Below are 1153433 nucleotides of genomic sequence, written 5' to 3' on the forward strand. Positions count from 1 at the left end.
GCCGGAGTGGGAGTATTTAAAAAAACGGTATCCTGGCAGCGATGTATCATGCTAAAACATATCTGAAGCATAAAGGAACGGTTAAAGCACCACGGGTGTTCTCAAAAGCCAACATGTCAGGTAGAATTATTACCTTCCTCATGCCAGCCCTTGCAGGTCTCTCAGCAGTGGGTTAATTGGCTGGTGGTGCAGCAGCTACTGCCAGGACAGTCAAGACTGCACAGAACTCCCAGGAGCAACTAGAGGAGGCAAGAAGACAAATCATACGATAGAAGCAGCAGCCATCTGGAAAGGACTATATCTGAAACCATACAAGAAATGGTTAGGTATCTTCATAAATGGAAAAAGAAAAGCCCCTGGGGCATCCTACAATGTACAGCTCTTACAAATACAGATCTGTTTAAGTCTTAGAAAAAAATTCAACGCTCCAAGATTCCGTGGTGTGCTTATGTGAAATACATTAACAAAGACTATGTACAAATCCAGAGAATGTGGAATTGTGAATTTAGATGTTATTGGAGAACCTGGAACCCAATGGATGGCGTATTTAAAGAAAAACCATACAAACAATGTCTTCTATTTCGACTTCTTTGCTGACCTGCAACCTCCAAAAGAATTACAGCGATACTTCACCAGCAGAAGATAAGTGATTCACAATTTTCAACGCTACCGAGACTTTAATACTTACCTGTGTGGTCATATGTGCACTATGTTCCTCCTGACATTTACAAAGAAGGATATATAAGAAGGTGCATTAAGCATCCATTCACCAGTTGATGTTCACATGCAGTGTCATACTGTATTTCCTACGATTACAAGCTTCCCTCGAAAGTGCATAACCTTTGGGATTGTCTGCACTGGACCATAAACAGGTTCGTACTTCCGTTCAGCTTGTTCTGGGTGCTCCCTGCCTGGCCTGCGGTCTCTGGCCCGTCACATCACCCGACCAGTGTGATGCGTCCTGGGAATATGCAGCTAAGGAAAGCGAATTAAACAACCCACTTACAAGGTGTCTATAATTGCCCGTATAATTCCAGTTTTAAAACGCTGTAGAAAGAGAACCACTGCTCAGAATGTCGTCAAACTTGAACAACATATTATTGATCCAGTTCCTGAGTTTGCGCCCAAGACGGCCAACATGGCTGCCTCCATGAAGGATCACGCGCTGCTGGTAAAGCTCTTTTACAAGACGGTGACTGTGCGCCAGTAGAACAACAAAAGTTTCGGATACTCAGGGGTATGAAGAAAGGAATTAGTCCGATGTCTCCTAAATTTCTGGAGAAAATAATTACAAAATTCGAAAAGACAGGTTCTTTTGAAGCGCATTGTGTCAGAGGGAGGTAAGCTGTTGATCCGACGTCTGTTGCAGATGTGGCCACAGCGTTGCAACAGGGGTGGAGCGGTGGTGTGCAAACATGCAGTGCACAGGGAAGTGCCCGAGTGTTGGACATGCCTGCGAGCAGCACGATGCATAAAATCCAAAGACACATCTTGCATTGCCATCCACGCAAAATCATCCAAGTTTAGGAGTTGCTTCCTGCTGATAAGGTAGCAAGACAAACTTTCGCTCTGGAATTTCTTTCTCGCATGAAAGTGGACAATTAATGGCCATGGAACGTTTAATGGACAGACGAAGCCAATTTCAGTCTCCTAGGACATGTCAATCGAAGAATTTCAGAATAAGGACAATGGAAGATTCGCACGCTCATCAACCAGTACCACTTCATTCCGCAAAGGTGACTGTATGGTGCGGGTCAATGGTATCGTTCATCGTAGGGCCGTATTTTTTAGAGGAGATGAGTCTTGCCGGTCCTATTACCCGTACCGTCACTGGCAAACGCTATGAGAGTGTTTTGCGCACCAACGTCATTCCATCCATTCTAGCTTGGATGTGTGGTAGAATCATTTTTATGTTAGACGGCGCTCCTCCGTATTGCCATTGAAGCGGCTGCTGCTGAGACATTTCGGAAATGCTAAATTATCAGCTGTCATTTCCCTACAGCCTGGCCGTCCATGTCACCTGATCTTAATTCGTGTGACTTCTGGCTGTGGGGTAAGCTGGACAAAGAGAAATGAAACAGCCTACAAATCATGGGACATACAAGATCCACTTTCTCGAGATTTTCCCACCTCCTAAACATAGGGTGTTTGTAAATCAGCTATACAAAAGTAATCTGAGTTGGGTAAATGGTAAATAACTCAGAGATGTTTGATACAGCACAGAATACAGTATATATTCGAGTTTTATTATCACCTAACACTGTTAGTTCCCGGCATTTCCGCTTGGTGGCATGTGTCAATGCATCATTCCAACACTCATCTTGTAGTCATGTAATGGTGCAGAGCGTCTGAAATGTTGTTTATAGTTTCTTGAATCCAAATCATCTACTATTGTTCATAGACAATTCAGGACTAAATATTGCAGGCCACTACCTCAAAGACAAACCGCTATTAATTGGTACAATCGTTACATCCAAAACTGGCTTAGTATCACATGGTACGCCAGGTCAGAGTCGGTCAGCAGCCTCTGACGCAGCAATTGAACAAGTTTGCCAATCTTACATTCGTAATCCGAGTACACCAACGAGACGTGCCAGCTTAGAGATGAGTATCCTAGTGTTATATTGTGAAAGGTATTACGGAAAAGCCTGTCACTCAAACCTTACGAATTGGATCTGTTACAAGCTCTAACAGAAAGCGACAAATAAAAACGAGCTGAGTTTTGGGACAGAAATGTTTAACAAAATGCAGACTGAACATAATTTTCTTAATAGAATTGTGTTCAGCGACGAAGGCATCATCCAAGTGAATCGGCATAATATTCGGATAAAGGGTGAACAAAACCAAGTCATGTAATCGAACATGTACTTGGCTCGCCTAAGGCAATTTTTTTTGTTCTGTAAGCTGTGGCAAGATTTGTGGTCCTTCTTTGTTGCCGAGTCAACGGTAGCTAGCCTGTTGACCCAGCCATGCTTGAACATTATCTAATGCCTCAATTACAACAGGATATGGTCTCAGAATTTATTTTCCAACAAGGTGGGAGGCCACCATATTATCGTTGTGAAGTTTTCGCGTATCTCTGCAGGAACGTGCCGACTTGAATTGGAATTGGTTAAACAATATCCTGGGCACCATGATCACATTAACCCCAATGGACCTCGTTTTTCTCCGAAGGAAAACTAGATTTGTAATTTGCACAAGCATTTGCTTCGGAAAGAAAAACTGAAAACAATAAATCCAACAGAGGAGATTCCTGAATGAAAAACATAAGCAAAATACACTTTAAACACGTGTATGATGCAAGCTAAGCTACAATGAAGTGATCTCACGAAACGAACGATGGATTTGCATTCACGGCGACCATCTCAACTGTCCAGTATCCCACGAGCATGTGTCAGAAACAACATCCGCGTCGCCAGAAAGCGTTTCCACCACGGGGACAGGGCTTGAATTCCTGTATTTCCAGTACGAGAGCTTTTCCTCTATAACAGTAAGTGTATACACCACAACTTTGGATTATGATTCCTTAAAATCAAACCTCAATTAAATTTTAACCTTTTTCAGGCAGTGCTATACTACGTGAATGATATACCCTTGACGCAATAGACAGCCATCGAAACAATATTGTTTAGGTTTGTTAGTGCAGAAGTCCTTATTTTTCTGTGTCCCTTCGTATATGAAGCCCTCACGTCTTCCTGTTTTCTTTTGAAATCCGATAAAGTTGATGTAAATTTCCTCCTCAGATACACTTCTCACAGAGTCTTGTCGCCTTTGTTTTATATGTCGTCGTTGCAATACTGATGGTTGTCCTGGCCGCAAATTCAATGGCATAATTTTAAGAATTCAATTACTTCAGTCACTGAACTCATGAACCTTTTCCACATCCATATTGATGAACTATAGTGAGATAAATGAGAAAGAAACTGAGAATAATCACAAAAGTGTGGAAATGCACACGCGACAGGGATGTGACATCGAGTGTCGTAAATTCACTTGGACGGCAGAGAGCGAGACCTGCAATACTTAGCCTGCTCCTTACCTAGAAATTCAGCGACATTCTTTTGATCTTCTGCGCTTACCAACAGAGAGAAGCTGTAGCGAGTGTCCGATCGGCTGGGAAGTATTACCGTCCCGACACCCGATATTAGGAGCTTCATTATTTAGTCGGACAATCATACTACACGTATCATGATATGACGGCGACTCAAAGCGTTGGACTTCATGTCGGGCCGTTGTCTGTTAGGGGCTTTATCTAAAGATTCCATTTACTCGCAATCAAAATCTGTTTACAACAAAACAAAACACACTCAGCTCGCACCGTCCTGTGCTGTCACCCTGATAGCATTTCTCACTTTTTTTTTTTTTTGCCTTCCCTGGGGAATTATTGCCCATGATATTCACAGTCTGGAAAGTCACCATTTGTACTCCAAATTTCGATAAACTATTTTTGTTTTAGACATATTTGCCTTAGCCATTCGAACCGTACATTTATCACTCCTGCAAACTGTAAACGTGGAATATAGATACGACAGAATACAAAACAGTATAAAGTTGGAGAGAGTGTTGTACCTTGAAGATAATGTACTTAGGAATGCGTGATGTTTTCGGTCGTTACTTCAGTTTTGGAGTCTCTTGAAGGAATAAGCACTAGAAAGTACAATAAGCAATTTCCTGGATTATCTACAGCTTTTTGTTGTTGTGGGACATGAAACTGTTTCTTTATGCAACATTTGTAGACATTTTGCATACTGCACATTTAAGTGCTATATAACATGCTAAATATATTTGGTAGGAATTGTTAATTTTTCAGTTACAATTTTCATAGCAAGTAAAGTTCTGTGTCTTCTTAAAACTAGGTATATAAAGTGTGGTCGGTTCATCCATATTTCATCGGTCGTGCACCATCTCCAACCTTGAAACGGAACATGTGACATTTACAAATGAACTGAGCTTCTTCCTAGTCTTAACGATTTTACTTGCCTTTGGAATGGAAATGTGGGTGTTCCCAGTAGCTTCCATTTCAAAATATATTTAACTTGTAACTGGTTTTCAATAATACTTCTACATTATTTTATTTCACTTACTGGTTATTGATGGGTAGTAATCAATAATAATGTAACTGATAGACTGTTAAATAAAGTTGGTTGTCTTTTGCGCCTCCTGTATTATTGGTTTTAACTAAAACAAATATAACTTACTCACAGGAACGCAATACACGCTGTACAGCTTTTCTGTTGTGCAGAAGTTTTCTTTAGATCAGAAAATTTGAAGGCGAAGTTTCATTTCTTTCCGATGTGATAACGTTCTTGTAAGAACCAGCTCAAGAGAAAGTCATCGCGTCTGACACACAAATGGAATTTTCAAAGGTTCCTCCCTCAACTTAATATTTTATAGAATATGTCTCTGTACATTGCGTGGCGCTTAGAAGAATGCGAAAACCAGTTGTAGGTTTCTCGAATAGATTTCTTGGCAATGTCTCTTCTATTGCATGAGAGAAAGCTAACTGCAATGAGTGACGAACGCAACGCATCATAATCCGTTGTGGTAAGTTTAAATCTCGTTTCACATTCTCATAAACATAATTGTTTATTTCTGTGTTTTAAGGAAGCACTGTCAATCCCGACCCAAACTACATTTTCTGGGTTAAGTTTATGACACACCAACAAAGTCTTTACTAAATTAACAGTGGTTTCAGCTGTGCCAGATTCTAATTCCATCAAACCCAAGAACATGCTCACTATTTTTTCACCGAGACGCTGAAATGGCGTACACAAACGCCGACTAATTTTGTGACTGATATATCTATTGATTCGTATAAAATTTTCACTACTATATTGATTCATATAAAATTTTCACTACTATCTTGGCGCAATGTTTCCGAAAAGTGTGGAGCTAACACGTATACAATATCTCTGCACTTAGTTCCGTGTAACTATAGTTCTCTCGCACATTTGCTCTCTGAAAATTGTTTTTTTTTTCGTTATTCTGACAAGTGATCACATGAAAAAATGAGCTTTGTTTAGCAATGAACATGCAGATTTCTGCTGCCGATAATTTTTTGGTATTTGTTTTAGTCTCGCATTTAAGCGGAAGCTTTCGGTGTCGAGAACTTTCGAAAGTTTGCTGTGTTTTAACATGGTTTTTAACGTCTGTTAATTTTGCGTTGACTTTGCACTTGCAGCAAGTACAACAGTGCCATTTACAACATAACGTAACCACCCTTTAGATTGAGGATAGGACTTCCAAAATTATCTGTAGCATTGTTCGTCTTCGGAATTATGTCCCATCGCGAAACACCAGCGAAATGCACAATTTCGCACACGGATTCACTTGGAATCAAAAAGTGAAGTGAACATAACTCAACACTCTAATCAAACTCTTTAACAGAACACTGCATTCTGCGAGACTCATTGTTGTAACTTGTTTACTTGTTTCGTTCGTTCTTTAGATTAGAATGAGGAAGTTCACAGCGCAAGTTACTTTTGCTTCATTGGTGGTGTCATACAAGAAGAAATCAATTTCATTTACTCAGCACATCTCTGACTATCGTTGGTACGTAAGTTGAGTGCTAGCGTCAGGAATACGCTGAAATACGGCCTACTCACCTCTGGCAAAGGAAAACAAGTTCTTACTCTCCCCTCTCGCACTCAAGAACACACAATCGCAAGAGAAGTATTCGTTGTACATATTTTCTCCGTATACTTCTCTACATTCAAAAATGGCTCTGAGCACTATGGGACTCAACTGCTGAGGTCATAAGTCCCCTAGAACTTAGAACTACTTAAACCTAACTAACCTAAGGACAGCACACACATCCATGCCCGAGGCAGGATTCGAACCTGCGACCGTAGCGGTCGCGCGGTTCCAGACTGTAGCGCCAGAACCGCTCGGCCACCAGCGGCCGGCACTTCTCTACATTATTGCAAAAGTAATATAGAAGTAATTTTGGATTTATGATAGTGGAAAGTCTTCAGATTTTGCGTAACATATCCAACTAGACATATCTGCCAATTCCAAACATGAATTTTAGTGGCTGTTGTGGGTATCAAACACCCTATATTTAGTGACTCTTCCCCCACATTGGCAACACTGCAGCCATGTGCCCCATGTCTTTCTTTTGACAAACGCTGGCGCTTACAGCGCCATCTAGTGGTGAAATTTTTGTTAAATTTCTTTTGTCGATTAAATTCCTTTCAAATCTGACGTTATTCTGAGCAGTTTTTTTTTTACAATGTTTTAAACTGGAACTTTAACCATAATACACATCACGAAGTACTTGTTCACAGATGATACGAACCAGAATGTTCTAGCAGTAGCAGCTTGTGAGGAATAGAACGATGTTTTTTTTTCTTTTTTTTTAAGCCTGCGAAATAACATCCATGTCGGCAGATGCAGTTGTTGTCTGTCTCTTCTATGTTCTTGCACTAAAATCATAACTCCCTAATTTTGATTGGTTTTGCGGAGAAAGCGTTAAGCTCACTCTAATGACGTTATGGCATATTCTGCTAATGGTTATAAATATTAATGTAAGACACTTTGACATTACAGCGTGCATAATGTAGTGACATCGTGGCATATTGTTCAAAATGATGGAAAATTTGTCAAGTAAAATGAAAGACTCCAACATATTCATGACAAAGTGTGACACTGCTTCATGATATTGCTTCTAAATTTGGTTCTTGCGAGTTACGTTGACAGTACAGTGTGCGTATAAATGAATGAAGTCATGGCGTATTCTGCAAAATGGGTGAAAATTTTTGCAGTGAGGTGAAAGATTCCACCATCTTGATTACAAAGCGTGACATTTCTTCTAAATTTGGTCTGGTGAGTTTTTAGATGCTTTTTTAGCATTTCAGATTCTACAAAATGATAGAAAATGTTAGTCCAGTGCGTCAAATTCGGAAATTGGCAGTATTTGCTGTACAACTGGCAAATTGGCAGGGAAGGTCGTAAAACTGGCAGGAAGGCAAATATGTATTCTTGTGTACAGTACCTAGTTTCTTTGTCATCCAGCACGTAATGTTAACTACCAAAGCCAACCATCAATTACGTTAAAACGTAATCACGCATAGATTGCTGGCCTTAGGTATCTTAAATACAGCTTTATGTTTATGAAACCATCGCCAAATTCTCGAATTGACATTCTGTGAGACTTTTAAGGTTGCGCAGACTTCGGTCCTGCTTGCAGGCGGCTGAGTATTCTGCCCTGCAAAACAGGATCCAAATGGCGTCTTTATGTCATTGCATTGTTAACTTCACCAACGGTTTACACTCTGCTCACTATGAACGGACGAACAAGACAGGTATCAATGGTCTGATGCACTCCTTCTGTTTTCCTTTCGGTTACTCTGCTGTTCACAGAGCTGAATACTCCTTTCCTGTACAAAGCGTACAAGTAGGGTTTCAAGGTAAACATTTATAATTATGAGCGATTACTCACCTTTTCTCTTTTCATTTTCGTGTTTTACTGATTATAGTTAACTTCTGGGCACTATTGTATGTAGATTCAAAATGTGTGACATCCTTTAATTAATAACCATGGCTTTGTGAAAATTCAGTTTCCCTTGAGTAGCCACTTTACTCTCCTACTATGTTATTATTACTAAGTTAAGACATACTGGGATGAAACAGATGATGTTTGTATTCTGTTATGTAATTGATGTTTCATTTCTGTCGTTAATTTTAATCTCCTTAGGTCATTGCAGTTGTTTCTGTTCCCGATTAACAAGAAGCGTGCGGATGTAACGTTCTTCCGTTAACACTGTCAAAACAGATAAAAGGGGTGATGATGTACTGTTTTGTCTCATTGGTCAGCAGTAATATATTATTGCTCCAATGATGGATATCTTACTTTCTACGGATTTACTGGCGTTTCTCTTCCACCCCCAGAGTTCGTCAGACTGCACTCTAGGCTGTTTCCATCTGTTCCTAACCATCAAATATCTTCTCGGACCACAATCAGGGATACAGCAAACTGAAACCTCCGTCCCAATTCGTCATGGAACTTCCGTGGCGTCGCGCGAAGTCCCACTTTCGAAAGACCCTCAGATCAGACCACCTGACTGGAAAACGAACATTGCAAACAGGCTGCATACCATCACCAACTAGTTTCTAGTAATTCCCGTTGATAACGGATAACAATTCAAAGTGAAAACGGCGAAGGACACACACAGAAACACCACGCTTCAAGTTTCTATTGGAACAACCGGAATTTATTATCTTCTATTAGACGTCAGCAAGTCTGCCTCGCTTATTAAACAGGTCGCTGGTTAACGGCTCCCCACTCTGCTACGTGATATCTTCCTACTGTCAAGGGAATCTTACGGACGGATCCTCCTTCATTTTCTTCTTCGCTGTACAATTTGAAGATCATTGCCAAGACATCAATTTCCAAAAGCAGTACAACACTGTTCTTCAATAAGCACAAAAGAAAGACGCCCTTGAAGGTTAGAGCATTCCAGAGCACTTTTAAGTATAACACATTTGTAGCTTGTTTAGCTGACTGCTGGTAGCTGGATGTGTAGCGTAGCAGTCTTGTGATCGTAAAATTGCTGTTTGGAATCTCGCTAAAAGCAGCTTTTTCTGTTATTATATAAACTCCACATTTATAAAGAAGTAGAAACGTTAATCAATATTAATACTGAAACACAATTTATAATAAACAAAACATCGTATTATTTATTTATTTTCTGTTATACAAATACGTGAAGTGCCTAATATTATAATTAAAAACCTATGCGTCAAATATGCTGTTCAATCTATAGAAATAAAGTTTTTATTTTCTCTTTTACATTTTGAAATCTTTCAACAAATTTTAATTTCTTGTGAATACTGACATTTTCATGTGATCAGTAATTAACAGTAAAGAGACGTTACTTTTACAAAAAATTATGTTTCAGTGCACGTGAATTAACATTTCGATTTGTTAATAAATGAAATTTTAATAAAAGTAAAAAAAAGTCCTACGCATTCAGCTACCAACATCTGTGTCAATAAGTTACAAATATTTTACTCTTACCAGAATTCGGAAATCTTTTAATCTTCAAAGGCGGTTTTTCCGAGGTTTTTTTTCTGATTGCGTAGTATTGCTTTAGGTCAGTCATGTCCGAGAACTGACCTCCCAATTCTATAAGGATGAGAAAAATCTAAGAAGGACAGTCCGTAAGTTTCCTTTGTGAGTACTTTACAGTCCCCCTCCCTCCCTCACCAAACTGCAAGATTCCCATAGAAAACTAGTAAATGATCGATCTGTATTCCACACTCGTACACGGGAAAGCAGTCTCGAACTCTTGAAAGGCTTTCTGCACCGGTGAAACTACTTTAGTGATACTGACAATTATTCACTCCTTCACAGGGCCCACAACTCTCTACCTACACCTTGAAGGGAGATTCACTCACTGCAGAATTATACATCGAAACACCACCTACACCTCAGGGAGCACACCACTTGCGTTGCACAGAGATCGAGGGCCGACTTCTACACTGAAGCGCCAAAGAGACTGGTAAAGGCATGAGTATTCAAATACAGAGATATGTAAACGGGCAGGATACGGCACCGCGGTCGGCAACACCTAGGTAAGACAAGTGTCTGGCGCAGTTGTTAGATCGGTGACTGCTGCTACAATGACCGGTTATCAAGATTTAAATGAGCCTGAACGTGGTGTTATAGTCGGCGCACGAGCGATGGGACACAGCATCTCCGAGCTAGAGATGAAGTGGGGATTTTCCCGTACGACCTTTTCACGAGTGCACCGTGAGTATCAGGAATCTGGTAAAACATCAAATCTCCGACATCGCTGTGGCCAGAAAAAGATCCTGCAAGAACGGAACCAACGAAGACTGAAGATTGCTGCAGACTTCAATGCTGGGATATCAACAAGTGTCAGCGTGTGAATCATTCAACGAAACATCGTCGATATGAGCTTTCGGAGCCGAAGGCCCACTCGTGTACCCTAGATGACACCGACATTGGATTGTTGACGACTGCAAACATGTTGCCTGGTCGGACGAGTCTCGTTTCAAATTATATCAGCACGGATGGACGGTACGGTTATGGAGATAACCTCATGAATCCATGGACCCTGCATGTCAGCAGGGGACTGTTCAAGCTGGTGGAGGCTACGTAAGGAGACAACCTCATGAATCCATGGACACTGCATGTCAGCAGGGGACTGTCCAAGCTGGTGAGGGCTATGTAACGGTGTGGGGCGTGTGCAGTTGGAGTGATATGGGACCTCTGATACGTCTAGATGCGACTGTGACAGGTAACACGTACGAAAGCATCCTGTCTGATCATCTGAATCCATTCATATCCATTCCGACGGACTTTTCCAATTCCAGCAGGGCAATACGACACCCACACGTCCAGATATGCTGTAGAGTGGCTCCAGGGACACTCTTCTGATTTTAAACACTTCCCCTAGCCACCAAACTACCCAGACATGAATATTGTCGAGCATATCTGGGATGCCTTGCAACGTGCAGCTCAGAAGAGGTCTCCATCCTCTCGTACTCTTACGGATTTATGGATAGCCCTGCAGGATTCATGGTATCAATTCGCTCCAGCACTACTTCAGACGTGAGTAGAGTCCATGCCATGTCGTGTTGCGGCACTTCTGCTTGATCGCGGGAGCTCTACACGATATTAGTCAGGTGTAACAGTTTCTTTGGCTCTTCAGTGTACATATGGTCCAAGGAATGAACCATCTTGACTGATGTAGTCCAACGCCTTAGAAAATCTTGTAGATTAATAGCCCACGTCTCATCGAGGTTTAAATGTTAAGTAAAGCTGGTGACCCAAATGCAGAAAATATGGAGAACCACAAACAGTTGTATGGTGTGGTCTACGACTGGTGTCTCAATTACAAATGGTTTTCGGGAATTAGTATAAGGGGGGACAGCCAGGTTCATTACAGTAGCTCAGATAATGTGCTGGGATAAAGACTAAAGAAGTATCTGAAATACTAGCAAAAATCCCCAAGAAAAGTCATTGATTTTAATAAGCTAGATTATATTGTATAAATAAATATAAACTAAAGACTAGGAAGCCTAAACGTAAACGAAACAGTATGGTCATTAATAAAGATACATTCTTCTGTTAACAGCCGATCACTTTTATTCCCACAGCAGTGTGAAACAACATACATGATTATACATTCGGTGAAGATCACATGCAAATGCACACATTTTACTCGCTGAATAGTCTTGCTTAAAACAGTTAGCAGGCCAGTTCATTAGCTTCGTGATCCCATCACGTTTTGCTGAGAAAATATCTATGCTGGGTCCAGATAACAACATGGCTGCAACATAAATGAACGAATTTCGAGTGACCAGTTCCACAAACAATTACAGTCTTTAAATTTGCAAATGTACTCACTGTAAACTATGCCACAAATGATACTTTTTGTTGAACTGAGTATCAAGATTTCTCCTCGTTGCATCACTGTGAAACATGTACAGAATAATTGCTTGTAAGTCTCTTTGCGGGTGTTGATTATCTCCAAGATCGCTATGGAACTGAAATGTATATAAATACGTGATTTTTTTTACCTTCCTGATCGAAAATCAGTTCTTTGTTTGCTTTAATTTTATAGCATTTATGTGACGAACTCCTGTCCCATCTCTGATCACGCTTGTCATTCTTAAGGCATGTTCAGCATTTGCTCTTCGTTCATTCTTATGTGGATTTCATATTCACGTGTAGTATTTCAGAACTAGTCTACCAACCACAGACATATTGCAGCTTCCCATAATCTTTCCTATTACTGTGACTATTTCGCCTCAAATTGGCAGGAATACATAATTGTTCCATTTTACATGCTTTTATGTACACTGGTACTGGCAGGTATTTCACCGTATTGATTGCTCCCATTTTAATGTATTATTCATGGTCAAAAGCTATTTAAATTTGAGAGATACATAAACTTCACATCTAGACCCAGTTGTCAGTCCTTTTATCTGGCTAAAATCTTGCGACGAACCTACTGCACATCAACTGCCAGACATTCAGACTCCATCAACTGGCTCTACACTTTCGTTACTAATTTATAGCATTTTTAAAGGTTTTTGATTGTATATTGTTCTAGCCTTTTATAATTAAAAGTTCTGGCCAATTCTAAACTAGCGTTATTATATTTATTCCTGTCCCTTGTCACTTCTGTCAACTCTAGCAATGTTTGTAAATGTGAAAATGTGGCTCAGAGTTCAAGTTAAACTGCAAGGCCTCCTATAACGAGCTGTGTAAGTCAATTCAAAGGTCGAATGGAGGCGATGGCATGCCACTTCCAATAGATCACGCCTAGTACGGTGCTGATAACAGCCTCACTTCACTACGATTTATTGTACTATTAGCCTTTTCCCTGTGTCTTTCTCCATACATGTATTCGACATGTGTATTCAATACACCTCCTCCTCTCCCTCTCTGTGTCCACCTCTTTCTCCCTCTGTCTGTCCACCTCATCCTCCCACTTCCGTCAGTCAATCTCCTCCTCACCACTCTCTCTGTCTCTTCATGTCATCTTTATCCATTCCCCACATCCTCTTTCTGTGACCATATATTCTTCCCTCTCCCTCTAACCAAATTCTCCTCACCATTTCCATCTCCACCTCCCATTCTTCATTTTTCACCTGACTACTTCCACTGTACACCTTCCACCTGCCTGGTGTATCTCCCTCTTCTCCCCTTTCTCTGTTCATTTCCCTCTACCCCTCACTCTGTGCATCCCCTCTTTTATCCATCTCATTTTGTTCCCAGCCATGCTCATCAGCACATGTAGCTCCTGCAATACAGTTCAGTACACCAGGCTAACCACCACAAAACACGTGTCATGCAGGGCCTCACGTTAAGGCCGCCATGCAAAGTGGATCGATAAAAGAGGCCAATATTGTTGGCCTTTCATGCAGGGCAGCCTACATATCAAGGCCCAGAAAACCTTTCCTTACCTCTCACAAACAGGTTTCCCTGACAAGCAGGTTGATTGGCAGCCTGATGCTGTTCCCACATAACATGCCAGTCCTACAGGACAGCCTGTATACTAGGGCATGGAAAAAGAAACATGCTCCTGCTGGAACTAGGAGGTCATAAGCCCCATAGTGCTGCTACTTGTGAGGCCTGCTGTTTGTACATACATACATACATACGTATACACACATAAAAAAAGGTTTGCATCACCTCAGTTCCGAGAGTCCTTGTACGTGTACAGAAAACTGGAATAGAGATCAGCATACACATCACTCCTGCCCTTTTTATTGCTCATGAAAACCACACGTTGCAGGTTGTACCACCATACAGAGAGACCACCAGAGGTGGTGGTCCAAATTGCTGTACACACCAGTAGCTCTAATACCCAGTAGCAAATCATCTTGCATTGATGCATGCCTGTATTTGTCATGGCATACTATCCACAAGTTCATCAAGGCACTGTTGGTCCAGACCACAAGTTCATCAAGGCACTATTGGTCCAGATTGTCCCACTCCTCTATGGCAATTTGACATAGATCCCTCAGAGTGGCTGGTGGGTCACATGGTCCACAAACAGCCCTTTTCAATCTATGCTAGGCATTTTCGATAGGGTTCATGTCTGGAGAACATGCTGGCCACTCTAGTCAAGCAATGTCATTACCCTGCAGGAAGTCGTTCACAAGATGTGCACAATGGGGGTGCGAATTGTCATCCATGAAGACGAATGCCTCGCCAAGTTGCTGCTGATGTGGTTACACTATTAGTTGTAGGATGGCATTCACATATCATACAGCCGTTACGGCGCCTTCCATGACCACCAGCGTACGTCGCCCCACATAATACCACCCCAAAACATGAGGGAACCTCCACTTTGCTGCACTCGCCGGACAATGTGTCTAAGGCGTTCAGCCTGACCAGGTTGCCTCCAAACACGTCTCTGACGATTGTCTGGTTGAAGGCATGTGCGACACTCATTGGTGACGAGAACGTGATGCCAATCCTGAGCGGTCCATTCGGCATATTGTTGGGCCCATCTGTACTGCGCTGCATGGTGTCGTGGTTGCAAAGATAGACCTTGCCATGGACGTCGGGAGTGAAGTTGAGCATCATGCAGCCTATTGCGCACAGTTTGAGTCGTAACACGACGTCCTGTGGCTGCAAGAAAAGCATTATTCAACATAGTGGCGTAACTGCTAGGTTCCTCAGAGCCATAATCCGTAGGTAGCGGTCATCCACTGCTGTAGTAGCTCTTGGGAGGCGTGAGCGAGTCATGTCATCGACAGTTCCTGTCTCTCTGTATCTCCTCCATGTGTGAGCAACATTGCTTTGGTTCACTCTGAGACACCTGGACACATCCCTTGTTGATAGCCTTTTCCGGCACAAAGTAACAGTGCGGACGTGGTCGAACCGCAGTATTGACCATCTAGGCATGGTTGAACTACAGATAACATGAGCCGTGTACCTCCTTCCTCGTGGAAAGACTGGAACTGATCGGTTGTCGGACCCCTTTCATCTAACAGGCAGTTCTCATGCATGGTTGTTTACAGCTATGCGTGGGTTTAGTGACATCTCTGAACAGTCAAAGGGACTGTGTCTGAATATCCAAGTCAACGTCTGGGTACTTTTTATTTTTATGTTCGGTGTTTGTTTACTGTCAAACCAAGTGCACCTAAATACTGTGTATATGAAACAGCTGGCTACAATTTACATTATCGAAATGAATTAGTCACAGATACCAAGTGGCAAACAAGGGCAGTTGTGTGTAACTGCACATGGTCCAGAAAGTAATGTTCCTGTAACACCTCCATCTGATGATGAGTATGCCATGGCTTCAAAACTAGTTAATAATACAATAAATCATGTCAAATTCAAGAAGTGAATAGTTGAATACCATACATACAAAAAACCATCAGTTTAAAGCACTGTTGCAGTTAGCCATCCATAATGGATAGAAGGAAATTGTAAACAATATTTAATACAGGATACTTTTCATTTGCTTTCCTGAAGGGTAGCCCAAGTATATGTTCTTGTGAACTGACTTCCTTCAGAAAATACGTATTTAAGCCATTCAGAGACTGATATTAACTGCTGCAAATGGCAAATACGACATGGATCGTAAGTCTGCATATAGAACTGGTGATTCACAGGATGTTTGGTATAGGAAAAAAAAAAAAAAGAAAAGACAAACTTTCCCACGATACATGAAATAGGCTACAGGTAATTTTGAGTGTACAGATAGATTTTATATTGTCTAAATTATTATGTTAAAGGTAATATTATACCTATTATCATCACATGAAAAATACACTTGTCAACTTTTCTGAGAAAGCTGCTCATATGATGTATTACTGTAAACAGTAATTTCTTGGAGTTTATGCTACAACGTTGTTCTAAGCGCTTATATAATAAATACTATTATTTTATTGAACATTTCATTGCTTTACTATTAAAATTCCATGCAGCTGTGTCGAGTAAAAGGTGAGGTGACAGCAAGCTACATTGATGAACCAAAACATTATGAACACCTGCTCAATAGCTTGTTTCCTCGTCATTGCAACGAAACAAATCACTGATTCCGAATATTAGGGGGTCAGACAGTTTGTTGCCATGTTGGTGGACGTATGTGGCATTAGACGTCTACGCACAAGTCATGTAATTCGCGTAAATAACGGGTCATTGAGTTGCGTACTTGGTGATGGTGCCAGATAGCGACCCAGATTGGTTCCATAGGATTTACATCAGTCAAATTTAGTCGCCTAGACATCAGTGTGAGTTCACTATAACGCTCCTCAAACCCCTGTAGCATAGTTCTGATTCCGAGACATGGACAATTACACTGCTGAAAGATGATATCGCAGTCGGGGAAGACATGAAGCACGAAGGGATGAAGGCGCTTGTCTCCAATTACTACCATCGGTCCTATGCAAGCGCAGGAGAATGTCTCCCATAGCATAATATTGCTCCCACCAGGCTGCGTCCGTGACGCTCAGCACGTTTTGAGCCACCGTTTACCTCGATGACGGCGTTTGTAGAGACGACCAGCGGCCTAATGTAGAAAAAATGTGATTCGCCCGAAGAGTCGACAAGTGTCTATTGATCAACGGTCGAAGCTTGATGGTCCCACTCCCATTGCAATCGTAACTGACGATGTCGTTGAGTCAACATGTGAACATGTAGGGGTGGTCTGTGCTGAGGTCCAAGTTCATCAATGTATGATGAATGGCATGCTCCGAAACACTTATGCGTGCACCAGCATTTTGCTCTTCCGGAAGAATTGTCAAAGATCACGATCTATCCTACTTTGCTGAGCAGGCAAGCCTCCGAACCCCGCGTTCTGTGACGAGTCGTGGACGTACAACCACTTAGCGCCTAATGATAGTTTCACTGTCCGAACGTCTTTCCATAGATCATCACGACAGTAGCCCTTCAACATTCCATCTGCTTCGCCGTTTTCGAGATACTCGTTTACAAGTTATGTGTAATAATAATCTGCCCTTTGTCAGATCCACTTGGCTCAATGGATTTCTCCATTTGCAGCCCTTGTCTTTGCTAAGATAATCCCCTGTCCATGTCTGGTCCACTTATATACTTTCGTTACTGTGTCGTGGACCTGCAACGCCACCAGGCGGCATCCAACGTCGCGGTGGGCAGTGCTCATGATGTTTTGCCTGATCTGTGTATATTCTGGTGGAGGAGGGAAGGGAGGCGTGGGGGAGAGGGGCAGTAAGATACTGTGACCCTTCAGAACCGAAACCTGGACCGATGTTTGGGAACCAGTGGTCTAAACGAACGTGTCCTGTTTCTCTTTGTTTGCAGTCTTTAACCGTGCCCATCCATGACAAGCAAGATGGCGATCAATAGTTAGGCAGCATCCTTCATCCGTGTGATCACACTTTTTTTATTATGGTTTTAGGGCGCAAAACTGCTACCATCATAAGCGCCCATTCTGTAGCTTAGGGAATGGTAAAAAAAAACTGAATGTTAAATCAGCAGCAGTGGGAGCAAAACTCAAGGGGGAGGGAAACTAAGAAAGGAAGGAAAGTTAAGTTTAGAGAACTACTATTGAAGGGGGCGGGGGGAGGAGGGGTTGTTTGTCCTAAAAAAGAGCTTCATATGACCGATGTCATCTCACTGACACTGATAAACTCAAGGACGCGATCGGCTGAGCGCGTGTCATCTGCTAAAAGGTAAGATATATCAGGCGACAGCTGTAAACGGGCGCGTAGCGGATTAAAATAGGGGCACTGAAGTAAAATGTGTCTCATCGTCCACAGTTGAGAGCAGTGGGGACAAACCGGGGGAGGATCGCCACTTAAAACATATCGATGGCTAAAAAGACAGTGCCCTCTCCGGAGTCTAGTTAAAATTACCTACTCTCGACGACGAGGTCGGGAGGAAGAGGTCCAAGCACAGGGAAGAGGTTTTACGTACCGTACCTTCTTAACGGGAAGTGTAGACCAATGTGTGTGCCATAAAAGTGCAACACGACGACATAAAACGCTCTGTAGATCGGCAAAGAGAACTTCTGCGGATACCAATGTGTCCTGGGATCCAGAGGAATGCCACAGAGACGCCCCCCAAGTGGAGCAAGTGGAAGCAGTCCTCAGTCCAGTGGACCAGAGGGTGGGAGGCATAAAGAGCTCGTAGGTTGAGGAGAGAGCTGAGCGGATCCGAGCATATAATACACTGTAGCCGATTATGGCGACGGATGTACTGGACAGCCTGGAGAACAGCGTAAAGCTCCACAGTAAAACCAAACACTGGTCGGGAAACTGAAATCTATTGGGGGTGTCGCCAACAATATAGGCACTCCAAATACCTGTGGTCTTTGAGCCGTCAGCGTAAATAAATCACACTGTTTTCTCACTCCCAATCTGGTCACATAGTTGGTCACACACTTGCCTGGAATCGATTGGCTTCTGTTTCACGATCATGTACGTTCAGGTGGATCTTTCTAGTTTTCCAGCAAACCCATTACTCACAGGATACAGTAGCATCACACCAAAAATGGTCACTGAAGACATGGCCATCAAGAGCAAAAAACTGTTAATACTGACATATTAATAAAACGAGAAATTTGTTAAAATTAGTACCTTCTCCAAAGTACTATTCATCCTTCATTAAATGTTGTACATTTCTTAACAGAATATGAAAATACAGTCATCCAAGAACAATTTCATCGCTCTATGTTTAAAAATTAGGTATTATTTCTCTCTTAGAGCAGCTCTTAGAACAATGAATACATTCGTTGCCAATGGGTTTACCTTTTCATTCATTTCTGTGAAAGGAAAATTAAAATTTTATGAGCTTTGCTTGGTATTATTATGTATACTTCCAAATGCATAGTGTGTTCCATTTACTTGACCACCCAATACAACTTTTTATCCAGAAGAAAATAAAAAATACATCAAACAAATCTTGTTTAGCTACCAGGGGGATATTAATCTACGTGACTGTCTTTCTTGTAGCTATGTTCTTTAAAATACACTAGCATAAAAAGTGAAACATCCAAAAGACATGGTCAGATGTCTGTGTTCCAGATGTTGAGTGATCGCTGCGAAGGAACTTGAGATGCTGTGTACTAGCGTGTAACAGTATTATCAGCACGTGATGTAGTTTGAAAGGGGACTCATTAATGGTCTCCATTTGACTGGCTGGTCGAATCATGCACTATCCAGATATGTGGGGTTTTCAGATGTGACAGTGGCCCAATATTGGATCGTTTGGAAAGTGAGTGCACACATACTCATCATCAAGATTCCAGTCAGTTTCAGCTGATCACAACAAGCGAGGATCGCAGTAGAGTGCACCAAGCCCATCATAACCCCACCACATGTGGGCCTATCACCTGAGAACAAGTAGCAGACTCCCTACAACATACTGAGCCATCCCACAACATTTGTTGGAGGCTACAAACAGCCTGATTAGGAACTTACTGTCCCATGTGTAGCCAACCATTAACACAAAAGGCAGTCTGGACTGGTGCCTTGGTGGGGAAACATGATGAGGTACTCCTGTGGCCAGAAAGATTCCTAGACCTAGAACACATATGAGACCACCTCAGACATCCGTTGCACCTCAGTGCCAGTATCCAGGAGATAAAAGACCAGCTACAACAGTTGTGGGCCAGTTTGTCTGAAGAGTGGATGAAATGGTTTGTGACACTTTTACTGGCCATGCTATTGCATGCATCCAGGCTGGAGGGAATGCTACCTCATTTTGATAAGTGGACTCATACTGCCAGGTTTTTGTAAATTTGTCTTGATTTCGTAATCACTGAAATAACATCACATAACCTTTTAACCCAATAAGTTTTATTTCGTTTTCTCGTCCCCTTCACTTTTTTCGTCAGGTAGAGTAGGAACAATAGTACTACTTTTTTATGCTTCATCCTATGTTTTTAATTTGGTAATCCACTTCCTCTTTTTAAGACCTGTTCAAAAACGTATTATGCAGTCACGAAACACAACATTCAACTTAATAAGAAAAAGGAATTTGGATCTTTAATACCACTTAATAGTATTGTAATCCACTGTGGGCACGAAAAGGGGTAGAACATTCAAAGGTGCTCAAAGTGGTGACCATGCATAGTGATATGATGGGCCGTGCATTTGATAAAAAAACTGCATTGCTGTTTCCAGTATTGTCTACTGAAGTCAATTACAAGCAATCACAATACGTTTCTGCATATTCTCTGGAGTTGTTGGAATATCGCTATAGACAAAGTCTTTTTTCAGCTACCCCAAAGAAAAAAAAAGTTGAGAGTACTTAAATTAGGAGATCGAGCAGACCAATCTACTGTTCCTCCATGACCAATCCATCCAAAAGGTTCAGAATACGATGTACATGAAAGACGTTATGTGTCAGACATCAATACTGTTAACAGAATATAAACATTCTGGTTGTTAGTGGCACTTCATATAGAAGACAGCGTAGTTGGCATATGCCCTGCCATTTAGGTTATCACAGATGCAAGGGCCAATAATTGCAGCATCAAGTATCCCACATTAGACACTAACTCTCGATTGACGCTAATTTTTCATTCGTCTAACAAGGCATTGTGGGTTTTTACTGAACCACTAATGCATGTTCTTTGTATTTATGTATCCTTTGTTTGTGAAGGCATTGTTATTGTTAAAAAAGAATATCGGAGAAAAACGTTCTGATTGGCGAGGATTTGCTACTGCGACAACTGACAGAACTTACACGATTCTGGAAATCATTACCATGCAATTCCTGGTGTAAGCGTACGTGATAAGGATGGAACTGATGACGTGTTAGAATGTGTTGTATACTGGTTCTAGGGGTGCCAATTTCCTGTTCAAGCTACTGTGTGCTCACTTATGGATTCACTGCAGCAGAAGCGAGAACAGTATCTTTGGCAGCTTCGTCTGTGCAAGTTGTATGACTATTGAATCTTCCCAAACGAGAAAATATCCATCGGGAACCTGGGTCCTTGGCAGGATATTTTTCTATGTCAGTGATTCCGAAAGTGATCTATATCGACGCCCAGGGATCAACTTCAATCTGCAAGTGGTCCACGTCAGCGGGAAAAAAATATTTGGGGTGTATTACACATAAACCGCCAAACTGTGGCCAAGAGAAAAGTAGACCGTCCTGTGACACAACATGCAACAGGACATAACACACTTCATTTCAACAACTGCTCACTACACGAGCCATCTGGACCCTCCCATCCACCACCAGTTTTTCTGAACAGAACTGATGGGAGTTATCACTACAACACATTCTCCACTCCAAAAACTATTGATCCTCAACCAATGGTAACCTACTGTCTCCACAATCTCCACCCAACAGTTTCCACCTCCTCCATCCTATCACCTCCTTCATAGTCTTGTCCCCTCACCCACTGTGTGTGTTCCCTCTTCCAATGCACCCACCCATTTTTCCCCTTCACTGCTCCTCTCCTTTTACGCTCCCCGTTTCTCCCTCCACGCCTCCCTACGTTCCTGCCCCAGAGACTTCCAACACTGTACCAACCCTGTTGGCAGTCTAGTCCCTGCATGCTCCGCCAGACGCCAGACCACGATCTTCTCCCCCCCGCCATCCGCTGCCAATACCATCCTATCCCTTCCCATTCGCTACCCCCTCCATATTGCTGCTTCCATTCTATGCGACAGTTGCATTCCGGTATGAGTTACAGGAGATGGCTTTCATGTGTGCATGAAGATGATTGCATGTGTGAATGAGTGTGTGTGTGTTTCCTTTTCTGAAGAAGGCTTTAGCCGAAAGCCAATGTGTAAATGTCTTTTCATTGTGCCTGTCTGCAACTCAATTCGTAATCTTTACAATGAGTAGCAATCTATCTTTTCCTTAATAAATTAAAATGTCATGCATCATATGGCATTTTCACTACTCGAACAGCATAAATTTAGTAGATGATAAACTTTTTCCCTTACATATTTTGTGGGGGTTATCACAGAAAAATTTTCGTAAGGGTTTTAAATTGTGAATAAACGTTGTATAAACTATGTGCGCTCATTCTCAAATACTGGATGACTCAAGTGTGGCTGTTTATGTGTCATGCACTACAATGCTTTTCCACCAGCACCTCCCACCCTTCTTACCAACATAGCGATTATTCCCAGGCAGTAAGTCATACGCGTAACAAGTTCGGCTGAACGTACTCCAGTACCTTAGGAGGCGATATGGAACTAATGTACACTCATACATACATACATTTTATAATGTGTATGGATTTAAAACGAAAAGTATCGAGGTTGTTTGCAACCCACTGCATCATCGATCGATAACATTCAGATACAAAAAATCCACGCAAAAGATTATATCAATCTCTTTAATTTGTAATTAACACAGTAAACAAAATTCGAAGTAATGCATTCAACTCTACATTGTTTGCGCAGTTATGGGAAGAAAACGACGAGAACTTTTATCGTTCACTCCTTCACACTGAAGTATTCTAGCTGTCGAAAGAATTACGTCTGAATAGATTTTTCTCACTTTTTGAGACTGTTTTATATCTTTTAGAAACTAAAGATCCTACTTTAAAGGAATATGTAGCAAGCGGAATCCAGACAATGCTTATTTAAAAAATTTGTTTGTTAACAGTAAAGTTCACTTGCAGTTACTCGTCGACATTTTAAATCTGATAAAAATAAAGCACATAATTTCAGCTTACCTTGCCAGAATTACGTTAATGAAGGAAAACAATGGACCGTGCGAATTTCCCCAGTTTCTTACTGTGTCACAGACGAACTGTCAGGACGATGACATTTCAGCTTACGTTCAACATTTCAATATCCGTCACACAGACTTTAATACTAGGTATGTGGAAATACGATAATGGATTATCAATCTATATGATGATACTGAAGAAACGGATGTCTTACTGCAAGAACTGATCGGAACAAGCATTAATGAAGAACCTAAGGTAAAGTTTAGAGAGGAATATCACCAATTCTGGCTTCAGGGAGACACACCTGGCATTCATGCACAGCTATCAAACTTCTTAAAAAAATTAAAATCACTGACCAAGGAGATTTAAGGTTGAACCTAACTAAATTTAACCCATAGTTTAGAATTTGCTAATGAAGCATCCGTTTCATCTCTCATATTGAAACCGTTTGTATTAATTTTACTGAATTTTCATTTTTTAAAGTGATAAATGTAGACAATTTGACATGTTTTAAGATTCTCATTCTGTGCTTCTACGCTTAAACTTATCTTAGCGAGTAGCACCGTATTAGCTGTCGAGAGCACATCTGGCGTTGATGAATTTGTAAAAATTCCGTACCGTATGTGAAAAGCAGAGGGTTTAGCCAAAACAAAACAAAAAAATGATTCAGCAGCAATATAGGAAAAGTAATGATAATGCAGTTTTTAATCAATAACTGCCTTTGCTGTACAGCAAGGTTAGTAGTGGCCTACATCGTTTGGTGCAAGGACATATCTACGAATGCTTGTAGACATGCTTCGTTAACAATATAACGCAAACAGTTCTGTCGGCGATACTGAGGCACAGATTAGTGATAGTGAGCAACAGACAAGAGTGGAACTTCTTCTTCAATCTATCCATTAATAGATTTCGTGACCACACAACGCGTCTTTATTCTCTGAACCACAGTATGTAGTTGTTGATCTGAACTTGGTAAATCTGTGCACTGCTTAATGTTTTCTAACGAAGATATGCTTCATCGACCTTTTATTCTCTTAACCTTGATCTTCCCTTCTATTATAAACCGTGGAAATAAAGAAGGTGAATAACCTAAAACTATTGCAATTGATGTGCGGTTTTCACAGAATGGATTGGTAGGCAGGGGTTCGTATTGTTAGCAAATTAAGATATTTTAATAATTCTTAGAAAGTGAATTCTTATGAAAACATATGCTTTTTTTAATGGAACAATTCCTATTGACATAAACAAACTAAAAGTAGGGTAAATTAGAATGTCAGTGGTGTTGGTTGCAGGTTTCTAGTGCGAATCATTTACGAGATACCGTATTTTGAAAAGTTCCCACACCGACACTTGTACAATATCTGTGGTAGCACACACTAAAGAAGAATACAAGTGCATACACTACTTACGGGCATTCTGACCAGCAACGAGACAATTGGCCATCACAGGTTGTGTTCAAAACGATCACCGGCAGCGACAATACAAGCTTCCAGTCTACTATGGAACACCTGCTGCTCACGTGTTGGCATTTCAAAGACGTCCGAGGAGGCTGCAGCAATACGTCGTTGCATATCATCGAGTGTAGTTGGTATGTCCGTGTTGACAGCTTCATTCAGCTTTCACCGTAGAAAAAGGTCCACAGGCTTGAAATTCAGGAAATGGGCTGTACAAGGTACAGGTCCTGTGCGTCCAATCCAACAATTTGGAAACAATTCTTGAAGACAGGCTGTAATACTTCGTGCTCTATGGGATGGACAGCCATCATGTTGGTACCTCAGGTTCCTCCTAGACCGCAGAGGAACGTAATGTAGCATCCGTGGAAGATGGCCTGTTAAGAGGCTTGTGAGTGCCTATGAAAAACGGGGCTATGAGCTGATGGTTCACTATCCCATACCACAGGCTTAACCTCGATGGACGCTAACGTCCTGACAAAGCCGATGGGGATTGTCAACAGACCAACAGTGCACGTTTCGGCGGTTTACTTGGCCATGATTGCTAAATGTGGCGTTTTCACTAAACGATATCGTTAATAATTTTCCTGGTCATGCCGCTGTAATAGTGGGTGACTTCAACTTGCCAGGAGTAGACTGAGAGTGTCATGCTATCAAAAGGGGTTGCAGAGACAGGGATTCGTGCGACTGTTCTGAATGTTTTGTCCGAAAACTGCTTTGAGCAGATAGTTAGAGAACCAACTCGTGAGGGTGGCGTCTTTCACCTCCTGGCAACAAACAGATCTGAATTTATCTGTTCAGTTAACGTAGATGAAGGTATCAGTTATTATAAGGCTGTGATAGCATCTATGACAACGGGTCTTACAAATAACGTTAAGAGGAATATATGTTGCTTAGCAAGAGTGACATGATACAAATTTCAGTGCATCTGGGAAGTCAGCCTCAAATATTCTGTGATGAGGACAAAGATGTGGAGAACAAATGGAAAAAATCAAAGGCATCGTGCAATATGCCGTAGATAAGTATGTTCCGAGTAAGGTCTTAAGGGATGGGAAACGTCCACCATGGTTTAATAGCCGTGTCAGAATACTGCTACGTAAACAAAGAGAATTTCATTTCAGACTCAAGAGAAGTGAATACCTAGCTGACAAACAAAAGCTGAATGAAGCGAAATTGAGCGTAAGGAGAGCAATGAGAGAAGTGTTCAATGACTCTGAAAGTAGAATTTTATCAACCGATCTGAATTTTTTTAACCCTAAGAGGTTTTGGTCGTATGCAAAATCAGTTAAGTGGGTCAAAATCATCTATTCATTCACTCACTGACCATAGTGGCAAAACTGAATTCGGTCTTCCGAAATTGTTTCACAGAGAAAGATCGCAATACGGTCCATCCTTTCAATAGTCGTACGAACGTCGAAATGGCATATATCGAGATGACCGATAGCGGAATAGAAAAACAACTACAATCGCTTCCTAGTGGGAAGGAGTCAGGACCAGATGAGATACCTATAAGATTGAATAAAGATTATGCGCAAGAACTTGCTCCCCTTCTAGCAGTAATTTATCGTAGATCGCTTGAGCAACGAAACGTACCTAGTGGCTGCGAAAAAGCGCAGTTCTTTCCCGGATTTAAAAAAGACCGTAAGACAGATCCACACAATTATAGACTTATACCGTTAACGTCAAACTGTTGTAGAATTATGGACGTGTTTTATGCTCAAGAATAATGGCGTTCTTGGAAAATGAACATCTCCTCTATAAAAATCAACATGGATTCCGCAAACAGAGATCCTGCGAGACTCAGCTCGCTCTGTTCCTCCAGATCCACAGCGCCATAGACAACGGCGCTCAGATTGATGCCATGTTTCTTGACTTCAGGAAGGCATTTGACATCGTCTCGCACTGTCGTTTAATGAAAAAAAAAAAGAACTTATCGAGTATCGGAGCAGGTTTGCGACTGGATTCAAGACTTCTTTGCAGTAGAACTCAACACGTCCCTCTTAACGGAACAAAGTCGACAGATTGTGAAAGGTAATTTTCGGAGTACCTCATGGGAGTGTGATAGTACCGTTACTGTTTGCAATACAATGATCTGATAGAAAGCATTGGAGTCTCTTTAAGGCTGTTCGCAGGTTGTGCAATAGTATACAGCAAAGTAGCTAAGCCAGAATATTGTAACGATTTGCAGAATGACCTCCGTCGATTAGATGAACGGTGTAGGCTCTGGCAGTAGACCCTGAAAGTAAATAAATGTATTATAGCGCATACTTAGGAAAAGAGATCCACTACTGTACTACAACACTGTTGATGACAAAGCGCTGGAAACAATAACTACCGTAAAATATCTAGGAGTTACTAACCAGAGCGACTGTAAGTGGAATGGCCACATAAAACAAATAGTGAGAAAAGCAGATGCCAGACTTAGATTCAGTGGAACAATCTTAAGGAAATGTAACTCATCCACGAAGGAAATGGTTTGTAAGGCAATTATTCGACAGATTCTCGAGTATTTTTCATCTATCTGGGATCCCTACCAGGAAGGACTGATAGAAGAGATAGAGAAGATCCAATGAAGAGCGGTGCGTTTCATCACGGGATCGTTTAGCCGGCGTGAGAGCGTTCGGAGATGCTCAACAAATTCCATTAGCAAACGTTACAAGAGAGACGTTGTGCATCACGGAGAATTTACTACTGAAATTTCGAGACAGTACTTTCCGGGAAGAGTCGGATAACATATTACTTCCCCCACACATACATCTAGGGTAATGACCGAGAGGAGAAAATTCGAGAAATTAGAGCCAATACAGAAGATTACCGACAACCATTCTTCACGTGCGCTATTCACGAGTGGAACAGTCTTGGTGGGCTCAGTTAGTGGTACAGAAATTCCCTCCTCCACACACCATTAGGTGGCTTGCGGAGTATGATGTAGACGTAGATGATACATCTGCAGTATCCTGTATGCTCATGTACGGAAATTAACACGATTCTCATAATCGTTTCCTACAGTCTTGATGGAGAGAGATGAAATAGGAAGACGCCTAAGTCGATGGAGAATGCCTAGAACACGCAGGGGAGCTAACATGCGATCAACTGCAACAGCAGCAAGAACATTAATTTCTCCGTCTTCTGTCGGCACTTGTTTCTTTCTGTTGCGTTGTCTAGGTGTTGGCTGAAGAGGCTGATAAATAACTGCCGAGATGTCCATTGGGACATCTTGCCGCATACAACGTACAAGAACGAACTACATTCTTCCTACACTCTCCACACACCACGAGCAAGTCGGATTTTTCTGCTTTGGTAAATCTCATCGTCCACTCATGATCTACTGCTTGGGCTGTCACACTAGTTGACTAGCAAGTCCCAATGAACGCAGAGTGCACACAAGCACACTGTAAGCAAACATGACGCTGTTATACCTAACAACTATCCAGGCTGAATGGCACAAACAAGGGTCAGTGTGGAAACTTTTCAAAATATGATATCTCTTAAACGACTCACGCTAGAATCCTTCAACAAACATCACAGACTTTCTAATTTACCCTACTTTTAGTCTGTTAATGTCAATAGGCATTGTTCCATTTAAAAAAGTGTTATTTGCACAAAAAAACACTTTCTAAGTATTACTACAATCTATTGATTGGTTAACAATACGAGCCCTTCACTACAAATCCGTTCTGTGAAAACCGCATATCAACAGCAATTTTCATTTCCGCAACATTTGCAGCGCAAGTTTTAGGTGATTCACCCTCTACATTTCGTGTTACATGACATACATACCCGGAAAAAAATATTACACCAATTAATGTGGAGTATATGAAATGAATACATTTACTATCAATAGGACAAGCAGTTCTGATGTACCAGGTAGCGACCCACGCTGAAACACCAAAATTAGTAGGTGGTGTAGCTCCCATGGGCGGCAGTGCAGGCGCTGACTCTCACATCCAGTCGATTGTACAGGTGGCGAAGACTGTTTGGGCTTCGTTATGCCATAGCTGCTCGACTTATTCACGTAGTTCTGTAAGAGTTGTTACTTGACGAGTCGCACGTGTCACTTCTCGTCCTATCATATCACACACGTGCTCAGCTGGAGACACGTCCGGAGATTATGCTGGCTGTGGATGTTGCTGCAAGTCTTGAAGAGCACGTTCAGTTTCACGGGCAGTGTGAGGGCAAGCATTATCGTGTTGTAACAACACATCACCTTGATGTTGCGGGAATGGCAAAAGAACGGATCTAACAAGATTCTGCATGTACCGAGCGATGTTTAGCGTCCCCTCCAGAAATACCAAAGGAGAACGAGAGTTGTAGCTTATCGCACTACAGACCACAGTGTCTTGGACGAATGCTCGCTAAGAGACAGCGCTCAGCAGGTCTATTTCGTATACACAAACAACTATCACTTGTGTTCAGGCAAAATCTGTTTTCATTGCTGAAGACCACGGCGCATTATTCTATCTTCCAGGTGATCCTTTGACGGTACCAGTCGAACCGTGCACGTCGATGCCGTGGTGTGAGTGGAAGACGGGTAAGAGGTGAGCGGTGCCCATATCCCCACTGCTAATAACAATTCGCAACAGTTCGTATTGACAGATCTGGGCTCACAAGCCGTCTTGTATGTGCTGTGATAACTGTGCGATCTTCCACTGCTGCTCTTACAATACGACGATCCTGGCGGGCGTCTGTGCTGTGAGGACATCCAGAACCTCGTCTACAGGTGTGAGAATCTTCACGTGACCACTGACATCAGAATCGTTGCACAACTGAGGCGGCTCGTCCAACTTGCGTGGAAATTCTCCGAGAGGGCCATTCCGCCTCTTGGAAGACCACAATTTGACCTCTTTCAAACCGCTCAGTTGGCTGTAGGAAACATGATTGAGCCTTCTGGTTATGAGCATTCTCGATTAAAGACTAGACCCAGATGGTGTCCTGGTAGTTACGCCCCTATGTTATCTGTTGGTGGACGACATTGAAACATTATCAGTACTTCTGCTATCCCCCGGCTGGCATATGCCGTCGTCGTATCAAAGTCGACGTCTTCTTTCCAGGTGTACTAATTTTTTTTTCCCGTGAGTGTTTGTCCTAACTGTACAGTTTTTCTTCTTTTAAGTGTTGTTAATATTTATCGCTTTTCGTGTATTTGTTGCAATACTTCGGTGTTAGTTATTCTTGTCGTCCAAAGTTTTTTAAGCATTCTGTGGTAAATCTGTATTTCAGAGGCCTTGATCTTCTTTGCTGTTGTCATATTGTATTGTGTGCAGCCTTCAGAATCGTATAGAAGTACAGAACAGATGTATCATCTTACATATCGAGCTCTAAGTTTTAGGTCTAAGTCTATACTTGAGAGAATTTTTTTATTTTAACAAAGCACTGCGGACGTTCTCTATGCAACATTTGATCTCTAACCATCACATAGTCAATTTCCAACGTACTTACACTTGTAATAAGGATTTGATAGGGCATAACATCATAAACTTATGGAAAGCCTCAGTAGAAAGGGTATACACCAGAAAGACGTCCGCTGAACAGAGGATTTTTATTGGAAGCAGACAGAACACATTTAAGTTTGATAATGAGATCACCGACTTCTATAAAGGAGCCATTGAATCGTAGATTTGCATTCGTAAATAAGTCTGGCTATTGCGTAACAATAATAAAATGCGTCTTTTTGGTGCCGATATTCGTATCTAGACAATTACTGATCTATGATTCCACTTTGTTAAAAAGTTACTGAAGATAATTTAAATTATCAGTAGTCAATTCTAAATCATCAATATAGCAAAGGTAGGTGACGAAGATTCCATTAACCTTTATGCATTTTTCTATCTCACCAAGCGATTCCTGAAAGATACTCTCTGGGTGACAGAACTCATCTGTGTTGGGCTCCTCGACAGTTATTCACCGAGTCGGTGACCTCATTATCAACCTTAACCAGTGCTGTCTGATTCCAATACAAATTCTCTATACGACGGATGTCTTTCTGATCTATAACCAATATATTGAGAATTTCCGTAAGTTTATGACGTTGTACTCTATCATATGGTTTTTGATAATTAATAAAAAAGAACCTAATTTTTACCCTCATTGTAGCAGTTTTTAAGTAGAACTTATGGTGTCACTATTCCTTCTCTTGTGCCTGAACAGTTCCCAAACTCAACCTGTGTCTCACTAATCCTTATCTCATATTTTTCATATACATTTTGATGGATGACTTTCAAGAATTTATTTTCAAGGAATGGCTCATAAGGTTAAGGAGTTTATGATCTTCGTGTTTTCCTGTATTCGCACTTTTTTTTTCTTCCACGGCCTATGTCGATTTGAATAAAATAATTTGAGGTATTAGGCCGCGTCACAATAAAACACAAAAGCAACTGAATTGCCGACGTTTGATCGATTTGCTGCGGTCACCTTCAGGGCGGTTAACTGCTGGATACCGATGTAGCACAGGCAATAGCCCATCATACAGCCATCCACCTCCATAGCCACCTCTCTTCAAAATGTGCAATGACATCCCTGATATACACTCCTGGAAATTGAAATAAGAACACCGTGAATTCATTGTCCCAGGAAGGGGAAACTTTATTGACACATTCCTGGGGTCAGATACATCACATGATCACACTGACAGAACCACAGGCACATAGAAACAGGCAACAGAGCATGCACAATGTCGGCACTAGTACAGTGTATATCCACCTTTCGCAGCAATGCAGGCTGCTATTCTCCCATGGAGACGATCGTAGAGATGCTGGATGTAGTCCTGTGGAACGGCTTGCCATGCCATTTCCACCTGACGCCTCAGTTGGACCAGCGTTCGTGCTGGACGTGCAGACCGCGTGAGACGACGCTTCATCCAGTCCCAAACATGCTCAATGGGGGACAGATCCGGAGATCTTGCTGGCCAGGGTAGTTGACTTACACCTTCTAGAGCACGTTGGGTGGCACGGGATACATGCGGACGTGCATTGTCCTGTTGGAACAGCAAGTTCCCTTGCCGGTCTAGGAATGGTAGAACGATGGGTTCGATGACGGTTTGGATGTACCGTGCACTATTCAGTGTCCCCTCGACGATCACCAGTGGTGTACGGCCAGTGTAGGAGATCGCTCCCCACACCATGATGCCGGGTGTTGGCCCTGTGTGCCTCGGTCGTATGCAGTCCTGATTGTGGCGCTCACCTGCACGGCGCCAAACACGCATACGATCATCATTGGCACCAAGGCAGAAGCGACTCTCATCGCTGAAGACGACACGTCTCCATTCGTCCCTCCATTCACGCCTGTCGCGACACCACTGGAGGCGGGTTCAAATGGCTCTGAGCACTATGGGACTCAACTGCTGAGGTCATTAGTCCCCTAGAACTTAGAACTAGTTAAACCTAACTAACCTAAGGACATCACAAACATCCATGCCCGAGGCAGGATTCGAACCTGCGACCGTAGCGGTCTTGCGGTTCCAGACTGCAGCGCCTTTAACCGCACGGCCACTTCGGCCGGCACTGGAGGCGGGCTGCACGATGTTGGGGCGTGAGCGGAAGACGGCCTAACGGTGTGCGGGACCGTAGCCCAGCTTCATGGAGACGGTTGCGAATGGTCCTCGCCGATACCCCAGGAGCAACAGTGTCCCTAATTTTCTGGGAAGTGGCGGTGCGGTCCCCTACGGCACTGCGTAGGATCCTACGGTCTTGGCGTGCATCCGTGCGTCCCTGCTGTCCGGTCCCAGGTCGACGGGCACGTGCAACTTCCGCCGACCACTGGTGACAACATCGATGTACTGTGGAGACCTCACGCCCCACGTGTTGAGCAATTCGGCGGTACGTCCACCCGGCCTCCCGCATGCCCACTATACGCCCTCGCTCAAAGTCCGTCAACTGCACATACGGTTCACGTCCACGCTGTCGCGGCATGCTACCAGTGTTAAAGACTGCGATGGAGCTCCGTATGCCACGGCAAACTGGCTGACACTGACGGCGGCGGTGCACAAATGCTGCGCAGCTAGCGCCATTCGACGGCCAACACCGCGGTTCCTGGTGTGTCCGCTGTGCCGTGCGTGTGATCATTGCTTGTACAGCCCTCTCGCAGTGTCCGGAGCAAGTATGGTGGGTCTAACACACCGATGTCAACGTGTTCTTTTTTCCATTTCCAGGAGTGTATGACGTCGGTAGCAACCGTATAACCGAAATAGACAGTATACAGGGAAAACACTCACCATTATCCAGCAGTCAACCGCCCTGACGAGAACCGCAGCAAATCCGTCGAAATTCGACAATTTAGTTGCTTCTTTGCTTTACAGTGATGCGCCTAATACTCAAAATTATTTTATACAAAATGTAAAATGTGGTTTCATATGGTACAATGTATTGTACAGACAGTCGACAGTGATGTATTATTTCCTGTGCTGCACAATCGTACGCACGTTGTCAGATACAGTATTATTATTTTGAATTAAAAGCTGCTAACAATCAATTTTCTCCTGAAAAATTGGACAGTGAGGCTGCGGCGTCCCTGACAGAGACGCAGTATTTGCTATATAGATAAATCGACTCCAAACACAGGAATACTGTAGCTAAATCCAGAAAGACCTGCAAAGAATAGGTGATTGGTACATGGGCTGGAAGTTGAACCTCAGCATAAATAAATGTAACGTACTGTACGCAGACAGACGGTGAGCTCTGAGCTCCATTACTGTTCGCTTGCATCTGCATTTATATGCATACTTTACAAACCATTATGAAGTGTGAGGCACACGGTACTTTCCATTGTATCAACTATTTGTGCTCTCTGATGTTCCATTCACGTATGAAGAGCGAGGAGAATCGATTCATAAAAACGTTTAGTTTTACTTTTAGTTTTAGTTATATTCCGTAGATCATTTTCCCGGTTATTTTATCGATATTATGTGGAACAAGTCAGATTATAAGATATATATACACACATGAATAATGCTAATATTAATATTACTGAAATTTTTAGTTCTACACATGCAACTACATTGAAAGGTACAATTTTTTTATTTTTATTTTTATTTTTTATCAGTTCTGAATCAGAAACTCGTCCATGGAATAGAAGGAGTCCAAAAGAAATGATTTTAAGCCATATTTAAAACTTGATCTGCTACCTGCCAGACACTTTATGTTGTTGTGCAAATGATCAAAGATTTTTGTTGCTGAATAATGTACTCCTTTTTGAGCAACTGACAGCTACAATAACGGATAGGAAAAGTCACTTTTCCCTCTAGTGTTGTACGTACGAACATCACTGTTCTTTGCAAATTGAGATGGATTATTTGTAACGAATTTCATTAGCGAATATATGTACTCTGATGGTGCAGTTAAAATACCTAACTCCTTGAAAAGGTGCCTACATGACATCCTTGGGTGAACACCACTAATTATTCTCACTGCTCTCTTTTGTACAAGCAATACTTTGTGTCTAAGTGGTGAATTACCGAAGAAAACTACTCCATAAGACATTATTGAGTGGAAATATGCAAAGTACATTAGGAGGCTGAACTGTTTATTGCTAAGACTAGCGATTATACGAAGAGCGACAGAAGCTGAACTTCATTGTTTGAGAAGTTCAGTAATATGCTTCTTCCAGTTCAAGTTGTCATCAATGTGAACAGCCAAAAATTTGGAGATATCTACCCTGTTAACTGAGCGCTGTTCATGTGCTACATCAATTGTCGGTATGACTCTATTTGGTGTACAAACTGGATATAGTGAGTTTTTTCAAAATTAAGGGAGAGTCCATTTTCTGAGAACCACTTAATAATTCTTTGAAAGACATCCTTAGCAATATCTTCAGCTGCTTTTTCGGGAATGGGATTTATTATAACACTCGTGTCATCTGCAAAAAGTACTAGTTCTGCTTGCTGAACGTTAAGTGACAGGTCATTCACATGAATAAGGAACAGCAGAGGACCCAAAATTGAACCCGGTGGGACTCCCTTGGTAATAACTCCCCATTCACTAGAATTTACCTCCCTCCCAACATTATTTGTGCTATTCAGCTGTGCTGTAATTAGTTTAGTCTTGTCTTCGTGATAGAGGGTTGTAGTATATACCTAGATTCATCATTAAAATTGGTTCTTGATACTTTGTAAATAGACTTTCACATGCTAGTTTGCGTCACTCTTCAAGTGTTTGCAAGATCAGTAACGTTCCTCCCTGTTAATCCTACATGGTACATTCACAATGATGTGACCACGGCCCATGTTCGCCGTCACCATGCCGTAACCACTCACAGACGGCAGGTGACTGCATTAGCAGTGAGGGATACATAACGAGTGTCGGGGGAACGCGGAAAATGGTGCAGTCGTTATCGTAATGTGTACATAAGGAATTCGTGCTGGAGGTGGAAGCATTTCTGAAACGGTTAAGTTTGTAAAGTGTTCGGGTGCCGCCACTGTTAAAGTTGGCAAAACGGCGCTTTCCAAAACTGGCGCCGAGGCAACTGTGGAGCACAACGGGTCATTGATGACAGGGGTGAACGATGGCTGTGGAAATCTGAGAGGGCAAATAGAATTGCAACTGTTTAACACTGACCGCCCAGATGAATCAAGGGATTACCAGAAGTGTCTCCTCAAGGATCGTATAGAGAACGTTGCTGCGTATGGGCCGCCACATCAGACGTCTGGTTAATGCAACCATGCTGCCCGAATTCGTCATGGCGAAGGCTGGAATTTGCACGCCAGTACCACAACCGGACGTTCACTGACTAACACCAGGTGGCCTTTTCAGATGAACCACGTACATTTACTTTCTTACATATGGCCGTTGACGTGTACGGCGTGAAACGTCTGAAAGCAAGGGTCCAGGGCGCAGGAGGCACCAGTACACCTCTACATGCAGCTTGTTTTGCTCTGCGGTGGCATTTACCAGCAGGACAAAGCAATGTGTCACACAGTTCGCAGTGTACGTGCGTAGTTAGAAGAGCACCAGGATGAATTTGCCATACTCCCCTGACCACCAAACTCCTCAGATTTAGACCCAATCGAGATTCTGTGGGACCACGTCGATCAGGCTGTTCGTGCCGTAGGTCCTCAAGTGAGAAACCTAGTGCAGCTGGACAAGGCACTGGAGTGGGCACGGCTTCACATCCCTGTCGGTACCTTCCAGAACCTCACCGACTTTCTTCGTGATAATTTCCAAGAATGATTGCCTATCGAAGTCTCGGGGTCCAAACGATACATATCGAAGGTGCGATCTTAAACCGATCATGAGACTCTGGTGGCGGCGGGAGTTATGGGTATGTTTACGATAGTCGCTACAGCAACGACAAAAGAAGACCGTTACAGAAATACTTGTAATTGCAAAGGAGACGACTTATCTTAATCGTCATCGGTGTTGTCATCATGCGAAAGTCCATTACTGTGGTCTGGATGGATAATTTGGAAGGGTCGAACCTTGTATTCTTCCTGATATTCGTTCGTTTTCCGCACTGTCCCCAATGAAATTGTAAACGGTATTTCAGCATCGAAACTGTTCTTACGAAGTTTTAAACACTTCGCACCACCACAGTCTACATAGTCCCTTCTTTCCTCGTCCGGTGGTACTCCATATTTGCGGCGAAAAGTCGAACAATTTTCTACGCTCGATAAACATGAATTAGATTTTTCCATCTGAGAGAATCCGCTGAAGAAGCATCCAGAACACCAGACATCTCACTCAAAAATGGCTCTGAGCACTATGGGACTTAACATCTGAGGTCGTCAGTCCCCTAGAACTTAGAACTACTTAAACCTAACTAACCTAAGGACATCACACACATCCATGCCCGAGGCAGGATTCGAACCTGCGACCGTAGCGCATCCCACTCACTAACGACATAAGTCGTCTGGGATTCCCTCGCAACTCACAAATAATACGCGGAAGTATGTAATTTAGAGCAACTAACGGAACGACGCAAAACAAATAAAAATGACGATCACAAATAATTGACCACAACGCCCGCCTCCAGAGTCGTATGACCGATTTACGGTCGCACGTTCGATAAGTATCGTTCGGACACCGCAACTTCGATAGGCAATCGTTCTTGGAAAATACCTTCTTCGTGCACGTCTCACAGCGGATTGCGCTGCAAAAGGTAGTTATTCGGGCTTTTGACAGTTCGTTACATTAATAGGACTGGACACCGTAGCCCTATTGCAAAATTGGACACCAGGTTCTGGCTGACTGGAAGGATTTTAAAGAAATGCAATCATAAACCAAAGAGTGTTCTCTTCGCGTATTGTTCGCGAAGTGGAACAAGATAATAATGGTGGTACGAATTTGTACCCTCCGCCTCACACAGCATGGTGTCTTATGCTGTGGAGTATAGAGGTAAAGTTAGATGTGTTCCTGCAACGAAATAACTAATAGATAATCTAGGAAAAAAATGGCTCTGAGCACTATGGGACTTAACTTCGGAGGTCATCAGTCCCCTATAACTTAGAACTACTTAAACCTAACTAACCTAAGGACATCACACACATCCATGCACGAGGCAGGACTCGAACCTGCGTCCGTAGCGGTCGCGCGGTTCCAGACTGTAGCGCCTAGAACCGCTCCGCCACCCCGGCCGGCGGATAATCTAGAATCCGTCACACATAGTTCAATACACGTAAAAGGCAATGTCTTAAGAGATAATAAGTAACACATAATTTGCAGATCAAAATTTTCGCTTTGTCAACTTACCAACACAAAACAGTGTCAGAAATTTACTAGGTTATGCTACAATACGGAGAAATTGATCGATACAAAATCAATGAATATGCCATTCACGAACTGGATACACGAAAGCTATCCGCAAACTGACAGTAGTGAGATGTCTCAGGATTGATGGTTGTAAATAGCAAGGCTAGTGGAAACGTACAGCAGCGCACAGAAAACTTTCTTGCAGATGTCGAACACCGGAGGTGGGTGCAGATTTCCGTTATCGATATAGGGAGTTGGTTGTTTTTAGTTTTTGAGCCCTAGACTTTAATTTTAGATCTCAGTAAAAACGCTGTTTCGTGAAGATCGTACAAAAGAGCTAGTATGTTAGCTTGTTCGTGAGTGAAGTGCCTTGAAAGTTTTTTCATTCGTTACTGAGAAGAAATTGTGATCTAAATTCACACGTTATTAACGGAGATGATTGGCACTGCCGTTAAAAAATTCACTATGGATGAGTCAAGTTATTTCATGCACTTGGACTGAAACCTTGCGAAGGGTTCAAATATTGTCAATACAGAGCATTACTCCATATGTTAGAAACAGGCTACAGATATTTGTAAAAGTGAATGGGAAGGGCGACAAATTCGTACATTATTAGTGCAACAGCAGTAGATTTTAGAAAATTTAGAAATTATTGTCATGTAGAAACTCACTCACAAAGCGAAATCGTCTCCTGCGTAGCTGGGTGATAATTCCAGTTCACAAACACAAAACGAGAAAAGCGAGTTAAATACGACGTTCAGATGTTTCTTTATGCAGGAATATCTGCTTGCTTCCAGGCAGTTTACTCGCATATCGAATGCAACAACAAGCAATAAAATTTTCGGGAAGACTCTTATCATTAGGAGGTACCTTGGAATGAGATGAGATTGCTGTTAAAAAGCAAATTTAGTCTAGGACGAATGAACATGTGTTTCTCGGGAGATTTTATGTTTCTATTTCTGAACATATAACTGCAGCACAGTTTACAATTGCAAGTATAAAGCACAGAACAGGAATATCTATGAAGTAAGCATAGTGTATTGAAACATCAAACAAGAATTTTCACGTGACTTCAGAATAACACTGTTTGTTTCCTTTTTGCGCTAAGACTGAAACTTTATCACTACTCTTTTCAAAATACATATTTATTCATAAGTAAAACCAATAATGAATAATTATTGGAACCACGGCTGTAAATCGAAATAGACGAAAGGCAGAATAGTTACTTTCCACGCGAATAATAACTTTCACAACGTCGCGTGACCTAGGAGGTGATAGCTCATATGAATAAAACGGAGAATATATTTTTTACTCGGAATTTCGGAGAACTTTCACCCGAGAATGTTCTCGGATTCACCTAAAGCGGGGGGGGGGGGGGGGGGGGGGGAGTTGCTCAACGTGAAGAACAATCTCCAATTTCGTATGAATAAAATTAGAGAAGTTCAAGCTGAGTGACTACTGCTGAGGTTAAATTCTAGCGAGTTCTTTAAAATATGTTGTTGTGGTCTTCAGTCCTGAGACTGGTTTGATGCAGCTCTCCATGCTACTCTATCCTGTGCAAGCTTCTTCATCTCCCAGTACCTACTGCAACCTACATCCTTCTGAATCTGCTTAGTGTATTCATCTCTTGGTCTCCCCCTACGATTTTTACCCTCCACGCTGCCCTCCAATACTAAATTGGTGATCCCTTGATGCCTCACCAACCGATCCCTTCTTCTGGTCAAGTTGTGCCACAAACTCCTCTTCTCCCCAATCCTATTCAGTACCTCCTCATTAGTTATGTGATCTACCCATTTAATCTTGAGCATTCTTCTGTAGCACCACATTTCGAAAGCTTCTATTCTCTTCTTGTCCAAACTATTTACCGTCCATGTTTCACTTCCATACATGGCTACACTCCATACAAATACTTTCAGAAATGACTTCCTGACACTTAAATCTATACTCGATGTTAACAAATTTCTCTTCTTCAGAAACGCTTTCCTTGCCATTGCCAGTCTACATTTTATATCCTCTCTACTTCGACCATCATCAGTTATTTTGCTCCCCAAATAGCAAAACTCCTTTACTACTTTAAGTGTCTCATTTCCTAATCTAATACCCTCAACATCACCCGACTTAATTCGACTACATTCCATTATCCTCGTTTTGCTTTTGTTGATGTTCATCTTATATCCTCCCTTCAAGACACCATCCATTCCGTTCAACTGCTCTTCCAAGTCCTTTGCTGTCTCTGACAGAATTACAATGTCATCGGCGAACCTCAAAGTTTTTATTTCTTCTCCATGGATTTTAATACCTACTCCGAATTTTTCTTTTGTTTCCTTTACTGCTTGCTCAATATACAGATTGAATAACATCGGGGAGAGGCTACAACCCTGTCTTACTCCCTTCCCAACCGCTGCTTCCCTTTCATGTCCCTCAACTCTTATAACTGCCATCTGGTTTCTGTACAAATTGTAAATAGCCTTTCGCTCCCTGTATTTTACCCCTGCCACCTTTAGAATTTGAAAGAGAGTATTCCAGTCAACATTGTCAAAAGCTTTCTCTAAGTCTACAAATGCTAGAAACGTAGGTTTGCCTTTCCTTATTCTTTCTTCTAAGATAAGTCGTAAGGTCAGTATTGCCTCACGTGTTCCAGTATTTCTACGGAATCCAAACTGATCTTCCCCGAGGCCGGCTTCTACTAGTTTTTCCATTCGTCTGTAAAGAATTCGTGTTAGTATTTTGCAGCTGTGGCTTATTAAACTGATTGTCCGGTAATTTTCACATCTGTCAACACCTGCTTTCTTTGGGATTGGAATTATTATATTCTTCTTGAAGTCTGAGGGTATTTCACCTGTTTCATACATCTTGCTCACCAGATGGTAGAGTTTTGTCAGGACTGGCTCTCCCAAGGCCGTCAGTAGTTCCAATGGAATGTTGTCTACTCCGGGGGCCTTGTTTCGACTCAGGTCTTTCAGTGCTCTGTCGAACTCTTCACGCAGTATCGTATCTCCCATTTCATCTTCATCTACATCCTCTTCCATTTCCATAATATTGTCCTCAAGTACATCGCCCTTGTATAGACCCTCTATATACTCCTTCCACCTTTCTGCCTTCCCTTCTTTGCTTAGAACTGGGTTGCCATCTGAGCTCTTGATATTCATACAAGTGGTTCTCTTCTCTCCAAAGGTCTCTTTAATTTTCCTGTAGGCAGTATCTATCTTACCCCTAGTGAGACAAGCCTCTACATCCTTACATTTGTCCTCTAGCCATCCCTGCTTAGCCATTTTGCACTTCCTGTCGATCTCATTTTTGAGACGTTTGTATTCCTTTTTGCCTGCTTCATTTACTGCATTTTTATATTTTCTCCTTTCATCAATTAAATTCAATATTTCTTCTGTTACCCAAGGATTTCTACTAGCCCTCGTCTTTTTACCTATTTGATCCTCTGCTGCTTTCACTACTTCATCCCTCAAAGCTACCCATTCCTCTTCTACTGTATTTCTTTCCCCCATTCCTGTCAATTGTTTCCTTATGCTCTCCCTGAAACTCTCTACAACCTCTGGTTCTTTCAGTTTATCCAGGTCCCATCTCCTTAAATTCCCACCTTTTTGCAGTTTCTTCAGTTTTAATCTACAGGTCATAACCAATAGATTGTGGTCAGAATCCACATCTGCCCCTGGAAATGTCTTACAATTTAAAACCTGGTTCCTAAATCTCTGTCTTACCATTATATAATCTATCTGATACCTTTTAGTATCTCCAGGGTTCTTCCATGTATACAACCTTCTATCATGATTCTTAAACCAAGTGTTAGCTATGATTAAGTTGTGCTCTGTACAAAATTCTACCAGGCGGCTTCCTCTTTCATTTCTTAGCCCCAATCCATATTCACCTACTACGTTTCCTTCTCTCCCTTTTCCTACACTCGAATTCCAGTCACCCATGACTATTAAATTTTCGTCTCCCTTCACTATCTGAATAATTTCTTTTATTTCATCGTACATTTCTTCAATTTCTTCGTCATCTGCAGAGCTAGTTGGCATATAAACTTGTACTACTGTAGTAGGTGTGGGCTTCGTATCTATCTTGGCCACAATAATGCGTTCACTATGCTGTTTGTAGTAGCTTACCCGCATTCCTATTTTCCTATTCATTATTAAACCTACTCCTGCATTACCCCTATTTGACTTTGTGTTGATAACCCTGTAGTCACCTGACCAGAAGTCTTGTTCCTCCTGCCACCGAACTTCACTAATTCCCACTATATCTAACTTTAACCTATTCATTTCCCTTTTTAAATTTTCTAACCTACCTGCCCGATTAAGGGATCTGACATTCCACGCTCCGATCCGTAGAACGCCAGTTTTCTTTCTCCTGATAACGACATCCTCTTGAGTAGTCCCCGCCCGGAGATCCGAATGGGGGACTATTTTACCTCCGGAATATTTTACCCTAGAGGACGCCATCATCATTTAATCATACAGTAAAGCTGCATGCCCTCAGGAAAAATTACGGCCGTAGTTTCCCCTTGCTTTCAGCCGTTCGCAGTACCAGCACAGCAAGGCCGTTTTGGTTATTGTTACAAGGCCAGATCACTCAATCATCCAGACTGTTGCCCTTGCAACTACTGAAAAGGCTGCTGCCCCTCTTCAGGAACCACACGTTTGTCTGGCCTCTCAACAGATACCCCTCCGTTGTGGTTGTACCTACGGTACGGCTATCTGTATCGCTGAGGCACGCAAGCCTCCCCACCAACGGCAAGGTCCATGGTTCATGGGGGGAGGCTTTAAAATAAAGATGGTAGAATTTATGTTAGTCAAAAGAAAAAAAAAAAAAAGATGTATGTAGCCCAAAGAAATACAGAAGAGAGAAGCCGTAGAAGTTTATACAGTTTTAACAATTAAAACATTATTTACGAAAGAAGAGCGGACGGATTTCAAACGAAGCCAAAAAGAAAACTTTTTTGTGCTTTCAGACTGGTGTAGAAGACCTGCGTGTCTGATATTTTAAGAAGTTCATCATCATGTTTTCTCACCGCATAAATCTTATACTTTGTTAGAAAGAAGAAGGCGAATCAGAAATATTAATAACTGGTTGGTTACAAACCTAGCGATCTGTTTCTCATAACTAAACCACACGGGCGACCGCATAAGACGTACTTGACGCAAGACCGGATCACGATTCGTCGCATTTATCCAAAATTAAATCTTTTCTAAAAACTCTGACTGAGTCCCGGTTTGGAGCAGATGAAGATGTGATGTGATGTATTCTTAATATTTCGTTCGCATAATGTGTTCACCTAACTTCAATAACAAAAAATTCTTAAGATTTCGTTGGCATAATGCGTTCTCCTAACTTCAGTAACAAAAAAAGTTTCCTGCATATCGAAAATTCGATAACATCGTCAGAATACACTTTTTAGTAAACTGACCTTAAACGTCTTGATAATTTGTTTACACATTTGAAACAAAAATCGGAACGTTGTGGAACTCCCCCAGAACGTACTGGAGCCAGTACCGCAGTTGTACACTGAATAGTTTGCCTGTTTGGGCGAACTGAATGAAATGTAGATTAGGTGTGTGTTCTGTGCCGAACGGGTCAGACGACACACACCGTGAACGTTCTGGAGGAGGAGAGGTAGTGAGAAAGAACTCCAATCGAATTTTTTATTCACACAAAAATGCGAACTTTCTCAGAGAATGTTCTTTTGCTCTGAGAATTTTCTCCGCAGAATGTCCTCTTTATTAATCATACGACCCAATGTACGTTGACGACATCTAAATACTAACCCCATAGATAGATCTACTCTACTGCTTAAAGGGTGAATGGCAAGTTAGGATTTTACAGTCCCGACTCCTGTATGCCGCAAAAACTAGCACGGGACTTTAAACGTTGTTCTACATCTACATCTACATCTATACTCCGCGAGCCACCTTACGGTGTGTGGCGGAGGGTACTTATTGTACCACTATCTGATCCCCCCTTCCCTGTTCCATTCACGAATTGTGCGTGGGAAGAACGACTGCTTCATTTGAGACACTCTAATTTAGCCGATATACTAAAAGCTGTAGATGAAACCATGGGTATCCACAGAAATGTTTATGAAGAGAGTGGGGTGTAGTGGGGACAAGACTCTAAATCAGCCACTTTTTTACACTGTCCAGTCACATTAATGCCAGCACCTGTCAAAAGCCCGAATAAACACCTTTTGTAGTGCGAACCGTTGCGAGACATGCAAGAAGCGAATCAATGAGGTTCTGGAGGGTACCGATAGGGATGTGCCGGCCGTTGTGGCCGAGCGGTTCTAGGCGCTTCAGTCTGGAACCGCGCGACCGCTACGGTCGCAGGCTCGGCTTCTGCCTTGGACATGGATGTTTGTGATGTCCTTAGGTTAGTTAGGCTTAAGTAGTTCTAAGTTATAGGAAACTGTTGACCTCAGATGTTTGTCCCATAGTGCTCAGAGCCATTTAAACCATTTGATAGGGATGTGAAGCCATGCCGACTCCAGTTTCGTGGCCAGCTGCGCCAGCTGTCTCGGTTGAGGATTCATGGCGCAAACAGCCCGGTCGAGGTGGTCCAACAGATTTTCGATTGGGTTTAAATTCGGGGAGTTTGGTGGTCAGAGGAGTACAGTGGTGCTCTTCAAACCACGCGAATACATTGTGAGCTGTATGAAGCGTTGCTTTGTTCTTCTGACGGATCTCATCGTGCTGAGGAAGAAACAAACTGCATGCCAAGGCGAATGTGGTTCCCAAGGATAGATGCATACTTGTGTTGGTCCATTGTGCCTTCTAGAATGACGAGATTACCCATGGAATACCACGAAAGCATTTACCAGAACATAACGTTCCCCCTCTGACCTGGGCCCTTCCGGCAAGTGTTGGAGGGTGTTTGCTTTCAGTCCAATGGAGCATAAAACGTCATTCTTCTGAAAAGGATACCTGTCGCCACTCAGTGGACGTCCAGCTGCGGTACTGGTGTGCAAATTCCAGCCTTCATCGCCAATGAACTGCTTCCAGGATGGGTGAATGAAACAGTCAACCACTGCACACAACAACATTCTCTCAACGGTCGTTGAGGAGACACTGTTGGTAGCCTCTCGGTTCATCTGAGTGGTCAGTTGCTCAGCAGTTGCATGTCTAATTGCCCGTCCACATCTCCGCAGCCATCGTTCACCCCTGTCGTCTTTGGCCCGTGGTGCGCCACATTTGCCTGGGTGTCAGTTTTGGATAGCGCGATTTTGCCATGCTGGATAAGTCTAAGCTTGGCGACACACGAGAGTTTTACAGACCTAGCTGTTTCGGAAATGCTTCCACAACTGGCCCAAAAGTCAATGGTCATGCCCATTTGAACATCAGATATATCGCTCCGATACAACGACTGCTTTGTTTTTCGCACGATGCCCGACACCCTGTATATACTGTCTACTACTAGTGCTGTCACCTGGAATCTGCGAGTGATTATTGCATGTTGACGTTGAACATAGGTGGTCGTCACAGTAATGTGTATACGAAGTGCGACAATAAAGTAATGAGACTGATTTTCTTTGCAAGATGTGGCAACCCTGCAGGCTTGTGTATGCACAATATCTTTGACCTTGGTCTATAAGATGCTTCTAGTCCGGGCAGCACATCAATGCAACAGCTCAGTTGTGAGTTGTGCTGTAATAAGTTAACACAAGTTTGTGTCTCTCGTCATGGAAATGGAACCGCATATTATTGCGCAACAGTATGCCATTTCTTTTTGCGTCAAATTGACTGAAAGCGCGACGACAACATACGGTAAGCTTCAGAAGGCTTTTGGAGAGGAGGTTATGTCAAGAGCTCAAGTTTTTCGTTGGCATAAAATATGTAGTGAAGGCAGAACGAATGTTGAAGATGAAGATAGCAGTGGACAAAATGTATGCTTGTGTGCTTCTTTGATTCTAAGGGAATTGTTCATAAAGAGTGGGTGCCTCCTGGAAAAACAGTTAACCAATATTACTACAAAGAAATTTTAGAAAGACTTCGTAAAAGAGTTCTTCGTGTCCGTGGCAACATTACTGATAATTGTATTCTGCATCACAATAATGCGCCATCCCATACTGCTCTGTCAATAAGGCAATTTTTAAAGTCAAAACAATTTTCAGTACTACCACAGCCATCTTATTCACCAGATATCGCTCTGTGCGATATTTTTCTGTTTCCAAGAGTCAAAATGGTGTTCAAGGGACACCATTTTCGGGTCTAGTTTAGCAGGGGATACAACCCGTCAGCTTTGACCAATGATGTCAGAATTGGCCAGAGAGCATGTATTATAAAGATGAAAGAGCTGAGAAGAATATCCAGAAACAAAGGAATGCAAGAGAGAAAAACTGTACTTCACATATATAATGGCCAGTAGTATTTTCACGTTAACGATATCGCGTGTTTGTATCTTAGCATTTCTCCGCAAAATACAAGGGAAAGAAATGAATGAAATATATTACTAGCAAAGAATACATCACGTTACATGTATGTCAGTTGTATCTCGAAACTCTTTCGAACTGTATTGCTTAAGTGTAGTATGGGATACAAGTTCAGTGTACGTCGATTTCTTAGTTTCAACTAGCATTGATGTCCTGTTGTTTACTTGAACTATGTATCCCCTGCTTCACTAAACCGTAAATGAAACACCCGAAACAAATTAAAACCTCATTTGAAGTGTGTTGCTTAAGTACAGTATGGAATACGAGTTTGTCATAAGTCGATTTCTTCGTTTTCACTAGCATTACTGTCCTGTTCTTCACGTGAACGATGTATCCTCCGCTTCAGTAAACCCTAAGTGGAACACGAGATACAAATTGTAGATGTGTTGTTTATTTCGTGTCCGCCATTACTAACAATCTTTTCTTACGTACATATCAGTACTACTAATGACAGAAGGACCTATGTATGCAATATATGTATGCCAGACTTCCGTTGACCTCTATATATGTACACTGGTAACGAAAAGGTGGAAATAGACGTACGTTACATTTGCAACCCGTACCTCAATTGAACTACAGGTAGATTAGATTAGATTAGATTAGATTAATACTAGTTCCATGGATCATGAATACGATATTTCGTAATGATGTGGAACGAGTCGAATTTTCCAATACATGACATAATTAGGTTAATTTAACGACATACTTAAGTTAATATAACAAGAAGACGACACATGTACAATTTGTATCCCGTACTTCACTATGGGGTACAGTTTTCTTGTTGCCTTGGACGCTAATAGTATCCTATTCGTTACTTGAGCTATATAGCTATACGCAACATCTGTATCTTGCTCGCTAATTGACAAATATAGTGTCACTGTAAAGGCGAAGTGAAGGACGGGATACAAATTTTAGTTGTCTCGTCAGTGTAAAGGCGAAGTGAAGGACGGGATACTAATTTTATTTGTGTCGGGGTTTCGCCTGTAATATAGCAAGTACACAATCGAAAATGTCGTACTGATACTAGTGCTGGGAAACGAAAGAAGATCGACAGCTGAGAAATTTCTATTATGTACTTCACAACACGAAAATACACATATTGGTGGAATAAAACAGTGAAATATGTCAAAATAGTGAAGTACAGTGAAAGAAGCAAATGGAAAAGTGAACTTAAAACACGGAAATATCGAGGAATAACCGAACCTCTACTACACAGACAGTAACGAAAATTACATACCCACAAAGAGACAAATTCATTCCTATAAACGAAAATAAGACACTAAAAATTGTTCTACAATAACAAATTAATACTCCAAATTACCTACATATCATTACGAATAATTATTTTAATGTACAATGATAGCGCTTATCCGGAACACAGAACTGTTTTATTATATATGCCTCGAAGTGAAGACATTACTATCTATGACTAATGTATGACATCATTGGTCAAAGCCATAGAGTAGAAATATCTCTGGAGTGAGCATTCAGAACTTCGACCATAAATATCTATGGTCGAAGATTCAGAAGCGCAGAATTGATTTTGTGTTGTCTAGATACGTTGCCACAATGGTCACGTGATCTTGGGACGCCGTAGATTTGTCCGACATTTGTCCTATAAATTTTGAATGTTGTCATATCGCTAGTAAAGACAGATTCCCTTCGTAAGTGCTGTGGATTTAGTACAGACGTTTTGCAGGCACCATAGCAGTTTACGCCTGATATTTGAAATAAATTGGGCTCTTAGATTTGTAGAGCAAAATGAACGAGCATGACGTCACAAAAGCTTCACGTCAGCATGTATTTACAACGTCTTTCATGTCACATCTCGTCAAGTCGCTTAACACAGCACTGAACGGCAAAATTGGGGTTTAGAGTCACCATCCCTAATATGCATAAAATGTTAGAGTATAGTATAAGAACTGAGGAGCTAACAACGACAAAATTTGTCAATGGCCAAAGCAAACTTTATAACCTATGTTCCTGATCAATTATGTTTGGTAAATTACTGAGAAGTGAGACAACGTTTCAAAACATCGACACTTATTTGCTAGGGAAAATATGGAGATTCATACACATCAAAGAAAGCTTCAAACGAATTAATGAACCCTGTTAAACTTATCCATTATGTTTTTTCTTACATAATTAATAATGTCATAAACAACTGTATTTTACTCCTTCATTAAAGCTGACTTTTTTGCTTAAAATGTCATATGGTGGAATTTGCTTCGACTACTTATGTTCTTATACATATACATTGTGGGCGTCAGCGCCGTTGTGTTTTCGTAAAACCTAAATAACTTTTCGCCTTCAGATATACGACCTCGGTTGTGTAAGAAAGTGGAAAAAATATCCCAGTCGTCATGGAACATCTCCAATTTGTCACTAAAACAAAGCGCTATTATAAAATAAAGATTATGAAGAAACAACAGTACAAAATCCACTATTAAAAGGAGAATAAGCGCGGTGAAAATAGGTTAACTTAAGATGTTAACAGACTGGTACCGTTAAAATTTTCTTCCCGAGAAACCTTGACGTACCGTGAAATGACGTGACGTTCCGTTGACGCCCTTTGCGAATGCCTCCATTCGAAAGGAATTGTAGAATGTTTTGGTGTTATGTGACGAGACGTGACGTTACCTGATGGCGGACGCGAATTGGCGCTAAACAATCGAAGTCGTCCCTAGATGACGTGACAGTTCCAGTTTAATGTTGACAACATGTGCAGGACGCAATGCTCACTCCAAAGATATTTCTACTCTATGGTCAAAGCCGACGGGTTGTATCCCGTCCTTCACTAGACCCCCATTTTCAAACAACACAAGATGTCCAAAAAGCTGTGACGAGGGTCTTGGAGGATATTACGGAAGATGAGTTCCAGAAATGTTACCATCAATGGCAGAAGCGCTGGAAAAAGTGTGTGCAATCAGAAGGAAACTACCTTGAAGGATGCAACACTAAACTTGACTAAAACGGTAAGCAACATTTTTTTCACATAAGTCTCATTACTTTATTGTTGCACCTCATATGTTGGATATATTCCAGTTTTTGTCCCTCTATGCAACTTGAACCGTCTACAGCTCCTTCTAGTACCACAAAAGCTTTCCCCTTATGCCTTAACACACGGTCTATCATCCTATCTGTTCTTCTTATAAGGATTTTCCACATGCTTCTTCCCTCATCCACTCTGCAGAGTTCCTCCTAATTTAATATCTTTTTATCAGTCTACATAATTTCAACATCTTTCTACAGTACAGCATTTCAAACCCTTTGACCCTCATTTTTCCTATTTCCCACAGTCCATGATTCAGTTCCATATATTGCTATGCTTCAATGTGCATCCTCAAAAATTATTCTACAAATTAAGGCTGAAATTTGATACTAGTATACTACTCTTGCCCAGAGGGACCCTTCTTGCCTGTCCTTGCCTGTTTTTTATGTTCTCCCTTCACCTGTCATGCTCTAATTCCTTAACTTCTTCATCTCCGTGGATCCCAATTTTGAAGTTAAGTTTATCGCTAATCCCGTTTTTGTTATTCCGCATTACTTTCGTCTTTCTTTCATTTAGTCTGAATCGACGTTGCGTGTTCGTTAGGCTGTTCAGTCCACTCAACAGGTCCAGTAATTTGTCTCCACTTTCTCAAAGTGATGCTGAGGGAATTAGATTAGGAAATGAGACACTTAAAGTAGTAAAGGAGTTTTGGTGTTTGGGGAGCAAAGTAACTGATGATGGTCGAAGTAGAAAGGATATAAAATGTAGACTGGCAATGGCAAGGAAAGCATTTATGAAGAAGAGAAATTTGTTTACATCGAGTATAGATTTAAATGTCAGGAAGTTGTTTCAGAAAGTATTTGTATGGAGTGTAGCCATGTATGGAAGTGAAACATGGACGATAAATAGTTTGGACAAGAAGAGAATAGAAGCTTTTGAAATGTGGCGCTACAGAAGAATGCTGAAGATTAGATGGGTAGATCACATAACTAATGAGGAGGTATTGAATAGGATTGGGGAGAAGAGATGTTTGTGGCACAACTTGACTAGAAGAAGGGATCGGTTGGTAGGACATGTTCTGAGGCATCAAGGGATCACCAATTTAGTATTGGAGGGCAGCGTGGAAGGTAAAAATCGCAGAGGGAGACCAAGAGATGAATACACTAAGCAGATTCAGAAGGATGTAGGTTGCAGTAGTTACTGGGAGATGAGGAATCTTGCACAGGATAGAGTGGCATGGAGAGTTGCATCAAACCAGTCTCAGGACTGAAGACCACAACAACAACAACATGTTCACATCAGATATAAATTTACACGTTAGGAAGTCTTTTGTGAAGGTATTAGTCGAGAGTAACCTTATACAGAAATGAAACGTGGCCTGTCTGTTCCGTAGAATTTGACGGAAAAGAAATATATGGTGCAATGTAACTAGAAGAAGACCTGGGTTGACAGGGTACATCCTAAGATATTGTGGAATCATCCGTGGGTGGGAGTGTGGGGATGGGACAATTAGATTGCTGTCTGTGGCGACTTGTGAAGGCAACTGTCTATGCAATGAAGATTAAGAAACCTTACACACCTCAGGGAGCGGATTGTTGATGCTTATGCTCGTTTTCTAGTACGTGCGTTGGGTTAAAGTCCGTAACAAAGGGGTTAAGCCCATAACAACAACGATACAACAACAACACGACAAAACTCGAGAATGTATAATGCTGTGCGTAAATGAAAGACGCCAGTCTCTTTTTTCCTCGTCTATCTGTTTGATCTGTCTCTTTCGAAAATTGGAAGTTTCCAAGGCGGAGGCTATCAGAATGGCCGTCTGGTTGGTAATATAGCGTCTCAGGCCTACCCCGTCCCCGAATTCATACCGCACTTGACTTTAATTTTATGTTTATCCATCTATTCTGATTTGAATGCTTGCTAAGCTGCCTCCTTCGTGTGAATACTAAACTTCCTGAGGAATTTTCCAATGACTCTCTCGCATCTACGTTGCTTACTGTCGTTTTAAGTGCTTGTTCCCATTTAAATCACTCCATAAGCATTCAAGATGTTTAATCGACGTGAATTTTCTCAGTGTGAGAGTTCGGCGATGTGTAATCTAACAATTAAGTGCTCTATTCGCCTAAGATCCTCAACAGTTCCTTAGCGCATGCCTGACCCAATTTTTGTACGTGATAATTTCTTTCCGTTAAGAACGAAATTCTGTGCTTTACTTGCTAGAAATTCTTCAGTTTTGGCATTCCGTACGCTTGTATCTTGTTTAATAGATTACTGTACAGTACTATCGAGCGTCTTCGGAAATCCAAGAATTTGTCATCAGTTTGTGCGCCAGTATCTACCCCTTGGTATCTTGGACGAACAAAACATGTTAGATTTCGAAATATCATTGTTTGTGGACACCATGTAGATACCTGCACAGGAAAGTATCGTTTTCAAGAAGTGTTAAAATAGTTGGACATAAAACATGCTCTAAACTTTAACAGTAGACTGACATCAGAGCTATAGGCCCCTAGCTACATGTGTGTTGGACGACCATTCTTCAAATTGAGAATGACTTACACAGTTTTGCAATCACTTGGAACGCTTCGAACCTCCAGCAACCTATTATAGACTGTTGTCCTTCAGACAAGCTATGTGGGATTGTATGGGTATCAGATAGGTCCAGTCACCACAGCGACTTTAGTTGTTATTCTATCCCGTAGTCACATACCTATATAATTAGGGAAATGAAAGCGCTATTCAGCACAAACAACAGATAAACAGGTTCAGATCACTTAAAAGTAGAAGCACGTAATAAAATGACTAAACAAGATCTACACAACGTCTCGCTGCTGCTGCTGCTTTTGGCTACTGCTGATGCCGAGGTCTAGAGCACTTTGCTAAATTTTGACTTGTGTGACATTAATGCTGCAAAATACTCAGACCCTTATAAAAAAAGTTATAAACACTACTGAACATTGACAGGCAGCTAACGTTCACTTCTTCGCAGAGAAACAATTAAATTGGACGCTACATACGAACTAGGTACGTCCTACAGTTGCTGCTAGCGTCTGCTCACTGATCTACGGGAAACTACTACGATATTTGCCGAACCTCCGAAGGACACAGCACGCTCTGAACTTCAGAAATACAGGGCGTGTCAAAAGTCTTGGGACACCTTCATAAGTTGGAAGATTAAGGGGCTCCAGAAAGGCTCAAAATCATGAAAAGTTCAATTTTTACTTTTTTGCGTTTTCTGAATCTGCAGACTATTACCTTTTAATAGATATATAATTTATTCAATTCCGAAGACTACAACTATTTTTAAATTTTTTTTGAAATGTGTTCTACATGGGCGTGACCCACTGTGGCGCTGTTAAACTGCTGTCAAATGGTGTTATTATTAACGTCCGTGTTCATCAGGTACATTTTAGTGATGTGAGATAAAGTATGTGTTGTGGCTAACCTGTGATGGTTCAATATATATCGCTGGTGTGATTGTCGATTGTTTCATGTTTATTTACTCTGTCGTTATCTCGAAAATATTCGTAATTAATTCTGTTTCTTGAGTCTCTGTTTTGTTGAAGTATAATAATGAGTAAAAGTAAAGTTATTAGAAATCCTCTGAAGGCTTTTAAGGAAAGGAGAAATGTTGGAAAGCCAAAGGTATGTGTTATTACTGTAAACAATGAAGACGATAACCAAGTGAGTGAACCTAACCTCTCAAGTACACCTGCCCATAGCAGTCAAAGTGAGAAAGAAAATACTACACAGAAGAAGCTTGGTTCAATGAGTGAAAACTATGAATGTTTTATGGGCGAATCGGATGTGAATGAAATATTTGATATGTCGGTTCTCAAAGGAATTTTTTCAAACTGTGTAAGATGTATTCATTGTAGTGAAGTTGGTCTGGAACTCTCCATAATAAAGCACGTAGGACTTGCTAGTGAAATACAACTGAAATGTGATAAGTGTTCATACATGACCACCTTTTGGAACAGTGTTGCAGTAACTGCAACTGAAGAAAATGGTAGCAAAATCTACGAACACAACAACGAGTGATGCTTGCTTTAGACAAGGAACGCCTTCAGGCTGCAGACAGGGCTGTAAAGAGTCTAGAAATACAAGCAAGAGTAAACAGGAGGAGGAACAAGGGGAAGTTGGAGGAGGAGTTTGCAGAGGATGAAGATAATCCATCCTATGGACCTGGAATGCACTAAAAAGTTAATCCAATCTTTGTCGCTCGATTCCCAAAACTTTTATTTTCTCATACTAATTACATGTTTTCTAAGGATCTTCCAAACATATTTGTTTCAAACTTTCAGTAAATGTTACACAGTACCTTCTGCATAATTTAACACAGCCTTTTTCCAAAAAAACTGTATATTTTTGAATATATAAATAAAAAATTGCAAAAAAATGTTGTGAATTTTCATTACAATTGAAAAAAAATCATCTTTAATAACTGAACTAAAATTTTGTAAAATCCCTGTGTTAAGTTGTAGCCCATATTCCAATAAATAATCTGTAAAAAGTTCAACTTCCTATCTCAAATACTTTGTGAGGAAAGATGTAATTTATAAGCGTTATTTTAACATTGCAAGTATAGGGCGTTCCGGAGCCCCTTAAAGGGAAAATTGAAATGTGGTGATGGGAACATAGGTTTGATGTGGGACCACAACTTTTGGAGTGAATATCATTCATGGCCGCCATCTTGAAATCCGCCAATTTGGATTCAAGTCATTTTTTTTAAATGGGAAGGGGGTGTATGACACATCAAATAACACTCGCCTGAGCTCTGGAATTTAGTGGTGGAATTTGTTTTTGTCTGTCTTGTACAGTTTAGAGGTTATTAATGTTCAAAGTTGGGAAATTACCTTCATACCGATTGCTACAACACATGTTCTACGTGTTGTCCGTCCCGGTATCAAGGTAACTTTGAACATTAATAACTTCTAAACTGTACAAACTGTACGCCACCTAGGTGGCGTTGGTCGTCTTCATCATCATCCATCCCCATTACGGTCGGAGGAAGGCGACGGCAAACCACTTCTATTAGACCTTGCCTAGACCGGTGTGGGTCTCCCGCATCGTTCCCCTACGCTTCTGTCAAGAAGCATGGGACTTAATTTCTATTTCCATATTTATTTGTATCACTTTTTTGGCATATAGCGGCCTCGCGATGTAATTGTTGTTCACGCTCGTTGTAACTAAGGTGCCGCGGCCGGCCACGTTTGACATATACCGAAAGGCCTTCGAGACTTTGACAAAAACCGCCATCGCTCTGATTTCAACTGTGTTGAATTATTTAAATCATTCAGTGCAAACTCGATTGTTGCTGAGTGACGGACATGTTTATCTTGATTCTTCTGTTTTGTTATTTTCAATTTATATAACAAATTTAAAATGAGTAAAAAAGTGATTTAGGTATATATCCTTTACCGCAAACTGTATGAAGTACACAGTGTTGCTTCCACCGATTAAAATAAACAAAATGTACAAAACAAAGTTAAAAAACCTTATGGCGAAGTTTGAAAAGCAGTGACAATGTTGAATGTGAAGTTGATTCTAAAATCAACGTATTGCAATTACAATTGAACAAAAAAGAAAGCGACACTTTTAGAATTTTTTCGAAAATTTCTTTGTTGTCAAAATACCAAAATAACTAGAACCCATGGGCTTAAAAAAGGTTCAAATGGCTCTGAGCACTATGGGACTTAACATCTGAGGTCATCAGTCTCCTAGAACTTAGAACTACTTAAACCTAACTAACCTAAGAACATCACACACATCCATGTCCGAGACAGGATTCGAACCTGCGACTAGCGGTCGCGGGGTTCCAGACTGAAGCGTCTACAACCACTCGACCACGCCGGCCGGCCTTAAAAGTAAGTTTGAGTTTTACTATATTAACATTTCGTTCTCCACCGCCAAAAATATATTAAGTGTTTTGTGGCAAATTGGAAAATAGAACAACCCAGTCAGTTACGTTCTGTTGTCATTTACTACTTATAAAGAAAATCGACAACTTCATATTACTGTCTGTCTGTTGGAGGTAATCTCGGAAAGTACAGGGTCGATTTTAATGCAGTTCTCATTATCATTTAGTTGGATTTTTCAGGGTGGTTTAGTATACATATTGTGTGAAAAGTCCATATTCAACATTTTACATGCTTTTAACTGTTGGCTCAATGTAAACTTCGTATCGTTCGTTTGGTTTGCTTCTTTCTGTAAATTTTCTAAAATGTTTGATTTATTCTTGATTTTATGAAAAAAAAAGATTTTATGTAAAAATGTATAAATAATTTTGGAAGTGCTGTGTCAGTTTAATAATTTCTAAATTAAAATTGCAAAATATGTTAAGTCACACTAAGGGAAGGGGTCACACAGATGTGACCACCTGTGACAAGGTGGAGGGGGGTGGGGGGGGGGGGGAGGGAGGGGCTCTAAAAATTATAAAGTCGTCTGACATAATGTATGCATGGCCTCACATGCAGGACATGTAATGTAAAAATTATGGGCTGACAATATAACTACTGATAAGATAACCATTTCTTGTAGGTCTGTCATAAGTGTAAAAAAGAAAAAAAAAACTGATGGAAGAAGGTAGAAAATTCGTTATTGTATGTACAAGCTGATCATTAATGAAACAGACAAACTGCAGAGATCGATTTCTGGCCGTAAATGGAGGGAAAAACATCCTGTGAACATGTGCCCAGAAATGGACCATGTGCTTGCAATGACAATAAACCGTCCAGGAACACAATACAGAGCTGCATCACATCCACAACCCAACAGATGTTCGAACTGGCCTCCAGGAGATTGCAGGTGATAGGGATGATTGCAGGTATCATGCAGGATGCACATAACTCTACTCTGGCTTACACCAAGTTGGGAGGCCACTTGGTTGGAGTTCGTACTAGGGTTCATCTCAATATCCTGTACAACCTGTTCCTCCAAATCTGGTGTACACATAGTCTGCCACCTCTGTGCATGTTCATCTGTCTAAAAGGACCCATGAACACACAAACACCCAAAATGGGCTTGAAATGTTGTGTAATGTGGTTGGTGTCCATGAGGGTACTTGTTTAGGTATAGACTTGCTACCTCTCGACCATTTCCATCCCCTTGGCTATACATGAACACTATGTTGGCTTGTTCTTAGCATGAATACCAGACCATCCCGCTGCTTACAGTACGTTATGTCAGTCACACAGCCTGCAACACACAAGGAACACATGGCACATGGTCAGAGGTATTGTCATTTGTCAGCGCCATCTACCATGGCACATATCCTGACACATGCTCATAGGACATTGTTTCCTCCATTCCAGTCAGGAATCTGTCCAAGCGGTTTGTTGGTTTTATTAATGTTCACTCTGTGTAGACAGATAGGCTATAATGATTTTGTAGAGAGAGGGCATTTGATGTTTGAATCTTAAAAACCAGAGATCATCATACAAACATGAATGGTGAAGTATTTAAAAATGGTATAGTGATGCACACTCCTAGACAAGGAGTCCTCCATATTATAATTATAGATGGTGCTTAGTATCAGAGCATCAATGCTGAATGAAGTCCTTGAAAACCTCGGATGGTAGAAAAAGCTACTACAAAAGCTTTGAAGCTCCAGTTATTTAAAGAGGTCAAAGTGCACTTTTTAGAAAGTTACGTTGTTGATGGAATAGTAGATGCTGTGGGCCACATTGTCATCAGTAATATACACCATGGTGCCCCAGAACAACAGAAAGTGGTCATAATACAATATGTAGTATACATTCTCACTTGCAAGTTTATTGACCACTTGATTCAGATGACAAACAACTGTTATCCAGGGTCAAATGCTGAAGTCATCAATAAATGGTAAGTTTGTAACATACAAGCGACAAATGTAAATAAAGTATGTATTGTCTTTAGGTTACGGCCCTACCATTCAAACTAGCCCCACTGTAGTGTTTAGTTAAAGTCAGATGAAAGGATATCGTATATCACTAGAAACAATAACACTCTGCAGTGCACCACACGTAGTAAGGACATTGAAGTATGTAGCTGTATAGGACATAACATCCAACCTTTAATGGGATGCAGAACAGCATGTTGTGTAAGATGCAGTGAAAGTATGACACTTACAGGGCTTCTTTGGCAATGTTGTTGATCAACTCTTGACCACAGCAGCAGCAACCCCTGTTATGAAGTGGATTCTTTGAATTTTGAGGTAATAGGCATTGAGAGATTGTCAGGTGACTGTGTAAGTAGTTTAGTGGTTTCAGTGTTTGGTTGTATGCTGAGAGCTCTTCAGTACGCACTTACATTACACAGTTATCACACAGGTAAAATATTCTATGTAATCAAATGTATGCCAGATAAAAGATTCACTTGAGATATTTGCTTCATCAGTATACTGGTTTTAGAAAATCTGTATTTACTTCTGGAGGGGGTTGAGTAGATGCTACATCAAACACAAAATATTAGATCAGTTTACTAAACTTGAACAAGGTAGAATACTTCACTTAGGAATAATCATGTCAAGGACTGTGTGTCTATTTTTTTCTGTTGCCATCATTGAACACATAAACTTATCACTTTGCATAATTAGGAGTGATAGTCTCAACTCACTGTACTTCATCACAGTTCTGCGTACAATTTTTAACAAAAATTTTAAATCAAATATAAGCTCTGAAGAGCCAAAGAAACTGACAGTACACCTGCCTAATATCATGTAGGGCCCCCATGAGCACACAGAAGTGCCACAGCACAATTTGGTATGGACTCAACTAATGTATGAAGTAGTGCTGAAGCGAAATGACACCATGAGCCCTGCAGAGCTGTCCATAAATCTGTAACAGTACAAAGGTATGGAGATCTCTTCTGAGCAGCACGTTGGAAGGCATCCCAATGTTCATGTCTGGGGAGTTTGGTGGCCAGTGGTAGTGTTTAATCTCAGAACATTGTTCCTGGAGCCATTCTGTAGCAATTCTGGATGTGTGGGGTGTTGCATTGTGCTGTTGGAATTACCCAAGTCAGTCGAAATGTAGGATGGACATGAATGGATACAGATGATCAGACAGGATGCTTACATAAATGTCACCTGTCAGAGTCATATCTAGACATATCGCGGATCCCATGTAACTCCAGCTGCACATGCTCCACACCATTACAGAGCCTCCACCAGCTTGGAACAGTCTCCTGCTGAATGCAGGGTCCATGGACTTATGAGGTTGTCCCCATACCAAAACTCATCCATCTGCTTGATACATTTTGAAACAAGAGTCATCCAACCAGGCAACATGTTTCTAGTAATCAACAGTCCAACGTTGGTGTTGATGGGCCCAGGTGAGATGTAAAGCTTCATGTTGTGCAGTCATCAGGAGTACATGAGTGGGCCTTTGGCTCCAAAAGCACATATCGATGATGTTTTGTTGAGTGGTTCCCAAGCTGACACTTGTTGATGGTCCTGATTGAAATCTACAGCAATTTGTGAAAGGCTTCCTCTTCTGTCATGTTGCAAGATTCTCTTGTCGTCATTGGTTCTGTTCTTGCAGAATCGTTTTCCGGCCGCAGCGATGTCACAGATTTGACGTTTAACCCGATTCCTGATATTCGTGGCACGCTCGTGAAATGGCCACATGGGAAAATTCCTACTTCATTGCTATCTCACAGATGTTGTGTCCCAGCATTCATACATATAATACCACATTCAAGCTCACTTAAATCTTGATAACCTGCCATTGTAGCAGCAGTAACTGATCTAACAACTGCATCAGACTCTTGTTGTCCTATGTAGGCATTGCCGCCCCAGTGCCGTATTCTGCTTGTTTACATATCTCTGTATTTGAATATGCATGTCTAAACCAGTTTCTTTGGTTCTTCAATGTATATCGTGAATCAGAATTCAATGATTGAAAGTGTTAGTATGGACCAAAGAAAAAGGAAAAAAACGTCTAGTAAACTGGCTCTACAATGTATACCTTAGGAGCTGTGAGCATTTGTTCATCTTTGACAATGTTAAACACATTTTTTCTACTGCAAGCTCTCTGATTTTCACATTTTGGAAGTAGGTAGTGTGGACCAAAACAAGAAAAAATGCCAAGTAAACATGGGTCATAAAATGCATAACTTAAGAGCTGTAAGCACTTGTTCCTTAGAAGACACATGTTTCATAGTTGTGAAGATGATAAAGTGCTCATAGCTCTTTAAGTTATACACTTTTCCTTGTTTTGGTCCATGACCTCTCAAAATATGGAAATCAGATATGAATCTGTCAATAGCAAAGAAGGACAAGTGTTCACAGCTCTTTGGGTATGAGTTCACTAGACATTTTTTTCTTGTTTTGGTTCATACCACCTCTGAATGTTTGTCAGTGGACCCCTGGTTCATCCAGTATTTAAAGGAAGTGCCAAGAGGAATGGTCATATGGGGTGCCCCTGGGGAAATGATCATTCAGGATGCCACAATATCCAAGGATATACAGGTATGATCTTTTGAAGCAAAAGAGTCTGATAAATATGGGTTCTAAAGTGCATGCCTTAAGGACTGTGGGCAGTTGTTCATCTCGGCTATTAAGAAATGTCTCTTTTGCTGGATAAGCGCCCATAGCTCTTAAGGTATGCATTTTAGAGTCCATGTTTACCAGACGTTTTTTACTTGTTTTGGTTCATATTCCACTTCTCCCAAAACGTGGAAAGCAAAGAACAGACTTGTTTCACAGTATAAAAAATAAAGAAATGCTCATAGCTTTCACGTTAGGTATTTTAGAGCCCAAGTTTAATACATGTTTTGCTTTGAATGATTGTTCCTGACCTCATTATATTCCTGAATACTGACCATTCCTCCCATGCGCGCGCGCACGCACACACACACACACACACACACACACACACACACACACACACACTCTCTCTCTCTCTCTCTCTCTCTCTCTGACCGGCCAGAATATTATGACCACTGACCTGCTATTGATATAAACCCATCAAGGCAATAGCAGCATCACATGGCGAATGGCGAGGAATGACTAATAGATATATGCATGGTGCGTGTAGTATCAGTGAACATGCTGTCTGTCATTGGAATGGGGAAGGCACGCAATCTATCTCTGAGTTTTCACCAAGGGCAGATGTTCTGGAGGCTTTGCAGCAGCATTTTGCAGACTGCACAACTTGCTGGATGTTCAAGGAGTGCTGTGCTGAGGTGAAACCACGCCAAGACATCGTGGGGTTGGGCAACCATCCCTCATTGCAGATGTTGGATGTCGTTGGCTGGGCAGAGTACTAAAACAGGACAGGCGGTGAACTATGGTAGAACTAACATCAGACTTTAATACTGGGGAAAGTAAAAGTGTGTCTGAACACACAGTGCACCAAACACTCCTAATGGTGCAGCTGACAGTCCATGCTTGTACCAATTTTAACACCATGACATCAGCAACTGTGACAGAAATGGGCATGTGACCATTGGCACTGGACATTGGCGCAGATGAATCCCATCTTCATCATGTTGATAGGAGGGCATGGATGTGTTGTCTTCCAGGGGAACAGTTCCTTGATGCCTGTACTACAGAATGGAGACAAGCTGGCAGCAGCTCCATTATGTTCTGGGGAATCTTCATGTGGCATCCATGGGTGCAGTGGAGCTCATACAAGGCACCGTGATGGCCTAGGAGTATCGTACAGAGGTTGCAGGCCATGTACATCCCTTCATGATGATTATGTTTCCTGATGGCAGTGGTATTTTTCAACAAGATAATGCACCATGTTACAAAGCAGGAGTGTGATGGAGTGGTTTGAGGAACACAGTGACAAGTTTGAATTAATGTGCTGACTCTCCAGCTTGCCAGAGCTGATTAAATGTGGTGTCAGAGCTCGTTGCCCCTCTCCAAGGAATTTATAGAAATTAGTTGATGTGTTTGTGCAGATGTGGTGCCAACTCCCCCCAGCGACATACTGAGGCCTCATTGCTTTCATGTCAGGACATGTTGCTGCTGGTATCCACGCAAAGGTGGACATACCAGATGTGAGGTAGGCGGTCATGATGTTCTGGCTGACTAGTGTATAGTTAAGGGAAACATGACCTTTGAAAATCATCCACCCAAAAATTTAAGAAGGACATATATCATACAACTGAACTGTAATGGCAACAAACTCTCATAACTTTGAGAACATGAAATTTTATCTGAAATAAAATTGTAGTGCATGCAATTTTAATTGTATTTCACTTAACTCTGTGACTGACAAAGGTGTGCAGAATATTGCTAAGGTGAGTGGGTAAATGAGTAGAATGTTAATTCATTTGTGCCTACATTCACAAAGTAGCCTTTCTGTTATTTTTGTCTTAGGAGAGGATCTTTCTGTTTCCATCTTGCTGTAGTCAGCTTCTTGTGGTTTGCTGGTTATGTCTGTGGACTTATGAGCTCTGTCGGATTTGTTGTTGACAGTATAATTTGTTTACAATGAGCTGAAAAAATTCTCAGGTTGTGTGGAAAGCAGAGGAAGCAAGCTCCACCCACTGACTACCAAACCATATTCAGTCAACAGGGATCTGCACTTTTATCACACAGTGCTGGCATTACACATGTGCTTACTTGCTTGGCACAGCACAACCAGACAATCACTTTGTATATGGTACAGATGAGTACTGTATTGTTAGAGCATACCAGCCAGTGACACTAACAGTGATCAGCTTGTGGATGTTCACCTTTTCCTAGTGGTAATGGTCCCTACAGGATGTCAGGTTGTAAGTAAGTGCATGTGGGCAAGCCCTCACAAAAATAACTGAAAAGTATCCTGCATTAAACATAACTCATAATTTTTAGAAATTGTTATCATTTTGAAGGTACTTATTCTTCGTGCAATTTTGCTGAGGAATTTTGAAATTGGTATAGTGATATGTAAAAAATGTAAATGCTTTTCCCAAAACAAGAATGTGGTGGCTAGTCAAGTGTAGATTGTACACAAAATATGTTGTACAAAAAAATATGTTTGTTGGGCTCTGGTCTCTGAATGACCACCCTATGGCATGGAAGGTCCAGTTTAATGGTTGAAGCCTACGCACAAATATTTATCTCATGTAACTTCTAAGCTATAGCAAGCAAGACTGCAAATGTCCATATTAACAGATTAGCACAATCAATAATTTGACAAATATAGATGTTCAGTGTCAATAGTTTCTCACTAAGTATGCTACCAAAAAATAAATATTCTGGTGAATGAAGGATCGGCCGAAGCAAAACAAGTTTGACCATAGGCTGTCAGAAGCAAATCCCACAAATAAAAGCGTTAAAAAATGTAGAATAGGAAACATTGTCACTTATTATGACTGAAAACGTAAAATAAAAAAAAGGGGAATGAAGAAATTTTGTGTCAATCCCCTGACAACCTGCTCGGCAATATGATCTACAAATAAAATTTTCTTCTCCTTTTATCACATCTGTAAGAAATAGTGATGCCTTGGAAAATCATACCTCTGTTCTCTTGATTGTGCTCATGGAAAGCTAGAGGAGTCTGAAACCCTTGTAGGCACAGCTTTTGATGAGATTTTTGCCTTCTCATTTGCCTCTCCCAACAAAAATTTTATGGCATTGCGTATAATCACGTGTGCATGATTATGAAGGACTTGCATCTACAGTGCGTGAAGGTAGTGGTACCACCTATGTAGTGAAGGAATAGCAATGAGAATGCTAGAAGTGTGCAGAACAGCAAGCGACACTCCATTGACATGGCAGCCCCTTCAAAACAATTGAGTTGACTCACCTAGTGCTCACAACAATTGATTGATATATTTATTCATCTGTCAAACAATACAAATTGTATGAATGTCATCAATCGTTGGTACAATATTTATTAACAGTTCTTATAATTACTCTTAAATTATTAATGATTATTCCATATAGTGTTGCTTAATGTGTGAGGTATCCTTGAGTGTTAAGTGGCTACCTATAATTGAAGACTGGATGTGGAAAATGCTGGATGTGCCACAAATATATATTTAGAAAAATGAGAAAAAACCTTATTGAAATTATATTACAAACAATTTTTGATTAGTGAAATATAAATTCTGATATTTTACCATTAAAATTTCACCCGAATACATTTTAAAAAGGAACATTTGATGCTGAGCATAGACTCCTATAAAACTTAATTTTTTGGTAAGTATGAATGCTATTTAGCCAAGTAAATTGTGAATCTACATTCAATTTCTTACACTCTGATATCACTCGGACAAAGATTCATGAAATGCTAGATATATTTTACATCAAGCAACAGAATCATAGCAAGCAGGTCCTTCTTTTTCTCTTCACTTAATTTGCTAGCCAGTGGAAGATGGGATGCATTTCCTAAGGATGGCATATCATTGAAGTTCTCTCCCTTTTTGATCACAGAGAACTCAGTCCAGTCTGCTTCATCAAAATGAGTTTTCATTAGAGGCTTGTCATTCTCATCTGAAGTGAAACATATCACTGCAGCTTTGGCTATCTTCAGTTTGCCAGTGTTAAGATATGTAGTAACTAAGGAAGCCAAATCGAAGAAATCACCTTCACCCATTATTATCACCATAAAAGGATTTTTTTTACCCTAGCTGTGGCTAGCATATTATCCATTTATTCAGGCACCACACATTTAACATCCTTTTTCCTTTGCTCTGTAATACCAAAGTCTGAATTGGAAGGCATATAACTGTGACAAGAAATCAAAAACTTGATTTCAACACTTTCAAAGACATCATCTAAACAAGCATCATTAAAGCTATCAACATCATATGATTTTTGTAATCTCCAACACTTATCACATGACAAAAGGAGTCTCTTTTTGTCTGTGAGTCCTGAAGTCATAACCCTTAATACAAAGGATGCCACTTCGTTACCTCCATGACCAGCTAGGCCGTCATGCCACATGTATATTAATGATATGCCTGGATCAACATGTATTCCCAAGCTGTAATTTGAGAGCTCTTGTGAGTAAAACATGCTGCTGTGTGCCAATGTATGTATAAACACAACTTGATGCAAATCTGTGGACACAGTGCATACCTTACTTAAGGGTGGCATCTGTGAATTTGTAGAGTTGATTTTCATCAAGTCCTGAGCTTCCTTGGTATTTTTATGATGAGTTTGCAGTACAGACTAAGCAGTTTCATCAGAGGTAATTTTAGCATGCTTGCTCAGCTTTTCACATGTGTCATTTCTTGGTTTGTTGAAAGAAACATTGCTGAATAATTTCTGGAAGATGTAGAATAATATTTGTAAGTCACTGAAGAAGTCTCATGTTTTTCTTTAAAAGAAACATATGAATGACTCATATTTAAGTCCATGCTGTAATATTCTTTATTTGACTTTCTTCTGCCATAGTGAGTTTCTTCTCTGAGAAAAGTAATAATGTGTGCTTAGATTTGATTTACATCTTCATTGTTGAACTTTTTTATGAGCATGAGAACTTTCAGTGGGTCCTCTATAGTCCTTGTACATTGTTTCCCTCTTTTTAAATTTCCTGCAAAGACTTTGCAGCTGTCGGGAAGAAATTTATATCCGAGAACATTTTACAGCATACTTCCAAGCATCCTCCTGAACCGTTAGGTACTGTGTAATGTGTGCTGACTTGCCTTCTGCTCTCACTGGCAGCAAGAGCTACTTGAATGCACCTCATTAAGTATGTGCCCCATTGCTCTTCAGAGAATTGGTAGAACTGCAAAAACGGAAGCTCCTTGTGTTCAAATGATAATGATTTGCAAGAATATGTGCATTTATCCACTGCTTGGAAACAAACCTATATAATAGCAGTGGGAATAGTAGTAATGAAACTAAAATAATAATATTCCTTATAGATATTTTATTATACAATGAAAAACACACCACAATACGTATGATTTGAACTTACACCATATGTTGGTAGTTGATTAGGAGCAAACGCTGTCCCTTTGTACACAGAATATGGGCTTCCCATGAATTATTAGCTCTGAGTTTCATTTTAAGTCAGTAGCCTTCCCATTCCTTTCCATTATACCAATAAACACTATGAAAACAAATACACAATATTCAAAGTACTACAATGGTAGAAATTCAACTGGACGCAGGTTGCAACAGCTATGCCTTTAGGTGCATGGCACATTTGGCATTCACTGTGCCACTGCCGATGGAACATCCATTCTCTTACATCTATTGGATTTCAAGTGATATAAAGAAAACCTTTGTGATATTTAAAATTTTTTCCACATTATTTGCTGTGGCATGAACAGTGATTTCCAAGAATAATCTGATGTAGCACAGTTTTGGTGCTTTCAACATTTCCCATCTCCAGTCTTCAATTATTATGGATATTCATTTAGAATCTGACAATTTTTTTCTTAATAAATATGTTTTCAGTTTTTGGCTAAAGATGTGTAGTTAATTTTCACCTTTAATTTCCTGTGTTAGCCTCTTAAAATAGTTTCAGGCCATTAGATAGCATGCATAGTGACTGGATCTACTTTCATAGTCATCTGTTGAGCTATTTGCAATATAAAGATGAACATTTTTTCTTACATGCATTATAATCTGGAATGAATACACATGGGACAGACAGAATTTCTAGCTTTTTAAATAAACCAGTTCAATGGGCCTTATCGCTACTATTTCTTACTATCTGTACAGCCCTTTTCTATACTTTTCTGCACCGTGAAGACAGTCTGAATATTTCCAGCATTTGTTCCCCAAAATATGATTCTTAACTGAGGACTGAATGTATAAACCCAAAATAAGTCACTTTGAGGCCTGAAATATGCAAACTGGTTCAAGAATAACATGCTGTGGTAGTCTCTTTGCCTACACATTTAAATGTTCTGGAAAAAGCTTCACATGTTCTGTCCATTTTAACTAACAGTCTACATTAAGCCCTAAGAATTTTGTGTTACAGATTCTAATACATCATCATTAATTTTTAATCTTGCATGATTGTGGTTTTTTTATTTAACTGGAAGTACATACAATTAGTTTTCTTTACATTTATGGTTACTGATACTTTATTTTTCAATGACCACCTGTGGATATCTTTGAGGGCTGCATTAGCCTTTTCTGTCAACTCCATTGGAGTTTAAGCTGTGATGACTATGTTGCTGTCATCAGAAAACAGTATTTTTTCTCCACATTCAACACTCTGTGGGAAATCATTAATATAAATAAGAAAAAGGGTGGGAGCTGATACACTACCCTGTGGTAGCCTGTATGAATATATTTTTCATCTGATAGGTATTTTGCTACAAATCCTTGTGAAATATGTGAGATCTCAACTCATTGCACCTGCACTTAAACCATTTCTAGCCATAAACTGTGCAATAGCAGTTTCAGTACCTGTTCTGGCCCTGAAACCATATCGTTCAGTACAAAGATGCTTAAATTTATTCAAGTGCTCCACTAATGTATTTTTCATTGGTTTTCAATAGTTTTGGATATGATGGACAGTAAAGAGATTGATCTATCATTTTCTACATTTTCCACACCACCATTTTAAATGTGTATATTACTTTTACTTGCTTTAAGTACTTGGAAAACAGCTGGATCTGAATTATTCATTGATTACTTTTATCAATGGAGCTTTTATGGTATTTACATATTCTTTAAGAACACAAGTTGGGATTTCATCTAGACTGGTTGACTTTTTATTTTTAATTGATACATTTCTGCACAAGTGCAACCTTGCCTTCCTGAGGTCCACAGTGTGACTTGCTCTAGAGCTGAATCCTATGTGCCATTCTAAAAACATTTTCATGAATAGAATTATGTCAAGATTGTAAATGTGACTGAGTTGATGAATTTTGAGTGATGTAAATATATTAAACCATCTCACCTCTTGATACTTCCGGAATAGTATTGGTCAAATTTTTCATTTGTACGTATGTATTACCAATAACTGGTGCATAAATAGGTTATTCATACTGGCACTGTGTATGCAACTATTTAACTGCATTTTTGTCCCAGTAAATGGTTCATTTTATTCAGTTAAAAATAAGCAATGGTTGAGTTCTTCCCATATATTCCATCAACAGATATTCCGTCTTCATTTTCCCAGTGTAGGGATCTTACACTTCCTTTAAACCTGCTAAAATTTGGTTTGGTGATGTGTGACGTCATTGTTTGACCCCTTTATCAACTCTGCATTTTCTCCTATTATGATCAAGTGTGTCGAAAGCTGTAGCATTGATAAATATAATCCTCAATATATCTGGCTGAATTAGCATGTTATATCCCAAGTGCAGCAAGCATTTATTTTGTTGAAATTCTGTCAAAAATGTTTTTTGAAGTATGTGAAATGTAATTCCCAAAGAAAGGGGAAAGTCATATTCATTGCTTCAGTCTGTAACTTTGTTTATGACTTGCATGTACAAACACCATTATGCTCTGCCATTTGAGTAAAATCCAATGTTTTTCTATGGGCCAGTAAAATTCCTCTGGGTTTGAGGCTGTATTGTCAAATATAAAATTCCAACGTTTCAGTGACTATTGCAAGACGCCTTCCTCAGGGTGTATTGCTAACTCCTGAATGAGCACTAATTTGGTTACTTATATGCTATGGAGGAGTGCTATCATTGGATATGAGGGTGAGGATGATGGGTATTAGTTGTTCTTTTAATGGTCTTTGCACTGCATGGTGTCATTGGCAGAAATAGGCATTTTCCATTGGGGTTTCCTTTATTGCTTGCCATTGGTGGAAATCGGTGAACAGGAAACTGAGTGGCAACTGCAGTGTAGTGCTGTTTACTAACAGCTTAGTATTGACAAGGGTGCGTCAGCACTCTATGTACCCTCCGCTGCTGTGGCCTACCGCATGCCTGTTGCTTTGTGAGAGCTGTCCCTCCGCAACGCTGTCACTGCTGGCAGGCAAAATGCTGGAAGTCGGTACCCATCTTCTCTGTTCATGTTGTCGGGTCACTTGGCTATTTCTAAAGCCTCTCTAATCATCCTCCTCAAACTAAATGGCTGTTTCAGCAGTACATGGGCCTCTCAAAATTCAGTCTTCATACAGCTCTGCTCCTGGTGTGCTGCCACCGCTGATTTGTTGTATTGTTTGAGATGGGTGTATCTCTTATGTTCAGATAACCTTGTGCTTATTGGACATCCAATGTCACCTACATACACCAGTCCACATTCACACTCGATTTCATAAATTCCAGTGGCATGAAACTTGTCAACTGTATCTTTTGTTGAGCCCAAAATGTCTTTCATTTTGTTGTTGCTTTGAAAAATCGGCTTAATACCTGCCTGACAGAGAATTTTGTCCAGATGTTCAGAAACCAATTGTATGTCTGGCAGCAGGACAGTGTTCCATGTTCCGTTCTGCATTTCCCTATTGCCCTCCTCCTTCAGTGCCATTGTTTTATGTGTTATCCTCATGTCATAGTCATTAGTTCCAAAAATGGACCTGAGGTTCTGTACTTCAGCTTTGAGATCGTGTTCATCGCTGATCATGTAGGCTCTCTTAGGGCTGATTTCTTTTGCGTACGATGGTGGTGGGAGGATGCATGCAGGTACCTGTCCGTGTTGGTAGGCTTCCTATAAACTCTGTGTCCAAGCTTCCCATCAGGCTTGTAGTAACTTCCATGTTGAGAAAGGCCAATACCCTGTTCTTTTCTGTCTCCATGATAGAGTGAATTTTGGTGTGCTGCTAATTGAGATGTTGGTGGGAGTTCTGAAGCTCTTCTTCTCCATGTGGCCAGATGACAAAGGTGTCATCAACGTATTGTAGCCAGATTTCTGGGTGTAATGGTGCAGACTGGAATGCTGTTTCTTTGAACAATTGCATAAAAATGTCTGCTGCAACAGGCAGTAGAGAGGAACCCATAGATACGCCATCCATCTGCCTGTAGAAATCCCCTTTCCACCTGAAATAGGTGCTTGTCAAACAGTGGTGCACTAGCTTGCAGATATCAGGTGCCATGTGCTCCTCTAAGATGTTCATGGTGTCCATCATGGGTATATTCCTGAACATTTTTCTATGGGGTTAATGAAAATTTTAGCAAGTGTCTTGTACATTACTAAATAGAGACTCATTAGGCCACATTCTTGAGTGCCTCCTTTCTTGTGAAGTAGGATACTTTCAGCAATGTTTCAGTTTCAAAGTATTTCTTTAGTCTGCAAACATTCTGCAAATAGTTTTATACTGCATTTCTTTGCCTCCAGTTCTGATAATTTCTACTGTAACATAACTATCTCTAGGTGCCCATCTTTTCTTTATTCCTTACTTCATACAGAACTATTTACAGACTGTCATTTTCATGGTTATCTTTCTGTCTTCATGCTTTATTGTTTGAACAGGACAAACAGGAAGAAATATTGGACTACCTGCACAATTTTCCATTCATTAGTTATTGTGACATCTGCCATATGAACTGAAAAAATGCCCAACATGCATTCCTGTATGGTTCTCTTCACTCTTTATTGTTATTGAGATTTTAATTGCATATTCTTGAATCACCTCACAACATTTTGTAATGAGACATCTTCCTCTAACATTACTTTTCCTCGACAGTTGTTGTTGATACCAGTATTATTTTTCGAATTTTGGGTAGGTCAGTATTATCTCAGTTGCTTTTCTGAAAACTTTCATATTATTTTATACTCAGTATGTTATATTTCAAGCTAAAATTTATGAAAAGGAATCACTTTATAAAAGATTTTAGTTTTGATGTTACAATCGAATAAGTACTAGCTTTGAATGTGCAGTTAAAATTATTTTTTAGAAACATTTGAGATTACGAATTATTGGCACACTTAAAATTTTTTTTTTTTTTTTATTAAAATCACAAACCTACACTGTTTTCTGTGTTTATTTGTGGATTCATTTATGAAATAATAATCAAAGTTAATAATGTAAATAAAACTAGTGGGAATTCATTTGTTAAGAATAATTGTAGACCCTTTGAAATATTGTTATTTTCGCAGAGTGTGAAAGTCATAAGCATGCCTCTGATGTGATCGGACATATTTTTGTGTTTCTGTGCGAGCAATGTAATTTTAGCATTGTTAATGTGAAAAATCAAAATACTGTATGAGATATTAAAATTTGAGAAAATATATTGATGTTAAAAAATGGTGCAACAACAGTCCTCATATTTATTTAGTTCAAACCAACTGGAGGACCTGATGCGACATTTTCAGTTTCAAGAATCAGACCCCAAGACAAGAACAACTGGAGCTATCTCAAGATGACAAGCTAAGCAAGCTAGAAAGTTTATTGTGATCTTTGCTTCTCTGAGATCTTCATTAAAGAACTTCATGTGGACAATATGGAAGTAGGAAGGAGGGGATAAAGTACAATAGAGTACAAGTGAGGGCATTGTCTGTGATTAATTGACTAATAATAATGTTTTGTCTGCTGCAGAAATTGTTTTATTTTGTTGATTTTTATAATCTATGTACAAACAAATTATTGATCACATGGAGCAAAACCAAAGGCTGCCCAACAAAGGATCTTTGTATCAACAGTGACGATGTACTACCAATAATGATAGACCAGATTGAATGAAAGTGAAGAGGACCATACAAGTATGACTAGGGATATCAAAGAGGAAAGATAAGTACAATCTATTTGTGAAGTTAATTTGTTTGTGATCTCATGTGCTTGTTAACAAAATGAATAGTGACCAAAGCAAAAGTAAGGTAGAAATGAAAGCTGCAGGGTCCAGTCAGGACATATTTGAGCTAAGTGCAATTGTAGTCTGTAAAGAAACAATAAAGACTGATGTTTTGCTGTTAGTTTTGGAAAAACTAGAGGAAACGAAGACAGATAACAATAGCAAATTTACTTTACTACAAAGACAAATGACATGCAAAATGAAAAAAATAGCACAATAGATTGGATAAGTCAACTTAGTAATCAAGTTTCAGAGTTAAAAAATGGGTTGTCGGTGGGGTTAAAAAGTTTGAATGAGAAAGATGATGTTTTAGAAAATAAATTTATTGTTTTAGAAAATGAGTTTGTAGCTGAGTCAGCAAAACAATCAAAGATTGTTGATCACATCAGAGTTGAACAGAAGGCTGTATTGGAAGAACTGTTTGACAAAATGTTGCTAGTTTAAACCAAAAAATTTAAATGTAGAAAACAATATGCAAACTAATGTGACTGTTTTAGATAAAAAAATTTCAGCAGTTTGGGAAAGTTACATTAACAGAAATCTGTGTGCAAACAACAGTATTGCATGGTCCAACACTCCTGTCAAAAGTTTCCTATCCGATAATTTACACCCAGTGCATTTGCTACACCACTGCAGAGATAGCTTTTGTCCGGCATGAATGACAATCAAAAAATTATATTTTTTAAAAGATTTCTTGAAGGCAAAGCTCTTTCATGGGTAAATTTAAATTTAAGTCAGTGGAAAACATATCAGAATTTCAAAAAAAGTCTCTTAAATAAATTATGGTTGGAAGCAGAATAGATGAGAATCAAAAGTGGATTTCTGAATGGTCCGAATTATAGGAATATGGACAGCACTTTGATAGAATTTTGTAGGAACCAGCTTAAAAAATTAACACATCTTGACAAACCATTTGATGAAATGACCTTGATTGGTGCACTTAAAAGGAGAGTACCAGAAAGATTGCAGGATTTTGTACACAGACCTGATGATTGCCTTGAACGGTTTTTACAATATGTTGACTGGCTGGATAGGGCAGTAGAATGAAGTATGTACCATAATAATGGGAATGATAGAAGTCACAATGGGAGTAAGCACAGAAACAGAGATAATGGTAACTTCCATCAGGATCAAAGTGTTAATAGGGAGAGAAATTCTGAACTTCAGCAAGATAGAATGGGAATAACCATGGGCATTTTAATAGAAGAAACAATGACAGAAGTAATTACTTAGGAAATGGCAGTTCACCTCAATGAAGTTTTACAGTTTTGGGATGAGGAAACATAACAAGCACAGGACCCATAAGTTACACTTGCAATTAGACAGTAATAACAGTGTTAATGATATGGCCCTTGTGTCTGAAATTGAACAGAAGGAATATCAGAGATCATCTTTATGTTTTGATCAAAAGTCTTGGGGTACTATGTTTAATTACAGTGATGTAAGTTCCAATCACAAACCAGAATGTGAGAATAGTGAGAATTTTTATGTAGTATGTACTAATGATTTCTTCTTTTGGGCAGAAAACAGTGTTGTTGATGTATGTAAATCAGGTGATGAGTGCACTGGATCTGAACTAGGTGGTGTTTTTGATGTACATGTGAATGAGAGCTGTGAAATGATTGAGGTAGGTAAGTCTGAGACTGGTGGCCTATTGCAAATGAATGTAGGGGAGTTAAGTGACTTTGATGGAGATGAGACTTGTATTGTTAGTGATGTCGTCGATGACATAATTTTGGAGGAATTTGATGATGATGAGTATCAGATATTTGTGGAGTTTAAGAATAATGAAGATTCAGAGTTATTTGTAAATGATGTTGACAATACAGGTAAGGTAAGTGACATATGTGATGTTGTAAGTGAGAGTCATGGAATACCAGTCCAGCCAAAACAGTTTTTCATTAATGCCATACAGAGTAATGATCCAAACAGTGAAGGTGAGGTATCTGTGAGCCTGGAGAACAAAGGTGAAAACTTTTGAAGTTTGTTTGGCACGAGATTGATGATAATTTAGATAAAGATACATTCTGGAATAAGTTAACTGTGATTAGTCAGAATTTGTATCCCAATTGGTGGAGTGAAGTGAAAGAGGATCTGAGCAGGATATGTAATTTTGACAGTAATGTGTTTTGTGTTCCTTCTGTAACAAGTTACGTTAGTTGTGCCGTGGAATCTATTCATTGTGTTCAATCTTTACCTGACAACATGAATAATCAAGGTAATGTTATGACGTGTAAAATTGATAAAACCTTGTGAAGACAGTGTGGATATAGCATTTGATGAAACTGAAAGTGATCTTTTGCATGAAGTGTCTGCCAGTAGAGAGGATGATTCAGATTTTGTGTGTCCTTACACTAAGATTAAGATTGATCAGTGGGAAGACAACTGTTTGATTGATACAGATAGCCTGATTTCTGGTCAATCTGAACAATTTAGGGACACTATCAAGCATAGTAAGAATTTTGTGGAAATGCCCATTGTCGGTGTAATTTTTTTTTTTTTTATTTATTTATTTTTTATTTGGGATACATATTCCGTAGATCCAGTACGGCATGATTACGCATCGATGTAGAATGAGTCAAAGAGAGAGAAGCTAAAGGTAAGCAAAACAAATTAGTAAAATCTCAGGTACTTTTAACTTTTAGTATAGAAGACAAGACCTTTGAACATGGATTCTTGATATAGGTTGAATAGTGAAAATTGAGACTTGTTGAATTGAATTGAATTTTATTTGATCCTGTAAGATTACATTGTGTACAGTAAATGTACGTGTAATATAGGACATGTCAAAGTATTAACATTCTTTATCACTTATTTTTGTACACCTTTAGCTTACATTTTTACGTCACTGATAATGAGTAACAATACATACAAATTTAATGGCATAAGTATTCTGCAACACTGTAAAACTCTTTTTCAATGAGATAGTCTTTAAGTTTCTTTGGAAAGTCATTGTGAAGTACACTATCTTGCAGGGTTTTGGTCTGCCAAAAACCCTGCAAGATAGTGTCGATGGAGTGCTAAAGAATTGTTTATTTTGGAACCTAAAAGTAATACTTATGTCAAAACTAATTTCTGGATTTTAAACTGTAGGAAAAGTTGTAACTATCTGCAAAACACTGTGAACCAAGGTGATTACCAGGTGTTTTATGACAATATAAATTTTGATGAGGCTGAGGATCGGGATTCTGAAAGTGTAGTGGATTCTGAAGTGAAGGAAACTAAAACTCTTAATGGTCAGCAAAAGGAACCACTTAGGAATTTGTTACTAGAGTTTAGAAATGTGTTCAGTGAAAGACTAGGGAACGTGAAAGTCTATCAGTGCATGCTTTACCTTAGAGATAATCAACCTTTCTTTCTCAAGGCAAATACGAGGTGTGGCTAGAAAAAAACCGGACTAGTACTGGTGAAACAATAAAACGAATGCAATAAGGCTGAAAGTTGCGTGGCCTGTCGCGTGACTCTCGCTCCACCTACTGCTCGAATTTCATCTGCCTCCTGCACTCAGTCTGCCCGTGGCGTCTGTTTTAAGTAGTTGACGTTTTGTCTGTGCGTCGGAAAATGTTGAGTGTACAGAAAGAACAGCGTGTTAACATCAAATTTTGTTTCAAACTAGGAAAATCTGCAAGTGGAAACGTTTGTAATGTTACAACAAGTGTACGGCGATGATTGTTTATCGCGAACACAAGTGTTTGAGTGGTTTAAACGATTTAAAGATGGCCGCGAAGACACCAGTGATGACACTCGCACTGGCAGACCATTGTCAGCAAAAACTGATGCAAACATTGAAAAAATCGGTAAACTTGTTCAACAAGATCACCGTTTAACAACCAGAGCAGTGTCTGAGTTAACAGGAGTTGACAAGGAAAGTGTTAGGCAGATTCTTCATGAAAGTTTCAACATGAACAAAGTGTGTTCAAAAATGGTTCCAAAGTGTCTCAGAATTGAACAGAAGGAACACCGAAGAATGATTTGTTCTGACATCCTGGAAACTCCTGTTAACTCAGACATATATGTCTGCTTGTGAGATGTCTGCTTGTGTCTGTATATGTGTGGATGGATATGTGTGTGTGTGCGCGAGTGTATACCCGTCCTTTTTTCCCCCTAAGGTAAGTCTTTCCGCTCCCGGGATTGGAATGACTCCTTACCTTCTCCCTTAAAACCCACATCCTTTCGTCTTTCCCTCTCCTTCCCTCTTTCCTGATGAGGCAACAGTTTGTTGCGAAAGCTTGAATTTTATGTGTATGTTTGTGTTCGTTTGTGTGTCTGTCGACCTGCCAGCACTTTCATTTGGTAAGTCACATCATCTTTGTTTTTAGATATATTTTTCCTACGTGGAATGTTTCCCTCTGTTATATATATATATATAGGGAAACATTCCACCTTCATGAAATCCTCCCCACTCCACCAAGAGTGTCTTTCCGCCGTCCACCTAACCTTCGTAATCTGTTAGTTCATCCCTATGAAATCCCCAAACCACCTTCCCTACCCTCTGGCTCCTATCCTTGTAACCGCCCCTGGTGTAAAACCTGTCCCATGCACCCTCCCACCACCACCTACTCCAGTCCTGTAACCCGGAAGGTGTACACGGTCAAAGGCAGAGCCACATGTGAAAGCACCCACGTGATTTACCAACTGACGTGCCTACACTGTGATGCATTCTATGTGGGAATGACCAGCAACAAACTATCCATTCGCATGAATGGACACAGGCAGACAGTGTTTGTTGGTAATGAGGATCACCCTGTGGCTAAACATGCCTTGGTGCACGGCCAGCACATCTTGGGACAGTGTTACACCGTCCGGGTTATCTGGATACTTCCCACCAACACCAACCTATCCGAACTCCGGAGATGGGAACTTGCTCTTCAATATATCCTCTCTTCCCGTTACCCACCAGGCCTCAATCTCCGCTAATTTCAAGTTGCCGCCACTCATACGTCACCTGTCATTCAACATCATCTTTGACTCTTCACTTCTGCCTCGACTGACATCTCTGCCCAAACTCTTTGTCTTCAAATATGTCTGCTTGTGAGAAGTCTGCTTGTGTCTGTATATGTGTGGATGGATATGTGTGTGTGTGCGAGTGTATACCCGTCCTTTTTTCCCCCTAAGGTAAGTCTTTCCGCTCCCAGGATTGGAATGACTCCTTACCCTCTCCCTTAAAACCCACATCCTTTTGTCTTTCCCTCTTCTTCCCTCTTTCCTGATGAGGCAACAGTTTGTTGCGAAAGCTTGAATTCTGTGTGTATGTTTGTGTTTGTTTGTGTGTCTGTCGACCTGCCAGCACTTTCATTTGGTAAGTCACATCATATATATATATATATATATATATATATGTCTGCTTGTGTCGGTATGTGTGGATGGATATGTGTGTGTGTGCGAGTGTATACCTGTCCTTTTTTCCCCCTAAGGTAAGTCTTTCCGCTCCCGGGATTGGAATGACTCCTTACCCTCTCCCTTAAAACCCACATCCTTTCGTCTTTCCCTCTCCTTCCCTCTTTCCTGATGAGGCAACAGTTTGTTGCGAAAGCTTGAATTTTGTGTGTATATTTGTGTTTGTTTGTGTGTCTATCGACCTGCCAGCGCTTTTGTTTGGTAAGTCTCATCATCTTTCTTTTTAGATATATATATATATATATATATATAACAAAGATGATGTGACTTACCGAAATATATATATATATATATATATATATATATATATATATATATATATATATATATATATATATATATATGAGAGGGAAAGATGAAAGGATGTGGGTTTTAAGGGAGAGGGTAAGGAGTCATTCCAATCCCGGGAGCAGAAAGACTTACCTTAGGGGGAAAAAAGGGACAGGTATACACTCGCACACACACACATATCCATCCGCATGTTCACAGACACAAGCAGACATTTGTAACAGGTCTTTAAATGTGTCTGCTTGTGTCTGTATATGTGTGGATGGATATTTGTGTGTGTGCGAGTGTATACCCGTCCTTTTTTCCCCCTAAGGGAAGTCTTTCCGCTCCCGGGATTGGAATGACTCCTTACCCTCTCCCTTAAAACCCACATCCTTTCGTCTTTCCCTCTCCTTCCCTCTTTCCTGATGAGGCAACAGTTTGTTGCGAAAGCTTGAATTTTGTGTGTATGTTTGTGTTTGTTTGTGTGTCTGTCGACCTGCCAGGACTTTCATTTGGTAAGTCACATCATCTTTGTTTTTTATTTTATATATATATATATATATATATATATATATATATATATATATATATATATATATATATATATGAAAGCGCTGGCATGTTGATAGACACACAAACATACACACAAAATTCAAGCTTTTGCAACCAACAGTTGCTTCATCAGGAAAGAGGGAAGGAGAGGGAAAGATGAAAGGATGTGGGTTTTAAGGGAGAGGGTAAGGAGTCATTCCAATCCCGGGAGCAGAAAGACTTACCTTAGGGGGAAAAAAGGAAAAAAGGGACAGGTATACACTCGCACACACACACATATCCATCCGCATGTTCACAGACACAAGCAGACATTTGTAACAGACATTTGGATACGGACCGCCTTGTCATAGATGAAGGTGAAGGAGAAGCAGAAAGTGTAGATGATGTACCAGAATGCCAAGGCTGCCACCAGATGGCAGCTCAGTGTGTGTGTGCTGGCTGTGGTAATCAGTGGTATTGCAGTCGTGACTGCCAGGTTGCAGCATGGGATGAACATTCTGAAGTCTGCTCTGGCTGAAAGAGAATAACTGATAATTTACTGTCATCATTCCAGGACTTGTGTAATACAGCTTCTTGTGGAACAGGAACAGTTTTCAACTTTGAATAAATGAATTTGGTGAATGAAGTAAAGTGTATTTATTGAAGACCATATTTTGAAGGGTCTGTTTGTGAAGATTGTGCTCTGAACATTGACGTATATGTGGAACTGCTAATTCAGGCATGTTGTACTGGAAGTGTTTATTGTATCTACCAGTTGGTTGCAGGATGATGATATTGGTGGTGTTTTTGTCCAAGTTTGTTGTATGGAACTGCGAGAAGAGTACTGCTGAGATAGTGTGCGTGCAAGTCTTTTCTAAACATAAGTGCCAACTGATACTATGTTATCCCTGTACCTTTCTGATCCAAAGTTCAAATGTGTGCTGTTTCTCTTGTATTATTCTAAGTAATTTATTTATAAAAATTCAGTAGGAATTACTCCTTCATTCTCGTGTTATCCATATTTTTTAAACAGTATGCTGTCAGTTTACCCCAGTTTTAAGATACCAAATATCATTTTATTGTATTGTTTAGTGGCTCCATTCAGTATCTTAACAAAACTTGCATTGAGCACTTTATTTTGGAAGTTAATTGTGAAAAGGGTGTTACATGATTATTGTACTACTTGTTTTGCAAACAAGAGTCGCAGATGACAATTGTTATGAACACATGCTCAGTAGTCATATTTATTTGTATCTTTCATTCTCCTCGAGGGGTTTGTGGGATTTCATGGATTAATATTTGTCTGTTAATAAATTTTGTGTCTATCATTTTGCTCATGCTAAATACTTGTGGAAAGTAATGTTATGTTACAGTAAACAGCAAATTGTTAGTAATAGTTTATAAGGAAAATGTTACAAATAAGCAAAATGTGCTGCTGCTCAGTCAAGCAGATGAAACGGTTGTATCTGGCAGCAGAGTTATGTGTGTTGTCTGTAATGTGTTCTTTACTGGGGGAACAAGTGTGAATACCATTGTGTGTTAATTTTATGTTGTCACTGACACTGCTTCTGAAGAATGGGTGTTCTGAAGAATGGGTGATATTCTTGTAGGGAGGTTTTTGAAATCACAAGTCCAGAATCAAATTTCCTTTCTTTGGGAAAAAGAATTGTGAGATATTCTTGATGTTTTCAACCTTGAAATTTCATATGTCCAAACCAAACACATGTGTATGTTAAACATGGAATTCTTATGTCAGTACATTGTGGACTATGGTTCATACCTCATTTTGTAGGCATTTGTCAGATGGTGTGTCAGTGCAGTCTAACTTGTCTTGCTTGTGTACATAGTTTCTTTCAATCTGCTAATTGCCAAGTGAATGTTACTTTGATATATCCTTAGTATATATGTGTATATTATCTTACTAGTTCTTTTCTTCATTGCATTTACATCTGTTTATTAATGTACCATATGTGTGAACACTTTTTAAGCCATTCTGACATAAAACCTGAATACTTATTTTTTTCAATATAGATAGACAAAACATGTGCCGTGCGATGTGAGGGAGGTATTGAACAGCATACTTAATACCAAAAAAACTTCAGGATTCGATGTGAAAGCTAGACAGGTAGTTAAATATCCATTGGAGAATGTGATGAGAAATCTAGGGGGAAGCTGAAAGATGCGGGTGGATCCACTACCACTCTCCTGTATGGCTGCACCCTTGTTGGTCGAGTCAAATATCAAGAGATCATAGGTGCTGGGTAATGTATTCAAGCATCTGTCAGCTACATCAGTCTTGTGACTGAAATTTGTAAATTGTTAGCCAAGAAATTATCCTATATGCAAAATTATTGTATCTATATAAATTTCAAAGAACTATTTGTTTAGAAAAGAAGTCACTGCTGTAGACAGTGTTGTTCCACATAGATGTATTTTTTTCAAGTAGGGGATGAACTTCCCAATATATTATGTAACTTTAAATCTGGTTTGACTTCAGTATAATACTGTGGAAGGTTGATGTTCTATGATATGATTGGTTAATGTCCAACACAGAAATGTGAAAACTTAAAAAGTTTAGGAGTGTGTTCTATGAACCATGTTGCAAATAATTATGAGAAACTGATAAAGTACATCTACATCTACATAGATACTTTGCAAATCACTTTTAAGTCCAGGGTAGAGGGTTCAGAAAATCATCTCACAATTCTCTGTTATTCCAACCTCGTACAGCGCACGGAAAGAACGCATGCCTATATCTTTCAGTACAAGCTCTGATTTCCCTTAATTTATCATGGTGATCGTTTCTCCCTTTGCAGGTCGGTGTCAATAAAATATTTTCTCATTTGGAGGAGAAAGTCGTTGATCGGAATTTTGTGAGAAGATTCCGCCACAACGAAAAATGCCTTTGTTTTAATGATGTCCACCCCAAATCCTGTATCATTTCAGTGACACTCTCTCCCTAGTTTTGCAATTATACAAAACATGCTGCCCTTCTTTGAACTTTTTTGATGTGGTCCTTCAATCCTATCTGGTAAAGATCCCACACTGTGCAGCAGTATTGTAAAAGAGTACTGACAAGCATTGTGTAGGCAGTGTCCTTAGTAGATCTGTTACATTTTCTAAGTTTCCTGCCAATAAAATGCAGTCTTTGGTTAACTTTCATCACAACATTTTCTATGTATTCCATCCAATTTAAGTTGTTCGTAATTGTAATTCCTAGGTATTTAGTTGAATTTATGGCCTTTAGGTTTGACTGATTTATCATGTAACCAAAGTTTAACAGATTCCTTTTAGCACTCATGTGGAGGACTTCACACTTTTCATTATAGTGTCAACTGCCAATTTTTGCACCATACAGATATTTTTTCTAAATCATTTTGCAATTTTGTTTCAATTATTAGTCGATAAACAACGGTGTCACCCATAAGCAACCTAAGACAGCTGTTCAGATTGTCTCCCAAATCATTTATATAGATAAGGAACAGCAAAGGGCCGGCCACTGTGGACGAGCGGTTCTAGGTGGTTCAGTCTGGAACCGCGCTGCTGCTACGGTCGCAGGCTCGAATCCTGCCTCAGGCATGGATGTGTGTGATGTCCTTAGGTTAGTTAGGCTTAATTAGTTCCAAGTCTAGGGGACTGATGACCTCAGATGTTAGTCACATAGTGCTTAGAGCCATTTGAACCATTTTTTGAACAGCAAAGGGCCTATAACACTACCTTGGGGAACACCGGAAATCACTTCTGTTTTACTTGATGACTTTCCATTAATCGCTATGAACTGTGACCTCTCTGACAGGAAATCATGAATCCAGTCAGATAACTGAGTTGATATTCCATAAGCAAGCAATATCACTACAAGCCGCTTGTGTGCTACAGTGTCACAAGCCTTCCGGAAATCCAGAAATACAGAATCAATCTGAAATCCCTTGTCAATAGCACTCAACACTTCATGCGAATAAAGAGCTAGTTGTGTTTCACAAGAATGATGTTTTCTAAAACCATGTTGATTAGGTGTCAATAGACCATTTTCTTTGAGGTAATTCATGATATTCAAACACAATACATGTTCCAGAATCCTGATGTATATTGATGTTAATTATATGGGCCTGTAATTTAGTGTATTACTCCTACAACCTTTCTTGAATATTGGTGTGACCTGTGCAGTTTTCCAGTCTTTGGGTACGGATCTTTTGTCCAGCAAATGGTTGTATATGATTGTTAAATATGGAGCTACTGCATCCGCATACTGTGAAAGGAACCTAATTGGTATGTGGTTTGGACCAGAAGACTTGCTTTTATTAAGTGATTTAAGTTGCTTCGCTACTCTGAGGATATTTACTTCTATGTTACAAATGTTGACAGCTGTTCTTGATTCATATTCTGGAATATTTACTTCATCTTCTTTTGTGAAGGTACTTCAGAAGGCTGTGTTTAGTAACCTTGCTTTGGCATTATTGTCTTCAATAGTATCTCCATTGCTATCATGCAGAAAAGGCATTGATTGTGTCTTGCCACTAGCATACTTCACATATGATCAGAATCTCTTTGGATTTTCAGCCAGGCTTTGAGACAAAATTTCATTGTGGAAACTATTATAAGCATCTGGCATTGAAGTCCATGCTAAATTTTGAGCTTCTGTAAAAGATCACCAATCTTGGAGATTTTGCATTTGCTTAAATTTGTCCTGATTGTTTCATTGTTTCTGCAACAGTGTTCTGACCCTTTTTGTGTACCAAGGAGGATCAGCTCCATCATTTGTTAATTTATTTGGTATAAATCTCTCAATTACTACTGACACTATTTCTTTGAATTCAAACCACATCTGGTCTATATTTATATTGTTAATTTGGAAGGAGTGGAGATTGTCTCTCAGGAACCTGTAAAGTGAATGTTTCCCTGGTTATTTGAATAGGTATATTTTTTGTTTATTTTTGGAGGATTTGGGGGTTACAATATTCAATCTCGCTACAACAACCTTGTGTTCACTAATCCATATATCTATTTTGATGCACGTTATTAATTCAGGATTATTTGTTGCTAAGAGGTTAAGTGTGTTTTCACACCCATTGACTATTCGTGTAGGCTCATGAACTAACTACTTGAAATAATTTTCAGAGAATACATTGAGCACAATTTTGGATGATGTTTTATGCATACCTCCAGAATTAAACATGTATTTTTGACACTATATTGAGGGTAAATTAAAGTCACCACCGAACAATAATCGTTTGAGTTGAGTACGTGTTTGAAATCAAACTCCAGCATTCTTTTAACCTTTCAGCAATTGTATCATCTGAATTGGGAGGTGGGTAAAGGGATCCAATTATTTTTATATGCTGGTTTCCAACAATGACGTCTTTCCATACTAACTCACAGGAACTATCTACTTCAATTTTGCAACAAAATAAACTATTCTAAAAGCAACAAACATACTACTGCCAACTGTATTTAGCCTATCCTTTTGGAACACCGTCAGGTTCTTCGCAAATATTTTGGCAGAGCTTATCTCCGGCTTTATCCAGCTTTCAGTGACTATAGCAATTTGAGCATCAGTGCTTTCCATTAGCACTTGGAGCTCTGGTACTTTCCCAACACAGCTACAACAATTTAAAATTGTTATACTGATGGTTCCTGTATCTATGTTCTTCCTGTGTTCGGCCTGCACCCTTTGAGACTGAAACCCTTTTTGTGTTTTCCCGAGACCCTCTAACCTAAACAACTACCCAGTCCATGCCCCACAGCCCCTGCTACCCGTGTAGCTGCCTCCTGTGTATAGTGTACTCCTGACCTAGTCAGCGGAACCAGAAACCCAACCACCCTTTGGCGCAAGTTGAGGAATCTGCAGCCTACATGGTTGCAGAACTGTCTGAGCCTCTGAGTCAGACCCTCCACTGGTTCTGTACCAGAGGTCTGCTATCAGTCCTGTCAACTATGCTGCAAATGGTCAGCTCTGCTTTCATATCATAAGCAAGACTGGCAGCCTTTACCACTTCTGTTAGCTGATTGAAACCAGAGAGAATCTCTTCTGATCCAAAGTGACCACATCATTGGTACCGACATGAGCCACCACCTGCAGTTGGCTGCACCCTACGCTCTTCATGGCATCTGGGAGGATCCAACCACCCTTTGGCGCAAGTTGAGGAATCTGCAGCCTACATGGTTGCAGAACTGTCTGAGCCTCTGAGTCAGACCCTCCACTGGTTCTGTACCAGAGGTCTGCTATCAGTCCTGTCAACTATGCTGCAAATGGTCAGCTCTGCTTTCATATCATAAGCAAGACTGGCAGCCTTTACCACTTCTGTTAGCTGATTGAAACCTGATCCAAAGTGACCACATCATTAGTACCGACATGAGCCACCACCTGCAGTTGGCTGCACCCTACGCTGTTCGTGGCATCTGGGAGGATCTGTTCCACGTCTGGAATGACTCCACCTGGTATGGACACGGAGTGCACAATGGTTTTCTTCATATGTATTTTTTAAATTCTAAATTACTCTTCGAGGCTTGCATGTATGTAGGTTAGTTTGTATGAACAATTAGCAAATATTGTGGAAGACATTTACGTTTGTGTTCATGAATTGTGCAAAGACTGTATAACAAAATGTATACATTTCTGATTTCACACACTGATTTTGGTCCTCATGCTCCTTGATTATGTCATCATTCAAAGCTATTTATGATTCTATTACATATATTTATCCAGAGTACTACATTATTTTATCTCATTGGAACTTGAGTTGTGTGCAAACTCATGTTTAACTCTGTTTTGGGTACCCCTGATCATCACGGTTTTGTGTGTGTGTGTGTGTGTGTGTGTGTGTGTGTGTGTGTGTGTACTCAAGAAGAATGTGAAACTATTGACTGAGGCTAGATGATTCCTCTAATTTTCTTTACACATGATTGAACTTATGGCATTTTGTTGTGCTGAAACATTTCTGCTGGTGTACTCTGTGTGGTTGGATTCATGGGCCAGTCCCCACATCATAAGTATAGTCCCTAATATTTTTTTCATTGTTTTTTCTTTTCATGAGTCAACATATCCTTACATACTCTGATTATGTGGCTGATTGATTTTGTGCTATACTCCCACTTGTGATAGTATATTCTTCTGGTCAGTACCCGTCCTTGTGAGTTTTTTGTGTCAGCTCACTTGTCGTACACATAGGCACTGAATTTTTTCTTCCCTTTTGATGATTTTGAAGGTGTGACTTTGTAGATGTAAATTTTTAGTTTGTAATTCTAGTACTTTGCATTGTCTCTGCACTTATTTCTATAGTTTGGTGTTGTGATGTTTCAGTTTTGACTTTGTATCATTTGTCTTGGGACAGAAAGTTTCACAGATCTGAAAATTTGAGTGTCATGTTCTAATATTTGTATAGATTATGACTTGTATAGTAGATATTTTTCTTATGTTTTGAGCAGCTTCATGTGAATTTTGTCAATAATTTTGGAAATTGTCACCATATGTTAATTTTGCCATTATGTTCATAGGGAAATGATGATCATACAACCTAAAGTTTTCTTGTAATTTTGAAATTTCACTTTGACAGTCTGTATTCTATCTTTTGGCATCATTTTGTACACCATTTGGCAAACCTTGTAGTATGTCACAAAATATTGTAAACACATTGTTTCCATATGATGTGAGGGGGGGGGGGGTTGTTGTAATGGGACATATTCCTCTAGCATTAGTTTTCCTCAACAGTAGTTGTTGATACCAGTATTATTTTTCGAATAATGAACAAGTCAGTATTGTCTTTCATCTAATTTTATATACAATATGTTATATTTCAAGCTACAGTTTATGAGAAGAAATTACTTTATAAAAAAATTTAGGCTCAATGTTAACAATTGGTAAAACTAGCTCTGAATGTACAGTTAAAATTGTTTTTTTTAGAATAATTTGAAATTATGAATTATTGGCTTACTTAAAATTTTGATTATTAATTACACAATCCTGTACTGTTTACTATGTTTATTTCTGGATTGATTTATGAAATAATAATCGAAATTAATAATGTAAGTAAAACTAGCAAGAATTAATTTGTTAAGAATAATTGTAAACACTATGGGATATATCTGTTTATGCACAGTTTGAAAGTCATAAACATGGCTCTGATGTGATCAGACATATTTTTGTATTTTTGTTTGAACAATGTAATTTTGGCCTTGTTGACGTGAAAAATCAAAATACTTTATTATATACTAAAATGTGAGAAAATATATTGATGTTAAAAAAATGCTGCAACAACAATCTTCATTTTTATTTAGTTCAAACCAACTGTGAGTACCTGATGTGACATTTTTAGTTTCAAGAATCAGACCCCTTGACAAGAACTGGGGCCATTTCAACATGACAAGCTAAGCAAACTAGAAAGTTGATTTTAATCTTCGCTCCTTTAAAATCTTCATAAAAAACTTTAATGTGGACAATAGATAGAAGTAGGAAAGAAGGGGTGGATTACAATTTACACATAGTGGGATTTAACTCATGAGATTGTGTGAAGTCCCTCTTGTTATTAGTGTGAAACTACACATTAAGTTTGTAAATAATTTAGAAGTAGAGGTAACAACTCACTGAATGGTAGAGGAAATGAGTGATTGACAGGGGAATGAAGAAGACTGGAAACTTATTAACTGGCAGAAGAGTCAATTTTTCAATTAAAATGCACATGCACTGCTGCCTCTCTCTGTACTTCCAGCCAATCTTCCAAAATGTGTGTACTGTAGCTCGAAAAAGGAATTATCTGAAATGTAGCAAGTTTTCAGCTTTGTTTATGTTCCTGTAAACTACTCAATGACTTTACTGTTTGTTGAGTTCTAACCATTACTCCTAAATTATTTACATTCTACTAAGCTCTTCCATTACCATATTTACATCTTGCTTTTAATAGTTGTCATGTTTTATTTGATTTACTTTTTTTGATATACTTTCTTTATACATTCAATGTATTTTGCTGTCTGCAAAAGTATCTTTGTTAAATAATTGACATTTTGTCTACTGCTGAATAATCTACACACACACACATACACACATACGTATATTCACATTATAGTTATAACAGCATCCCGTGTGCTTGACCAAAATAATATGGTATGAAGACAAGCACATACTCTGTCTTTGAATTTATCATAACAGCCTTGGAATTTTCACATGTGTGTGTGTGTGTGTGTGTGTGTGTGTGTGTGTGTGTGTGTGTGTGTGTGTGTGTGTGCGCGCGCGTGCGCACACACGTGTGTCTGTGTTGGTGTCTCTGTCTTTTTGTGTGTGTGTGACCTTTATACCTTTGAATGAAGCAAATAAAAAAGTAAAATGTGACCATCTACCTTCTAGTACATAATTTACTAATTAAGCAATGGAAACTCCAGATAGGAGTATCAACAGTTTAGGAAAAGATAGATTGCTACTTACTGTAAAAAAGACACGTCAAGCTGCAGACAGGCAGAATTAAAAGACACTCACATATTGCTTTCGGCCACAACCTTCATCAGTAAGAGAGAGACACACACACACCAGCAACCATTCACACACACAAGCACACCTAAAGCACAAATGACCGCCAACTCCAGCATCTCGGGCTGGAATGCAACATCAGCTGGGATGCAAGCAGCAATCTGAAGGTGGATGAGGAATGGGAAGGAGAAGGTATAGTAGTCTACAGGTGGGGAGAGAAGCAAGCACTGTCTGATGGAAAGTGCAGGGACTAGACTGCCAACAGGCATAGTGCCAGAAGGCTGTGGGGCAGGGAGGTGGGGAAAAAGGAACAAACAAGAAGGGGAGCAGGAAAAGACAGGTGGATGCTTTGGCAGAGAGCTGCAGATAAACAGGGTGGGACATGAGAATGAGGTGGAGATGATAGGACAGAAGGGATGGAAACTGTTGAGTGGAGGCTGTGGGTATGGTATGTTAGTGTAGGTTGAGGCCAGGTAATATTGGGAGCAGACAATGTGTTGTAAGGCATTCTAGCCCGAGATACTGGAGTTGGTGATCATGTATGTGTGAGGTGTGCTTGCTTGTGTGTGTGTGAGTGTGTATGTGTGTGTGTATATATCTGTGTGTGCATGTTTCTGTTACTGGTGAAGGCTGTGTCCGAAAGCTATACATGAGTGCCTTTTAATTGTGCCTTTCTGCAACTTGACGTGTCCTCTTTATGGTAAGTAGCAATCTGTCTTTTCCTAAACTGTTAATTTATTAATCACTTTAATGTACTTTACAGTACTGAATTTCTAAGCTCTGATGTATGCAGATAGCATACAAGGAAAAGACAATTTTAGAAAGTAAGTAATAACAAAGTATGGCAGTGGCAATAAGTGTGTGTGTGTGTGTGTGTGTGTGTGTGTGTGTGTGTGTGTGTTTTGGCTGTTTTTTTAAAATTGCATTTAGCCATCCACATTTACATTGTTCTACTTCATCAAACACATGCACAATTTTATTTTCTTCATTGGCTGTGGGCAAATGAACAGTGTTTCAGTTACAAGTATCTGTATTGTTATCCTGCTGTATAGGAAGAATGTTGTTGTTGTTGTGGTCTTCAGTCCTGAGACTGGTTTGATGCAGCTCTCCATGTTACTCTATCCTGTGCAAGCTTCTTCATCTCCCAGTAATTAATGGCAGTCTTCTGGATATTCTGTTTTCATTTTACACAAAATATTTCATCATCATTTCCATTACCTTCTTCAGGTGCTGCAGAATAACTGGATTGGTCATTGAAATACTATGCATGAAATGGAAACAACAGCTTAGCTGAATATCTGGATGAGTACCATTATTTATCCACACTGAGAAAACTTGATATGTGCTGTATGTTTACTGAATTATGCTGTTTTCATATACCATCATATTTTGAGGTAATTCATCATTAAGAGAAAAAGTTTGCATTGCACAGAAGCATGTAATCAGAATAATAACTGGAGCCCACCCAAGATCACCTTGCAGAAATTTAATTAAGGAAATCAGGGTATTCGCAGTAACTTCACTATGCATATATCCACTTATGAAATACATTATTAATAATCCATCAAAATTCAAAAATAATAGTGAAGTGCATAGTTACAACACTAGGGGAAAGGATGATCTTCACTATTCTGAGTTAAATCTGACACTGGCACAGAAAAGGGTGAATTACACTGCCATAAAAATCTTTGGTGATTTGCCAAATAGCATTAAAAGCCAGACAGGTAACCAACCAAATTAAAAGAATTTCTGAATGACACCTCCTTCTACTCACTAGATGAATGTTTCTGACCTTGTCCATAACTAGTATTTATAAATGATGGCGTCCTCCATAAGAAAAGCTTAAATAGGGCCTACATATATGTTGTCTGCTCACATATGTATGATCCTTATTCATTGGTTGCATTTTAATATGAAATTTCAGCTTGCACTTACCTCACACAGTGTATTATAAAATGCATAACATGTGCCATACGAGGAAGCATTTGATTCACTTCAGCTGAAGATCTATGGCTTTCTTTAGATAATTGACTGCACCACCTGCTTTAAACCACTCAATTTCTATAGGACTGAGATTGTGGTTGACTATGAGAGTTTTAGCATGTCCCCTTGAGTCCACTGTTAAAACCAGAGGCTTGAAAAGGGAAATAAAGTATATTATAAATAGTTCTAAAGTTAATGAAATTCTGACACATTGAAATCAATATAACATTATGGTTATTATTGCTGGATTAGCCTCCTATTTGATACTTGTAGGATAAAATTTTTTACAGATATGGTAGTCATCTATTTAAGAGCTTAGAAAAAATGTGCTATCCAAGATACCATTTAACTGTGTATAAAAAATAAACCTAGAATATTGGTAATTGTATGACAGTACTTAGAGAAACCTCAGAGGAAAAATGGTGCTGAGTTTTGTATATGTCTCTTCTTACTGATGTACATTCCCTTTTTTAACCCCCACCAAAATCTCTTATTGCATTTCTGAATGTTTGACTTTTGTATGCTAAAGTTTCTGGTCAACAAAAACTTACCATTTTGTGTGTGACAGATGAAACTTTTATAAATGCTAAAACCACAGAAAATCAATTACATTATTGAAAGCCATTGGAGCACTTCTTATGCTTCCAATGAAAACTAAAGAAATAATCATCATTGGAATGATTTGTTACCAAAGCAGTATTTTGAGGATTAAAGGTCTGTGAGTGGTGGCTTCCCATCCAGGAATTTGTAATGAAAGGAACTTGAAAGGCTTTTAACAACTTTCATATAATTTTCTATAGATTATTTTGGAATTTGGTGACTGTCCCTGAACCTTTCCAGTCAGATGAAGAGGTAGTCACTACTTTGGATCCTGACACCTCACTGTGTCACATCTTACTGCTGTTGTGTCTCATTTCTGGCATCTACTAGGCAGATAATCCATATGTGAGTTGCAGTGTCATGGTGAAGTCTTTTCTTTCTGAGATATGTTGAGTCATTGAAGCCACCAGCCTCATTGAGTATCCTTGTTATACCCTGTATTTCCTATGGTTTAGTTTGCTGTTGATCAGCGACGTATGTTTAGAAGCACCTTTATGCCTTTTTCCTTTGCATAAGCACTCATGGTTAGTCACTCTCATAGAGGGAGTGGCATATGACAATGTTTATCAGGGAATGTGGATAATCTTTCTGAGTAAGATCTAATTGCCAGTTGAAATTAAATACTATGTGCTTATTTTTATTTCATACTGAAAATGTCACAGTCACACAAAATGTGACTGCGTTAAATAAATAATACTTCACAAATTAATAATAATAATAAAATAATTATAATCATAGTTATTATTATTGTTATTATTATTTTCTGAGACATTAAGTTACCAATTATGGGAAGAGAAAGGGGAAGATGACAGCAGTGGCTTGTTGTCAACAGCATGTTGGAATTTACACGGGACGATTTTGGAAAATGATGAGAAACCCAAATGAGGCTATCTAGATTAGGTAGGACTAACAATGCTCTGCCTTCATTATCATGTTTTCCTTTTTCATTTCATTTCCATGAGTGACAGTAATGATGATAACAGTTAAGGAATCTGTTGTAACCCCATACAGTGAGCTCAGATAATTAAACAGTGCACACCTCTATGACTGGCCTGAAAAGGCCACCTCACATCAGCACAGATAGTACAGCAAGTGCTGCACCGTGTGCAAAACAGCTAGCAGTTAGGGCCTTCGGCCACTCAAATGTTTAAGAGACAAATGTATTCTTCGCTGTTAGACTGTGTCTTTATGTAATTCCTGATTTCATGTGTTTTTATTGATTACTTTGTCATTCAGTGTGTCTATATTTTCCTTTATGTGGAAGTGAATTTATAGTTAGTTGGTGGGAATTGTAATATTGTGTTTGTGCAATGTTACAATAGAATCTTATGTGTTCTTGTAGAGAATAAAAGAACTTTTTCAAAAGAGAAAATACTGGTAGGGTATAGATTTTGTCTCTGACTGCTCACAAACTTGCTTGTGCAAAACACATATTAACCAGTACGGGAGAATGTACTTTCTGTCTTGTGTTCATTGAAAGGTGTACATTACATAAGATAGACCTGAAAAATACATTTCTTACATGGAAATAAAACTGTACAAATATTTACCACCTCATATTTTAAATGTCAGCTTGAAAGAAAAATTTAATCCAATGATAAAACTATTCCTTGAGAAAAGTCATTGATTACAAGCTAGATGCAAAAAACTGGAAACAGCCCTATAGTGTAGTACTAATATCAATATGTATACACCTGTATGGTGTTACTGTGGTTTGTCTGTCTCCTCCCCTTTCCAGTTTTTATTTAGAAAGTATGATTGACCATTGCCCACAAAGTGGCAAGGGTTAAAATTGGAAGAAAAAGGATGTGATGTTTGAGGTTTGTAGATGACATAGTCCTACTAGTAACATATCAAAAAGAATTACACGATACAGTAGATACCTTTGAAGCTAAATGAAAGATTTATGAAATAAAAATAAATGCAAAGAAAACAAATGTAATGATACTGGGAGGAAATGAAATGGAAAGAGGACGCAGGGGAGGAAGTGATTTCAAAATGTGGACATTGTGATGGATGGCAGCACATACACCGGCATTAATAAGGAATCAACGGATTGCATGAAATGGAGATACAAAGGACCTACTAATATAGCAGCATTGATGCTCACACTGGTGTCTAGAGAATTGATGCAGATAGCAGAAAACTGATCATGATGAATAATTAACATGTGTGCTTTGAAAAACTGACACTTCAGGTACATACTTGGGTCTGCTCTATTCATGTACATCCCAAGGTGCGAAATATGAGGGTCACTGCAAAAGCCAAGGCACATTTTTTTGTCTCGAAAATGGTAATGAGTTAAAAAATTCTGAAATATGTAAGTGGAAGGTTAGTTCACATGTAATGAATAAAAAATTGTGAAGTATGCAAATAGGAGGTTAGTCCATATCTAAACATTATATGTAAGAAGATGGATGAACACACACACCACCATAAAGATATAGTGTGAGGAAAAAGATTAAACAAATTTTGTCATGTCAAACATGTTTTACTGTAAATTGCAATAGTACAGAATAGTACAGGGCAAGAACACACACTTGTGACATCTTCAAGTCCTTTGAAATAGTCTCCCAATGAATCCATTACATACTGGTAAATGCCAAATACCCATGGCCTCACCATGAGCAAATCATCGGATCTCATACGTCACTGAAATTGCAATGTCTTCACATGTTCAAAAGCATGTTCCACACAATGGCTGTTCCAGTATTGGCATAAAGTTATAAGCACAAGGTGATAAGTCTGTCAGATAATGTAATGTACTGTTGTGTAGTGTTGCAATTGAGAGCAAAATAAGTTTGCAGTGACAAAGATTTGTTTTTGTCTTTTTTCTGATGCTATTTTTTTATGGTAGCATGTGTGCTCATTCATCTCCCTATATTTAATGTTTACGTATGTGGCACATACAACATGGGCATTCTTACATGTAAATCTGCACGTACATTTATGTTATATAATCACTTTGAAATGGATTGCAGAGGATATTTCCTGTTGTACTATGTTTTACCATCACTTCTTGTCCTATTCTCAGATGGAGCACAAAAAGAATGACTACTTAAATGCCTCTGTGCATTTAATAATTAGCACAACCTCGTCTTAAAGGTCCCTAGATTCCTCATTTAATACTGGTTCTTGATACTTTGTTAGTAACCTTTCATGGGATGGTTGTCATCTATCTTCAAGTGTTTGCTAGTCCACATTTTACAGCATTTGCATGGCACTTTCTCATGCATCAGATAAACTTGGCAGCATTCATGCTCCACATCTCTGTAGACATTCAATATCATGTTATACCAATGTGGTATAGATCCCTTGTACTTGAATAATATTCTAGGATGGGTCACATGATTATTTTGTAAGGAATCTCTTTTGAAACGGACTGCATTTTCCCAGTAACCTGCCAGTGAACCAAAGTCTACTACCTGCCTTACCAACAGCTGAGCCTACAAGATCATTCTATATTGTATCAAAACATTGTTAAACACATATATTTTTATGAGTTGATGGATTTCAGTTGTGACTAATTAATATTGTAGTTGCAATATACTATGTTTCTGTTTTTGTAAAGTGCACAATTTTGCATTTCTGAACATTTAAAGCAAGTTGCTAAACTTTTTGCTATTTTGAAACCTTATCAAGATGTGGCTGAATATTTGCATGGCTTTTTATTATAGTACTTCATTACGGATAATTGCATCATCTGCAAGATCTCTGAGGTTACTATTAATATTGTCTGCCAGGTCATTAATGTACAATATAAACAGCAAAGATCTCAACATACTTCTCCGCAGGGTATAACAGAAGTTGCTTTTACATCTACTACCTCTTTTTCTACTTTACTGAAAATGTAAATCTGTCTACTTTTCTTATTTGCCCTTTGTACTTTCATAATCATTGTTACTGCTACTGTCTTGTGGTTATTGATACCAGTTTCTATGTGAACACCATCAAAAAAGTCAACTTTATATGTTACCACTAGATCTAATACATGTCCATTTGTAGTATTGTTTTATAAGACAGTTTGTCATGTCCACAACTTACAAAACTAATTATCCCAGTCAAATGTTGAATGATAAAAGTCTCTTCTGTTGATGATAGTTTTCTCTAAATTTTTTGTTACCTCTGGAGGAGAGAGTGGGGGTGGGGAGGGATTAAGTCTAGTAGTGAGAAGAGAACACTTATAAGTTTATACTCATCTTTGATATCAAGTATTACCCAAACAGTCTTGAATGCAGCTTAAATTTCTGTCTTGATGTATCTGAGTTTCTTGTCTATTGCAACAAATATATCATCTCCATTTCCTATTAGGTTATCCATTCAAGACACATTTGCAGGGAACTCCTTGAGTGTGGGGTCACAAAAGGCCAATGATGTTTATGGCATTCAATGTCCCACATAGTCTCCATGATGCAATAACAATATTGCCTGCTAACAATGACAGGGGATGGGAAGCACATCAGGAGACTGCAGAGCATGTTTGAACTACTAAGTCAACAAGTAGTTCACAACAGTGCTACACTGCCGTTGATGTGTTATGATGCAGAGCAATAGGAAAGATAAACCAAGCAAACATTGTGTTGTATGTACAACAACAGATGCCAAAGTTGACATTTTCTCAGAAAGGAACCCAAGGAATTTCAGAGTGACAAAAGAAGTGGCAGATGAAATAATAGCATTTCTGCAAGATGAGTCAGTAGAATTTGTGGTGTGGTATACGCTCAACTGTGCAGACAATGTACATGAGGAGTACAATGCTGACAGTATCTGCTTAAAATGTGAAAGTGATATTAAACAGGTATTGGGCCATATTGTTCATCAACCTTGTTGGGCAGGGAGTCACAAATCCCATCTCCAGTGAAATGTAGTAAAGGAATGGATATGAAACATAATTATGTACATGGAAGGTCATCCACAGTGATATGATCACATAGTACATAAGGAAAATTATGGATATTGTAGGGAGGACAAGCTTGTTACAAAAACTGGTGTATGTGCATTTAAAGGATGCTCAATACAATTTGCAGGATCCACATGATAGTGATACGCACATCAAATTGCACATGACATATATTACAGTGATTTCAAAGGCGCAGTGGATGGTTGCATAACATCAAACAGTGCTACAAAATTGGAAGATATAACAAAATTTTAGACAAAACACTGACAATGCATAGAAAACTGTGAAAATCTGTACATAAGATAAACAAATTTGTCCCATCATTCAGTAAGGAATTTATTTTCAATTCTGACCAGTCATGATTTGAAGGGGAAATGCATATGAAAGGAACCTTAGAAAATGGAGAAACCAAAAGAGTTGTTTCAAGATCAGTTAATATCAGTGCCCTAATACATTTGTATACTGTTACACTGACTGTTAATATGGATGTTAAATTGACTGGAAAGTTATTTATTGTGCTGCAAGAACTTAAAGGTACTCTGCCTGCTATGATACTTTTTTGTGTGCATGATCTTGAAAGGGCAGTACGAATATTCACATCACAGCAAATGATAGTGGGAAAATGGGCATAAGAGAACTACAACTATGGTATGAGCACTCCTTTTGGTCAAGCATCAGCTTCTAATGTATAATGTATCCTTCACCTGTTTATGGAGACTCAGTAGTTTTAACATTGTGGCACAACGCAAGAAAGTCACAGCCTACCCTATCACAGAAGTCCCTGGTTCAAGCCTTCCACCAGATTCAAAGCTATCTTTAGTTGCTGTGCTAATTTTGTTGATGTTTTGGATTTATTGCAGTCATAATCAACATCTACACTCTATTAACATTTTTTAGTTTGTTACTATCAGGTTAATTAGAGATTTAATATTGCAGATTAAGTAGATATTTATCTTCTGTTTGAGTTTCGCAAGTCATAAACACCCCTTTGTTCTTTATAGTTCAGAAAGCTCAACACTAACTAAAATGGAGATACGAAAGCTACTAACATTTGAAAGAAAAGTGATGAGAAGATTTAGGTCCCTGTGAGAGAAGAAGATACTAGCAAAACAAAAAAGAATAATGAAATTTATGAGATCATCAACAATCCCAATGTTTTACAATATCAAACCAGTAGATGACTCCAATGGGCATATCATGTAACACATTTGCCAGAGACAACTTCCTTAGCAAGCTTTCATTGCCCGCATTGCAAAGAACCATGGGTAAGCCAAGAAGCAGATGGAAATATGACATAAAGAAAGATGCGAGAAACAGATGGAAATATGACATAAAGAAAGATGCGAGAAACAGATGGAAATATGACATAAAGAAAGATGCAGAAGTTCTTAATGTAATCAATTGTGGAGGAAACAGCAATAGACAGACTGCAGTGGAGACAGACTTTTGACACAGCAAGTCTACAGGATCAGCGACCGCTCAATATGTAAGTAAGTAATAATTATATGAAGGTGTGCTACACGTGAGACTGACTCCAGTGAACAGAGCACAATTCAGGACTGTTAGGTTATGTTTACATGGAAGTAGTAACCGGACTGCACTGTGCCATGTGACTTTGGTCACGTAGTAGTTCTCTCTGTATATTCATCTGGTATACTACTGCAGCAATGTTCTCAAGGGCTGTAGTGAATACTGTGACAGAGAAATGCTATTGCCACAACTGCATCTAGTAAATAAAGAAGTTTTGAATATTAACCTTACCATAAAATACTAGCAGTTTAGTGTATTGAAGAAGTCACCAAAAGAAATTAGGACAAGGATATGTGACAGTAACAGGCTGCAGTACTGACTGGTGGCAAAGGAAAAGTTAAGTTCCACATTCTGGCCCTAGATGGGTCAGTTGGGCCTGAATGACTGCTGTGTTATCAGCTACCTACGATGTCATTGGACTTAGTATGGAGAGGCATGTGGTCTGCACACTGGTATCCTTTTGTTGTGGGTTTCTTGAATTTGGAACTGTTACTAATCAGTCAGAAAGCTCCTCAGTTGGCCTCATTAGGTTGAGTATACCCCACACCAGTCCCCCATGAAAGGAAGAAAATCCGTGGCAGTACCAGGAATCCAACTCGGGTCCTCTGCATGGCAGTCAGCTGCAGATAAATAAATATTGAAATAAACTTTCTATAATTATGATAGAAAACACCTTGCATTAATTGACAAGCCTTGATAAGATACTTACTGTTGTCTCAAAAGCAAGAAGAAATTATTGGGTGGCTGAAACAAAAATGGTGTAGTACTTTATGTTATGGTTTAAAATAAACCTTAGTTCATGTCATATATAGTATATAAACTAGCTAAATAATATGGTTGGGATAGAGGAAGTGGGGAGGTGGATTCATAGGGCTCCAGCAACCAGCAGAAACCCCTGTGTACTGGCACAAGTTTTAAAGTTATACTAATCACATGAGATGACACAACTCATTTGGCACAGTAATAAATTATGTTCCAATGGATAATAAGATCAGGATACCTGTGAATGAGATGAAAGTTACTATTCCCACATGTAGATACTAAAGCAATGAGTCACTTTTCTTGTTTCAGATGTGTAACCATTAACCTTCAGATGTCCAGAAAATGCATTTTTACATATATCTGACCAATAGCTCATGCCATTTCAGTATTATTGTTTGGTGAAAGTATGCAACTAGAAGACAGCAATAATGAGCTTAGAGCTTTGAATCTGCACAGAACAGTGCAAAAATGCAATGATGCATATTTTCCTCTCCATAAATATGCCTGGCATGCAATTCTCTAAGACGGTTAAATGAACACCTTAATGAGTACCACTACATGGCAGTCATAATGAGCTTAACAAAGTGTACCACTCATTTATTTGATCAAGCAATGTTTTCTATTTGCACAGTGATGCCAAATAACAACCCCTGGATGCCTGTTAACTTGAGCTGTTGGACAGACACAGTTGCCCACTGAAATGTAGTTTGGGGAAATAAATATAAAAAACAAAGCGCTGGTCAAGGAAAAAAAAATCTTTGTCTTTCAAGATGTCAAGAAATTTGATCTTGAACCATCTAAGCATTTTGCCAAACCACTCTGAACGGCTTTTACTGCCATGTCCAAAATTACTTTATTTGCCAAACAAAGTAGTTTACGTTATCTCCAGTGACTTTCTCTTTCTGTCTGGCGATTTTTTAAAATTTTGCCTTCTTTCATGACTTTCCCCATTTTCCCCCACTTTTCTTCCATTTTCCTATCTTTTTCCACCCTCTCCCTCCTGTTTTTGCCACTCCCACCATTTCTGACACTCTAAACCTTCCTTTCTTGCCATGATGAGTCACATGCTTTTGCTCTATCAAAATTAAGGCCCCACATTGTATTTCTTGAAACCTGCTGGGCCCTTGGGGTTACTCTCAAAGGCAGGACATTGAAACACCTGTTTCTGGATGTAATACTACTCTAAACCAACCTCTTTTAGAGTTTCAAATACAGTAATATCTTGCACTTACCTGACTAGTTGGTGACCTACATGCCTCATCTGTCAGTTTCCACTCCACCAGAATTCTATCCTGCTACACAATCCTGCTGTTATCTGCCCTGCATGTTTCCTTGGATGGTATCGTCTGCCAAGCCAACTTCAGACTGCAACAACGTATCAGACTTTACCTCAAAAAGCTATCCCACCTACTCCTAATCTACCTCAACTGTGGTGTTTCCCTTCCTGCCCCTCTGCGGTTCCACAAACAGCCAGACCATCAACCACCACTCCTCTCCTACAAACTAAGCTTGGCCACCCTCCTTAACATCCTACAGTCTTCACCACTGCCTTGCAGACCACCAACAACTCATAACTAGAACAAGTCACAACAGTAAGAAGTTCTCAAAATCTCATCCAAAGCACTCTCCCACCCCTGAATTATCTGTATTATCCAAGAGTCATACTTTCAGTCCTCAACCTGCATTTAACCATACTGCTTTGGTGAAAGACCTTCTTTCCTTTACATGTAATGTCAACTGGAAATATCACTTTGCAACTGAACCCCAGAATCTTTCCAACAGCAAACCTGTCATTGAACCCTGCTTTGAATAGTTCTGACCGTGATCCCAACTTGATCCACCTGTACTACCTCAAAATCATCCCTTACAAACCTTCCAAGAATTCATCACATTCAGCATTGCTTCACAACTCTTCCTCAGGTCCGTACAACATGACCATAACATGTCCTCTGCAGAACTCCAGGATCTACATTCCCTAAAAGCTGATCTTTCCAGCAAACAGAGGACCTACCACTGAGGTACTTGACAGATAGGAGTATGTTAGTGAATTCTATAAGAGCTGTCTGATACCTCTACATACAGCATCCGTCATCAGCATCCCATCCCTGTGATTCAAATTTATCTGCTGTACCTCCTAGAAACCTCAGGCCCCTTATCGGGACTTACACTTCAATCCATAGAACTTCTTACCCCACCCAAATTATGTAACCCTCCATAAGATCCACAAATCCAATCATCTTGGCCGTCTTATTGTTGCTGGCTTCAAAGCCCCCAATGAAAATATATCTGCTTTAGTTGATCAACACCTGCAACCCATAGTACAAAGACTTCCCTCCTGCATTAAAGATACTAACCTTTTCCTTGATCATATGAAATCCATGCCCTCCCTACTCCCACCGCACACCTCTCTTGTTGCCATGATGTCATCTCCTTTGGTACCAACATCCGCCACATACATGGTCTGTCTGCTGCTGAGCATTTCCTCAGTCGGTGACCACATGGTTCCAAACCTATGACATCCTTCCTACTCACCTTAATCAACTTTTACTTATCAACAACTGCTTCACCTTTGAGAGGCAGACAAGCAAAGAGATCAGGGATACAGCCATGGGAACTAGGATGGCTCCTTCCTATGCCAATCTAATCATGGGTCACTTGGAGGAGGCTTTCCTGAGATCCATAAGCCTTTAGCCCCTGGTTTGGTTTAGATACATTGATGACATCTTTGCCATTGGAATCACACCGAGAGTGACCTGTTAAAATTCCAGGAATCTATAAATACCTTCTCCCAATTAAACTTCACATGGTCCTAGTCTGAATCCCATGCCGTTTTCATTGATGTTGATCACATTCTCACTGAAGGCCAGCTACAAACTTCAATCCACAATCCACATCAGACCTACTAACAAACAACAGTACTTACATTTCGACAGTTGCCATCCTTTCCGTGTCAAATGTTCTCTCCCATACAGCCTTGGCATTTGAGGCAGAAATATTTGTTTGGTTGCAGACTCTTTACAGCAGTAATACATCACTCTCAATTCAGCCTTCACTAGACATAATTATCCCAACAGTCTAGTTCAAAAGCAGATTTCCTTGGCCTTCACATCCAATCCTGGTACTGCTGATCCTTCCAGAAAACTACTTTGGAACATGCCACTTATCACCCAGTATTGTCCTTATCTTGAATGTATTAATGAGCTACTTCAACAAGATCACGACTTCCTAAAATCATGCCCTGAAATGAGATCCACTATCTGAGATTTTGTCCACCACACCTAGAATAGTTTTTTTATTTTCACCCTGACAATCTCTGCAATATTCTTGTCAGATCCTACGTTTCTTGTTCACCCATCTCCCTACCCTATGGCTCCTACCCCTGTGACTGTCCCCACTGCAAGACTTGCCCTATGCACCCTCCTACCACCACCTATACAAGCCCTGTAACTGGCAAAACATATACTATCAAAGGGAGAGCCACCTGTGAAATGACATGTCATATACCAGCCGTTGTATAAACACTGTTTGGGCTTTTACATCAGCATGACTACCATCCAGTTATCAGTCAGGATGAAAGGGCATAGCCAGAGGGTGTATAAGGCAACACACAATATCCTGCTGCAGAGCATACTGTACAACATGACAGTCATGATCTTGGTGCCTGTCTCACCACACACATCATCGGGGTTCTTCCCCCAGTCTCCAGTTTCTCAGTACTTCATATGTGGCAACTAGCACTACAACATGTCCTTGGCTCTCACCACCCACCAGACCTTTATTTACATTGATTTATTCAGTCTCAGCATTTCTTCACAATAACTACTCCTTTACTCACTCCACTTTAGTTTCCTACATCTTTCATTTTCTGAGTTGTCTATTTTTTGCCACCCCACTCTCACCTCTGTTACATACAATGCAGTTAGCTTTTCACCCTTATTAATTCTTGCACAATATTTTAGCAGTAATCCCTGTCTCACATCTTACTCTGTCTTCCACCATTAAGCTCTCAGGCTTCCAACACGCCCAGTGCAGTCCCCAACAATCAGTATTTTTTTCTCATCCCTTCCGGTGAGTGTCCCCAGACTCCGGGAACTGGGTGACTTTTCTGAACTGTACACCTTTCCCTAAACTTCACCAGTCCTTTTACTTCACCTCTCTTCCTTCCCCTTCAACTCTTCTGCCAGAAGGAAGAGCCATTGGCTCCAAAAGCTTGTAAAAGCTAAACTCTTTTTTAGTGTGTGTCTTCCCCTGCCACCTGTAATGGATCTGGGAGATGTGTTATTTTCTACCGGATTTGTCGATACCAAATTGTAAATGTTTTCTTATATTTTTTGTCAGAATTTTTTTTATTGTAATTTGCCTTATTATATGTTAATTTACTTATATTTTTGAGAGTGAAAGCATATTGATTACTATTAGTAAATGTGTTGAAGAATAGCAAAGAGACTGATTACAAGTGGAAGCTTGTGTGTTGTATAAAATGTCTTTGACGCTGGAGTCGTCTTTGACTATAGTCAGTCGGCAGTTAACTCTTGGTGTGTGTTGATGGTAGAACAATGTGCAGATCGCCGTCATAAATAATTTTGAATGATGTTACTATTTTTTATATAAACTTTAAGAAGAAACTACATTCGAAGAAATGGTATTTGAAGCACCAAAAATGAGGAAAACACATTGAACCAGGTCATTTCTGTAGCTGACAAAGATGCATTGTGGAATCATACTTCCACTAGACAACTGAAGCCAAGACCAATACCACCTTGTAAACATCTAACGGAAAAGGTACTGCCACGAAATATGCCAAATTTAAGTAAATAAAAAATAGTGAGCATATTTCAACTTTGTGTCTCAGCCGGGAGACCATATTTCACACCCCATCGTGAGTAGATTTCTTTATCTATCCATTTACATTAAGCATATATGGTGAGTTCTGAAGCATGCCTGAGAAGGTCTTTGGCATGGCACAACCATTAAATGAGATCAAGGAATGTCTTTAATCCCAGAACAGAAGATCAGATGGGTTTGAAATGAAGAGTGTGATCAAACAGGAAAGGTGTGTATGACCAGTCCTGTGCATCCTCATCAAGATGCATTGTAAAACCAGTCAAAGAAGACTCCAACACCTAATGCATTAGTCTTCTTCAGTATTGTAATGGTACGTGAGAGACAGAAGTAGAACTACAAGCCAGATTAGATCTCTGGCTCTCCTTCAATAAAACTTTTCTGGGTGTGTGACCACATCATGATGTGATAAAACTACAAACATTTTTGCCATTATTGCTGGCATCTTTCTCAAAAGTGACTTGTGGTTTCTGATTACTGTTTTATGTCTACTACAAGATCTTGGCTCCTCTAGTTAAAAATAAATGGGTCTTCTGCCATACTACATGTTGACCGGATGACAGAACCAAGAAAGAGGGATAATATATGAAATGTGATAAGAACATTTGATGTTAATTTCAATTGGTTATCATTGACAAATCCATTGTAAACTGTTATCATGAAAAAGTATGATATAAATGGATAGATAAAAAAGCTACTCACCAAGTGGTGGCAGGGGAATACACACACAAAAAGATTTAGCTTTTTGGTGGAGGAAAAGGACTGGACAGGTTAGGGAAAGGGGTACAATCCAGAAAAGGGTTGGATCTCCTCACTTCCAAATCAGAGGATTACACTGCCTGGGCTACACTCAGGGCGCAATCAACATAGTTGGAAGAACCCTCTGTTGCTGCCGATTGTAAGTCACAAAGGACCCTGGGTCAGAGGAAACTTACCGGACAGGGTGAGAGGGAAAGGCTGATTGTTTGGGACTGCACTGAACATGACTTGAAGATGCTGCTTTGGCGAAGAACCTAGTTTCCTTTACACCTAATGTCAACTGGAAATATCATTTTGCATCCAAATCCCAAAACCTTTCCAACAGCAAACCTTACATTGAACGCTGCCTTGAACAGTACTGACCATGATCCCAACTTGATCCACTACCACTACCTCAGAACCTTCCAAGAATTCCTCAAGTCCAGCATTGATTCACAACCTTTTCTCAGATCCCTACAACATGACACTCACCTGTCCTCTGCAGAACTCCAGGCTCTACATTCCCTAAAAGCTGATGACTAACATTATACTTCCAACAAGCAAAAGGATCTACCACTTTTGTTCTTGACCAACAGGAGTATGTTATTGAAGGTCTGTGCCATCTGTCTGAGAACTCTACTTACAGCATCTGCCATCAAAATCCCATCCCTGTGATTCAAACTGACCTGCAACCTCTCCTAAAATCCTCAGGCCTCTCATAAGAACTAACACCTCAATCCACATGAACTTCTTACCCCACCCAAACTACACATCCTCACCTTTTTTATCTTCTTCCTAAGATACACAATCCCAGTCATCCTGGCCATCCTATTGTTTCTGGCTTCAAATCACTCATCAAACGTATATATGTCTTAGTTGATCAACACCTGCAACCCATAGTACAAAGACTACACTCCTATATTAAAAATACCAACCATTTACTAGAATGTCTGAAATCTGGGACACTTCCACTCCCAACACACACTTTCCTTGTCACCATTGATGCCAACTACCTCTACACCAATATACCCCACATATATGGTCTGTCTGCTGCTGAACATTTCCTCAGCCAATGTTCACCTGATTCCAATCCTATGACATCCTTCTTGCTCACCTTAATCAACTTTATACTTACAAACAATTATTTCACCTTTGAAAGTCAGACAAACAAATAGTTCAGGGGTACAACCATGGGAACCAGGATGTCTCCTTCCTTTGCCAACCTTTCCATGGGTCACTTGGCGGGGGCTTTCCTGGGATCCAAAATCTTCAGTTCCTGGTTTGGTTTACATACATTGATGACATCTTTGCTGTATGCACTCTTGGTGAGGCTGACCTGTTAAAATTCCAGGAATTTCTAAATACCTTCTCTCAATTAAATTTCAAATGGTTCTGTTCCAAATCCCATGCCACTTTCCTTGATGTTGATATCATCCCCACTGAAGGTCAGCTACATACTTCCCCCTACATAAAACCTACCAACAAACAACAGTACCTAATTTTGACAGGTGCCATCCATTCCATATCAGACGTTCCCTCCCATACAGCTTTGGGATTCTAGGCATATGTATTTGTTCAGATGCAGACTCTTTACAATGACACACCACCACTCTCATTTCAGCCTTCACTGGATGTAATGATCCCAACAGCCTAATTCAAAAGCAGATTTTCTCGGCCATCGCATCAAATCCTGGTACTGCTGATCTCTCCAAAAAATGACTTCGGAGCACACCACTTGTTGCCCAGTATTATCCTGGTCTGGAATGTATCAATCAGCCACTTCAACAAGGCCATGACTTCCTAAAATCATGATATGAAATGAGATCCACTGTGTCTGAAATTTTGCCCACTATCCCTAAAATAGCTTTTTGTCACCCTCCCAATCTCTGCAATATCCTTGTCAGTTCCTATGCTCCTTGTGCACACATTTCCCTATCCTATGGCTTCTACCATTGTGACCATCCCTGCTGCAAGACTTGCCCTATGCACCCTCGTACCACCACCTATTCGAACCCAGTAACTGGCAAAACATATACTATCAAAGGGAGAGCCACCTGTGAAATGACATGCCATGTACCAGCTGTAATGTTCAGCCTTTTACATCAGCATGAATACCACCCAGCTATTAGTCAGGATGAAAGGGCACAAGCAGAGGGTGTATACAGGCAACACTCACTATCATGTTGCAGAGAATGCTGTACAACATGACAGTCATGACCTTGGTCCTGTTTCATCACACACAGCATCTGGATTCTTCCCCTCAAATACCAGTTTCTCAGAACTCTGCAGGTGGTAACTGGCACTACAACATGTCCTTGGTTCTTGCCACCCACCTGGCATTAATTTATGTTAATTCCTTTCATCTCAGCATTTCGTCACAGTAGCTACTCCTTTCTTGACTCCATTTAAGTTTCCTACATCTTTCATTTTCTTAGTTGTCTGTTTTTCACCTTCCCTCATGCACTTAGCTTTTCACTCTTATTAATCCATGCATGATGTGTTAGTAGTAATCTCTGTTTGTTGTATTACACTGTCTTTCATCTTTAAATCTCAGGTTTTCAAATCCCATCCGGTGCAGTCCCCAACTATCAGTATTTCCTTCTCATAACATCCAGTAAGTCTCCCCTGATCTGAGGTTCTGGGTGACTTTTCTGAACTGCACCCCTTTCCCTAAACCTCTTCAGTCCTTTTCCTTCACCCCTCCTCCTTCCTCTTCAGATCTTCTGCCAGAAGAAGGAGACACTGGCTCCAAAAGCTTGTAAAAGTTAAATGCTTTTGTGTGTGTGTTCCCCTACCACCACTTGCTGAGTAGATATTTTATCTATCTTTCTATATTGTATAATCAATAATTGATTATTTTTGTTATTATATCATGACAAAGTGCTGTTTTTGCATTAGTTGGTTATGTCTTGGCCTCGTCAGTGCTTCCTGATGCTTTCAAACTGGTGTTTATGCCTTATTATGGAACAGATTCAGAAGCTCACACAGCCTGCCACCCTGCAACAGCTGGCAACCAGGAAGATGAATGCTTGTACCCCTTCAGTTAATTTTAGTTGGCTGCCTCCCTATCTCAACATTGTATCACCTTTTTCTCTTTTGCTAGTAAGTGGCTTCCTGGCTAAGGATTGGGTCTCTTTAAATTGTATTGACTCGCCACACTTGTCTTCATGTTATGATTTAATACCCTGACCTATCATTATGTATGCCAGAATACAGTGAGATTATCTGTTATTGTAGACTGATGTATACTGATGAGACAGAATGTCCTAACAGTGTGTGTATTGTGGAGCACAAGTGATATGCAAGATTTTGACTTTACACTAAACTAGCAGTGGCAGAACATGAAGACAAGTGTGGTGAGGCCATAAAATTTAAACAAGGTTATGTCTTAGCCAGGCAGTCAGATATCACCAAGAGAAAAATCAAGGAGGCTGTAAAGATAGAAAAGTGGCCTACTAATATGAACTATGAGAAGGACTGTAGCTCTCACCAACCTGGGTCCTACTTATTACAGGCCAGCAAACTGACTGAAATTGTGTAACTGCACTAACACATGCTGTAAACACCTCATTGGAGGATGTTTGCTGTTTGCAGGATTCATATTGATACTTAAAAATGAAGAAAGGGAGAGTCTAACATGCCATAATCATCAAGATCATTAGTGGCAGGGCACAAGCATGTAATGTTTCAAGGACAGGGGAAAGGAACCATCTAACATTTGCCTGGAGTGAATTAGAGAAATCACAGAAAACCTAAATGTGGATGGCCAGATGCTGATTTGAACCATCATCCTCTTAAATATGGGTCCATGGTGATGACAGTTGTGCCACCTAACTCATTTGTAGATTCCTACAGAAGAAATTTTATTTCTCGAATAAAATCATAATACATGGACATTTAATGTGTTCCATAACTCTACCACAGATTGGTGTCAGTAATTTTAGATTATAGTCATGTACGCATTTCCAATCACCATTCTTGAAAATTAAAATGAATTGTTCCTCTTTTTAACAAACACTCGGAATGATGTATTACTCCTGTGACCTACAGTAAACTCCTACCAGAAGGGGAATAATCTCTTCCACATAGTCCATTAAGTACTTCTCATGTATCCTGTCAGATACTGTTACCTTTTTCTGTTGTGCAACTCTAGTTGAATATCTATCATTTTGCCGTTTGTGTGACAGTTGTAAAGTGGAATGGTAATATGATCTTTCTCAATGAAACAAATTCAGAAGACTGAATTCATTATATCAGTATTGTATCTGCCATCCACTGTTTTTGTGCCAGTGTGATTGCAAGATGACTGTATAGATAATTTTGATCTGTTACTTTAAATAAGATCAAAAATCTTTTTCTTTTTTTTTCAGAAGACTACATAAAGATTCATTTTCAAATTCATTGCATGATACTTTATTTGTTGTAATTATGTTTATATTGGTTACCTTCAGCTATTATTTGTCACCTAGGCTTTGACTCCATTTAAATCTATGATGAAACTTGCTTTGTTTTTGTGGCAAATTTTTAGTGTAGCTGTTGAATGATGAGATAGATTTTTCCCATCACTGAACAACTAGGTTGCCACATATCTATCTAAATTGTTCAGAACAATACTTTTGAATTTATGCATTGATGTTCCACATTTTGATCCCTGGAGATGAATGTTTGATGCTGTCTGTGCACATAACATGCAATTTATTTGCTGTTGCACTGGATAAGCAGAAATATTTTCCTGCCTTGCTTGATACTTGTAGCCATTTCTGCCATAACAATGTCAATGTAATGGATAGTGATTTCTTCCTGAATGTTAATGAAATCAAGTTCAGGTCTGTGAGTTATCTGGACATCAGAGATATTGCCCTCTGGAGTCATTACTTTAACTTATCAAGAGAATTTTCAGAAATACATAAAATAAGGGAAAGCAACCATTCACCTATAGCAGATTTATGCTTGTAGCACAGTAAAACATAACAGAAAATAGCATTCACACTAGTTATCAAGCACTGCTCTTTCTCCAGCAGTAGCACACACATTCAAGTACAACCACACCATGGTCATGGCAAGACTAATTATTGATTCTGGATTACTGAATTTTCAGATAATACATTTGGAACCATCTCAATGAAATCCTGATCACTGGTGCCTGTTTTAATGAAGCAAGCCTCTCATCCTATATCCATCAAGTGCAATTCCCTTTGTTATGTGACGTGATCAGGATGTTTCCGCACAACAGTCTCCCAGTATTCTCTAAAGCATTCTGGTACTACAGCTTCTGAAGCAGATGGTCTATTAAAGCATCCACACATGTTTAACTCCACTTTGGCTCTTACATTTAACCAGATTATTTTTCACTCAGCATCTGTAATAACCTGCTTGATATGACTGAATTTATTACAGCAATAAATACATCACTGCCATTGCTGCCTTGCATACCCTTGATCTATGAACCAATTGGAATTTAAGATTCCACCACTTTTCACTTCTGGCTTCAGTCAGCTTTCTGTTCTTAATATGCATGTGTGTTATTACTGTTAATAACTGAGATTAGTTCTAAGGCATTAGCTTCAAAGCTCCTGCATGTAACTAATCCAATATTAATTTTATCAAAAGGAAAATTTTGTGAGCTAGTGTGTGAGTGACCTACCTTCCTTTATGACCTTCCTATCCATATTTCCTCCCAGAGGAAGAAATAAATAGTTTTAAAAGCTTTACAAGTTTTGCATATTTCTGTTCACTGATGGCAACTAAAAATTGCAACACCATGAAGGCTGCATGCAAATAAACATCAAGATGGTATGCTTGGATATATAAATGATAAGTATTCCAGCACAACAATAACAACTGAAGATAGCTGTAACACCAACTACATTCTGTGTACAAGAGAAGCTTATGCAGTGGGATTCTCATTCAGAAATCATATTGGAATGTCAATAGTTGTGAGAAGATTGTGTCACACTTCACATAAGAAAGAGAAATTCCATTAGCACGTGTTGGAATGTGATAGCAACGGGATTGTGCCCTATTAAGAATGAGCTTTGTCATTCCATGATATTGCTGTTCTAACTGGTTGGAATCAGTGATTATGAATACGGAATCAGTGGGTTCAGGAGTGCCATGCAGGATCTCAAGGCCCCCTGTGACTAATGCCTGATGAGACATATATACTGTTGTTTTGGCTGGGCATGATTTTACAGCTATGTCACATATCTTGAGTCAGGGAATGGGCTTGTTTGAAGCAAGACAGTTATCAACATGGACAGTGTGGAGCCTCATGGATCCTCGGAACAGTGACCAGTGGTATGGCTTCCTTTGATGTGACTACAGAGAGAGGTGCACCAACAGTGGTGTACCCAATGATAATATTGGACACAGATGTGACACTGTGCCATCTTTTCAGGTGAGCATTGATTCTATGTACTGCATCATGATGTGTGGAGGATCCAAGGAGAATAATCATTGCCACATTACATACATCATTGTCATAAGAGCCCAGCAGTTGGTGTGTAGATATGACAGGTGCTGTTGGGCACAAATCCTTACCATATCTGATTCATGTAGATCGTAATTTGCACAGCAGCCATTTCATTTATGACATATTATGCCTGTCTCTTAGCTCTATCACCAAAGTCCCTGTGATGTTAGCTTTCAATAAGATAATGCAAGACGTTATGCTCTCAGCACACTGTTGCCCTGGTCAGTCATCTCCTCCATTGAAAACGTTAGATTATGGGTTGCCAAGAAACTGGACCCCCCACTATTCACTAGCCACACTTCCTTAACTCTAGCACAGGGTTAAAGCAGCAGGGAATGCTGTATGTGTACCTGTCATCCAAGCTTAGTTTGACTCATTGCCATCATAGCTGCCAGATTTGGTAGCCCAGCGTACTAAATTTCACATCCTGTTCACCCCAAATCATCTACAAATCCAATCATATATGCTGTATGCTGTATATGTACAATAACTGTAAGTTAATTGTTTGCTATCTTCTTTGGTACTGCACTTTTCACGTTCAGCACTGAATGTGTCAGTTGACAATATTAAAAAATTTGCTCTTATAGTTAAGTATTGACCAGCAATTCTGTCTCATAATTTTGTAACTCAGTATTTCTTACTACATCTGCCATAGAAGGAAGAATGTTCACCTCTGTTCTTGGAATGACTGATGTACTATTTTTCTCTAAAACCAGCAAGTAATTTTTAAGTGAGTCCATAGAGAGGAGTTATTCTAACCAAATTACCTCCCATGTGAACATACTCATCCATCTGATTAGCCACTGCTTTTGTCTAGTGTGTTCCTGACCTTTTGAGGGGCTATGGGATATGAGTCTTCAAATGCAGAGATCAAGAGATCTGCATCTGATACCATTATATATTTTTTGAACCTCTGATTTGAGCACTACACTTGTCTCCAAACCCGAACACTGAGTTTGGTTCTGGGAATGATACTGCATATTGTCACTTCTTGCTCTCACAGTATTTAACTTGAAAACCAACAGTCAACCAAGTAAAACAGCTTGCACCCCAGCAACTTACATCTGTCTTGATAACATGTGAGAGTATTATGAAGCCAATAGCCTGAAACCAAATCATCGCAAAACAGTGCTGTACTCAGTGCTTTCCACCACTACAACAGACATGTAAACTGAAAGTTGAAAGACTCTTGGCAGGGAACTCCTCTCAATAACAGCTCCACACCATTACATACTTCAGGGTTATTCTTGATAGGAGCCTAACATTTAAGAAGCAATGTGTCAGTGTCAGAATTAAAGTTACAGTATGAAACAGTATCTTAAAAAAAACTCAAAGTCACAACTTGGGAAGCACATTCACATGTACCTCAGATGTTGGTTTTAGCCTTGTGTTACTAGGAAGAAGAACATTCTTCTCCAGTGTACTATTAATCTTGCCACTAAGGTTGACGTTGCTCTTCGTTAAACTTGCCACCAGGTGACAAGTTGCTCGATACAAACTCTAGTTGAGGAGATTAAAGTTCTGACTGGAATAACAACACCTGGTATCAGACAGATAGTAACAGTTGAATCCAAAAGAATTAAAATCAACTCCAATGATACACACCCATTTCATGGGCATTAACCTATTGCTTGACATTGACTCAGGAGGAAAAAAATTTATCTCATGTACAGTGTCTCTAGTGAAGTAAAAGGCAGCAGGGGACTTCAGTGCTGGCAAGCCAGAGCTACACATTTTTGGATACTACCAAAAGAGAAACTGCTCACAGGAAACACCTGCCTTGGCCAACAAGTGGTCATTTAACCTTCTTCATGTGGGAACTGGTTGAAATAAAGCTTCCATCTTAAAAAGGGGACTCTACAATAATCAAGATGTGCCCTGTGTGTGTGGTGCTAAACAGCTGATGACTCATGTCCTTCACTGCCTTTTTACACCATCTCTTCGGGTATTGTGATGCAAGAGGATCTGGCATTATTAAGTTCAACAGCTGCCTATCTTGCTGCAGTGCTACACTTCATCTAAATGGTTGTCATATACATGCTGAGAAGAACAAGAAGGAGAAGAAGACTGCACACTTCCACACCTTGTGTCAGGCTACCTATCTTCACAAAATCCACCAACCATCAAATAAAGGGATTGAAGATGACATCTGAAAACAAGCTGCAAGTGTCATTCATGCTGATAGGGGCTGTGGTTTACAGCTGGCTGCACCCAGTGTGTTCAGTACCTGCTTATAGAGCCATGTTGACATTACAGAAAACATTCCCTAGCAGATATTCTGATTTCATCCTGCTCTTCCTTTATAGCGTATGAGCTTTTTTGTTGAAGAACATTATTACAGTGCCTAACACAGGAGCTATCAATGAGTATTATGGCCACCTGACATTCTAGTCAAGTCTTCACAGAAACCTCAGTCAATGGACAGGGAATCATGTGGTGCACCAGATATGCTCTAAGCAGATGTCAGCACTTCTTTTTTGTTGTTAAAAGGTAAGGGAACAGCCTTGCAACTGTTACCCACATTTGCATTCCACCAAGTAATCTGTGACCTCACTGTCTGCCAGTAGCCTCCAGTGGACAGATGTGAGGTGCTCATGTAAGGCACATCAGAAGTTCCAGTAATGTCAATGATCATAGGCAAAGACATAAAGCAGAAGTGTCACAGTTTTTGACATAGGTGGGTAAGTGCTGCCATTATGCAAAGCACCAGCCTGCAGCCTGTAAACCGTGGTCAACACAATGTTTAGCTATCTCTGGAAACTAAAATGTATGTGTGCACTTATACTCAACAAGCACAGTTTCTGTTCATCTCCTACTATGTAAAACTGTATATTGCGTGAGAGAAGGTACAGATTAAAGCAACTGGAGACTAACTGAAAACTGTAGAGTGACTGCTAAAACCAAAGTCATAATTATATGATTGTGGCACTACAAGCAGTGAAAAGCTACAATGATAAACTGCAATTATGACTGAAAAAAACCTCTGAAGACACTTGAAGTAATGCAATTAAATTGGTATAGTTATATGAAAAGAACAGCTCTCCTCAAAACCAGTCAAGTGTACTTTGGTAGAAATGATGCTGGGAAGAGACCAAGAGGAAGTTCTTTATCATGTCAACTGGTGACTATATACAAAAACTGTTCATGGATAAAGTGTTATGGAGGAAGCTCACACAAAACAGCACATAGCTTTTTGGGGGCTGAGGGATAATGGTTATGAGTATTCTTGTGTCATCAGCAAATATTTCTTTGAAGTCAAGAGGAAGTTACTTAAATGGTCTAAGAGTAGGAGTGGACTCTATACAATAATTTGTCTTTTGTGTTTTTGTTCCTGTGGCTAGCAGATCATACTCAAAATCTTTAGGTTCTGAAGTTATTATTGTATTGTTTCAGTTATTATTGCATTGTTACACTACACTATTTAATTCCAGGTCCTCTCATTTGTGTCTTATCATTCCTTAACTGAGTTTTAACACACTAGCTTTTCACTTTGAGAAACTTTTCAGCAGTTCTATTATTTTCTCTTTCTCCACTTTCCTCTTAAGCCATTAAAGCAAGTTCCAATGCCTTGGGCAGCTAGAGATCTAATGCTACATGCTATATGTTTCTTTTTTTATGATAAAGTACCAAGCATTCACACAGAATTTTTTTTAATAGTAGATGAAATTGTTTCATAATTAGTTTTAATCATGTGAATACTTACCCTTTTATATATGATATCATCGAAGCCAATAATAGTGAATGTATCATCAGAATTTATTTGATTGTAGTCATGTGCTTTTATAAACACCAGAGGTAATATTCCATGTCTTTTCAGATCACTCTCCATTTTTGAAGAAAAAGATTTAGCTAATACAGCTTTACATCCCATATATCGAAGCTGAAGGGCAGCATATTCATTTGTGCGACCTGCACCAAAACCATATTCAGCAACAACTATCCATGGGGATGATGATGCCTTGTATGATGATGCTGCATTATGAACACTTGTCAATTTTCCAGACAACTGGCTCTGCACCTATAGATAAGCATTTAAAAATTAGTTTCAACTGAAAAATATAGCATGTTTCACATTAAGATTATGGAATTTTAAATTGATAACTAGTTTACCTGATTTCTGAGGTTGTTTTCTGCATTCACAGCACTGATGAATAGGTTTTTGCAGTACTTGCTGAGATTCCCAGAGTACTTCAACCATGGACCACTAGGAGAGATGATATCCATATCACAACAGCCTTTCATTTTTATCAACACCAACATATTTTTGTACTCATTTTCCTGAGGAGCTGAGAAGGGTTGCAGGTGATTTATCCACTCTTTTTGTTGTGAGCCTTGCTCTTCATTTTCATTTGATTTTTGCCTCTGATTTTCTGGGATCTGGACATCCCTCTTAAGGCTCGACCTAAAAAGTCCTTCCAGATTTGCATCATGTAAAGAGAAAACGTTTCCTTTTGTATCTTTCAGTTGTTGTTCTAGGGGATTTGAGTCTAATGTACCAATGATAGAGAATATTGTAACCAGTTCTGGGGATGCTACAAATATATTTGAGTTTGGTGTAATAGAAAATTCTTTGAGATGTTCTCGATTGCAGGATGTTATTATTGCACTGTCCTTATTGCCAGCAGTCCGAATAATTTCAACTTCATCACAGGAAAGGGCAGGAAATTCAGCTCCAAATTTCCTGAGAATTTCTGCTGTGCCTTCTTTTTCCATTACTTGGAGAATATTGTGTGAACTTGGGCTAATTTTTAGAGGAATTCTGCTCTTCAGACCATGTGAGAGAGCTTGTCTGGCAATGTCTGCACAGTTTATTAAATCTTTATATGTTGCCATTGAATATCTCCCAATGAGGCCTAGATGCAGTTTCCTTGGAACACTAAAAGGAAGCACTTTTGGAAATTTATTTACAGAGATGTCCACACTCGGTATAAATGGTATGCAGATGTATGGATCTGTTTCACTGAGATTTAATGTAATTTTGTTATCATAAACTGCGTCTTTATCAGGTGTTAAATTGACAACATGTTTCATTGATGCATCTGCCACATCACTTCTACCTGTTGTTTTGAGGTGTGAATGCATCCTCAAAGTATAAGGAAATAAAGAAATATCTATGCCAATATCTGCACCCAACTGGCAAATTTTAGCCATTTCCAGACATGATAATTGGTGTACTCCAGGTCCAGAATACTCAACAATGTTTATATTATTTGGGTGAGTCTTTAAATTTTCATGTAATTTTGCTACAATATCAAGTGCTCTGACAAATTTTTTCTGAATTCCAAGAACATCAACATTGACAATATTAAGATCCTTTAAGCTTATGGGAATGCCACATATTACATCAATAGCAGTTGAGCTGTTAATATTTAGACCCATAGAAGCCAGACCACCAGCAAATGAAGAATAAAAGTCAGTAGCAATGTTGAAACTCCCAGGTATATTGTAATTATAAAAGAGAACTTGATGAGGTGAACCAGATCCTGGGGGCCAAAAATCCATTTTATACTTTTTAGCCGCTGCAGTAAGAAAATTGTACATCTCATCATCATAGTCAGTGGGTCGGTGCAGTAACTGCTTGCTGTCCTCATATCCTTCTTCTATTATTCCATCACAGTGAAGGCTACATGACAAATGGTCACAATTTACATTTAATAGTTGAAGTTGCTGGATGGTCAATAAGGCTTGCCTGTCTTGAAGTGCCAGGTGGTCCACATGGACATCAAGACCTTGAGCTATATGTTTTGTTGAGTCGACTGTTCTGTGACAGTAAAGAATTTTCTCTGTCAGTGAAAGAGGTTTTTTAAATTTTCTTCTGGCATCATTGAGTTGTTTTGACCATAATTCATGTATGTTGTTTTGCAAAGTGTGCAAGTTCTTGCTTATTGTTGTAGGCATCATCCATTTTCTTAAATGATGTATGACAGGCTGAAAATGTAAAAAATGATTATGTAGTATCATTCTTACATTCTTGTTAGAGGAAACATTGTAACTTTTAACATATTTGTCATTATATTTATTATTTTATACATGAAAATATAAAAGAAAAGTCTGTTATCCAGGTACAGATACAGTTCTAAATTATTTCCCATAAAGTGTGTAAGTACTAACCCATTCTCTCAATTTGAAACTCTAACATGCTTGTTTCTTATTTTTGAATTCAATTTTAGATTTTTGCATTCAATTTTTAAAGTTAAATCTCTTAAGTTGTAGACTGTGTTTTGAAAACTATGTACTTTAATAAGATATTGAAAAATTGTGCAGAATTCTTTGATAAAGTTAGAAAACACCTCAATATCATAAAATCTTAATGCTTCTAATAGGTTTTTGTGCTACTAGTGTGGAATGCCTGGTGATAGTGTCCTCCAACAGAATACTTGAGATAATCAGTTTGAATCCTTGCTTGTGGATGAACTTTGATCAACATAATTAGACTTGTAAGGGGAGTAGAGCTGGCAGTATATAAATCTTGAATGTTAGAGTCTATACATATACCATATATTTTTGTAAACATGACAGCACAAGATGCCATTCATAATTATCTGTCCATCAGATAGAAAAGCTAAACTTTGTGGTGTCTTGATGGTTTCTTTATTTGATTGTGGTAAATATTTTGGAATTTTGTATTTCCTCTTGATCTCTTTTGAAAGTGTTGGGATTCATTTTGTTTCTCATTACCAACAGCAAATATGTGGCATGACTAACAGATAAATTCTTAACTTGTGACTATGAATAAAGAATTCGAAAGTCCATCTTCTTGGATGAAGGATGGTGAAAAGTAAATGATACATAGGAGCCAGTAAACAAATGGGAGCTCAGCCGGACCTAGTATTATGAGATACTCACCAGACTGAAGTAGAATCTTACACTTATGTCTCAGTTGGATGGGAATGCTTCTTCTTTACTTAGATGCATCAACATGATCATCAGTTTCACCCATGGGAAGAGGTCTAGTTGAGTTTTCAGTTTGTTGAAATGTGCTACCTGGAATGCTTTAACAGTCACATACCAGCTTGCTGATATTTTCCTACAGTTAAATGATATGAGGCAGTTCTTTCACATTCCTTCTTTCAGTTACTGATACAAGTCATGAGGGCATTGTGTTCTCTTCTATAGTATGGCTGCTATAGTGTGCCAGGAAAGTTCAACACTAAACTAGATTTAGGGAATCTTACTTGCGGAAGCAAACAATACACATATTAATTAGTAAAGTGATTGGGTAGAATCTCAGAAAATAATTTGTAGTCATAAATGTGGACAGAAGTAAACAATGGAAAGTCTAGGATGGAACAATAATGATGTGGAAAAGATAGATTACAACTCACCACATAGAGGAGGTGTTGAGTCACAGGCAGGCACAATAATAAAGTCCGCTAGAAATATTTCAGCTTTTTGAAAAAGTCCTTTTTTAGAATTAGTAAACTTACATCTTCAAACAAGGCCAGCTGACACATGTAGGTCCTCTGTCTCCAGGTGCTAAGGACAGACTGCAACTGCATCAGACATGAGCAGCAATGTAGATGGAGTGGGTAGTTGAAGTAAGGAAGAGATGTGGGGGCAAGGCATGGGGAGGATTGTAGGGTAGGGTGAGTGAAGATGCTAGTGCTGCCTGTGAGAGCATGCAGAGACAGGATAGGGCTATTAGGTGCAGAGTTGAGAGGCTGTACTGAGGAATAGAGAAGTAGAGATGAGGAAAGCAGCACGTAGTGTTTTGGTGTGTTAGAAGTACTGGAGTGGGAGCAGGGAAGCGGATAGGCAAGTGGAGGACATAGACTAGCAACATTGAGGCCATGGAATTACAGGAACAAAGGATATGTTGGAGGGAGAGCTCTCACTTGTGTAGTTCAGAGAAACTGATGTTGGTGGTGTAGTGGAACTGGTCTGTGCACCTTCCTTCTTCAGGTACTGGAAAATCCATTACAGTTTGGTTCACTACATGATCCAATAGTGCACAAATGGTAAACTTATATTCAGTGTAGTTTTGATGGCATATCCAAAATGGCCTTGTATTTTAATAAACAAAAATAAAGCTTGAAGGTAATATAAGATTTATTTAGAAAATATAATTACTTTTTCATAAATTGCAAAATTGAAACACTGACATTTAAAAATACTATAATTGTATTTAAGGTTTCTATAACTGTTTTGAAAAATATAATAGAGGGAAACATTCCACGTGGGAAAAATATATCTAAAAACAAAGATGATGTGACTTACCGAATGAAAGCACTGGCAGGTCGATAGACACACAAACAAACACAAACACACACACAAAATTCAAGCTTTCGCAACAAACTGTTGCCTCATCAGGAAAGAGGGAAGGAGAGGGAAAGACGAAAGGATGTGGGTTTTAAGGGGAGGGTAAGGAGTCATTCCAATACCGAGAGTGGAAAGACTTACCTTAGGGGGAAAAAAGGACAGGTATACATTCGCACACACACACATATCCATCCACACATATACAGACACAAGCAGACATATTTAAATATGTCTGCTTGTGTCTGTATATGTATGGAGAGGGTGAGTGAGTGTGTGCGAATGTATACCTGTCCTTTTTTTCCCCCTAAGGTAAGTCTTTCCGCTCCCTGGATTGGAATGACTCCTTACCCTCTCCCTTAAAACCCACATCCTTTCTTCTTTCCCTCTCCTTCCCTCTTTCCCGATGAGGCAACAGTTTGTTGCGAAAGCTTGAATTTTGTGTGTGTGTTTGTGTTTGTTTGTGTGTCTATCGACCAGCCAGCGCTTTCGTTCGGTAAGTCACATCATCTTTGTTTTTAGATATATGTTTTGAAAAATAAATTGACAAAAATATAAAATGTAAACCATTAACCATTTATAAATTGTTGTGAATGTAAAAAATTGATATTTGCGCATCAGTAAATTTCAAAATGAAGATCTATCATAACTTTTTGTATTTTCTTTATTCTTCTTGATAAATAGGTAGTAGTTGTGGATGCAGTAACATGTAGTCCTGTGTTTGAGTTGAACGTGATTGTTGGAAGCATCCTGTGGTGTGTCATGATTATGTATTGTTTTGAAGTATTTCCAAAAACAGAATAAAACTGTTTTGAAGGGAATTCAAAAGCCTACAACACCTTATTACTGCACTGATGTATAAAACTAGAACACTCAGAATCCTATATAGAAATGCAGGAGAGTATCATCCACAAAGACTGCTGAGCTAACAATAGAAGAAAAACTGCAATGGACAACAAGAAAGGAGATACATTCCAGTTGTTATTATCACTATTATTACTAAATGTATTGTACTAACCCTTCTACAGACTAATTGAAGCTCAAGATAATTGATTCCAAAATTATCATGATAGATAGACACAAAGCCCATGCCTACTACACTAGTACAAGTTTATATGCCAACTAGCTCTGCAGATGATGAAGAAATAGATGAAATGTATGACGAGATAAAAGAAATTATTCAGGTAGTGAAGGGAGACGAAAATTTAATAGTCATGGGTGACTGGAATTCGTCAGTAGGAAAAGGGAGAGAAGGAAACATAGTAGGTGAATATGGATTGGGGGGAAGGAATGAAAGAGGAAGCCGCCTTGTAGAATTTTGCACAGAGCATAACTTAATCATAGCTAACACTTGGTTCAAGAATCATGAAAGGAGGCTGTATACATGGAAGAAACCAGGAGATACTGACAGGTTTCAGATAGATTATATAATGGTAAGACAGAGATTTAGGAACCAGGTTTTAAATTGTAAGACATTTCCTGGGGCAGATGTGGATTCTGACCACAATCTATTGGTTATGACCTGCAGATTGAAACTGAAGAAACTGCAAAAAGGTGGGAATTTAAGGAGATGGGACCTGGATAAACTGAAAGAACCAGAGGTTGTAGAGAGTTTCAGGGAGAGCATAAGGGAACAATTGACAGGAATGGGGGAAAGAAATACAGTAGAAGAAGAATGGGTAGCTCTGAGGGATGAAGTGGTGAAGGCAGCAGACGATCAAGTAGGTAAAAAGACGAGGGCTAATAGAAATCCTTGGGTAACAGAAGAAATATTGAATTTAATTGATGAAAGGAGAAAATATAAAAATGCAGTAAATGAAGCAGGCAAAAAGGAATACAAACGTCTCAAAAATGAGATCGACAGAAAGTGCAAAATGGCTAAGCAGGGATGGCTAGAGGACAAATGTAAGGATGTAGAGGCTTGTCTCACTAGGGGTAAGATAGATACTGCCTACAGGAAAATTAAAGAGACCTTTGGAGAGAAGAGAACCACTTCTATGAATATCAAGAGCTCAGATGGAAACCCAGTTCTAAGCAAAGAAGGGAAGGTAGAAAGGTGGAAGGAGTATATAGAGGGTTTATACAAGGGCGATGTACTTGAGGACAATATTATGGAAATGGAAGAGGATGTAGATGAAGATGAAATGGGAGACAAGATACTGCGTGCAGAGTTTGACAGAGCACTGAAAGACCTGAGTCGAAACAAGGCCCCGGGAGTAGACAACATTCCATTAGAACTACTGATGGCCTTGGGAGAGCCAGTCATGACAAAACTCTACCATCTGGTGAGCAAGATGTATGAGACAGGCGAAATACCCACAGACTTCAAGAAGAATATAATAATTCCAATCCCAAAGAAAGCAGGTGTTGACAGATGTGAAAATTACCGAACTATCAGTTTAATAAGTCACAGCTGCAAAATACTAACGCGAATTCTTTACAGACGAATGGAAAAACTGGTAGAAGCTGACCTCGGGGAAGATCAGTTTGGATTCCATAGGAATGTTGGAACACGTGAGGCAATACTGACCTTACGACTTATCTTGGAAGAAAGATTAAGAAAAGGCAAACCTACGTTTCTAGCATTTGTAGACTTAGAGAAAGCTTTTGACAATGTTGACTGGAATACTCTCTTTCAAATTCTGAAGGTGGCAGGGGTAAAATACAGGGAGCGAAAGGCTATTTACAATTTGTACAGAAACCAGATGGCAGTTATAAGAGTCGAGGGGCATGAAAGGGAAGCAGTGGTTGGGAAAGGAGTGAGACAGGGTTGTAGCCTCTCCCCGATGTTATTCAATCTGTATATTGAGCAAGCAGTAAAGGAAACAAAAGAAAAATTCGGAGTAGGTATTAAAATTCATGGAGAAGAAGTAAAAACTTTGAGGTTCGCCGATGACATTGTAATTCTGTCAGAGACAGCAAAGGACTTGGAAGAGCAGTTGAACGGAATGGACAGTGTCTTGACAGGAGGATATAAGATGAACATCAACAAAAGCAAAACAAGGATAATGGAATGTAGTCAAATTAAGTCGGGTGATGCTGAGGGAATTAGATTAGGAAATGAGACACTTAAAGTAGTAAAGGAGTTTTGCTATTTAGGGAGTAAAATAACCGATGATGGTCGAAGTAGAGAGGATATAAAATGTAGACTGGCAATGGCAAGGAAATCGTTTCTGAAGAAGAGAAATTTGTTAACATCGAGTATAGATTTAGGTGTCAGGAAGTCGTTTCTGAAAGTATTTGTATGGAGTGTAGCCATGTATGGAAGTGAAACATGGACGATAACTAGTTTGGACAAGAAGAGAATAGAAGCTTTCGAAATGTGGTGCTACAGAAGAATGCTGAAGATAAGGTGGGTAGATCACGTAACTAATGAGGAGGTATTGAATAGGATTGGAGAGAAGAGAAGTTTGTGGCACAACTTGACTAGAAGAAGGGATCGGTTGGTAGGACATGTTTTGAGGCATCAAGGGATCACAAATTTAGCATTGGAGGGCAGCGTGGAGGGTAAAAATCGTAGAGGGAGACCAAGAGATCAATACACTAAGCAGATTCAGAAGGATGTGGGTTGCAGTAGGTACTGGGAGATGAAGAAGCTTGCACAGGATAGAGTAGCATGGAGAGCTGCATCAAACCAGTCTCAGGACTGAAGACCACAACAACATGATAGAAGCAAGGTTTGGAAAATTGTTTTTAATTTTAAATACTGTGAGAATTTTAACATTCCAGATGATGTAGATTATGAAGCAGTCATTAAAGTGAAGCACATTATGTTGGGTGGCATCTTCAGCAACTTGATGGTCCATCTGTCTCTTGGCCGTAATTTGATGGTGGCAATTCAACTTGTTAGTTGTCATCCCCACTTAGAATGCACTACAGTTGTTGCTGCTAAGTTGGTAGATTACATGGCTGCTTACACAGATGACCCTGCCTTTGAGGGGTATGAGATGCCTGTGACAAGACTGGGAGTCGACGTCAGTGGGAGGATGTATGAGACAAGTCTTTCAGCTCGGTCTATTGTAGGGGTATGAACCATGGTGCAAGGGCTTTGGAGCAAGGGTGGGTAGGAACAGACAGGGTATTGCACAGCTTGGTTGAGTGGCAGATTTCCACTGTTGGAGGAATGTTGGAGAAAGTGGGGAGAATATTTTTCATTTCAGTGCATGGTGGGAGGCAGTCAAAGCTCCTGGCAGAGAATGTGATTCAGTTGATCCAGTCCTGGGTCACACTGAGTCATGAGAGGAATGCTGCTTTGTCACTAGATAGTGGGTATGTGGGGAATTATAGGTGACTAGTGAGAGAAGGTCTGGGAAATCTGTTTCTGTACAAGGTTAGGAGGGTAGTTTCGGTCCGTGAAGGCCTCACTGAGACCCCTGGCATATTTGGAGAGGAACTGATGATCAGACTTGCAGCAACTAGTCTTCATCAAATCAATGACACTCATTTGATTAGTGTATTAAATATTAATTCTCATACATCACATGTACAAGACAATGAAGGCTATAAAGGCAAAGGTGTTTAAAAATCATCTTGAAGACTGATCAAGTAATTGGAAATTTTGTAGTAAGACTGCAACATTTCTATCCCTCTCCCAAATAAACTTATTGTACTTTAGAAATACACTTCCTAATTTAGTTGAAAAATGGCTCTGAGCACTATGGGACTTAACTTCTGAGGCCATCAGTCCCCTAGAACTTACAACTACTTAAACCTAACTAACCTAAGGACATCACACACACCCATGCCTGAGGCAGGATTCAAACCTGCGACCGTAGCGGTCACGCGGTTCCACACTGTAGCGCTTAGAACTGCTCAGTCACCCTGGCCGGCACTAAATTTAGTGTTGCTCTACCGAGGTTTGGGCAAAATTTAATGTGTGTGTGTGTGTGTGTGTGTGTGTGTGTGTGTGTGTGTGTGTGTGTGTGTGTGTGTGTGCGTGCCTGCGTGCGTGCGTGTGTGTGTACTTGAATGGGAAAAGACTAGTTACTCAAAATCTGATGAAATCTACTCTGTTGTTACCTGTGTAATATATGCCTTACACATCAGTTAACTGCAGGAAAGTGGTTATTGCGAATATTTTGTACTAGCTGGTACCAACTCTTTGTACAGGTTGAAAATTTAGCTGCACTGTATTTACCATTACCCATTGCTACATACTCTTTAAAATGAAAATCATAGTGAGTAACTACTCATTTCATTCATTCACACATCATACTCTGTAAATATCATCATGAAAGAGAGCCTTAGGGATGTGAAATGAATAAAGTTGTACATTAGTAGGCAGAAACAGCCACTGAAAGCTACTTGTGTAAACTAAACAAACGTCAAGTTATACCATGTGCTAATCCAGGTGCAGTGATAATGATGAGGATTGCTTCTAAACCACATTATGTATGTGTTGGTTTATTAGGAGTAAAAACAGCTACTCTGGAAAAGTGACTGCTCCTCCTCCTGAACTACTAAGTTGCTATTTTTTATCAAATAGTCAAAGCGTAGCTAGTATATAAATTTTACAGAACACTTTTAGCCATCTAAATGGGGTGTCTCATGTTAATCTATATTGGCCAATACCTCTTGAGTGGCACAATTCTGCAAAAAACTTCTCAAGTAAATGTTGTAAAGTTTGAAGGGGGTCATGGAGTGGTTACCTCAAAATGACCATTTTTTTTTTTTCCGAAAAACCAATGGTTTGTCGTCAGTGCGCTCTCCAATGTAACTTTCCCAGGTTACCAGTATCTCAAGAACAAAGCAAGACTGGGAAAAACGCTCAATGGAAATCTTGTATGCTTACTGAACTTGAAATGTCCTTTAAATTCTTAACCTGAAAGCAAATACTATCAGCATTAGCAGAACCCAATGTGCACCACTCGGAGGGTGCTGACTCAGAGACCAGTATTGTGCTTGTGCTGGCACAATCAGAGAGGAGAAGGGTGGAGCTTTGAGGCTAACTAATAAGCATTATTATTGGGGAATTTGAAATCATGACTGGAGGTTCAGAGAAATTTTACCTTTGGGGACAATGAAAATTTCTTTGCTGTGCTCACTTAGAATGATTCTTGACTGGCGTGATTCTCATAATTTTTCTCTTACGAACTTAATAAAAATGTGTGTTAATGGATGTAGAAAAATTCCACCTTGTTGAACTTTGATGAATTTTACCTTGTAGGACTTCGAACAGTCTTGACTCGTGAGACTCTTAACGAGCCCCTATGAAGTGAAATTTTTCCTCATCTGTACAAGCAAAAGTTTGGAGTCCATAAGAGAAAAGTTTATCTGAGTCACCTTGTCTCACAATCAACTTTCTCCGGCCCGTCTTTCATCTCTGCCTTGAAAAAGATGGATTACCATGGGATATTTCATTATTTTATTATTTACATCAATATCGAGATATGTAAAGGTGCCCTCTTGAAAGACACACATCCATTAGACACCTAAGTCATTTTCTGAAAGAGCACACTTGAATGCTGAGTGTTTTGGCTTCACATTGTGGTGTAAACAACAGTGAGCATGTGTAAAAAAATGGTCGTTTACACTGTAATAAGTCAGTTGTCCTGCAACACGCTTGCTAGATGTTTCCTTGAAGGAAAAACCTAAGAAAATCAATAATAGTAAAAGTGATCAGTACAGTTTATTTTTCGACTCTAATCTGTCCAAAATGGCTGATTATGTGCCATTAGAAATAGTGAGAATGATAAAAATTGTTGGCGAGTGTTGTGATAATTATGCAGCTTTGCAAAGATTGTGTGCCAAAAGGTATCCAAATGCCTGTCATCTCATGAAGGTTACAATTAGGTCTCTGGTAAGACAAACTGAAAGAGGGACGTTGAAAGGGCAGGGACAAAAGGTGGGCCCAAGAGAGGCAATTGCACTGGGAGTTCATGCTATTGTCACTGACGATCCACACCTTTTGACTCATCAGATTCAGCGAATGCATGACATGCCTCGATCAGTGGTATCTTGTGTTTTAAGATACTTTAAATTCTATCCTTATTGCTTACATATCACCCAAGCAATTGAGTCTGGGGCTTCTGAGAGGCATCTGACACTTTGTCGATGGGCCGATACACAAATGCGTGCACACACTCTCTTTACAGATGAGGCAAACTTTGACAACATGGTAGGAGTCAATCACCATAATGCACATTACTGGGTGGAAGCAAATCCTTGCTGGCAATGGGATCATTGAACACAGAGACAATGGTCAATCAATGTCTGGGCAGGCATAGTTGGGGATTACATGATAGGTCCTGTTTTTTAAGGTGAAATGTTGAATGGCTTGCACTATCTTCATATTCTCCAGAATCTGATGCTTCCTTTACTAGAAAATATCCCTCTAGACATATGAGCATGTATGTGGTTTCAACATGATGGTGCCTCTGCACATCAGGCCAAACCTGTCAGAAGGTACCTTAATGCAACTTACCCAAATCCATGGATTGGTATTGGTAGTACAATTCATGAATTCCTGCCAAGATCATCTGGCTTAACTCCACTGGACTTCTTCTTAAGGGGAGCTGTGAAACAGGTGTAATCCACTCCCCTGATGATGCCAGAAGATATGAGAGAAAGGATTGTGGCAGCTTTCTGGGCAATCACCCATCAGATACTGAATGTTGAGATTAGTTTCTGACAGAGAATACAAATGTGCATTAGGCAAAATGGGCTGTTGATCAAGCATCTGAGGTCCTACATTTCCAGTGAGAACTATGTTAATCAGCCCTTTTCAGGCCTAACTATGTGCGAAGTCCACTGGGCAACCTTCATGTGGTCCACATTGGTTTCTGATAATGCCAATGGTATTTGCTTTCAGGTTAATCCCTAGTGAAGAATTTCAAGTTCATGAAAATTTCACCATCAGACAGAGCTCAGAAACCATACAAGATTTTCATTGAACATTTTTTTCAGGTCTTGCTTCGTTCTCAAGATACTGCTAACCTGGTAAAGTTACAATGAAGTGCCCCTGGCGACAAATCATTGGTTTTTTGAAAAAAATGTTCTCTACAAACAATGCATATTTTTTTCACATAGAATACAAATATGGAATAAAAAATAGGGGTTACCATTTGCAAAAAATGAACTTGACCTTGAAAACAGGGTTCAAGGTCATTTTGAGGTAACAAACCCAAGACCCCCTTCAAACCTACAACTAGAGACTTTTTTGCAGAATTGTGCCACTCCAGAGATATCGGCCAGTATTGATTAGAATGGGACACCCTGTATGATGAAAGCAGGTCGCTGGGGAAGAACAGTAGCAGTGGCATTGTAGACAGAACAACAAGTAAAGGGGTATTTCAGCGTAGGACTGTTTATAAGAATAAATACAGAAATGATGGTTCTTTGCTTAGGAGAAAACCAAGAATGGTTGGACAAGCATTCAACCAGTGGTTTTGTGTTGACTTTGTGCAAACATTTTCTCCAGTGGCAAGAGTAAACTCATTTAGACCACTCTGCCAGTCAAATTTGATGTGCATGTCTCACAACTCGATAACATGGCTGCATTTCTCAGTGATAAAATTGACACGTAAATATTCTTGGAACAGATGGATTTGCTGATGAATTCTTACAGAAGTTAAAAGAGTCAAGAAGACAAGTGAAATACTTCAGACATTGAAAACTAGTGATAAAGTGCATGAATTTTGGAAAGTCGATTGTGGGGTGTATCAAGCTGGTCAACAGTGATATGAAAAGTTGAATGTTACTCTAACATCAGTTAGATTGCAAGTTACAAATTTGGACAGTGTAGGAAAATGCCCAGCCTTCCAACTTATTTATGAAGATGACATCATAATCACTTCAGCAGACCCAGAAAGGAGAGAAGAAAGTCATGGATGAGTTATCTGCCAGATTTGATGTAAGAGTTCCTGGTACGTTAGGATGTTATTGGAGGATTGACGTTAAGTCAGTCTGTTGACAAAAGTACCATATGTCAAACTGGTTATATTGGAGAAGTCATACACCAGTTAAGAATGGATGGCTGCAAACCAGTAAGGACTCCATTGGCAACTGGGAGAAACTTCGATGCAACAGCAACAGTGGAAGATGTACTCATTATCCACTCAGAGAACTGGTTGAACCATTGATGTACAGCATTGTTGGTACTCAACGCAGCTTGTGCAATGGATTCAATAAGCTAAGACAGTACAATTGCAACCATAATTTTTTTCACTGGCAAGTGGCCAAGTGATTCCTTAGATACCTCAAAGAAACCATAGAAAAGAAAGTGACATACATAAAGTATAAAGGAGGAAGTTTCTGAAACTTCCTGACAATTTTAAACTGTGTGACAGATGAGGACTCAAAGAGTACAAATCATTCTGGAAGGAATTTTCTGTTTGTAGATGTGAATTGAGGAAGTTCCATGTATATAAAACAATGAAAACAAATCAATTTTTGACAAAATAATTTAATTGGATAGGTAAAAAATCTACTCACCAAGCGGCAGCAGAATGCATACATAAATTAGGCAAGCTCTCAGAGCCAGTGGCTCCTTCTTCAGGCAGAAGGGTTGAAAGGGAAGGAAAATTGGCAAAGGAAAGGGACTGGAGAGGAAAAGGGGTAGATTTTGGGAAAGTCACCCAGAGCCACAGGTCAGTGGAGACTTGCTGGATGAGATGAGAAAGAAAGATCAGGTCATTGTCCCAAAATCTACCACTTTTCCTAGATGTCTCCAGTCCATTTCCTTCCCTCCTTCCCCCCCCCCCCCCCCCCCCCCTCAACCCTTCTGCCCGAAGAAGGAGCCACTGGCTCCAAAACTTGCCTAATAATAATCTTCTTTTATGTGTGTGTTCTGTTGTCATTGGTGAGTAAGTTTGTTATTGGAAAGGTAGCATATAAACCAGGTGCACATATCCCAGATTTTCACTCCAAGTTGAAGTACTTTGACATACAATACCATTTTGTACAGCAAGCTCTACACAAGTATCCCCTGAAACTGGAATATCAGCTGACAAAAGACATGCTGACAATTGCTCTGACAAAGGCCCTTCCTGCACTGAAACATGAGAAATGTGTTGAAGGACTTGGACTTCAATCCTCACGCCAGATACTTAGCACTCAATTCTTAATTTATAGCTGTCTGTATCAATATTGAGGGGCCACACATGAGATTCAAATTTTACCACCGTGTAATAACTTTGTTATCTACAGATGTAACTAGGTGCACCATGTAACAACTGTGGCTTCTACAGATGTAGCTAGGTACATACTTTATCACACCTGTTATTAAACAATAGAAAAACAAGGTAAGAATATCAACAATACTATGAAAAGGATAGACTGCTGCTCACCATAAAGATGACATGTTGAGTTGCAGACAGGTGCAGTGAAAAGACGGCTACACATAACCTTTTGGCCAAAGCCTTCTTCAGAAAAGAAAACGCACACACACATTCATACAAGCAAGCACACCCAATGGACACATGACAGCTATCTGTGGCCACTAGGGTCAGAATGCATCTGTCACGTTGAATAAAGCAGCAATCTGGTGTGGGATGAGGAAGGAGAGATGTCGGGTTTGAGTGGGGTGAGAGAAGAGCACTGTGTTCTGGAGTGTGCAGGGACTAGATGGTGGCAGGACAATGCTCCCATGCACAGTGTTGGGTGGCTGTGGTGGTTTGGGGGGGGGGGGAGGAGACAGGAAAGAAGAGGAGCAGAGAAGGGGAAAAAAGACTAGTGGGAGTGTCGTCACAGAGCAGCGCACAATGACAACGAGGGGTATGAATTGCAAGGAGATGACAGTATAGAGGGAGCAGAAACTGCTTCCACAGGTGGTGTATGGCTGCACTTACTTCTACTGAAAGATTGGTGTTCTCAGGAAAGTACCTGGGGAAGGAAGGTGAGTCCAAGTTGGAGGTGAGGAATTCCTGGGAGGTGACCAAGGGCTTGTTAGGTGGGAGGGGCGGGGCAGAGGCAGGGTTTGATGTTGGTATTAGGTTGGGTTTGGTTGGAAGGATTGGTGGCAAGGAGGTGATCCCATTGCAGGGATTGGGAGAAGGACATTAGGTCTTTGACAAATCCAACATGGTTAACATTTTTAACATCGTTAACACAGCCTCAAAGCAAATCCTGACCTAATAGTGCTAACTGCAGACAGATGTTCCACCAATGTCATTACAAATCACAATAAGTACCCAGTGGAAGGCTCTGCCAATTTTCTTAATACTCCACCTATAAGCTCTGCTAGAGTGAGGCCATCCCAGAAATCCAACAACCTCCAGTTCCTGCTTAAAGCCTTAGGTCCTTCCCAGAACCTCTCCCCTGAGTCCATTTCCCTCTTCAACCCTATGACACCCCACACACACACCTTCTAATACTCTCCAAAATCCATAAACCCACCAATGCTGGACACCCCATTGTAGCTGGTTATTGCGCCCCCACTGAAAGAATTTTGACCCTCATTGGCCAACACTTCCAACCTGTGACCCAAATTGTAGCAAGCTGGTATCCCTTCCACACCAAAAAATCCCCACTATACAGTTGATCACCCAGAGATGATGTATCTACAGTGACAAGAACTCCATTGCCTGGTACACTGAAGACCTCACAAAGGCCTTCACAGACAGGCACAATCCCACAAATCTAATCTGCAAACAGACTTCCTGTGCCAAATTCCCACCCTCCTACCAGCCCAAATAACCAGTTACAAAGGAGCACCACCTTCGTGACAGTACCAACCAAGACTAGGAAAACACATCCATTGTGAGGGCTTTGATTATCTACCATCATGCGCTGAAGTGTGGGACATCCTGTTCAAGGTCCTTCCAACCCCTTCTACAGCGGTGTTCCATTACCCACGCAACCTCCACAACATTCTAGTCAACTGTTATACCACTCCAAATCCTAACTCCTTTCTACAGGGATCATACCCCTGTTGGAAATCCCGCTGTAAGACCTGCCCAATCTGCCCACCCTATTCCAGTTCTGTCACAGGCTTGTCCTATCCAGTGAGAGACTGGGCCACTGGTGAAAGCAGCCATGTCATTTACCAGTTCTCCTGCAATCGCTGCACATCTTCTTGTATTGATATGGTTACCAAACAACTGTCAACAGGATGAACGGCCACCACCAAACTGTGGGCAAGAGGAAAGTGGACCATCCTGTGACACAACATGCAGCTGAACATAACATTATTGATTTCAATGGCTGCTTCACAACCGAGGCTATCTGGATCCTCAACTCCACCACCAGCTTTTCTGAACTGTGCAGATGGGAGCTATCTTTACAACACATTCTGTGCTTCCAAAATTGTGCCGGCCTCAATGTATGGTAACCATGGTAACCTATCATTCCCATGCCCTCCACCCACCTGCTTCCATCCCATCTGTCCTGTCCCCTCCTCCCGATTTATGTCCCCTCACCACCATTGTGCACTGCTGTCTGATAATTCACCCACCCGTCTTTCTACCCTTCTCTGTTCCTTTCTTTCCTGACCCAGCACCCATCCACTGCTTCCCAACACTGTGCCTGGCAGCCTTGTCCTGTCCTGTATGCTCCACAAGACAGTGTTCTTTTGCCACCCTATCCAAACCAAGGGTTTGCCATCCTTCTCTTACCTTGCTCCAAACAAGATTGCTGCTTTAGTTCAACATGAAGTTACTTTCTGTCCATAGCAGCCAGAGAACGAAGACATGTTTGGGGTGTGCTTGATTGTGAAAACGTGTGCGTGCTTTCTTTTCTGAAGAAGGCTTTATGCTTATAAAATATTTTTACTGTATTTTCAGACAGTACTTCATTACAGGTGACTGTATTTCCCACAAATGTCTTGAGGTTACAATTAATTGAAGAAGGGTCCGAAAACCCTTCCTGCAGGCATCCCTGATGTTACTTGTAGATTTATGACTCTTGATCTACCATGAAATCTTCAGGCCAGCTGTAAATTTCATTTGATGCCCCAAATGCTCATACCTTCATTAGTAAGTAATGGAATGGTACTAAGTCAGGTAATTTTTAGAAGTTAAAAAATACTGCATTTTTGCTTAGCTTGGTTTGATACATATAGATGTTTGGATGTAAGTTTCAGTGCGATGGTGCTCAATGTCAAGAAAGGTGGATTTGGACAATGACAAGATTGAGTTAGGAAGAAGATTTTAAGTTTTTGCAGAACGTGATGGAGGTTTTCTACAGTGTGTGTCTACACAACCAAGCTGTCTTCAATAAATCAGTATCAAGACATGTGTCCTAGCTTCTGTGCATCATTAAAAGGTGGGGGTGAGATTGGGCCATCCTCTTATTTTGCAGATCCTCAGATTGAAGTAGTTATGGATAAGTATGAAGTGGGTATGATGATAATAAATAAGGTTTTAGGCAGACTCACAGGTGGTCACTGTAAAAGGTAGTATTCTAAGAGTGAGTGGCCATTTGTATGAGGGTTGATGATGTAGACTGAGGTTGCATCAATAATGTCAGGAAGGCATCCTAGTGGGAGAGGGATCTGAAAGGATTGGGGATGTTGCAGGGAGTGTTTGACTTATTGCATGTAGGATGGGAGACACTGGGCAGTGTACTGGAGGTGTCAGTGTACCAAGTCTGACAATGGGATTTATTCTATTGGTGATTTGAAATCTAATGCAATATGACAGCTAGGATGGGTGTTTTTGTGTATTCTTGCAAGTAGATAAAACATAGTGGGGTGTGGGTTAGGAGGGATAACGTGTTATATGCAGGTAGTTATGAGGCATAATGTTTTAAGAATTTTCTTTAGCTCAGCCTGGATAAATGAACTGGGGTCATTAGGGACAGTTTTGTATGCCAGAAAACCAGAGCACTGCCATGCTCCTTTGCCACATACTCCTATGGTCAAATACACCAGTGGTGGAGTCTACATCTGCAGGAAGGATTACAAAGTGGTTGCCTTCATGTCATGGGTGGTTCAACACATAGATTGAACAAGGTTTGGGGTTTCAGTTACACTTTGCAGGAAGAACTGGAAGGCAGTGCAAAAAGTGAGAAATTGCTAGATAGTGTAGAGAGGGTGGTTCTGGGAAGAGGAAGACAATTCCTTAGGGATTTGTGTTGTAATTGTTCTGTATGGGGTTCAAAGCTCACACTATCAGTTTTTTATTGGGTTTTGATAGTGAAGAGGTATTTTCAGCTGAAGACATGGGTGGATGAGTGGAAATCTTAACTGAGGCAGTGAATTTGGATATCGGAAAGAAGATCAGGCCTTTTGAAAAAATTAATATCACAGAATCTGAGAGGGATTTGGATGAGAGGTTTATGACTGAAAATGGACCATGACTGTGAGATATTGGAGTTTGATTATGGCTACAGTTAGTTTTAGTTGCACTGTGAGTTGTGGTTGGGAGGTCTGTTTAAGAGGACAGGATAGTTTGTGAGCCATGCTGAGATAGCTTAGTTGATAGAATACTTGTGTATGTAAGGCAAAGGTCTCAGGTTCGAGTTCCAGTCTGTCACACAGGTATAATCTGCCAGTAAGTTTTGAATAATTGCACACTCTGCTTTAGAGTGCAAATTCATTCTTAATAACACTAGTGTTATCCTTAACAGTGTTATCTCTCCTATTTATTTGCCTTACATCGTCTTCATAACAGGCAAACCCCTCTCAACCTGGAATCTGAGTGCCTCTCTTTCTATCCTTCTCCAACCTATCCTCATTTCCTCCTTAAGAAAGGAACTAACAGTTCTGGAAGCTAGGACATTTTTCTACTTCCGTACACTTCTATTAGCAGTAAAGGCCAGCCATAATTTATACTTGTCATTTCATAGCTTTCTCAAGCAAATTTCACTTTTGGTGCAAATATGACAATGTAAGGGACTAATTTTCATTCTGCAACATAAGGTCTTAAGCCATCCCATCTTAGTGTATGGCTTGAGCCACACTCTAAGCTGAGATAGCTTAAAACTCAACCTAAAGCAAGTTGAAGTTATGACTGAATTTCCCGAACCTGCTAACCTCAAGGAACTACAGTATTTTCTCAGAAGTATTTACTATGGCAATTTCATTCTTCAAGCTACCTATATATCCAAGCCTCTCAGTGACCTATGATAATAGGGGCTCTCAATTTCAGCAAACCATTTAAAACAATGCTTCAAATTTTCACACTGACTGGCTTCCAGTGATCCAGCCAAATGCGTTGTTCTAGCAGCTAATGGCTCAACAAATGACACTGGAGCTGTCCTGCCACACAAAAATGCCTATGACTCAGAGCAACCATTTGCTTGTGCATCGACTTCAATTATTTCCTTTGAATAACTTTTTTATTTGTGGTTTTGGCAAGTCTCAGTATTCTGTCTAAGATTCCTTCAGTATCTGCAACATTGTTTTTAATTCTGCTGTCTAAATATATGTACATTTCAATTTTGTCTCTGTAACAAAACATATATTCATATTTTACTTCCATTAGTTCTCTATTTTTGCTCTATACTTCTGATAACACTACTATATTCCATTAGATATTAGTGCACACATCTTTACTAATTTACATTCAGACTCTAAAGTTCTGCAGTTTGTTGTCCATAAATAAAATGTAGTCAAGGTACTTGGGTTTTTGACATCTGTGTTACTGTTTATCTAGCCAAATGTCATGTGGCAAAGTGTGGGACAGAATATACCTTCACTTAGGGCAGAATACTGACAATTCAGAATCTCACAAATGCTAATAAAGTCTCTGGAAATCCTCATGCCCTGATGATGTATGAATCTGTTGGGCCCCAAAGAGTTTGTCATAATATGCAAACAATGCTGTGTCTTGGCAGAACTATGTTCACAATGGTCGTGGTCCAGGTCTACCTGTGAATTGTGATTTACTTGTCTCAAAGTAGGCCTATACTTAACCTAATCATTTGATTTAGATACAGGACAAAACTTTGCCATAAACATAAAACAAACAGTCTTTTTTTTATTAAAAAAGAACTACTAATTTATGCCTTGCTCAAATTTTCACATTCCATAGGTTCTTCAGCCAAACAGTAGGATTTGTCCCACAGCATGTATTGTAGCCTTATTTTTAGAATATCTAGTTCATATTGATATGTTTTTCCTATTAATTTATCGTATATTTTCATCTACGTATGCAGTGAAGGCTCTGTGTATAATTTCAACTGGCGTGTGGGTACCATAAAATTCTTTTTGTTTCTTATGTTGTATGTGTGGCTAAAATGATTATTCTCTGATATTTTTTCTGTATAGAAAGGCTGTAATTTTATAATGCACATGATGATAATTGAGTGATGAAGTCCCATACTCCTTGATAGAGTTTAGGGGACGATGCGGGAGACCTGTACTGCTGTACTAGGCAAGGTCCTAGCAGAGGTGCTTTGCCATTGCCTTCCTTCGACCGTAATGGGGATGAATGATGATGATGAAGATGGCACAACACCCAGTCATCTTGAGGCAGGTGAAAATCCCTGACCCTGCCGGGAATCGAACCCGGGACACCGTGCGAGATCGCTGCCGCGAGACCAAGAGCTGCGGACAGGCAACAGTTAAAATTTGTTGGTTCCAATATAATGACAGGTGACAAGATTTGCTTTTCTGTGCAATACATATCTGACAATTACCTGCTGTTGCTTCAGTATTTGAGATACATTACTTGAACGTCTCCAGAAAACTGTACCATACTTAAAGACTGATTCAAAATAATTCTGAATTGCTATTTTTTAGCGGAGGCCGCATCTTGTCCCTGGTGTCCAGCGTAGGCCTGTGCGTGGTGTGGCAGTGTCGTGCTGGTGGGCGCCACTGGTAACATGTGGGCTTCCTCGCCTCGCCTCGCCACGCCTCGCCTCACAACAGGTGTGTGCGTAGTTTGCAGTGCATTCGCACCATTCCTATCCCTGTCCCAGTCCCCGACTTTGCTCGTTATTAGTATTTGTGTTGCAAACTCAGGAGGAGATTATTTGATAGGATTTCAGTACACATATTTCATATTAATTTCTTGCCCATATTTAATCCAAAAAATTTGATCATGTCAACTTCTTTCATAAGCTTATTATTATGTGGTAGTTTAAGTTCCATACAGTTCAAATGTTTGGGTTTGAAATGTACCATGTGGGTTTTTGCTATGTTCAGTTTTAACCCATTCAACTGAAACCAGTTTTTTTTAGGGTATGTAATATTTAACTGAGATTTTGTGTCACAGCTTTGCCAATTTTCTTCAGCAGAGTCGAATTTTGCGGCTGGCTGCTCATATAATTAGAAATCAGTGTCTTTTCTCATTTTCTAAGCGCTAAAATTTTCTAATATTTCTTCTAAACCACTATTCATCGGTGCTATAATAGCCTTCTGGTTACTGAATACCTTCTTTACTTTCCTCTCTTGTTAAGCAATTTGATTTTGTGGAATTCAGCACTACTCAAGAAGGTAAGATATTCTAAATTTATTAAAATATTGAGACAATGAAATAAAAATTAATGCCATTATGAAATACATACGGATGAGGTCACAAAATATGTGAAGAGGAGAATTCTTCCATCTCCTTTTTTTTTTAACTTTTTTTTTTTACAAAAAATACAGAGGGATTGTACAAAAACAACACAAAAGTGATGATAAACGGATACAATGATTTGGTTTGGTGATATAAAATTGGCAAATACTGGGAAGGATATGAGGTGCATGTTTAACATCTTGATGAGTGCTTAATCAAGTTAAAACTAAAGATGCTGTACACAAAAAGGTATTTTAACATAGGAAACACATCTCTAGTTCAAGTAAATAATTTTGATGCCTTGGTTCTTAATAACCAAGTTAAGTTGATTATAACTGACACTGTAAAAAGAGCCAAGTAAGACATCAGGAATAAAAATATTTTATTAACTGGTTCTGGGTGGGAATTGTGCTGCATGAGGAAAATCCTGTAGATACAGACATGGAGAAAATGAAAAAATTATCATGAATAAGGAAACTTCTATAATTTATATTAAAAGTAATAATAGAGAAATGGGTCCAAGAAAAAAGGCCATTAACACAGTGACTGGACATCTTACTCCTTGCAATCACTCATCAAGCAGGATTTTTGAATGAAAAGGTCTATGAAAAAAAAAAAAAAAAAATCTTTGTCCTCAGAACATCAGTATTTATGAAAATGGTTACTCAACTGACCTGTGGATGAATATACCACAAAGGTTTAAATAACAGGAAACAGATAATTATACTTGCATTTGCAAGCTGTCACATTTAATGAATAATGAAAACAGTTAATAACTTACCAGTGTCATGATTTGTCTTGTGAAAAAGTCTGTTTCTATTGTCATTGATTTCACTGTTGATTTTGAACAACATTTCCAGAGAATGAACTTACCATTTGTTGCTAGGCAATTGACTAACTAATATGGTTCAATGTTCACTTTGTTGGGTTATTCTTATTTTCCCTCTTGTTGTTATTATCATAATTAAAAGCTTCAAATTTTCTGAAAAGTAAACTGTGCTAGAGGACTACTAAGAGAAAAACATGAATAGCTTGGCTTTTCAGAACTAACAGTTCTGATTCTTTGTCTGATAAATTAAGAAGGAATGGGCTTTGAATGACTGCAGTAGAAGAAGTAGTAGAATAAGGGTCAAGACTGGAACTTCCTGGCAGATTAAAACATTGTGCCAGACCAGGACTCAAAACTATGACCTTTGTGTATTGCATGCAACTGCTTTAACAACTCAGCTCTATGTCAGTCAGTACCTTACTCCTACCTTCACAGAAGTTCTGTATATCTTGCACTCCTGGAAGAAAAAGTATTGCAAAGAAATGTATTACTAACAGCCCAAAGACTAAAAGAGTGTTTCCAGAATGAATTTGCACTCTGCAGTGAAGTGTGTGCTGATTTCTTACTGTAGTGCTAGTCCTGAAAAGTTACTGGTGGAAGTAGGTCTCTAAGGGCAGGTCATGACACGGGCTTTCATAACTTAGTCACTAGAGAACGTGGGTGTTCCAGGTTTGAATTCCAGTCTAGCACTCAGTTTTATCCTTCTAGGAAGTTTCAAATCAGCACATAGTGAAAATTCATTATGGAATTGTCAAGATATTTTGATGTAGGATTAATTGTTAACTATTCATTTTTATGTCACTTTAAACACCTGTGAACCCCAGATCTGTATAACCATGCATATAGGTAGAACAGAATTCAGTCATTGCTGTTTACATCCATTGGTAAGTGAAAGGGATGTGGATCAGTTCAAGACATACAGTTGAAACAATGAAGCAAGTGTTAAAATGACATTTATAATGATATGTCATAAAAACACTATAAGATATTTTACAAAATAAAATTTAACCACAATGCTCCTGCTTTCAAAATACTTTCTGCTTTCTCAGTTACCATTTAAATATCTGCCGTTTATCTACTGCCACTAGTTTTTATTTTTAAATGATCACACTGATATATGTCATGGAACCATAGTTAATTATACCCTATAAGAATGCAGGCTAATTTACAGTAAACATAAATTCTTGTCATGCTACAAACAGGAAACTACAGTTCTTGAATCTGTACTATCAGATGATTTATAGGAGTGGCCAATAAGGTAGGTTTTTAATTTCCTTTTGAATTTTTAGAGGTTTTCCTCTTTATTACTTTATCTTAAATTGGAGCTTGTCGAAGACTTGTTTAATGTTCAGAAAGGGGTTAACCAGTATATTTTTGTGCAAATTCCTTTTGTATTTTATTTTTCCTTGAGCTGTAATTTGCACAGCTGACTTCTATTTTCTTCCACAAGCTCAACCCTCAGCAGAAGCATATCTTGTTTTAGCATCAAATCTTATTAAGGAATTAGCATACTGGGAAGCAAATTTAAGAATGATGTGCTTATGTATTTGTTGTATGAAAATACAATTTATTCAACATAATGTGATGGGCAGGGGATGTCAGGAAAATGGTGAAGCAGACCATCATATGAAAAATCTAGTCAGTCACCAGCCCAGTCAGAGTCAACATAACCAATTGTCATATGAGAACAGTGTTTATCTCTAGCACAAAACAATTTGGTTTTAGGGTTCCCATCATATAATGCAATAAATGTTTGAAAGAATTCCATAAATTCAAATTTGCTCATGATTGGTACCTGCTTAGGATACATGTTGGTGCACAAATATCTGGTCTGGAACTAAACATGGCAAACATCAGTTACCCTGTAAATTTTCTACATTTTTTTTTCAATGTCTTCATTTTCAGCTTTTTCTCTTTATTACACAGTGTGAACAAAACTACTTTCAAACATATCAAAAGCTTTTAACACTTCTAAAGATAGTTACTTTGACAAACAGTAATAGTACCTTCCCTTAAATTTTGAACAATATTCATTCCCAAATAGTTCCTAATCAGACCTAAATCCTTCATTTTAAAGTATCATTTAATAATAATTATCAGTTTCACTTTGGGAAGTTGAAGCTATCAGCAGGTCATGTAAACAAGTAAGTATGTTTTATGGTAGCAATATTCAAAATCACTGCTTACAAACCCTGGCAGTTGTTACAGTGCAAAATTTAACATTTCAATTTTTAGGCGAGTCCTTTAAATTGTACAAAGCCTTTCTAAGTTTACAAACTTTACCATTCATTTTATTGCAACATCTACTATGTAATTTAATATAATATTCTCCAATTATCTCACCACAGAGAAAAGCATTACAAACATCCACTACTGGATGGTATAGTTATTCTCATAAAAAAAAAAAAAAAAAAAAATTAAATTAAAAAAAAAATAAAAATTAAAAAACGGAAAAGTCTTGCCAAAGTTAATTTTGCAAGTGGACTGTATATTTCCGAATAAATCAATCTGTGTTGGAAACCTTTAGGTACAAGACAAGCTTTGTAAGATACATTAACTTTCTCTTTTTCACTAAAAATCCACAGTGTGTCAATAACTTTACAATCGTTTGGTTATATATCTAATACCATGTATTATTTTCTTCCAGGAATTGCAGCTCTCTTGCTTTTGCATCTTCCCAATTTTTCAGCACCACCACTAGACTTTGCTTGAGGGCAGGTGCTTGTGTTATTATCATTCACTGCTGTCGACTGGCCCAGCTCATAATCCTAGTAGTTCAGGCATTGAATATTCCTTCTGGGTCTCAGACTGTATGTCCCCTCATCCTCATGATCTACATTTTTCTCTGTATCCTCAAAAGAAACTTTTGTGTTTTCTCCAATTTCTTGTTCTTCTGTAAGCTGACATCTCTTTTCTCTGATAACCTCAATTCTCATTTTTTCTTTCTGCCCCTCCAAGTCTGAAATTTTATCTTAATATCTGATTCTATTACAGGAATATCAGTTTTCTTCTCCCTTTCAGATGTTGCTAGTGGCAATAAAACTGCATTTCAATGTTCCTCAATTTTCTTGGTGGAAGCTATAAATATTCTGTACCCCTTCACATCATTATCATAGCCCTTAAATAAAACTCTTGGTTTTTGGTGTCTAGTTTCAATCTCTTTTCTTTGGGTACAAGGACAGACAAACAAACCTAAAATATTTTCAAATCTTCTAAGGATAACACTATGCCATAAAAGGCCTCAAAAGGAGTTTTACCTCTGGCAGGATTTGGCAGTTTTATTTAGTACATAAACCACTGTGTTAACTGCTTCTGCTCAGAAATGTGTGAGCAGTCCTGAAATCGTTGAATGAGCAGCTTCAACCACGGTGCTCATTTCCCTGTCAGCCCTTACATTTTGCTGTGGTGTGTGCATCATACTTGTTTGGTGGTGTAATGGAACTGCTCCACATATCTTGATTTTCATGAAGTACGAGGTGCATTCAAGTTCTAAGGCCTCCGATTTTTTTTCTCCGGACTGGAAAGAGAGAGAAACATGCGCATTGTTTTAAAATGAGGCCACGTTCATTGTCAATACGTCCCAGAGATGGCAGCACCATATGGCAGATGGAATTTTACCACCAGTGGCGAGAATGAGAACTGTTTTAAATACTTAAAATGGCGACGTTTTCCTTACTTGAACAGCATGTAATCATTCGTTTTCTGAATTTGCGTGGTGTGAAACCAATTGAAATTCATCGACAGTTGAAGGAGACATGTGGTGATGGAGTTATGGATGTGTCGAAAGTGCGTTCGTGGGTGCGACAGTTTAATGAAGGCAGAAAATCGTGTGACAACAAACCGAAACAACCTCGAGCTCGCACGAGCCGGTCTGATGACATGATCGAGAAAGTGGAGAGAATTGTTTTGGGGGATCGCCGAATGACTGTTGAACAGATCGCCTCCAGAGCTGGCATTTCTGTGGGTTCTGCGCACACAATCCTGCATGACGACCTGAAAATGAGAAAAGTGTCATCCAGGTGGGTGCCACGAATGCTGACGGACGACTACATGGCTGCCCGTGTGGCATGTTGCCAAGCAATGTTAACGCGCAACGACAGCATGAATGGGACTTTCTTTTCATCGGTTGTGACAATGGATGAGACGTGGATGCCATTTTTCAATTCAGAAACAAAGCGCCAGTCAGCTCAATGGAAGCACACAGATTCACCGCACCAAAAAAATTTCGGGTAACCACCAGTGCTGAAAAAATGATGGTGTCCATGTTCTGGGACAGCGAGGGCGCAATCCTTACCCATTGCGTTCCAAAGGGCACTACGGTAACAGGTGCATCCTACGAAATTGTTTTGAAGAACAAATTCCTTCCTGCACTGCAACAAAAACGTCCGGGAAGGGCTGCGCGTGTGCTGTTTCACCAAGACAACACACCCGCACATCGAGCTAACGTTACGCAACAGTTCCTTCGTGATAACAACTTTGAAGTGATTCCTCATGCTCCCTACTCACCTGACCTGGCTCCTAGTGACTTTTGGCTTTTTCCAACAATGAAAGACACTCTCCGTGGCCGTGCATTCACCAGCCTTGCTGGTATTGCCTCTGCGATTTTCCAGTGGTCAAAACAGACTCCTAAAGAAGCCTTCGCCGCTGCCATGGAATCATGGCGTCAGCGTTGAGAAAAATGTGTACGTCTGCAGGGCGATCATGTCGAGAAGTAACGCCAGTTTCATCAATTTCGGGTGAGTAGTTAATTAGAAAAAAAATCGGAGGCCTTAGAACTTGAATACACCTCGTATTGTAGTTTTTCATGTCATACTGATTAAAGTAATGACCCTTATGATACATTATTAATGTAATGCTTTTTGTTTCTTATAACCACTGCTTTTATTAAACATGAAGTACATTTGTATCTCTTTGAAATTAATTTTGATCATATCAATACTGCACACATGTCTTTGGGTGTAAATATCAATATATTGAAATATCTGTGAGCTGCAGGGTATAGTATCTTTGCTGTTGATTTTTGTGTATCAGTACTGTAGGTCTATTATTGAGTCATGAGCCTATTGCTGTTGTATAATGGTGAAGTTGGTTGAACTCTGAAATCTAGTGTTTTACGATTATGATGGAGTGAGATGCAAACAGTAATGATGAGTTATAATTCTTGTAAATGTTAAAAAAAATTTAAGCACAATCTCAATATCTGGTTCATTATTTGATTACACCCTACAGACATGAAAGCACAACTCATCCCTCTTGTATGAAGCAAGGTCATTGAAGTGAACAACCTGCCAAAGAAAAATTCTATGTCAATGAGACAAAAGTAAATTATATTGTTTTTAACAGCAATTTGACCATTTTTTTACTATCAAGCAAATAGATGAATTGTTTAGAAATGCATAGTTGTGCTAATCATTTGTTGGTGTAGCTATTATTGATGCCAATTGAGTGAGGAGGAGTGTTAAAATGGATTATGCCATTTTCACTCAAAAACGTACCCAGGTCAGTATTCATAAACTGCAGTTCATTATCACTCCTTAGAACTTTAATTTTCAGACCAGTTTCTCTGTCAGCTTTTGCAGCAAAATTCGTGATCAGATCTTTAACTTCACCCTTCTGTTTCATAAAGAATACTTTGCAATAGCCCGAGTAGTCATCCTTCAAAAGAAAAAAAGATATCTCACTCCTCCAGACAAGTGCTACACATGTCCGCATTAGCTCTTGATGAACTAATAGGGAAAGGCAATCAATTTTGTTTACCTGCCAAACAACATTCACAATCAACAAAGTTGTCAACAAAGTCCACTCTCTTATGCAAAAAGAACTTTACCACCATTTTTTATGTCAAACACTCAAGTTCTCAACACGTTTAGACAAATTTACCAGGCCACTATTGATACTGACTAATGAAAAGTCATTGTCAACAAGAAGTGCATTTTCTCTGCACATGTCAGATTAACCATTGACAGTTCCAATTGTGTTCTATATAGGAGAAACAACATATGATACATTTTATTGACCTGTTTGGATAATGCACAGACTTCACTTTTACTATTCAAGAATTCACATTATTCTTTGTTTGACTCTAAACAGTTACCTTTGTCCAACATTGCTCCCACAGAAAACAGTCTGAATTACAGTTGAGGCATGAAAAGCACTCCAATTAGCACTGTTTTGCCACATTTAACACCATTCCACACATTCAGTTTCACAGTATCACACCCAAACACATCATTAAGTTTACCGTCACCCACAGTAAATTTTGTCATGCTTTGCACACTGTGTGGTTTCTTAAACAATTCTCTATTATTGCACATGTGATCATTAGCACCTGTATCCATGAAGCAATAACTTTCTAGGTTAACTCCTTGATTCATACACATGAAGGTAGTTACATCCTGAGCCACTTCTCATTCTTAGACTTCAACAACCAGCAGTCTGACATCAAATAACTTTTCTTTTTTTACAATAATTGCAGCTTCTCATTTCTCTCTTCACTTTATTTGTACAGTCCTTTACAAAATGGCCCTCGTTACAACAAGCTTAACTTGTAATTTTTTACTGTGTGGTTGTAGGCTTTTCCGACAAATCAAGTGTATGTACTGTTGTCAGTTGTCCATCCTGGTGCAGTCATTTTTCAACAGTCAAACAATGGAAAATCCAGGGTGGAATGTAACAATATTATGAAAGTTACTGTGGCCCCCTGGAGAGAATCTCTGCTCTCATAGACCAGCACCTTCTGCGTATTACCCGGAACCTACCCTCCTATATAAAAGGTCCCAACCATTTCCTCCACCAACTCTCCACAGTTTCTGTCCCTTTACCACATGGTGCCCTGTTCATCACTATTGATGCCACCTCCCTTTATACTAACATTCCTAATGCCCATGGCCTTACCGCTATTGAACACTACCTCTCCCAATGCCTGACTGATTCCAAACCAGCAACCTCCTTCCTAGTAACCATGACCAACTATATCCTCACCCACAATTACTTCTCCTTTGTAGACATTACCTACAAACAAATCCGGGATACGGCTATGGGCACCTGCATCGCACCATCCTATGCTAATCTATTCATGGTCCATCTAGAGGAATCCTTCCAAAAATCCCAGAATCCTAAACCCCTCACCTGGTTCAGATTCATTGATGACATCTTTGCTATCTGGATCAAGGGTGAGGACACCCTATCCACATTTTTCCTGAACCTCAACATCTTCTCCCCCATTTTCTTCTCCTGGTCCTACTCAACCTAACACGCCACCTACCTAGATGTTGACCTCCACATCCAAAAATGGCTACATCAGTACCTCTGTCCTTATCAGACCTTCTAACCACCAGCAATACCTCCACTTTGACAGCTGCCACCCATTCCATACCAAGAAGCCCCTTCCATATGGCTTGACCACTCATGGTCATTGCATCTGCAGTGACAAGCAGTCGCTCTTGAAATATACCAAGGGTCTTACTGAAGCCTTCACTGACCATACTTATCCTACCAACCATGTACAAAAACAAATCTCCCATACCTTATCTTTCCAGTCTCCCACCACCTCCAAAAGTCCCAGCATCTGGTCACAGCGGAGCATTCCCCCATAACTCAGTATCACCCAGGGCTGGAGTAACTGAATTACATTCTCTGCCATGATTTCGATTACCGCTTGTCGTGCCCTAAATTGAGAAATGTCCTTCCCACAGTCCTTCTCGCCCGTCCCACAGTGGTATTATGCCATCCACTGAACCTACACAATATATTCGTCCATCCTTACACAACCCCTGCTCCAAATCCCTTACCTCATGGCTCATACCTCTGTAATAGACCTGTCCCATACACCCTCCCACCACCACCTACTCCAGCCTGGTCACTAACATCACATATCCCATCAAAGGCAGGGCTACCTGTGAAACCAGTAATGTGATCTACTAGCTAAGCTGTAACCACTGTGCCACATTCTATGTAGGCATGCAACCAATGTCCACAGCTCATGGTCTCGCAGTTGTGTTCTCACTTCCTGAGCACGGGGTCCCAGGTTTGATTCCCGGTGGGTTCAGGGATTTTCACCTGGCTCAAGATGACTGGGTATTTGTGTTGTCCTCATAATTTCATCATTCATGAAAGTGGCGAGATTGGACTAAGCAAAGGTTGGAAATTTGTACAGGTGCTGATAATCAAGCAGTTGAGTGCCCCACAAACCAAATATCATCATCATCATGGCAACCAACAAGCTATCTATCCACATGAATGCCCACCGACAAACAGTGGTCAAGAAACGAGATGATCACCCTGCTGGTGAACACGCTGCCAAACATGATATCCTTCATTTCAATGACTATTTCACAGCCTGTGCCATATGGATCCTTCCCTCCAACAGCAGCTTTCCTGAACTGTGCAGGTGAGAAGTTGCCCTGCAGTACACCCCACGTTCCCATAACCCTCCTGGTCTCAACCTCATTAGTCATTGTCCTCACCCATCCTGCCCCTTCCCTTTTCCCATTCCAACACTACACAGCCATCATTCCACAATCACAATTAGTCTTTTTATTTATCTCCTTTTCCACTAACCGCCCCATCCCCACCTCTCCCCTGACCTATGTCCAATTTGCAGCACTTCGTAGTCTGCCGCCCCCACCATTCTATCCTTCTCCCTCCCCCTCCCTGCCGCTGCCTCCTCCTTACCTCCCACCCAGTCACCATTCCCATCATGCACTGGTGCTGCTGCTTGCAGAGTGGTTTCAGTTGCCTGAGACTGCAGTTGTGTGTGTGAGTTGTGTTTGCATGAGTTTGTTTGTGCGCGCGCACACTTGCGTGCCTGTGTGTGTGTGTGTGTGTGTGTGTGTGTGTGTGTGTGTGTGTGTGTGTGTGTGTGTGTGTGTGTGTGTGTCATCTATTGTTGATGAATTCCTTTGTACCTGAAAGCTTTAATTGTCAGAGTCTTTTTGTTGTGCCTATCTGTGACTCAGCATCTCCGCTATCTTCAGATGATACCCATAAAATGAGCATCTTTGCTACATCCTGCCTCCTTTATATTCTTGTTGCTCCACCCCTTCCTCCACTGTCAGCTGTTCATATTTCAATAGCCACCTTCCGGAAACAGTCCCAAAATGATGAGGTCAGTCTCAGCATTTCCTTTTCTGCCCTATAGCCACGCAGTGTTCTGCAACCACAGATTGCTTAAGTTCAGTGCTCATGAATCTTTCTTCAGTTGTTGGTACATTTTCCCTAATATATGCCATACTGCATTTACATGAAATATGGTGAACACCTGTTTTATGAAGCCCCATGTCATCTTTTACCATACCTAATAAGGATGAAAACTTCATTTAATGTTATATCTGATTTTGTTTGATGGTTTGCCTGTGCATGGTAGATATGCCATTGTCTTTTCCTTCTCATTGCGTTCTGCCTGCTGGGCTTGCACTTTCTGCCTGAACCATGTCAGATTTGTCTCTCATTGTATTCATTCTTCTTTAAAAGGTGCTTTAGGTAGACTTTCTCCATGTGATATTGCATGGGCCCTGTGTACCAGTGTACATAACACACCCTCACACTGTAAAGAATGATGGCAGCTGGCAGCATGGAGATACAAGTCACTGTGGGTGGCTTTCCTGTATGTACTGTTTAGTGCTGTTCATTCTGCATTTGACTAAGACTTCAAAAAGAGAAGTTTGCCATTCTTCTCCATCTCTTTGGTGAATTTGATACTGGGAGTTGGAGGGTTCAGATGCTGGAGGAACTCCTGAAGTCTTTTAGTCCCACCTGGCTACTGCATAAACATGTCACCAATATATCTCAAAAACCATGTAGGCTTCAGTGCATCTGTTTCCAGAGCCTTCTCTGTGAAGCCCTCCATAAACAAGTTTGGCACAACTGGTGACAGTAGGCGACACCACCCATTTGTTCATAATAGTTACCATTGAAGAGAAAGAATGGTGATGTGAGGACAGATTTGAAGCAATTACTCATTGTCAGGATGAACTTCTTCTTGATCAACTTGAGGGAATCAGCAAGTGGCACTCTGGTGAAGAAAGATACCTCATCAAAGTTCACCATAAGGTCCTGGTCACAGTGGCATAGTTCTCATGTCTGTTGAATGAAATGTACAGAGTTCTCAATGTGTTACATTTACTGATGTAAGGGCTTAACACTGCCATCAGATGTCTGGCCAGCTGGTGTGCTGATGGGCCTATGTTGCTTACAATAGGATGTAAAGGAACATCTCATTTATGAACCTTTTGTAAGCTATAGAGAGATGAGGCACATATTGGGGAAACTGTATGGACAATTAAAGAAAGATGTAAGGAACACAGGAGGCACACAGAACTTAAGCAACCAACAAAAGCTGTGTTGCAAAACACTGCTTGGATACAGGGGTGACCATGAAGTATGAGGAAATGGAAGTGCTAAGACAGGCCATGTCATTTTGAGACTGTTGTTCTGAAGAAGGCTATTGAAATGTGAGTGGCTGATGAACTGATCAACAGAGACCCTGGGTTCACTCTCAGTAAAGCTCAGGACCCAGCACTCAGCCAACTAAAATCACAGCGTCAGCCGAGAGCAACTTCTGCACCCAATCCAGGCTGTAGGACTACTGACCAGAGCCCCCTATCAGCTTCCAGTTGGAAGCTGCACCATTTCCCCCACCACTCCATCAATTGCGGCATGTGACCAGCAGTGGAGCAAGGACTGGGGGGGTGATAAGAGTATAAATAAGGCAGGTGTAGCAAAGATGCTCATTCTACAGGTATCACCTGAAGATAACAGCAAAGTATGCTATTGAAATATTGTGTTATAAAAATGACTGCAGCCAGATGGACACCCAACAACATCACAAATAATTTTTTTGCTGTATCCTTACACTGATGAAAGCTACCTCCAGCTGATCAGATTGATTGTTTCTCTCTTCCTCAGTGGGCAATTCTGAAATTAACTTACCTTGTTAAGTGTTTGCATCAAACATAAATGTTTATATTGCTCAAACAACAATATTAACACCTTGATTAGCCATTTTCTCTTAAAGTAGTTCACTGGTTTGCTTCAATTGAGTGTTGATTTCTTCTAGATCTGACATAACTGTAACCACCGAGACATCTCCAAATTGGAGTGAGAATAACTTTTACTGAAGTTGGTGAATGCTCTCCTCAGACTCTTTCTCATAGACAGTCTTCTGATATCCACATATCAGCTGGCATCACACACAGAGGCAGGTGAATGAGTGATGCTATCTCCACCTGCACTGATGATACAGTAAGTTCTCATGCTTTTGTGTCCTTTTCAGCTGTGATTTTTCCACAGCTTATTTCTCCTTAGGAGGCTTAATAGCTATGCCATTGAAAACACCTAAAAATCCCTTTCTTCTTAATATCACTTCCATTTGGTTTTTCCACTCTGCTCAATTGCAAACAATGTCAAATGCTGATGTGTAGAAACTTCCATTGCACAATACCTATACTAAGCCAGTAACATCAAGTTTGCTGTTTATTGTGATACCACCAAAAAAAATCTGCCACTACCATAGAAACCAGACTTATGCACATAGGGCTATACCTGTAATCAGGAACAGTAAATAAAGCTCAATAATGTGTCTGTTTGTGCATATTTTATTTAATTATGTAATAGCTGACACTCAATGGCAGCCAACAATAGCACACTCAGAGTATTTTAAAAAATAAAAAATAAAAATAAAAAATTTGAAGCATCCAATAATGGAAGTTAACACGAATCAAGAGAAATACAGTGTTGCCACCTTAAAACAACCTTAACATTTTACCACTAACAGTCTGTTTAGGACACGGGCAACAATGTATCTCCATAAAAATTCATGTTGAAGATTTAAGATGAGTTGCAAGATAACATGGCTACAAGTCTTGATGAAAGATCCATTCACAGCACAAATGTAATGGCCATTAGCATTTTGCCACGGAGGGGAGAAGAAGGGTAAACTGAAACATTTGCATCTGCATCAATAAGGAATTTTAGCATTGTAGACTAGCCTCTTATAAACAGTCGAGAGCTGCCCAGTTTGAAATCAGCTGTGAGTACTACTGATTTCTGGTGACATCTTCCTTGTTATAGGGTGGTTGATCCTGCCAGGCTGCAGCTGTGTATTTGCTGAGATATAAGCAGATGTTCTTTGTAGTGAGTGAACACTTGTTTCTACTGGAAAAGCATTACTGTTGCAGTGCATGAACTGGATACCATATTCGTAGGGCCTCAACTTGTGTCCAAAAACTGCTTTCATAGATTACCCAATAAAGTCTGTATGAAACACATGTCCTGCCTACTATTTATAGTGGAAGGTGGCACAGGTACTGTCACTAACAGCAGTCAAAATCACATTTGGTTCCTTTAATTTTTTCGTATTTAACTTAGGTGTGGATGCACTTTTCTCCATGCGTCTCGCTACCTGTCTAGACCCTTGATGAAATCAATAGTACTAGAATGGTTTCAAAAAGAAATTAAATGCTTTTCTGTCTTATTTAACTGATCTGAACATAGGAATTGCTATTTACTATGTAAGTCTATGACATTGTTGCAGCACGTGAAAGGGCAGATCACCTGTTTCTGTGACCAGGCTATAATTCTTTGTTCTGCTTTTGACTTCATGTCTTCCACATTTTCATATGCTCTTTTGAGATTTTCTTTGTTAATTTTTATCTACAGTAGTATTTTTGAAACAAATAATAACCCTTTTTAGGTGCAATTTTTGTAGCAACTCAGTGAAGATAATTTCTTTTTTCATCCTGTTAGAATTGTGATCAACTGACTGTATTTATTTTCTGACAATTTTATTTTTGTGATTTAGGACCAAACACTATGATGGTTCATATAAAACCATGGCACCTTTGTGAGGTATTAAAAGTATGGTGGTAAATAGATTTCCCACTTCCCTTTTGTGAGCTGTTACGCATTGCCATTACAAGTAAAAAGATAATGAACAGTGTTTTCTGTTTTTATTTTATGTTTTATTTTACTTTATTTAAATATTATTTGTACCTGTTGTTGGAGTTAAGTTACCACAATATGCAAAAAATCCTTGAAACTTTATCACACAATAATGGTATGAGCTCATATAGATCACAATAATGTATATTGTGGATGTGAAGCAATGTGTTCTGACAACAGAAGATATCCCAAGACAAACAGAAACTGATTATTACAGAAGTTTTCATACACTTGGTGCAGTGTACTACCACAATATGTCAGGTGTAGACAGAGGTGGTAAGACATATTTCCAAAGGCTTTAGGATACCCCTGAGTTGGTGGTAAGTGTGGTTCACAAGGACCATAAATGACAGATTAATTTTCTGGGAAGTATACCTCCCAAGCCCCTTCCAGAAACTATAGTACTATGGTGGTAACCATACTTCCCAGTAACTATTAAAAGACTGTTGTTTGATTGGATATATTCTTCCCACAGTCCTGTAGGCTGTATTTCACAACAAACAGAAACTACAGCTGGTGCAGCAGACTGCTGCTAGAAGCCAGAAGGGTATAGAAGTAGTAACTCATATTCCATTAAACACTGTAAAGAAATACATTTAAGGGAAGTATATCCGCTACAGCCCACGAAAGGGTTAAAGATACAAGAATCACTAGAAATTCGTTATTTTTCTTCAAAACACTCAATAATCAGTAAGTCTGTAGTTGGATTCTTCTTACACATTGTTTTATCTTTAATTTGTCCTATTGTTTAGGCCTGTGCTCCATTTGGTCACAAAGTTATGAATTTTCTAAATTCATGAGCTTCTGTTCATCCATCTATTGCCTAACCTTAGTTTCTTTGTGTCTTTGAGACTTTTCTGTTGATGTGTTACCCTAGTGCATAATTATTTAGATTCCTATGCTTACATTGTCTGAGTAGTGCCTTCCCTATGCTTGCCAAATTAAAGCAGTCATGTAAGTCATTTCTGTTTGCATTTCACCTTGTGTCTACGTTACCCTGTCAGTCCACCTGTCTATTTGGTCAGATATATTACCATCTCTGTTTTCTGTTATATCTCATCTCAGCCACCTTCTCATTTCTGCTGTGCATGGTATCTGCCTGTCAGACATTTGCGTGTGCTGCCGTAAATTCCTCAGGAATGGCAGTGCACATTTGCACATTTTTTGTGCATAGCTCAGAGGGTTTTCATCTTAAAATATGCCCACTTGCAGCCTCATAAAACTAACTGACATTGGTGCTGCAAGGAGCACCAGTGTATCATTCACAAAAGAAAAATGCAATTTTTATACCATGCTGTATTGTCTTGCAACATATAATGAAATTATAAACAATAATGCACACATCATAAAAAGTTTTGCATTGCCCCAATTCCCATAACTCCTGAAGATAGATGATGACTGTGGATATTGTATCACAGACACAGTCCCTTTTACTATTCAGAGATGTCACTAAACCTTCCCAAAGGTGTAAACAACCATGCATGAGCAGCACGTATTAGATGGAGGGGGTCCAACAACTGACAACTGATCAGTTCCAGTCATTCCACCAGGAAGGAGGTACACGGCTCGTGTAGTCTGTAGTTCAACCATGTCTAGATGGTCAATACTGCAGTTCAATCGCCTATGCATTGTTACTTTGTTCCAGGAAGAGCTCCCAATAAGGGAAGTGTCCAGGCATCTCAGAGTGAATGAAAGCAATGTTGTTCAGACATGGAGCAGATACATAGAGGCAGGAACTATTGATGACATGCCTCGCTGAGGATGCTCAAGGGCTACTACTGCAATGAATGACCACTGACTACGGCTCGGAGGAACCCTGACAGCAACGCCGCCGTATTGAATAATGCTTTTTGTGCAGCCACAGGACATCATGTTACAACTCAAACTGTGCACAATAGGCTGCATGATGTGCAACTTCACTCCTGACATCCATGACAAGGTCCACCTTTGTAACCATGACACCTTGCAGCATGGTACACAATCAAGCAAGGTGGTGCAGCGGCTAGCACACTGGACTCGCATTCAGGAGGACGATGGTTCAATCCCACATCTGGCCACCCTGATTTTCCCTAATCCGATAAGACTGGCGACCTGTCTGGTCTCCTCCCCCTAACAGCCCAACCCAGCATGGTACAGATGGGCCCGTCAACATGCCGCATGGACTGCTCAGGATTAGCATCACATTATTTTCGCCAATGAATGTCACATATGCCTTCAACCAGACAATCACGGAGACATGTTTGGAGGCAACCCAGTCACGCTGGACACCTTAGACAGACTGTCCAGTGAGTGCATCAAGGTGGAGGTTCCCTGATGTTTTGGCGTGCATTATGTGGGGCCTATGAATGCCACTGATGGTCATGGAAGGCACCGTAATGGTTGTACGATACATGATGGCCATCGTCCGACCAATAGTGCAACCATATTGGCAGCATATTTGCGAGGCATTCGTCTTCATGGATGACAATTCTCACCCCTGTCATGCACATCTTGTGAATGACTTCCTTCAGGATATCGACATTGCTTGACTAGAGTGTCCAGCATGTTCTCCAGACATGAACCCTATCAGAAATGCCTGGAATAGATTGAAAAGGGCTGTTTATGGACAATGTGACTCACCAACCACTTTGAGGGATCTACACTGAATCGCCATTCATGAGTGGGACAATCTGGACTAACAGTGCCTTGATAAACTTGTGGATAGTATGCCATGATGAATACAGGCATGCATCAATGCAAGAGGACGTGCTGCTGGGTATTAGAGATAATGGTGTGTACAGCAATCTGGACCACCACCTCTGACGGTCTCACTGTACGGTGGTACAACATGCAATTTCTGGTTTTCATGAGCTATAAAAAGGGTGGAAATGATGTTTATGTAGATCACTATTCCAGTTTTCTGTACAGGTTTCAGAACTCTAGGAACCGAGGTGATGGAAAACTTTTTTTGATTAGGCAACAAATGACACTGTTTTCCTCTCCAGCCTCATGCTTCATCCTAAAATATAAATTGTCACATTTAAACATACCAAAAGGACAACCAAATGAACCACTGAATGAGTGCTTCACCAGATAATCCAAGTGTCATTAGGGTCCATTCTCCATTTCTGTACTATGGATATATCTTAATCATATTTATAATAAATTCAACAAGCATCAATTGACATATATGCAACATATGCTGCACTCATAAATCTTCAACTAAAGGTGTGCCAGCAAAACATGACTTTAAAATCATAACACTTTATTTGTAGATTCTTAAGCGTGTGCAGCAAACTGTCGATTTGAGAGTACTGACTAAATGGATCACTAAAAAAGAACATATCACTTTGCGTTGATAAATTTCATTATTGAACCATTTCAGGTACAGTCCATCTTCAAAATGTCTGGCAAACAGTATTCAAAATTATAAGCACAAGTGTAATTTATGAACATCATTAAGAGTAAAGATACTGAAGTAAAACAATATTCAAAAAATAATCATATCAAATAGAATAGCAGTCATACAAGGCATGAAGTCAGATGCATCCATCCTTACCATCAGTGCTCAGTTGATGAAGAGTCACTGTTAAAAAACCGAAATACTGAAAAGTGTCAGGAGGTGGGTGGGTACTATGGGTACAGTAGCATTACCAGCATCCACAGAAATATCATAAATGAAAAACTTAATAACAACAGTATTAAAAATTGTACAGAAATCAAAACAAAGACCTAAATAAAAAGCTAACTACAGAAATTCTAAAAAAAAATATAGACAGCAGTGAAAGAAACATACATACTTCAATAAGGGCCATTAAGAAAGGGGAAGAAAGGATAACAGGAGAGTGGAAGAAAGGAGAACTGGAGTAGGATAATGGGAGAATAGCAAATCAGTCATAATGAAAAATTCATACAAAGGACCAGAAAATATGAAGCAATGAAAAGATCCTTTGTACTAGATGGCAAACACCCTAGTGGGCTAGTAGATAGAGGAAGAAATCAGAGAGGGGAGAGACATCTTTGTTACATAAATGTTGCCTCTGCACCAATGAGTATTTAATGTAGCACCAAGTTTTCTAGTAACCTAGGCACCTGCAATAAACATATGCTTTTACTAGTAAATTTAATCAGCATTACATAATGAAGTAAAAATACAAAACTTAACTTGATGGTTATCATGAATAGGTTAGCAAAGACAAAACAATAATGAAAAACTATATTTTAGAAAGCCTCAAGCTAAAGACCGTTAGAATATGAAAATAACTGTACATACAGGGTGGTTCTAAATTAGTTACCTGAAAACAATTATGAAAAGGAGGGATTGCTATTCACAGAAAGATGACATGCTGAGTTTCAGACGGGCAAAACAAAAAGACTGTTGTACACTAAGCTTTCAGCCAGACTGCTGAAGTGGCTGCAGATGTACGAGTGAAGTTTGCCTGCTTGTGTGAATGTGTGTGTTTTTCTTTCTTTTCTGAAGAAGGCATGACCAAAAGCTTAGTGGGTAACAGTGTTTTTGTTGTGCCTGCGTGCAACTCAGTGTCTAATCTTTACAGTGAGTAGCAACCTATCCTTTTCGTAACTGTTCACATTCGAACTTGGACTTCCTATTGTTTGATAATTGTTGTTGTTGTTGTGGTCTTCAGTCCTGAAATTGGTTTGATGCAGCTCTCTATGCTACTCTATCCTGTGCAAGCTTCTTCATCTCCCAGTACCTACTGCAACCTACATCCATCTGTATCTGTTTATTGTATTCATCTCTTGGTCTCCCTCTACGATTTTTACCCTCCACGCTGCCCTCCAATACTAAATTGGTGATCCCTTGATGCCTCAGAACATGTCCTACCAACCGATCCCTTCTTCTAGTCAAGTTGTGCCACAAACTTCTCTTCTCCCCAATCCTATTCAATACCTCCTCATTAGTTATATGATCTACCCATCTAATCTTCAGCATTCTTCTGTAGGACTACATTTTGAAAGCTTCTATTCTCTTTTTGTCCAAACTAGTTATCATCCATGTTTCACTACCATACATGGCTACACTCCATACAAATACTTTCAAAAACGACTTCCTGACACTTAAATCTATACTCGATGTTAACAAATTTCTCTTCTTCAGAGATGCTTTCCTTGCCATTGCCAGTCTACATTTTATATCCTCTCTTTTTCGACCATCATCAGTTAATTTGCTCCCCAAATGGCAAAACTCTTTACTACTTTAAGTGTCTCATTTCCTAATTTAATTCCCTCAGCATCACCCGATTTTATTCGACTACATTCCATTAACCTTGTTTTGCTTTTGTTGATGTTCATCTTATATCCTCCTTTCAAGACACTGTCCATTCTGTTCAACTGCTCTTCCAAGTCCTTTGCTGTCTCTGACAGAATTACAATGTCATTGGCGAACCTCAAAGTTTTTATTTCTTCTCCATGGATTGTAATACCTACTCCGAATTTGAAAAACATTGGGGAGAGGCAACAACCCTGCCTCACTCCCTTCCCAATCACTGCTTCCCTTTCATGTCCCTCGACTCTTATAACTGCCATCTGGTTTCTATACAAATTGTAAATAGTCTTTTGCTCCCTGTATTTTACCCCTGCCACCTTCAGAATTTGAAAGGGAGTATTCCATTCAACATTGTCAAAAGCTTTCTCTAAGTCTACAAATGCTAGAAATGTAGGTTTGCCTTTCCTTAATCTAGCTTCTAAGATATGTCATAGGGTCAGTATTGCCACACGTGTTCCAATATTTCTATGGAATCCAAACTGATCTTCCCCCTAGGTCGGCTTCTACCAGTTTTTCCATTCGTCTGTAAAGAATTCGCATCAGTATTTTGCATCCGTGATTTATTAAACTGATTGTTCAGTAATTTTCACATCTGTCAGCACCTGCTTTCTTTGGGATTGGAATTATTGTATTCTTCTTGAAGTCTGAGGGTATTTCGCCTGTCTCAGACATCTTGCTCACCAGATGGTAGAGTTTTGTCAGGACTGGCTCTCCCAAGGCTGTCAGTAGTTCTAATGGAATGTTGTCTACTCCCGGGGCCTTGTTTCAACTCAGGTTTTTCAGTGCTCTGTCAAACTCTTCACGCAGTATCATATCTCCCATTTCATCTTCATCTACATCCTCTTCCATTTCCATAATATTGTCCTGATGTACATCACCCTTGTATAGACCCTCCATATGCTCCTTCCGCCTTTCTGCTTCCCCTTCTTTGCTTAGTACTGGGTTTCTATATGAGCTCTTGATATTCATACAAGTGGTTCTCTTTTCCCCAAAGGTCTCTTTAATTTTTCTGTAGGCAGTATCTATCTTACCCCTAGTGAGATAAGCCTCTACATCCTTGCATTTGTCCTCTAGCCATCCCTGTTTCGCCATTTTGCACTTCCTGTCGATCTCATTTTTGAGGCGATTGTATTCCTTTTTGCCTGCTTCATTTACTGCATTTTTATATTTTCTCCTTTCATAAATTAAATTCAATATTTCTTCTGTTAGCCAAGGATTTCTACTAGCCCTCATCTTTTTACCTACTTGATCCTGTACTGCCTTCACTATTTCATCTCTCAGTGCTACCCATTCTTCTTCTACTGTATTTCTTTCCCCCATTCCTGTCAATTGTTTCATTATGCTCTCCCTGAAACTCTGTACAACCTCTGGTTCTTTCAGGTTATCCAGGTCCCATCTCCTTAAATTCCCACCTTTTTGCAGTTTCTTCAGTTTTTATGTACAGTTCATAACCAACAGATTGTGGTCAGAGTACACATCTGCCCCTGGAAATGTCTTACAATTTAAAACCTGGTTCCTAAATCTCTGTCTTACCATTATATAATCTACCTGAAACCTGTCAGTATCTCCAGGCTTCTTCCATGTATACAACCTTCTTTTATGATTCCTGAACCAAGTGTTAGCTATGATTAAGTTGTGCTCTGTGCAAAATTCTACCAGGCAGCTTCCTCTTTCATTTCTTAGCCCCGATCCATATTCACCTACTACATTTCCTTCTCTCCCTTTTCCTACTACCGAATTCCAGTCCCCCATGACTATTAATTTTTCGTCTCCCTTCACTATCTGAACAATTTCTTTTATTTCATCATACATTTCTTCAGTTTCTTCATCATCTGCAGAGCTAGTTGGCATATAAACTTGTACTACTGCAGTAGGCGTGGGCTTCATGTCTATCTTGGCCACAATAATGCATTCACTATGCTGTTTGTAGTAACTTATCCACACTCCTATTTTTTTATTCACTATTAAACTGACTCCTGCATTACCCCTATTTGATTTTGTATTTATAACCCTATATTCACCTGACCAAAAGTCTTGTTCCTCCTGCCACCGAACTTCACTAATTCATACTATATCTAACTTTAACCTATCCATTTCCCTTTTTAAATTTTCTAACCTACCTGCTCGATTAAGGGATCTGACATTCCACGCTCCGATCCGTAGAACGCCTGATAACGATGTCCTCTTGAGTAGTCCCCGCCCGGAGATCCGAATGGGGGATTATTTTACCTCCAGAATATTTTACCCAAGAGGACACCATCATCATTTAACCATGCAGTAATGCAGCATGCCCTCGGGAAAAATTACGTCTGTAGTTTCCCCTTGCTTTCAGCCATTCGCAGTACCAGCACAGCAAGGCCGTTTTGGTTAGTGTTACAAGGCCAGATCAGTCAATCATCCAGACTGTTACCCCTGCAACCACTGAAAAGGCTGCTGCCCCTCTTCAGGAACCACACGTTTGTCTGGCCTCTCAACAGATACCCCTCTGTTGTGGTTGCACCTACGGTACGGCACACAAGCCTCCCCACCAACGGCAAGGTCCATGGTTCTTGGGGGGGTTTGATAATTATCTAAAAGGAATATTAAATAATGCAGGAGATTTACTTACTTAAAATAATTTATTCTCAGTTATTGTTAGAAAACCGATATTCTTTCTACTAATGTTCGATGCGGCTTCCCCTTGGTAGATGGCAGATATCCCATCTGATATCTGCCATCTGACCTGCAACCCTTGGGTGAATTTGACATTTCTATCTATATGCCACACAACTTGTTTCCAAAAACTGATCAGCAATGTTTTTATAGTATGTAATAGATAAGTGAAGCAACTGCATATAAGGAAACTGAAATGTGTTTAAAATTTAAAAAAAAAATCAGGTTCATCTGGCTACACAAATGTATATGACGTACAAACAAAAACTCTAGAGGTCTGAGAGTCAAAGCATTCTCAAAATTATGTTGCTGAATGTATTGGTATGAGTCATAAGCATATCAGAAGAGAAGGAAATGGTACAGGTCACATGCCTGTTATGTGACCAGGCCCTTGGCAACACTATAAGCTGTGTAAAAAGTGACAGAGTTAAAATGGAATGCACAAAAAATTAATTTCAAAAATTACTTATAAAGAAGAAGTCCATTATGAAAAAAATTCTACAAAGCCTTATTTTATACAACAGATATTTATATATGCAGATAAATTAGACATATAGCATCCCTACCTCCTGGTCTCATTGATATAGTAACATTATTTCTTGTCCCTTTTGGAGAGCCTCTCAACATCCATTTAAATATATATAATTACTCTCATATTTTAATAGTTCTTAGTATAATGGTTTGTAAAATATTGTCTTTCATTATTATTTGGTTTTTACCAACCTAGTTATGATTACTCTCAAATTTATATTTTGTATTATTTCTTCATTATGTAATGAAGTTTAGTGTTGTGGCATCGATAGGTCATATCAACCATGATTAACACCATCTTTTGACTCTGATTGCTCTGCTGAGCCTCCATTTTAGTTTTTAGTTCTGTTCTATATTGCAAGCTGTGTACACATATATGACTTACTGTGAAATATATATCAATGTGGAATTTAATGGGGATAGTTATTGCATTCAGCCAGTAATCATATCCCATTCCCATACTGGCGACCCCATAGTTTCTACGTCTCCCATGACTTCCGCGCTGGGTGTTGTAAATCAGCATGTTATGTGCACGATGCCATGGCTACCTCACCCAATGCTTTGTTCAAAGATTTTGAATCACAACAACGATCGCCGGACATCTTCATACCTTCACCAGCAACCAGTTCTACATTAATTCACAGTGATTTGTGATCTCAAGCCACATTAATTTCAAACTTTGTCACTCTACAATGGTTGAGTGCGACACTGCTAACACAAACACTGGACTCAGGTTTTGTGTCGCTGGACTGTGCTCGCCAGCATGTGAAGCATGAAGTGAATAATATTCAGAACTGTGTACCTACTGATTGATCATATAATGCTCAAAGTGATCTTCATTTGCATACATACTTTGACTCTCAACAGACCACAACAACAGTTACTGTCATGCCGTGTGCAGCACTGCCATTATTGCGAAATGCACCCGGCCACTATCAACCGTGACCTGTTCTGGTTTTGCCTCATTGGCGAACTAATCAAGAACATTTTAGTGTGCACAATTCTCCATGCTCACTTAAGAAGAACTCAAAGTTTGGTCATATGAGTTACTGACCACACCCCTCTGCCTCCCACCCACCCCGTCCCTGCACTCGCAGGGAGCCCCGGTTTCGGTCACTCTGCTGCTCGCCTCTCCCACAGCATCGCCTGTGTCTGCTGTGCTAGCTTCCGCATTATGTCCAGGGTGGGTCAGTTTAATTCAGTACCTGTAATCTCCGGTCCGGTTTATGGGACCCCTGTAAGTATTGTGCAACTGCTCATTCCCGCGGTACCGACCGTGCCAGCCGCATCATGTTTTCACGACACGTCAAGGACAATGCAACCTGCTGTTGCTACAGATGTGCTTGCCAGTAACACACCTATGCTTACTGTGCCAGTCTGCTGTATGGCCTCTCTTACCATGGACCACCTGGTTTTCCAAGGGACACCAAAGCCGCCTTCATCCCCTCCCACTGGTCGTCTGCCGAAGCTGCCTCCTTTATATGAAGACAACCCTGTATCATGGTTTGATCTTGTTGAGCATCTTTTTGAGTTGCATCATGTGTCTGACAACAACTCTAAATTCCCATGGCTCGTCACGCACCTCCATGATCGCTCAGACTTAATTTGCGATCTACTCCCCTCGCCACCACCTCCACCAAAGTACGAGTTCACAAAGAAAACGATTATAGACCAATTTGCCTGCTCACCACAAGAATTAATCATGAAGATCTCATACAAGGAACATCTGGGGGACCAAACTCCATCACAATCCTGGCGCTGCCTTCGGTTGCACCACATTCAGTGCCATGTGTTTCAAATAGTGCTTCTAATGACAGTTGCGCTTGTGATACGAACACGCCCACTGTGCAGGCAGCCACCCCGTTTGTTGATAAACATTACCCCTCTCTCGTGTGCCAACCATGTGACTTGGTGGCCCTCGCTGTTCCCCATGCAATACCATAGCCTCTCTTGCCTACGCCCATTACCCAAGGCAAGGCTGACAACAGACAGTCACTGTGCACCCCGACCTCGTCCGTGCTGTGCGTGCAGCCGACCTCTCCAAACAAGCACATGCCGCGCTCACGTAATAGGCATGATGAGCTGTGTTCACATATATGACTTACTGTGAAATATACCTCTATGACGAATTTAATGGGGATAGTTATTGCATTCAACTGATAATCGTATCCCTTGCCCATAGTGTTACTTGGAAAAGCACACATTGCTTACAGATGCCAAGATTACTAGAAAACCTGGTGCTGTATTAAATATTCAGTCAATGCAACAGCACCATTTATGTAATAAAGATGCCTCTCCCCATCCCTGATTTCCTTCCTTAACTGTCAGGCTGCTTGGGGTTTATCATCTAGCATTAAGAATTCTTTCATTGCTCATATTTTTTGGTACTTTGTATGAATTTTGGATTGTTGATTGTGGTTAGTATATTATTCTCTCAATATACTGGTTCTCCATTTGTACCTCTCCTGCTATCCTTTCTTCCCCTTTCCTACTGGTCCTAACTGAACCATGTATTCATCAGGCACTGTAAGGGTATATTTTTTTAGAATTTTTATATTTAATTTTATATTTAGTCTTTGTTTCTATTTCTGTACAGTTTTTAGTATTATTGTTATCAAGTTGTTCATTTAATTCTGTGGATGCTTGTAATACCACTGTAACCATACAGGCTTACCAGCTGGTAATACTTTTCAGTATTTAGGTTTTGTAATGGCGACTCTCCATCAATTGAGTACTGATGGTGAGGGCAGACACATGTGATGCCATATTTTGTATGAATGCTATTCTATTTGGTATGATTACATTTTTGTAATGCATTCTGTATCCTTACTCTTAATGACCTTTTCATATTATGATTGTGCTTACAACTTTGTATTTTGCTTGCCAGATGTTCTGCAGCTGGACTGCACATGTTCTGAAGATGGACTGCACCCAAAATACAAGAACATAAAAATTTGTAAACAGCGAGTGACCACTTCGTTTCTAGCAACCAATTTATTGTTGACTTCGTAATTGCTCTCAGCATTACATTATGGTCACAGGCCTCCTGTGCAGCTTTATGTCACATCTACAGTGACACTTACTCATGTGTGAAATTCTGTGTTTATCCTCTCTCTTTCACACACACACACACACACACACACACACACACACACAAACAAACACACACACACACACACACACACAAAACTCCCAATCATATAATTAAATACTTATATACTTATTTTATATATGAACTGGCTGACAAAGCTGGCATTATCAAGGTATTCATTTTAACAATTTTCTGTTAGACACAAAAACAAAACATGGACTGTATGTTAAGTGTAATTAAAAAAAAATCATTTCCACATATTTGTGAAAACATCTTTGAGATTATAAAACAGACATACAAAGGAAAATGTTTAATATTCAGATATATAGGTACAGTATCCTGGACAATTTCTGTTTCCTAGACACAGCTGCTTTGCATGTCTACAATGCACTTTTGTAAACGTCTCTATTAAAATGCCTCTTTGTAGCTCTATAGGCAGGTGAACCAATGAAGCTTGTGGAAGTAGCTTGGGGCCAATGCAAGAGGAATGGAATGATCATTGGCTGAGTGATATCTGGGTGGAAAAGCTGTAATTGCGGTGTGAACCTTTCAAGGGAAAGTCATATGCAATTCAGTTTAATATGGAAAAAATAGATGGTTGAGGAGCAGCATGCAGAGTTTAGTGAGTCGATTATGGGAATGTTTTAGTCAAAAAATTACAAGCAATAAGAATAGTACTGTAGAAAGTGGATTATACTGAAATACATATTTGCTTAAGTTTGAATAGCAAACTTAATTATTAGAGTTAAATAATATAGTTGGAAACATAAAGTAGCAGATCAAGTGGCACTGTGAGAAGATAGGGTCATATACAGAAATAGTTAAAAAAGTGATTCTGAGGGAGTATCTGAAGAAAAATACTATTTAGAAGTAATGCAAAATAAATTTCCTGGAATTGTTAGATCTAAAAAGTTGTAACAGAAGCTGGGAAGTTTACTTTCAATTCATACCTTCAGTACTATTTACATCAAGCTAGGTGAACATCAAGGAAAGTCACCTTATGGACGTATTAATCAGTAGGAAGATCACATATCTATGGGAGAAATTAGTGCATAAAATAGAATAAAGAATGTGTTGTTGGATTTATTGGATGAGGTAGACATTTTAGGTAAATCCAAACGTAATCAGTTGGAAGAGTAACTTGAAAGATATAAAAGAGAAGGGAAAGGCTCTTTCAGATTTGATACCCAGTTGAATAATAGTTATAACTGGTAAAAAAGTAAAAGATAAAGATATTTCAAAATTATTTGCAGAATATCTGCAAGAAAGACAGTTCCTCAAAACTAGAACAATGGTGGTAATTAATACTACCTCACACGAAAGGAGACACAATAAATGAAATGAATTTTAGACTTCTCATCTTCCTTCCTATAATACACAGAATATTCTCTAAAATTATTATAAAGTCAGTAAACAAAAACCACACAGTTCTAATCAGATAAAAGTATAAAGTACAAGTTGGTTTTGTAAATGAATATAGCAGAATGAACACCCTACAGCATGTGAAGAAACTTTTTCAGTGGAGCAGTTAGAATGTAGTATGAGTTATCACTGCGCCTGGAAAGAAAAGATTTCAAGATAATTTTTGACTCAGTTTCAACTTAACCTGTACTGACAACCCTACAGAAAGAACACATTGATTCAATCTATGGCAGTTATAATCACCCCCTTGTTCCTTCTTCCATCTGTTGTGCACAAGCCTCATAGAGTGGCCGTGTGGTTTGAGGTGACATGAGCGGCCTCTCCCGGTGGAGGTTCGAGTCCTCCCTTGGGCATGGTTGTGTGTGTCATTCTTAACATAAGTTAGTTTAAGTAGTGTGTAAGTCGAGGGACCGATGACCTCAGCAATTTGGACCCTTATGAATTCACACATATTTGAACATTTTTTTGTTGTCCACATTAAACAATGCCTAGTCCAAGTAATTAATAAGCGAAATCTTTTACAAAGATTTGAGAGGAGGGAAGATTACAATAAACTCTCAAGTTCACTTAGCTTCTCATGTTGAGATGGCTCAAGTTCTTCTTGTCTAAGGGTCTGATACCTGAAGCTGATAATCTAACATCAGGTCCTCATGATTGGTTTGAACTAAATAAATTGGGAGATTGTTGTTGCAGAATTTTTTAAATAAATATGTTTTCCACTGATTTCTCACATTTCAGTATATCATACAGTATTTTGATTTTTCACATCAACAAAATTGAAATTACATTGGTTGCATTTATTATGCAAAAAATACTCCTGATCACATCAGAGGTATGCTTATGACTTTCAATCTTTGTGGAAATAAAAATACTCCAAAGAGCTTACAATTATTCTTAACAAATGAATTCCTACTAGTGCATTTAAATTACTAATTTCAATTATTATTTCACAAATGAATCAAGAAATAAACATAGTAAACAGTACACAACTACATAATTAATAATAGAAATTTTAAGTGTGTAAATAATTTGTAATTTCAAATGTTTAAAAAAAAATCTGAACTAGTACTTATTGATTATAAAATCAAAACTGAAATATTTTATAAAGTAATTCCTTTTCATAAATTTTAGCTTGAAATATAAAAAGCTGTTTATAAAATTATATGAAAGTTTACAGAAAAGCAACTGATCTGTCCAAAATTCAAAAAATAAAACTGGTGTCGACAACTACTGTTGAGGAAAAGCAATGCTAAAGAAGGGTGTCCCACTACAGCATCCCCCTCACATAATATGGAATAATGTGCTTACAATATTTTGTGACCTACTATAAGGTTTGTCATACAGTGTACAAAATGATACTGAAAGATAGAATACAGATTGTCAAAGTTACGTTCCAAAATTACAAGAAAATTTTACATTGTGTGATCATCACTTCCCTATGAGCATAAATATAGTTTAGCTTACAAAGAATTGCAAAAGGTAAAGAAGGAAATACATAGCATTTGACAAATTTCTGATTACAATAAACAGTGTTCTTCTTGCTTACAGTTTGTCTATAGTCCAAATAAGTGTGAAACCTGGGTAGTGAAATGGAAAATTAACATATGGTGACAATTTCCAAAATTGTGGACAAAAGTCACACGAAGTTGCCCTAACATAGCTAGCTTCATACAGAATGGTTTAATCTAGTAAAATCCTTAAGTCTCTTTCAGCATTGCCATGCCATGAATGAGGTTTAAGTGTCTATTTATGTTACGCAGAAATAAATAATAAAATATTACAGAAAAATGTTACCATAATAACCTAATGTAAATGACATAACACAAAAGTGAAACATTGTTCCTATAAACATAGTAAATATCATACCACAAAGGTAAGCATATTAACCACCGTAAAGTAGAATTCAGACGTACAGAAGTATCTCACTCATAATATGTTAATCACAAGAATATTGATTACACTAGTTAATAGGTCTCATTAATCAATATACTTAAGACTGAATGATCCCTGTGAGTGTGAGTAACAGGCTGTTAATTAAGAATGAAGTTATGCCAGAAACACTGCCTTAAATCAGCAACTTAAGAAGTGAGTACAATTTTAGTGCAATATAGGTTTACATGAATGTGTTACACAACATAATTACAATTATCCCAAAACCAAAATCTTAACATATTCTGTGTTGAACATAACAAATCATCAGTCATAGAACATCAACCTTCCACAGCATTATACCTGAGTCAAACAAGATTTAATGTTACATACTGTATTGGGAAGTTAATCCCCCAATTGAAAAGACAAATGTTTATGTGGAATAGCACTGTCCATACCAGTGGCTTCTTTTCCAAACAAATAGTTCCTTGAAATTTATATAAATACAAGAATTTTGCAAGTAGGATAATTTCTTGGCTCATAATTTACAAATTTATCACAAGACTAATGTAGTTGATGGATGCTTGAGTACATTACCTAGCACCTTTGATCTCTTGGGAGTCAACTGGGCCAAAAAGGGTACAGCCATACAGGAGTGTGGGAGTGAGTCCACCCACATCTTTCAGTTTCATCCCTAGATTTCTCATCACATACTCGAACTGATAGGTAACTTCCTGTCTAGCTTTCACATCGAATCCTGAGACATTGTTTTATGTACTACGTATGCAGTTCAATACTACCCTCACATCAAACGACATATGTTTTGCCTGTCTATATTGAAAAACAAATATTCAGCAGTGATGTCAAAATGGGCTAAAAAGTGTTCACATATATGGTACATTAATAAACAGAGATAAATATTATGAGAAAATGAACTAGTAAGGTAATATACACATATATAAAAATACCTCAAAGTAACATTAACTTGGCAATTAGCAGATTAAAGGGAATTATGTACACAAACAAGACAAGTTGGACTGCTCTGATGCAGCAAATGCCTAGAAAATGGGGTATGGACCATAGTTCACTATGTACTGACATAAGAATTCTGTGTTCAACATACACTTGTGTTTGGTTTGCACATATGAATTTTCAAGATACTATTCCTAATATTTTCAGTACCGGTACACAGAAATAAAATGAGCTGTCATTCAATTTATCACAACACCCATGGGTTTACTCAAAACAGTTCATGACAATTAACTTACTTTTTGCAGAGTAAACAAGAATAATAATAATTTTTAACACTAATAGCATTCTGAAATCACAAATCTATCACTAGATACTCAATGGCATTGACTCATTTCAAAATTGTAGTAGGATCAACCCATTTAGTCACATGGCATATATCTATCAAATATTGTATGAACCAGCAAATATAGTGTGGCATAGACTTAAACTCAGTCAATAGATAAGACAGAACTTTTGAAATTATGGGAACGGGATCAGTAATTGTGATATAGAAAACTTAATTCCCACATATGTCGTAGCTCGTATATATTTACACTTGACACTGCGTCCATACAGAATGAAGTATAATAAAGAACTGACTAAAGTAAAGTTAAGATGGAGGTGCCAAGAGCACTTAGAGTTCACAGATATTACGTTTTGTGGTCGATACGAACTATTGATGCCACACAGACTCCCCACCCCCACCCCTCCCCGCAGTATGGAGTACTCCAGATGTCCAAGGGTGAGGGCGTGTGGGCATTGACATCAGTGGAAATCATGCACATAGCGTTCGCAACCTTTTATTTAATCCATCCAAAACCTCACAGAGAAAAGAGAATATAGCATTTTCAGTTGTTAAACCATTTCTAAAACCAAACTGAACATTTGACAGCAAATTATGTGAATTTAAATGCTCCAGTAACCTTGTATATACAACCTTCTCGATAACTTTAGCAAACACCGATGGCATAGAAATAGGTCTAAAATTGTCAACATTATCAATGTCTCCCTTTTTATAAAGTGGCTTCACTACCGAGTACTTTAATCGGTCAGGAAACCGACCACTCCTAAAGGAAAAGTTACAGATATGGCTAAGTACTGGGCTAACATACATAGAACAATACTTCAGTATTCTGCTAGATACCCCATCATATCCATGAGAGTTTGTGGTCTTTAGTGATTTCATTATTAACTCAATCTCCCTCTTGTCAGTATCATGGGGGAGCATTTCAGCTAACAGTCTTGGAACGCTTTTTTCTACGAGCGCTATGTGATTCCCTGTTGCGACTAGGTTTCTATTTAGTTCACCTGCTATATTCAGAAAGTGATTATTAAATACTGTACATATATGTGACTTATCAGTAACACGGACATTCCCGCTACGCACTGATTCAATATCCTCGACCTGTCTCTGCAGAACAGCCACTTCCTTTATGACTGACCATATGGTTTTAATTTTATCCTGAGACATAGCTATTCTATCTGCATACCACATACTTTTTGCCTTCCTAATAACTTTTTTAAGCACCTTACAATACTGTTTGTAATGGGCTGCTGCATTTAGATTGTGACTGTTTCTAACATTTTGATTTAACTGCCACTTTGTTCTACAAGATATTCTTATCCCTTTAGTCAGCCACACAGGCTGCCTGTTTGTGCAAGTACCCTGTTTTGAATGTTCTAATGGAAAGCAACTTTCAAAGAGCACGAGAAAAGTCTTGAGGAAAGCATTATATTAACCGTCTACTGTATCAGCACTATAAACATCTTTCCACTCTTGTTCCTTGATAAGGTTTACAAAGGTCTCTACAGCAACTGGATCAGCTTTCCTAAAAAGTTGATAACTATATTTAACATGTGTTGCAGCACAAAAATCTTTTAGAGTTAAAATTTGTGCATCATGATCTGAAAGGCCATTCACCTTTTTGCTAACAGAATGCCCTTCTAGTAATGAGGAATGAACAAAAATATTGTCTATGGTTGTTCTACTGCTCCCTTGCACTCTCGTTGGAAAGAATACAGTTTGCATAAGATTATATGAATTATGCATCCTTTTCCTTGCACAATCACTTATACAATTAATATTGAAGTCACCACATATAACTAACTTTTTGTATTTCCTATAAAGTGAACCAAGAACTTCCTCTAGCTTTAGCAAAAATGTTGTGAAATCGGAGTCTGGGGATCTATAAATAACAACAGTAAGAAGTTTAGCTCCACTAAATTTAACCACTCCTGCACAACATTCAAACACCTTTTCAGTGCAGTACTTTGAAACATCAATTGACTCAAATGGGATACCGATTTCACATACATGGCTACTCCCCCACACCGCAAAGAGCTCCTAGAAAAGCTGCCAGCCAACCTGTATCCTGGTAAAGGAAGCCTCTGAATTATCTCCTTATTTAAGAAGTGTTCAGATATACCAATAATTTCAGAGTCAACATCTATAAGCAGTTCACTAACTTTATCTCTAATACCTTGTATATTTTGATGAAATATACTAATTCCCTCATTAATCGGATACCTAAGCTTTGTCGAAAGTGGTTTCTTTGTTAGAGAGACTTCCCTTAAGCAGCAATACCTATCAGCTGACTTCAATCTAAAAAAGGTGCAGCTCTAACACCCACTACTACAGGAATTTTCCCATGATTGATCCCGCCCCCCCTATGCTGTCACCTATAAGCTTTGCCAACCTCCCCTTCTCATACCTGTTGAGGTGCAGGCCATGTCTAGTGAAACCCGTCCTGCTGATAGACTCCACCTACACCACTGAAATGTGACTCATGCCTTCTGTCATCAGCGCAACCCCAAGTCTCATGTTACTATGCCTGACGGCTGTATTAAGATGAGGCCGATCGTGACGCTGAAACAGTTCCACGAAATGCACATTCGTGTTGCCTGTCTGAGTGGCTATCTTTTCCAGGTCACCATCTATGTCATACTCCCCATCCCTGTCAATAGTATTACCAGCCCCACCCACAATCACTACCTGATCCTCTTTTGTAAAATTCCTACATAACCCCCCTATGTTAACAGTCACCTGAGCCAATCCTGCATTACAATGCTGGTGACCTGGTACTCACTCCCCAACAATTCCTGCAACTGCTGGCTTCACAATGCTGGTGACCTGGTACTCACTCCCCAACAATTCCTGCAACTGCTGGCCTACACCTCTACCATGAGAGCTACCTAACAGCAGAACCCTCTTCTTTCTCTTAGACTTTGCAACTGTTCTAGCCACCATAACTGCTGAGGCCTGCTGCATACTTCCTACATCTACAGCTACTAGAGATTCCTCTCCACTAGACTCTGACAGTTGGTCATATCTATTGCAAACACCAATAGTGAAACTATCTGAAAATCTCCTTCTCCTAGCAGATCTCTTGCCAACAGCCAGCTCCCATTCCCCAATCCCCTTCTCCCTCCTCATCCTATCTAGCTCCTCCTGTGCGTTTTTCAACTGCACCTGAAGGGCACAGATCTTACGCTCCTGCTCCTCTATCAACTTACTCTTGCTACATAACCTGCAGTTCCAGGAGAGGATATCACCAGAATGCCCACTGACTTCCCCAATGCATTCCCTTCAGTAAAAATACTTCGAACAAGTCTCACACCACAATCCACTACTCACGAACCTACGGCAAAGCCCACACTTTTCACTCATGGTAAAATTTTACAGTTATTGAAACAAGAGAACAACTTTATCTAAGTTCCGCTACTACAATAAGAAGATGTTAAAAGCAGACTACAATAATCACAAACTTGCTCTACAAGGGAAGTAACTACTATTATTGACAGTATTAATCAACAACAAATGAGAATATAACAAAAGACTAACACAGAAAGAAAATCAAATGTCTAATGACACAGTAACGAAACTGAAAGCAGTTCCCAAAAATTTCTTCTGAAATTATTTCACCAGAAAACACCAAGTACACCGGTTGAAGACTACAAAGTTCCTAAATAAACCACTATACACAAACAATTAATTAGTACTTAGCTTTCAATGCGCCGCTACAGCTGCAACTGGTCAGCGCGGAATGTAAACATGGGTAAGAGGTTAAGTTGCTCAATATGAAACACTCACAAATATCAGGTCACAACACAAGAAAGGCAGAGGTGAATGAAGAAACCACTAATAAGTCACTTATATAGTAAATATTATCACAAAAACCCTTAAAATATATATCTGAAACCTAAAAATATATGAAAACTTAGAGAGCGATCTCACACGCAGTCACTCGTCCTGCGGGAATGTTGAACTTGCCTAGAGGCAGGGAAGAGTGGCAGCCGATCTCATTGCACTGACAAGCAATGCAGCTGCATGCGCAGGTTTGACAGTCCCATTTGATATTCTTAAAAAACAAAACATTCTGACACGAGATGTGTTGGAGTTGAAGGTCTGGATGACCATAGACAAATGACTTTAATGTTCCTCTGCTGAGCTGCTGAAAACAAGAATGTCATCCAGATAAGCAAAGCAAAACTCGAACTGTCGCAAGATAGAGTGAATGAATTGTTGCCACGTTTGCGCCATGTTTTTTAGTCCGAACGGCATGAAGTGGTATTGGAATAAAACGAGCGGCGTGACAATAGCCTTCTTAGGAATGTCTTCTGGTGCCACGGGAATCTGGTGGTAGCGCATTTACAGTCAATAACACTGAAAATTATGGTGCCTGATAACATATGAGTGAAGTCATTGATGTTTGGCACTGGGTAATTGTCCATGACGGTATGAGCATTTAAGTGTCTGTAATCACTGCACATTCAAGAAGATCCATCATGTTTGGGGACGAGGTGGATTGGTGAAGACCAGTTGCTGTCTGAAGGTGGAAGAACACCTGCCGCCAAAAGTTCATTAATCTGCTGCCGGGCTGTGAGCAACTTGATAGGGTTGAGGCATCTGACCTTGTGACTAATAGGAGGGCCATCGGTGGTAACTATCTTGTGTGTCATTCCATCAGTGATGGAAAAAACTGAGAACTGCACAAGAGATTGGTTAACATCCTGGTGCCAAGTCTTTGGATGAGTAGGGTGCAACGAGATGTAGCCATTACCACAAGTGGGGAAATGTAACACGAAAGTCACATGTCTCTTACGGGAGTGTGGCGTGCGCTTGTGTGGAGGGGGTGGGTGTGTGCACAGCGCTGAGTCAAGGGGAACGGGTGGTGACTATCCACTGTCAACCTTGCACTGGACAACCGATGTGGGCGAGAGCAGCACTGGTGTCGCACGTCGGGCCACAATGGCTGCTGAGTCACGTGGCTGATGAGTGAGAGAGGGGGAATGTTCATCAAGATGCACGCTAACTTTCCGAGAGGTGGGCGTGGTCGCAATGTGCACGTGACTGTCATTAGCAGCACTGTTAGAAACACACGGCTCTGGATGAAGCGGATGAAGCGAGCGGGGGAGGGGGGGGGGGGGGGGTTGGAACGTCACACGCAAGTAAGGTCTGTGGACTAACCTGGTGAGAGTTCGAGCAATTTTGTTTAGGTGGTGGTGCCATGGACTGCAGTTGCAGAAGTGAGGTATGAGCTGTGACGAGCTCACTGTAAGTGGATGTGATGCATTGTTTTATTGTAGAAGTGACTTTGTCTGTGAAGAAGTGGGTGGAGCCATCGAAGTAGGTATGATCGACATGTCAGCACCAGTGTTGACCACAAAAGCTAGACCTGACACAATGTCAGTCACACAGAGACGACCACTCAGCCAGGTGGACGAGTGAATGGAGTGTAATGTAAGAGGATGCCTGTTAGGTTCCCTGCAGGACTCAGCATCTCTTAGCTCCTGCAGTCAGAGTTTGGGTGTTGGCATGGCAACCTGCACTTCTTGGCGTCATTGCTGAGCACTTTGTGGTACCAGCAGAAAGAGTGAGCAGGGTGAGGAGGAGATGGAGACTGTGACAGTGGGAGTGGCTTGTCCTCATTGATTTGTTCCAGTAAATAGACTGGTACGTAAGATGCGTGGGCGATCCTGGAGTGCTCAGACAGTAGAGAGAGTGAGCTGACACTACCAGGAGAAGTAGACAAGGTGACGGCGGAGAAAGCCCTGCCTCTGTCGGCCGAAGGTCAGTATGTGGGGGCGGCTGTGTCAATGAACAGTGTGGAATGAACCGGCTGATGTTGCTGCAGCAGCGAACACAACTGGTCAGCGATGTGTAAGCATGAGCCGATGGACTTGAACGAGTGTGGTAACAGATGGATCAGTAGATCGGTAGGTAGTTTGGCAGACCTCACAGCCCATAGTGTAGCGTCAGGCACGGTATGCTCGTTCATGAACAATTGAAGGTGGCACCAGAGTTGTGAGGGGGTGCATTCCCCCAGGTGCTCCTCGTAGAGAATCTTGATTATTAACTCTTGTGGCGAGCAGGCAAGTCGTTCCATTATAGTCTTCTTGGCAAACTCGTATTTTGGTGCAGGCAGCGGCAAAAGGGGCACATCACAAATCATATCTGAGTGGTCATGGAGGTGTGTGACGAGGCAGAGAAACTTTGTGTTGTCATTAGACACGTGATGTAATTCGAACAGATGCTTGATGAACCCGAACCACGATACCGGGTTGTCCTCGTATAAGGGCGGTAGCTTCGGCAGGTGGCCAGGAGGGGGTCATGATGGCGGCTTCAGTGTCTCCCGGGGTAGCAGCTGAACTGGGGTTAGGTCAGAGGGTGGCACGGAAGACCCGGATTTAAACCAGGTGAGTGAATCCATAGTAGCGGCAGCTGGCATAGTTGACTGTGTGTCATAAAAACACAGCATGGCAGGCATGGACGGTACCTTGAAAACGGGCAGATGGGTGGCACGTGAGGGGGGCCTGGAAACTGGACTGTGAGTGACGAGTGCTGAATGGAAACGACCCACATCTGGAACAGGGCGAGTGACCGGCGGGGCAGACACAGGCGGTGCTGCGGGAGCGACAGGTGGTTGAGCAACCAGAAACAGGGACCCCCGTAAGTGAGGGTGGTGTGGGGGTGTGGAGGGTTGAGAATGCCACCCACGTGGAAACTATCTGATGCATAACATGCCTGTAGCGCATGTGGCGGGCCACTGAGCCGAGGTAAGGGGTCCATGTTACGCAAAACACTGAACTGTGCATGTAAATCAGACACAAATGGAACACCACATGCGTGGAATGGATCCGGCGTGGTTTGTGGTAATGGGTGTGTTGCACATCGCCTGATAGTAACTGATATAGCATGTCGGTGGGTGGCTAAACATGTGTTCGAATGGAGATCACTTTGTTCTTGAAACATTCAATTTGAAGAGACACAATTCGAAATATTGCTCAGTTCACATTTCACATTCGGATGGACATAGTCCGGTGACATGAAGCCTGAGTCCATTGTTTGCTCTAACGATGTAGTTGTAGACCATTGAAAATTAATGAGGTTAGCGCACGGCTTTGGTTGAGAATGCGAATCACTGTGCATAAATGATACATACGCCATTGGCGATGAAACAACGAAACTCGGTGAGCGGAGCACTTCCACATCTTCAAACAAGGCATTGTTTGGCTTGTTCATTACGTAGTGCATATAACCTGTTGCATAAACACCAGCATGGAAGATGCGAAACACAAACAAACTGTGGAGTCACCACTATGGAAATGGGATTGGTAATCGGGATATAGAAAACTTAATTCCCATACATGTCTTAGCTCATATATTTGACACTGTGTCCATACAGAATGAAGTATAACAAAAAACTTACTTAAGTAAAGTTAAGATGGAGGCTCGACAGAGCACTTAGAGTTCATAGATATTAAGTTTTGTGGTCAATACGAACTGTCGACTCCACAAAATCACATCATCTTAAATACTACATTCCTGAAAAAATTGTTGTGGTCTTCAGTCTTGAGTCTGGTTTGATGCAGCTCTCCATGCTACTCTATCCTGTGCAAGCTTCTTCATCTCCCAGTACTTACTGCAGTTACATCCTTCTGAATCTGCTTAGTGTATTCATCTCTTGGTCTCCCTCTACGATTTTTTCCCTCCACGCTGCCCTTCAATACTAAATTGGTGATCCCTCGATGTCTCAGAACATGTCCTACCAACTGATCCCTTCTTCTAGTCAAGTTGTGCCACAAGCTCCTCTTCTCCCCAATTCTATTCAATACCTCCTCATTAGTTATGTGATCTACCTATCTAATCTTCAGCATTCTTCTGTAGCACCACATTAAGAAAGCTTCTATTCTCTTCTTGTCTAAACTATTTATCGTCCACGTTTCACTTCCATACATGGCTACACTCCATACAAATACTTTCAGAAACGACTTCCTGACATTTAAATCTATACTCGATGTTAACAAATTTTTCTTCTTCAGAAACGCTTTCCTTGCCATTGCCAGTCTACATTTTATATCCTCTCTACTTCAAGCATCATCAGTTATTTTGCTCCCCAAATAGCAAAACTCCTTTACTACTTTAAGTGTCTCATTTCCTAATCTAATTCCCTCAGCATCACCCGACTTAATTCGACTACATTCCATTATCCTCGTTTTGCTTTTGTTGATGTTCATCTTATACCCTCCTTTCAAGACACTGTCCATTCCGTTCAACTGCACTTCCAAGTCCTTTGCTGTCTCTGACAGAATTACAATGTCATCGGCAAACCTCAACATTTTTATTTCTTCTCCATGGATTTTAATACCTACTCTGAACTTTTCTTTTGTTTCCTTTATTGCTCGTTCAATATACAGATTGAGTAACATCAGGGATAGGCTACAACCCTGTCTCACTCCCTTCCCAACCACTGCTTCCCTTTCATGCCCCTCGACTCTTATAACTGCCATCTGGTTTCTGTACAAATTGTAAATAGCCTTTCGCTCCCTACATTTTATCCCTGCCACCTCCAGAATTTGAAAGAGAGTATTCCAGTCAACATTGTCAAAAGCTTTCTCTAAGTCTACAAATGCTAGAAACGTAGGTTTGCCTTTCCTTAATCTTTCTTCCAAGATAAGTCGTAGGGTCAGTATTGCCTCACATGTTCCAACATTTCTACGGAATCCAAACTGATCTTCCCCGAGGTCGGCTTCTATCAGCTTTTCCATTCGTCTGTAAAGAATTCGCGTTAGTATTTTGCAGCTGTGACTCATTAAACTGATAGTTCGGTAATTTTCACATCGACAAACTGCCTATTGGCTTCTGTCTCGGGTTCTTCGGCCGACGTTCATGTAATGATTTTTCTGACGTTTGTCAAAGCTTCACCCTCCATTGCCGGTGGTGAACTGGAGGCGAGCTCGCGGCCGCAGACTATATGTACCTGGCGCGCCAACGTCCGAGGGCTTCTCCGCGGTCATTTCCGGTGCGGTTCTCCTCTTGCTACCTGCGACGGTCGTTCGCTGCAGTACGGGAAGCCAGGATCCGTTTACCTTAAGGCTTTCCTCTTTCTTGTTGAAACTGTTCGCTGGTTTTTGGATTTCTACAGCTTCTCTGAACAAGCGCATGTGATAGTGCTTCTCTACAGCCAGAACTTCCGTGTCGGCGAATTTTATAACGTGGTCGGTCTCATTCAGTGCGTGCTCTGCCACGGCCGATTTCTCCACCTGCCCCAACCTGCAATGTCGCTTATGCTCTTTGATCCTGGTGTTAATGGATCGTCCAGTCATTCCGACATAAACTTTTCCGCAAGTGCAAGGTATGCGGTATATTCCCGACATTGCAAGTGGGTCTCTTTTCTCCTTCGCCGATCTAAGACACTCTTTGATCTTCCTTGTCGGTTTGAAAATTGTCTTTACGCCATGTTTGCGCAATATACGGCCGATTCTGTCCGTCACTCTGGGAATGTATGGCAGAAAGGCCGTACCCGACATTTCTTTTTCTGGTTCCTTACTTCGCCGAGTGGCTCGGGTGGTGGTTTGACACGGACCGATACCTGCACAAACTGTCAAACCACCACCCGAGCCAGAAAAGAGGCATGATTAGTACGCTCGTAACGAGAGCAGGACAAATATGTGAGCCTCAACACCTCAAACGAGAAATGCAACACCTGGAAACTGTTCTGAGGAGCAATGGGTACTCCACAAATTACATTAGAAGTGTAACAGAGCCAAACACTACTGTATGAAAAAGTTACATCTGTCAACACGGAAAATTGCATCGCATCGCAACAAACCTGTCATTGGCAAGTATGTTTTACGTTTTTTCTTCCGTTGGCTTTAATTTTGTATTAAAGAAGCAACTGTGAAAATATTAATAGTGTAATTAATATGTAAGTAGCCGTACAGTACCGTAATAGTTCGTATTTAGAAAATGAATTCTAACATATTGTTATGTTCACAGGTACCTGAACTACATTTCAGTCACTCAGTAAAGCGATAACTCAAAATATCATTGTCAACAGATCTGAAGAAATTGCCACTGCGTCTTTAGACCGTTTTCGTCAGACGAGAGGTTAGTTTCTAAGCGTTTCGATGGACTTAATTACTTCAGTGAGATCGTTCTTGCAAATGTGATATTCATTATAGCAAATATTAGCAGTCTACTCTGTCAATTATATTTCTAGTAATTAATGACAGCAAAAATTGTTTAATTATCCTTGTGTTTTTGCAGACACAATTCTGACTCTGTTTACTGGTTGCTGTACGTATCTATCCACATCAAGGCTGTTGGGAGAGACTCGTGAAGATTCAAGACAGCTCTTAGAGGATTTGCAGTTTAAAAGTGAAACAATTGTGAAATAAGTGTGTGAATGATTAAGCTGTGTTTTATTGAAGTTGTTGTGCGATTTTAAAGGAATAATAAATGTCAAATACAGTGAGTGAATAATAAAAATCTCATTTTCCACATGTTTAAGCCGTCCTATACCCATAATTTTCCGCCACTTACTTATTGGTAAACACTTGTTCGAGAGCGCCATGCCGCCCCCCCCCCCCCCCCCCCCCCCCCCGCCCCCTTTCTCCACAATCTTGGTGTGACACTGACCTGTAACATATCCCGAAGTCTACAATATGCATTTTGAGGCTGTTGATATGAAACTGGGAAGTACAGATCTTCCAGTTAAATCAGGAATAGCTTAAGTGCATTACTTGAAAGTAACACAGGAAAAGCTTACTTATGTAGGTGGTAGTAGTGTCGGCAAAAAGTTCTTGTGTGTGAAGTTGCCATGTAGAACACCAGGTGTAAAACTTTTCTCCCGAGTCTTGAACTGTGTCGGAACAAAAGTGAGGCATTCATATGACTGTTTTCATTTCTCTATACTTATACAGATGTCTGAGTTCTGCTGTGTTAACATTGCAAAGTCCTGTAGGCATGTGGAGTATTAACCAACACTGTTATATTGGAAGCAGAATCAAACACATTTGTTACGTTACTTGATATTTTCAGGAGAAAACATCAATGTTGCTTCTTATTAATATAATACATTCAGAGTCACAGCAGTATTTGACCAACCATAACTGATGCTGAATGTGCATGTCGTCATATAATATGAAAGGCTTATTTCAATAGTGGTACAAGTCCATTACCTCCACTTTTCTGTCTATAATGCTTCTGAAATTAGTGATCCAAACAAACATAAATAAAGGTTCATCTCTAGCAAGAAGCCATATGCTTGAATATTTCTGGTATCTCAACTGCAGATTTTTCAGCGCTCATTTAACTTTATGACTCTATATCTCAAAATTAACAAAAATGGACTTGTACCACTATTGAAATAAGCCCTTCATATGCACACACAGCACATCGATCTCGTGAGGCACAAGGCTCTCATAACAAAGTACGTACGTCGGTCAACAGATGACACTAGGAAAAGTATGTTAACTGCGCTTTTTAGTTGCTACTTGCGACTCTTAGTTGCGATTTGTCACAGAAATCGCAGTTTGACTCGGTAGCGAATAGCGTAGTATGAACTTTGCTCAACAGATGGCAGTGCTAACTGCGCTTTTTAGTTGCTACTTGCGACTCTTAGTTGCGACTTGTCACGGAAATCGCAGTTAGACTCCATAGCGTACCGCAGAGATGGACGTAGTACGAACTTCGGCCAACAGATGCCACTGTTAACCGCCTTTTTAGTTGCTACTTGCGACTCTTAGTTGCGACTTGTCACTGAAATCGCAGAAAGCAGTGCTAAATTCGACCAATAGTTGGCTCACGTCTTTGAATGTGAAATACTACTTGCGACTGCTAACTGTGACTGAAATCGCAGTTAGATTCTGTAAAGTTGCTACTGTGATATCTGTGACTTCTCAGTCACTGCGATTTCTAACAGATACACGATTTCCTGCCCACCACTACATAAGAATAATACGAATATAAACATGACACGATATGTATATTCTTCCGCGTTTGCTGTTGTCTCACTCTAGTTTCGTAGTTTATTAGGCAGACAGGATTTAAATGAGATAGCAGCAAACACGAAAGAATACATTGCAAAATGTTTATATTTGTATTATTCTTATTGTGAAGAGAATACTGCATGTGATTCACATTTCATCAGGTTCCTATTAGCAACCATCTCTTCTCACAGGTAGGAAAAAATTCAGAACGTAGAGTTGGCCATATTGACAAACATCCCAAACAGTCTTGCCAGTCAGATTTTCACAGTACATTGAAATTCTGCTACATTCGAAGATGAACAATACAGAATTTGTATTTACTTTGTTGGATAATGTATAAAAATGCAGTGGTCGAAACTCGGGGCGGAGAAAAAAAGCTCGTCTTCCACCTTATTTTTTTAATTTATTTACTGACCCAGAGGTTTTGGCGCCAGTATTTATCTTTGTGCCTACAAAGCATGCCTGTGTAGCGCTACATATATTCGATGGCAGAAGTTAGTTGTGGCGGCACCTACCAACATTTTTCAGAACTCCCGCTTGCTTTGCACTCGATTCTAAGCCGCAGGCGGTTTTTTGGCTTACAAAACCCGGAAAAAAAGTGCGGATTAGATTCGAGTAAATACGGTATAATTTGTGTATGTGCAATAGATTTGACCAAATGTCAGAGTTGAATGGAGTGGAGCCTCTTGTAGTTGTAGGTGTAGGGAACGTGCAGCAGTCCTCAGTAGTTAGGAGGTCTAGGTCAGTTGCAAGGTCTAACAGAAAGAAGAAGGTTCTGCTGCTAGGTAGTTTGCATGGTAGAGATGTGGGCCAGGAGTTGCAGGAAGTGTTGGGTAGTGAGTACCAGGTCACCAGCATTGTGAAGCCTAGTGCAGGGTTGGCTCAAGTGACTGACAGCATAGGGGAGCTATGTAGGAATTTTATGAAGAAGGATAAGGTAGTGATAGTGGGTTGAGCAGGGAACAGTCTTGATAGGGATGCAGAATATGATGTAGGTGGTGATCTGGTAAAGATAGGTACTCAAACTCGTGGCACTAACGTGCATTTCATGCAACTGTTTCAGTGTCATGATAGGCCTCATCTTAATCCGGCTGTTAGGTGTTTTAACATGGGGCTGGAGAAGGCACTGATGGCAGAGGGCATGGGTCACATTTCAGTGGTGGCAGTTGAGTCTATCACTAGATTGGGTTTCACTAGGCATGGCCCCTACCTCAATAGATATGGGAAGGGGAGGCTGGCAAAACTTACAGGTGACAGTGTAGGTGGTGGTGGTGGGATCACTCATGGAAAAATTTCTGTAATAGTTGGTGTTAGAGCTGCACCTTTTTTAGATCGAAGTCAGCTGATAGGTGTACCTGCTTAAAAGAAGTCCCTCCAACTAGGGGCTCACCTTCAGAGGATATCACGTTTCCAAATAGAGAAGGAATTAGTATATTTCATCAAAATATAAGAGGTATTAGAGATAAAGTTAGTCAACTGCTTATAGATGTTGACTCTGAAATTATTGGTATACTGGAGCACCACTTAAATTATTTGACAATTCAGAGGCTTCCTTTACCAGGATACAGATTAGCTGGCTGTTTTTCAAGGAGTTGCTTGTGGGCTGGGGGAGTGGCCATGTATGTAAAAAACGGCATTCCATTTGAGTCCAAAGACGTATCACGTAACTGCACTGAGCAGGTATTTGAATGTTGTGCAGGGGCAGTTGAATTTAGTGAAACTAAACTTCTAATTGTTGTTGATTATATGTCCCATAGCTCTGGCTTCAGAGCAGTTCTGCACAAGCTAGAGAGGGTCCTTGATTCACTTTATAGGAAGTACCAAAAATTAGTTATATGCGGTGACTTCAATATAAATTTTGTATATGATGATGCAAGAAAAAGGATGTTGGTGGATCTCCTAAATTCATATGATTTGATGCAGACAGTGTTTTTTCCAGCTAGGGTGCAGGGGAACAGTAGCACAGCCATAGACAATATTTTTATTCATTCTTCATTACTAGATAGGCATTCTGTTAGTAAAAGTGTGAATGGCCTTTCATACCATGATGCACAAATTTTAACACTAAAAGGCCTTTGTACTCAAACAAATGTCACTTATAATTACAAACTATGTAGGAAAGTTAATCCATCAGCAGTAGAAAGTCTTTTTAATCTTGTCAAGAAACAAGAGTGGCAGCATGTTAATAGTGCCGATTACATAGATGACAAATATAATGCTTTCCTTAATAGATTTCTCATGCTCTTTGAGAGTTTGCTTTCCATTAGAATGCTGTAAATGGGGTACTAGCTGTGAAAGATAGCCTGGATGGCTGACTAGTGGGATAAAGATATCATGTAGAAGAAAATGAGAGTTATATCAAAATATTAGAAGTGGTCACAATCAAGCTACAGTATCCCATTACAAACAATACTGTATGGTGCTTTAATTTCACTGAATGATCATATGATTACTCAAACTGAACAGTTCAAATTTCTAGGTGTTCAGATAGATAGTAAACTGTTGTGGAAAGCTCATGTTCAGGATCTTGTTCAAAGATTTAATGCTGCCATTTTTACTATTCGAATGGTATCTTAAGTGTGTGATTGTTTGATATCAAAATTAGTCTACTCTGCTTATTTTCATTCATTTATGTCATATGGTATTATATTTTGGGGTAACTATTCCCATTCTGGAAGGACATTTTTGGCTCAGAAATGGGCAGTTCGGGCAATAAGTGGTGTAAGTTCATGAAACTCTTGTTGATACCTGTTCGCGAGTCTGGGTATTTTGACATTGGCCTCGCAGTATATATATATTCCTTACTGTCACTTCTTATTAACAATATTAGCTTATTCCCAAGAATAAGCAGCTTTCACTCAGCTAATACTCGGCAAAAATCAAATCTGCATTTGGTTCAGATTTCCTTAACTCTTGTGCAGAACGATGTGCAGTATACTGCTGCATCCATTTCATTAAGCTATGACTAGAACTGAAAAATCTTAACAGTAATCCAAGTGCTTTCAAATCAAAACTGGAGAGTTTCCTCATGGGGTCACTCCTTCTATTCCGTTGAGGAGCCCTTGAAAAATTTTGCTGATTCTTGTTGTATTGTTGATTACGCTTACTTAAACTTATGGCTTGACTTTTTTCAGGCTCATAAACATTTTATTTTTATCTGTTATTACTTTTGTGTTGTAATTTCATGTACTGACATGTTCCATGACCTTGGAGATTTGTCCCTCAGTTTGGTCCTACGGAACTTGACATGTAAATAAATAAATAAATAAATAAATAAACTCCTGTAATTAGGACCAGTCAAAAATTCACTTTTGATTCTCACCTGTTCTGCTTCCAACCAAAATTTATTTAAATAACTTTTCTCAAAACTCTGATTTGTCACCCATTGACTTAAATTTGCCCATGACAGAACTTTGCCTTCAAGAAATCTTTTAACCAATTTAATTTTTTAACTGTCAGTCATGCCTCACACAAAGCTATGTCTGTAATGGTGCGGAAAATCACTGGATGTAAATTACATGGTGGAAAACCGTTGATATTTGAACACAGATTTTTGTTAATACAACTTTCTGAACTGCTGAAATATTTTTATCTGAAAGAGTTACATTAGTTTGCACATTGTTTGCTACATTTAATTTTTTTTTTTTTTTTTTTTTTGGTTTAAGCTAATGTTATTTCTTTGGGTGGTAGCTCCCAACTCACACAGTTTTTTCAGTATGGCCTTCTGTTCAACTCTGATGTCATCAACATTCTTTAAGTGTTTCGTTGACTCAGCTATAAACTCATTTTCTAAAACAAGGAATTTATTTTCTAAAACATCAACTTTTTCATTCACTATTTTTAAGCCTTCTGACAACCAATTTTTTAACTCTGAAACTTGATTACTAAATTGACCTATCTGATCTTGTACCCTGTCCATTTTACTATCATTTTCAATTTTCAAGTCATTTATTTATCCTTGCACTGATGTTTGCAAATCATTTAGTCTTTTATTACCTTTAGTTAAATGATCATTATCTGCATTAAATTTGCTGTTGTTGCCTATCTTCATTTCATCTAGTTTTGCCTAAATTAAATGCAAAACGTCAGTCTTTACTGTTTTGTTACTGTCTATTATTTTACTTGGCTCAAACATGGCCAGACTGGATCTTGCAGCTTCCATTTCTACCTCACTTTTGCTTTCACCCCTATTTGTTTTGTCAGCAAACACACAAGTCCACAAACAAATTAACTTCACAAATAGTTTGTAATTATCTTTCCTTTTTGATGTCCCTAACTGTAGTTTAAAGTCCTTTTCACTTTCATTAGATCCAGTCCATCATTTTCAGAAGCGCATCATCACAGTTGGTTTAAAGATCCTTTGTTGGGCAGCCTTCAATTTTGCTCCATGTGATAGAAAATTAATTACTACATAAATTTAAAAAAATCAATGAAATAAAACAATTTCTGAAACAGACAAAACTTCATTATTAGTCAATTAATCACAGATGACACCCACACTTCTAATCTACTCCCTCCATCCTACTTCCATGTATCGTCCACACTGAAGTCATTTATGAACATTTGAGAGGAGTGAAGATTACAATAAACTCTCTAGCTTACTTAGCTTGTCATGTTGAGATGGCTCCAGTTCTTCTTTTCTAGGGGTCTGATTCGTGAAACTATAAATGTTACTGCATGTCCTCACCATGTGTTTGAACTAAATAAATCTGAATATTATTGTTAGAGCATTGTTTTTTAATGTCAGCATATTTTCTCACATTTTAGTATATCATGGAGTATTTTTATTTTTCACGTTAACAAGGCCAAAATTACATTGTTCACACGAAAATAAAAAAATAAATCCTATCACATCAGTGACATGCTTACAGCTTTCACACTCTGCCGAAATAACAATATTCCAAATGATTTACAATTATTCTCAACAAATGAATTCCTATTAGCTTTATTTATTTTATTAATTTTGGTTATTATTTCATAAATGAATCCAGAAATAAGCATAGCAAACACTACAGGTTTGTGTAATTAATAATAGATATTTTAAGTGTACCAATAATTAGTAATTTCAAATGTTTTTAAAAATATAATTTTAACTGTACATTCAGAGCTAGTACTTATCGATTGTAACATCAAGATTAAAATTTTTTATATATAGTCATTCCTTTTGATAAATTTTAGCTTGAAATATAGCATACTATGTATAAAATTATATGAAAGTTTTCAGAAAATCAACTGAGATAATATTCACCTGTCCAAAATTCGAAAAATAATACTGGTATCAACTACTACTGTTGGAAAAGTAATGCTAGAGAAGGTTGTCCCGTTATTCCAGATACTCAAACTGGGAAAAAGAAGAAGCAATATGTGTTACTGGCCCACATCTCAATCACCTTTATTTTGCTGCTGATGTACTGTGTGCCTCTAATGCAGATAAACTGCAAGAATATAATTAAGAAGTTTGAAAATAAGCCTGAAAAGTAATAATATTTAGACTAAAATAAAATATAATCAACACATTGAAAAGAAAAAGCATAAATTATTAAAAATTCATAGACACCACTGAGAAAATTTCAAATTTAAAACAGCTGAAGGGAAAAGCTGGATACGCAACAAAAGAAATAAACAGAAGTGTATACATGGCATGGTTTGCTATTGGTAAACTAAACAGAGTTTTTAAAAATCAAGCTTTTATTGTGTGAAAAAGGGAAAGCATACAGTCAATGTATATTACAACATTTTCCTTGGTGCAATTAGACATGGGATTTTAATGTACAAACCATTAAAACCAATTTTGCTCAGTGAATAATAGGGCTATGAGTGATAGCAGCATGTAGAAGGGATGGGGGAAACAAACAAATGGATCAGGAAAAATGCTAGGAGTCAGAGAGATTGAAATTATAAGATGTGAAAGAGCAGTTGGTGTGTCACAAAAGTGAAGGACAGATGGACTAGAATCTGAGACAAGAGAAAAATTAGGAGCTATAGCGAAAATGAAATTAAAGAACCAAACAGTGGAGAACAAAAGACACAGTTTAAAGAGATACTGTAGGGGAACGTAGGTAATGGCAGATGGAGGCGGGCTCAGGAGGAGGTGCGGTAGATTAGAAATAGACAATGGTCGCTACTTCAAGAGTTGTCCAACTATTAGTATTTGCTCGACCCTCTTGCTGACAATGCTGAATCTATAAAAAGGAAATCCACAATTGGCAAAATCCATGTTACATTCTATCTGATATGCAATCATATTTCTGTGTTGATGAAGGCATGATGACCTAAAGTTGTGAGTGAGAATAAATGAACACATGCAGACATTAGGCGTGGTACCACATAGTGGCCTTTTGCAGATCATTCTCTGCAGTAATCATGACACTGATGCCTTCTCAACAGATACTGAATTTGGTTTATGCCCCCCAGTATCAGTGCTTCAGTAATTCACAGGTAGGAACTTATTAATTCATTATATGTTTGATTCCTACTGCACACACATAACTTGCACCTGATGAACTACTTTTATTGTGGTCAACATATGGAGCACTGTAACATAATGTTTATAAGTCATTTCTGTTCTTCAGGAGGTTTAAAATCCGCATCAATTCATCCACATTGCTCAAAGGCGAGATCTTAGATGATCTGCAAGGTAAGCAGATTACAATAATTACAGAGTGTACAGAAGCATCTGAACAATCGTTCATCCTATGCTCCATATGTGAATGGAACAGGGAGAAGCCACAAAAACTGATACAGTAAGCAGTATCCTCTGCCATGCACTTCACAGTGATTTGCAGAATATGGATGTATATGTAGTTAATTGCATAGCTAAATTTCTTGTCCAAATGAGCATGTTAATATCTTCCTTCCTAACTGTCTTCCTTCCTTTGTCTAGCTTTTGATCGCCCTGCCATCACTTTACATTTTATCCATTTTTTAACTTTTATTTCCTTGTTATCTTCTTCTACTCCATTAAAATCATCTTTCAATTTTATCTGTTGTCATCCAGTTTAGTCTTTTCCACCATTCTCAGCTTACTTATCCTTTCCCTCACTTCTCAGCTGATATCTCTGTCACTTACAATTTTTTCCAAGCCTCATCTCTTACATGTGATTAATTGATGTTTTTGCTCTTATCTTGTCCTACTTGCTCTCCTTTGGCATCCTGATCTGAGTGAATTTTCTAATTTAATTCCAGTTTATGTGGTTTCTTTCCAACTCTTTCTTTCAGTAAATGAAGAAACCTCCATTTCCAAAAACTAATTTTTTAATGGATCTGTGTGTGATGTTTGATGGTGTGATGATGTACATAGACTAGAAGACAGTCCCTTCACATTTCATAAAAGATTAGGAATGATATTTTTTCCCTCTTCACTGGCACAATTGGAGCCAAATAATAAAGTGGACAGTGCTTCTGCAGATAAATGCTGACAGCCCTAAAGGTTGCTGATGTGTACTGCAAGACACAAACATCTACCTTTGTGGTAATGTGGTGACACTCTATAGTGCGTAAGTGTCAGCCACCCATCTGCTTCAACAGATGTCAACAGCGGATGACATGTTGCACAGCACCAGATTGGACCATAAGCAAAGGCAGACACCATGCACTTCCTTGCTGCAGCTTGGGGTTTTTCCCAGAAAGGCATGCGACAGAAAGTGCTCCCTGATCAGCACCTCCTGTGGCAACACTGATTGACTTTCATCTCTGTTTGAAAAAGATTCCATTTTTCTGTGTGTTAATTTCAGAATGTTTTGTGTTATAAGAACAAACATTTGATGGTTTGCTGTAACTTTGCTCCAGATAGGTTCGAGTGAAGCAAAGACAATGGCAGTGAGTTAGTACTGTAAGCTTTGGCTGAATTGTAATTGCTGGCATCTGCAAGCCTTATTGAGAACTAGCGATAGAGTGCTTCATTTACTCTCGATATAGAATAAGTATTGTTATTGATCCTTACGCACTACCAAGTAGCTTCGTTTTCACAGTTTACTTCCTCTGCCTCACAGACTCTCTTGTATTAATGTCTGCAGTCTGATGGACCATATCAGTCTTACCAAGCGCATTATCACAGGAGTGCACATGTGCACCAGTATGAGACTGTCCTTTCACAGACAACCAGTTATTTTCTTCTCCTCAGTAGCAGAAATATTTAATGGTATTGCCTTGCTTGTATTAGTAAATTCATACGTAACTTGTAATTTTACTTACCTGTTTTCTTCATGTCTCATGCACATTGTGGTAGTAGTGTGTAACTGTACCCACACAGACAAAATGCCATTTCCCACACCACTGTAGCAAAAGTATTTAATTATATTGTTTGTGTCATGAGCGATTAAGCTTAGAGTAAATTCATGCATGGTCACTTTCTCCGCTTCCTCTTGCATTTTGAGTGCATGATAGTGTTTTGCAGTTATGATAATACTGTGTGTGCACAGTCTGGTTATAACTACACTCCTGGAAATTGAAATAAGAACACCGTGAATTCATTGTCCCAGGAAGGGGAAACTTTATTGACACATTCCTGGGGTCAGATACATCACATGATCACACTGACAGAACCACAGGCACATAGACACAGGCAACAGAGCATGCACAATGTCGGCACTAGTACAGTGTATATCCACCTTTCGCAGCAATGCAGGCTGCTATTCTCCCATGGAGACGATCGTAGAGATGCTGGATGTAGTCCTGTGGAACGGCTTGCCATGCCATTTCCACCTGGCGCCTCAGTTGGACCAGCGTTCGTGCTGGACGTGCAGACCGCGTGAGACGACGCTTCATCCAGTCCCAAACATGCTCAATGGGGGACAGATCCGGAGATCTTGCTGGCCAGGGTAGTTGACTTACACCTTCTAGAGCACGTTGGGTGGCACGGGATACATGCGGACGTGCATTGTCCTGTTGGAACAGCAAGTTCCCTTGCCAGTCTAGGAATGGTAGAATGATGGGTTCGATGACGGTCTGGATGTACCGTGCACTATTCAGTGTCCCCTCGACGATCACCAGTGGTGTACGGCCAGTGTAGGAGATCGCTCCCCACACCATGATGCCGGGTGTTGGCCCTGTGTGCCTCGGTCGTATGCAGTCCTGATTGTGGTGCTCACCTGCACGGCGCCAAACACGCATACGACCATCATTGGCACCAAGGCAGAAGCGACTCTCATCGCTGAAGACGACACGTCTCCATTCGTCCCTCCATTCACGCCTGTCGCGACACCACTGGAGGCGGGCTGCACGATGTTGGGGCGTGAGCGGAAGACGGCCTAACGGTGTGCGGGACCGTAGCCCAGCTTCATGGAGACGGTTGCGAATGGTCCTCGCCGATACCCCAGGAGCAACAGTGTCCCTAATTCGCTGGGACGTGGCGGTGCGGTCCCCTACGGCACTGCGTAGGATCCTACGGTCTTGGCGTGCATCCGTGCGTCGCTGCGGTCCGGTCCCAGGTCGACGGGCACGTGCACCTTCCGCCAACCACTGGCGACAACATCGATGTACTGTGGAGACCTCACGCCCCACGTGTTGAGCAATTCGGCGGTACGTCCACCCGGCCTCCCGCATGCCCACTATACGCCCTCGCTCAAAGTCCGTCAACTGCACATACGGTTCACGTCCACGCTGTCGCAGCATGCTACCAGTGTTAAAGACTGCGATGGAGCTCCGTATGCCACGGCAAACTGGCTGACACTGACGGCGGCGGTGCACAAATGCTGCGCAGCTAGCGCCATTCGACGGCCAACACCGCGGTTCCTGGTGTGTCCGCTGTGCCGTGCGTGTGATCATTGCTTGTACAGCCCTCTCGCAGTGTCCGGAGCAAGTATGGTGGGTCTGACACACCGGTGTCAATGTGTTCTTTTTTCCATTTCCAGGAGTGTATATGCTGAAATATTTGTCTAACAAGGAGATGGTCAGACCTGTGAAGCTAAAACATAGATTGATGTTTTTGCCACTGTTAGCAATGAAAAAGGTCAATATGCAAAATTTTACCTGCTGACATGAACTGGAAGTCACCTAAACAAAATCACAAAAACGGCTGTTTTTCTTACTTGGCACTTGCAGTGAAGGCTGGCCACTCCTGCAAATCATGAGCCATGAGCTGTTGGTATAGTGAGCATTGTGCACATGGTCAGAAAGTTTGCCTGTCTTATCACAGCATTCATGGAAGAGGAATATCACTGCTAGGTTTTGGAGAATAAGGGAAACAAATATTTATCTCTCTGGGATGCACGTTCTTTCAATTTCTGCCATGTTTTAGAAACATATCATCCTGTAGCTAGTTTGAGTTGTGAAATATATTGTGTTCATCTACATGTATGCTTCACAAGCCTCTTAACACTGAATATTCAGTTTCCCCTCACAGGTTTTGGCGAACTCTGTAAATGTTTTGCTGCTTGCTATGGACATATACAACAGACACCTGAGGTGGATGTTCAGGGTCAGTTACACCAAACAACACCTTTTTAACAGTAGTTCATTTATTCACCTCTTTACACAAGCAAGGCTTACAAAGAACTGCCTATGACAGAAGAGAGCAAAGATAATCTTAGCTTAGCGTCCAAAGACGATGCTCGGAGTCTAGAGACAAACATATATCGATGCTGGTGTTGACCTCATCGGCGCCACATAGCCCCCCCTCCCCCCCCCCCTGCAGTATGGAGTACTCTTGAGAGGTCGGGGGGGGGGGGGGGGTCTGACCAAGGCATTGGCAGGGGTGGTCCGCGGGAGCTGGGCCATGGTCAGCTCGACAGCGTTGTCGGGGAGCTGTAGATGACGTGAAGGAAGGTTCGGCCACCGAACCTGGAAGTTGTTGAAGTGCGCCGGGCATCGTACCGGGCACGCTGGCCGTGGGGCAACAGGTAGGATGGCGGTTTGCGAGTGGAATAGAGCAACGACAACGATGTTTCCGGTGGGTGTGGCGAACACACAAAGCACGTCCAGGTCAACGTCGGGTGAGAGGGGAACACATTTCACCAGGTGGCAGGGAATGGCGGAGGTTGTGTTATGAGCACCGGATGAAGGGAAACACACAACAAACAGTGTCGTGGATTATGTCCGGGGGAACAGGCACAAACACCTCAAGCAAGGGCATGTTCCACGTTCAAGATGGGGGGGGGGGGGGAAGGGGGGGTGAGAAGCCTCGGCAGGGTGATGCAAGCGGCAGAGGAGACATGAAAGGGACCGGGGAAGGGCCCGGCGGCGAGGGTGTGATCGTAGGTAAACTCGACGTGGGGAGCATGGGGCACTCGACGGAGTGCGTGAGACCGGAGTAGGGGGCGAGATCAGAGGAGAGCTCGATGATTGGAGCTGGAAGTCACTTGATTGAGTGTGTAAGTCCGACCTGGAGGGAGTGATCGGAGCATCATGAGCCACAACAGTGAGTTGCGTGGTCGTGGCCTGAAGGGGGGTAGAAGAAGGCTCTACATGAGCAGGCTTAAGTCTGTTGATACAGACTGTGATGACTGAATCTTTCATCTGGATGTCACAGGTGTTGGCTGAGCGCTGGAGAACTTCGTATGGGTGGGTATATGGAGGTTGGAGGGGAGCACGGACAGTGTCATGTCGGAACATGACGTACTCGCAATTGTCCAGAGATTTTGGGATGTGTATCTTAGGGCGGGAATGGCTGGTGGGTGGAGTGATGTGGAGGTTGATGAAGTGGCGTCTGACGCGATCCACGAAGGAAGGTAAGTCAGACTGAGGGAGAGAAGCAGAAGGCCTCACGAGTTCACCAGGGAGAGCAATGTTCTGGCCGTATACGAACTCGGCTATTGTGCCTTTGAGGTCTTCCTTATAGATCACATGAATGCTGAGTAGCACAAGGGGAAGGGCCTTCGTCCAAAGAGAGTCGTGGCATCGAAGAGCCGCCTTGAAAGTGCGGTGCCAGCACTCAACTAGCCCGTTACTTTGCGGGTGATATGCTGTGGTATGGATGCGCAGGATGCCGCAAATGTTACAAATCTTGTTGAACAGGGCTGACTCAATTTGTCTGCCCTGGTCAGTCATGATGATAGCTGGACATCCGAAACGCGATACTCATGACTCGACGAAAGCTCGAGCAACAGTTTCTGCAGTAATATTGGGGAGGGGGACAGCCTCGACCCAGCGAGTTGTTTGGTCGATAGATGAGAGAACATAATGAGAGCTGTTAGAGGGGGGTAGAGGGCTGACACTGTCAATATGAATATGCTGGAAACGCCCAGGAGGGATCGAAAAGTTGCCGAGGTGGGGGTGAAGAGTGCTTGTGTACTTTGCATCGTTGGCACGCAACGCAGGTGCGTGCCCATTGCTGGCAATCCTTGTTGACATTTCTCCACACAATGTGCTCCACTACGATGCAGGTGGACGCATGAATACCAGGGTGGGCTAAATTATGCAATGCGTTGAAGACAGCTCGACGGAGCGAGGTAGGGATGAGGGGGTGTAGCGTGCCCGTACTGTTGTTGCACCAGATCTCACCAGAAATGCCAGGGAAGGTGGTGCGGATGAAGTGTAGTGAAGAGGTAGAGTCTGAGATCAGGTTTTGTGTGTCCTCATCGACGGGCTGGAGGTTAGGCAGTTCAGAGAGGCCTAACAGCGAATGGACGGCATCGACTCGTGAAAGGAAATCAGCAACTATATTGTCAGCACCCTTTATGTGGCTGACATCGGTGGTGAACTGAGATATGAAGTCCATGTATCTGAAGCGGCGAGGAGGCGGGTCAGCTGGTTTGTAATAGCCACAGCCAGGGGTTTGTGGTCCGTTAAAACATAGAAAGGGCGTCCCTCAACGTCAGTCTTAGAATGCTTGATCGCTTCATAGACCGCGAGCAACTCCCTGTCAAACGTGGAATATTTCCGTTGTGCTTTGGTGAGCTTGCGCGAGAAGACCTGGACAGGCAAAGTCTGGCCATCGATTGTCTCGTTAAGGACATGGCTGGTGGAAGAATTGCTCGCGTCTGTGGTGCTGAAAAGCTGCGCATTGGGATGAGGATGTGCAATGGTGCAGGCCTTGGCAAGAAGACTTTTGAGGGCAGTGAAAGAGTCAGTCAATGCAGGGGTCCATGGAACGGGCTGAGATCCAGAAGTGTGGGTGCCTGCCAAGGCATCCATCAGTGTAGCCTGAATATCCACAGCCCAAGTTAGATGTCGGCGATAATAATTAACCGTCCCTAGAAAGCGCCGGAGCTCTTTGAATGACGCAGGTCTACGTAGGTTCAGTATTGTTTGTACTGTCTCAGGGGGTGGTGAAATGCCATCGGCAGAGACCTGAAAACCAAGAAAAGTGGCAGTGGGTTGATGTAGCTGCAATTTGTCCTGTTATGGTCTCGATGCCTGCTGCCATGAGAGTGTTCATAACAGTTTGCACATGTCGAATGTTGTCCTTGATGGAGGACCTGAACACAAGAATGTCATCAAGGTATGCAAAGCAGAATTTTAGATGGAATAGCACTTCATTGATGAAGCGTTGCCAGGTCTGGGTTGCATTTTTCAGACTGAAGGGCATGAATCGAAACTGAAATAACCTGACTGGGGTGGTGATGGTTGTCTTCTCGATGTCTTCAGGTGCCATGGGGATCTGGTGGTAGGCCCGTTTGCAATCAATGACAGAGAACGTGGTCACACCTGCGAGGGAACTGGTAAAGTTGGCAATGTTGGGTATTGGGTAGGTGTGCCTGCCAAAGAGTTGACTGCAGGAGGGGGCGAGGACATCGGCGGTGTCGGCGAGTGGTTACCGGTGTTCAAATTAACGCGGCGTCCACGGCATGCAGGGGGAGGGCGAAGCTGTTGGTGGGAGGTGGGTTCAGTTTTCCAGATGTGAAGCTCGCATTGTAGTGCAGAATGAGCTCAGTCAGCGGCGCGATAAGTACGTCAGTTGCTTGATCTTCAAGGCAAGAGATGGCAGATTGGACAGAAAGAGGAAGTTTCTTGATCCAGATTGACAAGAGCATGTTATCAGGCATGGCCTGGTTGTTAACGAGGAGTCAGAGATGGCACCACAGCTGTGATGGAGTCGAGTCACCGAGTTGTTCCTTGTAGATGAGCTGGTGGACCTTTTCAGTTGATGTCTGTGTAACACATTCCAGTGTCATCCTCTTGATGGAAGCGTATACATCTACCTGAGGAGGTGTGGTGAATAATCATGAATCAAGTCAGCATGGTCGTGGAGATTGTTAATGAGACAAATATACTGTGAGTGGTCATCAAGCGAATAATATTGAAAGATCTGCTCAACTAAGGCAAACCAGAATTCGGGGTTCTTGATGGATAATGCAAGCAGTTTCGGTAGTTTTGCGAGTGGTGGCAGCCTGGAAGCAGCCTGGGGGTGAAGTGCAGAAGCAGATGTGAGGTCCAAAGCATGGGCGGCAGTTGCATTCTCGAGCTTCGTGGCACGGTTGGGGAGCTCGATGGAGCTCTGAACTTGCCCTGCGGTAGAGTGAAGGTGGCACATGGCGGTGGGGGATGGTGTGTCATGTCACAGAAGGCTGACGCAGATGATTCACAGGTTTGTGCCGAAAATGAATGTAGAAGCTTGACAGGAGCCTGTGCGGATGCGACAGGAGAGATGTGTCACATGGAAGGTGGCCCGTCGCGGATGGCTGACGCGGAAGAGGCGCCCGGCTGTGCCGAAAATGGTTGCGGAAGCTCGACTGGAGCTGGCACAGATGCAACAGGTGAGAAATAATTCATGAACTGTGGGCGCATGTTAACACGCTGATAGCTTGACAAGAGAGCTGAGCCGTATTCACCTGTGTGGCAATGAGGCGGCGGAGGTGTGGGCTGAACCGAAGCACCATGTGTATAGTGATGCCGAACATGGGGTGAGTGGTAAAAAGGTTCATTGTTCATAGTCACTCCACTCGAAATCACGATCAGATAAGGTGGGAGCCGTGGCACAGAGCACTGGGACGTAGTAGTAGAACATAGGGTGTCGTTAGGCCCACTAGACCACTTGTTGTTCATGTTGCAGGCTGATGTGCCGAAGTCAGAAGACACATATTGATATGGGACAGAAGTAGCAGCAAGCGTGGTCGGAAGCTGAGGTGAAAGGCCCGTGAGCCTGGCAGGGCTGTAGTAAATGTGGGGTTGCACAGAGTAGGGCGTCGAGAATTGTTGCTCCAGCAGTGGAAAGTTTTCCAATGAAACATTAATGGAGTTCGACGTTGGTACTGCACTGCATCAAGAGCCATAAGTAGTGGTGGCACGGTTGGTGGAGGTAGGCACATAAGGTGGCAGTAACAAAGGCGTTTGGTAACCAGAGTCATGCGTGTTCCCAACCTCACTTATTGTTGCAGGCTCTAAAATGTCCGGCGAAATCGGCGTAATTGTCGAGTGAGGGGCATCGTGTTGCAGTCCTGGTGGGTGTACATCGTGCACAACACGATGCATGTCGGTCACAAAATCCGGCATTAGGCGTTGGGCCGAAGTCATTGCTCAAATGCTATGTTGATGTAATACACACGAAAATAACCGACGTGGAGGCTGCAGACACAGTAAAACGGCGAGAACAGAAGACGTTACAACTCGTCGGGGTCACCAGTGAGGTGGATGTTCGGGTCAGTTACACCAAACAGCACCTTTTTAACAGTAGTTCATTTATTCACCTGTTTACACAAGAAAGGCTTACAAAGAACTGCCTATGGTGGAAGAGAGCAAAGATAATCTGAGCTTAGCATCCAAATACGATGCTCAGAGTCTAGAGACAAACGTATATCGATGCTGGTGTCGACCTCATCGGCGCCACACACCTAATGAAGCTGTCAATAGAAAACATTGATGAAGACTGTGTGATGGGTGAAATGGTAGTTAAACTACTAGACAAGCATATGAATAATGCAAACATGTGTCTAGAAATGATTGAAACACTCGATAGTGCAGATTGAAAATCAACCATTGGCAAAGAAACCGGAGAAAATTGTACTCAAAAAGAGAGTATTAGTGTCATGTATAATCATCAGTTATCTCAAAAAGCAACACTGGGAACTAAAATTATTTTATCAAACAATGAAAGAGCAGTGATGTATTTGTTGTGCCATAACGTCTCCAATTTGAAAATATGAGGATCGCAGCCCGTGAGACAATGAGAGTTAGTATGCTCTGTATGCTCATAATTATTACATCAGTTATGTATATTGTGCTTACCAATAAGTAGTGTAGAAATTGTATTTCTATAATGTGTTACTATTCCACTATCACACAGCCAGTACCCTATTTCCCATAGTAGTGACACCGGATTTCAGAGTCATACTGTGAAATTGCTGTTAACTCAAAAACATGATGTGTTGGTTAGGCCGTTGAGAATGCAACATCAACAACATCTCTTAACAAGTGCTCATGAATTCCAAGAACATTCCATGTGCAAAATCTCTAAATATCCACCAGGGCTTGGCTGGTACTACAGTGCCAAAGGACATAGTGACAATGCCTTCATTATCTGCCACATCTTCAGACCAAACTCGTGTTGCCACTCATGCCAAGCAATGAGCTGTCCCAAGACAAATGTCGATTTCCTCGAGTGACTTCACAATAAATGTTCCAGATTTGACACCAAGTGAATCTACTCCTTGCGCTTCAGACAAAACGGCAACAGAGAATCGAAATTAATGATAGCTACCTACCTCCATAACAAACATTAGTTTAACTGACTTCAACTTTTGCATAGGACAAAACATTGCTTGTTCCAGTGCTAGTGATAATGAGCTTTATGACACTCACATTTACAACATGAACCATATGGACATCTCCCACAGTGCTGTTACAGTTGAATAACAATGGCCTGTGGCATACCACGCCATCATTCTATTACGACATTCATCTGTCAATGGACAGTGGAATCAAGATTTTCATCACCTTTCAGTACCTGTGCTTTCCAATTTTCCAAATCTGGTTGTGACCCTTGTGACTAAATGCAAGTTCCAGAAGACAGACTATGAGTCACTCATACCTCAGCCACACCAGCCATGCTGGGCATCACAACTGACTAGCTTCTGGTCCCTCATTGTGCTTTGCATTTGTGTCACCTACACCCAGCACCAAAACCAACTATGGACTCTGAGAACATGTTTTTCACCACCTCACCTCCACAATGTCAGATGCCACTGCCTCCCAGTTCGAGTGATGTCACAACTGTGTCAACCATATCACAAATGTTTGCACACCTACACAAACCCCATGAGACAAGGTCTCTGCCACAGGATAATAAATGCACTACGTCTTCCTTTTTTACATTTCCAGGACCACATGCACACTCTCACATACATTTTCTGCCATCTCAGACATCTGACATTGGGAAAGTTGTATGTACTGCATTGGCCTCAAAATTTCACTCACACACACAGCAGTTATTCAAATAGCCACCTGTGTCCTATGCACATCAGCCATGATGCTAATGCCATCCACTCCATGACATTACTTACTTCATCATGCATATCCCTACATTGAGCCACATTTCCTACCCATCTCACACACTGATACTCCTGCACCATGCAACGGCCACATTGTGATGGTGCCTTACAATCAAATCACTGACAGCCATCATACCATCCACCATTGTCTAAACTACTGTTGTTCCACGCAGAGTCTCCCACAATGTGGTTTGCCCTCAGTAAGTGTTTCATGTCAGCCAATGGCATCTTTGGGGACAACGAGAAATTTGCCACTTTTCTTAACCATCTCAGAAACAGCGCAGACCTTATCAGTGACTTGTTTTTGGATGTTCCAACTTCTTACAAATACAAAACTGCCAAGACACTACTTCTGCAATGACTAACATGCATTCCTCTCAGCAGCTACACCCTGTCATCAACGACATTAATTTGGGCAACAGTACACTGTCTTCATGCTGGCACCATCTGTTGAGTTCTAATTCACCCAACACTCCTGCCTGAGTGCACACTATGGACACTTTGGCACCTAAAACTGCCAGAGAACATTCAGACAGCAATGCTAGCACATGAGGAGGCACAGCTGGAATTTAAACTTCAACTCGCTGACAGAAGGCAGACACAATCACACCACCACATTCTAGTCAACAATCAACAGTGTTACACTGTAGTCAATACCCAGTATGTCTGTGCTGAAACTGATTTTGCACGATCCCAGCCAAGCTGTCCTGACATTCAGTGCAGCTGCAGACTGCCCGACAATGGCTGGGTCAATCCAATCCAAACCATGCTATACCACCCTCTCTACCACCACGAGTGCCTTTCATTGCTCCAGTGGACAACAGTCACTTACCATGACAGCCAAGGTTGCCGCCTTCATGCTGAATCTGTATATAAACAAAAGCCATGCAGACAAAGTGCATCGCCTGCTACCACATTGAACACACAGCAATGCTGCTGCTGGTTTAACAGCAGATTAGGGCAGGATGCACAGTGCTATAGACAACACTGTACCTACCCCAACTAGATCTGTGACCTGATGTAGGTGCACCAGGATGCTTTTCATTAACAACAATAGAGCACCAATGCAGCATTTCAGTGTGAAGATGGTTCTCAACTATTCATCCATGACAGGTGCCTGCACATGCGTTTCCTTATTGACACTGGGACCAATGTAGGCTCTGTACTGCTGGCTCTTGTGCTTGCTACACTGTCACCATTACCACTGTAACTGCATGTGGCCAGTTACTCTGTAGTCACAGTTGCTAGGAATTCCACACATCGTGCTCGAACTTGGCACAGATATGCAAATACCTTGGAAATCCCTAGTGGCAGAGACAGTTGAACAAGCCCCTGCAGCTGATTCTCTCTGGCACTACCAACTACAGCTGTATATAAATCGTGCCCTCCTATTATGTTGGGACAGCCAGCAGCTGGTCTGTGGTTTGGGCAGCGATACACTTCCTGCTGGCACTGTAATGCCCTCGGTCATGCTGCAGCTGCTTGATACACCACTTGACCTGAAGCTACAAAGTGAAGCACTTTCAAACCAGCTATGCTTAAAGGCAGCTGGGTACTCGTCATTACATCATGACAGTGAGCTCATGTGCCTCAAAGCAAATAACTACAGAAATGAATCATGCACGCCACTGCATCACTACATGCAACTCAACAGCATCTTGATGACCTTCATCATCTTGACACCAATTATTACTGTGGTTCCACTACTATGGGCGCTTCTCATATTAGTGAAGTGTCACAACCCCTATGTGAGTGTGCTCCTGAGACAATACTGTGTGACTTAAAAGTGACAGCAAATCACTTTGCACCCCACCTCCTGGACCTGCTCCATGTTCCCCCATTAGATCACACACTTTGCACCCCACCTCCTGGACCTGCTCCATGTTCCCCCATTAGATCACAATCAGTCTGTGACATGTGGCATGGTACAATCCACCACATTACAACCAAACTAGGTCTCGCTATCCATTGATGCCCCTGTCATCTAGCTACCCACAAAATTAAAGGAGCTAATGCCACAGCGGAGAACTTTTGCGAGGTGGCATAGTTAGACCATCAAACAGTGCTCCCCAGTTAAACTAGTTCAAAAGATTGGTACTTGGTACCTATGCAGCAATTACCACTATCTCAATGCCTGTAGCTGGAATGGGTTGGCAGCTAACCCATTCTGAATTTGCCTGATTTTTCCGATGTCTTGGCCAGGGCAAAAATTTTCAGCATTGTCAATTTCAAAACAGCATACCCGCAAACTCTGATGGCAGCCAAGAACATACCAAAAGCTGTAATAATCATGCCACTCAGTGTCTTTTGAGTTCCTCTGTATGCCATATGGGCTAAAAAAAATATGGCACAGATGTAGCAATGATTTATTGAGAGCATACTACATGATTTTTCTTTTTGTTATGTCTATCTAGATGATGTCATATTCTTTTTGTGAAATGAGCAAGATCACAACAATCACCTGTTTATCATTCTTGATAAGCTGGCCTCTCATGGGGTCCTGACAAACAATGACAAGTGCCAACTTCGGCAAACCTGGGTGACCTTTGTTGGACACCACATTGACATGTCTGGGGTGCATTCTACTCCTGAGAAAATGCGCCAGATACACCTCCTCCCACATCCCAACAACTACCAAGAGCTGCACAGGTTTTTGAGGATGATAAACTTCTACAGGAACCAACTGCCACACGCTGCTGAGACTTTGCTACCAGTCATCCAAGCATGGCATGGCAAGAATACATTTGGTAAATGACACTTAAATCGGACACCGCAAATACAGGCGGCTTTCAACTAAGTAAATAAACACCTGTTTTACACATCATGGTACTGATGTTGCAGTCAGGGCTGTGTTACAGCAAGATATTGGTGGAATTCCTCAGCCTCTTAGATTTTTCTCTCACAACTTACCGACACCCAGGAAAAATGTTCTATGTTTGACCCCAAATTACTAGCCATATATAAGCAGTTCGTCACTTGTTGAGGGGAGACTCCTTGCGCATTGGCAGACACATTCCACAAGCTGTTGGTAGGTTCAGCACCCACCTATATTTTGTAACACAGTTCACTTCCGACCTGAGATACATTAAACATGCCAATAATATTGTTTTGGGCTATCTTTCCCATACCACAGATACCTCTGCCCAGTTGGACTTCGGTAGCATTGCAGTTGCACAAGCAACAGATGCCAATCTCCACAACTTATTTAACAAACCAGACACGAGATTCCAATTGAACAGCGCGCACTACCTGGTGTGACCAAACAAATTTGGTGTGATGTTTTGAATGGATGTGTCCAACCAGTCATCCCAGAGCTGTATAGCAGGACAATTTTTGACCTTCTTCACAACCTTCCACATTGAGGCATGTGCCCTACCATACACCTCATCATGGAACAGTTTGTTTTGCCTAACATTAAAAAAGATTCAGCCACCCGGGCCAAGACTTGCATTCTGTGTCAGCAGGCAGAAACTGGCTGTTATGCGCAGCTCCCTTTGATAAATTCCTCATTCTAAAGGGGTAGTTCCAGCATGTCTACATTGACTCTGTAGGACCACTCCCTGAATTGCATAGTTACCATTATATTCTGTCAATGATAGATCACGTGATATGATTGGTGGGTGTAACGCCCATTTCCGACGTATTAGCAGAGGCAGTAGCAAAACTTTCATTGACAGTTGGATTGCCAAGTTCAGCTGTATGGCCTCCTTAATGTTACACCAAGGTCAGTAGTTTGAATCCCAATTATTCAGTGACTTATGCCACCTTTGCAGGTGCCACTGATTTCACGCAAGTGCCTACCACCGCCAGTCCAATGACCTCATGGAATGGTGGCGGTGGATGATGAAAGCTGCTGTCAAGTATCACTTAGAATCATGGGTGGTGGCCCTTCTATGTGATCTCCTGGCATTCACATGGCACATAAAGATGATTTTGGTGTGTCACTTGCGAAATACTGCATGGTGAGCCCCTACTCTACCAGCTGGTTCGTTACACATGAAATGGTCTCCACAGTCAAGGACTTACCAGACTTAGTTGGACGTGTGTGCAAACATATACAAAACATCCATGTGCCACACTGCTATTGTTACATGACACAATAAATTTTTATTCATAAAGACACTCCCAACCCCACTGTCTCCTACGCACCGATTAGTCAATTTACAAGTGTGTGTGATCTCCATGTTTTTCTACCTGACGAAATATCCATCACATTACGTGATACTGACCTCATGATTACTGCAACCTACAGGGACAGGTGGTTGGGTGCAAGCACTGTCACACACAATTTCATGTACTCTACTCCTGTCCCACCAGAAGATGACTTGGAAGCATTTCAGAAACTTCAAGAAAGAACTAAAGGGGACAACGTAAAGCATATGCATGATGTAATTGCTATAACAAGACACATGTATTTTATTTTATGACACCAACCAAAGACATAAGATATAGTACACAGCAGAGAGATTAATTTAACATTTCACTTCAACACTTCCCCTAAATGTTTATCTTGCTAAATGCAGAACTTAACACATTCCAATTAATGATCTTAAATATTTAAGCTGGACATGTGGCAATGGTTTGGTGAGAATATCTGCAGCTTGCTGATTGCCTGGTACATGCTCAATGGCTAGCTGGCCTTCTTGAATCTTGTCACAGATGTAGTGCATGCGACCATCAATATGCTTTGATCTCTTGTGAAATTCAGGATTTTTAGCCAGTTTAATAGCACTTGCATTATCAACAAGAAGAACAGGAACACTCTCCAGTGGCTAAATTTATTCATAGAGCCTTGACAGCCATATTCCTTCTCTTGCCCCTTTCACTGGCAGCCACATACTCTGACTCTGTTGTTGGCAGTGATATGCAGTGTTGCTGCCTAGTAGCCCAGGTAACTGATCCTCCACAAAATCTTGCAACCACTCCACTAACTGAGCATCGGGTTGCTGGATCACTGGCATAATCAGCATCGGTATATATCTCAAGTTTTTTGTTTGCATGGCTAGTATCATATTTTATACCCAATGACACTGAACCTTTTATATACTTTAGGATTCTTTTTACCATAGACCAGTGATTTTCTCGAGGATTATCTAAACATTTTGACACATAGCTCACTGCAAATGCTATATCGGGCCTTGTACCAACAACTAAATATATAAGACAGCCAACTGCTTCTCAATATGGAGCATTAGTTGGTTTATCACTGGTTAACTCATTTGGCTGCAGGTACTGCTCAATCAGAGTTGACACAGGATTGGCCTCTGTCATGTTGAACCGTTGAAGAATATCTTTAGCATAACTTTCTTGATTAATCTCTATTGATCCATTATCATGACATACAATATTAATATTTAAGAAATATCCTACTGGCTCAAAAGTAATTTTAAACTCTTCTTGAATTTCCTTTAGGAAAACTTCAATATCCTTCTTCTTACTTGCAGATATTAATCAATCAACATACAGAACTACCATCAACTTGTCATTGGAGTTTTCTCGATAGAACAAACACGGATCTGCCTTACTTTCCACAAGCCTAAGATTTATTAGGAAGTCCTTGAAGTATTGGTTCCAGCACCTTGGAGATTGTTTTAGTCCATATAAACGTTTTTGAAGTTTGAATACCCGATCAGTTCCATCACTAAATCCCTCAGGCTGCTCCATATATATCTCTTCTTTTAAGAAGCCATTCAAAACAGCAGATTTTACATAAAATTGCGCCAACTGAAGTTGCTCACTAGCAGAAACACTCAAAACTGCTCTAATTGTGTCATATCTAGCAACAGGACTGATCATTTCATTAGAGTCAATACCTTTTCGTTGACAAAATTTGTCAACTACTAGTCTTCCTTTATAGCGATCAATTTTACCATCAGCCTTACACTTAATTCCATAAACCCAATGGTTTGTAATGGGCTTATGGTCTGGTGGCAGAGGTTCCAAAGTCCATGTAGCATTTTCTTTCAGTGAAGTCATTTCTTCCTCCATTGCTCTTCTCCAGTGTTCATGGTCTACAGAATTAATAGCATCAGTATAATTCTTTGGCTCATTTATTTCAGCCAGCATAATTTCAATAAGGCACTCTGGTTTCTTCAGTTGTTGTCTATTCCTCAATTCTCTTTCACTAGAACTTTCTTTTGTAGGTTCCTTAAACACATTTACATCTTCATGATTCTTCAATTCTTCATTGTCTGTTTCACTTGGGAGTAACACCACTGTTCTACCAGTTTTCTCAGGTTCAAAAACAACATCCTTACTCCAAATAATCCGTTTTTCTGATTCAATCCACACTCAAAAGCCATCAATACCATCAGAATAACCATCAAAGATTCCTGGTTTTCCTTTTGGATCCCATTTCTTTCGCTGTTTCTTTGGAATATGAACAAAATACTTCACCCCAAAAATATAAAGTTTATTTAACTGTATCGTCTTTCCAGTGAATACCTCATAAGATGTTTTGCAATCCACACAACTTGTACCAGTTCTGTGTAACACATAAACGGCTGTGTTTAGTGCTTCCTGGAAATTGAAATAAGAACACCGTGAATTCATTGTCCCAGGAAGGGGAAACTTTATTGACACATTCCTGGGGTCAGATACATCACATGATCACACTGACAGAACCACAGGCACATAGACACAGGCAACAGAGCATGCACAATGTCGGCACTAGTACAGTGTATATCCACCTTTCGCAGCAATGCAGGCTGCTATTCTCCCATGGAGACGATCGTAGAGATGCTGGATGTAGTCCTGTGGAACGGCTTGCCATGCCATTTCCACCTGGCGCCTCAGTTGGACCAGCGTTCGTGCTGGACGTGCAGACCGCGTGAGACGACGCTTCATCCAGTCCCAAACATGCTCAATGGGGGACAGATCCGGAGAGCTTGCTGGCCAGGGTAGTTGACTTACACCTTCTAGAGCACGTTGGGTGGCACGGGATACATGCGGACGTGCATTGTCCTGTTGGAACAGCAAGTTCCCTTGCCGGTCTAGGAATGGTAGAACGATGGGTTCGATGACGGTTTGGATGTACCGTGCACTATTCAGTGTCCCCTTGACGATCACCAGTGGTGTACGGCCAGTGTAGGAGATCGCTCCCCACACCATGATGCCGGGTGTTGGCCCTGTGTGCCTCGGTCGTATGCAGTCCTGATTGTGGCGCTCACCTGCACGGCGCCAAACACGCATACGACCATCATTGGCACCAAGGCAGAAGCGACTCTCGTCGCTGAAGACGACACATCTCCATTCGTCCCTCCATTCACGCCTGTCGCGACACCACTGGAGGCGGGCTGCACGATGTTGGGGCGTGAGCGGAAGACGGCCTAACGGTGTGCGGGACCGTAGCCCAGCTTCATGGAGACGGTTGCGAATGGTCCTCGCCGATACCCCAGGAGCAACAGTGTCCCTAATTTGCTGGGAAGTGGCGGTGCAGTCCCCCACGGCACTGCGTAGGATCCTACGGTCTTGGCGTGCATCCGTGCGTCGCTGCGGTCCGGTCCCAGGTTGATGGGCACGTGCACCTTCCGCCGACCACTGGCGACAACATCTATGTACTGTGGAGACCTCACGCCCCATGTGTTGAGCAATTCGGCGGTACATCCACCCGGCCTCCTGCATGCCCACTATACGCCCTCGCTCAAAGTCCGTCAACTGCACATACGGTTCACGTCCACGCTGTCGCGGCATGCTACCAGTGTTAAAGACTGCGATGGAGCTCCGTATGCCACGGCAAACTGGCTGACACTGACGGCGGCGGTGCACAAATGCTGCGCAGCTAGCGCCATTCGACGGCCAACACCGCGGTTCCTGGTGTGTCCGCTGTGCCGTGCGTGTGATCATTGCTTGTACAGCCCTCTCGCAGTGTCCAGAGCAAGTATGGTGGGTCTGACACACCGGTGTCAATGTGTTCTTTTTTCCATTTCCAGGAGTGTAGTTCCACAACTGTTCTGTTAGTGTGCTCAGCACATCCATTCTGCTCTGGAGTATAAGGATTTGTGATGACGAGGTGTATGCCATTTAATTTCATCAAATCTTTAACTTCAGTATTATCGAATTCTAGTCCACCATAACATTGAAATGCTTTTGGTAGTTGACCACAAAAATTCTTCACAATGCTCACCATTCCTGCAATCTTCTCTGCAGCCTCAGACTTTTGCTTGAGAAAATGTATCATGTGTAATCTTGAAAAGTCGCAAGTGAAGAATAGAAAATATTCTGCTCCTCCCAGCAATTTACACTTCATAGGTCCACATAGATCAGCACGAATCACTTCTCCAGGTTGTGTGGCACGCTACTGTCATAACTGAAAACTGATGCAATGCTGCTTCCCGTAACACATGCCTCAAAAAATTCTTTGCCAAAGTCTTTAACTTCAGCACCACGCTGATTCAAGAATTGTTGGACATGATGTTTGTTTTGATGACCCAAGCATTCATGCCAAATTTTCAGGGAGTCCTTTGATGCAAGATTTATCTCAGGATCACAAGGCTCAATTTGTGCTGTCACTTGAATCAACACCTTCAATAAGTTTGCTACTACATATGTCACATGCTTTTACAATGCCATTGTTTTGGAACTCACACTTGTCTTTCAATGAATAAAAGTCTAATCCCTTGTCTGTAGCAGACGATACAGAAAAGAGATTTCTTTGCCCTTCTGGAGTATACAAAACATTATCCATATGGCATAACTTCCATTTTCCATTGATGAAAGCTTCCAAATAAATAGTCCGTTTTTCTAGTGCATTCGTAGTCGAATCATTGCCCATGCATATCTGCAGTGGCATTGCAAACTTAGTAATGATGTATACCACTCAGTTTTCTTAGCCATGTCATTTGTCACTCCACGATTAGCAATCCATGAGTCCTCATCCAACTCTGCACTTATTACTTCACCAATGAAAGCCTGGTCAGGCAAATCACTTTTATTTGGGTTGTGGATGGTATTTTGTTTGTGTTTCACATTTGGACATATGTTTTTAATATGGCCAAATCCACCACAACCGAAACATTTGAGCTTCTTTTTGTTTGTAGACTTTTTGTATTTGTTTGACGAAGTAACGTTCCTCACAGTGGTGCTGTCTGCATTTTTAATGTTTGCTTTCGTAGCGAAAAGTGCAACTACCTCATCTAGTTTCTCCCTTCGACAAGCACAACGACTGTCATCAGAAGTTAACACATCCATTAAATGTTTTAGCATTTGTTGATCTTCAGATCTTGCCCACCATGACTGTTGCCGACTTTCATAACTGTCAGGAAGTGTGTTAAGCAGTCGCACCATTGATGATGGTTCATCAGGTTTCACATTCAAAGAATCAAGTTTTCAAAGCGAGATGGGTCACCATGTCATCACCTGAACTCATGTAAAACTTGTAGAATTCTGACTGAACAAATTGTGCAGCTTGCTTTGTTTTCTGTTCAAACACAGCATGTAGCTTGTCCCACATATCTCATGCACTCTCACATGCAATCAACAATGCCATGACTTTTGCTTCTACAATTCTAACAATAATCTGACTTGCTGCATGATCAGCTTTGTTCCATCTTTTCAGCAAAGCATTAAACACATCTATTTGTGCTCATGTTGCATCCACTGGCAACGCTGCCAGTTTTTCTATCTCGCCAATACACTGTCTAATGCACATAATAAATTTCATACTGCGAACTTCTAAATAGTCCAATTTTCAGTCTCACACAGCTTTTCTATACCACGAAAATCCATTGTCGTCCTGTAAAACAGTTCAGATTTACAACTGCAAAAATTCTACAAGAGAAATGTGCAGCAGTTATTCACGTATATACAATTCGACCTGCGCATATAACACAAAACACGTTAACGCATTTCTGGTGCCACGAAATGTAAAATTGCAATACCCAATTCCTTTGTTGAATCACGTACTGGGCCTATAACCTATTGCAGAAACTTCAAGAAAGAGCACAACATAAAGCATATACACGACATAGTTGCTATAACAAGGCACACGTATTTTATTTTATGACACCAACCAAAGACATAGATATAGTACATAGCAGAGAGATTAATATAAACATTTAACTTCAACAGGCAGGATTCACCTCCTGTTTTTCAGCAGATGGTACACTCACAGTCACTGCCCCAGCTTACAGCACCACAGGCCCCACAACGTCTCCTGTGGACGCAAGAATGCATAACAATGCTGCCAAATTGTTTCCCTTTTCAAATACCACTGCTGAGCCAACAACAATTAAAGATACTGGAAAAACTATGTCCTTATCTGTTGCCTCTACCAGCATCAATCCATTAGTTGCACTGCTGACATCATGCTTTGGGCATGCCCTGTGCCCTCCGGTGCACCTTGCTGACTATGATATGTCTTCTTCCATCATATCCACTGCCACACAGCCACCCATGTCACTTCGGACAGATGGTGCCTACCACAGCCTCTCCTCACATGCTCTGCACTAGGGGAGGGGGGAGGGGCTCTCTGTAGCAATGTAACATTTCTGACTTGAAAAAAGGAGGATCACTGCCCTGTAGGCAGTGGGAGTTAGTATGCACTGTATGCTTGTAATGATTTTGTCACGTACGAATATTGTGCTTATCAATAAATATATGAAAATTATATCTCAGTGCTTTGTCACTATTGTGCTGTCACACTACTGGTACCCCATTTCCCAAATACTGTTCAAAATATATATTGCTCTGTCCATCTGAACATCAATAGTATAGATGAAAAAAGGAAGTCACTGGACATTGTAAGAGCTGAATGGAAATTGTGATGGAGTTAAATGTGTTTCTTTTCAAGCTATTCACCAAAGCCAGACAAAAGTCATTTAGTGTCCGTGATAGAACTTTACATGATTGGGCAATGCAATAGGCACTAAAGAATTGACATCTTCTCAAAGTTTGATTAGTCACTTCAAAATATCATATAAAATATTGGCAAGAAAAAGAATGAAATTTGTATTGAGAAACAGGTCAGAAAATAAAGTGATTCAAACTGAAATGATGTTGTTGTTGTGGTCTTCAGTCCTGAAACTGGTTTGATGCAGCTCTCCATGCTACTCTATCCTGTGAAAGCTTCTTCATCTCCCAGTACCTACTGCAGCCTACATCCTTCTGAATCTGCTTAGTGTATTCATCTCTTGGTCTCCCTCTACGATTTTTACCCTCCACACTGCCCTCCAATACTAAATTGGTGATCCCTGATGTCTCAGAACATGTCCTACCAACCGATCCCTTCTCCTAGTCAAGTTGTGCCACAAGCTCCTCTTCTCCCCAGTTCTATTCAGTACCTCCTCATTAGTTATATGATCCACCCATCTAATATTCAGCATTCTTCTGTAGCTTCTATTCTCTTCTTGTCTAAACTGTTTATCGCCCACATTTCACTTCCATACATGGCTACACTCCATACAAATACTTTCAGAAACGACTTCCTGACATTTAAATCTATACTCGATGTTAACAAATTTTTCTTCTTCAGAAACGCTTTCCTTGCCATTGCCAGTCTACGTTTTATATCCTCTCTACTTCGACCATCATCAGTTATTTTGCTCCTCAAATAGCAAAACTCCTTTACTACTTTAAGTGTCTCATTTCCTAATCTAATTCCCTCAGCATCACCCGACTTAATTCGACTACATTCCATTATCCTCACTTTGCTTTTGTTGATGTTCATCTTATACCCTCCTTTCAAGACACTGTCCATCCCGTTCAACTGCTCTTCCAAGTCCTTTGCTGTCTCTGACAGAATTACAATGTCATCGGTGAACCACAAAGTTTTTATTTCTTCTCCATGGATTTTAATACCTACTCTGAAATTTCTTTTGTTTCCTTTATTGCTTGCTCAATATACAGATTGAATAACATCGGGGATAGGCTACAACCCTGTCTTACTCCCTTCTCAACCGCTGCTTCCCTTTCATACCCCTCAACTCTTATAACTGCCATCTGGTTTCTGTACAAATTGTAAATAGCCTTTTGCTCCCTGTATTTTACCCCTGCCACCTTCAGAATTTGAAAGAGAGTATTCCAATTAACATTGTCAAAAGCTTTCTCTAAGTCTACAAATGCTAGAAACGTAGGTTTGCCTTTCCTTAATCTTTCTTCTAAGATAAGTCGTAGGGTCAGTGTTGCCTCATGTGTTGCAACATTTCTACAGAATCCAAACTGATCTTCCCCGAGGTTGTCTTCTATCAGTTTTTCCATTCGTCTGTAAAGAATTCGCATTAGTATTTTGTAGCTGTGACTTACTAAACTGATAGTTCGGTAATTTTCACATCTGTCAACGCCTGCTTTCTTTGGGATTGGAATTATTATATTCTTCTTGAAGTCTGGGGGTATTTCGCCTGTCTCATACATGTTGCTCACCAGATGGTAGAGTTTTGTCAGGACTGGCTCTCCCAAGGCTGTCAGTAGTTCTAATGGAATGTTGTCTACTCCGGGGGCCTTGTTTTGATTCAGGTCTTTCAGTGCTCTGTCAAACTCTTCATGCTGTATCATATCTCCCATTTCATCTTCATCTACATCCTCTTCCATTTGCATAATATTGTCCTCAAGTACTTTGCCCTTGTATAGACCCTCTATATACTCGTTCCACCTTTCTGCTTTCCCTTCTTTGCTTAGAACTGGATTTCCATCAAAGCTCTTGATATTCATGCAAGTGGTTCTCCTTCCTCCAAAGGTCTCTTTAATTTTCCTGTAGGCAATATCTATCTTACCCCTAGTGAGATAAGCCTCTACATCCTTACATTTGTCCTCTAGCCATCCCTGCTTAGCCATTTTGCACTTCCTGTCGATCTCATTTTTGAGACGTTTGTATTCCTTTTTGCCTACTTCATTTACTGCATTTTTATATTTTCTCCTTTCATCAGTTAAATTCAATATTTCTTCTGTTACCCAAGGGTTTCTACTATCCCTCGTCTTTTTACCTATTTTATCCTCTGCTGCCTTTACTATTTCATCTCTCAGTGCTACCCATTCTTCTTCTACTGTATTTCTTTCCTCCATTCCTGTCAATTGTTCCCTTATGCTCTCCCTGAAACTCTCTACAACCTCTGGTTCTTTGAGTTTATCCAGGTCCCATCTCCTTAAGTTCCCACCTTTTTGCAGTTTCTTCAGTTTTAATCTACAGTTCAGTTCGTAGATTGTGGTCATAGTCCACATCTGCCCCTAGAAATGTCTTACAATTTAAAACCTGGTTCCTAAATCTCTGTCTTACCATTATATAATCTATCTGATACCTTTTAGTATCTCCAGGGTTGTTCCGTGTATACAATCTTCTTTCATGATTCTTGAACCAAGTGTTAGCTATGATTAAGTTATGCACTGTGCAAAATCCTACCAGGCGGCTTCCTCTTTCATTTCTTAGCCCCAATCCATATTCACCTACTACATTTCCTTCTCTCCCTTTTCCTACTGCCGAATTCCAGTCACCCATGACTATTAAATTTTCGTCTCCCTTCACTACCTTTCTTTTATCGCATCATACTTTTCATCAATTTCTTCATCATCTGCAGAGCTAGTTGGCATATAAACTTGTACTACTGTAGTAGGCGTGGGCTTCGTGTCTATCTTGGCCACAATAATGTGTTCACCATGCTGTTTGTAGTAGCTTACCCGTACTCCTATTTTTTTATTCATTATTAAACCTACTCCTGCATTACCCCTATTTGATTTTGTATTTATAATCCTGTATTCACCTGACAGAAAGTCTTGTTCCTCCTGCCACCAAACTTCACTAATTCCCACTATATCTAACTTTAACCTAACCATTTCCCTTTTTAAATTTTCTAACCTACCTGCCCGATTAAGGGATCTGACATTCCATGCTCCGATCCGTGGAACACCAGTTTTCTTTCTCCTGATAATGATGTCCTCTTGAGTAGTCCCCGCCCGGAGATCTGAATGTGGGACTATTTTACCTCCGGAATATTTTACCCAAGAGGACGCCATCATCATTTAATCATACAGCAAAGCTGTATGCCCTCAGGAAAAATTACGGCTGTAGTTTCCCCTTGCTTTCAGCCATTCGCAGTACCAGAACATCAAGGCCATTTTGGTTAGTGTTACAAGGCCAGATCAGTTAATCATCCAGACTGTTGCCCCTGCAACTACTGAAAAGGCTGCTGCCCCTCTTCAGGAACCACACATTTGTCTGGCCTCTCAACAGATACCCCTCCGTTGTGGTTGCACCTATTGTACGGCTATCTGTATCGCTGAGGCACGCAAGCTTCGCCACCAACGGCAAGGTCTATGGTTCATGGGGGGAGGACTGAAGTGATAGAAGTTTTTATTATGATTGCAAATCATAAGGTCACTAGTTTTAGTGACTCTTATATTCACAATGCAGATCAGTCTGGTTTCCCAAAAGAAAAGTTTGTTAAAGGAACACTGTCATTCAAAGGGGAAAACCATACAGAGGCAACTGTGCAGTCCATTACTGCAATCACACACTCATACACTAAAATTCCCATAATTAGTCTGGATGGTTCCTTGCTGCCTAAACTAAGTGCATGTCTTCAAGAATCAACCACATGCTTTGGACTTGCATGTCAAAAGAACAATGTTCTTAGCAGACAATCTTACGGTAGACACACCAAAATCGGGGAAAATTGGGAAATGAAAATGTTACTATTATACAGGAACAAATCTCTTTTCCTTCTAGATGCATGACCAGGTCATAAAAGTTCTGATTCATTAAAAGCTGTATTTTGTGCTCAGTATGACAAAGAAGTAGAGATACCAGATTCCAACCGGCATGACGAACGTAATTCAACAATTAGACACAGAATCTTTTTGGTAGTGGAAAACATTTTACAGAAAACTAACAGAGAAAATAACTGTGTGCAGATCACTGCAGTTTCAAGTCTACCACTGTGACAATATTCCCAAGTTGCAATCGGTAATATTGTCACTTTTCCTCTTCATGGTTTCAAAACTTGATTAACTCTGTATGGCACTTTTCAAAATCTATTGATATTAGACCTCATTCATTTCCTACACTGGCCCAGTTTCATCTAAGGACATCTAATAATGTCAGAGACTAGCAATACTGTCATATTTTGTCTTTACTTGTATTTTCTTGGTGTACAAAAAATGTTTGTTTGGAACATTGCATCAATATTTTGCATTTTTGTGGCAGTAAGAAGAATCAGAATTAATTTTTATGTATTCCAAACCATGATATTTATTTGAATCTATTCCATGGCGCTTGGAAGGAATGCTGTAGATAACATATCAGTTGTACTTGTCAATGAATGTTTAATTATCTTACGATCACTTTCACATGGTGAATCTGCTCTCTCACTGCTGTGGCAAGAGAGTGACATATAGGTAACACCACCATGTCTCTACATGGCATTGGCATAACATAGCGAGAGACGTCATGGCTGTACTACTCAGTTATGAGTGTGGAAAACATGTAACAAATTTCTTAATTCGTAAAATTTTTTACAGCCTTCCAGGTCATGTCAGCAGATAAAATACTGCATATGAACGTTTTTCAACATTAGCTTGCAATGGTAAAAAAATCAACACAGGTTTTGACATGACAACTCCGGCCATCCCCTTGTAATTTATACAGACCACTATGAGTGTGTCACAAGCTATAGGTTGCTTAATGCTGTGTTGACAGTGTTATATTTAATAAATGATGTCCACACCTCTAACTGTGAGCACCCGCTGTGTGTCACCCACTGCAACTTATTTGCAGTTTGGTAGCTGCCCTCCCTAAGCATACAAACAGTCTCTCCTATAATGATGCATATGCTGAAGGGTGTTATGTTAAATGAAGTGAACATCTTCAAGTTAGTATTTAGCTTCTCTTTGGTACGCTCACCAGATCCAGGTGCATGTGAATAGCAGTGTTCATGAGGAGAGAAGTAATAGTTTCCTTTTTTTTTTTTTTTGACAGCTGAAGGGAATACATTGTCCTATGTAATACTACTACAATATAGTTGTGTCAGTTCCAATAAACAGGCTGTGAGAACATTTCTGTGTCCTGTTGTTTCATTCTGCAGACCCAATCCCACCTGGGCCACTGCATGGCACAAATTGAGCTCAAATATTACAAGATAGGAGGAATGTATTTCCCACAGTAAAAATTGTCACCTGTTTTTCAGTAGATTTATTAGATCCATTTACAGAATATTTTTCAAAGAATAAACTTTAATTTTTGTACAAAATTTACAGTAAACACCAAAATATTATTTCAGTAGAAATTCGAATACTTAACTTTTGAAAAAGTAAGATGTGTATTTACATTGATACTTAAAATGTATTTTTAGTTTGTATTTTGTTCTTCTGTTTTCTTTCAGGAGAAATAAGATGCAATGCTCGTTGTGTAGCAAGCACGGCACATGTTGCCACCTGGAATAATAATGAAATAAACATTTTTTCATGTACCATATAACTTAAGTAACTTTACATTAAGGAATGAAAGCCCGGAAAATTATTGATGTTTTTTCACTCATGAAGATGAATAATAGTGTAATGTAATTGGTAATGAGAAATCACTACAGACAGTAAATATGAAGACTTAAAGTTCAGAAAGTATTTAGCTGTTATAAAGCCCTCTTCTACTGTATCCTGTTGACATGATATGTAACTACCACATCAGTATTCTCAAGATGCTTGCTGAAATAACATTTTCCTCAATCCTAATGGTGATTCAAATATTAGAGTGCTTTGCTAGTCATATTCTTGCTAGAGATGATACACCCTTGGCTTTCTGCAACGTGTGAGCTGATATATCTAGACAGTTTCATAGTAACACACATTTAAATTTGGAATCCGACCACTCTGCAGTGTGGAATTTTCCATGTACGAAAAGCATTGTTAATAGAGGAAAAGAAAAATTAATGAGAAAAATAAGTTCTGGTTGGCACCACTTGGAGCTCTGGATCTTTGCTCTGATACCTGCCCCTCCCCTTCCCCTCCCCCCACCCCACCCCCCCCCCCCCCACCCCACCCAACCCAACCCCCATCACCAAGGGACAGTTTACATCTATTCTCAGATTCACAATATAATAATAAACGAAACCATTTACTGAAGAACAGAATATCTTCACTCATGATTCAGCACACAAAAAAGAATGAAAACAAATCTGTGACCAATCATGCTGCCCAGCTTTCTATACATTCAATATCCTCTGTTATTCCTATCTGGTACAGGTACCACACATTTGATCAGTATTCTAGAATGGGTAGCACAAGAGTCTAGTAAATAATGTCCTTTGTAGATTGACTGCATTTCCCTAGTATTGTACAATGAACTGATGGCTGTCACCTGCTTTATGTTAAACTGAGTCTATGTGATTTTTCCATTTCATATCCCAACAAATTGTTACACCCAAGTATTTGTATGGTTTCACTGGCTAATTTCGACTCATTGATACTGCAGCCTTAAAATGCTACTTTTTTTTCATTTTGTGAAGAGCTCAATTTTACATTTCTAAACAGTTAAAGCAGGTAACCAATCTCTGCACTACTTTGAAATATTATAAAGATCTAATTGAATGTTTCTGCAGTGTTTTCAGACATTACTTCACTATAGATAACCTCATCATCTGTGAAGAGTCTAATGTTGCTATTAATATGACCTGGAGGCACACTTTAACTACTTCTACATCTGCTGACGACTTTCCACCCAAGATAAGATAGTGCATCCCCCCTACCAAGAAATCCTCAATCCTATCACAAACTTCACTTTATCCATTATCAATGTAAGTGTGGAACTGTGCCCAATGCTCTTTGGGAATCATGAAATACAGCATCTGTCTGACTGCTGTGATCCATGGGTTTCAGGATGTCATGTGAGAATAGCACAAGTGCTGTTTCACATGATCAGTGCTTCAGAATACATGCTGATTGGCAAGGAGAAGGTCATTCTTTTTGAGGTATCGCATATTTTTTAAATTCAGAATATGTTCCAAGATTCCACAACAGATGGATATCAAGGATATTGGATGGTAGTTTTGTGGATCACATGTGCTACCCTTTGTATTTTGATGAAGAAACCTCTAGATAAATCCACATATGGTGCAAAATCAGGTAGTCTTAATGCCAACATCATCTGACAATAGTGCATGTGTAAGTTGTGCTACCACTATACAAATCAATACAAGGTGCAAAATCAGGTGATTTCAATGCCAACATCTTCTGACAGTGGTACTTGTGTAAGTTCTGCTACAGCTACATCCTCCAACTGGTTACATGATCTGTGCCCATAGGTTGGGTAGTAATGGTACAGCAAGTGAACTGGTTGAAGGTGCATTACTTAATAAACCTATCTGTTGTAATTTCCTTAACATCTGCTGTTCTTACATCATACCTTCCTCAACCAACACTTTCAGGATAAAAACTAGATCTGAAGTGTCAATGAAGTGCAGCAGAGGTGCTATTATGCTCTTGGTAAATTGATACTCACAGGTATGACATGTCCCTCTTCCACTGACCATGACTACACCATAAAACATAAGCGTGTTGGTGAGCTAAAATAATTTGTTATGTGTGCAAGATCCAGAATTTCACTGGCAGAGATGGCCCTAACCTATGCATTTCTGGGGTGCAACAATAGATTGGCCACACTTCAAGAACATTTGAAGGCACTGTTGCTGTGGTCAGCCATCTGCAGGCTGCTGCCTTGGGGTATAGCATTGGAGGAGAAACTGGCATATTAATGGGACATGTCAGATGTCATTTGTTTCACCCACAGGTTTTTTTGCCAAAGCACTTCCAGTGTACCTGGTATAAGGGAACTGTGCTCATCACAGAGTGAGTGGCAGGTTGTAACATGTTTGCATGACTCAAAATATGGGCACTGTCTGTCTGGCCATGTCCATTCTCTCTGTGAGTGGACAAGTGGCTGCTCCTTCATAAGGGTAGCAGGAACACAGGGGAAGGGATTTGCTAGTTATTGGCAGCTCCAGTGATGGATGCATTATGGGATACCTCTGGGAAATATCATATAGGGCTGGCAAAAAGTTCAGTGGGCACGCAGTATGTCTTCTGTGAAACCTCATCTGAGATGTGGAGAAAGCCCTGCCTGCAACTACAGCGAGTGCAGGGTGAAGTTGTCTTCTAGTTGTGGCTCATGTTGGCCCCAATGACACTTCTTGCTTGGGTTCTGAGGCCATCATCATTTTGTACATAAGACTGGTGGACATAGTGAAGAATGTTGACCCTGCTTTGGCATGCAAGCAGAGTTCACAGTTTGCAGTATTATACGAGGGTCACTTCAAAAGAAATGCACACAATTTTTTTTAAAATCCATCTTTTATTCTACATGTTTGAAAGTTTTACAGTGGGTAGATACATCCTTTAGGAACAATATTTTCATTTCTCCACGTAATTTCCATCCCTCTTAACTGCCGTATGCCATCTTGGAACTAGTGGCTGTATACCCGCACAGTAAAATTCTGGACCAACCTGTTGAAGCTACTGTTTGGCAGCGTGCACAAGGGAGTCATCACCTTCAAACCTTGTTCCATGAAGAGAATCTTTTGTAACATGTAAGCTTTCAGTTTCTCAAAGAGATGATACTCACATGGAGCCAGGTCAGGACTGTAAGGCGGGTGTTTCAGTGTTGTCCATCTGAGTTTTGTGATCGCTTCCATGGTTTTTTGACTGACATGTGGCCGTGCTTTGTTGTGCAACAACAAAACATCCTGCTTTTGCCAGTGTGGTTGAACATGACTCAGTCAAGCTTGAAGTTTCTTCAGTGTCATCACATAAGCATCAGAATTTATGATGGTTCCACTTGGCATGATGTCCACAAGCAAGAGTCCTTCGGAATCGAAAAACACCGTAGCCATAACTTTTCTGGCAGAAGGTGTGGTTTTGAATTTTTTTTTTCTTGGGTGAATTTGCATGATGCCACTCCATTGATTGCCTCTTTGTCTCTGGTGAAAAATGATGGAGCCATGTTTCATCGCCTGTGACAATTCTTCCAAGAAATTCATCTCCATCATTCTCGTACTGTTCGAAAAGTTTGCTGCATACCGTTTTTATTGTTTCTTTGTGAGACACTGTCAACATCCTGGGAACCCACCTGACACAAACCTTTTTTATTGCAAAGACTTTCAGTATTCTGCAAACACTTCCTTCCCCTATGCCAACGTAGCATGACAATTCATTCACTGTGATGCGTCTGTCAGCAGTCACCAATTCATTAACTCTCTGCACATTGTCTGGAGTGTTTGCAGTATGAGGCCTACTGCTGCGAGGACAATCCTCAATATTGTCGTGCCCTCTTTCATCACGTAACCTGCTTGCCCAGTGACTAACTGTACTGTGATTGACAGCAGCATCTCCATACACCTTTTTCAACCTCTTGTGAATGTTTCCTACTGTCTCGGTTTCACAGTACAGGAATTCTATGTCAGCACATTGCTTCTGACGAATGTCAAGTGTAGCAGCCATCTTGAAGACATACTGTGATAGCACCACTCACAGGAACAGGTTGAACTAAGTTTGAAAACAAGCGGGAAGGATGTATCTACACACTGTAAAACTTTCACACATGCAGAATGAAAATTGTATTTATAGAAAAATAGTGTGCATTTCTTTTCGAGTGACCCTCGTACTATAACTACCAGATGGAGCCAAGTGAAATCTCTCAATCAGAGGCTCTGAAGACTGTGTGAAGGTCTTGGCAGTGAATTTCTGCACCTGTGTTATAGAGCTGGGAATTGCAGGACTCTTCTTGATAGATTGGGGATGCACTACACAGAGGAAGCAACTACTCATGTGGCAGTGTATGTGTGGAGAACAATGGATTTTTTGGCTAGGCAAAATACTGAGGCCTGATGACTGCTCATCAGTCAATACCTGCCAGAGAGCGAAATCAGATTCTGTACAAGGTAAAGACACTTCAGATGTCAAAACTGTAACAGTAAATCACCAAAGCTTTCATAACAGATTTCCTGAATTTACCACACTCTAGGAACACTGTCACATGGAACCAAGAGCTGGAGAAAATCCAAAGTAGAAAGCTCTGAAATATTTAGTGATGTGGAACACATATTGTAAAGACATATTAGACATCACGGGAGGGTAGTGTTCATTGCAATGGACTAAAATATTGTGTTGGTTGAAACTGAGTCTGACTATGAAGTTATTTCACAACAAGTAACCAGTCTAAGTGAACTCAAAACCATCATCATATGTCCTTACCAGCCACCTCATTCTACTGTACCAGTTGTAGAATCATTCAGAGAAAATCTATGCTAAAAACGGAAGTACCCTGATCATAGATTACTGGTTGGAGGCAACTTTAACTTTCCGAGTATAGACTGGGATATGTGTAGGTCCATTAGAAGTTATAAGGCCAGACAGTCTTGTGAAGCAGTCCGGAAAATACTTTCCAGAAACTGTATTGAGCAGAAAGTTTGGCAACCAACATGCAATGGAAATATTTTAGATCATGTAGCTACCAATAGGTCTGACCATATTGACAGTGTCAATATAGAGACTAGGATTAGTAATAGTGATTTTGGAAAGAGCACATAATCAGTTGTTAGCATCCTACTAAGGCAATGACTGGAAATAATTCACTTACAATATGATAGTAATATACAAATTAAGGGCAAAGTTTAAACTGATTGCAAATCGCACTCTGAAGAAATATATGTCAGGTAAGTGGATTAAGAGTGGAAAAGTTTAGTTTGAAAACAAAATGCAGAAAATGCTGAGGCTGCAGAGATTGTTGTGCTCTCAGTTCAAAAAAGGATGCAGAAATGCCAATAGACAAAAGTTAGTAGAAATTAATTTGTCTATAAAAAGATTGATACATGCTTGTATGTTAGCAAAAGATCTTGCTGGCATGAAAAATTCTGGTCCTACATAAAATCACTAAACAATTCAGTGGCTTCTATTCAGTCACTCATTAGTCAGTCCTCTGTAGCAATATAAGGCATCAAAAAGAAAGATGAAATTCTAAATTATCTGTTTATAGACTCATGCAAGCAGAAGCATCATACAGACATACCATTGTTTGACTGTCACAGAAATTCCTGTATGGGTGATGTAGAAATAGGCATCTCTGGCATTCAGAAGAAACTGAAAGAGTTGAAAACAAATAACATGCCTGGTGTGTCTAGAATTCCAATTTGGTTTCGTGGATACTACTCTTCAGGAGTGCCCCCTTACCTAGTTTTCAATTATCATGAATCTCTGACCCAGCACAAAATCTCAAGCAACTGGAAAAATCACAGGTGACTCCTATAAATAAGAAGGATAAAAGAATGGACCCCCAAACTTACAGACCAATATCCTTAACATCAGTTTGCTGCAGACTACTTGAACATATCCGAAGTTTGAATATAATAAATTTGCTTGAGGCACAGTAGCTTCTGTCCAGCTACCCAGATTTAGAAACTATTGCTCATGCAAAAATCAGCTTCTCCTTTCCTCATTTGACATCATGTGAACCACAGATGAAGAGTAACATGCACATTCCATATTCCTAGATTTCCAAGTAGAATTTAACACAGTGCCCCACTGTCCAGACATGTGAGTGGCTCAAAGACCTCTTAAGGAGTACACCCAGAACATTGTCCTTGAAGGCGAGTCTTCATCAGAGCAAGGATATCACCAGTGGTGTCCCAGGGAATTGTGATAGAACTGCTCTTGTTCTTCATGTACATAAATGATCTGACAGATAGACTGAGCAGCAAGCTGCAACTGTTTGCTGCTGAAACTATAGTGTCAGGGGGAAGTGTTGTTATTGAATGACTGTAGGAGCATACAGAATGTCTTAGACAGAATTTAAATTTGGTGTGATGAATGGTAGCTTGCTCTAAATGTTGAAAAATATAAGTTAATGCTGATGAGTAGGGAAAACAGTCCAGCATCATGATTAAATTTCTAGGTGTGATTGTGCAAGGCAATAGGAGATGGGAAAAGCATGTATGATTGGTAGTAGGGAAGGTGAATGTTTGACTTTGGTTTATTGGTAGAAATTTAGAAAATTCTGGCTCACCTATAAGGCGGACTGTGTATAAAATACTGGTGCAACCCATTCTTGAGTCTTTGTGACATTGAACCAATTAAGAGGCATGCTGCCAGATATGTTACCATTAAGTTCAGTCAATACACAAGAATTACAGAAATGCTACTAACTCAAATGGGAATCCTCAGAAGGAAGACAACCTTTTCTTTGTGAAACACTGCTGCTAAAATTTAGAGAACCAACATTTGCAGCTGACTGCAGCAGAATGACTATGTTGCCAGAGTACATTATGTGTGAGTATGTGTGTGGAAGTTGCTGTAACCAGGTTATACACTTGTATTCTATATTACAGCAATGGAAAAATTTAAGAATTCCACAGAAAACTACTGTGTGTGAGTGTGTAAGGTGGAAAACTTATTTTCTTTCTGCATGTGGGCTTCCTTTATCAAATAATAGGGCTGGGTGAAATAGAATTGTATAAAAAGTACCAAGAACATTTTATTTTGACTCAGGATTATAGATGAATGCCATGTTAACCCTTGAGTAAGTCTACTTGCTTCAACTCTTTCCTCTCTCTTCTGCCACATATGGGAAACTATGAGTTAAACCAACCATTACCCACCCTTAAAGAGAAGTAGGATGCCCTTTAAAAGTTCTTTGCTAAACATAATTTCTTCAGGAATTGATGAGCCATAAATGAGAGGTGGAAGTGCAAATTACTTTTCCTTCTTTTATTACAGAGAGGTGACAAAAGTCATGGGATACCTCCTACTACTGTGATGAACCTCTTTTTGGCCAGAGTAGTGCAGCAACTTGACATGACATGAACTCAATAACTTGCGGAAATATTGAGCGAGGCTGCAAATATAAACATCCATAATTATGAAAGTGGTGCTGATGCATGATTTTATGCACTAAGTGACCTCTTGATTATGTCCGATGAATGTTTGATGGGATTCATGTTGGGCAATATAGGTAGACAAGTCATCTGCTTGAATTGTGAAGAATTTTCTTCAAAGTAATCATGAACAATTGTGGCCCGGTGACCTGGCACAGTGTCATCCATAAAAGTTGCATCACTGTTTGGGATATGAAGTCCATGAATGAATGCAAATGATCAATGATCAGTTGAGCTGGACCAGAGGACCCAGTCATTTCCTTGTACACACTGCACACACCATTATGAAGCCACCAACAGCTTGCACAGTGCCTTGTTGACAACTTGGGTCTATGGTTGTGTGGGGTCTGCACCACACTCAAATCCTACCTCCAGCTCTTACCAACTGAAATCAGGACTCATCTGACTATTCCACAGTTTTCCAGTCATTTAGGGCCCAACTGATACAGTAATGAACCCAGCAGAGGTGTTGCAGGTCATTTTGTTCTGTTAGCAAAAGACTCATATCAGTCACCTTCTGCCATAGTCCATCAACACCAAATTCCACAGCACTATCCTAATGGGTAGGTTCATCATATGTCCCATATTGATTTCTGTAGTTACTTCATGCAGTGTTGCTTGTCTGGTAACACTGATAACTTTACACTGTTCTTGGTCATTAAGTGAAGGCTGCCAGCCACTGCATTGTCCATGATAACTGTAATGCCTGAAATGTGGTATTCTCAGCACACTATTGATGTTATGCATCTTGGAAAATTGAATTATTTAATGATTTTGGGAATAGAATGCTCCATGCATCTAACTCCAACTATCATTCTGCATTCAAAGTCTGTTAATTTCTGTCGTGCAGTCATAATCGCATTTGAAACTTTTTCACATGAATCATCTGATCACAGTTGACAGCTCCACCAATGGACTGTCCTTTTATGCCTTGTGTGCATGGTACTATTGCCATCTGTGTATGCACATTTCACTATCCCATGACTTTTGTCACCTCAGTGTATATATTTATGAATGTTACTATTGCTATTTATTAAATGTTGACAAGACACTTTTTACGAGAGTAAATAAACAGTGAGGCTTAAAGAGCTGTTTACAAGAATTACTCGAGGAAACACCACATATTGTCCTTATTTCATGCTTCTGTGCAACAAAGACACTTTTCCTTCAGTGACAAATTACCACAGTATATGGTGCCAAAAGAGATTAGTGAATAAAAATTGGAGAAGTTAGTCAATTTTTTTCATCTCCAAAATCTGATTACCTGTAACATAAAAGTTGCAGAGTTTAGACATTAAGATGATCTGTAAGTTGTGAATTCCAGTTCAAGTTCTTATCAGTATAAGTACTTAAGAATTTAGAATATTCTGTTTCATTCGTTGATTTATCATTATGTACCATTGTTTAATAATGTGGTTATGCCTTGAGTAGTACTGAATTTCAGGTATAGAGTATTATCTAAATTCAGTGATTGTCCATTTACAGAAAACTATTTAATTTTCAAGAAAATGTTATTTGTACTTTCAACTGTTGAAGTTTCTCCATTAGGCATGATTATAATATTTGCATTGTCTGCAAAGAGAACTACACTCCTGGAAATGGAAAAAGAGAACACATTGACACCGGTGTGTCAGACCCACCATACTTGCTCCGGACACTGCGAGAGGGCTGTACAAGCAATGATCACACGCACGGCACAGCGGACACACCAGGAACCGCGGTGTTGGCCGTCGAATGGCGCTAGCTGCGCAGCATTTGTGCACCGCCGCCGTCAGTGTCAGCCAGTTTGCCATGGCATACGGAGCTCCATCGCAGTCTTTAACACTGGTAGCACGCCGCGACAGCGTGGACGTGAACCGTATGTACAGTTGACGGACTTTGATCGAGGGCGTATAGTGGGCATGCGGGAGGCCGGGTGGACGTACCGCCGAATTGCTCAACACGTGGGGCGTGAGGTCTCCACAGTACATAGATGTTGTCGCCAGTGGTCGGCGGAAGGTGCACGTGCCCGTCGACCTGGGACCGGACCGCAGCGACGCACGGATGCACGCCAAGACCGTAGTATCCTACGCAGTGCCGTAGGGGACCGCACCGCCACTTCCCAGCAAATTAGGGTCACTTGCTCCTGGGGTATCGGCGAGGACCATTCGCAACCATCTCCATGAAGCTGGGCTACGGTCCCGCACACCGTTAGGCCGTCTTCCGCTCACGCCCCAACATCGTGCAGCCCGCCTCCAGTGGTGTCGCGACAGGCGTGAATGGAGGGACGAATGGAGATGTGTCATCTTCAGTGACGAGAGTCGCTTCTGCCTTGGTGCCAATGATGGTCGTATGCGTGTTTGGCACCGTGCAGGTGAGCGCCACAATCAGGACTGCATACGACCGAGGCACACAGGGCCAACACCCGGCATCATGGTGTGGGGAGCGATCTCCTACACTGGCCGTACACCACTGGTGATCGTCAAGGGGACACTGAATAGTGCACGGTACATCCAAACCGTCATCGAACCCATCGTTCGACCATTCCTAGACCGGCAAGGGAACTTGCTGTTCCAACAGGACAATGCACGTCCGCATGTATCCCGTGCCACCCAACGTGCTCTAGAAGGTGTAAGTCAACTACCCTGGCCAGCAAGCTCTCCGGATCTGTCCCCCATTGAGCATGTTTGGGACTGGATGAAGCGTCGTCTCACGTGGTATGCATGTCCAGCACGAACGCTGGTCCAACTGAGGCGCCAGGTGGAAATGGCATGGCAAGCCGTTCCACAGGACTACATCCAGCATCTCTACAATCGTCTCCATGGGAGAATAGCAGCCTGCATTGCTGCGAAAGGTGGATATACACTGTACTAGTGCCGACATTGTGCATGCTCTGTTGCCTGTGTCTATGTGCCTGTGGTTCTGTCAGTGTGATCAAGTGATGTATCTGACCCCAGGAATGTGTCAAAGTTTCCCCTTCCTGGGACAATGAATTCACGGTGTTCTTATTTCAATTTCCAGGAGTGTATTTCTACTTTTTAGTTATAGAATGGAAGATCATTTATATATAACAAGAACTGGAGGAAAAACATTACTGACATCTGTGATACACTTATAGTGATTACTCTCCATTCTGAAGATGATGTTTCATTCTGTACGCTCCCTGATTTTCTTAATGAAATACTCTGCACCCTTCTGGTTACACAGCATGAAAATGTAGTTACACAGCATGAAAGTCAGTTATCAACAAGATCTCTGATACCATAATATTTGAGCTTCACTAGAGGTTTACTGCAAACAGCACAAACAGAAATTTAAATCTTGTATAATGTTATTTTTGATTTGAAAAAAAAAGGATTTGAAATACAAATTAATGTTGACTAAATATCTTTTTCTCCAAGTACCTTGAAGAAGGAGGTAGGCACTGAAACTGGTCAGTAATTATTAACATCTGTCTTAATAACTTTAATAACTTTCTTGTAAAGTAGTGTGACAGTTGCATAATTCACTCTGTCTGGAAATATACCCTGTGATAGTGACGTGTTACATTTATGATTGAATACATGTCACGCAAGTGAAAAACAGTATTCTCATTGCTGCTGTCTCTCTGCCATCTGACAGTGAGGTTGGTACCTTGCAATGTTCACTACTGACATCTCCTCTGGCAGCTGGTAAGAATCACCAGAAGGCCATCATCTGGGCCAGCCTGCTGCCATAAAGCTGCAGGTAAAACCCAGCTTTGGGGTCACTGCAGGACATTTTGAATCATACTGTGCTGAAGTCTCTGTCTTGCACCTACTTTTGTGACCTTGCTGCCTACTGGGTTTCCACTGGACTAGATTCTTGATTGTGTTTATGATGTGCCGGACAGGAAGTGTGAATTATCAAGTGATTACAGAGTTCTTTGGGGAAGCAGAGCTTAGAGTAATTGTCATTTGCCTACACATATGAGTTATTGCTTCTTGCATACATTTTATTACATTTTCCCTAGAACTGTCTATGCTAATCTTCTGAGCTACTTCAAATAAGTGATTATAAAGTATTAGGAATGAAAATGCACACAATATTGGTGTAATATTCTACAATATTTATTGTTTTCTTTTATAAACCAGTTTCAGGCTGTTACAACATCATCAGGTACAAAGATAAATATGTGTGTCTGTGAAATTTTTGTAGTATCAAAAATTTTAAACTAGCCCATGTACAGTTCATTATTTAATGTGTCACATATTTTATGCAAGTTCAGTAGTTTTTCCATTGCATTTTCACTGAAATAATTCCTCTCTTCTTAGTCTTAAATTGAATATTAACACTGTCACCTTTGGAAACACACTGGAATGGTCTGCAGATGCACTAGTTTAAAATCTTTGATCCTACAAACATTCCATAGCCACAGCCAAAAACTGGTTTGTAAAAAAAAAAAAAAAAAAAAAAAAAAAAAGTAATGAATTTGTAGAATACTAGAACAGTGTCATGTGTTTCTTCATTTATAATATATAAAATATCTACCAAGAACCAACAGAACAGTGAATCAATGTGATAATTAGATATATTGTTCATCTGACTGCTATCTTAAGTACTGTTTTTATCAGTATTATTTTCACCAGTAAACGTACCATCAATGAAGCTTTTTTTGGAAACCTCTTCATGCAACAGCCTTGTTTCATGCAAGGTGAAATGGTATTTAATGAGCCACAAGGATTAAGTATCCCATTGGTTTAGACAATCCTGTGCACAATGGGGTCTGTGTCGGAATATCATATTTCAGTGCTAATAACGCAATCAACATTGTTTGCCTACTTTCTGTTTCGGCCACAAAAGGTTGTGCAAATGAGGCAAATCATGTTTTTGCCTTTGCCACTCTATTGAATACATTTAGCACCACACTGATCCCGATCCCTTTTCTTTTGTAAAAAAGGGGAAAGAAGAAGAAACCGTCTGCTGTTTTTGTTTAAAATGAAGTACTTGAGAAATCAAGTCAGGCCTGTCATGGAATGCCTGGCTGGCAAATAAGTTGCTCTCTTAGGGCCACTTTGGACTGGTGGTTGTAATAATAATCAAATCCGTACTGTCATATTTTCTACCATAGCAAAATGCACCCCGAGCACCTCGGCCATATACCTGGGGGCACTGGTAAATGTGGAAGGGAGAATCACCATTCTACACAAGTTTTTAGTATCAAAATCTTGCTGTAAAACAATTATAACGTGATGAAATTTTTCCACAAGTAATTGTCTCTGATGATTGCAGATGAATAGAATTTTAATTTTTGGATACACATCTACTAAAAATTGGACTTAAAATCAATGTCAATAAGTATGTTTGTTCTCACATAGTTGGATTAAAAAAATGTAGAACAGCACTGCAGAAATTTTTTGTTAAAATTCGGAGCACCTGTGCATGGATCAACATTATACACAGTAAAATTGTAGCTGTTGTCACCTTGATAAAACATTCTAGGATACTGTAATGAGTTATAAGCATGATGTATTTCATTGATTCTCTGAAGACAATTATCATGAGTACGTAACACCAAGTCTCTCCTATCACAGCTCTGGTCTACTAGTTGGTGCATTATAGTGACTCAGGTGAGGTCCTCTTGGTCTTTTTTTAGCTGTAATTATTTGTAATTATCAAACAATGGAAACTCTGAGGTATGAATATCAACAATGTAGGCTCTGGATTTGGTGGAAAGTTGAGTCAAAACATTCCCATAACACTGTTGTTAACCTTTCCATCAAAACCCTCAGCTCCACAGAAGTTTCAGCCTATTCAAACACCTCACCTTTGGCTCTACACACAAATTTAACCATGTTGAGCTTGTCAAATACCTATTCCCCTTCTCCCAATTCCTGCAATGCAAACAATTCTTTGCCGCCAATCCCTCCAACCAAAACCTCTCTAATTCCAACACTGAATTCTGCCTCTTATACCATCCGACCATGATCCATCCACTGGTCACCTACTAGGAATTCCCTATCTCCAACTTAGCTTCATCATCCTTCCCCAAGTCCCTTCATCAGAACACAAACCTTTCAGTAGAAGAAAGAACAGCCATACACAAACTCAAAATAAATCATTACTTAATCATCCTATCAGCAGAAAACATTTCCACAGCAGTTGATGTTAATGACAACGACTACTTGGCAGAAGGCCTCTGCCAACTATCTGACTCCTGCCCTTATAAAGTCTGCCAGAGTGATCCCATCCCAGAAGTACAACACAACCTCCAGTCCCTGCTTGAAGCCTCAGGCTCTTCCCAGAACATCTTCTAGGAATCCCTTTCACTCATCAATGCTTCAACACCCCACACACCCACGTTCTATATGCTTCCCAAAATCCACAAACCCAACAATCCTGGACACTCCATTGTGGCTGGTCATTATGCCCACACTGAAAGAATTCAGCCCTATTGCCTGTAATCTAACCTCCCATATTAAAGACACCAACCACTTCCTTCACTGACTCTTCACGATCCCTACACCTTTACCACCTGGATCCCTATTCATCACAGTTGACACCACCTCCCTATACACCAACAACCCTCATGCCGATGGTCTTACTGCTATTGAACACTACCTTTCCCACTACCTCATTCCTCATATTCCTTACTTATTTTATCCTAGCCCACAACTGCTTTTCATTTGAAGGGAAGACATATAAACAAATCTGTGGCACAGCCATGGGCACTTGCATGACATCCTCTTATGCCAGTATTTTTATGTGCCATCTAGAGGAGATCTTCCTAGCCTCCCAAAACACCAAACTCCTAGTCTGGTTCAGTGATATCTTCATGATCTGGACCCAGGGCCAAGACACCCTGTTTTCATTCCTTCAAAACCTCAATGCCTTCTCTCACATCTACTTCACATTGCCCCATCAATCCAGTGTTCCACCTTCCTAGGCATTGAGCTCCTCCTCCCTGATGGCTCCATCTGCACCTCTGTTCACATTAAATCTGCCAACCACCAAAAGTACCTGCATTTTGACAGCTGTCATCCCTTTCACAACAAAAAATACCTCCCATACAACCTGGCCACCAAGGGAGTATGCTGAGTGTCCCACCAAGGCCTTCATAGACAGGCATTATTTCCCAGACCTATGTCGCAAACAGATCTCCAATGCCATTTCCCCTCACAGCCTCAATCCTCCCACCACCCCCAAGAACCAGCCACAAAGGAGTGTTCCCTTCATCACCCACTACACCCTGGACAGGAGTGATTGAAACATGTCCTTCGCCAGGGCTTTGGTTACCTATCATCATGCCCTGAAATGAGGGACAGCCTGCCCTAGATACTTCCCACACCTCCTAAAGTGGTGTTCGATTGCCCAACCAACCTCCACAATATCCTAATCATTCCTTATGCAACTCCTAATCCAAACCCCTTGCCACAAGGATCATTTCCCTGTAGAAGGTCCAGGTGCAAAACCTGCCCAAACCACCCACCCGTCACTTCCTACTCCAGTCTTGTCACAGGTTTACTCTACCCGATCAGGAGATGGACCACCTGTGGAAGTAGCCACATCTTTTATCAGCTCTGCTGCAATCATTGTACAGCTTTCTATATTGGTATGACTACCAACCAGTTGCCCAGCAGGATGAATGGTCGCCACCAAACTGTGGCCAAGAGCAAAGCAGACCCCATCTGCCACAACATGTAGCTGAAAATAATACACTTAATTTCAATGGTTGCTTCACTACCCTAGCCATTTGGATCCTTACCTCCACCACCAGCTTTTCTTAACTGCACACATAGGAGTTATCCTTACAACACATTCTATGCTCCCCAACTGTCCACTCAACAGTTTTCACTCACTCTGTTCTATCATCTCCTCATTCTCATATTCCTCTCTGCTCATTTGCAGCCCTCTGCCAATGAATCTGACCATATTTCTCCACTTCTCTTCCTTTCTGCTCCTTTTTCCCCCACCTTCCTGCCCCACAACCTCCTGATGCTGCACCTGTTGGCAGTCTAGTCCCTGTACTCTCCACAAGACAGTGTTCATCTCCCTCCCCACCCATACACTACTGTCCCTCCCCCTTCCCTGCCACCTCTAGATTGTTGCTTGCATCACATGAGATAATTGCATTCCAGCCCGAGATGCTGGAGTTGGCGGTCATGTGTGCGTGACGTGTGCTTGCTTGTGTGTGTGAATGATGTGTGTCTCTCTTTTACTGATGAAGACTGTGGCCAAAGGCTTTATGTAGGTGTCTTTTAAATGTGCTTATCTTCAACCTGACATGTATTCTTTATGGTAAGAATCTTGTAATTGTTGCACTCATCATTTGGAGCTGGTTGAAGTGCCACTATAAAGCTCTTGACATATAGGTTTACATGGTGTAGCACAATTTGCAGGCTTCTCAGCAAACCTGAGTTTAAACTTGTAATATGCTGTTGCCCAATATTTGCCTAGTCTTGGTAATTAGCCAAAAAAATAAACTTCAAAAACCTTGGAACATCTATTGGCAGAAAAGAGCCAATCAGGTGATACATGTGGCCCTGCAACTCAAAAGTAGGCCTGAACAACCCTTCAATTGTATGATTCACTCCAAAAGAAGTCATTTGGAAAACCCTATTGTAGGCCCTTAAGTTCTCCAAGAAGTACTTCAAAAGCACAAGCACATGGTCTCCGTTTAACAACTGTGTTGAACAATTCTCTCATTGCTCTCCTTATGCTCATTTTGCTTCCTTCAACTTTTGTTCATCAGCTAAGTTTTTACTTATCTTGAATCTGAGATGAAGTGCTCTTTGTTTACTTAGCACTTTTCTAACATGGCTATTAAACCATGGTGGATGTTTCCCATCCCTTAAAACATTACTCCCAACATACTTGCCTAGGGAATATTGAATGATACGTTTGATTATTTTTTCCATTTGTTCTCCACATCTTCATCCTCATCACTGAATATTTGATGCCGACTGCTGAGATATTTTGAAATTTTTATCCTGTCATCCTTGCTGAGCAAATATATCTACCTACCTTTCTTAACATTCATTATGGGACCTGTTGTCATAGATGCGGTCAAAGCCTTATGATCACTGATAACTTCCTCTACGTTAACTGATTCTAAGTTTAGGTCTGTTTATTGCCATGAGGTTTAAGACATTACCCTCACAAGTTGGTTCTCTAACTGTCTGCTCAAGCTAATTTTCAGACAAGACATCCAGAACAATGCCACATGATTCCCTGTCTCTGGCACCAGTTTTGATGGCATAACATTCCCAATCTATACCTGGCAAATTGAGGTCACACCCTATTACAATGGCATGCTCAGGAAAATTACTGATGTTATTCTGCAAGCTCTCCATGAAGCACTCTACAACTACAGATCCTGACCCAGGTGGTCTATAAAAGCATCCAATCACCAGTTTTGGCTGCTCTTTCATACTCAATTTCGCCCAGATTAATTCAAATTTGGAATCCGTGATAACCTCGCTAGATTTTATCAAATTTTCTACTGCAATAAACATGCCACCACCATTGGTGACTAACCTATCCTTATGATAGTCTGAACTTAGGATTTCATTGTCATTGATATCTGGCTTCAACCAGCTTTCTGTTCCCAATACTATCTGTACATTATAACCTTCATTAAGCGATACTAATTCTGGGACCTTGCCTTGGATGCTCCTGCAGTTTACTAAAATCATATTAATCTTTTCTATCTCTGATCTGTGAGGACCAAGATTCTCTGAGGTTTCTATGGCTGATTTAACAGGTAAATCATGTTTTCTCCAAAGGGAGTGGTCCTCTAACCTAAAAAATCCAAATATGCACACCACATGTACTCCATTACCTTAGTAGCCACTTCCTGCATGTAGTGCACGTCTGACCTATTAAGGGGAACCCTACAATTCTGCACCCGATAGTGGAGGTCAAGAAATTCACATACGATACTGTCACAGAGCCATCTGAGCCTCTGGTTTAGACCTTCCATTCTGCTCCAAACCAGAAGACCATGATCAATCCAGGGTGCAATGCTACAAATAGACAGCTTAGCGTGCACTCTGCGTGCATTGCTAGTTCCCTTCACCAAATCAGCCAGCCTCTGAACAGAGCAGAGGATGGCCTCAGAACTCAAGCAGCAGGCATCATTTGTGCTGACATGTGCTACTAAATGCAGCCGGTTGCACCCAGTGCGCTTGATAGCTGCCGGCAGGGCCTCCTCCACATCTCGGGTGAGACCTCCTGGCAAACATACTAAATGCACACTGGAATTCTTTATCACCTTGCCTGCTATCTCCCTGAGGGACTCTATCACCCACCTGACATTGGAGCTCCCAATGACTAGCATACCCACCCTCTGTAGTTGTCCCGATGGGGCAGGAAAATCAACCGCTGGCCCAACAGGAGAGTCATCCCGTGCTGGCTCAGAGTTATCGTCAACACTGGGAAGCACATCGTACCTGTTGCTAAGACATAGGGAGCCAGCTGCATGGCCAGCTCCCTCGTTTCGCCTTCCACCAGTGACATGCAAACCCACCACTGTCTGCCACCCACTCTGGAGTGAGGATGGACTGGTCAGATTTTACATATCAGAAGCTGCAGTGACACCAAGGCCTCCAGCGGATTCCAGTGACACCAAAGGTGTCACAGGTCTTGTTACTGATGCCCTGACATCACCCCAACTTCAAGCATTAGCTAGAAGCTTGTCGACAGTAGCCAACACAGCTTCAAGCTGTTTACAGACAGCAGCCAACTCTCCTTGTGTCCACTCAGAACAAGCACAGTTTCTAGCCATATCATACTGTGTATAAAATAGATATGAAGTCTCACATGATGCTACTGAGTTTGAAAATATACCAAAGGAGAATAAAGTAAATCTAAAAGTTGGTGTGCAGATTTATCAATGAACTCTAAGACCGCAAGCTATTAAACAGAAATAAATTTCTCTACACAGAGAATTTACACTAGGTAGCCACCCTACACAAAGATGTGCACAAGACTTATGCAAAAACAAAAACTACAATTAATTTTCTAACCACTAGTCTACACATTAAAATACACATGTACAGTTCACTTTTTTGCAGAAGCACATGAACAAAAAGCAAAGACTAAATTAATTTACAGTTTATCACACAAGTGCTGCTGCTGCTGCTGCTGCTCTGCTGCACGTCTCTTGGCTCGGCGGCAGTTGTGACCGGGCTGGAACAGGTGGTGATGGGGGAATGTATGGGACAGGTCTTACATCTGGGTCTATTACAGGGACATGAGCCATGAGGTAAGAGTTTGAGAGCAGGGGACAAATATATTGTGTAGATCCAGTGGATGGTGGAATACCTTTGTGGAAGGGATAGTGGACAGGACATTTCTCATTTCAGGGCATGATGAAAGGCACTTGAAACCCTGGTGGAGAATATAATTCAGTTGCACCAGTTCTGGGTGGTGAGACTTTGGGAGGTGGTGGGAGACTGTAAAGATAAGGCACAGGAGATTTGTATTTGTACAAGGTTGGAAGGATAATTATGGTCTGTGAAGGCTTCAATCAGACCCTTGATATATTTCAAGATGGACTGTTTGTCACTGCAGGTGCAACCACCATGAGTAGCTAGGCTGTGTGGAAGGGACTTGTTGGTATGGAATGGATGGCAGCTGTCGAAGTGGAGATATTGCTGGTGGTTAGTATGTTTAATATGGACAGAGGTACTGATGTAGCCATCTTTGAGAAGGAGGTCAACATCTAGGAAGATGGCTTGTTGGTTTGAGTAGGACCAGGTGAAGCAAATGGGTGAGAAGCTCCTGAGGTTCTGGAGGAATGTGGATAGGGTGTCCTCACCTAAATCCAGATCATCAATGAATCTGCACCAGGTGAGGGTTTAGTATTCTGGATGTTTAGGAAGGATCCCTCTGGATGGTCCATGATTATATTAGCATGGGATGGTGCCATGCAGTTGCCCATAGCCATACCCCAGATTTGTTTGTAGGTAATGCCTTCAACGGAGAATTGTGAGTGGGGATATAGTTGGTCATGGCAACTAGGAAAGAGGTTGTTGGTTTAGAATACATTGGCCATTGGGAAAGGTAGTGTTCAATAGCAGTAAGGCCATAGGCATTAGGGATGTTAGTGTGAAGGGAGATGTCATTAATAGTGACAAGCAGGGCATCATGTGGTAAAAGTGCAGGAATGTGGAGTCAGTGGAGGAAATGGTTGGAATCTTTTATGTAGGAGTGTAGATTCCTGATAATAGGTTGCAGGTGTTGGTGTATGAAAGCAGATATTCTCTCAGTGGGAGCAAAGTAACAGGCCACAATGGGGCGACCTGGATGGTTGGGTTTATGGACTTTAGGAAGCAAGTAGAAGATAGGAATGTGGGGAATGGTAGGGGTGAGCAGAGAGATGGACTCTGGGCCTAGGATGGGTCTAAATCTAGAAAACTTCACAGAGTTCAACAGTACCTCACCATTCTGCAAAATCTACACCCATTGTCCAATGATGAAGATGTTATGTCCACCTCAAAACAGGTCAGTTAAGTGCCATTACCTAATTGTGCTCATCCGATCACATCCAGTATTATTGACAGTGTCTCCATAACTGGGTTGTCCATTGATGATAGTGTTACAATAACATCGATTGCTATGCCCTTAGCCACCACTTCCAGCCCATCCAGTCTCAGACTATTTGTACCCTCTGTGATGGGACAGTTCATAACATCAACACCACCCCCAGCCCATCGGTCTGCCATTGCCGACCTCGCCTGCCTCCGCACAGACTCAAAGCAGCAAAGGCCACCGTGGAAGAACTCTTACATGCTGGTATTATATGGCCATCCAACAGTGCCTGGGCTTATGCTATGAAGGTAATAATCAAAAAGGCGATTGTGTGATGACTGTTGGTACCTCAATGCCCAGCATATAATAGACAGCTATCCTGTACTGAACTTACAACACTTCACACACAAACTTGGGGTGCCAGTATATTCAGTGTTGTTGACTGTGAAAGGGGCAATTTACAGATACCTATGGATGACGAGAATATACAAAAAACTGCAATAATCAGGCCATTCAATCTGTTTGAGTTTTATTTATGGCATATGGACTAAAAAATGTGGTCCAGACTTGGCAGAGATTTATTGACAGCCTCCTATTTAATATGTCCTTCTGCTTTTATCTGGAGTGTCTTAACATACGGATGTGAACCATGGACTCTGGGAGAGGCAAAGAAAAAGAGACTGGAAGCAATGGAAATGTGGATATGGAGAAGAATGACTAAAACAAGCTGGGTAGATAGAAAAAGTAATGAACAGGTCTTAAGAGAAGTGAATGAGAACAGAACGCTGCTAAATTATATAGGAAGAAGAAAATAAAAATAATAGGGCACATAATGAGACACAACCCGTTCCTAAAGAATGCATTTGAAGGAAAAGTTTTAGGGAAAAAACCAAGAGGCAGGCAAAGAGCAACATATTTTAATAACATCAAAGAAGGTATGGGGATAAAATCGTATGAAGAATTGAAGAGGGGTGACAATGGAGAGAGGGTCATGGCTAAATCGACAAGGCATAGCCTTTAGTTTATGATGATCTGCTATGCTTACCTAGGTGACGTGATAATTTTCTTGCAGCCTCCCAATGAACATGAGATTTTTTTACACACTGTGTTAGACAAGTTAGCAGCACATGGCGTAATCAGTACCATTATATGCCAACTACAGCAATCACATGTTACGTTCATTGGATATTTGGTTGACACTTCAGGGATATACCCCATGCTGGAGAAAAATCGGAACAAATCTGCCTCCTCCTCCCCCCTCCCCCCCCCCTCCCTCAGACAACCACAAACTACAACACTACAACATTTACTCAGAGTCATCAGTTATCAGGTTTTACAGGCATCATCTCCCCTCCCACACACTGCTGAAACTCTCTTGCATCTGACCTAGCCACTGCATTGCAATAACACCACCAACGAACAACACCTGATGTGTATGCTTGAAAGATTAAATCTAATCTCACACAGGCTGTCATCCTTGCCCTTCTGTTGTGGGATGTGTACCTTGTGATCACTACAGATGCCAGTGATCACACAATTGATATGGTTCTGCAAGAATAGATCGCCAGTGCAACAAAACACTGCATTTCTTCTCTCAAAAGCAAACTGGTACTCAGAAGAAGTGGCTGACTCTTGATAGTGAGCTCCTGGCCATCAACAAGGCAGTCCACTATTTCCAGGATGACACTGAAGGATGCCCTCTAATCATTTACATTGACCACAAGCCTCTCACAGATGCGATCAGAAACCCTTGTGTTAACACCACACCAAGTCATGCTTCCCACTGTGAGCTGGTTTTCGAATTTACCTGTGACATCAGACATGTCTGTGTTTGGAAAATATAGTCATGGACTACCTGTTTCATTTACTGGTCACATCTACTCAGCTGGACTTTGATCTACTCACTGATCCTCAGGCCACAGATCCTGACCTACAACAACTACTCACTAGAAAAAACACTGGGCTACAACTACAACAGCACACACTGCCAGGACCCATCAAACCTTTTTGGTGTGATGTGACATGTTTGACTTGCTGCACAATCTTGCACATCTTTATGTATGTCCTACCCTCAAATTAGTCATGGAACTCTTCATCTGTCCCAGTGTTAGGCATGATTGCACTGCATGGACCAGGGCCTGCATCCCTTGTCAACTTCTCAACACGTTCACATTTATTTAGTCAGGCCACTCCCTGAGTCACGGGGATAATTGATCGTACAACACATTGGGTTGAGGCCAACCTGTTACCGAACATTCCAACTGACACAGTCGCCAAGGCCTTTGTTTGCATCTGGATTGACAGGTTCAGCTGTCCTACGTTGCTGATGACAGACAAAGGCTGAAAATTTGAGTCTCTCTTGTTCAACGAACTGCACCAACTTTTTGGGTGCCATCATTTTCCCCACAACTGCTTATCCCACCCTGTCAAATGACCTAATGAACTGATGGCACCACATGCTCAGGGCACCATTAATCTGCCACTCACAGTCATGGACCAATGCCCCACATGGGTACTTCCAGGAATTAGGACTGCTTTTAAAGAAGATTTGAATGCCTTGCTTGCTGAGGTCTATATGGTCAGCTGCTCCGTTTGTCACTCAAGGTGTAGACACACTGGATGATAAGTTGCTGGAACTAGTGGAGCATGCAAGTGAGCATGTATGCAACATTTGTGTGCCATTGCCTACCCATCATGCAAAGCCTACGAGATTTGTTCATAAGAACTTAAACACCTGCTCTCATGCTATGCTGTGCACAGGTGCCATCAAGCTGGCTTTGCACCCCCACTACAGTAGCCAACACCACTTAGTCAAGAGGACACCTACACATTTGACATTATCATCTTAGGAAAGACCATTGCAGTGCCCTTAAACAGACTGAGGCCTGCATGGACTTTAGCTGACTCCTTGCATGCGTGCCCTGCATAGGCAACTCCACAGCATACAGACAATTACTACAGGTACAACTAAATATGAGTGACTTTCTGCCAGAAGATATTGATGTCACCATTCATGGCTCACTGTTAGTCATCTCTGCCCCAGTATAGTCTCCAGGCCAATCGAACATCCCACACCCCTACCCTCCTTCATCAATACGGTAGGTTTAACATCTCACTTCATGACGGATGGAGCCCTCATCATCACCAACCCTGTATATGCTGCTCTCACAGCTGATGCTGAGGATAATGCGGCCTCTACTACCACCATGCCAGCTTTAGTCATCATGCTGGGTACGATGCCTACTCCTCCATTGTGATGATGATGTCACACCTCCTGCTGCCTTATGAGTCACAGACCATCAAATCATCTACACTGCACTGCTGTCCCCTTCTCCTCAGCCTTCAGTAGCTCCTCTCACTTTGTGCTTTGGCTATGCACTGCATCCACCAGCACAACTTGTCGATTATGACATTTCAGCAATTTACGCCTCCACCACACTGACATTCCACTGGTGCACATAGCTTTCTACCACATACTCTGCACTATGGTGGGGGGCCTCTGTGGGGAGGTAGCTCTGTGGAGTTGCCCAGAACAATCTCACTGCCCTGAGGTAGCTCAACTAACCTCTATGGACCTGCAGCTTGTTTGCTCTGATCAATGATTGTGACAACATGCTTTGTACCTTGTAAGGTAATAAAATATATTTGTATGAAATGGTAGACCTGTTAGTTGTTATTATATGTAAGTACTATCTTAAGTACCATACTTCTTACACCTTCAAGCCTTCAAGGGGGCCATGTATTATAACTTTTAATTCCATCCTTTTTTGTATGTGTGAAATGTTCGTGAAATAACTCTGTAAATTATTCACCTCTGCTCTTACTTTAAATTTACACATTTATTTGAGTGTACCAACACCTGAAACAACATATCTAATCACTGAACTAATTTTGTTCATATTTTATTTTTGCACTTAGGACTTTTGTTATACCTTTGAGTTTTGTCTTTCACTGTCTGGCTCTCATAAGGTACAGATGCCATTCTGCTGTGCTCATTGTAAAGATTATTATGTACATGATAATTAGATTTTATTGATATAGTAGGAAGTTAAATTTATTCTGCCTTTTTTTCTAACAAATGCCATGCCATTTTTATACAGTTTTTAATTTGTATGATTTGTTTGCAGTGGATTGCAGCTGGAACAGAGGCATTGATGGCACCATGTTAGTGGACATTAATGAAAAACACTTTTCATATTCAGTCATTACTTTTAATTGCGTCTTATGCTATACATCCCTGAGATACATGGACCAGTCATTTTATTTGTATCTTGCAGGATTTTCACCTGAGCTATGCAAAGAATGACTATCATTTGTCTGCTAACAATGATGTCATCATGTGGCCTACACCAGTTGGGCACAGGTCCCACAAAAATATAAAAGTTTCTGATGGTGGTTAATTTCCCTTATATGTTGCATTCTCAGCTGCACATCAAACTTGTTATGAATCATTGACTGTATTACTGTGCTGAGCCATACATATTGCAGACAACAATACAAGCAACCACCATCTCATGACACATATCCTTTTTTCTGAATTTATATTAAATAATTGAAATTACTGTTTCTAACCTATTTAAGGGTACCAAAATGTCAGTATGTATCCATAATTATTAACAGGTACTTCAAGAATAAACCAAAAAGATATGCTACATTATTGAATAAGAAACAAATTAAAGCAGTGATATGAATGAGACTGAATTCCTGTAAAATTGCTGTGACAGAAGTGGTGACATATTCCACCAAATTTAATATTAATTTCCTAAGCGTGACTGTAAACATTGGAGCTAAATAACAATAGATGGATTGATGTTCATACTTCATATACCACTGTCAGGCCCTATGGAGGTTAATCCACCCACTTTCTCAGACAGAAATCCTGTGTTACTACAGGTATGTGTACAAAATAACAGCAGTAATAGCTAATAAATTAAGCATATGTTCTGGATGTTATAGACTTACTTGTAAATACTTAACTAAAAAACTAGGTGATATCTCTCATAACTATGAAATAGTTCACAGATGAATTGTTGGACATTAGCGCCAATGGGTACAATTTTTTGGCAGGTGACCACATTGCCTTCATCAAATGTGCTGACAAACTGTTCATCAGTGATCCTGTCGACGGCAATGTGATCACTTGCCGAAATATTGTGCCTGTTGGTCACTGACTATTTCATCAAGAATAATATTGGTAGAAGTTGAAGAATCACATATACACAACAGAATAAAACATAAATCACTACCTGCTAATAAATACAGTATTAACAAATAACACATGTTACTTTTACAATAGACGGAACGGTCATATTTTTTTCTTGCTATATGCCACTTGCTATTCTCATGAAGAGAAGGTGAAAATGTACTACCTGTCACGGCTAGAGCTTCCCTCAGCTGAAAAACAGAAGAAAATTCTGGAGAAAATATGTCAGCTATAGAATTGAATAGAAATGTTACCTGGAATCTTACAGTAAAAGACACAGAAGAAAAAGAAGAGAGAGGAATATTAACAATGTTGGTTTGAATCCATTCCATTGATTTGATGTACATGAAGTTTTTGATAAATAATGTTACCCTAAATTTTCTCTTGGCATTGAACTCCTGCAGTCGCTTCAATGTGCTAATTAGATGCTTGCAACCACCAGATTCGCCTTGCACCCAAGGATGATTAAGTGCTTCTTCTGCTGAGAGACGACTCAATGGATCCACATGAAGAAGCTGCAACATATATTGTGACATCAGTATGTGTTTTAATCATATTTGTTGAGTCATGTTTATATTTAATGTTCTTGTGAAATGTTTCTTTCAGACCAGTGTGACCCAATTTCATCATTATTTTTTAAACTGAAGACACCAAGTATGCTGAGACACATTTACATCATGAACAACTAAGAACAGATTTTTACTAAGTATGTTAGAAATTTTTGTTTTACTTGATGGTTGTTGTTGTTATGGGTGTAGCAGGAAAAGCATTTCTGAAAAGGAGAAATTTGTTAACATCAAATATAAATTTAATTATTAGCAAGTCTTTTATGAAAATATTTGCCTGGAGCATAGCCTTGTGTGGAAGTGAAACATAAAAGATAAAGAATTCAGAGAAGAAGAGAATAGTACCTTTTAAAACATGGTGTTACAGAAAACTCATTTAAAGCTGCTCTTCATTCTACTCTATCTTGCACAAGCCTCTTCATGTTTGAAGAACTACTTCAAAATACAACACTTTGAAACTCATTACTGTACTCATCCATTGGTCTCTCTCTTCGGTTTTTACTCCTCATACTTTCCTCCAGTATGAAATTGATGATTCCTTCATGCTTCAGGATGTGTCCTATTAACCAGTCCCTTCTTTTAGTCAAGTTATGCAATTAATTTCTTTTTTCCCCATTCGATTCAGTACCTCCTCATTAGTAATCAAGCTACAGACATAATCTTTAGTATTCTTCTGTAACACCATGTTTCAAAAGATTCATCTGAACTGAACTGTTTATCATTCATGTTTCATTCAGTACAAGGCTACACTCTAGACAAATACTTTCATATAAGTTAAATTTATATTTGATGTTCACAGACTTCTCTTTACAGAAATGCTTTTCCTGCTACAGCCAGTCCACATTTCATATTCTCTCTATTTCAGATATTGTCAGTTACTTTGCTGCCCAAAGTTCAGAACTCATCAAAAATTTTTAATGTCTCATTTAATAATCTAATTCCTACAGTATCATCTGATTTAACTCAAATGCATTCCATTATCCTTGTTTTACTTTCATTGATGTTCATCTTATAACCTCTTCCACACCTGACTGTCAAACTCTGACAGACTATATTTATAGATGTAAATCTGTTCCAGACCTTCACTGTCACCCCAATCTTAAATGATCTATCAGACATTCATGGAGAGCACCTCCCTCTATGTGACAATAGAGCTCTCAAGAAAACAACATTCTCCTGGAAATCAATCAGACTTATGAACAAGGAGTCTCTGGAAATTTTTAACCATAAACTGCAGCATGAAGACTGGAGTTTAGTGAACAGGGCAGATAATGTTGATGCTTAGTTTAACATATTCACATTTTGAAGAAGTTTTTCATAAAAAGTTTGTTAGGAACAATATTTCCTTGTCCTTAAAGAAGCCATTGATCACAAATGGGATTATACAGTCATGTAAATCAAAGGGGTAACTTTATATTGCAGCTAGAGTGTCCAAGGACACAGAAATAACTAGCTACTTTAAAATTTATTGGAAGATCCTAAAGAAAGTGGTTCCAATATCAGAAGCACAGTATTATGAAAAAGAAATTGATAACTCTAATAATAAAATGAAGACTATTTCACATTAAGTTATCAGGGAGACTGGAAGGAATAAAAAAAAAAAGACCTGTAGACAGCTTCAGAATCACACACAAAGGGAATATTGTACAAAATCCTGAAATCATAGCTGATAACTTCAATAAGCTCTTCCTGTCAGTGTCTGAATTAGTCAAATGCATATAGTAACTGAAATTGAAAGAACAGTTGCCCCTATAAAAAATAAAAACACCTGTGGAGTAGACAATATTTGTAGCAAGTTGTTAAAACAGTGTTGTGCTTCTGTAAATGATACACTGCATCACATCTTCAATGCCTCTTTGCAATAAGGAATTATTTCTGAAAGACTTAAGTATGCTCTGGTCAAGACTCTGTTCAAGAAAAATGATGTTACAAATTTCAGGGCAGTATCTCTCTCGACTGTTTTTTTTTTAAGATACTTGAAAAAATTATGTATTCTAAAATTTTAGGACACCTGCAAAAATTCAGTATTCATATCAAAAATCAGTTTGGTTTCCAAAAAGGTCTCTTAACAGAATAAGCAATCAGTTTCCTTTAATTTACATCTATGGTCACAAACTTTTATTAACAGATTACTGGTTTCGGTCTTTAATGACCAACATCAGATCTTCAGCATTTTTGCTGCAGATCTGATGATGGTCATTAAAGACTGAAACCAATAATCTGTTAACAAAAGTTTGTGACCATAGATGTAAATTACAGGAAACTTATTACATATACGGGTCACTGTTTTTCACGACAGTGTTGCAGCTTGTGAAAGAATAAGCAATCTATGCTCTTATAAATATGGTTCTGGAATCTCTAAATGAGAAAATGGTGACAAAAAGCTTACTTTGTCATTTATGTAAAGTCTTTAACACTTTGAACTACCAAATACTGTTATTGAAGGCAGACCATTTATGAATACATAGTGTAGCAAATAACTCAGTATAGTCACACCTGAAAGACAGGAAACAGAAAGTAGTCGAACAATGGAAAATCAAGAATGGAATGTACCAGTATTAGAGAAGGAAAGTTGCTACTTGCCATATAGCAGAGGTGCTGAGTCACAGATAGTCACAACAAAAAGAATCTCACAATTATAGCTTTCAGGCATTAAGGCCTTTGTCAACAATGGACACACATACACACTCACACAAATGCATCTCACACACATGACTGTAGTCTCAGCCAACTGAACCACACTCAGAAAGTAGTCTTAGATAGATTAAACAATTTGTGTGGTGCCATGGCTTCATCAGAATAGAGAGGCATTAACTGTGGATTGCCACAAGGATCTATTCTTGGTCCTTTACTATTCCTGATATGTATAAATGATTTACCTCATTCTACAATGATATAATGTAACTCTACCATCTTTGCACATGACACTAACATAATGGTTAATGGTTGTAAATGTAAAATGTTCAAGACTCTGTTAATTATAATCTTATATATTTAATCAAACAGTTTCCTGCTAATGGTCTTTCACTAAACTTTAGTAAGACTAATTTCATTCAGTTCATTTCCAACTGCCAAAATTGAGGAAGAAATAACTGTTAAAATATGACACACAGGTAACAGAAAGTATTGAAGTAACAAAGTTTCTGAGAGTTAAGACTGACTGTAGAGTAAACTGGTCCCATCATATTTTAGATATTTACAAGATTATCAATTTTTACTCTGTGAATGACCTCTGACCATGGAAGCTTAAGCACTGCAAAAGCAACATACTATGGTTACTTCCATTCATTGATGTAGTATGGAATTATTTTCTCAGAAAATCAACCCCTAGCACAGAAAATATTCATTGCTCAGAAGTCTGTTGTAAGAGTGACATGTTGCAGAAGCCTATTATGGAAACTTTCAGTTATTACAACTACATCTCAATACATATATTCACTTACATGTTTCATCAGTAAAAACACTGATTTATGCCATTGTAGCTGTGAATACAATCAGTACAATTCAATGGGGAAGCACGATTTACACAATGAATGTAAAAATTTGAAAGAAGTGCAATACTCTGGTATAAATATATCTAATGCTCTTCCTCAAGAAATTAAATGGGAGATAGGCAACAAAACTACATTTAAAGAGCTTCTGAGGTAATTTTTTTAGCCATGTCATTTCACAGTTTGGAAGAATTTTTGAAACACAGTGAAAAACTGCCTTAAAACCTCAAAAAAACCTGTAACAAATTTATGGAAAGGAAAGTTGCTACTCACCATACAGCAGAGATTCTGAGTCACAGATAGACATAACAAAAAGACTGTCACAAATAAAGCATTCAGTCATTATTGCCTTCATCAACAATAGACCCTTCCCCCCCCCTCCCCCCCACACACACACCCCTCACACACACGACTGCAGTCTCAGCCAACTGAAACCACACTGCAAGCAGCAGTGTCTGTGCATGATGGGAGTGACAACTGGGTTGGAGTAAGGAGGAGGCTGGGGGAGGGGGGGGGGCTTATGTGGTGGGGGAGGGGACAGTGAAGTGCTGCAGGTTAGATGTTGGGCAGGGGAGAGGTGGGGAGAGGGGGGGCAGTAGTGGAAAAAGAGAGAAGTAAAAAGACTTGGTGTGATGGTGGAATGACAACTGTTTAGTGCTGGAATGGGAACAGGGAAGGGGTTGGATGTATGAGGACAGTGTCTAACAATGAAACTTCCTGGCAGATTAAAACTGTGTGCCCGACCGAGACTCGAACTCGGGACCTTTGCCTTTCGCGGGCAAGTGCTCTACCAACTGAGCCACCGAAGCACGACTCGCGCCCGGTACTCACAGCTTTACTTCTGCCAGTATCTCGTCTCCTACCTTCCAAACTTTCCAGAAGCTCTCCTGCCTCAGTTGGTAGAGCACTTGCCCGCGAAAGGCAAAGGTCCCGAGTTCGAGTCTCGGTCGGGCACACAGTTTTAATCTGCCAGGAAGTTTCATATCAGCGCACACTCCGCTGCAGAGTGAAAATCTCATTCTGGAAACATCCCCAGGCTGTGGCTAAGCCATGTCTCTGCTATATCCTTTCTTTCAGGAGTGCTAGTTCTGCAAGGTTCGCAGGAGAGCTTCTGGAAAGTTTGGAAGGTAGGAGACGAGATACTGGCAGAAGTAAAGCTGTGAGTACCGGGCGCGAGTCGTGCTTCGGTGGCTCAGTTGGTAGAGCACTTGCCCGCGAAAGGCAAAGGTCCCGAGTTCGAGTCTCGGTCGGGCACACAGTTTTAATCTGCCAGGAAGTTTCATATCAGCGCACACTCCGCTGCAGAGTGAAAATCTCATTCTGGAAACATCCCCAGGCTGTGGCTAAGCCATGTCTCTGCTATATCCTTTCTTTCAGGAGTGCTAGTTCTGCAAGGTTCGCAGGAGAGCTTCTGGAAAGTTTGGAAGGTAGGAGACGAGATACTGGCAGAAGTAAAGCTGTGAGTACCGGGCGCGAGTCGTGCTTCGGTGGCTCAGTTGGTAGAGCACTTGCCCGCGAAAGGCAAAGGTCCCGAGTTCGAGTCTCGGTCGGGCACACAGTTTTAATCTGCCAGGAAGTTTCATATCAGCGCACACTCCGCTGCAGAGTGAAAATCTCATTCTGGAAACATCCCCAGGCTGTGGCTAAGCCATGTCTCTGCTATATCCTTTCTTTCAGGAGTGCTAGTTCTGCAAGGTTCGCAGGAGAGCTTCTGGAAAGTTTGGAAGGTAGGAGACGAGATACTGGCAGAAGTAAAGCTGTGAGTACCGGGCGCGAGTCGTGCTTCGGTGGCTCAGTTGGTAGAGCACTTGCCCGCGAAAGGCAAAGGTCCCGAGTTCGAGTCTCGGTCGGGCACACAGTTTTAATCTGCCAGGAAGTTTCATATCAGCGCACACTCCGCTGCAGAGTGAAAATCTCATTCTGGAAACATCCCCAGGCTGTGGCTAAGCCATGTCTCTGCTATATCCTTTCTTTCAGGAGTGCTAGTTCTGCAAGGTTCGCAGGAGAGCTTCTGGAAAGTTTGGAAGGTAGGAGACGAGATACTGGCAGAAGTAAAGCTGTGAGTACCGGGCGCGAGTCGTGCTTCGGTGGCTCAGTTGGTAGAGCACTTGCCCGCGAAAGGCAAAGGTCCCGAGTTCGAGTCTCGGTCGGGCACACAGTTTTAATCTGCCAGGAAGTTTCATATCAGCGCACACTCCGCTGCAGAGTGAAAATCTCATTCTGGAAACATCCCCAGGCTGTGGCTAAGCCATGTCTCTGCTATATCCTTTCTTTCAGGAGTGCTAGTTCCGCAAGGTTCGCAGGAGAGCTTCTGGAAAGTTTGGAAGGTAGGAGACGAGATACTGGCAGAAGTAAAGCTGTGAGTACCGGGCGCGAGTCGTGCTTCGGTGGCTCAGTTGGTAGAGCACTTGCCCGCGAAAGGCAAAGGTCCCGAGTTCGAGTCTCGGTCGGGCACACAGTTTTAATCTGCCAGGAAGTTTCATATCAGCGCACACTCCGCTGCAGAGTGAAAATCTCATTCTGGAAACATCCCCAGGCTGTGGCTAAGCCATGTCTCTGCTATATCCTTTCTTTCAGGAGTGCTAGTTCTGCAAGGTTCGCAGGAGAGCTTCTGGAAAGTTTGGAAGGTAGGAGACGAGATACTGGCAGAAGTAAAGCTGTGAGTACCGGGCGCGAGTCGTGCTTCGGTGGCTCAGTTGGTAGAGCACTTGCCCGCGAAAGGCAAAGGTCCCGAGTTCGAGTCTCGGTCGGGCACACAGTTTTAATCTGCCAGGAAGTTTCATATCAGCGCACACTCCGCTGCAGAGTGAAAATCTCATTCTGGAAACATCCCCAGGCTGTGGCTAAGCCATGTCTCTGCTATATCCTTTCTTTCAGGAGTGCTAGTTCTGCAAGGTTCGCAGGAGAGCTTCTGGAAAGTTTGGAAGGTAGGAGACGAGATACTGGCAGAAGTAAAGCTGTGAGTACCGGGCGCGAGTCGTGCTTCGGTGGCTCAGTTGGTAGAGCACTTGCCCGCGAAAGGCAAAGGTCCCGAGTTCGAGTCTCGGTCGGGCACACAGTTTTAATCTGCCAGGAAGTTTCATATCAGCGCACACTCCGCTGCAGAGTGAAAATCTCATTCTGGAAACATCCCCAGGCTGTGGCTAAGCCATGTCTCTGCTATATCCTTTCTTTCAGGAGTGCTAGTTCTGCAAGGTTCGCAGGAGAGCTTCTGGAAAGTTTGGAAGGTAGGAGACGAGATACTGGCAGAAGTAAAGCTGTGAGTACCGGGCGCGAGTCGTGCTTCGGTGGCTCAGTTGGTAGAGCACTTGCCCGCGAAAGGCAAAGGTCCCGAGTTCGAGTCTCGGTCGGGCACACAGTTTTAATCTGCCAGGAAGTTTCATATCAGCGCACACTCCGCTGCAGAGTGAAAATCTCATTCTGGAAACATCCCCAGGCTGTGGCTAAGCCATGTCTCTGCTATATCCTTTCTTTCAGGAGTGCTAGTTCTGCAAGGTTCGCAGGAGAGCTTCTGGAAAGTTTGGAAGGTAGGAGACGAGATACTGGCAGAAGTAAAGCTGTGAGTACCGGGCGCGAGTCGTGCTTCGGTGGCTCAGTTGGTAGAGCACTTGCCCGCGAAAGGCAAAGGTCCCGAGTTCGAGTCTCGGTCGGGCACACAGTTTTAATCTGCCAGGAAGTTTCATATCAGCGCACACTCCGCTGCAGAGTGATAATCTCATTCTGGAAACATCCCCAGGCTGTGGCTAAGCCATGTCTCTGCTATATCCTTTCTTTCAGGAGTGCTAGTTCTGCAAGGTTCGCAGGAGAGCTTCTGGAAAGTTTGGAAGGTAGGAGACGAGATACTGGCAGAAGTAAAGCTGTGAGTACCGGGCGCGAGTCGTGCTTCGGTGGCTCAGTTGGTAGAGCACTTGCCCGCGAAAGGCAAAGGTCCCGAGTTCGAGTCTCGGTCGGGCACACAGTTTTAATCTGCCAGGAAGTTTCATATCAGCGCACACTCCGCTGCAGAGTGAAAATCTCATTCTGGAAACATCCCCAGGCTGTGGCTAAGCCATGTCTCTGCTATATCCTTTCTTTCAGGAGTGCTAGTTCTGCAAGGTTCGCAGGAGAGCTTCTGGAAAGTTTGGAAGGTAGGAGACGAGATACTGGCAGAAGTAAAGCTGTGAGTACCGGGCGCGAGTCGTGCTTCGGTGGCTCAGTTGGTAGAGCACTTGCCCGCGAAAGGCAAAGGTCCCGAGTTCGAGTCTCGGTCGGGCACACAGTTTTAATCTGCCAGGAAGTTTCATATCAGCGCACACTCCGCTGCAGAGTGAAAATCTCATTCTGGAAACATCCCCAGGCTGTGGCTAAGCCATGTCTCTGCTATATCCTTTCTTTCAGGAGTGCTAGTTCTGCAAGGTTCGCAGGAGAGCTTCTGGAAAGTTTGGAAGGTAGGAGACGAGATACTGGCAGAAGTAAAGCTGTGAGTACCGGGCGCGAGTCGTGCTTCGGTGGCTCAGTTGGTAGAGCACTTGCCCGCGAAAGGCAAAGGTCCCGAGTTCGAGTCTCGGTCGGGCACACAGTTTTAATCTGCCAGGAAGTTTCATATCAGCGCACACTCCGCTGCAGAGTGAAAATCTCATTCTGGAAACATCCCCAGGCTGTGGCTAAGCCATGTCTCTGCTATATCCTTTCTTTCAGGAGTGCTAGTTCTGCAAGGTTCGCAGGAGAGCTTCTGGAAAGTTTGGAAGGTAGGAGACGAGATACTGGCAGAAGTAAAGCTGTGAGTACCGGGCGCGAGTCGTGCTTCGGTGGCTCAGTTGGTAGAGCACTTGCCCGCGAAAGGCAAAGGTCCCGAGTTCGAGTCTCGGTCGGGCACACAGTTTTAATCTGCCAGGAAGTTTCATATCAGCGCACACTCCGCTGCAGAGTGAAAATCTCATTCTGGAAACATCCCCAGGCTGTGGCTAAGCCATGTCTCTGCTATATCCTCTCTTTCAGGAGTGCTAGTTCTGCAAGGTTCGCAGGAGAGCTTCTGGAAAGTTTGGAAGGTAGGAGACGAGATACTGGCAGAAGTAAAGCTGTGAGTACCGGGCGCGAGTCGTGCTTCGGTGGCTCAGTTGGTAGAGCACTTGCCCGCGAAAGGCAAAGGTCCCGAGTTCGAGTCTCGGTCGGGCACACAGTTTTAATCTGCCAGGAAGTTTCATATCAGCGCACACTCCGCTGCAGAGTGAAAATCTCATTCAGTGTCTAACAATGGTTGAAGCCAGGAGGGTTATGGGAACATATGATGTATTGCAGGGAAGTTCCCACCTGCGCAATTCAAAAAAGTTTCTGTCAGTGGGAAAGATCCATATGGCACTGGCTGTGAAGCAGTCATAGAAATGAAGGATGTCATGTTTGGCAGTGTGTGCAGCAACAGGGTGGAATCACTGAACAATAAACAACATTGCAAGACATTTCACGCACGGTCTGTCAGCGAACAATGTCATGTTTGCTGCCAAAAGGTGGCCTAACAGCAGGCACCAGCACATATAATTTCAGTGCTCTGTAACATCATTGGATGATGTTTCCAGACATAGTTTCCTATCGTCAGTTTGTTCCTCATGACATCCTCTACAGTAACTTGAAGTTTGTTGGTACTTTTTTGTAACACCCTGTATCTTGGTTCCACCTTTCAGCTTTCCCTTCTTTGCTTAATAATTTTCCATCTGAGCTCTCTATATTGATACATCTGTTTCCTTTTTCCCAGAGGTTTGCCATTTTGCAGTTCCTATAAGTCTCAGTTTTTAGAGATCTGTATTTCATTTTGCCTACTTTATAAACTGCAGTTTCATATTTTTTCCTTTCATCTATTATGTTCAACATTTTTGCATTGTCAAATGATTTCTACTGGGCTTTGTCATTTTGCCTTTTTGGTCCTCTGCTGTCTCTACTATTTCATCTCTTAGGTTTACACCTTTGTCTTCTATTGTGTCCCTTACACATACAATCAATTATTGCCTAAATAACATTGTTGAAACTCTCAACAACCTCCGGTTCTTTCAACTTGCCCAGGTCCTACCTTCTTAATTTACTATGTTTCTGCTATTTCTTCAATTCATATTCAAAGAATTATCATCAGAATCTACATCTGCCACTGGAAATGTTTTGTAGTTTTAAATCTGGTTTTGGAATCTTTGTCTTATCATTACGTTAATCTTTTTGGAGCCTTCTTGTATCTCTACATCTCTTCCACATATAAAACTTATTTTTAATGCTTTTTTACCGAGTATTAATGTTGGTTAAATAGTAGTCTTTACTATATTGTCGAATATCTAGAAAATCAAATTTCTTACCCAATATCTGGTAGCAACCTGTTAAAGGTTTTTACACTAGATATAAAACTCCAGTCTAAATCCTAAACTAGTACACAGAATCTGTGTGGAAATTATGTTTACTTCCAGCTTTGTGAATGCGAATTTCACAGTTCATCCAAAATTATGTCTTATCCTGCCACCTGGAATTCATGGAAGTATCTTACTAATAGAAAAGAAAGGAGCATAGGCTGCAACTGAGAGATGAAGGAAGGACTTATTTGCAGGGAATTCATTTTAGTCAATAACAATGTATAAACTGTGATAGTATATCAGTTCTTAAACATCAAGTTCGCATTCCCCATACTGTGAATCTTGCCATGGTGAGGTGACTTGAGTTCCTTAATGATATAGTCAGCCATCTTGTAGGTGCAACTACAACAGAGGGATATCTGTGGAATGGCCAGACAAAACAAATGTTCTTAAAGGGGAGCAGCAGCCTTTTGAGTATTTACAGACACAATAGTCTGGATAATTAACTGATATGGTATTGTAACACTAGTCAATATGGAGTTCCTCTGTTGGTACTGCAAACAGCTGACAGCAAGGGGAAACAATAGCCATAAATTTTGCTGATGGCATGCAGCTCTACTGTATGGTAAATGATGATGACATCCTCCTGTGGGGTAAAAACAATATTATGAAACGGATGGATTGCTACTCACCATGAAGATGACCCATTAAGTTTCAGACAAGCACAACAAAATACTGATACACATTGTGCTCTTAGCCAAAGCCTTCTTCCAAAAAGAAAAGAAAATACACACATTCATACAGGCAAGCGTACCTCATGCATACATGCTTGTGTGAGGTATGCTTGCTTGCTTGTGTGTGTGTGTGTGTGTGTGTGTGTGTGTGTGTGTGTGTGTGTGTGTGTGTGTGTGTGTGTGTGTGTGTGTGTGTGTGGTTTTTTTTTCTTTTCTTTTCTGAAGAAGGCTTTGGCTGAAAGCTCACAGCTCCATGCTATTCATCACTCCAGTCATTATAGATCATGATGTTATCACAGTGACAACGATTAATAAAGTTAATAAATCCCTCAAGAAGGCTAGGGGAGTTTTTATGCTGGGAAGAGCAGTTAAAGTATTGTTGAAATCATACTTAGACAATGAATGGAGATCATTTAATTCCAGTATGTTGGAAACAGAGTATCCCACCAGGGTAGCCGAGAGTGCTAATGCGCTGCTTCCTGAACTCAGATAGGCATGCTGGCTTCACAGAGGAAGACTGCACTGTAGTTCCTTCTCTAGATTGTCACACAGATGACAAAATGGTAGATATCGAAATAGATTACAGAGGGATAGAAAAACAATTAAAATCACTCAAAAGAGGAAAGGTCACCAGACCTGACGGGATACCAGTTCGATTTTATACAGAGTACGTGAAGGAACTTGCCCCCTTTCGTGTAGTGGTGTACAGTAGGTCTCTAGAAGAGCATAGCATTCCAAAAGATTGGAAAAGGGCACAGGTCATCCCCATTTTCAAGAAGGGACGTTGAACAGATGTGCAGAACTATAGACCTATATCTCTAACATCAATCAGTTGTAGAACTTTGGGACATGTATTATGTTTGAGTATAATGACTTTTCTGAAGACTAGAAATCTACTCTGTAGGAATCAGCTTGGGTTTCAAAAAAGACGATCGTGTGAAACCCAGCTCATGTTATTCGTCCATGAGACTCAGAGGGCCAAAGACACGGGTTCCCAGGTAGATGCCATGTTTCTTGACTTCCGCAAGGCATTTGATACAGTTCCCCACAGTCATTTAATGAACAAGGTAAGAGCATTGGACACACACCAGTTGTGTGATTAGATTGAAGAGTTCCTAGATAATTGAATGCAGCATGCCATTCTCAATGGAGAGAAGTCTTCTGAAGTAAGTGATTTCAGGTGTGCCACAGGGGAGTGTTGTATGACCATTGTTTGCCCAGTGCTTGAATATTGCTCACTGGTATGGGATCAGTACCAGATAGGGTTGATAGAAGAGATAGAGCAGCATGCTTCATTACAGGATCATTTAGTAATTGCAAAAACATTACAGAGATGATAGGTAAACACCAGTGGAAGACTCTGCAAGACAGACACTCAGTAGCTTGGTACAGGCTTTTGTTGAAGTTTCGAGAACATACCTTCACCAAGGACTCAAGCAGTATATTGCTCCCTCCAACATATGTCTTTCAAAGCCACCATGAGGATAAAGTCAGAGAGGTTAGAGCCCACACAGAGGCATACCGACAATCTTTCTTTCCATGAACAATACGAGACTGGAATAGAAGGGAGAACCGATAGAGGTATTCAAGGTATCCTTGGCCCACACCGTCAGGTGGCTTGCGGAGTATTGATGTAGATGCAGAAAGTTTAAAATGACTGCAAATTGCACTCTGGAGAAGTATGTGTCAAGCAGGTGAATTAATAATGGAAAAGACTCACTGTAGTTTACTGATAAAATTCAGAAAAATGCTGTAGAGCTTAGAATCTTGCACTCTCAGTTCAAAAAATGATGTGTAAATAATGACAGGCAAAAATTAGTAGAATTTGTGTATGTACAAAAAAACCACACATGAAGCATAAAACTTCCACCTTCATACCTCAGTGAAACATTGTGCTGAGAACCTCAGAAAATTCTGGTCCTATGTAAAATCACAAAGTGCATTGTAGGTTTCTATACAGTCATTCATTGTCCAATCTGGTGTGGCAAATACAGGACAGCAAAAGGAAAAATGAAGTTTTTAATTTCATGTTTGAAAAATCAGTCATGCAGAAGGATCTGACTGGCACACAGATTACTGTATGGAGGACATAGAAACAGATATCCCTGGCACTGAGAAGCAATTGAAAGAGTTGAAAACAAATAAGTTGCCAGATCTGGATCAGCATCCCAATTTGGTTTTACAGAGAGTACTCTTTGGCATTGGCTCCTTACTTAGCTTGTCTTTATTGAGAACTTCTTCCCCAGTACAAAGTCCCAATGATTGGAAAAAAGTGCAGGTGACTCCTACATATGAGAAGGGTAAAAGAACAGAAGCACAAAATTAGAGCTCAACGTTCTTAACAATGGTTTGCTGCATAATTAGTGAGCATACTCTAAGTTCAAATAAAATAAATTTCCTTGAGACAGAAAAGTTTCTGTCCATGCATCAACAAAGATTTAGAAAGCATTGCTTTTGCAGAATTCAGCTTGTCCTTTTCTCACATTATAACCTGTGAAATATGCATCAAGGGCAACATGCAGAATCAGTATTCCTAGATTCCTGGAAAACAACTGACACTGCACCACATCGAAAAAAGTTAATGGAGATCCAACCACATGGAATAGGTTCCCAGATAAAGGAGTGGCTTGAAGACATCTTAAGTAACAGAACACAGTATGTTGTCTTGGACAGTGAGTGTTTGTCAGAGACAAAAGTATCATCATTAGAGACCCATGGAAGTGTGATAGCACTGCTCTTGTTTTCTATTTACAAAAACAGTCTGTCTGATAGGGTGAGCAGCAAGCTGTGATTGTTTGCTGATGATGCTATAATATACAGGAAAGTGTCATCATTGAGTGACTGTAGGAGGATACAGGATGACAGACAGAATTTCTGTTTGACAAAAGGCAGCCTGGTCTAAATGTAGAGAAATGTAAGTTAGTGCAGATGAGTAGGAAAAACAATTCTGTAATGTCTCAGTACCATATTGGGGTGTGCTGCTTGACACAGTTCTTTTCATTAAATATGTATGCATAATGTTGCAAAGTAATAACAAATGAAATGAACACATAAGGGTGGTAGTAGGGAAGGTAAATGGTTGACTTCAGTCAGAAAAGATAAGAGGAAATTGTGCTCATATGTAGGTGTATAGAGACTCATTTTTCTCTTGCTCCATTTCTGAGTCAGAAAAGAGAAGATTGGTAATGCTACATGGTACCCTCCATCATGACCTGTGTGGTGGCTTGCAGAGTAAGCATGTAGCTGTGATTGTGGTTTGGTGAAAATAAAGCTAATTCTCTTTGGAACTTACCAGCTATGTCTCAAAAGATAAAACATCTTTGCTCCTCCATTCCTACATAATATACTTTACACTGAAAATCAATGTCAGATCATTACTTCTGAAATGTGAACATTATCTTCAATTAGTTGATAAATACAGCTGAATAATAATCAAATCATTACTGAATTAGGTAAAATACTTTTTAAATATTATTGTCAGTACCTGTGTAATAAGCTCTTTGGCACTGTCAGACACTTCTTCCCACAATGGAGAAGTAAAGTTTGGGGGCTCAAACATGTAGCTGTCTCTTTCAGCTTCACTGCTATCATTCCAGTATGGTTCAAAACCACAAAGCCTGTGAAAAATAAAAACACACAATAAGTGATGAAGGCATCATTTATATTTACCACAAAAGTCTTAGTGTCACTGATTACCTTATTAAAATACTACCTGCCACCAATATTATGAATTGTATTGTCTCATGTGAGACTAATTAAAAAAGGTTCTGAAAATTTTTAATTTTAAAGAAATAAAATTGAAGTACTGGTAGCAATAAGTTTATAATATACAATGTACAAACACAAAACTGTAACATAAATAATAACTACTCAGCTGGGTGACAAACACAAACTACACCTTTTTGTGAAAAAAGCCCCAGATTAAGTTAACACTGAAATATAATGAGATGAACATAGAAGTGTACTTAAGATGAAGTTAGTGACTAAGACTGGATAGAGAGGGCATTCATGTAGAGCTACTTGGAGTGTTAGACCAAGCTCAGATAATCAAGAGGCCTCAAAGAAAGTGACAATCTGTAAATTACTACCAGAATGTCTCTCTAATATTGACACAGTATCAGTTTGTCAGAGATTTTGCAATGAGCATAATGACTGGTCTCTGGGAAGCTGATTTGTCATATCATGGCATTATGTCTAATACTGGGCATTTTATTATGACAGTGATGTGTGTGTGGAATCTGTGTAGGGTTAGGGTCAAACTTGACAAGTGGGAACTAGATTATGCTATTTGCTAAAACAAGCACCAGCTAAGCTCTGTCTTGTACTGAAAAACAAACCTTAATAAACAATAAGGCTTGATTCATTGTGATGGAAAGCTGCAACTGGTGTGGACCTTTCTGAATCATCAGTGTGAATGCATCTAATGTAGGCCAGACTGGAGGCAAGCCATTGGCTTAGCTTCCACTGTCCAGGAAACACAAATGCCGCAGACTATGACAGAAATGTGGCTGAATCAGTGGTATACTGGGCTGCAAAATGAAGTGTGTTAAGATGAGTACTGCTTCAAGGTGTCCTGCTGATATCATCACATACATATTAGAAGCTAACATGGTGACCATAATCTGGCAGTCTAAAAATGTTGAGCTGTATGGCAGACAAACACAAGTTGTTGGTTACAGCATGTGATCTCAACACCTACATATTCAGGAGAGTCTGAATAGTAACTTCTGCATAAGGGATATTTGAGAGAATGAGGTAATATCCCTCCTTCAGACAATTCCACATGTCACATTTCAACAGGAGACTGCCCAACATCATATGGTGAGGCTTATGTAAGGCTTTTGTAAATAACAAAAAGTACTGCTCCTTCTCTGACCAACATGTACACCTGACTGCCCATTACACATTTCTGTGATATTGTTGGTTAACAGTTTGTGTATCAGTATCCTTCAACAGCCTCTGTTGATGCTTTCACCTGAAGGGACATTCATTACGAAGATTTCTGAAGCTCTTTCATTCCACGATTAGAATTTATGATTGCAGCACACAGTGGCCTAATAACACTTCTTCTCAGACATTACACTCAATAAATTCAAAGAAAAACAAAACAATTTCCACACTGGCTGCTCAGTTGAAATGAATACAATACTTTATTCAGTGCTACTAACCAGTTTACACCTTAGTTCATTTTGAAGCACAGTTATAACATAATAGTGACAAATTTCATTTCATTTTCAGTGACAAATGTATTAATAATTTACTATTATTAAATTGCTATTAATTATTTGTACTTACTCACGCTAAAATTAAGATAATAAAAGTAGGAAGAAAGTCAGTACTTAAAATTACAAAACTCTCTCCCATTTTCACTCACACCTAACAAGGCCTGAGAAGAGTAAACTGTGCAGTGTTGTCAATATTAAAATGTGATATTAAAATTCCAACTAAAACATAGGATAAAGGTTCAAAAAATATCAGGAATGTGTCTGGCTGATAACTTACCAAAAAAATTTAAAAAATGGGATGAATTAGTGACAATGGTAATGCATTAAAACTTTCTTTCTAACAGTTTAGGGAGCAAGTCAGACACATCACAAAATCTTAAAAGTTGTATCACATTTTTCTCATTGTTAACTAAAATATAAAACAGATCAGGTCATATACTAATCTCTGTCCTCATGTTTGAATATAAAATATATTCTGTTAAAATGTGGAGTACTGTAATCTGTACAACACAGCAACCATACAGCAGAAGGCCCTCTCACCATAGCAGGAAGCCATGTGTCATCAGACAGTGTCCTGTCTGAAGATGAATGAGAAGGACTTCATGTCATCTCAGGGACCAGAAGGCGGCACCCCATTACTGACTAGTAGTTGGTTTTCCTAACCACAATTTATTGTTTGTCTCCTTTAGCCACTCTTTTTCCTACTGATGCATGACACTGTACCTCAATAGAGCCAAAACTAGTTTTGGAGTTTATAATCCATCATCAGGAGCATATTATGTACCTCTGTAGCAGCAACACACATGTCACTTAATGTGATGGAATCTGAAATCCATCCTGTCACATATTATACAGGCTGTCTTGTATTTTACTGATGTCAGCCTGTGTACTACATAATAGGACAGATTTTGGATCCTATCATGTTAAGGGGTATGTATGTCACTGCTTTAGAGATACATAATATCTACTGATGATCAGTTATAAACCTGAAAACTGGTTTTACCAAATAAACATTTATAGTGCAACTCGTGGTGTATAGATGATGTCCCTTAATAAATATCTGAAAACTGTGAATCACCAAGCATTCAGGATTTTTACATGTATATAGCTTGTAGGGAGACAGTACAATGACCTAACTGACTGCCACATCTGTAGTCATTGTAGTAGTAGTAGTAGTAGTAGTAGTAGTAGTAGTAGTAGTAGTAGTACTTGCAGTTCTAACAACAGTATCATGAGAAGGGTAGATTGCTGCTCACCACATACAGGAGATGTTGAGTTGCAAACAGGTAAAATGAAAAGACAGCTATACATTCAAGCTTTCAGCCAAAATGAATTCTTCAGAGATATTTCTGAAGAAGGTCTTTTGGCTGAAAGCTTAAATGCTTAGCAATCATTCATTGTGCCTGTCTGTGACTCAGTGCCTCATATGTGTGGTGAGTATCAATATGTCCTTTTCATAACATTGTCATTATTCAACCTGGGCTTTTCATTGTTTGGTAGTAGCTCTATTCATCCATGGATTACATTTACAAGGAGACTGAAAATGTCATGGTATTAAAATTTAAGAAATACTAAAATAGCATTCATGGAAAACCTTAATCAGGTTGGGTGGGTGAAGACTGGAACATCCACACTCTTGAATATACAGCTAGCATGTTTAAAACAGTGCTATATCATTCGGTTTATCTGCAGTGTACAATACTGTTTTGTAAAAAAATTATTTAATAATGTGAAAGACTAGTGCTAAAATTTTCATTCATTTCTCACTCTTAATCACTGTGCACAAAATACACACATTGTTTCACAATGTAACACTACACATCATATCGGCTTACCTCAGTACCATAGTGATGAAGTTTGATTTTCCTGTTTATGTGCTGGAATTTCCAGTTTACAAACCTCAAAATTGATCCAGCATTTGTCTACGATAAGTGAGATATTGAACTCAGAGAGTGGATGAATATTAGTATTGTACATTCCATGGCTTTGTGAGTAACATTTTCTTTTAGTAATATCTTTAATCATCTTGGTTAATTTATTTTGCAGTTTTATTCATCAGTAGAAGTTGTAACACAGAAAACAATCCCATAGCTAACAAATGCGTGTATATATGAACAGTTTTAACTATAAGACACTGGCTGTGCCACACTGATGATAGGACTCTATGGGTGTAACATATTGTTTGCAAGTATCTTGGTGTGCTCACATTAGTTCAACAAAGAATCAATATTCATTCCTAGAAATTATGTGTCTCTTACACAGTGTATAGAGGTATCATCTGTATTTAATTTAACAGTCATTTTCCCTCTAGAATCTTAACTCCATGGCATCTGTTTTCTTTATACTGTCTCACTTTACAGCATACTGACCAACTATAAACTTCCTCCAAGAATTCATTTGATTTCTTTTCAAGGAGTTATCCTGTTTTTTAGTGACTGATATTTTTATCATCAGCACACTGAATTTTTCCCTTGACTAACACCGCTGGAAAAGTCATTGATGTATAGGAGGAACAATATTATCCTAATATGTTATTCTGTGGAATTCCTGTATAAATAAATGTTGTCTGTTGTATGTTTAGCCCTCTTTGAGGTTTGTATTATCTTTAGTATTTGTACACTGCCTGCTAGATATGATCAGAATCAGTATTTAGCTACAGTCTCACCTGCTTCAGTGTCCGCAAGATCACATAAAACTCTGCAAGATGTGAGATGTATTCAATAAGTAATGCAGCACATTTTTTCTCAGCTAATTTCAGTTGAAAATATATATAATTTGATGTGTGACTTTGTGGAGTTTTCCTACTTCAGCCTCTATAGTTTCATGAAGTTGTGATAGGTGGGAGCACTATTCCCAGCCTTCAAAATGGCATCTCTGGTAGAGGTGCATTCCAAGCAAAGAGCTGTCATTGAGTTTCTTTTGGCAGAAAATTAGAGGATCACAGATATTTGTAGACACTTGCAGAATCTCTAAGAGACCTTGCCGTGAAAAAAAGCATGGTGAGTCATTGGCCAAGGCATCTGTCATCACAGCAACAAGTTCACACAAACCTGTCTGATCTCCCATGTGCCTGCCAGCTGCAAACAGTGGTGACTCCTGCATTTTGGAACATGAGGATACGTTCATGTCGTATGCAAAAAAGGCAAATGAACTTCTCCATCTCTGTGACAGTACAAGGCCTGAAACAAGACCCATGAGTAGCTCACAAAACTTCATTAGCCTGTTTTTCCTCATCCACCCTACAGCCCAGATCTTGCACCTTCTGACTTCCATCTGTTTGGCCCAGTGAAGGATGCCCTCCATGTGAAGCAGTTTGTGGACGATGAGGAGTTTATTGATGCAGCAAGACATTGGCTCAAACCCTGCCCAATGTAGTGATACCATGCACCACAGGCTATCCCAGTCAGGTGGCAAAGGCCAGTGCACTGAACAGAAATTATGTAGAAAAATAGGGCTTTGTAGCCAAAAGAATGGGAAATAATATTGTGTATTGGAACCCTGAATAAACCAACCTGCTCTCAGAAAAAAGTGGTGCATTACTTACTGAATACCCTTTGTATATAGTAAATTCATTTGGAAAATGAATCTTTATGATGTATTCAAGGAAAACCACTAAATAGCCACATGAGTCTCCCCTACTGACCAATTTGTCAATACAGCTACATAGTTGTGTTTACATAAACTTTTATTAAGCTTTGAATTAATAACATATGCAAGAGTACCAACTGTCCTGTATCTTACTAAGTTTAAAACTATTCTGGCTTCTTTAGTAACCAAGGTGACAATCGGCTCAATTCCTGGGTCAGGGTTCTTATTTGACCCACATTAAGTGTTGCAATGCTATGCATTGTACAGATTCAAAAAGGCTATGTTGTTCTTGAAGTAGTTGTGAAACCTGCTTTCATGGAATGCTGAGAAACAGTTTGATGAGCTGGGGAATCTGGAACAGCAGAGAAATTGTAAGACTGATTCACCATAAGGAGCTGTCACTGGATGGCAAGTGGTAACTCCTCAGCCTCATCATGGAGGCTGCATATAGGGCTGGTCTTATAAGCACCTGTGGCCAGACTAATATTCTCATGGAGGATAGCATCAACAATCTTGAGGTAACTAGGTCTTGCTGATCCATAAAGGATGCCTCCATAAGTGCATCCAGGGCCATACAAAACCTTTACAAACTGGAGCAGATGTGCCATGTTTACTCCCCAGGACCTGTGACTAAGGACGACAATTTTGAATGAAATATGAGGCCCAGAAATCTCAGATTTTTTTTTAAAATTTAAATTAGTGTCCTTCATTTGCAGGCCTGATACATTGAAATGACAACAAGAATGGTTAAAATCCACACAAACACACTTAACTGTAGAAAATATGAAGTCAGTATGAGCCAAGTCATCTATTCTTACAACCTGCAAGTTGCAATTGGTAAGTTGCTGTTACTGGGTTGATAGAGGAAAGAAAGAATACAAAGTCATCCACAAATGAACACTCCACTGAGTTCCATACCATATAGGTTATACCATTAATAGTAACTGAGAACAGAAGTGCACTTAAACTACTGTCTTGAGGGACACTATTCTGCTGATAAAATCTGTCAGACAGAGCTTCAACAATTTGGCATCTAAAAAACCACTGTGATAGGAAACACTGTATGAGTGCAGGCAATCTTGCAAAGAAGCCCCATTGATGGAGCTGTGTGAGAATATTTGTACATCCAAGTAGTTCGTAAAACTTGTCTATATCAAAAAATATGCCGACTAGGTGTTGCCTCCACAGGAAAGACTGATATAGCCATCTGCAGCAATGTCAATTTGTCAACAATGGATCAATACCTCCTGTCATTAAACTGAGAATGCCAAAAAAGTTCCTTGGTCTCAAGGGCATAAACAAGGTGCAGCTTACCATGTGCTACAGGATCTTTTCTACACAGTTAGTTAAGGCAACACTTTGATAACTTTCAGGACCAGACTCCTATGTATCAGTCCTGTAGGGATCATAAACACAAGATTACACTAATTAAAGTGCACACAGATGCTTTTAAGCAGTTGTTCTTCCTGTGCTCTGTAATTGAATGAAATGGAAAAAAAGCTTTAATAAATGGTCTAATGGGAAGCACCCTTTGCCATGAACTTCACAGTTGTTTGTAAGGTACAGGAATAGATATAGAAGGAACAAATAATCATCATCATCATCATCATCATCATCATGATCTACTCTTCACACTAGTGAGGCAGATATGGTTGAGCATGAGCCCATCCCGGAGTGTTCTATCCATCCATTCATTGATTTCAATGTGACTAGTATTGTACAGCTCATGCAGTGTATTTGGGAATCTGTTTCCCTCATATACCTCAAGATCTTTCTTTAGGACTTTTGCCTTGTACACTCCTTCAAAATAGTTTTAAAGCTCATTTTTAAAGTTCTGTCCCACAGCAACTGGAGAAGGTGTAAAGAAAGAGACTGTGCATAAAGTGACAGCTGAAGGGAGTCTCCTGAAACGTTATTAATATAGTAGGTCAGCTTTCAAAACTTAAAATCAGCCAGTGAATGGAAAATTTCTGACAACTAGAGGCAGGCACAAATAATGTCTTACTGTCTGAAGCAAAACACACTACCATAACAAAAAGCAGAAAATTTTGTGGGATTGGTCTTTAAACATCCTACAACTATCAAAATATATTCAAGCACCTTATTTGCCAAATGAAAAGGAGAATATTCTCACCATGGGAACTACAAGGCAAAGTGCTGAACAATGAAACTTTGCCTTGATTATAGACTTTGTTGATCTGGAAATGACACAAAGCATACAGAGTGCAGCTAAATTCATATTCCAAAAAGACATAGATGCTAACAGAATTGACAAATAAAAGTGCAAAATACTCAGCAAATTAGTTCTTGAAGTATATAAAGGCAAATGACCTACATGATGTACATAATCACACCAAGGCTCCAGATGTCAGAAGGTGGTCCAAATCCTTTATTCAGCAGCACTTCTGGAGCTGAAAAATACAAGATTTTGATTATTTTGTATATATACTCTGTACATATATAAACCATTAAACTGCACTGAAGATACCCCCAATGTCAGTCTTAAAATTATACTGTCTTAGAGTATTAAGTGAAAGTCTATAGTAACTGCACTATTAGTCATACATTTCTCTCTCTCTCTCTCTCTCTCTCTCTCTCTCTCTCTCTCTCTCTCTCTCTCAGAGTGTGTGTGTGTGTGTGTGTGTGTGTGTGTGTGTGTGTGTGTGTGTCCATGCTCTGCAGAAAACTGCAAGTTTGAAAGTTGAGATCTAATGGTCTTGTCATGAGTCTGTACACTGCTCATTTCTTTCTCTACCCTGTGAATGGGTAATTTTCATGTCTTGTATCATTATCAGGATTTTCTATTACAGTGACTGAACTGTAATTGTTCATAAGCACTTAGTGTTGAAAAAGAAAAGATTCCTGGAATTACAACTGAAGGCATTCTAAAATGTAATATGAATGTAGAGTTGTTGTCTACTAAATGACTAAAATCACAATAGTGATAAACATAGTAAATAAACACTGAAAGGATCTCTGTCTGAAAGCAAGATGATTCTGAGATGATGTAAATGAAAGTAGATACATATAGTATTAGGATTAGCACCCAAAAATTCTAGTTGATGCCACTCTGTCTCTCTTAACATAATAACAGCACATAATTTGTACATATACAGGATTTCCAAAAGTTTTAGCATAAAATGAGATGGACGGTAGAGGATCCTAAGCTTAGTATTTCGATATGAAGCAGTAATGGAAGACAGTGAATATTCTAGGGAGTATTAAGACCTGAATGAGCAACATATACAAAGCTTGTGGTTATAAGCTACTGAAGAAATCTTGTTTCACGTAACTGCTCCATTTCTTATAGGGAATTAGCAACTTTTAGCTCAACAGTTTAAAAGATAATGAACAGGCTTAATTTAAAGTTATTTGTTCACTGCCTTGTAATACATTGCTCCAACCAAAATGCAGCCCCACTGTGACTGCTGTGCTTGAACATGGGATGGGTTGCTTGATGTTCATAAAAAGCTGGAAATCGCCCTGACAATTGGCAGCTGCTGTGAATCAGGCATTGGAAGAGCATTCAAGAGTCATATACCTGTGACACCGATATCAGAGGTACCCCAAGTTCTGTCCTCTCCTGCGGATCATGTCTCCTCTGCAGAAAGTACAGGCTCTGCAATTAATCATCCACTTGACTGTGAGTGGCATTTCAATGGTAGATTGGGAGCATGAAAGACTCAGAATTTTGTATCAGTCCTTCTAACCAACAAATTTGAGGTGCTGTCTTTCACCCGTTTTGAGGGAACCTGTTTTTTTCTAGTGTGAAGAGGAGGCAAACACAAAAGGGTAGAGGTATATTAATCTTCAGCATTTCAAACACATGGCAAATGGTGGTACCCCTTTGAGAAATGGCAGCAAGGGACTGGAAAGGACACTAGGTGCACTCAGTGTGTATGCCTGGAGCCTCATTCAACATGTTGAAGAGGCTATTCCAGCAGCCATTGAGGGAACAGGGTGCAACCAACTGAAGACTATGGTGTATGTTTGAACAAATGATACCTGTAATACAGGCTCCAAAGTCATACTTGAGTCATTTCAGTAACTGGCAGAGATGGCTGAAAAGATTTGTTACCAGTACATTTGAATAACACATAAGTGTTATGGAGAACCTTTTGGAACTCAAATGGGAATCCCTGGAGAGAAGGTGATGTTCTTTTCAAGAAACATTACTGAGTGAATTTAGAGAACCAGCATTCACAGTTGACTGCTGAATGCTTCTACTGTTGGCAACATAGCTTGCACATAAGGACCATGAAGAAAAGATACGAGAAACTGCAGCTCATACGGAGGCAATAGATAGTCATTTTTCCCTCGCTCTATTTCCGAGTGGAACAGGAATGGAAAAGACTAGTAGTGGTACATGGTACCCTCCACCTTGCACCAAACAGTGGCTTGCAGTGTCTTGCAGATTGTCTATGCAGATGTAGACCAGGCTTTTGCATGGAGTTTCAATGAAGCTCACAATTTTAAGCATTATCCTGGGAACTCATTGTTGCCCTTTGGTTCTGAATGAAGTGGACAGACTTAACCCGAGGCTGTGGACATTCTGTGATAAGACAAGCTGCAACTTGCTGGACTTGCACAATAGGGTACAGCTCTGTATGATCCCTTTAAACGTGCCAGGTGTGCACTACACATCAGAGGCTGCTACTTAAGTAGCAGACTGCAGGAGGGGTGCACATAAAGTTTTTTTAGATTAGGTGACACTCCATCCAATCCAGATAACAATGAGTGTAGTAACACTGTTCACGTTTACGTCGCACTTCACTTAGCGTAGACCGGGACTGTGTCCTAGGCATGCCCGATGTTAACTGAACGGGCACGGCCCGTGCTGCTGGAGTTGTTGTTGTTGATCTTGTTGTTACGCCGGCAGAGGTCGCGTCTGAATTCTTGCGTGCCCTCTGGTGGACGGGACTACTTGCGGCAACTACCGCCCGTGACGCGCCATGCCAATGTGCGCCTCCCGCGATCTTTCTGGTGGCTACTACACCCCTCCTCCTTCGGGGGGTGAAGCCACTGTGATCCACTGCGTCGGAAGGTGGAGTGTCGGGCAGGAGCGATGACCTCCACATCCATTGGATGGCCGGAGTCGAGGGGATCTGCCAACCCTCGAGCTGGAACCTTCGAATACGGCTGGAAGTGACCCACACGAAGAGGCCCCCGTCGTCCCACAACCGGAGCTCGGGACAGAACGGGTGACAAGCTGTTGAACTCCGGATCCTGTTCCACCTCAGGAGGGGCAAGACCCAGCGGCGGGGACGAAGGGGAAGGGACGACCACAGGTGAACTAGCCCCCGGAGAAACCGAGCCTGCTAGGGGGGCCGGCTCTCGCTGGGGCATCTCTAATGATGGCGATGGCGATGCCGGTGCTGGAGCTACTGGAGGCTGCCAAGGCTGAGAACCATCGCCGTGCGGCAGAGTCACAGCGGGGAGAGGAGGTAACGTCCCCTGCGAAACCAATACAGGTGCCGGCAATGGGGAACCCGGTGTCCAAGAGGTAGGAGGGTGGGCGCCCGAACGTGGACATAGCTGATTTTGGTGACGACGTACCACCCGATCCCCCGCCTGCAAGGTATAGAGCCGGCGGCCATTTCGGCGCAGGACCACCGCCGGTATCCAACGTGGATTGCGACCAAACCCACGGGCCCAGACGGACATACCCAGTGGAAAGCCAGGTACTCCGTGTTGTGAAGACTGGCGAGGCCTAGGCCGGAGGAGGTGCAGCAGAGTCTGAGGTTGACGCCCATGGAGGAGCTCTGCGGGGCTGCGGTCGCCCATTGGTGTGGTCCGGTATGCCGTCAAGAAAAACGTCAAGGCTTCCTCTGCAGGAAATTCGTGCACATACATTTTCATCTGCGTCTTAAATGTGTGCACCATGCGCTCGGCTTCCCCATTCGATTGTGGATGGAAGGGGGGAGAGCAAACGTGCCGAATACCGAAGCGCCTACAAAAATCCTGGAAGGTCTGCGAAATAAACTGCGGTCCATTGTCTGAGACCAGGGTGATTGGCAGACCTTCCACAGAAAAGATTTTTGCTAGTGCCTGGATTGCAACTTCTGAAGTGGTTGAGGAGCAGCGGACCACATATGGGAATCGGGAATAAGCATCAATGACAATGAGCCAAAAGCCATTGAGAAACGGGCCCGCAAAATCGATGTGAACACGTTCCCATGCTTGGGTTGCCGGCGGCCATGAAGAGAACGCTGCCCTGGGAGATGCTTGTTGGCTCGCACACTGGGAACAGGCGGCCACCAAGTGCTCAATTTCTCTGTCAATACCGGGCCAGTACACATGTCTGCGAGCCAAGGTTTTAGTACGAGAAACACCCCAGTGCCCCGCATGTAATAACGTGAGGACCTCCCTTCGTAAACCTGCAGGAACAACCACTCGAGGAGCTGTATCATCGGTAGCCAGAAGGAGAACTCCTTCCAAGACCGAGAGGCGGTCTCGTAGAAGAAAATAATTACGAAGAGGGTCCGAGGCCCGGCCCGGAGGGCGGGAGGACCACCCCTGCTGAATGAGGCGAACTACTTGCCGGAGAACTGGGTCAGCCGCCATTTCTCTGGCGACTCTAGAACTAGTGATCGGAAAGCCATCAACTGCTTGGCGGGATGCCACATCCAAATGAAAACACACAATCTCCTCTCGATCGAACGTAGGATCCGGGCCCACCGGAAGACAGGAAAGAGCGTCGGCGTTGGCATGCTGTCCTGTAGGGCGAAAATGAATGTCATAATGGTACTTAGAGAGGAACAAGGCCCAGCGCTGTAGTCTGTGGGCCGCCCTATCCGGAATCTGAGAGGCGGGGCCAAATAACGATATTAACGGCTTATGGTCAGTGATTAACTGAAACTTCGTGCCGTACAAGAAAGGGTGAAACTTGGTAACAGCGTAGACAATGGCCAAAGCCTCTTTTCCCACCTGGGAGTAATGGGCCTGCGCGGGACTAAGCGTTTTAGACGCAAACGCCAGTGGTTGCTTGGAACCGTCTGCGTTGCGATGGGCCAGGACCACCCCCACCCCATACTGCGAAGCATCTGTAGCCAGGACCAACTGCTTACGGGGATCAAAAGTAGCCAAACAAGGGGCTGAAGTGAGGAGGCCCTTCAACGCGGTGAACGCTCGCTCGCATGCAGGCGACCAATCAAAAGGAACACCCTTGTGCAGAAGGCAGTACAGGGGGTGGGCTATAGTGGAAGCCCTGGGAATGAACCGGTGGTAATAGGCTATCTTGCCTAAAAAAGCTTGTAACTCTTTCAGCGAAGTGGGCCGAGGAAGGTTGACGATACCTTGGACCAAACTTCCTAGTGGCTGGATGCCATGCCGAGATATGGTGTAGCCCACATACTCAATGGACGGTTGGAAGAAGGTTGATTTATGCAGGTTGCAACGCAAGCCCACAGACCTGAATTTGAGAAAGAGGGTGCGAAGGTTGTGCACGTGTTCCTTCGTGCTGCGGCCTGTGACAATTATGTCATCCAGGTAATTAATACAATGAGGGATTGTCGAAGTGACATGCTCAAGATAACGCTGGAATATCGCCGGGGCACTGGATATTCCAAAAGCCAACCGCTGGTATTGGTAAAGGCCAAACGGGGTGTTGACGACCGCAAGCCGTTTGGAGTCCTCATCAAGTGGTATCTGATGATAAGCCTCCGACAGATCGATTTTCGAAAAATATTGGCCTCCCGCCACGGCGGAGAACAATTCATCAGCACGAGGCAAAGGATAGGTGTCCACCACCAATTGGGAATTAAGGGTGGCCTTGAAATCGCCACAAAGACGTAAGTTTCCCGAGGGCTTCTTGACAATAACGAGGGGCGAAGCCCACTCACTGGAAGAAACGGGAAGAACGACCCCTAGGGCTGTCAGCCGGTCTAGCTCTTCCTTCACCTGAGGGCGGAGAGCCAAGGGGATCTGTCTCGCGCGTAGAAAACGCGGGCGAGCCGACGCCTTCAATGTTAAGTGAGCTTCAAAATCGGAAACACGCCCCAGGCCCTCCTCAAAAATATCTGGAAAGTCTGAGATCAAAGATTCCAATGAGTGATAGGGAACATCTTCGGAGACCAACTGTATGGTGTCAGCAATAGAAAAACCGAAAGCCTGAAAGGCATCCAGGCCAAAAAGGTTAGCGGAGCTCGCATCACTGACAACAATAAAATTAATAGGCCGAGTGACTGACTTGTAAGTCACGTCGGTAGTGAATTGACCCAGTAGGGGAATGAAATGTTTACCATAACCGCGTAGACGCCGGTAAACTGGCGCCAACGGGGGCGATCCAAGGTCCGAATACGTTTGGGCATTCAACAACGAAACTGCCGCGCCCGTATCTACTTGCAGTTGTAACCGGCGCGACCGAACCGACACCTCGATAAAGAGTTTGTGGGCCGATGCGTCAGGAGCCTGGCCCGATGAAACTTCCTGAATGTCAACGTCCATGTCCGCTGTACTTGCTTCCTTCGATGCTTTGGAGGCTGAGCGGCAAACTTTAGCAATGTGACCTTTTTTAGTACATTTGCGACAAACGGCCCAACGCTGGGGGCACTCTGACCGATCGTGATGTATATAGCACGACGCACAGGACGGCAACAGGGGCCGGCGGCCGGCATTCTGTTTACGCGCCGTGCGGGAGCGGCCGTAACGGCCGGATTGTACCGCTCGCACGTCGTCCACCCCGGACACAGTGGACGCGGCCGCGCCACCCTGAACCTCCGCGACGTCGCACCACGCTTCCAGCTGTTGACCTGCCGCGTGCGAGACTTCGTACGATTGAGCGATGGACAGTACGTCCTCGAGGGAAGGGTCTTCTAACTGCAGGGCCCGTTGCCGGACCTCCCTATCAGGGGCCGAACGAACAATGGCGTCGCGTACCATAACGTGGGCATACGACTCTCGCGACTGCTCCGTGACAAAATGACACTTACGACTAAGACCGTGCAGGGTTGCGGCCCACGCCCGGTAAGACTGATGGGGCTGTTTCTTGCATTGATAGAACTCGACCCTAGCCGCCACAACATGCGTGCGGCGGCGATAATATGAAGACAGCAACGAACACAATGCGTCAAAAGTCAAGGACGAGGGTTCCTGCAACGGCGCTAGCTGCCGCAAAACTTGATACAGCGAGGGAGATATCCAAGACAAGAAGAGAGCACGACATACCTCCGCATCGGCGACATGAAACGCCTGGAAATGCTGCCGAAGGCGATGTTCATATGCGTCCCAATCCTCCGCCGTCTCGTCATACGGGGGAAAGGGAGGAGGGAACTGCGCCGGAGCAGACGGCGTGGAGAGCAACGCCGGAAGCAATTGTTTCATGGTGGCCATGAGTTCCGTCTGCTGCGCAACCAAAACTCGCACCAAATCCTCCATGCCGTGGAGAAACTGCGAAACCGGAACAACGACGCAACACGCGAAAGAGCGACCCTACTCGTCGCCAATTGTGTAGTAACACTGTTCACGTTTACGTCGCACTTCACTTAGCGTAGACCGGGACTGTGTCCTAGGCATGCCCGATGTTAACTGAACGGGCACGGCCCGTGCTGCTGGAGTTGTTGTTGTTGATCTTGTTGTTACGCCGGCAGAGGTCGCGTCTGAATTCTCGCGTGCCCTCTGGTGGACGGGACTCTACTTGCGGCAACTACCGCCCGTGACGCGCCGTGCCAATGTGCGCCTCCCGCGATCTTTCTGGTGGCTACTACAATGGGAATAGGGAGCCCAGAAGTACTAGAGGAAGAGTGACAGAAATGCCTCCCACAGTTATGAGTATTAAAATCGTAACATTTAACTCCCACAGCATTTGCAACAAAGAGCAAGAATTTGCTCATGAAAAGCAGTGAAGCTCACATAATATTAGGTACAGAAAGCTGGTAGAAATCTGACATTGATAGTAGTGAGTTTTTTGGGGAAAATTTAAGTATATATCAAAATGGTAGAAATGGAAGTGGTATATTCATCACAGTAGACAATAAACTCAAATCCACCGAGATAGCAATTGAAGTAGCATATGATAATGTGTGGAGAAGACTCAATATCAAGCATGGACATAAAATGATAGTTCAAGCCTTTTATTGCCTACCAAACTCATCTCCTGATGTAACCAAAACTTTAGAGAAAACCTTAGTTCACTTGTACGTAAGTTCTGCAATCATCAGTGGAGATTTTAATCATCCAACAGTTAACTGGGAAAATTACAATTTCCTTAGTGATTGGCCTGATAAGACATACTGTGGAATGTTACTGAATGCCTTATCTGAAAACTACCTAGGACAAATAGTTCGGAACTCCACTCATGATGCAAATATATTGGACTTAATGGCAACAAATAGACCTGACATTTTTGAGGATGTCCACATCAAAACTGGTATCAGTGTCCGTGATGCAGTTGTGGCAACAATGATTACCAAAATACAAAGGACAATTAAAACAAGCATAAAACATAAATGTTCATTAAATAGTTAAAAAATCAGTACCATCGTATTTCAATGCGAATCTTAAAACTTTCATCAAAGGGCAGGTGCATGTAGAGGTACAATGGGGCAAGTTTAAAACAATACTAGATCATGCACTGGACAGAAATGTCCCCAGTAGAATATTTCATAATGGGAGATACACCCCATGGTATATGGTTACTGCAAAGAAACTTCTAAAGAAGCAGACACTACTGCATAATAGGTGTAAAACAAAATACAGGGCTACAGATAGAGAGATGCTGAATGGAACACACTTGGCTTTCGAAAGAGCAATGTGTGAAGCCTTCATGGACTACCATAGCATAATATTGTCAAATGATCTTTTGCAAAACCTCAATAAGTTCTAGTGATATGTAAAGGCTGTCAGTGGCACCAAAGGTAGTGTCCAGTCCCTAGCAAATGAGACAGGAACTAAAACTGAGGGTAGCAAAGCAAAACCTGAAATGCTTAACTCAAGTTTCAAATGTTCATTTGCAAAGGAAAACCCAGGAAAATTGCCCCAATTTAATCCACATACCACTGAAAAGATGAAGGAAATAAGTATTAGTGTCAGTTGTGTTGAGAAACAGCTGAAATCATTAAAATTGAACAAAGCTCCAGTGCCTTTTATTTATACTGAATTTGCCACTGAGTTAGCCCCTCTTCTAATTGTAATCTGTCTAGATCCCTTAAACAAGTCTCCATGCCCAATTCTTGGAAAAAAGCATAGGTCACTTCCACCTACAAGAAAGGTAATTGAAGTGTTTCACAAAACTACTGTCCAATATCCTTGACATCAATTTGTTGTAGAATTTTGGGACATATTCTGAGCTCAAACATAATGAGATATCTTGAACAGAATGACCTCTTCATTGCCAGTCAGCATGGATTCTGAAAACATCTATCATGTGAAGCCCAACTTGCACTTTTCTCACATGATATACTGAAAGCATTTGATCAAGGCAGTCAGGTAGATCCAGTATCTCTTGATTTCCAAAAATCATTTGACTCAGTACCAAACTATGTTTATTGTAAAATGTATGGGCATAGGGCGTATCAAGTGAAATTTGTTACTGGACTGAGGGCTTCTTAGTAGGGAGGATGCTGCATGTTATCTTGAATAGCTATCATCAGATGTAGAAGTAACTTCAGGTATACCCCAGGGAACCATTTAGGGACTCTTTCTGTTGTTACTGTATATTAATGACCTTGCAGACAATGTTAATAGCAGCCTCAGACTTTTTTGCAGCTGATGCAGTTATCTATGTTGAAGTACTGTCTGAAAGAAGCTGCATAAAATTCAATCAGATCTTGATAAGATTACAAAGTAGTGCAAAGATTAGGAATTTGATTTAAAAGTCCAGAAATGTAAAACTGTGCACTTCACAGAATGGAAAAAACATAGTATCCTTCTACTATAATATCAATGAGTCACAACTGGAATCATACAAATACCTAGGTGTAATATTATGTAGGAATGTGAAATGGAATGATCATGTAGGCTCAGTCATGGGTAAAATAAATTTTGGTTTATTGGTAGAATACTGGGGAACTGCAATAAGTCTACAAAGAGATTGCTTACAAATCACTGGTACAACTGGTTCTGGAATATTGCGCAAGTGTATGGGACCCATACCAAATAGGACTAACAGGGGATCTTGAACATATACAGAGAAGGGCATTATGAATGGTCACAGGTTTGTTGATCCATGGGAGAATGTCACAAAGAAACTGAAGGAACCAAACTGGGAGACACTTGAAGATAGATGTAAACTATCACCAAGAAAGTCTGTTAGCAAAGTTTCAATAACTGGCTTTAAATGATGATTCTAGGAATATACTACAATCCCCTCAAATCTGTGGCTTTCAGATGTGAGTGATACAATCCCCTGTGTATCACTCACATAAGGATCACGAGGATAAGATTAGAATAATTACTGCATGAACAAGGATATTCAAACAATCATTATTCCCACACTCCATACGTGAGTGGAACTGGTGGAAGCCATAGTAACTGGTGCAGTGGGCTGTACCCTCTGCCTTCACAGTGATTTGCAGTGTATAGATTTAGAAGTAGATATTCCATAACAAGCATATACCAGCTACATCAAAATTGGTAGTGTTAGCTTGAGAAAACAATACACAGTTTTAATACTCTACTTCTGAGACATGATCTTGGATGATATAGTAGAGATGCTACTGGTCTCAACTCTGTGGCTTTCAGAAGTTCTCGCTTGTGGCATGCCAAAAGATTGTAACAGGCAGAGCCTGGTAAGTAACATTCAAATAACTGTGTATGACTTGCCTCCCCTTTGTTTACACTATGAACTTGCTCTTGGACTCTCAAGTTTATGACTATTTGGCCCATATTTTGTTTATGATTTGGTTCTCAATTCTCTTCGTGAATATTTCATTAACAGCAACTGTATACTGTCCCCTCCTCAAAACCAAACTAATGAAGCTCTACTTCTTCAGTGTTTATGAATAGGTACACAGATCCACTGCAGTTGCAGTGTCCTGAACTTTGTTGCTGTTCCATTTGAAATTTATGTTTCAAAGAAAACAGCAAGCAAAGTACTGGTAGAGTAGCAATTGCACCCATATCATGAACATCGTATGCAAGCAATGATGCCAAATGATTTTGAATCCTGAATTTAGTTCTGTCAATACATTATCCACCACAGTACTCCAGGAGTGAACTTCCAACAGTACAAATTTTTCACAGGCTTCTTTCAACTGTAACTAAACTACCACAAAAGCTATGTCTGGAGCAATGAAAATCTGTTCCCTATATTCATCTCAGTTGGTCAGCACTGAATCTTTATCAAATCATGGGCTGTAGTTTTATAAGATCATCTAGTAGGACATTATTTGCTGTGACCCTAATGTTATAGTAAATAGTACCTAGTGTTCATTCAATATTTTCTGTGGCAGCTGTTGAGACTATTCCTCTTACTTTCACGAGAGCTGATCTGAAGCTGCACCATGTCATTTCAATATTATCGCCTATGAGATCATAAATGACAGATAACTTCATAATTGGTTCAAGTACATCACCAAATGTAATTAGTTTTTGAGAATAAATGTAATTGTGTAGATAAAAAAAATCCACTCACTAAGTGGCATCATAACACATGTTAAAAGGATATAAATTTCTAAGTTTTTGGAGCCTGTGGCTTCTTCTTCTGGCAGAAGAGTTGAAGGTAAGGTAGAGGGGTCCCTTCCCCTTCAGCCCTTCTACCAGAAGAAGAAGCCAGTGTCTCTGAAAGCTTGCAAATTTAAATACCTTTACATGTGAGTTCTCCAGCTGCTACTTGTTGAGTGGATTTTTTATCAATCCAATTACATTACATTCTCATAACTGGTTGGAAAATGGAGGCTATGTCATGGATGGATCTCACTCCTGTGGATTTATTTCAACTGGGTTACAACAAAGTCAGTGGTATGTGAAGCCCAAATAGAAACTGAAGGTAAATGACTGGTCGAGTCTTAGCTCTGTCTCTCAGTATACGATAAACAACAGGGATATTTTGACAGAGAGTAGAAAAAAATTTATGTGCTACTGTAATACGTGCATTGAGACTTAAAAGGTACTAGAGGCTTAAGTCGTTTTTATTTATAAAATGCTAGATATTCATTTCTGATCATTTGTTCTTGATTCGAAAGTATAAAATTTAAGTTTCTATGTGATCAGTGTAGTTTGTCTCTAAAGATGTCCCTCCCATGGTTTATAATCTGTGACCTCAACAAGAGTAATAGCCATGTTATTTGTTATCTGAATACTGCAATACAAGTAAACTTCTAAATTTTTATGACCATCCTAGATAATAAAGGAACTTCTTTTGTGCTTAACTATAACAAGCACTTTACTTTTTCTAGTTTATTTTGTTTTCCATAGATATGATTCCTCCAGTGACTAATGGTTTTGTACTTGACTTATTACTGTAATTTTTTATCAGATTATAGTTGAAGTCATACATAGACATTAACAAACTTTTATCTAGAAATGTATTGAATAATGTAATGATATCTTATCCTTTTAATTCAACAGTTTATGTTGAGTTAATCTTTATGAAAAAATGAGGTTTTTTTCAGTTTAAGAGAAGGGAAAAATAAGAAAATATGTTAAACTGGATGCTACATCACTGAGTTTAGTGGTTCGTAAGCTGCATAATGATAGTGCAGGACAAGGAGAGAGAAGTAATTGGAAGTAGAAAGTTTTCATTTAGATATGATATATAACAAGAGGTTTTATATTAAAGCCTCCATGTTACATAAGTTATGTACTTAAGGCTTCGAATGCACTACCCCATTATATAATAAAAGTGTTTAATAAGTATGTGTAAAACAATATTCTGCAGTAGAACTAACCAGAATAGCTCCTTGGAAACCCAGGATGCCTCTTTTGAAGCAGATGGTTTAGGCCATGGTCAGTCATCTTGAGGCAAGAGTTTTCATCTTCAGATTCAAAAAGTAGATGTTCCGGCTTCAGATCACCATGAACCACACCAGAACCATGCAGGTACTGTCAATACAATGCAATATAACGTAAGGGATCTGAAAGCAAGAAATCAATAGTAATCCTGTCTTATATGCAAATTATTAAAAGAAAATTAAAAAAATTCAGAATGTGTGTATAGATTATTCAAAGGTTTATGCTTTACAACATTCTTGAAAATTATTAGGATGTATTATAAAATGCATTACAACAATAATGGTATCAAAATGATTTTATAACATATTTCTTAAAATATGTGTCTGTAGCTGCACTAACACTGGGGTAGAAATAGAATGTAATGTTTTACCAGGAATATTTAAATTTAGAGTAATTTGTAAACTTTTGTGGATATGTTAATATATCCGAAGAGTAAACAAATTCCATTCCTAGGTAACATTTATATATGCATTTAAAGGTAGATTATGCAGTTTTTGATTAACTTACTTGTGTGAGAATAGAAAAGAGTTATGATGCTGTGGTTGTGATAAATTAAAATAAATGGCATTTCTGAGCAACAAAATTGGCTTGCATGATACCTCTGTAGCCTCTGAAGTCTCTGTATATTCTTAAAATTTCCTATTGTTTAACTTCGTTCCTGATGCTATCTCCTCCCTATGTGAAGCTTAATATGTTATTTACACAAATGTTGTTCATATTAAAACAGTGACTTTCTGTTTTAATGGTACCGTACTGTCTATGAACCAATGAACAATCTCCATCCATTTTCATGCCAAATTAAATGTTATCAGTGAAAACAAATTTCCTTTTGTGGTTTTAAGTACATCAGCAGCAGATACACAGACTATATTGATGTATGCACAGATTGAAAAGGAATACCTTCACTGAATTTTATTTGGTGACTCATACTACTTGTCAGAATGATGTGTTAGTATGTAACATGTAACATGTCATCTGTTTGTCTGATAATTTTCTAAGTTTACCTTCAGTTGTATTTTATATTTAATACAATACATTTTCATGTAGGCTGTGCCATACATGACTGTGACATTCAAAAATATCATCAAGGCTCTATGAATATTTTTGATTTGTCACATCTTTTAAGTTAGAAAGTTTAAATGTAATCTTCAGACTAATGTGCATACATTTCAAAACTAAATTATTTATACAGAATTTCACTGAGGAATTTTAAAAATCTTGTGCTTTAGATGAAAAGTTATTAACTTTTAAACTGGCAGTCTCCTCCATAACTGAGCTCACTAACACATGCTTGTGCTGTGGTGCTCAACTGAAAAGGTATCTTTCTTGAATCCTGATGGTGGAAGAAAGTTTCATCACCAACATTTAGTTGGCAAGAGGAGGAGAGGTGGTGGTATGAAGTTTTTTGCCACCAGATATGCAAGTGAGAGAGTGGAAAATTTTGCTGGCACACAGCCTGTTGTTGTGGTCTTCAGTCCTGAGACTGGTTTGATGCAACTCTCCATGCTACTCTATCCTGTGCAAGCTTCTTCATCTCCCAGTACCTACTGCAACCTACATCCTTCTGAATCTGCTTAGTGTATTGATCTCTTGGTCTCCCTCTACGATTTTTACCCTCCACGCTGCCCTCCAATGCTAAATTTGTGACCCCTTGATGCCTCAAAACATGTCCTACCAACTGATCCCTTCTTCTAGTCAAGTTGTGCCACAAACTTCTCTTCTCCCCAATCCTATTCAATACTTCCTCATTAGTTACGTGATCTACCCACCTTATCTTCAGCATTCTTCTGTAGCACCACATTTCGAAAGCTTCTATTCTCTTCTTGTCCAAACTGGTTATCTTCCATGTTTCACTTCCATACATGGCTACACTCCATACAAATACTTTCAGAAACGACTTCCTGACACTTAAATCTATACTTGATGTTAACAAATTTCTCTTCTTCAGAAACGATTTCCTTGCAATTGCCAGTCTACATTTTATATCCTCTCTACTTCGACCATCATCAGTTATTTTGCTCCCTAAATAGCAAAACTCCTTTACTACTTAAAGTGTCTCATTTCCTAATCTAATCCCCTCAGCATCACCCGATTTAATTTGACTACATTCCATTATCCTCGTTTTGCTTTTGTTGATGTTCATCTTATATCCTCCTTTCATGACACTGTCCATTCCATTCAACTGCTCTGCCAAGTCCTTTGCTGTCTCTGACAGAATTACAATGTCATCAGCGAACCTCAAAGTTTTTACTTCTTCTCCATGAATTTTAATACCTACTCTGAATTTTTCTTTTTTTTCCTTTACTGCTTGCTCAATATACAGATTGAATAACATCGGGGAGAGGCTACAACCCTGTCTCACTCCTTTCCCAACCACTGCTTCCCTTTCATGCCTCTCGACTCTTATAACTGCCATCTGGTTTCTGTACAAATTGTAAATAGCCTTTCGCTCCCTATATTTTACCCCTGCCACCTTCAGAATTTGAAAGAGAGTATTCCAGTTAACGTTGTCAAAAGCTTTCTCTAAGTCTACAAATGCTAGAAACGTAGGTTTGCCTTTTCTTAATCTTTCTTCTAAGATAAGTCGTAAGGTTAGTATTGCCTCACGTGTTCCAACATTTCTACGGAATCCAAACTGATCTTCCCCGAGGTCGGCTTCTACCAGTTTTTCCATTCGTCTGTAAAGAATTCGTGTTAGTATTTTGCAGCTGTGACTTATTAAACTGATAGTTCGGTAATTTTCACATCTGTCAACACCTGCTTTTCTTTGGGATTGGAATTATTATATTCTTCTTGAAGTCTGAGGGTATTTCGCCTGTCTCATACATCTTGCTCACCAGATGGTAGAGTTTTGTCATGACTGGCTCTCCCAAGGCCATCAGTAGTTCTAATGGAATGTTGTCTACTCCCGGGGCCTTGTTTCGACTCAGGTCCTTCAGTGCTCTGTCAAACTCTTCATGCAGTATCTTATCTCCCATTTCATCTTCATCTACATCCTCTTCCATTTCCATAATATTGTCCTCAAGTACATCACCCTTGTATAAACCCTCTATATACTCCTTCCACCTTTCTGCCTTCCCTTCTTTGCTTAGAACTGGGTTGCCATCTGAGCTCTTGATATTCATACAAGTGGTTCTCTTATCTCCAAAGGTCTCTTTAATTTTCCTGTAGGCAGTATCTATCTTATCTAGTGAGACAAGCCTCTACATCCTTAAATTGTCCTCTAGCCATCCCTGCTTAGCCATTTTGCACTTCCTGTCGATCTCATTTTTGTGACGTTTGTATTCCTTTTTGCCTGCTTCATTTACTGCATTTTTACATTTTCTCCTTTCATCAATTAAATTCAATATTTCTTCTGTTACCCAAGGATTTCTATTAGCCCTCGTCTTTTTACCTACTTGATCCTCTGCTGCCTTCACTACTTCATCCCTCAGAGCTACCCATTCTTCTTCTACTGTATTTCTTTCCCCCATTCCTGTCAATTGTTCCCTTATGTTCTCCCTGAAACTCTCTACAACCTCTGGTTCTTTCAGTTTATCCAGGTCCCATCTCCTTAAATTCCCATCTTTTTTGCAGTTTCTTCAGTTTCAATCTGTAGTTCATAACCAATAGATTGTGGTCAGGATCCACATCTGCCCCTGGAAATGTCTTACAATTTAAAACCTGGTTCCTAAATTTCTGTCTTGCCATTATATAATCTATCTGATACCTTTTAGTATCTCCAGGATTCTTCCAGGTATACAACCTTCTTTTATGATTCTTGAACCAAGTGTTAGCTATGATTAAGTTATGCTCTGTGCAAAATTCTACAAGGCGCCTTCCTCTTTCATTTCTTAGCCACAATCCATATTCACCTGCTACGTTTCCTTCTCTCCCTTTTCCTACACTAGAATTCCAGTCACCCATGACTATTAAATTTTCGTCTCCCTTCACTACCTGAATAATTTCTTTTATCTCGTCATACATTTCATCAATTTCTTCATCATCTGCAGAGCTAGTTGACATATATACTTGTACTACTGTAGTAGGCATGGGCTTTGTGTCTATCTTGGCCACAATAATGCGTTCACTATGCTGCTTGTAGTAGCTAACCCGCACTCCTATTTTTTTTATTCATTATTAAACCTACTGGAGAGAGGGTGGATGGTGATTGTAGGACAGAATCTTGAAGGAGATGGTGGTAGTGGTAAATGGAGCCTGTGGTTATATGTGTATATTTAATGTTACCGATATATTAAGTGATCAATCAGTTTAAAGAGTTTGTGGATTGCCAAGTTGATCTGATGATTTATGAGTTGTTTCTTTTCTGTTATGGTTTGTTGAATGTGGTAGTTCTTTTTGTTGTTGTTTGTCCTAACGATTTCTAGGTCCATGGCTCTGGTGGTAATGAGACATGAACATGGAAACCATTAGGATAAACAACAACAAAAAACATCTCCTCACCTTACAAGAAAACTACCACATTCAGAAAATCAGAAAAGAAAAGAAACAACTCATAACTGATCAGACCAACCTGGCAAACCATACACTTTTTAAACTGCCTGATTACTTAATAGAACGTTAAATATGCACATACAGCCATAAGGCCCATTTACCACTACCAGATTCTGTCATACAGTCCCCCAACAACAACAAAAAAATCTCCCCGTCATCTCCTGCCACATCCCTACATAGCATACCATAACTTACAAGATAATTTCACTAATTTACACACACACCACACACACACACACACACACACACACACACACACACACACACACACACACACACACACACACAGTAACGTCACTGGGGTTGGCAACAATCACAATGTGAATGAAAACAAACAAACAGAAATAAACACTGTTACTGTTCAGAGTGAGAAACAGTTTACAAAAGTGAAGTGTAAACAATGCAGCACAAGAAATACTGTAGAATGGAAAAGACTGCCAAGTGCATATGTGAATCAAAGTCTTTCAATGTCAGCCATTGCTAGCAAGGAAGGATTAAGCAGAATATGTAAGGTAACATCGTAAGTAACTTGCATAAGCTCGTGATGGATAACCAATAGTAACGTAATGCGGGAATATTGTGTTGACAGTAGAGAAGCAATAACAGCAGAATAGATCAGTAAAGAGTCCCCAGTGACTTTGAATGTGTACTAGTAGTTCGATGTTACCTGAGTAACAAATTCATCAGGGACATTTCACCCTTCTAAAGATGACCAAGATGACTGTTGGTCATGAGACTGTGAAGCAAAGATACAAAGGAACAACAACAACAACTAAACTAAGGCCAAGAAGACATCACACACTGATCGACTGGGACCATATAGCCCTGAGAAGGGTAATTGTAAGAAATTGTATGAAATCAGGGGAAGGAATCGCTTGTGAGTTCCAAAGTGTTGCCTTCAGCGAACACAATGACTGTGTATAAGGAGCTAAAAAGGTTGGGACACAATGGTCAAATAGATCCTCATCAGTCAAACATTTTTGCAACCAATGCTAAACTACACTTGATGTGGTGTAAAGATCGATGCCACTGGACAGTGGATGACTGGAATTGGAAGATATGAAGTGACAAATCATGCTATATCTAGTGGCAATCTGGTGGAAGAGTTGGGGATTGGGGAACGCCTGGAAAACATTTCCTGCCATCATATATAGTGCCAACAATGAAATATGGGACATATGGTGTTATTGTATAGGAGTGTTTTTCATTTTTAGGATATGGTGCTTAAGAAAATGCTAAATGCAGGTGGATATGGGCATAATTTCTGGCACTGTGTACTGCATGCAATAGAGGGACAGTTCGGAGACTATGATTGTTTATGTCAGCATGGTAATGCACTCTGTCATAAAGCAGTGTCTGTGAGGCAATGGTTTGTGGACAGAAACATTTCTGAAATGGAGTGGCATGCCCAGAGCCCCGATCTGTAGACTCATCTTTGGGATAAGTCAGAAAATCGACTTCAGTTCAGGCCCCAGAATCCAACATCATTAACTTCTTTGGTTTCAGCTCTTCAGGAGGAATAGGCTGCCTCAAGAAAATCAGCTCGTTTTGGCTTGGTAGGGTTTGGCAAACTTGGGCCCCCTGATCTGGGACTGATCAACACTATGTGTCCTCTGTAGCTAAGCTCTTGGAATCCTTCACTGAGCACTTGGTAGTACAATGGTTGTGCGATGAACATTGTGTGGCACAGACTAAGCAAGATGGCCACCAAGTGAGATCACAGGCACTTTCCTCATCCGCCAGAAGAATTTATTTAAGAGGAAATAGTGTCAAATTTAAATTTTCTTTGTATCCTATACTTTCTGTAGTATCCGTTCTTGTCACACAACTGAATATTAGCGTCCCAGCCGAGCTTGTTCTTGAAAAAACTTCGTGTCATCTGAAGTCCCAATAATCGCGACATAACCCGAAATTTTGCGTGACATAAACACAAAAAGTTCTATTCAAGTTTTCTTGATAGTGCAAAATTCGTTAAAAAAGATAGCTACTAGTTTCATCAGTGGCTGTTGTCGCAATAAAAGTGTAATTAAGCGTTTCCAAATAGTATTTAACTAGCACATTTCGTATTGTTTACTAGTTAGATAGACGCGATCTAGGCCTAAATTTTCTGAGCTACAAACGTTTAAAAACCTGACCAAACACATTTGATAACGTAAATTCTCTAATAGCAAAGTAATTACTAATTCAAAATTGTTAAGGCTTTCGTGGCCACTTGTTGACAAACTGCCTATTGGCTTCTGTCTCGGGTTCTTCGGCCGACGTTCATCTAATGATTTTTCTGACGTTTCGCCAGCACGAGTGGCTGGCATTGTCAAAGCTTCACCCTCCATTGCCGGTGGTGAACTGGAGGCGAGCTCGCGGCCGCAGACTATATGTACCTGGCGCGCCAACGTCCGAGGGCTTCTCCGCGGTCATTTCCGGTGCGGTTCTCCTCTTGCTACCTGCGACGGTCGTTCGCTGCAGTACGGGAAGCCAGGATCCGTTTACCTTAAGGCTTTCCTCTTTCTTGTTGAAACTGTTCGCGTGTTTTTGTATTTCTACAGCTTCTCTGAACAAGCGCGTGTGATAGTGCTTCTCTACAGCCAGAACTTCCGTGTCGGCGAATTTTATTACGTGGTCGGTCTCATTCAGTGCGTGCTCTGCCACGGCCGATTTCTCCACCTGCCCCAACCTGCAATGTCGCTTATGCTCTTTGATCCTGGTGTTAATGGATCGTCCAGTCATTCCGACATAAACTTTTCCGCATGTGCAAGGTATACGGTATATTCCCGACATTGCAAGTGGGTCTCTTTTCTCCTTCGCCGATCTAAGACACTCTTTGATCTTCCTTGTCGGTTTGAAAATCGTCTTTACGCCGTGTTTGCGCAATATACGGCCGATTCTGTCCGTCACTCTGGGAATGTATGGCAGAAAGGCCGTACCCGACATTTCTTTTTCTGGTTCCTTACTTCGCCGAGTGTTTGGCTCTGTTACACTTCTAATGTAATTTGTGGAGTACCCATTGCTCCTCAGAACAGTTTCCAGGTGTTGCATTTCTCGTTTGAGGTGTTGAGGCTCACATATTCGTCCTGCTCTCGTTCTTCTGTCATTGTATTTCTAAATCAGTACAAAAACAACAACCGCACGTTAGACCTTTGTGTCGTTTTTTGTTTACTTACGGCCAATCTTACGTCCTTGATAAATTTAAAACATTCTTTAAACTTAATTATTCTTTCGAAACTGACCATGAGTGAGGAATGTGGGAGCTGTTACAGGGCAGTGAGTAGAGGGATTTGTTGCCAATCTTGTAGGAAATATTTTCACTGGGGGGGGGGGGGGGGGGGTTGCAGTGGGGAGAATGTTGGGAGAACAGAAGAGGCTCTCTCCTGGAACTGCAGAGTATGAAGTAGGAACATTTTGATTGGGGAACAAGAACCGTTCAGGTATAGTTGGAGGAAGCAAGGAAGGAACTGATAAGGAGCAAGGGAGTTTGGGGGAGGAGGGTGATGGGAATCGGCAGCTGGTAGGAGAATAGGAAGAAAGAGAAAACAACCTGACAGTTTTATCATCAACACCAAAAACGGGCATCTACCACTGCCAGAGTTAAGTGCAGAAGAGCCTTAGGTAGAATGAGGAGCAGGAAATGTGCAGCACACTTCAACCATGGCCAAGAAGCCTAGGAATGTACAAAGTGCTAGGAAGAAGAAAGTGTTGCTTCTAGCTGCTAGATAGTAGCCATGGGCGAGGTGTAGGACGTCAGTTACAGGAAAGTTTAGGGACAGCGTACCAGGCCACCAAAATCTTCAAGCCAAATGCAGGGCTAAGTCATGTAACAGAGGACTTAGTGTCTTTATGTAAGGAATTTACAAAAGAGGATCATGTAGTGATAATGGGTAAGGCGGGATACAGTTTGGACAGGGATGGGACATATGACATAGGTGATGACCTGGACAAGATAGCTTCCCTGACTCATGACACGAACATAGTTTTTGTTGAGCTGTTCTGGCATCATGATCAACCACACCTTGATGGAGGTGTGAGGTGAATCAATGTGGGGTTAGGGATGGTTCTGAGAGCAGCCAACTTTGTTCATATTTCCCTGTTGCCTGATGGAACTATCAAAAGATGGGGTTTCGCTAGGCATGGCCTACATGTAAACGGGATTGGGAAGGGAAGATTGATACAGCTGATTCATGACAGTATATGGGGTGGATCTCGTACCACACATGGTCAATTACCTGTTGTCATGGGTAGGAAAAGTAAGTCTTTTAGGATAAATACAGACAACATGTTCCTATGCCTAAAGAATATCTCCAGCAGTTTAAAAAATACTGAAACAATCACTCACAAGACAGATTTTAAGACTCCAAACATCACACATACCGGATGTCAGAATGAAAAACAAACAATTGGAAAGTGTAACATGGGGACTTTCACAGACGTAACAATCCTCCATCAAAACATGAAATCAACAAAAAATAAAATACAACTACTAGAAGTTGAGCTCCTATCTTTGAATAGTTTGTGTTACTGAGCACTGGTGCAGAGACACAGAAATCCAACATTTAGTATTATCACTGTATGAAAGGGCAAACTCTTATTGCAGAACTGCTTCAAGCGGTGGGGGATCATGCACTTATATCAGAAAAGGAACACAATTCAAATCAGAGATGACCTCTGTACAGTAAGTGAAGACAAATACTTTGAAATATCAGCTATTGAATCAACAGGGTTGATATCACCAAGAAATTAATCATTTTGTGTGTGTATAGATCTCCCAGTGGTAGTGTCGATAAATTTCAATAAGTTAACAGAAGTTCTAGATAAAGTCTCAAGTACAAATGTCAACATAATTCTGTGTGGGGACATCAACATCAACAATAATGTCATAAATGAATCCAGCAACACCCTCATAAATATCCTTCAAAGGTTTGGCACGTTCCTATTGGTCAATAGTGCAATAAGGATTACTACAATGACTGAATCAGTAATTGACCATGTGGCCACAAACATGGACAGGGAAAAATGTGATGTAGCTGTAAAAGATATCGGACTGTCAAACCATCTCTGTCAAATAACAATAGTAAAATCTAGCATTGACTCTTTCCCTAAACTACAAGCCTACAAACGACATCCATCAGAAATCAAAATAAAAAATTTCTGAAAAGAACTAGCAAAAGGAAGCTGGGATGAAGTGTATAAGGAAACCGATTTGAATATGAAATGCTCCATGTTATTTAAATAGAAATTTGAAAATGCATTTCCAAAAGTATGCATGTGTGTATCAACATCTCAGAAAAATGGATGGATAACAGCAGGTATTAAAAAGTCCTCTCAAACACTTAAATACCTCAGTATCATAAAAATGAGTTGTAATGATCTGGAATTCTTAAACTTCTGTCATAGATTCAAAAAGATCTATATGAAAGTGCTGATTGCTGCAATAAAGTCATTTAATGACAAAATAATATATAGCACAGAGAATAAAAGCAAAACAGTCTGGCCGGCCGCGGTGGTCTCGCGGTTCTAGGCGCGCAGTCCGGAACCGTGCGACTGCTACGGTCGCAGGTTCGAATCCTGCCTCGGGCATGGATGTGTGTGATGTCCTTAGGTTAGTTAGGTTTAAGTAGTTCTAAGTTCTAGGGGACTTATGACCACAGCAGTTGAGTCCCATAGTGCTCAGAGCCAAAACAGTCTGGGCTGTTATAGAAAACGAAATGGAGAGAGGCAAACAAATGCAGACTAACATAGTGCTAAGTGAGGGAGATAAGGTAATAAATGATCCACAACACTTAGCAAACTATGTAAATGAGCATTTTTCAAAAATGGTTCAAATGGCTCTGAGCACTATGGGACTTAACATCTGAGGTCCCTTAGAATTTAGAAATACTTAAACCTAACTAACCTAAGGACATCAAACACATCCATGCCCAAGGCAGGATTCGAACCTGCGACCATAGCAGTCGCTCGGTTCCGGACTGAAGCGCCTAGAACCACTCGGCCACTGCAGCCAGTGAGCATTTCTCAAGTATTGCAGAGAAGCTACAGCAAAAATTCCTCAAAACAAATATAACACCTTTAAATAACGTTGCACTAAATATAATGATGTTACTTCCAACCACAGAGAATAAAGTAAATAAAACTTTCAAAAAGTAAAATAAAATGTCACTAGGCTTGGACGAAGTACCAATGTGTGTACTGAAACAATGCATAGATATTATACAAAGCCCCTTGACAAATATATAAACGAATCCTTCACATCAGGGACATTTCCAGAGCAGTTAAAACAGGTAAGAGTTATACCTTTGCTTAAGAAAGGTAATGCAGAAGACACAGAAAATTACCAGCCCATTTCCCTGCTGTCACCAGTCTCAAAAATAATAGAAGCAATTATGAAAGACAGAAGAATGAATTACCTCAATAAATACAATCTTTTAAGCGAACCACAGTTTGGTTTTCAAAGTGGCAAAAATACAGTCAGCAGTAGCAGAATTCACAAAAGTTGTACTTGATGCTCTTGACAAAGATGAGTGTGTCACAGGCATATTTTTCGATCTTTCTAAGGCCTTTGATACAGTCGACCACAAGATTCTATTAAATAAATTAGAAACATTAGAAGTAAGAGGAGTAGCTAATGACTGGCTTCAATCATATCTAGCAGACATGGTGCAAAGAATAGAGATAACACATATTTCAAATAGATCCAAACATTTAGTAAAACACGTATCAGATCCAAACTACGTTAATATAAGGGTTCCACAAGGTAGCATATTAGGACCAATAATATTCCTGATATACATTAATGACTTTTGCAGTTTCATGGTGAAAAAGTTAGCTTCGCTGATGACAGCAATATTATAGTCACAGAGAACACAGGAGAAGTCCTTGCAGAGAAAGCAAATGAAACTCTCAGGGAAGTTTACAATTGGCCAATAAGAAATAAAGTGACATTGAACGTCAAGAAAACTAATGCCATGAATTTCAGTTTGAAGAGGGAAAATGACAATGTTAAATTAAATGTAGATGGCACCGCTATAGACTGTGTAACAAATGCAGAATTTCTAGGAATGAATACTGATTCCAGTTGATGTTGTGTGAACACAGAAAGGTACCTGGACACATAATGTCATTGGCATGTTATGCCCTTAGAACCCTATCATCAGTGTGTAACATGCAGTGTCTCTTAGTTACATACTGTTCATATGTACACTCAGTTCTAAGCTATGGCATTCTTTTTGGCGAACAAGTGTACAAATTATGAACACAATTTTCAAACTCCAGAAAAGAACCATAAGAACAATAACCAAAAATAATAATCGAGCTCATTATAAAGATCTGTTCAAAACACTGGGGATTTTAACTGCTCCATGTGAATACATTTACCAGTCAGTTGTACACATCAAAAATAACATTGGTGACAGTTCTGTCTATGACCATGGAACAAGAGCAAGACTCAACTTACATTTACCAAGAAAAAATAAACATAAAACTCAAAACAGCATTTTCTACCAAGGAATAAAACTGTACAATAAATTACCAAAAGACATTAGAGAAACTGCAAAAATATACTTATTTAAAAATGCAGCTAAAAGTACTTGTTATGCAATATATTTTAGACGTTGAAGAATTACTTGGATAAAACAGAGTAGAGGTTTGTTAAAAAAATTATACAAATAAATAATAATAATGATTATAAAACATGTAACATTCCACATAACACCATCACACTATGTGTTTCCTTTCTTTTTTCCTTTCCTAGAAAAACTTACCCCCAAGCTATGCATAGCAAAATACTAACACTCTTCCTCTTTCTGAGCTCAATATCTCACTCACTATAGAGGGATGCTGACTCAGTTTTTCAGGATAGCGAATGGGAAGTTGTGGTAGAGAAAATGGCCCAGCACCAGGATGTGTGTGTGTGTTAGTGTATGTAGTGAGTGAAGTGTTACGAAACAATGTGTGTATAGTGCGGGCAGTGACTGATAGTGAGAGATGAGTGAACAGTGTGGTATTACATTATTTAATAAGTTATTTGTAAAAAAGTATTATATTGTTGCAGAATAAACTCAGCAGCACAGTAACAGTAGTGTAGTGATTACGATACTAGACTGTTGCATGGAGGTTCGTGAGGTCTAAACCCACTTGAACTGTAAAATTTTACTTTCTACATTCGGTTTGAGTAAATTCTAGAAGTATCCGCAAATTTTAAGAATCATTGTACTGGAATGTTCTGTAACTGTATATATAAACTGTATGTGTCCTAGCCGGAAGCAGTTCACTCGATCCTCTTGTATGTGCAAGTGCTGAATAAACCTTCGTTAAGTGAAGTTAGTGTTCGCCCTTCATCTAATTACACCTTCTTCTACGTCGCATTATTCTGGTGGAGACGCTGGGTGTTGGAACTTGTGATAGCACACATTATCGATGACACAGTGGCTCCTGTCAGGTCACGACAGAGCTGACGTTTATGTGGCGAGAACCCCGAGTTCAAGCCATATTCAACAGATCACACTCTATCAGAGACAGAAGAAGAAGAGGATGTTATGACGACAGCAGCTGTGTGCCACCACATGAGACATCCTTCCTGATTCTCTATAATAATAATAATAATACAAGATCCAAACAAGTGGCTGAAGGTATACGAGCGGATAGATAAATTTAACAAATGGGATGACACTGTGTGTTTGGCTAACATATTTTCCCACTTGGAGGGCACTGCCAAGCAATGGTATGAGAACAACGAGGAGAAGTTCAGAAGTTGAGATGTATTCTAGGTGGAACTGTGCAAGTATTTCGGCGACACACAACGACAGAAGTGCAAGTTGGAAGAGAAGTTAAAGTGCAGGGCAGAGCTTCCAGGAGAAACTACAGCATCCAACATGCAAGAAGTCTTGGAGCTGTGTAAAACAGTGGATCCTGAAATGAAGGAGGAAGATAAGGTTGCTCATCTCATGAATGGTGTTGCTGATGACATGTATCAAGCCCTACTCCTGAAAGAATTTTCGACAGCAGACGACTTCATAAAATGGTGCGAGTATATCAAGACAATGCATCAAAGCAGAATTACTCGAAAGAAGTTTGATGGAGGAAGCAACTGATTTCATTAGTGTTTTTTGTCAGATAGTGAGAGAGGAAGTTCAGAAGCAAAACACCAAGATGCTTCAAGAGGTCATAAGGGAGGAAGTGGAACAAACATTGAACGCAATCTCTCGCCCTTCATTTCCCTTTAAAACGGTGAAAAAATCGAGGCCCAGGCGGAGTTATGTTCCTACAATGCCGCGCAAGGAACCTGTTTGTGCACCAAGGAAGACTGACGTCTGGAGGACCCAGGATAACCAACCAGTATGTTTCCACTGCAGACGACCGGGACATTTGGTGCGCTATTGTCGAGAAAGGCGGCAGATATGTGATGACGCCCACGACAGAAGACAGCAGACTGATCTTAGCTGACGCCAACTCCGGGACGACGAAGATGAACAAGAAGATGTAGATGCAGGACTACATAGGTTACCATCGCCGCAAGCTAGCCGCTGGAGAGGACGCTCCCCAACACGCCAATCAAGGTCTCCATCGCCTTTTAGAAGCTCCAGCCGATTACCTAGCCGCCGCAACCTGGAAAACTAAAGCATGTGACCTTCCTAGGAGGTGAGGCCACCGAAGAGAAAAATCCTCTGCCGTCAATCACTACAAAAATGATAGGAAACTACGTTGATATTATCATGGATGGCCGACCAGCCCAAGCTCTTGTGGACTCTGGAGCATCATATTCAGTCATTTCAGAGAAGTACCGTAGCCAGTTGGAGAAAACTGTATTCGTCGACAGCCAAACATCTCTGCTGCAGGTGGCTAATGGGTAATAAGTAAAACCTACAGGAAGAAGTGTCATTCATGTGGATATAAGTGGCCTTACACAGCCCTTAGAATTTCATCATCTCACAACAGTGTAGTCATGACGTCATTCTCAGATGGGATTTTTTGAAAGCTTCTCAGGAAATTTTAGATTGTGCTCACTCGAAGATTATGTTAGACGAGATGAGATACAGTGGACAGGAAGATGCGCATCCGAGTGTGTGAGGACTATGTGTGCTGGATGAAGTGATCATTCCTACAGTCAGCGCTAGAAAGATAACTGTCATGTGTCATGCCATGCATCAACCCATGGATCTTGTAGTGGAGTGTAAGAGAAGCATACTACTGAAGAATAACTTGGTCATCCCAGCCTCTGTCGACTCGTTTAAGAACGATTTCGGTGAATTATGGATAGTTAACTGCCACTGAGAACCGCAGATCCTTCCAAGACGCAATTGCGTAGCAAACGCTGAGCCGTTAATTGCAGAACAACTGAACGTCATAGAAACCTCCCATGGCGATGCTGTGGGCGAAATTAGCGCTCCCACAACGAGACAAGATCTTCTAGCTCGACCGTCACCAGATCTCACCAAGGAACAACAGAAGAAGCTACTTGCCATTCTTCAAGAGTTCTCTGAATGTTTAAATCCACAGGTGAAGAGGAAATTAGACAAATCGACGGTGAAGCACCGGATTAGCACTGGAGACCATCAACCAATAAGCCAGAGAGCATACCATGTGTCAGCAACGGAACGTTGAATGATTCGCGATGAGGTAGAGAACATGATGAAGAATGACATCATTCAGCCTTCGCAGAGCCCATGGTCGTCACCAGTGGTTCTCATAAGGAAGAAGGATGGCAGTTGGCGCTTTTGTGTTGGTTACAAGAAGCTTAATAAGATAACTAAAAAGGACGTTTACCCTCTTCCACGAATTGACGATACATTAGATTGTTTGAAGGGGGCTAAGTTTTTCTCAACCATGGACATGTACTCGGGATACTGGCAAAACCAAGTAGATGAGGCTGATCGTGAGAAAACTACATTCGTCACCCATGAGGGCCTGTATGAGTTTGGTAATGCCGTTTGGTTTGTGTAATGAACCAGACACTTTTGAACGGATGGTGGATAAGCTTCTACGGCACCTGAAGTGGACGATGTGTCTTTGTTATTTAGATGACATTATAGTGTTCTCAGAGACATTTCATGATCATATAAAAAGTCTGAGGGTCGTTCTTAAGTGTCTCCAACAAGGCGGACTGAAACTTAATCCAAGAAAGTGTCTCTTTGGAGCAAAAGAAAGCAAAGTACTTGGACACTTTGTGTCAAACGAAGGTGTGCGGCCAGACCCAGAGAGGGTAAGATCTATAACGGAATTTTCTATTCCTAAAAGTACTAGAGATGTGAGAAGCTTCCTTGGATTATGTTCTTATTACTGTCGTTTTATCAAAGACTTGTGTATCAAAGCCAGGCCACTCCAAGAGTTGTTAAAAGCTGATGCTAAATTTACCTGGGGTGGTGCTTAACAAGATTCTTTCGATGTGCTGCCAAAAGCTCTGACGACTGACCCTGTACTCGGTCTGTGTGGTGAGAGATCACCTGCAGAACTACAGAGATGCCAGTGGGTATGGGAATGGTGCTGTTGTGGAGCAAATTTCGGATGGAAAAGAGAAGGTTATAGCCTATACTTCTAGGACACTTACAAAAGCCGAGAGAAACTATTCAACTACAGAAAGAGAATGTCTTGCTGTGATCTGAGCCATGTGCAAATTTCGACTGTATCTCTATGGAAGGCCATTCACAGTCGTTAAAGACCATCATTCACTTTGCTGGTTGGTAGGTCTTAAGGATCCAACAGGATAACTCGCCAGGTGGGCTGTCTTCAAGAGTATGACATTACCATAGTGTACAAAAGTGGGAGAAAACACCAAGATGCCGACTGTCTCTCAAGAAATCCTGTGCAAGACCCTCAAGGGTTTGTTGAAGATAGTGACTGGCTCGCTGCACTCCAGGATCTCTCTGCTGAACAGAAGAAGGACGCCAAGATATCTCAAATTATGCTTGCCTTAAATCGATCAGAGTATGTGAATGGACAGTTTAAGGTAGTTAATGGATTACTTTGCAAGAAAAACTTTGATCCGTTTGGAAACAGGTGGCTACCAGTGATTCCTAAACATATGTGCTTAGATGTTCTACAAAAGTTCCATGACACACCTGAGGCTGGACATTTAGGATTTATTAAGACCTACGATAAGATCCGCAAGAGATTTTTCTGGCCAGGTTTATTTAGGAGTGTCCGTCACTATGTGTCGCACTGTAGAGAGTGCCAGAGAAACCACCTAGAAGACTCATACCAATTCAGCCATCTGAAACGCCTTTCCAGCGTGTTGGGATTGACCTCCTCGGACGATTTCCAACGTCTGCTAGTGGTAATAGATGTATTATTGTTTGCACTGATTATCTGACACGCTATGTCATTACAAAAGCCGTAAAAACAGCATCCGAGGTAGCCAAATTCATCGTGGAAGACATTGTATTAAAACACGGTGCCCCAAGGTCGTTAATTACGGATCGAGGGAAAGATTTTCAATCGAATCTCGTGACAGAGATAAACCGTCGGTGCAACATGACGACTGCCTACCATCCGCAAATTAATAGGCTTACTGAATGCCTTAATAAGAGCTTGGCCGACATGCTATCTATGTTCGTCAATGTTGAGCAGAGCAACTGGGATGAGGTGCTATGTTTCGTGACGTTTGCCTATAACATCGCCAAACAAGACACCATAAGATTTATGCCATTTTTCCTGGTGCATGGGCGTAAGGCTACTTCGACGATGGACACCGTGTTTCCGTTACATCCTGACGACGGCTACATCGGCCAGGTGTTAACCAGAGCTGAGGAAGCTCGGCAGTTAGCTCGACTCCACAGGCTGCAGGCTTAGGAAACGATCGACGAAGGTATGACACGAGCCACCGCCCTGTTGTCTACCAGCCTGGTGACCTCGTCTGGATCTTCACTCCTGTTCGGAAGGTTGGTCTCTCTGAGAAGCTCCTCAGGCGCTACTTTGAACCTTATAAGGTTGTAAGACAGTTGTCTGATGTTACTTATGAAGTTGAAGATTTCGACCCCGACACAAGACGATGAAAGATCAGAGATACGGTCCACATCCTTTGAATGAAGCCCTATAAGGATCCCACAGCCCAGGGTAAATTCGAAGCTCCAGCGACAGGCAATAAGCGTAAAGGTGACGAAGAGTGTAGCGGCAAAGGAAGTTCTAAGAAGATCACCGCCAGGTCGAGCATCAGTCATCGGGAGTCGGAGTATGCAGGACCGATGACTCGTTTCCAGACTAGGACGACGTAACACCGAGACGCTGTTCTCTTAAGGATGGAGCAACGTCGCAGAAGAAGCTCGGTAGCACAGTCACCGTAGTGTAGTGGTTATGATACTAGACTGTTGCATGGAGGGTCGTGAGTTCTAAATCCACCTGGACTGTTAAAATTTTCTTTCTATATTCGGTTCAAGTACGTTCTAGAAGTGCCCACAAACGTCAAGAATCATTTTACTGGAATGTTCTGTAACTGTATATATACTGTATGTGTCCTAGGCAGTTCGCTCGGCGCTCTTGTATGTGCATGTGCTGAATAAACCCTCGTTAAGTGAAGTCAGTGTTCGTCATTCATCTATTTACACCTTCTTCTACGTGACAATATATCAGGAGTAAATCTAATGATTATCTCTATCTAGAAGTCTGTAAATGTATGTGTATACGAATTAGCTTATTTTAAACTGGGTTGGGAAATGTTACACCCTATCTCAAGGCAGCAAGATCTTCCAAAGCAAGGGATCCGATAAATGCCAAATTAGTAGAAGAGTGCACTATAAATGCAGAGCTACACACAGCCCTAAATTGTGATAAATGTAGAGAGATTATACATCTCAATACCAAAAAAATGCACTAAGAGTTGAAAGACGATGAATGGTTCAAATGGCTCTGAGCACTATGGGACTTAACTGCTGTGGTCATCAGTCCCCTAGAACTTAGAACTACTTAAACCTAACTAATCTAAGGACATCACACACATCCATACCCGAGGCAGGATTCGAACCTGCGACCGTAGCGGTCTTGCGGTTCCAGACTGTAGCGCCTAGAACCGCACGGCCACTCTGGCCGGCAGACGAAGAAGTGACTGAAGTACAAAATATTACGGGAAGAGTGAATGGTGAGGTCAGAAGACATCAGCCTTTACTTCTCACATTTACTATAAATTGCCTAACAACGTTAAAGCAGGTTTCATTTACTTTGTTCCTGTACTGCTCCATCCACGTGTGGGAAGTGCTTACAAAAACATCGGGTATGGAGCAGGGAATGGTCAGTCTCCACGTAGGATGTACATTGCCAGAAAATAAGTACACCTGAAAAGACGACATCGATTTTGATCCGATGACAGCATATGCCAAGTGGAGGATAGTGGATGTACTGATAATCGTTACAGTGTCGTCCACCAACAGATAACATAGTGGCATACCTACCATAGCGCCATCTGTGTCTACCCTTTAACGGAGAATACCCACAACCAGAAGGCTCAGTGTGATGCAAGCGTCTCAAGCAAGCAGGCAACCACGCCACGGAGATGCAGCCGTGTTTCCTACAGCCAAGTGAGCGAGTTTGAAAGGGGTCAAATCGTGGGCTTTCGAGTGGTGGGATGGTCGTTTTGGAGAATTTATATACAAGTTGGATGTGCTGCGTCAGTTGTGAAATGATGCTGGTATCAGTGGTCATGTGAACATAACTCGCATCCATGGAGCACAGAACACAGATGCCTGTCAGGATCAACGTGAGGGCAGCAGAGGCAGGTATAACAGTAACCACAGCACAGATAAGAGGGCCTGTAAGGTCACACATGTCTACACGAACTCTTGCGAACTGTTTATTAGCAGTGGGACTGTGGGCAAGCACTCTTCGAGCCTGTCTTCCCCTCATATGACAGCACTATGTGCATGGCTTGACTGTCACCGCCAGAGGATCACTTGGATGATGGAACGGCATGTTGTGGCCTTCAACAATGAAACCAGATTCTGCCCGCATGCAAGTGATGGTAATTTGTGTAAATGACGTAGACTTGGTGAGCACTGTCTCATAGAGTGAATTTGCTTGAAACGTACTTGCTCCACTCCAGGCTTTATGGTCTGGAGTGTGATAAGCTACAACTGTCGTTCACCTTTGTATTTCTGGAGCTGACACTAGCAAACACTAGGCATGTGCAGAATGTTGTTAGACCTGTTCTTTTGCCATTCTTGGAACAGGAAGGCGATGTGTCAGGAAGGTGACGTGTTGTTACAACAGGATAATGGACACTCCCACACTGCTCGTGAAACTCAACATGCCCTGCAGGATGTGCAGCAACTTCCATGGCCAGCGCAGGCTCTGGACTTGTCTCCAACCGAGCACGTGTGGAATATGATGGTTGAGAAGTGACTCATGCAACTTGTCAACCAACAACTCTTACAGAACTACATGAACAGGTTGAGCAGGCATGACGTAACACTACCCAGGACAGTATTCGCGATCTGTACATCTGACTGGATGCCAGAGTCGGTGCTTGCATTGCCACCCATGGAGGCTACATCACGTACTAATATGCGAGTTTCAGCATGGGTTGATACCTCATAATCGCTTGTGCTATTGATCTGTAAATGTAGTCATTTCATTAAGTCCACATTCACTGTTGCAACAACAAATCTTGAGTGAACTGAAAGTTTCTAAATGTATGTACTAACGTATTTCTGACAGTGTATATAGAAAATTATGTACATGTTGGTGCACAGGCAATGACAGCTGATAAAAGGACAGCAACGGCACGTCAAAATGTAGCTGCAAATCCCCATTACAGATTAAATGAACATCTTGAAATACAACAGAAGCAGTTTTGATAGGAGGATATATCTTGAGAAGAGCAATGTATCCTAATGGAAGACAGTGAAAGAGAAGCTAATGATTGGCTCTATTCCTAGAATCTAAACAAGGGGCCAGGAACCTGAGGCCTAAAATATCTGGAACAAACTGTCAGACGGTCTACAGTGGTCTTGTCTGGCCAATGAGATGACCAGTCACGCAATAAGTATGAATGTCAAAGTCTGCCTGAGGGAACTTGCATGTCCCTCAAGTAACCTCTTCTCCATTACGAATTCCTTGTCCTGGTGCAGTGACAAAGGAAAGGAGGAAAATAATATCATTGCCAAGATGGCTACCATACTACAGTGAGACGCCAATGAGTTTAAAACAAATGTAGAGCAACAATGGTTTCCATCATTTGGAAGACGAATGTACGAGCGTCACTCCAAAAGAAATGCACACTATTTTTTTAAAAAAATTCATGTTTTATTCTAAATGTTTGAAAGTTTTACATGGTGTAGATACATCCTTTAGGAACAATATTTTCATTTCTCCACATAATTTCCATCCCTCTCAACTGCCTTACGCCATCTTGGAACCAGCGCCTGTATACCCGCATGGTAAACTTCTGGACCAACCTGTTGGAGCCACTGTTTGGTAGCGTGCACAAGGGAGTCATCATCTTCAAACCTTGTTCCACGAAGAGAGTCTTCCAGTTTCCCAAAGAGATGATAGTCACATGGAGCCAAGTCAGGACTGTAAGGCGGGTGTTTCAGTGTTGTCCGTCCGAGTTTTGTGATCGTTTCCATGGTTTTTTGACTGACATTTGGCCATGCATTGTTGTGCAACAGCGAAACATCCAGCTTTCGGCGATGTGGTCGAACACGACTCAGTCGAACTTGAAGTTTCTTCAGTGTCGTCACATATGCATCAAAATTAATGTTGGTTCCACTTGGCATGATGTCCACAAGCAAGAGTCCTTCGGAATCGAAAAACAGTGTAGCCATAACTTTTCCAGCAGAAGGTGGGGTTTTGAATTTTTTTTTCTTGGGTGAATTTGCATGATGCCACTCCATTGATTGCCTCTTCGTCTCTGGTGAAAAATGATGGAGCCATGTTTCATGACCTGTCACAATTATTTCAAGAAATTCATCTCCACCATTCTCGTACTGTTCCAAAAGTTCGATGCATACCGTTTTTCTTGTTTCTTTGTGAGCCACTGTCAACATCCTGGGAACCCACCTGGTACAAACCTTTTTTAACACCAACACTTCCAGTATTCTGCAAACACTTCCTTCCCCTATCCCAACGTAGCGTGACAATTTGTTCACTGTGATGCGTCTGTCAGCATTCACCAATTCGTTAACTCTCTGCACATTGTCTGGAGTGTGTGCAGTACGAGGCCTGCCGCTGCGAGGACAATCCTCAATATTGCCGTGCCCGCTTTCATCACGTAACCTTCTTGCTCACCGACTAACTGTACTGCGATCGACAGCAGCATCTCCATACACCTTTTTCAACCTCTGGTGGATGTTTCCTACTGTCTCGTTTTCACACTACAGGAATTCTATGACAGCACATTGCTTCTGACGAACGTCAAGTGTAGCAGTCATATTGAAGACATGCTGTGAAGGCGCCACTCACGGGAACAGGGTGAACTAAGTTTGAAAACAAATGGGAGGGATGTATCTACACGCTGTAAAACTTTCACACATGCAGAATGAAAACGGTATTTTTACAAAAGTAGTGTGCATTTCTTTTGGAGTGACCCTCGTATATATGTCTCCAAGAGACACACTTTAAAGTTTCTGACGCTCTTGTGCTATATGATTACAAAAAGTATTACCTCAGTAGGAGACAGAAGTGGCTATTTTTGAAACAATGCATACCATTTCTCACCTCTCCTCCTCATCACTAGCCTATTAAGCAGTCACTGCACCAGTGAACGTGCATCAAATGTTAAGAATTTGTACCCTGTGCTTGCACCCACATGAAGTGATTGTACAGGACAGGAGATCGTCGGGGAGTAATGTAAAGTTTCAGTTACCACCTCGGGGAGGGGGGGGAGGGGGGGGGGGGAACAAGCTGAGACCATGGTGTGTATTGATTGTCTAATTCTGTACACATTCACACTTCAGTCCAACCATTTCTTTCCCAACGATAGATGACTTGACAGAAACTTTGGTTGTAGAAGTTTTCATTTTGGACGTTCAGGAAACATTCCACTTCGAAAACAAACGTATTGTCATTCTGAAAATGCCTACTATGCAATGGTTTCTTCATCTGAGAAAAGAAGTAGTAGTCAATGGGTGAAATGGTGCAGTCTCAAGAGAATACAAGGAGTGTACGTAATGAACTGCCATGGATCAAAATGATCTCTTTCTTCAGCATCCTACCACACTTCCTCACGAGATATCGACAGTATGCTCCTGTGACCGTCTGCGCCTTAGAAGCATAATCTATTAGTGGTAAACCATGGCAGTTTCAAAAGAATATTCACACGGGGAGGGCCTCAGACACGGCCAACAGATTCGCCTCATATTTGGCAGGTCGTCCATGCACAAGTTAAAACAATGGACTCCAAGATATTTTGACTCAACAACGCCCTACTTTTGGGGAAACTGAGTGCAAACGACTTAGAATAGATGAGATGGACAAATAATAGTCTCTAAAAAAGTCTCTAGAACTAGATTACTAAAGCCCCGTAAAATTTTTTATAGGAGTTGATATCTTTTCGCGGTTCCCGCAAACCTGGGCACATGAGCGACACATGCTCTTGAGTACCTTTACGGCAAACATTGTTGTTAACAATGTTAAAATTCTTGGCGTAAACTTTAGCTGTCTTTTATTTTCCACAATTCACTACTAGTTTCGGTCAATGAGCATTATCAAGCTTAGTTGGCATAAACAACAGGAAAATTATACCATAATTCGAACAAAAATAATTTGTTCTTCTTAGCCCACCATAGTACGTAAAAAATTTCTCATAATAATAACTGTGTACGATAATCTTCGTGAAGAAACAAGTCCACATCGACAGCTAGTAACACACGGACAGATGTAACTGACAGGTAGCTGATTTATTTATTGCCTGAGTACTGGGTTCAATTAGTTCAAATGGCTCTGAGCACTATGGGACTTAACATCTATGGTCATCAGTCCCCTAGAACTTAGAACTACTTAAACCTAACTAACCTAAGGACAGCACACAACATCCAGTCATCACGAGGCAGAGAAAATCCCTGACCCCGCCGGGAATCGAACCCGGGAACCCGGGCGTGGGAAGCGAGAACGCTACCGCACGACCACGAGATGCGGACTGAGTACTGGGGTTTGCTGACACTTGTGCTCTTATAGTAAATATTACGGACGTTTAGTAATGGCGTGCCTATTTCCTAATAGTTGACATAAAATTGTTTTATCGCTTAGATTTTTTCTTAGTGTGACATCTTAGGTAAAATATCAAGCAGTCACAGTTCGAAAAGTAGAATTGGCACAATATGAACGGTTTTTATTTTTTATTTTTTTGTCGCTAACATGGATGACTCGTTTGAAGAAGCTGATGAAGACATATACAATGGAGAATTTCACGAAGAGGATGATTTTCTTAAGAAAAATAATGTTGTTGCACACCTGACAATGACGTAGGACACAGGGTTTGAAGCTGCAAATAAACAAAAGGGGTAACAGGAAGAAGATTTTCTCATTTTGGAGTTATGTTAATTACGATAATTTGTAACTAGTGCATAACAGATTATGAATTCTTTTCAAATAACATTTTGAGCAATATAATTGTCATTAGAGGTTATAAAACAGGACATCTTGTACTTATATTGTACGTAACATACCAATGGAGATCTAAAAATAGTAATAAACTGGTGAATAATCTATAAATTATGATTCTCGTTGAATAAAATTTGGAATAGTAAAATTTATCATGTAACAATGTAACATTTCTTAACCACGGCCCCTTCCCCTCCCTCCCCCCTCCCCCGCCTTTTAGAGCTTTAGGGCTAGTCATGGTTCACGTATAATTGAAAAAGCTGAAGAAATATGTGAATGAAATCACTCAAATCCAGAGAGTGAGGGAAAACATTCGTTATAGCTTACATGGCCGCAGAGACTAATTTCGTTTGACTTGCCATGGCTGTAGAAAATGTTAATAATTTTAATTACATGTAAGATCAAAGAATGTTTACAATTTCAGTTACATATTAATCCAAACTAGAAGTGGGCACAGGCTTTCAGGGGAATGAAGTAACGAGTCCCGACGCAGTCAAAATCTTTGTTTCTCAGCGGCCGACCAAACACTTCACTGAGGATTCTTTTGATGGTTCGCAAAGGTTATGAGGGTCGAGGTCACAAGCATCAGTGGTAACCTTTTGATGCACATAATGAAAGAATTTCTAGCGGAAGTTAGAATGATAGTCACACATTAATATAAACACTCGTCGAGGAAACCTTCCAAGGGAATGTTGCTGACAGATATTGCAGAGGGCTGTGTGTATCCAGGATCAACGTAAAACGGAAAAAAGCTCACAGAGGGACAGCTTAAAGGAGAGTAGAATTCAGGGAGTAATCAGTGCAGCCGGAGTGCTTTGACGCTGCTGAGTAGCACCTGGTGGGGCAATAGACTCTTCATTTACGAGATGATCGTAATAAATTCTGGTGAACACATGACAACTGCAATTTAAGTAGCAGTTTTCAATATTCATTAGGATAGCATTGAACAGAGACTACCTGTCTCTGTTTCAAAGAATTAAGTTAGAGGAATTTCAGTAAATAGTAGGAACACGTTACAGATTCGTACTTGTCTCCTTTACTGCAGGGCAAGTGCCCATTACTGTGCGAGGTGTCGCAGTGGCTCGCACACTGGACTGGCATTCGGGAGGACGACGGTTCAATCCCGCGTCCGGCCATCCTGATTTAGGTTTTCCGTGATTTCCCTAAATCGCTCCAGGCAAATGCCGGGATGGTTCCTTTGAAAGGGCACGGCCGACTTCCTTCCCTAATCCGATGAGACCGATGACCTCGCTATCTGATCCCCTCCCCCAAACAACCCAACCCAACCAAGTGCCCAATGACTGACAGCGAATTATTTCGAAATGTTCACGGTTTATGATTTAGGCCAACTGGCCAGTAGTTATCAGAAGGAATGGCAATGAAAGCACTCGTTTCTGATAACGGTCCTTCCTAGTGATTACTGCATGCACCTGACATTCTGTTAAGGGATTTAACCTGTAACTTGAATAAACAAATGTGTTGGTCAGAACAATAAACGAACTGACTAAAAGTAATAACTTCCTACTTCAGCAGATCAGTCGTACTAACGCCACAAGAATTACTAACATGTTGTAACCGAACACTAATCCCAATCAAGGGGAGCCCTTTTCTATCATCTCCGGTATAAATGTTAACAAACAAGCTAACTGAATTCATATTGCCACTAAGGTCCTGGCTAAGCCACGCAGATAACACCGAATCCAAAAGAAAAAAAAAGTTGGTGTAGGGAAACTATGCCGGGACGTGACTTACTGAAAAAAGGAATGAACAGATAAACAATCGATTGGCCCATCGGTCGTTAAAATCTGTCGTTTTTTCTAACACTAGATGGGACTTCAATTTCACCAGAGATGGGACTTCAATTGCACCAGCGACGTAGCATGTAACTATCCCTTCCCCATATGGGAGCAAGTTTGTGTGCTGTCTGTGGCTCATTAAGCCGACCGCTGTGGCCGAGCGGTTCTAGGCGCTTCAGTCCGGAACCACGCTGCTGCTACGGTCGCAGGTTCGAATCCTGCCTCGGGCGTGGATGTGTGTGATGTCCTTAGGTTAGTTAGGCTTAAGTAGTTCTAAGTCTAGGGGCTGATGACCTCAGATGTTAAGTCCTATAGTGTTGTAGCCATTTGAATCTTTTTTTTTTCCTTTTTTTTTGTGGCGCATTACACAACGTCTGGTCACAACAGGGTCCATTACAGTTACGTACCCCTCGGGCCTTCGGGATCTCTCAGCCGCCAATACCGCACGACTCGCTTTCTTCCTTTCATTTACACAGACAGAGCGGTTACCTGCAGGGCAGACAGCAACTGACGCACGGCGGCTGCGGCGTCTCGCTCGCTGTAGTGCCCGCGGCCGGCCAGTCGCTCCAGAAGTTCGCCGCCAGACATCAGCTCCGCCACCAGCTGCACCTCCGACTCGGTCTCCAACACGTCGCGTACCTGCACCTGCAACGTCATCCCACTGTATAATGGGAAACTCGCCGCTAAGTGTCAAGAGCGGCCGACCCGCAGAGTAAGGGATGGTTATAACTACACTCCTGGAAATTGAAATAAGAACACCGTGAATCCATTGTCCCAGGAAGGGGAAACTTTATTGAGACATTCCTGGGGTCAGATACATCACATGATCACACTGACAGAACCACAGGCACATAGACACAGGCAACAGAGCATGCACAATGTCGGCACTAGTACAGTGTATATCCACCTTTCGCAGCAATGCAGGCTGCTATTCTCCCATGGAGACGATCGTAGAGATGCTGGATGTAGTCCTGTGGAACGGCTTGCCATGCCATTTCCACCTGGCGCCTCAGTTGGACCAGCGTTCGTGCTGGACGTGCAGACCGCGTGAGACGACGCTTCATCCAGTCCCAAACATGCTCAATGGGGGACAGATCCGGAGATCTTGCTGGCCAGGGTAGTTGACTTACACTTTCTAGAGCACGTTGGGTGGCACGGAATACATGCGGACGTGCATTGTCTTGTTGGAACAGCAAGTTACCTTGCCGGTCTAGGAATGGTAGAACGATGGGTTCGATGACGGTTTGGATGTACCGTGCACTATTCAGTGTCCCCTCGACGATCACCAGTGGTGTACGGCCAGTGTAGGAGATCGCTCCCCACACCATGATGCCGGGTGTTGGCCCTGTGTGCCTCGGTCGTATGCAGTCCTGATTGTGGCGCTCACCTGCACGGCGCCAAACACGCATACGACCATCATTGGCACCAAGGCAGAAGCGACTCTCATCGCTGAAGACGACACGTCTCCATTCGTCCCTCCATTCACGCCTGTCGCGACACCACTGGAGGCGGGCTGCACGATGTTGGGGCGTGAGCGGAAGACGGCCTAACGGTGTGCGGGACCGTAGCCCAGCTTCATGGAGACGGTTGCGAATGGTCCTCGCCGATACCCCAGGAGCAACAGTGTCCCTAATTTGCTGGGAAGTGGCGGTGCGGTCCCCTACGGCACTGCGTAGGATCCTACGGTCTTGGCGTGCATCCGTGCGTCGCTGCGGTCCGGTCCCAGGTCGACGGGCACGTGCACCTTCCGCCGACCACTGGCGACAACATCGATGTACTGTGGAGATCTCACGCCCCACGTGTTGAGCAATTCGGCGGTACGTCCACCCGGCCTCCCGCATGCCCACTATACGCCCTCGCTCAAAGTCCGTCAACTGCACATACGGTTCACGTCCACGCTGTCGCGGCATGCTACCAGTGTTAAAGACTGCGATGGAGCTCCGTATGCCACGGCAAACTGGCTGACACTGACGCCGGCGGTGCACAAATGCTGCGCAGCTAGCGCCATTCGACGGCCAACACCGCGGTTCCTGGTGCGTCCGCTGTGCCGTGCGTGTGATCATTGCTTGTACAGCCCTCTCGCAGTGTCCGGAGCAAGTATGGTGGGTCTGACACACCGGTGTCAATGTGTTCTTTTTTCCATTTCCAGGAGTGTAAATTGACGGTCTTCCAAGTGCTGCAGTGCGGGATGTACACACTACAGGGCGCTGAAACATCTTAGGTATGCTCATTAATCGGTGCGCTCACGGAGTATCCTGAAAAAATAATAGTTCCACCTCTTATCACCAGGTGAAAATAAAGCGCTGTAAGCAGATAGAATATGATGAGGTGCAGTAAAAGAGGAGAAACGATCAACCACTTGATAACGGTGGTTCTGGTACGTTTAGTAGAATATGGTCACAAGTTACAACAGGTGTTGAATACGGTCTCGCCACTGAGCAACATGCTGTATCCATAAAATTGCACGCTGCATATCCAGTGTAATCAGAGTGATAGGTCATCGCATGCTATCATTCATATTACGGAGAGTCTGGATACATCGGTGATAGACACGATCTTTCAGATATTCGCACAAATAGGCCTCACATGGATTTAGGTCGGGGTATCTGGAAGGCCACACACCTTGACATTGCCAATAGTTTGTTACTGAAGGTCTCTCAAAATACACTCCTGGAAATGGAAAAAAGAACACATTGACACCGGTGTGTCAGACCCACCATACTTGCTCCGGACACTGCGAGAGGGCTGTACAAGCAATGATCACACGCACGGCACAGCGGACACACCAGGAACCGCGGTGTTGGCCGTCGAATGGCGCTAGCTGCGCAGCATTTGTGCACCGCCGCCGTCAGTGTCAGCCAGTTTGCCGTGGCATACGGAGCTCCATCGCAGTCTTTAACACTGGTAGCATGCCGCGACAGCGTGGACGTGAACCGTATGTGCAGTTGACGGACTTTGAGCGAGGGCGTATAGTGGGCATGCGGGAGGCCGGGTGGACGTACCGCCGAATTGCTCAACACGTGGGGCGTGAGGTCTCCACAGTACATCGATGTTGTCGCCAGTGGTCGGCGGAAGGTGCACGTGCCCGTCGACCTGGGACCGGACCGCAGCGACGCACGGATGCACGCCAAGACCGTAGGATCCTACGCAGTGCCGTAGGGGACCGCACCGCCACTTCCCAGCAAATTAGGGACACTGTTGCTCCTGGGGTATCGGCGAGGACCATTCGCAACCGTCTCCATGAAGCTGGGCTACGGTCCCGCACACCGTTAGGCCGTCTTCCGCTCACGCCCCAACATCGTGCAAACCCGCCTCCAGTGGTGTCGTGACAGGCGTGAATGGAGGGACGAATGGATACGTGTCGTCTTCAGCGATGAGAGTCGCTTCTGCCTTGGTGCCAATGATGGTCGTATGCGTGTTTGGCGCCGTGCAGGTGAGCGCCACAATCAGGACTGCATACGACCGAGGCACACAGGGCCAACACCCGGCATCATGGTGTGGGGAGCGATCTCCTACAATGGCCGTACACCACTGGTGACCGTCGAGGGGACACTGAATAGTGCACGGTACATCCAAACCGTCATCGAACCCATCGTTCTACCATTCCTAGACCGGCAAGGGAACTTGTTGTTCCAACAGGACAATGCACGTCCGCATGTATCCCGTGCCACCCAACGTGCTCTACAAGGTGTAAGTCAACTACCCTGGCCAGCAAGATCTCCGGATCTGTCCCCCATTGAGCATGTTTGGGACTGGATGAAGCGTCGTCTCACGCGGTCTGCACGTCCAGCACGAACGCTGGTCCAACTGAGGCGCCAGGTGGAAATGGCATGGCAAGCCGTTCCACAGGACTACATCCAGCATCTCTACGATCGTCTCCATGGGAGAATAGCAGCCTGCATTGCTGCGAAAGGTGGATATACACTGTACTAGTGCCGACATTGTGCATGCTCTGTTGCCTGTGTCTATGTGCCTGTGGTTCTGTCAGTGTGATCATGTGATGTATCTGACCCCAGGAATGTGTCAATAAAGTTTCCCCTTCCTGGGACAATGAATTCACGGTGTTCTTATTTCAATTTCCAGGAGTGTATATTTGTCCAATGAATACCCGTTTATCATCTGCATTTCTTCTTGGTGTAGCAATTTTAATGGCCAGTAGTGCAGTTGTGCAAGAATGCAACTGTAGCCGCGCCACTATTTTCAGGCAAAATGGGGCAACACCACATGTCACTTGTCAGGTGAAATATTTACAGTATTATACTAGAACTGACATGTGCTTACATTTTCGCGCAATTTGGGTGCATAGACCCTGAAAAATCAGTACTCAGAACAACCACCTCTGGCCGTAATAACGGCATTGATTCGTCTGGGCATTCAGTCAAACAGAGCTTGGATGGCGTGTACAGGTATAGCTGCCCATGCAGCTTCAACACGATACCACATTTCATCAAGAGTAGTGACTGGCATATTGTGACGAGCCAGTTGCTCGGCCACCATTGACCAGACGTTTTCAATTGGTGAGAGATCTGGAGAATGTGCTACCCAGGGCAGCAGTCGAACATTTTCTGTATCCAGAAAGGCCCGTACAGGACCTGCAACATGCGGTCGTGCATTACCGTGATGAAATGTAGGGTTTCGCTGGGCTCGAATGAAGGGTAGAGCCACGGGTCATAACACATCTGAAATGTAACGTCCACTGTTCAAAGTACCGTCAATGCGAACAAGAGGTGACCGAGACGGTAACCCCATACCACCACCCCGGGTGATGCGACCATCATGATGCTGTAAACAGAACCTGGATTCATCCGAAAAAATAACGTTTTGCTATTCGTGCACCCAGGTTCGTCGTTGAGTACACCATCGCAGTCGCTCCTGTCTTTGATGCAGCATCAAGGGTAACCGCAGCCATGGTCTCCGAGCTGATAGTCCCTGCTGCTGCAAACGTCGTCGAACTGTTCGTTCAGATGGTTGTTGTCTTGCAAACGTCCCCATCTGTTGACTCAGGGATCGAGACGAGGCTGCACAGCTATGCGGATAAGATGCCTGTTATCTCGACATACGAGGCCGTTGGGATACAGCACGGCGTTCCATATTACCCTCCTGAACCCACCGATTCCACATTCTGCTAACAGTCATTGGATCTCGACCAACGCGAGCAGCAATGTCGCGATACGATAAACCGCAATCGCGATAGGCTACAATCCGACATTTATCAACCGCAATCGCGATAGGCTACCTTTATCAAAGTCGGAAACGTGATGGTACGCATTTCTCCTCCTTACACGAGGCATCACAACAACGTTTCACCAGGCAACGCCGTGTCAACTGCTGTTTGTGTGCGAGAAATTGGTTGGAAACTTTCCTCATGTCAGCACGTTGTAGGTGTCGCCACCGGCGCCAACCTTGTGTCAATGCTGTGAAAAGTTAATCATTTGCATATCACAACATCTTGTTCCTGTCGGTTAAATGGTGTAGCAATTTTAATGGCCAGTAATGTAGAATAACGTGTAGCGCAAAGAGGTTCTTACAATGTGCAGATGTCATTCTAAACCTAACTGCTCTGTGTGGTGTCATCTCCTCAAAGAAGAACGGACCGAAAATGAAGGAGCATGTGAAACCATACAACAGAGTCACATAAGCTGAGTGCAATGGATGTCCCTTCACAACATGTAGCGGAGTAGTATAGTTCTGTGCATTCACTGCACTATGCAAAGTAAAATGTGTCTCGTCCGTCCAAAGAATATTCCCCAGACACAGGACATCCACTTCCAAACATGCCAAAAAATGAAGGGCGAAGTCACAACGTTGTAGCATACAGGGGACAGGCAAAATAATGTGATTAGTGGTAGCAATGGGATGGTTGCGTTTGACAATCAACAACGCAAGTAAGGCACCTATCACGCTGGACTGTACGGTCTAGGCATCAGCGCAGGTTGTTCATGAATTGTGCATACTTCGTATCTGCATTCAGAGCCCGAGGGCGAAGAACAATGAAAGACCGAACAGAGTTCCAAAGAGGGCAGATTGTAGGGCCCGATTAGCTGGAGCATCAGTAACAAAGGCAGCCAACTTTTTGGATGTTTCAAGAGCAACTGTATCAACAGTCATGACAGCCTACACAAAACATGGAAAGACATCATCATGTAAACGTAATAGTGGGCGCAAATCAAAACTAAATGACAGAGATCGTCGTGCGCTAACATGAATTTCGTCTAAACAACACAGAAATATGGTGGCTAAAGTGACAGCAGAGCTCAATAGCCATCTTCGAGACCCTGCATCAATCTACACTGTCCGCCGACAACGCCATACAGCGAATATTCATAGACGAGCTGCTATACTGAAACGATTAGTGACAACAACCAACTCGAAAAAGCGTAAAACATGGTGTCAGGAGCATAAATCCTGGGCGGCTGATCAGTGGAAACACGTCATATGGTCTGACGAGTTAAAGTTCTCGATATTTCCAACATCGGGCTGGATTTACGTCAAAAGAAGCCTACAATCCTGATTGCCTGATTCCAATGTTTAAGCATGGAGGTGGATGTGTGATGGTGTGGGCAGTCATATCACGGTATTCTGCTGGTCCCATCATTACTCTCAAAAGCCGTGTTACAGCCAACGATTATGTGAACACTTTAGGTGATCAAGTGCACCCCATGATTCAAATATTGTTCCCAACAATGAAGCCATATTTCAGGATGATAATGCACCACAATCGAGGTATGAGGAGCCTGAAACTGAACTGCTGTGTCTTTCCTGGCCAGAACAGTCCCTGGATTTGAACACCGTCAAAGTGTTAGGGGCAGTATTGGAGGGCAGAACCCAGAGCAGATTTCCGCCTCACTCGTCACTACAGGCGTTAGAAGAGGTTCTGATTGAAGAGTAGCATAGCATTCCATTGAAGACTATACAATCGTTATATGGCAATATTCGAAGAAGAATCGCAGCTGTATTACAGGCAAATGGGGGTCCAATCCCTTATCAATAAACCACTCCCAAGTAAGTACACGTTCACATTATTTTGCCTACCCCCTTTATCTTCATTTTGTGCACATTCTGAATCTCGGATAGCACTGTAAAATGCGCCACAAAATGTGTTGAACAGTTGACCATGGGGGAGGGAATCTCCAAGAGGCAGCTCGAGCACTGGCTGCAGAATCTGAGGCGCGTGCTGCACGTTCGCCTACAGCTAAAGCAACTTCATCAACAACTACCATGGGAATGGGCCGCCGCCCTCTTCCTGCTGCACTACCTAATTAACCCGTTTCTTCAAATTTCTTGATCATCTTCTTTAGCCGATTTATTGAGGCGGCGCCACTTTGCAGCTGTTTCTGTCGACGATATTCCCACAATGCAGCGCTGCTATTACTGCCGTTCTGATAAAACAACTTTGCCAGCAGTGCACGATCTTTTTTCCGAATTACCATTGCATTTCAACGGAAAACATCAACCTTCTTAACCCTTTATACCAACAGTCACTTCACAAAAGAAATCAACAAACGTTACGAAGCGACGAACAGCATACTGACATCAAAACAGGAAACATTTCACATTCTGACTGCTTACAGCGCTTTTTATCGCCTGGTGGCGGGAAATTGAACTATTGTTTTTTTTCGACGTACTTCACAAGTGTTCCTGGGATGTATACAACCAGCACTGCCGCATTCCGAACACCGTCGGTATAATTATAGCCATCCAGTATAAAATGGGGCCGGGAGAAATGTGTTATCAGCAGAGAAACAGTAAGAGGACAAAAAGGGTCGGTCAGGGGAGCACAGCGACTTCCAACGTGGAGTAGACATTTGATGTCACCTGAATAATAAACACACCAAGGACATTCCAACTCATCTTAAGCTCCCAAGTCGACATTTGGAGATGTACATTGCACAACATTATTAAAGGATCACTTTTTCGAAACAGTGTAATTATTTCCAACTGCGATGCAAAAGTTTAAAATATGGCTCAAACGTGCCTACAACATTCCTCTATAATGGTGCAAAAGTGTGGCGTCCTGTGACGTCACTCGCGGACTGGCGACGCTTCAAACAGCGAGGTGTCACAAATGCGGAAAAAGGGCCAAAACTCGGAAGTTCAGGCGAAGTGTAAGGTGGGTTAACTATGTCTATTGGCACAAAATGTCACCACAATTCTTCCAGTTCCACCGTGGACCTGTCACACGATAGGAAGGCTATCACATCCCCTCTTACCCACGCATCAACCCCTCTTTCGACACCTCTGCGAAAGAAGGAAAACTGCGACGACCAATATTGAAATCACACGGTCTTGTTGTTGGTGGCCGAGGAAAACATTTCAGACTCAAAGCCTCTCAGAATCGACGCGAAGAGGCTTTTTGATGTAGCAGAAAGGACGTCAATGAAATCTCCATTTCGTAAGGGCGTTGATTCCTACTCATTTCGCGGTCGAAAACAACAGCTTGCAGCACGATGAGCAATAGGATGACATTCTCGACAAATTTTGACACTTTTGACACTCCCGGATGTTTCCGCCGTTCTCCGTCTGGGGGTGTCAGCAGTGTCTTAGGGGAACAAGGACGCCTCAAGGAAAGGGTGGTTTCATTGACGCCTTCCTGCCACCCCATGAGGCCTTTTCGTGTCGATTTTAAGCGGCGTTGAGTCTGAAATGTTTTTTTTTCGGTCACCTATAAGACAAATCCCCCCATGAACCATGGACCTTGCCGTTGGTGGGGAGGCTTGCGTGCCTCAGCGATACAGATAGCCGTACCGTAGGTACAACCACAACGGAGGGGTCTCTGTTGAGAGGCCAGACAAACGTGTGGTTCCAGAAGAGGGCAGCAGCCTTTTCAGTAGTTGCAAGGGCAACAGTCTGGATGATTGACTGATCTGGCCTTGTAACAATAACCAAAACGGCCTTGCTGTGCTGGTACTGCGAACGGCTGAAAGCAAGGGGAAACTACGGCCGTAATTTTTCCCGAGAGCATGCAGCTATACTGTATGATTAAATGATTATGGCGTTCTCTTGGGTAAAATATTCCGGAGGTAAAATAGTCCCCCATTCGGATCTCCGGGCGGGGACTACTCAAGAGGATGTCGTTATCAGGAGAAAGAAAACTGGCGTTCTACGGATCGGAGCGTGGAATGTCAGGTCCCTTAATCGGGCAGGTAGGTTAGAAAATTTGAAAAGGGAAATGGATAGGTTAAAGTTAGATATAGTGGGAATTAGTGAAGTTCGGTGGCAGGAGGAACAAGACTTCTGGTCAGGTGACTACAGGGTTATAAGCACAAAGTCAAATAGGGGTAATGCAGGAGTAGGTTTAATAATGAATAGGAAAATAGGAACGCGGGTAAGCTACTACAAACAGCATAGTGAACGCATTATTGTGGCGAAGATAGATACGAAGCCAACACCTACTATAGTAGTACAAGTTTATATGCCAACAAGCTCTGCAGATGACGAAGAAATTGAAGAAATGTATGATGAAATAAAAGAAATTATTCAGATAGTGAAGGGAGACGAAAATTTAATAGTCATGGGTGACTGGAATTCTAGTGTAGGAAAAGGGAGAGAAGGAAACGTAGCAGGTGAATATGGATTGTGGCTAAGAAATGAAAGAGGAAGCCGCCTGGTAGAATTTTGCACAGAGCACAACTTAATCATAGCTAACACTTGGTTTAAGAATCATGATAGAAGGTTGTATACATGGAAGAACCCTGGAGATACTAAAAGGTATCAGATAGATTATGTAATGGTAAGACAGAGATTTGGGAACCAGGTTTTAAATTGTAAGACATTTCCAGGGGCAGATGTGGACTCTGACCACAATCTATTGGTTATGACCTGTAGATTAAAACTGAAGAAACTTCAAAAAGGTGGGAATTTAAGGAGATGGGACCTGGATAAACTGAAAGAACCAGAGGTTGTACAGAGTTTCAGGGAGAGCATAAGGGAACAATTGACAGGAATGGGCGAAAGAAATACAGTAGAAGAAGAATGGGTAGCTTTGAGGGATGAAGTAGTGAAGGCAGCAGAGGATCAAGTAGGTAAAAAGACGAGGGCTAGTAGAAATCCTTTGGTAACAGAAGAAATATTGAATTTAATTGATGAAAGGAGAAAATATAAAAATGCAGTAAATGAAGCAGGCAAAAAGGAATGCAAACGTCTCAAAAATGAGATCGACAGGAAGTGCAAAATGGCTAAGCAGGGATGGCTAGAGGACAAATTTAAGGATGTAGAGGCTTATCTCACTAGGGGTAAGATAGATACTGCCTACAGGAAAATTAAAGAGACCTTTGGAGATAAGAGAACCACTTGTATGAACATCAAGAGCTCAGATGGAAACCCAGTTCTAAGCAAAGAAGGGAAAGCAGAAAGCTGGAAGGAGTATATAGAGGGTCTACACAAGGGCGATGTACTTGAGGACAATAATATGGAAATGGAAGAGGATGTAGGTGAAGATGAAATGGGAAATACGATACTGCGTGAAGAGTTTGACAGAGCACTGAAAGACCTGAGTCGAAACAAGGCCCCCGGAGTAGACAACATTCCATTGGAACTACTGACGGCCTTGGGAGAGCCAGTCCTGACAAAACTCTACCATCTGGTGAGCAAGATGTATGAAACAGGCGAAATACCCTCAGACTTCAAGAAGAATATAATAATTCCAATCCCAAAGAAAGCAGGTGTTGATGATGTGAGAATTACCGAACAATCAGTTTAATAAGCCACAGCTGCAAAATACTAACACGAATTCTTTACAGACGAATGGAAAAACTGGTAGAAGCCGACCTCGGGGAAGATCAGTTTGGATTCCGTAGAAATACTGGAACACGTGAGGCAATACTGACCTTACGACTTATCTTAGAAGAAAGATTAAGGAAAGGCAAACCTACGTTTCTAGCATTTGTAGACTTAGAGAAAGCTTTTGACAATGTTGACTGGAATACTCTCTTTCAAATTCTAAAGGTGGCAGGGGTAAAATACAGGGAGCGAAAGGCTATTTACAATTTGTACAGAAACCAGATGGCAGTTATAAGAGTCGAGGGACATGAAAGGGAAGCAGTGGTTGGGAAAGGAGTAAGACAGGGTTGTAGCCTCTCCCCGATGTTATTCAATCTGTATATTGAGCAAGCAGTAAAGGAAACAAAAGAAAAATTCGGAGTAGATAATAAAATCCATGGAGAAGAAATAAAAACTTTGTGGTTCGCCGATGACATTGTAATTCTGTCAGAGACAGCAAAGGACTTGGAAGAGCAGTTGAACGGAATGGATGGTGTCTTGAAGGGAGGATATAAGATAAACATCAACAAAAGCAAAACGAGGATAATGGAATGTAGTCGAATTAAGTCGGGTGATGTTGAGGGTATTAGATTAGGAAATGAGACACTTAAAGTAGTAAAGGAGTTTTGCTATTTGGGGAGCAAAATAACTGATGATGGTCGAAGTAGAGAGGATATAAAATGTAGACTGGCAATGGCAAGGAAAGCGTTTCTGAAGAAGAGAAATTTGTTAACATCGAGTATAGATTTAAGTGTCAGGAAGTCTTTTCTGAAAGTATTTGTATGGAGTGTAGCCATGTATGGACATGAAACATGGACGATAAATAGTTTGGACAAGAAGAGAATAGAAGCTTTCGAAATGTGGTGCTACAGAAGAATGCTGAAGATTAGATGGGTAGATAACATAACTAATGAGGAGGTACTGAATAGGATTGGGGAGAAGAGGAGTTTGTGGCACAACTTGACCAGAAGAAGGGATCGGTTGGTAGGACATGTTCTGAGGCATCAAGGGATCACCAATTTAGTATTGGAGGGCAGCGTGGAGGGTAAAAATCGTAGGGGGAGACCAAGAGATGCATACACTAAGCAGATTCAGAAGGATGTAGGTTGCAGTAGGTACTTGGAGATGAAGAAGCTTGCACAGGATAGAGTAGCATGGAGAGCTGCATCAAACCAGTCTCAGGACTGAAGACCACAACAACAACAACAACAACATAAGACAAACGCGTGATTTCAACGTTGGTCGTAGCGGTTCTGACCTCCAGCGCAGAGGCGTTGGAAGTACGGGTGAAATGTGGGTAAGAGGGGGTTTGACAACCTTCCTATACTGTGACAGGTGTGCGGTGACACTGTGCAGGATTGTGGTGAAATTTGATACTATTGCGACGTCATTAGGCCACCTTACACTTCACTTGAACTTCGGAGTTCTGGCCCTTTTTCTTTCGCATGTGTCTACACATTGCTGTTGAAGCGTCTCCGAGCCCGAGGGTGACGTTGCACAGTGCCACACTTTTGCAGCATTACAGAAACAGGTTGTACGCACCTTTGACTAAAATTTCAAACGTTCGCGTCGCAATGGGAGTTAATTACGGGGTTTCGAGAAACTGACACTGTAATTGTGTTGCACCGTGTCGTTACCAAGTGAAAACGAGAAAGGACAACCAAGCTAGATCAAGAGCAGAGCGACTTTATGTAATGACGGGCGGGGACTGTCGAACACAGCGGAGTGTGTCTGTAGAAAATAGCATGAAATCAGCTGAGTCAATCACTCGTGAGTTTCCAAGTGCTGCCAGCAGTGAATGTGCGTAGGAACTTCAAAAGAACTGGGTACAACTGTAGAGCAGCTCGCGATAAGCATTTATGTAGTCAATGCTAAGCGATGCTTCAGGTGGTGTAAGAAACGGTGGTTTGGAGTGATGAATCACGCTGTACCCTGTGACAGTCCCATGGTCCGATCGAAGCCTTTGCATTTGGCGAATCCTTGGATAACGTTGTCATCATGTATAGTGTGAACCCTAAATTACGAAGGAGGTGGTGTTACAGTAAGGGAGGGAAGGGGGGGGGGGTGTTTCTGGTTAGGGTGGGGCACCCTTATTACGCGTAAGAAAGGGCTGCAGGATGATAGCAACATGTTTCACGATATTCTGTACTGCGTACAGTAGAGGAACAGTTAGGATCGATCATTGTTTGTAGTTAGATAGATAGCCATTTGTTTCATAGATAAAATTCACGATACACGTAATGATGTGCAAGGGTTAGCCTCTTGTATAAAGCGAAAACAAAATTTACCAGCAGTTTCTTGTAAACAAGAATTTTCCAGATGCTGTGATGGGTTATTGTGCCGTATACGGATGAGTGATTTTATGTGTACTAACGACTGCGACAAAGGTTAATTTTTTTTGTCCTTCATGAAATAACGTGCGCTGGATGTTCGTCTGATACTCGCATCCTTCTTGGTTGGTGTTGTCCTCATAATCACAATTAAAACTAGTAATGTGTAAATGTGACGCTGTCTGCGTGCTGGATATTTCTGTGGATCTTCGATATTTTCTACCTTCTTGTGTGAGACGTATTTCGTGACATGCCGATGAACAATATAGTGATGTACCAATTCCGTACTGGTCGTATATTCAAGCGTTGCACCTCCAGCCCATTGCTTGAGCATGCTCATTGTCTCATTCGCTTTACGATGACGAGATTCGACAATGTTAAATCCTATCTTTACAGGGCCGTTGTTGCCCCCTTTCTTTTGCTCTGTTTGCAGTGCACCTGACCAACGCTATTGCTTTTAACTTCAAGGGGCATTCCTCCGTAGTTCTATTGCTTTATTACCGTTCATACGAATTCTCACTTGGCACTAACGAAGCAGAGCTTGAACGCGATGCGGAAATTTCAGAAACGATTATGATTCACTAGTCTCGACGGCTTATATCTCATCCCCTTCAGCTTCGACTTCGTGGTACATTTCTTCACCAACAAAACGTTTTTAGTTCTCCAACTCCAAAAGTCACTCGACGATAGCCGCTTCTATCAATTTTGAATGCCGATAAATAGAGCTGCCTGCTTCGGGTAATGCATCTCTCTTGCAGTTCTTGCACAAATAAAAGCAGATTGTCGATCATTTGCGCTTGACATCCTCTGTGGCCGTTTCACAAGTGTTTGTTTGAGTCCTGGTCAAAGGCAGTGTTCCTCGACTGCTAAAATTATTCAACTGAAAAATTCTAGTGAGCAACCTGGTATTACTACGTAAACAAAAATGCAATTTACAACAAATTACATATTGCACAAAGCAGGTGTTACTAACGGAAAATGATTATATTATTTCACAAAGCAGACAGGATAGTTATAAGTAAACTACCGCTGCTTCAGCGGAAAACTATTTATCATATTTACCCAACTTATAGGAATGATGTTCAGGCTGTGGGCTGCAGGATTTGCGTCGTTAGTAGTGTTAGTGTTTTAACTTGCCGTGAGGCGCCGGTACTGGTACGACGACGTACGGTTGAAAGAAACATCAGTGTACGTTACAATTCAAACAGTCAGCATGGGTCTGGACAATGTGTGCAGGGTTTTAGTCGCAAAGCTGTTTTGTCAAAACAACAGCAATAGTCTTGCTGCTGTTTGCGAGTACCGAAGCATGAAAGGAATACGGAAAGGTCCTCTTTCCGTACCGGGATTGAAGAACATGATTCGCAGGTCCGAATTAACTCGCTATTTGGGAATTGCTTCTAGGAGAGGCCGAAGCCCAATTGAGCCTCAGCCCTGGCTGAGAATGCTGGACGCAATGAGCGATCTTCTAGTAGTGCACGAGTTGTGTCACTACACCAGAACATTCCGTGATCCTTCAGTGTTTGGGGCAACAGTAGACCAATCTCTAGTGCGGTCCCAGTCTGTCGTGGATCCCAATGGTTGCCACATTGAGAAACGTTTGTAGCCTGGAACCTAAACATGGTATGCAATTAACAAATGTTACTCTCTCATATGGAAATTAATATATTTTTCTTTCAATGGCTTATTCGGAACTTCTCTTCTGTATGTCCTTTCTACAAAGTTTCATTGTCGTACGGTCAGTCGTTTCTCACTGGGGACCATCAAGTAGCGAAAGTTTATTTATAACCAACTGCATTTTATTCCACGCATGTACGATAAAAATTCAATGCACGTATGCTCGAGGTTTTCAACGGACTAATGATAGAGAACAACTCCATCCTATCGTGACATATGCCTTGATTGCTGGAAACCCTCACTCTTCGAAATTTACAGGTACCCAGCTAGAGCATCTTCTTTGGGGTGCACCCTCTTCCCCTGGATAGTCGAAGTTCTTGCAGGATACCCCTGCATTGCATCCATGTCTTCTCTTTGACGAATTGTAGTTGTTCTTCTCTTTTGGATTTTGTCAGCTCGTTGCCCTGTACCCAATGAGGAACAGAAAACGAGGATAGCATACCTGGGTTCCAGTACTTGCGTGCATTCTGTCCCGCGTCTCGATATAAACCAAGCGTTGCGTGGTTAGGTGTCCGTGATCCATCGTTACGAATACGGAGCGGACCTTCTCGGAGTTTTCTTCGTGGCACTTATGAAAGCGAAGTCTATACAAAATCGTTGAGTAACTGAAATCATCGAACTGTCATAACTGCTCGAAATCACATGATATAGTGAGACACAAACCATCTATTAAACAAAGACAGAAAGATCTGTCGTATTACAGTTCCTCACTGTTAGCAGACATAGCATGCCAAACGTCTGTTTCTTCGGCTTGCTATCAACTGTGGAATGCGAGGAAGACTTGATAGATGAATCTCGGACCGAGTGTATAATTTAAATGACCTGCAGCTGAAGTCTATATTGCATACTATCGACAGGTAAATAGAGGCAGAAAAAAATAGCTGGATGCCGAACTTCCCGTCTAGAAGGACCAAATTTCGTCGTATGTAATATTTTTTTCCATTTTAGTACATTTTATATTTCAACAGGTATCACGACAGCCAGATAACATTCTTCACTGGTACAGAAGTGAGACATTAGCACGTCTTGCTGCAGATGTAACCTGCTCGCAGCGGTCATGAAAGTAGAAATCAGAAGGGAAACCACGGCAGAAAGACAACAGAACACTGCATTAAACTCAAATTACCTGTCTTCTCCAATCAGTTTTCCCGGTACAGACTCCATTTTGTCGACCGTTAGTAAACTGTTCGCAGAAGTCATGAAAGTCGAAATCACAACTGAAAGCACGGCAGAACGCTAGTAGAACTGATAAAAGGTCGGGCAGAAAACGATTTTCAGTAACTGCATTAAGTCCAAATTTCCTGCCTCCGCCAGTCAATTTCCCCGGAACAGACTCCATTTTACCGACAGTTCGCAATAACTTCACAAAATGTCAGCGTGCGTGGTGGCGCTCAACTTTACGGGAATTGTTCATCATAAACAAAATGAAAAACACTTGCAAGCTTGCTAAAAAATCAATTGTTTGTACAGCTCTTCACTGAAAGCCACCAAAACGTGAAATGCTAATATTTTAGCACAGTCCAGTGCCAACATGACGTTAGATATAGTGTCTGCGAGAAATAGAACAGACGTCGATTACATGACGTACTAGTGACCAGCGCGAAGACATTAACTGTGATATATAAAACAGCAAGATCTCCGCCTACCAGTGGGGAATCATTCAACACTCAATAATACTAACTCGAATTGAAATGATTACTTATATTCCGCAAACATGTAAGCAAGGCCCCACAATGGACCTGGAATATCGTAGTATGACGAATTCTGATATATAAACAAATGCCACGTACACGCATCTGTCAGATTGAAAGGTTTCTCGCAGTCCAAATACTTCCCCAATGAAACTTCACCTATGACGCGTGTAGTTCTCTAGCACATTCCATTAAACAACACAAAATTAAATATGTAATTTGAATAAACATGCAAAGGCATCGAAAGCGGAAGAAAACAAAAATCGAAAAAATTGTGTCAAAGTACAAAAATAGGAAGTATACGTAAATGCTGCAAGAATGAAAGCAGTGTCAAAAGGTAAAGTGTTTTCAAAAATGTAAAATTTGCTATGGAAAGTCTTTTAACAAAACAAATTCGTTGTAGTTTCGGTTACTGAATTCACTGAAAATGTTAATTAAATTGCTCCGGCTTTAAGTTTCCACTAAATGCAAATACTTCTAAAATACCGGAACTTACCACAGTAAAAAATTTAAATAAGAAATTTCTAGGTGCAGGAGCTCTAGTCATAAAATATGATAAGGGTAATGCGGCAGTGCTATTATATGAAAAACATTACACTGACAAAATATTTCAGTATCTTGAACAGAACGGCATAAACTAAATCAGTAATGACCCACCCAATAAGTTCCAAACAGAACTAAAAAGAAAATCTGATGCCTCTCCGTTTCTGTTGCACTCACGAGAAAAATGTAGATTAAAGTTAATGAATCTAAGGCTTCCTACTGCAAGAGTTCACATTAAAATACATAAACCTAGCAAGTCAATTACATTTATTAATAATAACGAATGTCCTCCCAATAGCGAACTAAATTTCATACTCGATAAAGAACTTAAAAGTATGTACAAATCTGACAAAATTTTCAGCGTTAAAAATAGCATCCAAGTTGCTGACCATATAGTAAACATGACTATCCAAGAAGATGCAATTTTTGTCTCTGGGGATGTTACTAATATGTTTACGAACATACCAATTGATGAAATATTAGAAATAATTAAGCGTAATTTACCACAGCATAAACTATGGCAGTTGGTGAGATTGTAGAGTTGTTAAGTCTTCTTGCATTTTAGCCTTGATTTCAGTTACTTTACCGTTGATGGAAAAATTAACCGCGTGGAAGACTGTCAAGTGATGGATAATAATTTACCCAGCATCTTATCACAAATTTTCCCTAATGAATTGGAAATCAGGTTTTCTGATAAATTCCCCGATATAAAGTAGAAAATCTTGTATTATCACCGGCATGTTGTCGACAGTATAGTTCTCTTTAAAGGAACCAAGAAAGATTTAAATGAAGTAGCAGATAAACTCAACCGAATGCACCCAAAATTTAAGTTCACAGTTGAACATGAAACTGATAGTAGTATCAATTTTCTCGAATTGTCAATTAGTATATTGAATGGGAAACATATCTTTAAAGTTTACGTGAAGCCTACATATTCAGGTATAATTATTGGGAATAATTCATGTCATCCAATACAGTACAAAAAAGCATATTTCTATTCAGCTTTACGCATAATGTTACAGTTACCGTCCACAGAAGAAGACAGATCTACAGAGTTACAGGCAATCAAAAAGCATTAAGGAACAATTACCAAGAGCGTGATACCCTATGTGATCAAAAGTATCCGGACACCCTTCAAAAACATACGTTTTTCATATTAGAAGCTGCCACCTACTGCCAGGTACTCTATACCAACGACCTCAGTAGTTATTAGACATCGTGAGGGAGCAGAATGGGGCGCTCCGCGGAACTCACGGACTTTGAATATGGTGAGGTGATAGGATGTCACTTGTGTCATACGTCTGTACGCGAGATTCCCACACTCCGAGACATCCCTAGATCCACTGTTTCCGATGTGACAGTGAAGTGGAAATGAGAAGGGACAATTGTTTGAGTTCACCTTTCTTGCAATTGAATATACAATGAGGTGACAAAAGCGTGGGATGCGTCCTAATATCGTGTCGGAGCTCCTTTGCTCTGCACAGCTCAGCATATCGTCGTGGCATGGACTCTACAAGTCGTTCGACGTCCTCTGCAGAAATATCAAACCATGCTGCCTCTATAGCCGTCCATAACTGCGAAGGTGTTACCAGTGGAGGATTTTGGGCACGAACTGACCTCTCGATTATGTCCCGTAAATGTTCGATGGGATGCACGTCGGGCAATCTGTGTGGCCAAACCATTCGATCGAATTGTCCAAAATGTTCTTCAATCCGATTGCGAGCAATTGTGGCCCAATGACATGGCGCACTGTCATCCATAAAAATTGCGTCGTTGTTTGGAAACATGAAGTCCCTGAATAGCTGCAAATGATGTCCAAATAGCCGAACATAGCAGGACGCAGTCCATTACATGTAATCACAACCCACACTATTATGGAGTCATCACCAGTTTGCACAGTCCTCTGTTGACTAATGGGTCCATGGCTTCGTGGGGCCTGAGCCACGCTCGAGCCCTGTCACCAGCTTTTACCAGCTGGGACTCACCTGACCGGGCCACGGTCGTACCGACATAGTCATGAGCCCAGGAGATGCCATACAGGCGATGTCGCGCTGTTAGCAAAGGCACTCGTGTCGGTCTTCTGTTGCCATAGCCCGTTAAAGCCAAATTTCGCCACGCTGTCCTAACGGATACGATAGTCGTATGTCGCACACTGATTATTGCGGTAATTTCAAGCAGTGTTGTTTGTCTTTTAGCACTGACAAATGTGCGCAAACGCTATCGCTCTCGGTCGTTAAGTGAAGGCCATAGGCCTCTGCGTTGCCCGTAGTGAGAGGTAATGCCTGAAATTTGGTATTCTAGGCACACTCTTGACATGTAGATCTTGGAACCTAACGATTTTCGAAACAGATTGTCCCATTAAAAATCTGTTAATTTCGGAAGTGTGGCAATAACCATGTTGAAACCTTTTCACACGAATCACCTGAATACTAATCATAGTTCCGCTGATGTACTGTCCTATTACACCTTGCGTACGCGACATTACCGCCATCTGTATATGAGCATATAGCTATCCCATGACTTGTCACCTCAATGTACATTGCATACTAAACACTATCTGTTTTTAAGCAATGTCGATGTGAACTATAAACAAAATTTCTTATTTCTAAAGGAAGGGAGGGGCGTCATACATTGCAGTTCCCCACTTGCGGCCCGTATCGTCGCCAGAAAGATTCCCCATTCGTGTATGGCCCGCTTACACACCTTCTATATCTTCAATAAGACAATACACCGCCTCCTCGCCGCTTCATTGTGGGACAAAGGAGTGAGGAACACTCTACTGACATGAAGGTACTTGTGTGACCTCAGTTCACATGTTTCGAATTCCGCTGACGCCGTCGAGAGAAATGTAAATGCCTCAGACCAAGCTCCGATCGATCTCCGTCATTTACAGACGGTGGTCGACCGTACATGGATGCAGATGGCTCCCCAACGCTTGCGATATCTAGTGAAGTCTATGTCATGGGTAAACTACTGAGAAGCCACATCTGAGAGATCAATAGAAGGCGAACCCCCAAATATCTTATTAAGACTTTAGAAAGTTGTATACGGGCTTGTACGACGAAGCTGGTTTTTGTCGACGATTTCATTTTTTGCTTAGACTAACGACATCATCCGAGAAGCGAAGCTACAAGTTGTTCTGTAAAATATAAATTTTCGCAGCCAGAAATTACGTACTTATTGAGGACGTCCTCTACAGATGTCCAAGGAGTTCTTTCGACCACGGCCTAACTGAATCGGCAGGGAGTACGAGAGAAGGGGCGTTAGCGACTGAGGTTCTTTAGGGGTGGCTACTTCTCAAATTTTACTGTTTCTTCTCTTTTTTCTCAAATTCCATCAACAATTGCCCGGATGCGGCACCAATTCGGAACGGCTGAGGTCCCTCGAGTGAGTCAGGTATCGGAAGTGAAGACACATACCGGCACGACCACGGTGACGTACATGGTAAGGCCGGCGCGCTCCCCATCGACTGTCTAGAGAGCAAGATGCACGGAAAGTGGAACACTCTTGCTCTGCAACAGAGATCGAAATAAGTAACTAGGTCTCACTTCAAGCAGCACCTCCGCTGTCCGACGACATTTCAAACCAGACAAAAAACAGTCAGTTGAGCGTTGCTTTAAAATAGTCAGAAAAAGATTAGCTAGGTTCGGATCTCAATAAATAAAACGTGAAAACAACAAGCACAACGGGTAATAAACGAGCATTGATCGTGAAGTAGAGATATAACTAGCATCTCCCCAGGTAGCCAGTTAGTAACGAAAGTTACCTGACAGTACTCAAAGTAGCGGCCGCCCTAATTACTCCTAAGCTGCTTGAACTAGAGCGCACACAGTTAACCTTAACTAGCTAAGCATCGCTTATAACTATGCCACTAGGTCCTTATGATGAACTATGACTACGCTGATGAGCATTAGCCCTAACTTGAACTAGCTCTCCAGTTTAAGGGTAGGACCTAAGCCTTTTACAACTATTCAGACTGTAGATTGACTAACAGTGAAAGTCCCCGTAGGCCAATTAATCACTGCAGAAAGAGAACACATCTCTGTGTAGGACTTAGAAACAAAACATTACGTCCGTCACTAAGAAAAACTGACCACGGCAGCAACGAACCAAAGCTAAGCTTAATAAACATGGACACGTCTGTAAAATAACACTGACAGCTGTAGAACATGGTCATACAATAAGGAGCTCGGTTCTTAAATCCACTCAATATGCACAACGGCAGTCCTGAAGAACAAGAAAATCACAATGGAAACCCTCAAGATAAATACAGAGGAACACAAAGCGGCGATTTAATTAAGCACCCCCAGGCTCGTCCAACAACGAAAAACATGATCATAAGAAATTAGTAAAATACCTTCACTAAAATTTAATACTCAGTGGAACCGGCTCTCTCAAACCGCAAGTCATCGAATATTTTCGAAAAAGAATGGTTGTGCAGTGATTGGCCCGATCCTGTCAGAAAGACGTATGACGTGGCCTGCTATCAGTCGCCAGTCATCAGCTGCCATGTGGTGAGCTGTTGCTCAGAAATGCAAGTCTGGCTTCTGGCACATCTGTGAAGTCAGAATATCTGCTTCTTCATGCCTCTAATGCCAGAGAATCCTCAACCACGTATGCATCCAGAGTGTCCAAAAAATTCTATCTTTCCTCTCTGCTCTGCGCGAAACCGGTGCAAAAGATACTCCGCAAATGAGAAGGCTCCGGCAAGAATTGGCCAAGGAGATATTTCTGTTTTAAACAGCAGCTCAATGCCCCATCTAGCAAGTGTTTTATAAGTTATCCAGTGACCTGCCTTCTGGCCTTTACAGTTCTAGAAAAAAAAGAGTTCCAAACTCCAACTTTTCACTTCTCAGACATTAATTTTCCTCTCAAATTTCTAGAAAACAGCGTACTGAACTCCCATTTACAGATGTTTTTTTTTCGACCCCCACTGAGCTACCTTTCTGCCTTGTCCCAGACACAAGTTCTCACTCCACGTGGAGTGTCATCCGACTGTCACACTTCCTCCCCCACAAGGGAAGAAGAAAAAACTTTTAACAATAAATAACTACTGAGCTCCCCACGAGAAAGTGTATATGAATATCTCCCGACCAGCTGGGCTCCTCCGTTTTTACAGGAAAAAAAGCGTTATGGACGGACAACTACATTCCACCAAGCTGTTCATTGAGCAGACGGACAGATTTGTAAAAATAACTTATTCTGCACTTGCGACGCGTACGACTTGGTTCATTATACTGGCCCTTTTTATCCAAAATCCGGGACTGCACAGCGCGTTGTCGCAGTCTGCGGAGTGTTGATCCTTCGCGCTCCATCAGCACCACACCGTGTAAATGCCTAACTGGTCGCCAGTGTCTGGGTCACTGCCCTGCTCCCAGGAGCCTAGTCCTTAGAAGATGGCTGTCCTGTCTTCACTAGGAACTGGCTACCAGCGGCCTCCCGATCCTTCTACTCTGGAGCCCATCCAAGATTGGGTCAGATTCACACAGCACAACAAGTACAGGACACGCAATTAACTATGGGGATAGTGGGAAATTGAGAGAGTGTTAGTAGCTCAGTCTCTGTGATCACCGATATCATCCATATTATCTGCATCACATATACACCAATCTGCATAAATGTGTTATGGATTATGATAAAGTGAATCAGTAGCAATAACATACGAGACGTATTAGTCCCTAGTTTAACAGGAGTGTCTCCAGGTTTTATTTAAAATACAAGGTGAAATATAGAAATTGTGGTTGTTTCTTCATGATCTATGCAGAGTATGAAATCGAGTACAAACGTAAGATCAAAATTCCAACAAAACTAGGTCTTGACATGAAAAATCTGGTATATATATGTGGCTTCTCGCGCGAGCTCTGATTTCCCGCCGGCCGATGTGGCCGAGCGGTTTTAGGCGCTTCAGTCTGGAACCGCGCGACCGCTACGGTCGCAGGTTCGAATCCTGCCTCGGGCATGGATGTGTGTGATGTCCTTAGGTTGGTTAGGTTTAAGTAGTTCTAAGTTCTAGGGGACTGATGACCTCAGATGTTAAGTCCCATAGTGCTCAGAGCCATTTGAACCATTTTTTTCTGATTTTCCTTATTTTATTATGATGATCGCTTCTCACTATGTAGATCACATAACTGAAACGGTATTCCTTAAGCACCTTATTTATTTACAAGCCGCTGGTGAGGTACAGTGTCAGAAGCCTTCTGGAAATGTAGAAATTCAGAATTAATTTGAAATACCTTGTCAACTGCACTTAACACTTCATGTGAGTAAAAAGCTAGTTGTGTTTCACAAGAACGATGTTTTCTAAAACCGTGTTGACTGTGTGTCAATAGACCCTTCTCCTCAATGTAATTCATAATGTTCGAACACGATACATGTTCCAAAATCCTGATGCTGAGCAGTTATCGACACGCAAGGAAATCACATCAGATAGAACAGCACCATTACGTATATTCGAAGACACAGACCCATATTAACCGAAAGAATAGAGAAACGTTAGATGCGTTAATGGAAGAGGTGGAGGGATGCAGGAACCCAAGTAGTAGCAAAAGAGAGAATGTATGTGGTGTCTGTTCTTGCGGACATGTCCAAAAGAACAAACTCCATTTTGGTCCTGCAATGTGAATGTGACAAACCAAAGTGAAGAAGGAAAGAATCGAGACAAAGGAAAACTAAGATAACTTACAGGTAGTTTACGTCATATCAGGGAAGTGCCAACAAGTTCAACTTCGCTGGTGATCACCACTGCAACAGCGGAGACCTTATCGTGCCCTATAGATGAAAAAGAAATTAGAAAACAGTTTGTATGTGTGTGAAAATACTCATTTTTTCCAGATGCATCGAACCGCCTACACCCAAAGATCTGGACTGGGCAATTCCAAGAGGCTTTATCTCGATCTTGGCCACATGTTATGAAAATTAATTTTTTACGCACACACTTTACAGAGAAGGCATGGGTAAGAATATGAGTGATTGTAAGAGAGTGTAAGACAGACAAAGATTCAAAAGTGCTTTCCTTAAAGAATACTGGTAGAAGGCAAAACAAGATCAAGTAAAACTGGGATTCCCGATTATGGAAAATTATACAGATTCGAAATGACAGAACTCCATGCAGTATTTCTAGGAGATGGTAGGCAGAGATCAGTTCTTAGACGTAGGCTACCTTATGAGGCAGCAGAGCTCATACGTATTTGTTTGACGAAAGTTCCGCATCAGATCCAGATGAAAATTATAATCGCCGTTGGGAACAGGCACGATGTAAGTGGATACCAGCATTTATTGCTAGAGTCAGGTTGCAATCGAAGTTGAGAAATAATGGAATCTGTACACAAGAGTTTGGTTACAACCGAAGAACAGAAACCGAGTGAAGTTGCGCAGTGGTTAGTATACTGGACTCGCATTCGGGAGGACTACGGTTCAAACCCGCGTCGGCCATCCTGCATAGGTATTCTGTGATTTCCCTAAATCGCTTTAGGCAAAATGTCGGGATAATTCCTGTGAAAGGGCACGGCCGATTTCCTTCTCCATCCTTCTCTAATCTGATCTTATGCTCCGTCTCTAATGATCACGTTATCAACGGGACGTTAAACACTAATCTCCTCCACCTCCTCCGAACAGAAGTAAAAGAACCTGTGCACTCTGATGCACTTTCTATCTGTAAATCAGCAAGAGAATAACCAAAATTGGAGACTGGACAGCGACTGCGAAGGAATGAAAATGGATGGGATAGATGCGAAATGAAAACAGACGATGGGACCACAGAATCAGCCAGATGACAGGAGAAATAACTGGGGACATGACGAGAAATAAGATATCTGGAAACACGACAATCAGCAAGCAGGAACTAAAAATATGCAGAGGTGAAGCCAGATGACAGGAGAAATAACTGGGGACATGACGAGAAATAAGATATCTGGAAACACGACAATCAGCAAGCAGGAACGAAAAATATGCAGAGGTGAAGGAGCAAGTGCGAGTGAATTTTGGTTCAGATCACATGTATTTAGTGAAAATTTTTTACAGTGAAAGCCGTACTAGGACTCTATTTTCTGAAAAATTACCACGTCGAGCTACATTTGAAAGAGGGATTTGTACTGGTGAATTTAAATGATGAGAAGATTAAATAAAAATTCTTAGGTAATGCAGAAACGCTGGTAGAAGGAAGTTATTCGTTAGGCTTCACTGCCAATGAAATTGAAGAGGTGCTGATGGGAGCTAAGAGGAACAGGGGAAGAAGCAGTAGGCGAAATTATCCTGAACCAACAAAAGATTGTGAGGAGGTTCAAACAGATGATTTGACCGAAGATGTGACCTCAGCCTCGATCACAGAAGTTTTAATAAAAATACGTAATCCCAAAAAGAAGGTCTCCTATTTTTTATAAGCACATAGACCTGTTTATTTCTACAATGGTCTTCATCAGTTTACAGCTTTAACATTTAGCTATTTTTCGACACAATCACCATTTCTGTCGATGCATTTTTGTAGACGTTGCGGCAGTTTTTGTATGCCCATGTCATACCAGCTCGCTGCTATGCTGTTCAGAAAGTTATGAACCTCTTCTTTCATCTTGTCGTCGGAGCTGAATTGCTTTCTGGCCAAATGTTCTTTTAACCAGTCCAGAAAGTTGTCCTGTTTGGCTGCAAGGCGGAGAAGAAATGCGCAGGAAGCTTCAACTCGTTGCGGCATGTGGTCATCAGTCAGCATGCGTGGCATCCATCTTGCGCACACCTTCCGGTAGTTCAATGTTTCCGTTAAAATTCTGTGAGCGGTGCTTCGGGAAACCTCAGGAACCAATGTGCAGAGATCATCCAGGGTGATCCACCGATCTTCACGCATGCTTTGCTCAACCTTCAACACTGTCTCCTCAGAAATTGACGGTCTCCCGCTCCTTTGTTCGTCGTGAATTTCGGTCCGACCAGCTGCAAACTCTCTACACCACTTACGAACATTTTTGACATCCATGCACGATTCACCACACACTTCCGTCAATTGGCGATGGATTTCAATCGGCGCAGTGCCCTTTTCGTTCAAAAACCGAATTACTGCGCGCAATTTGCACTTGGCGATAACATCCAACGGGAGCTCCATTCTCAACGGCTGCCAAACCAAAGACTGAGCTCCTGAGCGCGGCGTGCGCATGTTTACACACAGGGCGTGAAGCTCTTTTCATAATAGTGTGACCAACTGCCACACAAACAGAGTTCTGCACTTATAAAAAAAATAAGAGATCTTACTTTTGGGATTACCCTCGTAGATGATTTAGAAGATGACGAAGGCGACGAAGAATGGGAAGACGTGTGTACCAGTGGATCAGAAGAGGAGGAGGCAGAATTCTTAGGATGCAACGTAAAAGAAGACGATTATTCAATTTTTTAATTGTGAGGATTTGTTGGCGCTCTGTTAAACACACCAGAAGAGGAAGAGGACACGGGCAAGGATGAGCACGTTTCAGATGCTGAGAAATGTTCGCATGTGCTATTGATAGGAGCAGAAAAGAAATGGCACAACAAAAAAGAGGTATTAAAAGTGATTGCAGAGACGATCCGTGGCGTAACCCGTTCTGTGGAAATAATTAAATGGTAAATATGTATTGGGAATTTCAGGAAAGTGAATAAACTTAGTAAAGTCATGTAGACTAAAATTGTGTAGTGGGCTGTCAGTCTGATCAGAAAAAGAAGAGAAACTGTAGACTAACCACTTGTTAGGCGTAAATGCCACCCAGTAATAGCAAAATTAGCTCAGGAACACGTCAGTGCAAAAGCAGAGAAGAGGAAGGAAAATCAGCAAGGACCGATAACGGAGGCAAAGCTTATTATGGGCGATAATGATTTATTACTATCAAGGATGTGTCGATATGTAAGCAGCAAATTATTTTACGTATTTTGTGGACCTTACCGCGTGTTGGAAATTGGACATGACAATGTCGTTGAATTAGAAACATTGTGAAGCCAAAAATCAATTGGAAATCATCGTACTTCATATGTCAAATTATTATTTACAGAATGAGAAGAATAAGAAATCAGAGACACTACATTCAGTCTCAGGTCTGTTGTGAGAGGATGCAATAATAATGAGAAATAACATAAGAAAAAGGAGTCATCAGACCGTAAAGGAGAGTTTTATCAAGGAACAAGTCCAGTGTCAGCAGGAGAAGTCAGGAAGATGGCTTAGCAGGTACTGAGAAGAGAAACATTAAACGGGATCATTGGCTGTAGTTGCCCTTTGATGAAGATGTGCGTGTTGGTGAGGTTTATTTTACTTCATATGTTTGCCAGATGCGAAGGAACACTTAGCAAGAAGCCATAGAGCTTGATTCTTATGTGGTTGATGTTAGGTAGTAAAGAATGGCGGGAGTTTGAGGATAGCAGACGTGAAGGAACGATAGCCTGTGAGGATTTAGCACACGTCAAGAAATGCTGCAATATGGGCATAATTGATGAGTATAACAATATGTGATTTACGTAATTGTTAGTTTGATGAGAGTGAAATGTGATAATTCTTGTGTGTCTTCAGGTACTGTTGAAAGAACAGAGAGATGAACTTTTGGAGGAAAATTATGACGAAAGCAAACGAATAAGAATACTAAAAAAAATTAATTTGGCATGACGCTGATTGAAGGAAGGAATAAGTTATACAAGGATTTTCAGTAAAAGATATGCAGGCCATGAACAATTGCAAATGAGAAATAAGATATCCATGAAGGATAAGAAATCATAAGGTAAGGAATCAACGAAGTAAAAAACGGGTAATGTAATATCTTGTCTTGTAAATTTTCACGTAGGTGTCGAGAACTGTGTTATGCTTGTGCTTATGTTTCAGATTGGCAATCACCACAATTTGAGGGACCCACAGAATAAGAGACAAAACGAGTTCATAAGATGGAGAGTGATGGATGTATAGAGGATTTGACATGTCGAAGGAAAAATAGCGAATGAAGAGAAAAGAAGATGATTAAAGTATTTAGGGTGGCCACCACATCTGCTTAGGGGAAGAGATAATTACGAGATGTCTACGAGTAGTGGTAGACCTCTCTGGGCTAACCAGTAGAGCATGTCAACAATAAGTAACTGTATGAAAAAAATTAACCACTAACAGACCTCTCCTGAGCGCCAACGAAAAGAATATTGAGAAAAGTATCATTACATAAAGAATAAAAAAGGAGTTCGAAAAATTTTTGTAATTAAAATTAACTGTCACGGAATAAATTAAATGTAAATATGAATTTTGGAAAGAGTGAAGAATTAATGGCAACGTATAATAATAACTTGTAAAAGAATTGATGTAAATGAAATGTTTAAAGATAAATCTTTGAAAGAGTAGAAATTCATGTAAGAATTAATAGTAATGACATATAAAAATTGCTGAAGTACTTGAGTTAAATTCAAAACAATTTAAAACGATTTACTATTGAAGGAAGTGTAAGAAGAGGGGATTATGTTTGAATTTTATGAGATCTGTGTTAGTAATATTCGTACTGGAAACTGTCTGAGATCACACCAGTCACACGTTGGAAGGAGGCAAGAGAGCGCCGCAGATGGCAGATGAGACGAGAGAACTGGAACAAGTAAACAATGCGCTATGGCACAGCCGAAGTCACACTCACGCCCAGTAGCGCAAGAAACTGGCACAGCAGGTTGAGCAGCCACTGTCCGCCAGCCAAGATAAGCTTACGAGAGGACGATACCCTCATCCCTTACCTACTTGGAGCTGGATGACCCCCCCCCCCCCACACACACACACACAAGCGAACATTCAAAGGGATGTCCGGAACCACTCACCACCTCATCGAGGACGAAATCACAGCTGGACGTTCTGAGACTTCACTGCTACAAAACGCGTCCAATAGCAACTCTTTTTATGTATGTAAAACGATGATGTCACATGGAGACTGCACATAGCTACTGCCAACGAAGCAGTACATGTTCCCCATGCCATTTACACATCGTGAGCACCGAAACAATCTCAACAATACTCATATTTTCCAAAGTCTTGCGTGCGATGAAATACTTTTGGCTTTAATGTAGACCCTCTTGGCTGGAATGGAATATTTCTGTCGACTGAAAGGAGGTCGTTGACCGCTTATCAAGCGAACACTAATTACGTTTCATGTTGGGTGAGTGAAAAGACGCTAACTACTCAATTTTGATGTATCTTGTGACACTATACAGGAAGGAAGGGACCTTATTTCGACTTTGTTTCCTACACCTGCACCTAAGAACTAGCGTTGACTTTTGTGATCATACCGAGCACGAACTTTTTGTAAGGAAGATTATGGTCATCATTGCTGTGAACATCTGTTCTTACGACTTCGTATTTGTGTGCAATGAAGAAAGTGGGGAGAAACTTCATGTCGAGTACAATCTCTCACTGCACACAGTTCAACTTCTTGTCAAACTGATGTCAATGTGCCAAGCTACACTCGTTGCCATGAACCTTGAACACAGTATCTATTCCCATACCTCTCACACCAAACCATCTCTTGTGACGGACTTGTTTTGTGTCTCAAACCGATGACAATTCTGTGTGGATTTCTTTCCGGGACAATGTTGTATATTGTTGTATAACAGACACTGACCTGTGGATATTCATTAAAAAACACATGAATTCTGCTAACTAATTTTCTTGTTTTAAGTTTTTTAAATACCATCTTGTACGGAGAACGGATGATATAAGGTTTGATACCTCCAGTTCTGTATTGCTATTTACTTGGTGTTTGACCACACCACTATTTACAGATGTGTACACCATTTTATGCAGAGTGACACAAGTGTGATTTCTGTATGAAAAAATCAGTTTTATATTTTTTTGTGCATTCCAAGGATTTTACATTGTTTTTTGTCGCGTTTGTTGCTGTATCTATCTTGAATATTATGTATATCTTGAAATATCTATATTATTGCATGATGATGTACCTTCAAGTGTTTTACTGTGTTTGCTGTATCTTAATTTATGTACACGTGAATAAGTATGAATGAGTTAAATTTTAAAAAATTGTTGTAAGTGAGAGGTTTAAACTTTGAGAAAGTATGAGTGGGCATTAGCCATCAGTGAGTCAATGAGTAAGAAAGGTAATAATACATTATTTTTATAAAATGTTTGATTGTGAATATGAGTCAAGCCAAGAACAGAAATTGTTATGTTAATTTTGAAAAGAAGCGTGAACGAGTTGTGAGCTGGAACACTAGATAAATCTGACATGTTTAATAAAAGAAGTTCACATTTTATGCCAGCAATGAGAGAGTATGCGATGACTTATTATATTGGTACCGAACATAATAAATAATGATGTGTACCCTTGGTAAAATTCCATCCCTCTCCAAACACACAGTGCCGAATAAGAGTACATGATACCACTGCCATATTACTCACAATCCCAGAGCCATTTCAGGGCAAATTTCTTTGATGAACCTATGTTATAAGAAATTCTGAACAAATTTAAAGAGAGCAAAAAGGGGTGATTTTACTTCCTTGTTTTACTCAAGCTGACCGGTAACTGATGTAAGACCCAAAATAAAAAGACAAATCAAATCAGAATAAATTAATACCACCAACAAATAAAATATGAATCAATGTCAGTGACTGCCAATGTTTATCTATGTAGATTACAATTTGTTATATTCAGCGGCATGCACACTTAAGTACGAAGTCTCTGTGAAACCATCTTGCATTTGGCTGTAAGTGACGGGATGTGCCGTGAGCCGTAACAGCCTCAGCAGAATTCGCAGCAGGTGGACAAACCCCAGGTTGTCAGACTAGACAATGCTTTGAAGTAAGTCGACTTGGCATTGGCTGCATTCAAGTCACACACTACGTTGTATCTCTAGCCTGTGCGGGAAGAAGGAGACTCTTTTTAACAAGTTGTGTGTGGCCTGGGGATGCTTGCTGTTTTTCACAGTTCCGGAAAAAAAAACATCGTTCAAATGGCTCTGAGCACTATGGGACTTAACATCTGTGGTCATCAGTCCCCTAGAACTTAGAACTACTTAAACCTAACTAACCTAAGGACATCACACACATCCATGCCCGAGGCAGGATTCGAACCCGCGACCGTAGCAGTCGCGCGGTTCCGGACTGAGCGCCTAGAACCGCTAGACCACCGCGGCCGGCGAGAGTAAGAAACACGACTGTACTTACAGAGGTACACCCTTAGTGGCTAACACGCGAACGTAGACAGAGGGAAGAGGGGAGGAGGACATAGTTTTGGAGCACTAATTGTCACGGATTTCGTAACGGGTTTACCACTGGAAACGTGGGTGATAGAGGGAGACCAGCGCCTTTCAAGAGAGTTTGTAACTGATTGGCACTCAAAGTATTTATCATTCAGCCGATGAAAATTACGTGGCTCCAGAAAAACACAACCGAGTCTCCCCTGTTGGAAGCAGACTGCTGAAAGCCAGGAGCCGTCCCTCGTAATACTCTTCGGCCAGGCTCCCATCAGGCAGATTTTACTTCGGCAGTGAAAGGCTCTCATCCGCCTAAGCTGAAATTACATGCAAGTCTGTGCTACAGATCCAATGACTGATCTTGCAGTCATTTCAGCCTCAACTTGCAGATTGTGAGTACAGTCAGATCCGGCCTCAAACCCGAGGCGAACTGTAGGGCACGTCACTTATTTTTAACTTACTTACTGCGTTGGCCACACAAACAGCAGTCGGTCTTTGGCTTCACCAATCAGTCTCCTACAGCGTTCTCGGTCCATGTATTCTTCTTCAGACAGCCCCAGCGTGCTCATATCCTCTCTAACCTGATCAGTCCATCGGAGCCGTGGTCTTCCCCGTGGTCTTTTGCCTCTAATATCTTCCTCCACTGCTTGCCTGATGATCTGGCCTTCTCGACTCATTACGTGTCCATACCACTTAATTCTTCTTTCTTTGATCACTGCCACGATGTCAATTGACTTGTAAAGCTCCTGCAATTCACCGTTGATTCTTTTCCTCCATTCATCTCCATCCTCCACTGGCCCAAAAATCAGTCTGAGGATGACATTCTCAAATGTCAACACTTTTCTTTCCATCTTTTTAGTGATGGTCCAGGTCTCTGCTCCATATAAGACTACAGGTTGTATTATTGTCTTGTAGAATTTGGTCTCTGAGGATCTCGATAGAAGCCTGGACTTTAACAGCTTTCCCAGAGCAAACCTTGACCTGTTTCCTGCTTGTATTCGTGCGGTAATTTCCTGGTCACTCACTTTTAACCGTGTTCAGTAATTTCAGTCTTCATTGTGAACACATGTTTGCAGTTAAAGGTTCGATATGCTATCAATTCCGGCCGTAGATTCAAACTCATACCCTTCTCTAGCGTTTTTTACCTTTAAACACTAACCTTCGGAAATCACAGTGTGACTTACGTGAATATACTGTAATTGTTTTATCCAGATACTCGTGTATCTGAATAACATGCCAGATCCCGTATCCAGGTTTGTCAATGTTCTAGCTTATTATTATCAATGACTGTCAAACCATTTCTTTTGCAGTTGAGTGTAATAAGTTGAGTTGACTGAGATCATTGTTTAATTTCATAGATAATCGAACTACTTTATCATTATTTTGGTGGCCAATAATTTAATTATATCACACAGACAGGCCCACTTTAATACATTAAATTAAAGATTCAGATTTTTAAGCACCACCACCACTACCACCCTAATGACACCTTACAACTGGCTGTCATCTTTTCGAAAAAGCTACATTGGCATTTCCCTGAACATTCCAAGGAATTCGTAGAAAACCTAAATTTCGATGGCAGAATGAAATGTGAGTATAGCTCCCCAAGAATTCGTCTCACTGTGTGCCAACATGAGTAATTTGGAAGTATATACTCTTGGAGTGGGGAAGCAAAGTAAGACAATAAAGGCAAGTTTTCCAGTCAAGATTTCGTACCAGTTAGTTTCATTCCAGAGCCTTCAGATAAACTAGCTGCAGTTTTAGCAGTCATACACAAGCACTCGCTTGACGAAGATCTGTATCTGAAGTCTGGGAAGTTGTACATGCCACATCAAAACACAAGGAATGAAACAGAAGTAATTCGCTGAACTATATGTCCATATTACTGTAAATGATTTACAGTAGCATTTTGGAACTTATAATGTATTCGAACATATGAATTACCTCGAACAGAACGATCTATTGACGACTTGATGTTTATTGGCACACAGTAATGAATGCTGTCGAGAGGGGATATTAGGTTAATTCCATATTTCTAGTATTCCAGAAGGTCTTTGACACCGTTGCTCAAATTGTGTGTCTGTAGTACCCCAATGAACAAGCTCTCTACTGTTCTTTATCTACATAAACAAAGAAATGGTTTAACAATCATTGACTATAATAAGCTAAGGCACTGGCAAAGCTGGACACGGGATCTGGCATATGATTCAAATAGACGTGTATCTAGATAGTCTATTAGATTTTTCGTAGATGATGCTGTCAGTACCATATGGAAAAGTCATCAGAAGATCAAAACTAATTTCAGAATTATTTAGACAAGTTATCTGCATGGCAGGAAAGTGACGACTGAAACTGAAGAATAAAAAGTTTGAGATCCTAGAAAAAAGTTCGTTAAATTTTTGTTACACAATAAATCACTCTATTTTAGCTGTTGAGGGTTAGACTAAATACCTGTGGATGCCGTTGGGAAGACTAAATGGGATTGCCTACACTACACTTGTTCGTCCTCTTCTGGAGTATTTGCTACATGGTATGGGATCCTTACCAAGTAGGACTTATGAAGGACGTCGAAAAAATAAAAAGAAGGGCAGCTCGTTTTGTATTGTCGCAAAATAGGGTGTGTGTATCGAGGTGTATGATAAACGACTGGGGTGACAATCATCAAAACGAAGGCAATTTTCGTTGTGGCGTGATCTTTCAACGAAATTTGAATCATTAACATTCTTCTTTGAATGGAAAATATATTGTTAATTCCCACCTACATAGGGATGAATGACTATCGTAATAGAAAAAGACAAATCAGAGCGTTTACGGAAACATTTAGGTATCCATTTTTCCATGTACTATTTGACAGTGGAACGTTCGAGAAGTCGTCTGAAAATGTTTCTATGAACCCTCTGCTAAACAATTAAATGTAAAATGCCGTCATGTACATGCGGACGCATAACTTCCGCACTACTTTACTCTGCCTGTTAGAGCCCTTCGAGAGACAGTGACACCTCAAGCGCGGCTCATTGGCCGCTAGAGTGCCTCAGAGAGGACTGGACACTCGTTGCTGGAGATAAGAAACAAATAAAACAGGGATCCGTGACCATGCACGCCTAGTTCGATGTGCCGAGCTAGAAGCATAGGCTGCAAACTGTGTGATCTCCAAGGCCCACGTCAATGTACCGTATTTTGATTTCGTTATTTATTCGTCATTTTATTTCTCTTTGAACTGGGAGGAGGGAGAGGGGGGGGTGTCGTCCGCATCAATAACTCAGGAACTGGAGAGTTTTAGCATCGTTAAAGAATATGTTTAGCCCTTCGTTTTTCGAGTTTGCATTAATCCGCCGTTTTTATTCGCCACCTTTATATGCAGATTTCCTTCGTCATGTGAAAGCTGAAATGAAGTTTTATTACGTCAGCGAACGATCTGAAATACGTTTTACGGGTTGCGTTGTTCTCTCCTATTTCAGTGAGAGCTGCCCAGGCGGCCAGGTCGCCGAGTTCAGAAAGGAACAAACGGCTGCGTGAGCGCGAAATACAGTGGTACGATTTCAAAGGCCTCCACTTCTTTGATAACGGAGCAGAAAGTGGACTAAAAAGGTGGGGAACAGATGTACTGACCAAGCGTGGCCGTAGCTGCATTTATTGTATTTCCCAACAAAAGCATTTCTTGCTACAGTACAGAGGCTGAGAGCGGGGAATACGGTTCATTGTGCAGTGTTTCCGACATGAGTGTCGGATTGCAGGTAACACTCTTTATCTGTTAAGTGTTTGAAGAAATTTATCTTTGAAATTTGCTCACTTGTAGAGCTGGTTTGCGCTTCAATCGTCGTCTTTATTTCTATATGCGTTAATGACGCTTACTTTCCTCTGCGTGGTTTAGTTTTTCTCGTTTATTCTAGCAGGCACGTGTGTTACTAAGCGCAAATACTGCACCGACCGTTCTTTCTTGCTTGTTTGTTATCTGCTCGAGCCATACCGCTATCTGTAAAATATTTTCAGTGCCTTACGACGCGTTTAACGCAAGTAATGGGAATACGTGTTTCGCTATCCTGCTTACGCACGAACTCAAGCGGGCGTGTGCGCGCGCCCTTATATCTGTGTGTGCGTGTGTGTGTGTGTGTGTGAATGAGTGCGAGAGAGAGAGAGAGAGAGAGAGAGCGAGAGAGAGAGCATACTGCAGTGCTGCCTCTGCTTTCCGTAATACACTGAGTATGTTGCGCTGATTACAAAAAATAAAGCGTTTTGACAATTCCTAGAGGATTGTTGTGTGATGGATCGTAAGTCTTAGAAACACACTTACGAAAGATGGAAAATAAAGAGCCTGGAGACGCCGCACCACATAGGTGATCTTTTGCCATGTATTACACATGATGTACATTGTATTACGGGGTTAGTTTCTCACATTTTGGTGAGCTCTGAATATTTTTCACTCAGGAATCCATGACCCAAAATGAAAATTTACGGAATCCCTTCAAAAACTACCCTATCATCCTCTAACGGTAAGTAATTGACTGAGATGGGAGGATGTTAACTTGTGGTTAGGAATTATAAAACTTTTCCAGTGAACGTCATATTCAAAGAAGTTCAGGCTCGTTGCATTCGTTATTAACTACTACCCACGGTATTTCGACTGGGCACCTGTCATTAATCTTCAGGTCAGCCATAGAAGACTTCGATGGCTAAATCGAAGGTGACTGGCAGGTATCTAGTCGAAATATCGTGGGATATAGTAAATAACGACCGTCAGCAATCCCGAAAGTTCTTTGAATAAATGGATAGGATCTAACCACACAGCTGATCTATCTGAGCTAACGTACAATTATTGCTGCTTATGGTGCTTAAGTTGGTCTCACTACGTACAGGCTGATTCAGTTGCCCTTATCGATGTCGTTTTATGCAACCCGGAATTTTATATCTGGCCTTCAAAAAACACACACGACATTTTCACATTTTCTCACTCGCTACGTGCAAACTATTAGTTCTACAGAAAAAATGAACATAGTTTTTTTTTAAATTTAATGTAGTTAAATTTTGTAGTGGTCACGTTTTCGGTGGAGGACGCGGTTTTCGAGTTGTTCGAGAAAAACGTATAAAAGTGACCTTCAAACACAAGTCCACCCCGCCACTCATCCCTCACCAGTCCGGATTTCTACAACATTGTTCGTGACACTTCGTTCTACCCTGAACAAAACGTGCCAAGAACACGAACTATTGGTCTCTATTGGTTGGGTTATTATGCCCGCAGCGTAGTCGGCTATTTTGTTAAAATTATTAATTTAAACGTGCCCGTGAAGGTATTGAAGGAAAAACGACTTTTGTAAACGTTACGTTAAAAGGAATTACGTTGAAAATTTAACCCTGGTAAGCACAGTAAATTCGTAGTTAGAAGACCTGACGAATTCAACGATGCAATTGTTAATTTTATGCTGTTAAAATTCACAAAACTGTTAGGTAAAATTTACCCAAATGTCAGTTTTACAATTTGTAATTACTCGACTAAGGTGGTGGCGTAATAGAGCCACTCTATCAAGACCGAAAACGGTAGTATGTTGGAAATAATTTGTGCAGTAGCAAATTTTTGTATAGTGGTAGGAGGGAGTGCCTTAAACAACATACCAGAAATCCTGACCATTGGAGGCTATGTGTGGCATTAGGGGTCTGTTTAAAGGTCACTTTTGTACATTTTTCTTGAATAACTCGAAAATTACGATATCTAGCGAAATGTATGCTAGTACAGAATTTAATCACATCACAGTTCCTACACAAAGGTCCTATTCATTCTTCTGTAGGACTAATAATTTGCGCGTAGCGAACGAGAGAATATGAAAATGCCGCATTTGGTTTTGAAGGCCAGTTATAACACTGCAGGTTGCAAAAAACGACATCGTTAGGGACAGCTGTATATACTTGCAGATCGTCCGCAACCGATATGAAAACAATATGTCTTCGAGTACGGTAATTACATATTTGCAAAACTGTCAAAATTTTATTTGTATTATGTACAAGTTTTTGGGAATGCCGGGCGAGGCCACTGGTTGTATGCGGGCAGATTCTCAAAGAGACAGCTTCCGACCAAACAAAAGTTCAACGCTATCGTCAACTGATGGAAACAGTGACAGTCTCAGGTGGTAGTCATCAGGCAGGTGCAAGAAGAAGGACATGGGCTCCTAAATTTGAAAAAAGATGTTTTGTAACATGTTGGTAACCCAAGACAATTGAGATAGAATCCGGGTCAAACACCTGAGCGTCTCCAATTGTCCAGAATCATGATATGGTCTGATGAATCATGTTTCATTGAAAAGCCATATATGGGCTGTTGAAAGTCCACGCACTACCCGTACGAGAAGTTACCACGGGAGAGCCTCAATAAACACTTGGAGCGTAGTTGATGGAGACCACCTTATTGAATTTCTCATTTTACCACATTTCTTGACTGGTGCGAGGTATTTGTCTTGAGAACGACTTACGTGGATTTGTGAAGGAAGATTCCTCGAAACTTCACATTGGTATATGGTACCAAGAAGATGATGATCCAGAGCTCTTTCTTTGCCTCCCCTGAACATGCTTCATAGGCATCTTATGACGGGAAGTAAGAGGAAGGGTTGCCCAGCCCCTTGCTCTGCGCGCTTTCCTGACCTCCCACTACAGCTTTTTTCCCTATAAAAATTCAGAGAGGCCAATGCGCATCCAGTTCGGCAGTAACTACATCTTTATAGCGTTTAATTCCATAATAAGCCAGCATGCAATCTTACAGAGAGTGAGATAAAACATGGTCGGTCGTTGGATGATCTGTAACGTAGTCGTCATTTTGAACATTTGTTGTAAAGTAATTTGGCTTATTGAAGCTGGCAGGACGCAGGTTGAAATTTTTTCTTTGATTGTATTAATCAGCACAATTGTGAAACGTACTCCGATGCTTTGTTTAACCTACTGAACCTTATGAGAAGAACACAAAAGGAAACACAATTTGCACACTGCTGCAGAAACTTTGTTTCATACATCCGTTCATAGGCTAATTTTTGAAAATTATTCAAAATATTGATGGGCCTTACTGCCTATTACACTTTAACCTGAGCAGCTATGACTCTGAAGATATTCCACTTCTTGTACAAAATGTTGACCGATGAATGAACAACAACCCGGTTTTACTAGTGTTAATGAGATGAAAGCCTGTGGTACTGCTGAAGTGTCATTCGAGAGGAGTGATCTTTGTGCCGGTACCTGATTTCACCGTCTGCTTTCTCCCATCATCAAATACAAACATGACATCAAACTGTATGCACACCCATAGTCACCTACATTCAACGTATACGCTTAAGACACAATTGTTATACACCACGATGAAATATAGCATTGTGCGCAAAGGAAGAACATTATTCGCACCAAGCGAGGTGACGCAGTGGTTCGGGAGGGAGACGGTCCACACCCGCGTCCGGCCATCCTGATTTCGATTTTCCGTGATTTCTTTAAGGGGCTCCGGAACGCCCTATACTTGCAATGTTAAAATAACGCTTATAAATTACATCTTTCCTCACAAAGTATTTGAGGTAGGAAGTTGAACTTTTTACAGATTATTTATTGGAATATGGGCTACAACTTAACACAGGGATTTTACAAAATTTTAGTTCAGTTATTAAAGATGATTTTTTTTCAATTGTAATGAAAATTCACAACATTTTTTTGCAATTTTTTATTTATAAATTCAAAAATATACAGTTTTTTTTGGAAAAAGGCTGTGTTAAATTATGCAGAAGGTACTGCGTAACATTTACTGAAAGTTTGAAACAAATATGTTTGGAAGATCCTTAGAAAACATGTAATTAGTATGAGAAAATAAAAGTTTTGGGAATCGAGCGACAAAGATTGGATTAACTTTTTAGTGCATTCCAGGTCCATAGGATGGATTATCTTCATCCTCTGCAAACTCCTCCTCCAGCTTCCTCTTGTTCCTCCTCCTGTTTACTCTTGCTTGTATTTCTAGACTCTTTACAGCCCTGTCTGCAGCCCGAAGGCGTTCCTTGTCTAAAGCAAGCATCGCTCGTACCATGTTAGAACCTATCTTCATTCCCATATTTCTAAATACCTTGCACCTTACAATGTTGCCATCATTAAAAGTCGCAACAGCATCATACACACCAAAGTGAAGTGTTTCTATTCCAACAAATACAGTCTTGGGGATTCTCGACCATATAACACTATTTACACTTTCATTGGGGTTTTGAGTTTTTCCGTGAATACACTTTTTCAACAGTTCAGGTGCTGTTAAGTCTCTGAAAATAGGTTTTATCACCTCCATTATTGCATGAGGCAGACTATGCTTATGAGTGTACACTTCACCAGTTAGCAATCCTTTGTTATATTTACACCAACTGTCTTCTTCTTTGGGACACAAGCTATGTTGGGGATTTTCATCGTCTTTATTGTTTACAGTAATAACACATACCTTTGGCTTTCCAACATTTCTCCTTTTCTTAAAAGCCTTCCGAGGATTTCTAATAACTTTACTTTTACTCGTTATTATACTTCAACAAAACAGAGACTCAAGAAACAGAATTAATTACGAATATTTTCGAGATAACGACAGAGTAAATAAACATGAAACAATCGACAATCCCACCAGCGATATATATTGAACCATCACAGGTTAGCCACAACACATACTTTATCTCACATCACTAAAAATGTACCTGATGAACACGGACGTTAATAATAACACCATTTGACAGCAGTTTAACAGCGCCACAGTGGGTCACGCCCATGTAGAACACATTTAAAAATTTTTTTTAAAATAGTTGTAGTCTTCGGAATTGAATAAATTATATATCTATTAAAAGGTAATAGTCTGCAGATTCAGAAAACGCAAAAAAGTAAAAATTGAACTTTTCATGATTTTGAGCCTTTCCGGAGCCCCTTAAATCGCGTCAGGTAAGTGCCGGAATCGTTCCTTTGAAAGGGCACGGCCAACTTCCTTTGCCATCCTTCCCTAATCCAATGGGACCGATGACCTCGGTATTTGCTCCCCTCCCCCAAATCAACCAATCAACAAACCAACCAACATTATTCGTTTAGAGGGCGGAAGCCACCTCTCTGGGACTCCAAGACTGTTACTATTGTTGCTGTTGTGATCACAGCAGACCAATGACTGACTTGGTACCTCTCTCTACGCTCTACTGCACTGTGCAGGCATCATCTCTGCCTATATCCATTTGAAATTGACTAATGTAGTGAATCTTTGGTCTCCTTCTTCAAGTTTTATTCTCATACTACACAGCCCTCCTTCAGGAAATTAACGATTCGGTGATTCCTCAGAAGGTGTGCTATCAACTGATCCCTTCTGGTAGTCAAACTGTGCTATCCATTTATTTCCCGATCAATTCGATTCAGTACCTCCGCATTATCTGGACTACACATCTGACCTTCAGCTTTCTACTGTAGCTCTACATTTGAAAAGCCTACTGAATAAAATGTTTTCGGGCTTGCACTCGCGTCAAGTGATTAAAATGCAAAGAGCTTTCGACCAAGCACTTCTTGCCCATCGTCAAGTGGAATGATCGCTGATTGGTTGGTGGTACGTCCTAATATAAAAGATTTTTAATAAAAATTATACCAGTTGATGTCCCACCATCATCCATTCTAAATATGGATGTACGAAGGTTAATATAAACGAGTTGCCACCTGTGGCGTTACTGGTGCTCACAGCCTCGCCATATATGGGCACTGGTTGATTTCGCTTTTGCTGTGCCCGCTTCAATCTTGCGACCTCTTGATCCGACGATGAGCCGAGCTGCAAGCCGTCACCGCTATTAGAAGTGTTATGGACGATTTTTATTTCGATGGTGTCTTTAGTTACACAATCCCAGAAGACGCAAATGTGAGCCTTGACAGAGATCTCGTCAAATTCGAGTCAGTAAACATTTTCTAGCGCATACTTGGCTAAACCGGATTTTTCAGAATAGCGGAGGTGATGAACTTCTCATGCTTCTTCCTGCGTTGTTCAACATTACGCATTGTTTGTCCCACTTAAGACTGACCACACTCGCAAGGTTTCTTGTAGACTCCAGGTATTCTGATATCTGCCCCATCTTTAATTGGTCTCAGTAGTTACCGGATGTTTGTCGGGACGCCTTAAGATCGATTTGATGTTGTGTCTTTTCAACAGGCGGCGTATCTAGGCCGACAAGGAACCACAAAACGGCTAAAAAGGAATTTTCTTTTCCTGTCCTTATTGGTGGTATCATTGTGACTCGTGGCTCACACTAACGGTTTACGGGACTGTTTAATCAAAGAAGTCAGAGAGAAAAAGCACCGATGACACGATGGACTGCAAATTAAGGCGTCCTTGGATCCATGTAACAAGAGGTTTTAGCGGGCATGGCAAACGCAGAGTCTATGTATGCCTACATATGGTGATGTTGTGAGCACCAGTGACGTCATAGCCGGCAGCTCGGACTCACGAGAAACACGGGGCTCTCAATGAACTTGTGATCACACTAGTCGGCTTGTCTGCCACACTTCGCGAACGCTCAGCTTCGTACAGGGCCCACGAGAAATCAAATGATAATGTAACCACTGAAGGCCTTAACTTCGTCGAGTTATATCGAGAGTTTGCATGCATTTAAATGCGCATTTAAGAACTATTAAACCCATCTGAAATAATAATTTGCTCCCCGCCAGAGATGATGCTGTCACGTGCTGCGTCGTAAGCGCCACTGCCTGTCTTTCTCGTGGGCCTCGCGCCAGCTAGTATGTAAGGGCGTATCAGCAGCCTATAGCAGTCACTCCACTTGACAATGACCAAGCAGTGCTTAGTGGGAAGATAGCGGCATTGTTTTGCTATTTAGGGAGTAAAATAACTGATGATGGTCGAAGTAGAGAGGATATAAAATGTAGACTGGCAATGGCAAGGAAATCGTTTCTGAAGAAGAGAAATTTGTTAACATCGAGTATAGATTTAAGTGTCAGGAAGTCGTTTCTGAAAGTATTTGTATGGAGTGTAGCCATGTATGGAAGTGAAACATGGACGATAACCAGTTTGGACAAGAAGAGAATAGAAGCTTTCGAAATGTGGTGCTACAGAAGAATGCTGAAGATAAGGTGGGTAGATCACGTAACTAATGAGGAGGTATTGAATAGGATTGGGGAGAAGAGAAGTTTGTGGCACAACTTGACTAGAAGAAGGGATCGGTTGGTAGGACATGTTTTGAGGCATCAAGGGATCACAAATTTAGCATTGGAGGGCAGCGTGGAGGGTAAAAATCGTAGAGGGAGACCAAGAGATCAATACACTAAGCAGATTCAGAAGGATGTAGGCTGCAGTAGGTACTGGGAGATGAAGAAGCTTGCACAGGATAGAGTAGCATGGAGAGCTGCATCAAACCAGTCTCAGGACTGAAGACCACAACAACAACAACAACAAGCGGCATTGTAATCACCTGACGGCACTGGCTGGAAGTTCGGAAGCATTTTATTCATTGTTACCGCCGCGAGAGCCTGAATTCTTACATTTTTCCTTTTCTGGCCTGAACTGTTATCACCTGCAGGTAAGTTTCACTTTAAGATAAATACCTCCCGAAAAAACTTCCACATTTTAAAATTTGTATTCAGCTTAACAAATTTGTCTTTCTCGGAAACGCTTTTCTTGCTGTTACCAGTCTGTATTTTATATTCTCTCCACTACGATCATCATCAGTTATTTTGCTGCCCACATACGAGTAGTAATACTCATCTAGTATTTTTCTTGTCTAATTTTCTTATCTAATTCCTTCAGCATCGCTTGATTTGATTCGGTTACATTCTATAACACTGGTTTTACTTTTGTTTAGGCGCTACAGTCTGGAGCCGCGCGACCGCTACGGTCGCAGGTTCGAATCCTGCCTCGGGCATGGATGTGTGTGATGTCCTTACGTTAGTTAGGTTTAAGGAGTTCTAAGTTCTATGGGACTGATGGCCACAGCAGTTAAGTCCCATAGTGCTCAGAGCCATTTGAACCATTTTTACTTTTGTTTACATTCATAAATAACCTGTTTTAAAGATACTATCCATTTCGTTCAACTACTCTTCCAAGTTCTTTGCCATATATCACAGAATTACAATGTCATCAGCAAATATCATACTTTTAATTTCTTCTCCATGGACTTTAATTTCTTTTGTAAATTTCTTCTTGGTTTCTTTTACTACTTGCTCATTGTCTCACGCGCAACTACTGATTCCCTTTCATGTCCATCGACCCTTATAACTGCAGTTAGGTTTCTGCATACGTTGTAGATAATTTTTGCTCTCAGTATTTTATCATTGTTACCTCCGTCAAAAAAGGTGTTAAACTTTGACTTATTCCCAAGCTTTAAACACTGAGTTTGAAACCGGTGCGGTCTACAAGATATTCAGGTTTTTACGAAGGCCCCAGGATGCTGAACGGTTGCCGACCCCTCAGACGGCGGACTGATCCAAATTAATAATCGTCAGGATCAGTTGACGAAAACTCTTTAATGAGTCATAAGCTAATTTATATACAAGACGTGCTTTCACAAATTCATCGCGACGGGGACGCGGTGGCACTGAAGCTCGCCTATTTCATGACCACGTGGTCGTGTTTGAGGGCTGGGCGGTGCGGGCTGGGCTCTGTTATTCGGACACGACGAGACCTGTCGCCGGGCTGTCATCCTGCCACAGCCGCCCACGTGACGTGTGTCGCGAGTTCTGCGCTGCTGCGGACAGCTTCTCATCCCTCTCGGTCCTGTCCGGTGTGGCGACTTCCGCTGACAGCGCCGCGCTACGTTTTCCAGGCCGGCAGATACGCTAGGCGTGGAGTTATCTGCATACAGCGACACCGCAGCGCATCTAACTCTGCCGACCGTATGTGAACACGTGCCAGATAAGTTCTCCACAGGTTAAAACTTGAAACAGCAAATACGTACCGTACTGAAATAAAAGTGACCAAAACAGTGTTTCCCATCATTTGCATATCAGCGAACGTCTCTGAGCTGACCTAAAAGCAAGATAGGCAGGAACTTACCATGTAGAGAGTATCTGCCTCTGATAAGCTATCATTGGTCAGTTTGTCCTGACGTCACCGAGGAGACTGCAGTGTCGCAGTTGTAAGAGGTCCATGATTAAGGAATTTGTTGCTAGCGCACTCGAGCAGATGTAATTTCGATGGATTGCTCACGCGCTGTCTGCGATATGTAAGCTGTAAGAGAATCTCAGACCACAGAGCAGTGTTGTATGCAGTAGGAACTGTGTAGCAGTTGTAGTAGTAGTAACTATCAGTCGCGTGTCTGGAGTTGGCTGGGTCGGTCGTGGGGAGCGATGGCGGAGCCTGAGCATTGTAGTATAAAGTAAAAGCACCCTCGCGCATACGTACTATTGTTATATCAGGTCCCATGTAAAATGTTTTAAAAATCTCTTAATAATAATCTTTCTCATAAAAAAATTAACTTTTGACAATTATTCATCTCAATTTAAAGAATTTGCTACTTTCACCAACCGATAGTCATTCTGATTATTGTAAAGAAAAATCAGTTGTTTCTTTTTATACATGACCAATCTATCGGCCAGCACTGCACTGAGCTGTGCCAGAAAAATTTCTTATAGGAGCAGATATATACGCGTTATCCGGCGACCTTATTGAGGTAAGAATTTTCTATTTATTCAGAATGATCTTTCAGGGCCATGACGCAGCACTGCTGACGTTCAAAATTTACCAGTTTAAATCCACAGTCAATTATTGAAAGGTTATAAGTGAGCCACAATTTTATTGAGAAATTAGTCACGTTATTATTGGTAGGTTACGGAATAATAAACTGTTGCTAGGTTTCACTAAATGTCAATGCTATACATATTTTCACTGTTGGGTAGTTACGCTAAATGTGAATATTATTCATATTATTTTATTGTGGGGAGGTTACACAGTTCTACGTTGCACTAAGCGAGGAGTCACCAAACTACGGCCCGGACCCGCTCCATCGACGGTCCTTAAATTTGACTGATGAAACTTAGGGAACACAAGATGTTGTGATACAATTTTAATTTACTCTGAAGGGCCAAAGAATCTGGCACACCTGCCTTATATCGTTCAGGGCCCCCTCGAGCACGCAGAAGCACCGCAACACGACGTGGCATGAACTTGACCAAAGTGTAAAGCAGTGCCGGAGCGAATTGACACCATGAATCTTGCAAAGGTGTCCATAAATCCATATGGTAAGAGGGGGTTGAGATCTCTTCTGAATAGCCAAGATATGCTCAAAAATGTTCATGTCTGGGGAGTTTGGTGGCCAGCGGAAGTGTTTAAATTGTACCTGGAGCTACTCTGCAACAATTCTGGACGTGTGGTGTGTCACTTTGTCCTGTAATAATTGCCCAAGTCCGTCGGAATACAGAATGGACAGGAATAGAAGCAGGTGACCAGACAGGATGCTTACGTACGCGTCACCTGTCAGACTCGTATCTAGACGTGTCATGGGTCTCATTTCACTCCAGCTGCACATGCCCCACACCATTACAGTCTCCACAAGCTTGAACAGTTACCTGCTGACATGCAAGGTCCATGGAGTCATGAGGTTGTCTCCATATCCGTACACTTCCATTCACTCGATTCAATTTGAAACGATACTCGTCTGGCCAGGCAACATGTTTCCAGTCATCAACAGTCTAGTGTCGGTGATGACGGGCCCAGACGAGGCATAAAGTTTTGTGTCGTGCAATCACCAAGGGTACACGAGTGGGCCTTCAGCTCTGAAAGCCCATATCGATGATGTTTCGTTGAATGGTTCCCACTCTGACCCAGCTGGCCCAGCATTGAAATCTGCAGCAATTTTCGGAAGGGTTGCACGTCTGTCACGTTGAACGATTGTCTTCAGTTGTCGTTGGTCCCGTTCTTGCAGGATCTTTCTCCGGCACCAGCGATGTCGGAGATGTGATGTTTTACCGAATTCGTGACATTCAAGGTGAAGTGGTAGCACGGCAAAATACCACTTCATCGCTACCTCGGAGAAGCTGTTTCCCATCGCTCGTGCGCCGACTAAAACACACGTTCAAACTTACTTAAATCTTGATAACCTACCATTGTAGCAGCAGTAACCGATCGAACAACTGCGCGAGACACTTGTCTTATATAGGCGCTGCCGACCACAACGCCGTATTCTGCCTGTTTTTATACCTCTGTACTTGAATGCGCGTGCCTATACCAGTTTCTTTGGCGCTTCATTGTAAGTATTATGTTAAGAACACTATGAGACCTTCACATGTGCGAAAAGCTCCTGGGTGTTATTTTTCTTAAATTTACTACGTTCAGTGGTCACGACACATTAGGAAAATTTGCAAATTCCGGGCGATCTGTTCATACACTACATCATACATCCGCAAGGCTTAGATACTTCTTGTGTACTGAAACCGGTCCTTTCTGTTGTGAACTTCATTCGAGGACATGCACTCAGTCTCTTGAAGAAATTGATTCTGAATTCTACGACTTGCCACATCACACAGCAGTGAGTTGGCTCAGCTGCGGTCAATTCCTGTTGGGTTTTTACTAGCACCGAAACGAATTAGTTTTTTCTCACTGAAAAAGACAGAGCTGATCCACAGCTGTCAGATCCTACCTGGGTGCCAAAGCAGTCATTTTTGGCCTACATCACATGTCACTTGAATGAACTGATCTACGAGGCCTGTTCAGAAAGTAAACTCCGATTGATTGCCAAATTGAAACCACAGTGAACATCAGAAATGTTTTACTTGTAACAATTAGCTACACGTTTCAGCTACTTCTCTACGTAGTCGCCGTTCTGACGTAGACTTTTGTCATGGCGTTGTACCAACTTTTCAATAGCCTCATCATAGAAGGCAGCCGCCAGTGCTTTCCGCCAATTCTCCACGCTGGCCTACACCTCGTTGTCTGTGTCAAAATGTTGTCTTCAAAGACAGCGGTTCATGTGACCAGAGATGAAACTCAGTGGGAGACAATTGCGGACTGTATTGTGGGTAATCTCACATTTCCATTTGGAAACAATGCAGGAGCATCTTCATTGCCCCTGCAGAATGCGGCTGAGAATTGTCTTGAAGAAGAAACAGCACGACAGTTATGTAATGTTAGCTGCATAGCTTCAGGCGACATTTCTCACCAGGCCCTCGTACTTGGCGGCAGACACTATTTTCTAGACATCTTTACGCACTCACTGCGAGCTCAGAAATGAGAAGAGCGACGTGATGCTAACTGGGGTTATACTAGAGACACTACCCAACACATCTGTGCAAAGCTTTATCGGATTTTCATAGTCGTTTCCATTTCGCGACCGATCGGAGCTTACTTTCTGAACGCCCCTCGTATAAACTTTAGGGAAAGGATGAACTCGCCTGTGAACCCCAAAGAAGCATCAAAGAATTTCGAAGAAAACTGTCATAGTTTTGAAGCACGGCTTGAAACAGAAAATTGTCTCATTTACACTATTTTCACTGTTTTCTCCGAAGACGTCAACCTTGATTTCCGATGGAAAGTTTTCTTAACTTGAAAACGCCTTCTCCAGATAGATTTTCAAATCTTGGCAGAAATGAATAGTATTCGTCTATTATACAATCCATTTGATTGTATCCTTGACGATGTGCCAGTTGAACTATAGTTGGAACTCATTGATTGGCAACCAGATGACTTGTTGAAAGAGAAGTAAAGAGAAGGAAAACTTATTAAGTTTTACCGCTGCTTAACAGACGTCAAGTTTCCGAAACTGAAGAAATTGGCCGCTGGTAGACAGTCAGTGTTTGGAACAACTTATATCTGTGAACAAACGTTTTCGTAAATGAGGTATGTTCAGTTAGTACATCGAGCGAGATTGGCTAATGGACATTTGAAAGCAATTCTCCTGATTGGATGCGGAATATCAAACAAACCCTGTATGATATATTAAAAGCCAAACATCAGTTTCAAAAATTTGACTAACGCTTTTTGTTACTTAGTTTGTGACATACGGGTATGCGCACAATAGGTCTGATGTAACTATCTTTCTGCTAACGTCGCATTCTTTGATAACGTTTTTAGTAAATAAATATATTGATTGTCCTTATTTTTTGTGCACTGTGTGCCACGCATCCACGATGAACACGGAACGCTGAACTTGTTTTGTATCTTTCTTCACAGAGCTTTCGTTCCGGCTTGCAAGTATTGTACAGAATGTTGATGTGGCACGCGCTCTTCATTTTGTTGTTATTCAGCCCTCTGTGAAAAAGTTTTGTGACCTCTGCGCTAAGCGATGAACGCGATGTTCTTCCTCGGTGAAAATTCCAGGACATTTCAAAATAATTAATGTTCCATTTCGTCATGCTGGAAGCTATTGTGTTTTCTTTTGATTATTTTATTACATTTTTGCCGAACGTAAACCCAAGACGCCACCTGAGCTAGGCTTCATACATTCACTTGGTAAAGTCCGCAGCTCGTGGTCGTGCGGTAGCGTTCTCGCTTCCCACGCCCGGGTTCCCGGGTTCGATTCCCGGCGGGTTCAGGGATTTTCTCTGCCTCGTGATGACTGGGTGTTGTGTGCTGTCTTTAGGTTAGTTAGGTTTAAGTAGTTCTAAGTTCTAGGGGACTGATGACCATAGATGTTAAGTCCCATAGTGCTCAGAGCCATTTGAGCCACTCGGTAAATTACTGCTTACTACAGCAACACATCATTTCTCGATTTATACTACTCATGGCGCGAACTGCCTAGAGGATTTTTTCGACAAGATATTGCCCTGTTAAATAAATGGGACGTCACAGAGCACTGAACAATAACAGGATGAAAACCAGAACGAGACAGGTGAAAGCAGCGGAACTCAGCATAGCGAGCCTCACCGTCTCTTGCAGTTTCGTATGTTTACTGTTTGTAATACTTATCAGACCAACGTCGTAATTCAGCAAATATAAAATATTTTAAATAAATTGGAACCATCTGGCTGAGAAAGGGCATGAAGATAAGTCTTAAAACAGCCCGCCAAAGGAATGAAACGTTTTTCAAAAAAAAGAAATTTCTCTCCCAATGATTCGTAATTGGGATTCCCTCTACTCCACTCACAGCCTGTTGCGTATTTGAGTGAAAAGGATGAAGTTCTGGGAATCCTTCCCTCATTTCCCGCAAAAGATTTCTGTTTGAGATTCCCACTGTCTAAATAGTTTCCCACTGCCTACCTCGCAATTTTTTTGTGTATTTGACTAAAAAGGACTTACAACAGCTCGACATGGTCTCATGAAAAATGTATATAAACTTAAAAAACAATAGTATTGTAGCTCATCAAATACGTTACTAAAATTAGAGAATAAAGGTGATGTTACAATCTGTCTCAAAATATATTCAAACGGTATCAATGTACTCAGACATTCTGCTGATGGAGTTGAGACCACTTTCAGAAATCACAGTAATTCTATCACGATTGGCGATAAGTTTTGTAGCAGGCTGACAATTTCTTGTTTGAGATTCCAGTGAATCGTCGATGTTCTTGCATTTGAAGACAATGTATCCTGCCAGGCATTTCAAGGTACTCGTGTCTTATCTTCAATTTTGAACAAATTGAGAGCAACTTTAGAGCCCAGTTGTCTTTGCATCTGCTTTTGATATTATTATAACAGGATTTCCGGTTACACAGGTGCCTAGTTTGACGCATAACTTACTGGAATGACGTTTTTCACAATCCGTGTTGGTTGCTCCACATTCATGTAATTATTTGAGGAAACAGAATTATTCTTTGGCCTAACCTCTCAAAACTCCAAATCTCGACGAGACTGCAGGAGGATTATTCTGAACCTTCGAGGACGTACGTGTTTTCATCTTCGATAGGATGAATATTGATTGTCGATTGAGTTGCATCTGCTGATGTGATACTTCGGTTGATGGTGAAATACAGCTTAATTGCGATATGGGAGGAGCAAGTATATTCGACTTTGTATTCACGATGAGTTCGTTGGAAGAATAATAACAGAACCGGAAGGAGCTGATCTACGCGCTGAAGCTGTGGCTTACGTCATAGGAGCCAAAGGTTTGGTCGTCTGGAAGTAGCTTGGGCTATCCACAAATAAATCATATTTCTCAAATCATGTAGATCGTTACTGGCACTCCCATGAAGCCGCTTATTAGGCGAAGGAGTAGTTTTGCCAGAGCCATGACTGGACAAAGAAGTTAACGGAAAATCTGCGTTTCATATTTCAGAGGTTCTCGTGCACGGTAAAGTGTGATGATAGCTGCACAGTTACTTTAACGCTACTCTGCAGAAGCTGTGAAATGTGTGCCAAAGAAAACTCAAAGGTGATTTAACTGAACTAGTAAGCTTCAAGCTCGAGTTATGCCGAAGACGACATAATTTCCCTGAAAAACGGATACGGCTTCAGCCTTAACAGATTGAGTGTCGTATGAAGATTTTTGGTCGTTTTTTCGATTATAACTTTAGGAATAAGTGTGACTCTCTCTGTGTTTTAGAAAAATGTGTTGACATATGTGTACTCGGCCTTAGGTCTCTTTAACAATGTAATGAGCATGGAAACATATTACATAGTGACTGCTAGGTTGAAGCAAGGCTATCTAGCAGTTTATTAACTCTGTCTTTTAGTTTTGAATAACCGACACTTTCCGGTATTTGTTTGGTCTCGGATATAACAGTATTCTTTCCATTATTTATTAACAAAATTGTAAAAAATCGGCATGTCCATTTGCCGCAGCAGCAGTGCTAAAATTTTTGGTTTCTAAATAAAACATTTTTAAAAACGAGTAATAATTACTCGGGAAATTTTCATTGCTTTGAAATATCGAATTATTATAGACATCTGCAAAAGCGATCGGCACTGTTTTAGCAACAACGTCTATAGTTAGAACCTAGCAAGAAACACATGGTACAAGAATCGGAAAACATAGCAGAGACAATAACGTAACTGTTGGCATATGGCGTGGCCTATTAGATGTTTCGCGTGCATATGGAGTATGCAAGAATCGCCCCCGCCTGGTCTACAGATTAGCTTCTCGATGTTGTCATCGGGTATGAGTTGTATTGCAGAATGGTACCAACCTTAGTTCGGAAGTATCTTGTGGCGTGCGGTCGCAATGAAGTACAATGCTCCATTTAGTTTTAAAAATTAAAAACGAGAGGAAGCACAACAATTCAGAGACAGCAGTCAAGGATTAAAAAAAAACATTCACAGTGTTCTTTGGAGGCGAAACTGCATTTGTTTGATGTACCTACTATTTTGTTGACGTGCTACAAAGTTGGGATAATAACTGAAACTCTAATTTTGTGGTTGTTTCAGGGTGAAAAGATGATACCATCCAAAAGTGACGACACAGGAAAGTCATCAACTTGTGACCTTTTGCTCTTGCTGTCGCAGCAGCCGTCTCCTTCGCCTTTGCAATCTTTGCTGGAGACAATGAGTCCGTTCCCTGGCATAGCCTCAACCCCATATAGATCGTGGTCTCCCACTCCTTCACTTTCCCTAGATTTTCACAGTGTTTGTTGTACGTCTACTTTGTTCATTGGAAGTAACAGAAAAATAAAAATAAAAAAAACGGAAATCGTTTATTTCTAAAACCGGTTATTCTGAGCAGTTTTAATTGTCAGCTTGAACTGGAGACCAAAAGAACAAGCGTAAACGAAAACCGCAGTCCCTACTGAAGCTGGCGACCATGTCTGTTAAGCTGCCGTCTCTTCCCAGGCTGTGCTGCCTTCAAGTTTCATTGTTAACCATCTGCTCCATATTGTCGCATCGCATTAACTCGCGCATGAAGATAGGCAGCCCAATGAGCAGCTTTGCAAAGCGGGCTCCGATCGCGCCTACCCGAACAATTCGTGTGAATGAATTGCTCGCACGAACTGATGTTTGGTGCGTCACACACTGTAACCATGAGCATTGTAATGTGAGCTGAAAACTTGGAGAGAGGTTCTATCCACTGATATGTGTCTATTTTCTGTATGTCTTGCGATTTGGCGCACTCGTTTTCTGAAACCCCAGAGGTACTTATGAATAGCCCAGTATGTCTCAACCCTCCCCAAGCTTGAAAACGAAATGGTGGTAAAGATTTTTTTCATATTGTTAATAATGACTAAACATTGATTATATTCCAATCCGAAAACAACTGATGGAGAAAGGGTTAAGGCAACTGCTGCACTCATCGCTGATGGAACGGTAACCATTACTCTTATTTGCTGTCCGTATTGAAAAGGAGCCCTACAAAGCTGATAACATAAATTTACTGTCAAATGAAAGTAAAACAAAACGAAAATGAATACAACCTGTTCGAAAGTGCATTTATCTGCATATCTGTGAAACTAAAATATGCTGTTGCGTAACATTCAATACCGTGTACACTTTAACATGCTCAGATCCTCAACGATATGCCCCCAAAAGTGATTGAGACGTTGCTGATCAAACTTGTCCCACTTTGCGGAGGGGATCCACCTGTGATTATCCAGTGTTTGAAGAGGGTTGCTGTGACAATGCATTATAAGTTTCATGCCGTCCCAAGCTTGCTCAGTCGGGTTCATCTCGGATTATACCACAGGACCCTCCATTCGGTAGACTGCTCATTCCTGGAGGAAGACATTCGCGAGGTGGTCGTGGTGTGGTCGTGCATTATCGTCTTGAGAGACGAATCGATCACCGGAATGTTGACTGTAAAGCTGGACAAAAGATTGAAGTACCGCGTATTACCACAGCCGTAAAATTACACTCAACAGCGACGAGAGGAGTTCGAACACTGTACCGATCCTAAACTGTCCCACCGTCCGGGTCAACCCGCGGGCTGCTAGTCTGAGATGCACATTGGTACCTGGTGGCCTCCACACCCTCATACTACAATCATCAGGTTTCAGACGAATCTTGCGCTAGTCGGTGATGAGAACTGGATGCCGGTGAGCCATGTTCTATTCCAGGTGTTTCCTTGCCAACTTCCTTCGCGCACAACTGTGCCCGGTGGTTTGGGTCAAGAGAAATACAATGGTCTTTTTTGTTCTCTGCGCGCTATATTTGAATCTCAGTTTGTAGGCAGTCATCAGCAATTGGAGCTGTTGACCGTTGGCGGGCACTAGGAGGAATGTATTCAATGTACTGTGTCCCACGATAGCTATTCAATGTTCTTCAAGTGGCGTCGTTTGTAGCAACTAATAAGGCGAGCACTTCCAGTTAGAATAACCCTTATCGGTGTAAAGTGATATCGTGCGCACGTTGTGAAGTAAACAATCGTAATCCTTCAATTCCATTGGGTATCGAACACTTCATATAAAAATCTTTGTGTAAATATGGGTTTGTTGCATAAGTTCGAAGCGTTTTCGGTAAGTTTAATAAACACAACCGATACAGGTAGCAGAGACTGTAGACATCAATAATAGCTGTATATTCTCCTTCACTATTTACAACAGTCTGCCAGCACCGGGGTAAATTTTCGATTCTGTAACTGTAGAAATCACGTGGTTTTTAGGCGAAGAACTCGTCGAGCCATGTTCGGAGCGCGTTTTCATCCGGAAAGGAAGTTCCTTGAAGGTTGTTAGATGGAGAGCGGCAAAGGTGAAAATTTGAGGGCGCAAGATCAGGTAAATAAGTTACGTGCCGAATGACTTACCAACCCAACTCCTTTGTAGTATTTTTTGTCAGTCTAGCAGAATACGGGCGGGCGTTATCGTGGAGTTATCATCACTTCACGCAGTCTTCCTAGTCGTTTTTCTTGGACTGCATCTGCAAGACGTCTCAGTTGTTGAGAGTGAATGTCAGCAGTGAGTATTACACGGCAGGCTGGAGTGGCCGAGCGGTTCTAGGCGCTACAGTCTGGAACCGCGCGACCGCTACGGTCACAGGTTCGAATCCTGCCTCGGGCATGGATGTGTGTGATGTCCTTAGGTTAGTTAGATTTAAGTAGTTCTAAGTTCTAGGGGACTGATGACCACAGCAGTTAAGTCCCATAGTGCTCAGAGCCATTTGAACCATTTTTGAAGTATTACACGTCGAGGAAGCAATTGGTAGTGCACCACACCGTCTCTCTTCGATCAGATGCATTATCTTTTGATGATGACGTTTGGTTTGTGGGGCTCTCAGTTTTTTACACAGTCCTATTTTTAAACAGTTCAATCTAGCCACGGTCACGAATGATAACGATGATGAAGACAACACAAGCACCCAGTCCCCGGGCAGGGAAAAACCCCAACCCGGCCGGGAATTGAACCCTGGATCCCGTGATCCAGAAGCAGCAACGCTAGCCACTAGACCATGAGCTACAGACGCATAACTTTCGTGGATACGCGCCAATCTTTGTACGGGGAGTAACTACTTTGTTTGCGATAAACCATTCCTTAGTTTTTCTTCTGTTACATTTTGGCTACGAGCAAGCGGTATACATACACGCGGGTTTTTTGAACCTTCCCCATTGCACGCAAACGTCGCACGGTGGTGGAATGATCACAGTTCATCAAATTTGCCAGTTCTCAAGTACACTGACGTATATAATTGTGGACCAATGCGAACTTCATCAAACTCCGAAGGTCTTCCTGAATGTGAAGATTCACTATTATCAAACGATGCTCCTCAAAACGAGCAACTCATTTTCTTGCCGTGCTCTGTCCAGTGGCATTATCCCCATAAACGGTAGAAATGTTTCTAGTTGCCTCCGTTGCTGTCAGCCGGTTACTGAAACTGAACAGTAGAATATGTTGGAAAAGTTGTGGTTTCTCCACCTGGCAATCCATTTTCTAGCGTCCACAGCTCCAGTCACTATCTCCAAATGGCAAAACGACAATATGTAAACTCAAATAGGACCTGTTAACTACAAATAAAAAAATAGCAATCGATAAATAAACCCATAACACCATAACAACTGGAATACCAACATACAAAACGGATACACTACCAACTTACGCACTAACGTAATAGTTGTGTGTGTAAGCAACGTACTGTAAGACCCACTGTTTTCATTTGATATAAAATGAAAAAATTTGCAGTTGGTTAAAAAAAACAAGTGGTTAATTTTATGAAGTTATTTACAGAAATATTTTTCACTAATTTTTTATCGTTATTCCGAGGGAAAGAGATGAAATGAGAATCATGATGCAAGAACAAAGTCAAAGTTTGAGCACAGGGTCAGATCAGGAGGTGAGCATTATGTGGCACAGCTGCCTCTACTACAGACATTTCTTCACTTACAGAAGGCGCGGGAAAGCGATTATTATTTGAACGCGTTTGTAAACTCATGAGTCTATCATATATTAGTATGTACCGTTTACGACCGCGCAAATTTCAGCAAGAAGTCACACGGAAGAATTTTGTTAAGTGTTGAGTTAATTATAAGAGTGTTAGAGCTGCGTCATTTAAATGCAGAGAAGTGTAAATTGCAAGTGAATCGTCTGCTTTACGAGTTGTGGCACAATTCTACTGTACTCACTGCACTCATAATAAATTTGAGATCGGCTGTGACCATTTGATCTGTCCTAGTCGATTAAACCAAAAGGAAGGAAAGCCCTTTTTTAACATAATCTAAATTTTCACGTAATAAAAGTAGGTTGTGATGTAGCGTAACAGACACTTGTGGCGAGCACATAAAATTGCTTGAAATTGTGCGTCCTTTTCCGTATACTTTGTAAGCTTCCATTGTGTGGTTCAAGTTGTCGCATAAGATTTCTCTTTTAGGAGTTATCTACAGATTTACTAATATGTATTGGATTTCTGAGCCACCACTTATTCGCAGTGACGTAATAGATTTTATGGAAGACAGCTTTCGTAAACTAATTTTACCAAGTGATACGTGCGAAAAGCTCAAATTAATTTTGACACTTTTTTAAGTAAAGCTTTTTTGAACCAGTTAGGTGTTTCAGTCGAAGCGCTAGGTCTAAATTCTTGGTTCTGATAAAAGGCAACGTTTTGATTACTATTAATTAATTACAACATCGACAACACTTGTAACTGTCTAGACGAAAACCAATTTTAGTTTCGTAATACTCTGACGAAATGGAGTCGTTTGATATGTATGTCGTTTGGTATGTATCACAGTAACATTCTGCTAGATTTTTATTTTGGCGTTTTCTTAGAGTTTTTTGTTTGTGTGTGTTTTTAAATCTACCATTTCCTTTAGAACTCGGCTCAGACAGTATACAGGGTGTTACAAAAAGGTACGGACGAACTTTCAGGAAACATTCCTAACACACAAATAAAGAAAAGATGTTATGTGGACATGTGTCCGGAAACGCTTAATTTCCATGTTATAGCTCATTTTAGTTTCGTCAGTATGTACTGAACTTCCTCGATTGACCGCCAGTTGGCCCAATTGAAGGAAGGTAATGTTGCAATTGTGCAATCACGTCATCAACACAGATTTTCTGTGAACGTTTGGGGTTGGTGATGTCTTGATTGGGCTCCATGTTCTTCCATCTACGCTCAATGGAGCACGTTATCATGATTTCATACGAGATACTCTACCTGTGCTGTTAGAACATGTGCCTTTACAAGTACGACACAACATGTGGTTCATGCACGATGGAGCTACTGCACATTCCAGTCGAAGTGTTCGTACGCTTCTCAACAACAGATTCGGTGACCGATGGATTGGTAGAGGCAGACCAATTCTATGGCCTCCACGCTCTCCTGACCTCAACCCTCTTGACTTTCATTTATGGGGGCATTTGAAAGCTCTTGTCTACGCAACCCCAGTACCAAATGTAGAGACTCTTCGTGCTCGTATTGTGGACGGCTGTGATACAATACGCCATTCTCCAGGGCTGCATCAGCGCATCAGGGATTCCATGCGACGGAGGGTGGATGCATGTATGAGAGGACATTTTGAACATTTCCTGTAACAGAGTGTCTGAAGTCACGCTGGTACACTCTGTTGCTGTGTGTTTCCATCCCATGATTAATGTGATTTGAAGAGAAGTAATAGAATGAGCTCTAACATGGAAAGTAAGCGTTTCCGGACACATGTCCACATAACATATTTTCTTTCTTTATGTGTGAGGAATGTTTCCTGAAAGTTTGGCCGTACCTTTTTGTAGAGCATAACTTAAAATTGTGTGAAACTTAATTTGATTCACTAGAAACGTCGAGATTTTGAGTTGGTTCTTGTTCGACGCCATTGGAATGACGTTACACGCCACCAGACCAAACGAAGCAGCCTTAGCTGAAGAAGGTCAGTGCTTCTGAGTTTTCGATTTTATCAGGCAACATATTGGCAACAATGACTGGTTCAGCCGCGATATGTCTTTGTTTTTGTACCGAACAATAGGAAACAAATATTGCTCAATATTTTGTTTGCTATTTACAAGGTCCAATGGCATTTATGTGAACACAGCCTACGCTCGACGTCAACGTGTAATAACCACTCACAGATGGCAGCACCAGATAGAGGTTATTTAAGCGTGTCCGGGGGAAAGAGGAAAACAACTTAGTCGTTATCGTAATGCGGAAAGGGGTGGGGGGGGGGGTTATCTGACGTACAAAAGGGTATTATCATTAGCTTTCGGGTCAAGGGTGGACGTATTTCCGAAACGGCTAAGTTCGTAACTTCGTGTGCCGCCGCGGTTAAGTAAAACGTGCATGGTAAAATGGCGATATCTAAAACCAGCACCGAGACAACTGTGGTGCAGTAGATGACAAGGGTGAACGACGGCTGCGGAGATGTATACTGGCGAACAGACGTGCAACTTTTGAGCAGCTGTGCACGCAATGAACCAAGGGGCTGCCAACAATTCTCCTCAACGACCATACGGCGAACGCTGCTGCTTATGGGTCTCCGCAGCAGGCGCTTGATTCATGCATTCATGCTGACTGCTGTCGATCGGCGACGAAGGCTGCGAATTTCACGCCAATACCGCAGCTAGACGTACACCGAGTGGTGACAGGTGGCCTTTTCAAATGAATCACGTTTTATGTTCCCTCGAACAGATGGCCGTTAGAGTATACGGCGTGAGACGTCTGAAAGCAAACACCCTACAACAATCGTCGGAAGGATCCAGGTCGGAAGGCGTTCCCTGGGTGATTCGTCATTCTGGAAAGCGCAATGGATCAACACAAGTGTGCATCTATCCTTGGGGACCATATCCATCCCTACATGCAGTGTGTTTTTCCTCGACATGATAACGTCCATCTGAAGGACAGTGCAGCGTGTACACAGCTCACAGTGTACGGGCTTGGTACAGAGAGCACCTCAACGATTTTTTAAATAAAGGTAGTCTCGTTTGCAAAATTGCTATTATTAATACCAATTACACTTAAGTAGTGTTAATAAAAACACCCGCCAGGGTAGCCGAGAGCGCTAACGCGCTGCTTCCTAGATTCGGGTAGGCGCGCAGACCCCGGATCGAATCCGCCTGGCGGATTAACGAAGAAGGCCAGTGTGCCAGCCAGCATGCATGTGGTTTTTAGGCGGTTTTCCACATCCCGCTAGGTGAATACCGGGCTGGTCCCCGCGTTCTGCCTCATTTACACCACTCGCAGACATCTGAAGACATTCGCACTCTTCCATGGCTTACACTAGACGCAGGCAATTGGGGTACACTACTCCCATCCCGGGCAGTAAGGGGTGGTGACAGGAAGAGCTTCCAGTCACCCCTTACATTAACGTGCCACATCCGATTAACCATGGCCGACCCTGCATACCCGCGGGACAAGGCTCAGGGAAGAGAGAGAGGTATTAATAAAAAACCATTTTGCAATCGAGACTGTGTTCATTAAAAAAATTCCATAAGCGGTTGTTGTACCCGATAGCTTTTTACCAGATTAAGGATTTAAATCCAGTCGGAAAACTGCGGGGCCCACCTCGATAGGGCAGTTCGCACTATGGATCCTCCACCTAGAAACATAACGCAGGTGGCCATGGCACTGGAGTCGCATGGCTCCAAACCCGTGTCGGTACCTTTCAGGACTACTTTCATTCTCTTCCTGCACGTCTTACAGCGGTCAGTGCTACAAAAGGTTGTTATTCAGGCTTTTGACAGGCGGTAACATTAATGTGTGTGGACGGTGTACAAAGTTAAGATGAACTCGAACATATGAAATGGGTCCGTGGACCAGCAATCCTGGAGAACCAGCGATCACAGGATAAGTATATCCATGGGAGATATGGATTTGGGAATCTGATTTCTGTGAAGTAAATGACGAAATATACGTAGATGTGGGTGCCGCGTCAGTATTCAGTAATCAACATGGCGGCGAGGCGTTTACGGGAGAAATAAGCAGTGTGGTCAGAACTATGGAAAGATTGTCTAAAATCGCAACAGAACATGAGACATTTCAACAATTACCAGGTGAATTGGCCTCTGTGGGTAGGCTAACGGTTTCGTTACCCTCACTATGACGAGCAAGACGCACAAATGTACTTAAATCGTTAGCAGCCGTGTGAAAAAGAAGGTACAGTTCAATCTTTAGAATTACTTATTTTCCTGTACCGTATTCCGTGTCTTGAAGGATGTGGCACATTACTTTTTGGATTTTTCAATGTTACTGGTGGAGGGTGTGCGGATTCCATTTCTGTACGTAAATGTTATACAACAGTTGTTTATACTCAGTTGCTTTTGAGTTGTTGCTTCAGTCAGATGCTGTTCAGTAGCTGCTCACTGTACTTGAGATTACAATATACAGCGATTGGACCTATAGCTGGAACTTTATTCAGTAAAAGTAGTTATTTATGTAGTGGAATTGTATAAAGCTTAAAAAATTTCAAGGGAAAACGTATATGTTTTGAATTACAGCTTACAGTGACTTTACTTATCTTCAAATGGTGACGCAGAAATACGTCTGCAGAGATAATGCAAAAATATATTTTTTCTTGCAAGCAGCCATAAGCTCTAAAGAAGGATTAGTCTAATATAATGATCGACGTCGTCCTCTTAATACATGCACAAAATGGAACTGGTCAACGACCTACAGAAATCTGGAAATTTCAGCCTATGAAAGTAAACTGCTATTAAAATACTACTTTCTAGGACCAACATTATCTACTTCGTTTATAGAAAGCCTTTAGAAGAAAGTGCGTTAGAGCAACTTCTGTGGAAAAGCGCAACTCTCATAATTTTAAGACAAATCATTGTTGATTTCTGAATGAAGTAACAGTTTTTAAAGAAATCAGCTGCAGAATGTTGTGGGTTATGAACTTAATGCAGCTTCGTAATACTGTTCAGAATACTGGATAAGCATGTAACAGGGGCATTGCTCATCGTTCGTGATACGACTAAAAACGTTACGAAACTGCACCAGGGCTAATACTTCGACGAAACGGTGGAATCAACAAATTATTCAAAGAAAAAATTCCGAGAAAGAGCGCGTAAAGCATGCGGTAAGAGGCGGGGTACACGAAAAGAAACGCACCTGGAAGACCGGACTCATCACGTATTCTGCAGATGGCTGTGCCGTGAACATATTTCCATTGAAAATCTACAGGGCATCACTCATGGACTGTCTTTTTGACTCAGGCTTGTTGTAAAGACATGACGTTCTCTTTAACGACGCGCTTAAAGAGATTGTCGATTTCAATATCATTTTGAACTAACAGGTTACAACTGCAACCAATAACTGATTCTTGTCAAGCATCTTCTGCATCTATGGCCGAAAACCGTTGCGATAATCAAGAGGTACCAGCGTTCTTCTCCACGACCCTTTAGCCGATATTAAGTTGGGAGCATAATTACCTGCTGCTAGCCAGCCCCTGCGCTAGCGTGGTGAGGCGCGCATCCCTCCACCCTGTATCGATCGCTGGTGGGGCCTCAGATTACGATGCATCAAGTTAGCACTCGCCCCAAATTAGACAAAATATATCATGGCTTCCTTAAAATCTGTGCTGCAGCCAAAGCTATATATCTGAAAGAGTCATAAATGCCTATCTATATTCGACGCCAGTCGCTGGCGAATAAGTTTGTGTTGTGGAGAATCCAAACTCTGGAGCTCTGAGTTATTCAGAATATAACTGGGTTACAGGAGCTCCTTTAGATAATTTCTTCTTTTTCTGATGAACGGTAACCTATGTTTAACAGAAGCGCTTACTTGCTACCTAGTTCAGCGAACGAACAAAGCACTTAGATTTTACTTTTTCTTTGTTGTTCCTTTCTTGCAATATCCATTTGATACGCAAAATATTAAACTTTACCAACATATTCGCAACAACTGTGCAGATGCAGTAAACAGAAGCCATTAAAATGTGAACTGAAATCAAACAGTCGGCCGGTGTGGCCGAGCGGTTCTAGGCGCTTCAGTCTGGAACCGCGCGACCGCTACGGTCGTAGGTTCGAATCCTGCCTCCAGCATGGATGTGTGTGATGTCCTTAGGTTAGTTAGGTTTAAGTAGTTCTAAGTTCTAGGGGACTGATGATCTCAGGTGCTGAGTCCCATAGTGCACAGAGCAATTTGAACCATTTGAAATCAAACGATCTAGATGTCAGTTGTATTTTAGCGTCGCTCACACCATTGGTTTCGACTCATTTAAAATTCAGTCTCAAGAGTGTTAAGTGGGGTGAGATTCCAGTGTCCCAGCCGTGCCATAATACATTGTTATGAAGGCATAGTTTGTAACAGTCGTATGAAGGGTGATTTCAAATTCCTATTACAGGCCTCTAGGGGTTGTAGAGGGGACTCAGTAGATGACATTTTGATACGGAACTCGCGTCTGAAAATGTACCATTTGGATAGAAACTAGTTTGAAGGTCGGATCACCTTGAAATATCCCAATACACCCTAGGCACGTCACATGACACCTTCATCCTAGTAATAACGGTAGCGAGAAACTGGTACGTTCAAACTAAGGTGTTTGGTTGTGGAGCACCACGGACGGGCTGCACTTTAGACTTTGAAGAGAATGTCCTTTTCCACATAGAAGAGAACTCGAGGACAAATACGTGAAACATTGCCCGTGCCATGTGCTCCTACAGCATAGAGGTCAGAGTTCATTGTCTCCCCCGGCCGGAGTGGCCGAGCGGTTCTAGGAGCTACAGTCTGGAACCACGCGACCGCTACGGTCGCAGGTGCGAATCCTGCCTCGGGCATGGATGTGTGTGATGTCCTTTGGTTAGTTAGGTTTAAATAGTTCTAAGTTATAGGGGGCTGATGACCTCATATGTTAAGTCCCATAGTGCTCAGAACCATTTGAACCATTTTTTAGCTCATTGTCTCCGATGTGTGCGTACCGTGAAGCGAGAGATTTGAAAGTGATCCCATCCTCAGACTAATTTTACTGTATCCAGAGGGTATATTTCTGGGCGTTTCCTCTACTAAGTCCAGTCTAAAGCGACTAGAAGTCGGTAACAGGAATTTTGAATTACCCTGTATTTACGAACGAAGTTAAAAGTCAGGTGATGCGGGCGTCGCAACAATAACGTAACTGGCAACCACAGACGGGTCTGAGAGAGCAAATAGACGTGGAAGGTCACAGCTGCGAATGCGCCTGCGCGTTCTGCTACTCGCCATCGTTCGGCCCTTTCATGCAGATAAAGTGAAACATAAACTGAAGAGCCAAACAAAGTGGTACATCTGTCTAATATTGTGTAGGGTCGCCGCGAGCACGCAGAAGTGTCACAACACGACTTGGCATGGACTCGGCTAATGTCTGAAGTAGTGCTGGAGGGAAGTGACACCATGAACCCTGTAGGGCTGTCCTTAAATCCGCAAGAGTAGGCTGGAGATGTCTTCTGAACAGCACGTTGCAAGGCATCCTAGATATGCTCAATAATGCTAATGTCTAGGGAGTTTGGTGGCCAGTGAAAGTGTTTAAACTCAGAAGAGTGTTCCTGGAGCCACTATCTAGCAATTCCGGACGTATGGAGTGTCGCATTGTCCTACTGGAATTGCCCAAGTCCGTCGGAATCCAAAATGGATATGAATGGATGCAGGTGATCAGACAGGATGCTTACGTACGTGGCACCTGTCAGAGTATCCAGACGTATCAGGGGTCCCATATATCTCTCTAACTGCACACTCCCCGCACCATTACAGAGCCTCCACCAGATTGAACAGTCCGCTGCTGACATGCAGGGTCCATGGATTCATGAGGTTGTCTCCATACCCGTAAACGTCCATCCGTTCGATACAATTCGCAACGAGATTCGTTCGACCAGGCAATACGTTCCCAGTCATTAACTGACCAATTCCGGTGTTGACGGCCCCAGGCGTGAGTAAAGCTTTGTGTCGTGCAGTCATCAAGGTTACACGAGTGGACCTCTGCCTGTGAAAGCCCATATCGATGATGTTTCGTTGAATGGTTCGCACACTGACACTTGCTGATGGGTCAGTACTGAAATCTGCAGCCATTTGCAGAAGGGTTGCACGTCTGTCACGATGAACGATTCTCTTGAGTCGTCGTTGGTTCCGTTCTTGCAGGATATTTTTCCGGCCGCAGCGGTGTCGGAGATTTGATGTTTTGCGGGTTCATGATATTCACGGTACACTCGTGAAATGGTCGTACGGGAAAATTCCCACTTTATCGCCACCTCGACGATGCTGTATATCACCTCTCGTGCGCCGACTGGAACACCACGTTCAAACTCACTTAAATCTTGATAACGTGCCATTTTAAGAACTGTACCAGACACTTGTTGTCTTATATAGGCGTTGCAGACGGCAGCGCCGTGTTGTGTCTATTTACATATCTCTGTATTTGAATACGCATGTCTATACCAGTTTATTTGGCGCTTCAGTGTAGAATGCTGTGGCGTCAAAAAACGCTGGGGAACAATGATTCTGGAACAGCACAATTTTGACCTTTTTATGTTTATATTTGGGCCACTGATTACAAAAGTGCTTTCAATTTTTGTCCCATTAGCTCTAGCTTTTTAGATATAGCTTATTCACGTTATGTGACAATCTAGCGATACTGTTCCGCATATACAGCTACATAACTCACATATAATTAAATGCAGGAGACATTTAGATGACTCAAGGTCTTCCACTTTTATTAAGCGGTTGAACTGATCTAACTACCATCATTTGTTTTCACATAAGTCGCGTAGGGTTCATTAATATTCTTCCATTAGGTCACTGGCACATCGTTACTGTGATTTCTCCGCTGCATTGATCTCGGACATACACTCTGGATACTCCACCTGCAGTCCGCCGACGTACGTATAGCCCATATTCCAAGACACAGATCTTCCATTGAACTTATTTCCTGGTGAAAACACTCATCCTGTTCCTCGTTTACATCACGAAGACAATCTGGAAATACATCGAAATGGCTGCGAAGTTAGGGTAATTTTAAGCTGACGTTACAACAAAGTGCACAAAAACTAGTGTGTCTATTCTCCATTAGTTCTTCATAGTTAGGAGCCTTAGAGTTTCCAAAGAAATTCTTCATTACCTTACAGAATGAGGATCACTCAGATCACTCATTGAGCCTGGAAATTTCCGGACATTTATCAGCTGACGAATTTACGATCCATCAAATACACCAGTTTTTATTTTCCCGTTACTCAATGTAAGAAATTTTTTACATATATAGCCAAACCATTTTACATGTCTATTCAGAACCTTGATTAACTGCTTCATTAATGCAAGTATGATATGCAATGATGCCAAAAGGTCTGTGATGATTTCCTTTCTACAACGATCAAGTTTTCTCCAAGAGAACGTTGTGTTCTCACCCAATGTTGATCTTTACCTCTAGAGTCCCCTCGACATATAAAACGTGGGTTTTTGGTGTACCCTCCCCCCCCCCCCCCCTTCCCCCCGCCACCAATTGTTGTCCCTGAAGAGAATTACTTATCTTGAGATCGACGCAGATAACCCATTTGTGACTGCAGAACGAAATCTTCTCCAAGAGTGTGGCTACAGCAGCTTGATTTTCAAGCACAGCAACTCAGTGATCAGTTGGGAATTCTCTAGTACTTGTTCGCATTATGCAAAAGAAGACATTTTAGGCTGCGTTTCGAGCTATATAGCCGCCATTCACCTGGTGGGTATTTTCGTATATCGTTTCATTAACAGTCCTTCAACATTGGTAGAAAAAGCAAATTGGTTTTCCATTATGAAGATTGACAGGAGACATGTTTGTCGTTTGCGACAGAATGTGACTTTCGTTCGCGGTAACAGGCCGTGTTCGTTTGCAGCCCGGTAGCTAACAATTCAGGCCAATTTATTGGAAGACTTAGATGTCTAATCATATCATTCACTTGCGCTTGATTGAAGCAGTTTGCAACGGATGAAGGTCCTGCAGAATCACTGTCATTTTGTTCAGCACAGCTTTTAGTTGATTCTTCCTCTTCTTCTGATGACTCTGGAAGTTTGGTAAATATATTAACAGGTGTCTGAATGCGGAAGGGGGCGTCTTGCGTTGCATAGAGGTGTTTTGCCACCTTTCAGCCGGTTGGCGATGGCGGAATCGAGGCGCACGCCCTGCAATATTTCTCAAACGATTTTACAGAAACCATTCGGAAAAAAAATATTAATGCTTTACTAGTAGCCTTATATGTTCGCTTCATTATGATGTGCCAATCATTTAGTTAACAGTCATATTTATTTTGATACTCCCGTGGAAGTAAGACACTGGGTGAAATTCGAATAAGTTGGCGATGAAAAATAGGTGTCCCTATGATTTTGCGTTTGTAGCATATTACATAATATGTTGAAGAAATTTATCTAACATATTGAATTTTCTTTAGACTTGCGTAGAGGTGTCTATCTGTCACCAATATCGAGAACAAGGATGTGATGTAGCACACTCGTTTGCGATCCTACCGCCCCAACGATAAAGCCAGAGTGAAATACCCACAATATTTCTCATATTTCATAAACGATTTGAGATATCGAAATGAGATTTTGGCAAATAATAGTATGCAAAGAGGGGAGTATTTTTCCGTATGATTATTATGAAAAACTTCGTTATCTAGGGTGTTATTCCACTAAGTACAAACTTTTTCGATGAAAGAATGTAGTTTTTAAGGGTCATCGATAGCTGGTGAAATGAGAAATGCAGTGGGTTTAGGAACAACGTAAATGAAGACATTAAACGTTTATTTTGTACTGAGGATGTGGTTTTTCATATGGTTCCTCAGTTAATAAACTTAATAAACCACTGTTTCAGAATTCTCTCGTAATTGCGTCTGCACGACATACTAACGAGGCGAGATTGTGTAAATTCCGCTGTATTTGGCAAAAGGAACAAATTTCAACATGGCACATGAGAAATGTGTAGGTTTTACTCAAAATTCGCCACTCGTGATGAAACTTCCCCTTTGTATGTAAAGAATGTCAGTGCTGGAAAAACTCTTACGTTATTTGATTTTCAAAGAGCTGAGCAAAACCCAAACGTACTCAGTTTTCTCTTTACTTATTCTGATCATCACTAAACTGATAGACAACATTTTAGCGCAACGCATTTTGACTTTCAATAATCCCTACAAAAGAATGGCCCTGTCTAACAATAACTTATACCTTTCATAAATCAGTTACCTCACAAAAACCTTCGTTACTCGAACTACTGCAACACAGCGAGCGACAATACTGCCAGCTAAATAAAAGATGCTAACTACTGAAGGCACTAACTACTGATAGGCATAGTTAGGAAATGAAATATTTTGACAGAGAACAAACAATGTATTTACCTTAATAGCGTTCAAAAGTCATAATATATATTGTGACATCCAATTAATCAAATTTTCTTTTTGTGGCGGACACACGTCCAGATCGTCCGCTCATAGTAACCTTAGTAACCTCTCAAAACTCTGGCATCTCTCTCCCCACATCCACCACTGCTGGCGGCTCACCTCCAACTGCCCAACGCTATGCGCTATTCACATCCAACAGCCCAACACTACACTAACGAATATTCCAACAGTGAGTCCAGCCAACCACAGACTGCACACAAGGCAGTCAGCGATTTTCATACAGAGCACTACGTGGCGTTACCAACATAAAAACCTAAACAGCCTACTGACAGTGACACTTCGCTGAAAGTTACAAATGGTTAACAAGCCAGGCGAAAATAGATCGCTGCATTTTCGGCTAAATTCTTTTTAAATTCTAACCAAAGCAGGGGTGGCAGAACTTTTTGAATGGCCTCCATGCAAGGGCTACACCTAATATTTACAAAAAATGTGAGTATTGGCTTCAGATTTGAACGGTACTTCCCTCAGCGCTCGGCATTTTCCGTATACCTGCCCACAGCCCTTACCACTACCACCCTCCGCACAGGTGCCCTGATGTCTGCGCTTCCACTGCCCACGGTATTTTGCGCGGGCTCTAGCTACTGACAGATACCAAAATTTTAACTCATTTATATAGGCTTCAACTCTGTTCTGTGACTCAGCTTCACTATGCAAAAAAGTATTTATACTGTAGTCAATAAGTACAACCTAATTTTTTCGGTATTAATGGTGATTGTGCTCTGTGGCTGTTGACTGAATTGTTTGAAGAAATACAGCAATCAGCCACTTCTTTTGTATAGTTTCATTTAATGCAACTACGCAGTCTGGCTTTTACTATCTTCAACTTGCATGATACATTAGATCTTGACTAGTATAACTATTTATTGACTGCAGTTCGGAAGCAGCAGCTGCCCTGTGCAAAAACGAATCGTTATTTTGGAAAGCGCAGCTGTAACGGTCAAAAATCTCGTAAATGAAAACGCGATAGATAAAGATCTAATGTACTATGCAAACTGAGGTGGGTGAAAGTCCGAAACACGTCCTTGGATACGATAAAGCCATACAAAACAGGTTCCAAAGAGCTATCAGCAATCCAGCTAGCAAAATGATCGTGCGTTACGAGTTAAAAAGATGGGGGTACAATGGGTGTGCAGCTCGTCGTAAGACACACGCTGTATGACTGGAGAATGTTACCTGCCGTCATATGTAGTGCGGAAAGTGCAGTATGGAATGGAAGTTTCTTTCGTGGTTGAGATGTGGCCCCTATTCCGCTTCAGAAAACGTTAAAGGTGGAAGGATATGAACATACTTTACAGCACTGTGTACTGCTTATAGTAAAGGAATAGTTTGAAAATAATGATTGTTTGTGTCAGCATGATAAAGCACCCTGCCATAAAGTAGCGTCTGTGAGGCAATAGTTTGTTCATAATAACATTCCTGAAATGGTCTGGTCTGACCAGGGTTCCGACTTGAAACCAATGGAACACCTTTGGGTTGAGTTAGAACAACATTGCCAACATTTCTACTTTCCCCACTTTCTGCTGTAGAGGATGAATGTGCTGCAATTCCTCCACACTTTCACACGCCTCACTGAAAGTGTCCCCAGAAGAGTCCAAATGGTCATCAAGGCGAAAGGTGTACCCCATAGTGTCCACTAATAAGTATCTGGACACTTCTGATCAGATAATGTACTTGTTATTAGTATTAGATAATTGAATTGCTTGATTTGGAAGCAAATTTCTGTACAGTTACGGCAGAGCACTCACGATGTTGGGATGTCTGAGCGTCCGCAGGATCGGCAGCTGCTTCATCGCCGCACTCCTCACCAGCCGCGCCTGCAACAAAAAAATGGCGGCCGACTCATTCATCTGGCTCCAGAAAAGTATGCTGGATACAGTATCACTTGCGGTCTAAAGACATTAACTGAAGGAAGAAAGGAAGATTAAATAAATGTCTCGGCCGGCCGGAGTGGCCGAGCGGTTCTAGGCGCTACAGTCTGGAACAGCGCGACCGCTACGGTCGCAGGTTCGAAACCTGCCTCGGGCATGGATGTGTGTGATGTCCTTAGGTTAGTTAGGTTTAAGTAGTTCTAAGTTCTAGGGGACTGATGACCTTAGAAGTTAAGTCCCATAGTGCTCAGAGCCATTTGAACCATTTTTTTTAAATGTCTCGTCGACATCGCTGTCACTAGAGATGGAGCACAAGTTCGTGTTAGGGCAGTGTGCGGAAGAAAATCGAACCTGCCCTTTTCAAATGAACCATCCAAGCATTTGCCTTATGGGAATCACGGAAAAACTTTATCTGTGTGGCCAGAGGGGTATTTGATCGCACCTCTGAATACGTGATCCGAAGCAGGCAGGACAAAGGACAGAGGATTCTCTGGTGTACCCAATGTGTTATCAGTTCGAAGATTTACATTCATTCATCGTGTTTCGTAGATCTCGTCAACAAATAGAGCCCTCGGGATGTGGAACGAGCTCAGTTATACGTTAAGAAAGGAGAAATTGAGATACACTTAATCTATATGCTATATTAACAATACACTACCACTGCAGTACTTAGTGCTAGTCATGCTTATGCCAGCTAAACTTAATCATATAAATTAGAAAGATACCTACTTCTTTCAAAAAGCCACAGTTAGAGTAGCTGCTGTTTATCTGGTTTTAATAGCTTCACGTGTGCTTGACTTTCAAAGAACATATTTACCAGTATATGGAAATGCTGAGACCTATTTACAGTCTATTACTACTCACACAGTTTGACAATGAGCACTAATATTTGGGCCGTGCGGTTAAAGGCGCTGCAGTCTGGAACCGCAAGACCGCTACGGTCGCAGGTTCGAATCCTGCCTCGGGCATGGATGTTTGTGATGTCCTTAGGTTAGTTAGGTTTAACTAGTTCTAAGTTCTAGGGGACTAATGACCTCAGCAGTTGAGTCCCATAGTGCTCAGAGCCATTTGAACCATTGAACTAATATTTGCCTTGTATCTAACAGAAGTTTTCAGTCCCTGAAAATACATATTCAGAGAAGTGATAGAACCGTTTCTAACGAAGTATGTTTTTAATCATCTTGTGAATTGGTACGGATTCTCAATTTTTTGCTTTATGTTAGACTCGAGCTTGTTGGATAACTTTGAACCAGAGTACACAACTCTACTATGGGCCCTAGAAACGAGGGCAAAGTCTGCATGAGACTAGTCGGTGTGCCTTGCGTTGTACAGTGTGTTCACTTTAAGTTGGTCGACCGCTCCCTAGTTCCAAATAGGTAGAAGCTGGACGGCTTCGGCCGGTAGTGTATTGCTTTTGGCTGTGGCCAACATTGGCTAGTTGACAGTACAGCATGAGATAACCAATGTCGTCTGTTGTGATACTTTTTAGCACTTAACTGCATTTAGTACTGTTTACTTTCCATGTGGCTATTTCAGCAGTTACGTTCTTTATTTAACATGAGGACTCATATGAGCATTTGAGATGTGTTGCGAACATCATTTAAGGGATTATTTACTTCTGTGCGTGACTTCTGCTTCCGTATAGGCACGAAGCACGGTTTATGGTGCCAGCACTGTAGGAGTCAAGTGTGGCTTGTTACCTCCCGCACAGTTCGTAACCGTGTATGGCTCTGTGTGGGAGCCGGGCTTACTTCCTCCGCTCCCCGCTAGACCCAAGTGAAATCAGCCAATTTACAGTAAACACAGTCTAACTGTGCAAATTGCAGTTCAGCTGAGACTAATTTTTATTATGTAATTATTGAGTAAATGTCTTGGAAAATGAATGTAATAAACCCAAAATCCTTAAACAATGTCTTGCGTATAATGTATGACCAAGTGCATTATACAATATTCTCACTACTTTCTTCTGCTGAATCACCTTTACTCTTACTTTACGTGCATTACACCATTGTTGTTGCTGTTGTTGTTGTTGTTGTGGTGGTCTTCAGTCCAGAGGCTGGTTTGATGCAGCTCTCCATACTACTCTATCCAGTGCAAACTTCTTCATCTCCCAGTACCTACTGCAACCTACTTCCTTTTGAATCTGCTTAGTGTATTCATGCCCCCCCATGAACCATGGACCTTGCAGTTGGTGGGGAGGCTTTCGTGCCTCAAGGATACAGATGGCCGTACCGTAGGTGCAACCACAACGGAGGGGTATCTGTTGAGAGGCCAGACAAACATGTGGTTCCTGAAGAGGGGCAGCAGCCTTTTCAGTAGTTGCAGGGGCAACAGTCTGGATGATTGACTGATCTGGCCTTGTAACATTAACCAAAACGGCCTTGCTGTGCTGGTACTGCGAACGGCTGAAAGCAAAGGGAAACTACAGCCGTAATTTTTCCCGAGGACATGCAGCTTTACTGTATAGCATGGAGAGCTGCATCAAACCAGTCTCAGGACTGAAGAGCACAACAACAGTGTATTCATCTCTTGGCCTCCCTCTACGAGTTTTACCCTCCAAGCTGCTCTCCAGTACTAAGTTGGTGATGTCTTGATACCTCTCCTCCCCAATTCTATTCAATACTTCCTCATTAGTTATGTGATCTTCCCATCTGATCTTCAACATTCTTCTCTAGCACCACATTTTGAAAGCTTCTATTCTCTTCTTGTCTAACCTATTTATCATCCACGTTTCACTTCCATACGTGGCTACACTCCATACAAATGCTTTCAGAAACGACTTCCTGACACTTAAATCTATACTCGATGATAACAATTTTCCCTTCTTCAGAAACGCTTTCCTTGCCATTGCCAGTTTACAATTGATATCCTCTCTACTTCGACCATCATTAGTTATTTTGCTCCCCAAATATTTGCTACTTTAAGTGTCTCATTTCCTAATTTAATTCCCTCAGCATCACCCGATGTAATTCGACTACATGCCATTATCCTCGTTTTGCTTTGTTGGTGTTCATCTTATATCCTCCTTTCAAGACACTGTCCACGCCGTTCAACTGCTCTTCCAGATCCTTTGCTGTCTCTGACAGATTTGCAATGTCATCGGTGAGCCTCAAAGTATTTATTTCTTCTCCATGGTTTGTAATTCCTACTCCGAATTTTTCTTTTGTTTCCTTTACTGCTTGCTCAATATACAGATTCAATAACATCGAGGGTAGCCTACAGCCCTGTCTCACTCCCTTTCCAACCACTGCTTCCCTTCCATGCCCCTCGACTCTTATAACTGCCATCTGGTGTCTGTACAAATTGTAAATAGCTTTTAGCTCCCTCTATTTGACCCCTGCCACCCTCAGAATTTGAAAGAGAGTGATCGGCCGGAGTGGCCGAGCGGTTCTAGGCGCTACAGTCTGGAACCGCGCGACCGCTACGGTCGCATGTTCGAATCCTGCCTCGGGCATGGATGTGTGTGATGTCATTAGATTAGTTAGGTTTAAGTAGTTCTAAGTTCTCAGAAGTTAAGTCCCATAGTGCTCAGAGCCACATGAGCCATTTCGAAACAGAGTATTCCAGTCAACATTGTCAAAAGTTTTCTCTAAGTCTACAAAAGCTAGAAACGTAGGTTTGCCTTTCCTTAATCTATTTTTAAGGTAAGTTGTATTGTCAGTATTGCCTCACGTGTTCCAACATGTCTACGGAATCCAAACTGATCTTCCCCGAGGTCGGCTTCTACTAGTTTTTCAATTCGCCTGTAAAGAATTCGTTTAGTATTTTGCAGCCGTGACTTACTAAACTGATAGTTCGGTAATTTTCAGTTTTCTCAACACCTCCTTTCTTTGGGACTGGAATTCCATAGGTTCAGTAATAGTTACCAGTTGTCTTTAAATGAGACTGTCTCAATTTCAGATCAGTTTGATTATTTAAGCTGTGAGTCGTTGAGATTGAAGGTAAGGAAAAATGATATTTTTTTTTAAAAACACTATTTTTCTATCATAAAACAGGAATCTATTGTTATGGGTATTTTAGTCTCATTCCACATGACATTTTATTGCCTAAAAGTAATATTGCTATCCCGTTATGCTAAAGCATTTGGATTTAGTGGTACTCATAGTTTTCCAAATCAGTACACAAGCACTTGAACACAAAGGGCAAAGTTTGGTGGTTGCAGTCCTTGTCTAGTACACAGTTTTAAACTGTCAATAAATTTCACTGAAAAAATAATTGAAAAATGACCTTGGGAAAGATCAGACTGAGTTCCGGAGGAGTGTTATTAAATGCGAGAAAATACCGACACTACGACTTTTAACGTGCCACTTACATTAATGTGACTATCGAGTATGTTCGATGTCAACGTGCAAAAACGACTCATAGATGGCAGCTGGTCAACTATCGGTGGAGGGTATATAATGCGGGTCGAGCGAATGCGGGAAGCAGTGCAGTCTTTGGCGTAATGCGGAAACGGAGCGTTATATCTGACGTCCAAAATGGCATGATCATTGGCTTATGGGCCAAAATTTCTAAAACCCCTAAGTTTATAAATAAACCGTGGTTAAATAAACCGTGCATGGTAAACTGGCGTTACCTAAAACAGGCGCCGAGGCACCATGGGCCATAGGCGACAGGGATGAACGACGGATGCGGATATGTGTGTGGCCGAAAAGAAGTGCAGCTGATGTGCAGCTGACCGCCCAGGTGAACTCAGGGGCTACCAACAGTGTCCCTCAACGACCGTTCAGCGAACATTGTTGCGTATGTGTCTCCGCAGCAGATGCCTAGTTCATGCACCCATGCTGACAGATGTTCGGGCTGAAATTTTCACACCAGTACCGCAACTGAGTGGTGACAGGCGGCCTTTTCAGAAGAATCACATTTTATGCTCCATCGAACAGATGGGCGTTGGCGTGTACGGCGTTACGGCCTGAGTGATTCGTCATCCTAGAAGGCACAATGGATCAAAAAATGTATGCGTCTATCCTTGAGTGGCGTGTCCACTCTTACACACTGTTTTTCCTTTGCAGGATGGCATCTACCAGTAGGACAATGCAACGTCTCACATTGCTTGCAGTGTGCGTGTGTTGTTCGAATAGCACTAGGATGAGTTTACCGTATACACCTGCTTACAAGACTCACCGGTTTAAACCCAATAGATAATCCGTGGGACTACTTCGGTCGAGCTGTAGGCGCCACGGATCCTCAACCAAGAAACCTAACGCGACTGGCCATGGCACAGGAGTCGGCAAGGCTCCACATCCGTGTCGGTACCTTCCAGAGCCTGACTGACTCTCTTCCCGCATGTCTCACAGTGGCCTGCTCTGCTAACTGTTCTTATTCAGGCTTCTGACAGGTGATCGCATTAATGTGATTGGACAGTATATATTACAACGGAGACCGGAGGAAGACGAACATACATTTATAACGCCTATAGATGTACAAAAGATTGTCACAGCGATGCCTGGAATTCATTCTTTGCTATTGTGGAATTGTTAGTGTTAAAATAAAAGGGGAAAAAGGTTTTCTCAGCTTTCAGAGATACCAAACTGCAATTATAAGGGGTGCGTTAGTTGTGAAGGGAATGAGATAGGATGTAGCCGTTTCCTTATGTTATTCAGTCTGAACACAGATCAAGCCTGGTAAGGAAACTAAGGAGAAACTGAAAAGGAGTTGAAGTTTAGGAGAAGAAATTAAAGAGCTAAGGTTTGTCGAGGACTCTGTAATTCTTTCAGAGACAGAAAAGTACTTGGAATAGATAGTGAGCCGCGGCGGCTGGCGCTAGATTGCTCCACCTGCATCGCTGATATCGACATTCGGCTGTCTTGCTGTCTTTCACTCCTCCCCCGGCGGTTTTGCGGGTGAACGGGTGTCGGGGGTGTCTCCGGTCGGCGTTCAACGAGCCAACTTCTGCTGAAAACAATCCCGCGTCCTTAAAGGTGGTGCATGCGCCATTGTCTTTCGGCGCGCCGGATGTACGCTGCTGATCATTGGGAGCCTTGAAGTGCAAAATTGTGGTGGGTTCGTCGTCTCACGCTGAACAGCTCCCCAGCTCGTAATTTCCAAGATCCAAGTTACGTATGACTTTTATTCTGTGTCCAACTAAGAGGATTGTTGAAACTTATGGTGGCATGGGTAGCTATCTGTCAGAGATGGTTCTGAACTTGGTTCCAAAGTAGGTATTTTTAAGGAGACTTATGTTCCACAGTCCGTTTCTGTTTATCCGTGGAGTGTATGTTTTAAGTGGTTTTCATGCAAATTTTAACTTGTTTTAGCGCATATTGCCAGCTTTCGGACTGGCTGTGGTTGTGTACGTGCCCGGCAGCCGTAGAGTTGATGGTTTAATCATTTGTCACGGCAGCATTTGGTGCTTTTATTTAATGTTGAAAGTGCTTTTCCCGCTAATTTACTGGTAGACGGATAATGTTAGAGTATTGCTCCGTACGAACTTGGGGGTGTGCTTATTATTTGTTCCAGTGTGGCTGTGATTTGACCTTCTTTTCATTGCAATCTATTTTGTGTTGCAGGCCATTTGTTAAGACTGCTTCTTACCTGGCGTCGGCGCGGTTATGGATTGTCAGGACCGCTCATTGTAGTGCCGGTCGGATTATACAGGATGGTCCAGTGATCGTGACCGGGCCAAATATCTCACGAAATAAGCGTCCAACGAAAATACTACAAAGAACGAAACTTGTCTAGCTTGAAGGGGGAAACCAGATGACGCTATGGTTGGCCCGCTAGATGGCGCTGCCATAGGTCAAAAGGATATCAACTGGGTTTTTAAAAGAATAGGAACCTCCATTTTTTATTACATATTCGTGTAGTACGTAAAGAAATATGAATGTTTTAGTTGGATCACTTTTTTCGCTTTGTGATACATGGCGCTGTAATAGTCACAAATATATGGCTCACAATTTTAGACGAACAGTTGGTAAAAGGTAGCTTTTTAAATTAAAATACAGAACGTAGGCACGTTTGAACATTTTATTTCGGTTGTTCCAATGTGATACATGTACCTTTGTGAACTTATCATTTCTGAGAACGCATGCTTTTACAGCGTGATTACCTGTAAATACCACATTAATGCAAAAAATGCTCAAAATGATGTCCGTCAACCTCAATGTATTTTGCAATAAGTGTAACGACATTCCTCTCAACAGCGAGTAGTTCGTCTTCCGTAATGTTCGCATATGCATTGACAATGCGCTGACGCATGTTGTCAGGCGTTGTCGGTGGATGACGATAGCAAATATCCTTCAACTTTCCCCACAGAAAGAAATCCGGGGACGTCAGATCGGGTAAAAGTGCTTCGACGACCAATCCACCTGCCATGAAATATGCTATTCAATACCACTTCAACCGCACGCGAGCTATGTGCCGGACGTCCATCATGTTGGAAGTAAATCGCCATTCTGTCATGCAGTGAAACATCTTGTAGTAACATCGGTAGAACATTACGTAGAAAATCAGCATACATTGCACCACTTAGATTTCCATCGATAAAATGGGGGTCAATTATCCTTCCTCCCATAACGCCGCACCATACATTAACCCGCCAAGTTCGCTGATGTTCCACTTGTCGCAGCCATCGTGGATTTTCCGTTGCCCAATAGTGCATATTATGCCGGTTTACGTTAACGCTGTTGGTGAATGACGCTTCATCGCTAAATAGAACGCTTGCAAAAAATCTGTCATCGTCCCGTAATTTCTCTTGTGCCCAGTGGCGGAACTGTACACGACGTTCAAAGTCGTCGCTATGCAATTCCTGATGCATAGAAATAGGGTACGGGTGCAATCGATGTTGATGCAGCAATCTCAACACCGAAGTTTTTGAGATTCCCAAGTCTCGCGCAATTTGTCTGCTATTGATGTGCGGATTATCCGCGACAGCAGCTAAAACACCTACTTGGGCATCATCATTTTTTACAGGTTGTGGTTGACGTTTCACATGTGGCTGAACACTTCCTGTTTCCTTAAATAACGTAACTATTCGGCGAATGGTCCGGACACTTGGATGATGTCGTCCAGGATACCGAGCAGCATACGCAGCACACAACCGTTGGGCATTTTGATCACAATAGCCATACATCAACACGACATCGACGTTTTCCGCAATTGGTAAACGGTCCATTTTAACACGGGTAATGTATCACGAAGCAAATACCGTCCTCACTGGCGGAATATTACGTGATACCACGTACTTATACGTTTGTGACTATTACAGCGCCATCTGTCGCAAAGCGAAAAAGTGATCCAACTAAAACATTCATATTTATTTACGTACTACACGAATATGTAATATAAATGGGGTTTCGTATTTAAAAAAACGCAATTGATATCCTTTTGACCTATGTCAGCGCCATCTGGCGGGCCAACCATAGCGCCATCTGGTTTCCCCCTTCAAGCTATACGAGTTTCGTCCTTTATAGTTTTTTCGTCTGATGCTTATTTCGTGAGATATTTGGCCCGGTCACTATGAATGGACCACCCTGTATATAAATATATACCGCCTGTTATGTGACCCTGTGCACAAGCTGTGGGCAGTGAACGCTCGTATTGTCTGCCGGCCATAGCGTTATTGCTTCCAGACTCTGCTATGGGCCTTAACGCTGTACTCTAAAGTTAAGTGCAACTTGGGAATCATTCTGCGTCATTATGTCTATTAGTTGAGGTACCCTATTATAATATTAGCGTTTCTGTAAGTTATTTTACTGGTTGCGTTATTAGTAGCCATTCTTATTTAACACCTATTTTAATCATTTTGTGTCTTTAATGAACATGCAATTTGTTCTTATTTCTGTGTGCAAGTTTTGCGACCGTGGTTGGCCCACCTTGTATTTTTAGTATAAGCATGTTGCACTGTGGTCCTTTATGTCGGCAGTTCAGTTTTATTAAGCTTTAAGATCTCTTGTTGTTTATGGAGTTGTGGTATTGTGTGGGTGTGTAACTTTGGTTGCATGTGTATAGTGTTATTGGTCTTTAGTGATATGGTTAAACAAGAACGATTGTTTGTGAATGATTATTCACCGTTCCTACTATCAATGATTTTGGTTGTGGACGCAAAATAATATGATTCTTACTCTTGTTTATGTAATTCTGTTAAATTGAAGATTTGTATATTGTATCAGTAAGAGGGAAATGTCCAAATTGAAGTTTATAATAAATTTTTTTTGAGCCAAATTAAAATTGTATAATAATCACAGACTTGTCCATTACCAGTGATCCCAGGCTCCTATCTCCTGTAAATAGCTGTGGTGAGATTGTAATTTTGATTTTCTAGAGAATAGAGTAGTACCAGGGTTCAGATATTCTTGATAGGTTAAAATATGAACAACAACAAAAGGAAAACAAAGGTAGTGAGTGGAATCGAATTAAATCAGGTTATACTAACGGAATGGGATTAGAAAATGACAGAAAGAAAGTAATAGACGATTTATACTATTTGGGCTCCACAGTAATTGGTGATGGCAGAAGTAAAGAACATATAAAATATTTGCTTGCAGTAGCAAGAAAGGCCTTTCTGTCAATAACTATTAGTATCAAATATAAATTTAAGTGTTAGGAAGTCATTTTTCAAAGTATTTGCTTGGAGTGTAGTCTCTATGAAACTAAATGTGGACAATATTGAATACAGACAAAAGGAGAAAAGAAGCTTTTGGAATGTGGTGTTACGCAAGAATGATATCGGCAAAGCAAGTAGCAGGCATGAAAACTCTCTGCCAGTTATTTCGAAGTGGAGAGCCTTCTGTTCAATTCTCAGTTCTCAGTGATAAAGATAGGCTCCGAGTTCTGCAGTTGGGTTTTATCTGTCTCTTGAATGGAATTTGTATACAAAAACAGTTTCAGCATGGATTTTAATTTCTTCAGTCTCTCTTCCTCTATCGGTCGGGTTCAAAGCCGGAAATCGATATTTTGATTAAGTTGACAGCGTTATTCACTGTTTTTAGGCTCTCGTGCCCTTGTCTATAAATACGGAACCTCTATAGGATCATTTTTTTGTCCGCCTCTCTGTCTGCCTGTCTGTCCGACTGTTAAAACACCCATTTTCTGAGCAACGGATGGACATATGAAGTTGAAATTTATGTCGCGTACTAAGGTATACAATTAGTTTGGCGGTGTAAAAAACGAAGCTTTTAAGTCAATGCAATCAAAAGATATGGCCACTTTATGTGTCACATATTTTAATATTCGGAAACTTACTCACAGTCAGCAGAATCACAGTGTACTTCCCGGTGACCTATAGTCATGAAATTTGGCAACAAACAAAGTTTCACAACACAAGTAAAGGAAACAAATCCGAAAATCGTGAATTTGTAATAATATCAAACGCAAACCTTTTTTTTTGTCTCTCCGTCCGCCTGTCTGTTAAGACACCTTTTTCTCAGGAACTGGTGGAAGTATTAAGTTAAAATTTATGTCGCACACTTAAGTCTATAATCTCATGGCACTATAATAAATGTAAGCTTCTACGTCAATACCATCAAATGATACGGATATTTATGTCACATATTTTGATATTCGAAAAACTCACTCATCAAAACACATAGAATAGCTCCCGTTGACCTAGAATCATGAAATTTAGCAACAATCAAGGTTTCGCATTACACCTACAGGAAAAAATCCAAAATTGTTAATATATAACTATATCATACATTTTTTAAAAATTTATTATCCGACTTTTTCTGTCCGTCCGTTGTTGAGATACACTTTTCTCGGGAACGAGTACACATATCAAGTCGAAATCTATTTACGTGCTAAGGTCTAGGGTCCCTTGACAATGTAATAAATGTAAGCTTCTACGTCAATGCAATCAAAAGATGTGGTCATTTATGGCACATATTTTGATACAAACTCACTCATCAAAACCTATAGGGTATTTCCCATTAAACTAGTATTATGAAATTTGACAGGAAGCAAGGTTTCACAGTACAAGAAAATAAATAAAATCAGAAAATAATTAATTTGCAGTTACATGACACGAAAAAAATTTCCTTTGGTATTCTTTATCCGACTTCAAAATTAAAACTGAAACATTCTCGTAAGTTTTGAGGTTACTGGGACCATTTCTTGCCAGTACCAATATGGATAACAGGAAAAAATCACCGAGATTCTCGATTCACAGGATGGATGAACTATCTATAAATATTATTAAGTTTGTACGTAACCATCAGATCGAAAATCCTACTAGGACCTGGTCTTTTTTCTGTTTCTCTCACTTTGATGTACTTTCGCGACGACAGAGACGAAAGAGTATCGCAGCGAAGTCATAAAGAGACCAGGTCAACATCACCTGAAGCCATCTTGAAAATTACAGTAGAAAACACCGTTTGATGTGACACTTCTTGATTGAGAATCTCTTGTACTCACTTGCTCGCCGCCCAAGGGGTTCCTATCGCCTCTTCGTACTCAACGTCTACGGGCAGAATTTAACTGACATCACTGCGTCAGAGTACTCTTACGGCAAAGGGCAGAAGTCGTTCGACATGCGAGGAAATGGATTCATTCGTTGGACTTACACCAGTTGGAAACGCGAGCTCCGACAGCAGGGATTTTATGGCGTGGTGTCGGTCCTTCGTGATCTTGGCAGCAATACGTCGCCAGGCCATGAAACGCTTTATGTGTCCATTCGCAGGTTCGCAAGCACCAGGCGGCCACTAAGGCGGCCGGGACCTGCTTCGCTGCCCATCTTCGTTAGATAAATGGCAGAAGTGAAAATAATTTCCAGCGAGGTTTGGCCGACGAACTACGTCGGAATAAATACTGGGACAGTGAGATATTAGGAAAAGAGGACTGACAGCTCTTAGTGGCAGGAATTGATGACGCGTACTTTGGGTGCAAGAAAAACATATCAACGCGTAACGCGTGCTGTCAATAAATAAATGGAGAAAATGAAAGTGACATCACAAATGAATAACAAAGATATAAGTAAGCGAAGTAATAGGTTATAAATATGTTAAAAGGAGTTAATGAAGTGTTTCATACATTTCTTGCCTGTAGGACCCTACAGTCCTGGACTAGATGACATTAGCAATTGCAGGTTGATTCCAACAGTTACACGGTGACTATCACCAATACACGACCAGTTGGCAAAATGTTTGACAAAAGAGAAGATGCGTCTCTTGTTGGCCTAAGGTTAAGATTTGAGCGTACCAATTATGATAAGTCTTTCGGGCGAACTGACTTTTTAGAACCAATTCGCTGAGTTGCACTAAACATAGCGGCATATCAAACCTAGGAAAACAGCCGGCCGGTGTGGCCGAGCGGTTCTAGGCGCTTCAGTCTGGAACCGTGCGACCGCTACGGTCGCAGGTTCGAATCCTGCCTCGGGCATGGAAGTGTGTGATGTCCTTAGGTTAGTTAGGTTTAAGTAGTTCTAAGTTCTAGGGGACTGATGACCTCAGATGTTGAGTCCAATACTGCTCAGAGCCATTTGACCCATTTTGAACCTAGGAAAACAACCTAACGTATAAGAACAAACTGGTATTGGAGCAGAGACAGTTTACAGGCTACGCTTCAAGAAAATTGGACTCAGGCATAAAAGAGGCTGTGGGAATTAGAACGTGTGCAAACAACATGACACAGTGTGTTTTTAAATGTGGCTGATGGAGATTTACAAGGCTGATGGACAAGGACAGACGGAACAGTTTTAAATGGTAAATCCTGGTTTGGAAACCGCTGAGTCAAAAGTTACAAAGGAAAACGTATTGTGTGGTAACTCTGTCAGTGGAATACGAGAACTTACGAATCAATGTTTATACGATACAATAAATGTATATTCTATATAAAGACAAGACGTTATTTAAAGTTGTCAGCAAAACTTTGGAAAATTCTTGGCCGACTTACTTCAGATTTCCAAACTATACTCTAATAAACATTCAGACAGCCACATAATATATACTTGTTTAACAACAATATACGGGTTCTCTGCTAAAAGTGACTCGACAAAGAAATTGCTGTGCCGTGAAAATGTGCGGTTTAGTTTTATTTCTAGCGGTCAGATTTAACTATGACAGCAGGACATTTAAACCATTTTTTCTTATATAATTTAAAACAAAAATTGTATACACAGCATAGAGCTGTTCAGTTTTCTTCGCAGTCGATTCTAACAGAATACAGGAAAGTTGTATTTACGGCTTACTAGCTTACGATCAAAATACTACTACGTACGGAAAGTCAATCTCGGAAACTTTGTAATACTATGCGTTCAAAGATTAAAACTATACGAAATACTGTCATTGAAACTATTGTCCTGATAGATCCAGCAATTAGAGAGGTCTCTCTCATACCACATACGCCAAAGACTACAAGCGATTTACCCATTCATTTTCAGCGACTTCAATCCCATCCAAGGTTTCGTTTCCAATAACAACATGGAGGGGGGAAGGAGAGTTGGAGGATGAGATGGAGCAACAGAAGGGGGGGGGGGGGGGGGAGTGATGGACGGAGAGAAGTGGAAGGAGGACGAGAAGGGGCAGGAGGAGATTGACAAAAAGGTGTGGGAGGGGAGGGGGAGGGAGGACATTAAGGTGCACATACAATATAATTTACGTAGTAGGTAAGAGTCTTCCTTCCTCGTTGCGGGGGTCCTACGGCTGTCTCCGCATCCTGCATCTCTGTCTGCTCTGAGCACTATGAGACTTAACGTCTGAGGTAATCAGTCCCCTAGAACTTAGAACTACTTAAACGTGACTAACCTAAGGGCATCACACACATCCATGCCCGAGGCAGGATTCGAACCCGCGACGGTAGCGGTCGCGCGGTTCCAGACTGAAGCGTCTAGAACCGCTCGGCCCCTGCATCTCTGTCGCCAGATGCCTTGATGTCGCCATTCTTCCTCATCCTCTTCCATTTCCTGTCTCTCAGTCGCTTCTTGGATACCACTCTGTCACTATTTCCGTGACCTCCCTCTACTTCTCCTTCTAGAAGGTTGCTATGAAAGTGCTCTCTTGGGCCATCTGCCTTCATCCATTCTTTTGACACGCCCAAACCATCCCGGCTGTCTTTCTTCTATTTTATCCATAATACTATAATGGGTCTCTCTCCTTTCTCTTATTTCCTCATTTCTAACGTGGTCAAGTTGGGAAATTCTACAGGCTGCTATAATATTTTAAGGGGGGAAAAAAAAGAAGTGGTTTACACAACGAAGCGGGTGACAGAAAACTTATAGGAACAGCAAATTACGTGATGCGTCCAGTGAGATGGCCCGTCCTCATAGAAAGGTGTGGATGGAAGTCTCCCGTCTGCCTCTACAAGTTGAAGCGTACGGTCGATAAGCTCTAGTGAAATGGTGATGTACACGAATACCGAATTACATTTGTATCGTCCAATAGTTTTTATTTTAATCCTATTTCCTTTATTTAGAAGGTCTATTTTTGTTTGTATCTTGCTTGGTATTCTCGCATTCAGTTTCTTTATTCCTACTACTTCATCGTCCGTTCCAATGACACCTTTCCTTATTCCCTACCAGCTTACCGTTGCCCGACTTATCTCATCGCTCTCAACTATACATTTTTCAGCTCTGTGTTCATTTTTAGTGGTTCTATACACCACCTTCTTCCAGTTAATTTTTTTTGAGATCTGATATTCAAAATACTTTTCGCAAGCAGTGCTCCACAGTTACAGGAAACGGACGTTCAAACCAAATATGCCTGCTATACCAGTTATTTACAATTTGGTTCAATCATAGATCAGTTTTAAGTGGTTTAGAGATGTCATTCATTCCTAATTACGAGTAATAATTCACTTGTCTAAAAATACTAATTGATTACCATTTATGTCAAAACCCAGACGCATCTACTACATTTCATTTTGTTTATCTGTCTCTGTTTACCTAGACATGTCCGTCCAAGAGCTGAACGATCATCGCGTTGGAATGCCACGCACGGGTGAATGGGCTGGTGGGGGAGATTTTCTCCCCTCACGGACTGGGTGTTGTGTTGTCCTCAACATCATTTCATTCCCCACTATCGACGCACAAGTCGCCTCCCCATTGTCGACGGGCAAGTCGCCCAATGTGGCGTCGCACTCAATAAGACTTGCTCTTGGCGGCCGAACTTCCCGACTGGGAACTCCCGGCCACTGACGACATACCATCATTTTTTACCTAGACGTGGAGTAGAAGCGCTAAAACATACAAAAATCAAAACCACTATAAAAATTTCGGAATAAAGATTAAACACAATGATGATGATATGTATATCAAATGAATGCATTTGAGGAGTACATACATGGAATCAAATTATCTCAAAGAAAAGTATTAAGAAAACCATCTACGAATTTGTAACGGTGTTCTACCAAATTACTCTTAATTAAGACATCGTCTTTTAAATGAAACAAGTTACGAGTGTCGTTGCACTATGATGTTGTAATGTGATTGAGATATCTCAGTTGCTTGAAAAAGATTTTTAAAGGAAGAGTTAAAAACAATATTGAGCAGTGTTGTCGTATTAGGTTGCTGGGGTTTGTTTTTTGTTTAAGGAAGCTGTGCACCACGAAACCTATTACGTCACTCCGAATAACATGTAATTCTGACTTTCAATAATGTTAATAATATTGAGAGTGTTTTCTAAAAAGAAAACCCCCATCGAAACTTTAATCACACAATGAGAGCTGATGAAGTAAATGCAAGTACAATGAGTGAATTGAAAAGAGACGGATAATTTCAAGCAAATTCATGTTTTAGACTTTGACTATGTGAAAATTTAAGTTATGGTGAAAAAATAGCCTTACAGCTGAATCAGTCAATCAGATGCACATGTGATGCTTCCAGTTGTTTTTACATCGACAAAATTGTGGATAATTCAACTGAATTATATGGCAATAGGAAAGTCGCAAAGCCATAAAATTGTAGCAAAAGCAGGAAGACCAGAATAACGTCGACTATTCTGTAGCTGATCCTTAGCATAAATCATTGTAACGTACTGCGCATAATCAGGCGGAACGGCCCGTTCGATTACACCACTGGCGATAAATTACCGGCGACCATAACGATCATAAAGTATGTGAATGTGACTGCCCAGTGCGAAATAAAATGCAACGATCGAGTAAAGATAGTTGTAGAAAAAGAACAGATGTCACATACATTCACTGGAACAATTGTTAGGAAATATAACACACCAACGAAAGAAACAGGTTATAAAACCATCGTTCGAGCGACTGTTGAGTAGTGCTCACCAGTCTGGGAGCCTTACCGGCTGGTATTAACTAGTAAACACCCACTCACCTCCCTCTATTGTATAAAGAATCAAACTCCCTTGTGTAAAACAACTTCAAACGTCAGAGTACAGTAGAAATGTGTTCATATGTTAAATATTTGACATTAAGCATGTAAGCGGGAAAAAATTTAGGAAAGATTTGAAATTATGTTTAAAGTCTCCAAGTACGAGTCTCATTATCAACAATGGATTAGTACTAAGTACTCTCTTTATCAAACGCTGGATGAGTACAGTATGGGTAATTTGTACTCCGTAACTTGTACTCCATTTTAGGCAAAAGATAGTTATTCATGCACCTCAATGTTTATTATGTCATATATTCTGAACTCTCTGCAGTACAATAATATAATTTTACAAGTACATTCAGTGGAACGTCTATATTTACTTCCACGTGCATTCTCCACAAGCTACGATACGGTGCGTGGCGGAGGGTACCCTGTAGCACTACTCTTCATTTCTATTCCTGCTCCACTCGCAAGCAGAGCGAGGGAAAAGCAACATTCTATATGCCTCCCTACGAGCCCTAATTTCTCTTATCTTCGCGGTCCTTACTGTAAATGGTAGTGGCGGCAGTAGAATCGTTCTGCAGTCAGCTTCAAATGCCGGTTCTCTAAATTTTCTCATTATGTTCCTCTAAAAGAACGTCGCCTTCCCTCCAGGGATTCCCATTTGAGATCCCGAAGCATCTTCGTAAGACTTATGAGTCGTTCAAACCTGTCGGTAGCAAATCTAGCAGCCGGCCTCTGAACTGCTTCCATGTCTTCCTTGAATCCGACCTGGTACGGATCCCAACCACTCGAACTGTACTCAAAAGCAGGTCGCACCAGCGTCCCTTATGCGGTCTCCTTCACAGATGAGCCATCCTTTCCTAAAATTCTCCCAATAAATCGAAGTCGAGTATTCGCCTTCCCTACCACAGTTCTCACATGCTCATTCTACACTCCTGGAAATGGAAAAAAGAACACATTGACACCGGTGTGTCAGACCCACCATACTTGCTCCGGACACTGCGAGAGGGCTGTACGAGCAATGATCACACGCACGGCACAGCGGACACACCAGGAACCGCGGTGTTGGCCGTCGAATGGCGCTAGCTGCGCAGCATTTGTGCACCGCCGCCGTCAGTGTCAGTCAGTTTGCCGTGGCATACGGAGCTCCATCGCAGTCTTTAACACTGGTAGCATGCCGCGACAGCGTGGACGTGAACCGTTATGTGCAGTTGACGGACTTTGAGCGAGGGCGTATAGTGGGCATGCGGGAGGCCGGGTGGACGTACCGCCGAATTGCTCAACACGTGGGGCGTGAGGTCTCCACAGTACATCGATGTTGTCGCCAGTGGTCGGCGGAAGGTGCACGTGCCCGTCGACCTGGGACCGGACCGCAGCGACGCACGGATGCACGCCAAGACCGTAGGATCCTACACAGTGCCGTAGGGGACCGCACCGCCACTTCCCAGCAAATTAGGGACACTGTTGCTCCTGGGGTATCGGCGAGGACCATTCGCAACCGTCTCCATGAAGCTGGGCTACGGTCCCGCACACCGTTAGGCCGTCTTCCGCTCACGCCCCAACATCGTGCAGCCCGCCTCCAGTGGTGTTGCGACAGGCGTGAATGGAGGGACGAATGGAGACGTGTCGTCTTCAGCGATGAGAGTCGCTTCTGCCTTGGTGCCAATGATGGTCGTATGCGTGTTTGGCGCCGTGCAGGTGAGCGCCACAATCAGGACTGCATACGACCGAGGCACACAGGGCCAACACCCGGCATCATGGTGTGGGGAGCGATCTCCTACACTGGCCGTACACCACTGGTGATCGTCCAGGGGACACTGAATAGTGCACGGTACATCCAAACCGTCATCGAACCCATCGTTCTACCATTCCTAGACCGGCAAGGGAACTTGCTGTTCCAACAGGACAATGCACGTCCGCATGTATCCCGTGCCACCCAACGTGCTCTAGAAGGTGTAAGTCAACTACCCTGGCCAGCAAGATCTCCGGATCTGTCCCCCATTGAGCATGTTTGGGACTGGATGAAGCGTCGTCTCACGCGGTCTGCACGTCCAGCACGAACGCTGGTCCAACTGAGGCGCCAGGTGGAAATGGCATGGCAAGCCGTTCCACAGGACTACATCCAACATCTCTACGATCGTCTCCATGGGAGAATAGCAGCCTGCAGTGCTGCGAAAGGTGGATATACACTGTACTAGTGCCGACATTGTGCATGCTCTGTTGCCTGTGTCTATGTGCCTGTGGTTCTGTCAGTGTGATCATGTGATGTATCTGACCCCAGGAATGTGTCAATAAAGTTTCCCCTTCCTGGGACAATGAATTCACGGTGTTCTTATTTCAATTTCCAGGAGTGTATTTTATATCGCTTTGCAACGTTACCCCCAGATATTTAATCGACGTGAGTGTGTCAAGCAGCGCACTGCTGATGCTTTATTCGAACATTAAGGGTACGTTTTTCCTACTCATTTGCATTAACTTACGCTTTTCTGTATTTAGAGTTAGCTGTCATTCATCACACCAGCTAGAAATTCTGCATAAGTCGTCTTACATTCTCCTGCTGTAACTCGACGAAGACGCCTTCCCGTACGCCACAGAATCATCAGCGAACAGGCACAGATTCCTGCCCACCCTGTCCACCAGATAAATTATGTATACAGAAAATTACAGTGGTCTTATCACACTTCACCGGGGCACTCCTGACTATACCATCGTCTATGATGAACAATTACCGTCGAGGGCAACGTACTGGTATTTGGATACCTTTTGCCAAATGTGAAGCGAATAGAGTTAGCTGTAAAGAAGTAACATCATGTCAGATGATGAAGTTTCACTGCATGAACAACAAAAATGTAGTAAGCAATAAACTATTTTGCTTTCATCATTTTGTGACGGGAGCGTGAATGACTTTCATGAAGACTTGAAAGTATGTGTAAAATTTGTTGGAAGTCGCCAAGTGCTCTCATTCTCAAATATTGGATGAATATAGTCTGGACAATTTGTGCGCCGTGATTTACGGTGCCTCATTACGCCACAAGTCGGCGTTCCCTGAGATATAGACATCGCCTCAACGAATTCACTGTGGTTATGCAAATGACCAAACCTCGCTACTTTATCGCAACAGATTCTAAGAGTTGAAAACATACCCCATGAAGCACTTTGACTACATGGTTATATCGACTGTTGCGCATAAGAAACGCTGGAATTAAATACCTGAAACTGACAGAGGGCCTCAACTACTGGGTAATGGTTAGAGAAACCTGGCCACCAATATAATGGGTAATCTACTAACTGCTAAATGATAGAGGTAGATTCGATAACATCCTATTTTTATTCATGGAAAAGCTAAGAACGCCAGAAACTTCATGAATAAACTGCAATCAGAAGAGCTACTGGAACAAGGCTTTCTTTAACAAGATGTGTATTGAAAGATTAATTACAGAGGGTCGTCACCTATATTCCTCTCTGGTGGTCAAAAAACAAACGTAAAAAAAAACGTTGTTGTTGTTGTGGCCTTCAGTCCGAAGATTGGTTTGACGCAGTTCTCAATGATACACTGTGTTGTCGGAGCCTCTTCATCTCCGAATAACTACTGCAAGATATATCTTTCTGAATCTACTTACTGTGTTCATCTCTTGGTGTCCCTCTACGAGTTTTACCACCCACACTTCCTTCCAATTCTAAATTGGTGATCCCTTGATGTCTCAGAATGTGTCCTGTCAACCGATCCCTTCTTTTGATCAAGTTTTGCAATAAATTCCTTGTTTCCCCAATTCTATTCAGAATTCTTCTGTAGCACCACATTTCGAAAGCTTCTATTCTCTTTTTATGTAAACTTTTTATCGTCCATGTATTACTTTCATACATGGCTACAATTCAGACAAATACTCTCCCGATGACATCCTCCTGAGTAGTCCCTGCCCGGAGATCCAAACTGGGGACTGTTTTATGTCCAGAATATTTTATCCAACAGAACCATATAGAAGAGCTGCACGTCCTCGGGAAAAATTACGGCTGTAGTTTCCTCTTGCTTTCAGCCGTTCGCAATGCCAGCACAGCAAGGCCGTTTAGGTTGAGACCAAACGAGTCACTCAACCAAACTGTTGCCCCTACAACTGCTGAAAAGGCTGCTGCCCTTTTCAGGAACCACACGGTTGACTGGACTCTCAACAGAGACCTCTCCGTCATGGACTGTGCGGCTGGTCCCGGCGGAGGTTCGAGTCCTCCCTCGGGCATGGGTGTGTGTGTTTGTCCTTAGCATAATTTAGGTTACGTAGTGTGTAAGCTTAGGGACTGATGACCTTAGCAGTTAAGTCCCATAAGATTTCACACACATTTGAACATTTTTGAGAAACCTCTCCGTTGCGGTAGCACCTACAGTATGGCTATCTGTATCGCTGAGGCACGCAAGCCACCCCACTGACGCCAAGGGAGTGGTTTACGGTCACACAGGTAATAATTTTAACCGTGGCAGAAGAGGCATCAACAGAGTACACAACCAGTATAGAATCTGGAATTAAATAATTGAAAAATAAAATCACTAGAATACTTGCGAGACCTACAGCTGATAAAGCCATCAATTAATGAAACATGAATGGTATGACCGAAATTCACTAAAAAAACTAAAAAAAATCCATGCGTGACTTCACATTACTCAAACACTGCCTCAAAAACAGTAACTAAGCTATAAACCGAGGTTAAGTGTCTCTTTCTCCACTCTGCCTCATGACGTGAAGTCAAAAGCGCGCATCGACATCCGTCGTCTTAACGTGGCCGCAGCAATCGTGGCCGAAGGTAGTGGCACCGACCGCTGAGGCATGAGAGCTGCTAAAAGTGTGTGTCGCTGGTTGTAGCGACTTGACTGGGTGAAGCCGAACTTATCATCCTGTTGATGCCAACGCTGTTGAATAATCTCTACGTTCAGACAGAGTTAAAAGCATAACTCCGAAATGACTTGGAAGAAGGGAAAAGTGCAACCATCTCATCACTATAAGCATTTTCAGATCCGCCCACCAGTCAACTGCCAAGGCCCGCAAGACTTTTTCTAAGCCTCGGGAAAGTACTTGCAAACCCCCCCCCCCCCCCCCGTAACCAATCAGCAAAAGGGTCTAAATGTACCGCCAATCCCAGACATGTATAATTCAACATGCATCAGCCAATGAAAACCTTAGTTTCATTAGCCAGCAGCGACTAAGAGAAGATTCCCATGGCCGATTCTCCTTGAAAGGAAATTCTGCAATTTTAGGAAGGCTACCAGCTTCGTTTCACAAAAGGTGCATTAGGAATATTTACCAAGTGCACGTGCGGCAGTAATTCTGGCTTAGTAATACAGTGTCACGAAAGCAAACATAGCAGGCAGTTTCACTGTGGATAGCGATAACCGCCAATCGATGGCTTTAACGAGGACCAGGTCTAAACTCAAACACCCGTGAGCTATCGGTTGTTGCTGTATGCAGAGTTCGTTTGAGTACCTTCGGGTACATCTCCCACGGACCAGACACGGCCATTGGATAACCTCCGCACGCCGCTCGCCACAGTGCCGTCTTCTCACGAGGGAATGGTCCAACAAGATATGTCGAAACCTACCCTGAAATTTTTTACACAGGAAGAATACAACAAAAGAAATGCACTGTCAAAATATTAGCTGCTAAGAGGCACTGCATGTATTGCCAAAATAGCTAAAAATTGTCAAATTCGCAGCGCGCCAGGAGGCGGTAGAAATGTACAACCCCACTGGCGCTGTAGCTCATGCGCATGCGCAACTAGGCGCGCGCGCGCGCACACACACACACACACACACACACACACACACACACACACACACACATACACACACATAGCTGAGATCGGCGGTACATTTGTAAACAGGAAACATGACACAACCCGATCGTAATTTGTAAAGGACGTTTCAGGTTCCAGTTCGTTGATAATTTCTCTGACACTACAATACACAGTTACTATTCTCTCGAATTAGCCACTCAAGTAACATCTATTACAATTTATCAGTTGCTTTTTGCAGTATTGGTAGGTATTGACAATACAGATAAAGCTGAATTAATATTTATTGTGCTTTCGTAAGGCATACCTGCTAATAGTACCCTTTTCTTCTCCCAGTTTCACAGTAATGTGGAATTCATTTAACGTTCTCAGTTTAGCAATAATGAAATATGAAGAACATAGTTAAAGCTGTAATCACGTACAGATACAAAGAAATGGCAATGAAATATGGATTAAACGAAGGACGGAAAAAACGCTTGAAGTTACGCAGTGTGCAAAGGCGTTTACGTTTCGTAAAATTGGAGCGTGAACTGTACAAATAGAAGAATGAATTACATGAAGTAAGAAATATGCGCCAAACGGAAGGCCGAAACCATCTGTATGAAAAAGATTTTGAACTGCACCTGAGAGGCTAAGTACGTTACCGATGGAGATCTACGAGACCGGGCCCTCCGAACTGCATCTGACATGAACATAGCTGATTTACAGGATTCGTCGAGCTGGCTACGCAGGTTCAAGATATCGTACAGAATAGGAAGTCGCCAAATTACAAAGTTTACCTCACGTAAACGTGTAGAGCAACTGCCAGTGATACAAAATGCTGTAGAGAAATTCATAGCTGACGTAAAGGCGAAACTTGCTAAATGTGATTTGAGACTTTCTCGGCGTATTCCATTCGTGAAATCTTCTCGGGTGATCAGCCGAGTAAAGGCGTCGTCTTCTCGCAACGTTTCGAAGGGTTTCGTACCCATCTTCGCTTGAAGATGATGGGTACGAAACCCTTCGAAACGTTGCGAGAAGACGACGCCTTTACTCGGCTGATCACCCGAGAAGATTTCACGAGCGAAACTTGCTGTTATCCCCGCAACTGCTGTTTATAACGCTGATCAGTCAGGTTTCGTGAAAGAATTTCGTGCACACCGCACTTTATCATTTCGGGGTCAAACAAAGACGGAGTCGGTTGCCCAATCAGTGAAGGCAATGACACATTCATATACGCTAAGGCCAGTGATAAGTATGAGTGGTTTACTGTTTCCGCAGCTACACTCTTATATCTGTCTTCAAGAACCGCAAGACAAATAAGGACCAAAAATAAAATAAAAAAAACCGACTGGTTATTTGAAAATATCTTGCAATCGACGTTCCAAAATCTGGAAAAATGGGAAAGAATAATTTTCAACATTTCGTTCGAAACGTATTCCTATCAGCTGCAGAAACTAATTCATTGTTTTTGTTGGATTCATGATCTGGACGAAATAACACCTCTGTTTTTGTGGAGGACGACGAAAAATCTGTAGATATAATGTGGATTCCGCCTGGAACTATTAGTGCGATTCAGCCTCCCGATAAAGAATTTTTTCGACAGTGGAAAGCATTTTTCAGGAAATTATCAGAGCCGGCTGCTGGGGCCGAGTGGTTCTAGGCGCTTCAGTCCGGAGCCTGCTACGGTCGCAGGTTCCAATCCTGCCTCGGGCATGGATGTGTGTGATGTCCTTAGGTTGGTTGGGTTTAAGTAGTTCTAAGTCTAGGGGACTGATGACCTGAGATGTTAAGTCCCACAGTGCTTGGAGCCATTTTTTAAATTATCAGACAACGTAATTTCCGATACCTCTCTCCCTCATTTCAGGTTTATCAGTATTCTTAAGCTCCAGGCATTTGTGCATTTTCTAAGACTGTCAACTCATAGATTGATTTAATCTGAAGAGCTCTTTCATGCATTAAGTCAGAAATTTATATTATGAGTATTCATTTGCTCTGATAATAATAGATAATACTACTTCCAAAGTCACTGAAAATACAAAAAACGTGAATCGAAATTTCTAAAATTCTTTCAGTTTGGTTCAATATATATTCAATAGAAGTTCGTTACGAGCTCGAGAAGTTGACTTCTTATTATGAGAACATAATGATTTTTGAAAACAATTATAAGATTCTTGCAGCTTGTCATACTTTGGCCTATGTTATTTATTTTCTCTATTCTCTGGACCACACAAGTCTAACACTTGCGTTTTTATTTTGTGTTGTATTATGCATTCAGTTACCCATTCACAGGTAGTCCACTACTTTTAGGTAGCACCTCAGTCAGTACCCCTAATGAACTAGCACAATTTTGGTCTTGGCAAAACAGGCTGTATATTGAAGTCTAGTAAGACAATTTCACAGATACGCGATTTTTTGGCTACTATCGTGATTCGCACTAATAATTTTAAGTTTCTATTACAACTCAGTCCCAGTTGAACCCACATCTTACATTTCACGAAGTGTATTCAACGCTCCTCATTTTTCAAAATTCTTTGACCGGTTATAACACAGTCCTAAAAATTTTGAAAAGTTGAATTTTATGGTAAACAGAACACGATTTCCTCTACTTTTTTATTTTTATTTACTTATTTTTACCTGACAACCCGAATGTTAAGATTTTCTTTATTGATTTGCTCATATTTGGGATAATGATATTCATTTTATCCATCCTACAAGGAAAGATGAAGAATATCAGCGTCTATTTGGTCCCACATTTGTTACTTTTTTCCAGGATAGCCCTTTTTTCACCATCGAGCAATACCGACTTAAGATGGCAGCACTATATATCCCGTTCTACCTTTTTCTCATCAGTTTAAGAGCCCATCGTGAGCACTCATCATGTTCTTCTCTCACAAAATATAATTTCGCGGGAAGGAATCCACGTGTGGTTACAAAATACGCGTTAGAAGTGTTCAAACAACGGACGGATCAGATAATTCAAACTTCTTTGAACATTACTGCTTTGATATTTCCTCGTTGTATTTTAGCATTAATTCAGACTCAGCGAGTATCTTTCCAACGTGCTCTGACTTGCGGGTCGAAAAATACAACGGGTCACGCTTTCCGGAAACTGAGCATGGAGAACTTTTCGCGAAAGGAAGTGACTATGACAATGTTTGCATTAACACATTTACAAAATTTATGAAAGCATCAGTTTTATATGTACTTCCGCAAACAAAACTTTGCTTGGTTCTATCAGTGTTTCATGTACAAAATTTTTGTTTTCCACGAGTCACTGTCGGTCACTTCGGCCAACTTTTCCGTAAACAGCATATGTCGTTTTATTCGCCAGTTTACTATAACAACTGTTAAGAACTAAATGCTCTTCTCTGCCCACAACACTAATAATAACGCGATGAACATGTGCAAAGCCTGTGTCTCATCGCGTAATGATAATATTATGTGAGAATTATGACATATTCAGGCAGTAGTACTAATTGCTTGTATATGGGCCCCTAAATTTAGTGAAAATAACATAAATACATATAATGGTTGCAATTCGAAAACTAGAGCTAATAAGAGAATTTCATAGGTTGGAGCTTGCTTGCGTTGTTTAGAACATTTGAATTAAAAAATTGTAATTTCTTATGGTGGACTTTGCCTTGCTTTCTCTCTCGATGGAATATTTGGATATTGTGCCTAGTTGCCTAGTGTACTGTACGATTTTTGTATATGTTCCATGACGATTTTCCATTGACAGTATGATGCTTACTGTGAAAAAAGAGTAATGTATTAGGAATATTTGACTTGTTTTGTGTATTACAAAAGCTATATATGGATTCGTCTCGAATTTTGATATCAATACCATCTGGCGTCAAATTGATATAATACGGTCCTGTCTTCAGTCCGGCCGCGCGGGATTAGCCGAGCGGTCTCAGGCGCTACAGTCACGGACTGTGCGGCTGGTCCCGGCGGAGGTTCGAGTCCTCCCTCGGGCATGGGTGTCTGTGTTTGTCCTTAGGATAATTTAGGTTAAGTAGTGTGTAAGCTTAGTGACTGATGACCTTAGCAGTTAAGTCCCATAAGATTTCACCACACATTTTTCTTCAGTCCGGCATGTGAAGTCGCTACATAACATACGCCTAACAGCAACTGCGCATGAGATTGTACGTTTTTCTTGTATTGTTCACTTGTATGAGCTTTTCTGAACATATTGTAAGTACTTGTACTTAGTATATACTTCCGTTTCTGATGTTGCATTGGCCCTGTAATTATTATGTATTAGCTTTTCTAATTTGTCTCTTGTATAAGGTTGTCGCGGTTGTCTGATGATGATGACTCGAAACGCGTCATAAATAAAGTTTTTAGCGTACAAGAGGTTTCCGTGGAATTACTACATGCCTATCTCATCGTCAAATCCATTGGCAGCAGAAGTAAAAATCTTTCGAACGGCAACTTGCTGCCCCGGCTGTCATAACTTGTGTAGACATATGCTTTTATTTTATCTTTTTTTCTATTGCACTGCCGTGTTACTATTTTCAAGTGTGTAAAATACGAGGGGCGTTCAGTAAGTAATGCAAAACTTTTTTTTCTGAAAGCAGGTTGGTTTTATTCAGGGCTCCAGTATACACAAAACCCTACTTTTCAACATAAGTTCCATTCAATGCGATGGCCTTAGGCTGCCTTACTGTGAGGGCCTGCATGCCCGCTTGGTACCACTCTACTGGTTCGACGTCACAGACAAAGTCTTACTGCAACAGTAACCTCCCCAGCATCCACGGGGAGTGCATCCTTCGTTGGATCAAACAGACGGAAGTCGCAAGGTGCGAGATCCGGGCTATAAGATGGATGCGCTCTACTCGGGTGCTCAGACTTGGGTAGGCTAGCTTTATCATAGAGAAGGGGACGTTCGTTTGTACTCTTGTGGCTACGAACACACTGAAGTTGTTTCTTCAGTTTCCTAAGGATAGCACGATACACTTATGGTTGATCGTTGCACCACGATGGGGTCATCGAACAGAACAACTTGAGAATCCCAGAAGACCGTCGCCATGACGTTACCGGCTGAGTACCAAGCTTCAAACTTTTTCTTCGGAGGAGAGGTGTTTTGATACCACTCCATGAAGTGCCCTTTTGTTTCCGATTCGAACTTATAAACCCATATTTCATCGCGTGACGATTTTTGACAAAAAATTGTCGCTACCAGCCTCGTAACGCGCAAGCAGTTCCACACAGATGGTCCTTCATTGCTCTTAATGGACTTCTGTTCGGCAGCGAGGATCCCAGCGGGAACACACGCTTCAGTACCCCAACTGGTGGACAAGTGTGTCAGCACTATAGGCAGAGACGTGCAATTGTGCAGCGAGGGGCTGATCTGTCGATCCTTTCGAATGAAAGAGCCCGCACGTTCCAACACTGTAGAAGTCATGGTGGTGTGCGACTGGTAGGCGCGCTGGAGATCGAACAGGTTTGTGCCACTTTGTTGTGATGCTGACAGACGCCGCACCCAACGACCCAAGGTGCTTTTGTTCAGTATCAGGTCTCCGCAGGCGTGCAGTGATCTGGTTTCCAGAGCAGAAGAAAAAAAAAAAATTTGAGAGATATCTGCTCAGAACGTACCTCTGTTACAGACACCAATTTGGAGGCTAGTTACAATGCCGTCACGTATTGGAACTTCATGAAACTACACGGGTTGGATCGGGAATATTCCACGATCTCCCACACCAAACTCCTCATTCTCTCTACTGAAGTTGGCCGAGAAAAAATAATGTGTTGCGTTGTTTATTGAACGCCCCTTGCACATATCTGATTTAAAAACGTTAAAATGTTAAAGAAAAACATTACTTGTTTAGTCAACAGGAAAAATATACAGGGTGTATCAAAAAGAACCACCCGATTTAAAAAAAAATCATATCTATAATATTATTGGAGATATGTGCGTGAACAACGTATTATTGGAAAGAGGAAGCTCTCGTGTTTTCATGGTTCCCGCTAGGTAGCAGCAGCGTACGCACAGTTCAGTTCTAGTAAAAATGGTGTCGGGACAACAGAAAGGATTTTCTATTCTACTTTTTGCGCATTGCGGGTCAGTAATAACTGTTCAGTGTGACTTTCGTACTAGATATCATGTGGTTCCTCCTACAGCACAGAGCATTAGGCGATGACATGAACAATTCCGAGAAACATGTTGTTTCTGTAAAGGCAAACGCCGGGCTGCCCCGAGTGTCCGACACAGGCTTCGAACGCATCCGCCATAGTTTCGCAAGGAGCCTGCAGAAATCCGTTCGCCGTGCAACTCGCAGCTCAACACGCCCCAGATGTCAGTCTGGCGCGCGTTGCGTCGACGTTTACACATGAAACCATACAAAATTCAACTACTGCAAGCTCTTCATGAAGGTGACAAACGACAACACGTGGAGTTACGTAATTTCGTTCTTGGCAAGATGGAGGAAGGCAGTATTCTTCCACAGTGTTTAGTGACGAGGCAACAATCCATTTAAATGGAAACATAAGACGTCATAATGTGAGAATATGGGGTACGGAACAACCAAATGAAGTTGTACAACTTGAAACGGACTCTCAAAATTTAATGCATTTTGTGCAGTTTCATTGGAAAAGGTGTACGATCAATTTTTCTTTGCCGAGAACACTGTTACAGGAAGCAAATATCTCGATATGTTTAGAACTTCCTTTTCCCACAGTAGGAGATTGATTAGAACGTCTTCATTTACCAATAGAATGGGGCACCGCCACTCTGGCATCTGGAATTTGCGGGATTTTTTAAATCAAAAGATTACTGAACGATGGAGCGGACGCATTGAACCAAATGATTCAGCCTTACATTACTGGTCTCCAGGGTCATCGGACCTGGAAAAAAAAAGACTCAAATGGCTCTGAGCACTATGGGACTTAACTTCTGAGGTCATCAGTCCCCTAGAACTTAGAACTACTTCAACCTAACTAACCTAAGAACATCACACACATCCATGCCCGAGACAGGATTCGAACCTGCGACCGTAGCGGTCACGCGGTTCCAGACTGAAGCGCTTAGAACTGCTCGGCCACACCGGCCGGCAGCGGACCTGATTGTATGTGATTATTTCTTGTGGAGGATTATAAAAGGCTCTGGTTATGAGCCTCCGTTACCAACAACAATGAATGAACTGAGACATAGCATAACAGCAGCTGTGGAAGCTATAACTCAAGATACGCTCGCTGGAGTGTGGGAACAATCTGAATACCGGATTGACATATGCCTTGCATCTGAAGGGGGGCATATTGAACACCTATGAAAAGGTATGAAAAAAAACTTTTTGAGTTTCACGTTCATCAAGAAGCAAGATTAATTGTATATATTTATTAGTTTCAGATGTGCCAAGTCGGATGGTTCTTTTTGATACAGCCTGTATAATAAGATAAAGTAAACGAGAACATACGTAGTATAAAGACCGATGAAGAAGTTTCCGTTAAAAAGCCAGATTTACCCCTTGCCTACGTGTCGGTGCTCACACAACCGCATCGGAGTTGCGGTGGGTTGCATATACGTTCAGGCAACGCACTCAAACAGAAACTTTTTGAGCGACCCTTATATAACCAATCAAAACTGTTTGAGTTATAGCCTAACGAACTTATGTTGATAATACATTGTTCACGTACAGTTGGTTGGCCTGGTATGCAACAAAATACAAATGTAATTGAGAAGGGTTTGGCAGAGAATGGGTAATAACACTGTATGACCAAATTTTTTCTACACTATTGAATTTTACAATAAACAACGTGACAGAAGTATTTCTCGAGTATTTGTGACCTAATATATCAATTGCAAATATGGGAGCTGTTATCCGAGGCTATACGGCCGTCTTCGGCAGGAAAATACGTTTTGTAGCGATGTTACGCAAGCTGCGCAGGTAAGCACAGTGCCAGGTTTGCCTCCGTTAGCAGGACTCTCTCTCAGCATTTCCTTTTTAGGGAAGCCCCTACACAAAGCCCCCAGAGGCTTGCCTCGCCTTAGACTGGTACAGCTACTCTGCCGAAGCCTGCCTGGACTGAGTGGCCCTTCTGGTAGCTATGCGACCACCGGCGAAGCTCTCGACTTGGTTGGAGCGCGCGAACCCTCCAAGCCGGCACTCAACGTGCCTTAGATAATTCGGCTGTCCCTGCGAGTCGAAGGTTCGTAGAGAGAGACGTGCTGCCATTACCCACAATTTTAACAGTGTGTATTGTTAAATGTAGTGGCGCGTAGAACATGTTCCTAACAGTAGAAAAAAGAGATACTGAAAGCAGCACTCAAAATTTTGTCTATGAAAAGGAAGATATGTCTCTGCATCAAGCGAACGGAAATTGAGCGGAAGCCGGTAAAGCGTCTTCACAAAATCAAGTGGACAAATGCGACTGGTAGCTACGTTTACGCGACATTTAAGCCACAGCCATGGTGCTCAAACGCCATTTTTCATCACGATAACTTCAATTATGAGCATAGGAATCACACAGCCAGCCCCTTGCAAATAACTGTTTGATACACTCTAAGGATGTTTGAACATAGCTGCTAAGGTTCAGTGACCGTGTCAGAATTATATTGGAACAAATAAGCCCTCGGTCACAAATATTAAGTCAAAATTGACCTGGTTTCGACGCTGCTATGAGCGTCGTCTTCAGAATTAGACTAACTGTTCTAAAACATATTAGGTATATAGTACATTAATAAAATTAAAGTTTGTACTGACTGGAAAAGATGCAGTACTCACAAGTCACATATTAAAAAAGATGTGAGCCGGAAAGGCGACGTCATGAACAGTTGTGAGATGGCGAGCCGCTAAGAGCTGCTCGTACTGTGAACAAGGGTTGCGACTTCATTTAGTCTGATGTCGTTCCTAGCAGGGCATGCGTGCCAAAGGCTTGAACGGTTTAATTTTAATTTTTTACTTGAGCATATCGGCTCGGAACTTTGACCATTGCTTTCTCGAGATGTAATCTTACGGTTTCTTAAAATTTCATGCTGATGAAGACATCCTTAGAGGCAAAAACACCTGTCAGCAGCTGAGGGTTTCAATTAATTATCATTTATTCTAGAGAAGCTGCACCGTAATCAATGGTATCTGTCATTTCGAGAACAGTTACTATCTTCATATACCCTTAGAAGCGTCGAAAACCTAGGTCAGTGTACTAAAAAATTATCTGCAACCGGTTGGCTCTGTGATTCCTATGCTGAAAGTTATACACGATAGCTGGGAGACAGCCATGTTTAAAACTGTAAGTTTTAATTATATTTTATCGGGATAAGGAAGAAGTTGGCGTTACAATTGGATATAACACAATGGATCATTTTCAAACGGTACAAAAATTATAGAACGTGCCCTGATTATGCATTAATATTTTATATGGGATTCATACATTCAGTTCCAACAAATACCTGTATTGGTAGCATGCGATGTCCTACCCTCAAGGGATGGTAACACTACATTACAGCGAGAGGACTTTAAAAGTTACAGATTATTATGGCAGGCGAAATACCTTTTGAGTGCTGCACTACATTTCAAAGGAACACAAACGTATGCCTTTCAACATAGTCACTAGGCCCCTGTAAATGACGGTGGGAACGTTCTGCCACTCGTTCAGTTCATTGACGAGAAGAATTCCACCTTACATCACGGGGCCGTGTAAATGTCCTTACCGTTGGAAAATCTCTTTCGCCTCTTCTAAAAGATGGAAATCGAATGTGCATGATCTAGACTTCCCGATCAGCGTCATCCAAGTTTGCGTGGTCTTGGTCGAATTGTTGGCACCATTTCAACACGGATGGACGCACAATTGCATTTAGTCCTTATGCATACGGAGTTACATGGAGAATCTGTGTGCAGTTTAGATGTATTGCCCCCAAGAATTGTACTGTTTCGTGAACTTCAGTTTTGGAGAACGTTTCCAGTTATCACGCCATTTCAGGCCCACACTGTGGTGTATCTGTTACCAGAACCGCAACAGAACTGTGCCTGTTGGAAAGTCAGAAATTCAGAACATGTACTGACAACGCGCCACTCTTGTTGAGCAGTGGTCTTAGCGTGGGATGACAAGTGTAACTCACTTTGCGAAGACCCTACGTATCTAATAACCACACAGAGTTACACCTACCGTCATAAAGATATCTGCACATAGAAGGTCCCGACCGATCCACATGCCAATTTTTAAGTTGCACGATCAACTGTGCGCTCGGAGAGCGTGAGTGGGGCCGTGAAGTTGTGTCTATCGGTTGATATAAGGGTGCCCCGAACAGCCGTAATGGCACGCACGACATGAGGCGGGGAGGGGGAGGGGGGATGTCAATAGAGTTTAGCAGATCGTGCACGAAGGCTCAAGTGACTCTGAGCACTATGGGGCTTAACATCTGAGGTCATCAGTCCCCTAGACTTAGAACTACTTAAACCTCACTAACCTAAGGACATCACACACATCCATCCCCGAGGCAGGATTCGAACCTGCAACCGTAGCAGTGGCACGGTTCTGGACTGAAGCTCCTAGAACCGCTCGGCCACCACGGCCGGCCGTGCGCGAAGTCCAGGCGACACTACCTGCTGCGGGTTCCACAGCTAGACGAGTTTGACAGGGACCGCTTCGTGGGACTGTGGGAGGCTGGGTGGTCTTATCGTCATATTGCGCGCCACACCAGTCGTAGAGACAACAACATTGTCCGTTGTTGGTGACAGTGGACACAGGAAGGCACACATGCACGACATGAGGCATCTGAATGTCCAACATGCATCACAAGAAGGGAGGACTGAAGTATTAAAGTTACTAAAGTTAAAATCTTATGGGTCGGCGGAGGTGGCCGAGCGGTTCTAGGCGCCACAATCTGGAACGGCGCGAACGCTACGGTCGCAGGTTCGAATCCTGCCTCGGGCATGGATGTGTGTGATGTCCATAGTTAGGTTTAAGTAGTTCTAAGTTATAGGGGACTGATGACCTCATAAGTTAAGTTCCATAGTGTTCAGAGCCATTTGAAAATCTTCTGGGTTGTTAGGCCGCGTCATATTTCCTCTAAAATAATCGAGTTTCGATCCCTCTGCTGTCCACTATTGCTAGAACACCGGAACATCCTGAAGGAGATCCCTGCAGAGGGGTCGAAACATCGATTATTTCAGAGGAAATATGACGCGGCTTAACAAACCAAAAGATTTTAACTTCAGTGACAACGGCCACGAAAGCATTACATAAAACGCTTGTACGGACTAACGTATTGTCCGCCACACAACAACAGGTCCGACAATAATGACAGGGGTTATTATCCGGGCTGTATTTTCTTATATGCAACATCCCTTGGGTGCTAGTACCATTTGCAACCGGTTGCATGGTAAATCAAGGCTCGCAATATGCCGTCCATTACTGCACCTGCCACTCACACCCACGAAGCATCGTTCCTGACTCGCCTGTTTCTACCTCGGAGGCTACGACCAACAGATCGGTGTCTGCAGGAGTGGTTTGTGGTTGCCCATCACACTTCCCGCCATCCTGGTGTGTTGGTCTGGGGAGCGATGTTCTATGGTGTCCACTCACCACTCCGTCAACTGGTGACTCTGCCATTCGTAAACACCCATGCCCACGGCCTATTTCAACAGGACAAAGCTCGCCCTCATACTGCTGCCACCTGAGGAGCGTGCCTTGTCGCTGTGAATACTCTCTCGTGGCCAACTACATTGCCCGTTCTCTCGGCCGATCGAGAAAATGTGGGACTCCATGGGGCGTGCACCAGGACTCCGTCTCACCCTGCAGTCTGTGCACTCAGGCACAAGCGGCGTGGGACAGAGTACCACAGAAAGATATCAGAGACACGTACAGCTCCATGCCGCGACGTATGGACGCTTCTATTCAGAATCACTGTGGTCCGACCCCGATACCAAAATGTACGTTTTGTGGTCGTGTGACGCAATAAACGTTGGTCTTTCAAAGCTGAATATGCTATCATTTCCTATGTTGGTACCATCTGCCTGCCTGATTACAACGATCGCTATTTGCCTTGTCCTTCTGGGTGCAATTCTTTTTGTGCCGATTAGTGTAAATACACTCCTGGAAATGGAAAAAGAACACATTGACATCGGTGTGTCAGACCCACCATACTTGCTCCGGACACTGCGAGAGGGCTGTACAAGCAATGATCACACGCACGGCACAGCGGACACACCAGGAACCGCGGTGTTGGCCGTCGAATGGCGCTAGCTGCGCAGCATTTGTGCACCGCCGCTCTCAGTGTCAGCCAGTTTGCCGTGGCATACGGAGCTCCATCGCAGTCTTTAACACTGGTAGCATGCCGCGACAGCGTGGACGTGAACCGTATGTGCAGTTGACGGACTTTGAGCGAGGGCGTATAGTGGGCATGCGGGAGGCCGGGTGGACGTACCGCCGAATTGCTCAACACGTGGGGCGTGAGGTCTCCACAGTACATCGATGTTGTCGCCAGTGGTCGGCGGAAGGTGCACGTGCCCGTCGACCTGGGACCGGACCGCAGCGACGCACGGATGCACGCCAAGACCGTAGGATCCTACGCAGTGCCGTAGGGGACCGCACCGCCACTTCCCAGCAAATTAGGGACACTGTTGCTCCTGGGGTATCGGCGAGGACCATTCGCAACCGTCTCCATGAAGCTGGGCTACGGTCCCGCACACCGTTAGGCCGTCTTCCGCTCACGCCCCAACATCGTGCAGCCCGCCTCCAGTGGTGTCGCGACAGGCGTGAATGGAGGGACGAATGGAGACGTGTCGTCTTCAGCGATGAGAGTCGCTTCTGCCTTGGTGCCAATGATGGTCGTATGCGTGTTTGGCGCCGTGCAGGTGAGCGCCACAATCAGGACTACATACGACCGAGGCACACAGGGCCAACACCCGGCATCATGGTGTGGGGAGCGATCTCCTACACTGGCCGTACACCACTGGTGATCGTCGAGGGGACACTGAATAGTGCACGGTACATCCAAACCCTCATCGAACCCATCGTTCTACCATTCCTAGACCGGCAAGGGAACTTGCTGTTCCAACAGGACAATGCACGTCCGCATGTATCCCGTGCCACCCAACGTGCTCTAGAAGGTGTACGTCAACTACCCTGGCCAGCACGATCTCCGGATCTGTCCCCCATTGAGCATGTTTGGGACTGGATGAAGCGTCGTCTCACGCGGTCTGCACGTCCAGCACGAACGCTGGTCCAACTGAGGTGCCAGGTGGAAATGGCATGGCAAGCCGTTCCACAGGACTACATCCAGCATCTCTACGATCGTCTCCATGGGAGAATAGCAGCCTGCAGTGCTGCGAAAGGTGGATATACACTGTACTAGTGCCGACATTGTGCATGCTCTGTTGCCTGTGTCTATGTGCCTGTGGTTCTGTCAGTGTGATCATGTGATGTATCTGACCCCAGGAATGTGTCAATAAAGTTTCCCCTTCCTGGGACAATGAATTCACGGTGTTCTTATTTCAATTTCCAGGAGTGTACAAGTGATCGAAGATAAATTAATTGTATGACTTTAGTAGTTATTAAATAAGGAAATTAGAATATTAATTTTATCTATTTACTCGAGGCTATGGAGAAATGACGATAAACATGATGATGTTCCCCGTGTTTTGTGGTTGTTATGTAAGTATTGGGATTAATATGTTAATAAATGTTTGTCGATATGGCTACTTATGAGCAATAGCCCGCCTTCAAGCATAGCGATATTCCTGCAAGTTAACCTGGTATTCAACAGTCATCACAGTCCGGCCTTTGGTACTTGCTGCAGAAGATCCACTTAGGGTGGTTACGCAGTTTTACTGTAGCCGGTCGTCTGTTTCTCTCTGGATGTGAGTCTTTAAATACGACCCAATAAAAGCTGTGTCCCCCACTTTTTAGCTAGAAATCGAGGAGGCGAAACGTGGTTTTTCGTTCGATGTGGTCTGCAGTTAGGCAACATGGACTTGAGACTCAGGGGCCATGTTGGTAGAAGCAGCCTCAGAGGAACACTATGCGAGCAGTCATCTCGGTCATTTTGCTACTCGTAAACCGTGATAACTCTTTAGCTAATTTACAATGCTAGCACGAATGTATGATGGCAACCTATGCTCGCGATTAACTTTGCTATCTTTCTCAATTGTCTCACTATCTAATTCTTCTTATATTCTTCTTTAATTATTTAGGTAATCTTTTCTGTGCTACTGATGTTATTCATTTGTGCTCTAATTGCTTGTAGTTTTGACGATCGTATCTGTTTTATTTAAGTTTAAATATGGCTCTCTTCTGTCCAGTGTTTGACTGACTCCACTACTGCCCTACAGTTTTTATCTAAACATGTCAGTTGCTATTGAGCAAAGGTCTGGATATTTAATTGAACCCCACCAGTAGGAAAAGAAATCAGTTGTTTTAGTATCTGGATACAAACTAGAAGATTTCAGGCACGTTTTCATTTTTAGCAGGAAAGGCCAAGGGGTACTATAGATGCAGTCCTGCCAGGGGCATGGAGAGTCCTTTATAGACCTCGAGAAACAAGATATGAATTCAACCGATGTCTGTATTCTCATACGGCCGGAAAGGAGTGTCCTGACTACATGCCGCTTCATACCTGCATCCAGTGACGCGTGTGTGACGAGGATGACACGGCGGCCGGTCGGTTCCGTTGTGCTTTCACGGCCTGTTCGGGCGGAGTTTAGTTTTTATGTCAGCCTACTGACGAATACACTCATCAATGATAAGATATTGAGAAATTTAAAATCGAAAGAAAAAAATATTCCGTATTGTCAAAACTATTTGCAACAAAACTGGAGAAATTTTTCAGATCCTTAACTTGAGAAGACGATGAAGGAATACAAGTTAAGGCACCATATCTGAACTACATTGTTTGCTGTTGACATTGTACTGTTTGCCTTTACTGCAGTTGAAGTTCAACAACAGGGACAGATTTGGACAAAAATATGGGAACACCATAAACACGACATATTACTAGACCTAATACGGTGTGACAAAACCGTTGTAATTCCAAAAAGCTTCCAGTCGTCTCGGAATGGATAAATACGGGTCATGTGTGGTGCTCAAGGCAATCTTTTACCATTGTGGCAATTTCAGGTAAAGAAATTTTTTGGAAATATGTAGTAAATTCTTATGGGGCCAAACTGCTAAGGTCATCGGTCCCTAGGCTTACACACTACTTAATCTAACTTAAACTAACTTACACTAAGACAACACACACACCCATGCCCGAGGGATGACTCGAACCTCCGACGGGGGTAGCCGCGAGAGCCGTGGCAAGGCGTCCACGACCGCACGGCTGTCCCGCGTGGCAGGTAAGGAAGATGGAAGTGGATAGCGATCACACATCTTCTCTGCAAAGTACACCGCAAAGGCTCAGTCTGGTAACTGTGGTCGCCATCCCCGTGATTAATAAACGAGTCACGGACATTACGAGCTGTATGAACACCTGTGCTGTCGTCTTAGTACACAGAATCACCATTGGGGAACAAACATTGTGCCATTGGTGGGCCTGATCACCAAAATGGTCACATAAGCCTTGAAAGTAATGCCTATTGAGGTAAACAGACACTGGCGAATTTTTTCGACTAATTCTTAAGCGTTGTGATGATGTTAATTGATGTAAAAAGAGACATTTTTATGTAAGGGTGTTACATTCATCATTATTTGAAAAACTTGGTAATGCTGTTTGTTAACTAGCTTCGAGGTTAGTAAATCTGAAAGTTAAGACAATAATGATAATGGAAAAAAAAATAACGCACAGTACGAATTCTTCTAATTTACCACGAAACAAAAATATTTTGGGAATGATAAAAATGTGTAAAGATCACCTCAACTGCCTGGGGAACGGAATAAATGAAAAAATATTAGTTAAAAAAAACTTTCACACCACCTCCATATCAAAAGTCACGAGTGCAAGAATGAAAATATTCAAAATGTCGTGCCGATAGAAATAGCCCCAAGATTCGTTCGTAAGCTAGACAGATTAACGAACTCATGTAGAAAAGGAAGCAAACAAGTACATGTAAATTGACCAAAATTAATGTGCAACACCTGGAAGTAATAATCAATCACTGCCAAATCAAGCTCCTGTTCAAAGGCATTCCACGACCTGAACTGAGACACACTGGCAACTGACATACTGAACCTATTTTACCTTTTTGAAGAAAATGTTGCGAAAATCTTGGCTGGTCTCCTGGTATCGAAGCTTTGAAGAAATTCTTGCATAATAAATATTTATCGAAAGAATCAACATTTACATAACTGTTCATTATGTATTGCTGCAACATAGTGACCTATGGAAACAATATTACTGCGGAAATCAGGTTATCTCCCTAACCTCATTTTACTTTTAAACTTAAATTTTGCGTGATCACATTCAGTTAGTCTTTTTCTCGGACAGAGTATGCTAAGGATAATGTAATATTTTGACTAAAATACTACAAATTATGTACAATTTTTATACCAATTTAAAAGAAAGCCTGGCTACAAACCTTTGAGTTCTGGATCAGTCTCCCAACATTTTCCATATTTTTGTTGATATCGTTTCGTTGTTCTTTTTGCATTCTAGACTGAATATAAGCACCAATCGTTATTCATTGATATTGTTCATTTCGTGGAACTTTAGAAAGAGAATTATAACTTACTTCGTAATTTTAAAGAGTAGAATACGCTGCTGCACAGGCCGTCAGGTACCTGGCCACGTCAGAATATCAACCATGGAGAATAGAGTGAAGGAGTGTGCACAGAATAGGAGAAAACGTAGTACCAGCGTACTGGAAATCCGTTCTGTCGATAGTTCTGTGTTCTACTGCGAGCGGCGCGAAGATGCGGTACGAAGCTCTTTCCCGTTGCTTTGGAGTCTAGATTAGACCATTCCCATCATAGCCCCGTCTACATACACAGGGTGGTCCATTAATCGTGACCGGGGCAAATATCTCACGAAATAAGCGTCAAACGGAAAAACTACAAAGGACGAAACTTGTCTAGCTTGAAGGGGGAAACCAGATGGCGCTATGGTTGGCCCGCTAGATGGCGCTGCCATAGGTCAAACGGATATCCACCGCTTTAAAAAAAAATAGGAACCCCCATTTTATCACATATTCGTGTAGTACGTAAAGAAATATGAATGTTTCAGATGGACCACTTTTTTCGCTTTGTGATAGATGGCGCTGTAATAATCACAACATGTGGCTCACAATTTTGGACGAACAGTTGGTAACAGGTGGGTTTCTTAAATTAAAATACAGAACGTAGGTACGTTTGAACATTTTATTTCGGTTGATCCAATGTGCTACATGTACCTTTGTGAACTTATCATTTCTGAGAACGCCTGCTGTTACAGCGTGATTACCTGTAAATACCACATTAATGCAAAAAATGCTCAAAATGATGTCCGTTAATCTTCAAGCATTTGGCAATACGTGTAACGACATTCCTCTCAACAGCGAGTAGTTCGTCTTCCGTAATGTTCGCACATGCATTGACAATGCGCTGACGCATGTTGTCAGGCGTTGTCGGTGGATCACTATAGCAAATATCCTTCAACTTTCTTCACAGAAAGAAATCCGAGTACATCAGATCCGGTGAACGTGCGGACCATGGTATGGTGCTTCGACGACCAATCCACCTGTCATGAAATATGCTATTCAATACCACTTCGACGGCACGCGACCTATGTGCCGTACATCCAACATATCGGAAGTACATCGCCATTCTGTCATGCAGTGAAACATCTTGTAGTAACATCGGTAGAACATTACGTAGGAAATCAGCATATATTGCACCATTTAGATTGCCATCGATTAATTGGGGGCCAATTATCCTTCCTCCCATAATGCCGCACCAAACATTAACCCACCAAGGTCGCTGATGTTCCACTTGTCGCAGCCATCGTGGATTTTCCGTTGTCCAATAGTGCATATTATACCGGTTTACATTACCGCTGTTGGTGAATGACGCTTCGTCGCTAAATAGAACGCGTGCAAAAAATCTGTCATCGTCCCGTAAATTCTCGTGTGCCCAGTGGCAGAACTGTACACGACGTTCAAAGTCGTCGCCATGCAATTCCTGGTGCGTAGATATATGGTACGGGTGCAATCGATTTTGATGTAGCATTCTCAACACCGACATTTTTGAGATTCCCGATTCTCGCGCAATTTGCCTGCTACTGATGTGCAGGGGGGATTAGCCGCGACAGCACCTAAAACACCTACTTGGGCATCATCATTTGATGCAGGTCGTGGTTGACGTTTCACATGTGGCTGAACACTTCCTGTTTCCTTAAATAACGTAACTATCCGGCGAACGGTCCGGACACTTGGTCGATGTCGTCCAGGATACCGAGCAGCATACATAGCACACGCCTGTTGGGCATTTTGATCACAAGAGCCATACATAACACGACATCGACGTTTTCCGCAATTGGTAAACGGTCCATTTTCACACGGGTAATGTATCACGAAGGAAATACAGGCCGCACTGGCGGAATGTTATGTGATACCTCGTACTTATACGTTTGTGACTATTACTGCGCCATCTATCACGAAGCAAAAAATGTGGTCCAACTAAAACATTCATTACGTAATACACGAATATGTAATAAAAAATGGGTGTTCCTATTCAAAAAAGCGTAGCTGATATCCGTTTGACCTATGGCAGCGCCATCTAGCGGGCCAACCATAGCGCCATCTGGTTTCCCCCTTCAGGCTAGACTAGTTTCGTACTTTGTAGTGTTTTCGTTTGACCCTTATTTCGTGAGATATTTGGCCCGGTCACTATCAATGGACCACCCTATATATACGTCTTAGATGCTACCGACCGCAGCGCCGCCACAAGAGGTACGGATTTCGTGTCCACTGCTGAAGCACGCTGTGCACACTCCTTTGCTCTAGTCTCCATGATCTCAACCGCTGTGGTTCTCTCAGAGTCCCCCCAAAACTTCCCCCGTAAAAATGAAGCCCCTACAAAATACCCTTTCCATCTATCTTCTCCACAAATTTGGGGGGGGGGGGGAACCCCTAAGTTGGCAACACTGCGCGGTCCTCGCTGCCAAGCAACGGTGACAAAACGAACACTTCTTCCAGCTACAGAGCTACTCTGATCAAAGACTGCGAATAATAAGCGATTCAAAATTGTCACTTAGCGTTTAAGACTTCGAAAGTATATACGAATTCCAGAAAGGCAAATAACAAACTACCAATAGACCTGTTTCACTACAGAGGACACTTCGGTAGAACCGAGAACTGCGTGCTCTATGAAAAAATAATAGTAAGAACGAACCAGAACGTTGGATTCTGTAAGCTTCAACCGAACGTTATATCGAGGTGACGTAAAGAAAATTCACACGGTCCTTTGGAAGGTGTCACCTGCTCGAGATCTCTTATCTGCTAAAAAGCTTCTGCAAAGATGTCTGTGTTATTTAGACAGAAGGCGACCATCTCAAATCCTGCCTGGATAGCTTGGAGTGAGGGAACGCAATGCTTGTTCGTTTAACTGCAACAGCGCTTCCGCTTCGTAGTTGGAACATATATATGGTAGCCAACTCCTGTTAAAAGGATCCTGACCTATAGCTAGCCAGACTGTAGAATAACAGCCGAGCAGTCCCACCACCATACAAAAAAGAGAACTGACAGAAAGCCATAAAAGGAACAGTCACCGGACGTACTGATCTCGATAGCAATTATTATAACCACTATTTGATCAAGGGAAATGAGCATAAAATACCCTAAAATATGTTAGGGGACAGTTTCAGAGAAGACTGGCCCTGTATCGGTGATAACACTGTAGTGTGAGACCATTGACGAGCATTGCCTACTCAGTTACAGTACATTTACATAACGTCCTATGAAATGCACCAAAGACATGAACAAACAACATAATAAAGATTACGTTAAAGACAAAAGAAGTGAAACGAGAATGACATATTTTAATAGAGAAGTAAATACAATGAAATCCTCTTGCCGCTAGACTCATTAGTTATTGGTGTTTTGCTGAACTTGTGTTATTTATGCTGTGAATTAGCGATTCACCGTACAGTTGTATCCCCAACGCACTTGGTTGTCGGCGCCAGCGCTGGTATTACCTTCCGCCACGGTAGAGAGCAACTGCAGCAGCAAAATATTCGCTTGCAGCGCCGCGGTGATGCATGGATGGCGTGCTGTCAAATTGAAGAGCAGTCAAGTGTACGTGGGTGGACCAGCAACCTCAACTTGTGGCTATCGTCGGAGGCGGTGGACAGTACAAGTCTTTGCGTGTGGCACCGGGACATGCATGGTGTACTGGCCGGCCTTGTTTACATCCGGGTGTGGCTGGCTTAGGGAGTTGGCTGGCGATTGCAGAGGGAGGAAGGGGCTATTTCTGTCGTCATCATAGTGAGTCACAGAGGAGATGGAGTATGAACAACACCAGAAAGAAGGCAACACTGTCAGTTACTTGCTAAGGGGATAGCCAGCTTGACGAGGTGATGCAGGAAATGGTGGAGCCTAGCAGCGATGCAGCCTGCTGGACTCTGCAGTGTGGGTTGGCAATAGCTTGCTATCAAGACAAGGCACGGTTCTTGTCTGGAGCAGCGGACTGTGCTTGGCTTCATGGATGCAGTGAATGTGGCGAGGCCAGAATACAATCTGTTGTTAGCTGTGCTGTGTGTTAGGGTACGATGGTTAAAGGAGATTGTTACAGGTGTGATCAGTGCAAATCTTAGTAGTGCAGACGACCGTGAATGGTTTGGTCAATTTGAACTGTGCAAGAGACCACAATGCATAAGTTACATATTGTTTCCGAACCCGTGCGGAATTGGAAACCGTACTAGTAACTTCTTTGAAATTTCTTCCTCAAATTAAGACCTGAGTTTGGTACCAGTTGACTTGGCCAGGAATGCCCACTTTGCCTGTGTGGGTCTGCTCTTTATTTACTTCATGCGTCATGGGTTATTCTGCTTCCAAGGTAGCGGAATTCCTTCACTTCGTCTAACACGTGATCACCAAGTTTTAGCTATTATTTCTGTTTTTCTCATTACTTTGTCTTTTCTCGCTTAACTCTCAATCGATATTCTGTACTCATTAGACTGTTCATTCTTTTCAACAGATCCTGTAATCCTTCTTAACTTTTACCGAGGGTAGTAGTGCCATGAACGAGTCTTACATTGATTTCACCCTGAATTTTAATCCCACTCCTGAACCTTTCTTTCTTTTATTTCCGTCATGTTTCTTCTATACATAAATTGAACAGTAGGGGTGAAAAACTGCTTTCCTGTTTTACACCTCTTTAATTCGAATGTTTCGTTCTTCGTCTTCCAGTCTTATTGTTCCGTCTTCATTCTTGTACATAATGTGTATTACCCCTCGCCTTGCTCTCATTTTTCTCTGAATTCCGAACTCCTTGCATTATTTCACACTGTCGAACGCTTTTTCTAGGTCGACAAATCCTATGTAAGCGTCTTGATTTTTCTTCAGACTTGTCAACGCAACGTCACAACTGTCTCTTGGGTGCCTTTACATTTCCGAAAGCCAAACTGGTCTTCATTTAACAGCTCCTCAGTTTCCTTTCCTTTCTTCCGTATACTGTTCTTGTAAGCAGCTTGGATGCATCAGCTACTAAGACGTTTGTTCTCTTACTTACTTGCCCTTTCTCTCTTCGGAATTGTGTGGATGATATTTTTCCGAACCTCTGATAGTACGTCGCCGGTCAGTTAGATTCTAACACTAACTTGAATACCCGTTTGGCTGCCACTTGCTCCGAGGGTTTCAGAAATTCCGATGAAATGTTGACTATCCTTTCTGCCTTATTTGATTTCAAATCTTGCACAGCTCCTTTAAATTCTAATACTGGATCCCCTGTCTTTTCCACATCGACTCCAATTTCTTCTTCTACCACGTCACCAGACAAGTCCTACCCCTCATAGAACCCTTCAGAGTTCTCTTTCCGCCTATCCGCTTTCTCGTCTGCATGGACTTTCCTTTGCACTCTTAATATTACCACCCTTGCTTTAAATTTAACCGAAGGTTGTTTTGACTTTTCTGTTTGCTTAGTCAGTCCTACCGACGATCATTTCTTTTTAGATTTCTTCGCATCTTACCTACAACCATGTCGCCTGGGTTGTCCTGCTCTTCCTCTTGATTTCAAGAAACTTACATACGCATCTGGTTGTAATGCCAGACTTACGTATATGGTCTGCTACTTACCTTCAAAGAGATCTAGAATTTTTAAAACCGTCAGTGCTTTGTAACGTAAAATTCACTATATTTTGTTCTTCAGGATGATTTGATAATGGACAGACTGTCCGAAACTAGTCATCAATAAGTAAACAAAACTTCCTACGGAACGTAAGACGGTTACTCTCTAACATTTAAGTTACAGGTCTGTTTCAACCCCAGACGTTCTGGAGATACTGAAATATTTCTTTTATTTTTCAAGATCTCTTCGCAGTTACCATCTTTTAACTTATGTTTGTCCCTACATATGTGAGTGCTCTTTTTGGAGATGTCCACTCCTCTTCAACTGAACCCGCCAGGTTTGCCGAGAGCGCTAATGCGCTGCTTCCTGGGTTTGGGTAGGCGCGCCAGCCCCGGATCGAATCCGCTAGCGTATTAACGACGAGGGCCGGTATGCTGGTCGGCCTGGATGTTTTTAGGCGGTTTTCCACATCACACTAGGTGAATACCGGGCTGCTCCCCACGCCCCACCTCTATTCACGACTCGCAGACATCTGCTAGACGTTCACACTATTTCATGATTTACACTAGACGCAGACAGCTGGGGTAAACTGATTCCATTACTGTGGGGGAAGGGGGGGCAGGAATGGCATCCGGTCACCCCTTCAGATTAACCATGCCAAATCTGATTGTAACAATGCCGACCCTGAGAAAACTGCAGGACAAAGGCACAAGTGAAAGAAAGAAAGAACTCCTCTTCAACTGAGCAGCCTACCGTGGTATTCCTTACGGCAGTATCAACATCTTTAGCCAACTTCAAACACATGTCATCACTACGGTATGTAACCCGACAACGATCTGAAACAATTACTACATAGGTTAAGCACTTCAATATGGTAACTAGCAAGAGTAACGAATGCGTTCAATGCTTTAGCATGTCTCACTGTGCCATTCCCTCTAGAATAACAACGAAATAACCGATGTATAATTAGGGTTTGTTTGCCGTGGCGTCACTTATTGTGTAGGTGTGCTGCACTCGACGACCAATCACTGAGCCGTCAATTTTTTTCTTTAATTTATGGTTGAACTTTCGGTGATGAATTCCAGTCAATCCTTCATGCCATATGATCTCTATTGCCTCAATATCTTTGAAGTTTCACTGTTCATTTTTGTTGCAGTCATCTTTGTTTGAGATTATGATTGAGATAGTGAACACTATTTGCTTTCAAATATATTAAACGCGCAAAATAAAGTGACACTCGGCGCGGCGGACGGTGGGAGTGACCATAAAGGCATTTCCAATTTGCGGTCGCTTCCATGAGTCACCGTGCCGAGTGTCAACTTAGTTTGCGCATACAGTAAACCAAGTGATGTTTTTTCTTAACAGTTGAACATATACTTTATGATAAATTATATTCCCGTGAAAAGTAATGTTTCTATGTTGTCCACTCGTAAACTATTTTAAGTGCTTTACATTTAGATAATGTTTCTTATAGACAAGAAAATCTGTGCGGCTTGCCGCGCAGAGTGGCGGCTCGGTTTGAGGCGCTATGTCACGGACTGCGCGGCCCCTCCCGACGGAGGTTCGAGTCCTCCCTCGAGCATGGGTGTGTGTGTCGCTCTTAGCATAAGTTAGTTTAAGTAGTGTGTAAGTCTAGGGGCCGATGACTTCAGCAGTTTGGTCCCTTAGGAATTCACATACATTTGAACATTTTCTGTGCGGCTTTAGTATTTCCTGAAAAAAAAATTGTTTTTTCGTATGAAAGGTCGTGTATGTAGTTTTGTGTTACTGAAAGTAAAGGCATCAATAACAATGATGACGGTAACAGTAATATGGACTGAAGCATCAAGTGCACACTGAGTTTGAATAATTTCCATTAAGTAGGCAGTAAACAAAATAACGCCCCAATCATGCGCAGGCAGAAACCAGTAACATAACAATTATCCATCGTGATCCGTGAGCATCATACGTGTTTTGCTTCGCGTTTGCCACTTTCTGTGGTATAAGAGTGCGTAAGTGACCACTAACATCTCTTATTTATTTATTGAGTTAAACTCAGTCAACCTGAGGTCTATAACACATAACTTCACAAATGCATCACACACATACAAACGGCAATACATGCCACTTTGTGACGAGTTACTGTTATCTCTAAATGACAATAACTGTAATTTTCAAGTGAGTGATTGCTATGCCCACTTACCAACGATTCTACTATACTGGTATAATCTGACTTTATGAACACGTGAACTGTAATGAGCACTTCACGATATCTACCAGAAAATGAAACATTTACAGGTAAATGTTTACCTCTGTGTAGTTAGAAACGAAAACAATGTTCCTTCGCTGTACGATAATACTTATTGCCAGGGGGAAAATTAATATTTAACAAACTGACTTCATTAACAAGATCTAAAAAGTCCATGACAGTTCACTCACCGATTACCGAGTGACGGACTGACGGTACTTTGCATTTCGATGTGTTGTTATTGTGTTCTTCAGTCTGAGGAATAGTTTGATGCAACTCTCCATGCTACTCTGTCCTATGCAAGTCTCTTCATTTCCGAATAACTGCTGCAACTTACATCCTTCTGAATCTCTTACTGTATTCATTTCTTGGTCCCCAATATTTTTATCCCGCCCCCCCCCCCCACCCTACACACACACTTTCTCCAATACTAAATTGGTGATCCCTTGATGTCTACTAACGTGTTCTATCAATCGATCCCTTCTTCTATTCAGGTTGTGGCACAAACTTTTTTCTCCCCAATTCTATTGAGTACCTCCTCATCAGTTATGTGATTAACCCGTCTAATTTCCATCATTCATCTGTAGCACCACATTTCAAAAGCTTTTGTTCTCTTCTGTATTCGATGTTAACAAATTTATTTTCTTCAGAAACGCTTTTCTTGCCACTGTCAGCCTAGACTTCATCTCCTCTCTACATCGACCATCGTCAAGTTATCTTGCTGTTAGCAGAACTGATCTACTAGTTCAAGTGTCTCGTTTCCTAGTCTAATTAGCTCAGAATCACCTTATTTAATTCGACAACATTCCATTATCCTACTTTTGCTTTTGTTAATGTTCATGTTACACCCACCTTTCAAGACAGTCTTCATTCCGTTAAACTGTTCTTCGAAGTCGTTTGCTGTCTCTGACAGAATTGCAGTGTCATCGGAAAATCTCAAACTTTTTGTTTCTTCTCCCTGAACTTTAATTCCTTCTCCAAATTATTCTTTGGTTTCGTTTACTGCTTGCTCAATGTACAGATTGAACAACATCGGGAATAAACTACAATCCTAACTCACTCTTTTCTCTGTCACTGCTTTGTTTTCATGCCCCTCGACTCTTTATATCTGCCGTCTGGTTTCTGTACAAGTTGTAAATAGTTTTCGCTCCCTTCAGACATTCAAAGAGAGTATTCCAGTCAACATTCTCAAAAGCTTTCTCTAAGTCTACTAGTGCTATAAGCCTAGGTTTGCCTTTTCTTATCCTATCTTCTAAGATACGTCGTAGGCCAGTATTTCCTAGCGTGTGCCCACATCTCTCCAGAATATAAACTGACCTTCCCCGTGGTCGGCTTATACCAGTTTTTACATTTTTCTGTAATGAATTTTTGTTAGTAATTTGGAACCATGACTTATTAAACTATTAGCTCGATAATATTCCCACCTGTCAGCACTTCCTATCTTTGGAATTGAAATTACTACGTTATTCTTGAAGTCTGAGAGTATTTCGCCTGTCTCAGATATCTTACACACCAGATGGAAGAGTTTTGTCATGGCTGGCTCTCCCAGGGCTACCAGTAGGTCTCCAGGGGCCTTGTCTCGACTTAGATCTTTCTGTGCTCTGCTAAATTCGTCTCACAATATCATGTCTCCCATCTGCTCTTCATCTACGTCCTCTTCCATTTCATATTGCCTGTGGTTAGAAAATTTGAAAAGAGAAATGGATAGGTTACAGTTAAATATAGTGGGAATTAGTGAAGTTCGGTGGCAGGAGGAACAAGACTTCTGGTCAGGTGACTACAGGGTTATCAACACAAAGTCAAATAGGGGTAATGCAGGAGTAGGTTTAATAATGAATAGGAAAATAGGAACGCGGGTAAGCTACTACAAACAGCTTAGTGAACGCATTATTGTGGCCAAGATAGATACGAAGCCCACACCTACTACAGTAGTACAAGTTTATATGCCAACTAGCTCTGCAGATGACGAAGAAATTGAAGAAATGTATGATGAAATAAAAGAAATTATTCAGATAGTGAAGGGAGACGAAAATTTAATAGTCATGGGTGACTGGAATTCGAGTGTAGGGAAAGGGAGAGAAGGAAACGTAGTAGGTGAATATGGATTGGGGCTAAGAAATGAAAGAGGAAGCCGCCTGGTAGAATTTTGCACAGAGCACAACTTAATCATAGCTAATACTTGGTTTAAGAATCATGAAAGAAGGTTGTATACATGGAAGAACCCTGGAGATACTAAAAGGTATCAGATAGATTATATAATGGTAAGACAGAGATTTAGGAACCAGGTTTTAAATTGTAAGACATTTCCAGGGGCAGATGTGGACTCTGACCACAATCTGTTGGTTATGACTTGTAGATTGAAACTGAAGAAACTGCAAAAAGGTGGGAATTTAAGGAGATGGGACCTGGATAAACTGAAAGAACCAGAGGTTGTACAGAGTTTCAGGGAGAGCATAAGGGAACAATTGACGGGAATGGGGGAAAGAAATACAGTAGAAGAAGAATGGGTAGCTATGAGGGATGAAGTAGTGAAGGCAGCAGAGGATCATGTAGGTAAAAAGACGAGGGCTAGTAGAAATCCTTGGGTAACAGAAGAAATATTGAATTTAATTGATGAAAGGAGAAAATATAAAAATGCAGTAAATGAAGCAGGCAAAAAGGAATACAAACGTCTCAAAAATGAGATCGACAGGAAGTGCAAAATGGCTAAGCAGGGATGGCTAGAGGACAAATGTAAGGATGTAGAGGCTTATCTCACTAGGGGCAAGATAGATACTGCCTACAGGAAAATTAAAGAGACCTTTGGAGATAAGAGAACCACTTGTATGAACATCAAGAGCTCAGATGGAAACCCAGTTCTAAGCAAAGAAGGGAAAGCAGAAAGGTGGAAGGAGTATATAGAGGGTCTATACAAGGGCGATGTACTTGAGGACAATATTATGGAAATGGAAGAGGATGTAGATGAAGATGAAATGGGAGATACGATACTGCGTGAAGAATTTGACAGAGCACTGAAAGACCTGAGTCGAAACAAGGCCCCCGGAGTAGACAACATTCCATTGGAACTACTGACGGCTTTGGGAGAGCCAGCCCTGACGAAACTCTACCATCTGGTAAGCAAGATGTATGAAACAGGCGAAATACCCTCAGACTTCAAGAAGAATATAATAATTCCAATTCCAAAGAAAGCAGGTGTTGACAGATGTGAGAATTACCGGACAATCAGTTTAATAAGCCACAGCTGCAAAATACTAACACGAATTCTTTACAGACGAATGGAAAAACTAGTAGAAGCCGACCTCGGGGAAGATCAGTTTGGATTCCGTAGAAATACTGGAACACGTGAGGCAATACTGACCTTACGACTTATCTTAGAAGAAAGATTAAGGAAAGGCAAACCTACGTTTCTAGCATTTGTAGACTTAGAGAAAGCTTTTGACAATGTTGACTGGAATACTCTCTTTCAAATTCTAAAGGTGGCAGGGGTAAAATACAGGGAGCGAAAGGCTATTTACAATTTGTACAGAAACCAGATGGCAGTTATAAGAGTCGAGGGGCATGAAAGGGAAGCAGTGGTTGGGAAGGGAGTAAGACAGGGTTGTAGCCTCTCCCCGATGTTATTTAATCTGTATATTGAGCAAGCAGTAAAGGAAACTAAAGAAAAATTCGGAGTAGGTATTAAAATCCATGGAGAAGAAATAAAAACTTTGAGGTTCGCCGATGACATTGTAATTCTGTCAGAGACAGCAAAGGACTTGGAAGAGCAGTTGAACGGAATGGACAGTGTCTTGAAAGGAGGGTATAAGATGAACATCAACAAAAGCAAAACGAGGATAATGGAATGTAGTCGAATTAAGTCGGGTGATGTTGAAGGTATTAGATTAGGAAATGAGACACTTAAAGTAGTAAAGGAGTTTTGCTATTTTGGGAGCAAAATAACTGATGATGGTCGAAGTAGAGAGGATATAAAATGTAGACTGGCAATGGCAAGGAAAGCGTTTCTGAAGAAGAGAAATTTGTTAACATCGAGTATAGATTTAAGTGTCAGGAAGTCGTTTCTGAAAGTATTTGTATGGAGTGTAGCCATGTATGGAAGTGAAACATGGACGATAAATAGTTTGGACAAGAAGAGAATAGAAGCTTTCGAAATGTGGTGCTACAGAAGAATGCTGAAGATTAGATGGGTAGATCACATAACTAATGAGGAGGTACTGAATAGGATTGGGGAGAAGAGGAGTTTGTGGCACAACTTGACCAGAAGAAGGGATCGGTTGGTAGGACATGTTCTGAGGCATCAAGGGATCACCAATTTAGTATTGGAGGGCAGCGTGGAGGGTAAAAATCGTAGGGGGAGACCAAGAGATGCATACACTAAGCAGATTCAGAAGGATGTAGGTTGCAGTAGGTACTGGGAGATGAAGAAGCTTGCACAGGATAGAGTAGCATGGAGAGCTGCATCAAACCAGTCTCAGGACTGAAGACCACAACAACAACAACGTGAGTTCACCTGCCTTGTACAGACCCTCTATAAACTCTTTCGACCTTTCAGCTTTCCCTTTTTTGCTTAGGACTGGTTTTCCATCTGAGCTCTTGATATTAATTCAGCTGCATCTCTTTTCTCCAAGGGCCTATTTAATTTCGATATAAGTTATTATTATTTTGCAATCTGTTTGGTAGGCTGTGATACTCATTCTGTAACGCAAACGTATCGTCTACGAGCTAAATGCCTTTCGTGGCCAATAGAAAGTTTTCAGCGATTCTGGTTGTGCATTAGTTTTCATAATGGCATTAGTTCAGTGATATTTTCTTGAGGTTTAATTAAATGCATTTCAGCGATAAAAATGGAAATTGTCAGTCAACGACGGTTAACTGAAAAGTAGCTTTCCGTGAGGCTACAATTAAAACACTGAAATAGTTAAATCGGAAATATATTATAACTATATTTTTGTCCTATTTTTCTACACAATCACCATCCAGATTTAAGCATTTGTCATACCTCTTACCGAGTCGACAAACTCCCTCTAGAAGCAATTCAGCCGCCTGATGTTGCAACCAACCAATAATAGCATCTGCAAGTTATACGTCATAGTAATAACTTTCGGGAGCTGAGTTACTCTTCCATGTGCATGAAAGGGAGGAAATCACTTAGGGGCAAGTCTGAGCTGAAGGACTGTTCAGAAACGTCCCACTTAAAGGACGCAGCAATTCTTGTGTTTGCCAAGAAAGTGTGGTCGGGCATTGTCGTGCAAAAACACGGCACAGTTGTCACAGAGTCTGCGTCGTTTATTTTGAATGGCTCTTTTCAGTTTTCTTATGTCTCACAAAAGGCGTGAGAACTGATTGTCCTTTCACGTTCCATAAAGTCATAAAACAATATTTCTTTATCTTGCCGCAAGCAGTAGCCACAACCTTTCTGGCTGACAGAGTTTGGCTAATTTTTTATGGTTTGTAGGACGCGGTGGTATACCATTGAGTGCTGTTTTGCATTCTTCTAGCATTGCTAACCCATGCCTTGTCATTAAGTTGATCATATTTCCAGGCTCAAATTCGGGCCACATTACAAGTTTCAATATTCCAAGAAAGAGGAAGATCTTACTTGAATGTAGTAACACTTTAATAGTACCGGTATCTTCTAAGGCGAAGAAGTGTGAACAGACCAATTGTATTTACCAGTACTCTGGATTGTCTTTAGCATGCATATGAAAAAATTCAACACAAGTTTCGTCAAAACTCACTCTAGTCATTAACACTGCTTTAGTAGTTTCTAGAGCAAGCTGTTTTGGCTTTGGTACAGGATCGCTTTGTCAAACAGCTTCGCCAACGTAACTAAAACTAATTATACAATGTACGTATACAGATGAAATAAATATCTAACTCGGGATAGATCGCTTCATAGTTGTTAAACCTGGGACAAATAGGTGTCCAGAATTGCCTCTAAAAAAGCTAAAAAACTTGTGACTGTTCCAATAGAAACGTGACTGTTGCTCACTTATTCGTCACTAGTCGTGATTACGTTGAATAGGTCTTCCACTTTCGCATATTAAGAACAAAGAAACTCCAGACAAGCTGTCAGATCTTGAATTTTGTGTTCCTCGGGAAGGAATTTTTGAAATGAATGAGCTCCTTTTGGTGCCGTAATTGTGTATATACGATCTATTCAGAAAAGTTCGAGAAATTTGAAGAAATGTGTCCGACAGTTGAGGCAGCAGTTTTCGCGAATATTTTCGTTAATTTTCTGTACAAGTTTGTTGGTAGCTAGAGACGGATGGCCACTTCTATCAGCATCGTTCACATTCGACGAACCACTCTTAAACGTATAGCATGCTGACGCACTATATCTTTACTTATGACATTGTTTCCGTATACACTATACAGATCAAATTTTGGGACGAATGTCAGCACGTTTTAAATTCGTTGCCCCTAAAAACCATACGACGGATATCACATTTGGCGCATATTTCAGTTTCAGTGCTCGCTTTGAACGGTTACCGTAGGCTAAATAAGCGGTGTTATTTTCTCGCTGTCCCTACTCAAAACACACTGCCCTAATGAGAATGTCAGTGTAGTGACGATTGCGTTCCGTCCTCTACTTCCCGTGTTAGACAACTGAAGTTTCTTTTCCAATATCCCTCGTATTTAACGCTTAACCATAATGACTTTAATTGACAAGAGACCAAGTCTTTTGAAACTTGTGTTACTACTATTATGTGGTAAGGAATGTAAGCTGATGCTTGGGTTGTTGAGCACTGACCTTGTTGATGACCTTGCAGGCGTACTCCTTCTTGCCCTTGTACAGGCACTTGTACACTGTGGACGACGCCCCCCTGCAACAGAGAGATAATAGATTTCAGTCTGCAGCTGCGATTTCGTCCTGCAGCGTACTTTGCGCTCTTCCTCTGTTCTGGCAGTCTGGCGCTATAACCACTGTTTCTTGTTCTTCGCATGTAATTAACTAGAGCCGTTGTTAAGTCGCAGAAAGACCTAACGCTCCTGCTATCTAAGAACACTCCATCAACGCGCCACTGAGTTGACAAAGCGCACCGTTGACTTTGTGTGTGTGTATGTATGTGTGTGTGTGTGTGTGTGTGTGTGTGTGTCTGTTGACAAGAATGGTGAAGGTGTCGTAACGAATGCTGCTCCTCTTCGAAGGCAACACAAGCAACCACAGAACTAGACATCTCCAGCTAAGAGAATGCTGGCTGTCAGCAACGTTTTAAATTCAAACCTACTGTGTGCTTGGCGGGAATTCTTAACGAGAACTTTGCATATTTAATTGTGCAAATACGGTTTTGCCTTGACTAAACCCACATTCTCCCTGTTTAACAGGGGAGTGTTTCATAAAGTAATTTTGCATAATTATAAATGTAGTACTGAGATTTTGACATTTACATTTACAAAATTACTGACAGAAAAACATTAACAGAACAAATATATACTTTAGTATGATATGCATGTTTAATGTGGCTTTTGTTCCAGTGTATCACCTGCAAATAATCAGGGTTATTCAGTGTTATGTTACTTAACTTTGATTAAAAGAATCCGGCAACACCTACACAATGCGAGGCTGACCACCAGATGTCACAAGAGGTGGATATGCTAATATAAAATGAAGCGGGGATTATTTTGCTGTCAGCAGAGAAGCAGAAACAGGAGAACTGGTCGGTCAGCAGAGCTCAATGAATTTGAAACTGGATTAGGCAACGAATGTTACATGAGTAACAAATCCATCACGGACGTTTCCACCTTTCTAAAGGTGCCCAATTCGAATATTGATGTGATTGTAAACTGGAAACGCGTACGGACAACCACAACTAAGCAAAGACCAGGCAAACCTCGAGTACTGACTGAAGGAAACGTCGAGCACAGCGGTGGATGATTGCAGAAAAAAAATCGCACGAAATCAGCAGCAGGAATCACTCTTGCATCGCATGAACTCAACTCCAGGAATCACTCTTGAATGATATGAACTCACCAGGAGAAATCATTCTCGAACCGAACTCAGCAGCAGAAATCATTCTCAAAGTGGTACCAGCAATCCAGCTAGCATAATGACTGGGTACTGAGTTACCAGGAGACGGAGCCGAGTCTCTAAGGCATGATTATTTGATTGATTATTTCTGTGCTACTAACTGTACTGGCACAAAATTTTGCACACAGTATCCTTGTATACTGCTGAACGTATCTTAAAAAATTATATCACTGTACGACACATAGTTCATAAGATATCACGTCTATGATTAAGGAACAGTACCCGAGTGAGAGTCTGGACCGTCTCGCAAATGTTGAAAATAATGGGGTACAATGCTCGAGCAGATCCTCATAAACCACAAATTTTTCTCGTCACTGCTAAGCGACACTTGAGATGGTGTAAAGGGTGACGCCGTTGGACAGTCGATAACTGGAACAAGTGATTTAGAGTAATGAATCACGCTATACCCTGTGGCAATCCAATGGAAAGGTTTGGGTTTGACGAATGCCTGGAGGACGTCACGTACCATTAGGTGTAGCGCTAAGAGAGAAGAACGGGGGAGATGTTGTTACGGAATGGGAGTGTTTTCGTGGTTATGGTGTGGTGCCCTTATTGGTTCAAATGGCTCTGAGCACTATGGGACTTAACGTCTGAGGTCATCAGTCCCTTAGAACTTAGAACTACTTAAATATAACTAACCTAAGGACAGCACAAACATCCATGCCCGAGGCAGGATTCGAACCTGCGACCGTAGCGGTCGCGCGGTTCCAGACTGTAGCACCTAGAACCGCTCTGCCACCCCAGCCGGCGGTGCCCTTATTGCGCTTAAGAAAATGCTAAATGTGAAAGGAGATGAACGCTTTCTGTGTACTGAATACAGTAGAGGGAACGGTATCAGTATGACAGACGAAACGGTCGTAAAGCAGCGTCTGTGGGGCAGTGATTTGTGGACAACAACATTCCTGAAGTGGACTGGACTGCATGAGTTCTGACCTGAACCCAATAGGATGCATTAGAACCGTCGACTTCGCTTTAGACCCCAACGCCCAACATTGCTACCTTTTATGGTTTCGTCTCTTGAGAGAAAAAGGTCTGTCATACATCCACAGACATTCAGACACCTCACTGCAAGTGTCCCCAGCAGAGCTCAAGCCGTCATAAAGGCGAAATGTGGACACACCATATTAAAGAGAGTTGGAACGCCCTATCCCGACAATGTTAAATTTAGTGACTTGGTTTCGCTATATTTCAGGAACCACTGTATCCATTGACATGAAACTTTTACACGACATTAAACTGTATGTTATGAGTCCACTGAATTACAATAATTGCATTTCAGTCACTGTTTTTGGAAATCCATTTTTTTAATTACACGGTTAAAATTTTGTGTCCTTTTTTGTACGTTATTCTAAATAGTTTTAATTATATACAACATAATGTTCTTCTTTTAGTTCAGTAAACTCAGGATATATATGTTATTACTCCCTGAAAATTTGAATACTCTACGCGAAGTGGTTTCTGAGATTTAGGGGAAAATGCAAAAGAGAATGTAAATTTTCAGGAATGGCTTATAAAGTTTCAAGACTGTAAATCACTTAATACATGCTTAATTTTTTATTTTTACTCCCTCAGAAGCACCCTGCACCATATTCTATACCATCCTCTTGATCTTTTTCCAAGTCTTTTCTTCTTTCTGGACTCCTTAGTTGCCAACTGTGCTGCATACTCTGCTTTACCAATTCGAACCTTGTTCAAGTTCTCTTATGCAGTTTGCTCCAAGATTAATTTCCATATGCTTTAACACTTTCACCCTACCAATGTTGCCATCATTAAAAGCAATAACAGTATCATTGACCCCTCACTTTAGTGTCTTCATTCCAACAAAAACATTTATTGGTATGCGAGTCCATATAAGATTATTGGACGACGTATTTTTTGAGCCTGACCATGTAGACACTTCTTCAGTGATCTAGGACTTGCCAGGTCTCTGTAAATAGGTTTTATGATAGCCATGACTGCTGCTGGGATGGAATATTTACAGCTGCATGAACTGTTTGAGTACTGGGCATTGCGGTATTTGCACCATGAAACAGGTCGACGAGGGCAAAGGCGGTGTATTGGTTTTTCATCAGTTGACAGCCTGTGGAAGACGGTAGCTCATACTGCCTGTTTCATTTTCAAAAAATCCTCAGTATTACTTCTAATGGCCATCCAATAATACTGCTGTAGTTCATCAATCATTTTGTCTGTCAGCCTGCCTCTTATGGTTTTCCCGTCAGAAAGTTTCTTGTCTCTCAAACTTTGTTTCCACTTCTTCAACCTGGTCCCCATTCTCTTCTGGACATGACCTTTGTAACACACCAATCCACAGCCTTCTATGTAAAAAATATCGATTTTATTAGATCTTTAAGTAATGCACGTAAAAATTCTAACATATTCAACCGGTGATGATTATCTTAAAAAAAAAAAGAAAAAAAACTTCCTATGGGAGTATATATATATATATAATTTTATTCGAAAAATTGCAAATTTTATAATGAGATAAAAATCTGAGGATGAAAAAAAAATCCGTTCTAACTCCTCTTAAGGTCCGCGGATTACGGTCTTCCTAAGAACCAGCCCGTCATTTTAGCGGGTGCAGCTTTATTTGCCTTTTTCAACACTAGAAGGACCCTACGTGTTATTTTTCTGGGTGCTGTGCTTTAGTACGCTTATTTCTTGTAAACAGTTCAGTTTACAACTCCCATTTTAATGACTTTTAATAAATATTTATGATGTACACGCCTGCAGGCAATAAAGCATTTAGGACCATTCTGAAAAGTGGCACAATGAAGTCCTACTAGAAGGACCGCAATCGGTTATTTTGATGTGTGCGAACGAGTGAACAACAACTTTGTGACCTGTCCACAGCTTTTGCTGTTTTTCCTTTTTTTATTGCTTTACGACATTCTGCAGAGCCTTTGTCGAGGAGAAAGAAAGGCTTATCGTTCAAATGGCCCAGTTTGTACTGACATCATTTCAGTTGCTTCATAATGGCGTTTCCAAGACATGGTTTTTCTGAAGCAGAACTTCTTTCCTCTTTCTCTCTCTATCTTTTTTAAAGAGATTTCAATGCCAGATGAGGAATCCGAAGTTGAATATTCTCGTAATGTTTGTGACATATACGACTTACAAGAAGAGGAAACTTTTTTGAGTCCTCAGTCTTCTGACTGGTTTGATGCAGCCCTCCACGAATTTCTCTCCTGTGCCAACCTCTTCATCGCAGAGTTGCACTTGCAACCTACTTCCTCAATTATCCGCTGGATGTATTCCCATCTATGTCTTCCTCTACAATTTTTGCCCTCTGCAGCTCCTTCTAGTAGCATGGAAGTCACACCCTCATATCTTAACAGATGTCCTATCATTCAGTCCCTTCTCCTTGTCAGTGTTTTCTACATATTTCTTTCCTCTCCGATTCTGCGCAGAACCTCCTCATTCTCCACCTTATCAGTCCACCTAATTTTCAACATTTGTCTGTAGCATCACATCTCAAATGCTTCGAGTCTCTTCTGTCACTACCATACAATGCTGAGCTCCGAGGGCACATTCTCAGAAATTTCTTCCTCAAATTAAGGCCTGTGTTTGATATTAGTAGACTTCTCTTGACCAGGAATGCCCTTTTTGCCAGTGCTAGTTTGCTTTTGGTGTATTCCTTGCTCCGTCCGTCATTGCTTATTTTGTTGTCTAGGCAGTAGAATTACTTAACTTCATCTACTTCGTGGCTATCAATCCTGATGTTAAGTTTCTCGCTGTTCTCATTTCACCCACGACTCATTACTTTCGTCTTTCTTCGATTTACTTTCAGTCCAGATTATGTACTCATTAAACTGTCCATTCCATTCAGCAGATCATGTAATTCTTCGTCACTTTCACTCGGATAGCACTGTCATCAGCGAATCGTATCATTGATATCCTTTCATCTTGAATTTAATTCCACTTCTGAACCTTTCTTTTATTTCCGTCATTGCTTCTTCGATGTACAGATTGAACAGCAGGGGCGGCGGGCGGCAGACTACAACCCTGTCTTACAACCTTTTTAATCCGAGCATTTCGTCCGCTCTAACCATCTTGTATGTCCCTACAGCCGCTCAACTTCGACACCTTACCGTACAAGACGACATCAGCAAACAGCCATAGATTGCTGTCCACCCTGTCAGCCAACGATCACACATCAGAATCATGCAGCAGTCGTACATGGTCAGACTCAAAATCCCAATAAGTCGTTGAGCAGAATCATTTATGTATTTAGCAACAGCGGTCCTGTCACACTTCACTGGGGCACTCCTGACAATACCCTTGTGTCTGATGAACACTCCCCGTCGCGAGCAACAACTGGGTACTATTATTTAAGAAGTCTTCGAGCCACTGACATATCTGTGAACTTATTCCGTGTGCTCGTACCTACGTTAACAGCCTGCAATGGGGTGCCGTGTCAAATGCTTTCCGGAAATCTAGATATATGGAATCTGCCTGTTGTCTTTCATCCATTGGCATACACTGATAGGAAGGTAATACAAATAAAGGCAGAGATCGCACAAAACGACGTCCATCGATGAAGAAGATTATTCTCGTTCTATGTGCTGATCGATTCCATCCCTTTGTTCCAAAAGAGCGACCGCCTCAATTGTCTATAATATGCCACTCTGCACACGTCGTGCCTTCTAGTTGCTATTTCAATGCTACATAGTATGTACCGCAATCTTTGCTATCTCATTACTACGTAGCTTGTTACTGCGGTCTTTGCACATCATACGTGCAGGAGAATTTCTTGTTAATGAGGCACATTACATGTTTGTCGGAAGAGGCAAATCGAGGAAGCAAATATAAAAAAATTATGTTTGAGAGAGTTGCTAGAACCTACAGCTTTTGCGATAACTCAATAAAGAGGATAAACAAGGAGAAGGAAAACATAGGTACAGAACTTCCCAAGGCTTCACTACTTCGGAATGATGAAGAAGGAGAACGATATTTTTAGATAATGATGCCAAACATGTAATCAGGGAATTGAAATAAACAATGTGATGAATATTTTTTGTTTTACGTACATTGTTAGTATCGAAGCTACGCTACATTGTTATCCCTTCCTTCAGGCTGTGTGCGGTCGATCTTGTTCTGCTTTGGTTAAACTTTCGATAGTGATACTCTAGTGAGAATCTATAGATTCTGAATGTCAATTTTTGTCGAATTATTGGCCGTACAGGCATAACCTGTTAATACTATTGTTCGTAGCCTCAGTAGGTACAGTTTTCAAGTTATGCGAGATATATGTGTGTGCCTAGCCTTCAGCGCAGCCATCCTTCACAACGGAGCTCTCACAATTACCGTTGCGTCCTCCCCTATCGCGTCGTCTGCGCAGCTACGGGTCAAGTTATTTTGTGCGCATTCTGATACAGGGAGATCCATATTTCAGACAAACTAAGGACGATAGAAACATACTGCGCATGTCACCAGATAGAGATTTTCTGTTCGCACAGACACTATACCATACACTCAACATGAGCACCATAGGTTGCTCGAGAAACATTGAAACGGTAGTCTACTTCATTCCACATACGAATCAATACGTCCCTGTTTACTGAATCGATAACTTCAACAAATCGATTCATCAAATCTTGAAGAGCACCTGTCATGGTTGCCACAAGAGAAAAAAAACCGCAGATTGTGAGGTTTGGTGACCTGGGAGGCCAAAAACAATGAAAAATATCTAGTTGCCCACCTCTTCCAATCCAGCTTTGCGGGAAGGAGTTCTTCATCTACATCTATATAGATATCCGCGGTGCGTGGCGGAGGATACCCTGTGCCACTATTTGTCATTTCCTTTCCTGTTCCACTCGCAAATAGAGCGAGGGAAAAACGACTATCTGCATGCCTCCATATGAGCCCTAATTTCTCGAGTCTTATCTTCAAGGTCCTTACGTGCAATGTATGTTGGCGGCAGCAGAATCGTTCGGCAGTCAGCTTCAGATGCCGGTTCTCTAAATTTTCTGAATAGTGTTTCTCGAAATGAACGTCGTCTTTCCTCCAGGGATTCCCATTTGAGTTACCAAAGCATCTCCATAACACTTTACGTGTTGTTCGAACCTACCGGTAACAAATCTAGCAACCCGCCTCTGAATTGTTTCGATGTATTCCTTCAATACTACCTGATACGGATTCCAGAATTCAATAACAGATCGCACCACCGTCCTATACGCAGTCTCCTTTACAGGTGAACCACTCTTCCCTAAAATTCTCCCAATAAACCGAAGTCGACCTTTCGCCTTTCCTACCACAGTTCTCACATGCTCGTTCCACCTCACATCGCTTTTCAACAGTATGCCCAGATTTTTAAACGACTTGACTCTGTCTTTCTGGACACTAGTAATACTGTATGTGAACATTACAGGTTTGATCTTCCTACTCATCCGCATTAACTCACATTTTTCCACATTTAGGACTAGCTGCCATTCAGCACACCAACTGGAAATGTAGTCTAAGTCATCTTGTATGTCCTTACAGTCATTCAACTTCGACACCTTACCGCACACCACGACATCATCAGCAAACAACCATAGATTGCTGTCCACCCCGTCAGCCAAATCATTTATGTACTTAGAGAACAACAGCGATCCTATCAAACTTCCCTGGGGCACTCCTGACGATACCCTCGTGTCTGATGAACACTCCCCGTCGCGAACAACAACTGGGTACTATTACTTAAGAAGTATTCGAGCCACTGTCATATCTGTGAACTTATTCCATATGCTCGTACCTTCGTTAACAGCTTGCAATGGGGCGCCTTGTCAAATGCTTTCCGGAAATCTAGATATATGGAATCTGCCTGTTGCCCTTCATCCATAGCTCTCGATCGACTCTTTCTAAAACTATGCTGATTCACACACATAAGCTTCTGTTTCAAGAACGTTTATTGTGTTCGAACTGAGAATATGATCAAGATTTCTGCAGAAAACAGAAGTTAGGCAAGTTAGTCTGTAATTTTGCGGGTCCATTCTTTTACCTTTCTTAAACACTGGAGTCAGCTGAGCTTTTTTCAGTCGCTTGGAACTTTGCACTGGGCGAGAGATACATGAAAGGTGCAAGCTAGGTAAGGGGCCAATGCGGCAGAGTGCTCTTTGTAAAATCGGCGCCTGCCGTTGTGGCCGAGCGGTTCTAGGCGCTTCAGTCCGGAACCGCTCTGCTGCTACGGTCGCCGGTTCGAATCCTGCCTCGGGCATGGATGTGTGTGATGTCCTTAGGTTAGTTAGGTTTACATAGTTCTAAGTTCTAGGGGACTGATGACCTCAGATGTTAAGTCCCATAAATCGTTTTACATTTCGTTACGATACACCACTGTCCTGCAGAGTACAGCAGCGTCAGAAACCACTGCGGTTGCTACAGTCCTTATCTCATGACCGTTCATGTAGGGTATAAATGTGTGGTGTCTGTTCTTTCAGATATCTAATTATTTAAATGCTCAATTGCGGCTAATGTCGGGAATATAGGAAACGCTGCGAGCAAACGAGGTACATGGACAGGGAGGCTGCTTCGGAGTGTGCGATAAGTTGAGAATTTGGGTCAGACGGAAAGCTTGCTCAGATACCTGATTTATTTAAGGGGACTGCTCACTTAATGCGCGATATCCGGGTTCTAGTCCCGGTCTGGCACTAATTTCACCTTTCGTCTTTGACTTTTGACTTATTGCAATGGCGAATTACGGCTGACATCTGTAAGTCGCTCGAAATATCTATACGGGGCTCCTGATATCGTTATTGGTCGGTTTTATGAGACTGAAATTCAGAGGCGAAAGGGTGGACAAGGGTCGGAGGGGCAGGGAATGTAGAATATGAGTAAAACGGCGCTGTAGGACACCTTTACTAGCGATTAATGGATATACTACTACTCTGATGTGCAAAACGTAAGGACGAACGCCATTTTTGCACGATGCTTCACTGGCAAGTAACGTAGCTCGATGAAACATGAACCACACATCGAAAGAATTGCTACAGTATAGTAACTGCAAGAAATATTCAATGAGACGAACAGGAACGACAACGATTACATTAAAGTCACCGCGATTTACGGTGGTCCCCAGGACATTACAAAGGGTGGGACGTGGTCCTTGATAGGGTGTGTAATCGTCGCGGTGCATGCTGTGCAACGTGCCCCATGCTGGTCATCAGGGTTTGTAACTTCTGAATGGTTGCTGGTACATGTGGACGTGCTCCAGTACTTACCGACCCATCCTACAAGTGCTGGATGGGGTTTAAGTCGGAGAAGGGAGGGGAGCGGGGTGGATGGGCAGGTCACTCGATTCTTCGAATATCCTCTCGTTCCAAGAGCTCATCCACCTGCGCAGCTCGATGGTGTCGAGCACTGTCATCCATAAAATGAAGTCAGGGCCGAATGCACTCCTGAAAAGACGCACGTGAGGAAGGGCGACAGCGTCAAAATAACGCTGAGCGGTGAGTGTACAATATGATGTTCTACAATATTCCTGGGTACAATACGTGTTGCCACTTTTCGACCACTACGATCGCAGGTTAGAATCCTGCCTCGGGCATGGATGTGTGTGATGGCGTTAGGTTTAAGTAGTTCTAAGTTCTAGGGAACTGATGACCTCATATGTTGAGTCCCATAATGCTCAGAGCCATTTGACCATTTTTCGCCGTACGAGGGTACTCCCAGAATCACTACTCGGACTGAATCTGACCTCATCCGAGAAGAGAACGTGACCTCGTTGGTCCAATCCCTTTGCTCTTGGCAGCAGGTAAACGGTAATGCCGAATGAGGGTGTTTAACGGAACATTCTACTGGTCGCTTGGCAAATACATCACAAATGTTGGTTGCTATTGCACCATGTGTTTGACGTGGACTCCTTCTTGCTTGTTGCACACTGCAGCGGTCGTCAGATGGTGTACTTGCTCTCCGGGCAGCAATGCCTATCGTTCGCAATTCCCACATCCACGTGAAACCATGCTGTGAGCAATACCAAACTGCTGTACAACACGTGTCGCACTTCGTCCTCCTTCCAGTTTCCCGATAATTTTTTCCCTGTGTGAAGTCAAACAGATGTTGTATCCGGGTCATGTTATAATGATGAGCGCTCCCATTAGACACCGTTGCTCTCTGACTGATACACTCTGTCTCTTCCCGTGCCTTCAGCTGCCTCGTGTTGTGGCGCCAGCCCCATTTGGCACTAAGGCCACGCTGGCCTCATGCAATGCGGTGTCCGGTTTCTGTGCACGATCACGAGACATCTGTCAACATACTCTCGCACTTTCATACATTTCCGAAGCGTAGTTAATGTTTCTGTAATTCCATCTTTTTCGAGTAGTTAATACGTTATGGTACCTTATCTAGCTCATGCAGAACAGTGTATACAGGGTGTTACAAAAAGGTACGGCCAAACTTTCAGGAAACATTCCTTACACACAAAGAAAGAAAATCTGTTATGTGGACATGTGTCCGGAAACTCTTACTTTCCATTTTGGAGCTCATTTTATTACTTCTCTTCAAATCACATTAATCATGGAATGAAAACACACAGCAACAGAACGTACCAGCGTGACTTCAAACACTTTGTTACAGGAAATGTTCAAAATGTCCTCCGTTAGCGAGGATACATGCATCCACCCTCCGTCGCATGGAATCCCTGATGCGCTGATGCAGCCCTGGAGAATGGCGTATTGTATCACAGCCGTCCACAATACGAGCACGAAGAGTCTCTACATTTAGTACCGGTGTTGCGTAGACAAGAGCTTTCAAATGCCCCCATAAATGAAAGTCAAGAGGGTTGAGGTCAGGAGAGCGTGGAGGCCATGGAATTGGTCCGCCTCTACCAATCCATCGGTCACCGAATCTGTTGTTGAGAAGCGTACGAACACTTCGACTGAAATGTGCAGGAGCTCCATCGTGCATGAACCACATGTTGTGTCGTACTTGTAAAGGCACATGTTCTAGCAGCACAGGTAGAGTATCCCGTATAAAATCATGATAACGTGCTGCATTGAGCGTAGGTGGAAGAACATGGGGCCCAATCAAGACATTACCAACAATGCATGCCTAAACGTTCACATAAAATCTGTGTTGATGACGTGATTGCACAATTGCGTGCGGAATCTCGTCAGCCCACACATGTTGAGTGTGAAAATTTACAATTGGATCACGTTGGAATGAAGCCTCATCCGTAAAGAGAACATTTGCACTGAAATGAGGATTGACACATTGTTGGATGAACCGTTCGCAGAAGTGTACCCGTGGAGGCCAATCAGCTGCTGATAGTGCCTGCACACGCTGTACATGGTACGGAAACAACTGGTTCTCCCGTAGCACTCTCCATACAGTGACGTGGTCCACGTTACCTTGTACGGCAACAACTTCTCTGACGCTGGCATTAGGGTTATCGTCAACTGCACGAAGAATTGCCTCGTCCATTGCAGGTGTCCTCGTCGTTCTAGGTCTTCCCCAGTCGCGAGTCATAGGCTGGAATGTTCCGTGCTCCCTAAGACGCGGATCAATTGCTTCGAACGTCTTCCTGTCGGGACACCTTCGTTCTGGAAATCTGTCTCGATACAAACGTACCGCGCCACGGCTATTGCCCCGTGCTCATCCATGCATCAAATGGGCATCTGCCAACTCCGTATTTATAAACATTGCACTGACTGCAGAACCACGTTCGTGATGAACACTAACCTGTTGATGCTACGTACTGATGTGCTTGATGCTAGTACTGTAGAGCAATGAGTCGCATGTCAACACAAGCACCGAAGTCAACATTACCTTCCTTCAATTGGGCCAAGTGGCGGTGAATCGAGGAAGTACAGTACATACTGACGAAACTAAAATGAGCTCTAACATGGAAATTAAGCGTTTGCGGACACATGTCCACATAACATCTTTTTTTTATTTGTGTGTAAGGAATGTTTCCTGAAAGTTTGGCCGTACCTTTTTGTAACACCCTGTATATCTGGCCCTATACTCTGCGAGCCACTTCACAGTGTGTATCAGAGGGCATTTGCTGTATCAAAAATGGTTCAAATGGCTCTGAGCACTATGGGACTCAACATCTGAGGTCACTGATCCCCTAGAACTTAGAACTACTTAAACCTAACTAACATAAGGACATCACACACATCAATGCCCGAGGCAGGATTCGAACCTGCGACCGTAGCGGTCGCGCGGTTCCAAACTGAAGCGCCTAGAACCGCTCGGCCACACTGTCCGGCATTTGGTGTATAACTTTCCGCCGCTGTTGTGTTTTAGTCACGACTGGTGAGCGGAAGAACAACCGTTGACAGAGCCACCATATTAGCTCGAGTCTCTCTAATTTTACCTTCTTCTAGTTACGTAAGCTCTTGGAATTTTAACACGGAACCCCACCATAACCACAATACCTCTCTTGTAGCGTCTGCCACTGGATTTGATGAGGATCTCCGTAATGCTTTCGTGCTCGTTTATCGAATAAGAGACTAAACGCTGCATCTCATTTACCTTCTATATCAGTCACCTCTGCTAAGTTCAGGTCTGGCAAGCAATACTTACCTATCGGCCGAACATCTCTATCGTAGGCAGACTACAATTCTTCCACTGAAGCTGTCCGACATCTGTCGATCCTACGATTTGTTTTAGGTGTTGACCCCCTTTAAATCACTCCGTACGCATGTATTCGCATATTTAATAGACGTGTCAGTTACCAGTGATTGTTCGGCCATCGCGTAAGCAAATTATAATTCGTGTTTCCACCTAATTATCTGCATCCCCTACTCTTTTCCACTCGAGAATGGCGCGTGGAAGAATAAATGTCGGTAAGCTCCTGTATTGGCTCTAATTTCTCGAATTTGCTCGGCATGGTCATTACGTGAGACATATGTGGGAGGGGGTAATACTTTGTCCGATTGTTTCCGGTAAGTGGTCTCTCGAAATTTCAACAATAAACCTCTCTGTGATGCAAAATGCCTCTCTTGTAATGCCTGTCAATGGCGGTTGTTGAGCATTTCGATAACGCTCTCGAGCCGACTAAACAATCCCTTGAACGAAACGTGCCGCTCTTCGTTGGATCTTCTCAATCTCTTGTCAGTCGTACCTGGTAAAGATCCCATGTTCATGAACAATACTCAAGAATCGGTCGAACAAGCGCCTTATAAACCACTTCCTTTGAACACAAATTACATTTCCTGAAGATTATTCCTATGAAACCCAGTCAGCTTTTCCTGCTGTTTGAGGTCGGTATGGATGGTTACTTCTAGATATTTTACGCTTCCAGAAATTTCTCGTAGTTGTACAATACTGGCTTTCTTTTCCTATATATGCGGAAAACGTTACATTTAATTATGTCAACTGCCAGAGCCCGCATCATTTATCAGTCCTCTGCAATTCATTCTGCATATAGACGACACCATCTGCGAACAGTCTTAAAAAGCATCCGATGTTTTCTACTAGATAATTTACATACATTGTAAACAGTAACGGCCCTACGACACTTCTTGGGGTACTCCAAAAATTACCTTTTCGTCTGTGGAATTTGTTCGTTTAAGAGCGACTTGTTGAGTTCTATCTGCAAGGAAGTCTTGAAACCAATCGAAAATCTGGTCCGATACTCGATAAGCTCTTTTTTTTTTTTTTTTTTTTTTTTTTCTAAACGGCAGTGCGGGACGTAGTCTAATGCCTTCCTGAAGTGAACCTGAAACAAGGGCCATCTTCTGCAATAGTTTAGCATTTCACTACCATTTTCGGGCTTTGCCTCGTCCCTATATTCTACACTGTCCACGAAAAATGCTCCTACAATACTTTTTCTTTATACAAAGATGCGCGGCAAGCCATCGTTGCATAATGGAGGATGCCTTATACCACAGCCAGTCCTATTCCACTCGTGAGCTAGAGAAAAACGGCTATATGATTTCCTACGAGCCCTGATTTCTCTTAACATAGCGTCCCTTACGCGAGATGTACATTGGTGGCAGTAGAATTTTTCTGCAGTCTGTAGAAAATGTTTGTTCTCTACATTTTCTCAATAGCGTTTCGCGAAAACAATAACTTCTTTATGGATTCCTATTTTAGCTCGCGTAGTATTTCTGTAATACTCACGTGAAGATCGAACCTACCTCTGAATTCCTGCCTTTGATCCGGCTAGCTGAGCGATACTCAAGAATTGGTTGCACAAGTGTTCTATACGTGGTCACCCTTATAGATGTGCTATACTTTCCTAGGATTCTTTCAATAGACCGGAGTCAACCATTCGATTTCCCTAGAACGGATATTAACTGCTACCATTATTTCCTGTCGCTGTGCGGTGTCACACCTAGATATTTAATCTACGTGACTGGGTCAAATAGCACGCCACTAATACTCCTGTATTCTTACATCACAGAATCGTTTTTCCTACTTATGATCCTAAGTTCACACCCGAAAATACTTCACGCCTGAAGAGCTCCCTCTCTCTTTCTGTGTATGTATGTGTGTATGTGTGTGTGTGTGTGTTAAGAACGTAATGCTTTGTTCTGTTCGGTAGGAACTCTTCTGTCCAATCTCACAGTTGGCGCCATGTCAGAGCTTTGGTGGCCCCTCCCGCCGGAGTTTCAAGTCCTCCCTCGGGCATGGGTGTGTGTGTTGTTCTTAGCATAAGTTAGTTTAAGTAGTGTGTAAGTCTAGGGACTGCTGACCTCAGCAATTTGGTTCCTTAGGAATTCACACACATTTGAACGTTTTTCTCATAGCTGGCCTGATATTCCGTTAAGGTCTTATTTTGTCAGGTGATACAGTCTTTCTTTTTTCGCTAGTGCCTTTGTCCAGCTGTTTCAGCAGGGTCGCCATGGTTACAGTCGGATTTGGCATGGTTAATTTGAAGGGGTGGCTGGATGCCCTTTGCCCTTTCTGCCACCACCCCATACACCCCCCCCCCCCACCCCCCGGGACAGACTCAGTGTACCTGTACCCCAGCTGCCTGCATCTAGTGTAAATCATGAAATAGTGCGAACGTGTTTCAAATGTCAAATGTCTGCGAGTCGTGTAACTGAGACGGGACGTGGGGACCAGCCCGGACCTAGCGGGATGTGGAAAACCACCTAAAAACCAAATCTAGGCTGGCCAACTCTGGTCCTCGTCGTTAATCCGCCCGGCGGATTCGATACGGGGCCGGCGCGCCTACCTGAGTCCAGGGAACAGCGCATTAGCGCTCTCGGCTAACCTGGCGGGTTGGTGATACAGTATATAACTGTATCGAATGCCTTTCACAAGACAGGGAGCACGGCAAAAATATCGGTGTCTCCTGGCGAGTTTCGAGGCCGAATACAGAGGGATGGGTTTCAAAAGATCCTTGTTTTCAGAATCCTTATTGTCTCCGGCATAATTGATAAACTGGAGTTTTGCGGTTGCTGAAGTGAATCCCAAAGACGCTCCAGGTAGAGAAGAAAGAGCAGGAAGCTGAGATCTTGCCCAACGTTGCGGACTGGTGAGAGCTGTCGATGGGAGGCGCAGTGTTTCAATAAAAAATTAAGCATGCAAAAATAATGGATTCGGTTCACGTCGCCGGCCGGTGCGTTATGAGCGTAAAAATGTTTCTGCTCCCTCTACAAACTCATTATTTGTGTTGCGACACCGATTCGGATTGGGAGGTGTTCGCTATGTTTTCTTCAGTTGATTTCCGTTACTGCAGCTGTCAGTGTCTAACGAAGACTATTGGGTAGATGTAAGAGAATCGCCAAGCTACACCGCGGTAAGTGGTAGCGCCGCATCCGGGCCCCAGCTGAGTGTTGAGTAGCAGCGACGCTGGGGACCCTATTGCTGGACCCGCAACCCCGTGACCCTGCAGGTGGCCTGGGCACTCGCCCTAATGAGGCCCGCCATTATGGGCCCGCTACGCGCCACCTGCTATCCGCGCCTCTGTTTCTGCACGCCCGCTCTCTGCTCTGTACGTTTCAAAGAAGCTATCACTTAGTAGCGGAAAAGCATCCGGACCAGACGAGATACCCTTAAGATTCTACAGTGATTATGCTAAAGAACTTGCCCCCTTTCTATCAGCAATTTATCGTAGATCTCTGGAAGAACGTAAAGTACCTAGCGACTGGAAGAAAGCACAGGTCGTTCCCATTTTCAAGAAGGGTCATAAATCAGATGCGAATAATTATAGGCCTATTTCACTTACGTCAATCTGTTGTAGAATAATGGAACATGTTTTGTGTTCTCGTATTATGACGTTCTTAGATAATACAAATCTCCTTCATCATAACCAACATGGATTCCGCAAACAGAGATCATGTGAAACCCAGCTCGCCCTATTTGCCCAAGAAATTCACAGTGCCGTAGACACTGGCGAGCAGATTGATGCCGTATTCCTGGACTTCAGGAAGGCATTTGATACGGTTCCGCACTTACGTTTAGTGAAAAAAATACGTGCTTACGGAATATCGGACCAGGTTTGTGATTGGATTCAGGATTTCCTAGAAGAAAGAACACAACATGTCATTCTTAACGGTTCAAAATCTGCAGATGTAGAGGTAATTTCGGGAGTACCGCAAGGAAGCGTGATAGGACCTTTATTGTTTACAATATACATAAATGACTTAGTTGACAACATCGGTAGCTCCGTGAGGCTATTTGCAGATGACACGGTTGTCTACAAGAAAGTAGCAACATCAGAAGACTCGTACGTACTCCAGGAAGACCTGCAGAGGATTAATGAATGGTGCGACAGCTGGCAGCTTTCCCTAAATGTAGATAAATGTAATATAATGCGCATACATAGGGGCAGAAATCCATTCCAGTACGATTATGCCATAGGTGGTAAATCATTGGAAGCGGTAACGACCGTAAAATACTTAGGAGTTACTATCCGGAGCGATCTGAAGTGGAATGATCACATAAAACAAATAGTGGGAAAAGCAGGCGCCAGGTTGAGATTCATAGGAAGAATTCTAAGAAAATGTGACTCATCGACGAAAGAAGTAGCTTACAAAACGCTTGTTCGTCCGATTCTTGAGTATTGCTCATCAGTATGGGACCCTTACCAGGTTGGATTAATAGAAGAGATAGACATGATCCAGCGAAAAGCAGCGCGATTCGTCATGGGGACATTTAGTCAGCGCGAGAGCGTTACGGAGATGCTGAACAAGCTCCAGTGGCAGACACTTCAAGAAAGGCGTTACGCAATACGGAGAGGTTTATTATCGAAATTACGAGAGAGCACATTCCGGGAAGAGATGGGCAACATATTACTACCGCCCACATATATCTCGCGTAATGATCACAACGAAAAGATCCGAGAAATTAGAGCAAATACGGAGACTTACAAGCAGTCGTTCTTCCCACGCACAATTCGTGAATGGAACAGGGAAGGGGGGATCAGATAGTGGTACAATAAGTACCCTCCGCCACACACCGTAAGGTGGCTCGCGGAGTATAGATGTAGATGTAGATAGAAATGACAACAGACTGCCGCAAATGGCAGACTAGTAATTGATCGCCGGGCCAAGTGAAACGTTGGCGGAAGTAACAGATCCAACTGCTACTGTATCACTCCTAACACACTTTTTATTTCCTTTTTTCTTCCTATCTAATCCTTTCCTACCTATTAATATGCTGCCGGAATAAATGCCAACACCCTTAAGGACAAGGCTACTTTATCGACAGTCGACGTAACAGGTAGTTCATTGGTAGTATATGACAACAAATTCAGACAATACAGCAGCATCACTACACAATGACCGCCCCCCCTCTCTCCCCAGGCTCGTAAAGGTGCCTAATGGCAGCCTGCGATAGGTTGTCTAAAGAAACTTGCACCTTTTGTTGCAATTCGTCCATAGTTCTTCTCTAGGTGAAAACAAAACTCATGTTTCGTCATCCATACGTGTTAAATTGGTGAGAGGCCTGGTGATCTTACTGGCAGGATAATAGTTCTGTACCACGATGAGCAGGTTACGTCACAGCAGCTGTATGCGGACGTGCACTGATGTACTGCAAATGCACATCATCTTCCCGTCGAAGAAATGGCCGTAGCATGGGGATAACATGTTCAATGTAATGGACATCGGTTACTTTACCCTGGTGAAACAAACCAGACGTGACCGCGAATTGTAACTGATGGCTACCTACACCGTGAAGCCTGGGACAGGACCCGTGTGTTGTGGGCGAATACACTCTGGAATAGGCCGCTCTCCCCGTCTACGCCTTACATGTGTACGTCCATCACTCACATAAGTACTATCCAGTCGACTCTTTCACCACACCGGAGTAGCCTTGATTGGCGTTGTCATGGCGTCAATATAAGCCTGGGCAGAGGCACATCTGATCCCGTCGATCCATCCAACCAGCCTCTCGCAGGTTCGTACAGCAACCATGTTTAAATAACTAAAGTCGTTCAACATGGAGTACGTATCATCGGCGGGACATGATTATACCCTAGAATGAATGTTGCGCGCACTGTTCACCTCCAAACTCATCCAGCTACTGCCTGCATAGTCAAAACAGAGGGCGCACGGACAGGTCTCTATAGCACCATCTGAACGCCGTTGGCCGTGACAGATGAATCACTGGCACTAAAACCCCTCAGAATGCTCATACACTCCTGGAAATGGAAAAAAGAACACATTGACACCGGTGTGTCAGACCCACCATACTTGCTCCGGACACTGCGAGAGGGCTGTACAAGCAATGATCACACGCACGGCACAGCGGACACACCAGGAACCGCGGTGTTGGCCGTCGAATGGCGCTAGCTGCGCAGCATTTGTGCACCGCCGCCGTCAGTGTCAGCCAGTTTGCCGTGGCATACGGAGCTCCATCGCAGTCTTTAACACTGGTAGCATGCCGCGACAGCGTGGACGTGAACCGTATGTGCAGTTGACGGACTTTGAGCGAGGGCGTATAGTGGGCATGCGGGAGGCCGGGTGGACGTACCGCCGAATTGCTCAACACGTGGGGCGTGAGGTCTCCACAGTACATCGATGTTGTCGCCAGTGGTCGGCGGAAGGTGCACGTGCCCGTCGACCTGGGACCGGACCGCAGCGACGCACGGATGCACGCCAAGACCGTAGGATCCTACGCAGTGCCGTAGGGGACCGCACTGCCACTTCCCAGCAAATTAGGGACACTGTTGCTCCTGGGGTATCGGCGAGGACCATTCGCAACCGTCTCCATGAAGCTGGGCTACGGTCCCGCACACCGTTAGGCCGTCTTCCGCTCACGCCCCAACATCGTGCAGCCCGCCTCCAGTGGTGTCGCGACAGGCGTGAATGGAGGGACGAATGGAGACGTGTCGTCTTCAGCGATGAGAGTCGCTTCTGCCTTGGTGCCAATGATGGTCGTATGCGTGTTTGGCGCCGTGCAGGTGAGCGCCACAATCAGGACTGCATACGACCGAGGCACACAGGGCCAACACCCGGCATCATGGTGTGGGGAGCGATCTCCTACACTGGCCGTACACCACTGGTGATCGTCGAGGGGACACTGAATAGTGCACGGTACATCCAAACCGTCATCGAACCCATCGTTCTACCATTCCTAGACCGGCAAGGGAACTTGCTGTTCCAACAGGACAATGCACGTCCGCATGTATCCCGTGCCACCCAACGTGCTCTAGAAGGTGTAAGTCAACTACCCTGGCCAGCAAGATCTCCGGATCTGTCCCCCATTGAGCATGTTTGGGACTGGATGAAGCGTCGTCTCACGCGGTCTGCACGTCCAGCACGAACGCTGGTCCAACTGAGGCGCCAGGTGGAAATGGCATGGCAAGGCGTTCCACAGGACTACATCCAGTATCTCTACGATCGTCTCCATGGGAGAATAGCAGCCTGCATTGCTGCGAAAGGTGGATATACACTGTACTAGTGCCGACATTGTGCATGCTCTGTTGCCTGTGTCTATGTGCCTGTGGTTCTGTCAGTGTGATCATGTGATGTATCTGACCCCAGGAATGTGTCAATAAAGTTTCCCCTTCCTGGGACAGTGAATTCACGGTGTTCTTATTTCAATTTCTAGGAGTGTATTATACTTTGGTGCAATCGAACACTTTCCTTCAGTGTGTTCTTTTTCTTTCCAGCAGTGTATGTAACGCACAAAAGCTGACCAAAATACGTTGCACCGCTTGCTGCAGTGTATTTATGTGTTCTTTTTTTATTTATTTAATTAACAGTAGCACAGGTAGAAGCAAGAAAGAATTGCAGGGCTTGTTAACTGGAACGAACAGTCTAATAAGCGCACACGACAGACTGAGTGTAAGCTAAAGAAGCATGTAAATATTGAGGAGTAGTATAAATGAGTTTATCGATAAACCTAATGTCAAGATGGAGGCCACGAAGCAGTCGAAGTTAAGCAGTTCTGTTATCTTGGAAGCACGAAGCCTTCAAAAGGAAGACTAACACAGGGAATGAGGGCATTCTTGGCCAAAAGCGGGATACTAATAGCAAACATCGATTTCACTTCGAGAAAAAAGTTACGAGAATATGCATTCGGAGAACACACTATAAGCATGTGAAACAGGGACTGTGGGAGAATCAGAAAAGAAGATATGGTGCGTTAAACGTTTACTGAAAAGTAGGTAAATTGATAACATCGTAAATGAGGCGGTTCTCTGCAGAAGTGATGAGAAGAGGAACGTGCGGGAAACATTGACAAGAAAAAGCGATAAAAGGACGTGTCTTCAGATATCAACGAGCAACTTCTATGCATCAAGGAATAGCGTCTGTGATACTTGAGTGAGCTCTAGTGTCTAAAAATTGTAGGGAAAGTTAGAGATTTGGAATATTTAAAAAAAGTAATTGAGGTGCAGCTTTTGTTCTGAGATGAAGAGACTGGTACAGTAGAAGTAATAGGAGCGGGCCGCATCTATATATCTTTGCCTACATCTACATCTACATCTACATCTATACACATACTCTGTAAGCCACAATATGGTGTATGGCGGAGGGTACCATATACCATTGCTAGTCATTTTCTTTCTTATTTCACTCGCAAACAGGTTGAGGAAAATATTACTGTGTACAGCGTGATCAGAAACAGTCTAAGGGTCTTGTGAGATGTTGCAAGGTAGGTTGTGCTGAGAAATAATTGTAAAAAAATGAGTCGTTGCTACGTATCCGAGTTAATTAGCATGTAAGTTAGCCAATCAGGCCGTTGCGTGTGCAAATTCAAGCGGTCCGCCAGATACAAATAGTGTCAATTGTTCTCAAAGTGTAGACGATAGTGCACGAGACTGCTCAGTCTTTGGCTCGGGTTCGATCCTTACTACCGTCTTTGTATCGCTCTCTTGTTCGGTTTAAGGAAATCAAACGAAGTACACCGTCTCTGGCAGGCCGCTTCAATTGGCGCGCACAATGACCTTGTGACAGCCAGAGCGAGAGCACCAGCAGCAGCGAGTACTGTTTGTATAAAGCGTTTATTTTGCATTTTGTTTACGACCTTCCACCAAGGAAGGGATTCTATTTGTGTTTATCTGCTCTGCATAGAAACTAACAGTTCTTGATCGTTAGGAGAGAAATTTATTTTGTACTTATTTGCTGCGCTTAGCTTTTAAATAGTTTTTCTGGGAAAACCTAGCGTAGTTTTCGCGTCTCGTATTTCAGTGAGTGTTTCTTGATTATCAGAGTAGCTCATCAGAAGATTATCTTGGGAATTTGTCACCGTATAGAGTAGGGTAAACATAGTCATGTGTAGGGACTGTGGTTGTTGTGAGCGGACGCAAGGAGAATTGGCCACTCTTCGGGGGCAGGTGGAGGCTTTGTCTGTTAGGCTCATCGAGCTCGAGGCGCAGGCGTCGGCTCGTAGTGGCGTTGGGGCAACTGTGGTGAGACCTATGCCTACTTCGGTGGCCTTGGAATCACATGGAACCCCTGATGTCGCTGCGTCTTCCGGCAGTGAGCATCTTACCGGTCAGCCATCACTCCAGGGTGAATGGCGGACAGTGGTGGGCTCGCGCGTGCCTGGCCGAAAGGCGAAGGTGGGATCTGGCCGCGTGGCAGCTGCCTTACCCCTTTCCAGCAGGTACGGGCTGCTTCCTCGTGGTGATGACATCGTTTCCGAGCCACCACAGGATGCCTCGCCTGTTGGGCCAGTGGCCGATTCTCCGGCAAGGTCCCGACAGTCACAGAGGGCGGGCCTATTAGTTATAGGGAGCTCCAACGTTAGGCGGGTTATGGAGCCCCTCAGGAAAATAGCGGGTAGGTCGGGGAAGAATGCCAGTGTGCACTCGGTGTGCTTGCCGGGGGGTCTCGTCCGTAATGTGGAGGAGGCCCTTCCGGCAGCTATTGAACGCACTGGGTGTGACCGGCTGCAGATAGTAGCACATGTCGGAACGAATGACGCCTGCCGCTTGGGTTCTGAGGCCATCCTTGGTTCCTTCCGGCGGCTGGCTGATTTGGTGAAGACAACCAGCATCGCTCGCGGAGTGCAAGCTGAGCTTAATATCTGCAGCATAGTGCCCAGAGTCGATCGCGGTCCTCTGGTTTGGAGCCGTGTGGAGGGTCTAAACCAGAGGCTCAGACGACTCTACGACTATAATGGTTGCAAATTCATCGACCTCCGTTATTGGTTGGAGAACTGTAGGGCCCCCCTAGACAGGTCAGGCGTGCACTACACACCGGAAGCAGCTACTAGGGTAGCAGAGTACGTGTGGCGTGCACACGGGGGTTTTTTAGGTTAGAGGGACCCCCCCTTGGGCGAAACGATAAAATACCTGACGGCTTACCAGAGAGAACATCATCATCGTTGATAAAGAACGTCCGTCCTCAGAGACCAAAAACAGGAAAAGTTAACGTAATATTGGTAAACTGCAGGAGTATCCAGGGCAAGGTTCCTGAATTAGTATCGCTTATTGAAGGAAATAGTGCGCATATAGTATTAGGAACGGAAAATTGGTTAAAACCGGAAGTGAACAGTAACGAAATCCTAGACACAGAATGGAATATATACCGCAAGGATAGGATAAACGCCAATGGTGGAGGAGTATTTATAGCAGTAAAGAATTCAATAATATCCAGTGAAGTTATTAGCGAATGCGAATGTGAAATAATCTGGGTTAAGTTAAGTATCAAAGGTGGGTCAGATATGATAGTCGGATGCTTCTATAGACCACCTGCATCAGCAACCGTAGTAGTTGAGCGCCTCAGAGAGAACCTGCAGAACGTCGTGAAGAAGTTTCGTGATCATACTATTGTAATAGGGGGAGACTTCAATCTACCAGGTATAGAATGGGATAGTCACACAATCAGAACTGGAGCCAGGGACAGAGACTCTTGTGACATTATCCTGACTGCCTTGTCCGAGAATTACTTCGAGCAGATAGTTAGAGAACCAACTCGTGAAGCTAACGTTTTAGACCTCATAGCAACAAATAGACCGGAACTTTTCGACCCCGTGAATGTAGAAGAGGGTATCAGTGATCATAAGTCAGTGGTTGCAACAATGACTACAAGTGTAATAAGAAATGCCAAGAAAGGAAGGAAAATATATTTGCTTAACAAGAGTGATAGGGCACAAATCGCAGAATATCTGAGTGACCACCATCAAACGTTCATTTCTGAGGAAGAGGATGTGGAACAAAAATGGAAAAAATTCAGAAACATCGTCCAGTACGCCTTAGATAAGTTCGTACCGACTAAGGTCCAAAGCGAGGGGAAAGATCCACCGTGGTATAACAATCATGTACGAAAGGTACTACGGAAACAAAGAAAGCTTCATCATAGGTTTAAGAGTAGTCGAATCATAGCTGATAAGGAAAAGCTGAACGAAGCGAAAAAGAGCGTAAAGAGAGCAATGAGAGAAGCATTCAACGAATTCGAACATAAAACATTGGCAAACAATCTAAACAAGAACCCTAAAATGTTTTGGTCATATGTAAAATCGGTAAGCGGATCTAAATCCCCTATTCAGTCACTCGTTGACCACGATGGCACCGAAACAGAGGACGACCGAAGAAAGGCAGAAATACTGAATTCAGTGTTCCGAAACTGTTTCACTGCGGAAAATCGTAACACGGTCCCCGACTTCAGCCGTCGCACGGACGCCAAAATGGAAAATATTGAAATAAACGATATCGGAATTGAAAAACAACTGCTATCACTTAGTAGCGGAAAAGTATCCGGACCAGACGAGATACCCGTAAGATTCTACAGTGATTATGCTAAAGAACTTGCCCCCTTTCTATCAGCAATTTATCGTAGATCTCTGGAAGAACGTAAAGTACCTAGCGACTGGAAGAAAGCGCAGGTCGTTCCAATTTTCAAGAAGGGTCATAAATCAGATGCGAATAATTATAGGCCTATTTCGCTTACGTCAATCTGTTGTAGAATAATGGAACATGTTTTATGTTCTCGTATTATGACGTTCTTAGATAATACAAATCTCCTTCATCATAACCAACATGGATTCCGCAAACAGAGATCATGTGAAACTCAGCTCGCCCTATTTGCCCAAGAAATTCACAGTGCCGTAGACACTGGCGAGCAGATTGATGCCGTATTCCTGGACTTCAGGAAGGCATTTGATACGGTTCCGCACTTACGTTTAGTGAAAAAAATACGAGCTTACGGAATATCGGACCAGGTTTGTGATTGGATTCAGGATTTCCTAGAAGAAAGAACACAACATGTCATTCTTAACGGTTCAAAATCTGCAGATGTAGAGGTAATTTCGGGAGTACCGCAAGGAAGCGTGATAGGACCTTTATTGTTTACAATATACATAAATGACTTAGTTGACAACATCGGTAGCTCCGTGAGGCTATTTGCAGATGACACGGTTGTCTACAAGAAAGTAGCAACATCAGAAGACTCGTATGTACTCCAGGAAGACCTGCAGAGGATTAATGAATGGTGCGACAGCTGGCAGCTTTCCCTAAACGTAGATAAATGTAATATAATGCGCATACATAGGGGCAGAAATCCATTCCAGTACGATTATGCCATAGGTGGTAAATCATTGGAAGCGGTAACGACCGTAAAATACTTAGGAGTTACTATCCGGAGCGATCTGAAGTGGAATGATCATATAAAACAAATAGTGGGAAAAGCAGGCGCCAGGTTGAGATTCATAGGAAGAATTCTAAGAAAATGTGACTCATCGACGAAAGAAGTAGCTTACAAAACGCTTGTTCGTCCGATTCTTGAGTATTGCTCATCAGTATGGGACCCTTACCAGGTTGGATTAATAGAAGAGATAGACATGATCCAGCGAAAAGCAGCGCGATTCGTCATGGGGACATTTAGTCAGCGCGAGAGCGTTACGGAGATGCTGAACAAGCTCCAGTGGCGGACACTTCAAGAAAGGCGTTACGCAATACGGAGAGGTTTATTATCGAAATTACGAGAGAGCACATTCCGGGAAGAGATGGGCAACATATTACTACCGCCCACATATATCTCGCGTAATGATCACAACGAAAAGATCCGAGAAATTAGAGCAAATACGGAGACTTACAAGCAGTCGTTCTTCCCACGCACAATTCGTGAATGGAACAGGGAAGGGGAGATCAGATAGTGGTACAATAAGTACCCTCCGCCACACACCGTAAGGTGGCTCGCGGAGTATAGATGTAGATGTAGATGTAGATGGCCAACTTCTTTGCTAATTAACTCGGAAACGGCACAAGGTATCGAATTGTTTATTATGGATTATTTTTTATCACAACGTACGGTGCAACATTTTCAGAGTGTTCCTGACTGTCCTACACATGCCTTTGTAAGATCCTCAATTTCTCTTATCTTGTCTTTGCGGTCCTTATGCGAAATACACGTTGGCGGCAGATGAATCATTTTGCAGTCAGCAGCAGATACCTATTCTCCAAATTTTCTCAACAGGTTTCGCGAAAAGAACGTCGTCTTCCGTCCAACAACTCCCATTTGAATTCACGAAGCATCTCCGAAACACTCACGTATTGACTGAATCTACTGATAACAAATCTAGCAGTATACTTCTGAATTGCTTCGATGTCTTCCTTTAATCCAACATAGTGGGGATCCCAAACATTCGAACGGTTCTCAAGAAGGGGTTTGCAAAAGTGTTCTACACGGCGTTTGCTTTGTAGATGAGCTACACTTTCCTAAAACTCTCCCAATAAACCGGAGATGACCTTCCCTATTAATGTTCTTACCTACTTGTTCCTTTTCATATCGCTTTGTAAAGTTACATTACAATACCAATCTTATATTCGAAAATTACAGGATTGTTTTTCTTACTCATCTTCATTAACTTACATTTCTCTTTTTCTAATTTAGAGTAAACTTGTATATCATGAAAAAAAGAAATTCTGTCTTCGTCATCCTGTATTCTTCTGTTGTTACACAATGACTGAAAGAACTAAATTAAAACTCCTTTTGCACGCATTACGTTTCGCGTGAGAATAACTATTCTGAAGAAGTGGTAACATACAGTATTTTAGAAGTACAATATTGATTTGTTTTAATTACGTGGTTTCTCTTGAATCTGAAATCATTTTTCAAAAATTACTGTCGAATCTGGAAAGGTTTTCTGCCCCCCGCCTAAAAGAATGCCGTCCGCAGTTACATCTCCGACAACATGAAGAAAGTAAACTCTACGGGGTGTCCAGTTGTCACTGATTGTGAATGCTAGTCATTTAGCGCTTCGGGAGAGCCTAAATATGACTGGTTCTGAGAGGAGTTAGTACGAAGATAAAATTTTGCATCTTGACAGACTGTCGCGTACAAGGAACAAGAGAGGGAAACAAGGATTGAGAGTGACACTTCCTGGCAGATTAAAACTGTGTGCCCGACAAAGGACTCGAACTCGGGACCTTTGCCTTTCGCGGGCAAGTGCTCCCCCATCTGAGCTACCGAAGCACGACTCACGCTCGGTGCTCACAGCTTTACTTCTGCCAGTATCTCGTCTCCTACCTTCCAAACTTTACAGAAGCTCTCCTGCGAACCTAGCAGAACTAGCACTCCTGAAAGAAAGGATACTGCGGAGACGTGGCTTAGCCACAGCCTGGGGGATGTTTCCAGAATGAGATTTTCACTCTGCAGCGGAGTGTGCGCTGATATGAAACTTCCTGGCAGATTAAAACTGTGTGCGCGACCGAGACTCGAACTCGGGACCTAGTGCGCGACGCTTACCGTTACGCTACTTTTTTTTTTTTCCCGCGGGCAAGCGCTCTAACAACTTGTTTTTTTTTTAGTTTTATTTTTATTTATTTTTTTTTTTTTAAGTGTCAGGCTTACCACCTTTGCTGACACATTTTGTGGTACTATCGCAAAATAGTGTCTACAAAGTCCCTATGTTGACAAATAGTGGCTAATGAGAAAATTAATTAATTAACGAAATAAATAAAATTGAAAATGCCCAAATGAAAGACATGAAGACATTGCAGATAGTACAAATACAAAAGAAACATGCTCCTGTAGCAATGAAATGAAATTCGTGTCGGGGGCAACATCTGCTCACGACCCGACGTTCGATAAAGCGAGAGAGCCATCTATCGACTCGTTCTCCAGACGTTGGTGTAAGACTGGGTCATCTTCTCGAAATTAACTAAGGGTCCGTAAGTGTGATCGATGTCTATCTCGGCTTCTTCGCCTAGCTCATCTCTCACCCGTCACACCCCATCTGGCCGGCGGGTCGGTAAATGTAAGTCGCAAGTAATTAGCGAAGTCTTGCCTATATTTCGTATGCTGTTGCAGCTTCGTGTGTCCATCCAGGAGAAAATGCCAAAAATCAATTTTGTCCTTTTCCGATTCGTTATATACGTAGCCCACCACCATTCCCCGCACCCATGTCACCGCATTGGTTTTTTGGACCGGGAAATAAGATTCTTGGGGGAAAAAAAGTGTGTCTGATGAAATTGTGTGAGGGGCGGAGCGTAACAGGAACGCCAATATCTGTTGTGCCAAGTGCCACACTGGAGCCGTCCCACTACATACTAAACGATGTTCATCAGTGTCCACTGTTGCGCAGCCTAAACATAGTGGAGTGTCTGCCAAATGAATCGCGTGCCGCCGTTGATTCGTTGCGTACTTCCTATTTATCACCACATACCATGTTGAGCGTACCGACGTTGGGAGGTAAACGTTCCGTATAACGCGCCATATCTGTCGCCAGTTCTTGTCTGGGTACTTCTTTTCCAGGGTATTCCTGGGGCACCGGCGCAGTAAGAGTTGGTATACGTCTCGCGTCGTCGGTAGTCGTGTTGTTGGGAAGGAATCTCTGAGATAGCTAAGCTCCAAAAAAAAAAGACTTGAAATGTGACAGCTTCGGTGAAATATGGCCCACATTGACTGGGGGCAGCATTGAAGTGGGTGCTAGTACATCGACCAACGCACCCGAGATATTGCGAAATTGACCGCGCCACTGTCGGAAAATCGTACTTACGAATAACGCCCGTGCCTTTTCATACACGTTCACTAGACCAAGTCCACCCTCTCCAGGTGGTAGCGTAAGCGTTGTGTATCGGATCTTAAACAGGTGTCCCACACTCACGTAGGTTCCGAAAGTTGCTTGTATCCGTGATGCCATTGTGCGCGTTAAAGGCAGGACATGCGCTACGTGAGTGAGTCTCGGTGCTAGGTATACGTTAACATAGTTCACCCTCTGAATCATATCCAACGCTCTTAATTTCTGTAACAGCACCATTGTCCGCATCAGCTTCAATATGCGCCGGTAGTTATCCGCTGCTGTCCGCTGCACATCCGTGTGGAACGTAATACCTAGGCATTTGATGGTCTGAACTAAGATGAGCGGGCCTTCCTCCCCTGGTTGTAATCCTCGACCGACGTTCATGCAGCGTGATTTTTGTAGATTAAGCACGCTTCCTGCCGCCATCCCATATCGCTGTATCCATGCCAACGCCGTACGTACTTCTTCGCCTGTCCGTGCCACCAGCATCACATCGTCAGCATAAGCGCGGCAATGAAAGGTCAGTTGTGGCAACGGAACTCCCTCCAACCGTCTTCGGAGACCATAAAGACAGGGTTCCAAAGCCATTGCATACAAAAATATCGAAAGGGGGCAACCTTGACGAACTGACCTTGAAATAACAATGTAGTCAGTGCCCCGCCCATTCACCGAGACCTTTGATCGCACGCCGTGTAACAGTCGCGTGATCACTAGGATGAAGGCCTGCGGGATTCCCAATCTGCCCATCACCGCATGCAAAAAGGTATGATCCACTCTGTCGAACGCATGATCGAAGTCAATAGCGACGAGTGCCCCACGCACTCGGCATGCCGCTGCTAATGCGATGATATCTCGGTAGTCACCGAGCGCCGTATGTACGTTACTCTTACCGCCGAGGCAAGTTTGATCTCTGAGGAGTCTATCAGAAAGTGAAGACCGCAGGCGAGCCCCAAGGATGCGCGCGAAAATCTTATAGTCGCAGTTCAAGAGAGTGAGTGGTCTATAATCTCCTGGATTTCTGCCACCGCGTGGTTTGGGTATTGGGATGATGATACCCTCCGTGAATTCGACAGGTATCTCAGTCTGCGGTAACAGGAGTTCGTTGTACATCTGAATCCAGGTCCGTCCCATGAGGTATGCAAAGGCGCGGTAAAATTCAATTGGGAAGCCGTCCTGTCCTGGGGACTTGTTCGGTCTCCCCCTGGCAATTGCGTCTGTCAGCTCGTCGTCTGTTATCGCTGTGATGAAAGTCTCTGCATCCAGTGGTGGTCCTCTATCTGGCATTTCCGAGATGACATCATGTAGTGTCTCGTGGTTCACATGTACAGGTCCATATAACTGGCGGAAATAGTCGGTAAACACATGCGCAATATCACGCTGGTGCACAACTTGCTGGCCAGTTTCAGAGATTAGTTCCCTGATCAATGTCCTGCGTCGTCGTTGGCGTTCACGTACCACGTGGTGCATGGAGGGGGTTTCGGCAGCAACTGTGTCCGCCAACCTCGCCCGGACCATTATACCTTCCATTCTTAGTCTCGTCAGCTGTAATAACTTGGCTTTTATCCTGCGCATGGCCGTGTGCCTTTCCGGCGATGGTTGTTGGGTCATCAGCTCCCTCAGGGCTGTAAAATAAAAATCAGCCGTCGTGCGGTTCCACTGCGATTTGTCCTGCCCGTATCGTATCAACGTTCTCCGTAACGTTGGTTTTGCGCATTTAATCCACCACTGGAGAACCGAGGTGTAGGCTCGTTGGCGGCGAACGCAGGTCTCCCAGGCCGCCTCTATCGACCGGTGACATTCAGTGTCACGTAGAAGTGCACAATTCATTTTCCAGTGACCTTCACTCCGCCATATCTTCTGACGCGTTAGTGAAATCGTACAAACGTACGCCATATGATCCGTAAAAGCCGCTGGCCAGACTTCGGCATCCAGTATCGCCGTCCGTAGTGCTCGTGTCACATACACCCTATCAAGTCTACTCGCCGAGTGTCCCGTGACAAACGTATAACCCGGTCTGTCACCATGCTGCAGTTCCCAGGTATCCAGAAGCGCCATTTCGGTAATCAACGCACGCAGTTCCATGCATGGCACATAATGAGGTACTTGGTCCTTGTTGTCGACGACACAATTAAAGTCGCCGCCCACTATATAGTTATCAAAGCGTCCGGCGAACAACGGTGCTATCTCTTCGGTGTAAAAAGTCGCCCTTTCTCTTCGTTTTGTGGAGCCAGATGGTGCGTATAAATTGATGAAACGAACGCCGTCGACAGTGATCGCTATGCCACGTGCCGAAGGGAGAGACCTGACGTCCTCCACTCCTATTCCTTCCCTGGTGAGAATCGCTACGCCGCATCCACTTTCATCGTGCACTGAATAATGTGCCTCGTAACCGTAGAACTCTGGCGGCGATGTGAAACGCACTTCTTGTAGGAGTACAATGTCCACGTCCGCAGCGCGTAACATATCTTTCAGCATTTGAATTTTGAGCGGTGTCCGTATGCCATTAATGTTTATCGTGGCAATGCGGTACGCCTGGCTTGTGTTCATCAGTTGTAGGGCGGTGTCATTAAGCGGCCATCTGCACCCCCGGCGCTCCTCAACACACTAAGTTGGTCAACATTTCCCGACCCCTCCCGGCCTTTGGCCAGGACTATCCTCAATCGTCGCGTTCGGATTTTCATCCTGTTCCTGTTGGTCCATTTCTTGCGCCCAGTCCCCCAGCATATTTCCGGAACAGATCGAAGGATGGGAGGTAACGTTGTCATCGCTCTGATTTTGGACAGTTGTCATCTCCACTTCCGTCTTCCGGTCACCAGAAGGAGAGTTTAAGTTATCATCGCTGTGTAGTTCCTGCATCGTCATCTCGGTATCTGTTGAATCCACTGGTCTCAGGTCGATACTGTCGTTGTCGTCCACTGTCCTCTCGGGACTATGGCTATCGTCAGCAGAAGTCAGTCGACGCTTCTTTCTTCTCTTCGGCGAACGCTGTTTCCGTTGCCTTGCTTCCGCATCGGCTGTCTGGGTTGCGTATCCTCCGTCTTGGGCCTGGCCTATCACGCTCTCGGTGGAAGCACTGGCAGCCACCACGGATGAGCCTGGAGCGGCCGTCAGCTGCATCTCTTGTGTGGTGTCCTGTGTCTGTTGTGGTGGAACCGATGGTCGGAGTTCCAGTCCGTTGGTGTCCATGTTCTCTATAGGGGGCAGCTGCTGGTGCCCATCGGAAATCTCCCTCACGTCGCCTCTCAGGGCTTCCACAAAGGTCAACGGTAAGACAGTCGTCTGTTGTGGCGCCTGAACGTCATCCCGTGGAGTTTGCACTAAACGTCGCTGGAGGCATTCCGAGCGGACGTGACCTTCTTTCCCGCACCCCGAGCAAGTTCGAGGTTGCCCATCATAGATGATAATCGCTCGACAACCTCCTATGTACAAATAAGAGGGGACGTGCTTGCGCAGTTCTATCCGTATTTGTCTCACCCCATTTAAAACGGGATACGTGGTAAAACTCGTCCATTTTTCGGCCACATGGGATAGAACTGTACCGTATGGTCGAAAGGCGTCGGTAACAAGTTCAGATGGGACCTCAAACGGAAGTTCGAAGACTCGTATAGTGCGGATCCCCATTCCCGCGTGATCGACTGTAACCGCACCAACATTCCCGTCGGCATGACAGAAACGATACCCGTTCGGTGATCGTTTTAGAAGTCTGTCGCAAGCAGCCTAGTCAACAAGCTTAACATAGACGACGCTTGAAACGAGCGATAAATTGATTCCCACGATTTCCTGTGGATCGATTTTTACCTCTTCTCTGAAGAAACGTTCAATCTCGTGTGCCTTTGGTCGTGTATAGTCGTTCGCAAAACTGAACTTCAAAGTCGTTTTTCTGTACGAGTGTGCCATCTCGTTCTAGACTCACAACACCGCACACGCGAAGCTGCTCCGGCGTAAACAAACAGGCGCGCGCACCACAGCGCGGCCGGCTGGCAACACGGTCCGCACTGTGTCACTGCCGAAGGCAGACTGCCCATCTGAGTTACCGAAGCACGACTCACGCTCGGTGCTCACAGCTTTACTTCTGCCAGTATCTCGTCTCCTACCTTCCAAACTTTACAGAAGCTCTCCTGCGAACCTAGCAGAACTAGCACTCCTGAAAGAAAGGATACTGCGGAGACGTGGCTTAGCCACAGCCTGGGGGATGTTTCCAGAATGAGATTTTCACTCTGCAGCGGAGTGTGCGCTGATATGAAACTTCCTGGCAGATTAAAACTGTGTGCCCGACCGAGACTCGAACTCGGGACCTTTGCCTTTCGCGGGCAAGTGCTCTACCATCTGAGCTACCGAAACACGACTCACGCCCGGTGCTCACAGCTTTACTTCTGCCAGTATCTCGTCTCCTACCTTCCAAACTTTACAGAAAATCTCCTGCGAACCTAGCAGAACTAGCACTCCTGAAAGAAAGGATACTGCGGAGACACGTTTTAGCCGCAGCCTGGGGGATGTTTCCAGAATGAGATTTTCACTCTGCAGCGGAGTGTGCGCTGATATGAAACTTCCGCTGCAGAGTGAAAATCTCATTCTGGAAGGATTGAGAGTATTTCGTGAGAATTAAACCAAGCACTGAAGCTTAAGCGTACTACAGAGTGCTGCATGTACTCAGTGGCGCCGGCGGGGCAGAAAGCTTAGTTAGAGAAAAAAAAAAAAAAAGGTTCAAATGGTTCTGAGCACTATGGGACTCAACTTCTGAGGTCATTAGTCCCCTAGAACTTAGAACTAGTTAAACCTAACTAACCTAAGGACATCACAAACATCCATGCCCGAGGCAGGATTCGAACCTGCGACCGTAGCGGTCTTGCGGTTCCAGACTGCAGCGCCTTTAACCGCACGTCCACTTCGGCCGGCAGTTAGAGACAGCGGATGCGTCCAACTTTTTGACTGAAGCATGTTTTGCCACAATTTTTTTTAGAAAAATAGCCTCATTCTAATGTCGCCTCGAGAGAGATTGTGACGCTTACTCACTGACGGAAAAAAATCGCAATATCAAAACATAATTAATGTAATCACATATCGGGAATCATTTGTCTAGGTAACATTTTTGAGTGGTCAACAATGAAATATCGAAGGTTAATGTAAACGCGAGATAAGCCACTGCAAATTTGAAACAGTGGTACATTAATAACCGGTGTAGCCGCTAGAACGTTGAATGCAAGCATGCAAACGTGCATGCCTTGTGATGTGTAGGTGGCATGTGTCAGTTTGTGGGATGGAGTTCCATGCCTGTTGCACTTGATCGGTCAATACCGGGGCGGTTAACGCCGTTTGTGGATGACGCTGAAGTTGTCCGATGATGTCTCATATGTGCTCGACTCGAGAGAGATCTGGTTATCGAGCAGACCGAGGCAACATGTCGACACTATGCAGAGCATGTTGGGTTACAACAGCGGTATGTGGGCGAGCGTTAGCCTGTTGGAAAACACTACCTGCACATGAATGGCAGCACAACAGGTCGAATCATCAGACTGACAACCAAATTTGAGACAAAGTGCGTGGGATAACCACGAAAGTGTTCCTGCTGTCATACGAGATCGCACCCCGGAACGTAACTCCAGATGTAGGTCCAGTGTGCCTAGCACAAAGACAGGTTGGTTGCACGCGGCCTCCTTCTGAGCAAGACCGTCTGTCACTGAAATCACAACAGACCTCCACCCTGGCACTCCAATGAGCTCTCACGTGACACAGCTCAAACTAAAAATGCCGGAGGTTTCGGGTCAGTAGAATGCACGCTACAGGGCGTTTGGCACGGAGATGTCCTTTGAATTCAGTGAGGTGTTGATAATGATGATATTTTTGACTAACATCAACTCACCTCGTCCAATCCCGAAGGTAACTAATGCTCACGACTGTTACAATGAGTGTTTAAAATAAAATTGATTGCATCCTCATAAAGATACTACTAGTGCCACTCGTATGCGACTGGCTCGAAATTTAAATAGACACCATCTTTCAGATATAGAAACATGTCTATCAACTTCTCTCTATGTCGCACGACTTTTTCTTGGTGCTGCGATTTTTTTCTGTCAATCTATTAGTCTCAAGCCACGTACGCAATGCTTACTGGACGCCAGTAGCCACCGAGCATGTAACACGAGAGAAAAAAAATAGAGCAAAGCACGCACCACGCACTCACAAGTGCAACTTGCGGTAAATGGACTACTTACACGTGGCTGGAGACTGCAGTGGAGCGCCGGCCGCGGTGGTCTAGCGGTTCTAGGCGGTCAGTCCGGAACCGCGCGACCGCTACGGTCGCAGGTTCGAATCCTGCTTCGGGCATTGATGTGTGTGATGTCCTTAGGTTAGTTAGGTTTAAGTAGTTCTAAGTTCTAGGGGACTGATGACCACAGATGTTAAGTCCCATAGTGCTCAGAGCCATTTGAACCATTTTTGAACTGCAGTGGAGCTTTCTCTTGTAGAAACAACTTTGGATTCTGGGACGTGACGCAGGAAGCGCACGTCACCAGAAGGTTCTAATACCGGCGCTGCAGCGACCCAGTGGGTAGAGTCTTCGATAGTCTTTAGAGTCTGCGATTGCGACTAATGGAGAGCCGTCTCTGTGTCACTATATAAGCTGCAGTAGGAGTAAATGATAATTGCAGTTCGGTAGATCGCCTCATATAGTCATTCTGTACCACTTAACCACCTTCGCGCATTTTACTTCCATCCCTCTTCGCGCATTTTACTTCCACCAGGAAGCATGCTCCGACTCCGAATTTCCCTTTAACAACCTAATAACTACGACGCAAACGGTAAAAATGTTCTTTAGTATTCTTTTCCCCATTTTTAGGGGCGTGCACAAGGGGAGTTTGGTGGGGGAGAGATCAAGAGGAGGCACTACCCTTTCTTCCCCCCCCCCCCCCTTTCTCTTAACATTTGGAGTAAGGAGTTCTTATTCATTATCCTCTCTTTCCAAGGATTAGGTGTTGCACCTATATCTGTTCCTGTCTCTATCATCCATCTGTCCATCTCTCATCTCTTATGATGTCTACCTAGTTCTCTTTATCCAGTCGGCCGATAATTCATTGCATCTTCTGGAAATTTATTTTCTATCATTCTATCGACATGATCCTTCCATTTAACTCTGTTCTCTTCTGCGTTCCCGACAACTGAAAATATTTTTAAATCTGATCTTATCGTATCATTCCCCATTTTATACAATTTATTACATACCTGATGAATTTACCTCTGCTGAACCTCTGCAGCCTGTATATGTGCTTTTTCTTTTTTTGTTACTGTTCATGATTCGGAACCATTACACCCATAATTTTACAAAATTTCATTTGTGTTTCCTTTCTTGTTCTTCTTCCTAAAGTTCTTCCAGTTGTTCCGCAGACAACCTTCTTCTCAAGGCCTTTGTCATACTTAAAACAAATATCACATCCTTGATAAATGATGTGGGATACTGGTTCTAAAATTTTTTCATTTATTATTATTTTCGATGTGACTGGATTATTTCCTTTGAAAGCCTTTATCTTTGTCTTACCATCAGATATAGTTAAGTTGCCGCATATCACATTTTAAAACTACACTAAACTCCTCCCGAACAGGCCATGAAGGTCCGACGGTACCGACCGGCCGCCGTGTCATCCCCAGCTCATAGGCGTCACTAGGCGCGGATGTGGAGGGGCATGTGGTCAGCACACCGCTCTCCCGGCCGTATGTCAGACTCCGAGACCCGAGCCGGTACTTCTCAATCAAGTACTTCCTCAGTTTGCCTCACAAGGGCTGAGTGCAACACGCTTGCCAACAGCGCTCGGCAGACCGGATGGTCGCCCATTCAAGTGCTAGCCCAGCCCCACAGCGCTTAACCTCGGTGATCTGACGGGAACCGGTGGTGCCACTGCGGCAAGGCCGTTGGCATATCACATTTTAGCTCTATCTATATACTACTCTTTGCAAATTGTCGTATGTTTCCTTTATAATTATCTGGTCATCAGCATACAACGGAGTATTTATGGGTGTGCTACGTCCTATTTTAATTCCTGACTGTATTTCATCTTTCCATTTCATAACTAGATCGTCAGTATATAAATTAAATGAAGTTGGTGATAAACTGCACCTTGATTTATTAAAAATTTGGTCTGACATTTTTGTAATATCTTTTACTTCCAATATATTCCGCAAAAGAGGTCTTTTACTTTTCACAGGCTCTCTCATAATCAGTGAATACTAATTGCGTTTCTAAGTAAATTCCCGATGTTTTCTAATATTTTTTATTATAAATGTACTGCCATTACATGAACGTCCTTTCTGAAGCCTAAATTTTTATTCATTACAGAATTCTCAGAAACTTCTAAGATGTGATTTCCCGTATTCCTGCTACTACATATCTTATTTAATCAGTTCTAGCATTACGTGGCTGATCGCTGTGATACTGTACTCTAGCCTTAGAAATAATATTCTAACCTACAACTTGCAATTTCAGTGTCTTTTTCTCGCCCCCTGGATAAATTTCTACGGACACAATGCCAACGCCATTACTTAATGAATTTCCATTAGTTCTTTCGGAAATACAGAGTATCCAGAACCATTAGCGTCAAAATTAAGTAGACGGGACAGGATTCTAAACAGTGTATTGTGTGACAAGGAACCAATGATCGCAACTCTCTTTTAGAAGAAAAGACAACATTCATTGAGTGAGTACTAGACGGAGAAACGATATACACTTGGATAACACTTCCCTAAACACTTTACAGAAACGTGTGTATTGCTCAGCAAGTTTCATTCTCAAAGGCATCTAGCAGAACTAAGAAAAAGAGCGATAGACCACAAGTATTCAAATACAAGTTCAAAGGTTTCCCTTTAGCACACTCTCTCTATTTTGTAAGCCAGTTTCTCGCAGAAGATGAGAAATTTTCTCTGTTATGTGTTATTTATTCCTGTACTCCCTTTTTTATGTTTTATTAATTATTTAATACTTTGTTTATAGGTTTTTTGATCAGTAGTCTGTAAATTATGTCCTGATTCGTTCCACGACAAAGTATCTGTGTCCCGGAAGTTTAAGAATAAATATTTCCGATGGAACGACGTCCTGAATGAAAAGTGCGTGTGAGGCACGTTTATGGAAACCGCTTACATTTCTCCAACGTTATTAAAAGCTTTATAATATACAATCATATGTAATGTGTCCATTGTCTATTTTTTACCAACAGATTGCTTAAAGTAGATGGTGTACTGAATCTCAGTCAAAACTCAAGACGAACTGGTTGGTAGATTGCTTCAGTGCACTGTCAAATTCTTCACGCACTATCATTTCTCCCATCCTGTCTTCATCCACGTCCTCTTCCATTCATATAATATTGCCCTCAAGTTGATTTTCCTTGTACAGACGCTCTATATACTCCTTCCATCTTTCTGCTTTCCCTTCTTTGCTTAGGACTGGTTTTCCACCTAAGCTCTTGATATTCATGCAGGTGGTTCTCTTTTCACTATTTTTACAAAATGTTTGGATTAACCTGTTACGAAGGTACTATACATGAGACCATATTCTGCCCCGTTCCTAGTTTAACAGAGGCGTTAGGGGTAGATTTCCTGTAATGCTGGCAGTAATGAGACTGACAACGTAAGTAATGTGCAACGTCTCAGTTACTCTAATTAAGAGCTTCTCCTCTTGGTATTCATGGCTTAATTAAATTTTAATTGGGAGCTCGCGACGTAATCCGCGAGAAGCATACCCGTTTAAAGACTCACTTAACTCGATAATCCGAAACAGATTAAATGAAACTTGACCGTTGGTGACGAATTAAGTCAATTTAAGTGAAATTTCGTCTAAAGATCTGTTCCCGATTTGCGATATAATTGCTTTTAATTTTGTTTATAACACCATCAACGTAGTATAAAAACATTTATATCATTGCAACCGACTTGTAACCCGTAATACGTCATTTTCAGAATATTACTTTTAGAAATTACGTTTATGTTGTTTAGCAAGACGCAGACACAAGGTCTTGGCAATTACGCTTATTTGAATGATTTCGACAACTTGACTTCAAACACGCGCGCACGTTCACGCCGCAAACAGACACACACAAACACACAATTAAAGTGCAGCTGTTTGTTATATCGATTCGCTATCGTGTTGATAATATTCATGAACGAGTGAGAATCTTTTGATGTGTTCTTTCCTAGAAAATAATCTTTCCCCTTCTACATTTATGTGAAGTTGAGCGTTAAATAGGTACATGTTTATCATTATCAAAAGGAGCGTGCGAGTACCGAATGACATGCACAATGTATCAGCTTGTGGAAAATTACTGTAAGATTGTTATTGTTTGATCTTCATATATCCTTCCTGAATAATACTGCAAGTTAGCCACAAAACTGTCCACAAAAATTCAAAATTTATAATACTTATGGTTATTAACAAGCTTCGTTTCTCTCTTTATCGTACTGCATGTCAAATGTTGCAATCTACCAACTTATATCGTAAGTGATCACTAAAAACATGAAAAGTACTGATGCGTGCGGACAAGCTCCCTTTCAGAATATGCTGGCTAGTAACTCCAGATTCAACAATGAATTTTGTGTTTTGCGAGCTTCTGATATGGTGATAGTCCATTTCGTGGTACTGAAATAATAATTTTGGTGGAACATTGAGGTATCCAAATAGGTAGAATGTCTTATGGACTGATGGAATTTCGACGCAGCTTGTCCCACTCGAATAAAAGGCGGGGGGGGGGGGGGGGGGGGGAACTTCTTCACATGTCTGAACAGAACCCAACACCTTGAATTCACAGAGCCACATCAAAACTGATGAAAAAACCAAATTATCAGTGAAATGTTGCGGAATTTGCTTCCTTTCACATACTCTAATATTGGTGAAAAGAGATTCTTTCCTTCTTACAGTGACTAATCTTCATACTCGTTTTTTTCGCTTGCAGGAAACAGTAGAGAGTATAAGCAGATAACTCAGGACAACTACATAAAATGGAACAGAGTTCCTTCTATAACTTGCGATTTAAATGAAGTATTCGCGTATGTCTTGTGAGCTCGATTTTGACATGAAAACAGTTAAACGACCCTCTAACAAAGCAGAAAATATCTTAAGTGATCGCAAACGAACGATATTCACTGTATTCACCAACCTTCTCAAGAAACGAACATAACTACCTACACTACTGGCCATTAAAATTGATACACCATGAAGAAATGCAGATGATAAACGGGTATTCATTGGACAAATATATTATACTAGAACTTACATGTGATTACATTTTCACGCAATTTGGGTGCATAGATCCTGAGAAATCAGTACCCAGAGCAACCACCTCTGGCCGTTATAACGGCCTTGATACGCCTGGGCATTGAGGCAGGCAGAGCAGCTTCCACAAGATACCACAGTTCATCAAGAGTAGTGACTGGCATATTCTGACGAGCCAGTTGCTCGGCCACCATTGACCAGACGTTTTCAATTGGTGAGAGATCTGGAGAATGTGCTGGCCAGGGCAGCAGTCGAATATTTTCTGTATCCAGAAAGGCCCGTAGAGGACCTGCAACATGCAGTCGTGCATTATCCTGCTGAATTGTAGGGTTTCTCAGGGATCGAATGAAGGGTGGAGCCACGGGTCGTAACACATCTGAAATGTAACGTCTACTGTTCAAAGTGCCGTCAATGCGAATAAGAGGTGACCGAGACGTGTAACTAATGGCACCCCATACCATCACGCCGGGTGATACGCCAGTATGGCGATGACGAATTCACGCTTCCAATGTGCGTTCACCGAGATGTCGCCAAACACGGACGCGACCATCATGATGCTGTAAACAGAACCTGGATTCATCCGAGAAAATGACGTTTTGCCATTCGTGCCATTCGTCGTTGAGTACACCATCGCAGGCGCATAAGATATCTGTCATCTCAACTGTTAGTGATACGAGGCCGTTGGGATGCAGCATGGCGGTCCGTATTACCCTCCTGAACCCACCGATTCCATATTCTGCTAATAGTCATTATATCTCGACCAACGCGAGCAGTAATGTCGCGATACGATAAACCGCAAACGCGATATCAAAATCGGAAACGTGATGGTACGCATTTCTCCTCCTTACAAAAGGCATCACAACAACGTTTCACCAGGCAACGCCGGTCAACTGCTGTTTGTGTATGAGAAATCGGTTGGAAATTTTCCTCATGTCAGCAAGTTGTAAGTGTCGTCACCGGCGCCAACCTTGTGTGAATGCTCTGAAAAGCTAATCATTTGCATATCACAGAATCTTCTTCCGGTCGGTTAAATTTCGCGTCTGTAGCACGTCATCTTCGTGGTGTAGCAATTTTAATGGCCAGTAGTGTATTATCCATCTATTCAAATAGAATAGTCATCATTTCGCACGTCATTTATCTACTTATTGACATTTTCAATGGCTACTGAAATTAGTGGATGTCTTTATGTAGCTGAATACTGCGCAAGTACAGCTGTTGCCAGAAGCTGGTCGGTTTTTACAAGGGATCGCCGAGTTATAGCGGACGGGCAGAATCAGCTCGTTGGCATAAGTGGACTGAAACACAATAGTCGCCACAGCCCACTGTATGAGACTGGCGGGCAACTGACGGCTTTCGGCGTGCGTTGGCATAAGGACAAGGGGACCGGCCAGAACTTCGGAATATGTGAAAACTGAGAAGGCAGTATACTTCATCTGTCGCTTATGCACTGTACAACGACAAGGGCATAACGAAATGTCCACGAAAGGTCGGCAGCAGAGGAAAAAAGGCGAAAAGTAATAGAGTAGAGCTGGAACAGACAAGAAGTTATCTAACAACATCGGCGACTGGAGGAAAAGCTACCTGAGATCTGTCTATCCAGTGAACTGGCCCTAGAAGGAGAGGAGAGCTGACGCGGGTCGGAGACGACCATACTCGCCTACTCATTTGCTTACTTGCCTTACTGGCCTGTGATACTCCCTTCACTTTTCAAAAACATTACGAACTTTTAGTCGACCTACTGTTCTAGATGATTTGTCTGCTGATAAACGCTGAGGAGAGAGCGGGTAAGTGGGCACACTAAAGGCAACTGTGATGGGGAGGGTTTCGTGATCTGACGGAAGAAGAACCTTGAGTCGATATGGAAGAGATAGGGGATCCAGAATTAGAATTTAAAACGGATTTTTAAGAACTGAGGTCAAATAAGCATTCCACCAGAATTTGTAAAATGATCAGGGGGAGTAGCAACAGAACTGCTATTCAGGTTGTTGTGAAATCTGTGAGACCGGCGACGTACCGCCAGAAGTTTGGAAAAATATCATTCACACAATTCCGAAGACACCAAGGGCAGATAAGTGCGAGAACTATTGCACAACCATCTTAACAGCTCATGCTTCGAAGCCGCCGATAAGAGTAATATACAAAAGAATGGGAAAGATAACTCAGGATGTGTTGGATGACGAGCAGTCTGGCTTTAGGAAAAGTAAAGGTATCAGAGAGTCAATCCTGATTTTGGGCTTCATAATGGAAGCAAGGCTGAAGAAAAAGCAAGACATGCTCATAGGATTCGTCGACTCACAAAAAGCGTTCGACAGTGCAAAATGGTGTAAGACGTTTGAAATTTTGAGAAAACTAGGAGTAAACTATAGGAAAGATAAGTAATACAGAATATATACGAGAAACAAGAGGGAACATACGATTGTAAGACGAAGAACGAAGTGCTCGGATTAAAACGGAAGTAAGACAGGTATGCTGTCTTTCACCCCTACATCGAAGAAGCAATGACGGAAATAAATGAAAGGTCCAAGAGGGGGATTAAAATTCAGGGCCAAAGGATAAGATTCGCTGATAATGATTCTACCATCAATGGAGGTGAAAAGGAATTACAGACACTATTCAGTGGAATAAATAACCTACTGAGTACAGAATATGGATTGAAAGTAGACCGACGAACGTCTGAAGCAAAGATAAGTAGCAGAAACGAGAATAGCGAGAAGCTAAACATCAAAATTGGTGATCACAGTAGAGTCATGGAAATTAAGGAATGCTATTTTGGAAGCAAAATAACCCATGACGGATGAAACAAGGACGACATGAAAGCAGACTAGCACAGACAATGAGGGCATTCTTGGTCAAAAGGAGCCTTCTAGTATCATACTTACGCCTTAATCTGAGGAAGAAATATCTGTGATTGTACGTTTGGAGGACAGCACTATACCTTTGGAGGACAGAATTTAGGTAAACTGCAACAAAAGAGAATCGAAGCTTTTGAAACGTGGTTTTTCATAAGAATGCTGAAAATTAGGTGGAATGATAAGGAATGAGGACGTTCTCATCAGAATCGAGGAAGAAAGAAAGATACGGAAAACATTGACAAGAGGAACGGACTGGATGATTGGACATGTATTAAGACATCAAGGAATAACTTCCATGGCCCTGGAGGGAGCTGCAGAAAGTAAAAACGGTGGAATACAGAGAGTGGAATGTATCCTAAAACTAATTTAGGATGTACGGCGCAAGTGTTCCTCTGAGGTGAACAGGCTGGCATACGAGAGAAATTATTCATAGCGAGCCGCATCAAATCAGTCAGGAGACTGCTGACTCAATAAATTAAAAAAAACATAAAATATCAGAAGCCTCAACTCTAGCTGAATGCCAGTTAGCTACGAATGCTACAGCCATAGGGTAGAAAATATCGTTCCTGTGAAGCACAACTGACCTTTTAATCACATGAAGTAATGAGTGCTATCGACAGGCGTTCTGAAGTTGATTCCATGTTTTTAGATTCCCAGAAATCTCTTGACACTGGCTTCCAATGGAACTGCGTATATGTGAATTATCGCTTCATTTGACCGACTAGATTCGTGGCTTTCTGTCAGAGATCACAGTTTGCAGTAACTAACGGAAGGACATCGAATAAAATAGAGGTGATATCCGACGTTTCCCAGACAAATGTCATACACCCTCTGCTGTTCTTAATCTACATAAACGACTCAGGAGACAATCTGAGAATCCCTCTTTGAGTGTTTGCAGATGATGCTGTCGTTTACCATACGTCTACGAATTATGAAATGATTTGCATATGATTTCTGTGTGGTGAGAAAGGTGGCAATCGAGTCTAAACAATAAAAAGAGTGAGGTCATCAACATGAACACTAAAATGAATCCGTTAAATTTCGGTTACACTATAAATCACATGAAATGGAATGATCGTGTGGAATTAATGGCCAGGGCTGTTCGACCGCCCAGTCCAAGTCCTTTTAGCCGGCCGGAGTGTCCGAGCGGTTCTAGGAGCTACAGCCTGGAACCGCGCGACTACTACGGTCGCAGGTTCGAATCCTGCCTCGGGCATGGATGTGTGTTATGTCTTTAGGTTAGTTAGGTTTAAGTAGTTCTAAGTTCTAGGGGACTGATGACCTGAGAAGTTCCCATAGTGCTCAGAGCCAAGTCTTTTTACTTGAAGCCACATCGGTGACTTGGGTGGAATCCCCCGAGTTTTTTACCCATATTTCTTTCGATATACTTCTCCGTCGTTTTTTGGTCAGTGGTTCCGGGTAGATGTACCATGACGTTTCTCAAAATCCATGATTGAGAACTTCACTCAGTTGTTTTTTTATAGAGAGTGGCCAGTCCCCTGATCGAGCTAATTTAGCTACGTCTTTGTTTTTCATTTGTCGTCCGTTCCACCTGCTTCTTTGTCGTTTTCTAGTTACCATTTCTGTGCTGCGATCGCGTGACAACTCAAGAGTCAATCGATGACAATTTCAGTCATTTTATTACTGCCGCTGCTACCATCGTGCGGGCAGGGCCGCTAGACCATGAGCTGCGCACACAAATCTAAAGGCTGTCAATTCACCTATATACCTAGAGATTACAAATACGGACATCTTAAATGGGAATGATCACACAGAAAACGTCACGGGGAAGGCGAACTAAAGACAGTTTTATTTGCAGAATAGAAGAAGCAACAGATCTACTAAAGAGACAGCTACACTACATTCGTCTCTCCTCTTCGTGAGAATTGCTGCGCGGTATAGAATCCATATCAGATAGGATTGACGGGTGAACATAAAAAAAGTTCAAAGAAGGGCAGCGAAATAGGGGGATAATGTCACGGATATAATACGCAAGGGAGTGGCAATCATTAAAGCAAAGGCGTTTTTCGTTGCAGCGAGAATTTTTAACGAAATATCAATCACGAACTTTCTCCTATGACATCGAAAATACTCTGTTGGCGCCCACCAACATACGGAGGAATGGTCATCGTAATAAAATATGAGAAATCAGAGATCACACAGAAAGATTTTAGCGTTCGTTTTTCCCGCGTTCTGTTCTAGAGTGGAACGGTAGAGAAATATGCTGAAGGTGGTTCTATGAATGCTGTGCCATGCATTTAAGTGTGAATTTGAGAACAGCCAGGTATATCTACGTGTAGAAGTAGCTGGTAGCCCTCACTTACAGCTGGGCTATGCCCACGACCCAGATAACCGGTGTTTTTCACCGGCGTGCGACTGTCTCCACATTTCATTGTGAGAGGACCACCAGTTTCTCTGATATTGACTATTCAAGTTTTTCATTCCCTCATCTGACCTGCCGCCTACACGTTGCACTAACCAGGTGGTAATAAGCACGCACACCGTGGGGAACAAATCAAATCATTTCGATACAGGCACAGCCACATTGATTAGGACTCTGGCCAAACGGCTGGGAAGTAGAAGTCTCGTGAGATCAAACATCTTGTGTCTCTATAAATTTAAAATTTTCCTTATGTTTTTAATTGTGTTCAAGTGATACATTCATTCGCTAGTTATTTGGTCCAAGATTACATCCAACGAACTGAGATATTTTAACCAATTTATGCAGAAAACTACAGTTTCGAAACTGGTTGTTGGGTGTCTCCATACTACATCTGACGCCGAAAATCAAATTAATCTCTTTTTTCATTTTATGAGACTATTAGTGATAGGGATAACCTATTAGATCGAAGTAATCGGCACAAATAAAGTATGGAGCGAGCAGATGACCGAGTTGTGTAGCGAATATGGGCCAGAAAAAGCACCAGTGGTGTACCGTACTATAGGCATGAGGGTACGAGTGTCCAAATCATTTATTAATTGCACTACAGGAGTAAGAATGCACTGTGGTGGGAAAAAGTGCACAGTTTTCAAACGCCGCAGGCTGATCAGATACTGCCACGTTGTGTTTATGAAACCAAGCGACCATTTCGATACACCACTGAGGCAAGTAATTACGTCTGCATTAATCTACTGTAGAGGTAGGCTACTTAAACTTAGTTTATAGCAAGTGTCCTCTACGCTTGAGTGACGCAAGCTGACACCTCATGCCGATGGAAAAGACCCAGAAAATCATGCCTTTGCCTCATACTCCTTCGTGAGCCTTATCAGCTGGTTATTATCGGTGAATGTAACGTTCAGACCGAATCTGGAGACAGCCCTTTACAGTTGCAACGTGTTAATGTACATCGTTTCCAGTAACTCACTGCTGGCTCAACACGTTGCGCTAAAGTGGGCAAAACAAAGTGACGTATCTCCGAGTAACACGCGAAGCGAAGCACCTGTAGCAGCGACCAACAGCCCACGTAATATCATCGTAACCTCGCAAAGTCTAAAAATACAAGCAGTCAGCACCCCTGTAACGAACCATTCAGTGATTTCAGGATTTGTAACTCACTTCTGTTGGATACAAGTGCATTACATTAAATATTACGTCATCTTACTTGGTCAGTAGGTCGATTTTGGAGTATGCTATATTATCAGTCTAAGTAAGATCTTCAATCGCTGCATCACTTCGTTGAGAAACGTGTGTTTCAGTTGCTCCATCGTAAGACGAGTGAAACAGAGAAAGAAAAGTATTGAAAAGCGAAACGTATTATTGCAGGGTCATGTAGCATAAATCATTGATCAATGAGAAGCTGTACGATGGATGTGCAGGAAAGTACCTCTGTATATCTGTGGGCTTTCCACCTGATAACGTCAGTCATATTTAAGGACACATCAGCGATCTATCAGTACCGACAGATTATTCTAGCTTACAGCTATCTACACAGATGGCTATAATTGTATCTAAAAATTAAAGCACTCTTCATTCTGAAGTTTGGTCTGAAAAACATTATGCCTCATAAGCAATGCGGCTAACCAAACCTGTAGGCCCTAGCGTTCCTCCAATCTGCTAACTGAGCCTCCATACTACTTTTGCAAGAGGAGGAGGAGGAGGACGAGTGCTGTCGGCGTGAAAGGGAGCGGACTGCAGTTTCACTCTGAATTTGTCAACAAAAAAAAACCATTTTCACACGTGGAAAATTTTATATGCGCTAGCGGAAGGCGGAGTTGCAATTTGACACAATTAATCATAACATCGCTGCAAGGCTGAAAGATAAGTACTTTTCACAGTCATGTCATATCTGAGAGAGTGGCTGCCCCGTAGTGACATCTCTGTAAATGCTGCGTTTACAGGAAACATTTAAAGAGAGCAAGAATGAACATCTTTTGCTTCCATATTACTAACATTTCGAGAAAAAGTCCACTAAACCAGAACAGTACTGCAACAATATTGCCTACTGAGTGTTTCAAAAAAACCAAAGTACTTAAAAAAATCTATATTTACAGTAGCTTTGTAATGTGATTTTCGCAGAAATGCAAACAAACGTTTTCGTTTATTGTTTTTCATTTAAATTATTTGTTCTGTTAATGCGATACAGATTATCTTAACGGGATCAGATCATTTTAGAGAAACGTTGTAATTAGAGCTACAAATGTGAAAATACAGTTCACGTTCCTGTTCTTGAAAGTGACGTGTTAAACATGGAAACGGTCCGACACCTCTCACTTAACGAGATAAAGAACGTTTCAGAATACGTGTAGTAATCATATGGAAATTTGTGTGAGTTCAAACTCATGGCTTAAGCGTGAGGAAAATAGAACGTGTGAAGTTTTTAGATGAACTGCGTTTAGTAGATGACTGCCAAGCGATCGCTTAGAATCATCTTAAAGAGGTGTCGTTACAAAATTTGTAAGTGACATGAACTGAGAGCCGATAATTTCAAACAATGTACAGTATTTTTAACTTAATTTTCCTACAAATAAAAGTAATGTGCACTGATTCTTAAACGTCCATAGGGAAAATTAAGAATATTTAAGTTAGTTGAGGCAAAATGAGCGCAACTGCACTTCGGAGCAACGTACACGCAGATGTGGAAATCCCTAAGCGTCGTCCAGTGGTGACAAAATTATTTGGGATCACAGATGTTTTTCACTACTGGTTTCCACTGTGGAATATTTCAGTTTATGTCGCAGTTGAGCACTTTTAAGATAGAATAACACTTGTTCCTTGCTAGAGGAGCAACAGCTTCCATGGTGTTACATGCGTGCGGCATTGTATACCGTCGCACGTTCTGGGCAGTAACTGCTACAACCGGCGTTTCGCGGTTAGAAGTATGCCCAATAGCTCTTTCAGGCACAAATTGTCTTCCAGAGGTTACATGTGACTGTTATCCAGGAATCACAGGTATGCAGTGATCATCTGACGTCACAGACCATGTCAAAAAAATATTTGCGTTAAAGCATTTATAAGAGATCCGTAACTATTCGTGATGTTACTAAATGGCTTGGCAGATAATGTTTTCAGCTCTCTCAGATCGTTTCCAGACAATGCGGAGAAGTCAAGAGGTGAAAAAAATGTTAATAAATGAGACTTCGAGAGGAATTGCGACTTATGCAAACATCTGAGCCTTGACAAAAATAAATGTTACGCAAATACTGCAGACGAAAAGACTTGATGTATTTTGTAAGAATGCATAGCATGATATACGAGTATACGATCGCGCGAATAGCCACTGAAATGAGCCACATGACGTGTTAGGAACGACTCAACGTGGCACAATCACACAAATATCGCCACAGAGAAAGCTAGTGGCGCATTGATTTATCGGAGGAATAGACAGGACATTTAATTACTAAAGAAGGAGACCGCTAAGGAAATGGCCAACATACATGGTGAAAAGTATTTAAACCGACAAATTCTGGGAGGTTGTAGGGGACATCAAAACAAATATTTTTCCCTAATGTCATTTTTTCCTATGGGGGTTATTTAAACCGATACAGGCTGTATTACGCTCTTCAGTTTTTACAGGCCGTATTACGATCTTCAGTTGTTAGAGGGCGTATTACGCTCTTCAGTTGTAGGCAACTGCTGTCCACCAGTGTAGTAGTGCATTGTCTCTGTGTACTAATGGAGCGATACACCTGGAGTGAGTACACTGATATGGTTGGTGCGTAATACGTAGCGCACCACAACGGGCGAGCTGCACAGCGTGTTTATCAACAACATTATCCTAATCGCCATATCCCACGAGGAAGCTGTCTTGCAGCGTGTGGAGCGGGATCCTTCTATCAGCACTCGTGCAATTGCACGTAACATGGGGACGAATCAGACGAATGTAAGAACAGTCCTCCGAGAGCAATTGTTACGTCCATTTCACATACAGCGTGTCCACAACCTGAAACCAGTTGATTATCCACCCAGAGCACAGTTTTCGCAGTGGTACCAGGAACAGTGTGAAATGCATCCTACATTTCCATCCAATTTTCTCGCTAGAGCATTGCCAGAATTGCTGGAAGACGCCCCGCTCCCTACAAGACAGTGGCCTGTTCGATCCCCAGACATGTCCCCTCTGGACTTTTTGTGTGGGGAGAGATGCGCAACATTGTTTACCCAACTCCTGTTGCATCAGAAGAGGATCTGGTTGCCTGGGTAGTAGCAGCAGCAGCAGGAACAATTCAGGGTACTCCTGGGGTTTTTGCCCGTGTAAGACAGAACATGACCCGACGGTATAATCTTTGTTTACGTGTCAATGGAAGCAGTTTTGAAAATCTACTGTAATTGAAATTGGGTTGTGTTAATGTGTAGTCTCTTGGTCATAAAAAATGGAAAAGTGTTTGTTGGTTTAATTAATTTGCCGCCGAAGAAATCTTCCTCTACCGGTTTAAATACTCCTCATAGGGAAAAATGACATTAGGGAAAATATTTGTTTTTATGTCCCCTACAACCTCCCAGAGTTTGTCGGTTTAAATGGCTCTGAGCACTATGGGACTCAACTGCTGAGGTCATTAGTCCCCTAGAACTTAGAACTAGTTAAACCTAACTAACCTAAGGACATCACAAACATCCATGCCCGAGGCAGGATTCGAACCTGCGACCGTAGCGGTCTTGCGGTTCCAGACTGCAGCGCCTTTAACCGCACGGCCACTTCGGCCGGCTGTCGGTTTAAATACTTTTCACCCTGTATAGCAGTGAGAGGTGTTACAAGGAACGAACGCCCTTTGCAGCAACTAAAGCTTTACTCTCAAAATTCTGAGAGCCCACTTTCCAGTATGAGACAAGAAACATATTACTGACAGAATAGTACATGGGTTTACTACGGGAAGTGGGCGACGCGCTGCAGGCTTCGCCAACAGCTGCTGCGTAGCGCTATACTCTGGTGGGAGATTAGTTCCCGAGGCGACTCTTTTATCGCGCAACCTGCAACGGCGTGGCTCCACATCGATAGCGCTGCCGCTAATCAGCGGAAACGCCCGTGACAGCGGCGAGACTCTGCGCTCAGCAAATACGACGGCCGGGAAGGCGCGGCGCAATTAGCCCAGGAGATACGCGGCAGAGGCGGCGGCAGCGGAACTCGGCAGGTGGGCGTGACACACCGCCACACGACACGACAGGCGAGCGAGCGAGCCGGCGGCGCGCCGGTAGCCACAACGGACGCGCACTTCGGAGGAGTAGGGCCGATCCGATAGCCCCGTCCCTCTTGATTTAAGTTTCTTGTGGTTTCACAAAACCAATGAAAATCTGGCCGTTCACAAATGATGGAAGTCAATACTTGTCATCGACAATAAGTCTATTCAGCCGCTATATCTCTTATTTGAAAAATCTAATAGTAAATGTCTACACTACATACTGTTTTCAGTGGCAGAAGGCATAGTTTAGGGCAAATGTTTGAGCGGAGCGAGAAAAAACTCCGTAGAAATTACACAATGGATTTTTGTCCGAGTTTTTATAGCCAAACGGAGAGTGTGAAATGGATCATTGCTTTATCAAATAGACTAGCGTGTGGTTTAGTTTTGCAAATCAGGTTTAATTGATTGAAAGCAATCAGGGTAAGTAAGATAAATTGTATTAGTGATTTTAGGGAAAACTGAAATATTTCACCAACAGTTCCTGCTATCTATGTAAATGAAGTGTCGAAAAGTTTATCTCTCCGAGGCTAGCCATTCTGCGCATAAAAAGTTGGACTGGTGTACAAATTACGGAATTCTTTCTTTCGTATTGAACAAATAAATTAAATATCAAGTTATAGCACAAATTGTAACTTCCCTGCTTTCTCTTGATGTATACAATAGAATACCAATCGATATTTATATAAATTGAATTTCATACTTTATAAGCAAGACTTGAGTTTTTAAATAAATATGCTTTGTCTAAGAGTAGGAAGTAATACATGTTAGAGAAAAATTTGGCATACCTCATTTGCTGTACATGATTTCGAGCACCATTCAAACTCATGTCAAATGTTTCTCAACTCTATTTTTGTTTCATACTTCTACACAAATATTTTCACCTTCCATTCTCCTTGTTCATCCTTACCCACTCACACCATTCCAAAAGTTAGGTTTTCAGAAGGTACAATTTTTTGAATTCTGCGAATACAACACACTGAAGATAGATTTTCGTTATCTGTTTGGTTATTTCGATGTATAAGGTTATCACCTACAGGATATAGTAGTTTTCAACATACACGTGTAAAATAACGTTTTCAACAAAAGAAACAAAAGCGCGAAAGAATAGGCAAGATAAGTAGAAACAAAAATCTAACCTTAATATAATCTCATCACCAACCTAAACTATCCCATCCTAAAACTAAAGTACGGCGAGGATAGGACAGCCCAGAGTACGGCTAAAGACTATACTAGCTAACCAATGTAGCAGTCCTCCCTGAAGCGTGGTCAACATCCCTCGAACCTCTCGTCCCTTCTATGATACACTATTTGATCAAAAGTCTTCGGACACTTGGCTGAAAATGACAAGTTCGTGGCGTCCTACATAGGTAATGCTGGAATTCAGTATGGCGCTGGCCAGCACTTAGCTTTGGTGACTGCTTCCACTCTCGCAGACACACTTTCAATCAGTTGCTGGAAGGTTTCTTGGGGAATGGCAGCCCTTCACGGAGTGCTGCACTGAGGACACGTATCGATGTCGGTCGGTGACACCTGGCACAAAGTTGGCGCTCCAAAATATCCCAAAGGTGTTCTGTAGGATTCACGTCAGCACTCTGTGCAGGACAGTCCATTACAGGCATGCTATTGTCGTGTAACCACCCCGCCACAAGCCGTGCATTATGAACAGGTGCTCGATCGTGTTGAAAGATGCAGTCGCCATCCCCGTATTGCTCTTCAGTAGTGGGAAGCAAGAAGGTGCTTAAAACATCAATGTAGGCCTGTGCTGTGATAGTGCCACGCAAAACAACAAGAACTGCAAGCCCCCTCCATGCAAAACACGATCACACCATAGTACCACCGCCTCCGAATTTTACTGTTGGCACTACGCACGCTGGTAGATGACATTCACCGGGCATTGACTATACCCACACCCCACCATCGGATCGCCACATTGTGTACGGTGATTCGTCACTCCACGCAACGTTTTTTCACTGTTCAGTCATCCAATGTTTACCCTAATTGCACCAAGCGAGGCGTCGTTGGGCGTTTACCGGCATGATGTGTGGCTTATTGAGCAGTCGCTGGACCATGAAATCCAAGTTTTCTTACCTCCCGCTTAATTGTCGTAATACTTGCAGTGGATCTTAATGCGTCTGGAATTCCCGTGTGACGGTCTGAATAGATGTCTGCCTATTACACATTACGACACTCTTCAACTGTCGGCGATCTCTCTGTCAGTCAACAGACGAGGAAGGCCTGTACGGTTTTGTGCTGTACGTGTCCCTTCACGTTTCCACTTCACTATCATATCGGAAACAGTGGACCTTGGGATGTTTAGGTGTGTGGAAATCTACCGTACAGAAATGTGACACATGTGTCACCCAATCACCTGACGTTCGAAGTCCGTGAGTTCCGCGGAGCGCCCCACCCTGCTCTCTCACGATGTCTAATCACTACTGAGGTCGCTGATATGGAAGACCTTGCAGTAGGTGGCAGCACAATGCACCTAATATGAAATATGTATGTTTTTGTGGGTGTACGGATACTTTTGATCACATAGTGTATCAGGTGTTAGTGTACCAACGCAAAAATTCAAACATGTCCCTTAATTATAGACATATGTGGCACTACATGGTTGGATTAGGTTCCATCAGCTGCATTTAACTGGAATCATATCAGACCCATACGCGCAGAGAAAATGAGCACGATATATAGCTACCGCATAAGGCGTCTTACATAGCACAGAATACAAAAGTTAACAGAAGACGACAAATGTAACCACAAATCGTCTGCAAACAGTTCAGAAGTCACCGATAACCCCTTCTGAGTCCGAACTGTAGTCCTAGCTATTCGTCCGCCTGCTTCACCAGTTGCCCGTGACTTAGAGTTTGATAAACACGTCGCGAGTTCCATTTGGGAGAATGTATCTGCTACCTCATCCGACAGCGACTACAATTCAGCATTGCAAGAATAACGTAAACGTTGGTACCTGTCAGTTGATTATATAACTGTCTCTAATTAAGTTCAGATCATCACAGTTTAGTGTTGCATTCTAGTAGATATTTATGTCCTCAGATCATCTTGTTTTTGCTTGGATAGATTCTTCACAGCGCGTGACGAAGTTTTGTGAATTTTTGTGCAATAATTATTTGCATATTTAAAGCAGTTCGTCTTGTTTTTCTCCTAAACTGAAATTATGCTTGCAGTTAATTATTGTTTTGGATATCCTGAGATTTTTGCTACTTTTGTGACCACGTTTCCTTGTTTATGGGTCAGGTATATTAAGCAAGTCGACGGATAACCCTTGTAGGACTACTTTTTTGTTAGGTAACAGCTTCATCTCATGAAGTTTTGCAGAATGAACCCATATCTAACCTCAGTTTTTCCCTATGACACACAATTTTGTCTCAATATGACTTAGTTAAAAGTATACAGAATTAAAAAAACAAAAAAGAACACGTGTAATATTAAATAGGAAACATTTTCTAATGTTACGGAAATTATATTTATTTGCTTACGAACCGGCTTTCGGCTTCTTGGGTCATCTTCAGGTGACACCTGAATGTCACACGCACTGATAAAATGATGTGCAACCTACAGAGATATTATTTGTACATAAGATACATGAGACACAAAAATAATGATATGCGGAGTTTTTACATAGGAAAGCATTGCGTCTTTGTCAGGCAGAAATAGTTAAATTAACTACAAAGGGAAATAAAGTTTTCTGTGTGGCAAAAAATGTAATGCTTTCCTACGTAAACATTCAGTATGTCAACAGTTTTTTAATTCTTTCTTTTTTTTTAGTTAATGTTAGTGTTTCTGCGTAACAATAAACGTTACCCCTCCCTATGTAAACGTTCTACATATGATCATTCATGTATCTTTTGAAATTTCTGTGTCAATAATATCTGTGTAATTCTCATGTCATTTTATAAGTGTTGGCAACATTAAGCTTTCACTTGAATGTGGGATAAGAAGCCGAAAGCCAGCTCGCGGTGAAATAAATGTAATTTCTATAACATTAAAAAGTGTTTCCTATTTCATCTTTGTATCATATTCTGCCAAGTGCCGATGAAAAATTAAATTATTTTAAAACATGTGTAATCAGAATGGAATGTAATTTAAGTGTTCAATATGATCAAAGGATTTATTGAAGTATAAACATGGACACACCTACTTATGACATAATAAATATATTTATATTATAAGTTTATATTTACTTTCTCTCTTCTCCTGAAAGAAACTAATGTGGCCTTTTGTACGATTAATTGCCTGTTGAACGTCTAGAAGGTACCAAAAGTAGCATCCCACCACATCAGAATTCCAGCGACCTAGGTAGCGTCTTTCCATCATTTTGATTTCGTGGTAAAAGTGCTCGTCTTGTCCCTTATGTTCAACATAGGTAGCCGTAAGAGTAGGTTCAGCCGCATAATTGGAAAGATTTTTCTAAATTTGGTGCACAACGGCTCCTCTGCAGAGGCGGGCAAAGTGGAAAAGTTGAGAAAGCAGCTCGTTCTCATCGCCGAGGGCCAACGTGACTGAAGAGAATATTCGCAAAGTATCAGAGTTGTGTGTTTTAAATGTTGGCCATCTGCTAAGAGTAGGTGACTAATGAGTATAGTAGGGTGAATTAACTATAAACCAGAATTTTTGTTTTACGCGATTTTTGTAAAGGGAGAGCGGTACGATCTCTGCATATTGTTGCTTTCGTTTCCAAAGATTGTTCTACACAGTTAAAACGTGTTAAAACGTTGAAGTACAGTTTCTTAAGTCAGAATCGCAGTTAAAGAGCAAGAGGTACCGTCATTTGTTGTGCAACACATTACAATTATGACGCGATCGAATGGATTTCATCTTCAAACCCAGCGTTTCGTCCCTACCTGTGTAGGATATTTTGAATGGGGATAGTAGCTTCTGTGAATGTCCGATTCACACTGTGGCTTGCTATTGACAGTATTGAGCCAGGGTGTCAATCGGATACGCAGTAAGCTGCAATCCCCCTTGAAAATATCCTTCGCAGGTAGGAACGAAAAGTTGGGGTTTTAAGATGAAATCCATTCAACCATGGCCTAACAGACCGGAACATCTTATTAATTGTGATATTTCTGGCCGTGAAAGTTTACATTTTAGACTCAGAGGGTGTAAAACGTCCGAAATTTCGAAAAGTCTTGCTGCACAGTTCGGTGACAACACCCTGAGAAAGTCTCAAGTATGCGCATGACACAAACAGCTTTTACGAGAACGAGGAACAATTTTTGTTGTTGTTGACTTTCGAGAGATGTCCATTCAGCTGTCAGTATCAATTACGACGACACGAACTTAAGAACAACACCACACCCCAGTCCCCGAGCGCAGAAAATCTCCGACCCGGCCGGGAATCGAAATCACTTGGCAATCATCCGCTCTGATCGCGCAGCTACCGAGGCGGACAAAGTGGAACGGCTGAGATTGCTCACCGTCATCACCCGAGCACCAACGTGACTGAAGAGAATATTCGCATTGTTAGAAAGCCTTATGTTAGACGATCGCCGAATAAGAGCTGCTGAAAAAATGGAATCAAAAAACTGTCAATCCATTAGGAAAGATGTGTTTCCCGTCCAGGAGACTGTATACAACGATATGTGTGTATGTATGAATTTTTCTGTAGCTTAAGTAAAAATTAAAAAATTCTGGTTTATATTTGATTGACCCTTGTATGTAGTGACGTGTTATGATTGTTGTGGATGACGATGAGTGAAGAGAGGTGGTGGAACCCGGTGCCGGCACATGACCTGCTCCTCTCGAATAATACAGAGAAGGAGCCCGCCGAGCTTAACGCCCCCATCCGAGGAGCTGTTTGGAATTTAAACCAGGACACTGGCGCAAAGACTTGTGATCGAGAACCTTACAGCACCACCATTCGCCCTGTTTTATAAGAAACGGTCTATTCAAAGAGGTAAATCCGTTGGCATAATTAATTAACGTCTCTTGAACCTCATCCAAGAGCTCACTAACAAACACCTTTAATGAAACCCAAACCTCCCTGTCACTGACAATGATTCTCGATGCAAAGTTGGAATCGAACATCATTTTTCAAGTGTTTTCAAAGTCGCTTGTGATACATGAGGAAATTCCTCGCAGAAATAGTTGAAACAGTCTCCATCGTTACTACTATTCTTTTTTCATCAGGTCCAACTCAATGTGTGGAGATCATCTCGCAAAAAGGAAGAGGAGTCAGAAAGCCTGTTATTGTAGTTACAATATATACTAACCAATGCAACATATGCCACACAAAATTTGAATTTATTGTTGTAGTTATTTCAAACAGTATATGAAGTATATATCATTTAAATCGAATAAAATAAAATTTTTGAATACTGAGTACTCATTGCAAAAAATAGTAGATATATTAAGATTCAGCATACGAAAAACAACGGGAATAAATGACTTTCATTTATAAGATAGTTCACCATCTGTATGCTGATGAGTGTTGGATGGCAATTGCAGTGTGGTAAACAAAGGAGGATTGGCTGTGCGGGATTATTTTGTTACTACCTATTGGCTGTTTGATTCAAATAGTGTAAACAGGGTAGCAATTATCAGGTTGATTTCATTACTTTTCTGCCAGTGTATGGTAATTTACATATGCTAATTTCCTTGCAACGTTAGCGTATGTCTTCAGTTATGGATTCTTGTTATTTACGTAGCCGGAATCTTATCACATTCTGTTACGTTGCACGCAGCAACTGCCGAACGTTTCATTTGCGTGGAATGACTTCAAACACGTGAAATGTACTGTTAAAAGGTAGTTTTCAAATTATAAGTTATAGCTTCTATAGAAGGGATTACGACAACATGGTTACCTGTTTTCATGAGAAACTACATTTGACGTGGCTACTTTGTTGGTGACACAGCGTACCCTTACTGATGGTGAATGGAACAACCGACTAAATAACTGGTGTATGGTGTGTGTGACCTCATAACGGCTGCATTTGCTTCATTTCGCACCGACACACCAATATCTAAACAAATGGTTCAGAATAAAATAGTGGATCTGAATAAAATTAGAAACATAGAAGTGATGCATTACAATCTTTCACCCAGTTATTTCGTCTTACCAGTTTCTTTAAAAGAGGTCGCTAACTCACAGGTGTGCGGTGGTGCTCGACGGGAAGTTAACGGTTCGAATCCTGGTGATCGAAATTTCGCCGCCAGCAGTTGACCGGCAAAAGCGGAAGATATGGTGATATTAAGTTCCTGATAACTAGTCTTACCACCAATTTCCTGGATTAAATTCTAAACCTCTCCTCCGTGTCTCATGAAGAGAGGGGCATGTGACGCTGCCGATAGTGAGCCATCAATCGGATAGGGACACTAAGGTCGGCTGCTCGGTGCTATCCGAGAGGAGTTATGTGCTGACATCCGGTTTCGTCGTCCTTCTCCTTTCATTGTCTTAGAACACAAATACATGACACTACGCACGTACTCTCGTAACATTCATCTACAGTCTACACACAACTCTCGTTTCCGCCAAGGAAAGATGTCTTGCACGCGAAGGAAGCAAAATTTTTGTACTTATGTGCATGTAGACGCCTGCCGTCTAGCGCCATAATGGGTGAAGCTGCTATTTTAGTAGACATTTTATCCGCCGGGGAGACATAGAAACGGTTCTATTCTGCCGCGGATACGCGCATCCACAGTAGAAGAGGTGTATGCACGCATGAGCAGAACACAGTATTTCGAGAGGGCATTCTGCTTGTTAACGTTTCCATTTGTGGTCAGCAGAGGAGAAATAGATGAGCTCTTGAGAATTCTTATGGCTAGCGCGAGATATGGTATAGATTTTTCTGTGAGTACTTTTTTATAGATACTGTAATCAAACGAAAGAAAATTCTCTTTTTTGTATTACCATTGAGAAAAGCTTTATATCTGATGATACCTTCTTATTGTAAAAATGGAACGAAACAAAGAGTGCTTATTGAGACATACAGCAAGGAAAGGTGTGTATATGATCCTTTAGATGCACTGTACTACCATGAATTTACATGTTTTGCGTAAATGTGCTCATAATTTTACTTTCGATATCTGTATGTATCAGCTTAATTGGGAAAGTACAGCAAGCGTTTGATTTGACTGCATCTTCTATGCTATTTCAGCATGCCAGTAAGGATAGTGTTGAGAGAACAGCCCCAAGAGTGAGAGCAGCTGTGCCGACCACGATCAGTGATGACTGTACAAGCCTTTTTGCATCTTTGTACTCGCGCTATTATGAAACAGTTTCCTTTATTACTGTGTCACTTGCGCGAATCCTGTCATGTACGATCGACAGCAGCTTGTCAAAACAAGGCACATCCATTCTGACGAACTTTCTGAATTCCTGTGGAGCTTCAGATCTCAGTTTCTTCATCAACAGGGAGTATTATGTCCCTAGCTTCACCCCTTCTTCCCGAGCCGGGGTCAAACCCAGTTCCTACTCATATTACGTCATCGTGCTGTCCTAACGACCAAGGCGGACAATGGCACAGCAAATGTTGGGTACATGATTGCGTCCTCCATGCCTAAAATTCTGTCAAACGTAAACATAGAATATAGTCTGCTTGTATTTGCATGACATAAAACGAACACTTTAGTCTACAATTCTGTATAGTCATAACGTAATTTCAATCTACACTCCTGGAAATTGAAATAAGAACACCGTGAATTCATTGTCCCAGGAAGGGGAAACTTTATTGACACATTCCTGGGGTCAGATACATCACATGATCACACTGACAGAACCACAGGCACATAGACACAGGCAACAGAGCATGCACAATGTCGGCACTAGTACAGTGTATATCCACCTTTCGCAGCAATGCAGGCTGCTATTCCCCCATGGAGACGATCGTAGAGATGCTGGATGTAGTCCTGTGGAACGGCTTGCCATGCCATTTCCACCTGGCGCTTCAGTTGGACCAGCGTTCGTGCTGGACGTGCAGACCGCGTGAGACGACGCTTCATCCAGTCCCAAACATGCTCAATGGGGGACAGATCCGGAGATCTTGCTGGCCAGGGTAGTTGACTTACACCTTCTAGAGCACGTTGGGTGGCACGGGATACATGCGGACGTGCATTGTCCTGTTGGAACAGCAAGTTCCCTTGCCGGTCTAGGAATGGTAGAACGATGGGTTCGATGACGGTTTGGATGTACCGTGCACTATTCAGTGTCCCCTCGACGATCACCAGTGGTGTACGGCCAGTGTAGGAGATCGCTCCCCACACCATGATGCCGGGTGTTGGCCCTGTGTGCCTCGGTCGTATGCAGTCCTCATTGTGGCGCTCACCTGCACGGCGCCAAACACGCATACGACCATCATTGGCACCAAGGCAGAAGCGACTCTCATCGCTGAAGACGACACGTCTCCATTCGTCCCTCCATTCACGCCTGTCGCGACACCACTGGAGGCGGGCTGCACGATGTTGGGGCGTGAGCGGAAGACGGCCTAACGGTGTGCGGGACCGTAGCCCAGCTTCATGGAGACGGTTGCGAATGAACCTCGCCGATACCCCAGGAGCAATAGTGTCCCTAATTTGCTGGGAAGTGGCGGTGCGGTCCCCTACGGCACTGCGTAGGATCCTACGGTCTTGGCGTGCATCCGTGCGTCGCTGCGGTCCGGTCCCATGTCGACGGGCACGTGCACCTTCCGCCGACCACTGGCGACAACATCGATGTACTGTGGAGACCTCACGCCCCACGTGTTGAGCAATTCGGCGGTACGTCCACCCGGCCTCCCGCATGCCCACTATACGCCCTCGCTCAAAGTCCGTCAACTGCACATACGGTTCACGTCCACGCTGTCGCGGCATGCTACCAGTGTTAAAGACTGCGATGGAGCTCCGTATGCCACGGCAAACTGGCTGACACTGACGGCGGCGGTGCACAAATGCTGCGCAGCTAGCGCCATTCGACGGCCAACACCGCGGTTCCTGGTATGTCCGCTGTGCCGTGCGTGTGATCATTGCTTGTACAGCCCTCTCGCAGTGTCCGGAGCAAGTATGGTGGGTCTGACACACCGGTGTCAATGTGTTCTTTTTTCCATTTCCAGGAGTGTAGTTGCTCAAGGCAACAGTAACAGCTTAATGAATACGTACCTAGACCTCTCAGAAGTTTCAATAGTAAACGAGCAGCTTCAAAAACATACCAACTTTCACACTCAACGAGTAAACAATCCTGCAGTTCCACATTTGTACCACTGAGGCGCTAGTGAAGACTTGCATGTTAGGTGTATCACGTAATAGAGCTAACGAAAAAGTTGGTAGTTCCAGACCTGTACGTTTGGGACTCTGGTGCAGACTTGTAAACGATAGGTGCGTCGTGTAATACCGGCTTAAAGCATTCCACCAGAGTTCATCCACAAAAACCTTCACCGTTTGTTCACATTGGTCCTATCGAAGTTCCAGCGTCGCCGAAGCCTGCACCCCGAGAAAAGGTGGTAGCCTTTGCCACACGGACGTAATCAGACAAGAAGCTTTTCCTTAAGAGGCAGCAGCATTGTGAGAGCGATTGCAGCGGGAAGCTGCCTGCAGTTCGGCCATTGTCTCGCAATCCAATTAAGGCGTGGCGGAGTGTGCGTGTGTCGCGGGTAGCAGAGTCGTTAAGGGCAGCGAGGGCCTTCTGGTCGATGGCGGCGACACGCGAGCCGCGTGCTGTGCTGAGCTGTGGCGTTACAAATGACTATCGCCCCAGGACCAACCCCAGGGACTCTGGAACTGCCGTGGCCACCAGCCACTGTCAGAGACAAACTGCAGCCTCCGACAAGAAATACCTCCGTGAGGTCACAGCGCTGTCTATGAATAACAGTATACAACCACACATTTATTTCAAAAGTCCTTTTACTCCATTCTCACACTCTGTGGTACTGACACGGAAACTGTGGTAATGTAATGTAGAGAATCAGTCGTGGTTTCAATAAAGATGATTTTGTTAGTTCTTCATTTGCAACGCGTTTCGCCTGCATTTAAAGGCATCTTCAGACAATCTAGGAAAATTGCAAAACCCAGTACAAATAGAATGGCCATACAGAAAAATCTAAACCAACACACCACCAAAAAATTCCCTAACTCTGCAACATAAAAATTATAGGTCATAAATTGCGTTCGGGAGGGGGGGGGGGGGGTGTATGGTAGCTAAAGGGTGTACTAGGTCCCAAAGTATAAAATATAAAAATTTAACACCTACCTAACTATGGGTACATGAAATGAGGAGTCAAACATGTAAAATTGCATCCTTTCTCCAGTTGTATAAAGTCATGGTTTATATATTTTAACAATGTTGTTTCCCTTCTCCAGATGACTTTTAAAAGTCGCTTTTCATCTTATCATACGAGAGTGCTTCTTTATTGCCATTATTGGCTTGTGGTGTGTCACCACACTACTGTAAACCTTCAAGAGGTAAGCTTTTGCCTGTTTTCTTTTTCATGACTATTGCTAATAATCTTGCTTGCAACCTAATGTAGTTGTTGTTTTAGATACAAATTACGACCATCGGCATTGTTCACTTTTTAGCGCTATACATGCACTTGGCCCACGGTTTCTGGGTGTAGTTTTATACGATTGACTCCTCATTTCATGAGATGATTATTTACCTGTAGTAGTTCGGTAAGTGTTACACTTTTGTATTTCATACTAAGTGAGTTAGTGAGCCCTTCTGTAGCTATCATTCCCCCCACCCCTCCCCTCCAAACACAATTAAGGACCTGTAACTTTTATGTTGTAGAGTTAGAGAATTTTTACGTGGTTTGTTGGTTTAGATTTTTGTATAAGCCATTCATTATATTTGTACAAATTTTCCTACATCGCCTGAAGCTGCCTTTAAATACAGGCGAAATGCGTCGCAAATAAAGAACTAATAAAACCATCCAGAAGGCCTTAATGAGTTAATACTACAATATGTGTAGGGCGAGAACAGTATATTATAACGATGCTGATAACGATAATAATGGCAACAATAACATAATATTAAATATGTCAATCCTATTAATTTTGTGTTAAGCAGTTTTATCATTACGTTATTGTCGAAATTGAGCAATGATATCTATCAGAAATGTGTGGCAGAGGTACGGAACAGACCAAATCTGGAAGAAAAATATACTGGTCATAGGAAGTTCTAAAACAATAGGGTATGGTTAGCAGATGAGAGGAAAGAAAGAAAACATAAGCAGATAGGGATTACAGTGTAAAAGAGATATTGGTTAACTGCTGGACGAAAGGCAAAGTGATATGCCGATAGGGAAACTATGCAGCTAATTAAAAAACTTCAATCTTCCCTTGAACACGCAGTGTTTTTCGGTAAGTCGTAGGTTACAGGGCAGTTTGTTCCACAGGCGTATGTTTGAAATGGAGGGCATGCAGAAGATTTGGTGTGGTGCAAAGAGACGGCCAAGTTGCTGGATGTATACGACCTGGTACTGCAGTTATGATGCAATGTAAGTATTTGGTAGGCGAGGAGCCATTTTCAAGATACTCGTGACAAAGAAACCGGTGAAGTGAACAGAGCTTGTGACAATCATTTATCTGTCTGGTCGCATCCGCAGTAACTTGATACAGGAAGAACTGAATGATCAAAGAACCGAAAGTGAAACACATAACATCTCAAAATAGTGGATCTTTCGTTGAAATAACATTAAACACTAATCTTACTTCCTTACTTTTCTGAGTAATGTGTACATTCTTTGAAACAGAGTATCTTTTTAATTGAATCAAGAAGATACACAATTTATTTATTATTCATTCCGATGCTAATAATCATCATAGTCTTGTCGCAGCTTCATGAGTTGACAGAGTGGCACAATAACACGGCAGACAACACTTACAGTTTGTAGTCTTCCTTGCATAGTTCGTCATTCACTTTTCTGTGTATTCTTGCTAAAACTTCCCACATCGTCAATTTTTGTTATAGACTTGATTATTTATTATCACCATAACTGGCTTTCTCATATCGTCAGCTACTCTCATATCTTGCACAATGGCTCCACATGCTGTAATTTCAACGACAAGTCACCCTTATCATTAAGTATTTACAGCATTCTTATTTATTAGAAAGAGTTTTTTTACACATTAGAAAGAGGGTTTTTTTTTTGCTTGATTGATGTTTCTAGATCATTCGGTCATTCTGTTGGAGATTCCGTTCTGTTCAATAATCTGTATAAATTTGTTTGAAGTTTAAGATGAGAATGACTTTGCATACCGAGGAACTAACTACACCTTGGTAACAAATTTTTCCTTGGGTGTATATGAACTGTTGTGTATATTACCTGAAATTGTTTCCACTTTCCAGTACAAAACTGATTTTGACGATGCCCTTCTCTTTAAGTCATACACTCCATTCACGCTGCTAGTGTTCTGCAAAAATAAATCAACTAAAAATAGACGATAAGTTATTGTTTCTTTTCTTCCTAATGAGATATGACCACATTTCGTGATTCCACAAGTTAGGTTTATGGAAATAAAAGTAAATGTCATCGTCCTATTATACGGTAAGTGCATCTGTCGTACTGTGCATTTTAATAAAACCAACTTGTTGTTGTGGACTTCAGTCCATAGACTGGTTTGATGCAGCTCTCCATGCCACTCTATCCTGTGCAAGCCTCTTCGTCTCCGAGTAACTACTGCAACTTACATCCTCCTGAATTTGATTAAGGTGTTCATCCCTTGGTATCCCTTTATGATTTTTACCCCTCGCCCCTCCCCACACTTATCTCCAACACGAAGTTGGTGATCCCCTGATGTCTCAGATGCGTCCTACAACCGATCCCTTCTTCTTGTCAGGTTGCGCCACAAATTTCTTTTCTCCCCAGTTGTTCTGTACCTCCTCCTAGTTTCTTGATCTACCCATCTAACCATCAGCACTCTTCTGTAGCACCACATTTCAAAAGCTTCTAATCTATTCCTATCTAAACTGTTTCTCGTCCTTATTTCACTTTCATACGTGGCTACAATCGATACAAATACTTCTAGAAAAGACTTCCGAACACTTAAATCTATATTGCAGGTTAATAAATTTCTCTTATTCAGAAATGCTTATCTTGCCATTACCAATCCACATTTTATATCCTCCCTACTTCGACCACAATCAGTTATTTTGCTGCCTAAATAACAAAACTCATCGACTAGTTTAGGTGTTTCATTTCCTAATCTAATTGGCTTAGAATCACCTGATTTAATTCGACTACATTCCATTATCCTTGTTCTGCTTTTGTTGATGTGTATCTAATATCCACCTTTCAAGACACTATCTATTACGTTCAATTTTTCTTTCAAGTCCATTGCTCTCTATGACATAATTATAATGTTATCGACAAACTTCAAAATTTTTATTCCTTCTCCACATTTTTCTTTTATTTCCTTTAGTACTTGATCAATGTACAGATTGAATAACATCGCAGATAGGCTGCAAACCCGTCTCTTTCCCTTCTCAACCACTGTTTCCTTTTTCCGCCCCAGGACTCTTATAAATGCCGTCTGATTTCTGTACAAGTTGAAGACGGCCTTTCGCTCCCTGTATTCCACTCCTGATACCTTCAGAATTTCAAGGAAAATATTCCAGTCAGCGCTGTTAAAAGCTTTCTCTAAGTCTATAAATGCTGTAAACGTAGATCTGCCTTTCCGTAACCAATCTTCTAAGAGTAGTCGTAAGGTCAGTATTGCCTCACGTGTCCCTACATTTCTCCAGAATCTAAACTGATCATTCCCGAGGTCGTCTTCTGCCATCTTTTCCATTCTTCTGCAAAGAATTCGTGTTAGTTTTTGCAACCATGACTTATTAAACTGACAGTTCAGTAATATTCACTCCTGTTAGCACCTGCTTTCTTTGGAATTGTAATGATTATATTCTTGTTGAAATCTGAGGTATTTCGCTTGTCTCATAGATCTTGCACACCATATGGATGAGTACTGTCGTGTCTGGCTCTCCCAAGGCTATCAGTAGGTTTGACGGAATGTCGTATAGTCCTGGGGCCTTGCTTCGACTTAGGTCTTTCAGTACTCCATCAAATTCTTCTCGTAGTATTAGGTCTCCCGGTATCATGTCTCCCGTTTCATGTTCATTTACGTCCTCTTCGATTCTTATAATATTGACCCCAACTATGTCTCCATTGTACAGACCCTCCATATGCTCCTTCCACCTTTCAGCTTTCCCTTCTTTGTCTAGGACTGGTTTTCCATCTGAGCTCTTGATATTCATAACACTGCTTCTCTTATCTCCAAAGGTCTGTTTAATTTCCCTATAGGCAATACCTGTCTTTTCTCTAATTGTATATGCTTCCAAATCCTTACTTTTGTCCTCTACCCATTCCTGATTAGCCATTTTGCATTACCTAGAAATCTGTTTTTTTTTTTTTTTTTTTTTTTTAGACTTTTGTATTCCATTTCGCCTGCTTCATTTGCTGCATTTTTATATTTTCTCCTTTCATCAATTAATTTCTACTAGGCCTTGTGGTTTTACCTATTTCATCTCTGCTGCCTTCACTATATCATATCTCAAAGCTACTCATTCGTCTTCCACGTCCTTCCCCGTTCTAGTCAATCGTTTCCTAATGCCCCCTCTGAAACTTTCAAGAACCTCTGGTTCTTTCAACTTATCGAGATCCCATATTCTTAATTTACTACCTTTTTGGAATTTCTTTAGCTTTAATCTACTGTTCATAACCAATAATCTGTGCTCAGAGTCCACATCTGCCCCTAGAAATGTCTTACGATTTAATATCTGCTTCCTAAATCACTGTCTTAACATCATATAAGCAATCTGAAACCTTCTGGTCTCTCCAGATCTCTTCCACGAATACAATCTTCTTTTATGATTCCTAAACAAAGTGTTAGCGATTATTAAATTATGCTCTGTGGAAAATTCTACCAGGCGGCTTTCTCTTACACTCCTTTCCCCTGTCCAAATTCATCTACTATTTTTTCTTCTGTTCCTTTTCCAACTATTGTATTCTAGTCTCCCCTCCCAATTACATTTTCGTCTCCCTTAACTACCAGAATAATTTCTTTTATCTGATCATGCATTTCTTCAATCTCTTCATCATCTGCGGAGCTAATTGGCATATAAACTTGTACTACTATGGTGGCTTTTGTGTTTATCTTGGCTACAATGGTGTGTTCACTATGCTGGTCATAGTAGCTTACCGTCATTCCTATTTTCTTACCCATTATTAAACTTACATTACCCCTATCTGGTCTTCTATTTATAACCGTATATTCACCTGACCAGACGTCTTGTTCCTGCTGTTACAGAACTTCACTAATTCCAAATATATCTAACTTCAACATACCCACTTCCCGTTTTATATTTTTTAACCTAACTACACGATTAAGGGATCTTACACAACTCACTCCGATCTGCAGAACGCCAGTTTTATTTCTCCTGAATACGACATCCTCCTGAGAGTCCCCACCCGGAGATCAGAATGGGGGAGTATTTTACCTCCGGAATATTTTACGCAAGAGGATGCCTTCATCATTTGTATGGTACGACTACGCTACATGATACATGTATCTCGTGCCCCAGGATGGGACGTATCCAGTTACTTCGAAACACAAGTCGGAGGAAATATTGCCGTCATATTGGCATCAAGTTCGTAGTAAAAGACGGCTATTCCTTCTGGTTGTAAAGTGTCACGAAATATCACCGACGCCTGCCGCAGGCGGCATCGTACGTCAAAACGAACGTCGCCCGCCCCCCTCCCACCCAGCACAGCTACAACAGCAGCAGATGCCAGGAGCGCCGTACAAATATGTGGGCCTGCTTGCGTCGTTCATCACAGTGCCTACAGGCGGCACGCGGCAGCTGTGAATCAACAGGTGAAACGAAACTGTTTCCAGAGATGAATGGTCTGCAATATGTAGACCATTGTATCGCACCTGCGGCACACATCAAGGGAATACGGTATGGAATCAATCTCGCAAAAATTACGAGGTGTGATCAAAAGGTAACGGGATTTTTTTGATTTCACGGGCTTCATGCATCACTCCTTTAATTTTTTTATCTTGTTATAACCATGCTCCTGACGTGCGTTTATATTTTCACCTGTTTCGAGTATGTAGTTTATTGTTGACAGTCGAAAAGGTGATGCGAGTTTGAGTTCTCGGCGAATTTTTTCTTTCGGAAAAGTTGTATCAAAGGATTTCCATTAAATTTTGCTTTAAAAATCACTCAAAGGGCAGCACCACAATCGAGATGTTGACTATGGCTTTTGGCGAATCTACTACGATGATGACAAGATTTTACGAGTGGTATAAACGATTCATATAGGGTCGAGAATACTTTGAAGACGACGACCGCCCGGTTAGTTAGTTAGTTAGTTGGTTGCGTGTTCCATTGATCAATCGCACGGTACGGAAGCCGTTATGATGTGGAATGTGTCAAGTGCACAAGAAATGTACATATCATACAAGATTTTTTAATATATAAAGTACCGTGTTTAATGTTTCTATTATTTACCTCATTCCCTTAAATGGCACCACATGCCTATACTATATTAACAGATTTATTTGTTGTTATTCAAGAATTCGTCTATGGTATAGAAGGAGTTGTCAACGAGATAGGATTTCAATTTATTTTTGAAGCTATTGCTGCTGTCTGTCAGACATTTTATTTCATCTGGTAATTTGTCCAAAATTTTTATAGCAGCATATTTTACCCCTTTCTGTGCCAAAGATAGGTTGAGTAAAGCACAGTGTAAGTCTTTCTTTTTTCTGGTATTATAATCATGAATGTCACTGTTGTTTTTAAACTGGCCCATGTTATTTAGAAAAAATTTCATTATTGAGTAAATGTACTGTGAGGTTGTTGTAAGAATTTCCAATCTTTTAAAAAGACGCCTACAAGACGTGCGATTAAAAACCCCACACATTATTCTAACCACTTTCTTTCGAGCAGTGAATACTTTTTGTCTAAGTGTTGAGTTAGCCCAAACTATTATTCCGTATGACATCAGAGAGCGAAAGTATGCAAAGTATGTTAGCTTTCTAATGTCTATATCCTCAAAATTGGCAATTATTCTGATTGCAAAAGTTGCTGAACCTAGTCGCTTTGGAAGATCCAAAATATGAATTTTCCAATTAAGATTCTCATCTGTATGTACGCCCTAGCACACCAGTTACAGATCGCGATATGGAAAAAATAAAGAAATTGGTTCTGCAAAATTGCCGAATCACCATCAGAGAGGATGCTGATAATGTCGGCACATCTTTTGACTCATGCAAGCAATATTTCAAATGTTTTGGGCATGGAAAGTGTAGCAGCAAAGTTTGTCCTGAAACTGTTGAATTTCGGTCAAAAACGACGTCGTTCAGGAACTGCTAAATCAAGTCGACAACGATCCAGAACTTTTAAAGAATGTTATAAAAGCTGGCGAAACATTGGTACACGGATATGACGTCGAAACTAAGACCCAATCGTCCCAGTGGAAACTGTCTGAAGAGCCTAGACCGAAAAAAGTTGGACAAGTTCTGTCACATGTGAAGGTTCTTCTTACTGTTTTCTCCGACTACAATCGGATAGAGCATTAAGAGTTCCTACCTTATGGTCACACGGTCACGAAGCAACCAGAAGAAAACGACCTGAATTGTGACAAAACCACACGCAGAAATTGCATCACGGTAATGCTACAGCTCGCATCTCAATGCTCGTTCGTGATGTTTTGGAAAAAGTCTAAATTGTTATGTTGCCTGAGCAACGGACATGGCCCATTGCGTTGTCTTTCTATTCCCGAGGCTGAGGAGGACCATGAAAGGACGTCGTTTTGCCACTGTCGATGAGATGAAATCAGAATCGCTGAAGGAACTGAAGGAGAAGTGTTTCCAGAAGTGCTTCCAATAAAAAGCGCTGGCACGACTGTGCTATATTTTAAGGAGATTACTTTGCAGGAGACAAAGTTGATGTCGATTAATAAATGTATAGCCGGCCGGGGTGGCCGAGCGGTTCTAGGCGCTACAGTCTGGAACCGCGCGACCGCTACGGGCATGGGTGTGTGTGATGTCCTTAGGTTGGTTAGGTTTAAGTAGTTCTAAGTTCTAGGGGACTGATGACCTCAGAAGTTAAGTCCCATTGTGCTCAGAGCCATTTGAACCAATAAATGAATACTCTTTAAGAAAAACAAAAATTCCCGTTGCTTCTTGATTACACCTCGTATAGCGTTCTCCGAACTGACACTCAAGGCCGCATAAGAAGAAAACTAAAAAATGGATCCTTTCTAGAAAATCAGAAGGACAGCATCACGCCACCCACTAAAATGTAAATGTCGTGTGACTAGGGCCTCCCGCCGGGTAGACCGTTTCGATTTGACGCCACTTCGACCACTTGCGCCTCGATGGGGATGAAATGATGACGATTTGGACAACACCACACCCAGTCCCTGAGCGGAGAAAATTTCCGACCTAGCCGGGAATTGAACCCGGGTCCTTAGGATTGACATTATGTCGCGCAGACAATTTTTTTTTATGAATACCCGTTTATCATCTGCATTTCTTCTTGGTGTAGCAATTTTAATGGCCAGTAGTGTATATAAAGAACTAAAATCGTTATAAAGATGTCGACCATTCAGCTACCGGGGTCCGACACGCTATCCACTTCGATATAGAAATGCAGCGAAAGAGGCGTTTACCGACATTGCAGGAAGATGTTTCGAAAGCTCTCTACATTTGGAAATAAATTGCCGTATCGAGTGGACATGTGAAATCACCTGTACAATACACACCCTTTCAGTCCAAACAGTCTTAAGATTGGTTTAACAAAAAATAGAAGAACGAGGTGTGGTTTTAATGCTTGAGCTGCTCTACAGAGTCTCACCCCACTTGAGCACAACGCACAGAGCGTTGGTACAACCACGCGAATATTTTAGAAAAGTACTTCTTTTACGTGATGTCACATTGTCCACTACTGTGTCACATTGGCTTGGGTGGCCCTTATGTCGTCAAAGCATTGTCCTATTGTGTGAACTTCGTCGTTTTGTTCTTCTCTTGGATGCTGTTCAGCTCGCACGACACGTAATATTGAATATCGATTATGTCGTCAAAGTGTTGTCTCCTTACGTGAATTTCTGCACTTTGTCGTTTCGAGGTAGGGTCGTATTGATAACACCAAGTCTCGTCAACCGTGACGTTTCTTAAGAAAATAATTGTCCTCATTTTGCATTTCAATCAGGTCGCGGCAGAGGTCCATGTGTCGTTTTTTGTTCGGGAGTCAAGATGTGCGGGATAAACTTTCCACACACTTTTCTCTTCTTCAAATCATTCTGGAGAACGTCTTGCACACTTTATTTAGAAATGTTGTTCCACTGCGATTGCTGGCATAGCAACGTTGACATGCTGTGGTTGCATGTCTACTACTTAACACAAGCGCTCACAACCGACTGGCAATGCATATCGGGTGTTTGCAGTTGATAGTTCAGGCAGCCACTCTAGTTACTGCGCTGGCATCGCTTGTACTCCAGGAATAAACTCGGTCTCGGAACTTTTTGGACGGACGGTGTATACAACAGGATACGGCGTAAGAGCGCGAGAACTTTAATACGGAACACAAGAGATTTGCAAACATGACATGTTGTGGTGTCATCAAAGAAAACTGAACGTTATTTTTGTAAATATAACATAAAAGTTGCGTTTAGCGCATTTAAAGCATTAAGGCATCCTGTGCGCCAAATTGTTTGACAAGGGACGAATAAATATTTGCAGTCGGGCACTTATAAAAGGAATGGCACGAACCGATCGAAAATCTGTAAAGTGTACACAGGTCGGATTACTAGAGATGTTTAATGAACTCGCATATAGAGAGAACATAAACGCAGATGAGCACAAGAAACCTAGTAATATGCACATCTTACGTATCGCTTCTCAGGGTCGCCTGTAGACATTTTATAAGAAGTGGAAAAAGTTTCCGGTTATCGTTAATTAGGAAAACTAGTTCGTTCATGATATCTTACCTCACTCACTGCGGTGTTTCCTAACAAATTTGATAGGATATGTGTGATGGTCTTGTGCTCCACAGATAGAAACTGAATTTCGGCGATTATTGCACGAAATACTCCGGACGGCGCAGTTAGCATCGGCCCCACCAGTATTTACTCTTATTCCTGTTTCAATCATATTTACTACACACATCAAAAAAAGTTTAGCATCACCCCAGTTCCCAGAACTCCCCAAGATAGACGATGACTGTGAATATTGTATCACAGTATCGCAGACACAGTCTCTTTGACTGTTCAGAGATGTCACTAAACCCGCCCAAAGGTATAAACAACCACGCATGAGCAGCGCCTATTACACGGAGGAAGTCCGACAGCCGATCAGTTCCAGTCATTCCACCAGGATGGAGGTACACAGCTCGTGTTGTCTGTTGTTCAACCATGTCTAGACGGTCAATACCGCGGTTCGATCGCGTCCGCATTGTTACTTTGTGCCAGGAAGGGCTCTCAACAAGGGAAGTATCCAGGCGTCTCGGAGGGAACCAAAGCGATGTTGTTCGGACATGGAGGAGATACAGAGAGACAGGAACTGTCGATGGCATGCCTCGCTCAGGCCGCCCAAGGGCGACTACTGCAGTGGATCACCGCTACCTACGGATTATGGCTCGCAGGAACCCTGCTACCATGTTGAATAATGCTTTTCGTGCAGACACAGGACTCGCGTTACGACTCAAATTGTGCCAATAGGCTGCATGATGTGCAACTTCACTCCCGACGTCCATGGTAAGATCCATCTTTGCAACCACGACACCATGCACTGCAGTAAAGATGGGCCCAACAACACTGCGAATGGGCCGCTCAGGAGTGGCATCACTTTCTCTTCACCGATGAGTGTCGTACATGCCTTCAACCAGACAATCATCGAAGACGTGTTTGGCTGAAAGCCTTAGAGACACTGTCCAGCGAGTGCAGCAATATGGAGGTTACCTGCTGTTTTGGGGTGGCATTATGTGGGGCCGACGTATGCCGCTGGTGCTCAAGGAAGGCGCTCTAACGCCGGCCGGTGTGGCTGAGCGGTTCGAGGCGCTTCAGTCTGGAACCGCGCGACCGCTACGGGCGCAGGTTCGAATCCTGCCTCGGTCATGGATGTGTGTGATGTCCTTAGGCTAGTTAGGTGTAAGTAGTTCTAAATTCTAGGGGAATGATGACCTCGGATGTTAAGTCCCATAGTGCTCAGAGATATTTGAACCATCTGAAGGCGCTTTAACGACTGTACGATACGTGAATGCCATTCTCCCACCGATAGTGAAACCATATCGGCAGCACATTGGCTAGGCGTTCGGCTTCATCAATGACAATTCGCGCCCCCATCGTGCGCTCATCTTGTGAATAACTTCCTTCAGGATAACGACATCGCTCGACTGGAGTGGCCAGCATGTTTTCCAGACATGAACCCTATCGAACATGGCTGGGATAGAATGAAAAGGTCTCTTAAAGGACGACGTGACCCACCAACCACCCTGAGGGATCTACGTCGAATCGCCGCAGAGGTGTGGGACAATCTGGACCAACAGTGCCTTGATGAACTTGTGGATAGTATATCACGACGAATACAGGCATCCATCAATGCAGGTGGACGTGCTACTGGGTATTAGAGGTACCGGTATGTACAGCAATCTGGACCACCACCGCTAAAGGTCTCTCTGTATGGAGATACAACATGCAATGTGTGGTTTTCGTGAGCAATAAAAATGGGTAAAAATGATTTTTATGTTGATCTTTATTCTAATTTAATTTTCTGTACAGGTTCCGGACTCCCGGAACCGAGGTGATGCAATTTTTTTTTTAATGTTTGTGTAATTGATGCCTTCTTTAAGGTTGCATGGATTTGAAATATTCTAGCGCTCTTTTCTATAGAAAAAATTACATTAAGGAGTTAATCTGCACATTCCTTCCTTGCTGAAGTGATAGGTAGCAGCAGGGAAAAAAATCGTTTTATTTTATAGCCAAATTCGGAGTTATTTTATGGCAAATTCGCTGATATGTTTTGTCAAATTCTTAGTTATTTTTGCCAGATTTGTAGATATTTTTAGCATGTTAGTTGCTATTTTTTCGAATTCATAATTGTTTCTCGCCAAATTCGGTGATTTTTTTCAAATTGGATGTCCTTTCTTGCCACATTCGGAACCCCTTTTTGCCACATTCGATGTCCCTTTTTGTCATATTCGGTGACCGTTCTTCTTAAACTCGATGTTTTTTGTGGAATTCAGTTTTATTTTTTGCCAAAATCGGTGCTTCGGCATTTTCTTTTACAAAATAAGACATTGTTTTTTAATTAAGTTTTTTCCAAATTCAATGTTTTATTTGCCAATTCGTAGTATTTTTCCAGTATGTGGTGAAGATTTTTCCCAAATTAGATGTTAATTTTTGCCACATTTGCTGCTTTTTGCCAAATTTGGTGCTATTTTTGTGGTCATATCGAAGTTCGTTACCCGGGAGTTAATCGTCATTTTGAGATTAGACACGAACCTCAGGCTTGCAGTGATTAGAAGACAAAACCCAATTTTAATATTCAGTAACTATCAGTTCAGAATATTAGAAACTGCCATCTGACATTACATTTTTATACGACAAAATAACAAATATCGCGATATCTCTTAAAATCGCATTAGTTCGCTAAAAACGTTTAATTTCGCTTTATTTTTCGCGGCACCGTTTTCGTGAAATTTTACTGTCTCTAGGTGTAGGTTATACGTTTATGGGAACAATACTTTGGATGCTATTTTTAACTCTTTCACAAAAGACGGCCTGTTCATGTAGTATACTTTTTCGGTCGTAGAAGAATGTGAAGGTATGCAGTTGTACGCGATCAGCAAGAAGGCGGATCAGGAATATCTACTGTACGGATGCTGAATGCCTCTCTCCAGTATCTGGGTGATTTGAGGACTCCACAGTTATGGGAGTGGATGCCCGTTCCATTGCCGAATTCGACAGACGACATGCACGGCCACACAGCATCCGCCTCATGAACATTTCGTTTTAGGAGACGCAATCAACAAAATGGAGCAGTCTGCGCTACCTGTCCACATCAGTCCGACTGAGTCTACTTAAGAGCGGATAAAACTCACTGTGCATCTTCACAGAGACTCTAATCACACAATGGATGACCTTAAGGGAGAAGTCCATGAAGAGTGGAACAGGCACGAACTGTATCTTGTGGTTCAAATGGCTCTGAGCACTATGGGACTCAACATCTTAGGACATAAGTCCCCTAGAACATAGAACTACTTAAACCTAACTAACCTAAGGACATCACACACACCCATGCCCGAGGCAGGATTCGAACCTGCGACCGTAGCAGTGTATCTTGTGGATACATTTGTGTTTCAGTGCACGGCGTTACGGAAAGGTGTTGAAATTATCTAGCAAGAGAATTTGATTTCACAGATGTACTTTATTCGAATAAGAAGCTTTCTTGTGGTTATGATCTTTATTTATTTCACATTACAATTATTTTCTTACTTCATTAGGATAGGCTAAAGTTTAAAAGGCTAGTCAGGAAGAGTCAACGCACAAAAAAGTTGCACACGGAAGTTCTACAGAGTGAAGAGGAACGCTTGAAGTTTCTGAGGCTATAGATACTGCTATAATGAACAGCTCAGTAAGCAGTTCTGCTGAAGAGGAATGGACATCTCTAAAAAAGGCAATCATAGAAATTCGAAGGAAAAACGTTGGTACAAGGAAGAAAACTGAGAGGAAACCATGGGTAACAGAAGAAATATTTAAGCTAATCGAAGACAAAAGGATCTGCAAAATGTTCAGGGAAATTCAGGAATACTGAGATACAAGTCACTAAGAAATGAAATACACTACGTGATATGTGATCAAAAGTATCCTGACACCCCCCCCCCCCAAAAAACATACGTTTTTCATATTAGGTGCATTGTGCTGCCACCTACTGCCAGGTACTCCATATCAGCGACCTCAGTAGTCATTAGACATAGAGAGGCAGCAGAATGGGGCGCTCAGTGGAACTCACGGACTTCGAACGTGGTCAGGTGATTGGGTGTCAGTTGTGTCATACGTCTGTACGCGAGATTTCCACCCTCCTGAACATCCCTAGGTCCATTGTTTCCCAAGTGATAGTGAAGTGGAAACGAGAAGGGACACGTACAGCACAAAAGCGTACAGGCCGATCTCGTCTGCTGACTGACAGAGACCGCCGACAGTTGAAGAGGGTCGTAATGTGTAATAGGTAGAATCTATCCAGACCGTCACACAGGAATTCCAAAATGCATCAGGATCCACTGCAAGTACTATGACAGTGAGGCAAGAGGTGAGAAAACTTGGATTTCAACGTAGAGCGACTGCTCATAAGCCACACATCGCGCCGGTTAATGCCAAACTGACGCCTCACTTGGTGTGAGGAGCGTAAACATTGGACGATTGAACAGTGGAAAAACTTTGTATGGAGTGACGAATCATGGTATACAATGTGTCGATCCAATGGCAGAGTGTGAGCATACATAATTCCCGGTGAACGTCATATGCCAGCGTGTGTATTGCCAACAGTACAATTCGGAGGCGGTGGTGTTATAGTGTGGTTGTGTTTTTCATGGAGGGCCTTGTACCCGTTGTTGTTTTGCGTGGCACTATCACAGCAAACGCCTACATTGATGATTTAAGCACCTTGTTGCTTCTCACTGTTGAAGTGCAATTCGGGGATGGCGATTGCATCTTTTAACACGATCGAGCACCTGTTCATAATCCATGGCCTATGGCGGAGTGGTTACACGACAATAACATCCCTGTAATGGACTGGCCTGCACAGAGGCCTGACCTGAATCCTGTATACCACCTTTGGGATGTTTTGGAACGCCGACTTCGTAGCTGCCTCACCGACCGACATCGATACCTCTCCTCAGTGTAGCACTCCGTGAAGAATGGGCTGCCATTCCCCAAGACACCTTCCAGCACCTTATTGAATGTATGCCTGCGAGAGTGGAAGCTGTCATCAAGGCTAAGGGTGGGCCAATACCGTATTGAATTCCAGCATTACCGATGGAGTGCGACACGAACTTGTAAGTCATTTTCAGCCAGGTGTCGGGATACTTTTAATCACATAGTGTAAATAGGAAGTGCAGGTTAGCCAAGGCGAACTGCTTGCATGAAAAATGTGAAGAGGTCCAAAAAGAATTGGTTGTTGGAAGGACTCACTCAGCGTATTGGAAAACAACCTTCGTTACCGTTAAATGCAAGGGCGGTAATATTAAGAGTGCAAAGGTGAAACGTAGAGGAGAGAGTGGATATGTGGAAAGAGTACATTGAATGCCTATGTGATGGGGAGTACTAATCTGATTACGTGATGGAAGAAATAACATGAGTCGACAGTATTAGAATCAGAATTTAGAAGAGCTTTGGGCGAATTATGATCAAATCAGATAGAAGGGATGGATAACATTAGATCGGAATTTCTAAAATCATATGGGGGAAGTGACAACAAAAGGGTTACTCAAGTTGGTGTGTAGAATGTATGAGACTGGTGATATACCATCAGACTTTCGGAAAAATATCATCTACGCAATTTCGAAGATCGCAATAAACTAGAAGTGCGCGAATCAACGCAACAAGTTGCTGATAGAACAGTATGTAGGAGAATGGAAAAGAAAATGAAGGATTTGCTAGATGACGATCAGTTCGGCTTTAGGAAAGGTAAAGGCACCAGAGTAGCCATTGTGACGTTGCGGTTGATAATGATAGCAAGACTTAAGAAAAATCAAGACACGTTCATAGGATTTGTCGACCTGGAAAGACCGTTCTCAAATTTAAAATGGTGCAAAATGTTCGAAATTCGTGGAAAAGTAGGTATTAGATATAGGAAAAAGGCAGGTAATATACTATATGTAGAAGAGGGAACAATAAGTGGAAGACCAAGAACGAAGTGCTCGAATTAAAAAAGGTGTAAGACTACTACTCAACCTGTACGTCGAAGAAGCAAAGACGACAATAAAAAAGGTTCAAGAGTGGGATTGAAATTCAAGGTGAAAGGATATCAATGATAAAATGATATTACTATCCTCAGTGAAACTGAAGAAGAAATACAGGATGTATAGAATGGAATTAACAGTCTAATGAGTACAGAATATGAACTGAGAGGAAACAAAAGAAATACGAAAATAATGAGCAGTAGCAACTTAACATCGTAATTGGTGATTACTAAGTAGATGAAGTTAAGGAATTCTGCTACCTAGGCACCAAAATGATTCATGATGGATGGAGAAAGGAGGACACGAAAAGCAGACTGGCACGGACAAACAGCACATTCCTGGTCAAGGGAAACTTGCTAGTATGAAACACAGGCCTTAATCTGAGGAAGGAAATTCTGAGAATGTATGTTTGGAGCACAGGGTCGTAAGGTAGTGAAACATGGACTGGGTGAAAATCGGAGCAGGAGCGAATCGAGGCATCTGAGACGTGGTGCTACAGTAGAATGTTGAGAATTAGGTGGGCTGATAAGGTAAGGAATGATGACGTTATGCACAAAATCGTCGAGGAAAGGAATATATGGAAAACGCTGACAAGAAGAAGCGACAGGATGGCAGGACATCAGTTACGACATCAAGGAATGACCTCCATGCCATTAGATTGAGCGGTAGAGGGTAAAAATTGTAGGAGAAGTCAAAGATTGGAATACACCCAACAAATAATTTAGGAAGTATGGTGCAAGTGCTACTCTGAGATGAAGAGTTTCGCAAGGGAAGGAATTCATTGCGGGCCGCACTGATGACTAAAAAAAGTATTATGGTTTCATTTCCTGCTCCCAGGGAATGTAGGATAACATGACTTCTTCATAGGTACGCAAACTGAACAAAATTTCTCTTATCACTTGATCTACAGGGCTGAAAAAAAAAAAAAACAAATTTCGAAATTATTCGAAGTACCAACTCATAAGGACATTACGTCTTAACATGCCGTCGACGTCAATGGCATTAGGGGCAGAGCAGATGCTCGAATTGGATAAAGATGGCTTTAAAAAATTACTAACTGGCGCGTTAAGCAAATCCAGTGTAATTCTAGACTGCTGGACGAGGACTTCGTATACGCTCACACGAATTCGAGTCTAGTGTTGTCTCAAACAACACAAAACCTGGTCCAGGTATAGTGTTCATATCTTTATTTAGCTGTTTGTACTCTGGGAATGAGAAACATAAAGCCAAAGGTGCTGAGGAACGAATAGTAATTAATGTCTCACAGTACTATACGTGTTCAGTAGTGTTTTACTCAAGACTGTGCATTTAAGAGGCCGTTTTTGGTAGCCCAGAGTTATCTCGGGATATTAAAAAACATTTGTGCATACGAAAGGCGACCCAAAAGTAACTAAAATCGCTTTACTATAAGCAGAGTAACGTGTGCCCCATAGCGTGATGGCAACGACTGGATGAGATATTGCAGAAAGAACGGCTTGCACTGAGCCATTCAAAGGTTTTTCTCGTGCACTAAAATAGGGTAATAAAAGAAGGAAAATTAAAATGGCGAAGAGGTCGTCAGTATTACACGGCCCAGTCACATTAACGTGACTACAGCCTGTTTCGACGTCACCTTGCAATAACAACTCACAGACGGCAGGTAGCAGCACCAGCAGAGGAGGTAACATAAAGCATGTCGGGGGACGTAGAAAACTTTGCAGTCGTTGTTGTAAAGCGGAAACGGAGCGATTTATCTGACGTCCAAAAGGGCATGTTAACTGGCTTTACGTCCAAGGGTGGAAGCAATTCCGAAACGGCTAAATCTGTAAACTGTTCACCGTGGTTAAAGCATACCGTGCATGGCAAAATGGCGCTTCCAAAACCGGTGTTAAGGCAAATGTGGTGCACCAGTGGCCATAGATGTCAGGGGTTAATGACGGATGCGGTGATATGTACCGGCGAATGTACGTGCAACTGGGGAGCAGCTGACCGATCAAATGAACCAAGTGGCTACCAACAGTGTCTCCTGAACAACCGTTCAGCGAACGTTGCTGCGCCTGCCGGTGCGACCGAGCGGTTCTAGGGGCTTCAGTCTGGAACCGCGCGACCGCTACGGTCGCAGGTTCGAAACTTGCCTCGGGCATGGATGTGTGTATTGTCCCTTGGTTAGTTAGGTTTAAGTAGTTCTAAGTTCTAGGGGACTGATGACCTCGATGTTGTCCCATAGTGCTTAGAGCCATTTGAACCATTTGAACGTTGCTGCGCATGGGCCTCCGCAGCAGACGCTTGGTTCGCGCACCCATGCTGACTGCTGTTCATCGACGAAACCTGGAATTTTCACACCTATACTGCACCTGGACGTCCAACGAGTGGCGACAGGTGGCCTTTTGAGATGAATCTCGATTCATAAAACGTTTGTGGCATTTGACGGAGAAAAACTAGGTTCATCTTCGCAGCAAAGCAAAATTTCGAAAATATTTTCCCAAACTGTAACGTAACGGCAATTTTGGTCTTTGAAACTGAACTGTATAGTCAGTTCTGTGTTATTAGTAAGAAGTGCAGTAAAAATATCAAAAGTATGTAATTACACACAGCTTTATGTTTCTGTGTTTGATACTCCTATGAACGCTCGTAAGTTTCATAGGAAAAAGGCAGACGGATCTAATGGCAACAACCAAGGCAAGACAAAAGGTAAACAAAATTGACGGAATAAATACAGCGAAGACTGCCGAATGGAATGTAAGCGGTCTTAACATGATGGCTCTTGTATCAGAAAGATAGTTAAACTCTAAAAACATAAATATAACAGATATTAATGAAACTAAGAAAAAAATTGAAAGGCACCAAAATGTGGATTGAGTACATGCTGACATATATCGGCGTAGAACAGCAGAACTGGACAAGTGCTGGAATTGGAATATTAATAGATAAGAAGTGGAAAAGGCCTCGGACATGCTACATATATGTAAATCAGAGAATAATTGGTGCTCGATTAATACTGGAAGATGATACCTACCCTGATTGGACTATATTCACCAGAAAAAGGAAGGGAAAAAGATGCAGAGCAGTTCTTTCACACACTGCAGGCTCAATTAGACAAAATAAATAAAGCAGACAATTTAACTGTGGCAAAAGATTTAATCGCAAGACTAAGGAATATGGAAACAGAAAACGTGGTAGGAAATTATGCAGAAGCACGCCTTAAGAACAATGTAGCAAACCTTAGCTATAAAATACATTTTAAGGCGGAAAAGAAATACATAAAAATACTTGGATTCCAGAGGACTCTATGTAATATTCCATGAAAAAACGAGAATTGTTTGATACGCACGAGTCTGCAGGGAAGTGGCATGGTAGTTGTTACTAAAATGATTGTTTTGGCTATGTGGAAGAGATACGGTACAGAGCACAAAGAGGGAAAAGACAATGAGAAGTTTGGAATAGGGCTACTACAGGATTGTAGGATATTATCAAAGACGACTGATTAAATATATTTTAGTAATACCATCAGCAGAAGACACATATATGCGGTATCATAAGAATAACATTAAAGAACGAAACACGGAAGGACACCCAGCTCATGTTCTGTAATGGAATGACTATCCTTATGCTACTTTATGGAAGTGATTCATCGATAATGAGAGAGGGAGAGAGAAAAGACGCGTACAAAATGAAATATTTAAGATCTATAGAAACTGTTCTAGATGAGATCGATCTAAAAATGAGGAGAGATTCGTGAACAGTAGCAAACGTATAACCAAAACAATTAAACACGACTACTAAAAAACGGAGAGATCATCTAGAATAGGGTCAATCAACCTCTTTTTACCTACCGACCATTTTTGTACCTCTGTTAGTAGTAAAATTTTCTAACTCCTCACTGGTTCCACAATAATGGTGATTCGTAAAGTAGAGAAGTAACTTTACTTCATAAAATTTCTAAAGCAGAGTTACAGTAAGATGAACCATATACGACGGCGTGGTGAAACGTATTGTTCCTCCGTGGTTTTTATGTGAGAATTCCTAAAGCTTTTTAAATAAAACAAATGTTATTAACATTCTACATCTTTATTCTCCATGTCGACATATTTGTTCCTCATCTTAGTCGCCCTGGCTTCGAAAGTATTTCTCCTAAGGAGATACACCTTCGTTGATACATTCACTGTACAATGTTTGACTTTGTTGACAGAGCCACTACCTCACCTATGATTGCACCGCTTCATCCTATAAGAGTGACTTCCTCAAAGATATTCTTTAAGTTTTGGAAACAGATGAAAATCGGATGGGCCCAAGTCGGGACTGTATGCTGTATGGCGGATGATCGACAAAAGTGAACCAAATGAACGGACGGATCGGTGTAGCAGTCGTAGCACTCGTGTGTGGTCTAGCATTGTCGTACTGAAGGAGAAGGTGCTCCATGCGTGGACGAACTCTTCAAATTCGAAACTCATTTACTGTAAGCTGTTTCTCATGCACCGCCATCTTACATTTCACAATTCTGGCATGCTACCGTCGGTGGGCTGCAGATATGTAGACATGAAGAATAAAGATGAAAAACGTTAGTAACGTTTCTTCTACATAAAAAGTCTTAAGAACTTTCACATGAAAAATTCGGAGGAATTACTTTTCAGCAGTCTCTCGTAGTAATACTTTGTGTCAATATTTTTTTTAAAAACTAATGAAAGTAATGCCGATCGGTGCTGGTGAGTTCACAGAGACGCTCTTCATTGCGAGGGACGACAGCTGTGCAGGGTCGACTGGGCCGTAACTTGTCATGCACACCATTTTCACCAACTTGAAAATGCCGTGCTCATCGCCTCACAATGCGCACTTTTATTGTATTGCGTTCATACACCTTCAGTAAGCGCCGATGGATATCAACCGGCGCAATTTCTTCAGCGGTGAGGAATTCAATCACACATCGCTGTTTTTACGCGCATCCATATCAAACTCCATTTTGGGACACTCCTCTGCTGCCGCCAACCGCCGCAGAACAACGGAAAGAGGAGGGTTCAAGCATTAGCACTACACCAACGATATCTGGCGCCGACATCCAACGTCACCACAAAAAAATAGGAGGCATTAGTTTCGGAACGATCCTCGCACAGTGGCCTGATTCACGGCGCTCCTGGAAGGCGGCGTGAGTTGACGTCTTGTACGATAACGTTAACCACGGGCGCGGTTATCGCTCGTTCGCGGCTGGCTGCGTTTCATTAGGCAGTCGGCTGCGCTGCCCTCACCGGCTGTGGCGTGTTACGCAGAACCGGCTGCTTCGCCGCATGAGTGACGTAACGAAACACGAGCGCCAGGTGACAGCCATGCTACGATAATGAAACGTCAACACTTGCCAGGTCATTGGCCGAATGATTATATGCAATCTTTCTTACAGGTTCTACATCTATACTTCGCGAATGCACCTTGTGGTATGTGGTACTAAAGGGAACAGCTGCAAGGAGAACCGTGACATTGACAGAAAATGTAAAGCTAGTAAACACATTTTTTCTGTCAAAATATTGGTACGTGGCCAAAAATGTAATCCCCTACCACAGAACTGAAGCGGATAATAATACAACCAGTCTGCTGACTACTGTTGCGTGGAGACATACTTTAAGGTGGCATACAACGCATACGCTATAAAACCAGAAGGAAGACTCGGCCTGATTGTCTTTTTGCTAATGTGTGGTGGCCCATTGATACATAGGATACCCATAATCACAGAAAACAATCTTTCTTGACCTACAGTAGCCTTGTTTGACAAAATACAGACCAGAGTTCGCAGTAGCGCTCATGGACAACACAAATGTTCGATCTAGATTCGATCACATGCGAGAGTACGTTATACTGAAGAGTTACATAACAGGGCGTGCTCTCAACCACTGAGAGAAGGCTGCAAAGGCATTATACTACTCTTGTCAGAGGCAACACAATCAGGAATACCAAAGAGCCGAAGTATTTGAAGAGCTGGGAGAATTTCTTACTACATTAAGTCCGCAGTACCTGGTAAAAGGTTGTAAACGAGACGATGCCGACCAATAAAAAATGGCAGACGTACACTGAGGTCACAAAAGTAATGCGAAACATCCTAATATCGTAAAGGACTTTTTACTGTAGCAAATCGACGTGTCTTGGACTCATAAAGCCGTCGGAAGTCGCCTGCAGATATATGGAGCAATGGTTTCTCTATAGCTGTCCGTAATTGCGGAAATGTAGTCGGTGCAGGAAGTTGTGCACGAACTGATCGCTCTATCATGTCCTGCTGTATAGCCGGTGTGGTCACGGGCCCAGGAGAGGCGCTGCAGGCGACGTTGTGTAGTAAGTAAAGGCACTCGCCTCGGTCGTCTGCTGCTATGGCCCGTTAACGCCAGATTCCGCTGCACTGTCATAACGGACACGTTCGCCGTACGTCACACACTGATTTCTGCCGTTACTTGACGTAGTTTTGCTTGTCCGATAGCACTGACGCAAACGCCGCAGCTCTCGGTCGTTAAGTGAAGGCCGTCGGCCGCAACGTTGTCCGTGGTGAGAGGTAATGCCTGAAATTTAGTATTCTCGGCACGCTCTCGACACTATGGATCTCGAAATGTTGAATTCCCATTTTCCGAGATGGAATGTTACATGCGTCTAGCTCCAACTATCACTAGGCGTCGAAAATCTGTTAATTCCCGTAGTGCGGTCGCAATCACGTCCGAAACGTATTCGCATGAATCATCTGAGTACAGATGACAGCTTCGCCAATGCACTGCCCTTTAACATCTTGTATACGCCTCACTACAGACATATGTAAATGTGCATATCGATATCACACGACTTTTGTCACCTCAGTGTGCTCTGCCACCACTATGTAGTGCGAGACTGACCATTATACGTGAAGAAAAGACGGACCTGTTCTCATAAGACGAGGTGGGGTGTATTGTATTATCAGTTAGAAGCAATAATTAGCGGAATAGATCGCTTAGGAGAGCTCAGTGAAACCGAACGTGGCTTAGTCACTGCTTGTTATTTGAGTAACACATCCATTAGAGACCCTTAAACCTTTCTAAAGCTGCCAAATTGACTGTTGGTGATGAGAATGTGAAGTGGAGAGGTGAAGGAACAACCGCAGCTAAACCAAGCCCAGGCATACCTCATGTACCGACGAACGGGGACAGCGGAACATTGCGAGGGGTCTTTTTTCGAAATAGTGGTGGGGGGGGCTGTTTTTTTAAAAAAATTGCAAGAAATCAGCGGAAGGAATCACTCGTCAGTTCCAAAGTTCTATAGCACAATTAGTTGCGTAGGAAGTTAAAAAGAATGGGGTGCAATGGTCGAACAGTTCCTCGTAAGCCACACATTTCTGTACTCAGTGTTTCCTTACGCTTGAGATGGCGCAAGCGGCGACGCCACTGGACAGTGGGTGACTGGAAACGAATGATTTAGAGTTATGAATCACACTATACATCGTGGCAGTCAGAGGTAAGGGTTCTGGTTACGTGCCAATAGGAACTAATGAGGTGCTGTTACGTTATGAGCGTGTTTTTCGTCGTTAGAGTGTGGTCCCCTAACTGCATTTAAGAAAACTTAAAATGTGGAAGGATATGCACACATTTTGTAGCTTTGTGTGCTGCGTAAAGTAGAAGAGCTCTTCTACTGTGAATGTATGTACAATACTGGCCACTGAAATTGCTTCACCACGAAGATGTGCTACAGACGCGAAATTTAACCGACAGGAAGAAGATGCTGTGATATGCAAATGATTAGCTTTTCAGAGCATTCACACAAGATTGGTGCCACTGGTGACACCTACAACATGCTGACATGAGGAAACTTTCCAACCGATTTCTCATACACAAACAGCAGTTGACCGGCGTTGCCTGGTGAAACGTTGTTGTGATGCCTCGTGTGAGGAGGAGAAATGGGTACCATCACGTTTCCGACTTTGATAAAGGTCGGATTGTAGCCTATCGCGATTGCGGTTTATCGCATCCCGACATTGCTGCACGCGTTGGTCGAGATCCAATGACTGTTAGCAGAATATGGAATCGGTGGGTTCAGGAGGGTAATATGGAACGCCGTGCTGGATCCCAACGGCCTCGTATCGCTAGCAGTCGAGATGACAGGCATCTTATCCGCATGGCTGTAACGGATCGTGCAGCCACGTCTCGATACCTTAGTCAACAGATGGGGACGTTTGCAAGACAACAACCATCTGCACGAACAGTTCGATGACGATTGCAGCAGCATCGATTATCAGCTCGGAGACCATGGCTGCGGTTACCCTTGACGCTGCATCACAGACAGAAGCGCCTGCGATTGTACACTCAACGACGAACCTGTGCGCACGAATGGCAAAACGTCATTTTTTCGGATGAATCCAGGTTCTGTTTACAGCATCATGATGGTCGCATCCATGTTTGGCGACATCGCGGTGAACGCACATTGGAAGCGTGTATTCGTCATCGCCATACTGGCGTATCACCAGGCGTGATGGTATGGGGTGCCATTGATTACACGTCTCGGTCACCTCTTGTTCGCATTGACGGCACTTTGAACAGTGGACGTTACATTTCAGATGTGTTACGACCCGTGGCTCTACCCTTCATTCGATCCCTGCGAAACCCTACTTTTCAGCAGGATAATGCGCGACCGCATGTTGCAGGTCCTGTACGGGCCTTTCTGGATACAGAAAATGTTCGACTGCTGCCCTGGCCAGCAGATTTTCCAAATCTCTCACCAATTGGAAACGACTGATCAATGGTGGCCGAGCAACTGGCTTGTCACAATATGACAGTCACTACTCTTGATGAACTGTGGTATCGTGTTGAAGCTGCTTGGGCAGCTGTACCTGTACACGCCATCCAAGCTCTGTTTGACTCAATGTCCAGGCATATCAAAGCCGTTATTACGGCCAGAGGTGGCTGTTCTGGGTACTGATTTCTCGGGGTCTATGCACCCAAATTGTGTGAAAATGTAATCACATGTCTGTTCTAGTATAATGTATATGTCCAATGAATACCCGTTTATCATCTGCATTTCTTCTTGGTGTAGCAATTTTAATGGCCAGTAGTGTATGTATCAGCATAACAATGAACTCCATCTTACTGCGGCATCTATGAGACTGTGATTTGTGGACGTGGACTTGTTTGCCCATAGTGCCACCCTGAAACCAATGGAATAACTTTGCTATGAATTACAACATCGACTTCGTCCCAGATCCCAGTAACCAACATCACTACTATATCTAGTTTCGGTTCTTCAGCAAAACGGGCTTCCATTCCTCCACAGACATTCAGACGTGTCACTGAAAGTGTCAACAGTAAAGTTCAAGCTATCACAAAGGCGAAAGGTGGCCACATCCCAAATGAATGTCCACTTATCCAAGTCCCGATACTATTTGGTCATGCACTCGTAATGTACCAGCCTTAAAAAAACTAATTTCGACAACCGCGCTGGCCGACGAACTGTGTTACAGCACGAAACCGACAGCCTCCGATAACCTTCGACAAAGCTGCGAAGAGAGTCAAGCTCCGCAAAGAAAGCCGCAAAAGCCGGACGAACGTGGCATCTCTCTACATGGTGTCAGCTTCCCGAGAACATCCAGCCACAATAAACATCCAACTGCGAATACGACTATTGAAACTGAGAGATTTCGTGTAAGTTAAATGGAAAGACATGTTTTTGTAAAATCACTAATGCGTATTTTATCATTTGTTATCTTTTTCATTATCCCTTTGGTGCCTTGTTGTGCCAAAAACCTACGTGTTACAAATATAAACTATTTAATTAACCATCTAAAATACATAAGATAACAATAAAAGTTACTAGACAAAGAAAAAAAATCTGTTCCGTTCATAAATGGTGGGCGGGAGTCATCAGGCTTCTGACTGGTTTGATGCAGCCAGCCACGAATTCCTCTCCTGTGCTAACCCCTTCATCTCAGAGTAAAACTTGCAACCTACATCCACAATTATTTGCTGAATGTTTTCCAATCTCTGTCTTCCTCTACAGTTTTTAGTCTCTTCAACTTCCTCTAATACCATGGAATTTATTTACCACGGTAGTTATTCCGTGATGTCTTGATAGATATTCTACCATCTTGTGCCTTCTTCTTGTCAGTGTTTTCCAAATATTTCTTTCCTCTCCGATCCTGCGCAGAACCTCCTCATACCTTACCTTATCAGTCCACCTGATTTTCAACATTCGTCTGCAGCCCCAAATCGCAAATGCGTCAATTCTCTTTTGTTCCGATTTTCCCAGAGTCCATGTTTCACTACCATTCAAAGCTGTCCTCCAAATATTCATTTTCAGAAATGTGTTCTTACAGTTAAGGCCTATTTGATATTGGTAGACTTCTCTTGGCCATGAATGCCCTTTTTGCCAATGCTAGTCTGCTTTTAATGTCGTCCATGCTCCGTCCGTCGTTAGTTATTTTGCTGCGTGGGTAGCAGAATTCCTCAACTTCTTTTACTTCGTGACCATCAATACTGATGGTAAGTTTCTCGCTGTTCTCATTTCTGCTACTTATCATTACTTTCCTGTCTCTTCAATTTACGCTCAGTCCATGTTCCGTACTCATTAGATTGTTCAGTCCACTGAGAAGATCATGTAATTCTTCACTTTCACTCCAATCCTGAACTTTTATTTTATTTTCATCACTGTTTCTTCAATTTATAGATTGAACAGTAGGGTAAAAGACTAAATCCCTGTCTTACACCCTTTTCAATTCGAGCACTTCTTTCTTGGTCTTCCCTCTTGGTTCTTGTACATAAGGTATATTACCCGTATTTCCCTACAGCTTATTGCTATTTTTCTCCGAATTCCTGACATCTTGCACCAGTTTACACTGTCGAACGCTTTTTCCAGGTCGACAAATCCTATGAACGTGTCTTGAGTTTTCTTCAGTCGTACTTCCATTATCAACCGCAACGACAGAGCTACTTTCATAAAGCCAAACTTATCATCACCTAACATTTTCTCATAATTATGTGGACGAATATATCTGATTTTGACGTCAAGGTCATTTCGCAAGATGATTTTGGGGGAACTGATACGTTGTCTGACTCGTACAGGAAAGTGTACTCTGGAAATTTTGACAATAAACTTCTACTTGATGCATAATGTATACCTCGTAGCGTCTGCCAAAGGAGAAGAATAGGTATCTGCGGGACGTACCGACGCTTATTTAGCGAAACTGTGACAAAAAACAAGCTCTTATTTCGTCCTTTTCTGTATAATCTAATGCTTGGACTTTCTCTGTTAATCCTATCTGTTGACTGACGAGCGGAATTCAATATTCGACTGAACAAGCGAATCTTTCAGTCCGGCATCTGCTCTCCATAAAAAAAGTTTTATGCGGTCGTAACAACTTATGTCGCCACGGCCGTATTTTAACGGTTATTACTGTTTCCAGTGACTGATCCCCGAACAATAATTGGCATTTCCTCATATTTATGCCAATACGTTACGTTTATTTACGATGCGAGTCAACTGCCACGGCCTGTGCCATGCGTCGATGCTCTGTGACTTATCACATTTCGCTGCAGCTTTCTGGTGTCGCTTCATTTCCACATACTTCATCACTCACAACACTCACAACACGCACACTCATTTTGCTTCAGACGTTATGAACCAGAGCAGTTATATGTACCGTGAACAGTGACGGTACTAAATTCTCGAACTTATTTTTACATCTCACGAATTGGCTCCGTTAACAATGACGCGATAAGTTCACCTGCTAAGAAGTTCTGGATAAAGTTCGAAAGCTGGTCAAATAATGTGTAAGACAGTCTTTGTTCACTAGTGGACAGAGCGAAGAGCGTTCCGCAATTCAAGAAACGTTCCATCAACCCGGACACCGTTATTTACTTCTAGCTGAAGCCCACGGAACATACGCACAGATTCAGAAAAACTGGATGATTTATTCAAGAGAAATAACTTCACAAACTGAGCACGTCAAAACGCGTTGGTCCACATCTTGCCCTTATGCAAGCAGTTATTCTGCTTGGTACTGACTGATTAAGTTGTTGGAGGTCCTTCTGAGGAATATTGTATCAAATTCTGTCCAATTGGCGTCTTCAACTTTTGTAGTCCTGTGTTCCTGAGTTGCATGTAACATAACAGTATATTGGTAATTTGTACTTATGGACCGTCTGACAGCAACTGAATAAAACACAATTTTAGTCTATCCAATTGGCGCTTTAGATCGTGAAAATCCCGAGACAGTGAGAGAGCCAAGCCCATAATGCTCCAAATGTTCTCAATTGGGGAGAGACTGGCGACCCTGCAGGCCAAGGGGTTTGGCGAGCTCGAAGACAAGCACTAGAAACTCTCCCTAAATGAGGAAGGGTATGATCTTGCTGAAATGTAAAGCCAAGATGGCTTGCCAAGAAGGGCAACAAAACTGGACATGGGATATCGTCGACGTACCACTGAGCTGTAAGGGTGCTGCGGATGGAAGCCACAGGTGTCCTGTTACGAAATGGAATAGCACCCCAGACCATCAGTCCTAGCTGTTGGGCTGTATGGCGAGTGACGGTCAAGTTCGTATCCACGCCACTATCCGGGGCGTCTCCGGGGACGCCTTCGCTGATGATTGGAGCTCAGTTCGAAGCGGGAGACAATTCTACTCCAGTCAATGAGATTCCAGATCCCGATGGCCAGCGAAGGCTTGTCTGGAGATGCCCTGGACAGCTGTGGGATACCAACCTGATTGTCACTTGCCATACTGCCCGACAATGAGGAGTGATGCTCTGGAGTGCCATTTCATTTCACAGCAGGACCACTTTGGTTGTCACCCACGGCACCCTTACTGCACAGCATTATGCCGACGATATTCTATGCCCCGTTTTGTTGCCCTTCATGGCAAGCCACCCTAGGCTTACATTTCAGTAAGAAAATTGCGTGCATATGGAGTATCGTCTCAGTTATGTGACTGGATTCGTGATTTCCTCTCAGAGAGGTCAGAGTACATAGTGATAGACGGTAAATCATCGAGTAGAACAGAAGTGATATCTGGCGTTCCGCAAGGTAGTATCATAGGTCCTCTGCTGTTCCTGACTTATGTAAATGATCTAGGTGATAATCTGAGCAGCCCCCTTAGATTCTTTACGGATGACGCTGTAATTTACCTTCTAGTAAAACCATCAGACGATTAATTCCAATTACGAAATGATCTAGAGAGAATTTCTGTATGGTGCAGAAAGTGGCAATTACCACTAAACAGAGAAAAGTGCGAGGTCATCCACATGGGTACTAAAATAAGTTCGATAAATTTAGGGTATACGATCAATCGCACAAATCTAAGGGCTGTCAATTCGACTAAATACCTAGGAATCACAATTGCGAGCAACTTAAATTGGAAAGACCACATAGATAATACCGTGGGGAAAGCGAAACAACGACTGCGCTTTGTCGACAGAAAGAAGAGCCGGCCGGGGTGGCCGAGCGGTTCTAGGCGACCGCTACGGTCGCAGGTTCGAATCCTGCCTGGGGCATGGATGTGTGTGATGTCCTTAGGTTGGTTAGGTTAAAGTAGTTCTAAGTTCTAGGGGACTGACAACCTCAGAAGTTAAGTACCATAGTGCTCAGAGCCATTTGAACCACTTAGAAGTTGCGACAAACCCACTAAAGAGACAGCCTACATTACACTTGTCGGTCCTCTGTTGGAATATTGCTGCGCGGTATGGGATCTTTACCAGATAGGATTGACGGAGGACTCGAAAAAGTGCAAAGAAGGGCAGCTCGTTTCGTGTTATCGCGCAATAGGGAATGAGAGTGCCACTGATATGATACGCGAGTTGGGTTGGTAGTCACTGAAACAAAGGCGGTTTTCTTTGCGCAGAGATTTATTTACGAAATTTCAATCACCAACTTCTTCTTCCGAGTGCGTAAATATTTTCTCGACACCCACCTACGTAGGGAGAAATGATCATCTTAATAGAGTTAGTATGAAAATGGTTCGATGAACCCTCTACCAGGCACTTAAGTGTGAATTGCAGAGTAACCATGTAGATGTAGAATGCACTTCCGCTCACGGCGAGAGTTTCACCGCTTGTCTTCGTGCTTGCGAAACCTTACCTCGGCCAGCAAGATCGCCAGATCTATCTATTGAGAGCGTTTGAAGCATTATGGAATGGTCCTCCAACCAGCTCGGGATTTTGACGACTTAACGCGCTAATTGTACAGAATATGGCACGATATCCCTCTGGAGGAATTCAACAACTCTGTCAATCAGTGCTAAGCCGAATAACTGCTTGCATGAGTGCCGGAGGTAGACCAACGCATTATTGTGTTGCTCAGTCTGTGAAGCCCTTTCTCTTGAATAACTTATCCAGTTTTTCTGAAACTGTATTTGTTTATCTGTACGTGTTCGTCATATCTACCGATTTCCGTCCCATTCGGTTACTGTCTTCGTGGTGTATCGTATTTTGTTGTTGTTCCTTAGAGTGTACCTACGTTTTTACAATCGATCGGAATGGTTTGTTGTTCCAGCGACCGATACTAAACGTGCTGCAAAGAGAGGTTTCGATTATTGTGTTGTAGTTCGGCGCATGCCGAAACGTGAGGAAAGTACGATGCGATTGATAAAAATCGAAATGGCGATGGCAGCCTCTGTCAACAGTATCGCATGCTGATTTTGTACCGTTACTTCTCACAGCCTGCAGTCTCAGAAGACACGGCACCATTAGGACTTCAGTTGCAGGTTTGCTCGAGTGAAGGATGAAATGGGGATCTTGATTTGTCTGTCATCGATTTTCACCGGTTCGCAGTACACGAAGCTACACTCATGCTCATAAATTAAGGATAATTGCAGAACGTGGTGCCACACAACGTGGCACTACACAAAACTGGCGCTAATAGCATAGGCACATAGGGAAGACACACGACACTGAGCTGTAAGTCCACGGTATTGGTGATATGTTGAAAAAACCGTCCCGAAACACATGTGCTACAAAACGCCACTGTTTCCTGCGCATGTACCCCGACATCAGTATGGGATATGATCACCATGCACACGTACACAGGCCTCACAACGGGTTGGCATACTCTGGATCAGGTGGTTGAGCAGCTGCTGGGGTATAGCCTCCCATTCTTGCACCAGTGCCTGTCGGAGCTCCTGAAGTGTCCTACGGGTTTGAAGACGTGCAGCGACACGCCGACCGAGAGATGTGCTCGATGGGGTTTAGGTCTGGAGAACAGGCAGGCCACTCCATTCGCCTGATATTTTCTGTTTCAAGGTACTCCTCCGCGATGGCAGCTCGGTGGAGCCGTGCGTTATCATCCATCAGGAGGAAGGTGGGACCCACTACACCCCTGAAAAGGCGGACATACTGGTGAAAAACGACGTCCCGATACAACTGACCTGTTACAGTTCATCTGTCAAAGACATGCAGGGGTGTACGCGAACCAATCATAATCCCACCCCACAGCATCAAATCATGACCTCCATACAGGTCCCTTTCAAGGACATTAAGGGGTTGGTATCTGGTTCCTGGTTCACGCCGGATGAAAACCCGGCGAGAATCACTGTTTAGACTATACCTGGACCCGTCCGTGAACATAACCTGGGACCATTGTTCCAATGACCATGTACTATGTTCTTGACACCGGGCTTTATGGGCTCTCGTGTGACCAGGGGTCAGTAGAATGCATCTTGCAGGTCTCCGGGTGAATAAGCCGTGTCTGTTCAGTCGTCTGTAGACTGTGTGTCTGGAGACAACTGTTCCAGTGGTTGCGGTAAGGTCCCGAGCAAGGCTACCTGCAGTACTCCGTGGCCGTCTGCGGGCACTGATGGTGAGATATCGGTCTTCTTATGGTGTTGTACACTGTGGAAGTCCCGTAATGTAGAGCCTGGACATGTTTCCTGTCTGCTGGAATCATTGCCATAATCTTGAGATCACACTTTGTTTCACACGGAGGACCCGTGCTACGACGTGCTGTGTTTGACCAGCCTCCAGACACCCTGGTATTCTACCCCTCATAACGTCATCAATATGTGTTCTCTGAGACATTTTCAACAGGCAGTCACCATTAGCACGTCTGGAGACGTCTGCACACTTACTCGCTGCACCGTAGTCTGACATGCACCAACACACCTCTGCGTATGTGGACTGCTACCAGCGTCATCGTGCGACGACCGCAGGTCAAATGCACTGCATGGTCATACCCCTAGGTGATTGAAACCCACAAAACCGCCCACCAGAGCGTTGCTTCACAGTGTATCAGCATTGTCCTTAATTTATGAGCATGAGTGTATATCCGATCATGTGAATCTGTTCGACAGCATTTCGCGGGCGATTTCTACTTTTAGCACAGCAATATGCCGCCTCGTGGCTCTCTAAATGTGTCTGAACGATTTGAGGAACAGTCTTCGAGATGTCAATCCTGCTGAAAAATCGAACAAGAAGTGTTGTGGGCAATCGGTAGGGTTGACCATACATGGATAAGATTGATGCCAATACTTTCGGGGTGTTCCGTAGAGGTGCAGTATTCTAACCCATAGTTATTGGGCTTTCTCTCATAAAAACTATCTGACGGGATGGAGAAGACTGTCGTTGTTACATACAGGGTGGATAACCTAAAACTGGTGAGAAAAAACTTTTATAAGGTTGACGCAGACGTGGCCCTTGTTAAATATCAAAAGACCTGCCAATCACAGAAAATGCTGGAAAGCATTGTTATCTTGATCACACAAACTTTTACAGTTCACTATAGTGAAGTGTAAAAGTCTGAGAGATCAAAACGGACCTGTAAAATAAAGTGCCAAAAATATGATCACGGACTCATTTTCAGATTTTATGTCTTCAATTGATAAGCATAATTTCGATGCGCCAGTCGGTTGCTGTCACATACAGGGGTTGCACAAACATACTATACAATGCAAGCCTGAACATAAATCAGTTGCTAGCGAAGCCTGCAGGTTGCGCTGTAGTATTTGACCACAAACGGCACCGATAAAATGTCTTCAATACACTGCAAGTGTCAGTCGTGGCCAGAACACTGTTGTCTGTAGTTACACTAGTTATGAGTACATTATGTCGGAGTTAAGTGAGTTCTGACGTGGTAAAATAGTTGGTGCTCGCATGGAGGGGGGGAGGGGGGGTGCTTCCATATAGGATGTTGCTACTTCTGGCTGAATGGCTCTAAGCACTATGGGACTTAACGTCTGAGGTCATCAGTCCCGTAGACTTAGAACTACTTAAACCTAACTAACCTAATAAGAACATCACAAAACATCCATGCCCCAGGCATGCGACCGTAGCAGCAGCGCGGTTCCGGCCTAAAGCGCCCAGACCCGCTCGGTCACAGCGGCCGGCCTTCTAACCGAGGTCAGATCCAAAGAGTGAAATTTGGCGGGGATTCAGTGTTGATTTGGGCAGCAGTATAGTCGTATTCAATGAGATCCGTTGTTATTCTGTGAGGTCGCATTACTGCCAAGAATTATGTGACCATTTTAGCTGATGAGGTCCATTCCATGCTCTAATGTTTGTTCCTCAATGCTGATTCTGTGTTCTAAGATTAAGTACCCCTGTTCAAACAGCTCGCATCGCCCAGGGCTGGTTTTGTGAGCGCTAGGTTGAACTGTCGCTCGCCCCCGGTCACCTCAGTCACCAGATCTCAGTATTACTGAGTCTGTGTCGTCTACTTTGAAGGGAAGGGTGAAGAATCGCTATCCGTATCCATCATCGTTATCTGAACTTGCCACTGTTTTAGGGAAAGAATGGTATAAGATTCCCTTGAAAACAATGAAGGGGCCAGGATGTCCAATTCAGAATGGAAGCTGTTTTGAATCCCAACGGCTTTCCTACACCGTTCAAAAATGGTTCAAATGGCTCTGAGCACTATGGGACTTAACTTCTGAGGTCATCAGTCCCCTAGAACTTAAACATAACTAACCTAAGGACATCACACACATCCATGCCCCAGGCAGGACTCGAACCTGCGACCGTAGCGGTCGCGCGGTTCCAGACTGTAGCGCCTAGAACAGCTCGTCCACCCGGCCGGACCTCCTACACCGTATTAGGCATGTTAATGTGTTGTGATTACTGTGTTTCCATATTTTTGTCTAATCCCTGTATCTACCCAAGTTCCGAGTACTTCGCCTTGTCATTATGTATGTGTGCGTGAGACGCTTGTTTAGTTGATTTCGGGGAGGGGACCAAACAGCGAAGTCATCGGTTTCATCGGATGAGGGAAGGATGGGGAAGGAAATCGGCCGCGCCCTTTCAAGGGAACCATCCCGGCATTTGGCTGAAGCGATTTAGTGAAATCACGGAAAACCTAAATCAGAATGGCCGGACGCGGATTTGAACCGCCGTCCTCCCGAATGGGAGTTCGGTGCGCTAACCACCGCGCCACCTCACTCGGCGCGTGAGAGGAGCAGATGTGTTTAATGGCAACACAAAACAGTGTGAACGATAAAACAGTGCGCGTTGTCTGTCGAGTGTTATACGATGCGCAATTCGTGGGAAACGACTGCGGTATTTTTTGTGCAAGAATTTAGGACTAAAAGTGATTTGGCAAAACCTCCAGCAAAGTCTGCAATGCGAAACTTAGCGGCAAAATGACGAATAGCAAATAAAAACACTAACTATTCAAAAAGAGTTCGACGACAAGAGAACATCGCTCGAGTTCTACTGTATACAGTGTGTTACAAAAAGGTACGGCTAAACTTTCAGGAAACATTCCTCACACACAAATAAAGAAAAGATGTTATGTGGACATGTGTCCGGAAACGCTTAATTTCCATGTTAGAGCTCATTTTAGTTTCGTCAGTATGTACTGTATTTCCTCGATTCACCGCCAGTTGGCCCAATTGAAGGAAGGTAATGTTGACTTCGGTGCTTGTGTTGACATGCGACTCATTGCTCTACAGTACTAGCATCAAACACATCAGTACGTAACATAACACGTTAGTGTTCATCACGAACGTGGTTTTGCAGTCAGTGCAATGTTTACAAATGCGGAGTTGACAGATGCCCATTTGATGTATGGATTAGCACGGGGCAATAGCCGTGGCGCGGTACGTTTGTATCGAGACAGATTTCCAGAGCGAAGGTGTCCCGACAGGAAGACGTTCGAAGCAGTTGATCGGCGTCTTAGGGAGCACGGAACATCCCAGCCTATGACTCGCGACTGGGGAAGACCTAGAACGACGAGGACACCTGCAATGGACGAGGCAATTCTTCGTGCAGTTGACGATAACCCTAATGTCAGCGTCAGAGAAGTTGCTGCTGTACAAGGTAACGTTGACCACGTCACTGTATGGAGAGTGATACGGGAGAACCAGTTGTTTCCGTACCATGTACAACGTGTGCAGGCACTATCAGCAGCTGATTGGCCTCCACGGGTACACTTCTGCGAATGGTTCATCCAACAATGTGTCAATCCTCATTTCAGTGCAAATGTTCTCTTTACGGATGAGGCTTCATTCCAACGTGATCAAATTGTAAATTTTCACAATCAACATGTGTGGGCTGACGAGAATCCGCACGCAATTGTGCAATCACGTCATCAACACAGATTTTCTGTGAACGTTTGGGCAGGCATTGTTGGTGATGTCTTGATTGGGCCCCATGTTCTTCCACCTACGCTCAATGGAGCACGTTATCATGATTTCATACGGGATACTCTACCTGTGCTGCTAGAACATGTGCCTTTACAAGTACGACACAACATGTGGTTCATGCACGATGGAGCTCCTGCACATTTCAGTCGAAGTGTTCGTACGCTTCTCACCAACAGATTCGGTGACCGATGGATTGGTAGAGGGAGACCAATTCCATGGCCTCCACGCTCTCCTGACCTCAACCCTCTTGACTTTCATTTATGGGGACATTTGAAATCTCTTGTCTACGCAACCCCGGTACCAAATGTAGAGACTCTTCGTGCTCGTATTGTGGACGGCTGTGATACAATACGCCATTCTCCAGGGCTGCATCAGCACATCAGGGATTCCATGCGACGGAGGGTGGATGCATGTATCCTCGCTAACGGAGGACATTTTGAACATTTCCTGTAACAAAGTGTTTGAAGTCACGCTGGTACGTTCTGTTGCTGTGTGTTTCCATTCCATGATTAATGTGATTTGAAGAGAGGTAATAAAATGAGCTCTAACATGGAAAGTAAGCGTTTCCGGACAGATGTCCACATAACATATTTTCTTTCTTTGTGTGTGAGGAATGTTTCTTGAAAGTTTGGCCTTATCTTTTTGTAACACCCTGCGTATTTTCCGGACCAGTTTCATTTTTTCCGTACAGCCAGCTGTCTCTCAGCTCTGTCAAAACAATGAGTTTGTTTATAAAATAAATAGCGCCTTGTAGCAAAAAAAATTATTTTACAAACAAACCTATTGCGAGACTTCCGTAAAAAGAAACTACCGTCTGCGTCGTGGAATAACACGCACTGACTTCTGTTTACAGTTACGTTCCACTTCTGATAGAAATTTGTTTAGCAGCATCAGATGCTAACAACATCTCCAACTATTTTTCGCAAAGAAAAATTGCGAAGCTTCTACGCAGCCTCCCTGACAAATAACGCGCAGTAATGTAGTGAGTATATTATACAAGTGAAGTAAAATTCGCGCACTCTGACTTCGCAGCGTGATTGCTCACATACTGGCAATACAAAAATGTTTCTCACAAAATTTTGTCCCGCGCATATTTCGTGCAGTAAATTGACGTTAAAGACTGGCAATCTGGGAACACTGTAATCCCGTATACGGTAAGTACCTCTGTCCGGGAATAGCAACAATGCTGTGCAGTTGGTGCAGAGGGTTGGAGGATTTATTTTGTTTTTATTATTAAAAGTAGTCTATGTGGTGCGGTATCTGGCTTCGTAGTCGTCATACAGCGATTACAGTGGGTCTTCTACAAAATATTAGTTATGTAAAATGAACACAGAAACGCAAATACAGTCATTTTCATTGGTCAACTTTTAAAGAAAGCTTTCGTACTTCGTGGGCGTGAATTGTCTCGCATCACTGCACCTACTAGATTCCAAACCTTTTTTGTGTGCACCCTCCCCCAATGACCTCATCGATTAGTACGAACTATTATTCTTGCAACGTTCAGGTCCATTACATTCCGTTAGGGGCTTACGTCACCAGTAGGGCTAGCAACGTGTTTTGCAAATGATTTCTATGGGACCATTAAGAGGAGAGTATACAGAAAACAGATTTGGAATCTAGTAGGTGCAGTGGCCCGAAAGAAAAGGCTTCTTTAAAAGCTGGCCAATGAAAATTATTGTACTTCCATTTCTGTGTTCGTATATGTAACTGCAAATGGTTTATAGAAGAGCCACTGTAAGAGCTGTGTGACGATTAAGACGCCAGCAGATGTAGTCTACTTTTAGGAAATAAAAAGAAATCTCGATCCAGACTCGAATCCTCGACCTCCTGCGTGCTAACCCAAACCGCTATCCACTGCACCCACTATACAGCCCTATTCTATTTCCTGACAGAGGTACGGTAACACCGTACATGTGATTATAGCGTTGCCAGATTGCCAGTCTTTAACGTCTTTAACTTCCATTCACTGCCATATGCGCAGGACGATATTTAATGAGAGATTTTTATATTGCCAGCAGTTGAGGAACCGCGGCGCGAAGTCCGAGTGCACAAATGTTTCTTCACCCATTATATTAGCGGTCGAATCCCATAACTTGTCCTCATTTTTCTCAGAATCTGCAACATCTAGCAACATTTTACACTGGCGAATGCTTTTTCCAGTATGTAGTGAAGATTATCCTGCGAACGGGCATCGGGTCGTGTACTTCCGTGCAGTGAAGTATGGGTTCGTAGAATGCTATTGTGTAATTGTTTGGAAGCTCATTATTACGTTTCTCACACATAACTTTTCTTCGTGGTATTTTAAATTTAAATACACCATATTCTGTTGAAGTAGATATAAAGAGAAAGTTTTCACAATAAGACTTATATGTTACGTAGACGATTTTCTTCTGCTTGTACATTCAAGTATTGGAATTGTATGTTGGAATACCCACGGGGAATATAATGTTATTAATTTATACTTACCGACAGTACACTGCTTTTTGATTCTCTCGGTTTCATTTGAAATTGAACCTTGTAATTTCTCTGTATTTTGGTTATTTGAGCGCGTCTGGCTGATTGGCCACCGTTTTGTTGTGCTACGTAATCGACCATTACGACTCAAAAACACATTAATGAACAGGCACACAACTGTTAACCTCCCACCAGCTTATTAGCAACAAGCAATCCTCTGGAAGCTGTTAGGTTACAGATGCTGAGAAACGTACTTCGAAGGGTGCTGCATTGCTGTCTGATGATTATGGAGTACTGGACTAAGTGAATTCACTTTCGATTATGATGTTATGTATAAAGGTGAATCAGGCTTAAAATTTCACTCAATGATTACTGGTTTTGTATACTGATCTTACGCTTACACGGACAGAGAGACAGTCCAGTTGCACAGCTGGACGCTGTAAGGATAAGTTTAACACATGTGCAATGTAATCCATCGCCTTTGCAAACTGATCTATTCACTGTGTAATTTGCAAATATTACATATGCAAGTCCATTTCGTTCCTCTGCGCTCAATCTATGAAATGATGGGTGTTGCGAGACTGCTTTTGTAATTCAATTCACGAGCCCTATCGCGTTTCCAATTTGTTTTTGTGTGATTAGTATGATTCATTTTGCATATCTTGGAAGTATCAGGGCAAATTATCAGTACTCTGGGAGTAGTATATACTTTTCTGAACACATGCACAACTTACAAGCTATATTTCGAACAATTCTCTTTATGAAACGATGAGTTTATTTGCCCGTCTCGGCTCACACATTTTATTGGAACTATATGGTATTAAAAATAAGAGGCATTACTTATTTGAAATATAAGGGCTAGTCTGTCATCAAGGATATATGCTGACGGGAAAAAGCGCAACAACAAAACATAATGATGTAGAGTAATGAAATTCCGGGTATACATTTGTCTAGGTAACATATTTAAGTGATTAACATTGCAAGATCACAGATTAATGTAACCGCCAGATAAGCCATTGAAAATGTAACCGTCTGAATCTTGAATGTAAGCGTGCATACATCGGGTTGGACAGGTGCAGAATGTCAGTTTGTAGGATGAAGTTCCATGCCTATTCTACTTGTTCCGTCCATATAGGGACGGTTAACGCTGTTTTTGGATGACGCTGGAGTTGTCGTCCGATGATGTCCCATACGTGCTCGATTGGAGACAGATATGGTCCACCATGTCGACTCTCTGTAGAGCATGTTGGATTTTTTTTTGGCCATCAGTCTACTGACTGGTTTGATGCGGCCCGCCACGAATTCCATTCCTGTGCTAACCTCTTCATCTCAGAGTAGCACTTGCAACCTACGTCCTCAATTATTTGCTTGACGTATTCCAATCTCTTTCTTCCTCTACAATTTTTGCCCTCTACAGCTCCCTCTAGTACCATGGAAGTCATTCCCTCGTGTCTTAGCAGATGTCCTATCATCCTGTCCCTTCTCCTTATCAGTGTTTTCCACATATTCCTTCCCTCTCCGATTCTGCGTAGAACCTCCTCATTCCTTACCTTATCAGTCCACCTAATTTTCAACATTCGTCTATAGCACCACATCTCAAATGCTTCGATTCTCTTCTGTTCCGGTTTTCCCACAGTCCATGTTTCACTACCATACAATGCTGTACTCCAGACGTACATCCTCAGAAATTTCTTCCTCAAATTAAGGCCGGTATTTGATATTAGTAGACTTCTCTTGGCCAAGAATGCCTTTTTTTTGCCATAGCGAGTCTGCTTTTGATGTCCTCCTTGCTACGTCCGTCATTGGTTATTTTACTGCCTAGGTAGCAGAATTCCTTAACTTCATTGACTTCGTAACCATTGATCCTGATGTTAAGTTTCTCGCTGTTCTCATTTCTACTACTTCTCATTAACTTCGTCTTTCTCCGATTTACTCTCAAACCATACTGTTCATTCCGTTCAGCAGATCATTTAATTCTTCTTCACTTTCACTCAGGATAGCAATGTCATCAGCGAATCGTATCATTGATATCCTTTCACCTTGTATTTTAATTCCACTCCTGAACCTTTCTTTTATTTCCATCATTGCTTCCTCGATGTACAGATTGAAGAGTAGGGGCGAAAGGCTACAGCCTTGTCTTACACCCTTCTTAATACGAGCACTTCGTTCCTGATCGTCCACTCTTATTATTCCCTCTTGGTTGTTGTACATATTGTATATGACCCGTCTCTCCCTATAGCTTACCCCTACTTTTTTCAGAATCTCGAACAGCTTGCACCATTTTGTATTGTCGAACGCTTTTTCCAGGTCGACAAATCCTATGAAAGTGTCTTGATTTTTCTTTAGCCTTGCTTCCATTATTAGCCGTAACGTCAGAATTGCCTCTCTCGTGCCTTTACTTTTCCTAAAGCCAAACTGATCGTCACCTAGCGCATTCTCAATTTTCTTTTCCATTCTTCTGTATATTATTCTTGTAAGCAGCTTCGATGCATGAGCTGTTAAGCTGATTGTCCGATAATTCTCGCACTCGTCAGCTCTTGCCGTCTTCGGAATTGTGTGGATGATACTTTTCCGAAAGTCGGATGGTATATCGCGACTCATATATTCTACACACCAAAGTGAATAGTCGTTTTGTTGCCACTTCCCCCAATGATTTTAGAAATTCTGATGGAATGTTATCTATCCCTTCTGCCTTATTTGACCATAAGTCCTCCAAAGCTCTTTTAAATTCCGACTCTAATACTGGATCCCCTATCTCTTCTAAATCGACTCCTGTTCCTTCTTCTATCACATCAGACAAATCTTCACCCTCATAGAGGCTTTCAATGTATTCTTTCCACCTATCTGCTCTGTCCTCTGCATTTAACAGTGGAATTCCCGTTGCACTCTTAATGTTACCACCGTTGCTTTTAATGTCACCAAAGGTTGTTTTGACTTTCCTGTATGCTGAGTCTGTCCTTTCGACAATCATATCTTTTTCGATGTCTTCACATTTGTCCTGCAGCCATTTCGTCTTAGCTTCCCTGCACTTCCTATTTATTTCATTCCTCAGCGACTTGTATTTCTGTATTCCTGATTTTCCCGGAACATGTTTGTACTTCCTCCTTTCATCAATCAACTGAAGTATTTCTTCTGTTAGCCATGGTTTCTTCGCAGCTACCTTCTTTGTACCTATGTTTTCCTTCCCAACTTCTGTGAAGGCCCTTTTTAGAGATGTCCATTCCTCTTCAACTGTACTGCCTACTGCGCTATTCCTTATTACTGTATCTATAGCGTTAGAGAACTTCAAACGTATCTCGTCATTCCTTAGGACTTCCGTATCCCACTTCTTTGCGTATTGATTCTTCCTGACTAATGTCTTGAACCTCAGCCTACTCTTCATCACTACTATATTGTGATCTGAGTCTATATCTGCTCCTGGGTACGCCTTACAATCCAGTATCTGATTTCGGAATCTCTGTCTGACCATGATGTAATCTAATTGAAATCTTCCCGTATCTCCCGGCCTTTTCCAAGTATACCTCCTCCTCTTGTGATTCTTGAACAGGGTATTCGCTATTACTAGCTGAAACTTGTTACAGAACTCAATTACTCTTTCTCCTCTTTCATTCCTTGTCCCAAGCCCATATTATCCTGTAACCTTTTCTTCTACTCCTTCCCCTACAACTGCATTCCAGTCGCCCATGACTATTAGATTTTCGTCCCCCTTTACATACTGCATTACCCTTTCAATATCCTCATACACTTTCTCTATCTGTTCATCTTCAGCTTGCGACGTCGGCATGTATACCTGAACTATCGTTGTCGGTGTTGGTCTGCTGTCGATTCTGATTAGAACAACCCGGTCACTGAACTGTTCACAGTAACACACCCTCTGCCCTACCTTCCTATTCATAACGAATCCTACACCTGTTATACCATTTTCTGCTGCTGTTGATATTCCCCGATACTCATCTGACCAGAAATCCTTGCCTTCCTTCCACTTCACTTCACTGATCCCTACTGTATCTAGATTGAGCCTTTGCATTTCCCTTTTCAGATTTTCTAGTTTCCCTACCACGTTCAAGCTTTTGACATTCCACGCCCCGACTCGTAGAACGTTATGCTTTCGTAGATTATTCAATATTTTTCTCATGGTAACCTCCCCCCCGGCAGTCCCCTCCCGGAGATCCGAATGGGGGACTATTCCGGAATCTTTTGCCAATGGAGAGATCATCATGACACTTCTTCAATTACAGGCCACATGTCCTGTGGATACACGTTACGTGTCTTTAATGCAGTGGTTTCCATTGCCTTCTGCATCCTCATGTCGTTGATCATTGCTGATACTTCCGCCTTTAGGGGCAATTTACCACCCCTAGGACAAGAGAGTGCCCTGAACCTCTATCCGCTCCTCCGCCCTCTTTGACGAGGCCGTTGGCAGAATGAGGCTGACTTCTTATGCCGGAAGTGATACCTGTATATGGGCAAGCGTTATCCTGTTGGATAGCATCCCCTGGAATACTGTTCATGAATGGAAGCAGGACGGGTTGAATCGCCCGATCGACGTATAGTTTTGCAGTCAAGGTGTGTGGAATCATCACGAGAGTGCTCCTGCTGTCATACGGAATCGCACCCCTGTAGGTCCAGTGTGTCAAGCACGCTGACAGGTTGGTTGCAAGCCATCAACTGGCCTTCTTCTAATCAATACACAGCCCTCATTGGCACCGAGGTAGAACCATATTTCATCAGAAAAAACAACATAGCTCCACTGTGCCCTCCAGTGAGCTCCCGATTCACACAACTGGAGTCGCAAATGGCGGACGTTTAGGGCCAGTGGAAAGCACACTACACGGCGTCTGATTCGGAGATGTCAAAGAAGCCGATTTGTAACGGTACGTTGTGTCACTGTAGTGTCAACGGTTGCTCACATTGGTGCTGAAGATGCAGTATAGTGCGCCAAAGTAAAAGTCGAACACAATGCTCTTCCCTCTCGGTAGTGACACGCGACCATTCGCAGCCTTGCCTTCTTGCATCTGTACATTCTCGTCACCACCGGCGCCAGCAAACGTATACAGCGGCTACATTCTTTCCAGGTCTTTCTGCAGTATCGCAGAAAGAAAATCCAGCTCCTCGTAGCCCTATTACACGAACGCGTTCAAAATCAGTGAAGTGCTGATAATGTCGTCCTTGTCGCCTTAGAGGCAATCTTGACTAATAGAAACTCACCACGTCCAGTGTCAAAGATATATAACGCTCACGACAGGTACAAAGTGTATTTAAAGCAAACATGATTTGCATCCTCATAGCGGCGCTGCTAGCGCCAATCTTATGCGACTAGTGCGAAATGTGAATAGACACCATCTGTCAGATGTAGAAACATGCGCTCCAACTATCGTTTATGTAGCATAACTAATTCTTGGTTTTGAGATTTTTTTCCATCAGTATAAAAAAAAATGTTGTTTTTGGCGGTTTTAAGTTCCTATAAACCTACTTCGTATTTCCACGTAATCGACGTGCACTTCTTCCACAAGTTTCTTCAAGCCCTCGGAGAGGAGAAAACGGCAAATGCCGTAACTCGATTTCCCAGGAACTTCGCTCAATGAAAGGCGAATCAAAATAAGCGAACTCGTGTCTGTCTTATCCGTAGATGCTCGACCGTTTCTGAGAAAAGACGGTGAAAGTTTTCGACGTAATTTAGATGCTTTTCATAGCGCGATTCTCAGGCGAAATGGCGGCATTGTGGGTAGCGTCGCGGCTTCTCAATTTCCGCCACGCGTTCGAAACCTGATAATCGGTTTTATTTATTTTAATTTAGCTTTTGTTTTTTCGTTTATCTACTCACGTCCGTAGAGGGTTACTACACGAATGTTTCTTATCGAGATTGAGAGCAGAAAGGCGTTATACTAACTGTAAAATTACAACTGACTTTCAGAACGTCATACATTTATAATATGATATACTCTTATGTGCGTATGGTATTTTCAGGGGTTACAATCTTTTTCATTCACATATTCTTAAATTTCATTTCTTATAGTAAGCCTTACTTTTATTCTGGGAAGATTTCGTGCAGCCCTTGGATGATACTGACAGAAATATTCTAAACATAGATATTTCGAAAATTACGAGCATCGCGCGAGGGTATGTTTTGCCACAGTGACATATCTTCGCATGAATCTCCCTCGAGAGAGAAAAAGTCGTCAACAATGCAGAAGGTCTCACGCGTTTGCAGTTATTTCACTTCAGACCATGCGTAACTTTTCCGAAAACTGGCGCTTGCAATTGATTATAAATCAAGACACACTACAGAGATTTGACCGAAGGCAATTTGAAGTAATTTTCTCATTATTTTCTCATTATTTTCTTTGGTAATACATTCAACAGACAAACCATTAGTAGACGAACAAGGACAACCTTACTTCGAATACACTGGAATCTTCTACGGACTGGATAAATAAATGAAAAACAAAAATAAATCCGTAATCGGGATTCGAACACAGGGCGCAAAGTGTGAACCTGCGACGCTAGCACTGTATCACTGCTTCTGTTGAGCTAGTTACTCGCTGAAATGCACACAGAGTACCTCTAAAACTTTGACTCTCGTTTTCTCAGAAATGGTTGAGTATCCAAGCACAAGCTGAGACAAGCAAGTGTTCGCTTATTTTGACTCCCCTTCCACTGAGCTAAGTTTTTGGGAATTCGAGTTGTGGCACTAGCCGTGTTCTCCACATTAGAAGTTCTCCGCCTGAGAATGGCCGCCTTGAGTTCTTCGTCATATTCAAACCACTGTTCACCAAGCCATTATTTGCAGTACAAGAAGCGGTAATCGTCATAGAGTGCAAGATCGGAACTGTAGGATCGGGGATGGGAAAGTTCCCAATGGAAGTGCCGAATCTTATCGTTGACGAGGGCAGTAGTGTGTGAACGCGGGGCGACTATCCTGGACGACAGTTTTCCGCTACGTCGATTTTGGATGCCATGACTCAGTATGAGGGGCGCATGTCGCAGTATATTTCGCCAGAAAGTTTTGACACACGTTCCACGGAAATAACTAAAGTAACATTCTTTTCATTCAGAAAACAGAAGATGTCTCGTGCTTGAACTTTTTCGATTTTGGAGAAGTTGACTGTCGTTGGGTGATTTTTACTCTGCATTAGTATCTTACATCCAAGTCTCGTCGCCCATAACATTATGGTAAATTATAAAACCCTTAACCTGTCGATAGCGCTTCAAGAACTGTCATCTACTTGACATTCTTTGTTGTTTGTTTTGATCTGCAAGCATTGTAGGTACCTACATCGCACAGAATTTGCCATACTCGAGTTTTTCCCTGAGAAAATCCATCAGCCAAGGCATCCCAGTTTTTGATCCACTGGTTCAACGATTTTATCGGTCTGAATGTTGGGTATGCCACTCTGCTTCACAGCATACAGATTTGTATGACAGTTTTAAAATATAGACACCCTTGTCTAATCTTTCCTTCACTCATAAACATTGCACAATTGCTGATGAATTTGGGCACCTCTAGATCCGTTTTTATAAACAATCTAATTATTGCTGCGTAGTTGGGGAAGTGCAGATTTTCAAAATGACTAATTTTTTTGCTTTCAGGCACAGTCGAAGGGCTAAGGAAAAAGTAATGACTTCTGTGGCTTCGTAGGCAGTCAACAGATGGCGCTGCATTCATATATCTTTGGTCTGAACTGTCATCATTTAAATATAAACTAACAGCCCTTACTTATCACACGCAGCTGTACATTACGGTGTTTATGTAAACTGCTTGTCGTTCAAACTGATCTCCATGAAGGCAGTGTGCACCATATGTCAAGTTGGCATGAAGCGCACTACATGTTTGTATATGGTAACGACTAGCATTTCAAGTGAGAGTTCAGTGTTTCGCGTCCCCTGTCATTGTTGCGAACAGCCACAATACCGTCGCTAGTTGAGTTTTTATCTCGTGCGAACAGAAACCAGACTGTCGCCGTGTTTTTTAATTGTGCATTTCTCCTTCCTGTGTGTCTTCATCCGCACCGTCAACGCCATTTTACTGTTATTAACAAAGTCACCGTTCTATTGCCTTTTTATATTGCTTGTTCTCTCACCATTGTTTGTTTAACTTTTCTCTCGGCTGCAGAGCAGCGTATTAAGTTGCTGTCAGCACGCCCCTCCCCAGGAGGGGGGCGGGGGGGAAATCGAAAATCAGTAAAGGAATAAAAAACAATAGGCAGGAGTGAGGCCATTTACATTCTGTGTGTAAGGAAAGATTACACAAAGAGTTTCTCATTCACAAATCCCATTTGAATGTTGGTGATACGTAGTTTAATAAGGAGAATCCATACATATTATAAAAATGGATGTATGTATCTATGTATGTTCCAAATTTCCTCCTAAACCGCTGCAGTGATTTTAACCAAACTTGGTACACATATCGCTTACTGTCTGGACAGAATCACTGTGGGTGTAAGAACCATTTACCTACGAAGGGGATGAGGGTGCAAAAATATTGTAACCCACGACGCGCCAATACCTTTACGAAACTTTTTCTCACTGACAACCTCCACAAAATGAACAAAGGAAAAAAAGTTTGTCGAACAAAATTTTCGCTGTTCATGCATTAAAACCGCCGCATGAAAAAATGGTTCAAATGGCTCTGAGCACTATGGGACTTAACTTCTGAGGTCATCAGTCCCCTAGAACTTAGAACTACTTAAACCTAACTAACCTAAGGACATCACACACATCCATGCCCGAGGCAGGGTTCGAACCTGCGAATGTAGCGGTCGCGCGGGTCCTGACTGTAGCGCCTAGAACCGCTCGGCCACCCCGGCCGCTGCTGCATGAAGTATGACGTTTTAATTTATAACTTTCTTTATAGAAAATGTATTCGAGACTTTTTTTTCAGACAGCAGTGACATATACCACAAAATGTACCGCAATATTATGGTGCTCCCATCGTACGATACACGGTTCAGGAGATATGACGTTATAAACATTGATCTAAGTGAAAATGAAACTGCAGGGCGGAATTCGCTACAGATACAAATGAAATACGTGTACGAATACATTTGAAATTATGTTCAATGTATGTGAAATATGTTCGACGCAAGTGTACGGAGGCAAATTCATGGGTAAAAGGCTCATGCTAAACACCTGAAACGATTTCAACCAAATTTGGTTCACATGTTAGTGACATACTGGAAAGAAGAGGAGGAGAGGGGATGGAGGCGACGGACAGAGAAGGAAGGAGTAGTTGGACAGAGTTGAGAGTAAGTTAGACAGAGAGATGGGATGCGGCTCATCGCGAGAAGATGGTGGGGGAGGTAGGCAGAGAGTGGGGATGGAGAAGGTGGACAAAGAGATATGGTGGACAAAGAAGATGGATAGAGAGAGGAGGAAGGAGGAGATATACAGAGAGAGGGATGGTAGGAGGAGGCGGACTAGCAGAAGATTAGAATAAATACACACACGAACAACGCTGGGTACTCCTTTATTATTGAATAAATGAATATGGTATCGATATGTCCAGGAGGACGATACTCAACGCCATACAGGATGTAAGGTTATCGTGTTGGAAGATGGCATCGCACCCAATTTAATGTTCACGTGTCCGCAGCTGTCATGGTGGCTCTGATTATTACCACAGGCCTCATGGAAGCCCAGGTGAAAGTCCCCATGCTCTGCGCCTGTGGTGCTGTGCTTATTTCGAACAGTTGGGGTATCTGGAAACGAACCTCGACCTACTGTAACAAGAACTGTAATTCATTCGACCAGGCAACACGTTTTCATTCATACATGGTCCATTCTCGTTAACCCTGTGCCCACTGCAACCCTTAACTGACGATGTCTTTGGTCAATATGGGAATACGTATAATCGTCTGCTGCGGAGGCAAATGTTAACAGTGTGCGCTGAAAGGTGTGCTCCGAAGCGCTTGTGCTTGCACCAGCATTCTGTAGTCACGTCTGCTTCATATCCTCCTTCACACAGCGTGCGAAACTCTGACCTCCAAGCTGTGTGATTAAACGTAGCCGCTCAGCACCTTGTCGACTACTTGAGGTTTTCCCGTCCTTCAACCACTAGACAACAGCGCGCGAACAGCCGATCAACTTCACGTTTCCGCTTTACTCATTCCCAGCCCTCGCGTAATAACAATCTGCCCTTTGTCTAAGTCGCTTATGTCAGTGGGTCTCTCCTGCGCTGTATATAACAGGGTGACCCAAGAGCCCATTAACATTTGAAAATGCATTTATTCACGAAATACGGCATTGACCCTCAATTACCTTTCATTTATAGCGCATCTGTTACCCAGCGCTAAGTCCCGAGCGACTTGAAAAAAGGACATGTGACTCTTGTATATAAAAAGGATAAAAGAACAGATCTGCCAAATTCTGTAGCAATATGCTTAACACTGACTTTCTGCAGAATTCTTGAACATATCCTCATTTCGAACACAATACATTTCTTTGAGACGGAAAAGCTTCTGTCAACAAATAAGCAAGGAATTAGGAAGCATCCCTCGTAAGAAACAAAGGTTGCCCTCTCCTAACACGATATACTGCGAACTCTGGATGAAGGGCAACATGCAGATTCCATATTCCTAGATTTTCAGAAAGCGTTAGAGACGGTGCCCCCTGCAGACTGTAAACGAAGGTACGAGGGTACGGAATAGGTTCCCAGTTATGTGAGTGTCTCAAAGCTTTCTTAAGTAATAGAATCCAATACGTTGTTCTCAAAGGCGAATGGTCATCAGAGACAAGCGCATCGTCAGGAGTGCCCCACGGAAGTATGATAAGACCTCTGTTATTTTCTATGTAAATAAATGATCTGACGGACAGGGCGAGAAGGAATATTCTGCTGTTTGCTAGTGCTGCGGTGTATGGGAAGGCGTCGTCGTTGAGTGACTGTAGGAGGAACAAGGCGACTCAGAGTTTCTAGTTAGTGAAATGGATGGCACCTACTTGTAAATGTAGGAACGTGTAAATTAATGTGGATGAGTAGGAAAAATAAACCCATGATGTTCGAATAAGGCATAAGTAGGTCACCGCCTGAAACAGTCATGTTGATTTATCAAATGGCTCTGAGCACTATGGGACTTAACTTCTGAGGTCATCAGTCCCCCAGAACTTAGAACTACTTAAACCTAACTAACCTAAGGACATCACACACATCCATGCCCGAGGCTGGATTCGAACCTGCGACCGTAGCGGTCGCGCGGTTCCAGACTGAAGCGCCTAGAACCGCTCGGCCACTCCAGCCGGCCTGTTGATTTACCAAGGTGTAGTATTGCACAGCGAAATGAAATGGGACGAGCACGTAAGGACGATAATAGGGTAGGCGAACGGTCGACTTCGGTTTATTGGAAAGGTTTTAGAAAAGTGTGGTTCAACTGTAAAAGAGACCGCGTACAGAACACTAGTGTGACTAGTTCTTGAGTACTGCTCGACTGCTTTGGATCCCCGGCAGATCGTGGTGACGCAAGATGTCGAAGTAATTTAGAGGCGGGCTGATAGATTTGTTACCGGTGGGTTCGAACAACAGGTGTTACGGAGATGCTTCGGATACTAAAATGGGAATCGCTGAAGGGATGGCGACATTCTTTTCGAAGAACGATAATGAGGAACTGTAGAGAACCGACGTTCGAAGCTGACCTCAGAACGTTCTACTGCGCCAAAGTACATTTAACGTAAGGACCACGAAGATATGATAGGAGAAATTAGGGCTCATAGAGAGGCCTGTAGACAGTCGTTTGTCCCTCGCTCTGACTAGTAGTGAGACAAGGTACTCTTCACCACGCACCGTACGGTGGATTACGGAGTATGTATTTATATGCAGATGTAGAAGCTATGATGGAAATAAAAGCAAAGTTCAGATATAGGATTAGTAGGCCGACTGGAAGGACGTCAGTAAGAAGATATCCACATTGAAAGTGAGGGAGAGTTGCAGGACCTATTGAACAGAACGGACACACACTGTGGACGGAAAGTAAATCGAAGATACGAAAGGAACGAGCAACAGCAGAAATGGGATTAACGATAAACTTAACATCTGAACTGGGGACCATTACGTGGACGTAGTAAAGGAAATATGCCACCTTGGAAGGAAAATTATACATGACGGACGAAGCAAGAAGAAAGTAAAAGGTAGAGTAGGACAGGCAAAGAGGGCATTCCTAGTATTGAACACTGGCCTTAATCTGAGAAAGAAATATGAGAGAAAGTACGTTTAGAGTACAGAATTGTGTAGATGTGAAACATGGCTTGTGGGAAAAACAAAAAAAGGAGAATCGAAGCGAATGAGATGTAGCAGAAGGACGTTGACATTTTTGAAAATTAGGTGGACCAACAAGATACGAAATGAGGAGTTTCTCCGCAGCGTCGTTGAGTAGAGTAACCTCTGGAAGAAAACTGGCAAGATGAAGGAGTAGGATGACAGGACGTGTGTTAAGATATCAAGGAATAATTTCCATGTTTGTTAGAGGAGCTGTAGTGGGTACAAAGTGTGGGGAAGATTTCGATTTACGCGATAAATGATTGAGAATGCTCGGTGTAAGTGGTAATCTGAGATTAAGAGCTTGGGATAGGAAAGGATTTTGTGGAAGGCTGCATCAAACCTATCAGAAGATTGATTACCCAAAGAAAAAATGTTTTACAGTTTTCCCTCTGACGAAAGAAACTCTGACAATTACTAGGCAGTATACATATGCCAACTGGATGAAATATTCATGGTGATTGGCTAGTTCTGAACACTAGTCGATTAATAAATCATTTGCACACTGCTTAAATATATTTTTAAATGTTATTTATCAAGTATCTGGGTTTTGCGGAGGACTATAAATTCGAAATGTCCATTTAAACAGCCTCCATGCATCGAACGACAGAAAGAAGGTCGATTCTCAGGGAAAAAGTGGCTGTATCTACATGTGTACTCCGCAAGTCGCTGGAAAGTGCAAAGCGTAACGTACTTCCTACTAGTAGTGATGAGTAAGTCCTGTTCCTTTTTTGATGAAATAAAAAAAAGAAAATAATTATTTATTATGTAAAAATGAAAATGAATCGAAAATGGATTTGAAAATGGAGAGAAGAAATGTTGCTTTAAATATTTTTGTTATTTACTCTTTCAGTACGAACTTTGTTGTAGAACCCCTTGTTTACGTGTGGTAATAAAAATTCATTTAGACAGAATTAAGCGCATTTAAAATTACGTGAACCTTAGCAACCCTCTCATGCTGATAAATTCATACTAACTGATTAAGAACATTTTGTTGAAAACTGTATAAATTAATTTTTTTTACGTATTTCGGCCTTGGCGCACATTTTCTAAATGCAGTGGTTTTTTTTAAATAGTTACTGAATTCTTTCCCGACGTTAGCTATGGAACACAAGACTGTCTCTGTTAGCATAAAATGGTTAAATATTGCCAAGCCGACCTGAACGTTTAATTATCATTGACAAAACACATTTCACTATACGTATAAGTTATTTGCTTTAGATATTGAAAGAACCAACAGATTAACAACTTCCACGTTAATTATCCGCCTATGAATGCACAAATGTAAAACCAGTAATAAATTCCGTCAGCCTCAGGATCGCTGTAGAAGAAAAATATTTCATAATTCACTGCTAATTTTATCTGCTCCCGATTTACGGGTTTGGTTAATTTTTTTTATCGGAACAATTTTTTAAATGTGCCGCCGCTGCAAATCGTTCGGTCGCGGCACAGCCCAGCAACACCAACGATAATCGCTAAAAATGCTGAAAATTCTTTAAAGAAATATTATATGACATGGGCAAGCTAATTTACATTAGTAATACACAATTTTGATAAATTATAATGTATTTAAAAAATGGTTCAAATGGCTCTGAGCACTATGGGACTCAACTGCTGAGGTTATTAGTCCCCTAGAACTTAGAACTAGTTAAACCTAACTAACCTAAGGACATCACAAACATCCATGCCCGAGGCAGGATTCGAACCTGCGACCGTAGCGGTCTTGCGGTTCCAGACTGCAGCGCCTTTAACCGCACGGCCACTTCGGCCGGCCTATAATGTATTTAGACCACAACAATAATTAAACTTACAATACTTTGTAATTTCTCCTCTAATGGCGGCTAAAGATAGATATAGACAAAAGAAGTCTACTCATTCATAAAATTATTTTCCTCTGTGGCTGTATTTTACATTTTTTTATCGCAGATATTAACATATTTCGTAATTACATTATGAGTATTGAAATATTACAATCATAAATACATCGCGAATATTATTACAGAAAATATTACAATAATAACGAATGTCCTTTACACAAAATTAAATAATTTTTTTTGTTAAACAATTACAGTACATACGAATTGCTTCATAGGCGTACATAGTACAATTAAATGTCATTTCATTTTATTAATAGTGTGTGTGCTGCCAGGGAACGTTACACTTTCGATAATCAAAGGAACGAGGATAAAATGGCTACATGTCTGTAGACTTTCACTACCCTCTCTTATCTTATTCTCATGATCCCTACAGGTGATGCACGATGATGGCAGCAGGGTGTCGCACTGTTTCGCATACCGGTTCTCTAAGCTTATCAAAAATGGTTGTACAAGAGCTACGTCGTCTTTCTGCCGAGAATAGCCATTAAATACCCCGAGCGCGTCTGTTACACCATTAGATGGGCACAGAATGTGCTGGCTGTACCGACCTGTTACGACCGCAGCAGTGCGTCTCTGAATTCGGTTTTCATGTCTACCTTAGAACGACTCCGAACACTGGACCAGTACTCTACAACTGATCCCGTTGATGAAATTCATTTTCCATTGCAGGTACTTTGCGTTTTCCTGGAATCCTTCAACAAGATCTTCATTCGCTTTTCCTAATACTGATTTTACGTGGTCATCACACTGTGCATCACTGTTTAGTATTACTCTTACTTTCTTATACGATATGATGTGTACATCACTATTTAGTTTTACTCTTACATCCTTATAAGACATGATGTCCAGAATGAGATTTTCACTCTGCAGCGGAGTGTGCGCTGATATGAAACTTCCTGGCAGATTAAAACTGTGTGCCCGACCGAGACTCGAACTCGTGCCTTTGCGCAAAGGCCCGAATTCGAGTCTCGGTCGGGCACACAGGTTTAATCTGCCAGGAAGTTTCAAGACATGATGTGTTCAACATATTCCCAAGCAACCTTTTAATGGGATACTATAGCGTTATTTCTCTCTATTTTACAGTCATTGTCTTATGAGGGCGTGTTGAAAAGTAATGTCTTCGAATTTTTTATGAAAACTCGTAAATATTTGTAAATGAAACATTCTACATCTTTATTCTGCCGTTAGTGGACTCCGAATTGTAGCGTGTGACATGGCGGTGTGTAACCTAACAGTGTCGTTGCGTGAAAAACAGCGTGATATATTCGAAAGCACGATTTCGAAGAGATCGTCTGCACATGGAGCACTGTCTCCTTTAGAATGACAATGGCAAACCGCACATGAGCACTGCGACATCTGCAACAATCCGGCGCCTTGGGTTTGTGGTGACGGTGCTCACGACTCCAGAGAGTACTGCACCACAATCGACAAGCCGCGCTCCAAACATTCGTAGCGTAACAGCTGTATGGGTTGGCAGTACAGTCTATACCGAGCTCCGCTAGTGGCCGCAGCTGCCAACCTATGGGCATCACGTGTGTGGACAGCGATCGGTCGATGCCTCGTTAAATACCGGAACACTGAGCTACGGCGGACAATTCTCTTCAGTGCGCCGAGACGTGTACAGTCTCCAGTTACCGCCGAGTCTACAAGCTGCAGTATTCGTCCGTCGTCTCCGAGACAGACTCCATAGACAACGTAGGCCACGTCTGGACTCAACGAAGGCATCACTCAGAGGCACAGTGTACGATTCTTATATTTTACATGAGTAGTAATAATTTAAAACGTCTAATTGTGCTGAATATTTCACAGGAAGAAGCACCATTTAAGCTGAGTATTCCTCAAAATTTAATGAATATAATCTTATTACTAACTGTTGGGAATCTTTCTGACTGGAGATAACTAACCTACGCCGTCCCCCTGCATATCCAACAGGGTTCACTGTCGTCGATCGTCCTCTATACAGTCCCGACTTAGCTCCATCCGATTTTCCACTGTTTCCAAAACGTAAAGAACACCTTCCAGGACTTCGGTAGCGATGAAGTGGCGCCGGCAGAAGTGAAGTTGTAGCTTCGTCAACAACATCAAACATTCTACAGTGACGGTGTCAACAAACTGGAATCTCTTTGGGAGAAATGTGTTTGTCGTCAGGGTGACTATGGTGAGAAATAAATATGTAGACATGAAGAACAAAGATATAGAATGTTAAAAACGTTGGGTTTTATTTAAGAAGGTTTAAAAATCCCCGATGTTGTTCAATCTGTATGTTGAGCAAGCAGTAAAAGAAACGAAAGAAAAATTCGGAGTAGGTATTAAAATCCATGGAGAAGAAATAAAAACTTTAAGGTTCGCCGATGACATTGTAATTCTGTCAGAAACAGCAAAGGAATTGGAAGAGCAGTTGAACGGAATGGATGGTGTCTTGAAAGGAGGATATAAGATGAACATCAACAAAAGCAAAACGAGGATAATGGAATGTAGTCGAATTAAGTCGGGTGATGCTGAGGGAATTAGATTGGGAAATGAGACACTTAAAGTAGTAAAGGAGTTTTGCTATTTTGGGAGCAAAATAACTGATGATGGTCGAAGTAGAGAGGATATAAAATATAGACTGTCAATGGGAAGGAAAACGTTTCTGAAGAAGCGAAATTTGTTAACATCGAGTATAGATTTAAGTGTCAGGAAGTCGTTTCTGAAAGTATTTGTATGGAGTGTAGCCATGTATGGAAGTGAAAGATGGACGATAAATAGTTTGGACAAGAAGAGAATAGAAGCTTTCGAAATGTGGTGCTACAGAAGAATGCGGAAGATTAGATGGGTAGATCACATAACTAATGAGGAGGTACTGAATAGAATTGGCGAGAAGAAGAGTTTGTGGCACAACTTGGCAAGAAGAAGGGAGCGGTTAGTAGGACATGTTCTGAGGCATCAAGGGATCACAAATTTAGTATTGGAGGGCAGCGTGGAGGGTAAAAATCGTAGAGGGAGACCAAGAGATTAATACACTAAGCAGATTCAGAAGGATGTAGACTGCAGTAGGTACTGGGAGATGAAGAAGCTTGCACAGGATAGAGTAGCATGGAGAGCTGCATCAAACCAATCTCAGGGCTGAAGACCACAACAACAACAACAACAACAACAAGAGTTTTCACATAACTAATTCGGAGGCATAGTTTTCAGGACGTCTAAGGAGAGCAGCCGATCATTGCACCTAATGGAAATTTTGTGCGGTCGTCAAAGAACAATGCTTTTCTGTAGACAACAACATCGTCAGTGAAGAATTTTATAATGTTGTTGATTCTTTCTAGTAAATGGTGTACGTCCAAAGGGCCAGTGCAGGCTGTAATTATCGTATGTCAGTGGAACTTAGTGGATATTCCAATGCGTTAATATCGAATCGATTTACGCTGGAAAAAATTGATTCCAATTTTGGCCACCAGGTGCAAATCTGGCGCTTTGAATGCAAGACAGACGTATGGAAATATTTCCATATTCAGTGCACTAGTAATTGGATGTGAGCAGAAAAGGTAACAAGTGACAAAGGTATAATGTTGATTTTATTATTAACAGACGCTTCCACGATTTGTTCAATATGACCACTGGAGACGATGACGAGATGCTGCATCCATGAATCGATGTGATCAACAGTTGCTCGCAGCAGTTCCGGTGGAATATGAGCAAAGCATTCCCGTATACTGGCCTTCAGATCAGGTAGAGATCAAACGTGTCCCTGTTAAACACGTTCTTTTAGAACGTCACATGGATTCAGATCAGATGATCTACCAGGTCATGCCTGTAGAAACCCTCTATAGACAGCACGTTCGTGGAAGATTGCATTAAGCAGATCTTTCACTGACAAGCGACATAAGGTGTTTCCCCATCTTGTATAAAAACAGAGGTTTCCACACAGTTGCACTTTTCCAAAGCGTGAGTCACATGGCATACAAGGAGGTCTCGATAACGTGCAGCCGGTCACTGTGGCTGAGCGGTTCGAGGCGCTTCAGTCAGGAACCGCGCTGCTGCTACGGTCGCAGGTTCGAATCCTGCATCGTCATGGATGTGTGTGATGTCCTTAGGTTAGTTAGGTTTAAGTAGTGCTAAGTTCTAGGGGGCAGATGACCTCAGTTGTTAAGTCCCATAGTGCTCAGAGCCATTTGAACCATTTTGATAACGTGCAGACATCACGTACACTTGACAGGCCTTCTGGATGTATTCTTTTCAAAAAAGAATTGACCGAGAATATAGATGCTTCTGAATCCTCGCCCCACTGACACGTACGGCGAGTGCGATGGCACTTCTTGTGTAAGACCTGGTGTAACAGTATCCCGAATGACAGTTCTGTGTACTCACTGCACCCTGTAGTGTAAAATGAGACTTGTCACTCCAAACACTATTACCTGATCACTTTTCATCAACTTCGTTCCGAACTGTTGACCATTGGATGGATGATTACGGTAACGCTGCAGGAGCACTATCACTACACGGGGCATGTGCTTCATGGTCAGTTAACAGCAACCTCGTCAGTAAGTTCCACTGGGATAGGACGCCTTCGTCTTCCACGTACCCAGCCCACCCGCGTTTTCGAATTTCATTACCGTCTTTAATGGCATGGGGGCTCTCTTCGGAGCTTTCAGTCGACGATACTCTCTCAATGCAGCAGTGCAGCACTGTAACTGCTGCCGTTCACACACAACAGCTTCACTAACAGCGCACGGTCGTTCTTTTTCATAGCCGTACTGTTCACTCACGTAATGGCTTTTCAAGCGAGAGCGTGGGTGTCATGTCGTCATACAAACAGTGTACAGTGCAATATTAGCGCCTGGTGGCCAAGACTGGAGCTAATTCGTTTTCCAGCGTAAATCTGTTCCGCATTAACGCATCGGCATATCTACCAAGATCCGCTGCCATACGATGGTTATAGCACACGCTGGACCTTTGTGAGTAGCTGCAATTTAGTCATAACCACCCGTAATACTGAGAACATCCTGTTACGTTTGCTTGGGGCACATCTGACGTCATTTTCGTTTCTGTTTAACAATGTAAAGTCTGTTAGTCAAATGTTGGCCGAACGAATCACATAATCTGCGTAGACACTTCGTGTGATCGTATTTTAGCAGTCGACGACATGATTCAGTGTGTAACTGTTCACTTGCATCTGCTGTTTGCAAGATATCGTGCATGAATGAAAGAAGTGTTGCGTCCCTTGGGTAGTAAGTTCAATAAAATCGTACATAACGTATAGAACGAGTGACATTAAAAATTAACAAACAATATTTTTAAGCGTATAAAAAAGAACAAACTCTGATGTAGGGATATTTAGTGTGATTATGTCCGATATTAATTATATGAAAGACATTCAAAGAGATATAGATGCAAGCAGACATATAGGAATTGCTGCCATTGTAAATAATGCAAATAGCAACTTACAATTAGAATCTCTCTCTACTGACGTTTATTACTCGTTTGGTTTTGATGTTGTTGCTCGTATGTCGTATCGAGCTAATTTTGTTTCGTTTGTTATAAGAGAGATTGTTCTTATCTGGACTTAAAGATCAGTATTGTCGTAAATGAATCAATTTAACTCATCTGCTGCGGCGGCGAAAAGGATTATCGCTGACTGCCATTTGATCTGCGGATTTTTTCAACTACAGTATATTTAAAACCAAGAGAGCACAGCAAACGCTTAAAATATGGGATAAATGATCCTAGAGCGTGTTTGAAAATCAAAACTTTGATTTAAATACCAGAACTTGACGCAAATGGAAAGCGTAAATCCTGGCTTGACTGTATGAAACTGCGTGAGTAATTGATATTTAATTTCCAGCTGTACTGATAGTGAGGAGTGAGTCATTTTACATTTATGTATGTTTGCAAGTGGGGCTATTTATCCACCACATAATTGTTAAAATTCATGGTGAACCTTCAACTGTTCAACTCCTGAAGGTTCAGCACGACTTTTAACATTTCAAATTTGTTGTGTGTTTGTGGTGGATATACACACATTAAAAAAAAGTTTTCCATCACCCCGATTTCAGGACTCCTGAAGACAGACGTTGACTGTGGATATTGTATCACAGGCACAGTCCCTTTGACTGTTCAGAGACATCACTAAACCCGCCCAAAGTTGTAAACAGTCATGCATGAGCAGCGCCTATTAGATGGAGGGGTTCCGACGGCCGATTAGTTCCAGTCATTCTACCAGGAAGGGGGTACACGGCTCGTGTTGTCTGTCGTTCAACCATGCCTAGACGGGCAATAACGCGGCTCGATCGCGTCCGCAATGTTACTTTGTGCCAGGAAGGGCTCTCAACATGGGAAGTGTCCAGGAGTCTCAGAGTGAACCAAAGGGATGTTCTTCGGACATGGAGGAGATACAGAGATACAGAGCGACAGGAACTGTCCATGAAATGCCTCGTTCAGACCGCCCAAGGGCTACCACTGGAGTGGATGACCGCTACCTACGGATTATGGCTCGGAGGAACTCTGACCGAAACTGTGAACCATGTTGAATTATGCTTTTCGTGCAGCCATAGGACGTCGTGTTACGACTCAAACTGTGCGCAATAGACTGCATGATGCGCAAATTCACTCCCTACGTCCATGGCGAAGTCCATCTTTGCAACTACGACACCATGCAGCGCGGTACACATGGGTCCAACAATATGCCGAATGGACCGCTCAGGATTGGCATCACTTTCTCTTCTCCGACGAGTGTTGCATATGCCTTTAACCAGACAATCGTGGAAGACGTATTTGGAGGCAAGCCGGTCAGGTTGAACGCCTTAGACACACTGTCCAGCGAGTGCAGCAAGCGGGAGGTTCCCTACTGTTTTGGGGTGGCATTGTGTGAGGCCGACGTACGCCGCTGGTGGTCATGGAAGGCGCCGTAACGGCTGTAATATACGTGAAATCCATCCTCCGACCGACAGTGCAACCATATCGGCAGCATATTGGCGAGGCATTCATTTTCAAAAAATGGTTCAAATGGCTCTGAGCACTATGGGACTCAACATCTTAGGTCATAAGTCCCCTAGAACTTAGAACTACTTAAACCTAACTAACCTAAGGACATCACACACACCCATGCCCGAGGCAGGATTCGAACCTGCGACCGTAGCAGTCCCGCGGTTCCGGACTGCAGCGCCAGAACCGCTAGACCACCGCGGCCGGCTCATTCATTTTCATGGACGACAATTCGCGCCCCCACCGTGCACATCTTGTGAATGACTTTCTTCAGGATAACAACATCGCTCATTTAGAGTGGCCAGCATGTTCTGCAGACATGAACCCCATCGAACATGCCTTGGATAGACTGAAAAGGGCTGTTTGTGGACGACGTGATCCACCAACCACTGAGGGATCTACGTCAAATCGCCGTCGAGGAGTGGAACAATCTGGACCAACAGTGCCTTGATGAATTTGTGGATAGTATGCAATGACAAATACAGGCATGCATCAATCCAAGAGAACGTGCAGTTGGTATTAGAGGTGCCGGTGTGTACAGCAATCTTTACCACCACCGGTGAAGGTCTCGCTGTATGGTGGTACAATACGTAATGTGTGGTCTCCACGAGCAATAAAAAGGGCGGAAATGATGTTTATGTTTATCTCTATTCAAATTTTCTGTACAGCTTCCGAAACTCTCGGTACCGAGGTGATACAAAACTTTTCTTTGATGAATGTATACGGGTTACAGAACCAACGTATATCAAGTATGTGATCGTTTTTTATTAGATGCTAATAAATATGAACTATTTAGTCTGTGCCAGCACCGACTCTGCACTTCTATCATGTCAAACATCTTGACACAGCTCTGTATACCGTATACACTAATTAAGTCGCGGGCAACATACCTTTGTGAATTTCTACACTTCAGTTGTAACTACACGTTATGTTGTGAACATTAGGGATCCTGTTACGTTGGCTTCGGGGGCATCTGACGTCATTTTCGTTTCTGTTTAACATTCGCCGTCCAGTGTAATGCCTGTCAGTCAAATATCGGCCGAGAAAATCACATAATCTGCGTAGACATTTCATGTGATCGTAGTTTAGCAGTTGACAGTATGATTCAGTGTCTACCTGTTCGCTTGCATCTACTGTGTAGGTAGGCTATTTAGGTTTTTATGTTGGTATCGCGACGTAGCGCTCTGTATGAAAATCACTGACTGTGCTGTGTGCAATCTGTGGCTGGTTGGCATTTCGCTATTTTAGTGTTTGGCAGTTGGATGTGAACAGTGCATAGCGTTGTGCAGTTGGAGGTGAGCCGCCAGCAGTGGTGGATGTGGGGAGAGAGATGGCAGAGTTCTGAGTGCGGACGATGTGTACGTGTGTCCGTCAGAAAAAGGAAATTTGTAAGACTGGATGTCATGAACTGATATTATATATATATATATATATATATAGATATATATATAATGACTTTTGAACACAATTAAGGTAAATACATTGTTTGTTCTCTATCAAAATCTTTCATTTGCTAACTATGCCTATCAGTAGTTAGTGCCTTCAGTAATTAGAACCTTTTTATTTAGCTGGCAGTATTGGCGCACGCTGTATTGCAGTAGTTTGAATAACGAAGATTTTTGTGAGGTAAGAGATTCGTGAAAGTTATTGGTTAGTGTTAGTCAGGGCCTTTTTTTTTGTAGGGATTATTGAAAATCAGATTGCGTTGCGCTAAAAAAAAATATTGTGTGTCAGTTTACTGTTGATCAGAATAAGTAAAGAGAGAAATGTCTGAGTACGTGCAGTCTTTCTCAGCTGTTTGAAAATCAAATAACGTAAAAGGTTTACCAGCACTGTCATTCTTAATTTTTATACGGGGATGTTTCAACTGTCTGCAAGATATCGCGCATGAATGAAGCAAGACAGTTCAGTTCAGCAGGCAGGCTTTGTAGAAATTATTTCGCCTCTACTGGAAAGATAAAAAACGACCAACTTGTTTATTCGTCAGTTATAAGGAGTCAAGAGCAATAATGCTCATGCCCGAACTGTTGATGCACGGTCCAGTGCGACGCTGTTCCCTCAGCGAAGCAGACGGTGCGGTGTTTAGCTTTAAGGAGAGGGAATTTGCTGCGCGACAGAGGAGCTGGAATGGAAGCAATCACTTAAGGCGGGCGGCTGGCTGCCAGAAGTCATTTCCAGCGGCGAGAGGCGACCCGAGGCGCCGCGCCGCCCTAGTCTCTCGCCCACTGGCGTCGCGTCGCGTCGCCTCGGCAGCTCAGTTACTGCCGGCGGTTTCCCATTTTGCGACGCGGGAAACCGTCACCAGTAACTGAGATGCGTCTTCGCACCCAGCAAAAGACCGATGACGTGTACAATAACATACTTATTAGGTAAAGACAAACGGAGGCATTTCCATAAATCATTTCATTTCATTCCGAATTACTAACTGATAGCCGGCCGCTGTAGCCGAGCGGTTCTAGGCGCTTCAGTCCGGAACCGCGCTGCTACTACGGTCGCAGGTTCGAATCCTGCCTCAGGCATGGATGTGTGTGATGTCCTTAGGTTAGTTAGGTTTAAGTAGTTCTAAGTTCTAGGGGACTGATGACCTCAGATGTTAAGTGCTTAGAGCCCTTTGAACCATACTCAGTGATAAACATTCCCACATTTGCAACGACCGCTCTGCAAAAAAAAAAAAAAAACTTCAGGCCTGATTTTCAGTTCCATAACATTTAACTGTATTTGAGACTTTCCGACGTTCTTCTTTTCGTACGCCAATAAAAATAATTCAGAAAGTACACCCTTCGCAAAAAATAAATAAAATAAACGAAGCGCCACGAAGGAGTTATCCGAATGAGCCGGAAATCGGTAAATGTGATAGACATGTAAAGGCAAACATAACGTAACATGACATATTAGGATAACAGGATAATTTATTCAAAAGAAATAGTTTCACAAATAGAGTTTGTCAATAGCGCTTTGGTCCACCTCTGGCTCTTATGCAAGCAGGTATTCGGCCTGACTTGTTGGATGTCCATCTGAGGATGTTGTGCGAAATTCTGTCCAATTGACGCTTAAGATTGTCAAGATCACGAGATGTTTGGAGGGCGATGCTTATAATGCTCCAAACGTACACAGTTGGGAAGAGATCCGGCAACCTTGCTGGCCAAGGTTGAGTTTTGCAAGCAGGAAGTAAAGCAATAGAAATTCTTGCCATGTGGAGGCGGGCACTATCTTGCTAAAATATGAGCACATGCCATGAAGGGCAACAAAATGTAGCGTAGAATATCGTCGACGTACCACTATGCTGTAAGGGTGCGGCGATGACAACCAAATGGGCTCTGCTATGAAAGAAATGGCACACAAGAACATTACTCCTGGTTATCGAGCAGTGTGGTGGGCGACAGTCAGGTTAGTGTCCCACCGCTGTTCCTGGCGTCCCCCGGTACAGCTTCGCTCTGGTATCTCATTCTCTAGAGTAATATGTACATACAAAATATATCGCTGTACGACACACAGTTCAGGAGATGCAAAGTCATAAACATGAAATTTAACCGACAGGAAGAAGATGCTGTGATATGCAAATCATTAGATTTCACAGCATTCACACAAGGTTGTCGTCAGTAGCGACACCTACAACGTGCTGACATGAGGAAAGTTTCCAACCGATTTCTCACACACAAACAGCAGTTGACCGGCGTTGCCTGGTGACACATTGTTATGATGCCTCGTGTAAGGAGGAGAAATGCGTACCATCACGTTTCCGACTTTGATAAAAGTCGGATTGTAGCCTATCGCGATTGCGGTTTATCGTATCGCCACATGGCACTCGCGTTGGTGGAGATCCAATGCCTGTTAGCAGAATATGGAATCGGTGGGTTCAGGAGGGTAATACGGAACGCCGTGCTGGATCCCAACGGCCTCGTATCACTAGCAGTCGAGATGACAGGCATCTTATCCGCATGGCTGTAACGGATCGTGCAGCCACTTCTCGATCTCTGAGTCAACAGATGGGGACGTTTGCAAGACAACAACCATCTGCACGAGCAGTTGGACGACGTTTGCAGCAGCATGGACTATCAGCTCGGAGACCATGGCTACAGTTACCCTTGACGCTGCATCACAGACAGGAGCGCCTGCGATGGTGTACTCAACGACGAACCTGGGTGCACGAATGGCAAAGCGTCATTTTTGCGGATGAATTCAGGTTCTGTTTACAGAATCATGATGGTCGCACCCGTGTTTGGCGACATCGCGGTGAACGCACATTGGAAGCGTGTATGCGTCATCGCCATACTGGCGGGTCACCCGGCGTGATGGTATGGGGTGCCATTGGTTACACGTCTCGGTCACCTCTTGTTCGCATTGACGGCACTTTGAACAGTGGACGTTACATTTCAGACGTGTTACGACTCGTGGCTCTACCCTTCATTCGATACTTGCGAAACTCTACATTTCAGCAGGATAATGCACGACTGCATGTTGCAGGTCCTGTACGGGCCTTTCTGGATACAGGAATTGTTCGACTGCTGCTCTGGCCAGAACATTCTCCAGATCTCTCACCAATTGAAAAGGTCTGGTGAATGGTGGCCGAGCAACTGGCTCGTCACAATACGCCAGTCACTACTCTTGATGAACTGTGGTATCGTGTCGAAGCTGCATGGGCAGCTGTACCTGTACACACCACCCAAGCTGTGTTTGACTCAATGCCCAGGCGTATCAAGGCCGTTACTACTGCCAGAGGTGGTTGTTTTGGGTACTGATTTCTCAGGATCTATACACCCAAATTGCGAGAAAATGTAATTACATGTCAGTTCTAGTATAATGTATTTGTCCAATGAATACCCGTTTATCATCTGCATTTATTCTTGGTGTAGCAATTTTAATGGCCAGTAGTGAATCTCACTGTACGACACAGTTCAGGAGATGCGAAGTCATAAACATAGAGCTGTGTGAAAATGAAATTCACTAGAAATACGAGCGAAATATGTTAAATATATATGAAATACTTGATATGTGCAAAGCCACAGATAAATAGGTAATCCCAAAGTCTGGAACGATTTCAATCAAATTTGGTACACATATTAGTTACCAATCTGGAACGAAATACAGTGGGGTAAGTAACATCAACCTCCCATTGGGATGGCGTATGTACCATCAACGTCCTATTCGAGAGAGTAGGAGGCGGAAGAGCTAAACGGATAAAGAGGGGAAGGAAGAGATGGACAGAGAGAGGGTAGAAGAGGAGGACATGGACAGAAACGGGGCGGCGAAAGAGATGCGCATAGAGAGAGTGAGGAAGAAATGGACAGGGGGAGGGGTGGGGGAAATGGACAGTCAAAAGGAGGAGATGGAGAGAGAATGGGGAGAGAAGGAGATGGATAGAGAAAGGAGGAGATGGACAGAGAAAGAAGCGAGGAGGAAATGAACAGCATGAGGCGTCAGTGATGAGTCCCTTTTCTAATTGAGCCCCGATGACCAGCGAGACGTGTCTGGAGACACTGCAGTGAGATAACAATCCGAATGTGGCCCGCCATACGGTCCGAAATATGGGAGTGATGGTCTGCGGTGTCATTTTTTTCATAGCAAGACCCCACTGGTTGTCTTCCACGGCACCCTTACAACACAGCCTTCCATGGTAACCTGTCCTGGATTTACATTTCAGCAAGACAGTGCCCGCCCGCACATGACTAGACCTTTTAATGCTTGCCTTCGTGCTTGCGGAATTCTACCTTGGCCAGCAAGGTCCCAGTGTAACGTTTGGAGCTTTATGGACACGGCCTTCCAACCGGCTCGGGATTCTGGCAAGCTAACGTGCCAGCTGAACATAATCTGGCACGACATACCCCAGAAGGACATCTAACAACTCTATCACTTCTACTGATTTCCGTCCAACTCGTATAGCTGCTTCGTGGTGCGTCGATTTGTTTTTGTCTTAGAGTGTATTTTGCGTCAGAACGCAACAGTAGAAGTAGATGCATTCGTTGAAGTACAACTCAGGGTTTAAAAAAAAAAAAAGAAAAAAAACTACTTACGAAATTCCAGGATGCTGGAATAGCTGTGGGTCAGCAACTTCTGTTAATCAGTACAACGAAAAACCAGTTCAAAGCTGCAAATTTTACTTTTTTTTTTATTCACTTGATGGCTAATTTCGGGTTGTGAGCCATTTTCAAATCATCGTAACATAGTCAAAAATGGTATTTCCGTAGATGTGAAAACCACGTTAAAAATGCCTCGCGTATTTATACTTAGCCTTACTTGATGATTTATGTTGAGAACCGTAGCAATTTGCCTTACTTCCGTACATTAGTCGCTCTAGTCCTCTAACTGATTATATCCTACCTATACATGGAATGTATAGCCAGACTATATAATTTTATTTATTGACTCTTAATATGTTGTTTAAACGTTTTCTGCGGAAGAAATATCACAATGTATGTAAAGCCCTCTAGTGGTTAAGTTCTTACGATCGGTGCGCGCCTACATAACATCCTAGCGGCCGACCCAACAGAGGGCGATGATTATTGATCTGTCTCTTTTCAGCTGTCATATAGACATTTTATCTTTCATAGGCAATTTATAGGTTGCCACAGGGAATGTATTACGTATATTAATTGTTGACCGTAAATTCACCACAAAAAGGGTCGGATCTATTCTCTTCATATATTTCCTTTTAATAATTTTATATGGGTAACTGTATTCGTCTTTTAATGTACCACAATTGGTTTCTATGATAGTTACCAAATTTAAAAGTTTGCTACATGTATTTTACCTAATGTGTTTTTATCAGATTGTTTTTTCCGTAAATGATGACTACATCTAGGGAGGAGGAGGCAAACAGATTCCTGGTAGCTACTGTACTTCAGAAGCCAGTTGCAATAATGACTGTGTGGACGATGTGGCCTATTCTAAACCTTATTTTCGATCTATGTGACGATGCTGTGCTGATTATATCTATATGTTTTCACGATACCATTATGGCCTTATCACGTTAGGACATGGTGTAAAAAAGGTACATTTTACCGTATTTTATCTGTACATTTCCCTGGTTGTATGATAGTATACTGTGATATATATTGCTGTATTATGTTGAAAGACACACTGCTCACTATATATATATATATATATATATATATATATATATATATATATATATATATATATATCTGAAGATGGTCATTACGGACTGAAACCGGTCATCGTCTAAAGAACTGATATTGTGATCAAAGACTGGAATAAAAAACATTTATGTAACGGACCGTTACAGCGCATACAGATTATATTCCGTCGAAATGGAGCGTTAGGAAGTATTGAAGTGTTTGACTTCCAGCTGTTGTATGGAAAATGAGAGACAATGGTTTGGTACCAACAGTGCCGGTTCATCGGACCAGATTTACGACACCGCTGCCACTTACTTGAAGCGGACTTCTGTCCAAACGTCCCTAAGCCAAGTCAGAATGGAACCTCAGTTGTGTTCTTAGTTGTTTTTTTAACATTATTGGTAAAATCATAATGCAATGCCTAGCTGAACGAGTTGCCCTGCAGACAAGTTCTGAACTGATTAAAAATTAGGTCTGTGGATGAGCACTGTCATGATATGTAGGTCGTACAAGTTAACGAAAGAGAAAACATACTGTTTTCACTGTTAAAAACCGTACTAGAAACATGAATGCTCCTATTCAGCGAGGTGACGTAGGGGTTAAGTCACTTGACGGAGTTTCATATCCGTGTTCGGTTATGCAGATGTAGGGTTTTTGTATTATCCCAAAATCGCTTGGAATGAATTCTAGAGTGGTCGTTTCAAACGGCACGGCCGATTTCCTTCCACATTATTAACAAAACCGAGCTTGTCCTCTGTCTATAATGATCTCGGCGTCCGCAGCATGTTAAATGCTAACCATCCTTTTCTTTTTCTTGCACAGAAAAGATCTTAAAAAGCCATATATTAATCACATAACACTCTGATACACGATTAAATGTTACATCCTGAAAGCATTCTTTAGCTAGAGAGGGAATAAAAAAAATGCGCTCCGTCTTCAGGCCACTAGTGGCCTACCGGGACCATCCGACCAGAGGGAATATAGAACAAAAACTTAATTTCTTACATACAGACGGATAGAAACAAGCCCCTGTATTTTGCTCAATTTGTTTAATGCGCAAAGCTTAAATATAATCCCGTTAAATATAAAATAGTGCGTATTAACAAGAAATCATGATAGCAGTGGTAGAGTCTTTTGCTATTTAGTGTAACTGAAGACGACAAAGACATGTACAGACAACACATTAGCAGATACAAAACTAAATTAGACTGCGTTTGGGAAGGTAAGTCAATGAAACACTCCAGCGAAAAAAGGAAAAAAAAACCATGAAGGAATTTTCCGAATGGGATCGACATCGAAGGATATGATGGTCCACCTCTGGTCCTTATGAAAGCAGTTACTCGGTTTCGCATTGATTGATAGAGTTGTTGGATAGCCTGTGTAACATATCACGAAAATTTTAAGCAAATTGATTGTTTAGATTCTGAGAAAACATGTAATTTGTATGAAAAAATAAAACTCTTGGAAATCCAGCGACAAAGTTTGGATTACCTTTTAAGTACAGTCCAGGTCCACAGGATGGATTATCTTCATCTTCTGCAAATCTTCCCCCAGCTTCCTCTTTGACCTCCTTCTCTTTACTCTGGCTTGTATTTCTAGGCTATTGCAGCCCTGTGAGCAGTCCGAAGAAGTTCCTTGTCTAAAGCAGGCATCGTTCGTATCATGTCGAAACTTGTCTTCATCCCCTTATTTCGAAATACTTTGCACATTAGAACGTTGCCGTCATTGATACAATAGCACCATACACACTAAAGTGAAGTGTTTCTATTCCAACAAACACAGTGTTAATCTTCGTACATCCATAGTTGAAATGGAGGACAGTGGGACGTCAGCTGCAATAAATTTATATTAAAAATGAAGGAATTCCTCCAGTTGAATTACTAACCACCTTCCACACGGAGCACGTCCGTATCTCACCACTGACTTTGAAAGGTGGCTACACTGAGCCACAGCGCCAGAGATCGCTAGAGAGCATTGTTCCGCCGCCTCCACTGGCAGTGATTATTGAGATGTCGTAATGGGCAGTGCTTGTCGAGGACTCGTAGTAGTCAGTTCGTGTTCAGATGTGCTAGTAGGGAGTGCTTGCTGAGATGTGATACTGAAAACTTCTTGTTGAGATGTGGGAATAGCGAGTCGGTGTGGAGATATATTGTAATGATTAGAGTGATTTTGGTCAATATATGAAGGTAACGAAACTTTATTTATTTTTCATTATTTCCATGTCGTAAATAATGCTTCATTACAGGTTCAGTCAACAAAGCATCTGGCTTGTGTTCTGGGATTAGAGTGTAATTCTGGTTTTCTTGAGTAATTATGGTATTTCTATTTCCTTTAATTAATTCAGTATAAATGATATTTAAAATTTCTTGTGTTGTTGAAGAAGAACCGTGCCAGATGCGTACGTTGAGTCATACTCCCACACACAGAACAGTTACACTTGTGCTTTGGTTTCGTAGGTTTTATAGTTGCTGGGGACTTAATTAATTAATTAATTGTGTTAATGAAAATTTCCAGTTCATTCTTTGTTATTGTTCTAAGCAGTCAGATTGCGTAATAATACTAGTCAGGGCCAACCTTTTACGAGACTTCGTAATCGAACAGACAGCTACTAAAGCAGAAATTAAAATTATTTTCATTTCATTTAATTAAGCCCCCATGCACGTGGCGACCGCTGCTTCGGATCGTCCCTTGGAATCTTCTGATTGTAGAAATAGTAGACAGTAGGATTGTTGTAGTAATTTGTAGTTTAGTAATTGTAGTCTATATTGCATGTGTAGATTTGGTAATTGTCATTCTTCTAATGGTATTTTTTTTTTTTTTTTTTTTTTTTGCAAAATTTCATTTCTGTTGTCATGTCTACGGGTTTGACAATTAGTGCAATTATTTCAATTGTTCGATGATCGTGTTTGAGGGAAACATCTCGTGTGAATGATATTGTTGATGATAAAGTGTCATTGTGTGTAATTTTTTTTATAGTGACGAGTTTTGTATATTTTGTAAATGATCACGCGATCAATGAAAAAGGCAAAAATGATGGATAGTGAGAATAACGAAATTGTTAACATGGCGAACTCGCCAACAGAGGAAAACAGTATGATGGATAATGAAGTGGAAAACAATGTAATAAGTCGGGAAAATAGTCCGGAACCATTTCAAAATTTTTCTCAATCAGAAAATTCACAGAATAAGAGATTAACGACAGAAGATTCTGTAATAGTATCGAACACAGATAGCTTTACAGCTATGACGAAGGAAACTGGTTTTGCGAGAAATGTTAGGGGCGAAAAGAATTTCGAACCAGATCATACGGAACAGTTGATGAGTGCAATATTAAATTTGGGATCACAGTTACGATCTGAATTAAAAACAGAGATGGGAACTTTGGCAACACGGTTAGACTCACAAATGGAAACACGGATGGGAACAATGGAAACTCGGTTAGGATCTGAATTAAAAACAGTGGCAACACGTTTAGAAACAGAGTTGGAAACAATGGAAACACGGTTAGACTCACGAATAGGGACATGTTTCAAAAATATGAAAGATGAGTTAAAGAAAGAAATCAGAGAAGAAGTACAACCGATTTTGAATTCTCACAATAATAGATTAATTGCAGTAGAGATTAGACAAAGGGAACAGGATAGAGAACAGGAAGAAAGAGATCGCGTGATAGTACAAAAATTTACAGAGTTAAATTTACAACGTGCACACGATAAGAAAGAAATATTTGAGAGAATCGAGGAATCCGTACCAAATGACAGAATAAATAATCTAACACAACAATATGAACAGTTAACTACCAAATGTGTCAACACTGAAACCCGAGTCGCGACACTTACGGAAGACGTAAATAAACAGAAAGAAAAAATAGGTGACTTATCGGAAAGAGTTGAGGAGATTTCAGATAAATTGACAAATCTTAGTTTACCTGGGGACAGAGATTCAGATGATACAGCACCATTGCCATTTGCAGAAACCGAAGAGTATCAGAACATAAATAAGCATGTTGAAAATCAGGGAAAATTTAATGAACGCGTTAAAAGGGAAGTTGAGGCATTACGAAAGCAAGTCAAACAAATTGAAGGCGAAATCGTAGGAAAAGACAGCAGAAGAAATTTAGAATCACAGATAGCAGAGGGCTTTGAAGAAGATAATTTGTTTCATTTACGGGACGCAACAAGAGAGCGCCAGGCGCGCGAACTTGACAATAATCGACATTCAAACTGGGACAGACGCGGTAGGTCTTTGTCGCCACGAGGCGAAAACTTTGACTATAAACACTTTTTGACTGTTCGGAAATTTAAGATCTTCCATAATTCTAAGAATGACATACATCCATGTGCATGGTTAGATCAATTTATGTACGCACTCCCACCAAATTGGCCACTAAGTCACAAACTGGAATTTATGTGTGGATATTTAGAAAACGAACCGGCGACGCGGATGCGCGCACTCATTAGAGAGTGTAATAATCTGAATGATTTTTATCATGCATTTCTATTGGCATATTGGTCCGAAAACACGCAAGACAGAGTCAAACACAGTCTTATTATGCAGCGTAATTTCAAACAGTCTGAGTTCCGCACGCCGGCAGATTACTTTGAAGACATGATTCGAAAGAATCAGTTCCTGTCCAACCCCTATCCCGACTGAATTAATTCGCATTTGTTTAACTAAGCTGCCACAATCCATAAGACAAATTGCTTTAGCTGGAAGATGTAAAGACGACATCGAGACTTTTAAGACTTTATTGCAAGAACTTGAGTATGACAACGACGACGGGACTTCTTGTAACTTTTTCAGTAACAGTAATTACAATAGATTTTCAGAGAAAAGGGATAGTGATCGGAACGGGCGTTATATGGGTAATTTTGAGAATGACAGACGTAACAGACAGGACAATAGATACCAGCCTTATGACAATAACAGACGTTCTAACAGAGATTACACAGACAATTATAATAACGGTAAATCTTACCGGAATGATCAATCATACGGAAACAGTAATCGGTATCATCAAGACAGAAATTATTCATACAATAATAGAAACTCTTACTACAGAAATAACCAGGGTAGTAGGTCTAACAATAATTTCAGAAGTGACAGTCGAAATTATACAAGAAGTAGTTATGCAGACAGACAGGAAAACAGAAATTTTAATAACAGACACAACCAAGAATTTGCATCTAACAGACAGGAAGGACCTAATTGGCATCCTCCGCGTGACAGAAATTCAGAGAGACAAGTGGAAATAGTAGAAATTGATCCGCGAAATGTCGGGAATAATCAAAGACGTGACGCAAACAATCGACAATGACTAGCAGCTTCGGCTTCTGGCAGCAATATAGACGGTTCAGAAAGTAATGACACTACGACTTTACACTACGTACGCCTGGAAGACATGAGAGACATTTTGTTAGACGAAAAGGAAAATAATGTAGACGCATTTTTACATCCTGTTATTGAAGTATGTGTGGGTAAGAATAAGTTCACTGCAGTTTTAGATTCTGGGAGCCCATTGAACGTCATTAGTGAATCAGTTTTTCGAATATGTGAAACAACTATTGCCTGTCCTGTGTTACCTATTTCTAAAACTACAATTCGAGGAGCGATTTCTGGAAAAAGTGTGGAAGTTAAACAACAGGCCAATCTAAATTTCATTTGTCAAGGATACGAATTTTCTGCTAATTTTATTATTGTTCCATTACTCAACACACAAATTATATTAGGTATGGAGTTTCTTAACACACATAAGGCAATTTTGAACTTTAAAGAAGGAAGTGTGAATTTGACTGTTGCCGGAATGCCGAAATGTTTGAAATTTTTCGAGTGTTTAGCAAGATCTGAATCAGATACAAAATGTTTAAGGTTTCTTACTTCTGATGTTTTTGTTGAGCATTATGACGACAGTGTGTTTATTCATGACAATGACAATAGATACAGAGACGCGATGGAGGATATAATTAATAGCGAAGAATTAATTAATGAAAAGGTTAAAAAAGCTGAAGTGCCAGATGACGTTGCAAGAGAAGAGCTGCACCATATTTTGACTTCACATGCTACAGTGTTTAGTCATCACACAGGAACTATACAAGGCTTACAATATTTATTTAAAGTAAAAGAACACACACCATTTCGCGGGAAAACGTACGCTATTCCTTTGGCTTACAGAGACAAGGTTAAGAATGAACTTCAATACATGTTAGATCAGGGCATTATTGAGCCAGCAGTCAGCCCTTATACCAGCCCATTACACGTTGTTCTTAAAAAGGATGGGTCAATTCGTTTGGTTCTGGATTCCAGACAGATAAATAATATTATTATTCCTGAAACTGACCGTCCACAAAATTTAGATGAACTTCTTCAACATTTCCATGGAATTAAAGTTTTATCCACGATTGATATGCGCGCAAGTTTTTGGCAAATAGAACTCCACCCTGATTGTAGAAGATATACTGCCTTTTTAGCCTTTGGTAACTGTTACCAGTTTCGGAAATTACCGTTTGGACTTACTGTATCTTCTGCAGCATTCATTCGTAGCTTAAATGAAATTTTACCTGTTTATCTTCGTGACAATATTACTTCATATGTTGACGATATTCTTATTGCTAAACGTTCTTGGAGTGAGCACAACAAAATTTTGGATTCATTATTACGTATTTTTGCACGAGTTGGCATGACAGTGAACTTGGAAAAATCTGAATTTGGTCGTTCTCAGGTGAAATTTCTAGGTCACATTATTTCTACAGAAGGTATTCTTCCTGATCCAGAGAAACTAGACGCTATTCGTAATTATGCTGTTCCTTCCACAAAACATGATGTTCGTAGTTTCCTTGGTGTCTGTAATTCTCTTAGACGCTTTGTTAGATTGGACAATTTGGCCACACCTCGTTTATGTGAACTATCTGGAAAAAATTCTAATTGGTGTTGGGATGAGGAAGCTCAATCAGAATTTGAACAACTTCGTGATGCTTTAGTTGCTGCTCCACTTCTTTCACATCCGGATTTATCTAAAGATTTTTGTTTGGCAACGGATTCATCATACAAGGGCCTAGGTGCACACTTATTTCAAGAGATAGAAGAAAACGGCGTTGTAGTACAGAAGACTATTGCATTTGGAAGTCGTGTTCTCTCTAAATCCGAAAAGAATTATTCGATTACAGAATTTGAAGCTTTGGCTGTTGTATGGGCTTTCACAAAATTTCGCACATTTTTGTTTGGCAGACATACTATGGTTTACACCGATCATCGAGCTCTGGAATTTCTTATGTCGACAAAATTAACTCATGGCAGATTGTCACGATGGGCGTTGTACCTACAGGAATTTGATTTTAGTATTGTTTACATACAGGGATCTTCAAATATTGTTGCTGATGCTTTATCACGTGCACCTATGGGTTTGAAACAAAGTGCTGAAGAGGACTGCAAGGGAAACAATTATTGTCTGATGTACATTCAAGGTGTTGCGTTTGAGAACTTTATTTCGTCTTCGCTCCAGGACATCGCTAAGGAGCAAAATAAGGATCCAATCTGGAAGGACATTAAGGACAAGTGGAGGAGAAAGGAAAGCGTAGCGATTAGACAGCATTATTTAGTTCGCAATGACATTCTTTTCAAACGAAAATCGGTCGACAACTCTGTTTGGTTGGTCTGTATTCCTGATGAGTGGGTCAATAAATTGATTTGGTACACACATTTCAGTTATGCGCACTTTGGTCCCAGAAAATGCTTTCATAAATTACGAGAAAATTGCTACTTCAGTAATATGGAAAAACGTATTCGATCTGTTCTTGCCAAATGCAAATTATGTCAACAGGCAACGTTAAAATTTTTGTGGAATGACATATTTTTGAGACATCAACAGTTATACGTAAACATGCGGAGAGTACAAGGATACCGCGCCGTGTTCCGGCGGCGGCAGATACTCAAAGCAACAGTGAAGTCTGCGCGCCGCACAAGGCAGTCGTTGACCGCAATCACTTCCTACGTCACGCGCCTACAGCTGATCGAGCGCTCAGTGCGAATGCACTGACAGACGTAAACAAATACACAGTCTAATTTCTCCGACTAAATTCAGTATAAAGCTATGGTGACTTTATAAATTATGTTATTAACGTTCAGTATTTTTCAGGATACGGTTGTGTAAAATATTTAAGACCTTTAGGTAAATTCTGTGCGTGTCCGACGTTAAGACGACTTGCTATTGAGAAAATTTCAGGAAGAATGTCATTTCGAAGAAGAAAGTAATAAACAAAAAAGGTAACGATTAATTCAGTTTATTTTTCAGGTAACATATTTCCACTTAGGTACGTACTTTAGACGTAAATTGCTGCTTGCGATTACGTGACTCATACTTTGTGCTAAATTTCATGTTCTATGAATTTACTTGTGAATAGACGTGCTTGTGTACATTTACTGATTTTGACAATGTTTTATTAATGAACAGTGTTATTACTTGCGTATATTATGCATCGCTTGGCTGCTATGCTTTTTCACTGATGTCATATTTTTTTATTATGTGCCTGCTGTGCTTATTTATTTAAATTGTAATTGTCAACTGATTAATTGTGCTGACTGTGGTTATGTATGTAAGTTATACTTTGTGATTTATCTGCTAGCGCCTTCATGTTTACTTATTAAGATTATATATGAACATTTATTTGCTTATGCTGATATGATGCTAATGACCTGTTTATTATGTGAGATATATATTTGCTGCTTTGCGTATGGATTGCATATTAACACATTTCCTTTTGTTGTCATAAGTACTCTTTAATTTGGTGTATAGAAATGTTGATATACTGTGTACGAACATAGAGTTTAGGTCACACCATGGTGTTAATTATAGATTGTTCGCTTGACGGAGACTCGTTATAGGGATTGTGCTGCATCCACTTGTTGACATTCTGTTCTCTACTGGTATATTTACTCGCTATTGCATGTATTGCTTACGCTCAGTGCCTGATATTTTTAAGATAAGAAAATGAACTGCTATAATTCTACGAACGACATTGGTACAAGAAACTGCTTAGAAGTCACATGAGCTGGAGGTTTTATGGAAGCTGTATAAATTTATGCTAATAGGAAGGAAGCTAACGACATGACATACCAAAACTAGGTTTAGACCATTGACAGTTATTACACTGCGTTTTTCGTGAGCAATTGAAATAGGAAGTGACATTTAACACAAGAAATACTCCACATGTTTGCTTCTGTTTGCCATAAGTCTTGAAGTGGTGTACACACTGTGAAATATTATGATCATTCACACTCCGTAATCGTACTTAATTACTGAGAGTTATTCGAACTAAGTCTGTTAGAGGTCATGTATGCATTTCTTTTATTTAATGATGGACAAGGAACCAAAATGTATCTTACAATTTATAATGAGTAGAAAATTTGGGTCAGATGGATTACACAGAGGTTGTGTGTAGACACTGTGTCTTCGGATTGTATGGGATGATGAATTGAAGTTGCACTAGGATTTTGTCTGTACTTGTTCGAGGAGACTGACTAGAGGAAAGAGTTGTTATGGAAGTGAAATGATATTGGTGCTGAGGTTTATATATATCGATGTAGTGAAGAGGTATTATTGAAGTATTAAGATTAAGTGATGATTATTGGAGTTTTCGTGGACAAGAGGTAAGGTAAATGATATTGATGATAAGGTTTATATGTATCGACGTATTGAAGAGGTATTAGTGAAGTATTGAGATTATTGGGTCACTGACAGTTGTTCAGCAACCGTACAGTTTGATCTGGCTTGGCAAACATTGGTCTTGACATGATGACTATGACGTTGACTAACTATTATTGACTGTTATACATTGCTGCCACTACTACTTGATACACATGATTAACATAAAATTTTGACAGAATTGCATTTACACAGTTAACACTATTCAATTACACAGTAGCACTAATGTGGATGAAAGATGAGTGAGTGTGTTTTGTGTGTTTTCCTTTTATAATCCCAGAGAAGTGATCCCAACCTATCTCCTAAATATTATTTTACTTGTTTATTGTGGCTTGCACTGACACCCATAAATATTATAGGTTTACTGGTATTTGTGTATTGTAATAGTTAATAGGACAATTATCTGATATCATTTGTGTGTTTGTTATGATTTGTATGTTTAGTGTAAAAGCATTGTATGTGTATTCAAACTATTGTTCATGCCTGAACTGTCTGATTAGTGATGGTGCTGCACTTTTCAACATGATGTGTGACATTTAGTCATGTTTAATTTCTGCTGATGAACTGTGTGATCAGTGATTGTAAAAATTATGGACTGTTACTTGTACCTTTTCTACATGATTGGTGCCACTAGGACATGTTTAATTTCTGCTTATAAACTCTGATGAACAGTGTGATCAGTGATACTGAATTTTATGGAACTGCTTCTGCTGAGAAATGTGACTTGTTGCTGTGTGTACCTGCTCAACATTGCTGGGTACCACTGATGGACTGCTTCTACTGAAATGATGTTGCTTCTTGCTGTCTGCACCTGGTCAACATTACTGGGTGCCACTGATGGATTGCTTCTACTGAAACGGTGTTACTTGTTGGTGTCTGCACCTGCTCAACATTGCTGGGTGCCACTGATGGACTGCTTCTACTGAAATGGTGTTACTTGTTGGTGTCTGCACCTGCTCAACATTGCTGGGTGCCACTGATGGACTGCTTCTACTGAAAAGATGTCACCTGTTGCTGTGTGCATCTGCTCAACATTGCTGGTGCCACTAATGGAACTGCTTATACTGAAATGGTGTTACTTGTTGGTGTCTGCACCTGCTCAACATTACTGGGTGCCACTGATGGACTGCTTCTACTGAAAAGATGTCACCTGTTGCTGTGTGCATCTGCTCAACATTGCTGGTGCCACTAATGGAACTGCTTATACTGAAATGGTGTTACTTGTTGGTGTCTGCACCTGCTCAACATTGCTGGGTGCCACTGATGGACTGCTTCTACTGAAAAGATGTCACCTGTTGCTGTGTGCACCTGCTCAACATTGCTGATACTGAAATGGTGTTACTTGTTGGTGTCTGCACCTATTCAACATTACTGGGTGCCACTGATGGACTGTTTCTATTGAAAAAATGTTACTTGTTGGTTTTTGCACCTGTTGACCATTGCTGGGTGCTACTGCTGGAACTGTCAACTGCTTATTCTTGAGCTATGGAAAGCGTTTATGTGAATATTTGTATAAACTGATTTTTTGTGTATTACTGGTTGTGAAAAGTTATGAGACTCTTACCTGCACATATTCGTCATTGCTGACGCTATTGATTGAATTGTTTAACCACATAATACTTGTGTAAACTATTATGTAAAGTCACATGTATGAAAGAATTTGTATTGCTTACTGTATTCTATATAATAGGTTATTGAAAGGTCAGTGCAAAGCCAAAATTTTATCTAGTTATATGATATTTACGTATTAATATTATCTTTTATTTTTGTCTGTATTTTTTTGACGAATTTGGTGGTATTTTCACCACCAATGCTGGCAAAAATACCATCAAATTCTAGCCGTGGAGGAAGGGCATATGAAAGGTGGCTACACTGAGCCACAGCGCCAGAGATCGCTAGAGAGCATTGTTCCGCCGCCTCCACTGGCGTGATTATTGAGATGTCGTAATGGGCAGTGCTTGTCGAGGACTCGTAGTAGTCAGTTTGTGTTCAGATGTGCTAGTAGGGAGTGCTTGCTGAGATGTGATACTGAAAACTTCTTGTTGAGATGTGGTAATAGCGAGTCGGTGTGGAGATATATTGTAATGATTAGAGTGATTTTGGTCAATATATGAAGGTAACGAAACTTTATTTATTTTTCATTATTTCCATGTCGTAAATAATGCTTCATTACAGGTTCAGTCAACAAAGCATCTGGCTTGTGTTCTGGGATTAGAGTGTAATTCTGGTTTTCTTGAGTAATTATGGTATTTCTATTTCCTTTAATTAATTCAGTATAAATGATATTTAAAATTTCTTGTGTTGTTGAAGAAGAACCGTGCCAGATGCATACGTTGAGTCATACTCCCACACACAGAACAGTTACACTTGTGCTTTGGTTTCGTAGGTTTTATAGTTGCTGGGAACTTAATTAATTAATTAATTGTGTTAATGAAAATTTCCAGTTCATTCTTTGTTATTGTTCTAAGCAGTCAGATTGCGTAATAATACTAGTCAGGGCCAACCGTTTACGAGACTTCGTAATCGAACAGACAGCTACTAAAGCAGAAATTAAAATTATTTTCATTTCATTTAATTAAGCCCCCATGCAACTTCTAGTATCACCCGCACGCAGTTGACGTCGACAAGTGTATGGGCCTGAAGATGACGTTCTTACAACGTTGAAACTAATTGCCAAAATAAAATCGACACCTTAAATAACGTTGAAACTAGTTGCCAAAATAAAATCGACACCGCCGGCCGCGGTGGTCTAGCGGTTCTAGGCGCTCAGTCCGGAACCGCGAGACTGCTACGGTCGCAGGTTCGAATCCTGCCTCGGGCATGGATGTGTGTGATGTCCTTAGGTTAGTTAGATTTAAGTAGTTCTAAGTTCTAGGGGACTGATGACCACAGATGTTAAGTCCCATAGTGCTCAGAGCCATTTGAACCAAAATCGACACCTTAAATACAGCTGGAGGAATTTCTTCATTTTTAATATAGACACAGTGTTGGAGATTCTTGATCATATAACACTATTTACACTTTGGTTGGGATTGTGAGTTTTTCCATGGACACGCTTTTTCAACAGTTCAGGCGCTGCTAAGCCTCTGAAAATATGTTTGATTCCATATTTCTAGATTTCTTGAAGGCTTTTGACAACGTTTCTCACAAGAGACTTCTAATCAAAATGCGTTCCTGTGGAGTATCGTCGCAGTGGTGCGACTAGAGTCGTGATTTCTTGTCACAAAGGTAACTGTAGATAGTAATCGACGGAAAGCCATCGAGTAAAACAGAAGTTATATCTGGCGTTCCTCATGGGTATGTTATAGGCCCTCTGCTGTTCCTAATTTATTTAAATGATATAGGAGACAATATAAGCAGCCCTCTTAAGATTGTCTGTAGATGATGCTGTCATTTAGTGTCTAGTAAAGTCATCAGATAATCAAAACCAGTTGCAAAATGACAGACACGATACCTGCATGGTGCGAGAAATGACAGTTTATTCTGAATAAGGAAAAGTGGGAGGTCATTTGCATAAGCAAAGAAAAGAAATCGATTAATTAACACTATAAATCCCACAAATCTAAAGGTAGTGTATTCAGCTAAATTCGTAGATATTACTGTTACGAACAATTTAAATTGCAACGATCACACAGATAATGTTGTGGGGAAGGTAATCCAAAGAGTGTGTTTCATTGGCAAAAGATTTAGATGGTGCAACCGGTCTATTAAACCGACTGCCTACATTACGCTCGTCTGTCCTCTGATAGAATGTTGCTGTGTGATATGGGATCCGTACCGTATAGGAATGGCAGATAATATCGAAAGGGTGTCGCGGATATGATACACGATTTAGTGTGGCATTCATTAAAACAAAGGCATTTTTCGTTGCGACGAGAACGTTTCCCGAAATTTGAATCACCAACTTTCTCCTCTGAATGCCAATATATTTTACTGCTGGAAAATCAGAGTTCATGGGACAAGATTTAACTGCTCTTTTTTTCCCACCGTCTGTTAGAGAGTGGAACGACAGAGAAATAGTCTGAAGGTGGTTCGAAGAACCGTCTGCCAGGCACTAACATGTGAATTGCCGAATAGGCATGTAGATGTAGATATAACTTGCGGGAAACTTTTTTCGGTGTACTTATAACGGGAGATGAACGCTTGGTGCAAGGGCGAGGCAAAAAAAATTAAAACTGCATGAAAGACCATGTAGAGAAGTGTTAACAATGTTAAGTCTTTCCAGACCGATGAAGTCTGATAATCTTGGAGGGTGTTGGCGGATAACACTCTCGTGCGTAGGAAAATCGCAACGTCAGAAAAATCATAGCAAACTGCAGGAACACCTGCAGAGATTGACGTATAGCGCAGAGACTATCGGTTGACACCCTACCGTAAATAAATGTAACGTAGTGCAGGAAGAGACCTGTTATTGTGGTTATGCTACTAACGCGGTTGTAGTTGCGCCTGCTGTTTGATGTGGGTCCGTTCTTGCCTGCTGCACAATGTAGCGGTTATCGGTATCCTCTCTTTCGGGCAGCCGTACTTCCTAGTTCGGAACGCTCCTCTTGCACGTGAAACCATGCTGAGAACAACAACAAATCCCTGTACTACAGTCGTCACATCTCGTCCTTCTTCCAGTTTCGCGGCGATTCTGCCCCATGTGGAGTCATCCAGATGTTGTCTCCAGGGTCATGACGTAATGAAGAACATCTCTACAGTGCACCGTAACTGCTCGGTGATTAGCACACTGTGTTTTCCCGTTGCTTCAACTGGCTCTTCGCGCGTCCAATCTTCTGACTAGTTTGATGTGGCCCGCCACGAATTCCTCTCCTGTATCTACCTTTTCATGTCAGAGTAGTACTTGCAACATACTACCTCATGTATTTTCTTGGTGTATCCCAATTTCTGTCTTCCTCTACAGTTTTTGCCCTCCGCAGCTCTCTCTAGTACCAAAGAGGTTATTTCCTGATATGTTAACAGATGTCTTTTCATTTTCTTCTTTCTTCTTATCAGTGTTTACCATACATTCCTTTCCGATTCTGTGCAGAACCTCCTCATTACTTACCTTATTTGCCCTTCTAATTTTCAACGTTCTTCTGTAGCGCGACATCTCAAATTGTCCAATGCTCTTCTGTAGTGATTTTGCCACAGTACATGTCTCACTGCCATACAATGCTGTGCTGCAAATGTTCGTTCTCAGAAATTTCTTCCTCTAATTATGGCCAACTATTGATGCTATTAGACTTCTCTTTGCCAGGAATGCCCTTTTTTGCCAGTGCAAGTCTACTTTCTGTGTCCCTGTTTCGTCCGCTACGGGCTATTTTGTTGCTTAGGTAGCAGAATTCCTTAACTTCATCTACTTCGTGATCACCAATTATGATGGTAAGTTTCTCGCTGTTCTCATTCCTGCTACGTCTCATTACTTTTATTTTTGCTTCGATTTACTCTTAATTCATTTTCTGTACTCATTAGACTGCAGATTCTGTAATTCTTCACTTCCACTGAGGCTATGCATTCATCAGCAAATCTTAACACTGGTATCCTTTCACCTTGAATATTAATCTCACTCTCGAACATTTCTTTTAGTTCCGTCATTGCTCCTTCGACGTACAGACTGAACAGCTAAGGTCATCCGTCCCTAATCTTACGCACTACTTAACGTAAACTATCCTAAAGACAAACACACACACACACCCGAGGGAGGACTCGGACCTCCGCCGGGACCAGCCGCACAGTCCATGACTGCAGCGCCCCAGACCGCTCGGCTAATCCCGTGCGGCCCAGATCTTTTCTAAGCTCTGATGCTAGTACTGGATTCCCTATCTCTTCCCTGTAGACTCCCTTTTCTTGTTCTATCGTTCTACACCATCGTAGAGGCCCTCAGTGAACTCTTTCAATCTATCTGCTCTCCCCTCTGAATTTAACAGTGGAACTCCCATTACACTCTTAATATTACTGCCCTTGCTTCACCGAAAGGTCTTCTGATATCTCTACATGCTGAGCCAGATCTTGAGATAATAATTTCTTTTTCGATCTCTTCACATTTTCATGTAGCCTTTTCGCCTCGGCGCTGTAATCACGATGACCACACGCCATTTGACGTCCCGCGTTCTGTGCACGACTGGGAGACCACTGAGTACATGCTCATGCACTTTAGTTCACTTCCATCGAATAGTTAATAGGTTGTTCAAAAAATGGCTGTGATCACTATGGGACTTAACTTCTCAGGTCATCACTCCCTTAGAACTTAGAACTACTTAAACCTAACTAACCTATGGACATCACACACATCCATGCCCGAGGCAGGATTCGAACCTACGACCGTAGCGGTCGCGCGGTTCCAGACTGTAGCGCCTAGAACCGCTCGGCCACTCCGGCCGGCTTAATAGGTTGTGTTTGGAGAGCAGTGGATATTGTCCGTTTCAATAGTACTATATTTTTGGCTAGTTAAATTGCCTTTCGTTACTCCGTATTACTATAGATTCGAGAGTATTCGGTTGTTGGTCCAGGAGGGGAGAAATGGTACAGCTCTGACCGCTGACGACTTCTGCCGGTAGACTGAGAGTGCGTTGTCTCGACTGCGGCGCACGCTCAGTGCACTTAAAGAGCGATCTCTGCTCTACCGCTGGGTCACGCAAGTAGGTCGGCTCGTCTGCCGGTGCCAGCCGAATATTCTCTTACGTCACCCGGACGAGGTGAAAGCCACTGCCAGAGGCTGTGCCCGGCTTCTTTATTCCGTTGTACAAGCGCGCATGTTCGCTGACCGTACCTGTGAGAGGAGGAGTAATCTCGGCAGCCGGTGGCGCGTCGCAGTCAGCGCCTGCACCGTCCCCTGGCCGCACCTGCTGGCGGCCTCACTCGGCGCTTGACAGCCGACACCTCGGCTCTCGCAATCTACTGGCGGCAGCATCCAATATAAAGTTTGCTCAACAGCCTTTCCCTCACATGGAAACCCAAAACCCTTTCTGCACCGGATCTGACACTCGGGCAACTTCAGAGCAGTGCAGCACATTGAAAATGGAACATTTTTTCCCATATTGCTTTCAACCTGTAATCTCCGTGCTTCGTGTTGTAATTCGTTTGAAAATATGGAAGGAAGTAATTAATTAAAACCTCATTGCTCACTGAAGAGGATGTTTCGAAGTCCTTGCATCCAACGTCTACTGGTGACAAATCACGAAAGAACTACTAGAAACAAAATGTTCGGCGATGCTTCTCGGCGACTCAGAGCGTATTTCTCCTGACAGAGCCCTGTTTAACTACACAGTAAGTGATTCGCAATCGACCGGCTACCAACTCGCGTCGGCAGACGGTTTCATTTGAGTCGCTCCGTATGTGGAGGGCCTTAATTTTCAGGCTTCATCTACATCTACATCTACATGATTACTCTGCAGTTCACATTTAAGTGCTTGGCAGAGGGTTCATCGAACCACAATCATACTGTATCCCTATCATTCCACTCCCGAACAGCGCGCGGGAAAAACGAACACCTAAACCTTTCTGTTCGAGCTCTGATTTCTCTTATTTTATTTTGATGATCATTCCTACCTATGTAGGTTGGGCTCAACAAAATATTTTCGCATTCGGAAGAGACAGTTGGTGACTGAAATTTCGTAAATAGATCTCGCCGCGACGAAAAACGTCTTTGCTTTAATGACTTCCATCCCAACTTGCGTATCATATCTGCCACAGTCTCTCCCCTATTACGTGATAATACAAAACGAGCTGCCCTTTTTGCACCCTTTCGATGTCCTCCGTCAATCCCACCTGGTAAGGATCCCACACCGCGCAGCAATATTCTAACAGAGGACGAACGAGTGTAGTGTAAGCTGTCTCTTCAATGGACTTGTTGCAACTTCTAAGTGTCCTGCAAATGAAACGCAACCTTTGGCTCGCCTTCCCCAAAATATTATCTATGTGGTCTTTCCAACTGAAGTTGTTCGTAATTTTAACACTCAGGTACTTAGTTGAATTGACAGCCTTGAGAATTGTCCTATTTATCGAGTAATCGAATTCCAACGGATTTCTTTTGGAACTCATGTTCTGAAGCGACGAGAATCTTTGCCTAATCAACTGGTGCATTGGGGTGTGTGTATATGGCAAGTGAAATGATTGTTGCAGATCGACCATTGTCTTCTATGGAAAAGGACTGGGAATTGTACACAGCAGTGGTCGTCAAACATTTTTGCTCCAGAGCCGGTACTGGATTTGTGCGGCAACATCTCAGGCTGCACATTTATCGACCTTATTATTAATCGGTAACCTACATTAATTAGTGTCTTATGAGCCCCCCCCCCCCCCCCCCCCCCCCCATTGGACTAGATAGAGAAAGGAAGCGACAAGCTGGCAGCCAGCCGCCAGGCACTCATCGTTAAAAGTCAACAACTTTGGGAACACTTCGTGTCGACTGCTCTTTGGTTCCTACTGCTGTCATCCTAAGCGACCCCAAAGTTGTGACACTGTAGCTATCTAACGATGGGTTGCGTGTCTGCAAGAGCGGATGACTAATTGATTAATAACGGTAACTGCACTTCTATTTAAACGTGTTTACCAATATGAGACACGATCTCAAATATTTACGAAACGTTGTGAATGTCTTTTCTTCTTCTCTTTGCACTGTGTTACCCCCAAACTTAATTTAACTTCATATTTCTTGCTAAGATAACCTTTCTGTAATGTGAATTCACGAGTCATTGTTACTTCCGTTTGAAATTTATGCCATAACAGGTGAGCGTTACGCTGCAAATACGCCCACGAGTTGTGAGCACTGGAAGCCGAACAATAAAACATGTTCCCTATCACGTCCCATCAGCCCGCAGCGTTCGCGTTACTTACTCGTCTGCCCCTGAGGTTAGCAGCCAACTGTAAATAGCCACGGCCGAATTGGCCAACGTCAACAAAAATGAACCAAATCTTAAAATTTTATTGTTCTCACATCTATAATCTACATTGATATTCTCCAATTTCATCGAACCACCTTCTCAAGAACTCCCTATTATTCCACTCTCGAAAAGCGCGGAAAAACCAACACCTATGTCTTTCCATGCGAGCTCTGATTCCTCTTATTTTATTATGATGATCCTTTCTCCTTACGTTGGTCGGCGTCAAAACAATATTTTCGCATTCGGAGGAAAAAACTAGTCTCGCCGCAACGAGATGATACAAAACGCGCCGTCCTTCTTTGGACTTTCTCGATGTACTCTACTAACCCTAACTGGTAAGGATCCCACATCGGGTAACAGAACTCCAAAATAGGAGAGACAAGCGTAGTACAGGCAGTCTTTTAGTAGATCTGTTGCATCCTCTAAGTGTTCTGCCAATAAAACGCAGTCTTTGGTTTGCCTTCAACACAAAATTTTCTGTGTGTTGTTTCAGATTTAAGTCGTTGGTAATTGCAACTCCTATGTATTTAGTGGAATTTAAGGTTTTTAGATTTGATTGATTTATCGTGTAACCGAAGTTTAACGGATTACTTTTTGCACTCATATGGACGGCCTCACACTTTTAATTATTTAGGGTCAACTGACAATATTTGCACCATACAGCTAACTTTTCTAAATCGTTTTGCAATTTGTTTTGATCTTCGGATGACTACTAGTTTGTAAACGACAGCGTCACCTGCAAGCAACCTACGACTGCTGCTCAGATCGTCTGCTAAATCGTTTATATAGATAAGGAACAGCAAAGGGCTTATAACCCTACCTTGGGGAACGCCAGAAATCACTTCTGTTTTGCTCGATGACTTTCCGCCAATTATTACGAACTGTGACCTCTCTGAAATGAAATCACCGATCAGGTCGCATAACTGTGACGATATTCCATAACTACCAATTTGATCACAAACCACTTGTGAGGTACGGTGTCAAAAGTCTTCTGAAAATCTAAATATACGGAATCAATATGAAATGCCTTGTCGACAACACTCAACGCTTTGAGTAAAGAGCTAGTTGTGTTTCACAAGAACGGTGTTTTTTAAATCCGTGTTGACTGTGTGTCAAAAGATCGTTCTCGTCGATGTAATTCATAATGTTCGAACAAAATATACGTTCCAAAATCCTGCAGCATATCGACGTTAATGATATGTACCTGTAAGTCAGTGGATTACTCCTACTGCCTGTCTGTGTGACCTGTGCAGCTTTCCAGTCTATGGGTACGGATCTTTCGCCGAGCGAGCGGCTGTATATGATTGTTCAGTGTGGAGCTGTTGCATCAGCGTACTCGGAAAGGAATCTAATTGGCATACAGTCTGGACCGGTAGACTTGCTTTCATTAAGTGATTTAAGTTGATTCACTACTCCGAGGATATCTACTTCTAAGTTACTCATGTAGGCAGCTGTTCTTGATTCGAATTCTGGAATATTTACTTCGGCTTCTTTGGTGAAGGAATTTCGGAAGACTCTGTTCAGCAATTCTGCTTTAGCAGCACTGTCATCGATAGTACTTCCATTGCTTTCACGCAGAGAAGGTATTGACTGTCTTGCCACTAGCGTACTTTACAGACGACCAGAATCTCTTTGGATTTTCAGCCAGGCTTCGAGACAACGTTTAGTTGTGTTAACTATTTTGAGCATTTCGCACTGAAGTGCAAGCTAAATTTCGAGTTTCTGTAAAAGATCGCCAATCTTGGGTATTTTGCTTCCGTTTACATGTGGAGTGCTTTCTTCGTTGTTCTGACCTAAGTAACTTTCTTCATTACTGAGGAAGACAACTGCATTCATAACGAAGCTCTTAACGTTAGCTGACGTTCTGTATTCGGCTATTAGTAGATATAATGTTACTTATAACCCGTCTTGATTGCAAAACTGTTTATTCACATGACCGGTTTCAGTTCCTCTAGAACCAACTTCAGATCTGAAATGACAATGATACTACTTTACTATTTCACAAATGCAAATCTATTTCATGCTATCCGATCAACATCAAATGTACCAGAACGTACCTGCAATTTTGGTTACAGGAGTAACCCGTCCACACACAGCAACCTTCACATGCTGCGTCACTTTAAATTGGTTGGCAGAGTGCACGTCATTTTCTAGAGATAAAAGCAAATTAGAATAATCTACTTAATACAGTATGTGCATATGTAATGTAACAAATCTGCGAGAAACCACCTGTCTGTAAGAGTTTTATAATTAATATAAATGACGCGCGTTCTGCCAATCAATTTAATGTGACGCAGCATGTGAAGGTCGCTGTGTGTGGACGGGTTACTCCTGTAACCAAAATTGCAGGTACGTTCTGGTACATTTGATGTTGATCGGATAGGATGAAATAGGTTTGCATTTGTGAAATAGTAAATTGTATCATTGTCATTCAGGTCTGAAGATGTTTCTAGACGAACCGAAACCGGTCACGTGAATAAACGTTTTGTAATCAAGACAGATTGTAAGTAACATTGTATAACCAGTGATTGCGGTATCCCATCAGACATTATGTCTGTTTTTGCAAAATTAGTTGCTAGTTGCATATTGCGGCAGACGGCACGAATATTTGATTCGGGGAGCAAGCGGCCCGTGGGCTGTAATTTGACGACCAGTGGTTTATAGCCTCGAAGCAAGCTGGCAAGCACAACGAGGAATGTGGCTCAATGAAATTGTCCTCCCACCGTGAAAATGAGAACTTGGTACCAAAACAGTCAGTGTACTATCGCCTACGTGTCTGGCGGGCGCTAGCCGCAATGCCCTACATTCTGACTCGGAGTGTGTCTGCAGCGGCTTACTTTGAGCCTATAATGTGGAGAGACACGCAGCGTTTTCTGTCCAGGCGACAGACAGCTGGCAGCCTGCAGCAGTTCCACTAGGCAGTCAGTAATCCGTGTCCATCCGACTGTTTTGTGTTTCAATGGCGCGTGGAGTAAACCTATCTCGAACGCGGCGGCGGAACACGGAATACGCGGAACGCCAGCAACGAACACGTGTTGCAAACTGCAGACGACGCTTGCAGCTTGATACGTTGGGTACCATAGAAGACCTACATAGCTCATCACGTCATTACGTGAAAACTGGGGCCAATGAGATGCCGGGACCTGCGCTGTGCCTCGCAGCACGTGACACTACAGGTCTCAAGAAAAGCAGCCTCCGTTCTGTGCAGGAAGCGAATTACTATTCCACACCAGTTTAATGCTTTGCAGCAACGCCTTTAAATACAGTTACGCTTTCGATAAAAAATGACAAAGTTAAGGACTTTGGTAGGTAACTTTTCATTTACGTACGGATTTTGTAAGTAGGCTGTTTAGGTTTTATAATGGTAACGCCACGTAGCGCTCTGTATGAAAATCACTGGCTGTGGTGTGTGCAGTCTGTGGCTGGTTTGCATTGTTGGAATATTTACCATTGTAGTGTTGGGCAGTTGGCTGTTAACAGCGCGTAGCGTTGCGCGGTTGGTGAGCCGCCAGCAGTGGTGGATGTGGGGAGAGAGATGGCGAGTTTTGAGAGCGGATGATCTAGACGTGTGTCCATCAGAGACAGTAAAACTGTAAGACTGGATGTCATGAACTGATTATATATATATATATATATATATATATATATATATATATATATATATATATATATATATATATATATATATATATAATGACTTTTGAACACTATTAAGGTAAATACATTGTTCTCTATCAAAATCTTTCATTTGCTAGCTATGCCTATCAGTAGTTAGTGCCTTCAGTAGTTAGCTGGCAGTAGTGGCGCTCGCTGTATTGCAGTAGTTCGAGTAACGAAGATTTTTGTGAGGTAAATGATTCGTGAAAGGTATAGGTCAATGTTAGTCAGGGCCATTCTTTTGTAGGGATTATTGAAAGTCAGATTGCGTTGCGCAAAAAATATCGTGTGTCAGTTTGGTGTTGATCAGAATAAGTAAAGAGAGAAATGTCTTAAGTACGTTCATTTATGCTCAGCTGTTTGAAAAGCAAATAATGTAAGAGGTTTATCAGCTCAGTAATTCATTAATTTTTCTAAGGGGAGGTTTCTATTTCTAACTTGGCCTCGGGCAAGGTAACTAGTGTGACGCCGCTACTTCGCTGCGGGGCCCGTATTTCTCGCGGGCCCCGATGAAAACCAGCATATTGATTAGCTGACGGGTGGATACTGATTGCCAGCAACTAATCTACGTCTACCCTCCGCAAGCCACCTTACGAGACACATATGCCTGACTTTTCTTGGAATGTATGCTCTCTCAATTCTTCAGCAGTTGTACCTTTCTGTGATACACAACGACTCTCTTGTAGCGTCTGCTACCCGAGTTTGGTGAGCATCTCCGTAATGCTCTCGCACTTACTAAACGATCTCGTAAGGAAATCTGCCCTCCTTCGTCGAGTCTTCTGTATTTATTCTATTAATCAAACGTGGCGAGGGTCTCAGACGTATGAGCAATGCACAAGAATCGGTCTTACAAGTATTTTACAGTCAGTTACATTTCCGTAAGATTCCTTCAATAAATCTCAGTCTGGCACCTGTTTCTCCTCCTGTTTGTTTTGTGCGGTCTACCACTTTAAGTTGCTCCGGACGTAACTCGCAGATATTTTACGCTCGTTACCTTTTCCAGTGATCTTTCACCGTCAGCACATTGGAATACCAATGGGTCTCTTCGTCTATTTATTAGCGATGCCTTGCATTTATTTACGTTCACGATAGCTGCCACTGCCTACACTTCCTGCATATCGCCAGTATTCTGGCGTCCTTCTTGTAAACAATGGAAGCATTTGAGAACAGCTTCATGGCACTACCAACACCTTATACACTAGATCGTTTATACAGGGTGTTTCAAAATATTTGCATCAAACTGCTAGGGATGATAAATCACGTCATGGGAAACAACTATTGTCAGAAACAGAATTTTCACTGGCACTTCCTGGTGACGCGAGGCGTCTTTTTCTTCAATTCCTGGTCCTGGGTCGACGAGATTCCACTGAACTATCAAGCTCTACTAATGCCGTGTGCTGCATCTGCATGCTGCCTCTACCAGTAAATAGAGATTTTCAAAAAGGAGGCCCAGAATTTAGTCACAAATCTGATCCAAATTCCGTATCTTCTTCACTAAACGACGGTACAGAAATGTACCGAGCGCCTTCCGATACAGAAGGGACACAGCATCCGCATCTTTACTCTACGATATCTTGAATCTTAAAGACTAACAGAGCGGACTGTGTGTTGAAATACGTCTGTTTACAGGAAGGCATTTCCACTTTTCAGCCTGGCTGTGATAAAATCGCTATCATTCGTACCACTTCCCGCAGATTTCGGCTGTTTGCCATTTTCAAGCTTATACTCCTATACGCGTAAATTTACGCCATCACTCTTTGCGGGCGTATATAAATGTACATTTCTTATTTCAACACGTAGGCTCGTAGAAGGCACGAGTGAGAACAATGTTCCGCATTCATCAACGCTGTAAAATAAAATTACTGCCGTAATGGCACACGTACATAAACATAAAACTCATAATACATCGCTCAGAACACTGCTCCAGCCAGGTAGTTGTTCGGTTGAATCTCGGTCACAATATTAGCTATAGTACCTTCCGGTTTCTGCCTAGAAACATCCTGGAAGTTTAAACTTCTGAGTAATATCACAGCAATTTTGCCAAGTGTACGTATGCATTAATCATACACACACGCACCGGCTTGAAGAAGCGTCCAAAAGCTTTCCATGATGGACAGAAGTCAATATCACGTGATGCTCTAAGGCATTTTAAACGAGAGGCTTAGACGGTTGCAGGAGAGCGGAGCAATTTGTTTGGTAGGCTGCTGATAAAATGAGATCTGCAGTAAGAATCCGTAATTACAGAGACCTTAGCGCCAGACCGGTTGTCTTGGCACTGACCCAAAGTCTCCGTTTCGCCCACGACGTATAACATACAGATATCATTTTCTTCATTATGACCTGAGAACCATGCGCCTGCACGGAAATGCAACAACAAGGCAAAGGGAAGAAAACAGAATCCCAGAAGACTGGAAAAAAGGATTATCACCGCATTGTTCAAGAAGGGCAACCGAAGGGCCGCCACACTAAAACTAATAGACAATTCTGAGAGGAATGAGACTTAGAAGGAGGAGAAAGAGAAGGAGAAGTAACATGGTTTCAGGGAGAAACTTAACACTATGGACCTCATTTTTGCATTAAGATTGCTGGAAGAAAGGTACTGGGAACATGGTGAGAATATTGCGAGTACATTTTTGGACACTGAAAAAGCCTACGGTAGTGTCCCTCGAAACAAGATCTGGAAATGCTTATAAGATATAAAGATGGCGAAGTATTCCACTGGAAAACTAAAGTTATTTAGGAGAATGGCTACACCCTGTCCAGACAGGCAGTGAACGATCGAAATAGTTCGACACAAAGCGGATATCCAACAGGGATGTCCCCTATCGCCATGCATATTCGCAATAGTAATGGACAATATTATAATATCTTTCAAGGAAATGGACAATGAACCTAATGACCTAGTATTCACTGACATTGTTGGGCTACGAGGAGAAATAGAAGTTGAGATTCAGAAAAAACTGACAAAATGGAACAGTATATTTACAAATTTTGGACCGAAGATACACAACACCAAAACGTAGAAATCATGATCAGCAAGAAAGGAAAAAGCTCGAACGAAATTACAATCAGAACGAATGAAATTATGGTAGGTTTCCCATTTCAGATACGTCGAAAGTACAATTTCAAAGTACATTGTTAACCAGAAAATATTTTACGTGACAGAGAGAAAACGCAGTTCTTAAAATCAAGTCAGAACTCCTCTAAGGGACTGCAAAATACCACACAAAGCAAAAGCAACCAAGTACCTCACATTCTTTGTGTCATTTCTCACTTAGATTAAGAGACACGTACCCTTCTGACAAGGTGCTACAGCAGAATTCAAACGACATAAAATACACTGATAAGAACTATGAATTAAACTACAGCCGTTCAAAAAGACGCAAAAGAAATGTAGGCTACGCGTCATCGAAATTCCTATTCCTAGTACAATAAGGTACGTAGACTGCAGTAGAATGCTACATTGCGAGAATGGACGAAAAAAGAGAATCGATAAAACAGTTCGAAACAAATGTTAAAGGCAAAAATCAAGCGGAAAACCTGAAATACGCTAGACAGATACAATGAAATCAGACGCGAAGGGGAGAAAATAGCGAGCGCTTGTTCACCACACGCGGGAAACTGAAACTGGGAAATTATATTGATGATTATGATGATGATGATGATGATGATGATGATGATGACGGGATAATTCAGGAAAACATGGCACACAGGGCATCCGACAGCATGTGGGAGGTGGATACAAGAGAATGTAATGAGAATGTAATGTTGGTGGCTGATTGATTTTCCTCCATCGCGATGTGGTCCACACCTCTATACCGCAGGGAGGGGGAGGGGGGTTGAGGGGGGGGATGGGAGGGCACTGCGTCGTACACATAAATTCGCGTAACAGTGAGCACATCTCTGATGCTGTTACATGTAGTCCTATATTTTTCTGTGCATTAATTCTGTTCCGAAAGTGTCTAGCGACATTATAATCCATAGCGAAACGCTATGTACAATTAATTTAGATTTACTGAAATAAAAAGACTGAATAGATACGGATGAAATAAATGAAGATGCGAAAACATGAAATGATTGAGAAATGCTGACTCTTCAGTGCAATAATAAATAGGGATGAAATGAATGAAGATGCTACAACATAAGATGAAATGATTGAGAAATGCTGACTCCAATAAATATCTCGTAACGAATGAAAATTTGTGCGAGACTAATATCTTATCATATCATAGCATTTCGACAGTTTCATCCTCATTGACTCCGTTTGTTTCACTTCAGTAAATTTATTTTGTATAATCCGTATGACAGCTGAAGTCAAGGAGCCCCATAAAAATTTTCTCTTTGTGTCTAACGCCACACTCGTGTGTTCTGCCTCATGAGTCTCTTAGAATTTCTTCACAGCCTTAATTCTTTTGATGATTATTACGTAATCTAAACAACTATTAAAACATTGTACATGACATAGTTCAGTTTAACTTCCACGTAATTTATTTTCGTAGCACTTAAAAATATTGAAGATTAGCTATATTGAACTGTACAAATGTAATTGTAGAGGTAGCCTAATAAAAGGAGTTGTTCCTAGTTAAACAAGTAATTGAGTATCATCAATAGTTCACTGATAGACTGCAAATCACGAAGTTTTGTAATGACTGTATACAGCATAACATACTAACTGCACTCTTTTAAGGTTAACTGCCGACTGACTGACACAGAAGTATCTGTACTGAATGACTGGCGACGAGTGACTGATGCTTTGTTCGTGATACCAGTTTAATGATGTGCGTAGGACAGATATCATAAAGAATTAGAACATAAAGCTACGACATATTTAAGATATTTGCGTGAAAGTAAAAATTAAATAATCACATTACACATAGAAATAATTTGTTTACCCATTAGATATATCTTCGTAAACTGGTATAAGTAATAAATGGTTCAAATGGCTCTGAGCACTATGGGACTTAACTTCTGAGGTCATCAGTCCCCTACAACTTAGAACTACTTAACCCTAACGAACCTAAGGAAATCACACACATCCATGCCCGAGGCAGGATTCGAACCTGCGACCGTAGCGGTCGCGCGGTTCCAGACTGTAGCGCCTAGAACCGCTCGGCCATCTCGGCCGGCTGGTGTAAGTAATAGTTCTGTTTGTTGGGGGTAAGGTTTTCACGAGTCTGTATATACAAAAGCCAGCCAAGAATATTCTGAAAAGTTAAATTTTCAAAACCTGAAAATTTTGTTACCTAACATATTATTTTAGTGCGAGCATACATTTTTGAAACAGAAAAACTGGGGCTACAGACCTACAATACTGTATTACAGTTTAAGATTCGACCATTCTAGAAAATGATAATTTTAAATAGGAATAACTTTGAAAATAATAAGTTTTAGAAAAATTACAACGTTTGTTTGAAAGAGCAGAGTCAAGATTATCAAATAAGTTATGCCAGTCCTAAGACAAACAGTTATCAGCATGGTCGAATTTTTCAGTGAAAGTGGTTTTACGTGACCGTGAAATTGTGAATTTTTTACTGGAATAAGGACTAATTATAACACTATCAGCAGCAGCCTGAAAATTATAGAATGAATAATAAAGCTTGGCAAAAGGCAGTGAGAATAATAAATCAAAGATTTTCTGAAATGATTATGTGTCTGAAAGGAATCAGAAAAGACAATAAAATATTTATTTAAGTTGTGGATTTATAGCAAGCGCAACTATTCCGCCTTTCTAGGTTTCAAATGGAGCAAGTCATACATAAGCCATATGAGAGCCCTTTGTTGTAATAAACGGAAATCATAAATGTAACTATTAGTGACCATGGAAATTTGAGTCAGGGCTGTATTAGATATTCTCAGATACCCCTCATGATTTGCATAAACTGTACAGTGCCAGACCTGTCCATCCCCACGGTTTCAGCCAACTAAATACAAAATCTCAGCTGCTTGTGAGTATGTGGAGGGAGAATATTTCGAAGACCACTTCAAAACAACAACGTTACCCCTACGGCAGTCAGACATACGCCTTAAAAAGATGTTATAGCCCACTGTATAGCATTGTACCTTAAAGAGGCTCATAAATCTATACTTGACAACTGAATACAATTCCCAAGAACTTATTCAGAACCTGCAATTGACACACATTATTCCACCATTCCAAAGAGTGCTTGGCCGTCAACGAAGTGAATAGCAAGCTGGAAAAAATACAGCTTTAAGAATCAGATAGAAACGAGATTCATCGTCCAGGAGCCACCGGAAATACAGAAAAATACTTCTAGGCCAGTTTTTATATCTCGGATACGAGAAACTTGATATGAAATTATAAACAATGCGATAGACACAGATGAATATTTGAATGAAACAAAACGTGTCTCATCTCCAGTATGCAAAATTTATGATCTAGTGGGCACAAAAGAACACAACTAAGATATGAAATGAATCCAAAAGAGAGGAGCTATAAGAGCGAGATCCATCGAAACGCAAATACTGTTGGTCAAATATTCATGCTCGATTGAACATGGGAGCATAATACAGAAATAATATTTTCTGATTGTTATTGGTTTTTCTAGTAAATAGTGAAGAAACATCAACATGAATTTGAACCAATATAAAATATAGGACATTATAAACAAATAATCCACACGATGTACACTATGTGATCATAAGTATCCGGACACCTCTAAAACATACGTTTTTCATATTGGGTGCATTGTGCTGCCACCTACGGCCAGGTACTCCATATCAGCGACCTCAGTAGTTATTAGACATCGTGAGAGACCAGAATGGGGCGCTCCGCGGTACTCACGGACTTATAACGTGGTCAGGTGACTGGGTGTCACTTGTGTCATACATCTGTACGCGAGATTTCCTCACTCCTAAACATACCTAGGTTCACTGTCTCCGATGTGATAGTGAAGGGACACGTACAGTACAAAAGCGTACAGGGCGACCTCGTCTGTTGACTGACAGAGACCGCCAACAATTAAGAAGCTCGTAATGTGTAATAGGCAGACATCTATCCAGACCATCACAGAGGAATCCGAAACTGCTCAGAATCCACTGCAAGTACTATGATAGTTAGGCGGGAGGTAAGAAAACTTCGATTTCACGATCGAGCTCATAAGCCACACATCACGCCGGTAAATATCAAACGATGCCTCATTTGGTGTAAACATTGGACGACTGAACTGTGGAAAAACGTTGTGTGGAGTGACGAATCATGGTACACAAAGTGGAGATCCGATGGCAGTATGTGGGTATGGCGAATGCCCGGTGAATATCATCTGCTAGCATGTGTAGTGCCAACAGTAAAATTCTGAGGCTGTGGTGTTACGATGTAGTGGTGTTTTTCATGGAGAGGGCTTGCACCCCTAGTTGTTTCGTGTAGCACTATCACAGCACAGGCCTACACTGATGTTGTAAGCACCTTCTTGCATCCTACTGTTGAAGAGCAATTCGGGATGGCGATTGCACTTTTCAACACGATCGAGCACTTGTTCATAATGCACGGCCTGTGGCGGTGTGGTTACAAGACAAGATCATCCCAGTACTGGACTGGTCTGGACAGAATCCTGACCTGAATCCTGTAGAACATCTTTGGGATGTTTTGGAACGCCGACTTCGTGCCAGGCCTTACCGACCGACATCGATAGCTCAGCTCAGTGCAGCACTCCCTGATGATTGAGCTGCCATCCCCCAAGAAACGTTCCAGCATCTGATTGAACTTATGCCTGCGAGAGTGGAAGTTGTCATCAAGGCTGAGGGTGGGCCAATACCGTATTGAATTCCAGCATTACCGATGGAGGGCACCACGAACTTGTAAGTCATTTTCAGCCAGGTGTCCGGATACTTTTGATCACGTAGTGTAAAAAAAAAAGACGCATAATATTTTTTAGTTATTTTAAACCACGACAGAAGCGTTTTTATTTATTTTTCGTCTCCCAGTTTCAATTAGAAGGGTTCAGTGATCTTGTCAGTTTGTTGTATAAATGTGAAGTAATGACGGAGTAATCCACCCGGGAACGCAGTCTAAGCGAGAGAAATGTCATGTCTATAAAGTCAGAAAAGACGTGTGATCAAAAGAAAAAATTGGCTAGGGGTGAGTAGGACTAACGCACTGAGGGTTCCGTGCAGACTTAGGTATACAGATACTTCATCCATTCCGGGAATCGAGGGTCTCGACAATTTTTGCCTGTTGTCGTCATTGATACTGGCAAAATATCGGCCCCAGGGATTCCAAGACTTCTGAGAATGTTGTGATTTCAATTTTGAAGTCGGATAGCAAATGAGAATAGCAATACTTTTTCCTGTGATGTAATTACAAATTTACAATTTTCTCTTTCTTCCTATACTTGTATTGTAAAACCTTGCTTCTTGTCAAATTTCATGATGCTAGACTATCGGGAAGTACCCTACAGGTTTCGATGAGTGAGTTTGCGAGCACTGAAATATGCGACATAACTGGCCGTATCTTTTGACTCCACTGACTTAAAAGCTTCTCTATTTTACACCGTCAAGGGATCGGAGACCTTAAAATGTGACATAAATTTCAGCTTGTTACATCTACCTGCTCCTAAGAAAAAGGGTTTCGAACAGTCGGCCAGAGAGACAGGCAGGCAGACAGATAACAAAGTGATTGTATTAGTCGAAAACAATGATAATGCACCTGGGAGTGAGAGTCTTTCGATCGGCTTAGCGTGAGTCAGTGCGTAATCGGTGTCGGTAGTACGCGCACAACTGTCTTTGAAGCACTGACAATGCGATGCGTGTCGCATAGTCATCACTGTACTTGCTTACTGTAACGTCACCGCATGTGTCCGATAACGGGCAAGTGCAATAATATCGTGGCTGATTCTTGTTTGTCTGTTTGTACAGACTGAGGTACGGTACCATAAAAGTCAAGTGATTGTTCGCGAAATCCAAATGAGTCAAATGGCTCTGAGCAGTATGGGACTTAACATCTGAGGTCATCAGTCCCTTGAACTTAGAATTATTAGTACCTAACTAACCTAAGGACATCACACACATCCATGTCCGAGGCAGGATTCGAACCTGCGACAGTAGCAGTCGCGCGGTTCCGGACTGAAGCGCCTAGAACCGCTCGGCCACAGTGGCCGGCGCGAAATCCAGTAAATCAAGTTTGCAGTGCCAGTTTGAAACAAATTTTCGTTACGAGCGACATATTCACGATTTTCACAACATTTTTATTTTGTCCATACATTCTACTTAATCCGAAAATATAAACGATTCGCGCTGTGTATTTCGAAACATTTGTTTGCTATATGATCGGAAGTTCGGAGTGGTAATACGAAGTTAAGCGCTGTCGTGCTTCGCTAACACTTGGGTGGGTCACTGTCTGGTCTGCCGGGCGCTATTGCCAAGCGGGGTGCACTCAGCCTTTGTGGGCCAATTGAGGAGCTAGTTGACTGAGAAGTAGCGACGCCCGTCACGAAAGTTGATCACATGTCCATCCGTACCCGCATACGGGTGACGCTTAAGATCTGAGGATGACACGGCGGACGGTCAGTGCCGTTAGGCCTTCAAGGCGTGTTCGGAGGGTGTTTGCTTTTATATGATCAGAAATACTCGAATACCCCAGTGTAATGAGGAGTTAACCACTAGATGTCAAGAAAGGCGGACTCACCAGTATTATAGGGGGTTGGGATATTGTATTTCCAGAAGAGATGCGGTAAGAGCAGAATGGGTCGGTCTGGTGACACGAGCAGTAATTGTGCCGTGCGCCAGCAATCCTTGCGATTTGTCATCTAGTATCGATCCTTCCGCTTCTGTTGTTCGAACTTCCGAGTACCAAGGCGGCGATGCCTGCTGAGGAAAGGCTGTTCGAGGAATAGCACAGGCAGTACAGCGGAGAGAATCGCGAGGGGAGGAAATGCGAGTGCTGTGTGCGGATCTTGGCTATCAGCAGCTTGTTGATAGCTGACGGAGCTAACTATAGTCACTGTCTCCCATTTATAACTAATACACAGCCTAAATTTAGGCCTTAATTGCGCAAATATCTCAGAAATGAGGACTCGAGTCATTTGAAATTTGTGCGATTTACGTATTTTCTAAACCCACCGCTGAAACAAAATGGTTGAAATGGCACTGAGCACAATGGGACTTAACTTCTGAGGTCATCAGTCCCCTAGTACTTAGACCTACTTAAACCTAACTAACCTAGGGACATCACACACATCCATGCCCGAGACAGGATTCGAACCTGCGACGGTAGCGGTCACGCGGTTCCAGACTGTAGCGCCTAAAACCGCTCGGCCACCCAGGCCGGCGCAGAACACTTAGAAAATGCAATAGGTCTACTAAAGAGACAGCTTACTCTGCGGCTTGTACATCCTCCTCTGGTGTCCTGCTATGCTGCACGAGATCCGCATCACACAGGACTGAGGGAGAACTTCGAAAAAATTCAATGAAGGGCAGCTCGTTTTGTATTATTGCATAACAGGGGAAAGAGTGCCACCGTATGATACGGGAATTGGACCGTCAGTCATTAACAACGAAGACTTTTTTTGCGGCACGATCTTGTCATGGAATTTCAATCACCAGCTTTCTCCTCAGAGTGTGAAAATATTTTGTTGGCGCCCACCAACATGGAGAGAAATGATCATCGTAATAAAATACGATAAATCAGGACAGACACAAAGATTTAAATGTTGTTTTTTATTCCGCGCACTGGTCGGGAGTGGAACGATAGAGCAATAGCTTGCAGGCACTTAACTGTGAATGGCAGAGTACTCATGTAGAAGTAGCCGCCCTCATCTGCCCCTGCTTACGTCGTTATATCGAGGACGAGGAGTTGCTTTGCCGGACGAAGTGGCCGTGCGGTTAAAGGCGCTGCAGTCTGGAACCGCAAGACCGCTACGGTCGCAGGTTCGAATCCTGCCTCGGGCATGGATGTTTGTGATGTCCTTAGGTTAGTTAGGTTTAAGTAGTTCTAAGTTCTAGGGGACTAATGACCTCAGAAGTTGAGTCCCATAGTGCTCAGAGCCATTTGAACCATTTTGAGGAGTTGCTTTAGGACTGCCATCACCAAGTGGCGCCTACACGAAGACACGGAAATAATGGCTCCCTCCGTGACTGCACGGGCCACGTGTAAAATTTGAATTCAAACAGCTTTTGATAATGACCACCGCAATATTGTGATTTCTTGTATTGCGATGTATGCTAATCAATAATGTTTCTGACATTACTGTATGAAAATCCAACCCTTCCACAACACAAAACCTCATGCATAATTGATCTGCATATCAAGTTTATTACTTGTTCAATGCCTATGTATTCAATCCCTGATGGGGTAATTTCATCAGCTGTGAGAATCTTTGATTTCATTGTAATTGTTTGGATTTATAAAAGGCTCTTTCTTTCTTTCTAACAGCTGAATATCGTTGCCTTGTCCTTGCCAAACTGAGCGACGATCGTCCTGGCAAATTCTGTGGTCTACGCGCGTAGCCTGTCATTATTGATTATAAGGTAGGTGTCTATTATTTATTTTTAAATAATATGTTCACTTTAATTAACAATTTAGAATTTCGACTGGACGATTACTTGTGTAGTTTGCTTAATTTTCGATAGCATAGCTGCAGGATATAAATGAGACGGTATGCGACCTACCACTTAAGACAGAGAGCTTGGACAAATGGAGTAGAAGTGAAAGATAAACTCGCCAACACAGGCTCCTCTGTCCCTTTTCTGTTACAGTGGTAATCAGCAATCATAAAACTGTTCAAAACTGTTGACCATGGAGCACCCTACAACTTTGTTTTTACAGGCCCATGCATTTGAAGAGGTAAGGGTGGGATGAGTAAGAGGAACGGTAGCTATGCATAACAGTCGAGAAGTTGAACCACAATTTCAGCCTGCTAGCAGTTATGGGCTGTTGTGGTTTTTCTTTTATATGGCTAGAAAGTGGGGGTCCAAAGTCTTAGTATGTTAGTGATGTGAACTGGATAGTTGTGGTTTGTGGGGAAAGGTCTTATGGATGGAAAGCTCTGGTAGCCTATCCTCTTTGCCTGGGTTTTTGAAGGGTTCATGGAAATATACTCCTGGATGCAACTGAAGATGAAATTATAGAGTTGAGGTATGGATGATCTTTGGAAAAGACAGCAGTGATGTCATTAGCGTATTGTAATAGGTACACAGGAGTTAAAAGGTTGGTTGGTTGGTTTGGGGAAGACCAGACAGCTTGGTCATCGGTTTCATCGGATTAGGGAAGGATGGGGAAGGAAGTCGGCCGTGCCCTTTCAGAGGCACCATCCCGGCATTTGCCTGGAGTGATTTAGGGAAATCACGGAAAACCTAAATGAGGATGGCCGGACGCGGGATTGAACCGTCGTCCTTCCGAATGCAAGTCCAGTGTCTAACCACTGCGCCACCTCACTCGGTAGTTAAAAGGAATCGTAAATCGTATTTTCTATTATTTTTCCTTTGTTACAGTTTCATTCCGTCGACTCTAACAGGCGAGTATGGTCTGGCAAAGGTACAATTTGCGTTCTTCAACCAGAAAAATACAAAACGAATAGTTATAAAATATAATAGAAAGATAAGATTTTTCACATTGTTGTCAAACGATTTAACACTCGCACTCCTTTGAAAGAAGGATTGATAAAACTGGTGAAGCACTTGCACTGGAATAGTATAATTGGGGGGGGGGGGGGGAGACCTTGAGTGGTTCTGGTGGAGTAAGCTGTGGAGTATCAATAAAGAAAGAGGTTTGGTATTTGGGAATGGGCATAAAAGAAGGTTGGGTGGTAGGGAAACATGGTACTTGGTGTGGGTGTAGCTAGGCTAGTATGGAGGTCTTGTCGTGGTTATGGGGAGAAAAAGTAGGAGAGGACGGGAAGGGAACACGTGGTTATATCATAGGAACATTTCAGGATGGGTTTCACAATGGCACAGCTTACTGCCTGGATTTTGGATGCATATGTATGGTGGATAGAAGGCACGAAACATGACGCAAGTTTTAATCTATAGAAAAGAGCTATAAGCATAATAACTCGAAGTAGTAGTTGGCCACATTGCAAAGAGCTATTTAGAAAACTGGGCATCTTTACTGCACCAAGTGAGTGCATATCAGGGATAATATTGCTAGCTGCTCAACTAATAGTTCTTTACATAATCATGGAACAAGAGCCACTGTGGGCTTACAGTTACCAAAGAAAAGCTCAAAACGGTGTTCTTCTATCAGTGAATAAAATTATGTAATAAACTGCCCAAGGAAATGAGAGACATTGTTAAAATACATTTCTGTTCAAAAAGCCAGCTAAAGCATTCTTCGTATGTAACGCATACTATCTGTAGCTTTTTAATACATGATCATGGTTTACTGCTTTTGGAAGAAAGTCGTCAGGATTTAAAGTGTACGATGGTAACGTCTTGGTAACGCAGTACTTTTCGGGTGAAAGATGAGAGGACTGGAAGGAAACATGGATGTTACTTCAATGTTGGTAACCCAAGAATTGATTGTCCGAACAGGCTGGACCTGTCGTAAGGGCCATAGCACTATCAACGGGTGTCCTTAGCGTGTGCGGAGTTGAAGAGCTAACTATATTTTTATGTTATTAGTTATTAGGAGATATTAGTGTGTAAATAAAAAAAAACATTGTGTAATAGGACAAACGGAATGAGGGGGTACAGCTGTTACGAGGACGGTGTTCGCTCTGCTCGGCCAACCTGATTTGGATTTCCCATGGTTTTCCTAGATGACTCCAGACAAATGCCGGAATGGTTACCTCATCAAAGCCACGACCTACCAGCTGTCCTACCCTTATAGAGCAAATTTAAGTGTACTGCGTATAAGTATATTTTAGCTATCGATTTTTATTGCAGTACTATGTTTTTATTGTATTGCTGTGTTTTAGTGTATCATTGTGAGGTGATCCTTGGATGAAATTAATAAATAAAGTAATAAAAAAATCTCTTAAGAAACCAATGGTTGCATCAGGACGCGAAATATTAATGTTGAAGGGAGTATTAGAATTTCCGGAGGGTAGGACAGAGTTACTAGGAACGCTGTGTCATAGGCCTGCTGGAGTAAATGGATAGGAGGCGATGGTTTGGCCATGTCAGCTGTGTGAAGGATGTATTGGGATTAGGATGGAACCTCAGGGCACTACTGCAGCGGGATGGAAGATAACGGAACTGGTGTTTATTTTTGTGACAAAGTATATGTGGTTGAATAGAAAGGCTGCAACAATGATGATATAATTAATTGTTTGTGCGTAGGTCTGGTGTTTGAATAGGAAACTAGAATGTCACATATGGCCATAGTCTTTTTCAAGGCCAAGATATACGAAAATGGCTGAGCCGTGTGGCTCGATCAGCGATATTCCCGCCGCCGTATGGGTGGAGCCACCAACCGGGCCGATCGGGCAGCGAGCGGTTAAGTTCTAGCAAGCAGCGCGGGACTTTGCTTTGGGACGCCTAGCAATGATGTGTTAGCACAGCATGGAATTCAATAGGCTGTGGTGTGGTAGGACTGGACCAAGTGACACATCAGATAATCACCATCGACAGTTGCACTGAACTTTTCTTTGGCACATTTAAACAAGACAAATAACAAATAAAACCATCAAAACATTTTTAAAATTACCACACATCTTTAAAACCACCATCTAGGGAGGCCACTTGGGAGTCACCAAGACTATTGCTAAGATTCGGGAGCATCTAACCTAGGCGACAATGTATAAGGACATTCGTAGATTAGTAGAGCAATGCCACGTTTGTAAAGAGTCCAAGCCCAACTCTAATGCGAGAAGAGGGTTGCTGCAATCTGCCAGGGAGAATGCACCAATGGACCAGGTGTTCATTGATTATATTGGACCATTACCGAGAACGCGGAATGGCAATAGATATTTTTGGCAGTGGTGAATGCGTTCACAAGCTTTGTATGGTTCATCCCTAGTAGTGGAATAACAGCGGGTTTAACCATTCGCCACATTACTAACATTTTTTCGATCTTTGGTCCACCAAGGTCGCTTGTTAGTGATAACGCCCCTGCTTTCGTGTCTCAGCAGTTCAGGAGATTTTGTTTCGAAAGTCATGTCACCGCTATTCCCTACTACCCGCAACCTTCACTTGCGGAGGGAGTGAATCGCCATCTTAAGGCCTCTCTCATAGCCTTCCACCAGAAGTCGCAGCGAAGGTGAGACGAGACGATCCCTTTGTTGAACTTAGCCTTCAACTCTGCCCGCCACGAAGCGAGTAAGGGTGCCCCTCTCTCTCTGATGCTTAGTTATCCTGTGAACTCCCCACTCGCCAGTTTGTGGTCCATCAATGATTTATTACCAGAGGAGGTGACCAGCAAGCTCGAAACGTGCCAGGGAAAATATCGAGCTCGCACACCGGAAACTAGCGCAGGGCTACAATGACGAGCGCCGACCATTTAAACTCCAGCCAAGGGCGATAGTATTCATTCGTAATTTTGCGGCAGGGGGGCAAGGGAAAGACAAAATCTCGAGCAAGTTATCACCACATTTCGTGGGACCCTGAAAGGTGTTACGGGTCTTGAACCAGTTTGCTGGTGCGGAGTAGTCGGACGGGGAAAACCTCACGAGTCCACATCTGTCAGGTCAAGGAAGGGAGCTAGCTCTCGTCTCTTGTCTTGGACGAATAGGGGATGGTTTCCGGTTTTCTGAGGTGGAGGATGAGCCGTGTGGTTCGATCAGCGATATTCCCGCCGCCGGTATGGGTCATCTTTCCGGTGGTGTGCCCAGAGCGCGCGGTGGCGTCACCTACCGGGCCGATCGGGGAGCGAGCGGTAAGCTCCAGCAGGTAGCGTGGGACTTTGCTTTGGGACGCCTAGCATTAACGTCGTTTGCCAAGTCTGGCGGAGAGTACAGGTGCCGTGCGAGGCAGCAGGAAGAGCACATCTAAAAGGGGCTATTTACCCTGGTGACGGCGCAGTAGGAAATATCGCCGGCGTGGTAGCAGTCACGTTACTGGGAAGCCGTTGGTGTATTTCGCTTGCTACATGTCTCCTGGCAACGGGATCTGCGGCGGCTGGCTTCGTCGAACAAGCAAGAGGGTAACGGCCTCGTTTGTACTGTAAATTGTGGCCGGAATCGACTATTGTGTTCTGTGCTGTTGACTTCATTTTCTTGACTGGCCGTTGCTACTCCTACTGAGTCTGTCCTCGAATGTGTTTAATTTCAACTTGATTAGTAGGCAATGTTCTAGTGAGAATTGTATGTGATGTGATGATTAACATTTACTAGGGCCTGGAGTGCTGATACATTCTGTTTGTAGATTGCTACTGCCAGTGTTTAACCGTCATTGAAAACAGTTTGGCTGGTTCTTGTCTAAGTGCCGCCTGGTTATTGTATTTATATCACACGACGGAGTTAAGCTGGCCGTGTATCTAGTCCACTCGCGGCTTAATGTATAATTGGCCTTAAGCACATAAGATAACAGATTTGTACTGCTTAGCTCATGTTCATTAATAGGTTGATTAATTCTACAGATGATGTGCTGTAGTGAATTATTGTGTTTCTAGTTGCTTAAGGTAGATAGATGTCCGTCTGTTGTAGATACCCACTAGTTCTCGGAATTGTGCCTATTCGTGACCGTTGCTGCTCCCGTTTGGTGGTCCATGCCGAGCCTGTTTGGTAATACCAATCACTGCAGTAACGAAAGACTATATTTTCTCGTTAAATTTTAGTAAATTGTTCTTCAGGTTGATAATAGTTAAAAATTATTTCTCAAAAACTAATTTCACTAAATGTGTAATAGGCCTTGAGTGCAGTGGTTTATGAATGTTTAAATTTTGAAGTAACTTGCTCTCATCTAAATGGTAATTTTAAAGATGTGTGGTAATTTTAAAAATGTGTTGATGGTTTGATTTGTTATTTGTCTTGTTTAAACGTGCCAAATAAATGTTCAGTGCAACTGTCGATGGTGATTGCCTGATGTGTCACATGGTCCAGTCCTACCATCTCACAGCCTATTGTGCTGAGCTTGTGTCGTTGTGTAAAAGGTTGAATTCCATGCTGTACTAACACATCAATGGCGGTTTTTAGAATATTGAACTGATGGAATAGAAAATAAGTGAAGTAGAGGAATTAGTCGTGAGAGAAGAAGTATGGACAGAAACCATACTGATTAACAGGCAGGGATAACTGGTAGTTCCCCTGAAGTTCGATTAGAAAATTTTTCTAAACACCAAGTTGAGGCTGACGGGGAGACAGAAGGAGATGTTTCTGGGAGATTTGTTGCGTCTAGATGTGGGAATTTTTTCAGAGCTCAGAATAGCAACCTGGGCGGATTATAACAGTGTAGAAGGTGGCAAAGTTCACTGGGAAGAAATGCAAGCAGGAGAGCTTCTGTAAAGTTTGGAAGGTAGGAGACGAGGTACTGGCAGAAGTAAAGCTGTGAGGACGGGGCGTGAGTCGTGCTTGGGTAGCTCAGTTGGTAGAGCACTTGCCCGCGAAAGGCAAAGGTCCCGAGTTCGAGTCTCGGCCCTGCACACAGTTTTAATCTGCCATGAAGTTTCAATGCAAGCATTCTTTCAGGTGTCTGTAAGTGATGTAATCTTGACTGGGAATAGTGTGGAAATTCTTATGAAGTATCTATTTGTTGTGCTGTAATTGTTCTCTACATACTGGAAGCCATGAGCAAGGGCTGGGGCAGTGGTATCGGCACGTTCATGGCCAGTTCGCAGTAAGTGGGGAGCCATCTGAGATTGTAAAGGTATTGATGGGGTAGGATGTAAAGTGGTTTTCTTTGCTTAGACTATCAAGCAAAATGGAGAGGATACTACGGAGCAGCGTTGTTGCCAGTGAGGCGACAGCTTCCCATTACATTGAGGGCTGTTGTGCTGAGATTGGCTGATGTTTGGCGCCAGTCCCGGCCATTGTTTGCATTTTTAGATATCTAATGTGTCCCTTTATTTGCCGGTGGCGTGCGAATGTGTCTGAAGGATGAATCAGCAGCGCCTCAAGCTATCGTTTCGTAATAAATGGCGTGTGACAAGGGCCTCCCGTCGGGTAGACCGCTCGCCGGGTGCAAGTCTTTCGATTTGTCGCCACTTCGGCGACTTACGCGGCGATGGGGATGAAATGACGATGATTAGGACAACACAACACCCAACCCCTGAGCGGAGAAAATATCCGACCCAGCTGGGAATCGAACCCGGGCCCTTAGGATGGAGAGTCTGTCGCGCTGACCACTCAGCTACCGGGGGCGGACTATCGTTTCGTGATACACAGCTGAATGGTTTGTAATTCACCGCCGGTCATTTCTAAAAAATCTGGTGACCGGTTTGTGTGCTCGAATGGCTCTCGTCTCTTTAGTGCTCAAGTGTTTGGGATGGACATTTCTTCTATGGTGAGCACCATGAGAAGCACACAAAACCTAAATTGTTAGCTTTGACAGTATTCTTCAGCAGTATTTAGACTGTTTAAAAATATACTTGCAAATACAAGAACACTTACTAATCTACGAGTGGAGTATGTTTGCCCAGCAAAAGCAGCACTGAAATGGATCTAGAGGCATCTAAGAATCACACGCAAACCGTGACTCGAAAGGAAATATGCATGTAGTTTTTACGACTAAACTAGGTTGTTTGCCGAGACAGAAGATAAAGGCGTAAAGGAAAGAGCAGATGCGATTGCGAAACAAAGAGCGCGCGTGGTGCCCTCAAACTGTCACCAGCGCGCGTGTAGGGGCCTCGCAACAGGTTACACAGCCATGCAGCTGCGTAAGTGGACAGGCATGTGGCGCAGTCACGCACCAGACTCATTTATATTCCGCGCGCTACATATGGAGCTATTTAAGATCTTTGATTGTGAATACCAGCTAATTCTGTGAAACCGCGGAATTACTCAACAGGTATCAGGGCACTCTCTACTGAACATTCTCGACCTATAATTAAATGTTTGTAGTCTACTCTTGGAAACACGGTCTTTCATGTGTCTGGCCAGCTTTGCAGCCTGTTAGCCGTATTACTTCATTCATTAATAGACATACCGAGATGTACTAATTTCATGCACATAATCAATTGTTGGAGGATACACTATTGGATCATCCGTGAGTGTGGATAATCCAGCAGAGTGGAGTTCAGCTTCGCTTCGGTATAGACGCAACGACCATCGCCTGCCGAAATCTGGATTTCTCGACGCCCTCTTACATGGTCTACTGGTTCGTTTCGATTCCCTAATACGGTTATCGTCTACAGGAATATCTGAGTCCAGTTGTACAAGAGGATTCACTGCAGCTCGACATGAAACTAAAATATGTCAGCAAAAGTATCTGACATATGGCTGAAAATGGCGTCCTCCATCGGTAATGTTGGAATTCAGTATGGTTTTGGCCCACCCTTGGCCTTGATGACAGATTCCACTCTCGCAGGCATACGTTCAACCAGGAGATGGAAGGTTTCTTGGGGAATGGCAGCCCATTCTTTGCAGAGTGCTGCACTGAAGAGAGGTACCGATGTCGGTCGGTGAGGCATGGCACGAAGTCGGCGTTCCAAAACATCCCAAAGGTTTTCTGTAGTATTCAGGTGAAGACTCTGTGCAGGCCAGTCCATTACAGAGATTTTGTTGTGAAACTACTCCACCACAGGCCGTGCAATGTGAACAGGTGCTCGATCGTGTTGAAAGATGCAATCGCCATCCCGAATTGCACTTCAACAGTGGGAAGCAAAAAGGTGCTTAAAACATCAGTGTAGGCCTGTGCTGTGATAGTGCCACGCAAAACAAGGGGTGCAACCCCCCTCCATGAAAAATACGACCACACCTTAACACCACCGCCTCCGAATTTTACTGTTGGCACTACACACACTGGCAGATGACGTTCAGCGGGCATTCGCCAAACCCACACCCTGCCATCGGATCGCCACATTGTGTGCCGTGATTCGTCACTCCACACGAAGTTTTTCCACTGTTCAATTGCCCAATCGACTAAACCTTTATCGCTTGATTTGTAGTGTAATACGTGGCATGCCAATTTGAGAGTTGCTGATAATTGAGGAATCGTAGCAACAAGTTGTACACAATCTCTTTCTGAAAATGTGGCGTCGGATGGGAGGTGGGGTGGCGATAGGGAGGGCATCGGGCCAGCCTCTGCCACGAACGTTGTCAGATCCAATAATTAACTTGCTACCCCGTGAAGACGGGGTAAAGGCCAGGAAAAAGAAGAATAACAGAAAGAAGATGGCATAATTTTTTGATCACCCTGTGCAACTGTATAGCTGACACTCAGGAGTACGTAACAGAAGTGTAAAGCTTTGTTCCGCTAATAATTTTCTAATTAATACTGAAACTAACGGTTTTTACTGCATGTCTTCCCGAGATGAGGAGGCTACAGAGATCAGATAATGTTTTCTTTGGTTAAGCGTCAATTTATGGATGACTTTAATTTTGCTGTAGCTCGCTTCAAATCATAATAACTAATTTTACCAAAATAGCGCCGAATGTGAGAAAGAGTCATTCGTTTGGAAGAGGATGTAATGAGCTCAAGGATTTCTCTGATGTGTAGTAGCTGAGGGTTAGACGCTAAAAGCAGATGATAGGCTAACACGAAAAAAGAGGCGCCTCAGAACTAGCTAATAAAAGTGGATAAACTTTTTTTTGGAACGCCCCATTCATGTGACATCAGAAAATAGTGCCATCCACGGTACTATGCTGTTTCCTTCATTGGGACCAGCAGAATAATTTTTTTCTGTAGCAACCAATACTTAACGTTCGCGTCGCATAGCCAGTGTCCACCACAGCGGATCTCGTGCTACACGCCGTGTTGCTGAAAGTCTTGTACTGAAAGCTGATACACTCAGATGTTTACAGGCTCTAGTATAGCCTCCTCAGATCTCTTGTAGCATATATGCTATATCCAAATCTTTTTTCTATCTCAGGGAATAAACTAAACTCTCTGTACGACATTTTTGCATATACTTCACACCATGTGCTATCACTGCATCAGTAGTTTTCGTTCTTGCAAGTTCCCATTGGGTGATAGTAATTTTGATAAAGAAGTTATTTAGAAAACACTATAATATACTGATGTAATTCTTCATGCTTTCCCGGCGATCTGTTGACATCTTGGATATTCGGGAATCCAGCCGGATGTTCGCGTCGTTCTCGCACGATATTTCAACAGCGTGCCTCGCTGTCTTCTTCTGGTGCTACCTGAGACTGTCTCAGGTAGCACCGGAAGAAGACAGCGAGGCACGCTGTTGAAATATCGTGCGAGAACGACGCGAACATCCACCTGGATTCCCTAATATCCAAGATGTCACTATAATATACCGTCAAACAGTGACAGCATACTATTTCACAACAATATAATGATAATTCTTTTTTCTATGTAACGTTGGGACTACATTCGGTAGCAACCTACCCTTTCGCATTCCAGTCGTTTTCATAAAATGAAGGTGTTTAGTATCGAATTTTCTCAGTATTTCACATATTTCAGTTGTTTTCTAACATAAACAGCATTCACTTTGAAGATGTTCTAAAACTTTGAATAATCACATCAATTTTTTAAATTTACTATTTTAATCTCATTTTGTCCCAGAACAATGTATCGATCACTGATATAAACCACTAGCTGACAAACCCGGCATTGAAAAGGTATAAATTTCATAAATTTCGCCAGTTTTCCATTACAAACGAAAACAAAAAATTAACTGTGTTTGTAGTGACGTATCGAAGTAATTTCGTTCCCATGTATTCAAGAAAACAATTTTGAAATTATGAAACAGTCCTACAATGAAATACCCGCAATGTACAAATGCATAAGAGAAGTTTCCAAACCAAGACACATGTACCCGAAAAATTTCTGTACTCTGGGCGCAGGTGCTTCGCGTATCTACAGCGCCATTTTTTAAACATCTCCACGGTAACACCTCTTCATAGCACTGCTATCGTTTACGCCTACACTCATTTGTATTTCGCAGTTGAAAGCTTTCTAAAGCGCTTTCAAGTGTCGGGACTTCCTTATGATGATTCGACTATAGCAGAGTCCGGGTAGCAAAGAGTAAATGTTTTAGAACTTCACGCATGATGAGCCATTTTTTTCACATATCTCAGTGCTTATGACGTCAAATCTCTTGAAATATGTGTCGCACAATATTTTTGTGCAGGTACATTCAGAGGCATATGTGGATACTGTCAGCGAAATACGTTGTCAATCGAGTTAGTAGCAAAGAAGTTACAAAATTAAACGTCATGCACAATTGGCAGTTTCCCATGATTCTCAGTGTTCATGACGTTATCTTCTGAAAACTGTATGGTACCATGGTATACTTTGTAGGCACTTTTAGAGGCATGTGTGGATACTGCCTGCGAAATTTACTGCGAATACAGTTAGTAACACAAAAGTAATACATTTAAAGGTCATGCATGATGCGACAGTTTTTCACGCATCTTATTGTATGTTGTTGTTGTTCTTGTTGTGATCTCCGGTCCAGAGAGTGGTTTGATGCAGCTCTCCATGCTACTCTATTCTGTGCAAGCTTCTTTATCTCCGAGTAACTACTGCGACCTACCTCCTTTTGAATCTGCTTAGTGTATTCACCTTTTGGGGTCCCTCTGCGGTTGTTACCCTCGACGCTTCCCTCCAACACTAAATTGGTGATTCCTAGATGCCTCTGAACGTGTACTACCAACCGAACCCTTCTTTCAGTCAGGCTGTACAACAAATTCCTTTTCTCCACAATTCTATTCAGTAACTCCTCATTAGTTACGTGATCTTTCCATCTAATTTTCAGCATTCTTCTGTAGCACCACATTTCGAAAGCTTCTGTTCCCTTCTTGTCTATACTATTTATCGTCCATGTTTCACTTCCATGCATGGCTACACTCCATACAAATACTATCAGAAAACATTTCCTGACACTTAAATCTACACTCGATGTTAACAAATTTCTCTTCTTCACAAACGATTTCCTTGCAATAGCCGGTCTATATTTTATATCTTCTCTACTTCGACCATCATCAGTTATTTTGCTCCCCAAACAGCAAAACTCATTTACTACTTTAAGTGTCTCATTTCCCTATCTAATTGCCTCAGCATCACCTGATTTAATTCCGCTACATTCCATTATCCTCGTTTTGCGTTTGTTGATGTTCATCTTAAATCCTCCTTCAAGACACTGTCCATTCCGTTCAACTGCTCTTCCAGGTCCTTCGCTGCCTCTTACAGAATTACAATGTCATCGGCAAACCCCAAAGCTTTTATTTCTTCTCTACGGATTTTAATTCCTACTCCAAATTTTTCCTTTCTTTCCTTTACTGCTTGCTCAGTATACACATTGAACAACATCGGAGATAGGCTATAACCAGGTCTCGTTGCCTTCTCAACCATTGCTTCCCTTTCGTGCTCCTCGACTCTTATAACTGCAGTTTGGTTTCTGTGCAAATTGTAAATAGCCTATCGCCCCCTAAATTTTAAACCTGCCCCAGTCAACATTGTAAAAAGCTTTCTCTAAGTCTACAAATGCTACAAATGTAGGTTTGCATTTTCTTAATCTATCTTCTAAGATAAGTCATAGAGTCAATATTGCCTCGTGTGTTCCAACATTTTTACGGAATTCAAACTGATCTTCCCCGAAGCTTTTACCAGTTTTCCCGTTCGCCTATAAAGAATTCGTGTTAGTATTTTGCAGCAGTGACTTATTATACTATTAGTTCGGTAATTTTCACATCTGTCAACACCTGATTTCTTTGGGATTTGAATTATTACATTCTTCTTGAAGTCTGAGGGTATTTCGCCTGTCTCATACATCTTCCTCACCAGACGGTAGAGTTTTGTCAGGACTGGCTCTCCCAAGGCTGTCAGTAGTTCTAATGGAATGTTGTCTGTTCCCAGAGCCTTGTTTCGACTTAGGTTTTTCATTGCTCTGTCAAACTCTTCACGCAGTATCATATCTCCCATTTCATCTTTATCTACGTCTTCTTCCATTTCAATAATATTGCCTTCTAGTACATCGCCCTTGTTTAGACCCTCTATACATTCCTTCCACCTTTCTGCTTTCCCTTCTTTGCTTGTGAATTGTTTTCCATCTGAGCTCTTGATATTCATACACGTCTCTTTAATTTTCTTCAAAGGTCTCTCTAATTTTCCTGTAGAGAGTGTATCTTTCCCCTAGTGATATATGCCTCCACATCCTTACATTTGGTCTCTATCCATTCTTGCTTAGCCATTTTGCTCTTCCTGTCGACCTCATTTTTGAGAAGTTTGTATTCCTTTTCTCCTGATTCATTTATTGCATTTTTATATTTTCTCCTTTCGTCGATTAAATTCAATATCTCTTCTGTTACCCAAGCGTTTCTACTAGCCCTCCTCTTTTTACCTCCTTGATCCTCTGCTGCCTTCACTATTTCATCTACCAAAAATACCCATTCTTCTTCTACTGTATTCCTTTCCCCTGTATTTGTCAATCGTACCCTAATGCTCTCTCTGAATCTCTCTACCATCTCTGGTTCCTTCAGTTTATCCAGGCCCCATCTCCTTCAATTCTTCCCTTTTTGCAGTTTCTTCAGTTTTAATCTATAGTTCATAACCAGAGTCCACATCTGCCCCTAGAAATGTCTTACAATTTAAAACTTGGTTCCTAAATCTCTGTCTTACCATTATATAACCTATCTGAAACCTTTCAGTATCTCCAGGCCTCTTCCAAGTATACAGTCTTCTTTCACGTTTCTTAAACCACGTGTTAGCTATGATTAAATTATTCTCTGTGCAAAATTTTTCCACGGGGCTTCCTCTTTCAGTCCTTGCCACCAGTCCATGTTCACTTACTGTTTTTCCTTCTCTTCCTTTCCCTACTATCGGATTCCAGTTCCCCATGACTATTAAATTTTCATCTCCCTTAAGTATCGGAATAATTTCTTTTATCGCATTATACATTTCTTCAATCTCTTCATCATCTGCGGAGGTAGTTGGCATATAAACTTGTAGTACTTTGGTAAGCGTGGGCTTCGTGTCTATCTTGGCTACAATAATTCGTTCACTATGTTGTTCGTAGTAGCTTATCCGTGCTTCTAGATTTTTATTCATTATTAAACCTATTCCTGCGTTACTCCCATTTGATTTTGTATTTGTAAACATGTATTCACCTGACTAGAAGTCTTGTTCCTCCTGCCACCGAACTTCACTTATTCCCACTATATATAACTTTAACCTATCCATTTCCCCTTTTTAAATATTCTAACCTGTCTGCCCAATTAAGGGATCTGATATTTCACGCTCCGATGCTTAGAGTGCCACTTTTCTTTCTCCTGATAACGATGTTCTCCTGAGTAGTCCCTGCCCAGAGATCTGGATGGGGGACTATTTTACGTCCGGAATATTTTACCGAAGAGGACGCCATCATTATTTAACCACACAGTAAGACTGCGTGCCCTCGGGAAAAAATTACGGCTGTAGTTTCCCATTGCTTTCATCCGTTCACAGTACCTGCACAGCAAGGCCGTTTTGGTTAATATTAAAAAAAATGGTTCAAATGGCTCTAAGCACTATTGGGCTTTACATCTGAGGTCATCAGTCCCATAGACTTAGAACTATTTAAACCGAACTAACCTAAGGACATCACACACATCCATGCCCGAGGCAGGATTCGATCCTACGACCGTAGCAGTCGCGTGGATCCGGACTGAAGCGCCTAGAACCGCTCGGCCACCGCGGCCGGCGGTTAATGTTATTACAAGGCCAGATCACAGTCAACGATCCAGACTGTTGCCCCTACAACTACAGAAAAGGCTGCTGTTCTTCTTCAGGAACCACGCGTTTGTCTGGCCTCTCAGCAGATACCCCTCCGTTGTGGTTGCATCTACGATACGGCTGTCTGTATCGCTGAGGCACGCAAGCCTCCCCAACAACGGCAAGGTCCGTGGTTCATGTACATGACGTAATATCTCCGTGACTACGATAGACAGGTGGTTTTTACATTCCACAGCGACTGTTGCCTGCCAGTAAGGAATATGTCTAGCTACTTCGGTTGATATCGATCCAATAGTTTTGGTGATGTGGAACGCACACGCACAGACACAAAATTTAATCTTACAGAATGGCCAACCCTTGTAGTTTTCAGATAGGCAAAGAGGTTTGCTCTCCTCGTGTGAAAGTTACCAATGTTAGGTTGGTGGCGGAAGCCACATCTCTGGGTTTTCCTGGCCACGGGGTGGCGTGGGAGACGTTGGAGTGTGTGAAACGGTCAGTCTGCTTGCAGCTCGCCGAGGGTCTGCAGCCGATGTCTCTTTCCGCGTGGCGCGTTGTCCCATAGCAAGAAGGGAACTTTTAGATTTTGGTCTCGCGTTTGCTCTTATAAATATTGATTTGCTATGTCGCAACAAGGAAAGCAAGGCTCTGCAGACTTTCAGTTTGATTCGTAATGTAGACTTTAGTTTGATCCGTAAGAAAACGTAGCACAAAGGTGTTGCATTTGTTGAAGGGGCCTCGGTTTTTTGTGAATGTTTGTGTGACAGCAACTGCATGTATATGCATTCTAATCTTTTCCGAATCTTGGTAAGTTTTGCTCCTTTGTGAATTTTCTTTGTCTCATTACCTTATGTCCTGTTGAAACCATCCACAAGGGTCAATATTAGAGTTTTTTGGCCCTCTGCCATTATCATTTGTCTATTCAAATGTGTCCTCAGTAAAATGTTAATTGTTAGCGACTGCGTGGTTTGATGTTACTAAAATGTGGCCACGGTACGTAGAAATGGTGTCTTCGCAAACCACATGGGCCCATGAGTCTGTTATGAAACGCATTTCACAAGCAATTGTACTTAGTTACCAGGCAACAGCAATTCTATAGATACATTATTACATCAATGTTTTAAGGAATAAATAATTTTGCCTCCAATCTTATTCAGTGTAACGATGTAACGTCTCTGTTACCTACGCCATTTACCTTATAGTTTTCCTTGTTAGCCCATCCATAGCGTTTCCAAGCCTACAGGTCCAATAATTAGTGTCCCTTTTTATTATAACAAATGCTGGTTCGGCCCCGGTAGCTGAGTGGTCAGCGTGACTGAATGTCAATCCTGAGGTCCCGGGTTCGATTCCCGGCTGGGTCGGAGATTTTCTCCGCTCAGGGATTGGGTGTTGTGTTGTCCTAATCATCATCATTTCATCCCCATCGACGCGCAGGTCGCCGAAGTGGCGTCAAATCGAAAGACCTGCACCAGGCGAACGGTCTACCCGACGGGAGGCCCTAGCCACGCGACATTTCATAACAAATACTTTGGAATAGATCTTGTTTTCAGGAATGTTGCTGCAAGCTGCACTTATGCTCAGTGTCCACGCACTATTTACTTTATTCAATATTTGATTCACGTGAATAATTCCTGGATCATATTAATAATGGCATCCCATTCTTTATCAGTGACTTTACAATCAATGTTCTTCTGTGAGTTTTACATATGAATAAATTAAGTAATTTTCCGACTCAGCGCAACCTCTTATTTGTCGTGTGGCTAGAGTGGGTGGCGACGCAATCTTTTAAGTTGATTTCAATGTCAGATAGCATTTTCTTATTCAAAGTGCGCGTGGCTCTTTTAGCCATCAGGATATTTTCAAAGTGCTCTTCACGCTTGTTACACATAGACCTTTTATTCACGCTACTTACACATGGCGACCCTGAAATACGGTCGCTAATGAAGTTTCAACACGGATAGTGTGAGATAAATGGGCAACATGAAGGTGCTACCAAAGTGCTGTGTGATTGCATGGCCCGTTTAGAATTACACATGAGAGGTGTAACGGCCCATTAAGCTAAAATAAATGAGCGCAAGGGCAATTACTCCGACAGTGATTCCGCGAACGATGGCGAGTTTGATTATCGTTAAGATCACGGTTCTCGTACCAAGCGCGAACTGTGCGGATCCCCTCAGGAGGGCTCTCCAAGGAGTAGGAATCATGAATTTGATTTCAAACACTTTCTGACGGTGAGGAAGTTTGAGTTTTCAGTAATTCGGCCACGGGAATTCACCCGCAGGCCTGGATGCAACAATTCGAATTCTCCGTTCCTCCGACGTTTCCAAGTGAGCACAAAATTGAATACATGTGCGGTTACCTCGAAGGTGAGCCAACGGTGCGAATGAGGTCAATTGCACGCAATTGGTACTCAGACAGTGAATTTCGACAACATTTTCTTTCAATTTTTTTGTCAGTAGCAGCCCAAAGTAGAGTAAAACACGGACTCATCACGCTACCAGGACTCAACCGATCGAAATTCTCCAGCCCTGTGCTGATGTTCGAACACATGTTGCAGGCGAATGAGTATTTAAACGATCCTCATGGGCCTGCGTAAATTATTCACATTTGTCTGGGAAAAAATCCCATGCAATTGCGACATGTTATCCTTGCAGAATGGTGTAAGGACGACATAGGGGGTTTCCGTAATCTGTTCCTAGAACTTAGTGCGGTGCGAACGGCAGCGCGCATAGTTATGGCTGGAGCGTGTACTGGCAGTGGCCGCGCGAGCGAAGCCGCAGCCGTCGGGGCAGGTGGCAGTCACGGCGCAACAGGGCGAGCGATCGTTGGCAGCGTCGCGACTCTTCGTGGAACTCGGGTAGTGCGAGTAATACAAATGGTCACCGATCGCCAAGAGGGAACTGGAGACACCCCAGAGAGGTAGAAAGATATGGACATGAGAAGCGATTTAGGAGTAACTACGGCAGACCAGCGAACGGTAATTATGGCCGGCCCCGGAATGATTACCGACCAAGCAATGACAGGGGTGCTATAAACAGTGCGGGTGGTCCGCCAGCGCGTGTAGAAATTCGTCTGGCAAATGGGACAATGACAGCTGACTGACGCAGAAGGCGTCAACTTACTGAGGAGCAATGCTTTTGTCGATATTGGAGTACATTTGATTAAGAAGCAAATGATCATGCACCTCTGAGATCGGAACGGCGTGTTTCCCCTATGTTTTTGATTCATTTCTTATGTGGGTAAAATTAAAGTGTATTATTTCCCTACTGTCGCAGGTTCGAATCCTGACTCGGGCATGGATGTGTGTGATGTCCTTAGGTTAGTTAGGTTTAAGTAGTTATAAGTTATAGGAGACTGATGACCTCAGATGCTAAGTCCCATACTGCTCAGAGCCATAGAGCCCATTTTATTTCCTAAGAATTGTGAAAGGTTTCTCAATATGTTTACTGTTGTATCTTCTTTCCAGCAGAAAAGGGTCGTGCTGTGTAATTTTATAACATCAGAGTATGAATGGTTATGAGGGTCAGATGAGATGCTTTCTCTCACAGTAGGATAACTTTTTTTTTTGACAATCTTTTATGTGTTTACGTATAGGATAAAGTGATTCTGACTTCTGTTTTATGCCCACTAATTCGGTTTAGATCAATCTGATGAGTAAACATTAACACGTTATAATTCCAGGCAAGACTTGTATGAACCTTCTCTGTCTCATTAACCATATCTTCTACTGCGAACTGTTCATACAAAAGACGTCACAGAAATTTTCGACAGATCAGCAAACGTGTACTGCAAACCATGGAGAATCAATAAAAATAAATAAATAAATAAATAAATAGCAGTATGGGTACCGAAAAAATGCATTTTTATGTGTGGGGATCGTAGCCGTCCTATTGTTTGTGGTGACTGGTACAAATTCTGTAGATTGTGTGGGGATGTAGCTAGTAGTAGGTAAAGTTTTGTGTTTGTAGTTAGTAGCGTCACCAAATCTACTCCAGTTCCTTACCAACTCTTGTACAAGACCTGTCCTGAACCATTGTCTCAACGTATCTAATGCTGTATTTATGTTATATAGAAAGTATCTTCGTTGTTTAAATTTAGAGTATCATGTCGCTCTTGTGAAGGGAACTCATATAATTTCCTAAGATTTAATTTCATTTGTCTTCATCGTTAAAACTAATCCTAATGCTTAATAATTCCTCATATAAGTTTTCTTTTTTATATTATTAAGAAGGCCCTCTTTGTAACACCAATTTCGGGAAATTTTTCATGTATTAATCAGTAATACGAATTTCCGCTGATTTTTTTTTTGGTAATATATGCAACATATTGTGTGAAAGTCTCTGTGAGTGCAGCTATTAAGTGGGCGCAATATCGCCAGGCCGTCTAGCGTACCTGTGCGTCAGAAAGTACGGGACTTGCTACAACGGCAGGTGTTGCGGAGCCTTGCTATCAACAGCGAACCAGTGGTGTGGCGAGCGGTCACAGCTGTTTCCACGCCAGAGGGGTCGGATGCCGGTTTCTTCTACCCAACCCCAGGCTGTCGGCCGGCGCAGACAGCGTGGCGCGGCACGGCGTCGCCCTGGTCGCTGATGCGGGCCAGGCAGACACCGGCGCGCGTCGCTGGGTTAGCGTGGCGCAGAAGAGCGTCGCTCGCGCACACACAAGAGAGATTTGGGCAGTGCTCGAGACACGACCTAAAAACATTAATACGGTTTGACGACGGCATGGCTCCTGGTCTATTGAGACATTACCATCTCAGGAAGATGGTTTCGCTGAATTTCACGGCACGGGGGTGTGCCCTTGTGACAAGTACAGAGCTGTGCTACCAAACAGAATCTGAAGTGGACGTTCCCTGCTTTCTGAAGGAAGGCCCGAAGAAGAGCTTATTAGTGCCTTCCTAGCGCGGGAATGTCGTGACGAACATTGCTTGGCTCTACCAACTGAGTTGTGCGCAAACGATGACGATGATGGTACGAAGGCTGAAGTGACGTACCCTGACGTTCAGAAGAAATGCAGTCGTGGTCAGTGTTCCTTGATTGCCGAGGGCGGTGCTATCACAAGAGCCATTTTTGTCTCCCTCGGGCAGGAACGTCAAACGATCCCGGTGCGCTAAGATGTCCTAACGGACGAATTGACACCGGCCACGACGACATACTTCCGCGAGGTTCGGAACTGCCGAGTAGGCGTGGCGAAAAGACAGTCATGCGTGCTCACAGTTATGCCGGCGAGAGGCGTTCTACTAAGGAGGTCCTCCACTCTGTGGGACGACTGCGTGCGTTCTAGTGTACTTGAGGGTCATGTCACCACCCGATAAGTCAAGTGCAAGCGTTCTTTTTCGTTTTTCGCCGCATAGTATGGATGTGTGATTGTCTTGAAATATCTATCGAGGCGCGTATGTCTTTAGTATGTTACGGCGTGAAACTAGCTATGATGATATACAAAGTGCCAACGAAAGTTGCGACGGCATGCTTACAAACCGCCGACGTAATATTTATTCTCTTGTCTAGCCATGCACTCACGAGTTTAACCTTTAAGTATTGTGTTTGTTTCTCTGTTAATTATGATTTTTGTTGAATATTATTATAACCTTGCGCTCACAACTTTAATCTTGTACCTTTTTTTTTGTAAACCTTTATATTTTTTGTACCTTTTATGTATGTTTCTGTGATAATTATGATTTTGTGTTGAATATCGTTACAACCGTGCACTCACGACTTTAATCCTGTAATATTATTTTTTGTAACGTATATATTTTGTGTACCTTTTATATATGTTTCTGTGTTAATTACGTTTTTGTATTGAATATCATTAAACAATTTAATTTCCAGTGTAACTTTGATGACCGACAGAGGTCTGTTTTGTCACATACATTTCAAGTTTTCTCTTTAAAATTTTATTTGAAATGCTTTTAATTTGGCATTTGCATTGATCATGATGATCAGGACACAATAATCACTTTTAATAACTGCTGAAAGCAATTTTTAAGATACCACCTCATGGTTGTTATTGCAATAAGTTGCGTGATATGATGTCAACTTCCAGTGACATACATTTCATTTATCAGAATTTGTTTGCTTTGCGGGCCGCATGAGGTCACAAGTGTTGACTAAAGTCATCCAAAATTCAATTAAATACGGTAGATAAGTCGTTTCTTTTGAGCTGTTGTTTGTCTGTTGGGATAATTTTTTCTTAAGTTATGTTTGTTTCGAAGACTGGTGGCGAATCTCCATGCATGGCTAGAAATTTCACGGCACAGTCTTCTCCGGGACGTTTGGGGTGATGAAAGGGTCCTGCAGTCCCCTTTTATTATCATTTTATTTGCTTTCCAGTGATACAGACCTCTCTGGCATGCGTGAGTGAATGAATGTAAGTGTGTTTCATTTTGCTATACGATGGTTTAGTCTGCTGCAGAGTATCAGCGGCAGTCGTGCAGAATGCCCAACCCTTGTAATTTTCAGGTAGACGAAGAGGTTTGAGAGTGTGAGACGGGCAGTCTGGTTCCAGCTCGCCGAGGGTCTGCAGCCGAAGTCTCTCCGAAGAAGGGTGAGTTGACTTAACCGCGTGGCGCATTGTCTCGTAGCAAGAAGGGAGCTTTTAGCTTTTGGTCTCGCGTTTCATCTTAAAATATTGATTTGCTGGGTCACAGCAAGGAATGCATGGCTTTTTCAGACTTTCACTTTGATTCCTAATGCAGACTTGACTTTGATTCGTAAGAAGAACGTAGCACAAAGGTGTTGCATTTGTTGAAGCGCCCTCGGTTCAGTGTGAATATTTGTGTGCCTGCAACTGCGTGTGTATGCATCCTAATATTTTCGGAATCTTGGTAATGTTTGCTTCTTTATGAATTTTCTTTGCCTCATTACCGTATGTCCGGTGAAAACCGTGGGTTAATATTAGACATTGTTGGCCCTCTGCCATTATCGTTTGTCTATTCAAATGTGTCCTCAGTAAGATGTTAATTGTTCTCGAATGCGTGGTTTGATGTTACTAAAATTTGGCCACGGTACGTAGAAATGGTGTCTCCGCGAACCACGTGGGCACACGAGTCTGTTGTGAAACGTACAGCGTTTCACGAGCAATTGTACTTCGTTTCCAGGCAACAGCAGTTCTATAAATGCATTACATCAATGTATTAAGGAATAAATAATTTTTCCTCCAATCTTATCCAGTGTACCGATGGTACATCTCCGTTACCTACGCTATTTACCTTGTAGTTTTCCTTGTTAGCCCATCATAGCATTTCCATGCACACAGATCCAATAATTAGTGTCCCTTGTAATATGTATGGATTCACTCATAAAATGTAGCCGCATAGAGACGAGCCCAGGTATGACGCCGCCATTTATCACTGTCCCTCCTCGTTGCACGCAGTTCTCTTACTCGCTCTTTGCAGCCCTATAGCGCCTTTCATAATTTTAGAAGACTTTCGTCTTGTAATCTTTTTAATTGATTTTTTGTTGGCCTATGAAACCCAGTGACCAGTAGTCATCTAGTCTTTTCCCCCGATTTTAGTCCAAAATAAAACGTGTAAAAAAAAAAAAGTGGAAGCACCCAGAAGGGAGGTAGAAAACGAAATGAAACGCCGTGGGCAGAGAGTGTATGTGATGTGATTTCAGAGATTACAACATCGAGTGGAGTTCGCAATGAATTTGGCATCATTTATCAGTATGAGGTTGCCTCCGCTTCTCTCTCTTGTCCGGATTAAGTCGCGAAAGGTGTCACAGAGCAGTTATATTATTTCCTGAGGCAAGCTGGCATACAACTATTTAACTGGTCCTTGATATCCTGAATAGGATATCTCCTGTAGGAGACAGATCTGGGGATCTTGCTGGCTATGGGAGTACCGCAGCATCACATAGACAGATAATAGAGACACGTGTCACGTATGGACGAGCAATGTCCTGCTGAAAAATGGCACCCTGATACTGTCGCAAGAGAAGTAACACGTGAGATCACAGGATGTCTGTGACGTACCGTTGGGCCGTCAGATCCCTTCGTCTCTAGCAGCCGTAACCATGGCTGTCCAATTCATAACACCGAGAATAACGACGGTGTGCCTCTCCAAAACATTAGAAGGATAAGACCTCTCCCGACGTACCGTCATACTCGATGACGATGGTCATTCGTAGTAGTGCAGCCCGGCGATTCATCGCTGAAGACCAAGCGACGCCCTTCTCGAGCAGTCCAAGCTTCCTTATCACGACACCTTTCCAAACACAGCCCCTTTTATTATGGTATTAACGGCAGCCTATGCATGGGATCTAGTTCCCTCGTCTGGCTGCTGCTATTCTCCGACTAATGGTGCATGATGGCACAGAATCGTGCAAGGAGTCAATTACTTGTTCTCAGATGGCAGGCGCCGGTGTGAAGGAACAACGGTGTGCTTGGTGCACAACACGGCGATCCTCCCTTGTGTTGGCCAGACGCGAACGACCGGAGCCGTGGCGATGAGTATGCCTGTCCACATATTCCTATGCAGTCCAATATTGAGCTGCTGCCACGTCTGAATGATCCGCAGCTCTGGATATTGCACGTTTCGCCCAGGCAGCCATGACGCTGTCCACGCCCCTTACCTTCCCTATCAGTCCTGGTAACAAAAACACTAACACCAATGCGCTCTGGTGTCAGTTCTACCGGCCACATACAATTTACTCACACGCAGATAATGTGAATGTGTACAAAGTTAAAGTGTTTTTTCTTTTCTTTCTATCAAGCAGTGCATTTGTTTGCTTAAGACCTATGGCTGTCATCAGTCTGAAACTTGGTTTGAACGCCACAGTGCGTTACTAGGCATTGCCTTGTTGACGAAATTTGTTTCATTCAACCAGTTATAGGGCTACCTACAGCAGAATGTGGATTCCGAACCTCGATGCAACTCAGCATTTTCACAATATCAACCACAGCGAGAGATGGAAGAAGTGACAATTGATAGGTAAAATTGTTGGAGCGACAGGGGACCGAACCGCTTATCTTTGAATCCAGTTTGGTTGTTCAATTAAGTCCATCTACATCTTTCTTGCACATTTATGTCAATTATGGAATCATATTAGGGCTCTTCATCTGTACCTGACTAATAAACTGACTGCATTATTCACGTAAGTAAGTAGTATCGAGTACTTTGTTTTCGTGGTCATAAGGAACGGAAAAGCTTTCTCTGGGCCAACCTAGGTGGGCAGGTTAGGTGTGTCGCCACAATACAAGACAATTCGTCAACTTTTACTTAATCCCATTTCCAAACCGCTGCAGAGAATAATCTCTTCTTAGAGTTGCCAATTTTGACATTACTATGCTCGATTTAATGTTGTTGCTACACTTGCAATTCCTTTCTTTTCTGCTAACTACGTACATAAAATCTTGCATATATTCCAGTTTCAGTCTACTCGTATACAGCCCTATTTTTGCATCTCCTCATACCGTCGTACTTTTGTTTTCTTCTTGTTTACTTTCATCACACAATATTTTCCAGTAGATTCCATCTCCTACCAGTTTTTTGGAGCTCTTCTACACCCCAGGCTAGATCAGGTAGGTCATATGCGAATCTCAGACACTGAATTTTTCGACAATTATTACCACCTAGTTGGTTAGTAAACAATCCTCATGCTCACATTTTTTTTCCCTGCGCAGGATGAGGCACGTAAAAAGAAATTTTTAACCTCTTTGTTGATTAGACGAATAGTGACAAGGGGCTCATGAAAGAAGGACCAACACGTTCAACTTTCTTAATTATTAGTATTCAGGCTCGAGCTTTACTTTGTTTATTTATTTTTTTAAACAGATGCTATGTTTTCGCCAGATGAACACATTTTCATGAGATAAATTCACTGATATAGCTCTCGCATAGGCCCAACATTAGATATGGGGAAAAAAGGCACTGAAAATGTTTTGCCGGTTTTATAACAGTTTGGACGGCGCGTTCCTTTGAGGTTTACTCCATCCTCAACTTCCGATTTTGTGTGACGTAAGCATCACCTTTCTCGGCGATGCAGTTATCTGTTCTAATTTAATTAACATACAAGTCATCTGTCTTTTCATCCATACATTTATTTTAGTTCATGTTACAGGTTTTCAATGTGAACACTATTTATTACATGGCGAACTTCAACATGTCTGTGAAATTAATTGAAGTCCTTGACACGAATGGCCTTGGAAACCGGAATAGCAGTCCGTTTTGCAAATCTGTTCATTGGGTTGCCTAGCTCCAGGAGCGAAGTAATTTGATTGAATGACCTGTCTATGAGTGACTGTGAACTGAAAACCACACAGGCTCCATGGTTCCATTCAAAAGTTATCACTAAAAGCTTTAAGACATTTATTCCACTGGAAGACGAGACGACAATTGACTGTTCTGTAGAATACGATCGGCTGCTGACGGCTCCACAACCGCACCCATTCCTGCCCGTTCTTGTCCGACTGAACCGGACGTCCACGCAGATCTTTCTTCAGGTGGCTAAAGAGGTGAAAATTACATGGTGAAAGATCTGGGCTGTACGGAGTATGTAGCACTGTTTCCCAACCAAAAAGCTGAAGCGATTGGCAGTGTGGGGGCGGGCGTTATGGTGCAACAGGATGATTCCGTCAGACAGCATTTCGATAGCCCGAGGCTAACTGCAAACCCAAAACTGGTAACATCCTGCATAGTCAAGTTCCGATAAGGTCATGATGACCTTCTTTCTCGACTTCGGGGGACCTACTATCATCGAGTTCCTCGAGCGTAGAGCCACAAACAGTGCACAGCACTATGATGACACTTTGCAGAAACTGTGACGTGGCGTAAAGTCAATACTCCGAGGAATGCTGGCGGACGGAATCATCCTGTTGCACAATAAACCCGCCCCCGCACTGTCAATTGGACGAAGGCTACGCTTCAGCTATTTTGGTTGGGAAACACTGCAACATCGTCCGTAGAGTCCGGATCTTTAATCGTGTGAGCCGGCCGGAGTGGCCGAGCGGTTCTAGGCGCTACAGTCTGGAACCGCGCGACCACTACTGTCGCAGGTTCGAATCCTGCCTCGGGCATGGATGTGTGTGATGTCCTAAACGTTAGTTAGGTTTAAGTAGTTCTATGTTCTAGGGGACTGATGACCTCAGAAGTTAAGTCCCATAGTGCTCAGAGCCATTTGAACCATTTGTTTTTTTTTTCATCGTGTGATATTCACATCTTCGGCGATCCGAAGAAAGATAAGCGTGGAAGTCGTTTTCAGTCTGCCATGGCAAGTGCAAGAGCGGTGCGACTATGGATCTGTCAGCGGCCGACTGTGTTCTACAAAACAGAAAATGATCGTCTCGTCTCCCAATGGGATAAATGTCTTAATGCGTATGGTGATTACTTTTGAATGGAAACATTCCATTGTCCCGTTGTGGCGGGTGTTCGCTTTTCGCTTCACTGCACCTAATAACTGTTACGACACGACTGCTACTTGATGCGTCTACGCCACGGCGAGTGTTACGAATCAGAACATGGGGGGAAGCTCTATCCGCTGGTATGTCATTTTTCTGCGTGGCTTGCAGTTTTTGCACAGTTGTCTTCTCAAATCCTGTAGGTACTTGTCAATAACCCTGTATTCGACAGGTTTAATTAGTTCACATTGCCCAAGTTTTCTCCTGAAACGAAGGTATAAGTTTTGTACCTCGCAAGATGGTAACACTAATGGTTCATTGCCCAAGTTAAAAGTGAGTTTTGCAAAGCAGCGCTCGAATAAAGTACAGGAATGCACGAAAGCAGAACGACACGTTTATAAACGAGTACAGCAAAGCTCCCATTACAAGCCCGGAGACAAAGACAAGTTACTTCACGTGTGATTCTGAGAGCCAAAATATTCGTAGAAGGAAGCAAAGGATGGCGTTAGTAGCGCACTACTGCAAGTCCAGATCCCATCCAAATCAATTAAAATGTGAATATTTTATAATTATTTAGAGAAATGGTTTTCATTGATGCTATTAAAAACTTGTTAGCTATCCTCGTCTACACTAAAAAAAAAAAAAAATAAGAAATGCATGTTAAAAGATCGCACGGAAAGGTGAATATTTTAAAATGTATCACTACACATTCAAGTTGAAGTTAGAAGAGAAATGTGTTCTTAGAGTGTGGTTGCAAACAAAGTACTCAAGTGGAATGTATTCGGGTGAAAAGTATTCGTGTGAATGGACGTGACCTGGAACGTAACCATGGTATGCAATCAGCATATACTACACTCTCAACATAAATTAAAATTTGGTTGTTTCAATGGTTTATTCGTTATTTGTCTTCCACATGTCCTTACAAATGTATGCACAAAAAGTCTTACAGTCATTCGTTTCTGATGGTGGTCCTCTCAGGCATTGAAAGTTAATTATAACCACTCTGTACATTAACTAGGAAACAATTGTGTCGGTGAGATGGCCATTTTATTGATCTCTTTTTTTTCTGTGCTACTGGTATCAGAGATCTAGGAGAGCTATCGAAGTGGGAAACAAAGAAATTTATGGCACAATTATCTAAAAGAACGTATGATCTGGAAGGGAAGGTTCCGATACATCAATGAATCATCAATTTGCTATTGGAGGGAAGTGTGCGTGTCTTAGAGGGGATAAAATTGTAGAACTGAATGAGACTTACATATGGCAAGCTCATATGCATGTAGGTTACAATAGTTACGCACAGATGGAGAGGCTTACACAGTGTAGATCATGTTTATCTGATCGAAGATCACAACAACAATAACAAACACATTTCAAAACCTTCTATTCTCTTCTTGCCCGATTGCCTGTCGTCCAAGTTCCACTCCTGTACAAGAAAACAGTTTTGCTTCTTATGAATACAACATCCTTCATATGATGAAGATGATGTTTGGTTTGTGGGCCGCTCAACTGCGCCGTTATCAGCGCCCGTACAAATTCCCAACCTTTGCTCAGTTCAATCACATCACTTTCATGAATGATGATGAAATAATGAGGACAACACAAACACCCAGTCATCTCAAGGCAGGTGAAAATCCCTGACCCCGCAGGGAATCGCACCCAGGACCCCGCGCTGAGAAAGCGAGAACGCGACCACGAGAACATCCTTCAGAGTCGTCCCCGCCTCGTCCCCCCCCCCCCCCCCCTCCCTCAAGATATCCTATTAGGGAACTATTTTACCTTCGGAATATTTTAGACAGGTCGGACGAACAGACGCTAAATGACGGAGAGTACGCTTCTAAGGTGAGAAAATGAGGTAAGTCTGTTTTTCAGTACTACATGTAACTTTTATGATGTTGTAGTTGAACACTGTATAATGTAGGGTTCGAAAAGAGGAATTAATAGACTGCTCATTGAGGCTACTGCATTTAAGATTCACTTTCGCGTGGTTGCGGTATGGAGGGGGGGGGGGCGGAGGAGGGCTGCAAAATTGCACGCTATTGGCCACTCCGCGTTTTCGCCGGCTGCAGGATCAAGGCGGGGGACAGTTCTGGGAATAATATCATTGCCCGAGCTAGCGTCAGCGATTAAGGGAAAAGAGCTGATGCTGATGTCATCACTTCCAGGAACGCTGATGTTAATATCAGCGAAATTCTAGCTCGTTCTCTCCATGCTTGCCTACTTGCCGTAAGATATAAACAGTGCAGTACCAACGTAGCAACGCCATTCGGCTAAATGTTACAAGGCCAGATCAGTCAATCATTCTGATTTTTGCCTTTGCAGCTACTGAAAAGACTGCTGCTCCTCTTTAGGAAGTTCACGTTTGCTTGGCCTCTCAATAGATATCCTCCCGTTGTGGCTGCACGTACAGTACGGCTATCTGTATCGTAGAGGCACCCAAGCCACCCTACCTTCTCAAAGTTCATAGTTTATTTACTAAACATGTGGTGCCTTATTTCAGCACTGTTTTTTGTTTGTTGGGGAGCGCATAATTTTTGCTGCAACCGGCGTCCCTATTGACAAAATCCACCACTACTTTGCGATCACCATTTGCATAAACGTGAAAGGGGGAGGTGACAGTGGTATATGACTCCGTGAATCACCGTAATTTCGCTTGCGGATTATAGATGTAGATGTAGCAACTTGTCAAGCAGGCGACACTGAACTGATGCTCACATTGGGGGGTCTGTGAACTGCACGGAAGAACCCATTGCTTCGTATCGAGTTCGGCCGCCAGCCACGTGTGTGCGAACGTGGGGTGCGGGCGACGCCACGCTGTCTGCTGTCTACGGTCTGCTCCCACCTCCGCCGCGCCGCTGACCTGCCGCGGCGGTCTTGGCCCACTTTCTGCAGTCGCTGGAGAAACCGCAGCAGCATTCCTGCGGAAAATCTCACGAGTAGCGCAAGTCTTGCGTCATCTGCTCTCGTGCTGTCGCTTTCGCGAAATCTCAGCCAATGGACCGAAGGACGATAGGTATCGCAGGTTGCTTCGAAGGTGAGAAAACGAGGTAAGTCTGTTTTTCAGTACTTACATGTAACTTTTATGATGTTATACTTGAACACTTTTCGAAAAGAGGAATTAATAGATTACTCATTGAGACTACTGCATTTAAGATTCAGTTTCGCGTGTAACTAATAGCTCCAGCTAATCAAAATCAACATTGGCGCATTTGTCGGAAAATGGAGAAATGAAGCAAATTCCCGCAGGTAGTTTGGGATAAGTCCCGCAACTCCAACAATGTGACGACAGTTCTTTAGTGATTTACCCCCCCCCCCCCCTCGACAAAAGATGACGTTCAACACACATTGACTGAGATTATCTCACATGAAGTTATAATTCCGTTGCACAACATGAAGACTGAGGGGAAAAAGCATTGAAATCTTTGCTCCTAACGTCGGCACCCAATAAAGAACGACTGGAAGAAGAAGGCGTGCGAAAGGGAAAGCTATCTACTGAGAAGGAATGCCGTGCCAAAGAAAATAGAAAGGAGCTTGCTGTAGAAACAACCCGAAGTAAGCTATATTTCATATCACCAATGTAAAAAAGGAAGAAAATAGATCAAACAGTAAGTTGATTATTATTCAGAGTCCGATTCGTACTTCTCACGTCATGACAATAGCTAAGATGTAGATATGGATTTACTATTTCGTGAAGAAACATCCGAAGAAGAATGAATGCAAGAACCTGAGTTTCAACGAAAACTCAGACCTAACATAGTGCACTGTTTATTAGGTACCTGAATAGCTTAGCCTTAGTAACTGAATCTTCCAGCTTCCCCTACTAATACTCCTTTCATGGAGAAGAAAGTATTGCTTTTGTAGAAGTATTTCTAAGTTTTGTGTTCAAATTTACGAGACAGTGCAGTTCAGTATTTGTAAGGTAACTTGGCTACAATACAACAGTGTTAAAAGGATTATTTCAATTGTTTTTATCATGATATCATTCATCTTTATCCGTATTTATCGCAAGTGGAGCAAATACTCGCATTGTGGAGCTTTAACCCATTTTGTGGGGTAGAACCCCGCCATTTTTGTTTGGCAAAATGGTAAATTTCTCTATGCTTAATAATCATTCAGAGCTGGAATTTGGATGGTTTATAGGTAACAATCCAATCTACGACATCAATTTAAAATCCAGGGAAAAATCTACCCTCACTGACCACAATATTAGGAAAACGTGAAAGTGTGGTGCTTTACCATACCTACGCTACTCGGGGCTTTTACGAGGCAAAGTTGGAAAGTTCGCCTAAAAAAAGTAATGTAACATAATTATTTTTTAACTGTTTGCCGATACATGTGTTCACTCGTGATACGCAGTGAAATTCCCGCAACGCAGTACCGCAGCACGCCACTAGAGGACCCAATGTTGACGCAGGCCACTGATATACTGGAGTACCGTGGGGAAATTCGTTTTCTGCATTTGAAGGGGAACAATACTGCAAGAATACGTGCTGAGTTGGTAAAAGTGTATGGCAACAGTGCACTGTCATATCACACACTGATGAAGTGGCGCAAACATATCCAGCGCGCTGTGCTCAGACAATTCAGACTGACGAAGAACGAAGTAGCAGACAATTACCCTGCGAAGAATGGGGATCACAAGAGAAGTGGTGCCTCTAGTGCTGAGATACCAGTGTATTACAATCGAAGCGATAGTGAAAAATGTGAAAATCAGTCTTGGATCAGTTGTCAATATACTGCACGACATTTTGACCATGCCAAAGATCTCTGGAAAGGTTCTCCCGGTTCGCGGCGGATGGTGTCATGTTAACAGCACAATATTTCAACGTGGCAGTTGCTCGCAATTCTCAGGTGCAGTATAGGAATATGTGGTCGCTCGCCAGCGTACGATGGCTGGCTAAAAAAGAGCAGGAGCCAGTAGGAGGGGCGTTAACGTTATCGATAGGTTCATAATTGCTAAATGGGACAATAGCGCGAACGAAAGTTTAAATGGCGGAGGGACTAGCGATTCTGCTAACCATATGTTTAAAAATATTGAAAGTAGCGTAGTTCAATGACGTATCTTGGGGTGAAAGAAGGGCTGTGATGGGAAGAACATTGTGGGTGTAGTAGTTGTTTGAACAATCCCTGTAGTAAACATAATCCGTGCTACAGACGGTTTGAACCAAGTAACATAAGTCTATGTCGGTGCATTATGTCCAGGAGACATCGGCTGGTACGTAATTTTCAATTCAATAAACTTTACCAACAGCCGTATACTTTAGGTTATTTTATTTTATTTCGGTCGCAACCAGTTTCGGCAATTTGTTTTGCCATCTTCAGGCCTCATACGTTTTTTAGAATCAATGAGATTGTCGTAAAGCGCCATAAAACTGGACATCGTGAATCCCAATCGTCGTGCAACTAATTCATACGAAAGCGCGATGTGGGTTCAGTTGGTATACGGCTGTTGGTGAAGTTTATTGAACTGACAAGTAACGTAATGTCTACAGCATATAATAGTAAAATCAATAAGAGTGTTGGGCATGCTAAAATTTATTTATATTCACGGTAGATAATCTAAAACCGGGCGTGACCTATTGTAGTTAAAGCCATCTCCATAACAGTCCAAAAGCCAACTCCCTAACAGTCACTTAGCATAACGGTAGTTAAGAAACAGGCGAGGGCGGAGCAGGGTAGGTGATCGTTTACAAAACTCGACAACTATAAAACTCTTTCAATAGATATACTTGCTGTATTTGGTCCGAGTAGAAGCGTGGTAATGCAATAGGTGCCATTTCTCATGGGATACATCATGGTTTGTGAGACTGAGGCGCCACAAAAAATTATACTATTTATTTAAACGAATTACAGCTGACAGCAGTCTTTGCTTCTCCGGCAATGAATCACATCCTAAACCGAAAGAAAACGAAGACATAGTAGTAAACGGAAATATTTAAAACACAGGAATAAATGATCAAGGCACATACCACACCGCTGTAAGAGAAAAGCGCTCTGTGATAAATGGTCAGTATCCACTGCTGTACAAACTCTATCCCGCACCAGAAGTCGAATCTGTATTTCCTCTTTTCGCATACAGCACACCAACATCCGGGGCATGGGAGCAGGCCGCGCGGTCCAGCTCATAGCTTTGTCGTGCCGTTACCGTCCTCAATACAGTTTTAATCTGTCGGGAGCTTTCATTAAAGAGTACACTCCGTTGAAGAGTGCAAAGATTCATTCGCCATTCGGAACTGTGTTGTGGAGCGGTAAGCAGTTTTAATCTGTCAGAGAGGTTCAGTTAAATGAGGTCTTTCTCGAAAAGTGAAAGTCGAGCTTAATACGAACGGAATTCCGCATAACCACATAACGGCAAAAATCTCGTGCTCTAATCTGGTGACGACAATCACAAAAGCACTTGGAAATGCAGTTGCTTGGCCCGACCAGCCAGTATTCATCAACAGTCTAAATGTACGGAAGAAAATTAAGGATTTGTTAGCTAACGACCAGTTTGGCTTTAGGAAAGGTGAAAACAATAGAGGCAATTCTCACGTTGTGGCTAATAATGGAAGGAAGACTAATGGAAAATCAACATACGTTCATAGAATTTGTCGACCTGGAAAAAGCGTTCGACAATGTAAAATGGCGCAAGATGTTCGAAATCTGAGAAAAACAGGGTTAAGCTACATGGAGAGACGAATAAGATACAATATTTACAACAGCCAAGAGGGAGTAATAAGAGCGGACGACCAAGAACGAAGTGCTCGGATTAAAAAGGCGTGTAAGACAGGGCTGTAGTCTTTCGCTCCTGATCTTCAATCTGTACATCGAAGAAGCAATGTTGGAAATAAAAGAAAGGTTCAATAGTGGAATTAAAATTCAAGGTGGATGGATATCAATGACATTACTATCCTGAGTGAAAGTGAAGCAAAATTGCATGATCTACTGAATGTAATGAACAGTATAATAAGTACAGAATATGGATTGAGTGTAAATCGAAGAAAGACGAAAGTAGCAGAAATGAGAACAGCGAGAAACTTAACATCAGGATTGATAGTCACGAAGTAGATGAAGATAAGGGATTCTACTGCGTAGACAGCAAAATAATAAATGAAACTCCCTGGCAGACTCGAACTCGGGACCTCTGCCTTTCGCTGGCAAGTGTTGTACCATCTGAGCTACACAAACACGACTCACGACCCGTCCTCACAACTTTTAATTCCGTCAGTACCTCGTCCCCTACATTTAAAACTTCACAGAAGCTCTCCTGCAAACCTTGCAGAACTAGCACTCCTGGAAGAAAGGATATTGCGGAGACATGGCTTTGCCACAACGTGGGAGATGTTTCCAGAGTGAAATTTTCACTCTGCAGCGGAGTGAGCGCTGATATGAAACTTCCTGGCAGATTAAAACTATGTGCCGGACCGAGACTCGAACTCGGGACCTTTGCCGTTCGCGGGCAAGTGCTCTACCATCTGATCCATCCAAGCACGACTGTCGGCCCGTCCTCAAAACTTTTAGTTCCAATAGTACCTCGTCTCCTAACCTCTGCTAGATTTGCAGGAGAGCTGCTGTGAAGTTTGGAAGGTAGAAGACGAGGTACTGGTGGAATTAAAAGTTGTGAGGACGAGTCGTCAGTCGTACTTGGGTAGTTCAGATGGTAGAGCACTTGGCCGCGAAAGGCAAAGGTCCCGAGTCCGAGTCTCAATCCAGCACACATTTTTAATCTGCCAGGAAGTTTCATATCAGCGCACACTTCGCCGCAGAGTGGAAATTTCATTCTGGAAAATAATGAATGACTGACGGAGCATGGAGAACATAAAAAGCGGGATAGCACTGACAAAAAGGGCAATTTAAGGAACAAATATCTGAGAATATGCGTTCGGAGCACAACGTTGAATGATAGTGAAACATAGACTATGGAAAAACCGGAACAGAAGAGAATCGAAGCACATAAGATGTGGTGCTACAAACGAATGTTAAAAATTAGGCTGACTGATAAGGTAAGGAATGAGGAGGTTCTGCACAGAGTCGAGGAGGAAAGGAATATGTGGAAAATGCGGACAAGGAGAAGGGAGAGGATGATAGGACATCTGTTAAGACATCAGGGAATGATTTGCATGGTACTAGAGGGAGCTGTAAAGGGGAAAAACTTAAGAGGAAGACAAGAGATTGGAATACATCCAGCAAATAATTGAGGACGTAGGTTGCAAGTACTCTTCCGAGATGAAGAGGTTGACGCAGGAGAGGAATTCGTGGCGGGCCTCATCTAATGTCAGTAGACTGATGGAAAAAAAGAAGAAGAAAACTTGCAGCAAGCGGTGACGTAAGGATTTTGTTGCGTTGTCAACATAAGACAATGTGATGAAAACGACTTGTTCGTCTGAAATGTTTCTTATTGAAATATCGTGGCAGATCGAAACTGTGCCGGACCAAGACTCGATCTCGGGACGTCTGCCTTTCACAGGAAAGAGCTCTACCAACTGAGCTACCCAAGCATGACTAACGATCCGTCCTCACAACTTCAGTTCCGCCAATACCATGTCTCCTATCTTATGTTTCTTATTATTTCCGTTTTCTCAAGTTTCTCCTCATTTCGTTAACAATTATGATGTGGAACAAGGAAAAATAATTTCATTTATAAAAAGGGAAACGATCTAGTGAAAGATAATATTCCCAGAAGATCCAAAGAATGTGAAGGTGTACTTTCCACTTGTCATCTTCTTGTTAACTTGTCTCTTGTTCGTGGGAGCTCAACTGAGCAGATGTAAGTTAGGTAACCTCTTAGCTGTTTGCTGTATAAATATTACTTCTAGATATATATTTTGTTGAGTCCACGATTAATTTGAACCACCATCTTGTCTTCTTGCCACTTATTCAATTTAGTTTGTGATTTATATATGTTTCAGGGAAAAACAGGCGAGGTTAGCAGCGGATTGTTCGCAGACGAACAATAGGACACTATTGGCGTTCATTCGTTAACTGCTTTTCATTTCAGAGTGAGAACCCCACAGAGATACTTTATAGAATCATTTTCCTGTTCTTCGCAACATTTTATAGCTAGAAATACGTGGGTCTCACCGGTTACCGTTTCTGAACAATGACACCTGCCAACCTACTCATTGGTGTGATGTCAAGCAAATTGTTGTGAAAAAATTCGAGAGTAGGCTACAATAAGGTAACCTCTTAAATAAAACTGTAGAAACTTCGTGCTATTTATCCGCAAATTATCCATCCTCAATGTGGGTTGCCTCCATGTCGCTACTGTCACACTACACTGAGTTGCATAAATTCCAAATTGCTAATTAGTGTTGTAGCTTTGAGAAACCTGTACTGTTGTCCTCTCATTGTGAGGCAGGGGGAAAAGCCACACGCTGAAACTAGCAACAGCATTTTCAAATGCTATTGCGACTTTTGCTGCAAGAAAAAAATAGTTAATCACTACTCCGTTGACAATATATTTTTAATCTTCTCTTTCCAATAACTGCCTTAGCCTCAGTCAGGCAGGAAACCCACTCATGCGGACCAATATCCACAACCACCACCACCTGGCCCAAAAGCGCATTGTTCTGAGCACCCCGGATCTTCGAATGGAAGCCGTCTCTAAAGCCGAAAAGTCCCTAAAAGAAAAGTCTTCCGTGAGAATTCCTGTGACAATCAACAAATTTCACAAGCAGATACAGATGGTACACGCAAGTAGAATATGTCCTAGATGGGAAGAGAAAAGCTTGCGTTTTGGCCATTTTGTGATTCAATGTCAGAGAAGGTTAGGCGCTTCCTGAAACGACATAAATCAAGCCAGTATTCAGGCTTCCAGACAAAATACGCTATTAGGCTTCTGAATGGTAACGTAGCGCTGGGGTTCCTGTCGTTTAAAAATTACGGATTAGGTATGGGCAGACCGCGCGCGATAGAACAGGGCCTGATTATTCTACTCAGAGAAATGGGCAGCAGCTAAATATACCTTGTAATATTGACACACAATTGCATCCACTGATACGTTTATCATCAAGAGGGATACCAGTTTCTATGGTAACATGATAAAAGATGCTATAGATACGAAAATATACTGTAAGACAAATAGACAAATGATGTAGAACATAAAAAACGATGTATCTTGAAGGAATTATACTAATGAGACGGAAATCGGTAGATGTGACGTACACGTGTAGACAAACAAATGATCACATTTTCAGGAAAATTGGATGATTGATTCAAGAGAAAGAGCTTCATAAATTATGCAGATCAATAACGCATTGAACCACCTGTGGCTCTTATGAAAGCAGTTATTCGGCTTGGCACTGATTGACAGGGTTGTTAAACGTCTTCCTAAGGTATATCGTGCCAAATTCTGTCCAATTGGGGCTTTAGATCAGCAGATTCTTGAGCTGGTTGGAGGCGCTGCCCATAATGCTGCAAAAGTTCTTAGCTGGGGAGAGATCGAGGGACGTTGCTCGCCAAGGTAGGGTTTGCAGGCACAAAGACAAGCAGTAGAAACTCTCACCGTGTGCCGGGCAGGCATTATCTTGCTGAAATGTAAGCCCAGAATGGCTTGCCATGAAGGGCAACAAAACCGGGCGTAGGATATCTCCGACGTACCTTTGCGCTGTAAAGGATAGCGCGAATGACTACAGAAAGGGTTCTAACATGAAAATAAATTGCACCACAGACCATGGTTCGTGGTTGTTGAGCGATATGGCGGGCGAGAGCGAGGTTGGTATCGCACAGCTATGCGGGGTGTGTCCAAACACGCTCTTCGCCGGTCATCGGGGCTCAGTTCAAAGCGGGACTCATTACTGAAGACAATTCTAGTCAATGAGATTTCAAACCTAAGACGTGTCTGGAGACGCCCCGGACAGTGGTGGGATACCGACGAGACTGAAATGAAATTTGAAAGTTGTGCTAATGTCTTAAGGGACCAAACTGCTGAGGTCATCGGTCGCTAAGCTTACGCACTACTTAACCTAAACTATCTTTCTCTTAAGACAACACGCACTCCAATGCCCGAGGGAGGACACGACCTCCGACGGGTGGGGAGGGGGGGTGGGTGGAGGGGGCAGCGGCCCGGAACGTGACAAGACGCCTGAGACCGCGCGGCTACCCCGCGTGGCCCGAAGAAACTGTCACCCGTCATTGGCATTATAACTGGCTCTTTCCCTTGAATAAATCATCCAATTTCTATAAAATTGTAATCATTTGTTCTTCTGAACATGTACATCTCATCTACAGGTTTTGGTGCCACTGGGACAATTCCTCCGTGGTGCGTCTTTCTTTTTGTCTTACAGTGTATCTAATAACACATTCCATAAACATCTGATTACACGTACATTTACACCGACGTTTACATCTATATCTACATCACCAAAATTATTTACTCCATTGGCCACTATGCAGTGCATAATAGAGGGTACAGCGTACTAGCATTATCGATTTTCTTTTCTATTTCATTCGCGTATTACGTGAAAGAATAACGGCAATTTGTATGTATGCTCTCTCATCTTTATCATTTTATTTTCTTGATCGTTACGCGAGAGCTACGATGGTAGCAGCATAGTGGTTGCACAGCCTTGTTCGAATACAAAATGGTTCAAATGGCTCTGAGCACTATGGGACTTAACTGCTGCGGTCATCAGTCCCCTAGAACTTAGAACTACTTAAACCTAACTAACCTAAGGACATCACACACATCCATGCCCGAGGCTGGATTCGAACCTGCGACCGCAGCGGTCGCGCGGTTCCAGACTGTATCGCCTAGAACCGCTCGGCCTCCACGGCCGGCTCTTCGAATACAGATCCTCCAAATTTACCCAACAACTTTTCATGAGAATGACGTTAACTTTATCTTTTGTGAAGACATAGCTGAACTGTATCATGATATTAATACGGAGATTATGACGCAGGAGTGGCCCAAATATGTGGTTTATTAAATTTAAAAACACGACATGTTTGGGGAGGTATGATCTCAATTTCAAGGGCTGTAAACAAGGAAGACACAAATCATTACCTCACATTATTTCATATGCTAGGAAACATATAATGGAAATCTGTCTATATTGCTCAATTAGCATTAGGTATCTTAAAAATATTATGCTGGTAAGGATAGTCAAAAATAAGCAAGGAGCAATCATGCACTGTCAAATATACAAGTCAATTCATTCTACATATTGTGGTATAAGTTTAGTAATTACTGATGGCACTTAATACTCCCACAGAACTCTGTTTACTGACTAGCGAGTCATTTTCAGTCACCTGTCAAAGATTGTACATAACAAGATATTACAGTCCTAAGTATGTGATTGATGTGTGAATTCTTAAGGGGCCAAACTGCTGAGGTCATCGGTCCCTACACTTACACACTAACTAACGCTAACTTGCGCTAAAGACAACACACGCACCCATGCCCGAGGGAGGATTCGAACCTCCGGTGGGAGGATTGTGATTGACAGTTGACTTTCGCTGGTTAGGAAATATAACTATGTAAGAGTATTGCCATCAATAATTACGAAAGTTATAGCACTGTATGTGTAATGGAAAGTCTTATACTGAGGTTGGATAAAAATATGGATACATCGCAACAACTATATGCTTGAACATAAATGCAGATGGTAGCGAAGCCTGCGTTGCAATGTTGTATTTGACCACGAACGACACCTGTGCTTATTTCTCAATATTTTGCGTGTGTCAGTCGTGATCAGAGCAGTGGTCTCTGTTGTCGTGTGTGCACAATGTCGAAGCTCAGTTGGTGCTCGTATAGTGGGTGTTTACGTAACCCAGATAGCCAAAGTATTTGGTGCTTCAAGAGGTACCATGTCGGAAAGTCATACCACACACACGAAAAGCGAAAAACTTCACATGGTAAGTCACAAACGCAGACGAGTGTGTGTTGAGTGATCGTGCCAAACAGTCACTGACGAGGCTTGTGGCGAAAAATAGGAGGACGCCAGCTGCAAAATTCAGTACATAAATCAATATCTGATCCATAAGTAGGGAATTCCAGGGCGAACTGCAATTCCACAACCTCTCATCAATGATATAAATGCCCGTCACAGGAAAACGTGGAGCAATGGAAGAAAGTCATTTGGTCATATGAGTCTTTTTCACACTGTGTCCAACTTCTGGCCGAATTTATTTTTCAAGAGTGAAATATGGCGGGGATTCGGTGTTTATTTGGACAGTCATATCGTGGTATTCCAAGGGCCCCTTGGTTACTTTTCTAAGTTCGCATTACTGCCAAGGATTATGTGACCATTTTCGCTATTCAGATTAATCCTACGTCAAAATGTTTCTGCCCCAATGGCAATGCTGTGTTCTAAGAGGACGGGATCCCCGTCCACGCAGTCCGCATTGTCTAGTTCGTTTTGTGAGCACGAGGGTGTGAAGACGAGAATTTATCGTCGCATCTCCTCCGACGATAATAGTCACCTTTGTTGTATACTTTGGAGAAAGGAGTGACTGATCGCAATCCACCTCTATCATTCCTACCTGAAGTTGCCACTATTGTGCTAGAAGGATGCTATAAGTTTCGCTTGAAAACCATACAGAACTTACATTTATCCATTTTGAGACGACTGGAAGATGTTCTCAGTGCCAATGGATGTCCTACACCTTATTAGGGATGGTAATGTTTTGTTTTCGACATTTTCGTTATTTTTTCTAACCCCTGTTTCTTTAACAGCGCATATTTGCTGTCTGCTTATTTTCGACCGCGATTAACGTCATAATATTTTTTTTCTTTTTGGTCATCAGTCTACTGACTGGTTTGATGCGGCTCGCCACGAATTCCTTTCCTGTGCTAAACTCTTCATCTCAGTAGCACTTGCAACCTACGTCCTCAATTATTTGCTTGACATATTCCAATCTCTGTCTTCCTCTACAGTTTTTGCCCTCTACAGCTCCCTCTAGCACCATGGAAGTCATTCCCTCATGTCTTAGCAGATGTCCTATCATCCTGTCCTCCTTATCAGTGTTTTCCACATATTCCTTTCCTCTCCGATTCTGCGTAGAACCTCCTCATTCCTTACCTTATCAGTCCACCTAATTTTCAACATTCGTCTATAGCACCACATCTCAAATGCTTCGATTCTCTTCTGTTCCGGTTTTCCCACAGTCCATGTTTCACTACCATACAATGCTGTACTCCAGACGTACATCCTCAGAATATTTACAAGATGTTTAATACTACGGTACATGTACATTACATACAAATTTCTGTTACATGTTTGTAAATGTATGAAATAATGCCAAGTAGTGATTTGCGTTTTCTTTGTTTATAGAACTTGATAATGCGATCATGTCTTGCTGAAAGATGTTGTGTTTTAAAATTAGATCACATTTTCGGACAACAGGTGCATCGTAAGCTCCGTACTGATACGTCCTCTTTCCTAGAAGGATATTCATTTGATTTCCCCACGCGTTTCTGTTAAAGCTCTGTCTGCTGATATACCCACATGTTACCGTGCTAGCAGCCTGTCTCTGAATTCATTCAGTGTCCGTTGTGTCTACTGGATAAGGATTACAAACATTAGAGTAATATTCTACAATTGGTGGCTCTATCGTCTTATACGGGATTTCCTTTACGGGTGAACTGCATTTTCCTTACGGATGGACTCCATTTTCCTGGAAACCTTCCAACAAATCTCTTATTCTCTTTCCCTAATATTGATTTTATTGATTACTAGTAATATTTTAGTAATACGATGTGACGTGCTGAAGATACGCACCACTAAAGTTATTATCAGATACTAGCGGGTTATTTCTCTTTATTACAGCTTTTACATTATACACTCCTGGAAATTGAAATAAGAACACCGTGAATTCATTGTCCCAGGAAGGGGAAACTTTATTGACACATTCCTGGGGTCAGATACATCACATGATCACACTGACAGAACCACAGGCACATAGACACAGGCAACAGAGCATGCACAATGTCGGCACTAGTACAATGTATATCCACCTTTCGCAGCAATGCAGGCTGCTATTCTCCCATGGAGACGATCGTAGAGATGCTGGATGTAGTCCTGTGGAACGGCTTGCCATGCCATTTCCACCTGGCGCCTCAGTTGGACCAGCGTTCGTGCTGGACGTGCAGACCGCGTGAGACGACGCTTCATCCAGTCCCAAACACGCTCAATGGGGGACAGATCCGGAGATCTTGCTGGCCAGGGTAGTTGACTTACACCTTCTAGAGCACGTTGGGTGGCACGGGATACATGCGGACGTGCATTGTCATGTTGGAACAGCAAGTTCCCTTGCCGGTCTAGGAATGGTAGAACGATGGGTTCGATGACGGTTTGGATGTACCGTGCACTATTCAGTGTCCCCTGGACGATCACCAGTGGTGTACGGCCAGTGTAGGAGATCGCTCCCCACACCATGATGCCGGGTGTTGGCCCTGTGTGCCTCGGTCGTATGCAGTCGTGATTGTGGCGCTCACCTGCACGGCGCCAAACACGCATACGACCATCATTGGCACCAAGGCAGAAGCGACTCTCATCGCTGAAGACGACACGTCTCCATTCGTCCCTCCATTCACGCCTGTCGCGACACCACTGGAGGCGGGGTGCACGATGTTGGGGCGTGAGCGGAAGACGGCCTAACGGTGTGCGGGACCATAGCCCAGCTTCATGGAGACGGTTGCGAATGGTCCTCGCCGATACCCCAGGAGCAATAGTGTCCCTAATTTGCTGGGAAGTGGCGGTGCGGTCCCCTACGGCACTGCGTAGGATCCTACGGTCTTGGCGTGCATCCGTGCGTCGCTGCGGTCCGGTCCCAGGTCGACGGGCACGTGCACCTTCCGCCGACCACTGGCGACAACATCGATGTACTGTGGAGACCTCACGCCCCACATGTTGAGCAATTCGGCGGTACGTCCACCCGGCCTCCCGCATGCCCACTATACGCCCTCGCTCAAAGTCCGTCAACTGCACATACGGTTCACGTCCACGCTGTCGCGGCATGCTACCAGTGTTAAAGACTGCGATGGAGCTCCGTATGCCACGGCAAACTGGCTGACACTGACGGCGGCGGTGCACAAATGCTGCGCAGCTAGCGCAATTCGACGGCCAACACCGCGGTTCCTGGTGTGTCTGCTGTGCCGTGCGTGTGATCATTGCTTGTACAGCCCTCTCGCAGTGTCCGGAGCAAGTATGGTGGGTCTGACACACCGGTGTCAATGTGTTCTTTTTTCCATTTCCAGGAGTGTATTTATGCACAATCAAAAAGAACTACCACATATTAGGCTGACAGGAAGTGGAAAGTTTATCTCTTAATGCAGTTCCTTACTATCGTCCGACGACGATGAAGTGTGGAATCTGGCCATCGAGAGATTAAAGTGGGTGTGGCAGAAAGGGGCGAAAACATTACGTTAAATTGAAATGGACTGAACACCAGTGATTCCAACAACTACACGGGAGTGTGGCACCACTTGAAAACAATCGAAGAGATCTACGATTAAACCTCGTGGATTGTAGCTACGTGACACTGCTGCAAGCCCTAAGATTTTATGCACTTTCCCTTTTGTCAGATTTACGTTAGGTGATTTTAAATTCCGAGGAAAATGCAAAAACTAAAAACAAGTAGAGCCAGTTTCTATGTTGTTCTTTGTTCTGCATTTGATACGTCACTTCAGAGACGAGATAGGTGCATAAGACGTGGAATGGACCTCAGGGCAGTCAGTACCTTTCAGTACTGGAGTCTGCCTGACAATTTCCCGTGTCCTACGACGCCTGCTGGCCGTGACATAAACAGCTACTGGTGACTACGGACAGCAGGCGATGTGACGCGCTAACGAGATAAGCGGGCGTAATGAATTGCAGCGCCACGTAATTGGAAGCGGTGAATGGAATTAATCCAGCTGCCGAGCCCCACCTGCGGACGATGGGTAGCTGCGGCTTTGGGGGTACACCAACGTGGAAAAAGTTGGTAAAACGTGGCGCTCTTCAGCTGACAAATTTCCCTGACATCATTAACCCCATGACACTAAATGGAGGAGGATGTTACATTGTTAGTAAGTCATCATAAATTTTACGGCTTTTATTCAAAGAAAGCCATAATTTATAGTTCATTTATCAGTTAATTACAATTACAAGCTCTCCAGCTCTCCAATGGTATGTTACAGAAAAATAAGTATAAAATGTCCTGTTTACACCATTTAGTGACAATACCACATTGGTGGGAACGGCGAATTGGTACCAAAAGCAACTGGAAAGTATACGAGGGTTAAGAAAGTGGCAAGTGACCACGGAGTTATTTTCACAGAGTTATTACTTTTGCTGTAAGGTCTCGATTTTCCGACCCTCGCTAATAAGCCTTTCCCTTTTATCCGCCATTGATTTCCTAACGACTTCTGACTATACATTGGGAGACATCTGCGCAACCATGTGTCGTAGCACGGAACTGAACATACTCTACAGAACAAAATAAGTGAAGTTCTATTCAAAAATAATGCGACAGAATGATGGTGGACAAGCATTCGTGTGGGCTCTAATTTCATTCTGTGCGATGTACACTGATGTGAGAGAAGTTACGGGATACCTCTTTCTGCCCGGCGCAGTGCGACTCGACGTGGCCTCAACAAGTCGTTGGAAGTCCCCTGCAGAAATATGGAGCCATGGTGTCTCTATAGCCGTCCACAAATGCGAATGTGTTGCCAATACAGGATTCTGTGGATGAACTGATCTCTCAATCATGTCCCATAAATGTTCGATGGGATTCGGGAAACGAAATCTCTTATTGAACTCATGAGAAACGAAAGCATCGTTGTAACAAAATCGGATAAGGGGAATGCTACTGTTGTTTTGGACGCTGTGGATTATCACAGGAAGGTGGAACAACTACTAAGTGATCCTGTGTATCTCAAGTTAAAAAGCGGTCCGACGAACAAAATCGTTCGGAGAGTGAAAAGCCTGATATCAGACTCCAGACTGCACAGCTCTATTACAAAGAATCTAACGCCTCGAATACCTGGCTCACCCAGAATGTATGGACTACCCAAGATACAAAAAGAATGGGCTCCTTTGAGGCCTATCGTCAGTGGGATTAACTCGCCGGCTTATTTTGTAGCACGTGATTTATCTAGCAAACTGAGACATCTAGTTGGTAAAACAAATACTTTTATAAACGATTCGAAACATTTTTTTAGAAATTATACGCACGCTGAAGATATCTGCAGGTGACATTCTTGTTAGCTTCGATGTGACATCGTTAAGTACTAACGTCCTTGTATCAGACACAATGGAGATCATAAGGGAGAATGATGATCCAGATGTTTGTGACTTAATTGAATTATGTCTTCGTTGGAGCTATTTTAAATACCATGGCGAATTCTATGAACATGGTGACGGCCTTGCTATGGGTTCACCCATTTAGCCAGTTGCAGCTGACGTTTTTATGGAACATTTGAGCAACAGGCGTTAAGTAGTGCTCCTTTGAAGCCTTCTTGCTGGCTTCGCTATGTGGACAATACATTTGTTATACGGCCACGCAGCGAAGAAGAACTTCATGCTTTCCACAATTTCTTAAATGGAATTCACCCCAAAATCAAATTTACCTTGGAGGTTGAGAGTGAGGTCGGTCTCCCGTTCCTAGATGTGTTGGTATACAGAAGATCTGATAACACTTCAGGTCACAGAGTGTACAGAAAGCCGACTAAGACAAACAGGTATTTAGATGCCACTTCGCACCACCACCCAGCCCAGAAGCAAGCAGTACTCAACACACTGTCTTCACGTGCATTCCGTATCACCGATGACGACAACTTGGAATCGGAGTTGAATTTTTAAAGAGGACATTGAAGGCAAATGGGTATGATAGTTATTCAATCGATAGGGCTTTTAGGCGAAATATTTATAACGCTAATAAGAATGACGAGGAACTGCCTTCTCACTCCGTTAGTTTATCGTTCGTTTCTGGGGTCACTGACCGCACAAGAAGAATTCTAAAAAAAATGGTAATCAGACATCTTTCTTTAGTCAAAACAAAATAAAAGATATTTTCCGACGAAAAACGGATGCACCTGATTGCCTCCACAGTGCAGGCGTCTATAAAGTGGCATGTGGCTGCGGCAAAGTGCATATAGGCGAAACGGGAAGAACTATTAAGGAACACATTAAGGAACACGAACGGCACATGCGGCTAAAACAAAGTGCAAAATCTGCAGTGGCGGAACAGCATGAGAACTGTGGCTCTGACATCGATGTTAATAACGTACGTGTACTGGCTAAAGAAACAAACATTTATAGAAGAAAGGTCCGAGAAGCGGTTGAAATTTCCTAGAATGCATCTAATTTCAATAGAGAGGACGGCTATAGGCTTCCGGCATCGAGGCTCCCCGCCATCAAGGAAGTGAATACGCGGCCGCGGTGTGTGAGCGGCATAAACAACGCGCTGCAAGTCACCTCGGCGGACAATAATATTTTGGGTAAACATTACCCCTCTCTTGCTCTGTCCGTTTCCAATTTAGCCAATGATGACGACCAACCAATGGCAGTAGTAGGAAGTTCAACCAATAACCCTTCTCCAGCGTAAGTGTGGAATAATGCGTTTCTATTCAATGACGATGGTCCGCCAATAGTATCCACAGGAGATTTTCCAACAACGCCCCTTCTTCACCATCAGAGCGGGTTTATTAGCGTATGATTGTGGCCCACCAATGGTAGCCATATGAATTTTAACCAATACTATCACTTCTCCAGTACGAACGCGAGAAAACTCCTCTTTATAAAAGGACGCGACACTCGTCTCTGACAGTGTTCTAACAATAGTGGACACCAGAAGATCCTGAGGAAGATCCCAGCAGAGGGGTCGAAACATCGATCATTTTAGAAGCAATAACCCAGAAGATTTTAACTTCAGACAAGCAACTGTTAAGCAGCTGAACGTCCAGATGAACCAGGGAGGCTACCACCAGTGTCTTCTCACCGAAATTTGCTGCGTATAGACCTCCGAAACAGGCGCCTGGTTCAAACACCCATACTGACTGCTGTTCATCGGCGACGAAACTGGAAACGAAGGCGTGAAACGTCTGAAAGCAAAGACTCTGCAACAATCGTTCGAAGGGTACAGACTGGAGGAGGTAGCGTTTTGGTCTGAAGAATGTTTTCATCGCATTCCTGGGTGATGTCATTCTGGAATGCACAATGGATCAATACAAGTATGCATCCATCCTTTGGAACCATATTCAGCCTTTTGACAGGGGGTTCCATTAATGCGACCAGAAACGGTGTTTGCAGTTCAGATTTAGCAGTTTTTGTTTAGATAGTCAGCTCAAAGAAACAATGCTCATCATATGTTCATTTAACTCTAATTGTTGCAGAAGATAACTATTTATTTCTCCTTAAAAAGGAAATATTTTTAAAAGCGAATTTGCTGTATCCCGGTCGCAACTTAGTCTACTGCGATATTCGGTTTAAGATATGTGTTAATAAGAAAAGCAAAGTAGGAGAAATAACCAGTACACCAGCAGCGACTGAGTAGCACTGCAGTACGGCCATGGCCGGCCGCTGTGGCCGAGCGGTTCTGGGTGCTTCAGTCCAGAACCGCGCTGCTGCTGCGGTCGCAGGTTCGAATCCTGCCTCGGGCATGGATGTGTGTGATGTCCTTAGGTTAGTTAGGTTTAAGTAGTTCTAAGTTCTAGGGGACTGATGACCTTTGATGTTAAGTCCCAAAGTACTCAGAGCCATTTGAACCATTTTGAAGTACGGCCATGGCAAACAGTACGCTGTTGACTAGCACACGACAGGGCTGGTAAGGCGGCTTACGGCAAGTGCGTCGAGCCAGCACACACTCCAACTTTGAGGTCTGTGTGCATTCTTTTTAGTCCCACGTCGCTATGCAAGTCAAATAGGTGGTTGTGTCACTAAACAGCCTACAGTAGGTCAATATTAATGTTTATTAATATTGTGCGATACTGTTGATATTTTCCGTATACTGCTCAGTAAAGGGGTGCAAGACTACTGCGCAGCATTTAGTCTGGTTAGACGATTAAGAGGCTGCTGCAGGGTTACTGCTCTACTTCGTTGCAAGCAGAAGAGAGAAAAGGAGGTGGATGATAAACGAAGATTTTGTTCTTTAAAAACTAATTTTTAGGAAAGATCTTTTCTCGTAGCTGTTGGTACTACCCTCTGTATTTAATGAGCAACAACTCATAAGCATCACTCTTAATTATACTGTTCTGAAATAAGCTTCCTGTTTTGAACACGTTGTAGTAGGTATACACAGCAACGAAGACAAAGAAACCCGGATGTGTGAGCAACTGGCAAGGGTATTGTCAATACTGCCCACAGAAGGCATAATGTTTCTCAGGCGGCGCACACATGTTCTTTATTGCTGAATTTCAGTAAATATTGAGCAAAAATACTGATCGCGTAGGGGGCGCTTTAGGCGAGTTAGTGTTGGCAATTTTCGGCAACCTCCGCCAAGGGAGGCGAAGTGTGTTGACCCTCTCTGTCGCACTTGACGGCCGAGATCACACCACGTGGACCGGGCCCGCGCCTGCAGTGCTCTAATTAGTGCTGCGGGCATGTGCCTCGCTTTCGGTCAGTCGATAACACCAACAGAGACCGGTTGTTCGGTAAACATCCACGTGCACCCTGCACGGGTTGCCCTTTCCCGTTTCGTGAGCAAACTCCGTCTCGCTGTCTGCTACCGCCACACAGCAGCGCTTAGATGGTCGCGACTTGTATGTCTTCATTAGTAGTTAATCCTGTTAACACACTTCGTCAAACTGAATATCGCATTAAACTACTTTGGGAACGTATTATCAAATGGGCACGATTTATTTTTAACGAGAAACAAGCAGTAGTTTCTCGTTGTCAATGTGCGTCTCAAGGAACGCACTTTCGTCGGATATGCAGTCGAATCACACAACTATGTACACGTAATATTTCCGTAGTCCAACTAGCTGCTATCTTCCTGCTCTCGTCGGAACTGGTTCACAGCTATTTTTTCCTTTAATTCCATCCTCCCGCGCCCCATATGGATGGTGGAGGCGGCAGTGAGGGGGGGGGGGGGGAATAGCTGTCAGTTCTACAGTCAGGGCGTTCTTCAGCCAGGTGATAATAAAAATTAACAGACAGCTAATTTAATACTTTTTAAAGATGAAAAAATGGAACTTTCTATATAAACAACAGATAGGACTTCTTGCACGTTTAGTTAAAATAAAGATAAAACGAAATACAATAACACTACATTTGAAAACATTTCAAACATGATGCTGAAACTGATATATAAAAGTAGCACTTTCCTTGCACTAAACGCTGGAAGGACCTACCCTGCGGTAGAGGGTCTATTGTTGAAGAGGGAAAGTGTAAGTGGGCAGCTTCTGTGTTTGCAGCGCTGTGTAGCGCTTTGCATTGGATATCTGGCTGCGCTTTCTTTGTAAGACACTCTGTGGCTGGTTGGACTGTTGGAAGTTAATCGCCAGTACTGTTGGGCAGTTGGAAGTTAGTCGCCACCAGTGACGGAAGTACTGTTGGGCAGTTGGAGACGAACAGGCAGCAGTGATGGATGTTGGATGTGAGAAGTTAGCACTGATGGAGGGTAGAAGTCTGAAGAGTTAGCGTAGGCTAACCATCTGCACATGTTCGACTTGGAGACTGAATATTATTCATGATTATACACCTTTGTACTAGATGTCAATGACGATTTATATTCTTGTTTGAACTGGATGTCGCATTATTAAGGTAAAAATATACATTATTTGGTTTGCAACAATATCTTTCCTTTGCTAACCACATGCCTATTAGTAGTTAGTGGCTTTAGTAGTTACAATCTTTTATTTAGCTGGCAGTACTGACGCTAGCTGTATTGCAGTAGTTCGCGTAATAAAGATTTTTGTGAGGTAAGTAGTTCATGAAATGTATATGTTATTGTTAAGATTTGTTTTTAGTCAGGGCCATTCTTTTGAATTAATTATTTGAAGTCAGCTGATAATTTTTTTGAGCAGTCAGACTGCGTTGCGCTAGAATATTGTTGGTCAGTGTTGACATGATAAGAAAAAGTAAAGAGAAAGTAGGCTCAGTACGTTCAGTTTTAGTCAGCTGTTTCAGAATCAAATAACGCAGATGTTTCATCTTCTCAGTCATTCTGCAATTTAAGTACAGATACACTCATTTAAATGAAGAAGTTTCAAAAGGTTGCCCGGTGAGAAGGGTAAGAATGTTGTGGAATAAGGACGGAAAACTGGTGAATAATGTCGATGGTGTAGGAGTGGCTTTTGGAGCAGAAGAAGGGGTGGAGTGGAGGTGGGCGTCGGTGACGCTAATAGTTATTGGGAAAGTGGGGCTGGGGAAAGAAGGACAGCTGAAGAAAAAAAGATGTAAGGAAATATGAGATGAAGAGGGAGAGGTAGTCCTGATGAGGTGGAGTGGGTGGAATGAACTTATAGTTGGTAGGATGGGTAAATTTCGAGGCGGAGTTCATAATCTGGGAGGGGGCGATGGTTGAAGTTGGTTTGGGAGAGTATGTGGAGAATTTGCAGGCGTAGGGTTTGTGACATGTGTTCGTGAAGGCGCAGCAGCATACAAAGATTGGAAAACTGGAAACTATAGGATTAGTGGAGTCCGGGTTCACACCGTGAACGGTGACCCTCTTGTAATCAGCGGAATACCGACGTCGAATGAGTCACAAATCGTCGCTGCTGCCCCCTAACGCAAGTGAAAGCACAGCGCCCCAGTGGCGAAAGCCGCAAAAGCAATGAATCGCTATCGATTACTACTGTCTATACATTCCATCGGCCGAGTCAACGACCGTTGTTCATTAATCTTTAAAATGATGGCAATTAAAACACGGTTCCAAATCTTACTTAAAGGGTGACCCTCGTATATATTTATAATGTTGCCTGCCAGTGTAATTTCGATTGATACCTTTAAAACACAGTCCCAATACCGAGACGCAAGGGCAAGAACATCATCAGTTAATAGACTGGGAAAGTCTACGTTGTCACAGTATTTCTGTCACAATAATTCTTTAGGCTGACTCCATCTATAGAGTACAAAACGAGATCGCAAACATCTACGGAAACATTTAAATGACACCTACACCTACATGATTAGTCTGCAAATCACACGTAAGTGTGTGACAGAGGGCTCAGACATTCTTAGACTATTTCTCTGCTTGTCCGCTTTTGATTACCAAGTGGGAAAATTGAACGCCTAAATCTTCCCGTGCGAGCTCTGATTTTATTACTAGCTGTAGCCGGCCACGCTTTGTTGTAGCTCAGTCCGTTTAGATGGAAATGAAAGAACAGAGAAAGCACAGGTTTTAATGAGTGTGGGAATTGGATATACGTCTCAATCTCCTTCTTTCCCCTGTCTCTGTCCATCTCTCTTTCTCCATTCTTGTTCTTATCGACCTCCTTCCCCCCTCTCTCTCCATTATCTCCTCCTCCTCTCACTGTCCAGCTTTTCCTCCCCCTCTCTCTTCATCTCCTCTCTCTCCATCTCCTCCTGCCCCTTCTCTCTCCCTCTTTCAGAGTCCATTACTACCTCCACCCTTTCTCTGTCCATCTTCTCCTGCCTCCTCTCTCTCCATCTCCTCCTGCCCCAATTTTCTGTTCATCTCCTGTTTTCTATGTTCATTTCCTCCCGCCCCTCTGTTCATCTCGTGTTCCCTCCTCTCTCTGACCTTGAGAATTGTTTATTATTATTGCAAATTCAGATTCTGTAGTCGTATTCTAGGCATAAGCCAATAAGCCATAAATACAACTTTCTGTTTGCTAACAACGTTTCACTATTTTGTGTATAGATTTATATATTACGAAGTATATAGTCTACATATGCCTAAACGTTTTTTACAGTAACATGTAAGAATTTGAAGTAAATCGGGAAGGTATGTTTTGAGATGTTCGGGAACAACGTTTTCCCTTTATATATTAACATATATGTATTCATGTATTACATGCATTAAAAATATATACATATTAAAAATTAGGTACCTAAAACACCCTCATGTTAGAATTCAAAGTTATGACAAAATTTCAAAGCAGTCGGTCAAGAACTTTCGGAGATTAACTATTCTGAACCAATCAACATTTACATTTTTGTAACGTTTCCCCTTTTATTACCTATGCTTTACATATTTACCAGATGGCGTTCCAGTAAGTATGTGAAAATACATGAGTATTCGAATGTAACGTTGTGCCAAAATGTCAAAGCCATCCGCAATGAACTCTCGGAAATTTGAGATTTTAAAGAAACGAAACATCTGCGTTTGTACTCGTACTTAAACGTCCCCTTAGAGAAATTGTAAATGACTGTGCTTAGACTGACACACAATATTTTTAGCGCAACGCAATCTGACTTTCAAAAATCCCTACAAAAGAATGGCCCTGACTAACAATAACGTGTACCTTTCATGAATGACTTACCTCACAAAAATCTTCGTTACTCAAACTACTGGAATACAGCGTGCGCCAATACTGCCAGCTGAATAAAAGATTCTAACTACTGATAGGCATAGTTAGCAAATGAAAGATTTTGATAAAGAACAAACAATGTATTTACCTTAATAGTGTTCAAAACTCATTATTTATATATATATATATATATATATATATATATATATATATATATATATATATATATATATATATATATCAGTTCATGATATCCAGTATTACAAATTTACTCTTTCTGGCGCACACATGTCCAGATCGTCCGCTCTTAAAATTCTGCCATCTCTCTCCCCATATTCACTACTGCTGGCGGCTCACCTCCAACTGCGCAACGCTACGCGCTGTTGACAGCCAACTGCCCAACACTACAATAGCAAATTCCAACAATGAAAACCAGCCACAGGCTGCACACAGCACAGTCAGTGATTTTCATATAGAGCGCTACATGTCATTACCAACATAAAAATCTAAACAGCCTACTTACAGTACTTATATAGAAAATGTGGATGTTCCTAATAGCAAATCTCCGAAAGTTTATGACCGATGCCTTGAAATTATGAGACAACTTCCCACTGGTATACACCAGTGTTTTTATTGACCGATTTTTTAAATATATGTAATACATAAATTTATATAAATTTACAAAAATCTCAGAAGTTACATATAGATATATTATACATCATATAATAAAAATTAGGCAGCTAAAAAAAGTGTGCCCGTATTAGAATTCAACGTTGTGACTAAATTTCAGATTAATCGGTCAATAACTTTCGGAGATTAACGATTTTGAGCAAACCGATGTACATATTTTTATAACGTTCCTCCTTTTATTACCTGTATGTTAAATGTATATCAGTAGTTATATGAAGAAACTTGAATATTAGAATGCAATCTTGTGCAAAAATTTCAAAACAATACGCAAAGAACTCTGAGATTTGAGTTTTTGAAGAAACGAACATCTGAATTTGTACTTACGTAGAAACTATAAATGTTCCTAATCGCAAAACACCGGAAGTTTTTGACCATTTCCTTTGATACTTTGACACAAGTTTGCATTGAACTACGTACCACATATTAAAGAAATAGATACCTAAAAATATGCCTGTATTATAATGCTACGCTGTGCCAAAATTTCAAAGAAATCGGACAAGAACTTTCGGAGAAACGATTTTGAACAAACGAACAATTAAATTTTCATGTATGTACATAGATGATTGTTATTTCTGCCTATGTCGGTGGGATTTGACAAAATATTTTCACACTCGGAGGAGATAGTTGATGACCAAAATTTACTGAAAAGATCTCCCTGTAACTCTCTTTACCACAGTTCCCGATAATACGAAACGAATTGCCCTTCTTTGAATTTATGCTCCGTCTGTCCTATCTGTTAAGAATATGGGCCAATAATACCATACTATCATTTCATTTTATCCCTAGGTATTTAAATGAATCGACGACATGTAAATCTGTTTGATTTATAAACTGAAATTTAACGATTGTCTTTTTCTTTTTTACTTATGTGCAGTACCTCACATATTTTTGTTTAGAATCAACTGGCACTTTTCACACAATGCAGATATCTTGTCTGAATGATCTCAGTCGTTTTAGTTTTAATCTTCTGGTGACCTTACTAGATGATAAACGACAGCATCATCCACAAACAATACAAGAAAGCTGGCTAGGTTGTCTCATAAATCGTTTATATAGATTAAGAGCAAAGAAGGGTCTATAAAACGTCCTTGGGGAAAGCATAACTACTTCAGTTTCACTAGATCAGTGACTGTCAAAATTTCTTGTTCAAGAGCCGGTACTGACATTGGGTGGTGGTTCCTTGGGTCACATATGTACCGACCTTGTTATTAATTAGTAACGTACATAAATTAGTATGCTAGAAGCCCCCAATAGAATGGCTCTATTAAGGACGTGGTAAGTTGTGTGTTTGCCCCCAAATACTGATCTCAAAGTCGGCACCATCCGGAACATTTCGTGTCTACTGTTTTGTTTGGGATTCCTGTCCACCTCAGGGACTCTAGAGTTGGGACACTATAAATTACTGATGAAGTACTGTTCTGTTACCTGTGTGAGGGGATGATAAATTGATTAATAACAGTAATCATATTTAAATGCACTGTGCAGTGTGAGCACGACCGGAAATCTTAACTAAATATCTTTAATGTCATTTTCCTTCTGCTCATTTCGTCGTATTACAACAATCTCAATTTAATTTTAAATTCCTTTCTGAAAATACAGGGTGGTTTCGTGATGATGTTACAAACTTTTAGGGATGATAGAAGAAGATAACTGCATGCATTTGAGGTAGGTATCCTGCTCCAGAAACAGACGAATCGAAAGTTATAAGCGAAAATCATTACCGGTATGATATTTCTGACAGTGGAATATGTTGATGCTAAGACTGTAAGGAAGACAACTTTCAGAGATAGTAGTATGGATCAAACAAGAAAGAAAAGTGTTGTAAACATAGGTTCTAGAATGGAGACTTAAGAGCTACGAGCATTTGTTCATCTTCTATACTGTGAACACATCTCTTCTACCTAACTAGGGCCATACTTCTTAAGGTATGCATTTTAGAGCCCATATTAACTGGAAATATTATGGCCGTTTCCGAACCCCATATTCATGCAGTTACCCTTCTTACCATCCTTTAAAGTTTGTAATATCATTACGGACTCATCCTGCATGTACCACGTGTGAAGATGAGCGTCTCTATAATTAGCATTCTCGAATCCATGTTACTTTCGTTTGAAATTTATGCCTTAGCGGCTGATCGGCACGAGTCGCGCAAGGCCGAGTTTTCAGTAGTAGAAGACAAACAATAAATAATTCCACTCGCACACCTTCTAACCCCACAGTGCCCACGCTACTTATGTCTCCGAGGAAAGTGTAATTTTACTTTTTACTGAACTGGAAACTCACACTCATAAGAAACTCTTAACGTTAGTTGATATTGTAGGATTCGGCTGTTAATTGATAGATGTATATTGTAAAATATGGCTGAGAACCGTGGGCCGTACAAACATTTCATTCGTACAGCCTGCACTAGATGATCTCCAGTCGGTTACTGCAATTTTTCTCCCTTCTAACAGGACAACTGAGACGATACTCCAGAGGCACACAATTTTATTACGAGCCGCCTGTAAGCAACAGTGCTTACAGCCTTCTTGTTATTACTGCCGGCAGGAGTGTCCGTGCGGTTCTAGGCGCTACAGTCTGGAACCGAGCGACCGTTACGGTCGCAGGTTCGAGTCCTGCCTCGGGCATGGCTGTGTGTGTTGTCCTTGGGTTAGTTAGGTTTAATTAGTTCTAAGTTCTAGGCGACTCATGACCTCAGAAGTTAAGTCGCATAGTGCTCAGAGCCATTTGAACCATTTTTGTTTTTTACTCGTAAACAAATGGAATGACTTTGTCATTCCGTGTCGATAGTTCACATCACTTCGTATGACTGGAGGGCCCTTAGTGTTTCAGAAGAAGGATATTTTCTGAACCAACGCTGGTTGTACGTCACAATAAACACCAGAGAAAATTCACCTGACTACTCTTTGGAGGCGCACCTGGTACTGTGTGAGCTGTAATGCTGTCTGCCTGTCGCCAGCGACAGAATAGAATCACCTGCTATTCTCGGAAAGCACGGAGGAAGTTATCTGGTCCATCTCCAACTGCAGTATGTTTGAGCCAGCTGTTGTATCCCCGCCAAACGCGGACGTCGATATAGAATGGCACTGATGCTAGCAGTGCGTCGCCTCGTCCGTAGCGCCGATAACTGGGACCGCACAAGCGGGTATCCTGGCCTGAGCCACTGGCCAGTCGTGCCCGATAAATCTGGCCACGCCTCCGCTGACAGGCAATCTCCTGGGGTTTATGGGGCTTGCAGCAAGCGCCTGCAATCGGCAGGCTGCCACGACCCCGCTGTACGCTACCGCATTTGCTCCAGCAGACGTGTTAGTCTGAACAGTTCGCCAGAAGACCGGTGCCGGAACGTGTGTGGAGGTCCGCTTGGCCACTACAGTTCGACTACATTGCAGAGAAGCAACATGACAGTATTGTGTGTCCGCGGTAACTTGAGATGACTTGACGCTTTCTCTGGTGCTGCCAGAAGCAGAGAACATCGACACTAGAAGTGGCAGTCACGAAATTAGACACCTCAAGGTCACACCCTCTCCCTGCAGTCCGCCGGCGCCAAGCGCTGTGATTTGCCTGCTTCAGTTCCTTTTCTGCCGCATGTAACACAGTAAGTCAGCGCCAGTGTTTCCGCGCGATATCGTGAGCTCACGCGAGGTTTCTGTCTTCCATGGAACCATGCGTTGACGTGTGTTTGGCAGTGAGCAAAATTCAGGAGCAAGGGCTTACGAGTAGAGCTACTCCGGTCTGTGTGCGTAAGGGGCGAAAAAACATTCGAAAACTAACTAAAGTTGTCGTATCGAAAGTAGTGAAGTTTTTTTGCCGATCTCGCCAACAAAAAAATGGTTCAAATGGCTCTGAGCACTATGGGACTTAACATCTGAGGTCATCAGTCCCCTAGAACTTAGAACTACTTAAACCTAACTAACCTAAGGACATCACACACATCCATGCACGAGGCAGGATTCGAACCTGCGAGCGTAGCAGTCACGCGGTTCCGGACTGAAGCGCCTAGAACCGCTCGGCCACCGCGGCCGGCTCTCGCCAACAGTGAACAAGCCAGGACAAATATAAATTTTGCGATAGTTCATAAAACGAGAACAAAACCTTGTGGTATTTTCGAAACGACTGTATTCCTTATTAACAATGCAGTAACATCGGCAGAATTTCTAGACATGAGCACATGTTCTGATTCTCTAAGAAAAGGATATAAATAAAAACGCCAATTATGGAATTTGACGATTTTCACAAAATTTCAGTATACAGAACTGTACTTTGATTCTAAGACGCAGGCTAGAAAACTACAGAATGATCTCCGCGAAAAAGTTAATTATTCTCGCTCAGAGACCTCTGTTCTTTGTTTTCACCACTCACTTGGTTTTTGATTTAGAAAGTATAAAGTTCGTCAAACAAATTATGTGTAAAATGCATTTACTGCGTCCGGAGGACAATAGTCTTTGTAGTGCATTCCGATAAAACTTGGGTTTCACATAATCACACACGAAAACATATTTTACTCGACTTCAACGGAAATGCTGGCATGAAAGTATCTACGCTTACGTTTGTACAGCACGTATCCGCGATAGGGTGATGGGTGCAGTGACGATCAGTAAGAGCTGAAAGTCAAAAATATCGAGAGGTAGGGAATATTGTCGGTCGTTATAAGACGAGCTGCCGGAAATAATATAATGGCATATGTTGTCTGCTCAAAAAATTCCTGAACATGCATAATTACACGCCAATGGCATGTTGGAGCGAAATGCGGTGGCGCACAAGTGACGACACCTACCACGACTGGCATTGGGGATTGGGTCAGATTACCACTGCAGACAGACCAACATGTTACTGACGAGGCGGGTACCACCTGCTCACTGTTGAGGGAGTCGCCAGATAACCCCAAACAGCAAGTGCCACCACACAACGAGCGGATGGATGTTGCCAACCCACGCTTTCAGAAGGCGCAGAGGAGTCAGGTCTGCTCTCACATTCCGACTCGGAGACGCACGTCCGGAAGCAGCGTTCGCCTCGCAAGCACAAGAAACACATACGGACGGCACGTGACACTAATCACTTGTGGACAAATAACGAACGTACTGATTTCGAACGTGTCGTGGACGCACCTGTTACGGAAGCGTGGATGAGGACTATTTGGCGGGCGCAGCCCTTGAAGAAGAGGAGTTACACCCTCCCCCATCCCCCCTTGTCGCCGTCGGACAGCATGATAATATAGACGACAGGGTGGAGTTGGGGTGAGCAAACTCATCACCACTGCTTACATTGATGACTGCCATTGCCTTAGATGGCGAACGACAGTCATATTGATTCGCGACTATCAACATCAATACAATCCAGTTGCACGTGCAATTGTCATTGTTACGCGACACACTTTATGCGGTCGACAATGAGTGGCATTATTGGAACAGGTACACGTTCTTGGTTTCATGGACATCTCTGGATACACGATATGCATATCACATGCTTCGGATGCGGGCAGTGGCGTCGCAATACTTCTCAAAGAAGGTTTAGTAACCACCGATCTACGTTACCTACCGAACCCCAGGGGCGTGGATCTTACGGTCCAAGGCATACACCTCGTCAATGTTTACGCACCGGCCGGTGCCAGTAAGAGGCGTGAACGTTCGCTATTTCTACTGAGGAATTAACGCAATTATACGAGGGCAGTTCAATAAGTAATGCAACACATTTTTTTTTTCTGAAACAGGGGTTGTTTTATTCAGCATTGAAATACACCAGGTTATTCCCCAATCTTTTAGCTACACAACACTATTTTTCAACGTAATCTCCATTCAATGCTACGGCCTTACGCCACCTTGAAATGAGGGCCTGTATGCCTGCACGGTACCATTCCACTGGTCGATGTCGGAGCCAACGTCGTACTGCATCAATAACTTCATCATCCGCGTAGTGCCTCCACGGATTGCGTCCTTCATTGGGCCAAACATATGGAAATCCGACGGTGCGAGATCGGGGCTGTAGGCTGCATGAGGAAGAACAGTCCACTGAAGTTTTGTGAGCTCCTCTCGGGTGCGAAGACTTGTGTGAGGTCTTGCGTTGTCATGAAGAAGGAGAAGTTCGTTCTGATTTTTGTGCCTACGAACACGCTGAAGTCGTTTCTTCAATTTCTGAAGAGTAGCACAATACACTTCAGAGTTGATCGTTTGACCATGGGGAAGGACATCGAACAGAATAACCCCTTCAGCGTCCCAGAAGACTGTAACGATGACTTTACCGGCTGAGGGTATGGCTTTAAACTTTTTCTTGGTAGGGGAGTGGGTGTGGCGCCACTCCATTGATTGCCGTTTTGTTTCAGGTTCGAAGTGATGAACCCATGTTTCATCGCCTGTAACAATCTTTGACAAGAAATTGTCACCCTCAGCCACATGACGAGCAAGCAATTCCGCACAGATGGTTCTCCTTTGCTCTTTATGGTGTTCGGTTAGACAACGAGGGACCCATCGGGAACAAACCTTTGAATATCCCAACTGGTGAACAATTGTGACAGCACTACCAACAGAGATGTCAAGTTGAGCACTGAGTTGTTTGATGGTGATCCGTCGATCATCTCGAACGAGTGTGTTCGCACGCTCCGCCATTGCAGGAGTCACAGCTGTGCACGGCTGGCCCGCACGCGGGAGATCAGACAGTCTTGCTGGACCTTGCGGCGATGATGACACACGCTCACCGTGCTTTTGTCCGCTGCCAGATCACCGTAGACATTCTGCAAGCGCCTATGAATATCTGAGGTGCCCTGGTTTTCCGCCAAAAGAAACTCGATCGCTGCCCGTTGTTTGCAACGCACATCCGTTGCAGACGCCATTTTAACAGCTCCGTACAGCGCTGCCACCTGTCGGAAGTCAATGAAACTATACGAGACGAAGCGGGAATGTTTGAAAATATTCCACAAGAAATTTCCGGTTTTTTCAACCAAAATTGGCCGAGAAAAAAAATGTGTTGCATTACTTATTGAACTGCCCTCGTACCAAGGCAGAATAGATAACATGATGATCGGGGGCGATTTTAATTGCACACGATTTCCCAAGGACCAACTTCGGCGCTGTCATTCGCGAGCTCGGACTGTCAGATACTTGGGACGTCATCTATGCTGGTAGACCGGGTTTCACACACTTCACGGAACATTCGTCCAGCGCAATTGACTGCCTAGCAGCGTTTACTGATGATACTGCTCAGCGGAGGATCACGTATTACTGTCTACCGACCATTAACCTTGTTGAAATGTGATATGAAAATCATCACACGTCTACTGGCAGCTTGAATTCGGTGTAAGATGTCTATGTCTTATCACTGGATTAGGCATCGATGGGTGAGATGCATAATATCCGCGCCGCACTATGCCACTACAAAGACCTGATTTTCCATCGCTAAGGTGCATCGTGCACCGGGAGCTCTGGCTGCAATCGACTTTAGTCAAGCATTTGATAGTGTGAATCATACGCACCTAAACGCTGTTCTTTGGAATCTGCATTACAGGGGCGCCTTCGCCGAGGTGGTGCTCCAACTACTACGTGGTGCAACATCGAAAGCGCTTATCAGCGGTAGAGTGTCGAACACCTTGCAGATTCGCCGCTCTGTTAGACAGGGATGCTCCTTATCGACGATACTCTACGCTTTAGCATTAGAATCTTTGTTGTGCGGTCTGCGACACCGCCTCGTTGGATTGTCGCTTGGTGGCATAGTCACTATGGGTCTGTCGTCTCGGGCGAAGATTAATCTTAAGTCGTTTGAACATTATTAAAGACCTTAACAGTTACATTCGTGGAAGACCACATGCTGAAATGGTTGTTATGGGATTTAGTTATTTATTTTTAATTATTAGTTCCTCTATCTTACGAGAACGAAGACTTGCAACGGTACAACGTTAGTTACAAGGACTGACAGCTAGTCCCCTTAATAAATGGGAAAATACACGAAGATACACAATATTGAATACAACATCTTCAGACTCTGGGAACATTACCGAGTATAAGGGTTTTACATTGCCGGAGAAATTTTAAAGTTAAACGTCCAAGTGAGTGTTGTACAGGGTAAGGGCAGATACCAACAGATTCGCCGGATGACCCTCCACGAAGGAAGTCGCTTAAACAAAACCACTCCAACCGAATTTTGTCCATTGTACAGCGGTCTGTGGCACTTGCTTAAAGTAGGATTAACAGAAGAGAGGAGGAATATTGAATGAAGGTCTACGCTATTTGCCATGGCTTTGCTTAAACTGTTCGAGTGTGTCACAAAAATACCGAACAATGACCAATGCGAGATGGTGTAGAATCGATATGGAGCACCTCAGAAAAGGTTCTTTTAAACTTCAAAATGTAGCCATTTGAAGATCATAAAAAACATATTCCATCCTTCCATAAGCATCTCGCATAATGTCAATTATGGTCAAACGGGTTCTAGTGATAGATGAAATATGAAGAGAAGGGAGGAAATAATAGTTAACCTTCGCAACTATTGTATGTTGAGCCTAAATTTAGAAGTAAACTTGCTTCATCTAATACGTCATTTAAACTCGTTATTTTAGCTGAGAAAAGTCATGTCACATGCGGAACCAAAACATTGGTATGTATTCCTCTTTGCTGTAGAGAACATATTTTATTTCCTTACTGCCTCCATTACACAGCGGAATGAATAATTAGAGTAATACCTGTCGTTTCCTAACATGACCTTGTTTATTTTTTATGGATACGGTAAATGCCTACTCCTGTCTATACTCCATTTCAATATTTTTCCGAATTCTAAGAATCTTGTTAGGATTTAATTCGTCACAACAGTGTTCTACGTTGAAAGTCCATACTGAATTACATTCTCAAGGTAAATAACATTTCTTACAACTGATATTCGTAAAATTTAGAATTATGTACATTCGACTCTTCCAAAGAGTCAGGAAAATCAATTTCAGGAAAATGCTGGAGAAAAGATGCAAGTGAACAAGATGATAACGAAGAGAAGGGTGAAAATACATTCAGAAGTTTTCACAGTAAAAAGCAATCTTTATAAGACAAAATGTATCTGTGTTTAAGGTACCATTCAACAGATACACCAATTACCAACTGGTTTTTGCAGAATTTTACTGTTACATTCCTTGTTTCTACACAATATGTCAGTAGACTTGTAATTGAACATTATTGAATGCGAGCGCCTGGAAATGTATTCACGTGCACTAAAGAAGAAGAAGATGATGATAATTCGTCTCCACGATCTTTTAACTGATGGCTGTTTCTTTATACAGGAGTAAGGTTGATTATTCACGGATATTACAGGAACGACTATTCGAAAAGAAAAAGTCTAGTAAATATGGGCTCCAAAATGCATATCTCGAGAGATATCAGCACTTCTTCATCTTCACTACTTTGAAACACATCTCTTCTACCGAACAAGTGCTCGTAGATCTTAAGGGGTCCATTTTAGAGCCCATGTTTACTAGGCTTTTTTTTTGCTTTAAATTATCGTTCCTGTCATATTCTGTATAATTGGTCATTTCTCCTGGGGCGCACGGTAATAGACGGGGCTGCGAAATATTGTTTTAAAACTCGGTCAGCGGTATGTGTATAGTATTATTTCAACAGCTAATGCCCATATACTGCTTGTACAGTAATGAAAGAAATAAAACTCTGAATAATGATTCTTCAAGTTGATTTGGAATAAAGCGAGTAAAGCCTGACCGTCTGATAACGAGCTACTAATGCAGAGAGAAACAAGACGATCTGCAAATAAAACTTACGCAATATTCATTTCTCGTAATTGGCTTGTTTCGGTAATTGGCTAAATTATTGCATGACTAAACTCAACAGTATCAGGACAGCAATAAATAATTAAATTTAAAAGTAATCAATAACGGTCTGCTTGTAATTAAAGGGGGTTTGTTGTTGGAACCCCGGCCTATATTTTACACGTAAGTCACTTTTGTGATATGCAGAGCAGTTCTTGGCTACGCAAGTAGCCCATCGACCTTAAAAACATCGTTGAACACTAGCGTAGAACATTGTGCCTAATTACAGAGATAATTGAAAATCTTTTGCTGTGATATCTCTCGTATATTACTCGTACATTCGTTTATGAATAGCCTTGAAACAGTTAACAGTACTTTTTCATGAAACCGATGAAAAGTATAGTAATAATATATAGTAATATTAATACTGTGCAGCTCATAGACTTGATCGAGCGTTAGGATGCGACCTTTTTTGCCAAGGCCTCTACCTGTTTATTCAAACAGCCCGTCAGTTGTCTTCGAGAGGATACCCTTCCGATCTTTACATCATAGAAAAACCTGAGACGTCCCCAGGAATCGAATACGTCACCTACTGATCAACTGTGCCAATCACGAAATACAAGTTGTTTCAGGAAGAATACTAAATATTTTAGGAGGTGGTAGTAAAGGCCCCCGTTTCACAATCTCTTTTTTCTTTTGGGGCACACCGAAGTACGTTTCAAACTTTCGCAACATTCCTACGTATGATTTTTTTTCCTAGATACAAAAATCCAAAGTCACTAAGTACATACAATATTTTTTTATGATGGAACGACTGTGAGGTAGATATTTCACAGGTTTATTACTGCAGAAACGTTTGGCGATAAATTTTTTATGTTCTAGATGTTTTATCTGCAGAAGATTTCAAGAAATTACAAATCGCGCGACGTACCTTGTATATATTCTGGCATATGACAGGAACGAGAAATGGCATGAAACTGCAGTTGGGAAACGCTTAGGCTAATTCCAACGAAGAATTCCATGTAACATGTGTCTAGTTTTTATGGTTACATATATACAGCTGTTATTACGTACTACAAAGAAATATTCAAAGAAGGCGTTAAGCAGAGACAAATGATTAAGTTCAAAGTTGATTTTAATAAATTTCACCTCCGACTTCTATATGCTTTCGAATTTTCTTGAAACACCACTTGTGACTTTTCTGAGGTCATCTTGGCGTTCATTTATGAGAGCAACACTATTCATAAGCCGAACGCTCAAACTGTCTCTTCTACTTACTTTTTCTTTGTATACGAGGTGTGGCTAGAAAAAAAACCGGACTAGTACTGGTGAAACAATAAAACGAATGCAATAAGGCTGAAAGTCGCGTGGCCTGTCACGTGACTCTCGCTCCGCCTACTGCTCGAGTTTCATCTGCCTCCTGCACTCAGTCTGCCCGTGGCGTCTGTTTTAAGTAGTTGACGTTTTGTCTGTGCGTCGGAAAATGTTGAGTGTACAGAAAGAACAGCGTTTTAACATCAAATTTTGTTTCAAACTAGGAAAATCTGCAAGTGAAACGTTTGTAATGTTACAACAAGTGTACGGCGATGATTGTTTATCGCGAACACAAGTATTTGAGTGGTTTAAACGATTTAAAGATGGCCGCGAAGACACCAGTGATGACACTCGCACTGGCAGACCATTGTCAGCAAAAACTGATGCAAACATTGAAAAAATCGGTAAACTTGTTCGACACTTTCCTTGCAACTCCTGTTAACTCAGACACTGCTCTGATTGTTAAACGGCGATCTTGTCGAACAAGTTTACCGATTTTTTCAATGTTTGCATCAGTTTTTGCTGACAATGGTCTGCCAGTGCGAGTGTCATCACTGGTGTCTTCGCGGCCATCTTTAAATCGTTTAAACCACTCAAACACTTGTGTTCGCGATAAACAATCATCGCCGTACACTTGTTGTAACATTACAAACGTTTCACTTGCAGATTTTCCTAGTTTGAAACAAAATTTGATGTTAACACGCTGTTCTTTCTGTACACTTAACATTTTCCGACGCACAGACAAAACGTCAACTACTTAAAACAGACGCCACGGGCAGACTGAGTGCAGGAGGCAGATGAAACTCGAGCAGTAGGCGGAGCAAGAGTCACGTGACAGGCCACGCGACTTTCAGCCTTATTGCATTCGTTTTATTGTTTCACCAGTACTAGTCCGGTTATTTCTAGCCACACCTCGTATTTCGCCTATCAGCCATCCCAACAGGAAAATCACTAAAGTGGAAAGCTTTGGAGACCTTCGTCGTCAAGAAATTGGAAATTTTTTTCTGCCGGGGAATGTTAAGTCACATGACGACTAGAATGTGCAGAGGCCCCATCGTGCTGAAAGTACATATCCATCCTTGTAGCCAAAAGTACCTCTTGTTATAACGCTGGGAGCTCGTTTACAGGAAAGTCTAAGTCTACATAATGAGGCTCTGTAATGCTGTAACACAAAAATCCCAGTCCATCATACATCACACCGACACATGGAGAAATTATGTGTGCTTGTTGAGAGACTATGTTCTACCAACTTAATGGTGTCTTCTTCTTCTACAATCTATTGTTTTATAAGATGAGATGAAATACACGGTGACTCAGTTGTCCCTACCTCTGGGTTTCACGTAACCTATAATGCCTTCAAATACCATGCGCTAGATTTTCATATTCTCTCGCTCGTTACATTCGAACTATTAGTCCGACAGAAAAGACGAACAGGATCTTTTCGTAGGAAATTTAATGTAGTTAAATTTTCAATATATTTTCGCTATAGGCCGTAATTTCGAATTATTCAAGAAAAATGTACATATGTGACCTTCAAATGGGTTTTTCTTGAATAGCTTGAAAACTTTGGCTTCCAGCGAAAACTAAATTTCATACAAAAGTTACTGTTCATAATTACTTTAGAACTAAAGTCTGCACGTAACATACGAGAGAATACTAAGTATTTGGTATTTGGAAGCACTACGGTTTGTGTAAAACCCAGCGATAGGGGCAGCCGAATCACTTTTAATGGCTCTTGGACACAGGACCAACCTCACACTAATTAACCAACTACCTCCGTCCAAAAATCAGTACCCACGGACCGCTATGTCATTCTAAGCTGATAGGCATCACTGTATACGGTTATAGAGGAGCATGTGGTCAGCACACCACACTCCCAGTCACCGTTTGTTTTCGTGGCCGGAGCCGCTACTTCTCTGTCAAGTAGCTCCTCAACTGACATGACAAGGGCTGAGTGCACCGATAGCCAAGCCCAACAGTGCTTAACTTCGGTGATCTGACGGGAAGCGGTGTTAACACTACGGCAGGCCCGTTGGCACCAGACAGTTTAGCGATAACGCGAGTAAACCCTCTCGATACCGTTACTCGGTAATTAGGAAATCGTCTATGCTATTGTCTACAACCAGCAGTGGCGTTTCCGTATACAGATACCAAAAAGGCATATTCAGCATTTGTAACTACGTGCGCATAGTTAAACGACACAGCTGAACTGGCCAACAAATCACAATCACTTTCACAAATGTAAAAATTCAGTTATGTGAACTCAAGCACAACACGAGAAATGGAACTTATTTCTATAATGAGCCTTATCTCTGTAACCAATAAAAATTTGGCGCACATTATACGATTGTTTTATTTGAATTACTCAATAGTGCCACCATCTAAAAACACGTACTATTCGAATCCAAATACTATGTTTCATGTATATTTACAGAAAGCTTCGCCAGCTTATGTGTGTAGTACTCGTATACACAGGGGAATTAGAAACAGTCTGAAAAGCTTGTAAGGATGTTTCGACACCTTGCGGCCTTTCCAAGTTAATTAGCATTGAAGTTAGCCAATCAGTTCGCTGGTCTCGCAAATTCAAGCAGCTCGCCGTATACTCGTACAATTAGTGTCAGTCGTTGATGATAGCGCACGAGAGTGTTCAGGCTTTGGCTCGAATTCGGTCCTTACTACCGTCCCATGTCCAAGTTTTGTATCGCTCTATTGCTCAGTTTGGCGACACCGTCTCTGGAAGGTCGCTTAAATTTGCGTGCACTACAGCCTGACTTCAACGGCTAACTGCAGTGCTTATTAACTCGGAAACAGCAGAACGTACCGAATTTATGGCAACAATCACACATATAAAAAAATGTTTTGCGTCACCCCGGTTCCCAGAACTCCTGAAGATGGACGTTCACATTGGATATTGTATTACAGACACTGTCCCTTTGAGTGTTCAGAGATGTTATTTTCATCATGGCAGCGACAACAGCAACGGTTACGAAATTGTCTCGAATGAAAAGTGTACATTGTTTTCCTTACATTACTAGTTTTCTTGTTTCATTTCTTTAGAACCTTGTAGCTCCAAGAAAAAATATCAACGTTAAGGACTAGAAAAAGTGGTTTGTTTGCATACTTCAAAAATCAAAATGCGTGTGCACTGGTGTGAATGTTATTGCATAATGACAATGAACTTCCATCTCTATCCTCGGCTCATTCAGTAGGTAAGAAGGAAACATGAACGCATGGTCCTGCTGCTAGGGGAATCATCAAATGAAAAGGCCATTGCCGATCATGTGCGGTGATTTAGAAGTGGTTGCACTTTGTACAGGATAACGAAGTGGTTTCATAGCATACTTTTGTTTTCTGTGTTTGTGGGACAGCAAAGAGATCATAAACCACTTGTGTGTCAGAAAATTGCATGTGTCATATTGCAGGAAAGGATAATATTAAGAACAAACTATTTTAATGCCAAATAAAGTGATATTGCCTCCGTTCCGTATTAAGTTATGTGTAATAGAGATTTTTGCAAAGGCTCTTTCACTCATTTGAAAGATGTTTTCCTCAAATTAAACAAGGCAAAGTTGAAATAACGTCTGTTTATTGGACACTTCACAAATTCATTGATTTATGAGACCTTTATGCTAAACTCGCTATTGTCGACTTACAAATTTTTTCTTCTTTCAAGGGCACATTTCATGGCTTGTTAAGTAATAGAAGAAAATATATTTGTGTTTCTATAGTGACTGAAATATTGAACAAGTACAAAAATGTGGAATACAGAATGTAACTAGAATTTTTTTCGTTCGCTTCTTTATTTTTATTTATTTCATTTTTTTCACAAAGTGTAGGAGTTGATAGCATGAACAGGCTGAAAGCTTACATCAATACATCCTTCACATGGAACCCTTCAGTGATGAGCAATTATTGTTGAGAGACTGAATAGATATCTAACAAAAGAAAAATATCCTCATCCAATTTCTCTAAATAAACTGACATTAAACTCTGTAATACATTAACATTTGGATTTATTTTTAGTGGTTTTGTCGTATATTTGACTTACTGTATAATAAGAATATTGTTATGTCATTTTATGTAATTATTTGAGCATTCTGCGTTTTATGTGTATAATACTTAAGTTTTAAGAACTTTCACAATATGAAACTTCCTGGCAGAGTGAGAATCTCATTCTGGAGACTTTCACAATAGATTGGGAATAAAATCGATTCGATTTTATTAACTTTTCTTTCTGAGAAATATATCGTCATATAGAAAATCTGGTTGTACCTTTCAATTAAGCAACCCAGAATTTGTTGCAACTTTAAATTCAGCACCCCAAAGTTAGTTGAATACACCCACTTAGAAACAAGATGCAGAGAAAAGTTTGATTTTGTTGACCAGTGATACTGAGCGCAGCACCTGGCGTAACAGATGATTGATATACATGGCTTTCTTCAGCGCTACGCACTCCTTTTGCTGACTGTTTCATAGGTACGCAGAGCCTTGTTAAAAGTGGCTGACATCATACCGGCAACACAGTCCCCGTCAATACCATATGTCAATCAATAAGTTTTTTTATTCGTTTTATGGCTCTGATCTGATTAGGGCTGTTCATAAAACGTCGCTATACTGACTTTTTTCTAAAAATTGTCGAAGAATATCTGCGACTTTTTTTCACCGATGTATCGATTCATGATATCGATAGATATTTTTATTTTGTATTATGTTTTTTCGTAATTTTCGGTAAATATTTGAAATTGTTCTTTTGAAACTGTACTAGAACATAATTTTAATTTCACTGTGTGACGGAGTCTTACTATTTTTTGGAGGTTTCATCACGCTCAGTCTTTCTCTTGTCTGTGTGAAGCAAGTACAGATGGCACCAAGAAGTCCGATTGCCCTGTGTGCGTGTGTGTGTGTGTGTGTGTGGGGGGGGGGGGGGGGGAGGGTTAAATGATGGAATAACGAGATATCAGATGTGAAGAAATAGCACACCAGTTGCGTTAAAAAAAAAAAAAAAAACAATTTTTAACGCAACTAGTGTGCTATTTCCTCACATCGGCATTCTTCAACAGCAGTTTAGAAACTGCCGAACAAAAATGTGAATGATATGACCGGCCTTTGCGGTGGGCGGAGACGTGTGAGTAAAATGCTGGCGTAATCGGCGCTCGGCGCTACGAACAGTACCTGCAACACTTAACTTCGGTACTCAATTTTGACATTGCGACTTCTAGTTCTCAGTCGTTTCAGAACGGAAAAAACAGGGAGTCGACATAATTGTTCTGGACAAATCCGTTATGTGATGAAAACGAACGGCGGACTCATCGGACACATTTTATTGCGTCACTAAGGATACATGCAGTTGCCATTGTTATCGAAATGGTTATCGCCAAGCATGAACGTGCATCGTTTTGCTATCAATTCTTGCTTCAGGGAGGATAAGTTGGTTGCTAGCTTGCTGGTGTACAGAATATCTAATAATAAATCAATACTTAAATTTGCAGCTCTAAAACTGGCAGCATATTGCAATGTGCAGCCGATACTTTTGGCTGGTAGTCGATACTTTTTCCGGCGATATACCGACGTATTGATAATTTTTTTCGATGTTTAGAATGCTGACAATGACATCATTTTAAGTATCGATGTATTGATTCTCGATATTTAAAAAATCAACAGTCCTACATCCGAACGGAGAGCCTTTGGTGAAGGTTTCACAAGAGACTATGTCGAATGAGTGACAGTTATGAAGACGACTGAGCCAACAACGAGGCATATGTCTTTCGGGCGTGATAGCTGTCAGGCAACACGTAGAACTGAGTGTGGAGGAAGTTCTGTCACTTGCGATGCATACCCCAATCAGCCCAACTGAACTAACGTTCTGTCGTTCACACACGGCAAATATCAACCGAAAGAAACTCTCTTAATAAACTCACTGGACTAAGCATCAGTGAATTCCTTAAAAGAGCACACTAGTCGCTTCGCAGCGCTGCACATTGTGTAGAACTGGTACTATGTATCATGTGAGTCTCTAACGGGGACGTAAGTCATGGCACGTGATCTGCTTTTGTACCAGCAGTCAGCTGTAGGGAATCTGCCCAGGAAGATGGAGCGACGTGGACAAGTAATAGACTGGCAGATAAGAGCTATACTGTTAGGACGTGCCCATGATCACGCGTGCCGCGTAACACGGGTCGAGGATGGTGGTCATAAAAAGATCGCAAGTGAAAGGGACCAGAGTCGATAGCTGAGCTACACCAATAACATTCGATTCCAAGCCCGGTAGGAAATGCTGCTGTCATTTTGTGCAGGTCTACTTCAATCAATTCCCAAACGAATATTGTGATGGCAACAGCATGCAATGGACAGAAGAAGTCGGTGAACTTGCAAAAGACCATTGTGCACACTGGCCGTCTTCCATGGACCAAACAACGCAGAAACTGGGCAGTACGTGACTGGGATGCTTGTAGTATGAGACGAGTTGCAATGTCTCCTCTTTCCAAATGACACAATGCGTCGTACGCACATGCCGTCCATAGAGGCGTTTTAACACGCAAATGTCCTGAGTGTGTAGTTCAGAACAGACGTGGTTCAGGGATATACTTTTTTCATACCGTCACTTTGTCCCACTAATATTGGTAACTGTGGACGAGAAACAGGAGGTCTGTTTCAACGTTAGCGGTGAACAAGACGTGCATTTTGTTCCAAAGCTTCATGATTAATACCTGGTGTTTATAATTAAAGAGCAACGACTCACGGAGGTCCATTGCGGCTCTATTTAGCGTACGGTAAGAAACCTCATAGATATGTTAATGAGGAACGATTTACGGCGAAAAAAAAATATAGCTCCATATTTGGCCAACGGTTGCAAATCTGGCGCTGTACACTGTCGGTATGACGGTATAACATCCACGCTGAGAACGGTTAATAATAAAATCAGCCGGTCGTGGTGGGCGAGCGGTTCTAGGCGCTACAGTCTGGAACCGCGCGACCGCTACGGTCGCAGGTTCGAATCCTGCCTCGGACATGGATGTGTGTGATGTCCTTAGGTTAGTTAGGTTTAAGTAGTTCTAAGTTCTAGGGGACTGATGACCTCAGAAGTTAAGTCCCATAGTGCTCAGAGCCATTTGAACCATTTTAAATAAAATCGACGTAATGCTTTCCTCATTTGTTTGATTTTCCCTGCCTGCGTCCTGTTCCTAATGTAGTACATGTGCAAACATTTGTATACGTGTTTCTTGCATTCATTCACAACTTCAGCCCTTGCAAACCGAGCGAGGTGGCGCACTGGTTAGCACACTGGGTTCGCATTTGGGAGGACGACGGTTCAAACCCGCGTCCAACCATCCTGATTTAAGTTTTCCGTGATTTCCCTAAATCGCTTCAGGCAAGTGCCGGATGGTTCTTATAAAGGGCACGGCCGATTTCCTTCCCCCTCCTTCCCTTCCCCGAGCTTGTGCTCCGTCACTAATGAGCTCGTTGTCGACGGGACGTTAAACACTAATCTCCTCCTCCTCCTCCAGGTTTGCAGCTAGAGGCCAAAATCTGAACTAATTTTTTTCCCAGGGTAAATCGGTACCGCGTTAACGCTTCAGCATATGCACCAAATTTCGCTGCCATACTATAACTGCAGCCCGCACTGGACCTCTCTGAGTAGCTGCACTTTAATAATAACCAACCGGTACATATAAGGTGGACGCTTTCGACTTGGCAGTCGTTTTCACAGCACTGTACGCATAGGTTCCCGCTTTGACTAACATCGAGGTTTTCTATCACACCCTGACTGGCCAGCTAAATCACCCAATCGTAATTCCACAGAGTATGTCAGTGGCTGTTTGGAACAGCTGATCAAAAATAGCAGTCAACATTCCCGCAATATGGAAGCTCTGCGAGATCTAGTCATGAAAGAGTGGCTTCCGCTGGATATATCACCCTGGAGAAACGTGTAGACTTTCTTCCTCGCCGAACTATACCCATAATCAAGGCTGTTAACGTGATGTCTCCTGGGGGTGACTTTTCTTCCGTGAGCATGTACTGAAAAAATATTGTTTTATACCATAAACGAAGCAAGGCTAAATTCATCTCTCAAGATAATTTATTAGTTAACACACCGAACAATACATTAAATAATTTCGTAATACCGAAATTATTCTCCGTTGCGACGTACAAGCTCTAAAAGCTTGTAATCTCGCTTGAAGGCGCCTACGAGCTTCCTCTGTAATGGTGCAAAAGTGTGGCGCCCTGCTCTGGCTCGGCGACGGTTCAGACACCGAGGTGTCGACACATGCGAAAAAAAGGCTGGCGCTCAGAAGTTCATGTAAACTGTAATGTGGGTTAATGATGTCTCGCCGGCATCACATTCCATCTCAGTTCTGTCCAGTGCCACATGGACGAGTCATACGACGGGAAGATCGCCGCTCCCTCTCTAACCCACATTTTACCCCTGTTTTAACGCATCAGTGACGCCTAGGGGTGAAATCACGAGATATTCTTATGTGTGACCGAGGGAAACATTTCAGACACACCACCGCCCTGAATGGACACAAAAAAGTCTCACGGATGGCAAAAAAGGGGATTATGAAAATCACCGCTTCCCCTGAGGCGTTGACTCACACACATTTTGCAGTCGAAAACATAGTGCAATAACCAAGAGGACGCCTTTCTTGATAATCTTTGACACTGCCCCCCGGCCAGTTTAACCTCTAAGGACATCGTAGTCTAGCAACCTACTGAACGTGGTCACACCCATTTGGAGTGCAGTGCGACCCTAATTTTTCTCTGGTGTATAGTGTGGAGCCATATGGTACAGACAAAAACCATTCTACGAATTTTGAAAGCTGTCCGAACCAGCAGAGAGCGTTTATGTGTTTTTAGTCCTGCTGCTTTTCGCCCTCCTGTGGCATGATTATGGAGGTGAGTGATATTGACAAACGTGTGAATAAAATGACAAGGACCTCTCTAACACCCCGCCCCCCGTCTTGTGATACTGTCAGTACCACCTATCCACATTTATTGATCACTTTAAAAATTTACCTACACAGTGAAAACCCGTAAGTGAATCTTGGTTGCCTACTAGTAGGCATGTCAGAACTGGGAGGTGTTACGTCGTTGCCTACCTGCAGGCATCTAGGACTCACATCACGTGTTTACTTTGTACGGGTACATTTTTAAAGTGCCCAACAAACTTATGCAGCTGGCACTAGGGGTGTTACTGAACAGGGGGCAAGAAGAGGGCCCTTTTCCGTTTTATTTACATATATGTCAATGTTACACCCCTCCATGATCACGCCAAAGGAGGGTTCAAGACAGGAAGGCTAAAAAAACATAAGCACCGTTTGCTGCTTTGGATAGCTTTCAAACTACATCGAATTTTTTGAATGGTCCCATGTGGTTCCACATTGTACACCAGAGCAAAAACTATGATCGCAGTGCACTTGAAAGGGGTGCGATCACATTCAAGAGTATTGCTAGCCATGATGTCTTCAGAGAATGGGTGAAACGTCAGCAGCGTCAAAAAATGTCCAGAACGTCAGCCTGTTAGTCATCACACTTTGAACTGTCGTTTCTGACCCCAAAATGCGTGGGAATCAACACCCTATAGGAAGGGGTAGTTTCATGGACACCATTTATGCCTCCCCCTGAGGCCTTATAGAGTCGATTGTGAGCGGCGGTGTGTCTGAAATGTTTACCTCGGCCACACATAAGATAATCGTGTGATTTCAATGCTAAGTGTCGTGATTATGACTTCCATCGCCCAGGCGTCAAGAGTGGGGGTGAGATGAAACAGGGGCTGCGATGACCTTTCGCCGTGTGACACGTAAACAGTGCGGTTGGACAGAATTGCGATGAAGTTTGGTGCCAGTGTCACATCGTTAACATACCTTACACGACACATGAACTTCCAAGCTGTGCCGTTTTGCTTCTCACGTGTCGACACCTTGCTGTTGGAAGAGTCGCCAAACCCGAGGGTGACGTCGCAGGACACTACGCTTTTGCATCGTTACAGAGGAAGCCTGTAGGCACTTTTCGGCCCAATTTTAACTTTTGCGTTGCAATGGGAGACAATTACAGGGTTTCTAAAAAGTGATCTTTTAATTCTGTTGCACACTGTATTTGGTTTTTGTGCATAAAAATTAAAAATCTGTTTTTCTTCAGGCTTATGATTCCCTACAGTAACCCTGCTTATTTTGAATTTTAAAGCAGGACTCGATTAAAAATCTTTAACCTATTTTCTTTCAGTTAGACCGTACATTCTTCATAAAATAATTATCATTTCATTATCGCCATAGTTATTGTTATGGTTGTTAATTTAGTTCACAGTCCATTATAATTTAAATATTAGCATCAAAAGTGCTCCCTGCACGTTTTACGTTTTGTGACTCTGAGTCACATACAGCAAGAAGTCACATACCGCTGTGTATGAAATATAACTAAACTTAAAAATTACTTCTTACTTTGAACGGGACGCATTATCACCTACCGTTCAAGAATAAATGCTAGATAAATTTATTGTGCTCAATGTTGAATTCAGTGACTACATACACGGTAGCCCACCCGCTTGGCCGTGCGGTCTAACGCAAGGCTTTCCGGGCGGGAAGGAGCGCCTGGTCCCCTGCACGAATCCGCCCGGCGGATTTGTGTCGAGGTCCGGTGAACCGGCCAGTCTGTGGATGGTTTTTAGGCGGGTTTCCATCTGCCTCGGCGAATGCGGGCTGGTTCCCCTTATTCCGCCTCAGTTACACTATGTCGGCGATTATTGCGCAAACAAGTTCTCCACGTACGCGTACACCAACATTACTCTACCACGCAAACACAGGGGTTACACTCGTCTGCTGTGAGACGATCCCTGGAGGGTCCACCGGGGGCCGAACCGCACAGTAACCCTTGGTTCGGTGTGGGGCGGCGTAGGGGTGAAGTGGACTGCGGTAGTCGTCATGGGGTTGTGGACCACTGCGGCTGCGGTGGGGACGGAGCCTCTCCGTCGTTTCTAGGTCCCCGGTTAACATACAATACAATACAATACATACAAGGCAAGAACATTCAGGAAAAATATGTACTGTTAAAGACTGGCTTTCTTTCCGCACTATTGATGTGGCAAAAGCTGTGCAAGCAGCACTGACCTGCCGATGACGTCGCCCAGGATGTAGCAGTCCTCGAGTCGCTTCCCGGCCTGCTCTGGCAGCCATGGCTGTTGAGCCGCCACGTCCAGTTGTAGGGGCTTTGTCTCCGACATCTGCAGGCAGAAAGAGATTCTTCAATGCCGAGCAAAGTTAGAAAAATATCAGCTTCAGTGTAAATTTCTCAAAACATATTCTCCACCACCAGCATATCAGCTAGCGTGCAGGGACTTAAATTAAAGAGAAGCAAGGAACGAAAGAATGAGGCCTAAGTAACTAAAAATATTAGCTGGATTTACCGTTGGTGCTGGTACAACCGAATAATATTAAATAGAAAACACTACCTAATGCACAAAATTATACTCATTCCTTCATGAACCGGTATTTGGCTTCTTAGACCGTCTTCAGGCGACAAATAGATGTCGAAAATGCACCTGAAATGGCGTGCGAGTTATGGAGGAGATACAAGAGACAAAAAATGACATGCAGAATGTTTAGACAGAAAAACATTACATTTTTTTGACACACATTGGTATTTGCGTAACTAAAATTGGCAGTTGCTGTGGATTGGCAGGAGAGCCAACCCTTATAGAGGAAGCCGAAAGGCACGCGCTTAAGCTCACGCAGGCTGGCGTGAGGTCTGGAACAGGACAAGGAAATTAGAACTTAGAAAAACGGACGCAGATGGTGGAATACTAAACTTCAATCCATTAATGTTGAACGTAGCTCTTGTCTGTACATTCTTTACAATATCAATAGCAACTGATAATGGTGCCTTGCTAGGTCGTAGCAAATGACGTAGCTGAAGGCTATGCTAACTACCGTCTCGGCAAATGAGAACGTATTTTGTCAGTGAACCATCGCCAGCAAAGTCGGTTGTACAACTGGGGCGAGTGCTAGGAAGTCTCTCTAGACCTGCCGTGTGGCGGTGCTCGGTCTGCAATCACTTATAGTGGCGACACGCGGGTCCGACGTATACTAACGGACCGCGGCCGATTTAAAGCCTACCACCTAGCAAGTGTGGTGTCTGGCGGTGAAACCACAGCAGTTGCGAGTGGGACTCGCACACTGAGGGTCCCATACAAATTTAATTATGTATATATAAATATATTGGTCCAACGAATTTCAAGACAGTATAAAAATCTCCACAGTAGTTCCTCAGACTAGCCCGGATATACAAAAACAAGCAAACAGGTGACTTCAGTTTATATATTACGTAGAGAGGGTACCCGTGGTGTAGGGGTAGCGTCTTTGATTCATAATCAAAACGTCTTCGGTCCCGGGTTCGATCCCCGCCACTGCCTAAATTTTGATAAATAATCAGCATTGGCGGCCGAAACTTCCGGCATAAGAAGTCAGCCTCATTCTGCCAACGGCCATGTCAAAGAGGGCGGAGGAGCGGCACTCTGTTGTCCTAGGGATGGGAAATTGCCCCTAAAGGCGGAAGAATCAGCAATGATCAACGACATGAGGATTCAGAAGGCAATGGAAACCACTGCATTAAAGACACGTAACGTGTATCCACAGGACATGTGGCCTGTAATTGAAGAAGTATCATGATGATCTCTCCATTGGCAAAAGATTCCGGAATAGTCCCCCATTCGGATCTCCGGGAGGGGACTGCCAAGGGGGAGGTTACCATGAGAAAAAGATTGAATAATCAACGAAAGGATAACGTTCTACGTGTCGGGGCGTGGAATGTCAGAAGCTTGAACGTGGTAGGGAAACTAGAAAATCTGAAAAGGGAAATGCAAAGGCTCAATCTAGATATAGTAGGGGTCAGTGAAGTGAAGTGGAAGGAAGACAAGGATTTCTGGTCAGATGAGTATCGGGTAATATCAACAGCAGCAGAAAATGGTATAACAGGTGTAGGATTCGTTATGAATAGGAAGGTAGGGCAGAGGGTGTGTTACTGTGAACAGTTCAGTGACCGGGTTGTTCTAATCAGAATCGTCAGCAGACCAACACCGACAACGATAGTTCAGGTATACATGCCGACGTCGCAAGCTGAAGATGAACAGATAGCGAAAGTGTATGAGGTTATTGAAAGGGTAATGCAGTATGTAAAGGGGGACGAAAATCTAATAGTCATGGGCGACTGGAATGCAGTTGTAGGGGAAGGAGTAGAAGAAAAGGTTACAGGAGAATATGGGCTTGGGACGAGGAATGAAAGAGGAGAAAGACTAATTGAGTTGTGTAACAAGTTTCAGCTAGTAATAGCGAATACCCTGTTCAAGAATCACAAGAGGAGGAGGTATACTTGGAAAAGGCCGGGAGATACGGGAAGATTTCAATTAGATTACATCATGGTCAGACAGAGATTCCAAAATCAGATACTGGATTGTAAGGCGCACCCAGGAGCAGATATAGACTCAGATCACAATATAGTAGTGATGAAGAGTAGGCTGAAGTTCAAGACATTAGTCAGGAAGAATCAATACGCAAAGAAGTGGGATACGGAAGTACTAAGGAATGACGAGATACGTTTGAAGTTCTCTAACGCTATAGATACAGCAATAAGGAATAGCGCAGTAGGCAGTACAGTTGAAGAGGAATGGACATCTCTAAAAAGGGCCATCACAGAAGTTGGGAAGGAAAACATAGGTACAAAGAAGGTAGCTGCGAAGAAACCATGGGTAACAGAAGAAATATTTCAGTTGATTGACGAAAGGAGGAAGTACAAACATGTTCCGGGAAAATCAGGAATACAGAAATACAAGTCGCTGAGGAATGAAATAAATAGGAAGTGCAGGGAAGCTAAGACGAAATGGCTGCAGGAAAAATGTGAAGACATCGGAAAAGATATGATTGTCGGAAGGACAGACTCAGCATACAGGAAAGTCAAAACAACCTTTGGTGACATTAAAAGCAACGGTGGTAACATTAAGAGTGCAACGGGAATTCAACTGTTAAATGCAGAGGAAAGAGCAGGTAAGTGGAAAGAATACATTGAAAGCCTCTATGAGGGTGAAGTTTTTTCTGAAGGGATAGAAGAAGAAACAGGAGTCTATTTAGAAGAGATAGGGGATCCAGTATTAGAATCGGAATTTAAAAGAGTTTTGGAGGACTTACGGTCAAATAAGGCAGAAGGGATAGATAACATTCCATCAGAATTTCTAAAATCATTGGGGGAAGTGGCAACAAAACGACTATTCACGTTGGTGTGTAGACGTCTGGCGACGTACAATCTGACTTTCGGAAAAGCATCATCCACACAATTCCGAAGACGGCAAGAGCTGACAAGTGCGAGAATTATCGCACAATCAGCTTAACAGCTCATGCAAAAATGGCTCTGAGCACTATGGGACTTAACATCTAAGGTCATCAGTCCCCTAGAACTTAGAACTACTTAAACCTAACTAACCTAAGGACATCACAAACATCCATGCCCGAGGCAGGATTCGAACCTGCGACCGTAGCGGTCGCGCGGTTCCAGACTGTAGCGCCTAGAACCGCTCGGCCACCCCGGCCGGCAACAGCTCATGCATCGAAGCTGCTTACAAGAATAATATACAGAAGAATGGAAAAGAAAATTGAGAATGCGCTAGGTGACGATCAGTTTGGCTTTAGGAAAAGTAAAGGGACGAGAGAGGCAATGCTGACGTTACGGCTAATAATGGAAGCAAGGCTAAAGAAAAATCAAGACACTTTCATAGGATTTGTCGACCTGGAAAAAGCGTTCGACAATATAAAATCGTGCAAGCTGTTCGAGACTCTGAAAAAAGTAGGGGTAAGCTATAGGGAGAGACGGGTCATATACAATATGTAAAACAACCAAGAGGGAATAATAAGAGTGGACGATCAAGAACGAAGTGCTCGTATTAAGAAGGGTGTAAGACAAGGCTGTAGCCTTTCGCCCCTACTCTTCAATCTGTACATCGAAGAAACAATGATGGAAATAAAAGAAAGGTTCAAGAGTGGAATTAAAATACAAGGTGAAAGGATATCAATGATACGATTCGCTGATGACATTGCTATCCTGGGTGAAAGTGAAGAAGAATTAAATGATCTGCTGAACGGAATGAACAGTCTAATGAGTACACAGTATGGTTTGAGAGTAAATCGGAGAAAGACGAAGGTAATGAGAAGTAGTAGAAATGAGAACAGCGAGAAACTTAACATCAGGATTGATGGTCACGAAGTCAATGAAGTTAAGGAATTCTGCTACCTAGGCAGTAAAATAACCAATGACGGACGGAGCAAGGAGGACATCAAAAGCACACTCGCTATGGCAAAAAAGGCATTTCTGGCCGAGAGAAGTCTACTAATATCAAATACCGGCCTTAATTTGAGGAAGAAATTTCTGAGGATGTACGTCTGGAGTACAGCATTGTATGGTAGTGAAACATGGACTGTGGGAAAACCGGAACAGAAGAGAATCGAAGCATTTGAGATGTGGTGCTATAGACGAATGTTGAAAATTAGGTGGACTGATAAGGTAAGGAATGAGGAGGTTCTACGCAGAATCGGAGATGAAAGGAATATGTGGAAAACACTGATAAGGAGAAGGGACAGGATGATAGGACATCTGCTAAGACATGAGGGAATGACTTCTATGGTACTAGAGGGAGCTGTAGAGGGCAAAAACTGTAGAGGAAGACAGAGATTGGAATATGTCAAGCAAATAATTGAGGACGTAGGTTGCAAGTGCTACACATGACAAAAACTTACATTTTGTCTTTGCATGAGTTCATCAAGTATGCTTCTGATGGATGATGATTCTAATGTTGGTCCAAGTAGCAAAAAGATATTTTTATATCATATATTTACAATTTAACAGCCTTCATATTTTTTACTTTACTTGTACTGTGAAAATTAGCTTCTTGCCGAATTTCATGTTTCTAGCTCAACGGGAAGTAACCTATAGATTTTGAACAGCGAAATTTGCGAGTATCAAAATATGTGACATTGTTATGCCTCAGCCAAGGAAGCCCCTGAGGGCTGGCAACCCATATTACACAACAGAGGACGGGGTTGTCTATGTCCAAGGCAGGCATATCAAAAGCACCATGGAAAACACCGGCTATTTACATACAAGATAAAGGAAACAGACATTCCGAGCACTACTTCCTACAGAAGGAGCTCGAGCCACGGCCTACAGGAAGTATCACTACGCCAAAACTTGATTGGCCGGAGACAGCTATTTAGGGACTAGAACCAGCCCCGAAATTCAGTTCACTCCGGATGCCGATGTCGTGGACTTTGACCGCTGAAGATTACGTCTTCGTCTCTGAATTGGACTTTTACTAGTATGTGTCTTACCACGAACCTTTGTGGAAAATTGGAAACGAACTTTTGTTTGCCTCAATTAGGAGAGTTTTACTGGCATCATTATTGTTACCTTCATTTGTTGTTCAGTCATCAACATTGTAAACTTACATAAATAAAAGTTGTGTTTTTGAAAAATTGCGCATTGTCGGTCATAACAGACATAAATGACCTAATCTTTTGATTGCACTGACTTAGAAGCTGAAATTGTATACATCGCCTAGGGATCATAGTCCTTAATATGTAACATAAATTTGAACTTGGTATACCAACCTGTTGCAGAGAAAAAGGGTGTCAACAGACGGACAAACAGACAGACGGATAATAAAAAACAACAAAATTTTATTTGTGTTTTATAATTACAGATTAACAGTTTTCGGATTTAGTCCTTTACTTAAAGAGCCAATTCTTGGTTCTTGCCTAATTTCATAATTCTAGTTCAAGGGAAATCACACTTTAGGTTTTGATGAGTGAGTTTGCGAGTATCAAAATATGTCACAGAAGTGGGCGTATCTTTGGACTTCACTGACTTTAAAGCTTAAAATTTTTACACCGCCAAGAGACCATAGACCTTAATATGTAACTTTAATTTGAAATTGATATGTTAACCTATTCCAGAGGAAAAGGGTTTTAACAGACAGACAGACCAACACAAATTAACAGTTTCGAAGTTTTTCCTTTATTTGTTCAAAAATGGCTCTGAGCACTATGGAACTTAACTTCTAAGGTCATTAGTCCCCTAGAACTTAGAACTACTTAAACCTAACTAACCTAAGGACATCACACACATCCATGCCCGAGGCAGGATTCGAACCTGCGACCGTAGCGGTCGCGCGGTTTCAGACTGCAGCGCCTTTAACCGCTCGGCCACCCCGGCCGGCCCTTTATTTGTACTGTGCAACTTTGCTTCCATGATTCTACGTCTGCAGGCAACGCCCTATAGATTTTGATTAGTGAGTTTTCGAGTCACTTAAATGGTGGTATCTTCTGACTGCACTGACTTAAGAGATTACACTTTTACACTGCCAAGGGACGATAGCCCTTAATATGTGACATAAATTTGAGTTCCCGAGAAAAAGAGTTTTTAACAGTCGGACAGACAGACAGACGGACAACAAAGCAATCTAATAAGGGTTCCCTTTTTATAAATTGAGGCAGAGAAACCTAAAAAGGAAACAAAAGTTTTTATGTGAAGTATTAGGGGTAGAAATACGACGATAATTAGTACCTTAATATGTATCCTTGTCGATGTGTTAGTTGGTTTTCTCTGTGTCTAACAGCAAATGAACCAAATAATTTACTACCTGGTGTTTTCTGCACACTCGTAGTTGCACCGAAAAATGATCTATGCCTGTCAGTACAGACTACCAGTTTTGTGTCCGTGCATCCATACGTCAGTACATAACCTGCTGTCCAGGTGAAAATAAAAGTTAATGGCTTGTTTGTGCCACGCATACTTTGAGGTACATGCCACCCTACAAACATATTATTTGCAGTAGCAGTAATTCTTAGTCTGCAAATGAAGCAAATACTGATGTCATGTTGTTCAGTATACTGTCCTCAGTCGTCAACAGAAATATCTGCACTTATACCACTAACAACTGATGAAAAATGAAATTGAATTTACAATCTTCATCTACTATTTGTAACTGGAACTTAGTTTAACGGACAGAAAATAAGAAACTGAATTGATCACTTAATACTAAGCTGGCATTCTGTGCATAGTATTTCCAGTGGGATCATCGTACTGCTTTTCTTAAAAAAATATAATACATAACATTCTACACCATACGACTCGTTTTCTGTTAAAAGATGATCGACAAAGGTTGCATCCCTTATCTATTAGAGAAGGCAATGCCTCTGAAAAGAGGTTCCATGCTAAGACTCCGCCTACATTGGGGAGGTGAACAACTACAGATAAAGAAGAAAATAACAGCGAACAGGAATAGCTTAGGCAGCGCAGTTCACTCGTTACGGTCTGTGAGAAGCAGTGCGGATTCAACGTTGCGGAAAGGGTGAGCTGATGCAGCGCCGCGACAGGCGCGGCATCGATTTTTAGGTGTCCGAAGAAGCCGATAATCGCTGGGCGAAGACGCTGTCCAGGCCGCGGTTGGCGGCGCATTGTTCCTCCTCGCCCAGCGGAGCCGAGCTCAGCTGACACAGCCACCGCCTCGAGGACCAACCCTCCCTCCCTACCATCCGCCGGTCCCGTCTCCTTTCCTCCTCCCACCGAAACACTCCCGCCGCAAGTCAGTCGTTGCAGCGTTCTCCAGGAGCCATACACTAAATGTCAACAGATATCTTTGTCCTTTCGGCACTGAAGATACAAGGGCTACACGAAAATTAGGAAACTACGAGAGAAATGCATGTTTGATCGTAAACGGAGATGATAGCCAAGCCTGCAGTTTGCGCTGTCTTATTCGGCTACGAACGACACATGTACAAAGTCCTCAACACGTTGCAGTTGTCGGTCGTGCCTGAATAGTGTCATGTTTAGTTGTGATTACGGTATGTAGGAGCTTAATGAATTTGAATAGGGACAAACTGTTGGTGCTGGTACGTTGGATGCTTCAGTAACCAAGAGAACCAATATGTCTGATTTTTCTCGAGGCACCACATTCAAGGAAAACAATATTCAAATGTATGTGAATTACTAAGGGACCAAACTGCTTAGGTCATCGGTCCCTTGACTTACACACTACCTAAACTAACTTATGCTAAGAACGACACAAACACCTATGCACGAGAGAGGACTCGAACCTCCGGGGGGAGGGGCCGCGCAGTCCGTGACATGACACCTCAAACCACGCGGCCACTCCGCGCGGTCAACTCGAAGATTTATACCGCATACAGAGAAGAGGAGAAATTTCATCCGGCAAATCACGACGCGGGCAAAAGTGTCTGTTGAGTGATTGTGACAGACGGTCGTTGAAGAGGACTGTGACGAAGAAGACGACATGAACACTGCCGGCATCAAAACAATACGAAGGAACATCCATAAGCAGGGAAATACTTGGCAAAGGGGAGTGCCAGGAAAACGTGGTGCCGAAGCCGTAAAAACTGCATTATGAAGCAATGCAAGAAGCCATCTGCCCGGATGAGACGTCTCACACTCTTTCCGAATTCTAGCAGAGCTAACGTTCCAATAGGAAAACATAGCGGAGATTTGGTGATGATCTGGCAGCCATAGCGTGGTGTTCCATGGGTTCCATGATTGTTCTCGCTTGTCTGATCCACCTCTTGATCAAAGCTGATGCTGTGTTAAAAGACGACGTGGCTCCTCTTCACACATGTCGCATCGTCCAGGATTGATTTTGTGAGCACGAGGTTGAATTGTTGCAACTTCCCCGGCAACAACAGTCATCAGATCTCAATATTATTGAGCCTTTGTAGTCTGCTTCGGAGAGAAAGGTACGTGACCGCTGGCCACTTCCGTCATCGTTACCTGAACATCCCACTATTTTGCAGGAAGAATGGTACAAAATTCCCTTTAAAACCATACAGGACATGTATTATCCATTCCGAGAAGAATGGAAGCTGTTTTGGATGCCAACAAGTTTCCTACACCGTACTAGGCATGGTAATGTGTTGTGTTTTTGGTGGTTCCACGTTCCTGTCAAACCCTTGTACACTCAACCATGTCATTGTGCGTGTTACGGTAGAAGTAAGACTTACCGTAAGTATTTTAGGAAAATTTACGTTTAATAGCTCTATCCATCGTACAGGCACATTCCCTTACATGACATTTGTAAATAGAAGTGTCCAACCTCAGGTACTTTGTGGTTTGACAATAAGCTATGAAAGGAAGTTTTACATATACACTCCTGGAAATTGAAATAAGAACACCGTGAATTCATTGTCCCAGGAAGGGGAAACTTTATTGACACATTCCTGGGGTCAGATACATCACATGATCACACTGACAGAACCACAGGCACATAGACACAGGCAACAGAGCATGCACAATGTCGGCACTAGTACAGTGTATATCCACCTTTCGCAGCAATGCAGGCTGCTATTCTCCCATGGAGACGATCGTAGAGATGCTGGATGTAGTCCTGTGGAACGGCTTGCCATGCCATTTCCACCTGGCGCCTCAGTTGGACCAGCGTTCGTGCTGGACGTGCAGACCGCGTGAGACGACGCTTCATCCAGTCCCAAACATGCTCAATGGGGGACAGATCCGGAGATCTTGCTGGCCAGGGTAGTTGACTTACACCTTCTAGAGCACGTTGGGTGGCACGGGATACATGCGGACGTGCATCGTCCTGTTGGAACAGCAAGTTCCCTTGCCGGTCTAGGAATGGTAGAACGATGGGTTCGATGACGGTTTGGATGTACCGTGCACTATTCAGTGTCCCCTCGACGATCACCAGTGGTGCACGGCCAGTGTAGGAGATCGCTCCCCACACCATGATGCCGGGTGTTGGCCCTGTGTGCCTCGGTCGTATGCAGTCCTGATTGTGGTGCTCACCTGCACGGCGCCAAACACGCATACGACCATCATTGGCACCAAGGCAGAAGCGACTCTCATCGCTGAAGACGACACGTCTCCATTCGTCCCTCCATTCACGCCTGTCGCGACACCACTGGAGGCGGGCTGCACGATGTTGGGGCGTGAGCGGAAGACGGCCTAACGGTGTGCGGGACCGTAGCCCAGCTTCATGGAGACGGTTGCGAATGGTCGTCGCCGATACCCCAGGAGCAACAGTGTCCCTAATTTGCTGGGAAGTGGCGGTGCGGTCCCCTACGGCACTGCGTAGGATCCTACGGTCTTGGCGTGCATCCGTGCGTCGCTGCGGTCCGGTCCCAGGTCGACGGGCACGTGCACCTTCCGCCGACCACTGGCGACAACATCGATGTACTGTGGAGACCTCACGCCCCACGTGTTGAGCAATTCGGCGGTACGTCCACCCGGCCTCCCGCATGCCCACTATACGCCCTCGCTCAAAATCCGTCAACTGCACATACGGTTCACGTCCACGCTGTCGCGGCATGCTACCAGTGTTAAAGACTGCGATGGAGCTCCGTATGCCACGGCAAACTGGCTGACACTGACGGCGGCGGTGCACAAATGCTGCGCAGCTAGCGCCATTCGACGGCCAACACCGCGGTTCCTGGTGTGTCCGCTGTGCCGTGCGTGTGATCATTGCTTGTACAGCCCTCTCGCAGTGTCCGGAGCAAGTATGGTGGGTCTGACACACCGGTGTCAATGTGTTCTTTTTTCCATTTCCAGGAGTGTAGATAAATAATGCGGTAAATAATAGCAATAGAGCTAATAATCTAAACCGAATTTAGTTATTTATTTTTTGCATTTAAGCAAATGAGGAAGAAAGATAGTAGAGATGGCATGTTGGCCACTCCTAAAACTGACAGTATTGATGTGGTCGGTGGAAACTTACGACATGAATCCACGTCAGTTGAGCAACAGATACGTGCAGTAGTCCACTGGAAACTGATATTCAACGAAACCTATATCACTGAAAGAGAGTGAATATACACACATAAAAAAAGTTTTGCATCACTTCGGTTCCGACTGTTCCGGAACCTTCACACAAAATTGTAATAGAGATCAACATAAAAATCATTCCATCCCTTTTTATTGCTCATGAACACACATTGAATGTTGTACCACCATACAATGAGACCTTCAGAGGTGGTGGTCCAGATTGCTGTACACACCGGTACCTGTAATAGCCAGTAGCTCGTCCTCTTTCATTGATGTATGCCTCTATCCACAAGTTCATCAAGGCACTGTTGGTCCAGATTGTACCACTCCTCAACTGCGATTCGGCGTAGATCACTCATAGTGGTCGGTGAGTCACGTCGTCCATAAACAGCCCTTTTCAATCTATCCCAGGCATGGTCGATAGGATTCCTATTTGGAGAACAAGCTCTAGTCGAGCGATGTCGTTATCCTGAAGGAAGTCATTCACAAGATGTGCTCTATGGGGGCGCACGTTGTCGTCCATGAAGACGAATGCCTCGCCAATATGCTGCCGATATGGTTGCACTATCGATCTGAGAATGGCATTCACGTATCGTACAGCCGTTACGGCGCCTCTCATGACCACCAGCGGCGTACGTTGGCCCCACATAATGCCACCCAAAAACAACAGGAACCTCCATCTCGCGTAGCTCGCTGGACAGTGTGTCTAAGGCGCCCTTCCTGATCAGGTTGCCAAACAAACACGTCTCCGACGATTGTCTGGTTGAAGGCATATGCGACACTCATCGGTGAAGAGGACGTGATGCCAACACTTAGCGGTCCATTCGGCATGTTGCTGGGTCCATCTGTAGCGCGCTCCATGGTGTCGTGGTTCAAAAGACGGACCTCGCCATGGACGTCGGGAATGAAGCTGCGCGTCATGCAGCCTATTGCGCACAGTTTGAGCCGTAACACGACGTCCTGTGGCTGCACGAAAAGCATTATTCAGCACGTTGGCGTTTTTGTCAGGCTTCCTCCGAGCCATAATCCGTAGGTAGCGGTCATCCACTGCAGTAGTAGCCCTTGGACGACCTGAGCGAGGCATGTCATTGACAGTTCCTGTCTCTCTGTATCTCCTCCATGTCCGAACAAAATCGATTTCGTTCACTCCGAGACGCCTGGACACTCCCCATTTTGAGAGCTCTTCCTGCCACAAAGTAGCAATGTGGATGCGCTCGAACCGCGGTATTGACCGTATAGGCACGGTTGAACTACAGACAACACGAGCTGTGTACCTGCTTTCTGGTGGAAAGACTGGAACTGATTGTCTCTTGGACCCCCTCTGTCTAATACGCGCTGGTCATGCATGGTTGTTTACATCTTTGGGTGGCTACAGTGTCATCTCTGAACACTCAAAGGGACTGTGTCTGTGATACAATATCTACAGTCAACATCTATCTTCAGGAGTTCTGGGAACTGGGGTGATCCAAAGCTGTTTTTGATGTGTGTATAAATAATATATTTTGAGTTGATGTAGCAAATTGATTTACTACAGGAAAAAATTGCGAAATGTTTGCAAGGTAACGAAAGCCATATATTGTAAGTATAAAGAAAGCGTACCTATGACCATTGTTGTACAGAGTGTCAGAAGAAACTGTAATTCACTCTTCATTTATTGTTCGGAGGCCAGATAGGGTAATTTTGAGGCAACGAAATCGAAGAAGAATATTGTGATTGTCCAGCTAAGATGTATAGCGGAGGTCAGAAACACGTTGTTGTGAGCAACGCGATAAATAATTCAGGTTAGAAAAATTGAGTATTTTTGTGGATCTTGTCCGTGGAGAACTAAATTTTAAAGATGGACTTATACAATTTCGCCTTTTTTTTGCTCATAAAGGACATAAACCACAATAAAAGAAAAGCATGTGGAAAAAATGAAAAAATTCTTTTGCCTTTTCAAAATTGTGAGAGACATATGTGAGCTGTCAACTCAGAATGATTCGTGTCGCTTTTCTGCGGGTTTGTATGGCGTTGAATAATATCGCGTTTTGATAAATGTAGCTAAATAAATTAGTTACAGCTGACGGTATTGTGAGAGGATGGTGTTCAGTGGTGGATCTTACGATTAAACGTCTGTAGTAAAGTTTTTATAAACAGTTGAACCTGACAGCACGCTTACGGCACATAGTATTTTATTTTAAATTATATCTTCTACTTTCGTACGATCGCCTTTTACATAGACGACATGGTAAATCCTGATTATTTTTCTAACTATAGCAACATTGACCACTCGTCAAGAGGCAGTCCGATAACCTTTCAGTTCGCTGAACAGTGGTATAGTTTTAGAGCAGCGTTTCTCAATCTGTGTTCCGCGGAACAATGACTTTCCAAGGGAAATGGCTAAGTGCTCTACGAAAAACTCAATAATGAGGCAGTTTTTCTTCATCTTGACGATACAATTTTTTTAAATTTTTTTTATTACGTCTTCTTTTTTATTAATTATGATTTAAAATTGAAGCAATCACTGAATAAAACACGTATTTCTATTCATTAAAAGTTTTTTAACCTTCAAAATGAACAAGGTGTTCCATCACACCACCAGGATTTTCAAAGTATTCTGTCAGAGGAAAATTTTGGGAATTTCTACTCTAGAGGACCAGTTTCCTCGCTATACCTGCGCTGTATGTAGAGTCACTGAGTGAGCTTATATTGAGTCGCTAAATCATACATCAAACATCTAATTTTGTCTGTCCCAATACTCTGATTGTAACAATAGTAACAGTAGTTTGACACACTTCAATCAACGCTCTCAGATACTGGCAGATCACCATTCTTGACTCAAGTTGATACATAGTTGCTGACGTATAAAAATTTAATCAATAGGGTAAGGTGGTACAATTTCGTTCATTTCCGACAAATGCTATTGCAACTTGAAACACGTTGAGGAAAGAAATATTTAAATTGTGGCACTTGTTGTTTGTTATTTAATGAATATGCAACACAAATATTACACCATTACAAGTCTTGGTTTAAACACAAGAAAAGATTACAGAATTGAGTAAAATTGTTCGAAACTGTACCACAGAAGGTACAATTGTGATCACATTTTAGTACAATTCTGATCATTGGCATCTTCCACATAAAAAGTACTTTTACCTCGGGTGCCGACGAAAACTTCGTGGTACCAAACATTACAAAGCAGCGACTCCAGTTACACTTTGCCAATGATTCCGCACTATAATAATTCAAGAAACAAAATCCACAATTATTCTCGTTGTCTGCTGGTGATTTTAAGCTTTTAATACTTCTTTCGTCATTTTTCCTAGAACTACATTTCTTTTTATTGTTCTTGCATTTGCTTACTTCTGGGTTTGGTGCCTGTTGAAAAATATTTGTCTTGCTGCGGAGGTTTTCCAGGTTTTCATCTTAAGTTTGTTGAATTGATGACTGTGCTTTCCTTTTTCGAGACGATACCTTTCTCTCTGGAGTTGGCAAAATGTCCTTGACAGCATCGTGTTGAGAAATGGTACTGGATGCTGGTCCTAAAATTTTCCGTGGTCTTCACTTACATCTTTTAAAGATATGCGCTCCTCGTCCAGAATTCTGGTAGTAGTTTGATTGGTTGAGGCTGAAGAAGCAGGAGCATCGAACAACGTTGAAGGTGCAAATTTATCCTCAGGAACAAGGTCTTCGCAGAAGAGCATTGTTCCCGTGCACTGGAAACCCTTGATTGCACACACAACAGATGCAGTTTTACTCCAGGCATCATAGGAAATAGTACAGAATCTTGGTTTTGTAATGCTTTCATTGGAGGTTGCGAATCCACTCAGTTGCACTTTTGTAATATTGAGCTTTTAGAGACTTGAAGAAAGTTAATTCTAATGGCTGTAATACATGAGTACTGTGTGGAGGCAATTCCGAAACTTTTATATCTTTTTTCTGACAGTACTCTACAACATCCAAGTTGGTATGGCTGCCATGGTCGTCAATAACAACTGTAATACTACCCACTGTTTTGTATTTATTGAGGTGTCGAAGCCACATCAAAAAAATTTCTTCATTAATGTACCCCGATTCACTCATCTCCGTATTGGATCCAGGAGGTAAGCCATTTTGAAATTTAGGGGCTTTACTCATTCCTCTGAAAATTACCATTGGTGGTAAATACGTACCGTATGCTTTTATGCATGCAGCAACAGTTGCATTTTCCCTCTTCCCACGTTTACTAGCGAAACAATTTCTCGTTTACCTTTACGACTATTTTGGGGGGTCTGTTGTTAAGAGAAAATCTGAACTCATACATATTACAAATACACTCTGGTTTATCAAACAAATCATATTCCTTTAAGATTTTTTCCAAATCCTGGAAATATTTACTTACTTTCGTTTTATTTAAGCCTTCAGGTCTGGATCGTGAGAGACCCTTGAGTTTTTGCAGGCTAAGGTTAGTGTGTCTCTTAATAAATGCTCGAAACCAATCGATTCCAGCAACCTTGCTTTCTAAGTTCCATGGAGGTTCCAAATTATTTTTATTAGGCAACCGAAATGTAGCTCTTCTTAGGTGGAGTGTTCTAGAAATAAAGTTCTCAGGACCAAAGCATCTTCCATTTCAGAATTGAATACCGCTGAATGACCAATTCTGTTTTCTATAGTAGCAGGTAAACTAGCTTGAATTTTCTTTTTAATTTGTACTTTACCATGCAGGGTGCTGAAAGGAATACCGTATAATCCTGACGCGGTTCGAAGGCTCAAATGTCCATCCATGACACTTCTTATTGCCTCATGTAATGCATTTCGAATTCATTCACTGCAAATTTTCTTTTTAGGTCGTTTTCGGGGCATGTAAGCGAAAAAGATAAGGATTTGCTTTAAAAACTCACGAGAGATAATATATTATTTTTAGTAATTGTGTAAAATGTGCACAATAACTAATCTTGACGGATTAGACTAAATAACTGCATTGATCGAAATTGTACTAGGCTATCGAAATTGTACCTTTTTCTGATTTTAAATGTGTTTTGGCGATAGTGATATCACGAGTAACTAATAGTACTGAACTGAACCAAGAGACGGCAGCACATGTCACACAGTCTTTCTTTATAGATGCCTCAGAATACGCCGGAGGGGAAAACAAGTCTCCAACCTCATTAATACAGAATTTACAAGCACCTGGAAACTGACCAGTTTATAAGAGCGCATAAAACTAAGTAACTTCACTTACCTCACAGGAAGAAAAATTATCTCTGTTGCACAAGCTGTCGTATTCAGGGAAAAGACAGGGAGCTGAAGAAACTTCTCCTATGTTACCATCCATAACGCCGATTCCCGCACCTTCTACCCCTCCGCGGGTGTGCCCCAGCGCTCTGTCCTCTCCCCTCTCCTGTACCTCCTGCACACGGCAGATATGCCCCAAACCCCCCTCCAGTACACCTCCTGCAGTATGCCGATGACAGCGCCTTTCTTGTCCTCGTTCCTACCCTTCAACGGACTCATCGCCTTCTCCAGAATCACCTTCACCTTTTTGCCACATGATGTAACCAGTGGCTCCTGAAAATCAATCCTTCCAAGACCCAGGCAATCATCATAGGTCGTACCACTCACTCGCTCCAGCTCCTTGATTTCTCCCTTATCATCTGCGCCCATCCTGTCCGCCTCTCCCACACCCTCACCTACCTTGACCTCACCATTGACCGTCACCTCACCTGGATCCCTCATCTCCACTCTATCCAATCCAAAGTCCACAACCGCCTCAGACTCCTCAAACTTCTTTCTGGCCATACATGGGAGTTTAACCCCTCTATCATCCTCCACACCTACAAATCCTTAATCCATCCCATCCTCTGTTACGCCAGTGCCGCCTGGATACCACCCCCCACCCCCCCCAAAATTCTATAAGACCCTCCAGATCCTAGAGCACCATGCTCTCTGCCTCGCCTTCCGTATAACCTCCCATCCCCCATGCAGATTCTCTATGACCTGATTCCTTTCCCCCATCTGCTCCTTTTCCTCGAACATATCCACATCCTCTACACCTCCCACCGCCTTGATCCCCCTCATCCCCTGGTTGCTGCTCTCCTCTCCAACTCCCGCCCTCTGCCGTGCCTTCACTCTTGTGTCCCCCCTACCCTTCACCTCTACACCCTTCATCTCCTTTCCCAAGGTGACTTCCATCGACTCCCCCTCCCAGATGATGCCCTCCCTCCATTTATCCCTCCTATCAACTCTGATCCTCACCTCCCCTTCCTTTCCTCTGTCCTTTTCCCGGGCTCCCTCTCCCCCCCCTTCCATACTGTTGTTTCCCCGCCTACCCTCTCTCTGCCTCCCTTCTCTCCCCTTAGTCCTTTTTGCTCTCCCCTCCATTGCCTTACCCACTCCTACTCCCATCCTCCCCCTTTCTATGTCACCTCCCACCATCTGCTCCCCTTGTTTCTTTTCCTCTCCTCCCCCCCTTTTCCCCCTCATAGGTCAGGTCCTCCTCCCCCCCACCTGCCGCCGTGTCATCTGTATAGTGCTGTTATAAGTGAGTGTTCAGCATTGTGCGTCCCTTGTCAGTGTTGCGAACAGCCACCATACTGTTGCTAGTTGTGTTTTTTTATCTCATGTGAACAGAAACCAGACTCTCGCCATGTTTTTTAATTGTGCCTATCTACTTCTTGTTTGCCTTCATCCGCATCGCCACCGCAGTGTTTTTTATATTTTAACTTGCACAACTTTCCGCCATTTTACAGTTTTTTTACAATGTCACCGTTTTATCGCCTGTTTTTCTTGTTTGTTTATAATCTCATTATGTTTTTCTAACTTTTATGTAGGCTGTAGAGCAGCACATTACGCTACTGCCAGCCCCCCCCCCTTTGGCGCGAGGGGGAATTGAAATCCAATAAAGAAAAAAAAATAGAAACTTCCGCACTAAAACGCCATGCAAAGGCAAGGGTACAAAGACTACGAAACTGAAAAACGGCGCGATCGATATGTTGATCGGTATTATACCTATATTGAAATCATACCGCCTTACCCTACTCAGAATTATCAGTCTTTGATGAAGAATGTCTTCAATGCACAAACATAATATTGTATACGCATCGAAGAAGCGATCTAGCTAAATGTATTACAGTCAAATACTCAGAAGACGATTTTTAACACCAAAAGTACACCATTTGCTCTCGTATATACGAGAGGGGGAGGGGTCGGAAAAAATCTGAAAATCTCATAAGTGTGTTGCAGGGTAGGTTGTGCTGAGAAATTAGCATTGAAATTAGGCAATCAGACGGTTGCGCGAGCAAATTCAAGCGGCTCTCCAGTGTTAATTGCTCTACAGCGTAAATTATAGCGCACGAGACTGCTCAGCCTATAGCTCGGATTCAGTACTTACTACTGTCCCACGTTCATCTTTTCTATCGCACTCTCATTCAGTTTTAGTAAATCAAACGAAGCACAAGTCTGGCGACAGCGGCTCTGGAGGGCTGCTTGAATTTGTGAGTGCAAAGGTCTGGTTGGCTAACTTTAATGCTTGTTTGCTCGGAAATGGAGGAACATATCGATTTTTTTTTTGTATCAGTTATTCCTCAGCACACTCTACCCTGCAACATCCTTAAAAGCTTTCCAAACCATTAGTCACCAACCTGTGTATCAGACAATTCGTTTTCCGTTTAAGTTGTTTCTGATTAATAAAATATGGTTTTATTCTATCAGCATGTCTTGTGGAGAGGGTGGAGATTGTGCGCGATGATTGAATCTCAGAGCAGTAAGCTGAGTGACCTAGCAGTGGTTTACGAAGATTGTATGAAAGGCATTTTGTGAAACAACCAGCACTTATATGACAACGTTGTATGTTTACTCTGGTCCTCCAAATATGTAAAGATACCGTAATTTACAGTTTGGTTTCTTAGAGCCCGTAGTTTGGTAGAATACTAAAAGTAATTGAGTAGGGTAAGTGCCTAATTATACGTATAATGTCAGCAACAACGCTACAACTGGCGGTAGTTTGTCTCATCCAGCCAGAAATGAGCGCAGTCCCACGTTCTGCAGACGACAGACTGGCTTCGCAGACTAACTCTCGAGAATCATATTCTAGTGTTTATAGAAGAAGGATGAAACTCCCATTATTTTGAAAGCGTTGATAAAGTGTTCTGATACGTATTCAGGTCTAGAACATAGTGATAGAGGACAGTGTAAAGTGGGCACGAACATGAATATCCGTTTTGGAGAGTTTTCCCGAAAGTTTTGTTAGCGAAACTGAAAGCTGTCATTTTACTACAAGCCCTAATACTGCGTGTCGTATTATACAACCTTTGCTTAAAGACGCTAGCTCTCAGAGAAGTAAGAAACTGTTAAATTTTTTCAGTGGCGGCGTTAGGCGTCGGCGACCGCTGACGGCCTCGTGCATATGGTGGACTCGGAAAAAAGTTGGTGAAACTGTTAAAATTTTAGCTACTTAGTTGTCCATCTCTATTTCGGTACGAATGTAGTAGTATCTATCGAGAGGGTCGCCTTGCAACATTATGATAGTTAAGCCCCATTACAAACTGCATCTAAGGTGTACTGCGGCAGCGCGCCAAGCGTGCACTGGTCCTGGTTAGGCCTATAACATTAGACGATCGCACGGGATATATCTGTCGCAAATCAGCTCATGCGCACTAGACGGCAGTAACGCGTGGGACTCGAGGGAGACTGTTGCAAAGTCGTTCAGAGAGACTAAAAAAGATCTGTAAAATAAATTACTGAATTAAATACTTAGAGAGGAAGCTGATCTCCATATTAAAGAAAGATACATGTTAAATTGAAAATACACTTTTCTTTATTCCATATTCACAGCTCGCTTCATACGCACAGTTTTTCCGTATTGACACTTCAAGCCGACAACAAGCAGATGAAACAGTGCTCTGTGGAAGAGACAATACAGGCAGGAGTATTGTCTTGGCCAGTAATGTCAGCTCTCTGAAACCAATCCTACCAAGTGACACTTCACCATTTTTGTCAAGTTATTGAACTGGTACAAGTGAATAAGTCTTTTATCTCTGAAGGTGTGGTTGTACCAATATCAGCCATACATACTAAAGGAATCCCTCCTATTATAAATATACAAACACATTTCTCAGGGTATTTATTTGGCTGCTATCATAAATCACAGAATTAAAAAAATATATATTCTGCCACTTATGAAAATCGCACAGCCTATTCGCTCTATACTGTGACATTGAGAACTTGAAGTATCCTACTGTACTTATCGACGTACTTAGCACTAAATGATTATTTAGATCATCATGTCTGGAAGACCCTCAAGAGACAGGTACACGGGGAGAAAATGGGAATCCGGCGCATCAAAATGAAAAAGAAAATCTGGGACGATTATATACAACCAAGCTATGAGTTCGAGTATGATGAAAATTCTTAAGAAAACTTCAGATGTAACTGCTCCAGGGACCTCCAATGAAGCTCTTATCCAAATTAGTTTCTGAAACAGAACCAGCTTCAGGGTCGAATGAATCTTTTACCCTTTCTGATACAGCATCAGAGTTGGGTGAAACTACTGTGATCTGAGACTGTGAGCCGAATAAAGACTTCAAAAGTTATAATGCAGAGCAAACTGTTTATATAAGAGAGTCATTTATAGAATTAGATCCGGGAAAGTGGGTATTTCCATTAACAGATTCGCAGCATCATGATTTAATTCAAAATGGCCCCCAACAAAACCTAGAGAAGCCTGATGAAAGCTACTTTTTGTCCGCCCCCCAGTAGCTGAGTGGTCAGCACGACAGACTGTCAATCCTAAGGGCCCAGGTTCGATTCCCGACTGGGTCGGAGATTTGCTCCGCTCAGAGACTGGGTGTTGTGTTGTCCTAATCATCATCATTTCATCCCCATCGACGTGCAAGTTGCCGAAGTGGCGTCAAATCGAAAGACTTGCACCCAGTGAATGGTCTACCCGGCGGGAGGCCCTAGTCAACGACATTTATTTACTTAGCTACTTTTTTTCACATTTGCAGACACAGATGGTAAAAGAAGGTTGTTGTGACTGTAAACAACTGAGTGTTCTGTAAATGAATTCTGTGAAGGAATCAAATACGGAAAAACAGTAGATAAAGAAAGCGAGAGACTGATTAGCGAATCACAAAAGTATTGGTACAACTTTTTTGAAAGATTGATCAATATTATGAAACACTTAGCTTCACACAAACTGGCGTTAAGAGAGCATCGAGAATCCCTTAACTTGAACGATAGCGGAAAACAGTGGAAATTTCATAGACCTGTTTAAATTGTTATCCAAATATAATCTAACACTAGAAGAGCGCTTGCAACGTATTAACCAAAAGCAACTTCGTCAGCATTATCTGAGCTACGAATACAAAATGATTTAATTACATTAATGTCCAAATCTGTTATTACCGAATTTATAGACAGAGTTAAACAAGAAAAATATTATGCCTTCATGCTCGCTAGTACCAGGGATTCGAGCCGTGTGGAACAAATGTCAATAATACTAAGATTTTGTAATTCCTCAACTGCAGAGATAGAGGAACATTTCGCTGGGTTTATTGCCGTCACTGAAACAACAGGAGAGTATTTAACAAATACCACGTTAAAGCAACTATAAAATAATGGCCTAGACATCCACACTGTCGAGGTCAGGGATATGAGAACGGTGCCAATATGGCTGGCGTTAGAACAAGAATACTTAATACTAATCCACGAGCTTTGTTCACGACGTGTGGATGCCATTGTTGGAATTTGCTTGAGCTAGATCCCTCTAACGCTTCTACAACAGCCAAAACATTTTTCGGCTACATCAATAAAGTTTATGTGCATTTCACAAAATCAAGCAAGCGTTGGGATCTAATTTAAATTAAACTGAAATTTACAAAGAAACCTCTCTCTGAAACACGATGGGAGAGTAGAATCGGAGCTGTAAAAGCGATATTTTTGCAATTTGATGACTTCATCGAAAGTGTGAGTGACCTGAAAAATAGAAGTGATGATTCCGAAACTCCTAGCGACTGTAAAGCAATCTTGAAGGAAATGTTAACTTTTGAGTTTATTGTTGCAATGCACGTGTGGTATGAGATTTTACTACGGCAATCGGTTCGAGTGAACTTGAAAGTCGCTACTGATACTTTACGTTCATTTCGTGACTGGATTCAAGAATTCCGTAACACAGGATTTGAAACAAGCGTTGCAGAAGCTCCATTGTTTGTATAAAAAGTTAGTTATGAAATTGAGTCTCAGTTTAAAATAAAATAAAAGCGCAGAAAAAACCGAATGTTCGATTATGAAGCAACTGATGAACCTATACAATCTGCTGAAATGCAACACAGAGTTAGCTTTTTTTAAAACAATGACAGACGCTATAATAGTCGACACTGAATGTCGGTTCAAAGCGCTCAACGAATATTTTGGGCGATTTGGTTTTATTTACGATATAAACTATTTGAAACCGTTATCCAAGGACGACCTTCGCAAACATTGTAATGATTTAGGTACAACACTTCGAGAAGGCGAAAACAGTGACATACAAGCCTTTCGAATTTTTTGAAGAACTTTTAAAATCCGACCCACAGGACTCAAAGGTGCAAAACAACTTATTCAGTACATATCAGAAAATAATTTTAAAGAAGAACATCCAAATCTTTACATAACAAGCAGAATAATGCTCACAGATCCGGTCAGTAAAGCTTCTCCTGAGAGAAGTTTCTCCAAGTTAAAATTGATTGAGACATACTTAAGAAGCACGATATGGCCAAGAAAGACTATCTGAGTTGGCAGTACTATCAACTGAAGTAATCTTAAAAAAAATTCAGTGAGGCGAAAATCCAGAAGTTTCATATTTGTTTAATGCAATTTTTGTCATTGCAATAATCATTGTATGTTATAATAATAAAATTTGTGTATAATTATTATTAGTGTATAATTTAGCTCATTTAACATTTTTTTCTGACTGGAAAGTGAAAACGGCCTCGCAAAGTTGATTCGTCGCTGACGTTCAGTTTTCGCATAGCGCGGCTGCTGAATTTTTTGATGAGCAAACCTGTTTATAGAATAAGCTGCGAACATTAAAAAAAAAAAATAAAAACAAACAAAAAAAAAACAAAAAAAACAGGCTGCTTTTAGTTGCGGTTTCTATTTCGAAGGCCACTGATTATTAGTGAGATTGTGCAAATAGAGCAAACTAAATAGTAAAAGAAATCAGTAAGCACTATCATTTGTACCAAAAACTGTCAGTTAGACACATGCACTTGTAGTTTAATATAAACTTTGTGACGGTATTTGTGACTGCAGGCTACGAAAAAATGCATAGTTATTTTTCAAAGAGCTCACGTCATATAGCTAGTGAACTAGATTTGGAAAGCAGGACAAACGTATACCAGATTAGCAGTCAAACAAAGAAATTTAGCAACACGTCCAATGAAGCAAATTTTTGTAGCTTTCCTTAAGTTTGCTACGACTTTCATCGCACTAGACCAGGTAGCGGATTTGTGGTGCTCGTTGAGGTAAGTGACCGCAAGTAGCGATTGTAAATGAGCGACGCCAAATTGTGGCAGTCTGATGCCGGAGATAGCTGTAAATGCCTCACAAAACTAAAACATACGAAGAATAATGTTTCAGTCACGTCACTGACGTGTGTTTTACGTCATGTGTGTTTGAGACCGAGAGTAACTATTGTGCTGATTCCGACACCGCTGCATTTTGATATACAGTGCGGTATTCGTATCATGTGTCTAGGATAAATAAGCCAGATTTGTCGATTTGAGGCAGCACCCTATAGTTATCGCGACGAGTCCTACATCGGCTGCTTCCTTCCATATCAAATAAAATTGACATCTTCGAAGAAAGAGACAGGTTCTTTGTAGATTAATGTTATTTCGTTATTTCCACATACTTACGCAGTTTACTTCAAGTACTACTATCATTTCCTGCTTTCCTGTTCTATCAGTGAATTATGTGCGGGAGGTGCGATATCCATAAGATTGCATATGATATCGAAAAACTCATCATCGTCATTTGTTGTTATTGTTATGGGGGTAGGTAATACGTTGCTTGAGTCCTCGTGTTACACGCTCTTGGAATTTCAATAGTAAACTTCTCTTGTGAAGTCTGCTCCTAGAGATTGTCTCTGTAGCGGTCTCGTATTTCCTGAAAAATCCGTAACGAAATGCTTCACCCTTCTTAGGATCCTGTCCCTCTATGAATCATATCTGTTCAGAATCACCGAGTGAAAAGAGAAAAAGAATTGCAGTAGGAGGGTTTTGTGACGTACTTCCTTCAGAATGAGCAACATTTTTGTAGGCCCAGTTTGTAGGCCCTCGTAGAAAATCAGTTTTATATGGTGTCTCTCCGTTAATGCAACTTTCAGCAAACCATTTACGTTGTGACGGATTTATTGCTTTGTCTAGTTTGTAGAATAAATTTACAACAACTGAATTTGTTAACTGCAAATAATTCACTTAAATCTGGCAATTTTAATTAACTATGCTAATTAGAGTAATTCATCTGGGATCAACAAAAATAAATGGGCAGTTGCACCAGCTTGAGGAATGTAATTAAAATATATCATCATAACACTTACTTCCACTCAAATAATTAACTGAGAGGTGACGGAGCATTATTTTCTTAATTACTTATCAACCAGTGTAAACTATACAATTGGTAATTCCCTGTGGATTAAAACTGTGTGTTGGGCAGGAACCTGAATCAGAAAGAACTCGGAAATTGGCTTTTTGCTTATAATGCTCTTACTGATTGAGCTATCCGACTCGACTCACAGCCCATCCTGGATGATCTAGTTCTGACAACATACGGTTTTAATCTGACAGAAAGTACGAAATAGGATACACTCCTTGCACCTACTGAAAGTACCTTTCTCAAACACATGTAAGATTTCAGACATACACAGTAATAGCAATGTTAATAATAATAATGGTAAGAAGAAGACAAAGAAGAAGAAGAAGAAGAAGAAAAAGAAGGCGAAACAGGGAATGTTAACATAAACTCTATTTCTGAATTTTGATCACCAGTTTGACTGATTATCTCGAAAGAAAAGTAAACAATGTGTATACGCAGTTACCATTAATCATGGGGTAATTCTGTCCTATCTGAAATCAGTGCAAGACTATAAAACAGTACACAATTAAACTTTTAGCTTTTGTTCGGTTCAGTTTGTAATTATATTGCCTGCAGTTGTATTATTCACTAGAATTTCATGCATAATCTATGAATGGCAGCTTTGATAATTATTTTTCACGTAATTTTTTTAATTTCATGGCACTGTTCTTGGATGTTTGCATCATGATCAATAAGCTGCAATATCGTAATGTTGCACTGAAAAATATCTGGCTGTCTTGTACAGTAAGTGTAATTTAAATTCTGAGTAAATAATAGTTACTGATAAAAATAGTGATGTAATTAATACGGGGTTCCAAATTCAGGTCATAATGTACGTACAATTTTTTTTTAACTCGAACTGTGCCTTTTTTTCGCGACATTCTTCGATTCATCCGCAGAGTCAAGCAGCTTGGTCGTACATTTCAGTATTAAATGTCATTTGATTTCGTTTCTGTTAACCAAGAGCATATTTTAGCTGTATCTTGACAGTGTGAAGTGGGTTATCTTACGTTATCATTACTGAGCATAAGATAACTTGTTCTAATTTCTACTGTTACGTTATCATCCACTATTTGTCGAAATCGGGTATCGATCTTAATCCCTACAAATTCTTTCTTAAAAAAATTAAATGTTCCGCTTTTGTCCATTGCGAGTCGCAATGGAGCTGAGACCATGCAACATAAAACAATACAGGAGACATACGCCGTCACGAAATGTGATTTTGTTAAAAAATGGAAGCAAAACTTCAGGTGCTCAGCATCACTATATTTTCGTTATTTGTATATAGTTCCCACTCCCTTGCTTTAACGTGACCAAATAAACCCCATGAAATGTGCAAAATCTGTTTTACAATGTAAGTTTGCCATACTTAAGGCTATGCAGCAGACAATAGAAGAGACGAGAGAGAATTTTTTTTTTTTTAATATGATGATATGATAACGTTAAGCACCTGTAAAACTACTTGTGCTTTTGACATGCTTCCTCCACTGTTTCGTACAGAGTTGCACGTATGACTTGAATGAGGAGACTGTTCCGTGACCTGCGGGAAGGAGGCTGGGAGTAGTTTGTTGTCAATAGAGTAACAGCCTCAGCACAATGAGTCAGTAGGAGAGCTCAGTGTCTTCTAATGTGCACTAGGCTTTCGTTTTATTTGAGTAAACAAACATTCCAATCTCTGTCCGCCCCTTGTAGCTGAATGGTCAGCACGACAGAATGTCATACCTAACGGCCCGGGTTCGATTCCCGGCTGCATCGGAGATTTTCTCCGTTCAGGGACTGGGTGTTGTGTTGTCCTTATCATCGTCATTTCAGCCCCATCGACAAGCAAGTCGCCGAAATGGCGTCAATTCGAAACACTTGCACCAGGCGAACGGTCTACCCGACGGGAGGCCCTACCCACACGCGATTTACATTTCCATTCTAAGTTAACCAAATCAACAGTTGTTATTGTGGAGTGGAAACGCGAACGAATGACCTCATGTACTGACGGACAGGCACTTTCGAGCAGAGGAAGGTTGTAAAAAACAACGTGGAATCAGTGGACGGAATTCGTGAGATCCAAAGTGGAATTAGCAGTCCAACTACTACAACGACTGTGGGTAGGGACTTAAAATGAATGTGGTACAATGGTCAAGCAACTCCTCACAGGTCACATACTTCTTTCGCCAATCCCAAGCGATGCTTGAGGTGGTATAAAAAACGACGCCACTGGAGCGTGGATGACTGGATACCAATGATTTCGGGTTCTGAATCATGCTATATCCTGTGGCAATCCGATGGAAGAGTATGGTTTTGGTGAAAGCCTGGAAAACCTTACCTGCCGTCATGTGTAATGCCAATAATGAAATAAGAGAGAGGTGGAATTACGGACTGGGGGTGTTATTCGTCGTTACGGTATGGTCCTTTCATTATGCTTAAGAAAATATGAAATGCAGGAGGATACGAGGACATTTTACAGCATTGTGTACTGCGCACAGACGAAGATTCTCTGCATCAGCATGACAGTGCACATTGTCATAAAACAGCATATGTTGGACAGTGGTTTGGTGACAATAACATTTGTGAAGTGAAATGGACTGGGCTGCTCAGCGTCAGACCTCAACCCAGTGGAATACCTTTTTGATGACTTACACGGTGTGATCAAAAGTATCCGGACACCCCCAAGAACATGCGTTTTTCACATTAGGTCCACTTTGCTGCCACCTACTGCCCTGATCTCCATATCAACTACCTCAGTAGTCCTTAGACATCGTGAGAGAACTGAGTGGGGCGCTCCGAGGAACTCACGGACATCGAACGTGGTCAGGTGAAAGGGTGTCACTTGTGTCATACGTCTGTATGCGCGATTTCCATATTCTTAAACATCCCTAGGTCTACAGTTTCCGATGTGATAAAGAACTGGGAACGTAAAGGGACATGTACAGCACAAAAGCGTACAGGCCGACCTCGTCTGTTGACTGACAGAGACCGCTGCGGTTGAAGATGGTCGTAATGTGTAATAGCCAGACATCTATCCGGACACAGAATTCCAACCTGCATCAGCATCCACTGCAAGTACTGTGACAGTTAGGCGGGAAGTGAGAAAACTCGGCTTTCATCGTCGAGCGGCTGCTCATAAGCTACACATCACGACGGTGAATGCCAAACGACACCTCGCTTAGTGTAAGGAGCGTAAACATTGGACGCTTGAGCAGTGGAAAAACGTTGTGTGGAGTGATGAATCACGGTACACAATATGGGAGGGTGTGGGTATGGCGAATTCCTGGTGAACGCCATCTGCCAGAGTACGTAGTTACAACAGTAAAATTTGGATGCGGCGGTGTTATGGTGTGGTCGTGTTTTGCGTGCCACTATCACAGCACACGTCTACATTGATGTTTTAAGCACCTTCTTGCTTCCCACTGTTGAAGAGCAATTCGGAGATGGCGATTGCATCTTTTGAACACGATCGAGCACCTGTTCATAATGCACGGCCTGCGATGGAGTGGTTAGACGACAATAACATCCCTGTAATGGACTGGCCTGCACAGTATCCTGACCTGAATCCTATAGAACACGGGATATTTTGGAACGCCGACTTCGTGCCAGGCCTCACCGACTGACATCGATACTTCTCCTCAGTGCAGCGCTCCGTGAAGAATAGGCTGCAATTCCCCAAGAAACCTTCGAGCACCTGACTGAGTGTATGCCTGTGAGAGTGGAAGCTGTCATCAAGGCTAAGGGTGGGCCAACAGCTTACTGAACTCCAGCATTACCTATGGAGGGCGCCACGAACTGGTAAGTCATTTACTGCCAGGTGTCAGAACACTTTTGATCACATAGTGTATAACGTCCACTTCGGTCCAGACCCCTACGTCCAAGATCACTACCGTTTGTGGTTCCGGCTCTTGATGAAGAATGGCCTGCCATTACTTCAAAGACACCTCACTGAAACTGTTCACCAGAAATGGTAAAGGTGCCATTAAAGTCCAGTAACATGTGTTCGGGTACTTTTGATCAGATGGTGTAGTCGTGAGAAACAGTCACTCTATGAGTAATAAATATTGCTTTTCCTCCGCTCAGCAAATTTCTTAATTTCCGTGGAGATGCTGACGTTTCGTATTTCATCTACATGTTGGCTTGTTTGCCCTGCTGCCCCAGCACTTCCACTGTCAGCATACGACACAAGACTCAGCCCCCTTCTGCTAATAGCCTAAGAGACATTGCAAATTCACTTACTGGTCATGATTATTGTGTATACAAGTTCCTGGCTGGCATCTTTGTTAAACTGGACATTTTCATCCTCCAGGACAAGATTGCCGCAGCTGAATTTCGTAATTGGTGACTGTGCAGAAATAATACATCTACATCTACATTTATACTCCGCAAACCACCCAACGGTGTGTGGCGGAGGGCACTTTACGTGCCACTGTCATTACCTCCCTTTTCTGTTCCAGTCGCGTATGGTTCGCGGGAAGAACGACTGTCTGAAAGCCTCCGTGCACGCTCGAATCTCTCTAATTTTACATTAGTGATCTCCTCGGGAGGTATAAGTAGGGGGAAGCAATATATTCTATACCTCATCCAGAAACGCACCCTCTCGAAACCTGGCGAGCAAGCTACACCGCGATGCAGAGCGCCTCTCTTGCAGAGTCTGCCACCTGAGTTTGCTAAACATCTCCGTAACGCTATCACGGTTACCAAATAACCCTGTGACGAAACGCGCCGCTCTTCTTTGGATCTTATCTCCTCCGTCAACCCGATCTGGTACGGATCCCACTCTGATGAGCAATACTCAAGTGTAGGTCGAACGAGTGTTTTGTAAGCCACCTCCTTTGTTGATGGACTACATTTTCTAAGCACTCTCCCAATGAATCTCAACCTGGTACCCGCCTTACCAACAATTAATTTTATACGATCATTCCACTTCAAATCGTTCCGCACGCATACTCCCAGATATTTTACAGAAGTAACTGCTACCAGTGTTTGTTCCGCTATCATATAATCATACAATAAAGGATCCTTCTTTCTATGTATTCGCAATACATTACATTTGTCTATGTTAAGGGTCAGTTGCCACTCCCTGCACCAAGTGCCTATCCGCTCCAGATCTTCCTGCATTTCGCTACAATTTTCTAATGCTGCAACTTCTCTGTGTACTACAGCATCATCCACGAAAAGCCGCATGGAACTTCCGACACTATCTACTAGGTTTTTTTATATATATTGTGAAAAGCAATGGTCCCGTAACACTCCCCTGTGGCACGCCAGAGGTTACTTTAACGTCTGTAGACGTCTCTCCATTGATAACAACATGCTGTGTTCTGTTTGCTAAAAACTCTTCATTCCAGCCACACAGCTGGTCTGATATTCCGTAAGCTCTTACTTTGTTTATCAGGCGACAGTGCGGAACTGTATCGAACGCCTTCCGGAAGTCAAGGAAAGTAGCATCTACCTGGGAGCCTGTATCTAATATTTTCTGCGTCTCATGAACAAATAAAGCGAGTTGGGTCTCACACGATCGCTGTTTCCGGAATCCATGTAGATTCCTACAGAGTAGATTCTGGGTTTCCAAAAACGACATGATACTCGAGCAAAAAACATGTTCTAAAATTCTACAACAGATCGACGCCAGAGATATAGGTCAATAGTTTTACGCATCTATTCGACGACCCTTCTTTAAGACTGGGACTACCTGTGCTCTTTTCCAATCATTTGGAACCTTCCGTTCCTCTAGAGACTTGCGGTACAGGGCTGTTAGAAGGGGGGCAAGTTCTTTCGCGTACTCTGTGTAGAATCGAATTGGTATCCCGTCAGGTCCAGTGGACTTTCCTCTGTTGAGTGATTCCAGTTGCTTTTCTATTCCGTGGACACTTGTTTCGATGTCAGCCATTTCTTCGTTTGTGCCAGGATTTAGAGAAGGAACTGCAGTGCGGTCTTCCTCTGTGAAACAACTTTGGAAAAAGGTGTTTAGTATTTCAGCTTTATGCGTGTCATCCTCTGTTTCAATGCGATCATCATCCCGGAATGTCTGGATATGCTGTTTCGAGCCACTTACTGATTTAACGTAAGACCAGAACTTCCTAGGATTTTCTGTCAAGTCGGTACATAGAATTTTACTTTCGAATTCACTGAACGCTTCACGCATAGCCCTCCTTACGCTACCTTTGACATCGTTTAGCTTCTGTTTGTCTGAGAGGTTTTGGCTGCGTTTAAACTTGGAGTGAAGCTCTCTTTGCTTTCGCAGTAGTTTCCTAACTTTGTTGTTGAACCATGGTGGGTTTTTCCCGTCCCTCACAGTTTTACTCGGCACGTGCCTGTTTAAAACGCGTTTTACGATTGCCTTGAACTTTTTCCATAAATACTCAACATTGTCAGTGTCGGAACAGAAATTTACGTTTTGATCTGTTAGGTAGTCTGAAATCTGCCTTCTATTACTCTTGTTAAACAGATAAACCTTCCTCCCATTTTTCATATTCCTATTAACTTATATTCAGGGATGCTGCAACGGCCTTATGATCACTGATTTCCTGTTCTGCACTTACAGAGTCGAAAAGTTCGGGTCTGTTTGTTATCGGTAGGTCCAAGATGTTATCTCCACGAGTCAGTTCTCTGTTTAATTGCTCGAGGTAATTTTCGGATAGTGCACTCAGTATAATGTCACTCGATGCTCTGTCCCTACCACCCGTCCTAAACATCTGAGTGTCCCAGTCTATATCTGGCAAATTGAAATCTCCACCTAAGACTATAACATGCTGAGAAAATTTATGTGAAATGTATTCCAAATTTTCTCTCAGTTGTTCTGCCACTAATGCTGCTGAGTCGGGAGGTCGGTAAAAGGAGCCAATTATTAACCTAGCTCGGTTGTTGAGTGTAACCTCCACCCATAATAATTCACAGGAACTATCCACTTCTACTTCACTACAGGATAAACTACTACTAACAGCGACAAACACGCCACCACCGGTTGCATGCAATCTACCCTTTCTAAACACCGTCTGTGCCTTTGTAAAAATGTCGGCAGAATTTATCTCTGGCTTCAGCCAGCTTTCTGTACCTTTCTGTACCTGTACGATTTCAGCTTCGGTGCTTTCTATCAGCGCTTGAAGTTCCGGTACTTTACCAATGCAGCTTCGACAGTTTACAAGTACAATACCGATTGCTGCTTGGTCCCCGCATGTCCTGAGTTTGCCCCGCACCCGTTGAGGCTGTTGTCCTTTCTGTACTTGTCCGAGGCCATCTAACCTAAAAAAACCGCCCAGTCCACGCCACACAACCCCTGCTTCCCATGTAGCCGTTTGCTGCTGTATTGGACTCCTGACCTATCCAGCGTAACCCGAAACCCCACCACCCTAAGGCGCAAGTCGAGGAATCTGCAGCCCACACGGTCGCAGAACCGTCTAAGCCTCTGATTCAGACCCTCCACTCGGCTCTGTACCAAAGGTCCGCAGTCAGTCCTGTCGACGATGCTGCAGATGGTGAGCTCTGCTTTCATCCCGCTAGCGAGACTGTCAGTCTTCACCACATCAGATAGCCGCCGGAAGCCAGAGAGGATTTCCTCCGATTCATAGCGACACACATCATTGGTGCCGACATGAGCGACCACCTGCAGATGGGTGCACCCTGTACCCTTCATGGCATCCGGAAGGACCCTTTCCACATCTGGAATGACTCCCCCCGGTATGCACACGGAGTGCACATTGGTTTTCTTCCCCTCTCTTGCTGCCATATCTCTAAGGGGCCCCATTAAGCGCCTGACGTTGGAGCTCCCAACTACCAGTAAGCCCACCCTCTGCAACGACCCAGATCTTGCAGACTGAGGGGCAACCTCTGGAACAGGACAAGCAGCAATGTCTGGCCGAAGATCAGTATCAGCCTGAGACAGAGCCTGAAACAGGTTTGTCAAACAAACTGGAGAGGCCTTTCGTTCAGCCCTCCGGAATGTCTTTCACCCCCTGCCACACCTCGAGACGACCTCCCACTCTACCACAGGTGAGGGATCAGCCTCAATGTGGGCAGTATCCCGGGCAGCCACAGCCGTAGTCCGATCGGGGGATGCGTGGGACGAGCTGGCCGTCCCCGACAAACCCCCATCCGGACCCCCACAGTGATGCCCATTGGCAACAGCCTCAAGCTGTGTGACCGAAGCCAACACTGCCTGAAGCTGGGAGCGAAGGGATGCCAACTCAGCCTGCATCCGAACACAGCAGTTGCAGTCCCTATCCATGCTAAAAACTGTTGTGCAAAGAACGTCTGAACTAATCTACAGAGAGCACAAACAAATCGACACAAAATTTAAACGGTTATTAAAATACAAGATTGCCTAGTAAATGCAGTAATGCTGCTACTTACGCACTGCTGACACACTGCTCGGCGGCGGAAGAAGACTACGCGATTTTACACTATTCAGGTACTAAAACGCGATGCTACAACTCTCAAATACTATAATACGCCCGAACTTTATGAATTAAACAATGCAAGTACCAAAAACACGCAAAGAAATTAAGAATTAAACTATGTAACAAATAAGTGAGCTAGGAGTATACGACTTTCTGCTGTAGCTGCTTATCCAACGGCGGCAGGGAACACACTGGCTGTGACCAACCGACACTGGCCGTTCTAAACAAAAACAGAAGACAGACGACTATGCGAATTTACACTATTCAGCTACTAAAACGCGATGCTACAACTCTCAAATACTATAATACGCCCGAAATTTATGAATTAAACAATGCAAGTACCAAAAACACGCAAAGAAATTAAGAATTAAACTATGTAACAAATAAGTGAGCTAGGAATATACGACTTTCTGCTGGCAGCTGCTTATCCACCCCAGTTGGTTTTCTTTCACTTATACACTTATTCTCGTGATGAACGTCAAACTGTCGATGCCACCTTCTTAGCAGACGTATGATAAGCATCTGGGGACAAGTCTTCAGAGCACTATTTTATCTTGCGGGACCTCGTACACACAATCATTATGTACAATACGTTATTTTTTCCTGTGTTACCGAAGGTGATGGTCGGTAATTAATTGTAGTTCTTCTTAGCCAGTAGCACAAGTTGTCATAAATTTAAAATGCTCATTTCCTAGGTACGGTGACGTCCTCGCGACGGGGAATTGTTTTACTGAAATCATAGCACTCATTTTTGTTATCCTGTTACACATGTTTTTCAGAATTAATATGGGCGCTAATCATGAACGGTACGTTGATGGTTTAGTGATTCTTTAGCCATACAATAAACAGTAACTAGTGAATTTAGTTAAGAAAGTAAGGGAATTAGGCATAAGTTTCCGAAGTTTCTTCTTTGGCGAGTTGTGCAATGATGTTTATCTTCTCTCGGCTACTGCTACCGTTCATCTGAATCACAACTAATGTAAGAAAGTGGGATTGTGTCTTGTGAGGATATCACCAATACATGCAAACTGGGAGCTTACGGTGTTCAACGTTGACTCCTGACTCAGTCTAGGAGGAGGTTCATTGAGTCCATAAGTGGCTGAACGACAGCAAACCAAAGCTAGGATGGTTTGCTTTAGAAGATGGGTTATGATAGGGCGAGATGTTATTGCCTTCAGTTACAGGACACCCACTGTGTTGGCGAAATCCTGCATCTGGATGCCATATTTGCCCCCCCCCCCTCTCCCAGGACTATATTCAACCAACATAGACATTATGCAAGTGCGATACGAAGGCACTATTCCCGAATGGTGTGACAGCATCTCATCGCCTGCGACCTCTCATATATGTCCAATAGCGAATCTGACGGAGGAAACCGGAAGCGTCCTACCAAGCGCCATGTGACTTCCACTTGTTCAAATATCTAAATATATTTGTGGTTGAGAAGGATGTTCGGTCTAATAAAGAGATTCTGACAGTAATGTACGGGCCGCGCGGGATTAGCCGAGCGGTCTCAGGCGCTGCAAGCATGGAATGTGCGGCTGGTCCCGGTGGAGATTCGAGTCCTCCCTCGGGCATGGGTGTGTGTTTGTCCTTAGGATAATTTAGGTTAAGTAGTGTGTACGCTTAGGGACTCATGACCTTAGCAGTTAAGTCCCATAAGATTTCACACACATTTGAACGTTTGAGTAATATACGGGGAATTTTTTAAATGGTTCAAATGGCTCTGAGCACTATGGGACTTAACTACTGAGGTCATCAGTCCCCTAGAACTTAGAACTACTTAAACCTAACTAACCTAAGGACATCACACACATCCATGCCCGAGGCAGGATTCGAACCTGCGACCGTAACCGTCGCGCAGTTCCAGACTGTAGCGCCCAGAACCGCTTGGCCACCCCAGCCGGCGGGAATTTTTTAGATGTCCCAGAAACGTACTTCAGAGATGAGGTCTACAGTAAACACTTAATGCGGAAAAGTACATAGATTTAAGTCGGGACTAGATTAAAAAAATGTAAGTGCATTTTTACCTTAGCCGTGTGACACTAATTACTGCGGAACATATACTATAACTAAGTTGAATTTCATCATTAAATACAGTCCTTATTGCAATCAAATTAGTCTCAATGAAGATGAAATGTCCTATATTTATTTACAATGCTCTAAAAATTCTTTACATTAGTGTTACCGTTCTGAGCACAAGTTAAGATAGAGGTCTGAATACAAGCGCGGAATTCTTGCTGTCCACGTGTCTGTGCACAGATGCAGAACGCACAACGATGAACTGCTGTTTGCATAGTTTTAAAACACAATGGAGATACGACGCCAACGATGGACGTCACACTACAATTGTTCAGCTTTCGTTGGCGTTGTGATAACAGAGATAGGTCAAAGCTGGGATTTCATACAATTGCAATGTACTGTATTTATGTACGGCATGACACAAGCAAGCAAAGTACTTTCACAATAAACAGATTTATATCTGCAGATCCAAAAAGCAACTGCTCACAACTACATTAAACGCGATAAGTGCACACTATGTACGTCATATCTTTTTACGTAATCGTACCGCTGTCAAGTAGGCGTTTTGTAATTGTGGTATACGTGCGTCTCACTTCTTCTCGAACTTTTCATAGCACGCCAGTCTCTCTGTTTCGGGTGGTTTTGTAATATGAATGACATTACTCATAGATTATCTCGACTATGAAGAGGAATTGGTCAGTTCTATCTCTCTTATCTCGGTATATGATACTCACAGTAAATTTATGACACAATTTAACGGAAATGACTTTTGTAATCTAGGAACCTAAATCGTTTTCACACTTTTCACACAGAGAGCTGTTACATAAAATAACACAAGTTTTATTACCAAATACTTTTCAATTGTAATTATAATTTTAAATCATTGTCATTATTCGTATTTGTATTGCTTGTCCAGGAAACATCTAACGAGTGTAGTAAATTGTATTAGACTCTTTAGATGTAAAGATTAATGTATTCAAATATCTCTCAGCTGTAAGCTATCGTATCCTGGTTGATGAGTTTTATGTGTCAGGTATCGAGTATCATGAGTAGTAATGTTTCATTGACTTATGGAGGTAGTACGACAGAAGTTGCTGTGTTATAGCATAAAATATTGCGAACTGTCTGTAATGAAACTGTCATGTTAGAGAGTAGAAACCAAGTTGTGAAATTATACCGAAATACAACATGAAGAAAATAAAAGGAAGAATAAAAACTCGTCACGGAACAGGCTCCTTATCTGTCAAGAACCGATCGCGTCATGCCTACTAGACAACGATTGTTGAACGAGCCGTAATTCCGACGAAGATTTACAAGAGCCAAATGAGTGTATTTTTAGTTTTTAATTGTCATTACGAACTTTCTTCTCATTTAGAATGGATACACACATTTAGTGATAACAATCTTCAAATTGTGCACGAGAACAATCGATGATTTTCATTAGTAACAGAGAAGAGGTTCGTGATAGCTACCTTTTCTATATTATGGAGAAGTATTAAGAATTATAATCCCTTTTTATTTGAGCACCGTTTTTATACTGCTGCTATAGAAACTGCTCGCAACTATGCTTAATACGTAGGCAAAACACTTTTCTACTCCAATGTCTGTTCTGATGTAGACCAAAACACAAGTCATATTAGCCTTGTTTCTTTTAGACATCTATGAAAAAGCTCCCGTGGTCAAGACGACATATAGCTGTGACACAATGTCAGTATGTGTCAAACACAAAACTCAGTGCTGGGAGATATTTTCATCGCCGAATTTGGCGAGTCGATTCATCATAAAGTCCTTTAAGATGAATTACGTCTTGCCTAACGAAGCTGACGTGATAAGTTTGCTCTGCTACAACAGAACGGTGTTTGCTCAGCACGGAAGGCTTACGTCACGTCTTTGAGCAGCCGCCACGTTCAGGAACGTGTTTGTTCACTGCGAAGGTGCGCCGTCTATTTACTTCCATACTCCGCAAGGCACCCTACACTGCTTGGCGAAGGGTTTCTCCGTACCGCTATAATCCTGCCCATCTCCTCCCGCCCCCCCCCCCCCCCCTTTCCCGAAAAATAAATAAAATCTCTCCTCACAGTTTTCCTGTTCCATTCGGGAGAAGAACGACAGCCGGTGCGTCTCTGATTTTCCCGTCATGGTTGTTTGACGAGATGTATGCGACAGGAAGCAGCATTTTGCCCACATTTTCTTCGAAAAAGTTCTCGAAATTTTGTCAACAACGCCCTTTTGCAACCGCAACGCTCTTTTCGGTACTATCACTGCAGTATGAGCTTAAAACGCAGGTGCTTACTAGAGAAATCGACACGAAATCCGTTGCTATTCTTCTGATCTTCTCCGTGTCAATTATTAAACCCATCTGGTTCAGTTATGTACCACAGATTTAGCACCACGTAATTAATTTCAGATTATGATGACCATTTTCAAGACCTGATTACAAATAATTTCCCAGTCACATGGAGTCAACATTTGTAAATGAGATACAGTCACAAAGTAGTACGCCAAAATAACTTCGTTCTTATATGTAAAAAACCAATTACCACACACAAATTATTTGTTGTACAGAGTCCCAAAAGTTTGAATATGGTACTTAAATCTCTATATAAGACGGGAAATATCCTGTTTGACTGACTTATCATTTAGCGTAAACCACTAAGGATAGAAATTTGAAATTTTGAGAGGGTGCTGATCTTATACAGTAAGCATCGTTAAAGAAGGCATTTTTCGAAATGCCACCACTAAGGAGATGACTTTTTTTGAAAATAGGTCGCCACTAAGGTATTCTTGAAGCTAAAATTACGAAAATTGATATTTGGTTTCTCGAACACAAAAAATATGAGTTTCAGTGTTTTTGGAAATTCAATCCATAAGGGGATGAAAAAGGGGGTCAATTACGGGACAAAATATTTTTCTCAGAATATATCGCTGTTAAGACAATTTTGAAGCTAGACCCACTAAAATATGTATTTGGTTTCTCGGTCAGAAATACAAAAAAAGACATGTTTCAGTAGTTTTGGAAATTCAGCTACAGAGGATGTAAAATAGTGGCTAATAATTTTTCTTAAATAAATCATTATTACAGAACTACTAAAGCAGCTTCAAAGCTACATCTACGAAAATTGGTATTTGACTTCTCGGACTGAAAGTAGAAAATATGTGTTTCAGTGTTTTTGAAATTCAGGGGGAGCGATGGCGATGGGGAAGGGCATCTGGCCACCCTCTGCCAGTAAGGTTGCCAAATCCAATAAATTGCGTGGTGACACGGGATAAGGGCAGAAAAAAGAAGAAGAAGACTGTACCGTATTTACATATGTTGGTTCTAAGCGACTGCAAAATTGTTCTTAATCACGTCTTGAAGATGATGATCGACTTGCTGTACGATTTGTTGTAACTAGAATAAATGTAAAAGAACCTTCCCTGAATCACTGTGGATTTTGCTCCGATTATGTCGCTACTAGTGTACCTGGTGAGATTCCCAGAAAGGAATGTATTACTTAAAAACAAATGTAATAAGGATTTCGTAAGCTACGGCACGTCACTCATGAGTGATCCGCACGTTCTTGGCTTAACAATTGTCAGCCCCCACCGGAAAGCTACTTCATGTAATTTTCTTTCATTAAGGACATTTTGAGCAAAATCTCCTCTAGTTAATCTGTCATATGCTTTTCCTACTAGTTTCATGTGGTCGATCCGCTTTAATTTGTTTCGTACGCAGTCACGAGTAAAAGAGAGTTATTCATGTTCATAGCGAGTGATGGCCAGTCGTTTAGTCGAACGATGCGGGGAGTATCCGTCACTATATGCCAATACATTACATTGATTTCTATTGGGCTCCATGGCTTGCAGTTCTCCTTGCATTCCGCCACCATTTTGCGGTGTTGCGACTTTTCTCGGAGTTCACAAGTAATCGGACACGTGGCAGAAAATGACTTACAAGTCCGTGGCACTCTCCATTGGTAATTCTTAAATTCAGTATGCTGTTGGCCCACCCTTAGCCTTGATGACAGCTTCCACTCTCGCAGGCATACATTCAGTCAGGTGCTGGAAGGTTTCTTGGGGAATGGCAGCCCATTCTTCACGGAGTGCTGCACTGAGATAGGTACCGCTGTCGGTCGGTGAGGCCTGGCACGAAGAAGACGTTCCGAAACATCCCAAAGGTGTTCTATAAGATTCAGGTCAGGACTCTGTGCAGGTCAGTCTATTACAGGGGTGACATTGTCGTGTAACCATTCCATAACTGGCTGTGCGTTATGAACAGGTGCTCTATCTTGTTGAAAGACGCAATCCCCATCCCCGAATTGCTCTTCAACAGTGGGAAGCAAGAAGATGCTTAAAACATGAATGTAGGCTTGTGCAAGGCCCCTCCATGAAAAATACGACTACATCATAACACCACCGCCTCCGAATTTTACTGTTGGCACTACGCACGCTGGCAGATGACGTTCACCAGGTATTCGCCATACCCACACCCTGTCATCGGATCGCCACATTGTGTGCCGTCATTCGCCACTTCACACAGCGTTTTTCAGCTGTTCAGTGGTCCAATGTTTACGCTTCTTACACGAGGCGAGGCGTCGTTTGGCATATACCGGCGTTATGTGTGGCTTATGAGCAGCCGCTCGACCAAGAAATCCAAGTTTTCTCACCTCCCGCCTGTCATAGTACTTGGATCCTGATGCAGGTTGGAATTCCTGTGTGATGGTCTGGATAGATGTCTACCTATTACACATTACGATCCTCTTCAACTGTCGGCGGTCTGTCAGTCAATAGACCTGTACGCTTTTGTGCTGTACGTGTCCGTTCACGTTTCCACTTCACTATCACTTGAGAAACAATGGACCTAGGGATGTTCAGGAGGGTGGAAATCTCGCGTTCAGACGTATGACACAACTGACACCTAATCACCTGACCACGTTCGAATTCCGTAAGTTCCGCGGAGCGCTCCATTCTGCTCTCTCACAGTGTCTAATGACTACTGAGATCGCTGATATGCAGTACCTGGCAGTAGGTGGCAGCACAATGCACCTAATATGAAAAACGTATGTTTTTGGGGGTGTCCGGATACTTTTAATCACATAGTGTATAACAGCATCTACAATGAATGATCTCAAGGATCTCTCACCGTTGCCCGCATCTCGTGGTCGTGCGGTAGCGATCTCGCTTCCCACGCCCGGGTTCCCGGGTTCGATTCCCGGCGGGGTCAGGAATTTGCTCTGCCTCGTGATGGCTGGGTGTTGTGTGCTGTCCTTAGGTTAGTTAGGTTTAAGTAGTTCTAAGTTCTAGGGGACTGATGACCATATATGTTAAGTCCCATAGTGCTCAGAGCCATCTCTCACCGTTATCCGCTATGCGCGCTAAAATTACGTTCGTGCACGGTAAGACCTACATTTTGGTTTCTGACATATAGGAAGTTGTGCGCCCAATCACGAAGTTGGTTCGTTATTCCTTAAGATATTTTGTTGACTAACTGAAAGACGGATGTTTTTGAAATTCTTACGAAAGTCAAGAAGCACGGCACCAATCTGGGTGTCGTTGTCTACTGTTTTCTGTATGCCATATATTAACTGCCTGAGCTGCGTTTTACCAAGATTGCTCTATAAGGCATCCATGTGATTGTTACAGATTTTAGGTCTTCAATAGGGTCAAAAATCCTCTTTCTTTATCTCGTCGTATGGGGTCCGCTGATTTCATATTTTGGCAACTGTATTTTATTTAACTTTGTAGCCACATCGCCAGAGTCAAATGTCAAGCGAAGGAAGGGAAGTCGTTTCGCTATCCGTCCGTGAACCGTATAAACTTTATACTGGGTGCAACTATGTATGTAACTACTTGCATATCGTGTTTCTGGAGGTGGAGATTGAGGACGAGCCCAGAATTTCCTACATGAGCGTCGAGAGCCTCCTAAAACCACTCTCATGCAGGCCAGAATACCAGACCATTGGCCGTTAACCCGCCACACGAATTCGATTCGGGTGTGCTTCACCCCCCTACTTCACAATCTAGTGCGTTGCGCATTACGCTTCATGAGCAGGTCTCAGTACGTCTAAAATACACAGACAGAAAAAGATAAAACAACTTTCGGAGACTTTAAAAAAAAGCATCAACCTTGTGAGTGAAAAATGAACTACTATGTTGAACGCAGAGAAGTGAGTTGGCAGCTGAAAATAATTCACTGAGGGTCACTACCAGATGAAGGAGTTGCCTGGTAACGCGATAAAAGAAGAAATGTGTGTCGATATTAAGGATCCAGTTTTAATGTCACCGCTTGGCAGAGTTTTTGAAGACAGAAGAATGTATAAATAACATTTATAAGATATGGGGGGAAGTGGCAACCAAACGATTATTAATCAAGCTAATGTGTAGAGTGTATGAGAACTGAGACACATACACACTTTAAGGAGAATCTCATCCGCCGGCCGTGGTGGCCGAGCGGTTCTAGGCGCTAAGTCCGGAGCCGCGTGACTGCTACGGTCGCAGGTTCGAATCCTGCCTCGGGCATGGATGTGGGTGATGTCTTTAGGTTAGTTAGGTTTAAGTAGTTCTAAGTTCTAGGGGACTGATGACCACGGATGTTAAGTCCCATAGTGCTGAGAGCCATTTGAACCATTTTTTGACAATCTCATCCACACAATCGTGAATACAGCAACGGTATATAAAGCGAGAATTGTCACACAAACAATTTGATATCTCATGTAACCAATTTGCAGACCAGAACAGAGTACAGGAAATTGATAAGGGAAGTTGAGAATCTGTTAGATACGATTAGCCGGACTTCAGGAATGATGAAGGCACCTAGAGAGGTAGTTCTGCCTTCAGATAAGAAAACTAAAGACTTTACATAAATATTTAAACTTTCGATAGTCACTGGAACCAAGGGAGCGCAGTCGATGATAAAATGAGTGTAGGAATGAATTCTCCTCGAACTGCAATTAAATAATCTTCAATTTTGTTATAACACGGTCGATTTCGAGGATTCTAGCCTTATCTTCAGATGTGCATGTTACATCAAATTGATGTGCTTTATGTTTTCCTTAGGATCATGTATTGCTATCGTCAGCCCGCATCTCGTGGTCGTGCGGTAGCGTTCTCGCTTCCCACGCCCGGGTTCCCGGGTTCGATTCCCGGCGGGGTCAGGGATTTTCTCTGCCTCGTGATGGCTGGGTGTTGTGTGCTGTCCTTAGGTTAGTTAGGTTTAAGTAGTTCTAAGTTCTAGGGGACTGATGACCATAGATGTTAAGTCCCATAGTGCTCAGAGCCATTTGAACCAGCCATTTGCTATCGTCACTTGTCCCGCAGCAACGTGCATTGCCAAATCAGGGACCTGCAGCTTTAGTGGCCAGCCAAAGCCACAGGCCACTAGAGCCGGTCCTTTGTTCCTTCAAAGGTATCTTTGTCCGAAGATCTTAGGTTGTTTTTCTTCCCTTTATTCAGTTATCGTAGTCGTGAATATTATTTAGTCTGCCTGATACCACAGTCAGAATACTGGTCGTCCTTTTGTTACTTTTTCGTTATATTCGGCTCGTTCTTTTCAGTATCCAGATTTAAAACTCATTTTGAATGCTCGTTCCTGATTCTCCGATCAGGCTTCTCAATAAATTCGAGCGCTTCCGTGATGACCTGGATGCGTCTTGCTTTTTGCTCTTGAAATGCTCTTCTAGGCTGACACATGCTGCGCCATTTCCGGCCTATAAAAAGCCAAGCCATGAAGGGCGCTTTATGTCGCCTACGTCCGGCTCATTGCCGAAGTTTCTTGACTCATATCGTCAGAACCGTGTCGAGGTGACCCATCCCCCCTGGCAGAAATGAAAAAATTGCCCCCACCCAATCTCTCTCCCTTAAAACTACCTTCCTGCAATTGTTTCTACGAAATTTTATAATTTATAATAAAATAATAATAAAAAATATAATAAATTTTATAACAAAAATAAAACATTATTGAATAATATTGCTTAAATGAACTGTAAATCGAGGAACACCTGCAAAGAGGAGACGCTCAGTGCAAGGATTAGCAGTCGGCCTTCAACATAAACAAACGTAACTTCTTTTTCACTTCACATATTAGGCAAACTACCTGTTACTGTACTCCATCTCTTGTATGGTCTTCCTACATTTCTTCTTCTAGTGCTTTTATAATCGACAGCCGTTATCGGGAATCTTTCTCCAGTCATATGGTCTACATGTTCCCTCCATTTTCTCTTATTTTCCTTTATTTTTATTTTAGGTCAAATATTCCTAAATCATTTATTATACCTTCACTTCTTTCCCGATCGTCCCCTGCACATCCTTGTCTTCTTAGAAATCTCATTTCTTGAGTCTGTATCCTACTTTCTTGGCGTCTTGTTGCTTTACTTCCATAAGTAGGGATTGGTACTATTATTGTTTTATAAGACTTTAACTGGCTTTATCCTACAAAATTTTTACAATGATTCCACATATGGAAGTAAAATTATTTAACTTTTAGGGCTCGTCATAGTTGTATTCGTAGGTGGTGTCCCATCCTAGATATTTAAAATACTTTTCTTGTCCAACATTTTATTATTGAAGACTATGTAACCACTGCGCATAAACAGGCAGAAAGACCCATCATTATGTGATCACACTATGGCAGAACAACCGCTGGAAGCACTCACATCCTTTAAATATCGGGGAGTATGCATACAGAGCGGCTTAATCTTGAACGACCACATGAAGGTAAAACAGATGCAAGACAGATTCATCAGAACATCAACAGCAAATGTTTCGATGACCTTCAAATTAGTGTGCTACCCTAACCTGACAGCAGTCCCGATCTGAACCCAACTGAGAACTTGTGGTCAAGGCTTCAAATCGTGGTTTCACGACGGAATATCAGTAACAAGAGGGAGCTCCTAGACGCTATTTTCAGTTTGTGGTCCAGAGTCACCAAACCAGAAGATCTTCTAGATTTGGTGAGCTCGATGCCACGCAGAGTAGAGGCAGAGATTAAATCAAGAGGATATCCTACAAAATACTAAGAATTGTTGCAATAACTTGACTGCCAAATAATTTGTAACTCTCTCGAATTGTTAGGTTCTGACCAATTTGTTTGATTTCTTGAAATTTAAAAAAAAATTCTAAACTTTAATTTTCCAATAGCGGACTGTGAGGCACGTTTTCTAGAAATTTGTAGTGATTTATATGGTATAACTCAGCTAAAATGAACTCCTGAATGCAATGTTCAGGGATCTTTACAAAGTGTCCAGAAATAATGTCACTACTATAGGTACTTCTATCCTGGACAAAACATTGAAACTTACACCGTATAATCCGTTTTCTCTTTCTTATCCCTAAAACCTAATTGCCTCTTTTGTGATTCTAGCCTTCTAGCCCCCACGCTAACCTGTTCTGGAAATTAGTCACGTCTAAGACACAAACCATACCAGCATGTACGAGCACATGTTTGAAGCTAGAGTGAAGCAAACCTTGCCTTGAACGATTAATTTGAAAGGTTGTTTAACACAAATAATTGCACCGTTGTACGAATCTGGCGACAATATCAATAAAATTTGTTCGGCTAAACAGGAAAATCCCAGACGGCCTCACATACAGAGGTAGAATATCTACTGAAAGATGTACATGGGTACATCTTCTATACGAATGAAGACAGAACTTGAAGTCGATTTTAAGTTAGGGAATAATTCTAAAAGTATAACATAGCGCCAGCCTTATATTGCCGGTTCATGTGGGTCTCCATAGGGCATTTAGCTTGCTCGTTCATGACCTAGCGTGCACTGAGTCGAGATTGCGATAACATACACTGAAGAGCCAAAGAAACAGGCGCACATACCTAATATTGTGTAGGGTCCCCGCGAGCACGCTGAAGTACCGCAACACGACGTGGCATAGACTCTACTAATGTCTGTAGTAGTGCTGGAGGGAAGTGACACCATGAATCCTGTAGGGTTGTCCGTAAATCGGTAAGAGTATGAGGAGGTGGAAATCTGCTCTGAAAAGGCATCCCAGATACGCTCAATAATATTCATGTCTGGGGAGTTTGACGTCCAGCGGAAATGTTTAAACTCAGAAGAGAGTTCCTGGAGCCACTTTGTAGCAATTCTGGACATGTTGGGTGTAGCATTGTTTTGTTGGAACTGGCCAAGTTCATCGGAATGCACAATGGACATGAATGGACGCAGGTAATTAAATATGATGCTTAAGTACGTGTCACTTGTCACAGTCATATCTAGACGTATCAGGGGTCCCATATCAGTCCAACTACACATGCATCACACCATTACAGAGCCTCCACCAGCTTGAATAGTCCCCTACTGACTTGCAGGGTCCATGGATTCATGAGGTCGTCCCCAAACCCGTACACATCCCTCCGCTCGATACAACTTGAAACAGGATTCGTACGACCAAGCAACATGTTTCCAGTCATCAACAGTCCAATGTCAGTGTTGACAGGCTCAGGCGAGGTGTCTAGCAGTCATCAAGGGTACACGAGTTGGCCTTGGGCTCCGAAAGCCCATATAGATGATGTTCCGTTGAATGGTTCGCACGCTGACAATTTTTGATGGCCCGGCATTGAAATCTGCAGCAATTTGCGGAAGGATTGCACTTCTGTTACGTTGAATGATTCTCTTCAGACGTCGTTGGTCCCGTTCTTGCAGGATATTTTTCCGGCCGCAGCAATGTCGGAGATTTGATGTTTGACCGGATTCCTGATATTCACGGTACACTCGTGAAGTGGTCTACGGGGAAAATCCCCTCTTCATCGCTACCTCGGAGATGCTAGATCCTATCGCTCGTACCCCGACTATAACACCACGTTCAAACTCACTTAAATCTTGGTAACCTGCCATTGTAGCAGCAGTAACTGATCTGACAAATGCGCCGGACGCTTGTTGTCTTATATATTAAGCTGACCTGATAAATATTTCATACACTTTACGATAAACGTCCCTACTTACGTCAAATTAGCCGGTGCGGATGATATTAGTTGGTTTGCCTATCATACGGTGCGTGAACTACTTTCCGAGCCGTTTTATGTTTCCAACTCCATGGTTGCACTTAAAATATTGTGTCTGACAGCGGCTATTGAGTAGCAGTAAGTGCGTGAAAGGGGACCAAATTATTCAAGTTTCCACTTCGGCATTTGATTGCAAACGCCATCTTTTGCGAGAAATCTACGTTGTTGTTATTATTGCAGAATGCCGCAATGACATTGTGAGAAGTGTTGCTGAGGCGAATGTTTGAACATTGCTTCAACAGTTTTTTTCGGAGTTGTGTTCTTCCCGAGGCAGTCCGAAAGCGGTAGCAGAAATCACAGCGGAGAGCTGAACAGCTGTTGGCTCTGAGCTCTATGGGACTTAACATCTGAGGTCATCAGTCCCCTAGAACTTAGAACTACTTAAACCTAACTAACCTAAGGACATCACACACACCCATGCCCGAGGCAGGATTCGAACCTGCGACCGTAGCGGTCTCGCGGTTCCAGACTGTAGCGCATAGAACCGTTCGGTCACACCGGCCGGCTAAACAGCTGTTGGAAGCTACTAACTTGTGCAATGACGAAGATCATGTGTGTGCGTCTGTGTGTGTGTGTGTGTGTGTGTGTGTGTGTGTGTGTGTGTGTGTGTGTGTGCTGTGTGTGTGTATGTGGTGTGCTTATGTGTCTGTAGTGTAAGACTTCTCAAACTTCTTATCTACTGGGTTATCAGCGATCTTACTGGAATAATTAGATCCGAAAGTGGTTAAACCATGATAAACATTTTTAAAAAAGGTAAAATATAGGTTTTCTTAAACTTCCACTCTCTTCCAATGTCGCCAATGTCTACCCGAACATTCCTACAACGCACAATGTACGCTACTAATAATTTGGTCAAATGTTGTAAAACGTTTTTTACGGCAAGTAACACAAAAAAGAACTACACTGTCATATATGGCTGGCTGATAACTCACAAGAAAACATGGATGAGCCAGCCATCCTGATCACACTAAAAAAAACTTTATCGTTGTACTATACGGAGTAAGTTCAACATTACATGGAATGTTAAGAATCTTATTACACTCGTCTTGCCGGCCGGAGTGGCCGAGCGGTTCTAAGCGCTTCAGTCTGGAACCGCGAGACCGCTACGGTTGGGCATGGATGTGTGAGATGTCCTTAGGTTAGTTAGGTTTAAGTAGTTCTAAGTTATACGGGACTGATGACCTCCGCTGTTGAGTCCCATAGTGCTCAGAGCCATTTGAACCATTTTGAACACTCGTCTTGTTGCCAGCTAAAATGGAGGACACATGTGCAGATAACTTAGCCGATGCCTAAATATAAGACGCAGTCCGCTAAAACGTAGCATACGATAATTTGAAAACCACAGTGTAGCCAAGAGATCACATGACTGGCACACAACCTGCAGCTTAATGGTTCGATAAAAATGAAAGCATTAGATGTTGACAATCTGCCAGGTAAAATTACAATAACGACGAATCGAGATAATACTTGCATCAGTGAAGACGAAATTCTGGCCATTGTCTGAATATTTTATAGGTATCAACTCCAAAAAATAAAAGAATGGAAACAGTCATTACTTGGTCTCTTTGAAGATATATTTCCTCCTGAAGTGGAATTCCCCATAGACATGATTAAAAAGGGCCATGACCTATAACCGGAAACCGTCTCCCTGTTGATACCATGAAGCTAGCGCATGAGGAAAGTTTAAAACTTTTGAGACAAATTTCACTTAGTGGCTCTTCTCTAAGGTCGTGAGATACATCTAAGTCAATCCTAATGCACAAAAGAGGACGTATCCGTATATCAGAACTGTACTCCTATCACTGTTCTTTCTGTGCTGTAGAATATACAATATTATCTTCAGAATCATATTAAATCCAATTAGTTACAGCCTTGACACAACTCAGTGTGATGAGCAGGCAAGATTCAGCAGACAGTAGATCACATTTGGCCGTCCGTGAGGTCGCGAGTCACACAAAAAATTACCAGAAGCTGATTTTTGTGGCGTTTGTCTTTTCTGAAATGGCGTTAGAAACATTGGGCGTGCAACCATTATCTGATCATGATGTTTATCGTGCCTACATCCGAAAACTGAACATTTACCACATATCGTTAGCTTTTATACGTATCGGACAAAGGACCAAAGAATTTGCCACAGGAAGAGGCATCAATAAAGCGAGTCCATCTCGCCTAGCCTAATCGTAGCTGTTCTGTAAATGAAGATGTCGACAAGAAAGATAACTGTATATTGTGAAGGCTCAAGAACCTAAAACTTTCAGACTACGTTATAGGACCGAGTGTTGAAACATAAGACTCTGAATTTTTTATGTGTGAAGTCTTAAATATTTTTAAATAAAACAAACAACATTCTACTTCTTCATGTATACATGTTTATTCTCTACGTAGGTACTCTACCGACGAACACATTTCTCGCAAGGAGAGACCAATTCGTTGATACCATCACTGTAGAATACTTGACTTCGTTGACGAAGCCCCAACCTGACTTCTTCTTGCACCGATTCATCACTCTACATCCTCGAAGGAATTCCTTAAGTTTTGGGAAAAGATAAACTGCGATGGCACCCAGTCGGAGCTGAACGGAAGGCGATCGATAACAGTGAACCCAAGACGTCGGTTTGCTGCAGATGTCACAGGGCTTGTGTGTGTCTCGCATTGCCATGTTGAAGAAGACGGCGAATTATTTTTTAAAACCTATATACTTTCGAATTGTTTACAGAACAGACTTATCCCCTTCCTCCACTAAAACTAACACACTTGTCCAACCGGTGCTTCCACTGCTCGAAACATTTTTTTTAGTCATCTTTAGAAATGACTGGCAGCTCACCCACAATGTTCTCAAATCGGTGTCCTTTATGCCCCTTTTCATGTATGGAAATAAGAAAAAGTCGCATGGAGCCACGTCAGGTGACTAAGGAGCGTGAGGCAGCGAAACCGTGCCATTTTTATCCAAAAACTGTCTAACAGAGACGGCTGTGTGTGCAGGTGCGTTACCGTGGTGGAAGAACCAGTGTCCTGCCTGCCACAAACCGTTTTTTTAATACAAACTGTTGCTCAATCTCTGACTAATCTGACAGTTGATCAGTTGTTTGTCGACAGTCTGTGGGCACAATCTCTCGAACTTTTTCAATATTGTCGTCGATTTGGGCAGTTGATCGACGTACAGAACGAGGTTTGTCATTATCGACATGTCGCCATTTTTAAATCGAGCAAACCACTAGTAGACTTGGTTTTTTCGCATGGCGTCATCTTGGTAAGCTGTTTTCAACCTTAAAACAGTTTCAGAAGCAATTTTACCGAATAGAAAACAAAATCTCACAGCTGCACGTTGTTCACTTAAACTTGCCATCACAAAAAAACGAAACAAGAACAAAACAGCGCTAGCAAAAACAATCACTGCAGATGAACAGAACAAGCCAGGTCAACAACATAGGCGGCAATGAACTGGCAATGAGTTGCGCTATACAAGCCTAGCTTCAGAAATACGTACTATACAAGCTCCCCCTCGTCAGTGTTATACCGGTTGGGTACCCCCTCGTACAGCACTCCCTTTCTCGTGCACTGACATACACTGAGGTGTCAAAAGCCATGGGATAGCGATCTTCATATATGCAGATGGCGATAGCTGTGGTGTCACCGCCAGACACCACACTCGCTAGGTGGTAGCCTTTAAATCGGCCGCGGTCCGTTAGTATACGTCGGACCCGCGTGTCGCCACTACCAGTGATTGCAGACCGAGCGCCGCCACACGGCAGGTCTAGAGAGACTTCCTAGCACTCACCCCAGTTGTACAACCGACTTTGCTAGCGATGGTTCAGTGACAAAATACGCTCTCATTTGCCGAGACGATAGTTAGCACAGTCCTCAGCTACGTCATTTGCTACGACCTAGCAAGGCGCCATTATCAGTTGCTATTGATATTGTAAAGAATGTACAGACAAGAGCTACGTTCAACATTAATGGATTAAAGTTAAGTATTTCCACCCTCTGCGTCCGTTTTTCTAAGTTCTAATTTCCTTGTCCTGTTCCAGACCTCACGCCAGCCTGCGTGAGCTTAAACGCGTGCCTTTCGGCTTCCTCTATAAGGGTTGGCTCTCCTGCCAATCCACAACAATAGCATCGCGTACGCAAGATATAGAAGCGCAGAGCATTGACGGAGCTGTCAAAATTCATGTGAAATGGTTCCCGACGTGATTATGGCTGCGCGACGGTAATTAACTACTTAACGTGGGATGGTAGTTGGAACTAGACGCATGGGACATTCCATTCCGGAAATCGTTAGGGAATTCAGTATTCCGAGATGCACAGTGTCAAGAGTGTGCCAAGAATGCTAAATTTCAGGCATTAGCCCTCACCACAGACAACGCATTGGCCGACGGCCTCCACTTAAACACCGAGAGCAGCGGCGTCTGCGTAGAGTTGTCGGTGCTAACAGAAAGGCAAAACTGCGTGAATCTATGTGGGACGTACGACTAACGCATCCATTAGGACAGTGTGGTGAAATCTTGTGGTAATGGGCTATGGCAGCAGACGACCGACACGAGTGTCTACGCTAACAGCACGACATTGCCTTCAATGCCTCTCCTGGATCGGTCACCATATAAGTTGGACGGTAGACAATTGAAAAACCGTGGCCTGGTCAGATGAGTCCCGATGTCTGCTGGTAAGAGCTGATGGTGGGGTTCAGGTGTGGCGCCGACCGCATGAAGCCATGGACTCAAACTGTCAACAAGGCACCGTACAAGCTGGTGGTGGCTCTACAACGGTGTGGGCTGTGTTCATATGGAATGGATTGGGTTCTCTGGTCCAACTGAACCGGCCATTGACTGGAATTGGTGACGTTCGGCCACTTGGAGACCTTTCACACAGACCGTCATGGAATTCATCATCCCGCAGATGATGGAATTTTTATGAATGACAATGAGCCATGTCACCGGGCTACAGTTGTGTGGGGTTAGTTTGAAGAACATTCTGGACAATTTGAGCGAATGATCTGATCACCCAAGTCACCCGACATCAATCCCATCGAACATTTATTGGACATAATCGAGAGGTCAGTTCGTGCACAAAATCCTGCACCGGAAATTATTTCGCAATTACGGATCGCTGTAGAGCCACCACGGCTCAGTATTTCTTGTTGAGTCCCTGCCAAGTCGAGTTGCTGCAATAGGCCGGGCAAAAGGAGATCCGATGCGATTTTAGGAGACATCCCATGACTTTTTCACCTCAGTGTAGTTACGTTACACACTGCGAGAGCGATGAAACAACGTAGATACGAAGAATGAAGATATACAGTGTTAATATCGTTTGTTTTATTTAAAAAGCCTTCAGTGCTTCCACATAAAAAAATCGGAGACATTATTTTTCAACAAGTCCTCGTACTATTGACTAACGGCACTATGGTCACTGATAGTCTAAATGGGAAATCTTAGCATCAACATGCCGAAAACTAAAACCAATGAGCCAGAGCAGCAAGTATTTGCATTGACAACTACAAGTGCATCTACTTGCCAGCTCGTATATGAAGGTAAAGTAAGACTGAATTCTCTGCCGCGTCAAATTAGAAGGACAAGCTTTCAGAAACATTCAGTGGCCTTCAAATCAAATATGTAAACCAATCTGAAGAAAATATAGCATACTTTTTTCTTCTGCGAACTGCAGTTTAAGAGAGTGTTATAAATCACGCGTTTCGCTTTCATTTAAACAGCATTAACGGTGGTTCTGTAGACGTAGCAAACAGTTTTTGGTTATGAATGTGGTGTACAGTTTACTACGGCGTTTGATACTCCTTTTGACGTGATCAAATCAAGTTACGAAACACACTGAACACGACTTCAGTACATCCGAATTTCATACAGTAATCATAAACAAAAACAGTTTTTAATCTATCAATTAACGCTCAAGAAATGTATCATGTGTGCTATATTTACAGAACCGTCACCAATGATGATTTGTAAATAAAAGTTAAAAGCTTGTGAAGTACGGTAATACTTTGTTAAATTGCCGTATGGCTAAGAAGTTGATATATAACAGCTATCGCGAAAGGTGTTCACCTAAAAACATCATTTCACTGAAGAAAGCAATTTATGAGCACTGCGATCTATGGCTCTGTGATGATATTGTATGAATTCATCAACGTAGCGCTCAGGAAACCCCCAAGAGTTGTGGAAAGATCTCTGACTGTACACACACACACACACACGCACACACACACACACACACACACACACACACAAACACAAACACACACACACACACACAAACAAACAGACTCGCAGTAAAAAAGGAATGGTTGAGTGTCGTATGATACGTTACTAGCGGCAGCGACCTACTGGAATGGGAAGTTTAAATGAAATATGAGTGGACCAGCCACTTTACCAGAACCAAGGACGAAAAATGGACACACCTGGTTCTATAATAAATTCCAAGAAACAGGAGAAGACTTAGGGCAAGCTCGATAGACCGAGGGGATAAGGGAATCCTCACCTAGCAGACAAAATCCCACGATAGTAGTAGGTGAAAACTGCTGAAACCGCACGTCGACGTGTGGCTGGAAGATGCCTCATCATTTTGAGATAAATACAGATGATGATGACTATGAGGCAAAACTTGATTCTACTGTGTTTGAAAACTCCGTGCAAAAATAAAAACTACTTACGTGTTCGGAGTAAACCTTTTTTATTTTTCGACATAGTTTCCTTTTAGACTTCTACACTTCGTCCAACGCTGTTCTAATTTGTTGATCCCTTCCGAATAATCGAATAATAGGAATTGTCCAAGTCTGCAAAACACCTGTTAGTTGCTGCAATCACCTCCTCGTTTGAATAAAAACTTGTTTCCCGCCAGCCATTTCTTCAAATTGGGGAACAAATAGTAATCCGAGGGAGCCAAGTCTGGAGAATAAAGGGGATGTGAAACGAGTTGGAATCCTATTTCCAATAATTTTGCGACCACAACTGCCGAGGTGTCCGCTGGTGCATCGTCGTGATGGAAAAGGAATTTTTTGCAGTCCAGTCACCGGCGTCTTTCTTGCAGCTTGGTTTTCAAACGGTTCAATAACGATGAATAATATACACCTGTAATAGTTTTACACTTTTGCAGATAGTCGACGAGGATTATCCCTTGCGAATCCCAACAGACAGTCGCCATAACCTTTCCGTTCGAAGGAATGGTCTTCCCCTTTTTTGGTGCAGATTCTCCCTTGGTAACCCATTGTTTAGATTGTTGTTTGGTCTCAGGACTGTAGTAATTTATCCATGTTTCATCCACAGTGACGAAACGACGCTTAAAGTCCTGCGGATTCTTCCTGAACAGCTGCAAACCATCCTTGCAACACTTCACACGATTCCGTTTTTTTGTCAAGCGTGAGCAATCGCCGAACCCATCTTGCGGATAGCTTTCTCATGTCGAAATGTTTATGCAAAATATTATGTACCCGCTCATTCGAAATGCCCACAGCACTAGCAATCCCACGCACCTTAACTCTTGGTAATCCATCGCCATATCATGGATTTTATCAATGATTTCTGGAGTCGTAACCACCACAGGGCGTCCAGAACTTTCAGCATCACTTGTACTCATACGGCCACTCCGAAAACTTTGAAACCACTTATAAACTTTCTAATCGAAGGTGCAAAGTCACCGTAATATTTAACAAGCTTCTCTTTAGTCTCCTGGCGCGTTTTTCCTTTCATAAAGTAATGTTTAATCACCACACGACATTCTTTTTCGTCCATTTTTTGACAATCACTCGACTTCCTTGATTCAGACGAATGCCAAACACAAGTAAATAGACCAATGTGGCTGAAACTTGGTGTGCGTTCTTTCCAAAGGTGCTACTAACTAAACATCACCTCGATACGGGCCGGAGCCGGCCGAAGTGGCCGTGCGGTTAACGGCGCTGCAGTCTGGAACCGCAAGGCCGCTACGGTCGCAGGTTCCAATCCTGCCTCGGGCATGGATGTTTGTGATGTCCTTACGTTAGTTAGGTTTAACTAGTTCTAAGTTCTAGGGGACTAATGACCTAAGAAGTTGAGTCCCATAGTGCTCAGAGCCATTTGAACCATTTGATACGGGCCGGTGGTGCCATCTCTCGCACTTTTCACGGACTTTTCAAACGCCACTCGTGTAAAGGGCGATCAAAAAGTTTCCGTTCGAAGGCAGTACAGTCCAGAATCGGTATGCCATTCAGGCGAAATCGCCGTGAACATTGAGGCAATCATCCCATAGACGCATGAGTTTGAAGACACCCAATTGGTAAAACACCGAGTCCAGTTGCGTGAAGAAGCCTGTAACTGGAGCTGCACACCCTCATGTGACAGGAATCAGTGACCCTTCAAGGCATCTTTTAAGTGGTCGAAGGCGTGATAGTCACGTGTGGATACATCAGGATTATAGGGCGGGTGCTCACGTGTCTTCCACTTGATTTGGCGAACTTCTGCTGGTCTCCCAGATCCACCCGTGACTTGAATAGAATAGCGACCAGCACGAAGCGTGACGCACCATCCACAACGGTGGTTTTCGAGAGACATGCTCGTCCATACACAGTCTTCATTCTGCCATGGATATCTACCAGTGTTTGTCCTTCGGCAGCAATGAAAACAATAACAGAACATTGGTGCTGTTTGGACCCGTTTTGTAATAACGTCGCCAGAATTCACATTTCCATATTTACCGTATGCACGACGGAAAGACACGAAGGCCACACTAATGCCTTGCTATATGGCGATGCTTATATTATCTCATCTGACACTAGGGCCAAACAAACGTTTCGCTAAACGGAGACAATGCAGCCCTTAACTAAAAATGTTTTGTTCTCCTTCCAGACGAAGTGTATCTCAACCATTTTTTCCTGTTTCGAGAAGCGAATTGCAGAACACGTCTACCTGCAAATATTGGAAACCGGTTAATAAAACACCTCACTGTGAAGCAGGAAGGATTTATTTTCCTGTGCTCGTATCCAGGCTATAATAATGATTACCACCTTCTTCAACTTTATGAATCATAAAAACTGTTCAAAATGCTTGAAACAGACATAATCTGTTGGCTGTAGAAGCAGTGAACGTTGTGTATTCATGAGGATTCTATAAAGCACGCTCTCCAATTTCCGAGCTTGTTCTCATCACAGTAACATAAAACTCTTCATATAATAAATAGTGGCACCCATTCATAGTTTGTCGCATAAGCCTTATCATCGGATACTCATTAAAATAAGTATTACCATCAAAACATATATACGTTGATTTTACTGCTGATTGTTTGTCTAGGGTGTGAGAAGGAACACCTGAATCTGTGTGGATGTAGCAAGAGGAAGAGAGAGAGAGAGAGAGAGAGAGAGAGAGAGAGAGAGAGAGGATGCAAGGAACGAAGAGTGGGGGCGGGGGGTGGAGAGAGATAAAATGATGCTCAACATGCCTTTAATGGAGTGTTGTTTCATAGCCGGGTATATGGTTGTAAACCGTTTTTATGACACCTCTTACTGATTTATTCTACTTTGCAGCGCTTCCTTTATTGCAGTCTTTCGCCTTCATATCGGTAGACGAGTTTTTTCGTTAGCAGCGACCTTGTTATGCTGCATGATGTCTTCTCTTCTGCAGTCGTTGTTTGCATTTTCGACAGCAAAATGATTCTATTACACAGAACATCGCTACATACGGAAGCAAAAATGGAGTACAAAAATAAAACTTTATTGGAACTTTGCAAAAAACAGACATAATATCTGATGGGATAACCGCAATCACTGGTTTTTCCGATGTTATTTATAATCCGTTTTGATTGCAACAAGTGTTTATTCGCATGACCGGTTTCGGTTCCTCTAGAACCATCTTCAGATCTGCAATTTCGGTTACAGGAGTAACACGTCCATACACAGCAACCTGCACATGCTGCGTCACATTACGCAGCACGTGAAGGTTGCTGTGTATGGACGGGTTACTCCTGTAACCGAAATTGCAGATCTGAAAATTGTTCTAGCTGAACCGAAACCGCTCATTAGAATAAACATTTGTTGCAATCAAGACGGATTATAAATAACACTTGTTGGAACTCCCTATCGATGTTTCGATTTAACTGTGCATGTGCATGGTTCGCTGTACTATCAGCCGACGTGTCATTCCGCTTTTCGATGTATTCTCGTTAAATCATTGTTGTATTTCATTCATATGAGTACACTCCTTTTCTACAATCTCTGTTTCACTAGTTGATAAATTAAACAATAATTACTAAAAGCAAATTGCAACAGGGCTGAAATGATATAAGTTCGTAGGCTTTCACGGCTGGTGTCATTATGGATAAAAGAATTTTGAGTACTAACAGTGAACCACACTGAAGAGAACCGCAGCAAGTCGGTCGAAACGTCTTTTTAGTAGTTAGGAGTGATGCGGCGCTATACCCAAAACTATTTTATCCGCAAAGGTATGAAATGATTCGTATTTCTCTGAAGAAGAGTCGATTTATGTGTCTGTAGATTGTACAGAGCTGCAAAAATCTTCGCTATGTACCTGTTTATCATCTCTTGAGAGTTTCTATTTCGTTTAAGTACTGGAACTTTCAAGTTCTGTCAGAAAAGAAATGTCGTTCTGGAGAGAAAAAGACATCTTCCTCATAAAGGACAGGCTATAAGCTCTATGTGTGTTCCGTCTGCAAAATAGTCTATATGTAAGTGTGTTTTGTACAGAATACACACAAGCTTAAAACGAACATTTAGATGTAACAGGGTTGTTATTGATCCTTAATATAGTTGGAATTCACAAACTGGTTGGCATTCCATTTTTTAAATTTGATTTTTATATCTGTCACCACTCCGCCAGCTACATGTAACAGTTTTTCAATTGTCATTATAATTTTACGCACTTGTTTATAAACGATTACATACACAAATAAGATGTCCTGATGTATGCACATTTTAGATAGGTTCCTATTATACAGTTCATGCTTATATTATTCGTACTTAAAATGCAGTAATGGCCTTAGGTAACCTTCCGCTGTTTTAATTTGAGGTGTAATTTTGTTTGCAATCTTTGATATTTAGTGTAAGTTAATAATAGGTGATTCAATGCTGCTACTTTTGCACTTTCAGGGTAAGCCATAAAGAAGTCCAAAATACTAATTTTGTAGAGGTGAACTAGGTAACATTCCTTTACCACCTTTATTTACATTATGGAGCCCTGATGATTCCATAAAACCATGCATTTCTCATCTGTTCTGTATTTCTATAGCCATAAAATTTCCATTTCCTCTTTTAGGTGGTACGGGATGTTCACTTTTCCAATTACCCTATGCTTGTAAACGTATTATCGAAATAAAATCGTTACTTGGAGGTCTAATTATTTGGAATTGTCCTCGTGCAATACTTCCTTCAATATTAGTGTCAGGTATTTCATTACCTTCAAGACCAGCATGTATTACGACTGTTCATAGGTTTACTCCATCGAAATGTCATATACAGTAGTTGCTTATTTCGATAAGCAACCTGTGTGTACGTTTTGGTACACGAAATCGTTACAAGACTGTATTTCTGAGATTTTGACGTTTCGTCTCTGTCTTGTTCCATATTCGGACGGATATAGATGCACAGATTTTTTGTGATATTCAGTTTTACATATTTAAATATATATGTAATTTTTAAAGGGGAAATGTTGTTACCAAAACTCTCGAAAAGTTTTTGACGGATTTGCTTCAAATTTTTACACGATACTCTACAGAATATTCAGACGGAAATGGATATAGGGAGGGGAGAAGAAAAGATTAACACAGGCAGGGGGCAGGGGGAGGGGGAGAGAAGTTTCGGCACAGAGAGATGGGAAATGGGAGGAGGAACAGATACACGGAACTACCGAACAAGTGCTTCAAATGTCTCTGAGCACTATCGGACTTAACTTCTGAGGTCATCAGTCCCCTAGAACTTAGAGCTACTTAAACCTAACTAGCCTAAGGACATTACAAACATCGATGCCCGAGGCAGGATTCGAACCTGCGACCGTAGCGGTTACGCGGTGCCAGACTGTAGCGCCTAGCCGGGCGATGTGGCCGAGCGGTTCTAGGCGCTTCAGACTGGAACCGCGCGACCGTTAAGGTCGCAGGTTCGAATCCTGCCTCGGGCATTAATGTGTGTGATGTCCTTAGGTTAGTTAGGTAAAAGTAGCTCTAAGTTCGAGTGGGCTGATGACCTCATATGTTAACTCCCATAGTGCTCAGAGCCATTTTGTAGCGCCTAGAACTGCTCGGCTACCTCGGCCGGCGCAATTGAACATGCGAACACAAATGGACGTGGAGAGGGAGTGGGAAGGTGGACAGAGAGATAGAGGGACGAGGAGATATAGGTAGAGAGAGGATGAATGACAAGAGGGGCAGAGAGAGGGAGACAGAGTATTCATGATGTACGTACAATTCGCATATATATTTAGCAATTGTGAAGCATTGCCGGGTTCGTGTGTGTGTGTGTGTGTGTGTGTGTGTGTGTGTGTGTGTGTGTGTGTGTGTGTGGAAGTAAAATTGTGACACTTGATATAAACACTGAGTTTTTGTGTTATTCATGTATTTTTTGCAGACATTTTAGATACTGAAATAACAGTGTGAGAATGTGATACTTGTGAATCATTACCGAACAATTTTGATGTTGAAATACTCATATTGAATTGGGGGTCTATTTAGCCTTACACTAAGTATGGTAAATGATCGAGCAATGGATGTCCACAACTGCTGCCATCTGTTGACTACAATAAGTAACAGAAGATAAAGAAGCAGTTGATTTTATTTCACATTTTGAAATTTTTCAAAAATTGCGTAAGCAGATGTTGGTTTTTAACTATTTTTAGAAAAAATATTGTGTACTCTTTTATCATGTTCCATAGTAAATGCAATATACTTTCCAATGAATTTTACAGACGTGATATAAAATTTACTGGTGAGACGGTACAGTAGTTGACACAAACATTGTTCTTTCTAGTGAAATATGAAAACGGAGAGACGAAATATGTGTGTACCTATACATTTTTTATGTGAAAATGCTGTAAGTTACACCAATATTGTCAATACCCTTACGTTTATTTAACAAGATGAAAAAATCAGATCGTTCGGATGCTTTTGGACATGAAACCAATTTACGTAATTTAGGTGAAATTAACGTGTTTTTATCAGTAATAGAAGCCGTTTTGAGACCTTTGAAGATGGCGCAAAAAATTCATATTATTCGGATATTTTTGAACATAGTGAAAAAAAATTAAGATTGTTCAGATACTTCTGAATGTTGCTCAGATTTCAGATCTCTTGGATGTTTTTGAATAGGGCACCAAAATGGTCATAAGTACAAGTGAGCTACTTCTGTGACCTCAGATTTTATAATTTATAATATTTTTAGTTTCCTGCAGTCTTGAATTTTTTTATTTGCTCCAGCTCCACCTTGCATTTTCAAAATTCATGTCAGCGGAATGTCGGATTCCGCTGTCTTCGATTGTGGCATCAGAAGGGGACACCGCTCTTCTCAGTGCTAATCACGTGGAAAGTGTCCCACGTAAGTAGGTACCTGTAATGCTTATCTTCTAGATGCTGTCAATTTTTCTACACTTTCGTAAATAATTCGTTTCAATTTTGCAACTACGGTTGAATAGTTTTGTCATGGAAGGCTCTCCCGAAGATTCCAATAACACAGAGTGAAATTCGTCTACTCCCTCGTCTTTCAGTGTACTCTCAAACTTCTCGTAGTATTATACCTGTCATCTCGTTTACTTCCTCTTTTATATTAGCCAGAAATTTAGAAACGTGACTTATCAGACCGTCTGATGTTCCTCAAGCGCACACTACATCGGTTATCTGCCTCCTTACGCCGAGAAATGATTCTCCTTGGAAGTTAATTCAAATGTATTGTGATTTGCAACAGCCGCGAGTAGGAAGCAAGAGGTGGTACCAGAAGAGGAGAGTGTTACGGATGAACAAGCAGCAGAAGCGCAAACGCTCTTTCTGTGGGTCCCACCGAGTACAATTTCATATCCGGAACAGTCCAGTTAAAGCTGGGCTGTAACCCTGTGCGGCGCCGATGAAGGTAACTGTTACATGAAACGATGGGCGTCTGCTGGTCACGTCGAGATATCCAGTGACACAGTCGTATCAGACCGGCCATAAGCACGATGTTACCACCTTCCGCTCGTGCGAATTCATAACCCGTCTTCTACGCCACACCTACACCTATACCCCGAAAACCATCTTACAGCCTGTGTCGGAGGGAACTTGTGTTCCAACTTACTTACCTCTTTTCCTGTTCCAGTCGCGTATGGTTCGCGGGAAGAACGATAACCTGTAACCCTCTGTATTGGCTCTAATCTCTCAGATTTTACCCTCATAGTCTTTTCGCGAGATACACATAGGAGTAAGCAAGCAATATACTGGTTGACTCTTCTAGGAATGTACTCTGTCAGAACTTCAGCAGCAGACCATTCCGTGATGCAGAACGCCTCTCTCTTGATCTTAATTGAATCTTCTGTATTTCTTCTGTCAGTCGGATCCCATACTGAAGAACAACACAGAAGTGTTAACCGAAAGAATGTTTTGTAAGCTACTTCCTTTGTTGATAGACTACTTTTCTTGATGACTCCCACAATGAAAGCCAGTCTGACGTCTGACTTACTCGCAATTAATTTTTTTTATTTCAGATCGCTCTGTACACATATTCCTAGATATTTTATGCAAGTAACTACTTTAGTGATTGTTCTTGCAGAACCATACCATAAAGGAAATTTCTATATATTCGCAATGCGTTAAATTTTTTTATATTAGGGGTGAATCTTCACTCCCTGTATCAATCGTCGTGTATATACAGGGCTAAATATCTCACGAAATAAGCATCAAACGAAAAAACTACAAAGAACGAAACTCATCTAACTTGAAGGGGGAAACCAGATGGCGCTATGGTTGGCCCGCTAGATGGCGCTGCCATAGGTCAAACGGGTATCAACTTATTTTTTTAAAATAGGAACCCCTATTTTTTTATTACATATTCGTGTAGTACCATCTGGTTTCCCCCTTTAAGCTAGACAAGTTTCGTTCTTTGTAGTTTTTTCGTTCGATGCTTATTTCGTGAGATATTTGGCCCGGTCACGATCAATGGACCACCCTGGGTCATGCCCGAATTCACTTTTGCGTCTTAAGACCTCTCTCCATTCAGTATGACATGCTGTTTTCTGTGTGCTAGAATCTCTTCAGTCCTGTTACACAGTTGATGTGGTATACCGTACACTCGTATTTTGTTCATTAGGTGGCATTGCAGCACCGTATCGAATGCCTTTCGTAAGTCAAAGAAAACGATATCTATCTCGGCTCCTGTATCTGCTGCTTGTGCTCCGTCCCTAATGATCTCGTTGTCGACGGGACGTTAAACACTAATCTCCTTCTCCTCCTCCTCCTTCAGTAGCAATTCGTTGAAATTCTCAATTCCTTTGTTTCCAAACAATTCCTCAACTAGCCGAGCCCGATGTCCCTAGCACAGAACATAGACCTACACAATATGATCAAAAGTATCCGGACACCCCAGAAACATACACTTTTCATATTAGGTGCATTGTGCTGCCACGTACTGCCAGGTACTCCATATCAGCTACCTCAGTAGTCGTTAGACATCGTGAGTTAGCAGAATGGGGCGCTCACCGGAACTCATGGACTTCGAGCGTGGTCAGGTGATTGGGTATCACTTGTGTCATACGTCTGTACGCGAGAACTCCACACACCTAAACATCCCTAGGTCCACTGTTTCCGATGTAATAGTGAAGTGGAAACGTGGAGGGACACGTACAGCACAAAAGCGTACAGGACGACCCCGTCTATTGACTGTCAGAGACCGCCGACAGTTGGTCGTAATCTGTAATAGGTAGACATCTATCCAGACTATCACACAGGAATTCCAAACTGCACCAGGATCCATTGCAAGTGCTATAAAAGTTAGGCGGAAGGTGAGAAAACTTGGATTTCATGGTCGAGAGGCTGCTCTAAGCCACACATGACAGCGGTAAAAGCCAAACGACGCGTCGCTTCGTGTAAGGAGCGTAAACATTGGACCATCGAACAGTGGTAAAACGTTATGTAGAGTGACGAATCACGGTACATAGTGTGGCGATCCGATGGCAGGGTGTGGGTATGGCGAATGTCCGGTGAACGTCGTCTGCCAGCGTGTGTAGTGCCAACAGTAAAATTCGGATGTGGTGGAGTTATGGTATGGCTGTGTTTTTTATGGAAAGGCCTTGCACCCCTTATTGTTTTGCGTGGCTCTATCACAGCACAGGCCTACATTGATGTTTTAAGCACCTTCCTGCTTCCCACAGTTGAAGAGAAACTCAGGGATGGCGAGTGCATCTTTCAACACTATCGAGCACCTGTTCATAATGCACTGCCTGTGGCGGAGTGGTTAGACGACAATAACATCCCTATAATGGACTGGTCTGCACAGAATTCTGACCTGAATTCTATAGAACACCTTTGGGATGTTTTGGAACGCCGACTTCGTGCCAGGCCCCACCGACCGACATCGATACCTCTCCTCAGTGCAGCACTCCATGAAGAATGGGCTGCCATTCCCCAAGAAACCTTCCAGCATCTGTGAGAGTGGAAACTGTCATCAAGGCTAAGGGTGGGAGAAAACCATATAGAATTCCAGCATTACCGTTGTAAGACGCAAGTAACTTGTAAGTCACTTTCAGCCAGGTGTCCAGATACTTTTGATCACATAGTTTACCTCTATTTTTAGTGTTAACATTGCAGCTGATTGGTGTAGACCACTCGCAACCCCTAAAGGTGTCGTACAGACTTGCCAGTCTCAACAACATAAGTCGATACTTTACTCACATATAATTTCTTTTGCCCACATTTGAGATTCTTCGTGCAGTCACACTGCTACAAGAGAGGCAACGGGGACCAAAAGATTTAATCTGGGGGACGCTACTGCCATTATCTCACTTGTTTAATATTTTGTCTTCTTGGAAGTTAATGTGATGATCAAAATGGATAACACCATGTAATATTGTGGAGTAATTATAAAGCATGCTGTGGTTTTGCCTCAGTAACGAAACAGCAACAGCAGCTATTGTGGTGGTGAGGAGGTTGTATCAGTACGGCTGATCTGATCCCTATTCTGCTTCGCCACGGTCCACTGACATCCCATTACAAAATCCAATTACGTTCCTGCTGCTTGTGCTGCTGCGGACATTCTGGAAATTAGTCCAGCACAGGTTACGGGTAAAAAGCAAGCATAAACATCTTACAAACATTTGCATAGTAATTCGAGTGGAAAGTATATCTGATATTAAGCACTGGCTTAGGTGACTGTTGCACTATGCAACGTTCTTCATGCGTTAAAAACCGGATCACCAGTACCATTTGCAAACACTACCTCTGAAAACAAAACTACCTCTCCGAAATACGCGGCAACCAATCTTTTCTCTGCATGTTTTCGCATGTTGTAACGTTTGGTACTATTCCGTTACCTTTGCGAAGTGGAAACGCCGGAGATGAGGAGAATCAGACAAGCTTTACAGTTATACTCTCTTAATGTGAGGCGATGGCCTATCACGCACCTGAATAGTTACTGTGTGCTGTGGAAGATGTCACAGGAACCGATGGAGGGGAAGGTATGTACATTAAGAGCTAGCAGCTCTTTGTGACCTGTTTTCGCAAGAGTTATAATTCTGTTTACATATTTTTATCCATTATTTGACATTAATAGTCCGTCTTTTATTCTGCTGAGTGATATTTTATAGTGTAATACTCCTTTCTGCGGAGAACCTCCCCATTCCTTATCTCATCAATCCACATAATTTTCAACATTCTTCTTTAGCAAAGCATTTCAAATTTTTTGATTATCTTCTCTTCCGGACTTCCCACAGATTAGACTTCTCTTAAGCCGGAATGCCTTTTTTACCAATGCTAGTCTGCTTTTTATCTCGCCCTTGTTCCATCCATCATGGGTTATTTTGCTGTCTAGGTAGCAGGACTCCATAACATCGTGGTCACCAATTGTGATGTTAAGTTTCTCGCTATTCTCATTTCTGCTACTTATCATTACTTTCGTCTTTCTTCGGTGTACTCTCACTCCATACTGGGCGCTCATTAGACCGTTCATTCCATTTAACAGTTGTTGCAGTCTTCGTAACTTTCACTGAGGATAACAATATCATCAGCGAATCTTATGATTGATATCCGTTCACCCTGAATTTTAGTCTCCGACTTTTACTTCTCTCATTGTTTCTTCGATGTATAGATTGAACAGTAGGGAATCATCCCTGCCTTGTGCCCCATTTTATCCGAACACTTCATTCTTTCTTTCCCATTTTTATAGTTCCGTCTTGGTTCTTGTACATATTGTATAACACTTATCTTTCCTTACAGCTTACTCCCATTTTTATCAGAATTTCCAACGTCTTGCACTATTTTATGTTGTCGGTCGCTTTTTCTAGGTTGACAAACTCTGCGAACGTGTCTTGATTTTTCTTGTCTTTGGTTTCTGTGTAGGAAATAATGCAACAGCTACAAGTTTTTATAAATGATTTTGTTATGCCATTACTAGTTTCGGGCCTGAACCCATCGTCAGATGATAGCGTTGACTTCTTTGCAAGATTTACATTTGTCTCATAAAACATAAGAAAGTTTTGTGGTGCATAGTTTACAAGAGGTTTTACATTTCCTAAAATATAATAAAAGCTTTTGTGAATAGAACGTTTATAAGTGTAAAAACTATATAATCACAAAAACTTTATTATATTTTAGAAACAAATGCAAAACTTCAATAGATTTCAACACTACCATTTGATGATGGGCTCAGGCCCGAAACTAGTAGTGGTATAATAAAATTATTTCAAGAAAACTTGTGGCTGGTTGCAGTATTTCCTAGAGCATAGTTTACGAAAACAGCCGCGGTGTTCTGTAACCAAAATGCAGAAAACTTTCTTGTCTTGCTTCTATTATCAGTCGCAACTTCAGAACACCTCTCTGGTGCCATTCCTTTCCTAGAGCCAAACTGTTGGTCATTTAAGAGATCCTCAATTTTCTTTTTCATTCTTCTGTATATTATTCTTGTCAGCAGCTTATAAATATGAGCCGTTAAGCTGACCGTGTGATAGTTCTAGCACTTATGTGCCCATGATGTTATCGGGAATTTGTGCATGATATTTTGCGAAAGTCTGATGGTAGATCGCCAGGCTCGTACAGTTTACTCACCAACGTGAATAGTGGTTTTGTTGCCACTTCCCGCAACGATTTTAGAAATTCCAGTAGAATGTTATCCATCCCTCCCGCCTCATTTGATCTTAAGTCGTTCAAAGCTCTTTTTAAATTCTGATTCTATTATTGTATCTCCTATTCCTTCTTCTACCACGTCGTCAGACATGTCTTCCCCCTCATAGGGTTCATCGATGTAACTTTCCGCTTATGAACTCTCTCTTCTGCATTTAACAGTGGAATTCCCGTTGTACTCTTAATGTAACCAAGCTTGATTTCAGTTTCCCCAAAGGTTGTTTGATTATTCTGTATGCTGAGTCTGTCCGTTATAGCTGCACAGAATCTATGGCGTCGATGTCTCTACTTTCACAGATTCTACACACCGACTTGTATAGACGTTTGGATGCTATTTCCCCGAATAAGTTTAGATGTTCCGAAGTAACGTTACTTATTACTTTTGCCTTAGTTGCTCGCAAGTCTTCAAAGCTCTGTTAACTACATCCGTCTTCCATATCAACTCCCATTTCTTCTACCACGCCACCAGACAAGTCCTCCATCTCGTAAAGGCCTTCTGTGTAATCCCACTTCTCTTTTAACAGTGGAATTCGACTTGCGCTCTTATTTTGACCCCCCCTTGGTTCTAATTTCAAGGAAGGCTGTTTCGACTTTATACATATGCTGAATCAGTGCTTACGACGACCATTCCTTCATCGACTTCTTCACATTTTTCTTGCAGCCATATCGCCTTGGCGTCCCTGCATTTCCTTTTATTTTATTCCTCAGTGGCGTGTATTGCTGTATTCCTGTCTCTTCTTCAGCATTTTGTATTTCCTTTTTTCGCCTGTCAATTGATACACTTCTTATGTTACCCAAGGTTTCTTTGCAGGTAGTTCCTTGTCCCTATGTTTATCCGTCCATGATCCGCGCGCGGCTCGTGTTCATTCCCTTTATTGTTTGCCATCTTCTCTTACCGTCCTGCCGCCTCGTTTTCTTATTCCATTTACAGGCGTCATTAACTTCCTGCCTTACATGCCCTTGAGTGGCAGCAGCAGCGCTTATCGATAAGTGCCCTGTCGTACAATCTCTGGAGCGATCGATAGTATTACCGGGTCGTCGTGTGACTGGAAGTGAGTCGGGCACTGAGCAGCAGTAGGGACGGAGCGCCAGTGAGGTCCGGGTAGCCAGTACACGCCGACCGCTGGCGACACACATGTACTGTCCGACGGAAGGAGACTTGAACAGCGACGACCGTTGGTTGGTCATTCCCGGTCGGTCGTCTCATTGGACGACGTGTATTTGGTCGCCGACCGCTTATGGAAACTGTGTGTGCCGACTTGTCATTTCTCCCTGTTGTTCCACGTTGATTGCTTTTAGGATTGTCGGAGTTCTTGGTGCAAGTGTTTACGTGAAACTGTGTGCAGCTTCTGTGATTTCCACTGAGCAGATGAATGCTGTCTGCGTACTGGAGAAGCCAGTTGATCGGTTGCGACGGAGGGGAATTGATTGAGCTGTTGGTTCGTTCTTCAGCTGTCCCTAGGTCGTGCTGCCACCCGATTATTTAGTGTTACGCTTGGCTGCCTGCCTCACCTAAACTGTTGTTACAATTTCCTCCCCAGGCCGACCCTTGGAACACTTCTGAGCACCACTGTTCTGTTGTTTGTGATCGTGATTTTCTTTTGTCGCAAGTACTGTGCCAAGCCTTCAGCCGTGTATTAATTTTGTCTGTTCTATGTTTAGTATATGGCCTTCAGCCAAACCTTATGAGAAGTATTTTAAGATTAGGCGTTCAGCCGTGTTTTATTTAAAATTCTTGTTTGCTCTGTATTGAGGCCTTCAGCCGCGATTGTTTTAAAATTTGGGACTTTCAGCCGAAATGTGTAAATTCCTGTCTGTAAGGTTTCTCTTTAATTATCTTGAATTCTTGTTATGGACTTGAGCCGTATTGTGTAAATGCTTCTCTTAAGGTTTGTCTTTATTTATTTTGAATAATTGTTTAGGCCTTCAGCCGACAAGATATTTCGGGTTTTCTTAAGATGGTTTTCTGTTGTACTGTGTAAATGCTTGTCTTTAAAGGTTGCCTTTTATTATGTTGAAATATTATTGGGCTTTCAGCCGACGAATTAATTTAAATTTTCCTTAATATGTCTTTTAGCCGAAATTGGTAAATGCTTTGCGGATCTAAAATATTATTTCGGCCTTTAGCCGAGAAGATATTTTAATTTTACTTAAAGTAAGGCCTTCAGCCGTTTGTGTAAATTCTTGTGTTTTAAAAGGAATTATTTAAACCTTATTACTGAGAAGTTACTTGGGCTCTCAGGCGTGAATTGATCCTTGTTGTTTTAAAGAGAAAACTGTGCAATGGTTTTCGAGGAATAAAGTTGTGTGTTCTTGTGTAGCTAACAGTAAATGATCATGGCCCCTTTCCACAACCTGAACCGCTCCTTCCTGGGAAACCGGATTTCAGTCCAATTTCTCTGACTGCTCGTTTTAGAGTTGTCCATTCCTCTTTAACTGAACTGCTGCGGTATTTATTGTCGCTGCATTTACAGCCTCAGAGACCTACAAAAGCATTTCATCATTCCTCATTTTTGCAGTATCCCACTTGTTTCCCCATTAATACTTTTGGGCTGTTCTCTTAAACTCGAACTTACTCTTCATAATTACTAAATCGTGATCTCAATCTGTATCTGTTCTACATCTACATCTACATCTATACTCCGCGAGCCACCTTACGGTGTGTGGCGGAGGGTACTTATTGTACCACTATCTGATCCCCCCTTCCCTGTTCCATTCACGAATTGTGCGTGGGAAGAACGATTGCTTGTAAGTCTCCGTATTTGCTCTAATTTCTCGGATCTTTTCGTTGTGATCATTACGCGAGATATATGTGGGCGGTAGTAATATGTTGCCCATCTCTTCCCGGAATGTGCTCTCTCGTAATTTCGATAATAAACCTCTCCGTATTGCGTAACGCCTTTCTTGAAGTGTCTGCCACTGGAGCTTGTTCAGCATCTCCGTAACGCTCTCGCGCTGACTAAATGTCCCCATGACGAATCGCGCTGCTTTTCGCTGGATCATGTCTATCTCTTCTATTAATCCAACCTGGTAAGGGTCCCATACTGATGAGCAATACTCAAGAATCGGACGAACAAGCGTTTTGTAAGCTACTTCTTTCGTCGATGAGTCACATTTTCTTAGAATTCTTCCTATGAATCTCAACCTGGCGCCTGCTTTTCCCACTATTTGTTTTATGTGATCATTCCACTTCAGATCGCTCCGGATAGTAACTCCTAAGTATTTTACGGTCGTTACCGCTTCCAATGATTTACCACCTATGGCATAATCGTACTGGAATGGATTTCTGCCCCTATGTATGCGCATTATATTACATTTATCTACATTTAGGGAAAGCTGCCAGCTGTCGCACCATTCATTAATCCTCTGCAGGTCTTCCTGGAGTACGTACGAGTCTTCTGATGTTGCTACTTTCTTGTAGACAACCGTGTCATCTGCAAATAGCCTCACGGAGCTACCGATGTTGTCAACTAAGTCATTTATGTATATTGTAAACAATAAAGGTCCTATCACGCTTCCTTGCGGTACTCCCGAAATTACCTCTACATCTGCAGATTTTGAACCGTTAAGAATGACATGTTGTGTTCTTTCTTCTAGGAAATCCTGAATCCAATCACAAACCTGGTCCGATATTCCGTAAGCACGTATTTTTTTCACTAAACGTAAGTGCGGAACCGTATCAAATGCCTTCCTGAAGTCCAGGAATACGGCATCAATCTGCTCGCCAGTGTCTACGGCACTGTGAATTTCTTGGGCAAATAGGGCGAGCTGGGTTTCACATGATCTCTGTTTGCGGAATCCATGTTGGTTATGATGAAGGAGATTTGTATTATCTAAGAACGTCATAATACGAGAACACAAAACATGTTCCATTATTCTACAACAGATTGACGTAAGTGAAATAGGCCTATAATTATTCGCATCTGATTTATGACCCTTCTTGAAAATGGGAACGACCTGTGCTTTCTTCCAGTCGCTAGGTACTTTACGTTCTTCCAGAGATCTACGATAAATTGCTGATAGAAAGGGGGCAAGTTCCTTAGCATAATCACTGTAGAATCTTAAGGGTATCTCGTCTGGTCCGGATGCTTTTCCGCTACTAAGTGATAGCAGTTGTTTTTCAATTCCGATATCGTTTATTTCAATATTTTCCATTTTGGCGTCCGTGCGACGGCTGAAGTCAGGGACCGTGTTACGATTTTCCGCAGTGAAACAGTTTCGGAACACTGAATTCAGTATTTCTGCCTTTCTTCGGTCGTCCTCTGTTTCGGTGCCATCGTGGTCAACGAGTGACTGAATAGGGGATTTAGATCCGCTTACCGATTTTACATATGACCAAAACTTTTTAGGGTTCTTGTTTAGATTGTTTGCCAATGTTTTATGTTCGAATTCGTTGAATGCTTCTCTCATTGCTCTCTTTACGCTCTTTTTCGCTTCGTTCAGCTTTTCCTTATCAGCTATGATTCGACTACTCTTAAACCTATGGTGAAGCTTTCTTTGTTTCCGTAGTACCTTTCGTACATGATTGTTATACCACGGTGGATCTTTCCCCTCGCTTTGGACCTTAGTCGGTACGAACTTATCTAAGGCGTACTGGACGATGTTTCTGAATTTTTTCCATTTTTGTTCCACATCCTCTTCCTCAGAAATGAACGTTTGATGGTGGTCACTCAGATATTCTGCGATTTGTGCCCTATCACTCTTGTTAAGCAAATAGATTTTCCTTCCTTTCTTGGCATTTCTTATTACACTTGTAGTCATTGATGCAACCACTGACTTATGATCACTGATACCCTCTTCTACATTCACGGAGTCGAAAAGTTCCGGTCTATTTGTTGCTATGAGGTCTAAAACGTTAGCTTCACGAGTTGGTTCTCTAACTATCTGCTCGAAGTAATTCTCGGACAAGGCAGTCAGGATAATGTCACAAGAGTCTCTGTCCCTGGCTCCAGTTCTGATTGTGTGACTATCCCATTCTATACCTGGTAGATTGAAGTCTCCCCCTATTACAATAGTATGATCACGAAACTTCTTCACGACGTTCTGCAGGTTCTCTCTGAGGCGCTCAACTACTACGGTTGCTGATGCAGGTGGCCTATAGAAGCATCCGACTATCATATCTGACCCACCTTTGATACTTAACTTAACCCAGATTATTTCACATTCGCATTCGCTAATAACTTCACTGGATATTATTGAATTCTTTACTGCTATAAATACTCCTCCACCATTGGCGTTTATCCTATCCTTGCGGTATATATTCCATTCTGTGTCTAGGATTTCGTTACTGTTCACTTCCGGTTTTAACCAACTTTCCGTTCCTAATACTATATGCGCACTATTTCCTTCAATAAGAGATACTAATTCAGGAACCTTGCCCTGGATACTCCTGCAGTTTACCAATATTACGTTAACTTTTCCTGTTTTTGGTCTCTGAGGACGGACGTTCTTTATCAACGATGATAATGTTCTCTCTGGTAAGCCGTCAGGTATTTTATCGTTTCGCCCAAGGGGGGGTCCCTCTAACCTAAAAAACCCCCGTGTGCACGCCACACGTACTCTGCTACCCTAGTAGCTGCTTCCGGTGTGTAGTGCACGCCTGACCTGTCTAGGGGGGCCCTACAGTTCTCCACCCAATAACGGAGGTCGATGAATTTGCAACCATTATAGTCGCAGAGTCGTCTGAGCCTCTGGTTTAGACCCTCCACACGGCTCCAAACCAGAGGACCGCGATCGACTCTGGGCACTATGCTGCAGATATTAAGCTCAGCTTGCACTCCGCGTGCGATGCTGGTTGTCTTCACCAAATCAGCCAGCCGCCGGAAGGAACCAAGGATGGCCTCAGAACCCAAGCGGCAGGCGTCATTCGTTCCGACATGTGCTACTATCTGCAGCCGGTCACACCCAGTGCGTTCAATAGCTGCCGGAAGGGCCTCCTCCACATTACGGACGAGACCCCCCGGCAAGCACACCGAGTGCACACTGGCATTCTTCCCCGACCTACCCGCTATTTTCCTGAGGGGCTCCATAACCCGCCTAACGTTGGAGCTCCCTATAACTAATAGGCCCGCCCTCTGTGACTGTCGGGACCTTGCCGGAGAATCGGCCACTGGCCCAACAGGCGAGGCATCCTGTGGTGGCTCGGAAACGATGTCATCACCACTAGGAAGCACCCCGTACCTGTTGGAAAGGGGTAAGGCAGCCGCCACGCGGCCAGATCCCACCTTCGCCTTTCGGCCAGGCACGCGCGAGCCCACCACTGTCCGCCATTCACCCTGGAGTGATGGCTGACCGGTAAGATGCTCACTGCCGGAAGACGCAGCGACATCAGGGGTTCCATGTGATTCCATGGCCACCGAAGTAGGCATAGGTCTCACCACAGTTGCCCCAACGCCACTACGAGCCGACGCCTGCGCCTCGAGCTCGATGAGCCTAACAGACAAAGCCTCCACCTGTCCCCGAAGAGTGGCCAATTCTCCTTGCGTCCGCTCACAACAACCACAGTCCCTACACATGACTATGTTTACCCTACTCTATACGGTGACAAATTCCCAAGATAATCTTCTGATGAGCTACTCTGATAATCAAGAAACACTCACTGAAATACGAGACGCGAAAACTACGCTAGGTTTTCCCAGAAAAACTATTTAAAAGCTAAGCGCAGCAAATAAGTACAAAAACACTGTTATTGAAATAAAAGGTTCTACCTAGTAAGCACTCGAACACGCAAGAAATTACAAAAATAAACTAGTAATTACACAGATAACTGAAAATAAGTCGCTGCTGTTTGTAAAATATGTAAGAAGCAAACGGTGTACTCGCCTTAGTAGTAGCAGGAGCTAGCGATGCGCTCTCGCTGACGGTCTAACTGACACTGACTGAGCTGCTCTAACCAAACATACAAGCCTGCACGATACGAGAGTCGATACAACGGTCGATAGCAATGGCGGTACTGTACACTACACTGTTATTGAAATAAAAGGTTCTACCTAGTAAGCACTCGAACACGCAAGAAATTACAAAAATAAACTAGTAATTACACAGATAACTGAAAATAAGTCGCTGCTGTTTGTAAAATATGTAAGAAGCAAACGGTGTACTCGCCTTAGTAGTAGCAGGAGCTAGCGATGCGCTCTCGCTGACGGTCTAACTGTTCCAGGATACATCTTATAATCCAATATTTGATGTCAGAATTTCTGTTTGACCAGGCTGTAATCCAGCTGTTATCTTCTTGTGAGTCGTGACCTTTCCCAAGTACACCTCCCCCCACCCTCCCCTCACCCCTTATGATTTTTCAACAACGTATTAGTAGTGGAAGAAATAGAGTCTGAAGAGAGTTACAGCTTATCCTTAATTATCCCCCCTACTTCTTTCTCCATGCCTCACCCTCCTCTCAAATCATGTGATTTCCACGAATTTAGAAGTGGGTTTGTGACACTCTGAAATAGTTGCAGCAATGTGTGAGGGTTCGGTACCGCTGTTGGATATCTGGCTCATCAGTATTGTGGCGTCATACTTATTTTTCACTTTAAAGAATTGTGCGGAGGGTTTCACTTTGTTTAACCCTTAATTCACGTGATGTGCATCTCTCAGACTGCGCGAAAATTTTCGAATTCGCTCTCCAACTTCAGTTAGGGCAAAATGTTTCCAAACTCCTCCCTACCCTAATTACAACGGCAGCCCCGCAATATATTGCTTGCTGTCGGTTGTATTGTCGCAGTCTTTGTTGTTGGTAGGCGTTGGCGTTTTTTCTTTGTCGATTTTTTACGATCCTGTGTTTTATCAGATAGTTAGTCGGTGGATGGAGGAAGACAGATCAACAAATAGACAAAAATGATGACGATTTTGCAGTAGCCAATGATCATAATTCTGCTAGCCAACAACAGGATCAGTCAAGGTGAGAACTTCCGGATAATGGTGATGGGGACCTTTCTGCTTTAATAAAATACTTAAAGTGTTAGTTAAAATCAAATGCGTCCTGAGTAGTCGTAAAGTAAATCGTAGATTCCAGCGCTGAATGTCAGTTTTGCAGACTTTCTTTTATACCTATTGAGCGCAATTTTTATTTGCAGATTTAAACCCTGGAATTTACTTTTATAAGAGATTATACTTCGTACAAAGATACTACAATTTTTCAGAACGTCAAATTCAGTTCTCTAACAGTTGGTTTACGTGTGCTATTTAACAGACTGCACAAAAGTATGTGATTTTTTGTGACAGAAAGAAAAATACTGTAAGCTTTACTTAGTGCGATGTAATCAACAGCGAGTATTTAAAATAATTTTAAAAATATATCTTATGCAGTATAAGGTAATAAAAGACCCACCACAAAGGAATTATCCGAATGGTACGGAAAAAAAGGTAGAAGTGAAGTACATGTGTAGACAAACAAAATGATTGCAATTTCAGAAAAACTAGATGATTTATTGAAGAGAAAGAGCTTCACAAATTGAGCAAGTTAGTAATGCATTGTTCCACCTTCGACCCCTTATGCAAGCATTTATTCGGCTTGGCATTGATTGAGAAATATCATACCAAATTCTGTCCAACTGGCGCGTCAATCGTCAAAATCCCGAGTTTGTTGGAGGGCCTTGCCCATAATGCGCCAAACACTCTTAGATGGGGACAGATCCGTTGACTGTGCTGGCCAAGGCAGGATTTGGCAAGCACGAAGACAAGCAACAGAAACTCTCGTCGTGTGCAGGCGAGCATTATCTTGCTGAAATATACGCCCAGGATGGCCTTCCACGAAAGGCCACAAAATGGGACGTAGAATATCGTCGACGCACAGCTGTGCTGTACGGGTGGCACGGCGACAACCAAATGAGTCCTGCTATGAAAAGAAATGGCGCACGAGACCATCACTCTTGGTTGTTGGGTCGTATTGCGGGCGACAGTCGGCTTGGTACCACACAGCCGTACAGGACGTCTCCAGACGCGTCTTCGACCTGGTCTCTCATTGATTGTAGTAGGATTGCCTTCAGAGATGAATCCCGCTACAAATTGAATGGCTGCTCCAACATATAATACTCGACGCAACATCTGTGCTTATTACTAGTTAAACAATTATGCGGAGTGACTGCACAGTTTTTGCTGGCCGTGGAACAGTTTAGCGCTCGCACAAACAACATACAATTGCAACATCAGATGCTCGTGGCGAGCGTACAGAGTACCAGCTGCCGGCTCTCAACAGCTGCCCCGTCACCGCTCAGTGTTGTTCTTCAAGGTCTCGAAACAATTGTGCGCTGACATCGTTGCGGCGGCGCCTCCATACAATTAACTTTGCCAATCTATCTACGACTCTGTAGCACACCTGTCTGAGGTGCAAAGAAAATCGATACATTGGAGGATTTCTATGTGTTATGTTGCAGGTGTCAGTGTAATAGAAAAGGAAGAAAGGTTATCTGTTGTGTTACAGGAGTCAGCGTAATAGAAAAGGAAGGAATATTACAGTTTAATATCCCGTCGACATCGAGGTCACTAGAGATGGAGCAAAAGCTCAGATTGTTCCAAGGACGAGGAAGCATATCAGCCGTACGCTTGCAAAGGAATGATTCCGCCATTTTTCAGGTGTGATTTTAAAAAATTGCAGAAAATCTAAATCAGGATGGTCGGATGCGGATTTGAACCGTGGACCTCCCGAATGCAAGTCCAGTGTGCTAACCACCGCGCCACCTACATCTACATCTACATACATACTCCGTAATCCACCATACGGTGCGTGGCGGAGGGTACCTCGTACCACAACTAGCACCTTCTCTCCCTGTTCCACTCCCAAACAGAACGAGGCAAAAATGACTGCCTATATGCCTCTATACGAGCCCTAATCTCTCTTATCTTATCTTTGTGGTCTTTCCACGAAATGTAAGTTGGCGGCAGTAAACCTGTACTGCAGTCAGCCTCATATGCTGGTTCTCTAAATTTCCTCAGTATCGATTCACGAAAAGAACGCCTCCCTTCCTCTAGAGACTCCCACCCGAGTTTCTGAAGCATTTCCGTAACACTCGCGTGATGATCAAACCTACCAGTAACAAATCTAGCACGCCGTCTCTGAATTGTTTCTATGTCCTCCATCAATCCGACCTGACAGGGATCCCAAACGCTCGAGCAGTACTCAAGAATAGGTCGTATTAGTGTTTTATAAGCGGTTTCCTCTACAGATGAACCGCATCTTCCCAAAATTCTACCAATGAACCGAAGACGACTATCCGCCTTCCCCACAACTGCCATTATATGCTTGTCCCACTTCATATCGCTCTGCAATGTTATGCCCAAATATTTAATCGACGTGACTGTGTCAATCGCTACACTACTAATGAAGTATTCAAAAATTACAGGATTCTTTTTCCTATTCATCTGCAATAGTTTACATTTATCCATATTTAGAGTTAGCTGCCATTCTTTACACCAATCACAAATCCTGTCCAAGTCATCTTGTATCCTCCTACTGTCACTCAACGACGACACCTTCCCGTACACCACAGCATCATCAGCAAACAGCCGCACATTGCTATCCACCCTATCCAAAAGATCATTTATGTAGATAGAAAACAACAGCGGACCTACCACACTTCCCTGGGGCATTCCATACGATACCCTCACCTCCGATGAATACTCACCATCGAGGACAACGTACTGGGTTCTATTACTATTGGTGGTCTCAATGTAGGATAAATTAAAAGCATTGGCATACAGTATTCTGCGAAGTTTCACTGTAGGGGAGAAAGCTAACAGCAGGGTTGCCACACGTTACCCCCAGTGAAATTCCCTGATATTTCCCTGATTTCGAGACAAGTTTTATCATTTTTACCTGACAAATTTTGGGATCTCAAGGGTAAATAAAGACATAAGCTGGCAAAAAATTTAAGGACTTATGTATTTCTAAACGTGTGAGCAAAAATCTTAAGTACTAAGATCAACATCTTTTGTAATGAACTGTTTTCAGATAGAGAAAGCAAGCCAATTGGTATATATGTTTCATTAAGACCACTGATGTTATTTTATTTCAATAAAACGAAACACAATCGGTGACAAAAGTAGGCATTTTCTTGTAGTCGCAAGAAAGATTCTAAATACCTTTACTGATTTCAGAAATATCCTCAGAAAAAAGTAAGCCTCTTGAAAGAAGTGCATAAGGTGGGGAAGAGTCGTGTAAACCAACACTATAGGTGACCGCCAATAAAATGTTGGTTCTACTATGTTTGTTACTGTCGGTTATTACCCAATGTGTTGTGTCTATTATTTTACAGATATTGTGTGGTTTTTCTTTCAGGAAATACATGAGAACATAGCGTACAAATTGCCAGAGACCGCCACAATTTTCTTCTTCTTATCGTCAACAATTTCTAATGTATAAACTACTTTTGGGGTGTCAAAAATATACTAGACTAATAAAATGACGCACTGTACAATGTACTTGTGGCGAGACAGTTTCAATTCCTGAAATCCGTAGCCCATGGCCTCTGGCCTGCCGAAGAGCACCGCAGTCCTGGGTTCATGGATAAACCACGAAAATCCACTGCATTACGCAACACACTGACAGATCCAGCCTGCGGGCAGGTTTGTGAGACTAGATCCGACGGACAGGACCTACACATTAGTGGGAAACGATGGCCTTCAGACCGGCACACCCGATCCGTTAGAGGTACCTACAGAAATGACCCGTCGTGGAAGTCCACTCGTGTGGCCAGCTATTCACGTTGTGAGCGGCTGGGTTGCTATTCTGTCATTCTGCGCAACAGATTAATCTGAGATGTACCCTTTACCCTGTGGCTCCTGAAAGGTGCAATTTCCACCCCCACACTACTACAGAAGTCAGACAGACGCTCCTAACGTTCTAAAGAGAAATGCCTGAACAACTTTCAGCAATAAATCTCTTCTGGAGTCGTCCGCTGTAAGGAAATGACACAAAAATTCACAAAATTTCTTACGTAACTAGGGGGATACTTGGGTACTGGAGTAGTGCTAGTTAGTGTAAGAAAAACATGAAACTAAGAAAATTATTATTTTGCAAAAAATCTGAGGAATCACAATGACACTTTTAGTTATAAACTTAACACGTTATTTCCGGGTTCTTTTCGGAATGCAAAGTTATCTCTCAAGGATAGGATTCGCTAATGAAATTTCTATACAAAGTTTAAGATTGTTATTGACTTGGCAGAATGGCTGAGAGCCATGGCTACTCAACTTGAATAATAATCTGTTAGAATGTTGCTAGGTATGGTCGAGGCTGTCACGTTTGAAATGCAGTGAAGTGTACTGTTGTGGAGGAAATATGGGGCTCGCAATAGCTGTAGCACACAATACCATAAGCTGCGATGACTACTGCCTGCGCCGCTCGCTGCTGACAAATAAGATAACTCTCGTTCTATCTGCATTGACCTTCGCCAATCAAACTCTCCCTATGCCTTGATGAAGTCAAGGACTCCTATTCGCCCCTAGTCTAACTATTGGCGTGGTACACCGGTCAGATAACCAGTCCACTGCGATGCCACTCAAAAATTCGCTCGCAGGCTTGTAACTATAACTCTGTCTGTTCATACCGCACAATAAGTGTGGCGGCCAACACAGTGAACAACGCTTAATCGCAAGGACTCAATATAGAATCGCACTCCGATTTCCTCTCGACTGAGCTGCTCTCCCAGTGAAGTACTGAGGAGAGACTTGTTCCTCGCTCTTTGAGTACACGTACGAGCGAGCACACTCTCGTTACGTGTTCTCGCTCCAAGAGCGACAACGGAAAGGCCCCTCTCCACGCCAGACGTGAAGGGGTATATCTTTCGGTCTCTTCCATTACTCCTTCACCTCAAGGCGTCAGGAATATCGTCTACCAATCAGCATTGCTCTTCTAAAATGGGAGAATGACGTTTCGTTTAAGGCGACCAATCCAAAAATCTGTAGTATCGGCGTTTGGCGTTTGCTGACTCCCTGTGAAAATCTCTGAAACTGTGTGCTATGTTGTAAAGAATGCGTAGGCTGGGCGCTCCCACACAATGTAACGGAATTTGCTTTTAAGCCGAACACGTGGTCGTCCTTTCACTCCGGCTAATGCTGTCTGCTCTACGGGCGGTCACTGGACGACGTACATAGGTTGGGACCGGCCTCCTGCCGTGCGGTTGCTCTCCCGAACTAAAAGCTCCTGTGGCCGTCGTGTCTGGAATGTATGTGTGTACGCCAGCCTCGAGTATTTCAACCACGGTGCGCTTACTTGTTATTTGCATTTGTTTACATGAATTCATACAACACTGACTTTATCTTATCGAGTTTGGGTTCGAATGAAACGTCTTGATGTGCGTAATATGATTGTGAGGGCGTAATATGTAAGCAATGAAGGTCAGGAGACCACAACGTCTTACAACGTGTCACATACACCATGTTGATGAAATGGGATCACGTTGATCACTCCATGCAACAGATAACTTGCGCAAATACTCCGAGAATCAGTACTAATGAGGATAGGTAGCTACTTACCGTAAAGATGATCGACGAGCCGCGGACTGGCACGTACAAAAGACAATGACACTCTCGTAACTAAATTTTTGGCCATAGGCTTTGTCAGAAAACGAGAGCGCTGACATTCGCACAATCACTCAGATACAACTAATGCATACATGACCGCCATCTCCGGCCGCTGCGTTAACAGTCTAAGAATCAGATCCAAACCAACCATTCCTCACGCCTCCCCGCCTCTCGTCGCCAACTGCTAGGTTAGGGGCAAGAAGTGGTGGCAGCACTGACTGGAAGTTGAGGGGAGTGATAGAAAGGGGAGAAGCAGTGAGACTGATGGAGTAGGAAGCAGCGCACGTATTCAGCTGCACCCAGCCACCGACATCTCAGTACATCTCAGTACATTTCATCTACTGAGACAAAAACGAGCTTTCCAGTGGTTTCTTTTTTCAGATTTGCCTGATATTTCCCTGATTTCCGTGACACGTTTGAAATTCCTTGATTTTCAGAACTTGTGGCAATCCGGCAACAGTAACAATGAAAAGTTTCCGAATTTTCACGTTAGACAATTGTGTTACATTACTGCCAAGATAAAATTCACATGGCAGTAGCAGCTATTTCTACAGACCATCGCAAAAATAAAATCTTTGGTCCAATTTTAGAGTGTCATTTATCACCAGAGATGTGGTTCATTTAAAATTAGGGCGCGTGTATGATTCTGCCCTACGGGCCATGAACCTATTGCACCTGACTGAAAAACGCACGTTTTTCGATGCGACAGAGAGCGACGGGTAACGCTAAACAAATTAGGTGTCAGCAGGTGGGAACCGTACACCAAATACAAGAAGCACAAAGCATTTTGTCGCAGGAGACGTCCATTTTTGCTACTGAGAAAACAAAGCTTGTAGAGTTATTTAGTGTAAGTTGCCACCATTTTCGACAACAACTATCCACTGTTTTGACGACGAATATCTTTTCTACATCTTCCGTGGAGTATTGTGTCCTTCAGGTTATCTTGTGATGCTTTATAGGCCAAACCAATGTACGACATATTTGTATAAAAGAACACATAAATCGACAGGAAGGGGAAATCAAATGCAGACTGAATCGATTCCTCATGTGGTGTTGACAGTCACTGGACCATACAACAACTAGAATTGATGTCTTTTTAGGTGTATTATTACACCGGGTCCTACGATTCGCTGGCTGTTTCCTCATTACGCCTCGAAGCACAGACAATTGAACAAAAACACACACTCGTTTTTAGAGCGTATACAGTGCTCCATATCGACTGAGGAAGAGAAAATTTTAGCTAAATACCACACAAAATTGGTAACAAGTAATAACTCGATTCAAAGTTTTCAGCCACGCGAGAATTCCTATCTCAGTTCCTTAAACATATACTTCACGATCCAACAATAGTGCGCACGGTAACTACACTCCTGGAAATTGAAATAAGAACACCGTGAATTCATTGTCCCAGGAAGGGGAAAATTTATTGACACATTCCTGGGGTCAGATACATCACATGATCACACTGACAGAACCACGGGCACATAGACACAGGCAACAGAGCATGCACAATGTCGGCACTAGTACAGTGTATATCCACCTTTCGCAGCAATGCAGGCTGCTATTCTCCCATGGAGACGATCGTAGAGATGCTGGATGTAGTCCTGTGGAACGCCTTGCCATGCCATTTCAACCTGGCGCCTCAGTTGGACCAGCGTTCGTGCTGGACGTGCAGACCGCGTGAGACGACGCTTCATCCAGTCCCAAACATGCTCAATGGGGGACAGATACGGAGATCTTGCTGGCCAGGGTAGTTGACTTACACCTTCTAGAGCACGTTGGGTGGCACGGGATACATGCGGACGTGCATTGTCCTGTTGGAACAGCAAGTTCCCTTGCTGGTCTAGGAATGGTAGAACGATGGGTTTGATGACGGTATGGATGTACCGTGCACTATTCAGTGTCCCCTCGACGATCACCAGTGGTGTACGGCCAGTGTAGGAGATCGCTCCCCACACCATGATGCCGGGTGTTGGCCCTGTGTGCCTCGGTCGTATGCAGTCCTGATTGTGGCGCTCACCTGCACGGCGCCAAACACGCATACGACCATCATTGGCACCAAGGCAGAAGCGACTCTCATCGCTGAAGACGGCACGTCTCCATTCGTCCCTCCATTCACGCCTGTCGCGACACCACTGGAGGCGGGCTGCACGATGTTGGGGCGTGAGCGGAAGACGGCCTAACGGTGTGCGGGACCGTAGCCCAGATTCATGGAGACGGTTGCGAATGGTCCTCGTCGATACCCCAGGAGCAAGTGTCCCTAATTTGCTGGGAAGTGGCGGTGCGGTCCCCTACGGCGCTGCGTAGGATCCTACGGTCTTGGCGTGCATCCGTGCGTCGCTGCGGTCCGGTCCCAGGTCGACGGGCACATGCACCTTCCGCCGACCACTGGCGACAACATCGATGTACTGTGGAGACCTCAAGCCCCACGTGTTGAGCAATTCGGCGGTACGTCCACCCGGCCTCCCGCATGCCCACTATACGCCCTCGCTCAAAGTCCGTCAACTGCACATACGGTTCACTTCCACACTGTCGCGGCATGCTTCCAGTGTTAAAGACTGCGATGGAGCTCCGTATGCCACGGCAAACTGGCTGACACTGACGGCGGCGGTGCACAAATGCTGCGCAGCTAGCGCCATTCGACAGCCAATACCGCGGTTCCTGGTGTGTCCGCTGTGCCGTGCGTGTGATCATTGCTTGTACAGCCCTCTCGCAGTGTCCGGTAGAGATGGGCAAAACTGTTCTTTTCAGAGATTGGATCAGAACTGTTCACTCCCTGAAATGAATTAGCTCTTTTTCATGACTCACCACTCATTTACAAAAGAAAATAAATGAAAGGCACATTGCCCTTTAAACTTGGTTTATTCCAGTACTATACCTGTATTTTGATCTTATTTGATCCTATTTTGAAGTAACACAGATAATGAGTAAGAATTTTGTATTGTTTATTGAAATTTCCACGATATGACAAAGTTTTTGATTATTGATTTATTTTGCACTAGCGTGGTTTTTTGGGTGATCGGAAAATGTTGTAACTTGAGATTTACATTAACAATATATTTGGCTATAATGTATTAAAATTTCATTAACCTCATACAAATACATCGCAAGCCATATATTTTTCCTTTCGAAGACGCCTAAAATCGCAAAATCCGTACCAGAATAAGAAAAAAAAAATATAAATTTGACTGTAAAACGAAAGTGATGCATATAGCCTTACGCAGAATAAAACAAGGAAAATATTGGTGTATCACATTTTGCGATACGTTTATCGGTTCGCTCGTAATTAAAGCGTAAATTCGAGTGTCCATAATAAAAATCCTATAGTAAGAGGAGTCATCAGGAACCTAATCTAATCAGTTTAAACAAATAAAAATAAAATAAAAACAATTGATGTATACATAACATAATAATGTAATATACATAGCGGTATTACTACGAAGAACAATATCCAGTGGGGACAAACTCCGATGCAGAGGCGCTGAGTCGAGCAGGTCGAGCCGCGAGCTTTATTACTGCGTGAGCTGAGACCGCAGAGACCAGAGTGACACCAGAGTCGCTTTGCTCGACGCTCTGGCTAGAGTCGAGACGGTGGGGTGAGCGTTGAGCGGGCGAGTTCCGAGGGTGGGGGAAGCGGTGAACTCACCCGCTCGGAGCCAAATCGTCCGTTCCCTTGCGAGCCGGTTTTTGCAAGTAGTTCCAATGTTATCCGCTAGGTGGCTCTCTGTCCTGTTGCTCGCATCAACTGCCCAGAGGGCAGGACGTGCGACTGAAACGATCGCCGACAGAGTGCGATGCGAAGTTAAGCTGCGCCAGACACTGCACAGTGCACACGGCAGACGACGCACGGAGACTGCCCGGCATATGTGAAACACAAAATCCAATGGGGCACTGCACAATGCAGGCAGCCAAGGTAGAAGCAGGGCAGAGGCCGGCGCTGGCTGTGTTGTGTGGCGTGCACTGTGCTCTGACCAGCAGAGGCGCTGCTGATATGCTCCGTCTCTCTCTCTCTCTCTCTCTCTCTCTCTCTCTCTCTGCCGTGGGAAACGTTTGGAGCTACCGTTCTTTTTTTCTGAATCACTGATTGTTCACTCCTTTGAAAGATTGAACTCTATGAATTAGTTCAAGAGCGGATCCCCCATCTCTAGTGTCCGGAGCAAGTATGGTGGGTCTGACACACCGGTGTCAATGTGTTCTTTTTCCATTTCCAGGAGTGTATATAGAGAACATACACAGAGAGAGTAAACAATTGTGATATCAAGGCAGCAATAAACAGTTTAGCGCTCACTTGAACGTGCGCCACTTATTATTGTTTCAATATTTTTTACGGAGTTCGCTCGCACGTGTGTGTCTTCCATACGGAGGTGGCTGGCAGAATGATACGGGCTCTCACAATCATAACAGACTGCAGTGAAAGTGACATGTAAAGTTACAAACACGTCAACCAATGTCCGCCGGAATACATGCATAGGAAGGTCTTCAAGACGCACTGAACAAAATTTGGAACACGTCTGCAGAACATTAAACTTACCAGGGCTAGGCAGATGAACAACAAACGAAGTTAGTTAGTTACATATTCCTTAGATCATTTGAACAATTCTTTTATCGAAAGGATATGGAACTAATCAGTTTACAGGATATGTATATATGATTAGTGTTAACGTAAATGAACTCATTATTATTTTATTCCTACTAAAGCAACTATACTTCGAAACAAGATTTTTCAAAATACAAGTCATCAGTTTTCTGAGTAGAAATTCGTCAGTGGAATGGAAGGAGCTGTCCAGGAGAAATTATTTTAAATTATGTTTAAACTTTGCTTCACTACCGGTCAGATATTTTATATTACTGGGCAAATGATAAAAACGTTTTACTACTGCATATTGAATTCCACTCTGAGCCACTGACAGCTTTAACAGGTGGTAATAAAGGTCATTTTTCTCTCTAATGTTGTAGGTATGTACATCACTGTTCTTCTCAAATTGTGATGGAATAGTTATGACGAATTTCATTAACGAAAATATGTATTGGGAGGGTGCAGTTAAAACGCCTAGCTCCTTGAGCAGGTGCCTACAAGACGTACATTGGGGAATACAAAATATTATTTTTACTTCTCGGTTTTGTCGAGTCAGTACTTTCTTTATGAGTGATGAGTTACCTCCGAAAATTATTCTGTACGACATTACTGAGTGCAATGCAAAATATGTTAGTTTGATACGTTTATTCCAAGATTAGCAATTATACGATGAGCAAAAGAAGCTGAACTTGATTGTTTAAGAAGCTCAGTAGAATGCTTCTTCCAGCTGAAGTTTTCAGCAATATGTACACCCAAAACTTTGGAGTATTCTACCTGACTCCTGCTCATGTACTACATCAATTATTGGTATAATTCTATTTGTTGTACAGAACTGAATGTAGCGTGCCTTTTTTTTTTTTTTAATTTAGGCAGAGTCCATTTCCAGATATCCACTTAATAATTCTTTAGAAAATATCATTTACTAACTCTTGCGTTGCTTTTTCTCTACTGGGATTTATATCAACAGTACTATTGTCTGCAGACGTTACCAATTTTGTTTGTTGAATGTCAAGTGGAAGGTCATTCGTATGCATTGGGAATAGGAGTGGACCCACAACTGAACACTGGGGGACTAACTTTGTGATTTTGTCCGCCTGCCCCCACCCCTCCCCACGGGAATCACTAAAATTTTGTATCTTTCTGACAATGTCTGAATTATGTAGCACAACCGTTTGCATTGTGTTTGTCAAGTATGTTTCAAACAAGCAGGTGTAAAGTCTTCAGTTCCATAAAACTTCAAAGTACCTTGATCTACACAAACGAAGGCCTTTGAGAGATAAAAAAAAAGTACCAACTGGCGATTTATCATTATTTAAGGCTTGTGATGTTTGCTTTCCCCTTTCTGGGACCCAAACTGCGATGCGCTAAGCACGAGAGTCGTTCAATAAGCAATGGTCCACATTTTTTTTAAAAAAAACTATTAATATACATAGACAAACGTCCTTGTTGGTGCTTCACATTTGATTTTTGTTCTGCGCGCCGGTGAAGTTTCGAACCGTTCTGGCAGATGGCAGAGCCGCAGTACAGCATGAATATGGCGTCTACATACGACTCACGTTACAAGCAACGCGATGTTATTGAACTATTGTGTGCAGAAAAAGAAACCATGGGGAACACCCATAAAAGTTTGTCTGCAGTGTATTGCGATGCTGCAGTTGATAGGAGTACAGTTGGGCGATGGGTAAAGAGAGTTACAGCCTCAGGAAATGCAGAAACAGAGTTCCATGATCAGCCACGCTCTCCACAAATGCTCACAGCTGACCAGAAGATTCACAGAAAGGCCATTTGATCTGAATCGTTGGAGCGTTTTGAGGCCGACGGAGAGTCCTTTCTGTCACGAATCGTTACGGGCTACGAAAGCTGGGTGCATCACTTTGAGCCGGAAACAAAAAGGCAGTCCACAGAGTGGCATCATCCTCATTCACCACAAAAGAAGAAATTCAAGATAACCCCTTCCGCCCGGAAAAATAATGGTGACAGTCTTCTGGGATCGTGATGGAGTCATTCTCGTGGAAGTGATGCCAGTAGGGTCAATCATCAATTCAGAGGCATACGTGAAGACTCTGAGTAAAATTAAGATTCTTTCCTACGTGTTCGATCGGGTAAGAATCTAGAAGAATTCTTGCTCCAACACGATAATGCAGGCGCACACACAAGTCTGAGAACCGGTGACATATTGCCAAATGGGGTTGGACATCATTGCCTCATCAACACTACAGTCTAGACCTGGTACCCTAGGACTTTCATCTCTTTGGGCCGCTTAAAGGTTCTCTACGGGGAACACATTTTGAAGATGACGAAAACATGGCTACGCCTACAGGACAAGAACTCTCATCAGCAGGGAATACATGCTATTCCACAACGTTGACGTACGGCCATCGAACGTGATGGTGACTACGTAGAAAAATAGGATACGGACAAGACATGTTGACGTATATGGTCACCAAATTCTCACTCTTAACAATAAATACGTTCTGAGAAAAAAAAATGTGGGGCACTACTTGTTCAACGGCCGGCCGAAGTGGCCGTGCGGTTAAAGGCGCTGCAGTCTGGAACCGCAAGACCGCTACGGTCGCAGGTTCGAATCCTGCCTCGGGCATGGATGTTTGTGATGTCCTTAGGTTAGTTAGGTTTAACTAGTTCTAAGTTCTAGGGGACTAATGACCTCAGCAGTTGAGTCCCATAGTGCTCAGAGCCATTTTTGAACTTGTTGAACGACCCTCGTAAATTGTTTCCACTTAAGTGTGTCTCAAAGACAGATACACTGGCACTAGACAAGCGCAGCTAAAGAGTTTCAGGTTACAAAACTGAAGCTAACACCACACAGGCTCATAAAAGTAGCAACACGTAATAACTCCATAGACTTGGGTTGCACTGTTAACGCGCACTAAATGTGTGCTCTGTGCTGCCGCACGGACTCTTCTGGTTGACAATACCGGCAATGCCTTTATGACGGTGCAGCTGAAAACCATCTCTTTAGCCACGGAGAGAAACATGTCATTTGTGAAGGAACTGGAGCCCTTCAGGACTCACGCTAACTACGACTAAGAGAGTGAATGCAGTAAATAAAAATGTGAGTAATGTATCTGGAATAATATGACCCGTTTTTACATGGCTGAGCGGCCATCTAAAGGCGCATACACACTAACAGAACAAGGCAAACGAACGACAGCGAATGGATTAGCCGGACGTTAGTCGCCAACGAACTGGCATCCGACCTGTCATCCTCACAAAACCAAGCGGCTGCGACCAACGCTTCGGCCACGTGGAATCGTAGCTGTCTCTGATAAATTGTCAAGGTTGCTCCTATTTTTTTATTTCTATAAAGTAGCGTTTTAAGAACGGTTTCACCGGTCGATGTTAAGAGGGAAGAAGAGGCTTTAGCAAGTCAAACGTGCAGCATTTATTTTACTACAAGGAGCTGATCATTAGAAAAAGAAGAAGAAACGACTCTGATCGACGCCCTTTCTTTAAAAAAAATAAATAGGAAGCAGTGTGGTGGGACAAAATCAGTGTCCGACGTTGAAGGTGGATTGGAATATGGGCTATTTCAAAATTTTTTATGAATCTTAGCTGCAGATTTCGAGTTGTTATTGAATTTTATTTTATCTATGTTAGATCTTGTGAACAAAGCGGACGTTGATGATAGTTGGTGAATGACGCAACCAGCGTAGGCCCTAAAATTTCCATAGATGACACTTCGTGTAGGAAGCTGTGCCTGAAGACATCCATGAAGATTCCATTTTCTTTTTCTCATCGTGTACATTATTTTCTAACAGCTCATTTATTTCCCTCCGAGCGCCTAAATTTACAATCGCAGTTCTTACCATCCCAAAAAACATTCCCGTTCGCTATTAAACTATCAGCTTTAATGCTGTCTCCATTTCCCCCTCAATACACCAACATTTTTAGACACGATAAATACAAACCCGTTCAACAGACACAGCAAATCGCTACTGAACCAACGAACATTCGAGCAGGCGTCCACGCCAGGAGGTGGGTCGCAAGCCCAGCTCACCGCTAACGCTCTGATGTTACCGCCCACCCACGTAGCGAGAAATGATTGTTGTAATAACATAAGAGAGTTCAATGCTCGCACGGGATTATTTAAGTGTTCATTTTTGACTGGCGCTGTTCGAGACTGGAACGGTAAAGAAAAAGAGTGACAGTGGTTCGATGATCTCTGCCAGGCACTTAACTGTGAGTTGCAGAGTAATCATGTAGATGTAGATGTGTATACTTTGGATAATTACGTTATCTTGTTGAAATATAACGTCACGGAGACCTCAGGGCTCAGTCATCGTCCTTAACACATATGAAATGAAGCAGCTGCTGTCCAACCAGCTGCTATGCGAACCGTAATATGGTCGTGTTGTGTGTTCAAAGGCGTCCTCTACAACTACACCAAGTTGTGGGCTTTTTAACGATGAATGCAACCTGTCAATCTTCGTCCTCCTCAGAAGTTCAATACACGTATACGTCCACCGTAATACAAATACATCTTTCTGCCGCCGCGTCATAGGCAGCCGCAATCGTGGTCGTCGTCCTGAGAGGCCCTGGAGCTACAGACGTTGTCCCAAGAATGGCAAATTCCTGTATTATGGGATAGGAGGTGTGTTTACTATCCACTCGGCCGTGCGAGCAATATGTGCCAATCGCGTGGGACCGCTGACATCCTGCGTGACATTGAGTATGGCCTTCCTCAATAGCGTTGTCAGGTGACCGGCTATAGCCGATCATTTCCGGCTTTTTAAGGTCGTATCTGACTTTCGGCAAAATATCACCCACACAATTCCGAAGACTGCAAGAGCTGACAAGTCCGAGATTATCGCACAATCAGCTTAACAGCTCATGCATCCAAGTATCTCGCCTGAATAATGCACAGAAGAATGGAAAAGAAAATCGAGGATGTGTTAGATGACAATCAGTTTGCATTTAGGAAAGGTAAAGGCAATTCTGATAGTGCAGTTGATAGTACAAGCAGGACTAAAGAAAGATTAAGAGGCCTTCGTAGGCTTTGTCGAGCTGGAAAAAAGCGTTCGGCAATGAAAGAAACTTGGTGCAAGATGTTCGAAATTCTATGAAAAAAAAAAAGGGGAGAGCTATAGGAAGAGACGGGTAATATACAATATGTACAAGCGCCAAGAGGGAATAATAATAGCGGACGAGCAAGAACGAACGAGCTGCTCGGACAGAAGTGGCGCAAAACAGGGATGTAGTCTTTCGCCCTGCTGTTCAATTTGTACATCGAAGAAGCAATGACGGAAATAAAAGAAAGGTTCAGGAGTGGAAATAAAATGCAAGGTGAAAAGATACAAATGATGCGATTCGCTGATGACGTTGCTATCCTAAGCGAAAGAGAATCAGAATTACATGATATGGTAATAGAATGAGCAGTCTAATGAGTACAGAATACGGATTGAGAGTAAATCGAAGGAAGGCGAAACTAATGAGAAGCAGGAGAGATGAGAACAGCGAGAAACTTAACATCAGTATTAATGGTCACGAAGTAGATGAAGTAAAGCAATTCTACTTCCTAGGTAGCAAAGTAACCAATGATGGACGGAGCAAGGAGAACATCAAAAGCAGACTGGCAGTGGCAAAAAGGGCATTTCTGGTCAAGAGAAGTCTACTAGGGTCGAAAATAGGCCTTAATTCGAGGAAGAAATTTCTGAAAATTTACGTTTGGAGCGTAGCTTAGAATGCTAGTGAAACATGGACTTTGGGAAACCCGGAACAGAAGAGAATCGAAGCAATTGAAATATTGTGCTACAAACGAATGTAGAAAATTAGGTGGGCTGACAAGGTAAATAATGAGGGAGGTCTGCAAAGAACTGGAGAGAAAAGGAATATGTGAAAAACATCGACAAGGAAAAGGAACAGGATAATAGGACATCAGTTAAGAAGCCAGGGGATGACTTCCGCGGTATCGGAGGGAGCTGTAGAGAGAAAAAACTGTAGAGGAAGACAGAGATTGGAATACATCGAGCAAATGAGGACGTAGGTTGCAAGAGCTACTCTGAGATGAAGAGGTTGGCACAGGAGAGGAACTCACGGCGGGTCGCATCAAACCAGCCAGAAGACTGATGACTCAAAAAACCAAAATCATTCTGGCAGATAGCCAAATATATACACTTCCGGGCTGTACGGCCTTTGTTAGGCATTCCAGTGACAAAGGACGGAACGCACAACTAAGGCCCATTTCAAGCTTACGACGTAAACGTGAGGAATGAGGAGGAATAAGGAGAACCATAAAGATGTATAGATATATCGAGCAATTCTGTTTCTACGTCTGTGTCATATGTTTTACTTCGCAGGCAGAAGGAGCCTAAGTGTAAGAACATAAATAATGCATCTGCAGGGCGGTTCGCAGCACAGTCCAGCGCAGCTGTACGCACCTACTGAGTGCACACAGACAACGCTGGCTAGCCTGCTAGTCAAGGTGCAGCAGTACTAGTACGCGCACTTGGTTAGCTCTGCAGTCTCCTCACACCACTTTGCAGAAACTATTCTATAAAAAATTGATTTCTGCTTTAGTTAAGATTCGTATAAGAGCGTGCTGAAGAGTAATGCCTCCATACTTTTTGTGCGAAGAATCTTAAAGCTTTCTAAATAACACAAACGTTATGAACATTCTACACCGTAATTCTTTATGCGTACTAATTTAATTTTCAAGATAGTCACTCCGGCGAGAGCACATTTTATACGGTCGCTGTAGAGTGTTTGACATTGTTGACGGAGCCACAATCTAACCTCTGTTTGGTCTGATTCATCACTGTCAAAGTGAAGCCCTAGAAGGTATTCTTCAAGTTTTGGAAACTGATGCAAATCTTATGGGGACCAATTCGGTACCGTATGGAGGATGATCGATAACAGTGAATCCAAGACGTCGGATTGTTGCAGACGTCGCAGCGCTCGTGTTTGGTTTTCCACTCTTATGCTGAAGGACAGGGTGCTCCAAGCGTGGACCAAGTGTTCGAATCCTAAACTCGATTTCGGCGCGCTGTTTTTCACGCACAGACATAGTTACGTTATACACCGTCGTGTTATATGCTACAAATCGGAGCCCGCTAGTGGCACAGAGCTGCAAACATGTAGGCATGAAGAATGAAGAAGTAGAATGATAATATAACATTTGCTTTGTTTAAAAAGATTTTAGAGTTTTCACATAAAAGATTCGTAGGCAATACTTTTCCGCATGCACTCGTATTTTACATCAGTTGTATCTTTGACAATCAAGCACCACATGCAGTGCATTGGCTAAATATCTTTAACTTTTCTCTCATCCTATTTTGAGATGGCGAAAAGTGTATACTGGGATAAAAATTCAATGTTCAGCTCAATTAATTCTGTTCACGAAGAAAACATGTTTCTTAAACAAGTATTATGTGAAACTGGAATACAGAGAAAAACACTGAGGACGTATATGAAGACTCTGAAGTCTCAAAACACTGAATCTGCAGATGTTTTGAATGTTGCACTAAGTCGTGAAACTATCTTATCTCCCTAGATAGAAAATCGCTGGTCAAGTGCTGTAAAGGTACGGAGAAAAATTATTGTGGTTAGGACGCAGATGACGATAAACGTATGGTTTTTCAGCGAGTCATTGCAAGGCGCCATCCTGGTATCGCCTTCATAAAACAGCAGTTGCTCTGTAAAGCAAGGATCCAAGGATATGCAAAGGAGAAGAACGTGGACAACTTTCGTTTCGATTCTAAAGTTGGAAATTCACAACACAAAACACAACCCTACGACAATCTCAGTGTTGGCCTCTGGCGCTTCGTAGTGGAAGATTAAATGTGTGCATATTGATCCTATAAACCACACAGTCTGTAATTAGAGGCTCCATGCTCTGTGACAATCGTGTTCAAGTGTTTTCTGAAGTTCCCATGGGCAATTATTAGACCTACCTGAGTTTAATCCGCGATCTGTTCAAGCCCGGGATTGCTGAACCTCACTTAACACATAGTTTCGACATCATTAGATTTTCATGTTTTTGTTTTCGAATTTTAGCCCAACAGAAATTAGATAGTGAGAATATAATATGGCTTGGGCGTCTGCCTTGTTAGAACCGAAGTGAGCAGGATTCTTTGGTTCTTACAGCTCTCTGCCGGTCAATTTAGACTCCATTTACTTCTCACTAATGCATTTAACTCATTCTAGATAGTAATGGGCAGTTCGAAAATGAAGTCTGTTCCGTCTAGTGATGGAAAGATATACTGTGCTAGTTGCTCGTTGAGTTGTGTTCCGTTACCTTGGATACTAAAACTCAAGCACGCCTAGTCACGTGCCAAGACACGCGCGTGAGCGTCCGATTAATCAGAATCAGATTTATATTCCTACGGAATACTGATCTACACATTAAAACTAACACTCTGGTGTATTTTATTTTTTTAATATCAAATTTATTTTGATGTCTGCATAGCTTTACAAGCTTATTACCTCACAAAGAGAAATCGGAAATTAAAGGGACAATCACGGACAGTTTCCTTAAGTAATGCAAAATAGTATACGATCATCATGAGAAAACGTGCCAGTTCTAGAATCCGTAAAAAATTCGTCCTCCTTTACGCCGGTTGGCACCCAGGCATGATGGAAAACATCTGAGGAACGAAGGCATTATCCGTTTTGTATGTCCCAGCAGGTAGAACGTGGCGCTTGCCTTTCACAGCAGTTGGCAAGAGACCTATTTCTTGGAGTCGGAAAGTTGCTGAAGACCAGTCACTCGATCATAAAAACTATGGAACGCGGCCATCTCACTCTCATTCTCCTTGTTCGGACGTCAGCGATTAGCAGTTAGATGTCACGTTCGAAAGGCACCAATGGTTATCGCATTCGGCTCATGCACTTGCCGCCTAGAGTCTCGTTACTGTTTTGCTGTTCGTTACGCTAGACAGAGACGAGTAATTACCCCAGCCAACGTCGCTCGTCGATCCCCTCAAGGCAAGACTTCCTGGGTCCTATGTTGTATCAGCGCGGTGCGCTCTGCCTTCTGGATGTTGACTTGTCCCGTCTGTCGTTACGGGGTTTTGGGTTTTCTAAAGCGCCATAGTTTAACATGACGCGAACAACTGGTTCTTGTAGGGGCAACCTACTGGCAAGAAGACGTCGCAACCCTTCCGTCTCCTTCTCACCTCGACAGAATTATCATGAATGTAATGAACTTTCTCCTCTCTCTCTCTCTGGTTTATCTCAAAAGTTTACCGTCAACGGTAGTATCAGCAGTCTAGAGATTAAATTTAGCTTCTAGAGTAAAGTCACGTTTCCCACTACTCTCGAATTATTACTTCAGTAATTTACCAACAAGTTCTGTTTCCCTTTAGTGTCAGTATTGTGTGTAAGACTGTCTGCCGCAGAGTTCAAAATGGCTCTGAGCACCATGGGACTTAACTGCTGAGGTCATCAGTCCCCTAGAACTTAGAACTACTTAAACCTAACTAACCTAATGACATCACACACATCCATGCCCGAGGCAGGATTCGAACCTGCGACCGTAGCGGTCGCGCGGTTCCAGACTGTAGCGCCTAGAACCGCTCGGCCACTCCGGCCGGCTGCCGTAGAGTATTTGCGACGACCACACTTTTGTGCAGACTGTTCCTGCTGGCTGTAATACGTAAATACTAGCTGACAAACATCGCACCACCAGGGTATTAATTTTTCCGATTTTCCATTAGAAACGAAAACAAAAAATTACTGTGTTTTTACTGAAGTATCGAAAACATTTCATTTCCATGTATTCGTGAAAACGCATGTGAAATTATGAAAACCCCTACAAAGATATATGCATAATGTGAAAATGTGTAAGGTAAGTATTCAAATAAAAAAAAGTGATACTGCACAGTATCTGCACGCTGGGCGGAGGTGTTTCATGTGTCTACAACGCGATTTTGAAAACATCTCTAATGCCTTTTCATACCTCTATAGAGAGTTGTCGTTTTCGCCTGCAGCCCTTTGTGCTTCGAGTTGAAAGCTCTCAAATGTGATGTCAGGTGTCAGGGATTCCCATAAGTTGACTTGGCTGTAGGAGTTTCTCAGTAGTAAAGAATAAATGAATAAATCTTCATGTATGATGCGGAATTTTTGCCACGAATCTCAGTTTTTATGAAGTCATATCTCTTGAACTATGTGTCGTACAATCGTATATTTAGAGGGTACTTTCAGCGGCATATGCGGATACTGTCTGCAAAATATTTACGAACAGAGTCAATAGAAAAAGTGTAATAAATTTAAACGCCATGCACATTGCGGCAGCGTTCCTCGCATATCAGTGTCAGATCTTTTGAACCATAAATGGTCGGTGGTTTGAACTCATTGAAAGTAGGGATGAGCACAACCCATGTGCACTATGTGATCAAAAGTATCCGGACACCCCCAGAAACATACGTTTTTCATGCAAGGTGCATTGTGCTGCCACTTACTGCCAGGTACTCCATACAGTGACCTCAGTAGTCATTAGACGTCTTGAGAGAGCGGAATGGGGACCTCCGCGGAACTCACGGACTTCGAACGTGGTCAGGTGATTGGGTGTCACTTGTGTCATACGTCTGTACGCGAGAATTCCACACGCCTAAACATCCCTAGGTCCACTGTTACCGACGTGATAGTGAAGTGGAAACGTGAAGGGACACGTACAGCACAAAAGCGTACAGGCCGACCTCTTCTGTTGACTGACAGAGAGACCGCCGACAGTTGAAGAGGGTCGTAATGTGTAATAGGCAGTCATCTATCCAACCATCACACAGGAATTCCAAACGCATCAGGATCCACTGCAAGTACTATGACAGTTACGCGGGAGGTGAGAAATCTTGGATTTCATGGTCGAGCGGCTGCTCATAAGCCACACATCACGCCGGTAAGTGACAAACGACTCCGCGTTTGGTGTAAGGAGCGTAAACATTTGACAGGGTAACAGTAGAAAAACGTTGTGTGGAGTGACGAATCACGGTACACAATGCGGCGATCCGATGGCAGGGTGTGGGGGTTGGGGTTGGGTTCTTGGGGAAGAAGACCAGACATCGAGGTCATCGGTCTCATCGGATGAGGAAGGAGGGGGAAGGAAATCGGCCGTGCCCTTTCAAAGGAACCATCCCGGCATTTGCCTAGGGCGATTTAGGGAAATCACGGAAAACCTAAATCAGGATGGCCGGACCCGGGATTGAACCGTCGTCCTACCGAATGCGAGTCCAGTGTCTAACCACTGCGCCACCTCGCTCGTTGGGCAGGGTGTGGGTATGCCCGGTGTACGTCATCTGCCGTTGTGTCTACTGCCAATAGTAAAATTCTGAGGCAGTGGTGTTATGGTGTGGTCGTGTTTTTCATGGATGGGGCTTGCACCACTTGTTGCTTAGCGTGCATCACAGCACAGGCCTACATTGATGTTTTAAGCACCTTCTTGCTTCCCACTGTTGAAGAGCAATTCGGGGATGGCGATTGCGTCTTTCAACACGATCGTGTACCTGTTCATAATGCACGGCCAGTGGGAGAGTGGTTGCACGACAATAACGTCTCTGTAATGGACTGGCCTGCACAGAGTCCTGACCTGAACCCTATAGAATACCTTTGGGACTGCGTGCCAGGCCCCAGCGACCGACATCAATACCTCTGCTCAGTGCAGCACTCCGTGAAGAATGGGCTGCCATTCCCCAAGAAACCTTCCAATACCTGATTGAAAGTATGCCTGCGAGGGTGGAAGCTGTCATCAAGGCTAAGGGTGGGCCAACACCATATTGAATTCCAGCGTTACCGACGGAGGGCGCCACCAAGTTGTAAGTCATTTTCAGCCGGGTGTCCGAATTCTTTTGATCGCACAGTGTATAACCAGTGTCATTGCATCTCAAAGGTGCAATGATTCGAAAGACTGCTACGGCCGTAGTTCTGAGTTTCTGCTGGTACACACAACGCATTCTAAAAGCGAGAATTGTCAATGGATTCCTTCGGTCAGTACGAGGACACAGCGTGGCGTGGTTGGGTGTCTATAGCAACTCAGGCAGGTGTAAGACTTTGAGACGGCAGCGGTTTGACTCTCTGAGGCTGGCTAGTGGTTCAATTGCATCATCAACGATCTCAATGAGATGAGTGCCACAACAGCTGCACGCTTAAGGCAGCGAATGGGAGCGAGCACAGGCTATTGATGGGGCGGAGCCGGAAGGTCTAGCAAAGAAGAGACGAGGCTAGCCCCATTTTACACTCTACTACTCTGTGCCATGGCTTCTATTGATTTTACACATGTTCCGGCTTTTTGTCGAATCCGATAGCTGTATGATGGCTTGTCCGATTTCATTTGTATGAAAACATTTTTGTGTAAATGAGAATATACCAAATCTGTTACTGCATTTAGTTCTTTATAGCTATATTACTGTTCCTGTGAAAAATAAATACTTATATTTCGCGCGATTTTCACACCGTAACGCACATGGGGTCGTGTAACATCTTAACTTCGTAACGAACATCTTACGGATCATTGTTTATCATGCTCATTGTGAAATAACATCACTTCACGCGCAGTTGATTCGCTTATGTTGTACTGAAAAAGGGTGATTGCGTGTAACATATGGTTCACTAAGTTTAAGATCACACATTATAGTGTACAAAATGAAGGTAAAGGTTCGAAATATTTTTTCAAGTTGGAAATATACTGAGATTTATCTCCTCCCACGAATAAAGGAAGAGATGTAAAAGCATTTAGTATCGTGCGCTATCGTGTTAGCTCAGGTGCAGATGAACTTTCAAAAAGGATTGTCAGGCTCCCGCCGCATCGTCTCACTTTATTCATAATTACCCTTCTCCGTTTCGACGATGGTTTATTTGAACGCTAATATTATTTAGTGATCGGTTGGATGTAGTTCATGAAACGCTATGCATAGATGCCACTATTCGTTGATTATATTCTTTATCGAAAAGTGTTTTTGAGCATAAGTCGTAATACCATGCCATGAGATACGAATAAAACTTCACCTTTCAAGAACGGTTGAATGTTGGACGAAACTCTCACCTTGTCGTTGCTATTCAGGATTCCTCTATATCTACTACTTCTTTCGGTGTGTGGCGGAGGTCACTTTCCTCCTTTCCTGTTGCCGTCACGAATGGTTCGGTGAAAGAACGATTGTCGCTAAGCCTCTGTGTGGTCTCGAATCTCTATAATGTTGCCTTCATGGTCTTTCCACGAGATATAAGTAGACGGAAGCAATATACTGACTGATTCTTCTGAGAACGTTCGCTCTAGGAACTTTAATAGAAAACTGCACCGTGATGCATCACGCCCCTCTTGCAGCGTCTGCCTCTGAAGTCAGCTGAGAACTTCCATGACGCTTTTGAGCTTTCTAAATGAAACTGTAACAAAACATGTTGCTCTTCTTTCGATCTTTTCTATTTCCTCTATCAGGCCTATCAAGTGCGTGTCCCATGTTGTTGTTTTGTTCCTCAGTCCGAAGTCTGGTTTGATGCAGCTTCTCTAGACCGTGCCTCTTGATCTCCGAATAACTATAGCAACCCCTATATCCTTATGAATCTGCTTACTCTATTCGTTTCTTGGTCGCCCTCTACGATTCCCCCCTAAGCACACTTCCCTCCAATACTAAACTGTGAACATTTTAAGTCTCAGAATGCATCCTATCTACCGATCCCTCCCTTTGATCACGTTGTGCTACAAATTTCTTGTCTCTCCAATTCGATTCAGTATCTCCTCAAAAGTTACGTGATTGACCCACACAATCTTCAAAATTCTCCTGTAGCATCACGTTTTGAAAGTTTCTATTCTCATTTTTGTTTAAACTGTTTAACGTTCATGTTTCACTTCCATACATGGCTACGCTCCAGACAAATACCTTCAGAAAAGACTTGCAAGCATTTAAATCTATATTCAGTGGCAACAAATTTCTTTTCTTCAGAAGCGCTTTCCTTGCCAGAACCAGTATACATTTTATATCCTCTCTACTTCGGCTATCATTAGTTATTTTGCTGCCCAAAAAGCAAACCTCATCTATTACTTTAAGTGTCTCATTTCCTAATCTAATTCCCTTAGCATCACCTTATTTAATTCGATTACATGCCATTATTTAGCCTAACGGAAACAGAACACAACCATTTACAAGTGTTTGGGAATAAAGTTTATAGAAAACTCTTTGGTCCATGTTATGTCAATGAATCACAATGGTGGAAGAGAAGATACAACGTGGAATCCACGAGCTATCACAACAACCAACGATAGTAAACATAACAAATGCTAGAAGACTGCAACGGGCTGGACATATGATGAGAATGAAAGAAGATCCAATTGTGTCCATATTAAGACAATGAATCACAATGCTGGAAGAGAAGACACAATATAGAAATCCACGAGCTATCACAACAACCAACGATAGTAAACATAACAAATGCTAGAAGATTGCAATGTGCTGGACATCTGATGAGAATGAAAGAAGATTAAATTGTGTTCAGAATGTTCAGGGAGAAGGCATATGGCAAAAGACCAAGAAGTACTTGGCGTAATGAAATTGGTTGCATATGCAAAAGATTGGGAATAAATAACTGGCAAGATGCAGCACAAGACAGGGCCATATGGAAGAACCATGTGAGATTGGCACAGGAGCTTCGAGTACTTTAGAAGCCTACTACTACTACTACTACTACTACTACTACTACTAATACATTCCATTATCTTTGTTTTACTTTTATTGATGTTCATCTTATATCCTCAAGAGACTGTTCATTCTGTTAAGCTGCTCTTCCAAGTCCTTTGCTGTCTCTAACACAATTCCACTGTCAACGGCAAACCTTGACATTTTTATTTCCCCTCCTGGAACTTTAATTCGTACTCTTTAATTCCTACTGCAAATTTTTCTTTGATTTCCTTACTGCTTGTTCAATGTACGGATTGAATAACATAGGGGATAGGCTACCACCCTGATTCACACCCTTCTCAACCACTCTTCCCTTCATGCCCTTTGACTCTTATAACTGCCGTCTGTTTTCCGTACATAGTAAATAGCCTGTCTCTCCCTGTATTTTACCCCTGCTACTTTCAAAATTTCAAAGAGTGTGTTTCAGTTAACACTGCAAAAGCTTTCTCTAAGTCTACAAATGCTATAAACGTAGGTTCGTCTTTCCTCGACCCATCTTCTAAGAGGAATCGTAGGGTCAATATTGCCTCGTGTGTTCGAACATTTCTCCGAAATCCAAACTGATCGTCCCCGAGATCGGCTTCTATCGTTTTTGTTTTCCATTCTTCTATGAAGAATTCGTGTTAGTATTCTCAGCCATGACTTATTAAACTGACACTTCAGTAGTTTTTCACACCTGTCAGCAACTGCCTACTTTGGATTTGGAATTACTACATTATTCTTAAATTCTGAGGGTATTTCATCTGTATCATACATCTTGCACACCAGATGGAAGAGTTTTGTCACGGCTGGCTGTCAGTAGTCCTGACGGAATATCGTCTATCCCCAGGGCCTTCTTTCGGCTTAGATCTTTCAGAGATATGTCAAATTCTCTCTCCTCTCATCTTCATCTACGTCCACTTTCCTTTCTATAATATTACCTTCAAGTTCATTTCCCTTGTACAGACCTATATACTCCTTCCACCTTTCGGCTTTCCCTTCTTTACTCAGGACTGATTTTCCATTCATGCTCTTGATATTCACAAAACGTCTCTCTTTTCCTCAATGGGGAAATATGCTTCTAAATCCTTCCATTTGTCCTCTATCCATTCCTGCTTAGCCATTTAGCACTTCTTGTCAGTCTCATTTTTCAAAAGTTTGTATTCCCTTTGGCATGCTTCATTTGCTGCATTTTTAAATTTTCTCCTTTCATCAATGAAATTCAATATCTCTTGTGTTATCCAAGGATTTCTTCTATGCCTTGCCTTTTTACCTATTTGACCCTCTGTTTCTTTCACTGTTTCATCTCTCAAAGCTACCCATTCTTCTTCTCCTGCATTTCTTTCCCGCATTCTTGTCAATCGTTGCCTAAGACTCCCTCTGAAACTCTCAATAACCTCTGGTTCTTTCAACTTATCCAGGTCCTACTCCTTAATTTCCTACCTTTTTACAATTTCTTCTGTGGAGTTCTGCCCACTCGTATCTTATAGGGTATCTAAAGGACGCTGCTTTCTCGCATAGATATACAACAATTCAAGAAAATCACATTAATGGGTTTTATTACCATAAAGTAGATTGACAATGCTTAACTTTAGTTTACAACGTCGTGTCACAAGCTATTGGCGACACGCAAATAATCTGTGTCTTTCGCTATGTAGAATGTCCACGCAAGTAATGGATGTGGACCACTAATAACGACTGTTCTAGTGCCTCTCTTCTAGTGCGTGGTTTCTAGTCCGGGTCTTGTGTTGCCTCTGCTAGTGCACGTCGTCTACTCTTCGCTGAGGCTGGCAGAAACGGCGCTTATATTCTCTTCGGCTAGAGGCCACTCCTGTCGTTGGGCAGTCCTAGTCAGCGAACTATTGGCTGACGTCGTCTCACAGCCTTCTCTGCTCTTGCGTTCTTCATCTTCGTGCAGGCGCTTGTCGTTACGCCGGAACATCCCCAGTTTTATTCTGCAGTTCACAACCGCTAAAATGTGGTCAGAGTGCGCCAGGAAACGTCTTAAAATTTAAAATCTGGCTAGATCTCTGTCTGGCCATTACATAATCAATCTGAAACCTAGTGGTGTCTCCAGGTCTCTTCGACGTATACAATCTTCTTTTATGATTATTAAACCAAGTGTTAGCGATGATTAAATTATTCTACGTGCAAGATTCTGCCATGCGGCTTACTCTTTTATTCCTTTCCCACAATCCATATTCACCCACTATCTTTCCTTCTTTTCCTACTATCGAATACCAGTTCCTTGTCACAATTAAATTTTCGTCTTCTTTAACTATATGAATAATTTCTTCGTACATATCCTCAACCTTAGCTTTAATTTACCCACTACTGTTTTTAAACTTCCTAGCCTACCTGCTCTATCAAGAGATCTAACATTTCACACTCCGATCCGTAGAACGCCAGTTTTGTTTCTCCTGATAAAGACGTCCCCGCCCGGAGATTTGACTAAGGGACTATTTTACCTCCGGAATATTTTGCCAAAGAGGACGCCATCATAATTTAACAGTAGAGTAGAGCAGCATCCCGTCGGAAAAAATTACGGCAGTAGTTTCCCTTTGCTTTCAGATGTTCCACAGTACCATCACAGCGAGGCCGTTTTACTTGATGTTACAAGGCCAGATCAGTCAGTCACCCAGACTGTTGCCCCTGCAACTATTGAAAACGCTGCTGCCCCTCTTCAGGAACCATATGTTTGTCTGGCCTCTCAACAGATAACCTTCCATTGTGGCTTAACATACGGTACGGCTTTCTGTATCGCTGAGGTACAGGTCATGGTTCATAGGGGATGGGGGACGGATCGGGTCGAGCAGTATTAAGTTAGTCGAAGGAATGTTTTCTAAACTGCTTCCTTTTTTGATAGACTAAATATACTACGGATTCTTCCAACGAATCTCAGTCTGGTACCTGCATTACCAGCGATTAATTTCATGTGGTCGTTTCACTTATATCGTTCCGTACGTATATTCCTACATATTTTATGGGTGTAACTGCTTCCAGTGATTGTCTCCTGCAATCCTGTAATCATACGGTAATGAGTCTTTCTGTCTATGTATTTGTAAAACGTTACATTTGTATATGTAACGGCGTAATTGTCTCTCCCGGCACCAAGCGTCGATCCACTGCACATCTTCCTGCATTTCGTTACAATTTTCTAGCGTTACGACTTACCTGTATAAAACAGAGTCATCCGCGGGAAGTCTCATGGAACCTCTGATTTTATCTACTAGGTCATTTACACGTACAGTTCCTATAACACTCCTTTGTGACACGCTCGAAGTTACTTATACGCGTGAAGAGTTCTTTACATTGAGAATGACATGCTGGCTTCTGTTTTCTAGAAAATCTTCAGTTCAGTCACGCAGTTGGTCAGCTATCCCGTACGCTCGTGTTTTGATCATTATGCGGCAGTCCGTAACTGTATCGAATGCCTTTCCGAAGCCAAGCAACATGGCAGCTACCTAGGAGCGTGTACTTACTGCTTTCTGGATTTCATGAACGAAAAGAGCGAGATGAGTTTAACAAGACCATTGTTCTCGGAACCGATGTTGGTTCCTTGGGAGAAGATTTTCAGCCTCCAGAAATGTCGTAAATACGTGAGTATAAACGTGTTCCAAAATTCTACAATTGACCGACGTCAGAGAAACAGACCTATAAATTTGTGCGTCTGTTGTACATACATTCTTTCTGAAAACGGAGATGTCCTGTGCTGTTTTCCAATCATCTAGAACACTTCGCTCCTCCGAAGAACTAGGTGCACTGCTCCTCTGCTAGAGGGGCAAATTGTTTCGCATACTGTATGTAGAATCGTACTGGTATCCCATTAGGTCCACCGGTCTGCCTCCTGTTGAGCGATTTTGCTTAAATTTCTATCCCACGGCCGTTCATTCCGATGTCAGCCATTTTGTTGTTCGTGCGACGATTTAAAGGAGGCACTACAGTGCGATCTTCCTCAGTGAAACATTTTTGAAAAAAGCTGTTTAGTGTTTCGACCTTTTCTGTGTCGTTCTCCGTGTTAATGCTATTATGGTGACAGAGAGTCTAGACAGATGGCTCCGATATGTTTACTGACTTAACATAAGACAAAACCTTATTCAGACTTTCTGACCAGTCGGTTCACTTTAGAATTCTTGAACGATTCACGCGTGAATGTTGCAGTGAAACTCTCGTTGCTTTCGTTGTTGTCTAACGTAGCTGTCGAACGACGGCGCGTCTTTTCACTCCTTCAAAACTTTCTCAGCACGAGCGTATTGAACAGTGCCTTTGAACTTAGTCCATTGATGCTCAGTATTGTCATTGCTGGAGATGGAATTTGGTTTCCTTGCTCTGTTTGATCATTCAAGATTCGGTCAAGTTTATTGCGAAGGTGGCTTTATTTTTCTATTTCTTCCGACACTCATCTGCACTCCTTTCTCAGCAAAATTTAATATTTACAAGTTGTGTTGAGCGCTCTTCTGTGGCGCCATGTCGGATCATATACATAAGAAAAGTTGACTTATTTAAATCTTTTAGCTTTAGTGGATCCACTTTTCCGTATTCAGTGGCTATGCTGTCGTCTGACGTTGAGCTCTTTCCCGAAACTAGTTACGATGAAACAAATCATTCATTAATAAATGTGTCTGGTTGCAATTTTTTCTTCCGTAATATTCACAAAACCAGCTGCCTGGTTCTCAAACCAGCATGGATATAGCAAATTCCTTTATTTTTGTCGATGTATCTACATTGGGTGCTAAGGGAAAATGATGGTAATTAATTCACTAATGTAGCTGCTACGGTATTGTATTGTTTCTTCTCTGACAGAACAGTGTTCAAGATCTGACAAACGCCTTCTGTAAAAGAGGCGTTACCCTCGGCATTTTCTCTCTAGTTCACAGCTTCTTTCCGCCGCAGTTGTCTGGTGGAGTCAGTTTTTCGGGACAGCAAGCTGTTTGGCATGCACTGCGTGAGCCGCCATTAAGTCAATGGACGGCAGCTTAATTAAACCCACGACACGCCCTCCGACTGGCGCTAGGTTTTTCCTGCAGCGAGATATACGACGCCGTTTCGAGTCAGCTGCAGTGCATGCAGCATATCGATTATCTGCTGGTAACACGGTTCCGACGCAGCATGTTTAAAATTTCATCCTACACATACTTGTTTCGAGTAACTCAAAATATTAATATTTGTATGAGAAAATGAAAGAGAGCTTAAAAAACTTAAGGCGAAGTTCATAACTTCTGGAGAGAGGAGAAGCATAGCGTATGAAACAGTGGTGCCCATTTTTTTATGAACAGATACTGTCTCAGGCAATAGCTCCAAAGAAGTTTAACACCTAATTTAAGTTTTAGATTGAAAAATGTCCCTCTGCTACTGTTAATGATTAATTAATATCCAAACAAATAAAATTTCAGCGATTTTGTAGATTTTTATAAAGCCAAGGAATAATGTGTCTACGGGTCCTCGTCCTTGGCTGAGTGGAGTACGCGGACGCTATTCCCTGTATGGCCACAAATGTTTCCTTGGTAGGCGGACTGCACTTCACGATGCCAACTGAATAGTAGCTGCTCATGGTCTGGAATGGTAACAACGGTTGGGAGAGTGCTATGCTAACCACATGCCTCTCCGTATCGGATCCAAATAATTGAGTGAGCTGAAGACATGGCGGATCGTTGGCTTTACACGGTGGTCAGGGCCGGAACGTAGAGTTGGTAATGTGTCAATGAGGCAGTTGGTACTGGCTATTTGTTTTTTCGTTTTCCCCAAGATCTCGTCCAGTGCTCATTAAAAGTAATGCACCAAATTCATCATGTTTTTCAATTTTACTTTCGTTGGTCCCTTCGTAGAAAATCTACTCTCATATTTGCGAAATGAAGTTGCTATTCCTACGTTTTTTCCGATATTAATGGATACATGTCCCGGTACCGTGCGCCGCGGGGTTAGAATCCGCGCCAGACGGCATGGAACTCGATGACCACTAGAGGTTTCTGCAGCAGTCGTGCCGTTAAGCCGTGGCTGCGCACGCTCCTGGCCCCGAGTCTAATGTGAGGGCACCACTGTGGAGCACGTGGTCCCAGCGGCCAATAGCGACGTACTCCGTCGTGGATTTAGGCAGCTACCTCTCACTCATCAAGGTAGTATGGTATTCGTATTGAGTCGATTGATATCCGCTGCAGTCATGGACTGTGCGGCTGGTCCCAGCGGAGGTTCGAGTCCTCCCTCGGGCATGGGTGTGTGTATTTGTCCATAGGATAATTTAGGTTAAGTAGTGTGTCAGCTTAGGGACTGATGACCTTAGCAGTTAAGTCCCATAAGATTTCACACACATTTGAACATTTTTTTCGATTGATATCTCGCTGACAGATATCGTGTTTACATTGCGTGTGTTTACTTCCCGTTTACGAGTGGACGTTGTTTTGTTTTAGTGAGGTTATCTCTTGTGACCCCATTGGTTAATACTTTGTTGTTGATCTTAGTGTCTTGCTCGGTTGTCTGTCGTCGTGCTTGTCCTTCCATTCCCATTCGTCCGTCTTGTTTGTTGACGGGGCGCTCCCGTTCTGTCCCACCACGTTTTCATTAGCGGCAAACCCGCACCATTCCTGTTGCGGTTACAACACATGTCACCAATCTTTCGCCAAGATGTACCAGACTTCAGCATGACTTCGAGCGCAGACAATCACTGGATGTCACCTGAGTAACGAATGCATCAGGGACATTTCACCGAGCGAGGTGGCGCAGTGGTTAGATACTGGACTCGCATTCGGGAGGACGACGGTTCAATCCCGGGTCCGGCCATCCTGATTTAGGTTTTCCGTGATTTCCCTAAATCACTCCAGGCCAATGCCGGGATGGTTCCTCTGAAAGGGCACGGCCGACTTCCTTCCCCATCCTTCCCTAATCCGATGAGACCGATGACCACGCTGTCTGGTCTCCTTCCCCAAACAACCAACCAACCAACCAGGGACATTTCAACCCATCTAAAGCTAATGACCACTTGAATTTAAAGTAAAACCGCGAAGGAACAACCACAGCTAAACCAAGACCACGAAGACCTCATGTACTGACGCATCGAGCATTGTGGAGGGAAACTGAATAAAAAATCGAGTTAAATCAGCGGAAGGAATCACTTGTAATCTCCAAAGTGCTGCCAACACTCCATCAAGCACAATGGCTGCGCGTAGGACGTTAAAACGAATGGTGTGCAATAGCGAAACATATCTTTACAAACGACATACTTCTATAGTGAAGCGATGCTTATGGTGGTGCAAACAGCGACGCTGCTGGGCAATCGATGACTGGAAACGGCTGTTTTGGAGTGAGGAATCACGCTGTGCCCTTTTGCAATCCGATGGAAGGTTTAGGATTTGACGGATGCCTGAAGAACATTACCTGTTCAAAAATGGTTCAAATGGCTTGAAGCACTGTGGGACTTAACATCTGAGGTCATCAGTCCCCTAGACTTAGAACTACTTAAACCCAACTAATCTAAGGACATCACACACATCCATGCCCGAGAAAGGATTCGAACCTGCTACTGTAGCAGCATCGCATGAAGAGTCCTTCCTGAAAATTGTTGTTGAATAAATGGTGGAAAAAAGAAACACAAAGTAGAACCTAGACGTGAGTATAAAGTCTAAACCAGAGGTTCAGACGGCTCTGCAAGCGGCTACTAGGGTAGCGGAGTACGTGTGGCATGCATATAGGGATTTTTCAGGTTAGAGGACCCTTCCCTTGGGAGCAAACACGATTTGCCTGTTAAATCAGCCACAGCGACCTCAGAGAATCTTGGTCCTCGCAGATCTGAGATAAAGATTAATATGATTTTATTAAACTGCAGGAGCATCCAAAGAAAGGACCCAGAATTAGTATCTCTTATTGAAGGTTATAATGCACAGATAGTACTGGAAACAGAAAGCTGGTTGACGCCAGATGTCAATGACAACGAAATCCTAAGTTCAGACTGGAATGTTTATCGTAAGGATAGGTGTGCTTATCGCAGTAAAAAATTCTATAAAATCTAGTGAGCTTATCACGGATTCTGAATTTGAATTAATCTGGGTGAAACTGAGTATCAAAGAACGGTCAAAAACGGTGATCGAATGCTTTTATAGACCACCTGGGTCAGGATCTGTAGTTGTAGAGCGCTTCAGACATCGCTTGCAGAATATCATTGGTAATTTTCGTGATCATGGCGTTGTAATAGGGGGTGACTTCAACTTGCAAGGTATAGATTGGGAGTGTCATTGCTATCAAAACTGATGCCAGAGACAGGGAATCGTGTGGCATTGTTCCGGATGTCTTGTCCGAAAATTACCTTGAGCAGATAGATAGAGAACCAGCTCGTGAGAGTAACGTAGAGAAAGGTATCAGTGATCATAAGGCTGTGACGGCACATATGACGACGGGCCTACAAAAAATGTTATGAAAGGTAGGAAGATATATCTGCTCAGGAAGGGTGACAGGGTACAAATTTCAGAATATCTCAGCAGACAGCAAATATTCGGTGATTAGGACGAAGATGTGGAGAACAAACGGAAAAAAATTCAAAGCCATCGTTCAATATTCTTTAGACAAGTACGTTCCGAGTAAGGTTTTAAAGGATGGGAAATATCCACCATGGTTTAATAGACGTGTTAGAAAGCGCTACGCAAACAAAGAGCACTTCATCTCAGATTCAAGAAAAGTAGAAACCTAGCTGACAAACAAAAGCTGAACGGAGCGAAAATAAGTGCAAAGAGAGCAATGAGAGAAGCCTTCAATGATTTCGAACGGAAGACGTTGTCAACCGATCTGAGTAAAAACCCTAAGAGTTTTGGTCGTATGTAATATCAGTAAGTGGGTGAAAATCATCTACTCATTCTCTCAACGACCACACCGGCACGGAAACGGAAGATAACCGAGAGAAGGCCGAAGTACTGAATTCAGTCTTCCGAAGTTGTTTCACCGCGGAAGATCGTAACAATGTCCCTCCTTTCAATCGTCGTACGAACGTCGAAATGGCAGATATTGAGATAACCGATCGTTGAATTGAAAAGCAGCTACAATCACTTAGTAGTGAAAAGGCGTCAGGACCGGATGAGATACCGATAAAATACTATAAAGATCATGCGAAAGAGCTTGCTCCGCTTTTAACAGTAATTTATCGTAGATCGCTTGAGCAACGAAAGGTAGCTAACGACTGGAAGAAAGCGCAGGTCATTCCCGTTTTTAAGAAAGGCCGTAAGACAGATGCAATCAATTATAGACCTATATCTTTGACGTCAACCTGTTGTAGAATTAAGAAACATGTTTCATGCTCAAGAATTATGACGTTCTTGGAAAATGAACAGCTCCTCTATAAAAATCAACATGCATTCCACAAACAGAGATGCTGCGAAACTCAACTCGCTCTGTTCCTCCATGAGATCCACATCGCAGTGGACAACGGCGCTCAGGTTGATGACGTGCTCCTTGATTTTAGTAAGGCATTTGACACCATCCCGCATTGCCGTTTAATGAAATAAGTGCGAGCTTACGGAGTATCGGAGCAGACTTGCGATTGGCTTCAAGACTTTCTTGCAGATAGAACTCAACATGTCGCTCTTAAAATGGTTCAAATGGCTCTGAGCACTATGTGACTTAACATCTATGGTCATCAGTCCCCTAGAACATAGAACTACTTAAACGTAACTAACCTAAGGACATCACACAACACCCAGTCATCACGAGGCAGAGAATGTCGCTCTTAACGGAATGAAATCGACGCTGTAAAGGTAATATCCGGAGTACCACAGGAACGTGTGATAGGACTGTTGCTGTTCACAATATATATAAATTATCTATAGTGTCGGACGTTCTTTAAGGCTATTCGCAGATAATGCAGTTGTTTATACCAAAGTAGGAACGCCAGAAGATAATAAGAATTTGCAGAACGACCTGCAGAGAATTGATGAATGGTGCAGACTCTGGCAGTTGATCCTGAACGTAAATAAATGTATCATATTGCCCATACATAGGGAAAGAAATCCACTAGTGTACAGCTACGCTATTGATGACAAACAGCTGGAGACAGCGTCTGCTGTAAAATATCTAGGCGTAACTATCCAGAGCGACCTTAAGTGGAATGGCCATATAAACCAGATGGTTGGAAAATCAGACAAGACTCAGATTCATCGGAAGAAGTGGCTTATAAGGCGCTTGTTCGCCAGATTCTTGAGTATTGTTCATCTATCTGGGATCCCTATCAGGTAGGACTGATAGAGGAGATAGAGAAGATCCAACGAAGAGCTTCGCGTTTCGTCACGGGATCATTTAGCTGGCGAGAGAGCGTTACGGAGATGCTAAACAAACTCCACTTACAGACGTTACAAGAGAGATGTTGTGCATCACGGAGAGATTTATTATTGAAATTTCGGGACAGGAATCAGACGACATATTACTGCCCCTCGCATACATCTCTCGTATTGACCACGAGGAGAAAATTCGAGGAATTAGAGCCAATACAGAGGCTTACTGAAAATCATTCTTTCCACGCACTATTCGCTAGTGGAACAGGGTTGAATGAATCTGGTATTGGTTCCGAAAGTACCCTCCTACACACACCATTAGGTGGCTTGCGGAGTTTGGTGTGGATATCGATCGTACGGTAATAGATGGTAATTGCCAGATATCAGAGTCTTTGCCAGCTTTTAATCCAGAAGTTTAAACGGCTGCCGTAACACTGACTGAAAGCCATAGCAGTCTAACCCTGCAGTAAGACTAAGACTTTACCACAGAACACAGAAACAGAAACAAAATTGCGTTACGAGATCTGTAGTGGTAGATGCGTGAAGCAGCCAACCTACTCCATCAGAGATCTGCTCTTGCCGTAGGGATTATTCAGGATGTTAGGACTGTAAGTGCAGATATCTATAGTGATGACTGAGGACAGTGTACTGAACACTACATGGGTATCTACTACATCTGAAGACAAATAATTACAGCTGTTACGTATAGTATGTCTTTTAGGTTGGTAAGTGACTTAAGGTACGAGTGACAGAAGTAAACCGTTTAAGTTTATTTTCTCCTGGGCAACAGGTCAGGTGTTGAAAGCAAAAGAATAGTCTATACTGACAGGCGTAGTGCACTTCGCGGTGCAATTACGACTGTGCGGAGAAGTCAGGTAGTAAATCATGTTATGTGTTTGCGGAAGACTGTTAGACGTACAGAGAAAACAACTTTCAGACTGGATGTGGTACATATTAAGGTACCAAGAATCTCAGTATTGTACCTATACCTCTAATACCTTACGATGTGAGAGGGTCGTGAACTTAACTGAGATAGAATTAACAAAGGATGAGCGGAATCTTTTAAATAAAGGGCTGCAATATAACCTAAATCCGCAATTAACTCAAATACAATAAAAAAGACTGTCGCTGAAGTTAAAATTGCACGTGATATCGCAATTATGAATAGATACGAACAGACAAACACGGCAGTTAAAGTAAAGAAGTCGATTATAGATGAAATTCACTCTACTCACAAGAACAGAAACGAACTACTAACTCTTAAGGGCTTGAATAAGAAGTTAGAATCACGTAAGGCTATCGTCACAAAGGCAGATAAGGGCGGCACTATGGTTTTAATACATGATACAGACTATACAGAGAAAACTGAAAAGTTCTTTATGGAAAACGGAATAGTAGAAGTCAAGAAAGATCCAACCAAGAAATTTCAAACAGAAATAAGGAAACAAATAGGTTAGTGTGTTTCTATTCACAGAGGAGGAAAAGTTTAAACTGAAAGTAATGAATCCGCGAATTCCCGAATTACGGTCACAAATAAAGCTCCATAAAGTTGAAAAATCGATTCGCCCAATCGTTAATAACACCAGCAGCCCAAGTTATAAATTAAATAAAGAGCTAAATAACAGATTGAAGGCGGCATATACATATCGTCGGACTTTCAACATTAGCAACAGCTACGAATTTGCCGAGCAAATTAAAGACGTACTTATACCTCAGAATGCGTCACTAGCTTCATTGGATATCACCAATCTGTACACAAACACTCCCGTAAAAGAAACGATTGAGATCATTAAGAACAATCTCCTCACTCATGATAAATTGGCACTGGGGGAAGTGATTGAACTAGTGGAAATGTTGGAACAAGTCTTGTCGTTCAATTACTTTACTTTCAATGGTAAAATTTATCAACAGAAAGACGGGCTGGCAATGGGGAACAGCTTAGCTGGGACGCTGGCTGACATTTTTGTAAATCACTTAGAAAACAAGTTCCTTGATGAAAATCCTAATATCACTGAGAAAATTGTATATTACAGGAGATATGTTGACGACTCCATTTTATTATACAAAGGAAATAAAAATGATATCGAAAACTTAGCACAAAAAATGAGCTCTCAACACCCAAAAATTAGATTCACCATGGAATTTGAAGAAAACAACCGTACAGATTACTTAGATTTAACACTAATAAAGAAAGATGGGAAGCATGAATTTAGCATATTCAGAAAACCTACGTGTACAGATCTAGTTATCAATGAGCGCTCTTGTCACCCACCGCGATACAAATGGGCATATTGTACTTCGATGGTATACAGGCTACTAAGATTGCCACTAAGCCAACAGGAAGTAGAAAAGGAGTTAAGTATTTTAAAACAAGTGGCCGTAGCGAACGGATATACGTGTAAGCAGGTGATGAATATTTATAGGAAGATAAAGAAGAGGCAAATGGAACAAATAGAAGGAAGTCAAGTAGCAGTTAAGAGGAACAACAAGAAAAAATATGTAGCTCTCACTTACAATGGAAGAATTACAGACAAAATTGAAAGATGCTTTCGTAAATCCGACGTTAAAATAGGGTTCCGAACAAATAACACGTTAAAATTGAAGCTCCGGCATAGAATATGTAATAGTAGGAATAAATTTCAGGATTCAGGTGTATATAAGATCAAATGTAGTGACTGCTGTAAACAATATATAGGGCAGACTGGTAGGAACTTTGAAACCAGATTGAGGGAGCACACCTACTCTCAAAACAAAACCGCTTTTGGGGCGCATACGGCTGCGACAAAGCACTCAGTCACGAACATTGAACACAATTTAGACATCCTGCATAGAGCTCATAAGGGACGGTTTCTTAACATTTCGGAAGAGATTGAAATATACACTCACAAAAATAAAGATCCGGATTTAATCCTCAACGAGCAAAGCGAATTCAATCATAACGCCTATTTTAGCATTTATGACGACCTACTAAGATGACAACTGTTGCGTGTGGAGATCCAGGCCGAGGGATGAGAGATGGTGCGCGGTGGAGAAGCCGGAAGACGCGTGCAGCGCCTGGTGTCGTTGACGGGGCCCTCCTGTGCGGCCCTCTTGCCCGCGGCGATGGATATCAGACGACTGAGCGGACCGCGGCACAACACCGAAATGGCGGGAACCACGGAAGCAGACCGTAGAGGAAAACAAGTTCACACCAGCACCATAGATATATAAATCGCCCTATGCTTTTTAGATCGTATAAAAATGATAATTTTACTGTTTTTTAATTTTGACAAGTACAGATTTTAACCTTGACATCTACATATTTTAATTAAGTATTTTTAATACAAAAAAAGATCTACTGAATACAGTATGTGCAAATGGAATGTAACAAATGTACCAGACGCCACCTGTCGGTAATAGTGTGATAATTAATATAAATGACGTGCACTCTGCCAACCAATTTTATGTGACGTAGCATGTGAAAGTTGCTGGATTTGGGCGGGTTACTCCTGTAACTGAAATATCAGGTACGTTCTGGTACATTTGATGTTGATTAGATAGGATGAAACAGATTTGCTTCCGTGAAACAGTAAATTAGTATCATTATTTTTACAGATCTGAAGATGGTTCTGAATGAACCGAAACCGGTCATATGAATAAAAAATTTGCAATCAAGACGGATTTTAAGTAACATTATAACTTTAGAGTTGATGTAGGCTGTGGTTGTAAGTGCTACTACTGTTGTCAACAGTAAGGACTAATCAATAGTACAACTTACACATCGCTGGCTCTCGTGAACATTCGGAGTTAAGCGTACCTTGCTGTTTCATTCAACATCCAGCATCCAGTAAGCCACCCCCACCCCCACCCACCTCACCACCATCCATTATTATGAATAGCTTCCGATTACTTTAAAAATAAGTTAATGCGTCAAATAAATATTTCACGTTACGCACGTAAGCCAGAAAAAGTTTGCTAACGGTGTCAAATTATGTTTAAGTTTCTTGGAATTGCTTTCATTGTCGAATACAGGATGAATATAGGGTGTGTAATTTGCGCTTCGTTTTACGAGAAGGTATTTTTTCAGGCATCTCAGTGTTTATGACGTTATTTCTCCTGAATTATATGTCTTGCAACGATATAATTTTGCATGTACATTCAGTGGTGTACCGGGATAGTTTCTGCGAAAATGTGTTGCGAATAGAGCATGTAGGATAAAAGTTGCAAATAAAAGCGTCGTGCTCACTGCTAAAATTTAATTTCATGGACAGCGAAATCTAGAAAACCATGAACATTTTTCCTTTCATTATTTTGCGGTGTCAGCGAAAAACGTTTCAAAATTGTTTGGAATTATGTGTAAAGTTTGTTGGGAGTCGCTGTGCTGTTACTTAAATTTGCACGTCGTGATTTACGCAGTCTCAAGACATACACATACTTTCTAACTGTAATACTTGCGTTATTGTTTTAAACCCATAATGTAACGTCACATCTCTTCAATAGTGGATTTCATTTACATTGACAGACTAAGGACATTAATATTACTTAGTAAAAGAGGCATGGTTTCGTGTAGGCAACACGTCAGGTTTTGAACTAATCGTGTTTCTCTACTATCCCTCAGCCACATTCGATCGTCGCAAAGAAAAGTGTTTCATTTTAAAATCAGCAAATTTGCGGGGAGGGAAGGGGACGATGATGTTATATGGGAGCAACGAACCTGAGGGAAGAGAGAGAAGAGACAGAGGAATGGAAAGAGACGGTCTAATAAAGGATGACCAGGTTCAAGATATAATAACATAAAATGTAATAACTTGAAACGCAATTCAGAGTTTGCTTCTACAATTATCGTAACCCAAAATGTTTTCTTTGTTTGCTTGCTACAGTTGGTACAATGTGAGCATGCGCGTAACTGCTCCGTTCCCGTAAATGCGCTTCAGTATCCATATGGATTCCAGAAAAGTTCTTTCTCTCGCGGAGCTTGAAGTCTGTTACACTGGCCCAATGTCGTTTTCGGGTCGAGTATGGACTGCGACCAACTCACGATGTTCCCACTTACGTAACAATCAATAAAAGGGTAAACTGGGAGCTTGCTTTCGGTGTTGGGCCACCACTGCAAGCACGCAGTTCCAGAGGCCACTGTAAAATTAATCCATACGTCCTACCAGCGGAGCGCTCCTAAGACAATCTGACAGGCAAGTAGGCAGTTACCTCGTTCGACGATACGTGATGTTGTTCATGAAAGGTTATGCCTACGTTCGTAGAAGCTGCAGCCTCGTCACAAAATCAAGGCTGGGGACACGTCACGATGGTAGGCATTCGCGGAGACAATTCTAACAAAACTGGGTCTCTTCTGCACGTAGTGACAAGAGTGTGAAAGGCACTCTCCGAAAGTGGAATGGATTGTTGAAGGACAGGGTTATAGGCCCACTCTTCTTCGCGGAGCCTACATTTAATGCAGCAACATAGGTGGACATGTTGGAGCTGTATGCTATGTCTAAACTTCCTCGGGACGTGATTTTTCAACAGTATGGTGCACCATACCAGTTTGTGAACATTGTGGCGAATTTCTTGAATCATGAGTTCTCCCAGGCATTAAGCCACTTGATAATTTTTTTCTGTGGGTTTTGTTTCAAGAAACAAGTGTACCAGACACCAATTCATGATCTACCAGTTCTACGCTATCACACTCCTGCAGCAATCGCAAATGTGACTCCTGAAAAGCTGCAAAATATTGGAGAGAAGTGGAATACAGATTAGACGTCTGTCGCGCCACAAGTGGTGCACATATCCACGTGTACACTGAAGTAACAAAATCCACTGGATCGCGATATACAAATATACAAATGGCAGTAGTATCACATACATAAGGTCTGAAAGTGCAGTGCATTGGCGGAGGTATCACTTGTACTCCAGGGATTCATGTGCAAAAGATTTCCGACGTGATTATGGACGCACGGCTTTGAAATCGCGATAGTACTTGGAGATAGACGCCTGGGATATCACATTTCAGAAATCGTTAGGGAATTCAATATTCCGCAGTCCACAGTGTTAGAGTGTGCCGACAGCGCGGCGAAATTTGGCATTTATGGGCAGTGGCGGAAGACTCCCTGCGAGAGTGCCTTTTCTAACAGCACGACATCGTCTGCAGCGTCTCTCATGGACTCGTGACCATTTGGGTTGGACCCTAAACGACTGGAAAACCTTGGTCTAGTGAGTCCCGATGTCAGTTGGTAAGACCTGATCGTAAGGTTCGAGTACAGCGCAGACCCCACGAGGCCATGGACAACGCACTGTGCAAGATGTTAGTGACTCCATAATGGAGTGGGCTACCTTCACATGCAATGGACTGGGTTCTCTGAGCTGATCATTGACTGAAAATGGTAATGTTCGGCTACCTGGAAATCATTTGCAGCCATTCACGTGCTTCGTGTTCCCATACCATGATGGAATTTTTAGGCATGACAGTGTGCCATATCACCAGGGCACAGTTGTTCGCGATTGGTTTGAAGAGCATTGCGGATAATTCGAGCGAATGTTCTGGCTACCCGGATCGGCCGACGTTAATCTCATCAAACATTTGTTGGACATAATCGTCAGTTCATGTACACAATCCTGCACCAGCAACACTTTCGCAGTGACGACTATAGAGGCAGCATTGCTCAATATCTCTACAAGGGACTTTCAACAACTTGTTGAGTCTATGCACGTCCAGTTGCTGCACTGCGCCGGAAAAAGGAGGTCCGACGCTGTAGTAAGAGGTATCCCATGAGTTTTGCCACCCCAGTGTATGAGGTGGGTAAAAAAAAACCATTTTGAGTTTGTGAGGTAACGGGCGAGTTGTGGCGCCCTGAAGATATTCTAAGTTCAGAGTTGGCGGCCACCGCTCGGGCCGCTCGGCAAGCTGCCGCTCGTTAGCAACCGAGTGATGCCGCACAATGGCCGGACGACGTGGTCCAGGGACCGCACGGCTGGGAATTCATGGTGATGCTGTGTCAATGAAGGAGACATGCCGGGAGTGCCAAAGGCGGAGGCCTCTGTGAACCCTTAATGGCAGACATTTTACAGTTTATATAGAAATTAATAGTAGCCAGAGGAATCATGATACCTCAAAAAGAAACATGTACATTACCATTATTTGCACGACGATTCTGATGGTGTAATCAGATTTTCAATATCTTTATTAATTTAAAGTTTAGTATCTGACAATACATTATATAAGTAACACCCAGAAACGAATTTCCAAAATCTAAACGGTTCATCCGATTTTCTTGATCTATGTGTCTTTAGAAAGCTATTAGTGTAAACCTGAACTGACATAAATTACAGGCAAAGAACTTGAATTGTACATGAGTTATTGGAGGTAAAAGTGGCCGATTACTATCGATCGCGTCAGGCCATAAGTAGCCTACTCCACAGTTAGACGAAAAAACCGGTAGCAGCATGCTTATAAATTTATTTATTCATCTACGTCTTTGTTTATATCCGATATACACTATTCGTGAAAAAACTGGTCAATTATTTACTGTGGTTTAGAAAGCACAGAGACATTAGGCTATTGGCTTAATTTTGTTTCTATTCCTTTTATATATGTTTATTTAATTTGTTTATGTCTTTAATAATGCGTGTTAGAGCATGTTTATGGTCCAGTCATAGGAATATTTATTTAATTTCAAGTTATTTAAATGTAAATCCAGTATTTCGAATGTGTTTCATTATGTTTGTGAGTCTGCGTTGACTTGAAGACAGGGCGGGAGCGCTCTAGCCAGTCACAACGCTCGTGAATGGGGAGACTGGATGGAAGTGGGAGAACAGTACGGGAGATGACAGTACGGCGCGACGGACGCACAGTCGCGGGAAAGTCTTGGAGAGTGGAGCAGTTTGCGTGTGGGCGCCGGAGATAGAAATATTTCGTAGTGCCGATTGTGCACTTGTGAGATTTGCGTGGCTTCTGCAGTGAAGACGTAGTATGCGTTTAGAAGTGAATATCTCGCGAGCTGTGTTGTTGTTCATAGCTAATTACGTGAAGTAGGAATCTATTGTTTCTCGGTTATTCAACTTACATTTTATTTAACTGCTGGACCATCGACACCAATAAGTGTTTTACAGTAATAACGGACATTCTTAAAGGTACTTCTGCTATCGTACTCATCAGTTAAAGTCGTTAAAATTGTACCTGCAGAATTTATTTAATTGCAGTCTTTAATTTATAAATGTCTGTATTACGTTCAAAATTCGCAATTGCCGAGTCAAAGGAACCTCATGTGTATATTCACATTGTATACTGTAGACTCAGCAGTATTTTGCTTGTAATTCGGCCATTACCTATCCCAGCCCATAGACAACGAAACCAGCCAAAACTTTCAATATTTCAACTCTGAGTCTGAGGGTACGTAGTCGAGAGCCACACACCATCACACCACATCATTTATGTTTTTGAAAGCTCCCCAAGTTACAATACTCGTGGAAACATACCGTCTATAAATATGTCAATTACTTCTCATTTATTACATTTAATATTATTATTGTTTAACCCAAACACTCTGTACAAGAGCAGAGAAAAAGCGAAATGAAAGCAGTTAGCGGAAAAGGAGAATAAAAACAATCGTAATCGGTTATGAGCGCTCGCTTTACTGTTTTACAAAAAGAATGGCTATCACGTTCATTTTTAGGAGAGAACTTATTTTTATATCCCCGCCAAAAAACAAAAAAAAAAACTTGTAGATGGAGGCGTCTGAACTCCTGCTGGACAGACATTTTTACATGACAATCCACAACCGTCCAATTCATCTGACTAAAACACTAAAAATCTTGGACTAAAAGTCGGTCGAAAACTAAAACTTCAAAGCAAAGCACACAATAGACTAAAACTGTACGCCCCCAGTCGTTTCAGCCATTGCTTTATTTGCCGTTGTGAGCAAAGGCCTTTTTCGAGGCACTCGACTCATGTGTCCGTTGCTTGCAGATACGCAATCTTCAAATGGTTCAAATGGCTCTGAGCACTATGGGACTCAACTGCTGTGGTCATTAGTCCCCTAGAACTTAGAACTACTTAAACCTAACTAACCTAAGGACATCACAAACATCCATGCCCGAGGCAGGATTCGAACCTGCGACCGTAGCAGTCGCACGGTTCCGGACTGCGTGCCTAGAACCGCGAGACCACCGCGGCCGGCTACGCAATCTTCGATCGGAAACTGACAGAAGTGGATCTGCATTCACTGACTGCAGCAACTCTTGAAGGATATGAAACCGGTTGTCTTTGAGAAGAAGTGATACTCGCTGTCGGTCGCTGTCGGTTAGCTTCTTTTTACGGCCACTATTCTTATTCTGCTGCGGTTGGCAAACCATTTCTCGTAGACGAGATGGGCAGTCAAGGTTAATACGCCAACAGATCGGGCAACTTCATTCACGGGTGCGGTCACGTGCAACACCAAACACGATAGCTCCTTTCCGACATTCTGTCACGCTTCTATGTCCCTGCGTCTTACTTCACCGAATCCACACAACCGAGTGGAACACACACAACACTTCGCTGCAGTGAATTACGTCAGCGGTGGAGGGACATGTGACCTACAGGTACGAGTTGTACGCTACCTGCAGGCTCCAGAGCGACCATTATCCTCTTTTTCGAGTGGCACAAGAACTGAAGTGGCATAATACCCCTGGATGTTCCTTTGTGTAGGAATATTTCAGAACGGAGTGTAGAGCGCATTTAGTGCGAATGGCCAGTTCAAAAGCGATGTCCACTGGCTTCAAGCTTCCTGCGCCATCGATACTCGGCCCTGACCCGTCCAAGCCAGTTCTCGCGTCGCGGAAGCGTCCGTCCTGATGCTATCTATACCCGTGGTCGCGGGCCCCGCGATCAATATACGCCTTCCACTTCTGACTTACGTTTCACGCCGCTGTCCGCTCGTGCCACGGCCGTGCGTTGTACAGATCTTGCCTTAATATTACTATGCTGAAAATCAGTACGATGATACCGCATAAACGTTCGGCATCCCATTCCTTGTTACCTGGTTATTTCATAATTATGTTGTAACGTATCTTTTCTTTCTGGCATGAAATATTTAAATCTTGCTGAAATTATGAAATGCATGAATAAAGGTTTGTCTCGGGAAAGAAATGTGACAAATGCGATGGCACGGTGTGGTTAATAATGTGACACACATCAAGATACAACCAAATTTTCTATTGTACTGCCGGCCGGTGTGGCCGTGCGGTTATAAGCGCTTCAGTTGGGAACCGCGTGACCGCTACGGTCGCAGCTTCGAATCCTGCCTCGGGCATGGATGTGTGTGATGTCCTTAGGTTAGTTAGGTTTAAGTAGTTCTAAGTTCTAGGGGACTGATGTCCTCAGTAGTTAAGACCCATAGTGCTCAGAGCCATTTGAACCATTCTATTGTCCTGAGCTACTGCCATCAAATGCCTAGACCGCACCAAACAGCCCCTGGGGGCTACTGAACATCATTATTCTTTAAAGGCTCATTGATAGAGAAAATACTATATGGACTTCCAAGTAAAAAGTAGTAATGAATATAATTTGGAGTTCGTAAAAGTAAATCTGTAGGTTCGAATTATTGAGATTACAACGCTTAAACTACTGGGTGCGATAAGTAATCAGTCGTCCTGCCTTCAAATACTGTGTGCACAGGTTTTAAAAACACGTCCTGGAACACACGAAATCATCAGAATAAATTTAATGTGGAAACAACAAAAGGTTTTTACACTGAATGCGGACACCAGCAATTATCGATAAAACAATTCAATAGATCACATTTGCACACAAAGATGACACATACCTCCTAATGTCTCGGAGTTAGAAACAAGAATAAGTAACCAGAAGAGGAAATCGTCGCTTCCTAAGGTGTCGAGTGTATTTTTTTCTCTTAAAAGAATTCAGTATAGAGGTTGCTTATTATGTCTTACGAATATTGTCTGTGAGTTGTAATTGACATCGATTATTCAGTCTTTCACATAACATACGCATTTTGTGACATAAATGTTCTTAGAGGATGATTGTTTGTTTGCAAACATAATAACAACAAAAAACAATACCCCTTTAATAGGATATGTTAAAGTTATCGTGAGCTTAGGTCTACTACACACAGAATGCATCACATTAAAAACAAAATCGCTGGTAATTGATTTGTTGTAGGTGCTTTTCTAAATTTCTGCCCTTTTTATTTTGACCAGTTGCACTGCCGTTTATTACGTTCCGAAATGTTATATTGCGTGTGACGGTCAAAGTACTTAACTCTTAATTTACGAGTAGTTAATGTGTAATGTTTTTCTTGTTAATTCACGGTATATCCGTCTGGCAGCCACGCGAATGGCATAGCATTCGGACACGGTACAGCCTACGATATTTCTTCGGTATTTTTATTGTCCATTAAGTTGTGATCCAAGTTTGTTTACTTTGGCAGCAAATAATTCCAAACCTCAGTGCTTAAATAATTTACCTTTCCCTACCCTGCGCAAAACTTCCTTCCACGCTGAACGACCTAGCATATCTTTGACACATCCAAGTCAGTGTTTGCGGTTTTATAAGATAGGGGCGAAGTGGTGTCGTCACGACTGTCTCTAAGTTTTTGACCGGATGTATTATACAGAATCAACTGGCAAAATTTTCGATGTTGTTCAGAGATATTATCTAAGCATTTTGGTAGAAATGGCTGTGGTCTGCAAGGCTTATTACAGAGCAATCGCGTAATTTAAATTTATTCTGTTTGTTGCCAAATTACCTCAATTTCTGCAAAAATCTCTTTAGAACAGTGAAAAAGCCTGTAACATGTAATCACCAAAAGGTGCAACGCTAAACAGAGAGTAGTGCAATAACACTGAGATATAAACATAATGTGACATGACTTCTGCCAGACCGGGAACAGAGCAGCAGAGCCGTACTGTGCCGTTCTTCCATTGCATTCACTGAACCCATGCAAGAGGTGCATATCGGCCAACTTTTGGTCAGTAAATCCATCCATACTGCTATGTGTCATTGTTAGAGTTCAAATAAGACGGCCAGAAAAACTACCCTGAGCAGAATTTTATGCAAACTTAAGGGCGAAGCGTAAAAGGTGCATTCCTGTCGTCAACAGAAAGTACCGTGGCTGAATGGAACAAGTTTGTTTCCAAAGTAGGCACAAAGCGTGTACGTCAGCGTCTGTAAGAAATGTATTCGTACTTGCGAATACGATTATACTTCATATGCACAATTTATCAGTGACAAATGAAAATCTGTGCCGGACCGTAACCCGAACCCAGATTTTCCGATTTAGCCGAGTGGTCGCCTTCATCGTTTGGACTATCCGAGCACGCTGTGTGTCCACGTCCTGCAGTCGCAGTTACAATGATTCCCGCACAGGGTGAGATTTTATTATTATTATTATTATTATTGCTGCGGCCTGTCTAGGCATGTAAGACTATTTGCAGTGTCTGTGTTTTACGATGTACTATGCAATGACCTACAGACAAGCAGAGAGGATTGCAGAATGGACATGAATGGATGCAGGTGATCAGGCTGGATGCTTACGTACGTGTCACCTGTCATAGTCGTATCAAGACGCATCAGGGGGTCCCATATCACTCCAACTGCACACGCCCCACACTATCAGCTTCAACAGTCCCCTGCTGACATGCAGGGTCCACGGATTCATGAGGTTGTCTCCATACCTGTACATGCCCATGCGTTCAATATAATTTTAAACGAGACTCGTCCGACGAGGCTACCTGTTTCCAGTCATCAACAGTCCAAAATCGGTGTTGACGGGCCCAGGTGAGGCGTAAAGCTTTGTGTCGTGCAATCATCAAGGGTGCGCTAGAGGGCCTTATTCTCCAAAAGCCCATATCGATGACTTTTCGTTGAATGGTTCGCAGGCTGACATTTGTTGCTGGCCCAGCATTGAAATCTGCAGCAGTTTGCGTAACTTCTGACATGTTGAACGATTCTCTTCAGTTGTCGTTGGTCCAGTTCTTGCAGGATCGTTGTCCGGCCGCATAGATGTCGAAGATGTGATGTTTTACCGGATTCCTGATATTCACCGTACACTTGTGAAATTGTACGGGAAAATCCCCACTTCATCGCTACGTCGGAGATGCTGTGCCCATCGCTCGTGTGCCGACTATAACACCAAGTTCAAACTCACTTAAATCTTGATAACCCGCCATTGTAGCTGCAATAACCGATTTAACAACTACTCCAGACACTTTTTGTCTGGCCGGCCGTTGTGGCCGAGGGGTCCTAGGCGCTTCAGTCCGGGACCACGCGGCTGCTGCGGTCGTAGGTTCGAATCCTGCCTCGGCCATGGATGTGTGTGATGTGCTTAGGTTAGTCAGGTTTACGTAGATCTAAGTCTAGGGGACTGATGACCTCCGATGTAAAGTCCCATAATGCTTAGAGCAATTTGAACACTTGTCGTCTTATATAGGCGTTTACGACCGCAACGCCGTATTCTGCCTGTTTACACAACTTCGTGTTTAAATACGCATGCCCATTCCAGTTTCTTTGGCTCTTGGGCTCTTGCGCAAATAGTTTTATTGCAGTATAGAAACAAAAATAAATAGGGGTAATAAATGAAAACGGTATGCAGTTACTCTATAAGAGCCACCCGAGACCATGGGTCCCTTTTACCAACAGAGTTCGGACTCATCTTATATGAATAGATTATTGTAATCACAGTAATATTAGCAACCTTAGGTTGTATATACGATATGACAGTGCCAGTGTCACTCCGATTACGGTGCACTGCGGCAATCACAGCCGTTACTAAACAGCGGCCACAGAAATTGGCTAACCATCTCATTTTGTTCGCTAATCGATCGTTGCGTTTGTTCGGGGCGAACGTCCGACGACAGCTTTTTTTTTTTTCCTACTACTACCGAGGGCAGCTAACCCTCGAAACGGACACACTGAGTTACCGTGCCAGCTTAACCATTTGCCTATCAATTGACGACTCACGGCCAGCCCCCAACTTCTACATGTCAACCATGAGTCTACGACCTGCATTCGTACATAAGTTATGTGCATTCACGTACAGGTCAGACGTTATACTTCAAAGTCACTTGCCCGGTATCGGCAGATAAATACGATATTGCAGTGCCAGCGTTACTCTGATTAAGATCCACTACTGCGACCACAGGCGTTACGAAACACATCAAATGAATTGGCAATTGCGAATAAGGAAAACCTGTAGAATGGAATGACGACAATGAAAATGTGTGCCGGACCGAGACTCGAACCCTGATTTCTCGTGAGGTCTTGACGTGTACCTCAGATTTTTGTTGTACGTAGCTTAAAAATGGGTGCTTGTCATCCGAAACTGGTTGGTAAATTAATGTTACGGTGCGAATGTGTATGTGTGTGTACTACTTCACTGAAATCTGTTCACTTATTGTTGCGACCCCCCAATCTGCAGTGCTTGTGGCGTCCAGATTACTGTCCGCCACATTTTACTTGACTGTCTTTTATTCTCTAACCAGAGGGCGGTGGTTTCCTTGCCACCGGATTTGCCCTCTATTTTGCAAGACGACGCAACGACTGTGGTTAAGGTCCAACGGTTTTGTGTCCTGTCCAATTTGTTGCCTCGGATTTTAGGGAGAGGATTTTAATGTGCTGCTGGGTGACTGGCTCACCCAGGTTTTAGGTGAGAGGTCCGCCAGTCACGATCACCTACTTGTTTCACTTCGATTTCTGTTCTCTTTTCCTTGTGTTTCCTTTCCCTTTTTAGTGCGTTTTTTCTCCTCTTGTTTTGCCGCTGTATGTGAGGATTTGGCACTGCGTCAGGTCTGTGTCTTTTAGCCGTTCTCCTTGTTCGCTGTCCGTCTTCTTCCCTTCACTGCATGTGTTCCTATTTCTATGCGTTTGGGCGCTGATGACCACGCTGTTTAGCGCCCGAAAACCTCAAACCACACACACACACACACACACACACACACACACACACTTGTTGCTCCGATGTACTGATGAACTACTCAGTGGTTACTGAAATGTGTCTGGCACAATTTCAACTGAAAGAATATGAACGTAATTTCCAAATCAAGAATGGGTGCTACTTATTTTGAGTCAAAAGTGTTTTCGAACGCATATTCAAAGACTATGTGAACGAAAAAAAAATGTATCCGCTTGAGACAGCTCGCGCCCTCCGCTAAACGCACGGGTCATTAAGAGAATTTGTCTGGCCAATACAGACACATCAACAACAGATACTTCCTTCACACATATTCACACACGACGGTGATATGTGCCCTGGGCTATTTAATGATAGCTAGCGACGATGTTAGGCTGGGGGCCGCATTCGTATATTTGCTGACGTCATCGTGAATGAACAACGCTTTAAAGCTGGCGTCAGTGTGTGCTCGGCAAGCTGTGTAGCGCTGTTTGTTTCCAATGACGATGCGTGTCCCCGACTAAGATACGTAAACACCTTTAGCGATGACGAGCTGCGCTGGCGCCAGTATTGCTCCAGCAGGCTGTCCTCTCATCTCGCTCACGCACGGGCTATCCCATCTGCGCAAGCACGTCCTCGCTACAAACAGTACACACCTATATCTCCACGGAAATTGAATCCTGCAGTGGAGCTAGCAGCGGCGTTGTTTACTTTTCTCCACCGCTCGTTTACCTCACTTAGTCCCTATTGATGACGCCATTACGAAATACAAATCTTAAAAAACTCACTAAGGACTATTCAGATAGTCGTGTTCCATTTGAAAATGGGTGACACGCATACTGGACGAAAATCGTCGTTGCCCCCCTAGGATAGCCGAAAACGTTAATACGCCGCTTCCAGGACTCGGGCTAGCGAGCCTGACACTGACCAAATCCGCATCGACAACTAAGGCTGGTGAGATGGTATTGAAACGTCCCCTTAGAAAAATTAATGAATTACTGTGCTGATAAACCTCTTACATTATTTGATTTTCAAACAGCTGAGCAGAACTGAACGTACTCAGACATTTCGTTCTTTACCTACTCTGATCAACACTAAACTGACACACAATATTTTTAGCGCAACGCAATCTGACTTTCAATAATCCCTACAAAAGAATGGCCTTGACTAACATTAACTTATACCTTTCACAAATCACTTACCTCACAAAAATCTTCGTTACTCCAACTACTGCAATACAGCGAGCGCCACTACTGCCAGATAAATAAAATATTCAAACTACTGAAGGCACTAACTACTGATGGGCATAGTAAGCAAATGAAAGATATTGATAGAGAACAAACAATGTATTTACCTTAATAGTGTTCAAAAGTCATAATATATATATAGCAGTTCATGACATCCAGTCTTACAAATTTACTGTCTCTGATGGGCACACGTCCAGATCATCCGCTCTCAAAACTCCGCCATTTCTCTCCCCACATCCACCACTGCTGGCGGCTCACATCCAACTGCGCATCGCTACGCGCTGTTAACAGCCAACTACCCAACACTACAATAGCAAATTCCAACAATGAAAACCAGCCACAGACTGCAGACAGCACAGCCAGTGATTTTCATACAGAGCGCTATGTGGCGTTAGCAATGTTGTTGTTGTTGTGGTCTTCAGTCCTGAGACTAGTTTGACGCAGCTCTCCATGCTACTCTATCCTGTGCAAGCTGCTTCATCTCCCAGTACCTACTGCAACCTACATCCTTCTGAATCTGCTTAGTGTATTCATCTCTTGGTCTCCCTCTACGATTTTTACCCTCCACGCTGCCCTCCAATACTAAATTGGTGATCCCTTGATGCCTCAGAACATGTTCTACCAACCGATCCCTTCTTCTGGTCAAGTTGTGCCATATACTTCTCTTCTCCCCAATCCTATTCAATACTTCCTCATTAGTTATGTGATCTACCCATCTAATCTTCAGCATTCTTCTGTAGCACCACATTTCGAAAGCTTCTATTCTCTTCTTGTCCAAACTATTTATCGTCCATGTTTCACTTCCATACATGGCTACACTCCATACAAATACTTTCAGAAACGACTTCCTGACACTTAAATCTATACTCGATGTTCACAAATTTCTCTTCTTCAGAAACGCTTTCCTTGCCATTGCCAGTCTACATTTGATATCCTCTCTACTTCGACATCATCAGTTATTTTGCTCCCCAAATAGCAAAACTCCTTTACTACTTTAAGTGTCTCATTTCCTAATCTAATTCCCTCAGCATCACCCGACTTAATTCGACTACATTCCCTTATCCTCGTTTTGCTTTTGTTGATGTTCATCTTATATCCTCGTTTCAAGACACTGTCCATTCCGTTCAACTGCTCTTCCAAGTCCTTTGCTGTCTCTGACAGAATTACAATGTCATCGGCAAACCTCAAAGTTTTTTTTTTTCTTCTCCATGGATTTAATACCTACTCCGAATTTTTCTTTTGTTTCCTTTACTGCTTGCTCAATATACAGATTGAATAACATCGGGGAGAGGCTACAACCCTGTCTCACTCCCTTCCCAACCACTGCTTCCCTTTTATGTCCCTCAACTCTTCTAACTGCCATCTGGTTTCTGTACAAATTGTAAATAGCCTTTCGCTCCCTGTATTTTACCCCTGCCACCTTTAGAATTTGAAAGAGAGTATTCCAGTCACCATTGTCAAAAGCTTTCTCTAAGTCTACAAATGCTAGAAACGTAGGTTTGCCTTTCCTTAATCTTTCTTCTAAGGTAAGTCGTAAGGTCAGTATTGCCTCACGTGTTCCAGTATTTCTACGGAATCCAAACTGACCTTCCCCGAGGTCGGCTTCTACTAGTTTTTAAATTCGTCTGTAAAGAATTCGTGTTAGTATTTTGCAGCTGTTGCTTATTCAACTGATAGTTCGGTAATTTTCACATCTGTCAACACCTGCTTTCTTTGGGATTGGAATTATTATATTCTTCTTGAAGTCTGAGGGTATTTCGCCTGTTTCATACATCTTGCTCAGCAGATGGTAGAGTTTAGTCAGGACTGGCGCTCCCAAGGCCGTCAGTAGTTCCAATGGAATGTTGTCTACTCCGGGGGCCTTGTTTCGACTCAGGTCTTTCAGTGCTCTGTCAAACTCTTCACGCAGTATCGTATCTCCCATTTCATCTTCATCTACATCCTCTTCCATTTCCATAATATTGTCCTCAAGTACATCGCCCTTGTATAGATCCTCTATATACTCCTTCCACCTTTCTGCTTTCCCTTCTTTGGTTAGAACTGGGTTTCCATCTGAGCTCTTGATGTTCATACAAGTGGTTCTCTTATCTCCAAAGGTCCCTTTAATTTTCCTGTAGGCAGTATCTATCTTACCCCTAGTGAGATAAGCCTTTACATTCTTACATTTGTGCTCTAGCCATCCCTGCTTAGCCATTTTGCACTTCCTGTCGATCTCATTTTTGAGACATTTGTATTCCTTTTTGCCTGCTTCATTTACTGCATTTTTATATTTTCTCCTTTCATCAATTAAATTCAATATTTCTTCTGTTACCCAAGGATTTCTACTAGCCCTCGTCTTTTTACCTACTAGATCCTCTGCTGTCTTCACTACTACATCCCTCAAAGCTACCCATTCTTCTTCTACTGTGTTTCTTTCCCCTATTCCTGTCAATTGTTCCCTTATGCTCTCCCTGAAATTCTGTACAACCTCTGGTTCTTTCAGTTTATCCAGGTCCCATCTCCTTAAATTCCCACCTTTTTGCAGTGTCTTCAGTTTTAATCTACAGGTCATAACCAATACATTGTGGTCAGAGTCCACATCTGCCCCTGGAAATGCCTTACAATTTAAAACCTGGTTCCTAAATCTCTGTCTTACCATTATATAATCTATCTGATACCTTTTAGTATCTCCAGGGTTATTCCATGTATACAACCTTCTTTCATGATTCTTAAACCAAGTGTTAGCTATGATTAAGTTGTGCTCTGTGCAAAATTCTACGAGGCGGCTTCCTCTTTCATTTCTTAGCCCCAATCCATATTCACCTACTACGTTTCATTCTCTCCCTTTTCCTACACTCGAATTCCAGTCACCCATGACTATTAAATTTTCGTCTCCCTTCACTATCTGAATAATTTATTTTATTTCATCATACATTTCTTCGATTTCTTCATCTGCAGAGCTAGTTGGCATATAAACTAGTACTACTGTAGTAGGTGTGGGCTTCATATCTATCTTGGCCACAATAATGCGTTCACTATGCTGTTTGTAGTAGCTTACCCGCATTCCTATTTTGCTATTCATTATTAAACCTACTCCTGCTTTACCCCTATTTGATTTTGTGTTTATAATCCTATAGTCACCTGCCCAGAAGTCTTGTTCCTCCTGCCACAGAACTTCACTAATTCCCACTATATCTAACTTTAACCTATCCATTTCCCTTTTTAAATTTTCTAACCTACCTGCCCGATCCGTAGAACGCCAGTTTTCTTTCTCCTGATAACGACGTCTTCTTGAGTAGTCCCCTCCCGGAGATCCGAATGGGGGACTATTTTACCTCCGGAATATTTTACCCAAGAGGACGCCATCATCATTTAATCATACAGTAAAGTTGCATGCCCTCGGGAAAAATTACGGCCGTAGTTTCCCCTTGCTTTCAGCCGTTCGCAGTACCAGCACAGCAAGGCCGTTTTGTTTATTGTTACAAGGCCAGATCAGTCAATCATCCAGACTGTTGCCCTTGCAACTACTGAAAAGGCTGCTGCCCCTCTTCAGGAACCACACGTTTGTCTGGCCTCTCAACAGATACCCCTCCGTTGTGGTTGTACCTACGGTACGGCTATCTGTATCGCTGAGGCACGCAAGCCTCCCCACCAACGGCAAGGTCCATGGTTCATGGGGGGGTTAGCAATATAAAAACCTAAACAGCCCACTTACAGTATGTGTGCTTTTTTTTGCGGTTTCTCACATCTCATTAGGTTAATACCAGGCTGGTACCCATATTCTGCCTCAGATACATACTACACAAACATTTGGAAAAGTTATCATACATGCACACAAAATTAGCTCTATACTATACGCATACAGATGGTGTACACAGATTCCATTCTGGGGGGAAGGGGAGTTAGTGGGGGAGTGGAGGGGAGGTGGATAAGAGACTGATGACTTTAGGTGTTTAGCTTTTCAAACCCTTAATCAGCAGCAGCCTAAGACCTGTTGTTTACGGAACCACAGATACAAGTCAGATGTCAACTCTCACTGGATGGTTCATCGAAAGTAGACTGAGCATCGAAAGTGATGGTTTTGCGTGGAGGATGGTTATGTAGAGATTCCGAAATCGGATACTGGATTGTAAGACGTACCCAGGAGCAGGTATAAGATCAGAATTTTAGTAGTGATGAATAGTAGGCTGAGGTTTAAGAGACTAAACAGAAAGAATCGAAGTGCAAAGAAGTGGGACACGGAAGTACTAAAGAATGAAGAGATTTGCTTGAAGGCTACAGATGCTGCTATAACGAATACCTCACTAGGCAATTCGACTGAAGGGGCAATCACGGAAGTTGGAAAGAAAAACAAGGATGCAAAGAAGGCAACTGCGAAGAAACCATTGATAACAAAAGAAATCTCCAGTTTATCGATAACAGAAGGAAACACAAAAATTTTCAGGGATATTAGGGAATACAGAAACACAACTCACTTAGGAATGAAATAGATAGGACGTGCGGGGAAGCTAAGGTGAAATGGCTGCAAGAAAAATGTGAAGTAATCGAAACAGAAATGATTGTCAGAAAGACTGACTCGGTGAAATTAAAACCAAGAGTGGTATCATTAAGTGTGCAATGCGAATTCCACTGTTAAGCTCAGAGAAGAAGAGAGTAGGTGGCAAAAGTACGGTATACCGAAGTCTTATACTATAGGGAAGACGATGATGTGATAGAAGAAGAAACAGGAGTCGATACAGAAAAGATAGGGGATCCAGTATTAGAATCAGAATTTAAAAGAGCTTTGGATGACTTAAGATCGCATAAGACAGTAGAGATAGATAACAATCAACCAGATTTCTAAAATCATTGCTGAAGTTGCAACAAAACGACTATTCACTGTGGTATTCAGACTGTATGAGACTCGCTATATACCATCTGATTTTCGGAAAAACATCACCCACAGAATTAGGGATACCGCAAGAGCGGACAAGCACGAGAATTATCGCGCAACCAGCCTAAAAGAGTAATATGCAGAAGACTGGAAAAGAAAATTGAGCGTTTGTTAGATGAGGATCACTTTGGCTTCAGGAAAGGTAAAAGCAACAGAGAGGCAGCTCTGACGTTGTAGTTGATAATGGAAGCTAGACTAAAGAAAAATTGTCGAGCAGGAAAGAGCTGTCGACAATGTCAAATGGTGCAAGATGTTTGTAATTCTGAGAAAAACAGGGGTCTCTATAGCGAAAGGCGGGTAATATGCAATATGTACAAGAACCAAGAGGGAATAATGACAGTGGAAGACCAAGAACGAAGTGCTCGGATTAAAAAGGGTGTCGTCCCTACTGTTCAATGTATACATCGAGAAAGCACTGTCGGAAATAAAGGAAAGGTTCAAGGCTGGAATTACAATTCAAGGTGGGAAAATATCAATGATACGATTCGCTGATGATATTACTATGGTCAGTGAAAGAGCAGAAGAATTGCAGGAGCTGCTGAATGGAATGAACAGTTTAATTGGTACAGAATATAGATTGAGAGTAAATCGAATTAAGGGGAGGTTTAGTGTCTTTTGCTTAAAAAAACTGATTTTTCTTAAATTGCATTTTTGGATCCATAAAAATGTTTAGAATCCACTCCTGAAACGGTGGTTCCGAATACAGAACAGTAATGTTTGTTATTCTCAGTTGAACAAAAAAATGCACCTGTCTGAAATCGGCCTTTCTCACGCACCAGTTTCTTTTCTTTCGGAGGACGAGTTACTGTACCGGTGCTTGGGAGGAAGCACACAAAATTCAAATGAGAGTGTGAACGAGTGTGTTTGGAAGTTAGCCCCCAAGCATTTGCATTCTGGTGCGAAGACTGTGGAGATTGCGACTTTCCTGGCAGTGAGCAGCTTCAACGAAGGGTATTCAGCAATTCTGAAGACCATGACAACTATGAACGTCACCCTGGGACTCTATTCGACGCAGTTCGCCAAGCATTCGGGCGACCAACGGATTCAAGCGGCCGAAAACCGCTTGTCACCGGCCGTATGAGCGGCTCTGGAGCAGCGCAGGATGGCCCAGTTCGAGCAGAACGCCCTCTGTGAGGAAGACGAAGGATTAGTTTATGGACCCGGACTAGCAGATTGGATGTACATTGCATAATATTGCATTTATATGTAGCCAAAATTTCAAACGCGTTTTTCTCGAAATGGCCTTCTTTTATTTTTTATTTTTATCGCGCGGTATGGTAACTTCAAATTTAATGAACCGATTGGCATAATTCTTTGTTTCAGACTAAGCTAACTAAATTGTCTAGGAGTTGTACCACTTTTATTCGGATCCATCAACTATAAATATTTTTACTTGACCGACGAAGTCGAAAAAATCGATGGAAAAATCCTATTTTTTTCAAATGGCCGCCATTTTGTTTCCTATGATCAAAATAACTTAAGCGAGGTACAACTCCTAAAGAATCTTATACACTTTGCTAACGTCAACTCAATTTTGATTTCAGACGATCCGCTGACCTGTGACATACCGCGCGTGGAGGTCTACATTGAAATTTTAGTTTCGTTCCGACGGCACTCTCGCCTTTGCTCTTCGACATTTCCGGTCGAAAAAATTCCAGTTTGTTGAGGAAGAATCAATAAACATTTTGACCAAATCTGACACTGATATCTATAACACATCCCGAGGAACAAATTCTCAAAGAACATGCTTTTTCGGGCCAAAGATAGTAAACCTCCCTTTAAGACGACAGTAATGAGAAGTAGCAGAAATAAGAACAGCGAGAAAAGCAACATCAGTATTCGTGGTCACGAAGTAGATGAAGTTAAGGAATTGTGCTACTTAAGGAGCAAAATAATCCTCGACGGACAGTAAAAGGAGGGCATTAAAAGCAGGCTAGAGTGGGGAAAAGAGCATTCTTGGCCAAGAGAAGTCTGCTAGTACCAAACATAGGCTTTGATTTGAGGAGGACGTATCTGAGAATGCACGTTTGGAGCAGACCATTTTATCGAAGTGAAACAAGGGCTGTGGGAAAACTGGAAAAGAAGAGAATCGAAGCATTTGAGATCTGGTGTTGCAGAAGAATGTTTGAAATTAAATGGACTGATAAGATAAGGAATGAAGAAGTTCTCCACCGAATTGGCGAGGAAAGTAATATATGGGATACATTGACTAGAAGAAGAGAGAGTATGGTAGGACGTGTGTTAAGATGTGAGGCGATAACTTCCATGGTACTAGATGGAGCTGTAGAGGATAAACCTCTAGAGTAAGACAGAGACTGGAATACGTCCAGCAAATAATTGAAGACGTAGGCTGCACGTGCTACTCTACTGAAACGAAGAGTTTAGCACAGGGGAGGAACCAAACCAGACGGATGACTGATGTCCAAAAAAAAAAAAAAAAAGAAAAGTGGATTCTCGTGTTGGTCAGCAGTTCTCCATTCACTGCACGCTAACGTAGCCTGTTACCATCAGCAGTTGTAGGAGACGAAAGAGTACTGTCTGAAGACGGGATATTTGCAACTTTCATTCGACGCGATGATGTCCATCTCATTAGGGGCTAGCTGAATGGGCATACCTGGATATCCCGGTAGTTGGCAGATATCTGGTGGAGAGGCCACTACTTTCCGCGGATTTAAGTCCTTTAAATATCTGTCTGGTAAAACATGTGCAGACAATTGTGTATCTGGAATGCACATCCCATGGAGCGGATTATTGGTGCTCGTGCTGACATTCCAGTACATGTGATGGTTGAAATCAATGAGGAATGGGTGAAGTGGATAACGACAACGTTACAACGAGGTGGACAATATACTGAGGGCATCATGGAGCGTCTATTTTTTAACACCATCATTTGCTTTGTTCAGTGCAAAATGAGACATAAATCGTGAATGTACTCAGATGAAAAGCACTATTGTTTTTCTCCTGTAACTCTCTATCTGTCAAACATGGCATATGAGCTCCAAAATTTCCGCCATATTAGTAATAAAACCTCACAAGTTTGCTATTCTTACACTATTTCACTGTTTATCCACCTGTTTTTGTTTTAGAAGTTTGGTTTCACACCTAAGGACCACCCTGTAGTAGAGATTTCTAAGCCAGCAGAGGGGTAACGAATTCCAGTGAATGCTGGCATTATTTTTAAATGACAAGCACACTGGTTCTGTTGCCTATCTGAATGGTGCAAGGACCACTGGTCTCGCTCTAGTCGACATAGTGCACAACTTATTGCTCTGTGTCATATTTTTTGAAAAACACTGACCGACTATATATAAGAGAAGTATCCACGAAGTATTAGATAATAGCACGGACGTTTTCAGCCCCAGAGTGCCAGGGCATCAAGCCATGTCCGCCGCACTGATTATATCTTCCAGCGGCAACCATTGCCCATACTATCCCACTTGCTCCGATATGCAGCATACACTCTCCACACAACTTTCGTATCGTGTGCTCGCGGTGTGCATACAACTGTCATCTTATTACGAAACAAACATCGACACGGTGTGATTTTTCGGCAGAATATGCAAAGTTACGAAGTATAGTACTACAGAGACTCCACTTTTTCGACTCGTAAATTGAACTAAAGTAGGAACGAAGAAATAGAAAATAAACAATTTTTTTCAGCCTTCAGTTGCAAGGTAATTTTTACTCGTTTACCTAGGTTTCGATTCCAGTAATGGAATCTTCTTCAGAACCTATAAGTTAAACCACATACGGACATATATTACTCACTGAAATGCATCATCAGTCTAATGATTGAATAATAAAGAAATCGTGATACTTACAAAAAATTAAATTATTTTGAGAGCCAAACACTGGCCACGTCACAGATTAAAAGTTAAAACAATAAAGACGCATAATCATAAGATTATGTCTGTCAAAATAAAACCATTAAGGCGAACGTAGACGAAGCTACGCCGGCCAGAAACAAGGAGCTCTCCGCGGAACTGCTCGCGACGCCTAGTTTCCGTGCCGCTCACATGTGGTCCTTATTTCTGGCCGGCGTAGCTTCGTCTACGTTCGCCTTAATGGTTTTATTTTGACCGACATAATCTTATGATTATGCGTCTTTATTGTTTTAATTTTTAATCTGTGACATGGCCAGTGTTTGGCTCTCAAAATAATTTAATTTTTTGTAAGTATCACGATTTCTTTATTATTCAATCATTAGACTGATGATGCATTTCAGTGAGTAATATATATCCGTATGTGCTTTAACTTATAGGTTCTGAAGAAGATTCCATTACTGGAATCGAAACCTAGGTAAACGAGTAAAAATTACCTTGCAACTGAAGGTTGAAAAAAATTCTTTATTTTCTATACATATACGGTTGCTGACGCGCTGCATTATGTTAAAGATTTGTAAACGAAGAAATACACCGTGCCAAACATTACCATTGGGCCGGAGGTGGACCCTCTGCTTCCGGCCGTGATCGAAGTTGCTACTTGGGTCCCTGCTGCAGCGCGGCTACCATGCGTTTTCATTTTATAAAAATTTTATCAGCATTCGGAAATTTAAGTACAGACTCATTCCGTGTTCGAATAGTTTTTGTTCATAAAGTTCCATGGGGTCCAAGAAAAATAATTATCTGTATAGTGCACAGACAGCGACGAGAGCTTGCGCTGTTTATGGCTTGGGGAGAGAGAGATGAACGGTAATGTGGCACGTAGTCTATTTTTTCCTAATTGGAGCAAGGAAGATCGCCTACGCCAGTACGCCTTTAGAAAAGGTAGACTGTGCATTAAGGAAAACAAGTATATATGAAAGAAGTAGAAGGAACATAACCTACCAGTCCATATGCCATTTTTTGATCACGAAAAAATATAATGTTATATTGTGAAATACACTGAAGGATTTTAAAACTCCGTTTAATTTAATCAATGCTATGAAATCGCAATATACTCAAGAAATATACTCAAGAAGGCATACATTTGACAGATAATAAGAAGCGAAAAACCCCTATAGTCAATCAAGGCAAAATTGTTCGCTATATAAGATCCTACACGTAGCCAAAAGGCATAAACCTGGAAAATAAGTCATGTTACGACTATATCGTTCGCAAACGACCAATGATAACAGTGGATTCAGAAAAAAACTTGCAGACGAATATAACAATAATAAAACGTTCGGGACGTATAGCTCAAAATAACAATCATGAAACAAATGGCTATGCAAGAAAAATGTTATTTTACAGATTGCTGTAACAGTACTTAGAGAAAAAATACATCAGCCAACTTTGTTTACTTGTTTGGGTTACAATAACAAATATGATACTGAAGTAGAAGACACTGTCCATAGATACAGACTAGAACAGATATATTAGCATCAACTTTGAAAACCACAGGAGGAAATATCGCAAAATCATAACGCTTAATATCACTTCCAAACTAGCTTAGTTTTCTGAAACTAAGATAAGGTTATTAACACAGCAAGATAACAGGATGGAAACATTAAAAAATTAGATTTTATGCACAGAGAAAACGATTTTACGAGAAAAAATTAGGAATGATATGTCCTTAGGGAAATTGATATTTATAAAATAACTGAGGAAGTACACAATTACCAAAGACAATAAAAAAAGGCAATACAAAAACACGGTGAGAAATGCATACATGAACGTAAATACAGAAGCTATCCAAGCCTGCAGGTTGCCCTTTGGTATTTGAGCACAAAAGGCACCAGTACAAAGTCCTCAGTGTTGTGATGGCACTTGTTAGATGTTGCCAAAGAGGTATACGGAAGATAAAAACGGAAGCGATGCGCTGAAGCAGAGTTGCTGTTTGATGACAGAGATGAGCCTGTCAGTTTTTTATGTCGGTAAAAAGAGATAAGTCGGTGATCTATCTTCATGAAAAGAGGACGCGAACATTTTATCGCACTTCCTATTGTAACAGTTTTGTTAATAATATTGGATTTGGGTTAACATAAATAACTAGAAGTGAATTACGGTGTCTGTCTTTTTATTTGACAAACAGTTCATCTCACCGCATCGAAATACGATTTTATATCATTAGGCGACATGGTCAACAATCAGCAATTTGTACGGTGGCTGTATTCGAGACGACCGTCGCAGCGAAAAGAAGGGGTAAAGTTTTCCACACAACTAAGAACATTTAGTATTAAACTCTCTAGAAAGTTTATTTCAGATGTGTTTGATGGTGTTTCTTCGGCAGCCGGCCGTGAAAGCACTTGATTAACTTCCATTTATGACTTCACTGTTAAGAGTCAGAAAACATTTCCAGTTCAAAAATTTGAATTCATTATCGAGCCAGTAGTAAAAAATAGAATACAATAAAATGAGACCAGATCCCGCAATCTCCGGATCGGAAGTAAAAAGTAATGTAACTCTAACAGTGATTTATGAAGTACTAATTGTATTCTGCCTATGTTCCCTGCATTCGACAGTGAGGATACAATGAGAATAGGAAAATGTTACCAGAAAAACGAAATAAAATCATGGAAACTGAAGGAAATTTTCTCTAGAGACAATCTCAGCAAGTGAAGACCACCCACGAAAAATGTAACATACATGACCCATGTCGGTCGTTGGACTGTTACTCGAGTATTACTCGTCAGTTTGGGACCCTTACCAGATACGATTAATAGAGGAAATAGAGAAAGAATGTTCAAATGTGTGGGAATTCCTAAGGGACAAACTTGTTGAGGTCATCGGTGCCTAGACTTACACACTATTTAAACTAACTTATGCTAAGAACAAAACACACACCCATACCAGGAGGAGGACTCGAACCTCCGGCGGGAGGGTCGCGCAGTCTGTGACATGACGCCTCAAACCGTAAGGCCACTCCGCGCGGCCGAGAAAATAGAGAAGATCCAAAGAAGAGCAACGCGTTTCGTTACAGATTTTTTTTTTGGTAAAAGGGTAAGCGCTACGGAGATGCTCACACTACTCTCGTGGCAGGCACTAAAAGAGAGGCATTGTGCATCACAGTGTGTGCTTTATTGAAAATATTCAGGCAGCGCACATTCCTTCAAGAGTGATCCAGTACGTTGCTTCCTCCTAAGTATATATCGCGGAAAGACCGTGTTGGTACCATTGGGCACCATTCCCTCGCACTGTGTCTCAAGTGTAATTACTGAGATGATTATGATGAGGGCATGTGAGAGTATCAAATGGTTCAAATGGCTCTGAGCACTATGGGACTTAACATCCATGGTCATCAGTTCCCTAGAACTTAGAACTACTTAAACCTAACTAACCTAATGACATCACACACATCCATGCCCGAAGCAGGATTCGAACCTGCGACCGTAGCGGTCACGCGGTTCCAGACTGTAGCGCCTAGAACCGCTCGGCCACTCCGTTCGGCTTGATGCTTCCATATGGCAAAGGACATCACTGTTCTGAAACTAAAGCTCATTGTTGGCTATAGCTGCCAATAACCTGCTGTAGTAACACTGGAAATAGCCTTTCATGCTGCCACCCTTCCACAGGCACCTTGTCTTTGGACTCTCCCATAGCGTTCCAGAACAGTGACGTGAGATGACACGCAAATTCTAAATCGGGTGGTAAATGAGGAATATCAACATCAAGAATCAATTGTTTCAACGTGCTGAACAGGTGCGCTGCAATGACGGTCGAAACAACGGTTGTCTTTTGTAGTTATTGTCTCCTTTCTTCTTTTGTTGTAGATCAGTCTCCTGACAGGTTTGGTGCTGGCCGCCACGAATTCATTCATGTGCCAATCTCCTCAACTCAGCAATTGCAACCTACGCCCTCAATTATTCGCTGGATATATTCCAATATCTATCTTCCTCAACCCTCTCGTACCATGGAAGTTATTCCATGATGCCTTAATAGATCTCTTGTCCTCCTCTCCCTTTTTCTTGTCAGTGTTTTCCATATATTCCTTTCCTTGCCGATTGTGCCGAGAACCTCATTCCTTACGTTATCAGTCCAACTAATTTTCAATATTCTTCTGTAGCACCACATCTCATATACTTCGATTCTCGTCTTTTCCGGTTTTCCCACAGACTATGTTTCACTACCATACAATCCTGTGCTCAAAACGTACATTCTCAGAAATTTCTTCCTCAAATTAAGTAAGGCCTATGTTTGATACTAGTAGATTTCTCTTGGCCAGGAATGCCATTATTGTCAGTGCTAGTGTGCTTTTTATGTAATCCTTGCTCCGTCCGTCATGGGTTATTGTGCTGGCTAAGTAAGAGTAGTTCCTTAACTTCGTCTGCTTCCTGATCCCCCGTTCTAATGTTAATTTTCTCTGTGTTCTCGTTTCAGTTACTTCTCGCTACTTTTATCTTTCTTAGATTTACTCTCAATTTATACTCTGCACTCATTAAACTGTTCATTCCAGTCAACAGATTCTGAAATTGTTCTCTTTCACTGAGGATAGTTAGCTAGTTCCTTAATTAGATACATGTTTCATAGATCGTTCTTAATCATACAAGTACACTTTAAAACAAGTTTTTCTCTGGCTACAAGTTTTTAAGTAGAAATTCGTCAGCGGAATAGAGGTTGTCCATGAGAAATTATTTTAAATCATATTTAATCCTTGCTTCACCAATTGTTAGACATTTCATGTTACAAGGCAAATGATCAAAACGTTTTGTTGCTGCATATCGAACTCCTCTCTGAGCCACTGACAGTTTCAATAATTGGTATTAAAGGTCATTTCTTCTCTCTACTGTTGTAGGTACGTACATCATCGTTCTTCTCAAATTGTGATATATTATTTACTACGAATTTCATTAGCGGAAATATGTATTGTGACCGCGCAGTTAAAATGTGTAGCTCCTTGTTACTGTTCGCTTTTGTATAATCAGTACTTTCTTTGTAAATGATGAGTTAGCTCAGGAAACTATTCCGTACGTCAGTATTGAGTGGAAATATGCAAAATATGTCAGAAGTTTGGTACGCTTGTTTCCGTATTAACAATTATACAAAGAAATATGTAGGTGGACTGAGTTATTTCAGAAGCTCAGTAATATGTTTATTCACATTCACGTTTTCAAGTAGTGTCATCAGGGAAACTTCTCATTGACATCCTTTCGCCTTGAATTTTAATTCAAATCTCTAAACTTTCATTTATTTCGGACATTGCTTCTTTGTTGTATAGATTGAACAGTAATGGCGAAAGATTGCGTCCCTTTGTTAAACTCTTTTAATCAGAGCACTTCGTTCTTGATCTTCGAGGCTTGTTGTTCCCTCGTGGTTCTTGTAGATATTGTATATTTACCCGTCTTTCACTACAGCGTACCCCTATCTGTCTTAGAATTTCGAACATCTTGCACCATTTGATATTGTTGAAGTAATTGATATTTTTAAAAAATGGTGTAGCCTAATAAACAAAAGTTTTTTTATAAAGAATAACACACGCTGTTTGCATTTTTCCAGGTAACGCAGGCGATGGTGCCAATTATAGTGAGCTTTGCACCACATTCTCTTCTCCAGACGGTGACCGAATGCAGACGATGAATACTTAAACTGCGGTATCGACGGTTTCTCTGCCGTCCGCACACGCTGCACCGCACGTCGCTCCCAATCTCCGCGGTAAAAGATACGTTGAACTCGACTGCTGTGTAGGCGTGACAGCCACAGAGGAACCCCACGCCTGACACCGTGTGTCTGGGTTTGCCTGGCCGCAGAATTGAGAGCACATAGAATGGAAACGCGGCTGTAATCCGTGAACCAAAATTTAGTGCGCATGCGCGGAATCTGCCGTACTGATATCGAGTAAACAGCTGTGTTTGAAGTCAACGGAAATGTTTTGTTTATTTTATTAATTGCTGATCTTAAATGGCTCTGAGCACTATGGGACTCAACTTCTGAGGTCATTAGTCCCCTAGAACTTAGAACTAGTTAAACCTGACTAACCTAAGGACATCACATACATCCATGCCAGAAGCAGGATTCGAACCTGCGACCGTAGCAGTGCTGATCTTAGCTGCAGCGCTTACCTACAAGTAAACAGATGGCTGATGTACTGTTAAAAATGTATAATGAGCAGTAAGAAGAGAAAAGACCGCACAGGAAAGTAATGAGCAGTTTTCACGAAGCGTCTGATAGCAGTACATCAGAAAAATGAGTTTTCTGATTTTCTTCCCGTAAACAACAAAAGCCCATTACACTGTAAAAAAATACTGTGTATAAATGAAGCAAAGCTACATCAATTCTTGGAGTTAATTATTCGGCAGAGGTTCTCATTTTCCTTTAGGACCTAAAAGGCGACCACTTTCGCAATTGTGCGGTTTTTTTTTGTCATCAGTCTACTGACTGGTTTGATGCGGCCTGCCACGAATTCCTTTCCTGTGCTAACCTCTTCATCTCAGAGTAGCACTTGCAACCTACATCATCAATTATTTGCTTGACGTATTCCAATCTCTGTCTTCCTCTACAGTTTTTGCCCTCTACAGCTCCCTCTAGTACCATGGAAGTCATTCCCTCATGTCTTAGCAGATGTCCTATCATCCTGTCCTCCTTATCAGTGTTTTCCACATATTCCTTTCCTCTCCGATTCTGCGTAGAACCTCCTCATTCCTTACCTTATCAGTCCACCTAATTTTCAACATTCGTCTATAGCACCACATCTCAAATGCTTCGCTTCTCTTCTGTTCCGGTTTTCCCACAGTCCATGTTTCACTACCATACAATGCTGTACTCCAGACGTACATCCTCAGAAATTTCTTCCTCAAATTAAGGCCGGTATTTGATATTAGTAGACTTCTTTTGGCCAGAAATGCCTTTTTTGCCATAGCGAGTCTGCTTTTGATGTCCTCCTTGCTCCGTCCGTCATTGGTTATTTTACTGCCTAGGTAGCAGAATTCCTTAACTTCATTGACTTCGTGACCATCAATTCTGATGTTAAGTTTGTCGCTCTTCTCATTTCTACTACTTCTCATTACCTTCGTCTTTCTCCGATTTACTCTCAAACCATACTGTGTACTCATTAGACTGTTCATTTCGTTCAGCAGATCAATTAATTCTTCTTCACTTTCACTCAGGATAGCAATGTCATCAGCGAATCGTATCATTGATATCCTTTCAGCTTGTATTGTAATTCCACTCCTGAATCTTTCTTTTATTTCCATCATTTCTTCCTCGATGTACAGATTGAAGAGCAGGGGCGAAAGGCTACAGCCTTGTCTTACACCCTTCTTAATACGAGCACTTCGTTCTTGATCGTCCACTCTTATTATTCCCTCTTGGTTGTTGTACATATTGTATATGACCCGTCTCTCCCTATAGCTTACCCCTACTTTTTTCAGAATCTTGCACCATTTTATATTGTCGAACGCTTTTTCCAGGTCGACAAATCCTATGAAAGTGTCTTGATTTTTCTTTAGCCTTGCTTCCATTATTAGCCGTAACGTCAGAATTGCCTCTCTCGTCCCTTTATTTTTCCTAAAGCCAAACTGATCGTCACCTAGCGCATTCTCAATTTTCTTTTCCATTCTTCTGTACATTAATCTTGTAAGCAGATTCGATGCATGAGCTGTTAAGCTGATTGTGCGATAATTCTCGCACTTGTCAGCTCTTGCCGTCTTCGGAATTGTGTGGATGATGCTTTTCCGAAAGTCAGTCGTCCTGTTTCTTCTTCTATCACATCAGACAAATCTTCACCCTCATAGAGGCTTTCAATGTATTCTTTCCACCTATCTGCTCTCTCCTCTGCATTTAACAGTGGAATTCCCGTTGCACTCTTAATGTTACCACCGTTGCTTTTAATGTCACCAAAGGTTGTTTTGACTTTCCTGTATACTGAGTCTGTCCTTCCGACAATCATATCTTTTTCTATGTCTTCACATTTTTCCTGCAGCCATTTCGTCTTAGCTTCCCTGCACTTCCCATTTATTTCATTCCTCAGCGACTTGTATTTCTGTATTCCTGATTTTCCCGGAACATGTTTGTACTTCCTCCTTTCATCAATCAACTGAAGTATTTCTTCTGTTACCCATGGTTTCTTCGCAGCTACCTTCTTTGTACCTATGTTTTCCTTCCCAACTTCTGTGAAGGCCCTTTTTAGAGATGTCCATTTCTCTTCAACTGTACTGCCTACTGCGCTATTCTTTATTGCTGTATCTATAGCGTTAGAGAACTTCAAACGTATCTCGTCATTCCTTAGTACTTCCGTATCCCACTTCTTTGCGTATTGATTCTTCCCGACTAATGTCTTGAACCTCAGCCTACTCTTCATCATTACTATATTGTGATCTGAGTCTATATCTGCTCCTGGGTACGCCTTACAATCCAGTATCTGATTTCGGAATCTCTGTCTGACCATGATGTAATCTAATTGAAATCTCCTGGCCTTTTCCAAGTATACCTCCTCCTCTTGTGATTCTTGAACAGGGTATTCGCTATTACTAGCTGAAACTTGTTACACAACTCAATTAGTCTTTCTCCTCTTTCATTCCTTGTCCCAAGCCCATATTCTCCTTCATTACTGTACATAAAAAGCCTCATTTGATTTTGTAGAAACTAATTGGCTCACAAAATTAGTATCTGTCGTGTCATACAGTTCCATATCATAGCTTTATGATGAAGTGTGTAATTTTTGATACTGATCATAGAAACTGTGATACATTTCGGAGCACACTATAGCATAACATTTGAAGGTTTTGTAGTGAAAACATGTGGTTGCTGTCTATTTTACGTTTGATTCATTTTAGGTGATGGGATGCTGTGTGTTAAATGTAGCCAACATATAAAAATTGTTTTTGAAGTTGGAAGGAAATCCACATCTCACAACAATATGGGAAAAATAGAAATTTAAGCATTTTATTTGAGGATGCTGGCGCCGAACGCGCTGCCTGAGCGCGCAATTTGCATGTATTGTAGCCTGCATCTTATAGCTAGTTGTGAATAGTTCGTGGAAGCCGGTCCCCAAATGGAAATGGAAATGCCGTGTGGGTAGGGCCTTCCGTCGGTAGACAGTTCGCCTGGTGCAAGTCCCTCGAGTTGACACCACTCAGGCAACTTGAGTGTCGATGGGAATGAAATGATGATGATGATGAGGACAACACAACACACAGTCCCTGAGCGGAGAAAACCTCTGACCCAGCCAGAAATCGAACCCGGGTCGTCAGGTATGACATTCCGCCGCGCTGACCAGTGAGCTATAAGGGGCAGACGTTTCTCAAATTACTTGTCACGAATTATTTTCGTACTTACCTCTTGAAGAAACTGAAGAAGAAGAAGAAGAAGAAGAAGAAGAGGAAGAAGAAGACATTCTACACCAACAGTTACATAATGGAAAAGCTCATACTTAAACGACAAATCTTGACAGAAGTTTCTGTACGACACTTATCAATCGTCATTTACACACATAAAACAAAATGTTTTGCATCACCCTGGTTCACAGAACTCCTGATGATAGACGCTGACTGTGTATATTATATCACAGACACAGTCCCTTTGACTGTTCAGAGACGTCACTAAACAACCACACATGAGCAGCGCCTAATGGACGGAGGGGATCCGACAGACAATCAGTTCCAGTCATTTCACCAGATAGGAGTACAAGGCTCGTGTTGTCTGTAGTTCAACCATGCCTAGACGGTCAATACCGCGGTTCGATCGCATCCGCATTGTTACTTTCTGCCAGGAAGGGCTCTCAACAAGGTAAGTGTCCAGGCGTCTCGGAGTGAACCAAAGCGATGTTGTTCGGACATGGAGGAGATACAGAGAGACAGGAACTGTCGATGACATGCCTCGCTCAGGCCGCCCAAGGGCTACTACTGCAGTGGACGGCCGCTCCCTTCGGATTATGTCTCGGAAGAACCCTGACAGCAACGCCATCATGTTGAGTGATGTTTTCGTGCAGCCACAGGACGTCGTGTTGACTCAAACTGTGCGCGACAGGCTGCATGATGCGCAACTTCACTCACGACGTCCATGGCGAAGTCCATCTTTGCAACCACGACACCATGCAGCGCCCTGCAGATGGGGCCCACTACAGATTGAATGGACCTCTAAGGATTGTCATCATGTTCTCTCCACCGATGTGTCTCGCATATGCCTTCAACCAGACAATCATCGGAGACGTGTTTGAAGGCAACCTGGTCAGGAAGGGGGCCTTAGACACACTGTCGAGCTAGTTCAGCAAGGTGGAGGTTCCATGCTGTTTTGAGGTGACTATGTGGGGCCGACGTACGCCGCTGGTGGTCATGGAAGGCGCCGTAACGGCTGTGCGATTCGTGAATTCCATCCTCCGACTGATTGTGCAACCATATCGGCAGCATATTGGCGAGATAGTCGTCCTCATGGTTGATAATTCGCGCCTCCATCGAGCACATCTTGTGAATGACTTCTTTCAAAATGACGATATCGCTCGACTAGAGGGACCAGCATGTTCTCTAGACATGAACCCTATGGAAAGTGCCTGGGATAGATTGAAAAGGGCTGTTTATGGACGACGTGACCCAACAATCTGGACCAACAGTGCCTTGATGTTATGCCACGACGAATACAGGCATGCATCACTGCAAGAAGACGTGCTACTTGGTATTAGAGGTACCGATGTTTACAGCAATCTGGGCCACCACCTCTGAAGATGTAGCTGTATCGTGGTACACCATGCAATGTGTTGTTTTTCATGAGTAATAAAAAGAGCGTAAATGACGTTTATGTTGATCTCTATTCCAATTTTCTGTACAGGTTCCGGAACTCTGGGAACCGAGGTGATGCAAAACTTTTTTGATGTGTGTATTAAACGAATATGACTCATTACGTGTTAAGACTTTGGTTGCTTGACGCTCAGTGATGAATGTTCCATCTCCAGGCGACAGAATGGACAGCGTAAAGAAGCGAAATCAGAGGGTTGCTCCTTTGATTTGTATGAAATCAAGCGTTACGCTCGATGCCATGTTGAAACAGGTTAAAGGGAAGCGGTAGCTGCTTCGTACTACGGTAGCTGCTTAGTACACACACACACACACACACACACACACACACACACTCACACACACACACACATATATATATATATATATATATATATATATATATATATATATATATTGGTGTGAACTTACACGTCTGGGCTTAATTAAATATATTTGTATAAACTGAATTTTAATGGAGTCTAATGCCATCATTTAAAGTAATACCTACGTGTTAATTTCAGGGTGAAAACGTAATGAAAATCCCAGCACCGATACAAACACTGAAACTCTGCAGAACTTCCGGTAAAAGATGTTTCTGTTGGAAGTGAAGTTGATTTATCAGCTCTTACTCTTAGTACTGGGAAAGAAAAATTAAGGTATAAAATAAAACGGCTGCAAGGAAAAAAGACATTTACAAGACAAAGTAACTTCATTGTCATCTGAAGTTAAAAGCAGTGGCAGTTTACACCTCGCTTACATGAACAGTAACGCATGTAAAAGCCCAGTGTGGAACAGACAACCAAGAAATGTAAGTTCTATATGTTTTCAACTAATTTGTTCATAATGTAGATACATATGCTCATGTTTTCTCCATTTAATAAATGTTTGAAGTGCCCTTAGTTGACCTCGCCACCTCGTACCAACTACAGACACAACAGTCTACTGCCAGGTATTGAATGCTCTGATTCCAGTGTCATCGCTCTGCCGTGCATAGGGACTTTGGATGTGGAGACGAGTTTCTAACTGTCCATTTACGTATACTACTCTGTTATGTGAAACAAGTGGGAGAATCACTTTTGTCCACCAAAATCCCAGGATGTAAGCACACCCCTGTTCCATTAACCAGAGGTATTACAATGGTATCGTAAGTTTCAGAATAGGAATGTACTTTGATTCTCGAGTCTTCCGTATATCACCTTCTTACCATCAATATGACCACAATAAGTTTTACACTAAGGAATTAATTATATTAGCTGGTGGTGGGCATTGACTTGAATTAATGGGGAAAGTTGAAAATTCATGCCAGAGTGGGATTCGAACCTGGGTCTCCCGCTAACTATGCAAGCCCTGAACACTGCACCATCTGGACACAGTGGTCATCGGAACTGCACAGACTACCTTAGCACGCCTCCCATCAGACCCAAATTGAATTATTTAAGACTACCTGCAGCTGTCAGTTTTTTTTATCCATTGTACAATCGCACAATTTCAGTTTTAGATTATTAACAAGCATCAAATGGTTCAAATGGCTCTGAGCACTATGGGACTCAACTGCTGTGGTCATAAGTCCCCTAGAACTTAGAACTACTTAAACCTAACTAACCTAAGGACAGCACACAACACCCAGCCATCACGAGGCAGAGAAAATCCCTGACCCCGCCGGGAATCGAACCCGGGAACCCGGGCGTGGGAAGCGAGAACGCTACCGCACGACCACGAGATGCGGGCTATTAACAAGCATCATATTAAATGGTAGCAACATACATTTAGTATATTAGCAGTCAGTTAAAAGTTAAACATCATGAAAGCTAGATTCTAAAATGTGCTGGGATTAATAAAACTTACTTCACGAAAAATTCATCCTAGGCACATTATGCCATAGAAGTCTTTGCATCAGTCTGTATTTAAATAGCATCCACCAGTAGTGTGCTTAAATGTGCAGATGTCGTAACTGTCATAAAATTGATAGCACTGTGATTATGTCACATTTCCTGCTTGAAATCTCTTTAGATATTTGTATTCCTTAGGGCCTGCATCGTAATATAACTCAGAAACTTCTATATTTATAAAGAGTGTACAGACTCGCTGCTGCTGATATTAATTTTTATTCTTTCACTTTCACTACAGACCTGTTTTGGCTAAATTGCCATTATAGAGCGCCCTGCAATAGAACGTGGGTGATATTATTTTCATTTTATATTATAGTTAAATACTGAGCACGGATCACTTGTTACATTATATTGTCTAGATAACTGACAACATTAACATCGAGGCTACTGTATTTTGACTTCGTTCTATATTTTCTGCATTAAGGAAGTAATTAATTTGTTGTGACAGTAAATGTAACAGTTTTGCAGCTATAATGTCATATATGTTTACAGAGTGTAAGTTCTGTCATACATATGATACATACATTATTTGGTTGTGCATATATCTAGCTTTCCTTTATGTTAGTAAAACTCTATCTTTGTAGCGATTGTAGGTGCCGTTAATATATAGGTGTTTATTGGGTAGGCGTTTTTTATATGACGTATGTGCTTTTGTTAACTTCTGTTTCCGACAATTTTTGGTAAATTTTGACATTATAGCACGTATTGTATTGGCGCTGTGACATGCTTCCAGAGAATTTATATGAGCAACGACATAAGATTTTATTTTGGTGTGCATCATCTTTGGCCGTGCACTGTGCTTTGAATTTATTCTTTTTCTTTTCGAGTAGTTCAATAAAACTTTTTTAAAAAGTATTGACGATCAAGATCCCTCTGTTAGTTCAGTCTTTCTTGTGGTTATTTGTTTTTCTGGAGTGATGTGTAATTGCTCTAGGATTAATAATAATTGCTATACATTCTCTACTAGTCTGTAGTCACGTTTAATTATTTTGCAGTTTATGATTTAATACAATATGATACTTCATACTTATCAAAGAATTTGCCTATGGGATACTTAACTAATCTAAACGAAACTGATAGTTTTGAACTTGAATCTACATGTTTCTTTTATAATTAGTGAGCTTTGATAAATGGAAGAAATTTTTTTGCACTGTTATTACTCTTTTAGTGACTGTTAGTACACCTAGTTACTTATTTGTGTTACATTTAAATAGTTATTATACAACATCTTTTGAAATAGCACTCGTTGTAAAGCCAATTAATGAGGAGACATGGATTTCAGACTTGTTGCTTCTAGAGTTAAGCCATACGTATGTACTCAGTGTCGAATGGTTATTGCCTGGTAGGGAAGATGTATTGTGCAACTTAATGCAAGTACTTAATATGTAGAACACCTTTTAATAATTATCACACTCATACTTAAAATTACATTTATTAACCATTAGAAAAGAAGAAAACCGAGCGAGGTGGCGCAGTGGTTAGACACTGGACTCGCATTCGGGAGGACGACGGTTCAATCCCGCGTCCGGCCATCCTGATTTAGGTTTTCCGTGATTTCCCTAAATCACTTCAGGCAATTGCCGGGATGGTTCCTCTGAAAGGGCACGGCCGACTTCCTTCCCCATCCTTCCCTAATCCGATGAGACCGATGACCACGCTGTCTGGTCTCCTTCCCCAAACCAACCAACCAACCAAAAGAAGAAACGTTTCGTGGAAAGTGTGATCACGTAAATTAATGAAGAATTTTATCATTTTTGGGATAAAGTAACGTTGAATATGTCCTATTGATGATGTAGAGAATGACGGGATGAATTTTAAAATACTATTTTCTTGATGTTATAGTTAAGTGGAGAGTAGCTGCGTGTTGAAGCAGTAAAGTTTTTTATGAAGTATTGAAAATCTCTTGGAAGATGATACAATATGATTATGTGTTAAGGCTCTTTGCAAATAAGTGATAATGATGACGATGATTATGTTGCATTATGGAAAACTGTGGAGTGTTATGCGTATTATTGAAATATTGTGTGGAATAAGATGATGAAGGATAGGGTTAGGCATTAAGGATCATGAAAATGCATTAGTGCGTGTTTATTGAGTCATAAGAAGTGTTTCAAATGGTCAAAGTAATTTATAAGAATAAGTACAAGTATGGTTCCAGACTGAATTTTCACTCTGCAGCAGAATGTGTGCTGACAGAAAGCTTTCTGGCAGATTAAAGCTGTATGCCGGACCTGGACTCAACCCTGCAGTCTTTATCTTTCGCAGGCAAGTGGTCTACGGTCTGATATACCAAAGCAAGAGTCGCGACCAGCCCTCACAGCTTTACTTCCGTCAGTACCTCATCTCCTACCTTCCAAATTCCACACAAGATGTCATGCATACCTTGTGAGAGTTTTACTCCTGGAAGGAGGGATCAACGGTTGATTGGATAGGTGGGAAGTGTAATAATAAGGCAGTAGAAACTTGTGCAAGGTTGGTGCGAGAGTTTGAAAGAGAGTTGGTGTGAGAGATAAGAGCTAAGAGATGTGGAATGCCTATAGTATTTATACACTACTGGCCATTAAACTTGCTACACCAAGAAGAAATGCAGATGATAAACGGGTATTCACTGCACAAATATATTATACTAGAACTGACATATGATTACATTTTCACGCAATTTGAGTGCATATATCCTGAGAAAACAATACCCAGAACAACCATCTCTGACCATAATAACGGTCTTGATACGCCTGGGCATTGAGTCAAACAGAGCTTGGATGGCGTGTACAGGTACAGCTGTCCATGGAGCTTCAACACGATACCACAGTTCATCAAGAGTAGTGTCTGGCGTATTGTGACGAGCCAGTAGCTCGGTCACCATTGACCAGACGTTTTCAGTTGGTGAGAGATCTGGAGAATGTGCTGGCCAGGGCAGCAGTCGAACATTTTCTGTATCCAGAAAGGCCTGTACAGGACATGCAACATGTGGTCGTGCACTATCCTACTGAAATCTAGGGTTTCGCAGATATCGAGTAAAGGGTAGAGCCACGGGTCGTAACAAATCTGAAATGTAACGTCCACTGTTCAAAGTGCCGTCAATGCGAACAAGAGTGACCGAGACGTGTAACCAATGGCACCCCATACCATCACGCCGGGTGAAACGCCAGTATGGCGATGACGAATACACGCTTCCAATGTGCGTTCACAGCGATGTCGCCAAACACGGATGCGACCATCATGATGCTGTAAACAGAACCTGGATTCATCCGAAAAAATGACGTTTTGCCATTCGTGCACCCAGGTTCGTCGTTGAGTACACCATCGCAGGCACTCCTGTCTGTGATGCAGCGTCAAGGGTAACCGCAGCCACGGTCTCCGAGCTGATAGTCCACGCTGCTGCAAACGTTGTCGAACTGTTCGTGCAGATAGTTGTTGTCTTGCAAACGTCCCCATCTGTTGACTCAGGGATCGAGACCTGGCTGCACGATTGGTTACAGCCATGCGGATAAGATGCCTATCATCTCGACTGCTAGTGATACGAGGCCGTTGGGATCCAGCACGGCGTTCCGTATTACCCTCTTGAACCAACCAATTCCATTTTCTGCTAACAGTCATTGGATCTCGACCAACGCGAGCAGCAATGTCGCGATACGATAAACCGCAATCGCGATACGATACAATCCGACCTTTATGTAAGTCGGAAACGTGATGGCACGTATTTCTCCTCCTTACACGAGGCATCACAACACCGTTTCACCAGGCAACGCCGGTCAACTGCTGCTTGTGTATGAGAAATCGGTTGGAAACTTTCCTCATGTCACCACGTTGTAGGTGTCGCCACCGGCGCCAACCTTGTGTGAATGCTCTGAAAAGCTAATCATTTGCATATCACAGCATCTTATTCCTGTCGGTTAAATTTCGCGTCTGTAGCACGTCATCTTCGTGGTGTAGCAATTTTAATGGCCAGTAGTGTAGTTTTAATTTCTCGCCAAAACGACGATGGATCTGGGAGGGGACATGACAAACTGGCCGTCGTACAATATGCCGTTCGTCTGTATTTGAACAAAATAGAGTAAAAATACATAAAAATACGCTGAGTAACAAAAAAGTGAAGCACTCAGAAGGGAAGGAGGAAAGGAAATGAAACTTGACTTGCTAAGAGGCCGTGTGTTGTCATTTCAGTGATTACAAAATGTAGTAAATTTGTAAAGAACTGCGTACTGTGAGCCAACTTATGAGCATGACGTTGCACCCTCTCTTGCCTGGATTCATGCACTGATTCAGTTGCAGGTGGTGTCATAAAGCCATTTTACCCTCTCCTGAGGGAAGCTGGCCCTGCTTTGTAACTGGTCCTTGATATTCTGGATATTTGTAATGGAAGAGTGCTGACTTCTGAGCTGCTCCTACACATGTTCTGTGAGGAAAGATCTGGGGATCTAGACAGCACGCGCGTACCTCAGCATCACACAGGCAATTCATAGACACACGTGCTATATGTGGACGACGAACATTGCGCAACGATACTGTCGCATGAGAGGTATCACATGGGAATGCAGGTTGTTCGTGATGCAGCGGTGAAACGTTAGAGTTCCCTCAATCACTACCAGCCGCGACTAGAAGTCATACCCGATGCTTCCCACGCCATGACACCAGGAGTAAAGTGCCGTCCCAAAACACTGGTAGACGCCAAACTCGTCGACAGTGGTCGTACGCGATAGCGCAAAACCGCGATTCATCGCCAAACACAATGCGACCCGTTCACCAGCAGTCCATGCTTTGCGATCACGGTGCCACTCGAAATGTAGCCATTTGTGCTGTGGCGTTAATAACAGCCTACGCACGAGGCGGTATTCCATAGACCGGCTGCAGCTTGTCTCCCACCAAGGGAGAAGGATGACACAGAACGTTGTAAGGAGTCCATTACTTGTTCTCAGATAGCAGGCGCTGATGTGAAGGGGTCAAAATGTGCGTGGTACGAGTACGTGTCTTCCTGTGCCCTTTACAATGATCACGCAACATGTGATACTCTTCACGGCCCTAATGTAACCTACCAGACCTGGTAACAACGCCTAACGCGAAGAACACTAATGGACTCCAGTAGCTGTTCTGCCTGTCACAGGGAACTGGAACTATAGTCATGTATACACCCGCCGATGGTGTGTATGTATACGAAGGTACATGGGTATTCAGCATTGTTTTCTAGCTGCTTCAGTTTGTTTTTTGTCAGGTTTATTAACAAGACTAAAAACGATTATCGTAAGCTTGGTAAGATAGTGATTTGTGTGATATTGAAACAATAAGTATAATGGTGCTGTGGCTCCTAGTAACATTTATTAGATGATGCAGATGGAGTTGGAGGGTAAATTTTACGAAAAAGGTGGAAGACGGTTACTGAGAAGGGTCACGACGTTGGGTAGACAGTAGGATGCGGATTTGTTCGCATTTATGCAGGGGAAAATGGATTGGAGCCTTCATTTGGAATGGAAGAAATAGGGTATTAATAACAAAAGGTGGGTCAGCATTGGTCAATGAAGTAGAAACCTTTATTTTTGTAGTCTCATTAATACAAGTGGAGTCCACAGAGGTGATACTAGGTGATGATGGTCGATTTGCAACAGAAATAAAGATTTCTGCTTCAACAACGAATGCTAATCACACTTCTGTTATTAGTGCTGGTGTGGTGTTTGTGGTGCACACAACTCCTGATGGAGTCCCAATTCAAAGAAATAGGATAGATTATGTTTGATGGTATGGAGAGGTGGAATGATTTCAAGTGAGAGGAATGCGATCGTATACATTATTTCTCAAGACAAAATTCCTTTTTCTCAACACATACTAATCGTACAGGGATGAATGAGGTACCCTAAGAAAGTATTTTTACCGGATTCTGGCACTTCATACCTGTTTTACGCTAAGCCTTACTACTTGTGGCAAATTTTAAAATAAGACGCTTTTAATAATCATAGGCAAAAGGGTATAATGGATGCCCAGCTTCATGTTGTATTTTACGAAATTAACGTATCAATCACGAATAAGAAACTCCCTTTTGAAATTATGTTATTACAAAAACCATTTTATTTGCTTGAAAGTAGTTATTAACTGGATAATTGTATACAGAATTGTGACCACTGCGGTAGTCAGTCAACTCTGCCAGTGGTGCAAGCTGACTTTTCTAAATGAATATACTTTCCGAAACGACAAACACATTTGTGACTGTCGCCTTGAATTATGTTGCCTATTGCTAGTATTGTTAACATCGAGTATAGATTTAAGTGTCAGGAAGTCATTTCTGAAAGTATTTGTATGGAGTGTAGCCATGTATGGAAGTGAAACATGGACGATAAATAGTTTGGACAAGAAGAGAATAGAAGCTTTCGAAATGTGGTGCTACAGAAGAATGCTGAAGATAAGGTGGTTAGATCACGTAACTAATGAGGAGGTATTGAATAGGATTGGGGAGAAGAGAAGTTTGTGGCACAACTTGACAAGAAGAAGGGATCGGTTGGTAGGACATGTTTTGAGGCATCAAGGGATCACAAATTTAGCATTGGAGGGCAGTGTGGAGGGTAAAAATCGTAGAGGGAGACCAAGAGATGAATACACTAAGCAGATTCAGAAGGATGTAGGTTGCAGTAGGTCCTGGGAGATGAAGAAGCTTGCACAGGATAGAGTAGCATGGAGAGCTGCATCAAACCAGTCTCAGGACTGAAGACCACAACAACATTGCTAGTATGCTCTAACATGAAACTTCCTGGCAGATTAAAACTGTCTGCCGGACCGAGACTCGAACTCGGGACCTTAGCCCTTCACGGGCAAGCCCTCTACCATCTGAGCTACCCAAGCACGGCTCACGCACGACCCGTCCGCACAACTTCAATTGTGCCAGTACCTCGTCTCCTACTTTCCAAACTTCACAGAAGATCTTCTGCGAACCTTGCAGAACTAGCACTCCTGGAAGAAAGAATATCGCGGAGACATGGCTTAGCCACAGCCTGGGGGATGTTTGCAGAATGAGATTTTCACTCTGCAGCGGAGTGTGCGCTGATATGAAACTTCCTGGCAGATTAACATGCTTACGAAAAGTACTAAGTTTCATTAAAATCTCAAAATACAGTTACAAGTTAGTGTGACCGTAGTAATATACCAGGTAAGAAGAGAACACTACGTTCCAACCTATACATTTAGCATTTATTTACTTCTTGGTATATTATTTTTGTATTTTTCATCAAAGTTCTCTTCAGCAGCTAATAACTGTAAATATTAAAACCGAAATTTAGAAGCAATTGATGACAGTCAGACATTTTATGAGCACTAAATTACATTTTTTTGCTTCTTTTACTTTGTGTTTATATTTGCTCATTAATTATTAGCTTTTGTGAACGATAGGGTGGTGTAAATACTACTGTCATAAACAATAAATGACAGGCTTACGATGCCAAGGAAAAGAACGTTAGAAGCTGTGAGCGAGAACCGTCACTCCAAAATAGTTGCCACAGCTCTGGATCTAGTGTCTAGCATTGCTATCTCTGGATCACGGGGTCCCAGGTCCGATTTCTGGCCGGGTTGGGGATTTTCTCTGTCCGGAGACTGGATGTTTGTGTTGTTCGCATCATTTCATCATCATCCTCATCATTCGTCTAAGTGGCTAGAGTGGACTGTGAAAACAAACAGTGAAGCAATTGGGACTCTGTACTGGCGCTGATGACCGCGCAGTTGAGCGCCCCACAAACCAAACATCATCCAAAATAGAAGCTGCAGCTAAAACACCTGTTCAAAGAGTAAGGTGGCATTCCTTCAGCTACCCTTATCCCAATGATTACACTTATTCCGAATGCTGTCGCTATTTAAAACTATGAATGTGCGAAAGTTCGAGCGCGTCCCCTGCTCTGGAAAAGCACACGGTGTGTGTGTGTGTGTGTTGATATAAAGAAGGCAAGTCGTGGTGACAGAGGCACGGCACAGCCGCTGGAACTAATAGTTCTCAGCATTTTCTGAGAGATTAAGAAATGGTAAATTAGCGGGAAAATTGGAAGTTCAGTAGCGTAGCAGAATGTTCGCCAAACCAGCAACGTATGTATGCAACCCTGTGAAGACGACTGTTGCCATGCTGGAAGACAGGGATGTCCACAGCTTCCTCACAACGAACATGTAGAAGGGGAAAACCTGTTCACTGAGAATGTTGAAACAAACAATCTGAAAAATATTCGCGGTAATCTGGGTGAGTGTGTCCTTCATGTTACAAAAAACACCCCCCCCCCCCACAAAAAAATCACAGAATCACCTCCAACCGGAACTGAATCTACGTACTGCGAGTTTAACGCCTCACTCACCCGTCCGTTCAGCCGACGACTTGCATCGTTTGAAAAGAGGGAGAACTGCCGGACTAAGCACTACCAGTCAGCTACTATCCAGTTTGGGGAATTTTACGCTCACTGAAGATTGCGAATTTCGATGCTATCGTGAGCAATGGTCTTCTCCGAGGCAGACGAGTCAAAATGCCCTCTGCGTGGCGTTCCCTTAGCAATGTTCTCTCAGAAACTGGTTGAGATGGACCTGCATGTGCCGACAGCAGCAATAACAGTCGCATTTGAAAGCGACTGTCTTTGACAAAGCGTCATCAGTCCCTTTGGGTTACGACTTTTTTACGATTACTGCTGTGCTTACGCCGTGTTGCTTGGTTGCGAGTGCTGTATAATTGTAGACCTACTAGACAGCCCGCTTTGACGTACCAGCAAACCGAGTAACTTCATTCACGGTATGGTCATGAGCACGTCCAAGTGGTACGAGTCACATTGTACGAGAGCTACACCATCTACAACGCTCTAAGGTAACCAGTGTTCACTTTGAATAACGTTTTGTGAACTTAACTTTGGCTTATAACTTAACAGCACTACGATTTGTGTTTCTGCGCAGTCACGACGCAGGGCTGACGCAACTACTTAGATGTGAAGATGATTCAGAGTGATCGAAACATATAACCTAATTAATAATGTGCAACTGAGATGAAACAATAAATGATACTTATCTTAAATAATTACACAGTGACACGATTTGTCAACTGTAGTGACATTTAAACAGGTTGTTTGCTTACTGTAGTCCCCAATTTTCGTTCTGCTTCTTCTGTATCTCTCCATCAAACGCGAATTCTGATTCCATTATCACTGAACGAAGTGGATCTGCCTTGAAAAAAGTCAGTTTTATTTCCTTATAGCCAGACGTGTCTGGCAAATTCTCTCTGTCATATTAAGCGGACTTTTATCTCTTGCAGCAGAATGAAAGTATATAACGCACACACGGGTATTTGCGGATCTGTGATATTTATTAGGTTGGTGCGTAAAGTTCATACCGTGTTTGTTTAGCATGTTCAAAAAATGTTCAAATGTGTGTGAAATCTTATGGGACGTAACTGCTAAGGTCATCAGTCCCTAAGCTTACACACTACTTAACCTAAAATATCCTAAGGACAAACACACACACACCCATGCCCGAGGGAGGACTCGAATCTCCGCCGGGACCAGCCGCACAGTCCATGACTGCAGCGCCCAATACCGCTCGGCTAATACCGCGCGGCAAAATAGATACGTGTTTCAAAGTTTTACTGAGCTACAAAGTAGTCACCAGCGTTGTGTATAACCCGTTGCCAGTCATGTGGAAGTCATAGGATACTCTTAGCAGTTCTGAAGTGAATGCCGTGATGTGTTTCCTTCAGTTTAGAAATCGAGTTGAACTCAAGAGGGCTTAAGTCAGGGGAGTGCAGTAGGTGGTATAGCACCTAGCAGACCCATCAGTCATACAAATCAGTAACAGCTTGCACTGTACGTGCTTGAGCATTGTCCTGCAAAATTATGGTCAGGTCCTGCAGAAAGCGTCTATGCATCTCATTTTTGGAACACAACCTACGACCAGCTTAGAGAGAAAAGTGATGACACTTTATGTAGGACCTGACCATCATTTTGCAGGTCAATTCTCAAGCACGTACAGTACAAGCTGTTACTGATTTGTTTGACTGATGGCGCTGCTAAGGGCTGTACCACCTACTGCACTCCCCTTACTTAAGCCCTCGTAAGTTCAACTCGATTTCTAAACTGAAGGAAACACTTCACGGCATTCGCTTCAGAAGTGCTACAAATTCGTCGGGAAATAGACCGCGCCGCTCGAACTGTCAATACAACTGGCACTGCTAAGAGTATCCTACGACTTCCACATCGCTGGCAACGGGTATGTATTTTGTACGAGCTGTAAATAAATAGTTGCGACTATTAAAGTTGCAACCTTCGTTGCATGGAGAAAATGGAGAATTCGGAACATTTCCGGAATATTCTTCATTTTGAGTTCAATAGAGGAGGGGCAGCAGTGGAGGTAGACAAAAATGTGCGCCGTGTATGGGGCTAAAGCCATTGGCCAGAGAACGGCAAGAAAATGGTTTTCTCGCTTTAAGGACTGTCGTTTTGACACTAGTGGCTCTCCAGGTCCAGGAAGACTTACGGAGATTGATGAAGATCGTTTAAACCTAATAATTCATAACGACGCACGTCAGTGTACCGGAGAACGGGCAACTGTGATGAGCTGCGATCATTCCTCCATCGTGCGACATTTGCATCCAGTGGGGAAGGTCCAGAATCGGGTTTAAGGGTACCGCATGCTCTAAGGTAAAATCATAAAAATCAGTTGGTAGCAATATGTGCAACTGTGAATACTCATCATCAATTGGCTCGTGTTCAACACCGATCATTCCTATTCTGTATCGATACTGGTGACAAGAAACGTTGTCTAAATGCTAACATAGGGAAAAGAAAGGAATGGTTGATCCCAAACAAAGCAGCAATTCCCAGTCCAAAGACCTGCTCGCATCCACAAAAGGTAATGTTATGCATCTGGTGGAACAGTAACGGCGTAGTGTATTGCAAATTACTTCCCCAAGGTTTAGCCATCACAGCTGAGATTCATTGTCAACAAATGAGACGTCCTGCAGACGCAGTCCGAGAACAACGGCCAGGAAGACTCCGACAAGTAATGCTTCTCCCCAATAACGCCCCCCCCCCCCCCACATTCTGCTAGACTGACAAAAAGGTAATATACAGGAGTTGGCAAGGAGGTCACTCCGGACCCATCTTATTCATCTGATCTTGCGCCCTCAAATCTTCAAGGAACTTGCCTTCCGGATGAAAATACGCTCCGAACATGGCAAGACGAGTTCTTCGCCTCAAAACCACGTGATTTCTACAGTCGCGGAATTGAAAACATACTCCAGGGTTGGCAGACTGTTGGAAATAGTAAAGAACATATTATTGATGACTAAAGTATCCGTCATGTGTGTCTGTTGGGTTTATTAAACTTATGGACAATTACTAGAAATTTAAGTGCCAGCCTAACAATGTAGCAGTGTCAGTAACCATTAGAATGTTCTATATCTAACTCTCTACGCACTAAAACAAGTGTTATTAAAGTTCATAGCGATTACACAAGAAATCCATTACAGATGCGGCCTATAATTCTAACAATGCGTCGGATTCCCCTTTCCGCTCTTCGTACAATTGTTCTCATGTGTTTTCAGACTCGTGAAAACTAATAGCTTGCTTATTACTGCTATTTCAAATTGTTGACTCAATGATTTTTACGGGTTCTTGAGTCATTCGTTCGATTAGAATTTTATAAGGACGTTGATAACCTCGATACTGAGCACTGTAAATCCAAATCATAGCGTAAAGGCTTACTGATCCTCTTTGAAGGGGATCGTTTTGGGGTGAATAAAAGATGGCTATTACTTTTGATGTACGCACAAATCTTCGGTAACAGGAATATTTCCACAGATTTGTTTAACAGATTTATCTTTTACGAAAGCAGAAAGAGTACTAATAAAAGTCCGAAATGTCCCAAAATCATCCCACAACTGTGTTACGATGTATGTACAAAAACAGGAAACATACAGCGGCCAGCAATCGTGCAGTGTATCGGCACAGTCCTTGTCCATGGCAGCAGAAACAGCTGTTAACTACTATCCTCTTACACATGTGACAGTGGCGTCAGTGAAGATTTAGAAAAATCTTCTGAACACGAGTCTGCCGAAAAACGTGAAGAAATATTTAGTGACCATAGAGGCATGAATCATTTAACAATTCCCTGGAATATTGCTAGGCTCTACAGCACATGGGCAATATTGAGAAACGTCAGCGCGACTAAGATATGGCATAGATATCAATGATATTATAGTTTTGTTATTTTGCTATCCGTTATATAAACGAGGATAATGGAATGTAGTCGAATTAAGTCAGGTGATGCTGAGGGAACTAGATTAGGAAATGAGACACTTAAAGTAGTACAGGAGTTTTGCTATTTGGGGAGCAAAATAACTGATGATGGTCGAAGTGTCAGTAAGTCGTTTCTGAAAGTATTTGTATGGAGTGTAGCCATGTATGGAAGTGAAACATGGACGATAAATAGTTTGGACAAGAAGAGAATAGAAGCTTTCGAAATGTGGTGCTACAGAAGAATGCTGAAGATTATATGGGTAGATCACATAACTGATGAGGAGGTATTGAATAAAATTGGGGAGAAGAGGAGTTTGTGGCACAACTTGACAAGAAGAAGGGACCGGTTGGTAGGACATGTTCTGAGGCATCAAGGGATCACAAATTTAGCATTGGAGGGCAGCGTGGAGGGTAAAAATCGTAGAGGGAGACCAAGATATGAATACACTAAGCCGATTCACAAGGATGTAGGTTGCAGTAAGTACTGGGAGATGAAGAAGCTTGCACAGGATACAGTAGCATGGAGAGCTGCATCAAACCAGTTTCAGGACTGAAGGCAACAACAACAACAACAACAACAACAACAACAACAACATGCATTTAAATGAGATATGTATCGCCTTGATCTGTGAAACAGATTTGCTTATATGGCTTTAAATGAGGTATCCAGTTTTTTGTCTGTTTCGTTGAAATATCATGCAGATACAGTTTTTCCTTTTTTTCCAAGCGGTCTATTAATAATGTAAATCCTGGAAAATTTGGAGATGGCTTACGAGCGGGAGCTAACATGAATGAGGATGAATACAAGTGTGGTGTGTCCACTTGTTACTGTGAATCAGATGTGGGTTCAATACCTTATACGATAACAGAAAAATCAGTCAGACCAAATGAGGGACACACAAAAAGAACTGTTTTTTAGAATTATTACATTACACTAAATGGTAAAACAATAAGCGTTCGGCTACTACGCAACTACTTTGGACCAACTGAACGAAATATATGGGGAAGGAGATTAGAATTGTGAAATTTCATTAGGACAATGCCCCAGACCACAATAGTTCTTTGGAAATAGGTTTGAAATGTGAGCTGTTGGAACATCATATCATTCAGTAGATTCATTTTACTTCCACCTACTTCCATAGCCAATGGAATTTATGTATTATAAATGTTTTCTACTCAGTGAAGTAATTATGGCCTCCGTAGATAGGTTCTTTACAGAATTCCTTGCACTTGCCCTCGAAGGGGGTGACGTTAGGTGAACATTTATAATTTCAGTACTGGAGGTTTTAATAAATTAACACAAATAACCTCGATAGTATTATAGGTAGCTTATATGCACAATGAAAACAGCAAAGCTTCTGATACATTGGTTGGTTGATTTGGGGGAGGGGATTAGGGAAGGGAAGCTGTCGTGCCCTGTCAAAGGAACCATCCTGGCATTTGCCTGGTTTGAATCTTCGTCCCCCCGAATGCGAGTCCAGTGTGCTACCTACTGCGCCACCTCGCTCGGCTATGGTACACCTATAAGAACTGAGGCACGTTTATTACCTTCCTAAAATTTTCACGACTGTGTACTGATACAAATTGAACTTTAGCTAGAGATACTAGTTACTCAAATGAGGCCTGTAACTGGTTAAAGGAAAGCAGAGGAATATGCATAAAGTGGGGATACTTCGAAAAAAATAGTCTTACCATCTTCAGCGATTTGAAAGTATTCTGGATAACTATAAAAATCAGTTTTATGTCTTCGTTTGAAGTGCGGATCTGCCGCCTCATCTAGACTTCTCCATACGTTACAAAGTTCACTGTATTAGACAGAACTAGTCGCCACATTGTGCCATAGCCATGTCATATTTACAAAAGCCATTAGTAACAGCGTTGTCATGTCTGTTAATACTTATACTGGTAAGTTACCTTCAGCTTTGCATAGCTGTCATATTGCTATATACCCACAGAATAGTAATAATAATAATAATAAGCAACTTGAACGTCTGTGAAAAAAAAAAACACAAATTCAGTAATTCTGCAGTATTTATTTTGCCTTGTTGATGGCGTCTGGTAAGATAGCGCTCAGACACAAAAATTAACCAGCAAATGAAAATTTGCCAGGCCTACTTGGCTGACTTCGTTAGTGGGGTACTTGCGAAATACATATTAGTAGCATTACTGTCATACTAATTCAGTCCGTCAGAGGGGTGAACATTAGTGACCACTATGCGAAATAAAAAGTAATTGGGTGAACAAGAGGATCATCGTGAGAAACATATACTAAAAAAAAATTGATAACACATCCAGCTGTCTTCAGGTCTCGTACCTCCCTGTTTCCAGAACACGGCTGTGCGGAAGCTGCAAGATATATGAAAACGCGTATCAGTGGACACAGCAGCTCTCCAAGTTTTTAAGTCGCATTATAGTTGCTCAGTATAGGAAGCGTTTGTGTTTCATGAAACGACAATACGTACATATAATTACTGGAAGTCTCTGCCCACTTCGGAAATCTGTTCATTGAGTTGCCTATCGGCAGGCGTGAACTAATTCAATGCTACAGAATGGAGTGGAAGATTTGTCCACAGGTTCTGACGCCCCTACTCCCCAGTGCAACTGCACCACGGCGCGTTTTAGAAATTGAAATTTAGGGATATGCTCTGTCCACTGAGGCGTCATTTTTCTGTAGGCCTTGTAGTTTTTGTTCAGTCCATCCTCTGAAACTCCAGAGCTATTTATGAACAACCCCGTATTGCACATCTTGGTCATGTTTACACATCTTCACCCGCAACGTTTCTATTCCTGCTACACGCCAGAAAAAACTGAAGAATAGTAGTTTTCCTGTTGAGCAATATGCTATCCAGTTACATTATTGTGACCACCTGCCAAAAGTCTGAATAACCACCATTTCTAGTGATGAACAGCTAGGAGACGTGCAGGAAGAGAGTGAGTGGGATTCTGGAAGTTAACTGACAGGGATGTGGAGCTATACTGACTGCAGTGCCGTGGCCAACTGCTTTAGGTTTCTCGTTAGAGGGTCCATGGCAGGTACAGCCCGACCGAGGTGGTCCCATAGATTCCCAATTGGGTTTAAGTCTGGGTGTTTTGGAGGCCAGCGGAGTACCGTAAACTCATGTAGTTCTCTTCAAACCACACACGTACACTGTGAGTTACTTGACACGTTGCATTGTCCTGTTGGTAGATGCCATTGTGCCGAAGAAAAACAAACTACATGCAGGGCAGGACATGGTACTCAAGGATTGATGCATACCGTTGTTGATTCAGTGTGCCTTCCAAAATGACGACATCACCCCTTCTCCAGCTTGAACTCTTCTGACGATTGTTGCCGTTGTTGATTCAGTGTGCCTTCCAAAATGACGACATCACCCCTTCTCCAGCTTGAACTCTTCTGACGATTGTTGCAGCTGTTTGTTTTCAAACGTTTCATACAGTACACGCCAATGGCCATCTGTCAGATGGGGCATAAAACGTGATTACTATGAAAAGGCCACCTGTCGCCACTCAGTGGAGCTCCAGTTGTCATACTGGCGTGCGAAATCCAGCCACAGCAGTCACCATGGGTGGCATGGACCAGGCACCTGCTGCGAAGGCCTATACATCTGCAGCAACGATAGTGGTAGGAAGTGGGGATATCACCCCACGTTGCGGGTTGCATACATTCAGGGGGAAACTTGAGTGATTTATGATCCCTTCCCCCTCTCTTTAACCTACTGTTCTGCGAAATGGTTTATTACACTGTAGGTATAATTTTTCCTTCCGAGAAACACTCCCACGCCTCCTCCTCTACCGCCCCCACACCTCTGAAAACCTCCAACATTTCCCCCCTACCTTCGCCGATACAAACACGCTTTCAGGCTTCAGTTATTCGAATAGCCCCCTCCACTCTATCAATCTGATTGATAACTAATTGAATTGGTCCATTAATTAACCCCTACCGTCTGGTAAATCCCGCTGCTCCCCTCCCCTGTCCCATCTGTAAGTTGGCGGGGGTATGCTGGAGAGGTAGGATTTCACAGCAGAAATTTCAATTACATAGAAGAGGTAGATTGTTTATTTATAAAATTCAACGTTCAGGGATTGGATCTCTCTTGCTCATCATCCTCTAATGTTTGGGAAGATGTAGGTCTTGTAAAATACATCGAAAAGAAGTAATTAAATCGATAGCTGTTTTTATTCTGATCGCACAAGGAATGCTGTCATGAAACACTCACCACACGTAATTACACTGTTAAAACCTTTCGATTTGCAACAGATGCACAGATACAGATATAAAGAAAACAAGTCAAATGCACTACAGCTGTAGAATATGTGGCTGGAAGTGACTGGATGCATTCGAATACTGTACTGTCCGATCAGAAAAATAGTATATTTGCGCTAGGTGTTGACAACTGTACTACAAAAATGGTTCAAATGGCTCTGAGCACTATGGGACTCAACTGCTGTGGTCATAAGTCCCCTAGAACTTAGAACTACTTAAACCTGACTAACCTAAAGACAGCACACAACACCCAGCCATCACGAGGCAGAGAAAATCTCTGACCCCGCCGGGAATCGAACCCGGGAACCCGGGCGTGGGAAGCCAGAACGCTACCGCACGACCACGAGATGCGGGCAACTGTACTACATTTACAAGTAATTTTAGAATATGTGGTGAGAAGTGATATCACAATCGCATAGGCAGGAATGACACAAAATCGGTAAAATCACGAAAACTGATGGAAAATATGCATAAGATGAGGGAAAATACGCTAAAATGCGGTGGAAGCTGAGGGGGGATGAGAGTACTTGCATGTCTTCTGCTTGGTGCAGGAACACTCTTGTACATGCAACTGAGAATGTGACAGCGAAAGGAATACGAGAAAAAAATTTACTTGGAAGCACTGGGAACCAGGGAAACGGCCGTTTTTCGTTAAAGCTATAGACAGTTGTAACAGAATGTTTAACGTGGATGACCACCAAATGTAGAGTAATAAATTTATATATGTCGGATCAGAGGCCCAGGTGTGACCTCAGATTTATTGGCAACCACTTTGTAGATTTTTATAAAGTGTCCTTAGCTAAAGAGCGTTGTATTACCAGCTGGGGGACAGCAATGTAGAACTACAGAATGGATTGTGTTTGACCCTATGCAAGACTGTTTAGTTGTTTTAAACCCTAACAAACAGTATTTCCAATGTGCTTCTCTGTCCTCTCCAACGATCACAACCTTGTGGTGTCAGCCAACAAATACCTTACAGAACGGCGGCTGCATGCTTTTGTAACAACTTTCAACTGTATGTCTGTTGAGGTAATAGTGATACATGCAAGTTGACTGCGGTCCTTGATGCTTTCCTGGGAAGGGAAACCAACTTCCTCTAAATTAGCATCTGCATTAAAGGATGAAAGAAAGTGGATGGAGTGATTGGTTGAAAGGGATTATAACGAGGTATTATTTAACGACAGACTGATGATGCATTCTAGAGAGAGAGAGATGATGTGGCGGGTCATCTATGACACATTTAACAATTTCTTTTGTGTTCTCTCAGGGTGCATCAGTTCTGTGCTACAACATAAAATCGACTCATATACAATTGCGTGTTTTGTGTGTGACTTTGTCTGTCTACTTGCAATCGTTGACAGTAAATCTCTCCGTACCACAGTCAGCAGGGGACTTCCAACACATGTGTAGTGAATAATGTCAATCGATGTATAACCTATTTCAACATCCTCCTCCAGATAAACGAAGATGTATGCAAACTACTCCATTTCTCTTCCATATCTTGGACATAAATCGAGTCTTCAGTTTCATAACTCCAATTATTCTAAGTTTGTGGCACACATTTGTCAGGTGCTGCAAACCCTATGTATACATTTGCTTGACAGTTGTCCTGTTTCTGCAGAATGGCATGTAATTTCACGTGTCAAACACTGCTGTTATAAGTTTGTTTCCTTGTAAGAGACATTTTCCGTTCTGACTTGCACACATGTCAGGATTACTGTAGCTCTCATTTGTATTCTGTGTTTTCTCCTGTACATAATTTTTCAGCGGTTCAGGATTGGCTAGGTACCTGACAGTTGGTTTTATAACATCTAAAACAGCAAGTGGCAAACCATGTTTGTCGATTTATGGCTTTCCACTGGCTTCTGCCTGAAGATATTTGCTCCATGATATATCACAAAGGGAATGTTGAGGAAAGTTTGTGGAAGAATAGTGCCCACACAGCTTTCTGCGTTGTTTTCACACTATCTAAGTTATCCCTTATAGCTTTTCCATAATATACTTGTAAAGTGTGAATTTCATTGTCTGTCAGTCTATTAACACCTCCTAGTGACTTTCCATCTTCTAATTTCATGCCTTTTATTTCTTTCTTCAATCTGAGTCTACCTCCCAATCGCTTTTGAACATGCCCAACAAATTCCAGTTTTCAGTTTTATTTTGTGAGTCATAGGGATTGCTCTCTAAAACAGTCTTAAAAGCACTGTAATCTTCATCATCTAGATACTTCACATAAATAACACAATCTTGTTCAACTGACCTTTGGAATATTAGTTTCATCTCAGCTGACTCCATCGCACCACTGGACCACTGGTAATTCATGCTGCACACTTTTTTGTGTTGTTACTGCCACCTTTCTTCTTCACTGCCATCACTGTTCTTTCCTGCGTCACAGTGACAACAATATTTGCTCATTACTTGGAAGTCTAAGATTTTCCCAGCATCCGTAATAATGACAGATGATACACCATGAAGTGATGTATGGCCTCCTTCATCCAGATTCCATCACAAGAGACAAACAGATCTGTCTTCACTACATAGTGTCCTTCTTACCCTTCGTTGTTAATATCTACGTCTCCTTCGACAGCTGCTTTCATGTCCTCCTTGCACTCAACTTCAAGAGCACTGAGGAGTATTCCGTTGTAATCGCTGTAGCAAGTTCATCAACCACAAAACAAATTTGTGCCTCCTCTGCCTACATCAAGCACCTCATGGTGTAACACGATCTTGTATTCGCCTCGTACATCTTCCCATGGAGAACAGAAGTATTGAACTGAACATCATATTTACAAACGTTACACAAAACACGTATATTACTTATAGTGTCAATTCTGTCACTGTCATCATACAGTCTGAGGCTTTTTGACCCACAATTACCACACGTACATGAAATATTAATCATATGGGCAAGTATTTCTAAGTCAGTTAACCTAGATCCACTGAAAAACTCGTCTTCACTAATTTTCTTCTTCAAAGAACTCAGTTTCTCGAAAATCGTTCTTCACACTTAGGAGCAGTATCCTTTTTGAATATGCGTGCACTGGTACGACCGATTTCGAGCAAAACTGGTTGATATACGAAAAACTAAAACTGAAATAAGTTTGTAGCACATACTATAAAATAACCACTTTGTAAACGAAGGAATAAGCAAGTATAATATTTCTCTCAGCCTTGTAGACTCATCTGCAGTTCGTTTCGATTGCGTGAAAGAAAAATTAACGCATAAAAAAATTCTAGCGTAGAGAAGGTGTGAATCACAGTATAGAAAGAGGGGACGTGGCAGGTGCAGGTGCCCAATAAACTTTTTTTTAAACGTATTTCTGGCCAGAATTCGATTATGAAACTTTACGATGTTATTCTTAAACGATCAGTCTAATAAATAATGGAATAAAAGAATTCGAATTTTTCGTAGTTTTGCCGTACATCTCGCCTTAAGGAATCAGAGATTAACTAGTTACTTACTGCCTGGAAAGAGCCACTGTGGGGTGGGAATGAAAAGGCGGTGACATTAAGAAACAGCTCAGGAGTATCTGGAGCAGTTTCAACCAAATTTGGTAGATACGTAACTTATTATTTGTATGAAAATACTGTGGGAGTGAGATGTCCCACCACTACTACCACCTATGGGGGTACGGATAGAAGGTGTGACTCAAAAGTTTTCGAAAACGATCTTTTGAAATTCATTTTCTGTATTTAATTGATTTGGAGTTCTTTTAAAAATATGAAATCCAGTTTGTATCTTGTGTGTGCTGTTCAGTGTGTAAAGCAGACCGCGAGATCGAATACAGCAGCAAGCCAATAATTTTGTCAACATATTTCGGATCATAAGATGAATCCACACGGCTGTATACCACAGATAAATTTAACATCATCTCTGGAGTCGATGGTGTAAAACAGCAGTGAATCACGCACATACATCTGCATACACGCGTACGGTCAACATCTCCTTTCTAAGCCCGCCGATCTATGTCGACCAAACTTGGTGCACATATCACTCATTACTAGGAAAGAGACACTGTGGGGATAAAAACCACCAGCCACCCATTGGGATGGAGGTGGGTGTGATAACCTGGCGAAGAACAGAGAGGGAGGGCGGAGCAGGTCGGCAGAGTAGTGGGATAAGGAGATGGACAGGCAGAGAAGGGGGAGAGGAGATGGACAGATAGAGGGGGAGTAGGAGATGCACAGAGACAGAAGGGATGGACGATGAGAGGGGGTAGGAGAAGATGGACAGGAGAAGGAGGAGTGGGTGGTGAATAGGCAGAAGATGGAGGAGGAGATGGACTAATAAAAGATTGTAATAAATAAATACCCAGGAAACGCTGGGTCTCTCAGCTAGATTGCTATAAAAGAGACAATCGAAAAAGTAACAACAAGGGGAAGAGACACACATATTTACAAAAAGCGTAGAATACCGGACCAATAAAGAATCTATATCGGTATCTTGCTGAGAGCACAAAGTTCCTGTAGTTAAAAAAATGTTTACAGGGTATTACAGACAAGAATTAAAATAGGCAAAGAAATCTCCCGAATAATACGTCCAAGCAAAGGTAGCTACTTTGTTTAAAGTTCTTGAAGATGAAAAGATGCGGAGGAATTCACCTAGACGTAGAAAGGGGTTAGTTATCGAGCTTACAATGCGCTGAAGATCAAATAATGTTTGCTGCAGATGACGATGATATAGAGTACACAGTGAAGAAAAACTTCGAATAACTAGGGATGACAATAAAATATTCTGAAGCAATATATCTCCCTATAAGCAGCGAACAGCGTGACATTGTAATACATGGAAAAACTATTGAGGCATGTCGAAAGTATAAATAACTGAGAGTTACGAGTATAGCCTCACATATGGGTTCCTGTAAACACGAAAAAGCAGGGGACCACACAAGCTAAACAATCAGTCAATAAGGTGAATTACAGCAGACGAAATTAATAAAAAAGTTATATGGATCAATAAAACAATGCTTTCATTTATATGGAGCAGACTCCTAGGAAATGATAAAACAAGACAGAAAGAGAACTGAAGCCTTGCACATTATTTTTTGAGATAGAGTTACAAAGTGAGAAAGTCTCCCAAATACAGAAATCAGGAAGTGAATGAAAAAGCTCACGTACATCACCGAAAAACCGAAAAAACCCGGTATTTAAAATCGTATGGCGTGTGATGAGGTTAAAAAAAAAAAAAAGAGAAAGCACTATGCCGGCAATCTCATTACAAGAAAAAAATGGGGAATATCCTACACAGAATAGAAATATCAAGTGCAGAAGGAAAAACAAAGAAGAAATTTAAAAGAAGATTTATGCAAGGATGAAGATGCTTGGATTCGAGGTGGAGTAGCCTAGAGAACTGCGAAAAAGAGTTTATAACAAGAGGCACAGTGCCTGTGAAGATTATTGAAAAAAAAAAGTTGTTGTTCCCCAGTAGTTAGTCGCTTCCTTAACAAAACTGATGTGAAAACGCACTCCATTTATTTTCAAACAGTTTTTCTTAGTTTGCAATTTTTTTGTAATTTTGAGCTGAGCTATAAACATTTATTCCGTGGAGTAACGTTTGTGTTGAACTGTTCAGTTGGCGCCGCCAGAGTGGTGTAAAGTTTATATTTCAGTCAGATGCTGAATCTAGGTCACCGGTTACGACTTTTGTACTGTTAAAAGTAAATTTCCCAGGCTGTTGTAATTTGATTCCATAATGCTAAACTTAAGCGCTCGCTATGGAAGCTACCAAATAACTTTTAAATAAAATCCTTCTCCGTTTAAGAAAGGCAAATGTCACAGTGTTTCAAGGTTTCAGATAGCTGGCACGGTGCTCGAGATACTGCAGTACAATCTGAACTTGCGTGGCTCGAGTGTCAAGTAATGCTTTTGGAAGTGCACTAAATCACTACGGATTCCCACCAACATTAACACGGGAGAACTCTCCCTTGGCATGGTCCGTCAGAGGTGGTACTCTTCCGCCAAGGAGCATACGATGTTTAAAAGACGCGCCAGCAGCGTGTGTAGGGAGCGAGCGCATCGCCGGCACTCACCGTCGCTGCCAGTCCTCACATCCGCGTCGTCGGCCGCGCAGCGTCGCACTGGCGGCGCGAGACCAGCCGCCGACAGCCGCCCCTCCACGCCTCCCCCCCCCCCCCCCCCCAACACGCCGCACAACAAATGCCGGCGTTCTGACACCGCAACACTTCAGCGCAGCCGCTGCCACAAGGTTCCGAGCAGCGACTGTGTCGGAGTGGTGATCGCTACCTACCTTGATGCCGTAACAGTGAACTGAGGCATGCTAGAGCGGCCAAATGATACACTGGTGAGCAAAACTTCAGAGTGTAAGTAAAGCCAAGTTCACACATGCAACTAATCTGTCGCCACAGATAGTGGCATACTGGAGTTGCAACGCAGTTGCATGTGTGATCTCCAAGTTTTCAGTGCCGCAACTTAAACGAAGCAACTTTTGTCATGCTACAAATACACTATTGGCCATTAAAATTGCTACACCAAGAAGAAATGCAGATGATAAACGGGTATTCATTGGACAAATACATTATACTAGAACTGACATGTGATTACATTTTCACGCAATTTGAGTGCATAGATCCTGAGAAAACAATACGCAGAACAACCATCTCTGACCATAATAACGGTCTTGATACGCCTGGGCATTGAGTCAAACAGAGCCTGGATGGCGTGTACAGGTACAGCTGTCCATGGAGCTTCAACACGATACCACGGTTCATCAAGAGTAGTGTCTGGCGTACTGTGACGAGCCAGTTGCTCGGTCACCATTGACCAGACGTTTTCAATTGGTGAGAGATCTGGAGAATGTGCTGGCCAGGGCAGCAGCCGAACATTTTCTGTATCCAGAAAGGCCTGTACAGGACATGCAACATGCGGTCGTGCACTATCCTACTGAAATCTAGGGTTTCGCAGGTATCGAGTGAAGGGTAGAGCCACGGGTCGTAACAAATCTGAAATGTAACGTCCACTGTTCAAAGTGCCGTCAATGCGAACAACAGGTGACCGAGACGTGTAACCAATGGCACCCCATACCATCACGCCGGGTGAAACGCCAGTATGGCGATGACGAATACACGCGTCCTGTTGTGACTTGGCAAGACAGCCAAGCCACTAGGAGGTAGCCGAAAGGCACGCGTTTAAGCTCACGCAGGCTGGCGTGAGGTCTGGAACAGGTAAAGTAATTATACTAGCAAAAAAGGTACGTAGCTTCTGGAATACTTAACTTTAATCCATAATTGGCGAACATCGGTCTGACGGTACATGCATCACAAGATAAATAGCAAATGATAATGGCGCCTTGCTAGGTCGTAGCTAATGACGTAGCTGAAGGCTATGCTAACTATCGTCTCGGCAAATGAGAGCGTAATTTGTCAGTGAACCATCGCTAGCAAAGTCGGTTGTACAACTGGGCCGAGTGCTAGGAAGACTCTCTAGACCTGCCGTGTGGCGGCGCTCGGTCTGCAATCACTGATAGTGGCGACACGCGGGTCCGACGTATACTAACGGACCGCGGCCGTTTTAAAGGCTACCACCTAGCAAGTGTGGTGTCTGGCGGTGACACCACACTTCAAATGTGCGTTCCCCACGATGTCGCCAAACACGGATGCGACCATCATGATGCTGTAAACAGAACCTGGATTCATCCGAAAAAATGACGTTTTGCCACTCGTGCACCCAGGTTCGTCGTTGAGTACACCACCGCAGGCGCTCCTGTCTATGATGCAGCGTCAAGGGTAACCGCAACCATGGTCTCCGAGCTGATAGTCCATGCTGCTGCAAACGTCGTCCAACTGCTCGTGCAGATAGTTGTTGTCTTGCAAACGTCCTCATCTGTTGACCCAGGGATCGAGACGTGGCTGTACGATCCGTTACAGCCATGCGGATAAGATGCCTGTCATCTCGGCTGCTAGTGATACGAGGCCGTTGGGATCCAGAACGACGTTCCGTATTACCCTCCTGAACCCACCGATTACATATTCTGCTAACAGTCATTGGATCTCGACCAACGCGAGCAACAATGTCGCGATACGATAAACCGCAATCGCGATACGGTACAATCCGACCTTTATCAAAGTCGGAAACGTGGTGGTACGCATTTCTGCTCGTTACATGAGGCATCACAACAACGTTTCACCAGGCAACGCCGGTCAACTGCTGTTTGTGTATGACAAATCGGTTGGAAACTTTCCTCATGTCAGCACGTTGTAGATGTCGCCACCGGCGCCAATCTTGTGTGAATGCTCTGAAAAGCTAATGATTTGCATATCATAGCATCTTCTTCCTGTCGGTTAAATTTCGCGTGTGTAGCACGTCATCTTCGTGGTGTAGCAATTTTAATGGCCAGTAGTGTGGTTCAGCTTGGTTGTATTTTGTTACACCACTTCCCTTCCACAGGTGCTCAGTGGTGGCAGTATTTCGAAACACGAGCATTTTGTAGCAGTTATCGTGCAGCAACAGCTGCCGTACTCCATACGATTTCAGTGTGGTTTCATTTTACTTCCGAAAAAAGTGAAAACAATGGACGGCAGGTACAGTTTCGCTGCTTCTGAAATTACAACCGCAATATATGTTCGATTTTCCATGTGTGTGTGTGTTTGTGTGTGCAAACTATGATATATCCGACAACCTTAAAAGACTTTTGAATGAATAAATAAATAAACCTATATACATAAACAAAAAGGCAAGTCATATAAACTTTGTGATTCGTGAGACCAAGCATTGTACAAATTTTGGATTATCTGCAAGCAACAGCTCCCGAGTGTGATGTGGCAGCTGTTAAAGCAAAAATTAGTTATTCGAAACGCCTGTATCAATGAATACAATAATATCTAAAATCTTGGGAAAGTAACGTGTCTGCAGCTGATATTTACCTGCCAGCTGTTGGTTACTTTGCTATTGCACACAGCATTTTCGTCCCCTAGTGTTAATATTTTTATAACTGTGTTTGTGCCTCTGATTTATCCCTATGCGAAATTTATTTCCAGATTCAAAATTTGGATTTAGTCTCCCTTGTATTTAACTCTTGTCACAGCTCTAATGCCATAACCTGCATTATAACATTCATACTTGCCCATATGATTTCAATGACGCCATATTGAAAACTGTGCAACTACACAGAATTTGTGGCGTCCTGTGTGAACCGTAGCTCACGATGCCACTGCTGGATAGTCGTTGGTTATGTGGACATGCAGTAATACGTCTCCCCAAAGCATCATAAGCCTGATCGATGGAATTTAAGGCGAGATTGTATGTCTAATTCGATGACATTTTCTTTTTTCTATTGTATAATGTGCGTCAGAATCTCCTGAACATTTTGGTAGAACATACACTAAAAAGACAATTTTAAGACCTTCAAATAATATTTTTAAATTTGGCGTGCGGCTGACAATATTCAACACCTCTTACACACTGACAGAGTTGAACAGCCACATTTTGGGAACCACAAACTCTGGAAAACTGTGAATTGTCATGTTTTGATGCCACTGTAACATCTCAGAAGTTGGTATTACGAATAAACAAATCAGTGCTTTGTTTCTGGCACTACTTTGTTAGAAAATACTGTGCTAGTTAGAAACTTTTGTAGTGCCATTCCACATATTGTACTTTTATACGTTTATAAAATAAATAAACGTAAAAGAAACACAAATTTACGGGTAAGAGATATGTGAGATCTAAATTTGCTGCTGAAGGTATCGAAAACATGAGCAAACAGTGAAGGGAATGTAAGTGATCAGAATATTGTTTCTGAACAGACCATGCCCCAGAGTACTTGGTGCAAGTATAGGCATGATGAAATTTCTGGTAACCTAACTGCAGTGGAGCCTGTCAAACCTGTATTGAAAGATTTGGCAAATCCAGGGCTACTGGGAAGACCCAGAATGTGAATGTTTCCTTCGATAATGTTTTGTGATGCCTTGTGCCTTAAATGTTTTTGTTGGCTTCATAACTCTAAAGCCAGCAGTGCCTGATGCTGTATTGTCATTTAATAATGGAAAATACAAAACACTGAAGTTAGCGGTGAGATTAATGGAGAAAACAGGTAGACGAGTGCGAGAACTGCATGTGTTTCGTGTATGCCAAACAATTTTCTTCTCAGCAAATGACAAGCAAGAAAAGGAAGGGGAAGGAAAGCATTGGGTGACTGTGACACTGAAAAGGACACAGAATGCAGGCCAGGACAATTCTAGTGCATGAAAGAGCCAGAACTGTAAGTCTGTATGAACGTTTGCAATTAATAAACTTGAACCTCAATATCATTAAACTACTTTTTTTTACTATATACAACCGGTAATTTTAAAAAATAATTAAGGCAGAAACACGAAATTTTCACAGCATGTCTAGAAAAAGATTCAACACATGTGAACTAGAACTATAAAAGTATCCTATGGTGTTTGGTTTTTATGCTCAGTTATTTACAAAATTCTGCCAGAAAATTAAGTGTGACAGAAAAAAATTGTAACTCAACACATAATACAATATTTGCAGTAGTTCTATTTCAGTATATCTACGAAACTACATTTATTAATTACGCAAAACTGGAATCTGATGTCTTAAAAGCTTTCCACGTTAATGGGTCAGAAGTTTTGGTATTTTAGCATTGACAGCGTAGGACATACAGCCTCTCCTAGTTGCGAGAAGGGGAAGGTCAGTCCAGTCGCCGAATATCCTCTCGTCCCAAGACCACCTCCACCTGGGCTGTACGTTGCGGTCACGCACTCTAATCCATAAAAACGAGGCCAGAGCCGAATTCGTTCCTCAAAAGACGCACAGTGGGAAGGAGTACTGCGTCATAATAACGCAGGTCGGTGATTGTACCACGATAAAATATTTGAAGGTCAGTACACCCATGCAACACTATGCCTCCCCGCACCTGGACCACCAGAAAGATCGACAATGTTCCTGGGTGCAATTACATGTTCCCACCTCTCCCCAGAAGAGGGTACATCCAGAGTGACTGCTCAGGCTGAACCCACCCTCAGCTGAAAAGAACACGTGACTCCACTCCCTGCTGGTCCAGTTCCCATGTTGTTGGTACCATCGCATGCGGTGCTGCCGATGTGCGGTTGTCAATGGACAATACACTAATCTTCGGGCAAAAGACACAGTGCTGTGCAGTCTGCGAGCCACTGTAGAGCATGAGATTTCATCACTTGCAGTCCTGCTAAATGTAGTCGGAATTTAACCTGCGGTTTGACGTGGGCCTGTTCCACAATGTAGCGGTCATCTTCTGCTATAGTTGACCGTGGTAGACCACCTCCTCTCTTTCGGACAGCAGTGCCTGTAGTTCGAAGCGCTCTCCATGCACGTGAAACAGTGCTGCGAGCAGTACCAAACTCCGGGTTACGCTCCTGACACCTTGTTCTTCTTCCAGTTTCTTGGTAATTCTTCCCTATGTGTTGTCATCCAGATGTCTCCGGGCCGTGTTGTAATTAAGGAAACTTCTACAGTGCACCATAGATGCTGACTGACACACACTGTGTTTTCCCATTCGTTCAACTGCCTCATGTCGCGGGCCCAGCCCCGTATGGCGCTAACACCTAACACCACGTAATGTCCAGCTTTCTGTTAACTACTTGGAGATCTCTGGCATGTCTTGTGTTGTATCCTGCCTACTCGTCAAATATGGGGTGCCTATACTGCACGTCGCCATTTGCTTGCTGCAAGCCTATGTACAGGGTGATTCAAAAAGAATACCACAACTTTAGGAATTTAAAACTCTGCAACGACAAAAGGCAGAGCTAAGCACTATCTGTCGGCGAATTAAGGGAGCTATAAAGTTTCATTTAGTTGTACATTTGTTCGCTTGAGGCGCTGTTGACTAGGCGTCAGCGTCAGTTGATGCTAACATGGCGACCGCTCAACAGAAAGCTTTTTGTGTTATTGAGTATGGCAGAAGTGAATCGACGACAGTTGTTCAGCGTGCATTTCGAACGAAGTATGGTGTTAAACCTCCTGATAGGTGGTGTATTAAATGTTGGTATAAACAGTTTACAGAGAATGGGTGTTTTTGCAAAGGGAAAAGTTCTGGACGGCCGAGAACGAGCGATGAAAATGTAGCACGCATCCAGCAAGCATTTGTTCGCAGCCCAGGAAAATCGACTCGCAGAGCTAGCAGAGAGCTGCAAATTCCACAATCAACTGTATGGAGAGTCCTACGAAAAAGGTTAGTTATGAAACCTGAACGTCAACTACCCGAGGCGATGGATCGGCCGCCAGGCAGCCCGTGACAGAGCACTTCATCACTGGCCTCCAAGAAGCCCTGATCTTACCCCCTGCGATTTTTTCTTATGGGGGTATGTTAAGGATATGGTGTTTCGGCCACCTCTCCCAGCCACCATTGATGATTTGAAACGAGAAATAACAGCAGCTATCCAAACTGTTACGCCTGATATGCTACAGAGAGTGTGGAACGAGTTGGAGTATCGGGTTGATATTGCTCGTGTGTCTGGAGGGGGCCGTATTGAACATCTCTGAACTTGTTTTTGAGTGAAAAAAAAACCTTTTTAAATACTCTTTGTAATGATGTATAACAGAAGGTTATATTATCTTTCTTTCATTAAATACACATTTTTAAAGTTGTGGTACTCTTTTTGAATCACCCTGTATTTCTCAAAGATAAGTATTGTCATTTATATTATTATTATAAAATGGTTCAAATGGCTCTGAGCACTATGGGACTCAACTGCTGAGGTCATTAGTCCCCTAGAACTTAGAACTAGTTAAACCTAACTAACCTAAGGACATCACAAACATCCATGCCCGAGGCAGGATTCGAACCTGCGACCGTAGCGGTCTTGCGGTTCCAGACTGCAGCGCCTTTAACCGCACGGCCACTTCGGCCGGCTATGATTATTATAAAATTCATTAATACGATTTGCTTGAATTTTTGTCTAGCGATCCGGAAGCAGGTTTCCTAGGCACCCTAGGAAACCTGCTTCAGTATAGCGATTCCAACACAAGTGAAGCAATACAGTGGATACTTCTACCCAGGCTGCAGACAGCTTGGTTGCAGGTGCACATGTGGATTTCTTCCAACCAACGTACGGCCATTAATGGCAACGAGGGAGAACCTGCTTCCTCAGAAAACACGAAAGACTTCCACTCAATCCTCCGTGAGCTCTTGCTTGACGCCACTGAAATCGCAAACTGTGGTGGATTGAGGTCAGAGGAATGCACGCAACAGGGCGTCTAGCTCAGAACTCTTCTTGAAATAACCGATTTGTAACAGTTGGTTGTGTCTCTGTGGTGCCAACTGCAGTTCGAATTGCTGCTGCAGACATAGTTACGATGCGCCACAGCCATCCGCCGAACACGACCGTCTTCCCTCCCGGTAGTGTCACGTGCCCATCCGAACCCCGGTCTTCTTGCCTCCCATCTTTCCGTGAAGTCGCACACCTTCTTCATGGTGTTGTGATTTTTTTCCGTCACTGTATTATTTTGATCGAAATATTGTAGCACTGTTGAAACCTCATTATAGAGAGTGGAAATACTACCTGAGAAAAGCAATGTAGCCACCCTGGAATGTTTTAAAGTGAAAGATTTGTCATTAAATGGAAATTACCTTGTAGGCGAACGAGTTACATCTGTACTTACACAGGGACGCTTTCAACTGAAACAGTTTGAAAACAGCTTGAAAACAGATGTAAGATTGGCAGTGTTCTCAAATCGCTTAGGCATCTATCTTTTGTAATTTTTGCAAAGCCACAATGAATGCTTCAAACTCGCATTTACTTTAACAGCAGTGAGTCTAGGGAATTGTTCTCTGTCGGAATTTGTCCCTTCCATAAAGGGTTTTTCTTTTCAAATGCATCCTCATGAACTCAGAAAGAAGTTCTCACATAAAAAGTCTTACAATGCGCAGTATGCAGTCACGCCCACTTACAATGCGAGGTCTGCAGTCCATTCCATATCTTCCAATTACCGTTCCTGCCCTCCTTTCTCCTTCATAACTTCAACAATATCAGGCTTTAAATCAGAAAATCATTCCAGAGATGTCCCTTGACTTAATCAACGTATCTTGAAGCAACATATAAAGTCTCAATATTCTTCGTTCAATTCCATCGAAATATGTTGCAACTGACATCTTTGCGACTTCAGAGATTTTTTTTTCTTTTTTATTAACTATGGGACTTAACTTCTGAGGTCATCAATCACCTAGAACTTAGAACTACTTAAACCTAACTAACCTAAGGACACACACACATCCATGCCCGAGGCAGGATTCGAACCTGCGACCGCAGCGGTCTCGCGGTTCCAGACTGTAGCGCCTAGAACCGCTCGGCTACTCCGGCTGGCAGATTTTATTATTCGTTCCCCCAATTTCTTCACGTGCTCCATGCTGACAAATTCTTGATGCACAAACAGGTCATATAATTCTCGGAAATAATGGACCAATGACTTGCTTACACGATGATGGCACCCAATAGTGACTCAGATGGGGTCCATAGGATTTACATTTGGTCGCTGAGACGTCAACGAGAGTTCACTAAAGCCCCTCAAACCACCGTAGTATGGTTCTGGCTCCAAGACATGGACAATTAGAGTTCTGAAATACCACAGCGCCGTCGGGAAAGACATTAAGCGTGAAGAGACGCAGGTGGTTAGCAGCTGTCAGGGCGTCTTCAAAAATTGTTCAAATGGCTCTGAGCTCACTTAACATGTGAGGTCATCAGTCCCCTTGAACTTAGAACTACTTAAACCTAACTAACCTAAGCACATCACACACATTCATGCCCGAAGAACGATTCGAACCTGCGATCGTAGCAGTCGAGCGGTTCCGGACTGAGGCGCCTAGAACCGCTCGGTCACCGCCGCCGGCGGCGCGTCTTGAATCACTACCACAGGTCCCATGCAATCGCGGGAGAATGTGTAAGTAGGCTGTTTAGGTTTTTATGTTGGTAACGTCACGTCGCGCTCTGTATAAAAATCACTAGCTGTGCTGTGTGCAGTCTGTGGTGTTGTTTCATTGAGTTTAACTTCTGAAGCTTTCGTCCCATTTGTTGCATTAATTGTAACAACAATGCACTGGTGTCTGAAACATGTTCCTCAGTGTTATTCGGCAGTGCATTTGAACCGGCAATATTCGCATTTTGAAAAGCAGAAAATGTGTCTTGACTTATTTGAGAAAACGGTGAGGACGCAAAACCTGAAGATTGCAAGATTGTGTCCTGTCATTTTGGAATCCTGAGGTGAGTTGTTGAAGACAGATCGATCGATAATGCTTCCCTGTTCACTAATTGTTTTACTGTATACACCATTATTTGCCGCCCGCTCCATTTCCCTATGCACAATTACCAATTCATTACACGGTGGTGTTGGTAAGCTACACTCGTCGTCACTATCATTTCTCAATTTAATTTGGAGCCTAGTGTTACGTTTTTCACATTCCATAATTATCACGTATTTCACACGATAACAAGAAAAGCACAAATTGAAGACCAAAACTAAGAAAACACATTAACATAGCACTGAAAATAACATCTAGTTAATTGCAAGCGCAGCTGCGAAATACTTGGTGCAAATCTACATGCATGCCACAACTGTTTTACTATACAACAATGAAAAACTACAACTACAAAGGAAATTCTCTCTACAATTATGCTCTAGCAATAAACAATAGTTACACTAATTACACAAACTACAAGAAAAAAATCAGAAGATTCCAGTGAGGTATCCTCGGCTAAGGGTCGACATGTGAAACGTCCCCTTTGGAAAATTATAAATGACTGTGCTGGAAAAACTCTTATGTTATTTGATTTTCAAACAGCTCAGCAAAACTGAGCGTACTCACACATTTCTCTCTTTACTTATTCTGATCATCACTAAACTGACACACAATATTTTTAGCGCAACGCAATCTGACTTTCAATAATCCCTACAAAAGAATGGCCCTGACTAACAATAACCCATACCTTTCATGAATCACTTACCGCACAAAAATCTTCGTTACTCGAACTACTGCAATACAGCGAGCACCAATACTGCCAGCTAAATAAAGTATTCTAATTGCCGAAGACACTAACTGCTGATAGGCGTAGTTAGCAAATGAAAGATTTTGATAGAGAACAAACAATGTATTTACCTTAATAGTGTTCAAAAGTCGTAATATATATATATATATATATATATATATATATATATATATATATATATATATATATATCAGTTCATGACATCCAGTCTTACAAATTTCGTTTTTCTGACGGACACACGTCCAGATCGTCCGCTCTCAAAACTCTGCCATCTCTCCTCCCACATCCACCACTGCTGGCGGATCACCTCCAACTGCGCAACGCTACTCGCTGTTCACAACCAACTGCCCAACACTACAATAGCGAATATTCCAACAATGCCAACCAGCCACAGACTGCACACAGCACAGCCAGTGATTTTCATACAGAGCGCTACGTGACGCTACCAACATAAAAACCTAAACAGCCTACTTACAAATGTCTTCCATAATATAATACTGTTGTCACCAGCCTGCGTCCGTGGCGATCTGCACGATTTGTGGCGCCGTTTACTTTGATGACGGCGTTTCTGGAGAGGAGCATCGACCTAGTGTAGCAAAAATGTGATTCACCTGTAGATCTGACACGTATCCATTGATCAGTGGTCGAAACCGGTCGTCCTGTGCCCAATGCAATTGTGATTGACGATATCGTTGGGTCAACATGTGAACATGTAGGGGTGGTCTGCTGTGCAGCCTCATGTTCAATGTAAGATGAACGGTGTGCTCCGAAACAATTGTGTGTGCACCAGCATTGTGCACTTTCGACAGAGATGCCACAGATCACCATCTATCCTAGTTTCCAGAGCAGACAACCATCTATTCTAGTTTATATAGCAGACAAGCTTTCGAACCCCACGTTCTGTGAGGATTCGTGGACATCCAACCATTTAGCACCTAGTGATAGTTTCCGTAGATGCTCATGACAGTGGCACGTGAAAATTCGACTAGCTTCACCGTTTTAGAGATACTCGTTCACAGGCTCTGCGTAATAATAATCTGCCCCTTGCCAAAGTTGCTTATCTAAATGGAGTTCCCCATTCGCAGCTCATAGCTTCACTAGGGTGATTCTCTGTCAGTGTCTGCTCCACTCAGATACTTTTGTTACCCCGTCACGTGTCCACAACTCCACTATGTGGCAACCAACGTCATGGTGGACAGTGGTCATAATGTTTTGGTTAGTCAGTGAACGAGATGGGTTCGTCTGTAAAGAAGTCCTGAATCCTGTCTCAGATATGGTACAATAACAGTAAGCTCGTATTTTGTTCACTAAAGTGCGAAACTGCATCGAATGCCTTCCGGATGTCAAGGAACATGGCATCAGAGCGCCTTTGCCAATGGTGCTCTTGATCTCATGGACGAACAGAGGCGAGTTTCACAAGATCTCTGTTTGCGGAACCAACGCTGTTTTTTGTAGAGGACATTTTCGTTCTCCATGAACCTTAATATGCTTGTGCACGGAACATACTCCATGATTCTAAAACAGATTGATATCATCGTTATAGGCCTATAATTATGCTTCTCAGTCAAGCAACTCTTCTTCTAAACGGCAATGACAGGCGCTTTCTGGCAGTCAATAAGTACTCTTCGTTGCTCCATTGGCCTACAGAAAACTACTGCCAGAATGAGAGGAAGTTATTTCACATAATCTGTGCGGAAACTCACAGGTACTTATTCCACGATTACGTATGTTAATATCTGCCATTTCTGCATTCGCCCGTTCATTGAAAAGAGGCATTGTATTACGTCTCCTGTGGTGAAATTATTCCCGTTGACCGAAGTCAGCATTTCTTTCTTCTGCCTGTCATCATTTGCTTCTCTGTCAGTGTGGTCCTGAACGAGTGAATAGACGATTTTGATCAGCTGACTGGCTTTACATTTCGCTTGGGAAAAATTTACTTTGAAATTAACTGAATGCTTCGCGTCTCATTCATCTAACCGTAATATTGACTTCATTCAGTTTTTGTTTACTAGGTTTCGATTTCTCTTTCATCACAGATGAAGCTCACCTTCCTTACGCAACAACATTCTAACACGCCTGTTGTAGCACGGTAGGACTTTCCCATCCTTCGCAGCCTTGCTCGCCACGTATTTGCCTAAGATATATTTTAAGGTAAAGCGTTCTACCTGGAATATAATGTACCTAGTAACATACGACACTTCCTGGTCGGTGCTTCAACCCAGTGAGCGATTTTAGAAATCACATGAAGGATCGCGAACTAGAGACAGCCATTAGTTTCTGACATTTTTTATTGTTTTTGTTGTTGTGAAACATGAGATTGTACTTTCTGTAGCGTCTATAACTTTCACGAGTTCTACACATTTAAGTGCTGTGTAATATATTAAAGCTATTTTGAGCATATTGTAAATTCTTCAGTTACAGAATTTTGTGGCAAGTAAAACACTGTGTGTATTTTTAAAACTAGTTACATAACGTGTGGACGATTAATCCGTACTTTGTCAGTTGTGCACCATCTTGTATCTCGAAACCGAAGATGTTTTTACCATGGATACTTGTAAGTTTGTCGAAAATTTATATTTCAGAATGTTTTTAACTTGTAACCGGTTTTGATAAATGGTTTTCAATAACACTTCTTGTTAATTTGACTTTAGTAACTGTTTAATGGTGTGTGGTAGAGTAACAATGTAATATGTAGATTATTAAATGCTGGCCGTTGTGGCCGAGCGGTCCTAGGCGCTTCAGTCTGGAACCGCGCGACCGCTACGGTCGCAGGTTCCAATCCTGTCTTGGGCATGGATGTGTGTGATGTCATTAGGTTAGTTAGGTTTAAGTAGTTCTAAGTTCTAGGGGACTGATGACCTCAGATGTTAAGTCCAATAGTGCTCAGAGCCATTTGAACCATTTTTAGATTATTAAATGTAGTACTGTCAAAATTTTTTTTCGATTGCAACATTTTGATATTGAGCAGAATTTTTCTTCCTATGTGTATGACTATGTTGCCCTGGAACATTTTTTTCACTTTTTGGAAAGTTTTGCTCACATAAAAAGAATGCTATAATTTCACAACACAGTAGGAAAATACAATAAACCTCCGTTACCAGGGTGACTTGAGGCCAAAGTCTGAACAGTGCTCCGAGGTACACCCGTACATTGCTTTTGAGTTTTACCCATTTGTCTCCACATTTCCATCCTGAGACCAGAATATTTGATGTTGACTACTTAAATACTCCCCAATTTGTATCCTACCACTTTTGTTAACTACAAATATTTTCCTGTCTTTTTTAACATTACTTGTGTAACATATCGACCGCATTTAGTCAGAAAGTATGCCAGACAAGAAATGAGTTGCAACAGAGCCAACTGCAGGCAGTCAACAGAGTCATGCAATGGGAAGGAAAATATGGCCGACAGGCGTTGCGAATCAGAGCCAGCTGGGCGCAGCCAACACTGCAATACGCTAGAGAAAGGACCGAAGCCTATCCTCACTTCCCGCAAAAGAAATAGTTAGAGTATGTGCCTTAAGCCCTAGACGAACATAGTCTGGAGCGTATAAGTACTCAACCATTCGTGTGTTAAAATATTCTCGTCTCAATATCACAGCCTACACCACAAGCCTGTGACACCCACGGGACATCCCTGAATGCATAGACCACAGGATATGGCATCGTGCCTTGAGTCACGAGAGCAGCCGCCGCTGGAGCAGAGAGCCACGTGCTCGCTGGAGGGAAGTCACGGCCCTCTCCGCGGTATCGTCAGCTGCACTGCTGACCTGTTATCGTGGTCGCAACTCGACACGTCGCTGACAACAGCATTCGAGTGATGCCACGCTTGGCCCCACTCTTTGCATTGATAGCAATGCCAGACATCTATTTTTTCGCATGAGGGGCAACTAGACGCCTCCACCAAGCTGTTCCTGATGTACTACGGCTAAGGGCCAGAATAAAGAAGTTAATTAAACAAATCTACTGTTGTCCTGACATCGCATGCCACTCTTCGTGGGTGAGAACTCATGAGTCATCTAACAGTGGTGCCAGATCATTGACGTAGCCTTCTTAGAGGAACGTCTAAACCTGCAGAGTCCAAAAAATTTTGATTGTATGTTAGTCTTGGAGAAAAGGTTTGAAGGTCGTGCTTTTTGTAAAGTGGATTTTATTGTGAGTAGGGAAACAGTGGATTTGTCTAGTTTCAGAGGTAATGCAAGTCACGCTTGGCTAGTGACCGTTAGGTGTGTACAGTGTAATCCTGAGGCCCACTCAGCTCCAGTAAAATGTTATACATATAATGGTTAGAGGCATATGGCTAGGGAATGCTGGAAGTCTAGATGGCTCATGATTACTCATAAGAATTGAGTTAATCTATTTTGTTTTCTTGTATTGTGGATGTTAATTCTCAAAATGAGTGTTGTCAAGGACAAAGCTTCGACAGAAACCGAGAAGCAAGGTGTGTCAGAGGCAGAAGCAGTACGCATATTGTTAGAAAAGGCAGCACAATTAACAGCGGATAACATAGAACTGCGTGGGATGGTAGAATCGCAATCGTCACATCGGATGTAGATTTGTTAGTGGCAACTTAAATTGCTTCTCTTTCTGGATATGCAGGCCTTTGTAGAAGACCTTGGAAATCTAGCTGAAATGCGAGGTCGGTCTGACAAGGAATTAATGAGTGATGCAAAACTGAAACTAATAGGAGAAGCCAAAATTTGTGTAACGTATACAAAAGCTCTTAAAGGAGCCACGAAATTCGAGGAATTAATGGAAGTATTCCTAAGGTTAAAAGCAGCGAAGTTAACACTGAATACAGAAAAGTATAGTTTTGTGATGGAAGAGGTAGCATGTCTATGTCATATTTTAAGTAAAGATATGGTTAAGACAGACCCAACATTAATTAGAGCAGTACGTGTATTTCTGTGCCAGAATGTAGAAATGGGTTGCAATTGTTCTTAGGAGTTGCGAACTATTACCAACGGTTCGTAAAAAGTTCCACGTATATTGCCAGACTATTGACACAGTTGTTAAAAAGGGTACTAAATTTGTTTGGTCATAAGAGTTACAACATGCTTCTGAGGAGCTAAAGAGTCTCATATTTCCGGATTTTAATAGAGAATTAATCATGTGATGCATCAAACCATGCACTTTTATGTATGTTGTCGCAATAGGTAGAAGGCGTAGAACATCCCGTACCTTAAAAATCAAGGCAGCTAAATTCTTCAAAAAGAAATTATTCCGCAACGGAGAAAGAGATGCTAAGCTTTATTTATGGAATCACATATTTCAAATGTTATCTGTATGGTAAAAAGTTTAGTGCAATAACATATCATGTGTCACTAAAATTGTTGATGGGGTTAAAGGATCCTTCTAATAGACTGACGCAATGGGCTGTAAGACTAAGTGAATTTGATTTTGAAGTCACGCATAAACCTGGGAAGAAGCATTGAAATACGGTTGGCTTAAGTGGAAAAGTATCAGTATTACGTATTGGGGGTAATGAGTATAAGAAATGGCAAAGCGCACAGAGAGCGGATGACGAATGTAAGCAGTATTCTAAGCAGTCACAGTTTTGTATGCAGGATGGGTTGCTATGCAGAGAAACCAAGTTGGGACCGTTGGTAGTGGTACCAGTGAAACTAAGGAATAGAGTGCTAAACAGACGTGTAACAGAAATATATTGGTGGAGGAATAGGGATTGCATACTGTGTGCACAGAGAGTGGATTTGTATCAAACATGAGTACCATTACAGAGGTTACCCAAAGCATTAGCATCTTTCGATTTGCTGGGACCGATGTTTTAGATCGATTCAATAGAACACCTGGAGGGATAAAGTACATACTCACAATTATAGATCATTTTTCAAGATACGAAGAAATGGTCGCGATGCCAAACCAGCAGGCAACAACAATGGCGGGTTCCTCTGCTTAGCAAACCATCCTACATACAAAACTGTGACTGCTTAGAATACTGCTTACATTCGTCATCCGCTCTCTGTGCACTTTGCCATTCCTTATACTCATTACCCCCAATATGTGATACTGAGTAATTGGATACCGATGTTTGAAGTGCCTGAAACGATGGTAACAGACCAGAGAACGAACATAATGTCAGATCTATTCAAGGAATTGTGTAAGTTATTGGATTTGAGGTAGTTAAGGACGAGTCCTCTCCATCCGCAAGCCAATGGAAGGACTAAAGTAGTGCATAGGACAACCGGGAAGATATATGGATATTATGTTGTCTTATATCACACCAACTGGGATGCCTATCTGAAGTTTATTGTCTCCACCTAGAACTCAAAAGAGAATACGAATACAGGATTACCGCCATATGAAGCAGTATATGGTCGTAAATTCCATCACAGTTCGACTTATTAAAAACGAACAAAGGGAAGACTGGAGAGTCTGTCAGAGTGACCAGGGAAATCTGGAATAGAGTACGGAGGGCAAATACACGACCACTGGGGAAGCACGAAGAAGCAGTGGGCCGTACGGCAAGAATGCCCCACAAGAAGGTTGGTCAGTGGGTGATTCTATCAACTTAGTACACGCCGAAGTGAAAGACAAAGGAGGTTGTTGCAAAGTATCCCGGGGCCATTCCAAGCGGTAGGCACTACATCGCCAGTAAATGTAAAGATTCACTTGCCAATGGGAACGACAGTTGTGCATGTAGAGCGGTTGAACCCTTTCCAAGGGGGCCTGGAAGTCATTCCAGGGATAACAGATGCGGACCGGAAAGCGAGAGTGAGGACAAAGGCATCAGAAGATAAACAAGAGGTTGTGAATGAAATGGTAACGAGGAACCCTTATGGATTGAGGACTAGGAGACAGTCATTTAACATTTTTTTCAGATTAGGTATAGATTTAGTGTAATTAGTATATGCAGCTGTGAAGCAGCGATGATTTTAAGGGGGAGGAAAGTGACAGTATTCTTGCCAGTAAGTGAGGTGTAGAGGAGCTGAGATGATGCGGTTCATAGTGAGACTACTGATCTTCGTCGGAGTGAAAGCGTTACAGAGCCAGCACCTGGAAGATGGAGTAATGTTCGCCAAGCAGGAAAATGTAGTGATCACCAGTCATCGCAGGGTGATATTCAAGGTAACCACAGCACTGGTGAGAATTGATGGAGCGAAAGTTTACATTTCCGTTTATATACCAGTAGCAGGGAAACAAGCACGACATTAATAATTGAAATGTGGTAATGGTAAGACACACCAAAATCACGATAGTAATCCGTTGTAGTTGCTACATATTTTATTACAAACAAACGCATTATAAAATCACAATCACAGTAACACAGGAAACTGCCTTACAAGGCCAGATCACTTGGACAAATAGCAAATAAATTTCTTTAACCGTAACGAGACCCATAAAACTTGAAATTTTAATATGACTAGGTAAATATATTCAGGTAAAGCTTTACTTAAATAGTACAAATGTCCATACAATTCCCATCAGAACTCTCATTACTTCCAATCAGCTGAGGAACAGATTAAAGGTAAGAACAGAGATCTTTTAAGGTTTGGCTAGCCAACTTTCCTAAGTAAAACTACAAATGACTAAAACAATTAAGGAGATGCTTTAATTTTGACCAAGCCAATCTTCAAATTTACTTAGTTGATTAATCAACAATATTCTTAGAATGATTACAACTACAACATGACCATATGACAATACCCCTAAAATGAGGTCGCTTCAATATTGCGTGTGAATTAGCGTTAGACGCGAGTAGACCAAGGATTCAAATCAATACGAGAGATCCACAAGACAGGAAATGACATAGAATGTCCAATTGTGGGTGAAATCTTATGGAACTTAACTGCTAAGGTCATCAGTCCCTAAGCTTAGACACTACTTAACCTAAATTATCCTAAGGACAAACACACACACACATGCCCGAGGGAGGACTCGAACCTCCGCCGTGTCCAGCCGCACAGTCCATGACTGCAGCGCCTAGACCGCTCGGCTAATCCCGCGCGGCAGTGACATAGAAATGTACTCAACTTTGCGCTGCAATTGAACCTCGGATGCTATAATTCTCCACCGGAAAGATGGAATCACGCAACAGTGACAACATAACCCAAGATGTAACTCTGACATGCACCAACACACCTCTGCCTTTAATATCTCTCTGCCCCCGTGGTGCTCTGCTCCCAGTATGCTGGCATTGACCGCTGCCAATTATCTGTAACACAACACACATCAACGGCAGACAATATTCTGAGACATAAACTACACCATCTTATCTAGAGAACAGGTAATCAATACAACTGAATGGAAACAAATTAGCCTCCGTGAGTTACTTGGCCAGTGCCAGCCCAAGTTCGCTAAAAATCATGCCCTAAAGTTAAGATGGCAAGAATTATCTCTGCGCACATTTACACGCCAAACTACCAAATGAACTACAAGGTCGAACAGAGGACGTATCTTGGCGTGTCTTGAAACGCCAGAGCCGGACTTACTCACTACTCGTTGCACTTCTAGCTACGTATTTAACCACACTTCATGTCGGTTGGTTGAGCGCAGCCACACTTCCTCAACTGCCATCAAGATAGTTAGTCACGACACCGAGGTAGATGATAAGCAACTAAAACAATTCCAAAGGATTTTTAGTACACTGGCATATTCAATTAAGCCGCACGCAACCCACCGAAGCAACTCGGCGACTCCAATTCAATCGGTCGGCGTAGCTTATAACAGACTCGAAGGAGCTTATCCTTCCGATCTCTAGGAAAACCAAGTCACCATGGGAGGTGGATCTGCCCTCCGACTCAGCACGCCGTAGCCGCTGGCCCCGCTCCTTCGCTGTCCAACTCGTCATCTTGCCTTCGTGTCTACGTACAGAGTCCCACGTGACTCTCGCTCACCGCCGATCCCGACACACCTCCCCAGCAGAGCGCACGCGCTGCCGTTAAATCCGCGCCGCCAAAGATGAGCAGAAGACAAATAAGCATCGAAGTCGACTCAAAGATCAAAATGACGATCGATGGAAACTGGTGCCAGAAAACGCACCAGCTCAATAATTTTATGGAAGGTACCGGTGTATGGAAATAAATGTATTTTATAAATGTACTGACTAACATTCTAAAGGTATTAGAACATGCAATCAATTTCAACAAACTGTAATCATAAAGACAGGGAATCCTGTACGGATTTTCGACGGCCAGTCTTTTCGACGACCTTGGGACGAGCAGCGCAAAGGAGGAAAAGAATGGAAAACCGGAGACACATGCAGTCGAGCCTTGACGGTGTACAAATCGTAGCGTGCCATGTCTGCCGATGTGAGGCTTAAACAGCAAAACTTCGGTGTGAAAGTGCTTAATATTTGGTTTGGCAGTGCCTTATAGTTCCTGAACTCGTCTCCACTCTATCTTGTGTCATAAAGCAAGACTACCCGACTGGTTTTCTGTGATGGAATATGGAGCCAAAGGTACAGCAAGTTAACACGGCTGTCGCATGTTTATGGTAGTTATAAATCAATTCCACCACTGGAGACGCAAAGAGCCCATCTAAATGTTAATTCAGCAAGCAACTACTTCAACACTAATACGAATGCAACCAACAAGGCAAGGCATTTTCATATTAATTGTTTTTGTCAGTATATCGGCGTGTTACAGTTAACCTCATCGTTACCCAAAGGTTTTAATACGGTTTGGTTAAAATCATTTGTTAGAATCATTGTCTCAAAGTCAAATACCGATCGAAAGTTCCCCGTTCATTTTGTTAAATGTAAATTTTGTATCATGCTGCACTGTCAAAAGATGGTAATTAATTAATCTTGGTATTACAACAATATTTCAGTTTTGTATAAGAGTAATTTCAAAGAACCGTTGATTACTTTCATTTTGAAGAGATAATAAGTATGGTCGCTTCGATATATCTTTGTAAAGTTAAATTTGATGAGATTTCTTTCCTTTAAATTTGCTTTAGCAGAATAGTAACTTTACGTAATTAGTCAAAGCAAAGATGGCAGCCATTAAGCTATGTAAGAGTACCTCTGCCTGCCTCCATCTTGTTTCCAAGTACAGTTGTAGCCAGCCGGCAGGAGTGGCCGTGCGGTCTAGGCGCTACAGTCTGGAGCCGAGCGACCGCTACGGTCGCAAGTTCGAATCCTTCCTCGGGCATGGATGTATGTGATGTTCTTAGGTTAGTTAGGTTTAATTAGTTCTAAGTTCTCGGCGACTGATGACCTCAGAAGTTAAGTCGCATAGTGCTCAGAGCCATTTGAAACATTTTTTACAGTTGTAGCCACAAAAGTCATTAACGTACATTTACCTCTAGCACATTAAAAACCATAAACTGAAGGAGGGTATTTAAACCGCACCTTCAGAGTTCGCAACCAAAACAATCTTCATAGATATAGTTTTTCTTTCATTGGGTCTGTCGTCAGGTATGGCTACATAGCGTTTGTCCACGATAAGTTGACGATTGGCATTGTGTCTGTTGGGAACGGCCGTGGCCCCCATTTCGGCTGCCGAGGGGAGAGGATCGGTGAGGCGAAGGGAGAATCGGCTGCTCGGCACGAAATCGCAGGTGGCACTCGCGGAAGTATTATCCGCTAGAGTCAAACTTCCGTCGGGTCGAAATCACCTAATTTGTTAACATATTCGTGATCGAGAGTCTTACGTGTAACGTATGCATTATTTAAGTATAGAAAACAATGAAAAATGAGCATAGATGGATGTGCGACTTTTGACACCATGCACAGAAAGTAAAAACAAAAAACCTGATTTTTGGGATCATTTTGCACATTGCATTCATCATTATCATCGCCGCTTGAGGGCATGGCATTGGTGATAACTTCACCGATGGCCATTTCCATTATTCTATCTCGTGTCCAGTACTCTTGCTACAGCTGCTGTACATTCCTGGAGTAACCTTGCAAGTCCCGTGCACTAACTGAAAGGAAAGCAACATTAATAATATTCTGCAATCTTTGCTTCAACATGTCGCCAGAGACACTGTTCTCCCTGGAATTGAGTTTTATTTTGGCCTATGCCAGTTCTATCAGATTTAGATCTCAGTTGTAGGGCGGTAAACGCACTACTTTGTGGCCTCTGCTCTCAGCGATTTTATCCACAATGTACACTTTTAAGGCGGGTTAGTTTTCCTTTATTGTAAATAACAGTTCAGTTTTACTCATTGAGTCGCTGCATTTCCTTTGGACATCTTGCAACTACCGTAACGTCGTAATCCTGAAATCATATTTATTCTGTCGAACTTCCTGCTGTGGTATGGCGCCCACAGAATTGGGCATGGAATATTACGAACGACCATATCTACCCCCCCCCCCCCCTCCCTACTCTCACCATCCTCGGGTCCTCAAGAAGTTCGTAAGTTAGTGGAAACTGTTTCTTGACTTAAATTTCCTGAAAAATTAAAACTATGTGCCTGATCCGGGTCCCAGCTTCGAGTCTCGGCCCGACACACAGTTTTAAGTTGTAAGGAGGTTCCATATCAGCGTACACTCCGCTGCAGGGAGAAATTTTTCTACTTTCTTGCAGCTTGCTGCAAGTACTCACCAAATTTGTCTTTCCTTGGAAGTTCTTCTCAAACTTACAGAAGTTGTGTGTTCAGTACCGGTGCGAAAGTATCATTGTCGAAAAGGAGAGTGGCACGAAGACAGATGGGCCGAAATAAATGTACCGTTGGAATCCCTAAACATACATAATTGGCAGAATCAGTCAAGGATCTGTAAACGCGTTTACCATTCAATTTGTTTCACCAGAAGGACAAGTAGAACGCCAGTACAGACGTCTTTAAATTTTAACTGATTTATTTAATGTTATCGTGAACAAAAATGCATTACATTTCTGATAAAAGTAGTAAATCTGCTTGCAAAAATCGAAGAGTAATTAAAAGTTTGTCTGTTGGAGAGATACCACGCCGCATTTTTGTTTCCTATTATTGAGTACTTGATTATACAATAGACACGAGAAATCCTCTAATTTCAGTTAATTTGATAGAGTTTCTTGGTAACATCAATATGTACTCCACCAATACTTTATTTTTTGTGTTTAGTCATTGTTTTTAATCATTAATAATAAAGCAGGAATAGTGGCGACTGCTCTGGCTTTAAAGAATAACTGCTCCTCTGTGACAAGTACTTGCGGCGAGTTCCTGAAGTAAACTTGCCCCAGTGGCATGAAGAAGTAAACGTGAGTAAATTTTTGTTTTAATGTAAACACATCAACAAGTACTTACAGAAGTTGCTTGCTAGTAGACGCAAGCGTTTTGTAATACTTCGCGTCTAGGGGCAGTTTGAGGTTGGCAGCACTCGGAGACAAATGAATATCTTTCAAGTAGTGCCGATTTTCTCCGCTTCTGGCAGCACTAGCGAAATCGTCAAATTATCATGGTCAAACAGTAGCTGAAAACTTTTTGCTATAGGGGTACAGATATGACCAAATCCAGGTAGGCCATATAAATTGTTTTGAATGTAAAAACTTGTATGATGTACTACTCCTGAAAATCGGACCCCATTATCCACACCGCGCTTTGGAACGAACTTCAAATTATAATTAGGGGCCTTGCTAATAACTGTATTCTTTTAGGTAAAACATGTCAAAACTTTTTTTAGAGATTGTTGTTAATGTTAGTAACGGTGTAATGTTGTGCTCTTGCTGTCAAAATACTCTCTGTCGTAAATTCGACCGCCAACAGGGTTAATTCTCCGTTGCGCTCCAATGCCATATTTTCACTTCTGGAGAGATACAAAAATTATTCTGCGCACTATTCATTTCATTCTAAACAATATTAGTGGATAATACAGCTATATATTGCCGCGTTCATAATTCAAAAGCATTTCTTTCTCTGCTACGTAACGTTAGAAACGGTTCACTTATGGGCCATTCAGACATTTAAAATGCAAAGGTAAATCGCTCACACGTGGGATGGGTGGGCTCGGTTACAGCTGGTTGTTTCGAGCAGAGAAAGCATACGTCAGCAAAGAGGCTAAAATTGAACGGAGTGGTTTGTTATTAAACGGAACAGGTGCGAGATAATGGGACCTAATTTCCACTTGGCCGCTGGGATTTCGAGGGTAACTCACCTGAACGTTTCGCAGCCTCATTTGTATTGGCCAGAGTAGCCCATGGAACTGCTACCACCCGAATGTCTAACAACGTTAAATCAAACTCTAGGACCGGAATTAATGCCGTCTATAAACACACTTCTGAACCAGCAGGAGCGACGAGTCGCTCTGGAAACTTCAGTGCGGCATGTAAATTTATATCGGAAAAATGAGTACCGCAAAGAGACAATACTGACTATTGTCATACCAACCACCACAGAGACGTTCTACTGAATGTAGTCCTTGTTTTGGTATCCAGAAGACGAAGCACATGACTGAGTTCACTTTCTTTGATAGTTGGGCATGGTTTGTGTTCTTCTGGATTATTTTGTTTATCTAATATTATTTATGAGCGTTTAGGTGTACAAACGTTATTAATTAACAAGGGCTCAGCCAGCATTCGTATTCCTGTGGGTAGATACCCTGAACATGAAAGCTGCAGAAGGAAGGTGAACGAACAAGGGAATATTAGTACGGATTATTGATTCGTTTTAGTTTATAAATTTGGAATATCGAGTTAGAAGTTATTGTGCAAGAAACCTAGTAATAAAATAAGTTCCACAGTGTTTGGGTTAAGGAGCAGGGCAAGGGGCCCTGTATAAATTTGTAAGATTAAGTGATGGGGTTGAAACGTCCCCTTTTAACAATTTTTACAAGACTGTGCTTAACCTGACGCACAATATTTTTAGCGCAACGCAATCTGACTTTCAAGATTCCCTACAAAAGAATGGCCCTGACTAACATTAAACTATACCTTTCACAAATCACTTACCTCACAAAAATCTTTGCTGCTCAAGCTACTGCAATACAGCGAGCGCCACTACTGCCAGCTAAATAAAAGATACAAACTATGGAAGGCACTGACTACTGATAGGGATAGTTAGCAAATGAAAGATATTAATAGAGAACAAACAATGTATTTACCTTGATATCATCATATATATAGCAGTTCATGACAAATTACAAAACTCCGCCATCTCTCTCCCCACATCCACCACTGCTGGCGGCTCACCTCCAACTGCGCAACGCTACGCGCTGTTCACAGCCAGCTGCCTAACACTACAATGGCGAGTATTACAAGAATGCAAAGCAGCCACAGACTGCACACAGCACAGCCAGTGATTTTCATACTGAGGTGGCGTTACCAATAAAAAAACCTAAACAGCCTACTTACATAGCCCCCATGCTACCCACAAAAATTTTTACAAAATTTTTTTGGGCACTGGCCAATACATATTTGTTAAAATTTTTTTTCACAATTACAATAACAAAGAAATCAAATGCACACACTTATTGATACAATGTTGGTCAAAAGCTCAAATTTTCTCACAGTCCATAAAGACAGTCCTGATCGTTCATGACGGTAAAATAGCAGTGTTTTTCTCAAAGTCTGAGCAGTAAAAGAAAACGCACACGGAAGTAGTGGATTTCCATGCAGTCTTGAAGAAGTAGCGTTGTCCTTCCAACGGAAAGACAGTGCTGACTCTTGACATGCTGACAGGTAATGGGCCACAACAGAGCAAACCCACCACAGAGTCAGTCGAAGTTTTGAAGAGTATTGGTGGGTAGGTCATCACAGAGCAGACCCACTGTAGTCCTGGTAGAGATTACGGTATTGGTGGGCAACCAGAGGCGCAGACCCACTGCAATCCTTGTAGAAATAATGGTACTGATGGATCATCAAAGATGTAGACCCACTGTAGTCCTTGTAGAGATGGCCAGCAGCCATCCGTTGTGACTGTGCAGGTGCACAATCACCATTGAAGAGTCTTGCGGATAATAGAGCAAGTCCATAACCACCACTTGTGCACTCACAAAGTTTTTTTAATTGTCCTTAGAACCAGCAATGCTGTTATCCAGTCCCTTGCTGAATTATTAACACACGTGCAAACACTAACAGTCCCTACTTCTCACATATTGTCCATATGCTATGACCAACAGAAACGTGTGCAGTGAAATGTAACTTACAAGTTACTTAATTTGATGAATTGGTGTCAATTACAATTTTATAACATAAGAATACAATTACAAAGGTACAAAATACATCATTAAAGAACATAACAATACAGATAACATTTGTAGTACAGGTTTTACAACAGAATAGAAATAAACATATACATCAGTGTTACAGGAATTATTAGATAAGTAGATACATACAAGTTCAGAATAACTTTCGAAACATCAACTTCACACATGAGCATTAAAACAAAACAGAATAAATAATATCTAAGCATATTTACAAGTTAAATAACATATTATTAATACCAATTATATTTGAGGATAACAGTATTCCTCATCATAGTGAATGTAGCTTAGTATCAGAAGAAGAAAAAAATTCTATGAAACTACACAGAGACAGGAAGAAAACAAATACACAAGGGTACACAAACACATAGGGGGATAACACAATGGAAAGGACGGGGTTCGTTTTCAGTGTAACTTTTGGTACTGCAGTATTTTGCGAACAAAACCTTTTTTGTTCTTGGAGATCTCCATTCGTTCATCATTATTCCCAAAAAGTCCTATCTGTACCTCTTTTCTGTATTCTAACCATATTTCTTTCAAAATAAATATGGCTCATTGTACAATACTCATTTAGGCCCAAATCGTTTTCATATAACTTTCAAAGCATTCTTTCCCTATTCTCCATAGTTAGGTTCTTATATAGTCTACCCCCTCTTAAGCTAACTTAAATCTACTGAGCTCAGATGCTAAACTAAGGGATGAGGCAATGCAGCAGAACAAATCAAGTAACACAAACATCAATGACAAAAATTTCAAGCTGGCAAAGCAAGCTACAGTAAATCTAAATTACCAAGCAATTAAACATTACAACTAATATGAGGCAATGCGCAGCAAACAAGAAAAATAAATCAGTAGTAAAACTGGCTGAACAGCGTAATACAAAGTTAAATTCAGTAACATTATGCCTGGCAAACAGCAGCAACTTATACCTAAACATGACATAGCTCAAGCAGAAAAAATATTACAGTAAAAATGGCCATGTTTAAAACTTACGTCACATCTTAACACTAGAGTGATGCATCACGATAACTTACTCTACCAAAAAATTACCAAGTAGTTGAAAAGAAAATTATGTATGCAGTTCCTGTTACTAGTCCCTTCTTATTGTTCTTTCCATTCCAAGAGCTCCTTTTTCGAAGAATGTGGATCATAAAGTAATTATTTAATAGATCTGTTGACAAAAAGTGTTCACATTAGCAAATGCATTTAATTTTATTTTATGAAACCAATGCTGTAAGACAGCTGGAAACCAGATATCAAATGAAATAAGCAATTACGCAAACCAAAGCATAAAAATATCATTCAATAGTCATGTGACATTTCATAAGTTAGTAGGAGAAAGATCGCATTTCCATAGTAATGACTATCACAGAGACAATGAGAGAAACAGACATTATGGGAACCAGAACTATTATTATCAAGGGAGACAGAATACTTTCAGACGCAACAGTTCAGCGCGCAGTTACGATTCAGGGAGAAATTCTCCACCACATGACCGACAAACAAGAAACTATGAAATCTACCGACATGACGACAGACGAGATAATCATAACGACAGACCTGAATTTCACCAGAACTGGCGGGATTCAAACAGAGCAGGGCATTTTCGACAACGTGAACTTGTAGAAGTTAGGTCTCCAAATCCCGATAACGGCGCGCGCCAACAAAGAGACAGACAATGGCTCGCACAGCAGGCAACCACGTGCGCCCGCTGGCTCAGGGAAAAATAACATAGACGCTAACCTTGAGAAAAATTCCAGTATTCTTTACCGACGTATACCACATGATAATTTCGTTAAAGTTCAAACTCTGAGTACTAGGAAGAGCAAAGGTTTGCACCACATTTCACACGTAAAACCGTTTATTGAGAGATAATGTGCTTTTTTAACTTGAGATTTTAATGCAGCATTTTGGTTTACTTGAAAATACATTCTGGATTTAAAGTACTTTCTGTGGAATTAATGATGACTCAGCATTTGATTTCTTTGACAGCTACACGATTATATCACGACGCTACTAATGAGTGACAATTTACAATGTTGCTTTTGCGGTGTATCTGTTTTACATCTGCACAGTTTTTCTGAATTCTTCTGGAAAGTAAAACATGTTTTAGTAGTAACTTTTGTGGTATAGCAACAATGAGGCAGCCTTTTCCGTAGCACAACAATACTTTACAGTACAGTACTTTCTTCATCACAACAATAAGCGTAATAACTACGATATCTATACGCAAAACATTTCACTTTTGTTTATCATGAGGTAAGTACATTGACTTCTGCAGAACTTAGCTTTCGGAGGACGATAACTACGACACTTACACAGAGATTATCTTACAACAAGACGCACAGTTTAGCGCTACAGTACACGTATTTGAGTGATTAATTTTGTACTTAAAACGTTTATTTTTTAAAGATTTTTGAATTATAAAGAAAGTTTTCCGTGATACATTTCATTCCATTGCTGTAATCTGTAACACCTGAGGGTATAATTACATTAATCCTAAGGGGGGTACACGCTTACTTTGTGTACCATGTGTGTGGCAAACACAAGGAGCCCTAGCTAATATGGTATTTGCTTATACAACTTTACATATCGGTACCATATTTCTCCAAGACAGTATTACACAGCTATCAGATCATTTACCTGAGAGAGACAAATATTTATTTTACTACATCAGTGACAGACGTTTACATAATTACACAGTTGGATAATTTCACACTTACGAAATTGTATTTTGTCTGTACTTTGTGAATTGTTCATATTTTTTTTGATACTATGAGAGCTTTGAATGATGTATTTGGTATGAGATCCTGATTTTTAAGGTACGTTTGAGGTAGATGACACTATTGACATGAGGAGATAATTTTTTTTAGGTTTTGAAATTATTGGAGGAAGCTACGACGATTTTGAGATTTGGCTGAGGTTTTATGATGTTATTATTACGATGATGATGTGTATTATGCTGTTGCGGTATGTTTATGATCAATAAGCTGATGCTATATGAGTTATTTGATTATGCTATGTATTTATTACGATGAAATAGTGAAGTGTCGTCGCAAGATTGACGTGTCGACGAATATGTATATGTGTAATAAGGTAAGGAGTAATGAAAAGTGATTAGGAACTCTGACTTGTGGAAAAGGTTGTTGGAAACCAAGAATCGTACTTCAAGGTTATGAAATGTGTGTAAATGTGTGACTGTATCACAATGCTGACGAATATTTTTTTTGGACACTTATATTTATAGGATTTTGTTTCTACAGATTTGCAACGCTAATTCTTGACCTGTGAAATATTTTTATATAAGACTGCCACTGTAGCGGAAACTGCTGTCGTAAATATTTCCGTAAGAAAGTTAAGTGACCACCTGCACGTGCGTCGTGGGCACACAGCTGTGTCAGACACCTGGAGAACAAGCCATTAGGGTGTGCCTTTCCGGAAGCACAGGTAGAGAAAAAAAAAAAAGGGGAGGCCATTATCCTCGCTATTGACATTCGTTTGTAGAAAGCATCGTAAATACGACACGCTAATAATAACTTGGAAACATTCTTACATCTGCACACCTGATTAGGACAAGTGTCTATCTACGAGAATTGAGAGAAATGCCATATGGCTTGCTTTATGTATTTATTTACTCATTTTGTTTAATATCTAGTTTGTAGCTGCACTGCAGCACTGGTTAAAATAAAATTTTATAGATGTACTAATATAAATATTTTCTGTCTCCAGATCCAGTAAATAATAGTTTTGTGATATATTTCCAAAAAATGAGGGAGCATAAAAAGACATTTCCCTTCACAGGAATTGCATAAACAATTTCTTTACGATTTGGTAACTTATCTGCTAGTGTAAGTTCTCGTGATGCATCACTCTATGTAAGTAGGCTGTTTAGGTTTTTTTATTGGTAACGCCACCTCAGTATGAAAATCACTGGCTGTGCTGTGTGCAGTCTGTGGCTGCTTTGCATTCTTGTAATACTCGCCATTGTAGTGTTAGGCAGCTGGCTGTGAACAGCGCGTAGCGTTGCGCAGTTGGAGGTGAGCCGCCAGCGGTGGTGGATGTGGGGAGAGAGATGGCGGAGTTTTGTAATTTGTCATGAACTGCTATATATATGATGATATCGAGGTAAATACATTGTTTGTTCTCTATTAATATCTTTCATTTGCTAACTATCCCTATCAGTAGTTAGTGCCTTCCATAGTTTGTATCTTTTTTTAGCTGGCAGTAGTGGCGCTCGCTGTATTGCAGTAGCTTGAGCAGCGAAGATTTTTGTGAGGTAAGTGATTTGTGAAAGGTATAGTTTAATGTTAGTCAGGGCCATTCTTTTGTAGGGAATCTTGAAAGTCAGATTGCGTTGCGCTAAAAATATTGTGCGTCAGGTTAAGCACGGTCTAGTAAAATTGATAAAAGGGGATGTTTCAGGGTAAGGAAAACAGAATTATTCTTAAGAGGCAAAATAGGCTCAGAAGGACCAGTCGCCAGGAAATCTAGTGTAAAGGTTAATCTAATTTTGTCGACATGAGGGACCAGTTCATGATGAAAAGGAGGGCAATGTAGAGTATCGACCGTATTTTGTCAAATAGTACACCAAAACGAAGTGAGTTGCAACAGAGCCAGCTGCAGGCAGACAAGAGTGTCATGCGTTGTGAAGTAAAACACGGCCGACAAGCGTGGTATAGCAACAGCCAACGCTGCAATATGGTAGTGGAAGGACAGAAGCCTTTCCTTACTTGGCATCACGGAAGTATTTAGAGTATGTGCCTTAAGCCCTAAACGAACCTAATCTGGAGCTTGTAAGTACTCAGCTATTCGGTACTAAAATATTCTCGTCTCAGTATCACAGCCTACACCACAAGCCTGTGACACCTGCACTGACATCCCTGAATGGAGTACGGGGTCTGCTGTTTGACCCTGAGCCACGAGAGCAACCGCCGCTGTAACAGAGAGCCGCCTACTTCGTGGAGGGAGGTCGTGGCCGATTCCGTGGTATCGTCAGCTTGGCTGCTGTCATGGTCACATCTGGAGACGTCGCTGACACTGGTATTCGAGTGATGCCATCCTTTTCCCCACTTTTTGCACTGTCAGCAAAGTCAGAGCAACTGGACACCTCCACCAAGCTGTTTCTGATGTACTACGGCCAAGGGCTGGAATAAATAAGGTAATTAAACAAATCTACTGTCATTCTGATGTCTCATTTCAAACTCCATGAGTGACAATTCACGGGCCATCTAACACTTGTAGCACCCGTGGTCATCTATCACAGCTTTATTATCAATACTTACCATTTTATTTTATGTTGACTACTTAAATACTCTGAAATTTTTGTCTTATCATTCCTGCTAAGTAAAAATTAATTTCCTACCTTTTCTAACATTACTTGTAACACCCATAGTCATCTATTTAAAGCCTTATGACCAGGACTTATCACTGAACCCTTACAATGCTTTTGTTTTACAGATTTATCCCTGCATCTGCATCATGAGAGTTGAATATTTCATGTCGACTGCTGTCATACCCTGCAATTTCCGTTTTATCACTCTTACAAACACCGGCCGGAGTGGCCAAGCGGTTAAAGGCGCTACAGTCTGGAACCGCGCGACCGCTACAATCGCAGGTTCGAATCCTGCCTCAGGCTTGGATGTGTGTGATGTCCTTAGGTTAGTTAGGTTTAAGTAGTTCTAAGTTGTAGGGGACTGATGATGTGGTGTCACCGCCAGACACCACACTTGCTAGGTGGTAGCTTAAATTGGCCGCAGTCCATTAGTACATGTCGGACCCGCGTGTCGCCACTGGCAGTGATCGCAGACCGAGCGCCACCACACGGCAGGTCTCGAGAGACGTACTAGCACTCGCCCCAGTTGTACGACGACGTTGCTAGCGACTACACTGACGAAGCCTTTCTCTCATTTGCCGAGAGACAGTTAGAATAGCCTTCAGCTAAGCTAATGGCTACGACCTAGCAAGGCGCCATTTGTACCATTGCATGTATCTCAAGATAGTCTCACTTGTCTCATCAAGATTGCTGTATACCAAAGGACGATATAAAAGTTAAGTGTTCTAGTAGCTACGTTCTTTTCTTTATCACATTCATTACGAATCCTGTTCCAGACTTAACGCCAGACGGCGTGAGTTGACGCGTGCCCTTTCGGCTACTTCACTGTGGACTGGCTGCCTTAACAGTCCACTACATTGGCGACACGGATTAATCAGGATCTTGTTCTTTCTCATTGCTTCCATTTACTTGTGTCATGGCTTCGCCGCATTCTCCAGATGTACTGTCCGAATTTTATCGCTTGCAGAATCAGCAGACGCAGGCGTTATTGGATGCCCTGGGACAGCTCGTCCAGGGTCAATGTACGCTGCAAAACGATGCGGCCGCCGCCGCTTCATCGCTACCGCAGCCACAACACGCCGTTGCGCCGTCCTTCCGTAGTTTTGATGCAGCCAACGAATCTTGGACAGAATGGTCCTGACAATTTGGATTTCATCTCACCGCCTACAGAATTCAAGGTAATGAGCGGCAGCCGTTTTTGCTTTCGTGTGTGGGTGTGTCCACCTACCGTGTGATAGTGAAATTGTTTCCCCGGCGCGACGTAGCGACTCTGTCCTACGAAGAAATTTTGTCTGCTTTAGATGCCTATTTCAAGGAAACAGTAAATGTCGTTGCAAAACGGTATACGTTCTTCCGTACAAAACGTACGGCCGGTCAGACTAATAGGGAGTGGGTTGCAACATTGCAAGGCCTTACTAGGGAGTGTGCATTTGAATGTGACTGTGGCCTCCCTTATTCAGATACTATGGTGCGTGATGCAATAGCACAGAACGTTTCTGATGTTCGCATAAGGGAACAGATTTTGAAACTAGTCAATCCCTCCCTTCAACAAGTGATAGACATATTGGAAAGGCAAGACACACTTGACTTTGCTCAGGAATCATTTGAAACTTCGCCGGCCGTGTGTCACATTGACCGGCCCGCCGGGCCTGCTGCACGGAACGTTCACCTGCCCTCGCGCATGTCCGCGCAGCCACGTGTCCTGCGCAAGCAAGCAAATGCAGTGAAATCATGCCCGCGGTGTGCAACTAGACATTCGCGTGAAAATTGCCCGTCACGCCAAGCTATTTGCTTTTACTGTCATAAGAAAGGACATGTTCAAAGTGTTTGCCAGACAAAGCTCAGATCAGACAATCACAACCATTCCAGGCCCTTTGCTTCGAGCCGAAATCGCACCAAGGACACTCAGGCTCGTGAACCTTTGCCCATGGACATTCATGTAGTTACTGCCACTCCGCCCAGTGTTCCTCTCGCTAACAGTGGCTGTGTTCGTCCCACAAAAATTGTGCGTCGACGTCGACGGAAGTCCCGTCACGTCGCACGTGATTCTGTACCAGTGTCTGTTCACGTTGCACAAAACAGTCGCTCTTGTCGTCAGCAGGACAATAAACTTTTTGTAGATTTGGACTTTGCCAGACAAGTGATACCGTTCCAGCTCGATACTGGAGCTGCAGTTTCATTGCTCAATCACGCCACGTACAATCAACTGGGCGCACCTCCGTTGCGTGCTGCAGCTGTTCAGCTCAAGAGTTATTCCGGACAAGCTATCCCTGTGTTAGGACTGTGCACTCTTCTTGCTACATACAAGGAACAAACGAAACTTGTGTCATTTTACGTTCTTCGTTCTTCTACTGCAGTGAACTTGTTTGGGTTAGATTTATTTCAGTTGTTTAACATGTCTATAGTCAATCAGGTCCTATCAGTGAACCAGACGGTGCCTTCAGCCAGTGTTTCTAGTCTATGTGAAGAATTTGCAGACATTTTTGCACTGGGCCTTGGTTGCGCTAAGAACTATGAAGCACATTTGGAACTGAAAGTGAACGCGCAACAGAAATTTTTCAGAGCGCGCAATGTTCCCCACGCATTGCGTGATGAGGTCGCCAACCGCTGCGATATCTTGTATCGGTCCACTGCTCAGCACAGAAACGCTGCTGCGTTGTCCCGTTTGCCTGTTGCTGAGGATAAAGCATTCGATTCTTCCGAACTTGCTTGCATGTTCATTGATTCGGAAACCGATGACGCGGTCGAATCGTTTCCGATTGATTTTCGTCGTGTCGCTACAGCCACAGCTGCTGACCCTGTCCATGCTACTGTTCTGCGTTTTGTTGCTACGCACTGGCCCTTGTCAAAGTCACGGATCGCGGATCCGTTGGTTCGCCGATTTTTTGCTCACAAGGAGAGACTTTTTGTACGACGTGGTGTTTTGTTGTTGCGTTCTGATTATGATCAGTCTAGGGTCGTGGTCCCACGATCGTTACAGTCCTCTGTCTTAAAGCTTCTCCACCAAGGACATTGGGGTATCGTGCGTATGAAACAATTTGCTCGTCAGCACTGTACTTGGTTCGGAATCGATGCTGCGATTATGAACATGTGCTCTTCTTGCATGGCGTGTGCCGAACAACAATCCGCACCGCCACGGAAATTCTTTGCATGGCCGAAAGCCGCTTCCTCTTGGCAACGCTTGCACATAGATTTTGCCGGTCCATTCTGGAATGCGCGATGGTTGGTTGTTGTCGATTCCTTCAGTAATTTTCCATTTGTTGTCCGGATGTCTTCCACGACGTCTTCTGCCACAATCCAAGCGTTGTCTGCTATTTTTTGCATTGAAGGTATTCCACAGACTATTGTTTCCGACAATGGCCCACAATTCATGTCTGCCGAATTTCAGTCATTCTGCAAGGCCAATGGTCTTCAACATCTGCCATCCGCGTCGTTTTCGCCACAGTCAACCGGTGCCGCTGAACGTTTGGTCCGGACTTTCAAGTCACAGATGTTGAAGTTGAAAGAGTCGCATTCTCAGGAGGACGCGTTATTGCTCTTTTTGTCCTCATATCGCTCTCAGCCCCGCGATGGTCGCTCGCCGGCTGAGTTGCTCCACGGTCGTCCTCATCGAACCTTGATGTCTTTGCTGCATCCGCTGCATCAGGTTCCTGTGCAGCGGCAGACTCCTGCTTTTGCTCCTGGCGACGTTGTCTTCTATCGCAACTATCGAGGTTCACGGCGTTGGCTCGCAGGGCGCATTCTTCGCTGCCTCGGCCGCGCGATGTATTTGATTTTGGGGGCCTCTGGTGAGGTGCGTCGGCATCTCAATCAGCTGCGCCTCTGTCGTCGCCCGGGTTCTGCCCCTCCCCGTCTGCTTTCAGCGACGGTGCCGTCCGGTCAGCGCCCTGGGGACCCATCTACTGGCTCGCCTCATCCCCAGGCGTTACCGACGATGCCTTCCATTTTGCCCCATGGCGTCTCGCCGCCGCCGCCGCCGCCGCAGCCGCCGCCCGCAGTGGACGCTTCGCTGCTGCCGCCAAGCGCCTCCCTGGGTCACGCGCCGCCGCTCGCTTCCCGTGACCAGCTGTCCTCCGCCATGGAACTCTTGCCCGCTCCGGACAAGATGTCATCGCGCGTCGGATCCCACGGATCTCACTTGTCTCATCAAGATTCCTGTATACCAAAGGACGATATAAAAGTTAAGTGTTCTAGTAGCTACGTTCTTTTCTTTATCACATTCATTACGAATCCTGTTCCAGACTTAACGCCAGACGGCGTGAGTTGACGCGTGCCCTTTCGGCTACTTCACTGTGGACTGGCTGCCTTAACAGTCCACTACAGATGACCTTAGAAGTTCAGTCCCATAGTGCTCAGAGCCATTAGAACCATTTTTGAACTCTTACTAACCACAAATATTTTCCTACCTTTTCTTTAACATTGCGTATAATAGCTGTAGTCATTTACCACAGCCTTATTATCAGGACTATTACTATTGAACCTAGAAAACCCAAATACTATAGATATCACGCCTATACTAATCATTGTAGTCCACTTCTATTTCACCATCTCTCCATCGCCACACCCTAGCGAGACCGAATACTGAAGGTATGACAATAACATCGGTCGTTTCCAGTTATTTTACAAGGCTACGTGTTTCTTGCCCTTGCCATCACGTTGCCCCCCCCCCCACATCCCCCCTCCCATGTCAACTCGCCTCTATTGATGCTAGCAGTAATACGTGCCTTTCTCCAGTACTTTTTTCCCAGACAGTAGGTCATATTCTTATCTCATTTGGCTGAATTTGCTCCTTGCGTTCCATTCCAGAACCATCCATAAACACACACACACACACACACACAAACAAACAAATCTACATATTTCTATATAGGGGGTTTTACGCTGCTGACCATTTAAACTTCAACACCAGGGAGGATAGGAAGAAATAAAGAAATTTTATTTAATGTGCATATCTCTCTCTATTTAAACTGAAATCGCCTGCTTGCATTTGTCTGTATGTGTAGGCTAATCTAAGAAAGTTCTGCAGTGATTTTGGTCTGCTTCTGAATAATGGATACACTGATCCACAAGTATGGTTTCTGTATGCAGTTCATAAATATTTCGTACTTCTGCCTCATGAGACGAAGTATATTACTCGTTTGGGCACCTTCAGATTATGCAGAAGACTGGCAAAAGTATCTCCACTGGCGACGCATTTAGAAATGTGACGACAATTTCAGACAACCAATTACTGCTTCCCTCACGTTGGCAATCGCGACATCGGCAGCTTCACTGCGTTTGCATGCAGTACGTTCATTCAGCAGTGAATGAGATTACTCACCTTTCAGATTTCAGAGTTCCTTGAATCAGACCTAGATATGGACACTATTCTTTGCGTGGCACCGCAAAGAAGTCTGTCATAAAAAGTCCAAGACAAAAAACTTCAGCAATGAGTTTCAACAGTGCGTCATGTGCTAAGGTTCACAAGAATTTGTACTGTGACAGGACCTAAATATGTACATCATGCGAGCTCTTTCTTATTTTTTCTTTTATTTATGACACCTCAGCCAGTCTCCGACACACACTGAATCACTAACACACGTATTCACCAGTGATTCGCATACAAAATTTACTTTCGTTCTAAACATGTTACTTACATGATGATTTGCTCCCATTATTGCCACGAAATATCATTCCAAGTGTCAATTCTACATGGAACACAGAACATTTATGTCTCCAGATAACTTGCCCGCCTTGCAGTACTTACATTGCATGGATTACGTGAAATTGATGATACTCGAATGGTTCATGTTGTCCTCTGAATAATTTTATTCGTGGTCCACAAACAAAATACGCTACGCCGTACATACTTAGTCCTACCCATGCGATCCTGGACGTCGCTAACAGTCTATAATATGAGCAGTACATGATTACATTGTAGATGACTGGAGGACGTACAGGGATGGCAGGGACGGGTATGTCTTTCCAAGTTGCTTCAATGCTATGACAGATTTCATTAGCGGTTGTGGCTGGCGAATGGAGGAATGCCAAGCTGTTGGCAAGCCACGAAAGACGCTTTCAGTGGATGAGAGAGATGGAGAATGTGCTGGCCCATGCAAGAATCGAACACCCTCTACATCGAGGAGGGTCAGGCATCTTGTGGTCTCCTTGAAAGATAACTTCACGGAGACTTTGGCATACGGCACAGCTATTAGGATTAAAACATGAAGTATTTAAGGGCTGTTGTGCACATTACTGACTTTGCAAATCAGAGGCAATAGTGTTGAGTCCCAGTCTGCACTGCAAACCATACCCTGTGGGGCGGTTCTGTATGGCGATCATGAACGGAACTGGCAAAGTTCATGCTGCTTCAAAACCTTCACATATGGCTATGTCCATCGTCATGCTGCACGTACACAAATCAGCCAGAATATTATGCACTACGGTCGCAGGTTCAAATCCTGACTCTGGCATGGATGTGTGTGATGTCCTTAGGTTAGTTAGGTTTAAATAGTTCTAAGTTCTAGGGGACTGATGACCTCCGAAGTTAAGTCCCATAGTGCTCAGAGCCATTTGAACCATTTGCACCAGAATATTATGGCCACCTACGTAATAGCCGGGATGTCCACCTTTGGCACGGATAACAGTGGCGAGGCGTCGTCGCATGGAAGCAGTCGATGGTAGGTTGCTGGAGGGAGTTGGCATCACATCTGCACACAGGTCACCTAATTTCCGTAAAATCCAGGGAGAGGGACGATGAGCTTCGACACCACGTTCAATCGCATCCCAGACGAATTCGATTGGGTTCAGATCTGGCGAGTTGGGGGGCGGGGGGAGGGGTGGGGGGTGGGGGTCAGCAGCACATCAATTGGAAATCGCCACGGTGTTCCTCGAACCACTCCACCACACTCCTGGCCTTGTGACAGAGGGCATTATCTTGCTTAAAAACGCGACTGGCATCAGGAAACATGATCGTCATGGAGGGGTGTTCGTGGCCTGCAAGCAGTGTACATTACTTCCGGGCTATCGTGGTGCCTTGCACGAGCTGCACTGGACCCATGGATGCCCATATGAATTTTTCCCCGAGTTTAATGGAGCCGGCACGAGCTTGTCGCAGTCCACCAGAAGAGTACACGTGTCAGGGAGTTGTTATCCTCGAAGATGACGGATTTGCGCCCTCCCTTTGACGTGACGAAGAAGGTATCAGGATTCATCATACCATGCAACACACTGCCACTGCATCAACGTCCAGTGGCGATGGTCACATGCCCATTTCAGTCATAGTTGCCGATGTCGTGGTGTTAACATTGGCACATGCATGGGTCGTCAGCTGCGAAGGCCCATCGTTATGAGTTCTCGGTTCACTTTGTGTTCAGACACATTTGTATTATGCTCAGCATTAAAGTCTGATGTTAGTTCCGCCACAGACCGGCGTCTGTCTTATTTTACCAGTCTGCCCAGCCTCTGATGTCCGACATCTGTAATGAGTGTTGGTCGCCCAACACCACGATGTCTGGATGTGGTTTCCCCTTGGTTTCGCCACGTGTTGAAGACACTCCGCTAATACACGAGAAGTTGTGCAGTTTCTGCTACGCTCGTGCCGAGCCTCCGGACCATCACAATCTGTCATCTGTCAAAGTTAGATAGATCGCGCGCCTTCTCCATTCTATGTACGGACAGCATGCTCAGTGATACTAAATGCTCTGTGCGTGCTTCTGACTAGCAGTGAATCCTCGCCAGGTGACGCTCCTATCGCCTGGACGGGTTTATATCTATAGTAGATCGGTGATCATAACGTTCTTACTGGTCAGTGTAGAACCGAGACTTGTCTAAAAAGACAATGGCATACAACCCCTGCATTCAGTTTTATTGAGCATACGACCACTGGCACGCCTCTCCCTGCCGCCGTGTCAAGGGGAGCCGTGGTAATCACCGCTGTGTTTACAGTCCTTGGTGCACCAAACGTCATCGCACTGTCCTTGTCGACATCGTGAAAGATACCTACCTTTAGATCGCTAATGAAAGTGCATGTGTTCGATTCCCGGCGGGGTCAGGGATTTTCTCTGCCTCGTGATGACTGGGTGTTGTGTGATGTCCTTAGGTTAGTTAGGTTTAAGTAGTTCTAAGTTCTAGGGAACTGATGACCATAGATGTTAAGTCCCATAGTGCTCAGAGCTATTTTAGCCAAAGTGCATGTGGAGAGTACGTCCCACCATAGTTCCTTGAAGGTCCAGGCGCTCTAATCCCAGAAGGTCAAAAGAAATACTGCATCGAAAATCTTCAGCACGTCAGTGCTCTAAGCTGTGACTGTAAAACCAGAGCATGATGCTTTTCCGGACGCCTAAAGGCAATGATATACAAAATTATTAGCACCAAAAAACCGTGCGCCATACCAGGCGTATCAAAACTGGATGCACTTGTGACGTACCGCGACTGTATTGGATGAGCAACAACCACCCTCACCCCCATATAAGAAATATTTGAAGGGTGTGGGAGAGTCATAGGTTCGAGGAACCAGTGGAAATACTGTTGATAGTTGAGAACGACTTTTATTGACTTTAAGAGATGACATGGTGAGGCGAGCCCTCCTCTATCCGTTTTCCCTGGCTGGTGGCGACGAGTGGGCGGCTGATTTCGCCTACTGAACCGGCACTGTGCATTACTGACGGAAGGCCTGTGGTCAGCTGACAGCCATTAGAGGTTACCGCCGTTGACGTCAGCAGCTCGGTTACTGCTGTGCAGTACAATTTACTGCTGCACTCAGCTATCCTGGCTTCGCAATCCACCTTGCATGTGTATTATTGTGACCACACGTTACCACACTGGCAGCTATCGACTTGCGGCTGTTAACGCAGCAGGGCAGCTTCCGCACTACTTCTCAATACATTTGCTGAAGACTTACAAGTTTTCTTCGAAGATTAGGTAGTGGCACTACATAAAAACGGACTTCAGAAAAACTTCGAACAGATTCAGCCATGAATACCCTTGAATTTAAGAATAATTTCTGGGCAACAATCTTTAATCTACTGACAAATTCAAGTTATTGAATATTCATAAATGAACATGCAGCAGATCCGTTCTCTATCAAGTGCGCAGTTAAACAAGGATGCGATATTATCTACAGCACAGTTCGTCATATAACTCAACCCATTACTACGAAAAGTCTCGTCATCATGCACGGTTGTGACGTTTGGAAACTCAAGCAAATTTTGTAATTCTTAAGCGAATAACCTGCAGGTATTTATTACAAATGTCCAATACTCGTACAAGGTAAAGCAAGGTTTAAATTACACGAAATAGCATCGTGTTTAACGATAAACTCTACAAAAACTATGCTCTTAACTAAGGGGCAACTACAAGGCAATTCCAGCGGCTTTGTTACGTAATAAAAAAGAAACACAAAATCCTCGGAGTACGTGCCCCAGCCAGTATTCGATAAATGGCAACTTGCGACTAGTAAGCAAAACTATATTATAACAGAGAAATAACTAAAACAAATGCAACAAGAAACCTGACATTGACAAAAAAGGCAAAGTAAAGAAACAAATTCTTAATGTTAATACCTTGTTACATCTCTTAAATTCTACATCTGTCCAGAGAGCTGTGACAAACTATAAGGGGCGATCAAAACGCTCTGTTCGAAGGCTGTACGTCCAGAATCGGCACGAACTGAGGCAACACCACCCTGAACACTGAGAAAATAATCCAACCGATGCATCAGGATGAAGATGCCCGTTTCGTAAAACACCGTGACCCATTGCGTGAACAAGACTCTAACTGACTGCTACACATCCGCGTCCGACAGGAATCGTCGAACCTTCAACGCCTTAGTTAAGGAACTGAAGGCGCGATTATGGCATGGGGAGGGATCAAGACTCTCGAGTGTCTCCCACTTGATTTGGTCTGCAGTGGATGAGGTTGGCCTCCCAGATCGACTGCCGTCTTGTGTCGAAAAGCAACCAGCACGGAACTTCGTGCACTTTTGCACAACGGTGATTTTCGACAGATATGCTATCCCACACATCTCTCATTCTCCAATGGATTTTCACCGGTCTTTTCCCTTCGGCAGCCAAGAAAAGAAGAACGGCACATTGGCCCTGTTTAGACGCATTTGGTAATTACGTCGCCATACTTCCCGTTTCCACATTTATCGCACTCATGTCGGAAATGGACGAATGCGACACTAATCCCTTGCCTACATGTCGGTGCTTGTTTACCAGCATTGGAGTCGATCTACGTTGCTTATATGCTGCAGCAATGCCCTCAAACGAGAACTTTTTTATCATCCGTCATATGACGCAAGCGGTCTCTGCTGACACACAGGACATCGAAAGTCATAGACAATAACCCGACCAGTATGAAAGCACCCTCATTCGACACATACAGACCAGAGTCTGCAACAGCAACGATCGACCACACAAAGATTCCAACTCCCCTCGTCGACATGGGACAGTATTAGATGCAGAAGATTTGCATCAATAGGAAGCGCCTTCACCCCCAGAGGGAACGCAGCAAAGAAAATATATGAAGCTGTCAACGTCGTCAGGAATATCACTGTCAGAATTTCCGCAGTACCGATGAAACATCGTACTACCGACCAATGAAAAACTGGCAGCCACACACTTGCTCCGAACAGTCGTCTGCGACACATGCAGTAAACTACATACAGTAGAGCACAGGATCTTAGGTCAAAAGGTCCCACCCATTCGGCAAACTGGTAAACAAATACTCAGCCTGGTCAACAGAACCGTGCCGAACCATTTTAACGCAACAGCAATCACGGTATCATTCTTCAAGCCATTCCAAGCACACAAGAATCAGCCACCAAATGGATAGTCGGCTACACAGTCTGGTGATTAATTAACAATTTTAAGAATAATAATTACAATGGAATTGTTTTGGCACCACACAAGGGGTGCGACAATAGTTCACTCATGAGCTTGTGTCTCAGGTAACTTACACACACAGCCGGCCGTTGTGGCCGAGCGGTTCTAGGCGCTTCAGTCTGGAATCGCGCGACTACTACGGTCGCAGGTTCGAATCCTGCCTCGGGCATGGATGTGTGTGATGTCCTTAGGTTAGGTTTAAGTAGTTCTAAGTCTAGGAGACTGATGACCTCAGATGTTAAGTCCCATAGTGCTTAGAACCATTTGAACCATTTTCAACTTACACACACACATACACATACACACACACGCACACTACAGTCAGGTTTATGATTTTGCGTATACGCGAAAAATGTGTAACATACAGTATCGGAATATTAGACGATAGTTCTTTGAGCCTTGAAGTTATTAAGCTCCACTTCTTCGTTGAAAACAATATTACGGTATCCAGCTTTCTTGTTTCTTTGAAGTATTGCAGATACCGGTAACGCAGATAGATCAGGTGAAATAAGAAACTAGTAGTGAAGTTGACTTTGTACCGAACAAATTGATATATTTCGCACTATTAGTGAATTAAACAGAAACCCACGTCCTCTCTCTATCACAGACGGAAAAAGACAGACAGTGCAAGATCGATGAAACATCCAATAAAATAAGAAAATTAATAATCTTAATCTTTTCTCGCCAGCTCCACAGGCTTGATTGCTATGGGCGTACCACATTTTAACCTTTGCCGTAAACTACTTAGGCGAATGACTGGATAAAAACTGACAAAAAAACTTATAGCCGTATAGGTAAACCAACAAACGATCCAAATGAACAGCGCACTCCATCTTTCAGCTGCGGCACATCATAAAATTACAATTCTAACTTACATGTGGGAACAACATTGAAAAACAAGGAAAACACCTTACAAGGAAATCCTTATGTTCCTTGTCATTGCATTAGATACAGCCCCTGAAAAGTTGTGACTAATGTCAGTAACCGGGCTGGACAGGAAGCTGTATAACAACAGCATCAAACCGACGCGTTCACATCAATAGAAAGACGCACTAAAATGGCGTGTCAAGACCTGGAAGAAAGCTGCAGCAGTTTGTCGAACGAGGCATGCCTCTACACGCGGTCGGATTCCCAGGAACACCCAGTTATAATGAACTTCCAGCTGCGAATTACGGGAATGGACAGGGATCATGGAATGGAAGCTGAAAGCCATCCTATGAATTAAACCGAAATAAATTTTTTGTAAATTACTAATTTGTATGTTTCTGTTATATCTTTCATTAATCATTTTATGTTTTACTATGTCAAGAATAAAAATATTTCAGTTGATCAGATTCGTGATATTGAATTAACTATGCAAAGTTCAGAGGATAATAATAAAATTTTCCTGAAAGGAAGTGGATACTTCTCTTCATGCGAACCAGTGCATTTCCTGATGTGCTCTATTATGCTGCATGGCTGAGCGAATAACATGTCTATCCTCTCGGGCGCTAGTCGATGGGGCCACTGAGACCTTGCATGGCGTTGAGTACGACAATTCTGAACAAATAGATTCCATATTGGCATGACGGTCGTAGGACATTGATCAACGCGAGCAGCAGTATCGTGGACAGACAGCTCGTAGTCCCGATAGGCCGCAAAACTGCCGGTAAACATTTCACCATCTTTATACAAAGCATAACTCTACCTTCTAACAACCAAATTCATTTTCTCAATGAAAAAACCCTCTGCGTAATCTTTCCGTATACAGGGTGTTACAAAAAGGTACGGCCAAACGTTCAGGAAACATTCCTCACACACAAAGAAAGAATATATGTTATGTGGACATGTGTCCGGAAACGCTCACTTTCCATGTTAGAGCTCATTTTATTACTTCTCTTCAAATCACATTAATCATGGAATGTAAACACACAGCAACAGAACGTACCAGCGTGACTTCAAACACTTTGTTACAGGAAATGTTCAAAATGTCCTCCGTTAGCGAGGATACATACATCCACCCTCCGTCGCATGGAATCCCTGATGCGCTGATGCAGCCCTGGAGAATGGCGGATTGTATCACAGCCGTCCACAATACGAGCACCAAGAGTCTCTACATTTGGTACCGGGGTTGCGTAGACAAGAGCTTTCAAATGCCCCCATAAATGAAAGTCAAGAGGGTTGAGGTCAGGAGAACGTGGAGGCCATGGAATTGGTCCGCCTCTACCAATCCATCGGTCACCGAATCTGTTGTTGAGAAGCGTACGAACACTTTTACTGAAATGTGCAGGAGCGCCATCGTGCATGAACTACATGTTGTGTCGTACTTGTAAAGGCACATGTTCTAGCAGCACAGGTAGAGAATCCCGTATGAAATCATGATAACGTGCTCCATTGAGCGTAGGTGGAAAAACATGGGGCCCAATCAAGACATCACCAACAATGCCTGCCCAAACGTTCACAGAAAATCTGTGTTGATGACGTGATTGCACAATACCGTGCGGATGCTCTTCAGCCCACACATGTTGATTGTGAAAATTTACAATTTGATCACGTTGGAATGAAGCCTCATCCGTAAAGAGAACATTTGCACTGAAATGAGGATTGACACATTGTTGGATGAACCATTCGCAGAAGTGTACCCGTGGAGGCCAATCAGCTGCTGATAGTGCCTGCACACGCTGTACATGGTACGGAAGTAACTGCTTCTCCCGTAGCACTCTCCATACAGTGACGTGGTCAACGTTACCTTGTACAGCAACAACTTCTCTGACGATGACATTAGCGTTATCGTCAACTGCACGAAGAATTGCCTCGTCCATTGCAGGTGTCCTCGTCGTTCTAGGTCTTCCCCAGTCGCGAGTCACAGGCTGGAATTTTCCGTGCTCCCTAAGACACCGATCAATTGCTTCGAACGTCTTCCTGTCGGGACACCCTCGTTCTGGAAATCAGTCTCGATACAAACGTACCGCGCCACGGCTATTGCCCCGTGCTAATCCATACATCAAATGGGCATATGCCAACTCCGCATTTGTAAACATTGCACTGACTGCAAAACCACGTTCGTGATGAACACTAACCTGTTGATGCTACTTACTGATGTGCTTGATGCTAGTACTGTACAGCAATGAGTCGCATGTCGACACAAGCACCGAAGTCAACATTACCTTCCTTCAGTTGGGCCAACTGGCGGTGAATCGAGGAAGTACAGTACATACTGACGAAACTAAAATGAGCTGTAACATGGAAATTAAGCGTTTCCGGACACATGTCCACATAACATATTTTCTTTATTTGTGTGTGAGGAATGTTTCCTGAAAGTTTGGCCGTACCTTTTTGTAACACCCTGTATACATAATGTGGTTGATGTTACTCTTACCTGGACTGTGCTGCCACGCAGAAACGCTAATCAGTTTTATATCCAACCACGCAGTACACTACGCACCGGTTTGACGTTTCTTACATGCCGCCATCATGCTTCGGCCAGCACTAATGTCCCCACATAAGGCGACCAAGAACTACAGAAGAAGTAACCGTGATAGTGCATCTGCCAAAACATTCTGTTCCCCTTTTATGTACACTATCTCAAAATCAGACTCTTGGACATACATGCACCACCTCGCTATTCTCTTATGTAACAACTTGCACGTCAGAAGAAAGGACAAGGTTTGATGATCACAGTAAACTTTGGTATGTTTTCCCCAAAGGTAATATTGAAATTTACGAACCGCCCAAACTACTGCTAACGCTTCTAGCTCAGTTACGTAATAAGATCTTTCACATTCTGTGAGGGTTCTACTGGCAAAACTGCTTACATTGACTTCTTCCTTACCATCCTTTGTTATTATTTGAAACGGGCACTCACCGAGCCCCTGATAACTAGCATCGGTGCTTAAACAAAAATCCAATTCCCTATTTGGGTGTTTCAGGATAGGCGTGTTAATCAGCGCCTGCTTAATCTGCTGAAAATCATTTTCATATTCTTTAGTCCACAACCAACTGTGGTTTTTACGCAGTAAGTTTAATAGTGAACTACTGTTCAACAATTGTTGTGGCAGAAACTTCCTGAAAAACGAGGCCATTCCTAGAAAACCTTTTAATTGTTTCTTAGTATAGGGTGTTGGGAAATTCCGTATCGCATCTAGTTTACTGGGGTCAGATAGAATTCCTACCGGTGAAATAATATGCCCTAAGAATTTTATTTTTTCCTTTCCGAATTCAGACTTTTTAAAGTTAACTGTGACATTGTATTCTTCAAATTTTTGAAAAATCCTTTCCAAAATACTTACATGTTCATCCCATGTTTGAGTTGCAATTAATAGATCATCAACGTAGAGTGTAACCTGGCTAAGCAGTTCCGGTCCAAGTACCCTGTCTAATGCTTCAATAAATACACCAGCGCTCACATTTAATCCGAAAGGCAGCACAGCACCCTAAATTGGTAGCTCCTCCCGGCATTTATGAAAGCTGTATACTTTCTACTCTCTTCATGTAATAAAATTTGCCAGTACGAAGCTTTCAAATCAAGGGATGTTAAATACTTAACGCCATGAAACTTTATTAGCTGCTCTTCTAGATTCTCTGGCCTTGTACTTATAGGAACGATGATTTTGTTTATTTCCCTCGCGTCTAACACCAACCGCATCGTTCCGTCAGTTTTACCAACTGCGGGAATCGGACTGCAGTAAGGTGAGTGCGATGTTTCAATAACCCTCCACCTAATCATACGCTCTATTTCTTTTCTTACTGCCTCTTTCTTTGCCCAAGGGGTGCCATATGACGTTCTACAATATGTTTCAGGCGGGTATACTTCCATTTTATACTCATATCCCTTAATAACACTAGGTTGTTTACGAAAAATGTTATGATATTTGAAGAGTAATTTTGTCAGTTCACTTCGCTGTTCATTGTTAAGACAAGTGGATTTACTTATTTTACTGTCTACTATTTGCTCATCGAGTATCTCCCTACCAGCGTCATCAAGTTCCATCTCCTTTGCCATTAAGGATTGAGGGTAGACAAGTTTAACATTGTCTGGTATCGGCCTAATCTGATTTGTAATTGTAGTTCTTTACATTGTCTGGTATCGGCCTAATCTGATTTGCAATTGTAGTTCTTATTAAGTCCACAGTCGTGTGCGGTCCCCTACATGAAATTGGCATTCCCCGCTGCAAAATTACACCACATATGCTAATGGGTATGCTGGCCTGTAATTTTATAACTTTAGATTTACTTCCCATCGCCGTTACGATCTTACAGTTCTCTACAGGTAGTGTGGGAACATTTACTTGCCTCGCTATCTCTTTGAACAAGCTAGTAGACATTAGGCTTGTCGACGCGTCAGTATCCAAAACAACTAGTACATCTATGTTTCCCACCTTTAGCTTTATTGTTGCTTGAATAATTTCACTTACCTTGCGTGTTGTTTCTTTCTCTTCGATAAACAAGTCTTCTTTCATTTCTGCGTCCTTATCTTACCTTAAAAATAGATTCCGGATATGCTGTATGTGTAGGTTTCTTTCAGTGTCTGCTTCCTCCTTTCCGTTCCTGTTCGTTTTAGTGTTTAAGTCGCTCATATTAGTACTGTGGCACACTGACAGTTCTTTACCTTCTTCCTCTAGTCACGCTCGATTATTATTTCCTGGGGCCGGTAAAGGTATTGTTTCATTTTCTGCCGTCACTTCTACTATGTTTACCGTATGTTCGCGTGCTCGCCAGTTCGTGTCCCGGTTGTTTCGATTTGACTGTACGGGCTGCCTGTTATCTCTCGGATCCCTGTGTTGCATATTCCGTTCCCGGTAATTTGCATTTCCTTGTCGCCTATTGTCGAAGTTTTCCCTCGAATTTCTATTGGCTCATATTTAGTTTCGTACCCTCGGTCACCCTGTGGCTGATGGGTAGACCGATTGTACGTGTGGTGTCACCGCCAGACTCCACACTTGCTAGGTGGTAGCTTAAATCGGCCGCGGTCCATTAGTACATGTCGGACCCGCGTGTCGCCACTGTCAGGATCGCAGACCGAGCGCCACCACAAGGCAGGTCTCGAGAGACTTACTAGCACTCGCCCCAGTTGTACGACGATGTTGCTAGCGACTACACTGACGAAGCCTTTCTCTCATTTGCCGAGAGACAGTTAGAATAGCCTTCAGCTAAGTTAATGGTTACGACCTAGCAAGGCGCCATTTGTACCATTGCATGTATCTCAAGATAGTCTCACTTGTATCATCCAGAATGCTGTATACCAAAGGACAATATAAAAGTTAAGTGTTCTAGTAGCTACGTTCTTTCTTTATCACATTCATTACGAATCCTGTTCCAGACTTAACGCCAGACGGCGTGAGTTGACGCGTGCCCTTTCGGCTACTTCACTGTGGACTGGCTGCCTTAACAGTCCACTACAGTACGGATTTCCGTTGTGGCGCGGCGGTGCATACGGATGCCATTCATTCATACGCACACGACCGTTATAATTTCCAAAGCCATTGCCGTTACCGTAGTTCTTCCCGTTTGGGTTGTGCCCATTGCCGTTACGATAACTAGGCGTGGCTTGCCCATCCTCATGAATCAGATCTATTGAGTCGAGCACTGAAAGAAAATACTCGAGATCATATTCGGGAACAGTTATTAATTTTTCCGTAACATTTGCAGGTAACTTGTTCTTTAAGATTTTCAGTACATCGACATGAGATATCGGATTATTCCAGTAACGGGTTTTGTTTAGGTATTTTTCAAAATAGCTTCTTACCCCCCGAATTTTGAATGATATGGTACTGTGTTAAAATACCTCTCGTCTCAACCTCTCCTGAATAGCTGTTGACCAGTATTTATCTAAAAATGCATTCTCAAACTGATCATATGTCTCGCAAAGTTCTGACGTCTCCGTAGCCCACAAAAGGGCATCACCTTCGGTGTGTCCTACTACATATTTAATGTTTTGAGCTTTTGTCCAAGTCCTGGGCAGTACATTTCTAAAGGCTCGGACAAACACTACCGGGTGCGTTCGCTTTTTCTCATTTGAGAATACGGGAAACTGTCGATGTTTTATTAAGCTCTCATCCATTAACAACGCTGTCCAGCACGGCGGAACAGCATTTCCCTGCGTTGATGGTATATTTGTTTCAGCAAAGTTTTGCCCGCTGCTCGCATTGCCCGTCGACATGCGGTCGCGCGGTGTGGGTTGGGCATTGTTGTCCGCGCCACTGATTTCTCCCACCTATGTTCCTTGTCTCCCACTGGCGGATGGCTGTTTATCGCTCCGCTTACCGCCCCAGGCGATGTTATTACCGTACTTTGTTTGTTAACTATTTCGTTTCTTAACCGTAGTTCAAACTGTCTGATATCATGTCCTACGTGTTTTAAGATTTCTTCTTCCTTGTCCCCCATTACTTCCCTTACCGCTTCCACATAGGTACGCTGTTCACGTACGCATTTTTCTGCGAACGTTGTATTTCGTCCTTTGCATTGCTCTTTACCGACTCATAAAGCTGCACAATGTCTGAGTTGATCCTCTTGTGTTCTAACTTGAGTAATCCTACCTCCAATGTGATTTTTTCTACCTTTTCTGGCAGGTCGTCACAGAAAGAATGTAGTTTCGCTACTTCTGATTGTGCATTGTCTAAGTTGACCTGCGTATTCTTTTACATTGCCTGTAAATTCTCTTGGGTTTCTCTAATTCCGGATAGCTCCTGTCGATACGTGTGTGTTAGTGTTTCAAATTTTTCGCCCATTATGCCTTTTAATTTCTCACCCATATCGTGAACCGAAATTTGTACTTGTTCATCAATTTTCCTATCCACCTCCGTGGAGATTTGTGAAATCTGCTGTGTGAACTTCGTGTCCAGACTATTGAGTTCTGTGCGCAAATTTTTTACCTCGTCTGAAATGTGTGTCATGTTTGTATTAACCTTCTCGATCTCGGACTTTACTGTGGTCATGTCTGCTTTCATATTAGTCATGTCTGCTTGTATCGTTTGTAAACTTGACATTTTAGTCTCTAAACCCGACATTTTTGAATTTATGTCTGCTTTCATTGCATTCATGCTTGTTTGTATGGATTCTGTTAAGGCTCGAAATAAGGCTTGCATATCTTCCGTATTCACTTCCGGCCTACGCCTGTCAGCATCTGCGTCCGTACTACGCGTACTGCTCTCATTTAAAATATTCTCTTGCCTCGAGGTGCCATTAGTTTACGTCTACTGTAATTAACGTATTGCTTGTAATTAAATGTTCTATATTCACAGGCGTCGAATGCAACAATGGCATGTCGCGCCCAGCATCCAAATAATCACCGCTAAACGGTTCCAAACCATTCATTGTTGCATTTTGCAAATGAACATCCACTACATTGGCATTCTGATTTTCGAATGGCTTTTCCTTATTGATTTGACCCTCCATTACAGAAATCATTATACCACTGCAGTTATCAAAATAAAAATTTTCTTTTTTAAGATTTTACTTCCGCGCTACTTCTCATGCGAAAAAATGCATATACAGTTGTATGTAATTGTAGTTTCAACTGTTCTTCAATCAATATATTTTCCGTACTAATAAAGAAATGTCATTATCTCTACTTGACTACAATAGCGTTAATATCTGAAGCTTTAGGTTCTGGATTTTAGGAAATAGGTGGATGGATTTTCTACTGGGAACGCATTCTCTATATGCATTGCGCGGTCCTACCTGATTGTTGTCTTGTAAATGGTACTTCCTCTATTGTGCTTTGTTGTGTGCTCTTGGTATTGTCGCCTTCTTCCTTCTAATTTATTTATTATTTCCTTTTGATAGTATTTCTTCAGTATCACATCACCGTCTCCGTTACACCATCAGCGTACATGGAACATAAAGAAATTGTTAACATACATGTATATTCATTTTCCTAACAATACTAGTACTCACAGTTTTGCCCACTACGTATCGTGCCTGTCACCTGTCGCCACTTTATAATATAATAAAATAATGGAATAGATGATAATAAAATGTTTAAATGCGTGGCTTTTTAAAATGTATTGAATTAATGAGATTAATTTTTCGGCATGAATGACAAGCACAATACGCTGAGCTATGCCTGGAAATAAGTTCGTATTACTTCATATTATTTTGCAGGGCGAAGTAGTTTCTTTCTCCGCTGTGGATTTGTGCTTACCACTCTTTATAATGCTATGTTTGGTCGCCGTGTTCACCTTTGAAGTCTTGACCGTGTTCCCATTAAGCTTATCGGGTCTTCGTAATTTTCCAAAGTACACAGGTGGGCTTCAGTTCTTGTAATTATTGTACTATTTGAAATAACAACTCACACGACCTTTCTGTTAATAAAACAATACTGTATTTTTCTAAACGGTGCACATATGAAATACATACTCCTCACTTATTCATAGCGACCCCAAAATGGCGGTCTACAATTACTCGCTAAAAATGGCGTGCTTCTCACTCGTTCACTAGCTGAGCGCGAATCCTTCCTTCCTCCTACTGGTTCCAGAAAAAATCCTCTGTTTTTTTTAACAACTGAAAGTCAAAAAATACATGAAGGTAGGCATAGGCTCTATGATGGGCTACCGCTTCATCTTCTCTCTTTGCCTTTAAAGAAGACGAAAACAAAGGAAATGCAAAAGGTTTATCACAACAGAGAACACATCAGTGATGAGAGTGGTGAATGACAATATAGTTTGAGTAAAGTGTTGAATAGCTGCTGTAAATTTTCATAAGTAATTTTCTATCACCATATATTTTTGATGGTGTGTGATGTGTGGTTGGTAAAACGTAATTGCATCTATACGACCATAATGTAATACTTTTTGTATATTTCATCTGTGTTAGTCAGTTCTCAGTTTCATTTATGTCTGCATAGAAGAAGACAGATGTTAAAGGCACTACAGAATAAAAGCAATGTGGAAAAGAAATTATTCAGATTTGTACGTCAATTCTAACTTTAAATCCACTGTATCTCAAAATATGAGTTTGGCGCTTACCATTGTGTTTCCTCAAGCCACTCATTTCTGTATGTTTTATCATAAGTATTTATGTAAAATTATTGTGAAAATTACAAATGGTGATCAGGATCAAAGTTACTGCACTGAATCGACGGGTGATGATGTGTGCAAACCTTCAAATAAATGTGCAGGGCAGAGTTTGGGTTCCATCACCTGTTGTCTTTCATCTGATGTTTTGATGAGGTATTTTTGTCTTTATTTCATCTGGATTCATAATGTTATGGGTGGTGTGTATCCCATGAATGCTATTTTCATGTACTGTGACATGTATGATATAATTTAGTGCATGATGCTTGGTGTAAATTTTATCTGCACAAAGCAATTCCAAATTTTGTACTGGGGATAATACTGGACAGTTATTCAGTTATTTGTATGCCACCACCATTCACATACATTGTGCTTTTCTTTGTACATCTTTTATTAAATTATTCACTAATGTTTCATTGTTAATATAAGGTTTTGTTATCAACATTATTGTGCTGTGTTGTTCGGATGAAGATCGATGTTGTTGGTATAAAGAGAGACACTGTGTGACCACCCCTTATTTATGACAGCAAACCATGCTCAATTTTAGTGGCCATATACTACTCTGACAGAACTTACTACTGCATCATAATTGTTTATGTTAAAAGGGATACTTGATGTGAGGAGTAGGAGCCAGAACCATGAGGAAAAGGTTAAGATTTACCTATGACTGAATCTCTAAGATCATTCCATTTCATATCTCTAAAAATTGTTGTATCAGGGTATTTGTATGAGATGGCTGATTTTAATTGTGACTCATTGATGTTATAGTCATATGAAACAATATTTCTGTATTGATCAATTTAAGCTGTTCTACCTGTTACACAACACCACTGACTCTTGTATCTAATCACTATTTTTGCAGTGATGTGACACTGAAACAGAGGAGTGCTTTTTGGATCATCCTTTGTAAAGACACATTTAATCATAATTCTGTATGTCTGTCTGCTTTACTATCCACAATTTCAATTGTCATCCACCACTATCAAAAACTACCTCTAGTGCCACTGACAGCTGTAACTGAATTTCTTTGGTGTTTGTGACAGATTTTTCAATAAGATTTTATCTTGATAATCACTGAAGATTTCATGCAATGCCCTTTGGTCATCCAGTCACACTTTATTCAGCAGTTCTCTCTCTATAATACTATGTGTTGTTTTACACTTGTTGAGTTGCACTTGTTGACAGCAGTGAGCTTGTTGTATTGAGTTTTCTTTAGTGGCTTCATTTTCAGTTTTCATGGTATGAGTGCACCAGATATATATGTTCATTCTGTGTGCAGCCGCTTTCTGTGACATAAAATTATATCTAATTTTTTTGTTTTGTTTTTGTTGTTACAGTGTCAGTGTAACTTTGGTTGCAATAAAGAAGGGAGCAATAAGTTATTTTTACTCCAATATATCGTATTTTGCTCTGTGATTTTCTGACAAACATAATAAAAGACATCAGGTTATGGGCCCAGGCAAATGTATACATATGGTATTTGTTTTTGTTCTGTGAATTCATTGCTTTTTATTGGAGTTTTGCTCACATAATCTGTGACGCTCTAGTTCTGGAATGGTTGTATTTCAGTTATATTGTGGGAAACCTTCGTTTTCATTTTTAACTGAGTATTATAAGTTTGACTTACACTGAGCCTAAATGGAGATGGATAAACTGAAAATGTACAGTATCCAGACATTTGACAGTAAAAATTTCCAACTGTGGAAATATCAGTTGCAAATTACTTTTTGTGCTGAACAAGTGCTCGATATCATCGAGGGGAAACCAAGGCCAACTGAAACAGGTGAGATTCAAACTGCTTGGGATGACTTAAATGCTAAGGTGATGCTCATTCTATCTACTGTGATGGAATTTGACCAATTGCAATCTGTTATGGTGTGCACAAATGCAGGGGAAATGTGGACCAGACTAAAGACTATTCACGAACAGCGATCCACAGTTAATAAAATGGCTTTAAAGTAGACATTTTTTGTTTACAGAATGTCACCAGCAGACATCACTCAAGTTGAGTCCTTGGCACAAGTGTTAGCTGATATTGGGGAACCTGTTACAGAAGCTGACAAAATGGCAAAAACTTTGGGAAGTCTGCCAGCAAAGTGTGCAACTTTTTCAACAGCTTGGGACTTGTGTGCTGAAGATTAACAAATGTTCAATAATTTTACTTTAAGGTTATTGAAAGGAGAACAAAAACTTTTACAGTGCAATGAAAACTCAACAGCCTTCACAGCAGTTAATGTGAACAAAACACACAAGTTCAGTTCAAATACCGGTAACAACAGTGCATCTAACATGGTCAGTAGAGAAGATGTTGAATGTTATTACTGTCACAAAAAGGGACATTTTAAATATGAGTGCAGAAAACTTTTAGCAAAACTTAACCCTCAAGCAGGTGTGTTGATTTTTGTAAAGGGACTCAGTGAGCGACGCGCTTTGTACACAAGTAGTCAAAAGCTGTCATTATGCTACCAAGGGAAAATGTATGAGCTAAATCACACTTTAATTTCAGTTTAGTCAAACAACAATACAAGAAACTTACACTACATCACTAATTTACTATTTGGTTTAACAAATAAGAAACTTTCATATCATTCTATTGCTGCAGCTGACGTATCAATCTATTACGAAACATTTTTAAGCACATACTGAACAAAAACTCTTTCATTGCAATATAAAAGGACAAAGGTTGCATATATTGAAGAAGTATCAGTATAATGAAGTTTCTTCCATCTGTGCAGTTATTTGTCTTGCACATTTTTAGGAAATGCTTTACCCTTTTCACATGTATGCACTGTTTTTACATGTCCTTTGCAAGCAAAGCTATGGCATGAGTTACACTTTATGGTAGTAGATGTGTTTCTTGCATGGCCACATGTCACACACCGACCTCTTTTCTTGGTGGTAGGCTCCTCAGTTCTTTCAACACGTTGATCTTTGTATTTCACAAGGAAAGCTGCAATGTCAGCAGGAAGTGAAGGAATATTAGCTCTTTGCACTAGTTCAGGCTTCATAAGAGACAGAGCTAAATCTTTCAAGAAGATGCCTCTCTTCTTTTTTGGTTTACCTCATTCGCATGAAAATTTGTTTGAGCATTGATTCCTGCTACATCCATTAGAGCATAGGACACAACCAATGGCCATCTTCTTGTCACCCATGCAATGGAGTACGCACCTCCCAGTTGATGGACTATGACAATTCCTCCCTCTGTTATATTGTAATCCAAAACTATCTCTGGTTTACCTGTAACTTAGTCAGTGGTTCCAAAATCATGCATAGTTGAAAGTAATATAACTAACTGCCTTGTTTTGTTTCAGCACATGCGAAACTAGGGTCATGTCATTCTGAAAACCAAATAAAGAGGAGTGGATAGCTCTACATTTTCCAGGTAAAACTTCTTGTGGGATCTTGCGTTTGTTTTTTCTCAATGTGCTGATGCATGTTAGTTGCTTTTACAAAAAGGGAGTGGGGTAAGGAATATCTAGTGCACCAATTATCTATTGTAACGTTTCTACCTGAGCCTTCAGTCTGAGTAACTGGCCTTCCCACAATATCACAGGAAGAATTAGAAACATCATATGGTCCTTTAGGTTGTTTTCCACAATATACTTCAATGTTACTAGTGAAGAATGTGTTAACATCCGCTAAACAAAAATCTTTGACCCGTACTTTGCTGGTTTGTTCAGGATATACTGAACAAAAGAAAGAACAGCAACACCAGAAAGCTTGCAACTTTTCACCTACTGTCACAAATTATACTACACTATAAGCAATCTTGCAGGCATCCAATACTTGCCTTATTGCAGCAAGTTTATCAGTTACTATTCTTTCTCGCCTTGTACTCTTGTTGTCAAAACAGATACATTGTAAGAGGAACAGAAATGTTCTGCAGCTCATCACAGCTCTCGTAATCTCCATACCAGTGCCATCTACTATCCATAGTTCAATGACATGAGTGTGGTTTGCTTTCATAGTCCCGATGAGATACAGCAATCCCAACAATGCCATTATTTCACCTCTTTTAGTTTCTTTAGCATCCCTTTCTCTGGAATATTGTGCACATTCTTTCTTAGATTTTTACAATTTTATCAATCACTTCCAGGCTAAGTATTATTCGTAAAGCCTCTATTTCACTTGTGAGCTCTCTGGCAACAAGTGTATGCTAGAGAATATTTTCACAATATTCTTTCTTTTTGTTTCCGAAGTCACATTAGGACATATTTATTCCATTTACACATTTTGTCCCTCCCAATAGAAATACTGCCAGTGGAGAGGGGCTCTTCACAGTCATCATCTGAATCACGGACTTGATCAGAATCTGAATATTGGTCACTTCGTGTGATAAATTCTTCTTCTTCTTCAGAGTCATCATCATTTCCATTGTCTGGTACAGAGTTGAACTCTGGATCCTCATTGAGTAACCTATCAAGATCGTTGTCTGTCAGCTTTGATCTTGCCCTGCACAGTGATATAACTGCTTGTTACATGTTATTTTTGATTCAGTTAAAAAAGAATGAAATAAAAATGAAGGAAAAATTACTTACATGACAGGACGTGTGGTGTACTTTTTACACTAAAATGACACACTCAAAGTTTATTTAAAATTACTGTAGCTCTTGTGAACCTATGACAACACAACTTCTCACTGTGCTAGCTGAAACAATAATGCAGGATTAGGTAGGGGCTTGCTATTGCAAAACAACAATGGAACTATGCACAACAACGTTATCTGTGGTTGGCATGTTTTATACAGAGGCACACTCGCTCAAGGGCTAATATGAAATCTAATAAGTCTGAGGATCAAGCTTTTAGTGCAGAACATGCATATATTTTTGCTCCAGGTTGCGAAAACATTTGGTTAGCTGACACTGCTGCATCAAAACATATGATGTCACACAAAGAGTGATTCCAAATATTTAAGCCAATTTAGTCAGACGACTCTTTGTTCAAATTGTAGACAATTTGATCATCAAAGCAGAAGGCATTGGATCAATTGAAGTATTGTCATTAGTTGAGGGCAAATGGCAACCTCACACTTTGGAAAACACATTATATATTCCTAAGCTAAAGAAAAATTTATTTTCTGTCAGAGCAGTTACAAAAAGAGGAATGGAAGTTATTTTTGACAAAAAGAGAATGGAAATTTGCAGTTCAGGTCTAATTGCAGCAGGAATTAAGATGAACAATCAGTGTTATCAAATATTGTTTAAATGTCCAAATGCACTACAGGCAAATCCTGCTTCCCTGAATTCTACCATGATTTGGCATGAGAGACTTGAGTACCAGTTTCAGGCTCTGTCTCAGGCTGATACTGATCTTCGGCCGGACATGGCTGCTTGTCCTGTTCCAGAGGTTGCCCCTCAGTTTGCAAGATACGGGCGGTCGCAGAGGGTGGGCTTACTGGTAGTTGGGAGCTCCAACGTCAGGCGCGTAATGGGGCCCCTTAGGGATATGGCAGCAAGAGAGGGGAAGAAAACCAATGTGCACTCCGTGTGCATACCGGGGGGAGTCATTCCAGATGTGGAAAGGGTCCTTCCGGATGCCATGAAGGATACAGGGTGCACCCATCTGCAGGTGGTCGCTCATGTCGGCACCAATGATGTGTGTCGCTATGGATCGGAGGAAATCCTCTCTGGCTTCAAGTGGCTATCTAATATGGTGAAGACTGCCAGTCTTGCTAGCGGGATGAAAGCAGAGCTCACCATCTGCAGCATCGTCGACAGGACTGACTGCGGACCTTTGGTATAGATCCGAGTGGAGGGTCTGAATCAGAGGCTGAGATGGTTCTGCGACCGTATGGGCTGCAGACTCCTCGACTTGCGCCATAGGGTGGTGGGGTTTCGAGTTCCGCTGGATAGGTCAGGAGTCCACTATATGCAGCAAGCTGACAGCGGCTACACGGGTAGCAGGGGTTGTGTGGCGTGGACTGGACGGTTTTTTAGGTTAGATGGCCTCGGGCAAGTACAGAAAGGGCAACAGCCTCAAAGGGTGCGGGGCAAAGTCAGGACATACGGGGACCAAGCAGCAATCGCTATTGCAATTGTAAACTGTCAAAGCTGCATTGGTAAAGTACCGGAACTTCAAGCGCTGATAGAAAGCACAGAAGCTGAAATCGTTATAGGTACAGAAAGCTGTCTGAAGCCAGAGATAAATTCTGCCGAAATTTTTACAAAGGCACAGATGGTGTTTAGAAAGGATAGATTGCATGCAACCAGTGGTGGCTTGTTTGTCGCTGTTAGTAGTAGTTTATCCTGTAGTGAAGTAGAAGTGGATAGTTGCTGTGAATTATTATGGGTGGAGGTTACACTCAACAACCGAGCTAGGTTAATAATTGGCTCCTTTTACCGACCTCCCGACTCAGCAGCATTAGTGGCAGAACAACTGAGAGAAAATTTGGAATACATTTCACATAAATTTTCTCAGCATGTTATAGTCTTAGGTGGAGATTTCAATTTACCAGATATAGACTGGGATGCTCAGATGTTTAGGACGGGTGGTAGGGACAGAGCATCGAGTGACATTATACTGAGTGCACTATCCGAAAATTACCTCAAGCAATTAAACAGAGAACCGACTCGTGGAGATAACATCTTGGACCTACTGATAACAAACAGACCCGAACTTTTCGACTCTGTAAGTGTAGAACAGGGAATCAGTGATCATAAGGCCGTTGCAGCATCCCTGAATATGGAAGTTAATAGGAATATAAAAAAAGGGAGGAAGGTTTATCTGTTTAGCAAGGGTAATAGAAGGCAGATTTCAGACTACCTAACAGATCAAAACGAAAATTTCTGTTCCGACACTGACAATGTTGAGTGTTTATGGAAAAAGTTCAAGGAAATCGTAAAATGCGTTTTAGACAGGTACGTGCCGAGTAAAACTGTGAGGGACGGGAAAAACCCACCGTGGTTCAACAACAAAGTTAGGAAACTACTGCGAAAGCAAAGAGAGCTTCACTGCAAGTTTAAACGCAGCCAAAACCTGTCAGACAAACAGAAGCTAAACGATGTCAAAGTTAGCGTAAGGAGGGCTATGCGTGAAGCGTTCAGTGAATTCGAAAGTAAAATTCTATGTACCGACTTGACAGAAAATCCTAGGAAGTTCTGGTCTTACGTTAAATCAGTAAGTGGCTCGAAACAGCATATCCAGACACTCCAGGACGATGATGGCATTGAAACAGAGGATGACACGCGTAAAGCTGAAATACTAAACACCTTTTTCCAAAGCGTTTCACAGAGGAAGACCACACTGCAGTTCCTTCTCTAAATCCTTGCACAAACGAAAAAAAATGGCTGACATCGAAATAAGTGTCCAAGGAATAGAAAAGCAACTGGAATCACTCAACAGAGGAAAGTCCACTGGACCTGACGGGATACCAATCCGATTCTACACAGAGTACGTGAAAGAACTTGCCCCCCTTCTAACAGCCGTGTACCGCAAGTCTCTAGAGGAACGGAAGGTTCCAAATGATTGGAAAAGGGCACAGGTAGTCCCAGTCTTCAAGAAGGGTCGTCGAGCAGATGCGCAAAACTATAGACCTATATCTCTGACGTCGATCTGTTGTAGAATTTTAGAACTGTTTTTTGCTCGAGTATCATGTCGTTTTTGGAAACCCAGAATCTACTCTGTAAGAATCAACATGGATTCCGGAAACAGCGATCGTGTGAGACCCAACTCGCTTTATTTGTTCATGAGACGCAGAAAATATTAGATACAGGCTTCCATGTAGATGCTATTTTCCTTGACTTCCGGAAGGCATTCGATACAGTTCCACACTGTCGCCTGATAAACAAAGTAAGAGCCAACGAATATCAGACCAGCTGTGTGGCTGGATTGACGAATTTTTAGCAAACAGAACACAGCATGTTGTTACCAATGGAGAGACGTCTACAGACGTTAAAGTAACCTCTGGCGTGCCACATCGGAGTGTTATGGGACCATTGCCTTTCACAATATTTATAAATGACCTAGTAGATAGTGTCGGAAGTTCCATGCGGCTTTTCGCGGATGATGCTGTAGTATACAGAGAAGTTGCAGCATTAGAAAATTATAGCGAAATGCAGGAAGATCAGCAGCGGATAGGCACTTGGTGCAGGGAGTGGCAACTGACCCTTAACATAGACAAATGTAATGTATTGTGAATACATAAAGAAGGATCCTTTATTGTATGATTACGTGATATCAGAACAAACACTGGTAGCAGTTACTTCTGTAAAATATCTGGAAGTATACGTGTGGAACGATTTGAAGTGGAATGATCGTATAAAATAAATTGTTGGTGAGGCAGGTACCATGTTGAGATTCATTGAGAGAGTCCTCAGAAAATGTAGTCCATCAACAAAGGAGGTGGCCTACAAAACACTCGTTCGACCTATACTTGAGTATTGCTCATCAGTGTGGGATCCGTACCAGATCGGGTTGACAGAGGAGATAGAGAAGACCCTAAGAAGAGCGTCGCGTTTTGTCACAGGGTTATTTGGTAACCGTGATAGCGTTACGGAGATGTTTAGCAAACGCAAGTGGCAGACTCTGCAAGAGAGGCGCTCTGCATCGCGGTGTAGCTTGCTCGCAAGGTTTCGAGAGGGTGCGTTTCTGGATGAGGTATCGAATATATTGCTTCCCCCTACTTGTACCTCCCGAGGAGATCACGAGTGTAAAATTAGAGAGATTCGAGGGCACACGGAGGCTTTCAGACAATCTTTCTTCCCGCGAACCATACGCAACTGGAACAGAAAAGGGAGGTAATAACAGTGGCACGTAAAGTGCCCTCCGCCACACACCGATGGGTGGCTTGCGGAGTATAAATGTAGATGTAGATGTAGATTAATTTCAGTGGCCTCAAGAATATGACTGATCTGAATTTAATACCTGGTTTCAATGTGAATAAAGACGACAGTCTTCATTGTGAACCCAGTCAGTATGGCAAGATTAAAAGAAAATCTTTTAATTAAAATTTGGAATCAAGATCAAAAGTTCCTGGTGAATTTATTCATGTAGATTTGAGTGGATGGATGAGAAAACCATCTCTTGGAGGTGCACAATTTCACATAGTTTTCAAGGATGATTGCACTTCATACAGGTTCATGTACTTTCTTAAAAGTAAGCACGATACTTTCCTTATGTTTTTGGAATTTCAAAAAGTGATTGAAAGACAAACTGGAAACAAAATCAAAATTCTGAGAAGTGACAATGGGATTGAATTCATAAATAAGCAATTCGAAGATTATTTCAAGAAAAATGGTATAATACATGAGAAAACAAGTCCCTATACACCATAACAGAATGGCAGAACTGAACGAGAAAACAGGTCCATTGCTGAGTGTGCATGTACTATTTTATTAAGTATTGACCTGTCTCATGAATTGTGGGCTGAGGCAGTAAACTGTGCTGCATATATCTTAAATCACCTACAATGTAGCAATATTACGCCATATGAAAAATGGTTTGGAAAACCTCCTTCTTTACGACACATGAGGAAGTTTGGATCAGCAGCATACGTACATGTTCCTGATAAATTTAGATCAAAATGGGATAGTAAATCAAAGAAACTGATCATGATTGGCAATGGTGGGTACAGTACCAATTATCGCCTCTACAATACTGAGTCAAAGAAAATTAAAATCTCCTGCAATGTCTCTTTCAATGAAGAACAAACCAATAGCTTAAACATAGAACAAATATATACTGAATTTTAACTGGCAGACCATGCTGCAGAAGATGTTCAGGAGAAATGTGAAGAGGATGATACTGGTGAACAAAAGAAAGAAAATCAAAGGATGAATCTGAGAGATAGGTCTAATCTACAAGCACCTGCTCAGTTTCGGGACCATAATATAACTTGTTCTGCCATTGTCTTTGAACCTCAAACTTTTGAAGAGGCAATGGCATCAAAAGAGTCATCAAAATGGAAACAAGCAATGGAAGAGGAAATGACATCCTTGAAGAAGAATAAAATTTGACATCTAGTACCATTACCACAAAACTGCAAGGCAGCTGGATGTAAGTGGGTTTATCATGTTAAGCAGAATTCTGAGGGAATATTTGGCCACTTTAAAGCTAGATTATGTGCAAAAGGTTATTCACGATGAGAAGGCATTGACTATGAAGAGACATTCTATCCTGTGGTCCAATATGATTCAATCACAGTTTCATTACCCATAGCAGCTTCACAGGATAAGGAAATTACACAGTTTGATGTTAAGACTGCATTACTTAATGGGGATTTGAAAGAAGAAGTTAACAAGGAGCAACCAAAATGTTTTGTCGTAGAAGGCTCAAATAATGTTTGCAAACTGAAGAAGAGTCTATATGGACTCAAACAATCATTAGGTTGTTGGAATCAAAAATTTGTACAGCTTCTGACAATGCTTAGCTTTGTGCAACTGAATGCAGACAAATGCATTTCCCATGCATTAACAGATGACACTGATGTGTACATGGCACTTTATGTGGATGATGTATTTCTTATTTAGAAGTCTCCAAAAGTACTGGAAAATGTTTTGATAGCACTGGGCTCAATGTTTGAAATTACTGTAGGCAATGGAAAATACTTCTGAGGATTGTAAATTGGACACAGCCCTTCTACAAAAGATATCTATATAGGCCAGCAAAGATATATCAATTGGTTTCTTCATAAGCTCAACATGGATTATTCAAAAATGAGCTCCACTCCTTTTGATGTTGGAATCATGTTGCACAGTAGGCAGTCTCCTGCAAACCAACATGAGGTAAAGGAGATGGAAAGCAAACCTTATCAGCAGGCAGTTGGCAGTTTAATGTTTGCAGCAACTGTCTCACAGCCAGACATCATGTTTGCTGTGGAGCATGGTGAGTAGGTTTTTACATAATTACTTTATGAAGTATTTACAGGGGACCAGGGACCTGACCTTAAGATGCAAAGCTGACTCTACTGGACTGGTGGTCTACTCAGATGCCGACTTTGCTGGTGATTGTGTCACTCGTCGGTCAATAAAAGGCTATGTGAGCTTGTTAGCAGGTGGGTCTTTGACATGGTGTTCTCATCGGCAGAAATGTGTAAGCAGATCAACAATGGAGGCTTAATACATAGCAGCTTCAGATGCTGCTAGTGAAGTTGTTTGGTTGTGCAGTTTCCTCAGCGAACTTGGTTTTCAGTTAGACAAACCAACAACACTCCATGTTGGCAATCAGAGTGCTATTCACCTGTTTAAAAACACAGAACATCACAAACACACCAAGCACATTGACATTAAATATCATTATATACATGAACATATTGCAAATAATGAAACTGATGTCTATTGTGTTTATTCTAATAAACAGTTGGCAGACTTATTCACAAAACCTTTAACTACAGACAAATTCATATCAAACAGAAAAGCTGTGCCAATAATCTCAAAACAAACTAAATAAAATAAGGCTTCATTTTCAGTCTTCATGGTATGAAACCACAAGATATTTATGTTCATTCTGTGTGCATCCATTTTCTGTGACATTATAAAATTTTATCTTTGTTTTCTTGTTTTTGTTGTTATGATTGTAGTGTGATTTTGGTTACAATAAAGAAAGTAGCAATAAGCTATTTTTACTCCAATATACCATTATCACTCTACAATTTTCTGCCAAACATAATTAAAGACATCAGCAATTTCTTCACAGATAGTGGGTGCCCTATGACGAACTGTTCTACTATGTGCAAGTCTATCCTGTGCTTGGTTAGCTATTCTTCTAAACATCAGCCATCGTTCTTCAACATGAAACCTGTCCAGAACTAAATGTTTTGATTTCCATTTGGGACACTAATTCATGTTCATTCAGTTTACTTTTCCAGTTAGGATACTACAATTGCCTCTCTTCTCTCATGGTCTTCAGTCCAGAGACTGGTTTGATGCAGCTCTCCATGCTGCTCTATCCTGTGCAAGCTTCTTCATCTCCCAGTACCTACTGCAACCTACATCCTTCTGAATCTGCTTAGTGTATTCATCTCTCGCTCTCCCTCTACGATTTTTACCCTCCAGGATGCCATCCGATACTAAACTGCTGATCCCTTGATGCCTCAGAGTATGTCCTACCTGCTGTGTTGGCAGAAGAGCCAACACCGTGTTGCTAGAGGAGGCCGAAATGCACGCGTTTAATTACACGCAGACTGGCGTGAGGTCTGGAACAGGTCAGAGAAATGAGACTAGTAAAACAGGAGGTAACTGGTAGAATACTTAACTTTAATCCATAATCGGTGTACATCGCTCTTGACGGTACATTAATGATAAGCTCAATATAACTGGTAATGGCGCCTTGCTAGGTCGTAGCAAATGATGTAGCTGAAGGCTATGCTCACTATCGTCTCGGCAAATGAGAGCGTAATTGTCAGTGAACCATTGCTGTGAACGTCGGCTGTACAACTTGGGGGCGAGTGCTAGTAAGTCTCTCTAGACCTGCCGTGTGGCGGCGCTCGGTCTACGATCACTGACAGTGGCGACACGCGGGTCCGATGTATACTAATGGACCGCGGCCGATTTAAAGGCTACCACCTAGCAAGTGTGGTGTCTGGCAGTGACACCACATTCCTCCCCCGCAAATCGGCGAACGGTTGTGTTATAAGGCTTCCGCCTGCCGTGGGGAGGACTCCATGTTGACGTATGCGACGAGTTGGGGAGCCTAACAACAGGCGAGGCTGTGCCGCGGACATTTGGTCCGAGGGGAGCTAGGAAACGCCTGAAAACCTAGTCCAGGGTGCACGCCAACATGCGGTGTATGCGCCCTTAGAGAGACAGGAGGGGCTGAAGGGTCGACCTCCATCAGGGTGGTGCACCCGACGGGCGAAGACGACATCTGGTCCGGAGCGGGCAAGAGTTCCATGTCGGAGGACAGCTGGTCACGGGAAGCGATCGGCGGCGCGTGACCCAGGGAGGCACTTGGCGGCTGCAGCGAAGCGTCCACTGTGGGCGTCGCCGGCGGGAGAACAGGCAGCGGCGGCGCGGCGCCATGGGGCAAAATGGAAGGCAGCGTTGGTAACACCTGGGGATGAGGCGAGCCAGTAGATGGGTCCCCAGGGCGCTGACCGGACGGCACCGTCGCTGAAAGCAGACGGGGAGCGGCAGAACCCGTGCGACGACAGAGGCGCAGCTGATTGAGATGCCGACGCACCTCACCAGAGGCCACCAAAACCAGATACATAGCACGGCCGAGGTAGCGAAGAATGCGCCCTGCGAGCCAACGCCGTGAACCGCGATAGTTGCGATAGTATACAACGTCGCCTGGAGCAAAAGCAGGTGGCTGCCGCTGCACAGGAACCTGATGCGGCGGATGTAGCAAAGACATCAAGGTTCTATGAGGACGACCGTGGAGAAACTCAGCTGGCGAGCGACCATCTCGGGGCTGAGAGCGATACGAAGACAAAAAGAGCAATAACGCGTCCTCCCGAGCATGTGAATCTTTCAGTTTCAACATCTGTGACTTGAAAGTCCAGACCAATCGTTCAGCGGCACCGTTTTACTGAGGCGAAAATGGCGCGGATATCAGATGTTGAATACCATTGGCCTTGCAGAATGACTGAAATTCTGTGGACATGAATTGTGGGCCATTGTCGGAAACAATAGTCTGTGGAAGACCTTCAATACAAAAGATAGCAGATAACGCTTGGATGATGGCAGATGACGTCGTGAAAGACATCCGGACAACAAAAGGAAAATTACTGAATGAATCAACCACAACCAACCATCGAGCATTCCAGAATGGACCAGCAAAATCAATGTGTAATCGTTGCCAAGGGGAAGTGGCTTTCGGCCATGCAAAGAATTGCCGCGGTGGTGCGGATTGTTGTTCGGCACATGCCATGCAAGAAGAGCACATATTCATAATCGCAGCATCGATTCTGAACCAAGTACAGTGCTGACGAGCAAGTTGTTTCGTTCGCACTATACCCCAATGTCCTTGGTGGAGAGGCCGTAAGACAGAGGACTGTAACGAACGTGGGATCACGACCCTGGACTGATCATTATCAGAACACAACAGCAAAACACCACGTCGAACAAAAAGTCTCTCCTCGTGAGCAAAAAATCGGCGAACCAACGGATCCTCTATCCGTGACTTTGACAAGGGCCATTGCGTAGCAACAAAATGCAAAACGGTAGCAAGGACAGGGTCAGCAGCTGTGGCTGTAGCTATACGACGCAAATCAATCGGAAACGATTCAACCACGTCATCGGTTTCCGAGTCAATGAACAGGCAAGCAAGTTCAGAGGAATCGAATGCTCTATCCTCAGCAACAGGCAAACGGGACAACGCATCAGCGTTTCCGTGCTTAGCAGTGGACCGATACAAGATATCGTAGTGGTACTGCGAGAGGAAAATAGACCAGCGAATGAATTTCTGCGCTGTACGTGGAGGTACAGGTTTGTTCGGATGAAAAAGCGATGTCAAAGGTTTGTGGTCTGTGATGATGGTAAAGTGACGACCATACAAGAAATCATGAAACTTAGTAACACCAAATACGAGAGCCAAAGCTTCTTTCTCTATCTGTGAATAATTTCTTTGCGCAGACGAGAGCAATTTGGACGCAAAGGCAATAGGGCGATCATGCGATCCATCTTTGTGCGCAAGCACAGCACCGATCCCGAAATCCGATGCATCTACCATCAACAAAATGGGTTTCTGGGGATCGAATGGCGTATGGCAAGTAGTGGAAAGCAACGCCGATTTCAACTGGCGAAAGGCGCGTTCGCATTCCGTCGTCCAGACGAACGGAACACCTTTATGGCATAAGCGATGAAGCAGAGCTGAAATGGAAGAGGCGTGGTGCTCATATTTGTTGTAATAATTAATTTTTCCCAGCACACTCTGTAGCTGCTTCAAATTCTGCGGCGAAGGCAAGTCTTGTATGGCACGGAGGTGTTCTGGACTGGGATGTATGCCTTGGGCATTGATTACATGTCCCAGATAGGGTAAGTCACGAGCAAAAAACACACATTTGTCCTTCCGCAAGCGAAGACCATTTTGTCGCAAGACCTGAAATAATGTTCTGAGATTGGCTAAATGTTCTTCTTCCGTCTTTCCGGAGATCACAATATCGTCCAGATAATTTGCTGCAGTAGGGACCGAGGCACAAACAGTTTGCAGATATTGCTGAAACAATGCAGGGGCGGATGCAAACCCGAATGGCAGTCTTTTGAACCGATACAAACCAAGATGCGTGTTAACCACCAAAACGCGCTGGGATTCTTCGTCCACCGGTATTTGCAAGTATGCATCTGCTAGGGCCAACTTCGAAAAATATTTACCTGGGCACAGTTTGTCAAAAAGATCTTCTTGGCGGGGTAAAGGATAAGTTGCAATCACTAGTTGTGGATTCACCGTTGCCTTGAAGTCCACACAAAGTCTCAATTTTCAGGAAGGTTTTGGCAATATTACTAAGGGTGATGCCCAGAGAGAAGCCTGCACACGTTCAATCACACCTTGTGATTCCAAATCGTGTAATGTTCGTGCGACCTCATCACGCAATGTGTGGGGAACATTGCGCGCTCGGAAAAATTTCGGTTGCGCGTTTACTTTCAGTTCCAAATGGGCTTCATAGTTCTTAGCGCAACCAAGGCCCGGTGCAAAAATGTCTGCAAATTCGTCATATAGACGAGAAACACTGGCTGAAGGCACAGTCTGGTTCACTGAAAGGACCTGATTGACTATAGACAAGTTAAACAACTGAAATAAATCTAAACCAAACAAGTTCACAGCAGAAGAAGAACGAAGGACGTAAAAAGACACAAGTTTTGTTTGTCCCTTGTATATTGCAAGAAGGCTGCACTGTCCTAACACAGGGATATTCTGACCGGAATAGCTAGTTAACTTAACATTTGCGGCACGCAAGGGAGGTGTGCCCAGTTGTGTGTACGTGTCTTTATTGATTAATGAAACTGCAGCTCCGGTATCGAGCTGGAATGGTATCACGTGGCCATTAATGTCCAAATCTACAAAAAGTTTATTGTCCTGCTGATGACAAGAGCGACTGTCTCGTGCAACGTGAACAGACACTGGTACCGAAGCACTTGCGACTTGACGGGATTTCCGTCGACGTCGACGCACACAATTTGTGGGACGAACACAGTCACTGTTAGAGAGAGTGGCACTGGGCGGAGTGGAATGAACTGCATGAATGTCCATGGGCGAAGGTTCACGAGCCTGAGTATTATTGGTTCGATTCCGGCGCGAAGCAAAGGGCCTGGAATGGTTGGTAGTGTCCGATCTGAGCTTTTTCTGACAAACACTCTGAACATGTCCTTTTTTATTACAGAAAAAGCAAATAGCTTGGCGTGATGGGCAATCGTCACGCGAATGTCTAGTAGCACACCGCGGGCATGATTTCACGGCATTTGCATGCTTGCGCAGCTCACGTAGCGGAGAGCTTGGCGGCAGCTGCGCAGACGGGCGCGAGGGCTGTTTACTGTTCCGCGCAGTGCGTCCGGCGGGCCGGTTAATGTGACACACAGCTGGCGAAGTTTCAAATGATTCCTGAGCAAAGTCAAGTGTGTCTTGCCGCTCCAATATGTCCAGCACTTGTTGAAGGGAGGGATTGACTAGTTTCAAAATCTGTTCCCGTATACGAACATCAGAAACGTTCTGTGCAATTGCATCACGCACCATAGTATCTGAATAAGGGAGGCCACATTCACACTCAAAAGCACAATCCCTAGTAAGGCCTTGCAAAGTTGCAACCCACTCCTGATTAGTTTGACTGGCCGCACGTTTGGTACGAAAGAAAGTATACCTTTTTGCAGCTACATTGACAGATTCTTTGAAATATGCATCTAATGTCGACAAAATTTCTTCGTAGGACAGAGTTGCTACGTCGCGTCGGGGAAATAATTTCACTATCACTCGGTACGTGTTGCCTACACACGAAAGCAAAAAAGGCTGCCGCTCAATACCTTGAATTCTGTAGGCGGGGAGATGGAATCCAAATTGGCGTGACCACTCCGTCCAGCTTTCCAGTGCAGCATCAAAAGGACGAAAAGGTGGTGCAACTGCGTGTTGTGGCTGCTGTAGCGGTGGAGCGGCGGCAGCCACATCATGTTGCATCGCACGTTGACCCTGGACGAGCTGTCCAAGGGTATCCAATAAGGCCTGCGTCTGCTGATTCTGCAAGCGATAAAATTCAGACAGTACATCTGGAGATTGTGGCGAAGCCATGACACAATGAAATTTAAGCAAGCATAAAGAAGAAGACCCTTTTTAGACTCGTCGCCATGTGCTGTGTTGGCAGAAGAGCCAACACCGTGTTGCTAGAGGAGGCCGAAATGCACGCGTTTAATTACACGCAGACTGGCGTGAGGTCTGGAACAGGTCAGAGAAATGAGACTAGCAAAACAGGAGGTAAGTGGTAGAATACTTAACTTTAATCCATAATCGGTGTACATCGCTCTTGACGGTACATTAATGATAAGCTCAATATAACTGGTAATGGCGCCTTGCTAGGTCGTAGCAAATGATGTAGCTGAAGGCTATGCTCACTATCGTCTCGGCAAATGAGAGCGTAATTGTCAGTGAACCATTGCTATGAACGTCGGCTGTACAACTTGGGGGCGAGTGCTAGTAAGTCTCTCTAGACCTGCCGTGTGGCGGCGCTCGGTCTGCGATCACTGACAGTGGCGACACGCGGGTCTGACGTATACTAATGGACCGCGGCCGATTTAAAGGCTACCACCTAGCAAGTGTGGTGTCTGGCAGTGACACCACACTACCAACCAATCCCTTCTTCTAGTCAAGTTGTGCCACAAATTTCTTTTCTCACCAATTCTATTCAATACCTCCTCATTAGTTATGTGTTCTACCCATGTAATCTTCATCATTCTTCTGTAGCACACCATTTTGAAAGTTTCTATTCTCTTCTTGTCTAAACTATTTATCATCCATTTTTCACTTCCATACATGGATAAACTCTATACAAATACTTTGAGAAATGGCTTCCTGTCACTTAAATCAATACTTCATGTTAACAAAATTCTCTTCCTGAGAAATGCTTTCCTTGCCATTGCCAGTCTACATTTTGTATTCCCTCTACTTCAACCATCATCAGTTATTTTGCTCCCCAAATAGCAAAACTCATTCACTACTTTTAGCTTCTCATTTCCTAATCTGAATCCCTCAGCATCACCAAATTAATTTGACTACATTCCATTATCCTCGTTTTGCTTTAGTTGGTGTTCATCTTACATCCTCCTTTCAAGACACTGTCCATTCCGTTCAGCTGCTCTTCCAGGTCCTTTGCTGTCTCTGACAGAATTACAATGTCATTGGCGAACCTCAAAGTTTTTATTTCTTCTCAATGGATATTAATTTCTACTCCAAATTTTTCTTTTATTTCTTTTACTGCTTGCTCAATATACAGGTTGAATAACATTGGGGATTGGCTACAACCCTGTCTCACTCTCTTCCCAACCACTGCTTCCCTTTCATGCCCCTCGACTCTTATAACTGATATCTGGTTTCTGTACAAATTGTAAATAGGCTTTTGCTCCCTGTATTTTACCCCTGCCACCTTCAGAATTTGAAAGAGAGTATTCCAGTCAACATTGTCAAAAGCTTTCTCTAAGTCTACAAATACTAGAAATGTAGGTTTGCCTTTCCTTAATCTATTTTCTAAGATAAATTGTAGGGTCAGTATTGCCTGACATGTTACTACACTTCTATGGGATCCAAACTGATCTTCCCCGAGGTCCGCTTCTACTAGTTTTTCCATTCATCTGAAAAGAATTCATGTTAGTATTTTGCAGCCATGGCTAATTAAACTGATAGTTCGGTAATTTTCACATCTGTCAACACCTGCTTTCTTTGGGATTGGAATTACTATATTCTTCTTGAAGTCTGAGGTTATTTCGCCTGTCTCATACATCTTGCTCACCAGATGGTAGAGCTTATTCAGGGCTGTCTCTCCCAAGGCTATCAGTAGTTCTAATGGAATGTTGTCTACTCCCGGGGCATTGTTTCAACTTAGGTCTTTCAGTGCTCTGTCAAACTCTCCACGCAGTATCATGTCTCCCATTTCATCTTCATCTACATCCTCTTCCATTTTCATAATATTGTCCTCAAGAACATCGCCCTTGTATAGACCCTCTATTTACTCTTTCCACCTTTGCGCTTGCCCTTCTTTGCTTAGAACTGGGGTCCAATCTGAGCTCTTGATATTCATGCAAGGTGTTCTCTTTTCTCCAAAGGTCTCTTTATTTTTCCTGTAGGCAGTACCTGTCTTACCCCTAGTGATATAGTCCTCTACATCCTTACATTTGTCCTCTAGCCATCCCTGCTTGGCCATTTTGCACTTCCTGTCAATCTCATTTTTGAGACATTTGAATTCCTTTTTGCCTGCTTCATTTATGGTATTTTTGTATTTTCTCCTTTGATCAATTAAATTCAATATCTCTTCTGTTACCCAAGGATTTCTATTAGCCCTCATCTTTTTGCCTACTTGATCCTCTGCTGCCTTCACTATTTCATCTCTCAAAACTGCGGAGCTACTGTATGTATTCTGGCATCCATGGAAGATGGTCTGTTAGCAGGCTGTGATGCTCATTCAAGTTCAGCATTCCATCTATGAAAAACATGCCTGTGAGCTGATGGTTCACTGCCCCACACCATATGTTTACACTCCATGGATGCTGACATTCCAACTAACAAAGCCAACAAGGATTGTCAACAGACCAAAAGTGCATGTTTCAGCAGTTTGCCATGATTGGTAAATGTGGCTTCATCACTGTGCAAGATATGATACATCTGGAGTATCCTGTCTTAATGCTCATGTTCAGAAGTTAATAAGACTCTCATAATTGTCTTCATGCTGCTCTTGATGGAGAGAGATTTGATAGGGATGAAAACTATCTCAATGGAGAATGCTTAGGATGCTTACCTAACTCATGCCATCTCCTTGTGTGATTGCATGGGTTCTAACATACAGATCAACTGCAACAGCAGCAAGAACAGTAATTTCCCCCTCTTCTTTTGTCACTTATTTCCTTCTATTATGTTGTCTATGTGCTACACTACCATTTTCATGTAACTGGCTGAGGAGGTTATTAAGCATTAGGGAACGACTGACAAGAATGGGGTAAAGAAATACAGTAGGAGAAGAATGGGTAGCTTTGAGAGATGAAATAGTGAAGGCAGCAGAGGATCAAGCAGGTAAAAAGATGAGGGCTAATAGAAATCCTTGGGTAACAGAAGATATACTGAATTTAACTGATGAAAGGACAAAATATAAAAATGCAGTAAATGAAGCAGGCAAAAAGGAATACAAACTATTCTGTCAAAACCGCACATCAATAGCACTTTCTGTTTTCATTATATTTGTAGTACAAGCTTTATTTAGGGCTTCACCCTGTATATTCCTACCTTCGTCATGGGTTGTGCTGAAATGCTTATCATTTGCGTATCCATGTATGCCAATTTGTGTAAATTTTTTTAATACTCTTTTCTCTTTTCATGCATTGCAATTTTAAAGGCCAGCAGTTTATTTCTGAATTCTTATGTACTGATGTACTAATGTACTAAAGCAGTAGTACATTTGAAAGTGGCTACTTGTTTGAACAGATGTCATGTACTTTATAAATAAACAATGGTAAAAATAAAAGATGGCAACAGTTGCTTTAAAAAATGGTCATGTTGTTATGACTGACTGTATCTGAGCTTGCATTTTCTTAAGAGGTGTGACTTGCTTCATTAGCTCGAAGGACATTTTGTCTCAATATAGTGTTTAGATGATTTGTTTCTGCTCCAAAATTGTTCTCATGCTATATGCTTTTAGTTCAGCACTGCTCTTTTTTGGGAAGGATAATGGAAACTGTGCCCATTGTGATGTCCATGCCGATCTGTTTACAATATATTGAGTGGTCGAGCTAATTATCAACTACAATGTGTGAGGAAGGTAGCTTTCCTTGTTTCTGAATTTCTGCAATAATTTTTATTTTGAGATGTAAGCAGAACAGGTGATCAATAAACTGCTGGAGTATTTCCCTTCCATGAGATGAAATCAGGAAGGTACTGTAGCAAAAAAATAGTGATAAAATTAGGACATTTGGAAGTGGAGCAACTTTTAGAGCATATTCTTCATAATTATCATTAAAAAAAATTGGCTGCATTTGGCAACACATGTGAAGTCATGACCCTTTTGTTAGTCATTTAATAATATTTTCCAATGTACATATTGTAAGTGATGGTCAATAAGTGTTGGAACACACTGGAAGTTTATGCAGAGAACAGGCTTGGGAGGAAGCTCAGCTTACCTTCAGTGGAAGTTTTGTAAAAATGGTCATAACTACAAGGCTGTCCATAACTTGGTCTGTACCTATTCAGGGTTTCTTTAATCCTATCAATAAATTTAGAAAGTGGTGTTGACAACAGTCAAACAACAGGTGTCACATATTTGCCAAGTCGACATGCTGTTGAGCTAATTGACTACCAGTTGATCTTAGTGGTGTGCCATCTGTGTGTATTTTAGCAAGACTGTACAATCTTGCTCACCTCAGTAATGTCAGTGATCATTAAAAGTTATTGCCTACTTGCATTATTCACTACTTTGACACCTACATCCATACCCTGCAGACCAATGTGAAGTGTGTGGAATTGTACCAATTATTACAGACTCTTCCTCATCCATTCACATATGGGGCATGGGAAGAATGATTGTTTAAATGCCTCTATGTGTGATGTAATTAATATAATCTTGTCACCATCCCTACGCAGCACCATATAGGGGCTGCACTACGTTCATAGAGCCATTGTATAAAGCCAGTTCTTGAAACATTTAAGTAAACTTTCTTGGGATAGCTTACAACTATCATCAAGTGTGCCATTTCTGTTTGTTTGGCATCTCTGTGACACTCTCCCATGGGCCAAAAAAACCTGTGACCATCAGTGATGCCCTTTTCCATGCACCTACAATATCCCTTGTCAGTTCTGTCTGCATATGGGTCATAAACATTTGAACAATATTCTATGATAGGTTGCAAGAGAGTTGTGAAAGCAATCTCTTTTGTAATCTGATGACATTTTCCTACCATTCTGTCAATAAGGCAAAGTCTACATCCTGCTTTACCTATGATGGATCCTATGTGATATTCTGTTTCACAGTCCGCCCCCGGTAGCTGAGTGGTCAGCGTGACAGACTGCCAATCCTAAGGGCCCGGGTTCGATTCCCGGCTGGGTCGAAGATTTTCTCCGCTCAGGGACTGGGTGTTGTGTTGTCCTAATCATAATCATTTCATCCCCATCGACGCGCAGGTCGCCGAAGTGGCGTCAAATCAAAAGACCTGCACCAGGCGAACGGTCTGCGTGACGGGAGGCTCTAGCCACACGACATTTCATTTCATTTCTGTTTCACATCCCTACAAATTGTTACAGCCAGGTATTTGGATAAGATGCCCAGGTATTTGGACAAGTTGCCCAATTGCAACTGTGACTCAATGCTTTAGTCACATGTTACATCTTTTTTGTTTTGTGAGGTGCACATATTTACATTTTCTAAAACAATTAAATCAAGTTGCCAGTGATTGCACCACTTTGAAATCTTATTGTAGTGTGACTGAATATTTGTGCACCTTTTTTAGACAATAATTCATTAGATAACTTCATCACTTCTGAAAAGGTCATAAATATACAACATGAACAAAAAGGGTCTGGAAAAACTTCCTTGTGGCATACCTAAGGTTACTCCTACATTGGACAATGGCTTTCCATCTAATGTAACATGCTACATTTTCCCTACCAAGAAATCCTCAGTACATTCAGAAATTTCACTTGATATCCTATAAGATCATATTTTGATAAGAAGTGTTGATGTGGTTCTGAGTCACATGCTTTTCAGAAATCAAGAAATGTTATATTTATCCAATTGCCTCAATCGATGATGAGAAAAGTATGAGATGGTTTTCACATGATCAATGTTTTCAGAATCCATACTGGCTAGCATGGAGGAGGTCATTCTTTTGAACATACTGCCTTACAGTTTAGCTCATAATATGTTCCATGATTCTACAAAAACGGGTATAAAGAATAGTGATGATATTTTTGTGGATCATTCCTGCTATCCTCCCTGTAGACTGGTATTCACTAAGATGTCATACAAGTCTTAAATAGAACTGGAGGTTACTCAAGAAAATTTATGAGTATCTTTGCAATATATTTTAAAGTTTTTTGAGAGCAGGAAATGTAAATGAAAAAGTACTTTAAAAAATTAACTTTATGCCTCAATGCTTTTGTCAATTTTTGCACTTAGTCTCTTATCTGCTGAAAATTCCTGGGTTAATCTTTTTTTTTTAACTTTTCAGTATTCATGTGGAACAGATTTTACCATATTAAACAGAACAACATTTCTTGTGTTTATTCACTATCTCATCGATTGGCATCACTCCCCGTCATACAGTTGTACAGGTTGTTCATATCTTAACTACTTCGTCATCTTGACTAATCAGCAGCACCTTACATTCTAAGCTCATTACTTGTTACTAATTCACAATAACATCTCCCACTGGAAAGCTCTTGACACAAAGTTAAAGATAACACAATTCAAAGAAAATGCAATACAAAGATCTATTTAAGTTAATATAATGTTATACTTGTAGCTTTTGAGGTTTTGGTGCTCTTCTTACAACAAATTTAAACTATAAAAATTAAATTTGTAAAACAGAATAATAATTATATATTGCAATTATAAATATAAATAAAAAAGTAATTGGTTTTTAGGATGTGACTCTGTCCCATACATAATTGACTGTTTGTGAAATTTTTGCTTGAAAGTTAATTTTATGATGATTTTGCAGAATTTTGCACACAAAATTGACAAAAAATTGAATTTTTTGATACCACACTGTGAAATAAAATGAGGGAGATGATACCTGTTGAAATGGAAAATCGTAACTTAGATATATTACATCAAACAATGGAAAATCCAGGATGGAATGTAACAATATGAGAGAAGGAAAGTTGCTACTCACCATATAGTGGAGATGCTGAGTCGTGATAGGCACAATAAAAAGATTCACACAATCATAACTTTCGGTCATTAAGGCCTTTGCCAGCAGTCACATTCTGCATATTGTCATAAGAAAGACTTGATATCATTCATATATTTCATGTATCTTTACTGACTACTTCTAATAGACCCCAATCAGACATTGATATATGTATTGTCCTACAACAAGCTAGAGTCATCCTTGTGATAATTTCACATTAAGGATAATCATTGATATCCCCTTGTCAGTGATATCAAAATTAAATCCTCATCATTTTACAAAAAAATGAGTCCATCTCTTTACACTCTGCTAATTTTGGCTTTGCACTACAAATATAACAGAAACAGAAAGTGCTATTGATGTGCAGTTTTGACGGAATAGATTGGTAGTCAGGGGCTCATATTGTTAGCAGATTAACAGATTGTAGAATAATTAGAAAGGGTATTTTGTGCTAACATACACTTTTTTAAATGGGATAATGCCTGTTGACATTAACAAATTAATAGTAGGGCAAATTAGCGTCAGTGGTTTTTGCTGTAGGATTCAAGTGCAAGTCATTTATGAGATATCATATTTTGAAATTTTCCACATCAGCACATGTTTGTGCCATTCAGTCTGTTTAGTTGCTAGGCACAACGTTGTTGAGTTTGCTTACATTGTGCTTGTGTGTTCCTTGAGTTGTTAGTACTGCAACTTGCTAGTCAGTTATCATGTGACAGTCCAAGCACCAGGTTATGAGTGGACAATGGGATTTAATAATACAGATAAAGCTGACATGCTCAAGGTGTATGGAGAATGTAGGAGGAATGCATTTCATTTTTGTATGGCTTATGTGGCAAGATACCTCAATAGATGACAACCATATCGGAAATTACTTAATAACCTCCTCAGCCAGTTATATGGAAGTGGTAGTGTAGCACATAGACAACATAATAGAAGGAAATAAGTGACAAAAGAAGAGGGGGAAATTACTGTTCTTGCTGCTGTTGCAGTTGATCTGTATACACAAGGAGATGGCATGAGTTAGGTAAGCATCCTAAGCATTCTCCATTGAGATAGTTTTCATCCCTATCAAATCTCTCTCCATCAAGAGCAGCATGAAGACAATTATGAGAGTCTTATTAACTTCTGAACATGAGCATTAAGACAGGATACTCCAGATGTATCATATCTTGCACAGTGATGAAGCCACATTTACCAATCATGGCAAACTGCTGAAACATGCACTTTTGGTCTGTTGACAATCCTTGTTGGCTTTGTTAGTTGGAATGCCAGCATCCATGGAGTGTAAACATATGGTGTGGGGCAGTGAACCATCAGCTCACAGGCATGTTTTTCATAGATGGAATGCTGAACTTGAATGAGCATCACAGCCTGCTAACAGACCATCTTCCATGGATGCCAGAATATATACAATACCTCTGCAGACCAGGAGAATCCTGTGGTACCAACATGATGGACTGTCAGCCTATAGTGCACAAAATACTACACATGTGTTTCTGAACTGCATTTATACATTTTGTAACTACATAAATTAGTATACTTACCGAAATATGGCACAAAAAATTTACTGTAGATGCAATATGGTTGTCACTTTCAACTAGACATCACTTGAAAATGGTAATAAGCTGAAACAGGCCTGCTGTGTAAAATATTTAAGGAAATTTACTATCTTATTGAAGTTAGTTTGGGACCTACATTTTGATTATGTCTTATAGTGACACATGCTATGTTGTAGGCACCACAGAACAAAACATGTTTCCAAATCATTGTACTGGATGCAGAGGACCTGTACCTTGTGTGGCCCATTCCCCAGATTTGATGCCTGTAGATTTTTTCTGTAGGGAAAACTGAAAGACTCTGTGTACAAGGATATACCAATGACATCAGATGATATGCGATGATTTATTACTGCAGCATGCTTTGACATCTGCACTGAAATGCTAGCAATTGTGCAGCCGTCACTCTATACCCAACTGGAAGCTTGTACTGCTGCTGCTGCTGGCGGTAATTTTGAACGTAATCTGTGTTGGTCTGTTGACTCATTACTGGTCAGAATCCACGTAACTAGTTTATTCAGTTGTGTTGTCATTTAGTGTGTGTTGTCGAAGCTATCATAAAAATGTCAGTCTGTGAACTTTTCATAATACAATTTCTCATAAATGTCTTGCACTAAAATCCTGCAACAACACACCACTGATGCTCTGATTTATACTAGTTTTAGTTTGTTAATGTCAGTAGTATGTGTATGTTTAGACAAAAATTACACTTTCTAAGTAATATTACAGTCTGTTAACTAGCTAATGATATAAGCTTCTGACTACAAATCCATTCTGTAAAAAATGCACATCAATAGCATTTTCCATTTCCGCAATATTTGTGGTGCAAGTTTTAGGTGATTCACCTTGTGTAAGGAAAGATTATGCCATGGATTTCTCATTCAGAATTACATTTGATTGTTGTTTGTTTGCAAGAAGATTATTTTATGCCTTGGATAAGTAGCAAAAATGTACAATAGCACGTGAAACTGATTATAGTGAGATAAAAATACTAATCAATCCTGGATCATATGATGTGGATGATACTGCACCAAAGAAATAAAAATAAAAATCCACTACTACGAGGGCTATTCACAAAGTACATTACGTTTTGGAATTAAAAATAAATAAAGGATTGGAATTTTTTTTTATTTTATACAGATTAAAGTCACACTTAAATACTACTTTTATACATAGTTACCATTTAAATTAAGGCACTTATCATAGCTATGGACGAGCTTGGAAATTCCTTTGTCGTAAAATTAGGCCGCCTGCACCTTCAACCACGTGGTTACCTCTTCTTGAAGCTGTGCATCGCCATCAAAACGCTGCATAACCAACCACTTCTTCATTGCTGGGAATAAGTGGAAGTTGCTCGGTGCCAGGTCAGGACTGTACGGTGGATGAGGAAACAACTCCCACTTAAAAGATTTGAGAACTTCACGAGTGGCATTTGCCGTGTGGGCCCGGGCGTTGTCGTGAATCAGCAAGATCTTTGAGCCCAACTTTCCCCTGCACTTGTTTTGTATTGCTCTTCTGAGGTTGTGCAGAGTTTGGCAATACCCTTCAGAGTTTATTGTAGTGCCTCTTTCCAGGAAATCCACAAAAATCACACCTTTTCTGTCCCAAAAGACAGTCATCATCACCTTCCTTGCCGACATTGTCTGCATGCATTTCTTGGGTTTTTGGGGGGAATTTGTGTGCCCCCACTGCATTGACTGCAATTTTGTCTCGCAGTTCACATGCTTAACCCATGTTTCGTCACCAGTAACAATGTGATCGAGTAATGAGTCGCTATCTTTCTCGTAAGCGTCCAAAAACGTTAACGCTGCAGCCATTCACTGATTTTTGTGAATCTCTGTCTAGATTTTTGGTATCCATCTTGCACAAAACTTGTGGTAACCAAGCTTTTTGGTAATGATTTCGTGCAACAAACTTCCTGAAAGTTGTGGAAAACTCAAAGAGAGTCCCGTTATTGTGAAATTACGGTTTTCACGGACCACGACATTGACTTTTCGACAAGTTCGGCAGTCACTATGCTGGGTCTTCCACTTCGCTCTTCATCGTGAACATTAGTTCAGCCATTTTTAAATTTTATGACCCATTGATGCACTCCACCTTCAGTGATTATGTTGTCCTCATACACTTCACAAAACTGCCGATAGATTTCTATCGGTGTACAGTTTTTTGCAGTCAGAAACCTTATTACAGCACGCACTTCACACTTCGCGGCATTTTCAATTAATGCTGACATTTCAAATTGTCACAGTAACTCAACGGTGTACAGCACGAACCTCTCACTAGCACGGCAGGATGCCGACTGAGCGGCGGAATGCCATGACACCAAGATGGCCGCGCTAGCCCCGCCCCTAATGGACACAAACGAAAACATAATGTACTTTGTGGATAGCCCTCGTACATAGCTATGTGAGAAATGTTTGAATGTCAACCTTTCTAAATACTTAATGTAATTACAATGATGATTATGGACTTCTCAAAAAAGATACACAATTGATTGTGTTTTATTTGTGAAATGTATGCTCCAAAGATTGTTTTGCGTAAATAAATTGAGATATGATACTATTTTCTTTGCTACATATTGTTAGAGGCAAATCTTTGTTCTTTTGTGCAATTGATTGTATGAGTTTGAAGTTCAAGAATGGAGAATGAGTTGTATATGTTTAATTGATTTGTATTGTGTAGTGAAATGACTGAAAATATATGTGTAATTCTGCAGAAAGTCAGATTTCACATTATTATTGAAACAGCAATCTAATCATCCTCTAGATGATTACTGAAAGATGAAACACAAAAAGGAAATGCATAACAAGCCATCAACATACAAGAAAGAAAAGCAACAAAAAAGATGAGAGCTTTTATTATTAATAGAACTGGTTATTTACATTCAACTGTCCCTGTCACTCGCTGCACTTTGTCACTATCTCAGTCTTGAAACTGCTGTGGAAATGTGACCAAACATCCAAATTACTAACACACTGCAAACATTAATGAATCAACTTTGGACAACAAGAGGGTGGGGATGTTTAGAATAAGGTGACATCATCTGGGATTTCCTGAAAGTGAAATGTGAATACTGTGTTGGAGAATTTATTGTTGCAGATTAAAAGATATTGTGAATATTTTATGTGAATGATTTGCCAGATATGAACCACAGGTACAAAACAACAACAATAACAGCAGCAAAAAAGGAGTTCACAAACAAGGAGGAGAAAAGGATGGCAAAAATAAAAAGTGAAGTGAACAGTTAACAATGTTGACAGCCAACAACAAAGGTAAGTGCTGAAAATACTTCCTTTACATTGTTTTGTTGTATAATTATTAACAATGGCAGTCATTGAAGAACCTGTAACAATAGGGAATAATACAGACATGGGAGATGTAAGTAGTGTGGTCAACAACAACAGGAAAATGTTCGTGACAAACTTATAAAACAGGATAAACTAATGGATGAATTAAACAAGATGATAATAATGATATGAGTACCACACTGTCATTGTTAATAAAAATGCACAGTGATAATAAGTATCAGTTAATAAAAATGATTAACAATCAGTTTGCAAAAATAAATGAGCAACTTGAAAATCATAAACAAGAAAATACGAATCAGTTCACAGAATCTGTTCATTCAATAGGAGCATTATTTGATTGTATTGGAAAAAGTACACTTCAATTAAATGATGTTGATCAAAAAATTTAGAGGTTAGATGGTCAAATAGAATCTGTGGAGCCTCAAGTGAAAGAAACTGAACTTTTAATAATGAAGTTAAAAATTTCAAAGATGAGATCACTGAAGTAGATTAAAACTGAAGAAATTCCAAAAAGATAGGAAATTAAGGAGATGGAACTTGGTTAAGTTGGAAGAACCAGGGTGATTGAGAGTTTCAGAGGGTTCATTAGGTAATGATACACAGGAACAGGGGAAAGGAATACAGTAGAAGATGAATAGGTTGCTTTGGAAGCTGAAATAATGAAGGCAGCAGAGGCTCAAATAGATGAAAAGACAATCTTGGTAGAAATCGTTGGATAACACAAGACATACTGAATTTAACTGATGAAAGGAGGAAATTCAAAAAATGCAGTAAATAAAGCAGGCAAAAGGGAATACAAACATCTAAAAAATGAGATTGACATTAAGTCCAAATTGGCTAAGCAGGAATGGTTAAAGGATAGCTGTAAGGGCTTAGAAGCATATTTCACTAGGAGAAAGATAGATGATACCTACAGGAAAATTAAAGAGGCCTTTGGAGAAAAGAGAAGCAACTGTACAAATATCAAGAGCTTAGATGGAAAACCAGTCCTAAGCAAAGAAAGGAAAGCTGAATGTGGGAGTATTATATAGAGGGTCTATACAAGACATTAGAGATATGATACTGCAAGAAGAATTTGACAGAACACTGAAGCCCTAAGTTGTAGTAAGGTCTTGGAAGTAGACAACATTCCTTCTGAACCATTGGTAACCATGGAAGAGCCAGCTGTGACATAACTCTTCCATCTAGTGAGCAATATGTATGAGACAGGTGAAATAGCCTCAGACTTCAAGAAGAATGTAATAATTCTGATTCCTGGCAGGTGTGAAAATTACCGAACTACCAGTTTAATAAGTCATGGTTGCAAAATACTGACACAAATTCTTTACAGAAGACTGGATACAACTGTTAGATGCTGACCTCAGGGGAGATCAGTTTTGATTCTGGAGAAATGTAGGAACACATGAGGCAGTAATGACCCTATGACTTCTCTCAGAAGATGGGTTAAAGTAAGGCAAACCTATGTTTACAGCATTTGTAGACTTAGAGAAAGCTTTCGGCAATGCTGACTGGAAAACTCTCTTTCAAATTCTGAAGGTATCCGGGGTAAAATACAGGGAGTGAAAGCCTATTTGCAACTTGTACAGAAACAGATAAGAGTCAAGGGGTATGAAATAAATGGAAGCAGTGGTAGAGAATGTAGTGAGACAGAGTTGTAGCCTACACTTAATATTATTCAATCTGTTTGCCAATGACATTGTCATTCTGTCAGAGACAGCAAAGGACTTGGAAGAGAAGCTGAACAGAAATGAAAGTGTATATAAGATGAAAATCAACAAAAGAAAAACAAGGATAATGGGATGTAGTCAAATTAAATCATGCTATGCTGAAGGAATTAGATTAGGAAATGAGACGCTTAAAGTAGTAGACAAGTTTTGCTATTTAGGCAGCAGAATAACTGATGATGTCTCAAGTAGATAGAATATAAAATGTAGACTGATAACAGTAAGATAATCATATTTTAAAAAGAGAAATTTGTTGACATCAAATCTAGATTTAAGTGTTAGGAAGTCTTGTATTAACAAACTTTCATGGAGTGATACATGGATGTAAAACAGTTTAGACATGAAGAGAATAGAAGTTTTTGAAATGTGGTGCTGCAGCAAAATGCCGAAGATTAGACAAGTAAGATGGCGGCCACTGAGTGAGGCGCGTTTCTTTGGCTCGCGAGTTTTTCCGCTCATTGAAGGTGTTACAGAGAAGTGTGGCAGTCCACAACGTGTGCATCCGACTAAACAAGTGTTACTTGCCGTGGTGTGTTGTTCTCCGTTGATTACCACAAGTGATAAGTGATAAGTGAGTGAAAAATGGGAAGAGCACGAGTAAGCGGCAGCAGGCGAGGCTACAGGGGCGCAGGCAGCGTGGGCGCCCGGTCTCCGGCGGCAGGTGAGGCCTCGCTTCCCGACATCGGGGAGCTCGTCCGGTCCAAGGTGAGTGCGGCGCTGCACAGTAAAGACACGCTAGATGTAATAGTGAAATCCATCACGGACTCTGTGACGGCCGCGGTCATGGACAAACTGCAAGAGTCTGTCGGGCGCAACAGCACCGAAATCCAGTCTCTTAAAAAGTCCCTGGCCGCACAAGAGAAAAAAGCCGCCGACCTAGAAGCTAAACTGTCTGCGGCCACCAATGGAATTGAGCAGTATCAGCGAAGGAACAGCTTGCGCTTGTTCGGGGTAGCTGAAAACGATCGTGAAAACACCGACGACCTGGCCATTAGCCTCGTGCGTGAGAAACTTGGCGTGCAGATCGATGTGGCCGATATTGACAGAAGCCACCGTGTTGAGCGTAGGATACCAGGTGCGATGAAACCCAGGCCCATAATAATTAAATTTGTGTCATACCGGAAAAGAGCTGAAGGGTTTGCTCAGAAAAGAAAACTTGCCAAGAGTGGGGTTACCCTGAGGGAAGATCTGACGCGCGAAAGACTAAAAGTTTTGAACACTGCGATCACACAGTTCGGCCTTCAAAATGTATGGACCCAGGATGGCAGGATCGTAGTCAAGACGGAAGGAGGGAGGAAAACGGTGACGAACATGTCCGAACTGAAAGACTGAGCGAAATCTCGCGAGACACAAAGTCTCATATTGTACTCTGTCTAATATAAGTTAATTTTTATTCTTTCTTTTCATTTTTTTTACGTAAATATTGCTTCGTTATTTCTATATGTACCATAAGTACTCTACTTAAAATCAGTCAATTGTTTCACATAAATATTGCTTCTTTATTTGTCTATCATAAGTGCTCATGTATATTCATATTGTCAGTCAAACGGGAATTAACGTTCTCCATTAACAGGAATCTCCTTAAAACCGCCTTTCTGTATCTGTTATTTTCATCCTCGTCACTACCACTACTACTACTACTACTGTCTTTTTCGTAACCACTACTGCCACTTTCCATCTTTCTTTTCGCTCCCTTCTCCGATACCTCCAGCTTGTCTTTCACCTTTAGCCCACAGACGCTTGAGTCAGTCACGACCTTGGACACACCTGTAAATATGTCTTCCCCCGCGAAATCCAGCTTTTGTCCCTCTTCCGGCCAGCAGGTAGACGGAGCGCGCTCGGTCCTACAGGCGGCCACAATGGGACGGACCGGTTCCGGCGGCGGGCTCTTTGTGTCCCACGCGAACGCTCAGTCGCTAACGGCTCACTTCGACGAGTTCTGTGACCTGTTTTGCCAATCGCTGTTCCATATTATCCTCGTCTCTGAAACTTGGTTGAAACCAAACATTTCTTCCGACGCTATCCGAATCACTGGTTACTCTCTCCTAAGGGCAGATTGTGAAACACGACGCGGGGGTGGTGTGGGTGCCTATGTTCGCTCTGATCTGAGACCTACTACACTATGCACATCGGATGCAAAGGGCGAAGGAGAAGCAGAGTTCTTGTTTTTCGAAATAAATACATCAAATCAGAAACTGCTAATTGGAGTAATCTATAAACCTCCAAACGTCGGTGCTATGTCCTCCTTTCAGTCTGCCCTGACCTCGCTCGTGACACTGTATGAACACATAATCATTATGGGCGACACAAACATCGACTTACAGTTAAAATCTCCCTCTGCAGAAAAACTAAGGAGACTGTTCCACTCCAATGATATGAGTTTAACACCGCTGGACCCAACTCATCACACGCCACACAGCCATACACTCATAGATATAATAGCAACAAAGCGACCAGATAAAATAATTCGCGCCAATCAGACATCCGCTCCAGGACTCTCTGCTCATGACGTGATATTCTTAAATTACTCAGTACATACTACCAAAGAAAAATCTCACCTGGTAACCTACAGAAACCTAAAAAATGTTAACCATGACGCTCTTCAAAAGGATTGCTCAGACATCCCTTGGCATGATATAAGCAATGAACCGACTTTAGACGGAAAAATTCGGGAATTATGTCGCAAAATTATTGCACTGTATGATAAACATGCTCCTCGACACACTGTCAAGGTAAAGAGAGCTCCCGCTCCGTGGCTCACCACTGCATTACGCCAGTTAATGAATGCACGTGATGCTGCACATAGGGCCTTCAAGCGTAACACAACTCCCGAGGCGTACGAATGTTATAGGAAACTCCGAAATAGAACCAAGCAAAGCGTGAGGAATGCCAAAATCAGACATGCCCGCTCTGTCGTATGCGGCATATCAAAACCTGCTGCACTGTGGAAAAAGCTGCGCAGTTTCGGTATAGTGAAGCGAAGATCTGACGCTGTTTATCAAGCGTCTGCAGAAGAATTAAACGATTTCTTCTCAACAGCCGTAAACTGCCACGCAGCGACAAATTACCAGCCCCAAGATATCAATCTCTCGAGAGACAAGTTTTTCCTAAAACATGTCACTACCGGCACAGTACACAAGGCAATTATGAGAATCTCTTCCGAGGCAGTAGGAAATGATGGAGTGAGCATTGGCATGATTAAGAACGTTGTAAACACTATTACTCCAGTTATCACAGACATCTTCAACCTGTCTCTTGTCAGTAGTACATATCCTACTGAGTGGAAGCAAAGTTTATTTCAACCTATACCCAAGACTGACAACCCTAAGTCGCCAGGTGACTACAGGCCGATCAGCATACTTCCTGCAATATCTAAAGCCCTAGAATACATCGTCCATGAACAGCTGACGGATTACCTCAAAACTCATAACATCCACGACAAATATCAGTCAGGCTTTCGAAAGCATCATAGTACAGCAACTGCATTAATCAAAGTAACTGATGACATTAAACATGCTATGGACAGACGTGAAGCTACCATCCTAACACTGTTTGACTTTAGCAAGGCTTTTGATACAGTTGACTTTGATATATTACTAATTAAAATGAAGCAGCTGAATTTATCAAACAGCGCAATACACTGGTTCGACAGCTACCTCAAAAACAGAAGTCATCAAGTCATTTGTGGGTCTGAAAAGTCATCATGGAAAAACGTGCGCTCTGGAGTTCCCCAAGGCTCCGTCCTTGGTCCATTACTCTTCTCACTGTACATTAATGATATTTCTTCAGTGATTCACTCCTGCAACTACCATCTATATGCCGACGACATCCAACTGTACATAAGTGCAAGCCCCAAGAACATTGCTGACGCAGTAGCGAGTATGAACGCAGATCTTTGATCTGTTTCTCGATGGGCACAGAACCTAGGTCTGAAACTAAACCCCAAGAAATCCCAGGTCATACTTATATCTCATCCAAAGTTAATCAGCCGGTACTTTCGCGAAACAGTCCCTCAAATACTCCTCAATGGTACCCAACTACCATACCAAAAAACAGTAAAAGACCTTGGAATAATCTTGGATGAACACCTAAACTGGGAAGAACAAACAGTCACAGCTTGCCGGAAATCGCTCTCCTCCCTACATGCAATTCAAAAATTTAGAAAAATATTTCCAACCCATGTTAAACAAAAATTAGTCCAAACACTAGTCTTGCCTAATCTTTACTACTGTGATGTAGTTCAACACGGCACAAATAGTGAAAATTCGAGATGCCTCGAGCTAGTGATGAATGCTTGCGTTAGATACGTATGCAATATACGGTTGTATGATCATATCAGTCCTTCATACTCCCAGCTAGGTTGGATACGCCCACATAAGGCACGCGATCTCCACACAATGTGCTTACTTCATCGATTTCTTAGCCACTGGTGCCCCCAATACTTATCTTCTCACATTAAACACCTATCATCATTCCACAACCGCAATACCAGATCGGATACGTCTAGCATCTTGGCTGTACCTTTACATAACACAAAATCTTTCTCCGTGTCATTCTCCATCTCAGCCATACGACTATGGAACGCGCTCCCCTGTGATCTGCGTCTTATCCAAAACCACTCAACATTCAAGAGGGAACTTAAGACTTACATATTAGGGACGGTATAGCCACCATTGTTGTGCCCCTCTCATCTTTTTCTTTCTCCTCTCCATCATAGCTTCGAATTTTACCATTCTATTTCCCTTCCTCTAACCTATCTACCTCTTCTATATCTCTTTCACCCCATTCCATCGTCTTATGTCTCTGCTTGATGAGAATAACTCACAAGCTGCAAGAATATAATGAGAAAATTCCCAACCAGCAATAGGACTGACATTCATAAAAGAAAAATATGTTTACTTTCATATACATAGTCATTATTATTATTTCTTTACTTTCTCAGACTTTTTTAAAGTCTGGTTAAGAATGGAGTGACGTGGACCTTTATCAAGCGTCACTTCCTTTTTGCTGTACGGTACATGTTATATTGCATTTAGGAACTTTCAGGTAATTGAACATGTATCAATAATTACGGATTTCTGTAATTGTATATATATATATATATGTTTGGATGTAGCTGTATTGCATTGATGTATTGGTGGATATTGTGTGGTATGACTCCTGTAGTTGATAGTATAATTGGTATGATGTCAACTTTATCCTGATGCCACATGTCTTTGACTTCCTCAGCCAGTTGGATGTATTTTTCAATTTTTTCTCCTGTTTTCTTTTGTATATTTGTTGTATTGGGTATGGATATTTCGATTAATTGTGTTAATTTCTTCTTTTTATTGGTGAGTATGATGTCAGGTTTGTTATGTGGCGTTGTTTTATCTGTTATAATGGTTCTGTTCCAGTATAATTTGTATTCATCATTCTCCAGTACATTTTGTGGTGCATACTTGTATGTAGGAACGTGTTGTTTTATAAGTTTATGTTGTAAGGCAAGCTGTTGATGTATTATTTTTGCGACATTGTCATGTCTTCTGGGGTATTCTGTATTTGCTAGTATTGTACATCCGCTTGTGATGTGATCTACTGTTTCTATTTGTTGTTTACAAAGTCTGCATTTATCTGTTGTGGTATTGGGATCTTTAATAATATGCTTGCTGTAATACCTGGTGTTTATTGTTTGATCCTGTATTGCAATCATGAATCCTTCTGTCTCACTGTATATATTGCCTTTTCTTAGCCATGTGTTGGATGCGTCTTGATCGATGTGTGGCTGTGTTAGATGATTCGGGTGCTTGCCATGAAGTGTTTTCTTTTTCCAATTTACTTTCTTCGTATCTGTTGATGTTATGTGGTCTAAAGGGTTGTAGAGGTGGTTATGAAATTGTAGTGGTGTAGCCGATGTATTTATATGAGTGATTGCTTTGTGTATTTTGCTAGTTTCTGCTCGTTCTATAAAGAATTTTCTTAAATTGTCTACCTGTCCATAATGTAGGTTTTTTATATCGATAAATCCCCTTCCTCCTTCCTTTCTGCTTAATGTGAATCTTTCTGTTGCTGAATGTATGTGATGTATTCTATATTTATGGCATTGTGATCGTGTAAGTGTATTGAGTGCTTCTAGGTCTGTGTTACTCCATTTCACTACTCCAAATGAGTAGGTCAATATTGGTATGGCATAAGTATTTATAGCTTTGGTCTTGTTTCTTGCTGTCAATTCTGTTTTCAGTATTTTTGTTAGTCTTTGTCTATATTTTTCTTTTAGTTCTTCTTTAATATTTGTATTATCTATTCCTATTTTTTGTCTGTATCCTAGATATTTATAGGCATCCGTTCTTTCCATCGCTTCTATGCAGTCGCTGTGGTTATCCAATATGTAATCTTCTTGTTTAGTGTGTTTTCCCTTGACTATGCTATTTTTCTTACATTTGTCTGTTCCAAAAGCCATACTTATATCATTGCTGAATACTTCTGTTATCTTTAGTAATTGGTTGAGTTGTTGATTTGTTGCTGCCAGTAGTTTTAGATCATCCATGTATAGCAAATGTGTGATTTTGTGTGGGTATGTTCCAGTAATATTGTATCCATAATTTGTATTATTTAGCATGTTGGATAGTGGGTTCAGAGCAAGGCAGAACCAGAAAGGACTTAATGAGTCTCCTTGGTATATTCCACGCTTAATCTGTATTGGCTGTGATGTGATATTATTCGAATTTGTTTGGATATTAAGTGTGGTTATTATTATTATTATTATTATTATTCTTGATTGTTATAATTATTTTTTGATTGTTATAATTATCATTGTACTACTTTTATAATCTCTATTTTTTTTCTTTAACATTAATACTGTATAACATGTTATATGTCCTTAATGTTCTGTAGAAACTGAAATTTGTTGAATCTGAGTATGCCTGGTTAGGTGTAAGAGAGGGCCTGAAGGCCCTAATCTTGCCAGGTAAAATAAATGCATAAATAAATAAATAAACAGATCATGCATATAATGAGGATTTGCAGAATAGAATTAAAGAGAAAAGAGATTTGTGGCACAACCCAGGAATGTGTCCTATCAGTTGATAGGACACATTCTGAAACAACAAGGTATCACCATTTTATATTTGAGGGAAGTGTTGGGGTGAAAATCTTAGAGGGAGACCAATAGTTGAATTCAGTAAGCTGATTCAGAAGGCTGTAAGTTGTAGTAGTTATTCAGAGATGAAGAGGCTTGCGCAGGATAGAACAGCATGGAGAGCTGCATCAAATCAGTTTTTGGACTGAAGATCACAACAGCAACACATTGTACTTAAAACAATTTTCAGATAAAACGAGGTCAAGAAGGGTGAGCAGTGATGGTAAAAGTTTTTTGAGACATATTATAGTATCATATTTTCTGAGTACTGATGGTCAGCAAATTTTCATTGAATATGTGTAATTTGAATACCTATGAAAATTCTTGGCTTTGTCAAAATAATTTGAACTCCAAGAACTCACTAATGTAATATTTTAGGAATTTAAAATATAAGTAAGTAAATGATATTGAGAAAACTCTTTTTATTGTAAAAGTAGGTAACAGGTGATTCATAATCAGGGATAAAACCCTACTACTCTGAAGATATACTATTAATAACTGACATAAGTTAATTCAAACAGATACAGTTCTTAGACAATATGTGCAAATTTAACTGACTATGTCTTTTGTACATAAAGAATTCAATAATAGTTTTTAGTACTTAGGTGTCTAAAGGACTGCTTATGTAAGACCCAGATTGATTTTCTAATGATTTCAGTATGTCATTTTTGCAACACTGATTACTTCACTATTTCATTCTGATATACAGGGTGATTATAATTAAAGTTAAACTCTCAAAACACTGTAGAAATAATACCACTGGTCAGAATGATGTCAAATTGCAACATAATTTTATCGGAGAAGGGAGAAACTGTATGGCAGAAGGAAAAAAAAAGCTTGAAAACTGATCAATAGATAGTGCTGTGTGTGTCAGAATGAAAACACCTGTCATGCGCACAACCCATTGAAGTTTGTATAAACACACTCCTTTCATGAATGTGACATTTGCTATGACTGTCTCAATGCGCTCTCTTGTAGAGCTATATTACAAGAATGATGACTGTGCACACATCACTATGCAGGAGTTCCGGATACTGAGGGTTTGAAAAAAGGCATTTGTCTGAGACTGCCATAGGTCTGTACCAAATGATTTGGAAATACGAAAAGACAGGTTCTTTTGGTGTGCTACCTGGTAGAAGGACGAAATGAATTGATTCAATTTCAGTGGAAGCAGAGGCTACAGCAATGCAGGAGGAGATGAGTGGTGGTGTGCAAACATGTAGTGCACTGAATTACCCTAACATTGGACATACCTGTGAGCACAGTGCGTAAAATCATATGAAACATCCTTATTTGCTATCCATTCAAAATTATCCATCTGCATGAGTTGCTTCCTGTTGACCTGCCAGCAAGAGAGACCTTTGCTTTAGAATTTCTTGCTTGCATGGAAGTGGACAATGATTGGCCTTGGAAGATTTTGTGGACGGACAAAGCCCACTTCCATCTGAAAGGATATTTCAATACACAGAATTGTTGAGTATGGCCAATGGAAAATCCACACACAAATCAACCAGTACCACTTCATCCTGAAAAGGTCACTGTGTGGTGCAGATTTACAGCATCATTTATCATAAGGTCACATTTTTTCAAAGAGACAGATTCTTCCGGTGCTGTTACCTGTACCGTCACTGGTAAGTGCTATGAGTGTCTTTGCCCAACATCATTCCAGCTCTCCAACAGCATGGATGTGTGGATGGGGTCATTTCTATGCAAGATAGCACATCTTCGAACATTGAAAATCCAGTTAAGCAGCTTCTGAAGCACCATTTTGAAAATGCTAGAATTATCAGCCACCATTTTCCTACAGCCTGGCCATCACAATCACCTAATCTTAATCTGTGTGACTTCTGGCTGTGGGAATATCTGAAAGATGTTGTGTTCGGTGTTCCAATTGCAAACTTAGCTGCATTGAAGGCATGCACTGTGCAACACATTCTGAACATGACTCCACAAACACTTCGTTACGTTGTGGAACTTGCTGTTTCTCGATTTCAACTTGTTGCAGAAATGGGTGGACAACATATTGAACATGTTTTGTGCCAGCCACATGGAAATTAATAATCAGATTTGATTTTCATAGATGCTTTTTATACAGTTTTTTGCCTTAGGACAGTTAAAAATCGATGTGATTGATGCTTTTTATGCAGTTTTTGACCTCAGGCCAATTAAAAACTGATGTGAGTGATGCTTTTTATACGATTTTTGGCCTCAGGACAATTAAAAACCAGTTTTTCCCGGCTGATGTGATAGGATCTTGCCGTGGTGGATGGGCTTACGTAATTAACAGTATTATACCAGTACACCCACCCACATTGAGTAGTACAGTTTGTTTAATGTCAAAGGTACACCTTAGGCATTTTTGTATGATTCATTTGGCATTTGTAGCCGACCACTATTAAATTCTGATGCTTACAGTGCCATCTATTGCTAAATTTTGTAACAGTATTATACCAGTACACCCACCCACACTGAGTAGTACAGTTTGTTTAATGTCAAAGGTACACCTTAGGCATTTTTGTATGATTCATTTGGCATTTGTAGCTGACCACTATTAAATTCTGATGCTTACAGTGCCATCTGTTGCTAAATTTTGTAACTATTTTTTTTTTATTCTGTCATAAATTTTCCCCCTTCTTCAATAATATTCCATTACAATTTGATGTCATTCTGACTAGTGGTGTTATTTCTACAGCGGTTTGGAAGTTTAACTTTTATTATAATCACTCTGTAAATGGCAAATTGTCACGTAATTTATACTACTTTTTGTGACACTTGCATAACATTTATGCATGTAATGATCATTGTTGTTAGTAACATGAAACACTAAACTTATAGAATGACTTATGATATAGATTTACATTAATTTTGTGACCAGAATCAACAGTTCTAGATTAATTAATAAAACATAGAGGGAACACTGTGAAGACGTCTTTGGTATTGAGCTTTCACACGTCGGTTAAACATTGTGATACCTGTAGTTTTAACAGGTGTCTTTGGAGTATCTTTGACACCAAAAATAAGGGGAAGCACAAAATAGTGAATTATCTCAATGAGGCTTAGCAGGCTGGCACCTATGAATAATCCCAGAGTTCCACCAATGTTCACTGAAACAGAATAATGAAAATGTTTATTTAGTATAAAAATATATGCAGTATGTGTGAAATATTATAGCTGGTTCTAATACTCAGCTGCTGTTAGTATCCATGTGGTAGTAAATTATGAGATGGAACTGCTGGCATGTACTCACCTTCAAGAGGCAAACTGTGTAGTCCTGCTGGCAGTCAATTTAAAAGTGACACACTGCACAGATTTTGGAACTAACAGTTAATTCCACAGAGAGGAGAAAGGGAGAGTCTGGGAGTGGGTAAAGAAGAAGGGGAGGTCACTCAGACCTCAATGCAGGAGGGATCCACCTATAAGGAGGATGAAGACAGACAGAGATGAAGGAAGAAGGGTCAGAGAGAATAGGTCAGAGACAGTACACTAGTGATCACTGTGGCAGCTTCACTCAAGATAAGATGTCAGAGTGTGAACTAAAGATAGAGTAGGAGGAAGAGAGATAGATAAACTATGACCAAAAAAAAAAGAGTGGGTGGGATGTGTTAATGGAGATTAAGTCCATGACATAGTGAGCTGTGAGAATGTGGAGAAGGACAAGTTCTCATTTCTGGAGTTCAGAGGAACTAGTATTTATGGGGGAAATCAATTTAGTCCATATGGTACAGAAAGCACACAGGTTCATAGGCTCAGCCTATAGAACATGTTGAGCAACTAGATATTGGATGTCCCTTAGGCCAACAATTCTTCTATGCACATTCAAGTACTCAGCCAGATTAGTGAAGTCATGCCATATAAATCAATGTGCAGTTGAGAGATGTTAGACAATAAACAACATGTGTGTTTCACAAGTTGCTCACCAAATGGTTCTAGGCGCTTCAGTCGGGAACTGCGCTGCTGCTACGGTCGCAGGTTTGAATCCTGCCTCAGGAATGGATGTGTGTGATGTCCTTAGGTTAGTTAGGTTTAAGTAGTTCTAAGTCTAGGGGACTGATGACCTCAGATGTTACGTCCCATAGTGCTTAGAGCCATCACAAGTTGCTCTTTTGATGTAGTGTTTACCAATGGCAAGGCTTGAGTAGTTGATAGTGGGTGGCTGAATTAGTTAGGATGGTCATTAGGTTTGACTAGGATGTTATGAAAGTTAGGAATATGACAGAAGATGATAGTAGGTGGTGTGCTGAGGATATAGACTTAAGAAACTCATACCCTTGGCAGAGTAAAGTACTGAGATATTCGGGCCTAAGCAGTGCTGGATGACAAGGGGGATGCTTGTGAGTGTTTTTGGAAGTGGCTTCTGTAATAGTCAGAGGATAAGGGGGTACTCTCTGGGAGATTTATTTGTGAATGAGATCTTTGGGGTAATTACAGGAGAAGAATGCCTGGGAGATGTTGTTGGTAAACCTGCTGAGGAATTATATGGGGGAGAAGCTACATGTGCCACAGATTTCTATGGTGTAGCAAATGGAGTGTTTACTGTGAAAGGGGTGGAACTGTTGAGGTATAGGTATTCTTTGAATAGCTTGCAGGAGTGCAGCTGGATGGTGTCATGACAACATTCCAGCAGTTGAATATCCCATCATTATCAAGGCATAAATGCAAAGAGAGTGTCATGCAAGGAAACGATTGGTAGGTGGGACTATGCTGACTGAGAATCATAGTACGGCATATGCAGAAAGACAGCAAACACAGCATAAACAACTATCGTCACTACACAACAAGGGGCGACCAACATCCCACACAACAAGAGATGACCAACATCAGAAATTATTGATAGTGAATATTAACTACCAGTAGGTGCACAAACAGCTTTAACTCTGTGCCTCCATTGTTTGACCAGGGAGAGAGGAGGATATCAAGAAAAATTTAAGCAAAAACCCCTACCTCTGTCTAGGAGGTCACTTGCTAATTTAATCTCAGTTGCTTCCTTAACAACACTGTCCCAGTAGCTTCAAGTCCATGCCAGAATTCTCAGCTGCAGTAACCTGTTGTCATTTTACACACCACATAATGTTCCTTCATGGTCTTGATAGTCTAACCAATGTATGGCATGTCACAACTGCATGGGATACAGTATGAATTTACCTTACACAAATAAACATCATTCCTTAAGGACCATAGAAGGGCCCTAATTTCAGATACTGGTCAAAACACACTTTTCACACCATGTTTCCGCATAATGTGATCAATCATGTGGTGGGGACTGTAGACTCAGATGCCACCTCTTTACATTCATCACTCACTTGATTCATGGTTGGTTGTTGATGGTAGGGGCAATGCATGTCTGATCTATCTTTCACTATAATTGTTCTGACAAAAAGTGATTTTGAGGCCACACTGAGACAGTTGGTGACAACTATTAGCCTGGTGTCAGTTGGCTTCCTATAAATGTTCTGTCCTAATGTAGCATGAAACTCCTGACTGACAGATCAACGAGAGTAAGGCAGCCATTCTTTTCCACCACTATAGTGATGTGAATATTCAGGTGCACAAGATTCAGATGTTTTAAAAATCTGTATAAATTCTCACTGTTGTGAGATTAAACAACAAAAATATCATCAACCTATCTAAAAAAAACATCCTGGTTTTATGGCCACTGACTTTGGGGCACCTTCTTGAAATCTTTCATAACCATATTTGTAATAACAGGTTCCAAAAGGCTCCCCTCACAACTCAGTCAGCTTGTTCATAGAACTCATTAATGAATAAAATAAATGTTGAAATAAGTTAATTTAACACTGAACTTAACCTCAGTCAGCTCTAATATATCAGACAGAAAAATGGAAGTGAAGGGAGAGACCACCTCAGAACTCACTAAAATATCAGACTTATTAAAACACAGTACTTCTAATTGATGTTTCCTAATGTGTTTTGCTACATGGTATGTCAGAGCAAAAACTTCATTGTAAATGTATATGCAGTAACTTCTTGTTTCATTTTATATGAAATTTCTGAATGAATTCCATACAAGGACTCCTCTGTCTTTTGCTAAGTGCATTTATCTTCAACATAAAATGTAGCAAATTCACCTGAAATACTGTTTACAAAAATCTTTTCTTCTTTCTTAACACAGATAGTAGCTCAGGCACAACATGTTAAAAATTTCACATGACATCAGCACCAAACTGGACATTTCAGCTCAATGTCAGCATCTAGCAAAGCATCATTTCTTGTTCATTACTACCATTTTTCATTGTCAAATCAACTTTGAGTATAGTAGTGATTGTGTGCAAAGTCTGTTCTTCATTCCAGAGAAAAATTTAATGCTATCATTGGAAATGAAGTGACAGAAGTTGTCATCTTGTTGGCTCAGTGTAATGTCATTCATAAATTAAATCATGAACACAGAGGATCTAATTTGCATGGACTGTGTGAAACATACTGATATAAGATTGTTCACATCAACTTGACTAGAAAAAGGGATCGGTTGGTAGGACATGTTCTGAGGCATCAAGGGATCACCAACTTGGTATTGGAGCGCAGCGTGGAGGGTAAAAATTGTAGAGGGAGACCAAGAGATGAATACACTAAACAGATTCAGAAGGATGTAGGTTGCAGTAGGTACTGGGAGATGAAGAAGCTTGCACAGGATAGAGTAGCATGGAGAGCTGCATCAAACCAGTCTCAGGACTGAAGACCACAACAACAACAACAGATAAGTATGACATGAAGTGTTTACTTCAGGTGTCAGGCCACCACATTTATAGGCTTATATAAATTTTCTAATGATTTCATTTCATTTATCTGGTCTCGTAGAACTAAATTTATTACACTGATTCATATTCTGACACTAATTTTGTTTCAACATCAGAAAGAGCACAAATATCCCTGAGCTGGTTGGACAGTTACTAATTGATACTTGAACGTAAGCTTTTCATTAGTATTTATGGAATACTCTCATGCAAATGTTAGGAATGTTTTTAGGCTAATAACCTTGACAATATAAACAACTTAATAAAAAGCATTATTATCAAACATATTTTATGAATTTTAACACTAGAATGGTGGAAGGGTTCAAAATGACATGTCATACATTTTTTGTTCTTTGTCATATCCAATCTATTTATATACTTCATTAATGAAATTATATGACTTTTACTAATTTTTTCTCCTCTTTCTGAAGATGTTTCAGTACTTATAAAATATTTTAATTTTCTTCACCATTCATTCTGTATACCTAGAATGGCAGAATGGGTCAATTTGACTCCACTGTAATTTCCCTTCTGAATATAAGTAAACTATCCAACAATGCAGTGTCAACAGTGAGCAGTAATGCAGAGCAGTTACTCCTCATTGTTGCAACTTGGCATGTGTACAATCCAGTCTGCCGCAGCTTATGTTGTGTCACTCAGGCAGTCTTTGTCCCTGAAATACATTTTCCAACATGTATGTCACCATGGACTTTCTGATGAAGAAGTGTTACATCTCTTAGAGAATTCCAAAGTTGAATCTGAAGTTAACTTCACTGATGAAGATGATGATTATGTATCTGACAAGTGAAAATGAAGACATTGTCAATGAGGGGTGATTAGTGGAACAGGATTCAGATGCTGACATATGTCAATTATTACTTCTCTCGCCACAGCAGATACAGTTGGAAACAATAAAGATGATTGCAAGGAATGGAACCCTGTGAGAGATTGGAAATTTTTCATCTTCTGGAAGTTGGTCAACTGTGAATGTTCTGAAGGAGACAGGAGGTCCCCTAATTATCCTTGCCAACGAGTAGACACCTCTGTCAACAGTGTATTTCATCTTATTATTGATGAAGCAATGTTACATCTCATGAAGAAATACACAAAATCAAATGCTCGAAAAGCACTACAAAACAATGACTGGACTGTGTCACTTGAGGAACTGGAGAAAGTGACAGCCATTATGTGTGTTCGGAGTGTACAGTGCACAAAAGGTATGTCTGTGGATAACCTCTTGTTGCACACTTGGGGGCCAGTTTTTATCAAGGACATTATGCCAAGGGGCAGATTTCAGGAACTTCTCAAATTCTCCATTTTGATGAAAAATTAACCTGTGCTGAAAGCTTGGCAGCCAACAAATTCACTCTTGTATCTGAAATTTGGAGAAAGTTAATTGAAAACATTCTTCGTGCTTACTGCCCTGGAGAAAATACGGGTATAACTACTGATGAGCAACTGTTACCAAGCAAAGGAAGATGCAGTTTTACCCAATTCTTATCCAACAAACCAGGCAAATATGGTCTCCAATTTTGGTTGGCTGTTGATGTAATGACAAAGTATATATGTAATGCTTTCCCAAACCTCGGCAAAGAGGACACACATATAGAGAAACAACAACTTGGAGAGTACATCAATATGTGTCTAGTGGAGCCATTTGTAAATCAAGGAAGTAATGTGACCACAGACAACTTCTTTACATCTCTTCGACATGCTAAAAAACTCAAAGAAAAGAAAACTACATTAGTTGGTACAATGAATAAGATCTGCCATGAAATACCCAATGAGTAAGGAAGCCAAATGCTGAAATATACTCCACCACAATACTGCACAATAGTGGCAACACAAACTGCACTTTGACTGTCCACCAAGGAAAGAAGAATAAAAATGTCATTCTTCTGAGTCCGCTGCATATTGAAGTAGCAATAAGCAAGAAAGGAAGGAAAGAACCTGGAATCATAGCATTCTACAATGCAACAATGTATGGGGTGGATGTGGTTGATCAAATGACCCATAAATATACTACGAAGGTTGCATGTAGGAGATGGCAAATGCATGTCTTCCACAACATACTGGACAGGGCGGTAATAAATACGTGGGTCATCTATAATGGAGTAATGAACAAGAAAATTGAAAGAAAGAAGTTCATACTTCAAATGGCAAATGAACTCAGTGGAACAAAAGAGCAAGAACATCAGGCAAAGGAAGAGGATATGGGACTGAAATCACCTAGAAAGCAAAGGAAGTGCCAATCAGACTCTGCAAAGGCAAAAAGACCAGTGGAAACTGTGTAAAGAGCCACAAAGCTGTGTGCACAAAATGTGTGCATATCACAGGAATCACTTGTGCTAAGTGCATCTAGCAGCTTCTAACGACTTGAGTGAAAAGTAATACAGAGCTATTTGTAAAACCCATATGAGAGTAAAATGAACCAAATATATTAAATGTGTCTAGAAGATTGTATGAATAGTTAATACAGTAAAATTTATAGTTGAAAAACTTGTTAGCAGTAGCAACAATAAATTTATATGGTACATTAGTGTTCAAATAAATTAGTAATTATTTTTTATAATTGTAAATAACTGGTGTGGTTACTAGAAATAAAGTACGGATTAACAAATACTTAAACAAGTACTCGTTTAAGTCAAACAAGAAAATATTTTATATAGTATAAAAATGATCCCTTTCCACCATTTTAGGAATATCAGAAACTCTGCCATTCTAGTGTTTATATTAAAAGCTAAAAGTCACATGAAACAGTATGTTGCGATGTGAGGACAACAAATTAATGCATTACTGGATGTGGCCAGTTGATATGCAGTACACAAGCAAGGTTTTGATTTTAATCCATAAATTTTCTGTTTCTAACAATGGAAATGTGTATAACCAGTGAATTAATCATTGGGGGTCTCAGTTTTCAAACAGATTTTTGTGAGCCAGCTATTTTTTCCCCCCCATAAATATGTAATTCTGAAAGTGAAAATCATATCAACCTCAACCTGAATTTCTGGAAAGTTTTCTTGGCACCACTGCATTAGTTACAATCTCAAGAATTCAACAAGTTGCAGCAAATTTTGATGGAGTAGATACTCACAAAATTATTTTACAGATACTGCACCAATGGAGATCACCAAGAACTGAATATGAGTATTTGATATTTAACTTATGCCCTGGTGTATTTCATGAGTAATGGAACTGATCAATGATCCAATTTTGATTACATTTTGTACTTAATATGTATCTTGTGAATTAGACCACCTGATTCATAAGCATTTTTTTCTGAAATTACATAAATTTGGGTTTTGAGTTATCAGAAAGTAAAGAATTACTTTAGATATATCCAACATAAAAATTTATGCTCAAATGACATATTAAAGTGAAGAATTATTGATTTAATTATTTTTCAAAAGACAATTTTTTCGATATTTTCAAATGAAATTGTAATTACTTACCAAATTGTTGTCATTACTGCTATGTTGGTAATTTATTCTGAAAATATTTATTTGAAAAGATGTTTTTACTTACATGTAATTCTCTCTGGATGTAAAAGAATAGTATGAGGACTAATCTGTGATGTTATGTGGAAATCTAAAATGGAGAAAATCCAACATCTGTTGATAGAAACTGAAACCACCAGTGTTCTCATTTAAACTATAAAACCTGATCATATTCCTAGATGTGACATTTATTGTGCATGAGTCATGTTTTTCAATGAACCATATTTTTGACAAGCAAATGGGGAAACTATGTCTTTTTTATATTATTTGGTCTTGCTTCTTGCTAGTTGCACTACACTAGTGTAGGAATTTAGTTGTTTTTCACAGTAATACAGGGGAGATCTGTAATAAATGATATATGAGTTGCCTTATCAGCCACTTGGTTCTTTGTACCATATGGGACAGTAACTTACTGTTGCCATAAACTTAGTTGACACCCAGTGCAGTCTCTGGTGGGAATGAGCCTAAAGGCATTTCCCATTTACGGTTATTCCTATCAGACACTGCACTGTGTGTCAACCTAGTTTGTGCAAACAGAACCAGTGTTGTGTTTGCGAATTATTTGAAGATGAGATACAAAGCTGCAAAAACATCACACAGGGTTGATGAAGCAACGGTTCCTGTAGGACAATGGTTAGTTGGAAGCATATTATGTTCCCATATATTGTTTACATAGAAATGTATTAATGAGGTTTATGATGGCTCTGCAGAATCCCAACACTACTTTGCATGAGAGTGCTGTTATGCTACATGTTGACATTTACAGGCATGAATGCTGGTACACAACAGTCTCTATCAAGATAAGGTATCTTTTTTTAATCAACCCAATGAATGGGCTAGATGTAGATGCATATTTTTGCAATATGGAAGCTTCATTCACATAAAAGTTTTCATATTTTATGAAGCACTCTGTTGTCAGTGGTGTACCATATGTGATGCCCTGGAAATGGAGATGAATTGTTGGCTTTAAATTGTTGAATGCATGGTATCTTCATACTTCTGATTGTGTTTGGTGTAGGCATGGGTATTCAAACACAGAGATGTGTAAACAGGCAGAATACAGCACTGTGGTCAGCAATGACTTACAAGACAGCAAACGTGTGGCACAGTTGTTAGACTGGTTACTGTTGCTACAATGGCAGGTTATCAAGATTTAAGTGAGTTTGAAGATTGTGTTATAGTTGGCACAAAAGTAATAGAATACAGCATCTCTGAGGTAATGATGAAGTGGGGATTTTCCCATATGACCATTTAATGAGTGTACCATGAATATCAGGATTCCAGTAAAACATCAAATCTCTGACATCACTGTGGCCAGAAAAAGATCCTGCAAGAATGGGACCAATGACAACTGAAGAGAATTGTTCAGCATGATAGAAGTGCAACCCTTTTGCAAACTGCTGCCGATTTCAATGCTGGGACAGCAAGAAGTGTCAGCATGTGAACCATTCAATGAAACATATGATATGGGCTTTTGAAGCTGAAGGCCCATTCATGTAACTTTGACAATGACTTCACACACAGCTTTATGCCTCGTCTGGGCCCATCAATACTGACATTGGACTGTTGATGACTGGAAACATGTTGGCTGGTTGGTCAAGTTTCATTTCAAATTGTATTGAGTGGATGGACATGTGTGGATATGGAGACTACCTCATGAATCCATGGACCTTGCATATCAGCAGGGGACTGTTCTAGCTGGTGGAAGCTCTATAATGGTGTGGGGAATGTGCAGTTAGAGTGATATGGGACTCCTGAAACATCTACATATGACTCTGACAAGTGATATGTATGTAAGCATCCTGTCTGATCACCTGAATCCATTCATGTCCATTGTGCATTCCACTGGACTTGGATAATTCCAGCAGGACAATGCAACACCCCATATGTCCATAATTCCTACAGGAACTCTCTTCTGAATTAATACACTTTCACTGGTGACCAAACCCCCCAGGCAGGAACATTATTGAGCATATCTGGGATGCCTTGCAACATACTGTTCAGAAGAGATCTCCACCCCCTCATACTCTTACAGGTTTATGGACAACCCTGCAGGATTCATTGTGTCAGTTCCCTCCAGCACTACTTCAGACATTAGTCGAGTCCAAGCTACATAGTGTTATGGCACTTCTGCATACTCGTAGTGGCCCTACAAAATATTAGGCAGGTGTACCAGTTTCTTTGGATCTTCAGCTATAATGCCTCACCTTGTGACCTTTGTTAATTTTGTCTCAAATACTTCTCTTGTAAGGCCTATTGTCAAAGGTTTCTCTCTAGTTTGAGAATGACAGTCAGTGGCACAAGATTCCTTTATTCCCTTTAACTAATCACTAATGGGAGACAGATCTTGCATATATCCATACTGCTAATTAATTTGCTTCAAATATTACTGCTATTGTTTCCATAAAATATTGCTAAATTTACAGTAGTTATCAGTAACTGCATCTGGTCATACATTTATCATTGTGGGACAGTAGTCATCATAATTACACACTTGGTTTCTGTATTAATCATAATATCACAAAGCCAGCCATGCCTATGATGAGTCTGTATTCATTGACTGCAGTGGTCATCTAGTGGTTATGGTGTAACATATTATTGAGATTACTTTTTTCTATTCCTGCTGCCTTCCATGTCAGCAGATGTTGAGCTCCAACGTACCTAATGTTTGAATGTTGAGTTGGGTGCAGCTGCACCAAAAATATGTGTTTGGATTTTTCACTGTGATATAGCACTGTCCCCTGCTACTTGATTCTAGACTTCAGCATTCTTGCCCATGTTCTTTGGTGAATTGATGAGGGAGTTGTTGAGCCAAGGTAGCTATCATGAGGCAGTCCCTTTTAAACACATAAAGTTATTCACAAATTTGTTTGGAGACAGCATGATAAATGAAAACTGCCAATGTTCATATGAAAAACAATGTGGACATTATTGTATTGATGATGAGAAGATCTGAACCTAATTTACCGATAATATTCTGAATTTGATACTTTCAAGAAAAACTTTAATCTAGCATCAGCCTTAAGCATTTAAAATGTCCAATTTCATTGCTTATTTGGCCCCCTTGTCATAATACAATGTTTATCAAACTATAGCTATACTCTACTTTTTGTAGCAGTTACCAGTCACTATAACATTAACATTTCTTGGTATTACTACCTGTCATATTTACTAAATCATTTACATTCATTTCCACATCTTTTATAATGATACTAGGAGGCCTTACACCCATTAATAGTTGCTTAATGACAGTTAAAAATCATTTTTTCAATGTCATTTGTATTAGAAAGATACTTTTATAGCAGCATGACAGAAATGTTTAACAATTCTTACTTTATGTACTTAAGTACATTGGTGATTGTTCTAAAAATAACACATCTTGAAAAATCAAAATAAGTTGTTGCCGCTTTTGAGAAGACCAATTTTATATTCTTGCCTTACAATGAAATGTATATGACAAATTTTATTAATTCATATGCTGTACAATTACTGAAAGTTTCAGGTTGTTTTGTCAAATTGCCTATCCTTCTCATAATAATAGCAATAAGAATGTTCTTAATTATAAAAAAATAAATAAAATAATAAAAAACTAAAAAATAATAAAAATTGTGGGAAAATTGTGGAAATGTCAACAAAACTTTACTGGAAACATCAGCCATACGAAGGATTTTCTGAGACACTGGTCAACTAGTTACCTATTCCTCTTTTAACAAATTCTGTCCTCTGTCTAGCATGCTTCTAGGTCCATTTGTTTTTTCTCAGGATTCTAATTTCCTCATCATCAATGGATGACATAGCATGAGTCTCACAATTTTTAAGTGGGAATCTTTGCAGCGTATCATATTTTACATTATAAAGCCACATGGGAAGACAGTGGGAGACACAGGTGCAAGACTCTCATCCTAAGAAAACCAGGGCCACCTGTAAAACCAGTCACATCAAATACCATCTGGTGTAACATCTACATAATACTTTATACAGGCATAACCACCAGCCAGTTGGCCACTGAAATGAACGGCCACCACTAATCTGGGGAAAGCTGATCACCCAATGGTGAAACATGCTGATGGGCATAACATGCTTAGTTATAAAGGCTATTTTCATTTGGATCATTCACTTCTACGCTGACTTCTCTTAAAAGCATAGATGACACAAGTCCTTGTAACAATTCTTTTATTTTCTGTATATTTTCTAACAGTTGTTCCTTGAAACCCTGGAGGAACTTATGAATAACCTCACATTTGTGAAATATGAATTAAAATTAAATAGGATTGGCATGCGGTCAAAACATATGACATAAAAAAGATAACTTCTCATTGTAAATTGTCTGCAGTGTAAACAAATGATATTGCATCTGTTTGTTGCTGATAATCTTATAAGCATGGAAAGCATTATATGATAATAAATACAAATTCAGGAAGACTACAAAAAGAAAATTTAAGACCAATGACAACTGAAGAGAATTGTTCAGCATGATAGAAGTGCAACCCTTTTGCAAACTGCTGCCGATTTCAATGCTGGGACAGCAAGAAGTGTCAGCATGTGAACCATTCAATGAAACATATGATATGGGCTTTTGAAGCTGAAGGCCCATTCATGTAACTTTGACAATGACTTCACACACAGCCTTTAGGCTGTAAATACACACATGTAGCTGGACAGAGATGTCACTACCTCCTGAGCTATCATCCTTCCAGTTTGGGTATGCACTCTGTCCACAGATACCAAGGATGTATGCAAGGAATGGGTAATAGGCAATAGCAGTCCAAATGGAGGTGTTATTAGTGATTTGTGCATGCGATACAAAAAGAGTCTTTCTTTGTGCCAAGATCAGTATCAAGGAAGGTAAATCACTGAGTAGAAAAAGACCATGTGAATGTCACCTGTTCCACATTAAAATGTTTCTTATCTACAGGCATGGCTTCTGTGGGTGCCACATCAGCACTGGGAAGCAGCAGCTATCCACCTTTTTTATTGTATTCTTCATCCTTAGCTTTTCCTGTTAGAGGGGTTGGCTTTCCTAATCATTCAATACAATCTATGCTGCTGGAAAGCAGCATTTCAATTAATGCTTAGTTTCTTCATATCACTTTTGGTATCTGTCAACCAGGTAGTTTGAGGTTTCCCTCTTTCTTCCCTCTTTGCAGCCATGGAAAGATACTGTTTCATGACAGTCATTTGTTCTTCATGTTAAGTGACCACCCATCTCAGCCTGGATTCTGAGAGTTTCTAATTTGTGGAAGCAACTTAAAAGCTACTTGTTGTAAATTCATTACAAGTGCATTTTATCTTTCACTGTTACTTCTCCCACCCATCATAACGAGTCTTTTTTTCATGCTTAGGCATCACTGTAATACATAATACAGGTGAGACAGCCATTTTATAAACTTTCGCTTTGAGTTTATAGACATTTTAGCATCACACAGAACCTTTAAAAGCATGCACCTCTTATTCTGTGAATTACATCTGGTTCAATTGATCCTGGAGTTGCAGATGATGAAATGTATATGTCAGTAAGTTTGTCAGAATCAGTACACACAGACACCATCTTGCCAAGACAGTTCGGAAATAAAACTTACCTGCCCACCCTTCCTGTAACACCACCACACCCATCACCATTGTGAAGTCACTGGGCAATAATCATCTTATCATCCAGTCCTTTAAAAATAGAATTACAACGTTTATCAGTGCAGTCTGCAGTCAGCTACCTCTCATCACACCCTCAGCTGAAGGAAAGCCTACCCAAAGTCCTAGTTTCGTCCAAAGGAGCATTCTGTTCCAACTCATATGCAACAGCCTGGCCTATTCCTACAAAATCCTGGTTTTGAATACTATACCACATTGGTCAACATCAACATATATACTCTGTAAGCCACTGTACAGTGCATGACAAAGGGCACTTCACACTATTATTGTCTACTATCTGTTCTATTCCATTCAGGTACTGAACAAAGCAAATTTGATGGTCTGTATACCTCTGTGTGTGCATTAATCTCTCTTGTCTTATTATCATGATCCTTAACCAAGATAAATGATGGGGAAGCATAAAGGTCACATGGTATTCTTTACATTCAAATTCTCTAGATTTGTTCAACTGGGTTTCATGAGAACTACATCTTATGCCCAAGTATTCCCATTTAAGTTTCCTGAGAATTCAGTTACACTTCTGTATAGGCCATACCGACCTGAAACTTCCTGGTAGATTAAAACCGTGTGGCCAACCGAGACTCGAACTCAGGACCTTTGTCTTTCGCGGGCAATTGCTCTACCATCTGAGCTTCACAGTTTTAATCTGCCAGGAAGTTTCATATCAGCGCACACTCCACTGCAGAGTGAAAATCTCATTCTGGAAACATCCCCCAGGCTGTGGCTAAGCCATGTCTCCGCAGTATCCTTTCTTTCAGGAGTGCTAGTTCTGCAAGGTTCGCAGGAGAGCTTCTGTAAAGTTTGGAAGGTAGGAGATGAGATACTGGCAGAAGTAAAGCTGTGAGGACTGGGCATGAGTCGTGCTTCGGTAGCTCAGATGGTAGAGCACTTGCCCGCGAAAGGCAAAGGTCCCGAGTTCGAGTCTCGGTTGGACACACAGTTTTAATCTGCCAGGAAGTTTCATATCAGCGCACACTCCGCTGCAGAGTGAAAATCTCATTCTGCATACCAACCTGTTACAATTTAATGTTGTTCTTAGAATTACCTCTAAATACTTAACACATTGTGACATGGTCAAGATGTTCATCACTTATCTTGTAATCAGGTTCTTTTTCTTTGTCATAATATCTCACATTTATCTGTGCTTAAAGAGAACTACCAATGAGTACACCAACATCCTCCTCCTATCAATACCCTAACTGTATGACCTGCCACATAAAACCAGCCACCAACTGATATTGCAGTTCAGTCAGACATTTTGTGTCCCTTAAAAGGCAGGACTATTTGTGAAAACAATCATATGATATATCAGCTGCAATAATAATTACCAAAAATACCACCTAAGCTACAAACAACTTTGTATGTTACACAATGCTGCTGCTACCAACCACTGGGGAGGAAACCAGTAAGTTTGTGCATATACATAAGAGTAAAATATTCACAGGTATAGATGAAATTTAAGTGTGTATACTAAAAGACTGCATTTGCAGTATGGAAGGTCCTCCAACAGACAGTACAAATGAGTCATTCATATCCTGCTGCTTCACTGATTCCTAAAGCACACAAAAATTATTCCCATTGTAATGAAACTGGCCCCCCATGAACCATGGACCTTGCCGTTGGTGGGGAGGCTTGCATGCCTCAGCGATACAGATAGCCGTACCGTAGGTGCAACCACAACGGAGGGGTATCTGTTGAGAGGCCAGACAAACGTGTGGTTCCTGAAGAGGGGCAGCAGCCTTTTCAGTAGTTGCAAGGGCAACAGTCTGGATGATTGACTGATGTGGCCTTGTAACAATAACCAAAACGGCCTTGCTGTGCTGGTACTGCGAACGGCTGAAAGCAAGGGGAAACTACAGCCGTAATTTTTCCCGAGGGCATGCAGCTTTACTGTATGATTAAATGATGATGGCGTCCTCTTGGGTAAAATATTCCGGAGGTAAAATAGTCCCCCATTCGGATCTCTGGGTGGGGACTACTCAAGAGGATGTCGTTATCGGGAGAAAGAAAACTGGCGTTCTACGGATCGGAGCGTGGAATGTCAGATCCCTTAATCGGGCAGGTAGGTTAGAAAATTTAAAAAGGGAAATGGATAGGTTGAAGTTAGATATAGTGGATATTAGTGAAGTTCGGTGGCAGGAGGAACAAGACTTGTGGTCAGGTGTCTACAGGGTTATAAACACAAAATCAAATAGGGGTAATGCAGGAGTAGGTTTAATAATGAATAGGAAAATAGGAATGCCGGTAAGCTACTACAAACAGCATAGTGAATGCATTATTGTGGCCAAGATAGATACGAAGCCCACACCTACTACAGTATATATGCCAACTAGCTCTGCAGATGACGAAGAAATTGAAGAAATGTATGATGAAATAAAAGTAATTATTCAGATTGTGAAGGGAGATGAAAATTTAATAGTCATGGGTGAATGGAATTCGAGTGTAGGAAAAGGGAGAGAAGGAAACATAGTAGGTGAATATGGATTGGGGCTAAGAAATGAAAGAGGAAGCCGCCTGGTAGAATTTTGCACAGAGCACAACATAATCATAGCTAACACTTGGTTTAAGAATCATGAAAGAAGGTTGTATACATGGAAGAATCCTGGAGATACTAAAAGGTATCAGATAGATTATATAATGGTAAGACAGAGATTTAGGAACCAGGTTTTAAATTGTAAGACATTTCCAGGGGCAGATGTGGACTCTGACCACAATCTATTGGTTATGACCTGTAGATTAAAACTGAAGAAACTGCAAAAAGGTGTGAATTTAAGGAGATGGGACCTGGATAAACTGAAAGAACCAGAGGTTGTACAGAGTTTCAGGGAGAACATAAGGGAACAATTGACAGGAATGGGGGAAAGAACTACAGTAGAAGAAGAATGGGTAGCTTTGAGGGATGAAGTAGCGAAGGCAGCAGAGGATCAAGTAGGTAAAAAGACGAGGGCTAGTAGAAATCCTTGGGTAACAGAAGAAATATTGAATTTAATTGATGAAAGGAGAAAATATAAAAATGCAGTAAATGAAGTAGGCAAAAAGGAATACAAACGTCTCAAAAATGAGATCGACAGGAAGTGCAAAATGGCTAAGCAGGGATGGCTAGAGGACAAATGTAAGGATGTAGAGGCCTATCTCACTAGGGGTAAGATAGATACTGCCTACAGGAAAATTAAAGAGACCTTTGGAGATAAGAGAATGACTTGTATGAATATCAAGAGCTCAGATGGAAACCCAGTTCTAAGCAAAGAAGGGAAAGCAGAAAGGTGGAAGGAGTATATAGAGGGTCTATACAAGGGCGATGTACTTGAGGACAATATTATGGAAATGGAAGAGGATGTAGATGAAGATGAAATGGGAAATATGATACTGCGTGAAGAGTTTGACAGAGCACTGAAAGACCTGAGTCGAAACAAGGCCCCCGGAGTAGACAACATTCCATTGGAACTACTGACGGCCTTGGGAGAGCCAGTCCTGACAAAACTCTACCATCTGGTGAGCAAGATGTATGAAACAGGCGAAATACCCTCAGACTTCAAGAAGAATATAATAATTCCAATCCCAAAGAAAGCAGGTGTTGACAGATGTGAAAATTACTGAACTATCAGTTTAATAAGTCACAGCTGCAAAATACTAACACGAATTCTTTACAGACGAATGGAAAAACTAGTAGAAGCCAACCTCGGGGAAGATCAGTTTGGATTCCGTAGAAACACTGGAACACGTGAGGCAATACTGACCTTACGACTTATCTTAGAAGAAAGATTAAGGAAAGGCAAACCTACGTTTCTAGCATTTGTAGACTTAGAGAAAGCTTTTGACAATGTTGACTGGAATACTCTCTTTCAAATTCTAAAGGTGGCAGGGGTAAAATACAGAGAGCGAAAGGCTATTTACAATTTGTACAGAAACCAGATGGCAGTTATAAGAGTCAAGGGACATGAAAGGGAAGCAGTGGTTGGGAAGGGAGTAAGACAGGGTTGTAGCCTCTCCCCGATGTTGTTCAATCTGTATATTGAGCAAGCAGTAAAGGAAACAAAAGAAAAATTCGGAGTAGGTATTAAAATTCATGGAGAAGAAATAAAAACTTTGATGTTTGCCGATGACATTGTAATTCTGTCAGAGACAGCAAAGGACTTGGAAGAGCAGTTGAATGGAATGGACAGTGTGTTGAAAGGAGGATATAAGATGAACATCAACAAAAGCAAAACAAGGATAATGGAATGTAGTCTAATGAAGTCGGGTGATGCGGAGGGAATTAGATTAGGAAATGAGACACTTTAAGTAGTAAAGGAGTTTTGCTATTTGGGGAGCTAAATAACTGATGATGGTCAAAGTAGAGAGGATATAAAATGTAGACTGGCAATGGCAAGGAAAGCGTTTCTCAAGAAGAGAAATTTGTTAACATCAAGTATAGATTTAAGTGTCAGGAAGTCATTTCTGAAAGTATTTGTATGGAGTGTAGCCATGTATGGAAGTGAAACATGGACAATAAATAGTTTGGACAAGAAGAGAATAGAAGCTTTCGAAATGTGGTGCTACAGAAGAATGCTGAAGATTATATGGGTAGATCACATAACTGATGAGGAGGTATTGAATAGGATTGGGGAGAAGAGAAGTTTGTGGCACAACTTGACTAGAAGAAGGGATCGGTTGGTAGGACATGTTCTGAGGCATTAAGGGATCACCAATTTAGTATTGGAGGGCAGCGTGGAGGGTAAAAATCGTAGAGGGAGACCAAGAGATGAATACACTAAGCAGATTCAGAAGGATGTAGGTTGCAGTAGGTACTGGGAGATGAAAAAGCTTGCACAGGATAGAGTAGCATGGAGAGCTGCATCAAACCAGTCTGAGGACTGAAGACCACAACAACAACAACAATGAAACTGGCCAGTCCTATTTCTGTCACACATGGTAGAATACAAGTAATTTTGATAGATAAAAATTCTACTCACCAAGTGGTGGCAGGAGAAAACACTTACAAAAGGTATTACAGTTTGCAAGCTTTTGAAGCCAGTGGCTCTTTCTTCTGGCAGAAGGGTTGAAGGGGAAGAAAGAAGGGTGAAGGAAAAGGACTAGAGAAGTTTAGAGAAAGGTGTAGAGTTTAGAAAAATTGCTCAGAACTCTGGTTCAGGGAAGACTTATTGGATGGAATGAGAAGGAAAGATTGATTGTTGGAAAAGTTCCCAACAACCAGTCTTTCTTTCTCATAGCGCCAAGTAAGTCTCCCCTGACCTGGGACCCTCAATGACTTTTCCAAACTCTACCCCTTTTCCTTCACCTCCCTCCCTTCCCTCTCAATCATTCTGCCAGAAAAGGGGCCAGTGGGTCTGAAAGCTTGCAAACTGTGATACCTTTTATATGTGTACTCCCCTGCCACTGCTTGGTGAATAGATTTTTTTATCTTTTCAATTACTTATATTTTCAGAAATTGGTAATTAACAGATGGCAGAAAATGATACATTAAATTCATGACACAATCCAGTAGAATCAAAATCATAAGTCTGGAAATGTAATTCACTCTTATGTTTACCACAAAACAGAACGAATATATAAAATCAACACAAGATTTATTTCCAGCATAATTTGAAACTGAAATTATAAATTAAAATTATTGTCATTATTCCTATTTGTTTAACTTATTCTGAAAACTTATTTATTTTTCATACCACTATTTTAATTAAAAATTATGCTCATCTATAAAATTATCAATGTTAGTCTATAAATACTTTATTTACGCAATCAGTTTCAGTCATCTCATCATCATCAGGCTCATAAAAGAATTCACATCATTATGTTAGGTGAAATATGAAATTTTTATTGTCAGATGATAAAAAGATAACTAATACACTGTTATCAACCATAATATAAATTATGTTGGCAACCCATAACAGCAGTGTGAGAGGGTGTACTCATTCATGTTAAAACTGTAATCGATATCACTGCTGTGAACAGATTCATACCAAAGAAAGATGACTCTGTCAATGTTTTTTTTAACATCACTGAACTGCAACTTCTGGTATTGCTGTACTGCTGCTTTGCGTAACAAGATTTTAGTCAGTGAGTTTTGGTATGACGAGTTGTTAACCACTTGTTAAGGAGATGTGAAACTGTTATGTTCAAATGACTGAATTGCACCAGAATGGAGGCTGATTTGTGATATGTGGAAATATGAAATGAAGAAAATAAAATAAATGATGAAATCATGCAGCGTCCAAATGGTCAACATGAACCTAATTATACTGCCTAGATATAAGACAATTATAGTTTTCAGCAAGCCATGTGATCAACAGCCCATACTTTTGAGAAAGAGCCATCAGAATGAGATGAGTACATTGTAGTATTTTAATTATTATTTCAAAATTCCTTCTTGCATAAAATGTTTGCACACAGTGATATTATTCCTGAAAAAGTGCATGTGAACCATTGAAGATTTTTATTAGCAACACAGGAGGAGTTCATAACACCATTCACAAAAAAGTACAGAAAATGCACAGAATTAGAGATTGGTTTCATTACTGTCTTCTTTTTCAAACCTGCAAGTAGTTAGCAACAAGTGTCAAAGCATTGTCACTGGGAGATTTCTCTCAGCACTATTTTTAAAATGGAAACTAACGATGAAATCCCAGTCAATACTGGCCAATGGTCGGCTATTGCTTTGCATACGAGTCACAACATTAAGACTGTCATGATGCTCCCTCCTTCAACAGTGTTAATTACAAATAAGCCTCAACTGGGTACCATCAAAATGTGCTCTCAAGATCACTGTCCTCAGAATGATCAGATGGAGATGGATCAGCATTCATCAAGTTCAGCTGTCTTGTCTCAGTCTCTGACAAACAACACCCAGTGACAAAAGTCGACACCGATCACTATCACCCCAACAGGCAGCAGCTCCGGATGCAAATGTTCCGAAGAAGGCAAAGGCAAGTAGTAATGTTGAAGGGGACATAAATATGGTAGATATTAAAAATGTTGCATACACTGGGGAAATTCTAGAAGTAGACATTAACTTGAGCGTAAATATAGGAGACAGTAATTGCAATAAGCAGCCTGCTTCCCAAAAGTCTGTTAGTCATAAAAACTTGGACAATCCAGTGACCACAATGGTACCTCCTACAGGAAATAATAAATGGTAATGTAGGAAAGTTACATCTGATGGCTCTTGGAAGAAAGTTATTTACAGAAAGTAATAACTTGAGACAAGAAATAGTTAATATCTCAGCTATTGGTAGAAACAGGTATAAAATTGAAACCAAAACAGGGCAGCATGCAAACAGGTTGCAGTTGCTTGATGTTTTTCTCAGCTGAAGAATATGGAGGCTTACATTCAAAATTTCCTAACAAAGAGAAGGAGAGTTATCTGTGATGCTGAAATTGTATTATCCCACCAAGATATCCTTGCAGAAATAAAGTTGGAATTTTTAGTAACCAACATATGAAGGTTCACAAAGAAAGTAATAGAAAACGGAGAGCTGAAAGTATTTCCCACACCAAAATGTGTTGTAACATTTAAGTCTCAACAACGTATGTATATTTGTGCAGTATATGATGCCTGTTGCACCGTATCTCCAGTCAGTTTTGCAATGTCACAATTGCCTTAGATACTTCTATTTAAGTTTGCAATGTCGCAGTAGTGCCTGCTGTGCCAAAAGCACAGGAGCCCATGAGACCTCACAGTGCTCATATGCCAGAGTCCAGGTGTTTGCATTTCAAAGGAAACCACCTCACTACCAGTCGCTGTTGCTCAATTTATCAGCAGCACATGGAAGCAAAGTGCAGCGAACCCTATGGCACTTCTTACGCAACTACTGTCTCGTCACCGCAACCATCATTTGCACAGACTACTGCTGGTGTTTCTACAACATGAGAGCTCTCTCCTAGTGACTGGTCTAAAATATGTGAGAAACCAAAAGGTTTGGACATGATGGACAAAAGGTTACAACAAGGACCTAAGCATGCAGTTATGTTGGTTCCAGCACCCATGTTTTACAAAAATAAACCATTTATTCACAGTCCATACAAGCAGGATTTTTCTGATATGTTATATGAATTTCAGGGTCCACAGAACACAATACAAAACAATCCATATCCTCCCACTCCTTTGGCAACATATTATACTGGTCAAGAAACTACTACTAACAGCCTTTGTGCTTTAATAATGCAGATCTTTCTTTCCCTTAAAAATGAAACAGATATGGTAACGACACAGGTTCTTACATGTAATACTGTTGAAGACTTCTGCAAATCTGACAATGGCTTTTTAAATACTCCAGTGGAATACACAGTCAGCAATCTCGAACAGAGAAAGTCTTTATCAGGAGCTTAGCAGCAACCACATATGGTTAGCTTGTATTTGCAGAACTTGGTTTCAGCCAACCTAACGAATATAATTCAAAGGATATGCTGTTCTCAGAAATGAAAGAGATGATGGAAAAGGAGGAGGAGTAGCTATTTTGATTAGAGAGACAGTTAAGTTTAAAAAGTTGGACATCACTGTTAGGACAACAGAATGCCAGGTAGTTGCTGCTGTGATTTACACTCCTAACGGCACATTCACCATTTATAAACCACCTAAGAGTAAAATACAAGATCTTTCACTGGATCAGATTGTAGTCCAGCTTCAAACACCATTTTTCCTTTCACGGACTTCAATGCACACCACTAACTATGGGGTTGCAAAATAGATGACATGGATGGCAGAGAGTTAGTTACACTTTTTGAAAAGTTCAATTTGATTATTCTAAATGATGGTCCTCCTACTATGATACATAACCCAAAAAGACAACCGTCGGCCATCAATTTGACATTGTGCTCTGTTGACTTCAACTGTGTAATGGAATGGACAGTCAAACAAGACTCTCTTGGCTCAAATCATTTCCCTCTGGAAATCACAATAGACTTACCTATAAATACAGTAGAAATTATCTACCCAAACAGCAGGTGGAAAATTAAGGATGCTGACTGGACAAAGTATACTGCAATAGTCCAGGTGAAGTTTCAATCTTTTAACAATTTGTTAGCTCCAAAAGAGGCCTACCAACAGCTAATTTCAATTATTGAAGACGCTGCAACAATTTCCATTCCAAGAAAAAAGGAAGTCATCATTTTGAATCAATGGCCCCCAGTCTGGTGGACACCAGAGTGCTCTAGAGCCATAGCATAGCGCAAATTTGCATACAGTAACTTTTTTAAACAACAAAATGTAGAAAACTTCATTGCATATCAGAAAATAGCAACGAAAGTTTGAAGGCAGTTAACAGACTGTAAAAAGAATAGCTGGAAAAATTTCTGTGAATCTTTAAATAACAATGTTAGTATCGCTGACGTTTGGAAGAAATTAAGATTTTTCAAAAACAGAAACTCCACTATGCATCTGCCATTAAGTGACACATAGCTTGAAGACTTTGTGAATTTAATCTCATCAGCTTCTGCAGCTGAGCAGCCATATTGCGCCCCAGAGCAATGGGATTACAATCATCCACTCGTGATACCGTTTTGGTATGAAGAACTGATGAATGGCATTAAAAAGAGCATAACTTCCACACCCAGTAAGGGCGGTATACATTATCAGATGATACAAAATCTCCCAGACTGCCTCAGAAAACCGTTACAGATATTGAACCAAATATGGATGAATGACATGCTAATAGAAGATTGGACAACTCAACTAGTGGTACCCATACTGAAACCACATAAGGATGAAGAGCAGGCCAAATTGTATAGACCTATTTCTCTTTCTTCCCGTATCGGCAAATCTTTAGATCGCCTGGTAAAAAAATTGCTTGGAATGGTGGTTGGAATCAAATCAGACCCTGTCATTGAGTCAGTATGGGTCCAGAAAAGGCAAGGGAACAATAGACACTTTAAATATCTTAACCTCAGAGACCTATGATGCAACAATAAGAAAAGAGAATGTAACAGCTATGTTCCTGGATACAGCTGGAGCGTATGATAATGTTCTTATACCTGTGTTACTATGGAAGTTGGAAACCATTGGAATCCCACCACAACTGATTTATGGAATTAGACATATATGGGTTCGGTTCCAAAGTAAATTAACTGGGCCATGTCATCTTACAACTGGTCTTCCACAAGGAGCTACCCTCAGCCGTCTACTCTTTGCACCATATACTAAAGAGCCGGCAAGGATTATCCCTTTTCCAGTTAAAATCCTCCAGTATGCAGATGATATTTGTTTGTATGTGTCGACCAAAGGAATGGATTAGGCTGTGTGTGAGCTATCAAAGTCATTGGGCACACTGGATCAAACATTACATAGCTGTGGGTTACTGATTTTGGCAGAAAAATCGGTACTTGTTCCTTTCATGAACCAAACTATGACAGGCTGCTTGAATAGTGTAAGACTTTCTGGTCATAAAATACCACTAAAATCCCACACGAGGTTTCTTGGTGTTCTCTTTGATTCCAGAATGAGTTGGATACCTCATATTCAACCGTCATCAGTACTTGTGATAAAGCATTGAAGCTTATCAGATCAGTGACAAGAGTATGGTGGGGGGCTCAGCCCAACTCTCTGCTCATTCTCTACCATGCATTGATATGTTCCCGTATAGACTACGGATGCATGGTCTGTCACACTGCTGCCAACACGTACCTACTACTACTGGATAAACTGCAGTACAGAAGCTTATGCATCTGCATATGCATTCTTCTCCCACCAATGCCCTTCTCCTGGAAGCATCAGAAATGCCTTTTTATATTCACAGAACAATGATGTGTGATTGTTATATCTTACAGCAGATGGCAGATACTAAACATCCACTGATAAAAAGGTGTGAAATGCTCTCTCAAATCGGGAATAACAGAGATGTCAGGAAAGAGCAGTTTTATATCTACAAGCAGAACAAAGACTGGAAATATCTCCAGAAGAAAGTATATCAAAGTGAGGTTCTTCTAATGTTACTATATGACTATCACAGCTCTTATCATGATATTCCTGTATCATATGTCGACTATTCCAGCAAAGGAAAAGGATATGGGCAGTTTTCACCAGCATCGCACCTGGCGGAAAGTGGTCAGGTTATCTTAACCCTTCACTGCGTTGCTTTGCAGATGTGCAAAGCAATGTCTCAACTCTCTTTTCACCATTGTTCTTGAAGTTTAACACTTGAAACTGCTTTGCTGATGTGCTATGTTGTATTATGACGGTAACTGATAAGAATGCACTACTGAGTGTATGACGCAACAATGTGTGTTGCTGTGAGTAGCATTGTATGTCAGGCTGACACTGCTCTCTTTCAGTGGTGATTGTTAGTAGTTGAAGGGAAGAACATGTGAATTCAAAAAATTTGTAGTGCTTCTACAACCTTTGGAGAGTATTCTGCTCCATTCATCTTGTATTTCTGCTAATAAAGTTTCCACAGTTTTGCATAAATGCAAACTGAATAAAAATAATAAAAAATTCTGAATTAAAAACATCTTTTTTTTCAGCATTTTTCCTGATATCCTTGAACAATTTGAAATACAAAATAAAATATTTTAACTTCTAAAAACAAAGTGTGTAATGAAGGTTTAAACTATATACAGATGGCTCAAAAATGGGGATGGAAAATCATACTGGATGTGCTTTCTTCTGTCCAGAATCTGCAGGAGAAAGGAAGTTTTAACTACCATGTGATGCTTCCATATTTCTTGCTGAAACTTTCGCTATTATAGAGGCAATCAAATATGCAAGATCTCTCAAAATACCCAAGGTAGTAATAATCACTGACTCTCAAAGCATTCTGAAGTCCATTAGTTACAGGAATTGGGACAAAAGAACTAGTATATACACCCTCTACATACTGGATCATAATCACAAAGCTAAGAAGACCGGCTAAATTATAGAATTTTTAAGGGTCAAATCACATTCTGGCATTCTATACAATGACAAAGTAGATCAACTAGCAAGAGATGCGATTAACAGTGGAAGGTATATGGACATTAAACTCCCATACACAGAATACCTCCTAAAAGTAAAACAATAAGCGATTCTCTCATGGTAGGAAGAATGGAATGAAAGCCAACAAACAAGAGGTAAAAGCTATGCATGTATACTTACATTCATACCAAGACAGACAGGGTTTGTGAACTTCAAACATTCAAGGAAAATTATAACATCCATTGCAAGAATTCGTCTCAGTCATGGATCTTTGCCTCCCCACTTACATAGAATTGGTGTATTGGAGACACCCTATTGTCAATGTGAGGAGGAAACAATTGTGGAGGGATAGTATACTGGGGGTGGTGGACAGTGAAGTGCTGCAGGTTAGACAGAGGGCACAGGAGAGGTGCACAAAATCCTGAACTGGAAATACTTTTGCAGTTATGGATTGCTATAGAGGCCGGATGGATTAATATTTCTGCATGGGACTTCCAATGACTTATAGAGTTTACACCACATGGAGTTGCTGCACTATGCCACGAAAAGGAGATACATCATGATATTAGTAGGTATCCCATGACTTTTGACTCTTCAGTGTAATTTAGTCATCAGTAGATAAAGGCAATAATAATATTGACTTCTTTGCAGACCTTAACCTTTTAAAACACTCATACCATGCTCTAGGACTTTTCCTTAAGCTGTATCATGCCTCAAATAACTTACAAACTCTGTATGTTCCTTCCTTGCATTTAGGAGGTTGCTTCACACACATTTCTGAGAAAACTTTACCATTAAGAAATGCAATCTGTACATCCATTTTTCTACAATTAAACCTTTTGGACAACAGAATGGAACAAAACTTTCAATGTTCACATCATAGCTACTGGCAAATAAATATCATCCAGAATTTGTGTTTGTTGAAAGCCACTTAAAACTGATCTTGCTTTACAAGTGTTATATGATTTTCTTGTAAAACCCACTTTAAATGAGAACATTTACATTCACTGGTTTGGTTATTAGTTTCCACATTTCATTTTTATTTAAACTTTCAATTTTCTTATCCATTGCTTGCTTCCAAATTTCTGACTCGATACTATTCATCACATCCCCAAAGTTTTCTGGGCTGTCAGCAGTACAGAAGTTTACATAAATGAAGCTACTCACTCCATAATCATTAAATCTATCAGGCATTCTACATTTTCTAGTTGACCTTCTCAAATCATGTTTCGATTTTTGTTTATGATTGCTTGGACTGCCTTCAATGCACCTTTCTTAAATTTGTTTACTGATTCATTGTTTGTGCTTTTGCACTCAGAATCACTAAAATCTTTACTCCCTGAATAATAGTCCTTAATATCAATACTTCTGACATCATCTTTCACAATATCAGCATGTGTGGCAAAGATAACTTTTTGTTGTTTATCTATATTCTGTATCCTACTTTACTGTGATGATGATGATGATGTTGAGGCCCCATACTTTGAGGAGCATAGGGGATGATGTGGGAGACCTGCACTGCCGACTAGGCAAGGTCTTAGCGGAGGTGGTTTGCCATTGCCCTCCTCAGACTATAATGAGGATGAATGATGATGACAAGGACGACATAACACCCAGTCATCTCAGAGCAGAGAAAATCCCTGAGAACACCACGAATCGAACCTGGGACCCCGTGTGTGGGAAGCAAGAATGCTACCATGAGCTGTGGACCTGTACTCTATTAAAATTCCCAAATCTGCTTTACAATGTCACTTTGACTTTCTCAGTTGTTCTGGCACACATACAAAAACACTACTTCTATACAATTTTAAATTTTTAATATTAAGTTTCTTCCAAAACAATATCTCACAAGAAGTTTCCCTTTCAATGGTATTAGCTTAAGTTCTGCTTTTAAGGTAAGCAGCTGCACAAACCAGTTCTGGCTAAAACATCCTATCTACTCTCAAAGGAGTCTTGACATATCCATAAGTGACCTGTTGTGTCTTTCTACGCCACTATTTAATTCATGTATGTAAGGAGGACAGGCATTTAAGATGATTCTTTTCTCTCTTAGAATTTGATACACACTAGAATTTAACTATTCTTTCCCATTTTATCAGTTAAATCTTAAATTTCATTAACATATTCCACAAAAAGCCATATATTTGACTTTTAGATTGATAGTGTAGACTATAGCTGCTTTATTATAATCATAAATGAAAGTGAGAAAAAATATTTCCCCACGCAAACCTGGAGTTGAGTGAAGCCCATTCAGATCATTGTGAATAAACTATAATGCTTCTTTTGCTTTGCTGCTACTGTTTTCAAAAGGTAAATTGTGCATTTTGTTTTGAATGCAAACTTTACACTTCATAAATTCTGTTTCTAAATCTGTTGCCACTCCATCTGCTATACGATCTTTACACAATGTCTTCAAATCATTAAAATTTACATGTTCAAGTGCATGATGCCATTTCTCCTTTAGTGATAAACTCTCCTTATTACTCACACTGATTGTATTAATCTCTTTCTTGTAAATTTTAGTTGTCATTTTATACAGCCTAGCTTCTTTCAAAGCAATTACAAGTATGTTATTGTCTTTATCAAAAATCTTAGATATATTGCCTACAGGCACAATTTTATGTGTTTCTGTTACTTTAGCACCACTTACCAAATTTATGTCCATGATTTTAATTCCAAATACGTTTTTAATTTCGAGTGAAATCGTGTCATCATACACTGTAAGATAACTAATTATATTTCCTACTTAAGAGTTTGCAAAACTTTATGACCCATTATTTTTACATTCACAGGTTTTTTTTAAGGTTAAGCACTCAGAAAAATAATGTTCATTATCCTTTCTTCCAGGAGTGCTAGTTCTGCAAGGTTCGCAGGAGAGCTTGTTTGGAAGGTTGGAGAAGAGGTACTGGCGGAATTAAGGCTGTGAGGATGGGGCGTGAGTCTTGCTTGGGTAGCTCAGTCGGTAGAGCGCTTGCCCGCAAAAGGCAAAGGTCCGGAGTTTGAGTCTCGGTCCGGCACACAGTTTTAATCTGCCAGGAAGTTTCATATCAGCGCACACTCCACTGTAGAGTGAAAATTGCATTCGAGAATGTTCATTATGAACAATATGATCTGTGCAACCACTGTCCAATAACCAGACAGTCTGTACATTGTTACCTGACTCAACATTATTACTCACCATTGCAGATAGTATCTCTCTTGCAAAACTGCTCATGCCAGTTCCATTCTATTGATATCCTTGGCAACCAGGATGATGACTGACTCTTGAGATATAATGTTTACTATGACAGTGTGACCAATTGTTGTTGTCCCCACTGTGCTGATTGGTTTGCCTATGTTGCCAAATGCTGCAACTACTTCCTTGATGATGTCCACCACATATCCATGAATCTCTGCTTGTTCCCAACTGGCAGCAGTTCTTGAAATGTCCTGATTTGCCACATCTCTAACACAGCTGCTCCTGGTAGCCCATACTGGTTTCCTTTTCAGCAGGAAATAAATTGGATTTGACACTTTTTCATTTCCATCCTTATCTTTTAAATCCATAATTTAACAATTACTTTTAATGTAGTCAGCTGTCTGATCTTCTTCTTTCAAAACAATGATCAAGTCCCTGACATAGCTCAGGATTCCAGCAGGATTCTCAATATGTAGTTTGGCTTTTCCTTTGCATTCACTTTTGTACCTTCCAATTTTAATTTGTTCAGCATTTTTCCAAAGTACTACAGAATGTTGTCATGTCGCTATAGTCTTTGTCCAACTTGTTTCTGTAGTGCTGTTGATTCTTTGGAATATAGTTTATTAAACTACTTCATTATCTCAAATTGCGGTTTCCTAATCACTCATGAAACCTAGATGCTTGTTCGAGACTGCTCTGTATATGTAGTTCATTGCAGTCAGATTTTCTTCATCCTTGGTATCCACCTTATCTGTGCTCATTTTCATTCTTGAAGCCACTATACAGCACTTTTTCATTTTCAGATACATTTCCAATTTTTGTTTCCAGTTCCCAGAGTGTTCTCCATCAAACACTGGTATCTTAATGCCAGCCATGTCCAATTTCACAAAGCATGCTTTTTGAATAACAATCTCCTTTTTTGATGATAACTGATCATTACTTTTCTGAATGACACTCTTGCTTTTTAGTTTACAATTGTGGACTGCTACCACATTAAGAATGTTTATTTAGAAAAAGGTAAATACAAATTCATCTTTCTTTACACAGTGAAGACATTCATGGCTTCAAACTAAGTGACTAACTGCTGTGCAGTTAAACACAACATTCATAGTTGAGATCCCTATCAACACAGTCACTACTATTGATATAAAAGCGTCACATCCCAAGAATAGCGATGACACTCATCCAATGAAAGTTGTCTATGGATGAATGAGTAGATAAATAAATAAATAACTGTTCTGCAATTACTAAGCATTGTTCATTATAGGACTGAGAACTGATAAACTACTAACTCATGTGAGTGCTTACTTCCAGACTGTGGCTAAACACAAATATTCACACCAGCACAACACACCACCAATGACTTCAACATTTGCTTCAGTAATCATGTCACTCAGATTCTCCTCACCTTCCAAAACCATTTTCTTTTAACTACCTCTATCCTCACAATCTTTCTGGACTGAATGTCAGCTAGTCTCCTTCTCATTTATTTACTCTTACCTAACTTTTACTTTCCTGCTATTATCACATCACAGTTTCCCAGTCAAAATCTTGTACTTACCATTTACCGCATCTAATAACATTCAAGGTTTATATGATAATGATGCTCTACATAAAAAGAAATCTAAGGTGCAGTTATTGGTAAAATTTTGTAATCATTAGATGCATTTGTCAGCCAATAGAAGTGGACTATTTTATGCTTCCTTTTTGTTTGTTTTTATTTGATTATTTGCTAAAATTATGTTTTGAAAAGTTACTTTTACATGTTTCTTTCCTGGGCATAGTATTCTAGTTTTTGTGTATTTATTTTTCTCTTCTTTTTGTGCTGAATTAAGCACAGTCACTTCAATCCATGGAAATGTTTAGAATATGGCTACTGTACTTCATGTTACATTTTGTATTTGCTTATAACATTTATATTTTGACTTACTTTACTTCCTGTCATCATACATGTACAGTCAATAAGGACATCATCCTATAAAACCTCCACAGTAAGCAGTGCTATGTAAATTTACAATAATCTTCCATATAAAGTAAAAGACATATCATCGTTCTTACTCTTTTGTAAAACCCTAAGGGCATTCTTATTGGATCATTGCTTCTATTCAGTAGCAGAATTTCTATCATTTAAGATTCAAAAGACTTGAAGTGTGTGTGTGTGTGTGTGTGTGTGTGTGTGTGTGTGTGTGTGTGAAGGTGGAATATCAGTGTGGTGAATAATGTAATACAGCTTGTTCCAGATTGGGTACAAGCAGCTTCCAACATACGCACAAAGATATGATCAGTTCAATGTGTATGTATGCAATGGGCAGACAATAACAAGCATTATTTTCATTACAACAGCTCATACTGCCCAGTTCTCAGTTACATGCTTGGAAGCTATTAGTGAAGGTTGGTGGGTAATAAAGGACCTGGACCCTCACTCTCGTATTTTACATAGTGCTCTGTCTGAATGTAGACTGTACAATCTACATTCTACATTCTGTTTGTACTTCATGTCCCAATAAATGATATTTTAACATCCACACAACATCATATAAGGGACACTCAATTTTCTACAATGGACAAACATGTACTTCATAAATTATAACAGCAAAATTTATGCACTCAATATGTGTGTCTACATATATACTTGTACTTCTGCAGGAAACTGAATAATCAGTTATGTGCCTTTCATTGTGTTCCTACTCTACATAACAGTCACACACTGTGCATTAATGCTGTTTATTATGTTTGTCGGACACATCAAAATGTGAAAATTTACCAACTGTATATTTAAATAAAAATGTTTACAGCTCAGATTAGAAAAGTATTCCTTTGAAACATTTCACAAAGGTTGTGCACCCATGTTTGATGAAAATATTTATTAAAGTATTCCATTTTGTTTAGTTATTAGTTAATATGAAATCAAATAGCACAATTATTTTAAAGAATTAAAGATGACTACTCACCAACCATGTCCAAACTCCCACGGACTACAACTCTCCGGTAATGAAGGGATGAAGATCTTTCCAAAGAAATGTCTAATATGGCTATGTCTCCCAAGTCTTTCCTGCAAGAAATCATTCCATAGTCTACTAAGCATAATAAGGAAAATGGACAGAAGGTATCCTACAGAGGTCTCTTTAAAAATCTCAGCAGATTTGCTGCTACAAATCAATGTATATACTCACTGATGATGTTTCTAGCCAGAAACAATGAATTATTAAAACAAAAAAACTATGACATTCACAAGCATAACACAAGAGAGGGGAAACATTTCCACCAAGGCTCTGCAACTCTCACAAAAGTCTGAAGGGGAGTAACTAGGTCACAAATAAAAGTATATAACAAGCTTCCCATCAAAATAAAAAAAGGAAATTAACAACATGTAGGTATTCAAAATCAAACTGAAAACATTCCTTAGAGAACAAACTTATTATAAAATGAATGAATTCGTAGAGTAATAAAGCATCCTTCTAAGTATAAATAAAGGAAACCACTTACATAAAAAAAGCCCTTTTAAAAAAAAAATCTTTACCTACGTCATGAAGACAAAATTGTATATTCCTGATGTAAATTTCAGTGATGAAATGTAAATTTATTTATATCATAGGTTAAAATTTCTGCTATCATTTATTCTACACTATTAAGTATTCACTAAAACTTACTTACGTGATGAAGATAAAAATCTTGTATTTTAATTTAAATCATTATGACAGAATGTCAATTTAATTATTTATTTGTGGCACTGGAATGTGTAATTCTATTCAGTTTGCTCTTTAAGCATTCACTTGAACTTATACTATTAAAATGCAGCTTGTTATGTTGTTCACAACTAATGGTTCATCAAAAATATGTATTTATATGTGATTCTTGAGTTTCTTGTGGCGTATTTGATAATCAAAATATCCACGGGTGTACTGCCGGTCTACAGTGTTCAGCGGGCACAATATTTCGGTGAAGATATATGTCGCCATCATCAGGTGAACTGACGGACTGTGCTCCTGCGAACATGCCAGTACGGAGATCCGGCATCCCCCTGAGCAGCCATAGTGTACGGATCTCCGTACTGGCACATTCACAGGAGCTCACACCATCAGTTCACCTGATGATGGCAACATGTATGATCGCTGAAATATTGTGCCCGTTGGACACAGTAGACCAGCAGTACACCCGTGGATATTTTGATTATGTATTTATATGATATATCAAATGCTCATAAAATTTTGTTTTATTTTACTTGACTTGTTCTATATTATACACTGAAGAGCCAAAGAAACTGGTACACCTGCCTAATATCATGTAGGACCCCCATGAGCACACAGAAGTGCCAGAACATGATGTGGCATGAACTAATGTCTGAAGTAGTGATAGAGGGATTTGACACCATGAATCTGTAAGAGTACAAGGGGGTGGAGATCTCTCCTGAACAGCACATTGCAAGGCATTCCAGATCTGCTCCATAAAGCTCATGTCTCAAGAGTTTGGTGTCCAGCAGAAGCCCTTCCTGACATGCAGAGTCCATGAGTCCATGAGGTTGTCTCCATAACTGTACATGTCCATCCACTCAGTATTGTCCGACCAAGCAACATGTTTCCAGTTACCAACAGTCCAATTTTGGTGTTGATGGGCCGAGGCTCAGGCTCAGGTCTTGTGTCGTGGAGTCATCAAGCATACACAAGTGGGCCTTCAGCTCGGAAAGCCCGTATCAATGATATTCAATGGTTTGCATGCTGACGCTTGTTGATGGCTCAGCATTGAAATCTGCAGCAATTTTTGGAAGGGTTACATTTCTGTCACATTGAACAATTCTCTTCAGTTGTGGTTGGTCCTGTTCTTGCAGGATCTTTTACAGGCCACAGTGATGTCAGAGATTTGATGTTATACTGGATTCCTGACATTCACAATACACTCGTGAAATAGTCATACAGGAAAATCCCCACTTCATCGGTACCTCAGAGATGCTGTGTTTCATCGCTCATTTGCTAACTATAACACCACATTCAAATTCACTTAAATCTTGATAACCTGCCATTATAGCAGCGGTAACTGATCTAACAACTGCGCCAGAAATTTGTTGTCTTATATAGGTGTTGCTGACACAGTGCTGTATTCTGCCTGTTTACATATCTCTATATTTGAATACACATGCTTATACCAGTTTCTTTGGTGTTTCCATGTAGTACACCCTTTGTACAATATGTAATTAGCAGGACCAAATAAAGAATCAAATCAAATCAAATGTAATTTGCTCATGTTCCAAGAAATAGTGCACACCAAGATACTATTTTTATGAATTGCTTGTTATGCAAAAATTAGCAGCGGTATGTGTGACAAAATTAGTGTTTTAGTGATAGACTATTGATCCATAGGTGTCATATTCAATGCCCTGTCACTCTTAGAATTTTTGTTTATCACTTATCGCTAGTTTCACTTCTGGCAGTGATTGTTAATGTGAAAAAAATGCTGTGTTACACTATGGTTCATATCCCATGACAAATTATAGCTCTCCTGATAACTGAACAGGTAACTGAGTTGAAAGGTGGGAGAAAGGCAAAGGCATATGACTTTGAATAGGACGATACCTAATATAGCCCTGAAGTGTTCAAGCTAACCAGGCCTAACATTATATGTAAAAAATATGCTGCTTTTATGGATACCCTATGTTCCCCTTCTTCTTGATGCTATTCTACTGTAGCAGCTGAATCTTTGCCTATTGTGGATATGACATTTGTTGCAGTGGTTAATAGGAAGGAAAGTTATTTTCACATTATAAGCACTGCAGCCAGGTTTTCAGTCTCTCCTCTATCTCCTCTTTGTTAGCTTGTCAGTCTGAAGTCATGAGACTGAAAATTTAATTGAGTACAGACTGGTGTTTACTCAAAAATGAACACAAAACTACAATTTTGCACTTTCTCAGGCATTTATTATCTGGGAAGTCCCATTGTTTAGATGATGACTAGTTTTTCAACTTTTCAGGATTAATAGCACATCAGGTTGGCATTCACAAATGAATAAGAATCCAGTGGCAGAATTACTCACATAAATTTTTAAGTGATTGCAGTATAAATTAATAACACTGCCCAAGAATCAGTGGAAGCTCTAACTCATTAAACAAAGGAATTAACTGTGGCATAGAACACAGTTCGTATTTATACAACATACCACAGTTCACATGCAGTTCTGTCTTCTAGTACTCTAACAGAGAAAATGCATAACAGTGTTTCACTCAGGACAGCCCTTAATAAAAATCACCATGCTCAAAAACAGTCCATTCAGATGACAATGATAGTTCATGTATCCCACCAACCACAACACTGTTTAGTAAAAATATTCATTAATGTGAGTTACATAAATCACTTAAAGGTTTTTGACACTCTCATTATTGAGTTTTTGTCGATGTCACTATACATATTTTTGCCAACAATTTGTAGAATAGCAAATAGTAGGAACAGACTTGACGTGGGTGTTACATGTTTGTTAACTTGACTGGGATTAGGGACAGACTGCTGACTTTGAAGGACATTCAACTATTCAAAGACCAGCATATAAGTAAAATGTTATTTTGGAAACTACACAACCATTTGGAAAACAGGTTGATTAGATTTTTCTGCTCAGAATGGTATGTAAGTATTGATAAAAATTTTGTTTGTGAAAAATGTGGTGGTCTACAAATTTAGTAATGTTTATGGAACGATTTTATGCATGCATATCAGGAATACCATACTTATGAATCCAACTGTCATATTGGAAATTTTGGTAAATTACTCAAATTTAATGAATTTATCAATTAGTGAAGTATGTCATCTTGAGCATATAATTTAGGTCTATAAAAGTATACTGACTGATGTTGGAATTTAATAAGCGTGGAGGCAAAATCTTCAATGGAAGATGTAGCTATTTCTGAGACTGAATATTAATCATCTCACAAATTAAGTACTTTCATAGGATTTGAAATATGTTATTTGAAAGTTGAATTACCGATTTTAATAACTAGTGGTTTCAGTACACCCAGAAGTACATATTAGCTCATAGTGTTTTTCATGTTATGTAACGCAGTGGAATTTTCAATTAGGTTTAACACTTTATAAACAGGTTTCCTGGTAAAACTAAGCAAGATATTGGGGTCAACACAATAAAATGCTACCATGACTAATGAATCTATGTAGGAAATAGTTTAATTGATGTTTTTTAATATCGGAAACTTAGAGACTGAGCAAAATTTGAGAAATAAGCAAAGGGGAAAAATATAGTTATTAACAGGAGTTGAAGTCCTAACAGATGGAGCAATTACTCATCTCCCTGACTCTGGATTTTATGGACAGATACAGACAAACAGCTGGCTGTATAGTCCACTGTACAGCAATTAGTTGCAAACATCTTAAAGTAATGTAAATAAATTATCAAATTTTTCACATAACCTTAATTTATAATAACAGCATTAATCTGGAACTAGGTTTGGTCATTGCCTTCCAAACAAAAATATACAACTTTTATACAATAGTTTTACATAGGTATAGACAATAAATTTCTTGGATAAGAAAAAATTCTACCATTTTATAAATAAGTAGCAATGATGACAATAATAGTAATAACACCATATTTACATTTTACACTTGCACTCTACTTCATCTGTAATCCAGCCACCTTCACAACCACCTCTATTCACAGCCTCCAAATGTTCAAGCCATGAGTTCATTTTCTTGCAGCCCTGACAGTGTGTATGGTTATGCTCATGCTCAGTAAACAATTACATGGAAAGTATATACACTCCTGGAAATGGAAAAAAGAACACATTGACACCGGTGTGTCAGACCCACCATACTTGCTCCGGACACTGCGAGAGGGCTGTACAAGCAATGATCACACGCACGGCACAGCAGACACACCAGGAACTGCGGTGTTGGCCGTCGAATGGCGCTAGCTGCGCAGCATTTGTGCACCGCCGCCGTCAGTGTCAGCCAGTTTGCCGTGGCATACGGAGCTCCATCGCAGTCTTTAACACTGGTAGCATGCCGCGACAGCGTGGACGTGAACCGTATGTGCAGTTGACGGACTTTGAGCGAGGGCGTATAGTGGCTATGCGGGAGGCCGGGTGGACGTACCGCCGAATTGCTCAACACGTGGGGCGTGAGGTCTCCACAGTACATCGATGCTGTCGCCAGTGGTCAGCGGAAGGTGCACGTGCCCATCGACCTGGGACCGGACCGCAGCGACGCACGGATGCACGCCAAGACCGTAGGATCCTACGCAGTGCCGTAGGGGACCTCACCGCCACTTCCCAGCAAATTAGGGACACTGTAGCTCCTGGGGTATCGGCGAGGACCATTCGCAACCGTCTCCATGAAGCTGGGCTATGGTCCCGCACACCGTTAGGCCGTCTTCCGCTCACGCCCCAACATCGTGCAGCCCGCCTCCAGTGGTGTCGCGACAGGCGTGAATGGAGGGACGAATGGAGACGTGTCGTCTTCAGCGATGAGAGTCGCTTCTGCCTTGGTGCCAATGATGGTCGTATGCGTGTTTGGCGCCGTGCAGGTGAGCGCCACAATCAGGACTGCATACGACCGAGGCACACAGGGCCAACACCCGGCATCCTGGTGTGGGGAGCGATCTCCTACACTGGCCGTACACCACTGGTGATCGTCGAGGGGACACTGAATAGTGCACGGTACATCCAAACCGTCATCGAACCCATCGTTCTACCATTCCTAGACCGGCAAGGGAACTTGCTGTTCCAACAGGACAATGCACGTCCGCCTGTATCCCATGCCACCCAACGTGCTCTAGAAGGTGTAAGTCAACTACCCTGGCCAGCAAGATCTCCGGATCTGTCCCCCATTGAGCATGTTTGGGACTGGATGAAGCGTCGTCTCACGCGGTCTGCACGTCCAGCACGAACGCTGGTCCAACTGAGGCGCCAGGTGGAAATGGCATGGCAAGCCGTTCCACAGGACTACATCCAGCATCTGTACGATCGTCTCCATGGGAGAATAGCAGCCTGCATTGCTGCGAAAGGTGGATATACACTGTACTAGTGCCGACATTGTGCATGCTCTGTTGCCTGTGTCTATGTGCCTGTGGTTCTGTCAGTGTGATCATGTGATGTATCTGACCCCAGGAATGTGTCAATAAAGTTTCCCGTTCCTGGGACAATGAATTCACGGTGTTCTTATTTCAATTTCCAGGAGTGTACAAAAAACTTACATTATCAAAATGTTACATATATCTCTAAATCTAGAGCAAAATAATCAAAATGTTTCATTATGAATTTAACATTTATTTCTGTTTTACAACAACATATTACTTAATTACTTCAGTTAGGTGGATGGAAGCTGTCTTTTAATCTCAATTAGTTGCACTCAAAGCAAATTACTTAAACTTATTGAAGAGAACGTCAAGTTTACTATTAGTATCAAATTTTACTTAGCTTTTAGTAAATTTTTTGCTTTGCTGTTGTTTCTCCTGTGAGAATGTTCATATTTACTTTAAGTGTTGCAACTAGTTAATTATCATATCATCTTTTCTTTTAATGCATATTCAATGAATCCATTGGAACCAAAGATGAAAATAGCACTTTGTAACAACATGAAAAATAAGTTCTATTGTGCCATATAGTTCCATATAGCATTAAAACAATAATATTTCATTCAATTTTTGTTTAAAGTGCTACAAACTATAACATAGTACCAAACTATGTGACAAATCATACAGACACTTTACCATAACAGAATTATATTAACCTTTGCATATGGTAGTTAGCCTTTATAATTTTCAATTTCTTATGTTTTCTTTACTTTCCATAACAAACCTTGTAAATTGCAATAATGAATTTGCAGAAACAAATTAACACAAAGCCAGAGTTCCTAACCATTGCTGTCCTACACAATACTTTTCATACTTGTCATTATTACCTCATTACCGATTTCCTTACTGCTCCACACATCTTATCAGTACCTTGTTGCTTCACATACTTCATTACATCATTTCACTTCATTAATGTATCTTTACTTCATTAAGTACTTCTTCATTATAATATCGTTTAACCTTAATTCCTTGCTTTATTGACTATCACAAAATTTCTTTAGAAGTGACACTTTACATAAAAAAATCAGTTTCATTTAACAAAACTTGATGAAAGCTTGTACTTTTACTGCTAGTAATGTCACAATTATTACACCATTCTGGGCTATTATGCCGTAGTCAGATGGCTTTCACATTAAAACTGAATGGTTTATCCACGTTTTAGCTTCTTTGAGTGTCTGATTCACACCCAGGCTCACTCCTTCTTTTTATTTCTCTCTCTTTCTCTTTTTTTTGTGTTTTGATGCAGCCCATCTCTCCCATGCCAACCTCTTCATCTTGGAGTAGTACATGCAACATACATCCTCAATTATTTGCTGGATGCATTCCAATATGCCTTTCTCTACAGTTTTTGCTTTCTACAGCTCACTTTGGTACCATGGAAGTCATTCTCTGCTGTCTTAAAAGATGTCCTATCATCCTTTTCCTTATCAGCATTTTCCACATATTCCTTTCCTGTCCATTTCTGCACAGTACATCCTCCTTCCTTACTTTATCAATCCACCTAATTTTCAACATTCATCTGTAGCACTACATCTCAAATGTTTTGATTCTCTTCTGTTCCAGTTTTTCCACAGTCCATGTTTCACTAGCATACAATGCTGTGCTCCAGAGATACATTTTTAGAAATTTCTTCGTCATTTAAGGTCTATGTTTGATACCAATAGACCTCTCTTGGCCAGGAATGCCCTTTTTGCCAGTGCTAGTCTGCTTTTGATGCTCTCCTTGCTTCATCTGTCATTGGTTACTTTGCTGCTTAGGTAATAGAATTGCTTAACTTCATCTACTTTGTGATCATCAGTCCTGATTTTAAGTTTCTCAGTGTTCTCACTTTTGCTACTCCTCATTACTTTCATCTTTCTTTGATTTGCTCTCAGTCCATATTATGTACTCATTAGACTGTTCATTCCATTCAGCAAATCACGTAATTCTTCTTCACTTTCACTCAAGCTAGGAATGAAATCAGCAAATCATATCATTGATATCCTTTCACCTTGAATTTTAATCCCACCCTTGAATCTTCCTTTTATTTCTGTCATTGCTTCTTCGATGTATAGATTGAACAGTAGGAGAAAAAGACTACATTCCTGTCTTACACCCATTTTAATCCAAGCACTTCAGTTTTGGTTGTCCACCCACTATTATTCCCTCTTGGTTCTTGCACATATGTACCGGTATATTACATGTCTCTCATACAGCTTACCACTATTTTTCTCAGAATTTCAAACATCTTGCACCATTTTACCTTGTCAAATGTGTTTCCCAGATCAACAAATACTATGAATGTGCCTCGATTTTTCTTTAGTCTAGAATCCATTATCAACCAAAAAGTCAGAGTTGCCTCTCTGGTGCCTTTACCTTTCCTAAAGCAAAATTGATAGTCATCTAACACATCCTCAATTTTCTTTTCCATTCTTCTGTATATAATTCTTGTCAGCAACTTGGATGCATGAAATTAAGCTGATTGTGCAATAATCCTCATACTTGTCAGTTCTTGCAGACTTCAGAATTGTGTGGATGATATTTTTCTGAAAGTCAGATGGTGTGTTGCCAGACTCATACATTCTACACACCAACATGAATAGTCATTCTATTGTCACTTTCCCCATTGATTTTAGAAATTCTGATGGAATGTTATCCATCCCTTCTTCCTCATTTGATCTTAAGTCCTCCAAAGCTATTTTAAATTCTGATTCCAATACTGAATCCCCTATCTCTTCGAAATTGACTCCTGTTTCGTCTTTTATGACATCAGGGAAGTCCTCCCCCTCATAGAGGCCTTCAATGTATTCTTTCCACCTGTCCACTCTCTCCTCTGCATTTAACAGTGGAATTATTGTTGCACTCTAAACATTACCACACTTGCTTTTAATTTCACCAAAGGCTGTTTTGACATTCCTACATGGTGAGTCAGACCTTCCAACAATAATTTCTTTTTCAATTTCTTCACATTTTTCCTGGAGCCATTTCATCTTAGCTTCCCTGCACTTCCTATTTATTTCATTCCTCAGTGACTTGTATTTCTGTATTCCTGAATTTCCCCGAAGATTTTTGTTCTTCCTTCTTTCATCGATCAGCTTAAGTATTCCATCTGTTACCCATAGTTTCTTTGCAGTTACCTTCTTGAATTGAATATTCAGTATTACAGGCTGAAATTTATTACACAACTCAATTAGTCTTTCTCCTCTCTCATTCCTTGTCCCAACCAATATTCTACTGTAGCCATTTTTTCTACTCCTTCCCCTACAACTGCATTCCATTCCTCCATGACTGTTAGATTTTTGTCTGCCTTTATGCATTGTATTACCCTTTCAATATCCTCACATACTTTCTCTATCTCTTCATCTTCAGGTTGCGATGTCAGCATGTATACCTGAATATCATTGTTGGTGTTGGTTTGCTGTCGATTCTGATAAGAACAACCCTATCACTGAACTGTTAGAAGTAACTCCCTTTCTGCCCTAACTTCCTATTTATAATGCAACCTACTGCCACTCTACCACTTTCTGTTTCCATTGATATTACCCTTTACTCATCTGACCAGAAATCCTTGTCTTCTTTCAATTTCACTTACTGACTCCTATTACCTCTAAATTGAGCCTTTGCATTTCTATTTTCAGATTTTCCAGCTTCCCTACCAATGTTCAAGCTTCCATTAAGCTTTTGTTGGTTATTCAATTTTTTTCTCATGGTCATCTCCCCTGTAGACCATCAGCTCCCAGAGATCAGAATTGGGGGGACAATTCTGGAATCTTTTACCAACAGATAAACCGTCATGACACTTTTTCAATTAAAGGCCACATGTCCTACAAGTTACATGTCTTAAATTCAGTGGCTTCCATTGCCTTCTGCGTCCTCAAATGAGGGTGACTTCATATGCTGGAAGTCTTTGGTGCCAATGCTGATTATTAATCAAAATTTAAGCAGTGGCAGGTTTTCAACCTGGGAGTTAGGACACTATTCCTAGACCTCGGGTACATGGACAACTGCAGCAAAATTCCATTTTCATGTGTTCCTGCATAGTGGTGTGATGTCACATTCTTAGAATATTGAAGCACAATAGACCATTGAAGGTTGCTGTTGTCTACCGTTGGTATCACCCCATGGTGGAAGACTTTTACACGTATCATCAGTACCAGGATCAAGATGTCAATTAATTTCTTGCCCTCTTCCTTCCTACTTCAATTCCTGAAGTATTTATCAATCTGTCTGGCCTGTCTGCACAGCTCTTTGTGGCATCCACTTCTGGCTGCCAGTTCTTCAGTCCTATCAAAATGAATGTTGTGGTTCCAGGCTGCAAACATGTTCATGTTTTGCCATAGCTGATCTGTCAATCTCCAATTTTACAGCTGGCCTTGTACTCATCTAGTCTTTTTTTTTACAGCTATTTACTTAGTACCCATGTACACATCCTACCAAATACACGGAACCCTATAAATCTTGCATTTCCAGCATTTTGCAGGGATCCTTGGCCAGTTTTAGGTGATCCTGTGTCTTCTGAGTGGGTTTGTAGATTACAGCAATGTTTTGTTCTGTCAAAATGTTTCCTATACAGTCAACATCATTAATGTAAGTCAGAAAAACTTCCAATTTCATTGGCACTTGTTCATCACTATGGTTTTGTGTGGACGTCTTAAGACTCTTTTTATCTCAGTGGATGAAGAACTATTCTTGAGTGCTGCACTGATAAGGTGTTTTAATCCTGCATCAAGCAGCTCTGGTTTGCAGATGTTTCTTGCTCTACCTGCCAACGTTTTTAACAGTTTTCCTGCCTTCTATCAAGGACATTACTGATTGTGTAGGGAAAGTTTTGACAAAATGGAACATTGCTGTAATCTACAAACCCGTCTGGAAGATACATGATCATCTAAAACTGGCCATGGATACTCGCAAACCACTGGAAAAAAATCAGAAATTTATAGGGTTCTGTGTATTTGTGGGAATGTGTAGATGGGTACTAAGCAATGAGTGGTAAAAAAAAAAAAAAAAAAAAAAAAAAAAAAAAAGAGAGAGAGAGAGAGAGAGAGAGAGAGAGAGAGAGAGAGAGAGAGAGAGAAGAAGAAGAAGAAGAAGAAGAAGAACGAGCAGAAGAGTAACCATAGAAGGGGAGACATTGACATATCAGATGTTGTGGAACATGCTTTTGCAGCCAGGATATCACCACATTCATTTTGATAGGACTCAAGGTGGATACCATGAAAGGCAATACAATCAGGCCACAGAGATTGTCCAACATTCCAGGAATTTCAGTAGCAAGGAGGAGAGCATTATACTTCTTGCCTTCTGCATCCCTGTACTGAAGATGTGTACCAGTCTTCTGCCATGGGGTGATAGCAATGGCAGACAACAGTTACCAACAAGGGCCAGTTCCATCCAAGTATTCTGTTGTACATATGTTACTTAATGCAGTGACCATCATTTGAATTTAGCGCCATTCCCAGAGCACAAAGAAGCCAAGGGTTTCTAGTGTATGCTTCTCTTCTCTGTATGAGCTTCTATGGTGCAATTTGAGCAGAGTGTGAAAAAAACATCTCTGTGAAAAGAATATAGTGTGATGGTAGTACCTTTCTTTGTATTGTATGTGTGTGTTTTCTGCAATATATTTATCAACAGTGATGATGTGCATGTTTTAATTTAAAATTGTGAGAAAAATGAGGGTAAGCTATAGGCAGGATGGGAAATATTCAATATGTATAATGGCTAAGAGGGAATAATAACAGTGGGTGACAAAGAATGAAGTGCTCAGATTAAAAAGAGTTAAGACACAGGTGTAGCCTTTCACTCCTACTGTCCAATCTCTCTACATGGAAGAAGCAGTGATGGAAATAAAAAGTGGGATTAAAATTCAAGGTGAAAGGACATCAGTGACATGATTCACTAATGACACTGCTATCCTGAGTGAAAGTGAAGAACAATTATATGATCTGCTGAATGAAGTGAACAGTCTAATGAGTACAGAATATGGATTGAGAGTAAATCAAAGAAATATGAAAGTAATGAGAAATAGCAGAAATGAGAACAGCAAGAAACTTAACATAAGGATTGATGGTCACAAATTAGATGAAGTTAAGGAATTCTGATACCTAGGCAGCAGATAACCAATGACAGATGGAGAAAGGAGGACATCAAAAGCAGACTAGCACTGACAAAAAGGGCATTTCTGGCCAAGAGAAGTCTACTAGTATCAAACATAGGCCTTAATTTGAGGAATAAATTCTGAGAGTGTATGTTCGGGGCAGACCATTGTATGATAGTGAGAGATGGACTGTGGAAAAACCAGAACAGAAGAGCATTGAAGCATTTGAGATGCAGTGCTACAGACAATGTTACATATTATGTGGACTGATAAAATAAGGAATGAGAAGGTTCTGTACAGAATCAGAGAGGAAAGGAATGTGTGCCAAACACCGACAAGAAGAAGGGACAGGATGATAGGATATCTATTAAGACATCAGGGAATGACTTCCATGATACTAAAGAGAGCTGTAGAGGGCAAAAACTGTAGAGGAAGACATAGATTTTGAGTACAGCCGGCAAGTAATTGAGGATGTAGGTTGCAAGTGCTACTCTGAGATGAAGAGTTTGGCACAGAAGAGGAATTTTGTGGCAGGCCACATCCAAGCAGACATAAGATTGATGATGAAAAAAAAGTCATGTTATGAGTGTGGTGACCATTTACCATGTCATAAATTAAACACATTAAGATAAGTGGAATAACGCACTGGGTAATAAGTTACAGCAATAAAAATAAGGTGGCCTAAGTATAATGGCAACTGTGTTGTGTTTTGATTGTGGCAGGCACAGCATATCATAAATTATAGCGATAAAGATAAGAGTGCCATGTTTTGACAGTGGCATTTACACTGGGTCATAAATTATACTAATTAAGATAAAGCTATGTTGTAAAAATATCCAGCTAACATTTTGAGTTGTAAATTGTAGAGATAAGCATAATAAATTATAGTGATACGCCCTAAATAAACAATATCCCCTTTGCAAGCAATGTAATAACTCCCCTGGGTAAGAAATTAGATCTTAAATAAACACAGAATTACAGCCGAAGTCATAAGACTTCCAACATCATCAAGGTTGCATGCTTGCCCCTGCGGTAGAGTTGCTCCTGCTTGACACTGTGTCAGCTTCTGCTGAGCAGCCCTGCGGTATACCTGAGCAACCTTTATACAATGGTGTGGAAAGAGCTCTAGAGGCTGACCAATAACAACTGTGTTATGTCAGTTGTCACTCAGTCTTTTGGTGAACGTACTTCATTTTGAGTTCTTTTTTTAATAAGTGAAACATGCTAGTTTAATTTAGTTCCGCTGTATTACTTTTATTATGTTAACCAGTTTTTGGCTTCAAGGCCATATACAGACATATTTTTGTTTTGCATCAGAGGTTTATGTCATCCTCATGATCATGATGATAAAGTCAAGATCTCCATACATTATGATGCTCAACATTCCAATGGTGGTCACTAGAGCACGTGCAGACATACTCCTTAGCACTCCCTTACTTTTCTGTGGAAGCCAAGTATCATGCATTGGATGCTTTTGACATGCTTGGCAATACCCATTCCTTCAACCTCCATAAACACCAGGTAAATCGAGTATCTCTGCCATTGTACCCTTCCTTTTCCCCTCCGCCCCCTTCAGCCATCCATTCATCCAACTGCCATCCATTGCTCATACCATCACCCACCCCACACCCCCCCTCTCCACCCCAAGCCACCAGAAACACACAGTGACTCAGACACCAAACTTGTCTGTCAGAAGGAGAACATTGGAAGAATGGCTGTCGGTAGGCCTCTATATTTGCACGAGAGAAAGAAATATTGTTGCTGAAGTACTCAAAATGTGCAGTCTTCTAACTTTACCCACAAGACTCTCAGTGGTATAGTCTTCAAGCATTTTGCTCTGTGAAGGAATAAGTGTCCGAGAACCTTTCATGTGATGTAACACATTGTGCACTAGCAATTGTAATAGGGACATGAGACTGCCATGGGCTGAATCTGTGTGCTGGTTTGATGACTGTTGATTTGGTATACATGCCAGCTTGAATGTCAGTTTTGGATGATTCTCCACAGAAGTTCAGGTGAATCTAGGACTAGATTCTGACCCAGAGCAGGGAAGTACAACCCAAAAATAAACTCAACACTCTGTTCACAAAATGGTTTCCAGTACTTGTAAAGAGAGATGGCAAGTGTCACATTCCTTCTATTAGTTAACATGGCCCCATGCATCAGATCATGAGAAGCAATAAAGAAAAAACTTTATTATGTTAGATAATTATTTTACTGATAAAAGCATTTTAAATCTATAATGAATATCCTACTAGAGAATTCATTGTTAAAAGACACAGTTAGGGGAACTATGGCTAATATTGCACCATTTTTTTTGGGGGGGGGGGGGGGGAATTTAGCTGTTATTACTTTTATTGAGTTCCTTTGCTAATTTCTTAGTAACATGGTTGTTGCTGTCCCTTATCTGAAATAATTAAGTAAATATCTCATCTAATAAATAAATCAAAAATAAAAAACCACACCAAATACGTATAGGAGTTTGGAAAAAGGTATTCCTAATATAGCACCAGGTGTCCTCCTAATATTGCCCTGTGCAATGTTAGAGTTACTAGCTCCAACAATTTTAAAATAGAATTAAGGAATGAAAATAAATTAACTGAACATTTTAGAATTTTATTATATTTTTTTACATGTCCAGATACAGTTCTGTCACACAATTTCACATAGAAAAATGTCATACACTACATACATTATACAAAGCTGGAATTTATGCTTCCAAACAAAAATCACAAATAAAGGTTTTATAGCCAGTACACTGTTCATGACACAACATCCAACATTTAGTACAAGTTATCCATTTTTCTTTGAGCCTGTCAGTCAAATAAAGCTGGTTACAGAAAGGACACACGCAATCATTTTCACTGCCTTTGTCATCTGTGGGCACTGTAAATGGTTTATCAAGATCTACATCTGATTCTGAGGATATCTCCAATAATGGCTTATGTGGGACATTCCTTTTCTTAATTACAAGTTTTCTTCCTATGCATAATTTTTCCTTTTTATGTTATATAGTGAGTTTATTTATTTATTTATTTATTTTTTGATCTATCAGCAAAAACAATTTTTGCAACATGTTTATTTGATTTTTTGGAAATCTCTTCACTGAGTTTCATTTTGCATGGTGTACTTGTCAGAACAGTTGCTGGGCAGCTTGGTCACACACTTCTCTTCAAATGAACAGTTTGGCCTTTCAGTTGTGGTGAGGAACTTATATCTACTGGAAAACTGCTGTGGTCATTTGCAGATGGTGAGGAAGATTCACACCTGGCTTGTCCTTGAACAATGAGTATACCACTCTTGTTTACCGGTGGTTGGGAGCCACTAGGTCCAGGCTGGGGCTCAAGTAGTTCCTGTCTGATGTGATTCATTTCAGCTGGATACCTGTCATTTTCTGCTGAATGATGGACAGAGTCTTGTGGGTTGTCTTGCTGACCAGTGGACATGGTAGAATCAGCCACTGAAAATTCTTGGTCTTGGAAAATGTTTCTGTTCAGCAGATACAGCCCAGTTATTCTAAAACCATGTTCTGCTGTAGCTACTGTGGCTGACTTTCTGTAAGCTTAATCAAACAGCTCTGCAATCTGGAAATGACTCACCACTCTACCTGTATGATTTTTCAACCAGCTTTCTATTTCCTGTGCATAGTAAGTTTTTGGGGGAAACATGAATGCTCTGTGAAGAGGTTGCATCTCATGAGAACAGTAAGTTGGTAAGCTCACTATGTGTACACCACTTTCCCTAGCTGACCAGAGTAAATGTAAGTTTCTTGTGTGTGAATGGTGGCCATCTGAGACCAGCATATTGGGGTCTTCCTTGGTAGGTTTCACACTTTCTGAAAACTGGTCTTCAAATCATTTAAGGAAACTTTCAGATTCTATCTATGCTGATTTGTGTTAGACAGCCATGCTTGCATTTGATGCCCATCTAATAGTTCTGGATTTTGATTTTTTCGTGAAAATACAGATAAAGGAGGTATAAAGTGGCTTGTCGCACTCATGCAAGTAACAGCCGTTACTAACAATCCTCTCTCTGCTGAGGATACAGAGCCAATTTGGCTTTTAGCTTTCATTGTAAAACGTTCACTGTCTTATGCTATAGAACTGTCTCATCACAACTGTAAAGTCTCTTAGGGTCAAAATTTATCTTCTGTAGAAGAGGTTTGTAAATGTCAAAAACTGCTGAACATTTTCCCTGCTAAATCCTCTAATACGTTTCACTGATATTTGTTGAGGTTTTCTTAAACTAAGCTCTTGGTGTCTCCGCATAATTGAGTGGAGCCACTGCCAGCCAGCAATAGTTGTCTCTTTATTAGAAGGAGTTCATAAAGATTTTTTCTGCCAAATCAAAAGACATCTTCTTCATATCTTTTGCAGTTAAACCATAAAATCTGGCCACCATGTCAAAGCAATATTTGTCAAGGGATTGCTCTAGCTCAGTGTTAAGCACAGGTTTTCTCCCAAGTTTAACTGACACTAACTTATTTAAATCAATGAATCCAGAATTGACTTTGTCTTTCCAAGTTGATTTCGGAGAGTCAAATTGCTTTGATGCATGTCCCAGGCCCATCTCTCTATTCCTAACTGCAATGATTGCTCTTTTCATATTTCCCTCAGTCCACTGCTTTCTCTGTTTAGGTGGCATCTGTAACAATATGTTATAACTTGTTGCAAATACAGATAGAGTGATGAAATGTCAGAAATGGTATGCATAAAAAAGTGAGCCTATTATCACACAATGTGACATTAGAATGATCATAGAGCTGCAGTATTAGGAGCAAACCAACATTCCATTATGGCTGAGTCTATTACCATAACTAACAATACAAACGAATATGCCGATGTCTTGTCAAGCTACATTATTTGTGGTTCTGTTTTATGCTGCACTGTTTAAAAATAGCTTGCCTCTTAAAAGATTGATTACTGTGCTTTTAGAATGTCAAAAACTTTTGCTGTGCACAAAATGTTTAAAAAATTACACAAACTGAACGCTGCAGTACATCCAACTAAAGATGACACAATACTGAAGAGTTGCTGTTACACACCTGACAAACCTAATCCTGCCAGGTGGCAGGACCTACTTTGTGTTATATATAAGGTTATGACATTAGGCTGAGGTGCAATAATAAGCAGAGTTCCCCTAATGAGGTACAATTCCTTACGTTTTGGCTGTGTAATGAGTATTCTGTGAGGTTGCGGTGTTGCAGCCATAAGTCGTTGACATCTTGCCATATTTGGCTGGCAACTATTCAGCCATCTTCGGGTAAAGATGGCTGAATGATTCTTGTACAAAATTTCGTGGCAAGATGCCAATATCATCCAGGTGCAGCCCCAATATTACATGAAATTAATGTATGTTTACAGTTGATTTCAGCAAATAAGCGATTGGTGTTTATTATAAAACAAAGTATAAAATTATTTATGTTGAAGCAAAAATGTGAAGAATGCAACTGAGACATAACAATATTATTACAAAAATTTACCTGCCTACTACACTATTGTATGTCTCATCTATTTCAATCTCTTCACATCCACTGGGGCACTGACAATAGATAGCATTTGTATCATTGCTGGATTTTGGCTTCAGCCTATATAACTTTTCTGTCATGTGGTGACATAGCAATCCCTCTATGTCACAGACATCCTTCTCCTCTGAAATGAAACAAAAATATATCATCTAATTGTGTTTCATACTTACAGACAAAGTAAGCGACCACAGTTCTTGTTCATAATTGTGAAGATGTATGGGATGATGTCACAGAGAGCATTGCCTTTGAAAGTGTAAGAGCTATTAATATTGTAATAATTTTGATGTTTTTTGTTGTTGTTACTATCTTGTCTAATACTGTCATTATTATTACTCCATTTGTAAATTAGACAACAATGTGTTTATTGATGAAATGTTTTAAAAAATTAAATGAATCACAAGCATACAAGTAGTATTTACATCTTCTGGACCGATAAACTGCACCAACTCCATAGTGCACCTCCTGTTCTATCAACTTTATCAAATGACAGCTGGATATCAGACTTCTGTAAAGGCAAACCAATGACAATCCAATGTTATTGTTTTTTCCAGCTTAAGCTTACTGCAACTTAAGAGATTTTTCAACAGATGCATTTTGCTTTTATTTCGAAGCATCTTCAGTGATCACTGACATTTTTTCTCTGGTTTATATGTTCTGAAGTTAACTACTTTTTCTCTCATTGTTAACAGAGTCTGAACTACAATAAAACTTGGTTCCAGTGTGTTAGCAGTTAACATGTACTATCGGAATATTTTTATTTAAAATGTTTGTGGTTTTTGGACATAAGCATATCTGGTTTCAAGATGGTACTGTATAGTAATTCTTCTTTGCAGATGGTTCCTGAATGTCAAGTCTATGGGGACACAGCCAGGCTCAACAAATTTCCCCCATATCAAGGGAATTAATTACTAAATGACAGTGTCTAGTATGTTTGAGTGAAACAATATTTAATTTTATTGGTTCCACCATCTATGACATACAGCAATGCATGAATCATGTAACTAGTACTAAGATAAAAGTTATGCAAAGATAACACTGTTAGAATGTTATAAAATGACATTTAAAAGTATGAAAAGCTCACTTGCATAAATTCTTATGTTATTAGATCTTGGATGGGATTAGGTCTACAAGCTGTATTACTAAATGTGAGTAGTATTTCCACAGTTAGACTGAATATCCATTAAGAACATTAATATATTTTGTGTCATTAGAATAAACTCATTCGTTTTGGATAAAAATAAAATATGAATTTCATTCAGTGCAAGTGAGATAACTAAATACGGAAGGTTTTTGTTTGGTTCGTGATTAATTTAAAAGCCATTTTGTGTATAATTACTACACAGCCATTAGAACCTGTATAATTACTACACAGCCATTAGAACCTCTAGTCATTTATTCTTCTTGAAGTCCAATAAATTTTTGAGTGGTATTATTATGAAAGTAAATTTAATTTCTTTTCATAGTCAAGTAATTACCAAACAATACTTTACAAGCTAAGTAGTTTGATGGAAGATAATAATATTATTATCACTCCTGACTACCATGAAAGTAATTGAGATTAATCTAAATATACAATCTGGCCACAGTTTTCTTATAATCATACCAACATAGATAGAGTTCAAGTAAATAATTTTGCATAACATTTCATACTTCTTGATGGTCATATTCAGAATATAAATTTAATTTGTCATAATTGAAGGTGGTAAGGTCATAAGTGCCAGGATGTTTCAGCAACTACAACAGTACCAGTAAAAAAACAACCAACATTTTCCGATTACTAACTGGCGAAGAGATAGCAGTTGCAGGGTACAAAACTACTCTACAAAAAGACTAGAAACTTTCAAAATATTCACTTGTTTCCCTCAAATATTTTGAAGAAAATGGTTTACGTAATGTAAATGTTTCTTGTGACTGGGACAGAAATATTCAACAAATAGCTGAGTATCTGGCATTGCCCTGGTATGCATTTACTTCAGTTGTATTAATCCATCTCCTCCTTTACCCTTTCTCTGTCCATTTCCTCTGCCCCCCTCTCCATCCACCTCCTTCTGCCCCTTCTCTCTGTCCACCTCTTCCACACCCACTCCCTGTCCATCTCCTTTTCACCCTCTCTCTACCCTTTTCTCTTCTTCACCTTTTATGTCCATCTCCTCTTCTCCACTCTACCTGCCCATATCCTTCTCTCCCCCTTTCTCCCTCCATCTCCTACTCCTTCACCCTCTCTTCATGTCCTGTGTCCCGCATACCTCTTTAACTGTATGCCATACAATGTTACAATTTTTTAGGTACATTCAGTAGCATATGTGGATACCATCTGCTAGATGTGTTGCAAATAGAGTTAACAACAATGAAGCAATACATATAAAAGTCAAGATGTCATGCGTGATGCGACAGTTCTACTGAATGAATATCGAAAATTTAGTAACCAATAAACTTTTTTCCTTTCATCTTTTTGTAGGGCTTGTTAGCAAGAAAAAGTTTCATTAAGTTTCGAAATTATGTGTAAAGTTTGTTGCAAGTCACTAAGTTCTCTCATTGTCAAATACTGGATACTGTGTATAGTAGCTACACATTATTTAATATGTAGCTACATTATGCAACAAACAGTGCAGAAGTACGGAATAAACACAGGATAGCAGTCCTGTTTAGTCTTATTCCACATACAGATGAAATAATAAGCTTCAGGACGCTACAATGAAATATTTTTCTAATCAGAATTACAAGATTAAAGGTAAAACATCAAATTCAATAAAACAAAAGAATAGTCCAACTCTCAAATACTAAATGAGCTGCAACTTTAGAAGTTCCAACAAGGAATAAAATGTCAATGTGGACTAAGTGCACCTTACTCACATGATGGCCACTCCCACAGATACCCCCTGAAATATTGTTGTACTCCGAGGCTGTATGGTAACTTGTAGGTTATTTGTCAGTCCACGTTAGAATATCTCACTGGAGTCAGTGCCTTCTCCCTCTCGCATACCTTGCGTGTTAGAGATGGTGGGCTGTCATCCTATGTTGTCACCACTTCTTGTCCATGTGGCTGTGTGAGTGCCATCTCTTTCTGTTGTTGATGAAACTCTGTTGTCATCTGGCAAGTGCTGGTTTCGCTTTGTCTAGCAAGATGGTTCGCTATTTTCCATTGATTACTGTGTATATTGTATGTTCACCTCTTGTTAATACCATATAGTGAGCAGAATATGATAGTTACAGTGGCAGTCATACTGCATCCATCCATAATCGTACATGAGAGCAAGAACCTAGATATTTATGTGCGAACATTTAGCATATGATATGCCACTTACCCTGTGTCGGGTAGAGGTTAGACATATGTTTACGCACCAACTGCAGGACAGGTGGTATATTGATCATTGTTTCTTCTGGTGGTGCAGCAAAAAATTCCAGTCTAGTACTTCCCAATAAACTAACTCAGCCATGGAAGCTTATAACTCTGTTTTACAAGCAGTCCTGAGGCGCCACAACACCAGCAGCAATGCCGTGTTGTTGCACATCACGAAAGCCTTCAAAGTCCTATGCCACTACTCAGCCACACAGTTATTTGCTAGGTGGTAGGCAATTGTGCAGTGATGTCTGAATCCACACAGTTTGGCTAGTTCCAAAAATAATGTCGATTAAAACTGGTGACCTATAGCTACAATGCAAAGGATATTTGAACCACATGACTCAGGTACATAAGAATGTTTGTACCACTGTTTACACTGATGTATCTGCAACTGGCACTGCTCCTACTCTTCTGAACCATCAGTGGCCTACAATGTACAAATGGATATGAACGAATCCTTCCATAATCTGCGTAAACTCTCCTACTGGTTTGTGAATGTGCTGACCGACATTACATCTCTGGTACACCAAGCACACCTTTGCCTACCTCCCACAATCCCTCTTAATGCTTGGCCACACATAGCGGTCCATTATAAATTTGATGCTGACTTTTGCACTTCAATGGGCTACTCCATGAACACTGTCAAAAACAGTCTTCCGTAATTCATCAGAAATGTAAGATCTAGGTTCAGCTCACAATAAGTCACAACAAAGGCTGACCTATGCCACTGCTGGCCATACTTGCTGAAGCTTCAGTCTGATAGTGTCATCCTGCAGGATCTGTTGTAGTTGTTGATCAGTGGCTTGTGTTGCTGCCAATTCTTGATAAACAGTGGTCTGGGACATATTTCCTACATTGGACCAATAATTGGATGCAAGGTTTTCAACCCCTTTCACATGGCACAAGTCTGTTGTGAATTGACTAATAAGTTCCAACTGTCAGATTTGTCATGAGGAGTAGCTGTCCTTCAATTTACTGAATGTGAATGTTATCGGTTTGTGGCAGTGGCAAATACGGAGAAACCTCAAGGAGGGGGCACTAAAGATATCTTCAGCTACCTTTACTTTTACTGTAGTAAAATGTATCCAAGTCACATGCAAATTTTAGGAGAGTTTTGTTTAAACTGATTATACACACATACAAGACAATGCCATCTTATGATATAAAAAAAGTTACAGTCGTTGTTCTCTTCCTTAAATGATGAATTCTATGTGCCTTTTCTTCCTGTCAAATAGGATAATTACATCATCAATAGGACAATCAACGTCAGGGTGAGCTAAGCCATTAAGTCGATCCTCCTTCATTGTCAACCTCAGCCGTGTCTTTGTAAGCCGCATTGTTGAAAAACATCTTTCTACTCTAGCAATAGATGCAGATAGACAAGCAAATATTTTGTACAGCATGTACAAAGTAGGATAATCAGATCTGGGACAAACGGACAACACTTGCATAACAGAATCACGATCATTAAGGGCATTTATGTTAGTTTGCTTGTACTGAGAATCTTTCCCCTTAGTCTCTTTTTAATCACAAATAGTGATTCTTCTTCAACTAGGACTTTTTACTTATTCATTCTTCAGTATTAATATTTCTGCTCCTGAAATCAAACTAGCTTCCTATTTGGCACTCAAACCTTGTGGGGTCAATTGAGGAGCTACTTGACTGAAAAGCAGCGGCTCCGGTCACGAAAACTGTTAATGGCCAGGGGAGCGGTGTGCTGCCCACATGCCTCTCCATATCCACATCCAGTGATGCCTGTAGGCTGAGGATGACACGGCGGTCCATCAGTACTGTTAGGGTCTTCAGAGACCTGTTCAGATGGAGATTAGTTAAGTTTTTATGTATTAGTTATCTATGTGCCAGACAGAAACATATAAACTACGACGACACGGATGCGCGTGCTACATAGGAAACTGCAACTACTCAATAACTCAATTCAATTGAGTTGACTGATGAAAGAAAGGAAAAAATAGCATGCAGGCTGACTGGTGGGGACGGCATGGGTGGCAATGCGGGCGGCCCCGCAAAAGGGGATGTGCGCTCCACGCGCAGCCCATATGTATCCGTCACTAGTTTGTGGTCAGCATAAATTGTGAAAGCCGTGCCCCCTATCTAAGGACAAAAATAATGACAGCTTCAGAAATTACCAGGAGCTCTCTATGGTATGCCCTCCACTTCATATATTCTACTTCGAGTTTACATAAAACAAACACTGCCCAACTTCATTTGCATATCAATGAACTATCCTTCTTCAGTTTAAATGTTCGATTCCACGTAAATTTCAGCCTGACTAGTTTTTATGCTTCAATTATATATTCCACATCTAAAGACAATTTTCATTTATTTCATCAAGAAAACACTATTTTTCTGATAATGTAGTTTTATTTTTCATATCGATCCATTTAGCAACATAGAGCTTGAACCATGAAAATTAGTAATCACAGCTATTAGCTTTAATGAATCAAAAACCATTTTATAGAAAAACTGTTGTTGTTAAGCTTTAGTTTTCATGTAAACAAAATTTCTGTTTCAATTTTTAATTATTTAAAATTTGTTATCGCTAATTCGCTATTGCTAATATCGATAATCATATGAAGACAGGAAGCTGATAGTTTTTATATTGTCAAAACTTGCAACCTGTAATATCACAACCCTTTCAGGATCCTGTATTCTCTTCCAGTCTTATCCCCACTCTCCTAAAGAGGGCATATGTGTAATATCAGTAATTTACTCCAATTTAAACTGCTGATTTGATTTTGTCTTTTCTGGTTATCTGGACTTGAGTACACTGAAGATTTCTTTTGTAGCAGATTAGTAATTTGCACTAATTTAAGCTACTATTTTGACATTGTTTACATTGGGTCTCACCAGTATGCATAACAAAGGAAACTTGTTGGATTAAAAGTTAATGTACTATAACAAATTTGTACATAATACAAACTTCAGTCACATGGTAGTAATAATTTTGCTATTGTAATTATGGAGTAATTAATGATTAAAGTTCCAATATTTTTAGTCATCAAGAGACATTTACTTTTATATTTTCAAGCTAAACAGTTGTTTAAATTCCTAATAGAAATATGACATGATGATTTTTCAATCAGAATTAAGCATACTCATATTTTAATTGGTATTAGTTAATGGAACTGTAATTACAATTATGTAGGAATATAAAGTTTAACTCTTGCAAAATTTTATTTACTGAATCTAGGTCTTTCATTCCATAAAACTAATCACTCTGTTTACTTGTAAATGATAGGGTGATCATTCTCTAAGTAAGTAAAATGATATATACAAATTAATGAAATACATTGTTGCAATAATAAAAAATATAATTTATAATATTAATAGAAATAGAGTCTTTCCGGACTTTGTATGGAATTATTCACTTTTAATTCATGTAAATTTCTATGCAATTTGGGAAGATGTATCTAAAAATTTTAATTGTATAAATCTAAAAATTTAATATGTAACAATGTCAGAAGTCATGTAAATAGAGGTGATTTGCACACTGCCATAAGTCAGTCTTATGTCGGTCATGAGACAGTGTTAAGTCAATTTTACACATGTAGTTTGCTGGCGAACATCTAGTGTGTGAAATAAAAATCTTTGTGGACAAGAAATACTGGAACTTATCTCATCCATTGAATAATTTCTTTATGGCAATGCAGTAACATTAAGATGAACCTATGGCAGCATTAAGAAGCAGCACCACGGATTACACGAGATACATATTATTCATTTGGTGGAGGATAGCCATATTATGATGTGACATATTGTTTTTCTTCTGTTAAGCAATGATACACATCCCAAACTTCACCACGCAAAAACATTTTTGCCATATTATATAACAAACCTTCATTGTTAATTATTAGGGCAGAAATATTTGTATAAATATTTATTTCCGAATTAGTGAAGTTCAGTGGCAGGAGGAAGAAGACTTCTGGTCAGGTGACTACAGGGTTATAAACACAAAGTCAAATAGGGGTAATGCAGGAGTAGGTTTAATAATGAATAGGAAAATAGGAACGCGGGTAAGCTACTACAAACAGCATAGTGAACACATTATTGTGGCCAAGATAGATACGAAGCCCACACCTACTACAGTAGTACAAGTTTATATGCCAACTAGCTCTGCAGATGACGAAGAAATTGAAGAAATGTATGATGAAATAAAAGAAATTATTCAGATAGTGAAGCGAGACGAAAATTTAATAGTCATGGGTGACTGGAATTCGAGTGTAGGAAAAGGGAGAGAAGGAAACGTAGTAGGTGAATATGGATTGGGGCTAAGAAATGAAAGAGGAAGCCGCCTGGTAGAATTTTGCACAGAGCACAACTTAAATCATAGCTAACACTTGGTTTAAGAATCATGATAGAAGGTTGTATACATGGAAGAACCCTGGAGATACTAAAAGGTATCAGATAGATTATATAATGGTAAGACAGAGATTTAGGATCCAGGTTTTAAATTGTAAGACATTTCCAGGGGCAGATGTGGACTCTGACCACAATCTATTGGTTATGACCTGTAGATTAAAACTGAAGAAACTGCAAAAAGCTGGGAATTTAAGGAGATGGGACCTGGATAAACTGAAAGAACCAGAGGTTGTACAGAGTTTCAGGGAGAGCATAAGGGAACAATTGACAGGAATGGGGGAAAGAAATACAGTAGAAGAAGAATGGGTAGCTTTGAGGGATGAAGTAGCGAAGGCAGCAGAGGATCAAGTAGGTAAAAAGACGAGGGCTAGTAGAAATCCTTGGGTAACAGAAGAAATATTGAATTTAATTGATGAAAGGAGAAAATATAAAAATGCAGTAAATGAAGCAGGCAAGAAGGAATACAAACGTCTCAAAAATGAGATCGACAGGAAGTGCAAAATGGCTAAGCAGGGATGGCTAGAGGACAAATGTAAGGATGTAGAGTCTTATCTCACTAGGGGTAAGATAGATACTGCCTACAGGAAAATTAAAGAGACCTGTGGAGATAAGAGAACCACTTGTATGAACATCAAGAGCTCAGATGGAAACCCAGTTCTAGGCAAAGAAGGGAAAGCAGAAAGGTGGAAGGAGTATATAGAGGGTCTATACAAGGGCGATGTACTTGAGGAGAATATTATGGAAATGGAAGAGGATGTAGATGAAGATGATATGGGAGATACGATACTGCGTGAAGAGTTTGACAGAGCACTGAAAGACCTGAGTCGAAACAAGGCCCCCGGAGTAGACAACATTCCATTGGAACTACTGACGGCCTTGGGAGAGCCAGTCCTGACAAAACTCTACCATCTGGTGAGCAAGATGTATGAAACAGGCGAAATACCCTCAGACTTCAAGAAGAATATAATAATTCCAATCCCAAAGAAAGCAGGTGTTGACAGATGTGAGAATTACCGAACAATCAGTTTAATAAGTCACAGCTGCAAAATACTAACACGAATTCTTTACAGACGAAAGGAAAAACTAGTGGAAGCTGACCTCGGGGAAGATCAGTTTGGATTCCGTAGAAATACTGGTACACGTGAGGCAATACTGACCTTACGACTTATCTTAGAAGAAAGATTAAGGAAAGGCAAACCTACGTTTCTAGCATTTGTAGACTTAGAGAAAGCTTTTGACAATGTTGACTGAAATACTCTCTTTCAAATTCTAAAGGTGGCAGGGGTAAAATACAGGGAGCGAAAGGCTATTTACAATTTGTACAGAAACCAGATGGCAGTTATAAGAGTCGAGGGACATGAAAGGGAAGCAGTGGTTGGGAAGGGAGTAAGACAGGGTTGTAGCCTCTCCCCGATGCTATTCAATCTGTATATTGAGCAAGCAGTAAAGGAAACAAAAGAAAAATTCGGAGTAGGTATTAAAATCCATGGAGAAGAAATAAAAACTTTGAGGTTCGCCGATGACATTGTAATTCTGTCAGAGACAGCAAAGGACTTGGAAGAGCAGTTGAACGGAATGGATGGTGTCCTGAAGGGAGGATATAAGATGAACATCAACAAAAGCAAAACGAGGATAATGGAATGTAGTCGAATTAAGTCGGGTGATGTTGAGGGTATTAGATTAGGAAATGAGACACTTAAAGTAGTAAAGGAGTTTTGCTATTTGGGGAGCAAAATAACTGATGATGGTCGAAGTAGAGAGGATATAAAATGTAGACTGGCAATGGCAAGGAAAGCGTTTCTGAAGAAGAGAAATTTGTTAACATCGAGTATAGATTTAAGTGTCAGGAAGTCATTTCTGAAAGTATTTGTATGGAGTGTAGCCAAGTATGGAAGTGAAACATGGACGGTAAATAGTTTGGACAAGAAGAGAATAGAAGCTTTCGAAATGTTGTGCTACAGAAGAATGCTGAAGATTAGATGGGTAGATCACATAACTAATGAGGAGGTACTGAATAGGATTGGGGAGAAGAGGAGTTTGTGGCACAACTTGACCAGAAGAAGGGATCGGTTGGTAGGACATGTTCTGAGGCATCAAGGGATCACCAATTTAGTATTGGAGGGCAGCGTGGAGGGTAAAAATCGTAGGGGGAGACCAAGAGATGAATACACTAAGCAGATTCAGAAGGATGTAGGTTGCAGTAGGTACTGGGAGATGAAGAAGCTTGCACAGGATAGAGTAGCATGGAGAGCTGCATCAAACCAGTCTCAGGACTGAAGACCACAACAACAACAACAACATTTATTTCCGAAAAACATTATTAAATTATACCTGAAATTTCAATTAACACAGTTATAATAAAATTTAGCTGAACTACATTCTGTTCTAGAACAATTTGGAAGGCATGTAAGTAATACTTATAGAAATTTTAGACACCAAAGTAACTATCAAGTTCTTTCTTTTATGTTAAGATGTTGCACAATGCATCTTCTTAACAAGTGCTGCTGTAGAAAGTGTCAAGAATTTATGAATTAATACTGATGATGTTAAAAAGTAGGAATATTCCAGATGCTTTTACTGAAATAAGAAACCTTCAAGCCGCATGGGGTAGCTGTGCAGTCTGAGGCATCTTGTCATGGTCTGCGCAGCTGCATCCATTGGGGGTTCGAGTCCTCCCTCATGCATGTGTGTGTGTGTGTATTCCTCAGCATAAGTTAGTTTAAGTTGGATTAAGTTGTGTGTAAGCTTAGGGATCAATGACCTCAGCAGTTTGGTCCCATAAGACCTTACCACAAACTTCCAAAAAAACTTACCTTGAACCTATTGATTGGAAGGCATAAACATAACTAACACCCTAGAGAATGAGACAGCCACACCAAGATAAGTAGCATTTATCTACTAATATAATGTTTCTGCCATTATGAAACTATATAAACATTGGCAACACTAGAATAGTTAGTTCAATGTAGGATACTTAATTTGTATGAACATTTTGATAGTAAGGGATATGTAACATGTTAGTGTGATACTAGGTGTGCTAAAAGAACTGCCATCTGTAAATCTATCTTCACTTGGTCGAATGCTTTTCACATTTCTGTGGGTGACTGTAGCAGCCATTGGCCTCTCGCACTCTTTCTCAGCGGCTCCTGGCAGGCATTGCTGATAGAAATATATTGCCCCTAAAAATTTTCTAAGCTGTCTTGATTAGTTGGTCAAGGTATTTCTTCAATTAAATCTATCTTGACTCTAAGGGAATGTATTGCATTTGTCAATGGCAACTGCCCCTGGAATGTCACTTGCTGTTGTCGGAGTGTGCATTTCGCCTCATTGATCACTATGCCAAATTTGTTAATTGACTCGAAAATGTCCTTGAGGTGCTCTTCGTGCAGCTCTGTCAACTCTGAAAACACCAAAATGTCATCCAGGTGATCAAAACATTACTACAACCCTCTTAGCACCTCGTATCTAAACTGCTGCCACTAGTCAATGACTGTGCTGCATTCTTAAGACCAAATGGCATCTGGATGTACTCCAATAACCCTAATGGCATTATGATAGCTGTCTGTATTACGTCTCCTTCTGAGTGGTATCTGGTCACATACCTTTTTGCATTCAATGACACTAAACGCTGTTGCTCGTGCCAGTTCATTGGTGAAATCCCTGATGCAAGGCACTGGGTAACGATCTGAGACTGTATGGGAATTTAGCACTAGTATGGGAGGCTGTGGCCAGTATGGACACTTTTCATATTTCATATGGTATCTCAAAACTATTTGAACCAGAGTTTTGGAATTCAATGTGCTAGTGAATGCTCAGAAATGATGCGACTTTCATCCCCAGCAATAATCATTGACAGAAATGTGGGATCACGTCTAGCTCTATCCATAGTTCATCAGAAATTCTACATCTTCCCTCTTTCTGTTCAATGCTCAATGGCCTATTTACATAACATCAAATATTATAGTATATACTTCTATTATATATTTCTATTAAACTAATAATAAAGCATCAGAACCTATTTAAAATGCGAATGTTAGGAAAAAAAATCAACAATGGCAAAACGCGAACCGCTGCCATAACTCACATGCGGTAGAAAATCAGTGGCACTACTCACTGCGCTAAACCAATGACAAGTTGTTGATTGCCAATTTTAGCATATTTACACTTGCTAAAAGCCTGAATCATAGCTATGTTTCTAATTGAAATTTAATTATAGCAAATTGTACCAAGAACACTGCATTTTTGGTGGATCCTCAGTGTGTCATTGCCTTCAAATGGCATAGTCTCATAATACACAAGTTACAATAATTCTTTTGCCATGAATATGATGTTTCTCATATTTTATTTCAATGAATCACACAGTTAACAACGTGTTGTCAAGTGATTCTCAATTTAATGGTGCTCAGAAACAGCATATATATGTAAAGGCTTGAAATGAATGCCAATATGGCGCCTGGCAACTCTGTGCTGAAGGAAGATGGCATGCGTGTGATGTAGATGACTTTGTGCCATCTCATTGTTCGACACTCAGACACTAGCTCAGAATATCTGACATCCTAGATATTGCTCTGCATGTTTGGAAAGACTCCTGAATGCGCTTTCCATGCTATGATGTCAGAAACTCTGCATGCTCAACGCACAATGTTCAGATGCATGGTACATTTGCCGACAGCTTTACATGCTCCACATTTGCATTGGCATGTGCTGTAGATGGGCGACCAGCTGTGGGATCATCTAGCACTGAATCTCACCTTCGCGAAACCTGTCATTGCATTCGAAAAAATGACTTCTTGAAAGTGACACATCTGCATGTGTTTGCTTAATAACTATTCATGTTTCACTAGGGGTTTTCCCAAGCTTAACATAGATCTTACTGTTCACTCTTTACTCACAACCAGTATCCATTGTGTCACTGTAACTAATGAGCCAAGAACCCAAACAGTGTGTTTTTATTTATTTATTTATTTATTGTTCCGTGGGACCACATTTAGGAGAAGTCTCCATGGTCATGGAACGAGTCAATACATGAAATTATAACACGATTGTAGAAACAGATGAAATGAAATATAAGAAACATATTCAGGCGACAAGTCGTTAGTTTAAATAAAGAAAATCAAGAATGTAACACTGGAATTTGCTTAATTTTTTAGCTCTTCCAGGAGCTCCTCGACAGAATAGAAGGAGTGAGCCATGAGGAAACTCTTCAGTTTGGACTTAAAAGTGTTTGGGCTACTGCTAAGATTTTTGAGTTCTTGTGGTAGCTTATTGAAAATGGATTCAGCAGAATACTGCACTCCTTTCTGCACAAGAGTCAAGGAAGTGCATTCAACATGCAGATTTGATTTCTGCCTAGTATTACCTGAGTGAAAGCTGCTAACTCTTGGAAATAAGCTAATATTGCTAACAACAAACGACATTAAAGAAAATACATACTGTGAGGGCAATGTCAAAATTCCCAGACTATTGAATAGGGGTCGACAAGAGGTTTTCGAACTTACACCATACATAGCTCGAACAGCCCATTTTTCAGCCAAAAATACCATTTTTGAATCAGAAGAATTACCCCAAAAAATAATACCATATGACATAAGCGTATGAAAATATGCGAAGTATACTACTTTTCGTGTTGAAATGTCACTTATTTCAGATACTGTTCTAATGGTAAATAAAGCGGCATTTAGTTTCTGAACAAGATCCTGAACATGGGCTTTCCACAACAGCTTACTATCTATCCGTACGCCTAGGAACTTGAACTGTTCCATCTCGCTTATAACATGCCCATTCTGTCTGATTAAAATGTCAGTTATTGTTGAATTGTGAGTTAGAAACTGTAAAAACTGAGTCTTACTGTGATTTAGCATCAAATTATTTTCCACAAGCCACGAACTTATATCATGAACTACATTATTTGATAATGTTTCAATATTACACACAAGATCCTTCACTACCAAGGTGGTGTCATCAGCAAACAGAAATATTTTTGAATCACCTGTAATACTAGAAGGCATATCATTTGTATAAATAAGAAACAGCAGTGGCCCCAGCACCGACCCTTGGGGAACGCCCCATTTAACAGTGCCCCATTGGGACTGAACATCATTACCACTCTCAATATTGCGGAGGATTACCTTCTGCTTTCTGTTCTTAAAGTAGGAGGCGAACCAATTGTAAGCTACTCCCCTTACTCCATAATGTTCCAACTTCTGCAGTAATATTTTGTGGTCAACACAGTCAAAAGCCTTCGTTAAATCAAAGAAAACACCTAACGTTCGCAACCTTTTATTTAATCCATCCAAAACCTCACAGAGAAAAGAGACTATAGCATTTTCAGTTGTTAAGCCATTTCTAAAACCAAACTGTACATTTGACAGCAAATTATGTGAATTTAAATGCTGCAGTAACCTTGTATATACAACCCTCTCAATAACATTAGCAAACACTGATGGCATAGAAATAGGTCTATAATTGTCAACATTATCCCTGTCTCCCTTTTTATAAAGTGGCTTCACTACCGAATACTTTAATCGGTCAGGAAACCGACCACTCCTAAAGGAAAAGTTACAGATATGGCTAAGTACTGAGCTAACATACATGGAACAATACTTCAGTATTCTGCTAGATACCCCGTCATATCCATGAGAGTTCTTGGTCTTTAGTGATTTAATTATTAACTCAATCTCCCTCTTGTCAGTATCATGGAGGAGCATTTCAGGTAACAGTCTCGGAACACTTTTTTCTAAGAGTGCTATATGATTCCCTGTTGGGACTAGGTTTCTATTTAGTTCACCTGCTATATTCAGAAAGTGATTATTAAGTACTGTACATATATGCGACTTATCAGTAGCACGGACATCCCCACTACGCACTGATTCTATATTCTCGACCTGTCTCTGCAGACCAGCCACTTCCTTTACGACTGACCATATGGTTTTAATTTTATCCTGAGACTTAGCTATTCTATCTGCATACCACATACTTTTTGCCTTCCTAATAACTTTTTTAAGCACCTTACAATACTGTTTGTAATGGGCTGCTGCATTTAGATTGTGACTGTTTCTAACGTTTTGATATAATTGCCACTTTGTTCTACAAGATATTCTTATCCCTTTAGTCAGCCACCCAGGCTGCCTGTTTGTGCTAGTACCCTGTTTTGAACGTTTTAACGGAAAGCAACTTTCAAAGAGCACGAGAAAAGTCTTGAGGAAAGCATTATATTTATCGTCTACTGTATCAGCACTATAAACATCTTGCCACTCTTGTTCCTTGATAAGGTTTACAAAAGTCTGTACAGCAACTGGATCAGCTTTCCTAAAAAGTTGGTAACTATATTTAACATGTGTTGCAGCACAAAAATCTTTTAGACTTAAAATTTGTGCATCATGATCTGAAAGGCCATTCACCTTTTTGCTAACAGAATGCCCTTCTAATAATGACGAATGAACAAAAATATTGTCTATGGTTGTTCTACTGTTCCCTTGCACTCTCGTTGGAAAGAATACGGTTTGCATAAGATTATATGAATTAAAGAGGTCTACCAGCATCCTTTTCCTTGCACAATCACTTATACAATTAATATTGAAGTCACCACATATAACTAACTTTTTGTATTTCCTATAAAGTGAACCAAGAACCTCCTCTAGCTTTAGCAAAAATGTTGTGAAATCGGAGTCTGGGGATCTATAAATAACAACAGTAAGAAGTTTAGCTCCACTAAATTTAACCACAACTGCACAACATTCAAACGCCTTTTCAGTGCAGTACTTTGAAACATTAATTGACTCAAATGGGATACCGTTTTTCACATACATGGCTACTCCCCCACACCGCAAAGAGCTCCTAGAAAAGCTGCCAGCCAACCTGTATCCTGGTAAAGGAAGCCTCTGAATTATCTCCTTATTTAAGAAGTGTTCAGATATACCAATAATTTCAGAATCAACATCTATAAGCAGTTCACTAACTTTATCTCTAATACCTTGTATATTTTGATAAAATATACTAATTCCCTCATTAATCGGATACCCAAGCTTTGTAGAAAGTGGTTTCTTTGTTAGAGAGACTTCCCTTAAGCAGGAATACCTATCAGCTGACTTCAATCTAAAAAAGGTACAGCTCTAACACCCACAACTACCGGAATTTTCCCATGAGTGATCCCACCACCCCCACCTATGCTGTCACCGATAAGTTTTGCCAACCTCCCCTTCCCATACCTGTTGAGGTGCAGGCCATGTCTAGTGAAACCTGTCCTGCTGATAGACTCCACCGACACCACTGAAATGTGTTGCTAAATACAGCTCTGCCACCTAGTGAATATGCACAGAAACACGACCCAGGTCATTTCAATGATGCATGTCTTGCTCAACATCAGCTGGGATCATTCAGCTATGAGAACTCGAAGAGGCAACACATGTGTGTGAGTGATGAGTTGGTCACATCTTGATAGTACCCAAATTTTCCAAGTATTGAAATGGTTACTTGTGATATTTGCATGTGTCAATACTCAATGCTCTGAAATATTTCAGCTTGTGAACTTACGATATGCATGTTAGGCAAACTAGTCTGAACTCTGGAACTGTAATGCAATCATTTTCAAATGATCTGAACTTGTGCTTTTGACCTGTTGTATATGTAGTACTTTAATTTAAAACTTTGCTATATAAAATTATATTTATTTTGGAGATATTTTACTGGAGGTTTACCCAATACTTAAAGTAAGATACTGATCTTGTTTGCTTTAAGCTCCTACACAGTCACACTTTACTTCAGTAATAAACAGTTAACGAGCTGATACAGTGTTAAAGAAACAGCGAATGCACACAGTTTTGTTAAATAGTAAGACAGTGTGAGTTGTGGTCATTAATTATCGCTGCATATTTCTGTCTGCATATATTTTGGTCTTTGCAACAGAATTTTCAGGGAAAATGCAACAAATGCATTTGGATGGCCCCTAGACATTAGCGTAGGCAGATCACAAAAAAACTAACTCCTCACTCAAAAATTCAGAACTTAAGTATTTCAATTAATAATACTTGCAGTTGCACTTGGGGCTCAAAAACAAATACAATAGAAGTAATATTAATATTTTATTAGTTTTGTCACATATGTGGGCGCAGGTTGGGGATAACTTGCAGTAAATAACATGGTGCAGTAAATGACTTGGTATACACTGCAGGCCTGCTTGTGAAACCATTTAAATGAGCTATGAGAAACATTTCGGAGTGACCAGCAATATCAGTGCACCATGCTGACCAGTCCACCAGGAGTTGCTGCCAGGGTAGCTGACAAGCCATTCCTCAAAGCACTATACCACACAACTACACTGAAAGCAGTGGACACCAGAAAGCTATCCACAGCTGTTGCACACACAAGGGGGCACACCTTTCCACATCAGAGCAGCATCCTACTGCAGTGGCGGCAGCAGCAAAGTCACAGTCACAACAGCTTAAGTTAAATATTGCAGTAGGTATGCCATTTTTGTAATTCAGTTCTCTTATTAGCCATAGTGATGGAGTACAAGATTAAGAAGTTACCTAGTGACTCCATAGATGGTGAGAGAGAGCCTGTTAGCTCACAAAGACAGGAAGAAGCAAGGGATAGAACTACAAAACAAGGATGAGATTAGTGTTTAACGTCCCGTCGACAACGAGGTAATTAGAGACAGAGCGCAAGCTCAGGTGAGGGAAGGATGGGGAAGGAAATCGGCTGTGCCCTTTCAAAGGAACCATCCCGGCATTTGCCTGAAGCGATTTAGGGAAATCACGGAAAACCTAAATCAGGATGGCCGGAGATGGGATTGAACCGTCATCCTCCCAAATGTGAGAACTACAAAAGACATGCTGACTTTATTGATGATTCAAATTAATGGCCAAATACATGAGTCCTTGGGTACTTTGGGAAGTTCTATGGGGAACAGAATAGACAGTAAAACAGATAGTTCCATGGGTGAGCTACAAAATGATAGAGAGGGAGCCATCAGTAGATTGGAGGATCTAAGGGAAGAGTTTGTGGAAGCAGGAAAGAATTTGCTTGCTGATAGAGTTGAAGCTGAATTCAAGGTGAGATTGACTCATGCAGGCAATTTTGTAATACAAGAGATGAAGAGATAAGGCGGTCTCTGACTAAGGTGGATAGAAAGATTGTGGCCAATAGTGAAAAAACAATAATTTTATTGGTGGGTAAATTGGCAGCTACAGCTGGTAATCTAAGGAAAGAGATGGGAATGTGGTTGCCATAAATAATATTGAAATTAACAGAGTGGACAGCAGAATAAGCAATCTAGAATTATACACTACTTCTGGAAATGTGGGATAAGTTATGATGCAAGTATCCAATGGTAAACTTTTTCAGGTATTCAGACTCTTGAAAATGGTAAGTGACTCACTAGGTAAGTTTTGTTTCTTGCTACCATCATGTCACCTGGCTGTCAGGAGAGTTTGAAACAGCACCCATGATCAAAACTGCATTGTTGGAACAATATAAATGGTCCATTTGATAAGTCATTACAAAATTAATGGAGAGTACACAAATAATCTTAAGTAATTGGATTGTGGTACTTTGACCACATGAGTTTAATTTTCATTTTCATTTGTTTATTGTGTTTTGCCAGACAAGGTGTAGGTCTATGCATGGATACACCCAGAAACATGAGAAGTTAGCATTAGTCTACTAAGGTCACTGTTATTGTTTATGTTTTGTTTACAGAATATGTGTTCTTACTTTTCGTATACACAGTGACCCATATCACGTTATCGATCACGGTAAGTTATGAGAGAGCTCTCATTCAGGTGTTATCAAAGACTTGAAATATGCTGTGCATATACAAGCGTGTAATCACTGGAGAGAGTCAAAGAGTAGAAATATCTCTAAGGACAGAGTGAGAGGAGGAAAACTGTCGTAGATGAGAGAGATGGGTAGCAATGAGGTGATGCAGCTTGATGCAGTTGACAGAGTCTACTAAGAAAAGTGGAATAATGGAGAAATGTTTAACTTAAAATTAATATTAATCACATGTAGATGCATGTGGTTGGGCCAACACATGAACTATAAGGCGAAGGATGTGGCATCTAAGTACGATTTACTGGTTAACAACGATAGCATATCTGTTCTTATTTTTGCGAGAACCTTAAAAGTAAACCAGGGAAATGAGAGACAAAAACTGCTAGATAATAACTTCTGCTCATAAAGTTAATGCCAGGAAGCTCACTTACATGCAAAATTACTGCAGCAGCATCAACAAAAACGAAATCATAAATGAATGTTGTCTTACAGTCTTCCATAAAATGCACATCTAATTGCTGGGCACCAGTTATGCTGGTACCACGTATGTTTACTAAGTTTAAGTGGTTCTTCCTCTAGGAGACCTGCTATCACTCTGATAATAAATTGTGTACATCTTTTACGTCTTAAGATTTCTTCAATGAACAGTTCTCAAAATCAAAAACACTACATCTCTTCTGTAATAAAACCAAACACACAGTTAAAGGACGTGGTTTGTAACATAGACGAAAGAATATACGAAAAATGACAGTGTCATCATTCTAGGTGGGACAAACGACATCCTAAAGAAATTTCAGGATTTCAAATGTGCCTTAACAGATTCTCTTCATAAGACAATCCATACAAAAGTTATCTTGTGCACAATTCCATACAGATACGATGTACCAATTCTGAACAACAGAATCTATGCTGCAAACAAATTCTCAATGAGGGCAGCAAAAAATTATGAGCATGTAATGGTAGTGGACGTCAATACATTCCTCAGTAGAAGCAATTATACAAAGCATGGACTTCACCTGCGAATGGAAGGCAAAGAGAAATTATGTAGACATTTACAACTAGCAGTAAGTGCCAATCTGCAAATACCAGCTCTAACATATATACAATGTGAAGACCTTTCAGCAAATGTGGCAGTGAAAACACAAGAGATATCAGCAGCAGAAATGGACTTATCCAACTCGATAGTTATGAAAGATAAACGAGCAGGCGCAAAAAAGAACTGTACTACACCTTCATCACCCACAGAAGACACAGCGAAACAAAACTACCATCGACTAAACCAGGCTGTGATACCGGCAAAAGCATCTAACCCAAAAAAAGCAGCAGAACCAAGTTCCACACCAAAAGATATTCAAGATACAACAAGAAGAACTGGGCACTGGAAACCAGAAGCAGTACCTACAGGAGACCCACTATGGACATCAGCAGATCCAGACTCAAAAGTATCACCAAGGACATCTAATTTTACATGTATCAGTGAACACTAACAATCAACTACTACCACCCCAGCAACAAGAGGAAGTTCAGCAATTCTAGTGAGAAGAAATGTAAGGCGACCATGCCATCTACAAGATTTTTTACTCCCAAAAAGCCTCAAGACCAAACTAGGATAACTACTGCACCTATCAACACCACCTCCAGTAGCAGTCCTTGTAACAAAAGCAGAAACCACCTCAAGATCGACCACACAAGTAAAATGACCAGAGAGATGGAGAACTGCCCCTTTTCACCATCAGGATATTTTCTTATGACCAATGGAAAAAATCAACTCATGCTTCTAGATGAGAACGAAGATTTCTCACACAATTTAAATTCAGGAATAAAGGTAAGTGGTCAACCAAGTACAATCAGAACAAACCTAAAATCTGACCAGGTCACTCTTCTTGATCAGAATATACAGTCACTTAGGAATAAAGTAAGAGAGCTTGAAATCTTGCTATCAAGTGAACTCCGATACGTTAATATACTGTGCTTAACTGAACACTGGCTGAAAGAAAATGAGTTAAAGACAGTGAAAATAACGGATTATGTGTTAGCAGCACAAACTTGTAGAAATAAGTTTACACGTGGAGGGAACTGCATATATACAAAGAAAGATATCGAATTCAATTCTGTACCCAACAAATGTAGAAGAAGTACAGGTTACAATAAAAAGTCTCAAAATGAAACACTCTGCAGGTGTAGATGATATACCTGATTTCATTCTAAAGAAGTGTGGGGACTTCATTACTGAGCCCTTAACCCACCTATGTAACCTATCTTTTGCTACAGGAACTTTTCCTTCATGTTTGAAAAAGCAAAAGTAAAGCCATTATACAAGAAAGGAAACAAAGATGATGTTCCCAACTACAGACCACTGGCACTTCTTTCTGTTTTCTCAAAAATATTAGAAAATTTTTCAATAAGAGGCTAACAGACTTCTTAGAGGTAAATGGCATTCTGTTAGAATCTCAACATGGATTTAGAGGAAACCGCTCAACTGAATCTGCAGTTCACTTGTTTCTATTAGAGGCACTGATAGCATTAGACAACAAAAAACTTACCATGGGCATATTTTTAGATTTGTTAAAGGCTTTTGACACCATAAATCATGACAAATTGCTACACAAGCTAGAAAATCTTGACATGATCATCAAAAAAGTGGAGTCTGAACGTAAGTGGGATTATTGGATACTACCAGTAAGTGACTGGTCTTTGATTTTGATTTATTGACCCATTTTCATCTACAGCTGCACAATGTGCAAGAGATATTTGGATATTTTTGTTAATATTAACAGTTTTACATATAATATATATTTGTACATAATAACACACATTAATATATCAATTAATGATGAATACTTAAATAAATGTTGTTATGCTATATACAGAGAGATAAAATACAAATGTTCTTCTGAATGAGACTATATTGGGTAAACACACAAAAATTTAGTTTTGTAGGTATTCATTTACTGTGTAAAAGCAGTGATCAACCAAGTACTACTTCAGTTTATATTTGAAGTGACCAATGTTTTGTATGTGTTTAATGGTATCTGGTAAGGCACTGTATACTTTGATACTAGGATGGATAAGGCTGTTTTGAAATAACTTTGTGTTGGCGCTTTGAACCTGTACATCCAATTTTTGTCTTGTATCATAGCTGTGTATTGTGTGATTTTGAGTGATGAGTGGTCTTTTTGTATGTAAGTTTTGCTTTAAATACATTATATTTTCAAGTATATATAGGCAAGGAAGTGGCAGGATCATCCGTTTTTGAAGCAATGGTCTACATGATTTGCGATTATCTACCCCTTCCATTATCCACACACACACACATATATAAAAAATAGAGGGAAACATTCCATGTGGGAAAAATATATATATAAAGAAAAGATGATGTGACTTACCAAACGAAAGCGCTGGCAGGTCGATAGACACACAAACAAACACAAACACAAACATACACACAAAATTCTAGCTTTCGCAACCAACGGTTGCCTCATCAGGAAAGAGGGAAGGAGAGGGAAAGACGAAAGGATGTGGGTTTTAAGGGAGAGGGTAAGGAGTCATTCCAACCCTGGGAGCGGAAAGACTTACCTTAGGGGGAAAAAAGGACGGGTATACACTCGCACACACACACATATCCATCCACACATATACAGACACATGCAGACATATTCAAAGACAAAGACTTTGGGCAGAGATGTCAGTCGAGGCGGAAGTGCAGAGGCAAAGATGCTGTTGAATGACAGGTGAGGTATGAGTGGCGGCAACTTGAAATTAGCGGAGATTGAGGCCTGGTGGGTAACGGGAAGAGAGGATATATTGAAGAGCAAGTTCCCATCTCCGGAGTTCGGATAGGTTGGTGTTAGTGGGAAGTATCCAGATAACCCAGACGGTGTAACACTGTGCCAAGATGTGCTGGCCCTGCACCAAGGCATGTTTAGCCACAGGGTGATCCTCATTACCAACAAACACTGTCTGCCTGTGTCCATTCATGCGAATGGACAGTTTGTTGCTGGTCATTCCCACATAGAATGCATCACAGTGTAGGCAGGTCAGTTGGTAAATCACGTAGGTGCTTTCACACATGGCTCTGCCTTTGATCGTGTACACTTTCCGGGTTACAGGACTGGAGTAGGTGGTGGTGGGAGGGTGCATGGGACAGGTTTTACAGTGGGGGCAGTTACAAGGGTAGGAGCCAGAGGATAGGGAGGGTGGTTTGGGGATTTCATAGGGATGAACTAACAGGTTACGAAGGTTAGGTGGACAGCAGAAAGACACTCTTGGTGGAGTGGGGAGGATTGCATGAAGGATGGATCTCATTTCAGGGCAGGATTTGAGGGAGTCGTATCCCTGCTGGAGAGGCACATTCAGAGTCTGGTCCAGTCCCGGAAAGTATCCTGTCACAAGTGGGGCACTTTTGTGGTTCTTCTGTGGGAGGTTCTGGGTTTGAGGGGATGAGGAAGTGGCTCTGGTTATTTGCTTCTTTACCAGGTCGGGACGGTAGTTGCGGGATGCGAAAGCTGTTGTCAGGTTGTTCGTGTAATGGATCAGAGATTCCGGACTGGAGCAGATTCGTTTGCCATGAAGACCTAGGCTGTAGGGAAGGGACCGTTTGATGTGGAATGGGTGGCAGCTGTCATAATGGAGGTACTGTTGCTTGTTGGTGGGTTTGATGTGGACGGACGTATGAAGCTGGCCATTGGACAGATGGAGGTCAACGTCAAGGAAAGTGGCGTGGGATTTGGAGTAGGACCAGGTGAATCTGATGGAACCGGAGGAGTTGAGGTTGGAGAGGAAATTCTGGAGTTCGTCTTCACTGTGAGTCCAGATCATGAAGATGTCATCAATAAATCTGTACCAAACTTTGGTTTGGCAGGCCTGGGTAACCAAGAAGGCTTCCTCTAAGTGACCCATGAATAGGTTGGCGTACGAGGGGGCCATCCTGGTACCCATGGATGTTCCCTTTAATTGTTGGTATGTCTGGCCTTCAAAAGTGAAGAAGTTGTGGGTCAGGATGAAGCTGGCTAAGGTAATGAGGAAAGAGGTTTTAGGTAGGGTGGCAGGTGATCGGCGTGAAAGGAAGTGCTCCATCCCAGCGAAATCCCCAAACCACCCTTCCTACCCTCTGGCTCCTATCCTTGTAACCGCCCCCGGTGTAAAACCTGTCCCATGCACCCTCCCACCACCACCTACTCCAGTCCTGTAACCCGGAAGGTGTACACGATCAAAGGCAGAGCCACGTGTGAAAGCACCCACGTGATTTACCCAATGACCTGCCTACACTGTGACGCATTCTATGTGGGAATGACCAGCAACAAACTGTCCATTCACATGAATGGACACAGGCAGACAGTGTTTGTTGGTAATGAGGATCATCCTGTGGCTAAACATGCCTTGGTGCAAGGCCAGCACATCTTGGCACAGTGTTACACCGTCTGGGTTATCTGGATACTTCCCACTAACACCAACCTATCCGAACTTCGGAGATGGGAACTTGCTCTTCAATATATCCTCTCTTCCCGTTACCCACCAGGCCTCAATCTCCGCTAATTTCAAGTTGCCGCCACTCATACCTCACCTGTCATTCAACAACATCTTTGCCTCTGCACTTCCGCCTCGACTGACATCTCTGCCCAAAGTCTTTGTCTTTGAATATGTCTGCTTGTGTCTGTATATGTGTGGATGGATATGTGTGTGTGTGCGAGTGTATACCCGTCCTTTTTTCCCCCTTAGGTAGGTCTTTCCGCTCCCGGGATTGGAATGACTCCTTACCCTCTCCCTTAAAACCCACATCCTTTCGTCTTTCCCTCTCCTTCCATCTTTCCTGACGATGCAACCGTTGGTTGCGAAAGCTAGAATTTTGTGTGTATGTTTGTGGTTGTGTTTGTTTGTGTGTCTATCCTCCTGCCAGCGCTTTCGTTTGGTAAGTCACTTCATCTTTCTTTTTATATATATTTCCCACGTGGAATGTTTCCCTCTATTATATTCATATCATTAATTTGAACCCAACAATTACGTTTGTTATTGTCACTGTTGCATTTCGAAATCTTTTCTGTCGTCTTATTTTCTCTTTCTGTTTTTGCCAGTAGTTTCACTTTGTATTCACCTTCTCCTTTTTACTGTCATCTACTATACAATTTTATCCCGCCTGTATATACTCAATGATACGTAACCCACTTCCAAACCATAACCAAAAAATTTTTTTTCCGCTTTGAACACTACCGCTGCTATAAAATCCATCGTTTCTAGTTCACAAACAGTTCCTTTCACCTATTAAACAACCATTTCGGCTAGTTCTAATAACTTTCGCTATATTTCCATTTCGTTTTTTCCCACATCACTGATAATTTTTAACCGCTTCCCACAGGCTTTAACGTCATTATTTCTTGTCAGACAATTGTTAGCCTCATTTTCATAATCTGCCACCCCAAAACCACTCCTTTTAACACATTTACACGCAGTTTTTTCGAAATTTTCCCGAAGTTCTCCGTCCTTTAACGTGTTTTGGCGGCAACACAACCACCTAACCTTTGTGCACATCGTTGTCTACCAACCCAAGTCCAACATAGCCCAGCTGTAACCAACACTTTTTCGTCTTATTTCACACCAGTTCTCCAGTTACTTTCCAGTTCACTTTTATCTATCCCCATATATTTTTATTTTCATTTTCATTTCAGCCTCATGTTACACTTTCCACCTTCTAATACCATGTCACCCTCACAACACCCCCACAATGACCCCATTAAGTTTTATTTACATTCCCTCCGCAAACATGCCTTCGCCCTAGCCAGATTATGCTCCCATATTCTATTTTCTCAGGCTTGTCTGACATTTGGCATTACCCCCAAAGGCCTCACACTTAAAGTTCACATCTCTGGCTGCAACCCTTCTTTCCATCAGTCCCTATACCAGTTCCAAACTGAACAATCCATTGCCCTCAGCCACCTAATCCTTCACCTACACATCAACTCAGCCAATGAACACACCCGTCAACTCCTATCCTTAATAAAAGTTGGTTGGTTGGTTGGTTTGTTTGGGGAAGGACACCAGACAGCGAGGTCATCGGTCTCATCAGACTGGGGAAGGATGGGGAAGGAAGTCGGCTGTGCCCTTTCAAAGGAACCATCCCGGCATTTGCCTGGAGCGATTCAGGAAAATCACGGAAAACCTAAATCACGATGGCCGGACGCGGGATTGAACCGTCGTCCTTCCGAATGCGAGTCCAGTGTCTAACCACTGCGCCACCCCGCTCGGTCCTTAATAAAAGTCCTCAAGCTTTCCTCTCCCACAACCACACTGGCTGTTCAGAGCATCCTCCTACAGACCAACCGCAAATTAGAACAGCATGCCACCCTCCACCTCAAAAAACTATCCAATCTCCTGGTTTCCCACCTCCGGAAAGGCAACTCACTCACCCTTCACAACCTTTCCGGCAAACCTCAACCTCCTCTCATTGCACACAAACCCAGTCTCTCCCATCTACTCAATCTTCCACTTCCAGCTCCACTCCCTCCAAAACCTCAAAATTCCAATCAACACAATCTGGAACAACAACAACACCTAATTCAGTAGTTAACCTTTCCTCCAAACCTCTCTCCCAAACCTCTGTCCTATCCAAAGGCCTCACCTTCAGCCCCACTCCCAGATTCAACCAAACAGCCCTTGTCAAAGATATACTGTCCTACACTCGTACTCTCTGCTGGAAATATCACTTTGCCACGAAGAAAAATGATCCTAATCCTACTCCTAATGATCCAACTCCCCAGGACACTATCCAAGTTGAACCCTGCCTGGAACAGTTCCGTCCTCCGTCACAGCGGGACCCACCTCCTCTTCCTCAAAGGATAATGGAAGGGGCAGATAATCGCAAATCATGTAGACCATTGCTTCAAAAACGGATGATCCTGCCACTTCCTTGCCTATATATACTTGAAAATATAATGTATTTAAAGCAAAACTTACATACAAAAAGACCACTCATCACTCAAAATCACACAATACACAGCTATGATACAAGACAAAAATTGGATGTACAGGTTCAAAGTGCCAACACAAAGTTATTTCAAAACAGCCTTATCCATCCTAGTATCAAAGTATACAGTGCCTTACCAGATACCATTAAACACATACAAAACATTGGTCACTTCAAATATAAACTGAAGTAGTACTTGGTTGATCACTGCTTTTACACAGTAAATGAATACCTACAAAACTAAATTTTTGAGTGTTTACCCAATGTAGTCTCATTCAGAAGAACATTTGTATTTTATCTCTCTGTATATAGCATAACAACATTTATTTAAGTATTCATCATTAATTGATATATTAATGTGTGTTATTATGTACAAATATATATTATATGTAAAACTGTTAATATTAACAAAAATATCCAAATATCTCTTGCACATTGTGCAGCTGTAGATGAAAATGGGTCAATAAATCAAAATCAAAGACCAGTCACTTACTGGTAGTATCCAATAATCCCACTTACGTTCAGACTCCACTTTTTTGATGATCATCCTACATCAGCTGTGCAGATTCCCAGAGGCCAAACAGTGCATATTTTGTACATGTAGTTTTCCATTATTTGTAAAGGTAGCTTCACAGAGAAAGAGATTTACTTCAAGAAATAACATTCTTTCTTGATATGACATAGAACTGAAGTATAGAATTCCATCTGTCATCTGCAATCCCCCTGGTTAATCTGCTGGTGAAGTGACATGTGATACAGATGCAAATTGTTTGCATGCAAAATGACTTCCCACTTTTGGTTACACAAGGAGAAACTGTGTTATTTGCTAATGACAGCAGTATAACAATTACAGATAGGACACCAGAAATGTTTGAAGTAAAAGTTGAAAAGGAATTTATGGTGGTCCACAACTGATCAAGTAACAACAGAGTAACTCTTAATGTAAAAAAGACTAATAACAAGAACTTCTACATAAATAAAAAAACTAATATAACAAAACTTAAAGTATGTAGTGAAACTGTAGGGGGTGTAGCTGGCACAAAAGATTTAGGTGTGTGTGTTGATCAACAATAAACATTAGGGGGTACTTAGAAAAAGAATTAGCACAACATGATATGCCTTAAGAATATTAATCACAGTGCGTAATAACTCATGGCTAAAACAATATAACTATAGAAACATTCAGCCTATCATCAGCTATGAGATACGTTTCTAGAGTGTAAATGCTCAGAATGTGGAGAATGTGTTGAAACTGCAAAACCGAGCCATCAGGATAACAAGTAAGAGTCACAAAAGATGCCACTGATTAAGCCATTCAAAAAAGAGGTTTTCTGACAATTCCAAGTGCCTACATATTCCACACTACAGTTTTTATACAAAAAACATTGACCAGTATGCAACAAACAGTTCAATACATGAACATCAAACCAGATACACCGACTGCTTGTACCCGGATAGAATGAATGGAATAAAGACCAAAAACTACTATGTTTTATCAGGGGGAGCAGGTATATAACAAATTGCTGAAATAGATCAAAAACGTAAAGGAATTCTAAAACTTTAAAACATATCTTAAAGAATATTGACGAAAAATAGTTTTCACACCATTAAAGAGTTCATGCGACATAAAATTATTACAAATAAATGATCAGATTAACCAGTTACAAAGAGAATGGGATATGCTTGTAAGCAACACACTACATTGTAGTTTGTAATTTACGCCAAGCAAGACAAAACTAAATTATATTTTTCGAGGAGTCTTATGATTTATTTCTCTTGTGTGAAGCAGACTTTTTCTGCCTTATGTAATGCAATGATAAATTGTGTATATGTATATTTGTATTATGAGTTTATGAATTTCTTATGTATTCCCTGTTTTTTTTCATAATCTTATGTACCTGTGTGTGTGTGTGTGTGTGTGTGTGTGTGTGTGTGTGTATGTATGTGTGTGTGTCAGACAACGCTGGGGCGACTTACTTCTCTCGAGATAATATGTTGATTATGAGCACCAGCTATCAGAACATCTATTTCGTTCGCTCCGTTTGTTGCATGCTCCTTACCCTCGTGGTAGTATTCCAGTACCCTAGCAGTAATAATTTTTTTGCACAGTTGCTGTATTGTTATTCCTGTTGGACACGGTCTGTCATGGTGGGGGGGACACCTTTGTACATACAACTCAACTGTTCTAAATAAATGTAAATGAGTGTGAAATCTTATGGGACTTAACAGCTAAGGTCATCAGTCTGTAAGCTTACACACTACTTAACCTAAATTATCCTAAGGACAAACTCAGACACCCATGCCCGAGGGAGGACTCGAACCTCCGCCAGGATCAGCTGCACAGTCCACGACTGCAGAGCCTTAGACTGCTCAGCTAATCCCACGCGGCTCAACTGTTCTCATCGCGTTTCTTGTGCACTTTCCATAAATAATTTGAAGCCGCTTTGTTAAACCATTACACTACTACACGAGGAAGCCGGCACTCCCCTGCTGCGAGATCGCTTTGGAAAGTTCACCAGCATGTTTTACAACGAAGCAGAACACTCTGGCAGCTGTCTAATTTGTAGACTGGACCACCAGGTCCACCACAGGTTGATGACACGTTGGCCTGACCTGCTGTGGGAGTAGTGTCTGGCGCAGATGCTGTCACAAGTAGTGTCTCTAAATCCGGAAGGCCCTCACAGAGGCCAATCCGCACTAATAAACCAATAAAAGAAATATCTAAAGACTCACAAAGCTTGATGACCCTACTGGAAACATATAACATAAAAGCCACCATAGATTCTCCTGCAAGAGTTACACCAACAACTAGCTCAACAATAGATCAGATATTAATAAACACAAATATAAATCACAATTTCTGTGCTGGAAATCTTAATACTGGCTTCAGTGATCACTATGCACAGTTTATTGCTTTGCACACCCCAAGTGAAACAACTGAGAAAGAGGAACTTGTAAAAGAAGCAAGAAAATTCACTAACAAACAAATAAACTTTTTTATACAGAGACTAAGTGAAGAAACTTGGTATGAAGTGTATACTTGTGAAAATACTAACAAAAAGTTTGAAAAATTCATGGAAATCTTCATGTCATACTTTGAAGCTGCATTTCCATTAAAAATAAAAAAAATGTCAACCTAACTTCAAAAAGAACAAATGGATGACAACAGGTATTAAAATCTCTTGTGCAGAGAAAAGAAGATTACACAATATAGCAAAGACACAGAACATGCCTCATGAATTTCATTTGTACCTGAAGAATTACAAGAGGATCCTCAAAAATGTTGTAAGGAAAGCTAAAACAATGGCAAATGACAAATACACTGAAAATTCAAAAAGCAAATCTAAAGCTATGTGGGAAGTTATAAAAAATCAAACAACAAGTGAAACTAAACAATATAAAAATATGAACTTATGTTATGAAGGACAAATGATTTCTTGCCCAACAGAAATTGCAGGGAACTTCAACAAATATTTTGCAAATGTAAGTGAACAGTTGGTGAGTGGACTGGAAGAATACAACAAAATATCACCTTCTTCATCCAATAGTGTGAGAAATGTGTCTACATCTTTGTTCCTTTCACCCACAAATACCAAAGAAATTTTATCAGTTATAAAAACCTTGAAAACAGGGTACTCATGTGGAATTGATGGAATACCAGATGCAATTATTAAAAAATGCTGTCTTGCCTTAGGCGAACCCTTGACATACTTGTGCAATAGCTCACTGGCATAAGGTACCTTCCCTTCATGCTTAAAAACAGCAAAACTGAAACCACTGTTCTAAAAAGGAAATCCAGAATGTGTTTCAAATTATAGACCAATAGCCCTACTGCCTCTATTTTCAAAAATTTTAGAATTTTTTTTTATAAGAGATTGTCTGATTTCCTAGATAAAAATAAAATTCTCTCTCCTTCACAGCATGGCTTCAGGAAATGCTATTCAACTGAAAGTGCAATATTTGAATTTCTTAATGAAATCTATACTAAACTGGATGCAAGTGAGTTTGTGACAGGCATATGTCTTGATTTATCTAAAGCTTTTGATGTCATTGATCATAATGCCCTACTGCAGAAGCTTGACCAATTAGGAATTAGAGGTATATCCAATGAGTGGCTCAAGACATACCTATGTGGTCGCAAACAGGTGGTTGAAGTGCAATATACTGACCATAAGAAAATCAGCTACTACTATTCAGGATATGAAAATGTGAAATATGGCGTCCCTCAAGGATCAGTATTAGGACCCATTCTGTTTCTCCTTTATGTCAATGATCTTATGTACAACAAGTATTGCCAAACCACCCTCCAATTTGCAGACGATACAAGCTTACTTATTAGTGGTAAAACAGAAGAAAAACTAAAAGACTCCGCTATCCAAACAATGAACAGTGTAGAACAGTGGTTCAGCTATAACAATCTAATTATAAACAAAGAAAAGACAGTAGCACTGAACTTCTATAATGTAAAAGGAAGACACCGGCCAAACATAGAAACAGAACTTAGGGACAGAGTTCTTGAAAGTGTTGACAGCACAAAATTTCTAGGACTCTGGCTCCAGAACAACACAAAATGGGAGGTACACATTGAATATTTGCAAAGAAAACCAAGCAAAACCTGTTACATGATACGGATCTTAAAAACTTGTTGCAGCAAAGCCAGCCTGTTAAATGTATACTACTCCTATGTGCATTCTGTAATTAAATATGGCATAATCTTCTGGGGCAATGCAACAACAAATATTAAACTTTTCAGGATGCAAAAGAGAATATTAAGAATTATTGAAGGGGTAAACAATACGAAATCATGCAGACTCATTTTCAAAAAACTGTCAGTTCTACCTCTTCCTTGCATTTTTATCTATGAAACATCAGTTTTCATCAAACAATATATTGATAGACACCCAGATATCTTATTAAAAAATGAAGATATACATGCATACAAAACAAGGCAAAAATCTGACCTCCATATGAAACAGGTGAGAACATCATTGTGTCAAAAAGGCACACTACATACTGGAATAAAGATTTTCAATAATCTACCTAACCACATTAAATCAGCAGGTAAACTCTGTAGTTTTAAGGCTGAAGTAAAGGCATATTTAATTGATCATTGCTTTTACAGTCTGACAGAATACATAAAAGCCAAACAACAAAAATAAGATATGAATATTCTACTTTGTATGTTGCCTGTAATGTTTGTTGTATGTTTGAATATTTGCTAAATTACTTCAATATCCAGTAGTTAGGATTGCAATACAAACTGTATTTTATCTAGTAAATATCTAATCATGTCCAATATCCTTGTGTATATTCTATACATGTAGGATTTGAAGGACTAAATAAATAAATCCTGAGTAAAAAAAAAAAAATTAACCACAGCTGAACCGATACCAGGTGGGTTTCATGTTCTGGTGGTGTGGGACTGCTGAGCATTATGGATGGTGGTTGTAAAAAATCATGTGAAATCACGAAGGGGTCACTCGTGGGCTCGAAAGAGCTATGAGCACTCCAGCTGGCACAATGACTGTGTGTAGGGAGTTAAAAAGAATGGGATACAATGGTCGATCAGCTCCTCTGTACTCAGTGCTAAGTGACTCTTGAAGTGGTGTAAAGAGTGATGTCACAGGACGGTTGATGACTGGAAACAAGTGATCAGGAATGATGTATCATGCTATACACTGTGACAATCCAATGGAAGGCTCTGGCTTTAGCAAATGCTGAAATCACGCGTAGTGCAAACAGTGAAGTCAAAGGAGTTGATCTTACAGATGGGGGTATTTCTCGCAGTTAGGTTGTGGTCTCCTTATTGCTTTTAAGAAAATGTTAAATGCGGTCGGATATGAACAAATTTTACTGAATTGTGTACAGTGTATGGTATAGGATGGTTTGGAGACGATGGTTGTTTGTATCAGTACAACAAAGCACCCTGTCATACAGGAGCATATGTGAGGCAACGGTATGTGACTAAAAACACCCCTGAAATAATAATAATAATAATAATAATAATTTTACTGTTGTTCAGGTGATTACAGCAATAGACAAAGTCAAGAGCATATATTTCTACGTAAACTACTATATCGATGTAAACTTGTTTAAATAAAATAGGTACACGTTAGAATACAGTATTTTCATCTTCAAAGGATTCATCAATGGTGTAAAACGGATTGTTCACTAGTAGCTTGTATAATTTAGCTTTAAAGATATTTACAGGCAGTTCTTTAAAGTCAGCACTTAGTCTATTAAACATCCTTAGTCCAAGAACTAGGTAAGAGTTATGCGACTTTGATAATCTATGATATGGTACGTCTACAGATGTTCTGTTTCTAGTATTATGGCTATGAATATCACTTCTCAACACAAAATTAGACACATTGTTTCTAATGTACATTAAAACATTGTAGATGAATAAGTTTACTACTGTAAGACACTGCAATTTAATAAACAGAGGTTTACAATGTTCTGTTTTATCAGAATCCATTATTATTCTTATTACTTTCTTCTGTAAAAGTAAAATGTCATTTACATGACAGCTACTACCCCACAGTAAAATTCCATAAGAGATGATGCTTTGGAAGAAGGCAAAATATGCTGATCTCACATAGTCATTGGGAATATGTCTTTTTAAATTTTTAATTAGATAAATAACCCTTGAAAGCCTAGCCAATATATTTTTAATGTGTGGTTCCCACGTCAATTTACTGTCAATAGTAACACCTAAAAATTTAACAGTTTCTAATTCCTGGTAGTTAGGAATCTCTTTGAGGCTAAAGTAAAGTGTCTGGGTTTCGTTTTCATTTAGCAAGAAGCCATTAGCTTTGAACCATAACGAGGACTGAGCAAGTGTATTTTCGGTCAGTGTTTTCAGTGTACCTAGATCAGAGCTTTTATGTAGAAAATTTGTGTTATCAGCATACAATATTGTATGAGAATTTATGAATAAGGGCAGGTCATTAATCATTAGTATAAACAGTAAAGGTCCAAGCACCGACCCTTGAGGCACTCCGTACCTAACATTAACCAAATTTGATTTCTCCCTACCAATGCACACAACTTGTTGACGGTTCTCTAGAAAAGACCTGAACATACTTAGACTGTTGTCATCAAAACCATAGTAAACTAGCTTATTCAGCACAGTGTCATGCTCTACACAGTCAAAGACTCTACTCAGGCCACAAAATGTAGCCTGGGCATAGTCCCTAGCCTCGAACACATCTAGGACTAATTTTACGAGGGAGTCCATTGCATCCGTTGTGGATTTACCTTTAAATCCAAACTGTTTATCACTAATTATATTTAGTTTACCCAAGTAGGCACTAACTTGCTCATACATAATCGTTTCTAAAATTTTTGAAAAAACTGGGGTTATGGATATAGGTCTGTAACTAGTGGGACAGTTCTTTTCCCCTTTTTTGTATATGGGCACAACTCTAGAAATTTTTAGTATGTCGGGGAACTTACTTTCAACTAGGCGTTTGTTAACACAAAAGGTTAAAGGATAAATCACACAATCAATAACATTTTTCTAAAAAATTACATGACATATCATTGTAATCAACACTAACTGAAGGTTTGAAATCTTTCACTACTTTTAGGATATTATTTGGGCTCACTTCTGTGAAAGTGAAGGTGCTTGGGGGAAGCATTTCAAAGCAGCTGTCCATAATACTAAGTGCATTTTCAGGTGGTTTGATCATTGAACTACTAATTTCTTCAATGGACTGAATGCAATATTTATTAAATTCTTCTGGGGTAATGGCAATTTCCTCTTTGTGTTTAGTGTGTGCAATGGAGTTTATTACACTCCAGGCTTTCTTGCATTTGTTGTTAGATTTTTCAATGTTTACTGTGTTATGCAGTTTCTTTGCTTCATTTATTGCCTTCCTATACTTGCATTTAGCTTTAGCATACAGGTCTTTATACAGTTCTAATTTACAGGTTTTGTACAGACTAGAATACAGCATAACAGTATTTTTCAGTTGCCCTAACTGTGGAGTATACCATTCCTTCCTTTTCCTTTTCTTGTAATTACTACTAATATTCACTGTACATTTTTTCAGAGGGATGTTATTTTCAAATACATTTAAAAAGACGGAGAAAAACTTTGTGAATACAATATCAGCTGAACAGTGTTGAAGCCTAACAAAACATGTGTCCCAACTGAAATAAGTGAGGGCATGTCTAAACCTATCCATCCTCTCTCTGCTCACTGGTCTAGTAATAACAATTTTAGATTCTGGCTTGGTGCAGTCTGAAGTTACATTATTAAGACTAAGATATACTGCATCATGATCTGAGAAAAGGAAGCCGATTACATCAGTGGACATACAAGTTCTCTTAATATTTGTAAATATATTGTCTAGACAGGATGAGCCTCTGGTAGGCTTGCAGTTAACATAGTACAGGTTAAACTGTCGAAGCACATTTTTGAGCTCTGTCACAGTTTTTCTGTCCTGCAGGACATCAAAACTTGAATTGATATCCCCTCCATTGACAACATTGTATTTTTTGCATTTCGGTATACATATGTACATTAAGAGTTCCTCAAGTTTCTCCAGAAAGATATAGGGGTCACCACTAGGTGGCCTGTACACTACTACTACCATTAGCTTAAGGCTCTCAATTACTAGACCTAATATTTCAAAATGCATTTCATCACAAAGGGTATTGAGATCCATCCCGCCACAGTTTGGTGCAAGAAGTGTTTTTGCATATATTGCTACCCCACCACGTAAGTGCTGTTTTCTGCAATAGCAACTAAGTAGTGTGTAATCATCCAATACTTTGTACCCAAGCTCATCCTCTTTACACCAATGTTCACTTAAACATAGAATATCTATCACGTTTTCATTTGAAAATTCGTTGACAATTAAGTTGTTATCTGCCATGCCCTGAATATTGAGGTAGCATATTTTAAACTCTACTTTAGGCATTTCATTTTTTGCATATTCTCTTAGTTGACATGACTTACAGTTACTGCATGAAAGTTGACCAGGTTGTGTCCTTATGTTACTAGAACACCCAACCTGGTCTATGCATACAAGTTTTTTGTCATCTCAGTTGAAACATAATTCAAACACATTACTGGTCTTTTTTCCTTCTCTAGCTTATCCAATATACTATTCCGATAATTGTATCACTTAAAACACGTTTACCTAGATAACTGAAATGTTGACCATGCTTGGTATGCCATTCTCTGCTACAACTACTGGTGTTAATTACGGAAACATTCGTAAAGTGCTTACAGATAGCTTTGCACTCCTTGTTTGTCTGCTCCACTTCCTTATTCACACATGACCACTGGGTCAAATCATGTCGATGTGGCACATTAACAACAATCACGTTGGTGTGGGTTAACATTCCGAGAGTCTTCTTCAGTGTCAAAGTAGCAATCTTCCTTTCATTCCTGCTGACATCGTTTGCTCCGGCCATTACCACTACAAAGTCTCTGTCCGCGAGGACTCCCAGCTAGCACTCAAGCTTATTTCAAGGTGGATATTGAGTTTAGGTTCAGTTGAAAATTCAGGATTGAAAAATCAACCTGTTACACAGTTTACATCAAGCTGTAAAATTTAGCTTGAATTAAAATAATTTTCCCAAGCTTGAAATAAACTGTAATTTCCCTGGAAGGCTGTACAGCAGATGTGCGCGCAGCATAGCTTCCATAGATGTCCACGGGAAGCGTCACAAGCGTTTATAAGCGTTGCACTGACGGCCATTTTACCGCGCTGAGCCGCCGTAGCGAGAGGACGCTCTGGCTCACCGCTCCGCTTTGTCTCGCTGGCGCCTTTGTTCCCGCGCGTCTTTGTCCTCGCGCCTTTCTCAAGGCACGTGGTCACTGGCGAGTGTGTGACGGAAGCTTCAGCGATTCTTCACTGCTGACTACTCGCTCGCGAGTGCGTCAGCGGCGAAATTGTCGTGTACTCCACGCTATCGGCTGCGAATCATCGATTCAGTAATCGATTTGTGCCGCGCCTAGGGACCGTTAGGGCACGCCGTGATCCAGGACCCCCTTCGCGTGGGACAAGTCCATGGTCACTAGAGTTAGAGAACACCATCTTTCCTTCTAACTTTACAGCAGCCCGATGGACCTACAAAATAGCGACCAGAAGTTCGCGGAGGATGCTGTCCCGACAGAGCGCGCTCTGACGGCGGCAGCACACGTCCCGCAACTCGCGGCAAATGAGGAGACGACCCAAGTCGATAACTCAGCCGCCCCCCCCCCCCCCCCAGGCTATCGCCCTCTGACAGGGGTTGAACTCTTCGCCATCATGAACCGGATGTCAAAGGCCGTCTCGGCGTCCGAACGTGAGGCCGCCGAGAAAGCTTACCAGCGGTTCATGATGTACGAACTAGCCGCCACACTGCCAGGCACATCCAGTGAAGAGGCCAAGGTACCGCCGGGAGCCCCGCCAGTCGTGTCCAGGCAAGAGGACACTGTACTGCCGGAGGCGGCCCCGAAGGGAGCAGCACCACCAGGCTTGGCTTCTCAAACAGCTAATGTCCTGCTGGCCGCCCCAACGGTACAGGCCAATCAAGAGGCTGCTGTTCTGCCAGCTGCGCCTCAACCAAGTGAGGTCATTCCAGCGGCCAACCTGGAACAATTGATCCAGGAGGGAGAGGCCATGGAACACACACTACGGTCTCGAAAGAGACCTGCAGACGCGGTTGACGACGATGAGTCGTCCGCATGCGCATCTTCTGTCAACAGGCTACAACAGAAGAAGAAGCCGCACGCGTCAGAGGGCGCCACTGACGACAACGAGGCCGCCCACGAAGACGCAGAGGGATTTGTCGTCCCAAAACGGCGGCACACGGCGCGGGCAAAAAAGCTCGAGCCGGTGCAGCCAATAGGGACACACATCTCTTTTTCAGATCCACCTGAAGAAGAGACCATGGATGTGGAGCAGCAGGCACCACAAGTCAAGAAGTCACCTGCCCCCCCGCCAGTCGTCCTACTCTGGAAGGACACCTTCAGGTCCTTGTTAGAGAAGTTCAAAGAGGTGACATCCTCTTCAAAAATAAGATGGCAAGCGAACGATCTCTACAGGATCTCGCTCTCAAACATGGCCGACTACAGGAAGGCCATGCTTATAATCCAGGAAGACGGGTTATGCTGTTACACGCATAATGCAGAACCCATTAAACTCCTAAAGGTGGTTTTCCGGCGCCTTCCTATTAGGATGGAGCCAGACCATCTCAAAGAGAAGCTGCACACGCTGGGTTACAGTGCTCAGTCAGTCACCCTCATGAAATCACCCAGGACTAGGAAAGACATGCCCCTATTCCTGGTTGTATTGCCAGACAACATAGAAGCAAGAAAAATCTTCCAACTTAAGGAGGTTGCTCGAGTGGGGGTAGAGGTGGAAGCACTCAGAGCAAAAGGCAGAAGAGCGCAATGCTTTTCATGCTAGGGCATGGACCATGTGTCTCGTTTCTGCTCCATGCCGCCCCGCTGCGTAAAATGCGCGGGGGCACACCAGAGCTGAGAATGCAAAAAGCCTCTGGAGGAGAAACCGCAGTGCTGCAACTGCAGCGAGCCCCACGTGACTAGCTACAGGGGCTGTCCTGCCTTCAAACGGAACACAGGAAAAGGAGGGAAAGCTGTGCCATCGCGTAAGGTACAGCAAGGTATCAGCTTCGCCTCCGCCACCAGGGGAACCAAGGCAACGCAACAAATCCGACAGGTAGCAAACGCGACCACAACACCTGAAGCAGCCGAGGCAACCCCCCCAGCCCAGCGAGCCGCCACTCAGGCGGAGTCAGGAAGGCGTGAACAGCGCACAGAGCGCCCAACCCGCGCCAACCCACCACCAAAAACGCCTGCAGAGCCAAACTCGGCCACACAGGCACTCCCATCCGCCACTGCGGCCACCCATTCTGCCCCAGCAGAGCCGAACGAGCTAAGTGCACTCCTGCACTCACTCAGCACTCTGCTACAACAACTGCCAGTATTGGTCACGGCAGTCACGGCGGCCCTCCAGGCCGGTACCGTCCCCCCCACGCCTTTCCATGGATAATAGCCTTATACATGGCCTCACCGTTTGTGCCTTCAATGCAAACGGACTGTACCGCCAGCAGGGCGAATTCAGACAGTTTCTGCACGACGAGGCAATTGACATCTGCCTCGTCTGCGAAACTCATCTGAAGCCCGGCGTAAGCGTCAAAGTAGCAAATTACTCCTGCTACCGCTACGACAGGCCAACGGCCGGAGGAGGCACGGCCGTTTACGTCAAAAGGACGATCAAACAACACCAGACGCACCTACCAGACCTCAACACCCTAGAGGCCACTGGGGTGAACGTGAACACTGCCATCGGGCAGATCACGTTCGTGTCGGTCTATAGACCACCCAGGGGCAACCCGGAGCCGACCGACTTCGACGAGCTGCTGACGGTGGGGAGGCGAGTGTTCATTGCGGGTGATCTCAACGCGAAACACACGCAATGGAACTCGCGCCTCACAAACATCAGCGGCCGCCGACTCCTCCGAGCCGCACTTAGGAATGGCGCCTACGCCCTAGGGCCATACGAGCACACCATCTTCCCAGGCCACAGACAGTCAGACGTGCTAGATATCGCCCTCATCAAGGGAATAGAGTATCACGTAACAGCTAGCACTCGATGTGCTCTGTCGTCAACCACGTGCCTGTGGTCTACGACATAGACATTGTAGGCACAGCAGTACCACCGCGTCGCCGAAACTACAGGCGCATGGACCTAGACAGGTACCAAGAGGGCGTGACCACTCTTTTAGTAGACGCACCAAACGTGGACGAAGTGGGCGCCGAAGCTGCCCTGCGGTTACTAAACCGCCATCTAATACAAGCAGCCGAAGCAGCCACCCCACCTCCACCACCACAACAGCCAGATCACTCCCGTCGCCTCCCACCACAAATACGTGAAGCGATCAGGGAGGAAAACCGAGTTTTCAGGGAATGGCAGCTCACACGTCAACCAGCCACTAAAAACCGCCTCAATCGCATGCAGCGGGAGATCAAGGCTGCGGTTGAGTCATACAGAAACCAAAACTGGGCTGATCTAGTGGAAACACTAAACCCAGAGGACGGCAGCGCCTGGCGCACGGTGAAGTCCTTCCTGCGCCGACGACAACGGGTCCCCCCGCTACATGTCGGACAGGACATCATCTGCAGCCCCCACGCAAAAGCAAGCAGCCTGGCTGACCACTTTGAGGAGTCTTTCACACCTGTCGAAGACCACCTCGATCTGGAACACATCCGTAGAGTAGAGGAGCAATTGCCTGTCTTCCTGATGGCGCGAGAGGAGGGCGACGAAATAGAGCCAATCACGGAAGAGGTAGTGGCGGCGGAACTACAGACGCTCAACACCAGGAAAGCAGGAGGCAGTGACGGAGTAGACAACCTGCTACTTAAGAACCTACCTGCAGGGGCTCACCACCCACTAGCAGCGTTATTCAACTGGGTCCTTCGCACAGGGAACTACCCTTCTGAGTGGAAACACGCAGAAGTAGAAGCCTTCCCCTAAGCAAACAAGGACCCACGACATGCCGCCAACTATAGACCGATCAGTCTACTCCCTTCACTTTCGAATGTGTTCGAGCGTCTGTACGCCAAACAGCTCCTACAACACCTCACAGCGGAAGGTGTCAATCCAGATGAACAATTTGGTTTCCGCAGCGGCCACTCCACAACACACCAGCTCATGAGACTGGTCGAGGAAGCCATGCGAGCACTGGAGACGAGGGAATACCTAGGGGCGGTATTCCTAGACGTCACCAGAGCATTCGACTCCGTGTGGCACGACGGCCTCGTGTACAAGCTCTTTGTACACGGGGTACCGACGTCACACGGAGTACTGATCAAATCGTACCTGGACGCAAGGACCTTCCACGTCAGGTTAGACGACGGAAAGTCAACACGACGTCAAATCCGAGCAGGAGTACCGCAGGGATCTGTTTTAGGCCCCCTACTGTACACAGCCTACACCGCAGATGCCCCGCAGACAGCGCTAGTAAAGATGGCACTATACGCCGACGATAACGCGCTGTTCGTGCGGAGTATGAACGCAACGGAGACCAGGAGGCAACTCCAGCTAGGCTGTGACGTCCTGGGCGCATGGTCGACAAAGTGGCGGCTCAAGTACAATGCAGCAAAGAGCCAGGCAGTGATCTTCACGAGAAGAGCACTGCCGCCCGATCTCCAACCGGTCAGCATTATGGGAGGCCCCATCCCATGGAGCAAGACCGGAAAATACCTCGGGGTCACCCTCGATCAAAGGCTCACATGGCGACCACACGTCCAGGAAGTCCGGGACAGAGCTATAGGACGTCTAAGAGTCCTGTACCCTCTGCTAAACCCCACATCGACCCTTCCCCCACACCATGGCATTACACTCTACCTGGTACTTATAAGACCAGTGCTAGAGTATGCGGCAGTGGTGTGGGGAAATGCAGCAGATGTACACATCGGTGCACTACAGAGGGTGCAGAATCGAGCGCTGAAGATCGCTCTGCGCCTTCCTAGGCGGTACTCCACGGCTCAACTACACGAGCAAACAACCATTCCGCTCCTCAAAAATAGGTTCCAACAGTCAGCCAGGCTGTTCTATGCGAAGGCCGAAACCTCGCATAACCGGCTCATAAAGGACCTGGGCCAACAAATACACCACAGGCCAACTACACGCTGGCCTGATCTGTTACGTGAGTAACACATAGGAACACACTCAGGACGCTAAGAGCGTCCAGCATGGACAGACCATAACGACAGGCAAAAAAAATCTCTAACCCAAAGTACTAGCAGGAGTAGCACCAAGTGCTTAGCCTGCATCCACAACGAACCAGGGCAGGTTCGTTAAGTAAAGAGCGAGCCATTTTACCTTTGTGACGCGCGTTAATGATCATTGACTGTTGTGAAGTTTGTTTTATAATATACTGGAAAATAGTTCGGTAAGTGTGTGGCGTCTCCTGCCTTACAGCTACACCGGGTCTGAAGAGGATATATAGTGTATTACAGGTACGTTGGTGCATTTTTCTCTAGTGGTACGTTAATATTACAAATGATAAATATTATTATGTAACGTAAAGAAATATCATATTCGTTTACGTAGAAAAATTGAGCCTGGGTGAAAGTTAGCTAAGAATACATATTACAAGTTGTTCAGCAAAAAGAGGTCATTTCAAACTAGCTCTCTAGTACGTGGCACCAATAAATTAAAACTTATGTTATTTTACCTTTTTAAAATCTCGCCTTTTTATATATATCGCCCTGTTACATTTGTTTACTTGTAAGTACTCGCGTGTGTCACACCATGAATGAATAATCGTGAAGTGCGAAAAGTTTCTTTGCGAATACAAATAGTAATGACATGGTGAACGGGAAAAAGTACATCAAGAACCAGTCACTACATAGGTGTCAGTCTTTTTTATTTATGTAGCTTTGACTGCTCTTTAGTTGCGGTAATATAAAATTTCTTCCCGTTAGTATGACACTCTTGCACAAAGTAAACATGCTCAAGAAATTCAAGTCAAAGAAGTCTTTAAAGTTGGGGCAACAGTAAAATCAGAGTTGCAGTCTGTTATTACGCCATCAGTCTTGAGAGATTTTGTTGAAGCTGTTAATTCTTTCTGTGATGATGGACACAAAATTTCTTGAGCTCATGCTTGGCAAAAGTTAAGCAAATTCATAATAAGTGTAACATTACTTTTCATGGAAAGTAGTGGCAAATTTTGGATCTGGGCTGTACTGTGAAGGATGAATCTATTGAGAATGATTGTAGTACTGTTGAGAAAGCTTACCATATTCCAACATTTATGAACAACAGGGGACACTTCTCATTTGAATAGAACTTTAAAAAAAATCTGAGTTTATTGTGAATATTTGTACCTTTTTAATGTTGTATTTAGCTTAAATAGTGTGTGTTTAGTTGCACTAACATAATTGTGGATAGAATAAAATGTCTACATTTTTCTTAACAGTAGTTTCCTTATAAGCTTACAGCATGAGGTGTATATGATTTCAAGTAATTGTTTCTTTATAATTCAGATTAAATGGCCCTGAAACTGTTAGAAATAGTGATGTGTGGCTTCTTCATGAAGTCATTGCAAAATTACTGAAATGTAATCTTTACTTTAAAAATTTCAAACAAAAAGTTATTTCAAATTACTTTAAAAACTCTTTGGAATGAAGTCACCAGAAGCAGCTGCTTACTCAGTGACGTTTATACTAGTTAATGATTCTTACTTCATCACTGAGTTTGAAGTAATTTTGGTAATCTGGGGCATAAATTATATTTAGGTTGATCAGTTTCAACTTTTACATTTTTTATGTTTAGGTATGGCTAACATTTTCTTTTACCTGTTACAGGATCATTCTACCGGCAGAAGTCAGCGATATTTGATCCTGCTCTGGTCTGTGTGCTGGGGCCGGAGGGGCTTCAGAATAATTAAATTTTAAAATAAAACAATTTTAAACACTTTGAAAATAATTTTTTTTAACATACATGTCTTAATAATCTGTTTCACACCATTTCCATTCTGATATTTATTTAATTAATTAGGTTCAATAAATTCAGATTAATAATCATATAGCTTAAAACAAGCTGTAAATACCAGGCTGTATTCCACGTGTGTAGATACAGCTGGAGCCAAACTTGATAAGTCAAGCTTGAAATATAGCTTGAACTCTGCCAACTTTGATGTTTGTTTCAAGCTTGAATCCAACTAACAGGCCTGAATATTCCAGCTTTTATCAAGCTTACATACTTGAACTTTACATCTGGAAACAAGTTTGAAACCAGCTTACTGTGCTATCAGGGCTGTGCTTTCTTTCTTGATTGATGTTGAAACATCTCGTAAACCAGCTCCTGATTTAACGGTACCTTCCATTTCAAACTCGTTAATCACACGAGGTCTGCTTTCCGTTAATATAGCTGCCAATCCTCTGGCGTAACTGTCTGAATAAATCTTGATTTTACGTTTTTTCTTATACCTTACTTGGCTGTTCGCTAAGTTTTGAGAGTCCTGCACCACCTTATCAGATGAGTGTGCTGATACAGTTTCTATGTCATCTGTGTTTTGAAGCGAATTATATTTGTTATTTAATGGTAACACAAAGTCCTGCCTATGTTTATTGTTAATATGTTTGTAAGCGCTCCCCTATTTTACTGTTACCCATCTACTGCTAGGCCTGTTGTGAGCCGTTTTAGTCGTAGCTTCACTTTCTGGCAATCCTTCCATAGGTTTGGGGATATTAAGACATACCTGATGACCACTCTCTACCAATTTAAGATTGAGTCTTCTGTTTTCATCACTCAGAATTTTTGTGTCCTCTCGTAGCTCAGCAATAATTAACAACATATCATTTTCGGAGGATGAAGCACCGATTTTCACATCTTTGGTTTTTGTTTTACCACGCCATTGCTCCGACTTGTGTGGATTTAATTCATATTTCTCGTACAGTTTTTTTAATTCGTCCTGTAAGAGTCCAATAATTGTAATATATGATAGGTTTTCCTTTTTGATACTGTCGGTCTTCCTTGCTGCATCACACGTACACGTTTCTTGATCATTAAGGGATGCAGCCTTTTATTTACAATCCGCACAGTTCGACATAGTCGCACAATTATCGTCGCTTCTCAGCGAAGGATCAACCTTTCCGCAACGAAAATGAAATTTATGGTTACACTGGACACAGACGAAGCCACTTTTAACAGGTTTCGTGAACTGTTTGCAAGATTGACATTGTATAACACTATTTTCGCGAACTTCTATATTCAATACTTCCGCAACTGACGCCATCTTACAATACGGACTAGCCTGCCCAGAGTCCCGACCTGAAGCTAATGGATCACCACCTTTGGGATGAGTTATGACATCGAATTCGCTCCAGACTCTGGTTTCGGTCGTAGAGAAAGAATGGGCTTCCATTCATCCACAGTCATTCAGACACCTCACTGTAAGTGTCCCCAGCAGAGTTCATCGAGGTGTATGGCGTACGCACCTTACAGTGATGACCACTACTGTGTGTCCAGAGGCTTTTGATCAGACAGTGTATGTGAGGAGGGCCGTTTAGCTATATGTGAAAGTGATAAATATGCAAATGTATCAAGTTGCTTATAGTATAGGACATCTGTTATCACCAGCGTCAGTTGTTGTGTGGTTACAACTAAAAGGACACAAAAAGCTCCACAATTAAGGTATGACAGCGTGTCAGAGAACTGGTTTGACTGTTGAAATAGAATAGTAGTGCCAAATCATGTCGTGTATTTACATGTGCTGTGGTGTTACAGGTTAATTTATTACAGTGACTACAATACATATGAATGAAATGTGTTACACTATAGACATTTAAAATTAAAATAAATTAAACTGTAATTTTGTGCAATGGTAGTTTAACGACTAGGACACACTAAAATGTTAAAAACACTGCTTGACTAGGTGATAATAAATCGACTCTAAAGTCGTACAGTAAAAAGCTAAACATAAATCTGCATAAATGTAAAACTTGTGATATAATTGCCTTGTTGTAATGTACCGCTCTTTCTTGGCTAGTATTGGTTTTGTGATTTAAATTTGTTCATGAAGGTAAATATGTTCTCGACTAATGACTACGGTATATCACATCGCTGATGAGAAAAGAAAACACGCATTCACAAAATTGGAAAGAAGCTATTAGCGTTGTTGATCTTTTCTTATGGCATTCTTATGTAAGAGCTAGCACCAGGCCACGAAGTTGCTGGAAATCAGCAAGCCTGGTGATGCAGAACAGTCTTATTGAAATAGGTAACTCAAAAAAGCTTGTTTTGTACGGCAAGAATAATCGCAATCGAACTTCGTTGAACACGTATACTGCAGGTTCGACTTACAAATGTTTGAATGAGATAACGAGAGCGTGCTTACGATGGACAATCGTTGCGTCACAGAACTCACTACTGTGGACTAGTTTACAAGCCAAAAGTGCACAAAACACACGTCACTGATATGGCCAGTCGGGATTTCGATGTGTGCTAGCAAAGAAGGAGGAAATAAGTCAAACACCTTAACTATTTAACATAAATTACAAGCTGCAGAAATGACATAACCTCATATTTCTGATGGTCGAAGAAGAAGAAGGAATTCAGTCTATTATTTTAGTAATAAAAACTATCGAAAATCTCTTTCAAAGCCATAATGTATTCAAAGATGAAGGTGATTTCTGAGATGTAATCTATCTTATATCGAAAGATCATGTTCAGTCAGGGTGGCTACTTTAAATAAAATGTTTCGCTACAATACATACCAATGTAGGTTGATTCTTTCGTAGATGGCGTGCATGAACTACGTTTGTTATTTACTTTCGAAGAGATAAGACTGAAGACTGTTCAATTGCTGCTACCGTAGTAGTACAGAAGTTTCTCCTCCAATCGCTACTGCTCAATCTCATCTCACATATCGGGAACTGCACGACCTTCAATAGACAGGGTGAAGGAAAAATGCCACACTTGGAGATTGGCATGCAATTCTTCATCATGATTCAAGACAAAATTATGTCTATCAAAATCAGATCTGGAGCATTTTGAAAATACATATATGAAAACGAGGACATGGGAACACAGTCACATCGTTCAGGAATCTGAGTGTTCAGAGGAATGCATAAGAGGGTGCACTATTGTACCAGCTGTTGTAGCTCACACAGTAGACTGCTGTGACATCAAACCCACATCCACCATGGAGCTACGGTTCGAATCCTCATCAGGCTCCTCTTGTTTTCTTTAGACTTCCGATTCCTAGATCTTGTCATTTAAAAGCAGGACATCATTTTGTCGCATGACAATAGCCTCTTACATTACAGTGGGATCCGTTAAACGACACTGATGTGTCTACTAACTGCACAGTGCAGTACCATAAATGGTCCTGTCAAGGTCATGAAGGGGGGCTTCCTGATAGAGCACACAAATGAATATGTCAGCATGCTTTTGGTGCTAGAGGCATACGACAACCAAGCTGCTGCGGCTGCTGCACAGTACCCTCAAAGGCATCATCCCTGATAACAACATTATACTTCGCCTGGAGCAATGCCTTAGGGAAAATGAAATTGTCGTTCACATTTAAACAGAGGTCATACATGGGCTAGATGCACTCCACATACAGACACATGATTCTTGAAACTGTTCATCAGTCATCTCAGCAAAATACCGAAGATATTGCAAGGCAGTTGTTGAAGTGTTGCACTATAAAGAACTGTATCCATATCGTTACAGGTTAACTCAACGCCAGCAGAAAGAAGACCGCATTGGAAGAGTACAGTTTTGTGAATAGCATTTGCAACAAGTGGAAAATAACAGACTTAAGAAAGGAGTGTATGTTCTAAGACAACGATCTTATCGCATCTGGTGTCATGTTACAGGGCCGGTGTTGGGTTACACACATGGGATCCTCGCTTCCCCCACTCCCTCTCCCTCGCGGAACTACCAGGAATTGATCAAGGTCATCCAGGGGATTCACCCGAGCGTTTGTGCCTCATGACATAAAAATGGCGAGGGCATCTTTGCTCTCCCCTCTGGACCAATGAGGATGAAGCACCTACTTCACATCTTTTATAACTGGAATACTTATGTGAGAGAGGTTACACACGATCTGGACAACATAGGGAAAGGAAGTGTCTACTTGTTAATAGCAAATTGTGTTGATATATGTCACTTGAGTTATATTTGTCAGTTCCAATATTATGTGACACCACAACCAGACACAAATGTAAGTAGTCTCATTTTTACGTATTTTTTTTACGGTTTCCTCAATTTCAAATATTTTTCACTCATTTTCCACAATTTTCCTATTTTATAACTGGAGGAACTCTGAAGTATAGGGAGAGGTTGTGGCGTTGTCTATACTTTTATAACAAACTAAGCCACTCTAGGTCCATGCTTTAATAACAATTTAGTACTAAGAAGCACTAGCAGAGATCTCACATAGGCAGATAAGGAAGCACTCTCAGTTTTACAGATTTTGTGTATTTTCCTTATATTTACGTATTTGTACCGTTTTCCCACAATTTTTTTGTTTCGTCCAATTATGCAACAGTGTTCTCGACGATGCCGTACTGTATTGCTCTCAGGCAATCATATTACAAATTAGATATCACTGTTACTGAGAGCACATCTCCATATTTTATAAAAGGAGGCACTGTTAAGCATAGGGATGGGTTGTGTCTATCTGTTTATAACAAATTACGCCACTAAAGGTCTATTTACTTAATATTTCGAAGCACCAGCAGAGGCCACACCCAGACAAGTAATGTGTAAGTATTCTCAGTTTCACGTATTTTCCACGGTTGTGCACATGATACCCAATTACGAAAGTTACATCGTTTCGCATCACGACTTCGCATCGCGTCATGTCGACAGCTAGGTGGTGTCAGCTTTGGTCCGATTTATGTATCACTTCTAAGCCACCTCTCCATTACTAGTGTCTGACGTCGTAGTGTTAGAAACGAACACATTGTTAGAAATACTGATGTCATAGAGAATTGTATCAGCCAAAGATATGGTATAAGAAATACCACACTCCATTACTAGACGTCTACTAAAACAGTGATGCATCCAACCAAGATATTGTTTGCGTAGAAAACCTCTGAAGAGAGTCGTCCATTATCTGTGACAGTCACAGCGAAAGTCATGTCGCCTGCTGGAGGATAGATTACCCTCTCAGCGTCCGACGTGTGGGTGTGTAACGACGAACGCCGATTATCACCAACACAGTGCCCAAAAATTGCCGAGAAAGTAGCTGCTGGTGTTTAAAATTGCCGCTATAGCAGTTCTGGCTGCTAGATCTCACGCTCGCGGTAATAACGGCTAACAGATCTCAAGTCGTAGATGGAACTATCGAAGACCATTACACGCTAGATTAAGAGAGACCCCTCATCTCTATACACCGGACAGAGCGAGGTGGCGCAGTGGTTAGACACTGGACTCGCGTTCGGGAGGACGACGGTTCAATCCCGCGTCCGGCCATCCTGATTTAGGTTTCAAAGGGCACGGCCGACTTCCTTCCCCGTCCTTCCCTAATCCGATGAGACCGATGACCTCTCCGGTCTCCTTCCCCGAAACAACCAACAACCAACCATCTATACACCGGATAATGCCCATACGGAAAGTGAATCCTTAAACTATCGTAGCCAGCAGGTCGTGAACGGGAGAGATCCACACGTCTGTCTAACAATATGCAAGAACATCTCCGCAGACGTGCTGGAGAAATTTACATAACGTACATGTAATCACTTCCAACGTAGTAGCTGTCACAAATGGCGCTCAGTCGTCCCGAGAGAGGGGGTCCTGTAACAGGAAAATCTTGTGGTAACTTGTCGTTGATTTTGCAGATACATACTGCTAACAGTCTAAGCGCCAAGCACATCTCTCCCCATCAACCTTTCTTTCCGCATCACCTGGAAACATACTTCCCTGCTCCTTCCTCCAACGGTCATGCTTTTGAATCTAGCATGAATAGTTCCATTTAGACCCACGTGGTAGCCCGGGCGGAATTAAGACTCATAACAAAATAAACCTTGCAAGTATATGCGATATTATTATAAGCCTCGCACACCGAAGCGCCAAAGGAACTAGTACAGGCATGCGTATTCAAATACAAAGATATGTAAACAGGTAGAATACGGCACTGCGGTCGGCAATGCCTATATAACAAGTGTCTGGCGAAGTTGTTAGATCGGTTACTGCTGCTACAATGGCAGGTTATCAAGATTTAAGTGAGTTGGAACATGGTGTTATAGTCGGCGCACGAGCGATGGGACACAGCTTCTCCGAGGTAGCTGTGAAGTGGGGATTTTCCCGTACGACTATTTGGCGAGTGTACCGTGAATATCAGGAATTCGGTAAAACATCACGTCTCCGACATCGCTAGAGGCGGGAAAAGGTCCTGCAAGAACGAGACCAACGACGACTGAAGAGAATCGTTCCACGTGACGGAAATGCAACTCTTCCGCAAATTGCTGCAGATTTTAATGCTGGGCCATTAGCAGGTGCGAGTGTGCGAACTATTCAACGAAACATCATTGATGTGGGCTTTCGGAAGCGAAGCTCCGCTTGTGTACCCATGATGACTGCACGACACGAAGCTTTACGCCTCGTCTGGGCCCCTCAACACCGATATAGGACTATTGGTAACTGGAAACATGTTGCCTGGTCGAACGAGTCTCGTTTCAAATAGTATCGAGCGAATGGACGTGTAGAGGTATGGAGACAAGCTCAAGAATTCATGGACCCTGCATGTCAGCAAGATACTGTTTAAGCTGATGGAGGTCTGTAATGGTATGGGACGTGCGCAGTTGGAGTGATATGAAACCCCTGATACGTCTAGATACGATTGTGACAGATGACACGTAAGTAAGCATCCTGTCTGATCACCTGCATCCATTCATGTCCATTGGGCAATTCCAGCAGAACAATGCGACACCCCACACATCACCCCCCCCCCCCCCCGAATTGCTACACAGTGGCTCCATAGAGTTTAAACACTTACCTGGCCAGCAAACTCCCCACACATGAGCAGTTTAAAGCATTAAAGCATATCTGGGATGCCTTGCAACGTGCTGTCCAGAAGAGAACTCCATCCCTTGGTACTCTTAAGGATTTATGGACAGCCCTGCAGGCTTCACGATGTGAGTTCCCTCCAGCACTACTTCAGACATTATTTCAATCCATGCCACATCGTGCTGCGGCAGTTCTGCGTGCTCGCGGGATCAGACAGGTGTGCCAGTTTATTTGGCTCTTCAGTTTATATTAACCACAGGCAAATCTGAATAAGGTATGTAAATTTAACTGATCCATAAAATTGCAAAGACACACGTTATAACGTCGGCACACAGCTGTATTTGGTACTAAGACTTAGGTGTGCATTAATAATGAGTATACCTGAAACAAACAGGTGCAACAGACTTATTTCCCCCACTATGCGTGATCTATTATTGGCACATCGATGAAAAAAGTTTAGCAACGAAAAGCAATCACAGATCACGTCGGCGGTAGGCTGGATCTGCCAGGCATGTAGCCCTATCTATATTACGTCACTAAAAAACTCGTAAATAGATTTGGAAATAATCATATACGACTTTGGCACAGGCAAATGAGGCAATGAAATGGTTACAGTGCAGCAGAGAAAATAAACTCTTCCTACATACAAAGTCATAGACAGACTCACAGGAGTCATATACTATAAAATGCCACCTTAGAGACTAAGCAACGTATACCGGTAAACCGGGTCTCGAAAGACCAATTCCGAACGTAATTAAAAAATATCAACAACACTCGCACAATGATAGATGGAAAACACAGGTTGTACGGGCCTGATGACAGTGCAATCAGCACCGAACTTAATATGAGAAGATGTGTGTGTCTGTTGACACAGGATCACGACTCTGCAGAAGCCACTTTTAGCATGCAAACAGACCTGGGAATAATCAATTCCGTCTATGTGCCCGACAATTGCGGGGAAATGCTATGTCATTGACTCCAAGTAACCGTGGGAAAAAAATGATATGCAAACTGAGAGATGGGCTAGTCTAACGGATAGCAGCACGTGTGAACGTCTTCGCCTGACTGGCGCCGCCTCTTAAGACGAGTCTTCCAGCGGCAGTTGGAAAGAAACAGGATCTGTGGATTGTACACGTACTGACGGTATCAGAGGGGGCCGGCGACTGGTAATAGCGACATTTTGTGCCACCTGGCAAAGATCGGTATCAGCCAGAGGAATAAAATCGTACTAAAATTTATTGATAGTATACGCCTGGGGGCTGCTGCTTACAGTCTTACTAACAAAAACAGCACTATTTACTTGCAAAAATACATCATATTCGTTACAGTTCTATCAGCAGATGTTGGACCTTAAGAATCTAGCACGGATCCGTCTCTCACACATCGTTAGAGCTCCGACAACACGATGTTGTCGATGACAAATCACACATCAGGAGCCTAATAATTCTGATAGATCCGGCAGCAGAATCTACCTGCATAGCGGGTTTTTGTAAGTCGGTTGTACTAAGAGAAAAATGTACTGCGACAGATATGCATTAACTTGTGTCGTGTTTTGTAGTGTGATGAGACTCATTAAAAAAAGCGATCTGACGTCATATGTGGTTTTACATTACGATCGATGTATCACAAGACACTCTCATACACTGTTCCATACGAAGAAGAAAAAAGAGCTGTGATCAGCCGAAGTGTGTCGTAAGGTTGCTGACCGTCTTCGTAGCAGGGACTCTTCTGTCGCTGTAACACACAGCTTAGCAAGCATGTAACTTCTTCAAAAATTCAATAGCATAATGCTGGATTTGTTTCTGGTAGGAGCAATCAGCTCGCTCAAAAACAGTGTTGAGAACCAACATTCTCAGGCAACGAAATAAAAGCAAAAATAGACCTTATATAGATAGACACGTTTCTCTCTCTCTAAGCTCTTGAGTGGCACTTGGTACAATAAAGAATATGTATCTGTTTGTGTTTTAAAAAGAGCTAGGATGATACATCATATTCAAATGATATTCTTATAAGTGATCTAGAGTGCGGGTGCCAAAGAGCTGTTTTGTGTAATCGATAATCATGTTAAAACTGCAGACATTCACTATTGTTTTATAAACAATTATAGGACCTGATCGTTTTATTCTTAGATAGAGAATGAAGATATTGCATCCTACCATTACCGGTAATCTATTAAATCTACATTCTCACACAACATTTACACATTCAGTTAAAATATAAGACCTATTCGAATTCTATGAGTCATAATCAGAAAAGACATCATGATCAATTCCATCAGAGTATTACACAACTGCAATAGACAAATTACAGAACGATCTTAGATATACACATTCGTTAATTTTAAGAGGTCTGATCGACAAACAGTGTCTCCAATACGTATCAAGAAAGCGTAATTTATTCTATAGAGCAGCCAACCATACATTGTAGAGCAGGTGTGTAGTTGTTCTTTGCACTGTAAGATTTACTCTCAGTAGAATTTTCCGCACTGTCCTGCTTACAACGAATAGACATGATCCAGATGCCACTTCAGTACTGTCTTTACACCGTTTGGTATTTCGAGTAGCCCTTAATCAATACATTTTAGTGGGAGTGGACGTGCTTCCACTCAGTCATGTCTACATCAATTCTCCAGACGGCGGCTGGTTAATCCAATGTCAGTCTATCTTCGTTCCTTTACTATAGGAATACAGATCTATAACCGATAATTCGACCTGATGGCCAGGAATACGAATGACTTTCTGCATATCACCCGTATCTACCTCCACTCCCGTAATGTTGTGTTTCAGCTCTCACATCGACTTGTCTTAATTTTTACCACTTCTATCTCGCATGTATCATGTTTGAATAAGTATGGTAAACATAGAATGACGATCATACGTACTGATGACGGAAAACAACATTCCAGGTAAAGAGTGAAGCACCTTCGAACGTACATGTTACGGTGTCAAGTGAAGCGCCGGCAAGCCAGTCGGCAACGTTAGAGCAGAGAGGGCTGCGAGGTGACGTCAGCCAATTGCACGCTGACCCACCCCTCTCCAGACGACAGCGCACCAGAAGCGGCCTCTATGCGAAGAGGACATAAGCGCACCACCGACTTGGCGCCAGTACTACAGCAGCATGAAGATTAGGCACTTCAAGACCATTGACTTAAGAATTGTATACAGGGTGGTCCATTGATAGTGACCGGGCCAAATATCTCACAAAATAAGCATCAAACAAAAAAACTACAAAGAACGAAACTCGTCTAGCTTGAAGGGGGGAACCAGATGGCGCTATGGTTGGCCCGCTAGATGGCGCCACCATAGGTCAAACGGATATCAACTGCGTTTTTTAAAATAGGAACCCCCATTTTTTATTACATATTCGTGTAGTACGTAAGGAAATATGAATGTTTTAGTCGGACCACTTTTTTCGCTTTGTGATAGATGGCGCTGTAATAGTCACAAACGTAGAAGTACGTGGTATCACGTAACATTCTGCCAGTGCGGACGGTATTTGCTTGGTGATACATTACCCGTGTTAAAATGGACCATTTACCAATTGCGGAAAAGGTCGATATCGTGTCGATGTATGACTATTGTGATCAAAGTGCCCAACTGGCGTGTGCTATGTATGCTGCTCGGTATCCTGGACGACATCATCCAAGTGTCCGGACCGTTCGCCGGATAGTTACGTTATTTAAGGACACAGGAAGTGTTCAGCCACATGTGAAACGTCAACCACGACCTGCAACAAATGATGATGTCCAAGTAGGTGTTTTAGCTTCTGTCGTGGCTAGTCCGCACATCAGTAGCAGACAAACTGTGCGAGAATCGGGAATCTCAAAAAAGTCGGTATTGAGAATGCTACATCAACATCCACTGCACCCGTACCATATTTCTATGCACCAGGGATTGCATGGCGACGACTTTGAACGTCGTGTACAGTTCTGCCACTGGGCACAAGAGAAATTACGGGACGATGACAGATTTTTTACGCGCGTTCTATTTAGCGACGAAGCGTCATTCACCAACAGCGGTAACGTAAACCGGCATAATATGCATTATTGGGCAACGGAAAATCCACGATACCTGCGGCAAGTTTAACATCAACGACCTTGGCGCGTTAATGTATGGTGCGGCATTATGGGAGGAAGGATAATTGGCCCCCATTTTATCGATGGCAATCTAAATGGTGCAATGTATGCTGATTTCCTACGTAACGTTACTACAAGATGTTTCACTGCGTGATAGAATGGCGATGTACTTCCAACATGATGGATGTCTGGCTCATAGCTCGCGCGCGTTTGAAGCGGTATTGAATAGCATATTTCATGACAGGTGGATTGGTCGTCGAAGCATCATACCATGGCCCGCACGTTCACCGGATCTGACGTCCCCGAATTTCTTTGTGTGGGGAAAGTCGAAGGATATTTGCTATCGTGATCCAACGAGAACGCCTCACAAATTGCGTCAGCGCATTGTCAATGAATGGGCAAACAGTACGGAAGGCGAACTACTCGCTGTTGAGAGGATGTCATTACACGTATTGCCAAATGCACTGAAGTTGACGGACATCATTTTGAGCATTTATTGCGTTAATGTGGTATTTACAGGTAATCACGCTGTAACAGCATGCGTTCTCAGAAATGATAAGTTCACAAACGTACATGTATCTCATTGGAACAGCCGAAATAATATGTTCAAACGTACCTACGTTCTGTATTTTAATTTAAAAAACCTACCTGTTACCAACTATTCGTCTAAAATTGTGATCCATATGTTTGTGACTATTACAGCGCCATCAATCACAAAGCGAAAAAAATGGTCCAACTAAAACGTTCATATTTCTTTACGTTCTACACGATTATGTAATAAAAATGGGGGTTCCTATTTAACAAAAAACGCAGTTGATATCCGTTTGACCTATGGCAGCGCCATCTAGCGGACCAACCATAGCGCCATCTGATTTCCCTCTTCAAGCCAGACAAGTTTCGTTCTTTGTAGTTCTTTCGTTTGACGCTTATTTCGTGAGATATTTGGCCCGGCCACGATCAGTGGACCATCCTGTATACTGAAGAACGTTGTTTATTTTGTCTGTCACCCTTTGCTTGCGACGCATCTGCTTAACACAGAGTTAAGTAGTGTCATCTACTTTTCGTAATAAAACTCCTTAATACGATTTGACTGAACTGTTGTCTAGCGTTCTGAGAAGCTGGTTTCCCAGACACTCCATCTTTGGCAACTAGGGCAGGATTCAACAGTGCAGGGCTGCTATCCTTTCAACAATCTAATAGACGATTATGCGACACTTTAGACTTCTGTACGATCACCAGTTAGGCCTCTTCTTTGCATTACCAGAAATACTCTTACGAGATTTTTTCCTGAGTATTCTTAACATACCAGCAAAAATCTTTGGGAGTGTCGGTGCTTTTAGAAACCGTAAATAATAACCACGTCTCCAAGTCTTGATTCAATGGCGTGCACCAGGCCCCCCAGTAGTAACATTTAGGATGAACAGACGACCATTCCACCAATTTCACACTTTCTACAGCATACTAATTTACTTGCGAAGCATATCCATTAGCGGTTGGAATAAAGAAATCTGTTTTATAAGCAACAATTTCTTTTACAACCAACGGACTATGATAGGAGGAGATCGCAGGATGGCAGATAGAGCTGTCATCGACCCTGGGCTATTCGGCAGTGATAGACACCACCTGCCACATCCAGCAGCGATGAGACGTTGACTGGTGCGTTGTGCTCGATTACGGCGATCCTTATGATTCGGTTACGACAACAGCCGTGACCTACCACACGGATCTGCTGTTATGGTCAGTGGAGTCTGTGAATACCAGTCCTAATTCGGCGATACCTTTATTGACATATCAGCGGAGAATCAGATCCGGGATTGAGAAAAATAAATTTCTCATACTTTAATATAGGACTTCTGGGTTCCCGGGTTCGATTCCCGGCGGGGTCAGGGATTTTCTCTATCTTGTGATGACTGGGTGTTGTGTGATGTCCTTAGGTTAGTTAGGTTTAAGTAGTTCTAAGTTCTAGCGGACTGATGACCGTAGATGTTAAGTCCCATAGTGCTCAGAGCCAATTATGACTTCTCGGTAACACTTACGTCGCCTTTGTTGGAGTCAGTGTTAAGAATCTCAATGTAGAAGTTAATTAAAACTATGTGCAGACAGGACATAATTAACAAGCTTTCCTTGGCCTCGAATATCTGGACAGTGTAAGGAAAATTTCGAATATTCTTTCCACCTGCAGTAGACAAACTGCTGCTCTTCCGCAAGTTATCCGTTAGATGACACAATATGGATCTAACTGGCACAGGGTACAATCTAGCAACTTGAAAATACTGTTTGTTGCAGTTAAAAAACACTTCAACAGTCTTGCACTGGGTCAAACACAAAATCAATTTTGTAGTTGTATATTGCAGTCTCCAGCCTAGTAATACAATAGTCTTTATCCAAGGAGTATGTAAAACCTCCTCGTAGTAACATGTCTGGACACTTTATAAAATCCATAAAATGATTACCGATAACTTTTTTCACGTCTGGGTTTGTGATTCGACTTATAAATTTATTATATATCTGTACGCTACAATAGGATGTCATCAACTTTAAGCAGTCTATCGAGACTGTCTAATTGCTGTTTAAAATCACATAGCAGTTTCCCTGGCTGTCTCAGTCAACGTCTGATGTTACGTAACCAGTGTATGCGGCGTTACCACTATTCCAGTATCTAGTCGTTACAGCTTCTCTCGACCAACTATCCCCTCCGTATAACTTTTTTTTATGTACTTGTGTGATGCTGTGTCTGTCATGTCCTCTGTATAAGTATGAATTAAATTCATATATATATTTTTTAAGGGGGTCTGCGATGAGATTGCTTTCTCAACCTATAGCACAGGTCTCAATCAATTAGGTGGCATATTGCGTAGTGATTTTAATAGATCACTCATACCCATAGCTTTCTAGGCAAAGGTCCAAGAGTTCTCCTCCAAAAACTTTGATCTAGTACTTATATCACATCTCGTCTACACTGTAAGTGTAAATGCAGGTATCCTATGTGACCATATAGTACAGAGATTTCCTGTTGAATGTTGTGATATTTCCAACATTTTTTCAATGTTATCCAATTTTCCCCATTCATTGTGTAAATGTACAAGTACAAAATCTTTTAACTGTTTACATGACCAGATGTGGCATAGTATTTCATTTAGGCACTCCATCTTTGGTACAGAGCCCTAACTCAGCCAGGATGTATACCTGTACTTATTCCGCTAAATGGCAACACCAATTCTAAATCATATGGATTGCTGTTGGGGATAGTGTGTTGATGTTATCCGGCTATAAACACACAGTTACACTATGTTGCGCCGGCCGGGGTGGCCGAGAGGTTCTAGACGCTACAGTCTGGAACCGCGCGACCGCTACGGTCACAGGTTCGAATCCTGCCTCGGGCATGGATGTGTGTGATGTCCTTAGGTTGGTTAGGTCTAGGTAGTTCTAAGTTCTAGGGGACTGATGACCTCAGAAGTTAAGTCCCATAGTGCTCAGAGCTATTTTTGAACGCTATGTTGCGGGTAGGCTTCCCACTCCATCCACCAACGCCTGCACGATCATTGTCAGTGGGAGTGGCGGTTGTGGAGGCAGCAATGGCGCTAGAGATGGTGTTCTGGGATACATTCGGAGATGAATCCAAATGATGGACCACCCTGTATTAGGTACGGGATATTACTAAGCTGGATCTACAATACAGAATGGCCAGAGATATTATTATTGGATGTGAATCCAGCATGCGCTATATCTGGATCTAATCCATCTACGTAAGTAGTCAGGATGTCAGTTGGGTAGATCCGGGTAGATCCATCCACACATAAAAAATTCATGTATTATGTTCCGTATGGATCCACGCTCATATGATCCAGGGTATCCTCCGTAAGACTGATCTGCAAGCTATACACTTGGGATTATTGTTCTGGCTCGATCCAGCAGGCTGTACATCGGGGAATATTATTCGAGCCTGTATCCAGCATGGGTGCTTTCAGTGTGGATCGATCTGGACAAAGTCCACGGTCGATCTATACGCACAATACTTCTTGAATAATGTTCTGTATGGATCCATCCACATATTATCTGAGGTATCGTCTGAAAGACCGATCCTCGGACGATACTTCCGGGAATATTGTTCGGGCGGATCTAGTGAGTAGTACGTTGGGGAAATATTGTTCAGAGCTGGATCCAGCATTCAGTACACCGGGAAAGGATCATACTGCGTTAGGTCCAACGCCACATCCAGCCACTGCAGATGCCATCACCGCCCTCGCCTCCAACGTCGACGCCTCTGGCGTTGGATGACGGAGGGAGAGGGAGCTTACCAAGGAAATAGCATAACTGTGTGTCTACAGCATAATAACGTCAACACGGTACCTCCACCAGCAGTCCATGCGTATTAGCCTTGGGATGCCATTTGATGGAATAAGGATATCTCCTGGTTTATTTGGGGCTCTATGAAAATTGGATGGCATAAAAAAATAGCTGGCCAAATCTGTTCGTGCAATCAGTAAGAGCATGTTTATGCAGAGTGTAGGAAAAATGGATAAATACTGAAGAAAATGTCAAATGTCAAGAAATTTGATTATAAATCTTGATACTCTATGCTTACATAAGATATATGCATTTATACTCAAATTGTAGTCGAGGTGTGATATAAGCACTAGATCAAAATGTATGGCTGAGAACACTTAGGCACTTCACTAGAAAGCAAAGAGTGTGAGTCATATATTAGAACGACTGCGCAATATGCCTCCTAATTGACTGAGATTTGCGCTACAGGATAAAAGAGAGAGAGAGAGCTTGTTGTAGATCCCTTGGAAAAAATATGTGGATTTAATTGTTACTTATATAGAGGAAGTGATAGACGCAGCATAACAGGTCTACTTGGAAAAAAAAAACATAATCATTATACAGAGTGTGTAATTGATCGAGAGGAGCTGTAACGATTAGATACTGGTATAGTAGCGATGCCACATACACTGGTTACGTAAATTCAGACTATGACTTCTGCAGGGACGGAGGCTGCCAAGGAAACTGCTATACGATTGTAGGCGACGTTAAGACAGTTTGAATAGACTGTTTAAAATGGTTGACCTATTGTAGGCTACAAATACATAAAAAATTATATGTCACATCACAAGGCCAGATATGAACAAAGTTATTGGTAACCGTCTTATAAATTTTATGAAGTGTAAAGATATATGAGTACGACGAGCGTTTACGTACTGCTTGGGTAAAGACCATTGCATTACCAGGCTGAAGGCTACAATATATAAATACAAAATGGATCGTATATTTGACATGTGAAAGACTGTTTAAGTGTTTTAGAATTATAACAAACAGCATTTACAATTTGATACACTGTAATGCATGCCAGTTACGTCCATGTGGTGTCAACTAAGAGATAACTTGCGGAACAGCAGCAGTCTACTGGAGGTAGTAAGAATGTTCGAAAATTGTCTTAAACTGTTCTGAGACTGAAGACCGAGGAACGTTTGCCCATTACGTTCTGTCTGCATACAGTTTTAATTATCAACTACACAGAGACTCTTAACACTGATTCCAACAAAGACGACGGAAGTATTACTCAGAAGTGCTATATTAATGAATGAGAAATATATTTCTCTCAATCCTGGACATGGTTCTCCATGGTGCTTTCAAAAAAGATATCGCCGAATTAAGACTTATTAGAGAAGTGACGGATATATAAAGTTACTAAGATAGACTTACATGGTATCAAAACACCCCTATCAAGCGAATTAATGTAGATATGACTGGGTCGAAGCACGTCCACCTCCACCAAAATGGACTAATAAGAGGTTACACAAAATACCATATGGTGTACTGACACTACTGAAGTCGCACATTCGGATTACTGTGTGCTAGTCATAAGCAAATCAGTATGGAAAACTGTAGTAAGAGTAAATCTGAGAATGCGAAGAACATTTACGCATCTGCAGCAGAAGATCTGGTTGGTTTTGATACAGAATATGTTACGCCCTTGTTATACGTATAGCATACATTATTCGCCGAGGAGAGCTAGACCATTACCTATTAAAGTTTTCGTATATATATCCCTAAGATTTTTCTAGGTCATACGGTATTGATTGTGACGTCTTTTTTGGTTATGACTCCTACAATTACAAAACATAAGTGTTACACTTTTGGCTGGATGTGTGCATGGTGTGGAAGACTGTAATTTTAATAGATTATGTGGCAACGGTAGGATGTAATATCTCGATACTCTGCTCAAAAAAAGACAATCAGGACCCAGAATGGTTTATAAAACAATATGCTCTATACACTGTGTTCCATGCTGTACATCCAGATGATTGTCTGTTCGGAAATTTCTAGGGAGAGTAAATCTGACACGAAAAAAAACAGCTACGAATCTGCTCTAGAATGTCTGTATCGATGCGATATAGAATGAATTACGCCTTCCTGGTGTGAACTGGAGACATTTTTTTCCGAGCAAACCTCATAAATTTAACGAATATTTGTGTCCAAGACAGTTCCGCAATTTCTCTACTGGAAGTGAGTAGTACCAGCTCTGATGAGTCTGATCGTGACTTCTTTTCTTATTATGACACAAAAAATGCGGAACATCTTATATTTTTAGCTGAATGTGTTCATGTTGTTGAAGACGATAGTTTTAATGGATTATTCGGTAATGGAATAATACAAGACCTTGATACTCTACCTAAAAAATTAGACAGCGGTGAAATATAATTGTTTATGAACCATGTGCTGTGTGTCTACAGCTTTAACGTAGAAATCAGATATACGAAAATGCTATACTGGCAGCCTAACTCTAGGTCACTTACAATGAAGAGCAAAAGAAACTGGTACACCTGCCTAATATCGTGTAGAGACCCCCCCCCCCCCCCCCCTCCTCGAGCACGGAGAACTGCCGCATTGCGACGTGGCATGGACTCGATTAATGTCTGACGTAGTGCTGGAGGGAACCGACACCATGAATACTGCAGGGCTGTCCATAAATCCTTAAGAGTACGAGGGGATGGAGATCTCTTCCGAACAGCACGTAGCAACGCATCCCAGATATGCTCAAAAATCCTCATGTGTGGGGAGTTTGGTGGCCAGGGAAGTGTGAAGTGTTTAACCTCAGAAGAGTGTCCCTGGAGACACTCCGTAGCAATTCGGGGGGGGGGGGGGTGATGTATTAGGCGTCGCATTGTCCTGCTGGAATTGCCCACGTCCGTCGGAATGCACAATGGACATGAATGGATGCAGGTGATCAGACAGGATGCTTATTTACGTGTCACCTGTCACAGTCGTAACTAGACATATCAGGGGTTTCATATCACTCCAACTGCACACGCCCCACACCATTGCAGACCTCCACCAACTTGAACAGTCTCTTGCAGACATGCACGGTCCATGTATTCATGCCTCCACACCCGTACACGTCCATTCGCTCAATACAATATGAAACGAGACTCGTCCGAAAAGGCAACATGTTTCCAGTCATCAATAGTCGTGTTGACGGGCCCAGACGAGGCGTTAACCTTTGTGTCGTGCAGTCATCAAGGGTACGCGAGCGGGCCTTCAGCTCCGAAAGCCCACATCGATGATGTTTCGTTGAATAGTACACTCGCTAAACTGTCGTACGGGAAAATCCCTACTTCACCGATGACTTGGAGAAGCTGTGTCCCATCGCTCGTGCGCCGACTGTGACACACATTCAAACTCACTTAAATCTTGATAACCTTCCATTATAGCAGCAGTAACCGATCTAACAACTGCGCCAGACAGATGCTATCTTATATAGGCGTTGCCAACCGCAGCGCCTTATTCTGCCTGTTTATATATGTTGTCATTTGAATACGCAGGCCTGTACCAGTTTCTTTGGAGCTTCAGTGTATAAGAGGATCATTCGAAGTATCCCCTTTTTATATAATAAACAGACACATATTCTTTATCGTGCCACATGCCACTCAAGAGCTAGAGGGAGAGGAACGCATTGTCTGTGCAAGGCCTAATTTTCCTCATGTTGCGCTGTCTGTGAACGTGTTTACGTGCCTGTTGACTGATTCTATCAGTCAGAATTCCAGCATCACCCTATTGATCTTTTTAAGAGGTTGTCTGCTGACTAGGGAGTGTGTTACTGCGACCAAAGGTTACTGCCAGGAAGACGGTCAGCAACCTTATAAAACATTTTGGTTGATTATAGCTCTTTTTCCTTGTTCCTAGGAAACGTTATACATCGACCATAATATAACTCTACAAATGTTGTCCGAACGCTTTTTCTAATGAGTTCTATAAAGATGGCAAAAAAACACATGTTACTGCTTATTTGTGTCAGTACGGTTTTCTCGTAATACAATCGACTTAATCAAATCTCGCTGTGCAGGTAGACTCTGCTGTCATATCTCCCAGAAGTATGAGGCTCCTGATTTGTGACTTGACATCGACAACATGCGTTGTCGAAGCTCTAACGATGTAAGAGAGGCGGATTCGTGGTAGAATCTTAAGGTCCAACGTCTGCTGATATTATTGTCTCGAATACAAATGGAGTATTTTTGCTAATAAATGGTGCTGTTTTTCTTAATAAGACTTAAGCAACAGCTCACAGACATGAAATATAAATTAATTTTAGTATGTTTTGATTTCTCTGGCTGTTACGGGTCTTCGCCAGATGGCATACACTGTCAGTATTATCAGTATCACGTTTAACAACCGGGGGTTTGCCGATGATAATGAAATAATAAGCAGCCAATTGCACAAAAAGAAAAATAATTTCTTTAACGGTTTCGGGCACTTAGTACCCTTCTTCATATGGTTATACCTATCGCATTATCTGCGCGTTTCAGCGCAAAGTACATACAGCAACACGCCATGGTCATAAAAGTATACAGGAGCAATAAGTAATACAATACTCATCTGAAGAAGGGCACTAAGTGCCCGAAATTGGTAAAGAAATTAAATTTATTTTATACAACTGCAGCTGCTGAGAATGGATAAAATACTAAACTTTCTGCCGGCCGCGGTGATCTCGCGGTTCTAGGCGCGCAGTCCGGAACCGTGCGACCGCTACGGTCGCAGGTTCGAATCCTGCCTCGGGCATGGATGTGTGTGATGTCCTTAGGTTAGTTAGGTTTAAGTAGTTCTAAGTTCTAGGGGACTGATGACCACAGCAGTTGAGTCCCATAGTGCTCAGAGCCATTTGAATCATTTTTGAACTAAACTTCCTGTCGATTATTCGCGTATGTTTTGAACGAATTTCTACTGCGTGACTCGCAGTCTTCTTTAGATTTCTCAGACAGCACCTGAAGAAGACTGTGAGCCATGCGTTCAACTTTCAGTGCAAGGGAGACGCTAATCTAATAACCGGCAGAAACCCGGTTGTTCAACACGACAACGCCTCTCCGGGAAAACTTGAAGAATTACATAACATTACTAATGACTGACTTTCTCTAATACCGGTAGTACGTGGGCAATTTGCGGATACTGTTTCTCTCCAACAACCACTGGAGCATTCGTCTTGAGAGGCAAAGGCGTTCGCTCTTGGTTTTGACTGTTAGACTAGCCACCGGTCGGTGATTCCCCACATCCCTCAGTTGACGTATGATTTTTCCCGCGGTTACTTGGAACCAATGAGATGGCACTTCCCCGCGACTGGCGAGCGCATATACGGGATGAACGGCTGAGGTTTGATCACTATTCCCTGGTCTGTCTGTTGGCTCGTAGTGGTTTCTGCAGGAGTCGTGGTCCTGGGTCGGTAGAGACACACATATTATCGTCATAAATACAGTGTTGATTGCACTGTTATCCATCTATCATTGCTCGTGTGCTGTTTGCATTTTTGAATCAGGTTACGAACTGGTCATTTTATAGCACTGTGACCTCTAAAAGTTTGTCTATGATTTTGTGTGTAGCAAGAGTTTATTTTTTCTGCTGCACTGCAGCCATTTCTCTGTCTCATTTGGGTATGGATATGTCTTATTATGATTATTTCCGCATCTGTTTACGAGACTTATAGTAACATAACATTGCTAGAGTTACATGTCTGGCAGATGTAATCTACCAGTGACGTGGCCCTATGATTGTACTTGGTTCCTAAATTTTTTTCACCGTCGTACCAGTTACAGATTACGCGTGGTGGGGGAAATACGTCTATTGCACCAATACTACTCTCATTTAAGGGATGCTCATTATTAATGCACAGATAAGTTTTAGTATCAGATAACTTTACGCGCTGACGGTGCAGCGTGTATCTTTAGAATTCTATGGATCAGTTGAAATTACATACCGTCCTCAGATTTTTCCCATTTTTAGTATATAAGGCTTGTAGTAATGTCGCATATATTTGCACAGTTTATTTTGTTACGAGTCTTCATTCCACCCAGGAGGCCGCCTATGCCAAAATGGAGTCTCCCATGCTAGTTTCAAAAGCATGACCGTTGAAAGGAGGTGGACGGGAATACGTTTCCGGTTGGTCCGAAAGAAAGGTTGCTAGAGAAAGGTGGGCTTGAAGCTTAAACTGTTAGCAGTTATCCGCAAAGGAGTACACAGGTTTCCTCTGGTGAACGTGTAGGTGTCAACGAGCTAATACTGGTTTGTCTAGGTGTTCCATAGAGTAATTATAGATGAGCTGGAAGGGGCAGTGCTTGGCGCTTAAACTGCGAGCAGTTTTATCTGCAAAAGCGCCTATAAGTTAAGACAATTTTTGCTGTGGCAGTGACTACACATATATTGTGGAAATTTCTCTACCACTTCTGGAGAGATGGTCTGGCGTAGTGTGGATCTCTCCCGTTCGCGATTTGGTGGCTCTGATCGTACAAAGATTCCCTTACCCAATCGGAAATATCCGGCGAAAACAGGTGAGGAGTACCTCGTAATACATGTGTGTACTGGTCTTTGATGTTTCTACCTAGGACTTGGGATCTGTTTGCCGTTATTACCGCGAGCGCGAGATTTATCGTCCAGAATTGATATAGCGGAAATTTCACACACCAACCGCTACTTTCTCGGCAATTGATGGGCAGTGTATCCACGATCATCGGCTTTCGCGGCTACTCACCCACAAGTCGATATCTGAGGGGGCTGAACTACCCTGCAGCAGGCGGCATGACTTTCGCTGCATTTGTCACAGATACCGGACGACTGTCTCTAGTGCTGTCCTATAAATACAGTATCTTTGGTGGAAAAAATCATGATTTTACTATGACGTCGCACAATCTAGCAATATAAAGTGGTGTTTCTTATACAATATCTTTGGCTTATAGAAATCTCTATGTCGTCATTATTTCTACCAACATTCATTTCTAACACTATGACTTCAAATAATAGTGGCGGAATGATGGGTTAGGGGTAATACATACAGTGCTACCAAAGCTGGCAACATTATGATGCCGATGCGACGCGACGTCATTACTTATGTAATGAATCCCTCCACAGTGGTATTTTTCCAAATAGGCTTAAATATGCTATTGTCAAACCATTATACAAAAAAGGAGACAAATCATAAGTGGAAAACTTTCGTCCCATTTCATTATTGGCAATATTTTCAAAAGTATTTCAAAGGGTAATGTACAATAGATTTTATGAACAGTACAGAAAAATATTCTCATTCGCAATCAGTTTGGATTTCGGAAAGTATTGTCAATTGATCAAGCTACATTCACTTCTACAGGTGAAATATTAGAATCAATAAATCAAAAGTTATTACCACTTGGAATGTTCTGTGAACTGGCTAAAGCTTTTGATTGTGTTAAGCATGATATCCTTATACAAAAGTTAAACTATTATGGGATAACAGGAGTAGCAGGCTCATGGTTCCTATCCTATCTTTTCAACAGAAAACAGTGTGTGTCTGTATTAGGCTTACCACGTAACAACAGTCATTCAAAATATGAAACCATCAGACAAGGAGTGCTCCAAAGCTCTATTTTAGGTCCCTTGTTGTTCCTATTACATATTAATGACCTTCCATATGCAGTGTCACAAAATGCAAATTTGGTCTTATTTGCAGATGATACAAGTATTGGTATAAAAAACAGTACCCATGATCTCACTGAGCAATCAGCTAATGAAATATTTGTAAGTATCAATGGGTGGTTCACAGAAAATGGATTGTCACTGAATTTTGACAAGACCCAGTACATACAGTTTAGTACCTCACAAAGAATACTTAACCCTATAAGTATAGTGTATTCAAACAATGAAATTAAAGCTGTGGGCCGGACAGTGTGGCTGCGCGGTTCTAGGCGCTTCAGTCTGGAACCGCGCGACCGCTACGGTCGCAGGTTCTACATCTACATCTACATCCATACTCCGCAAGCCACCTGACGGTGTGTGGCGGAGGGTACCCTGAGTACCTCTATCGGTTCTCCCTTCTATTCCAGTCTCGTATTGTTCGTGGAAAGAAGGATTGTCGGTATGCTTTTGTGTGGGCTCTAATCTCTCTGATTTTATCCTCATGGTCTCTTCGCGAGTATACGTAGGAGGGAGCAATATTCTGCTTGACTCTTCGGTGAAGGTATATTCTCGAAACTTTAACAAAAGCCCGTACAGAGCTACTGAGCGTCTCTCCTGCAGAGTCTTCCACTGGAGTTTTTCTATCATCTCCGTAACGCTTTCGCGATTGCTAAATGATCCTGTAACGAAGCGCGCTGCTCACCGTTGGATCTTCTCTATCTCTTCTATCAACCCTATCTGGTACGGATCCCACACTGCTGAGCAGTATTCAAGCAGTGGGCAAACAAGCATACTGTAACCTACTTCCTTTGTTTTCGGATTGCATTTCCTTAGGATTCTTCCATTGAATCTCAGTCTGGCATCTGCTTTACCGACGATCAACTTTATATGATCATTCCATTTAAAATCACTCCTAATGCGTACTCCCAGATAAATTATGGAATTAACTGCTTCCAGTTCTGACCTGCTATTTTGTAGCTAAATGATAATGGATCTATCCTTCTATGTATTCGCAGCACATTACACTTGTCTTCATTGACATTGAATTGCCAATCCCTGCACCATGCGTCAATTCGCTGCAGATCCTCCTGTACTTCAGTACAATTTTCCATTGTTACAACCTCTCGATACACCACAGCATCATCTGCAAAAAGCCTCAGTGAACTTCCGATGTCATCCACAAGGTCATTTATGTATATTGTGAATAGCAACGGTCCTATGACACTCCCCTGCGGCGGCACACCTGAAATCACTCTTACTTCGGATGACTTCTCTCCATTGAGAATGACATGCTGCGTTCTGTTATCTAGGAACTCTTCAATCCAGTCACACAATTGGTCTGATAGTCCATATGCTCTTACTTTGTTCATTAAACGACTGTGGGGAACTGTATCGAACGCCTTGCGGAAGTCAAGAAACACGGCATCTACCTGGGAACCCGTGTCTATGGCCCTCTGAGTCTCATGGACGAATAGCGCGAGCTGGGTTTCACACGACCGTCTTTTTCGAAACCCATGCTGATTCCTACAGAGTAGATTTCTAGTCTCCAGAAAAGTCATTGTATTCGAACATAACACGTGTTCCAAAATTCTACAACTGATCGACATTAGAGATATAGGTCTATAGTTCTGCACATCTGTTCGACGTCCCTTCTTGAAAACGGGGATGACCTGTGCCCTTTTCCAATCCTTTGGAACGCTACGCTCTTCTAGAGACCTACGGTACAGCGCTGCAAGATGAGGGGCAAGTTCCTTCTGGTACTCTGTGTAAAATCGAACTAGTATCCCATTAGGTCCAGCGGCCTTTCCTCTTTTGAGCGATTTTAATTATATCTCTATCCCTCTGTCGTCTATTTCGATATCTACCATTTTGTCATCTGTACGACAATCTAGAGAAGGAACTACAGTGCAGTCTTCCCCTGTGAAACAGCTTTGGAAAAAGACATTTAGTATTTCGCCTTTAGTCTGTCATCCTCTGTATCAGTACCATTTTGGTCACAGAGTGTCTGGACATTTTGTTTTGTTCCACCTACCGCTTTGACATAAGACCAAAATTTCTTAGGATTTTCTGCCAAGTCAGTACATAGAACTTTACTTTCGAATTCATTGAACGCCTCTCGTATAGCCCTCCTCACACTACATTTCGCTTCGCGTAATTTTTGTTTCTCTGCAAGGCTTTGGCTATGTTTATGTTTGCTGTGAAGTTCCATTTGCTTCCATAGCAGTTTTCTAACTCGGTTGTGGTACCACGGTGGCTCTTTTCCATCTCTTACGATCTTGCTTGGCACATACTCATCTAACGCATATTTTACGATGGTTTTGAACTTTGTCCACTGATCCTCAACACTATCTGTAGTTGAGACAGAACTTTTGTGTTGGGCCGTCAGGTACTCTGTAATCTGCTTTTTGTCACTTTTGCTAAACAGAAAAATCTTCCTACCTTTTTTAATATTTCTATTTACGGCTGAAATCATCGATGCCGTAACCGCTTTATGATCCCTGATTCCCTGTTCTGCGTTAACTGTTTCAAATAGTTCGGGTCTGTTTGTCACCTGCCTCGGGCATGGATGTGTGTGATGTCCTTAGGTTAGTTAGGTTTAAGTAGTTCTAAGTTCTAGGGGACTGATGACCTCAGATATTAAGTCCCATAGTGCTCAGAGCCATTTTTGAAAGCTGTGGACAGTGTCAAATTTTAGGGCTACAAATTCATCACAACCTAAATTGTAATACTCGCACTCTAAACTTAATGAAATGCCTTAGTTCAGCTACATTTGCAGTACGCATGATAGCAGAAATAGGTGATTTAAAAATGAAGAAGTTAGTTTATTCATCCTACTTCCACTCACTAATGAGTTATGGAATCATCTTTTTGGGAAACTCCTCTCACAAAGAGAACATTTTCAAAATTCAGAAACGAGTCATTAGAATTATATCTGGTGTCAGTCCTAGATCATCATGCAGAGACCTCTTTAAGAAACTTGGTATTTTAACTACTACTTCTCAGTACACATACTCACTGATGTCCTTTGTCATTTCCAACATGTCTCTTTTTATACAAAGTAGTACAAAATTTGATTATAATACCAGAACCAAAAACAATCTGTATAAGGACTATAAAAGCTTAACATTAGTACAAAAAGGAGTCAAATACATGGGTAATTATATATTCAATAACTTAGCGGAGCATATCAAAGGTCTTCTAAGTGATAAAGATCGGTTTCAGAGTGAATTAAAGAACTTCCTATTCGCCAACTCCTTCTACCCCATTGATGAATATCTTCACTAGGATTACAGCTCATAACTCTGTCTGCATTAGAATTGTACACTATCCATGTACAATGTGCAAAACTGTCGAAAATACGTAGAACTTAGAGTAGTTACATATTACTTGCCTAGGTGTGTCGTCTGTTGATGCCTCGAAATATTAAACAAATAGACCTAGAGTGACGTAATTTTTATAAACAAATGGAGACAACCGCTCCCTATGCTCCAGAGTGCCTCCAGTTAGAAAAGATGGAGCTGTAGATGTGTGCCTCAGAAACATGACATCTAATTTATAAGGTGATTGTCTTAGCGTATTATGACATCTGCGTGAAGTCAGGAACTGCCCTGCGTAACTGGGCAATATACTCCTACATAAAATTGTGGAAAAAACGTCAAAATTAAGTAAAATTGAAAAAGTAAGAAAAATATGCAAAACTGACAGTGATGACATATCTGCCTAGATAGGGCTCCTAAATTGTTGTTAACAAATGGACCTAGAGTGTCGTAATTTGATATAAACATACAAACAACGCCTACAACCTCTCCCTTTCCTCCAGAGTGCCACCAGCAATAAAATAGGAAATTTGTAAAAAATGGGTGAAAAGTACGTATAACTGAGGACGCTATGAAAAGTACGGGAAAATACACGAAAACGAGAGTATCTGTCTTGCTTCGGTCTCTGTTAGTGATACATAATAGTGGTGTTAACAAATATAACTCAAGTGATGTGACTTAATGGAATTTGTTATTAACGAATAGACACATCCTCGCCCTACACTGTCCAACTCCTGAGTAACCCACCTCACACAAATGTCCCAGTTATAAGAAGCTGAAGCTGTGTAATGGGTGCATCATCCTCATTGGTCCAGAGGGGAGGCGACAGAGGTTCCCGCCATTTTTATTTCATATGACACAATTGCCTGGGTGACTTCCCTGCATGGAGAGGTGGTGGGGGAAACGAGGAGCCCAAGTACGTAACCCAACACCAGATGTGCAACATGACACCGGATACGATAACATCGTTATCTCAGCCGGAACACATATTTCTTTCCTATTAATGAACATTTTGTAAAGGACGTTACGTGGACTGACGAATCTAGCTTTACAAGTGAGGATATTTTCAACTTCCACAACAGACATTATTGGCCGGAACACAACCCACATTCCACCTGTGAATGTGTGCCTTTCAGGAAAGGTTTGGCATAAACTGTCGGCTGGAAGTGTGAGAGGAGAGCTTTTTGGCGCTACTAGTTGAATGTTCCCCTCTATCGTACGTGCCTTTGAAATAAATTTCCTGATGCATTTGAACATGTTTCATTTGGTGTTCGGCGAAAGCTATGTAGTCAGCATGATGGTGCACCACCACATTTTGGAATGAACATGTGTAATTATTTAAATGAAACATTTCCAAGAAAAAGGCTGGGTCATGGAGGTCCATTGTTCTGGCCTCCACGTTTCTCAGACCTTAATCCACCAGATTTTTATTTGTGGGGACACACAAAGGAGAAAGATTATAATATTTAGCCAATGGATGTATACAACCTAGCAGCTAGCGTGCATGTTGCTTCTGCAGTGGTGGATGCTGGGTTGCTTCAGCAGTGGTGGATGCAGGAGACTTGTTTATGGTCCAGCAAAGTATGATCTACTGAGTGCAAAGTGTTTGCAAATGCAAGGTTGTTACTTTGAACATCACCTGTAAAGTAAGCGTTGCTCGTATGTGTACATGACGGCTATGTGAAGATAAGCCTAGACGTCAAATATACAGAATGTAATTGTTCAGATGTGTGTGAAATCTTATGGGACTTAGCTGCTAAGGTCATCAGTCCCTAAGCTTACACACTACTTAGCCTAAATTATCCTAAGGACAAACACATACACCTACGCCCGAGGGAGGACTCGAACTTCCACCGGGACCAGCCGAAGGGAACTGTTGTGCATAGCGTAATATGCAATCTACTGCAGCCTACGCAATGTGTTTTATGTATCTCATTGGATACAGACGATGTTACTGTAACCACTGTTATTCTCTGTTGACTTTATTTGTGTCATGGACGAAAGAAAGTGGTCATTCACGTCTGTAAGAAGTTCACGTTATCTCTTAGTGTTTAAATATAGGTAACAATAACAGTGAGAAATATGCAAGATACTGCTTTGTAGAGGTGAAAACTGGATTCAATTTGAGACTTTAACTGAAAAAATTTTTTGCGCGAATGCAACTTTAACATCGGCGTGTCTGCGAATCTTTCCTCACTACATTGACACGTCCTGCTGAGCTAATGGAACGGCTCTGGCACAGTGCAGGGTTCACGCAATCTTTTCATGGCCACACTGCACGCAGATACAGCGATGCCAGAGCCTTGTTTCTTAAATTCACGTTTCTGTTGAACATAGTGGTGGGACTAGGTTTTGCTAGATAGACTTTTGTCTTGAAATGGGATGAAGAATTTGCATGCCGATTCACAAGTGCGTCATTTTTATTTCACTCTTGTAGTATGTACTAAGTCATCGGCACCTACATGGGCGAGTCTGATTGTCATGTAATAATGTCTCCATATATGTTAATTATGTACCGGTATACAATTTAATTGACTCTGTTAGTTGAGGCAAATAACACAATAAAATCAAGACAAACGACGTAGAGATGGGTGATAACAGTAAAACGAAGCACATGCCGCCAAGTACTTACAAAGTTACATGTGGATATTGCGAAAAAAGAAAAAGAGTAGTACATGCAAAAATAAACTTTTAAATAAGCTAAAGGAGCTTTCAACGCATCCAAAGCGACCTGTTGGAAGAAATTTAAACAAATGTAAAGAACAAAGTACAATCAGCTTTCAAGCACCATTGTCTGACAAGCTCAGGTGGGTGCACACGCAACATATGCCGTAGCCGGCAACAAGTGCAAAGATATTTACATAATGAAAGCGTGTTGAACAGAAATGACGAACTTCAGATGATGGAGGGATAAAGATCTTGACGATGTTGGAGACGATACACACAACTGCTCTGCCATTTACAGAATAGAGTCACATGGGAGTACTTCCAATGTGTATGCTACAGAGAAACAACACAACTTTTTACCAAATTTTTCATTACTGTAATGGACATATAATTATTATCATAGTTTAATTGTAGTAATTGAAAAATATAAACCGTTTTGTAATCATGTTTCTATAAGGGGTAACTGAAATTAACTACCACTGCCAAAAACATACCATTTTATAAAAATGAATAAACTGTAATGTACTAAATTCATTTATGTAGCTTTTTCACCTATGCCATTTATTTATTGATAACTGAATATGGTAAATCAAGTGTGATAATCTCATAAATGTAATCAACTTTAGTAACACATAAACAAGGGCCTAACAAATCCATCAGTGTTCTATGTAACTGAACTTCAAGAATGCAACAGCCACATTGTAACTTGTGCACTTAAACTGAAATTAATTGCATCACTCAGTATTTCTGTTGGCCAAAACCAAATAACATACTCGTCCTCAACACAGTTTCAAGAAATATTGTCAGATTGAATGCGATTTTTCTCTGTATATCATGAGTTGTATACATTTTCAGTTCACCAATAAATTGCTTCCAAAACATACATTTACTTTTTTATCAGTACAATACTATGATTACAACACATTTCATGAATATGAAATACATTTTGTATGACATAGACACCTAAATCTACTGGAACAATAGCAACAGCTTTTGAGAATGTGCAGTGATGGGAATAGTAATATGCAACAGTTATAAGAATACATACCTGCAAATGGCATCAAGGGAGTATTGCAACCACAAATTTCCAGTTCCTTTTGCCTCCTACACTCCAAAATACATATACTCTGTGAATATCGTTTATAATGTTTCAGTCCATCAGTTTCCCATGAAAATCTACATTGTCTCACTTCTGGGTCCACTGATGGTACCAGGTGATCATTGTAAACCTGAAATTACAATTATTATGTCTGAAAATTCCACTATATTTTAAGCATAAATACCATTGAATATGAAATTGTATGTTAAAAGTTGTTTATTCATCCAGCAGTTTCACTTTTATCCACTATACTTTGCATTTAGTTGATCACAACAGTTGTCTTTTGCAACATGTTGCATGTTTCTGCTGTACTCAGCTTCGACTGAAGTCTCTGGGTAACCTCTTTGCATGGTCACTCAGGCACTTTCACAACTTTTGGAGGTCAGTTTGTCTTTCAACCAATGGTAAACCTTAACAGATTAGAAACCACGAGGCTCTTGATTTGAAATAGCTTATGTCATTCTAGTTCATGGCTCTGTATTTGGAGGTCTGTTCTGACTTTTGATTTGAGAATAAGAGTGACTTTGACTGGTGGCAATCTGCATTGGTTTTCATAGTCTACAATTATGTAAGAATTGGGTGGGAGTATTTAAATTTCTTGCAGTGGGTAAAACTTAGGTGAAGTGGTTCAGTTATTTCAGGACTGCTTGCTACATTTCTGTACAGTTTACTCCGTTTACTACACTTTCACGGCAAATGGTAGTATTCTTCCATATGATGAAATGGAAACTCATAGGCTGCTTGATTTTAATTAAGTGGAAGCTGAATATAGTGATGAACATTATCTTTTCAATCTGTGATGCTGCAGTTTCAAGGTCGTCATCATATTCAGAATTATAAAAAAGCTGTTGCTATGCTCAGGTCATGTACTGAGAACACAAGATTTTGCACATTCTCTATGAAGTTGAATTAAGCATTTGCTGCTTTGAGAATCATTATGTTCTTCTAAAACAATTTCATCCTTTTGGTAATTATACAAATCTATTAATGAAATTATTTCTGAATTATGTCTGTCCAAAACAAGTCATACTGATGTGTAATACAATGGCACACTGCATGGTTGCAGAACTGCTGGAACTTTTTCATTTCTAATCATGACCCATGAATATTCAGAGACGACATATTGAATTGCATTAGTTAAACATTAGTATTAAGTACATTCCATTGTTAGATACTAAGTTGCAGATGCAGAAAGATAGGTTGGTGAGTGCTGTTTCAATGATGAATGCTTGCTAAAAGTGCTGTGGAGCGATCTTACACATTACTGTGATATTAGATGCAAATCATATGCATAATTTATGTATTGACATTGATGACTCAGTTATTCTTTTATGCTTAAATCCAATGAGTTCAAAATTAAAGAAACATCCTCATGTGCACTGTTGGACACTACAAGCAGAAAGCAAATACTCCTTTAGTTCTTAATCGCTTTCTTGATAGATTGTCATTCACTACTCAGTGTACAAAAATAGCTATTAAAAGTTAAATTTTCAATTGTGCAAGATTATTTAAGCACATATTTCTGTGTGTGTGTGTTTTATGGTCGATTCTCTTAAGATAAACATAACAGTTATTATCTTTAACTGAAACTTCCATTGGTTCTTGGTAGAATAACATTATAATAAATGAATAGCGCTACTTTGTATTTGCTCTACAGTGGAACAAAAGCAAAGTAGCACTTTTCATTTATTATCATTACATAATTATTCTTTTCTGTGAGTTCCTAATTGCTTTTCAGCTACAGTTGTCTCAGTTAGCTGCAATATTTATGAGCCTTTTGATTAAATGTTTTACTTAAATATGTTGATACTGCTACCTTTAATGAGAATATATAACTTTACACTGACATTCATTTTTTGGAAGCAACTTAATAATCAATTACTACCTGAATACTAAATATAAAATGTATTTCATAAATTGGAACCAAGTTACTATGATGATACTTTGGAAAATAGATTTTCTGTAGTTCAGTGCTATTTAATATTTGTCAGCTTGTTTGACATTGTTGGAAGAATATGCAGCTAAGGTAGAGAGAAGGTAATCTTTTCAAATTTTCACTTATATCTTGCTTTATGAAAACTGTGGTTAGGGCTGCTGTATTGCTCACGTACTGTGGAGAAAAATGGATTTTCATATGTGAAGTAGAAGGTGAGTGGAGGCTATTTTTTCTCTGCCTCGTGATGACTGAGTGTTGTGTGCTGTCCTTAGGTTAGTTAGGTTTAAGTAGTTCTAAGTTCTAGGGGACTGATGGCCATAGATGTTAAGTCCCATAATGCAAAGAGCCATTTGAGCCATTTTTTGGAGGCTATTTGTGATCACTAATTGAAATTATGCTGAGAACTAAACCAATGTAGTGTGGAGTGCTGGAGGAATAATTTGGAGTTAGGGTGTAATTACGATTTTTGTTCAAACTTGTGTTTGTTTGAAAATATATGGAGCAACAACGTCGAATGAGATGGAGATTACTGTCTTATGTTTACAGGGAGAAATTATGCCATTCTCTTATTGGTTTTCTTCATGTTAGATGACAGATATTTCTCGATTTGTTGAAATTTTTCGTCCTTTTAATGTTGCAATTTTCTTGCAGTGCTGATTTTTATTTTTCATTACTTTAATATGTCATGTGGGATATATATTTATAAGTATGGATGTTGGTTCACTATAGCTGAGGAAAGTTGTTTGTTCTGTGGTTGATTTTTTCAGCTTTTAAATCTGCTGTTTGTAAGGGAAACTTTATGTGGAAGTCTACTGATATTCTGGAGAAGCTGATAGTGCCAAAAGTGTAATTTTTCTTAGTGAATCAGTCTTTGTAACTTATGGTACAGCTTTGAACAACTTATGCCTGCATATGTATTTTCTAGTGTTGGAGGTGTGACACTGAGCTGACTGAAAGTAAATGAGCAAACTATAATTTACCTCATCTATTTATTTAGTTTTATATGACTATGAGACATGTACTTGCAACTCTGATAAAATTTGTTAGTGAGTCTGATCTGGTGTAGTGTTGACCATACTAAGGGAACATTAAGAATGTTCTGGGATTTTTTGGTCATTCAAATGACACTTTTGATCAATTTCTAGAGTTCGTTAAATAATTCATTCCTAAAGTTGTGTTTTGGTGAACTCTGAATATTCTTGATGTGATGTTTGCTTTGATTGAATATCTGATTGTCACTGAGAAGAGTTTAAGTCTTGTGTTTTGTCAGTTATTCTAGTGAAAGTGCTTGATTCAGTGATGTTTATGTTGTGAATCAAGAAATCAGGAATGTTTGCATAATTAGGGTGCATTTTAATATAGCATGGTTCAGCCACTTGAGCTTACTAGTAGTTTTGGTGTGTTAGCAGATGCTTCAGGAGCTTGTCATGTTCTAGTTGAATGCCAGGGTGTCAATTCACTTACAACAACTAGTTTTATTCAGAATATTATGAAGTCACTATTAGCTATGAAGGTGGAAAACAAGGCACAAGTCGTTAATGTAAAGGGACTTAGTGACAAATTGAAAACTATTGTAAAGGGACTTGATGAGAAGAAACAGATTAGTGTGAAGGAGGATAAGGATAGTAATAGGCAATAGGGTGAGGAATGAGGAGAAAGAATAGAAGCCAGTTGCTAGATTAGAAGCAAATGCAAGAGAACAGTAAGCTAATGTTATTACTTCACAGGGGCAGATCCACAGTTCAGAGGAAAAATTTGAATTAATTGAGAAAGAGGTTACAGAGGACCTGGTGTACTTATTATGCACTTAAGGGAGGAGTTCTGTTCAGGATTATTATTGTTGAAAATAAACTTGCCAGTGTTCAGGAAGAGCACAATAAATTTCAGGAGGTTGTTAGTAAATAGAATACGAAGATACAAAATGACTTTCAGACTTCATGGGAGTAATATCAAATGAATAAAAGTGATTTTTGCGAGAGATTTGATGACTATCCAAGAAGTTATTACTCAGAAACAATAAAAAGTTGCATACAATTATGTACAGCACTACAGAGTTGAAAACAGAATTTTGAGGAATAGGGATTAGATCAAATGGAAATATCAGAAAATAAGGAAAAGGTTAAACAGAAAATTGAGAAGGCTGATGATCTGGCAACTTCTGTTACACAGTTGGTTGTAAATCCTGAATGGAACTCCAGTGGTACTACGCCTATAGGTGTTTGTGAATCTGAAGAGATGGGATCGTTGATAAGGTTTAAGGAAAGTCAGGTGGAGATTCATAAGACATGAAAAGAGTTAGGTCAGGAATTAAATGAGTGTGTGCCTAACACCAAAGGAAAGTGAGTGAGGTACAAACACTTTTATAGCAGAGTTCATGTAAGTGATTATGTAGATTCAGGTCATTAATATAATGCATATCCTGTGTCTCATAATGATATGAGGAGATATCAAAACTGTGGTCATTTCAGTCATTAAAAAGTATGTCACGAAGGCAAACCTGGTTTTGACTAAAATCATTTCTTATCTGTTAACATATTAAGAGCTCAGAAATGTGTCAAATAGTGTTCATCCTCATGATTGGTCACAGCAGTTTTATTATTTACTTCTGCCCACTTGGCCTGTTGGTTATAAGACTGAATTTGTGAATGGTTATTTGGAAGATGAAAACTGTACAAGAAAATTATACACTTTTATTTTGATAAAGACCAGATAGAAAGGAAGAATAAAGAACTAGGTAGAGCTAAATGTCAGATTGTTGAAGTGGTTGACTGAAATTTTTATAGTAAAGTGGCTATAATGGCAACATAAGCTTGTGTAAAAAATTCTTGGTTTACTTGTCACGTCAAATTCGGATGAAATTCCACAGTTTCAGTGATGGAAGCAATCACCAAAAGCTTGGAATTTTATCCTGATTCTAGGTGACAAGTAAACAGAGAACTTTTTATTTAACGGATCTGTAACGAAAAACTTTGTAGCCATAAGAGCAACATGTATCTCCATGACGATGCTACCATCAGTGATAAAAGGGAGTAGTTTGACTGCTTTAGGGATATGACTGAAGCGACTATTCCTTATCAGAACTGTTTGTTCTCAGGGACTTAAACAGCAGAGTTAGGCCTCGAATAAATAATAGTGTGGCTGGGAAATTTGGTGATGAAACGCTGAATATCAGTAGGGGTACATTAATTGAAGCATGTCAGCAGATATACTGTCAAATTATGAATTGGTTTTTCCAGCAAGCAGGACATCCATAAGTACACAGGGATTCAACAAATTAGGAACTTAAGGTCAAACATAGATTTAGTAATTGTCAGTCAGGACGGAAGTTTGGTAGTTCAAGATGTAAGAGTGTTTCAAGAGCTAGAATGTGAAACAGATGACCACATAGTATTGTGAAGAGTCATAATCCGATCTGAGATTCAAATATGTATAGAGGGAACAGAAAGAAGAACTTAGTATCAAAATTTCGCAGCCATATATAGGGCTTCTTTCGGACTGGAGCATATGAGATCTGTACCAGAAAGGTTGAGCAGAAACTCAGAGAGAATAAGGACAGAACTGCAACATCAGTAAATGAAGACTTAAATTCATGTTCACTGGGAACAGTTAGGAGCCTCTTGGAAGTAAAGGAAGGAAGGAATGAAGAGTAGCGTTCAACATCCCATCGACATCGAGGTCATTAGAAATTGTGGAGATAAGGACAATGAGGGAGGGGTGCTGACTGGATGACTCATGCCTAGAGAGAAAATACTGAAGAAAATAAGACTGCCTACCAGAAATGGTGAAGCGCTAAAAGAAAGGAAGATAGAGCTCAATAGAATGCAATTAAGAGAGTACTAAGAAGGATGATTATCTGAGCTAAGGAGGAGTCATGGGGGAAGTGATATGACACTGAAGAGCATTTAGTTGGATAAAGTATGGGATCAGAAGGTTGGCTATTTATATGTCAAGTGAGAGCTCCTGCTTAAATTAGAGGAGGACGCTAGTATGACTGCCGTTCTTAAGTGGAAGACACATTTTAAAGATCTAGTTACAGAGGACAGAGAAGAGTTTCAAGAAGAGCAGAACGAAGTAGACATTTGTCCTGTTGAAGAGGTGGTGATAATGGAGTTTATCAGGTCCTTCAAGAATCAAAGAATGAAAGGCTACGAGTCCTGATGATATAGTAATGGAATTATTCAAGTAAACAGGACGTAAAGCGTTAGTAGTACTAGTACCTATTTTTAATAAAGTGGTTTGAGGAGATGAATTACTCTAATAACGAAAGGCATCACACGTTACACCTATATATAAGAAAGGGAGCAGGAGAGATCTGACTGATTACAGGGGAAGAAGTGTAATAGCTTCAGTAAGGAGGTAGTTCAGTGGTAAAGCAAAGAACAGACTGGAAAATCTTCCACAGCTTGTTGTACACAGGAACAGTCGGGTTTTACTTCTGAGAAAAACTGTGTTGATAACATGCTCTGAAAAAGTCAAGAACTCAGTTTGGCGTTTGTTGATTTAGAAAAGGCGTATGATTCTGGGCCAAAGGGGGTTTTTATGGACAACACAGGGAAGGCTAGAGTGGATGGTGCATTAACAGAGTTGGTGAAAACTATATATCACCAACACAACGCAACTGTGAAGGTTGGCTTTAAGTTATCAGAAAGTTTTAAAACAAGTAAGAAGCTAAGACAAGCATATTGTATGTCATGAATCTTATTAAAGTTGTATTTAGTAGCTGATCTTGGTTACTGGAGTAGACAGTGCAAGTGTTTGGGTGTGACAGTAACGCATTAAATCTTGCATTCATTAATTTTAGCCAACAATCAAGCACTTATAGCTCTGGATGAGGATGATGCCATGCATCAAATAAGGCAGTTAATGAATACCTACAAACAATTGAGACTAACAGTCGGTATAGATAAAACAGAATATTTTGTTGTTGGAAGTGGGTAAGGTAAGGCTTTGGAGTTTGAGTATGCCAGTCTAAGAAATGTGGAAGTTTTTAAGTATATGGAACCGCTAATTGATTAGACTAGGCATTAGATCATTAAATGGTATATTTTGGTGTCGGGACATATCGAGATGAACAAAGAAAGTACTACTACATGCTGTGTCTGAAAGCATTCTGACGTATGGCTCATAGAGCGACCCACTTAAATGGACTTACAAATGAGTTAATAAGTATAGAGATGGATGTAGTGGGACCAGTCACAGACAGGACTAATGCTCAAGCAATGTGATTGTATAGATACATCTAATAAATTGAAGAACAATGGCTGCAGTGTTTACTCAACTCTGCCAGGAAAAAGGAGCTAAGGAAGGCTGAGGGCAACATGGATGGGGATTAGACAAAGCAATGGAAAGGAGAGGTCTATCATGAGAAGGTTGGCAGGAGATGAGTTTGGGACATCTGAGAACAGGCAGTTGTTGATAAGTGGAAACGCTTGCTAAATTAAAAAAGAAGTTATACACTTGTTCTTGTGAGCATATTGGCTTAGGACAGCACAGGACGCAGCAGAACACCTTCTCTTCATGGTACAAAATTTCAGTCTTTTTGGTTCCAGCAGTCTTGATTAATTCTTTGAACATACAGGTATGTCATTAAAAATCAAATTCTATACAATCCTTAGTCATGCTGAGTTGATTAGCACTTATCTTCTGAAACATCCTTCATGTTTATGTAAGATTATTCTTGCTAGAAGGTGTAAAGATGATTTAAAAGCTTGTCAGAGTTTATTGTGAGATATGGAATATAATAACAGTGATGAGAATGTTTGTGGCAAGAATGACAATCAGTTCTATTATCCTGATCTGTGGCCACAGAGAAGTTAGGATTATCATTGTGGGCCATTTAATAGATTTTGTGAGAGGTATGGATGTAGTAAAACGAGGCCTCAGAACGATGTTGAAATGTTTGGCACTTTGGTCATAATCACGGGAGTAGAGGAAATGGCAGACATGGTCGCTGCTGGGATGTCAGAGATTCAGGTCCATGCACTGTGGAGGTATAATCAGCAGATTTAAGGAACAATGAGAGCTAGCAGCCATATAATGGACAGTTGCTGCCAGCAGCCAATTGACGTCTTGCAAATATGACAAGCTATAGTTATGAACCAATGAATATATTGAATTTGGAAGAACTGAGGGAACTTTTGGCTAGTGAGAGATGGGAAAAAATTCCTTTGCGGCTCCAGTGTTTCAAATAAACGTTAATGGAGTTGTTTTGTCTAGTGTTCTAGATATGAGTAGCTAGATGTCTGTGTTGAGTGGGTCAGAATTTCAGAGGTGCTACTCTTTCTTTGCTGTGGACTAAGGTGAAAGGGGTGCCGATCAATGGAAAAATCATAGAGGTGAAGAGAGAAGTTGGTACTGAGTTTCTGTGTAAAGTTAATAGGGCTCCTGGAAATTTTGTGACTTTACCAAGGTTGGTATTTGGTACAATTTTAGACACTGATTGTTTGTCTACACACCAAGCAGAGATGGACACGGGGTGTGCTTAAGTGATTTTGCAGTGTTTGTATTTCACACAGGATATGGTTTTGTGCTCAATGTGTTGAGATGGCAGAAGAAGTAATGAAAGAAATTTGTTTGGTGTACTTCGACCTTCTTCTTCAGTGTTTTCCAAACATGCTCATGCAACTAAGTGTTTTTCATGTCAGTTCAATATTAAAGAACTCAAAGAGTTTTTTTTTCAGACCTTATCCCACACCACTGATTTATAAAGAGAGACTGAAGGTTGAGGTTGAGAAAATGTAGCAGCAATGTGTGACTGAGCATGCTGTCACTTCTGTCAGTTCACATAATAGTCTGTTGGTGGTGGTTCTTAAGAAGGAAGATGGTATTATTTTGGTTTTGCATTACAGAGAATAAATAAAATTATAATGCTAGAAACTGCCAGACCATTGGCATTAGACGAAATCTTGCAAAAATTTCATGGTATTAGAGTCATGTCTAATATTAAATTAAGTGTGGATTTTGACCGCTTGAATTGCAAATTTAATGTCATAAACTTAAAGCACGTTTATTTTGTGGCTCCTGTTATCAATTTAACAAGTTGTCGTTTGGGATGAACGTCAGTTTGTCTGCATTTATCAGAGGCTTTAATAGCAATCTTCCAGCAGATGTGATAAAAAGATTAATCACTTATGATGAAGATGATTCATTTGCTGAAGATGGTTGGAAAAAATACATTGAGGTTTTGGACAAGGGTTATTAAGTATTTTCAAAGAATATGATGTTACTGTGAATCTAAAAAAATCAAAGTTTAGTAGGTGAAATGGCTGGGACAAACTGTGATGGCATCAGGGATTCTATCTGATCCAGAGAAAATTGGAGATTGTCCTGTTTCCGAAAAGAGGAAACAGATTTATGCATTTTTATAAAATATTTATAATTTTGAATATTTTGACTAAGCCATGAGAGTGTAAGAAAACGCCTTGGGACTGGGATTATCTGGATGTGCGATATATCTTGGGATATATCTGGATGTAGCAGGACAAGACTCTCCAAAAGAATGTGCTCATAGTAGTCCATAAAACGTTAACAGGATTATATAAAAGATGCAGCAACCGCACTCATTCATACATGAGTCTTTCCCTGTGTACTTAGAATCATATGGAGTGATAAGTGTGGTGCATACAAAAACAGTTGAAATGAAGACTATTAAAAGTAAGGGATCTTGAGAAGAACGTCACAGATGCAAGGGAAAAAACTTGTACAGGATATTTTCTCTTAAATAAAAAGTTTTGAATTACATTTTATTGCTTTATGAATTTGGCCCAGTGTAACTTCGAGTTTGTAGATCAGTGAATGCATGTAAATATTATAGTTTCCATATCTATATGATCTAATGAGAATATTTGGAGAAGCTTGTGGAAGTGTGGAGAATGAACCTAGGATGGAAGGATGTAGGCACAAATAGAGAGAGTGTTAGAAACGAGATAAGTAAAGGTGGTAAGAAAAGGAATTTAGATGAAACTAATGAGGAAGCTAACTGGGAAGCATGAACAAAAATGGGTAAATACTAGAGAAAGAGGGATAAATTTGACAATGATTAAGATACTAACTTGCATTATTTTCTCGTGTGTTTATGAGTATGTATATGTATATAAGCCGTTTTATGACATTTTACATGCGAAATTTATGTTATTGCATCAATGAATGTTGTTATATGATTCATTGTCTTTCTTTCTAATATATTACAAAGAAAAAAGTGAATTATTGACTGTAAGTTCCAGGAACAGAGGAGAGTTGCAGCAACGCAACAATGATGAAGTTAAAATATTTTCTAATCCAGTTTTGGTTTACAGGTGGAGTTCTGTTGATAAGAATCTGTTAACTTATAAGTTAAAGGGAAGCAATTGTGGTCAGATGTTGCCTAATTTTTGATGAAATGTTATTTGCTTCTCATTTAAAATTATTCAGTAGGGAAAGAATAATTCGTAGGGACAAGAAGTAACTAACGAATCACAACAAGAGGAACTAGGAGTCATATAGTAACGATCACATTTAATATTTGTATAGTAGTGACGTTTGTGTAGTACAGAAGTAAATAGATATCTTTCAATAGGGGATGGTAAACTAAACATGACCCTCACAGTGCGTCTAGGTGTTTTCTGTTCGTGACTGATTCCTGCGCGATTGTGTAATCACTTAACTTTGAAACTGTAATGCTATTCCAGATCTGCTATTGCAATTCTTCATGTCTTGATGAAGGTAACAGATGTAGCACCATTGATGGTCACTTGTTGGTGTTTGTGCATCTCGCAGTTTTTAATAAAATCCAAGTTTCCCACTTAGCTAGGTGACAGCACCAGCGAGCGCATTTTTCCTTAATAACGATCAAAATCTCGCATAAAATATTTCAGTGGCCAAATTCGTTTCCGATTATCAGTCATTTTCAGTAGACACGGAACGATTTCAGTGCTAAGGCTGCATTAAAATACGGCCAGGGTAACCATATGGATCCTACAAGGATCACGGCGTTAGATAAACAGCCTACTGAAGGTACTTAGTACACATGGTGACTCTCGACATATTTTTTGCTGCCTTCGAATAAGGAACGTTTCATAGGCTACTGTAAATGGCAAAACGCTGAATTATTTTATGCGAGTTTTTGTAACACTGTTATAGCTTTAATAGTGCGATGTCCCTTCATACGAGGGGGGGGGGGGTCAGTTAAGATAATCGAGATAATAGACCCCGAAATCTCTAGAATGAGTGACTATTCCCAGGAACAGCGGTAACGTGACGAATTTTCTGGCGCACGCAAGTAACATTTAAGTTTATATCGAAGGAACCAACTACGCTGTTTTTCATTTTCTCTTTGTTTTTAATGGAATTATCTGCTTTTTTCTGTGCAAGAGGAAAGAGCCTTCGGGAGGTCTTCTGCGATATACCATGTGTCGGGTTTATTTAAACAGTAACAAGATAGCAGTACTGCTAACCACCGCCATTCCAGCAGGAGAACAGGATTTACAAACATCTGCCTACTGTAGCAAATGTAAGCTAATATGTAACTAAAATCTGTTTATTATTATCATTGTCATATGTAGTACTCAATACATTGACCTTGACAACCGATACATCTAATCCTAGATGCTAATAAAACTTAAATTAGAAATTTAAAAAACCTTATACTTACAAAAGCTCTAAAAAGTAAAAAAAAAGTATGTTTTGCTCATTTAAGTTTAATATAAGTTATAATATTTTGATCCAAGCGTCGTCGTGGTGGGGGACCACTAAGTAAATAAAAAAAAGTAGTTAACAGCAGCTATTCTTTCTAGAACAGCATCCATTCATTATTGCCCAGTATAAGCCACTTCTGTTTGGTGTCATATCTTCCAGGCCTCCGTGTGCCACATCTGCACCTCAAAATAGCTAGTGAAGTTATAATTACTTGTTATGTAAAATATGGAAACCAATACGTCCTTAATATTAGCCTAACACTGTTAAAGAATAGAGTTCCTTATTTTTATATACAGTTTTTTTCCATCATTTCATACGAACTTAGTTTCTTGCATTAATCTGTCTTAAGAGGTCTATGTCTTGCAATGGTTTGATAATAGAATGCTAACTCACACATCATTAAACCGCAAGCACGAGTCACGCGGGCTGTATGCGACACGCAGGTCGTGACCAATTGCGGTGACCCGGACAGGCAGGCGCGCGAGCGCACGACTCATTGACAGTTACGTGTATATTGCGAATTTTTCAAATTAAATTAATTAAGACTAGGACTCAACAATTTGATATTGTTGTTTTGATATTTTCCCCCGATGTGACGATGCCTGGGTAAAAATATCACTACTGGCATTAAACTTAAGGGGGCAGCAGTTTTTTCTTTTTTTACTTTTTACAATTTTTTTTGTGTTGGAGGTTTTTCATATTGTTGAATCAAGTTCTATTACATGCTTTTTAAACTTCATATCTAACTAGTAGACATGGTACTAGGGTAATCCCAAAAGTAAGGTCTCCTATTTTTTTATTACAGAACTCTGTGTGGCAGTTGGTTACACTGTTAGGAAGAGTGCTTCACGCGCTGTGTGTAATCACGTGCACGCCGCGCAGAGGTGTTCAGTCTTGGCTTGGCAGCCGTTGAGAATGGAGCTCACGTTGGATTTTAGCGCCAAGTGCGAATTGCGCGCAGTTATTCGGTTTTTGAACGCAAAGGGCACTGCGCCGATTGAAATCCATCGCCAATTGACGGAAGTGTATGGTGAGTCGTGCATGGATGTCGAAAATGTTTGTAAGTCGTGCAGAGAGTTTGCAGTTGGTCTAACCGAAATTCACAACAAACAAAGGAGTAGGAGACCGTCAATTTCTGAGGAGACAGTGTTGAAAGTTGAGGAAAGCATGCGTGAAGATCGGCAGATCACCCTGGATGATTTCTGCACATTGGTTCCTGAGGTTTCCCGAAGCACTGCTCACAGAATTTTAACGGAAACATTGAACTACCGGAAGGTATGCGCAAGATGGGTGCCACGCATGCTGACTGAGGACCACATGCGGCAACGAGTTGATGCTTCCCGCGCATTTCTTCACGGTTTTGCAGCCGAACAGGACAACTTTCTGGACTCAATTGTCACGGGTGACTAAACCTGGGAATACCACTTTACACCTGAGACCAAGCAACAATTACGCCGTGGTGGCATCCTTCTTCGCCAAGGCCGCGGAAATTCTAACAAACACAGTCTGCCGGTAAAGTCATGACAACCTGTTTTGGGATCGGAAAGGGGTACTGTTGGTCGACTTTATGCCCACTGAGACCACAATTAACCATGACAGGTGCTGCGAGACTCCGAAAAAACACAAATGGGCACTTCAGAACTGGAGAAAAGGAATGTTGAGCAAGGGCGTACACATTCTCCATGACAGCGCCCGCCCACACATTACTCGGCAAACCGTTGCTCTCCTGTAACAGTTTCAGTGGAAAAGAATCACCCACCCACTCTACAGTCTTGACTTGGCGCCCAGTGACTATCAAAAAATGGTTCAAATGGCTCTGAGCACTATGGGACTTAACATCTGTGGTCATCAGTCCCCTAGAACTAACCTAAGGACATCACACACATCCATGCCCGAGGCAGGATTCGAGCCTGCGATCGTAGCGGTCACGCGTGTCCAGACTGAAGCGCCTAGAACCGCACGGCCACAGCGGCCGGCTCCAGTGACTATCACCTATTCTCTAGGTTAAAAGAGCTTTTGGCTGGAAAGCGATGCAGCTCCGACGACGAGGTGCAAGAAGAGGTTCATAACTTTCTGAACAACATGGCGGCGAGCTGGTATGGCATGGGCATACAAAAACTGCCTCAGTGTCTACAAAAATGCATCGACAGAAATGGTGATTATGTTGAAAAACAGCTAAATGTTCAAGCTGTAAACTGATGTAAACCATTGCAGAAATAAACAAGTCTATGTACTTATAAAAAATAGGAGACCTTGCTTTTGGGATTACCCTCGTACGATTGACAGTCTACTCCCCCTTCACACAAATACTTTCCAGGGTAAAACACGAAATTGCAACGTGCGATCTCTTTCACTTACGTGATTTACATGTTTTTCTTTTTAATGCACACATATATTCATTGACCACGTTTTAGCATATATTTAGCTAGCGCAGGTAACACAAGCAATAAGCGTTGACGATAATTCTAAATCAAGTGGGAAGAAAGTGGGCTGCTATTATGCTCTCTTGCAATAGGCTGTCTAAATTATTAGGTGTAGTGCTGAATTGTAGACCTAATAAAGAACTAGAAAAAACCTGCAAGAGCATATGTTTATCTTTTAAACTGAGTCGCAATCACCCTTTCTTTTGCTTTGTAGGTGCCGAGGTGGGCGACTTAAAAAACCTAAAATCAATATTGATGGTCAATTGCAGAACATAAACATATGTTGTTTGGGGCTTTTATTTAGATCTTTTGGAGCTCTACAGTCTGGTATTAAGTAACTTAATGTAGCTCTTACGTACTGCGTAGCGTGTATCGAGAGACTGCACTGGTGGAAAATATTTTAACTTAATTTAGCTGATGAAATTTAGACGGCAGAACAGAATTACATGGTACGGATGAGAACCACTGCTACTAAACCAGCTGTCAAACAATAAAAAAAAAACTGTATAAAATCGAATCTTTTGTATGGGAGCTACGATGCTGCAGACAGATATACAGATACACATGTTAAAGCCCCTGTCTTTGCGTCGGTGGTTAAAAAGAGATTCTGGAAATACAAAGGAAGAGTGATTGCAGTTTAATGCTCCATCGACAACGAGGTCGTCAGAGACCGACCGAAAGCTCTGGTTAGGAAAGGAAATCTGCCGTATTCTTTCGAAGGAGGGATGTCGACCTTAGCTTTAACCCAATGACATCGCATTTATGAGGTCGCTAAACTAAAGCCGCATGGAAAAGCTGATGAAGTTTTGCGTAAATGTGTTGCGCAGTGCCTCTAGTATGCCTGCCTATTGTGCCACGTCGCACTTTTCAGTCCTGAGGTCTCAGCGAACATGTAAAGACGTCTAGAAACTGGTGGCTCCTGACTTCGTCCAGGCCATGTGGTTAAACTGTCATGATCGTCTTTCTTCATGAGAGGTGCAACGAAGATGCTCCCGCAGCTTTTTCCATGAGATTTTCGTCTCTTCTCTCATATGAACTGCTGGTTATGAAGACAACATTTTGGCACAGATGTCGAACTGCAGAATAGCGTAGGGAATTGCCTGCCCTCTATGAGGATATGGGGAAGTTGATTCATGGCTATGACAAATGTCTGTGTCTGAGTGGCGACTGTGTAGAGAAGTAGCTGAAAGGTGTGGCCAAATGTTGCAGATAAAATATCTTTGATTCTCATTGTAGTTTTCATTTCAACCCGTAAACGCAATAAGGGTCGCTGTGAAATCAGAATTAATACACCTCAGCTAGTATGGTTGTTTTACATATCAGATGTACGATTTTTGAGTACGTTAGACATTAAAACAGTTTTCTAAACATAGAGCAACAGCACACTTTTTACACTAACGTGCACTTCCATTTCTTTTTTCTGCTCACTAGCGCCAAAACACCATTTTGTCAGTTTTTCCTTCTCAGTTGAGGGCACGCGCACTGCGAAATGAGCTCGTGTTTTTTTTTTCCTTTTTTTTTCCTTCCTGAAGTCTCACAGGAGTGGTTCTTGCCTGCGACAGTGTACTTAGGTAGCTGTTCGCTCCTTAGCAGTTACTGTGCGACGTTGGTCCTGAGATCAGTGTAGTAGTTTCTTTTCTTTCTAGTGATCTTGTGGTGTATAATGAAGGAGTTGAAAAAACTAATATCAGTGATATAAAAGATTTCTTAGTACACCCCTTCACTCTGCGTCGTATGATTGGAAAGAGAGCAGTCATTTTGTCTTAAAGACCTACGCCGACAACCATTCCCTTATGATAGTGAAGGGCTCTTTGAATTATCGCTTGGGGTTCTTCAGAAACTGAATCACTGAAAGACCGATCACTTAGTTTCTTACCACTGTTGAAAGCAGTAACAGTAAGTTTCTGTATAACCTCCTCATCATAACCAAAAACTACTCTTTTCGTCAAGTTGGTTGTTTACTAGGTTCAGCTGCCGTGTGGTAGAGTTGGCGTGTACTTCGTTTTAGAATACATTTCAGAGCCATCTACTAGATAGAAATTGAACTTCATGTATTCACTTGGTGAAGCACGTTAGCGAGCTGAGCTCATCATACTGTTCAAATACCAAAACAACTTCATGCAACTGTATCTCGTCATTTTATGCAGTTGAGTTAAGCGATTTAGGGAAATCATGGAAAACCTAAATTGGAATAGCTGGAAGTGGATTTGAATCGTACTCCTCCCAAACATATGTCCAGTGCAGTAACCGAACTCGATTCGGGGAGACAGTACAGAATGTAGAAAATCACCTCATCCATCAAGCTCGTACCATTAGGATTACATTACGTCCGTTGGGATGTCTTCCAATAACTGAGGCAACGTCCCTGTCTCACAATGTACATAATTGTCACTATTTACAGTACCATCAGTAGAACAGGGACTAATGATGAGATTCTTGAAACGCCCTCACCATACATCAGTAGGCCAAGGTTATTGTTTATCAACTTCTCTCAGACAGCGCGGATTTTCAACTGATCCTTGGCGCATATTGCGAAGATTGATTTGTCCATGGACTGTAAATGACGCGTAATCGGTAAACAAAATTGTATGTACAAAAATTCACTTCTCAGTTTTTCTATACACCACTAGGAGAACCGAAACAAATTCTGAAACTCATTGTCATGGAGGTGGTGATGCAGCGAAATTGGAATTTAGTATTCGCAAGACATTCCACTGGGTGACCCATATCTTACATTCAAGCTGCCTTGAAATGACACATGGAGTTCGAGTCACTTCTCGGAAAACTTTATTTGTCTTTGTTTCTTCAATAGCAAGTTCTTTTCATTGATCTATTTTATTCTCCACGCTTCCACTTTCTCGATACCTTTCTTAATATCTGCAATCGTGGTGAGAGCTTGGCACTATCATGATACCTTTCAGCATATAACCACGCGGCTGCTGTAGCATTTTTTTTTTTTTAGCAGTCACCTTAAATGAAAACCATATCCACTTTTCGACCGTCGTCGAGTACATTGTGAAAGTATGAGCAGCTTCACGAGCAAGTTGTGTGATCGCTACGACAGCAGAGCGTAGACTAGTGAGCTTGAAGCGTACGGGCAAACACTAGAATCGTACCTGAGGTATGTGTGTGCATGCATATGCTACAGTAGGGCAGTATTTTATGGGATCTCTTCACCTGGCAGCAAGACAGTGACGCTCCGTCGTCGTCTATCTGCCTGATCAAGTTCCACACATGTTATGCCACTGAAGTCTTCTTCGACAGGTTTCTCCAAAGAAAAAGAAAAATAAACGGTTCTATAAAAGAATTAAAATCGCCATCTTTAAATGTAAAAATTCCCATCACACTCCTCTGATGTACAGCTGACGCTATTTTCTCACGTGAGTTAGTCTCCTCACTGTGTAACGTCTCTTAGCAAAGACATATTATGTAATAAAGAGAAAACATTGTGTGTCATGTTTTGTTCTTGTATAAAATTATGTACTGTTTTTTTATTTATTTTAGATAATATCTGTGTCGGCGAGTACTGAAACCGTCACAGACGATACTTATTAAATATCAAACAAAGATGAGAATGTGTGACTAGTATAAATAATACAGAACGAACATTAATTTCTCTGTCGTCTTCTTGGAGTTACGTGAGTAGGATAGCCTGTGACAGTATACTGTACGCTAGCGTAGCATTCTTTTGTCAAGATTGAGAGAGGAACGCCATTACGTACTCATTGTAAAGGTGTGTAATAATTAATTGATTTGTTTAAATGTTTTAAATAGAGTTACTTAGTGAAACCTTGCATTATGATTTGTAATAAACTTGCCTGATATATTATCCCATCCCTTTAAGACATTTTCAGTTATTTAAATATTATTCGTGGTGCAGAACTGCGCTACGAACGAACGAGTCGCTGCCGCGGCGCATTCAAACTGCATTAAATGAAATCTATCATACCGCAAAGAAGCGGGAAGGTAATAGTGAAATAAAATTATTTCTTTCAGCTTTCGGACTTGCAGAGCAGAGCAGCAGATTTTATGATGTGTTTTGCAGGTTGACGCGGGCTGCTGATAATATACGAGGCCTGTTCAGAAAGTAAGCTCCGATTGATTGCCAAATTGAAACCACAGTGAACATCAGAAATGTTTTACTTGTAACAATTAGCTACACCTTTCAGCTACTTCTCTACGTAGTCGCCGTTCTGACTTAGACTTTTGTCATAGTGTTGTACCAACTTTTCAATAGCCTCATCATAGAAGGCAGCCGCCAGTGCTTTCCGCCAATTCTCCACGCTGGCCTACACCTCGTTGTCTGTGTCAAAATGTTGTCTTCAAAGACAGCGGTTCATGTGACCAGACATGAAACTCAGGGGGAGACAATTGCGGGCTGTATTGTGGGTAATCTCACATTTCCATTTGAAAACGATGCAGGAGCATCTTCATTGCCCCTGCAGAATGCGGCTGAGAATTGTCTTGAAGAAGAAACAGCACGACAGTTATGTAATGTTAGTTGCATAGCTTCAGGCGAAATTTCTCACCAGGCCCTCGTACTTGGCGGCAGACACTATTTTCTAGACATCTTTACGCACTCACTGCGAGCTCAGAAATGAGAAGACGTGATGCTAACTGGGGTTATACTAGAGACACTACCCAACACATCTGTGCAAAGCTTTATCGGATTTTCATAGTCGTTTCCATTTCGCGACCGATCGGAGCTTACTTTCTGAACGCCCCTCGTATTACTAACAGTACAAAAAAGATAATTTACCTTCATAACATAAAAGAAATCTTGCTGTGCTTAGTTCTGGTCTGGCAAACCTTATAGTAAAAATGTCTTTTTCTCCGATAATAGTCTCATGTTCTTGTGCTAGTCGTGGTACTTATTGGTGTTTTACTGTTAACAAAAATCCACTGCAAAATTTTGATGTTGAACAATCATTGCGAACTGTAACATCAGTATTCATAACAAAGTAATTTTCATTAACCTTTTCAATACTATAAAGTAGGAAGATATGTTGAACTTTATAGTAAAGTAAAACAAAACAAATAGAAAAGAGACGATGCGAAACTGTCGCCCAAAAACGCGGGGCCCGAATTTGCAGTGGCCACGAAAATAATAACTGTTTTATGTGTTTTCTTTCATTGTCTATTGTTATATACATGTATGTATTTAGTGCTAAATGTATGTATGTGTCTCATGATTAATGCCATGTATTAATGAATGTACAAAAATTTTTTCATGAAAAAACGCGCCACTGCAAGCGAGTCAGAGGAAAAGATCCTGATAGTACTGAGAAACTGTAACGACTACATAATCCGGGGGCAGCCGAACCCCGAAATCAGATAAACTAAAGGTAAGACTACAGTGTAGTTGTCCTGTTTGTAGAAGCTTAACTTCAGTGAAGTGATCTCATATCGCTAGTGGTGTGCGTAGTTTGACGTTAGTATTTATGACAGGGCAAAGTTGAGTGTAGATAGTAATTTTTAGTGTGCAGTGTATTGTAGATAAATTAACATATTTTGTATGCAAGTGGCATAACTGTCAGATCCTGTGTTCGAGTAGGTAATTTATGAATATGGTTAAATTGCGTAGTCAACGTCCGAGCAATATGGATACTGAGGAACAGGCATTAGTTAGTGCAGGAAATGTAGAAACGGGTGCATTAAGCAGTACAAGTACTCTCTTTGAGGATATACCATGCGAAAATGTGGGGGCAGGGGCACAGGAAGTGGTGCCACCGCCCACCAGTGCTCAAGGAGATGTAGATAAAGAAATTGCACCATCCCCAGAAAAGCAGGAACCAGAGAGTGGTAATCTGCCTGGTGGGTATTCACTTCAGGCGATATTAGAGCGCGTGCTGGATTACCAGTCAAAACTTGCGCAACAACAAGCTGAAAAGGACGAAAACATTGAGATCTTTCTCGCACAGCAAGCTGAGCGAGATCGTCAGCTAACGGAAAATTTCCTTGCACAGCAAGCTGAGCGGGATCGCCAGCTAGAGGAAAAGTTTCTTGCCCAGCAGGCTGAGCGGGATCGCCAGCAAGCTGAGCGCGACCAGCAACTTGTGCAATCGTTAGAAATTATGAAAAAAGAGATTGCCCGTATGAAACAGAATTATGAGTCGATACCTAAGGCCGTGCAGGAGTTGACTGTACAGGTCAACAACCTGCAAGTAGCAAACACTACCATTTTAGACGAGATAGGTGTCTTAGTCAACCGATTAGAAAAGCTAGAAATAGATTCCACACAGCTTGTAGAGCAGAAGTGGAACGAACAAGCGACTAAAATTGAAACCGAATTCAACTCATGGCTAGAAGCGAAGGAGAGTGAGATCGACAAAAATATTAATTCTATGGTACAAGCAGCGATGGCAGATAGAGATTCCGAATCGTTCAGTACCGCAGTAAATAGTCAAGTACAGAACGACGTGCAAACCATCAAACAAATATTCAGTGAGGATATTCCGCAGTGGCAAGTGAATATTAGCAAACGGATATCCGACTTGGAAAAGGGTTTAGCACAGAGCAGCAAACATCTTGAACATGAAACTATGTCGCCAACAGCCAATGTTTTTGGCAACGCGCAAACTTATACGCGACGCAACAATGGTGAATCTTTAGGTGATAATGCGAAGCGCTGTAGCTTCGGGTCGGAGCACACAGCCTATGTCCCAGGAGCAAACCAGTATAGTCCAAAAATATTGGCTGAAGAACGTTTGATCAAAAATAGGCAGTTTCAAACGTTTACTACTGAACGGAAGTCAGTACACCCAGTAGTATTCATAAAAAGGTTTAAAAATATCTTGCCTAGTGTGTGGAACGAAGCACAGAAAATTCAATACGTAATGTCATACATTCAGGGTGATGCAGCGTTGTGGGCTACGGAAGTAGCAGACAGCTGCATGACATATGAACAGTTCGAAAGGGCGTTTTTGTCGAAATACTGGTCGCCTTGTATACAAGAGCGGCTAAGAAAAGAAGTATATAATCCCGAACCATACTCACCCCGTCTTGGGAATTTGAGACGGTATTTCGAGAAGTATATAAACAAGACGCACTACTGGGATGAGCAGATCTCACCAAGAGACATAATAAGTCTCCTAAAATCACATTTACCCATTCATATCAAAGAGAAACTAATAAAAGTACCAGAGAACGACATGGAACATTTCCTGTCTGTTCTAGATTCAATAGACTTAATCCAGGAAGACGCAAAAGCAGCGTGTGATCACTCACGGAACAATGGATCAGGGTGTAAACATGACAGAAATAATAGTGCACAAAACCACAACCATGGAAATGGTGGGGGTGGTAACAAGCGGCAAGAGCATTCGCAAAATGGTAATAATGGTAGAAGTCAGAACGGATATGGGCAGCCGTCCCATAATAAAAAGCGTCGATTTGACGACCGGTACGATTCCGGACTGCCAGGGACCAACCGCTGGAAAAATGCGCGAGGTCAGTGGCATAGCAATTACAGCGACAGTAATCGCAATTGGAATCAGAATCAGCAGAGCGGCAGGGTAATGACCGGTACGATAACAACAGACCACCACTGCAAAACGCGCCTATTGCGCAGTCGTGGCGGCCTACAAATCAAAACGTACACATAGTAGAGGTCGCGGACAATAGCCGTCCAAGTACCTCGCAAGCAAGCCATCCAACAAACTAGATTCGGCCACGATATGCTCTCCATCGCTGGCCGAGGGGTGGAGTGAGAGCAACACGAATGACAATAATATGCCTGGAATACATATGCTGCGATACAACGACGGTATCAGTATGGATAAAGATCTACTGACCAAACCGCATGAATGTAAGAAAGATAGCAACGAAAATGTGCAAGCCATAATAGAAGCGAAAATCAATGATGTTGCAGTGAATAAAATCATCGACACAGGTGCCTCAGTGAGTGTAATAAGTACAGAATTGTTTAAAGCGCTGGGGAAGGGACGTAGCATACCGACTTTCCCGGTTAATAATTGCAAGGTGTCTGGAGCTATAAGTGCACAGAGCCAATTAGTTAAGTGCCAGGTGCAGGTGGAGATTTGTAAGGAGGGCGAAGCCATAGTGAGCTCTTTCCTCATTGTTAAAGGGTTAAAGGTGGCCTGCATTCTGGGAGTAGATTTTCTCCGTGAGAGGGACGCAGTGATCGACCTCTCCTCGGGAAAACTAAGCATAGTTAATAAAGGTAGGAGGATTAAGGTGTCTATGATGAAATCGAAGGAGGTACTTGTGCCATGTTGCAACCGAATAAATATCAAATGTAGGAACCCCTGGGTACTACACCTCGATGATTATTCACCTGTGACGGATCTCTATTATCCGAGTATAATAGATAGAAATTTTGAAACAAATGTTGATGCATTTCAAACCAAAGTACAGGAATCTGAAAGTTTAAGCAAAATACAAAAGCAACAGTTGACGCAGCTGCTATCGGAATATACCATGGTATTTACCGATCGACCAGGAATAGTCAAGGGGTACCACTATCACATAGAGGTGATGCCCCACAAAACATACTGTCGCGCATCTTACTCCATCCCTTGGTCGAGGAGAGAAGTAGTGGCTAGAGAGATTTGAAAGATGTTAGAGTGGGATAGTAAAATTATTTATTCAGTGACATGTCAGATGTAAATAGTAGTAGTTATGAGAAGATTTCAGTTGTGTTTTAGAGTATAAGTATGTGAGCTTTAAAAAAGAATTTGTGTGTATTTAAAATTTTGAGGAAGTAAAACATAAATAAGTAAGCATAGCATGAAAATAGAATCAGTAAACTGAGCAATAGCATGCGAATTGAAGACTTTGTTTACAGACAATTAGTGTCATTAAAATACTATATGCTCATCAAGCAATGAACAATCTTTTTGTTGATAAAATAATGATTAATTTCTTGAATCATTTTTCATTTGTAGTAAGTAAGTACAATTAATGATGACATCTCATATAGTAATGTAACAGGTGTAATTGTGTTAGAATTAAGGAACCCTGAGAGAGAGTCTCTACTGGACAAAAACTGACTTTGTAGTACGAAACAATTATGTGATGTAACGTTACTGCCAATAGTGATCTGAGAACAACACTGGAGCAGAATTCAATCAAAGACAAACCCGTTCCGTGTGACCTACGCTTTGTATGTATCGATGCTTCAATTGAAGCCCGTGTACTTGGTACACGTCCTTGAATATTAATTACGCGGTACGCGAATCAAGTCAATCAACGCGGAAACTACACTGTAGTCCTGTAGGACAGATCATTTAAAAAAAAATTACTAGTACTAAATGAAGTATTTATTGAGCAATATGCCCAAGTCCAGCTGTCATGCACATGGTAAAATCTGTTTGCTAGATGGGTGATAACCTGGCAAGCTACACCGAAAAAGGAAAAGAAAACTATGTACAAAAAAAATCACACACCTTTCAATTTACTTTCTAATTACAAAAAAAAGCCATATATGCCTAGTAATAATACGAAAAGTGTGTAATGACATGGTAAACACAATGGACTCAATGTAGATGAGAGTGATTATGCTAAGAACAGTTGATATGCATTAAAAATAAACTGTGTGCATAAACAATCTAGGAAAGGACGGAATATTGTGTGTAGCAGGGACAGAAAATGACTGTTGTATCTGCACCAATATATACGTCGGTAGAAGTCAAGTGTTGAGTGACTAACTGTCATAGTGCAGTGCTCAACGAACAATATACTGTGTGTAAAAACGGTAGTTAGTGATCCGTTCGGAGTCGATTCAAACAAACATCGCTCGTCGGAAACATTTAGTGTGTGTGAACCGAAACATTTTCGCGTGTTGAGAGATGCTCTGGCAGCGTATCGACCGTGAGAACAAATGAAAGTGTGTAGTACAACGTGCGTGTGACGAACCCTAAATACCAGTGTCACAATGCAATTCACTTGTGAAGCCACAAGAAACCCGTTATCACGCCAAAACATCCTGTGCATACCAGCGAAACGACGGCTTACTGAACAATAAACGCTTTTAACCAAATTGCATTTTCTTCCACAGCGAATAATCTGTATCCTTAAAGGCAGTACACTGTTGTGGAATATTTGTTTCATGCGTTGTGACGGGGAGCCATGCGAAGAAGCAGAGACGGGTGCCGTGCCGCCAGCCAGCCGGTCGCGGGAAACAACTGCAACACGCCGACATTGGTAGATGGTTCGGCGCGGTTCGCGACTGCACGGGCGCCACCCCAACACTCCGTCGCTGCTACGGCGAGCAGGTCGTCGACCCCAGCGGTCGTTGGCACGCCGCGTTCCAGACGACGCTACGCAACAATTGCTTCGCGCCGCCCGCTCCGTACGACATTGTTGACATTCAACCGAACATTACCAACTATGCTGTTAATGTAATAATATGAAAATGATTTATTGGACACGAAATTACGTGACAAACATTTTTTTTCTTTAGTTTACTGTGTATAGACTCAAAATATTCATTTGTTCGGTGATATATGTTATATGTTTTCGTCACATTAGTGAAGCAAACTGACACGAATGACATACCATGGTAGAACATTTGTCGTGAGTAAGTGTAGAGACAATCCATTACACTACTGTAAAACTGTTTAATGATTGACTTTCAGGGTGACACAGAACACAAATATTATCAGGAATGTGAAAGAGTGTACAAGGTACATTTTTAACAAGGAGACTAAAGGTTTAACATTTTGTCATAAATAACCTTTGTTATCTGTGAACATTGGATAAATTCCAACCTTTTTTGATGAACAATCAAACTGTGTTTTAAGACAAACCAGGCGAGATGACCTTGGCTCCGGCGCAGTTTTCCCAGGTTTTCTGACCGCACGTAGCCCGAATGGGGGAGCCAGAAAACTGTAATGACCCTGGGACTAGGTTTACGGTCACCTCGCAAAGTGTGAGAAAACCATAAAGAGTGTAATTAAAACTATAGTGCAAAAGAGCAAAGAAGTGAATAGTGAATATTCCAAATAAGGTGACAAACAAGGACAAAACGGACGTTGGTGGCAGCATATTGCCGAACATTCTTAACGTTAGTCAATTGCTGCCAGGGGGCATTGTAACGTCTCTTAGCAAAAGACATATTTTGTAATAAAGAGAAAACATTGTGTGTCATGTTTTGTTCTTGTATAAAATTATGTACTGTTTTTTTTATTTATTTTAGATAATATCTGTGTCGGCGAGTACTGAAACCGCCACAGACGATACTTATTAAATATCAAACAAAGATGAGAATGTGTGACTAGTATAAATAATACAGAACGAACATTAATTTCTCTGTCGTCTTCTTGGAGTTACGTGAGTAGGATAGCCTGTGACGGTATATTGTACGCTAGCGTAGCATTCTTTTGTCAAGATTGAGAGAGGGACGCCATTACGTACTCATTGTAAAGGTGTGTAATAATTAATTGATTTGTTTAAATGTTTTGAATAGAGTTACTTAGTGAAACCTTGCATTATGATTTGTAATAAGCTTGCCTGGTATATTATCCCATCCCTTTAAGACATTTTCAGTTATTTAAATATTATTCGTGGTGCAGAGCTGCGCTACGAACGAACGAGTCGCTGCCGCGGCGCATTCAAACTGCATTAAATGAAATCTATCATACCGCAAAGAAGCGGGAAGGTAATAGTGAAATAAAATTATTTCTTTCAGCTTTCGGACTTGCAGAGCAGAGCAGCAGATTTTATGATGTGTTTTGCAGGTTGACGCGGGCTGCTGATAATATATTACTAACAGTACAAAAAAGATAATTTACCTTCATAACATAAAAGAAATCTTGCTGTGCTTAGTTCTGGTCTGGCAAACCTTATAGTAAAAATGTCTTTTTCTCCGATAATAGTCTCATGTTCTTGTGCTAGTCGTGGTACTTATTGGTGTTTTACTGTTAACAAAAATCCACTGCAAAATTTTGATGTTGAACAATCATTGCGAACTGTAACATCAGTATTCATAACAAAGTAATTTTCATTAACCTTTTCAATACTATAAAGTAGGGAAGATACAGTATGTTGAACTTTATAGTGAGTTACAGTAACGAAAAAATGTTCCTTTAATAGAAAGCCAGACCCAGAAGAATACGAACATAATATTTATTTATTTTTGTTGAAAATTAATGATCCCAAGAAAGTCACGGCACAGCATCACTAAAAGGTATTTCGGGGCTCTTTTCGTAGTAACATATTTCATGTATGAGTTGTTACGCGAGTAAAAGTAAAACAAAACAAATAGAAAAGAGACGAAGCGAAAACTGTTAGCATCGGGATGACATTTTTGTGATTAGTAATCTTCACAAACCAAGTATATACCTGGTCTGAAGCTTAATTACCACGTATTTTGTTTTCTAGGTGGGCAGGCATGTATCTGTTTTGTTAGGCGACAGAATCGTGATAGTTGTCTGTAGAGCTGTATTTTAAACTTAGCTACAGTATGGTATAAAACAAAATTCCCATGACACAAAATTAAAAAGCCCCTCTAATGTATACTATAATACGTAGAAGATTTGTTGCACCATTTAGTGTTCTTTACCGAACACTGATTGTGGCATGTGATACTGTTGTGTTGTACTGATAGTTTTGTACCTTAGATTAAGTCTGATTCGGATTAATTTTAAATGAATTTTCATGATGCTCCGTCTGTGTTCCGACTTCACAAACGTTATTACAGCTCTGTGATATAATGACCTAATCTTTGCTTACCATAACATACCTCTGTAATTACGTAGCGTTGAATGTACATTGTCATATATTCAATGAACTTCCAATGAGTGATGCCGTAGTAAGGGATACCTTCTTTGGGCATCACAAAAGCCTGAAAGAAAGATTAATTATACAAAAATATGTAACACTTCAGCTAGAATAATCAACTGAATTGTATTCATAAAAATTGCTTCTAATAATGAAGACATGAAATATCTAAGAGTGAAACAGAAAAACCTTCATTTAACTAAAAAAAAAGAAAAGTTATCAGTATGCTGTGAGTAGATTATAGAGTTCTGGTGGTAAGAAACGGAAGAACTGGTAGGAGGGTGAAGACCAAATGAAACAGCACTCGCCAATGCTTCATACTCTGATCATTTCCCACCCTTATTACACTTATTAATGTGACTTGGATGAAAAAAAAACTGAAAATCGGCATTCTCAAAGGCACTAAGTGACAAAACATTGCTATTTAGCTATAAACAAAATGATATATTAATAAAGTATTTGCATTGGTTCTTGTATAAGAAACTATATCAAAGTATTCTTGTTTGACTATTTACCATATTAAGCATATGTAAACAACATTGAGCTAAAAAGGGTATAATGTAATATTTAAATCTGAAATGAGGAAAAGTGATAAACTAAGATAGATTTCCTCTGAAAGGTGTTATGTCATTTACCTTACAAAAGCATGCGATTAAGTGTTAATATAATTAAAATGTTTTTACCAGTACAAAACTGGGGTTCAACGGTATGAAACATGGAAGTATTTTGTCACTGATTTTGCAAAAACATATTTTTCGAACAATAATAACACTAAATATCTTCACCAAAAAGACTGGAATTAAAAGCAGTATGAAATATGAACACTTTTCACTATTAATCCTGACAGGATTCAATGTAGATAAGTTTACTTCTTCAGGAATGCAGTTCAACATTGACAACACATTTTTCTTCTTTTCAGCAACGATACTACTATGATCTTTTAGGCAAAAAATCAGTCAATACCGTCACTGCGCGATAGCGATTGAAATGTTACCGATGATGGTGCCACTAAAGCGGAGTTACTAAATACAGTTTGCCGAATTTCGTCCACGAAAGAGGACGAAGTAAATATTCCAGAATTCGAACCCAGAACAGCTGTTAGCATGAGTGACATAAAAATTCATATCTTAGCTGTCGCGAAACAACTCAAATCACTTAAGAAAGGCAAGTCTTTCGGTCTAGATGGTATGCCAGTCTGGTTCCTCTCAGAGTATGCAGACACGATAGCGCCTTTCTTAGTTATCATATACAACCGCTCACTTGACGGAAGGTCTGTTCCTAAAGACTGGAAAGTAGCACAGGTCACATCAATATTCAAGAAAGGAAATAGGAATAACCCATTGAATTACAGACTCATATCACTGACCTCAATTTGCAGTAGGATTTTGGAGCATATACTGTACTCAAACATTTGAATCACCTCGAAGAAAATGACTTATTGATACATAACCAACACGGATTCAGAAAATATCGTTCTTGTGCAACACAGGGATCTCAGATCGATTCCCTATTCCTAGATTTCCAGAAGGCTTTTGATACCGTTCCTCACAAGTGACTATTAATCAAATTGCGTGCATATGGTGTATCGTCTCAGTTGTGTGACTGGATTCGTGATTTCCTCTCAGAGAGGTCACAATTCGTATTGATAGACGGTAAATCATCGAGTAGAACAGAAGTGATATCTGGCGTTCCGCAAGGTAGTGTCATAGGCCCTCTGCTCTTCCTGATTTATATAAATGATCTAGGTGATGATCTGAGTAGCCCCCATAGATTGTTTGCAGGTGACGCTGTAATTTACCGTCTAGTAAAATCATCAGACGATCCATTACAATTACAAAATGATCTAGAGAGAATTTCTGTGTGGTGTGAAATGTGACAATTAGCACTAAACAAAGAAATGTGCGAGGTCATCCACATGGGTACTAAAATAAATCCGATAAATTTTGGGTATACGATAAATCGCACAAATCTAAGGGCTGCCAATTCGACTAAATACCTAGGAATTACAGTTACGAGCAACTTAAATTGGAAATACCGCATAGATAATATTGTGGGGAAGACGAAACAAGGACTGCGCTTAGAAGATGCGACAGACCCACTAAAGAGACAGCCTACATTACACCTGTCCGACCTCTACTGAAATGCTGCTGTGCGGTTTGGGATCCTTACCAGGTAGGACTGACGGAGGACATCGAAAAAGTTCAAAGAAGGGCAGCTCGTTTCGTGTCATCGCGCAATAGGAGTAGAGTGTCACTGATATGATACGCAAGCTGGGGTGGCAGTCACTGAAACAAAGGCGGTTTTCTTTGCGGCGAGATCTATTTACGATATTTTAATCACCAACTTTCTCTTCCGAATGCGTAAATATTTTGTTGACACCCACCTAAGTAGGGAGAAATGATCATCATAATAAAATAAGAGAAATCAGAGCTCTAACCGAAAGATTTAGCTGTTCCCTTTTCCCACGTGCCATTCGTGAGTGGAATGGTAGAGAAGTAGTATGAAAATGGTTGGATGAATCCTCTGCCACGCACTTAAGTGTGAATTGCAGAGTAACCACGTAGATGTAGATGTAGACAGGTATTTAACCTTCCTGTATACCCCTCAATGGCTTTACTTTTTTCAAAACATAAAATTTCTTGCGTTTTTTTATATCACTGAAAATTGTTTTCGTCAAAACTTTCCCAGGATATCTCGCATCTATTCAGAAGCAGGAGGCTTTTGTTATGTTCATTTTTTAATAGAAATTAAGGAGTCTGCAACAGATTGCAAGTCAAGGAAATGATTTACCTCTATGTGTACGTCTTTTAACTTATTTATAGCCAGCCGAAGTGGCCGTGCGGTTAAAGGCGCTGCAGTCTGGAACCGCATGACCGCTACGGTCGTAGGTTCGAATCCTGCCTCGGGCATGGATGTTTGTGATGTCCTTAGGTTAGTTAGGTTTAACTAGTTCTAAGTTCTAGGGGACTAATGACCTCAGCAGTTGAGTCCCATAGTGCTCAGAGTCATTTGAACCATTTGAACTTATTTATATTTTTCCTGATGTAATAACTTTCCAAAGTTTTGCTGGGATAAATGACTTCATTATTCTTTTATGCCTCTCAACAAGAGCAAAATCTCTGTAGCACTGTAAATAGCTGTGATTGCTTCAGGATAATTTTGCTGAATGACTTCAAAAATTCGAAGAGAAATTAGAAACAGACACAAAATATTATTATTCTGATTTTATTTCATCCTACACAGTTATCACTATACGTATGTAGGTCCTTTCGTTCTGTAGTAGCAACACTGATAATTCGTAAAAGACATGAAGCTATTTCGTTAAATCCCCTCTCAGAGCAATACGTTCATACCATTAACACACATAGGAAGTGCGTGTGTCACCTAAGCTGATGCAAAAGATAAAAAAGCTCAAGTGATGACGATGAAAATTCTTAGAACGAATAGGTGTAGGAACATAGAGTACTTTCTGCAAATCCATAGAACTAATAGATATTTCACTTCTTGGCATTTGAACTAAAGCAGTTGTGGCTTTCATCTTGTCCGTAGCGCTTTCTGCTTTACGTATGTGTAATTCTAGTGCGTGTTTTGTGGGTACGCTTTGTGAACTTTGCCCTCGAATTCCGCACTGTAGTTTGCTGCATGTTTTACATGTGTATGTCTTGTGGATGACGGAATTTCCGTTCAGGGAAATTTTTCTGAAAGCTTTTCTTATAGTGTTTGTATCCAATTTCGTTATTTGGAAATATTTCATTAAACGCAATTGACAGTCTGTGGATATTCAATTCTGGACTCAGAAACTGGGTGATAAATTTTGCCCTTGACGAATGGGTTCCATCCTTTGTAAATGAATTAATATTATTTTTCACTCTGCTCTCGTCATCATCTGTATACTTAGATGGTGCATTAGGTTTCCCATTGTCAATGTAACTTTTACCACTCTGTCTTTTTTTAGAATTTAACATTTATGTTTCGTTGCGGCCTGCATCGTTCCTCATCATGAACGTATTTTTGCAAACCTTAAGTATCTCACCTTTCCCGTTTGGGACACTGTACACTGCAGTAATCTGCTGCTTACTTTCATCTTCACTCTCGCTATTTGGTTTTGGTGTCTCTGGATCTCTCCCACGGAGACATATTATGTATTATTTTTTCTGGCTTATGAGATCTAGCTTACAGCATTTAGTGAAGAGATGCAATTTCAAATATTTGTCGAGTTCTCCGCATTGGAATTTGTGTTTACATAATTTCTGCAAGAATGAATTACGAAGATATAATCACCAATATCTATCCTAGAAAATGGTTTCAATTTTAAATCACAATTTAATATAATTAATTTTAATATGAAACTCAGTCACATCAAGTGCTAGAGATTTCTTCTCTTTAATTTTGGACTGGCAGGCACGATCATAACAATAAAATATAACCATTTTCACTTTAAATACAGGTTATGTATATAATTTCGCCTCATAAAGCATGATCCGCACTCAATTCAATACCGCCAACATTAACAATACTGAGCTGCTTCTCATCGGTTGTAAGATCGGAGTGGCACTTAACACTTTTCAAGAGGTCATGACAGCTGGAGTTGACTCCAGTTTCGCCATCAGTTTCATCCCGAAGTTGATGAATAGGAACCTAGCACTTATGAGACCGAAAATCTCAGCTATGAGCATTTTGGAACTTAACATCACTGAGAATTCCACTCCACAATTAGAGAACGTTCGCACCTCTAATGAAACGACCAGCAGTTCTTAGGAAGAAAAAATTGATAACTAACACAGTAACAACTACATAACATCTTCAACATTAAAAAAAAAGCCCTGTCAGTTTCGTAGTCTTATATCAGGTACAACGCACAGAGTAACACGCTCGGCACTCGACTATTGCCTTCCCAGTTTACTCCCACCAGGAAAGCAGATGTCGTAGGACCGCCAAGCTGCTGCCTACGTGGAGAGGATGAAGTACTGGTATTAAATTTTCGTAGAAGACGTTGAGAATGGTAAATCGGCTACGAGTAGTGAACGTCAACAAAAATGAGCCCTGAAGGTTGAGACAACATCTTTTGTGATTGCAGATGGGTGCAAGACATGCACAGTATGTTGCTTCTCTTTTCCGTAGTACCTTAGTGGATGTATGGGATATAAATAAATGTACCTGAGGTGTAGATCACATCCAAGCCGAAAATCTATAAAAATTTGGTAATATCTGGACATCAAAAAGAAATAAAAGTAACAAGAAGACGTAAAACGTACAAAACAGTGGTTACTGAATCCATTAGTTACACGAATTTGGAAATGTTAATTAAGTGATGTGCTGTCAAACTACACCAATGATTGCACAGATCAGTGAAAGAGAAGTATATTCCGCTGTTATGCTTTTTATGGGTATGAGCGACGAAATGTAATGTCCCCGTGGCAATAGGAGTTACTCTCTTAAGTTAGGATCATAAACCAGGTGCGGTTTATGAAGGCTGCATTAGTTGAACACTCGCTTCTAAAACTTCTGTTTATTTATCAAACGTGTAATTGCGACTGCAGCCAACTAGCAGAGACGAAGTCAGGAGTGTTGCATTGAAAACAACACATAGACACGCACACATACACTACAGAACTTTCAGTATCTTATTATACTGTACTATCATTTCATCACTCGAACTGTTCATATTTACATTACGTGAGGTCGGGCAGCTACAAGTGGTTTTCAAAGGAATCTCTGTTGGCTGAATACCAGAACCCCACGAACTGTTGTTTGTGCGACGTAATAATTACCTAGACGACGTATTGTATACAGTAAAATCTTTCCTGAACTTCGTGAGCATTTTGGCCAGGCCCTACAAAATGTGTAGGTTTGCCCGCTGGGCTGTCAGGATTTCTGCCTCCATTTCTATGTCGAACATATTAGGGGTACTGATAATCAAAGAACTGATGCTCTTAGCCATATGATTTAGTGTGAAATGTAAGTAACCACTTAATCACAAATCAGCTAGAAACTAGCATGTGTTTATACAGTCCTGAATGAAATACCTTAGTTATTCAGTAACTTGAATGAAAAAAGATAATCAAGGTGCTCGGAAAACTAACATCAAATAGCAACCTAATGAGGATCAGTACATGTTGAAGCATGTCTTTAATCTTACTGTACTGTAATACATCCGAAAGCAGTCGCGTTCGCCAAGTTTCTGTGAGCGACCGTGGAGGAAGAAGGACCGGACTTCCTGGGGCGAGCCCCCAAGAAGAGGGAAACTGCACATTCTGCAAGCACACAGCGGGAAGCCGGTCCAAAGTCCTCGCCTCGCCACGATGCGAAGGGTCCATCTGACAACGAGAAGCGTGCCGAGAGCTGATGACACCTGCAGCCATTAGGACGGAACGCCAAGAATGTACTCGCGAAAGCACCTGAATTCTTCTGGCCTGGCGGCAGTCATTTTACCTGCACTAGAAAGCAGGGATTGCCGACAATTCCAGCACCACACGGGCACTGGGGGCACCGTACAAAAAGCTCGGGGAATTGGCGCAGGGAGGCGTGTGAAAGAAGTCGGAAGATGTTTTTCTCGACAGTGAGGACATTCCTTGTAAATGACTGACGCCAGCAGATTTTGAGACGGAGCCCAAACATGAGTGTCCAGGGCTGATGCAGAGAGAGCGGTTATGAAGAAGTGTTTTGTAGCTGCTTTCCCAACAGCCTCGGAATGCAGGAAACACTTTAAGAATGTGAAATCCTGAGAAAGATGCCGATTCACAAGCCACACGCCAGCCCACGCCAGATAGAAAATTTCCACCCCGCACGGAGAGGCCTGGCGATGAAACGGTGATCTATCATTGGGCTGCATTGAAAATTTTGTCCGCCAATGACAACGCCGAAAGGGAGAATATTTCGAAGAGGAACTGAGCTGAGAGATGGAGGAAAAGCGAGAAGGGGGGAGGGGGGGTAGTGGAGAAACGGAAGAAGGGAGAGGGCATGGGCGCTCTTCCATCATCGCCAACATCCGCCTTCCGACGCCGTGATAGCACAGCTTCGGCCAGGCAACCGACAACGAGCAGACAACTCGGAGACCGTACCCGGGCCCCGCCACAAAGCCGTGATTGCTGAAGAGGGCTGCCAACCCGTGCAACACAGCTCTGACGCGACGCGCCGCGCCGACGCAGCGCCTACCGCCGACAGCAGTATAAGACGAACGATTACGAAGAATGTTGAGACGATTCGTTCCTTCCCCACTCTCCTTAACAACTGAATCGTGTCCATACCCAGTCAAATCGGCCATGAGATGTGTAACTTGGTTTCGGTTTGTTTAAACAGGACGGAAATAAATACATTTCTTTCATGGTTCGATTATATAAGCGATCTTTTACAACCTTAATTTTGCACCCTTTGTGTTTGATTTCATTTAATTTCTCGAGTTCACAACATTTTTGGCACCCAGCTTGGGGCCACTTCATTGGTAATTTTCATGGTATCTGATGTAACAAAATTAATTTAACGAGTTCACTACAGTAACCACAGCGATGTAAATGAAAAAATTGGCACTGCCAAGAACTGATTCCAGTTGTCTTCGCATATCTTCGTTACGTGGAAAACAATGACGAAAATTAAAGGGCATTAAACTAGGGAGAATTTGAATTCTAACGAACGGAAATTATTCAGTCACTGTCAGGACTGTAGGATGACTAAACCTAATTCGAATTCTCATCAAGATTTCTTACATTTCAGCTAAGAAGAGAGGCCGATAAATAATTTTTGTGAATTATCTGGAACCTTTTCCCTATACAAAAAGCCGTAAGAGGTATATATTTGTCGTGGTTAACACATTTACTCGTTTTGTTTGGTTATTTCCCAGTAAAGAAATGACAACTCGAGTTAACATCCAACATGTAACAAAAATATGTTATGTTTTGAGGCTGGACAAGGTTCTGATAAGCAGTAACTCACCCACCTCTTTATCACAGGAATTTAAGAAATTTTGCCTCAATAAAGCAGTTCCTCTCATCATGACTACACCTTAATATCAGGAACAGTAACTTACAAAACGAGTGAACCGTAATTTGAAATCGACTCGTATTATATTTGACGCTCATTCTCAAGTGTGTAATGTCACGCATATGTAGGCGAGTGATTTGACTGCCTGGAGTTGGTGTGTGGGGAGGTGAACTGTAGTACAGCTGAATACTTGCGGGCCCAGGGCTCAGAGCGAGTTGCGGCATGTCCACCTAGGTGACCGGTACAGGTGACTACAGGTACAAAGACGAGCAGCACCAACGAAAGCCGGGATTTTGGACGACTGCCGCTCGCATGGCCTTTGTGCAGGAGGTGCACCAGAAATGGCGGAGCGTCAGACGAGCTGAAAGATAGCTTCTTACAGCACTTTGGGAATCTATAATAATTTACACCGTCTCCACGAATCATGGACCTTGAAGTTGGTGGAGAGGTTTGCGTGCCTCAGTTACGCAGATAGCTCTACCGTAGGTACTACCGCAATGGAGGGATATCTGTTGAGAGGACAGACAAAGTGTTGTTCCTGAAGGGGGACAGCTGCCTTCTCAGTAGTTGCGGGGAAACAGTCTGGATGATTGACTAATCTGGCGTTCTAACACTAACGAAAAGGCTGGCACTGTGAATGGCAGGGGGCAGAGGGAACTTCAGCTGTAACTTTTCCCGAGGGCATGCAGCTGTACTATATGGTTAAATGATCGTTGCATCCTCTTAGGTCAAATATTCCGGAGGTAAAATAGTGCCCCTTTCAGATCTCTGGACGGGGATTATTCAGGAGGCTTTCGTTTTCAGGAGAAACAAAACTGGAACTCTACAGGTCAGAGCATGGAAGGTCAGATCCTTTACTTGGGCAAGTAGATTAGAAAATTTAAAACGGGAAATGGTTACGTTAGAGTTAGATGTAGAGGGAATTAGCGAAGTTCGGTGGCAGGAAGAACAACATTTCTGGTCAAGTGAATACAGAGTTATAAATACAAAATCAAACAGGTGTAATGCAGGAATAGGTTTAGTAATGAATAAGAAAAAAGGAACACGGGTAAGCTAGTATCAACGGCATAATGAACACACTATTGTAGCCAAGATAGACATGACGCCACATGTACTACAGCAGTACAAGGTTATATGCAAACCATTTCGGTAGATAATGAAGAGATTGAAGAAATGTATGACGAGATAAAACAAATTATTCAGATAGTTAAGAGAGACGAATATTTATTAGACATGTGGGACTGGAATTCGATTGTAAGAAACGGACAAGAAGGAAATATAGTAGGTAAAAGTGGATTTGGGGAAAGGAATGGAAGAGGAAGATGACTGGTAGAATTTTACACAGAGCATAATTAATCATAGCTGACACTGGGCTTAATAAACGTGAGAGAAGGTTATAAATGTGGAAGAAACCTGTAGATACCGAAAGATTTCAGATAGATTATATGATGGTAAGACAGAGATTTCGGAATCAGACTTTAAATTGTTAGACATTTCCAGGTGGAAATGTGGACTCTGACCACCATTTATTGGTAATGAACTGTAAGTTAAAACTGAAGAAATTGAAAAAAAGGCAGGAAATTAAAGAATTAGGACCTAGGTAAGTTGGAAGAACCACAGTTGTTGAGGGTTTCAGAGGAAGCATTAAGGAACGACTGAAACAGGGGGAAGGATTATAGTAGACGTGAAATGCGTAGTTTTGAGAGATGAAATAGTGAAGTCAGCAGAGGATCAAGTAGGAAAAAGACAAGGCCTACTAGAAATCCTTGAGTAACACAGAAGTTACTGAATTTAACAGATAAAAGGAGAAAATGGAAAAATGCAGTCAATGAGGCAGAAAAAAGGGAATCCAAACATATAAAAAATGAGAGTGACAGGAAGTGCAAAACGGCTAAGCAGGAATTGTTAGAGGAGAAAGTTAAGGATTCGAAGCATATATCATCAGGGGATAACTAGATACTGTCTAACGGAAAATTAAAGGAGTCTTTGGAGAAAATAGATAGAAAAACAGTCTCAAGCAAAGAAGGGGAAGCTGAAAAGTGGAGGATATGCAGTGTATATAGAAGGGTGATGTAGTTGAGAGCGATGTTATAGGAATGGATGAGGACGTAGATGAAGAAGAGGCGGAAGATATGACGCCGCGAGAAGAATTTGTCAGAGCACTGAAAGACCTAACTCGAAACCAGTTCCAGGGAGTAGACAGTATTCCATTAGAACTAATAATAGCCTTGAGAGAGCCAGCCTTGATAAAACTCTTGCATCTTATGAGCAAGGTGAATGAGACAGGCGAAATCCTCATACTTCAAGAAGAACATAATAATTCCTATTCCAAAGACAGTAGGTACTAGTAGTTGTGAGTATTATCAAACTAATACGAATTCATTGCAGAAGAGTGGAAAAACGGGTAGAAGCGGACTTTGGGAAACTACTGACCCTACTACTTATCTTAGAAGATAGGTTAAAGAAAGGCAAACCTACGTTTATATTATTTGTAGACTTAGAGAGAAAGCTATTGACAATGTTGACTGGAATAATAACTTTGAAATTCTGAAGGTAGCAAGGGTAAAATACAGGGAGCGAAAAGCTATTTACAATTTGTACATATATCAGACAGCAGTTACAAGATTCGAGGGGAACGAAAGGAAAGTGGTGGTTGAGAAGGGAGTGAGACAGGGTTGCAATCTATCCCCTACGTTGTTCAATCTGTACACTGAACAAGCGATAAAACAAACAAAAAGATCTGGAATAGAAATTAAAGCGCGGGGAGATGAAATAAAAACTTCGAGATTGACTGGTGACACTGTAATTCCATGAGAGATATCAAAGGACTTAAAGAGCAGTTCAACAGAATGTAGAGTGTCTTGAAAGGAGGATAAAAGATGAACATCAACAGAAGCAAAACGAGGATAATGGAAAGTAGTAAAATTAAATCATGTGATGCCAAGTGAATTAGTTTAAGAAACGAGACACTTAAGGTAGTGGTTGAGTTTTGCTATTTGGGCAGGAAAATAACTGATGCCACTCGAAGTAGAGAGGATGTAAAGTATAGATTGGCACTGGTAAGAAAGGCGTTTTTGTAGAAGAAAAATTTGTTAATGTCGAGTATAGATTTAAGTGTCAGGGAGTCTTTTGCGAATATATTTGTATGGAGTGTAGCCAGGTATGGAAGTGAAACATGGACGATAAACAGGTTAAACAAGAAGAGAATACAAGCTTTTGAAATGTGGTGCTACAGAAGAATGCTGAAGATCAGGTAAGTAGATCACATAAATAATAAGGAGGTACTGAATAGACTTGGGGAGCAAAAAAATCTGTGGCACAACCTGACTGAAAGAATGGGCGGTTGGTAGGACACATTCTGAGACAACAAGGTATCACTAATTTAGTATTGGAAGGAAGTGTGTATGTGTATATGTGGGGGGGGGGGGCAGGGATGTAGAATCGTAGATGGAGACCAAGAGATGATTACAGTAAGCAGTTTCAGAATTCAGAAGGCTGTAGGTTGCAGCAGTTATTCAGAAATGAAGAGGCATCTTGCTATTGTGTCGAAAACTGACATTCTGAGGCTGTGGCTGTGTACAAAATATAGGTTGACTCTTTGACAGAAGGTAACAGCAAACAGCTACTTTTTAGAGTGCTATCTATTTATTTTAATAGCGCTGTTACCGCTTTCGAACATTACAGGTTCATATTCAGACGGCTAGTTCAAGCATAGTGCAGACGGTCTCTTTAGCAGAGCCGCTACATTTTCTAAGTGTCTTGCCAATAAATGCAGTCTTTGGTTAGCTTTCCCCACAACATGTTCTATGTGTTCCTTCCAATTTCAGTGGTTCGTAATGATAATTCCTAGGTATTTAGTTGAATTTACGGCCTTTAGATTTGACTGATTTATCGTGTAACCGAAGTTTAGCGGATTCCTTTTAACACTCGTGTGGATGACCTCACATTTTTCGTTATTTAAGATCAACTGCCAATTTTCGAACCTTTTCTAAATCGTTTTCAATTTTTTTTGACCTTCTGATGACTTTACTAGTCGACAAACGACAGCATCATCTCCAAACAACTTAAGATGGCTGCTCAGATTGTCTCTTAAATGGTTTATATATATATGGAACTGCAAAGGGTCTATAACACTACCTTAGGGAACGCCAGAAATTACTTCTGTTTTACTCGATGACCTTCTGTCAATTACTACGAACTGTGACCTCTCTGACAGGAAACCACGAATCCTGCCACATAACTGAGACGATATTCCATAAGCATGCAATTTCACTACAAGTCGCTTGTGTGGTAAAGTGCCAAAAGCCTTCTGTAAATATAGAAATACGGAATTAATTTGAAATCCCTTGTCAGTAGCACTCAACACTTCATGTGAGTTTTCTAAAGTCGTGTTGACTGTGTGTCAATAGACCGTTCTCTTCGAGTGATTCATAATGTTCGAACACAATATATGCTCCCAAATCCTGATGCATGTCGACGTTAATGTTATGGGCCTGTAATTTAATGGTTTACGCCTACTATCTTTCTTGAATATTGGTGTGACCTCTCGAGCTTTACAGTCTTTGGATACGGATCTTTCGTCGATCGAACGGTTGTATATGATAGTTGAGTATGGAGCTATTGCATCAGCATATTCTGAAAGGAATCTAATAGGTGAACAGTCTGGACCGGAGGACTTGCTTTTGTCAAGTGATTTAAGTTGTTTCACTACTCCGAGGATATCTACTTCTACGTTACTCATGTTGGCAGCTGTTCTTGATTCGAATGCTGGACTATTTACATCGCCTTCTTTTGCGAAGAAATTTAGAAAGCCCGTGTTTGGTAAATCTGCTTTGGCAGCACTGTCGTCTATAGTATTTCCATTTCTGTCCCGCAGAAGAGAAATTGATTGTGTCTTGTCGCTAGCATACTTCACATACGACCAGAATCTCTTTGGATTTTCTGTCAGGTTTCCAGACAAAGTTTCATTGTGGAAACTATTAGAAGCATCTCGCACTGAAGTCCCGACTGAATTTAGAGCTCCTGTAAAAAGATCGCCGATCTTGGAGACATTGCGTCCGTTTAAATTTGCCATGTTTTTTTTTTTTTTTTTGGTGTTTCTGCAACAGTCTTCTGAAGCGTTTTGTGTACCAAGGAGGCTCAGCCCCGTACTTTGTTAATTTATTTGGTATATAGCTCACAGCTGATGCCGATAGCATTTCTTTGAATTCAAGCCACATGTGGTCTACACTTACATTGTTAATTTGGAAGGAGTGGAGATTGTCTCTCAAAAAGGCGTCAAGTGAATTTTTGTCTGCTTTTGTGAATAGGTATATTTTTCGTTTATTTTTGGTGGATGTGGGTGTTACAATATTTAATCTAGCTACGACAACCCTGTGTTGTTCACTAACCCCTGCATCCATTTTCATTGTTGTTATTAGCTCAGGATTATTTGTTGCTAAGAGGTCATGTGTGTTTACACAACCGTTTACTATTCGCGTGGGCTCATGAACTAACTGCTTTTCATAGAATGTATTTAGTACAATTTCGGATTTATTGTTGTTGTTGTGGTCTTCAGTCCAGAGACTGGTTTAATTCAGCTCTCCAGGCTACTCTCTGCTGTGCAAGCTTCTTCATCTCCCAGTACCTACTGCAACCTACATCCTTCTGAATCTGTTTAGTGTATTCATCTCTTGATCTCCGTCTACGATTTTTACCCTCCACGCTGCCCTCCAATACTAAATTGGTGATACCTTGATTCCTCAGAATATGCCCTACCAACCGGTCCCTTCTTCTAGTCAAGTTGTGTCACAAATTTCTCTTCCCTCCAATTCTATTCAATACCTACTCATTAGTTATGTGATCTACCTATCTAATCTTCAGCATTCTTCTGTAGCACCACATTTCGAAAGCTTCTATTCCCTTCTTTTCTAAACTATTTATCGTCCACGTTCCACTTCCAAACATGGTTACACTGCATACAAATACTTTCAGAAACGATTTCCTGACACTTAAGTCTACACCCGATGTTAACAAATTTCTCTTCTTGAGAAACGCTTTCTTCGCCATTGCCAGTCTACAATTTATATCCTCTCTACTTCGACCATCATCAGTTATTTTGCTCCCCAAATAGCAAAACTCATTTACTATTTTAAGCGTCTCATGTTCTAATCTAATTCCTGCAGCATCACCCGATCTAATTCGGCGACCTTCCATAATCCTCGTTTTGCTTTTGTTGATGTTCATCTTATATCCTCCTTTCAAGACACTGTCCATTCCGTTCAGCTGCTCTTCCGGGTCCTTTGCTGTCTCTGACAGAATTACAATGTCATCGGCGAACCTCAAAGTTTTTATTTCTTCTCCATGGATTTCAACTCCTACTCCAAATTTCTCTTTTGTTTCCTTTACTGCTTGCTCAATATACAGATTGAATAGCATCGGGGATAGGCTTCAACCCTGTCTCACTCCCTTCTCAACCACTGCTTCCCATTCATGCCCCTCGACTCTTATAACTGCCATCTGGTTTCTGTACAAATTGTAAATAGCCTTTCACTCCCTGTATTTCACCCCTGCCACCTTCAGAATTTGAAAGGGAGTATTCCAGTCAACATTGTCAAAGTTTCCTCTAAGTTTACAAACGCTAGAAACGTAGGTTTGCCTTTCCTTAATCTATTTTCTAAGATAAGTCTTAGGGTCAGTATTGCCTCACGTCTTCCAACATTTCTACGGAATCCAAACTGATCTCCCCCCCCCCCCCCCCCCGCCGGCTTCTACCAGATTTTCCATTCGTACGTAAAGTTTGGTAATTTTCACACCTGTCAACACCTGCTTTCTTTGGGATTGGAATTATTACATTCTTCTTGAAGTCTGATCGTATTTCGCCTGTCTCGTACATCGTGCTCACCAGATGGTAGAGTTTTGTTGGGCCCGGCTCTCCCAAGGTCGTCAGTAGTTCTAGTGGAATGTTGTCTACTCCCGGGGCCTTCTTTCGACTTAGGTCTTTCAGTGATCTGTCAAACTCTTCATGCAGTATCATATCTTCTATTTCATCTTCATCTACATTCTCTTCCATTTCTGTAATATTGTCCTCAAGAACATCGGTAAAAGGATCCAATTATTATTTTATTCCGGTTACCAAGAATGACCACTGCCCATACTAACTCACATGAACTACCCACTTCAATTTTGGGACAAGATAAACTACTTTTAACAGCAACAAACACGACACCGCAAACTGTGTCCTTTCGGAACACAGTTAGAATTTTCGCAAAAATTTCAGCTGAGCTTATCTCCGGCTTTAGCCAGTTTTCAGCACCTATAACGATTTGAGCATGAGTGCTTTCTATTAGTGCTTGTAGCTCTGGTACTTTCGTAGCACAGCTACGACCATTCACAACTGTTATGCCGATGGTTCCTGTATCTACGTTCTTCCTGTGTTCGGCCTACACCCGTTGAGACTGAAGCCCTTTTTGTGTTTTCCTGAAATCCTCTAACCTAAAAAACCACCCAGTCCACGTCACACAGCTCCTGCTACCCTCATAGCCGCCTCCTGCCTGTAGTGGACTCCTGGCCTATTCAGTGGAACCTGAAGCCCAGTCACTCCGTGGCGCAAGACTCGGAATCTGCAGCCTACAAGGTCGCAGACCCGTCTGAGCCCCTGATCAGACCCTCCGCTCGGTCCTGTACCAGAGGTCCACAAGCTTCCCCCTTGAGGATTCTTTACCACCTCATCAGGTTCCAGTCTCTCCTCACTCACGTTGAACACCTCCAAACAGCCTACATCATCCACAAAATGGCTCTGAGCACTATGGGACTCAACTGCTGTGGTCATAAGTCCCCTAGAACTTAGAACTACTTAAACCTAACTAACCTAAGGACAGCACACAACACCCAGCCATCACGAGGCAGAGAAAATCCCTGACCCCGCCGGGAATCGAACCCGGGAACCCGGGCGTGGGAAGCGAGAACGCTACCGCACGACCACGAGATGCGGGCACATCATCCACAAACTCGACTCCAATAATCCTATCGTTTCCTCTCTACTTTCCAATCCTCATATGCAGCTGCGCATTTGCCAACACATTCCTCCAATCATCAATTTATACGCCATCCATACGCTCTCCCAAGGAAACTTTAACCATTTCCTCCTCTCAGATCGTGTATGCTCTACCGACACTTACCCATCCTACCAGACATATGTCCACCCCACCCAGTCCATCTTATTAGGCCTTCGTCCCCCTCCCCTCTCCACATCACCTTACCCCCTCTTTTTTCCTTCTACCGTTCTTTCCCCACCTCATTTACCCAACAACTGTTAGTGTCACCAGCTCCCACCTCTACTCCACCCCTCTTCTGTCCCAACAGCCACCCCATGACTGCAGTGCACCAGTCCTTCATCGTTATACCACCTCATTCCTATTCTGTTCACTGGCCAACCTTTCCCCATTCAACAACTGACTTCCTATCCCGTGGCATGGTCTTCCAATTTCTACTGATAGAAAAGTGCTTCTTTTACAGGTTAGTGTTTCGGCAACATGTTTTAAATGTGGGATTCCTATATCTGATTTTCTTGTTATCCATGTTGTTACTGTTTCTTAAATACCTGTGCAAAAGTCATCCTTTGTGTATCTCAAAACTTCTATTTTATTTTTTTCCCTTTAAAGGGTTTTAAAGCCAGTGTATGTATCTCCCGTTATCTGTTTCTTGTTTATTCCTAATCCATTGACTGAACAGTGGGTCGCCTCTACCACGGACAGCCCATCGCTCTGCTGGTATGAGGCACGGGGAATGTAATAACAATAAAGGAAAAAAATTAGCAATTTGACTGGTGAGCCAGTTCTTAAAGGAACTTTTGAAAGTCGGTAATGCAAAAATAGTTGCAGAGCGAGGGACATTCAGTTCTGTGGATGTTTCAAGCAAAATTAGCAGAACTGCGTGGGGTTGGCAGGGTACTCCCCCCCCCCCCCCCCCCATCTTGACCTTGGCATCTGCGGTTCCCAGTATGACCTTGGAAGTAAAGAAGTGCTGATGCTGCTGCCAGTGATACATGACATGCGCTATTGTGTCAACATTAATATGACACCACATTGATGCTTATGACAGCACTTTTCTGCCCACTATGCCTATTGCGACGCCACTATAACGTACCCTAGCTACATACAATTTGCACTCATATCCTGATTACACTCTTAATAACAACTCCCAGCAATAACGTTATCATTACACAGTAAATTTATGACAATGTAGCTGGCAGTTACACTCACCACAGGCCAATCAGTCGTTGTAAATTCCTTGAATTTTACTACCAGTCTTGCCTCCTTAGTTGTTCCATTCGAAGTCATATCAATGGCAGTGCTTGGCCGTCGTCCATCTTTCCTGAAAAATAAGTATGGAGCTTAATTTGCATTTTTGAAAGTTTAAGTTCTGAAAAGTGCATCATACACAGTGTAAGTAGGCTGTTTATGTTTTCTTACTGGCAACGTTACGTAGCGCTCTGTATGAAAATCACTGGCTGTGCTGTGTGCAGTCTGTGGCTAGTTTGCATTGTTGTCTGCCATTGTAGTGTTGGGCAGCGGCAGCTGGATGTTAACAGCGCGTAGCGTTGCGCAGTTGGAGGTGAGCCGCCATCTCTCTCCCCACATCCACCACTGTTGGCGGCTCACCTCCAACTGCGCAACGCTACGCGCTGTTCACATCCAGCTGCCAAACAATACAATGGCAGACAACAATGCAAACTAGCCACAGACTGCACACAGCACAGCCAGTGATTTTCATACAGAGCGCTACGTGGCGTTACCAATAAAAAAACCTATACAGCCTACTTACATAGCCCCCATGCTCCCCACAAAAAATTTTACAAATTGTCTTGGGCAGTGGCCAATACAGATTTGAAAAAAATTTTTCATAGTTACAATAACAAAGATATCAAATGCACACACTTATTGATACAATGTTGGTCATAAGCTAAAATTTTCTCACATTCCATAAAGACAGTCCTGATCATTCATCACAGTAAAATTGCAGTGTTTTTCTCAAAGTCTGAGAAGTAAAAGAAAATGCACACGGAAGTAGTGGATTTCCATGCAGTCTTGAAGAAGTAGTGTTGTCCTTCCAACGGAAAGACAGTGCTGACTCTCGACATGCAGACAGGTAATGCGCTACAACAGAGCAAACCCAGCACACAGCACAGACAGTGATTTTCATACAGAGCGCTACGTAACGTTGCCAATAAGAAAACATAAACAGCCTACTTACAACAGTAATGTAATTGGTAATTGTTATACGACCCTGTATGGTATCCATAATAAGCATGAATGTAATTGCACCGAGTGTGATGTCCATAATAGGCTATCAGTGAGTCACTGTGCATGAAAAGATTTTTTGTTGAAATCTGAGGAGACGTCTTATACTGATGATTAGTAGTGTAATGTGGTCAAAACTTGTTACATATTTCACTAAACTTTGTATAAGCTGCGACAGAACCATGAAATTAAATTTAGATATTGAAACCGAATAAACTCTTGCGAAATAATTTTGCAGTTTTTCTCTGATAATAACGAGGGTATTCAAGGCAGCAGGAGGCAGTTCTCGTAGTACGGCAGTATAATGCCACTGGAGAATAAGAACTGATTCCTCCTCGTACACACAAAGCGGGCGGTATTAGGGCAGAGTGCTGTGGGTGTATGATAATGGGTAACCTGACACTTCTCCATTTGGAGATATACGTTGCTAGGATACGGTAAACGTTTCCGTCGGTCAAAAAGAGGTATAACGATTCCTCCTGCTGAAAGACAGTGCTCTGGTAGCTAGAACCAAAGAAGTATACTCTCTGGGTAGCTCACGACAATTTCTTGTACCACCAGAAGCAAGATACACCACAGGTGGCAGAAATCGCTTGTGCATCCTATTTCGAAGTAAGCCCGCTCTAGTTAGTTCACAAATACTTAGTACTTGTTATGACAAATATATCGCACTGAGATAGTGAGGTCTTATCTGAAGGTATGTTGGTTATCTCCACTATCAGATTTTTGGCTACCAAGACATGGGGGCAAATTAAGTAGCTTGAGAATTAATTCTTTTACTCGAAGCAAAGTATTTGATACAATGACTGTAGGCGAGAAGTGAAAACTATGTTGCACACCGGAATCTGAACTCGGGTCCCTGTCTTCAGCAAAGAATTTGATATATGAGCGTGGTACTTGGACAACTCCAGGCTTCAACCTTTCAAGAAATCCTCGAATTTTCAACCAATTCTTAGTTTCTTATGTTCGCACATGTCAAGAGTGTTTAATCAAAATTCGAACAAAAGCAATGGCAGGCATAATAAAAATGAGCCGTACTAAAGCGCGGTATAACTTCAGTTTGACAATCTGTTCTGCTCTCTAATTGAATCCCACTACAAAAAATAGTATTTCTTCGTAGATTCGCACTTCTCATCAACGTATTTGATGTGGCAAATTTATCGCAGCAGGGAAAAGCCTAAGATATTTGAACGCAGTACGGATAAGGCCATCGGGGCCAGACGCCCTTTCTGCGCAATAGTTTGAGCATACTCCACACATTACAGGCCACCGTTGAAGGGTATACCCTGTCTTGGAGTAAAACTACAACCACGAAGATGAGATGTTCTGGCAAACTTTGTGTCAATAACTGATGTGATTTGAACAGTAGATAGTCGTGCCACGTAGCAGTAAATCATTTTCCAGTTCAGTGCTGCACAAGAACAAATGAATAGGCACACTATCGAGAATAATCTACATACTATGCTGAGTAAAATCAGGGTGCTATGCTTTCATCATCACCATCGTTATTACTGTAATCATCCACTAAAAATATTAGGCGAGTTTCTTTTTTGTGATTACTCAGACTGCTCATTCAGATAACTGCATTGTCTTCCTCAATATCTCCTCTACCAGAAGTCGATATTGGAGAACAGTATGTAATAGCCTCTTCTCTGGGACTGGAATTCGTGTATTCTTTATCTTTCATTCTGTTGTTTTCATACATCTCCGCTTTTCATATTTTCCCCCAATGTTACAGCACTCATGGAACCTAACAATCTCAAATATGAAGTATTTATGCCTCAACTGTCGTTTCAGCGAACGGTCTCAGATTTGTTTTATACAAAAGAGCCACGTCATAAGAAAAAAGATGGAATAGGGATTTATTTTATTTTTCCATTTACTTTTCCAAATTTTGCAAAGCCCACTTAGATTATGCCACTTCGTTAAATATTTTTCTGCTTCCATATGGTGTGTAAACTGTGGGCTGCTGAAATGTGTGTATACACTACGTGTGGCACACTATTCACTAATTTAGTAAATATAAGTTTCAGCGAGTCGACAACTTGTTAATGTGACTGTGTGAACTTCCCTGGCGTTTTAACATAAGTTATTCTTGTTGAGTCTGCAGTCAGTTCATTCATTCATCTAGACACAATATTTTAGTGGCCCATCTGGTCGCCATCTTCAGATGAAAAAGCTTTTGGACAATCTCACTGGAACTAATGAACACCAAGTTTTTTTTCTTTATTGTTTTTTCATCTCCCTTGCCCCATAGTTGCTGGTTTGGGTTGTCAGTGGTACAATATCGCGATCTTCAGCCAAATGCTCTTACAATATAAATAATTACAACAAGATTTATGGATGCAAATTCAAAAACTTTAGAAAATCTACATAAAGATCATTGTATGACGTTATTTACGTAAAATACAATGCTATACGTAAAATACAATGCTATTATTCTTAGTTTAGAATTTAAGTCAAAAAGCCTATCAGGCGAAGATTTAAACCGAAAAAACTCTTAAACACTTTCAAAAGGACGACGACATTCATTAAAAAGCAGCGCTGAACTTACACAGAAAAGGGTGAAGTATCTGCACTGGGGAAAAAAAAAAGTTATCAGGAGGGGAAATAATGGGTATTCTTTAGGGTGCAAATACGTAGGCCGTTCGGATGCTTCTATGGAAAAGAAAGTAGGTGGTAGGGTGGACAGTGGAAGACGGAAAAGGAAGAGGAGTTTGATGGGTGCTCAGGATCGTGGTGTCAGGAGGGGAAGAGATGGGGAGAGATGAAGAGGAAACAGGGCGGTGGAGCCCTCATGTGGAGTGCTATAGGTGGAAAGAGCTTACAGTCAATAGAACGGACAATTATCGAAGTGGCTTTCATTGTCTGGGAGAGGGAGCTAGTTGAAAATACATTGTTGTGGGATATGGAGTCTGTGTTGGTGCAGGGATGGCGGGACGTGTTTTTGAAGGCGCAGCAGCATACCAGGATTATGGGCACAGGGTCAGCAATGGAGTTATTGAAACCTAGTTAGTAAATAGTGAAGGTGTTCGATATGGCTCAGGTGTGTCGGAAGTTTGATGAGATGATAGTGGATCCACGTAAGGGAGGGTAAACGGATGCGGAAAACAAGGTAGACTACATGATGTTCAAGAATTTTCGGCGACTGATGAAGCTTGGGAGGGGCAGATATACATGTGACATTTGTGTGGATGGGAGAGGGCGGGTAGGGTCAAGTTTTGTGGCTATGGAGGATAGCGGAAAGGTGTAATTAACAGCTTCTGACTATTAGTATTTTTAGTCTATTGTGGACCTTCTGTTGGATACGGACAGCAAGCTGGATTGTGTGTCGTTCAAGAATTTGTAGGAATTGACAAAGCTTAGTATGGGCATGTATACATATAATATTTATAAGGGAGAGGATGGGTCGGATGAAGGTTTTGTGGGTGTGGAAGTTAATAGGAGGTTTAATACACAGCTTCTGACAGTCGTTTTAGTCTACTGTGGGCTTTCTGTTGGATGGTTAATAGGATTAAACCATGAACGACGGCCATTTTATACGCCGTCTAAGAGGAACAGTGCGTGAACCAGAAATCGTCGCTGTTGCCCCCTAACACAAGTGAACGTACGGCGCCTCAGTGGTGAAAGCCGGTGAAAACGATGAATCGCTGTCCAGTATCACTGACACCACAATCTACCGGCTGCATAAAAGTCCGTATTTTTTATGCAACATAAAACAGGATCCCAAATGTTACTTAAAGGACAATCCTTGCCTCTGTTTATAGTGTTGTCTGACAGTCTACTTCCGACTGGATACCTTAAGAGACAGACGAAAAGCGGGACCCAAAGGCAAACAGATACCTTCAAAGCTAGGAAGGATTTTAGAAAGCGTTTTTCGTCCACCAGCCAAGATTAGAGCGCTTTTTGGCTCGTTAAAAGATGGTCTAGGAATGAGGAAATACGGCATTCACAAAATCCCTTGCCATTGTGGCGAAACGTGCTCGTATGTTGGTCAAATAATTCGCACCGCACGTACTACCTGAGAAATCTGCAGTGACCAAGCACTGTCTAATCAGGGGGCACAGAATGACTTTTGTGAGACACAATCTCATCTGCATCTCGCTATTGTGTTTGTATATTTAAAGAATCAATTAAAATTAGACTAACAGACAACATTATCTATAGAGACAAGCAATCCTGTTGGCAGAACGTCCGCAACTGAGCATTATAGCAGAGGGTGAAAATACAGCTTCAGTTGTAAATTACTTTATTTTCACACGACCGGTTTCGGACTGTTATAAGCCCATCCTCAGGGGTGTCGCACTGGAAATAGCAAAACACGGGAGATAATATTCACACGCCGCAACACACATAAGAAACAAAAAACAATTTTTTTCTAAGAAGATTTAAAAACTTAAAAAAAAAAAACATTGCGAAACCGCCAGTCGGAGTAGGTGCTGTGAAACCTATGTCAATGCGCAAGTGGCACCAGACAGTACTACGGGCGAGTGCCTGGGTAGGAAATATATACAAATGATGTCACGACACTTACGCTGCGCCGTGGTCCCCGAGCGCCGCGTGTACCAGGCGCGGTGTGCCGACAATGATCGCAGAACAGGGAGTAGCGGATGTGAACGAGGATGCAAATTGGTAAACCGGAGTGGCAAAGTGCTGCCATGTATTGACAGAGAGAAGAACACGGGGCCACTAGCCCGACCGTTCACAATTTGAATTTAGTGGTTTACATTTAAAATGAAGAGAAAACTAAAAAGTTACATAAAAATACACGTTATAAGTTAAAAGTGCATTACGCGTAGTAAAGGAGCGTATTGAACAGGTCGGTCCAGAACTGTGGTAAAATGGAGTGGAAGGTGCGATATAAAATTATTATACAAACCGCAAAGCGGAATGAAACTTTTCTTTTACATGAGTGGCAAACAAGTTTTAAATTTAGTGGGGGTATATAAGTGGCAACGTGGAACAAAGCGCCACAGTCATCAGTTAAAAGCACATGCACATGTGCCACTCCTATTTACAAGCTCTCGTTGCTGATCAACAAGGAAGGTAGCGAAACTGTACAGTCTATACTGTCAGAAAGTAATATGCCAATTAATACCTAATTTAATGTAAGCCTCGATTAGTTGTCGACGGTTGGTTAGCAGGTTTAAATTGACCCCATTTTTAATGTGTCCTTTTAATGCTATTGCTGCTAGCTATTAATTGGCATATTACTTTTCCTACATTTCCTGATTTTTTTCTCTTTACCAAGTTGTCCGTTGAATTCTCCTAAAATAATTTTCACATGATGAGTAGGGATTTTATTTGAGGCTTCCTCCAAAAGTTCCCACAAGTAATCTGTTACCTCTGGATCTTTCCTATTGTAATCGTTTGTGGGGGCATGTGCATTTGTCACTGTGTATACCTCGTTTCCAGATATTACTGAGATTGTGGAGATCCTTTCTGATGTTGAGTGGAAGTTTATTATTGAATCTACAACTGATTTGTGCACAACAAAAGCTGTGCCAAATTGTTTGAGTCCTTTGTTCAGTTGGACAGCAGATTTTCCTTTGTAGATTCTGAAGTTTACTGGATAAAAATGATTTTAGTCAGTAAACCGTGTTTCTTTAATCGCAAGGATTTTTATGTGGAATTTTTCAATAGTATTTGTGAGTTGTTTATCTACTTGGGAGAGTGTGTTACTTCCTATGAAGTTTTCTGTTTTGGTCTCATAGGCTCCGAGCACTGTAGGACTCTACATATGAGGTCATCAGTCCCCTACAACTTAGAACTACTTAAACCTAACCAACCTAACGACATCACACACATCCATTCCCGAGGCAGGATTCGAACCTGCGACCGTAGCAGACGCGCAGTTCCGGACTGAAGCGCCTAGAACCGCTCGGCCACCGCTCGGCTGTACACGTTTTGGGCAGAGGGACTTATAATTTTCAACATTCGTAAAGGAAAAAAAGATTCACATTGCGGCACTTCCTGAGAAAGACCGTTATGACCTCCATTTCGCTCTCCTCAATACATTGTCTTAGATTTCAAACTTTGTTATTTCCGACATTTTATACGACGAGTTTGTAGCAATATGTAAGTTATTTCACAGTGTAGTAGCGGCCCCGTGGGAATTTGAACAGGAAGGTTATTTCTAAAGCAAGTGTGTGCTCTTTCCTGTTACGCAAAGTGGGCCTATAGTCGCAGGTAGGCCGTTGAAACTAGGCGATCCCTTTCAACGCAGGGACAGAAATTAATCTAATACCTTATTTGCTCTGTCATCCAATGATTAATGTTTAAAATTTTGAAGCTCCTTTTTGTAACTGCAATCATTATCTAGATTTTAATTAATGAAGTGCTGTATGAGAATGTTTCGAAATTTTATTACATATCTTTACAAATAATCTCCAGTTTGTGTAAGTAGTATCTCTGCAGGCTACAAATTATAGCGTTCGTTACACAGTATTCTACAACTGTCGAATGAAACACCCTTCAGTCGTCTAAATTTCCAAATATAGGCGGCTGTAAAGTGTTTGATTCGAGATTCTATACTGAACTGCCGAGGTCTCGAACCACCTCTGGAAGGATGGACATACAGAGGCGATGTTTTTCTGTTGTTCTTGACGAAATTATTTCCATTTTCAGAACACCAAGACGAAAGAGACGATTAAAAATAATACCTACAATCCACAGCCTGATCAAAACCCTGAGAGTCTTTCCATAGCTCCAACGTATTTTCATAGTCTATCTTAATCCTTAATGGTTCCCTCTTTCATCTGTAAATGGTTCCTACCACATGTATGCAATGTGCATAAAGATTGGGAAGGATGGAGAAAATTACAGAGAGTACTTGGCACAAGGAAATAAATTGGGCCAGTTTATGAATGGGGTATTTGTTAGTGCTTGTTTCTAGAAGAGGTTGAGTGCATCAAGGATGCACATGGCGTGATAAATCCCTTATGCCGCCATGGTAGATTCGACACTACTAGTGGAATAGGGAATGCTTGTGTGTTATCGAACTGACGTGTAGGCGTCTCTATCATAGTCTTACAGATGTGGCTACCTCGCGTATATTCGCGATGATTTTTATTGCATTATGGTGGGGTCTGAACACTAGGTGAAACTACAACTGAAGCTACATCGTATATGACGTTTGTGTAACAAACACTTGACAGTTTTGAGACGTCTCGTGTCACTTCTATACGAGTTACTTGGACTTAGCTGCTTCGAACATATCTCAAAAGCTGGTCAGAGGAATTTGTATTCTTTAAATCACTGTTCTGCCCAATTCGAAAAATTTTCATTTGCAGAGAATGAGAGCTCTCTCAGTTTATGTGTATCTATCTATGTGTCTCTTCCTTTAATGTGACTGCAAAGCATTCCTTGCCCTGCAGTATGGTGAAAGGAGTGAATCAGTTTTCTCTTACTAGACTTTTGAGGAAGACAGACAGTGCTGAGTAATTGGCTCAGGTGGGTGGCGGTTACATCAAAACTGAATAATTTTAGCCCACAAACAGAATTTTAGGATCCTTTTTGATACCAGTGAAACTGTACGCCGCTACCATATCTTCTGTTGGCCATTGTATTGTTGGCGATTCCACATACCTCGCCGGCAATTGTTAACCGTTCTGCAGGCAAACTGAAAGCATTTTGGAGGCATCCACTATCTCAGTGCACAGCTGTAAATTTGATTGGTGCCATTAGTGTTTCTATTTTCTATATGTTCAAAATTTACTTACCAACTAAATATCATATTTTTACGCTTAATTATCAAAACACCTACCAGGCGCTTACTGAACACTTTCTCAAGCTGGCTGATCAGAGGCAGACTACTGAAAGAACTAAGATTAATAGTCTCAAGAGTTTGGAGAAACCTCTACCAAAATCACATATACCCAATCTGGATTCGAAGAGGGAGTGATGCGCTATTTGCCCCCATGTGCGCGAGGAAAGAGCAACAAGTATTGCATCTGTTGCAGTCGTCCAGTTTGCCAAAGTATGGTGTGTAAAGAGTGTGGAGAAGAGAACCTGGGTGAATATTCAACACAAATGAAAAACTGTGTACCAGATCATATGTGAAGTTCATTATATGTTGCTAATTTTTCGTGCCATATGTGTTCATCTTACAGGAATCCACTACTCTATCATGTTATTTCTAAGACAATAAAGTAGTTTGAATTTTTGTTTGTCATTTCACATCACTTTTATCAATGTTACATTAACTCGTTTCCCTTTTATGAATTTTTTTTGTTCAGCTGATGTTTTATTTTCTAAGATATACAAATATGAAATATATAATAAATATTTGTGATTGAAATGAAATAAACTACTTTCATCACTAAGTCAAATTGATATAATTTTAGAACCCACAACATAATTTATGATACAAAGCACTTGTGGGTTTTACCCTGAGAAATGATGAAAACTAGAAATAATAACGGCACTGCTGCAGATAAAATGCACCTTATTATTTAGCGGTACAACCCAGTACGCGCCGTTAAGCTAAGAGCGCACCACACCCCTATCAAGATATTCCACTTGAGGGGACTGCCACGCTGCTCAGAGAGCCTTATCTGGTCCACTGCCGTTATCTGTGATAAAGTCCCCGCAAAGTCACAACTCCATCTGAGGGTTAAGGGCTCTTAAAACTAGACACGGATGGTGTTGTTCTTCTCACAGAGCTATACATTCTGAGATAGTTCTTCTCACTGAACTAGTCCAAAGGGCTACATAGTTCATTCTTTGTGTTAAAATACTACCAACAAACCTTTAAACTAATATATTAGAAGCAAGATTTTACTGTCTACAAAACTGTGTGCATATTTCTAAGAACTTTTTTTTCTACATGGAATATTTTAGTTGGGGATGAGCTGATCGCATTCAGTTGTAACCCTAGCCTTTGCATGGAAACTTGTGTAATGCGAACCACTAAAAATTAAATTATTCTTATAGTTACCAAGAGCGTTTGTCTGCTTTTTCTTACCTGATAGGGCCTGGAAAAATAAATAAAACGTATTCTTATTTAGTTGAAAAACTCTTAAGATGAGGAAGAAATATTTAGCCACAGGGTAAATAAAACTATGTAGCGAGTGCTAACAAGTGTCAAGGAACAGAATATCGGAATTGGAGCCTTTCAGAAGTGGAGCCTGTACTGCACTACAGTGAACTGACAGAGTGGTTCAAAATGGTTCAAATGGCTCTGAGCACTATGGGACTTAACATCTATGGTCATCAGTCCCCTAGAACTTAGAACTACTTAAACCTAACTAACCTAAGGACATCACACAACACCCAGTCATCACGAGGCAGAGAAAATCTCTGACCCCGCCGGGAATCGAACCCGGGAACCCGGGCGCGGGAAGCGAGAACGCTACCGCACGACCACGAGCTGGGGACAGGATAACAGAGTGGTTTCGGTCTTCTGATCAGACACAATTCAGAACTGGATCCTGAACTGAACTAAGTGTAAAAACGGATGGGTTTTGGTCTTTTGACCTGGAGTCCTAACTGAACTACAGTGAGCTAACAAAATGGTTTCAGTCTTCCAGTTTGGTACAGTTTCGAACTGGAGCTTCAACAGAGCTAAGTGAACTACCAGAACGGTCTTGGTCTTCCAATCTGGCACAGTCCGGAACTGGAATCTGAACTGAGCTAAATGAACTAACAGAAGGGTTTCAGTTTTCCAATCCTTCACAGTTCACACAGTTCGATACTGGGCCAGAACTGAACTAAGTGAACTAACGGAAATGTTTTGGTCTTTCAATAAGATTCAGTTCAAACATTTCACCGTTAAGAATTCAGAACTGCAGACACTTAGGTCCTGGAAGGTAGGATGTACTCAGTATAAAAAAGAGGGGAGATTTGTGCATGTGCATTCTCAGTTGCAGAACGTAGGAAAATGAGTAGTAAAAGATAGTTCACCGAAAGAAAGGCTACTTCAAACAGTTCCTTTCCTAGAATAGTTCATTTGAACTAATTAGTTCATGAACTACACATCACTACTTAAAATGATAAGTTATTTAAAATATTTGGGTACTGAAAAAATAGTCAGAATATTTAAAAATGTTACAGCAGCGATTAATTTTATGAATTTTGTAATGTCATGAACCAATGTAGGTCTGTAAATGTTAACTTTAACTGTAAATAAACTTTGTTTTACATAACAAAACAGTCCACATCACATAAAGTTGTTGATCTATTTACTGGTTACCAGTTTCGACCACTGTTCTGATCATCAGACAGCTTATTGATGAAGAGAGTAACATGAATGTACTTAGATAAATGTAAACAATAAGTACAAAAAAATAAACACAGTACATCAACAAAAACGTAGAAGAAAGACAGCTATGTCCATAGGAGTCTGCTGAAACTGACGAGGAGCAGGCCCCACTCTAGTATACATATGACCACTGTTGCATGACACGCAGTTTACATTGCTTAAATAGCGGATGCTCCACCCACCGTCTCCAGCATTCCATCAGTGGCAGCCAGTGATCGTAAAACACGTTAAATCAAGTCTAAATACAATTATATGTGTACAATATTTACGTCCAGATCATAGGGGTAACTAGTAACCACTAAAAGTTCGCATGATGCCCACTATAATTCCCTGTGTGTAACAACCATGAGGCAAAGATCTTTAGCAGGAACGCCACCAGTAATCATGTCAACGTCCTGAAGATCGATGTATTATGACTACACATCACAGATACATCAGTACTGGCTTACAATCTTTGGCTAGCCAGCAATCAAGGTTATCACCGTCAAGATTGATATGTTACTATTACCGATCAGAAAACGCAATAGTTATTATACGTTGATAATAGTTTCTGTCACAATTATATTCAAAACTGACGTGGCATTTCACTACTGAAATGTGCTACAAGCAAACAGTGTTAAGCTAAAAACCATTAGCGTCCTTGTATACGGACAAGTTCATAAGATATGCTAGGTACAGATGGATACTCTGCAAATAACACTTAAGTGCCTGGCACAGGGTTCATCGAACGACCTTCTCAATTCTCTATTATTCCAATATCGTATGGCGCGCGGAAAGAACGAACACCTACATCTTTCCGTACAAGCTCTGATTTCCCTTATTTTATCATGGTGATCGTTTCTCCTTTAGTAGTTCGGTTTCAACAAAATATTTTCGCATTCGGAGGATAAAGTTAGTGATTGGAATTTCGTGGGAAGATTTCGTCGCAACGAAAAACGCCTTTCTTTTAATGATATTCAGCCCAAATCCTACATAATTTCAGTGACACTCTCTCCCATATATCGCGATAATACAAAATGTGCTTCCCTTCTTTCAACTTTTTCGAAGTACTCCGTCAGTCCCATCTGGTAATGATCCCACACCGTGCGGCAGTATTCTAAACGAGGACGGGCAAGCGTAGTGTAGGCAGTCTGTTTAGTAGATCTGTTACATTTTATAAGTGTCCTGCCAATAAAACGCTGCCTTTGGTTAGCCTTCCCCACAACATTTTCTATGTGTTCCTTCCAATTTAAGTTCTTCGTAATTCCTAGGTATTCAGAATTTACGGCCTTCAGATTTGACTGATTTATCGTGTAGCCGAAGTTTAATGAATTCCTTTTAGCGCTCTTATGGATCACCTCACACTTTTCATTATTTAGGGTCAACTGCCAAGTTTCGCAACATTCAGATATCTTTTCTAAATCGTTTTGCAATTTTTTTATCATCTGATGACTTTGCTAGTCGATAAACGACAGCGTCATCTGCAAACAACCTAAGACGCCTGCTCAATTGTCCCCAAATCGTTTATATAAATAAGGAACAGCAAAGGGCCTTTAACATTCCCTTGGGGAACGCCAGAAATCACTTATGTTTCACTCAATAACTTTCCGTCAATTACAACGAACTGTGACCTCTCCCACAGGAAGTCACAAATCCAGTCACATAACTGAGAAGATATTCCATAAGCAAGCCATTTCACTACCAGCCGCTTGTGTGGTACAGTGTCAAAAGCCTTTCGGAAATCCAGAAATACGGAATCGATCTGAAATTCCTTGTCAATAGCACTCAATACTTCATGCGAATAAAGAGCCTGTTATGTTTCACAAGAACGATGTTTCCTAAAACCATGTTGACTTTGTGTCAATAGACCGTTTTCTTCAAGGTAATTCATAATATTCGAACACAATATATGTTCCAGAATCCTGGTGCATATCGACGTTAATAATATGGACCTGTAATTAGGTGATTAGCCCGCATCTCGTGGTCGTGCGGTAGCGTTCTCGCTTCCCACGCCCGGGTTCCCGGGTTCGATTCCCGGCGGGGTCAGGGATTTTCTCTGCCTCGTGATGGCTGGGTGTTGTGTGATGTCCTTAGGTTAGTTAGGTTTAAGTAGTTCTCAGTTCTAGGGGACTGATGACCATAGGTGTTAAGCCCATAGTGCTCAGAGCCATTTGAACCAATTAGGTGATTAATCCTACTACCTTTCTTGAATACTGGTGTCCTGTGCAACTTTCCAGTCTCTCGGTATGGATATTTCGTCGATCGAACTGTTGTACATGATTGTTAAGTGTGGAGCTAATGCATCAGCATAATCTGAATGGAGTCTAATTGTTATACAGTCTGGACCGGAAGACTAGCCTTTATTAAGTGATTTAAGTTACTTCACTACTTCGAGGATATTTACTTCTACGTTATTCATGTTGGCAGCTGTTTTTGATTCTAATTCTGGAATAGTTACCTCGTCTTCTTTTGTGAAGGCATTTTGGAAGGCTGTGTTTAGTAACTCTGCTTTGGCAGCACTGTCTTCGATAGTATCTCCATTGCTGTTGCGCAGAGGAGGCATTGATTGTTTCTTGCCGCTAACATACCTCACATACGACCAGAACCCCTTTGGATTTTCTGCCAGGTTTCGAGCCAAAGTTTCGTTGTGGAAACCGTTGCAAGCATCTAGCTAAATTTCGAACTTCTGTAAAAGATCACCAATCTTGGGGATTTTGGGTCTGTTTAAATTTGGCATGTTTGTTTCATTGTTTCTGTAACAGTGTTCTGGCCCGTTTTGTGTACCAAGGAGAATCAGCTTCGTACTTTGTCACTTTATTTGGTGTAAATATTTCAGTTGCTAACGATACTTTTTCTTTGAATTGAAGCCACATCTGGTGTGCACTCATATTATTAATTTGGAAGGAGTGGAGATTGTCTCTCAGGAAGGTGCCAAGTGTTTTTTATCTGCTTTTTTTGAATAGATATATTTTTCGTTTCTTTTTGGAGGATTTGGGGGTTACAATATTCAATCTCGCTACGACAACCCTGTGTTCACTAATCCATGCATCCGTTTTGATGCTCGTTAGTAACTCAGGATTATTTGTTGCTAAGAGGTCAAGTGTATTTTCACAACCGATTACTATTCACGTGGGCTCATGAACCAATTACTCGAAATAATTTCCAAAGAATGCTTTTAGCACAATTTCGGATGATGTTTGCGTTCCTCCAGAATTAAACATGTATTTTCGCCAACATATCGACGGTAAATTAAAGTCACCACCAACTACAATCGTATGAGCCGGGTACGTGTTTGAAATCAAACTCCAGTTTTCTTTGAACTTTTCAGCAACTGTATCATCTGAACTGGAAGGTAGGAAAAAGGATCCAATTATTTATTTTATTCCTGTGGCCAACAATGACCTCTGCCCATACTAACTCACAGAAAGTATCCACTTCAATTCCGAGACAAGACAAACTATTTCTAACTTTCGGAACACCGTTAGGTTCTTCGGCTGAGCTTATCTCGGGCTGCCTATGACGATTTGGGCAGCAGCACTTTCTATTAGCGCTTGGAGCTCTGGTACTTCCCCAATACAGCTACGACAATTTACAACTGTTGTACCGATGGTTCATGTATCTACGTTCTTCTGTGTTCGGCCTGCAGCCTTTGTGATTGAAGCCCTGATTTTGTTTCCCCGAGACCCTATAACCTAAAAAACCGCCCAGTACACGCCACACAGCCCCTGCTACCTGTGTAGCCACCTTCTGCGTATAGTGGACACCTGTCCTATTCGGCGGAACCCGAAACCCAACCACCCTTTGGCGCAAGTAGAGGAATCTGCAGTCTACACGATCGCAGAACCATCTGCGCCTCTGATACAGACCCTCTTCTCGGCTCTGTACCAGAGATCCGCATAGGTCCTGTCGACTGTGCTGCAAATGGTCAGCTTCGCTTTCATCTTGCAAGCAAGACTGACAGCCTTTACCACTTCTGTTAGCCACTCGAAACCAGAGAGAATCTTTTCTGATCGAAAGTGACACACATTATTGGTATCGACGTGAGCAACAACCTGCGGTTGGCTCCACGCAGTGCTGTTCATGGCATCCGAGAGGACCCGTTCAACATCTGGAATGACTCCACTCGGTATGCACTCGGAGTGTACGTTGGTTTTCTTTCCATTCTTGGCAGCCACGTCCCTGAGGCGCTCCATAACGCACCTACTGTTGGAGCTCTCAACTATCAATAATCCCACCCTCTGTGATTATCCGGATCTCGCAGGCTGAGTGGTTTCCTCTGAAACAGGGCAGGCGACAACATGTAACTCAGCGACAGTGACAGCCACAGACAGCATCTGCTCCCTGTTTATCAGACAAACCGGGGAGGCCTTACGTGCGACCGTCTGGGAAGTCTCTCGCCGCCTGCTAACGCCCGGGGGGCAACCTCCCACTCGACCACAAGTCAGGGGTCAACCGCAGTGCGAGCAGTAACTGGGCTGGCCACCGGTGATGACCGATCGGAGGAGTCGGACGTGCTGGACGTCCGTAGGACCCCTCGGCCGGCCCACACCAGTGGTGCCCATCCACTGCAGCCTCAAACTGTGTAACTGAAGCCATCACAGCCTGAATCGTATGAAGTTTGACATATGCCTATTCTTAACATTATGTAAAACATTAGATGTAAGATTAATTACCCTCGAGTTTATTTATAACATTAAAAACATTAAAGAACCTAAATGGAATAACGCCAAAATAAATTGAAAGAAGTCTTTGGTGTTAACTTCAAATGTCCAAAATGGGAATATAAACATATGTAAGGTAACCACGCTTAGGACTCACAGGTACCCTGGTAATAACAAAAACATGAATGTATCCTCATTATAGAGTAAGCGCTGAGCTGCCATCTCTTCTTGGTTTCTATAAATATTACATAACAAATATGTACAATGAAAATAAATTGTATTACGTCAACTGTAAAAGGAGAACTAGTTGTTTTGTCAAAATCAATACTCCTGAGTAAACAGGGCCCTCAGCACGAAACCTGAGCTGACATTGATAACGAGAGGTATTTCAACATTGTGGTCAGTATTCAGGTAGTAAAAAAGCATTGGTCAGTCATTAAAGCCTTGACTTGAATTGTAATCAGCTATAGCACAAAAATGCGTATATTCAATAACAAAAGTCGTCCATTACTGAACCTCTACTTTGATTAAATAAAGTTGTTTATTAAAATTATGTCATTCTTGCGGTATAAACAAAGTTCAGAAAATAAAGTGACTAGGAATTTCGCTATTGAAAACACCATCAAATAAAACGATATATTCAGAGGAAACTTTTTCAACGAAATAGCAAACGTATAAACGAATGAAATAGTCGAACTAGGAATCCTGGAGTCAATTCTCGAGGAGATCGAGAAAGAATTGTTCTCTGAAATCTAACGGTTAATTAAGCTAGGATAGTGATTTTCTTTTATGATGAACATACATTTCTAATTCTTGTAACGTCTTGAGCAAAGAGCTCTTTTTGGGGCATTATGAACAACCTTTAAGTTACTTGAAAGAGATTCTACTGAAGTATGTTCAAGGAATCCGGTTTGTCCAATATAAATGTTGTCACATTTGACACAGATTATTTTGTAGACCCCGGAGTTTGAATACTTATCGTGATGGTTATCAATGGTGTGTCTAAGTTAAATTGGAAGGCACTGTTAATTGTGAAAGCTATAGTTAATTCTGTATTCTTAAATAATTTATTTTGTCGCATGTGCTACCTAAGTATATCATTTTAGTAATTTCACAGTTATTGTTAACATTGCCGGCCGTTGTGGCCGAGCGGTTCTAGGCGCTTTAGTCTGGAACCGCGCAACCGCTACGGTCGCAGGTTCGAATACTGTCTCGGGCATGGATGTATGTGATGTCCTTAGGTTAGTTGGGTTTAAGTAGTCCTAAGTTCTAGGGGACTTATGACCTCAGATGTTAAGTCACATAGTGCTCAGAGTCATTTTTTTTGTTAACGTTAAGTGGAAGCCAATTCTAATACGATGTTTGCAACTTTCTGAATAAACGATCAACGTCATCAGCTTCATACTCATTGGCTTTCGCTATCTACTTAAGAATATTAACTTCTTTCTGAATCATTTCAGGTTCTAATGGTCACCATGCGTATTCTTATACAGTAATAGTTAATTTTCTTTTCTTTCTTTTCAATTTTAAGCTTTGTATTATGGTTTGATAAAGCTTCTTCGTATTTTCGATATGCCTATGGTATGGATAAATACTGTAAGCAAATAATTGTGTTTGGACTTGATTTAACGTGTTTTGCGGCCATAGGCTTCGAATGATGTATTGCTGGAGACCGTGGGTGGAGCTTTCGCTATTAAAGCGATTAAATTGCATGTCATGCAGCAGTGGTTGTAAACCTACTGCTCCTCGCCAGTTTCTGCAGACTCCTGTGGGTACAGCTGTCTTTCTTTTACTGCTTGTTGATGTTTTATGTGCATTTTTTGTACTTGTAGTTTACATTCCTGTAAGTACGTTCATGTTCCTCTCTTCACAGAGAAAGCGATCTGATGAGGATCAGAACGGTGGTCGAAATCGGTCGCCCAAAAATAAACATCTTTATGTGGTTCGGACTGTTTTATTATATAAGAAATATTTTTAACAGTTGATTTACGCTAGTAACCAATAAAATGCTGCAAAAAATTGTAACTACACTTTCAAACACAGAAAGTTAAAATTTCACTAAGTGCAGTGAGTTCGAGAAGTCTCCTTATCTTCTTAAATACGTACGGCAGGGAAAAAAGAGCTTTTTTGTATCCTTGCTTTGAATAAGGGGAAACGCACTGATGTCAGTACTGCATTGCTTTATTTCAGCATTGCATCAGTTCAGTGGGGAAGCCATGGCTGATGTAAGCGGACACAGTAATGCTGCTGAAAAGCGATTAGTAGCGGGTTTGTGGTTGTGTGAACGTCCGCAGATGGGTAAAACAATGACGCAGATAATGGGTGAGTGTGGAGAACACTTGGGTAAGGCCGCACCCGTTAAGCACCTATGCCTGATACCGCAAACATGCTTTGGTTTCAGCAGTGCTGTACTTAAGCCGTGAAGATCGCAAGTTTTTGAAAACTTGTGATAAAGCTTACAATGAGAAATCATTTCTTATAAAATACTGCTGTGAAATTCAAGTTCGTACAACACGATTTCTTATAATCAAACCAAAAAAAAAAAAAAAAATTGTCCGCAGTTCGTGGTCGTGCGGTAGCGTTCTCGCTTCCCGCGCCCGGGTTCCCGGGTTCGATTCCCGGCCGGGTCAGAGATTTTCTCTGCCTCGTGATGACTGGGTGTTGTGTGATGTCCTTAGGTTAGTTAGGTTTAAGTAGTTCTAACTTCTAGGGGACTGATGACCATTGCTGTTAAGTCCCATAGAGCTCAGAGCCATTTAAACCATTTTGAACCGAAGAAATTATTATGAACAACATGAGCTACAGCCTCTCACTTTGCTCCCTAGTTCTACTCGATATATATCGGCAAAATTCGGCAGTCTTCGTGACTATGACGTCATATTTTCAACTGCTGCCAGCAGCAACTTTCAAATAGTTCCGTTGTAGCAGCTCGGTGTACGTGCGTCCATTATTAATCAATAAAGCATGTAGCAGTGAATGACGATGAACGTTTCCTGGGCTGTCGGCGTCACATACAATTCTAACTTCCTGAAGAGTTAGGAAAGACAGAAGACGATGTGTCATGAGGCATGGAGTTAGAAATGTAGCAAAAACTTTAAATGTCATTTGTATTATACTCTGTGAGCTGTATTAGAAATGGAATGATTTACGTTCATTTTCATTACAATAAATAAGTAAGACAGTCAACACAAGGTTTACCGATATGTTCCGAACACTACTTCAGAATGACGCTCGACATATTTTGGGTATAGTGTAGACACACACACACATACACACACAGACATTGCCTCGTCCCGCGCTCGTGCCCAGCACATACGGTGGTCATCCGTTGTCATGTTCAGTGGTTCTGGCGCAGCGGCAAATTATGGTTCCGCTGCGGTTTAATGTAAGTGTTTATTTTAAATCTACGATACTGAATAATTACAATTCCGACCGAAATTCAGCACTGAGGCAGTGTCAAATGCAGCCCGCTTAGAGGACGTTAGAAAACATGGGAATAAAAGTTTGCTGCAGTCGATTAAGCGATTCAGCAAATTTCATCAAAATCCATTCGCAAAAGAGCAGCCGATCTTCACGTACCGAGGTCGACAATGCGTTATCACGTTAAAAAGCATTTAAAAATCAGGTTCCTTTTATCTGCCGTGTAAGGTTTGTTCCAAAATACATTCTACTCGTCAGGTTTATCAAACCATTATTTATATCCATTCCTGTATCTTAAGGAATGCGTGATCGGAAAATATTTTGTAGGTATATAACCGTAGCAGTCGCTTTTTCCAAAGATTTTCAGAACAGCATTTTGGGATCCCACAAGTTTTGATAATGCATTACCAAAAAACAGGAAAAAGTTAAGATATTGTTTTATAACGCCTTTGGTGCTCTACATAATCTCCAGTCACTTGAAAAATTGGCACAGAAAGTTCATACAACTAAGTGAAACTGTCAGAATAGTTCCTCTTAGGGATGTTTTTCAACTCAAGTGTCACATTCACACCTGCTTCAGTCTTGTCCAACCATCAGAGATCCAGTCTGCACTTTGTAGTTTTGTGGTATGTATGTATTAACAGCGCCAAGTCACGTCACCTGTGATGGTTTTTTTCCAGGAAAGACTTGTCAGCGACGTTCATATCAATCAATCAATCACGTTGCGGCAGGTGTTCACACGTCGTTGATTTTGTCCTGGAGTCAAGATGCGTGGGACAAACTTCACACACATTTTCCTCTGTTTCAAAGTGTAATGGATAACATCTTGAACGCTTAATTTAGAGGCTGACAGTTCGTTGCTGCGTTGCGATTTGTGACACAAAAACTTTGAAACAGTACCGCCACGTGTCCGCTACTTAACGCTGGCTGCTCACAATTGAATAGTGGAAAGGACATACGTTATTTACAGTTCTTAGTTGGAGCTGCCACCGTGGTGACTGTACTGCTGTCGCATGCACGTGGCGAATAAAATCAGTCTCAGTGTCCACCTCTGTAGCTACGGGGTCAGCGCGGCAGACTGTTAACCTTGAGGGTCTGGCTTCGAATTCTGGTTACGTCGGAGATTTTGTCCGCACTGGGACAGGATCTTGTGCTGTCCTTATCAACGTACCATCATAACAGACCCGAAAATAGAATGCAAGGCGTCACATGCCAAGTCTAAGTCTATGTAACTTCGTATCAGGGTATGGCTTGGCCCTTAATGAATGTTGTGAATTGTCGACACACACCGTCTCTCCTTACACTGTTTATACGGCTATAAGGGCACAGGGTACATAAAGAAAGCAATCTCATATTGAAAAGGATCAGACCCGGAACTTTCTGGACGGACTGTGTATAATTTCCATTGAAAGGAAAACCTTGACAGAAAGCAACGGCGTAAAAAAAAGAAAGAAGGAAGACTAGCGTCTAAAGTTCTGTCGACGTTGAGGTCATTAGATATAGATCACGAACCCGGATTGTGGAGTGGTAAAGAAGGAAATTGAACATGCCCTTTCAAAAGAACTACACTGCATTTGCCTTAGGTTATGTGAAGAAATCACGATAAACCCAAATCTGAGTTTCCATATGAGGATATAAACTGTCTTTCTCCGGGACACGAGTCCCCGCTATAGCACCTCAATTGGTGGCATTTTTCTTTATCTAAATTCTCACTTTTGTATTGCTACGCCGAGAAATACTCTTCTTGTCATCGTTATTTTCTTGAAATATTGAGTTTACAATTTGTCGGTGAGGTTGCGGGCTCTGAAACCCATAAGAGTAATACAGAGCTGTGCTCTGGGTCAAGATGCGTTAATCCAGAATTACTAATGACTACTAGACACTGGCTGCAAAAAGAGTGATGCACCCAGAAGAGATGGACGGATATCAATGTAGAATCGTACATGAACACACCATCGGCGGGATTCGGAGAAGCAATTCTCTGTGAGGGTGGAACGGCCAGCAGAGTATGTTAATGTAGATTGCGTTTAGGCTTCTTACCAGGTCTGTTTAGCATATAAGCAGCCTGTTTATGTGTTTGTATGATGGCAGCGCTATAGACTGCATTAATATCACTGACAGCGCTCTGCGCCCTCGCTAAGAGACTCTGTGGCTGGTCGGAATCGCAGTTGTCAGTTAACAGTTACCAGCGATGGAGGTTGGACTCGCAATTGGAAGTTAATAGTTAGCAGGTATGGAGGTTGGCAGTGTGTGAGCGAGCGGACGGTCCGGACATGTGGCCGTCATAGAGATTTAGTGTTGATTGGAAATGGATTGTAAAATGATGATTGATGTATCTGCTAATGTTTAGATAATGGGTTTATTGATGATTATATACACTACTGGCCATTAAAATTTCTACACCAAGAAGAAATGCAGATGATAAACGGATATTAATTGGACAAATATATAATGCTAGAACTGACATGTGATTACATTTTCACGCAATTTGGGTGCATAGATCCTGAGAAATCCGTACCCAGGAACAACCACCTCTGGCCGTAATAACGGCCTTGATACGCCTGGCCATTGAGTCAAACAGAGCTTGGATGGCGTGTACAGGTACAGCTGCCCATGCAGCTTCAACACGATACCACAGTTCATCAAGAGTAGTGACAGGCCAATTGTGACAAGCCAGTTGCTCGGCCACCATTGACAGACGTTTTCAATAGGTGAGAATCTGGAGAATGTGCTTGCCAGGGCAGCAGTCGAAAATTTTCTGTATCCAGAAAGGCCCGTACAGGACCTTAACTGTTCAGGTCATCAGTCCCCTAGAACTTAGAACTACTTAAACCTAACTAACCTAAGGACATCACACACATCCATGCCCGAGTCAGGATTCGAACCTGCGACCGGAGCGGTCGCGCGGTTCCAGACTGTAGCGCCTAGAATCGCTCGGCTACTACGGCCGGCGGACCTGCAACATGCGGTCGTGGATTATCCTGCTGAAATGTAGGGTTTCGCAGGGATCGAATGAAAGGTAGAGCCACGGGTCGTAACACATCTGAAATGTAACGTCCACTGTTCAAAGTGCCGTCAATGCGAACAAGAGGTGACCGAGACGTGTAACCAATGGCACCCCATACCATCACGCCGGGTGATACGCCAGTATGGCGATGACGAATACACGCTTCCAATGTGCGTTCATCGCGATGTCGCCAAACACGGATGCGACCATCATGATGCTGTAAACAACCTGCATTAATCCGAAAAAATGACGTTTTGCCATTCGTGCACCCAGGTTCGTCGTTGAGTACACCATCGCAGGCGCTCCTGTCTGTGACGCAGCGTCAAGAGTAACCGCAGGCATGGTCTCCGAGCTGATAGTACATGCTACTGCAAACGTCGTCGAACTCTTCGTGCAGATGGTTGTTGTCTTTCAAACGTCCCCATCTGTTGGCTCAGGGATCGAGACGTCGCTGCACGATCCGTTACAGCCATGTGGATAAGATGCCTGTCATCTCGACTGCTAGTGATACGAGGTCGTTGGGACTCAGCACGGCATTCCGTATTACCCTCCTGAACCCACCGATTCCATATTCTGCTAACAGTCATTGGATCTCGACCAACGCGAGCCGCAATGTCGCGATACGATAAACTGAAATCGCGATACGCTACAATCCGACCTTTATCAAAGTCGGAAACGTGATGGTACGGATTTCTCCTCCTTACACGAGGCATCAAAACAACGTTTCACCAGGCAACGCCGGTCAACTGCTGTTTGTGTATGAGAAATCGGTTGGAAACCCTCCTCATGTCAGCACGTTGTAGGTGTCGCCACCGGCGCCAACCTTGTGTGAATACTCTGAAAAGCTAATAATTTGCATATCACAGTATCTTCTTCCTGTCGGTTAAATTTCGCGTCTGTAGCACGTCATCTTCGTGGTGTAGCAATTTTAATGGCCAGTAGTGTAGTTTTGGAACTGGATGTCACATTGTAAGGTAAAATCTGTTAAATGCATTGTTTGCTCTGCAACAAAATCTTTCCTTTGCTAACCACATGCCTATTTGTAGTTAGAGCCTACAGTAGTTAGAATCTTTTATTCAGCTGGCTGCAGTTCCTGCTTGCTGTTATTGCTGCAGTTCGTGTAATGAAGATTTGCTGTGAGGTAACTCAATTATGAAAAAGTGCACGTTATTATTATAATGTCTTGTAATTCCGGGCCATTCTTTTGTGTTAATTATTTGAGCAGTCATTCTGCGTTATTCTTGTATATTGTGGGTAAAAACCGAATAGGTTAAGTGTCAGTTGTATTTGTCGGGGAAAATTCCATAGGCCAGTGTCGAAACAATAAAAACAAGTAAAGCATTCTGCAGTTTAAGCACTTTCAGTTTCGAAACTTCCTGGCAGATTAAAACTGTGTACCGGACCGAGACTCGAACTCGAGACCATTTGCCTTTCGAGGGCAAGTGCTCTACCTACTGAGCTACCCAAGCACGACTCACGACCCGTACTCACAGCTTTAATTCCGACAGTACCTCGTCTCCTACCTTCCAAAATTCACAGAAGCTCTCCTGCATACCTTGCAGAATTAGCACTCCTGGAAGAAAGGATATTGCGGAGACATGGCTTAGCCACAGCCTGGGGGATGTTTCCAGAATGAGATTTTCACTCTGCAGCGGAGTGTGCGCTGATATGAAACTTCCTGGCAGATTAAAACTGTATGCCGGACCAAGACTCGAACTCGTTCAGCAATTTCATCTCGCGGTAAAGACTAAGAATTTCCACTCAGCAGTTTAAGAAGGTTAAGTAAGTATTCAGCTATTTAAGTAAAAACGTAGAAGTTTCACCTTCTCAGTTATTTCAGTTTAATTAAAAACATATTTAGAAGTTTCATTTGCCGACCCTTAGCCGAGAATACTCACTGGAATCTTCTCATTTTCTTGCAGTTTGAATAATTAGTGCATGACGAGAAATTTGTTATTGTGTACTGCTAGCGCGTAACTGTATATGGAATTTGCTTTGCAGTTGTAGTCTCTTATTATTGTACTATATTGTAATGAGCAAAGCAGTTGTGTCATGCATGTGGATTTGCACTAAGTATCTTGTAGTCGCATTTTCAGCTAATAAGATATTGATTATTTTCAGTTCAATTTTAGTCGATTTTCCTATTTTTGCTTTTCAAATTGTTTTTTGTGTGTTACCCTGTGAAATACTGTGATAATCAAGGCGTGTCACAAGCGTAACATTATGCTAAAAGTAAATTGAGAAATGACAGTGACGGCGAGAGTAACTGTTTTAGCAGCACCTAGTAACGAAGTGAAAAATATTCAAGACAATAATTTGGTAACTAGGTATAGGGACATGGAACAGGCAGTAAATAACTGTGTAGAAATGGAAACAATCAGTGATCAGTGAAATATTGTCTATCGATCGGTTAGTAGCTGTTCGCCTCAGGAGTGCGAAATAACAGGATGGAATCTGGTAAATACCGTAGATTCAGGTTTTGTGCCATTACCATTCTCTCAATTGTACATTTTTGCTTGTTAGTTGCACGGTTACATAACGACTATAAGGTTCAGATTGTTGGAGCATACGCTGCTAGTGAGGTTCTACTGCAACATTTTGGTTTACTTGAAGAAACATTTTTTTTTATTTAAAATGCTTTCGGAGAGATCATCGATGACACAATGTTTGGTTTGTCTGACAGCTGTACAATTACATTACGACACTACTAACGAGTGACACAATTTTTATTCTTGCTTTTGCGCTGAATCTGTTTTATGTCTGCACAGTTTTTCTGCGTTCTTCTGAAAAGTAAAACACGTTTTGGTAATGACTTTTGTGGCATAGCTACAATGAGACGGTTATTTTTGTAACACAAGAAAACATTACAGTGTAGTACTTTGAAGGTAACGGCAATGAACGTAATAACTAGGACATTTATACGCATAGCTCTTTACTTTTGTTTATGACAAGTTAAGTACATCGATTTTTGGAGACCTTTGCTTATAGACGACGATAACTACGACAACTGGCACATTTTTACCATCGATTTTTGGAGACCTTTGCTTATGGACGACGATAACTACGACACTTGGCACATTTTTAGCGCTAAGCGATTACAGAAGTATTCTTACAACAAGGAGTATAGTTTAGCCCACAGGACTGCCATTTGAGTGATTACTTTTTGTACTTGTAACATTTTTAGAAATATTTTTGAACTACAATGATACAAATAAGGATTCTGGTGATACCTTTCGTTCCACAGTTTAATCTGTAACATCTGAGGTATTGTTCTTGCTTTTGCGCTGAATCTGTTTTATATCTGCACAGTAGCTTCGGGTGGGGGGGGGGGGGGCACGCCTACTTTTTGTACCATGCGTGTGGTAAGTGCAAAGAGCCCTAGCTAATATGGTATTTGCTTATTCAGTTTTACTCATCGGTACCATATTTCTCTAACACAGAATTACACAGCTATCTGGTCATTTAACTGAAAGAAATAAACATTTTTTTACGACGTCTCTGACACTTATCTATGTAATTACACAGTTGGATTACTTTGCATTTATAACATCGTACTTTGTCTGCCTTTTGGAAACTGTTCACTTAGATTTTCGGAACCACTGTGAAACTGCGAGAGCTTCGAGTGATGTATATTTAATGAGATCATGACTTTTGAAGTACGTTTGAGGTAGATGATGTATATTGTGGGTAATAAATAAATAGGCTAAATTTGAGTTGTATTTGTCAGGGAAAATTCTATAGGCCAGTGTTAAAATGATAAAAGAAAGTAAAGCATTCAGCAGTTTAAGCAAATTCAGTTGCATTCAGCAATTTCATCTCGTGGTTAAGTCTAAGAAATTTCACTCAGCATTTTTAGAAAGTTAAGTAAGCAGTTTAAGTAAAAACTTAGAAGTTTCAAGCGCGTATAAGTACTCATGAACAGCATCAGATGTTGAGTGAAGGACATGGAGATGCTGCGAACTAGAGTGACACAGCATTATTAGTGCCGGCCGGAGTGGCCGTGCGGTTCTAGGCGCTACAGTCTGGAGCCGAGCGACCGCTACGATCGCAGGTTCGAATCCTGCCTCGGGCATGGATGTGTGTGATGTCCTTAGGTTAGTTAGGTTTAATTCGTTCTAAGTTCTAGGCGACTGATGACCTCAGAAGTTGATTCGCATAGCGCTCAGAGCCATTTGAACCATTATTAGTACCTGACAGAGTTTCACAGTGTCCTCATTGTTGATTTCCACTTGGCTGCTGATCGAATCGTGCAGTATCCTGATTTGTGGAGCATTTGTATATGGCAACAGACCGATTTGGAATGCGCAGGATCATGGGGGCAGGCAAGTCATGATTCCAGTCAACCACGTACAAAGACTACAAGAGAGTATCACTGTATTAAGAACCAAGCACATTGTAACCCCTTCATATCTGCAGAACAAGTAATGGACTACCTGCAACATTCTGTGCGGTCACACGTGATTCATCGGAGATTATCAGTAGCCAAACTGGACAATCGTCATCTCATGCGTAGCCCGCGATTAATGCAACACCAAGTGCTGCGTTTGAAGTGGCGTTTCCCGGCCACCGGGAAGCATGGACTGCTGATGAATGGCACCACATTGTGTTCAGCTATGAATCGCAGTTCTGCACGATCCTAGATGATGGTTACCTGGTGAGAGGTTCCATTCTTCAGATGTCTTAGAAAGGCACAGCAGTGTTAGCCTGCCGTCATGGTGGGTGAAGTCGCCATATATGACTCCACGTCATGGCTGGTAGTGATCGTGGGAACTCTGACAGCACAACGGTAAATGGCTCAAATGGCTCTGAGCAGTATGGGACTCAACATCTTAGGTCATAAGTCCCCTAGAACTTAGAACTACTTAAACCTAACTAACCTAAGGACATCACACACACCCATGCCCGAGGCAGGATTCGAACCTGCGACCGTAGCAGTCCCGCGGTTCCGGACTGCAGCGCCAGAACCGCTAGACCACCGCGGCCGGCAGCACAACGGTACATCACAGACATCCTGCGTCCTTACGTGTCACGTCTCATGGACTTTGGTGACATTTTTCAACAGTACAATGTCATTCAACACACGGCATTAGCCTCTTTTAACTCTGTGTTATTGTACCGAGGTTCTCATATGGCAAGCAAGATCCCCAGTACTGTCCCCGAGAGAACATGTGTGGGACCAGTTCAGACGTCAATTATGGCCCAGTGTCAGTGTGCTGGATATTAAGTCCCGTCCTGCACCCACTGACACGAGGGGAGGACGAAGTTAATTTATTTGCATCAGACTTTCATTGAGCAGATCTAATGTACGCAGCCTGTTAGTTGTACCCATGGTGTGCTACAGCAAAACTATAGACCATCTTTCAAGCTTTTCCAGGACTTATGATTTAATTGAAGGAGGAGGGAGGAAAAAGGAAATGGAAGAGATTTGTGATATCATCTTCATCAGGAGTTTGTGCGACATGAGTGGCGACGAGCGAAAAGTGGCGACGAGCGAAAATGTGTGCAGGACCTGGATTCGATCGTAAGATCTTGCTTATGATGCAGTTCCGTTAACCGCTGCATCACCTAAGACGCAGTGTTTATCGCAAATGCGTCGGTACCCCTCACGGCTGATCCACATTCCCACGGATCGCCACCTGTCCGCAGTCCCTGTCCATTTCTTCCATGCTCGCTACTCTGAGATTCCCCTCAGAGGTAGGACGTACTTGTGTAACCGCAATGAAGAAAGTGGATCCATTGCCCATCCAGGCGAATCAATAATATGAAAGCGTGGTATCTGTTCTTTTGGACATCTCCGAAAGGACATACATCACGTATTCAAATAAACCTTTTTTTCAAATCACTAACTTTTTTAGGAATCATTGGGCGTACTTGCGACAAAGTTTCACTTTGTTTATTTACGTGTCCACCCACCAGTGCCAAGGCTTTGGTTCATATTTATAATCTGTCGTACACTTATCAGATGTTTACGTAGTTGATTTAGTGGGCAAATCATTCTGTGAGACCTGTTATGGCAATAAACCATATTTTTATAGTGACCACTAGTTTCGTTTACTGATTTGATGGCTGCTTTCATTAACATGTCCATGTGAGGCGTAGTACAAGACTCGGTCACTATTAGTGAATTCAACTTAGACATTAATCTTTGCGCTATTTTATTTCTTGTACATTTGCGTTATCTTATGGGTAGTTTCCCTTCCCTGCAGGTCACCGGGGATAAAATTTATAGCATCTTAGAGGTTTTCTAAACAGCTTAACAGACACCTAACACTCAACGCCAACAAGATCTGATTCACTCTGCTAACGAGAGCTGCTGCTGCCTCATCCTCGCCTATGCTGATGGAAAGAATTTGGTGCCTCATAACACCAGCCACCTGCAGGCCTCACTGATGGGCTCCTGGCGAGCTGATCATCCAACATCTTGATTCGAACTCAGCCGGCCGAAGTGGCCGCGCGGTTCTGGCGCTGCAGTCTGGAACCGCGAGACCGCTACGGTCGCAGGTTCGAATCCTGCCTCGGGCGTGGATGTGTGTGATGTCCTTAGGTTAGTTAGGTGTAACTAGTTCTAAGTTCTAGGGGACTAATGACCTCAGCAGTTGAGTCCCATAGTGCTCAGAGCCATTTTGAACCATTTGATTCGAACTCAAGACATACCCTGATGTCACAGACCGTTGTGCTGCAGAGTGACCGTGATGTAAGCCTTCGCGCCTTTATTGGGTGTCGTCTCCGACGTACACGGAAATAGCCCGGAAATTGGTTAGCAGATCTGCAGACCACGACACTATCCCAACTACTGTAGAGGCCGCTATCCCGGACCTCCGTTATAGTAAGTCAGCCACACATTATAATGTGAAAGTCTCTTAATCCATAAATTATGTTAGTATTTGCCCCCGTTTTTCGAGTAGGATAGCTCTGCTGCTAATGGTCCTCTCGCTACAGCGTATAGACCTCGAATGGTGAAGCTCGTGCAACTGCCAACTACAGACAACAGGTAGAGGAGGATGGGTTTCCCGGCTTTTTAATGTGTTCCCTTGGCCCAGAGGCTCCTGCCAACCTACTGAACGAGATCAGTGGAGGACGATGGTTCTGAAAGTACCGCACAGTAGTGCCCGAGATGTGGGGATTCCCATGGGGCAGGGAGGTAACCTTGAAGATAACAGGTCCAACTGTCTCAGGTGTAAAATCAAAAAGACAAGTGACCTTGAGATAAGATCGTTATCTGTCCTTGTACTGCTGCAGCTATCTTACTTATGTTGGCAAGCTGTTCCTCCGTCCAGTAGCACTCTTTCCACTTACTTCAATTTGTAGGATCAGACTATTAGTCTGTTCTGACCTCAGTATTCTTGCCACGTCTTCATGAGTCGACCAACTTCTCGTCTTTCAGCAGGATGGCATCTACTGGCAAACTGCGGTATTCTGTCGTGCTCCATTCTGAAAAGGTGTGCCGCACAGGGTAGCCGTGCGGTTTGAGGCGTCTTGCCACGGTTCACGCGGCTCCCCCCGTCGGAGGTTCGAGTCCTCCCTCGGGCTTGGGTGTGTGTGTTGTCCTTAGCGTAAGTTAGTTTAAGTTAGATTACGCCTAGGGACCGATGACCTCAGCAGTTTGGTCTCAGAGGAACTTACCATAAATTTCCAAATTTAGAATGGTGGTTCTATTAAGTTCTCTTGTTAAATTAAGTGTGCATACTTAATGTGGAAGCCTTTGGTTTTAAAGTCTCAGAAATCGGTTTAGATTTTCCAAATGTTGAATGCCTTTCTGTTGGCATTTTACTTTAGATATTTTGTCTAACTTCCTTGAATTTGCAATTTATTTCATCCTGAGTAATTTATATTGCTCTATTCACTCATATTGCTAAATATTACTAACTTTCCTTCTTTCGTCGATGAACTGCATAATAACCCAAAGTTTATTCGTAGTTATCCTTCTTATAGCAATATTTGTCGGTCCAAATTCCATGATTACCATTGTTAGGGACATTCCTTCTTCCTCAGGTGAACCATCTATTATAATACTCGCCGTTTCGGTATTTATAGTGTCATATTCAACGACCTCGATTGTTTGGTGGTTATGTTTCTGTCTTCTTCCCATAACAGTTTTTACCCTTCTAGTATCATCGAAGTTACCCCATAGTGTAACACTCACATAAGATGCCTCTTCCTTCCTCCAGTCATTCGGTACCACGTATTCCTTTCCTCGCCGATTCTGTGGACAACCTCTTCATTTGTTGTGAGTCCATTGATTGACTTAATTTCATATTTCAAAATCAAAACTTTATTGTAGGGTAGTGCGTTTGTGTGTGTGTGTGTGTGTGTGTGTGTGTGTAAGTGAGAGCGAGAAAGAGAGAGAGAGAAAGAGCGAGAAGAGAGAGAGCTTGGAAATTTTTTTGTAACAAGTTTACAATATGAGTGTTGTTACTTCAATTTGGACTCACCAACAAAGACACTATTTGTCTCCTGATTGTACTTACAACGAAAAATAATGACTGACACTCACCATGTATTTACATTGTTGATGGCGTAGCAAATCCCTCTGTCTGAGTGGAGTGGCAAAAAATTGTCACAGCAGTTTATCTCTTCACCTCTCCAGTGACAGGTATCGAATAAATCTTTGCACTTCATCTGCAACTGATAAGCAATATAATTTGAGAGCGTTGATAGTATGTCAAGTTAACTTACATAAATTTTTGTAGTACGACAACACTATATTAAAAATATAATTAAGACAAATGTTACTTTGAACTTTCCACCAGAAAGGTGTCTGTTATGGACGGCTGTCTTCCGTATGTTCTGTTTTTACGTAGCTTCGCCTCACAGCGAGCTTTGCTGTTATATCTGTGGCACATTGATCGACTTCTGCCTATTCACGGCTGCTTCTGATACACGATTATATCTGCCTGAGATAATCGACGCGTCGGCCAGTGTCTAGGGAGGGCATGGTCACCACTGGTGGCTTTACAGTTTGGAAGGAAAACAAAGCGTTCTGCGTCAATCTATTTCATTTCGGCTGCCCTGGAGTGAAGGATGTTTTGCTCGTGCTGATATGTGCGCTTGCGAGCTTTGCTCCCTTAACATACAACTCAGAGAAAAAGAGGAAACCATTCGTGGAAGTAGTAATGAACTTGTAATGGCGAAGTGATTTTAATTAGAATATACAGCTCCTCTCTATGCGCCTATTCTGCAACTCAAGGTAATGCGGTTATTTATTTTACGACCTGGCGAGTTACATTCAAACAGCGTGGTTTCTTAGGCAGTGTGATAGCCGCGGTTACGATCGTTCTGGGGCAGATCCGTTTCGTTTAGGTGTTGTTTCTGATTCATGACCAGGTCTGTCAAGGCAGTGTTTTAGAAACCAAATAGATGGTGTGTCTTACATGATTTTAAAATGTTCGTTGAAGAACTGGTGTTTGTGAAGGTGTGCTAAGGACAGAACGTTTTTCGTGTAATTTTACACTGAGGTGACAAAATTCATGTGATATTTCCCGACTCCATGTCGGACCTATCTTTCGTCCGGCTTATTGCACCTACTCGACGCGGCAAGGGCTCAACAAGTCGCTGGAAGTCGCCTGCAGAAATATTGAGCCATCCTGCCTCTAAAGCCGACCATAATTACGAGAGTATTGCCGGTGCAGGATTTTGTACACCAACTGCCCCCTCGATTATGCCCCTTAAATATTCAATGGGATTCATGTATGGCAATCTGTGTTGCCAAATCATTCCCTCGAATTATTCAGAATGTTCTTGAAAGCAAAGACGAACAACCGTGCCCCGGTGACACAGAGCACTATCATCCATAAAAACTTTATCGTTGTTTGGGAACAAGAAGCCCTTGGACGATAGCACTGTGGTGCTCCAGGCCACTTCACCGCTAACGTCGCTACGCATCTCAACCGTGTCTTCCCCGAGGGGGGCCAGTTGCATGTCCTGCTCGCTCAGCGGTCCTCAGCCCTTGAGATTTATGTTTATGGGGCCATCTCAAAAGTACCTTATATGCAGCGCCCATTCCAGATGGGGAGATTCTGGAGCAGCTTATTCTTGCTGCCTTTGACTCTGTTCGGATGCAGGCTGGCTGATGTGAACGTGTGAGGCAGAACATGCTACGGCACTGTGGGTGCATAGTACAGCGCGTATTAGGCCGCAGTCTCTGTAACAATGTGTGATTTAATAAATGATCTCTGCTGAGTCGTCCGAACAAGACACGGTCAGGACAAAATCACCACCGGCGCAAAGATGCGAGCCGGAGCCGGTGCCATAGAGACTCAGCACTAGCGCGAGTTCCACCAGCACGACGGGCGGCGATGAGGATGATAAAGATATCGACTTCACCTCGGCCAATTGCCGGCCGAGTACAATCAGCCAATGACCGGATGACAACGGGCAGAAGGCTATTCGGAAGATAGAAGAGGAGCTCTCGCCCACGTGCTTATAGATCATCGTCCAGTGTTGACTTATTTTTAGACAGGGAACGTCGTTTAGTGAACTCTTACAAGTGAACAGACAGTTCTTGTAAATTGCATTTCCTATGTACTGAGAAATTCACCTACTATTATTTACACTTGGCCACTGAGGGCCTATTTCGTGTTATATTACGTGCTGTGTTGCAGACTTCACTATTCGACAAGTCACAAAGGTAAGTAAACCTCAACTCATTTGTTACTAACTGTTGGAGTGTTGTACGACCTTCGTTCTCCTATGCTGTTAACTGACTTGGGGCACAGGTATGTAATAGCGGTAGGGAACAATTAACTTGGCGGTGTACTGCACCAGAAGCCGTTTCACGAAATCACAAATTTTTTCTTACCGTAACAATGTAAGTAGGCTGTTTAGGTTTTTATGTTAGTAACACCACGCAGCGCTCTGTATGAAAATCACTGACTGTGCTGTGTGCAGTCTGTGGCGGGTTGACATTGTTGCAATATTCGCTATTGTAGTGCTGGGTTGTTGGAAGTGAACAGCGCGTAGCGTTGTGCAGTTGGAAGTGAGCCGCCAGCGGTTGTAGATGTAGAGAGAGAGATGGCAGAGTTTTGATAAGTTGCTATAAGCGATCTGGACGTGTTTCCGCCAGAAAAAGGAAGTTTGTAAAGATGGATGTCATGAATTGATAGATATACAGGGTGATTCAAAAAGAATACCACAACTTTAGGAATTTAAAACTCTGCAACGACAAAAGGCAGAGCTAAGCACTATCTGTCGGCGAATTAAGGGAGCTATAAAGTTTCATTTAGTTGTACATTTGTTCGCTTGAGGCGCTGTTGACTAGGCGTCAGCGTCAGTTGATGCTAAGATGGCGACCGCTCAACAGAAAGCTTTTTGTGTTATTGAGTATGGCAGAAGTGAATCGACGACAGTTATTCAGCGTGCATTTCGAACGAAGTATGGTGTTAAACCTCCAGATAGGTGGTGTATTAAACGTTGGTATAAACAGTTTACAGAGAATGGGTGTTTGTGCAAAGGGAAAAGTTCTGGACGGCCGAGAACGAGTGATGAAAATGTAGCACGCATCCAGCAAGCATTTGTTTGCAGCCCAGGAAAATCGACTCGCAGAGCTAGCAGAGAGCTGCAAATTCGACAATCAACTGTATGGAGAGTCCTACGAAAAAGGTTAGTTATGAAACCTTATCGTCTGAAATTGGTTCAAGCACTGTCTGCAGCTAATAAGATTAAAAGAATCGATTTCTGTGATTTTATCCTTGGTCAAATGGAAACAGATGAATCTTTCGTTTCAAAGATTGTGTTGAGTGATGAAGCAACTTTCCACACTAACGGGAAAGTCAACCGTCACAATGTCTGTATATGGGGCACTGAGAATCAGCGGGAAACAACTCAGTATGAACGTGACTCGCCTAAGGTGAACGTTTTCTGTGCCATTTCAGCCAATAAAGTTTTTGGTCCCTTTTTCTTCGAAGGTGCTACTGTAACTGGACTACAGTATCTGGAGATGTTAGAGAATTGGCTGTTCCCTCAGCTCGAACAAGAAGCACAACAATTCATATTTCAGCAGGATGGAGCGCCACCACATTGGCACTTATCTGTCCGTAACTACCTGAACGACAACTACCCGAGGCGATGGATCGGCCGCCAGGCAGCCCGTGACAGAGCACTTCATCACTGGCCTCCAAGAAGCCCTGATCTTACCCCCTGCGATTTTTTCTTATGGGGGGTATGTTAAGGATATGGTGTTTCGGCCACCTCTCCCAGCCACTATTGATGATTTGGGACGAGAAATAACAGCAGCTATCCAAACTGTTACGCCTGATGTGCTACAGAGAGTGTGGAACGAGTTGGAGTCTCAGGTTGATATTGCTCGAGTGTCTGGAGGGGGCCATATTGAACATCTCTGAACTTGTTTTTGAGTGAAAAAAACCTTTTTAAATACTCTTTGTAATGATGTATAACAGAAGGTTATATTATGTTTCTTTCATTAAATACACATTTTTAAAGTTGTGGTATTCTTTTTGAATCACCCTGTATATATGATGACTCTTGAACACTATTGAGGTAAATACATTGTTTGTTCTCTATCAAAATCTTTTATTTGCTAACTATGCCTATCAGTAGTTAGTAGAATCTTTCATTTAGGTGGCAGTATTGGCGCTCGCTGGATTGCAGTAGTTCGAGTAACGAAGATTTTCTGAGGTAAGTGATTCATGAAAGGTATAGGTTATTGTTAGTCAGGGCCAATCTTTTGTAGGGATTACTGAAAGTCAGATTGCGTTGCGCTAAAAATATTGTGTGTCGGTTTATTGATGATCAGAATAAGTAAAGAGAGAAATGTCTGAGTACGTTCAGTTTTGCTCAGATGTTTGAAAATCAAATAACATAAGACGTTTATCAGCACAGTCATTAATAAATTTTTCTAATGGGACGTTTCAACAAAGACTGCAACTCGTCCTCCACAGCAACAGCGACGAGGCCCTTACAAAGCTGGCGACGAGGTTTCACTAAAGAATCTAGCATGGAAACCATGCGTTTCCGGACGTAAGTTCATTATGCTTATCCATTACGGATCTTTTAGACACGTGACTGTTAATCGAATGTAATTAATTTGTATACAACTGCAAGCAGTCACTTTTTTGAATAATTATGTTTTATTCCATGAACCGGTTTTCGAACCTTTACAGGTTCATCTTCAGATGGTTTCTGGAAGTTACATAATTATTTCCAGCATAATGCTGGGTGCTGGCTCTATGACAAAAAGATGGAACACGCTTTAATGTATCGCCATGACAACTGACTGGCGAATCTAAACATTCCAGTTTCTACTGGTAGCGCCAAGCGCTGATTACGTCAGTATTGCCTCTCACATGTCTCCGCCCAATGTAAAGACCATCCTTGTCATATAAATTTTTGTTCGTCATTTTCAGTAACTGTTTTTGAAGAATACCATTGTGAAGAAACAACACACGAGTGGAGTTAACAATTGTTTTTTAACGCGACTGGATGCTACTTCTTCACACTGCAGATCTTGTTATTCAATTCATACCGCCATCATTTACCGCCAGTGCAATCGGACTTCTTCTTTCGTGCCACATATACTTGCTCCACACAGTCAAAGAGAAAGATTGGACGTGATGAAAGCTCCAAAAGTAGTAACACTCCTTCACACAGTGAAAGTAAAATTATGTTCTACTACAGTTTCAACAGAACAACTTCAAATATTTACCGAAAACTGCAAAAAAATATAATATAAAACAAAAATATCGACTTTCGATATTACCATTTTGATATCGATTAATCGGGGTATATCGGTGGAAAAAATATCACTGACATACATGTATATTTTTTTATTTTTTGGAAAAAGAAGTAGTCCCCTTACTGGCGTAGAACAGATAGCGGCACTAAACATTACAATACTTGTACAGTGTGTATTGCCTGCACACCTACCTATCGTTTGGAGGAGAGAAGTGAATGTGGATGGTAAATGTTGCAACCACAGAACAAAAAATTGAAGTGATCCTGATTTACGGAGAATGTAGATGTGTTGGGGAAGTTGTTGCCTTGTGCGCCGAGCGTTTTCCAGAGAAAGCTCGCTCTTACAAGGTTGTGAACGCCTTTATGTCTGACAGCAGCGTACAGACCGGCAAAAGGAAAAGAAGGAAACGTGTTACAGCAGAAGCTAATGAAATAGCTGTACTAGCGACAGCGCCCCACAACCAACCGATAAAAGCACGGCAGTTACCCTGCGATTCCGATATGTCACAATACTGCGTCGTCATAAGTATGATCCATACCAAGTGTCACTACATCAAGAACTTCAAGGCGCCGATTTTCATAACCGGGTGGTGTTTTGTGAATGGGCACATCAATAAATGCAAACGACGCCCATGTTCTTTGCCGCGATACTATTTTCCATTGAGTATGCGTTGACAAACCATGGCAGCGCTAACCGGCATAACATACATTACTGGAGCGTAGGCAATCCCCACTGTTTACGTTGAGATGACCATCAACGTCCTTGGCCTCTTAACATATGGTAAGGCATAAGGGGGGGGGGGGCAGGGAACAAACTCAATGGTCCGTATTTCATCGACACCACGTTGAATGGGCGCAGATATCGAACGTTTTTGGGACAGGAGCTACCGGTACTACTGCAGGATGTTGCCCTGGACGTCCGACAACGTATTTGATTTCAACATGACGGTTGCACAGCGCATCTCGCAACTTAAGCACGGGAGGTATTAGACAGCATTTACATAGTCAGTGGAATGGTAAAGGTGGCCCAATTAATTTGGATTTGATGTCGCCATATTTCTCTCTGTGGGGATATTTAAAAGATAATGTGTACCAGCAAGCGCCAACGGACCGCGAAGACTTGATCGACGATATCAGAAACGCTTGTGCTGACATTCCAGTAGATATGCTTCTGTCCTGTGTACGGTAATTTGAAAAGCGTATCACTAAGTTAATTGAAGTTGGTGTCTGAACAGTTATTCTAATTCGAAAAGCAGAGTAGCGTTCGCCTCGAGCCAAGACCGCAATGGTGCATCGAGTACTCTTTTTTTCGATATGTCGGAGGAATACAAAGTTGCGACTGCGGTTTCCAATTAGAAGCTAGGAAATACTGGCCTGTCCTACCCTCGCAGCGTGGACGTGGGGTCACGTGCCACTGGATGTCCAAGGGCCATTGAGTAGCGTGTCGTAAATTACGATTGTGTACCCATTTCTATTTCTCCGATTACTGAGCCATCTTTGGCGAAACGAATAAAATGCTTCAGACAAAACAGATGCAGATTTTGCCGTAGAATCGTATTCTGAAATAATAAACGTGGGTTTCGATTGAAGATTTCAAAGTTGTCCCTGGCCACCCACGCACGGGGTGGGATGGGGAAAGGGTCGGCGTGGTGTCATTGGATGTCCCCGTCGGAAACAAACAAATTTCAACTATAACTGTTTTGCTCCTATGTGCAGTTTTCGAGATATTTCAAAGTATTAAGCTAAAATGAACAACCTGTATTGTTGTGTCGTCAAGATGACGAGCTGACGATGGAAACTGAAGTATTTAGGCGGAAGCTGATCCTAATTTGAATTGCATTCTGCTGACAGAGTACTGGACAGAAAAGAAAAAGAATCCGTAAATGAACGTATAATTATATTGATGGATATAATCGTTTTCAGCTATTGACTGAAATACCCGATGCTTGCAGATTAATTGATATAAGCAACCATTCATGTGAGTGTTAGAATAAATGTCTTATGAGATAAAGTGGTGAAAATGAGAAACAGCTCTGTATCTACATCAATATCAGTACTGCGCAAGCCCGCATCCCGTGGTCGTGCGGTAGCGTTCTCGCTTCCCACGCTCGGGTTCCAGGGTTCGATTCCCAGCGGGGTCAGGGATTTTCTCTGCCTCGTGATGGCTGGGTGTTGTGTGAGGTTAGTTAGGTTTAAGTAGTTCTAAGTTCTAGGGGACTGATGACCATGGATGTTAAGTCCCATAGTGCTCAGAGCCATTTGAACCAGTACTGCGCAAGCCACATGACGATGTGTGGCCTAGGGTACTTCCGGTACCACTTATTGATCCTTCTTTCCCCGCTTCGTTCGCGAATGGTGCACGGGAAGAATTATTGTCAGTAAGCCTTTGTATTAGGACTAATGTCTCCCGTTTTCTCGTTGTGACGATACGTATGTGGAAGGAAGCAATATGTTGTACAACTTTTCCCGGAAAGTACTCTCTTGAAATTTCAATTGAAAACCTCTCTGTGATACACAACGCCTCTCTTGTAGCATCTGCAGCCTCTTATTCTCCTGAAAATGCAAATGGACTTGGCAAAGATGCAAATTAAGACATCAGATAAAACGATCCTTGAAGAGTTGTTAGAAAGTTGTATGATGATGGTAGTGTTATTTCTATATAATAAAAAAATTGAGGTTGAAGTTGAAATAGAGTCGTGAAGAATGGCTTCTAGAAGTAAAAGTTGTAGCCCTTATCCTCCAGTTGGGGTTACTTGTAGAATGGAAAATGATAATATGAAAATCTATACTTATAGAATAGAGGTATACAGTACATACAAAGTGTACTGAGTTATTACCCTTATTTTTGAAAATATCTTTGTTTATTATGTAAAAAATAGTGTTGTATTGTTATGAAAAGGGCGTTACTTGACATTCAGAGGGCGGGAGAGTGGCGGCATGTGAGAGACCACTTTGTTCTCCTGATTTCAGTGGCTTAGCGATAACCTAGACTACAGATGGTGCTGAGCTCCAAAGATGTCACTCTGGAATGCTACGTCCACTGACGGAGAAGGCTACTATTATAATAAGGATTGTAAAGCATTAAAAGACGCTTCTTTGTGGGTCGAAACTGATAAATGTTAGTTTTATCGTGACTATGAATTCAGAGCCAGTGATTCGAATTTGGTGACTGATAATACTGTATGTTGTTGCTGCGGTTTTCCGTCCAAAGAATCATTTGGCGCAGCTCCCCATGCTACCCTATCCTGTGTACGCCTATATTAATATGCTGGAAGATAGTAAAAAAAACGTGTATTAATTCTCAAGTCAGACATGGCCTTTGAGCAGGATTGACAAAATACTGTGTAGATTAATATTGAGACAGTTTTTGATGATAGGTAGGTGACAGTGCATTAAGAAGAAACTGTCTATTTTTGTTTGGTAGGCTGGGAAGTGGCGGTGTCAGCTAGAGATAGCTCTGGTTTTTGTTTTATTTTTGTGATGAGTAAGCTTAGTTTGTACAGTGGGGTAATATGACACTTGTTTTGACCCAACTATTTTGTCAATCAATGTACAAATTTTGCTGAATGAAAAGAAAACACAGGTTCATTATCCCATGTTCGGTATTTACTCTAGTAAAAGCAATGAACATTATTACCAATGCCCTTTCAATGCCTCTTTATTTGTTGTAATTTTTGAAAGACTAAAAAACAGTCATAGATCAAGCAATTACAGAGTCAGATGCATATCAGTTTTGTTGTTGTGGTCTTCAGTCCAGAGACTGGTTTGAGGCACCCCTCCATGCTACTCTATCCTGTGTAAGCTTCTTCATCTCCTAGTACCTACTGCAACCTACATCCTTCTGAATCTGCTTGGTTTTACCCTCCATGATGGCTTCAAATACTAAATTGGTGATCCCTTGACGCCTCAGAATATTTCCTACCAACCGATTCCTTCTTGCAGTCAAGTTGTGCCACAAATTTCTCTTCTCCCCAATTCTGTTCAGTACCTCCTCATTATATATGTGATCTACCCATCTAATCTTCAGCATTCTTCTGTAGCACCACATTTCGAAAGCTACTACTCTCTTCTTGTCTAAAATATTTATAGTCCATTTTTCACTTCCATACATGGCTACACTCCATACAAATAATTTCAAGAAACGACTTCCTGACACTTAAATCTATACTCGATGTTAACAAATTTCTCTTCTTCAGGAACGTTTTCCTTGCCACTGCCAGTCTACATTTTATATCCTCTCTACTTCGACCATTAGCAGTTATTTTGCTCCCCAAATAGCTAAACTCATTTACTACTTTAAGCATTTCATTTTCTAATCTAATTCCCTCACATCACCCTATTTAATTCGACTACATTCCATTATCCTCGTTTTGCTTTTGTTGATGTTCATCTTCTATCCACTTTTCAAGACACTGTCCATTCCGTTCAGCTGCTCTTCCAGGTCCTTTGCTGTCTCTGACAGAATTACAATGTCATTGGCGAAGCTCAAAGTTTTTATTTCTTCTCTACAACTACATCGACATCCATACTCCGCAAGCCACCTGACGGTGTGTGGCGGAGGGTACCCTGAGTACCTCTATCGGTTCTCCCTTCTATTCCAGTCTCGTATTGTTCGTGGAAAGAAGGATTGTCGGTATGCTTCTGTGTGGGCTCTAATCTCTCTGATTTTATCCTCATGGTCTCTTCGCGAGATATACGTAGGAGGGAGCAATATACTGCTTGACTCTCCGGGGAAGATATGTTCTCGAAACTTTAACAAAAGCCCGTACCGAGCTACTGAGCGTCTCTCCTGCAGAATCTTCCACTGTAGTTTATCTATCATCTCCGTAACGCTTTCGCGATTACTTAATGATCCTGTAACGAAGCGCGCTGCTCTCCGTTGGACCTTCTCTATCTCTTCTATCAACTCTATCTGGTACGGATCCCACACTGCTGAGCAGTATTCAAGCAGTGGGCGAACAAGCGTACTGTAACCTACTTCCTTTGGTTTCGGATTGCATTTCCTTAGGATTCTTCCAATGAATCTCAGTCTGGCATCTGCTTTACCGACGATCAACTTTATATGATCATTCAATTTTAAATCACTCCTAATTCGTACTCCCAGATAATTTATGGAATTAACTGCTTCCAGTTGCTGACCTGCTATTTTGTAGCTAAATGATAAGGGATCTATCTTTCTATGTATTCGCAGCACATTACACTTGTCTACATTGAGATTGAATTGCCAATCCCTGCACCATGCGTCAATTCGCTGCAGATCCTCCTGCACTTCAGTACAATTTTCCATTGTTACAACCTCTCGATACACCACAGCATCATCTGCAAAAAGCCTCAGTGAACTTCCGATGTCATCCACAAGGTCATTTATGCATATTGTGAATAGCAACGGTCCTATGACACTCCCCTGCGGCGGCACACCTGAAATCACTCTTACTTCGGATGACTTCTCTCCATTGAGAATGACATGCTGCGTTCTGTTATCTAGGAACTCTTCAATCCAATCACACAATTGGTCTGATAGTCCATATGCTCTTACTTTGTTCATTAAACGACTGTGGGGAACTGTATCGAACGCCTTGCGGAAGTCAAGAAACACGGCATCTACCTGTGAACCCGTGTCTATGGCCCTCTGAGTCTCGTGGACGAATAGCGCGAGCTGGGTTTCACACGACCGTCTTTTTCGAAACCCATGCTGATTCCTACAGAGTAGATTTCTAGTCTCAAGAAAAGTCATTATACTCGAACATAACACGTGTTCCAAAATTCTACAACTGATCGACGTTAGAGAAATAGGTCTATAGTTCTGCACATCTGTTCGACATCCCTTCTTGAAAACGGGGATGACCTGTGCCCTTTTCCAATCCTTTGGAACGCTACGCTCTTCTAGAGACCTACGGTACACCGCTGCAAGAAGGGGAGCAAGTTCCTTCTGGTACTCTGTGTAAAATCGAACTGGTATCCCATCAGGTCCAGCGGCCTTTCCTCTTTTGAGCGATTTTAATTGTATCTCTATCCCTTTGTCGTCTATATCTACCATTTTGTCATCTGTACGACAATCTAGAGAAGGAACTACAGTGCAGTCTTCCTCTGTGAAACAGCTTTGGAAAAAGACATTTAGTATTTCGGCCATTAGTCTGTCATCCTCTGTTTCAGTACCATTTTGGTCACAGAGTGCCTGGACATTTTGTTTTGTTCCACCTACCGCTTTGACATAAGACCAAAATTTCTTAGGATTTTCTGCCAAGTCAGTACATAGAACTTTACTTTAGAATTCATTGAACGCCTCTCGTATAGCCCTCCTCACACTACATTTCGCTTCGCGTAATTTTTGTTTCTCTGCAAGGCTTTGGCTATGTTTATGTTTGCTGTGAAGTTCCCTTTGCTTCCACAGCAGTTTTCTAACTCGGTTGTTGTACCACGGTGGCTCTTTTCCATCTCTTACGATCTTGCTTGGTACATACTCATCTAACGCATATTGTACGATGGTTTTGAACTTTGTCCACTGATCCTCAACACTATCTGTACTTGAGACAAAACTTTTGTGTTGAGCCGTCAGGTACTCTGTAATCTGCTTTTTGTCACTTTTGCTAAACAGAAAAATCTTCCTACCTTTTTTAATATTTCTATTTACGGCTGAAATCATCGATGCCGTAACCACTTTATGATCGCTGATTCCCTGTTCTGCGTTAACTGTTTCAAATAGTTCGGGTCTGTTTGTCACCAGAAGGTCTAATATGTTATCGCCACGAGTCGGTTCTCTGTTTAACTGCTCAAGGTAGTTTTCAGATAAAGCACTTAAATAAATTTCACTGGATTCTTTGTCCCTGCCATCCGTTATGAACGTTTGAGTCTCCCAATCTATATCCGGCAAATTAAAATCTCCACCCAGAACTATGACATGGTGGGGAAATCTACTCGAAATATTTTCTAAATTATCCTTCAGGTGCTCAGCCACAACAGCTGCTCGATGGATTTTAATTCCTACTCCGAATTGTTCTTTTGTTTCCTCTACTTTTTGCGCAATATACAGTTTGAATAACATCGGGGATAGGCTACAACCTTGTCTCACTCCTTTCCCAACCACTGCTTCCCTTTCGTGCACCTCGACTCTTATAACTGCCACCTGGTTTCTGTACAAATTGTAAATAGCCTTTCGCCCCCTGTATTTTACCCCTGCCACCTTCAGAATTTGAAAGAGAGTATTCCAGTCAACATTGTCAAAAGCTTTCTCTAAGTCTACAAATGCTAGAAACGTAGGTTTGCCTTTCCTTAATCTATTTTCTAAGGTATGTCGTAGGGTCAGTATTGCCTCATGTGTTCCAACATTTCTACGAAATTAAAAGGAAGGTCAGCGTTGGCCGTAATATTGATGGTTTATTGACAAAAAATCGATTTTCAATCACATAGTGATCATCCTCAGTGCTGTGGTGAACAAATTAAACAATTAGGCACTGTATCAAGTTATTGTCAGTAACAAAAAATAAGAAACGATCACAATTGTGATTTTTACTATTTTACCTCCGGAATACTCTACCCAAGAGGACGCCATCATCATTTAGCCATACAGTTAAGCTGCATGACCTCGGAAAAATTACGGCTGTACTTTCCCCTTGCTTTCAGCCGTTCGCAGTACCAGCACAACAAGACGTTTTGGTTAGTATTACAAGGCCAGATCAGTCAATCATCCAGATTGTTGGCCCTGCAACTACTGAAAAGGCTGCTGCCCCTCTTCAGGAACCACAAGTTTGTCTGGTCTCTCAACATACACTCCTGGAAATTGAAATAAGAACACCGTGAATTCATTGTCCCAGGAAGGGGAAACTTTATTGCCACATTCCTGGGGTCAGATACATCACATGATCACACTGACAGAACCACAGGCACATAGACACAGGCAACAGAGCATGCACAATGTCGGCACTAGTACAGTGTATATCCACCTTTCGCAGCAATGCAGGCTGCCATTCTCCCATGGAGACGATCGTAGAGATGCTGGATGTAGTCCTGTGGAACGGCTTGCCATGCCATTTCCACCTGGCGCCTCAGTTGGACCAGCGTTCGTGCTGGACGTGCAGACCGCGTGAGACGATGCTTCATCCAGTCCCAAACATGCTCAATGGGGGACAGATCCGGAGATCTTGCTGGCCAGGGTAGTTGACTTACACCTTCTAGAGCACGTTGGGTGGCACGGGATACATGCGGACGTGCATTGTCCTGTTGGAACAGCAAGTTCCCTTGCCGGTCTAGGAATGGTAGAACGATGGGTTCGATGACGGTTTGGATGTACCGTGCACTATTCAGTGTCCCCTCGACGATCACCAGTGGTGTACGGCCAGTGTAGGAGATCGCTCCCCACACCATGATGCCGGGTGTTGGCCCTGTGTGCCTCGGTCGTATGCAGTCCTGATTGTGGCGCTCACCTGCACGGCGCCAAACACGCATACGACCATCATTGGCACCAAGGCAGAAGCGACTCTCATCGCTGAAGACGACACGTCTCCATTCGTCCCTCCATTCACGCCTGTCGCGACACCACTGGAGGCGGGCTGCACGATGTTGGGGCGTGAGCGGAAGACGGCCTAACCGTGTGCGGGACCGTAGCCCAGCTTCATGGAGACGGTCGCGATTGGTCCTCGCCGATACCCCAGGAGCAACAGTGTCCCTAATTTGCTGGGAAGTGGCGGTGCGGTCCCCTACGGCACTGCGTAGGATCCTACGGTCTTGGCGTGCATCCGTGCGTCGCTGCGGTCCGGTCCCAGGTCGACGGGCACGTGCACCTTCCGCCGATCACTGGCGACAACATCGATGTACTGTGGAGACCTCACGCCCCACGTGTTGAGCAATTCGGCGGTACGTCCACCCGGCCTCCCGCATGCCCACTATACGCCCTCGCTCAAAGTCCGTCAACTGCACATACGGTTCACGTCCACGCTGTCGCGGCATGCTACCAGTGTTAAAGACTGCGATGGAGCTCCGTATGCCACGGAAAACTGGCTGACACTGACGGCGGCGGTGCACAAATGCTGCGCAGCTAGCGCCATTCGACGGCCAACACCGCGGTTCCTGGTGTGTCCGCTGTGCCGTGCATGTGATCATTGCTTGTACAGCCCTCTCGCAGTGTCCGGAGCAAGTATGGTGGGTCTGACACACCGGTGTCAATGTGTTCTTTTTTCCATTTCCAGGAGTGTATATTCCTCCGTTGTGGTTGCACCTACGGACGGCTATATGTATCGCTGAGGCACGCAAGCCTCACCGATCAACGACAATGTCCATGGTTCATGGGGGGAGGTCAGTTTTAAACAATGAAATTATTCTTGTTGTGCAGTCATACGCTCAATCGTCTGTGCATCGATATTTCTGAAGCAGAGATATTGCTAGAGCAATAGACGCGTATTACAGAATTCTTACTGTTAGATGCTACATAACGTTTCTTGAAGTTAAAAATGTCTAATTTGTAGTTGAGGAGCACATTGCACTAAGCATATCTCATACTAAAGATCAGAATGTATCCCGAGTTAAGGAAAGTTTACCGAGAATGCAATGCACTTAGCTCATCTCACAATAAAATGTAATAATAATTAACCGATTACGATTACCGTAGCCCCACTAGTGCATCAGATGCCACTACGTTAGAGCTATATGAGGCCAAATTATTAATAGCTACTGTGATGTATTTGAGAGGTGTCGTCATGGCTATCTTACATAGAAATAAAAAAAGGAAACTACGGTGTCTGATAAGTGCTACTTCTGTGTAGGGACAAGATCATCACTGGAAGACGCCAGGTGGGTGGAGATTTTCAGTTTTTCAGTTTTCTACCAACCTACGTCCCTAGTACATAGGAGGATAGTTACGTGCGATGTGTGATACAGCTTGCACAAGACTACTTGTTCTGTGCGCAGAATCGCATTCTCGTTCTCAGCAATGGGCGAGTACACCCCTCTGTTCCAAAGGAACGGGCGTGGGCTACCTCACTTTACTGTCGCCTACTAGCTGTGTGTTTCATCTGTAATGAACGAGACACTCATTTCCCACCATGGCTACACCGCGTGAATGGAGGCGCGCACATGCTGGCTGCACTACAACCTTTCTGAAACTATTTTAAAGAAATTATTCGGTGAAAAAATTGTTTCTCAAGCGTTTCATAGCCTAATGCGTCAGCTGCATGATGAAGTGTCTGTTGTCTGTATTGTCAACCGCATCAACAATCAGTCTTTTTGGCACATTTTCTTAATGTATTTTAAACTGTGTCCTCAGTCCTGTAGCCAATATATTCATTATTTTAGAAACATTTTTTTTTAAATTCGTTTGTAAAAAGCTAGCCTTCGTAACGTGGGTTTTAAAGGTACTGATGGGAATGGACGTTATCTCTATGATGTTATATTCTGCAAAACAATTGTCTTAAAAATATATTCTGTTTCATGACTAATAACGACTGCTTCTGCCTACCTGCTTTCGTATTAGGGAATTCCTGAGTGATAATTTAGGATTTATTCTACTGGAGATTACATGGTTATGATTAAGAAATCCGTTAGTATTAATATCACTGGAGAAGATTTTATCAGCTTTGACGGCAAGTTTAATTTGCTTACTTTTGTTAGCTTTAATTTTGTCAATAATTAAATAAGACGTGTGGCGTAGGATTTTGCTGGTTTACTATGAAGAATATATCCCAATCATTTGCCTAGCGTGTCAGTTCCATGTTTGGAATAGCTATATTGGTTTTACTGAGGACTGTGTTATGAAAGTTAAGGCCTATTTTCGTCTTCAGATCGCTGTCATCATGATGGGGAGCTTTTATATAATTCTCACTGTTAACTAGTGATAAACTATCTAGCCTCTTGCGTCTTTCTGTGATGGTATTCTATTGCGCCAATATATAGCATACACTACATGCATAAATGTAAATAAATTGAAGAGGAGTCAATGATTTACAGAGCTTCACAGAACTTAAGCTTCAAAAGATCCTTTTTTGTTACACAGACACCTACCAGAGTCCTTCAGGCTGAGTGTTTTACAAATATCGTGCTTGTGTGCAGAGGTACCCTTTGCTGTTTCCACCTGTTTCCCATCTCTGGTTTCCATGATTGACTCTTCATTGTCCTTAGATTCTCTGAGTGCCGTCTCTTGCCCTTACTGTTTTCATAATATTACAATATTTTTCTTATGTGGCTACGTTAATACGGTAAACACCAAATACAACAGTACTTTATTTTTATAACGCTGTCCAACACTCCTCCACCTCATATTCAGCGGCGCCAGTGGTGGACAATGAAAACCGACGGACCCGTCATGGCCTGGGGGTGGACATCACGTTTACGTTTACAGTATTGCACCTATACTCTCATTCTTACCTGCGCTCCCTGCGTACCTCTGAGCCCTCTACAGGCCCCCCTGTAACTTGCCCCTCCCACTTCCGTGTATTTCTCATCAATCACCGAGCGAGGTGGCGCAGTGGCTAGCACACTGGACTCCCATTCGGGAGGACGACGGTTCAATCCCGCGTCCGGCCATCCTGATTTAGGTTTTCCGTGATTTCCCTAAATCGCTCCAGGCAAATGCCGGGATGGTTCCTTTGAAAGGGCACGGCCGACTTCCTTCCCCGTCCTTGCATAATCCGATGAGACCGATGACCTCGCTGTCTGGTCTCCTCCCCCAAAGAACCCCCCCCCCCCCCCCCCCTCATCAATCTCTCCCTGTTTTCATGACTTACGACATGTAAGGTCACGCTACATACATCGATTTCTCGAATTGTAGTTCAATTTTTGCAACATTATTTATGTTATTATGCCAGTTTAATAATGTTTGTAGCAGAGATGTTTTTCAACATTATTTAGTTTACATGACCTGTCTCTATTTCTTTACTAGTGTTTACATAAGATTATTTATTTTATTGTGCTGTTATGCTGAAGTTTGTGGACGAGTTGTTCTTCAACATCATTTTATTACACTTGTTGATGATGCATTTCGCTACTTTCTTCTCTATATGAATAATTCCACTGTGTACTTTGTTTCTCGATAAGATGTAAAGAATCACTAGTTGATGGCGGCGGGGAACGAAATGTGTTCTGGTTTTTAAAGTAAAACGAAAAGTGCAACTGCTGCTGGCATTTTATACAAAGCGAAGATTGTGCCGCAGAACCTGCATCAGTGTTTTAAAATGCCCCGCAAGCTGGAAAAGAATTAATTATTGATCTGATGAAGTTCAAGCTCTGGATTAATTACTTTTACAATTTTTCTGAACAAATTTATAACAAACTGCATAATTGTATCAAAAAATTTAACTATTAGAGTAGATATACCAAATAGCTGCTTATAATACGTGATCTTTATTTACGGCAGACTGTTTCGGCTTTATTACCATTTTCAAGTATCTGCAGTTATAATTTTGGTGAGAAAAGATATGGATGCCAATGTCAATTTTAATGTGCCGTTACAATGTCGAGAGGAAGTAAGCACGGACCGTCAGTATGCGTACTTGGCCTAAAAGTGTTTGTGTGTTGGGGGAGGGGGAGTCACACACTCTCCGGTTAGCCGGGCTAAGCTACGCCACTGTGTCTGTATATTGTTACGTACATCGGATATTTATTCTGCTGTCAGCCGGAAAAAAAGTTACATTTGTTTTAGTAGTAGCGGTAGTTATTAGAAGTCCGCATCTCGTGGTCGTGCGGTAGCGTTCTCGCTTCCCACGCCCGGGTTCCCGGCTTCGATTCCCGGCGGGGTCAGTGATTTTCTCTGCCTCGTGATGGCTGGGTGTTGTGTGCTGTCCTTAGGTTTAAGTAGTTCTAAGTTCTAGGGGACTGATGACCATAGATGTTAAGTCCCGTAGTGCTCAGAGCCATTTGAACCAGTTATTTCAAGTTTTGCCGTATGAATGGAATACAGTACAGCAAAGTTTTGGAAGTATTATAACAATGCTTTTCATGAGTCTTCCATGATTAAACAGGATTTTACGAGTGCTATAAGCGTTTCTAAGATGACTTTGAAGATAATGATGATGATGATGATGATGATGATGATCAGTATCCTGGACGCACCAGAACATCGACAACCGTTGATCTCTTGAAAAAAGTGAAATAAATGATGATAAACGATCGCCGAATCTTATGAGTCAGTTGTCTCCGGCCACGGAATTTTGGGGATGTTATGGGTATGAAACGAGTGACAGAAAAATTTGTGCCAATAGTTTCAAGAATTCCGAACAAAGCAGCTGCTAGAGCACTTCACTCAGAAGTCTCTACATGAAGTCAGCAACGATGTAAAACAACTGAAAGAAGTCATAACACTTGATGAAACGTGGGATATGGCGCCGAAACTAGGACTCAAGATCGAAAAGGCTTCGTAACTGCGGTAAGATGCAAAGGTTACGCTCAGTGTGTTCTTAGATTCTAATGACTTAATACACCTCAGCTGTCGCCACAAGTTCGAATGATCGGGAAGGAGTACTACTCGTAATTTCAACGCAGGTTGCGTGAAGCAGTCCGAAGAAAAAGAACCTCTCAGATTCACGGCGAAACAAATCATGGCTTTTGCAGCACCACAATGCGCCTGCTTACACTTCGTTGCTTCTTCGTGAACCTTTGACCAAAAAAATATCGTAATTCAGCGTCAGCCTCTATGCTCGCCAGACATGGCCCCACTTGACTTTTCTCTGGAAAAAAATAAAGCCACGTCGATGTACAAGCATATACGAAGTTACACTACTGACCATTAAAATTGCTACACCATGAAGATGACGTGCTACAGACGCGAAATTTAACCGACAGGAAGAAGATGAAGTGATATGCGAATGATTAGCTTTTCACAGCATTCACACAAGGTTGGCGCCGGTGGCGACACATACAACGTGCTGACATGAGCAAAGTTTCCAACCTATTTCTCATACACAAACAGCAGTTGACCGGCGTTGCCTGGTGAAACGTTGTTTTGATGCCTCGTGTAAGGAGAAATACGTACCATCACGTTTCCGACTTTGATAAAGGTCGGATTGTAGCCTATCGCGATTGTGGTTTATCTTATCGCGTTGGTCGAGATCCAATGACTGTTAGCAGAATATGGAATCGGTGGGTTCAGGAGGGTAATACGGAACGCCCTGCTGGATCCCAACGACCTCGTATCACTAGCAGTCGAGATGACAGGCATCTTATCCGCATGGCTGTAATGGATCGTGCAGCCACTTCTCGATCCCTGAGTCAACAGATGGGGACGTTTGCAAGACAACAACCATCTGCACGAAGAGTTCGACGACGTTTGCAGTAGCATGGACTATCAGCTCGGAGACCATGGCTGCGGTTACCCTGGACGGAGTATCACAGACAGGAGCGCCTGCGATGGTGTACTCAACGATGAACCTGGGTGCACGAATGGCAAAACGTCATTTTTTCGGATGAATCCAGGTTCTGTTTACAGCGTCATGATGGTCGCATCCGTGTTTGGCGACATAGCGGTGAACGCACATTGGAAGCGTGTATTCGTCATCTCTATACTGGCGTATCACCTGCGTGATGGTATGGGGTGCCATTGGTTACACGTCTCGGTCACCTCTTGTTCGCATTGACGGCACTTTGAACAGTGGACGTTAGATTTCAGATGTGTTACGACCCGTTGCTCTACCCTTCATTCGATCCCCGCGAAACCCTACATTTCAGCAGGATAATGCACGACCGCATGTTGCAGGTCCTGTACGGGCGTTTCTGGATACAGAAAATGTTCGACTGCTGCCCTGGCCAGCACATTCTCCAGATCTCTCACCAATTGAAAACGTCTGGTCAATGGTGGCCGAGCAACTGGCTCGTCACAATACACCAGTCACTACTCTTGATGAACTGCGGTATCGTGTTGAAGCTGCATGGGCAGCTGTACCTGTACACGCCATTCAAGCTGTGTTTGACTCAATGCCCAGGCGTATAAAGGCCGTTATTACGGCCAGAGCTGGTTGTTCTGGGTACAGATTTCTCAGGATCTATGCACCCAAATTGCGTGAAAATTTAATCACATGTCAGTTCTAGTATAATATATTTGTCCAATTATCTTCCGTTTATCATCTGCATTTCTTCTTGGTGTACAAATTTTAATGGCCAGTAGTGTAAAAAGCATTACTGAGGTACCTAAAAGCTATTTCCTAAAGATGAGGTCCTGATGTGTTTCAGGGATAGCGAAGAGGGCTGGCGTAATAGGAAAACAAGTAATGGCGACAATTTTGAAGGCAGAAAATTGACGTAGACGATCATACAAAATTCTTCTCAAAGAAGGAAAATCCTGTAATTTTTATAGATTTGATTTTGAAGCTATATTGCTTACACGGATCTGTCTATAGTACATCTGAAGACGCTTATTGTATGCAACAGAAACCGGTCATTCTTTTTGATTTCCTTGTGACTGTATCGGAAAATTAAGAGATGTTTGGGCAATAGTCAAGTACCACGTGTTTTCCTCAACACAATGTCTAAATTATTAATTTTGATTCAAAACGTTTTGAATAAATTTACCCAAATAATAAAGTATCATAATCTCAAGAAGAAATTAGTTTACTAAATCTGACAATTCTGTATGCTTCTCCGGAATACTTACTGAATATACCAGATGCGTAAAGTTGTTTCTAAAACACTTGGATTCAGGGTCAAAATCATTCTCCTTCATGCAAACTTTTTTATAGCTTGCTAGACGACCAGTGAAGTACACCACTTCTTTAAGGGCATCACCAAACTGAAATATATCCGATTTTGATTTTGTTTTAAGGTACCTGCCAACAAAACAAAAAAAAAACATTTTGAAATAGTTCTCCAAATTATACTCATACATCAAATTTGTAAAAGTTACCAATGTATAACTAAGCAATGTTTTATTTTCCAGTTGTTAAGGACCTTCTTGGATGAAAATTGTATCGTATATCATACATTTTCCTGTTATCTACGTTCTACTATCCTTCTACTGCCCTCTACACCTTCCAGGCTTGTGATCATCCTGCAGGTCTACAAACTAGAGCACCAAGTAAAACATGCTCAATAACGTTTTGCGTATCTTTGATCACGCAACCAATCCTCTCTATTGATCCTTGCAAAGTCTACTTGACTACTACAAAACGTCTTAGTATAAGTCACACCAACACGTCTCTTCACATAAAATTTGGTTGAAACTTATTTGCTGGTTTATTCATTATCCAGTTTGTGGAAGTGATCAGTCCCAAATGTCATTGAGAGAAAAGAATAATAAACATAGGAATTCCGAAACCCATTTAACTGCTTCCAGACAAGAAAAACCAAAGGCGACATTGTTCTAGAAAGACTTGTAACTTTACAGGATAAAGCCATTTTTCGAAATGAAAGGAGAGTGTTTCGCACAGCACATTTGTAGCAAAGAAAAACAACCATATTTAGTCTTTCACAAGCTTGTGGATTTGCAAATTCAAAATGGTCTCCACATGGACGAACCACTGCATAATAAACTCCGTTGTGTAAACATCACAGATTGCATTGCGCTATGATCGATTATATCGAAGAATTACAAGATCTCTGTATTCACTGATGGCTTCACAGTCTATTTGAGTAGTGTATTTAAGGTCAGAAGTTAGGGATGGTAAAGGAAACGCCTTCTTCCCGGATGTCACTGAACTTTAAAAAGCAAACGCAAAAAAACAGGGGCTGAACTTTTAAAATATCTGTCGCAAAATATTTGTCTTCATACTGTTTGAATAACAGTTTGATTGGAACATGTAGTGATGGTGTAATGCTGGCTAGGAATTCAGGTGTTTTAGAACGACTCAAGAACAAGTAACAAACTGTTCAAATGGCGTTGTTTGTGCCACCGATTTGGATTAGGGATTGCTGATTCAGTTGAACAGGTTCTGGGTTTGAATCATATCAACATTTTCTTGACGAGGTGTACGCATGATACCATCATTATGCAACATGAGCCGTCAGTTGTTGCACAAGAGTCAGGTGCAGAACTTTGAAGATACCTGAAGTATCCTCAGCGCACTGGGTGGCCTCAAGCTTTAGAGCAGGGGGCGGCCACGGTGGTCTCGCGGTTCTAGGCGCGCAGTCCGGAACCGTGCGACTGCTACGGTCGCAGGTTCGAATCCTGCCTCGGGCATGGATGTGTGTGATGTCCTTAGGTTAGTTAGGTTTAAGTAGTTCTAAGTTCTAGGGGACTAATGACCACAGCAGTTGAGTCCCATAGTGCTCAGAGCCATTTGAACCATTTAGAGCAGGGCAAGCAGCATGGAAGACTTGCCAGGCTTTGGATGCACGTTCTAATGACATAACGAGAAAATTAAATGTAAGGGAATATTTGAAGGGGTTACGAAACACCCTATCAAGTCATGGTTCGTATGAAACGTTGCACTGTTTTGTGACGCTCTTGAAGAGAATAGTATCCGCTCGTAAGGGGTTGCAGAAAACACTATCATGTCGCGAGTTCGTATGCAAACTTCCACTGCTTTGTGGCATTCTTGAAGGTAGTAATATCCTGCCATAGTGCCTCCCAAACGACAGGGCTAACATGCCCTCATCATCTAGAAACATTACGAGGTCAGTAAGAATTACTGAACAATTGAAGGAAATGAGTGGTGCTTGCATGAATGAGGTAAAGAAAGCTATTTCAGAAGTGTGCTTTAAAGACGTTTCATTGGTTCCCAGAAGAGAATCAAGCAGAATGACTAACCAAATTGCTAGGAAACAGTTCTGTCAGAGGTTTAGTGACAATTTGAAGTAAACGTTAATTTAGAAAGACAGTGAAGAATTCACACCCTTCATGAAAGAGAATGATATACTGAAATGTAAAAAATGGTCCTGTGACATTGTAAGGTGAAGGCCAAAAGAGAGAAAAAAATCGAAGAAATTCAAAAAAATGGTTCAAATGGCTCTGAGCACTATGGGACTTAACATCTATGGTCATCAGTCCCCTAGAACTTAGAACTACTTAAATCTAACTAACCTAAGGATAGCACACAACACCCAGTCATCACGAGGCAGAGGAAATCCCTGACCCCGCCGGGAATCGAACCCAGGTGCCCGGGCGTGGGAAGCGAGAACGCTACCGCACAACCACGAGCTGCGGACAAAATCGAAGAAAAATATATGATCGCTTTTCCAAATGTAAGAGCAGGTTTCAGAGGTTATTTTTGATAACAGTGGAGAATAAATTCTTGAAAACGTGAATCAACTGTAGTTCCACTTTGTGTAAATAGAATGGGACTGCGGCTTGTCGAAGACTTGAAGAAAATAAAAACGGAAAGGCGTAATTTTATAAATTATCTAATTTGACAAACAGTTCGGTGCCTTATTGACATCATCTTCAGACCCCTGTATATCGGTAAATTCAGGCTTACAATAGACAATTCTGATACGCAATATCAGTTCTCGTGATTTAAAATAAATTAACCATACACATCCATTAGTAAAAAATATAAGAAGAGCGATCTATACATCAAGACGGAAAAGTATAATGCATTACACACAACATTGGTCACAGAATTATCCCGTAGCCATTAACTGTATTAGTAAAAACTGCTTAAAACACGATGCTAACATAACTTACGGAATAAAGTAGGAATTCTCATACCGTAGCAATTAGAGAAACCTTAATTGAAAAACACACTGAATAATGTCGTACAAACAGTGATGTCACATACAGTGGTCGTACTTAAACGTCCTGAGTACAAGGAATCTGTCTCAATATTTAAATATCGAAAAATAAGGAGCAGGAATAATGAAAGCATAAAACGCAGGAAATGAGTAAGGAAAACTAACTCTAGCACTGTATTTGAAGTATGAAAGAATACGATAACCGTTAGAAAAAACCAAACAACCTAAACAACCTGAAAGTAACCATGCGTTTAGGTCAAAGTAATAGCCTAAGATCAAAACCTTTTTCTTTTTCTTTTTTTTTTAGCTGTGATTCAAATGCCTTATAGTACATGTTGAATGTAATAGCGTATTTTTCAATGAAGGTTTCTCTAATTACTAAAATATGAGAACTTTTACTTTTTATTGTGCAATATTATGTTAGCATTGTACTTTAAGCGGTTTTTATTGATACAGTTAATGGATACCTGAGAATACTGTGACCAACGCTGTATGTCATGCATTTTACTTTACCGTCTGGATATCTTTGATCTCTCTTCTCATACTTTTTACTAACCCATATATGTGGTTAATTTATTTTAAATAGTGACAACTGGTGTTGCTTATCACATTTGTCTATTGTAAGTTTGGCTGTGTCTGTTCATTCATGAGTCTGAAGATGCTGCCATTGAGGCACGGAAACTTGTAGTCAAATAAGATAATCAGTAAAATTACGGCTTATATGAAACATCCTGGCAGATTAAAACTGTGTGCCGAACCGAGACTCGAACTCGGGACCTTTGCCCTTTCGCGGGCAAGTGCTCTACCAACTGAGCTACCCAAGCACGACTCACGGCCCGACCTCACAGCTTTACTTCTGCCAGTACCTCGTCTCCTACCTTCCAAACTTTACGGAAGCTCTCCGCTGCAGAGTGAAAATCTCAATCTGGAAAATTACGGCTGTAGGTATTGATTTTCTTCAAGTCCTGAAATTAGAACTGTTTGTGATGAGAAACTCTCTATTCGCACATTAGACTGTTGAAGATGCACCAGCACAACGGGTTTAGTTATAAACATTGTGGAATCTGCTTTTTGTTGCAATCTCTTTATTTCACTTGTGGGGTCTCCGCTGCATCTGTGGAACCCCGAGGATTACAGCAAGGTGCGCGGATCAGAACACATTTGCATGCCGAGGACAATGAGTGCAAGAAAGCTAATCTACATGTGCCGCGGACTGCGCGATGCTCCAACTTATGGAATTCTTCAGGTGAGCCCCCCCCCCCCCCCCTGTTTTCATTAGGAATACAGTATTACTTGCAACACCGCTCGTGCCACTGCGGAGAAGGTCGGAACATTTTGGTGAGAAACCCTCCGAGTACTGTCTTTTCAGTTCTGTTAAGGAACAGAAGTGAGGTCAACAATGCGAGATTATAGAGGATGTTTGGCAAGCAATGTGTCGGTGTCTTCGGGAAGCAGGAACGGAATTCTAGTGTAAGTGTGTTTTAAATCTTGGAGAATGGTGGGGAAATTGTGTGCATAGAAATTGTTATATCCTAGCCAGTAATGCCAACAGAGCCCGCTGCCAAAAAGGTTGGCAGCATCAAAGTCCGGACGCCGTCTGCATAAGCAGCGCCAGCGATACAGGAAATCGCCGCAAGTCTGCGCGCGCCACCGCTGGCTTCTGGCTTCTTAAGCGCTGGAGTCGCGAGCGCTAGGACAGTTCTGGATTCGCCGCTCAGTTGTATACTCGCCACCGAATTGTGTACCTGCTAGTCAGTTGTGTGTTCATCGCAGCAGAGTTGTTGTTTGTCGTCAGCCAACGCTGACCAAGCCGCTCCGACTCGACCTAGACAGATTTCTGTAGACCATGTTCACCACTGTGTTCTGTATCGTCGTTAATAAAGATAAGTACCGACTTTCATTTAATCCGAGTGTTTGGGTTTTCATCTTTCTGTTCACTGTTCCAGCGGACCGGTCGGCCCGCTATTAAAAGTGTGGCGGTGACTTCGTAGGCCGTTTCTACAGCGAAGTGTTGTCGCTACGAAGGCCGTCACAAAAGAAATAATGCTGGAAAGTGATTTATACTATTTCTATTGGGATGATTTACTAAGCTCCTGTAAAAAGTAAACATTAAAAAAAATTAAAAATTGTTGCTCATTACATTCGGTATGGCCCCTGTGTTTTCTATTAAGTAGTTTCAGTGTCTAACTCATTTCTAACATCGTTCTGTAGCAACACTTTTCAAATACAGCCAGTGGTTTCTCGTATTTTTCCACGTTTCTCTTCCGTACACACAAATGGGATATTTGTATGACTCCCTGAGCGCTGAAATGGAATTATCGTATGGCATTGCTGGCTGGGATGCCCCAGTCGGGTTCGGCCACCAAGTGCAAGTCTTATTTCAGTCGGCGCCACGTTGGGCGACTTGCGGCCGATGATGAGAATGAAATGATGATGAGGACAGCACAACACCCAGTCCTCGAGTGGAGAAAATCTCCAACATGGCAGGGAATCGAATCCGGGCCCAGTGCATAGGAGGCAAGCACGTTACCACCCAGCTAAACAGGCGGACTCCTTGAGCGCTGCCACAAGCACTTGTTGATGCGTTCTGTGTAATATGTAAAAACAAAACTTAAGGTGTCACTCAGAACATCGTGTTTCTCACTGATGCGTCACTCCTCTTAAGGTCGCATCGCACTCACACATACTCTATATTTGATATTTCTGGGAAGATATTAGTTGCTTCACTCATTTACAAAGGGGTGTAATCAGAGTAGGAACAGGTGGTCCAATACTTTCTACTTAAACATTTAACCTTTGCGTTTATTCTGAATGAAAGTTTCCAAAAAGAGGAAAGAAACTATGCTGTCAATTGATTACACACACAATGGCAACACTCAGCAGAGATATCAGGAACGGTAGATTGGGCAACACGAAGCAGAACAGTAGTGATAAAGTTGAACTTCTCCATCATACAAGAAACATGAGCACATCATATCATCACAGGACCTGAAAAATTTAAAGCTATTTAGCCATTTCTATACATGACCTTTGCATATTATAACATCTTTTGTCACAGAAGTTTAAGAAATATATCTTAAAAATTCACACATAAAAAACAGTTTTGCATCACCCCAGTTCCCAGAATTCCTGAAGATAGACAATGACTGTGGATATTGTATCACAGACACAGTTCCTTTGGCTTTTCAGAGAAGTCACTAAAGCCGCCCAAAGATGTAAACAACCATGCATGAGCAGCGCCTACTAGACTGAGGGGGTCCGACTGCTGATCAGAACCTGTCATTCCACCGGGAAGGAGGTACATGGCATGTGTTGTCTGTAGTTCACCCAAACCTAGACTGTCAATACCGCGGTTCGATCGCGTCCGAATTGTTACTTTGTGCCAGGAAGGGCTCTCAACAAGGGGTGTGTGAAGGCGTCACGGAGTGAACCAAAGCGATGTTGTTCGGACATGGAGGAGATACAGAGAGACAGGAACTGTCGACGACACGCCTCGCTCCGGCCTCTCAAGGGCAACTACTGCAGTGGATGACGGCTACCTACGGAGGAACCCTGACAGCAACGCCACCAAGTTGAATAATGGTTTTCGTGGAGCCACAGTACGTCGTGTTACGACTCAAACTATGCACAGTAGGTTGCATGATGCGCAACATCACTCCCGACGTCCATGGCGAGGTCCATCTTTGAAACCACGATACTATGCAGCGCGGTACAGATGGGCCCAGCAACATGCCGAATGGACCGCTCACCGATGAGTGTCGCGTATGCCTTCAACGAGACAATCATCGGAGACATATTTGGAGGCAACCCGACCAGGCTGAAAGCCTTAGACACACTGTCTAGCGAGTACAGCAAGGTGAAGTTTCCCTGCTGTTTTGGGGTAGCATTATGTGGGGCCGATGTACGCCGCTGGTGGTCACGAAAGGCGCCATAACGGCTGTACGATATGTAAATTCCGTCCTCCGACCGATAGCGCAGCCATATCGGCAGCATATTGGAGAGGCACTCCTCTTCATTGACTACAATTCGCACCTCCATCGTGCACATCCTGTGAATGACTTCCTTCAGGATAACGACATCGCTCGACTAGAGTGGCCAACATGTTCTCCAGACTATCGAACATGCCTGAGTTAGATTGAAAAGGGCTGTTTATGGACGCTGTGACCCAGCAACCGCTCTGAGGGATCTACGCCGAAAAGCCGTTGAGGAGCACAACAATGTGGACCAACAGTGCCTTGATGAACTTGTGGATAGTATGCCACGAACAGGCATGCATCAGTGCAAGAGGACATGCTACTGGGTATTAGAGGTACTGGTGTGTACAGAAGTCTGGACCACCACCTCTGAAGGTCTCGCCAGTCTACTGACTGGTTTGATGCGGCCCGCCACGAATTCCTTTCCTGTGCTAACCTCTTCATCTCAGAGTAGCACTTGCAACCTACGTCCTCAATTATTTGCTTGACGTATTCCAATCTCTGTCTTCCTCTACAGTTTTTGCCCTCTACAGCTCCTTCTAGTACCATGGAAGTCATTCCCTCATGTCTTAGCAGATGTCCTATCATCATGTCCCTTATCCTTATCAGTGTTTTCCACATATTCCTTTCCTCTCCGATTCTGCATAGAACCTCCTCATTCCTTACCTTATCAGTCCACCTAATTTTCCACATTCGTCTATAGCACCACATCTCAAATGCTTCGATTCTCTTCTGTTCCGGTTTTCCCACAGTCCATGTTTCACTACCATACAATGCTGTACTCCAGACGTACATCATCAGAAATTCCTTCCTCAAATTAAGCCCGGTATTTGATATTAGTAGACTTCTCTTGGCCAGAAATGCCTTTTTTGCCATAGCGAGTCTGCTTTTGATGTCCTCCTTGCTCCGTCCGTCATTGGTTATTTTACTGCCTAGGTAGCAGAATTCCTTAATTTCATTGACTTCGTGACCATCAATCCTGATGTTAAGTTTCTCGCTGTTGTCATTTCTACTACTTCTCATTAGCTTCGTCTTTCTCCGATTTACTCTCAAACCATACTGTGTACTCATTAGACTGTTCATTCCGTTCAGCAGATCATTTAATTCTTCTTCACTTTCACTCAGGATAGCAATGTCATCAGCGAATCGTATCATTGATATCCTTTCACCTTGTATTTTAATTCCACTCCTGAACCTTTCTTTTATTTCCATCATTGCTTCCTCGACGTACAGATTGAAGAGTAGGGACGAAAGGCTACAGCCTTGTCTTACACCCTTCTTAATACGAGCACTTCGTTCTTGATCGTCCACTCTTATTATTCCCTCTTGGTTGTTGTACATATTGTATATGACCCGTCTCTCCCTATAGCTTACCCCTACTTTTTTCAGAATCTCGAACAGCTTGCACCATTTTATATAGTCGAACGCTTTTTCCAGGTCGACAAATCCTATAAAAGTGTCTTGATTTTTCTTTAGCCTTGCTTCCATTATTAGCCGTAACGTCAGAATTGCCTCTCTCGTCCCTTTACTTTTCCTAAAGCCAAACTGATCGTCACCTAGCGCATTCTCAATTTTCTTTTCCATTCTTCTGTATATTATTCTTGTAAGCAGCTTCGATGCATGAGCTGTTATGCTGATTGTGCGATAATTCTCGCACTTGTCAGCTCTTGCCGTGTTCGGAATTGTGTGGATGATGCTTTTCCGAAAGTCAGATGGTATGTCGCCAGACTCATATATTCTGCACACCAACGCGAATAGTCGTTTTGTTGCCACTTCCCCCAATGATTTTAGAAATTCTGATGGAATGTTATCAATCCCTTCTGCCTTATTTGACCGTAAGTCCTCCAAAGCTCTTTTAAACTCCGATTCTAATACTGGATCCCCTATCTCTTCTAAATCGACTCCTGTTTCTTCTTCTATCACATCAGACAAATCTTCACCCTCATAGAGGCTTTCAGTGTATTCTTTCCACCTATCTGCTCTCTCCTCTGCATTTAACAGTGGAATTCCCGTTGCACTCTTAATGTTACCACCGTTGCTTTTAATTGCACCAAAGGTTGTTTTGACTTTCCTGTATGCAGAGTCTGTCCTTCCGACAATCATATCTTTTTCGATGTCACATTTTTCCTTCAGCCATTTCGTCTTAGCTTCCCTGCACTTCCTATTTATTTCATTCCTCAGCGACTTGTATTTCTGTATTCCTGATTTTCCTGGAACATGTTTGTACTTCCTCCTTTCATCAATCAACTGAAGTATTTCTTCTGTTACCCATGGTTTCTTCGCAGCTACCTTCTTTGTACCTATGTTTTCCTTCCCAACTTCTGTGATGGCCCTTTTTAGAGATGTCCATTGCTCTTCAACTGTACTGCCTACTGCGCTATTCCTTATTGCTGTATCTATAGCGTTAGAGAACTTCAAACGTATCTCGTCATTCCATAGTACTTCCGTATCCCACTTCTTTGCGTATTGATTCTTCCTGACTAATGTCTTGAACTTCAGCCTACTCTTCATCACTACTATATTGTGATCTGAGTCTATATCTGCTCCTGGGTACGCCTTAAAATCCAGTATCTGATTTCGGAATCTCTGTCTGACCATGATGTAATCTAATTGAAATCTTCCCGTATCTCCCGGCCTTTTCCAAGTATACCTCCTCCTCTTGTGTTTCTTGAACAGGGTATTCGCTATTACTAGCTGAAACTTGTTACAGAACTCAATTAGTCTTTCTCCTCTTTCATTCCTTGTCCCAAGCCCATATTCTCCTGTAACCTCTTCTTCTACTCCTTCCCCTACAACTGCATTCCAGTCTCCCATGCCTATTAGATTTTCGTCCCCCTTTACATACTGCATTACCCTTTCAATATCCTCATGCACTTTCTCTATCTGTTCATCTTCAGCTTGCGACGTCGGCATGTATACCTGAACTATCGTTGTCGGTGTTGGTCTGCTGTCGATTCTGATTAGAACAACCCGGTCACTGAAGTGTTCACAGTAACACACCCTCTGTCCTGCCTTCATATTCATAACGAGTCCTACACCTGTTATACCATTTTCTGCTGCTGTTGATATTACCCGATACTCATCTGACCAGAAATCCTTGTCTTCCTTCCACTTCACTTCACTGACCCCTACTATATCTAGATTGAGCCTTTGCATTTCCCTTTTCAGATTTTCTAGTTTCCCTACCACGTTCAAGCTTCTGACATTCCACGCCCGACTCGTAGAACGTTATCCTTTCGTTGATTATTCAATCTTTTTCTCATGGTAACCTCCCCCTTGGCGGTCCCCTCCCAGAGATCCGAATGGGGGACTATTCCGGAATCTTTTGTCAATGGAGAGATCATCATGACACTTCTTCAATTACAGGCCACATGTCCTGTGGATACACGTTACGTGTCTTCAATGCAGTGGTTTCCATTGCCTTCTGCATCCTCATGTCGTTGATCATTGCTGATTCTTCCGCCTTTAGGGGCAATTTCCCACCCCTAGGACAAGAGAGTGCCCTGAACCTCTAACCGCTCCTCCGCCCTCTTTGACAGGAAGCGCGCCCAGACCACAGCGCTGGCCTTATCAGCCGCCGGAAGTTGCGCAACCCATTCACACAAGTTTGATTATAGCCCGCCGCGGGCCTAGTAATACTAGGGCCCGCGGCTCCCAGCAGCCTCGCTCAGCGGCTAAGTCCCGTTCAAGGTCACCCGCCTCTAAGGCGGCGCACACGCAGAAACAGGAAGCGCGCCCAGACCACAGCGCTGGCCTTATCAGCCGCCGGAAGTTGCGCAACCCATTCACACAAGTTTGATTATAGCCCGCCGTGGGCCTAGTAATACTAGCCGCTTATTTTACACCACAAATTAACTCTTTCACTGGTGTTAACTTTCCTTCTATTCCTTGTGTACAAACAGAAAGGCTTGTCCGTTGTAACAACACAAGTACCATAATTTCTGTCTCCAACAACAAAAAATGGTTCAAATGGTTCTGAGCACTATGGGACTCAACTGCTGAGGTCATTAGTCCCCTAGAACTTAGAACTAGTTAAACCTAACTAACCTAAGGACATCACAAACATCCATGCCCGAGGCAGGATTCGAACCTGCGACCGTAGCGGTCTTGCGGTTCCAGACTGCAGCGCCTTTAACCGCACGGCCAATTCGGCCGGCTGTCTCCAACAACACCAATTGCAAATGTTTTATAACAGATAATATCTCTGTCAAAGTAAGCCTCCAACCCCTGTAAAGGCTTGTCACTGCCTCTCACCAAAGCAACAGACAACCATGAATTGCCTGTAACAACTTCATTTGTAGTACAAGAAAAGGTAATCTTACAGCCAACAAATGTAATTGGCCCTGCTAATATCTCAGTTTGAGAAGTTGCATTTGGTGTCTCCTCAAAACTTAAAACAGTCTTGTAAACAGGCATTCTGCTCCTCCTAGAGTATCTCCTGCGGCGGTACGGCATGGCTGTGTGCTGCGTGCTGCTGCCTGCAGTCGACTGACGCAGAAACAGGAAGCGCGCCCAGACCACAGCGCTGGCCTTATCAGCCGCCGGAAGTTGCGCAACCCATTCACACAAGTTTGATTATAGCCCGCCGCGGGCCTAGTAATACTAGGGCCCGCGGCTCCCAGCAGCCTCGCTCAGCGGCTAAGTCCCGTTCAAGGTCACCCGCCTCTAAGGCGGCGCACACAGCCATGGCTGTGTGCGCCGCCTTAGAGGCGGGTGACCTTGAACGGGACTTAGCCGCTGAGCGAGGCTGCTGGGAGCCGCGGGCCCTAGTATTACTAGGCCCGCGGCGGGCTATAATCAAACTTGTGTGAATGGGTTGCGCAACTTCCGGTGGCTGATAAGGCCAGCGCTGTGGTCTGGGCGCGCTTCCTGTTTCTGCGTGTGCGCCGCCTTAGAGGCGGGTGACCTTGAACGGGACTTAGCCGCTGAGCGAGGCTGCTGGGAGCCGTTGGCAGAATGAAGCTGACTTCTTATGCCGGAAGTCTTCGGCCGCCAATGCTGATTATTTATCAAAATTTAGGTAGTGGCGGGGATCGAACCCGTGACTTAAGACATTTTGATTATGAATCAAAGACGCTACCCCTAGACCACGGGTACATTTATTGTGGTACAACATGTAATGCGTGGTTTTCATGAGCAATAAAAAGGGTGGAAATGATGTTTATGTTGCCGGCCGGGGTGGCCGAGCGGTTCTAGGCGCTACAGTCTGGAACCGCGCGACCGCTACGGTCGCAGGTTCGAATCCTGCCTCGGGCATGGATGTATGTGATGTCCTTAGGTTAGTTAGGTTTATGTAGTTCTAAGTTCTAGGAGACTGATGACCTCAGATGTTAAGTCCCATAGTGCTCAGAGACATTTGAACCATTTTTTTGATGTTTATGTTTACCTCTATCCAATTTTCTGTACGGGTTCCGGAACTTTCGCAATTGAGGTGATGCAAAATTTTTTATTGATGTGTGTATATATTAACATACTGTCCCTGTTGGCATAGGTGGCCATAATGAGTTGAGGGGTTGAGGGCAAGAGGAAGCACTTGTGCACCATCCATCCCCACCCTCACCAACATTCAATTTGGAGTACAGAGTTTTTGTTCACAATGAGGAAGGATAATCAGTAATTCTGTTGGATATGATTCTTTTTTTTGTAAGGTATAAAATGTAGGTTTCATGACACGACATGTTTCGAAGAACAACTAATTTTTTGTGTAAATGACAGTTTTAGGGCCTTGATGATGATGTTGCCTATGACATTCAGGCCTATAGTGCCCATACTCAAATATCTATGAGAATGGTTTGATTGAAAGAGACAAAAACACAAAATACAACCACAGGTAAAGTGGGCTAAAGCAATTCATTGTTAATTGATTCTTTACCATATAGTGGAGATGCTGTGTCGCAGACTAGTACAACAAGAAGACCGCCATACAAGTACGCTTTCGGCCAATATGCCATCTTTTGAAGTACACAACATTCAAACATACATTTACAAAAACACAACTCACACATATATGACCACTGTCTTTGGCTGCGGGGGCCAGACTGCAAGCAGCTGTGTATGTTGGAAGAAGCAATCTGGGTGACTGAGCAAAGGAGGAGGCTTAGGTGGGAGGGAGAGGGCCAGCAGGGTATGGGTGAGGGATGGTAAAGTGCTGCTTGTGGGATAATACAGGGATTTGGTGGGGATGGTAAGGTTGCTTGGTGTAGTAGGATGGTTACATAGGGTGGTGGTGGTGGGGAGGAAGGGGCAGAAAACGAGAGAAAAACGAAAGAAATAAAAAGATTGTAAGTGCATTGGTCGAACAGAATGCTTTGTACTCCTGGAGAGGGAACATGGGAGGGGTAGGTGCGTGAAGGACAATGACAAAGATTGAGGTCAAGTGGTTATGGGAACAGAGAGCAAACTGCTATCAGAATTCCCACCAGCGCAATTCTGAAAATATTATGTCGATAGGAAGAATCAATGTGGCACAGAGTGTGAAGCAATCATTAAAGTGAAGAAAATTGTGTTGTGCAGTGTGCTCAGCAACTGGATGGTCCAGATGTTTCTTGGTTGTCTCAGCAACTGTGTGGTCCAGATGTTCCTTGTCCACAGTTTGTTGGTGACCATCATGTGAAGAAACAGCGCATTGAGTGTCATGCCCACATAGAATGCGACACAGGGCTTGCAGCTTAGCTTGTAGATCACTTGACTGCTTTCAATGGCAGCCCTGCCATTGATGGAATAGCTGATATTTGTGGCTGGACTGGAGTACATGGTGATGGGAGGATGTAAGGGTAAGTCCTGTATCTAGGTCCGTTACAGGGCTAAGAGTCTGTTGCAGGGATAAGAGCTATGAGGAAATGGGCAGGGAGCAGGGGTGGTGTGGGATGGAAGAGGATACTGTTTAGGTTTGTTGGTCAGTGGAATACGACTGTGGGAGAGTTGGGAAGGATAATGGGCAGGTCATTCTACATTTCAGGGCACAAGAAGAGATAATCGAATACCAGGCAGAGAATGTGATTCATTTCCTCCACTCCCAGGTGATACTGTGTCATGAGGAGAATGCTCATTTGTAGCCAGACATTAGGACTTTGGGAGGTGGTGGGTGACTGGAAAGATAAAGTATGGGAGGTCTGTTACTGTACAAGGTTGGGAGAATAATTTAGTTCTGTGAGCGCCTCAGTGAGACACTTTGTATATTTCCAGAGGGACTGCTGGTCACTAAAGACGCGCTAGCGATGGAGGGATACGCTGTATGGAAGGGACTTCTGGTTATGAACTGGGTGGCAGCTGTCAAAGTGAAGTATTACTTGTGGTTCGTATGTTTTATATGGGTGTAGGTACTGATGTAGCCATCTTTGAAGAGGAAGTCAACTTTGGGGATGGTGCTTTGTTTGGTTGAGGAGGACAAGATGAAGTGACTGGGGCAGAAGGTATTATGGTTCTGGAGGAACGATCCAGATCATGAAGGTGTCAGCAATGAATCTGAACCAGGTGAGAGGTTTAGGATTCCAGCTCCTTAGGAGGGATTCATATAGATAGCCCATGAACAGATTCGATAGGATTGTGCTCTACAAGTGCCCATTGCTGTACCATGGATTTTATTGCATTTGATGCCTTCAAAAGTGATGTAATTGTTGGTTAGGATATAGGTGGTCATGGTGGTCAGGTTTGAGGCCCACCCAGCTTAGAGAAAGGGAGTGTTCAGTGGCAGTGCCGCTATGGGCATTAGAGTTGTTAATGTAAAGGCAGATAGTGATGAGCACTGCACCGTGTAGTAAGAACAGAAACAGAATCAAAGGATGAAATTTTTGGTGTCTTTAACATAGGAGGGCAAACTTCAGGTTATAGGCTGGAGGTGTTGGTCCATGAAAGCAGAGACTCTCTCAGTTGGGGTAGAGTAACTGACCAAAATGTGGCAACTGTGTGGACTTTAGGAAGCATGTAGAAGGTAGCAGTGCAGGGAGTGGTAGGGATGAGGAGAGAGACTTAGGAGAGTGGTTCTTGGATGGGACTAAGGATTTGAGAAGAGACTGGATATCTCATTGAATATCTGGAATGGGGTCACTGTGGCAGTGTTTGTAGGTGTAAGAATCTGACAGTTGGCAAAGTCCTTTCGCCAGGTAATCTTTGCAGTTGAAAGGCACAGTGATAGAGCCTTTGTCAGCAGGTAGAAATATTAAGTTAGGGATTGCGGTTTTTTCTGAGGATGTAAGGTTATCTTGCATGTTGAGAGATTTGGCGAATGACGGTGAGATAAGGTTCGACGTTAAGAAATTCTAGAAAGTTAACAGGGGGTTATGTGGAAGCAGTGGGGTTAGATCACAGTTGGATGGACGAGTGAACTGAATCAGGCAGTACTCAACATTGTTTTTGGTTTGAGTCTGACTGATAGGGCTGGTGGCGAAAAAATGCTGTACTGTTGGGAATGGGAGAAGGAATGAAGGTCTTTAACAAGTCCAACATGATCGAATTTGGTGCAATGCGTAAAAATACGTAAATAGCGTAGAAATATGTGTGAATAAATTAACAAAATTATGCAAACTACGTGGGAAAAATCACAAAAAGGGCAGAGTGAATGAAGTATGGGGAGACATGATGAAACCTGAGGGAGTGGAGCCGATTATGAAAGGCGAAAACGAACAGAAATCGACGTGGAAACTCAATGAGATAAATGGTTCAAATGGCTCTGAGCACTATGGGACTTAGCTTCGGAGGTCATCAGTACCCAAGAACTTAGAACTACTTAAACCTAACTAAACCTAAGGACATCACACACATCCATGCCTGAGGCAGGAGTCGAACCTGCGACCGTAGCGGTCGCGCAGTTCCGAACTGTAGCGCCTAGAACCGCTAGGCCACCCCGGCCGGCTCAATGAGATAAAAGAAAAAAATGAATAAATAGATTATATTTGGGGTTACACGCCGGTGGGCAGAGATGTAGGTATGAAGAAGGGACAGAAGATGTGACTATCTTAGGTGAGGTTAGTAAGCGCATACTGGAACAAGAGAGGAGAAAGAGTTTCGGTTGAGAGGGCTGGTAAGACGAGGAAAATGTTAGGTGGCACTGGAAGGTAATGAAAATAACTCGTGGAAACGGGCGAGAGTGACACAGGAAGAGTGATCATTTTCAAGGTCTAGGATTTATGATGTCAGCGGTAGTAATGTGGGCTATGAGATGCTGCACCAACAATCAAACTGGTCACATAAAAGTGTGTTGTGTGCGGGCGAGACGGCTGAGACAGTGTGACTCATAAGGCAGAGTGTGTGGCACAGTTTAGAAGGTGACATATAAAAGTTAGGAAAGAAATGAAAGAATATGGCGGCCACTGAGTAAGGTAATGTGCTAGAAAATAGTTTCAAAGGAAAACAGCAATGAGCTCTGGGAAGGAAGGCAAGCTGTTAGACAGAATTAACCAATGGAAAATCAAGGATGGAGTAATGACAATATTATGAAAAGGACAGATTGTTACTCACCATATAGTGGAGATCTAGTTCGCCGTCAAGCACAACAAGAAGACTGTTAAACAAGTAAGATTTCAGCGAAAATGCCTCCTTCTGAACGAGACAACGTACACACAAACATTCATGCATACACAGCTCACACACATATGACCAATGTCTCTGGCCACCGAGGCTGAACTACAAGCAAATGTGCATAATAGGAGAAGCAGTCTGGTTAATGGGGGTAACCAGGAGGCTGGGATTGGGAAGGGGAGGGATAGAAGGTTAGGGGTGTGGGACGGTAAAGTGCTGCTTGTGGGATCATACAGGGATATGTTGGGGGGAGGGTTTATGCCGTCGGGAGGTTAGATGGAGGGCAGGATGAGGGAGGTAGCAGGAAAGGTGAGGAGTTTACTGTGGGTGCAGGGGTAGAACAGAAGGCTGTATAGTGCTGGAGTGGAAACAGGGAAAGGTATACGTGGATGAAGGACAATGACTTAGGAAGATTGCCAGGGCAATTCAAAAAATCTGTTGTTGGTAGGAAGAATACAGATGGTGCAGACTGTGAGACAGTCATTAAAGTAAAGGACGTTGTGATGGGCAGTGTTCTCACCAACTGGGTGGTCCATCTGGTTTTTGGCATGATTTTTTCGGGGCCCATTCATAAAGGCAGACAATTTGTTTGGTGTCATGTCCATGTAGAGCGAAGCACAGTGGTTGGAGCTTAGCTTATAGATCACTTGACTGTTTTCACAGGTAGCCCTGTCTTTGATGGGAATGGTATGCTTGTGGATGGACTGGAGTAGATAGCGATGAGAGGCTGTATGAGAGAGGTCTTGCATCTACGTCTGTTACAACGATACGAGCAATGAGGCAAGGGGTTGGGAGCAGGGGTGGACTGGGGATGGAAGAGGATATTGTTTACGTTCGTTGTGAAGCGAATTACCATTGTGGGTGGGATGGGAAAGATAGTGGGTAGGACATCCATCACTTTAGGGATGATGAGAAGTAGTCGAAATCCTCGTAGAGAATGTGATTCAGTTGCTTCAGTCCTGGGTGGTACTGAGTCATGAGGGGAACGCTCCTTTGTGGTCTGGATAGTGTGACTTTGGTTAGTGGTGTGAAACTGGAGAGATAAAGTATGGGAGGTGTATTTCTGTAGAAGGTTGAAGGCTTCAGTATATTTCGAGAGGAACCGCTCATCACTACATATGTTTGACCATGGGTGATTAGGCTGTATGGAAAGAATGAGACACGTGTCGAAGTGAAGGTATTACTGATGGTTGTGTAAAATATTTTCCACTCCATTATTCCATTTGATACAGCAGCTGTATGTAGAATATCTGAATTGAAGAGTCTTGGCTGCAGATTATTCCTTTATTAAGGACGCGTGTCAGCTTTGTGGCACACCTTCAGATTATCTTATAATTTTCCATTTACATTGTATCAAAAACCGTAAAATGTCTCTGTGCTAGACTGAAGCACGAGTCCATTCAGGAGAACCCACAGAGACCCTTTCCTTTTATATTAAAAAAAACAAAAACAAAAAAACATTATTCAACTCTGCGCTAAACTGAAGTACACGTCGAAAGAGATCGACTCTGTCAGACCTTAAGAAAATCGTGAAGGAAGTTTTAAGATAATCTAAAGATATCCCACGAAGGCGAAATGCGTAGCCAATAAAAGAACAAACTGCAAAAAAGACTGTATTTAATTCAAATAACAGTCTGATTCTTGAAAACTGACCCAAACTTTTCTCCTAGTAGGTTTATGGAGTTCCTTAAATATACTCTTGTGGTGAAAGATGCTACGTTGGAGCTCTCTATAAGATCTTCTCGGCTTAGTCGGAAATTACGCAGCTGCAGGATGAATTTATTTATTTATTTACTTGCAGACTAAGTTAACACCACAAAGAAGAAATGCCACTCCACCCAACTGTTAGCAAAATTGGCATACCAACGTATAAATTAGCAAAACAGATGACAGCCAATGCTCAGGCCCTTTGTGGGCAAATGCATAACATAAGAAATTCGGCACGTTTCATGCAGCACTTTCAGAACCTCCGACTGTGCTAAAAAGACCTCAGGATGATCCTCGATGTGATGATCTCTCTCTTTACTAGAGTATCCATAGGAGTCTCCGTAAGTCACAAAAGAGAAAAGATTGTGCCAGCGCAAACACAACTGTTTGAAATAAATGGTTGTAGCTATGTCATTAGTTGCTTTAGGAAGCATATTTTTTAATTCTTGATGGTGACTAGTTTCGGACACTCGCGTCCATTTTCAAACCATGCAGCAAAGAAAACTAGGCATGACGATTTTATACAAATGAGGCATACATATTTTCAGTACAATTACATTACACTAATATACATCTGAACTACACAAATTTGTCGCTATTATTCAGGTTTTTCAGTTGCCTTAGCAGCTGCATAGCGTATCATAAGTTTGACAACACAGGCGGAAGTGTATGTACAAAATTTTCCTTTTAGCGAAAATCAAAGAGGCAACAGTAAACAGACTATATAGGACAGACATTGGAGAAAAGGTGTACTGAGACACCAATGGTTACCAGGAAAACCCTAGAGGCCGCTAACAGCAGCGCGCTTCGAACATAAAGGTTTGTTGACTGAACAATACGTTCTTTTTTATTTCATTAACATACTGTAGGCTTGAAAAATCTTTTTTTGTTACATCATGATATGACGTTACCTGCACAAAAGCTACAATTTCATGAGCTATGCTCAGTAGTTACACATTACACTTAACGTATGGCCAGTCCCTAACAAGTTTCATGTCTTACTGCCGATGTGTCCCAACCTCCCCCACCTGTTTGTCTTCTCAAATTTGCTGATGACACCACTTTCCTGGCACTCTATCCTTCCCTTCAGGGTCCCAACGTACCCTCCAAACCCAAAATGACCAGTTCACCACTTGGTGCTACCCCTCCAAGACCCAGGCAACCATCATAGGCCGCACCACCCGCTCCTTCAGTTTCCAGTGATTTCTACCTAAGCTTTTCACTCCTATCCTGACATACCTTGGCCTTACCCTTGACTACCACCTGACCTGGGCTCCCCAACTCCTTATGATCCAAAACAAAGCCGACAATAAACTGTGCCTCCTGAGACGCCTGTCAGGCCAGACTTGGAGACTGTGTCCTTCCACAATCCTTACACCTACAAATCCTTGATCCGCCACATCCTTTGTTATGCCAGTGTCACTTGGATTTCCGCCCCTCCCAGATTCTATAAGGCCCTTCACATCCTGGAACGCCATGCAGTCTGCCTCGCCTTCCGTATCTGCCTTCTGTGCCCCATGTGCATCATCTACAACCTCATCCCCTAGTCTGCCTCGCCTTCCGTATCTGCCTTCTGTGCCCCATGTGCATCATCTACAACCTCATCCCCTTGCCATACCATCTTCTTTCCCTCGAACACATCTACACCCTGTACAGCATCTGCCGACTCTATCCCCCCCACCCCCTGGTGTCCCCCTTCCACTCCACCCCAGCCCATTGCCGCGCCTTTACCGTTGTGTCCTGCCATCTCTCCACACGCTCCATCTCCTTTCGCACTGCAACTTCCAGCACCTACCACCCCCCCTCCCCTGGATGACAGGATGATGAGTTTCGACCTGACATGTACCCCTCCTACCAACTCTAACCCCACCTTCCTCCCCACTACTCCTCAGGGCTCCCTCTTCCCTCTCTCCTTCCTCCCTCCTGCCTCCCCTCTTCATCTCCCGCCCTCGCCGTCTCCTGCCTCTTAGTGTGCCACCTGCCTCCTTCTCCTTCCTCTTCCTCCCATCCCCCAGTCCGTCCCCCACCCACCTTCCTCCCTTCTTTTTCCCTCCTCTCCCACAACACATCCTTCAGCAAGTCTCTACCAGTGGTTTTTATTCTTCGTGCGTACTCTTGTCGTTTACAGTAGTTTTTAAGTGTCATTTACAGTGGTATTTTAAGTGTCTTGCTCTGTGTGTTTTTTATACTGTGGCCGACTTTTAACTTGTGTTTGACTCCAGTGTATTTTAAGTTCCCCACGAATTGCCAGCTGTGTTCTTTTAACATTATGTCGACTTTTTAAATGTCCCCCAGTGAATGTCCCCTTATTAGTGTATATTACCTCCATTTACTGTGTTTTCTTGTCCCCCTTTTTTCCTCCCTTGTTATGTATGAGTTCCTCTCTTTATATTTTTTGCAAAGCCACTCGGCTGAAGAGCGGCTGGCTGTGACACTGCCAGCTCTCCCCTGTCCATATGGGGTAGGGACATGAAATTACGATAAAGAAAGAAACAAAATTGCATGTCTTCATTACAATTCAAAACCAGAAAATGCGGCAGGCCCCACTCCAAAACAAGTCAATTAAACTGCCAATTTACAAGAATACTGCCCGCTAAGCCGATCATCTCAACAGTAATCCAATGGTCTGTATTCAGTCCTTAGTGGATACAAGAAATGTGTTGTTTCACACAGAACATAGTAAAACCGTTCTACATACAGAGACCAAAAACTTCACTTAATAATAATATCACAACACGCAGTATTAATCACAAAGACCAACAAGTGCAAACAAATAATCAGCACGCAGTAAATCACACACACACAAGCCATTTACCACTGATGTATACAATTTTACATGATGTGCTGTAACGAGCAAAATGTACAGTTCCTTTTTTTAAATGCATGCGCAGACGTGTGACATCACATCCAATAGTGTAACAACAAGCACCATCTATTGGTGAATACTGTAAGAAATGAGCAAATTGGATTTCTTAAAAAGTTTAAACTATATCATAAAGATAACAGATCCTTCCTTTTTTGTTATACAACTCATGTTAGATTCTCAGCGCAAACTGGTGCGAGAGCAAACTGCTATATTGAAATGTAATTAGGTTACGATAAACTGTCGATTGACAAAATCCAGATGAGTAAAACCTGAAGTATTTAAAAATCTTTAAAGTATATAATAAAAGTAGCAAATCCTATCTTTTAGCAGATTAAACTTCTTATTATGTGGCTAAATAATACTCTGTAGCAAATGGCTTGTCTACTGGTGATTTACTGTATGCTGGTTGTTTGTTTCTACCTTTTAGTAATTGTGTGCAGTGCCATATGTTGTGATTTTAAGTAATTATAATCAAATGTAATTTCTGCTCACTGTACGTGAAACTGTTGTACTATGTTCTATATGAAAGTAAGACGCTTCTTTTCTCCATTAAAGGAGTCAATATTAAATAATGTGTTATTGTTGAGATGATCTACTTGGGAGACAGTCTTCTTGTAAACTGGCACGTTAATTTATTTTTGGAACGGGGTGCTCGCGCTCTTTTTGATTTTGAGCTGTTGTAAAGGCGTGTAACATTTTGGGGTCAGGGCGCAAATTATGTGTAATGCATGGCAGTATTAAGTGCAGCTCACGAAACTGTAGTGTCTCCTGCAGATGACGATATGTCATGACGTAATGCATAACACTTTGGTGTAATTCGACTCACTGGACACCAATGAATGGTTTTCGCATAAAAACAAACCTTTGACATTGTAGGGTTTTCAAGACTTTATTAAGTTAATGAAAGAAAAATGAATGTATTGTTTGTGTGTGTATTGTGTATTGCACTGGCGACCTAGAAACGATGGAGAGGCTTCGTCCCACCATAGCCCACAGTGGCCCACAATCCCACAACAGGCCACAGCAGTCCACCCACCCCACCGCCGCCGCCTACCGAACACACAGTTATAGTGAAGTTCGGCCCCCAGTGGACGCCCCCCCCCCCCTTCCCGGGAACGTCTCATACCAGTCGAGTGAAGCCCCAATGTTTGCGTGGTAGAGCAATTACGATGAACCCGTACGTGGAGACAGTGTTTGCGCAGCAGTGGCCGACATAGCGTAACTGAGGCGGAATAAGGGAACCAGCCGGCACTCGCCAAGGCAGACGGAAATCTGACTTGAACACCATCCACAGAACTGGCCGACACACTAATCCGCTGGGCGGATTCGTGCCAGGGACCGGCACGCCTTCCCGCTTGGGAAGCAGAGTGTTAGACCGCGCAGCTAGCTGGGCGGGCAATATATTGTTTAGTCAGCAAACATTTTATCTTCGACGCGAGGTTTGAAAATGCACATAGGCGTCCGAAACTAGTCACCACCAAGAAATAAAAAAAAGGTACTTCCTAATACAACTTATAAAGGAGCTGCAACCATGTATTTCATTTACAGAACTAATTGCGGATCTTCTTTTCATCTGCAGCATGCTGCAATATCGTAAAACTGTTTTAATTCGTGCTTACTTCAGTCTACCAATTCTTTGATGGGAATTACTGTGAATGAACAGACAGAGTGGTGATGTTTTGTATGTCCATCCCTTTGACTGGAGGTCTTGGGGGCCATGGCCGTTCACCATTGTAAGAAAATGAACCCCTTACAGCCTTCCTTATGACCTTATTTATCATATAGCTACCAGTTTCGGCTCTTCAATGAGCCATATTCAGGCCGTATTTGATTCTGAAGGGGTCATCTCGATCCATATATATACTACATCACTGGCCATCATAACTGGTTTACACAGAGTACCTGTAACTGTTGTGTCACCACTTCATCCATCAAATGCCAAATGAATGGAGAAACATTCGGAATACAGATCAGCAACACATGTTCTTAAATGTTGTATATTGAACGTGTCTCCAGTCAGTTGTCAGTTGATTGTAGGAGTTCTGACGCCACGGTTATACACTCCTGGAAATGGAAAAAAGAACACATTGACACCGGTGTGTCAGACCCACCATACTTGCTCCGGACACTGCGTTAGGGCTGTACAAGCAATGATCACACGCACGGCACAGCGGACACACCAGGAACCGCGGTGTTGGCCGTCGAATGGCGCTAGCTGCGCAGCATTTGTGCACCGCCGCCGTCAGTGTCAGCCAGTTTTCCGTGGCATACGGAGCTCCATCGCAGTCTTTAAGACTGGTAGCATGCCGCGACAGCGTGGACGTGAACCGTATGTGCAGTTGACGGACTTTGAGCGAGGGCGTATAGTGGGCATGCGGGAGGCCGGGTGGACGTACCGCCGAATTGCTCAACACGTGGGGCGTGAGGTCTCCACAGTACATCGATGTTGTCGCCAGTGGTCGGCGGAAGGTGCACGTGCCCATCGACCTGGGACCGGACCGCAGCGACGCACGGATGCACGCCAAGACCGTAGGATCCTACGCAGTGCCGTAGGGGACCGCACCGCCACTTCCCAGCAAATTAGGGACACTGTTGCTCCTGGGGTATCGGCGAGGACCATTCGCAACCGTCTCCATGAAGCTGGGCTACGGTCCCGCACACCGTTAGGCCGTCTTCCGCTCACGCCCCAACATCGTGCAGCCCGCCTCCAGTGGTGTCGCGACAGGCGTGAATGGAGGGACGAATGGAGACGTGTCGTCTTCAGCGATGAGAGTCGCTTCTGCCTTGGTGCCAATGATGGTCGTATGCGTGTTTGGCGCCGTGCAGGTGAGCGCCACAATCAGGACTGCATACGACCGAGGCACACAGGGCCAACACCCGGCATCATGGTGTGGGGAGCGATCTCCTACACTGGCCGTACACCACTGGTGATCGTCGAGGGGACACTGAATAGTGCACGGTACATCCAAACCGTCATCGAACCCATCGTTCTACCATTCCTAGACCGGCAAGGGAACTTGCTGTTCCAACAGGACAATGCACGTCCGCATGTATCCCGTGCCACCCAACGTGCTCTAGAAGGTGTAAGTCAACTACCCTGGCCAGCAAGATCTCCGGATCTGTCCCCCATTGAGCATGTTTGGGACTGGATGAAGCGTCGTCTCACGCGGTCTGCACGTCCAGCACGAACGCTGGTCCAACAGAGGCGCCAGGTGGAAATGGCATGGCAAGCCGTTCCACAGGACTACATCCAGCATCTCTACGATCGTCTCCATGGGAGAATAGCAGCCTGCATTGCTGCGAAAGGTGGATATACACTGTACTAGTGCCGACATTGTGCATGCTCTGTTGCCTGTGTCTATGTGCCTGTGGTTCTGTCAGTGTGATCATGTGATGTATCTGACCCCAGGAATGTGTCAATAAAGTTTCCCCTTCCTGGGACAATGAATTCACGGTGTTCTTATTTCAATTTCCAGGAGTGTAGATAGTATGCGCAAACCAGTTGTGTTGGCCACTGATGCAATGTATATATGGATCGCGATAATCCCTTCAGCATCGACTACGGCCTGAAGATGGCGCACTGAAGTGCCAAAACTGGTAGCTACACAATAAATAAGACCACAAGAACCGCTATAGGCGTTTAATTTTCTTACCAGAGTGGTGATGGTCTGTCCATGACCACTGGTGGCCAATACGTTTATTGGGGCATGTGAAGAAGAGGCCCTGGAGTTGGCAGTCTACAAGCCTTCGTGCTTTTTTCCATATGTATATGATAGGTCCGTAATCTGACCTACAAGACATGCTGCACCATCTGATTCAACCAAGACGAAATCCATGTTGAGATCAATTAAGGATGATATAGCATTTCGGAAACTAGGAGCCTACCACATACCTTGTTAGTGTGAGAAAATGGATGTACGCCAGACTACCATCACAGTACAGGAGAGATGCACTGAAAATAAACGCCACACATACAACTAACAGCTGACAAAGTCCACTGTGGAAGAACACTACTTTTGTCATAGACACGTTATGAATAACGGGCGGACCAAGTTCTAGCAACAGTCCAGTACCTTCTGGGACTGTATTCTGAAAGAGGCTGTAAAGATTGGACTACATGGTGAACTAATAAATAGAGAAATGAGTTTTCAAATAAGAAAGGACTGAGATCCAACTTCGTCATGACCAGAAAAGCACAGAGGTAATCTACGTGGAAATTCGACGCTGTCGTGGCAACTGAA

The 1153433-nt window shown here is 41.7% G+C and overlaps 2 protein-coding genes and 1 pseudogene across 2 annotated transcripts; all 3 read right to left on the reverse strand.

Annotated features, from left to right (window-relative positions):
• Positions 1 to 208812: 208812 nt before the first annotated feature.
• On the reverse strand, positions 208813 to 819056 carry LOC126198736 (calcium/calmodulin-dependent protein kinase type IV-like). Its single transcript, XM_049935272.1, has 10 exons — positions 818971 to 819056; positions 651045 to 651157; positions 416356 to 416428; positions 363163 to 363231; positions 295204 to 295359; positions 268852 to 269005; positions 256362 to 256437; positions 248698 to 248830; positions 234489 to 234632; positions 208813 to 208962 (listed from the first exon to the last, which is right to left on the reverse strand). The coding sequence occupies exons 2-10, from the start codon at positions 651155 to 651157 to the stop codon at positions 208864 to 208866; spliced, it is 1017 nt and encodes a 338-aa protein (XP_049791229.1). The 5' UTR covers positions 818971 to 819056; the 3' UTR covers positions 208813 to 208863.
• LOC126199880 (5S ribosomal RNA) lies at positions 452711 to 452828 on the reverse strand (annotated as a pseudogene).
• A 91704-nt stretch (positions 819057 to 910760) lies between the features above and the next one.
• On the reverse strand, positions 910761 to 1085265 carry LOC126199539 (sodium channel protein Nach-like). Its single transcript, XM_049936459.1, has 7 exons — positions 1085252 to 1085265; positions 1076493 to 1076604; positions 1059236 to 1059337; positions 1032451 to 1032631; positions 959438 to 959606; positions 941768 to 941868; positions 910761 to 910969 (listed from the first exon to the last, which is right to left on the reverse strand). The coding sequence occupies exons 1-7, from the start codon at positions 1085263 to 1085265 to the stop codon at positions 910761 to 910763; spliced, it is 888 nt and encodes a 295-aa protein (XP_049792416.1).
• Between the last annotated feature and the right edge of the window lie 68168 nt (positions 1085266 to 1153433).

The sequence above is a fragment of the Schistocerca nitens genome, chromosome 8 (genome assembly GCF_023898315.1).
Source record: "Schistocerca nitens isolate TAMUIC-IGC-003100 chromosome 8, iqSchNite1.1, whole genome shotgun sequence".
Taxonomy (NCBI): Eukaryota; Metazoa; Arthropoda; class Insecta; order Orthoptera; family Acrididae; genus Schistocerca; species Schistocerca nitens.

Bases quoted from the DNA above. Each gene is read 5' to 3' on its own strand.
- LOC126198736 (XM_049935272.1), bottom strand. From the start codon at position 651,157: ATGTCGGAGACAAAGCCCCTACAACTGGACGTGGCGGCTCAACAGCCA. The intron at 256,438-268,851 runs GTTAGTTCTACT...TGTATTTTTCAG, and splicing joins GTTTCCAAGGAGCTATTCTG to CTCCAGAAGTGCTGCTGAAT. The intron at 234,633-248,697 runs GTACTGACAATA...TATATGTTGCAG, and splicing joins CCAAAGAGCTTATTACACAG to CTTCTTCATGTGGATCCATT.
- LOC126199539 (XM_049936459.1), bottom strand. The intron at 1,032,632-1,059,235 runs GTATGTTATGGT...TTGTAATTTCAG, and splicing joins AACGCTACGTAATTACAGAG to GTTTACAATGATCACCTGGT. The intron at 941,869-959,437 runs GTAAATTTTTGT...GATTTCTTGCAG, and splicing joins TACAATAGTGTAGTAGGCAG to GAAAGACTTGGGAGACATAG.